We start from the raw sequence: 1,113,672 nt of genomic DNA, 5'->3' as shown, positions 1-1,113,672 counted from the left end.
TTTAAGAGTACTAATAAGGAACGCCAACGAGCTCTGTGATCTAGGAAAGTGATATTTAAATATATATGGGGTGTGCGGGGCAATACCCTGTGGTGCCCAGCGGCTGCTCCTGGCTCAGTGCTCATTTCCAGTGCACACATGGGACTCTGCAGTGCCAGGGATCAAACCCGGGCCTCCGGCACGCAAGACTTGAGCTGGGCCCACTGAGCCCTTTCTCAGGTCTTCAGGTAATTTTTTTAAAAAGTCAAAATTAACACAGACAACTCAGGATAAGTAAAACAGCCGGATTTCAAATGAGGACCAGGTGACTCATGTCCTGCCAGGTCGCAGTGAAACCTGAAACCAAAGGGCACAGGAATTCTGCTGTTCCAGGCCCTGGGCTCTGTCAGCTCATTGCTGGCCCTGCTGTGTGGAGGGCCTGGTTAGGGGTGCTCCCAGGAAGAGAGAATCCCGGATATGTCAAAGGGAAGAGAGGCAGGAGATGGGGAGAAGGGGGCCCTAGTTCACTTTCTGAACCAGCCCGGAGCCACTCCCAGACCGCAAACACACTCGTGCCTGGGAGTAACCCTTGCCCACCTCTGCACTGGGGATATTTGCTCTGATCTCCTTGAGCCCATTCCCTCCAGTTCCCAGTGAACCTAGAACGAGAGACCAGCGCTGTCTGAGGCCAGGTCTGCAGTGGGCGCTCACTTTTTCCGAACACACGGCAACCCCATGAAGCAAACTCAACTTTTGAGGGAGGAGAGGGCTGGAGGGCTTGGGGGTGGGGTGTGGGGTGGAGGGGAATGAGATGAGGTCCCATATTTTTCTAGCCGTGAGAACAGAAACTTCCAGTTTTCGAGCCATGGAAACTGAAATTCCCAGTTGAACAAGTAAAATTACTTGTCCAAGGGTGCACACATTAATAGGTGAGCTCTGGGACAGTGTGCTGCGCTCTGGAGGAGACAGTCATCTGAGTCCTGTAAGCTTGCTGAGCTCGCACCCAGGCACAAGAGGAAGGAAGGAGGGATGCTTGCCCTCTTTCATCTTCTGCCAGATGTTAGGGCACCAGGCAACCAACACTGAGGCTAGGGTGGGCTTACCCAGATCAGCCTTGTGAATCTTTGGAAAGTGGCATTTTCTACGATGAGAGAGAGGGCTTCCTGAGGGGATTCGCAGGCCTGGGGAAGGGAGAAAGTTCCGCTCAGAGCAATCATGTCGGAATACTTAGCACCTGTTTCCTATCCTTGGGAAGCCCCCAATCCAGCCTAAGAAGCCAAGTCTGATTCACTGGACCTGGGTCGTGAGTCATATCCCGCCACGCCAGCTGTGGTGGCTGACCCTGAAGCCAGCAGGGAACCACACTGACATAATCACTACTCAAGCCCAGAGATGGAAGGAAGTAGAGAGCGGAGGCTGGGGGGAGTGGGGAACAGCTGAGACTGGGGGGAGGGAGCAAGGAAGCTCAGCGCCCAGGAGCTACGCTTGCAGGTGGTGCCTCTGCATTCCCTCTCAAGGAAAGGACCCAACAGGGAAACAACAGGTACAGTGTAGGACATATGAGCTGTAGAGGGCTTTAAAGCCAGTGTGTGGATATATGTGTGGATATATATGAGGGACAGCATCATGTGTGACTCCACCATTAAAGAGTCATTCTGTTAGTTATACATAAGAATCCCCTCTTAAGAATTCCCTCTCTGGGGCTGGAGCGATAGTACAGCGGGTAGGGCATTTGCCTTGCACGCGGCCGACCCAGGTTCAATTCCCAGCATCCCATATGGTCCCCTGAGCACCACCAGGAGTAATTCCTGAGTGCAGAGCCAGGAGTAACCCCTGTGCATTTCTGGGTGTAACCCAGAAAGCAAAAAAAAAAAAATTTCCTTTTTAAGATACTTACAGTTGAAAAGCGTAAATCATGGAGCCTTAGTCACAATGAGTGCCCTGACTCAGTGCGTTTATCACTGATCTAATCTAACCATCAAAGCTTTCGACCCAGACACTTCATTTTATAAACAAGGACTTCCAAATCTGGATAAATAAAATAACATGCCCAAGGTCTCACCTCCAGTTAGTGGCAGAGCCTGGACAATGCAGAAACCTCCACACCTGCTCCCGGACAAATGCAGGAACACTTTCTGAATCAGGGCCACCACAAGGAGGAACTCTGCAAGCTTGAAGGCTGTGAAGGCTGTGAATGCAAAATAAAAAACAAAAGGTTTTCCTTTCTTCTCTTTTCCTTTCTTCTTTTTTTCTTTTTTGGTGCCAGGTCTCCTATATATGTATTTTACCACCACGGAGCCTCATCCCTGGCCCTTCGGAGAAGTTTTAACAATGTCTATGATTTTTTTTTTTTTTTAAAGGAAGAAGGACATTGCTTTATTTTTTATTTTTTATTTATTTTTTTTTTTTGCTTTTTGGGTCACACCTGGCAATGCACAGGGGTTACTCCTGGCTCTGCACTCAGGAATTACCCCTGGCTGTGCTCAGGGGACCATATGGGATGCTGGGATTTGAACCCGGGTCGGCCGCGTGCAAGGCAAACGCCCTACCCGCTGTGCTATCTCTCCAGCCCCTGTCTATGATTTTTTAATTCTGACCATAAAAATAATTTGTGCTCTTTAGAAATGTGAATAGCAATGTAGCACTGTCATCCTGTTGTTCATCAATTTGCTCGAGCGGGCACCAGTAATGTCTCCATTGTGAGATTTGTTATTGTTTTTGGCATATCAAATACACCACGGGTAGCTTGCCAGGCTCTGCTATTCGGGCAGGATACTCTCGGTAACTTGTCCAGCTCTCCGAGAGGGAGAAATGTGAATAAATTTAGAAAATTTAGTAAATACCCAACAAAAGGATATAATCACGCAAATTCCATCATTTAAGCAGGTAATGAGTATTTTCATAAGATCATATATCTTTATTAAATTTTGTTTTGTTTTGTCTTGTTTAGGCTACACCCAGAAGTGCTCAAGAATTAGTCCTGGCGCTGCATTCAGGGATTACTACTACCTGGACTTGGGGGATCAGATGTGGTGCTGAGAATCAAACCTGGGTTAGCTGCATGCAAGACCCCACTATGTCTTTGGTCCTATTTTTCTTAAATTTTTGATGCATGCAGTTTTACCTTTGTGATTTATAATAGTTATGGATTCATAAACAACCATGGTGCTATTTATAATAGCAAACCTTGGTTTTTGTTTTTGGGCACACCTGGTGGTGCTCAGGCTTACTCCTGGTAGCCTTGGGGATCATATGGGGTGCTCGGAATCAAACCCAGCCTGACTTGTGTAAGTCAACAACCTAACATCTGTATTTTCTGTATCTCTCCAGCCCCTGGGAATCTTGTAAGATCATTAAAAACAAGTTTTACAAAATCGTAGCTTTTTTAAATTGAATCACTGTGAGATAGTTACAAGGCTTTCATGATTTGAGTTTCAGTCATACAATGATCGAACACCCATCCTTCCACCAGTGTACATTTTCCACCACTAATGTCCCCAGTATTCCTTCCGCCATCCCCACCCCATCCCACCTTACCCCCTGCCTCTGTGGCAGGCATTTTCCTTCTTACTCTCTCTCTACTTTAGGGAATTATGAAAAACATAGCTTTTATGTCTTCATAATGTCTCATCATGCCTATACATTTAATCATGTCCATTTAGTTTGAATTTTCTGTTTCATTCTGCAATACTTTGATAATTATTTCTGCAAATAAATGCTTTATCATATCCCTGAGTGTTCAGGATAAATGTCTGGAGCATAATTTTAGGTTAAAATTTTAGGTTAAAAAATATGTTTTAGGGGCAAAGGGGGCTAGAAAGAATACTCAGGGGGATAGAGTACATTCTTTGCATGTGAGAGGCTCCATGTTCAATCATTAACTCTGTGGAGAAACTCCCATGAGCACAGAGCCTAGAATAACACCTGAGCACTCTTGAGTGTAGCCCCCAAACCAAAATCAAGCAAGCAAACACATTAAAAAAGAGAGAGAGGGGGGCTGGAGGGATAGCATAGCGGGTAGAGCGTTTGCCTTGCATGCGGCCAACCCGGGTTCGAATCCCAGCATCCCATATGGTCCCCTGAGCACTGCCAGGAGTAATTCCTGAGTGCAAAGCCAGGAGTAAGCCCTGTGCATCGCTGGGTGTGACCCAAAAAGCAAAAAAAAAAAAAGAGAGAGAGAGAGAGAGAGAGAGAGAAACAAAAGGAGAAAGAGAGGGGAAGTTAGAAGTACATGTAGCAAAAAGCTGGAAGAAAATTTTTGTTCAAGGCCATATAACAAATGGCCTGTTTTTTTTTCTGCTTTTTGGGTCACACCCAGCAATGCTCAGGGGTTACTCCTGGCTCTGCACTCAGGAATCACTCCTGGCGGTTCTCGGGGGACCATATGGGATGCTGGGACTTGAACCCGGGTCGGCCACATGCAAGGCAAACGCCCCCACCTACTGTGCTATCACTCCAGCCCCACAAATGGCCTGTTATATAGCCAGAAATATTTCACTCATATTACTCATTTGCCAAGGTAGGAGGCTTATATTGATTATATCCTGTGTACAAAGCATAAACCAGCTCTATGGGCAATACATGTGGCCAAATTCCTAGTTCTCACACATCAGTGAAACAAGTACCATTCAGTTAGTCACCAATATTCCCTCAGGTCTCCTGCCACTTACAGGGCAGGTTCACCAACTTAGAGTTCATTATTCCAGAGCAGAGTTTTGCATACAGCGGTGAAGACAGTGGTTTTCATCTGCCCTGTATCTTGCACCTTCCTTTGGTCCCACTATTCAGAATGCAGTCTGCACCATCTACACCTTACTGGAGATATCATATCACCCAGACAAGTCTCTGCTCTGTTCACCAAGACAGAGCCACAGGCCAGGCACTGGAATACTGTGGTGATACCAAGACGTTATGCATTTCCAAAAGTTCACTCTCAGCTTGTTTCACAAAGCAGTACCAGGTAAAACCATTCTTGAGAATCACTGCTCTAAAGCATGATTTCTGGAGACCAGAGAGCTAGTACAAGAGGTAAGGCACTTGGGTTCCATCTCTAGCACCAGAAATGATCTCCGAAGCAGTCAGGTTGTGATCCCTGAACACAAATCCAGGACTAGTGGGACTAGGCCTTGAGCACTGCTGGGGGTGGTTCAACTCCACAACCCTAGCACCACTGATGGGAAAAAAAAGAAGAAAAAAGAAAAGATACAAAAGAAAGAGTATGTGGTTGAAGAAACTCTGGTACATCTATACAATGGAATACTATGCAGCTGTTAGAAAAAATGAGGTCATGACGTTTGCATATAAGTGGATCAGCATGGAAAGTATTATGCTAAGTGAAATGAGTCAGAAAGAGAGAGACAGACATAGGAAGATTGCACTCATCTGTGGACTATAGAATAATAGACTATAAGACTAACACCCAAGAATAGTATAAATAAGTACCAGGAGGTTGTCTCCATGGCTTGGAGGCTGGTCTCTCATTCTGGGCAACTCAGAGAAGGGAACACCAAGTAAAATGTGATTGGAGGTCATGTGAGGGAAAGATGATGCGGGCCCAATATAGACTAGAGACTGAACACAATGGCCACTCAACACCTTTATTGCAAACCACAACACCTAATCAGAAAGAGAGAACAAAAGGGAATACCCTGCCATAGTGGCAGTGTGGGGTGGGGGGAAACAGGACTGGGGAGGCGGGGGAGGGATGTTGGGTTTACTGGTGGTGGAGAATGGGCACTGGTGAAGGGATGGGTTATCAAAGTTTGTAAGGGAGAAACATGAGCACAAAAAATGTATAAATCTGTAACTGTACCCTCACGTTGACTCACTAATTAAACTATTAAATTTAAAAAAATAAAAATAAAAATAATAAAAAAGAAAGAGTATGGATTTCTGAATCTAAAGCATGAATTCAAGATCTATCTCAGCCACTGCAAACCCTTTGGCAAGTTACTTATCCCTTCTGGTCCTTATTTTGTTCTTCTGTAAAATGGGGTATTATTTCATAGGAGTGCTGGCCAAAAGAATTGAAATAATTAAATAGTATATTGCTGTTCCTGGCAGACAGCAGAGATACAATAAACTCTCTCAATCCTTCTTAATTCCAACCTCAGGAGCATAGTAGACAGAGAACTAGTAACAAGCTCCTCTAGGGTAGAGTTATGAATGAAGTAAGAACACTGGGTCACGTGGTGCTTATACTGAGTGTGTCGCTCCTATGAATCAGGGACTATATATATACAATCTCATTTAATTCTCACATTTTCCCTGTGGATTCAGTGTTCATTCTGCAGATGAAAATGAAGATCAGAGAAGTTTAAAAAGATTAGCCAACATCATGTGGCTCATGTGGCTGAGTCCAGCTTAAAATCTTGAGCCAGGTCTAGTTCTTTCCACTACTTTGCTGTGTCTCCTTTGGCCGAATTATAATCTCTCTTGCTGAGAAAGAATGTGTTTGGCCACATCAGGGGGCCTCCTGTGGAGAGTATGTTGATTCCCAAAGTCCCTCCCTTCACCTGTGATAGGTTCACCCTCCCTGCACTCTCTTGTGTGATAGGTTCACCTTCTGCACTCTCTTCTATGATAGGTGCATCTTCCCTGCACTACCTCCTGTGACAGGTTGACCTTCCCGGCACTCTCTCCTGTGATAGGTTCACCTTCCCTGAGCCTTTTCCTCTGGACGGGTGACTTGTGGTGACCAGTGAAACTCAAAGCACTCTCACCTGGTTCCCTCATGACTCTGCCTGTGCCATAAGCCCGGCATGATCCAGACAGGGACTACTCCCACAGCTGGGGTATGGAATGAAGAGCTGCAGCCAATAAGAGCAAGAAGTAAGCGTTTGTTATTGCTAATACCAAGATCAGTGAGGCGGGGTGTGTTTGTTACCACAAGGTGGCTGAGTGGAAAGCTGATGGATACAACTTCCTCTCCATCTCGCTCTCCCCATTGCACTGCCATTAGGCCAGGTCCACAATTTCCCTTGGACATTCAAGGAGGAACTCCCTTATTTATTTATTTATTTATTTATTTATTTATTTATTTAGGCTTTTGGGGTCATACTCGGTGATGCACAGAAATTACTCCTAACGGTGCTCGGGGGACCATATGGGATGCGGGGGATCAAACCCCAGTTGGACACATGCAAAGCAAACGCCCTAAACCTTATACAATGGCTCCAGCCCTGCACCCCCTTTCATTAGCACCCTGATACCCCCCTCCAGTGCCCAAAACTGGAGCACCTCTTGAACATTCTTTCTCCAGGGGCTCTATCACCACTTGCTGGGACAGAGCCCAAATATCCTGCTTCCCTATACTGCCTCGAACCCTGCTCACCCTCCAGATCCCAGATAGAAGAAATGTGCACTGACGGGCTGACTCTGGCCCAGAGGGGGTGGGTTGAGGTGAGGCAGGACACAGAGCATGACTCAGCGGTGAGGCTAGGCAGAGCCATGCCTGTTTAATGTCGATAAGGCCCTTCCCTCCTTTTCCCCCCTTCCCTACGTGTTTTTTTCTGGAGGTTACTTTCCTTTTGCATGTTTGCCTGAGTAAAATAGAGAGAAAGGGAACAGCGGGGACAGAGAGCTCAAATGGCTGAGCACATACAGTGCATGTGGGAAGCCCAGGTTCAGTCCTGGGTACGGCATGGACCCTTGAGAAACCCTCGGAACAGAGCCAGGAGTAGCTCAGACATCACTGGGTGTGGCCCCCAAACCAAATACACACAAAGGGGGTATCAAGCTCCATCCGGGAATGTTTGAGGAAAGCCAGCAGAAAGAGGGTGGCCATGTGTCATATGCTGGCCACCCCCTCTCACAAGTAGTCACATGGTTCTGCAGCTTCAGAGGCTCCTTCTTCCTTCAGAGACTTTCCAGGGTACCACCCCCATCAATGCAACGTGGCTTGTGCGCTGCACACAGGGGCCCAAGTGCCCGGCCAGTTTAGATTCTACAAAGCACAGGAGTGGGGGTGTATTTTAGAGGCTCTGCTCATGTGTCAAGCCACATCCCAGCAAGACTGCATGCACTCAGCCCAGCAGCACCTTCCCCCTACCTTACCAAACTAGCAGGGACCACTGAAAAATCCTCATTTTTAAGAAGTGAACCCAAAGAAAGAAAGAGAAAAAGAGAAGGGGCAGGGGGAGAGAGAAGGAAAGAGAAGGAAGGAAGGAAGGAAGGAAGGAAGGAAGGAAGGAAGGAAGGAAGGAAGGAAGGAAGGAAGGAAGGAAGGAAGGAAGGAAGGAAGGAGGGAGGGAGGGAGGGAGGGAGGGAGGGAGGGGAGGGAGGGAGGGAGGGAGGGAGGGAGGGAGGAAGGAAGGAAGGAAGGAAGGAAGGAAGGAAGGAAGGAAGGAAGGAAGGAAGGAAGGAAGGAAGGAAGGGAGGGAGGGAGGGAGGGAGAAGTAAAAGGAAAAAAGAAAGGAAGAAAAAGCAAGAAAGAAAAGGAAAAGAAAGAGGAAGGAAAGAAAAAGAAAAGAAAGAAAGAAAGAGAGAGGGAGAGAGAGAGAGAGAGAGAGAGAGAGAGAGAGAGAGAGAGAGAGAGAGAGAGAGAGAGAGAGAGAGAGAGAGAGAATATCCCTAAAGGAGAGGGGACTTTGGGACCTGCTGGTGCAGTTTCTGCCAGGACCGAGTCCCCAACCTCCCACTCTCCCCCTCCTCCCACCCCGACAGAGCCGGGCCCCGGGGGAGGAGCTATCTGTTGCCAGGTGGCCTGGTTGCCAGGAAGATTAAAAACGGATGAAACCAATCCCAAACAGGTCTCAAATTTGGCCGTGCACTAAGAGGCAGGTGAAGGGGGGTGGGGTGGGGAGGGATTGCGTGTTTCCAGGGGTTAAGAAAGGTAGAAAAGTAAGAGCCGTTTGGAAGCTGCCACGCCCCCTTTTGGCGTTCTCCCGTACTGGAGCTGAGTTAGCCAGACTACAGACTGGCGGTCGCGGGCGCCCGTAGATTACAGCCCGGCGGCTTGGACCCGGCGTTCCCAGCGCACGCAGCTCGGGACTGTCCACCCGCGGCGCCCGCTCTGGGCGGGGCCAGGAGGAGCCGCGGGAGCAGATTTTAAGGAGGTCTCGGCCTCCTACAGGTGCGGCGTCCTGCGGGTACCGAGGCTAACACCGCGAGGCCCCCTTTAATTTTGCTCCCTGGGCTCCCTGGGCTCTGGCTCCGCCCCCCTCCCCCCCCCCCCCCACACCCTGCCTAGCCAATACCAATCTGCGCCCAGGAAAGGTGGAACTACAAGAAAGAAGTCTGGACCGCTCGCCCACACTGTGTTAGGATTAGAGAGCTCTTGGAAACCCATCACCTCTCACTTAAAGATCAGAGATCGTGGTCTTGTGCAACAAAGAATTCCAACATTGCAGGCTGTGAATCTGATCTTGCTAGTGTGCGGGTCTGACTGTGCAGAACTCTTCTTTGTGGGGTCTGTTGGCTTTTCAGTCTATTCCTTCCCTTACTGGGAGGTGCCAGTTCTCATTGGTGTCAGGGCACCCATCTCTAGCAGCTGATCCGCTGTTCCTTACAACCTGATTAAGCTCAGGCAGGACCCCTGTGTTAGTGCATAACACAAGGATAAACGGTGTCTGAGAGCATTAGGGTTTTCATTACCTAGTATGTGTCCCTCATTGTGTTCAGGCTCTCATTGTCAATGGATTTCTGGTTCTGTTGCTTTGTTTCTTGTATACGTGAGATTGCTGCCTACTGAATTTTAGATGAAAGAGTTAACCTTCTGGCAATGAGGAAACTGATAACAGAAAAATTGGAGATTTTAAAACGGTTTGCCATTATGTCCATTTCAATTGTCATGGCAAGGATAAGAAGTTTGGTGATGAGTTTCCAGAGTCACTCAGAGAACTGGACGATCTCTCCCCATGGCAAGTTGGGGTGATCCTTGCCACTGTGGTGGTTGTGCTTTCTTTTGCCAGAAGCCACAGTCAGGCACCATGTACTGAGAACAAAGCTTTATCCTCAGGAGCTTTCCAGGAATGGAAATGGGTTTGCCCTCTCTCCAGACAGGTGAAGATGTGTGGGAAGCTATTCAGCCCTTCACTGTGTTTCCACCCCAGATCCAGGTGACAGACCATAGTCCCCATCACCTGCTTCTTGCCTTTCAAGGTATCTTCTAGTTAATGGGTTTAGAAAGGGAGATATAGGTGAGGTGGTGCAGTTCAGAGAACCCCAGGGACTGAGCAGAGCAACTGACTTCCCCCTGGAGTAACCCTCCCTACCTCTGTCTCCAGCTGGATCCCCTTTGTCCCTCAGACCCACCTCATTGGGTCCCCTTTTGAAATCCCCTCCAGCCAGCCCTCCTGCGTGTCACCATGGCCTAATAACACCACACTTGCCACACTGGGGATACTTGTGTTTTATTCTGATTCTGGGACAATCAAGAACATTCCATGTTGCTCAGGGGACCATGCAGTGTTGGAAATGAAATCTGGATCCTCCAGCCTTTCAGTAAATCTCTGGCCTCTGGGCACCATCCTGCCTCATGTGTCTTACAAAGAGCAAACTCCTCAGGAAGGACATTCTCCTTACCCAGAGCCTTTGTCTCAGTACCCCCAGCACTACCCCCACTTACAGAAGAATCTGGGCTGCACTCCTGTAGCTTGGAGCTTAAACTTTCCTTGTTTGCCTCCAAAGCCATGTCACACATTTCTTCCGGGAGTCCTGAGTCAAGGGTGGATTTCAGAGTTGGGAACCTGCTCCGTGCCCTCGCTGTCCCCCTCAGAGAAATAGCTCAGGCTAAGGACTTCTGTGCTGGCCTCTTGTTCTGTGCTTTATCACCCAGTCCAGCTGTGAGAGTGGCATCCCTGAGCTGACCTAGAAGGCCCAAGGCTAGACACTGGTGGAGGGAAGTAGGTGTGGTGTTGGGATAAAGTATGAAAATGTTGCATTAAAAAGTATAATCAGCAGTATTGTAAATCCCGGTGCTTCAATAAAAATGGTAAAAATTAAAATAGAAGTCTTGGACCCATGGTCTGTTTATTTTTATACATACGAATGCACACATGTGCTTGCAACCACACATAAAGATATATAACTGCCAGCTCATGCGCTGTCATACACAACATGCTTGCACACACACTCACACACACGTGTCAACCTTTTGGTGCTTCTCTCATTGCCAAGGAAGCCATGGCCCAAGAGAATGGAATGACAAATGAAATAAACAGTCCTCAGGCCCAGATAGATAGCACAACAGGTAAGGCATTTGCCTTGCATATGGCTGGCCCAAGCTCCATCACCAAAACCCATATGGTTCCCTGACACCTACCAAGAGAGATCTCTGAGTGTAGAGCCAGGAGTAAGCTCTCCTGGTTAGCAAATGGAAAAGCACAAAACTCAGGTGTAGGAATCTCCTTACTTTGCAAATTAATGTCCTGGACCCAGGGCTCTGGGGTTGGGAGCAGGCTGGAAGTGAGCGATTGGAAACTGGGACTGGGCCACTCATTCTTGGCAACTCACTATGTGCCGGAGACCTCACTCAAGTTTGAAAGAACACCACGGAGGTTGGAGAGATAGTGCAGAGTTTATGCATTTGCCTTGATGTGGCTGATGCAGTATATGTCATGGTCCCCTGAGCACCACCAGGAATGATCCCTGAGCACAAAGCAGGAGTAAACTGCGAGCATTGCTGGATGTGACCCCACAACCAACAACTATAATTAAAAGTAAATAAATAAAAACTCCTCCTTGGGGCCAGGGATTTTTTTTTTTTTTGCTTTTTGGGTCACACCTGGCGATGCACAGGGGTTACTCCTGGCTCTGCACTCAGGAATTACCCCTGGCCGTGCTCAGGGGACCATATGGGATGCTGGGATTTGAACCCGGGTCGGCCGCGTGCAAGGCAAACGCCCTACCCGCTGCGCTATCTCTCCAGCCCCCAGGGATATTTTTCAATGGTAGAATACATTGAACTGCATTTGTGAGACCCTGAGTTCAAGTTCAATCCCCAGTATTACACACACACACACACACACACACACACACACACACACACACACCATTTTAATAAATTAAACCACATATTTGTTCCTTTCTTTTTTAAAAATTTTTTTATTAAAAAATCACTGTGAGGTACAGTTACAAACTTATGAACTTTTGTGTTTGCATTTCACTCATACAGTGATGGTTTACCCATTCCTCCACCAGTGCCCATTCTCCTCCACCAATGACCCCAGTATCCCTCTCACCACCCCCACCCCATCCCCCACCACCCCACCCTGCCTCTTCCTTTCTTACACCTCTTTATACTTCTAACTCTCACGGGAACTCTGTAAAATGTCAGAGCCAGAGAGACAGAACAGCCCAGAGAGACGTACAGTCAATCTGGATCCAATTCCGGCACTACACACGGTCCCCCAAGCCCGTCCAAGAGCGACCCCTGATCACAGAGCGAGGAGTAGTACCCGAACACCATCAAGTGTGGCTCCCAAACTAAAAACAAATAAAATAAATGAAGAAAAGAAGATGTTCTTACTCCCTTTTTTGCAGATGAGGGCCCTGAGGCACATCACGTGATGGCCCCAGGTCAGGCAGCTGTGGTGAGACCTGGCCCCCCACTCCCACCCCCAGAGTTGTCTGGTTCCAAACCCAGTTCTGCCTGTTGGACCACACTGCCTCTCTTTGGGCCTTCTGAAGTCAGTTCCTGGAGGCCGGCCCAGCCCTCCCACACAGCCCGGGTGGGCCGGGAGACCTCTGCTCAGCAGCTGCACAGTTATCAGCTGAGGGTGTCTCTGGAGGAGGAAGGGCGTGGCCGCCCACCCACAGAGCTGGCGCTCCCCCAGGTGCTCAAGAGCCGCTGGGGGGTAGGGGGGGTGGCGGGCCCACCTCCTGCCCCAAAGCCTTTGCTGGCTCTTTGAATTCCTCCAAATAATAAGCTGGTTTTTAACTGTCTCTGAGAAAAATATATAGGAAACATTATCTAACCTCTCTGCATCTGGGAAGGGGAAGGAGGTTCTGATTGGGGTGATGGAGGAGACAGTCCTTTGAAGAGGAGGCTTGGGGTCACCATGAGAACAGTGAACCCTAAGACAGTCAAAGCCTTAAGACAGGTTTTGAGGGCGTGGGAGCCATGATGGATGAGAGAAGAGGCAGGGGAGAGGCGGGGATACCCCTTAGACAGATTTGGCAAAGCCTTGACAGTAAACTTGCCAACCTGTGTAAATACCAGGCTGCTCGCCCAGCCAGCCTGGTGCCCCCTGTGAGGTCCTGCTCCCTGTACCCCTGCTCTTCCCTGGCTTCTGCCTGCTTCACCCCTCCTTGTCTGTCCTCTTTCCCAGCTTAAAGTTCACGTGCTGAGGGGGGCCTTTCTGGACCCGAGGCTTTCTAGCAACTCTTCCATTCCTGCCAGAGCTTTACTCAACTTTGATTCATTTACTCATTGCATTTGATTTGTGTCTTAGTTCCTCATTGGCTTCTAAGCTTCATGAGAACTTGAGACCTCTTGTGATTTTGTTCTTAATTATTTGTATTTAGTTTTTGGTTTTTGAGCCACCTTCAGTGGTATGTAGGTCTTATTTCTGACTCTGTGCTTAGGGATCACTCCTGGCAGGGCTTAGAGGACAATATGGGGTGCTGGGGGTTGAACATGCAGCAGTCGTATACAAACCAAATGCCCTGTCTGCTGTGTTCTTTCTCTTGGGCCCGTTGCTTTTGGATTTAGCCATGGTACTCCACTCTCCACAAATAGCATATGAATTAGTGAAATACATAAAACTGAAGTGGAGTTCTCCAGGACTTTCTACCTCTTTCTACAAAGACTTTGGATGCTCCTAAACTGAGCACCAGGAATTCTTTCCAAGTCATCCTTTAAGTACTTCTCATAGGCATAGAGAAAACATTGCAATACCTTGAGCAGCAAGTAGTTGATAAGTCAATGCTAGCAGTTTAAATGCTCCTGAAAAAAGTTAATGTGTTTTTTGGTTTGGGAGAGTATATTTGAACCACATGCAGCAATGCTCAGGGCCTATTCCTGGCTCTGTGCTCAGAAGTGATCCCTGGCTGTGCATGCCAGGCACCTGTACTATCTTGCCTTCTCTCCATTACTATCTTTGTGGCCCCAGGAAAAGTTTTATGCACTTGGCAAGAATTCTGGAGGGGGCAGGGGTGGTCACTGGCTCTGAAGCAATGGCTGAAAGTTGAATCAATGGCTCCAGGCTGTCATTGAAAATCAGGTTTTCGGGCCAGAGTGATAGCACAGCCGGTAGGCCATTTATCTTGCACACGACCAACCCGGGTTCCATCCCAGACATGTGATATGGTTCCCTGAGCACTGTCAGCAGCGATTCCAGAGTATAGGGCCGGGATTAACCCCTGAGCATCACCGATGTGACCCAAAAAATAAAAAACAAACTAAAAAAGAAAAGAAAAAAAAAGAAAATCGGGCTTTCTTCCTCCTTCTGCCTTGTCCTCACTGATGACTGTGTTGCTACAGTGGCCAACTGACCTCAAATTTCCTCAGAACAGTGGCCCAAGCAGGAAGAAAAGAAACAAGACAAGTTTGAAGAGGATATTTGTTTGCACAGTAAAATTAAAAAGCTAAGTAGCCATCTGTAGGAACCTCTAGAATTGGGCTTATGTTGCAGAGTTATTTCTGTTTCCACCTTCTTCTACTCCCCCTTCAGTATCTGCAGGATGAAGCCCCATTTTAGAAATTTCCATCACCAGCTCCTAGTGCAACCAGAGTCCAGGCAAACAGGAATCTTGCAGAAGTGGGATTCTGAAGGGGGTCAAGAACAGGAGTTGGGAGAGTGGGTGGAATGATAGTACAGTGCGTAGGGCATTTGCCTTGCACACAGCTGACCGGGGTTCTATCCCTGGTATCCCATATGGTTCCCCGGGCACCACCAGAAGTAATTCCTGAATGCAGAATCAGGAGTAATTCCTGAACATCTCTGGGTGTGGCCCAAAAAAGCAAAGCAAAAAAAAAGAACAGGAGTTGGGGAGGCACCATAAAGTTTGGGGGGAAGCTGTATTTACACCAGTCCTGGAGCACTTGAGTGAATGATGGCATCAGGGTACCTGTGGCACAAGAAGAAGGTAATGAGAAAAGAAGGTGGAAGAGGGTAGATGGAAAAGGGTTGTGGTAAATACTGGCATAGCCAATAGGGTGTTCCAAAGAGGGAAGGTATGCACTCCAAATTCAGGCCCCTGAGCTTCCCTAAGCCCTAAATGCTTCTTCCGTCTCAGGCAGCATTTCCTCCTGAGAGGTCCTGAGTGAGGCAAGCACACAGCAGCCCTTCCAGGGGCTTGGAGGAATGAGAATATTTTGTCTGTACCTCCTTCTCATCTATGTGGTCCAAGGGATTGAATCCTGGACACTAGATACTTTGGGAACAAACTCTAGGGGAAGGGAAGCAGCTAAAACCCAGAGTAGCTGAAAAAGAGAGAGCAGAACCATTGCACCCCCTCTCCCTCTCCTGTCCCTGTTCAGCAACTGGCATTCTCCGTAGTCTTGGTAGGGACCTTCCCAAGCAAGGTCCCTACTGAGGTACCCCTGAGGGGTCCAACAGTCAGAGTTGGCTGAGTGTCAGGGTGCTGTGAGATCTAAATCCCTCAGCAGCTGCCACCCTCCACTTGTATTTAGAGGTTGGTTCCCCCAGCCTCCTAGTTCAGTTCCCCTCAACCCGATCCTCTTTTCTCATTGCTTTAATTCTCTCCAGGTGCCGTGCGGAAAGGAAGAACAACATCCCAACTGGCTCAGTGGCTCTGTCTTATCTGGGGAAAGGCAAAGTCGAATTCTGGGATGTCACCATTTAATGGCTGGCTTATGTGACCCTCAAACAAAACATCCCGAAGTGGGTTCTCAGAGTAACCCATCAAAAGTCAAAACACACTCGAAATCAAACATTTAAAATCTTCAGTGTCACAGCAAAATGACCTTTTGCGGTGGAAAGGTAGTCGGAGCAACAGTCTCAGTCTCTAGGACTTCCTCTGCATGGGGAGAAAGGGGAACACTGTCAGGTTTTCAGTGATCTCGGCAGAGTTAGGAACTGAAGACCAGGACCGAAAGGCACCTTTGAACACCTTTGAACATGAGAGCTTCTGTAATTTGCTGGAAGCTTCCTCTCTGTTGCCCTTCTCCTGGCCAATGGTGATTACCTGGGTGGGGAGTTGAGGAGGCAACTTGTGTGTGGTTTCAGAGTGGGAGAGTTGGGGAGACTGGATGGAAGGAGGCGTTTGAAGTGGAACTGAGTCTGAGACTCCTGTGGTGCTGGCTCAGAATTGGAAGTCTCTCACAGTTCGGTGCTGAGGCTTGTCTGGGCAGCCAGGGCCACGGTGTGAAGAGTGAGAAATGCCAGGGGCTGTCCTTCCTGCCAGCATGCTGCTCCTCTGAACAGTGGGGCCCCAAGCTCCCCAGAGTTGGAGTTTCTTTAGGGACCTCTACTTACTAGGAGGAATTAGATAAAGTGCAGGGAATTTGGAGTGTGGAGTGTCCTGGGATGACTGGGGAAGCGCTGGGCATACTGTGCTGCAGATGTGATATGTTGTGTGTGTGTACACGCATGTGGACTGCTGCGTGCCAAGGTGGCTGAGACGGTAAGGAAACAGAAGAATATTCCAGCAAAAAAGCTGCATTGTAGTACTTGAGTTCTTTATATGCTCAGTGTTACCCAACTGCCATTATAAAATTGTGTTGTTGTGCTCATGGCCACTAGGGGGGGCAACCAAATGATACACGCAGATGCGCTCTCTCGCTCTCTCTCTCTCTCTCTCTCTCTCTCTCTCTCTCTCTCTCTCTCTCTCTCTCTCTCTCTCTCTCTCTCTCTCTCTCTCTCTCTCTCTCTCTCTCTCTCTCTCTCTCTCTCTCTCTCTCTCTTCTCTCTCTCTCTCTCTCTCTCTCTCTCTCTCTCTCTCTCTCTCTCTCTCTCTCTCTCTCTCTCTCTCTCTCTCTCCCAGTATGGTGGTCTATCAGCAAGAGAAGTACAAGGAGCATGGGGGCTCCCACCCCTGGCAACATTGCAGTAAGTGGACCCAGAGGCTCCGAGGCTCAGTCGAAAACGTCATCTTTATCAAGTGCATCCCTCCTTGCTCTCTGGAGAACCCCACTCATCGCCCCACATGCTGGCCCACACAGAGCTCTGGAGACCCATCCATGCTATAAATTTCTGTCACCGTCCCTCAGGTTTTCTCGAATATTGGCTCCTCTAAAATTCGTTTACACTGAATTTACACTGAATTTCTCATTGGCCTATTCAGGGGTTTGCTGACCTGAGGGGATTTGATCCCAAATAGTGGTGATATAAAAGTCATTTTCCTCAGGCTCCTGTACTGGGAAGTTAATGAACTGTAAGATACCACATTTTTCCTGGCATTTTCTGCCACTGTTGTGGGACTATCCAGATGTCTTTCGCCCACATTTCTGAGACTCCCCAGAGGAGTCTGACAGGAGCTCTCCTGTGCCCTCCACAGCCAGCGAGGCAAGGCTTTTCACTATTTTCTTAGCAACCACCTCCCACCACACACACACACACACACACACACACACACACACACATACACACACACACACACACACACATACAGAGTTGTCCTTCCTACACTGTCTAGAGCAATAATCTGCTCCCCCATATCATCATATGATCAACGCTCTTGCTACATAGCACTTTTATATGCCTGACATGCTTTTGAGCATAACCCACATCCAGTCTTTGCCTCAGCTTCGTAGAGGGAACTATTATTACTACCTCTGCTATACAAACAAGAAACTTTTGAGAAAGGGGAGAAATGCTCCAAGTTCACACAGTTGACAAAGCTGAGATTCAAGCCCGTTCAGTCGGCTTTTGCAGTTGGGTTTTTATTTTCACTTTTTCTTTCTTCTCATGGGGGCTTGTACCAGGCAAGGCTCAGGAGGCCATGTGGTACTGGAGGTCAAGCCCAGGGACCTGAACATCCAAGACATATAGAGTCTGTCACTTGAGCTATATCAGCAGCCTTACAATCAGGTGTTGTTTTTTTGTTGTTGTTGTTTTCCAGGGGCGGAGGTGGGGGAAGCTTTGGGGGTCACTTCAGCTATGCTCAGGGCTGACTCTGGGCTCCGTGTTAGGGATCATTCCTGGCTGTGCTTAGGGGACCATACATGGTGATGGGTATTAAACCGGGCTGGCCACATGAAAGGAAACTGCCTTCCCCGCTGTATTACCTCCAGCTCCTGCAGTCAGGTTTTCAAGCAGCAAATCCACCACCTTTTCAGAGAACTAAGGGGGAACTTCCAGCCTCTCCTTGGGACTTCCTTTGTCACTGGGACTCCGTGGAGGACTGAATCTCAGCCCACTCGGTTACCCCTTCCATCAGATGTGGGAAGCTGACGCTCAAGGAGGACCTGACATTCTTTTCTTTAGAATTATATCTCTACCAGGCTGCTCCATTACTGCCTTGGGAGCACGGTCTCAGTGTGAGCCGAATGGGAGAAGTAGGGTGTCGGGTTGGCACTCCATTGTCTCTCAGTAGTTGCCTTGGCGGATCATCCCAATGTCAAATGGAATTGGTCCATTAGGGATAAAAAAGTCACTGGACTACAGAGTGGGAAGTGATATTAAGGTTCAAGAGCCAGCCTTCCATGCTCTATTAAACAGAGCCCAGTACCCAGAGTTCCATGATGAGAAGCCAGGACTAGAAACTGGATCATTCTGCTTTACCACCACCATCCTTCATTTCCTGAGTGCTTCCTGCACACCAAGGATCAACACTAAACCTGTAGATGTGTTATACCATTTCATTCCCGTAGCAGCCTTGTAATCTGCCTCTGTGCTCTCTGTATCTTAGAAGTAAAGAAGCTAATGGGGCCAGAGATATAGTATGGAGTTTGCTGCCCATGGTCAACCCGAGTTGAGTCCCCAGCACGACATAAAGAGTGACTGAGAGCACAAAACCAGGAGTAAACCCTGAGCATCATGGTTTTGGCATGCCTTGCCCTACAAACACCACACCAACAACAACAAAAATAAATTAATATGAAGAAGTTAAAATTCCAAGAGATTAAATAACTTGCCCCAACTTGCATGACTTGTTTTAAATTGTGGATCAGGGATTGATTTGAGTTTTTTTTTTTTTTGCTTTATGGGTCTCACCTGGCGATACACAGGGGTCACTCCTGGCTCTGCACCCAGGAATTACCTCTGGCAGTGATCAGGGGACCATATGGGATGCTGGGAATTGAACCTGGGTCGGCCGCGTGCAAGGAAAACGCCCTACCCGCTGTGTTATCATTCCAGCCCCTGATCTGAACTTTGTCTTTGGCTCCCAAGTTGCTTCTCTGAACAATTACAGCCTATACAGGAACCATGAGCATCTTTACAAAACTCTTAAGAGAGGCAAGCAAGCCAGACATTTTCATGATCAGAGCTGAGGCTCAGATATAAGTACTTAAAGCAAACTCTGTACTATCTCTCTGGCCCCAAGTGAAGACTGGCTTTAAACTTGCTGGAAGTTTTGGGTGTTAACTTTTTCATTGTTTGTTCAGAAAGTGAATGTTAAGTGTACGGAGATCAATAAATTGGAATATTTACTACTTTGGGGCGTCACTAGATATCAGACCTACTAGGAGATAGGTAGGGTTAGAATCTGGGTTTGGGTTAGGGTTAGAGATGTGGAGAGTTTAGGTGGAATGTAATATGGTTTTCTAACATAAAATAGGGAGGGAAGCATTTTGCAATTGTTACATTGCAATTGTTACATAGTTGGCAGGATTGTGCTATTCATAGTCCAGTTGATGTTAAATATGAGACTAGCCGTGGGCAAGATTTGGTGTTAGGTTCCTGGCGGTTTAGGACATTAACTTTTTCATTGTAATTTCAGAAAAAAATCTAAGTGGATAGAGATCATTAAACTTTGGAGATTTGCTGCTTTTTGGTCTCACTACATAGCATACCTATTAGGAGCTATGGTTAGGGTTAGAATCGGGGCGTGGGTTAGGGGTAAGGATGTGGAGGGTTTAGGTGGAAAGTAACATGGTTCTACAACATAAGATGGGGGGTGAAGAATTTTGTGATTGTTATGTTGGGTAGTTAGTAGGATCGTGCCTGTTCTAGAGTCCACTTGAATTTAAAATATGGGAAGATGGCTGGGCAAGATTTGCCTTTAGTGACGACCTTTAAGCACGCATTCTAGGCGCATCCTAGGAGGGATTCAGTCATGGATGTTTCCCCCCTTGGAACACAACCTGAGTCCTGTGTACATTCTGTGCTCATTTCCATATAACTGGGACCAGAAAAGCTAAACTACCAGGAACCAGGAGTAGCATGAGGGGACAGGGAGATGGAGAAGTGGTTATAGATGAGCAAGACCCTAAGCTGGTGGTTCTGCCTCAGGGACAAAGCCAAAGTGGCACTGGTGATGGAAGAGGGATGTGTGGCAGAGCGGAAAGAACTTTCCCATGACTTGTTGTCAGTCCACTACCTCCAAGAAGGAAGAGGGAGGGGCCTTCTCTTTGGACAGAGACAAACCCAGGAGAAGTTAATGCTGTCCAGCAAGGACTGAGGGTGTCAAGGGGTAGAGTGCTGCAGGAGGCTGATGCTGACAACCGGGAGTGAGTCTCAGTAGTGAGTGGGCTGGGGCAAGCGGCACAGAGTGTGCTGGGACCTAGGTTCACAGGAAGGACCCAGAGGAGACTTCAGGATGTTACCCATCTCCTGGGGGTGAGGTTGAATGCTGCAAAGGGCAAGACTCAGCCTACCATTCTCACCCCTGGGGGACTCAAATCAAAGCAGTCACTTCTAGCTGTGCCTTTGGGACAAGCCTGCATCATTTAAATGCTCTGGACAAAAGTTGTGCTAAATATGGTTCTGTCTGTACACAATCCCACAGGTTACCCCAACTGCTTAGCAAGAGGGTTCTTATTCTCTCGCAAAAACGTAAGCCGCATAAACATGGAATCCATGGCCAGGCAGGGCATCAAATTATAGTTTCCAAACCCTGGGTTGGGAAAGGCCAAGGAAAAATTTCTCTAGCAGGGCTGAACTGAACTGGGTCCCAGGAACTCTGACACCAGGAGCTGGAGAGAGCCGGAGGGAGGAAGACAGAGCATCCCACTGGAGAAACATCAGTGCCTACATTCAAGATGGCATCTCAGGGAGATATTGGAATTCAGCACACAGATTTATTTGTACCACCTGACCCCTTCATTGTACATTTAACTCTTTGGATGAGGGTAAAGGGAACCCAAGATGAAACCCAGGACCTCACACATGGAAGGCATGTGCTTTATCACAGAGCTATATTCCCAACCTCACGCATAATGATTTTTAGCACATTGTTTTCAGTAGCACTGTAGCACTATCGTCCTGTTGCTCATAGATTTGCTTGAGTGGGCACCAGTAATGTCTCCATTGTGAGACTTGTTGTTACTGGTTTTGGCATATCGAATATGCCACGGGTAGCTTGCCAGGCTCTGCCGTGTGGGCGAGATACTCTCGGTAGCTTGCTGGGCTCTCCAAGAGAGATGGAAGAATCGAACCTGGGTCGGCTCCATGCAAGGTAAACGCTCTACCCGCTGTGGAATATGCAGTGAATTAAGTGTCCCTCTGATACTTTCCCTGGTTCCTCTTGTCCCAATGGCAAGCACTGTTGACCAGTAACATCAGCCCAGTGCTTCACAGTTAGAACAGTTTCCCATAAATTATCTCATCAGATCCTGCCACAACTTCCTAAAATAAGTTAGTCATAATTTATGGTCTTCTGGGCCAGAGAGATAGTATAGGGGTTAAGGTCCTTCTCTTATATGTGACCAATCCCAGTTTGAATGCCCTGCACCATTTATGGTCCCCCCAATTATCACCAAGGGGGTCTCTCCTGGGCACAGAATCATCCCCTAGTACCACCAGGTATGCTCCCACCCACCCCAGCCCCCAAATTTATGGTCTCCACTTATAAATTGAGAGTCCAGCTCAAAGAGGTGAAGTGACCTGCTCAGAATTATGAGCAGAGCCAAGATTAAATCCCGGTGGTCTGAACTCAACCCCAGAACCCTTTGAATTACGCCACATGCCTCCCTTGGCGAAAGAGTCCCGGGTTCTTAGGGCTCGGAAGCTGCCATAAATAATTCACTATCTACAAAGAGAGCTGTGGTTGGTCAGGAAACAGGAAAAATCTCATCATTTTTGGAGTATTTACATTCCAGAGTGGACTGTTCATTCTCTGCTCTGGGGTAGGTTTACAAGGACAGTCTCCTCTGTGTTTTAGATTATTCCCCAAGGAAACACCAGCTCTGGGCACACTCTCAGGCACCAGCAAGCCTTCTGTGTGGGCCTAGTTTTCAAGGGCTGTTGTCACAAAAGGGCCAACAATGAGGTGGTGTAAGTCATCAGAAACATATCATCTCCCCGTTTGCATAGGGGGGTAGGGCGCTTGACTTGCTTGGGGCTGAGCGGGTTGTGATCCTCAGCACCACATATGGTCCCCTGAGCTGTGTCAGGAGTGATCCCTGAGCACAGAGCCAGAAATAAATCCTTAGTAACACCAGGTGTGGTCCCCAAACCAAAAGCCAACCAACTAAATAATATATTATCTCCTCATTCAGAAGGAGGCCAACTATTGGGCAGGGTGAGACTTGAGGTAGAAGCTAATCCGGGATTTCTCTCCTAGTTTCTGGTGGTCATGTGTCCTGTTTCTTTTATAAAGACATAATTCATAAGAACTAGGAAACACCCCCCTCCATGTTATTCATGTACAACAGCATCTGAGTTAAATACATCTGTTGAGACCCTAGTTGCCAAAAGGTAACATTTTTGGAATCTGGGGTGGACTAAAATTTTGAACCAATACTTTTTCAACCTAAAGCAGTGTTGGGCTGTAGTGATACTCTACAGCAGGTAGAGCACTTGCCTTGCATGTTACAGACCCAGGTTCTATCCCTGGCACCCCATATTGTCCACAAGCACTGAGCACCACCAGAAGGACTTAAAATCAAACAAACAAAATCAACCTAATACAGGGTTGGATAATCTTTCTTTTTCTCCATCTTTCTTTTTCTGCTCCATCAAATAAGTATAGCATTTCTAGAATATCAAGTTTCTTCCATAACTAGCTGTGTTCTGACTCTGGCAGAGTATTGGGGTAAGACAATTGTGCCATCTTACAGGGAAGTAAAAGAAAAGGAAATCAAAGCAATTGAGGTCTCCTCAGAGCTGCTTGCAGGCTACTGTTGGCTGAAACCCAGGGTCAGGGAAGGGGAAGGGAGAGTCTGTCATTTTACAGGTACGGCTTTTGGGTAAAATATATGCATGCTAGTGAACAAACATGTCAATGAGAGTAAGAATGGTATGAGAGAAGGGAAAGGGATGGGGTAGGAGGTGGGAACTGCTTAGTCAGAAGAATCTACTACCCAAAAAAAAGTTGGCAATTAATTTAACTTGGAGTAAATTATATTTTTTCAAAGAAAATTTAAATTTAGGAAAAGGAAGATATGTATATCTGAATAAAGAACTATATCCTCATTCTGGTCATAAAATTTAGAGTGAAATTACAAGAAAATATAGGTTTGGGTCTATGTATGTGTAGAGACACCACATAAATTAAAGACACAATGAGATGCAAGACAGGGTTTGACAAGTAGTAAAACGCATCTAATATTAATGGGCAAAATCCCCAAAGATATTGGGAAAAAACTTAAAAATAAACAGCCACACTCTATTTATCAGAGTAAAGACAAAAATAATTGACCAGAGCAGTAGAATAGACTTTATAGAGACGTAATTGAGATTATTTAAGAACTTGATATTAAACAAACAATAAAGGAACACAACACTATAAGAAGGCAGTACTAGAAAACAAATATCTAAATGGTGGGACAATCAGCCTGGGTCAGAATTCATTTATATTCCTATTTTTCATACCAGACACTAGAGTACATTTTAAATGGGTCATAAAAATCTAGAGAAGGAAATAGATAAAGTAAATGTGTTTTATCTGTGATGAAGAGAAAACATTTTGACTCTTGATAAAATAGATATTAGGAACAGGATGGTTGGATCCAAATGTGTTTTTAAAAGCCTTTGTCCCACAGAATGTAATAAAATAAACACAAAAATGAAAGCCACAGAAGCTGTGGTGGGAATATATATATAGCAAATAAAGCTTTTTATCCAAAATAGTGAAGGAATTGATATAAGTATAAAAAGTCAGTATCCTGCTCTTTTTTTATAGTCTAAGGAAATAGATGCTTCACTTATACAGAAAGCTTTACATACAAAAATGAGCAACCATACATCTTGAATTTGAAACGAGCAACTTTTATGTTGTTACAAAAATCTATTTAAACACTAAAACTTCATGTTCAATTATTCAAATTCCCTGGAGATGAATTTGGCAAAAACTACAAAACAGTTCCTATCCTTGGATTCCACAGCCCTGCTTTTAAGAGCATGTCTGAAGGAAATAATGTGAAAGGGGAGGAAATCATTTCTACTTCATTTTTGTTGTAGTTCTATTTGCATAAAAGACAACCACATGGATAATAATTTCTAGGTCCATGTTTCTCAAAGTTCTCCAAACTCTGGGGTGCTCGAAGAAATGAGGTTCTTAGGCCATACTCCAGCGCTAAGAACGGGAATCTATAAACGAGCCAAGATGGTCACTCATCCAAGCAGGCAAATTTGAGGACCACTAAACTCAAAGGAAAACTGAGGGCATTTGGAGTGTTTGCAAAAACAGCCCTGAGCATGCACAGACTCGAGAGGAAGGAGCAATGGTGACTTCTGAGAGCACCGCAAAGCCCACATGCAATAAATATGCATGTGTGAGAGGCCCACAGGCCAGTGACCACAACATGCCTGAGGGATTGGACTCCTCAGTGTTCCTTGTGTTCTAGTTTGTCTTCCAAACTGTTTTCAAGGGCTGGAGAGATTATACAGGAGTAAGGCTCTTGCCTTGCATGCAATGACCCAGGTTTGCTTCCTGGCACAGATATGGTCCAGAAAGTGCCCGCAGGAATCATCCCTGAGCACAGAGTCAGGAAGAAGACTGAGCATGGGTGAGTATGGCCCAACCACATCCCCAAGTTGTTATTTTTTAAAATCCATTATAGGGGCTGGAGAGATAGTACAGCAGGTAGGACACTTGTCTTGTACATGACCAATCCAGGTACTATCCTCAGCACTCCATATGGCCCTCAAGCACCTCCGACAGTGATCCCTACATGAAGAGCCAGGAGTAAATAAAGCCTGAGAACTAGCAAGTGTGGCCCAAAAATTTAAAAAGAGAGAAAAAAAAAGTTCATCACAAGCCAAAAAAAACATTGGGGTGACCTGATAATCCCTGGCCCCTCAAGGTCTGAATATCTCCTCTTCCTCAGACCCCAGCACAGAGCCCTGAGTATCTTCCAAGCCCCTTGAGCACTGCTTAGGAGGACCCCATAATCTATCGTAATCGTTTCAGATTTTATTCATTTGTCAAATATCTAGGAAGATCATTTGAAGACTTAGCAAAATACCTCCAGTGAAGGTTTCAGGGGTAGGTGAGGTGGAGGGGTTTGGGTCACACTCACCTGCCTTTTGTCCTCAGGCATCACTCCTGGCTGTGCTTTAGTGGAGCTGGGGGTAGCCAGGTGGTACCAGAAATAAAACAGGGACTGGTTGCATGCAAGGCATCACTTCCAATCCCTACACTATTCACTGGGACCCCCATCATTACATCTTTAGGATTCCTGCCTCAATTCCACATCAACTTGAATGTCACCACCTGCCCCTTTCCCTCCTTGGACTCTAAACCCTAGGTGACAGTGGGTCTTTCTGCCTCGGGGTTGGTCTAAGGTCTGGCATCCCCAACATCAGCACCTCGCTGTGGCCTTGGCCCCGGCTCTGTGGGATGCTGAGTTCCTGTCAGCAGAACATCACACTGAGCACACATTTCTGTGCCAAGAACCAAGGCAGGGATGAGGAGAAGAGTGCGCAGGCAGCGAGCTGGGCATAGTCAAGCAATTTCTTTTCAGAACGAGAAGGACAAACAGAGCCGGTGGGGTGAGCTGCTAATGCAGCTCTGTGGTGTCTGGTCCCCAGAGGGCCGACTTCCCTGCAGGCTGATCCCTGAGGCCCAGAAACACCACTGTGGTGCAGTTCCCCACAGAACCCTCTTTCCTGGAACTTTCAGTTCCTTTCTTGCCCGGAGCTTTGCGGACACTTGCCAGCTTCTGTAGATGTCACAAGGAACAACTGCCAGCCAAGGTTAGCCAACCTACTGGTCAAATGCCCAGGATGCCAGCCAGTGAGCTGGGGAGGCTGCTCTTTAGAGAGTAGTGGGGGACAGTGGGGTGGGGAGCCTGAACTTGCTTGGCAACATACCCAAGAAATTGTTCTTTTGTTCACTGTATCACTGTTATCCTGTTGTTCGTTGATTTGCTCGAGAATGGTCCAGTAACATCTCCATTTGTCCAAGCCCTGAGATTTTAGCAGCCTCTCCTTACTCGTCTTTCCCAATGATTGGAGGCTGTAGTGCCGGAACAACAGGATCAGGGGTATGAGACCTGTTACTGTTACTGTTTTTGGCATATTGAATATGCCACAGGTAGCTTGCCAGGCTCTGCCGTGTGGGTGGGATACTGTCGGTAGTTTTCCGGGCTCTCCGAGAGGCATATATATTTATTTCCCTTGATGATGATGCGGTCCAGGAATATGTTCACTCATGTGTGAGGTTTGACCGAGCGTGTGGAAAATGGCCTGGAGCATGGCAGCGGTTGTGTAGTAGAGGTCGGCTGCCAGGGCTGGGTCCCTTGAGGCGGGAAGGGCTCTCACCTTCCCTCCTTTGGGGTGCCTCGGGTGAAAACAGCCTGGCACTGAGTCCAGTGGCATGGTTACGGGGACCTCATTTTATGCTCCCTTCCGGGAGAAGCAGCCGTGAGTTCTGGAGGGTGGCCAATGAAATTATCTGGCACTGGCAGGAGGTGGTTTATGGGTGTGATCACCGGGTCACCGGAGACTGGGAGAAGCAGGCAGAGAATCTCTGCTTCTGGGTCCCGTTGAGCCCAGAGTCCAAGATCACAAAGTTCCACATTACCTGGTTTCCGTGAAACTTCGCTCATGTGTGAGATTCTTTTGTTAAATGAGTTTGTTTTGTTTTCTTGTTATTTGACTGTATTTCTCTCTTTCCTGTCCCTCTGGTGTATTTGCTATTGCCATGATGGGCACTTGGTGGTGGCACCTGCCAGGGATCTCTGAATGGGTTCTGGCACTGGCACCTTTGTTCCCTGGGGATCACACTTATAGTTGAGGAGCTTGTGCATACTCTGGTTGTAGAGCTCTCGGGAGCAGGGAGAGGGGTAAGGGGGAAGCTGTGATGCTCACACAATGTTTATTGGGGACTGCATTCTTGGCTGTAGTGCTGGAACAACTTTAGTCATGGTGCTTGCTGGGGCGCGGGAGGGGGGGGTCTCCCAATTTATTTGTGGTGCTCATACATCCCTAACTTCACATTAGAGACACATACTCTATGGTGGTACTTGCATAGGATCTTGCTTTGCAGATGCTGGCAGCACATGCAATCCTCATGGCCTCTTGCGTGCTGGGGCAGGTTCCTTGGGTCACTGAGCTTCCCACTGGGGGCCGAGATTTCATTGTAATTGTTCTGCAGTCCCGAGGGAATAGGTATGCACTTCTCCTTGCAAACCATCACATCTGTTCTCTGTTTCTTAACTCCCGGGCATCTGTCTCAGAGCTGCTCCCTGAGGTGGTGCCAGTCTCCGGCAGCCTCTCGTGGTCTATCACAGAGGGACCCCCGTCCCTTAAAGGAGACTGAGCTCTGCACATCAGCCCTCAGTCTCACTGTCACCGTCAACCCTTTCATAAACCAGGTCAGAGAGAAGACCCCTGTTTTCCAGATTCCTGTGCACCAGCCGATTTGCCGGATGGAGCAGAGGGTGGAGAAATAGAGCAGGAGTGTAGTAGGAACCCTGGGCTTGGATTCTATCATGACTCCGGCAATGGACTTTTACCTTACACCCAAAAGTGTTTCATTTTAATTGGGGTGGTGGTCACATCCAGTATTTCTCAGCACTTGGCTCTTTACTCAGGGGTCACTCCTGGTGGGCTCGGGAGACCATATGGAGTATTAGGGATTGACCCTGGTTTGGCCAAATCACTCTATTTGCCATATTACCGTTCTGCCGCCCAACCCCCTCCCCGCCACCAAAGTGTTTCTTGAGTGCTGGCTTTGCCTGATGCCCTTCCAGGAAGCTCTGACCTGGCACAGACAGCCTGACCCCAGCTTCACGGGAGGGGCAGCAAATAAATAAGGCAGTAAAGTACCCAGTGACATAAAGAAGTTGAGAGGCATGTGCTGAGGCGGTAGATAACAGGTACCATGATAGAAATCAGTGTGACGAGGGGCTCGGGAGAGAGTACAGGGATAGTATTGGGTGAGAGGATAAACCTGACCCGGGTTCGAGTCCCACTACCACATGGCCTCCTCCATGCACATCCCCCACTCCAGCACATCCAGGAGTCACACGGGAACCTCCAGGCCCCATCCCCAAGCAGTGCCAGTGGGGCACAGGTCCAGCACCGTGCTGCCGGCTTGCCAGGCCCTACATGGCTGGGAATGACTCCTGGCCTTCCTGATCACTGCTTTGGAAGCCCCCAAAAAGAAGGAAGGAAAGAAATGAGTGGAATGCTGCTTCAAAGAAGAGAATCAGGGCAGCCTCTGGGGGTGAGTCTGGGTGACAGGAGGCCAGTGACAGGGAACGGCAGGTGCCAAAGGACCTGCAGGAGAAAGTAGCTTCGTGTTTTGGGGTCTGTCACTTCTTTGGGAAGTCATGGGTGAGGATAAGACCTGTGCCAGAGAAGCTTGGTGAGGTGAGCAGGGGCCAGGGCAGCCGAGTCAAGTTTGGGTTTTGATTTTTGTTTTTCTTTTTGGGTCACACCTGGCGATGCACAGGGTTACTCCTGGCTCTGCACTCAGGAATTACTCCTGGCGGTGCTCAGGGGACCATATGGGATGCTGGGAATCGAACCCGGGTTGGCCACGTGCAAGGCAAACGCCCTCCCCGCTATGCTATCACTCCAGCCCTGATTTTTGTTTTTTTTTTCTGAGTATAATGGGAAACCATTCTGGCATGGTTTTGTTTATTTAGTTTTTGGTTTCTGGGCCTTCCCTGGCAGAGTTCAGGGCTTCCTCCTGGCTTTGTGCTCAGGGGGGTCACTCCTTGTGGTGCAGGGGACTATATTGAGTACCTAAACCTAACCAGGTCAGCTGCATGTAAGGCTAGTGTCTTTATATACTATCTCTCTTCTACCTAAGGCATGTATTTTGAATATTCTCCTCTCTCACACTTTGTTGTAACTGCAGGGAACATACTTTACCATAGGGCATCCCGGGAACCTCACACATATCCTGGGGTGTGCCTGTAAATCACACACTACGTTGCCCCCCACTCATGGAAGCAGGTGGCATGGTGCTGGGGGGGTCAAACTCATGCTCACTCTTGCAAGGCAGAAGCTCCAGGCCTAAGCTTCCCTCAAGCTGTTTCGTAAGAGGAGTTTAAGCAAGGGACATAAGCGGGTTTAAATCTGACAAGTCACTGTGGCTGTATGTTTGAGATTAGGAAAATGAAAGGAATAGGAACTTCCAGAGACAAGAATGGGAGCTGGTGAGCAAACATTCAGGTGTCCTGCAGAGTCCAGCTGAGTGAGGGGGAGAAGGGGTGGGGATTTGAGTCCTCTCTCGGAGAGAACCTCAACAGAGGGGGCTGAGGGCTGGAGGGAGACTCCGGGGCTGAGCCTCAGACTTCCAGCTCCCGTTGTGCCTTTTTCCAAGTTTCTGAGCTGGAGAATGGTGGGATGGAGGGTCACTGGGGGTGACCCACAGGAGAAGGGGCTGTGGCAACAGACCAGGCTTGACCTGACTCCAAAGACAAAGAAAGAGTCGTTGCCTCCTTGTTCCTTCCAGTCTCTCGAGCAAGTCCTGGTAACCCCGTTTTACAGGCTCAAAAAACTAGGTTGAGCTCGGTGAGTCAAGTGCCAGGGCTGAGAAAAACACCAAGGAGCCACTTTGCCATTTGAGCCTTCCTCTCTTGGGGGAGAAGGCCCCCCCAATCCCAGCCTAGTGCCCTCTTTCCCAGCCCAGATGTCAACACCTCCCAAACCTTGCTGTCACCCTGGCAACGACATCAGGGCCTGGAACCTCAGGCTTTGAGACATCTTATCCTGCTCCCAGTTGCCCTTTGTGCCTTCTTCTGTTTTTCAGATTGTCTTTATTTGGAAATGGTGGGGGGGAGGGGGGAGGGTACTCTTGGGTCAGGATTTACTCCTATCCCTGTGCTCAGGATCATTCCTGGTAGTGCTTAGGGGACGATACGTGGTGCCAAACATCAAAACTGAGCCAGCCATGTGCAAGGCAAGTGCCTTCCCCACTGTACCATCTCTCTGGCCCCTCAAATTGTCTTTTATAGTCCCTCTTTTAGGTCTTTTTCTACAAGGTTCATGGGCTGGGCCAGGAACTGGGGAAGCCAGGAGATTTGAGACAGTGCTGGTTTCTTACATGGCCTGGGCCCTTTCCTTCTCTTCTCTGATCCTCTTTTCTTTAAAAACCTCTTTTCCTTAAAAGTTAAAACCCTCTTTTCTTTAAAAGTTAAAAGCAGAGGCTTCAGGGATAGGGAGATGGCAAAGAGGACTGGAGCTACACTTTGCATACAGGTGGTCTAGGCTTGGTCCTGGGGAACTGCATGGTTCCCTGAGCACTTCCAAGAGTGGTCCCCCACCACTGAGGTAGCCCAAACACTGCTGGGTGTAGTTCCAAACCAACCAACAAACCAACAAACCAACCAACAAATCAACCAGAAAATGGGGGCTTTTGTGTCAAGAATTCATTATAAATCCGACCAGATTTGAAAATGTTGTTAAGTTGTAGTTAAGTCACTGTGAACTTTATAACTTGTAGTTAAGTCACTATGAAAAAGAATAAGAAACACCTTTCCTAGGCCTTTCCTAACCTTTTCAAGGATAAGGTGAGATTAGAGAGGTGAAGGCTGACAGGCAGGCCATAGTATTGTTGCTGGGTATTTAACAAGCTCATCAGCACTGTGACCATTGGGGGAAATGTCTGTTTAACACACACATACTTCCGTTCTCTCCACACAGAAGAGTAGAGTGGCTGAGAAAGGGGCTACTGACAATTCAGACCAACAGTTTCAAAAAATAATGCAGGGATGAATGATCATTTCTTCCTCCCATACTAGAGCTTGAAGATAGACTTGGGAGTTTAGTCACCAAATTCCAAGCATCCTAAGAGAACCAGTCACAGTGAGATTTTCTCCGGCTAGGACAATCTGGGGGAAGTACAAACAACAGAGTGAACTCTTCCAGAGTCTACATTCATTCCATTTTCAATTTTGAGATCTTGTTCTTTTTACATATGGGGATAAAAATAGTCTCCCCTTTATAAAATGTTAATGATAGTGACTGGTGATAGGGTTTTATCCAGTATCTGAGAAACAGTGCTCTGTTTACAAATGGGGAAACTGAGTTCAGCAGAAATGAGTGACGTGCCCCAGGTCACAGGCCTGGTTGTCACAGAGCCAGTGCTGGAACCTAGGTCACCCAGAGTTTCAGCCTAAAGCTCTCTTCTCTGGAAGGGACCTCCTTTCCATGGTTTGCTTAGGCCTCTTTCACTTGCTAGTGACTGAAACCCATCTCAAAATGGTTTAATGAAAAGGGAAATTTAAGAGGAAATTAAAGCAGAAAAAATAGATCCTTTGCACGGGAAAAAACTGGCTTCCATTAAATCTCTACAAACAGAACCTGCTATGACTAGAATCATCCAAGTTTCTGAGCTGGAGAATGGTGGGATGGAGGGTCACTGGGGGTGACCCACAGGAGAAGGGGCTGTGGCAACAGGCCAGGTCTTCAGGCTTGACCTAACTCCAAAGACAAAGAATCATCCCTCAAGGGTTTAAAATCCACGTTTTTCTAGAGTCAGAGCAATAGCACAGTGGGTAGGGCACTTACTTTACATGTGCAGACCTCGGTTTGGTCCCTGGCATCTCGTATAGTTCCCTGAGCACCACCAGGAGTAATTCCTGAGTGCAGAGCCACTATGTGGACCCCCAAAACAAAAAACATATATATAAAAATAAAATAAAATCCATGTTATTTTTCTCCAGTCTCTTTAGCTCCTACCTTCACCCCCACCAACACACACACACACACACACACACACACACACTCACTCATACACAACACTTACATTGCACAAGACATGTTCTTGACTCCTCTCCCATTACACACACATCATACCACCATCACACTCACATGCATGTATACACACAGACACACACACAGACACACACCACACATATGTGCATGCGCCATTCTCTTACTCGGTCTGCCCTGACTCAAGCCTCCCACCAGCCCAGATGTGTCTCACCTAGTCCTTCTAAATCACCTCACCTGCTCCTTGGGTCAGCGCTAACACCTCAGCAGAGGTCATCACAATACATTGTTCCCAGGAACCTTTCAGACCTGATTTATTAGCTGGGTAATTAGGGGAAGTTAGAGCCTGGTATGGATGTAAAGTTACAGGGAATGAGCCTGAGGTTTCTGAACCGTGCTCGGTGGTTTGACATGCAGGAGGGTAGAGAATAGATGCATAGGAGGATAGAACTTGCACTGATTCTTGGCTGTAAAGCCACCTCCTGTCTGCCCTACTGAGGTGGGGGACCCACTTCTGCATCATAGGAGCACATGAATGACACACTCAACAGATTTTCCAGTTTTTCCTCACGCTGCCCTGTAGCCATTTCACCTGCTGAAAATCACACTGCACAAACAGGCCCCTCTCTAGGCCCTGTTTTTCTTATTTGGCAAGTGAGGAGACAGAAGAATATTGATCTTGACTGCTGTGTTGTCATTGGTCCTCAATAAAGGGTGGGCCCCACTCTCTACCCCACTTTTCTCTAAGGGGTAGCCATTTCAGCAATAAAAAGCCAGGGGTAAGTGGTACATTGGGGCCAAGGAGTAAGCTCAGGTGTGGCATGTGAGAGGCCCTCAGTTCTGTCTTGGGCTCTGCATGCCGCCCTTCCCAGTTCTGTATGGTGTGGCCCTACAAAACTAATCCTGGAGCATTGCAGGAGATGTGGTTTAGCTATAGAGTATCTGCTTCCAAGTGTGAGATCCAGGTTCAATCTATGGCACAGCCAAAAAGAAAAATAGTGGTGTTTCTTCTAGTTTAATATTTTTCTGCTTCTTTCTGTCTCTTGTGGTTTCTTGAGGGCTTTGATGATGAGTCAGAGATCGAAAGTATCATCTCAATCTGCACTGTCTGTACTGAATGATCAGGTTCAATCTTATCCTCAGGCCATTCCAACACTGACTGCTTTGACAATGTCATTATCAGTCTGTTTTGGAAACAGATCAGCGGGGCTAAACCTGGGGCTGGAGCAGATATGGTGGAACTACTGACGTGTAACTCAGGGCTGCAACTTATCACATTGTGGTTGAACTTTGGTAGCAGGGCAGAGATGACCTATTCTGAGCCCTACATGAATTTTTTTAAAAATTGGGGATCACATAGTGGCGCTCAGAGGTTACTACTGTCTCCGATGTTGGGGGTCATTTCTGACAATGATCCAAGGATTATAGATGAAGCACTCACTTTTCAACATAGATGAAAGATGAGTGATGTCAATGATTGAATCCAGGCCTCTTACCCTATGAGCTATCTCTCCAACTCCTAACTAATATTATTACTATTTTAATAATATAATAATGTAGCATGATAATATATTAAAGAGAATCATCATTATTATTATTTTGATTTGGGGACCATACCAGACAGTGCTCAGGGGCTGTTTGTGGCTGTGTTCATGAGTGACTTCTGGTGGTGCATGGGGGACCATGTGGTTCTGGGAGTCGGATCAGGATTGGCTGCATGCAAGACAAGTCCCTAACTTCTTGTACTAACTCTCTTGCCCCCTAGATGAAACATTTTAAAGAAAAAAATTAGACTGAAATGAAACTTCTCAGTTGTGACTACTGCTCTAGGTCAAGCAAACAACTGAGAATCAAGTTCAAACGCCTCTGGCCTAGAGTCGACCCTGCTCCCCTGCTCCTCCCACACTTGCTGAGCCAACTTCATCTCCTGGGGACTCAGCACTGACCAGAGACATTTGGAAGGGATTAGAGATGAGGGCTGGGAAGACTGTACAAAGGGTAAGGTAGTTGCCTAGCCTGCAGCTACAGGTGTGACCCAGGGTCTATTCCCAGCACCTTATATGGTCCCCCAGTACTGCCAGAAGTGGCCCTTGAGCACAAAGTCAGGAGTAGTTCATAGCAGAGAGCCAGATATAGCCTCTGAGCACGGTAGGCAAAAAAATGAAAGGGTGGGGAATGAGTGACAGCATAGAGGAAAGTGGGCTTCCTTCCATTCTTCCCAGCTAGAGATGAGGACATGTGGGCACCAAATTTAACCTCCAAACTCCTGACATGGCATTCAGGCAACCACTGTGTGTGCAGAGCAGGTTCCCGGGGGTGCCATTTACAGAGAAGTAACTCCAGAAGAAGAACTGATGTGATTTATTCTCTCACACTAAAGGGACGACAACTTCTGTGGGAGGCTCAGGAGACAAAGTGCCTCAGTTCGTACGAATGTTCATTTTATGTGTCAGTGCGGTGATGCCACGAGGCCTGGCTAGTAGATTAAACGTTGCTCTTGGGTGCATCTGTGAGGTGTTTCTGAATGAGGTTCATGCTTGTGTTGCAGCATGAGTGAAAGAGATTGCCCTCCCCAGTCTGCTGAACCCCATCCCACCTTTTGGGAGAACTCACCAGGAGCAAAGGGAGGACGAAGGAAGAATTCATGCTCTTGACTTCTTTGTCTTTGACTGTCTTTCACTTTCTCCTATCTGCAGTCTGAGACTTGGTCTGTATTTACACCACCAGCCCTCCTGGGTCCTTAGCTCAACAGGACTTGGTGTCCACCCAGGGCTTCAGTGGGCCGATCAGATTGCATCTGTGGTCTTGCATTGACCTTGAGATGGTTTTGGTGGGTCAGGGAAGGTGGATTTGAATTTCTTGGGCTATACCCAGTGGTATTCAGGACTTACTCCTGGCTCTGTGCTCAGAGGTCACTCCTGGTGGTGCCGGGGGGGCATAATTGGTGTAGGTGATCGAAACAGGATCACCTGTGTGCAAGGCAAGTGCCTCACCCTCTGAACTATCTCTTCAAACCCAGAAGAGGAGATTTTGGAGCTGAGTTATATTTTTCCACAGAATGCTGTGTGTGGTGGCAGATGTATATGGAGTACAGTAAACCAGAACCAAACATCTCCTAATAACCACTGCCCCAGGAAAAAGGATGAATACCTAGGGGATGATATTCCCAAAAAAGGATGAATACCCCAAGATCACTTTTACCTGGTGTCTTGTTCTGGTTCTTTTTCCATTTTGGTTTTTAGGTCACCCCCAGTGGTGTCCAGGAGCTTCTGCCACCTCTGAGCTCAGGGGTTACTCCTGGAGGAGCTCAGGAACCATGAATGCTGGATACCCAATCCATAGCCAATTGCTTTATGTTTCTGGTGCCCTGGTCCCGGTTCTTATCTAGGTTGACCTCTCGCTTACAGACCAGGACCAAATATTTAGTGAGTTCACATGGCCTGTCAGATCCTGCTTGGGGCAAAGGTAAAACAGGAGGATGCTTGCGTTTTTGAAGGCAGCCTTGTAAACAAGCCCTTAGAGCAGAGAAGCAAAAAGTGTGGGAAGATCCAATGTAACCCTGCCCGGAAGGACAGGGACGAGCTGGGCTTCCCAAAGGAGGGGCTGTTGGAGCCAGGCTGGACTCAGAAAGATGACTGAGTTTCACCACAGATGTAGCCACAGGGAAAAGGGGAGGTCGGGCTTGTGTCTTTGCCACCTCCCACAGGGAAAACTTTGTTTGCCTTCATTAGAAATGTGATAGGACCAATAAAAGTTACATGATGTGAGCCAAAAAAATAAAGAAAACAACACTACAACTCTGTTCTGTTGACAGACAGAAGATGAAACAGTATAAAAAGATCTCTCCACCCATAAATGACTTTTAAAATGCATATGAAGAGGCTGGAGTGATTGTACAATGAGTTAAGTACTTGCCTTGCATGTGGTCAACACAGGTTCCATCCCCCTCACCCCATATGATCTTGCCCCTGCCGGGAAAGAAACTGGAGTAATCTTAGGGCACTTCCAAGTGTGACCCTAAAATGCATATAGAAATGGCAATGCATAGAAAGGTATCATTGCCCTGACTTAATGGTGTACAAAATAACTCTTGCATTTTGTTGTGATCATTGCTGTGTCCTTTAGGTTCTGGAGCCCATCTCCAACAGTTTGTGGAAATAGGACTTGGGATTGGAGGTGTGCCCTAGGCCTGTGAGAAGGTTTGATTTCCAGCACTACCTGCACACATATATACACCATCCCTGCACCATGGCTGTGGTCCTAGTACTGCCACAAATGGTGTGCTCCATGACCTCTGTACTCTCTCTCTCTGGCCCAGGAAATGGCTCCTGTTGTTTAAAAAACAACAGAGGAGCGGGAACAATAGCACAGCGGGTAGGGCATTTTCCTTGCATGTGGTTGACCCAGGTTCGATTCCCAACATCCCATATGGTCCTCTGAGCACTGCCAGCAGTAATTCCTGAGTGCAGAGTCGGGTGTGACCCAAAAGCAAAAAACAAAACCAAAAAACCAACAGGGCTTCCCAAAAAACCTAGTACTTCTGCTCCTTTTAGTGGCGAGCTTGGAGAGCTAGAGAGAGGCAGTGGGTGCACAGCCTCCATCCTGTTCCATTCCTCTTTTGCCCTGGGCTGGGATAAGAGGCGCCTCTGGGGTCTCATGGCCTGGAGGGTCGTGCAGGCAGATCCTTCTGGAAGGACATGGAACAAAATAAATGGACCTTAGGTTCCAGTATGGGTTTTCCACAGATGCCTTCTGTGTCTTGGACAAGATTTTTTTTTTTCCGCATCACACCCGGTGATGCACAGTGGTCACTCCTGGCTCTGCACTCAGGAATTACCCCTGGCGGTGCTCAGGGGACAATATGGGATGTTGGGAACTGAACCCAGGTGGGCCATGTGCAAGGCAAACACCCTACCCACTGTGCTATCGCTCCAGCCCCATTGGACAAGATTTTCTTATCCTGGGCTTCAGTGATCTCACCTGTAAACTGAGGGCTATGGGGCTTGCTTCCTCCAAACCTTAAGGGTAGGATTCCATGACTCCAACTCTGGGGGGTGCTTCAGAGATTGCTAGGGTAAAAGAGTGGGCCTGAGTGTGGTGGGTGGGGTGGCGGTTATTCCATTAAATAACAAGTGTTAAGTAAAGACATGGGGGGGGAAGCAAACTGCTCCCAATGACTCCCCATCTATCCTGGAACAGATGCCCTCCAGGAAACCAGCATGGAGACGCAAAAAGACAGGACACTGGCTCTCAGGGGAGCAGAGGCTGGGCTCTGGGTGATTAAGAGAGTATTCTCTCAAGCCACCCTCCCTCCTCTTTTTCAATGTCAGCTTCTCCCTGGCTTCTTTCCTAGAGGGGTGGTGCATGGATCTACCACATTTTCAGGACCTGCTCCTCTGCTAAGCCGTTAAAACCCCAGATGCTCATTTGAGAATCCACAGGAGGCAGAGCAGAGAGCAAGAGCTGTTGCGCTGGACACACAACCATAACTCAAGAACTCTGCCTGCTGGCTGGAAATACAGATGGAAGCTAATGAGATTATGTCGAATAGGGAGAAATGAGAATCTCAAGCTCATATCCAAAAAGACCAACTAGGTCAGGGGTTGGCAGGCTACATCCTGTGTGCCAGTCCCAGCCTGCTGGCTGTTCTGTAAAATCAGGATTCAGTGGAATTCAGCCATGTTCATCTGTTTCTAAACCATCCTTGGCGCCTTTCATGCTACAACTGCAGAGGCGAATAGGGCCGCCAGGATCCCATAGCCCCCAGAGCTGAAATGTGCACTCTCTACCTGACCTCTGAACCAGAACGGGGGATCTCAAGGGACAGCTGAATTTATGGCAGGCCAAGGGAAAAGGTTTTCTAAGAAGAGAGTGATTATTTAGTCTGCATTCACAGTATTCTGATAAGACAAAGAATGCATTAATGAGGTCGAGAGGCCCCCTTCAGATGCCAGTGACCAGAAGCAATCCAGCATTAGTCGACACGGGAGGGTGTACTGGGGGGATGCTGTGGGAGCTCTCTGACAGCCAAGCCCCAGAGTAGGTGAGTGAACCTCAGGCACTGGCTGATCAGGAGGGCTCATCTCTCACATCTCCTCGTAGTGGGTGTCAGCTTCTCTTAGTGCCGACCATCAAGTTTGATATCTCCCATCTAGGATAGTTGCCCCAACATTTCTTTTTTTCTCCTCCTCCCCCTCAGCATCTAGGGAGATACCTCCCCATCTCCTCTGTAGTTAGTTCAGAAAGATTTGAGGTGGACTCTCCAATCAGTGCTCAGAGATACTCCTGGCAATACTTGGGGAGGACATGAGATATCAGGGATTAAATCCAAGCCTCAAATATGCAAATATCTGGGCCATCTCCTTATCTACTTCTCCTCCTCTTCCTCCCCCTCCTCCTCCTCTTCCTTCTCCTCCTTACTCCTCCTTCCTCCTCCTCCTCCTCCTCCCTCCTTCTCCCTTCTCCTCCTCACTCCTCTCCCTCATTCTTCCTTTTCCTTCTCTTTTTCCTCCTCCTTCTCCTCATCTCCTTCCTCCTCCTCCTTCCTCCTCTTTCTCCTCATCTCCTTCCTCCTCCTCCTTCCTCCTCCTTTCTCTTCCTCCTCCTTTTTCCTCTTTTCTTTTCCTCCTCCTTCCCCCTCCTCCCCCTCCTCCTCTTCCTCTTCCTTTTCTTCCTCCTCTTCCTCCTCCCCCTCCTTCTTCTTCCTCTACTGCCTCCTCCTCACTCCTCCTCTTTCTCCTCCCTCCTTCTCCCTTCTCCTCCTCACTCCTCTTCCTCATTCTGCCTTTTCCTTCTCTTTTTCCTCCTCCTTCTCTTCACCTCATCCTCTTCCTTCTCCTCATCTTCTCTTCCTCCTTCCTCCTCTTCTTCTCCTCTTCCTTTCCCCTCCTCCTCCTCCTCCTCCTCCTCCTCCTTCTTCTTCTTCTTCTTCTTCTTCTTCTTCTTCTTCTTCTTCTTCTTCTTCTTCTTCTTCTTCTTCTTCTTCTTCTTCTTCTTCTTCTTCTTCTTCTTCCTCCTCCTCCTCCACTGCCTCCTCCTCCCTATTCCTCCCTCTTCCTCCTTCTCCTCCTCCCTCCTTCTCCCTTCTCCTCGCTCCTCTCCTCATTCCTCCTTTCCTTCCCTTTTTCCTTCTCCTCCTCCTTCTTCCTTCTCTTTCTCCTCCTCCTTCTCCTTCCCTCTTCCTCCTCCTTCTCCTCTTTCTTCATGTTCTCCTTATTGTTCCTCTTTCCTCTTCCTCCTCCTCCTCATCCTTGTCCTCATCCTCATCCTCATCCTCCTTCTCCTCATTCTCCTCTTCCTCCTCCTTTCTTCTTCTTCTTCTTCTTCTTCTTCTTCTTCTTCTTCTTCTTCTTCTTCTTCTTCTTCTTCTTCTTCTTCTTCTTCTTCTTCTTCTTCTTCTTCTTCTTCTTCTTCTTCTTCTTCTTCTTCTTCTTCTTCTTCTTCCTCTTCCTCCTCCTCCTTCTTCCTCTTCTTCTGTTTTTGAGCCACACCCAGTGGTGCTCAGCAAGGATCATTCCTGATGATTTTGGGACCATATGGGGTGCTAAGAATCAAACTTGGGTCAGCCTCATGCAAAGTAAGTGCCTTTCCTGCTATGCTATCTTTATGGTGCTAAGAGAAAGATTATTAAGCTGAAAGAATCCTCTTGGGTCTTGGACCCTTGAATCAGCATGTAGAGGACAGCTGCTCAGAAGTACCCAAACTTGATGTGCAAAGAAAATACATTTTTATGGATTAAATTGCAAAGATCTCAGGATTGATTTGTTCCCACATCACAGCCTTCTTTATCTGGATCAATTGAACTACCAGTGGCCACTGAGTTACAGTTTCAGTCTCCAGGGAGGCACTCAAATCCAAAAATCCCAGTAGATGGGTTTGGATCAGTTTAAATGTAATTCTTACCTCTTGGTCAATAACTATCCTGAGGGGAGAGACAGAGTTATAGGTGGATATGGCAGCTCCTACAGGCTCTGCACGGGTGGAGTTTGGGGATAGGTAGTGGGTCCAATGGAGATTTGGAGTGGATGGAGGGGGAGAGATTGTAAATGGAAACAATAGGTAGAAGTATTGGCCTTCTGAGTGCTGGGATGTTGGCTCTGAGCTTAGAATTTTGAAAGGAACCCTGACTCAGGGTTCCTGACAATCCATTAGGACATACCGGGAAGACAAGGAGAAGGACAGGAAGAAGAATCCTTACAGAACACTGATCTGAGAGGTAAAAGGGAAGAAAATGGGGGATATTTAATTGAGAAAATAGAAGATTTAGCAGGGACACTGCGGCTCTTCAGATTGGTGAGCACTTATCCCAAAGAGGGACCCTGACATCCTCAGAAGGGCCAAAGGGTAACTCAAGTCAGATTGGATGTCAGCCCCCACCTCCCTTCAGGAAGAGTTTGCTGCCCACTGGAAAGACTTCGGCTCTGATGTGGGGTGGAGATGGACCCCAGGGGACACCTGGGTTAGTTTTTCTTCCATCAAGGACCCACTTCACTCCACCTCTCTCTCCTATACGAAGATTCTCAGAATCACCATAAATAGGTCACCTCAGACCACCAAGAGGCCAAATGCACGCTGTTGTGAAGAAAGCTACGACCTGCTGACAGGGACACACCATCCGGCAGCAACTTTGCCCTGAGAGCTGGGAAACGGTTGATGTGGGCACTCAGGGGACCTGGCAAAGACCCTGTGTGGTCCCGAAAGGAGGACTAGGTATGCAGCGATGTGTAGGGATGAAATGGAAGTTTCCACAACACCCGTTTAGTGCCTTGTAGGCCAGTGACAACACGTTCTCAGGCACATGATGGAGGCTTAGACAGTGCTCAGGGAGACTCAGGCATCTTCTCCCCTTGTTTTCTCCACAAAGCCCAAGTAGTAGCATGTCTGACAGGGCCACCATTTGATCATCAGGGTCTTCAAGGAAGTGGCAGGGCAGGGGATCAGGAGCACAGACTGCTCCTCACCGGCTGTGGGGCCTAAAGGAGTTAATTTCCCTCTCTGTCCCCCAGTTCCTTGGTCAGAAGGCACCACTAGACAGCATTTATCTAGGCCAGCTGGGTTGGTTTGTTTGGGGGCCTCCTCAGCTGTGCTTGGGGCCACAGGGGGCCACTCTTAGCAGCATGTGGCTGGTGGTATGGTATGAAGCCAATGGTTGGGTCTGGGGGCTGGCTAGGAGGTACTGGTTGGGCCTTGCAGTGCTGGGACCTCCAAGGTCATTGTGGCAATGCTCAGGGGTCACCAGGACCACACTTCGTGATGCATGGTGGAAGGGGAAGCTGTGGGTTGCTTTGCTTGTGCCAGATATGCAGTCCATCTCTTTGAGCTATATCCCTGGCCTAAGTAGACTGTTTTAAAGACTGGATTAAGAATAGAGATTGGAATCAGAGAAGCAATATAGGGAATAGGGCGTTTGCTTTGCAATGCTGTCTAGTGGTGCCTTCTGATCAAAGAACTAGGGGATAGAGAGGAAAATTAACTCCTTCAGGCCCCACAGCCGGTAAACAGTCTGTTCTCCTGATTCTGTCTGCTTTGCACTGGGGCAATCTGGGTATCTGGCAATCTTTGCACCCTGGCACTCCAAAAGATTCCCTGAGCACTTCCAAGAGTGACCCCTGAGCACACAGGCAGGAGTAAGCCCTGAGCACTGAGGCTATGAATAAATAACATCAACAGCCCAAAATAAAACAAAAAGAGAGAGAAAACAGAGATACCCAAGCCAGGGAGATAACTTAGAGGGCTGAAGTGCATGCATTGCATGCAAGAGGTCTGGGTTTGAGCCCCAGCACACCACAGTCCCCCAAGTACATCTAGGAGAGATGCCCACCTCCCACAGAGGTGCTAGTTGTGGCCTCCCAAACAAAAGATAAATAAATAAATAAATAAATAACAAAAACCCCAGAAATCCAATAGGAAGAGACAGATCCAGGATCTGAACCAACCCACTCTTGCATGCTTCCTTCCTCAGCCTGTATCATTATCTTTGAGGAGGTAGCTCCTGGGCATGCAGAGATGTGCAGGAAGCTTGCATACGCATGCAGGGAAGTTGAGGCACAGGCTGTCCCAAGGACACTGCACCTCCAGGAAGAGCAGCTGACCTTGAAACCAAGGCCAGGTACTGTTGACTAAGCTCTGCAATGTAAGGAACCAAAGTTGCTCTGACTCTGCTGGGTGCCAGGGCTCTGTGTCAAAGAAGCGACTAGGTCGTGAGATGCTACCCTAGGTTATGAGAAGGGTATGCAAGGCATGCACCTGACTAGGGTTCCATCCTGGGCACCAGGTGAACCTCCACATGCATCCCTGGGAGCATCCCTGGAGGCCCCCGGCACCAGCTGCAGCTTTCCAACATAGCAGGGTCCGAGCTGCATCATATCCTGGGGCTCTTGCATTGAACCCTTGGCCCAGTTGGTTGAGAATTGCTAAGAACCATCACTGAGTCCCCAGACCACCACTTGGTAGTGCTCCTCCCCCAGCCCTCCCACAAAGAGGCTGGACGGGGCCCTTTTGTCTCTCTCCCTGGTTTCCTGAGTCTGTGCTGTACAAATAAAGACCCCACCCACTGCTGGCCTCTGTACAGTGAGGAGGATCTGCTGAGGCTCCCACCCTGCCTGGCTACCTCTGTCATCTACACAGTCCCCCAGGCTGACTTCTAAGTAAGTCCTTTATTTTCTTCCCTTCAGTGGGCTGCCGCCTTCTACATTGGGGATGTAGAAACAGATTCAATAGCACTAATTTCTTTCCCCCCAAAGGTTCCGTTAGACTGAGCTGGCTCATCCCCAGCCAGGTCCGTGTCTGGGTCATGGTGGGTTTGGGATGGGAAACTGAGACCAAAGAAGGAGCTGCCAAGTCAGAAATGTGCCCAGGCCAGCCAGTTGCAGGCCAGCTGTGGAGCAAGTGGCACGGAAGATGTCCCAGGTTGAGATTTCAGCTCTGACTTAAGGGAGAAACAGAATACAGGGAAGATGCCTGGCATCGCCCACCTGGACACTACCAATCACCAGCCATCTGCTCCCCAGCAAGTTTACCTGTTTGAACCTCAATTTTCTTATCTGCAAATCATGGAACAATCATCCTGAGAAGAATCCCCATTTCCTGGTGTGGATAGGTAAGTGACAGAGCTCATGCTTTGGGTCTATGAAGGCCTGGATTTAATCCTGGCACCAGAATTTTTTTTTTTAATTTAGATACCATGATTGAAAAACTGGTAATGTTAATGTCTTAGGATTCCAGTATTGCTGTACCACATCCATCACCTCCACCACTGTCTTTAGGTTCCAGCCTCCCCCACTCACCATTTAGATAACTCAGCTCCATAAGTAGATTCTCAGGATCTGTGACTGTGAAAAGAAAATTTTAAGACATCAATTCCTCAATTATATCAGCGGCAGAGCGAGGTCTGACTTGAGGGTACTGTGGGGAAAAGGTGACTGCCTGTTATTGCAGCCACAGTACTTGGGGTTTAGAGGGGTCCTCCACTTCTTGGTAACTCTGCCCTGGGGAACGCAATTTGCCTCAATCTCCTGACCTGAAAATAGGTGAGTCATAGTTCAGTGCTTTGCGCAACTATTGTGAGCATTTCAATGACGTACTTGCAAAGTGCTGATATCAGTGTTTGGCCTCTAAGATGCAAATGTCTGCTAAATGCTCAGCTGACATTCTAGTTTATCCTTGTCCAGACTGCAACTTTACCCACTAAAATCCCTTTTCAGCAACTGGTAAACAAATCCTCCTTGAAACTCATCCTTCCTCTCCACATGGCACCACAATATAGTATCACATGATCAGTCGTTTTCCCAGCCTTTTGATTCCTTTTTCCTGTCTAAAACTTCCTCTTTGCAGTAGGGACATGCCAAGTATGGAGAAATCCCAAGATCTGTCCAGTGTACTCTATTATCTGTGGGCACTCCACCCATCCTCCATCCATCTGTCCATCCACCCACCCATTCATCTACCCATCCATCCACCCACCCATCTATCTATCCATCTGTCCATCCACCTACCCATTCATCCACCCATCCATCCACTCACCCATCCATCCATCCATCCATCCATCCATCCATCCATCCATCTCCATCCATCCATTCATCCAACCCCAACAGGGCATTCTTGGCACTATGTTAGATATTGGTGGCATGGGATAAATAGAGAAACTCACAAATTGTGAAACCAAAAGGTAACAAAACATTATTAAAATTGACTTTTATCAATAGAATAATAAGGAAGTCTTGAGTTCCATGGATACAGATGTTAAAGAGATCAGGAAGAATCTTTGGAGGGAATGATGTTCTTAACCAGCACCCTGCCATGGCCTAAGGTGCTTCACTGAACACATCTGGATGCTGCTGGCCTCCGCAGGGCTGCTGGCTGCATCTCATCTTGCCCTCTGCTCTCCTCCATGCATGCTTCCTCCTCCTTCCACCAGTGCCCACTTTCTGCAGTATAGTTAAATCTAAATCTAGGGGCAATTAGGACCTCCAAGTAGTGATCCACTGACCTCCCTGACTATGGCCTCAGAGCTGATCATAGAACTTTCTACTCCTGTTTTGTAGCCCTGACATATAATATGTTACATTTAATTCTTTTTTTTTCTTTTTTGGGTCACTCCTGGCTCTGCACTCAGGAATCACACCTGGCAATGCTTGGGGGACCATATGGGATGCTGGGAATTGAACTAGGTCAGCCTCATGCAAGGCAAATGCCCTACCTGCTGTACTATTGCTCCATGCCCAACTTAATTCTTATGTGTCCTACAGACTAAAAACAAGAGGAGTGAATAGCTGAATGGAGAAATGAATGAATATTCAATAAATAAAGCAGGTCGATGTGAATATTAATCTTGAGAAACTATGAAAACCACTGCTGCCTTTTAAAGTCATTTGTAATAATCATTTATCAATAATGATTACTGTTCAATGATAGAACTACAGGTAATAAATATCACAACGGAGTATATTTGTTCATTCACTCACTCACAAATATGAAGAGCCTGCTTTAGGTCAGGTGCAATTCTCAGTAATGAGAAAATAAGTCAATAAGACTCAGAAACATGCCCTGTTCTCTGGATCTGATGTTTGGTGGGAGAAAACAGACTAAGGAGATCAACACATGAGGAAACAAATCACAGACACTGCAGAATGACCAGCTGTCACAGCTCCAGACTCAGGAGAAAGGATCTGGAGAGCTTGTCCAGCCACTAGAACCTCCAGTCAAAAGAATGACATTGACTCAGATACTGATGACACCCCCAGCCCCCATAGTTGAAAAGTCCCCATCACCGGGCCAAGCTGAGCTCCCTAGCAGCTTGGGCTGGCATCTTGGTACTTGGTACCAAAAGCTGGTTGGTCTCCAGGAGCCACAGGCTGGCTGGCCTAGTGGATGATGGAACACAGCTGCTCTCTGGTGCCACATATCCATCTCAGCTGGCCAGGGAGCTGCTGTCAGCTGCTGCCCTTTCAGGACTAACATTGCCCAGCCTCAATAGCCAGGAAGAGCAGGAAGTAAGGACAAAGCTGCCTTATCTGTGGTGACAGTCTTAGAGCTCCTGAGACCTGAGGAGAGGAGCTGAAGTCAGTGCTTGCTTTTACTCCATCACCTGTGGTGAACTGTAGGTTTCTTGTTTTGCTGCACTCAATGAAGGAGGGACTGCTTCGAATTTGAGAAGACGGGAGTCAAGATACTCTAGGAAGGAGTGCTGTAGAGGATGAAGCAGGGCAGTATGGGAGGGTGGGCCTCTGAACTGCATGGTTTCATAAGCATGCCTGCCAGGTCCTTCATTTGTTCACAACTGATTGTTGAGTTTCTACTGTGTGTCCTACACAGGGTGGATGTTGTGTTTGCAGCAGTGAATGACATGTGGTCCTCATTCTCTCTCAGATCACTTGAACGATATTTTGTTCTTTCTATAGCTTGTCAGAATCTCCGGGAGTTTCTCTGAGATCCTGGAACTCCCACAAGAGCATTCCTACCTTCAAAGGTAGAGAGACAAAGTGCTTGTACAAGAAAAAGCTTGCTAGAACCATCAATGACAACCTTTTTTGTTGTTATTTTGCGGGCACCCCTAGTGTTGCTCAGGGTTATTTCTGGCACTGTGCTCAGGGATCTCTCCTGACAGGGCTCAGGGGATATATGGAGTGCTGAGGATCGAACCTGAGTCAGCAGCATGCAAGGCAAGCGCTGTACCTGCTGTCCTACCTCTCTGACCCCAGCAACCACACCTTGGTTATTCCTCTCACATAGTCTCCGTGAAGGGAAGTCAGGGATGCTGTATTTTAGGTTGCTTTTAAATGCTTCATCCTGACCACTGGAATCTGAAAGTAGACTTGATAACTTACAATAGGCCTCATGGAACCTCTGTCCTTGTTTTCCTTCTTCCCCATTTCATATTTAACACCTTCTTCCTGAATCAAACCAACACACTTGACAGGCAAGATCGAGACCTATTTAAAGTTCTTGCTTTCACCACTCACATCATAGCCGGGCGCCTAGCTTGACAGCCTGCCTTAGGATGCCTTACCTTACTGCAAGATGCCAACCCTGCTTGGTTGGAAGTGGAAAGCTTCTGGGGGCTGACACATATATTTCCAGAGGGTTAGAGACCCAATTTATATTTCTGTGTCTGCTCCAAGCATCAAAGAGCACCTGGTTTCTCACCTGTGTACTCAATCAACTCTAATTGATTAGTTCATTAATTGATTAGGAACAACCAAGAGGGAGTCAAAAACTCTCTCCCTAAGGCTGCCAGCCAGCTGGTGGTTCCAGGAAAGGTGTTTTAAGCTCCACATTCTTCTTCCCAAGGCAAAATTCAAAGTGGGTGACTGAGCATTATTTTAATGTTTACAATTTCCCCCCTTTTCTTCCCTTTGAATGTGGTGTTGGTTATGATGATAGAAGGGGGTTGCACACTCACTTGTGGGGCTGAGCAATATTTTAGGAGAGTGTGGAATTGGAAAGATGTGGACAGCAGTGGCAGAATCGCTAGCTGACTGGGCTATACTAAGATTCCTGAAAACTCAATAATTTTGGTTTTTTTATGACAGTATGATTCAATATAGTACAGAGAAATATATACCAGAAGGATGATAATAAAACTTGAACTTGACTAGTTTCTCTTAGCTTTTTTCTACCACAGGTGGCAGTGCTCAGGGGCTACTGCCTGCTCAGCACTTGGTGGTGGGGCGGGGCGGGGGGTGGGGGTCAGTCTTGGTATTACTTGGGGACCAATGTGGTTCCAGGGATCAAATCCAGGCCTCCTGTGTGCTTCAGCCCTTTGGGCTATCTTCCCACACCCCACTTTCATTTTGGTAGGGGCAGAGTTTTTTAAGCAATGGTAGGTTGTAACAGGATCAGCTCTGTCACACTGTGTGATGTGATGGGAACAGTCCCTGGGTTAGATAATCAGATGACCGTCTGACCCTGGCTGCCAGTTATTATGGACCATGTGACCCTGAAGACTCCACCCTTCTGATTGTTAGTTTGTCTCCCAAGAACATGAATTCTTGCCTTGCCCCGTCTCACACGGTGAGGATGTGAGGCCATTGAAGTTCTTATTTGAGTCCCACTTAGCACGTTTAGAGGTTTCCGTGTAGAAATAATGTGTTTGACTATGAGAAGCTGACTCACACCTGGCTCAGGAGTTACAAAATAAACAGCAAATAAGTGTTATTATGTTTCTGAAATTCAGCAAGTCTTGCAAAACACCAGAGGATTAAGGTAAGAAGTCATGTAGCTGTATACTAAGCATTGTTTGTTTGTGGACCATATGGGATGACCCAGGGGGGTCAGGCACTCAGTGCTCCGGGACCAGGGAATACTGGAGTCAAATTTAGGTTTCCTGCATGCAAAACATGTGCTCCAGCCCTTTAAGCCATCAACCCTACCCCCTGTACTGAGCATCTAAGACATATTATTTATCTTTACCTTCACAACAATCCTAAAGAATAGATGTTATTATTCCCATTTTACAGATGAGAAAACTTTAGTGTACAGGGGTTAACTTACCTGCCCTTCCTGTTAATAAGTGATCCAGGTCAGATGGGGAGCATATAAAGCCCATGATTTGGGCCATAATGTTTACCCTAGAAAGCATCTAGAAATGCTTGCTGGAGTGACATCTACTTGCACTTGACTTGTGAAACAGAGGAGAATATTTCCCCTGGTGTCTGACATTGATCATGTGCTAGGCATTTGACACACATTATCTCATATCTGATCTCTACCACTTTGGCAAGTGTAGCCTGTTATGAGTCCGTTTGCAGTTGAAATAGGTTCTAGAACATACCCGGTGTGTCAACACCTGGGATGCAAACTCAGGTCAAATGACCGCAAAGCCTAGACTGCTGTCTCCTTGGTCAGGTGGAAACAAAGTTCCTGGAGGAGCATGAAGTGTAAGAAACACATTCTGGAAAGACCAAGAAGGAGGGGCTGGTTGTAAGCAGAGTTAGTTAGGAATGTGGAGCAATCTGGTTCCATGTTTCTAGTCAAGCCCCTTCCTGCCTCCTGGAAAATAAGGTCAGCTGTCATCTAAAGGACACAAAGTATCAGCTAGGATTGGGTGTCAAATGCCTTTGGCAGAGTCACAGGGGAAAAAATACAAAAATAACTAGAAAGGATGCACAGATCCCTCAATCTCAAGGAGAAGACAAGTTGTTTTTAGGATGTTCAGGGCCTACACAAAAGCAGAAATAAGATATTCCTGTAAAAGGTGCCATCTGGTCCTGCTGGTCAGCAGTCCTAAGCTCCTGGGGGGATGAGATAGAGTGAAAGTCAGCAAAATAACACCTCATGTCCTGTCATTTGGTTTTCATTTCCAAAGTGGTTCAAGGAAGCGGTCCTTTGGAGTTGAAGAGGCACGGGCAGGGTTCTGCATCTGGCCTTAGGTTCAGCAAGAGAGATTGCAACCTCTTTGGAATATCTTGGGTGCTCACAAGAAGACTTCTGGCCCCCAATTTAGAAATACTTAAGATGTTTGCAGGGCTAGAGATGTGACTCTATGACACAGTATATAGGCTTTGTATATATGAAGTCCTAGGATTAATCCCTGGAATTTTTTCTCAAAAAAATAAAATAAAATAAAACACCAGATTAGGTAAAAATCTAAATTCTGAGGAATTTATTTTTACCTTGAAAGGCCCTGATTTGCACTCTGGTGCTTTACAGTTTATTAAAGGAGGGCTACATTTGAGTGGCCCAATAAACAGAGGTCTTGGAACTGGGGAAAGAGTCCAGGGATTAGGGCACATACTGTGTCTGTGTAGGACCTGGGTGTGTTTGGGGTTTTGGTTTTGTTTGGGGGCCACACCCAGCTCAGGGCTTACTCCTGGCTCTGTGCTTAGGGATCACTGCTAGAGGTGTTCAGGGGGCCATTTGTGGTGCTGAGGGTTAAAACTGGGTGAACCACATGCAAAGCGAGTGCCTTACTCATTGTACTACCTCTCTGGACCTTTCTAGGTCCCAGTTTGATTCCAGCACTGCATGACTCCCTGGGTGCCACCAGGGGAGCCCTGCTGGTATCTGGCACCAGAGGTCCCAAGCAGCATCAATCTTCAGGCCCTAGTATTCAATGGGTTGACTGAGAGTTGCTGAGAATGGCTTTGTGCCCTCTGAGCACTTCTTAGGAGCTTCCTCCCAAAATTTTACTGCACCATATACAGGTATAAATCTATACTCTCCCAATTTATGTAGTATTTAAAACCCATGAATCAATAAGATTTTACTTAAGGGTCAGACATTGGTAGTACAGGGCTTAAGGCACCTGACTTGCACACAACCTACCTCATACTGATCCCAGCACCACATGTGGCTCCCTGAGCCTGGCCAGGAGTGAACCCTGAGACCAAAATCAGGTGTAAGTCTTAAGCACAGCTAGGTATGAGCCCCCCCCCCCAAAAAAAACCAAAAACAGAAACAACAAACAACAAAATCCTGAAATTTTCAATCCAAATAAACCAGAGAAAGTGACGCATTCTTGCTTTTTTTGATTTTTTTTTTAATCTTATTGTACATTTCCTTAACTGAAACCTAGAGAAAGCGAAACTATAGAAGAAACCTCAACTAAGGGGAACTAGTAGTTTGAAACCTTGTGCGAGAACCATAGCCAGAGTTCAGGCTTAATCTCAGGAGAAGAAAATGGGATCAAAGGGAAGAGGCCCAACAGTGTGTGGGAGGCTCACAGGAGTCCACCCAAGCTCACGACCTTGACAGAGGTCAAAGTTTCACAGCCCTCCCACCAGGGCAAAGATTCCTGATGCTTATTGTTCTGAGACTGAGCAACAGTGGTACTCAGACCTCCCTTCTTAGAACCCCCACTCTCTCATTCAAAGTTCCTACTCCTACACATCGATGTCTCACTGCAAGGAGCATTTGGATGGCAAGAACTCTAATGCCATCCAGAAGCTACCAAAAGGAGCCAGGTTCATCACAACTCCTCCCCCAAGGCCTCCTGCTCACACTGAAACAAAAGTGATCTACAGAGAAAGGCAGTTAAACCAATGTTGCAGACTGCTTGTAACCAGATCTCCTCAGTAAAACAGGAAAGTAATGGTGACCATGTCCAATGTACTGGGAGTGGGGGGAGTGGGGGGGCAATAGTGACAGTAGGAATCAGAGCTCTTGATGAAATGAAGGAGACCAACTCCTCTACCCTCTGCTGTGAAGCCACAGTCACTCCCTTTTCTTGTACCTGCTTCCCTGCCCTCCAGACACAGACAGGCTCCCGTCCCTCCGTGCAACCAGGGCTGTGTGAACAACGCCTTCTCTGAGATAGAACCCTGGGGAGACCAGGGAAGCTTATGGTCACTCAGTCCCTGTGATTAATTAAGAAGCTGGCACTTTGCAGAGACTGGAAATATTTCAGAAGATGCAGCCAAGCTCTTATTTGGCGTGGCACTTGGCATCATGCTCCTCTCAATGCATGAGACAGACTCTTGGGCCTGGATGGGAGTGAAGCAATGTTGGGGAGGAAAAAAGAGTAACAAGGAAGGAAGGCACAGAAGAGCTGATAAGGGACTTGGGGGCCCCTCGGTTTTCTTGTTTGGGGCCCTGCCTCTTGCTGCATCCCTGCCTTGAGCTGACATGCTTGTAGAGGCTCCACAGAGAAGCCTGCTTTACTAAGTTTGCCCTTTTCTTCCTACAAGACCAACTACTGGAGAATGGGTAACGCAAGTAAGGTATTTGCCTTGCACACAGCTGACCCTGGTTTATTCCCTGGCACCCTGGTACCGTATATGGTCCCCTGAGCCCTACCAGGAGTGATCCCTGAGCTCAGAGCCAGGAAAGTCCTGAGCACAGCCTGGTGTGTGTGTTTGAGGGGATGGGGGTAGGGGAACTTGATGCAAGAGATTTACTTATACTAACATGTGTGTATACATGTATATAAACATGTAGCATGACATGTAGCATGAAGACTGTTAAACTTTATGCTAGTCCATTTTTATAAGGGGGAAGGCTTTCAATGACACTAATGCTTTCAAGGGAGTTAGGGAAGCAGTAGAGAACCTTCCTGATGATTTCAGAAAATTTATTTGCCTTTTCCATCCCCTGGTGGCTGGGGGTCCAGGCTACTTGGACTCGGCTGAACTGACTGACCAACTTCTGAACATCCCAGTTTCTTTCTGGAAACAGGCAAAAGGGCAGAGAATAGTGGGAGAACTGGAAACACTCAACAGAGCCAAAGTAAACGAAGTGGGAAGGGATTCCTCCTGCCCAATGCATGCCTCTGAGAAAGTGGAAGAGAGGGAGAGGGAGAGGGAAAGGGAGAGGGAGAGGGAGGGAGGGAGAGAGAGAGAGAGAGAGAGAGAGAGAGAGAGAGAGAGAGAGAGAGAGAGCGCACATGTGAGCTTTTGATATAGTCCCAAGTAATGGGTTCTGTAGTTTCAGCTCTCTGAGGTTTGTTCTGCCTCCTCCTTCAGGCCTTCCCAATCCACGAAGAGCCTCATAGTCCGAGCTGACATGCGTGTAGAAGCTCACCTCCCAGGGAGAGTCAGCTCAGCTGCAAACAGCCCAGGTGCAGCCAGAAGCAGCACCAGCCTGGCAGCGTGAACCAAGGGGTGCTCCTGATGGGGGCTGGGGGTTGGGATTTAGATTACCAGAGAGGGTCAGAGCAGGGACTGGCAAGAAATGGCAAAGAATGCCATGTGCCCTCCCCGCACAGTGCCCCGACCCCACACCCGAGCAGCCGCCCACTTGGCTTAAGGGAGCCTTGGTCGGGGTGTGACTGAGAAAGTCCAAGCAAAGGCCCTCCTCCCCCCAATAAAAGCTGAGACGGGTCAGAGCCAGTCCTGGAACACAAACACAGTATATTTTATGTGCACAAATGTGAAAAGGAAGAGACAGAGATCAACGGAGACAGAGCAGGCAATGGCGCACACCCCCGCTGTGGTGTTGCACCCCCACCCCCCCACAAGCTGCCACAGTCTCAAGACAGCCACCCACTTCAAAGACGGGACCCCGGTCCACAGTGCCTCTGGGTCTGGGGGCAGCCTCTGCCCGGAGGAGCCTCTCCTGCCTTGGCCCAGAGCCAAGCTTCTCTCCTCTCTGCTTCCCCTACAGCGGCCACGGTGCAGCCCAGAGCTGCAGGAAAACAGGTTCTCTTCATGGCTTCCACTCGGCACTGCCACCCCGCCCCCTCCCAGGAAGCCCAGAGTGAAGAACCAGGACAAAAGGACTTGAGGGTACTCCCTAAGTATTATTGCTGTGAAGAAGCATAGGCCACTGTGGCTCTCTGCCATCAGAGGGACAGGCCACGTGGGAGGGGTGACTAGCAGACATCGGAAGCTAATGGACCATGCAGGGCAGCACTCGGCCTTCCGGATCGCAGAGCTGCTGCCGTGTGCGGTGGAGAGGCTGTTGGTTCATCAACGGGGAGCAACTCTCCCCACCAGCACTGCCCCCTGCTCGGCAGGGGACATGGAGGGATGGTGACCCTGAAGCTAGCCCCCAAAAGTCTGAAGTCTGGGCTACCCCAGGGAGCTCTGAGGCTGAGGATCCCGTGTTCCAACCCTGGGTCATCATCTCCCCTTCCTCGGGGGCTCTACACCCTGGAGCTACCAGGCTCCTGGACGAAGCAGAAACACGTTCTGCATGTTCTCCGTGGGGCAGGTTTGCTCCAGCACTGCCCGCACTTGGGAATCAAGAGGGCCCAGGGAGACGAGGGTGCCAGCGTGTGCAGCCAGACCCGAAGGGCACCGAAGGGCAGGCTCTGCTGAGAATCAGCTTGGAGGCCTCATATGCTGGGCACAGTGGCAAGCGGACCCACAGAACCAGTCATGAAAAGGGAGAGCAAAGGGTGTTCGAGAGGTCTCCTGGGAAACGACCCATGACCTGGAGTTAGCATTGACTCGGGGGAGAGAACAAGGAACAATTCCCCCAAGAGGGAATCAGGAAGCTGGAAAATATTCTCCCTCTGGACTGCCCACCACTAAGAGAGAGGACGCAATCTGATCCCCCTGGGATTAGGAAGCCCTAATCTCGGGAATCCCCAAGGTCCTGGAATTGGAGTCACAATAATAGTCAAGAAAGGAAAGACTGGCTCCTGCGGTGTCCTTATTCATCCGAATCAGGACAGGGACAGCCATGGAGACCCCCTGCCAAAGACAGACTCCCCCAGCCCTTCTCCCGTTTGGCACGCAGCCCGCCTGGGTCTTGACTGATTTCCCCTGCGTGGGTCTAGGTGGAGCAGCACAGCAGAAAGAGGAGACTGTCTCCTCAGGTGGCATCTTCACATTTGAAAGACTGACACAAAGGGGAAGACTAAATGCTACCTAGAAGTCCTAGTGTGGTCCAAAGAGACGAGGAGCCAGGGCTGGCTCCCTTCTGAGGAACCTTGCCCTAAGGAGGGCACGGAAGGAGAAGATGGGGGGCCGGAGTGAGGGTCCCCGCTGTCCACTGCCAGCAATAAGCCTGTCATGGGGAAAGGGTAGCCAACATGACAATGTCCATGAACATGGCAGGGTTAATACTGTTGAAGATGCGCCCAGAGGATCAGCCTTGCCAGGGGGCTGGGGATACTGGGGAGGGATTAACCCTGAGGAGGTTTTGCTGCAGGGCTGGGGCTAGAGCAAAACCAAGAACCTTGCCACTCGGGATGTTCCAGAGACCCTCCCAAAACTGAGGCTTCCTCAGTCATTCTCTATGGGGCTCCATCCTTTCGAAGGTTGCACTGCCCCTTATTTGGCCAGAAAACCAACTAAGCGGGTGCCTCCCCACCCTCCTCCTCCCCAGAAGGGATCTGATGCTAGGTCCCCATTGTGGATCCAGAGGGCCCCAGGGGGCTTGAACATAGCCTTGTCAGGGGCCACCAGCTGGGCCACTGTGGGGAGGGAACATGGAGAAGAGCACCTGGGACACCTCCATTGCCCAGCAGTGGAGTGGGAGGGATGGCGGGGAGCTTCCTGTCCCCAGAACCCCAGAAACAGTGGAGGGAAAGCTGCAAGAAGGCCGCAGATTTTTTTTGGGGGGGGGGGCGCTGCGTGCCTCAGGCTTCTACCTCTGGCAGCTGCTGTGCTGGCTGGGAGCTGGGCATGAGGACCAGAGTGGGAAGGTGTGTGACATGGATGAAGGGGCCGCTAGTTGTAAAGGCCTTGAAAAATAAGAGAGAAAAGAGCAGGGGTGAGGGGTGGGGGGTGGGGTACACCACAGTATACACAGGGGTGAAAACCTCCAAAAGCCTAAGATTGGTGGGAAACCAGCACCAGGGGGCAGGGATGGGGGGCCCAGCAGGCCAAGGGAGCAGCTAGCTCGGGGCCCCGGGGAATGGGGAGAGAGGCCAGGGGAAGGAGTCCAGCCCTTCCAGCCCACGCCAGAGCCAAGCCGCTTCCTGGCTGCCCCCTCTCTCCTTAGGCTGCAGCTCAGCAGGCCCCTGGGGAGGTATTGGTTGCAAGCAAGCACCTGAATATTGCCTAATGGAGCCAGCCAAAGCCCAGCTGAACCAGATAAGAGGGGAGAGGGTGGGCTGGGCAGCAGCAGCAGCTCTGCAGCCCCGTCCTTCTGCCCCGCCTGGGAGTCCTTTCATCACCACAGGACCTGGGCCCCCGGGCGCACCCATCCACCCCCTTCCCCACAATCCCTCCGCACTGCCCCCCCTCCCCACACGGCAGCTGACCCATGCCCCCCCCAATCCCGCGCTCGCTGGCTCGGTGAGGCCGCGGGGAGCCGCGTGGATTCTACTGGGCAGAGAGGCTAGGCAGGGCTTGTGCTGTACAGAAGAGGCAGCGCCACCAGCTTGGTACCTTGGCCCACGGGGTCCGGGGTGGGGGAAAACTCCGGCCCCACCGCCCTCCCCCACCCGCTCAGTCAGTCTTGACGTGGCCGTTGGCCAGGGCCAGCGCGCCGCCCGGCTCCCCGGGCTCAGCGTCCTTGTCGAAGCGGAGACGGAGGGTGTTGCGGATGATGAACTGCTCCATGATGAGCGCCCCGCAGAACCAGGGCACGGCGTACTCCAGGGTGATGAGCCCCATGAAGTCGAAGTCGAACTGGGAGTAGTCCCAGGGGCAGGCGTTGAACTGGCGCAGGATGAAGCCGGTGGTGAACTCCCACAGGTAGGTCCAGAGCGTGTAGATGAGGCAGCGCAGCAGCAGCGGGCAGCGGCCGCGCAGGCGCAGGTACATGCGCTCCACGATGAGGATGGACGTGCCGTAGATGAAGAGCGCCCACACGCTCGTCACCCCGGGGAACTTCCAGTTCAAGTTCACCACGAACTCCCAGGCGGCCGTGAACATCACCTCGCAGAAGTAGCCGTGGATGGCGTACAGGTACCAGCGGGACAGGGCGGTCAGGGGCTCGGCCGAGGCCATGGCGCGGGCTGGCTGCTGCGGGCACAGAGGAGGTGAGTGAGACGGGGAAGGGGGGAAGGGGTCGGGGCTGCAGGTGGAGGGGGTGCTGGAGGAGTGGAGGACACTCGCCAACCGGCCCAGCCCAAGCCGCTAATGGCAACGGGCAGGAGGGGAACCGGGAAAGCACCTCTCGACCCAATACTGTCTCCCAAGCGGTCTCTTGATCTAGCGGCCGTCAGGTGGGCCTCGTTCCAGCTTCCTGACTTCTCGGCACGCTTTGCCTGAGAAATCAAAGCGAGGAAAAGAGCTCAGTGCCCTCCTCGAATGCTAGCTGGAAGGAGGCGTTGACTAGCTCCCTGGAAGAACTTGTCTGAGCCATGAAAGAGCTGTCTGTTCTGCCTGGTCACCAGTGGCCCCTTATATCCAGGTCTCTAGCTGCTCATCCATGGGGATCCCCATCTCTTCCCTACCCCCACCCCCCATATCTTAATACTTCCACATGGCATACTTCTGAGATCTTTCTAAACAACTTACCACATCCCGGCTTTTATGTATGTGCTAACATATACAGATACCATAACGTTTACTATTTTGAACCATATTGGTCAGCATTTGTAGGTGGCATTTGATACAGTCACATTGTCGTGTAACCATCACCACCATCCACCTCAAAACTCTTCCATCTTCCCAAAGGGAACCTGTGCTCTCACTCTCCATCTGCTCCTCAAGACCATGGCAACTTGCCCGCCAGCATTGTGTCTCTATGTATTTGACTAGGTATCCCATTTAAATGAGGTACATCCTCTTGTGACTTCCTTACTTCACTTAGTATAATGACCTCAAGACCCATCCATATTCTAGCATATGCCAGAATTTCCTTCCCTTTTTAGTACTGAACAATAACCCACTGTGGTCTGTCTAGTGATATCACATTGGGCTCATCCATTTATCCATTCATGGGTTGCTTCTGTCCTCTGACTAGTGTGAATTAATATAGCTAAAAGATGAGTATACACATATCTGAGACCCTCTTTTATTTCACATCTTGAAATTCATTCTTTTTTTTTCTTTCTGAATTTTGGGCCATACTCAACAGTACCCAGGGCATACACCAGGCTCTGAGCCCAGGGATCACTCCTGGAAGGGCTCAGAGGACCATCTAGGGTGTTGGGGATTGAAGTGGGTCAGCTATATGCAAGGCAAGTGCTCTTCCCTCTACTATCTCTCCAGCCCCGAAATTCTTTCTTTCATTTGAAAAATGAGTTTTGTTTTGTTTTGTTTTTAATTTCTGGAACTGTGGGGCTGGAGTGATAGTACAGCAGGTAGAGTGTTTGCCTTGCATGAGGCCGACCTGGGTTCGATTCCCAGCATCCCATACGGTTCCTTGAGCACTGCCAAGAGCAATTCCTGAGTGCAGAGCCAGGAGTAATCCCTGAGCAACTCTGAGTGTGACTCAAAAAGAAAAAAAAAACCAAAAAGTTTCTGGAACTCTGATTTACAATATTGATAATAGCAGGGTTTTGTGCATAAAACGTTTCAAAACCACAGCTTCCACCAGTGTCCCACTGTCATCCCTACCCACCTCTACCCTGTCCTATCCCCTCTGTGACCCCTATAGTGATATGCTTCCTACGGAAAAACCAGTTCTCAGTTTCTGTTGTATTTGGGTATTTGTTGCTTCCTTACTATGTTTCTTTCTATAGCACATAGGAGGGAGATTGTCATGTACTATTCCCCCTCCTGATGAACTTCTCTCAGCATGATTATCTCCATATGAGACCCTCTTTTAAATCCTTGGGGTATATGCCCAGAAATGAAAATTGCTTAATCAAATGGCAATTCAATTTTGTTTTTTTAAGGAACAGCCTTGCAGTTTACAATGGCAGGATCAGTTTTACTTTCTCACCAGCAATGTGCCAAAGGTTCTAATTTCTCCACATCCTTGCCAACACTTGTTATTTTCCACTTTTTTGATGATGGTTATCCTAATGGGTGACAAGTAGTAACAGCTTGTGGTCACATTTGTCTTTAACTGCTCCATTAAGCGGGGTTTTGGTGTTCAATTTCAATGTTGAGAGGAAGCCAGTGGGCCGAAGTAGGAGAGTCCTCGCCGGACTTCCTACTCCCTTTTCTTTCCTCTCAGATAACACTCACCAGTCTTTAAGGACCTGTCTTGGTTCTCCAAAGACGGGCTGGGCCTCCAGGTCTCTCTGTTTCCCCTTGCCCTCCTCATTGGGCTTTCTAGTCAATATCACCTTTTTATCCTGACATTTGGTTTTATTTTTTCTTGTTTTGTGGTGTATTTTTAAGGGGGTCTCTGGGGCTTCACTTGGTAGAGCTCAGGGGCTACTCCTGGCTTTGTTCACAGGGGTCTCTCCTGACTCTGCCCTCAGGGGTCCCTCCTGGAAGTTCTCAGGGGGCTACACAGTACCCAGGATCAAACTGGGGTCAGCTCATGCATGGCAAATACCTTAACCCCTGAACTATCTCTCTGGCCCCATAATTACCGTTGTTTTACTTTGGGAGCCACTCCCATTAATACTTGGTCAACCAGTTGGGTGGTTCAATGAGAGGCCCAAAGATGCAATGCTGCTGGGATCCTGTGGTGCTGGACACCACCACGGTCACATCAGCAGTGCTTAGGGATCCCCAGGGCCAAGCAGTGCCAGAGTTTGAACTGGGGTCTCAGCACATGCAAATCACATGTTCCTGCCTGATAAGCTATCTTCCAGACCCTCCAATTATTTGTTTGTTTGGGGCCACAACCAGTAGTACTCAGGGAACACTCCTGGCTCTGCACTCAGGAATTACTACTGGTGGTGCTTGGGGGACCATATGGGATGCTGGAGATTGAACCTGGATTGGTTGTGTGAAAGCCAAGTACCCTATCCACTGTACTATTGCTCCAGTCCCCCTCCACCCAATTACTATTTTGTGGCACATTAGCATTTGCAGACAGCAATGCTTTCCATCCTGATCAATGGCACCAAGCAACTGCCAGAGGCCTCAGCATCATTCTGTCTTCCTCTGCTACAATCTCACTCTACCATGAGATCCCCAAGAGTAAGGTCCTTGTCTGTGTGGCTCAGTACTGCTGCATCTTTAGCACCCACACTTGTAAAACATTCATTACAAGGTTGAAAACATTTTCTCAGTCAGTTAGCTGCATAACAAATCATCCCAAACTCCATGGCTTAAATCAACTCCCATTCATTATCATAAGGTCCTGAGTTATTATTATTATAGCATCTGTGAGTTGATAACTCTTGGCTGCCCTTGATCATAAGACTGTGAGTCATCTGGTGGCTCTCCTCTGTCTATGCTTGGCTCTGCTCCACTGGCCTCTCACCCTCTCCTGGGCCCTGGGGTGTAGCCCAAGCATGTTCTTTTCATAGCCCAGGCATGAGAGCAAGCAAGCCCAACTGCACAGTGCTTTCCCAGACACCCACTAACATCTCATTGGTCAAAGCAAGTCACATGACAAAGCCAAGATGGCCATTAACACCCTTTCTACTCTTGGTTGCTACCCGGAGTCATCAGGGTCACGACAAGCACTTCTAAGGGGACGATATTATGCTAGAGATCAAATCCAGGGCTGCACACATGAAAGGCATACGTGCTGCCCTTTGAGCCACATTTCCAGCTCCATCCTTTTTATTCTAAGCATCCCCTCCTCTTTATTCCGCTTTCTCATTGCTCTGCTTCAAGTCATCATTTCTCTCCTGCACAACTCTGGTAGCCTCCTTGCCTTGGTCCCTTCCAATGGAGGAGTGAATTCTCTACACTCATTACACTACAGAAGAGTGTGCAGAAACAGCTATCTTTATAAAAGGCAAATCCAATGTTTCTCCCCACTTAGAGCCCATTAGTGGATCTTTAATATCTACAGAGTAAGCCTCAGTCCCCTAGGGATGGCTGGCAAAGCCCTTCCTGAGCTACCTCTGCCTCAGATCCTGTCCTCCAGACTTTACGTTGCTATTTTTTACTACCTGGAGTGCCCTTCCCAACTGCTACACCCATCCTCCTCCCCAAGCCATAGTCTATGAATCTATCCCTTGCCTTCAGGGTCCAGCTCCTCCTCTCTGAAGACCTTTCTGAAACGTTCACGGCCAGAGTATCTACACAGTCCTTCCACCTCTGTCCCTAGCACACTTCTAAGCCATTGCCACTTATTACTTGGCCAGGGCCCATCCAAAGGTGAGCAAGCACTAGTGGTCACTTGATGAATGTCTATTTAGTACAATGTTAAAAGTGTAGGACTTAAAGCTGAATATTTACTATGATCTGGATTTTGCAAAGGCATACATTTATGTCAGCATACCCCAAATCCAGGTACGATCATCTCCAAAAATCCAGTGACATCATAAGTAGTTTCTATCTCCCATTTGTGTCATACTTTTTTTCCTGCGATCTAAATGTTTTTCTTTTTTTTTTCTTTTTTGGGTCACACCTGGTGATGCACAGGGGTTCCTCCTGGCTTATGCACTCAGGAATTACTCCTGGCAGTGCTCAGAGGACCATGTGGGATGCTGGGAATCAAACCCGGGTCGGCCGCGTGCAAGGCAAATGCCCTACCCACTGTGCTAACGCTCCAGCCCCCTGCTTTTCTAATAAGTACATAGAGCTTTTGCCTTAAAAATGAGGGGTTGGAGTGATAGCACAGCAGGTAGGGCATTTGCCTTGAACTCGGTCAACCTGGGTTTGATTCCCAGCAGCCCATATGGTCCCCTGAGCACCGCCAGGGGTAATTCCTGAGTGTGTGAGCCAGGAGGAACCCCTGTGCATCGCTGGGTGTGGCCCAAAAAGCAAAAAAAAAAGATAAACATCTTTTTGCTTTTGGGCAATGCCCAGTGTTGTTTGTTCTCAGCAGTGCTCAGAGGACTATATAGTGCTGGGGATTGAGCCCGGGTCTCCTCTATGTAAAGCATGTGCTCCCCCAGTTAAGCTATCCCTCTAGTCCAAAAACCTTTATTTTTTCATGAATCCCTGTGAGTTAGACGCTTACAAAGCTGTTCAAGATTAGGTTTCAGTCGTACAGCGTTCAGACGCCTCTCCCTCCACCAGTGTACATTTCCCAGCACTAGTGTCCCCAGTCCAAAAATTATTTTTGGGGCTGGAGCAATAGCACAGCGGGTAGGGCGTTTGCCTTGCATGCGGCTGACCCAGGTTCAATTCCCAGCATCCCATATGGTCCCCTGAGCACCGCCAGGGGTGATTCCTGAGTGCAGAGCCAGGAGTAACCTCTGCATTGCCGGGTGTGACCCAAAAAGCAAAAAAAAAAAAAAAAATTCATTCTTGGGGCTGGAGTGATAGCACAGCGGGTAGGGCGTTTGCCTTGCACGCGGCCGACCGGGGTTCGAATCCCAGCATCCCATATGGTCCCCTGAGCACCGCCAGGAGTAATTCCTGAGTGTAGGGCCAGGAGTAACCCCTGAGCATCGCCGGGTGTGACCCAAAAAGCAAAAAAAAAAAAATAATAATTTTCAAAAAAATTATTGTAAAAATGATTTAATTTGCTGGGGAAATGTCTCAAACTATAACACATATTCTGCATGTAGAAGGTTCAGGGTTTGGTTTTTTGGTTTTGGTTTTTTTTTTTTTTTGCTTTTTGGGGTCACACCCAGCAATGCACAGGGGTTACTCCCAGCTCTGCACTCAGGAATTAACCATGGCGGTGCTCAGGGGACCATATGGGATGCTGGGAATCAAACCCAGGTCGGCTGCATGCAAGGCAAACACCCTACCCTCTGTGCTGTTGCTCCAGCACCCAGATCCAGGTTTGATCCGTAAAACCACCTGGTCCCCCCGAGCAGTGCTGGGAGTGACCCCCAAGCACTGGTCGGGGAATATCCCCTAGACACCTACATTATGTCTCCGTCCCCACCAAAAAAAATTAATCATCTTTGCATCTTGTCTCTAGAAGATGCTCAAGAAACTTTCCAAGCACACGAACCTGGGACCCTCAGATCCTATCAAATAGGTGCAGTACTTCCCTCTGGAGCTGTAACTTCAGGTTTGACCCGGGAAACTCCGTCCTAGCTGACAACCCGCCTCCCCCCACTATGAATGTTACCTGACCTCTTGGTGCCTCCGTTTCTGCTGCCCCACTCAGGCAGTGACTATGAGCCCATTCACAGTCTCTGCAGACTCTAGGGAAGACAGAGGAGCTCGGGGAACCCCACTCCTCAGAATACAGCCAAGGCATGCCGGGCTGGCTTTCACCTGGGACACAAGACCAAGATCCTGGGGGCTTCTCCCACTTTGACGACCCCCCCTCTTACCTGAGGCTGGGTCATCTGCCCCTGCCAGTGCTCCTGGCTGGGCAGCCTTACTGGCCAAGCAGGTCAGGTCTTCATCTCCACCCCGAGTGCCGGCCCAGTAGCCAAGAGCAAGAATCCCTATGCAGACCGTCTCCCACACTGACAGCCGGTGGGTGCACCGCGGCGGGGAGTCTGAGCCTGCAGCTTCCCGCTGAGGTCTGAGAGACAGGCAGATCCCAGGCCAGCCGGGAAAGAGCCCCTGCTCCAGGCTCACACCCATTTCATCAGCAGGCCCCTAGGGCTGTGTGGGAGGAGCTTGCCGTCCCCGGTGCTAGGGAAAAGCTTAGAGAATGAGAAAGGGTCACAGTGGAGGTGTTGAGCACAGAGAGCTCAACTGGTTGACACATACTGTACATAGGGAACACCCAGGCTCACCTCCAGCACTGTGGATGGGCCCCAGCACTGCCAAGAGTGACTCCTGAGCACAGAGTCAGAAGTAAACTGTGAGCACTGCCAGGTGTGGCCCAAAGCACAAACAACCCGGGGCACCTGGAGGTCCTAGCTGAGGCCAGGAGATAGATGAGGGCATGGGAGTGAAGCCAGGGCAGGGGAGAGTGTCACGCCCTGGGCTGGCATCTCAGACACAAGGGTGCATGTTAGAGGCAGGAGTTAACTTGGGGGTGTATTTGGGGATACTCCACTCCGCAGACCTATTTCTAACCATCCTTAGAGGGCAAGCTGAAACTCTTGACTTTTTTGTTTGTTTTTGTTTCTGTGTCACACCCAGTGATTCCTGGCTCTACACTTAGGAATCACTCCTGGCAGTGCTTGGGGGACCATATGGGGTGCTGGGGATCAAACCCGGCTTGGCCGCGTGCAAGGCAAACACCTTACACGCTGTACTATCACTCTGACCCCACACTGCAGCCCCATCCGCCCCACCACCACCACCACCAATCCCCACTCCCCTTCTCCAGGTCTGACAGTCCCAGTCCCTGCCCTGGCCTCCTCCCACACCAGCCCTTTTGCCCCAGACCCTTTTAGTACCTCCTTGCTGTGCCCTGGGATCGGGAAGAACCAGCAGCGCCCTGCACGCGGCCTCTTTGTCCTGGTGACCAGCACAACCCTCCTGAGTTTCACGACACAAAGACAGCAGGCCCAGGAAGGCAGATTCGGGTTGGAAGGCCGCGCAGGAGCACGCGGCACAGCTGAAAGCAGGAGGAAAGAGCGTGGAGTGCGGTGGGTGGTTTCACAAGTGGGTTGTCGGGAAACAACACTCAAGTTCAAGAGCCCTTGGCCATGGTGATGAAAGCCCTGGGCACACAGCGTTCCTGCAGAGGTGCACGGCAGGGCAGAGCACTGCCCCTCCAGGGCTCAGGGGGCTGGGGGAGGTGGGGGCTGGCTTTCAGGCCCTGTTTCCTGGGAGAATTTGCCTGCGCAAATAACCCTGAGTGAGGCAGAGCAGAAGCAGACAGTTGCCAGGAGTAAAGGGAATACTTAAAAGCCTAAGACAGGCTGGAGGCAAAAACAGAAGGGAGGATTGCCCTCGATTTTGCCAAGAACTCCCATCTTGTTCCAGGAAGCTCAGATGCGACAAGACTGTGAGTCTGGGCCCTTGGGGCCAATGGAACACCTTTCTAGAAAAATCGAGATTCCCCTTCTAGCCCGGGCAGACCTTCCTCTTCCTCTCCACTTACTCCCCAAATTTCACTCCTTTGGTGCTGTGATCTGGGGAGACTCAGCGATCTCTTGGAGGATCCTAAGAATAAGGAGAGTGGGGAGAGGTGGGAGACAGCTCGAGTGACCCTGAGCCCCATTGCTGGCAGGCTCTGTGCTGGGGCCGGGGGGTGGAAACTCAGAGAGTCAGGTAGTTGACCTGATATCCAGGTACATAAAGCAAACTCCGAAACAACTTTCGCTGCGGTGATCATGGTGAGAAACACCTGGGCTTTCCTCAGAGCCTGGTGAGAAGCGAGCGGGGGGAAAGCCCTGTGGTTACTGGGTTGGGTAGATGCCACCTCTCTGGAGAAGGACTGCCCAGGAATGCCCCCTGGGATCAGTGACATTATCGGTCTGTTTTGTTGCCATACCTGGCTATGCTCACAGCTTACTCCTGGCTCTGGGCTCACGACTAACTTGTGGAGGTGCTCAGGGGACCCTATGGGGTGCCTAAATCAGACCCAGGCATTAGCCATGTGCAAGGCAAGTGCCCCACTTGCTATACTATGTCTTCGGCCTTGACACTACGGGTCCTTCCTCCATCTACCAAGTCACAGTCACACCACTACCACCATCACCATCAGCCACCTTCTCCAGCACTTTTAGATACCCTCAAGGCCACTTAATAAATGAGGAAACTGAGGCAAAAAGAAATTAATTCGCCTATGTTCATATAGCTGAAAAAGGCGCAGTGCCAGGTGAGATTCAAGCCCAGCCCAGTTCCTCCCCCCCATCAGCACACTGCCCTGCCCTGCAGGCTCTCCGAGGGGACAGCCATCCTGTGTGTTCTGCTTCTGGAAGCTCTGGTGGAGATCAGAAAGACTCCAGGGAACAAGAAGGTTGCGAGCTTCTATGTGGCCAACCCGTAAAGCGCCAAACTGGGTGTCAGAGGCACAGGAGGTGACCAGTCTCTGCTGTAAGACCACGTTCTGCTCTGAGGTCAAGCTCTGGCAGGGTCCACGTGACATACAAGGTCAAAGCTGACCCACTGAGGGCCGTTGCAGCAGCCACCTCTCTGGGTCTCCTCAGGACACACCCCGTCCAGAGCCACCCTGGCTGCCAGCCTGCCACCAGTGCTACTGGAATTTCAGATGGCCTGTCTCTGCCACAGAAATGCCAGCCAGGAGCTGTGGCCAGCATGTAGGCTGCCTGGGGAAGCCCTGTGCCTCCCTCAGCCACAGCCTCAGCCAGAAGGTCAAGAGCAACCAGCCACACAAGCGGCCGGTGGGGAGAGTGACCTGAGCTTCAGATACTAAGCAAATCCCAGCTCTTGGAGTCTGGGGACAAGCAGACTTGGTAATGGAGACCACCTGGCACAGAGGTTTCACAGGAAAGGGCACCCTGTGACTGGGCATCTTGTGTGTGCTGCCTGCGAGGCTCCTCCCTGACCTCACCTGCTGCCTCATTGCTGCCAGTCAGGCCTCAGTTCAGCTACCCCTAAGCCCTACGCTGACCTTCGCTCCAAAACAGCCTCCTCCACTCGCACCATCCTGTTTCACGGTCGCCATAGCACTTCCGTTCTCTGATAATCTCTCCTTGCTCATTGTCTGGGCCACCTATGAGCGTCCGGAAGGCAGGGCCTCTGCCAGGGGACCCAGTGCCTAGAAGGGTGCCTGCTACTAGGACCACTAACTTCTGTGCAATGAGGCCTGGACGTTCGCACACCAGCAGGGGCTCCCTGACCATGCAGATGAGGGCAGCTATGAACAGCAGCTGGGCCCAGCCTTTTGTCCTCATTCTAGAGAAACAGGAAGTTTTCGTGAAACTTTTATTCTGGTAGCCAGGGCAATGGCTCAGAGGACTGGAGCACATGCTTTTGCCCGTGGGAGGCCCAGTTTGGTCCCCAGCACTGCTTGGTTCCCTCCACAGCCTGAGCAACTCTGAGCTCCAGAGCACTGCCAGGTAGACTCCCCAAAAAAATAGTTTCATGATAGCAATTTTATGTATCTATTATTTTCCAATTACACACGCATAAATGACTCATTAGCTAAATTTTAAACATTTTAGAATGATTTACAAAAGTGCCCCATCATCGAAACATTGTAGAGAAAATTGCTCTAATGATATGCAGCATATTCAGAAAAATTAAATTTACACCTCAAAAAGTGAGTCCAGGGGCTTTTTATCAGGTGCCCTGGTAAAAAGATAATACCAGGGTACCGCAGTTGCACATTGCTGATCTTGGTCTGATCCCTGGCACCAGGTGTAGTTCCCTGAGCACCACCAGGAGTAATCCCTGAAGACAGAGCCAGGAATAAGCCCTGAGCACTGTTGGGAGTGGCCCCAATGCCCTCCAAAAGCAAATCCATTCATCATAGGAAGAAGAAGCATTCCCAGTCCTGTTAAACTCGCAACTAAGATCCTTTCCACTGTGCTGCCTCCCCCCCCCCCCGTGTTTATTTTACAAGTTATTAAATGCCCTTATTCTCTATGTGGACATTTTCACTTATGGTATCACCATAATTTTCAAATTGTTATATCATCCATGTTCTGTCACAGTGGCTGTGTCATATTCCATCAAGAGGAAACTGTAATTTGCTCAACCTAGATGCTTCACACGGCGAGAATAGCTGTTTCCCATCCCCACTCATAGAATGACTGCATGAGACACAGTCTGAACCTGTCACAAAAGAATCCAGCCCTTTTTTTGTTTGGTACTATTCCCTAATCACATTTTTGGGAAAAAAAATAAAAGCCAGTTCTAGAGTGGGATCTCTGGGCAGAAGGCACACTCATTTCAGGGATGATGATAGCGACTGCTCTGGGCATTCTGTTATGTGAGGATTTTCTCTGTCAGAACCACGGCCTTCCCATTGAGGTCTCCAGAGTGCTCTCCACCTCCATCTCATTTCTGCTGATCAGCCTGTCTCACCAGCTACAAATCCACTTAAAAACACTCTTCCTTAACACCCTTCCAACCACAGCCTGGATTTTAGGGAGAAGCATAATGGTGCATGGATTGGGGGGGTGGGGGAGCAGAGTGGGAACATTCAGTGCCAGGGAGTGAACCCAGGTCTTCACATATGCAAAGTATTTGTTCTACTTCTTGAGCCACACCACCAAACCCACTCCTTGACTTTTTGCCACACCCAGCGCTACTCAGGGCTTCTTTTAGGCTCTGTGTTCAGGGATCATGTCTGGCAGGCCTCGGGGAGCTCTACTGAGTCCATGATTGAACCTGGGTTGACCTTGATGCAAGGCAAGCACCTCACCTACTGTACTACTGCTCCAGCCTTACCCAGCCACTGACTTTTCAAGCCCAGTCTGAAAATAAACATAGATTCTAGTTTTATATTTTCAACTGTCAGTAAAATCAAGATCTTCCTGAAGAAGAAATACTTGGACTCTCCGGCTCTAGGTTCCTGGCTCCAGGGCCCATCCAGGCAGCTCCTTACAGCCTCTTTGGCCAGCCCTGCAGAAGCACCAGCTCTGTTCTGCCTTCCAGAGATGCTCTCTGCCTGCTGGTGCCTGATCCCACAGCTGGACTGTCTGCCTGCACAGACAGACTAGCAGGCAGGCCAGACAGGCCTCTGGGGTTTGGGGAAGCTTCCAACTGTCATTTTTTAAAAGCATCATCAAGAAGCCAGAGACCTAGGCTAGAAAGAAAGACCACGTGAGGACAGGCGAGACGACAGTGGGGGGCATCTCTCAGCCCCCATGAGGCGTTGTCTAGACTGAGGAGGAGCCATGGAAACATGGGGAGAGCAGCAGACCACCCACTCCTCTTGACCCCCTGGAGGTCATTTTTATGACAGCCGTGCATTGCAAATCCCTTCCCTCCCAGTGCCCTGAGTACTCTTCCCCCAGGCCACAAGAACCACACATGGTGTCTGGACAGAGCCAAGTCCCCTGAAAGGCACAGCTGCCCTGTAGAGGCCCAGGCCCACAGCAGCCTCGGAGCTGCCATCCAGAGACTTAGGGAAACACTATCACCCAGGTGCGGGACTGTCTAACCCAAGTTGGCGAGCCAGCCAGTCAGTCTGGCCAGTGATTAGAGGCCATGGTGCTCTCAGATGGCTCCGGCATGTGACATGTCCCCTCCCATGGAGAACTGTCACCCTGTGACAGACTCTCAGGAAACAGGATCACAACTGGCCCCTCCAAACCAGCTCCTGGGCCACCAGGGCGGGCAGGGCTGGCGAGACCCAGGGAGCCCACAACACAACTCACTTGTCACACCCTGGAGTGCGCAGCTCTGAATAGACATCAGGGTCACAGTCCCGGCGTGTCCCTGGTTAACCTCCGTCTGGGTGCCTGGCTGTGCCTCGGAGCCATTCTCAGTGCTGTGGGCAAGGATCAGCTCCAGGGCTCAACTGATCCCAGGTTAGCAGGCGGGCTGCTTCTGCGTGTCCCTAGGAATGAAAGAGGAGGCATCAATGAGCTTGAACCACCACCCTCGCTCCCGACCCCAATCCCTGCCTGCTCGGAGCCTCCCAGCAAGACAGAGCTGCAGACTGGAGGCAGCACCGCAGGCTCCAGGCTCCAGCCGCTGTTGCCCCGTTGCCGTGTCTGTTTGCTCAGCTCTCGCTGACCCAATGATGAGAGGCCGGGATCGATCCCAGGCACCGCACACGTGAGGCTCCGACTCAGGGCTTCCTGCACCACGAGTGACTGTGTGCACACTCGGAAATCCGAGAGGGGAGATAATTTTAGCATCCAGCTCCATTCTCATTAGGTTCAAATGACGCGCTCACCTTCACCCTGCCCTGGGTACATCTGTTCTCAAGGACAGTCAAGAACCTCTCGGAAGGCAGATAATGCAGGATGCGCTGGTTTGAGCATTTGGGGAGTTGAGCACAAGTCCAGAGAAAAACCAGCAAAAATCAACGAAAAGCGTATGCTCAAACCCTCTTCCCCAGGTCAGGCCCTTCCTAGGATCCAAGATAACTAAAGACAAGTTAGCAGAAATCTGACTTTGTAATGCCCTTGTGGACACGGTAGATATACCCCTAAGCCCTGACCATTTGGTGGGGATTCTTGACAGTTTTTGTCCTAATATGAAGGTTCCACACTCCCCTGAAAGTCCCTGAGAAGAGCGCTACCTTCTCAAGCCCGAGGAACAGAGTCCAGAAGAGTGTGATTGGGGGTGGGAGCTGACCCCTCTCCCCGGCGAGAGCCAAGCAGAGAGACCACCAAGCACCATGCTCAGCTCGTGCCTGAGGCCTCCTTCCTTGCTGCCCCCGTACCAGGGGGCCAAGCTCCCTCAGGGGGCCAGGCCAGGCAGCATCAGGGCCAGGGAGACTGAAAGGGCAGGGGGTCAGGAGCCCAAAATCTGCTGTGGGCACCTATGAGCTCTAGGCCGGAAGGGCAGATTCCTCAGTCTCTCTGCAGCCTGTGCCCTGAGAACAGTGAGGGGCAGACGGTGCATATGCAGCGAGGGGCGGCTGCGTTGGTCCCTGTGCCCGTCTCCCTCCCGGGCTCCCCCCGCCCCAGACAGGACCTGGCAGCGCTGCTCCCTTCTCCCACTCCTCTGGGCAGGGGTCAGCCTGGTACATACCTCTCACCTGGGCAGGACTCACCCTGGCATTAGCCTCTCCCCCTGAGGGTAGGACGTTCACCGGGCATGTTCAACACCCTCAACACCCCAAACCACCACCAAGACCCTGTGTCTGCGTTGTTCTGGGGAGCCGAGCAGGCACATCATCGGCAGCAAAAGACAGAACCAAAACAGAAACCAAAACCAAAGTCCACATCCTGCCCGGAAGGTCTGTGGTAGGTCTACTTGCTCTCAAGCCGAGCCCCGAGCGGGCTGGCGGAGGGGGCCGCCCCCGGCAGATGGAAGTGCAGTGGTGGAGAACCTGCTCCTTCTCAGGGCACCGCCCCCCTCCGCACCCATCCCAACCCTGCTCCCTGATGGAAGGGCGCTGCGGAGCTAGACCAGCAGATGACCAGATGACCCCACTTGGTTTCAGGGCCTAAGCTACCCCAGCCCTGACACCACCTGGCCCCTGGGAACAGGTCCAGGTGCACAGGAACCAGTGGCACCTTTGCACACATTTTTGGAGCACATGAATGTGTGAAGAACTCTCTAGCAACTGATGTGATAAGTGCTCACGCTTATTCTGGCTCTTTCAGTCCCCCCCAACTTCCACAAAAGAGCCCAGAGATCACTCCCAACAATTCTCCTCCCAGCGAGCCTGATAGGAGCTAGACCTGGTTGTGCTGGGTTCACCAGGGGCGGCCCCAGCAGTTCTCAGGGGCTATGCACTGCGGGGCACTGAATTCAGAGCCTTACCCTTGCATAGCACAGCGGGTAGGGTGTTTGCCTTGCACGCGGCCGACCTGGGTTCGATTCTTTCATCCCTCTCGGAGAGCCCAGCAAGCTACCGAGAGTATCCCGCCCACATAGCAGAACCTGGCAAGCTACCCGTGGTGTATTCTTCTCACAATGAAGATGTTACTGGTGCTCACTCAAGCAAATCAACAAACAACGGGATGACAATGCTACAGTGCTACATTGCTACCCTTGCAAGACATGCCCTCCAGCCCTTCGAACTATCTACTCAGTCCCCTGAACCTCATTGTTTGAGGGAGTGGTGCCTGGAGACTTCCTTTTGGCTCTGTGCTCAGGGGACCATATGCGGTCCCCAGGGATCGAAAGGGGCGGAGGTAACTGCTTTACCCTCTGTACTTCCTCTTGTTTGGGTAGATTCTATTTAGTCCATTTGTTAACCTGCTCGTCTGTAAGCACAGCTGACTGTTCATTCACAGGATGGTGCTCCTGAAAGCACAAATGAGCGGGTTATTGGAGGGACCTGGTTAACTGAGGGACCACCACTCAGTTCTAAACCCTGTCCTCCCCCCCTGGCCTCCTCTGCAGCCCACCATGCCACCCTCTCATCTGAGACCCTTTAGCCTCCCTCCCTTTCGACACCCCTCCACCCAGTTTCCGCTTACATCCAAGGGGACTCTGCACAGCCCTTGTCTTGAAGCATGGTGTCCCACTTACAGTGAAGGATGTGCCTGCTCCTTTGCCTCATGACGAAGCCCTTGAGACGGGGGAATTTTTGTTGGATGAACAGCTAAATACTTGGCCGGCTGCACCAGCAGGGCCATTAATCAAACACGGGGATGGTTGGAGGGTCTCTTAAGTTTGAGGTCACAGTCACGGAAGGGCTCGCTCCTGCCAAGCACAGAAACCCTGGCTGACAAGAGCCAGGGCCGGCTCTGCCTGGGGAGAAGGAAGGAGGGGTGCTCACTCCCCTTTCTGCCCCCTCCTCCCTCTAGGAATCATCCCCTGGCCTGTGAGGTGAGGTGCCTGAGGGGTGTGCAACACAGGAGGCCTATGGTTCCTCTCTCGTATGTGGGGGGCTGGGCAGAGACAGAGCAGCCCAGGAGTCCTGGGAAACCCCCCAGGCTCCCGCGTGGGCCAGGCTGAAGCGCAGGTTCAGGCCAGAGCTTAACAACGCCCATTCTGCTATTTTCACAGTGCTGAAGCTCTTGAAAGGCACATCCAGTTTTCGTGCACGTAGGGCTGTGTTCCCAAAGAGGTTGAAGCAGCAGCTGCTGGCAGGAAATTCCCTCTGCCTCATCCTCTCTCGTCTCTGATAACTATTTAGGGTAAGCTGGGCTTGCAGGCTGGAATCTCTGCTTCTCTGACCGGAACCTAAAAACCAAATCCACCCCCCTCCACCCTGTGCCTGTCTCCAGGGCCCAGAACTTGAGATGAGCCAGGAAGTGACAGACAAACGCCCTTCCTTTTTCTCTCCCACCCTCCTCTTCCCCAAAACTCCCCAGATCTCCTCGTTACCTCGAGAGCCTGCTGAGTCTGGGGGAGATGCCTAAATGGACCCAGAGCAAATGTTTCAAGTCCAGTAAGTAGTAAGACCTGCCCGGAGTACAGTGGGTTTGGCTACTTCCCAAACCTCAGTGTCAAAGGGGGGCTCTCCCCAGCCCTCAGCAATCCCCAACCCCTCCCCCAGGGCAATAGGGAGACCCAGGGATGGGGCCTGACTGGCACAGGGAAGGTGGGTGAAGCTGGGGGTGGGTCCCCCTCTCCACTTGGCTCTCCACTCTGTTCGTCTTGCTCAGGACGTGGATTTGGGTCCCCCTGCCTGCCAGCCCTCCTGCCACCCTGTCTTGTCTGCAGGCTGCCCTGCCACCTCCACCCTGTCCTGTCACCCTCCTCCCTCCCACCGACTCCCCCTCCCCCTCCCCCATCCTGCCTGGCACACCCCTCAACACATCCTGCTCCCTACAAACTCTCACCACATCCCCTCTACTCTGGTGTGTGGGCTCTGGCCCCAGGCCTCGTTCCCTCCCTCCCACCCCCACCCCTCAGCTCTGGGGAGCTGCAGATCACTGCCTGCAAGGCTGGACAGCTGCTGGGCTCTCTAATTAGCTGCCTGGCCGCTGTCCCAGAGCAAGGCATGTGTTACTGTAAGAGCTGCCTCACCTCCCCTCATCAGTAATCCCCTCTGCAGATCCCATCAGACGGCAGCTGAAGGGCCCTCAAATCCTGTCACATGAGACCAGCCTGGCTCCTTCTTTCTGCTGGAAAGGGAACCCACCGCCCCACGCACCGAGGGGGAAGGCATCTACCGGATCTCCTTGTAACTACCATGTCCTTGGGGTGTCCTGCAGTGACCTCACCACTTCTGCAGAACAAAGACCCCCTCCCACGTGCGCGCTCATGCGTACACACACACACACACACACACACACACACACACACACACACACACACACACACACACACACACACACACACACACACACACACCACGCCATAGTGCCTCACCAGGAGAGGCAGAGAAAGGCCTGAAGGCTAGGTGTGGTCCACCCGGTAGGGTGACACTCAGCACCCTCTTTTACAGCCTCACACAGCCCAGCCATCCTGAAGATTCCAAAACAACCAGAGGGGGAGTCCCTTATTGGGGAAGGCCCCAGGGAAGGGCCACAGAGAAAGTATAGAACATTCTATGTGTGCTGTTGACCCCATAAACACCGCTGGGATGGCCCAGGAAAGCCCTGACAACTAAGGGCCTGAGTAGCACTGCTGCCTCTAGCCCTCGCAGCAAACCGCCAGCCTGGACGGTCCCCTGGGCCTCCGGAGCACCACTTGGGAAGCCCCTGCACGCACACACACACACACACACACACACACACACACACACACGTGTTCTATGGAGCCAGCTGATTTATTCAGGATGGTGCAGCTCATCATTCAGCACTGTTTGTTGAGTACCCCATGCGAGCCAGGCCCACAGTAGCTGGTGGGGGTGAGACAGTTCCAGCATGTGGGCGCTCACTGGCTGGCAGGGAGATGGGAGGACCCAGACTGGCAGGGCCTGCCATTTCTGGTCAGAGGCCATGAAGAAAGGCTTCAGCCGGTAGGCGTCTCCTTGGAGGTAGCATTTGGACACTGATCAGGAAAAGGGTAAGAAGCTGTGCAAGGAGCTTTGAGACAACATTCCAGATAGAGGGCACAGCACGTGAGAAGAATCCCAGGTAAGAGCAAACCAACGCATCAGATGAATGGCAGGGCCAGCGTAGCTGCCATTACTGTAATGAAGAAGTGGAATATTCCCTCTCCGTACTGCACCCTTACTTGGTGGTCTCAGTGCCAGCTGGACCAGGGCAGAGCCCTCAAGGGCAGGTAAATCTCCTCCCCCCACCACAAGCTGGGCGGCTGCTACAGGCAGGGGCTCTGAAAGGCAGGCCCTTGTCAGCTGGTATTCCCCAATGTGCTTATTGAGGATGAAGAGACAGGGAAATCCTTTGACTGATTGCCTGCAGTTTCCATTTGCTTGTGCTTAAAGGAATTTAAATAAGTTTGTCAGTCTCTGTCTAGTCTGAGTGCTTATAATAAGAAACTAAGGGGCTGGGGAGACAGCTCCAAGGGCTGGAGCACATGCCTTGAATGCACAGGCCCCAAGTTCTATCCCTGGCACCATATGGCCTCCTGCCTTCCAGCACTGCCAGGAGTGGTACTGGTGACCCCAACACCACTAGGCCTGAGCAGAACCGTAGTGCCTGGCCTTCTTGTCCAAGCATCACAGGGAGTAGCCCTTAGATCCTCTAAGCATTGCTTGGGACTCCCCTGCGCCAAAAGAAAGTGAGTATCTCCTTCTACTCCAGCTTGCTTATTGGAGTTTCTATCACTTGTAACCAAGAGTCTTGAAAACACAGGTGGTTTGCCCACCCACCCCCCCACCTCCATCTGGAACCTTCTTAGGTGGCACAAGGATCTCATCTCTGAGCACCATCTCTGCTGTTGTGAAAGCCAGCGGCTCTGTCTTGTAGACAGTAAGAGAGAACAGAGGTCAGAGGTTGGACAAGGAGGGTCAGTCTCGACAGGGTGGCTACGGCTTTGGCCTCCCCTAGTCTTTCTGGTCTCTCCCTAGACAGTCATTTCCCCTTGCTTGGCAGAGAGGCTCCCACCTGATCCTGAGCAGCTACCTGGCACACCTGGACACATCTGCAAACAGTATGCACAAACACAGTAAGAGATGAGGCATAAACCAAGAACAGTCACACACAAATGATTAATTTTCTACAAACTTCAGAATTGCACAGTCCAATTTGATAGCCACTAGCCACTAGCCTGGGGCCATTTGGATTTTAACAGGCTAAAACTTAACAAAACCCCAAATTACTCCGTTGTGCTAGCTACTGCAGGAGACAGTGGAGACACACGCATTTTTTTTTTTTTGGGTCACACCCAGACAATGCACAGGGGTTACTCCTGCTCATGCAATCAGGAATTATTCCTGGAGATGCTCAGGGGACCATATGGGATGCTGGGAATTGAACCCGGGTTGGTCGCGTGCAAGGCAAATGCCATACCCAGCCCCCCACACACACACATTTCTTTCATCCCAGAAAATATTGGCTTGCAATGCTCTAAATGTTGTGAAACAGGGATAAATTTTCTTAAACTTTTCCCTTTCCTGCCTGCATTTCACCCGAGGAATCTCTACATGGAAGAGGATTACAAATTAAACATTTACTTATAATAAATCATACAGATTTACTTCAAAACAAATATTTAATATTTTTCACTGCACACACGCCCCCCCCCTCCCCGTCCACCCCACATTCAGTTAAGAAGCTAGACTCCAGAACTTGCTAAGGGTGACCAGAAGGCCAACCAACAACACATGATGCTGCGCCCCATTTCCTTGCTCTCGGAAATCCTTTCCTCCAGAGTAGTCGGCCCTGCCCTCCCTCTCTTCCACAGGCCAGTTAACCCCCACTGCCTTCCTGAGATGCAGGAGCGAGAATCTATGTTCTGTGAGTGTCACTGTCCACAGTGTAAAGAGAGACTGACGTCCAGAAGGCCAGGAGAGGGCCCTGGCTATCGGTATCTAGGGCCAGCTCCTGAGTCTGGATATAATTCAGTCTGGTGGAACTGCTTGCAGTGTTTACAAACTCCAAACCCGCGCCGGAGAGAGCGTACAAAGGTCAAGGCACTTGCCGACCATGTGGCTGCAGCCTCAACCTTGGTTTGAGCCCCAGCACCACTGGTGGTCTCCTGAGCATTGCCAGGCATGGCCCCTGAGCACCACAGGGTGTTCCCCTCCCCCCTCTACCCCCTCCTGCCTCCCCACAACCTCCAAACCAGGAATATAGTACAGCAGTAGAGTGTTTGACTTTCCTGTGTGAGACCCTGTGTTCACTCTCTAACACTATAACAGAACAAAACGATTCCAAACCATTCACTGGGGCTTTTCTAGGCATCTCTCACACCAAGCTTCATCAAACCCCTCTCCACAGGTCTTCGAGGCAGTTAACTCCAACTTACTCAGGCAGCAAGAGAAGCTCAGAAAGGTTAAGCAACAGCTTAAGGGGACAGTCCCCAGTATAATTCTACCCTCCACCCCTATTGGAGAAGGAAATGTGTAGACCAGGAGAACGTGGAACCAGGAGTACTTAACTTACTGACTGCAGGGGACCACCAATAGTTGACAATAGATTCTAATAGCCAATAACAGCATGCCAATTGCCCCTGACTACCTACTCAAATCTACCCATGAAGTACCGCCCATGAGTCTGTCCAAAAAAGATATCACATGAGGGGCTGGAGAGATAGTACAGTGGGTAAATACTTGACTTGCATGTGGCCAACCTGAGTTCAGTCCCCAGCATCCTATATGGTTCCCCGAGCACTGCCAGGAGTGAAGGATCTGGGGGCACTGAAATGGTCTCCATTTGACCTGGTCAGAACTGTGCCTTGCCTCTCAGGCAAGCCCCAGAGGTATGGCTGGCCACAACCTACAGCACAAGGAGCCTTAAAGTGAGCATCTAGACCCCTCACTCAGCCTCTCTGACAGCAACATCTTCCATGAAAAAAAAAATGAACCTTGCAACATGTTCAAAATACGGCTCCAAACAGTACTTAGGCAAGAGTAATTAAAGGGAATGTTATCTCAGTCAGTCTCTCATTAGCCACGTAATTAGACTACTGAAAATAATTAACATTCCTTTTGACAAAAGAAACAGAGCACCTATTACACCCAATAGGGCACCGGACAGGGAGGGGACAGGACAGTCAGCGCACCTGGCCCAGACCAGGTCCCACCTTGGGCCCTACTCCCCCATGAGCCCAGGTGCCTGGCAGTGGACACTCTGGTGTCTATATGACAGACACAGACAACAATCACAGACACATACAGACACATACAGACTCAGAAGAAGAACCTGGAGGAAATGCACGGGTGTATCAAGATGGCAGGTTAGAGCATATGGTTACCTTCTCCAAAGCCTGAGAAAAGGACAAAAAAAATTTTTTCTAGCAAGAATAAACCCCATACTGGGCCCCTGAACAAGAAGAAATTATAGGGGGGTCCCTGAAGGTGGAAGGCGGGTGTAAATAAACTGATGTAGGTAACATAACTTCCAAAATAACAGCCGTGAATCAATACTGAGAGTTCTAGTAATTGTAATAGCTGACACTCACAGCAGCACGACTGTGTGCCAGAAACTATCCTAAGGGCTTTGGTTTAGATGATCTCATTTAGCCCTCACAAAAATCCTTGGGGATAGAGGCTATTATTATCCTCACTTTATAAATAAGACCCTGAGGTTACATAGCTTTCCCAAGGTCACAGCGCTAGGATGTGCTGGGGCTAGGATATGAACGTTAGCAGTGTGGCCATGGAGTCATGCTCAGAGAAGCTGGCCAGCAGATGGACGGTGGCAGGAGAGGTCCCAAGTACCTGATAACTGGATCTGAGACAGTCATGCAAGTGGTCCAGCCGACCTCTGCACCCCGGCTTGCACCTAGGACACTGCAGAGAGGCAAAAGAACATCCAACCCTGCTCAAGCCTAAGACACATCCCATCCGCCTATCTATGACCAGTGGTAGTTGGCTCTGGAGAACAGAATCATTTTCTGCGGCCAGAAACCCTCCAAACGACAGAGGAACACTTAACCAAGACTCCCCACACCTTAACACAAACTAAAACCATGAAAATAGCATCAACTTTAAGAAAAGAAGCTGTAGGGCTGGAGACATAGCACGGCAGATAGGGCAGTTGCCGTGCTGCTGACCACTGTGTATAGTCCCCTAAGCACCACCAGGAGAAATCCCTGAGCACAGAGCCAAGGGTGAGCCCTGAACACCACTGGGTGTGTGTGCCCCCAACCCCCCAAAAGAAAGAAACTCTAGCTAAAGAGTAAAATTAATAAAGTCCACAAAATAAAATGTTTCTTAAAAAAATGATTAATATCCGAGTGGTAAGAATAGCTCTTGAGTCCATGAGACCAAACAAGGTTGTTAGACAAAAAACACTGGCAATCTTAGAAAGGAAGGAATCACAGCATGCAGGCTTTGCCTGTATCTCTGGGAACACGGAGATAGCCTAATGAGCTGGAATGTATATTCTGTGTACAGAAGACCCAGGTTCAACCCCTAGTACCATGTGATCCCCGAGTTCCATCAGGAACCCTGAGCACTAAGCCAGGAGCAGTGCCTGAGCACTTCTGGGCCTCACTTCTCAAAATCAGCCAAATTCGCAATTCTTTTTTAAATGGGGGAGCTGACTGGGTTTGATCCCTAGCACCCCAAATGGTGCGCCATCTCCTACCAGGACTGATCACAGAGCCAGGCGTAAGTCCTGAGCACAGCTGAGATGGTCCAAAAACAAAAACAAAACTGGCTAACTAGCTCAGATAAGAGGTTGATGTATTAAAAATGCTCTTCAGATGTTTGCCTTCTTCTAAATATTTCAAAAGAAATATGGAAGTCATTTTTAAAATGTCTGCCAGGAGCTAGGCTTACACGTCATTTTGTTTTGTTTTTTTAAATTCTGTTGTTCTTTTTATTTAAGCTCAGATCTCTTACTTGCTCTTTTGTTTTGCAGTTACTTTGCAATACAAAAGAGGGTAGACCCTGCCAGCTCCCTGCACCAGAACTTGGCCCCTTCCAGATTGGTCCACAATTGACTGTCCCCAGTTACACAGTCCAACACTACCTACACCATCCATACTCTCCACACAGTCCACACTGACCACACTGTCCATACTGTCTACACCATCCACACCTATCTACACTGCATCAGCTATAGCATCCATACCATGTACAAAATCATCCACACAGTCTATATATCCACTTCGTTCACAGCCTTCACTGTCCATAACACCCAAACCACTCACACAATTCACATGTCCACTTCGTCCAAACCACCAAGAATGTCCATACTGGGGGCTGGAGCAATAGCACAATGCGTAGGGCATTTGCCTTGCACGTGGTTAACCCGGGTTTGATTCCCAGCATCCCATATGGTCCCCCGAGCACTGCCAGAAGTAATTCCTGAATGCATGAGCCAGGAGTAACCCCTGTGCATCACTGGGTGTGACCCCCCAAAAAAACAAACAATGTCCATACTATCACACAACCTACATGTCCACTTTGTCTGTACACTCTACACCACCTACCCTATCCACACAGTTTACACATCCCCACACTCTATACCATCCACATCATCCACACCATCTACACCATCCACTCTGTCCTCACCACCTCACTATCTATTTGGTCTACACTGTTTCCACACGCACAGCTCCTCACCTGAAATGATCATATCTCTCCTTTCTGTCGACGTGTGTCTATTAACATTGTCTGTTCTTCAATGCCCACTTAAAGATTACCCTCATGAATGGAAGTCCCTACATTCTACTTAACCCACCCCGTCCTTCCCTCCTGCCCTACAAACTCCTTGGGACACCTGATTCTCTGAGGACAGCTCTGGCTGGCTCTCCAATGGACTCATAATTGTCAATGTTGGCGTCCATTTACCTTTCAGGGAGTCCAAACCCTTGTCTCCCTGGTGTCTGGTAGGCTCCTTAAAGACACAGAGTGGACACTTACCTTGCTTTTCTCCCTCACTGGGCCCAAGTAAAGCAGAAGCATGTTCAGTGTGTCAGTTGAGGAAATGACAAAGAAGCTTCTGTTCCTGGTGGGAGTGGGAAGAGGAACGCTAGTGTGGAAATGCGTTACTCAGAAGGACTGGACCCTCCCACACATGCTAAGTTTCCCCAAATGGGCCTCCCGGTGAACTCCTACCTCTTTCTGGGGATTCAGAAATACTTGTAAACCCATAAGATATGACTGGTAACACTAAGAAGAAAATATTGACACTAGACAAGGACATTTAAGGGGTCTCAAGGGTCTCCTCACAGATTGCTTAAGGGGAATTAGTAAATGCGGGCTGAGTAAAATAGACCCCTTGTCTGAGTGAGCAGCCTGAGCAGCACAGAGAAGAGGACTGGCTCCGGATGTAACACACGGAAAAGGATGCAGTGCTGGGTCCTGCTGGGAGTAGACAGCCCAGTCTGGACATGAGGCCACAGGAGACAACTCCAAAGGAAAGAATGTTCTGTTTTTCTTTAAAGGGGGGCTATAGTCTTTAAAATTATCAAAGACATGAAAGACCAAGAAGGGTCGAGGAACAATGCCAGGAAGAGGAGACTGGAGTCATGAGAAGTAAGTGCGGCGTGAGGACCGAGACGGTGGCTCACTGAAGAGGGAAGGATGCTAGGAAGGACATTATTGGGTCAAGTGACAAAACTGGAACACAACCAGCAGATTAAATAGAGTATCTTAGCAATGTTCAATTTGCTGAAGGTTATCTAAACATTACCCGTGTTCTTAGGAAATCCACACTGAAATAGAGATATAAGCTGTGATTGGGCAATTTACTTTATTGAGAGAGAACAAAAATACACAGCAAATAAGGCAAAGTGTTAAAAAAAAAAAAAGTGACTCTGGATTAAGGAAACAGGGTTCTTCCACACTTCTTCTAGCAACTTTTCTCTAAGTTTGTGATTACTTCCAAATGAAAACTTGTTAAAAAGAAAGAAAGAAAGAAAGAAAAACAGGGAAAGACATGAGGGTGAGGCAGGCATGAGGGTGAACTCAAGAAAACAACACTGGTTATCTGATGTCCTAGTTGGGCACACAAATTCCATATCTTCCAGAATGTTCCTTGGGAACACCTTTCTCTCTGATTTGGCTCCCCCCCTTTTCTTTCTTTCCTCAATTTACTCTCCTTCTCCCCAAGATCGTTAGTCTTTTAGGAAGCCCTCATATTAATATAAAAAAAACAGGACTAATTAGACTTTGAAGTTCTATTGTATTTAGTTAATATTTTCTGGAGTTGTTTTACACCTATTTTGTCCTCAAGTCCCTAATATCAGTCACCCAGGGGTTATGTAACATATCATTTCCAAACAAAGACTCTCCCTGCTATCCTGATGACAGGCCTCTAGGTCATGTTCCCTCCTTCTACGATCCTGCACAGGCTTCCGAAGGTGGGTGCTCCTTTTCTCACCCACCACCAACTAACTCCAAAGGAACCGGCTTCCCCACGCCCCCCCAGCATAGCATTCCTACCTGGACTAACTGGATATCACAATTTATGACATCCCCCCACCCCACCCCCATCTTTGGGTCACACTCGGTGGTACTCAGGACCTACTCCTGGTTCTGCACTAAGGGAGCACTTCTGGCGGGGCTTGAGGGACCACACTGGGCACTAGGGATCAAACCCAGGTAGGTCCCATGCAAGGCAAGCGCCTTACCCACTGTCCTATCCCTCTGGCCCCAGGTGTGGTCACTTTAAAGGGCGCAGTCAGACAGATGCTTCTTGAAGCAGTCCCACTAAAGGGCTAAAGGGAATTGCACAAACCATCGCAGTGTACAAATTCATTCTGGTGTTAATCTGGAAACCCTTATATGCATCTTTAATGTGCAGAGTACTCAGATGCTGAGTAGATTGTGGTATGAACGTAGAAGCACAACAGCAGCATGTTTGTTTCTAAAACACTGAGGTTGGCCCAAGGGACGGGGCTCCGCAGTACAGCGCTTGTCTTGTATGTGTGAGGCTCTGGGTTCAAATCCCAGCACTACCTAATAAAACAACAAACTGAAAACCTTAGGACTATAACATCTTAGAAATGCTACTTATAACATTAAACACCAGAAAATAAACAGAAATAACAACTTACAGTCTTACAGTTCTTTTACCTTAAAGGAATCCTTTCACATTCCACCCTTTATTCATGAGTTCATTTACATGTTCACTAACATGTGAGCCACTACTTAGTGCCTATAAGGACCACAGAGGCAAAGATTCAAGCTGAGGCACAGGAAGTTGACATCCTAACTGGTTCTGGATAACCAGACATACAGTCACTATGGGAAACAGTACAGGGAAGTCTGAAAACATTCAAAATAAAACTATCATGATGCAGCAATTCCTTTCTGGGAAGATAGCCAAATAAGAGGAAAATACTAATTTGAAAAGATACGTGTGCTCCCATATTCATGGCAGCATTATTTGCAAAGGTCAAAACATGTAAACGATCTGCATGTCCATCAACAGATGAACAGATCAAGAAATGGCAGTAGAGATACACAATGGAATAGTATTCAGTCATTAAAAATGAGGAATTCTACCATTTAGGATGACAATGGATTGAACCCGTCGCATCAAGCTGCGTGAAATGTCAGGGAAAGACAAATTCTGTACAATCTCACTTTCATGTGAAATCTGAAACAAAAGCTAACTCAACAGGAAAAAGACATCCCTTTGTGGTTGGCAGAGGTGGGGGTGGGGGTGGGGAGTGGGAGGAAGGTGTTGGAGGCACAGAGAGGCAGCAATAAGAGAATTCAGTACTAGAAATAGTGCTCCTTGGTAACTACAGCCAACACGGCTCGACTCTACGGGGAAAGTTAAGAGAGCGAACCCGAAGAATAATCACCTCAAAGAGAAAAAGGAGGGGCTGGAGCGATAGCACAGCGGGGAGGGCATTTGCCTTGCATGCGGCCGACCCGGGTTTGATTCCAAGCATCCCATATGGTCCCCCGAGCACCACCAGGAGTAATTCCTGAGTGCATGATCCATGAGTGACCCCTTTGCATCGCCGGGTGTGAACCAAAAAAAGTAAAAAAAAAGAGAGAGAAATGATTTTTCTCCACTTCTTTCTTTTCATTGCTCCTACATGAGGGTGAAGGTTAGCTAAATCTACTGTAGCCATCATTGTACCATATGAGTAATCACACCATCTTGCTCTACAGCTTAAGCTCATGCATGATGAGCGTACATATATATGTATATATATATATATATCAATAAAACTGGGTAGAACTGGAGATTTAGTCGATAGAACCGAGTTTACATGGGGAGGGGTTAAAAAGAAATGGGTCTTGGGGACACTGGTGGAGGGAAGCAGTCACTCTTGTGATGAATGTGGTGCTGGAATGATGGATGCAAGGAAAGTATAATTATTAGTGTTGTAAGCCCTGATACAATAGGCAGCTTTTACAAAAACACCCCCCAAAGAACCAGAAAAGGCAGAATCGAAGAGATGGTTCATTGGGCTGAGCAGATGCTTTGGGTGCAGGAGAGCCAGGTTCTACCCTCAGCACTGCGTGGTCCCCTGAGCGCAAGGACTCAGTCTGAGCACCACTAGAAGTAGCTTAAAAATCAAAACCAAAACCCACCTTCCCCACCCCCGCCCCCCAAACCCTGGAAAACACCATACATACTTAGGGTATCCACTGCTATGGGCATGAAAGAAAACTATTTCAAATAAGAGAATTTCTTTTAAAAACTAAGCTATTGTGATTTCAGAAGACAAATCTCATTGTTCCCCAAAAACATGATTTTAGATTATAATCTTGAATGATGGTTCTTTAGTTGGTATTAGTTATGGAATCCTAAAGTGGTCAGTGGGGAGACAGGGAGGCACTATGGGGAAGTCTCTGAAAATCTAAACCAGCCCAAAGAAGTAAAGGTTGCAGTCCTAAATGCCAATAAGGGTCAAGGAAGCAAGTCTCACTGTGAAGACAGGAGAGAGCTTGCCTCCAGAAAGCAGGAAAGGGGTTGGAGCCATAGCACAGCGGGTAGGTAGGACGTTTGCCTTACACTCGGCCAACCCGGGTTCGATTCCCACCGTCCCACATGGTCCCCTGAGCACCGCCAGGAGTGATTCCTGAGTGCAGAGCCAGGAGTAACCTTTGTGCATTGCCGGGTGTTACCCAAAGAGAGAAAAAAAAAAGGCAGACAAGAAAGCAGGACAGACAGGATCTCGGGAAGAATCTACTCAAAAGCAGGGAGGACGAGGGAAGTGTCACAGATGATGCTCAGAGTTCTAATTTGGGCAATGCCAGTGTCATCTCCAAAGGGAAGGGGACATAGCAGGAGACCTTCCTGAGGGCCCACCCACCAGCAGCTGTTCCAGGTGCTCTCCATGCAGGGTGCTCACAGGAGACAGGCCTGGGAGCCCCACAGAGCGGGAGCAGACAGGCAACAAGAGGGTCCCAGAGGTGACATGGGTGGGGCAGTGGGCAGAAGGCAGGCACCGTGAAGGGACTGAGGAAGGAGCAGGGAGGTGGGAGGACCCCCAGGAAAGGGCTCCTCCACGGAAGTGGGGGCAGGAGTGTTGGGGCCATGGTCTAATGCAGAGGCAAGTTGGACAGAGCAACAGGAAGTTTAGCAGCAGGGAGGTCAGAGGGGAGCAGTTAAGGAGTGACTGCAAAGGGAAATGATGGAGACAGTGGGGGCTGGGGAGGGGGCCCAGGGGGTTGCTTGTGAGAAAGAGAAGAAGCTGGAGAAGTAGAGATAGGGGTGTCCTCTCTCCTTTCTCCTTTTCTATTCTTTCTTCCCTCCCTCCTTTCTTTACTTCCAAGATGACTAGACCCAAGTGGTCAGTGGGGAGACAGGGAGGCGCTTAGCCTTCAGATGCTAAGAAAAGAAGACAGCAAGCAAGAACTTGGGATGGGATGCTGTGCGGTGCATAGGGATGGCCCCGGCATCCTGAGATCTTGAGGAGACTCCGCTGAGTCACAACCCCAAACACCAGCATTAAAATCCCCAGAGAGGAGACACAGGTGTCTGGGGGTCAGAAGGTACTACAGATACAGAGGACCGTGGGACATAGATCCTGGTGCTCCTGCTGGGGCCACCCCTGGGGTGGGTCGGGGAGACCCTCTGCTGGAATCTTGGTGGTACTCAGAGGAGCAACCCTGGGGTGTCGGCTGCCCTGCAGTTCACACAGGGCCCACAAAGAACTCTCCCAGTGAAAAGCCCATTGATATTCACCTGTGTCTGAAGTCCCACTCTTTTTCTGAAATATCCGCGGAGGATTTCTATAGGGTTTTCTCATATCCTGCGTTGTCCAGAAATGCTGTGAGTGTGCAGATCATTCTACTGTACTGGGTGTTCTTTGGATCATACCAAGAGTGGCTTGCCATTTGGGAAAATCACATCCACCTCAGCAGCACCTGTCCTGATATTTAAGTCACCCACACAGCACACCTGCACAGGTATTTGTGGCTCTTACATTCTCAGGGAATCCATGTGAAGTTCAAGCATCTGACTCCTTCCTTCTGTCTTTCTTAGAGTCAGGTCCAAGCAATTATGTATTAGAATATAGCATACTGTATCCTAACTTACTTTCCGTTTATCTCTCTTCTCCTTATAGTAACAGTTTCAGAGTCAAATCAATTTTTACAACTTATGGATGACAGTGACAGTGATACGGTGATGGATAGGAGGACAAGGAGATGGTACAGCAGTCAGGGTGCATGCTGAGTTCAATCCAGTACCACTCGGCCTCCTGAGCAGCTTGGCCCTGAGATGCATGGAATTCTCAGGCCCTAGCATTGAACCTTGGCCTGTTGGCAGAACTTCATCACCTGGAGTTTATTCTGGGCCCTTCTGAGCAACACTTAGGAAGCCCAAACAACAACAAAACAAAAGCCCCAAAACCTACAGATATGGATAGGTCATATATATTCTATGGAGTTTATTCATAGCAATTAGAAGGCATCAGAAATATTTGAAAATATTGTGTTATAAATAAAAGGGAGCATCATTCCAGATGATGTGCCCTTAGAAGCCAGGGAAAAGTGCAAGGCCGAGGGAAGGATGGAACAAACAGGATTTGGCATGAGGGGCTTCAAATATCAGTCCCACGCAATAAATTGAATGGTCTTCCACAGAAAGGAACCTGAAACTCCCCCAACGATAAGTATACAGACAATGCGGTCAGTCTATGGAGTTTAAGAACTCTATTCCATTGGATACCTTTGGGAAATTTCCTTCCTATGATTAATTTCAAGTATACTATATCTCAGCACTTTCCAGCATAATGACAATAGGTAAAAGACCACAAGTCATCTGTAGGGGCCAGGGAAATGATAAATGGTGCACTGTCTGGAGGCCAAGATGTGTTTAAAAGAAGTCAAATAGGTGCCAGGCTTGGTCTGGGGAACGTCCTCCTTAATGGATAAAAAGATGAGTAAACAATATGTAAAAGGATGCTTAAGGATATTTATGGAAAATGCTCTACCAGAAGGCGGAATCATGGATAAGAATAGGGACAGAACAATGATCTCAGGGGGCCGCCCCGTAGTTAGGGGTGGGGAAATGCAGTCCAAAGTACTTCAGGGGATCAGAGAGATAGTACAGCAGGTAGAGTGCTTGCACGTGGCCGACCAGGATTCCATCCCTGGCATGCCATATGGTCTCTGAGTCCACCAGGAGTGATCTCTGAGTCCAGAGTCAGGAGTAAGCCCTGAGCACCACCACCCGCTCCAGCCCCGCCCCCGGCCAATGAAACAACAAAAGTAGTTTGGGCTCAGCTTCTAAGCAGGGCTGTTGCTTTCATGTGGGTGGAAGGCAGTCTCAACTTCCCCGAGGTGAGGTATGGACATCGTTGCCAAGCAGGGACAAGGGGTTAAAAGCTACGCAGAACGAAAGAAAAAGAAGCGCCCTTCACTCAAAAGGGAACAACTAAATGACTTCTGTGTCCTCTCCAGCCTGAGGACACCTGGGGCCTGGAAAAAGGCAGGACAGGGCCAGCGGATTTTGAGTGCTAAAGGGAGATCCAGAAATAGGGCTTGGAAGCCTCATGACCCCACGCCTCCCTCCCCATCTCCTCCGCCAAATATGAAGAAAACACAGTAGAACACTTCTGATTCCATCAGCGTACATGTTTCTGTTGTTTTTCTGGGAGCATTTCTTTGGTGGTATTGGTTTTGTTTTGTGGGGACAGGAGGTCAAACTCAGTAGTGCTCAGAGCTTATCCATGTGGGATGCCGGGGATCGAACCCAGGTTGGCCACACGCAAGACAAGTACCCTACCCACTGTACAATTTCTCCGACCCCGTGTTTTTTTGTTTTGCTTTGTTTTTTAAGATTTTTTTTTATTTAAAAAAAAAAGATTTTTTTTTATTGAATCACCGTGAGATAGACCCCTACAAAGCTGTTCATGATTAAGTATCAGTCACACAGTGTTCCAACACCCATCATTTCTCAGGGCCTCCCAGCATACCTCTGTGGCAGACACTTTGGCACTTTTCTTTCTTTTTCTTTCTTTTCTCTCTCTCTCTCTCTCTCTCTCTCTCTCTCTCTCTCTCTCTCTCTCTCTCCCTCTCCCTCTCTCTCTCTCTCTCCCTCTCACTCCCTCCTTCCCTCCTTCCCTTCTTCCCTTCCAGCCCCACATTCGGGGTGCATTTGGACTTTTCTTTTTAATGGCAGGTTAAAGAAGCTGTGGGGATTAATGTCCCCACACTAAGTAGCTGCTTCACTTCCCCAAAGGAAGTAGAGGAGGGGCTGGAGAGAGAGAACGGTGGTTAAGGCACTTGTCTTGCATGCAGCCAACATGGGTTTGATCCCAAATGGTCCCCCAGCACTATCAGGAGTAATTGCTGAGTGCAGAGCCAGAGAGCCAGGAGTAACCACTGAGCACCACAGAGTGTGACCCTAAACAAAACAAAACAAAACAAAATAAAGGAAGCAGAGGAACCAGGCTCACCTGTGCCTCAGAGAAACATCCGGATGTAGAAATGCCACCAGGAACCAGTCTCCACGTCTCCCTGCAGAGGTGGCTAACACTGGCCTACCAGGCCCTACAACTGATCAACTACAAAGCAAACAGAAGCAGGCATCCCCCACAGAGAACAACCACGCCTCCACCCTCCTCACTCCACACAGACAGTGGGAAAAGGAACCGTTTCAGGGGTTAGGAATGATGCAGGAAGGGGTGAGTGAGTCAAGAGGCATTTGCCTCAGGTACAAAATTTAAAGGGATAGGGGTGGTCAAAAAATAAGTAATTCACATAAACAATGAACACACAGCAATGCAGTGTTTTTGTTTTTCTGTTTGTTTTGTTTAGTTTTTAAAGCAATCTGGCAAATTAAGTGGCAGGTTATGGCTGCCCTGGAAGTTGGGTGAGGTGGGGGCAGACATCATGGTGGGCCCAAGAGGTAAGATCTTGCAGGGGTTCCCTAGAGTGGGGGTATTCCACATAACAAAGACTGTCCCAGAAGAGGACTCTGTGGCTTACAGTGTTTACCCACTAGTGTGAGACTGCAAGTTTACACCCCAGGTGTTGCCCCACACGTGTGCCCCCAGATCGTGACAGCTCTGCCTGGAATTCTGGCTATGAAGGGCCCTGGAAATAAGCTCAGAGGCTTACAAAGCACCGAGGGCAAGCAAGAAGTCTTGAGCTGAACCCCCAGTGTCACTGCATGTGCTAAATATGATCCTGACCACCCCACTGTCTAGAGTGCCCAGCAAGGAAAAGAGTTACTAAAGTCTTGACAGACACCCCTCCACCATCACACATACCAGTGCCTATACCCCTCTCAAAGGAAACACCATACAGTACCATTAACCCTTACCCCAAACCCCAAGAACACAGATTTTTTTTTAAGGTTTGTTAGTTTTTTTTAAAGGTAATATAGAACAGGGTTTCTTAAACTTTTCCCATTTATGACTCCTTTTCACCAAAGAAACTTTTACATGACCTTGATGTATAAGCATATAAAGCACTGTCACACTGTCGCACTGTCATCCCATTGTTCATCGATTTGCTTGAGCGGGCACCAGTAACGTCTCCATTGTGAGACTTGTTGTTACTGTTTTTGGCTTATCGAATACGCCACAGGGAGCTTGCCAGGCTCTGCCATGTGGGCAGGATACTCTTGGTAGCTTGCCGAGCTCTCCAAGAGGGATGGAAGAATCGAATCCGGGTCGGCTGCATGCAAGGCAAACGCCCTCCCCACTGTGCTATTGCTCCAGTCCAGGCATATAAAACAGGTAAACAAATCAAACACCAATAATAGATCATGTATGAACCAGAGAGATAGTACAGCATATAAGGTGTTTGCTTTGCATCCTGCCAACCCCAGTTCAAGTCCCCAGCACTACATATGGTCCTGGAGCATCGCCAGGGAACATTTCTGAGTACAGAGCCAGGGATTATATTCTAAACACTGATGAGTGTGGCCCCCAACTCTGCCCCAAAAGTAATGTAACCGCACAGGGAGTTATAACTCACAGTTTAAGAGGCTAGAATGTGGAACCAGAGAGATAGTACAAGGAGTAGGGCACTTGTCTTGCACCCAGCAGACTGGGTTTGACCTCCAGAACCATATATGGTCCCCCAGGTCCTGCCAGGAGTGATCCTGAATGCTCTAAGGACAGCCAGGTGTGGCCCCATAACAAAACAAAACCAAAAGAAGCTATTATGTAGGGTACATCCAGCAGATTGCAAAATCCCCATTGCAGGGGCTGGGCACACGCCCAGGTTCCCACAGCTTTAAGGACGAGGGATACCTTGCAGAGAAAACCCATCAATGGCCTCCTGGGAATCCAGGGCTGGTTTTGCTATCATCCGAGTTCAAGAAAGACTCAGTTTGTGGAGGTTTCAGATTTCAAAACTGCAGATAAAGGTGTGGAGGCCAGGCCTTTAGGTCTCATAAAGAAAGAATGCAGTGTAGTGGGCCCAAAACTTTTGTTATACACTGTAGAAAAGAGAGACTGGCAAAATCCTCATGAGGCTTTGAAGAAGCCCCTCAGAAGAAGGCAATGCCTCATCATTGCTCAAGCCCAGAGCGGACTTTGCCACCAGCCAATCAACTGTCTTACTAAGCCCTTCTGTGTGTGAATTCTTGTGCAGAATACTAGGAGTTACCAACAGAGACAAAACACAGCCCCCAAGAACTTCGAATTCAGTGTGGACGTGTGGACAAATATAAAAGCATGCCTGAATGAATATTGAAATGGAAGATCATTCATCAAAATGCACCATTTAAAAATAGTGAAGCTGAGGGGCCAGAGAGATAGTACAGTGGGTAGGGCACTTGTCTTATATGTGTGCCCACCTGTGTTTGATCTCTGACATGCCATATGGAACCACTGAGTCTTGTCAGGGAAAAAAAAAATCCCTGAGCACAGAGCTAGGAGTAAGCCTTGAGCACTGCTGAGTGTGGCCCAAAAATCAACCACAAAACCCAAAAAAATGAAGCTAAGGTTCAGAGAGGTTAAAGACCTTGCTTTGGTAAAGTTAGCAACAGTTAGGCCTGTGGTACAGAGATAAGAATCTGGATTTTTTTAACTACCTTTCACCACTCTGCATAAAAGCACACAACTGCCGGTGGAGCGGTGAAATTAGAAGAGGAGTTAAAAGATCCCAGCTAAGGGCTGGAGAAATAGTACAATGGGTAGGATATGCGGCCAGGCCGGGTTTGATCCTGGGCACCACCTATGGTCCCTCGAGCCTCACTAGGAGTGATTCCTGAGCACAGAGCCAAAAGTAAGCCCTGGGTATAGTTGGGTGGGATCCCAGAACCAAACTACAACAACAAAAAAGAAAGATCCCAATGTGGTATTGAGCAACTATAAAATATACCTTTGTAGCAAACATGGGCTGTGACTTTCTGAAAGGACTGCAGTTTTGAAAGAAAGCAAAGCCAGGGGAAGGCAGGGGAATCCAGTCAGGGAAACAATATGAGGTCTGGGGAGGGCGTGTGCCTGGCAGGGGAGCTGCACTGTGGATTGAGATCTGGTAAAAGGCATTCAAGAGCCATGTGCAGAGAGCATGCAGGCCAGAGTGAGGAAACTGGGATCACATTTCTAGTATATGACTTGTCACGGCTGCCCAGCCCCCCCTGTGACAAGATATTCTGTGGGATCTGAAAGCACAGACACACTTTGAATCTGAGCTCTGGTGCCTCCACTGACTCATTTGTGATATAGATAATACAAGTGCTTTCCTCATGAGGTGTAAATGAAAGCACATTTGCAGTACTGTAAATAGGAACTGGCAATGTAAGGACTCAATAAATGTTAGTCATCGTTAATCTTTTTTAATTAGGAGGCTAAGAATGTGGCTCAGGGTCAGAGACTTGCCTTGCACCTGTAAGCCCCTGGGCTCAATCCCCAAAAGTGCAAAAGAAAAAAAAAATCTAAAATTGTAGTTAAATATATATGCACTACAACCTCAACAAAGATATTTATAAAGCCATGAACTTCTTGTGTCAGTTTGAGCTTGGTGATACCCAAAGTGCAAAGGTTCAGTCAGGAGAAGTCTTCACAAAGGCACTTGACATAACAGGTGTGATGCTTCCATGCTGGTCAGAGGTATGTCAGCAGATCCACTCAGCAGACCTGAAGTCTGGCCCTGCAACTGGCAGATCATAGCGGATCAGGACCTCTCCAAGACACCCAAGACATGCGACAGTACAGTGGGTAGGACATGCAGCCAAGCCGGGTTTGATCTCGGGCACCACCGGTGGTCACACGAGTCTCACTAGGAGTAATTTTTGAGCACAGAGTCAAAAGTAAGCCCTGAGTATAGTATATATAGAAACATGCCAACTGGAACCAAGGAAGACAGAAGAGTTGGGGTAAGCCTGCATTCCCAGGTTCACAGGCGTTGTTGTGACTGTTCCCTTGAGCTGATGAAGGCCATAAGCAAAAGGGGCTGGTCCAAGGTCAGAGTAGGTCTTGTCCAAGATGACCAGTTGGATAGACAGAAGGACTGGAGCCAAAACAGACTATAACAATGATCGAAAGGATAACTTACTCTTTTCAACATATCTGAGGGGTCAGAGAAATAGTACAGTGGGTAAGGTGTTTGCCTTGCATGCAGCCAACCCAGGTTCAATCCCCTCCTATATGGTCTCTCAAGTCCCATCAGAAATGATTCCTGAGTAAGCCCTTAGCATCACTAGTTGTGGCCCCCTCAAAAGAGCAAAACAAAAAATATCTGAAAATGATTCCAGCAATTGGATGGGGCTGTGGAGTGAGAGGATGTAAGAGGGGAACCAAGTCTCTGAATATGGACACAAGAGAGCGAATCAGGATGTGATACCTGCCATATCCAGGAAGTGATGCTGGCTAGGGGAGACTTTTCTTACCCTGGCCAGCCCAGTGACAAAGGGCTAGATACATTAAGATCTACATGGAGACTATGTTTGTGATTTAAAGTGACAAGAAGATCTTCTATTATCTAAGAATGGTCCAAAACATTATGGGCAAGAGATTTCATCCAAGGGCAGGGAATGGACTAATCCCACTAAAGAAATATAAAGGTCAGTAGGAAGGAAACAAAAGTAGGTTACTTTATGAGTACATCCCAATTAGTCATGTTTCTTTACACTCATTAGAAACATAGCTATTATAGTAAAATGTTTATCTCTGTACCAGCTAAAATCATATTTCATATTCCCAGGGGTATGACAACCACTATTAGAAATAATTGGTATCGGGCAATAAGGAGCTAAGCGAAAGAAATAAGGCAGGCAAGGGCCAGAAGAGATTGGTTTGGTGAGTTCAGTGGGAACTCACTCATTTATTCTTTAACCTTTTCACTATGATGAAATGAAAACAGATGGAGAGCAGAATCAAAGGGTCCTTGGACTCACGGCTTTGTTCCCAGGGAAATCCAGATGGCTCAATCCCATGAATGGAAAGCTGTGATTTCCTGACTCTGAGGTGGGGCTTGTGGTATGGTCTTGTTCTTTCAGGTAGACAGAGAGAGGGCCCATGAAAATCATGATGCCACTTGCACTGAGTCACCTGAAAAACAGCAAAGACCTCTGTCCTGAAGTCCAGGGGGAAAAGTCTAGGGAAAGTCCAAGGAAAATCCTGTACCAGACCCTGGATCCTGCCAAATCCAAGTGAAACATGCAAGTGAAGTCCTTGCTGCCTTCACTTGGGGACACTTGGAAGATGAGTGGGGTATAAAGGTTAAGTTCACACATAATATAATGGGTGTTCGCTAATGATTAGGCAATGGCAAGTATTAGGGTGAATAGACCCCATCCTCAATCATCCTACTTAAGCAAGTGCAAATAATATGACCTAATTCCCCTTGGCAAAAAGGAACTTTAGTCCAGCTCTGACTTTGTTCCTTAACTTTTAACGTGATTCCTCTCTCCTTTAACCCAACCTCTACTCTACCAGTTCTGACTTTCTATAATGCCTATTGGTTAAATTACTTTCTGAGAAAGGACCGCATTGCCAGAATCATCTGGCATTATTGTTGAAAAAGACACTATCCCTCCTAAAAATTTTATTTCATGAATAAGGGAACCAAAGGCCAAAGTAGTCATGTCACATGCCTAGAGTCACTTAGCTGAAGCAAGGACCCTAGTCTCCTGACCCCTAGCACAATGCTCCCTTATGTATCATCAATTTCATTCAAAGGGGTGGGGGGCAGACTTCCCCCAGGCCACCACTCAACAGTTTTCCACAAGCTTCTCAAAGATGTAAGAGAGTTGAAACAAACAAAAATGAAAGAGATGAGAATCGTGTAAACAGACCAGTTGATCATCTTTGAATGAAGTAATCAGTGCCCACAAAAACTTTCTGAGAAGAACGTGATCACTTGAGATTTGCTATACTTTTCAGAGCAAATCTGGGACCCAGAGTCTTGATGAGGGTATCCATAGCTAGGCAAGAAACACTAAAATAAGGACTAAAGTTAATGATCTCCAAAAATTAACTACTACGGGGCTAATAGTAATGTGTATGTTGATTTTCAATGATGCACACCTGAAACTTACATAATAATGCAATGTTATTTCAATTAATCGATAAAGCTATGATTAATACAGTGGGGTGGTAGAAAGGAAAACACTACCCATGGAGCCTGTTAAGCAGAGAAAAGTGTTGGCATCAAAATTAAATGGGGTTGATGAGACACAGTGCTATGCCAAATAGAAAGTCTGTTCCCTCACAGCAGCTCCCGGGCCATCTGGTCTACTCTCCCCAGTGCAGGGAACTGACCTCTCTTTTCCGAGCATTCAGTGGGATGTTGTTTTTCAAAATCTGGGTTTACAACTCCTTTTAACTAGCGGTGGAATATCCAGCTTAAATCTTAACTAGTACTACCTCCATGTTCACCTTCTCCAATCATTTGATCCATCATTGTTCTATGAGTCAAGGTCATAGAACATAAGAGAACCTGACAGATCTCTGAGAAAATCCAAGCTTGGACACTTACTATTGGTATAACATGTGCAATCACTTTATCTTTTTTCAGAGCCTCAGTTTTTCTAGCTATGAAATGCAGTGCAAATACTATCTCTGATCAGAGAGATGATGCAGGGGCTAAGGCACCTGTGTTGCATGCAGCGAGCCCTGGTTCAGTCCCTGACATCACATGGTCCCAAGAGCATGGATGCAGCCCCCTGAACACTGCTAGATATGGCCCTGGGGAGGGGGGGTTCTGAACACTACCAGGGTGACCTAGGTAATCTCCTGCATCATGGAATCCAAGAGCACCCACCCTCAGGTTCTTATATTGGCTGAGATTCCTGAGCACTGGTTAGGAGGCAAAAATATTAATTAATTAATTAATTAATTAACAAATAGTGTAGGTATCTCATTGCTATGAGAGGAGAACGTATGCCAAATACCTGGCAATAAAAATTATGGCTACCATTGTTATTACTGCTATGATCACTGAATCCAGCTGAAGCTCCAATTGTGGCAAACTCAGATGCACTACTCAAGGTCATACAAGAGATCCCAGATTTTCTAATTCTGGAAAGTCTTTGCCAATCACTAGCTTCTACACAAATTCCATGGTCCAATGACATAGGAATCTGAGTATCTGATTACATCCAAGTACCAAAGATGATTAATAGGCACTTACCTATATTAGAAACCATGCTGATTATATGAAAACTTTAAGGCACTTACAACTAAGAAGGCCATCTTCTTGTTTAAGGCAGGCAAATAAAAAAAATCACAAAACAAAAATCTGGAGCTACTGCTTGCGTTGCCCAGACACAATATTGCTTGCCGTATTTGTCTTTAAAACGTAGATAAAATAATCTGGCTGCTTATTCCCTGGATTTAAAAAAAATATTGTTGGCAATGAGAAGAAGGGGGTTTCTAGGAAGTAGGGACCAAATGGGGACTTGCCAAGGTCAGCAGTACAAAAGGTAACCAGGTATTTGGGTGATCTAAAAGCAGGTCCCCTCCATTGCTACAAGGAACAGTAGCGATTGTCTACAAGGTGGGTTTCTTGCTTGCACCAGATATTTTTTGCTCTAATGACTACAAACAAGAACACCATGGAGCCCAAGGAAGCACTTTTTATCTTGAGGCATAAATCACCCCTCATAGCCCAGGAAAGAATCTTCTCTTTACAAAGAGAATCAATCTGTTTCTTGGCTGTCATTCCTCACTCCTCAGGGCTGGTGTCAAGGCTTTATGAAAACTCAGGGTGAATGACCTTTCTGGTAGAAACAGACCATAGCAGAAATTCATTTGACAGGGATACCTCTTAAACACGGAGAGAAAACAAGGAATGAATGAACCAGCTAGAAGGCATTCGTCATTCACATCCAACTTTGGAAGATGTCAGGAGGGGCTGCTCCAGTACATTGTACGTGAGGGACTTCTGAAGTAGTGAGGAACAGCAAAAAAAAGTGCTCTCTCTGACTAGCCCCACTCCCCTATTGGTGAAAGCCTCCTGTGTTAAGATTTGACAACGCAAGTTCTAGAAGTTTCCCAAATTAATTTTGGTCTATAGCCCCCTTAAAAAACTGAATAAGCAATCCCCTCTGGAAATTGCCTTTTAAGGGAACAAACAGAAAGTGTTCCCAGTTGCACCCAAAGTTACTACCACAGTCTCCCCCTAGCCCCTTGAGACATTTCCAGCATCTCACGGGGGGCTATACTGCCCACTTTGGGAAAGACTGCTCCAGAAAATGCTAGAGCGAGAAGGAGCAATGGAAGAACCTAAGGCTTGCCCATGTACAGTATCTGCCCTAGTTTCAAGATGCCATTCCTTCAACAATGCCAGCCACATCAGACTCCAAGTGCCCTGAAAGCATATCACACTACTTGTTGGGGAGCCAGCAGAGGAAAGAATAAAAGGGAGCTAGAATCTCAGAAGCAGGCATTGGCAGGAACTTGGTTACTCAAGCTGCCACACTGGGATTGTGACTGACCCAGAGAGGTGAAAGCACCAATAGGAATGTGGCAAGAAGCAGCCTCTGAAGGAGCAGGGGCCACATATCCCTCTGTCCCCCCAAGCCACTGCATTTATACTTTTAGGGGAATGGGCAAAGGTGAGTGGGATGGATGTGAGCAGAAGGAAGGGAGTAAAAGCCCTCCTTTTGATCTGGAGGATGTAACAATTACTATATATAGTAATAGTAAATAGTCTCACTATTCTTTTCTCCCTGAGTTACAGTGTAAAAAGCACTTCCTTTTTGGGGCTGGAGAGATACAACAATGGGCAGAGAGCTTACCTTGCCTGCAGCTGATAGGGGTTCAATCCTAGCACCCCATATGTCCTTCCAAGCCCTGCCAGGAGTGATCCCTGAGTGCAGAGCCAGGAGTAAGCCCTGAGTATAGCCAGGTGGGACACCAAGATAAAACAAACAAACAAAAAGTGCTTCCTTTTCTTTGGCTACAGAAGCATCCCACGGGTTAAAGTTGGAAGCAAATGCACATCAGAAACAAAACACGTGGGCTTTGCATTGCATCTTTATCTCATTGTGAAAAAAATAAGGACTATGGGCTTCCTCCAGTTTCATCGACACTCTCAGTCTTACTCCAGGAAAGGAAAACTTCACACACACACACCAAACGTGCCATTGCAATGTGACTCAGTTTCCCTTAGGAGGAAACCATCACAAGTGCAGCCTTCCTGCCCATTCTGGAAAAATCAGCTTGCATTTACTTTTCAAATACAAAATCTCCAATTTCCAGAACTAGCCAGAAAGGCTGAGTTTCTTCCTTCTCAGAACATCAGAATTCTTTCCTACATTCTCTCCTTAACCAGGTAGAGCTACAAAGTGAGCTGAGTCAAAATCAGCCCACTTGCCAAGTCAAAATTATCAATATATTGGGGCTGGAGCCATAGTACAACGAGTAGGGCATTCACCTTCTATGCGGCCGACCCAGGTTTGATTCCCAGCACCCCATGTGGCCCCCCACGCACTACCAGGAGTAATTCCTGAGTGCAAAGCCAGAAGTAATCCCTGTGCATCAGCAGGTTTGACCCAAAAAGAAAAAAAAAAATCTCCATATAATGGAGTCTGGGGACAGGGCTCTAAGAAGGCCATTCGATCCCTGACACCACATTGTCCCCTGAGCAATGCCAAGGGTGACCCCCAAACACTGCAGAGAGCAGCCCCAAGTTCCACAAGGTTAAATTATTCACACCTTAAGAGGCATGTTCTTGTAAATAAGTAATAAATGAACCAAGCAGTCTCGTCTATAAATTGGGGGAGAGGGAGAAGAGAGAAGGAAATGAAAAGGATACAAATGTGCAAGTAGCCAGGCTGTGGAAGAAGGGCTTGGGTTCCCTCGCTCAAAGACGGCCAGATCTGATATAGCTGCGGATAAGATGAAGCAGTTTCACTTTACTGCCCTTGCCCAGGTCTCAACTTTAACACCAGAGGCCCCAACATGAGAGAAGACCCTGCTCAGAGCTTGGAGGGTGACTGTTACTGAACTGCTGGCCGGACCTGGTCTACCAGAAGAAGTTATGCAGGGAATAAGTCGGAGACATCTGCACACAGACTGCTGCTAAGCACCTTTTATATGCGAACTATTTTTTTGTTGTTTTTAGGGAGTTTTATTGTCGATGGAGGGGGGTTACTGGGCTATGGGGGAAAGCTGTTTGTTGTTTGATTCGGCGGGTGCCACATCCAGCGGTGTTCAGGGAGCTACTCCCAGCTCAGTGCTCAGGAATCATTCCTAGGGGCACCTCTTGCTTGGTGCTCAGAGAACTCATCAAAGGTAGGAATGAAACCCAGCCCCCTGCATGCAAAGCACGTACTCTAGCTAATTGAGCCATCCATCTCCTCAGTCCTCAAAATTACTTTTCACACCACCCCCTGAGCTTACCCTGTCCCAAGAGCTGACATCTCCCCCTTCCTGGCAAAATGACACCTTTTCTTTTAAAAGCAACATGTAAACCCCTTACAAGTGAAGCAAACACCACTTAATGCTCCCTAATTCAATGAACATTTCCCATTCAAGGACCTGGTGCTCAAACATGTTGTAAACGTGAAAGGCATGTCTACTCAGCCTGAAGAGGAAGTCAAGGTGATCTGTTGTTCCCATCTTCCAGTATCTTGGAGGTACAGTCCATGGAATAGTCCTAGTCCACTCCCTCCATTTAGGGGCAGGGAGGTCAAACGTCCATATCCTCATTCTCTGCACTGCACTGTAGCACTGTCCTCCTGTTGTTCATTGATTTATTCAAGCAGGCACCAGTAACGTCTCCATTGTGAGACTTGTTACTATTTTTGGCATATCGAATACGCCATGGGGAGCTTGCCAGGCTCTGCCTTGCGGGCGGGATATTCTCGATAGCTTGCCAGGCTCTCCGAGAGGGATGGAGGAATCGAACCCGGGTCGGCCGTGTGCAAGGCAAACGCCCTACCCGCTGTACTCTCGCTCCAGTCCTCATTCTCAGCTCTGAGTAAGTAGCTGGGGATAGGAGCCCTGGGGCTGCGGGACGGAGCCATGACGAGCCCTGTTTAGTTAGAGGGAAAGGTCCTGTTGAAGAGGAGATGCTCTCTGGTCTAGCACCTTCGTGGGGCTTTGGCTTCAGAGAGCTTAAGAACGTTTACTTTCTCCTGCTGCCCCTGACTCAAACTGGAATCATCCTCGGTTCTGTTCCTTAAGCAAAGTCAACACTAAATCCATTGTCATTTCCCTCCAAGAACCAGACACGTAAGTTAGTCCAGCTCTCATGGTGGCCAGTTACCCCTCTCTGTGCCCCACCGAGAAAGACTCTGGGAGGAGGGCCCCGCGCATCTCAGCCCACCCTCTTAGGCCTCCAGGGCAAAGAGTCCCGCAAGCTCACCCACCTCAACCGCTGGTATCACAAGTAAATTCCCAGGGCAGGCAGGACCCTCATCTCCTCCAGCAAGGCTTTCCATCCACAGGCAAACCAATGTAGCTCTGCTTTGCAATCAAGTGTGGGGGGGGGGGGGCGGGGGGAGTGCCCAACTCGCAAAGAGCTGTCCTTCACAGTGGGGTGGAGGGTGCGTGGGGAAGCCACCTCAGCCCTGCCACAGAAGGAAAGCCAGGGGGCTATGTGTAAGCCAGCTTGGGGCTGAAGGCAAGGTCGTCGGGGGTCCGAGGACCAGGACTCCTAGAGAGATCCATCACTCCCAGGGCATCAACCGTCCCTCCTGTGGACGCCCTCCCCCGCCCCTCCCTGATTACAGCTCCCCATGACCCAAGTCTGAAGCCAGAAATCCCACCGCGTTACCACTAGGGTGCTGAGAACACAGGAGAATTCGTGAGCAGAACCCCCAAGGTTACCCTGGCTGGCGCTCCCGGAGCTCCTGTTCTCCTGGGAGGGTGAGAGGCGGCAGAGAACAACCTGCCCGCCGCAAGTCCTGTACCTGAGGCAACCAAATAAATACCCCCGGAAAGCGCGGAGCCAGGCGGAGACCAGGTCCCGGGAGGAAAGGAAGGGGGTCAGTTTGACTGGGCACAGAAAGAGGGGAAGGAAGTGGCCTGGGATAGAGGCGCCGGCTCCCTGCCCTTGCCTGGAGCGGGGTTTGTAACGGTCCCCGCCGGCCTTGCAGCAGCACCCCTCCAGGAGCGCGATCCGGGAGCCAGGAGACGGGGCTGGGGACGCGGGCACGGCCCCTGGCACAGCTCCGGGAGCGGAGGATAGCCTAAGGGTGCAGACACCCCCCCCCCTCACACACACACCCGCTTTTTGTTCCCAGGCCCTCGGAGGGGAAGCCGGCAGAGCCGTCTGGGCAGGGCTCCGTCCCCGAGAGGGAAGTCCCAAGTCTCCAACTCCAGGAGGGTCGTTCGTTGGTCCCCGCGCCCAAGACCTGGCTCCCCGCCACCCGCCCCCCCATCCCCGCCGCCTCCACCCAGCCTGGCGCCCCCTCTCCGCCCGCCAGAGGTGGCCTGGGGATGGAGGTGGGGGACGGAAGCAAGCAGGGTGCCAACCCTCCCGCTGCCCCAGACCCGCTCCGGACCCCTGCCCCTCACCTCTCCCCGAAGCCCCCTTTGTCTCGGGGCGGGGAAAGTTGCCAAGCTGCACCCCTTCCCCAACACGCCCCCCTGGGCGCCCACCCGGGAATCCGAGCCCGGACGCACGAGCTCCTCCACGGCTGGGCTGCGAAAGCGAAAGCAGAGAGGAAGCGGAGCGGGCAGCGCGCCCCCAGAGCCGCCCGATTCCTCCCCCCCATCCCCGCCGCGCGCCGCGCTGCCAGCCCCGCACAGGCCCCCGCGTCCCCGGGCGGCGGCGGCGAGGCCTGCGCAGCGCACGGCGGGACCTACCGCTGCGGAGCCGGGCCGGCGGGCGGCCGGGGGCCGGGCAGGTGCGGCCGGGAGCGCCGCGTCTCCCCCGCGCTCGCTCCCGCGCCGCCGCCGCTGCCGCCGCCGCCTCCTCCCGCGCCGGGACTCGGGGCGCTCGCCCGCGCCGCCCGCTCCCCGCCCCCACGCCGGGCGCTCGGGCCCCCCCCGCGCGCACTCGCCGGCCGGGCCTTCCCCCCCCCCCGCCCCACTCCACCCCCGCCGCCCCCCACTGACGCCGCCTGCCCTCCCGCGCCCAGCCTCGTCCCGCACGGTGCGCCGGGGGTGGCTGCGGCGACCGCTGTCCGCGCCCCACCGAGCCCCCGGCGGCGGCCGCCGCACTCACCCATAGTACGGATGCGGTGCAAACTGCACATGCTCGCGTCTGACAGGCGCTGCCTCGGCCCGGCTTAACTCCTTGCTCGCCCGCCCGCGCCGTCCCCCCGCCCCGCGGGTGCTGCCCACCACCCCGCTGCCGCCTCGTGCAGCTGGAAGCCCAGGTCGCGCTCTGGGCGCCTGCAAGCGCGCCCTGAGCCCGGGTGGAGGCGCAGGTGGCTGCAGTGCAGGGCTTCTGGGGCCCTCCTGGCACCCCGCCTGCATTGGAGGTGTCTGCAGAAGCACACCCCCACCCCGCGCCCCTGCCTTCCAACTTGGGGTGGTGGGGACTGTGTGCACAACGCCCACTGTGCAGGCCTGGGCAAACCTCAGAGCCAGCGGAGGGCTACAGGCTGTTGCAGACCCACTAAGTGCCCATGTTGGGTTCCGTACAGTTCATGCAGTGAAACAGTGTTCAGGAGCCTCTGTATTCTGCCCCCACTCCTTCCCAGGCAGAGAAACTGAGGCCTAAATAATTGGCCTAAGGTGAGGCCAGATCCTCCAAGACTCCCCATTTGCTGTATACTGCCAAGATTACAGAGAAGACGGTCTTTCTGAGGTCAGCCTAGCTTCTTCTGTCTTAACGGTGGTGTCATCTGGAAAATCTGAAATAGGAGGGAAGTAGATGGCCAAAAGCCATGAATTGGGCCTGGCTCATTAGATTAATCCCAGATCCCGCAGAAAGACTGAGGTCACTCTTGCGTCCTGGTACCTAAGTATCAGCCAAGAGAACAAGACCACTTTTTCCTTAGAATGACGTTTGGGGGTGCCCTTTTGGCTTTAGGGGCCACACCCAGCAGTGCTCAGTTTACTCCTGACTGCACTCAGGGATCACAACTGCAGGTGGGCTAAGGGGACGCTGCGTGGTGCTGGCAACCTAACCAGCTCCACTGGTCCATGGGGTGGGAGCTCCCTTTTGTAAATAACCCCCTTTCTAATTCTCACAGACTTCTGAGTGCCTAAGTCGACCTGATGTGAGAGGTCTGGGCTGCTTCTCAGCCTGGAGGGAGGAAGGTACAAGGGGGAGGATAATAGGGTGCTTGCATGTAACCCCTGTCAGACACAGGCGTAATCTCAGACTGCGGTTTTCAGAAGCCCTCAGAGGACCCACAGGGCTTCATCCAGCCTTCAATTGCCCAATGGGGCCATAGATCCTCCAGGCATTCCTGTCCCCGTGTCTAAAATCCCCAAAGGCATACCTGCACTAGGGACAGGTAATGTGTACACAGTGTCTGAAGCCTCTCCCAGACACACCAAGTTCTTGGGCGGACTGTCCCTCTTTCTGGAAGGAAACCCCTGGGATTCAAAGAGGCAGAGAGAGGAGTTCTGTTGGGTTCATGGAACCCAACATACACAGCCACATGATGCGAGTGGCAGGAACTGAGGAATTGTTTCCCTCTCTGCACACTCAGGAGGGAGCCAGGGTATTACCTGCTTCAGACGTGTACCTTCCTCCCCCCACCCCAGCCCCCGGACCAACTCTTTGGTCCACAGTAGGTTTTCCAGTGAGTTAAATGCTTTCTTCTCGGGTAAGGCTGGGAGAGAAGAGTGGGGGCAGATGTAGAAACAGATGAGAAAACTGTCAGAGAGGCAGGGGATGGTCTGTAGACAAGCCTCCACTGCAAAGGAGGGCTGTACCCCTTGCCACAGAGTGAGTCTGGTGCCTGGCTGGCAGCTGACAGGGCTTCCTTTCCGGCTCTGGGAGGCAGCATTGCGCAGAAGAAAAGACCCTGGGCTGGAAAGACAGATCTGAAGGTCCAGACACTTATCCACTAGGCACAGGAGGTACAGAGATGAGCTCGCACTACCATTCTAAGATCCAACAAAAAAATTATATTTCTTTTAAAATCAGAGTCAAAATAAGCTTGAATGTCAAAGTAATGTTTCCCTGTAGAATATCAATACTTTTATGCTGAGTATAGAAGTCATAGCCTAGAATTAAGTCTCCAGTTCTGGAATCAGAAGTCTGGGAGATTCAGAAAACTATAAGACATGGCCTGGACTGGAGCGGTAGCACAACAGTAGGGCATTTGCCTTGCATGCAGCCGACCCGGGTTCAATTCATCCACCCCTCTAAAAGAGCCCAGCATACTACCGAGAGTGTCCCATCCGCACGGCAGAGCCTGGCAAGCTCCCCGTGGCATATTCTATATGCCAAAAACAGTAACAAAAAGTCTCACAATGGAGATGTTACTGGTGCCCGCTCAAGGAAATCGATGAGCAACGGGATGACAGTGACAGTGACATAAGACATGGCCAGTTGCTGCTTTAATCCAGCTTTCCTGTGCACTGAACTCCATGAGCCTGTAGTTCTAACTCCTATAGTAGGAATCATTTCTTCCTACAAATATTTAAATGATTTACTCTTGACTCTTTGGGAAAAACAACTGTTTTTTATTTGTTTGGGGGTCACACCTGGTCATGCTCAGGGCTTACTCCTGGTTCTGTGCTCAGGGATCACTCCTGGCAGTGCTTAGGGAACCACATGGAATGACAGGGATCAATCCTGGGCCAGTCACACGCAAGAAAAGTACCCCCTCTGCTGTACTATCGCTCTGACCCACAAGACAACTATTTTCATCCCCACTTAATAAATGTAGAAATCCAGAAGGGCAGAGAAATAGTACAGTGGGTAAGAAGCTTGCCATGCATTCAACCAATTTGGGTTCGATCCCTGATATTCCATATAGTTCCCCCAGCATCACCAGGAGTGATTCCCGAGTGCAGAACCAGGAGTAACCCCTGAGCATTGCCAGGTATGGCCCCAAAACATAAATAAATAAATAAATAAATAAATAAATGTAGAGATCCCATCTAAGGGTTGTCATATGGTTTGGTCAAGGTCATATCTGTCAGGAAAGGCAGAAAGCAGTTTCAATTCAGGTCTTCTGGCACCCACCAAAAGTCTTTTCCAACCATATCTAGATGATTTCAAATAATATTGGGTTGTGTCCAGGACAAAACAGTTGACCTGAAGAGAGCATGCACAGGGGCCGGAAGATGTGGTTTCAAACACTTGCCTGAGGCTAAGTTCAAACCTCAGCCTCAGCTGTTCAAACCCGCTGGCCACACAGGTAGTGATCTTGATCTCCTTTTTCAAGAAAGGACCCAGAAGAGAGTGGCTTAAAATGTGCCATGGTGAAAAGTCATAAAGGGATATACCTTTCAGTACCTGTAGTGCAAACCATAATGCCCAAAAGGAGGGAGGGAGAGAGAGAGAGAGAGAGAGAGAGAGAGAGAGAGAGAGAGAGAGAGAGAGAGAGAGAGAGAGAGGTGTCTGCCATAGAGACAGTCTGAGGTAAGGGGTGGCATGGTGGGAGGGAGACTGGGGACACTGAAGGTGAGAAATGTACACTGGTGAAGGAATGGGTGTTGAAATATTGTATGACTGAAACATGTCATGAAAACTTTATAACTGTGTTATCTCATGAAGATTCAATAAAAGTAAATTACAAAAAATAATAAATGAATAAATAAATAAATTAAAAGTGTTACGGGCAAGTATGAAACTTAATGTCACCATATGTGCCAAGATAATCTTCACAGCTCCATGGTCAGAGATCCCCAAAGAGAGAAAAGGCAATGTGTAGCAATGATTGGGTCCCTGGTTTTTCACTCGAAGAATGTAGGGTTGTGGACTGGGAGGTGGTCCTGGGTGAGGCTGGGCACAGTGAAAGCAGTTCTAGTGACTCAAGGACAGGATCAAGGGGGAACCGTAAAACACACCCAACCCACTGCACTGACACAGCCTTTGCTGCCTTGTCTTATAAAGGAAACCTGAATTTGGGCTCAGCCCCCATAGCCTAGCTGAATGGCATAGGTCATTTTATATATTTAATCTTTCCACGTCCACTTTTTCATTGGCAAAATGGAGATGGGAATAATCTGGAACTTCATGGCTACTTTTGTCTGTCTGTTTGTTTGGGGTAGGGGGTACCTCCCAAACAGTGCTCAGGGAGCCTGGGGGTCACTTTCCGTGTCCTCAGCTGACTGGAACAGGTTGTTCAATGCTAAGACGCGAGGATGTGCTGCTGCTTGGGCCCCGTGGTGTCAGGGACCACCAGAACCACTCCTAGAGACACGCAGTGGGTCTCTCGGGCTCCACCTGCTAATGTTTTTATGGGGGTTGGAGGAGAGAGGATGTGTGCAGAGGGAGAAGAGACTGAGATATCAGGAACTAAACCAGGATTGAGCACATACAAAGGAAGGGTCCTTCCTTAACCACCCCTGCCCTCCCACCCCCCGCCGGCCCTGTGGTTTCTCCTCTTCTCTGTCTGACAGTTTTTGCAGGAGGTTGTTTTTATTTAGTTTGGGGCCATACCCAGTGGTGCTCAGTATGCACTCCAGCCCTGCGAGCAATCCCACCCCCACCCCCCATTCCTGCATGGCTGTTTTAAGCATAGACAGGAAGAGGGGACATGTTAGGCACAGTACATAGTGAGGAATTATCATGCCAGAGTCCCTGCCTCAGTAGACAGTTAATGATGGTTCTCTGCAGCTCTCTTCGGCTGCTCAGATGGGGGAAGCAGCTTTGTAATCTCTAAAGTACCTTGAACATGTAAGGTTCTTACATGTCTGAGACACAAGAACTTTTCTGCCCTTCTGCAAAGCAAACCTTCCACGCAGGGGCTGCTCTTGTCCACCACAAGTAATTTTCAGGATTACTTTCAAAGGAACCAGAAGGATTTCTGTGTGCTTGTTAGAGTGGCTTGGCTCCCCGGAGGTTGCCCTCTGACCACAAGTCAGGAGAGATGTGACTCAAGTGGGTGATTTCAGGGGAGGCATTGGGCCCACGGCCAGATCAGGAAGGGGCTGAACATGGAAATTGGAGGCTGAGAGAGAACTATGTATAGTCTGCCCCAGGTGCTGCAGGTGCTGTGATAAGAAAGAAAGGAGTGAGGTAGAACAGAGGAAGCACTGAAGTCAAAGCAATCTTGAGTTTGGAATTCTTTGTGTTTTTTTTGGGGGGGAGGCGGGGAGGAGGTCACACCAGCGATGCTCAGGGTTACTCTTGGCTCTGCACTCAGGAATTACTCCTGGCAATGCTTGTGGGACCATATGGGACTCCGGGGATCGAACCCAGGTCAGCCACATGTAAGGCAAATGACCTACCTGCTGTACTATCGCTCCAGTCCTGAGTTTGGAAATCTTTGGACCAGCTTTTTTTTTTTTTTTCGGGTTATACCCAGTGATGCACAGGGGTTACTCCTGGCTCTACACTCAGGAATTAACTCCTGGCGGTGCTCAGGGGACCATATGGGATTCTGGGAATCGAACCCAGGTCAGCCGCGTGCAAGGCAAACACCCTACCCACTGTGCTATTGCTCCAGCACCTGGACCAGCTTTATAGGAGAACAAGCTGGATGAGAAAGACCTGAGGGCATATAGGCTTGGGCTGGCAGTGGGAGAGGAGGACAAGGCAATCTGTTGGAGTTTGAAAAGGGGGGACGTCTCTTTGTAATAACCCCTTCTTGAAATAGGAAGGAGGGAAGTATACAGAGGCAGGGGAGTGGGAAGCCTGTGCATGTAAGAGTCCTTTTTTTTTTTTTTCATGTAAGAGTCCTATGGCTGAAAACAACAGAAGCCAACTTCAGTGGCTGGATAGATAGTGCAGTGGGTAAGAAGTTTGTCTTGCATGTGGCTGACCCAGATTCTACCCTGTCATTCCATATGGTCTCCCGAGCCCTGCCAGAAGTGATCCCTGAGTGCAGATTTAGGAATAAGCCCTGCGTACTGCTGGGGGTGGCCCCAAAAACAAAATAAATAACAATAACAAAAAGAACTTCAACTCTCCTCAGTCCAAAAGATGTTGGTTGGGGACAAGAGCAATAGTACAGTGGGTAGAGTGCTCGCCCTGCACGCATCTAACCTGGTTCGCTCTCTGATCCACCAGGTGATCCCCAAGTCCTCTAGGAGTGATCACTGAGCACAGAACCAGGAGTAAGGCCTGAATACCTCCAGGTTATCAAAACAAAAACAAATTGGATGGAAGGGCCTGATCAAGCAGCTTCCAGATTTAAAGGGAATGCTGTCAAAATAAGCTGGGTCTCACATGCTGGGGGAAAAGGCAGCTGAGATAGAGGAAAGGACACCAAGTAGAGGATGTCGGGAGGACCCATTCGGGTTGGAAGATGCGAACTAAAAGTAGACTATAGACCGAACAAGAAGGCCACTCAATACCTCTATTGCAAACTACAACACCCAAAAGGAGAGAGAACAAAAGGGAATGCCCTGCCTCAGAGGCAGGGTGGGTGGTGGGGGGTGGGGTGGGGGTGGTGAGAGGGATACTGGGATCATTGGTGGAGGTCAATGGGCACTGGTGTAGGGATGGGTAAACCATCACTGTATGAGTGAAATGCAAACACAAAAGTTCATAAGTTTGTAACTGTACATCACAGTGATTCTCTAATAAAAACTTTTTTTTTAAAAAAGAGAAAGGTTAGGATGGACTTTGGGGACCTAAGTAGAGAACTTTGTTTTGTTTTGTTTTGGTTTTTTTTCAGATATTGTTGCTAGTAAGTCTGGGCTCCAATCTTTCAAAGCTCAAGTGTAAAAGAGCTAAAATGGCCTAAGTTGAGCCTTGCATCATCCTCTTCCTGACCAGGATATACACCCCCTTCACCCTCTCACACACCATATGACTAGTGAGATATAAACAGTGAAAGAGAAATCGAGGGGCCCAAAGGAAGGGAGAGGATGGTCTGCAGCCCCCAGTGTCCAACACATGAGCAAAGCACACAGGCCAGGGAACTCACACCTAACCCAAGGCTCCAGAAGGCTCGTGGCTGTGGGAGATGAAGGGGAAAAAACAGATAAGCCTCAAGAAAGCCAGCAGGGAGATAGCTCAAAGGAGCACATGCCTTGCATGCCTGGGGCCCCACATTCCATATCCTGCACCAAACGGACCCCTGAGCACATCTGGGCGTGGCACTGGTGTCCCTCTGCGGGAGACCTGATCATTGAACCATATTGTTGGGGAGCTCCCTGGGCTCCTCTGAGCATTGCTGGGACCTTCCCCACCCACTTCCCCCAAAGAAAACAGAAAGTCAGCAGGAAACTCTAAGAAAGTGCTGGGCAGCAAGGCACAGAGTCCTAAATAAAAATCACTGTCTACTGGGATGGGTATTGAACTAGAGAGACATTATAAGCTTCACACAGCTGGGAGCTTTGCTGAGAAAGAGGGATGGTCATGGGCCAAGCAAGTGCAAAGGTGGCTCAGGATGCTCTTGAACGGTTCTAGATGCCTGTGCCAGGTGGAAAGGAATGTCTGAAGGGGGAAGAAGCATGAGGACCCGGGAAAACAGTGATGTTGACTGCAGGTTGTTCAGGTTTGTAGTTCAAATGGCCATCAGGACGTGAATCTTTCTCCCAGGCTGCCAACTAGTATTCGTTTTTTTGGTGGGGTTTTTTTTGGTTTTTTTTTTTTTTTTTGCTTTGAAGGAACACTTTGAAGTCATGCCCCCTCCTTTTTAGTCATCAAGAAGAAAATGCAGTGGCTAAGAACTACGTAGAATACATAAACACCTTGAACCTGAAAATGAAGAACTCACGATTTTGTGGATTCATCCATAAAGCATTAAGACATGAGGGTGTGCGTGCACTAAAAGAGAACTGACAAGAAGCTCAAGTTCATGAGACCAGCAAAAAATTCAAGGGGAGAGAAAGGTCAACGCTGACAGAAATCAAACAGAAAATAGGAACAAGGGCTGAAACCACCCCAGTTTATCCTTCTAAATGAAGGTTTTGACTTTGAAGGTTTTTAATTTGAGGGGCAGGAGGAATAGAATTAATTATGAAACTTGGACATCGGTGGGGGGGGCCCAACCCCCCTACCCCCCAGCTGCTCTCATTTCTGACTCAGCTGCCAGCCCAGGTGCTGGGCAAATTTGAAAGAATTTCTTCCCTGGAGATTAGAAACCAAACTCCAAGCTGGTCACCTCCCCTCCGTGCCTCCCTTTGCCAGGATACAAGGAGCTTAGTCGTCTGATGAAGGACAAAGGGGTATTGTGGAGGCGAGCCTGGTTATGAGAAGGCTTTGCAACTCCAATCTTTTATGCTGCTATCTAAGCCATTCTGCCCAGGGGGACACTGTGTGCCTGTCCCAACTTCACTGTATCAGTTCAAAGAGAAATTTCAGCCAGACACACTGATTGCAGAAGGGTATCTCGGGACTTGGCAACATTACTAGGTTAAGAATTTCTATCACAACACCTCATCTAAGTCCCAGTTCCTGGCCCCACTAGGTCCAGAGATGAGAAAAATCTTTCTTTTTGTAAATCAGAGTCACAGGTTTCTCCTAGAGCTGCTGGCTGAAAGGCTACCCAGCATAGAAAGGGGTGGGAGAGTGAGGGTGGGAGATGGTGAGGTAGGTGACATGTATCATTGAGGGTCGAGGGTCAAAGGTTGGATAAAACCTGTTTCAACTCTTTTCCTTAACCCTTTTGATTCTTCTCAAATGTATCTCATTTCTGCTTCCAGAAAATTCTACCTGAATGGTGTAGATAGTATCCCAGACACTCTGTCTTGTCTGAGCAATGAGTTCAATTCAAGTGCCATGTTAGTCTCAAAAGGTAATAAACAGCTAAGTATGAATTTAGTGTCTTGTCTTCCCGAAGACTAGGCTCTATTGAGGACCGAACTCCTACTTCAAGGAATCTGTTCAACTTAACAGTCAGTCAAGTACCATGTGCTATGCAAAGGATCAGGATCCTGCAGACCAGAGACTGAGACTGCTTTTTATGAAGGTGGCACCAAAAGCAAAGAAGGAAAGCTCTGCCCCTCCCAAAGCTGAAGCCAAAGCAAATGCTGAAGGCAAAACAAACACACAAACAAAAAAACTGCTGAGAAGCATCCATAGTCACACAAAAAGGAGACTCATGGGCTGGAACTATAGCACAGCGTGTAGGGCATTTGCCTTGCATGTGGCCAACCCGGTTCAATCCCCAGCATCCCATATGGTTCCCTGAGCACCACCAGGAGTAACCCCTGTGCATCGCTGGGTGTGACCCAAAAAGCAAAAAAAAAAAAAAAGACTCACACCTCACCCCTTGTCCAACTGCTAGACCAAAATGCTGGGGCTGAGAAGGCGGCCCAGATATTCTCCGAAGAGCACCCCCAGGAGAAACAGGCTTGACTACATGCCATCCTGAAGCTCCCTCTGTCCACTGAGTCAGCCTAGAAAAAAGATAGAAGATAACAATGTATTAGTGTTCACCATGGCTGTCAAGGCCAATAAGCACCAGATCACACAGGCTGTGAAGAAGCTCTGTGACATTGATGTGGCAGCCAAGGTCAACATCCTAATCAGACCTGCTGGAGAGAAGGACGCATCTGTTCGGCTGGCTTCTGCCTTGGATGTTGCCAACAAAACTAGGACCATCAAAACGGAGTCCAGCTGGCTAATTCTAAAAACCATTTTTTAAAAAGATATTCAAACCTATGTGCAAGGAGTATGAGAACAATCCATGATGACCTCTCTCCTCCCCCCACCTTCCATACACACACCATGTGCCTAGTAACTGCTTACAGTTCTGCACCTTTCAGCGTGCAATTCTCCGTGTTCTTATGATAGACATTGTTTCCAGGGCCAGGCTTTGTCTCTACCACACTCTCTTTGTTGACTTAATGCTCAGGTGTTGGCTCAAAATTGACCAGTTATTTGCAAAGGTTTATACTCTTTCCATCAAAGGATTGCCCCTCTTTCTTACCTACAGTTTAAGTCAAGGTTTGCTTTCATTTACATCTTTCGTCAAGATACAGACTCGGGAAGCAGAAATGCCATCTTTGGTGATTTTTCTATCTCCATATTTCTATCTCTGACTGTGAAGTCAGAGCTACCACCTTCTTGGGAATACAATAAATCATCAAGAAACAGGGCAGATGACTTAATACCTGTATTGCAAACCATAACACCCAAAAGGAGAGAGTAAAAGGGAATGTGCTTGCTACAGAGGTGGTGGGGTGGGGTGGGGGTGTGGGAGTGGATGGGTGGGGGGGTAGGAGGGATACTGGGAACATTGGTGCTGGAGAATGGGCTCTGGTAGAGGGATGGTATCTTGATCATTGTATGACTGAAACGTAAGCATGAAAGTTTGTAGGTCTGTAACTGTACCTCACAATGACTCATTAAAAAGGAAAGAAAGAAAGAAAGAAAGAAAGAAAGAAAGAAAGAAAGAAAGAAAGAAAGAAAGAAAGAAAGAAAGAAAGAAAGAAAGAAAGAAAGAGAGAGAGAGAGAGGAGGGAGAGAGAGGGAGGGAGGGAGAGAGAGAAAGAAAGAAAGAAAGAAAGAAAGAAAGAAAGAAAGAAAGAAAGAAAGAAAGAAAGAAAGAAAGAAAGAAAGAAAGAAAGAAAGAGAGAGAGAGAGAGAGGAGGGAGGGAGGGAGAGAGAAAGAGAGAAAGAAAGAAAGAAAGAAAGAAAGAAAGAAAGAAAGAAAGAAAGAAAGAAAGAAAGAAAGAAAGAAAGAAAGAAAGAAAGAAAGAAAGAAAGAAAGAAAGAAAGAAAGAAAGAGGGGCTGGAGCGATAGCACAGCGGGTAGGGCGTTTGCCTTGCACTTGACCGACCCGGGTTCGATCCCCAGCATCCCATATGGTCCCCTGAGCACCGCCAGGAGTAACTCCTGAGTGCAAAGCCAGGAGTAACCCCTGTGCATCGCCAGGTGAGACCCAAAAAGCAAAAAATAAAAAAAAAATTGGCGCATATGCTGCCTGAGCCTTTGTGCTGCCTGTGCCCACGTGGCCGAGCACATGTGGTGTCTGAGCACATGTGTCGCCCGCATCTCCCCCCCTTGAGATGTGTACTTTCGTGCTTTCGTGTCCAGTGCTAGGATGTGTGTAGAGCTCTCTCCATCTTCGGAGGAGCCCACGTTCTTTCTTGAGCGTGTTACTCCTGCTGTTATTTTTCTTTTCCACTTATCCCTTCCTCCTTCCCTCAGAAACCTCTAAATAAAATCTGTTACTTCAAAAAAAAAAAATAATAAAAAAAATAAAAAAAAATAAAAAAAAAATTAAAAAATAAAAAAAAAGAAAGGAAGGAAGGAAGAAAGGGATGGAGAGAGAAAGAAAGAAAGAAAGAAAGAAAGAAAGAAAGAAAGAAAGAAAGAAAGAAAGAAAGAAAGAAAGAAAGAAAGGAGGAAAGGAAGAAAGGAGGAAAGGAAGAAAGAATAATATTTTATACCAAAAAAAAAAATAAAAGAAACAGGGAGACGGGCCACAGCAATAGTACAGCTGGTAAGGCACCGGCCTTACATGCAGTTCAATCCCCAGCATCCCATATGGTCCCCGAGTCTGCCAGGACTAATTTCTGAGCACAGAGCCAAGAATAATCCCTGAGCACTGGAAGGTTTGCTTGGGATCACCCTGTCTCCTCCCCCTGCACAGAGGACAAGACTATATTCCACCAGGAGGCATTCCATCCACCCCCTGTGGATAAAGGAATGCCCCCATACCTTCCTCTACCTCCCTTCTGCCAAAGAGCACACCTTCCTTTTGTCCCCTTCCTGCCAGAAAAAAACACATTGTCCTTTGTTCCCCTTTGCACCATTGAGATTTAAAAAACCCACTGAGTCTCTCCCAGGCGTGGCCTTGCCACCACCTCACCAGAGGTAAATAGGGCTCGCCTGGGAGCGCATCTCAACAAACCTTTCCTGTTCCTTCACTTAACTTGCCTCTGTCCCTCTGTCTGCATTAGGTAGGGTCCTCAAACCTGTCAGGCACCCCTAAATGTACTCCGCCCTCTCAAAAAAAAAAAAAAAAGGAACAGGGAGGGAAGAATAAAGGGCTTTCTAGTTCCAGGAAGGAAGAACACAGAGTGCATTGAGCAGCACGTCTGTGTTCCGAGAGGCTAAGGAGGGGCTGCTTGCTCCTGGTAAGCCCTTTATGAGCAGCTGGGTTCTGGTATTAGTGGTATCACATCCTTTCCTTTGACCATTTAAATCCAGAATCCTATTCAAAGCAAACTCCAGTGTTTTCCCAGCCCACCATTAGGTCTCACTCTCTGTTCTAACTGCTCTTCTCTCCCGCTCACTGAATGGAACCGGATTATGTTCTGGAACTCTAAGAACATCAAAGGGAGGTTGGCAGGATGGGGTCTCTGGGAACGGGGTCGAGAAGTATGGATGAGTATGGATGGGCATGGCAGAGTGATGAGGGGTGTTGGTAATAAAGAGGGGCTTCAGGATGTTTTACTTGAAATCATTCATGCCACTCCTCCGTCCCAGAATCACACAAAACCAAGCCTCTGGACGACCCCAGACAATCAGCTTCACCTTCCTTCTTTTCTCAAGTGAAGAACGTGGTTGAATAAGTCATTTCTCTTACAGGATAGAAAATGGGCTGTGAGTAGAGTGAGGCCAAACTTAACACAGTCCCCAGACTTACGTCTGCTGCTTCAAGACCTGGGTGACTGCCAGGCCATGAAAATATCGTATATAGTGAATGGACTCTGGTGACACTCATGTGGTCATTGACTGATTGCTCTGAAGAGGTAACAGGGGTCCAGACAATATCAAAAGTATGTGAGTTCCCTCTGACCTGAACGTGGACCCCCAACTCCCCCAGGTCCTGTCACTCACCAGGATCTTAACAGTTGGAAGCAGTGCCTCAAAGAAGTTGGCATTAAACTTTCAGGCTGGGAAATTATGAGGCAAATTCTGTTTTTATTTTTACTATCAGACTCTTTGACCGCTTATTGAGTTAACTGTCAACTTCCCTGAATCTCAGCTTCTTACTTTATTAATGATATCAATACTTTAAGAACATCTTAAAAGCTTTATTAGAAAAATGATTCATAGTTCTTATAAAGCAGTCAAATGACACAGAAAAGAACAAAGCAGACCTAAAAACATTACATCAGATTTTATACCAAAAAGATAATTACTGTTAATAATTGGAGAAATATTCTCTATATGTATGTATATAGATGTACATGTTGTTGTATATATATTCAGTTTTTTTAATAAAATAAATCACTTATACATTTTTTTCTAGAAACAGTTTCACTTTACACTAATCTTCCCACATCAAGAAATAAAACACTTCAACGGAAATTTTGGTTGCTACTTGTGATTTTATTTTTTAGATAGTCACATTAATTTACTGACTAGGTCCCAACTGGTGAATATTTAGGTTGTATTTTTTTCTTTAATTTTTGTTGTTAAAAACATGAGTGAAAATACCGCCCTCCAAGTATCCCTTTCCTAAATATAAATTACAAAAAATGTTGAATGTTATAGCTCAAGAAAAGACGTATGAACCATAAAATAATATAAGTGAAAGCAGGAGATGTGGAATAGAGGGGAAAGTTCTAGGATTCCTACAATCCTCACCTCTGTGAATGGCTTCCAGTTTTTTATGCACTGTTTCATTTCCACTGGTTTGAGCGGCAAGTGCATTTTGGGGTATTTCTCATTCTGAATATCCCAGTGGGTTTATTCCAGAGCTAGATGTAAGCGCAGTCATCTGTGCAGTGCCAGGAAATCCCTGCATTTAGGGTCAGACCGTCACAGAGCCATCTGAAAGAGTCCCTGACAGCCCACAGGAGTGCTGTGGTGTCTGGAAAGAGCATCCCTCACGTGCTGCCAGCAGAGCCACGCCAGTTGACTTCTTCTTCTAAGGACGTGTGTGCGCTTTGTCCCATCCTGGACCTTCCTTCTGCTCCATCCAGCCAACCTCTCTGAGTCAGTCTTTTGGAGGGACCCCGTGAAAGGGAAAGGGGCTAGTACTCCCCATTCTAAACCTGAACCAGGAAACCTCATGTGGAAATTCCCTTTGGGAAAGGTGCCCGCCCAAACCATCTCTCTGAAAACCCAGAGCTCGTGACCAGAGGAGCACAGTTCCCAATCTGATCCCAGCTCCATGCCCCACCCCTTTTTCGGTGGCAAAGTTGATCCCTCCTTAACCAAAAGATTGACCTTCCTGCAAATGAGGCTTCATGTCCCCATGCCCTGTGGCACGCATGAGAGCGAGGTGCCTGGAATGAGAACCAGGCTGGAGCCAGTGTCCAGAACTGGAAAAGGAGAGAATATTCTTTCCAATGTTCCCAGTTTCACTCTTGTCATTCTGTGCCATCATTTTCTAGTCCCCTTCTCTGAAACTATGCGAAATTGAGCAGGAACAAAGTACAAGGAGTTTAAAGTCTCCACCTGAGGCAAAGCTTAAAGGTCCATGAACTTACATAGAGGTGAGCCAAGGACCAAAAGGGAAGTGCAGAGGCTCCAAAGGGCAGCCAACGACTGTGTGAGGGATGCAGTCTACCACTAGGTGGCGCTGAGAGACAGATTCCGACCTCCTGGTGCGTCGTGCCCTGGACTTTGCCCTTAAAGATGAGTTCTGTCATCTGGGCTAACCACCCCCTTCACCGAAAGGAGCTGGCAAGGGAGTTTTCAATAGGGTATGAGCCTGGACACTTCCCGTAAAATCTCTGAGCCTAACACAAGGAGGTAAAGGCCTGACCGATCAAAGGAGATAATAGACCTACTGGTTTCATGCCAACCCACCAGGAGAAGGAGGGAGGAGGGGGCCCTGGTGGCTCTGTCCCCTCCTTCTCTTCAGTTCTGAGTGTCTTCTCCTCCATGACTCCTGGGACCCTGGGTTGCTCACTCTTTCTGCCGCCACTCAGCTAGTAAGGTGCCCTGTAAGGTGCCTTCCCAAGATGAAGGAACTCACTACTTGCAATTGGTCCCCATCTCTCTTCCTGCTAGGCGGAAAGCTGCTAGGCAGGAAGTTCAAGGGGCATAAAAGGGACTCCACAGCCCAATTTGCCCTGGACTTATTAGCCTCCTCTAATACCAAGCCCTGCCTCCCTGCATTCCTAGCCACAGAGATTCACCACACAGGTCCTGAGTGTGGAAGCAGTATCCTAGCTCAACAGACCTCTCACATTTTTAGTTCAAGTCTGAGACGAGGTGGAGAATGGGACTCAGGCAGAAGCAAACTTTGGGATGAGGACGGGGTGAGAGGAAGATTTTTCCTTCTTCGGATCTATCATCAGTTGGAGACGCAATAATGGCCATGTTATTGAGCACTTACTCATTGCCAGTCCACAGCTAAGCGTCAGGGCAACAATCTTACCCCAGGAAGTAGGACCCCTGCCCCCAGAGGCCACACACTGTCACTCTGAGAAGTCAAGTGTCTACAAGTACAGCAAGAAAGGGGCCAAGATGCCACACGGTCCCTGGCTTATGAGCCTGAGCTTTCATGGCTTCTTAGCAGACTTCTAGACTCTTCCCCCATGTGGACTCGCCAAGCTGCTGTAGAACCTGCCACCTACTTGGAACTGGTTCCTGCCCAGTCCCTCCCCCAACTGCACACGTGAGCAACCATTGTTTCCATCTGAGATAAACGCTGATAGAGAAATAAGACAGCTGGTTTAAAACTAGGATGTGGCAAGTTCGAGAGTGATCTAGAATCCTGGCTAGATGGCTGGATTAACGAAGTTCTCATTCCACCAGCTCCACCAGCAGTCAGCTCAGCTTCTCTCTCTCCTTCCTGGCCATTCCCTCTCTGCCTCCCTCCTGCCCAAGAGCCCCTCCTCCACCCTGCTTGAGAGCTTGCAGCTGCACTGGAAAGATCATTTTGCACTGATGGATGGTGCAATGATGTCAGTTCTACCCCGTGTTCCCCTCTAGGGCTGTGGCGTTCTCTGAGATCACTGGAGTGTTGGAATATGAAATGGGGCCAAGCAGTCCACAGCAGACACCCTACGGTCCTCTGGTGCATGAAAGTACAGCCCCCTCAACCTGCTGATCCAATGATTCGTGGCGAAACCCACATCTATATATTTTTAATCAATGACCCCAGGATTTTGTGATGTCTGACTAGATGAAGAATCACTGCCCCCCCCCACCCCATTTCGCTGCATTGCTCCTCCACCAGGCCCTTCCCCCGCATGCTTCTCTTTCTTAGCTCCAGGTCCCTACCCTTTAGGCATTCTTATGTTTTTATGCTTTCATGCTCCATCCTCCTTTTTTTCCTTCCCCTTATATCTATTTTTTCCTTGTTGAATTAATGCGCTTTGCTTTCGTAAAACACCATTTATGTGCCAGATCTTAGCTAGACAATAGGGAAGTACAAGTAAATCAGACATGGTCTGATTTAGGGAAGACCATGTTTATGTGGTAAGGCTTCTGCATCCAATATCATAGCCGCTAGCTGCATGTGGCTATTAAACACTTAACATGTAGGCACCTCCTCATTTAAAAACACTCACTAGGTGACTCTCACAGGCCAAGCACAGAGGTGCCCCATCTCTACCTTTACAAACACCCTCTCAGGAAAATTCTCCTACTCCCATCCTCTGCCTGGCTCTCTCTGGTGGCAGAGTCAACAGCTGCCCTGGACAGACCAGTGGCAGTTGGCATCAGTTTTCCCCATTCCCGCCAGGAAATGCCAAGATTCAAAAGCAGGCATGTCTGGATTGAAATCCTGTGTGTGACTTGAGTTCACTGGCCATGTTTTTTTTTTTTTTAATTACTGAATCACCATGAGCTACACAGTTATAAATTTGTTCATGATCAGGTTTCAGTCATACAATGTTCCAACACCCACCTCTCCACCAGTTTACATTTCCCAGCACCAATGTCCCCAGTTTCCCTCCTGCCATTTACCCCCCACAGGGAATACCCGCCCGCCTCCACCGCCCCGCACCGTCTCTGTGGCAGGCACTTTTCACTGGCCACACTTATCTGGCTTTGGCTTTGTTCCTTTGTGTCGTTCCTGGGAAAGTCAGAACTCTATAAACATTTGTTAGTGAGTAACTGAATCATTAAATGAAAGAAAAGTCCATTCTCAAGTTAGGACACTCCCACCCACCCACTCAACCATAAGACCACCTGACTGCAGAGCAGGAGCACGTGCGCGCGCGCACACACACACACACACACACACACACACACACATACACACACACAAACACACACACCCCGCTGGGCCATGTCATTTCTTTCTTACCTTGGACTTCTCTCTGACCAGTGTACTGCCCTCCTAGCCCTACTTGGTGCTGAATCTGAGGATCTCTTGGTTGTTCTTGATGCTCTCCCAGGCTTCGTGGTAGGAACAGCCTTCCAAACTGTGTCTGTAAATCCAGGGCTCCCAAGCCCTACCCTCAGCTCCTGAGACAAGGCTGGACCAGGACTGGCCACAGAGCTTCTGAGAGCCTGGGATCCTGCCCCCTCTCTTCTATCACTCCCTCCTCTCCTGGATTCTCCTGTCAGTGCAGGCTGAGAGCAGAGGGGAGGTTTTGATGCTTTGACTGGAGAATGTTGGAGGGAAGCAGAAAGGATCACCTCGGAGTCCAGAAGCTGCTCAGAGAAAGCACGTGAGGCTGGGAAGTGGGGTCTCTAAAAGCTTTCGGACACGGGAAGATGAATTGTCAAACATTTGCTCATTTCCGTTCAGTTATCTTGCTCATCTACTTCAATCCTGCAACAAAGAGAGCCCCTTGAGAGCAGCTACCACGTCTCAACTTACAGGAGTAGATACTTAGGGACCGAGTGGAGTATCTGGTAAACATTCGAGTTCCAGCAAATATTTGTTTAAAGCATGAATAACAAAAGCTACTGCTTATAGAGCACTTGCCATGAGCCAGTCAGCTACTATACTATTTCATTTAATCCTTTCAACAATCCCATAAGGCAAGAATTATTGTTATTACAAGTTACAAATGAGGAATCAGGAGGGAGGGGGAAAGAGATCCTGGGACAATGTGGGAGGGATCTTGCCACACTGGTGAAGGGATTAGTGGAGGGCTTTGCAAATATAAAATAGTAACTTCAATGCTATTGTCAACTATGATACCTCAATAAAAAATAAAGAAAACAATATAACTGCATTCATTAGAACCATGAAAATTAACGTTATTATAATCATCCTAATTAACAATATATATATATTTTAATTTACAAGAAAATAATGGAGGAATTATTTTCAGAAAGCTTATGCAACTGCCCCCAGTCGACACCGGTGCATGCATTGTAAAGCTGGGACTTGAACTGAGGTGTGGCTGGTTTCAAACAGCGCTGCTCAGGAAAACAGGCACAACCAGGGCTTCCTATTAACCTTTTCAGCCTGACCGTGTGGTGTGTGCACGTAAACAAACTCTCCTCTTACCCCCAAGTGCTTAGCTAGCCTGTGAAGTATCTAACAGAAGTCACACACCAGAGAGTGGTTACATAAACACCTTGCCACCATCAAAATCTACACAGGCAGCTGGAGCGATAGCACAGCGGGTAGGGCGTTTGCCTTGCATGCAGCCGACCCGGGTTCGATCCCCAGTATCCCATATGGTCCCCCGAGCACCGCCAGGAGTAACTCCTGAGTGCATGAGCCAGGAGTAACCCCTGTGCATCGCCAGGTGAGACCCAAAATGCAAAAAAGAAAAAAAAATCTACACAGGCAGGTTGAAACGGTTAAGGGAGGATAGAAATAATCTTATGTTGGTTGGGGTCAGAGAGACAGTCTGGGGGGTAAGGTGCTACCCTGGTTGGTTTGGTCCTTGGCACCACATATGATCCCCGGAGCACTGCCAGGAGTGGTCCCAGAGCACAGCGTCAGGAGTAAGCCCTGAGCACAGCTGGATGTGGCCCCAAACCAAAAAAACCAACACACACACACACACATACACACGCACCAAATTTGTTGTTGTTGTTGTTGTTGTTGTTGTTAAATAAGTGATTTGAAAAAATATGGAGTTAACCAAAAAGATGACCTGGGCCCAATTCCCCACCTGAGTGAGGTGTGAGAACCAGACCAGACCATCTGGCTTTCTTGGGGCAGGTTGTGAGGTGATGGGAGAGGGAACAAAATGCTTACCCGCACGTCTCACTGCCAGCAGATGTGGACACAAGAAACTGACAATCAGAAAAAGCACAAAACTAGGACAGATCAGCTCACCACGGATGCCCACCATCCTCCTCCTCTTCCTCCTCCTCCTCTCAGAATAGTGAAAGAAGGCCTCAGCCTCTGTGGCCCAACTTGCTCCTTCCACACTGTACACAAGGTGGCTTCTTCCTCTCTCTGTTCCTCTCGCCACACTCTACTGTCAGGCGCTTGACCAGCTAACACCAAATAAAAATGAACTTTCCATGTGGAGCAGACAAATTCTCTGGAGAAGTGGTTTCCAACACACCATGCCCTGCCCAGACCCTACCCTTGCCCTTCCTGTTCTCTTCCCTCTCCCGTATAGCAGTCAAGATGGTCCCAGGATGGTCTTTCTGGGAAGCTTTGAAAACTTCCCCTCTCCTGCCGCCGCCCTAATAGTGACTCTCTCCTGGTGCTGTCTAGTCCTCCAGCTCTCAAATACTCTGACTTGAAGGGTAACTGTGTTAAGGAAATCTCGTCCCCGTTTTATAGCTGGGCACACAGAGGCAGGAAGTGGGGCATTGGTTTATCCAAGCCTATAGCCGGGGCATCTAAAGAGCGTACCTGGAGCAATCTAAAGAGTACCTGGAGGAGTTGGAGTGATAGCACAGTGGGTAGGGCGTTCGCCTTGCACGCGGCCAACCCCGGGTTCGATTCCCAGCATTCCATATGGTCCCCCGAGCACTGCCAGGAGGAATTCCTGAGTGTATGAGCCAGGAGTAACCCCTGCACAATGCCGGGTGTGACCCAAAAAGAAGAAAAAAAAAAAGTAGCTGGAGTTAGCACCCATGAAGAATGAACGAAATGAAGCGAAGAGTGAAGAAGAGAGGGACATCAATACCTACTGTCGGTACTGTCTGGATTTGGCCACGCTTTGTCTCCCAAGAGTTACTCAGAACAGCCTTAAGAGAGAAAGACTGGGGAAAAAGGTAGACACTGAGACAACCCTCAGTTCCAGGGTTAAGTTATGGGCAGCCAGTCGGAAGGCCCTTCAGGATTCGTTTCTGTGGGGAAGGGGGCATGGGGGCATGGAGGGGTCCGTGGCTGAAGGCAACAGAAGAGCCAGAAGGGCTGCCTGGGCTGACTAGCAGCCAACGGGGGAGGGGCGGTAGAGGAGACCTGGGGAACCCATGCAGAGTTGGGGGAGGTGAGCAGGACCATCCTGGTCTGACAGAATGAGGTGGCCAGGGCCAGGCAGAGGAGGCAACAGCAGCAGGGAAGGTTGGTGGGCCAAGCCCTCAGGTCAGATGGGAGAATGTTCTGCCTGAGAGTCCCCGTTAGCCTGGTTATGGATTACCTGCAGCCCCTGTTCTTCAGGCCGGACTGGAGGAGAGAATGTGCCCGTTCGTCCCATAAGCACGAGGTGGGGATTCATCATAATGGCAGAGCTTAAAGACACAAGGTAACACTGAAGCTGAGGAAATCTGAATATGGCCCATGTAATAATAGATGATAGTATTGTGTAAATGTTCGATTTCTTCCGTGTGTGTGTGTGTGTGTGTGTGTGTTTTTCTTTTTGGGTCACACCCAGCGATGCTCAGGGGTTACTCCTGGCTTTGCACTCAGGAATTACTCCTGGCGATGCCTGGGGGACCATATAGGATGCCGGGGATCGAACGCAGGTTGGCCGTGTGCAAGGCGAATGCCCTACCAGCTGTGCTATCGCTCCAGCCCCTCTTCCATGTGTTCTTAAAATACATTTGTTCTGGTGCTGGAGAAATAGTACAGCAGACAGGTCATTTGCCCTGCACTCAGTTGACCTGGGTTCAATCTCCAGCATCCCATATGCTCCCCTGAGCACCACCAGGAGTGATTCCTGAGTGCAGAGCCAGTAGTAACCCCTGAGCACTGCTGGGTGTGGCCCAAACACTCCCCTTCAAACAACATTTGTTCTTTTTTTTTTTTCTTTTTGGGTCACACCTGGTGATGCACAGGGGTTACTCCTGGCTCTTCACTCAGGAATTACTACTGGCGGTGCTCAGGGGAACATATGGGATGCTGGGATTCAAACCCGGGTTGGCTGAGTGCAAGGCAAACGCCCTACCCGCTGTGCTATCACTCCAGCCCCACAACATTTGTTCTTAAGAGGTGCATGTTGAAGTGCTGAGGGGTGTGAGGTCATGATGTACACAACTATTAAGTGATTCACAAGAATTCTTGATTCACAAGAATTTTTTTTTTAAGGAAAAAATTTTTCATTAATTTTTAAGGAAAAATTTAAAGTAGATAAGATAAATGTAGCAGTGTGTGCCAACAGTTGGTAAATCTAGACACAAAGCCATAGGTATTTATACAATTTTTTTCAACTTTGATAAGTTTTAAATTTTGAAAATAAAAAAAATTGGGGGGAAAGTGTGTAAGATTAGTCATCACATATTGAACAATGACTGGATCCCAACATTTATGTAATCCTATGATTTCATTTTATCCCCAAACCAACTCCAGGGAGAGACATTCTGATTCTCAGATTAAAGATAAGAAGCCCGAAGAAGCCAAAGAACTTGCCCAAGTTTACAGAGTTGGAAATCAAACAGCCCAAGGTTGGGGGAGGTCACACAAGCCGGTGGGAGACTAGCTGCCAGCACTTTCTTGAGTCTTGCTGTGTTTGAAAATCGTCCATGCATATGAACTCATTTAATCCTCCCTTTCTAAAAAGCTTTGTACTCTGTGATAAATCACTTCATTGGGCAAGGCTGGGAGGGAACTAAGGCATATTCAAACACACTGACAGAAACTTTGGTTGGTTGGGTCTCCTTTAAGGGCTATTGGACAGAATCCCATTGAAATTTAAAATCAGTGTTTAAAGCCAGCAATTCCACTTTGAAGTATTAAACTGTAAAGGGAGTCACATTTGTTGACAAGGAGGTATGCATAAAGATATTCACTGTAGCAAGGTAGATGATAGCCAAAAATTAGAAACATCCTTCGCAATCCATTATTAGTAATAGGAGGAAACTATTTTAACAAGCGAGGGACCAGAGATTGTGACAAAAGGAGATGCTGGCACAAATACATGGCCCTGGGTTTGGTCCTCAGGATTGCATTCCCCAAGCACTGCCATACTGTGCATGTCTAGGAGTGGCCTCACAACCATCTGAAGACATATATATATATGTATATATATTTAATTAAAATGAGATCTTTAAGTGTGCTAATAAGTCATACTTAGTGCCAACAAATGGTAACGTTAAGTGGAAAAGTAAGTGGAGCATGTTTCCTTAGTGTTAAAGGAGGACAGGGATACATATGTTTGAACATGTATATGTACACATGTACTTCTGAATACATGAATACTTATGCCTGCAGAGAAAATCTTAAAAGGATACAAAAACTTACCACAGCAACTGTGTTTGAGGAAGTGTGGCTGGAAGTTGGAACTTTCACTTTAATTCTTACTGCTACGAATTTATTATTATTATTAGGGAGCTGGAGCAATAGTACAGCGGGTTTGCCTCGAACGCAGCTGACCCGGGTTGATTCCCAGCATCCTATATGGTCCCCTGAGCACCGCCAGGAGTAATTCCTGAGTGCAAAGCCAGAAGTAACCCCTGTGCATCTCTGGGTGTGACCCAAAAAGCCAAAAAAAATTATTATTATTTTAAATTTTTTCCCTACCTTTCCCCTTTTGGTTGTTTCTTGTGATGATGATGAGGGGTTGCATACTGCAGATGCAGGTCTCGAATACTTGGCAGTAGTGTTCATACACTTAGCTGTAGGAACCACACTCAGCAGGTGGGGTGGGGTGGCGGACTCATGCACTCTGCCATGGAGTTCTCTGCCAGCCCCCAGACTAACTTTACACCATTAGCTCGTTCTCCTTCTGTATGATTTTAAATCAGCACGAGTACCTATTCAAAGCAAATGAATGGATGAACCAGTTTCTATTACAAATTCCAGGACTTGCTTTTGGGTTTCCTTAGATATGAAGGGGGTAGCAGAAACCAGTCTGGGCTGATCCTCAGAGCCATGTGGCAAGTTCAATCCAAGAATCCCATAGGCCCAATTGAACTTTCACCTTTCGCCTCCTGAACCACTTGGGCCAGCTTTCCATAGCATCTGGGTTCTCAAAATTGTGCATGAGAATCACCCAGAGAGCTCATTAGCTGGGCAATTTCCAGGCCTCACCTCCAGAGGTTCAGATTCAAAGCTAAGGTGCAGCCAGGAGATGCCAAAGCCTGGGGTGAGTCTTCTAAGTCCTCTTTGTTTTTTTTTTGCTTTTTGGGTCACACCCGGCGGTGCACAGGGGTTACTCCTGGCTCTGCACTCAGGAATTAGCCCTGGCCATGCTCAGGGGACCATATGGGATGCTGGGACTCGAACCTGGGTCGGCCACGTGCAAGGCAAACGCCCTACCCGCTGTGCTATCGCTCCAGCCCCCTCTAAGTCCTCTTTGAAGAAGTGGAGCCCAGGAGTACTTGCTTCTGCTCACCTGAGATGCAGCAGGATCGGGGTTTTAGAAAAGTGTTTTCTAACTGTATCCTTCCGTGCAGTGAACTTCATTTATATCTTCTTTACCCATATCACCCTGACCAAAATCCCAACTCCTTTGGGTATAGTTCCGTTGGAGGGCAGAGGATGACAAGCCCTTGAGTACCTAAGTTATACCCAACTGCCTTACTAGCTTCTCCACAGGCAGTGAGTGACCTGTTTGCCTTGACCCACTCCTTTAAAATAAGTAATGCAAGCACACATACATACCCACATGCACGGGTGCACACACGCACATATGCATATGCACACACATGTGCCCACATACAAACGTGACTGCACACACACGCATGCATGTATGTGCATACATGCATACACATACATGCGTGTCCGCACACACACATGCATGCATAAGCAAGTTAACCTCCGGGCTCTTGTGACATTTTAAATAAAATTCCAAATCAGAACATCGGTGTGCCAAGTGGGACAGACTTGTTCGAAATGTGGTCTCCAAATATCCACGTGTTACAGGTTCGTCCAATATTGGAAAATTCCTTGCGGGGCGGGGAAAGGGGGTGGGGGGAAGAGTCTGGTCTCGCGCCCCATCCAGCGAGGGTCTCGGGCTGGCTGGCAGCTGAGCGAACCCCTGGCAGCTCGAGCTCGTGGTGGGCGCCCGGGAGAGCCCCCCGCCCCGGGACCTGGCCGCCCTCGGGACGAGCCCAGCGGTACGGAGAGGTGGGAGGCTGGAGCCTGCTGAGGTCATTTCCTGTGCCTCTCCGCGAGCCGCGCCGCCAGCCCAGCCCCGCGCTCTGCCTTTAAGGAGCGGGCGGGGAGCGCGGGCTGGGAGGAGGGAGCGCGGCGGAGCGTTGAATGGGGCGCAGCGAGGCGCGGCTCGGCTTTGTGCGGGCACCCCTCCGGCCCCAGCGTCTCTCCCCGCCCCGCCTACCCCGACCCCTGCTGCCGGGGAGCGGAGACCCGGCGGCCGCAGCCGAGTGGAGCGACGCAAGGTCAGCGGCGGACGCGCGGCGGGGACGGCCGCGAGCTGGCTGGAGGTGAGGCGCCCCGCGCGTCCCGGCGGGCAGGGATGGGCTCCGGGGGGCGGTGTGCGCGGGGTGGCCCGGACTCGGCTCCCTCGGCACCGGGGAGGGGTGCATATGCGGGAGCAGGTGCCTCCCTACCTGCAAACCTGCGCCTCGCAGCTGGGAGCGCTGGGCGCAGCCGATCCGGCTCGGGGGACCCGCCCCGCCAGGAGGAGGAGGAGGAGGAGAAGGAGGAGGAGGCTGCCTCCGTGAACCCGGAGTTTGCAGCCGGCTTGATCCAGTTGCTCCGGGGAAGGGCCCTCGGAACGTACCAGAAGGCATTTTTTTTAAACCATGGTGCCTGCGCTCTCGCTGGCTTGCCCCCCACCCCACTCCCACTCCTGGCGCTGCTTCCTCCGTGGTTCGCTCGGGGTCCTTAGGGGTCGACTCCTGGAGGGCAGCCAAGCAGCCAAGAAAACAAGTGGGCGCAGAATGACACTGGAGCGCGGTGTCCTCGACGCCTTAGGGAGGAAGGGGGCAGCGGCGACCCCGGGGGGGGGGGGGGGGCTTCACGCACTGGCAGAGGCGGTGGAGACCCGCACCTGGGCGCAGACGCGCGGTCCCGCGTCGGCTTCCCTCCACGGCCCCGCCGTCTGTCGCGTGTGCAGAAGCGGTTACTGGGAATCCGCCTCGTAAAAAACTTTTTTGCACAGAGCCGTAGTCCCCGCGAAGAGCTCTGCTCCAGAGATCCACTTAGAGCAAGTTTCCGCGGATAAAAGCCTGTGGGTCCTCTGCAGATTCTTGGCACTGTCTTGTGTCTGAGTACACGCGAGCGTTATTTCACACTCCGTCGAATGTCAAGTTCCAGTGTTTGTGCATATTGTTATCACCGCCGTACAAAGGAGGAAACGACTCCAGGAAAAAAAAATGCTTTGTCCAAGGTCATAGAGCTAAAGAAGTGGAAGAAACGTTCAAGCCTCTTAAACTCGAAGCTACGGTTTCATCCACTGTTAGCTAGCTACCCTCACCCCATAGACTGCGAAGCGGTCTCCTCAGAGCCGGGCCATTGTGGTGAGCACCAGGTGGACCCAACATCATTGAAAGTAAAAGTTGAGGGTCGGAGAGAGGAGAGATAGTACAGCGGGTAGGGTGCTCGCCTTGCATGCTACAGACTTCGTTTGATCCCAGGCACCCTATATGGGCACCCCCCATTTAACACCCCCCCTCCCAGCATGCCAGGATTGATTCCAAAGCTCAGAGCCAGGAATAAGCCCAGTTTCCCAGGGTGGGTAACCCTCCCCCCCCACCCTCAAATACATAAATACAAGGAAAAAGTGAGCCCCTCCCTGCAAAGTGTGGCTTCTTTGTCCCCCCTGACAAAGACTCACCACCAGCTCTGGGGTCAGAGAGATAGCTCAGAGGGCTAATTAATGTGTTGCTTTGGGTGCAAGAGATAACGGGATTGATCCTTGTACCGCATTCTCCCCTGAATACAGAGCCAGGAGTAGCCTCAAAGCACAGCTGGGTGTGGTCCCCAAACAATAAATAAAGTCACCAGCGGGGGCAAGAAATCTGTCCCTCCTACTTTGCTCCTCGCCCACTCCTCCCCCACTTCTCCCCCCCCCTTCTCTGGATATCTGTGCAGGGAGCTCAGTGCCCCTAATGGGATGAAGATGCCTTAAATATGCTGGTGTCAGGGGCCCAGGACTCCCTCCTGGTCAGGGCGACTTCACAGCAGTGGCTACTGAGCCATCCTCCTGCTTTTCTTGGCAGCCCAACTGAGTTGGCCTTTTAATGACAAAAACTAGTATAAAACTTACTCCCTGCCTGGGGAGGCAGCCTGGTGTTCGAATTAGAATGAGCCAGGTGGCTTTCTGTGTTGTTTGGCCATCGAAAAGGGGCAAACTTGGAGGCCTGAGGCTTGCCTTGCATATCACCTGAGTTTTATACCTGGCACCCCTTATGGTTTCCCCAGCCCTACCAGGAGTGATCCCTTAGCACAGAGCCAGGAGTAAGCCCTGAGCACTGCCAGCTGTGGCCCCCAGACAAACAAACAACCGAAAGGTGCAACTTTTTCACCCTCCAATCCAAGTTTGGTACTTTAGTCTTCATCAGATATATTCTGATGTCTAAGAATGATGTATTCAAGCAGCATTGTTTAATGAAAGGCTCAAACAGTCCAAAATTCTAGCAAATACAGTCATGTATCAGTCATACATAGTAGAGTAGAGAAAGCTGTTGAAAAGCATGAAGAGAAGTGGGGCAGATGTGAAGATACTGCTATAGGAAGATCTCTGAGTTACATGAAGTTCAGGGTGGTGGTTAGCATAACAGTGATTGTATATGCGTGTGTGTGCTTGCAACAGACATGAATGCATGTTTGGGCCCCCAGTGTCTCTGGAAAAGCACACCAATGATCATCTCCATCTCAGTGGTTACCTTTGGGCAGACTGTGGGGATGGGAAAAATGTAAACTCTGAACTGTATGCTCTTGTTCAATTTCAGAAATAGAGAAAAGTTTAAAAAAATTCCCTGGCCTCCTTGGGTGGTGTCTGGTGGTGAGACAGTTTCTCTTGTCTCCGTGCATGCCCCTGGCACTATTGGTTATCTTTTGTTTGTTGATGGTAGCTTTCATTTATTAAATACTTGCTGTGTGCAGGCTTTTGTAATATTTCCTCTACTTCTCAAAAATCATACGTAGTGTGGTCTCTAAAATCGCTATTTTGGGGGTGGGGTCAGAGCAATAGTACAGAGGGTAGGGTGTTTGCCTTGCATACGACTGACCCAAGTTCAATCCCTGGCATCCCATATGGTCTCCTGAGCACCATGAGGAGTGATTCCTGATTCCAGCTAGGAGTGAGCCCTGAGTGTGGCCCTAAAATGAATAATAATAATAATAATAATAATAAAGTCACCATTTTTGGAAGATCACAAGATGGTTAAAGGTTGACAGTTTCCTAGGACTCAACCTAGTATTGTTCTCCTTAACATTTTATTATTTGTTTTGGTAGAGGGCGGTGTTGGAGGTCACACCCAGTGGTCCCCAGGTCTTCCTCCTGGCTTTCCATTCGGCGATAACTCCTGGTGGTGTGCAGGCGACCAAATGCAGTTTGGGGATCAAACTGGAATCAGCCATATGTAAGACAAGTGCCTAACTTCTTATGCTGTCTTTCCTTTGGCCCTATTATTATTATTATTACTAGTTATTGTTGGGGGCCACAGACAGCTGTACTCAGGGATCACTCCTGGTGGTGCTCAAGAAATGATATATGGTGCCAGAGACCAAACCCGGCTGGGCCCTGTGCAAGGCAAGCACCTTCCCCGCTGTTCTGTCTCTTTAGCCCTCATTATTTCAAATGCTCCCCCTTTCCCTTTCTTTCATTGCTGCTGCTGTAGAGGCCCGAGATCACACATACTTGGTTGTGGCACTCACACACTTTGCTCCCTGGGCCTTTCTGGCCTCTCACTTTAGTACTGGGATTCTCAAAGAGCAGTGCTGGCAGGGGCACACACAGCTTATAAGGCTGTGCCAGGGATTGAACTTGAGGCCTTTTGCCTGTCCTCAGCTTTTCAAGATGCATCTGAGGCTCAGAGAAGTGAAGCCAATAAGTGATTTAGAGTCACAGGATGACAGTCAAGAGTTGCTTAATGGCATTTCAATCAGCACCAAATATTTGATGGTGGTCCCAATCGACTATTCTTTGAGCAGTCAGTTCGTGATAGGCTGTTCGGTGTGTTATATAGCTATTCTGTGTGTTATAGGCTACAAAGTGTAAGCTTACACTGACATTCCCACAATATGAAATCCCCTACTTAGGCATTTCTTGGACGTTATCCTGTCCTATCCGTATCCCTGTGTTAAGGGATATGACTGTAATTAGTACTCACGCCGGCATTCAAACCCAGGCCTTGGTGCCAGAGCTTGGGATTGTAAATACTGAGCTCTGCTGTTTGTCTTGCCCTGCTTTGTTCTCAAGGAATGCTGGCCCTGGTTGTCCAGGCCCCGCTGTTTGTATTTAGATCCCTTTTCCTTCATCTCTCCCAACATTGTGAAATGGAGACTTGGTACTTTACCCAAAAGAGGTCAGCTATGTATTGTTGCTGTGACCCTGATATCCCCTCACCCTTCCCCAGCTCCACGCCCAGGGATGGGGCTCAAAGTTCTTTTTTTCCCATAGTGGACTGGTGGGAAACCGAGTCTGGGTAGCACTTTTAGAAGATATTGTTCGCCCATCACTAGCAAGCGGAAAATGCAAAAGCTGTGGTGACCCCTGACATCTTTGAGGCTCTGGTAGCGATCAGCCCCCTGTGGGGAGTAGCAAAGTGATTCAGATGGTGGACCTGAGCCTGCCAAGGCACGACTTGTTTACTCACCCTTATGTCTCCAACCTTGCACACAGGAATCATTTAACAAAAGTTGATTGAATTAGATTTCATCTCATCTCCTTTTCGTTTGTTTGGTTTTTTGTTTTCTGTTTGGGGGCCACACCCAGCAATGCTCAGGAGTTACTCCTGGCTCTGCCCTCAGAAATTAGTCCTGGCGATGCTCGTATGAGATGCCAGGAATTGAACCCAGGTCGACCTTGTGCAAGGAAAACACCCTACCGCCATACTATCACTCCAGCCCCTTCATCTCATCTCTTTTTCTATTTCTGGTCCCCTCCCCAAACATTGCTGGAGCCATCTCAGGTCCAGTTTGTATTTTCTCTGATACAGGCCCAGTGAGGAGTCCCTAACCCATCTCCAGCTGTCTACTCTTCACCTTCTTACCCAGGTACTCCACCTCTGGGACTCAGCTCTGCTCAGCTCTGGCCTCTCAAGCTAGGGGGCTAGAATTTGGGGAATTCCAAAGCAGGTGTGAAGACCATGGCAGTTGTCTGTTTCTCACCTGCCAGGCAGCTTAGGCTGCTGGCTACCTCTGGAAACCAGAGAACTGTGTCCTGCTAGAAACCAAAGCACTCAGAAGTGGCAGGAGTGCACCATCATTGTCTCTGGGCATTGGGTACGTAGGATTTACTGTCCTGTTCTCCTCACTTCTTATGTGTGTTTGAAGCTTTCCGGAATGAAAAAAGAAACAGTCGAGATGGCTTTTGTCCCCAGCTTACTTCCCCTGTCTCATTTCCCTGTCTATTTTTGCCATGAGTGTGCTCGTTGCAGGCTGATCTGGCAGCCCACAGCGTGTCCACCTCCACCACCACGAAAGCCTCTTCTGTAGTTCTAGAGGCTGGGAGATGGGGATGCCTGGCCCCCAGCCCTCCTGCTCCGTAGCTCTTTGTCTTTAAGTGGGTCACAGAGGTGATGAGCCAGGTCATCTGTTCTTCGTGAATGATACCTTTTGTCCTGCGTCTCATGGGTATTGGGTATTGAGAGGCTAAGCAGAGAAATATACCTGTCATTTTGAGACTTTGAGGAGTGAAGAACCATTATTCAGATACTTTTCTGCTCCTTCTTGGGCATCTTAATAGGAGGTCCAAGTGCAAGGTGGCTGCACAGGTGAGGTTCAGCTGGCTCGAATTTTCCCTTAATAACCCATTTTATAGCCGCTGCTCTGACCACCTGCTTCTGTCGGAAGAGCCTCTAGACCTTGGCTTGGCAGCAGGCGCCTTGCTCCCAACCCATTTCAAAACCTCTTAGCTCTGCTTGCATGCCGAGACAAGCCCAGCACGAGGACTGGCCCCCTCGCCAGTGTCCCTAAGGCAGGAAGAGGATTAAGGAGAGCACTTGATGGGTTCAAAACCTTAATGTCACAAAAATGTCTCTGGGGAAGACCCCTAGATTGAGGTTTAATCTCAGACCCCAGGGCTAAGCAGAGACCACCAATGGCTATTTTATATTCAAAATAGCTGCAGATTTTAATAATTTAGGCTCCAGCACTTCCCGTGGAACCTGAGACCCAGCTTTGACAATCAATAAGAGGGAATTAAAATTCACCAAACTCTTTCAATCACACAAAAGGATTAAGTTTCCACCTTCAACCCTCCACCGCCACCCCCCCTTTGGTTTTCCTCTGGTGCTTTTACTGCTAATTCTCAGCCCTGGGCTAGGTTGCATGCCTCTCAGGACCCGCTTTCAGACCTGCCACTTTTTTCACTTCTAGGAGGAAAAGCTTTATCCCTCCCAAGGACAAAGCAAATCACACACTCAAGCCTCCCCGGCTGCTCTGGAGGCCCCACAAGGTCCTGTTTTGTCTTTTCAGTTGTGAGCTTCGCCCAGAGAAGGTCATGTTTTGTTTTTGTCTTTTGTCTTCCTGCTCGTCCAAGCCAGTCCCAGTCCTTTGAGGTGGCAAGTGCGGGGAGGTCACAATGTCGGGATTGTTTGGGATGACAGTTCCGGGAGAGTAGGGCTAAGGTCACATGTCCCGGGTTCTGAGCAGCCCAACACCCAAAGGCTCAGCCACCAGACCCATCGGCGGTGTGATTAGGACTTTTTTCCACGGGGTGGTTGACCCCCGTTTTCAGCCGAATGGCAGGCCACACGATGGTGGTGATGGTGGCAGAATGTCTGAGCAAATCTGGGATATAGGTTCATTTTAGCCCTCAGGCTCTTTGGAAGATCATATAAAAATGTTTTTGTCATTCTTCACAATCCACACTACTCTTTGTGAAATCAGAATTCTTTCCAGTTTGGGAGTAGGGAAAGCGCACCATGAGGAAGAACAAGGTTTTAGGGACTGGAGGGATAGTGAGGCAGGTAAGGCACTTGCCTTATTCATAATTGACATTGATTTGATCCCTAGCATCCCAGATGATCCCCCAAGCACTGCCAGAATTGACTCCTGAGCACTGTTGGATGTGACCCCAAAATCTAAAATTAAAAAAAAAAAAAGAACAAAGACTTTGGAGCAGCTCACTAGCTACAGGATTTTGTATGTCAGTGAACTTCTCAGTTTCTCATTGTCCTCAGATGAGTGTGTGTGAACTGGACTCACCCCTTACCCTGTGGGTTTGGTGAGGATTAAAGTCACAGGTGCCTGGTATGCAAAAGGACCCAATAACTGATGGATGCTTGTGTTGTAAAAAGGGAGAGAGATACTTGCAAAAGTCAAATGTGAAGGGGGCTGGAGCAATAGCACAATGGGTAGGGCGTTTGCCTTGCACGTGGCCAACCCGCATTCGATCCCCAGCATCCCATATGGTCCCCTGAGGACTGCCAGGGGTGATTCCTGAATACAGAGCCAGGAGTAACCCCTGTGCATTGCCACGTGTGACCCAAAAAGGAAAAAAAAAAAGTCAAATGCGAGGGAGGAGGTAACTTTGGTGGATGGCCCATCAGAGCAAGGTGCCCTGGCCACCTGGAATTTAGGAGTGGGGAAGACAGAACTGGGCTTTTGGAGGTCTGTGGTAGTGGTACCTACAAAAAGAAAAGGAGATCTCAGGACATAGCAGATTAGGGGCCAGGGGTAGAGTGAATGTACGATTCTTGGAGTCAATACCCATCACCCCAATCAAACCAAACAAAAAACAATGGGAACAAAACAGCACATTTTATAATGGAAACTGTCAGGAATATATACAAGTAGAGAGGCAAGGAAAAGAGCTAGATCCTCAGCACCCATCTTCAAAAATTATCAACATACCTGAAATCCTTTATCATACGTTCTTCCACCCAGTCGTCACCCTCTATAGTGGAGCAAATCATACGTTGTATTTTTTCACCTGGAAATCAGACATATATCTAATATGAAATTACAAGAAGATTTGTCAACCTAAAAGGTTAATCATCATGTTTTAAAATCCTCTACTCGTAGAGTGACCCTATATCGGGGTTTAGGACAGACCTTGTTTGTGCATATTGCCAAGCTCCTTTGGAGTAGCCACTTGAATGGGGGATCAAGGAAGCTGTGGGAGGGATGTGTCTTCTGGTCCTTCTTTCTTCGGGACTCCATGGCTGTCTACCTCTCTCGGGCACACAAATATATCCTTCAGTTTCTCATCCTCAGTCTCTAAAATACACCCAACAGATCTCGGAGCAAATTCCCCTCTCTGTGGCTTTGATAAATATCTCCTGGACTTGCTCTGAATCTGTGTATTATCTCCCTTCCCCGCCCCCTGGATTTGTGAACGTCTTCAGAGGTTACAGCAAAACAGCTACTGACCCTCTCCTCTGCGTTTTATAACTTAAAGAGAGTCTGCTCCAAAGCAAGAGAATTCAACTAAAAGACACTTAAAATTTAAATTTAAAACATAATTCAAATTATGTTTTCCTGGGGTGGGGGGTAGGGGATGGTTGGGGCCACACCTGACAGTGCTCAGGGCTACTTGGCTCTGTGCTCAGGGATCACTTCTGGCCATGCTCAGGAGACCGCATGCAGTGCTGGGGACCAAACTAGATTTGGCCACGAGCAAGAGAAGCACTTAAACCCCCGTATGATCTCTCCAGCCCTCACGGCATTGTATTTTCTTTCCATTTGTTCCCATCTGGCAGTCTGCAGACAGAGTTGTAACTGCCCCTGGGAACCAGGGTGCTGCCTCCTGTTTTCTCTGTGATCTCCTGTGGCTGTTAGCGGCCTTAAGCCTTCCCTAATCTCTTCTCCCTCGCACATGATCCACCCCCCCACCCCCCTACCCCCGCCCTGCTCTTGTGTATCTGCATATTGATTGGCAGTTGTGACTAGCATCTAATTTTTATATCAGATTGTCCTCAGATTTCCATGAAAACTTCAAAGACAAAGGACCCTTCTTCTCTTCCTTTGCATCTCTAGTGCCTAGAACAGTGTCTGGCTCAGAATGTTTGTTGAATAAACAAAAATGTGTTAAATCGGGGATAAAGATGTGACTCAAAGGGAAGCGCACATGCCTGGCATGTGCAGGGTGCTGGGTTCAATCCCTGGCATCACATGCTCCCCACCCCAGCGCTGCCAGGACTTTCCACCTTCTTCCGCCCCCCCCCCTTTTCCCCAATGAAAAATTTTTCTTAAATTAAAAGAAAAATGAATGAATCCTCACTTCTTTTGCCTTTTGTGAAACTGAGGCTCGGTTCTCCAAGTTCTGTGACAGTTTCTCCAAGTTGACAGTTTCTCCAAGTTCTGTGATCTCAGAGGTTGCTTAGGTCATTTCTGATGGAGCAGAGCCACCAAGATCAAAGAACGGTGAGAGTGGGCACAGGGACAACTGTGCCTATCTTACTCACCGTAACACTATTTTCTCTGCTCCTCCCTGCCCCCAGTGTCTCCTTCTTTCCTTCCCCTCATAGCTCCTCCTCACGAACATTTCTCCGTGTGCTGTTTCTCAGGGCTCCGTGGACGATTCCATCATGGGAGAACCCAAAGTAGAGACGCAGACAAGCATGGACTGGCAGAAGCGATGCTTGGCTTTAGAAACGCAGCTCTTCCGGTTCCGTGAACAGGCCAGCAAGATAAGGGAGCTGCTGGCTGACAAGGTAGGTCCCAGAGAGCGGGTCAGGGCCCCCCTCCCTGCAGCAATGGGGGAGAGTGAGCTTGCAGTGCTGTAAGTACACAGAGCACACATGCGCAGTGAAACCCGTGGTAATTTTTGTTCTGTTTTCTAAAGACCCAAATCAAAGCAGCTACTAAGCTGTCATCTTGTATCCTTCCCTGTGTGGCATCTTCCTGTGGCACAGGTAAGAAATGACCCAGGTTTCATTAGTCTTCCGTCACCTCCTGTGAGACTGCAGTGGAAGGTCTGTTCTTTATTTCTTTCTCAAGTATAGAAGGGAAGATGTTTTAGGAGAGAAGGACGGAAATCCTATCCCTTCTGCTTGTGTTCTAGTAAGCAGAGTTATAGAAGGCAGCCTGGTTCCCTAGTGACAAGGAAACTGGTTCTGCCACTTAGCTCGCTCTATGACCCAGGGCCTATCCCTTCAAATATGTGTCCCTAACGTCCACCTTTTGTAGTTATTTTAAGAATCGGCTGGTTTGGACACCTGAGCACCATTCAGAATGTTCCTGTGGCAGTCCCACTATCCAGATGGATTTCAGAGGCATTCTGGAATTCAACAGAACGGGGCTGCCCAAAGAGCTAAGCCTCCATTAATTATCCAGCTCTGTGTAGTTTGCTCATGGTTTCCATCACCTCCACATCCCATCAAGCACTGTATCACTATCATTCTATTTTTCAGCAATTTGCTCGAGCAGGTGCCAGTAACGTCTCCATTTGTCCTAGCCCTGAGATTTTAGCAGCCTCTCTTTACTCGTCCTTCCCAACGGTGCCCATTGGAGGCTTTTTCAGGGTCAGGGGAATGAGACCCATCAGGGTTACTGGTTTTGGCATATGAATACGCCATGGGGAGCTTGCCAGGTTCTGCCACGCGGGCAGGATACTCTCGGTAGCTTGCTGGGTTCTCCGAGAGGGAGAACTAGACAATAAGAGGTCTAGTTTTGTTGCCAGCCCTGCTGCCTGGAGTCCAGAAAGACAGACTATTGGCTTCACCTCTGTCTTCCCATGGTTACAGTTCCACAGGGAGTCCAACTAGCCTTGGGCTATGACAGAGCTCCCAGACTTTCTTTGGTCTATCACCCCCTTTTCAGAGAAAAATAAATAATCAGGGCCCCCTGGAAATCTGCCTTCTTTAAGGAGACAAACGGAAAGCACCCCCCACCCACCACCCCTGCGCACCCCCGTCATACCCAAGGCTACTACTTCCCTCCTGGATCATTCCAGCACCCTTTGTGGGATGGGGAGAGAGGGGTGCAGGACACAGGGGGCAGCCCACTTTGGGAGAGACTGGACCAGCCTCATGAACCTTTGTCATGAGGACTTTGCCATCCCCTTGCTGAGGCTTTGCAAACCAGAGACCAGCAGAGTTCCTGCTAATAGAAACCATAGAATTCAGCCACCCTGGGGAAGGGGCAGTAGCCAGCCTCACACAGTGGTTCTCAAAGGGTGGTCCCGGGACCACCTATGCTAGAAACCTGGAATCCTTATTAATCATGTGCATTCCTGGGCCCCACCCCAGTCCTCCTGATCCAAGCTTCCTGCTGCTCGTAATCTGCATGTTTAACAAGCTCCCAGAAATTGGTTTCATACACTGTAAAACTTGAGAAGCTTGCCTTAGGATATGCTGCTGGGAGAGGCGCCCGAGGAAGGGATAAGTCGGGTTTGACGCGGCCAGCTGATCTAGAGCCCGTGCTGGGGAGGAGACTTCTGTGTCTAGTAACAAGGACCCCAAAATCACCTGGAAAATGATCACTCTGAAACACCTGGGAGCTCTGCAGTCAATAATTAAAGTATCCTTCTAAGTATGAAACTGTACCCTGGAAAAAGAGGAAGAAGAATCCTCCAGCGTCAAAACAAAGAGGAAAACCCCGAGTGGTACTCAGATCTGGCAGCTCAGTGAGCGATGGAGCTGGTTGGCCCCCCCTTTACTGATGAATGAGGAAGGTTTCGGGGTTTGAGTTTCTTTTGCAGGTTTGGGAGTGTGGGGTTTAGGCCACCCTCAAGCAGGTCTCACTCCTTTCTCCTAAATCTGTGCTTGTGGATCACCACTGGCAGGGCTCAAGGAACGATGTGTGATGCTGGGAATTGAACCCAGGTCTGCTGCATGCCAGCCAAGCCACCCTACCTGCCATACTAGCTTTCTGGCCCTGAGGTTTGAGTTTTTTACCTTTGTGGAGATAGAGATGGGATCTCGCTGGTTGGAGTTGAAAACTGAAGCTTCCACATCACTGTCATCCCGTTGCTCATCGATTTGTTCGAGCGGGCACCAGTAACGTCTCTCATTGAGAGACTTATTGTTACTGTTTTTGGCATATCCAATATGCATGGGTAGCTTGCCAGGCTCTGCCGCTGGGCTCTCCGAGAGGGGCGGAGGAATCGAACACGGGTTGGCCGCGTGAAAGGTGAAAGCCCAACCACTGTGCTATCGCTCCAGCCCAAAGCTTCCACATATTCAGGATTTTTTTTTTTCTTTTTGGGTCATACTCAGTGATGCACAGGGGTTACTCCTGGCTCATGCACTCAGGAATTACTCCTGGCAGTGCTCAGGGGACCATATGGGATGCTGGGAATCAAACCCAGGTCAGCCGCATGCAAGGCAAATTCCCTACCCACTGTGCTATCGCTCCAGCCCCAGACACATAGTCAGGATTATCAAAGGGCTTTAACCTATGTAAAAAAGGAGACAAGTACTGAAGAGAGAGGACAGTGGGTAGGGCACTTTCCTTGCACAGGGCTGACCCTGGCCAATCCCTGGCACCCTATGTGGTTCTCTGATTCTCACCAGGAGTAAGCCCTGAGCATTGCCAGGTGTGGCCCAAAAAATAAAACAAAATAGGGGCTGGAGTGATAGCATAGCAGGTAGGGCGTTTGCCTTGCACAAGGCCGACCGGGGTTCAACTCCCAGCATCCTAGATGGTCCCCTGAGCACTGCCAGGGGTAATTCCTGAGTGCAGAGCCTGGAGTAACCCCTGTACATCGCCAGGTGTGACCCAAAAAAGCAAAATAAATAAAATAAAACAAAGCCGAAGAAAAAAGAAAGAGACAGAGACAAAAATGAGAAAGAAATCCACTCACATGGGGGAATGACAGAATAGTTACTCATATATTTCTTAAACCTGATGATACTATTAGTTTAACATTAGAATTTATTTGGGGCCCGAGAGACAGTGCAGCAGGTAAGGGCCTTGATCTGGGTTCAATCCCCAGCATCCCATATGGTCCCCTGAGCCCTGCCCAGGAGTAATTCCTGAGCACAGAGCCCGGAATAGTCCCTGAGCATCACTGGTGGTGACCCCAAAACAAAACAAAACAAACACATTAGAATTTATACTATCTCTACAGATTCTGTAGCACTGTCACTGTCGTCCCGTTGTTTATCAATTTGCTCGAGCGGGCACCAGTAACATCTCTATTGTGAGACTTGTTGTTACTGTTTTTAGCATATCGAATACGCCATGGGTAGCTTGCCAGGATCTGTCATGCAGGTGGGATACTCTCGGTAGCTTGCTGTGCTCCCCGAGAGGGACGGAGAATTGAACCTGGGTCAGCCGCATGCAAGGCAAACACCCTACCCACTGTGCAGTCTCTCCAGAACCTTAAATTCTGGATGATTATCCCTGAGAAACCTTGTATGCGCAAAACAGAATCCTCTGGGAGAATCAAGTCCTCAACCCAGATCACACAGAATCCCTGTAGAAAAACAGGGGAGCTATGTGAAGATGATTGTGTGATCCAAAATGACAGATTACTTGGGGAAATAATCTCCAATCAGTGGGAGTTAACACATGCAACAAACAACTGGATGAGACTCCTCCACCTCCCCAAAGTTATAGTAATAGAATTGTTGGCAAGATTGTATAAAATAAGGGAGTTCAAAAATTATTGAAGACATAATGAAGTCATTGAAAACATGAGACAAGAACATATGGTCTAAAAAAATCAGGCGGAGTAGGAACAGCTGGAAAGATCTGTAGAAGTGAAAAATATTTTCATCGAAATTCAATTGTCAGTGGATAAATTAAACATCAGGTTTGGCACCTTTGGGACTGAATGGGAAAATAAACTCAAAGAAATCATCCTAAACACAGCACTGAGAGAAAAAGTCACACAGGCCAAGATACTAGAATTATAAGATGCTAGATTCACTAAATTCAGTTCCAAAAGAGGAGAAGAGAATGAAGGAGAGACATGGCTGAGAGATAATGGCACACCGAAAGATGTCAAGTGTTGGGTTCAGGAAGCAGAAGTAATCTAAGCATTCTAATAAAAAAAAAGGTTGTGTTTTTTTTTTAACTCCATGCCTACCGTATTACGATCATAATTTGTCTGCTCTAAGAAAGACCCCAAAATAACAATGGCCTAAACCAGTCAGATGTTTATTTCCTTCTCATGTAACATTCTAGACATAAGCAGTCTAGCTTGGCATGTTTGGGGATGGTTCATCCTGATGTCCACATTCCAACGCCTTCTCTCTAAGTGTATGACTCTGAGATTGCATTCACATTCCTCCTGCGCATACCCCATTGGGAAAAACTTATTTATGTGGTTATATACAGCTGTAGGAGGTTTGCAAAGTGTAGGCTTTATTCTGGATAACCATGTGCTCTGCAGAAGCTGGAGATTCTATTTATACGAGAGAAGGAGAGGACAGATACGAGTAGCGGTCTTTAAGTCTAGAAAAATAATGATGAATAGAAGTAATGGAGGGAAGACCAGTAGAGGAGGGGAATAAAGGAAGCCTATTAAATATAAGCAGGGGAGAGAATAAGTATAGGGGAAAAAAATAAATAGCTCCAAATAGGGCCGTAGAAATAATTCTGTTGCAGGAGCTATGTATAAGCTATATTGCAGCTCTGATATATGAAAAGAGTAGAAATACTCCGTCAACAGGAATGGATAAACATACTGAATATATACACATATATTTACAAAAAAAATTTTTTTACCATTACATACTACATTACAGACTGGAGCAATAGCACAGGGGGTAGGGCATTTGCCTTGCACGCGGCTGACCTGGGTTCAATCCCTCTGTCCCTCTCAGAGAGCCCCGGCAAGCTACTCAGAGTATCTCGCCCACGTGGCAGCGCCTGGCAAGCTACCTGTGGCTATTCGATATGCCAAAAACAGTAACAACAAGTCTCACAATGGAGAGGTTACTGGTGCCTGCTCAAGCAAATTGATGAACAACAGGACGACAGTGCTATAGTGCTACTACATTAGAGGAAAAAACAAGTAGGACTGGAGAGATTGTATAGGAGGTACAGTGCTTGCCTTTCATGTGGCTGACCCAATTCAAATCCCTGGCATCACATATGCTCTAGGGGTTGCACTCCAAACACTGACAGGGTTACTCCTAAGCATCATTGGGTATAATCCTCTCTAAAAAAATTGCTCAAGTAGAGTTACAATCATGCATTACTTAACCCTGTTTGGTCAGTTAGGGCCACATATACAGTGGTGGTCCCCATTATGCCGTACAATAGAGCCCTGCTGTGTCCTGGGTTGCTTGGCCCGAGTGTATATAATTGTACTCATGGTACTGGTTTTCAGTGGCAGGTCCATGTGGACCAGTGCTGGTCCACAGAAATTTCCTACTGATCCATGGAAAACTTATTGCTGCTTAACATGGTGGTGGTTTTCAACCATCTTTCCATGACAGTTGTTAGTCTGAAGGTGTAAAAAGATAGAAAAACATTGTTTTATGACATTCAGAACAATGGAAGCACTTAACCTTTGTTTCTCAAAATATATCACTGTCATCCCGTTGCTCATCGATTTGTTTGAGTGGGCACCAGTAACGTCTCTCATTGTGAGCTGTAGCTTGCTAGGCTCTCCGAGAGGGGTGGAGGAATCGAACACAGGTCAGCCACGTGAAAGGCGAACGCCCTACCGCTGTGCTATCGCTCCAGCCCTCAAAATATGCAACCTTTTTTTTTGGTTTTGAGACCACACCTGGCCATGTGGCCCAAAGACCTGGCTCTGCACTCAGGAACTACTCCTGGTAGTGCTTAGGGAACCATATGGAATGTTGGGAATCGAACCCGGGTCAGCCGCGTGCAAGGCAAACACCCTACCCACTGTACTTTCACTAGCCCCCAATATAGAACATTTTTAAATGACATGTGACTCTATGTCTAAAGGATCAATACATCTTAAAAGTCAATACTGAATGAGAAAGCAGAAGGACGTATTTATAGTAATACAATGTCTATAAAGTTTTTAAATCTATAAGATTATTCAGGATACATACAAAGGAGGCAAAACTGAGCAAAAGAGGGGTAGAGAGATAGTACAGGGAGCAAGATTCTTGCCTTACACATGCTTGGTCCCCGTTCAATCCCTGGCTCCACATATGGTCCCACAAGCACCTCCAGGAGTGATTCCCTGAGCACAGAGCCAGGTGTAAGCTCTGAGTAAAGTCAGGTATGACCCAAAAACAAAGAACCCCCAAAATAAGCCAAATAAGTGTTCATAGACAAGCATAGGACAAGTACCAGAAAGAGGAGTGAAACACCAAAGGCCACAACAATTTGTTGTGGTTCATTTCTTAAACCCACCAGCAGCAGAGGGGCCTGAGAAATAGAACCAGGGTTAAGGCATCTGCCTTGCTTGTGGCAACCTTGGTTCGAACCCAGCACTGCCTGGTCTGATGAGCATCTCTGGGAGGCCCGAGTAATCCCCAGCACTGCAAGGCTTGAGCAGGACCGTATCATCCATACTCACCTGTACCAGGTGAGCCAGGTCAGTACGGTTCATCTGACACCTTCTCACGCTGCTGTCCCAACACCTCTCACAACAGCCACTTGCCCATGCAGACTGCACTGCCTGGAGGACTGCTGGCCGCTCACTCACTGGCCGGGCAAGCCAAACCTAGGTACTTCCCTGACAGTGGCCCCGTCCCGGTCAGATTCTGCGCCTGGCTGCTGAGGCTTGGAGCCAGCCCTTCCTCCTTCCTCCTTCCCCACCACACAGCCTCCAGCAACACACTCCCTCTGACAAAAGTGCCTTTCGGGATGGGCACTGATTTGTGCAAAATGGGGGGGATATTTTCCTTTTGTTTCGGTTTTGTTTGGGTGCCACACCTGACAGTGCTCAGGCTTTACTCCTCCTCTGTGCTCAGGGATCAGTCCTGGCTGGGCTCGGGGGATTGAACCTAGATTGGCTGTGTGCAGAGCAAGTGCCCTACCCCCATTACTATGGCTCCAGGCCCCCAAAGGGGAAGAATTTTTTTTTTTTTAAGTTTAGCCATTTCTTTTTTTTTTTTTTTTTGCTTTTTGGGTCACACCCAGCGATGCTCAGGGGTTACTCCTGGTTCTGCACTCAGGAATTACTCCTGGCAGTGCTTGGGGGACCATATGGGATGCCGGGGATCGAACCCAGGTCGGCCGCGTGCAAGGCAAACGCCCTACCCGCTGTGCTATCGCTCCGGCCCCAGGGGGGAGAATTTTAAAGAAAAAAATCTTCGGGCTCCTGAGAATCCTTCTCCTAAGGATGAGGGAGGAGTAGCAGGTGAGGAGAGGAGGCAGTACTGGACCTTGTTTGTACAGAGGTCAGCACCACCCCATTCTGGAGCCAGGTGAGCTCTGGGCGCACTTTCCAACCAGTACCGAGAGGAGGAGAAGGCTCATGGCTAGGAGTCCACAGCTTGCTCCGTTCACTGGAGCTGTTTCCTCTGCTCTTTCCTTGGTGAGCTGAGGAAGCCACAAAGGCCAGTGAAATCAATTTAAAAGTTGACATGGTGCCAGGGCCGGAGCAGGTACAGCAGGTGGGGTACTTGCACACGGCAAGTTTGTAAAACCTACCCCGGAAAGGCTCTTTTAGGAACCAGAGAGATAGGACAGGGGCTAAAGTACTTGCCTTGTATGTGTGCTGACCCTGGTTCTATCCCCAGCACCGCATTTGGTCCCCTGAGGAGCACTCGGAGTAATCCCTGAGTACCACAAGGTGTGACCTCCAAACGAAACAAACAGTAAAAGAGCTTTTTGTCAGCATTATGATGGGAGGGCTGGAGTGATAGCACAGTGGGTAGGGCATTTGCCTTGCATGCGGCTGACCCGAGTTCGATTCCCAGCATCCCATGTGGTCCCCTGAGCACCACCAGGGGTAATTCCTGAGTGCAGAGCCAGGAGTAACCCCATTTCTTAGCATAAACTTCTTTCGGTTTGTATTTTGCCTTTTGGGCCACACCAAATAGTGCTCGGGATTTACTCCTGGCTCTTCTCTCAGGAGAACTGGGATTAGCCGGGTGCAAGTCCTGTATTATCTCTCTAACCCTCCACACCCTATATATTATCTCTCCATCCCCGGAGTAAACATTTTTTAACTGAAGCAGTTTTCTCCGAGTCCCATCTCAGTTGGTCCTTGTGCACAGCCTCTTTTTTCTTTTTCCTTTTTAGCATCCTCTTTTCCAGAACCCTCTGCCAGGTTTGCCAACCAAGGTTTTGAAGTACAGAAGTTCATTTTATATTTATGCAGCAAAATTTTACAGTTCAGTTTTATGAACATATAAATGCTTCTGTCTCCTTAAAAAAAAGAACAGTGACTGTCTCCGTTCCCCCAACACACCGTGGAGCACACAGAGGCAACATGGAGTTCAGTTACATACCAGTTTTGCAACATTGGGCTAAAACACAAAGCCCAGAAAAACACTTTTAAATGCCTCATCATTTGTGAAAGGCTGGTATTGTAAGGGGAATAGTGTGATCAGGACCAGCTGGAGATAGCTGTCTGCATCAAGTCACCGAAGAATAGGTCTTAGCTGATCTCTGGCTGGCAGCTCTGATCTTTGTGAGCAGGTGTCTTCTAGGGCTTGTTTGTATTTAGTGTGAGAAACTCATGCTTGAGTGTGTGTGTGCGCGCACGCGTGCTCATGTGCATGCACAAAGAAGGAGATTTATTCCATTTTTCTTTTAGCGCCCTAATTTTTTAGGACTCTGCAGAATTTCCCAGAAACTTGATGCTAATAGAGCTTTGTTCTGGAGACCCTCAAGTAGAGCCCAATGCTGATAGGGCCTGGTGCCCAGATGGATTCTTTAAAGAGTCAGTTAGGGGCTGGAATGCCAGTACAGCAGGTAGGGCATTTGCCATGCATGTAGCTGGCATGGGTTCAATCCCTGGCATCCCATACGGTCCCCTGAGCAACATCAGGAGTGATTCCTGAGGGCAGAATCAGGAGTAATCTCTGAGCATTGTTGGGTGTGGCCCTCAAAAAACATATAATCAAAAACAAGTCAGGTAGCTTTGCTTTGATTCTGCAGCCAGTGTGGCATTTTTCAGAGTATGGTCTGTGATCTACTGGGACTTGACGAAAGATTTCCTTCCTTCCTTCCTTCCTTCCTTCCTTCCTTCCTTCCTTCCTTCCTTCCTTCCTTCCTTCCTTCCTTCCTTCCTTCCTTCCTTCATTCCTTCCTTCCTTCCCTCCCTCCCTCCCCTCCCTCCCCTCCCTCCCTCCCCTCCCTCCCCTCCCTCCCTCCCTCCCTCCCTCCCTCCCTCCCTCCCTCCCTCCCTCCCTCCCTCCCTCCCTTCCTTCCTTCCTTCCTTCCTTCCTTCCTTCCTTCCTTCCTTCCTTCCTTCCTTCCTTCCTTCCTTCCTTCCTTCCTTCTTGGTAGGGGTGTTGCTTCCACTGGTGCTCCAGGCATTTGAGTGATCTCCCCTGCCCAGTCATCACCTGGGCCTTTCTTCTCCACCACATTCCTAGCCCCATGACCCAGGCTTGATAAGTAAATCTCTGTCAGCGAGGTTGGGGGATGTGCCTGTACCAAGTTCTACCTGGGTCCTTGTGCCCCTGAAAGTCTGAGAGCCCATAAAGGAGACTTATTCTTTCTTCTTTATTCAGCAGTGAGAAACTAGGGAAGCCCCATGGTTCGGTCTTTTTTATATTTGGGAATTAGCTTATGTTCTTCATTGAACAAAAAGAAATGTCTTTAAAATGAAGTTGAGGGCTGAAAGGTAGCTCACTGGGCTGGACCACGTGCTTTGCATGCAGAAGGCCTAGGGTCAATCCTCAGCATCACTTGGTCCCCTGAGCACTTCTGGAAGTGATCTCTAAGCACAGAGCTGGAACTATCTCTGCTGGAGCACCACCAGGTGTGGCCCAAAGACCAAGTAAAAAAGAAAAGAAAACGAGAAGGAGAAGAAGAAATTGAAATTGAGAACCTTTATTTTAACTACAACAGTTAGAAACATTTTATAGATAAAACCAGGGTTGGGGGAAGGACACAAAAGCTTGTGGGTAACTTAGGTAAATGAAATGCAGAAAGCTTTTGGTTCTGAGGCAGGAGAGATAATATGGCAAGAAGGGCACTTGCCTTGCACACAGCAGACCCGTTTCAATTCTTGGCATCCCATATGGTCCTCTGGACGCACCAGGAGTGAACCTGGAGTGCAGAGCCAGCAGTAACTCCTGAGCACTGTCAGGTGTGGTCCAATAACAACAACAGCAATAACAATAATAATAATAATAATTTGGATCAGAAAGCTATGGGTTCTGGAGAGAGTTCCAGGGTGCATGCTGTATGTGGGGGAGGAGCCAATTATTGCCAGAAGAAAGTGTAACTCTAATATGTTCGGATCTGAGTTTTCTTAGGAAGTGGAATTTGGAGTTTGAATGTAGAACCTGGGTTTTTGTGTGACAAGAACTTTGGAGGGGAGAGGCACGGTGGCCAGTAGCACAGTACATTCTGAATCCGGTCCTTCAGAGTTGACATCCTGGTCCTGACTCTGAATGGTGTGACTTTAGGCAAGTTACTAAACTCCTCTGTGTCAGCTTCCTAATCTGTATAATAGAGATAATAGTACCTGCCTCCGAGGATTAGTACAAAGATTCAATAAGTTGGTAATATAAAGGAGTATAGCAAGTGACCTTTTTCAGTTCTGTTGTTGCTTCAGCTGGCTGAATGCCCATGACACTGCGGTCAGACAGGGGACTCTATGCTGGTCTTTGGCCTGTCTCTCTGTAGATAGACCCCAAGTAGGATGCCACAGAATGTTTTTTGTTGGTGGTGGGGGTGTGAGGGCTTGCCACATATGGCAGTGCTCAGGACTCACTCCTGGCTCTATGCTCAAGGACTCCTGGCAAGGCTCGGAGGACCATATGGGATGCCGGGGATCGAGCCTGGATTGCCTTTGTACAGGGCAAATGCTTATCTGCTGTACTATCTATCCAGCTCCAGGCTGCCATAGAATTTGTGTTCTAAATCAGGATACTTTGCCGAGAGAAAGGAGACCCTTTTATTTATGTTTCTGGGTTGACAAGCAAATACCAGACTGTCTGACAAACTGGTCCCCGGTGGTATCATTGTCTAGAAAAAGCTCACCAGAAGCTTATATATGTCAGCCACTCAGTAAGGACGGGAGCTTCTTGTGAGGCTTCTGATGTCTTTTCGCTGCAGACCTGGGTAGAAACTTGTGATCCTCTTTTGACTGGTGAGGAAATGAGACAGAGAGAGGCTTATCCACGGCAGCCTCGCGTTGGAGCCAGCCAGGTACCCAAACCTTGGCCCTTGCCCACACCAGTTTTCCCGGTGTGTACCAGGCAGTGGCAAGAATGTGAACCCCTTTTCAAAGGCAGTTGAGAGCCAGCCTGTCCCTGCTCTTGGCTCAGGCACTGCACACAGGCTGTGTGAGAGCACCAGAGGGTGCCCATGACCCCGCCCCCCACATCCACTGGAGCTGATACTTCACAGCAGCACCGAAGGGATCAAGGAGCTGTGGACATGAACATTAAATGCCAAGCTGGTGCCAAGTGCATTTCATCAGGTCGCTGCAGCCAGTTCTGGGGCCTCTCAGAGGCTCATGGTCAAGTGGCAGCTGGTGAAAGTGGATCCCCCGCCTGACAGCCGCCTGAACTTGACACCTCTGTGGCTGGTGTCACACCAGACCCACAGATGGAAAGGACAGCTGAGGGCAATGGTCTGAGGGAACCCTCTTGAAGGAGAAACAGAACCCAAATAAGGGGGTCACCTTCCATAGCTTCCGCTTTTGAGAGCTCTGGGAGTCGCCCTTTTGTTTTGTTTGGGTTTGTTGCTCAGGGCTTACTCCTGGCTCTGCACTCTGGAATTACTCCTGGCAGCGCTCAGGGGACTCTATAGGATGCTGGGGATTGAACTTGGGTCGACCACATGCAAAGTATGCCCTACCCTCCGTTCTATTCCTCTGATCCATGTGTGGCCCTTTCATCATGTAAGAAGACGAGCTTGACACGGGGAATAGTGGTGGTGGTAAATTTGAAAGTAGGGTTTGAAAACTCTAATAAAAAGGACAAGGCAGCCTCTGCACACCTGGAAGGACTCCGGCAGCCATGGGGAAAATGTGTTTCCATAAAACCAGAGGGAAACGTGAGGGTAAGAATGTTCGCTTCAAACCAGTCTGTCAGGGTGTTGATCATTATTAGGACACAGGTAGTGACGTGATCATTATCTTCTTCTCTGTGAAAAACATTCCAGATGTTCACATGTTTTCCATGTCCAGAAATTGGACAAGAAAGAATACTTCCTGTTGATGGTCGCCAAGTAATGCCTGTGTTCCTCCAAAGTTGTGTCTGCTTCTTTGAGGCACACTAAAATATTGTGCTTCAAAGTTAAAGGAGTTAAAAACAAACAAAGAATAGGCTAACATAAACAAACAAATGCTTTGAATCTGGAGTTGTCTTGCCAGGGTGTTAGGAGCTGCAGGAAGGGTTGGTAGCAATGAGGACCATGTAGGGGTCAGCCAAAGACTGGGCAGAGACTCCAGGATTCCTTCCATCTTTTTCAGAGACAGAACATCTAAAAGGAATGCATGCTATTAACATTTTGATAGAAAAAGTGCTCACCTTGGGCCCAGAGAGATAGTATACAGATAGGGTGTTTGCCTTGCACGCAGCTGACGTGGTTTTGATTCCCAGCACCTTGAATGGTCCCCTGAGCCCTGCCAAGAGTGATCCCTGAGTGCAGAACCAGGAGTAAGCTTCAAGAAAGCCCAGTGTGGCCAACTTCAATAAAGAAAAAAGTGCTTACCATGTTTTCAAACAGAGTGATTTATAGCACTAACTAGTATCACTGGTCACTCAACCTAAAATGATGGAAAAAAAAAAAAAAACCCTGGAACTCACATACATCCTATTCCTCATTCTGCCTTGGTTTCTCCATCTATACAAATTTTCCCACCAGATGATATTGGAAAACATTAGACAGTCATTGTAGAAGGTTGCAAAGATAAATAATCACGTATGGAAACACCATGTCTTTGGGGCCAGAGAGCTAGTACTTGCCTTGCACACAACTCACGCTGGTTGGATCCCTACATTTGGTCTCCTGAGCAGTGCCAGGAGTGATCCCTGCATGCAGAGCCAGGAGTATGCTTTGAGCCCTGCCCAAAAACCAAATAAATATAATAAATGTTAAAAAAAATAAATACCATGTCTTCTGCACTATAAAGCTGGCCCTCAGAGGCTCAGCTGAAGACTTAAGTTGGAAACTTTTCAGAAATCCAGTCTTCCCAGTCAATATTTTATTGTCTTTGTAAGAACTTAAGTGCACACTGTATTACATTATTCAGAGTTGTTACTGATGTGGACAAAAACTGGATAGCTGAAGGGAATTTATTAGAAAGCCCGTGGGACCACTCCCACAAATGAAGGAACTTCCTGGCAGTCTTTTTCCCCCCTTTTTTTTGGGGGGGGGGTTTGGCCACACCCAGTGATGCTCAGGGGTTACTCTTGGCAGTGCTTGGGGGACCATCTGGGATGCTGGGTCAGCGAGTCCGGGTCAGCGGCATGCAAGGCAAACACCCTACCCGCTGTACCATCGCTCCGACCCCTTCCTGGCAGTCTTGACCTGGAAGTGTGTGCACCTTCTCCAGGGTAGCCCCGTGGCGCCTGCTCAGCTCTAGAGCCCAGAATTTGGTCTCTTGGAGGAGAATCTGATTGGCCCAGCAAGGTCTGGGGCCAGAAGGGGAAGAGTCTGGACTAACCTGACTTCTGGGGACCAAAACTGTGTCGACCATCGCCCCCACTCCATGAATAGAGCTGTCTGCAGCCACCTCTGCAGCCAGACTACCAGTTTATGTAGATTCTTACCTCTCTGACTGCAAAACAACTGTTTGAAGGTCGGTCAAGGGACTCCTATGGGGACATACCCAAGGACTGATTTGGGAAAGCCCAGCTGACTGGAATAAGTAATGCCCCTGAATCTGGCTGGAACCAACACAGGCTCTCAGGTTTGAGAGCTGGGAGAAGCCATGATGGGTGTGAAGCCCAGGAGAGAAAGGACAGAACAAGAAATGAGCAGGTAAATACCTGTCAAAATACCTGTCAAGTACCTATCTGCTGGGAGCCCAGGGAGCATTTTTGTCCTATGGGTTTTTAGTCTTTGGGGTCGGTCCTGGTTGTGCCCAGGGTACCAGACAGTGCCGTGCACAGCCCGTGCTCAGCCCCGTGAGCTAACTCCTCAGCCCCAGGGCTGTACGTCTCGAGTTTGACTTAGGTTCCTTGGATCCTTTCACAGGCAATGTGCAGAAAGGGTTAGTGGCCGCCCTGAGGAAGGAGGTGCCCCGAGCCCTCAAACATGAACCCTTTTGAGGTGACCTCCTTTCCCTTCAGACACCATTCTGAGGGCATCTCCTCTTCCACCCTTTAGTAGGAAGGGAAAGTAGAGCTTCAACTAAAAGGTGAGAGATTGGGGATGAGAGGAGAAGTTTCTTGCTCCGTCCCCTGGTGAGTGTCCAGTCAGAGGCCAAAGGGGAAAGACCCACAGGGAGAGATTGAGTAACCAGAGGAAAGGCCCGACGTGCAAGGATGCGGTTGGTGAGGGCTGGGCTGCAGCCTGGAATGCAAGACCTGTCCAACCTCGAGGAGTGCTAGGCCAGGGACATGAGGCCTCTAGGATTAGGCTGTGTACCTGGGGCCAGGTGAGGCGGCAGGAAGTGATTGACGCCAGCTGGGCTGAGGCTCGTGCCCTTGGCAAGAGAGCTAGGTGTGTTCCGGCCCAGCTTCCGCCCGGCCTTCGTGTGATGGTGTGGGCTTGTGCAGCACTTGGCTTAACCCTGGCCAGGGCCACATGGAGAGCTGAGCTTGGGTACTCTGTCCTCTCGCCAAGCCAGGAGCTCTTGAAGCAACAGGGACACCGTGGAGAGTGATGGCCTCTAGACCTGGTGCCTAGCAAGCCTCAGGTGCAAGAAAGTTGGTTCCTTTGCTTGGGCCATTTGGCCTCAGAGTCCAGAATTGCTGACATCCCCTCTCCCCCCCCCACTCCACCCTCCCACTCAGACCTGAGAGACATGCCTCTCTCTACTGATGGCAAGCTAAGAGTTTGGAAATATGGAACTGAAATGATAGTACAGTGGGAAGGGCGTTTGCCTTGCACATGGCCAACCTGGGTTCAATCCCCAGCATCCCAGAGGATTTCATAAGCACTAGGAGTGAACCCTGAGCACCACTGGTTGTCCCCCTTCCCCCCCAAAAGAAAAAGTTTTAATAGTATGTCTTGAAGCCAGAACAATTATATAGCATGTAGGGCATTTGCCTTGCACGCGATTGACCCTGACTCAACCCCCAGCATCCCATATGGTCCCCCAGCACTACCAGGAATGATTCCTGCGCCATGAGTAGCCCCTGAGCACTGCCAGGTATGGCCCCAAAACTAAAACAAAACTCCAAAAAAGTATGTCTCCTTCAAAGTAAAGAAATTAAACATAGGGATACCTGTGAGACCATTACAGTAGAGATATCCTGGAGAGGGGCCAAGGAAGGATTGGTTGCTGGCCAGCCGTCTCTTCTAGGATGGGAAGGAACATTCTCTAGGAACAATCTCTCACTGAGGCTGTGATAGACGTGCACGTGGGAGTTTGTCCCATGACAGGCACGGGCAGCAGTGGCAGGGCACAGCCTATAGTCCAGTGCTGAGAAAAGAGTGGCCTCAGGGAGAGATGACTGAGGCAGGACCAAGGGAGAGGGTGTCCCAGAAAGAACAGCAGCCATCTTGCTGCCCCTCTCTGGAATCAAGATCTTCCTCTCTTAGCAGAGGGGACATTACTCTGGGCTCCTCCCCAGCCCATAATTCAGAATAAGGGGGCCAAGAGTTGTCATGCAAATCTTGATGACCTTCTGAGCCACTTGAGTTGGGCAGTGTAAGCCCAACCTTTGGGCAGTGTCTGCCCAATCCACCAAGTTATCCTTTCCCCCATCCCAGCCACCTTGGTTTTGGGGCCACAGGTGGCAGTGCTCAAGGCTTCCCCTTGGCTCTGTGCTCAGGAATCACCCAGGTGGTGCTTGGGGAACCATAATGTGGTGCTGGGCATTGAGCCCAGGTTGGCTGTGTGCAAGGCCAGTGCCCCTATCCACTGTACTATCTCTCCCGCCATGTTCACAGTATGGATACTACACCGATCTCTCCTCTTCCTCTCTGAGCAGATGCAGGAGCTGGAACAAAGGCTGCTAGAGGCAGAGCAGAGAGCTGAGAATGCGGAGACCCAGGTAACTGGGGCTTGGGGGAGAGGCCTGGCGGGAGTGTGCGGGAGAAGGGAAGTAGCCACTAGCTCTTCCTGCGGGCACACTCATCCCACTGATGAGCTCCTTACCGAGACGAGAAGACTCTGGAGTCATGCCATAGCCCTCTGAGCTTGCTGTGGGTATGGAGGAGTGTAGCTGAGGGTGGGGCCAGGAGTGGGTGAGTGGATTAGTTCTCGCAGGCTGTGTTGTGCTAAGAAACATGTAGACAGAAGCAACACCTGGCATCTCCGTGGGGTTGATCATGCTTTGTTTTCACTGAGGTAGTCTGATGCACACATGATTAGGGACCCTGGCAGCTGCCCCTCGCTAGTGGAACCATCTGGAACATTCAACCTCTGCACTGTGGCAGGGGAAGAGCTTGTGTGCCTCTTACGTGCCTTAGCCCAGAACTCTCATGTCTTCCACTCAGCTTCATTGGCTGAAGCGAATTCCAGGGCCTTCTAGCCACAAGAAGTCTGGGGACTAGGGGACCACTCATGGTCATTCAGAGAGCAACAGAGGTCACTGTCACAGGGAGGCTGGAACAGTTCCTCTCCAGGACTGTTCTTCCAGCTCATTGCTGCCGGGGCCCCCAGTGTGGGATAGCCCAACAGTTGGCTCTGCCTTCCTTGTCACTTCCTCCTCTGCCCCAAGTGAAGTCTTAAGAGGTGGTCTGGTCACTGAACTTAGGTCGTCACCAGGGTAGAACCAATAGGGCGCTTGCTTGGCTCGCAGCCAATCTGGGTTCGATCTCCAACATCCCAGATGGTCCCCCAAGGACCATGAGGAGCAATTCCTGAGTGCAGAGTCAGGAATAACCCCTGAGCACTGCCACATGTGGCCCCAAAATAAAAACACAAAAACTAACAAAAAGAAGTGGTCACTGAATTAACTGGCTGCCCGAGGTTAGGGCTCTGCTGGGTGTCACGAACCTGGGCACTGGGGAGTGTTTGTGTCCGAATCACACACATGTCTTGTGTCTCGGCCTCCTGAGCTGATGGATATTTTTCAGATGGGTGTGATGGAGGAAAAGGCGAAACTGTCCAACCTGAAGAATGTGGACTCAGCAGGCAGCCTGCACCGGAAATACCAGGACTTGCTTAAAGCCCTGCAAGGCAAAGACGAGCTCATCCGCCAGCTGCAGGCACAGCTGGAGAAGCAGGTAAGGACCCGACTCTTAACTGGAGTGCCAGTGCCCGCTCAGCTGCAATTCCAGTTGTCGCCAGCTTCGGAAGCGGTTCCGCTCTGCTAGAACCTTGCCCGCATGTGCGGACACTCCCTCCTCCTGAGCCTGTCCACATGTCTCCACATGACATTCTTGCTAGGTTTTCCCTCTCACTGTACCACTTGAGTCTCACACAGGTCCCATAGGAGCCAAGCCAGGTGGACAGTGGGGAAGGGGCCTTGAAGGCGGAGCAGTCCGGGTTTGAATCTCGTCTCTAGCAGCTGCTACCGTGCCTGTGGGCATAACTTCAGCCCAGATCCTATTTTTTTTTTAATTCTCCAGAAAGTTTATTTCTTTGATAGAAAACAAATTAGCACAAGATTTTAATTGATTTCATTACTGTTGTGTCTATTTCCTTATAGAATTGAAAATTATAGAATCTTGGATTTTTAATAAATATTAACTGAGTTTTTTTATACCTACTCATGTATAGACAATAAAAACTTAGTATTTGTAAAGCTGTCACTACCAAATACCACTTTTTTATCAATTTGCTTTAGACCATATATAGCTAGTAAAAAGACATGACTCTGAGGAAACAAGAGTTCTTTAATATATTGTTAGTAAATGCTGATGACCAAATAGAGAATGAATTGTCACTGTCATCCCGTTGCTCATCGATTTGCTCAAGCGGGCACCAGTAACATCTCCACTGTGAGACTTGTTATTACTGTTTTGGGCATATTGAATACACCACGGGGATCTTGCAAGGCTCTGCCGTGTGGGTGGGATACTCTTGGTAGCTTGCTGGGCTCTTCGAGAGCGGTGGAGGAATCGAACCCAGGTCAGCTGCGTGCAAGGCAAATGCTCTGGCCCAGAGAATGAATTACCTGTTACAAACAGAATAGATACCTGTTACAAATGGAATGGATTTATTATCGATATAGAAAGTGATCTACTTAGAGCTCAATCCAGATTCTTAGTTTATAAAAGCATCTGTAAGGGCCAGAGCAATTATACAACAGGTAGGGTACTTGCTTTACACATGGCCGACCCAAGTTCTATCCCTGGCATCCCATAGGGTCCTCTGAGCCCACCAGGAGTGATCTATGAGTGCAGAGCCCATAGTAACCCCTGAGCACACACACACAAAAAATATTCGTAAGATTCCATCTCAGAGGACTGTGGGGAAAGCAGTTCAGCTAATCTGTGCTTAGAGTCAGACTTGAGTCTGTGTGAGTGAAAGAGAACTTTTCCTTCTCCATTCTGACCTTCTTCCCTGCCCATCTGTGGAAACGCATGTTGGTATGTCCCACGCATCTATCACATCAGAGCAGCGTGACTTGGAACAGTCTGCTGGTTGGCTGAAGTTTCCACAGTGAACTAGCACAGACAGAGCCCAAAGTCGCCCCTTCCTCTGAACAGCTGGGCATCACTCCTGAACCCCCGAGAGCCCGGGCAAGGCCACGGCCTGTCCTTGAGCTGTGCTCAGTCCTTTGCTGTGGGGACACTTGGAACACTCATCCCCACCCTGCTCCTCAATTTCCTCTGCGTAGTCTCTTCCCTTCCGCCTCTCACTAACTTCATCCTGTTTCTGTCCCTTCCCTCTGCTACTGGCCTTACATACCCACTATTTCCCTGTTGCCAAAGCTCCCTTATTCCCAACACATGCCTCCCAGTGTGGTCGGAGGACCTGAGTTTCCCCATGGAACTTTCTCCATGGAGGCCCATGTTGCCCTCAACAGTGTCTTTTTTTTTTTTCTTTTTTGGGTCACACCTGGCAATGCACAGGGGTTACCCCTGGCTCTGCACTCAGGAATTACCCCTGGTAGTGCTCAGGGCACCATATGGGATGCTGGGAATCAAACCAGGGTCAGCTGCGTGCAAGGCAAATGCCCTACCCGCTGTGCTATTGCTCCAGCCCCTCGATAGTATCTTTAACATTCTCACGGCAAACTGGGCATCACTCCTGCATTCTCTGACCTTTCCCTGGGAGGGTGTGTCCTGGTTTGTTTGGGGCACTTCGTGCTACCTCAAAGTGGTGATAACCTAGAAGTTTTGACTGAGAGACTCTCTAATAAACTCCCCATTGATTTTAGAGATATCTTCTCTCTTTTGCATGCTTGGAAATGGCACTGTTCTGGGGGATTGATGTGCAAAATGTTTTTGCTAAACTTTGGTCAGAAAAACATTGCAGTACTAATTGGAATTAATTACATGACTGTCATTCTAAATGACAGTAATTGTCATTATATTATTAAAAGGACATTAGTAATCACATATACCAAAACATTGCGGATGTTGTCCGTACACCAAGATCCAAATGGGAAGAAAATGGTTCTCTAAGTCAGTGGAGCTGGGTTTAGTCCCAGCTGTGCCCTTTCTTAGAGGAGATGGTGCAGACCCAGAGGGTTATGTTTCAGTCCAGTGACTCCTAGCAGGTAAGTTTCAAAGACAGCTTCAAAGGTTTGCTGCCGCTCTTCTTTGAATACAGATCTTGCTTTGGGAGGATGACTGTTAAAAGCCACGTTTCACTGAAGGCATGAGAAAAACTTTATCTTTCTTCCTATTACAGGGTGAAGATTCAGAAATTAGGTCTATATTTCTAGTCTTTACAGATAAGATAGAAGAATAATGGTAGAATAAAATCTGTGTATTGTGAAAAGGGTATGCAAAAGCTCCTAATCTCATCATTTAACCAGGAAGATATTGTTTGATGTAACCTGTTAACATAAAATCATCTCCATATGTATTTTTAAAGCCAGTAGTGTTTTTTCCATTTTTAAAATAATCCCCTTCCTTCCCTCTCCTTCCCTTTACTGTTGTTGATATTCTTGTAGTGACTGGATCTTGCATTCGTTGCAGACTGTGTTACTCACACACTTTTGGTCTATTTGTTTAGAGGCCACACTGCATGTTTTCAGGTCCTAATCCTGCCATGGTGTTCACTGCCAGAAGTGCTTGGGGGACCAGGCAGGGCTAGGAATCAAACCTGGGCCTCCTGCATGCAAACTATGTTCTCTGGCCCTTGGAGCCATTTCTCTGCCAACATATAGAATTGGTTTTGTTTTTGTGCCACATCCAGTGATGCTCAGGGGTTACTCCTGACTTTGCACTCAGAAATTGCTTGGGGGACCATATGTGGTGTCTGGGATCAAACCCGGACCGGCCAAGCAAAGCAAGTGTCCTACCCACTGTGCTCTCACTCCAGTCCCCTGTACAGAGTTTTAGATGTGATACCGTGCAGGGCCATACTGTGTGTGACCCTTGTATGTCTGGCCACAGTATTCACTGAAGTTCACACTTCTTTACTTATGGTACTTGCCCAAAGTCACTGCCATGCTCACACTTGCCCACCAGGGATAGCGCTTTCTGAAGACCAGTCCCACTGGAAACTGACAGTGCTATAAGCATTTCTTTTTTGTTCTGGAATCACCCCTTATTCATGCACCTTGGAGGGCTTTTTCTCTGTGACTTATGAGAATGTCCTTATAGGAAGGTAAAATTCTATCCGATGTTTCAGTCTAGATCTTACTTCATAAAAAGGCCAAGATACGTCCTTCCAGAGAGCATTCCGCTAAATAGGCACTAGGTCTAACATAGCTGCCTTCATTCAAGTGTACAGAAATCTTACTGAGAATTCTTCGTACTTCTATTCAATACCAGTGCAGTCTTCAGAGCTCTGTTTCAGCAAAATCCTGGAGCTCCGTACATCCTTTAAATCTCTAGTGGTGATAACACAGACTCTCTCCCCAAATTACCAAGCATTTGAAAATTGTAAAATGCTAATCAAGGAGGTTTCTCTGCCTGTATACTTTTTGCATGTTTATAGAGCACATTTTTTTTTCCCACTGTGGAACATAAAAATAGAAGCTTAAGGGCATCAGTGCTTTGGCCTGAACTCAAGTGATAGAGCACTTGCTTTGTATGTATAAGGTCCTAAGTTCGAGCCCCATCTCTCTCTCTCTCTCTCTCTCTCTCTCTTTTTTTTAATTTTATTGAATCACCATGAGATAGTCACAAGCTTTCATGTTTGGGTTACAATCACACAATGATCAAACACCCATCCCTCCACCAGTGCACATTCCCCACCACCAATATCCCCGGTATACCCTCCCTTTCCCACCCTCCCCCTGCCTCCATGGCACACAATATTCCTCATACTCTCTCTTTACTTTTGAGCATCATGGCTTGCAACACAGACGCTGAGAGGTCATCATGTTTGGTCCATTACCTACTTTCCACACACATCTCCCATCCCGACTGATTCTTCCAGCCATCATTTTCTTAGTGATTCCTTCTCTAGTCCATCTGCCTTCTCCCCTCTACTCATGAAGCAGGCTTCCATCTAGAGCCCGAGCCCCATCTCTTTGTCCCTCCTCCCCTCAACACTTCCAAGTAGAGCTTCCTCAATAGTAAAAAGATAAACAAAAACTTAAATAGCGAATTGTGAAACAATCCAATCCCTTTATTTATATCCTGATTTTTAAAATGCGTGATATAAGAAAGTTTGAGTGGGGGCTGGAGCGATAGCACAGCAGGTAGGGCATTTGCCTTGCATGTGGCAGACCTGGGTTCAATTCCCAGCATCCCATATGGCCCCCCGAGCACTGCCAGAAGTAATTTCTGAGGGCAGAGCCAGGAATAACCCCTGTGCATCGCTGGGTGTGACCCAAAAAGCAAAAAAAAAAAAAAAAGTTTGAGTTAATTAAGCAATGCTTAAAGCAAAAAGACTAAATATAATTTTAAATATCAAATCGCAAAGTCTAGCTCCTGACAAGCAAAGAGCTGTACATGAAATTCAAACGTACAGTCTCACAAGTTTGAAAAGCTCATTTAAAGCATGGAAGTCTTTGAAAAAAATCTTCTACAGTATCAGCATGTGTGGTCTTCTTTAAAAAGGGCAGGTTAAGGGGCCGGAGCGATAGCACAGTGGGTAGGGCGTTTGCCTTGCACGCGGCCGACCCAGGTTTGATCCCCGGCATCCCATATGGTCCCCCAAGCACCGCCAGGAGTAATTCCTGAGTGCAGAGCCAGGAGTAACCCCTGAGCATTGCTGGGTGTGACCAAAAAAGCAAAAAAAAAAAAAAAAAGGGCAGGTTAAGTGTGCTGTGTTGTGGTAAACACATCCATCCATAGGTATTTCTCCATAGTCATACAGCTTTTCTAATGTTGTTGAACATCTTTGTGAAAATTCCTTTGGGATGAGACTGTGTCAAAATTTTCATTGCATTTCCATCTTTTTCTTTCAGTTCCTGTTCCATAGGTATAATGCTGCATCCCCCACACCTATGTGTCACACTCTTTATGGAAGTTGAGATGGAAGAAGTTGATTTTCAAGTAGATAGCTATTCACTGCACCGAAAGATGAATTTCAGAGTAGTCTCAGTAATGAGGTGTTTGGTCGAAAGGGTTTCAAAGAGCCTCCAGCCCATATCCCTCCCTTTTCCACCTCATTTGCTGCCCAACACCATGACCTTCTCTGGGTCCTAATCTGCAGTGAGTTACTCTTATCTAGAGGGGCGGGTGGGGGATGGGCACAGCACCTTGGGACCCCCAAACCTCTAGAAGCTAGTGGGGGGTACCTAATAAGGTCATAGCCTCCCTCTTGCCTACTGCATCTGTCCCCAGTGTGATGAAGGAAGCCTGTCCCCTTCCCTGTCAGGCTGGATGTGCCTTTATGTACAGAGCTTGCTCTCTGCATACCCCTATCCTCTTACTGTTGGTGAAGGACTCTCCTTGATGCACCTATATTTAACAGTCAGGGCTATCCCCTACTATCCCCTTCCCATCCTGTACCCCCAGTTTCTGGGACCTCATCACTGGGGAGTATATTAATAAATAAGTTAGGGAGTAGGTGGAAAGCAGAGCTGTACATGATAAAATGAAGTGACAGGGTCCCCTACAGGTGAGGGTCCAGCTTTGTCTGGTGGATGAGAGGGCATATATAGTTTTCACTATAGTTTTTTTTTTTTAATGAAAAAGATCCAAGTGATGGGCCAAATAAATAGTATAGCCAGTAAGTCAATTACCCAGCTCCACTATGAGTGATCTCTGAGCGTAAAGGCAGGAGTGAGCCCAAGCACTGCCAGAGGTGACTCAGAATCAGAACCAAAAATGGTCTTAATACAGCTCATGGTAGATCTCTGTCAACTCAGTGTTCTTTCAGCTCTTAGTGAGCCCGGGCTTAGTTGGGCACTAGGAGGAAATAAACAGTTGTATGGGAGGAATACACACCTCACTCTTCCATCTTCTCTGTCCCTTGGATTGCTTAAAAAGGAAATGCTGTAGTTAAGTGTTCATTTGGCTTTGCTTATTTATTTAATGTACTGGTAACATATGGTAAAAAAAAAAAAAAAGAGAGAGAGAGAGAGAAAAGTAAAAAGCTTAGAGGTTATAAAGTGACGAGTAACATTTTTTTTCCATCCCCAGTCTTTCACTTCCTACTCATTTTGAATGTTTCTTATGTATGGAAGCACAACTTTCCACTTTCATTTTGTTTATTTAGCCAACCTTTTATTGGTGGACCTTAGGTTACTTCTAGTTCTGAGTATTTTGCTTTCTTTTGCTTTATCAGATAATATTCCAACAAACCATTCTAAGCAACTAGGTCAAAGAGGTATACATTTAAAATAGTGACAGGGGTCAAGAATGTATCTAAACCACAGATTATATGGCCCTTCATTCAATATCTGGTACTGCAAGAAATAAACAAGATGCTGACAGGTATGCTGAAATTTCTGTCTAAAAAAAAAGAACTTTGCCATGACAGGGCCAAGATGGCAAACACAAGGAAAACTTACATTTCTCTCCTCCCGCAACCAACAACTTAATGCCAAAATTTAGATTGATATATCCAGACACAGACCGTGGAACCTTGAGGGACAAAGCTTCTCCAGTGGGGACAAAGAGACAGAAAGACTCTTGCCGAGAAAGCAACCCCACAGTGGAGCAAGCAGTTACGGTCTGAGAGAGATTCATGAGAATGGAACTTGCCCCTGGAGAGCAGGGTGGTGGCACTGAATATTGAGTCGCACAATTCTGCAGCCCTCTACCTAGAACACTGGAATGGTGCAGTTATAAGCAAGGGTGGGTGTCAATGGCAGGCTTATCTTGGTGACCTGTCTCCTGCACTGCTGAGAGCAGAGCTCATGGGGCCATTTTGGATCTTCTTCTCCGTAGCAACAGACCCGAAAGGCAAATTCCTGAGAGCTCCACCCAGGCCCAGTCAATAGCTCTGCTAGCTAGGGGCTGGGAGATAATATCAAGACCCTTCACTCCTAGCAAACAAACAGAGCCAGCCTCCTCTTTAACCTGTCATAGTTCCCTGGTCACCACCCAGATCAGCATGCTCCAGTGACAGCAGGAACTAATGATCTTGATGGTCTCATGCTTGAACTCAGGGACACAGCAAGTCTTTGGGACTGTGAATCCCCAAGTTGCCCCAGGCCTGGTGCTCTGGCCAGTGTTAGGTACTCCAGACCACAAACTCCCAGCCATTCCCCAGGCTCTTCTGAGCACCAGAACTAACAGAGACATGGATCACTGATGATTGAGATAGCAGCTGAAAAGAACACCTAACCTGACGCAGGCACATACGTTACCTGAAGATTTCAAAGCAACAGTTTAAATAATACTTAATGATGCTGGTGGTAATGGGAACTGTGTAAAAAAAAAAAAAAACTTTAACAAGGACTCAGAAAGTATGAGAGAAGCTTGAGCAAAGTCCAAACAAACATCACAGAGTTAAAGAACATAGTAGCTAAACTTAAGTAGCAGAAGTAGTCAAAAATGGAATATTTAAGATTTTTGTGTGTGTTGGGGGGGAGGGTTTACGAAGAGGCACACCTGGTGGTACTCAGAGATTACCCCTGGCAGAACTTGAGGGACAGTATGGGGTGCCAGGCATTGAATCTGGGTCAGCCACATGCAAGGCCATTGTCACTTTCAAAACTAGCATCTTTTTGCCTTTTTTTTTCCTGTTTGATGCCCCTAAGAGACGTCTCATTTTATGGTTGTTCTTTTTTTGTTTGTTTGTTTGTTTGTTTGTTTGTTTTTTGTTTTGGGGTCACACCCAGCGATACTCAGGGGTTACTTCTGGCTCATGCACTCAGGAATTACTCCTGGCGGTGCTCGGGGGACCATATGGGATGCTGGGATTCGAACCTGGGTCGGCCGCGTGCAAGGCAAATGCCCTACCCGCTGTGCTATTATTGCTCCAGCCCCTGGTTGTTCATTTTAATTATTATTTTATATGCTAATATATAATTTAATTATTATAATCATTATAAATTATTGTTAATAATAATTTAATAATTGTAAAAAATAACAAATGAAAAGCAAAAAGGGAAATTAACAACAACAAAAAACAAACAGATGGGCTGGAGCGTTAGTACAGTAGATAGTGCATTTACCTTACATGCAGGAATTACTCTTGGCAGTGGTATGGGGTGCTGGGGATGGATCCCCTGGTCTACTACATGCAAAGCAAGTGCCCTACCCACTGTACTATCTCTCCAACCCTGAGTAATTTTTCTTTTACCTCTCCAATCTAGTAGCTTGGTCTTCTCATCACTTTATGCCTCCTGGTCCTAGTAGCTTGGTCTTCTCATCACTTTTTGCCTCTTAACCCCATGACTGCTGAGATTTTTTAAAGTCTTTCCCCCTCTCCCCTTCTTGTAGAAACTGATAAGAGCTGAAGAAGCAAAAGTCATTCAGGAAAAAGCTGCGAAGATCAAAGAGTGGGTGACACTGAAGTTATCAGAGGTGAGTGGAAAGCCCCTCTTGGAAGCTGGGAAGGTGACTGGTTATGCTCCTCCCCTCTTGGCACCTATTGGTGGGACCTCAAGTGGCCTTTGTTTTGTTAATGCTGAGAAGCTTCAGTTCCCTTTTCTTCTTTTGTCGGGGGTGGGTTCCAGAGGTGCTGCAGAGCTCTGTACAAGGGGTGTTTGTGTGTGTGTGTGTGTGTGTGTGTGTGTGTGTGTGTGTGTGTGTGTGTGTGTGTGTTTCTTTCTGTGTGTCTGTGTGTGTCTGTGTCTGTGTGTCTGTGTGTGTCTGTGTGTGTGTCTGTGTCTGTGTCTGTGTGTGTGTCTGTGTGTGTGTCTGTGTGTCTGTTTGTCTGTGTCTGTCTGTGTGTGCTGGTAGGTCCCAGAGGTGCTGCAGAGCTCTGTGTAGGGGTGTGTGTGTATGTATCCCAGAGGTGCTACAGAGCTCTGTGCAGGGTGTGTGTGTGTGTGTGTGTGTGTGTGTGTGTGGTGGTGGTGGTGGTGGTAGGTCCCAGAGGTGCTGCAGAGCTCTGTGTAGGGATGTGTGTGTGTGTGTGTGTGTGTATCCCAAAGGTGCTACAGAGCTCTGTGCAGGGTGTGTGTGTGTGGTGGTGGTGGTAGGTCCCAGAGGTGCTACAGAGCTCTGTGCAGGGGTGTGTGTGTGTGTGTGTGTGTGTGTGTGTGTGTGTGTGTGTGGGTCCATGAAAACTAACTCTTCCCAGCCCTGATAACTCCTGTTCTATTTTCCATCCCTGTCCATCATTTTCATAGTTGATCATTGCTGTAGCTTTATTTAGGATGCTCCAGGCTAGAAGCTATGGTGTACCTGGTTGAAAAATAAAACAAACAAATAAAAAATTTAATAAGATAGTCCCATCCTAAACAGAAAAAAGGAAAATTGAAGCCTGGAAAAAAACTATTCTGGCATGAATAGTTCACCCCTGAGTGTCTCTCTGAGGGGGATAATTGGTTCACTTTGTCCCCAGTCCTTTCTGTGGACTCATATCTTAGTTAACCTCCTAGGGTACAAGTGTGGGGACAAAGCTGATGTCAGGCTTACTGATGCATGTTTCACAGCTCTGATCCTTGCTAAAAGGTGTTCAGGGAAATGCAGTGGTTTCATTTCTTTGTTTGTTTGAGACCACACCTGCCTGTGCTCAGGGTATACTCCTGGGTCTGTGCTTAGGGATCAGGGCTTGGAGCACAAAACGGAATGCCAGAGATTTAACCCAGGTCGGCCGCATGCAAGGCAAGCACCCTACCCACTTACTATCTCTCCAGCCCCATATTGGATTTCATTTAAAAGGAAATGCAGCAGCCAAGCTCATAGATCTCACAGACAGTAGTGAAGCAAAGAAGCCAGACACAGCTCTTTAATTCTCATTATACTTGCTCAATAATTCTCTCTCTATCTCTCTCTTTTTTTTTTTTTTTTTTTTGCTTTTTGGGTCACACCTGGTGATGCACAGGGGTTACTCCTGGTTCTGCACTCAGGAATTACTCCTGGCGGTGCTCGGGGGACCATGAGATGCTGGGAATTGAACCTGGGTCACCTGCATGCAAGGCACACGCCCTACCCGCTGTACTATCGCTCCAGTTCATTTTCTTTCTTTCTTTTTTTTGAATAATTCTCATTCCAATGTGGGTTAGAACTGTGCTGGTCCACTTTCACATGAATTTTCTTGTACCCAGTGTTGATGAATATAGTACTGTGGGTATTATTTTCCTTGTAAAATTTTTCTTTTTGCATTTTATTTTCTCCGGCTTTATGGTAAGGATGCAATATGTAGTTAGCATTTTTAAAATGTGTTAATCAACAATTTAGGTCATTGGAGGGGCTGGAGCGATAGCACAGCGGGTAGGGCGTTTGCCTTGCACGCGGCCAACCCGGGTTCAATCCCCAGCATCCCATATGGTCCCCTGAGCACTGCCAGGTGTAATTCCTGAGTGCAGAGCCAGGAGTAACCCCTGTGCATCGCCAGGTGTGACCCAAAAAGAAAAAAAAAAAAACCAACAATTTAGGTCATTGGATAGTCTTCCAGTCCACAGTAGGCTATTAGTAATTAAGGTTTTTGGAGTGCTAAAAGTTATATATGGGGCTGAGGACATAGCTCAGGGATCAGGGGTACATGTAAAGCCCTGGGTTCAATCTCTGGCCTCAGTGACACCAAGCACCCCTGAGTGTGGCCTTGGTGGGCTCAAGCAGCACCGTGGTGCCAGGCCCAAGAGCTAAACTGTTCATTTGTTTGACCAGTATCCCTGGGAGTGAGCCCTGGGTCCTCTGAGCGTTGCTTGGTGGGGCCCTCCAGAAGCATTTGACGTGGGGGGTAATCCCAGAAGTTGTTTAAGAGTAACTCTAGAACTCAGATGTGGACACAACTAAACCAGCAAGTGTGGGGATGCATGTCTCAGTGGTAAAACCTAGATACACCTAGGAAATGACCTCATCACTTGAAGGACCAGAGCTTTAATGGGGGAGGGGAGAAGGGCCCTAACTCTGGGAAAGGCTAGCCCCGGGCCATCTGCAGTGGGGGCACATTTCTGCTTCTTCTGTTTTTTTTGTTTGTTTGTTTGTTTGTTTGTTTTGCTTTTTGGGTCACACCAGCGATGCTCAAGGGTTACTCCTGGTTTTGCACTCAGGAATTACCCCTGGGGATGCTCAGGGGACCATATGGGATGCTGGGAATCGAACCCGGGTCGACCACGTGCAAGGCAAACGCCCTACCCATTGTGCTATCGATCCAGCCCACATTTCTGCTTCTTGAACTGGGTGGTGTTCATCTTAGGATGAATTTCAGAATCATCCATTCAGTTGCCATGTTATGCCACTTTCTATCTATGCACTGCATTTCATGATTTCTGAAAAGGTTAGCAATGACCAGAAAAGGAACTTCCAGAGCTGCCAAGTGGAATTCCATCCCAACTAAAACCAGACGCTCTGAGGCCAGGCTCCGGGGAGGGTCTGTAAAGATGGGATCTATAATGAGGATTTGGGTCTAATTCTGAGTTTTCTCAGGGTTAGACTTCTCTCATTTACGTTCTCTAATTTGCGTCTTCTCTGAACCCCCGGACTGTGTATTTGAAAGCTTCCCCTTTCTGCTTTGCGCAGCTTGAGACAGAGAATCAGCACCTGAAGAACTGTAATCAGCAGCTAGAGGAGCAGGTGGGGGCCCTTCAAGTTGCCCTGGAAGGTAAGTCAGCCGGGGGCATGCGGGCATGTGGGGGTGCGCTGGTGCATGAAGGTTGTCCTAGCATGCCTGCCTTTGCCTCAATTACAGCTCTTCAGATGGCACCTTCAGGAAAGTGGCTGGTGAAACCGCAGGGCCCCCCAAAGCAGCATGCTGCCCTGTCAGTTCCAGTGCCCCCGGCAATGGGGCAGGACAATGGTCCTCAGGGCCAGGTGACCCTGGAGATGGCTGCGGTGGCCCCTTCCCCAGGTGCTCTGCAGAACAAGGACTCGGAGCCCAAAGCAGAAAACTCCTTGCAGGCCCCTCGCTTCAATGTAGCCCACCAAGGGGAGCCCCCAAAGGCCCAGACGCTTCCACCTCGTCTGAGAAGAGAGGGCTCTCCGGGCCAGCCCTGCAGGACGCCGTGCACCCCCAGACACGGTTTGGCTTCCTGGGGTGCCGGCCTGGTGGCTCCCCAGGGACAGCCCTTCCCTGGGACAAAGACGTCTGCCGGCGAAGGCGGGCCCGGCAGCAGCGTGACCCTGCCCAAGGCTCGGACTCCCGCCAGCCCCCGAGACAGCCTCCCCCTGGCCAGGAGACACCACAGCCAGCCCCAGGCCTGCCCCGGCTACTTCAGCCACGTGGTGAGCCGTGAGATCGGGGCCCTCTCAGCCCTTCACACCCCTGGTCTTCCTGAGGTGGGGGCCTCGGCTGAGGCACGAGAGGAGCCAGAGCGGATGGAGATGGAGGAGCAGCCGCCAGCAGGGAGGAAGAGCCCCGTGAAGGCCCCCCACGTGGATCTGGAGGAAGTGGACTTGGGGAACAAGCCGCCCACACCCCCCTTGCACCGGTTTCCATCATGGGTAAGAGCAGGGCAGGGACTGAGTGGGGACCGGGCTGGCCATGTGCTGGGGAGATGGGGGAGGTGGAACCCCCTGTGCCTGCTTGGACCTCTGTCCCCAGGGCAGAGCCAGGAGGGGGAAATGGTCGGTGTCCCCCCCCCCCCACCAGCTTGGGTTTTTGTCATGACCCTGGGGCAGTGTGGTAGGGAAGAGCACAGAAGCGAACCACCAGGTGACCTGGGCGAAGGACTAAACCTCTGTGCCTCGGTTTCCCTATCTGTGCCAAGAGGCACACTAGTGCCCCCTTTCCAGGATCTCGGGGAGGGTCAGATGTGTTCTGTGGAGCAGATGCTGACTGTCATTTACAGGAAGTGCGTGGGTTTCATGATCGCTGAGTCTGAGCTCCCCTAGGAAATTGGGTAAAATGGTTTGGTCCCTTGGTAGAGCTGCTTCAGCATCTGTGTTCTGAGGTAGGGGTGGGAGGTACTGATGAAACAGGTCCGGCCGTGTCTTCTCTGTGGCGAACTCAGTGACGGGCCCATTCTTTAGACTCTTCTTTCTGCTCTGCTTTGGGGTCTTGGACTTGTTCCTTCACCTAGAGCTGAAACAGACCCGGGAGGTGGCCACAGGTCTCTGTGAGAAGACTTAGCTGGTCGCCTCATCACAGCGGCGGGAGCTGCTGTCCCCACAGACTGAGGTGAAGTTAGTGAGGGGGCTCCCCATAACCTAGCCCCCTCTCTCCAGCTGTTCTGCCTGAGGGGACACCCCAGCCCCAAGGTCCCTTAATCCTGTCACACTTTCTCAGCACATCACAGAGGCTGCGGGGGGCACTAAATGTTGGACTCCTGGCAGTGGAGGGAACTGGGAGGTTTCCATCAGTGACACTACCCCACAGCACGACCTGGGAGCCCCATTTTTCAGCAGCACCTTCCAGGGTCATCATCATCATCATCATCATCATCCCGTTGATCGTCGAATTTCTCGAGTGGTCTCCGTAACGTCTCCATTCATCCTAGTCCTGAGATTCTAGAAGCCTCTCTCTACTTGTCCTTCCCAACGATGCCACATTGGAGGCTCTTCCAGGGTCAGGGGAATGAGACCTAGCTTGTTAGTTTTTGGCATATGAATACACCATGGGGAGTTTGCGAGTCTCTCCCATGTGGGCAGGAAACTCTCGGTAGCTTGCCAGGTTCTCCCAGAGGGAGAAGTAGGCTATAAGATGTCACTTACGGGAGCTTGCTTTTAAGTCTCTGGATGTTGGCCATTGATGGGATTCCACGGTGCCGGGGGCAGTCCCTGAGTGTGACTGCCTAGCTACTGGGAAATGGGAAATCTGGGCAGAAGAGGCCCAGTCCTGATCCGAGCAGGCTTGGAGGTCTCAGCCCTGGGTCCCACACACCTGGGTTCCTCCACCGGTACCTTCATGCATGAGGCTCTTCCGAATGTGTGGAGAGGGGCCTTGAGCATGGCTGTGGCTAGGCTCCGGGGGTTTTCGGCTGCCAGGAGCTCTGCTTGGGGTGGGAAGGGAAGCTGGAGCCCACCCCCTCCGAGGTGCCCCGGGAAGACAGCCAGGCGCAAGGGCAAGAGACTCTCCAGGGTAATCCTACGAAATGCTAGTATTTGGGGAGCCCCCCATGGTCCTTAGCAGAGGTTGCTGCGCTCACTGCGAGGAACCCTGCTGGCACAGCTGGGCCTGGGAGCCTGGCCTGGTGGAGGCCTCAGGCGTGGCAGGGAGCTTCCGAGCAAGACTGCCGACTGGCCCCGATGCCCTAGAATCATTGTGTGCCACAAGGTACTACCTCCTGGATCGGAAGGGTCAGAAAGAGCAAAGGGGCAGAAGTGCGGATGGGGTCAGGCTGGAACTCTCCAGAATCTCCCCTCTTCTCGCTCTACCTTGTCATGTAGAGTTATGACAAGACGTGGGAAGCTTTCTTGGGTAGTGAGAGCATTTGGCCAGGGAGCACCATGCCAAAGGCCGAAGGACTGGACAGGTGTTGCCAGTACGGAGTGCTGCTCATGTTCGCCATGTTGCCAAAATACAAGCGCCTTGATGGCCAGAGGAGTTCTATGAAAGCCTGAGAGACACAGATAGACCAAGAAAAAAGTAAATAAATATGTAAAATGCTTCAGAGACTTCCCACCCCACATGGAAGCATTAGTTGGTTGAATTCCACAGGTGAACACCCCTCCCCCCCAGTCTGATCTCTCCTCTGCCCTCTCCCACCCCCCAGGATCTGCCAGCCATTTAGGAGACCCCGCCTTAGCTCGCTCCTGCTGCAAATAGAATACAGGGCTGGCCTGCATCAGCTCCCAGAGACAGCTCCTCTCCTGCTTGGCTCCGCCCTCCCTCCCTGGGTTACCTGGGTAGTGACCAGGGATGGGTGGGGAACGGAGAAATTGTGAGGACTTGCCTCAGTCCCAGGGATTCTGATACACCTCCTTGCCAGTTTAGAGTTTGCAGGGCCCTTTTTCAGTTGTTCCTTAAAATCACCTCTGAGGTATGCACGGGGCAGCCCTTTGTAAAACACTCCAACCTCTGTTTCATCCGAATTGCTCCTCCTTCACTTTGATTCCCTCTGTAAAATTTAGAGGCCTTGTCTTGGTTGACGTCTGTGCTTACATTTTATTTACTGGCACCCAGTGGAATCCCTTGATCCATCCTCCTGCCCTTCCTGGGACCCCCATCCCTCCTTGGTCTCAGAATCGAATTACAGGATGATCAGCTGCCCCCCACTCCCCACCCTTGCCCAGTGTTGCTCTTCTTGTCTGAGGTGACACCCCAATAGCATTCCCCTGGTTTTCTGCCCAACCCCCCAACACAGCTGCCTCCCCGAGCTTGGCCACTTCCTTTGGTCCTGTGACTTAATCTGTCACCTGAGGGGGGCCTTTGTTTTCTCTTTATCTCAGGGAAGAGAAAGATATGGAAGAGCTTGAGGGGGGGAGGTGGAGAGTTTGTTGTCCTGGTTTGTTTGGGTGTGATCAAAACAAGCTCCCCAGGCCTGTGTGGGCGGGAAGCGTAAGACCCAGGAACCAGGATGGGCTGAGGGAGAAGTTGAGGGTAGTAGACCTCTGGAGGAGGTCTGGGGTCTGAGGAAGCTCAGTTGACTTTGTAGATTGGCCCCGAAACTTAACTCTGATTACACATTAGCATTGTAGCACTGTCCTCCCATTGTTCATCGATTTGCTCGGGTGGGCACCAGTAACGTCTCCATTGTGAGACTTATTGTTACTGTTTTTGGCATATCGAATACACCATGGGGAGCTTGCCAGGCTCTGCCGTGCGGGCGAGATACTCTCAGTTGCTTGCCGGGTTCTCTGAGAGGGAGGGAGGAATCGAACCCGGGTTGGCCACGTGCAAGGCAAATGCCCTACTTGCTGTGCTATCGCTCTAGCCAATAATTATGACACATCACTATAGGGAAAAGAGTGTGTCCTGAGTTCTATACAATCTACTTAGCAAGACTTGGTGAGCCCTGACTGGCTAAGGGGCTCTGAGGTCCTCATTGTCGTCACCTTCCACCTTGGGATTCAAGGGCTTGGAAATAAGGTTCCAGGGAAACAGGTCACCGACCTTCCTCTTGAACTCCCTGGCACCAAGGGCAGGGTGGAAGCAAGAGGGAATGAAGAACCGTGGGGCACCACTTATGAGCCGGGAGTTAGATATTCACCTTCATAATTTTATTTCGTGGCTGTATGAAATGGAATTATTACTTCCATGTTAGAGCTGAGGAAAATGAGGCCCAGAAACCACATAACTTGACCCTAGATCCTCCCCTCTCGTAACTGGCCCAGGTCTGCTCACCAGCAAAGCCGTACTTTCTCCCTCACACCTCAGGGGGCTGCCGGGCAACTGGGTGCAAGCACCCTGACCCTCCCGGCCACTCTCTTTCCAGGAGAGCCGGATCTATGCCGTGGCCACATCAGGACTGCAACTCTCGGACGTGTCTTCCAGGAGTAATGTCACCTGCTGCGGTGAGTTCCCTGAGGTGCCGGATGGGCAGGGCGGGCCTGTGGGAGAAGAACAAGCAGTACCCTGGACAAGGGTCCCAGGCTTAGTCCTCAATCAGGGGGACTAAGCACCTGTGAAGTGAGGTGAACTCACAGCGGGGCCCCTGCGACAGAACACAAAATGGTACATCTTAGCTCATCACCTGCCTGGTGGCCAGGCAAGGGACTGGGGTCGCAGTCAGTTACAGAACTGTCACCGTAGAAGTGGGGTCCTCTAACACAGCCCCCTGCCTGCACTGGCTTCCCTTCTGAGGTGCCAAGACTGTAGGTCAAGGAGCTGTATCCTTCTGTGCTGGCACCCTGAGTCCCAGGACAGCCAAGAACCCCCAGAGTGAATGAAAACCCACTGGCCACATTGTTGGTCAATGCCTTGGCAAGAAGGGGACTGTCACCGTCAGAGCCTACTGGGGAAGGCTGCTCCCAGGGTCCCCTTGCTCTCCAGCCCTCGGCCTCCGCATGTCTCTCCCCAGCTGTGCCTCCTGAGTTAACCTTGTTCCACTTTGCTTCCGCACCAGCTTCCCGCCCTCCCGCTCTTGCCTCCCCTGGACCTTTTTCTGGCCTTGTCTACAAGAGTGTCACCGTGCCAGTCTACACTGCCTTGAAGGGGGTAAGAGGCGGCTGTCTGAGGAGGGGGGTGTGCAGTGGCCAGAGCAGGGCACCGCTCCAGACTTCCACACATGCCTGGCTCTGCTCGGGTACCAATGCCCTTTCTGGACTTTCATTGCATACTAGATGTTCATTCTAAAAATGCTACAGTTACAAGCATTTGAATCTGAACGGTCATGGACCAAGTAAGAAGTGAAACCTCTGGGGCTGGAGCAATAGCACAGTGGGTAGGGCGTTTGCCTTGCACGCAGCCGACCCAGGTTCGATTCCCAGCATCGCATATGGTCCCCTGAACACCACCAGGAGTAATTCCTGAGTGCAGATCCAGGAGTAACCTGTGCATTGCCAGGTGTGACCCAAAAAGTTAATTAATTAATTAGTTAATTAATTAATTAATAACTTGCTAAAAGAAACCTCGGTGGGGCCAGGGAGATGCTTAGTGAACGGATCGCATGTTTTGCATGAAACCCGGCCCTGCCTGGTTCCCCGGACACCACCAGGAGCGGCCCCCACAGGGCTGGTCCTACAGCGTTGCTTCAGAAACAAACACCTTGCCAAGATTTCATATCACTCTTCAGTTCAACACCGTCCCACAAAGCCAAACAGTATTAATGAAGCTGCCTGATGGCGAGAAATATAAAATGAAGCCTCAGCCTCATTGTGTTTACCTGCCCTGCACTCTTGCACTCTTTGACAAGTCTTGTCTCCACTTATTTCATATGACGATCACTCTGTAGATGTATATAGTCCAATTACTTACACATATTTCTGTGGAGCAGATTTTTTGAGGTCCAATTGATGGGTTAAAAAGGGTTTTGTTGGGGCGGGAGCAATAGTATAGCCGGTAGGGGCTGGAACGATAGCACAGCGGGTAGGGCGTTTGCCTTGCACGTGGCCAACCCTGGTTCGAATCCCAGCATCCCATATGGTCCCCTGAGCACCGCCAGGGGAGATTCCTGAGTGCAGAGCCAGGAGTGACCCCTGTGCATCGCCGGGTGTGACCCAAAAGCAAAAAAAAAAAAAAATAGTATAGCCGGTAGGCTGTTTGCCTTGCACACGGCTGACCTGGCTTCGATCCCTGGCATCCCATATGGTCCCCCAGGCACTGCTAGGAGTAATTCCTGAGTGCAAAGCTAGGAGTAACCACTGAGTATTACTGGATGTGACCCAAAAAGAAAAAAAAAAAAAGGGGGTTGTTGTTTTCTTGGTTTGTGGACCACATCTGGCTATGCTCAGGGTTTACTTTTGGCTCTGCACTCAGGGATCACTCCTGGCAGGGTTTGAGGGAACCACATATGGTACCAGGAATTACCCAGGTAAGCCTTGTGCAAGCACCTAGTGTTAGGTGCTTATCTATCCAGCCTCTGGGTAAAATAGTTTGATAGAATGGGCAGGAAATGGTAATTCTTCCTAAACAGATTTTTTCTCACTGCAAAATCTTCTTTTCTCCATATTTTCTTCTTCTTTTTTTTTTTTCTTTTTGCTTTTTGGGTCACACCTGGAGATGCACAGGGGTTACTCCTGACTCATGCACTCAAGAATTACTCCTGGCGGTGCTCAGGGGACCATATAGGATGCTGGGAATCGAACCCGGGTCGGCCACGTGCAAGGCAAATGCCCTACCTGTTGTGCTATTGCTCCAACCTCCAGCCCCCTTCTCCATATTTTCATCAACATCAGGATTGCCTTTTAAAAAAAATCTTTTTAATGTTTGTTATTTCCTCCCATTTTTGATGCCCCTATCTCACACGTGCCCATGGTGTGGCATTGTGGCCCCTATGGCAGGGAACAAGGGTCCCCAAGGCCAGCCAGTGAGTCTGGATGGAGCAGCAGCTCTTTTTTTTTTTTTTTTTTTTTTTTTTTTTTGCTCTTTGGGGCACACCCAGCAATTTGCTCAGGGGTTACTCCTGGCTCTATGCTCAGGAATTACTTCTGCCCGTGCTCAGGGAACCATATGGGATGCTGGGAATCAAACCTGGTCAGCCGTGTGCAAGGCAAACGCCCTACCCACTGTGCTATCACTCCAGCCCCTGGAGCAGCTCCTTGAGGGGCCCTGGTGGATGATGTTGTGGGGAGAGGCCCGAGAGAGGCGGGGAGGGGAGGATGTAGCAGTGAGGTCAGGAGGGGACAGTTGCCTGCTAAGTGCCTCTATGGGGTGATGGTGTCTGTGGACCCCACAAGCTGTGTGGACCCCGGCCTCCCAGAGCCCTGGGCCCAGCACGCGGGGCGGGTGGAGAGGGCTGTTCTGCAGCCTTGGCCACACGACGGGAGGGGCCTGTGTTGCAGAAAGCCACACAGATCAGCAGCGTCCCCCTTGTGGACGAGTCCTCGGGCTCCGATGACGACTGCAGCTCCCAGGCCAGCTTCCGCATCTCTGTCCCCTGCCCCGAGACCAGGAAGACCGGTGGACTGGGCAGCCCCCGGGCCATCAAGAGAGGTATGGAGAAGGGGAGCCGAGAGCTGGGGGGCTGTGAGGGGCCCCTGTGCTCACCCATGCCAGGTGTACCCAGGGGTCCCTGCTTGAACCCTGAGCCCTTTGCACCAGACTTGGGGGCCCAGGTGAGTGAGGAAGATGGTGCATGTCACTGTGCCCCTTGCACGCCCACCCCGCCCCATGTCAAGTCCTTCCCATCCCATGGGGGATGACCCTGTGGGGGTGAGCAGTGCCCTTGGGTGTCATGTCTGGTTTCCTGGTGGTATCCGGTGTCTGTGTGGGGTAGGCTGGGAGATTGTGGACCTGAACCCCAACACCATCTCCCTTGACCAGGTGTCTCCATGTCCTCACTGAGCTCCGAGGGGGACTACGCGATCCCCCCAGATGCCTGCTCGCTGGACAGTGACTACTCGGAGCCGGAGCACAAGCTGCAGCGCACCTCGTCCTACTCCACGGAAGGGCTGGGTCTGAGCGGGGTGAGCGCCCGGCGCTAGTGACGAGGGAGCTGAGGGGCGGCTGCAGGAGTGAGGCCCCAGGGAGAGGACTGGGTGTGTCGATATGGGCTCCGTGCACACGGACCGCATGGAGAGGGAGCCAGCACCTTTTCCAAGCAGAAATGGCCGGCTAGCAGAGGGTCCCGGCCTCGGTGGCCTCCCACCCCATTCCAAGCACGAGTGATTATCGAGTCCATCTGCAAATCTGCCTGCAGTCAGCAGACAGAAAGCTGGTCCTGACTGCACCCACGGCTGCTCACTCCGGTGACTCCTCTGGGGATCTTGAGATAGAGGTTCTCGGAGGTGTCTGACTGTGTTCCCTCACTTTAGCACCTCGCTGACCTGGACGCTGGAGCCTAATGCTCTCGGACCCCGCTTAGCGGGGCCTGGCCCTGTGCTCGGTTATTTCTTCATTTAGGGTTGGGAACCCTGAGGCACAGATACATGGCCGAGCCTCATATCCAGGCCTTCCTCCATGTGGCTGGGTCATCTCCCCACCTCTGGACGCTCCTTCCCAGCCCCCCCTCCCCTTCCTGGCTGCCTCAGTAGTCCTTCTCTTGCTCTTCATCCTCCCCTCCTCCTCTTCCTCTCCCCTCCTCCTCCTTCTCTCCCCTCTTCTTCCTTCTCCTCCTTCTTCTGCTCCTCCACTCCTCCTCCACTCCTCCTCCTCCTCTTCTTCTTCTTCTCCTCTTCCTCCTCCTCCTGCTCCTCTTCCTCTCCCCTCTTCCTCCTTCTCTCCCCTCTTCCTCCCCCTCCTTCTCCCCCTCCTCCTCCTTCTCCACTCTTCATTCTCCTCCTCCTCTTCCTCCTCCTCCTCCTCCTCTTCCTCCGCTTCCTCCTCCTTCTCTTCCTCCAAGGCTTGCTCCCAAGGCCAGCACAGCTCTGTTCCCCAGCCGGCCTCGGCCCCCCCCCCCCCCCCGCAGCCCCACTCGCCTTCTCGGCATGGCCAGGCACTGTCCGGCAGGGTCCTTTCCCCTTGGGATGCCATGCCTTAACTAGGCCTTTCTGAGCCCGTACAGGGCATGGTGTTCTGAACACACACATCATAGGTGCTCCATCATTTTGAGCCCTGGTCACCAAGAGTGAGTCAACTGGATCCTGTCAGCCTCTGTGGCCTCCAGGAATCCCAAATAATGTCCTCTTTCTGTCTACCCCTCTTCTCCCCTTCCCTACCCCTGAAGGAGTCACTGGAGAAGTCAGGCTACCTGCTGAAAATGGGGAGCCGGGTGAAGACGTGGAAGAGACGCTGGTTTGTGCTGAGACAGGGGCAGATTATGTACTACAAGTCCCCGGTGAGACTCTCTCCTCCTTGCTTGGGAGTGTGTGTGGGAGGTTGGAAGAGTGGCTGCTTGGTCGGGAGCAGGGCGAAAGGCTGCCCAGGGGAAGGGTTGGGGCCACCCAGGAGAAGGAGGAGGCTGCTTGTTGCTTCTCACCACGAGAGTTTGGTGATTTCTTCCTATGCCTGGTCCTGTAAAAGAACTGGCCAGGCTACCCTGGGGTCATCTGCATTGTTCTAGCAGTAGACTCGTTGCCTCCTCCACCTCCTTCCTATAGAAGCCTCACTTGACAGACCCTTTTAACCAAGGCTAATGTGTCAAAGAGAAGGAAAAAGAGACCATGAGGATAGTTTAGGGCTCAGGACCACATGTCTTGATGCGGAAGGACTGAGTTTGATTCCTGCCCCTGCCACTCCTTACTGCTTCTGGGCATTGCCCTGGAGGCTCCTCAAGCTCTTCCGGGAGTGGCCCTGATGACCCCAGTGGAGCATCCCTGAGTCGCTGCGCCACCAGACCCAAGCATTGAACCATCTAGCCTCGTTGGGAGTAGCTCCGGTACTCTCTGAGCAATGCTCAGGAGCACCCGTCTGCACCCCCCACCCACCCAAAACCAGAAGAGCAATAATAATGTCCATTGTGTCCCCAGCTGATCTATAGTGGCTTCTCCACCTTGAATTCTGTGTTCAGGGTTCTGGCCGGGGCTTGTATTTCTTGGTGAATAGGCACTTTGATTAGTGATGTCTGCAGTGTCGTTGGGAAGGGTAGTAGTGATATCTAGGCCATTGAATGGGATAAAGGATGTAATAGGAAGAATTTGAGGGCCTTATTGCTCAGTCATTGTTGATGGCTTCTCACCCAATTTTTAATACTTATTCTGTTCTTTCTGAGACCTGGTCAGAAGGACCTGGGTCTCTAATCATTGCCCCCACAGGATTCAGAGTCAGCTTACCCATTATCCAGTCCAGGGAGACTGGGGAGTACCTGTCCCCTTTCCTGCCTGCGACCTGGAGTAAGAGGAGAAGACGTGATGTGCTCTGGGAAGGCCACACACACCAAACTCTCTCCTCCTTGTTCCTTTCGCTTCAGAATGACGTCATCCGGAAACCTCAAGGCCAAGTGGAACTGAACTCCCGCTGCCAAATTGTTCGAGGGGAGGATGCCCAAACTTTCCAGGTGAGCATAGTCCTCGCAGCTAGTGTGCTGGGTTTGAATTTGGATCTGAGTGCGATGGAGACAAAGTTGGGGTGAAATCAGCACATCAGAGAGACATCACTGCCGCGATGTGGACGTCACCTGAACTTGTGAGCTCTCAAAAGGAAGAGGCCGATGTCAGACAGGGAGTGTGGATGGAAGAGACTGGGAGAGAAGGATAAGGAGGCGAAGAGAAGGAAGCCAGGGTGGAAAGAAGGGCTTGGGTGGCTTAGGGATGGGTCCACTTGAGAGTCAGATCCCTGTTATTCCTTCCTCTTGTCTCCCCACTCTGGTGCCCGACGCCTGAAGCTTTTTGCCTCCACAGCTCATCTCCGAGAAGAAGACCTACTACCTGACAGCTGACTCGCCCAGCCTGCTGGAGGAGTGGATCCGGATCCTGCAGAACCTGCTGAAGGTGCAGGCTGTTGGGCCCCCCGGCCCGCTGCAGGGCGCCACCAAGCCCACTGTGAAGGGCTGGCTGACCAAGGTATGGGTGGGGCTGGGAGAGGGCGATGGAGGGGGGCCGGGACCCAGAGTGCCAAGGGGTACTGGGCTCAGGCACGTCCTCCCTGGGGTTAGCTGGGTGAACTCCATCTAACCATGACTCTGGAAACAAGCATCCGGGTTGCCGAACTGCAGCCACTATTGGCTATTCTCAAGACAGAGGAAGGAAAGGAATGTCTTGTCCCCACCCCCACCCCACCTGTACCCACTGAACCTCGCTACTGAATGTGGGAGGCAGTGTTCCAGGTGGAGGTGGTATGACCACAGAGACTGATACTATCTCAGGTACTTTTCAGGATCTTCTGGTAGTCAGGAGCAGAGATGCACGGACCCCGGGAACAGGGGAGCTGAAACAAGGGAGGGGGCCCCCTTCTGCAAGGAAAGCCTATGTCGGAGCTCAGCTGGCTTCGGCTCCCCCACTCAGCCTGTGCTTGCCTCCCTCTGCTCTGCCTGGGGGCCGCTGCTGTCCCCTCACGGCTCACACTTGACCATGACTTCCCTCTCAGCATTCTTTTTGCTTTGGTGAGGATGGCCTGGAGGAACTGAGCAGTGCTTCAGGGCTACCCCTGGTTCCAGGCTTGGGATCCCTCCCAGTGATGGCTCAGGGAAATATGTGCAGTTCTGGGGATCAAACTGGGGTCCGCTGCATATGAGGCAAGCACCTTAACCCCTATACTATCTCTCTGGACCTCCTCTTACCATTCTTATAACTCAGGCTATTTCTTCCCGGGACCATATCCCAGAACAGTGTCTTCCTGGGATCATACCAGTTAACTGTTTTTCCTTTTGATTGAATCACTGTGAGCTGCACAGTTACAGGGCTGTAATGGTGGATCTTTTAATGGCACTTTGTCCAAGGATGGAGTGTTAAGGGGACACGCCATGGCTCCTTGCTGTGAAGGGACATGTCTGGGTGGCGTCTCCACTAAGGACCTGGCTTTAAGCAGGCTGCATTTAAGATCTGCCTCCCAGGGGCTTCTCTCTGCCGGTCCTGGATTTGTATCTGAGTTCACCTGGCTCATTTCTGTCCTGCAGGTAAAGCATGGCCACTCCAAGCTGGTCTGGTGTGCTCTCGTTGGGAGAACGTTCTACTACTACCGGAGTCATGAGGACAAGGTACTTCCTGCTCTCCCAACACTGTCCATCCCTGCTTTGCCTGTGAAGGTCCTGGTTTTCCCTGCCATCCCACCTCACCCCAAGAGTACAGAGCCAGCTGGCTGGATCCTTCCAGAGTGCATGGCCGTTACTTGTGACCCGGGCCTTCTACCTGGGCTGATGATCTGTTTCTCCGAGAAAACTCCAGCCTAGGGATCACCGTCACCCTCTCCTGTCACCTGTCCCCATACATGGGTGCCTGAGGAGTTAGAGAGAGGAGACTTTCCCAACCCCTGCTGGCTGCTTCTTTCATGGAAGGCCCCTGTCCCCAGCGCCCCCTGGGCCGCCTGCCTATACGGGACGCGCACATAGAGGAAGTCGATCGATCATGTGACTCGGATGAGGACTACGAGGCTGGAGGAACTGGGCGGTTACTGTCCTCCCACTGTACCCTGGTGATCCACCCCCCGGAGCACAGCCCCACCTATCTGCTCATTGGCACCAAGCATGAAAAGGTAAGAGAGGGGCCTGGTGCCCACAGGGCAGACTTGGCCCTAGGAGTCTCATCTTCCCTTCCCTCTTTGCCTGGAGCTTCCTAAAATCCAGGCTGTGTCTCTCTGGCATCTTGGCAATGTACTAGACTTACCTGGTCAGAAATATTCCTGTCAGGGAATTCACTTCCAGTAACCCCCTGACCCCTCTAATCTCTGCACGGGGGCCAGGAGAGAACCACAGACAGAGGTGCCTGCGTTTGTGTCCCCTGGTCCCGAGACTTTCCTCTGGGGCCTTGACTTGCTCCAGACAAGTCAGGGCCCCACCTGGACTCTGACCCCTTCAGGGAAGCATCTGTGGAGTGTCTGCCTCCACCCTGCCCTCCCCAACCCTGCTGACAGTTTTCCATACTCTTCCAGGATACGTGGCTTTACCACCTCACCGTGGCTGCAGGGGGCAGCTGTGCCAAGGTGGGCACTACCTACGAGCAGCTTATTGGGAAACTCATGGATGTCGAAGGGGATCCAGGTAAGGCAAGGGTACCCATTTCTGCTTGGGTCCGAGTGGTAGGTTGGTCTAAAACCCCCGCAATAACACTACTAAACACAGCTGTACCCTAATGTTGTTAGGAAGAAGGGTCTTCATATTTCATATGTCAGGGCCTCTCTCTCTCTCTCTGGTGATGGTACAAGGGTGATCACTCTATCTCTGGGGGTGCATGTCTGGGAAACAGGCCTTCTAGTGACCTGGGTCAGTGTTTTGTCTTACTCGACCTATAAATTTGCTAGCCGGGCAGAGGTTTGAGGAAAGAAGGTAGTTGATTCATCTTTAGAGTTTGCTTGTCAATTAGTGAAGCGCAAATTGAATTCAGACTGCATCAGTGTCTCTCAAAGTCAATGATACACCACCACCACCACCCCGGAAAGATCCAGGGGGACAGTAGTGGCCTCAGGCGCAGTCAGTGGGTAATTGCTATTTGTTCACTTAAAGAAAATAGATTCCATGGAGCACTGGTTGATTTTTTTTTTTCCTGAAAAAGGGGATGGTAGACCTAATTAATACGGAAACCTCTAGGCAAAACTAAGCCTGGGGTGTTTTAGGATCTTGATTCTGCCCAGATTTTCAGGACCCAGGGAGGGACTGCCGTTGCACACCATGCATGCCTCATGCAGTGCTCAATCTGCGCACACATATGTGCATTCAGGCCCACAAAAGAACGCTGTCACAGCCTCTCAAGCCGTAAGGCAGCCACCTGTGTAAGCCTTGCTTGTGAGGATGCCCACTGCAAGGGCAGCCTCCCAGTTGCCCATCCCACGTGCTTGGGTGGTAAACCCGGTCTACCCCGCATCCCATGCCTCTAGAGGTCCCACATGTCCAAGTGGGGTGGGGCGAGAGGTGTATCCCAGCATGAGAGTAAGGGCTGCTGTGCTCCTGGCAGATTCTCCACTCTGGAGGCACCCCATGCTGTGCTACAGCAAAGACGGGCTGCTGGCCCCGCTCACCACCCTGCCCTCCGAGGCCCTGCAGACTGAGGCACTCAAGCTCTTCAAGGTAAAGTGGAAGCAGAACCCACACCCCTAGGGTGCCCTCGCATGTGCCCAGGCCTGGCCCTCCACCTGGTGTTCCTTGAGTGCGGGTGACCCGTGCAGTTTGCGGCTAGCCCACAGAGGGAGCTGGAAAGAGCAAGGGTCCCCCATGCCTCACCACCTGCTTTAGGGAGCAAGGCCAGAAGCCCTGGGGCTTCCTCCCCAGCCCCCGCTGCCGCAGTGACCCTTGAGCCTGTTGCTTCTGCTCCTGAGAGGGGTGGACCTAGGGAGAGGGTTCTGTGTGTCTGAGCAGCCCGCAGAACGGAGGCTTCTGTGACAGGAAGACTCGCTCCCAAAGTCGCTCTTCTCGGCCAGCATGTCCGTGCCCAAACGGTGCCAGCGCTCCCTCTTAGAAAGGGCTGGAGCATATGCCTCGCATGCTTGAGGCCTTTAGGCCAATCCCCAGTGCCACATGGTTCCTGAGCACCACCAGAGGGTCCTGGTTGCCCCTAACACTGCTAGCCAAATATTGTGAGGCATGTCCTCCGGGACCACATCACACACACACACACACACATTCACAAACATATGCTCACTCACACTCACACATACACACACTCATGCACACACACATTCATACACATACACATTCACAGACTCACATACATATATACACTCACATATACATACACACACCCACACACACTCACGTACACATACTCACACACACTGACATACACACACGTTCACACACACACTGACACCCACACATACTCACATACTCACACTCACACACATACATAAATTCACACACACATACCCACTCACACACACACACAGAGGAAAATGAAGGGGCATTGTGCCAGGCTGCCCACTGTCCTTTCCCTGCAGTCCTGCCAGCTCTTCATCAACGTGCCCGTGGAGGCTGCCTCAGTGGACTACCACGTGTCTCTCGCCCAGACGGCGCTGCAGGTCTGCCTGGCACACCCCGAGCTGCAGAGTGAGATCTACTGCCAGCTCATGAAGCAGGCCAGCTGCCGGCCCCCTCAGAAGTACTCCCTCATGCAGGTGGGCGTCCCAGGGGCACCACAGCGGCTGGGAGCTGGCAGGTGCAGCCCAGGCAGAGGGAGAGGCCGGGCTCCCAGCTGCTGCAGGACAGCTGCCCAGGCTGAGCCCTGGCTGGATGTCTGCGTGCAGACGCTGTGATTGCTATTCCGGACACGGCCTCGCCCAGCTCACTGTCCCCACAGCAGGCTGGGGGCTCTGTTTGGAAAGACTGAGAGCTCAGTAGCCCAGAGCCAGCCCTCACCCCACACTCTCTGTCCCCCCCATCAGTGCTGGCAGCTCCTGGCTCTGTGTGCCCCGCTCTTCCTTCCCCAGCACCACTTCCTCTGGTATGTCAGGCAGCAGCTACAGCGTCACGCCGACCCCAGGTGAGTAAACATCTCCTCTGCCCACCTCGTCCGGCTGACGGCAGCATGATTGGGAGGGATGTGAGGGAGAGGGGGCTAGCCCGGACACACATGGTCACATGGAAACCTGGGCGTGCCTGGTCTTCCCTGCTTACCCATAGATGCATGGCTGCTATGCCAGAGTCCTCACTTTTTCCCCATGATGGTCCCGGGTTGTTACTCTATTGTGAGGTTTTCTGGCTTCTGGAGATAATATCCACAAGCTGCAGCTCTCTGCAGCACATTGGTTCTGATAAAACACAGTCGGAGCGAAGTCTGGGCTTGTAGCTCTGGTCTCCACCGAGCTGGGTAGAGAGCCTGAGTTTCCCGGCAGCAGGAGTGAGCGGGTTCCCTAGAAGTCCCTTCTTCTTTGTCTTTTGAAGAAATGAAACTGGCCAGTATGCCACCTACTGCCAGCGTGCAGTGGAGCGGACCCTGCAGACCGGGGAGCGGGAAGCCAGGCCGTCGCGCATGGAGGTGGTGTCCATCTTGCTGCGGAACCCCTTCCACCACTCCCTGCCCTTCAGCATCCCCGTGCACTTCGCCAATGGGACTTACCAGGTGAATGGTCCAGGCTGCACCCTAGCCTGTCTGCTGCTATCACTGGCATAGAGAATTGCTTTGGCCCAGGGGGATACTAGGCTCATCTGAGGTTGGCCATCTGAGCTTCCTACCAGACAAGCCAGTGAAATGGTCAGCTTGGGCTTCGGGCGTGGGAGGGTGCGGGCAGCGGTGGCGAAGGGAGAAGGGAGCTGCCGTTCCCATTTCCTTGATGCTCTGGACGCAGATCTGTCGAACCCATTGCAGGAACAGAGAGGCTGAGATGCTGACTGAGACCTCAGGAAGGGGCCTGACGAAGGGGTTGAGCAGAGTGCCGGGCAGAATTGTCGTATTCTGGCCTCTAGTGGGCACCTGTCCCTCTAGCACTTGCCCTCTGTGTGAGGGTGGAGCGCCCACTTCCTTTGGCCCATACCCTCACCACTGCTCCTCTCAGCCAGGCCTCCCCCCCCCTCATTGCTCCTCATGGTCCCCGATTAGCCCTGCTGAGCCCGCTCTGGGAGCTGCCGGCCACAGGAAGCCTCCCCCCGCAGGTGGTGGGTTTTGACGGCTCCTCGACCGTCGATGAGTTTCTCCAGCGGCTGAACCAGGAGACAGGCATGAGGAAATCTTCCCGCTCCGGCTTTGCCCTCTTCATGGACGACCCTTCAGGCAGGGACGTGGAACACTGCCTGCAGGGGACTGTCAAGGTAAAGACGTCCCCTCTGAAGTAACGGACCCTTGGCTAGGCTTAGGGTGCGGGGGAGAGTGTCCACCCAGTGGGTGCTCTTGCGTTCTCTTTGGTGCTGAGATCAAGGTGCTCCCTGGATCAGCACTTCTGCCACCCTCAAATGTACATAGACAGCAGGAAAAATCATTTGTGCCTTTGTCCTGGAGAGAGTGCAGGACCCTCTTCCCAAAGTCCCCCTAAAATGACTGGAACTTTGTGGAGGGGGAGCTGCTTCTGAGCTTGAACTAGGAAGGACTTGCAGACCCTTAGCAGCAGCCCCAAATTTTCTGCAATTTTGTGAACAGCAGCCCCAAATTTTCTGCAATTTTGTGAACAGGATGGTAATGGCCTTGACCCATCAGACACTGTGTGATTCCCTGGCACCTGGGTTTTGTTTTTTGTTTTGTTTTTCTTTTTTTGTTTTGTTTTGTATTTTTAATGAAGAAAATTATTTTTTTTAGGATGGGAGAGAAAGAGAAGAGAAAGAAGGAACGAGGAAGGAGAAAGGAGGGAAGGAAAAACGGGGCAGGGGGGGAACCTCATAAAGTGAGAAAGTCCCCAAGTTGGGGTGCTGGTTCTTAAGGAAGAATGCTTGGCACCCTGTCTGAGGGCTCACAGGTTCCATCACATTTTGAAAAGATAAGTACAGGGCTGGAGAGATTGTACAGCGGGTAAAGTGCCTGCCTTCCCCACGGAGGCTGGTCTCCGTCCCGGCATCCCAAATGGTTTTCCGAGCCTGCCAGGAATGATTCCTGAGTGCAGAGCATGGAGTAACCCCAGAGCATAGCTGGGTGTGACCTAGAAACTAAACAATAAAAATATAGGTCCTTTTGGGGCTGGAGTGATAGCACAGCGGGTAGGGCGTTTGCCTTGCACGCGGCCAACCCGGGTTCGAATCCCAGCATCCCATATGGTCCCCTGAGCACCGCCAGGGGTAATTCCTGAGTGCAGAGCCAGTAGTAACCCCTGTGCATCGCCAGGTGTGACCCAAAAAGAAAAAAAATATATATATATATAGGTCCTTTTGGTACCCCCATAAGGCTCTGGCAGGGGTATTGAGACCTGTGTTACACTGTGGTTAGGCTTCATGCCCTGGGAGATATTACGTGTTTGTGGGGTCTACTGTAGTCCCTGAGGCAGGGTTTGGCACAAATGTCTGCTTTCTTTATGGTGACAGGACACTGGCTTCTATCTAGCCTTGTCTGTGAAGCTTGTTGCACAGCGGGCCTCTGGGTCTACTTGTTGAACAGAATGGGGGTCAGGAATAGAAATGGGGCAAGAGACAGGCGGCCAGGGGGCTTCTGTGCCCCTTGGGGAAGCCCCCTTGGAAGTTAGGGGGGTAATGTTTCTTGCTTAGCTGCTCCTGCTGACCCAAGGTGGGGAGCATGATGCCCACAGCCTAAGACCCCACCATGGAGCCTCCCCATTGAGGACACTCACTCGCCCATGCCCTCCTGGACTCTGCGCCTGTGCTCAGAGGCTTTTATGACTTTCTCCTTTGCCTCCTCAAGATCTGTGATGCCATCTCCAAGTGGGAACAGGCCCTGAAGGAGCTGCACTCCGGGAAGTCTGAGGGTGGCACACGCACTGTGAAGCTGATGTACAAGAACAGGTCCTGAGAACTTCCCGAGGCGGGGCGAGCGGGCGGGCTGCCACGTGGGCCGCTGTCCCGCCGAAGAGTCAGGGACCACAGAAGGAACACTGGGTGGGGACCCTGGCTGGTGATATCTGTCAGCTTCGGTTCTGTCCCTACACGACATGTGCACACACATACATGCACTCTCACCTACAAGGCAGAAGACCAGCGCCATGGGCCTGATCCATGGCTTATGTTAAAAGACAGAAATTTTATAGGAGCTAAGATATTTTAGATACTTAACCTTATGGTATTAATGAATAAAGAGTTCCTCCCCGGGAGGCAGTCTTTTTTTTTAAAAAAAAAAAAGTTAATGAGAAAATTTTGTTCCAGATACATCTCCAAATAATTCCCACTGGTCTCCTGTAATCTTAAGCCACCCTGTTTCCCAAATGACTTGGGTAAGGGAAGCTCGTTCTGTGCACCCAGATGCTGGCCAGACGTGAGTCTGGAGCTTTGATAACAGGTACTAGGTTCCCCTCACCAAATCCAGCGAGCCTAATGGTGTGTTTAGAATGAGCCCCGTGCCACTGTTGCTATAGAGCAGATGGCCTGTGTCTTCCCCTGTGTCCGGTTTTATTAATTTTTCCTGGGGCAATGGAAAACAGGCTGAGGACTGGTATCAAAAGAGTCATTTCTGGCTTGGGATATCAGAATAAACAGGTAAGGCCTGTTTATTAAGCCTGTTTTGGACACGAGAATAATGAAGCTTCCTCTGTCTGGGATTGAGTCCCAGCCTCTGGCCTCTCTTCCCTGTAGGTTGTACTTTCGGAGTCAAGTCAAAGGGGAGACAGAGCGAGAACGACTGCTGCTTGCTTCCCAGACGAGCGGAGAGATAGTGTCAGGGAGGTTCCCCGTCAACAAGGAACTGGCTCTGGAGATGGCTGCCCTAATGGCCCAGGTAACAAGAGGGATACTGGGATCATTGGTGGAGGTGAATGGGCACTGGTGGAGGGATGGGCAAATGATCACTATATGAATGAAATGCAAACACAAAAGTTCGTAAGTTTAGGGGCCAGAGCGATAGCACGCGGCCGACCCGGGTTCAATCCCCGGCATCCCATATGGTCTCCCAAGCACTACCAGGAGCAATTCCTGAGTGCAAAGCCAGGAGTGGCCCCTGAGTATCACTGGATGTGACCCAAAAAGCAAAAAAAAAAAAAGTTTGTAAGTTTATAACTGTACATCACAGTGATTCTCTAATAAAAAATTTTTTTAAAAATTAACTAATGGCCCAGGTAAGGTCTTGCGCAGCCCTGAGAAGCAGGACACTCTCTGGGCACAAAGGTGAAATGGAAACAGATCTTATGGTGCCCAAAGTGCCCTTGCTGTCCCTGGCTGTGGAGAGAGGCCGACTCTTCTCCCAGCAGATCCTTGCCACAAGTAGAGGCACATGTCAGATGCTGGAATTGGAATCCAGAGGCCTGGGTTTAAGTGCTTGTCACCTTCCTGCTGGAATATATTGGCCAAGTCCCTTCACTTGTGTATGCTTCAGGTCCTTTTCTGTCTACTGAAAGCAAGAGTACCTCCCTGCCTGTCCTCCTAGGACTGTAACAATAGTTGGTGTGTGCCAGTGGTTTTCAAGCTTCTTCTTCCATGAATAGGCACTGGTGAGCAGACCGGTGGTTGAAAACTGCTGCTGGGTACTTCATAGTATATTGGGTGAAACGGGCCCTTTTGACCTTCACAGGAGAATATGGAAGAGGAACACACACTCAAACTGCAACTCTTCTCCCCATTACTTTTAGGAAGCCACTTTGTCCAAGGGAGAACGTCAGGCTCCAGAGGAGTCTGGGTCCACGTGCTGGAGAAAAAGGGGAAAGGACAGTTGATCTCTAGCATAATAAATATTTATTGACAATTCTATAGAAAGTCCAATCAAAACATATTGTATTATCCCGGACAGTTCTCACCCCCACTGAATAAATGAAGAAATCGAAACTCTTGAGAGTTTAAGTAACTTGATGGTGGTCACAAAACTGCTGGTGGCAGAGAGCTGGGCCTGACTCCAGAGGTCACGTTTGGAGCATTCTGCCGTACTCTGGAATCTGCAGCACCTTCAGTCCTGTATCCCGTATTTTTTTAATTGGAAGCAAGAATACATTGATTTCTTTTGTCTGGTGGTAACTAACTCTGTCTTTATATAAGCCACTTAACCTCAGCTGCAAATGCAAGTTGATTTAGACAATCTCTAATATTCTAGAATCCCAAGGCTGCTGCTCTAGTGTCATTAAAGCTTGATATAGAGGGTCTGGGAGAAGTGTTTTTCACATACATTCACACCCCGCCAATAAAGCAATCGTGTAATGGTTTATTTCACCTCTCCTGAGAGTCCCCGGCACCCCCTCTTGCTCCCACTCCAGAGTCCTGACTGGTTCTTCCATGTGCTTCCACCACAGGTGGAATACGGAGACCTGGAGAGGTCCACCCTGCTGGGTCCCGGCTGCACCCCTCCTGCCAAGGTTCAGCATCACCTCCAGCAGGTCCTAGATAGGTTCTACCCAAGACGCTATAGACACGGCGCACCCCCTGAACAACTGAGGTACAGTGCCGGGGCTCGAAGTCATGGTGGGCAGGCTTGGGCTGCAGAGCGGGGATGCAAGCGTGCTGGCATGGCACTGGCACCATCCTTTCCACCCACCCAAACCAGGCACCTGGCGGATCTGCTGAGCACCAAGTGGGCTGCGCTGCAAGGCTGTTCCCCCCCTGAGTGCATCCGCATCTACCTGACAGTGGCCCGGAAATGGCCTTTCTTTGGTGCTAAGCTCTTCGCAGCTCAGGTAAGTGCCTGAGGAGTTGGCATAGCCTCAGCTTCAGCCTCAGCCTGAGTTTCTGTAGGAGCTGCCTTCCTCTTTAAACCAGCGCAGGCCGCATTGCCTGCCTGCACACCCACAACCACCAGGGGTCGCAGTCTCTCCACTCATTTCTGGTCTATAGCTCTTGTGATTCTTTTTTTGGGGGGTGGGGGGGTGAGGATTATTCCAGAGTGATCCATATCATCTTCTTTCTTGACTTCTTTCTCAATGCTACCCCTGAAAAGAAAGACAGGATCAGCTAATTCACACATACTTGATATGATACCCCTGTAAAGAATGATTTCCTTTAGGGGCTGGAGTGATAGCACAGCGGGTAGGGCGTTTGCTTTGCACGCAGCCGACCAATTCCCAGCATCCCATAAGGTCCCCTGAGCACTTCCAGGAGTAATTCCTGAGTGCATGAGCCAGGAGTAACCCCTGTGCATCGCCGGATGTGACCCAAAAACAAAACAAAACAAAACAAAAAAAGAATGATTTCCTTTCAAAATAAAAAAGGCTGAAAAATAGAACAATGTATATAACAGTAATGACATTTCTGAAGATTTCAAATGGCATAAGAGAATCTAACTCTTCAGGGAATAATTTCACCTGCATTAATGGTAATGCAGTAATAATTTCAGCTGGAACTTCTTGCTGGATGCTTATATAGAAATCACTGCAGGGCTGGAGTAATAGCTTAGCGGGTAGGGCATTTGCCTTGCATGCAGCCAACCCAGGTTCGATTCCCAGCATCCCATATGGTCCCCTGAGCACTGCCAGGGATGATTCCTGAGTGCAGAGCCAGGAGTGACCCCTGTGCATCGCCGGGTGTGACCCAAAAAGAAAAAAAAAATCACTGCAATAATCCTGTCCACTTGAAGGTATAGGTTAGATTAGATAGTGCTCAGTTGTTCGTTCAGCAGAGAAGTTTGCGACTCCTATCAAGTCTGGTGCACTCTGCCAGTTGGAAATTATAGGAGGTGACTGTATTAGATGGTCCTTGCCATCACAGAGCTTTCCATCCAGTGAGGAAGATACATATTGGCCAGGCACGCACACTCTAAGGATTCATAGAAGTTTGTACAAGCTGTCACAAGTGCAAGGGTGTTATAGAGTCATATGATGCAGAATCTGCTTGGTCTGGAAGGATAGGAACAGTTTCTGAAAAGGCTTGATCCATGTTTTTCACTGCCATCTGGGTAAGAGAGGAAATAAATCTGGATTATCTTTCTGTAGTCCTGCCAAGTGACCATTACTCACTCCAGAAATTGTCCAGCAAATAGTCTTTTCTCCCTGCTGGAGCCTGACATCCTTAATGGGCAGTTATAAGGAAAGATGAAATCATACAGTTTGCTGCAGCCCGGATGAAACTGGAGGGTGTCCAGCTGAGCAAAATTAGAGGGAGAAAGACTAGCACGCAATCTCACTCATCTGTGGTGTGTAAGGAAACAAAAGATGGGGATAATCAATCGATAAAAAACTCCAGGTACTGGAATACAAACTGAGGGGGGGGTGGCTCGGGTAGTAGGTGTACCTTCTTCACAGAGTTCTCACGGTTCAGAATCTCGAGCTGATGTGGACATACCTGATGAGCTTTTCTCCTTTCTCCAGCCTGCCCTGCTGTCTTCCAAGGAGAAGACTCTGGTGTGGATTGCTGCAAATGAGGATGGTGTCAGTATCCTGGACCACAACACGATGGTATGGATGGATGAGGGCCGACTCCCTGGCCTGCCTGAACTCTTAGCTTTCTCTTTTTATTTATTTATTTATTTTGGTTTATCACTATTACTGTTGTTATTGTTGTTGGTATTGTTATTATTTTGTAATACCAGGGATTGAAACCTGAGCCTCACACATTTCTTCTCTTTGGACCAAAAGGCCTGAGCTAAGCAACTGTCCCCCTTGCTCCCCACTCCTGGCCAAACACTGCTTTCCTCTTAATCAGACACCCCCTTAGTCAAGATGTTGATATCCAATGACCACATCCAAGTTCCGTCTCCATGGTCTAAAAGATGGGGGGTGCTGGTTCTTACTCAGGAGATGGGTGGAAAAGCTCCCAGCACTGACTGGCTTCTTCCCACAGCAAGTGCACGTCACTTACCCCTACTCTTCCGTGATGACCTTTGGTGGCTGCCGGGATGACTTCATGCTTGTGATTAGATCCACTCCGGACCAGAACTCTGGAAAAAGTCACATTGAGAAGTTGATCTTCCGGATGGCTGCTCCCAAGGTAAGTCTGAAGGCTCTTAAAACATTTGACTGATCTGGTTAACAAGTGGACTTAATGCTTAGGGGGATAAAAAAACCAAACTGGGGCTATGATAATACTCTTGGAAGTACTCTGTCCCAAATACAGTTTTTGGCTTCATTTATAAACAGTTTCGCAAATAGTTCTGATGGAGTTGCATCAGTAGCCATGTTGGGCTGGTAAGCAATGAGGCCATCTATGACTTCATTCTTTATGTGATTTTTGTTGTTTGTTGGGGGGCCACACCCAGCAGTGCTCAGGGCTTATTTCTGGCTCTGTGCTCAGGGTTTACTTCAGGCAGGCTTGGTTACCATATGGGATGCTAGAGACCAAACCTGGGTCAGGTGCAAGCAAGGCAAGTGCCCTGCTCGCTGTACTGTCTCTCCAGCCCTGTGCAATCTTGATCCTTCTCTTGAGTCTCAGCACCATGCAGGCCAGAGGCAGGTGCCCACTTGCTCTCCTCCTCGCTCCAGACTCAGACTATGGCAGCTTTCTCTTCAAGCTGCCCCACCTTCTCCTGGGTTCTCCTAGCCCAAGCACCAGATACAGAATGAGAAAATCTGCACATGCTTCCTCCTTCTTTGTGGGCTTGAAGAAGGTCCAGAGACAACTTTTGTTTTAAGGGCTTCATTCCTACTTAGTACAGGGAATATTGACAGGGAATATTGAACAAAATCTGCGAAGACTGAGCTCTCTACCGAGAGGCTCCTTCTTTGGTTTAGCAATGACCAGAGTGGAATGTTGGTCATCTTTTCTTCAGGAGGGATGGTGCCTCTTGATCACTTCCAGGCCAAATGGGGATGACCCATTTGGACATGTTCTCCCGGGTGGGTGCTGTAAGAGATAAGAGAAGCCCGTGGCGGTTACGTAACACCTTGCCTGTGCGATTCAGTCCATTTCCTTTTTTGTTTGGAGGCCACACCCAGTGGTGTTCAGTCATCTTAATCGGCTCTGCACTCAAGAAATTACTCCTGGGGCTGGAGCAATGGCACAGTGGGGAGGGCGTTTGCCTTGTATGCAGCCACCCTGGGTTCAATCCCCAGCATCCCATATGGTCCCCCAAGCACCACCAAGAGTGATTCCTGAGTACAGAGCCAGGAATGACCTCTGAGCATTGCTGCGTGTGGCCCAAAAACTGGAGAAAAAAAAAAATCACTCCTGACAGCCTGAGTTATAATATAGTAGGCAGGTGCTTGCCTTGAATGTGACCAACCTAGGTTCAATCCCTCGCACCCTGTATAGTCTCCCAAGCACCACCAGGAGTGATTCCTGAGCCCAGAGCCAAAAGTAAGCCCTGGGCACCACTGAGTGGGCCTAAAACTATATATCTATATGCACACACACATATATATATAGTGTATGTATATATACACACACATCTATATATAATAAAATATCACTGTCACTGTCATCCCGTTGCTCATCGATTTGTTCGAGCGGGCACCAGTAATGTCTCTTATTGAGAGACTTATTGTTACTGTTTTTGGCATATCCAATATGCACGGGTAGCTTATAATAAAAATATATACAAATAAAATGTTTATATATAATTTTTTAAAGAGATCACTCCTGGCAGTGCTTGGGTGACTACACGGAGTGCCAGGGGTTGGACCTGGTCAAGCCACACACAAGGCAAATGCCCTACCCACTGTACAATTGTTCTAGCCCCTAATTCAACTCCTTTGTCTATGTGCAGATTGCAGAAGCGACCTTCATCTTGGCCAGCTACATGAACCATTGCTCTGTAGCTGGGAGCCCACCCACCAACCCGCCCACTGGCCGCCCACCGAGGGAACTCGATGGACGACAGCTCTTTGCTTCTGTTCCGTGTGTTGCCAAGGGGCCAGCACTGCTGTGAAGATCCTCCCAGCCAGGTCCCTGCCAGTTCTCTAGGACTGCAGCTACATACCCGGGATGTGATACTACTGTGATGGGCCTAAGAGCCCTGCGCCTAGCACGCTGCCCCCCATGCCCCCCTCCCTTTGTTCTGTGAAATGTTTCAGTGTCCGCAGAGCCTTTACTCTCCAGGTGCCTTATCATGTTTCAGGGCCCAACCTTGAAATTCCAGACCCAGTATCAAACCACTCTTTTCAGTAATACTGAGCTCTGGCTGCTGCCTGCTTCTGGGCAGACAGGGCTGGCCCACTGGTGCTGACGACGTCAGTGGTATGAGTCAGGGTCGTCTGCACCGATACTCTCAGGAAGGCCGATTTTTAAATACTGTATATGGTCCTTATATGGGGATTAATACTTGAAGTTTTCCCAAAATCCCTGACTAGGACAGGACTAGAATTTCTAATTCACTTGATCTCTGACAAAGGCCTAGAACTCACTGAAACTGGACTGACTTTCGCAGAGGGCAGGGCTGGAGAGGAGCTTTGACTCAGCCTTCCCTTAACCTCCTGCCTCCGAGAACAAAGCTCTTCTCCCTGCTGCTGGCTACAAGCCCAGCGGAGGACTGTCCACTGCGCAAGCCCTTTCCCACCTTAACCACTGGACCGGGCACAGGGTCAGCTGTGCTCACTCTTGCTGCCCCATTTGCCCACCCTTTGAAAGACCAAGCAAATGTGCTCAGCTTTTGCTGCTCTGTGAGGCCACGAAAGAGAAAGTCAGGAACAGGAGACCCTCCAGGCTGGTGAGCCTGGATTTGACCCTCACGACTTCTGGCATATTCTGCTAGGAATTAGTTGGCAGGCAGAGGCCACACAGGTGATATCTGCCTTTTGCCTAAGAACTTTCACCTCTCATTTCCTGACGATACCCAGGTCCCCTCATCCCTGAGACAGTCTGTGGAATACAGAGGACAGGATCTTTGTCTCCATCCTCTGGAGAGAAAAGACAAAGGAGTTGATTTATACTCTGACTTTCCATCACTAAAGAAACTTCAGTTTAGGGGCTGAAGTGATAGCACATCAGGTAGGGCTTTTGCCTTGCATGCGGCTGACCTGGGTTCGATTCCCAGCATCCCAGCATCCCATGCTCAGATTCCCTGAGCACGGCCAGGAGTAATTCCTGAGTGTATGAGCCAGGAGTAACCCCTGTGAATCGCCTGGTATGACCCAAAAACCAAAAAAAAAAAAAAAGAAAGAAAGAAAGAAAGAAAAAGAAACTTCAGTTTTATTTCAAAGCTCTGGAGCAGTTCTCACCTTTGTCATTAAAGTACCGAAAACTTAGGGGTTTAGCAGCAGCATCCCAGACCCAAGTCTTCCACCCCAACAATGTGTGTGTGTGGTGCATGCTAAGAAGACTGGACCTAGTTTATCTGAATGCCTCATTTGCTCATGCACCCTTGAAGCTGACACGCATGACGAAAACAGCAGCTCTGTCTGCCTCTTTAAAATGAACGCGGCTTTGCAAAGGCTGCCAGTTCCACAGCCCTCTCCCATTTGTTTCTGCTTTTCCTCCCGAAATTTGGGATCTAATTGAGACATTTCTACCTCAAATAAGTCACAGGTACCAGAGCCTCCTGGATAGACCCTCCAGGGCTTATGTCAAGGGCAGAGATGATAGCTTATTTAAAATATCCTGAGTGTCTCTAAGGCTAACAAGGATAATATCCATCCCAGAGTTCAAAAGAAAATTGAGATTCTGAAGAAAAAGCAAGAATGGAGCCATGTTTCATGCTAAAACTGGGAATCCAGTTATCTTTCCACCCTCTTTCCTTCCCAAACTCCTTACAGGAATCCTCCCTTGGTTTATTAATTGTATACCGAAGAAACTGTCTTATAAACAAAGGCTTCTAATAGTTGGCTTGTTTATCCTTCCTTAAACATGTCTAAAACCAAAATCAAATTTTTCTCGCCCCCCCCCCAACAAGAGAGTTTTTTTGAAACTGTTGACAATACTGATTGTTAATGTGCTTGACAGCAATGCCTGTAACACGACGATCATGTTTGTCAATAAAAAAGCAGCTGTCCGTGAACCAGGCCATTGGTGTGTATGCTTTGAAGTCATCTGTTTATTAAGTCATCATAAATTAACTCTGTGCAGGAAGTAGGGAAACAGAGATGAGTCTTATGTAGACATTTTTCCTCCAGCTAACCAGTCAGTACCTGAAGAACTCGGTTCTCTTTTTTTCTTCACTTTTATGCATGGGTACTATGCGGTTGGAAACTGTTCTCCGGTAGTGGTTTCCCAACATCTTGCTCCACAAATTTCAACAGTAAACTGGACTGTGTTTGGGAATTTCACAAAGTGCTCTGTGTTGACATTATGTTGACATAGTTTCTTAAGGCCTCCCCTCAGTGGATGAAGTAAGCAAAGCCGCATGAGGGCAGCACTAGCATAAACATACTTTGCTCAGCATCTCCCAGTGAGCAAGGCTTCCGGTCACCTGCTCTATGGCTCTGAGATCTACTGCATCCATACTGCTTCTTGGTACTGTGTCCACCTGATGGCTTCGTGTACTGGAAATAAACCAGCCCCTGTGGCTTAGGAGTCATCTCCCATGGAAGACAATACTGGCCTTTGTTTGCTGGGAGTCAGGAACTCACGGCTGCGTCTTTGTGGTGTGCCAGGATCTCCTGACAGCTCCTGTACACTTCAATCAAGCAGTCCAGCCGGGGCTTGGCACTCTGGATTCCAAAAGGGATAAAGGCAGGCAAGAGGCAAGTAAGAGGTTGATTCATCCATGCACAACCCCAATCTCTCACCCAAGCGAGGGGGCTGAGTGGCACAGGTGAAAGCTCAGAAAAGAAGAAAGTTCAGGCCTGAGAGCACTTCTTAGGAGGAGTCCCAAACCAGGCCCCCAGTCCAGCCTGTGAACTCCGAGAAGCAGAAACTCAGAAAACAGGTGTTTGGGGTTTTTTTGTGTGTTTTTAATCTGACTGTATTCTGACTGTATCCATCTATGAGTAAGCAAAATAAATGACAAGTACAGACTCTCGGAAAGTGTCACAAGCTGTGAAACGTTCCTCAGAGATGAGCATGACAGTTTAACATGTAAATACTGAAAAACAGTTCAGACAGTGAAATGTAGTATAGATTCAAATGCAAAGAAAGGCCACAGAAAAGAAAAACGTGTGGTATGCATATTTAATAAACATTTGCTACCACAACTGCTACAAAAGCCTGTCAATATCTAGATACTACCTGACCAACAGAGAAGATGGATAGTTTAAAACAAAAGGAAATTCAAACAGGTAGTGCTGACAAGAAAATGCAAGAGGCTATCCATTAAACTAGCATTCTTGGGCTGGACTGCCATGCATGCAGTTTGCTGCAACCCTGGTTCAAGCCCCTGGCACCATATATGGCCCTCTGAGCACCGCCAGGGGTCACTCCTGAGCACTATTGGTCCCACCTGCAGTTCCCCAAATAACATAAACCAGCTTCTATCAGCTCCTTATCCATGGGACAGTGCTGGTCTGCAGGTATAAAAAGGTAAATATGCTGATTTAAATAGATACAGACTTTTTTTTAAATTAATTTTTATACTTCACTTAAAACAGCAGATAGTTTTTTTCCTTTGTTGCTCCTTCAGACAAAAAACAAAAAATGTCATACACATTTTAAATTCCATTTAATAATACATTTTAGTTGGAAAACGTCACAAATAAATAGAAAGCTCTATGCCTGCCAGCCCTGCCCCCAACCAATACAGACTTAATATCTTTAAAATACCTTTACCTACATATAAAACAAAATCAGCTAAACCTCCTGCTAGCCATGACGGTTAAAAAAAAAAAGTAAGTATAAGGGTTAGGGCTGTTGCTCAATGACAGAACACACGTGTGTCTCAGCACCACAAAAAAAGGGACAAATTCCCAAAAGTATAGTAAAACTGCCCAATCTCTAAGGCCAAATTTCAAACACTGCTATAATCTATAAGCTACTCAAAGTTTTAGTAAAATAATTTTGAAACATGAAAAAGAAAATTTTAAATCCCTTGTGAAAAAGGTCTGAGGTAGGGTTAAATTGGTACCTAAATATTTTATATATCAAACACAGTAATTCATTACAATCGTATCTATATTAAAGTGCTGTTTTGGGGTTCTTGGTAACAAAAGTAACCTGAATATGATTTCTAGCAATCAAGTTGCTAAATATACTGATACCCAACTTTATGTAATTATTTTTAATTACTTGTATAACTTGCCTTTGTAGATGTATGAAAATATATATATAGCAGACTTACAAAGCAAGACACAAAATAGTATGTAATTATATGTAGCTTAGTAACTTCTAGGTAAAATCATATATTTGCAGGCAGAGTAAAGTAAATGAACAGCGACCAATAAGGTAAATCTGGGTCTGAGAGACAAGTAGATAAGACATTTGCCTTGCAAACAGCCAGTAAGGGCTGGACCCCTGACATTGCAAATAGTCCCCTGAGCACAGAGCCAAGAGTAACACCTGACCATAACTGGGTGTGGTCCGAAAACCAAAATAATATAATATCAAGAGTTATTGTATGCTTGACATTTTTCTCTAAAAGTTATATACTCATAATATTTCTGAAAGTTGATCTTTGCCTCAGAAAGAAACTTAGGAAATAACTAAAATACTCTTGACAAAATCAGTTTACATTCCTACTGAGTATAGGTAGTAGTGGATATGCAGCGAGATGGGGAAAGGCAAAGGATATCTTTGAGGAAACTACAGTGTTCTGTGCTTACCTGAAAGACAGGTACTACTTGGGATATTCCATAAGGTTCTATTGGATCCTTCAATAAAATGCAGAGGTAGTAAATCACCTTTTGCTATACGAAAAGAAACCAAACATCAGAGATCTAATGAAACTCATCTTTATCTTTCAAGGGAAGGCAAAACATTTTTATAGAGTTCTCTTTTTTATAATTCTTTCTAAAATAAATTTTAGAGCATTACAAAGCCATTCAGTATGATTGAATTTCAGTCATACAGAATTCCAACCCCCATACCTGCACTAGTGTACATTTCCCAGCGCCAGAATTATACAGTTATTTCTAAGTAGAAATTACCTGATAGCTTTTGAAAGAGAAATATATTCTCATTCTTTAATTGAAAAAATAAAAAAGCAACAGTCAGTAGTAACAACAACCAAACATAATTTTTAATTGAAATGCTAATTCTGGCACCTGGCCAAACCGGGTTCAATCCCTGGCATCCCATAAAGTCCTCAAAGCACCACCAGGAGTAATTCCTGAGCTAGGAGCCAGGAGTAATCCCTGAGCATCGCTGGGTGTGACCCAAAAAGAGAAAATTAAAAAATGTTAATTCCCTATCCATGAAAATCTGCCCTGTTTGTTTAAAACTCAACAGATGCATATGTTTCAATTAAAGTTTCTCTTGGAGCTGATGAGATGACTCAAATGGCTGGACTGCTTTGCACATGGGAACCTGGGGTCCAGTTCCTGGTACCCACATGCACCCCGCCCCACCAAACACACAATACACACACACACACACACACACACACACACACAGTTGGGAAGAGCCCCTGAACGACACTGGTTATAGTCCCAAAACAAACAATAACAACAAAATGTTCTCAGGAAAAAGAAAAAGGGAACCAATACAAGTTGTAGAACAGAGAGGCTTCAGATTTAATTCTGTGGCATCCAAGACTTCAGGTATTAGGACACTTTAGATCTATGCACACCCTAGAGGGCTACCTGCTCCAGACAAGTCTGTAAAACCACTCAAGTACTTACCATATAAATAGCCTCATTAATAACAATATCCTTCACCTTGCCCATCTCAATAAAGGTGGTACTTTCTTTGCCTGAGGCATAGGATGAAGTCATCTGGATGCCAAGGGAATCGATGATTAACAGAGTCTCCTGATCAATCTTCACAAAATGAAGATAACCAAGCAGGCCTATGAGGGTGATGAAGATGGCAGCAGAGAGAATCATGCTGTTCTGGAAGGAGAGCAGACATGGGCAGTAAGAGTACCACATAAGGCTCTGCATAGATTTTTCGTTGCTTACTAAGAAAACCTTAGGCATTGCAGCGGGAGGGGTGGGGAAGCCTTTAGCTGAACAGAAGAGAGGAACATGCAAAAAGGAAAAGGAGATCCCATTTGTTTGGGCTCCTGTGTTATCAAAGTATATGGTGAGTTACTTCCTGTCATAATAGGTCTGAAGACAAACAATGACCAATAGCCAAATTTGTACTATCACATCAATTTTAGAGATTCCTCCCCAAACAGCAATTAAAGAACTCAGATCTTTATCTCTTGCAGTCCACCAGAACATAGAGCAGAATCACAGACTTAACAATTATAAAGTGCTTATCTGCACAGTACAGTAGACTATACTCAACAATCATTTCTTTCTAAGAGATCTTGGAATAAATGATGCCTGGTTCCTACTTCTGCCAATGGGCACATAACACAGCCCAAGCCAATGAGGGGGCTCATTGGACTAGCTTCTGGAAAACTAAGCATGTGTGTGTGTGTGTGTGTGTGTGTGTGTGTGTGTGTGTGTGTGTGTACACACGTACATATGGGATGCTGGGGATTGAACCTGGGTCAGTTGCGTGCAAGGCAAATGCCCTACCCGTTATACTGTCGCTCCAGCCCCAAACTAAGCCCATTTTTAAAGATTCTAAGGAAAAGAAGGTCCCTTTATCCTGAGACCTGGATGTCTGGAACGTCTGTTGCCTCTGCCAGGCCTTGTGAAAAGCTAGGCTGAGGGAAACAGGAGGGAGGGTACCAAGGGTAAAAAGTCAGTAAGATGAAAAGAACTAAAGCTATAGAACTCTCTCGATTAATTATTCTGTTAAATAAAAAGATCTTGTTATGTAGGGCCCTTTCATTTTGGATGGTGACTTACTACTTGACCTAAGTGACCTGCCTTTGGCAACAATCCTATCAAGTAATTTAGCCAGAATCCCTTTTAACTCCTACTGTTTCCCTTTAGTAGTATTCTATCCACTGACTAGCTCCCCCCGCCACACACACACCCTACTTTTTATTAAGGGCAATAAATTCCCTCATGCCCATGCTATCCCCCACACCCTACTTTTTATTAAGGACTATAAATTCCCTCATGCCCATGCTATCTTCAGAACTGAGCCCAGTTCTGTACTAAGATCTCTTTCCCCCACTGCAAAAGTTTCTGAATAAAATCTGTTTCTGAAATCACACTGACTACTAACTGGCTGTGGTTTTAGCAATATCTTTCTACCTCTACTGGATAGAAAGTGTTAGATCAAGGTTTTCTTTGGGCTGTGGTCCTTTTCGTAGGGCTCATCTCATATTAAGAGTAATTTGGGGAGGTTTGGAGATTTAGTTAAGTAGTAGAAAATTTGCCCTGTATGTGTGAGATTCTGGGTTCAATCCATGGGACCATCAACAAAATAAATAAAAAGGGCCAGAGAAGTAGTACAGAGGTAGGACACTTGCCTTGCACATGACAGACCCAAGTTCAATTCCCGGCATCCCATAATGGTCCCCCAAGCCCTCCAGGAATGATTCCAAAGTGCAAGTCAGGAGTAAGCCCTAAGCATCAGTGGGTGTGGCCCAAAAATAATAAAATAATAATAAACAATTAAAAAGGAAGAAAAGAATGGACAGCAATAAATGCTTAAGGAATGATTCATCTTTCCAATAAGTGAATCCTTGCACAAAATGTTATTATCAATTGCATATTTTTTGCCTTTTTAAAAAAAATTTTGCCTCCGGGGGCTGGAGCGATAGCACAGCAGGTAGGGCGTCTGCCTTGTACGTGGCAGACCTGGGTTCAATTCCCAGCATCCCATATGGTCCCCTGAGCACCATCAGGAGTAATTCTTGAGTGCAGAGCCAGGAGTAACCCCTGTGCATTGCCAGGTATAACCCAAAAAGAAAAAAAGAAAAGAAAAGAAAAGAATTTTGTCTCCAATTGCATTTTTAGTACGTTTTTTCTAACTGAAAGACATTCTAAGAGTTTATTATCTATTGGGACTAAATAAAGCCAAATGTTGAATGAACCTCTTCATCATCATCACTTTTTTTAATGTAGGAGTACTGCTATTTATTCAGCCACTGACTAAACGGACTGAGGCAGACATCATCATCACTTTTAACTGAAATTACTGTCATATAGTCTTAATATTAAGAACGGTAAGAGGGCTGGAGCAATAGCACAGCAGGCAGGGCGTTTGCCTTGCACGCGGCTGACCCGGGTTCGATTCCCAGCATCCCATATCCCTGAGCACCGCCAGGGGTGATTCCTGAGTGCAGAGCCAGGAGGGAGGGAGGGAGGAAGGGAGGGAGGAAGGAATGATTCCTGGGTGCAGAGCCAGGAGTAACCCCTAAGCATCACAAAAATAGGGCCAGAGTGACAGTACAGCAAGTAGGGCATTTGCCTTGCATGTGGCAGACCTGGGTTCGATTCCCAGCATCCCATATGGTCCCTTGAGCACCGCCAGGAGTAATTCCTGAGTGCATGAACCAGGAGTAACCCTTGTGCATCGCTGGGTGTGATCACCCCCCCCAAAAAAAAGGTGGGTGTATAAATAACACCTAGGCTAGGCTGTAGAGCTGCGTGCCTGGAAGCCCCGTGAAAGGTGCACAATGAAAGAGTAATACCGCGGGGGAGGGCTACGTGACGGGGCAGCCCCTGAGTGCTCTGAACTCCCGGGATTAAGTTCATCTGAAGATGCCAGACTCAGAGCACACAGAAGCTGAGATTTCGGGCTGGGAAGCAAATCTGCTGGGGGTACCTGTGAGAGAGAGGGAGGCGCCGCCGCACGCACGCACGCCACTCAAACGCACAGAGCTGTCCAGCACCCGCGGTGGCCGTCCCCGGGCCGGCGAGTGCCCGCCCTCCGGCCGCGGCCCCGCGAGAGGTCCGGGCCGACCCCCTCGGGCCCGAAGTTCCCTTCCGAACCCGAGGCTACCCCGGCCATTCACCTCGCAGAGAGTGAACAGTCCGTAGGCCGCCAGCCACACGACGCAAGTGACGGCGGTGAGCGAGCGCAACGAGAGCCGGGGGCAGACGACGCAGAACTCCCGGCACGACTGGGAATGGTAGCGGCGCTGCAGGGCCAGGCGGCCGCCGTAGATATCCGAGAAGCACCTGGCGTCCTCCATGGCCGCCTCGCCCCCACCTGGCCGCGCCGCGCCGCTCTAGCCTGCCCGCCCGCCGTCCTCTCGCCGGCTCCGAACCCACTTCCGGGACAGGGGTCGGGCCCCGCCCCGCCCCTCCCCGCGCTCCGCGCAGCCGCAGTTCTCCCCGCTCAAAGGGGGTTCGCTCCCGCCGCGGTTTGACTGCCATTAACCTATACAGACTGGGGGCACTATTTGAAACTACTGTCCGCGAGCTTTCGCTGAACACACTGATTTCAACCCACCGCAAGCAGTTCCCTGACACCAGCTGAGTGTCCTGCAGTTTAATTCAGCTCTTATACGAATTTTTTTTCTTTTTTTTTTTTTTGGCTTTTTGGGTTAGACCCAACGATGCTCAGCGGTCACTCCTGGCTCTGCAGTCAGGAATTACTCCTCGCGAGACTCGGGTGGAATGCTGGGGAATTGAACCGGGTTCGGCTGCGTGCAAGGCAAACAGCGCCCTACTGTACTATCATTCCGGCCCGCTCTCATACTCTTTACCTGGAATAACATTAGATTTGATAGGCTCTGGGCTTAGTCCCGCAACTCAGAGGCCAATTACCTCTAAGTTCTTCTACCAGGAACAACTATTTGTAGTTGGTGATAGCTCTAACAGCAGTTAGAGCGCATGCCTAGCATGCACTCAACCAGGATTGATGGTAAGCACTTCATGGTCACCTGAGCATCAACTGGGTGCAGCTCCGGAGGTCATCTGGCCCCAGAGCGCCTGAGCAGTATTGCATCGTAGGGCCCCTCAAAAAAAAAAAAAAACAAACTGCTGGCCTGGTCAGCGAAGAATCACTGGTGGGGTCCCCAGGCCTCCTGAGCACCACTTGGAAGTGCCCCTCTCCCCTATTATTTTCCAGGTTACCTACAACTAATTAGACTATAAAGCAGAGGTTCCTGGTCGGAGAGATAGTACAGTAGGTACTTGCTTCTCATGCGACAGACCCTGGTTCAATCCCTGACACCATGTATGGGCCCCGAGCATCACCATGAGCATAGAGTAAACCCTGAGCACAGGTGCAGTTGTGTATTACCAAAAAATTGTGTATTGCAAAAATAAATCAGAGGTTCCCATGATCTTGAATGGGAGGTATGGAAGAATGCTGAGTAAAGCGGATTCTGGCCTTATGGAATTGGGTGTATTTCTCTACTGGTTCACAGATGTGTTCACCGAACCCAGTGATTTTAATTTTCTTTCCCTCTGTGGTCTTTTGATCCGCAGCTATCTGTGCTTAGACTTACTAATGACTCTGTGGTCAGGGGTCTCTCCTGGCGATGCTTTGGTGGACTGCATTATGGTATGGGAGATCCATGTGCAAGGGAAGCACTTAACCCCTATACAAACTTTCTGACCAACTTGTGAAAATGTTTTATGGGATTCATCAAATAGGCATGATAGACCATTAAGTCTCTTTCCAGATGACTATCTCCCTAGAGAATGGAAGGAATGGGATCTGAAGCAGGGGATTCCAAACTTCTAGTTATGGCTATGCTTTTCTGGTGACAGGATTAAAATGGTAGAGCAGGAAGCTGTGTCCATTTAACAGGAATAAAAGCCAGCTCTTTCCCCAGGTTTCTCATACTACCCCAGCAGTGATATCAGAGTTGGGGTAAACTGCCTCTTTACAGCCTGGCAAGGTAGAAGTCTAGATTCCCTATTTGAAAGTTGTTGGCAAGGGTAAGAGGACACAGTTCTTTCTATGATAGCTGGAATATTTAGCATCTAAATGTTTCCTTCTTAGGAGGCTGTTCCCTTCCTCACGGCCTCACCCACCCTAAGACACGCCCTCTGACCCTCCCTCTGACCCGCCCTTAGACACGCCCTTCAACCAGCCCTGTGCTACGCCCTTAAACACGCCCTCTGACCCACCATATTGCCCGCCCTGTGCCACGCCCTCAGACACGCCCTCTGACCCACCCTCTGACCGCCTTTAGACAACCTTCTGCCCCACCCTTAGATACGCCCTCAGACCCACCCTGTTGCCCGCCCTGTGCCACACCCTTGCCCACCCTAAGACACGCCCTTTGACCCATTCTCTGATCCACCCTTAGACACACCTTCTTACGCACCCTTTGACAGCTGACCCGCCTTTAGACACGCCCTCTGACCCACCCTCTGACACGCCCCATGACCCACCCTTTGACCCTCCCTGTGAACCACTCTCAGACCCCCCCCAGTTTATTGGTTGCCCTGTCCATGGTTGCTTTCAGTTCATTGACCATCTTCACAATTTCTTCTCTGAATTCTTTATCTGAGAGTAGTAATTCCTGAGCACAGAGCCAGGAATAATTCCTAGGCATCGCTGGATATGGCCCCCAAACACACACACATGTATACAGACAGACAGACAGACAGACAAGATTGTGTTGACTTATTTAGGTTCTTTGTATTTTGATAGGGGTTGGTGGGTCTGGGTCAGTCCTCATTGTGCTGAGGCAAAGCAGGGGCTGGCCCAGGGTCAGGCTCACTTCCTTCCGTACTCAGGCCTAGTGATACCCAGGGGTCATTAGGGCCACATTCTGGGCCTCACATGTGCAAAGCATATGCTTTACTACTTGAGCCACATCCGTGGCTCTTGGTTCTTTATAATTTCCTAAAAAAAAAAAAAAAAAAAAAAAAACCTGCTAGGCGCCTGGAAGATAGCACAAACGGCTAGCATGCTCTGTATGGGGGAAAGCTTGGGGGTCCCAACACTGCATTGTCCCCAGAGAGTTGTCAGAGCTGACTTCAACACATCAGGGTATGGGCCCCAAAAAACAAAATTCCTGCTTGCTGGGATTACATTAACACCATGATTGCACATGACTCCTCATGGGCCATCGGTGGCTCACACAAATTGGATGTGGCTTAACACAAATTGCAGTTGTAAACATTAAATCAATCAGTTTTTAGACAATTAATTGTAGCACTGTAGCACTGTCATCCCATTGTTTATTGATTTGCTGGAGCAGGCACCAGTAACATCTCCATTGTGAGACTTCTTGTAACTGTTTACTGTTTTTGGCATATCGAATACACCACAGGTAGCTTGGCAGGCTCTGCTGTGCGGGTGAGATACTCTCGGTAGCTTGCCAGGCTCTCCAAGAGGGACAGAGGAATCAAACCCAGGTTGGCCACGTACAAGGCAGACGCCCTACCCACTGTGCTATCGGGCTGGAGACCTTTTTGTTTTCCATCCTCTTCTCTTAGTTTTTGCACGTTGTCTATTTGGGCAACACCCAGTGGGACTCAGAGAATACTTCCAAATTGGTGCTTGGGTGTTGCTCTTGGTGGTGGTCTGGCAATCATGTGGTGCTAGGGACTGAACCAGGCCTCCCATATGTATTCCTACTGGTTGAGCTATGTCTCTGGCTCAGTTTTTGTTCTTAATTTTTTTTTTTAATTAGGGGCAGGAGAGATGGTACAGTGGGTATGGTGCTTGCCTTGCATGCAGCCAACCCAAGTTTATCCCCTGATATCCCATATGGGCCTGTGCCCACCAGGAGTGAATCCTGAGTGCAGAGCCTGCAGCAACCCCTGAGCACTGCCGGGTGTGGTACCAAAACAAAACAAAATAAAACTTACCTCAGTAATAGTATGAACACTATTTTGTAATGTTAAATAATAAAATGCAATATTAAGTGTAATGTTGTGCTTTGGGAGGAAGGGAGGGAAGTTTACTCCTGGCTCTGCTCTTAGGGTTGATTGAACCTGAGTTGGATACATGCAAGACAAATGCCTTAGCCACTGCATTATCACCCCAGCCCCTTACATGTAATGTTAATATGAAACATTTTAGGAATTCACTTGAGCAAATAACAGTTTGACTAGGGAAATACTAAACCATCAGTGGTTAGGAGTAGTCTACCCATAAGAACCAGGGAAAAGACTTTTATAGTGAAAAGGTGAAAAAAACGCCAGGAAATTATTTAAATTTTTTGTCATTTGTTTTCTTTTTTTGACTTTTGGGTGACATCAGATGTGTTCAGGGCTTATTCCTGGCTCTGTGCTCAGGGATCACTACTGGTGGTGCTTAGGGGACCACATGGGATGCCAGGATCAAACATAGGTCAGCAAAGTGAAAGCCAAAAGATTTACCCACTGTATCATCTTTCTGACCCTTGTCATTTAAGGCATTGTTGTTTTGTGGGGAGAGGGAAAACTTGGTAACTGTGATTATGCTTAGGTAACGATTTCTCATCCTTGAGGCAATGTATGCTTAGTTTTGGTTTGTTTATGTAGATTGCTAAGATACTATTGGAACTTCCTCAGTGTAATGACCTCCTTATTTAATTATTTAACAGTAATTAGGACTGGAATGATAGCACATTGGGTAGGGCGTTTGCCTTGCACGAGGCTGACCCTGGTTCTATTCTTTCGTCCCTCTCGGAGGGCCCGGTAAGCTACCAAGAGTATCTGGCCCACACAGGAGAGCCTGGCAAGGTACCAGTGGCATATTCGATATGCCAAAAACAGTAACAACAAGTCCACAATGGAGATGTTACTGATGCCCATTCGCGCAAATTGATGAACAATGGGATGACAGTGCTACAGTGCTACAATTAAAAATGAATGTTTTGGCAAACATTTTCCTGCAGCTTTTATAAATACAATTTAAAATAGCTATTTGCCAGATCCTGCTCCAGGCTGTCTTACCAGGGCAACTCAGAGGGGGGCAGGTGAGTTCCCAAAAACTTCCAGAATTCAATCACTACTATGCTCACTGCCGCTCTCCACAGGCTTGGATGAGCCTCACCCATGAGAGAATCTGCAGAAAAACCCTGCTATGTGGGACCTGTGACTGAAATCTCCAAGCTCTCACGGGGCAGGAATGGGCCTCCTCTTCCCATCTCCCTAGTTTAGCAGTAGCTTGGCAGTTACACGCACAAACTACTCTTGGCACCACATAATCTCATCAACAGCCAAGATCCAGAGACCCTGAAATAAAGCTCCCAGAAAAGAACGACATAGAACAACACGCTGCAGAGATGCCTCCAGACCTCATGCCAGGCTGTCTTACTGGGACAACTCAGAGTAGGGCAGGTGAGTTCCCCTCCCTGCCTCAACAGAGCCCCAACAGCTGAAAACCTCCAAAATTCAATCACCACCAAGCTCACAGCTGCTCCCTACAAGCTTGGATGAGCCTCACCCATGAGTGAATCTGCTGTATAACCATATTCTAAATCTTAGAATTCCTGGAGTGCACGGTCATATGACCTCTCATACTCTACACCACTGATATACCAAGAGCAACATTTGGTGGGGTTTAAAGTAGAAGGTAACCAATCTCATGGGGGGAAGGAATATATATGTATGTATGTATATGTATACATATATATATATGCACAAAAGGTTCATCCTTTAACAAATACATTAGTAATCTTAAAAGGGCTTAATGACTCCAGGATGAAATACAACAATCTCATGCACTTTCCTCCAAGATAACTTTATTTTTACTTATTTATTTATTTTTTGCTTTTTGGGTCACACCTAGTGTTCAACAGGGGTTACTCCTGACTCATGCACTCAGGATTTACTCCTGGTGGTGCTTAGGGGACCTTATGGGATGCTGGGAATCGAACCTGGATCGGCCGTGTGCAAGGCAAATGCCCTACCCTCGGTGCTATCGCTCCAGCCCCTCTAAGATAACTTTATTGGACCATTTTTAGTGGATTATTCACAACGAGCAATACAAATTTGTTTAGGTTCTGCTTTGGGGTGCATGGTTTGGGATTTGGGGTGGAAACATTTGAAATATGGTTATGAAAAGGTGCAATGTTTGGGGGATTGGTGTTTGAATATTAAATGTAACAAATTATTGTGAACAACTTTATAAAATTAAAAAAGTTTAAATTGTTTTAAATAGCTATATGATTTTCCCATGCTTTATACTTTGTGGAAATGAAAGTAAAAGTGAGTAACATTGGGAAAAAATATATTTGAAAGAAAAAATATTTATAGAAATAGGAGGAAATCTACAGAAACAGATATAGCACCAAAAGCAGATTTGTTTTTCTTTTTGCCACATGGAGCCATATCCCCATCTTGTGGACTTCTAGGATAGTAAAACGTAAAGTTTCCCATTTAGCTCACAGAACATACCTAGATTTTTATTTGGAAGGTTTCTTTCGCATATAGAGAATATACAACCCATATACTTTATATCCTTGTACACTAAAAGTTGTTAAATAAAACAATCTTAGAAGCTTGTTAGAAATCTAGATTCTTGAATCTTAAGGACCTCAGACTCAAAAATCCAAATTTTGACAAGATCTCTAGCTGACTTACTTGCACATAAAAATCTGAGCAACACTGAAGGATACTAATTTTATTACTGAAATCTCCTTTGTGACCACTTATTAGAACCACCTGAGGAGCTTTTTTTAAAAAAAATATTTATTTGCTTTTTGGGTCACACCCAGCGATGCTCAGGGGTTACTCCTGACTCTGCACTCAGGAATCACTCCTGATGGTGCTCGGGGGACCATATGGGTTGCCGGTGATTGAATTGGGTTGGCCAGGTACAAGGCAAATGCCCTACTCGCTGAACTATGGCTCCGATCTCCTGAGTAGCTTTTTATAAAAAAAATTAAAAAAAATAGCACTGCCAGGAGTAATTCCTGAGTGCAAAGCCAGGAGTAACCCCTGAGCATTGCTGGGTGTGACCCAAAAAGCAAAAAAAAAAAAAAAAACAAACAAAAAAAAAATTAAAAAAAAAAAAGCTGATGCCAGACAGAGAATTGATACAGCAGGTAAAACACTTGTCTTACACGCATCTGACTTGGATGTGATTGTTGGCACCACACATGGTCCCCTGAACCATATCAGGAGTGATCCCTGAACTCAGAGGCACAGGCAGGTATAGCCCAAAAATGTGAAAAATGCAATAAAATGATGCCATGGGGCCAGAGAGAAACTTCAGGGGTTAAGATGCTTGCTTCCCATGCCACCCACCTTGTTTAAATCCCACAGAGCACCACCAGAGTCACTCCTGAGCACAGAGGCAGGAATAGCCCCTGAGCACCTAAGGATGCAGACCAACAACTCCTCCACACCGCCACCTCCCCCCCAGAAAAAAGAGAAAGGAGCTCTTTCTATGGGTCAGAGTACAGGAGTACAGCAGTTTAAGGTGTTTAACTTGCATGTATCCAACCGAATGATCTGCAACACTACATATGGCACACTGAGCACTGCCAGGAATGATTCCTGAGCACAGAGTATAGAAGAAGACATGAGTACCAAGGGTGTTAGCAAGGATAACAACAACAAAAAAATACCTAGTTGTTCATATACTCCCCACCTCCCAAGAATGGGCATGGTATGTGGGGAGTATTTGAACAACAGCCTTTTGGAAGGCTGGGGTATTGAATTGAGGTTAGCCATAATGAGGTGAGTGCCTTACCTTTGGTTACTCTTTCCAGCCAGGCTTTTGTTTTCATTTTAAAGCACCCAGGTTATTTTTAACCATTGCTAGGGTTGAGAAATGTTGAAAGGAAATCTCTACAATTTTAGGTAAAAATGATAAGGGATCCATGAATTAACTGACTTAGACTAGTAGGAGATAGGTCATTGTTCTGTAAAGAATGGGCTGGAGCAATAGCACAGCAGGTAGGGTGGGTAGGGTGTTTGTCTTGCACGAAGCAGACCCAGGTTCATTCAAACTACCGAGAGTATCTCTCCCTCAGAGCCTGGCAAACTACCCGTGGCATATTCAATATGCTAAAAACAGGGACAGCAAATCTTACAATGGAGACATTACTGGTGCCTGCTCGAACAAATCGATGAGCAACGGGATGACAGTGACGACAGTGACAGTGACAGTGATTTTATATATATATATGTATATAATTATATACATATATATATACGTTGACGCAACAAAAGAGGAGGAACATTAGAATTTATATCTTAAACTATAGAAAAGTCTCTTGGGCTTCTTGAGGCTCACAGCTGAATTCACATTTTTTGGTTTTAAGCGGTAGTCTTTTCTCAGTTTGTGGCAACAACTGTATTTTCAGAAGTTTCTGCTTTTGTTATGATACCAGGCCTAAGTAATTCAGAAATTAAAGAGTCCTTTAATTTCTGTCTTCTGTCCTCATCTTGTCTTTCCCCCGAGCCGGCATTTAGGTTTGCAGTCAATGAAGGTCAGCCAGGAGGGAATTTACTGGACATTCTTGGAGCTCACTGATCTGCAACCCACCCTGTCTAAAAATGTGCTTCCCTGCAATCTTTTCAGAAAAAAACAAAAAACAAAACCCACCTTCTTGTGACTTTGCAGGCAAATTGTTACTATGAGGACTGTATTGCCATCTTCCCACCGCCAGCTTGCTGAAAATAAAACTTTTTCTCTACCTGTTACCTTGTCTCTCAATTTGCCCTCAAATGGCAGTGGAACTGGATCTTATCAGTTTCAGTTTCTTTTCCTTTCCTTCCTTCTTCTCCTTTTATTTCTCTTTTATCCTTCCTTTCTCTCTCTCCCTCCCTTCATCCTTCCCTCCTCCCTTCCTTCCTTCCTCTTCCTTTCCCTTTCCTTTCTCTCCTTTTCCTCCCCTCCTTTCTCCTCCTTCCCTCCTGTCCTTCCCTTCTTCCCCTTTTCTTCCTTTCTCTCCCTTTCCTTTTTTCCCCTCCCCTTCCCCTTCCTTGCCTCCCCCTCCCCCTCCCAGCTCCCTCCCTTTCCCTACTCTCCCCCAACCCCCTCCCTTCCCACCCCCTCCCTTCCTTTACCCCTCCCTTCCCTTTCCTTTCCCCTCTCATTCCCTCCCCTTCCCCTCCCCTTCCTTTCCTTTCCCCCTCTCTTCCCCTCCTCTTCTCCCTTTCCTCACCACACCCTTACTCAGGGGATCATGTGCTGCTAGGTTTTGGTTTTTTGTCTGTTTGTTTCTTTTTTTGGGGGGGTCACACCCAGCGATGCTCAGGGATGACTCCTGGCTCTGCACTCAGAAATTACTCCTGGCGGTGCTCAGGGGACCATATGGGATGCTGGGGATCGAACCCAGGTCGGCCACATGCAAGACAAATGCCCTACCCACTGTCCTATCACTCTGGCCCCCTTTTTTTGGTTTCTTTTTTTAAATAAAAAAAATTTAAGTTAAATATCCATGAGATGGAGCCATAGCACAGCGGGTAGGGTGTTTGCCTTGCACACAGCAGACCCGGGTTCGATTCCTCCGTCCCTCTAGGAAAGTCCAGCAAGCTACCGAGAGTATTCGGCCCGCATGGCAGAGCCTGGCAAGCTCCCTGTGGAGTATTCAATATGCCCAAAACAGTAACAAGTCTCACAATGGAGACGTTACTGGTGCCCGCTCCAGCAAATCGATGAGGAACGGATGACAGTGATACAGTGACAATGATCCATGAGATAGACCATTACAAAGCTGTTCATGATTTGGTTTCAGTTACACAGTGATCCAACACCCATCCCTCCACCAGTGCACATCTTCCACCATCAATGTCTCCCTCCCACCATCTCCCAACATCCCTCCCCCGAGCCTGCCTCTATGGCAGGAACTCCTCCTTCATCCCTCCCTCCTTCCCTCTCCCCCCTTCTCTGTCTCTCTCCCTTGCTTGCTCTCTCCCTTTCTGTCTGTCTCTGTCTCTGTCTCTGTCTCTCTCTCTCTCTCTCTCTCTCTCTTTCAGGTTGTGCATTGTGGTTTGCAATACAGGTACTGAGAGGTGATCATGCTTGTTCAGGATGTTCAGTATTTTTATCAGGAAGGTAAGGCTGGAATAGCTTTTTTAACTGAGCTTTGTTGTGTGGACATTACTGGCGAGGCTTCCAGAGGTCCAGGGAGGTGGAGGAAGGTAGCCTATCCCTAACTCTGAGAAAGCCTTGAGATTTCAGCCACAAAACCTGCATACCCAAATTTTTAGATTATATCTTGGAGAGGTCCATCTTAAGACTATGGAGTCCAGCCGGGGGCATGGTGGCCAATTTTGGATTGTGGAAGCAAGAGGCTGCTGGGGCCCATCCCCCTCTGATTTACCTTGGTCTGTTCAGACTTGCATGGGTCTGAGATTAACTGTAAGGTTTTGTTTTGTTTTGTTTTAAATCTCTTTCGAGATTTATTTAAAGGTCTCTGAAGCAGGTAGAAGAGATTACATGGTGGCACTGGAGTTGGTTCGTGGGGGTGACTGCTGGTGCTTCCAAGTATAGGGAAGTGGGGGAAGGTAGCCCATCCAGACCCTAAGAAAGCCGGGAGATTTCAGTCACAAAACTTGCATATACAAATTTTCAGCAGATTATATCTCGGTGAGGTTCATCCTGAGACATGGAGTACAGCCCAGGGTATGGCAGTGATTTTGGATTGTGGAAGCAAGAGGCCAAAGTGGGTTCAGTTGGGTTGGCACCAGGCTGTCCTGCCTCACTCAGATTTACCCTGGTCTGTTCAGCCTTGCACAGTCCAAGATAAACTGTGGCTTTTGATCTCTCTCGAGATTTATTTATGGGTCTCTGAAGCAAGGCTGATAAATGAGCTTGTATAGCTGAGGCAGATGTGGTTTGTGGATGTGGCTCCCACATTCCTAAATTTTGGCCCTTTACTTTCTCGGGACACTTGATACTGAGTTGTTGGGGTCTGGCCAAAGGTACAGCAGAAACTTTGGGGTATCAGGAAGCCAGAAGACACCATCAGGCTGTTACTTCACTTACCCCACAGGTACAGGTTGACCTGCTGGCAGCACCACACCCTCTGCACAGCATTTTTAACATCTGACCCCCATCTATCTAACTTCACTAATTAGAAGTTAGAATTCATGCAGTTCATGCAATTTGTCCTTACATGTACTGTATATTCTCTGATTTTCTATTTTTCTTTAGTATTTTCCTATTATTCTATTTTTTATAAATATTTTTTATTGAATCACTGTGAAATATAGTTACAAAGCTTTCATGATTGAGTTTCAGTCATACAATGATTGAATACCCATCCCTCTACTAGTGTACATTTTCCACCACCAATGATGCTCTGATTTTTTAAAATCACACATTTTTGTATGTATGCTTCAGAAATAACTCCTTTCCTTTCAGTGTTTCATTATAAAAAAATGGGAAATACTAGCCTGCTTTGTACAAAAAAAGACAATTTTCAAGGACCTGCTTTCATTATATGTTGTTTTTTGTTTGTATTCATGGGGGCGGGGAGTGGACCGTACCTGGCTATGCTCAGGGATTACTCCTGGATTTGTGCTCAGGGATTGTTCATGGCAGTGCTCAGTGCACCAGTTTTGGTGCTGGGGATTGCACCTAGGTCAACTACAAGTACGACAAGTGCCTTCTTGCTGTGCTATTTCTCCACTCTCTCATTATAGTCATTTCTCTTAAAGTTGAAATATCTAAAAATGTACTGACTGTCAGTACCTACAATTCTCATTTTCTAGGAGAGTTTGGACTCAATAACAGTATCTTCAAGTTCTAGAATGCTGACAAATAGTGAGTATTCACTCATTCAGGTTCCTGCCTCTTAACTGATTTTTACCAGTTTCCAGTCCTCAAATACACTTTACATGTCCCTCATGAAAAATCCCTGAAGATTTTTAACTTGAATGCCAATTTTAGGAAATATTTCCTATTCACATAACATAGAAAGTAACTCTATTTTCAAGTTTCACTACAAAGAGATCACCTCGGGGCCGGAGCGATAGCACAGCGGGTAGGGCGTTTGCCTTGCATGCAGCCGACCCGGGTTCGATCCCCGGCATCCCATATGGTTCCCCAAGCACCGCCAGGAGTAATTCCTGAGTGCAGAGCCAGGAGTAACCCCTGAGCATCGCTGGGTGTGACCCAAAAAGCAAAAAAAAAAAAAAAAAAAAAAAAAAAAAAAAAAAAAACAAAGAGATCACCTCTCTTAACTTACCTCCACACTTTATATCCCTTAATAACTTATTTTATTTTTGCTTTTTGGGTCACACCTGGCGAGGCACAGGGATTACTCCTGGCTCTGCACTCAGGAATTACTCCTGGTGGTGCATGTGGGACCATATGGGATGTTGGGAATCGAACCTGGGCCAGCCACATGCAAGGCAAACACCCTCCCCACTGTGTTATCACTCCAGCCTCTTAATAACTTATTTTAAACAAATTTATTGAACACCTCTTTTAACACCAGGTACTGTTAAATGATAGACTCTATCTACTCTCAAGGAGAAAGATCACTTTTTTTTTTTTTGGCTTTTTGGGTCACACTCGATGGTACTCAGGGGTTACTCCCACAAGGCAAACACTCTACCCTTTGTACTATCAGCCTCGAAAAATCACTTTTATCATTTGAAAAATCATGCAGCCAGAGAAGGGGTCCGAGTAATAAGACAGCAGGTAGGGCACTTGTCTTACATGTAGCCAATCTGTGTTCACTCTCTGACATCATATATGTTCCCCTGAGCCTCACTAGGAGTGATCCCTGAATGCAGAGCCAGAGGTAAGCCCTGAGCACCACCTAGTGTGGCCCCCCAAAATCCCCCATATTATTTGGGGAGCATACCCTGTTGGATTACTCCCAGTTCTGTGCTTGGAGATTGCTCCTGCAAGGGCTTAAGGAACCATGGCATGCTGGTACTTGCATGTGCCCAGCTCCTTGAGCTATCCTGTGAGAAAGATCACTTTTAAACAGGTTATTATAGTTCCAAGGATGTCATGAACCTTGAGATGGATAATTATCACCCTTGATCTGGCTTCGTTTTGGATTCTGCTTTTGAATATCCATTGTGAACTTGAACAAATTACTCAAACTTTCCAAAACGTAGTTACTGTATCTTTTCTTTTCCAACTGAAGTAAAATTGGCATGTAATATATTGATTTCAGGCATAGAAAGTGGAGATATTAATGCCTACTTCCTTGCTTTATGATGAGAGATAACACTTAGGAGTTTAGCAGGTATCTAGCATATGGGAATTAGTTGATAGTGTTAGCAAGCACTGTTAATATCTAACTCAACTTTTAAGGGTCTGGAAAGGGTTACCAGTGTCAAAGAATTCAAAACTGAAGTCTAAGGATGAGAAGAAATTAAATGAAAAAAAGGAAGAGGGGAAGAAAGGCCCCAAATAGGAAGGTCAGTGTTTGTTTTCAGTTTGGGATCTGAAAAAAGAACAAAGTATTCTGGTGTCCCTTTGCAGCCTCCATGAGCACCAAGACAAAATTCATACTGGTTTTATTTGGGTCTCAATGGCAGCCATATTTTAAATTTTTTAATTGAATCACTGTGAAATACAGTTACAAAGCTTTCATATTTGAGTTTCGGTCATACAATGATCAATCACCCATCCCTTCACCACTGCTCATTTTCCACCACCAAAATTCCCAGTATCTCTCCTCTCCCAACCCTTCCCCTGCTTGTGTGGCAGACAATTTCCACAATACTCTCTCTCTACTTTGATTACATTCAATATTTCGACACCAGTGCCACCAATATTATTTGGAATTCCCACCCCCACCACTCAAATCTGCCGAAAAGGCAATGCTAGACAATTTGTTTTGTATTGCTTGTTATGAATAGCATGTGATGCTGCATGGCTGCAAAAGCGGCCACGTGCTCCCGAAATTCTAAAATTTTAATAATTAGGGTCTGGATTGGAGCGATAGCACAGTGGGTAGGGCGTTTGCCTTGCACATGGCTGATCTGGGCTCAATTTCTCCGTCCCTCTCAGAGAGCCCGGCAAGCTACAGAGAGTATCCCACCCACACAGCAGAGCCTGGCATGCTCCCTGTGGTGTATTCGATATGCCAAAAACAGTAACAACGTCTCACAATGGAGACGTTACTGATACTTGTTCAAGCAAATCGATGAACAATGGGATGACAGTGCTACAGTGCTACAGGGTCTGGTGAGATCTTTGCAGTTAGCTGCTCGGTTCAGAGATTCTTTTGTGTTTCTCTGGATCATGCCCCTTAAGGAACTTATATAGTAGCTGGAAGCAGTTGGGCATCATCTTAGAGTTCCATGGTGGGGAGGGGGCGAGAGGGATCGCTCCTCCCCCATCCCGTGAGGCCTGGCATTTGCCTACTGCTCCCACATACCTGGGCTAATGGCAGCCATTTCAGGCACCTACTGTGAATTGCTCATCCACAGAAAGCTTGTTGTGGTTGGGGGGGTGGGAGGAGGTGAACATTGCTCAGGTAACTGCTAGTTGGGTAGGAATTGACTGTTCATTTACTCCTTTGCTGCCTCCCATATTTTCCTAGCTCCAGCCTTTCTACTGAACATAGTGATCCCCACTGCATGGGAAACAAACTGCATTTTGTAATTTATTAAACTCGTCCTCTGCTTCCTCACCTAAAGTATTAAGTGGTTCTGTTATGTCTTCAAGCCAGGATCGAAGAGCAAGAAAGAAGGGACTAAATTTTTCGACTCCCTAAAGCAGACTCAGAACCTTTACATGCCTTTGTATAAAAAGTTCCTTTGAAGCTCATGCTTTCTTTCTGCCTCTGATCCCACCCACCTCCCTCTGCCTTGTACTTCCTGGCCACCCAGACATTCTTGCTTTCAACCTTGGGGCTCCTCTTGGAGCTGTTCCTGGAAGCCTAGACAGCTCTCTCCCCAGAACTTGTTCCAGCCAGCTGCTCCTTTCATCCTGCAGGGTGGCTGACTCGAATACCAGTTTGGAGAGAACACCGTTCTCCAAAGTAGTGCCTCTTGCCTCATTACTCCGCTTATTTTCATCATAGCATTTATTACTATCTGAAAGTATTTAAGTATTCAATTTCTCCTTGCCCTCAAAGGTACTTGTCGCAATGAGAGGTTTATCTTCATCCCTGTCAACAAGAGTATTTTAGGTTTGAAGTAAATATTGGCAATGAATTAATGAATAGAATTTCTACATGAAATTGAGGTCTCAACCTTAGTTTAAGGGTGTATGTAAAAGTATAAGTTCAGAAAAAGAAGTTCCTGATTGGTGTTACATTTGGAGGAATTTTGTCAGCCGGTTGTTAAACATTACCATCATTAGAGGATGGAGCTATAGTACAGCAGATAGGGTGCTTGCCTCACATGCAACCAACCTGGGTTTGATTCCCTGGAACCATACATGGTCTCCTAAAGGCTGCCAGGAGTGAGCCCTGGCAAAAATAAGCCTTGAGAACTGTGTGTGTTCACAAAAGAGGAGAGGGCCACACTGGGCACAGGGCAGTGGCACTCTATCTCTCCCGCCACCCACGTTCAGTAGTCTCCAGCCACTTCCCCCACCCCGGGGAGGTTGATGGCCATGACAAGGCAGGCGAAGGAAGGAACGAGTGCCAGACTGGTCAGTATCAGTTGCAGTTTATTCCAATCTCCATTCCCATTCCTGTTCTGCTTCTCTCTCTCTCTCTTGCGCTCTCTCTCTCTTCTCCGTGTCCCCCCCCCCCCCCGCTTCTGTCTTTTCCCTCTACTTCTATGTCTTCCCCGTTCTTCTCTCATGTCCTCTCGTGTGTCTCCTTCTCTGTCTCTTCTGTCTTTTTTTTTTTTTTTTTTTGCTTTTTGGGTCACACCTGGCGATGCACAGGGGTTACTCCTGGCTCTGCAATCAGGAATTACCCCTGGCGGTGCTCAGGGGACCATATGGGATGCTGGGATTTGAACCCGGGTCGGCCGCGTGCAAGGCAAACGCCCTACCCGCTGTGCTATCTCTCCAGCCCCTGTCTCTTCTGTCTTCTTCCTCTGTCTCCTCTGTCTTCTTCCTCTGTCTCTTCTGTCTTCTTCCTCTGTCTCCTGTCTCCCCTCAGTCCCCACGGTCTTAGTTTATATAGCAAATTACATAGGGTGGTGACACAAAGATGGGTGAACATTAACAAATCAACAAAGAAGGGTAAGACCATTTCTCAAGGAGATTAACAAAATCTCATCTAAGGAAATCTCATCTAAGGAGATCCGCTCAAGGGTGGGGGTCCAAACAAGGGTGTGTCAGGGTGTGAGCTAGTAATCTACTTAAATAGCTACAGTAAATCTACTTCTAATATTTCTAGCAATGTCATTCTGTATGAGCACAGTAAGAGATATAAAGTTTGGTTCTTCCTGAGGACATCTCACTATACATTCCAGACCACAGTCCTCAGGCCAGGTTAATCTTCCTAATCCCAGCAGGGTCCTAATCTCGTCATTACCTTTGGATCATGACAGCATTGTTCATGATCATGCCCTCAACTTATAGTTGAGTATTGTGGCACTTTGGCCTGGCCCATTTCGATGCCAGGGTAGCTCACAGCTTGCCCTTGGTCCATTCTGTCCCTCGTCGGGACCCTGCTCTTGGGGTGCTAGTAACTAACGGCAACTGAGTTGAGAAAGCAGATGCCCAGGAGTAAATATTATTGGAGTCAATCAACTCCCAAGTTACAAAGCATATTATTAACTCTTCCTGTGCCCATACAGAAAGGACATTGCTTTAAGGTAAACTAAGTTCCCTGCGGCAAGACTAAAAGGACAAATGCCATGTTATCTTACAGAGGACTGCTGGGTGTGGTCACAAAAGCCAAACCAAATCAAACAAACAAACAAAAAAAACCCCCCAAAAAAAACACCCTTTAAAATGACCATTATTGAAAGCCAAATTATAACATACAAATAATATTAAAAATACTAAAAAATTTCCATTGCCTAATTGTTTATAAAAACCACTCATTTACATATATGCATCAAACTTACACATCCATACAAGATAAAAAGCTCTCCACCCCTGAGCCTGAGCTACAACCTTTATTTTTCAATTATTTTATTTTGTTTCAGGGGCACATCTGGTAGTGCTCAGGGCTTATTCCTGCTCCGCACTTATGCATTATGCCTGGCATTACTTGAAGGACCATGTTGGGTGTTGAGTATAAAACCCCAGTTGGCCATGTGCAGGCAAGTGCCTTACTCAATGCACTATTTCTCTAGCCCCTAATTACTTATTTTGGAAATAAAAACACTAGTTCTTTGAATTCGGGACTTGAGAAAATTATACATTATTTCAGGCATTTAGCAGTAGTAATTTGAAATTGAAAGGATAATAGTGCTTTCACACTCCTCCTAATCTCCTGTTCACACTCAGGTGGTCTTACTAAATGCTGGGCATTCAGGCAGGATTGATGCAATACCGCCTTATAGAGCATGTCAGACATCGTTTTCAGGTGTTGATATGAACATTTATTCTGAAAGGAATACTGTTCGTATCCCTGTATGTCATAATGTCAAAGTTAAGAACTTGGAATCACACAGCTATGCCATTCACAAACCGTGACTTGGAGAAAGTAACTTACTCCCTTTCTCATCTTTAAAAGACCTTCATTGATTAAGAACTATTTCAAAACTTTAATTAGTATTAAATATTAGTTATCATTAAAAATAATAGAAAATAACCCTTAAATAAGTCTCCCCTAAATTTCTTTTGTTTTCTTGTCGTTTGGGGGGCCACACTCAGCGGTGCTCTGGGGATCACTCCAGGCGGTGCTCTGGGGACCATATGGGATGCCGGAGATCGAACAGGGTTGGCTGTGAGCAAGGCAAACACCCTAACCGCTGGACCATCTCTTTGGGCCCCCTGCCCCTCTAAACTCTCAAAGGGTGCAGATGTTTAGTTTTAATAACTAGTGCACCTGTTATCCAGGGAAAGAATCGAAATCCCACAGTCCTCTCTACACCAGGCTAAATTGCTTGGCGAGACTGGCGCAGAGATTACGGATCCTTATTGGATCTCTCAGCCTTCGATGCCCGAGGGCGGAGGAGCCAAGGTTTTCTGGACCTTGAGCTCCACGACGGAACGGGACGGGGCCCAGGGGGATGCCGGCCCGGTCCTGCAGTGCGACACTCCCGCGGGCTCGGGTCGGCTCTTCTTCGCCGGGGGTCGCCGGGGTGCGCCGCAGTGTGGAGAATACCGTCGGATTGGCGAACCTGGCGGAGGGCAAACGCTTTCCAGCGCCGAGACACACCTCCTGGCCATGGCGGGCTCATTGGCCAGAGCCTGATAATGGCCCTTGCGGGGACAGCTGGGACCAGGACGCGGCGGGCCCGAGGGGCGGGAGGGGCGGGGCCTGCACGGAGGGGCGGGGCCTGATTCTGACGTCACGGGGCGGGCCCGCCCTAGGTGAGTGGGGCGGCGGGCGGCGGCGGCGGCGCCCAGTGCAGGCTGCGCGCCGCACCGAGCGCTCCCCCAGCCCGTCTGCATCTCGCGCCGCCCAGCATGTCTCTCCGGAGCAGCCTCCTCTCCCGGCTCCTCCAGGCGCAGACGCGCACCGTCCCGAGGAAGTCCGTCCACTCGGTGGCCGTCATCGGAGCCCCGTTCTCCAGGGGACAGGTGAGGACCTCCGGGACCCGGCATTGGTTGGGTGGGGGGCACGATCCCCGCGCCCCGCACTGTGCAGAGAAAGGGGATGGGGTTGCCCCCAGATTGGCCGCCGGGAGAGCACGTGGGTTTTTTCCCCCCCTCCATCCCCAGCACTGGGAGATGGGGGAAAGAAGGAGATGGTCCCAGGCTGACTAGGGCCAAGCGTGCGAGCAGCGGGCTGGCGGGGTTCAGGGGCCTCCCCCAGGAGACTGGAGAAAGTGGTGCGACCCCCTTAGGGTGCTGGAGTAAGAGAAGCTGGCTGCAACCACTGAGGGGGAAATCGAGGCGAGGGAGATGGAGGGGGGATGGGGAGGCTGCAGCCCGACCTAAAATTTCAGGCGCTTCTTAAGCGGGCAAGGGCATTGATGCTGGCTTCTCCCGCCGCGGGAGGCCGAGAGGGGCCGTTTTGTTCTCTTTGCAAAGCGCGGATCCTGCAGAGCTCTCTCTCTCTCTCTCTCTCTCTCTCTCTCTCTCTCTCTCTCTCACACACACACACACACACACACACACACACACACACACAGAGGAGCCGCCACCACCAGATCCAGACACACACACACACACACACACACACACACACACACACACACGAGAGCCCCCACCACCACCACCACCAGATCCAGATCTGGCTCAGCCCCCTTCCCTCTCTGCCTTGACCTCCGCTTGCCCTTCCCACTTGGAAGGGGCTTGGAAGGTTAATTTAATCCCAATGACTGTTGTGTTTTTCCCTTTCTTCCTCAAAGTCTTTTGAGATGAGTATCCTCAGGCAGATATAATAAGGGAAAGTCGGATGCTGCAGGTTTTTAGAGGGAGCTTGCTGGGAACTTAGATTTCTCTATTCTTTTTTGTGTGTTTTGTTTTGGAGGGTCACACCCAGCGGTGCTCAGGACTTCTGGCTCTTCATTTAGGGATCACTTCTGGTGAATTTGGGGGTGGTGTGGGATGCTGGGGATTGAACCCAGGCTGACGGAGTGCAAGGCAAGCATCCTACCCGCTACACTATAGCTCTGTCCTCCTTACCCCCCATTTCTCTATTCTTTGTGAGCTGGAGTGGTTTTATTCAATTATCTCTCCTTGTACTTATGTGACAGAAAAGAAAAGGAGTGGAGTATGGTCCAGCTGCTGTGCGGGAAGCTGGCTTGATGAAGAGACTGTCCGATTTGGGTAAGTGGATTGATTTTCAGAGTCTCTGAGGGCAAACTTACCTCATATCCAGGGACAGACTGGACAGTGTCAGCTGTGTTCTTGTGAAATGTCTCCCACTCTCCTTTAGGGTCCCATCAGTAATTTAAGATGGAGAGGGATTCTTCTAGCTGTCTTGTTACAACAGAGTGTGTGCAAGGTGGTGAGGTCAAAGCACGGCCTGGACAAGCTGCTAGCGTGTGCAGGTGCTGCTAAGAATGCAAAGCTCTAGCTGGATCTGCATACCCTGCCTCCTAAAACTGGAGCTTTCCTACCTCACTCTCGATGTGTTTATGAATCACAGACCTAACCAATTTCTTCTCTACAAATCATTTGCTTCCTCCCTAGGGTGCAGAGCTTAGATCAGTATCTTTTAAAATGTCTCTGATTATGAAAATCACTCGGGTTACCTGTAAAAACAGGTTCCTAGACACCTCCACGAAAGAGTTTGATTTATTGGCTCTGAGGTGAGATCCAGATATTCACATTATCACAAGCATTGCAGATAATCAGAAGTAAACTTGTAGGCTTTTTAATTAGGACAGTACTCTAAATTTACAGAACCAGAAGTAAATCTGAAGCAAAGAGAAATGCTATTTGTGTAGTAATGGAGAACCTTTGTAACAGAACACCACATTTTAATGCTTTTATGATAGGAAGATTCTTCCTTATACGTAACCCAAATGTTTCTAGCTGAACTATAAATTTCCTTTTAACTTTTCTATTTAGGCCTGAAGTGACAGCACAGTGGGTAGGGCGTTTGCCTTGCATGTGGCCAACCTGGGTTCAATTTCTCTGTCCCTCTTGGAGAGCCCTGCAAGCTACCGAGAGTATCCCACTGACATGGCAGAGCCTGGCAAGCTACCTGTGGCATATTCAATATGCCAAAAGCAGTAACAAGTCTCACAATGGAGATGTTACTGGTGCCTGCTGGAGCAAATCGTTGAACAATGGGATGACAGTGCTACAGTGCAACTCTTCTATTTGAAACATCCTCTGCTAATCACTACAGTCTTTTTTATTTTTTGCTTTTTTGGGTCACTCTGTCGATGCACAGGGTTTACTCCTGGCTCTGCACTCAGGAATTACTCCTGGCAGTGCTCAGCAGACTATATGGGATGCTGGGAATCGAACCCAGGTCAGCTGTGTGCAAGGCAAACACCCTACCTGCTGTGCTATCACTCTGGCCCCCGGTGTCATCTTTTTAAGATACAGGAATAATGAAATCACCAAAGTCACCCTGAATTGAGGTAACCTTGAGTTGAGGATATGTTTTCTTAGGTCATAACTCAACTCTATTTTTTATTTTTTATTTTTGGTCACACCCCGCAATGTTCAAGAGTTACTCCTGGCTCTGCACTCAGGAATTACTCCTGGTGTTACACGGGGGACTGTAAAAAACTAAAGCACGCCAAGGTGCGTGTGCACTCGAGGGCTCTCCGAGCAGCTCTGTCTCACCGCCCATGTTTGGTGCCCTGGAACCGCTGTGTGTGCTGTTGGTCAAGGGCAGGCGATGGAAGGAAGAAGGCCAAACTCGTTGCTCGATCAATTTATTTTATTCTCTCTCTGCTTCTCTCCCGGTTCTGGATCTCTCTCTGGATCTCTGGATCTGGCCCCCCAACCCACTCTTACAGCCTAGTTAAATCCCCCCAGCATGAGAGGTTTGGGATGTACACATAGGTGTGGTCACCATCAACAGGGTTGAGGTTCCTTTCCCTCAGGGGATGCTTCTCCTAGGACTGACTCCCTTTCAGCAGGAGGATCCACCCAAGGGTGGAGTCCCATGAGTGTGTTTCTCCTCTCCTTTTGTATGGACACAGTAAGAAATGCATTAAAGCTTATAGAATTGCTCTCCAGGGGCCATCTCGATCTCAGACTACAGTGCTCAAGCCAGATCAGTCTTTCCTATCCCTAGCAGGGTCCTAGTCTCATCATTACTTTTGGATCATGACAGCATTTGTCTATGATCAAGCTCTTAACTTATAGTTAAGAATTAGGCACTTTGGCCAGGCCCATCTTGATGCCAGGGTAGGACATAACTCACCGCTTGCCCTGGATCCATCCCGTCCCTTGTCGGGACCCTGCTTTTGGGGTTTTAGGAACTGAGGGCAACTGAGGCTTAAGTGGAGAAAGCAGATGCCCAGGAGGGAATAATATTCGAAGCCAATTAAGCCCCATGTTACAAAAACATAATATTGTCTTCTTGTGTCTATACAAAAAAGACATTGCTTTAATAAAGTAAATTATTCAAAAGGCATAAAGAGGGGAGAAAGGCAATGTTATAATATAAGGTCTGACCTTACAAATTAGCAGAGTCAGATTAAGGGAAATCGGATTAACTTTTTGGGGAAGAGAGCATAGAGGAGTGATTACAACTAAACAAAGGGATGGGAGAGATTCAGGAACACCTTGATGGGTGAGACGGGTAAGCCTAAACTCCGCGAAAAACCGGGACAAACTCCTCGTGGCAAGCGGGGAGAGGACAAAGTAATGTCATCCTACAGGGGACCATACCCAGATTAGCCGCATGCAAGGCAAATGCCCTACTCACTATGTTATTGCCCCATAACTCAACTCTTAGTTGCATTATCTTATTTTAATGAATTTCTTATTTTAATTATTCACTACATTGAGTCATTAGAGTTAGTCTTAATGTCTCACAAGTTACCTAGAGGGAAGAGTTTTTTTTTATTCCTGTTCACAAGTGAAGATACTGTACCTTTAAAGCAACCATACATTTAATCTTTAATAGGGGCCGTACCCAGTGCTCTGCTGCGATCGGGGGGTGAGGGTGGGGAGTGGAGGATGGGGACTGGACAGGGGATTCGAGGCCTGCGCTCTACCACTTGAGCTATTCTCAGCTCATATATTTAGCCAGTTTTAAAAACACCATTTTATATGTAAGGCAACGATTTCTGGTAATGACATTTTTAAATATTGAATAAACCTTCATAGCCCATCTGATGAACTGAGCCATCACTTGAATTGTTGCTGATTGCTTGATTCAGACTTGAAATAAGAATTGATTTTAGCCTCACATAACGCTCCGCAGAGGCTGCTGAGGGAGGGGCAGAATTGTAGTATCTTCTCTTACTCATGTTTTGTAGACCTCCTTTCCTGTCACAGCTTACAGTATTTTTCCACTCCAAGCTGGGAAAGCCATTCTCCTTAAACACTAGCTCTGTGAAACTCTCAGCCTAAAGTGACAGTGAGGCTTCAGTTTATTTTTTTAAATTTTCTTCAAATATTTGGGTTCTATAATTTTATCCCTACCCTGTAGCTCATTTGGGACACTAATATGGCCAACTGTCTGAAATAGAATCTCATTGCATATTAATAAGACTGTGGCATGATGCAGATGTCTAGCATGTGGTTTTTGGCTGATCTTCAGGAAGACACTGGAAAGAACCAGCAAAAGTTTCAATTGCTCTATTCCGAAACAGTAAGAACAGTCTAGAACTTTTCAGTAAGGGTCAAATTTTAAGGAAGAGAAAGCCCAGGGAAAGGTAACTTCCACAGATCCCTTTGTTCCTTGCCTTCTGTTCTGATGTCACAGGGTGCTGCTGTTTCCATGGCATTAGTTAAACTCCCTGTTTTCTTGAATAAAATGTACTCGATTTAGTGGTGAGACTTGTTTTTGCTTTGCCCTGGACTTAATGAGGACCCTAAATGGTTTCTTTCCCAGATAGCCTCTTACCTTAGTATTTCAAGTGAGCCCAAGAGGGCATCACTCTGACTAGGGGCAAATGTGCCTCTGCTCCTGATTCTGGTTAGCTCTGGTCAGCCACAGTAGTCTACCCTTTAGTTTTCAGAAATAGAATGAATTTCTGTGGATAAAGAGGGCTGTAAACTGAGATGAACAGTTTGTTCTCCCTCATTGTAATTATGGTAACCTGACCCATTTGTGGCCTTGGTGACGGCCACTGGAACAACTGTAAGTGAAAGAGCCACTGTCACCACACCGTGTTCTGGAGTTCAAGGAAGCCATTCTGGAATGATCAGCCAGGCTAAAGGGCATTTACTCTTCCTGTTCATCTGGTTATCAGAATAGGAATCTCAATTGAGAATTACGAAGCTAGCTGAATGGCTTCATCCAGAACTGCTGACAGAAGGTCTGAGGTGGGAGGTATCTGAGGAGGTGTTGGGGGGTGTTTAGGCCACAGCCAGTGGGCCTCAGGGGTTAATCCTGGCTCTGTACTCAGAAGTCACGCCTGGTGGTGCTGGGGGAATCATAAGCTGTGTTGGGGATCAGACCAGATCAGCTGTATGCAAGGGGAAGTGCTTTAACCGCTGTTATTACCTGGTTCCAGAGGTGACAGTTTAAACATGAAAAATCTGCGGTATGAAAACTGTTCCTTTGGAATGGATCGTATATGTGAGTTCAGGGATCTGCATTGGTTTTTCCTGGTTGCTAGAGAATATTAACAAGCATGAATTTAATTATATGACAGTGAGCTTCATTTAGCTTCCATGCCTGCCATCCCACTGAACTACTCTAAGTAATTACGCCCATTCAGTTGTCAGCCTCTACTCTCCTGGATCTCTATTGCATAAATGACCTCTTTACTCCTGAAATATGCCCCTCTGTTAAGCCAAGACTCCACTCCCGAGTCTTCTGTCTCTCCCAGCAGGTGCTCTGTAACTCCTTTGTAGGATTCTCCTTTTCCCAAGCCTCAGTTATTCATGTCCCTATTGTTCTTCCCTGACATTTTCTCATTGTGAATGAAGGTCTTGAGTAATCAATCCAATCTGCTCCCTACCTCACACTTTTACAACTCTGACCTTTCTCTAGAATGGGGTGGGAAACTTTTTTTTTTTTAATCCCTGCCATTTGAAAATGCCAAGGACATCTGGATGTTAATAACATTATTCCCAGCCATACAGTGCAGACAGATGGGCCACAGGCAGCTGATGAGAAGTTTACATGTCTTCTAGTCATGTACCAGTACCAACCCATAATTTCATGTGCCTGTTTTGTTTGTATGCAGTGCTCAGGGCATACTCCCAGTGGTGCTCAGGGAACAATATGTAGTGCTGGGGATCAAACCCAGGTCAGCTGTGTGCAAGGAAAGTGCTTTCCCACTGTACTATTTCTCCAGCCTCTTGTGGGTCTTACAGAGTCCACAAGCCAGACAATCCCTACCCCTACTATAAAATGAGGTTTCTTAAACTTTTTCTACCATTTTCCCCTTTTTGCATAAAAAAAAACTATATGACCCCATGTACATAGGTATATAAAATAAGAACCAAACATTTGCTGGTAATGAAAAAGAAATTTATTTTAAAGCAAAGATTTTTTTCCACAACTGCCACATTTAGTTACACAACACACAGAGGGTCACAACTCACAGCTTAAGAAGTCAGAAAGCTCGACTCTAGGATGCTGAATTTGTCCTTTCTCTTGATTCTCAGTGGCCTTATCTCACATGCCTGATACTCAACGTGTTTAAAGTAAAATCATTCTCCCTCCGACCAGCTCCTCATGCTATCTTCCCACTGTCCTGTTTTCACTGTCACTCATTTAGTCAAGTTAAACTTAAAGTCCGTCACAATTCTTTTATCCTTTTTTGTCCTATTGGTCTTACTGCATTTCCCTCCTTACTGACTAGAGTCCTGGTCCTACTGGTGTTGGGCTGTTTCCCACCACCGCTCACTCGGTTACGTTTCCAGTGGTATATCTGGTCCCATATTTTTTTTCTTTCCTTTGTTTACATTTATCACTGACACTAAAGTAATCTAAAACTCTGTTCCTCCTTTGCTTAGTCTTTTTTTCTTTTTCTTTCTTTTTTTCTTTTTTTTTTTGCTTTTTGGGTCATACCCGGCAATGCTCAGGGGTTACTCCTGGCTTATGCACTTAGGAATCACTCCTGGCAGTGCTTGGGAGACCATATGGGATGCTGGGACTCGAACCCGGGTTCGCCGTGTGCAAGGCAAATGCCCTACCCGCTGTGCTATTGCTCTAGCCCCTTGCTTAGTCTTTCTATGACTTTTCCTTTTAAATGTACCATGTACCAAGCTATGTTGTCTTATGTGACTTATAAATCTTTTTTTTTTGCTGATTTGTCATATTTGCTGTCACTAATATTACTAATTACTATTAGTTTTTTTTTAAATAACTTGCTTACAGTAAACAGTAACATCTCTGGTTTGTGCTATATACTTTTCACTTTTATGGTTTGAAAAAAAAATTCTTTGGAGGGGACCGTGAGAGGGCGCACCACCCAGTGGAGACTGCACTGGGGTTGGCAACATACAAAACTTGTTCCCTTAAGCCCTGTGCTGCCTCTGCGGCCTGTCAGTCTTTCAGCCAGCAGTGTTATGTGTTTCATACATAACAACCAACAGGATAGGTCCTCAGTGATGTGAACCTCCTGGACCTCTTAGCTCCATCCACACATTCCTTGCAGTTAAGACTGTGGACACTTGGCTCACAGAAGCACCTACCCTAAGCTTTAATTTAAAATTTTCAAAGGGGCAGCAAAAATTTCTCTCACTATAATGGGCAGAGGTAGCAGCAGTTCTAGCAGACTGTCCTGCCCCAGGCCAGTGGGGTCAGCCATGCAGGCTGCAGAGCCTCACTCTGGCAGCGGGGGTGACAGTAACGATTTCTCCACTGGATCATCCTGCAATGTGACTTCTGGGGCTATTATTCATGGCAGTGTGGTCTTTAAAATCCAGTGTGGTCTTTAAAAATCTTTATGGCTCTCATAAAGATTCTGGGGGGGCGTCTGGGGTTTAGTGACAGAGCGCCAGCCTTGCAAGCATGAGATCTTAGATCTGTCCTGGTCGACACCTACATGGGCCGAGAATGATCCTGGCTGTGCTGCCATGTGGGCCCCTGACTTCATACAAGTGAGCTCCACAACAACAGAGCAAAAAGGGAAGGGAATTTTTAAAAAATCTTGATTACTACCCAAATTGAATAAATTTCTTTTCTGGTGAAACTAGCAAGAACAGATGTTTGCAGCGTTAGGGTTATGACTGACAAAAACCATTTTACAGTTTCAGTAATAAGCCCGCATATGGACTGGGATACTCCAAGCTTGCTTTCCCCTAGCCCTTAATAATAGGTTCTTCTTATTTTGTTTGTTTGGCACAGTCTTTTACAAGTTAATATAACCCGTTGGGTGATTTTCTTTGATCCCTAGTTAGCTGGAGAGGACATCTTCGTCTGTTTGGACTTCAGCAACTCTAAGCTTTCTTGGTGCTTTGATTTCTGAACCATTATGTTCCTTGATGTAATCTCTGCAAATAAGTCTCAAGTTTTAATCCCTAAAAACAGGGGTTGGAATAATAGCTCAACGGCCTCCAGTGCATACTCAGCAGGCAAGAAGTTTGATCCCAGGCACTGCCTGGTTCCCCTGAGCACTGAGCCAGAAGTATCCTCTGAGCACTGCCAGGTGTGACCCCCCCCCCAAAAAAAAAAACCCACAAATCTTCATATTCTAGGTTCAGCTGACTGGTAAGCAACCCTACCTTAAAGGTTACTCTAACTAATCAGGTTCAAGATTCTGTCTCTTGAACATGGTAGCACTTCAAGACTAAAGATTTGCCAAAATTCATGGAGCTTAAAAATGTGAATTAAAGGGGCTGGAGCAATAGCACAGCAGATAGGGCGCTTGCCTTGCATGCAGCTGACCCAGGTTCGATTCCCAGCATCCCATATGGTCCCCTGAGCACCGCCAGGAGTAATTCCTGAGTGCAGAGCCAGGAGTCACCCCTGAGCATCTCCGGGTGTGACCCAAAAAGCCAAAAAAAATTTTTTTTTTTAGTTAAAGGCCAAAGAAACAGTACAGTGGGCAGAAGGTGCCTGCCTTGCACATAGCTGACCTGGGTTTAATCCTGGGCACCAACCGCATTTGGTCCCTGAACACTGCTAGGAGTGATTTCTGAGCACAAAGTCAGGAGTAAGCCCTGAGCACAACGGTGGATGGCCTAAAAACAAAGAAAAGTGAATTAACACAAAGTATGCACTAAAGCTAATTAAACCTTATTTTCAGGTTTATTTTTCTTAGGAGCAGCTTTTAGTTGCTAAAAGCCTAGGCAAAGTTTATTTCTGAATTTATATACTAAAAAATTTGAGAACGAAGTTCTAGCTACTAGGAATACAACAAAATAGCTGATCATTATCTCTATCGCAAAATTCTCACTGGGGCTGGTTGGAAATGGATATATGTGTAACACCAGTATATGAGATGGCAATCAATACTGCAGAATAAATGAAAGCAAGGAATAAGGAATGGCACGTACTGGGAATAGAAGCACTGCTGAAGTAGATAAGAAGGTCTGGCTGAGAAAATGACATCTGAACAGACCTTTAGAAAGTGAGGGAAAGATTCCGGAATATATCTGGGAGAACATTTCAAGCAGAAGAAAAAGGAAGTGCAAAGAGTGAGAACAGTGTATGGAATGTTCGGGGACAAAAGACAATTACTGAGTTCTAGCTGATGGTCGCCAGAGGGAAGGGAAGGGCCCTTGGCCTTTTCTTTTTTTTGGGGGGTCACACCTGGTGATGCACAGAGGTTACTCCTGGCTCATGCACTCAGGAATTACTCCTGGCGGTGCTCAGGGGACCATATGGGATGCTGGGAATCGAACCCATGTAGGCTTCCTGCAAGGCAAAGTAGCCTGATTTTTTTTTTTTTAATTTAAAGGATTAAGTTGCTAATTCCTGCTGCAACATGAACGAACCTTGAAAGCATTCTATTTAGTGAAAGAAGTGGACAGAAAAAGGCTACCAATTCATATGATCTGTCTAGAATTTGCAAGTCTGTGAGGACAATGCAGAAATGTGGTCCCCAGGGGCTGTGGGAAGTAAGTGCTTATGGTCCCTAGCAAAAATGTTTGTAAAGGCAGCAAAGAATTTAAGTGAGATATCTTATTTCAAGAGCGCTTATGATCTAACAGTAACAGTGTTCCATTCTGCTAGCTTAAAAGCAAATTCTTAAAAAATAAACAAAAAACCAATAAAAACAAAAGTCTGCTCAGCAGGCAGAGCCGATACCCTTTATGCTAATCCCTGGGTTCAATTCCTGAGACTGAAAAAGAGGCAAATGATGACACCAATGATAGCATCAAAGCACCAAGAAAATCATGTGCTGGCAAAGACGTGGAAAAACGAACACCACCACCACCACCTCCCCTGCAGTTTTGGTAGGAACCGTAAAATAATACAGGAACTGGGGGTAAAACCACTATAGAGGCATCTCACCTCAAACAAAAGGAACATTCGCATATGATCCAGTATTCCATGTACGGCATAGACTGTATGGCCTCTGGTTTCTGCGGCCTCTTTTCCTCCTCTATTCCTCCTTCCATTTCCCATGACAGCTACTGTGAATCGAGCCGCAGTCCTCTAGTCAGTCTGAAGTCTCTTAACTAGGCTTTCTCCTTGTCGTTCCCCAACTATATCGACACAGATTCATTTACTTCCTCAGAGAATGGAGAGATGTAAGACCTCCCTACCACCATGGACTAAGAGCTTAAAGGAGCAGTGAAATCAGTGCTCAGATGGGATGCAGGGATTGAACCTCGGTCAGCCCTGTGCAAGGCAAAGGCCCTACCCACTGGTCTCTAAGTTACCTATTCTGGCATTTGGGACTGTACCTGGTAGAGACCAGGAACTACTCCCCAATTGGTGCTGGGGGACCCTGCAGTGCTGGGATGAAACCTGGATTTCCTGAATGTGAAACATGTGCTCAGCCAATTCAGCTCTCTTTGTTCCCTAAACAATTCCTGCAGCTGACGTCTGCTTATCCTTTTGGCACCAATGGGTCACCTACCCGGCCACTGTTTCCACTCACTAGACTTGGTTAGACTTACATGCATCTTCCCTACTGGGTCTACATGCTGGTGGTGAATCGTCTCTCCTTAGGGATTACGCTGGGAATTGTTCTTTTCTCTCCCTGCCTTTCTTCACCCAACAGGAAGTTAACTTTGTCGGCAGTGTGAGATTTGCTAAGTCAAGTGACTATTGGGGCACATAAGCGGGGCACATCAGTCAGAGGACACGCATGGAGGCTGCCGGGACCTGGCCAGCTTGACTGGGCCCTGAGCACCAGGTGTGGCCCCCAAACAAAACAAAAAAATTAAACTAAGAGAGTGGGAATCCACGGAGGCTCCGGGAGGGAGCCTTTTAGATCCCGTTTCCTCCTGCCTTTCGAGGGCCCGGAGACAAAAGCCAAGAAGAGGCCCCTTCTCCATCCTGGAGACTGGCCCACATCTCAACCTGACATGTGTCCCTTTGACATTTTTTTCCCTTTTGGAGAAACTGGTGTTGTCTCTGAATGCGTCTCTTTCTCTTCCCTCACACTTCTCTAAGCAAATTTCTTTAAATAAAACTATTTTACTTCACACACACACAAATAATCAGATGGGAATACTGGGGACATGCAGATGTGCCTTAAAAATGAGATATGGTAAATTATTTAGGGTGTGCTATTGGGGCAGGCTTGGGTGGTGGCTGGAAAAATTAGAAATAATGGTGGTGGGAAGGTGCAATGGTAGTGGGATTGGTGTTGGAATAGTGAACGTAATATAACATCATGAACAAAAAGAAGAAAGAGAAAGAAAGAAAGAAAGAAAGAAAGAAAGAAAGAAAGAAAGAAAGAAAGAAAGAAAGAAAGAAAGAAAGAAAGAAAGAAAGAAAAAGGAAAGGAGGGAGGGAGGGAGGGAAGGAAGGGAGGGAAGGAAGCAGGAAGAGAGAGAGAAATTTAGGTGTGGCTGGGGCAACAGTACAGCAGGTAGAGTTCTTGCCTTGCACATGGCTGACCTGGGATCCATCCCAAGCATCTGATATGGTCCCCATAGCAGCACTAGGGGCAATCTCTGAGTGCAGAACCAGGAGTAACCCTTGAGCATCAACATGTGTGGCCACCCCTCCCCCCCAAATATAACCCCAAAATCGAGATTCAGTGAATTAGAGAGAGAGAACAGCAAGTAATATGCTTACTCTGCATGTGGCTGACCTGGGTCTAATCTCTAGCACCAGATGTGGTCCCCACACCTCTCAGGAGAGCTGGGAGTAAGCCCTGAGCAAAGCTGGGCATGGCCCACCCCTCACCCCAAATAGATTTAGCTCAGAGGGGCTGGAGTGCATCCTGCATGTGCAAGGCCTTGAATTGGATCCTGCACTACATGGTCTCCCAAGCTGGCAGGGCTCTGGTGTCCTCCAGCACCAGTGGGCTTGCAGCGCAGTGCTTCACTGTTCCCGACCACTGAACTAACTGTCCAGCCCGCTCTAGCTTAATGTCACAGGATTGGCGCTAGGTCCCCTGTTCTAAAAGACCCATGAATATAGAGAGAGGGATCACTGCAATATTATAGGCCTTACATCTAGCCAAGCCTGGTTTAATCCCTGGAACCATGTATGGTCCTCTGAGCACTGCCAAAAATCACCCCTGAGCACAGAGCTAGGTGTAAGTGCTGAGAACTGCTGGGTATGGCCCAAAGAGAGGGGTGACAGTGAAATGGGGGTGGGGGGCAGTGGGGGAGGAAAGAAGAGAGAGAGAGAGAGAGAGATTTTGCTAAAAAAGAGAAACATTTCCAACTTGTACCTGCCCAGATGCCATTGTTCATGTCATCTAACTAATTTATACTATTTAGAGAAACAAATAAGGTCTACATTGATTGATGGCTCAGCACTTAGGGATACTAGGGATCAAGTTCAGTCTTCCCAAGTAGAAAGCTTACTCTCCAGTCCTTTGAAGTTCTGTTTCCTAATTGGTGCCTCTTAAGTACTTTCTTGGTCCTTCCTTGTGTGTGTCTATGTTGTCCATTTCCTTATTGCTTGCAGTTTATTTGTAGACAAAACTAGGTCATTTGTCTACAGCTCGAATGTTGCAGATCACAAACTTATGGTGATCATACATTTGTTCTCATTATTTGCTATAAACTGGTAACTGGATCTGGATCGTTGGTCAGATTCAGCTTTTACTGGCCCCCACCTCTGTAGCTCTGCTTCTCAGGTGGCAGGTTACACTTCTGAAGTGACTTGTATCTGAAATCAGATCATTGCCCAGAACTGACCACTTTCTTTCCACGGATTTCCACACTAACACTCCAGTGGATTTCTAATATGTAATCCAAAACTGAACTTAACTGCCTCCACTCTCCCTCTGTGTCTCAGCTCTGGGAGTATCTCTGTCTCTCTCAGCCCTACTGTACTTCTTTTTTTTTTGCTTTTTGGGTCACACCTGGCGATGCACAGAGGTTACTCCTGGCTCTGCACTCAGGAATTACCCCCGGCGGTGCTCAGGGGACCATATGGGATGCCAGGGATTAAACCTGGGTTGACAATGTGCAAGGCAAACGCTGGAAGCTCCTTAAGGCTGTACCCACTGTACTATGGCTCCGCCCCGCCAGGACCTCTGTGTGTGCAGAGTTGCACCTTCTCCCATGTCTGTGTGCCTTTTCTCTGGGTATTTCCAGTTTCCTCTCCCATCTTTAGGTTAGCCTGGACAGCTGACATGTCAGCCCAAATCAATGTGGGGCATATGAGTGTGTCCTGGGAGAGGTCTGGCCACCCATGGCCCTGAAATGTACTAAGCACTTTGGAAAGTGAGCACAAATTCCCATTTGAACATTTCGGAATTGCGCACAAATTTGCACTTGAACATTTTGCATCTTTTTTTAGACATTTTGAGGTTTTTGTGCCCACAAATAGGCTGGAGGAATTTCTATCAAATAGTCTCCAGTAAAACTGGTCTTGTGTCCTTCCTCTCCCTTGAAACTGATTTCCAGGAATCTGTTAGTGACATCGGGTGAGGACTGGGATGGCCTCTTCTAGTAAGCCCTTTGCTTCCGGCATAAAACTAACATCTTCATGATTCAGATGCTGCCTTTTCTAAGAAACCTGGCTCTTCACGTGGGTCTAATTCAATCACTTCCTGGTCCCCTATACCCGTGACTTCTGCACCCCAGCCTGTCACACTGGCCTGTGCCTCCCCTTCCTGTTCTCTTCTCGGGCTGGAAGCTCCTTAAGGCTGCAGCCACATCTTCTCCATATCCTCACAGCCAGGGATGTAAGCACATTGTCAACTCTGGTGAAAGGCAGTAAAAGGAAGGAAGTGGAGCCCTTTATTACTTAATATTTACATCATGACTGGGGTTTTCTCAGATCATGGTTTCCTTCCTCAAAATGACCTACTTGGGGTGGGAAGGAATGGGGGTGGCAGGAGGGAACATTGGTGGTGGAGAATGGACACTGGTGGAGGGAGGAGTACGAGAACATTGTTTGATTGAAACGTAATCACGAAAGCTTGTAGCTCTGTAACTGTATCTCACAGTGATTCATTAAAATTAAAAAAAAAATTACCTACTCGGTAGCACCTGGCTTCCTCCCCCTCCCCCGTCTTTAAAAATAGGGGTCTCACACCCAGCACTCAGAGGGCCATGTGGTACCAGGATTGAACTCAGGGCCTTGCCGAAACATATGCCTCTACCCCTTGAGCTACCTTGGATTCCCAGGTTTTCAGAATGTATGATTCCGGGCCTGGAGGAAAAGCACAGGACGCCTGCCTTTAAAGCACATGGTCCTGAGTTCAGATTCCTGCTGTGGCCACGTGTCAAGCACCATCCGCTCTGCTGCCCATGACCCTCAGTGTCAGAGGCAGTTTGCAGCTACACCACAAAGGCAGGAACCCTGGCAGGCATCGCAACTACAAAGGCGTGCCGTAACCATGGCCAGGAAGTGTGAGCACCACAATGACCGATGCTCGTCAGTGGACTTGCCTGTCTCAGTGAAGAGTGAGGATCCCTAGCAGGAATGTGTGCAAACACCGCAACTAAAGGAGTGTCCAAGCAAATACAACCTGATGTGCAACCTGTGGGGAGCACCACAGCTAAATGTGTGAGCACCACCATCAGGCCTTATGTGTAACCTCTGGTCACTGCAGCCACACTGTCACACATCAGCTCTGTGGGAGAGGGAAGGGAATGGAAAAGCAAAAGGAAGTATAATTTAAGTCCAAGGGTGTAGGTCAGGGGTAAAGTCCCTCCCCAACACACACACACACACACACACACACACACACACACACACACTCTTACAAATTTGGCTATCCATTGGGAGGTTATTCAAGCTAAATGTTCCTAGGTGTTAATGATGATTTTGCGCCCCTCACCCCCCCACTTTTATTTGCTTTTTGGGTCACACACAGCAATGCCTAGGAGCTACTCCTGGCTTTGCACTCAGGAATTACTCCTGGCAGTGATTGGGGGGGAGGGGCATATGGGATGCTGGGAATAGAACCCAGGTTGGCCATGTGCAAGGCAAATGCCCTACCCGCTGTATTATCGCTCCAGCCCCTTCCCCCTTGGTATTCAGGAATTACTTCTGTAGGTGCTCATATGGGATGAGCATTGGGGGACCATAAGAGATGCTGGGGGTCGAACCTGGTATACAAGGCAAGTGCCCAACCCACTGTACTATCTCTCCAGCCCCCATATTTTTTGTTTTGAACCAAGAGCTATGTAGTTAAGACTGTTTTAAGTAGGGATGACCTTGAGTTACCTTAGATGTTGCATTACTCTTTCACTGTCCAAAAGAGTATTATTCAGAGGTTTAGAGTTTAAGAGATTACTATGGTTGGTTTAAAATCATTTAATTCTTGAATATAGTTGTCCCTCCAGTAATGATCAAACTCTCTTGATACTGAAGGTATATAAATGTAGTACATATGGGTGATGTACTCTTCTCAGGGGTTAAGAGAATCTTCTTCCTGGCTTATTCTACTACCTCAAGAACCAGAAATGCTTAGCAGGAAAAGATCAGAAAACAACCTCCTATTTGGACCAAGATTAAGTCACAGTTGGGTATGACACTGAGGTTAGGGCTGTCAATCAGTGTCCGAAGATTTGCTTGGCTTTGCCCTTAATCCTTTACAGGGAATGTAGAAAATTCAGACAGTGGAACAACTGGGCTCTCAGAGTCATTTTGGTGAGAAATTGGGCTTGTGTTTATTTGCTATTTCTCCACAAAACAGTTTTTATTAAAATGGTACAGTGCTATTACAAACAGGTTTTAGGAAACCTTAGGTTGTACCTCATCAGTTTCACGATTGCACCATCAGTGTTACGGAAGAGAGAAAGGGTAGGGTGGGAAGAAAACTCAGAGACTCTCCATCCCGTTGACCTGACAGTAATCTCTTGCGTGAGTAGCTTTCCCTAGTCATCTCACTTAATCCTGACTAGCCTTGAAGGAGGACAAGGTTAGAAACGAACTTGTTGGACATCTGGGATCTTCTAGGAAATCGGGAGGCTAGAGGGTAGGAATTCTTTCCTTCCCTTGACCTCCCCCGTGGCCATTTATCTGCACACCGCTTGAGAGCCAGGCATAGTGAGTGGAATGCAGGCGATCTGGTTTGAGGTTCCCTGAGCCAGCTCAACAAGATCTCAGCCAGGGTCTGGGGCCAGCTTAGCAGTCACTGGTTCTAGTTACCTACCTGCACACTGTATATATCTCCCTCCAAATTGGTTTTGGATCAAGCAGAATGTGTACAGCTTTTTAATTGCATCTCTTAAGCACTGTAGCACTGTCCTCCCGTTGCTCATTGATTTGCTCTAGCGGGCACCAGTAACGTCTCCATTGTGAGACTTGTTGTTACTGTTTTTGGAGTATGGAATACGCCATGGGTAGCTTGCCAGGCTCTGCCGTGCGGGCGGGATACTCTCGGTAGCTTGCTGGGCTTCTGAGGGGGACGGATGAATGGAGCCCTGGTCAGTCGCCTGCAAGGCAAACGCCCTACTCGCTGTGGTAGCTAGGTCAACCTAAAATCAACCTGCAGCATCTCTAAGAGCAGCACTTTATTCCTAGGGACTGTAGTTTATCCTGACAACTAGCCCCTTCTGGTTAGATACTGCAGAGCTTGGACTTTTGTCAGGATGTTAATGACAAAATTTTTTCCTAGAGATTATCAGTGTTTTTGTTTTTGTTTTTGGGTCACACCCAGCAATGCACAGGGGTGACTCCTGGCTCTTCACTCAGGAATTACCCCTGGCGGTGCTCAGGGGACCATATGGGATGCTGGGATGGGGACCATATGGGATGCTGGGATTCGAACCCGGGTTGGCCGCGTGCAAGGCAAACGCCCTACCCGCTGTGCTATCGCTCCAGCCCCTAGAGATTATCAGTGTACAGATTTTTTTTCCTAGAGATTCTAAGTGTTCTTGTTCTGATTGAGGGAAAACAGTTACACTGAGATAACTTAGGAAGTTAGAGTAATCTTTGTTACTTTTACCCCCATCTTGCTGGGAGCAGGCAACTAGCTTAGGGTGTTGTCAGCTGTCAAAAATTCCTGGACTTTTTTTGGAAAACAATATGGACATTCCTCAGAAAAACTAGGAATTGGGCTTCCATACAACCCAGCAATACCGTTCAAGGTATTGACGGGGCCAAGAACACAATAGAGAAAAGCCATCTGCACTCCTACATCCATTGCAACACTACTCACATACCAGGAGTACCCAGGGTGCTAGGGAGGGCAGAGAAGACTTTGGGGATAGAACTCTGGAGGATGTACTCTACTGCTGGAGCTCTCTGTCCCACCCAACTCAGACATTCATTCCCTAGGTTAGACACCGGATTTCTAGGTTCAACTTTGAGGTCTCTAATAGGTGCACTGCTTCAACTTACTAGGAATTAATTCCCTTTGCAGTGGGCTTACCCTGTCTGGCGAAACAGTTGAGTCTACAACTTTTAAACTCTCTAGTATTCTCTCAGCACCAAATGAGGTCTACGTTCATCTGGTCTACTTTCATTCTTTAGTGTTCACTCATGTTCCTGAGTTCCTGAGAGCTCATAAACTTTCTCAATCCTATTGCCACTGTCTCCAAATCTGTTATTCTGCCGGTGGCTCACTGGTCTTTCCCAAGTGTCAGCCCATTTTGAAACCCTTGTCTCTTGATTTGCTGGACACCTAGGGAACAACTGGAGCCTTACTCTGAATGAGAAGTTAGAGCAGTGGAGAGAACGTTGTAACTTTCTGCCACTGAAAATGCCTGTTCAGGGCCAGAGAGACCGACCGCACAGGAGGCTGAGCTTACGTTTTGCATGTGCGAGGCCTGAGACTGGACCTCAGCACCACACTAGGACCCCTGAGCACCACCAGGAGCAATTCCTGTGCATTGTGCGCGCCCCCCCCCCAACCCCAAACACTGAAGGAAAAAAAATGGAGAAGAAAATGTCTGCTCAATCATCACCCTGTCTCATCCAAGGGTGGTTTAGGCTGGCTCTCTGATGTTGTGGGCACCTAATGTTGTGGGCACCGAATTGGTCTGTGGAAACCAATACTGGGAGGTTGCAGCCTGAAAAGCTGCTGGCACAGTGTGGTGGCAAACCATTTTGTACTTTCTCCTTTTTCCCTGACACTGACTTCTTGCAGGATTGACCAGTGATCACCAATGATGCCCTGAAATAGAAAGGCTGACCAGAGAGAATGCCATGGTCAGATGGGGCTGTTTTGATTTCTCCTCACCACTTGGTTGCATCATTCTGTTGATGCACTTGTGTTCTGGTTCCACTCCACTGGAGCCTGGAGAGGTTTTATCAAGGCCAAAGGTAGCAGCTGGGCCTAGAGGACTGGAGGTAATGTTCAGTGATATTTTATCACTGGCACCAGAGAGAAGCAGAGCCAGGCCATTATTACAGAGCTCTACCTTATTCCCACTGCAGGTGAAAAACGAGAGCCCTTGGCTCCAGATTTGACACGAGCACTTCCTTGAAGTTTCAAATTCATTTTTGTCCTACAGGCCTTTTTAAAAAGAGGCATGAGCGGAAATGATAAACTTTGTCTTATCTCATCAGATAAGCTGACAGAGGAGTTGACACAAAGAACAAAAAGTTTTTTTAAAAAAAGGGGGGGAGTTTCCTCAAGCATAATTATCCCCACTCTTATGGGGAGAGTGAGTTCAAGCAGGGCCAGGAGTGATCCCTGAGCACCACTGGGTGTGGCTCCCTGCTCCTCCCCAAGAGGCACAAAATGGCAGTTCTGTTGGTTATTGTCCTATTGTCCGCAGTGCTGCAATGCCCAGCCACACCACTGCCAGGCGTCAAGCACCACAAAGAGTGCTTCCCTCAAATACTACAGCAAAACAACTGTCTGAGGGGCCAGAGAGAGCACAGAGTGGCCAAGCCCTTGAGTCTGCCAGGAGTGATCCCTGAGCACAGAGCTAAGAGTAAGGACATTGATGGGTGTGACCCTCCCCACAAAAAAACAAAACCAAACAACACAAACCGAAGAGCTGGAGTAGCATATAAAATTGTCACACACCGTTTTTTTTGTTTGCAGGCTGCCGTTTGAAAGACTTTGGGGATCTAAAGTTTACTCCAGTGCCCAAAGATGACGTGTACAACAACCTGATCGTGAATCCTCGCTCAGTGGGCCTTGCCAACCAGGAACTGGCTGAGGCCGTCAGCAGAGCCGTCTCCGGCGGCTACAGCTGTGTAACCCTGGGGGGTGATCACAGGTAAGCTGGGAGCCGGGGTGGTGGTGGGAGGGCTGGAGTGAATGCACAGTACTCAGGGCAGAGCTACTGGCTCCTCTCTCCATTTCCGCACGAAAGAGATTAAAGGTCCTGTGGCATTTTTATGTTGTTTTTAGATCTTACCCAGTGGTACTCAGGGACAACTCTTGGCTCAGTGCTTGGAGGGTGCTCCCAAGCGGTACTGGGGAGACCAAGCAGTGTCAGGGATCAAACCTGGACCTCCTGCATGCAAAACCTGTGTACTAGCCCTTTGAGCTTTCTCCCCTGGCCCGGGAACCAACACGGTGTATGTGGGCGGACACTGCTAGTGGACTGAACCCAGGCGTGAAAGGCAGGTGCACCTCTGCTGAGCCCCATCTTCAGCCCCTTAAAGAATTTTTAAGGTACTGGGGCATAAGAGAGAGTGCGACAGGTAAGGTGCCTGCATGTGGCTGGCCCCAGTCATCCCCAGAACCACACAGGGACCCTTGAGCAGAGTTAAGCGTAAACCCTGAGCACAGCTAGGCGAGGTGAATCATAGGCTGACATGTTATTGTTGGAAATAACCCACAGAAATGACTGAAGTACCTCATGTATCAATCCATTGCTTTTTAGCACTAGACTGTTCTCTCAAAAAGATGTACTGTTGGACGTAATGCTTATCTCTCTCATAAATGTATATGAGAAATAAGAGTGTGTGTGTGTGTGTGTGTGTGTGTGTGTGTGTGTGTGTGTGTATAAAATATGCATGAGAGCTATCCACTCTCAGCAGTGCTCAGAGAACCATGGAGTACCAGAGATCGCAGAGATAACCGGAGATAACTCTAACCCTTTGAGCTATCTCCCCAGCCCTAGTCTCATATTATACTGGCCACAAAGGAAGTTGGAATTATGCCTAAGATGCTTAAATTGCATTTCCTATGTCAAATTCTTTGGTTACTAGAAAGCTGAAAAGTGTTTTTGGGGTCTCTGAGACAGTGCCCATGGGGCCTGTGTAAGGGATCACTCCTAGTGGGGCTTGGGGATCACATGGGGTGCTAGGGACAGAACATGCGTGCAAGGTAAGTGCCCAATCTGCTGTACTGTCTCTCCACACCCCACCTCCTTGAAACTTTTTAATCACAAAATTTCACCAGCTGTTTTTCTATTGTCAAGACAAGATTATTGGCTAATGTAAGACAAGACCAAGGAAGGTAAAAAAATACTTAATCATATATTAAGTAAAACATGCAGAAAAAAAATTATTCATTGATCTAAATTTTTTATTTAGGTACCTTAATGCCTTTAACAACATTTAAGAAGTACCACCCGATCTTTCTTTTTTGGGGGGAGAGGCGAGGGGGGCACAGCTGGCAATCCTCAGGAGTTACTCCTGGCTCTGCATTCAGCAGGTACTCCTCACAATACTCAGGGGACTATATGGGATGCCGGGGATCAAACCCAAGTTGGCCCGTCACATGCAAGGCAAACAACCTACCTGCTGTACTATGGCTCCAGCCTCACCACCTGACCTTTCTAAAAAGCTGTAATGCTTTCTAATTTTTATTCTTAAAAAATTAAAATTGTGGTGTGGGAGAGGAGATACACAGGGTTGAGGTGAAGCCCCAGCGCTACATGATTCCCCCAAGCATACCCAGGAGTTGCCATGGTGACTCCTGAGCCCTGCTGGGATGGATTCAGCACTGCTGGGCTCAAGCAACAGGGCACCCTGGCTCCCCAGCACGGAACTGCTGGCTCAGTTGGCCGAGCACTGCTCAGACAGGCCCCTGGCCTCGAAGGCACTGCTTGGAAGTCCCACTCACCCACCCAATATAAGACTTAACGTAGGATGAGAAAATGACTCAGAGGGCCAGAACACATGCTTCACATGTGGGAACCCAGGTTTGATCTCCAGCACAGCTGCGTGTGGGCCCCTCTGTAAAAGTTAAGATGACTGACCATATAAAAACGATTAGATCTCCCCAGCTACCCAGGCACAGTATTTGTAACTTGTCACATGTCGACCGCTGGATTTAAATGGATTTCAGAGCAACAATGGTGTATGTCACACTTTGGGGATAATCAGTTGATAATCAGCTTTGAATCCAGGGCCTCACACATGCAAGGCAAGTGTTCTACCTTTGAGCTACATCTTTGACTCTCAGCTTTGAATCTTTAGAGTTATGATTCTCCCTGGCTAATCCACTTAAGGTTAATCTTTGGGAACTACAACCCTAGGGACTTTGTCTCACCGAAATCCAGCCTGAGTCTAGGGTCCTGACTTTGCCCTAAGGACAAAGTGTGAGCTGTGTTGGCTGAGGGTATTTCTGATTGGTGATGTTTGCCAACCAGGGGACCATGAAGATTACTGTATTTGTTCTTTGCAGCCTGGCAATAGGAACCATTAGTGGCCACGCCCAGCACTGCCCAGACCTTTGTGTGATCTGGGTTGATGCCCATGCTGACATCAACACACCCCTCACCACTTCATCTGGAAATCTTCATGGACAGCCAGTTTCATTTCTCCTCAAAGAACTGAAGGACAAGGTGAGCAGGTTAACATGAAAGCCAAATGATTTTTAGGGGCCATCCTAGGGGTTTAAGATTGTAAGATTTTTGTAATGGACAGATTCAAGATGGTGTAGACGTGCTTGCAATTCCTTCACTTGTTAATCAAACATGAATTATGGTCTAGCCAGTGTGCTGGGTTCTAAGTATAAAGACGAAATGCTAGGATATGCTCTTGAGGATACGGGGCTACTATCAAAGAAAAAGTGATGACAGGCTGAGGACAGCTCAGAGAGCTAGAGTGCATGCTTTTTATCTCGTAGTCTTGGGTTTGATCCCTGTGCTACCCTGAGCACTGCCTGGTGTGGGGCACCCCAAAAAAAGACAGAAGTGGTGGTAAGTGGTAATTCATGCAATTGATACACCAACAGCCTGGAAATATCTTGGTTAGAGACTCACAGGCCTTACTCTGACAAGTAAACAGTGTTCAGAAAATAAAAGAATTCATATTAGACACAGAATCTTTTTATCCCTCCCCTCAACGAGGAGAACAAGTTAAACTAGCAGTACAAAGGTTACTCATTGGGCTGAATTTGTCTCGGCAGTTGGCAACTTGAGATGGCAACTGGGTTATGTTTCAAGCACCAATCTGTAAACAATTTAATATAAAGTGCAAAGGGGTGGAAAAGAGGTATTCAGCAGTATTCCTGCAATTTAGATAAGTTAATGAGAAACTAACATCATCTTAAGAGAGCCTTAACAGTTTTTTTTCCCCTTAGGAAACAAACACTGTGTTCTTCAGCTGTCCTTCTGAAACATTTCCATTTGCATCAGTTTTTTTTCCCCCAGATCAGATATATCTTGTGTTACTTTAAGCATATCCTGTGGGTAGGAGAACGGAAACAGCATACACTGGGAAGCTTATTTGGGTGGGGCCAAGAATTCTTGAAGAGCCCTGTTCATTCTTCTCTTTGTAGGTACCGCAACTGCCAGGATTTTCCTGGATCAAACCCTGTTTATCTTCCTCAAGTATCGTTTATATTGGTTTAAGAGATGTGGACCCTCCTGAGCGGTAAGTTGATACATGAGGGTTAAGCTTTGGGTCTGTCCTAGCCACTTGAATAGGGATTGCTTGGCTTAACTGGTTGTAGATCATGAAAAAGACAAACTCCTCCCCTAAACATACAGTTGTTTAAAAATGCTCTTTAAACTAAGGACTCCCTCCTTTATATCTCACCAGTTTTATTCTAAAGAAATATGATATCCAGTATTTTTCCATGAGAGATATAGACCGACTTGGTATCCAAAAGGTCATGGAACAGACATTTAACCAGCTGATTGGCAAGTAAGTAACTACAACCGATGTGTAATTCTAGGTTCCAAGGGGAAGAGGACACACTCCAAATGAACTGCACACTATAGCCTGTCTCTTGAGGATAAGTTTTTTCTTTTAAAATAAAAGCAAAACATAATAGGCACAGGGCCGGAAAGATAGTATAGCAGGTAAGGGACTTGTTCTGCACATAGTCGAACCGATTCAATCCCAGGTTGAGTGGAACTGAACTGCACATGGCCCCTCAAGCACTGCCAGAAGTCATCCCTAAGCACAGGGCTAGGCATGATCCCTGAGCACTGCCAAGTATGACCTCGCTATAATAGGCATAAAATGCGTAACAGGTATTAAAAAAAAAATTAGGAGAGGAGAGTAAGTTCATATTCACTCAGCTTGGAAGGGCATTTTCTTTAAGTCTTTGCTCTCTCTTTAGCTCCATTTGGAGGTTGGGAATTTGCATTGCTTGGAGGGTCCTGAGGCCACTTTCTGGCAATAGTCCGGCCAGGTGGTTTAGTGCTCAAATCCACCATGGTTTGACTCAGCAGTGTAGCCTCTGAGCTACCTCTGCCTCCTTAGCTCCAATTTTTTTTTTTGGGGGGGGGGGTTTGGACACATGTGGTAGTGCTCAGGGGTTACTCCTGGTTTGGCACTCAGGAATCACTCCTGGCAATGCTCGGGGGACCTATGGGGTGCCAGGAATAGAATCTGGGTCGCTTGCTTGCAAGGCAAACGTCCTACCTGCTGTACTCTCCCCAGCCCCCCTTCGCTCCAATTCTGATACCTATCTCTTGAGATGAATGTTCTCGCTATTGCCTCACTTTTTAATTTTATATCAAGCAAATCTTGGTACTTCTGAAAGATGGCTGTGAATGCTAATCAAATGCTAGTTTTAAGCATTTTTCCAGTGCTGCCTTTTATTTGGGTTAATTATGTGATTAGCTAACTGATAATACCGACTTTCCTAAGCTGTCATGAAATGTAAAATACGCAAGTTCTTGAACCAGGAAATCACTCAGAGGACTAGAGCAGCCAGGTTCAGTCGCTGGCACCCCGGGCACCACCAGCTAAAAACCGAAAAGTCACTTCTTAAGAGCAAAGACATGTTTTTAGCTTGTGGGTATTTTTGTTGTATGTTAGTTTTAGCCCTTAAAAGCCGAGTGTAACTGTAAATTACTTCCGGAAAATGAGATTGCAGACAAGCCAATTATATTCTGCTGCAGTAATTGAGAGGTAACAGCAACTGGAACCTAGGTCCAGCTGAAATTAGAGTGAGCGGAGCCCACTGCCGCAGCCAGGTGAGAAGTTTCCTCCTTTGGCCGGTTTAATATAGGAGGCTCTAACTCCAGGTTTTAAGTTGGAGATGGTCTGAAATACACCAAACAAATGGCAATACCCTGAAGTGCGGTGGAGGTAGTTGATCTGCTAAAAATACTCCGCGACTTCCACCAACAGGAGGTCTGCCACATGAACAAAGTACTGGGATCACAGCAACAAAACCAAGGAGCTGGAACTGTCGGGTGGGTGTCCAAACACAACCGAATGACAACTCTCTTATCTTCCTTCTTTTCAAGAAGAGAAAGGCCAATCCACCTGAGTTTTGATATTGATGCATTTGACCCTACACTGGCCCCGGCCACGGGAACCCCTGTCGTGGGGGGCCTGACCTACCGAGAAGGCATGTATATTACCGAGGAAGTACACAACACAGGTGAGTAGGCCAGCCTGTGCAACTACATAAATATGCTCAACTTCCTTTGTACTTGTTTGTTTGGGGGCTACACCAGGCAATGCTCAGGGGTCATTCTTGGCTTTACACTCAGGAATTACTCCTGGCGGCACTCGGGGGACCATACTGTATGCCAGGGATTGAACCCAAGTTGGCTGTGTGCAAGGCCAAGCGCCCCACCAGCTGTCCTATCTCTCAGGTCCCTGCTCAAACCGCGTGCTGGTTGGGAATCTTTTTGCTACTTCACATCATTGCGGGCATTATCTTTGTTTAAACTGCCATAGCTTAAAGAGGCCAGAGTGATAGTACAACAGGTAGGGTGCTTGCCTTTGCATGTGGCTGACCTGGAATCGATCCCCGGCACCTATTTGGTCCACCAGAAGTGATCCCTGAGCACTGTCAGGTGTAGCCCAAAGCCAAGGGGAGATGGGGGGCACACTTACACCAGTGGTTTTCAACCACCCATTTACAGACAGTGCTAAAAAGTTGAAAACGACTAATTCAAAAATATATCTAGAGGTTGAAGCGGTAGGACAGCAGGTAGGGAGTTTGCCTTGAACACAGCCAACCCAGGTTCAGTTCCCAGCACCCCATATGGTCCCCTGAGCACTGCCAAAAGTAATTCCTGAGCGCAGAGCCAGGAGTGACCCCTGTGCATAGGCTGGGTGTGACCCAAAAAGCAATAAAATAAAATAAAACAAATTAAAATGAAAAAAGATATATCTAGACTTGACCTAAAGTAATATTGAAAAAAATATGTAGATTTTAATTGAAATCAAGACCAAACTGCCAAACTGATGTAATGCTTCACCCTAACTTTTAAGACTGGAAACATGGTGATTTACAGTGGGACAACTGAAGTGTTGTTCAATTCAAAACCATCTCATGAAAATTGGAGTCTACATGGCGGAGAGACCCTAGACGGAAAGATTCAGAGCCAGAAGAAACCCATGATTATTGGGGATAATTAAGGACTGTGAGAAAATGCTTTGGCTCTAGAGCCTGCCTGAACATTAGGTACTAGAGAAAGAAAAAGAAAGCTTGTCATCAGATCAGTCACTGGCAAGATACTCTCATTCACTGGCCCACGAATCTTAAGATGTTGTCAGTTCTCCTTGGGCAGTAGCCAGAAGAGTTTACCCCTCTTCATTTCAGTTCCCTGTGAGGCCACCTACAGCAAAGGCTAGGAGCTCTGATACTTAGTGGTTATAACTTCTTGCTGTGTAATACTTTATCCCCCAAATCTGTCATGACACTATCAACTAGATACATAAGGTAATTTGCTTAAAACAGCACACAGAGTGACAATCCTCTGGGAAAATGGGTAATACAAAATTTACAGAAAAAGCCTGATGGTTATTATGCCTGATAGATTAGTGGAACCTAAGGACTTAAAGGTTTCTTTCAGTTTTATTCTGGCATACCAGTGTTTGAACTAAAACTTCTCTCTTGGGGATAAGGTGTGAAAGACTTCCTGCTGGTGTGCTCGGAAAGCTCAGGGGAAGGATTTTACCTGCTGTCCCTAGTGGCTGGCACGTGCCTGAGCTCTTATCTTACTGTCGTTGCAGGGCTGCTGTCGGCCCTGGATCTTGTGGAAGTCAATCCTCAGCTGGCTGCTTCTGAGGAAGAGGCGAAAGCTACCGCTGGCCTGGCAGTGGATGTGATTGCTTCAAGTTTTGGTCAGACGAGGGAGGGAGGGCATGTTGTCTACGACCAGCTGCCTACGCCCCGTTCACCAGATGAATCAGAAAATAAGGAACGTGTGAGGATTTAGGAAAATCCTGTATGGAGACACATTTGTTGTGGGGGAGGTCACTGCAGAGGTGTGAGAGGTATTTGAGGGGACAGATACTGACTGGTCATCTGGGTCAATCTTGCCTTAAGAACATTTGTGCATTCTCAAAATCAAAGTTTCCTTCACCTCCCCTTTTCTGGTGACTTAAACGTATTTGGGCTTTTGCAGTTCCTGGGTATATTACTATGTTGGGGTCTGATGTAAATTTAAAGAAGTCATAAACAGCATTTATTACCTTGGTATAGCATACTGGTCTTGTTGCTGTTCTTCACATTTAAGTGGTTTTTCGTCTTTCCTCCCTCCTCCCACAGTCCGGCCACATAGTGCATCCTTGAACTGTCCACTCATATAGCAGCAATGTGCTTATTCCACATCTCTTTACACCACTCATTCACAGGGTCAAAGTTCAGGTCCACAAACTTCTCTGAAGGGTTTCAATGCTTGCGCAAGAATTTGTAATAAACCAAGCCTGCCAGGATGACCAACTCCAGGAAGATGACAATGGAAAGTAGCAGCTTGTTGGTCGCCACTCTAGAAAGAGAAAGTGAGGAGGAGTAAGAAACACATATCATTTCTTTACATTCTTTACACTGCTAGGCAGACTGAGTCTTCCTTTGATTACATACCCACGAAGCAACAAGTATAAGGCTCTAACTGATAACAGTGCAAAAGCTTCCTTAGTTGTAAATGATATAATAACCTCATACAAATGTTGAATTCTGAGACTATTACTACCAAGAAATAAAAATTATTTCTTGATTCTGAAATGTAAAATAACCCTTTGGGGGTCAGAGAGCACAGAAGTTGCTTTCCTTGCATGCAGCCAACCTCAGTTCAAACCCTCTGCATCACATACAATCCCCAAACACTTCAAGAAATGACTTCTGAGCAATAATGGATGTGGCCCAAACACACCTACCTCTAGCCCAAAAACACACACACAAAAGTAACTTTTCAGGGCCATAGAATTTGAATCTTAGCCTTCCTACATGCAAAATGAGTATTTAGCTTCTCAAAAAATATGAAAGAATATACTGGAATGTAAAATGAGCACCACTGGGTTTGGCCCCAAAACCAAAATAAATAAAATCCTTTCAGTAGACAAACTATCCACTATTCCAAGTCTTAGAGTAGCATATACTTTACACAAACGATTTTGTTGTTGGATACTTAGCTATATTACTCCTTCCTTCTTCCCTCCCTCCCTCCCTCCCTCCCTCCCTCCCTTCCTTCCTTCCTTCCTTCCATTCTTTTTGGGTCATACCTGGCGATGCTCAGGGGTTAAGTCCTGACTCTGCACTCAGGAATTACTCCTGACAGTGTTCAGGGGACCACATGTATTGCTGGGGATTGAACCCAGGTTGGTTGCAATGCAAGGCAAATGCCCTACCGCTGTGCTATCACTCTGGCCCTACACATTATTTCTTTGTTGGGACTTTTTCAAGTGATTTATAAAAATTTAAAGGCACTGAAGTTAAGAGAAATACTTACTTTCTGGACATTGAACGGAGTATCTTTCGACTTTTGCTCAAATTTTCACTTGTGTTTACCAGCTGAGAAGAGAAAATAACATTATTTTCAAATGTATATGTGTTTAAAATTTCAATATTCTTGGCAGTGGGCATTAAGAGATACATATTGAAAAGTTCTAGAAAGTAAATCAATTTAAGTGATAATCTAAGAAAACTGGAATGTACAATATAGTTTTATTTGTCAAGCAGACTAAGGAAGTATCTCCACAATGTTGTGGAAAATTGAGCTAATCCTTCACCTGGGCTACTCCAAACAAGTGTCAAGTGAATCTTACCATTAAGTGTGAAGCAACTTGGAAAACATTTTTTTCTTTATTAACTTATTGATTTTTTTTGGGGGGGGGGGCGGAGCGATAGCACAGCGGGTAGGGGGTTTGCCTTGCACGCGGCCGACCCGGGTTCGATCCTCGGCATCCCATATGGTCCCCCAAGCACCGCCAGGAGTAATTCCTGAGTGCAAAGCCAGGAGTAACCCCTGAGCATCGCTGGGTGTGACCCAAAAAGCAAAAACAAAAAACAAAAAAAAACCCAAAAAACTTATTGATTTTTTTAATTAGTGAGTCACAGTGAGGGTACAGTTACAGATTCACACATTTTCGTGCTTGTTTTACCCTCATGCAATGTTTGAGAGCCCATCCCTCCACCAGTGTCCATTCTCCACCACCTATGAACCCAGTATCCCTCCCACCCCCCTATCTCATCCCCCCCACCCCACTCCGCCTCTGTGTGGCAGAGCATTCCAATTTGTTCTCTCTCTCTCCTTTTGGGTATCGTGGTTTGCAATAGGGGTATTGAGTGGCCATCATGTTTAGTCTCTAGTCTACTTTCAGCGTCCATCTCCCTCCCCGCTCGGGGTTTCCAATCACATATTACTTGGTGTTCCCTTCTCTATCTGGGATGATTTTCCCCCAGCATGTGAGGCTAGCTTCCAAGCCATGGAGACAACCTCCTGGTATTATAAACTACCATTCTTGGGTATTAGTCTCCTACTCTGCCATTTTATATTCCACAGGTGAGTGCAATCTTTCTATGTCTGTCCCTCTCATTCTGGCTCATTTCACTTAGTATGATACTTGTTGGAAAACATTTTTAATGTAGATTTCATCAGCCAGGAGAGACTAAGTTTGTGTATATAAGTTGGTGAGTTATCTATCGCTTTGGGATTCTGATTTTAACCTTCCCAGAGCCTTCTTAAAGAAACCTATCCCTTGGGCTGGAGCGATAGTACAGTGGGTATGGCACTTGCCTTGCAGTTAGGTAACCTGGGTTTGATCCCTGGCATCTTATATGGGCCCCAAGCACCACTAGGAACGACTCCTGAGGACACAGGCAGGAATAAGCCCTGAGCATCGCCACGTGTTGCCCAAGACCAAAAGACTTTTACAATTACTCCACTTGGTATGAACAAAAATGGGGGGGGGGAACCCCAAACATAATGTATAAGAAAGAGTAACAGTCTTACTCAAAAATTATATAATCACTATTAAGGTATGAGAAAATCACCTTCAAGTAACTACAATGAATGTACATTTTTCAATGTGAATTTGCTTTGTGATATTAATTCTATTTTCTGGGGAGCCAGGGCATAGTACAGTGGGTACAGCATTTGCCTTCACGCAGCTGAACCGGGTTCAATTTTTAGAACTCTATATGGTCCCCGAAGCCCCACCAGGAGTGATGTCTGAGTGCAAAGCTAGGAGTAAGCCCTGGGCACAGCTGGATGTGGTCCCAAAAAAAACCAAAAAAAAAAAAAAATCCTATTCCCTGAGGCAGGAGAAATGGTAAGGTACAGAGATGGTAACCTACCTTACAGGTAAGGTGTTTACCTTACAGGGGGACAACCCCAGTTCAAATCATATGGTTCCTGAGCAAAGCCAGGTATAGCTTCTGAGCACCTCCAGGTGTGGTGTCGCACCCCTTGAAAAAGAAAAATATTCTTGGGCCCGAGAGGGCTCAACATTTAGAAAGCATGCTAAGCATGTAACTGTCTCTCCCAAAAGAAAATTCGATTCCTCAGGGCCAGAGTGATAGTACAGTTGGTCGGGCATGTGCCTTGCACAGGGCTGACTGGAGTCGGGTCCCCTAGCCCCCCTCCCCCCCCCCCCGTATGATCCCCTGATCCCACCAGAAGTGATCCCTGAGCACAGAGCCAGGGGTAAGCCCTGAGTATCACCAAGTGAGTCCCAAAACAAACAAACCACACAATTCAATTCCTATGCAGATGAATGAAAAACGTGTTTTCCAGAGCCTCTCCAAATGGTAAGGGGCCCCAATATAATCATTTTGCCTAAGTTTCCATTTTCTTCCTACAATGAAGCAGTTAACTAAGGGGTACAGCCCAAGAGGTACTCCTCTGACAGATGGAATTAGCTTTGGCTATTTTCTGGATTGTCAAATGACATAATAGCCAAATGACAGAATAGTTAGGATCTTCTAACTAGATGACACTTTTGTATGCTCAGAACATTTGAGGCGTGTGAGGAACAAAAATGTGAGATTGATGCTCCTGAATCTTGTTTTTTAACACAAGTAATAACAGGAATCAATAAAAAGGTGGAGGGGCCAAGATAGTAAACTTATTTGTCAATCTTCAAAAAAATGCAAAATTTTGCCTTTTCCCAAAAAAACTTTCCTTGAATTCTGAGAAAAGCCTAAGAACCTTAAAGCCATATCCTGAATTTGAACTCCTAGAGCAAGGTATCATGATGCAATGGGTGCATCTACTTTCCCACCTGCCCAGACTTACTCTATTCTTGGTGCGTTCCAATTGGTCACGTTGCTCCCCCAGCTCTTCTATGATTTCTGAACCAATCTGGTCAGTCTCTGTGGCAATCCGATGAGAACGCTCAATACTCTGGGTGGCCCGATTTAGGCTTTCCGTTCCTTGAAGAAGCAATGTTCTCTGAGACTGCAGCTGATTCTGAGAGGATATGGAAGGGAAATGTTATGGTTCCATTATAAATTCATTGCCAGTACACTGTATGACTCTTATGTAAGCACCCTACTTTTTAAAATCCACACCAAAGTTTTACTTCACACATAATCCTGAACACAGCCAACATGAGGACAAAAGTAGCCTTTGTCAGGAAAGAAATAACAACCACTGGGTCAGAGAGAGTACAGGAAGTAAGATCCTGCATGGAGCCAAGCCTGGTTCAAATCAGCAAAGGTTCCCTGACCACCACTAGGGGTCACTTTTGACCACAAAACCTGGAATAAGAAAGGCCCTGAACAGTACTAGTGTGGCCCAAACACCAACGCCCCAGCTACCCCCAAGAAAGTAATTTCTTTCTTTGTGCATCCAGTAAAAAAAGAAAAAAAAAAAAGGGAAAAAGAATCGACTACTTGGGCTGGAGTGATAGCACAGCAGATAGGGCGTTTGCCTTGCACCCGGCGGACCCTGGTTCAAATCCCAGCATCCCATATGGTCCCTTGAGCACTGCCAGGAGTAATTCCTGAGTGCAGAGCCAGGAGTAACCCCTGTGCATGGCTGGGTGTGATCCAAAAAGCAAAAAAAAAAAAAAAAAAAAAAAAAAAATTGACTACTGATTAAATAGCTAAGAAGCTAAAGGTACACCCATTCCTAAGGACATGCATGCACACACATTCATTCATAAAACTTACCAGCAGGTTAATTCTGACTAGATAGATAACCACCAATAAAAAATTTTTTTAATTTTAAATATGGCATAGTTTTTGCATGCAGGAGGCCCAGATTTGATCCCGACACCATAAAAACAAAATGTATATGCCAGTGGATGAGAAAATGACTGAATGAGGGTAAAATAACATTAGCTTAAAGGATACAGGAAACCTTTTAAAAGGTGGAAACCTTCGATTGTGCTTCAGAGTGAGCAGGAAGACAGATTACATAAATCAATCTCAGGCGAATATGACTCCATGACTGACCCTAAGCAGGCTGCAGGGAGTCAGAGACATAGAGCAGGTAAGGTGCTTGCTTACCTTGCTCATGCAGCCAACCCAGGTTTGATCCCTAGCACCACAATACAATCCCCCAAGCTCCTGAGGACAGCTCTGTATGGCGCCTCCCCCGCCCCCGAAAAGAAAATGGTGTATCACATAACTTGTTTTTATAGTTTCTGAAAGTAACTTCAAAGCAAAATTACCATTTGGACTTCACTCCTTTGGAACCAAACAAACTCATTTTCACAAGGTCCACCTATTTGCTTTTTTCTTTTCTCACTTCAGAAGCTATACATCCTTTAAACCATTTTTGTTTTGTTTTGTCTGGTGGGGGGGGCGCATACCCAGCAATGCTCAGGGTTTCCTCCAGGCTCTGCACTCGGGAATCACTCCTGGCGTTGCTCAGGAGGCCACATGGGATGCCAGGGATCAAACCCAGGTCGGCCCTATGCAAGGCAAGTGCCCTGCCAGCAGTACCATCGCTCTAGCCTTTAGACCATTTTCAAATATTCTAGTTTTGACTTCAGCTCTATTAGGCCAATATCACTGAGGCTCCTGGCAATGACGATGTTTGAGCCTGTAGCTCAGCTGTATGTGATCCCCAGATCGGCAAGCAATTTCCAGCAATACCACAAAAAAAGTGTGACTAGGGCCAGAGCAATAGTATAGTCGGAGGGAGTTTGCCTTGTATGCAGCCAACCCGGGATTCATTCCCTGGCATCCCATATGGTCCCCCAAGCACCGACAGGAGAAATTCCTGAGTGTAAAACCAAGAGTGACCCTTGATCATTGCTGGTATGACCCAAAAAGTCAAAAAAGAAAGAAAGAAAAAAAGTGTGACCACCCAGTAAGCACTAGAGCTAAAAGAAGATGTGAGTGTCAAGCCAGAAAGTGCGACTAACCCAGCAAGTGCCACAGCCATAACTTTTTTTGCCTTAACTAAGAGTGTGACCTCCCATGACAACACAAAAAGCACATGTGCAAACATCACAATGAAAGGAGTGCAAACCTCAGTAAGTACCAAGGCTGGATATTAAGCACCAAATCCTTTGTTAAGCACCAAGTGTGCAATCCCTGTCTCCACAATAATAGCACCAGCCAAGGGAAGAGGGGAGGACAGGAAAATTTAAAAACAGTCCAGTATACCAACTGTCTACCAAAACCTTTCATGAGGTATGCAAAGAAATGTTCAGAAAAATCTATACAAGATAGAGCAGTGGAGAGTACAAAAAGGGCAAAAGGGAACTTGTCATAGGAAAAAGGGAGGTAGGAAAAAAAGAAACATTTAGCCTAATATGAACTGGATGTAAACTACTACATAATATGGTTAATTTTTTTTTTCTTTTTGGGTCACACCTGGCGATGCACAGGGGTTACTCCTGGCTTATGCACTCAGGGATTACTCCTGGCGGTGCTTGGGGGACCATATGGGATGTTGGGAATCGAACCCGGGTCGGCCACGTGCAAGGCAAATGCCCTACCCAGCCCCTATTTTTTTTTTTTTGAGGGGGGAGGGTACAGGGTTTATCCTGACTGTTCAGGGATCACTCCTGGCTGAGCTTGGGGGACCATATGTGGTACTAGGGACTGAACCAGGTGGGCCACGTGAAAGGCAAGTGCCCTATCTATGTCATCACTTTGGCCCCCAATCTGGTTAATTCTTGTACCAATTTCTCATTATTATTTTTTTTAAGTGAAAGAGAGAAATGCATTCAGGAGAGAACGTGGGCTTCTCCGTACACATATCAAGAGGGGAGATGCTGGTGACACGTGTGCTCAAGTACCACATGTGCTTGGCCATGTGGGCACAAGCAGCACATTTGTATCAGTCTCTTAAGGGAAACACTATCCACTATACAAATCACACAGCACACACAGAGCCCAGCTGATGCTTACCATGTGCTCATTCTCTATTGTGTATGTGCCATACTTCATGTCTCCTCGGCCCCCGGGTGTAGCCGTCAACGGTGTGCTTCTCACTTCCCGATGGAGTTTCGCAAGGTCTTTCCGATAGTTTCGAAGTTTAGACATCATAGGATTGCGGAAAGACAGGGGTGCGTAGCGTAGTTCCTCCTCCATCTCTGCCAGCTAGGAAGGCAGAAAGTAGAAAGAATATAGCCAAGTTCTCTTATCTGGGCAAATGCCCAGTTTGGACCAGACAAAACAAAGACAATCCCAAGAGGGCAGGGTTCCAGACCATGTTCATTTCTCGAAATAGTAGCTGGCATATTGCCTACCGAGCACTTATAAGTGTTAAAAGTGAGACATAGAGCTGGGGAGATAGTATAGCGGAACGGCGCTTGCCAGAACCAGGAGCAGCACATGAAGATGGGCCCAAAACTAAAGTATGAGTTGATGAAATCTATGGCTATGGCAGAGATTTCAAATAAAAAAAAGTTTAAATATTTTATAAATACTTATTAACGGTATCAGTAATGGCTGTAGAAAATATGCAGTCACAGTAAGACCTATAGGTAGAGTGATCTGAGACAGGGTGTGCAATATTTTATACTATGTTGGGATAAACCTGTGGGAAGATGATTGGAAGCTGGCATGATCATCATAACCACGTCTAGGAAAAGTAAAATACTTAAATGGAAGGCCCAGGCAAAATGACTAAAAAGTGAAACATTGTTTTATGAGGCTATTTACAGACTGGATACAAGAAAATCACTGATAGGCTTTACTGAGGGCTCTATCTTAAGAGTCATCTATCCAATCAACAGAATCAGAACCAACGAACTGTCATTTCTATAGACAGGTAATGAAGACCTAGTTGTCATATAAATATGTCTATGTTTATGTAATACGTGGGAAGTATCATGCATTAATACTACCCATGCATTATTTCTTGGGCAGCCTTAATTGAAAAAAGAAAAACTTGAGAAAAATTCTCTTTGAAAGAAGATGAAATTTCTTTTTTTTTTTTTTTTTTGGCTTTTTGGGTCACACCTGGCAATGCACAGGGGTTACTCCTGGCTCATGCACTCAGGAATTAACTCCTGGCGGTGCTCAGGGGACCATATGGGATGCTGGGAATCAAACCCAGGTCAGCTGCGTGCAAGGCAAACGCCCTACTCGCTGTGCTATCGCTCCAGCCCTCCTGTGACATTACTTTAAAAAGTGGACTAATGTTGCTACTCTGATTTACTGAACAAAAAATTATAGGGTCTAGCAAGATTCTCTCTTCCTCTTTTTTTCTGAAACTCAACTGTTTATCTCCCCATCAGGAGGAGCACTTGGAAAATGCTAATAAGATACTAATCAAAGAGAAGAGACTATTTGACATATTATGAATATATCCCAAACATCACACAGGAATTAAAGTTCCTAGTGGTCCTTTATGAAGGAGTTTCCATAGTATGGTCCAAGAAGAAGAAGAGGAACAGGAAGAGGAAGAAGAGGAAGAGGAGGAGGAAAAAGAGGAAGAGGAAGAGGAGGAGGAAGAGCAGGAGGAAGAGAAGGAAGAGGAGAAGCAGCAGAAGAAAAAGGAGGAGGAAGAGGAAAAGGAGGAAAAAGAGGAAGAGGAGGGGCCGGAGCGATAGCACAGCAGGTAGGGTGTTTGCCTTGCACGCGGCCGACCCAGGTTCGATCCCCGGCATCCCATATGGTCCTCCAAGCACCGCCAGGAGTAATTCCTGAGTGCAAAGCCAGGAGTAACCCCTGAGCATCGCTGGGTGTGACCCAAAAAGAAAAAAAAAAAGAGGAAGAGGAGGAGGAAGAGAAGGAAGAGGAGAAGAAAGAGAAGCAGAAGAAAAGGAGGAAGAGGAAGAAGAGGAAGAAGAGGAGGAGGAGGAGAAGTAAGAGAAAATAAAACAATCTTAACTTCTGAGATTTATATGGGATATCCTCCCAAAATAATTTTTCTGGCTAAATAAACAGCCTTTCTGGGGTCACAGCGACAGTACATGTAGGGCATTTGCCTTAAAAGCACCTGACTTGGTTCAATCCCCAGCATCCCAGGAGTACCACTAGGAGTAATTCCTGAGTGCAAAGCCAGGAGTTACCCCTGAGCATTGCCAGGTGTGGCCCCAAAGCAAAACAAAACCAAAAACCAGCCTTTTCTTTCAGTCTGCCTAGGATAGACAAAAACTAGGGCAACTATTTCTGCATCAAGATCAACAGACAGGAGCGGAAGCCATAACTCACTGGGCTGGGGCACATACTTTCCATGCAGGAGATCTGGGTTGGTCCCCAGCACTACATGACCCCCGCAAACACAGAGTCAGCACTAAACACTGAGCACCTTGGTTAGGGCTCAAAAAAAAAAAAAAACCACAACAGTAATAACAAGGTTTAGCAGAAGAGAGCAGTTAATCTATGATCAAGTTATAATGATTACTTCTGGGGGGTTTCGTTTGTTTTGTTTTGGGACCACACGCAGTGGTGTGAGGGCTTACTCCTGGCAGAGCTTAGCAGTGCCAGGGGTCAAACCCTGTTCAGCAGCATGCAAGGCAAGAACCCTACCCACTGTACTACTTCTCCAGTCCCAAAGGTTACTCCTAAAAAAAAAAACCAACCAGTAGCTCCAAGAAACTTCCCACCCCTGCCACCCTTCCACCCCAATACTTACCGTTTCATTTGCTTCCTGTTGCTTTTCATCAAAATCTCTTATCAACTTTTTCTTCTCTTCTGGAAAAGGCAAAATTCAAACGCTTGATCCTCCTTCCATACATTTATAGAAATCATTCCCTCTGCTTAAAATAAACTTCCCATTCCTCCTTGAGTAAGGAAACAGCCCTAAAAGACATTTAGAAATGATTAAGAACTAGCTATCACAATGGCTGAGGGGGTGAGGGAGAATGAAGGTACTATTATGATGGGCACTTCATGTTAAGAATACCTGTCTGAAATAGTCCTGCGTAACAATGAAGTGACCTGAAAGGCCAACAGTGTCTCTACCAAGAAAGACTGCAGGGCCAGAGCCATATTACAGTGGAAAGGGCACTAGCCTTGTATGTGGCCAACCCAGGTTGATCACCAGCACCTCATGTGGTTTCCTGAGCCGTGCCAGACGTGTTCCCAGCCAAGAGTAAGCCCTGAGCACAGCTGTGTGTGCCCACAAATCAAAACAAAATTAAAAAAAAAAAACTAGCAGGCTAGAGAGATAGAAAAACAGGTAGGGTTCTTGCCTTACACGCAGCTGACTCATGTTCAATCCCTGACATCCCATTTGGTCCCCTGAGCACTTCCAGGAGTGATTCCTGTGTGCAGAGCCAGGTGTAACCCTTAAGCATCACATCACTGGGTGTGCTCACTGTGCCACCCCCCCTAAAAAAAAAAAACACTAAAAGAAACACTAAAGAAATACAGAAATAAATTAATCTCTGGCTCCCACTATCTCCACTCATCAACTGTCATGTTTACCAATTCTGATTTCAATTCTGAACTCTCTGTATGCCCCTTTACCCCCACCTCCTGCTCCCCATGAATCCATTCTCTATACTTGTTTGGGGGCCACACCCGGCAATGATCAGGGGTTATTTCTGGCTCTGCACTCAGAGATCATTCCTGTTGGTGCTCGGAGAACCATAGGGATGCTGAGGATCAAACCTGGGTCGGCTGTGTGCAAGACAAGCATCTTACCTGCTGTGTTCTCTCTCTGGCCCTCAATTCCCTATATTAATCCTTACCCACTGCTTTCCCGAAAATTCAACCCCCCTAACTCTGCTTGCTGAGAGTCTGCATGACTTGGTACATGTTTCTTAAATAATGTCTTTTGCCATGGTTGTTTTTTTTTATTATTTTGGCAGTACTCGGGGGAATATACAGGGTGCTGGGGATCAAATTTGGGTCGTCCACCTGAAAGCAAGGAGTGACTCCTGTGTGCAGAGCCAGGTGTAACCCCTAAGCATCACATCACTAGGTGTGCCCACCACCACCAAAAAAAAAAAAAAACCTAAAAGAAACACTTAACCCCTGTACATCCTAAGTTCTCAACTCAAGAGCAAGATCCCCCATAATTGGGAGATTCTTTTTTTCATGTGCCATGGCTGTAAACCCTCAGTGTACTCCTCAGATGTTGCAAGCACCTGAAAGAGCAAATGGCAATGTAGCCTTTATTATGCCCCATTGTCAGGTGACACCCCTTAATCAACACAGGGCACTACAGATAAACTATTTCTTTTTCTTCACTGCTCACAACCCAGGATTTCAGGATTTTTTTTTTTAAAGAAAGAAAAAAAAATTCATCATGGTCAATGACATGTGTCTATCCACAACGGTGAGAAGTAACAGAAACAAAAACCAAAGCAGCTGTTACTGTCTCTGAGGCAGGATTAGTTCTCCATCACCAGCAGTCAAGTGATACTTGAAATTAAGAATGATCACTGCCATCTCTGGCACCTTGGGGAAAAAAAAAGAGGAGAAAAAGAATAACCACTTCCATGTAGCAACCACCATGATGTCTTGTGATAAGCTGCCACCAAAGTGCTGCACGCTGTCACCCTTCAGAAGAGGCACGGCTCCACACCCAGCACACTCCCTTCTGAGCCAAGTGAGACACAAGACGTATCCTGCACAGAAGCGTGTTCCCTGCCTCGATCAGATTCCTCTACAACTGCTCGTCATCAAGTGCCCTTGATCCTTCCTTTGTCGGAAGGTATGAAAATCTCTTAGAGGCCGATTCGAGAATGATGGAAAGAAAATGGCTCCCTAAGGAAGACAGAGGAGAGGGCGCCCACAGAGTGTAGCTCCTTTCCCAAACTTCCCAGCCCAATGCTGCTGTTCTGTCCACTTTGGGCGTTAGAATACTACTCTGTCTACCTGATTCGTAAGACATACTTTCTCCTAGGAGTTCTCCATTGCAGGGGCTACTTAGACTTTCTCCACTCAAACACTGGAGAGGGAGTATAAGGGCTAAGTCCTCACATGTGGCAGTCTCTGGTTCCATCCCCAGAACCGCATATGGTACTCCAAAAACTGTCAGGAGTGGCCTGGGGTACAGAGCCCGGAGTTAAGTCCTAAGCACTGCCAGGTGTGACACCCTCAAAACAAAATAAAACAAAAACAAAAACAAGAAAAACACATTTTCAGGGCCAGAGAGATAGCATGATGCATAGGATGTTTGCCTTGCCTTTTGTCAGCCTGCTTTCAATCCCTGGCACTACACATGATCCCTTGAACGCTGCCAGGAGTGATCTCTGAGTGCAGACCCAGGAGTTAGACAGCACTGCCAGGTATGGCCGCCCCCCCAAAAAAAACCAAAAAGCTCAAACCCAAAAATCCAACTTTCTATGCATGACCCCTTTTAACCTGAAGTTTTTATGTGACACCAGGAGTATGAGTACATAACATAGGTATACAAATCAAACATTTACTGATAACTATAAATTTATTTTATGTCAACTATTTTTTCCCCTTTTTGAGTCACACCTAGCAAGACACAGGGGTTACTCCTGGCTCATGCACCCATGAATTACTCCTGGTGGAGCTCGAGGGAATCGAACTCGGGGGAATTGAAGTGAAGTCGGCTGCATGCAATGCAAATGCCCTACCTGCTGTGCTATTGCTCCAGCCCCATTTTATGACAATTTTTTAAAGCTACCTCATATGAGGTTGTGACCCACTGTTTAAGAAACTAGACTCGACAGCTAAAATATCTTTTTTTTTTTTTTTTTTTTTTACTGTTATGAGTTTGTTTTTTGAGCTACACCCAATGATGGATGTTTGGGAACTACTCCTAATTCTGTACTTGGGGGTCACTCCTGGCATGCTTGGGGGACCGTGCAGGGCCAGAGATTGTACATGGAAACCCTGCACACAAAGCATGTGCTCAGCCCATGGCGCCATCTCTCCAGCCCGTAATGAAATATGCTCCTCCTGAAACAGGTTTAAGGGTCAGAGAGACAGTTCAGGAGGGAAGGCACTTGCCCTGCAGGGGGCTGACCCCAATTTGAATCCTTAATTCCACAGAGGGTCTCCCAAGCACTGACAGGGCCACTCCTGAGAGGAGCCAAGAACAGTACCTGAGCATCTTTGGGTCTGCCCACCCGCCTCCACCCCCACAAAAGTTAAGTTTTAAGAACTTCAACATATGTGATTCTTTAAGGCAGTGTTTTTGACCAGAGACCATTATGGTCCCCTAGGGGTACCAGGATAATCCAAGGGGGCCACAGGTGAAAACTGCATAAACGGGGGCCACTGCATGAGACTAGAGGGCCAACCAGTAGGACGGGAGTAAGACTGAAACAATGTCAGAAGGGAGAATCGCAGAAGTTGAGGAATACTGCTTTGGAGGCCTAAGATTAATCATTCTAAATTTTTTTTTTTTTAATTTATAGTTTTTGGCTTTTAGACCTCACATGGCAGTGCTCAGTCAGGGCTCACTCCTGTGTGGTGCTGGGGAACAAAACAAGGGTCAGCCATGTGAAATCACATACCTGAACCTTCCAGTCGAAGGGGGTAGGAGATAGTTGTTTTTCTAAAAAAATTCAAATCGGGATTGGAGTGATAGCACAGCGGGTAGGGCGTTTGCTTCACACGCGGCCGACCCGGGTTCAAATCCCAGCATCCCATATGGTCCCCTGAGCATCGCCAGGGGTAATTCCTGAGTGCATGAGCCAGGAATGACCCCTGTGCATTGCCGGGTGTGACCCAAAAAGCAAAAACAAACAAACAAACAAAAAATAAATAAAAAAATTCAAATCATTCCTAACGATGAAGCAAAGGATATAGGTATTTAAAGGTTCAAAAATGAACCCTATCCAACAGAAAAGTATCAACTGCTGTTGCGTTAGGCTTTGGTCATAGAATTGTGAAGCCACTGGTCCTTAGAGTTGGAGGTCAGAGAGATAGCACAGAAAGTGCTTGCCTTGCATGTTGCCAATCTGGGTTAGACTCATGGCATCCAATATGGTCCCCTGAGCATTGCCAGGAGTAATTTTTGAGTGCAAAGCCAGAGTAAACCCTGAGTATCTTCATATGTGGCCCTAAAACCAAGAAAGAGAAGGAAGGAAGGAAGGAAGGAGGAAGGAAGGAAGGAAGGAAGGAAGGAAGGAAGGAAGGAAGGAAGGAAGGGAGGGAGGGAGGGAGGAAGGGAGGGAGGGAGGGAGGGAGGGAGGGAGGGAGGGAGGGAGGGAGGGACCTCAGAGATCATCCAATCCAACTTCCTCATTTTACAGTGAGCAAACTAGAGCCTAAAAAGAAACCAGGTGCCTGGGGACAAGGTCAAAAGAGGAGAAACTTGCGTCTCAACTAGTAGAATGCAAATCTGCCTGCTCCCAACCCAGTGCTTCTGTACATTATCGCATTGAGGGGTATTTCTGTGTTCCTAGGAAATAGCAGCGGGTAAAATTTGTCTAAGCAAATAAATCTCAGGGCAGATGGTTCAAAGGGAATTCATTGAGAATGCATGCAAGGAACACTGGGTTTGATCCCCAGCAGCGCAAGCTCCCCCAAGCACCAAACGGTTCCCTTCCCCAAGCAGTGGCAGATGTGACCCCAAAACAAAATCAGATCTCTTAAATTTGTGTGGCTGTGGATATCCCCATCTGGTTGTGGTGCAGGGGAAAGTGTCCTGAGATTCTGGAAACAGAACCTGGAGTCAGAGAACCCACCTGGAGTCAGAGACCCCACCTGGAGTCAGAGAACCCACCTGGAGTCACAGAACCCACCTGGAGTCACAGAACCCACCTGGAGTCATGTCCACACCCCTATACCACTTACTGTTTTTAGGAAGTTTGAATTAACACTCCAATCAGCTACAAAATAGCAGGACGTCTGCAAACCAGGTAGAATGGATAACAGAAACAAGAATCACACTATTCCCATCCCCACACACCTTCCGTAACCAGTCACATCTGTCTGTGTGTCCCACTTGACAATGACTGCGGGTAAGCTGGTGGCACTAAGTTCTGAACGTGGAATAAAGTAGAAGCAGCCAGCTCTGAGAGCGAGCTAGAAAAAGCCTACCTTAAAGTTCAACAAAGGCACTTTGAATTACCAGCTCAAGAATGTGTATTCTTGGTACTTTAGTGTTGTAGAAATAACTGTTTAACCAGGATCTTTAAAATATGTGATTAACTTGCTCTTGGGTGCCCCCACTGTGGTATTTCTAGAATGTAAACACTATTTGTAGATCATAGCAATGGTGAAAGTACCTGATTTTTATTTCCTTTTCTGTAAATTAGAAATATACAAGGTTATTTAAAAACGCTAAAAAAAAACCCCCACATAACTAGCACTTAGCAAGTGCCATGCATAGAGAGAAATCAATAGTAGCTACCAGTGTTTGTAAAATAAATTTTTAGAGACTGGAGCGATAGCACAGTGGGTAGGGCGTTTGCCTTGCATGCGGCCAACCCAGGTTCGATTCCCAGCATCCCTTATGGTCCCCTGAGCACCACCAGGAGTGATTCCAGAATGCAGAGCCAGGAGTCAGCCCTGAGCATCGCCAGGTGTGACCCAAAAAGCAAACAAACAAAAAAAAACCTAAAATAAATTTTTAGTAAAAAAATTTTTTTTAAATGCATCAAAAATATGAACCATTGGGAAAATTGAAATGCTGTAGTGAGCAAGTAGTTGGCATTTACCAGGATTGGCTCATTCTCCACAGAGATTATTTTTTCTAGGTTCCCTAAATAACAGGATGATGTGCAGATAGGTATAGAAATTTAAGTGAATTGGGGCCGGAGCGATAGCACAGCGGGTAGGGCGTTTGCCTTGCACGTGGCCGACCCGGGTTCGATCCCCGGCATCCCATATGGTCCCCCAAGCACTGCCAGGAGTAATTCCTGAGTGCAAAGCCAGGAGTAACCCCTGAGCATCGCTGGGTGTGACCCAAAAAGCAAAAAAAAAAAAAAAAGAAATTTAAGTGAATTAAGAAATTAAATTAAAAAGCATTAATTTAAGTGAATAAAATGAAAAGTTGTGTTCAATGCCCAGCACCTCATATAGTTCTCTGAGCACAGAGCCAAGAGTCAGTCCTGATCATGGCTGGGTGTGGCTCAAAAATCGAAATAATAAAAGACATGTGGACAGATGTCTTTAGGTACAACAGAATCAAAACCAGAATGATTATAGACACTTATGGATTAAATGGGTAAGAATTTACTGCATTTTTTTGGTATTTGGAAAGACTCCAGATGCAGGAAAACTAAGATTAGAAATTGTGGCTACAGCTGCTCAGTGCACTAATAGGCTGATAATGACTATCTATGCTAGTACTGCCATCAACACAGAAAGTTACAAATATAGTACACTTTGTCTGTGATCCTGCTAAGAAGGTAATCTTGTTTTGATTGTTTTAATAGGTATATTATATTATTATCCATTTTAAAAATGTTCATGCTGGACAAGATCTGAGGATTAAGTAGGTAAGGGATATTTTTTTTTCCCTGCTTTTTGGGTCACCCTCGGCGATGCACAGGGGTTACTCCTGGCTCTGCACTCAGGAACTACTCCTGGTGGTGCTCAGGGGACCATATGGGATGCTGGGAATCAAACCCGGGTTGGCCGCGTGCAAGGCAAAAAGCCTACCTGCTGTGCTATTGCTCCAGCTCTGGTAAGGGATACTCTTGATAAATTGCAAACCACAATGCCCAAAAGGATAGAGAGAGAGAGGGAGGGAGGGAGGGAGAGGGGGGGGGAAGAGAGAAAGGGAGAGAGGGGGGAAGAGAGAGAGAGGGAAAGAGTGAGTGAGAGAGAGAGAGAAGAAAAGTGCCCACCAAAGAGGCAGGCAGGGGGTGGGGTGTGGGGGTGACGGGAGGGATCCTGGGGATAGTGGCTGGGAAATGTACATGGTGGAGGATGGGTGTTGGAATACTGCATAACTGAAATTCAATTATGAATTGTTTTGTAATGTTCTAAAAAAGATCTAAAAAAATTTTTTATAAAGTTATGGAAATGTGGGGAAAACACATAAAATAACACTAAATTTCAACATCAACCATTTATTATTTTCTTTCCAACAATTCACAGTATTTCTACACCGAATCATTCATTATCTGTGGAGTACCTTGGGTGTGCCGAGTGAACAACCTCAAACTCATTTTACAAGATCAGCAATTCCCTAGTTCCCAGCATCAAAACTGGGCAAGAATACCACACACACACAAAAAAAGAAAATTACAGACCAATAACACTAATGAACATAGATGTAAAATTCAAGAAAATATCAGCAAACTGAATTCAACAATATTTTTAAAAGTTTACATACCATGGACAACTAGAATTTATTCTAGGGATGCCTATATGTTTCAATATCCACAGATCAATGTGATATAACAATTAACAAAATGAAGGATAAAAATCATATGATCAGGGCCAGAGAGCTAGGACATGCAGCCAACCTCAATCCCTGGCATCCTGTATGGTCCCCTAAAGCACTGCCAGTAGTGATTCCTGAGCGCAGAGCCAGGAGTAAACCCTGAATATCACCAAAACAAAAACCAGACAAACAAAAATTATTATATGATCATCCAGTGGTTCAGAAAACGCATTTTACAAAAAATCCAACACCCATTTAAGATAAAAATTTTCAAAGAAGTGGGTACAGAGAAATGTACTTCAACATACATTCAGACGTGACAAGCCCACAGCTAACATCACACTCAATAGTGAAAAGCTGAAAGCTTTCCTCTAAGATCAGGACCAAGACAAGGATGACTACTCCTGCCACTTTAACTTAACTACTCCTAGTTACAGTAATTTAAAAATGAAAAGGCATCCAAATCAAAGCGGGGGGTGGGGGCAGTGGGAGCAAAACTGACACTATTTTCAAATGACATGATATATAGAAAACCCGAAAGATTTCATTAAAAAAAACAAAAAACTGTCAGAATTGTAGCACTGTCCTCCCGTTGTTCATCAATTTGCTCAAGCAGGCACCAGTAACATCTCCATTGTGAGACTTGTTACTGTTTCTGGTATATTGAATATGCCACGGGTAGCTTGCCAGGCTCTGCCGTGTGGGCAGGATACTCTTGGTAGCTTGCCGGGCTCTCCGTGAGGGACAGAGGAATTGAACCCAGGTCGGCTACGTGCAAGGCAAACGCCCTACCCTCGGTGCTATTGCTCCAGTCCTGTCAGAACTAATGAAGTTAAACAATACAAAATCAGTATTTAAAAAGCTGTTGAGTTTTGTATCATGACGGCTACCATTAATTAAGAAAACAATCCCAATATGATTGCATCAAAAATAAAATTCCTAAGAACAGAATCAAGAAAATAACCTACATACCAAAAACTGACGTTGAGGGGGAAAAATGTTGAACAAGACACAAATGGAAAAGTATTCCATGTGGGCTGGTTGAATCAATGCTGTCAAAACGCCCGCTGTATGGGGGAGAAGGGCGGTTCGGGGATGAAGGCACAGGTTTTGCCTGTGGTGAACTCCATTCATCCCCAGTCCCAGTTGGAGTCCCCAGCACCACACGCTCTCCTGAGCATCAGCAAGTGCAACCCTGGAGGCCTCCCGCACCACTGACCCAGGTAATCCCCAGTCCCACAGGGTTAGAAAATCATCACATCCTCACGACAAGCTCTGAGCTGCCACTAAAGGCCAGGTGGGTCAAAAATCTTCAGGAAGGGATCCCAAGTCCTTTGAGAACTGCTTGGGAGGTTCCCCCAAAATTTCTATGGTAATCTCACAGATACTGCACCTGGGGCCGCTGCAGACAAAGCCTGCGATCAGCCCTTGAAGCTACCTCTCCAGCCCCATGGATCAGATATCTTAAGTCCCCTCATGACTGGTACCTCACCCTCCTTGTCTACCATTACAACTTCCATACATAAAACTTGCCCTCTTGTCATAGTTGCAAGTATTTTTTTTTTTAATTCCTTCATTGCTTCTTTCCATTTCCCCCTGACTAGCAAACTTCTCTTCAAGTCCCTACACTCAGTTCCAAGTACTCTTTCGGGAGAGTCTCTCTTGTACATACCTCTGCTTCCCAGAGCCTTTTTTTTGGTATGGACTCAAGTTTTTCAATCTAGGATTTATCACACTTTTTGTTGTTGTTGTGAGTCTGCTCCCTTTGAGGCAAGAACCGCTGGAACTCCTCAGGGTACAAGACAGTGTCTGTCAGACAAATAAGTTAAGTATAGAGGGTAGTTGGGGGGTTTGTCTTGCAGGTGGGTTTGTCTTGCATGTGTCTGATCTGGCATCCCATAGGGTTCCCTGAGCACCACCAGGAGTAATTCCTGAGTGCAGAGCCAGGAGTAACCCCTGAGAAATGCCAGGTGTGACACCCCATGCCACAGCAAAAAAGAAAAGAAGTCTCAAGGTTTGATCTTCAAGTCCCTGTTCTCCCTTGAACATAAATCTCCCTTGCTTGTCTGTCTGTATCTTCACTTATTTCCACTCTGGAGAAGCCCATGATTTCTCTAGAACACATTTCACCTCTTTTTCTCCTCTCACATCTTTCTAAGTAAGTCTCATTCAATAAAAACTATCTTTGAAGAAAGAAGGAAGGAAAGAAAGAAAGAAAGAAAGAAAGAAAGAAAGAAAGAAAGAAAGAAAGAAAGAAAGAAAGAAAGAAAGAAAGAAAGGAAGGAAGGAAGGAAGGAAGGAAGGAAGGAAGGAAGGAAGGAAGGAAGAAAGGAAGAAAGAAAGAAAAAGAAAGCCTCAAGAAATGTTTTGTTGTTTTGTTTTTAGGCCATCCCAGCAATGCTCAGGCCTTACTCCTTGCTCTGTGCTCAGGAATCAGTCCTAAAGGTGCTCAAGAGACTGTATATAGTTCCAGGGATCAAAATGGGTTTGCTGCACACAAGGCAAGTACCTCAACCCCTGTACTCTTTCTCCAGCCCCAAGAAATGCTTTTCTATTTTTAAATTTGGGAGCATACCTAGCAAAAATTAGGGCTCACTCTGTCAATACTCAGAGGACCATAAAGCATCAGGATCAAACGCAAGTCTCTCATATGGTAAAGCATTTATTTTAGCCTTGGAAGCCATTTTCCCAGGCCCTAAGTAATTTTATTTAATTAATTTGGAGGGGTGGGGATTTGGGGCCCCATCTGCTCATGTTTGGGGGCTACTGCCAAGTCTATGCTCAGGGTTATTCCAGGCAGCGCCAGGAATTAAAGCAGACCTTCTGCACACAGAGCACACACACACTGAGCCATCTCTTCAGCCCCTATTTTCAACAACGGATTCAGTTACAACATGTAAGCTAAACCCAAGAGCTACGGTAAGTACATTATTCAATACCTACAAAATAATGGGAATTAAAGATCTGGGAATTTTACGAAGTGGTCTCAGAACAGAACCAGAAAAAAGGATTTATGGGGCCGGAGTGATAGCACAGGGGGTAGGGTGTCTGCCTTGTAAGCAACTGACCGGGTTCAACCCCCAGCATCCCATATGGTCCCCCAAGCACCACTAGGAGTAATTCCTGAGTGCAAAGCCAGGGTCATACATCTCTGGGTATGACCCAAAAAGGAAAAAAAAAAAAAGGATTCAGAGATGAAGCCAGTGGGTTGACTTAATGAAATTTTGTTCATGAGGCTGGACAGACAGTGCAAGGGTTAAGGGACAGGGATTGCATACAGCCAAGCTGGGCTCAATCCCCAGTACCACATGGTTCCCTGAACAGCTCTGGATGAGCCAAGGAGGCCCCTGAGCACTGCTTGGGAGACCCCCCACACACACACACCACTATCATCACCAAATCTAACTTATTCAACAAGTATTTACTGAGCAATATGAATTAGGAGTAAGAAATATATTGGCATTCTTATTATAATCTGTAGACATCTATATATTTATCTGCCCATTAAACAATTAAGTGTGTTATCAGCAATTTATGTTGAGTGTTTTGTACATGGGTAGAAATTCACACCTTTTGGAGTGTCCTCTGCAGAAATGAAAGAGAAGAAGATGAAAATGACTAATAAAACTTGCTTTTCTATTTTACAAAACAGTAAAGTCCTTCTGTACTGTTCTGCCTTATAGAAACAGGGCAAACTTTATTCAGCAACAGGTTGGAAAATGGCCTGTTCTTCCAACCATGTAAATTAGATCCCATCACTCTGTTACTCAACCACCTTTAACTGTAGCCCAGTGCATTTTTCTTTTTTTTCTTTTTGGGTCACACCTAGCGATGCAGAGGGGTTACCCCTGGCTCTGCATTCAGGAATTACCCCTGGCAGTGCTCAGGGGACCATATGGGATGCTGGGAATCAAACCTGGTCGGCCGCATGCAAGGCAAACGCCCTACCCGCTGTGCTATTGCTCCAACCTCCAGTGCATTTTTAAAATATGGAAATCTTTCACCAGGGCTAGAGGCATGGCCTCTCAGTATCTGGCCCTGCCTATGGTGTTCCAGCAGCATCTGCCACCATCACCTCCAATCCTTCCCACACACACCAGCCTTCTTGCTATTCCTTGAACATACGAAGCTTATTTCTGCTTAAGGAAGTTTGCTCTTTCATCCTCCTGACACTCATTTGTCACAGCTTTTTCAAGGTTTACTCCCTTACCTTATTCAAGCCTCAGCAAAAATGTCACCTCAAACTGAACTTGCACAGCCACTGGAAACTGCATTGCCCACCAGCCTTCCCCCACCATCCTTTTGCCCTACATTGCTCTTAGCCTCTTACTACTTGCATACTTCCATGCATCCACTAGAGAGGGAACCTGTAAACCTTTCCACTGGAATTTCCAATAGCACCAGCACCTCTTGCAATGACACAGTCTCAGAGCCGGAGAAACAGTCCAGCAGGTAAGGCGCTTCCCTTACAAGCGGCCGACAAAGGTTAGATTCCAACTTCACGTGCTTGCCATCCTCTCCCTCAGCACTCCCAGGAATGATACCTGAGTGCAGAGCGGGGGCTAAGCCCTAAGCACTGTCATTCTCACCAGAGCCACGTGACATTGGGGAACTAACTCACTTAAGGTCCTTTTCCTTAAGTAAGCACAATGAAAAAAGTTTTATCCGCCTTATCAAGAGCTACTTGTTCTGCGGCAAAGACCCATCCATGTCTGGTCTTCCACTCAATTTACCCTGAATACTCGAAGCGTTCGTGTGCAAAACTGCAGCCACCGTTAAAATTAGGGGGTGCAAAGCTGGCGCAAGCAATCAGAAAGTGCTTAAGAAGACCACCGCTGAATGCCACGATCCTGACTCCTGGCATTCACCAACCTTAAACATGATGCGCTGGGGCGGGACCACTTATTATCATTGATTAAAAAATGCCCAAGACCACACACCAACAGCTACAAAAGCAAGCCCTTCCGAGGTCCATCCCGGAGACACCCCAAGTGACAGCGGCGGGAGCGGGGGTCCCGGGACCCCGCCTAGCCCCGGGGGCGTGTGTGTGGCAAAGGAGCTGAGCCCGAGGGGGTCGGGGCAGGGTGAGGGCTCACGTGCCCCCTACTTCCCCCAGCCCCAACCCCTCCCGCTCGGCCAGCCCCCCCTCACCTGTCCCTGCGCTCCCCAGGAGCCGCTCCGGCACCCCTCGTAGGTCTTCATGGAGGCCGCGAAAGATCTCGTGCAATTTCTCAAAGTGCTCCGACGAGGCGGCGGAAGTGGCCATGGCTCCGGCCGCGCTCGAGCAGCGAACGCCACACCCGGGGCTCGGGGCCCGCTCCCGGCCCGGCGCTCAGCCCCGCCAGCCCGCGGGCATCACGGCCGCCGCCGCCGCCCTCCCGACAAGGCGCTTCCGGGCCCCGAGGGGGGCCTGGCGACCCGGAACGCCCACCCGCGCCCTGCCGTCACGAGGAGGGGCGCCTGGCGCAAAAGCCTGACGAAACGTCGGTGGACTTGTCCAGCGCGGACGAGGAACCCTACACCGCGGCGAGCGGCAGCTCAAGATCTGGCATAAATACTCAGCCCGAGGCTGGGGAGAAAAACGCCACAACGAAAGGGGCTGTGGAGGGGGACCGCGCGAGACAGGCAGCGCGGCAGCCCCCTCTCCGGGGGACCAGGGCCGGGGTCTGGCGGGGCGGGGCGCTGCGGTGCACGCCGGGAGTTGTAGTTCGGGACGGAAGCTGTCGTTCGGGTTGCTGGGGGTCTGTGGCTCTCCGGGTATTGCCGCTACCCCAAGGATACTAATACGCTGTAGCTCTGTACGCTTTGCCGTCGTCTTCACTGCCCTGCACGGTTTGGCCACCATAACTTCCGTGTTTTACTCCTCCCAGAGCAAACATTATGAATTGAATTCAGCCTCCGAAAGAAAATCGGGCCGGTTCCTACCAGCTCCTGCGGTGGTCAAGTGACCAGAGTCACGTGCTTTCATAAGTGGTACCCAGGTTGTGTGACCAGAGTCACGTGCTTTCATAAGCGGTACCCAGGTTGTATGACCTTTATAAGCTCTCAGGTAAGCTGCCTTAGCCTTTCTAGTGCGTCTACAGGTGTTTTCTCGGCTGGCAAGCGTATCACAGTGCAAAGAGCTGGGCGTGTGTTACTGAATGAGACAGATTCTCCTGCCTGCGCTGGGAATTTGCATCGTGGAGACCTGCCTTCGTTTGCTGCACTCCTTGCGTTTTCACAGTCGCGGACTATTCTAGAAATGTTTGCTTGGCAGCCCAATACCTAAACTGCCCGCACATTAAGAGTAAATAAATGTTCAAGGGGAAAGTATTTGGTGATTTGGTTCCAGGACATTTATTCTTACCAGACTGAGTTCAGTTATCATCAATTCTCATCAATTCAGTACTTTTGTTGAACCCCTAATATTCTTTGAGCATAGAGATCATCACAAATCTCTTTACATTGTGATTTGGAGGGGCAGGTATAAAAAACCAGGATGATTAAGGAAAAGATGATCTTTGAATAGTGTCATTAAAAAAATGAGTGTGTGAATAATTAAGTTAACACACAACCAGAATTAATGACATTTGAATTCATTGTACTGTGGCTGGACTCTGGGCGGTTTATTCTTAGAATTAGAAATAATTGCATAGCAGTAATAATGAAAAGTGTCTTCTTATTTTGACTATAATTATGATTCCCTTTAATTCTTCTCCTGACTAAGAGGCTTTAGTTCTTACAGTTTTTATTCTGGTAAACAAAAACAAGATAATCAGAAAGAATTTTTTGTCATTGACAATTTAATATAAATTAGGGAAAATTTATGTTGTTATTCTTCTGCACTATTATCAAAAGTTTCCCTGTTTCCCACAAAGCAACATTTTCTGAATACAACGTTTAATGGTCAAACCAAGTTCAACAAAAAATTGTTAGTACCAGAGGGACAGCACAGAAAGTAAGGTGCTTGCCTTGCCTTTACTCCCCACCACTACTTGTGGCCCCTAGTACAATACCCAGCACCACTTATGACCCCTAGTACTACCAGAAGTGACCGTCAAGCACCAAGCCAGGAGTAAGCCCCTGAGCACTTCCAGATATGCCCCCAAACTCCCATCAAAAACAAAAACAAAAAAAAATTAATTCACAATAAGATTGTGGTCCTCTAACTTTGTTGTTCTTGTTTTTGGGCCATATCCAGTTGTGTTCTGGGCTTACTCTTGGCTCTGTGCTCAGGGATTAATCCTGGAGGGATCTGGGACCATACGTGATGCTGAGGCTCAAACCCAGGTCAGCTGCATGCAAGGCAAGTGCCCTATATGCTGTACTATTACACCAGCCCCATGGTCCCACAATTTCTCACATAAAAGTAAACAATGGTCACTTGTATCACTTGTCATCCCACTGCTCATCAATTTGCTAAAACGGGCGCCAGAAACATCTCCATTCGTCCCTGTCACGTGCTAGTGTAGCCCAATGGCGTCTGCTCATTCCAGGAACACGAAGAGCACCAAACCGTTCATTCAGGGTTCAAAAAAATGCCTGGCCACCCACCTACGAGATGGTCAGACTTCTTCATCAAGACCCTGAACGAACGTTTGAAACAATGGTCAGTCCAAAAAAATCACAAATTCTACTAAAACATACAAATGTTACTTTTGATAGAAGCTCTTCAAATAAAATGTAGTTCTTGGTAAATACACATTTTGTTCTTGTCTAGATAATGTAAGGTATGCTCTAAAAGATGATCTAGTTAACTTGTAACCACCAATATCAATCCTTAACAAATTAATTTTTTTTAATTAAGAATTGCAGTTATTTCATTTCCATTTGCTTGGGACGTTTTCCCCCTGCCACATTGTTTGGTATTTGTTAGGCTAGTGCCTTACCATTCTTGCTAACTCAGATGCTCATCCTTCTTTTTATCTATGGCTGGATATTTTTATCTTTTTCTTATTTATTTTTATTTATTTATTTTTTGCTTTTTGGGTCACACCCAGAGTTGCACAGGGGTTACTCCTGGCTCATGCACTCAGGAATTACTCCTGGCATTGCTCAGGGGACCATATGGGATAATGGGAATCAAACCCGGGTCGGCCGCGTGTAAGGCAAACACTGCTATTGCTCCAGCCCCAATTTTTCTTAACTTAGTCTCTTTATTCCCCACAGTCTTTTAGGATGCTTCTCTTTGTTGGACCGCTTGCCTGCTCCCTGAGTGCTGCTCGGTGGGTAGTGTCTATATATATATATATATATATATATATATATATACACACACATACATATATGTGTACATATATATATATATATATATATATAGAGAGAGAGAGAGAGAGAGAGTTGGCTTTCTTTCATGCTCTACCCATTATCTCAGATTAGAAGACACTGGTTTTCTCCATCTTTTTGGAGGGCAGGAGGGGCTATTCCTAACTCTTTGCTCAGGAAACCAAGCTGTGCAAGGATCAAATTTGGGGTTTCAACATGCGAAACATGCACTCTCACCCTTTGAGCCATCTCCCCAGTCCATCACGTTTGATAATTTACCTGCTTCATCCCCTTCCTTTGGGCCCGTTATGAATTTTGTGAAAATATCCCCAGCTCCAGACATACACAAGAACATTTGTGTATAGTCATCAAATAATCTTTTCCTTCTTCTGGCTAAGAGAAACTAAGGCACAAAAAGGACTTGTCCCTGGGGATTAGGGCAATAACTTCTCTTTTCACTACCTTCTCAGAAATAGCAGGAAAATTACAGTTTAAACTACAATTTCCCCCCTTCGCTCTACCCCATAAACTTCCTATTAAAAGAAGCTCTTCTGGGATTGGACAGGTAACTCAAAAGAATCAGAGTTGAAGGTTTTGCAGCTGGAATCTCAGGTATAATCCCCAGCACCTGCATGGTCCCCTAAGCACTGCAGGAGTAGCCCCCAGCACCTCTGGGTGTTGCTCCCACCACCAACTCTCCGCCCCCCAAATAAAGGGAGCAGAAGCTCTTCTGCATCCTATAAGAAGGCATTTTTTTTTTTTTTTTTGCTTTTTAGGTCATACCTGGCGATCCACAGGGGTCACTCCTGGCTCTGCACTCAGGAATTACCCAGGCAGTGCTCAGGGGACAATATAGGATGCTGGAAATCGAACCTGGGTTGGCTGAGTGCAAGGCAAATGCTCTACCCGCTGTGCTATCGCTCCAGCCCCATAAGAAGGCATCTTAATATAGTAGCTTCAGTTGTCAGCGATCCAGATTCAGTTCAGAGTTTCCCCAATGAACCTAAATGTTATCATAGTGATGGTCTTTATAGGAGGTGAGGGACAAGCCACTCTGACTCCTGGTGTTCATTGAAGGCTCTAGTGTAGCCCTCTTTAAGGCTGTTTGGCTGGCTGAGAGGAACTGCAAATAACAGTGTAAAAACTGGTCCTAGCGGCTATAAATCAAACTTGTCTTGGCTTAAGATTCTTAAACTTGGCTTAGATTCTTAGTAGGTTCAAAAAACGAGTTTGCATATGATATGAGGGTCCTGTTATTTTTTTGTTTGTTTCGTTTGGGGGCCACACCTGGTAGTGCTCTTAGACCACTCCTTGCATTCTGTTCAGGCATTGTTCCTGGCCGTGCTCGGATGACTGTGTGTTCGTTTGACAAGCAGACTTCTTGCATGCAGAGCCCATTAAGCCACCTTCCTAGCCCAGGGGTCTTCTTAGCTTATTATAGCTCTAATAACTCTGGCAGTAACAAGAGCAAAGTAAATCTGTACAAATGCAAGGCCGTTAGATGAATCTGGCAGTATGCCAGGCTTTTATCGCACGTTGAACAGGCACAGATATAAGTTCTGCTCTCAGTCCATGCTCAAGATTTTAGCAACCCTGAAAGAGAAGTACATTGGCAAGGAGTAATCTGCTGCTGCAGGCTTCTATTGGGTTCAAATGCCACCACCCGTCAATGTGTAGGGATGTCCAGCAGGTTACAGCTAGTGTCCCACAGTCGCCGTGCTACTGTCTCATTGCGCCCCTGGGCAGAGATCCATGCCACTTGGCAGTCACTGGAAGGAAAAAGAGAGAAGATTTAGGTACAGGATTAAAAATGGAGACTATTTCTTCAAACCCATGTTCTCCCTCAAACAGGTATTCCACTTGCTTATCTCTATGTTTCTTGACTTGCGTGGAAGCCTGTGTTCCTTCTTGCACATGTGCTCCCTCTATCTCCTCTTGCATGTTTCTATGCAAGTTTCTTTCCATAAAAACTATCTTTCTTCACCAAAAGAAAAAAAGAACACATTGTTGGAATTTCCATTTGTCATGGATGCATTTGGAGTGTTAAAAGAGTACTTATTATTTCTAGTTTTCCTGTAGTTTTCAGCACTTTTAAATTCAAGTAACAAGTAAGCTAGCTTCATAAAGAAAGAAGGAAAACAGTAGCCACGGAGAAATGGTACAATTGGTACCAAGGCTTTCATACTATTCTCTCCATTGTAATCTGAAGTTTTTGGGTTTTGAAATAGCATGAAAGGGGCTGAAACGATAGTGCAGTGGGTAGACTTCTTCCCTTACAAGGGGCCAATCTGAGTTTCACTCTCAGCACTACATGTGGTTCCCTAAGCCCCACAGAAGTGATCGCTGAGCACTGAGCCAGGAGTACAGGTGAAAGTCCCGTGCTCTGCCAGATGTATTCCAAAAAGCAAAATTAAGAAAAAAGTGAAAAAAACTGAATTTCTTCTCATAAGGAGTAAAAGAAACATTTGCAAATTGTATATCTTTATCTATCTATCTATCTATCTATCTATCTATCTATATATATATATATATATATTAGAGGGAACTAACAAGAAGACTAGAGGTAACAGTACAGTAGGTAAGGCACTTACTTGCACTGGACATGACGGACCCGGGTTCAAGGTCTGGCACTGAATATGGTATCTCAAGCCCCACTAATGTTATCCCTGAATACAGAGCAAGGAGTAAGCTCTAAGCACAGCCAGATGTGGCCCAGAAACACAAATAAAAAGTAATAAATATGAGGTCGAGAGGTAGTACAACAGGTAAGGCACCTGCCTTGCACACAGCCACCTGGGTTTGATCCCTGGCAAAATATATGATACCCTAAGTCCACCAGGCATGACTCCTGAACACAGAACCAGAAGTAAGCCCTGAGCACAGGTTAGTGTGACCCAAAAAAACAAAATCAAACAAACACAAATATAGGGGATTTATATCTAGGTTATGAATGGATAAATAAACTATGGCACATCTACACAATGGAATATTACGCAGCTATTAGGAAAAAATGAAGTCATGAAATTTACTATAAATGGATGGACATAGAGAGTATCATGCTGATGAAATGAGTAAGAAGGAGAGGGACAGATATAGAACAACTGCATTCATTTGTGATATATAAAAAATATATATGTAGTAGAAGACTAATATGGTCAGGAAAAACAGGTGCTAAGAGGACTGGTCAATGGCTGGAACTAAACACAAGTGTGTGTGGGGGGGGCAAAGGGTAGGTAAGATAGAAAAGAGACCAGTGTGACTATAATAGCTGGGAATGATCACACTGGACAAGATCTGAGTGTTAAAAGTAGATAAAGGGATATTCTTGACAACCTTTCAATATTAATATTGCAAACCACAATGCCCAAAGAGTCGGGGAAGAGAGGGAGAGGAAAAATACATATGGAATAATTTAAATAATATGGGAGGAGAAAAATTATAGAAAGACTAGTGGATGCAGTAGGGCAGGATTGGTCATGTGGCTTAACAGTTTTTGAGGCTGGATTATAGATACATATGAATTTAACAAGTTATTTTGTCTACTGCTGTATATATTCAAAATTCCCTGAAAGTAGTACTTTAAAAGTCTTAATTTGGGACTGGAGTGATAGCACAGCGGGTAGGGCGTTTGACTTCCATGCGGCCGACCCGGGTTCAAATCCCAGCATCCCATATGGTTCCCTGAGCACCGCCAGGAGTAATTCCTGAGTGCAGAGCCAGGAGTAACCCCTGTGCATCGCCAGGTGTGACCCCAAAAAAAGGAAAAAAAAAAGAAAAAAAGTCTTAATTTATTCAAAAAGGGAGTCTAATAATATCATTTCAGCCCCAAAGGAATAGGAAAATACGGATTAAATTTTTATTCTATTTAATTATTTCCTAGGGAGTATTACCCAAAGACCCTCGGGGTTACTCCTAGCTCTGCACTCAGGAATTACTCCTGGTGGTGCTCAGGGGAGCAGATGGGATGCCAGAGATTAAACCCGGGCTGGTCGCGTGCAAGGCGAACACCCTACCCTCTGTATTACTGGCCTCCTATGTTCTTTTTAATATTATATGTGTACATATATACATATATAATATATGTATGTATATATCAAAGTAGAGGGGCCAGAGAGAAAGTACAGAGGATAAGGCAAATGCCTTGCACACTGCTGACCTTGGTTCAGTGGTTCAATTCCCAGCACTGCATATGGTCCCCCAAGCACAGCCAGGCATCACTCCCGAGCACACAACTAAGAATAGCCCCTGAGCATGTCTGGATGTGACCCAAATCCCTGCATCCCTCAAAATATAAAAGGTAAAATCCTTAGAATCAAAAGACAAAAGCTAAGTTGGATCATGTAATTAAAAAAAATGGACATGCATACCAGACAAATCCAAATTGTTTCCTCTACGCAACAGACTCTCATCTTGGAAGCCAAGTGCTTTCATACCTGAAGTGACTCCCACTGAGACTCTCCAGACCTTCTGTCAAGGCACAGTGCAGGGTGGTCTGGGCTCCTTGCTGAGGGTTCTTGACAAAGAAGGAGAAAAGCCGCCACATCAACTTCAAGAAAGTCGAGTGTCGAACCAATTCAGTGTTAACCGTGCCAGGGTGTACAGAGTATGTGGTAACGCCAGAGCCTGTCAAAGAGAGAGGGAAAGGCAGGATTTGATGTTGCTGAAAGGCCAAAGAGCAGAGGATGTGGCACCCTTCCCATGAGGAGCCACCAGCACCTCAGCAGTCACTCTGAGGGGTCAGCAGAGCCCAGACTCGGACTCCTAGCAGCCCTCCCCTCTGTCGGCCACCCCACCCCTTTATTTTTATTTAGTTATTTTTTTGTTTTTTGGGTCATACTCGGTGATGCACAGGGGTTACTCCAGGCTTATGCACTCAGGAATTACTCCTGGCTTGGGAGATCATAAACGATGCCAAGATTCAAACTGGAGTGGGAGGCATGCAAGGCAAGCAACTTAACCCCTGTGCTGTCTCTCTGGCCTAACACTGCAACGGTGTCTCCTGGCGGTGCTCAGGGGACCATACGGGATGCTGGGAATCAATCAAACCCGGGTCGGCCATGTGCAAGGCAAACCCCCTCCCCGCTTTCCTGTCACTCCAGCCAGCCGGCCCCTTTTGAAAGCTGCCTTTCACTAGCTCACAGGACGATCCCCCTCGCCCCCACCCCAACTGCCTCTGGTTTTTCCAACCTTTACGGCTGTTTTCTCAGTTTCTGGAATTAGTTCACCCTATTCTAACCAAAGATTGTTGTTCATTTTCTTAGGCCACAGCCAATGGAGTTCAGGATGTGTTCCTGGCCCTGTGCTCGAGGAAACCACATGCAGTGTTGAGGCTTCGTACCAGGGCCAGCCAAATACAAGGCAGGACTATAACCCTCTCTCTCTGGCTCCCATCCTAGCCTACCCAAATTTTACTGTTTTTGTCTTTTTGCTTTGTTTTTGGGCCACACCTGGCAATGCTCAGGGCTTATTCCTAGCTTTGTACTCAGGGTGCACTCCTGGTGATGCTTGGGAGATCATAAGCGATGCCAAGATTCAAACTGGAGTGGGAGGCATGCAAGGCAAGCAACTTAACCCCTGTGCTGTCTCTCTGGCCTAACAATGCAACTCTTACTGTGCTCTCATAAGATGTGGCCCCTACCTCCCACCCCAGTTTCAGCTCAGACCGCTAGTCCTCTTGCTTTATACAGTCTAACCATGTGGCCATCTCAGTTTCAGGCTATATCCAGCTTCAGTTCCTTCCTTCTGTCTGGAATTTTTTCAAATCCCTCTGAGCGGGCTCATTCCCACCACACCTGAACCCATTTAATTCTAATCATCCTGCTACCAAGGCTCAGCTTGCAACTCACTTCCTCCAAAGTCTTCCCTGATCTCTCATACTAAAGAATACGCCCTTCCCCGCCCAACAAGGGTTCTTACACTGTCCCTTGATAGCATTTATCACAACTAAAATTAAGGTTAAAAAAGGGAAACAATCTAGATGCTGTCAAAGAAATGGATGAGTAACTCAAGCACAGTATCCAGTAAGATTTAATGCATCCCACAACAGACGGTAAGTCTCTGTGTACTGGAAGATCTCCCCAAAAGAGTGTGCTGTGATTTCAGTCCCTTGCTTGTGACACACATGCACATGCCTAAGAAAGTGAAAAGAAATTTGTCGGATCAACTTACTGACAATGGTTTCTTCCCTTTTTGTTTTTTGTTTTGTTTTTAGGAGGAGGACCCAGTAAGACTCAGTCCAGCCCCGCAGGCCTAATGATCGGGTACTTGGGCCTAGTGATTTGATGCTATCAGGGCCCAGCAGTGCTCAGGGGACACCAAGGACATCCCAGGCACATTAGAAGGAAGATGGGTGGGGGGAGGCATGTGGGAATGTAGCACCAGGGATCAAACCTAAAGCCTCACACATGCAAGGCATATGCTCAAACCCTTTGAGCTATCACACTAGCCCCAAGTGGCTTTTTAAGGGGAGAAGTTTGGAGGGGGAGCAAAGGACTTAGAGAAGAGGTGTTTTACATTTAACTCTACTTTTATATTATGTGAACTTTTCTAATGAGCATTATTCGTGTAGTACTAAGTTTACATATGATAGTTGTATAAATACTTGCTAAGCTGTGTCTCTCCTCCATTGGATATAAACCAAAAGGAGGAGAAAGTGGTATCAATCTCTTCTAGTGCTCTGCGCCAAGGCCCTAGGCCGGAGTACAGAATACACACTGATGGAATGCATGGTTCTCCTGTCATGTTCACAGTGCTTTCTTTATACCACTGATGTTTTTCACCTAACCCTCTCAGGCTTTCCCTTCAGTTTTCTCTGCATGTATGTATTTCTCAAACATAGACCCAGCTCTTTACCTCCAAGCCATTCTCATTCCCTGCCCAAACCCTTGGGCACTTTTCACCGTCCTCTGACTGTCATCCATCTGAGCCATCCTGTGAGCCCAGACTGGACATCTGATCTGAGCTGACCACCAGCTTTCTTTTGCCTCCATTTCCTAGCTGTCCACATGGCTTAATGATCCTGTTCTCACAATGGGGTTCCTGAATTCAGCCTGCCTTAACTCCTAATCAACTCCAGCTGTCCACCCTAGCTTTCCTTTGATTTTATTGGAAATCCAGAACAGACAATGCTACAGACCTCTATGAGTGAACTCCCCACTCACCAGGCATACATTTCATCTTCTTAGATTCAACATTTTTTTTTTTTTTTTTTGCTTTTTGGGTCACACCTGGCGATGCACAGGGGTTACTCCTGGCTCTGCACTCAGGAATTACTCCTGGCGGTGCTCAGGGGACCATATGGGATGCTGGGAATTGAACTTGGGTCAACAGCATGCAAGGCAAACGCCCTACCCGCTGTGCTATCGCTCCAGCCCCTCATCTTCTTAGATTCAAATTTTAAGGAGACTTTCCTCCAATTTCTCTACAATTTTGTGTTTGTGTGTGTGTGTGTGTGTTTTTTTTTTTTTTTTTTTTTTTTTTTTTTTTTTTGCCTCACACCCAGCAATGCTCAGGGATTACTCCTAATTCTGCCCTCAGAAATTACTCCTGGCAGTGTTTGGGGGACCATATGGGATGCTGAGGATTGAGCCCAGGTCGGCTGTGTGCAAGGCAAACACGTCCTACCAGCTGTACTATCGCTCTGGCCCCACCCCCCATAACTGTTTTATCCTAATTGTAGTGCACGCCAGTTTAGGCCCCCTTCCCATTCAGAAAAAAAAAAATCCTGATTTGTTTACAAAGTCTGAATTAGTAACAAGCTGTGTAGTCATTGCATTTTGCAGAAGTAACATGAAATGTAACTTGCAACAGAGTCCCACAACAAGGAGTGGTAAAGCCAAGTCTTCAGAGTCAGGGTTTTCCCTGTCCCCGGCCAGCCACCCCAAGCTACAGTTGAGGACCTATTCCCAAGACGATACCAAGCTATCATTGTGGAAGCAGCTCCTATCCAAGGGATGGGGTTGGGAAAATGGTTTCCATCACTATGGATTTTAGCTATTCACCAGGATGTGAATTTTAGCTATTCACAAGTGTCTCCACACTTGTTTCTTCGAAGCCTACCTTTTATCCTCCTGGCCAGCTCCCGAGTGAAGAGAATGTTGGCCAACTTGCTGTGACAGTAAGCCAGGCCTGCATTGTAGAACTTCTCACTCTGCAGATTGTGGAACTGAATCCTCCCCAAGTGATGTGCTAAGGACGATACATTCACTACCCTCGAAGGGGCAGATTCCTTCAGCTTGTCTAGCAGCAGATTGGTCAGAAGGAAGTGACCTAGGAGATAAACTAGAATTAACCAGAGTCTAGGGCCTGTACGGGCTTGAGGGGAGTTGTGAGCAGTGCTCGGGAATGGGAGGCCAAAAAAATTGAGAATAATTGTTTCCTGCATCAATTCATTATTAGCAACTATGGCACAAGTTTGTGAGGTTTGAGGCAACTGAGACAGTCAAAGAAACAAGATATCACTCTGTGAAGATTATCAAGAAGTAGGTGAACATGAATATGAAGTTGTGTCTCATTCCAACTTCAACATCACTATTTTAAAAGCAGGTGGCCTCGGCCTGATGTTGGCCACAAGATCACTACAAAGAATGCACCATAGCCCCCCAATCAATAGGTCCACTCAGGTGAACTGAATATGAGTCACAGATCGTCGGGTGGGTGAAACCTCTAACAACCCTCAAGTTTGTCACTTTGCTTTCCAGGATGGACCATATTATTATTTATTCCCTAAGGCCCTACATTGCCCAGAAATGTACTCACACCACAGAGAAGGTTCAATCTGACCATTGCATTTCCCAAGGAGAACAGTAGGTTCCTTTCGCGTTGTGACGAGCGGGTTTCTTACCCAAGTGGTTGACTCCCATGTGCATTTCAAAGCCATCTGCTGTCTTGGAATAGGGACACATCATCACGCCTGCATTGTTGATCAAAATGTGGAGCTGCTTCTCCTCTGCGGGGAAGAGGAGATGGGAAGTGGAAGTACCAAGTCAGCATTCACACGTTTTGGACATCTGCTTTACACTCTGACTTTCCAAATGGGGCAGCAGGATATGTGAATCGAGTGTCCATTTTCTCTTCATTCATCTTTTGTTGTTGTTGTTGTTTTTTTTTTTTTTGCTTTTTGGGTCACACCTGGTGATGCACAGGGGTTACTCCTGGCTCTGCACTCAGGAATTACCCCTGGCTGTGTTCAGGGGACCATATGGGATGCTGGGATTTGAACCCGGGTCGGCCGCGTGCAAGGCAAACGCCCTACCCGCTGTGCTATCTCTCCAGCCCCTGTTGTTTGTTTTTTTTTAGTTGAAAGACTCTTGCTGATTTCTTTTACTACAGGTCAGAATTCCATCTTACACCACCAGATGGCCTTTATAATCTTTCCAATTCAGGAATTGGATCCACTACTGATCCACTATTTCTTGAAATGTTCTGTCTGCTTCTCCCAATAGTTTCCAAATAGGAAATAGGAAGAATTCAAAGCAAGTTAAAAAATAATTTCTTTTTGCTTGTTTTTTTGGGTCACACCCGGTGATGCACAGAGGTTACTCCTGGATCATACACTCAGGAATTACTCCTGTTCTGTTGGTGCTTGGGGGACCATATGGGATGCTGGGAAGTGAACCCAGGTCGGCCACATGCAAGGCAAACACTCTACCCGCTGTGCTATCACTCCAGCCCCCCAAAAATAATAAATTCTAAATGTACCCCTATCATTCCCAAAAGATATGGATTCCACTCCTTCATTGAATCTGCCAATGTTTCTCTTGTTCATTTTCTCATGTTGCATGTTTCTGACTATTAGGCTCAGATCAGTAGAAACTCATTTGCTTGGGATGCCTAGATCCAAACTTATAAGAAGAAATGGCTACACAGTTGTTGATTTGCATTTAATGTGATATCACAGGACTTTACGCTCATTTCTCAGTTCAAGATTCTTGGTACCATCTATACAATGGAATACTATGCAGCTGTTAGAAAAAAGGAGGTCAAGAATTTTGTAGTTAAGTGGATGGGCATGAAAAGTTTCATGCTGAGTGAAATGAGTCAGAAAGAGAGAGACAGACATAGAAAGATTGCACTCATCTATGGTATATAGAATAACAGAGTGGGAGACTAACACCCAAGAACTGTAGAAATAAGTACCAGGAGGTTGACTCCATGGCTTCGAGGCTGGCCTCACGTTCCAGGGAAAGGTCAACTCAGAGAAGCGATCACCAACTACATTGTAGTCGAAGGCCATGTGGGGGAAGGGAGTTGCGGGCTGAATGAGGGCTAGAGACTGAGCACAGCGGCCACTCAACACCTTTATTGCAAACCACAACAGCTAATTAGAGAGAGAAAACAGAAGGGAATGCCTTGCCACAGTGGCAGGGTGGGGGGGGGGGGAGATGGGATTGGGGAGGGTGGGAGGGACACTGGGTTTACGGGTGGTGGAGAATGGGCACTGGTGAAGGGATGGGTTCCCAAACTTTGTATGAGGGAAGTATAAGCACAAAAGTGTATAAATCTGTAACTGTACCCTCACGGTGATTCTCTAATTAAAAATAAATAAATTTAAAAAAAAAAAAAAAGATTCTTGGTACCATTTAGTGGTATGAATTCAGACCCTACAAATGAGGTTTTAATTTCTTAGTTAAGTAATCTAAATAATATCCATCTATGTCCCAGAGATGGTAAGCTTCTTTGTCATGTCCTAGAGCTAGTAGCTGTATTTTTCTAAGTCTCTGAATTATGGAGCAAAGAGTCCTTTGTGAATTCCTATCTTTCGTAAACTCAGATCATGGTGTGCAAGCCCTCAGAGACTCGAGATCCTACCCCAAGTAACTGGACTCTATGCCTAAACCATATTTAGTTCTAATATTCCTGTAAGATTTCTAGCGCCACCAGTAGGCTGATCACAAGATCCTCAAAACGGTCCAATTCTACACTTACCTGCTAAGAAGTTCTTAGCAAAGGCTCGAATGGATTTAGTATCAGCCAAGTCCAGCTTCCGCACCAAGACCTGTTGGTTCCCTGTCACAGTCTGGATTTCTTTGGCCACCAATTCCCCCTTTTTCACATCCCGACAAGCTAAATATATACGAGCTCCTGTCAATCAACATATAAGAGACAACTGTCAGCATTGTTTTGGTGAGAGCATGAGAGACCCAATACTGATAATGAATGTTATTTTCAGTCAGTTTAATTTTTTGAGCCACACCCCGAGGTGCTCTGGGATCACTCCTGGCAGTGCTCAGAGAACCATATGTGTTGCCCAGGATTGAACCCAGGTTGGCTATGTATAAGCCTGTTCTATCTCTCTGGGTTCTCTGAGTCTTTAAAAGAATTTTTATTCTTAACTCACAATAGGAGATATCTGCTAAGATTGCTAACTAAATTATAAGGAAAAAAATCAATAGTACTCATGAGGTGTTCATTATCTGTGGCCAGTACACTCTATTCAGGCCAGGAAATCAGTGAGACACTTGGAACGTTCTTAGTATGTTGGTGCTTGCACGGATCACCAGTAACTCACACATGAATGTGCCTTCATTAACACAAATGGCAGCATGGACATCAAGGTGTTAAATTCCCAAGATGGGAAAGAAATAATAAAAATGGTCATAATTGTAAGGGGCAAAATGGTAGGAGCAGGAGGGAATAGAGGAAGGTAAATTTACCTCTCTGAGCCAGCTCCTTGGCTGTCTCCTTCCCAATACCTGTGTTGGCTCCAGTGATCACAATCACCTTCCCAGGAAGCTGGACAGTGGATGTACATACTCCGTGGGACAGCATCTTCCTGCGGATAGAGAAGCAAAGCTTATCAGTTCTTCAGCCTTAGGTTTGCTCTGGTTCCTTCTGCAACTTCTGTCCTCTTACAGGTTTAAGGAAGGTTGGAGGAAAGAGAATGTAAGTATTCCACTTTTGCTCAAGGACAAAAGGTGATTCTGTTACAAAGATAAAAGATTAAAACTGCTCCCTGTAGCACGAGAAAATGATGAATAAGCTCTTGTACAGATGACTGGTTCTGGCTTGAGCTTGCTCCTCCATAGGCTTAGGAAATCACAAGTCTCAGAAAAGGCTCTACTTATGTTAATCTGTCTGCAAATTAAGACCTTAATAACTAACCCAACACAAAAAAATTAAGATTATGAAAATTGGTTAATCTGGGAAAAAATTAACAGAAGCACATGAAAATAAGAAAGGAAAGATGCAGGCAGAATGTCCTGACCCTGCACCAGGCTGTCTTCACCGGGGTACCTCGGAAAGGGATGGGTTGAGTTTCCCTCCCTGACCCAAGCAGAACCCCAGCAGCTGAAAACCTCCAGAACCCAACTGCCCAACTGCTGCCATGCCCAAGGCCACTCTCCACATGCTCGGATGAGTGTCACCCAAGAGGGGATAAGCCTTACCCAAGACAGGATGAGCCTCACCAGAAAGCAGACTGGCAGGAAAACCCAGATATGTGGAAACCCGTGACTGAGATCTCCAAGCCCGCTTGGATGGGGACTGGGCCTCCCCCCCCCCCCAGCTCCCCAGTTTGCCAGTAGCTTGGCAGTCACACCCACCAACTGCCCCCAGCGCCATGTAATCTCAACAATGGCCAAGACCCAGAGACTATAAACTAAAGCTCCTAGAGCATGCAGCCGTGACCTCTTACATTCTATCTCACTTACTTATCAAAAGTAGCACACATTTGTTTGGTTTTAATATACTTGCTTGTACTCTCTTATATTCGGGCTTAAATGGCTCCAGAACGAAATACAACAACCTTCACACACTTCCCTCTTATTGTGGTGGGAAGGTGCTCAGTGGTGGGATTGGTGTTTGAATATTATCTGTAATGAACTATTGTGAACAACTTCTGTGAAAATAAATAAATATATATATAAAAAGAAAGACACAAATAAGTATAAAGACAATCTGGGACTTAAATCTTACCATAATTACCATTTTTATTCCTGTTTTGGGGTCATAACCAGCTCAGGAGTCGACACTCAGAAATTACTTCTAGTGGAGCTTGGGGGAACATATGGGATGCTGGGAATCAAACTTGGGTAGGCTGCATATAAGGCAAACGCCCTACCTGCTGTACTATCACTCTGGTCCACTTTTTTTTTTTGGGGGGGTCACACCCAGCAATGCAGGGGTTACTCCTGGCTCATGCACTCAGGAATTACTCCTGGCAGTGCTCAGGGGACCATATGGAATGCTGGGAATCGAACTCAGGTTGGCCGCATGCAAGCAAATGCCCTACCTTCTATGCTATTGCTCCAACCCCTGGTCCATTCTTTTATTCCTGAACACTTAATAATCCTCCTTTTCCTAGGAATGAATGCAAACAGGGGTTAGTAAATCTCAGGGACTCTTTCTCCTATCTGTAAATATTGGAACTCAAGCTAAAAGCCTGCTGAACCCGAGCCAGAGAGTTAGTAAAAGGAGTAAAGCACATGCCTTGCATGCCGCTGGTCCCCAGAACCACATATGGTCCCCAGGTACTACCAGGAGTGGCACCTGAACACATAACCAGTAGTATTCCCTGAGCACAGAACCATGAGTAGCCCCTGAACCCAAAAAACCAGTAGTCTGTGAGCACTGCCAGGTACAAAACAGAATGTGTTGATCAAGTGACACACTTTATTTTTTTGTTTTTGTTTTGGAAGTCACACCTAGTTGCTCTCAGAACTTACTTCTGACTCTAAAGTGTCAGGGATCAAACTGGAGGTCAATCACATGGAATGCAAATGCTGTGTCTCCAGTACTCTCTCTCTCTCTCTGACACCCTCTACTCAGTACTTTCTTCTTAACCAGAGCGGGAAGGAAGGAGAGAATTGGCGCCTAGACCTCATGACCACGCTGTGAAGTTGGGGAAATCTCTCTGAGGTATGAACACTAGTTCCATTTCCTTTTTTATTTATTTATTTCATTTATTTTTTGGTCTCCCCAACAGGGCACAGGGGTGGGTAAGGGTGTGACAAGAGAGGAATGGAATCCAGGACTTCACTTATAAGAAAGATGAGCTTTATCACTGAACCACATCCATCCCCACACCCCTTCAGTTTCAACTTTCACTGAGATTCTACGAGGCTAGGAAGACTTTGTGGTTAAGAGATCAGAGTTTTCAGTCTGAATATGGGCACACACTCTGTGTCCCTGGAGGTGGCAGCTCTGGGTGTTCAGAGGAAAGGAAAAATCACAGCCCAAAGCTGGCTAAGAGAGAGAGGGGAGAAAGGTGGGAGATAGAGGTGAACAGTGGAAAAAACTAGTAGAGGTGCTCAAGCACTGATTCAAATTCAACGCCTCCAAGGGACTGCCCCCTTATGGGGGGAGTGTCTCTCCTGTCATTGGCTAACCGTCACCACTGGTGACTGACTTGGAACCAATCGCCAGGCTGTCTGTTGTGCTGTCAGCCGGCTGTTTCCTGGAGTGCCCAGCTGGCCATTGGCTGGTGTGCCCGATGGACAACGCTCAACCTCGCCACCGCCCAATCCCAGCGCGCACGCATCTGGGCTCCAAAGTCTACTCTCCCTCGGAAGCCTGGATAGGGTTCGCGATGAGCCACACTGCTTAACCTCCACGTATTCCCCGGGAAAGTGCAGCTCTAACCGCAAGAGAGTGAGCAGCTCCGGAAAACGAGAAGCTGAATGGCTCCATTGTACTTCCAGGGCTGGAAGCCAGAAGCTAGATGGTTCAAGATGCGGGAGCACGGGGTGGGTGGGGGGAATCAGGAGGAACGTGCCCCATTTTAGGTTCTGAAGGCGCCCCCAAAGTTATGAACTTAAACGACTGGAGCGATAGCACAGCGGGTAGGGCGTTTGCCTTGCACGCGGCTCACCTGGGTTCAATTCCTCCGTCCCTTTCGGAGAGCCCGGCAAGCTTACCCAAAGTATCCCGCCCGCACGGCCGTGGGGGATTCTATATGCCAAAAACAGTAACAACAAGCAAGTCTCCCAATGGAGACGTTACTGGTGCCCGCTCGAGCAAATCGATGAACAACGGGACGACAGTGCTACCGTGCGACAAAGGGGAGTGGGGGGCACGGAAAGAGAGGATAGAGCGCCCCCTCCCACCGCCTTGGCTCTCCTGGGCTCTCCCTCCCCGCACCTCGGGCACCTGCGTCCAACCCATCTCCCGGTCTGCATCTACTTGGAACCACTTTCCGGGAGATACTCCTCTTCTTCCCACTGAAAGGGGCTGCGGCGGTGAGGGTTCATAAGTCCCTGAACATTTTGCAAGAGGAAAGCAAAAGGTTTTTGCACAGACCTGATTTGGGGTGCAGCGATGTACAGGAGAAAGGGGAAAAGAATGAGTAGGAGCAGGATCCCAGTCATCTTGCAGGGCCGCGAGGGCAGCGAGACAGCGGCGCCGGGGAGTTAGGGAGCACAGCGGCGCTAGCCCGCTACTGGTTCACTTCCCCGGACACGCCCTAGCTCGAGATACAATAGCCCCGGGAGCACGGCCCTCTGGGAAATGTAGTCCAGCGCGATCCGGCTGCGGGATCGCCGCCAGAAGCCGGGAGAAGTTGAACTGAGCGTTAGGTGGTACACTACAGACCCCTATCTACCTGGGAGCTCGGATACTTGGGATCATCCATCATCTCTTACACAGTCCCTCTGCATATCAGATGCTTGTAAAAATCTCCCCCTGTCTTTGTAATCTCCTGGTTGCCAAGATCCCAGACCCGGTTTCGGTGTCCTTGGTGATGGTTAGGCAGTTACCGCGACATTTCTCCCGGAAATTTAAGTACTGCTCTTTGGGTGATGTTCAAAGCATGGATACACAGGAGAGAAGCTGTTGGGGTCCGACAGTTGGTAAGGCAGGGGGAGGCGGGGAATCTTTCCTTCTCAGGAATTCCTACACTTAATGAATGGAGCGGAAGCAATAAGTCCCTGAAGCTATCCCCAGATTTCCCGTACTGTGTTTATTTTTAATTGCTCTATCATAATTTTCCTAGTATTTGAGTGTTCATAGACAGTACAATAGTTTGTCCATTGATTTGGGTTAGTAATACAACCTCCCGAACGAGCAATGAACTTCTCAGATTAGTGCAGTCGGTTTTGCTAATTCACACATATTTAATTCTATCTGAATTAGGGTGATAAAAATTCTTTGGGAAAAAGCAGGTTCTTTGTTGAACTCACCCTATTCAGTTCAGCCTTTGGAGACTTAAGTCTGCTGTCTGAGGGATGAAGTTGGGATTATTTTAGTAAGACAATTATTTTTCTGTGATCCTTTCTACATGCAGCAATTGTATTCTGGTTCTTCTGGATAATTTGTATACATTTGACTTGCATATATATGTTTCAAGGTCACCCTCAATATAATTTTATAGTAATTAGAGAAGAATGAGTTTCTTTGTTACAGTGGAAGTGAAAGGGACAGGTGCCTCTGTATAGAAACAGTTTAGGAGACGATCTGATTGATCTTTCTCTGATGGTTGGTTGGTTTTTGTAGCACATCATATTAGCTTTCACACCCTCGTTACTATTAGGCACAACCAAACAACAGGGGGAGGGGTTACAATAGTATAAAAGTACAGATCGTGCGTTCTAGCATTTGTGGTCCAGAAAGAGAAAGAAGCTGGAGGAGATCTTGCTGCTATATAAATATGTGATAAACTGTAAGAGAAAGAACTGCTGGAGATTAGTTGCTAAAAGGGAGTTTCTGGGATCTCTGTCCTGAGCAGAGGTTGCTTTTGACCTCTTAAAAATCATAAATTAAAGAAGCTGTAATACAATCTGTGGTTGACGAGCTACTTTTCCCCACCTTCCCCAAAAAGCCCAAAGCAGTTATTTCTGCTGTTTGTGCTGTCAGACCTTCACTTGCTATAAATTTATATTGATTTAAAGTTGAAGAATCTAATAATCAGATTTTGTCATTATTATGTTACTTAATATTTGTACAGAGTTCTGCACCTTTATTAAAGACTGTTCATGCTTTGTTTTTATTCATTCACTCACTTATTTATAATATTTATAGTATTATTTATAGTATTCATTATTTATAGTATAGACCATTATTTATAGTATTCCTGTCCCTGAACATCCTCAGATATGGCCCAATGGGCACCCTACCCCCACCCCCCAATAAGTAGTAGATACTGATCAAGTGTGCTGGGCTAGGAAGTCAAAATAAGAACAATACATGGCCATTACATTAAGCATCATGTAAGTCATTAGTAACATGGTGGAGAAAAGCTTCAAAGATGAGGGGGAGGGCACAGCGGGTAGGGTGTTTGCCTTGCACTTGATGGACCCGGGTTTGATTCCCAGCATCCCATATGGTCCCCTGAACACCGACAGGAGTAATTCCTGAGTGCAGAGCCAGGAGTGACCCCTGTGCATCACCGAGTATGACCCAAAAAGAAAAAAAAAAGATGAGGGGGAAACTGGAAAACTAAAAAGTACACTTCTAAGTCAAGTATAAGGAGAGAAGAGAGTAGTATCAGGGAAAGTAGGATGGTAGGAGCATTTTAAAAGAGCACAAAAAAGGACCCGGGCAATAGTACAGCAAGTAGGGCCCTGGCCATATTGCGGCCAACCCAGGTTCAATTCCCATATGGTTCCCCCAAGCTGTCCAGGAGTGATTCCTGAGCAGAGAGCCAGGGGAAAGCCCTGAACACCACTGGGTGTGGCAAAAATAAATAAATAAATAAATAAATAAATAAACAAATAAATAAATAAGCAAAGCAAAGGAAAAGACTGGAAGATAAAGGAGATCAGAGACAGTAATAGAGTATGGTCTCCGAGAAAGCAGAAAAAGATGACTTAGAGAAAATTCAATTGGGAAGAAAAAAATATGATAATGAACCAGAGAGATAGTACAATGGATATGGCACTTTCCTTATATCCAGTCAACTCTCATATGTTTCCTGGCACCACATATGGCCCCCTGAACAGAAAGACAGAATCAAACTCTAAAAACTGCTCTCCCAACTCTCATCCCTCAAAAACAGAAAGCTATGACCAGGGCTGGAGTGATAGAACAGTGGTTCAGGCATTTGTTTTGCATGCCTCCAACCTGGGGTTGGTCCCCAGCAATCCATATGGTCTCCTAAGCACTGCTGGGAGTGACCCCTGAGCACAGAGCCAGGAGTAAGCCCTGTGCATTTCCAGATGTGGTCCAAAAACAAAAAGAGAAAAAGATATGATAAGCATTCATTCAAATAGATTTCTAAACTTGGTAATAGAATATTGAAGAATTTTCCTTCTGATAATCTGTGTGTGCATGTGTGTGTGATGAGATAAAGATGCATATTAAAGTTGGAAGGGACAGGCAATGAGTTTAAGAAGAACAAGAAATGTTTGAAGTAGTCATTGAGATTAGGTTAATGATAACTAGGGAAAATAAGACTGAGTTTAATTGGAGGCCTGAGTAATGTTGATGGCTATATATTTATGATGGCATCAACATGCAAGGCTGTATGATTTTACCTCAGCAGCTCTCACCAGCCAGATGCATGAAGAAAACAAATATGTGAGTTCATATGGAGTTGGACTTTACCAGTTTCTTGATGAAGAAAAACATGAGGGTAAGTAGGATATAATATTGCTCAGCTCAGACAATGACTTCACAATAAGTGTGAAATTGCAATTGGATAGGACCTGAAAGATAATGTATGACTATGTGACTGAACCTAGTTCAATCCCGTCACTCTATATCCTATATCCAAGCATTGCGGGAAGTTCACCATCCCTCCCCAGCCCTCCTAAATATCAATTGAATAAAAAATGAAGGCTAGGAATGTGACTCAGTGGTAAAAATATTCTTCTCATATGTGAGGCCCTAGGTTTGATCACTGGTACCAAAAATATGTGTGGAAGGCATAAATAACAATAGACGCTTACTATGGGCTGGCAGTCTTTCTGGGATTCAATAACTTCTCATGTTGAGGTGTGTGCTGCAATATGAGTACAAAAGAAGGAAAAGACCTCTGAATGGACAACCTTGGGGGTGCTTACAGACTGAAGGGTGAGGATGTGGTAGAAGAGAATTTCTGGAGATGATGGGATCAAGAGTCTTAGCATTAAGAGAATTTTGACAAATGTATAGATCCATGTAACCCAAGATCCTATCAAGATATAGAACATTTCCACTGCCCCGTCCCCACAAAAGTTCTCTTGTGAGGCATTTTAAACCTATGTGTGTGCACAGATCTCTGTCATAGTAGACTAATGGAGTGATCAGAAGTAGAATGAATGAAGCTGGGAAAAGGTAAAACATTGAAGGGCTAAAGGATCAGGAACAAGATTCTAATTTGCTTCTAAGTTGAAAGATACTAACCACTGATCATGGCAGCTAGTGTCAAATAAATATGTTAGCTTGGTTCAATTTCTACTGAGTCAAAGGCAAAATATGACCGTTTTAGGGAATGCCCCACCACAGAGGCAGGGTGGGGTGGAGGGATGGGGTGGAGGTGGTAGTCGGGATACTGGGATCATTGGTGGTGGAGAATGAGAATTGGTTGAGAGACGGCTACTTGATCATTGTGTGACTGGAACGTAAGCAGTTTATAACTCTGTAATTGTACCTCAAGGTGATTCACTAATTAAAAATGTTTTTTAATTTAATTAAAATATTATTTTAATTTAAAAAATATATGACCATTTTGGGCTGGAGCGATAGCAAAGTGGTTGGGCTTTCGCCTTTCACGTGGCCAACCCAAGTTTGATTCCTCTGCCCCTCTCGGAGAGCCTGGCAAGCTACTGAGAGTATGGAGCCCGCACGGCAGAGCCTGGCAAGCTACCCGTGCATATTGGATATGCCAAAAACAGTAACAATAAGACTCTCAATGAGAGACGTTACTGGTGCCCGCTTGAACAAATTGATGAGCAACAGGATGACAGTGAATACAGTGAATGACCATTTTAAAATCCTTTCCAGATATACACACACCAAACTGCTATTGTAAGGGTGAACCTGATGCCATGAAAAGCTGCAGAAATCAGCAAAATCAGCTAGGCCTCAGGTTCAGTTAAGGGAACTAAAACAGTTTCAGTTTCCCAGCAATAAAACAACGAGTAACTAGCCAACCTGAACCCACCTGGGAAAGTTCCTGGGCCCAGCAAGTGGGCTCAATCAATCACTATGTTCCCAGTCAAAATGCCCCAGAAATTGTCTTTTGTTAACCCTAAAAGAATGAGTAACTTATGAAACCATGGACTGTTGCTGGAAACTATTGTTAACTATTGCCTGACCACTGTTACTCTAGACACTTGCCAAAACACCTTTGTTTGGTAACTAGGTAAGGTTCTTTTCTGAAACAATAAAGCATATACTGCTTATGTAATCAAACCCTATATAAACTGCTTGCTGCCTGAAGTCGGTCGCTATAGACCACTCTGTGGGTGAGATAGTTGACCCCAATATACTGGAATAAAATTCCTTCTACTTTTGCATTATCGAGTCAGTGTTTCTGTCCATCTTGCCACTTGGGAACCCAGAATCCTGGGTTTAACACTATCATCCTACTATCCAGAAAATTCTACAACTGGGGGTAATGGTCTTACGGTGGACAGTTGGCTATGTCTGGTGATATTTTGGCTTGTCACAAGGGGCCGGTGGGGCTTGTCCAAAGGGGGCAGTGGGGCTATCATCATCTAGTTGGGAGAGACAGGGATACTAATAAAAATTCTTCATTGGACAGGATGGTCCCTCCCAAGATTTACCCAGTCCTTAATGTCGGTAGTATCTGCTACAGGTAAAGGCAAATGACTCTTGGGAAAAATCAGTGGAAACTTCATGGAGAGCCAAGTGTTTGGCCTTGAGTTACAAAACTAATTTGCAAACAATGATGGGAGGGATGAGGAAAATGAAGATTGAATCAGAGGTGATACAGGGGCAGTGATCAGCCTCAGGGGCACCTTGATGGTGGTGGTGGTGAGGGTATAGTAACATTGTACCTCAATACCATATAATTTAAGACTATTGTACCCGTACTACCTAAGCTAGAATAAAACATTTAAAATTTCAATTAAAAGAAACTTCCTGGGGAAAGATGTGTTTAGGTTTAGTTTTTAATACTTGACTTGCAAATATCTGACCCAGGTTTGATCCTCAGCGCACTACCTAGTCCACAGGAATAGTTCTTGAGGATAGAGCCAGGAGAAAGCCTGAATATTCCTGGGTGTGACCCCCAAACAAACAAACAAACAAAAAACCTCTTACAAATTACTAAGAAAAAAAATTCAAGGGAAATAACAGTTTATAGAAAAAGAAAAGCAACTCTTCAACTTCATGGGTAAGAAAAGGTGCTAATTAAAATTATACTGGGAGCCTTTTTTCACTTATCAGATTGGGAAAGATTATCTTCTGATATTAGCAAGAGGGTTAAGAAATAATGATGCACTTCGAGTGGGAGAGCTGATTGCTGCAGCCTCCAGAGAAAAAGATGTGGTAATCCTAAAGCTACACATGTACTGGTTGACCTAGACATTCCACTTCCACGTTTTCATAGGCTGTCCTGGCAGCACTATGTTTATGAATGTTGGTGAACTGTAAAAAAGAATAAATATTTTAGGGGGATGCCTTGGTCACTCTTGACTGCAGAATATATAGGGAGGTGAAGGACAAAGAAAAAGAAATCAAGGAGGAAGTAACAAGAGGAAGACAGGAAGTAACAAGGGGGCAGAGGTCAAGGGCCTCAGGTACATCAGTGGAGTGGAGGAGTGATATAGCCATGTATCCAAACCACGGAGTCAACACTGAGAGCATGAGATCCAAACCACAACAATTAAATTTTTTTAATGCCTGTCAAAGAGGCAGTCTGAGGCCTGGGGATAGGTGGAAGGAACCCTGGGGACACTGGTGAAAGTTTGACATTGGTGGTGGGATTGGTGCTGGAACGTATCATATCTAAAACTCAACTATGAATAACTTATAAATTACAGTATCTTAGTAAAAAATTTTAAAAAGGAATAAATTTATTCTTAGAAGATAGAGAACACCCTTTGATACATATTGAGTATGTTGTTTTCATTTGCATAACTTAAAGGATGTAATAGGAAATAGATAGCAGGGTTGGAGAGATAGCTTAATGAGTACATGCTTTACATGCAGAGGCCCAGGCTGGATTCCTGACACTCCATGGTCTCCCAAGCTAGGAGTAGTCCTTGAGCTCTACCAGGAATAAAGGAAGGAGACTGATCCATGGATAACAATGCTTAGGAGACTTTTTAACTGAATACTTTATCTTAGAGATTTACAAACTATGGGTTTTTAAAAATTAAAGTTTTCCAACAAACCCAGATCACTTGGAAACAACTTGATTTTGTGAAACCAATTATTGCAATATATCACAAAATAAAACTGGTATTAAAACATTCTTAGGGCTGGAAAGATAGTACAGTTGGTTGGATGCTTGCCTTACACATAGCTGATCCAGGTTCAATCTTTGACATCCCATATGGTCCTGCTAGCCTTGGCAGTAGTTGATCCCTGAGCACAGAGCTAGGAGTAAGCCCTGAGCACCAACATGTGTGGCCCCCAAGCCAAAATCCAGCATTATATCTTATTCCTGGTGACATCACATCAGGAAGGCTGATCTGTGCCCCGATGACTCCATCAAACCATCAGCACTAGCAGAACACCACATGATGGGATCCCTTCTCCCCTACCAACCCACTCCCCGCTTTCTATTTTCACCTGCTTCTTCTACCAACCCATTGTTATAACCACAGTTCCCTGCCTGAGAATAAGATGACTTGGGAATAAGTTCACCATCTTCTCTGGTTGCTAGCACCTGAATGAACCTGTTTTCTTATATCAACCCTTTTCTCTAGTGTGTTGACCTTCAATCAGCAGCAGACTTGGATTCAGCATGAGAACCATAATTGCAACTTTTCTACAGTGTTATGATGTGCTAGTTTCTGTCAAATTTCTACCTGTATATTATTTTAAGATAAAATTATTTCAATATTTTAATATTATTAAATTAATATTAATATTGTTAAAATTATTTTAAATTTATTTTAAATAAGTTTTGCACCACCCTTAGTGCTTCTGAGGCGCTACTAGTAGTACTGTCAGGAGCTCTTCCTAGTAGTGCTTGGGTGATCATTCAATGCTGGAGATCAAAACAATTTTGGCTGCACGCAAGGCAAGAGCCTTAACTCCTGTGTTATCTCTCTGACCCCTATAGACTTTAATTTTTTGTTTGTCTTTAGGTCATACCCAACAGTGCTGAGGGGATACTCTTGGCTCTGTGCTCAGACATTGAGCTCCTGGTGGTACTCAGGGACCAAGTGTGGGTCTTGTGCATGAAAAGCATGCATTCAGCCCACTGAAATATCCTTCCAGCTCTACACTTTAATACTCACGTGCTTAGCGGGGGTGGAGAAATACAGGAGGGAAACTGGGAACATTGGTGGTGGGAAATGTACACTTGTGAAGGGATGGGTGTTGGAACATTGTGTGACTGAAACCCAATCATGAACAACTTTGTAATGATGATTCAATTGAAAATAAATATATTAAGTTTTTTTTTTGGGGTCACACCCGGCGATGCACAGGGGTCACTCCTGGCTCATGCACTCAGGAATCACCCCTGGAGGTGCTCAGGGGACCATATGGGATGCTGGGATTCGAACCCGGGTCGGCCGCGTGCAAGGCAAACGCCCTACCCGCTGTGCTATCGCTCCAGCCCTATATTAAGATTTTTTAAATTAAATTAAATTTAAAAATACTTAAGTTCTTAAATAACTATAAGGGTTTTTTTTTTTTTGTCATACTAAGCAGTGATGAGGGTCTACTCTTGGATCTGTGCTCAGAGGTCACTCGTGATGGTGTACAGTATTGGGGATCAGACAGGGGTCAACCATGTGCAAGGCAAGTGCAAGTTTACCCTGCTTCACTGTCTCTCCAGTCCAAGTATAATTTAATACCTTACTTTTTGGTTTGTTTTGGGATCACAGTGTGCCTTTCTATTAATCACACCAGTATTAAATCACACTTGTATCAGGAGGTGTTGCTTAAGTTAAAAACATTCTGTTTGGGGATCAGAGATAGTACAGAGAGTAAGGCACTTACTTGCATGAAGCTGCCCCTGTTTTTCCCTCGGGCACCCAACAGCCTTGCAGGACGGACCCCTGAGTACAGAGCCAGGAGTGAGTCCTGAGCATATCAGCTGTGGCCCATAAAAACAAAATCTGTCTTGTAGGAGTAGAGGTGGAGTGGCTAGGAGAACACGTTGCCTACACAGGACAAGTAATTCAGGACTCTGTGTCCCTTCTCCCCGTATGCTATCTGTCAATTTGTAAAGTTCTACTCTTTATTCTGATTCCCTCCCCCAGGACTACATCTCCCAGCAGTCTGTGCTCTGACAGCTCTTGGATTTAAATAGGATTCTGGGCTGCCTTTAGTGTCAGGTTGTTGCTGAGCTCTAGAGAGTAAGAGGAGCGAGAGGCACCAGCAGCAGCCAAAAGGTGGAGCCAGACGAGGAGCCGGAGCCAGAGTGAGAGTCGAAGTTGCTCTTGCTAAAGCAGCAGCAACTAAAGAATTTGTAAAGATGCTGCTCGCCTTGGGACTGCTCACCTGCTTCCTTCCCTTTTTGTACGTGATAGCTCCATCTGTCAGGTTTGTCTCAATGCAGCTACTCTTACGACCTTTTTTCATAGGCCTAAACTGGGAGCTACAGAGCTTATAGTAAGTACATGAGTTCTGAGCCTCTGAAAGAAGAGAAAGGAATGGAGGCTCAGGGAGAGAAAGTCAGGGCAAAACCAGCAGGAAGGACGCAGGCAGTTACAGATTATACTGTGGGGGAATGACCTGGGCTGGGAGAGGAGGGGCTGGTGTAAATCCTCACACTCGGGAAAGGTTTAGTGGATGACAGTTAAGTAGCTTGAAAGAATTTAGGGAGAAGTCCTTGCTCTCACCCAGGGGTTCCCAGAGCTTCTCTCTTTCTTCCCTATCCCTAGAAGGAATCCTGCCTGGTTGTCATGGGGTGGGGGTGGTTATTGCTGAGGGGCTCACTGGTAATTGTACCAGGCATTTGGGGAAGGGAAACTCTCTTCCCTTTGAAAGTACTCTCTGGGGTGGCACTTTTGCTGTGGAATTTCTGGACTTGTCAAGAAATGTGCATTCAGAGTGGAAAATTGAAAAATTGTTGTTGATAAAGAAGGTCAAATAAGCATATGAGGGACAGAGGGTCTCTCTATACCCTGGTATAAAACCCAGGTTAAATTGAGTTTCATCACCATTATTATCAAGTGACTTAAGCTCCTTGAGTTTCAGTTTTCTCCAGTGTAACATGGGGATAATAATCGTGGTTGGGCAAATTAAAATTAATTGATATAGAAATGTCTAGAGTTCTAGTGCCTAGCAGTGGGATGATGCCCAGGAAATGTGAGTTCTGTCCTCTCCTCCCTCGGAGCTCATTAACTTCATGAGTAGAAAGATGCCCTCGGCATAGAGGTCAGCACTTTGCACTGATGGCCAGAAAGAAGAAGGCAGCTCTCTAAACCTAGAGGGGAGGAGCCAGAGAAAGGAATCAAAGAGCTAAGCACATGCTCTCCCCCTGGGAGCCCAGGTTCAATCCCCCATGGTCTCCTGAGTTGTGAGTAACAGAGCTGTGAATAACCCCTGAGCTACTGCACCCCCCCCCAAATAAAAAACCTAAAAGAAATTTCTCTTTGAAGCTGGATGGATTTTATGTCTCTCAGTCTGGGCTTGGGAAGCTTGGTGCATGAATGCTTTTGTTACCTTTGCTTTTAGGAAGTTCTTTGCTGGTGGTGTTTGTAGAACAAGCGTACAGCTTCCTGGGAAAGTAGTGGTGATCACCGGCGCCAACACCGGCATTGGCAAGGAGACGGCCCGAGAGCTTGCTCGCAGAGGCAAGTCCTTCTGCTCAGTGCCCCCTGGGTAGCTCCTCCTGTCCTTCCCCACGGACCACTTTCCCATGTCCTTCCTCCTGCATTTGAAGGCATTAGCCAGGACGTTAAGGGTCATAAGATTCAAATCCAGCTGTGACAACAGCCGACTCTACGGTTTTAAGACTAACTTTCCAATCTGGGGTCAGAGAGATAGTCTAGGGGTTAAGGTGCTTGCCTTGCCATGTAGTCTACCCCTATTTGATCTCCTTACTTCCAGGTGTAACCCCAAGATCAAAAGAAAGAAAACTTCTTCCTTTCTCCTTTCCCACTGTATAAAGGAAACCATTGGTGACCATGTAGATTCATTATGAAGTCTGTTACTGTTCTCTTTAAATACTGGAATGTTAAAAACCAGGGTTTCCAGTCAGGGTTAAGCTGATAGCAATAAGAACTTCCTGTGAGATTCTTGATGTAGCAATGTAGCCATTCACTGCTTCCGAGATGCCTGGGAGAATGCTCTGTCTCAAGCCACTAATGTCCCAAGCTCACATATGATATATTGTCTGACCATGTTATCCTGTCTTTGCCATGGCCCCAGGAGCTCGAATATATATTGCCTGCAGAGATGTACTGAAGGGGGAATCTGCTGCCAGTGAAATTCGAGCTGATACAAAGAACTCCCAGGTGCTGGTGCGGAAACTGGACCTCTCTGATACCAAGTCCATCCGAGCCTTTGTGGAGGGCTTTCTGGCAGGTGAGGCCCCAGGGGTCAAGCTAGCAAAGCAGAGAACTTCATGTGGGAGTGGCTGCTCCACCCTGGACCATCTCTGACCCTTTCATCAGAATGAACATTGATCCCATCAGACAGGTTCTGCCACGTAAACCAGCAGGGTAGGGAATTGGCAAGAGCCTGGCAGGTGGACAAGCTGGGCAGGATCCTTATCGTCCTTTTTGCATCAGCAATGGGAATGGGGGAAGTGCAAGTTCTCTGTCTGGGCTTGCTCCTGGGCATAAAGGTGTGACTCTGATGCTTCTCTTCTTTCATCCCAAGAGTCTCTGGCAGTTGACGAGTTTGTGCTGCTGGAAAATTCTCCTGGATCTTGGGAAATGACCAGTTTCTTCCAAACCCAATGAAATCCAGAAAGAGTAGAGTATGCCCAGTGCTTAGCAGGATGGAACCGACTCAGCATCAGTATGTTTGCTGAACTGATGAATGAATGGTGACCAGGAAGAGACCAGTGTACATATACTCATGTATGTTTGCTGAACAGATGAATGAGTAGTGACCAAGAAGAGACCAATACCTAAACTTAGAAAGTCACTGAGAGTGGTCATTGAATGTCATTGACAGCTCAATAGGCAAGGAGCTCATCACTCTGACAGGCAGTTAGTGAACTCCTGACTAACCACAGGGTCTTGCTGGTTGTGATCCGCAGAGGAAAAGAAGCTCCATATCTTGATCAACAATGCAGGAGTGATGATGTGTCCATATTCCAAGACAACAGATGGTTTTGAAACCCACATAGGAGTCAACCACCTGGGTAAGTATCTTTGGGTAACTAAGAAGTGAGACAAATCCCACCTTTTTTTTTCTGTGCTGAGAATCTCCAGTGGTCCTCAAAGAGCCTAGTATTCCTACAAACTGGACCCATGAGGTGTTTGTTCACTATCTTATTTCTTTCTAGTCCATAATTGTGAGTTCTTCTACCCATACTATTAAGAATCCACTATACTTGGAAGATTCCAGGAGTCATGTCATTCTTGGGTGGGGCAGTGGCTGTACAAAGCTGAGCAAGCAGGGCCAGGCTTGATGAATACAAGAGTCTATTGGGAAGGAAAGGGAAGATAATACAACTGGGGGGGGGTCAAGAAAACCAAGGTTGGTCCATAGAGGCAATAAATCTTAAGGACTTCAAGTATGGGGGAGTAATGACGATTCTGGTGCCGGGATCTTGGAACATGTTCTCAGAGTCTAGGCAGATGTGATTTTCCCAGACAATTCTATCCTTTCTTCTTTATATGATCATACCGGGGCTCACCATGCTGTGACCATGATCAGAGCAAGTGGGAAGGCAGCAGGTGGTTGTGTTTTCTGGGTTGGAGCAAGGGCAGAGTGTAAGCAAATACAAATGAAGTCCACATGGCCTTATCTCTAGTATAGCTCTGGCTGGCCCTGGCCTTGAGGAACCCACTAATTCAGACCGAAGAACCATTGACACTGAGTAGGTCATGACACAAAATTTTGTTCACACCCAGACATTAGTGAGCTAATTATGAAGTCCTGTCATCAACTGTCATGCCACTCTTCAATCTGTGCTGGCTCTCCTTGCAGGCCACTTCCTGCTCACCTACTTGCTCCTGGAGCGGCTGAAGGAGTCTTCTCCTGCACGGGTGGTAAACCTGTCTTCAGTGGTGCACCATGTTGGCAAGATTCATTTCCATGACCTCCAAAGTGAAAAGAGCTATAGCCCAGGTTTTGCCTATTGCCACAGCAAGCTGGCCAATGTGCTGTTCACTCGGGAGCTGGCCAAGAGGCTCCAAGGTAAGACTGAACAAAGAGCCATGGTTCAGATAGCAAAAAACAGGGTCAATAGTAGTTAAGGTGCTTGTTTTGCATGTTCAGTCAACTCCAGTTCAGTCCCCAGCACCACCTGGTCCCCTGACTGCAGAGCCGGGAGTAATCCCTGAACACCACCGGATATGGTCTCCAAGCCCCCAGTAACGTGCACATTGTAGTGGTGTGTGCTAAGGAGAATGTTGTTATAAATGGAATAAAACAGAGTTCTTGACCTCAGGAAGCTTACATTTGTACAGGAGTTAGGGACCTTGTAAAGATACCTTGCATTTGTAGTATATCCCATCCTGTTAGAATTTCACATCCACCGCTAGCAACAGGCAGAGCAGGTGTTCTTTTTATTGTATTTTAAAAATTTTTATTATTTTATTGACTCACCATGTGGAAAGTTACAAAGCTTTCAGGTTTGTCTCAGTTATACAATGCTCAAACACCCATCCCTTCACCAGTGCACATATTCCACCACCAAGAATCACAGTATACCTCCCCCCACCCCCCCTACCCCCCCCCACTTTTTATTGTATTGTAGGTCTAAACAGAGGACCAAAGTAGTGACTGGCATAAAGTTACATGGAAAAAAAACTAGGAGTCAGGACAGGAATGTGGGCATAGGGTGCTTCCTTCTGGGTCCCCCTTGCTGAGGCTCTTGGGATGAGCTGAGCTGCTATGCTGCCACAGACTGGAAGGCTGGATTCCAGAGCCTGGCAGCTAAGTTCTTGCTCCACCACACACTAGTGTGTCGATTCATGGACCTTTTCCTTTAAACCCCCCTGAGGCAAGTGAAAGGCATAGGGCACACGTAACAATTTCCAAAAATCGTTGCGGCAAAGAGGAAATTTGAAGGCATATATTAACCCCCATTATCTTTTTTCTTCAACACCCCTCATTCCACACCTTACAATAATGTGCTTGTTGGGCAAATGCAGCTCAAAACAAGGTCCTAGCTACCTACTAATTAGATTAGTAATAATCTAATTAGAAATAACGCCTCTAGAAATAACGCAAGATAACACAGTCATCAATCGATGCTATTATGACCCATACCACATACAGTTGTTCCTTTGAGAAATCCTTAAGTCGGAGAAGAATGAGGACATTTAAGTAGAAGGACTCTCAGTGAAGCACTGATGCTGCAGAGAAGGTTGGCAGGCTGTAGCTCTTACTGGGAGATCCAGGCAATTATTGCTCAGATTTATTTGGCTGGTGAAGGTACCCTCTGGTCTTTTGGGCTGTACTTCCTGATTGACCTTCTCCATTAGACATTTTGCTGGGGAGCTGAGTTGTCCCTCTGGGCTCAGAGTGTGTTTCTGGCTTAACTGGGAACTCTTTGTTCTAGGCACAGGTGTCACCACCTATGCAGTGCACCCAGGCATCGTCCGCTCTGAGCTGGTCCGGCATTCCTTCCTCATGTGCTTACTCTGGCGGCTCTTCTCCCCGTTCCTCAAGTCAGCACGGGAAGGGGCCCAGACCAGCCTGCACTGTGCCCTGGCTGAGGGCCTGGAGCCCCTGAGTGGCAAGTACTTCAGGTAGGAGGTTGGGAGAGGGTCTCTCTACTCCACTAGGTGCTTGGGGAGGCACAAGCCTTTCTGGGCTGTGTGCTGAGTGGCCAAATGTGGAATCCAGATTTGGTGTGGGCCTGTAAGTCAAATGCTCTGGCTTTTCTAAGCAAACCCCCATTGGGAACTTGGCCAGAGTTGCTCTCATGACCTGCCTCTCTCTCTCTCTCTCTCTCTCTCTCTCTCTCTGTCTCACTCTCACTCTCTCCTTCTCTCTCTCTCTTTCTCTCGTGTGTGTGTGTATGTGTGTGATGTTTCTGAGTAAAATTTGTAGCTTTCTCAGAGCATTCAGAGGAGTGTGTCCTTGTGTAAGGCTATACCCCTTTGCTAAAATGATATCAGTTGGAATATAGAAGTAGATTGGGGGAGGGAGAGAAGGCTATTAATTAATGCTCAGAGGGCAGGGGACCATGCCCAGTGATATTTGACTAGGCCAAACAATTCTGTGCTAGAGTCTGGAGGTGCGGTACTACTCGGGCCCAGTGCTAGGGAGAAAGCTTGGGGTCTTGAGCATAAAATGCATGCAACCCTAACCCCTGAGCTATCTTCCTGGTCCCCCTTTTTTATATGGCCCATATTCTGAGATGGTGAGGGCCATCAGGAATAGATCCAAGAGTGCTTAAGGCATTCAGTGCAGGGACAGAACTCAGTGCCTGGACACACGTTGCCAGTGCTCTACCAGGCTTGTATGTAGCTGTTCTTGGTTTGAGCCCCTGTACCAAATATGGTCTCCTGGGCACCTTCAGGGGTGACCTTTGAATACAGAGCCAGAAAGAGCTTCTGAGTAGTGCTTGGTGTGTTTGAAATCTGCCCTCATCCTGACATTTATTATTTATTGTGTTTTTAATTTTTCCTTTTTTGGGTCACACTTGGACATACTTAGGGGTTACTCCTTGCTCTGCACTCAGGAATTACTCCTCCCAGTGCTTAGGCACCCAATAGGATGCCAGGAATTGAACCCAGGTCAGCTGCATGCAAGGCAAACACCTTACCTGCTATACTATTGTTCTGGCCTCACACCCTGAAATTTAAAAATAATGATGGACAATCAAAATATGGGACTAAAGGGAAGTCAAGGTCTAAATCTCCTTCCAAGTCCATGACTTCATCCTGCCCATGGCTCTTCTGTACCATTTTGTTCCAAAATGTTCATTGGTTCACCATTTCTTAAATGAAGCATTGAGAATAGAATAGCCTCATTGTCTAGCAACAGGGAAGTGATAGATAATAATAACGAATGTTGCTTAAGCTGACATATTTGGTGCACATTCTAGTGTTGCACATACAATGCTCCCTACCATTATTATGATTCTAGAAAATAGAAAATACTGCTAATTCCCATTCTACAGATGGGAAAACTAAGGCAGGAATAGTGAAGTAGCTGGGTCAAGGTCGGATGGCTTGAGAGGGGCAGTTCTGCAACTGAATGTGGGCCATCTTGCTTGAGAGTTGTGCTGGGTAGGAAGGCTGCCACTGGCGAGATGTGCTGTGAGCACTGATTCAAAGGCTGGTCCAAAATGATATGTGCTCTACGTGTAAGTGTACACCAGCTTTTGAATACAAAGTAAGAAAAATGTAAACTATTTTATATTATATCTATGTTTCTTTAGGGGAACTTCCAAGCTGTGCTCAGCAGATCTGGGAGGCACTTCCTGAAATACTTGGCCAGTTGGGCTAGCAGTTCAATGCTATCATTGTAATTTTGGGGGGGGTCATACCCGGCAATACACACGGGTCACTCCTGGCTCTGCACTCAGGAATTACCCCTGGTGGTGCTCAGGAGACCATATGGGATGCTGGGAATCGAACCCGGGTCGGCTGCGTGCAAGGCAAATGCCCTACCCGCTGTGCTATCACTCCAGCCCCTATCATTATAATTTTTTTGTTTGTTTTTGGGCCACACACAGTGGTGCTCAGGAGTTAATCCTGGCTCCACAATCAGGTGTCACTCCTGGCAGACTCAGGGGACCATAAGGGATGCTGAGGATTGAACCAGAGTTGGCTGCATGCCAGGCAAGCACCCTACCCGTGTACTAGCTCTCAGACCATTTATCATTTAATCATGTTGGGTAGAATATTACTGAAACTATTTTTACCCATTTTCCTCTCTCTTTTTGGAAATGTTTCTTAGAAATTTCCCTAGAAAATCGAAATTTTCATCTGTGGCTCACAGGTGCAGTTCATGTCTATCTTAGTGGGTACCGCCACCCCAGTGTCCACATGTTGATTGCTACTGCCACAAATACAGGGTGTGAGGTTATCCAGTCCCTAGGTGCAGTACTTTCAAATAGTAATTAAGTTACAGGAAAATGATATATCATGTTGTGATATATCATGTTTGTTGTGAGGAAAGACTGCTACAACAGAAAACTATACTGACAGTCATTGTAAATACATAAAGAACAATCTGGAAGGTAGACAACAAATGCTAAAATGTGGTGACTTCCAGAGAGCTTGAGGGAGAATTAAGGGGAATTCAAAAGAGAAGTTTAGCCTTTTGCTTGAGGTTTTTTTAATTAGTTGAAAATATTTACTTGTTTATCACTTAAACTATGCATCTCCTCCCCAAGCTACAGTTTGATCTTAGTTTTTTTTTTTTTTTTTTGCTTTTTGGGTCACACCCAGCAGTGCACAGGGGTTGCTCCTGGCTCTACACTCAGGAATTACTCCAGGCAGTGCTGGGAGACCATATGGGATGCTGGGAATCGAACCCGGGTCGCCCAGGTGCAAGGCAAATGCCCTACCCGCTGGTCTATCGCTCCAGTCCCTGATCTTAGTTTTGTATATAAGAAAGACTATTTATTCATGCACAAGACTGTATTTTTTTTATATGCAAAGCAAGTAGGAGTGTAACGAAAAGGAATTCATGCACTTATTTTTTTCCTAATTGATACTGTTATCTTCCAAGTTGTGTTGTGCAGGATTTTTTTTTTAAATTTTATTGAATCACCATGTGGAGGGTTACATAGTTCTCAGGATTATGTCGGTTATACAATTCTCAAACACCCTTCCCTTCACCAGTGCCCATCTTCCATCACCTACCCCCCCAGTATACCTGCCGCCCCTCCCACCTCCCCAGTCCCCACCCTTGTACATGATAAGTTTCACTTCGTTTATGCCTTATCTCGATTACATTCCATGTTTCAACACACAACTCACTACCTTTGTTGGGGTTTCCCCCAAAAAAGGAAAGCAGTCCTATTGCCAAGGAGGCATTTGATAGTTCTCCACTGCTAAGAATATAGAGATATTAAGTCCCGCTGTTTGTTACATAACTTTTCTTTTTCCCCCTTGCCCCGCGCCACCGAGTTCACGCCTGTTTAGTAATCGCCACGCTGCCTGACAAGGGAGAAAAAAAAAAACCGAAAAGGATGGTTATTTCCCGTCATCGGCAGGTGTGGGGCTCTGGCTTAGTTGATAGACTAGTAGAGTGTCTGCAAGCAGTTTCTGGAACCGAAGGTCTTGCGCTGGTATCGGCTCCGGCTCGAGATTCCACCAGCGTCCCACTGTTCCATGTACATAATTTTTTCCCCTTATATCCCATTCCCATGCCACCAGGTCTGTTTGCTTAATGGACATCACACTGTAGTTGACGACACGCCGCGTTTCTTCCCGAGAAAGAAGAAAATTTCTTCTCAGCCGGCGTGGGGATATAGCTTAGTTCAGTCTAGAGAGATGGCTACCACTTTGATTGCCTTCAATATTTCAGCAACTGACTTACTATTCTTGTTAGGATCTCCCACAAAAGTCCGACCCATTAAAAGCGAACCATTACATATTGCTGATGCTAAGATGACATTTGGGTTTGGGTTTGGGTTTCTGTATAAAGTCCAGGGAAAGTACAACCAGAAATAACATCACTACAAACTTTTACCCTTTTATGGTGCTCATAAGATGGAGAAGTCCTACGCTGTGCTCAGGAGGGAGGAGTTGAGAGAGAGAGAGAGAGGTTAAAAGAATTGGGGGATGCCCGGTTCCCACTGTTTCAGCGCACCGTGGGGTCTCTGGTCCCATGCCGGAATTAGTTCAGTGGGCTGCCTGGAGTCCAAGGGCGCTCCCTTGGGCTCTTCCATCATGCTCGCTCCGCAGCCGGATCCAAAGGGAAGCACACGTGGGGGAGGTGGGTCTAAATATCTATCTGCGGTGGGCGGGGGTCGCCGCCCCCACCCCCTGGGGCCTCCCGCAAGCGCGCGAAAGCGTCCTGTTTCAGCTGGATCGCCGGCTCCATTTTGCGCTCAGGAAAACCTCGGATCCTGTGCAGGATTTTTATTGTTAGGAAGAAAATGCTACTTAAAGGCAAACAGCATGACCACGTCCTCTGCTCCCAGCCCCTCATCCATAGTCCCCGTTCCCATGCTCTATCCCCCCCACCAAAGAAAACAGAGTTGCTTAGTCTGGGGTTCATGGGGCATAAGTGACGTTGTAGCCGGAATTCTAGGGTATCTGAAAACTTGGATGTAAAGATCTATATCTATTCGCATCTATAATTATGCGAATTTCATCTGAATTTTGACATTGTCTTAAATCACATATGGAGGCCATGGACTACAGGAGAAACCCGTGAGCCTGTCACCAGTAATACTGGATGTGTTTTGACCGAGTGTTGTTGCAGTGATCTGAGAATGATATGCTCAGTGCTGCCTTTCAGTTCAGTGGAGATTAGAACCAGTCAGTGCGAGATCATATTGTGGAGCTCATCAATGAAGAAACTACTTCAGATGATTAAAATTGCATTTCAGGGGACTGGAGCGATAGCACAGCAGGTAGGGCGTTTGCTTTGCACGCGGCCAACCCGGGTTCGATCCCCAGCATCCCATATGGTCCCCTGAGCACTGCCAGGAGTAATTCCTGAGTGCAGAGTCAGGAGTAACCCCTGTGCATTGCCAGGTGTGACCCAAAAAGCAAAAAAAAAAAAAAATCCTTTAAAATTGCATTTCAATAGTCAGGTTTTTAAATTAATTAATTATTCTTATTTTTACTGGGGCCGGCAGCTCCAGCTCGAGCTTCTTCTGGTTTCCAACACTGCCCCAGGCCCCCCTCCATCTGCGTGCATTCCTTCATCCTATCTGGGCATCTTTAAAAATTTTTTTTTGCTTTTGGGATCACACCAAGCAATGCACAGGGGTTACTCCTGCTCTGCGTTCAGGAATCACTCCTAGCGGTGTGGCGGTGGTTTGGGGGACCATATGGGATGCTGGGAATCGAACCTGGGTCAGCAGCGTGCAAGGCAAAAGTCTTACCCACTGTGCTATTGTTCCAGCCCCCAATAGTCAGTTTTTTTTACCCAATATTTTTTACTTATTTGTTTTTGGGGGTGCTGGAGACAGAACTCATGCATGGGAGACATGCCCTCTTCCGTTGAACTATATGCCCTTCAGCTCCAGAATATCTTAAATGCTAGGACACAGATTCTAAGAAAGAGGCCATAAACTTTCCTAGGCTGCTATTTTCACTCCTGGATGTTCACACTCTTTCTCTGCCCTCCAGTGACTGCAAGAGGACCTGGGTGTCTCCAAGAGCCCGGAATAACAAAACAGCTGAGCGCCTGTGGAGAGTCAGCTGTGAGCTTCTCGGAATCCAGTGGGAGTAGAACTGGTGAACAAACCACAGCTTTCTGGGGCCCAGTCCATGCCACTGAGAAAGGGGACCAAGGAGAAGGCCAACCCCAAAGGATTGACTCCCTGGCTGGCTGCTATTGCAAATCCTACCTTGCTCTGATTCTCCCAATACTTCTGGAGGAAATTTTTGCACATCCAATGCTCCCTCGAGGTTGGCTCATGGCACAAGATGCTCGCACATTCACAATATTCTTCTCTAAGACTTGCAGTGCTGGTCACCTCTAGGGTTTACAAAGACAGGACTGATCCCAAATTGGGTGTAGAGGGAACAGAAGGGCCTGGGAAAATGGGTCGATTTCCTCCCCAACACAGAAATGGCAGTTTGTTCCGATGAGGTGACCAGAGCATCAGTGCTAGGTGTTTCTAGGGATTCTGGACTCCAGCTGGGAGTCTGATCTCTTTCCTCATTGGAATACTCCTCACTGTCTCAGGGTAATGTTGACTAACCTGTTCCTTCCACGAGGCATCCTGTAGCCACTGTGTAAAGCTGCATCTCCCGTATTCTTTTTCTAGTTCTTAAAAAAATTTCCCCCCGACAGCTTTATTTAGATGTAATTAACAAGTAATTTTGTAAAATTTTTGGATGATATAGTATTGTCTTTTACTCGAGTTCCCTTCACTTTAATTCTGAAAGAAAATAAAGATTGTATTCACCATACTGCCTTACTTAACTTTGTTACAGTAGTAAGGGTTGAAAATGAAATTAAGAGAAGATGAGGCCAGAGAGATAATACGGCAGGTAGGGTGCCTGCCTTACATGCAGCAAACCTGGATTTGACCCCTGTCACCCCTCATGGTCCCCTGAGCCTGCTGGGAGTGATTTCTGAACAGAACTCAGAGCCCTTAGTACCTCTGTGTGTGGCCCAAAAAACAAAAAACAGAACAAAAACAAAAGAACGAAAGAAGGGAAGAAGGCTTTTTAGTTCTCACCCTGCCCCTCACAACATCCATCATCTCATCTGAACGATAAGTCGGTCCAGTGGAAATATTTTCTTTTTTTTTTTTAATTTATTTTATTGAGTCACCATGTGGAAAGTTACAAAGTTCTCAGGCTTATGTCTCAGTTATACAATGCTCAAACACCCGTCCTTTCACCAGTGCCCATATTCCACCACCAAAAAAAAAAAAAAAACAAACCCCAGTATACATCCTACCCCTCACCCCCCAAACCCCCCTGCGTAACTGACAAATTTCACTTCCTTTTCTCTTTACCTTGATTACATGGAAATATTTTCTTAACTTCCTTCCAGCTCTAACATTTTATTGAGAAGTGATAAGCATGACTTATGTAACAAAGAGGCTAAGTTCCACCATCCTTTAAGGACAGAGGGAGTCCAGGACTTCATTCAATCTGATGCAAATTTGCAGAGTACTAAACCCCAATAATCCCTCTACCTGAAAACCTGGTTCTTCCTGCTTCCAGACCTCTCCCTGCCTTCCTGCACTCTGACCCGCTTCTTTGCCTCTTGGAAAACTTTGCAAAGTTCTATAAGAAGAGACAGGAGATGGCCTAATCTTTTAGCCAGTTGACCCAAGAAGTCATATTATTGAAAGTCATATAACTGGCATATTTTTATGATGGAAAGAGTAAAATAGACCAAAGCAGGGCAAATAATACCTTAGACTGCCATGAATGTCCACTGTCATCCAACTTCAGCATATTTCATTTGCTTTTGGTTTGAGGGGTGGAAATCCTCTGCAAAGGGAGCAGAGCCTGGGTCTGGGCCCTGCTGGGTCTGAGCAGGTCAGAGGATTCCCTGGGAGAGGGAGACAGTTTAGAGGAGAGCAAAGAAAGTTTATTTATTTTATTTTATTTGTTTTGTTTTGGGGTCACACCTGGCTGTGCTCAAAGCTTACTCATGACTCTGCACTCAGGGATTATTCCTGGTGGGGCTGGGGGACTATATGAGGTGCCAGGGATTGAACCCAGGTTAGTCACATACAAGGCAAGAACATTACCTTCTACCATTCTAGCCTCCAAACCTGCATTTTTTGCCACAGAATTGTATGATTTAAAAAAATTTTTAATTAAAAAAATTTTTTTAATGTATCACCGTGAAGTACAGTTACAGACTTACAAATTTTCATGCTTACATTTCAGTCATACAATGATCAAGTACCCATCCCTCCACCAGTGCCCATTCTCCACCATCAATGTTCCCAGTATCCCTCCCTCCCATCCCCTCAACCACCACTGTGGCAAGCACATTCCCTTTTGCTCTCTCTCTCTCCTTCTGGGTGTTGTGGTTTGCAATACAGGTATTAAGTGGCCATCATGTTTGGTCTATAGTCTACTTTCAGCACATATCTCCCATCCTGAGTGGGCCCCCCTAGCACCCTTTACTTGGTGATCCCTTCTCTACCTGAGCTGCCTTTCCCCCCAGCATGTGAGGCCGGCTTCCAAGCCATGGAGCAACCCTCCTGGCCCTTATCTCTACTATCCTTGGGAGTTAGTCTCCCATTCTGTTACTTTACATTCCAAAAATTAGTGCAATCTTTCTATGTCTGTCCCTCTCTTTCTGACTCATTTCACTTAATATGATACTCTCCATGTTGATCCACTTATATGCAAATTCTATGACTTCATCTTTTCTAACAACTACATAGTATTTCATTGTGTAGATGTATCAAAACTTCTTTAACCAGTAATCTGTTCATGGGCACTGGGCAAACCTGCATTTTTAACAGTCACACTTGTCTTCTTTTTTTTTTTTTTTTTTGCTTTTTGGGTCACACCCAGCGATGCTCAGGGGTTACTCCTGGCTTTGCACTCAGGAATTACTCCTTGCGGTGCTTGGAGGACCATATGGGATGCCGAGGATCGAACCCGGGTCAGCCGCGTGCAAGGCAAACGCCCTGCCCGCCGTGCTATTGCTCCGGCCCCTTGTCTTCTTTTTTATACTGAATAAGTGGCAAATTCAAGGAAAAGCCTGTGAATATGAATAGGGAAATGAGGCAGGAGTGGAAGTTACAGGGAGGAGTGGAGGATTCTAAACACACATACTTAGGAAAAAATGTGTGTTTGGAAGCTTCTGGGATTTTATAAATTTTAAATAAGCTTCATGTTTGCCAGACTACTTGTGAATGTGACTGGCTTAATGAAGATTATTCTATTTTTGATTTGTCAAATATTGGAAATTTGAAAAGACCTTTTGTTTGTTCTCCAATGAGATGCAGCATTACAAGAAGTGTCAAAAGAGCTCCTTTATTTTTTTTAGTTTTTTGCTTTTTGGGTCACATCGATGATACACAGGGGTGACTCCTGGCTCTGCACTCAGGAATTACTCCTGGCAGTGCTCCGGGGACCATATGGGATGCTGGGAATCGAACCCGGGTTGGCCGCATTCAAGGCAAATGCCCTACCCGCTGTGCTATTGCTCCAGCTCCAAAAGACCCCCCTTAAGGGACAGGAGAATCTTCCCATCATGTAGTATTGAATATGGTACTTACTAATGTTGCATACGGTTGTTTTCTAAGTTAAGAAAGGTTAAAAGCTGTGATTAATCACAAGTTGACTTTTATTGATTTATTTTCTAATAATTGTATTTGCCATTCCTTTAATTTTTTTTACTAAGTAATATGAAATAAATTTGTTATATACTTGACAAGGGAACAAAAAAACAAGCTTGTTTAAGGCAGGACAGATATGATGATGACCACAATAAAGTTCAAGTATCAAGTATCAAAAGTTTAATGCAATATGTTTTAGATGCCAGAGTTGAAAACTTAGTAATGTAAATGAGAATAGGCAATATAGCACTGTTGTCCCATTGTTCATCAATTTGCTGGAGAGGACACCAGTAATGTATCCATTGTGAGGCTTGTTTTTACTGTTTTTGGCATATTGAATATGGCACGGGTAGCTTGCCAGGCTCTGCCGTGCTCGCAGGATACTCTTGGTAGCTAAAGCTTCTGAGAGAGACAGAGGAATCGAACCTGGGTCGGATGCGTGTAAGGAAAACGCCCTACCCACTGTGCTATTGCTCCAGCCCAGGTAGTATATTATACTGTAGTAAATGATTTTAATTTCCTTATTTACATAGGTTAAAATAATAATTATTATAATTAATCATTACAAATTGACTTTTGGTGATTTGTCTTCTTATAATTCCACTTGCTATTTCTTTAAGTTTTGTTGGAGCAAATAATATGAAATAAATTTGTTATATACCTGCCAAGGGGGCAAGTTGGGCAATAGCAGGGACCCTGGGGACACTGGTGGTGGGATTGGTATTGCAACATTATATGCCTGAAATAATTCTGTTGTGAAAAACAGCTTTGTAAATCATGGTGTCTTAATAACAAAATGAAAATAAATAATAGCCGCTCCCCCCAAAAAATATTCAAAAATCTTGGGGCCAGGTCTTGAGGGAAAGGGATTAGGGACAGAGGCTGGAGATTATCAAGGGACCAAAGCCAGAACTCAGGGCCAAGATAGCAACATGACTATGGGATCCCCAGGTCTTTAAATGCTTCGACCAGGGCTGGAGCATAGCACAGCAGGTAGCACAGCATGCCTTGCATGCCACCGACCCAGGTTTGGTTTCCAGCATCCTATAGGGTCCTCCAGAGTGATCCCTGAGCCCTGAGTAAGCCCATAAGTACTGCCAGGTATGGCCTAAAACAAAACTAACCAAAAATGCTGGGAGGAACTCTTCTGAACTAGGAAGACAGCTAAGCAAGTTGTTTGGGAGTTTAGCAACCTGGGGGACGGACTTTGTTCCCCAAAGCCTTTATTTATTTATTTATTTATAAACTTTTTTGTTGAATCACCATGAGATAGAGTATTACAAAGCAGTTCATGATTAGGTTTCAGTCATGTACTGTTCCAACATCCATCCCTCCACCAGTGTACGTTTCCCAGCACCAGTGTCCCCAGATTCCCTCCCATCACTCCCCTACCCTCCATCCTGCCTCTATGGCAAGCACTTTAATTCTTCCTTCCTTCCTTCCTTCCTTCCTTCCTTCCTTCCTTCCTTCCTTCCTTCCTTCCTTCCTTCCTTCCTTCCTTCCTTCCTTCCTTCCTTCCTTCCTTCCTTCCTTCGTCTCTCTCTCTCTCTCTTTCTTCTTTCTTTCTTTCTTTCTTTCTTTCTTTCTTTCTTTCTTTCTTTCTTTCTTTCTTTCTTTCTTTCTTTCTTTCTTTCTTTCTTTCTTTCTTTCTTTCTTTCTTTCTCTTTCTTTCTTTCTTTCTTTCTTTCTTTCTTTCTTTCTTTCTTTCTTTCTTTCTTTCTTTCTTTCTTTCTTTCTTTTCTTTCCTTCTTTCTTTCCTTCTTCCTTCCTTCCCTCCCTCCCTTCCTTCCTTTCTTTCTTTCTTTCTTTCTTTCTTTCTTTCTTTCTTTCTTTCTTTCTTTCTTTCTTTCTTTCTTTCTTTCTTTCTTTCTTTCTTTCTTTCTTTCTTTCTTTCTTTCTTTCTTTCTTTCTCTCTCTCTCTCTCTCTCTCTCTCTTTCTTTCTTTCTTTCTTTCTTTCTTTCTCTCTCTCTCTCCTTCCTTCCTTCTTTCTCTCTCTCTCCTTCCTTCCTTCTTTCTTTCTTTCTTCTTCCTTCCTTCTTCCTTCCTTCCTTCCTTCCTTCTTCTTCTTCTTCTTTCTTTCTTTCTTTCTTTCTTTCTTTCTTTCTTTCTTTCTTTCTTTCTTTCTTTCTTTCTTTCTTTCTTTCTTTCTTTCTTTCTTTCTTTCTTTCTTTCTTTCTTTCTTTCTTTCTTTCTTTCTTCCTTCCTTGGAAGGAAGTTTTAGGGAGGGGGATGTTCCCTGTATTATTACCAAACTCTCCTCTTTAGAAAACATGACCTTGGCCCTAGTTTACTTTCCTAATCTGAATTTTCACCCTATAGCACCCTTCCTTCCTGAAGAACAGTTCTGTTTGAAGAACGAACTATTTCTTGCACTGCCGCCCCCTCTGCCCCGTTCTAGCAGTCTGATGCTCCAGCCAGCTGAGAACAGTACAGGACTAGGCTGGGGCACCCTTCCCACACTGCTCTCCTGCTTCTCACTGCTCTCCTGCTTCTCACTTACGGAAATTGTGAAATAGTATTTTGCCAGGAAAAGAAATTTAAAGATGAAGGCTTGAGGGAGGATTGTGTGCTCGGTAGTACTCAGGGGCTATTCCTAGCTCTGTGCTCAGCAGGGACTGATTGCTGGCAATACTTGGGGGGCCATATGTAGGATGCTCGGTAAGTGCCTTACTATCTCTTTGGCCCTAGATAGGTTTCTATCCTCTCCCAAATGATTGGAGGCATATATACCCATCAGTGGTGACACCAACTATGGCACGACAGAGAAAAAAAGGGGGAGGAGGAGGATGAGGAAAAGGAAGAAGTAAAGAAGTAGGGGAGGAAAGAAGTACGTGTGGGGTTGAATAGAGAGCTCGGTGAACTGAGTGCATACTTTGCAAGGTTTCACTCCAGCACCACATGTTCCCATGAACACCACTGGGAGCACCCACCGAGTTCAGAGCGAGGTGTAGCCCTTTCATACTGCTGAGTATGAAACAATACATGAAGGTATTGCTTTGACATGGCACCGGTGTTTTCAGAATATTAAATCCTACTTGGTCCCCTTGTTCAGATTCCAGGCTCTATCATTTCTCAAGTCCCTCCAAGCCCCTGCATGCCAGACCATCCTTTCCTTGGCACTACTCTTTGGGAATCCTCTTGTGCTCAAGCTTACCTTGCCTCTTTTATAGCTTCCAGCCCAACACCCAAAGTTGTCTAGTCTGCTGAGCCTGAGCAAGGGAATACGCACCAGACTTGGTCTCTTGTCTTGATTCCAGAAGAAACTTACCCAAGTTACCAACTAAAAAAGGGAAAGAACTAGGCCCAGCACAAACAAGACTGGAGATTTAATGGTTAAGTTAATAGATACGTGAATTCAACCTTCCTGTGTCTATTATCTCTGGCTCTCCCAGGACCACAGAGGTAGTTTTTCATTTCAGTTCACATGCACTCTGACTCTGACTTCCTGCCTGGCAGAGTGCCCCTGGGGACCCCAGAGACAGGACCTGGTGGGACAGGCTCTGGGCACTCTCACCTCAGACATTTTCCCTCCCATGCTCCTTGAACTGCCCCAGGCCCACTGCCTGCATGATTGCTGACTTCTTCTTTTTTCTTTTTTTTATATAAATTTATTTATTTTTAATTAGTGAATCACAGTGAGGGTACAGTTACAGATTTATACACTTTTGTGCTCATGCTTCCCTCATACAAAGTTTGGGAACCCATCCCTTCACCAGTGCCCATTCTCCACCACCAGTAAACCCAGCATCCCTCCCACCCTCCCCAATCCCATCTCCCCCCACCCCACCCTGCCACTGTGAATGCCCTGGCAGGGCATTCCCTTCTGTTCTCTCTGATTAGCTGTTGTGGTTTGCAATAAAGGTGCTGACTTCCTTTAGGTGTGCTGAAACCCATAAATAGTTTAGCCCAGGTAAGGAAAGAATCCCTCTGGCTCAACTGAGCCTGAACCAAATTCCTTAAAGATAAAATTCCTCAGCATTGGCTTAGAATTCAGTGGAACAACACTTGCCTTGCGTGAGTCAGGATTTGGATTTGATATTCTGCACCAAACATAAATAAAAACAAAAGAAGATTAAAAAAGAAAAACAACTTCCCTGGGAAACCAAAGGGAAAAAGAGACTAAAGGGCTATATGAGAGTCAAGAAACTCGTTTGGAAACGAGTTTCCAAGCACAGATTAGCACACCGGTGACTAACTACACATTACCTTGGCTTGTACCTGTTCAGAATTGTCTAAGATTCAGCTCAGGTTGAATCATTATTGTGCCACCCAGTCCTGAAGCATCAAGCCTCGGGTTTTTGTTTTTTTTTTTCTTTTTGGGTCACGCCCAAATGCTCAGGGTTACTCCCGGCTCTGCACTTAGGAATGATTCCTGGTGGTGCTCAGGGGACCATAAGGGATGTCGGGGATCAAACCCAGGTTGGCTGCGTGCAAGGCAAACACCCTCTCCACTGTGCTATTGCTCTGGCCCCAGCATCAAGCCTTTTTTTTTTTTTTTTTTTTTTTGCTTTTTGGGTCACACCCGGCGATGCACAGGGGTTACTCCTGGCTCTGCACTCAGGAATCACTCCTGGCGGTGCTCAGGGGACCATATGGGTTGCTGGGATTCGAACCCTGGTCGGCTGCGTGCAAGGCAAACGCCCTACCCGCTGTGCTATCATTCCAGCCCCCGCATCAAGCCTTTTAATCACAAGAGAGTTACCTTTTTGAGCAACTTTAGCTCCCCAACATAAACTAGTTTTATCACGAATGAAACTGAGGACTAATCTTGGAGAGATACTGCTACAGAGTCCTACCAGGTGGGCCTGATCTCTGGGTTGAGATCTCTGGAGACTTCTCAGGATGGGGGGCAGGTCGAGTTCCCACCCTGCCAGAAGGCCCAGCATCCCACCACACGCAGCTTCCTCCAGCATACAAATGTCCCAGCCTTACAGCTCCATGACTAATCTCAGAGATACCAACTGTTTAATCCTCCCAGTCCCACAGCTCCTGGAGTGCATGACCACACAACACCACCAAGTTTCATAGTGCTGAGAGTCCAGTAGGAGCACAGCAAATTAGATAGGAAAGTTGCATAGAAGCCCACAAAGCTCAATGAATAAAAATAATCACACAGAAGGCTCAGCTGGTGTCTAACAGCCCAGGAAATCCTCAGACAATGACTTTAGTAACACTATGGTGAGATATATGTTGTATATCTCAGCAACTGAAGAACACTACAGCTATTTTATATTTTTAGTATTGAAATAATCACAGGTTTGGCACTCACCATAGGACATTCAGTTGTGGTAAGGGGGACAGTCATGAAAGAATGTCACATCAGTAGAGCTGACATTTCAAAACAGTGATGAGGGCCTGGAATGATAGCACAGCAGGTAGGGCATTTTCCTTGCACGCGGCCAACCCGGGTTCGACTCCCAGCATCCCATATGGTCCCCCAAGCAACGCCAGGAGTAATTCCTGAGTGCATGAGCCAGGGGTAACCCTTGTGCATCACCGGGTGTGACCCAAAAAGAACCCCCCCCAAAAAAAAACCAGTGATGAAAGAAATGCACCATTCAATCAGTGGTGTTAAACAAGTCACTATCCCCACAAAAACCCACAGCACCCACAAGTGTAGGATAACATTGGTTTGTCCTTTCTGCCTTGCTGCAGGGAGCTTAGGTTTGTTGGGTTACTCCCATCGCAGTGCTCCCATTCCTCTGTGTTTATTTATAACTTATTTCTTTGTGCTCTGTTAACTTGTAAATATTGTTTTTCTCTTCTCCTTAAGTCCTTTGCATAGTTAATAATTCAAAGCAATGTCCTTTTTGTATGGACACAAGAAGACAGTTAATGTTATGCTTTGCAGCTTGGGAGTTAATGGACTCTCAATGGTAATTACCTTCTGGGCATCTACTTAAGCCTCAGCTGCCCTAACTTCCTACCATCACAAAAGCAGGGTCCCAATGAGGGACTGAATGGACCCAGGGAAAGCGGTGAGTTATGTGCTACCCTGGCATTGAAATGGTCCTGTCCAAAGTGCCATAATGCTTAACTAGAAGTTAAGAGTTTGGTCATGGACAAATTCTATCACGATCCAAAAAGTAATAACTAGATTTGGACCCTGCTAGGGTTAGAAAAGATTAATCTAGCCTGAGTGCTATAGTCTGCGTCTGTGGCAAGATGTTCCCTGGATAATCATCTGACAAGCCTCAATGTATCTCTGTGTCCATACAAAAATAACTAATATTAAGAAGTAGAATTAAGATGTTAATTAAGATGTTAATTAAGTTATTGGACTAAGAGGAGGAATACCCCTAGGTGGTGTTTCTGCCCTTGAGCCTGATGGGCAGTCAGGAAGAGCTTTCTTTTTTTTTTTTATTTTATTGAATCACTGTGAGATAGTTACAAGCTTTCATGTTTGGGTTACAATCAAACACCCATCCTTCCACCAGTGCACATTCCCCACCACAAATATCCCTGGTATACCCCCCCTTTCCCACTCTCCCCCTGCCTCCATGGCAGACAACATTCCCCATACTCTCTCTCTACTTTTGGGCATTATGGCTTGCAACACAGACACTGAGAGGTCATCATGTTTGGTGCATTATCTACTTTCAGCACTCATCTCCCATCCCGACTGATTCCTCCAGCCATCATTTGCTTAGTGATCCCTTCTCTATTCCATCTGCCTTCTCCCCTCCGCTCATGAAGCAGTCTTCCAGCTATGGGGCAATCCTCCTGGCCCTTGTATCTACTGTCCTTGGGTGCCAGCCTCCGGTGATGTTATTCTATACCCCACAAATGAGTGCAGTCCTTCTATGTCTGTCCCTCTCTTAATGTGGAGCTTTTCAAAGTGCATGTCTGTCTGGGGTGACCCCTGAGCACCGCTGGGTAAGATCACTTTGCTTCTCTCTTCAAAAGTTCATGGCCAAGGGTCAAAGCCCTCCTTGCCTGGGTCTATGGTCTATGAGCGACACTTCTCATGTCGTTCTGATGTGGCCATTGGAAGCCTAGTCCTGGAAATTCCTAGAAAAGTTACCTGGGTGTCCTGGGGCCCATGTCTACCTGGACCTAACTGCTGTGCTATTGCTCCAGCCCCACACATATTTAAAAGTGCCATATATCCACGTAGATGCATTTCTCCGATCTCTTTCTCATCGTGAACCTTTTCTTCCAGATCTCCTCAGTTCCTCATCTCCTTTCACAAGGACCACACCTGAACTCAGGTACTTCTGCTTTAAGGTACTTTAACTTCCAACAACCTATGCCAACGCCAACACCCTACTCGTCCAGCTTTCTCCCTTGTCCATTCCCTTTCCTCATTCTTACCCTTGTTGAGAAAGGGCCAAACATGAAGCCACCCACCTTTTCTCTGTGTCAAATGTTTCTGCTGAAGAAAATCACACAGCCTTGCAGGTTGGAGTCACTAAGTCATCAACGTTACTTGAGATTTCAGAGTCAACTGACCACTTGCTCTCCCATAGCCAAGGGAGGACCAGGTGAAACCATACGATTTGTATCATCACCTTTAAGAAAGCAACAGGGGTAGGAGGCAGGGCTCACCAAATGGGAGCTTCACATGCAGGAGGCTGGGGTCTGAGGCCAGCAGAGCATGGTGTGGACATTCCCACGCCCACGCTGTGTCAGCAGTGCCATGCTGCTCAAAGGCACAAAATCCCTGAGCCTGAGATCCTTCCTGGTCTCGGCCCCGCTTTCCCCCAGCTGTCCTCCCTCAACTCTGCCAACTGGAAGCATCAGCACAGTACCCGGGTGCCAGACCCTAATCCATGTGAGCCCTGTCTCCTATCCCTGTTGCTGATATCTATTAATCATGACAAGCTACTCTCAGCAAGCTACCGAAAGTATCCTACCCGCACGGCAGAACCTGGCAAGCTCCCCGTGGCGTATTCGATATGCCAAAAAATAGTAACAATAACAGGTCTTATTCCCCTGACCCTGAAAGAAGCCACCAATCGGGAAAGACGAGTAAGGAGAGGCTGCTAAAATCTCAGGGCTGGGACAAATGGAGATGTTACTGGCGCCCGCTCACGTAAACCAATGAACAACGGGATGACAGTGATACAGTGATCTTTAAGAAAAATACAAGGGCTGGGGAGTCAGGTCAGGGTGGACTAGGGATGTGCGAGGCCCCAAGTTTAGTCCCCAGCACTACATGGCTTTCCAAAACTGCCAGTGGTAGCCCAGGTGGCCCACAAATCCTGCCAGGTGTGGCATTTTTTTTTTTTAATGGGGGACTGGAGAGATAGCACAGTGAGTAGGGCTCTTAACTTGGATGCGGCCAACTGGGGTTCAACCACCAGCACCCAAAACCGTCCTCCAAGGACTGCCAGGAATGATCACTGAGCACAGAGCCAAGACTAAGCCCTAAAGCACCATCAGGTGTGGCTCCAAAACAAAAACAAACCAGAAAACCCCCAAAAAAGCAAAAAACATTTTTTTCTTTTATGGTCAGTTTTTCAGGGATGGAATCAGTCAACTGTATTGCCATAGCTGAGAGGATGATGACAAGTTCATTTGCCCCAGAGTCACTAGTAGTATTGGCTTGGGTCTGGAGAGTTTGACACTCTTTGGTCTTCTTTGTTTCAGTTCTGGCCAGATAGCTGCTAACGTACCAACTTAAGCTGCTATGTTAAAGACCATATTTCAGTTTCCTCAAGTTTTTTTTTTCTTTTAGGGTCACACCCAGCGATGCTCAGGAATTACTCCTGGCAGTGCTTGGGGGACCATATGGGATACCGGGGATTGAACCCAGGTTGGCCGCATGCAAGGCAAAGGCCCTCCCCGATGCTGTACTATTGCGCTGGCCCCACTGTTTCAATTTTCCATGTTGTGGCATACTTTTGTATGTTGTCCATAGCAGTTACCTTTTTTTTTTCTTTTGGTACCACACCTGGCTGTACTCAGGGGCCATTCCTGGCAGTGCTTGGGAGACCATATCAGGTGTCAGTATTTGAACTGGGGTTGGGTGCACGCCAGGCAAGCACTTTATTCCCGCACTATCTTTCTGGCCCACACAGCAGGTAGTTTTTAGTCTACTTTTGTTATGTGTGTTGTATCTGACGTTTGTAACGAAAGCAGATGAGCTCATGTTTCTGGGGAAATGAGATCATGGCAGTGAGTCTGCAGCCCATGGCTCAAGTATCAGGCTGCAAACTGGCTCCAAGGAAGTGGCAAGCAAGCACCTCAAGCAAGCTTTCCTTTCCCCAGAGTCTACATCCAGTTCCAAAGCTTCACAATTGGGTTGTTACTAAAAGACAGTTTTTAAAAATGACTAATGGCTAAAAATAAAAAAGTACAGGAAGGAAGGCACTTACTTGCCTTGCATGCGGTCAACCGGGGTTTCTATCCCCAGCACCACACATGGTCCCCCAGTACTACCTTTAGTGACCCCACAAGTTAGCCCTAAGCACTGCCAGGTGTGGCCCACCCCTCAAATACGAAAATAACCGCTTTAAAAAAAACGTTCAAGTTATCATTTTCCATCCAATCTGACTGGCAAATAGTGATGAAAATTGGTAAGTGCTGGGGTCAGGATGGGGGAAATCCCACAGTGTAAGTGGGAGAGTCAATTGCTACGATCTCTTCGGAAACAACTGCCAGTAGCTCCCAAACACACTATCCACTGCCCAGGCTACTCTGGATTAGGTCTTTAATCACAGAGTGCCTTGTGGTGGCAAAAGATGGTGTAACCTAAAAGGACCCACTGGTAAGAAATAGGCTAAATCATTTCAGTGTGGAATTCTCTAGCTACAAATTCTGTAAAAATAGGCTAATAATTTGTGTGGAATTTGTGTAGCTATTATTACATAAAACAGCTTTGGGTTGTTGGGGAAATAGCCAGGGATCAGGGTGCTTGCCTTGTTGCTTAGGTTCAATTCTCAGCACTGAAATGGGCCCCTGAGCACTGTCAGGTATGGTCCTGGTGGCCCTTGCACCTCTGGACCTGAGCTGAAATTCCCCAGTCCAACTGCCTAAGTACTGCTCGGAGGGGCGTGGCCAGCATGGGGGGAGGGTCTCCCTGCAAAAAAGCTCCCCAGTTAAACACTGGAAACTGTAAGGCTGGTGACTCTGGAGCACAGCGTTGAGGGGACAGGGTGAGATTCGCCTTTTGAACCTGATAAATGTCTAAATGTCTTCATTCTGAAGTAAAAAAGAGAAAATAAAAAAAGGAACAAAACCCAAAGGTTTTCCAGTGGTAGAAAGTACACACACAGGAAAACCTTAAGATAAGTCCCAATCCAAAAGTCATCAATTAGATGAAATCATTCTGAGAAAATTCAGAGCTGAAGCCCAGTTTTCCTCCCCAGCTTTCTCTGGACAGGCACAGGGTGCAGGGACTGAGGGAAGAGCTGGGCAGGACTGAGTCATGGAGCCAGGACACTTGGAAGACAGACACTTTATTGGTAGTACGACATTCAGCCCTCGACAGTACTTTTTTGGTGCCACACCCAGCTGTGCTCAGGGCATACTTCTGCCTCTATACTCAGGAATCACTCCTGGCGGGCTCAGACCATATGGGGTACAGGGGATTGAACCTGGGTTGGCTGCATGCAAGGCCAGCACCCTACCTGCTGTGCTATCACCCCAGCCCCAACTTTTTGTGTTTTGGTAGGAGATCACAGTAGGAGGTGCAAAAGGCCTCTGGCTTCCATCAGTCTGGTCAGTGGCTGCTCATTTGACTGTTTAACTACTTAAGTCAGGAGAATCTGGTTTGGCTCCCCAGGGAAGGGCGGCAAGACTTGCTCCTCATTTGCATAAAGTGCTTAGCCACTGTGCAGACAGGGCAGACTGAGGGCAGTCAGGTGTCCTGGTTGCCTCCCGTGATGCAAAGAAGGAAAAGCCAAGTGTGAAACAGCCCATCTTCTCTTGCAGTCCTTCCCCTCTCTAACAACCAAGGACTGCAGGCTGACAGCTGTCCTGGCCAGCTGCACATTTTATTATTTCAAAACCCATTCACCAGGGAAGCCACGGGGGTGCCAAGCACCGAGTGGCGAGGGTCTTCTCAGGTTTGCCAACAACTGGCCATCACTGGCTGGGTGCCTCCCCCGTCCCTTCTGTTCCCAGGCCCAACCTTGAGTCCCTCTGATAAGACAAAGATGCCCACGGCCCTTCACTGGCCCTGGGTCTCTGCACATCTGTCGCAGGTCCTGAAGAGAAGCAGAAGAATAGAGGAAGTGGTTGTCTAGCCAACCAAAGGGGCCCAGTGATTTCGACACGCAGAGCGGAGCTGTTCAGTCCCAGGCTCCGAGCCTCAGTTTCTCCCCGGGGCTGAGAGGGAGCCACATTCTCTCATTGAGGCACGGGTGCTGGCAGTGCTGGCCAACTCTTGCTTGGAGGCTCTCCCGCCTTACTCCCATGGCCTGGGGGTCCCTCCCCCTGTGTTTATGTGTGGGGCCCCTCCTGGCCGCGGTGGGAGGGGGGCCTCCATGTGCCCCAGTTGTGCATCCATCGCTTCCCCCGTCTGTTCACGCTGCCTCCCAAAGACTCACGGTCACTCCTTGTGCTTGTGAGAGAAGATGCTTGGACTAGTTTATTCCAGTTAATATGTGCTCCAAAGCCATTGCTGGATGGTTTCTCCTTTGAGGGGAAGGTTGTGTTGCAGGGGAAGGGAAGCAGCAAAGCCATCCTTGTGGCACTCCAGTCATTTCCAGGAAACCATAAAGTTGTGAGGTGTTATGGGAGCATTTCCACAGAGGGGCTTCGTGCACAAACAGGGCGAGGTGGGTAAGAACCAAACGGTGGGGAGTCTAAAGTAAAGTGCCATTTTGCAGGGTTTTGTTTGTTCAGAGATGCTTGGGCGTAAACACAAGTGTGCAGAGGTGCACGTGTGCACGCACACGAGCACACACAAACACACGCGCACACACACGCACACACACATACGCACGCACACACTCATTCTGAGGTAGAAAGAACCGGCCATCTCCAGACAGACGCACAGAATCCAAAATCACAGACTCGTGGCACTTGTGTGAAAGCTTCCGGCCTGGCCTAAGTTGGTGCGGTGGGTCTGGATCTGCTCGTGGCCGCCTGGGGCAGTATCCAGGCAAGAGGGAGGGAGTCTCTCCATCGTCCCTGTTCCACAGCACTGGGGCCAGGGGGTCCCATGGTCACTTCCTGGAACTGGAGCCATGAGCACCCCGAGGACGACTTGTCAGCAGCCACTGGGTGCAGATGTCCTGCACCACGGCGTCCCCGCTGCTCGTGGCTGCCTGCTGTACCTGCTGCACGAGGGCTGTGGCCCGGGAGTGCTCCTGCTTCACGGCCACCAAGTAAGCGGAGCGCAGTTTACAGCACGTCAAGTAGGCCTTGACCTGGGACCCACGGAGACAAAGGAGACCATTACCACCGCACACGCCAACCACCGCGCCCTGCTACGCCAGAGCACTCAGGGGGCCCAGACCTCAGGGCCCAGAGACTAATCTTGCAACTCCTTAAATGTTTAGGTCACTAAGTTAGTACAGTGGGCGACTGTCCAGGTAAGAAGAGTAAAGGCTTTCAACACAGGAGTTTGGGGTTGGAGCAACAGTACAGCGGGTAAGGTGCCTGCCTTGTGCGTGATGGACCGGGTTGGATCCCAAGCACTCCGTATGATCCCCTGAGCTCACCAGGAGTGATCCCTGACCACAGCCAAGTATGGCCCAAAAGAAGGGGAAAAAAAAAAAAGAGAAGGGGGCAAGAGTTGAATCCCTGTCTGCTTCCTCGGAGCCCTGCTATGCCATCCTGGCCTCTCCTCCTGGCCTCAGTGCCCAACAGCTATGGTTTTAGATTTAGATCTGGATGATGATCTGAGGTTTATCTCCTAAAAAAAATCAAATAAAACTAGAGATTTTATTTTTGGGTGCCCCTGAAGTGGAGCGCAGGGAGGCTGGACCAGTCCCAGGGATGCTTGGGTCCCGCAGGGCAGTGCCTGGATGTGAGAACCATGGGGGTGGAGGGCAACAGGGCGATTCTCAGTGATGCTTGGGGTTGACTCACTTTAAACCACAGGAGGACACAAAGAGTCGCTGCTCTTTCTACTTCTCTATGAGGCACAAAGCCAGGCATGTGGAAGAGTCCAAAATGATGAAGTGAGGGTCTAAACCAGCACACCTGCCCCTACAGCAGACGGGGACACCTTCTTCTTCTTGACAGTTTTCAACCTGATGAATTTATAACCTTGGTTTTTTTTTTAACTTTTTAATTGAATCACTGTGAGACAGACCCTCAGAAAGCTGTTCACAATTGGATTTCAGTCATACGTGTTCCAACACCCCTCCACCAATGTCCATTTCCCAGCACCAGTGTTCCTAGGAATTTATAATCTGTTAACAGGACAGGAGAGGTGGTCTGCAGAACTGGGTTTACCATGGTGAGAGGTGTGTGTGTGTGTGTGTGTGTGTGTGTGTGTGTGTGTGTGTGTATGGGGGTAGGGTGAAGATGGGGAGACGGCAGAGGAGGGAAACAGACCCTGGTGGAGGGTGTGGTGTTGGAACGCTGTGTGCCTGAAACCCTATCATTAACAGCATTATAAACCATGGTGCATCAAATTACAAAAAAATCTTTTAACAGGAAATTTGGAGGAGAAAAACACACACGCATTATTAGAAGAGGCTGGATTAAGCTCTCACTCTGTGCTGTGTGACTTTTGCTGCGTGGAGCAGAGGAAATCAGCTTCAAGGATAAGAGTGGGGCAGAGGAGGCTCTCCGGCCACTCTGTGTCTCATCCCCCCATTCCTGCCCTTCCTTCCCGGCCTCATCCTAGGGGGCACCAGTGACTGGCAGCAAGGTCTCAGCTTCCCAATGGCTGCCCGCTGTTACAATCCCTGGTGGCTAGGGCAGGGGATTTCTCTTTCATTGCAGTTTCCTTTCTCATCTCCCTCGCTAATGCCTTCCTTTTCTGAGCTCAATTACCGAAAACTTTCGATAGCCAAAGCAGACATACGCAAACTTATTTGACTTACCATGCCCCTTTTGCAGGAAAATTAATCGTTCTGCGCCCCCCTGATTAGCTACCTTGTTTAAGTGAACAGAGAGGAGCCCTTAATTACACCAAAGCTACTACTGCCCCTGCTGCTCCCCACCCCTCTATTGTCCCAGCACCCTCCATATAAGAACAGCTGCTGAGAGAAACAGCCCGAGAAAGCAGGAACAGACTAGAATTTGGGGGATGTCTTTTCCAAGGACAAAAGTTCTGCCTGTTTATGGGGCTCATAGAAGACTGGGAACTGGAGGGTGATCTGAGGTTTATCTTTTCAAAAATCAGTATCATTCTAGAAAAGTGGCTCTCCACATACCAGAATTCTATGTTTTCCAAAGGACCTCATCAAAATAATACAGAGACAGGAGGGGAGGGGCGGGGGGGGGGGAGAGAGAGAGAGAAAGAGAGACAGAGACAGACAGACAGACAGAGACAGAGACAGAGAAGAGAAGAGTACAGGGGTTAAAGCACTTGCCTTGCATGCAGCCAACCCTGGTTCAATCCCTGGTACCGAGTATGGATATGTTCTCCCTGTGCACTCCCAGGTGTGGTTCAACCCCTGCCACATTCCCCCCTCTTTTTTTTCTTTTTGGGTCATACCCAGCAATGGACAGGGGTCACTCCTGGCTCATGCACTCAGGAATCACCCCTGGTGGTGCTCAGGGGGCCATATGGGATGCTGGGATTTGAACCCGGGTCGGCCACGTGCAAGGCAAACGCCCTACCCGCTGTGCTATCACTCCAGCCGCCGCATTCCCCCCTCTTTGATAGATGTTTCAAAACCAGATGTCTTGAACAAACGGAGAAACAAACAAACGGAGTGTTTAGAATATGTTTCCCCTACTTTCACGTGCCGAAAGTGCCCTGCAAATTCCACTCGGGGACCAGAAGTAGGGCCACAGGGAGTGGCTCTGTGGGTGTGTGAGCAGCTTTAGTTTCCCTGGGGAGGAAATGAGGTGCCACACTGTTTCACTGGCAGCGGTCAGGGCAGTCTGACTTAGCTCGCCCCTGCCCCTCCTCACCCGCTCCTCCCAGTGGCAGCTGGACTGAGTTCTGGGTGAGCTGCCAATAGGAGCAGCTGGGAACTCCTATTCTAGTTAGCACTCCTTGCCGACAGTAGCTCGCAGAGTCTCACCCATTCCCTAGTGAACAGAGGAGTGCTTGCTGGCCTCAGGGGAGACACCTGCTTGAAGACAGAAGTAGCAAAGGACAAGTGAGCACAGGGCGAGGAAGGCTTTTCTGTGGCAGAGGGTCCTCTTTTCCCCAGGATAAAAAAATGCCATTCCACCCTGCCCCTCACTGGGTCAGTGGCCCTGGAGACAGAGGGGAGGCCTTGCTTCCCTAGAAAAACGGAGGATCAGGTCAGCCCAAGACACGTCTGCCTGGGAAGCAGGAGACAGGAAGGCAGAGGCTCATGTGGCCACTGAGGGGGCACACCAGGTCTACACCAGGTCTTCCCTCCCTTCTTCCTCCCACGCGGATGCACACTCCACCTTGGCCTCAGAAGCTGCAACACCGGCTGGCTGTAGAGAGCTGCCGTGCAGAGCAAGCCGTAGAGTACCGGCAAGCCTAAGAGTTGTTCCAGAGTGCTGCCAGGGTCTGGATTCTTTTTTTTTTTTTGCTTTTGGGTCACACCCGGCAATACACAGGGGTTACTCCTGGCAGTGCTTGGGGACCATATGGGATGCTGGGAATCGAAGCCGGGTCTGCTGCGTGCAAGGCAAACACCCTACTCACTGTGCTATTACTCCCGAGTCTGAACTCTTTTTTTTTTTTTTTTTGCTTTTTGGGTCACACCAGGCGATGCACAGGGGTTACTCCTGGCTCTGCACTCAGGAATTACCCCTGGTGATGCTCAGGGGACCATATGGGATGCTGGGAATCGAACCCAGGTCGGCCACGTGCAAGGCAAACACCCTACCTGCTGTACTATTGCTCCAGCCCCCTGGGTCTGAACTCTTAATCGTACTCACCTTGTTGTCATCGCTGTGTATTGCCTGGATCAGGCCCTCCAGCTCCTGGGCAGAACAGAAACACAGCAGTCATGAGAGCAAGAAGAGTCCCCAGTGTGGGAGAAGGGCCTGGTCGGGCTTTTTTTTTTGTTTTCTTTTTGGGTCACACCCGGCCATGCACAGGGGTTACTTCTGGCTCTTCACTCAGGAATTACTCCTGGTGGTGCTCAGGGGACCATAAGGAATGCTGGGATTTGAACCCGGGTCGGCCGCATGCAAGGCAAATGCCCTACCCGCTGTACTATTGCTCCAGCCCCCACAGGCCTGGTCGGGCTTTGGTGGACAGCTCTGGCCCTGGTGGGGGGATGCCTGCAGGATCTGTTTTTAAAAATGTAACTCCTGGGACTGAGTGAGAGTACAGCAGGCAGGGTGCTTGCCTAGCATGCGGCTGGCCTGGGGTTGATCCCTGGCATCACCATAGGGTCCCCTGGGCCCATCAGAAATGATTCCTGAGCATGGAGCCAGGAGTAAGCCCTGAGCATTAACTAAACAAACAAAAAAATTCACTCCTGGGCCTGGGCCTGAGGCTCAGGGGTCAAACCCCTGGTGTGTGAGGGAGGCTGTGGACTCGATCCCCAGGCACCACCCCACTTGGCTGCCCAGTGGGGTCCCCTGAGCTTGGGGGTCTGACTGGGAAGGCCAAGCAGCCGGGCCTTGTTCTTCACAAAGGCCTGGGGCTCTGTTCACCCTGCAGAGAGGCCCCGAGTAGGAAGTTCACGGCTCTGTGCTCCAAAGGCCATTCACATGCCCAGCCCCCCATTCAGCACCCTTCCCCCCTCCTCACTAGCAACGAGACCCACGTGGGTACGAAAGAGACACCGGTGGAGCTTCGGGTCATGGGAAAGAGGAGAGTAAAGAGGGAGACGGAAGGAGAGGCCGGGTGCGGGAGAGGCAGGGAGCACACCTGGGGCGGGATTCTCCTGAACGCCGCCAGGCAGTCGAGCAGGATGGTGTCCCCGTCGCTCTGGGCTGCCACGCCCGACTCGCCCACACACTTGAGCAGCTGCCGGATCTCGCCGTACTTCTCCCTCTCCACCAGCTGCCGTGCTGCTCTGCAGTAGGTGTTGGCCGCATCCAGCTGGAAGTCCTGGAACAGACGGGACGTGAGGAACGGGCAGGCAGGCAGGGCTGCGGAAGCGCCGCCAAGCCTGGTCCAGAGAAGCCACAGCGGTGGCGGGCGCCACAGAAGGCGCACGTGAGCGAGAACAGGCCTCATTGGATGAAGCGTTCAAGAAGGCAAAGGCAAGAAACAAACCGTGACCTCCACAGGTCACAGGGGACATGCATCTTGCTGGCTGCCAGGTCACTTTCTGAAGACACTCAATCAAGTCCCCAGGGCTCCCTTTCCCCTTGGGGAAATGGATGTTCGGTGCCATGAACAGGTGTGTCAGAAACAGAGCCGCGTCTGATTTGCTGCAAGCTGATTTGCAGACAAGCACTTGGTCCTGTTTGGTTTTGTTTCGGGGCCACAGCCAGGGCTTCCTCCTGCCTCTGCGCTCAGCCACCCCTCCTGGCGGGGCTTAGAGGACTGTTTTGTACATGGTGCTGGGGATCAAGCAAGTACCCTCCCTGCCGCACAGTTTCTCTGGCTCCTGATAAAACACTTGCACCTTAAGACAATCTCTCAGCAGGGCCTGGGAGAGGACAGGCCTCCTGACGCCTGCGGGCGGGCTCTGCTAACACTGGAAAATGGGTAGAATCTGACTGGTCTTAAAGCCACTGATCCCTGGGACACACTCAGTGTGTTCGATTACCCTGGCCACCTGGGGTCAGAGGGTCAGCGTGTAGCGGTGGTAGGATGGACACAGAGGCTGCGCAGACACCACAGTCGCAGCTGAATTCTCTGGTTGCGAGCCCGGAAAAGGGATTCCTGGAGCCAGCTCTGCTGCTACCAGCCCTTCCAGTCGCCCAGGAAACCCCTCCCACCTCCCATGCTCTCCCGCCTGCAGGATGGATTGCAGAGCTCTGCAGGGGAGAACTGTCACCTGGTTCCAGCTGTCTTAACAGCCCACGAGGCAACTCTCACTGGACAAAGCTGCCCGGACTCTAGAATCTGCCCATCTGCCTCCTCGATTTCATCATAGACGCCTATTCAATCTGGTTTCCTTGGGAAAGAGATTTCCTGCTGATTCACCTCTCCCCGCAGTCAGCGGCCGGGCACCCTGAGCATCATCTTGAGTAATCTTTGAGTCCTACCTGCAGCACCCGGAATGCGATTCCAAACCCGTCTTCAACATTCTTCCCTCCTAGCATGACCTAAAAAGAAAGGGACAATGAACTCAAAGGGGCAATGATGATGGAAGGGGACACTCAGTTAAGAATGAGGGACCCCCTCCCCCCCAATCAGTCAATAATATTTGCTGAGTGGCTGGATCGATATAAGACAGCAAGTAGGGTGTTTGCTTTGGACACGGCCAACCCCAGTGTGATCCATGCCACCCTGAGCCCACCAGGAACAGATCCCTGAGTGCAGAGCCAGGAGTAAGCCCTGAGCGCCACTGGGTGTTGCCCCTAACAAACAAAACAATAAATATTTGTTGAGACTCTACTAAGTGCCAGGCACTGGGGATAGGAGAGTCCTCCAAATGGTCTTGCTTCTGGCCTGCAGAGTCATCAAGCAGGGAGGCCACTGTCAACCAGCTGTGACAATACCTAGAAAGTTGCAGGCTCGAGAAACTGTCCACAGGCAGAACAGGTTGTCAGAGGCTGACGCCGCCTGCATACCTTGCAAGCCACGTCCATTTTCATGTAGTTGTTCCCGAACAGTGTTGGCAGAGGCAAGGTGGTGACCTGGGAGGTGCCGGCGCTCTCGCACCGATGCAAGAACCTGGTCACTTCCATCTGCAGCTGCAGCGTGTTCATGTGCCTGTGGAGACAGGGGCGCACAGTCCAGCCTCGAGAGGAGGGACGGGCCAGGAGACTGAGAGACCCGAGTCAGGAAAAGGGGAACAGTGTGAAGGGAGAACAAGAACAACCCAAAACAGTCCCTGGGGGCATGGGCACAAGATGAAAATGGGTGTCTGCCTGGTGCCCCGTGGAGATGATTAAGGGGCTCAGGGGGACCTGGGTACAGGCTGAGTCTTTGAATTAGGCACTCGAGGAGCACCTGTATGCCAGGCTCCAGGAAACAATACTGAGCACAGAGGTCAAGAGCAGCATGAATCTTCCCTCACAGTTCCCAGGCTGGAGGAGAGAGGAATAATGAACACAAGAAGTGGGGGATTGGGCCCATTAAGGCAATAAACAATAAATGGCAGTGAACGTGTTCACTTAGATACTGTGTCCTAAGGAAAGGGATTGGCTTTGGAGGGAAGGCCATGGCGTGTGGAGGGAAGGGGAGAAGGAAGGAAGGAGGGAGGGAGGGAGGGAAAAAGGATAGGAATAAAAGAAGGATGTAGGGAGGAAAGGAGGGAAGGAAAGTAGGAAGGAAGGAAGGAAAGAGAAAGTGAGGGAAGGAAGGAAAGAGGGAGGGAGGGAAGGAGGGAGAGAGAGAGGGAAGGTAGGAGGGAGAGAAGGAAGGAAGGAGAAAGGGAAGGAAGGAGAGAGGGAAGGAAGGAAGGAAGGAAAGAGGAAGTGAGGGAAGGAAGGAAAGAGGGAGGGAGGGAAGGAAGGAAAGAGGGAGGGAGGGAAGGAGGGAGGGAAGGAAGGAAGGAAGGAAGGAGGGAGGGAAGGAAGGAGAAAATGAAGAGAAGGAGGGAAGGAAGGAAAGAAGAAGAGAGGGAAGGAGGGAAGGGGAAGGAAGGAGAGAAGGTGGGAAGGAGGAAAGAAGGGAAGGAAGGAAGGAAAGAGGGATTGAGGGAGGGAGGGAAGGAGAGAGGGAGGGAAGGAGGGAGGGAAGGAAGGAAGAAGAGAAGAAGAGAAGAAGGGAAGGAGGGAGGGAAGGAAGGAAGGAAGGAGGGAAGGAAGGAAGGAAGGATGGATTCTAGATGCACACTGCACACTGTCATTGTGGAAGGCTTCTTTTCAGAGGTATTTTCTTTCTTTCTTTTGGTTTTTGGCCCACACCTGGAGACTTTCAGGGGTTACTCCTGACTCTGCACTCAGGAATTACCCCTGGCGGTGCTCAGGGAACCTTATGGGATACTGGGAATTGAAGCCGGGTCAGCCACATGAAAGGCAAATGCTCTGCCTGCTGTACGCAGTCTCTCTGGCCCTTTCACAGGTATTTTCTGCCTCATGCTCAGGGATGCTCAAGGGTAACTTCTGCACCCACAGACACTTAGCTCTGGCCAGCTGGCCTCACCCTTCTCCTTTCCTGGACCCAGAACTACCTTGAGACATCAGCCGCGGTCATCTTCTTCCGGAAGAAGGTCGCTTTCTTCCTTCGGGTGCCGCGGGAGGTTTCTTGGAGGTAGATCTTCAGATGGTCCTTAGCCTTCAGCAGCCACGAGAGCTTCTCGCCCAGTTCTGTGTATGTCTTTGCCTGGTGGCTGAAGAACCGGATGCAGGTCATGGCGGCCCGTACTTGGTCCTAGAAGAGGACAATGGAGGTCCAGATGAGAGTTCGGGGAGGGCAGCTGGGCTGTGCTGAGGGTTCTGACCTGACCCCCACTTGTGAAGCCTGGCCAGCAGTGAAGCTGCTTCTGGGTCAGTAATTCCTAGGGGATCCCAAGGCAAATAGTTCTTGACTTTTTAAAATTCATTTATTTTTGGTTTGGGGCCACAAACAGTGGTGCTCAGGGATTACTCTTGGCGCCGTGCTCTCTAAGGGATTGCTGCTGGCAGGGCTCGGGGGACCATATGTGGTGCTGGGGATCCTGATTAGGCTGTATACAAGGCAAGCGCCTTATCCTTGGCATCACCTCTCTGGCCCCAGGCTATATTCCTGGAAAAGACACCATCCCATTCCAGAGATCTCAAGAGAAGCACTTCTGGTTCTACATTCAGCTTATTTCTAATCTTGGCACCAGCTTCCTCTGCGATCTGACCGGCAGTCCACAGAATGGGAGAAACCTGTTTCCCTACTCGCTTGCATCTTCTCCATCACTCTCTGTGGATCCCGCATCCACAATTCCTGTTTCTCTGCAAACGACCACAGATGTCTCTCCTCGTACCATGAATCCCATGAACTCTAAAGAATGAGGTAACAGCACTGAAGGTAATTAACCCCAAACATCACTCATCCTCTCTGGGATGAGAAGGAAATCCCAGCATTATTAATCAACGCTGGAGAGTAACCTGAGTTTGCTCCAGGAAGCCTGGGACCAAATCAGACTCATTCCCTCATCTGGAGCAGCCTCCTCCTTCGGCGGGGAGTGAGAGGTACAGGAGGGCCGTCTCGGGGGCTGCGGTTACCTTCATAAACTGCTGCAGCTCGTACAGAATGTGGTAGTAGTTCTTCTTCTGCAAATGCTGGCAAGCGGCAATCAGGTACTTTCCCCAGCTTTCCAAGCTCGGATCAATGGATTCTAGCAAGTTTTCCAAAATATGGAGCTTCCCACTCTTATAACACGGTTGGAAAATGCCTTCGATGAAGACGTCTGGCGGACTCTCCTGAGAGCAGAGCAAAGAGAGGAGTCAGGAGACTGGAGCCTGTCCCGGCACTCTGGGGGACCATCCCGAGTTTCCTCACACTCAGCAGGCCTCCTGCTCGCCCTGAGCATGCTCCGTCCTCTCCTCCAGACTCACAGGGTTGTCTGCACTCAGTCTCCCAGTCTCCTCTGACTTTTCTTTCTATAATTTTTCTAATTTTTTTTCTTGTTTTTGTTTTTGGTGTCTGAGCCACAGCCAGTGGTGCTCAGGGTTTACTCCTGGTTCTGAGCTCAGGGATCACTCCTGGCGGGCTTGGGGACCATATGCAGTGGATCAAACCTGGGTGAGCTGCGTGCAAGGCATTTGCTCTACCCACTATACTACTGCTCTGGCCCCTCTGAATTTTTTTCTAGAACCTGCTCTTTTGTTTTTGTGTTTTTTTTTTGGGGGGGTGGTGGTGCCACACTTGGTGATGCTCAGGGGTAACTCTTGGCTCTGCACTCAGGAATCACTCCTGGCAGTGCTTGGGGGCCCATATAGGATGTTGAGGATCAAACCTGGGTTGACTGCATGCAAGGCCAGTGCCTTACTCCCTGTACGATCTCTCTGGCCCCACAGAACCTGCTCTTTTTAATTGTTTTGGGGCCATTTGCTTTTTGCCCTGGGGGTGCTTGGAGGCTACTCCTGGCTTTGTGCTTGCAGGAGTGGGGGCATGTTGTGGCAGAGGCTTCTCTTTAGCCCCTAGATCTTATTCTTTAAGTCTTGGAACCCACAACCTAGCTCAAACTACCTCTAAAGGTCACTAATGGCCTCCAACTCATTAAGTCTAAGTTACTTCTTGGGGGCTGGAGAGACAGCATGGTGGTTAAATGGCTTGCCTTGCACGTGGCTGACGCTGATTTGATCCCTGCCACTGCATGGTCTCCTAAGCACTGCCATGTGTGGCCAAGCGTCTCCTAAGTGCTGCTATGTGTAGTCAAATTTCCTTTTCTGAACAAAATAAAAAGTTTTTTCTTAGGTCCTTATTTTCTACCTGATATATCAACAACTTCTGGGTGGGGAGGGCTTCCTAGGGGTGCAAAGGGGTTACAAAAGCCATACCTGGCAGCCCTTGGCAGGCCATGTGACACATAAGAGAAACCCAGGGGCCAGAGTGATACAACAATGGGGAGGGCATTTGTCTGGTATGCAACTGACTCAGGTTCAATCCCTGGCACCCCATATGGTCCCAAGTCCACCCAGGAGTGATCCCTGAGCACAGAGCCAGGAGTAAGCCCTTAACATCACTGGGTATGGCCCAGAAACAAACAAACAAACAAACAAAAAGACTGAGAGGAGAGTGAGGGCAACCCAGACCTCAAAGTGTATTTGAATTATTTCTTAAAGTATATCCTCAGATATGTAGGATACAATTTAAGAAACAGGAACACGAGTTTCCTCGGAAGAGCAACATTTTAAGACATTCCATTTCACCGATTCATCTCTGGATGTCGTGATGGGCTCAGGCACACACGGTAAAGAACCTGGACATTATCCCAGGGATCTGCCAATGAAGGCCAGGTAAGAGAGGGGACTAAGATGCACCATGAATCATGTAAATCACATGACTTAGGGTTCTTTTTTTGGGGGGCGATGCCAGGGGAGAAAGAAGGGCCTCACATAAGCAAAGCAAGTGCGCTACCACTGAGTTACATCCCTGGCCCTGTATTAATGTTTTGTTTTTTTGTTTTGGGGTCACACTTAGTGGTTTTCAGGGCTCATCCCTGACCCTGCGCTCAGGGATCACTCCCAGTAGGGGGCATGTAAGGCAGGCGCCTTACCCACTGTCTTCTCTCTTCAGCTTGTATTTGGTTTATAAGGCTTGCTGGAGGGCAGTGATATAGATAAAAGGCCAAAGAACACATAGGAACAGAACTTCCATGCTCAAGGCAAGGAGTCTGGTTCTCACTGGGTTCTTTCTCTTGCTCCCTACCTGCTGGAGAAGAAAGGTGAGAAATTGCAACTCAAGGGTTACTGAGATTACAGATGAAAAAAAAAAGAGTGGGGGTGGACCTGCATCCTCAGCTCTGAACATGCCAAGCGACGGCAATGCTGTCCTCAGCTTGCACCAGGATAAAGCAAGTAAGCAGCTTAACTCTGGGCCGGGTATCAGAGAATGGGAGCGATTGGCTCTCAGTCTGTGCTTAGGGAAAGCCGCCTGATCTCAAAGTTCACTTGGGAACGGAGGACCAGGACAGAGAGAGCAATATAACTTGTACATTATTCCTGAGACCCAGCTGTTGGCTCAGACACAGTGAGTGGCCGTGGCAGAAGTGACAGTGTTTCCCTTGTGGCCTGCTGGCCACGCCCCTGGAGGAGCTGACGGGGCTCCGAGCAGCTCTGAAATGTGTGTCTAGTCGGCCACTTTAGTTGGCTGCCACGTTGACTTAGGGTGACGGCAGGTTGCTCTATTTATGAGTGACCTTAACTTTTCGTTTGTTGGTGGGTGACACCCAGTGATGCTCAGGGCTTACTCCTGGCTCTGCTCTCAGGGATCACTCCTGGCAGGACTAGGGGGACCGTATGGGAAGCTGGGGATTGAACCTCTGTTGCCTGAGCGCAAGGCAAGTTGCCCTAGCCGCTGTACTATTGGCCTGTGACCTTAATTTTGTATGAAGTCTGATATAAATCATCCAATTCCTCAGAAAGGGTTTAAAGATTCTTCAAAAAAACTGAAGAGCAGGCTGGCGGGTACAAGGAAAATCTGCATAGCAACTGCACTGCAGCAACGGGGCACTTCAGGGATCGCTCTGCTTCTGGAGGGGGTGGAGGCTGCAAGAGGAGACAAGGAGCTCACATTCTCCTGCCTCAGGGGTCGGGTCCTATGACGAGACCCGTGCAGAGGGGCTTCCTGGCCCCTGCGGTAACAACTCTGAGCGAAGCAGCAGCTGGGGGATGTGGAGCCAGGAGTGGGGGGGTGGGGGGGAGCGAGGCAGGAGGTGTGCAGAAGAGAGATGAGGCAACCAGAGGCCACACAGGGCCATACAGGGCCCCCACAGAACACCTGGCCCCGGGCCCATGCTCTCCAACTCTGATCTGATTCTGCATCTGTCATGAGGAGGAGAAGGTAAATTCACCACTGCCAGGTCCACAGGGGAATGTGAAAACAGGTTAAGAGTGCTGTGCACTCATTGGCTAATGGCTGGCGGAGGCAGAAACTTCCATTTTGACCCGACTGCAGAGAGGACACCACAGCACAATGCTGGGTGATGCCGAAGGGGCTTATTAATTCCACCCCCACCTCCTCCCTCACTTCCCCATCCTTTTTTCTTTTTTTCTTTTTGGGTCACACCCGGCGATGCACAGGGGTTACTCCTGGCTCTGCACTCAGGAATCGCTCCTGGTGCTCAGGGGACCATATGGGATGCTGAGAATCAAACCCACCCAGGTCTGCTGCATGCAAGGCAAACGCCCTACCCACTGTGCTATCGCTCCAGCCCCTCACCTCCCCATCCTGAATGCCGGGCACTGGCCCTGGAGAGTGGGCTGAGGGCCCCACCTTGTTGAGGAGATGCAGGAGCGCCTCCCGCAGGCAGCTGTGCCTCACGTAGAAGCTGATGATGGCCAGGTGGGTGCTGTAGGTGTGCAGGTAGAAGAGGCATTCTTGGTAGTAGGTGTTGTTCATGATCTTCCCCTCGGGTACCACCTCCAGGGACAGGCTCTGGGTCCGCAGCGTGGCTTCCAGTTCCTTCAGCGTGGCCAGGTAGTCATCGTCTTGCTGATATGGAGAGAGGGGGGAACAAACAGGGCCGCTCAGTGTGGCCTCTGAAAAAGCTGCACTCAAAACACTGACGACATGGAAACAAACGTGGACTCTAACAATGGGGGAAATAGGTGAGATGCAAAATTATATACAGTTGTCATAGCAGGGAACAACGTTATCCAAAGACTGGACACGGGAAATTCACCAAAATCTAAGTACTGCGTAAGACTAGGGATAACACTGCTTATGTGATTTTTATAGTCTTTGAGATGGTTTTTTGGTAGTTTCCTCTTAAACATCTGTCTCTTGAGGGGCTAGGGAGGTGGAAGGACTGCAATGCATGCTTTATGTGGGTGAATCCTGGTTTTGATTCCCAGCATCTCAAGGAACCCCACTGAGCACCCAACCAGAAGCAGCTCCCAGCCACCACTGGGTACGGCTCCCAAACCCAAACCAAAACATCTGACTTGCCTAACTCTATATCACAGAAAGAATAATCTTCCAACCTGGAAGCTCTGAGTCAGGGTTGCCTTTCTTTCTATTTCGTTTTTGGGCTATAGCTGGCAAAGCTCAGGCTTACTCCTGGCTCTGCACTCAGGGATCGCTGCTAGCATGCTCTGGGGACTATATGGGATGCCTGGGATTGAACCCGGGTTGGCTGCATGCGAAGCAAATGCCCTACCTGATGTGCTATTCCTCCGGCCCCAGAGTTGCCATTCTTGGCTGAACCCCGGGGACATGCAAGGCAGGTGATCTACTGCTGAGTGGGCCCCTCCTGCTAGGTGCTCTTACCACGGACAGGAGTGGCCTCGCTGTGGACTCCAGGTACTCAACCACATCCTGTACCAGTCTGGAGCCATGACTCAGCTGATTGAGGTCGAAGGGAGGCTTCAGACAGCGACTGAACTTCTCCCGGGCGGCAGTGAGGTTCCCAGCTTTGAGGCAGGCCATGCCCCACGCGTGCCAAGCCCCAGTGGTGTCCAGGCCAGTCTTTGTGGAGACCTGAGGAAAAACCCCTTCTTTTCAGTGAGAGGTCTCTGCATCCAGGCATGAAAGCCACAAAGGCCTTTCTCATTCCTTTGTGGCTCATCTTCTTCCTTCCCCCTGCCCCGGCACATTTCCTCCCATGACATCATGGCAAGATACTTCCCCCCGGGCCCAGGGGTATTGAGAGATGGCAACACTCATTTGCAGGGGTGGGCATCGCAGAGCTGAAGTCATGTTGTGCCTTTGCCTCACCTCAACCCCCAGCTGGTAGTACTCAGCCTCCAACAGCTGGTTCCTTAGCCTGGTGACTGCGGCCGGCTGCAAGATCTGATCCAGAGATGGCACGTGGCGGTAGGCAGCAGCCACTAAAATATTCAGCACGTCGACCTTGCTGATGTAGCTACAGGGAGGAAACAAGCAAGGCAGTGAGGCTCGGCGGAGTCTCACCGAGAACAGCTGCTGCTTCAAGGTGTCTCATTTCATTCCCAGCCTGAAATGTCATCCTGGGGAGTGAGACGAGCCGAGGTACGAGGACCAGGGTGAAGGTTCTGGGGTCAGCTTCTGAGCACCCTTAATTCTCTCACTTAGCATCTCTGTGAGTGAGTCCTTCTGTCCCTGACTCTATCGAATTGCTTGGGAGTCAGATACAATCACAGGGAGTTTGCAGGATCAAATGGAGAAACCCTAGTGGGGATTCGAGGCGAGAGAGCAACAGCGGAAGCACAGACATGCAGGCGTTCTCGCTGAGGCAAGGTCTTTACAGTGGCTGCGGGGAACCCCAAGTTACACTTTGGCTTTTCCGGCCCCTCTGAACCCTGTCTGCTTGGGAGAGACCAGAGATGGCCACAGCATCACTGTTCCCGCAGGTATATCTGGGCAGGAGCACCTGGAGTTTCCTGGACTACACAGTCTCTCTTGGGCTAGGGACGGGCTCTTGGTACAGCACACCAGGACAGCTCCCTGTCAGCTCACCCCTGACCCAGTATGACTCTGAAAACCTGACAATGACAGAGAGCCAGATCCTGCTGTCTGGGGATGCCTGAAATGAGCCTTCATTAAAGGCTCCTGAGGATGGGTCTTCATGCCAGCAAACCCCTGCCTCTTCCCCCTCCCCACTGGTTCTGACTTGTTCACTGCAAAGATGATGCCAGAGCACAACACTGGGTGATGCTGAAGAAGTAATTAATTCCACTCATTGGCTTCTCTGGAAAGGGTTTCAAAACATCAGTGAGTTCTAATTTAGTGAAGAGGAGATAGAGGAGGATATAGTCCTTGAGAGTGTGAGTGCAGTATCATAGTTGCATAGCTGCACGCTTGGAAAAATGAGAATATCTGCAATAGATGATAAGAGTTTTGTATCCATTCATGTGCTTGTATGTCTCTCAGAAGAGACAAAAAATAGTAGAACAAACTCTGCAAACCAGGCATCAAAATGCACCTGAGGGGTTCATTTATTTCCATCACTAAAGTGCACAAAGGGCTCTGTTCCCTAGACTGGGCACATCTGAACCCAGGGCCGGGGAGAAAGAGTGTTTAATCTGAAATCACGTGGCTGCCAACCAGTAGTACTGAAGTGAGGAATCTCTTCACTTCTCCTGCCTTCAGCCTCAAGGGAATGGATATGTGCTCCTTCTATAACAAAGTTTTTTTTTGTTGTTTGTTTTGGTCATTCTGAGGGTCAAACTCTCACATGCAAGGCAAGTGCAGAAACGTACTGGGTCCTAGAATGGATCATAAAGGAAGGACAGGTCTGATGTTAAATTTGTTTTCCCAGCCTAAGTGTCTTTTTTAATTTAAATAAGGTTTTATCTTGCTGGGGATGTAAGTCAATGTTAGGGCTTATGCTTTGCAAATATGAGGCTCTGAATTTGAGCCCTGGCACCAAAACAAACAAAAAGTTCCAACTGAGAGTTGAGGTATTTTAATTTTTGCCTTAATTTTTTTTTTTTTTTTTTTGCTGTAGTAGAATGGTTTTCCCCCCATCCCTCTTTTCTCTCCTCCATTTCTGATAACTTTACCAAATTCCCCAAGGATTTATGATCCCTTCATAATTAAACATTTCTGTTGGTGTTGTTTGTGTTTATACTCAGGGCTTACTCCTGGCTTACTCATGACTTCTGGCATGACTTGGGGGACCATGTGCATTTGGGGAAATCTAACCTGGGTCGACCAGATGCAGAGCAAGTGACCTCCCTCCTGTACTCCAGCCCACTTCATGGCTATTTTGAAACTTTTACCTAAGCAGGAGCCAGAGTGATAGTACAGTGGGTAAGGCTCTTGCCTTTTTTTGATTTCAGGTCCACATCCAAAGTGCTCAGGGGGCTTGGAGGACAATGCAGTGCTCCAGGACTGGAAAGACAGTACGGGGGTTAAGACGCTTGCCCTTGGGCATGGCTGACAAGGGTTCAATTACTGGCACCATGTATGGTCCCCTGAGTACCACCAGTAGTGATCATGAAGCCAGGAGTATTGCTAGGTATGGCCCAAAACTGAGAGAAAGAGAAAGAGGAGAGAGAGAGAGAGAGAGACAGACAGACAGAGACAGACAGAGACAGAGACAGAGAGACAGAAGAGAGAGGAGAGGAGAGAGAGAGAAAGAAAGAGAAGCTATGTTCCTCTTTCCACATCTTAATTCTTTACCAACTTGAAAAATTCCTTCCCTTCTTCTGTCCCACCTCCTTCAGACTTCACTAAGCTCTTGCTCTTGTTAACAGAAACAGACATTTTAGGAATACATCGAATGGACCACTTCAGTTCCAACCCATCTATGGCTACTCTCACTTCATCCTCCTACCAGACTTACTTATCACTATTGTCTGTTTTACAGTGGGGGAAACTGAGGCCCAGAGTGGCTAGCAGACTTGAGCAAGGCTGCACAGGTGAGAGCAGGGGCCTGAGGCTCATGGCCTGACAGCTGGGGAGCTTGGCAGCGCGTGCTCCGCCCCGCCCAGGGTCTGAGGCTCCGCACGCCTCTGCCCCTGTTCTGTGCAGAGTGAGTCCTGGGAACACTCTGCAGGACTCTCCACCTGGCGGAGGGGCTGGAGCCGGGAGCTTCGCCAAGTTAATGAGCAGAACCAAGCAGGCTGTGCGGGGACCCGAGCTAGCCACTGCCGCTCCGTAGAGTCTCTGCCTCGTGACTCAGATTCCCAGCAGGGACACAGGGAGAGTCCCGTTCCCGGTGAGCCCCTATGGGTCTCTGGCCAGAGCTCCCTGAGGCCACAGTCTGACTGTGGTGTAAGGTGGGGCCTGATTCAGGTTGGGGCTGATCACTGGGCATTCAGGGAGGTCATCTTTGCTTTCAGAGCCAGCCGGTGCCGTGGAGGCTAAGGTGGTTTGTAAGCACACACAAAAGGAAGTTTTGTGTTCTCTGGGGACAGCAACAGAACGCTCTGCTCGGAGAAGCCACCCTGGGAGGGAGAAGAACTCGGCGAAGTCGGGACAAAGTGAAGACGGGGCGAGGAAGGCCACCTGTGATCAGGGAGCCGTGGTTCCTCAAGTGCAAGCTGAGACACACTGTCAGCTGTCTCTAGAGGGGCCGGTAAGGCGGGGGTCTCAGGGGAGCCAGGTCCACCCCGCCCACACTCACAGACCTGTCACACAGAGCCAGGTCCTGGCTGCGGCCGGCCTTGACAAACATCATCTTGGCGCTGAACAGCAGCTGCTTCATGATGTCGGTGAGCAGCCCTGCGTCCACCTCTGGGTTGGTGAGGCGCTGGGACAGCCTGCAGCAGTGTTCAATCAACTGGTGGCCACAGGCGACACTGTCCTGGTGCAGGTTCAGGATGGCGATGCACAAGGAGGCGCTGGGGGCCTGGAGAGGGGGTGCGGAGAGAAGGGCATCACACGGTATAGAGCAGGGAGCAGAGCGCTTTCCCAGGTAACCGCAGGGCAGGCACTATCTCTCCCAGCTAACAAGGCTGGGCCGGCTGGCAGCGGGGAATGGAGCCCAAGAGTCCTTGGCACAGTGGAAGGACTGAAAACAAGCACTGCCCAAGCTCTGGCTCTGGGTTCTGTCGCCTTCCTGGCTACTCGGGAATCTACTCAGGAATAACCAGAGGAGCCCTCCAGAGGGGTGTCCGCGGTAGTCACCTTGAGTGACCACTTGTAGGAGGTTCTGCTTCATGGACACGCTGCTGCTAAGTCAGCATTGCTGAGACACCTTCTAAAACCCTCCGCCATCCTCGCTGCTACCACACACAAGTTCCTGCCTGCAGAGGTCAAGGCCCTGCATGCCGGCAGTCCTTTTCAATCAGACATCTTCCCACCTTCGCAACAAAGCCTATGTGTGCTCCAAATTAAACGCTCTCCAATTAAACCCACCCTACCGGGTCCTGCATTCTGGACACTGGGCCTCTGCTGAGATGTTTCTGTTTTGCATTCTTGGCCCTTCCCCTAACTTCACTGGCCCTGCAGTCCTCGGGCTTGTACTTATCAATCTCCTACTTCTCTCGTAAGGCTACTTTTATTTGCCTTTTTTTGTTTGTTGGTCTGGTTTCGGGGTCAAACCCAGCAGTGCTGGGGTACTAGGTGCCGCTGCTGGACCTCCTACTTGCAGAACACGCGCTCTCTCCCTGAGCTATTTCTCTGCCCGCCCTGCAAGGGCTCATCATCAATGCTACCCATCATGAAGCTTTGCCCAATGTCCTCTTGTGTATTTTTCAAGATGTTCCTCATTTTCTGCCCTTCACTGGTTTCCTTCACATCATTATCCTGTAAGTTGTGGCCAGCCTGTCCGCCCTCCTTTGAGTTCCCTACCATTATCCAACACATCATCAACAACATATGTAGGTGGCCATTAGCCTGTATTACCTGCTCATAGTAAAATTCACTCCGCACCAGCTCATTTTCCTCCTCGTTCAGATCCAAAATCCATTCCACCTCTGCTGCTTTGGGGACCCTCACCACAGCCGAGTACGGGGGGATCTCACTCTCAGAGCTGTCCGGTGCTGCAAAAGGAAACTGTCAGTCTCCGGCCACATCTTGCTTGAATCCCATCTGACCTCAGTCCCCTTTCCTCTCCCGGGTCCCGTCTACATCCTCCGAGTGATGCCATGAGGTACTCAGGCATACACCTGGCTGAGAGTCGCACCGTTTGTCATATAACCCCATTATTTCATCTGAGAAACTGAAAGTTACATGCTTCTGCCATGGACAGTGGAGTGACTGGCCACTCTGCAAACTGACCTGCTGGGAAGGACACAGCCAGACTGTGAGCAGGGACTACCACAGGGGAAGGAAGAGGCCTTGGCAGGTAGGATGGCGCAGTGGAGGGAGACCTGATGCGGGGGTGGGGAGTGGGAGGTGGGTGCAGAGTGGGAGGTGGGTGCAGAGTGGGAGAAAATTAAAAAATCTACAGACTGTCCGGGATCAGTCTTTGGTTGCTGGTCACGCTGGACTCAAATGGGCCGGCATGACAGGTGAGGAGGATGACAAGTCTCTTGAAAGATAGGCCCAAAGTTTCCTTCGGCCAACCAGCTCAATTGAGCTGACATTTAGGTCCAGCCTGAGTGTACAAGCCAAGAGTCACAGGAAGGGTGATTTAACTTTACCTTGGGGCTGTCCTGGACTCTCCTCTGGCACACTGGAAAACAGAGAGAGAGAGAAATGAGATGTCAGAGGCTGGGGGAGAGAGTGTGGCGTGCTGAGCCTTGCTGCGTGTTCCCCCAAACGCGCCTAGCACCAACCTCTGAGGACCACTGGGTGCGGCCCCAAAATGGTGAAAAAAGAAAAGAAAAATGAAATGCTTACACCCTTCTCCTTTCTTTGTTCTGACTTTGATGTATACGATCTCCATTTACTCTGTTACCTGAGTGAGGTTTCAAAGAACCATTCGCATCCTCTCTCACTGACCACAATCACTGTGCCTAGCTGATACCTCTCTAAGCACCATCTCTCTCTCTCTCTCTCTCTCTCTCTCTCTCTCTCTCTCTCTCTCTCTCTCTCTCTCTCTCCCCCCCTCCCCCTCACCCCATCCCTGTCTATCACTTGTCTCTAAGCTGGCTCTCCCCATTTATCATAGAGTCTTTGCAGTGGCTTCCTAATTGGAGCCCTTGATGGTGGTGTCGGACTGTTCCAAAGGCCCTCAGTTCCCTTGATTCTGCCTGGCTGTTTCTTTGCTTTATTTTGGGGGCCATATGCAGTATCATTAGGGGCTGCTCTCAGCTCAAAGTGGCTCAGTATTCGGGGGTCAATCCAGCAGTGCTGAGGACTGAACTCGGAGTTCCTTCAGGCAAGGTATGTGACCCGTTGTACTGAGTGCTCTCTCTCTCCCTCTCTCTCTCTCTCTCTCTCTCTCTCTCTCTCTCTCTCTTCTCTCTCTCCCACCCCTTTCTCTCTCTCTCCAAAGCCCATTTCTTAAGACCATTTCTATCGACCTGTGCCCAATCCATGAAGTTCTCCCACTCTGCCACTAGATCCGCTCAACTTCAGTTGGTGCCCCCAAGAACTAAGTTACACACCAGAGCACATGCCTATCCTTTGGTTGAGGAGCAGAGGGGTGGACTAAGTGCATGCTGCTAACAAGCAAGCTTGCCTTTTTCCCTTTGGTTTGGGGGCCACCTCTAGCAGTGATCGGGGACCAGTTCTGATTCAGTGCTCAGGAGTCGCTCCTGGTGGTGCTTGGGGCACCAGGCGGTGCTGAGGTGCTGGTTCTTTGAACTCATGCCTCATGTGAGCAAAGCATGTGCTCTGGCCCTGTCAGCCACCTCCCTAGTCTGCAAGCTCACCTTCATGTCACTGCCTAAGTCCTCCATGCTCAGCTGACTGAGGAATGCTGGTGAGAACTATAGCCATCACCAACTGTTACGTTCCTCAACTGTTACGTTCCTTGTCTTTTCTCCCGTGCCCGTGTCTGCCGTGCAAATCCCGCTCCTGTGCATGCTCTGTTTGGCCCTCTTTTTCTACTAACTTCTCATCTTCGAGGGTGCCACACCTTCAGGAGACTCCCCGGGTTCAGCTGTCACTCCACCCCTGCACTCATCTGATGGCATTTCTGTCTGCTGTGTGGGTGTCTCTCACTAAAGTGGGGTTTCTCAGAGGGCAATGTGACTGCTGCCGAGTGTGGACTAAAGGGACCTGCAGCTATGCTAAGAACTCATTTCAAATCTCAGCGGCATTGCACTTCAGGAATTCCGCTGTCCCACACCCCCGAGGAGGCAGTGGAATGCCAGGGTCACAGAAGCTGCAATAAAAATGGAAAGGGCTGGGAAGATGGTTCCAAGGGCTGAGAGCAGCCCTTGTGTCTCTTGAATACTGCTCCTGCTCCTACGAAAACAAGGAAAGGAATCAGGAACACTCTCCATCCCGAGCCCTGAGGAGGGTCTCAGCTGGTGCAGGACACTCACTCTTGGTTGTAGTAACGGTGGCACTGGTCGCACACACGAGCAGGGTTTTCTCGGCAGCCTTCCACCACCATTTTCTGAGTGGAACAGGAACTGCACACCAGCCGGCCACAGCGGCGACAGTGATGACGTCTGTTAAACTGGGGTGTGCCAAGGGCAAGAGAAGGGAGAGGGGAAAGAGAAGGTGAGATCGTAGGAATTACGATTATAGCTATGAGGGGACACGTTCCCTTTGTACGTGGCGTTATGAATCACACCAGGGGCCTCGGTCTGTACTGAAACAGAAATTGCTGGGGCCATGAGGAATGGTGCAGTGTTTTAGAGTGCCTCTCTTATAAGCTTATGGTCATGAGTTCGAATCCCTAGTGCCTCCACATATGCTGAGCATGATACTGACAGTTCTGCTGTTTGATCCTGGCCCTTCTACTGTTACTAATCTTCAGGATCACAGCTAGCTGCAACACAGGTAGGTGCATAAGTCCTATGAAAGTAGGTGACCCCTGATGATACACTAAAAAGATGTGTAAGTTCCATGGGCAGGGAATGTAAGCCCTGGTGGGCATGTGTAAGACTACTGCAGTGACCACTGTCTAGCACATGTGCAAACAGTTCTGCTAGAGGAGGTGGTGAGCACCACAGTCCGATGTGTGATCCCCGTGAGTACCACAGCCAGGTGTGTGTGCTATACCTGGTCACTGCAGCAACCACAACAGCAGTAAAGGAAAAAGAGTAGAAGGTGGGGGGGCTGGAGTGATAGCACAGCGGGTAGGGCGCTTGCCTTGCATGTGGCCGACCCGGGTTCGATTCCCAGCATCCCATATGGTCCCCTGAGCACCGCCAGGAGTAATTCCTGATTGCATGAGCCAGGAGTAACCCCTGTGCATTGCCGGGTGTGACCCAAAAAGAAAAAAAAAAGGAGTAGAAGGTGGGGGTGCAGTGGAGCAGGGGAGAAAGAGAAGGGATGGGAAAGGACAGGAAGAAAAGAAAACACTGGGCTTTGACTTTGGGATGCTGGTGTGAAAGATTTCTCCCAGCTGAAAGGTAAAGGTGCCCCAGTTCTGTAAGAACTCCTACTGAGTTAGGACAGAGAAGGGGGCCACTATGACAGTGATGACAGTGACAGCTGGACAAGAACTGAATGCTGAAAGGAGGTAAAGGGGTATACGTGATCACCTTTCAGTACCTGTATTGTAAACCATAATGCCCAAAAGAAGGGAGGGAGGGAGTGAGAGGGAGGGAGGGAGGGAGAGAGAGAGAGAGAGAGAGAGAGAGAGAGAGAGAGAGAGAGAGAGAGAGAGAGAGAGGAAGGGGAGGAAAGCGTCTGCCATAGAGGCAGGATGGGGGTGTTGGGGAGGGAGAAGGAGAGGGAGAGGGAGAGGGAGAAGGAGAGAGAGAGAGAGAGAGAGAGAGAGAGAGAGAGAGAGAGAGAGAGAGAGAGAAAGAGAGAGAGCGGGAGAGAGGAAGGGGGGAAAGTGTCTGCCATAGAGGCAGGATGGGGGTTGGGGAGGGAGAGGGAGAGGGAGAAGGAGAGAGAGAGGGAGAGAAAGAGAGAGAGAGAGAGAGAGAGAGTGAGAGAGAGCGGGAAAGAGGAAGGGGGGAAGTGTCTGCCATAGAGGCAGGATGGGGGTGTTGGGGAAATTAGGGACGTTGATGGTAAGAAATGTACACTGAAGGGTGAAGGAAGGGTGTTGGAACATTGTATGGACTGAAACTCAATAAGGAACAACCTTGTAACTGTGTCTCTCACAGCAATTTTATAAATAAATAAATAATTTTTTTAACAAAAGATCTTCTGTAGGGACACAGTGATGAGACGGGAAGCTGTGACAGGGAGCAGGGACTCTCAGGGAGATGGCCTACATTCCTGCATGGCCCTCCTGAGGATGACACAAAGGGTCCGTTTTTAAAGTGCTTCCACAGGGGCTGGAGTGATAGCACATCGAGTAGGGTATTTGCCTTGCATGCTGCCAACCCGGGTTCGAATCGAATCCCAGCATCCCATATGGTCCCCTGAGCACCGCTAGGGGTGGTTCCTGAGTGCACAGCCAGGAGTAATCCCTGTGCATTGCCGGGTGTGACCCAAAAAGCAAAAAGCAAACAAACAAAACACAAAGTGCTTCCACAACTGTGCTTCACTCTCACTGAGGCATCAGAGGGCGAGGAAAGTCACATGGACGAGAGGACCCAGATGTGGGCACTGCACTGCTGCTTTCATCTGCACGGGGCTGACTCCAGTCTGGAACTGGTCAAGTGTTACTGTGGTTCACTCTAACAGCTCTGCCAGCCAAACAGCCTATTGCCCCGAATCTACACGTGAGCATTTGCGAAGAAAACAAAGTCACACTCTAGTCAAAGGCAGAGCCAGGAGTAGAGCTTGGGCTGGCTGTCTCTAACATCCATATGACCACGAGACGGTCCCCTGCCCTGTGTGAAAATTAGCTGCAACCATCCCATGCTGCATGGTTAGGAGAATGCCACGGGGTGCAGGGACAAACCATCTGAATCCACAAGTATGTTGGATTTCGTAGGTCAAAGATAAGCCACAGTCATAGACATCTGAGAATCAAAATGTCCACTTGGGGGATGGACTGAACACTCTAAACTCATGCTCCTGAACCCGGGGTTCCCAAGTTTCGTTCCTCCCTCAGGCAAAGCCAGAGCCTGGCGCAGCTCACCATGGTGAAGTGCTCCATGCGGCAGACCATGCAGATGCTCTCGGTCTCATCGGGGACCCACTGGTGCCTGGACGGGGGTGTGGCCGGGGGCACGAAGTCCACCGGGGGCTGGCTCTGTGGGAAGATCTTCTCCCTCACGCAGGGCGAATATGCCAGCACGACGCCTGGGAAGCAGAGTGCGAGGTGGGACAGTGATGAAGGAAGAGGGAGTGAGAGAATGAGGATGTGCCCTTCTCCACACCCCTGCAGCAGTAATGGATGTGGTGGGTACTGTCAAGGGCCACACATGTCAGGGAGAGAGCCTGTGTGTGTGTCTCCTGATGGGAGACCACCACAAAACTACCTGCACACATATTCACCAAAGCGAGGGGAGACTGAGTCAAATCCCGCTTTGAGAACTCTCTGCCAGTGCATTGGAAATAAAGACGAAGCTGGCCAGAGGGAGGTAGTAGGCTAAGTGCACGTGTGGGAGGCGCCACAGGATACGTAACCAAGGTATGTCTACCATCAGGAGGGAGGAAAAACAAAAGTCAGGTAATCTGTTGATACTTTGGCCCAACGTCAGGGATAGGCATTAGATTTTAATTCTAGAAAAACTAGTCACAAAATAACTTTATGAGAGAATTGGGAAAACTGGAATATAGATTGGAGGGCTGAAAAGAAGAAACAGGAATCCCTTCAGGTATGCCAACATTGTCAGGGCTTTGTTTCATGCTCTTACCTTTGAGACGTTTATAACCTACAGATCTATTCAGAAAATGACAGTTAAGATTTCCTTCAAACCTGCCTACAATGGGACTGGAGAGATAATACAGCGGGCAGGGCCCTTGCCTTGCACACGCCTGACCCGGGTTTGATCCCTGACATCCTATAGAGTGCCCCGAGCATCACCAGGAGTGATCCCTTAGTGCAGAGACAGGAGTAACCCCTGAGCATCACTGGGTGTGACCCCAGCCCCAAACCAACAAACAAAACCAACAAACCAACAAGCAAACAAAAGATACCCATGAGAAGATGCTAGGGGCACCAAGAATGGTCAACATGAGGCAGCCATTGTACCAGTGTGTCATGAGTATATGAGGCTTCACTGCACTATGCTTTCCACTTGGCCAGTGTGGAAATTATCTATAATAAAAAGCTTAAGCAGGGGCTGGAGCAACAGCACAGTGGGTAGGGTGTTTGCCTTGCATGCAGCCGACCTGGGTTCGATTCCAGCATCCCATATGGTCCCCTGAGCACCGCCAGGGGTAACCCCTGTGCATCGCCAGATGTGACCCAAAAAGCGAAAAAAAAAAAAAGCTTAAGCAAATCAAACAAACCACTACTGCTCAGGCTGCCCCGCACAGTTGCAGGAAACTACCCCGAGCTCTAACTCTGAGCTCCTGGCTCAGCCTGTGGGCTATGGAGAAATGGGGTGTGCTCTCAAAGGACCAGACCTGAAGTGGCAGTCTGAGCTCTGTAGTTTTTAAACTTTTGTCACCTAGCAGAAAATGTTGGCAGGGTGCAGGAAAGAAAAATTAAAAAACAAACACACCAACAAACTGATTTTTTTTTTTACACCTTCAGTACCGGGCAGAGGGAAGGTTACAGATCTGGCTCCAGAATTCTGTTTTCTGACTGTTTGCAAAGCTAATGCTTGTGTAACTCCGAGAGTCACAAATGGGCAAGACTGAGTTAGACACTCTCTATACCATATGTCATTGTCATACACTCGCAGAAACATCCTTACCAGGTGCAGCAATGGGAGGAAACTCCATGGAAGGTGACCTAGACAAGGTCTCAAGGTCTGAAGCCTGACTCACAAGGTCCTGGAGATGACCCACAGAATCTGCAGAGAGGGAAAACAGGGGCCCGCATGAGAATCTCTCTTCACTGGGCTGGCGTGACTGCCTGTCACCTTATGATCCCAGCAGGTCTGAAACAGGATGGTAGAAGTACAGCCAAGGCCACAGCATGTATGCCAAAATGCCTCAAACAACAAATGATGTCCAAGCATGTGACAAGCGTGGGACTGATGGAGGACTTGCAAACAAAAAGCATCCACTGGGAAGGAGAAGGCATTCCCATGGTGGCCTTGGCGTGTAGGGAGGACGGTGGCTGGACACCATCAGCCCCAGTCTAACTCCTGCTCTACCTGCGCTGCAGAACCTCATCGAGGCTGTTGGCAGTTACCTGATCGCTTCTCCCTCAGAGAGTACGGGAAGTCCAGCGCCTTCCCTGCATATCTGGAGAGCAAAGAGTCAACTTGGTCCATGGTGAAGCCGATGTCCAGGCCGTCCAGCAGCTGGTGCAGCGTCTGCACGGCCACAGTGGCCCAGTCCACTTGCATGTTCATGAGCAGCTGTTCCAGCATGAGCAGGGGGCTGGTGGACAAGTGGGCATAGCTGGCCCGGTGCTGCTCAGGCAGAGTCAGCAGAACCTGTTGGGGACAGGGGAGAGTTAAATAATGCTGAGAACCCCACACACATTTCTTCTTTTCATTTCTTTTTTTTATAACACATTTTTATAAAATAAATAAATAATAAAATAAAAAATAAAATTTTATTTTTATAAATCCTGCCCCCACACCTGGCTGTCTTCACTGGGGCCCCTAAGAGGGGGGTGGATTGAGTTTCCCTCCCCGCACTGAGCAGAGCACCAGCAGCCCCAGACCTCCAGAACCCAGCCACAAGCCACAACCATGCTCAAGGCCCCTCTCCACATGCTCGGACGAGCCTTACACATGAAGGAATCAGCAGAGGAATCGGTGTGTGGGACCCAGGGCTGAGATCTCCAAGCTTGCTCGGATCAGGACTGGTCCTCCTCCACCCAGATGCCCCATTTTCCAGTAGCTGGGCAGCCACACCCACAAACTGCCCCCAGCTGCCGTGTAATCCCATCAATGGCCAAGATCCAGAAACTATAAAACAAAGCTCCTGGAAGCGTGTGGCCACATTTTCGAGACTCTTATAGCCTAGTTCTCCCTCTCGGAGAAACTGGCAAGCTACTGAGAGTATCCTGCCTGCACGGAAGAGCCTGGCAAGCTCCCTGTGGTATATTAGATATGCCAAAAACAGTAATGATGATGGGTCGAATTCCCCTGACCCTGAAAGAGCCTCCAGTGTGGCATCGTTGGGAAGGACGAGTAAAGAGAGGCTTCTAAAATATCAGGGTTAGGAAGAATGGAGATGTTACTGGTCCCTGCTCGAGCAAATCGATGAATAATGGGATGACAGTGATACAGTGATTTTTATAAATTTGTTCAAATATTTGATCACATTTAATATTCAAACACCAATCCCACCACCATGACACCTTCCCACCATGATATTTTGAATGTTTCCATCCCAGACCCCAAGCCCTGTCCCCAAAGCAGAACTGAAATAATGTATTTTGTATTGCTTGTTATGAATACTCTGCTAAAAATAATCCAAAAAAGGTTTCTTAGAGGAAAGTGTGTGAAGATTGTTGTATTTCCCCCAGGAGCCATTAAGCCCTTCTATAAGAGGTTAGTAACATGTTGTTACAGGCTGAGCCTTGTGTGCTTTTATCTATAGCTGTATAAATATATTTCCCCCTAAGATTGGCTGCCTTCTATTTTTTTTTTTTTTTTTTTTTTTTTTTTTTTTTTTTTTGCTTTTTGGGTCACACCTGGCGATGCACAGGGGTTACTCCTGGCTCTGCACTCAGGAATTACCCCTGGCCATGCTCAGGGGACCATATGGGATGCTGGGATTTGAACCTGGGTCGGCCGCGTGCAAGGCAAACGCCCTACCCGCTGTGCTATCTCTCCAGCCCCAGGCTGCCTTCTATTTTAAACCTCATCAAATGTGGTATGCTACTCTTGGTATATTAGCCACATACATTTCTGAAGAAACTTAAGATTCTTATGGGGAATGGTGCCAGGGAGCAAAAGACAAAGGCCAGCATAGCACTCGCTCTTTCAGGAAGCAAGTTTGGACCCCCATGTCAGGCCTCCAGGTCGCAAGTGAGAAATACTCCAAGTACTCCAAATACCCAGTTGGAAGGTTTGTAGAAAAGGGTTGGCAAGCCTTTTCTATAAAGGGTCAGAGAGTGAATCCTGAAGGCTTGCGGGGTTATAAGGCTTCTGCCACAAATAATGAACTCTACTGAAGTAGTGCAAAAAGCAGTCACAGACATAATAGAAATGAATCCACATTTTTGCGTGCTAATGAAACTTGGCACTCAAAAATAAGGCAGAGGGGGACAAAGAAATAGTCGCGAGTTAAGGCATTTGCCTTGCATGCTATTGATCCTGGTTCAATCCCTAGTACTACGTGGTCCCCTGAGCACCAGCAGGAGTGACTCTTTTTTTGTTTGTTTGTTTGCTTTTTGGGTCACACCTGGCGATGCACAGGGGTTACTCCTGGCTTTGCACTCAGGAATTACTCCTGGCGGTGCTCAGGGGACCATATGGGATGCTGGGGATCGAACCCGGGTCGGCTGCGTGCAAGGCAAACGCCCTACCCGCTGTGCTATCGCTCCGGCCCCCCAGGAGTGACTCTTGAGTGGACCCCAAAACAACAACCTCCATCACCACCACCTGGCAGTAGGCAGGGACTCTGCTGAACCCTGGCCTAGACCCTCCACACATGGTTGAGTTCCCCCTGGCCCATAAGGCCATAATCCTTTCCCATGAAGCGTTATTACATTGCCTCGATAGTATGAGGCAATGTTGATGGATTACCTAAATCTAGCACCTCCACTGGGTGTAGGTTGACGAGTTCTTTGTTTTTTTTTTCTTTTTGGGTCACACCCGGGGATGTACAGGGGTTATTCCTGGCTCTGCACTCAGGAATTACCCCTAGTGGTGCTCAGGGGACCATATAGGATGCTGGGAATCGAACTCGGGTCGGCTGTGTGCAAGGCAATTGCCCTACCTGCTGTGCTATTGCTCCAGACCCTGAGTAGTTTAGATATTTTTCTCAATGTTTTTTTTTTTAGGGGGGTGGGGGGCACACCCAATGGTGCTCAGCTTTACTCTTGGCTCTGTGCTCAAGGGAGCATAAGAGGTAATGGGACAGAACCATGGTCAGCTGTGTGCAAGGCAAGTACCTTAACCTTTGTACTATCTGTCCAGCTCATAGATTCCTTTTAGTCATTGCTGTTACTAGGTTAGAAATATGTTCTCTGCCCTGCTCCTTGCCTGTTTACAAGGATTTCCCCATCTAGGTTTGGTAATCAAAAAGTGAAAAAAGCATCTATTGCAGGAAGTTGAGCTCTGAACCAGTGGGCCGATGTTTGGGATCCTGGATCTTCTGTCCCTGTTCTGTTTGTGGGACAAGAGGTTAAACCGCCAGTGAGGTCCACCAGAAGCATGTCCGACGCCCCACATCTCCCTGCCTGGATCACTTTTTCTAGTCTGTATTTTTCCCCCCCTATTACAGTCTCCAAGTTTCACAAGACAAGGGTTTCTTGTCATTGTTATCACCTAAGTGATTTTCTGTTTCCCATGAGCACAGACCAATTAGGCAGCAGTTCCAAATCACATCAGAACCTCTCTGATGTGAGAGCCTGTCTCCATCCCAAGAGGTTGTTCTGAAGGCTTTGGAGTGAAAGTCAACTAATGACTGGTACTTTCGAAAAGTCCAGTTGGGTCTTAGACATGGACACAACTCAGGAGCACCAAGGCAGCAGGTGCCATGCAAGTATGAAGGGGTAGAATCCACTTTGGAGTCAGGACAGTAAGAAATGGGTTTGAGCCCTTTGCTGGGGAGAAGGCTCAAAGGGCTGGGGCACATGTTTTGCATGGGGAAACCCTGTTTCTGTCGAGTTTGGGCATTCTCCTCATCCCTCTCCCACCTCCATCCCTACCCCCCACACACACAAAAAAAGCAGCCCTAGGACTCCTCTAAAAGAGCCACTGAAAGAGCAAGTTCAGAGCTGGGAGCCGAGTTTGCTGCAGTCCCTGCTTTCCCAACACCCTTTTCACCTTGGATCCCATGTACAGCGCCTGGATTTCACGGTGCCGGACAGCAGTCAGTTCTCCATAGAAGTGGGTGGTGAGGTAGTTGGCCAAGAAGTGACAAGTGGCCAAGCTAGGGTGCTGGTCCAGGGCTTGCTCTGTGACCTCAAGGCACATAGTGGAGTCAGGGATTCTTCGCAGGAGCTATTGAAGGAGGGTGGAGAGGAAGGTGAGTCTACAGAACTCAGTTCAGCCTTGTCTGTTTGAGATGGAGACCTTTAAGCGCTACTCACTGTGGATGAACCCTTTCTCTGCCCTTACTTTTTTTTTTTTTACTTTTTTTTTTTAACCCAGTGTTTCTCCAGTGATGGCTTGTGACACCTTATGCTCAAGTGACTACAAGTGGCTCCTGAGGACATGAGTAGGCACTTCTGAGAAAGGGCACACACACGTAGCCTGGGAGCCAGCATGAACATGGCCACGGGATCTAACTCGCCTTGCCCCTCCTCGAAGGAAAAATGGGAAGAGGTGGGAGCTTACCTGCAGAGCTTTCTCATGGTCTCCTCTTTCCAGGAGGTGGAGAAGATGCTTCTGGTGGAGGCTGATCAAATGCTCCCTCGGAATCGGGTAGAGGCAGCCCCACTCCTCACACAGCCCGTATTCCTGGAAGAAGAGGAAGACACATCCTCCCTGCACACGGTCCGCCTGGCCACTCATCCCACTCTCGCCTCATTCTGCTCCGGGTTCCGGAGAGTCTGCCAAGCTGCTCCTGGGTTCTTCACAACCGAATTGAAGTGGGAGCAGAAACCCCAAGGGTCTCAGGGGCATGAGAAATGATCAAAGCCATTGTTGCAGGCCCGACTGCTAACGTGGTCACTTTCCTCCAAATTCAACTATAAAGTAAACTGCCACCATGTCCCGAAGGCACGTTGTAACAGCCCTGTGGAGACATCCAGGGAGTGGAGGAGGAGGAGGAGATGCTCCTGGGTGGCTGCTGACACCACACGAATGTGCAGGCTCGGAGGCCACAGACTGTCCTGCACGGGCCCTCAAAACTCTCCACCCAGGCTCCCTCTTGCTCTCTCCCCACCCGAACCTGTGAGCACTGAATTACATACTCTGAAAAATGGCATTCCTAAGCTTTATCCAAATACTCTAGCCAGCAGCACCAGGCTACCCTCCCTGCAAACTCTGCAGGGTGGGGGTGTCTTCTTGTTTCTCAGCCACGCTGAGGGCCTGCCTGTGATCCCACCACACGATTACCTAATACAAAACAGTTACTGTGGGGTATCACTGCTCATTGCCCGCTTTGTAACCCTGAGCATGCAAGGCTGGGACTCCACGAAGTGATCTTTGCTCTACTACCATTTAGCACAGAGCCTGGCAAGTAATTCGGTAAAAGCTTCATGAGCGAATGAGCCAATAGCACATCTATATTCTGAATTGCTCTATCAACTCTTTGAAAGGCAGATGAAATTCTATTTTGGCATTCAATTATTCAATAAACACATGAGAAGGGATTCTAGGCCATCCGTGATGATGGAAACAAAGTGAAAAGGTGGATGACACCAAAAGTGGCATAATATGGAGGGACTGAAGGTGCTCATGATTGTACAACTGGGAAAGGTGACCTGAGGAGAGCCTGAGTCACCTCTAGGCAACATGTCAACTCTGGGGCAGTGACGAAGCAACTCCTTAAGGCATATAGTTGCACCTGTATATATAGTATGAAGAGAGCAACTGTACTGTTCTTTCCACTTCACTAAACATCAGTTTCTGCCTTCTTCCCTCCCTCCCTCGCTCCCCCTTTCCTCCCTCCCTTACTCCGTTCTTTCCTTCCTGTTTGTCCAGACTGTCCTGCACGGGCCACACCTGGCAATACTCAGGGGTAACTCCTGGCTTTGCACTCTGGAATAATTTCCTGGCAGTGCTCAGAGACCATAAGGGATGCTGGAGATTGAACCTGGGTGGGCTGTGAGCAAGGCGAACACCCTACATGCTATACTATCACTCTAGTCCCAACATAGGTAAATTTCTCTCCCTCTCTCTCCCAATTCTCTCTCCTCCCCCACTCTCTCTCTCACCCCCCCCCATAAAAATGAATGTGTGTGGGCATGTTGCCCACGTGGTAGAGCACATGTGTGACCTGTGCAAGACCCTGCGTTCCACCCCAGCACTGCGTGCCCACGCCGAGCCCATCCACCCCCATAGACTAGGGTGCTGATGGCCCATGGAACACTGCTGAGCTCCCACCACCTTTCCCCATTGCCCCCTCCCCAAAAATAAATCCCACAAAAGAACGAAGAAGAAAACTTAAAATAACAAATGTGAGGGAATTATAGAAAAACGTGGGCACTGCTCTGTGGAAAGGCGTCTAGCTAAGCAGCAAAGCAGCTGCAGATCTGAGGAAAGACAAGTGGGCAGCACCCCAGGAGACAGTACCTTTGCTTCCAGAATCATATGCATGGCCACAGAAGGGTCCTCCACGCAGCAGGTCCTCAGGGCCTGCCAGTCCCCCCACGCCGGGGGCGCCTGCAAACCGAGAATCTAGGGAAAGACACAGGAAGCTGTCAAAGCGGTCAGGGGGTCAGAGGGGATAGAGGAGTCAGCACAAATGGGGGACAATGAACAACAGCTGCTGGGGAGGCTGAGTGAGCCTCATTAGGAAGAAAGGTGGTGCAGGGGATGGGCGGGTGGGGTGACAGCCAGAGCTGGGGCCTCTCACTGAGGACAATGATTCTCTGAAGCTCTGTGCTTCACTGGCCTTCTGGGGACACTGTCCCAGACTCCCCCACCTCAAAACTCTATCTAAGAGTTTCCTTGGGTGTGAATGATCTTCATGTACCATTATTATTATTATTTTTCCCTTTTGGGCCACACCCAGCATGCTCAGGGCTTACTCCTGGCTCTGCACTCAGGAATCAGTACTTGTGGGGCTCAGAGGTCCATATAGCATAGCAGGGATTGAACCCGGCTCAGTCACATGCAAGGCAAACACCGTCCCTGCTGTATTATCCCTTCTGGCCCTTTATGTATCATTTCAGTTAGCATGATACATAGCTAAAATAGCTATGAGTGAAACCTGTTGAGGAACAGAAGAAAATCTTTTCTCATTTGCCATTTTCACTTTGCCTGAAAATGAAAAATTTGAATTTTTGAATGAAAAATGAAAAATTGAAAAAAAAATGAAAAATGAAAAATTTCCCTGGGGGAAAAAATGAAATGAAAAAAAGAAATGAAAAAAGCTCTAGACTCTGCTTGGTTCCAAGTACATAAGAAAATTTTACCATATAATTTATAACTTATACAGCTGTACCACCTATATTTGTCTCCCCGAGCCTCTTGATTTTGAGTATAACATATATTCTAGAAGAATCTTATTTTTGATATTGTTTCTTCCATCCATCCACACAAAATGCCCTTGAAATTTGAGACAATCTTTAAAGAAAGACATACTAGACAAGGCCTGGGAGATGGCTCAAAGGGCTGGAGCACATCTTAGTGGGCAGGAATCTCAAGTTTGATGCCAGAGTTGCATGGTCCCCTCGAACCCTGAACCCCGAGGTGTGGCCCCCAAAACCAAACCTAAAAGACAAAGTAGATACAAAATACCCACAGAGCTTAAATATACAAATGAAAGAATCTTTGTGGATTGTAAAGCATCATTCCAAAAGCTGATGGAGGGGGGTGAGGCTGGGTGAGGCCCACAGCTGCTCCGAGGCTACTCCTGGCTCTGTGCTCAGAGGTGACCCCACGTGTTACCAGGAATCAAGCGGAGGATGGCGGGCTGCAAAGTTCCTACCTCCTTAACAACAGTCTCTTTCCAGACCCATGACCCCATGCAATGCTAATTTTTGCTTTCATCGTACCCTTGCACACTGCATATCTATTTAAAATTATAGAAGTCCATAAAACAGGAACTAGGCTGAGAGCCTCCTTGCTATCCCATGAAGAACAGAAACTAGACAGGCAGCAAAAGTGAGGCCCAGATTTTCTTAAAACTGACCAATACATGAAGCCAGGCTGCAGCCTGCTCATGGACGGAGGACGAGCGGTCCCCTCCTGTCCCCTGTCCCGGGGCCCCATACCTTCTGATAGACCCGCAGCTCCGCCAGCTTTCTCTGGAGCTCACACCTGAGTCCGTCCTGCACAGCTGGGTCTGAGAGGCAGTAGGCCAGGATCTCCAGGCATGACTCCAGGGGCCACCGGTCCACCAGCTGTAGGGTGAGCTGACTTCTCAGAGAGGCATCCTTCACAGCAAAGAGGTACTGCCAACCTTCCGTGTCTACGAGACAAAAGATGCCTGGAGACCTCGAGCCTCGGACCAGACGAGTGTTAAAGAATCCAGGTTGCTCCCTGAGAGGAGGGCTTTGTTCAGCTTCACGGAAACACAACCTGGAGGAGGATCCTTAAGATCCACTCGAAGTCGATCAGTTTTGACAAAGGGCATCATTACGTGACAGGGACACATGCTGTCCTGACATCAGGCAGACTTGATACGAGGAGGTGAGGCTTTGAGAAGGGAGAGGGAGGAAGGAGAAAGGAGAGGAAGGGTGAAGGATAGGCAGGAGGGAGAAAAGACAAGAACCGATGAAGGCCCGTCCTCGGGCAGTGATGGGGACGTTTAGTTTTCCCTAGAGTTCCCATTCCATACCAAACCTAACTGCCTGCAGGCAGGACAGACAAACTAATTTTATTCCCCCTAGACTGAGCAAATATGCTTCCACACTTCACAGAGCTGATACACGTCCTCAGTAATCAACACTGATTAGCAAGCTGGAGATTCCTCAGCTTTCTCCGGCAGGGAAGTTGTCCTTGCCAGGGGGCTGCCAAGTCTCCGTCCAGAAGCCAGGCTCCCCGTTAACCCCAACACCCCATGGCCACCTCTTCCCGTCTTTGCGGAGATGCAGCTTGAGTGACATGTGAAGTCCAGGAAGCTTTTAAAGGAGCTGGTCTATAAGCACCATGGTCTGCCGTTGCGTTTCTCAAACCAGGAGCCACGCAGCAAGCTTGCTGCACACCTTGCTGGTTCTCAGGGGCCACCAGGGACACATCTGGCGATGCCGGGGCCCTGGGCTTAGGGGAGGACAAGACAGGGCGTTGTTCATGCTAGCCCTGTGCTCTACCACCTGAGCTACCTCCTCGGCGGCGCCCCCACGATCTGCTCTGGAAATAAAATTTCATGAGAACACTGTGACATCCCTCTAGGGAACACCCACAGCTGCTGGCTCACCACCTGGCAGATCTGAGTCACAATGAGTGAGGCTGCCTGGCCTCCAAAGCCTTCGACAGGAAAAGCTCGTAGGCCCCTGTTTACGTTTGGGGGCCACGCCTGTCAGTGCTCAGGGATCCCTCCTGGCAGGATCAGGGGGACCATATGGGATGTCAGGAGCGAAACCAGGTTGGCCTACTACAACGCAAACCGCCTTCTACCCTGAACTCTGGCCCCAGCACCTGCTTTAAAGCACACAGAGGCCTGAATCTCCTCCTGGGCCTCTGGCGGAACCCAGATACCTGTGTCTGGCAGCGTTTAATCACGAGCAGGCCTGCGAACACCAACACCAAGAGCCTATTTCAGTGCTAGGTGGAGGACTCGGGGCTCTCCGCTGCCCTCCCCGGCCAGTTTCCCACCCTCTGAACTTGGTCTCCTCTTAGGATCCCGAGACTCTGGGGGCACCCGTCCCTCACGCTGCGGGGGGAGTGAAAGCGGGCGCTCTGCTCAGGAAGGCTGGATCGTGAGGCCCCTGAAGAGGAGGCGGTTTTCTGCTCACCACAGGCCGAGGCACAGCTCAGCACGGCGTCCTGTATGCTGCTCAGGTCGTCTGCGTCTCGTCCGTACACCTCGCTGAGCTGCAGGGCCCGCTGCCAGTCTCTGGCCCCCAGGGCTTCCTCGAAGGCCCCGGTGAGCACCTCCAGGGCATCTGGGGCGTGCAAGCCCAGGAGGACAGTAGAGACACTGGTGTGGCCACACAGACTTGCCGCCAGATTCGGGCCCTGCTGGGTGGGTGCGTGGAGGGGCTCCCAGGCGGCCCGGAGGGAGGCCTCCAGCAGGGGAAACTGCTCCAGCAGGCGCTCACACTCCCGGACGACCTGTTCTGTGCTCAGAGGCACCTCCCGGAAGCCTCGAAGTTCCTTCCAGGACAAGATGGGCTTGGTGACCTTCAAGCCCCGGGAAGCCCTCAGGCAGGCCACAGTGGCCAGCAGCTTGGAGCCAGACTTGAGGAAGGCCAAGGCTGAGGGCGTGAGGGCCGCGGGCGAGGAGTCCCTTTGGGAGGAGCCGCTCTTCCTCTCCACGGGGAGGGTCTCGGGGGGCTCCGGGGAGCTGAGTGTAGAGAGGGCAAGGCCCTCCAGGCAGCGGGACATGTGCAGCCTGGCCAGCGCGCCCAGGCCGGTGAGAAGGGCGCCCGTCTGCTGGCTCTGCTGGGCAGGGCACAGGGCCAGGGGCTCGCAGCAGCAGCTGACGATGACCTGTGGCACGCTCAGGCCGAGACCCTCTTGGCCCAGAAGGGCCGCTAACCTGCGGGGAGAGAAGCAGAGGGCAGGAGAGGCCTGAGAGCGCATCATCCCTTTGCAGAACCCCTTTAAAGCTCATGGAAACAAACGGCAACGTGGTCTCTCCCCTCCGCCCTCTCTCCTGTCCTCCTCTCCTCTCTCCCCCCCCTCTATTCCTACCTCCTCATCTCTCTCTCCCCTCCTCCCCCCAGGCCCCTCTCCTCTCCTCCTTCTCCCCTCTCTTCTTTCTCTTCCTCTATCTGTCCTCTCGCCCAATTCCTCCCTCATTTTTTTAAATAGTAAAGGTAGCATATCAGCCATACTGTGGTGCCCATTGCCTTTTCGCTTGCCTGCACATTTGGGAGGTCTGTCCCCACCCTCTATGAAGAGGCCCCTCCCTCTCTTGCAGTCACATAACAGGCCCTTCTGTGCATGAACCACAATCCAACTAGTCTCTTCTGAATGGGCGATCAATTTTTCTCATCTGTTGCTATGATATGGAAGTTTACAATAAAATTCCTCTGTCTATGCATGTGTAAAGAAGTTGCAGGACAGGGGCTGCAGCGATAGCACAGAGGGTAGGGCGTTTGCCTTGCACTTGGCCAACAAGGGTTCGAATCCCAGCATCCCATATGGTCCCCTGAGCACCGCCAGGGGTAATCCCTGAGTGCAGAGCCAGGAGTAACCCCTGTGCATCACCAGGTGTGACCCAAAAAGCAAAAAAAAAAAAAAAAGAAGTTGCAGGACAGATTCCTCAATGTGGATTGCTAGGCCAAAGGGTCTATGTATTTCTTTATTTGTTTGTTTGTTTTTTGTGGGGGCATACCTGGCTGAGCTCAGGGCTTACTCCTGGTTCTGTGTCCAGGGATCAGGGGACCATATGAGGTGCCAGGGATTGAACACGGGTAGCACATGCAAAGCAAATGCCTTATCCTCTGTATCCTTATCCTCTTAGCCTCTGGCTCCAACCCAGGTGCATGCATTTATAGTGTGAGCAGCTATCGGCAAGTCACTTTCTACGCTGGGCTACCCCAACTGATATCCGACATACAATTACAAGAATGCTTGTTTTCCCACAGGCTAGGCAACTAACATGTAGGCAAATTTTAAGATCTTTGCCTATAGATAAGCAAGGATTCATCCCTTAGTTTTGTTGATGCTGTTGTTTTTGGTCCACATCTATCGGTGCTCAGGGCTTATTCCTAGCTCTATGCTCAGGGATCATCTGTTGTGGGGCCCTGGGATTGTATGGGGTGCTAGAGATTGAACCCGGGTCAGCCGTGTGCCAGGCAAGCACCCTACCCACTATACTATGTCTCTGGCCCCTTACCCCTTAATTCTAAAGTTGCAACATAGACATAAGAGCAGCAAGAGAAAGAGAGAACTGAGATGCTCTGAGTTCCAATGTAGCTATTGAAAAGCAAACACAGGGGCAATCTGGAACGTTTCCCTGTTCCCTGCACTGACCCAGGCACTACCCTCCCGAGCCCTTGCTGCCCTGGATGAAGCATGAGGGATCCACGTTGTCTTCCCGGGGTGAGGGGTGGGGGGTGGGGGAATGGCTCCTACCTGTCTGGGGGAACCTGTTTCTCAAGCAGGAGGTGTGACACCAGCTGGGATGAACTCTGTTGCAGGAGCACAAAGGGATTGCCTACCTTGACCTCCGAAGGATCTGCCAAGGGAAAGAGAGTGACCCTGTTAGTGTCACTGAGGACAACAGTTCAGCGCCATTTCACCGACTTGCTCTGAAAGCCTAGTGTCACCCAGCACGTGGCTCAGTAGCTGAGCCCCTGAGCTAGTTCCCTGACACCAAACTCTCCCCCTAACCCAACCCAACCCAACCCAACCCAACCCAACCCAATCCAATCCAACCCAACCCAACCCAGGAAGCTCAGTGTCAAAGGGCAGACAGTCCTGAGCCCTTCTGTAGATGGCTGAAGGAAAGGCTATTCTCAACATGAGCTGCAAGGCCCTCTGTGCCTTACACTGCTCTGAGCGACCCACCACAGACAGACTCAAGAGCAGCTCTAGCGACACATTGCTTGGCGCATCCCAGTCTCTCCAACCCAGCCCAACCACATGCAATGCTCCTCAGTGGACTCAGGCCTACAGACACGCCTACAGAGGCTTATTCTAACCCTCTACCAGGTCTTCACATCCGAAAGGGACTAAAGTTTGTAAGAGGATTTTGGGGTGTGTGTGTGTGTGTGTGTGTGTGTGTGTGTGTGTGTGTGTGTGTGTGTGTGTGTGTGTGTGTGTATGTGTATGTGTGTGTAGGATAATATTGGTTTGTCCTTTCTGCCTTGCCACAGGGAGCTTAGGTTTATTGGGTTACTCCCACCACAGTGCTACCATTCCTCTGTGTTTATTTGTAGATTCTTTCTTTTTTCTTTTTTGGGTCACACCTGGCGATGCACAGGGGTTACTCCTGGCTCTGCACTCAGGAATTACCCCTGGTGGTGCTCAGGGGACCATATGGGATGCTAGGATTTGAACCCGGGTCGGCCGCGTGCAAGGCAAACGCCCTACCCGCTGTGCTATCTCTCCAGCCCCTGTAGATTCTTTCTTTGTGCTTTGTTGACATGTAAATATTGATTTTCTCTTCTCCTTAAGTCCTTTGCATAGTTAACTTAGAGCAATATTCTTTTTGTATGGACACAAGAAGACAGTTAATGTTATGCTTTTGTAACTTGGGAGTTAATGAACTCTCAATGATATTTACCTACTGGGCATCTGTTCTCTGGACCTAAGCCTCAGTTTCCCTTACTCCCTAGCACCCCAAAAGCAGGGTCCCGACAAGGGACTGGATGGACCCAGGGCAAGAGGTGAGCTATGTGCTACCCTGGCATCGAGATGGGCCTGGCCAAAGTGCCATAATGCTTAACTATAAGTTAAGAGCATGGTAATTGACAAATTCTGTCATGATCCAAAATGTAATAACTAGATTTGGACTCTGCTAGGGTTTAGGAATGATTAATCTGGCCTGAGCACTGTAGTCTGAGTCTGTGGCAAGATGTTCCCAGGAGAGCTGCCTTACAAGCCTCAATGTATCTCTTACTGTGTCCATACAAAAATAACTAATATTGAACTGTTATTAAGATGTTAATTAAGTTATTGGACTAAGAAGAGGAACACCCCTAGGTGGTGTTTCAGCCCTTGAGCCTGATGGGCAGTCAGGAAGGGTTTTCTTATGTTGATTTTGCTACAGGACTAGGTGTGCATCGGTCCAGAGTAAGAGGGTTGGAGAGCCCTCACTCTGTGTGTGTGTGTATGTGTATGTGTGTGTGTGTGTGTATGTGTGTGTGTTATATGTATGTGTGTGTGTATGTGTGGTTTGATCATACCTGGTAGTGCTCAGAGCTTACTCTTGGCTCTGCACTCAGTGATCTGGTGGTACTCAGGTGACCCTATGTGGTACTAGGGATTTGAAACCTAGTCAGCCGCATTCAAGGCAAATACTTCACCTGCTGTCATGTTCTTTTAGGGCCTGAGGGAGGGTTTCTTTTATTAAGTGGCCACTAATTACATCAAAATTCATTGAGATTTTCAATGTCCTGCAGCATAAGGAACCATACTAGAGATGGAGACGAAGAACACCCAGATAAACTGGAGAGGATGACCATATCCATCTGTTGTCCTTGGCTACTGCTGCAACCTCTTCCTCAAGCACCTTCCCACTTCCTTGTTCTCTGACCCTGTAGGCCACCCAGGACCCCTTTCCTCTTTCTCGATACTTACTGGGTTCAGAGCTCAAACTCCGAAGGAGAACCGCGGCCAGGGTGCTGCAGTAGCTGAAGAAGGTGCCCAGGTAGTTGGTCTGCTTGGCCCCCGTGGGGCTCTGTCTGCTCAGGTGCTTCTGGAGGAGCTGAGTCTGAATGTGCACGGGGTGGGCCTCTGCTTCTGGAGCTTTCTGGGCCACCTGCTCCATCAGGGAGGCTAACGGAGTACTCTTGGATGCTGACGAGGTGTGGCAGAAGGAAGGATGCTGGCTTTAGAGTGGGCATTCAGTAGGCGACACAGTAGGTGACACTGGGCCTCGGGTGCTGTATGAGGCGCCTGACAGCTAGGGACTCTACACTCACAGGCAACTATAAAATCCTGTCCTGATTCCCTACGCAAGTGCTGCTTAGTCAAGAAGACTGGAGACTCTGGAGAAATGAAGGCGGGCCATTCTGTTTTCATGCCAGTCTCGGGCAGAAAACTTTATAAAGAGCATAGAAGTCTTTGGGGGAAGGGTTTACCGAGTACCTTCTGGGTATTTCTCTTCTTAACCCATGACATTAAACTCAGTGATTCCCAGAGTGGGTGGTAGTAGCCTCCCATGCAATTGGGTGTGTGTGGTGGGGAGGGGGGGGGGTGCTTTCTGTTTGCTTAAAGAGGTAGCTTTTGGAGAGGACAAGTGATCTCTTTTCTCAAAAAAGGTAGGCCACATATGTCTGGGAGCTTCTGGATTAGGCGACCAGCTAACAACAGGTTGTTAAACATCCTTTCACGTGAGAGGGGGAAATGGGAGGGACTCTGGAACCTGCCTGTCTGAGCCGAGGGGGGCACAGCCTCCACAGTGCCGCGCTGCCCTCAGCTCTCTCTGGCTGCCCCATCAGTCCCCGTCTGCTCTGAGCAGCTGGCCATACCTGGCGGCTCTAGTGCCTCTCTCAGTGCTTGCAGGACCTGGTCCAGCTGCTGGGCGAGGGAGACGTGGTTGGCGACGCAGTCCTCGGTTAGGCTGGGCCAGCTCATCTGGAGGAGCTCGGCAATGCTGCACCGAGGAGGAGCACCGCCCTTCTCCTCGGCACTCTCTAGGGCAGGCAGGTCAGAAGGAAACAGTCAAGGCTCATCGAACACTCCGAATCCGGGAAGGGAAAAATGGGCTTGGGGGTCGGGGGGCAAGAACAGCAGTTTACCTGACTTATTCTGTCCACCTGATGTAAGTGGGTAGTTGAGAATCTTACTGATTTGTTGCAGAACGGCAGGAAAACCACGAAGGCCATCAGCATTGAGGAGAGCGTGGTCTAGCCGTCGACCTGGAAATGAAGGAGGAAGAGGAATGCAGGGGAAATAAGATGCTTTCAGAGACTGAGACGCAGCCCTATGTTTACTTGGACTCGTATTTACTTCTGCTTTCTTCCAATAAGCATTAGAGAAGACACAGTCCTGCACTGATACCCTACACAAACGATACCCGTCACTATACAAGTGATACTCTACTGGATGATTAGTCCCTGGCCTATGCTTGACATTTAGGGTGACAATCAGTATACTTAGCTTATTCCACGCTTGAGCTTAGATGGCCTAGCCCATGCCTAGGTACAAGCTGGCTTAGACCATATTCCTGCACCCTTTGCAGAGAAGAGACCCAGAAGCTCTGGCACGTGTATGAAGCCCAAGCCCATCTGGCACTTTTTGGGAATTTGCCTAAGTGCTGTGCTCAGCCAAAGACTTGAGCTGGGAACACAGCTGTCTTCTTTACTGCTTTAAGTAGCATCTTGACATTCTGATTAGATCATAAATGTTATAGACAGAGATTATTCCTTCTAGCTTTCCTGGATCCCCATACACGTGGGACAATCTCAAAAGACAGTAGGTACTAAATACTTCCTAATTGAGTGACATGGTACCACTGCTGCTGATGAACTGCTTGACTGAAAATGAGGGAGATGGTGATTTGCTTGGACCAAAGCAACAGGGCATGTTGTAGATATGGATGTTGCTTATGCCACAGTATATTAGGCTTTGGATTACATAAACATTCAATAAGATTTTAACCAACAGCACAGAAATAATTTAGTGGGTTGTACAGAAAACAGTAGAAAAGAAACTCTGCCTGCAAGATTGGCCCTTGGCTGGTGTCTGTGTACTTGACTAGTGGATGGGTTCCCATGGTGATACAAAATATAAAATTCTCCCTAAAGAATGAAGGTGGCTCCAGAAAGCTTCTTCCGAACCCCCACTTTCCTTCTGTGAGTCCAGAATTATGGCACAGGCTTGGCAGAGTCTTGGTTAGCAGAGCCTGATCAACACCTCGGTCACTGGGGCTGGAGCGATACTACAGTGAGTAGGACATTTGCCTTGCATGTGGCTGACCTGAGTTTGATCCCTGGCATCGCACATGGTTCCCCAAACCGCTGGGAGTAATTCCTGAGTGCAGAGTAGAAGTCACCCCTGAGAATAGCTGGGTGTGACCCCAAACCAAAAAACGAACAAAAAAGCCTCTTAAAACTCTCAGTCATTGGGGTTGAATGAGGTTCCCTTCAGATAATACTAAACACACTGTCACAGCTCACTGCTGGTGCAACCAAGCAGGTCCTGTCTGTGCCCACAGGAAAAGGAGTCCTGGAAGTGTGGGTTTTCTTTTCCTTTTTCTTTCTTTCCTGCTTTTTTTTTTTTTTTTTTTTTTTTTTTTTACTTTTTGGGTCACATCTGGCGATGCTTAGGGGTAACTACTGACTCTGCACTCAAGAATCACTCCATGGGGCTGGCGTGATAGCGCAGCAGGTAGGGCATTTGCCTTGCACGCAGCCGACCCAGGTTTGATTCCCAGCATACCATATGGTCCCCTGAGCACTGCCAGGAGTAATTCCTGAGTGCAGAGCCAGGAGTAACCCCTGAGCATGGCCAGGTGTGACCCAAAAAGCAAAAAAAAAAAAAAAAAGAAGAAGAAGAATCACTCCTGGTGGTGCTCAGGGGACCATATGGATATGGAAGATTGAACCTGGCTCAGCTGCATACAAGGCAAACGCCCTACCCGGAAGTGTGAGTTTTCCCCAAACCTCAGCCCACAAATCTTTTTTCCCCTGTGCTAACTCTGAATGGCAGGTACACTTGTAGACTAAGTCCTGTGGGTCCCCCCAGTGAATCCCTGAGCCAGAAAGAGGCCCTGGGCATCATGGCTCAGTCATATTCGTTCCTTCCATTATGGGGCTTGTTGGCGGATGTACTAGTTTAGTGTGTGGGCTAAGGAAGGGTGGGGAGTGGACTGTCACCTAGCTGTACCTTCCAATTCCTTGACCTTCACATACTCGATTCCTGCAAGAATTCCATAACCCCACCTTGGGGCAGTGTTCAACCGTGAGTCCCAATCCCCCATACCGTGATTAGCATAGGTTTCTAGTTTACATGCACAGATCTCTCCTGGGTTTTCAGACAGAAGGAGACATGTTGTCTAAAGGCACACACATTCCTACTTTCAGCATTTCTCTTTTCCCCAGAAGATTTTATTTACAAGAACAGAAAGAAGAGGAGAGGGGCAAGAAGTCCCCCATGGTGGTGGTGGTAGTGGAGGTAAGTTGGGGGGGGGTCCTAAGCAGGATCCTCAACTTAGAGCACTTCTGAATAAAAATTTCTTCCTTGAATACATGTGCAAACCAGAAAAGAATTTCTCTGGATGATTGCTGTATTTAATTCAGAAGGCGAGACCTTCCATAGATTGGACATCAGAAAATTAATCACTAATCCTTTTTTTCTCTCTCTCGATCACCAAGAATCACTTTGTCTGGTGACTGAGATCCATGTCCTAATTTGGAGATAAAGAGATAAAGCCCCGAAGGCCCACTCACTCCGGCTCTCGAGGCTGCTGAGTAGACGTCGCTCGGCCGTCTCCAGGAGCTGCTTACAGGTCTTCCAGAGCTGGCACTGGGAGCAGGCCAAGTCGAAGGCGGCCATGGCGGCGGGGCTGAGGTCCTCCAGCACCTCCCTCAGGGGAGCCGTGGGCTCCACCAGGGTGCTGCTCACCCAGAACTCCTCCTGCAGCGTAGGGATGGGGTCTCCGGAGGTGCCGAGCAGCTTGTCGGTCACGTCAGAGATGGAGTAGAATACCATCCCTGGGTACCGGGGGGTGAAGTGAAAAGCAAGAGGTGAATATAATGCTCAACTCCCATTTTTATTACCAAAATTTACTTAAAAAATGTCTGTGATGAATAAACTAAAGAAAACAAAACCAGTTTGTTTGGTTTTTTTTATACTATCAGATCACATCAGTGTTAATTGGAGGGTGAAAGGGGTCGAGTGAACTGGATAAAAGCAACCCGCTGGGGGCTGGAGCGATAGAACAGTGGGTAGGGTGTTTGCCTTGCATGCGGCCGACCCGGGTTCGATTCCCAGCATCCCATATGGTCCCCTGAGCACAGCCAGGAGTAACCCCTGTGTATCGCCAGGTGTGACCCAAAAAGCAAAAAAAAAAGCAACCCGATGGGTGGTGATGGGTAGAATCACAGTTCTAGTGGTGAATGCAGTGTGTATATGTGTGTGTGTGTGTGTGTGTGTGTGTGTATAGATATAGATATAGATGCTGAATTATATGATGTGTACCTGAAATTTTAATGCTCTATGTCAATATTTCTTCAATAAGCTTCAGGTTCTTCTAAAGAGTCTATGCATTTTAGCACCAGTGACCATTTTTTATTTGTGTTACTTTGATTGTTTGGGCCACACCTGATGGTTCTTAGGTCTTACTCCTGGCTGTGAGCTCAGGGATCACTCCTGGCGGGTTCGGGAGACCACGTGTAATGTCCTCAAGCACTGAACTAGGAATAACCCCAGAGTACCACTGGGTGTGGCCCCCAAGCCTCCAAAAATCAAAAACCAAAAAAAAAAATAAATAAATAAAACAAAAGACTTACACTTTTATGCCATGAAATAATGAAAAGGATGAGCTGCTTTGCAGTGCAATCAAGATTGAGATTCGAGGCCTGAGTTATAGGTTTTCTGACACCGTGTCTTCACTTGAGGGGAAAGTGAAAGAATGTGCCTGTCCACTAAACTCCCAATCATTTCCCGAAGGCTGAGGTAACGGCCAGAGGAACAGTGGCAGCGAGGGCGTGGCTGCTCAGGGTTGGCCAGGCCAGGCCAGGGCTGTGCAGTGCAGGGAGCTGAGTACCCGGTGGGCAAATAGCTCCGAGCGGGTCCGCACTGCTGCGCCTCAAGGCAAGCATCCTGCCTGGATTCCTGCTCACTGTCTTGACGGAGCCCGGACCTAGCTGGACTGTGGCCTGTCCCCTCCTCCCCCCGCTCCCTCACCCCCCACGAGGAGACAGGGAAGTCGACCTGCAGCCGCTGCGCTGCCGATGGCCTGGAGAGTGGAGCGGCCGCTGCCGGTTCTGCGGATGGCGCTGCTGCCCGAGTCCGAGTGCTGGTTTTCAATCTTGTGCTCGACGCGGGCCAGCTCCTGGATCACCTCCTGGTAGCGCTCCATGAACATCAGCTCCCCGGAGCTGGGCGAGGACTGGAGGTCGAACATGAACACCACCTGCCGTGGGAGAGGGGTGGGGGTTGCTGTGGGCCCGCCGAGCTAGAACAAGACCTCTCAGCAATGATCAGACTGTGGCTCAGATCTGCTTTCTGTAGGGCTGGGAGAGAGCACTGAACATTCAAAGCCAAGATCAGACATAGAGATCGTTCATCCCAGTCAGCCAGAAAGCCAACAGAGCCTCACAGCAAATGGGAAAAGGTGCAGACACTTTAAAAAAGATCCATGGCACCGACAACATAGACAAAAGGGTTTCCCTTCCTTACCAGGAAGCTAGGGAACGGAAGGCACCATATAATTTCATATCCATCACATCCACAAAATGGGAAAATAAGGGGTAGTGGCAGAATAAACTGTCACAACCCCTTCCTTCCTTCCTTCCTTCCTTCCTTCCTTCCTTCCTTCCTTCCTTCCTTCCTTCCTTCCTTCCTTCCTTCCTTCCTTCCTTCCTTCCTTCCTTCCTCCCTCCCTCCCTCCCTCCCTCCCTCCCTCCCTCCCTCCTTCCTTCCTTCCTTCCTCCCTCCCTCCCCCTCCCTCCCTCCCTCCCTCTCCCTCTCTCTCTCCCCGTCTCTCTCTCTCTCTCTCTCTCTCTCTCTTTCTTTTCCTTTCTTTCCTTTCTTCCTGCTTTTTTGGTTACATCTGTTGATGCTCAGGGTTGACTCCTGGCTCTGCACTCAGGAATCATTCCTGGCAGTGCTTGGGGGATGCTGGGAACGAACCCAGGACAGCTCATAGCTGGCTTTCTATAGGTTTGAAAGTAAGAAAGGCTGGTGGGGCCCTGTCTTTCTCAGAGGATCAGAACAATCAAGATCATAAAAGATGCATTCTAGGACTGGGATGTGGAACAGCGGTGGAGCATTTGCCTTCCATGTGTGAGGCCCTGGGTTCAGTTCTCAGCACTGGGGAAAAAAAATGGTACACAATCTAAAAGGACCAGAGAAAGTTGAAAGTGAGCAAATATTATCCATCGGGGGTCAGGGGATCCAAAGGATCTCATTTTCAACCATGGCACCCAGAGCACTGGTGGTGGGTGACCCCAGTGCCTCAGCACTGCAACTCATGAGCAGCGAGAGACTAGTCTTCAAGGCCTAGTGTTGAGCTGTCCGGGATGTCTGAGCACTGTTTGGGAGGGCACCCTTTTCAAAAACATGTTACTTGTCACCTAGCCCAGCATTGTTCAACATTTCACACCTGCAGACCAGCATGTTAAAGGGTTAGCACAAGGTTTAAAATAAACCAAGTTTTTAAAATTTCAATTAAATTTTTTTTTTTTAATTGAGAGAGATGTGAGGAGAGTGACAGAGAGGAATACTTTGCTTAGGAGAGAACATGGGCTTCTCCAGGGTGGGGAAAGGACAGTAAACCAAGTTTTAAAAATTAGAACAGTAAGTAGGCATTTACGTTAATCAGTTTAGGCCTGAATAGAAAATTCTTACATTTCTCACAGCTTGTCTAATCCTCTTAACATTTTCCTGAGATAGGAGAAGCAGATCTTATATTTAACTCCAATCTTCTATCGAGGTTATCAAAGAGACGGTCTTGCTGTGATTGCTACTGTGCTTCCCTCTACACAATGGGAGCATTAGAGCAGCGACCCTGTACGCTTCTTATATACTGAACTGGGAACTTTATTCACTACTTAAAGCTATCTACGCCATGATTTTAACTAAACAAAAACATGCCGTGTGATCAGAGAAGGCATATAAGGAAAATTACAACCATTTCAATGTTCAAAGTAGTGGCTAGAATATTTTCTTTTGTTAGAACACTGAGCATCTAAGAAAAAAAACACCAAAACCTGATTGATTCTGGGATTCAGCCCTCCTCCAAGCTGAGTGTAGAAGTGCACAATGCTGAGGGTCAGACCTTCATCCCTGCAAACTCCCTCCTACTTCTATGGCTGGAAGGGCCCCGAGAGGGCTCACCAGGAAAGGCGAATGGGTGCAGAAGCACCTGGCTTTACCTGAGGCTCCGAACTTCTTTTTTAAAACAGTGTTTTATTTAATTAAAGAACTGTGATATATAAAGTTATTGATAGTTGAGTTTTACTGATTATAAAATGTTATATAAATATTTTATATAATATTTCAACACTGATTCCACCACCTGTGTCAACTTCCCCCCACCCTCCCCCACCTTGATGGCACATTGCAAAGTTTGGTGGCTGCAGCCCAGATCTCCCGTTTTCAGTGTTGCTGCGTTTGTGCTCTGGATATACGGCTATACCACTCTCCCATATCACCCGGATAAATAACTGAAGCCCTGATCCCTGTTCCTTCTTCATTACTTCCCTTTCTCATCTCCTTCCTTCCCCTCTCTGGGCTTCTTTCCTTCTCTGTCCTCCTCCTTAATCTCTGGGATCAAGGGTGATCTAGGCCACCCCCCTTTACTACATTTCATTTCCTCATCCAGTTATTCTGTATATTACAGATATGTGAGATCAGACCAGGCCCCAGACTTCTGTACTTGTCAACTTCTGCCTCAACTGTCCCCTCCCCCACCCCCTCACCTGCTGCACAAGAGTTCCCCTCACCTGATGGGCTTCTGCAAAGTTCCCCCGGAGGATGCAGGACGCCAGCAGAGACTCAGGTGGGGAGAACATCATGGGCAGGAGGGAACTCTGGGGTTGGAGGCGGCTGGCCGGCTCATTCCTCCCAGACGCAGCGCTCAGACTTCCCTCTGTCAGACACACGGAGGTGAGGGCACAGGAAGCAGCAGAAGCAGAGGGAAAGCTACACCTCCCAGCAGACACTCATCTCCCCTAAGCCTTTCTTTGAAAGGTCTTGTTTTTTTCCTCCACTGAAGGGAAAAGGTATGCCAGCATCTTTGAATAGCAGACTCAAAGGTGGCGCTCTCCCTGAGACAAAACATCCAAGGGGCGTCCACTCACACTCACTCAGATAGAAATGTTTTGACCCCGTCGGCTGTTCAGAGCGCTGAGAGCTCCACCAGCTCTGCACCTGCCGCCGCGCCCCACCGTCTTGACTGGAATTCCTCATATTCCCACCTATATTCAGGGGTGTTCATTGCTGGTTCTCTCTGCTGTTGGGTGACTCAGCTGAGAGCGAAAGAACCTTTCTCTTTCCCCCGAGTCTGTCTGGTCCTCAACGGAACCAATTTCCACCCTGAATGGCTTGGACGGGGTTTTACACCACGGGACACTGCCATTCCATAGCGGGGTAGGGTGGCTTGAAGTCGGCAACTGGATGGGACGCCCGTACCTGAAGTGCTTGTGCTCAGCTCACTACTTGTGCTTTCCAAGGATGGGTTCGAACCTCTGTCGCGGCCTTCTAGAGAGAAATTCAACCATCAGCACCTTATGATGGAGAAAGTGAGGTGTTGGCTTGAAAACCAAGACTGGGGAGAAAGGATAATTGGATACTACTGCTTCTTCTATAGCAAACCCCAAATCCTAGACATCACAGGTGAAGGGGCGTAGTATGTCCCAGTGTCCAGTGGGGCAGTGGATTCTCCCAGTTTTTTCCAACTTGTGAGGCCACAGGAGTCTCTGAGAGTTCAAGACATGCTGCCCCCCCACCCACTGTCTGCTGAACACTATCAATATTTAGAAAAGTTAAAAAAAACCCCAATTATTGGGACTGGAGCGATAGCACGGAGGGGAGGGCGTTTGCCTTGCATGAGGCTGACCTGGGTTTGATTCCCAGCATCCCATATGGTCCCCTGAGCACCGCCAGGAGTGATGCCTAAGTGCATGAGCCAGGAGTAATCCCTGAACATTGCCAGGTGTGACCCAAAAAGAAAAACAAAACAAAATAAAAACAATTATGTCCAGTGAAAAGAGGGGGCAGAGGTTTAGTAATTCTTCAGGTATGAAGACAAGATGGTACCCGCATACCTAAGAGATGAGGCCTAAGGTCCTGAAGGAAGAGCTGCTTCTGCATCCCCCTCCTTCCTGGGTGAAGCCGGTAGATCCTGAGTGTGTGTGTGTGTGTGTGGGGGGGGGTCCCCAACTGCCTGCTCAGGGAAGGAATAGCAGCTGAAGGACAGGGAGGATGGATAGGTCAAGTGGATCCCAATTCTGCTTTTGACACAAACCAACAGAATCTGAGCAGTGTCAGGGCCTCAACACCTCAAGTGTTGCTTTGGTGTGATGCTTCCCTACACTGCGCTCTCAGTGGCTGCCTCCCTGCTCTGCCAGCCCACTTTGCTAATTTTGCTAAGGTCTGCTCATCCTCCCAAGTTTGTCCAGGAGCCAGTGCTCCCATCCACTCTCTTTTCCCCACTCTACAGGCTGCCCCGAGCTCCCCTCCTAAGGGGAGTCACGTAACAGAGGCAGAACTGCCCGAACATCACATGTCTACTCTTTGCAGGAAAGTGAAGTGGTGGCGAGGCTAAGTCTTCACTCATGCCTCATTCTTCTCCTTTAACATTCCTACTACTGTTTTGCACCTGGAAAAACTCATACCAATTCCTGGTTAATTCTTTAGAAGACCACAGTTGTCAACCTTGGGGACAAAATGGATGGGTCTTGCGGTCATTATGTTAAATGAAGTGAGAAAGGAAGTAAAAGAGAATTTACCAGATGGTTTTATTCATACATGGAACGGGAATAACTAAAACCAATATACTGGCCAAAAAGACAACCTAACTCCTAGATTTTGAAAATGATGCTGGCTGCCGAGGCGAAAAGGGAGGGCTGGCAGGACCGGGCAGCGGGAGTTTTGGGGGTGCAGTGGCTGGCTCTGGGACTCTGGTGGTAGGAGTGGTGAGAATTATGTCCATATAGAGGTGCTAAGCTAAGCCTCTGAAATTACAAAATATTGTACACCGATAAATCAATTAGAAAACTGTTTATTTGGATAAAAATAAAGCTCCACACCAGAAGTCAGACTATAAATCTGATTATCTATAAACTTACTACTGACAAACCACTCCCAGTGCCATGTAAGCTCATCTACTCAAAAGAGATCAACTAGCTAGAAAAAAATGTGGACACCAACTCATGGCTGAGACAAGGAGAGCACTCCAGAGGGGGGTGGGCCAGGGCCTGCCCAAACAAAGCCTAGGCAGCCGCCTGCTCGATTCCCGCACTCCAAACTCACTGCCTCTGGCCGGGCTTCACTCCCTGGGATGGACCCTCCCCGAGAAATTAACCTGCCCATGATTCAGGTGTAAGGGCCTCTGTGACTGAAATCTCTAGGCTTTCTCAGAGCCACGAATGCCACACAACAACCTCAAACTCCAAACACTGATAATGCACTAACAGTAAACTCGATTGAATGAGATGTAGCATAGAAGCCAACCAATCTCACTAACAAAAACATTAACGCAGAAGACTTGTAACAACATCTCAGTAATCCCTCATGCAAAGACTTATCTCCATGCGAGATACAATAACACACTAATTTTCTTCTAAGGAAATATTTTTTGATCATTCTGTTAGCAATTTATTGGTAATAAGTTATTGTGGAACTGCTATGAGGTTAGGCATGATGGGTGGCTGGGAAAACTGGAGACAACGGTGGAGGGAAGTTGACAGCGATGGTGGGATTGGTGTTGGCATATTGAATGTTTGTAACAAATTATGTTTGTAAAAAATTATGAACAATTTTGTAAACCACAGTGTTTAAATAAAGAATGAAGGAGAAAATTTTATATATGTAGGTCTTACCTATTTCATGCAAACTCCAAAATATATTAGCACAGAATTTAAAAAATTTCTTATTAATGACAGGTCAGGCATGGTTATTATCATAATGAGATCCAAGTATAAGATAAAATTTAATACAATATACTTTAGAGTAGAAACTTACCTATGTAAATGAGAATATAGTATTTCAGGAATTCTATTATATTGTATTAAATAGTTTAAATTTCTTTATTTACATAGGTTAAAATCATATAACAATCACAACTTGGCTTTTACTGATTTATTTTCTGATCAATCTGTTTGCCATTTCTTTAAATTTTGTTGGAGCAAGCAATATAAAACAAATTTGTTATGTGCCTAAGGGGGCAGGTTGGGGTTGGGAGGAAAATTGGGAACATTGGTGGAGGGAAAAGGTCACACTGGTGGAGTTAGAGTCATAGTACAGCAGGTAGGACATTCGCCTCATACACAGCAAACCCGGGTTTGATTCCCAGCATCCCATATGGTCCCATGAGCACCGCCAGGAATAATTCCTGAATGCAGAACCAGGAGTAATCCCTGTGCAACCACGGGTGTGACCAAAAAAAAGGCAAAAAAAAAAAAAAAAAGTCACACTGGTGGTGTTGGAACACCAAATGCCTGAAGCACTATATTATGAACAACTTTGTAAACCATGGAGTTTTAATAAAAATAAATAATTAAAAAAATTTACTCCTACTGCATATTGTTGCTCCTTATGAAAACTCTTAAAGGGCTGGAGATGCGGTTCAGTGGTAGAGCACATGCCTAACATGTGCGAAGGGGGTGAGTATGACTCCCAGCACTGCCCCACAGACAAAGCATGTCTGGCACCAGAACAAAGTCAGCAGTCTTCAGCACATCACTATCAAGTATATTTAATAAATACCCCAACTAAAGTGTTACTCCTAGTCATCATGCAATGAAAGGGAAGAGAAGAGAGGAAACTAAAGGGTAGGAGTGCGGCCAGAGAGATAGTACAGAGGGTAAGGCATTTGCCTGGCATGTGGTCGGCCCAGGTTCGATCTCTGGCATCCCATTTGGTCCCCTGAGCACTGCAAGGAGGACTTCCTGAATGCAGAGCCAGGAGTAGTCCTTGTGCGTCGCTGGGTCTGACCCTTCCTCGCACACTCTCCCCCCAAAAGGAGAGAGTGAACAAAAATGAAAAACTTACTAACATTAAAAGAGAAAGTGGAGCATATGACAGAATATTTTTCTTCACGTATAAAAAGCTACTCCATTTTAATAAGAAATGGAAATGATAAACCCAATGGAAAATATGGACCCCAGACATGAACAGGAAATTCACAGAAAATGTATAAATGGCCAAAAAATATATGAAAAGACATTCAATTGAAAAATTAATATTGGGGCTGGAGTGATAGCACAGCGGGTAGGGCGTTTGCCTTGCTTGCACGCGGCCGACCCGGGTTCAAATCCCAGCATCCCATATGGTTCCCTGAGCACCGCCAGGGGTGATTCCTGAGTGCATGAGCCAGGAGTGACCCCTGTGCATTGCTGGGTGTGACCCAAAAAGCAAAAAAAAAAAAAAAAATTAATATTAAAAAATATACTATTGGTATTTTAAATCAGCAAATATTTAAAAATTTTGATTCTACCATTGTCAACAAATATTTGTGCACATAGGCACTTCCATATAGTCTGTGGAAATGTAAACTGGGACACTTTTTATGGCAATCTGGTAATATTGAACTTTTTTTTTTATTTTTGGGTCACACCTGGCGATGCACAGGGAACACTCCTGGCTCATGCACTCAGGAATTACTCCTGGCGGTGCATGGGGGACCATATGGGATGCTGGGAATCGAACCTGGGTTGGCTGCATGCAAGGCAAATGCCCTACCCGCTGTGCTATCACTCTAGCCCCTATTGATCCATATTTTATATTCACACACCGTGACTTTGCTATGGTACTGTACTGCTTAGGGTATTATCCTACACATATGGGCTATTTCACAGAAATAGGCTCAGACTTATGTACAAGCTGCTTATTATAGCACTGCTTATAATAGTAAAAGTTAGAAATAGCTGTCCATGAATAGATTACATCTGGCACTGGAATACTAAGGAGGTTTTACAGTAAATGCTAAAAGTAAGCTCTCTATGTTTAGCCTGGTATGCTCTTTCCTACAGGACTTACGTTAAAAAAGGGGGCAAATTGCAATTCCAGATATACATGATAGGATGCATTCACATAGGTAAAAGAACATGTGTGTTTGTGCTGCAGGCATGCTTACTGAAAGGATCTGTAAGAAACTCAGGGCTCCCTTGGGAAGCGGGACGGGGGGCTCTCAGATAATTCTGTTTGTTGCCTTTTATCTTAATAAAAATTATAAAGTGGCAATGGACCACTGGCCCTGGGCATGGGGACAAGGCTGGGGCAAGTGCTTCAGCTTACCTGCACGGCTCCTTCTCGATCGACGCCCGCGTCGAAGACCCGGGTGCTGAGGAACAATAGGCCGGTGTCTTCGAGACGGCTGCTCCTCTGGAGGGACAAACCCAGGGAATCATTCCGGCACAGGACCAACTTTAGTCGACCCACCTTCTGAGATGACGGGTAAGGGAGGGCGTGGTCTGGGTCCGGGGACAGAGCAACGGCCAGGCTGCGCCCTGGCTGTACACGGATGGGACTCGGCACTGTATGTGACTCCCAGGCTCTCCCATACTATCCTCCTTCTCCCTTTCTGGACCACCAGTGCCATGAATAGATTACATCTGGCACTGGAATACTAAGGAGGTTTTACAGTAAATGCTAAAAGTAAGCTCTCTATGTTTAGCCTGGTATTGCTCCAGCCCCAGATACCAGCATTTCTCAGTCTCTCCTTCTGATCTTCATCCCTGCTGGTCTTTTGCTCAACTTTTAATTCTCTTAATCTGAAACCGCCTCTCACCTGAGCTCTGGTTGCTGGTCACCACCTTGTATCTCCACTGGGCCTCGGAGAGAATCTTGGAGAAGCGGTGCAGGCGGCTCTGCAGTCCGGCTCTGCTCCCGGAGCAGCTGGGGCCTCCTGGCGGCTCTGGCTTCTGCGGGGGGACGCTGCCGCTGAGCGTATCCAGCTGCTCCTGGAGAAGCCCGAGGAAAGCCCCCATTGCACGTTCATTGGCTAGGAACCCAGTGACGCTGCGAGTCAAGTGCTTGAGGTCCAAAAAACTGTCCCCGCGGGGCCTGGGGTCTTTTGGTTCTGCTTTCGCACAGTCTGGGACGGGGTAAGCAAGGCTCCTGGAAACGCCCGGGGCCGCCCGCTCTGACTTCTTCTCGGGCTGTGGCGTGTGCTGAGGGCTCTCTGCGGGGGACCTCCAGCCGCTGGGGCCCCTCCCCTCCACGTCATCCTCCTCCGCGTAGTCTTCGGGCAGGGGAGGCTCCGGGTGAAGATCGGCAGATGTGATCAGCAGCAACGAGAAGATGTTTTCTAGAAGTTCCAGGCGCAAAGAGTCGGGAACCTTGCACAGGTACTGTTGACACCTGGCCAAGTATGTGGAGAAGAGATCGGAAGCACCTACAGAGGCAGCGTAGGAGAGAAAGGGCCAGAGGAAACCAAGCATGAGGAACATGACTTGTTAGACTCCATTCCCATGGCCTTCACTTGCTCACTTAATGATGAGGGGAAACTGCAGGGACAGTCCAAAGAAAAATACTATCCAGCCAAGCACAACTTTAACTAAAATAAAGCTTACCAAGCATTCACTGTTTTGTTCCTGCTTTTGCTTTTGCTTTGTCTGGGGGACCACACCTGGTGGGCTCATTCCTGGAGGTGCTCCAGGGAGTGTGCCGTACCAGGAACCAAACCATGTATCCTGCAGGCAAACCTCGTATCCTATGCTTAGTGCCTTAAGCAGCTCCTTGATCCCTGTTCCTGCTTTGTGTATGTGTGTTTATGTGTACATGGGGGTTAGAATCACAGCCATGTATTGAGGGTTTACTCCTGGTGGTGCGTGGGGGACCATGTGCAGTACTGGGGATCGAACTGGGTCAGCAGTATGTAAGGCAAGTACCTTACTTCCTGTACTCTCTCTCCAATCCCCAACCTACTCCCCTTTTCAGTATCCAATTACTCCTCATCTCTGACAAGCACGGCATACGTCTGTCCCTGGGATGAAGGCAGCACAGACATTCCTTATACCTGAAGTACTGATTTTTTTTCCCACTATTACACTATAGGTGATCACAGGCTGGGGCTGAAAGATAGTAGAGAGGTTAAAGCACTTGCCTTGCATGCAGCTGACCCTGGTTCAATTTCCAGTCAATGCAGATGGTCCCCCAGCACCCACCAAAAATAGCTCCACCGGATATAGCCCGCTCTCCCCCACTGCCTCACCCTGTACAAAAGGATGCTTGGAAATAAAATCTACCCAAGGCTCTTAGATAATACTCACTGGTGGAGCTGGTGAGCTAGGCCATGGGGTTAGATGGATCATCACACATCTGGCACGTAAGAGGCCCTAAGCTTTATTTCTGGAAATATGTGGCACATTCTGTTATCCCTAACCCCTCTACTTCCCAGTACTGTGGGGTATAGCCCTGGTAACCTAGCACCCAAACCAAAAACCAAAGAAACAAGCAAAAGCCAATATATGGATATATAAACCTGAATGATGAAGGACTATTCCAAAGCTAGAAGGGGAAGATAACTAAGCACCATTTCACAGAAGCTGGTGGAAGATATCTTAAAAATATTACTAATAAAAACGGGGAAAATCTTTCACAAGACAATACGCGATGCTTGAAATCAACTTAAGAGGACCGCATTAAAAAACAAAACAAAACAGGGGTTGGGTTGAGATAGTAGCAAGGTTAAGGTTCATGCCTTGCATCAGACCAATGCTGGTTCGACCTACAATACAACATTATGTCACCTGAACACTGCAAAGGATCACTCTTGAGCACACAGACAGAAAAATTCCCTGGTCACTGCTAGGTTTAGCCCCCATCCCCCCCACCCAACCCAAAGCCCTTTCCAGTAAAAACACACACAAAAAAGAAATAGGAGCCGAAGAGATGATGACACCAAGGGCTGGGGCCACACTTTTGCATGTGGGAAAGTGGAACGCGATCCTGAGCATCAGCAGGAGTAGGCTCCCCTTCCTGCCTGCCCAGAGCCGACAGCTGCCCCCAAACTACCAGATGTATCCCCACATCTCCCTTACATTAAAAAAAAATATTGAAATGAGATAGAAAAATAATTGAGTATACGACACAAGGAAGGGTAAATACTGTTTTCTAAAATGTAGTTTCAATTTATATCTCATTGAGACATATTTGCCTCTAAGAACACAACATTACATGCCTCAGTGCAAAGTGGAGGAGGCTGTGAAATACGTATCATTTTTATTGTGGACTGTAGTTTGCAAAAGCATATGGAAAATACATCTCTAGAAGATCAGGGTCAATGACAACTTAGGCTATTCACTAACTTTCCCCCAAGTCCCTTTGATTCATAAAGAAATTGATGAGATTACTCCTGGGTACAAGGCTGCCATCCCTGATCCCAGTGGAAAGGTGTACTCACCCAAAGTACTCACTGGATAGACAGGCAAGCTACTTACTTACTCAAGGATGAGAGGGTGCTGTACCTGGGGAGGAAAGAGTGTCATCTGCTGGCTCCACCGTTAAATTCAGGTCCTCAGAGGGGTCTTTGCATTCCTGGCACTGGGAGTACTGGTGTGAGTTGACACAGAGGGCATAGATGGCGTACTTCATGGCACAGAAGCTCTGGTAGAGGGTCAGGTTTTGACTCTGGCTTAGATGCTCAGGAACCAGGGTGCTGGCTGCATCTGCATTGGAACAAAGTGGGCAGAATATCTGAGCTGGTGATGCCAGGCGCGCCTGGGCAGAGGCTGCACTCAGCAGGGCTTCCTGAGAACTGCTGCCACTTGTGATCCATCTTCACCCCCCAAGAAATGCCACACTTTTGGGGTGGGAGTGGTGGGAGGGATACTGGGGTCATTAGTGGTAGAGAATGGGCACTGGTGAACCATTCTCAATCATTGTACGACTGAAACGTAAGCACGAAAGTTTGTTAAGTCTGTAACTGTACCCCATGGTGACTCATCAAAAAAAAATTAATTAAAAAAAATTAAATTAAAAAAAAAAGAAATGTCATGCTTGGTGAGTGCTGTACAAGACACCTAGCATTTTCCTCTTATGTCCGATTCCGAATTAATACTCCATCGAGAAGCTCTTAACTGTTGTCAGGCTTTCTGGGACCCATGAGTAGCAGTGGGAGGAAGTGAGACACCAGTATATCTTGTTTTTTTGGTTTTTGGTTACACCCGGGGATGCACAGGGGTTACTCCTGGCTCATGCACTCAGGAATTACTCCTGGTGGTGCTCAGGGGACCATATGGGATGCTGGGAGACGAACCTGGCTTGGCCACATGCATGGCAAATGCCCTACACTCTGTGCTATTGCTCCAGTCCCAGATACCAGCATTTCTCAGTCTTTCCTTCTGAACTTCATCCCTGCTGGTCTTTTGCTCAACTTTTAATTCCCTTCATCTGAAACTCCCCTGACTCCACTGCCACCTTACACACCTATCTCATGGCTGCTCAACAAGTTTCCCCTTTTTTTAATTTCTAAAAATAATTTTTTTAATTGAATCACGGTGGAGATACACAGTTAAAAAGTGGCGATGAGGGGCTGGAGCAATAGCACAGCGGGTAGGGCGTTTGCCTTGCATGCGGCCGACCCGGGTTCGATTCCCAGCATCCTATATGGTCCCCTGAGCACCGCCAGGGGTAATTCCTGAGTGCAGAGCCAGGAGTAACCCCTGTGCATCGCCAGGTGTGACCCAAAAAGGAAAAAAAAAGTGGCGATGATTGGGCTTTAGTCATACAATGTTCCAACACCTGTGTCTCCACCCAGTGTATATTTCCCACCACCAATGCCCCCAGTTTCCCTCTTGCAAACCCCCCTAATCTCTCCTCCCCCCCACACCCCTCTCTCCTTTATTTTTATGGTGTCTCTGTTTGCTTTTGGTATTAGGGTGATATGTGCCTCATAGAAACTGTTTGGGAGTGTTTCTGTTTCCTCGATTTCCTGGAAAAGCTTGAAAAGAACTGGCAATAGGTCCTCTTTTAATGTTTGGAAGAATTCACTAGTGAATCCATCTGGACCTGGACTTTTGTTTCTGGGGAGACTTTTGATTACAGTTTCGATTTCCTTGTCTCCTTTATTTTTAAATACTTTTTTTTTTCTTTCTGGTGCTGGGGACTGAAAGTAGGTTCTCACACAGGGCCGGTGTGTGTGTACTACCACTGTGCCATATTATTTTCAAGACAGATTTAGAGTGTGTTCAGACCAAACAAGAGTGCAAAGGTAATAGAAAATCAAAACATTGAAAAACTCTACTTAGAGAAAGCACTGAGAAAAATATATTGAGGGAAAATACTAACTTCGCTGAAAAAATACTTGGACATGTTTAATAATTTGATTACACATTAAAATTTTTTTTCTTAACTTTAAGAGGAAAGAAGAGCACCACTATTTTGATGGGTTTTGTTAATCTGGTTCAGATTCTTTCCAGAAAAAATGAAAATTTAATCAAATGAAAAAACATTAGGTGTAAAGCAAAATGAAGAAAGACAATCCTACAAGCTAAATACAAGCACTAGAATTTTTGCTTAATCCCTCCACTAGTTTTTCTCTTACAGCCAATTCCATAACTCAGGCTGAGAGCTATCCAGAAACTATTCTGTTGAAAAACTCAGGTATACAGGTTTGTGACTGAAATCTCCAGGCTTTCACAAAAATCAGACATGGGCTACCTCCCCCCATTTCCCTGTCCTTCCGGAAGCACTGGCAATCAGGCTTATGCCCCAAAGCCACCACCTAGTTAAACTCCAGCTGTATTACCCTGTTAAAAATTTTGAAATTCCTGAAGCACACAGTCACATTTACACCCGTGCAACATCTCAAATTTTACAATACTGATAAAACAGGATAGCACACCACATTGGATGGAATGTAAAGTAGAAGGCAACTAATTTCGATTAATAAAAATAAACACAAGGCTTAACCTGTAAAAACAGGCTAGCAATCCCTTATGTAAGGGCTTAATGGCTCCACGACAACAATATTCACTAACTTTCTTTTAAGGAAACATATTTATAACAAGCAATGTAAAATAAATTATTGAGGGCCTTCTATAGAGGCAAGCTTGAGGGATGGTTAGGAAAATTGGAAAAAATGGTGGACTATTCTCCTAGGATTCCCTACTCCACTCTGATGGGAGGAGCTGAACTTCCATGATCTGACTGGGCCAAACGGTCCTGGTTGAAGGGCATCTAAAAGACCAACCCTCCGACAAATCCCAACAGCTAACACTCTGGTTGAAAGAAACGTGTGCAAGACTGTGCTAAGAAGAAACCTTGCTCATGTCACTCCATCACCAACTCACCATGTTCTTGTTGAGGGTCCTGGGCTGGCACCTTCTGTAAGAGCCTGAGGACATCTTCCTCCCTGAGTGCTGGAAGGTTGGTAAGATGATGGAGAGAGTAGAGCACGGAGTGGTTGTCTCCACCATGTAAGTGACACAAGAGATCTCTCTTTGGTATGGGATTGCTGAAAGGGAAAGTTGGGAGGATGGAAGGGAGGCAATTTATACAACTGTTTTGAGAAAGACTGATCTTGATTCTCTCATTCTGACCCGTCCAAACTCCACAGGCTTCCCTTTCCCAGCTAAGAGTGGTAGGAGACTGAACAGGAGTTTATTTTCTGGGAATAGAGTAGCCATCAAGTCGGTTCTAGAAAGGACCAAGAAAGGCCCTTTTCAGGTCATTAGGGCCTAGAAAAAAAGCCTACGGTTATGCTTTCCAATGTCTGGACTCTTCCTTGCTTAGAACTGATGTACACTTCCACGCCCCTTTGAGGAAGGGCCCTACACTCAGTTCTCCTCTGCCCACGCTAACTCTAGGAAGTGTTAGCATGTGAAATATGAAGAGCCAAACAGAAACACAGAACAGGAAGGGCTGAAGGACCTGAAGCTATGCTACCAGGGAAAGGCAGCTTCACACGACTTAATTTACTGAACAAAAGAAATGCCCAGAATAATGCGTGCCTGGCACCGTGGACCACACTTTGTCTCCCTGTACACGTTATTTAACACATCCGGCCTTCTGCCTTAAAGTAAGGATGGAACTGGTATCTACTGAGAGGCTGCAATGAAAGCATGCACACAATGGGCTTGGAGTGGAGCTGGGCATGCGGTGCCCGCTGGGGAAACAGGGACATCATTCTTTTTGTCATTGCCGTGCGTCCTTACCATGACCTGGTAACTGTGTTGAGGATAATCAAAACTTAAGTTTCTTCCCTGCTTTCATAGCTGGGACACTGACTAGCTACTGGCCAGCACTTGTCTACACACAACACTTCTGTGGTGGATGTCTGGAAATGGGCCCACCCTCAGGGCTCAAGGCCAAGTGTGTTTAGTGGTGGGGAAGGGCCATGGCCATACCTGCTATGCTGCACACACCACTCCAAGACCTCCAGGTGAGCCCACAACCCCTCACAGGCGTCCCCAAGGAGTTTATCACAGCCCGGGTCCTGCAATGGCATGAGGGAGAAGAGAGAGACTCAGGCTCTGAGGAGACAGAGAGTGCTGTTACCTTCAGGACCCTGAGTGCTAGTTCAGCCCAGAACCTCAGAGCATTCACTTCCGAGGCATCGAGGGCAGCAGGCAGAGAGTTTACCTGGGAAGTGTGAACTGTGTGGAGCAGCCTCCTGGCTGAATCTAGGCTCTGGCAGTGTGTCCAGCCCAGGAGGACAAGCAGTCGGCTGAGAGGCTTGAATTCTCTATCGAGCAGGCGGCCGAGACTTGGGAAGTCTTCCTCTCGCAACAGCATGAGTGCTGTCACCTGAAAGCCAAGGGAGGTGCTCCAGGCAGCTGTGTGAACTAGGAAGAATGCCCATGGCCGGGGCGGGAGCAGTGGCACAGTGGGTAGGGCATTCGCCTTGCACGAGGCTGACCCGGGTTCGATTCCCAGCATCCCATATGGTTCCCCCGAGCACTGCCAGGAGTAATTCCTGAGTGCATGAGTCAGGCGTAACCCCTGTGCAACTCTGGGTGTGACCCAATAAGCAAAAAAAAAAAACAAAAACAAAAAGAATACTCATGGCCTGCTGCTCCTGACAGTGGCCAGCTGAGTTAAAAAACTGGTTACAGTGGGCTGGAGGGATCGAACAGTGGGTGAGGCCCCTGTCTTATATGTAGTTGATCTGGGTTCCATTCCTGGGATCTCCAGGAGTTTTCACTCCCGGGTGGAGCCAGGAGTAAGATATAAGCACAGCTGGGTGTGGGCCCCCACCCCAAATGGTCATGAAAACCCTAGGCAGTATGTTATTTGAAGACTGGGACTTCTGCTGTAGACCCAGCTCCTAGTGTAGGACATGATGAGAAAAAATCAAAAAAACAACAACAAAAATAACCCAAACCATCTGTTGAATGAAACTGATGCTAAGCTCTATTGTGGAAGGAAAAGGTTAGAGTACTTCGATTTTCCTGTCAATTAGGAATGTGCTGTTGCCACTATCTTTCCTTCCTTACGCTCTCTGTAAAGTTTTCATGGATCTAACCTTTTTGTTTGTGACTAAGGACCGATTTAAAAAAAAATGTAATTTCATTATGAATTATACTGGTCTTTCTCTTGGGACCCGGGCGGTTGGGAGGGATGGGACCCAAAGACTTCCCGTTAATTGGACAGCCTTGCATTGGATAGAAGAGAGGGACTACAGAGTTGCAGGAACTACAGGCCCAGGGGAAGTTCCTGGGTATTTGCAGGAAGATGGATGATGAAGTCAGACTTACCAGGATCTGCTCCAGGAAGTGCTTGTTGTTGGCCAGGCAGTAGAAATAGGCTGATTTCCAAGCCTGGACTGGGTCAGGATTGGAGAACAGGGCTAGAACTGTCCGCTCAGGATCGAGGTGATCTGGTGAGGCTGAAAATCAAACTTAAGGGGTTACTGGGGAAACAGGAGTCCTTCTTTCCTAAACTAAAACCCACTGGAAATATCATCTGATGTGAGAGCCGACTCTTTTTAAACCTTAAACCAGGTTTTCTACACTAATCTCTTAAAGACTTTTCTTCCTCTCCATAGTTTAAGTTTCATGGAGAGCTCTTAAAATGCTACTACTGTATTGTTTATTTCTATCACTCCCCCTTAGAATACGAAATCCATACATAGGTTTATATAATGGACCTTGAGCACACTACAGTGACAGAAAGCAAGGAATTTATTCAAGATCATGGATTCAGAAGGCTAGAGAAATAGCAGAGTGGTTAGGGTACTTGCCAAACTGGTTTAATTACTGGCACCCCATATGCCCCCCCACCCACACACACCAAGTCCTGATAGGAGATGAGCACAGAACCAGGAGTAAGCTCTGAGTATGGTGGTGCAGCCTCTACTCAAAAAAAACAGAAACAAACCTTAAAAGGATTATGAATTCAGGACAAAAGAACTCAGGAATCCACTTGAAGGGACTTAGTAAAAGTGGATAATTTAGGGGTATAAGAGGTAAGGCACTTGCCTTGAATGCAGCTGAACCTGATTCGAATCCCAGGTACCACATATGGTCCCTAGAGGATACCCACACCCCAGAGGGCATGATTTTATTTTAATTTCATGATTTTCATTTAACATTTTAACACACATTTTACATTTCTAGTTTTCCATTTTTAATGCTTTCATATCTATCTTAATAACTAAACAAAATTTGTGCTCTCACAAGGGGATTTTTTTTTTTCTTTTTGGGTCACACCCGGTGATGCACAGGAGTTACTCCTGGTTCTACACTCAGGAATTACTCCTGGTGGTGCTCAGGGGACCATATGGGATGCTGGGATTCGAACCTGGGTTGGCCGTGTGCAAGGCAAACGCCCTACCCGCTGTGCTATCGCTCCAGCCCCTAGGTTGCCCATTTATGCTTAGCTTCTCCCAACAGATTTCCCCAGCAACAAGACAGACATTAAGCCAAAGGAACTTCTGAGAGGTTCTGCCCCTTGGAATTACCAGTGCACAGGGAGGAGCAGCGGGAGAAACATACCTTTTCCTGACGGGATGGCCTTCGGGGGCTTTTCTGTGTCCTTCTCGGCAAAGGTGTGACCGTACAGGGTGACCAGCCCCAGGCCGGCCGGGTGCAGCAGGCAGCCCAGCAGCTGCTCCTCCCGCAGGGGCGACCCCTCTGTCCTGCAGGCGGCCACGAGCTCCTCACACAGGACACGGAGCTCAGGTCCCTGTGGCTCCGAAGGGCACCGCAGAGTCCGCAGGGCTCCATAGATGGCATCTGTGGTGTGGGGGGGTGTGGCCGCAGACTCCTGCAAAGCCCGCAGAGCGTTGCGAATCCGGCCCACCAGGGCCTTCTGCAGAGAGCCGCAGAGGCCAGCGCCTTGGTCCTCTCCAAGGAGGAGCTCCAGCAGGGCCTGTGCTGGCCGGGGGGCCTGCCCCAGGAGATCCCAGAGCACAGAGATGGCTTGTGAGCTGAGCTCCGGGATGCGGTTCTGCTGCCTTGGGTCGCCATCAAGCACAGGGCCTGCTGTGACTTGCGTGAGGGCGTCATAGAGCTCCTAAATGGGGAACAGAGAGAGGAACTGGGGGTGAGGGGACCTAGAATGTTATCATCTCTATGCTGTGGTGCATTCCTCGTTTCAGTGTTTACAGGTGTACAAATAAAACAGCAGCAGTGACCAACACTTCGATACTTGTTAAGTGTGGGCCTGAGTCACAGCAGAATGCAATCTATACAATTTTAAGAGGAAGACATTAGTGTTAACCTCACGTACAGACCGAGGAGACTGGGGCCAGGCAAGATGAATTCAGTGGCTCAGAACTTCCCTGCTAAGCTTGCTCCAGTTCCACTACCAAACATGTCAGGGAAGGCAAACTCACAGACCAAACAGGTAACAGAGAGGAAAAGGGGAGCAGCCACTAGGCTGGCACAGGACTTAGGCACTTGCCTTCCATGCGGCTGGCCTCAGTTCAATCCCTAGCACCACACGGACCCCTAAGCAAGCTAGGAGCAACCCCTGAGCATCAGAGGGTGTTATCCCCCAAATCCCCAAATCAGTCTCTCTCTCTTCCCTCCGAGGTAATTATAAGGATCAGCTATAATATATTCGAACACACACATATATAATCTGCTCCCAGGGGTGACACATTCCCACTCATTTCTCACTCATACAAACACATACACACACACACAGACATACACACACACACTTCCCTCTAAGTTAATTATAAGAATTATTTGGGGCCGGAGCGATAGCACAGCGGGTAGGGCGTTTGCCTTGCACGCGGCTGACACAGGTTTGATCCCCGGCATCTCATATGGTCCCCCAAGCACTGCCAGGAGTAATTCCTGAGTGGAAAGCCAGGAGTGACCCCTGAGCATCGCTGGGTGTGACCCAAAAAGAAAAAAAAAAAGAAAATTATAAGAATTATTTATAACACATTCAAACACACACACACACACATACTATCTGCCCCCAGAGGTAACATATATTCTCTCTCTCTCTCTCTCTCTCTCTCTCTCTCTCTCTCTCTCTCTCTCTCTCTCTCTCCCACCCACCCACTTTCCTTCTCACCCACCTTCCCTCCCTCTAGGCATACCTGTTCCAGGACTTTTCAGCACATACTAGTTACTTTCTTCCTTTACTTTCCCCACTGACACTAGGGCACAATTTAAATACTTAGCTTATAGAAACATTCCTTTTACATGAAACGACAAAAAACTTTAATCATTAGTTAAACTTTGTGCTTCTGGTAAATCCACCTGTCAGAATTCTAAAATCAGATAGTTTTACCCTCCCTATGCACTCCCCTCACAGGGGGGCCTCAGCCTAGCCTGGTCGTGCCCTTCCGCCTAGAAAGCTAACATTTGGGACCTGTCTCTGTCTCGGTAGGAGCCCTCAGATCCAAATGTGTTGCACCACTGTCGCGCTGGGAGCTCCAGGGCCCTCTCTGACCTTGAGGATGTCCTCTGGAATATCCCCAGGGAGGTCTTCTGACAACAAGAGAAACTCGAGCTTTCTCCGGAAAACAGTTGGCAGTAATTTCTAGAAAAATAAAAAAGAAGATTAGAGATTTGGCAGATCCTTCCACAAAACTGAAACCACATGTTTCTCTCCAGTTAGTTCTATTCCTATCGTTCTCTCAGATAAAGCACTTTTACTTCTACACTGTCATGTTGTTTCCAGATGTATTTATTTACCTGCTCCCTCTTCCTTGTGGTGGGGGGCTGTTATGATGGCTGCCGGGACACAGCGGCCTGGGCCATGGAGATCACTTCTCAGGCACTTTTCTTTATGTTGTGAGCCTGGCAGTCTGGTACTTGAGCCAGTAGTGGGGTACTCAGGAAGTTTAGGGGCAACATCAGGACCACACCCAATGGTTCCAGTGGGGGGCATGTGATAGTAGGAACTGAATTCAGGGTCAGGCACATGCTAGGTAGATGCCAGACCACTGGAACCATCTCTCAGGCGCTCGGATATTTTTCTTTATTAGCAAAAAGAGCAAAGAGGCCAGAGTAGTAGTAGTACAGTAGGTAAGGCACTTAGTATGCACGCAGCTGATCTAGATTCAATTCCTGGTGCCCCCATAAAGTGCCCTGAGCTTCGGAAGGAGTGATCCCTAAACACAGAGCCAAGAGTTAAGCCCCGAGCACTGCCAGGTGTGACCCCCAAACAAAAACAAAACTCAAAAAGATTTAATGTTTTAATAGATATCAGCCCTTTATTGAAAAGGGTGGATACCCAGGTTATATAAAGTACTCACAAAGATCAACAATAACAACAACAACATAAAAATCAAAAAAACCTATCAGAAAATGGTGAGAGGAAATGCTTTTTTTTTGCTTTTTTTGGGGGTCACACCTGGCAATGCACAGGGGTTACTCCTGGCTCTGCACTCAGGAATTACCCCTGGTGGTGCTCAGGGGACCATATGGAATGCTGGGAATCGAACCCAGGTTGGCCGCGTGCAAGGCAAACGCCGTACTTGCTGTGCTATCGCTCCAGCCCGGGGAAGAGGAAATGAACAGACACTTCTCAGAGGAAGACAGGTGGATGGCCCAGTAGACACTTGGGAAGGAGCTCAGCATCATTTATCATTAGGGAAATCCAAATCAAGAGGACAACAGAATACAATCTCATACCAGTAAGAATGGCACGTATCAAAAATAGTGGGAACAATCTGTGTTGGTGGGGATTTGGGGAAAAAGGAACTCTCACTCCTGGTGGGCATTTTGTCTCGTTCAACCCCATGAAAAACAGTATTGAGAATTCTTAGTAAACTGCGAACTGAACTGCCATATGACCCATCAATTCCACTTTTGGGTATCTATCCCCAAGATAAAAATCATTCCAAAGAACATATGCATATCAGTATTCACTGCAGAATTTAGCACAATAGCTAAAATATGGAATCAACCCAGATGTCCAATGACAGATGAATAGATTGTGAATATGTGATATATACACTCAATGGAATACTATGCAGTTGCAAGGTACAATGAAATCATGCAATTTGTTGCAATCTAGTTAGAACTGGGAGGCAGAATGCTGAGTGAAGTAAGCCAGAAGGATAAACACAGGATGATCTCCACTTATCAATAGTCACTGTCACTGTCATCCCCTTGCTCATCGATTTGTTCGAGCGGGCACCAGTAATGTCTCTCATCGTGAGACTTATAGTTACTGTTTTTGGCATATCGAATACGCCACAATTAGCTGGCCAGGCTCTGCCGTAGGGTACAAAGAGTAACTGAACAAGAAAAAAAAGTGTAGTAAAGGAGGGAATACCTAGGTCACCTGTGATTCCAGAGTATAGGGGGGAAGGACAGAAAAGGTAAGAAATGAATGGGGGAAAGGAGCAGTTGAGAAAGGGAAATAATGGGGGAACAGGGGTCAGGCACCTCAGGTATACTGGTAATGTGGAGAGTGGTTTAGCTACATAACCAAAGCACAGACTCAACAAGACTGAAAACATGAGATCCAAACTACAACCACCAACTTTAAAATGAGCCTGTCAGGATGGCAAGTCGGGGGTGGGGGTGGGCAGGCAGTAGGGGACAGGGAACACTGATGGAGGGAAATTTACACCGGTAGTGGGATTGGTACTAGAATATTCATCATCATCATCATCCCGTTGACTGCCGATTTTCTTGAGCAGTCTCAGTAATGTCTCCATTCGTCCTAACCCTGAGATTCTAGAAGCCTCTCTGTACTTGTCCTTCCCAACGGTGCTGCACTGGAGGCTCTTTCAGAGTCAGGGGAATGAGACCCATCATTGTTACTCGTTTTGGCATATGAATACACCACAGGGAGCTTGCCAGGCTCTCCCATACCAAAATATACACATACATAAACATTAGACCACAAAACATCTGATATGTTGATACTGTCTCACAAATCAACAAGCAAAATCTTTAGCTTCCATTTTTGTTTTGTTTTGTTTGCTTTTGGGTCCATACCTGGTAGTGCTTACAGGCAACTGCTGGCTCTCTGCTCAGAAGTGACCCCTGGTGCTATATGACCCCATATGCTATATGACTATATGCAGGTGCTAGGAATTGAACTAGTGTCAGCTGCATTGCAAGACAAGCACCTTAACTTCTATACTATCTACTCCCAGCTGTTTTTTTTATTACGACTATTTCCATATAAATAAAAAATATCCTGCAAAGTATTAGTTTAGTCATTATATTAAATATATAGGCGATTTCAATATACAAACTTTCAAGACTTGAAACTAGAATATTATATTCCTAAAACTCAATTATCAGTAACTTTGTAAATCACGATTCTTTAATTAAATACATCTTAAAAAAAACAAAAACAACTCTTGACTGAAGATGAAATTGTCGGGGCCAGGTGGCTTACATGTGAGACCCTAGGTTTGGTCCTCAGCACCCACCACCTGACCTCCCGCAACACCACCAGGTATAACCACAACAATAAAAATGAAAAGGTAAGCGGGCTGGAGCAATAGCACAGTGGGTAGGGTGTTTGCCTTGCACTAAGCCAGCCTGGGTTCGAGCCCTGTCATCCCATATGGTCCCCTGAGCACCACTAGGGACAATTCCTGAGTGCTGAGCCAGGAGTAACCCCTGAAGAGCCAGGATGTGCCTGTGCCCAAAAAATAAAAAATAAAAGGTAAAATAGGTAGCGAGTGTTTCTCAGAAATTTCAAGCATGAAAAGGAGGGTGAGGTGGGAAAGAGAGTACAGTGGGTAAGGCACTTGCCTTACCTCAGCTTAACCCCTCATACTCCATATGCTCCTCCACTCTGCCAGGAGTGATCAGAAAACCAGGAATAAGCCTTGAGCACCACTGCTGGGTGCAAACCACCCACCCCAACCACCGTGCCCTCACAAATAGAGAGAGAGAGAGAGAGAGAGAGAGAGAGAGAGAGAGAGAGAGAGAGAGAGAGAGAGAGAGAGAGAGAGAGAGAGAATATGATCTAGCTCAAGGAGGCTAGGAGCACCTGCAGGATTGCACACATATGGCATCTTTGCACGAGGCTTAAAACACTAGATCAAACATCATTCATGTGTCAAAGGCTATTACATCATATCATTATATTAAAGGCTAACACAATTTGGCATGCCCCAAATCTTGCTGCCTTCTTCTCTATCCACCTACAATGTATAAATACTTTTTTACAGGTGGTTGGGAGTTGGTGGGGAGAACATGCTAGAAAGCTGCAAGTTGGTGCTTCTACTCAGGATTACAAGGAAGGACACTTAAGAGGCCCAGACAGCAGACCCTCAATAAAAGAACAAAGTCTGCCTAAGATTTCAGGCCTCTCAAATTCCAACAAGTGATTGGCTTATATTTATCTCATTGGTGAAATTACTTTACAGAAATGCAGGATCATAAATAACTAAAACTCCTAAGATAGGTATGAAATTGCTAAATGTTTCTAAGAATAAATTTCCTTATTATAAGAGCAAATAATAACAACAAGAGCAAAGCATATTTGAAGTATTAGAATGAGAATATAAGTATACAAAGTAAAAAAGACCCTGCCCTCCCACTCTCAATCTTTTCACTATAAGAGAAATACTTGAATAGTGATTTAAGGGCATTAGGACCACCTCGTACGTATGTAGATGCACATAAATCAAACAGTTTTCTCATTTAAAAAAAATGTTTGGCCTACCCACTGGTGCTCAGAAAGAGACCAGTAGTGCTGGGGACTGAACTTGAGCCTCAAGACCAAGGCATGCCCTCCAGCCCTTTGAGCCACTTCCCCAAGAGACCTGGAGGCTCCACCCAGCAATTTTTGGCCCATCTGGTCAGTGACTCAATATGAGAGTGCCAAGATTTGGTGCTGCTTGGGTCCTGCCATATTTAGATTTATCACTCAGGAGGTGCTCAGGGGCCATAGGGCCACACTTAGTGATGTTCCAAGGACCTTGTAGTGCTGGGGATTAAACTGGGGTTGGTCGCATGAGTTAATCCCTGTATTATCTCTCCATGCCCCCTCTTTGGTAGACATAGTAGAGTCTGAACATCCTTTCCAGTCACTGAATAGTGCAGTTAGTTTACATACAGTTATACTTTCATTTATTGTGGAATAATAAATGAAATAAAAACTACCATATTGTGTATATGCACGGCAGAGCCTGGCAAGCTCCCCATGATATATTCAACATGCCAAAAACAGTAACAACAAGTCTCACAATGGAGACGTTACTGGTGCCTGCTTGAGCAAATTGATGAACAATGGGATGACAGTGGTACAGTGCATTGTAGATATGGGAGGAATTTGCAATTTTCTTCTAGTAAACAATAGTTTCTTAAACTGTGGGTCATAAAACTGAATGTGGGTCACAAAAAGTTTTAGCAACAATGTGCAATGACCAAAAATGAATTCAAAATCAAATGCATGGGGCCGGAGTGATAGTACAGCAGGTAGGGTGTTTGCTTGCAAGCCGTATCATGAGTGATCCTTGAAAAAGTGCCAGGAATAAGCCCTGAGTACTGTTGAGTGTGACCCAAAAACAAACAAACAAAAAAATCAAACATGTAATGAATCTGAGATGTTTCCAGCAGCACTTTCATTGTGGAATCTCCTATGTGAAAGTGGTTTTGAGTGGGAAAAGTTTATGAAGCCCTATATTAAAAGAAGTGGCAGAGAAGCAGGGGCTAGAGTGACAATACAATAGATAGGATTTTTGCCTTGCACGCAGCCAACCTGGTTCAATTCCCGCCATCCCATATGGTTCCTCATGTATCGCCAAGAGTAATTCCTGAGTAGAGCTAGGAGTAACCCCTGAGCATCACTGGGTGTGGCCCAAAAATAAATAAAAGTAAAAAGAAGTTGCAGAAAGGTGAACATCTCTGCATTTCAGTCTTTGCACACCTCCTTATACATATTGATATAAATCTAGTCATTAAAAAGGAAGCAGAAGGTAGGAGTTTGGGAAAAGACAGGTAGTCAGCAAGTCTCTAGAAGAGGAAGGCCACTGCAGGGTAATAGGGCTTGCAATACTATTCCCACAGCATACTGAAAATGTTGGCACTTGTAGAGTTTTAAAATTCTTCCAGATCTGGGCTGGAGCGATAGCACAGTGGGTAGGGCGTTTGCCTTGCACTCGGCCGACCCGGGTTCGATCCCTAGCATTCCATATGGTTCCCTGAGCACCGCCAGGAGTAATTCCTGAGTGCAGAGCCAGGAGTAACCCCTGTGCATTGCCAGGTGACCCAAAAAGCAAAAAAAAAAAAAAAAATTCTTCCAGGTCTAATACATTTCCCATAGTGTTTAAATAATCGAGACACTGGAGCTTTAAGGACCTATTGATGCTGGGGAAAAACAAGAACAACTCTTAGTCTGTAACGATGGGGGCAGGAAACTAAAATTCATCATGTGATTTGGTTGAGCAACTGTCAAAAAAATAAGCAACCAATCAGCTATAATGGAAAAAATAAGCTCTGCAGAGGATAAAGTTCATCAGGTTTGACAAATTCCATGTTCGTACTGAAAAGATCATTAGTAACAACAGGACTTCCTTCTGCCCCCTCCCCCCCTTTTGGTTATAATAGTTTAACGCGGTGTTTTCGTCTTAGATCTGAAACTATAGCAAATTCTTTGTTTTGCAGCCTCCCTAGTGGTGCTCAGGGGTTGCCAGGGCCATATCTGTGTCTCTTGGGAAGGGGCACAGCAGTGCCAGGGACTGAACTCCAGTCTTGCACTTAAGGCATTCGCTCTCTTCCTTTGAGCTACCTCTCCAGTCCTAAAGTCAACTCTTAACCAACCTGGGGCTGATTCTTTTTGAAATGTACTTCTCTTGCTTCCCTCTCCTCTTAGTCTCTCTCTCTCTTTGTGTGTGTGTGTGTGTGTGTGTGTGTGTGTGTGTGTTTCTTTTTTAGCCATACCTGGCAATGCTCAGGGCTTACTCCTGACTCTGCACTGAGGGGTCATTCCTGGCAGGCTCAAAACCATATGAGTGTTGGGCATTGAACCTAGGTCGGCCACATCCAAGGCAAATGCCCAACCTGCTCTTCTACTGCTCTGGTCCTCTCCATTGTCTTTTTTCTTTTTTTTTAAGGCAACTGTCTGAATAAACTATGTTTCCGTAGTAATGTGTTATTCTTTGGCAGCTACATTAAACCCAGGTTGGCCATGTGCAAGGCAAATGCCCTACCTGCTGTTCTATTGCTCCCACCCTTTCATTTGTCTTTGTACTAGGCAGCTGTATAAAGAAGGGCAAATGTCGCAGGATACAGAGCCAGCCCTAGTCGGGCCCGTGCTCGGCTCCGGCCGGCCGGGTTTTCGGCCCGGGCGCCCATGCCCCTGCAGAGCCGGTGGATGTGGAACAAGCGGGAACCAGAGACAGCTTTAGGAATTGGGGTTCCAGCAGGTGCCTGCACCCATGTATGGAGACTGTGAATTAAGCCTTTGCCCCACGCCGGCTAACGGAGGAAATATGTAATTTCTGGCAGAATTTTCCCAGGACTTTATACAGAAATCCAAAACCGCGCGGACGCGGCAGCGTCCGCGCGACTTAACATTTATAATTGTCATCAATGTGAAAGGGTTCCATTTGAACAGGTCAGACTTGGGGGGGAAACTCCAAATAATAACAGTAAGTTTTTGTTGAAATATTGAAGGTTCTTAATGTAACAGCCACCTCTGGACTATGAGCTAAGCAAAAGCCCCACGCTGGCCAACGTGGCGTGGAGTACACCATACTATGAGGCGCAGGAAGGGGGATGAGGGGGAAAAATTAAAAAAAAAAAAAATGGAAAAGGAAAAAGAGAAAAAAAAGAGAGAGAGAGAGTTATGTCAACTATAGTGAGTTTTGTGTTGAATTATGGAATGTAATCAAGGTAAAGAAAAAATGAAGTGAAATTCATTAGTTATACAGTAGGGGGTAGGGGGTGGGGGCGGGGGGTAAACTGGGGTTTCTGGTGGTGGAATTTGGGCACTGGTGAAGGGATGGGTGTTTGAAGTTTGAATATTGTATAACTGACATATAAACCTGAGAACTTTGTAACTTTCCACATGGTGATTTAATAAAAATTTAAAAAAAAAAAAAAAAAAAAGAAGGGCAAATGTACATGAGCCAGGGAGATAACTAAAGGAACTTGAGGCATGCCTAGGCTGAGCAGTCCCCAAGTTTGATCCCTGGCACTGCATGATCTCCTCCCTCCAGCACTGCCAGTTGTACCCATGATGGGTCCGGGCACCCCTAAGCCTGAGCAACACCGCATCAGTCAGGGGTGATGCCATTAGGCCTGCATGGCAAGGCCAGGTACTTCTGGGACTTCGAGCTTCTGAGCATACACTGAAAGGTCCCTGTTCCCAAAAAGGGTAGGGATCATGAAAACTAAACTAAAGACAAAATTACTAAAAGTAATGAAGTAAAGAAGAAAATGAGATGAATTAGAGATAGTTGCAAAATAGGATTTTTCAACTTTTTCTGTTTCTGGGAACGTGCCTGTGGTGGTCAGGGGGTACTACTGACTAAGGGCTGTATCCAGGGCACGTGTTCCAGCCCACTGAGCTCTCTCCCTAGCCAGAATTTTTGATTTCTTTCTTTCCATTCTACATGCACTAAATAAATGTTGAGGGGCTGGAGCGATAGCACAGCAGGTAAGGCGTTTGCTTTGCAGGTGGCCAACCCAGGTTCGATTCCTAGCATCCCATACGGTTCTCCAAGCACCACCAGGGGTAATTCCTGAGTGCAGAGACAGAAGTAACCCCTGTGCATCGCCGAGTGTGACCCAAAATAAGTAAGTAAGTAAATAAATAAATAAATGTTGAAGGGAACCTCCAGGAACAGCCAGTGGTGCAGGGGCTTCCAGGGCTCTGGCAGTGCTTGGTGAGCCATGTGGTGCTGGGTTCAATCACATCCTGGTGCCTATATAGTATGTGCCCTTGATCACTCGCCATCTCCTCTAGGCCCTCACTTTGCTTTTTTTTGCTTGTTTGTTTTTGGGCCACACTCAACTTTGTTCAGGACTCATTGTTTGTTCTTTGGGCAGGAATCACTCCAGGTAGGGCTCCAGGGGATCCGATGGAGTGTAGGGGATAGAACCTTGGTCAGTTGTGTGCAAAGCAAATGGCCTACCTGTAGTGCTATTGCTCTGGCCCATCACTTTGCTTTATGTTTGGCAATCTTTAGTTTAATTCAGATGACTCATTTAATTTTTAATTAATGAGGTTTAAAATCTGTAAGACTTCATGGCATGTGACTAGTTAAAATATTGTTTGAAAAGTAACCAAGTATGATCTTAGTCCATTCTTTACTTCATTGTTTCATTGTTATTGTTATCACATTCCTCACCGATTTGCTTGAGTGGGCACCAGTAATGTCTCTATTGTGAGACTTCTTGTTACTGTTTTTGGCATATCGAATATGCCACGGGTAGCTAGCCAGGCTCTGCTGTGCAGGCGGGATACTGTCGGTAGCTTGCTAGGATCTCCGAGAGGGGCAGAGGAATCGAACCCAGATCTGCCACTTGCCTTACCCGCTGTGTTATCGCTCCATCCTATTCTTTATTACTTAATATTATAAGGTTCATCATGTACTTGCTATTTCATCACTTTTACTGAGCTCTGTAAACTTCTGTTCAGGCATAAGACATATGGTGGTATTAAGGAAAATGGTGTCGCCTCAAGTAGTATTACAGATTATTATATTGTAACTACTTTTAAGTTCCTTTTAGTTCCATCCTCTATAGAAAATTTGAACTATAAACCTACTTACCTTTTCTCGAGCCAACCATTTTTCCAGTACAAGAAGCCAGACCCAAGCTAGTCTTTGAGGGTTGAAGTCTTGTCCACATCTGAAAAAAGTAAAAACAAATTATTCACTAAAAAAAAAAAAAAGCTGGGGCTGGAGCTATAGCATAGCGGGTAGGGTGTTTGCCTTGCAGGAGGTCAACCTGGGTTTGATTCCCAGCATCCCATATGGTCCCGTGAGCACCGCCAGGAGTGATTCCTGAGTGCAAAGCCAGGAGTAATCCCTGAGCATTGCCAGGTGTGAGCCAAAAAGAAAAAAATAAAAAAGCTTTATATTTATTGATCTTTTTTTTTTTTTCTTTGTGATCCAAGACTTAGACTTCAGGGGCTGAAAAGATAGCAAGGAAGGTTCTTGCTTTGCAAGCGGTCTACCTGGGTTCAGTGTCCAGCATTACACTTGGTCCACTGAGCAGCACCAGGAGGGATTCCTGAGCCCAGGAGTAAACCCCGAACACCACAAAGTATAAGCCAAAAGCCAGCATGCATGCATGAGTGCGTGCACACACACACACAAACACAAAGAAAGTGGTTTAGATTTCACTATTTAAACCTGAATAGGATAAGACACTATACTAATGAGACTTTTTTTTTTAAAATAAATTTTATTGAATCACTGTGAGATAGTCACAAGCTTTCATGTTTGGGTTACAATCACACAATGATGAGACACCCAGTATAGAATAACATCACATGAGGCTGACACCCAAGGACAGTAGATACAAGGGCCAGGAGGATTGCCCCATAGCTGGAAGACTGGTTCATGAGCGGAGGGGAGAAGGCAGATAGAATAGAGAATGGATCACTAAGAAAGTAATGAGACATTTTTGATTGATTACACATGACAGATCAGTAGCTGGAATTAGCAGCTGGAGTTAGCAGTTTTTTTTTTTTTTTTTTGTTTTTGGGTCACACCCAGCGATGCACAGGGGTTACTCCTGGCTCTTCACTCAGGAATTACCCCTGGTGGTGCTCAGGGGACCATATGGGATGCTGGGATTAGAACCCGGGTCGGCCGCTGCAAGGCAAACGCCATACCCGCTGTGCTATCGCTCCAGCCCCTCGAGTTAGCAGTTTTCATAAAATAAAATCCTACTCTATTCTCCCAATCAGGACTTCATGATGTGTGTGTGTGTGTGTGTGAGGTAGGGATTGGGCTACACCCAGCAGTGCTCAGAGTTTACTCCTGACTGTGGTCAGGGATCAGTCCTGGTGGTACTCAAGGTATAAGCCCTGAAGCTAATTATTCAAATTTAGCAACTACTGGCTAGAACCAAATTTAAGGAAAAATGAGTTTAAAAATTTACTTTTTTTTTTCGCCTGTTTTCATTCCGAGCCCTCACAGGAGTGGTCCCTGAACACAGAGCAAGGAGTAAGCCTTGAGCACCACCAGGTGTGTCCCAAAAAACAAATAAACAAACAAAAAAGTACAGAAATAGGGGCTAGAGAGGTAGTACTCGACTAAGGCACTTTTATGTGACTGACTCCCAATTTTATTCCCAATTTGATCCTACTACAGTATTTAAATAATAACTGCTAGAGTAAGAAAAAGTAAGGGATCAATATATTTAATTTCTATATCATGAGTTGTTAATAGCATTGACAGGAAGAACTTGATTAAAAATTTTTTTTTTTAGATTTCATGATCAACACTTTTTATTTTTATATACTAGAGACAAATCAAAAACACTTTAATTTTAAACTAAATTTAAAATAAGAATAAGTAATTAACACACAGCAGTGATTAAAAATTTTGATAGAGAACAGTGGTTGTCAGAGGACAAGGAGGAATTAAGCAAAAGAAATGGCTTTAGGGAGTGAGGGGATATTGTTTTGTGATAATGTAATAATTCTGTATCATGATCTTATTGTAGTTATATGAATCTGCAAATGCATCAAACTGCAAAGATCTGTATGTACAAAAATGAATGTAAACCTTAAAAGTAATACCTATAAAGTGAAACCTGTTATTTAGTTTGTGTTTGATTTTTGGTTTTAGGCCACACTGGTGATGCTTATGGATAATTTCTGGCTCTGCTCTCAGACAGTGCTTGGAGGACCATATGAGATGCAGAGGATTGAACCAAGGTCTGGCATGTACAAAGCAATTGCCCTCCCAGCTGCAGTATCGATTTGGTCCCTGTTACTTAAACAGTAAAGTATCACAGGCTCAGTATTGTACTATATTAGGTTTTACAACTGGGGAAGCTGAGAAAAATATATTATTACTTTTGCTCTTGTTTTGGGGAGTTTGGGTCATGCCCAGTGGTATTTAGGGGCTACTACCACTTATTCCCAGTGGTGCTGGGGGATCATGAGGCACTAGGAATCAAATTGGGAGCCAGCCACATAAAAGTGCCTTAACCCTAATACTATTTCTCTACCTTACCTTTTTGTTTGTTTGTTTGTTTTTTTGGGACACACCTGGTAGTGCTCAAGACTTACTCCTTGCTCTGTGCTCAGGGACGACTCCTGTGAGAGCTCGGAATGCAACCTGGGTCAGACATGTGCAAAGTAAGCACCTTACCTGCTGTACTATTGCTTTGGTCCCTATTTCAGCACTTCTTATGGGCCTACAATTATTCAAAAATGAAGTTTTCAGTAATTTCACTTCCTCTAGTCTTTGTTAAAGACACAACCATATCTTCAGTTTCATAAGCAAGAGATAGTGCCTTTAGGTTTTTGGTCTTTTTTTAGAGGCAAGAAAAAGGTTTTCAATACAATTCCATGATCTACTTTAATTAAAGAAGCAGTTTCAGGCTTACATTGAAGGTCAGACTTAAATGCAGTTCTGGATGATTAAGGTCAGTATTGATTAAGTAATATACTTAGATTACAAAATTTTTTTGGAGGGGTTACACCCAGCAGTGCTCAAGGTTTACTTTTGACTCTACATTCAGTGATCACTCTTGGTAAAGATCGATGGATCATATGGGATGCCAAGTGCCCCCACCTGCTTCTATCACTCCAGCCCCTTCTACAAATTCTTCAGAGTAGACAGATGAAAGCCCAGATGTTGCACGTGGTATCTCGTATCCTGTGACTGCCTGGTAGGAAGAGAGATCCCTTACCTCAGCTCATTTGGACACACCACCAGAGCCTGAAGTAGGTCCTCCACCTTCTTTGGGATATTGCCGTGTGCCTCCTGGAGCTGCGGTACACATGCCTGTGCCAGATCCCAATCTCCTCTCCGGAGGCACTCACAGAAAAATTCAAATAGCTCCTCTTGAGAAGCAGTTTCTTCCTTCCCAAATGGATGATTCATTTTCCCCAGAAGAGATGATTTAAGCACAACACTTTCCCAATGGTCTCATTCGTGGAGCACCTCCTAGAAATACAAACCAGACTTGAGAAAAAAACAGAAGCAACTATATTTGGACAAACCAGTCAACTTAAAAGCCAGACTGGGAAAAACGGAACTTATTTTCCACAGTTATCGTATTAGGTTTGATTTGACAATGTAAGTCATCTCTTTTTTTTTTTTTTTTTTTTGAGAACTTCCACATTTCCCCCAAGGGAAATCTCTCTCCGAGCACCCAGTATGTAATTCAGACTAATTATCTTATTAGCGCGGGGCACACACCCCAAACCCCACTTCCGCATTCCCGCTTGAACTTTACACCCATTGCGGCTCCAAATCACCAGGTGGTCGCCGCCTCCCAGGGATCGGAAATTCAGCAGGTACCTCCCTAGCTAGAGCATTCTCTTGAAGGCAGAGACTAGAGGATCGACAGACGAATCGGTGTCACGACTGGAAGGCGGTGGGAGTTGGCGCGCAGGGAGACCAGGCACTCAGATCCTGGGGCACACACCCGCCTGCTCTATGGGGCCACACACTCACCTGCTTTAGGCACCCAAAGGAACAGGGTTTCCAGCGCAGCCATGTTTGAGTCCGGTCAGCTGACAGATCTCATTCTTGAGGAGCGGGCGAGGGGGGAAGAGGGCGTGGCTATTTAGAATGGCTACTCCTATTGGCTAGATAGAGACAGGATGCAAATAAGGCGCCATATTTGTTTGGATCACGTGCCGCCTACTGCTTAGACTGGAGCAACCTGGTGGGGACAGTAAAGCTGAGAGCTGGGTAAGGAACATTACGCACTTGGAGCAGTTCCACTCAACACCATCAGTTCAGTATTGTGTAGAATGCGTGGCTGGAATAACTGTTTTCCATGAATATTTTCTGTCTTTTTTTTTTTAAACCCTGTTACAGCTTTGCCAGATCCAGGGATACACAAAGCTAGGCGACTAGGATCCATTACTATTTTGTCCACATGTATTGGTGGACAGTATTGGAATTCTATATTCTGAGTTCCTATTTTCTTCTGTTAAACTTTTTCTAGTTTACTTGTTGGGAATATATTTCCCAACAGCCAACAATTACACGGTAAGCTAAAGTCTACTTAGAAGTTGAGTGTCTCAAATGTCCTGAATGTGTTGATCCCAAAGGACTCATTCTAGTAAGGAGTGCTGTCCTGTAAATTAGATACACTGGGCTCAGTCTTATAAGTAGGGGAGATAAAATCATATTCTGAGCAAGGACCTTGAAAATATAATCTGAAAGCAAATCTTTTGTTTGCTTGCTTCCTGTGTTGGTGGTCAGGGTGTTGCTCTTGGCTGCGCTATGGTGCCATGTGGTGCCCTGAGGCCCCTAAAACAGGTCTTAACTCTTACTTGGGGGAGAGAATAGATTGTGGCCATCGTCCTCAGGGGCTATGGCCAGACCTATGTTTAGGAATGACTTTTTTCCGAGTTTAGGAAACCATATATAGCAGTAGGGTTCAAACTAGTCTTGGCTTCAGCAGCTGCACAGCTGTAAGTGCCTTACCTGTTGTTTTACTTAAATTTCGGGCATCTTAAAGTAACAGTTTAAAGATTAGTTTCTCAGCACAACAATTTTTTTTTTTTTTTTTTTTTTTTTTTTTTTTGCTTTTTGGGTCACACCTGGCGATGCACAGGGGTTACTCCTGGCTCTGCACTCAGGAATTACCCCTGGCCGTGCTCAGGGGACCATATGGGATGCTGGGATTTGAACCCGGGTCGGCCGCGTGCAAGGCAAACGCCCTACCCGCTGTGCTATCTCTCCAGCCCCTAGCACAACAATTTTTCACCAACCTTCTACTTGGTTTCTTTTTTATTCTACCTTGCTGCCGACTCTTAAGTTTTCCCATGTTTTTTTCAGTTTGAGCAACTGCACTTAGGTCAAACTATCATCAACAAATGGTGGTGAAAAAAGCAAATGAAAACAAATATTGCTCACCATAAAGCTGTTCTGGGACTGGAACAATAATACAGATAGTACAGGGAAGAGCATTTGCCTTCATGTGACTAACCAGGGTTTGATCTTCAGAATTCCTGAACACTGCCAGGAATGATTCCTTGAGTGTAGAGCCAGGAGTAAGCCCTGAGTACACAGCTGGATGTGGCACTAAAATCAAACACACACACGCATGCACTCCTCCCCTCCAAAAATAAAAAATCAATAAAAACCCAACTGTCTTCTCTAAGTGGATTCTCATGACACTCTGGTACAATAAAGATTCTGGATGTGTGGGTGTCTAGCGCATGATTTGCATGCTGGAGGAAGCAAGAAAAGAGCTGGGAGTGGCTCCCAAACAGAAAACAACAGAAGCTGAGGGATTGCTTAATGGACCGAGTACCTGTTTTGCTTGCAGGAGGCCAGGTTTGATCCCTGGTACTGGTGGTCCCTGAGCACCCCTGGGTGTGGCCCAAACACCAAAACCCAAAGAAAACACACGCACACAAACACACAGATACACACACACACACACACACACACACACACACACAGCAAAGCCCCAATTTTTTTAAAGCTGTGTTCAGACTGAGAGACGTTACTGGTGCCCACTCAAACAAATGGATGAGCAACGGGATGACAGTGACAGTGACAGTGACAGTTCAGACTAGGAGACAGAAGTAGCCACATAGTGCCAAAAATAAAATAAAACTCAGGGCATTACAAATGCAAAGGCAAGTGCTGAACTGTGTTTCTGATCCTCTAATAAGAGGATTAAGTTTACTGATAAAAAGAGTGACAAGGGGGAATTCCAGGCAAGTTTTTCTTGTTTTTAAAAATTAAAAACTATATTCTATGCATTGATTGACAATACTGCTTATTGATAAGCTTTCACGCAGTGTTCCATATGCCATACCCTACACCAGAGTGACTGTTTCCGTCTGTAATCTACCACCAGCTCAGTTCTGTATCACCAGTTCTCAGGTACTGTGCAGGCAAGATTCTCTTGCTTCACAGACTTTCATGATATTTTGTTTGTTTGTTTGTTTGCTTTTTGGGTCACACCCGGCGATGCACAGGGGTTACTCCTGGCTCTGCACTCTGGAATTACTCCTGGCGGTGCTCAGGGGACCATATAGGATGCTGGGAATCGAACCTGGATCGGCCGCGTGCAAGGCAAACACCCTACCCGTTGTGCTGTTGCTCCAGCCCCTTTCATGATATTCTTCCAGACTATCAGACGTGTGTGTGTGTGTGTGTGTGTGTATGGGAGGTATTTGGGGCCAACTTCCTGGGTCGGTGCTCGGGGCACCATGTGGTAGCCAAGAAGGAATCTGGATCCCCTTTGAACATCTGGGTCCCCTTTGAACTGTCTTTCCAAGGGCTCTCCACTGATTGGGGCGGGGTGGGCGGGGGCCACAATCCTGCCGTTCTCCAGTTAGCTCTTGGCGGTGCTCAGGAGAGCATGTAGTACGTAGTTCCTGGGATGAGCCAGTCTGCACAGCATGTGCCCCTGACTTTCGCGCTGTCTGTCTGGCGGCTCATCAGCCACCGTTCTCATATCGAAAGCACCCTGCGGTGCAGAACGCCGAACCCGGTTACGGACCTCGAACTACAATTCCCAGCAGGCAGCGGAGCCGACATAGGTCTCGACCAATCTCTGATTGGACAGTGTCTCCGGGGACGGCCCCAACCCGCGCTGCTCTTGCTGCTTCGCGGCGCTTTCCGCGGGGAACGGAGGCGGGGGTGGGGGAAACTTTGAAAGTTGGAAGCTGCAGTTTGAAAGTTGGATCCGGTACTGAAAAGTCTCGTGTAGCGGGGGGCAGTTGTGGGAAGAGAGGGTGCGATCTCTATCTTAGGATCGCTCCCTGGGGCCGTGGGCATTGGTGTCTGGGGAGTGGTGAGTCTTGGTTGCAGGGCACGCCCCTTACCGAATGGGGAAATCTTTGCTAGGAACCCCCCGAAGATCTGGGGGTCCCGGGCCGCCTTCGCGGGGGGCGCGGCGAGTTGGGGAGGCGGATGCTTGGAGGTTGCTCCTTGCGGAAGAAGGCCCATTCCAGGGCTTTCTGGGATGATGCTTTCGCCTCTTGGTGCCCACTTGCGGGCAGTTGGGTAGCAGGAACCTTGGCCGGGGAACCTGTCCTGTTGGGGGGGTGTTAGCGTTCTGCTCCAGTTCAGGTGGTGCTAGAGGAAAGATCGTCAGTAGCGTGGAATCTGGGCTCGTCCCTGGATTCCATTCTAGTTCTTGCACTTTGCATACTTTTTTTTTTTTTTCTATTCGATACCTTTGTAGCCTTAATGTGTAAAATGCAGCAAAATATCAGAAGCGCTTAGAACACGGCCTGGCACTTCATAAAGGCTCATGAAAATATGAGTTATTATTGTTACCTCACAGCCTTTGCCAACCCTCTGCAGTGGATGTTTCGGAGGAGAGGATTCCATCTCTAAGCTGGATTTTCTGCCCTTCGCCCTTGTGCATCTCTCGCACACACTTAGCACAGGGGAGTTAACGGCAAGACGTTTGTAAGAAGTTTTTGTAAGACAGAAGCTCGAATGCCAAGCTAATAGGATTTATAAAGCAATGTGCACATGTTGGAGAAGAACAGTGGATAGGAAGAGAGTGCCGTGAGGGAAAGCTTTGTAGATGGAAGTTAGGGAGGGAGGATAGCACTAGGGTGGCCCCTACCCTCCCCTAAAGCAGGTCCCAGGAGGAAGCAGCAAATGATGTTTTGCTGACTGAATTGATAATCAACTAGCCACCATCCAGATCTCTTAATGTGTTCTATGAAGTAAAAGTTTGAGTCACCCCTGTTCTGCAGGGTGGCTTGCAGAAAAGGAAGGCACTGAGAGGTGAAGTCTCCTCCCACCAGGAAGGAGGGATTAGGGTTTTGATCCCACACATGAGTGAGAGGGACCAATTTATGGAGTGTGGATCCATCTGAAGCATGAATTTTGTTTTGTTTTGGGCCCCACCCAACAGTGCTTAGGGGTTACTCCCAGTGGTCTGCAGGGGCATATGGGATGCTGGGGGTTGAACCCAGGTTGGCCTTGTGCAAGGCAAGCGGCCTACCCATTCTACTGTTGCTCCAGGCCCAGAAGTGTGAAGTCTGCTCTCTGGTCTAATGGTTCCTAGGGGAGGTTTGAGACCGACAGGACTAGAACAACTTTTAAAAAAGCTACTTCTGGCAGGCAAGATGCTGCCACTGATCTCTCTTTTGCAGGCCACTTGGGAGCCTTTTTTAATTTACTTCCCATGGCACAGTGGTAATCTTTATTGCACAACTGCCATTCTTTTTTTTTTTTGTTTGTTTCTTGGGTCACACCTGGCGATGCACAGGGGTTACTCCTGGCTCATGCACTCAGGAATTACTCCTGGCAATGCTTGGGGGACCATATGGATGCTGGGAATCAAACCCAGGTTGGCCGCATGCAAGGCAAACGGCCTACCCGCTGTGCTATTGCTCCAGCCCCCACAACTGTGATTCTTTGTGCATAAGTCTATCTTCTTTTTTACTGGGTTTCCTAAAAAGGAGTAAATATACTTTAGTAATTGTTGGCCTCTAGACATCAGTGTGTGGGGTGGGGCAGCTGAGAGTCACTAGAGACAATGGAAATCTGGGCAAGTGATAGGAGTGGCCCCCAAAGGAAGAGAGCAGAGTTGGTTGTCTTTAAAGGCCCAGCATTTACTATTCTTTTTGATTAGCTTTATCAGTTTAGATGTTATCATTGTCTAGAACTATTTGGTCTGTAAAGAACCCAAACAATAATTATTAGATGTCACTTGCGGAACAGTCTCTGTCCAAACAAGTCTGTACTGACAAATCCCCACTGAGAGGGGAAAGATAAAAATATTTTTCTTTCTTTCTTTTTTCTCTTTTTCTTTTTTTGGATCACACCTGGCAATGCTCAGGAATTACTCCTGGCTCTGCACTCAGGAATTACTCCTGGTGGTGCTCTGGGGAACATATGTAATGCTGGGGATCTAACCGGAGTTGGCCACATGCAAGACAAAGCCCTACCTGCTGTATTATCGCTCTATCTCCCAAAAGCTTAATTAATTAATTAACTAATTAATTAATTTGCTGGGAGTTCGGGGGCACACCTGGGGCTCGGCACTTACACTTGGTCCTGCACTTAAGAATCCCTCATAGCAGAGCTTGGGGGGCCAGACCAGGTGCCAGGGATTAAATCTGGGTTTGCCGTGTGCAAGGCAAGTGACTTCCCTGCTGTTCTGTCTCTCTAGCCTAAAGTCAAATATCTTCAGCCTGACAGAATTTCTATGTTACATAGAAATTTGACGAGAACATGAGCATACTCGGACTGTTGGTATTATATACATATTAAATATGTCTGGCTTTTACCCAGCTGTACTGGCAGGATGGGGTGTTGCTCCCGGCACTGCTTAAAAACCCGAATGGTGCCCCCCTATAAGCCTGCCCTCCAGTCCCTTGAGCATTCTCCCATGCCCATGATAATTCCTTTTTCTGTTCTGCTTTTTATTTTTTTTTTCCTGTTCTCTTCTGAGTTGATTTTGTCCTCTGTAAGACCCACAGCCTCTCTTTTGCATGTTTCTTTAAGGGAATCACTGTGACTGCTCTAGAATTCTGAATAATATGGCAGGATAGGAGGCTGACCTAGATGCAACCAATGTGGATTTGATACAAAGCACCGCAGATGATCCTCCGAGTTCCACCAGGAGTGATCCTTGCCTGTGTGTAGTGTTTCTGTATTCCTAGAACACGTATCGAATAGTTGTCGGAGGTGCACATTCATGTGGCACCTTATATTTCTGTGCCTATTTGACAGTTACTTCTCCAACTAAAGTTTAGAAAGATTCTATGCCTGCCTTTATTTTATCAGTAAAATTATATATATTTTTTGCATATGGAGAAACTTGGATATTTTTTATAGTGCTTTTTGAATAATCCATCTGCTTTCTATTGCTTATGCTATTTTCTGATTTTTTTTTCCAAGGTTTTATTTTGTAGCTGCATCTGGAGACATGGGAAGCAAGAAACTCAGAAGAGTGGGTTTATCACAAGAGCTGTGTGATCGGCTAAGCAGGCATCAGATTGTTACCTGCCAGGTAAAATGTATTTAATTTTGCTCCTGGAGAAGCTTTGCTGAGTTTAAATTAAGATACAGTTTAATGAAAAAAAATTAATCTTAAAATGAATAATTTTCTACCTACCTTAGTAATTAAATAAATAGCTAATCACTGAAGTACACAAATTTTGGTTTGTTAAGAAAAAAGTGCCAGGGCTGGGGAGAGAACTCAGAGGGCTGGAGCATGTTCTCCGTGTGGCTGAGACTCAGGTTCCAGCCCAGGGATTCTGTGGTCCATCAGGAACTACAGGGAGTAGCTTCCAGGTACCACATGGGGCCACTCCCTCCCTTGCACTGTGGGGTGTGGCCCTCAAGCCAGAACAATGCGAAGTGATGGTCTCTCCATAGATTGATTTTATTTTTCCTCCAGTGTTGGTGTGGTATTTCCTGGCAGTATTCAGAGAACCATATGGTGCCAGGGATTGGAACCTTGGCTTCTTACATGCAAAGCATGTGTTCCAGTCTCTTGAGTTGTCCTTTTTAGATGGATTTCTTTTTTCGGGAAGCAGGGGGAGCCCAAACAAGCTAGTTCTTAGGGCTTACTCCTGGCTCTGCTCAGGGATTACTCCTGGTGAGCTTGAGAGATCATGTGGGGTGCTGGGGATGGAACTCAGCAAGGCAGTGTTTTCTCTCTGGTCCCCATAGACTAATTTTAAAAATCAGAGTACTTAGGTTGTAACTCCAAATGTGATTTCACTGAATCGGTTTCAGTATTTTTGCGTTTTTGGGGAAGAGCATGCTCGTAGCATAAGATAAAGTGTACTTGTGAAGTTTTTTGGGCTTCAAGGGAGGTTGCACCACAAAATCTGTTTTTGTAGTTATAGCACAGCGGGTATGAGGTAAACCCGGGTTCGATTTCTCCGTCCCCTTCGGAGAGCCCAGCAAGCTACCGAGAGTATCCCGCTCGCATGGCAGGGCCTGGCAAGCTACTCGTGGTGTATTTGATATGCCAAAAACAGTAACAACAAGTCTCACAATGGAGATGTTACTGGTGCCCGCTCGAGCAAATTGATGAACAATGGGACGGCAGTGCTACAGTGCTACATGAGAAATATGACTTGCAGAACTGGAGTGGTAGCACAGCAGATAGGGAGTTTGCCTTCTACGCGGCCGACCCAGGTTCTATTCCCAGCATCCCATATGTCCACTGAGTACCGCCAGGAGTAATTCCTGTGTGCAAAGCCAGGAGTAACCCCTGAGCACTGCTGGGTGTGACCCAAAAAGCCAAAAAAAAAAAAATGACTTGCATGAAGAGATGGTGTTCAAAATAGGTGATGGGGGTGATGGGAGCGAAACTGGGGACACTGGTGGTGGGAAATGTACACTGGTGGAGGAATGGGTGTTGGAACATTATATGACTGAAACCTAATCATTAATCATCAACAGCTTTGTAAAGCTGTTGAATCACTGTCTGTCTCACAGTGATTCAATAAAAAAAAAAAAATTAACAAAAATCCCAAACCAAAAAACAAAATGGGTGGTAGTTTTCATTTTCAAGAGAAATTGTTTTTTGGGGGAGGGGCAAACCTATAGTTCTTTTTTTTTTTTTTTTTTTGCTTTTTGGATCACACCCAGTGATGCTCAGGGGTTACTCCTGGCTTTTGCACTCAGGAATTACTCCTGGCGGTGCTTGGGGGACCATATGGGATGCCGGGGATTGAACCCGGGTCGGCCGTGTGCAAGGCGAACGCCCTACCCACTGTGCTATCGCTCCGGCCCCTATAGTCCTTTTTTAAAAAAATTTATTTTATAAAGTAGTTCACAATAATTGATGACATTTAATATTCAAACACCAATCCCACCACCATATTTAGAGTGCTTCCATCCCGAACCCCAATCCCTGCCCCAAAGCAGAACTGAAAGAATATAATATTTCCCTCTAAGGTTGATTGCCTCCTACTTTGAATCCCATCAAATGTGGTGCGGTACTCTTGGAATATGGGTAGGGTGTGTTCTATGAAATGTAGGTGGGCCAGGAGAAGGTTCACTGGTGGGTGAGGCTCGGCCGAAGCATGTGGAGAGTGGCTGTGAGCAGGGTGGCGGTTGAAGTTTGGAGGCTTTCTGCTGCTGGGGCTGAGTACCTTGGGGCGGGGAGGGGGTCTCTCTGGAGCATCTGGAGTAAAACAGCCTGGCACGGGGTCCGGCAGCATGGTTATGACAAGCATCATGTTGCTAAAGGACGTGTGATCTGGATGGTGGCCGATGGTGAGATTATCTGGCACCAGCCAGGGGTGGCTTGCAAGTCTATGGTTCTTAAGGCTTGCTACTGACTCTGCATCCAGGAATCACACTCTGCGGGGCTTGGGAAACTATGCTGTGCTGGGGATTGAACCCAAGTCAGCCATATGCAAGGCAAGTGCTTTACTGGCTGTTTTACTTCCCTAGCTTCCCCCTGACTCTCATTTTTTTTTTTTTTTTTGTTTTTTGGGCTACACCCTGCAGTATTCAAGGCTTATCCCTAGTTCTCAGCTCAGAAGCTTGGTGGTCACCGTATATGGTGCCAGGTATCAAACCTGGGTCAGCCCAAGTGCCTTATCCACTCTACTATCTCTCTGGTCCCAGCTCCTTACTTCAGAGAGAAATTAATAGAATTGTCTCCCTGCTGATGGAGTGAGAGAAATGTGTAGAGCAGAAACTGAATTTTTAAGCACATTAATGAAGCACACCCCCCCTTAGGCACTGATGTAAGATTTATAGTTTTGAGTGGGGAGATAGTACAGTAGTTAAGGTGCTTGCTGTGCTTGCAGCCAACTTGGGTTTGATTCCTGGCATTACAGATGGTTCCCAGAGCTCCTCCAGGAATAATCCCTGAGCACAAAGCTGGGATATGGCCTGAGCAAAGTTGGGTGCAGCCCCAAACAGAAACTACACAGAAAGTATGGTTTCATATTAGGACTTGATCCTCTCTAGCCAGACAGGCTCTCTGACTATGCCACACATTTTAAAAAGAATTGCTTTTTTTTTTTTTTTTTTGCTTTTTTTGGGGTCACACCTGGCGATGCACAGGGATTACTCCTGGCTCTGCACTCAGGAATTACCCCTGGCCGTGCTCAGGGGACCATATGGGATGCTGGGATTCGAACCTGAGTGGGCCGTATGCAAGGCAAACGCCCTACCCCCTGTGCTATTGCTCCAGCCCCAAGAATTGCTTTTGAACGTGAAGAAAAGTACTTGCCATAGAAGCAGGCTGGGGGTGAGGTGTGTGTCAGGAGGGATACAGGGGATAGTGGTGGTGGGAAATGGACACTGGTGGAGGGATGGATGTTGGAACATTGTATGACTGAAACCCCATCACGAAAGCTTTGTAACTATATATCTCAGGGTGACTCAATTAAAAAAATTTGTTTTGAATATGAACACTATCTTTGATTTTTTTGTATTGGATCTAATAGTCTTCATGTTTATCCTGTGGAAGTTTCCAAAAGTATGAAAGTTAACATTTGATTCCATAGTCAGCTTTAACCGCTCTCAATGAGCAAATTGTTCCTCCGAATGCCCCCATCACTCGGGAAGAAACTAATTGTGACCTGAATCTCCCTGGGCTCCTGTTTTGTGCCCTGATTCTTCCAGGTACCAATGTAGTGATCAGACACACCGGGGGCAGCTCCTGCTCTGGGACTCCATATATGTAGGACAATTTCACACTGTCTTTCAGATGAGACATTTTTAGGTGAAAATACTATAAGGAATGCATAAGGCATTGATCGGCAGTATGTTTACTTTCTTCTATACTCACACGGTATTGGTGTTCCTCCCAATTTCAATATCTTTGTTGCACATAGATACTTACAGTGTTCTCCTTATTTCTCTTTTAGGACTTTCTTTGTCTGTCCCCCCTGGAACTTATGAAGATGGTTGGCCTGAGTTATCAAGGTGTTCATGAACTTCTGTGTGTGGTTAGCAGGGCCTGTGCTCCACGGATGAAAACGGTACGTACATGTTTTTCACTATGATTTGTTTATGATTGTTCTGCATTTTGAAGTGATTATCTCATTTAAGATCTTTTCTCTTTTTTTTTGGGGGGGGGAAGTATAGAGATGTGTACATACCTCAAAAATATTAATTCCCATATCAGATTTATTCCTCTAATAATGATGGAAAAATTTAGCCATTTTTTGGCTAATTTGAGACAGCTTCTAATTATAGAAATGAAGGGCAGAGGGAAATTCTTTCCTCTGTAACTTGACTGAGATGTTTCAAAGGTTATCTTTTTGTTTGTTTACTTGCTAGGGTAGGATTTGTGAACTTCCTGCGTAAACTATAATATATTCTTAATTTTAGAGTATCCCCATCCCCATAATTTAGCACAGTCCCATGACGCACAAGTAAACAATTGCTGACAAACAATAAGCTGCAAAGAATGGCTGGATTCCACAACTGCTGAACATGGAGGTTTGATGTTGGTTTATGTTTTTGAATAGACATAGAGGTTGAAAAGAATGATTTTTCTCTTGTGTAGGCTTACGAACTAAAGACCCAAAGATCTCATGCCCTCTCACCTGCATTCTTACCAACCACCCTTTCTGCTTTGGATGAAGCCCTGCATGGTGGTGTGGCTTGTGGATCCCTCACAGAGGTAAAGAGAAAAAATTTTCAAATCTCCTTCACTGTCTTCTTGCCTTGAGAGCGAGAGGGAAAAGTTTAGTTAAAAACTATTCCCTTGAGGGTTGGAGAGATAGGACAGGGGATAAAGTACTTGTCTGGCATGCGGTGAACCCAGGTTCAATCCCTGGCATCAAGTATGGTTCCTTGAGCACTATCAGGAGTGATTCCTGAGATAGAGCCTGGAGTAACCCCTGAGCATTGCTGGTGTGACCCCAAAATTAAAGCAGATAAACAAACAAAAAACCCATTGCTTTGGGTCCAGAGAGATCGTACAGAAGTTAAGGCACTTGCCTTGCATGTTGCTGACCCAATGTTAATCATTGGTACTACCTAGGTCCTCTGACCGTCATCAGGAGTGACCCCCTGAGCACTGTTCTAGGAGCAAGCCCTGAGCACTGCCAGATGTATCCTGGAAACTAAAACTAAGACAACAATAAACAAAAACTACTCCCCAAATGGTTATTACTTATATGTTAGAAAGCCAAAATTGGAGTTTTATTAAATATAGGCAAATTAAAACATTAAACTAAAGTGAGATATTTTTGCTTTCTGTTGTAGATAAAATCTGGTGCTAGAAAGTCATAGGTTTTCGGGGGCTGGAGTGATAGCACAGCGGGTAGGGCATTTGCCTTGAACGTGGCCAACCCGTGTTCGATTCCCAGCATCCCATATGTTTCCCTGAGCACCACCAGGAGTGATTCCTGAGTGCAGAGCCAGGAGTCAGCCCTGAGCATCGCCGGGTGTGACCCAAAAAGCCAAAAAATAAATAAATAAATAAAGACAATCATAGGTTTTATTTTAGTCAGATGTTGTTGCATAGCAAATTACCCAAAACAAATTGTCTCATAATATTAAACATTTATTTTTTTCTGGTGCTTTGGGCATGTCTTAGCTTGGTGGTCTTGGCCAGGGATGTTGTATCTGAAGCCGGTCTCCGGGGGGGACTCACTCATGTGACTGCAGTGAGGCACGGTTGGTGGCAGGAGGTCCCCGTGCTCCCCAGGCCGGCACTGCACAGACTTGTGGAGTCTCTTCACGACACGCAAGCTGAGGGATAGGAAAGAAGAGTGTAGCCGTGCCTTAGATGACTCAGTTTTAGAAGTTGGGCACCATTACTTCTGCCAGTTTTCCTTCAAAGTGAATCATCTGGGGGTGTAGCTTCTCAATAGAGCACTAGCCTTGCGTGGATGGGGAGACCCTGGGTTTGGGCTCTGGCACTGCGAAAGGTATCACTGTCATCACTGTCATCCCATTGTTCATTGATTTGCTCGAGTGGGTGCCAGTAACGTCTCTATTCATCCCTGTTTCGTGCTAGTGTAGCCCAATGGCGTATTGGAAGCTCTTTCCGGGTTAGGGGAATGAGGACCGTCTTTGTCACTGTTTTTGGCATATTGAGTACGCCACAGGTAGCTTGCCAGGCTCTGCCGTACTGCCAAAGGTTAAAAAAAAAGAAGTGAGCCATTAAGTTCTGCTCATGTTTAAGGAAAGGAAAGGAGACTTTGAAAGAAATATTAGGAATGTATGAACATTTAAAAATTATTGCAATACATTTTTTTTTTTACACTGCATTTTATGCTTGCTGGTCCTGGTGTGCTGAGTCAATAGACTCACCAATTTTCTTCTCTGCCTTTTCCCCCCTAAGTTTATCAATATTCTTTCTTTCTTTCGTTTTGTTTTGTGCTTTGGTTTGCTTTTTGGGCCATACCTGGCGCTGTTCAGGGCTTACTCCGCACTCTGCATTCTGGGATCACCTGTAGCAGGGTTCGAGGGACCATATGTGTTGCTGGAGATTGAACCTCGGTCCATCACCTGCAAGGCAAGAGCCGGACCCGCTGTACAGTCTCTCTGGCTCTAAGTTTACCAAGATTCTTCTGAGGGGCTTTTGCCTGAGAAGTTCTTAAAAAATATTTATTTATTTTTTTCCCCTTTGAGTTATTGGGCTATACTGTGCAGAGCTCAGGGGCTACTCCTGGCTCAGTGCTGAAGAGTGATCCCTGGCAGTGCTCAGGGGACCTTATGTGGATTTAAACCAGGGCTGGTCATGAGTAAACTTCTTTACTATCTCTCCTGCCCCCAAGAAAACTTAAACAAGATATCATGTTGAGTGAAGTAAGACAGAAGAAAGACAAACAGGATGATCTCACTTACTTTTGGAATATAGGATACTGGATGAGAAAATGTATTGCAGTGAAAGGAGAACACTTAGGGGTCAACCTTGACCCCAGTGCTTAGAGAGGAGACAGACAGAGAAGGAAAGAAATCAAGCGGGGGAGAAGAGAACAAGAAGTAACAGGTGAACAGGCATCAGGGCTTCAGTTATCCCAGTGATATGAGTGAGGGCTATAGCCATATATCCAAAACACAGATTCAACTGAACTGAAAACATGAGCTCTAAGCGGCAACTACTGAAACTTTGTAATGTGCCTGTCAAGGTGACAAGTGTGGGTGGAATGAATGTTGGGATGGGGAGGGAATCTGGGAACACTGGTTGTCGACTGGAAGTTGACAGTGGTGGAGGGATTGGTGTTGAACTATTGTATGCCTAAAATGCAACTATCAGTCATTTTGTAAATCATGATCCTTCCTTCCTTCCTTCCTTCCTTCCTTCCTTCCTTCCTTCCTTCCTTCCTTCCTTCCTTCCTTCCTTCCTTCCTTCCTTCCTTCCTTCCTTCCTTCCTTCCTTCCTTCCTTCCTTTTTCTCCTTCTTTCTTTCCTTTCTCCTTTGAGTGTTGCTGCTTTATTGCAAACCTTGCTGCCAGCTCTTTGGCTCTTAAGAGTTGGGCGTTACAGAATGCCAGCATCCCTCCCTTCTTGTGACATTGTAGACCAGTTCTTCCCTTTAGGAGCCTGATTCTCCATCTATAAAGCGAAGATGATCTCCCAGGATTTGTTTTGACCAATTCTGATGTCTCTACCAGTCACAGTTCCCCCTGAAGGTCTTGTTCATTCCTGGGACTCTAGCAGGTGCAGGGCACATGGTGGGCACCCTCAATCATACCTCTTTAATAAAAAAAAAAACCAGATTTAAAAAAAGAAAGAAAACTTAAGTAAGAGCAGACTCCTAACTCTGGATAGTCTTAAATTTAATGGTAAATTTCTTCTTTGAAGTTAAGGAATCTATTTTAGATAATATAGTTTTATTTCATGTTATCTAAGAATTTTTTTTTAAATGTGTATGTGCTCTTCCAACTCAATGCTTATTATATAGTTGGAAACTTTATGGGTGGACTGTTAACAATTTTTTTCTTTTTTTAAAAAAAATATTTAAAAAAATCATTTATTTTTACAAAGCTGTTAATGATTGTATTTCAGTCATACAGTATTCCAACACCCATGCCTCCACCAGTGTGCATTTCCCAGCACCAATGTCTCTAGGCTCCCTACCATCACCTCCCCTCTCCTGCCCCCTACCTGCTTTTCTTCTCTCTCCCAATCTCTCTCTCTCTCTCTCTCTCTCTCTCTCTCTCTCTCTCTCTCTCTCTTGCTCTCTTCTTTTGGGCACTATGGTTTGCAATATCCAGAATATCCCTTACCTGCTATTACAGACTACTGCCACTAGATGGTGGCAGAATCATGCATTTCATCCTTTGCAGCATTTTTGGACCTTTGCTTACATAGGTTTATAGCAAGGTTATCCACGATTATTAATGTGTTTAACACCGTCCAGAACTCACGGCTGTTTCTCCCGGAAGGGAGCATAAAGTGAGGACCCCATAACCATATCACCGAGCTCTGTGCCAGGCTGTTTTCATTCGGGGTGCCCCAGAGGGGAGCGGGTGAGAGCCCTCCCCACCCCAGGGGACCCAGCCCTGGCAGATGACCTCCACAAGCCAACAGCTGCCACGCTCCAGGCCATTTTCCACATCCTCGGGCCGAGCCTCAGATGTGAATGAACATATTCCTAAACATATTCCGACACATCATAAGACACTCCCTACTCATTTTTTCATAATTACCACACCACATTTGATTGGAGGCAAGATGACGCCGATGCCACCCAAACCCCTCACACTCTCCTGAACCCAGCTCACCATCTCGCCTTAGACAATGCACGGCTCAGCACGCCAGGCATGGAACTCTATGGATGATCCCTGCTGGAACTCTATGTGTGGTTCCTGATGGACATCGCCGGCTGTTTTGCAAGATTTGGACAGAATGGTGTCGCTGGGGCACGGAGAAACCGTGGTGGCAGCCACAGCGACAGCGTCATCTGCCCCAGCTGGGCCGAGTCGCAGCACCCTCAGACATAGAGTCGTGATGGCAGTGCACGCAGTGGTTCATCCACTGTTGGGGTGCTGTCAGCCAACCACCGGATGACCTGGGACTTGGTGAAGGTGTTTGACCTGGCACAGACCCTCCGTGATACAGTCATGCTCTGTCAGCTGCTCAACAACCTTCGGGTGCACTCCATAAACCTCAAGGAGATCAACCTGAGGCTGCAGATGTCCCAGGTGCTGCCCAGAGATTCAGGCAGGTGTGTGTTTGTCAGTGTGCAGATCGTTATAACATGCTGGTCGACCAAAAGCTTACATTCAGTAGACTGGGAACACTTGTAAAGATGATTAGAGGCCACCTCCAAAGCCTCTGCCCTTCTCAGAGAGCCCTGCAAGTTACCGAGAATATTCCGCCTGCACGGCAGAGCCTGGCAAGCTACCCGTGGCTTACTTGATATGCCAAAAACAGTAATAAAGATGGTCTTCATTCCCCTGATCCTGAAAGAGCCCCCAATACGCCATCAGGCTATGCTAGCACGTGACAGGGACGAATGGAGACGTTACTGGCGACTGCTCGAGCAAATCAATGAACAATGGGATGAAAGTGATACAGTGATTTAAATGTAAAAGTAATTAACTAAATAAGGCATACAGATGGCAGATAAACTTTGAGAAATGTTCTTTGTCTTTTATCATTGGGGAAATTCCAATCAAAACCACAGTGAGGGCCAGGGAGATAGTTGAAAGGGTGGAGCACATGTCTTGCATGTACAAGGTCCCAAGTTCAATCCTTGACATGGGCTAATCTTTGGGAACTATACCAGGTGGAGCCCTGATGGTGCTGCTGGTCTGAGCACCACCAAATCACCAAATCCTGTGGCTGGGAGTGACCCTTGGGGCCTGTAGCTGGGAGGCCCTGACTGAAAAACAAAGCAGAAGCCCTACTATGAATACTACATTACTCCTGTTACAGTGATGTTCATTCTAAAAGCCAAGAACCAGGGCCACAGGGATTATGTAGGGGTTAAGGGATTTGCCTTGCAAGTGGCTGATTCCAGTTCTGCCATATGGTCCTCCAAAGCACTGCCTGACCACAGAGCCAGAAGTAGTCCCTGACTACCACCAGGCGTGGTCCTAAAACCTAAATAAAGAAATGAAAGTCAATAAGCAATAAGTGTGGGTGAGGATGTGGAAGAAAGGGACCCTCTTACACTGTCGGTGGGAATATGAAACGATGAAACCACTGTAAAAACAGTCTCAGGGTTTCTCAATGAATTAATAATAGGACTACCACATGGCTCAGCAATTCCACCTCTGGGTATTTATTTAAAGAATTTAACAACACTAATTTAAAAAGGTAGCTGCACTGCAGTGTTGTTCCAAAATAGCTAAGATGAGGAAACAACAAAAGTGCTTGTTGACAGATAGTGGATGAAGAATATGTGGTGATACATGCACATCATGTAATACTACTAAACTGTAAAAAAAGGTGGAATTTGCCATTCCGGGCATCATGGCTGGAACCTAAGGGGATTATATTAAGTAAAGTAAGTCAGAGAGACGGACAGATACTGTCTGATTTCACTCAGGGGGAAGATAAAAGAATCAAGGAAAAACATCAAAACAAAAACAGTCTTAGATGCTGACGGCAAAATAGTAATTATATGTACACGGAAGAGAATGGAGGCAGGTCGGTGGACAGGTTGTAGGGGTCTGTTGGGTGATGGTGATGGGAGCTCAGCCTTCGTGTGCATGGTACGGCTCAGCACATGGTGAGGTGTGAAGTTGTGCAGCGAAAACTTAGACAATCATTACCTCAGCAGACAAGCTAGGAATGATGATACAAGTTCATGGGCACATAATTGGACTGAAGGAAGGTTAATCCACAGATACTTTTTATTTTTTAAGTTTTAGAACAATTTAAGTTTTAGAGTAAGAATAATTTAGAATTAGGGTTTAGCAGAATTTTTAATATTTACCACTGACCTTTCTCTAATTCTGAATCTCTGCAGAAGTCATAGGCCATTTAGGGCTTGTGAGCCACTTGGTGACTTGAGACTGTCAGCACCTTCACTGTTCATGAGTGGCACATTTCCTCCTTTCTCTTCAGTGGTGGGGCTTTCCAGGCTGCATACAGAGAGTATTTCTATTTATGCTTTTTATTAAAAGCAAAAATATCAACATATATTGTATTTATACAAGATTCATTACAGCCGGCATGGCATGGTTGCATTATGAACCCTTGAGAGCCTGTGAATCAGTATAAGAACCAGATTAATGCAAAACCTCTTGAAATGGATGGTGGGCTCCTCGCTGGTCCTGTCTTCGGCTTCTTGTTGGGAGGTGACCTCTACCTGGAATCTGTCCCATTGCTCTGCTTTCCCCATGGAGTGTTCTAGGCCTGTAGTTTTCCTTTACAGTCTACACACTGACTCAGGAAATAGAGCAGCATTTTAGTTAGGTTAGACCTACAGAAGTGTGAGATGATGAGTAGGTACTGTATGCGCTTTGCTAAGTTCGTGGTCATTTGTCACACCAGATCATAGTACGGTTATGAATGAAAATGTCTGATAATTCGCATTGTCCAATACTTGTTTATGGTTAAAAGACCAAAGCTGGAATCCCAGATCTAAGATACAAATTAGACTGGAGGAGATAAGGAGTTAGACAACCAGTAGAATAAAATTAGACCGAGTTTGGAGAGGACAGAAAGAATAAAGCGGGTAAGAATGAATCTGGAAACATTCTGCTCTTTTTTTTTTTTTTTTTTTGGCTTTTTAGGTCACACCCGGTGATGCACAGGGTTTACTCCTGGCTCATGCACTCAGGAATTACTCCTGGCGGTGCTTGGGGGACCATATGGGATGCTGGGAATTGATCCCGGGTCGCCCATGTGCAAGGCAAATGCCCTACCCGCTGTACTGTTGCTCCAGCCCCTCTGCTCTCATTTTTGAAGCTTCTCTTTCCTGACTCAATTCCCCAACTTACTTATCACAGGGGTTTCTGTTTGTTTGTTTGTTTGGGGGCCATACTGGGAGGTCTAAAGCTACTTCTGGTGGTGTTTGGGAGGACCATATACCATGGCTGGGAAAGAACCAGGGTCAGCCACAAGCAAAGCAAGTGCCTTAACCCTGTGTAGTATCTCCAACCCTATCATCAGTTTTGAGTTTTGTGAACTTCATTGAATCTGCGTATATTCGGTTAAAACCGCAAAATTAAAGTGGATCCAGAAATAGAAGTGGCTGAGGAGAAAACAAAAGAGAAATTAATTTCTGCAGAATTACTAGTGAGAATGGCTGTATATGTAAATTCCAATATTGTGTGGATTGTAACGTGCAACCTGCGATTATAGTAATCTGCTATAAAAAGTCAATTGTGACATTGCCAGTAACTATGTTTGAAATTCCATCTTTACAAATTATGTTAACGCAGAGATTAAGTCATACACAGCAGCCTTCGCATATGAAATCTACAGACCAGATCATTATTTCTTGGGCCTTTCATTATCTCTCTCTCAGGAGCCCTCATATATATATGTGTGTGTGTGTGTGTGTGTGTGTGTATTTTTTTTCTCTAACCACCACCCACCCCCATGATCTTTTCTTATCATAGATATATTGTCAGTCTATGGGTAGGACTATCTGTACCTTATGTATAAAAATTGAAACTCCCCTTACTTCAGTCGTAGGGACATTATCACCCCTGCTGAGAATGCACGATCAAGATAATTAATGTGCGTAGGTAAAATTAAGGTTGTACTTAAGGGGATCATTAAAAAAAAGGTATTTTTCATTTTGTAATGAAGAGATTATAGGACTCAGGAAGTGGTTTAGGGCACCGGAGAGATAGCTCCCCAGGCTGAGTGCCTGCTTTGCATGTGGGAGGCACCGGTTTGATCCCTGGCACTGCATAGTCCCCCAGGCACCTCCGGGAGCAAACCCCAAGCACAAGCACAGAGCCGGGAGTAGCCTCTGAGCATCGCCAGGTGTGGCCCCAAATCCACCCACCCACCCACACATACACAAGAAGTGGTTCAAATGCTTGTCAACAAAGAGAGTTGTGCCATCCGCCTATCTTACTTAGTTCGAGACTTCCTCTGCAAGAGTAAGCCTGTGATGTACTGCCAAATCTGTAACATTTAAGATTATACTAGATTCTTGCTCCAAATCACTACAAGCAAAGGAGAGCATTTCTCCCCGCTCCCCCGCTCCCCACCACACACACACACACACACACACACACACACACACACACACACACTCACACACACAACATTTCTGTGCTTTGTTCATGAGCACAGGAGAACTGGTGCCTGTCCTCCTCGAGGGAGCCACTTGGCTTTGGGAGACACTGTCCCACCTCTCCCTAAAGGGAGAGAGGGTCCTGTGTTGGTTGCTCTCCTGATTTTTTCTTTTCATTTTTCCGTATTTCCTTCGAATAGTTAAATAGCACAGGTGCCTCCGCCCTCGATCATCAGCTGGGTTAGCTGTGACAAGATCCCAGGAGATAGTAAAGCAGGATGGTAAACTCAGACACCTACCCAGGGCTAGACTATAAATAACAGAAATATATAAACAATGTGGTAGAAGGCAGCAGTGCCTCACTGGCCCGTGGTCGTGGCTTCCTCGGCTGAGGACCTCAGCAGACTCCCGTCTTCCTTGCTTGTGGGTCTGGAGATGGGCCAGCGTGGGTCTCATCTCCTTCAGCCACGGTCATGTTCACATCTGCTCCATGGCCAACAGCATAGGTAGGAAAACTGGGGAGAGATATCTTAATTTTTTATTTTGGGGGGTGAGGGAGAGAGGGTTGGGCCATATCCATCTGTGCTCAGGGCTTATTCTTGGGGGGATTCAGGGGACCATATGTTGCACGGAGGTCAAACCTGGGTCAGCTTGCATGCAAGGCAAATGCCTTATCCACTGTGTTATTGCTCCGGCCCTCCAAAATGTTACTGTTTTTAAACAATGTGGGATGGCATGGTCCCAGCAATCTCTTTTAGGGGGCTGGCACACACCTGGCAATGTTCCAGGGCGACTCCCAGTTCAGTAGTGTCTGAGGTTGCCCCCTTCAGTGTCTGGAGGACCATGTGGTGCTCGGGATGAACCCGGGCCTCCTGCACGTATAGCATGTGCATTGCCCTTCGGGCTATTTCCCAGGCCTTCCGGAGGGATTTCTAACTGCTGTTATTTGACTAGGTCTGCTGATATGATAGGTTTTTAATTTTTTTTTTTGTGCCCAATATTTTGAAAGGCACGATAACTAGGCCTCTATCCTAAGACAAACACTTAACATATGGGGTTTGATTGGATCGTTGCTCCCTGTTCTTTATTGCTTCTGAATTTAGAACACACATCTGATTTTCCATAAAGGTTTCATAAAGTGTTTTATACCACACATGTTCTAGGACTATTAACTGAGTGGGTGTGTCATGTGATGCTGTTCAATTATTTACTTAGCTGTGCAGTTTGAGCTCTGTGCCATTTCTGTGTCTTCTTTTCTCTGCTCAGTTCTCCTTCTTCCTCTTCCTCCTTCCTTTCCTTGTTTCCATTGAAAAAAAGCAGTTTTGAAATATGAAATGAGAGGGAAGGGAGGAGAGATTTCAAGATATAAACTCTCCCTCATGTTGATGTAACTGAAGGGCATAGTTGCTTTTACAAGGTAGAGTTCTCCCTGACCGTTTCTGATAGTCGTCAGCTTTATTTAGAATTTATGGAGTTGATTATTGTTTTCTTTTATGCCCCCCCCTCCTCCCTTCCCGTTGTTGCTGGATGTAGTTGCCACGGAAGGGATGGGAAGGGGAGGGTTGTTGTACACCTGGTTTCAGTTCTGCCCACCCAGGTGCATTGCTCAGATCCCATACTTTAGTTGTAGTGATTATTGGGGCCACGGTGGTGCTCACGCATGTGCCTGCTGGGAGTTGCACCTTCCACTTGTGGCACTTGGATTTCATTGTGTGGGTCGCGCACTCCATTGTGTGGGTGTCTGCAACAGCAGAGACGCAGGGACCACACTTGGCACATGTGGGCATCTCTGGGGACCTAACTCATGACCTCACACTTGCAAGGCAGGTGATTTTACCATAGTGTCAGATCCTGCACTTGACTTGGTGGAATTTTAAAAGAATTCTGTAGGTCTGAAGACCTAATCATATTTCTATGTAGTTGTGAGTAAATGAAGGTAAATAGATTTATAATGTTAGTTCAGTTTCCACATGATCTCTTCACGGATAACCTGACTGTCCTTCAGCAAATTATTTTTTGGTTTGTTGGTTTTTGTTGTTTGGGCCTCACTGACTGTGTTTGGGTGCTACTCCTGGCAGTACACAGGATCAAGCTCAGGCCCCCCCACCTAGGAAGCATGTGCTCAGTCCTTTGAGTGATCTTTCTAGCCTCTCGGCAAATTTTTTTTTTTTTTTTGGTCACACCCAGCAATGTTGGGGGTTTACTCCTGGCTCTGCACTCAGAAATCACTCCTGGTGGTGCTTAACCATAGAGGATGCCAAGGATCCACCCCAGATGGCCACGTATAAGGCAAATGCCCTACTGTTGGACGATGGCTCTGGCTTCCCTCAGCAAAGTATTGACTTGGCACGTTGCCCTTTCTTGTTGCTCTCATCGCTAATGTGGGGTAGTTGATTTGGTAATGTGGTGGGTCATTGTTATTTGGTTTTATTTTTGGGCCATTCCTTAGGGATTACTTCTGGCAGTGCTCAGTCATACATGGTGCTACGGATCAAACCTGGTTTGGCTGCATGCAAGGCAAATGACTTCCCCCCTGTACTGTCTCTCTGGTTTTGGGTCTTAATAGGTATAGACTTCACATTCATCTCTACCGTGTAAGATTAAAAGTCTAGGGTTCATTTTTCACTTTAGTAAAATCATTAGACTTTCTTTCCTTGGGAATAATTCTCTTTCCTCTTTAAAACAATTATTAATCTTTTATTTCTTGTTAGTATTCCAGTGATCATCATTTCTGGTTATTTTCTTTCACTTCTTTTTCTGTTTCTCAGGCAGAGATGTTGAAACTCCAGCTCTGACTATATGAAGTAGATTGTATCTTACTGGGGTTGTCTCTGTGCAAAATGTGGTATCACTCTGAGTTTCCAAGAAGCAAATAACTCAGACTATTCTGGTTTGGCATGTTCTCTCTTTCTTACCACCATTGGAGTTGAACCTGGGAACTGAACACAACTTGAAATTTTGTGGTTTGGCTGCTAGAGTTCAGAGCTAAACTTTCTGAAGTTAAAAATTATTAATGTTGAAATGTTTCAAGCCGCTAAATAAACCTAAAAAAAATAATGAAATGTAACTGTAGCCAGCCCATAAAAATTGCATGTAACACTACTTTTAATTTATTTTTTTGGCCACATCCAGTGTTGCTCAGAGGGGCGACTCTTGATCTGTGCTGGGGTGTCACTCCAGGTGGTGCCATGGATCAAGTGGGGTTGACTGCATGCAAGGCACGTGCCTTAACCTTAGAACTATCTCTCTGGCCTACTACCATTATTTATTATTTTTTTAGAAGATAGAAAGTAAGGGTAAAATTTTTGAAGAGAAATTGATATTGCTAAAGATTTCCAAAATTAAAGTTCCTATAGTTTAATTATCATCCATCTTTTGATGCAAAGCTAAAAAAATACCTGGCACAGACCGGAAATTTTTGTTTGTTTAATTTTGGTCCATACCCAGCAGTGCTCAGGGGTTACTCCCAGCTCAGTGCTCAGGGGTCACTCCTAAAAATTGCTCAGGGGACCACGTGGTCCAGGGAATCCAACCTGGGTTTCCTGCATACGTTCATGCATACCATATGCGTGTTCCTTGAGCTATCTCTTTACCCCCAGAAATCTTATCCTGTGTATGTGGTTTTTGGGCCACTCATAGTGATGCTCAGGAACACTACCAGTGGTACTTGGACCAAGAGCTGCTAAGAGTCAAATTTGGGCCTCCTGCGTACAAAGCATGCATTCAACTGTTGAGCTGTCTCTCTGGCCTCAATCCCCCAAAATCTTTTTATTTATTTATTTTTATTTTCTTATTTACTTATTTTTATTATGTTATATGAAATGCCCAGAACCCTTATGTTATATGAAATGCCCAGGACCCTTCATGAATGTCCTTTTGTTCCATCCTGTCCACCACAGCATTCCTCCTCACCTACTTCTCCTCATTGTTGGTATTCTCAGTTCTGTAGTACAGAGCCAGGGGTTAGTTATAATTGTTGCTCTTGTCTTATTTCTCTATGTACTGGGTGAGTGAAAACATCTTATATTTGTCCAGCTCCTTCTGGCTTATTTTGCTTAGTATGGTATTTTACAATTCCATCTGAGTTGCTGCAAAGTGGGCTAGAGAGATAGCATAGGGTTAAGGTGCTTGCCTTGCCTGTGGTAGATTTATCCAGTTCTATCCCTGGCATTACAGATGGTCCCCTGAGCCTTGGGAGGAGGGATCCCTGGGCACAGAATCAGCAGTAAGTCCTGAACACTGCCACGTGTGGCTCAAAAAAAACAACCAACCAACCAAGTTGCTGCAAACTGCATGATTTCATCATTTCTCATGACCACTTAGTATTTCATCGTGTATTTAGTACAAGTGAAGAGAATTAAGAAAATTGTAAGGGGAAAAATCTGATTAGTCCTATGAAAGTTTAAAAATCAGTTTTATCCTTAGAAGAAATTCATTAAAAAATATGACATTATAGATACTGCATACGTATCTGATTAATAAGGGTTGTAATAAAAATCTGTATAGATATTAAATGACAACACCTGATCAGATATAGACAAATCAGTATAAGTGAAACATTAATTTGTTATTGAAAATGTATAAAATCTCTTGCAAGCTAGGAGTAAACAAACCTTTATTAATCTAGTAGAGGGCAACCATAAATTCCGTGGGTGAGGACCATACTCACTGCCAAGTGCTGAGACGTTTGTCTTGTCTTTATTTTCGTTTTTTTAATTTTATAAATTTTATAAAATGAATAAAATTTTATTTTATTCATTTTTTTGTTTTCTTGAGCCACACAGAACAGTGCTTAGGGCTTATTCCTGATTGGGTTCAGGGGATTGTATGGGGTACCAGTGATTGAACCTGGGTTGGCCTCATGTAAGGCAAGTAAGTGCCTTATCCACTATACACTCTCTGACTCCTTGTCTTTATCTTTAAAGAAGTTCCCTTAACACTTGCAAAATGGTTTCAAGACATGAATTCCCTTAGCTGTTGCCTGTCCCTGACACTCTGTTTTATTCCTTTGAATCTATGTGATAATCTAGCTGGAGAGAGTATTCTTAGTGAGGTGTTCATTTCATTGAGTTTTTGTGCTATATTCTTCCATTCTCTTCTGGCTCATAGGATCTCATTTGATAAGTCTGCTGCAAATCTTATGCCATTTTCTTGTATGTAAGTTCTTTTTTTGATTTTGCTGCTTTCAAAATTTTGTCTTTGCTTTTTTAAATTCTGAGTACAATTTGTCTTAGAGATTTTCTATTTGAGTCTATTTTCTCTGGGACCCTTAGAACCTCTTGGATCTAGGTGCCTGTGTTCCTCAACTCCGGGAAATTCTTACCTGTGATTTCTTTAACTATTGGTTCTTCATTGAATTCTCCTCTCTCTTCTTCAGGGGTTCTGATCATTCTTACATTGTTTCTTTTGAGTCATCCCACAGTTCTTAATGTGCTTTTTATTTCTGTTCAGTCTTCTTGTTTTTTAGGGGTTTCTCACATCTCATCTTGGAGCTTCTTGATCTTTTTTCTCAGCAACTGTTATTCTGCTGCTCAGACCTTCTGCTGAATTTTTTTTTTTTAATCACCTACCATGCTTTTGTTTCTATTATTTCAGCGTGTTGTTTTCTCCTTTCTGTTCTTATACTTTCTTGAGCTTTGTTTTCTGTGCTATTGTTTCTTTGAGCACACTGAAAAGCCTTACCACGATGTCCCAAAAGCCATTCTCTGAGAATTTACAGAGCTGGTGGGTGTTGGTGGAGCTTCGGAGCTACATCTTTTTGCTCACTGAACCTGATGGGCTTTTATGCTGTCTTTCCTGTCGGGTCTGCAGAGCTCCTGCTCTGGTAAAGGGGTGAATCTTTGTGGTTAGTCCCCCTGGGAGTCTCTGAGGGATTAGACTGGGAGTTGCTCTTTTCCTGCCCTGCCTCTTTTCACCCAGCACCAGGAAGTCTAATTGTGAGCAGTGTGAGCGTTGATGAGTGGAGAGGTCAGGAGCCATGTATGTGGCTGCATGCTTTAGGAGTTGTGGAGCTGGGCCCATTCACTTAGAGGATGTCAGGTGTGGCAGCTGTTGGGACCTAGTCAAAAGGGCGAGGAATCCTCCAGGTCCAAAAGGGTCCTGAAAATGTCACCTGAGAGGGTGGGTTGGGCAAGCAGAGGTTCAGATGTGGGGCTTGATATCTTGGCTTTTGATTTTAATGTTGCCAGTTGTTACTCGTTTTCTCTTTGGGTTACAAAGAGCTATGCTCAGAGTTTCCTTCTGGCTTACGCAGGCAGGGATCACTCTTGGTGGGGTTTTGGGAACCATATCCCGGGTGCCAGGGATCAAACCTAGGTCAGCCCTACGCAAAGCAAGCACCCTACCTGCTACACTGTCTCTTTGGCCTGATGTTTGATTTTAAATCTCTAGTTTGTTTATATAGACTTGGTCAATAAAAATTTTTAAAGATGCCAAAGTTTATTTAATTTATGAATGGGCAGAGGGAGGCTAGAGGCTACATCGTGATAGTATAGCGTAGTGTTGTGTAGTATCGTAATAGTAAGCCTGGTTATACAACATCTAAACTAGCCCCTGTAACGTTCTTCCAACTTGGGTTGGAAAGATATTGTGGGGTTTAGGGGCTTGCGCTGTGCACTTCTGGTTTCCATCGGATCCCTGACACCCATACAGTGTTCCAAGCTCTGCCAGGAGCATTCTGTGAGCACAGAGTCAGGAGCACTGCTTGATGTGCTACCCACCCAATTTCTTACAACTTTTCTGTTGCCTCATCCCTAGACAGCCTGTTGGTAGTAAAAAGAAGTTGATGTTATATTTGTGTGAGGAATGCTTCAGTAGATTGTTAAATTTAATTAAAAATCTGATTGGTAGGACTGAGCACATGACTTGAGTGTATGAAACCCTGGGTTCAATCCTTATCTCTCCCCACCCCACCCCACCCCCCCAAAAAAGGAAAATCTGATTTTGGTGAAGTATATAGTTTTAATAATATGATATTGAGAGGGGAGTGGCCACAAAAGCCTCATTGAGAGCGTCTATGGTCACCTAAGAGTTGGTTTTAAAACTCTTTTTATGGTTCTAAAAGATTTGTTGAACTAAATCACAGGTACTTTTTTAAAAAAAATGAAATGACAAGATAATGTTGAATTTAAAATGACATGTGGCTATATGACAGTGGCTGTGTACAGTTATATAACAGGTTGGAAATCAAGCAGCCCATCAAGCATGTGCAAATTCTCTTCCAAGTAAAGTGCTAGCGTGTGTAAGAAAGCATGGAAATACTGTAGAGAACTGTCCTTTGTTGTTGATTCCGCTTGTTGCACGCTTGGTGCTGTGTGTGCGGACATGGTCGTAGAGCACTGGAGACCCTATACTTTTAGTTTTGGGGATTGCAGTACCATCAGAGGATACACTCGGCGATGTGGGGGCAGTGATGCAGAGAAACCTGTATCTTCAGCTCTGCAAGGGCACATCTCTGGGCTCTTAACTGTCTTCTTAAAAATAGAGATTAATACACAGGGAATGTTTCATAAAAATCTCTGCAGCTATGTCTCTTTTACCGTATCGTTTTCTTGGTTTTGGTTTTTGAGTCACACCTGACTTGGTGCTTGGGAGTTAGGTCACCCTTAGTTGTATTTGGGAGACAACATGGTGCTGAGGATTGAACTCGGGTCTCCAGGGAGCAAAGCATGAGCACTTGCTCCTTGAGCCCTCTCTGGCCCCTATCATATGGCTTTTATTCTTAGTGATGTGTGTCTTATGGAAAGTTTGTAAGTGCACTTTAAAAAAAAATTTTTACATTATTATTGTGACAATATTTTGCATTATTGCAATTTTTTTTATTGTTGAAAGATCTTTCAAGTAGTTTGTTGATTTCTAAAATAATCATCTTGTCTTTTTAGAAAGGTATTCTTTGTAAGAACAGTTGACTGACACAAGGGAAATAAAAGATTTTTAACCAGAGTTCAACAAAAACTTAGAAATTATGAAAGGTAATGAAAAAAAATAGTAGATTTGTAAGTATAGCATATTATACATTTGCTTAATTTTAGTCCTTGTGTTTTGCACTAATCCCTTTCTTAGTGTAAAGCCATTATATTTAAGTGTGAAATAAATGGAATTAAGAACCTAGCATTTTAGTTACTGAATTACAAAGTATTTAAATCAGTGTTTCAAAATGATTTAATTTTACTTGTTATTTTCATTATTGTCATTGTTCCATTGAACATGTCAAAACATTTTTATGAGTAAAAGTATTTGTAAAGTATGTAACTTTTTTTTTTTTTTGCTTTTGGGCCACATTCATCTATGCTTGGGGGTCATTCCTGGATTGGTTTTTGGTACCTAGTGGTGCTTGGGAAACCACAAGTTTCTGTGGCTCGAAACTGGGGCTTTTGCTCCAGGCATTTGGGCTTTCTCCCTGGCACAAAGTATTTTAAAAAGACAGATGTATTTTTAAATTTTTAATCCCTACCTTATGTGACCGAGAGTATACTGCCCACATGGCAGAGTCTGGCAAGCTACCCGTGGTGTATTTGATATGCCAAAAACAGTAACAACAAGTCTCACAATGGAGACATTACTGGTGCCCGCTCGAGCAAATTGATGAACAAGGGCATGATAGTGCTGCTTTATATGACATACTCTATGAGTATGTCAACAAAAGAGTATGTATGTAACAAATTACATATATTCGAGGGTAACAAATTACATATATTTGAGGATAACATTAAAGTGTTTTGGTTTTTTTTTTTGTCAGAGTATATAACCAAAGTAGTTAGGAGACCTCTTTTCTTTTTTCACTGATAATTCATGATCCAACAAACTGTTATTGGTCATTGTCACTGTCACTGTCATCCTGTTGCTCATGGATTCTCTTGAGCAGGCACCAATAACATCTCTATTGTGAGACTTGTTGTTACTGTTTTTGGCATATTGAATACGCCATGGAGAGCTTGCCAGGCTCTGCCGTGCGGGCGGGAAACTCTTGGTAGCTTGCCGAACTCTCGAGAGGGACAGAGGAATCAAACCCTGGTCGTCTGTGTGCAAGGCAAATGCCCAACCCTCTGTGCTATCGCTCCAGCCCACTGTTATTGGTAGAGGCAATTATTTATCCTTAAGATTGAAATTACTGTTTTAGAGATTATAATCAGAACTAGTTTCTTTTTTTTTTCTTTTTGGGTCACACCCGTCAACACACAGGGGTTATTCCTGGTTCTGCACTCAGGAATTACCCCTGGCGGTGCTCAGGAGACCATATGGGATGCTGGGAATCGAACCCGGGTTGGCCGCGTGCAAGGCAAACGCCCTACCCGCTGTGCTATTGCTCCAGCCCTGAACATAGTTTCTTTTTCTAAAAGTTGAAGTAACATTGCACTATAAAATCTAAGTTTCAGGTATAACATATTGTGTCTAACGTGTGAGCCATAGGTTTTTAAATAGTGAGCTTTGATAAATGAAGTTTGCCGTAGTTTGAATTCTGAAACTGGTTTTCAAAATGTAGAGCAGCATTGAACTTGCAGAAGTTGTTAGAAATATGGAGCCAGAGAGATGTTTGCCTTGCACGAGGGTGTTTGCAAGAGGGTGTTTGCCTTGCATGAGACCCACCTGGGTTCAATCCTTGGCACCCCATGTGGTCTCCTGTGTTTGCTAAGAGTGATCCCTGAGTGCAGTCAGGAGTAAGCTCTGAGCACCCTCAGGTGTGGTTCAATAACAGCTGCAGCAGCAACAACAGTAACAACAACAGCAATAAAAGCCCCCCAAACAAGAGAAACCATAAAAAACAAAGAAGTTGTTAGAAGAATAAAATCTCAGGCGTATCTTGAATCATTAAATTAAATACTCTGAGAACTACAAACCTAAATAATTTAGAGTCAAATTCTCTCTTACATTTTTCCTACTCTGTGGTATATCTGAGATTCTATCTTCATATCTATAGTATGGCTTAGCCTTAGCTGATTTTCCCCCCATCTCTACCTGAGATCTTTGTCTCTCCTTCCTTCTATTAGTTTCTCTTCTTCCTACTATAAAAATTATCATTGATGTTATTCTAACAAGAGGGATAGTGTTAAAATTTTGGGTACTATAGTGAATGTGACAAATTGTCTATGTCATAGTGGCTGTTTTACATATTTTAAGATCAATTTTTAAAAACTTTTTATTTTCAGGTGGATCTAAATACACATGGGATTTAGCTTTGACCAGCTTGTGTTTATACAAGTAACTTTGTCTTTTTATTTAGATTATAGGTCCTTCCATATGTATCCTCTTGATTTCAAATTTCATAATCTCAGGATAACTTTCAACCAAATAAAAATTCAAAGCATACACTAAAGTATATATCACCTAAGTTCAAAATCAGTTAAATTTTGTTATATTTACTTTATTTCTTTCTGCACAAGCTTACACTTTTTTCTGTTGAACTACTTAAAAATAAATGGTAAACATTAGTTCCTTTACCCTGAAATACTGTACTTTAAAGATAAAGATTAGTGTAGCCTACAATAGGACCAATTCTGAATTGTTCTAAAAATCTATTTATAGTAAATAAACCAATTATTAAAAACTGAAATATTTCAAGAGTCTGCTATAATATTTTTGCTACATTCCACTGTGCTCAGGGCTTACTCCTGCCGGGGTTTGAGGGACTGTATAAGGTACCGAGGATTGAACCAGAGATCAAGAGTCTTACCCACCGGACTCCTGCTATAAACGTTTTAATAAGAAGAAGGTATAGAACTCCAAATTGTGACTGTATAAGTGAATCCTTTATCCCTCTTCAACCTAATTATTTCATCTGAACTACAGATTTGAGCTTTTCTCCTTTCTCCTGAGGATGGTATAGAAAGAAGTACCAGTCCACATACATAGGAATCACTTAATGTAGGTTGAAGCACCGAATACAAGTGGATTAATTTTTCTGGAAACGCAGGTTCCTTGGATGGTCTGGCAAGTTTTTAAAGGGATTTTGCTTTGACCAGCTTGTGTTTATATAAGTGACTTTCTCTTTTTATTTAGATTACAGGTCCTCCAGGTTGTGGAAAGACCCAGTTTTGTATGATGATGAGTGTTTTGGCTACATTACCCACCAGCCTGGGAGGATTAGACGGAGCTGTTGTGTACATTGACACGGAGTCAGCCTTCAGTGCTGAGCGGTAAGCGGTGTCATTGTTTTCCATTACAGCATTTTGTTTTTGTAATCTACGTGCAGCATGTAGCATATTCAAACAGCCTACTTGTACTTTTTTCTTCTGTAAAGACAGAATACTAATACGTTTTAAATGAGTTCTCCTAAAATAGAAACAAAATGCATTTTCTTTTCGTCTTTTCTGTCCCCCTCTTCATTAGTTCAGATGCAGTTCCTTGATAAGTTGTGATTCATAGAAACTAGAAGAAAAGCTCAAAAAAAAGGGGGAAATATTGTAAGTAGAAAAAGGAGATGGGGAAGATTGATATAAAAAGACAAAAGGTAAACAGCTTTGTAACGAATTTCTAGTTGGGCATAGAGTGTTAGTGAATGGAAAACAATCAAAAATTTTGACACTTGTTCATTTTTGGATCACGCCTGGTGGCCCTCCTGAGATGTCGCTTCTGGCATTGCGTAGGTCCTATATTGCATTGGGGACTGAATGTAGGCTTCCTACATGCAAAGCGTGTGCTCCAGACCATAGAACTGTCTCTGGCCCTCAAGACATTTTTTGATTGACCTAGAAATGCTTCCACTTTAAACGTTATAGTTTCAAACTTTAAATTTTAAAATAATATGATATTAAATGTAAGCAATACTATGAGAATAAGTGCTGGAAAAGGGCAAAGACTTAACATTCTATGAGGAGTGAAGCATCTATCACCTGTGTAGTTAGGTACCAAGAGGTTTTCAAACTTATACAGCCTACCAGCCTTTTCTTTCAAAAGGTAAAATCACTTAGAAGGAAATCTACTTTCTTCAAGAGATTAGATATAAAGTGCTGCTCAACTGCCTTTGAGGCATTTACCATCCCCTTTGGATGGTTACAGCATCCCCTGGGGAGAGAATTACCCACTTGGGGAAACACTGATCTATACATTTGACCAATAAGCCTGGTTCCTTCCTCCCTGGTTTTGATTGACATTCATAAGTAAGAGTACTGATAGAGATGAAAACTGATTCCATTTGTTTTGTTAGTTAAAATATAGATGTAGTACTTTGAATCTTTAACTATATCACTGTGATTCAGATCTCTCCAGTATTTCTTTCTAAAGAGTACTATTTAGTTCAGAGTACATCACCTATTAAGTAAGTTTTAAATAGATTATTTGACCTATAACTTACTTGTTGCATTTCTTGGTTTTCTGTTAAGGATATGACCCTCATTTTCGAGCTCTTTGAGTTTGTTATATCTTTTTTCTTTTTTTATTTTGGGCTACACCCAGCAGTGCTTAGGGCTTACTGTTGGCTCTGAGCTCAGGGATCACTCCTGGAGGACTTGGGGCACCATGTGGGGTGCCAGGGACTAAACACAGGTCAGACATGTGTGCAAGGCTATCCTACCCACTGTACTATCTCTCTGATCCTCTTTATATCTTTGTATTTTCAAATATGAATACAGTGATTGACAGCATATTTTTCAGAAAATTTTTCATAAGTGATAAATCAAAAGGGGTTACTTTCAGATCATGAAATGTAGTTACCATTTATTGCTAAAAGAAATGAGATCTCCTTGAGGATGTGGCTGTTCTATTCTGGAACAAGAAGTTTTCTGTTTGATTCTAAACATGGTTCAGATAGCAGAGTAACAACTATCAAAGACCAGTGAGGTGGCAAGTGAGGTGGCCCAAAGGGCTAGAGCACAGGCTTTGCATGCGGGAGCCCCATTCCATCCCTGGCACCATGTGTGGTCCCCAGAACTTACAGGAGTGAACCCCAAGCACTAAACTAGGAGTTGCCCTTAAGCAGCAACTGGTATAGCCTAAAAACAAACAACAAGCAAGCAATCAAAACAAAAAAACCCACAAAGATCATGGAGGGGAACATTAGAAAGATTCAGGAGTTATCCTGAAGAGGCTCTCACTGACCAAAGAGGAGAAACAATGCTCACTAATGAGAATAACAACGGAAGTGGATTACAAAATGTGAAATGTGCCTGAACCTGTGAAAATAATATTAAAAATGAAAGCTACGAATTGATCACCATCAGAGAATTATGAAGAGGTACCTCTTTTAAATTATTATGTTTTAATTTCAGTTATTGTGATTTGCAGTTTTACAATGCTATCAGTGATAGAGGTTCAAAGTACAGCATTCTTGCTGGTGAAGGCATCACTGTTGAAATAGTGTTTGCCTAAAACTCAATCATGAATAACTTTGTAATTTCGCAGTAACTAAATTAAGAAATAAACAAATCCAATCAAATATTGGAGTGACCAAGTTAAAAAAAAAAAAACAACCCAAAACCCCACCAAAGTGCAAACCAACATTCCAACACTGCATCCTCCCACCAGAGGTGCCTGTTTCTCTCTACCATTGTCTTAGGGGTGTGCCCCCTCCCCCAATCTCAACACCTCCCCCTCCACGTATCTCACTTCGATGGGAAGCTCATTTATTATTCCCCCACTATCTGTTTATTTTGGGACCACTCAGGAATCACTCTTGGCAGTGCTAGGAGGACCAATATGGTGCTGAGGGTTGAACCTGGGTCCAAGGCAAGAGTCTTACCCACTGTAAGATTTCTCCAGCCACCACTATGCTTCGTTATATCCCACATGCGAGAGAGATCATTCTGTATCTCTTTGACTGTCTCCTTCTGGCTGACTTCCCCCAGCATGATCCTCTCTAGTTCCATCCACGTAGCAGTGAATTGTGTGATTTCATCTTCTTTTCCCTAAATTAGAGTTTGTGGGTTGGGACAGATACCGAGAAATGGAATTGCTGGATCATATGGAAGCTCAATTCTTAGGTTTTTGAGACATGTTCAATTTGTTTTCCATAAAGATCAAAGCTTTCAACATTTCCACTGGCAAAGGAATCAGTAGTGGATGGAAATTCCTTTTCCTTTACATTCACACCAATACTTGTTCTTGTTCTTTTTGATAGGTACCAATATCACTGGCAGAACTGATATCCCATTGATGTTTCAATGCATTTCCCTAATGATAAGCGATGTTTTCCTTGTATTTACTGTTTATCTTTTTTGAGAAAGTTTCTGTTTATTTCTTCTCCCCACTTTTTGATAAGATTGGGTCTTTTTGGCTAGTATCTACAAGTACTTTCATATTTACAAGTACTTTCATTTCTTAGATATTAACCTAGTGGGGCTCTGCACATAACACCTCACTTTTCCTTGTGTATCTCTTCCATTATATGAATGGCTTCTGCATTTCATACTTCATAATAACCTGGTCATAATAAAGAACTCAGCCTTGCTTTCTCCTATGAGCAGCTCTAGAAATAATTGAACTTAAGGTGGGGTTTATTGGAACTCCTGTTTTATAATTTGATCATGAGCACTTGGGACTTTTGTTTGATGTCAAAAGTGGAGGTAGTCTTATAGGACTGAGCCCGTGGCCTGTGGGGTCTGAGCAATCAACTGGTAGTGCTGTCAGAATTAAAATTGATTTGTAGGATACCTAGTTTATGTCCACAGAGAACTGGAGAATTGTTTAGTGTGGGAGACCCACACATTTGGAGCTTTAAGTGTTGTAAGATAGTTCATGAACACAAAGAACTGCCAGCATCACAGAAAGGCAGCCCACCATTGTGGTTCCTTGCTGATGGAAGAGTAAACTTGACCATGATCTAGCCTTTAGATCCTCCCACCAGTTTATACATGTACAGAGAAGAGAGGAATACATGCAGCTGCCTCAGAAGGATGAGATCAGCAAAATATTTACTGATCATTTTGTGGTAAGTTGCAGAACAAACATCCTGGTTTCTTTAACAAACAAATGTTGGAGGTTGAACCTTGGATTAAAAGAGACTTAAAAGATGTATTTCTTCTTCTGGGGCCAGGGATATAGCTTAAAGTGTTGTATTGTACGACAGAGACCTGGGTTCAATTCCCATATCACCTGGTCCCCCACACACCTCCAGGAGTCGCATCTGTGCTCCACTGGGTGTGGCCCCCAAACCAACCAACCAAACAGCCAATCAACAAAAATATGTATTGTTCTCATCGCATTGTACATGTTAAACATACCCAATGTTTTACTTTAGTTATATCTCAACAAAGGCAGAGAAAAGAGACATTGAGACATTTCAATAGGATCAACTTACTTGAATTTTAAATGGTTAAAAAAAGAATAAAATTGTGGACATATGACATCCCAGGAAATCTGAACACTGAAATATAATTGATACTAGAGCTGCTAAAGACTGGTTTACTGAATTGTCCAAATTTGAAGATGCCAATGGCTAGCTTTCAATTAACAAGTCAAGGAGGTGTTAAATTGCTAGTGTATAAATAGCTCTTACATCATCATGGGGAATTTTTCTAAAGAATTGAAGGATTAGGGGCCAGGGAGTTAGTATAATGGGTAGGGTGCTTGCCTTGCATGCAGCTGACCTGGGTTTGATCCCTGGCATCTTATATGGTCCCCTGAGCACTACCAGGAGTAATTCTAAGTACAGATCCAGGAGCAACCACTGAGTATCACCAGGTGTGGCCCCAATAAGCCCTTCCCCCCACAAATTGGAGGATTATGGTTATTCTAACTGATAGTATAATGTATTTCTTCTTTCTTGTACCACATATAAAACAGTTTTGCAAGGTCATTTGTGGAAGTTTATGATGTTCTGACCTTTTTGTTTTGGGGCCACACTATTCTCAAGGGCTTACTTCTGGGTCTGTGCTCAGGGATCACTTCTGGTGGACCCAGAAGACCATATGTGGTGCTAGAGATCAAACCCAGGTCTGCCATGAGCAAGGCAAGCACCTGCCCTGCTGTACTATCTCTTTGACTCTATAACTTTGACTTTTCTAGTCTATTCTTTCCAAAACTTGAAAAATGTGATCATCTGGCCACTAACTTGGAATGCATTTTGAGGTTCACTGACAGGCCCAGATGAAATTGGAGGGGTCAGTGCTCTTTTATACAGATACTCAACTTGATAGGCTTATGCTGCCTTTTGGAGTTTGCCATGGCAGCTGAGAGATTGGAGCTGGTCAGTATACTGCCAGGTGACACTTCATTTGTGTCCTAATAGACTGCTTGACCCCTCTTTGGAATGGTTGGAGCAGGTCCATTGATCAGTTAGGAAAACTATCTTTTACAAGGAACTGAATACCAAAAAACAGTAGCGTAAATGAAGGACTTAATTATTTTTTTACTTGGTAAGATTGAAGTAGGTGATTTCTGGCACAGTTTTGCTGTTTAGGGAATGACAGGATGACTTACAGTCGGTACATTTTTAGATAAAACTATCTATTATGTGCTCAAGGTGAGTAGAAAATAGAGCTCCAATGATATCTTTTTTTTTAAAGGTTTATTAAATTTATTGATTTTTTTTTGAGGGTACAGTTACAGATTTATACATTTTTGTGCTCATGTTTCTCCCTTACAAAGTTTGATAACCCATCCCTTCACCAGTATCCATTCTCTACCAAAAGTAAACCCAACATCCCTCCCCCCCTCCCCAGTCCTGACAGCTCGGAGCACCCCAGCCCCGCCGGGCAGGTCCAATGATATCTTTTACCAGGAATATCCCCACCCCCATTTATTGATTACCAGGAGCTGCATATCTTTGATTGTGATGCTTTCTTGGTGATGGTATCCACTAGGGAGTCACACACTGTAGTTGTGTCCACACCCTCCTGGCCACAAATTAGTGACTGCATGCTGTTGTATCATCTGGGGGAATCCCGAACAGTAGAGCTGCTGGCGTCATGTGCTGGTACATGTGGGAGGGACTGGGAATTGAACTCATGCCTCATGCTTATAAAACAGGCACTTGTAGCCTTTGAGTCACCCCCAATCCCAGTACCCACTTGTTTTGGGACCACAACTGGTAGACCTCAGGCTTTATTACTGGCTCTATGCTCAGGTGACCATATGGAGTGCCAACATTGGCCATGTGCGAGGCCAACACCCTGGCTGCTATACTATCTCTTTGGCTCGCTCCTCTCTTTTAGTTAAAAAATTATTAAAAAAAAAATAGCTTGCTCCAGGCTGGGAGGTAGCTGAAGGGGCTGGAGTACGTGCTTTACCTGCAGGAGTGCCAGGCTGATCCCTGGTATCTCCTAGTCTCCTAAGCATTGCTGGGAGCAATTCCTTTAACACCAAACTGGGAGTGGCCCCTGAACCCTGCCAGGTATAGCCCATAAAATAAACAGAATAAAACTCAACAAAACAGATCACTTGTCAGCTTACCTCTGTTGGTTTCCTTTTCTTTTTTTAAAAAAACATTTTTATTGAATCACTGTGAGATAGCCCCTATATCAGATGAATAGACAGCTGTTGTCAGAGGAATAGACAGCTACCAGAGAAGATGAAATCTTGAAGCTCACTGCAACTGGACAGAATTGGGAGGAATCTGGCTGACCAAAGGAAGTGAAAGGGAGGATAAATACCACATAATTCTTCTGTATGCAACAGATGAGTGAGATCATTCTGTATTTGTTCTTTTCCCTCTGATTTATTTTGCTTATTGTGATACCCTCCACTTCCATCAAAATTGCAGCAAAATGCAAGATTTTATCTTTCTTATAGCAGCAATGTATTCCATTGTGTTCATATTCCATAACTCATTTATTCATTCAACTATTGTTGTATCTATATCCTGGCTATTATAGTTAGTGCTTCAGTGAACATAGGTGTGCATATATTTCTTTCTAAATCAATGTTTTTTTTGTTCCTAGGATTGATGCCAAGAATTGGGATGATGGGTCATATGATTTTACTTTCTGGGGAATCCCCACATAGTTTTCCATAGAGGCTGTATCCGATAATATTCCCACTAACACTGAAATTGTTGTTTTATTTTTTGTACCCCATCATCCCTAACACTAGTTGTTTCCAGTCTTTATTTACCCCCAATCTAGATTTTATTGAGGTACTATGAACAACAGTGCTTTTTTTTCTTTTTGGGTCACACCCAGCGATGCATAGGGGTTACTCCTGGCTCTACACTCAGGAATTACTCCTGGCGCTGCTCAGGGGACCATATGGGATGCTGGGAATTGAACCCGGGTCGGCCACGTGCAAGGCAAACGCCCTACCCGCTGTGCTGTTGCTCCAGCCCTGAACAGCAGTGCTTTTAACAATACTTTGATATTGTCCTAATACCATACCCACTACCAAAGTGCCTGTTTCCCTCTACCAATGTCTTTAGGTCCCCTCCCACTAGGTAAGCATAGTTCTATAGACCATCTGTCCAGTTCTGTTGCCCTTGGTTCTTTGTTGTCCTTCCCCTACCCCTCCCCAAAATTAAAAAAGTTCTTTTAAATTTATTTTAGTTTAATTGTTATTAATTTAAATTTAATTTCCAAGTATTTGTGGCTTTTTTCTCTGTTTCTGTTTGTGATTAATTTCCATTTTCAAGGCATCATAATCTGAGAACTTTGTTGATATGATTTCTATCTTTTTAATTTTATGTCGATATGTCTTGTTACCTGGCAAATGGTCTTTCTTGGAGAACGGCCCATGTACTTGGGGCATCTTTTGTGGTACAGAAATCCAATAAGTCCACATTCTTACAAATCTGAGAATGTGCACTCAAGTTTGTGGGGATGGAGGGCCCTATCTATGTCTTCTAGGACCATTTCTTACATTTTTTCTTTCAAGACCAGTGCTTCCCTGTTGAGTTTTTTTGCCTAGTTATTTTTTCCCTTGCCCCCATGAAGATCCCCAATGCTGCATGTAGAAGAAAAATGAAACATTCAGCATAAACCACCAGTCCTCCAGCCTCTCATCAACCCACATGAGAAAAGAAGAGGGGAAAAAAATCCACAATAGGGGAATAATGTTTGCGCTATTTTTCTGGAATGCTAGTGAAGATATTCACATTCAAGAGAAAAAGAAAGCATTTGCTCAAATATTTATAATAAATATTTCTGGACAAATATTTACCAAAGACTTGTGTGCCCTGAAGCAAGGCACATGTCAGTGGCCACTGGAACAGAACAGCTTTGCCCTGACTGGAATCATAAACCACATTATAGTTTTCTTTGTATGAGTCTTTGATCTCCTTTGTGGCGTTGACTCCCAGTTTCTTGATTTTTTTGTTTTTTTGGATGCAATTGTAAATGGGTCTTAAGAAAAAATTCTTTCCATTTTACTTTATTGTTTGCATATTGAAATGCAATGGATTTATGAGTATCGATTTTATAACCTCCCACTTTACTGTATAGTTTTATTGTTTCTAGAAAATTTCTGTGGTGTATTTAGGGTTTTCTATGTATATTATATTGTTAACTGAAAATAGTGATCATTTTTTCCCCCAATTTCAATCCCTTTACTCTCTTTTCCTTGCCTAATTGCTGTAGTTAGAACTTTCAATGCTATGTTGAATAATAGTGATGAGAACTGACTCTTTCTGGAGGGGCCACACCCATTGGTGCTCAAGGTTTACACCTGATTCTATGCTCAAGGATCACCCCTGCTGGGACATAGGGGACCACCTAGGGTGCTAGGTATCAAACCTGGGTCGGCCTTGTGCAAGGCAAATGCCCTGTCTGCTGTACTGTTGCACTGGTCCCATGGATATCCTATTCTTAGAGGTAAGACTTTCAGTTTTCCACTATTGATTGTGTATGATGTTATCTGTTGGTTTGTGTGAAATATGGCCTTTACTATATTGAGGAACTTTCTCTCTCTCTCTCTTTCTCTTTTTTTCTTTTTAATGATGTAGGAGTACTGCTATTTATTCAGCCATTGATTAAGCTGATTGAATTGGTCATGAACTCCACATTACTTTATTTTATTATTATTTCCACCCCCCCTTTTTTTTTATTCACCGTGAGATACAGCTATAAAGCTTTCATGTTTGAGCTTTGGTCATATAATCATCAAACACCCATCTCTTCACCAGTGCACACTTTCCACCCCCAAAATCCCCAGTATCCCCCACCCCCAACACTTCCCCTGCTTGTGTGGCAGACAATTTCCCCCATTCTTTCTCTCTACTTTGGTTACATTTGATATTTTGACACCAGTCTCACCACCATTCAAACCTGCCGAAAAGGCAATGTTAGACAATTTGTTTTGTATTGCTTGTTATGGATAGAATATGATGTCCAGGAAATTCTGTGTCATTCTCTTCTGAGAGCTTTAGTTTATAGTCTCTGGGCCTTGGCTATTGATGAGATTACATGGTGCCAGGGGCAGTTTGTGGGTGTGACTGCCAAGCTACTGGAAAACTGGGGACCTGGAGGGAGGAGGCCCAGTTCTGATCCCAGCAGGCTTGGAGATCTCAGTCACGGGTTCCCACATATCTGGGTTTTCCTGCCGGTCTGTTCTCTGGTGAGGTTCATCCCGTTTTTGGGTGAGGCTTGTTTAAGCATTTGAAGAGTGTCCTTGGGCATGATGGTGGTTGGGTTCTGGAGGTTTTCAGCTGCTGGAGTTCTGCTTGGGGCAGGGAGGGAAACTCAACCCGCCCCCCTCCGAGGTGCCCCGGTGAAGACAGTCTGGCGTGGGGTCAGGGCATTCTGCGGCACTTTCTTCTGGGAACTTTAGTTTATAGTCCCTGGGTCTTGGCCATTGATGAGATTACATGGCTCCAGGGGCAGTTTGTGGGTGTGACTGCCAAGCTACTGGAAAACTGGGGACCTGGGGGGAGGAGACCAAGTCCTGATCCAAGTGAGCTTGGGGCTCTCAGTCATGGGTTCCTACCTACCTCTGCGCTACAGGCCCTATCTGCATCTTTTGATCTCTTTTGAGATTTATGGGTTGTAGGATAACATAGCCTCAGGTAGTTTAGATTTATTGGGTTACTCCTGTTACAGTGCTCCCATTCCTCTTTGTTTATTTGTAGCTTCTTTCTTAGTGTTCTGTTGACTTGTAAATATTGTTTTTCTCTTCTCCTTGAGTCCTTTGCATAGTTTATTCAGAGCCATGTCTTTTTTGTATGGACACAGGAAGACTTAGCAAATGCTATGCTTTTGTAACCTAGGAGTCATTTGACTCTACATGATATTTTCCTCCTGGGCATCTGTTCTCTCAACCTAAGCCTCAGCTGCCCTTACTTCCTAGCACCCCCAAAAGCAGGGTCCCAACGAGGGACGGGATGGACCCAGGGCAAGCGGTGAGTTGTGTGCTACCCTGGCATCGAGATGGGCCTGGCCAAAGTGCCTAATGCTTAACTATAAGTTAAGAGCTTGGTCCTGGACAAATGTTGTCATGATCCAAACAGTGATAACTAGATTTGGGCCCTGCTAGGGTGAGGAATGATTAATCTGGCCTGAGTGCTGTAGTTGAGTCTGGCAAGATGTTCCCAGGAGAGCTGCCTTGCAAGCCTCAATGTATCTCTTGCTTTGTCCATACAAAAATAACTAGTATTAAGATGTTAATGAGTGCTTGGACTAAGGAAAGGAGAAAAACACCTTAAGAGTCAGGAAGGGCTTTGGGGCTGGAGCAATAGCACAGCGGGTAGGGCGTTTGCCTTGCACGCGGCCGACCCGGAATCGATTCCCAGCATCCCATATGGTCCCCCGAGCACTGCCAGGAGTAATTCCTGAGTGCATGAGCCAGGAGTAACCCCTGTGCATCGCCAGGTGTGACCCAAAAACCCAACCCCCCCAAAAAAAAAAGAGTCAGGAAGGGCTTTTGAATACCCAGCCCTCAGGAAGGGCTTTCTTGTGATTTTACTACCTGGCTGTGTGTAGCCTAGGGGCAAGGGGGAGAGAGAAAGAGGGAGGAGAGAGATGAGAAAATCTCTCTCAGTAGATCCAAGAGAGGACAGAGCTGGGAGTGCGGGAGATGAGAAAGATGGAAGATTGAATAAATGGTAACTAATCAGCAACCAGCTTGGTCCTCGTTCTTCCTTCGCCTGTCCTTGGCCAACAGCTGTCCCGATCCAGTCCACACACAGCGGTTCCAGAGCACCGAATGCGGGCAATGAGACAGAGCCTCCCGCAGAGCCCGCGAGTGCACATACCCGTCGGGGTGCTTTAGTTTTTTACAATGGGTCTCTGAAATAAGGCAAATAAATGAGCTTATGTAGCTGAGCTGGAGGTGGTTTGTGGGTGTGTCTCCCACATACCTAACTTTTAGCTGTCTAATTCTTGGCAAACTTGGCCCTGAGTTGTTGGGGTCTAGCCAAAGGCACAACAGCAATTTTGGGGTATCAGGAAGCCTGAAAACATCATCAAGCTGCTGATGCACTCACCCCATAGTACAGGTTTACCTGCTGGTGGCACCATACCTCCTAGGAACTTTCTCTTTATCCTCATTTTGCTTTTTTTTTTATCATGAATGGATGTTATATTTTGTTAACTGCTTTCTCTGTATCTATTCATAGGATCATAAGATTTTTGGTTTTGTATTGTTTTTCAGTCACACCTGGCAGTACTCAGGGCTTACTCCTGGGTCTGTGCTCAGGGGTCACACCTGGTGGTTTGGGATTGAACCTTGTTCCAGTATATGTGAATTGAATGAATACTGTGTCGTCCCTAGTGGAGATAATTAGAAAAAGATGTGTCTGGAATTAAAAATAAAAGTAGGGGTTGGGTGATAGTGTATGACACTTGTCTTGCAGGTGTGAGGTCATCAGTTCAATCCCTGGGACTGCCCAGATGCCAAGTTGATTCCAGTGGCACTGACATTTAGGATGCCCAGAGTCACAAAAGAGTGTGAGGTTTTGAATCACTTAAGCCAAGTGCATGCCTGCACCACAGCTTAAGTTTGTCACCCTTTGTGAGTACTGCAGCTAAGTGTGCAAACATTGCAACTAAGTGTATAACTGTCAGCAGGCACCACAAGTAAAAATGTGTAATACTTGGTGAGCACTGGTTTTGGGGGCCTATAACTGGTGGTGCTGTGGGCTGTTTCCTGGGTTGTGCTCAAGGATCACTCCTGGAAAGGCTCTGGGGACCATATGTATTGCTGGAGATTGAACACAGGTTGACTGCATGCAAGGCAAGCTCCCTTCCTTCCTACTATTGCTCTGGCCATCACCTCTAAGTTTATGAGCTCCACCCCCAAGTACGAGTGTGACTGATCAATCATTGCAATAGCAACAAGAAGAAAGGGAAGGGATCAGGAAGATGGGAAGAGACAATGAATAGTAAATAGTGGAGATTTATGGAATAAGTAATTTTGGATGATTTAAAATGGATGATTCAAAATGAATCAAAGGAAATAAAGGTAGAAATAGGTATGTGTGTGAAGAAATCTTGAGGATCTTGGAAAGGAAGAGATGGAACTTGGGATCTTGAAAGAATATAGGACTAACTTTAAGGAGGTCAAAGTAGACATTTCTGAGTTGTTATGAAGTCAGAAAAGTTTAAGAAACTAAAACTAGACATTGTTGTTTAGGAGGGGAGGATGATATTAATCAAATAATCACCCCAAAGTATAATTGTAATCATTATAACTAAGTGACTGAAAGAGAGGGGATTGCATATATTGTACCGGTACTGTGAGTAGCAATGGCCAAGGTGAGATTGACAGAGCTGCTACATTTGGTTTGCACAGTACCTCTCAAGTACCTCTCTTACAGCCTCTCTCTAATTCCTGCTAAAGTATGAGAGTGTCACCCTGAGTTGGTGTATCAAGAGCAAGGTGGGGGTATGGTGCCACCCAGCAAGTCAACCTGTACCTGCAGGGTGAGTGCATCAGCAACCTGATGGTGCCTTTAGGCTTCCTGATATCAACCCCAAAATTGCCATTGTGCCTCTGGCCAGACCCCAACAACTTGGGATCTAGTTTCCCAAGAAATTAAATGGCCAAAAGTTAGGAAAGTGGGAGTCATGCCCACAAACCACTTCTGGTTCAGCTATACAAGCTCTTTTATCAGCCTTGCTTCAGAGACCCATAAATAAATCTCAAAAGAGATCAAAATCAGGCCATTTAAGTGTATTAACAGCCATGATTCAGAGACTCACAAGTGAATCTTGGAAGAGAGCAGCTCACCACAGAGATGTCTCTCCATTCTGTGCCAGGCTGATTTCATGAGAGCACCTCAGAAGGGAGTAGGTGTGTCCCAATGCCTGCCCAAAATGAACCCTGGCAGCCACAAACCTCCAGAACCCAACCGCTGCCACGCTCACAGCCAATCTTCACAGGCTCTTCCCAAGCACCCCACGCATGAGAATGAATCTGCTGAAAAAGCCAGGTATGCAGGTCTTGTAACTAAAAGCTGTGGGCTTCACAGAGTCAGGGATGGGAGTCTTTCCCCCATCTCCCCACCCTTCCGGTTTCCTGGCAGTCACGCCCAAGAACTGCCTCTAGGTTCCATTTAAGTGCATTAATGGCTGTGATTCTGAGACTCACAAATGAATCTCAGAAAAGAGAAACATGCCATAGAGATGCCTCCGGACCCCAAATATTTAAAAAATGTTAGAATTCCGCAGCCATACACCATCTCATACTATTTATATCAAGCAATACAAAATATATAGCATCTACCTATGGGGCAGGCTTGGATGGTGGTGGGAAAATTCGAAATAATGGTAGTGGGAAGGTGTAAAGGTGGTGGGATTGGTGCTGAAACAATTACTGTGATCCAGAACTCAATCGCTGCCATGCTTATGGCTGTTTTCCATATGCTCAGATGAGCCTCACCTGTGAGTGAATTTGCAGAAAAACCCATGTATGGGGGATCTGTGACAGAAATCTCCAGGCTCACTCAGACCAGGAATGGGCCTTCTTTCCCCATCTACCAAGTTTGCCAGTAACTTGGCAGTCGCACCCACAAACTGCTCCTGGTGCCACATAATCTCACTAATGTCCATGATCTAGAGATTCAGAAATAAAGCTCCCAGAAGAGAGCAACATAGGCCTCACCCATGAGTGAATTTGCTGTATAATTGTATTCTAAATTTTAGAGTTTCTGGAGCACACATCTGTGAATGACCTCTCATACTCTACATCACTGATGTAGCAAGAATAAACACAACATTTGATTGGGTTTAACAAACATGCTAATCATCTCTTATACAAAGTCCTAATGGCTCCAGGATGAAATGCAGCAATCTTCACACACTTTCCTCTAAAGGAAACTTTATTGGACCATTGTTAGTGGATTATTCATAGCAAGCAATATAAAAATAATTGTTTCCATTCTGCATTGGGGCCATGGTTTGGGATTTGGGGTGAAAACATTCGAAAATGGTGGTGGGAAGGTGGAATGATGGTGGGATTGGTGTTTAAATATTAAATGTTATGAATTATTGTGAACAAGTTTTATGAAAATAAAATTTAAAAATTAATTAAGAAAGTAAAGTGGAGGGGCTGGAGTGATAGTACAGTGGGTAGGGCATTTGCCTTGCACACAGCCAACCTGGGTTCGATTCCCAGCATCCCACATGGTCCCCTGAGCACTGCCAGGAGTGGTTCCTGAGTGCATAGCCAGGAGTAACCCCTGTGCATCGCCAGGTGTGACCCAAAAAGCAAAAACAAAAAACCAAAAAACAAAACAAAATAGTTAAAGTGGAGCTTGTGCCTGCTTCAGTCAGCTTAATCAGTGGCTGAATAAATAGCAATTCTCTACATTAAAAGAAAAAAAAAGAGCAAGGCTTGTAAGTGATGGTGGACTGTCATGACTGGCTAATTCTGAAGGCAGTACTGGTGTAGACCGTTGATCTACAATGTGAAATAGCTTGTCTCTTACCAGTTTTTGAGATGATTGAATAGGTTTGAGATGGTTTAATAAGGCTTTCCATTTTCAGTCCTCTGTAAATCAGGGTGAACTAGTGGAGAGGTAGATCCTGAAGAATTTCTAGGAAAGAAGATGGACGTTAGTTAGAATGCTTATTATTTGTAAAATAAAGTTTTGGAATTTTCTGGAATCTATAACTTACCATTAGGTTTGTTATATTTAGTAATACCACAGAACTGAGCAAATGCATATTGAATTAATGAACAGGAAACTATTACATATGTACTAGAAGCTTTGAAAAAAACATAAGCTTACTTTTCAGCACATTTATGATGTTATATTTCAACTAGAATATTGGAAAACTTTTAATTTTACGCTAAGCATGTGTTTTGTTTCAAGTTGGCATGTGGTCACCAATGTAAAGCTTTTAACTTTCCTTTTATACAAGAACTGAGAAGTAACAGGGAATTAGTAGCAAAAAACTTGCCCCAAATCTAATCTTTCTCACTTCAGTAATGGTAATTCTACTCACACAGATGTTCATTCAGTTAGCCAAGAAATTCCTTACGCTCTTCTCATGAATTATTAAATCTTGAGTTTGTTATTTGAATCACCTGAGATAGTCTCCATATCAAATCCCCATTACTTCTGTTTTCATGTAAATGTAACGTATGTGTTGGGATTTCCAATAGCTCTCTAACAGTAAGGGCTTAATGTGCCATAAAATTGGTTCTCCACGTGTCCTCTCCCTTCCCTCCCCCTTTCTCCCACTGTCCCCTTCTTCACCATACCCAGCGGTGCTCAGGGCTTGCTCCTGGCTCTAAACTCAGAGATGACTCCTGGTGGTGCTGGGGGCGGGGGGGTGGGGAAATCATATGTGGTGCTGGGAATTGAACTGAGTGCGAGGCAAGTGCCTTAACCTCTCTGGTCCACTATACCTCCTTTTAGCTGGACCTTTGCAATAATTGATCTTACTTTTTCTTTTGTTCTCACTCCCAACCCATGACCTCTTCTTAATTTGGCAGCTAACATGATTAAAAACAAAAAATCATGAATGAAATGCAAACACAAAAGATCATAAGTTTATAACTGTACATCACAGTGATTCTCTAATAAAAAATCATTTGATATTTATCCATCCTATTTGGTTTCCTTGACAAAAATTAAACAAAATCTCTCATCCCAGGGACTCTTAGTTGATCCCAGCCCCTACGAGTCCTCTGTGTACTTCCTTTCATCGTCTCTCTGTTCACATCCCTCCTTTTTCCTCAGCCACACCAGGAAATCTGCCTGCATCAGGGTTTTGCAGTGTTGTACTTTTCTTTTTCCTACTCTGCCGTTTTTCACTTGATAGCCATATGGTCCACTTTTCTCATCTCAGTTATACCTTTGCATAATCGTCATCTTATTAGAGAGGCTTTTCTGGACCACCCCATATAAAAAGGAGTCCTGGCTTCCATCTGTCACAGTCTGCTCCTTCATCCTGGTTTACTTAAAATTTTTTTTTGGCAGAGGAATGGAGGGAGGCTCCTGAGTGGTGCTTAGCACTTCCGGAGGACTTGCTAGGGGCCTGAGAGGGTAATATTGCCTGGGTCAGTGGTGTTGGGTGTACTTGGGCCATGCTGAGTGATGCTCGTGGACTTCCATGGCTGTACCCAGTGAAGCAGGCGGAACATGTAGAATTGAACCTGGGTCAGGAATATGCTTGGCATGTGTCTCAAGGGCTGTACTATCTATCTACTAGCCTTTTGCTTTCTTTTTCTTCCATTTTTAAAGAACATTTGTTACCTGACATATAATATGTATTTGTCTCTCTTAGCACTGTAGCACTGTTGTCCTGTTGTTCATCGATTTGCTCGAGTGGACACCAGTAACATCTCCATTGTGAGACTTGTTGTTACTGTTTTTGGCATATCAAATACACCATGGGTAGCTTGCCAGGCTCTGCCATGTGGGCGGGATACACTCGGTAGCTTGCTGGGCTCTCCGAGAGGGATAAAGGAATCGAACTTGGGTCGGCCACATGCAAGGCAAACGCCCTACCCAGATAGCTGTGCTATCTCTTTCTCAGAAGAATATATGTTTTAGGAGAGAAGGATTTTTGAGTGTGTGTGTACAAGTTCTCAGTAACTATTTTTTGAAAGAATTAATTTTAAGTACATCCTTTGGAAGGAACACTTTTTAAAAATTAAAATGTTATTTAAAAGGCATTAGCTTAAAAATGTACATATAATATCAGGGAACAAAAGGTGGATTTTTTTTTCCTGTTGCTTGTACTAATTGAAATGCAGTGAACATTGATTGTCCCAAGAAACTGGTGTAGTTAATAGACACATATAGAATACCACATATTAATTTTACTCTTGATTTATATATTTTTCCAGGTATCTGTTTTTTAAAGTAAAAAGATGTGTAGGGAAATAGAAAATTCCAGCATGTTGATTTGTAAGTGATCATTCTAATCCATCCTTGAGCTTGCTAGCCCTGAATAAAGTTAGTTCGTGTCCATGCAGCTCCCTCCTGAGGAGCCTCAGTGGACATGAGTGGTAATAAGTTCCAGAGCCTTTCACCACTCAAGTCACTAGTTAAAATCCAGGCAGAACATTATAAGTGTCTGTCAGCTGGTCGCTTGTTATTGCCCATGAGTTAGATTCTCATAGCTTTGTTCCTAATCAACTGGGCATCATAGTTTTGAAAAACTTCCTTGTTTCTGGTAGATGTTGCCATACCTACCCTATTAAAAAATTAATGGGTTTCAAGTGCCAGAGCTTGTGAGCTGACTTGTCTGACGGTCACTAAAGTCAGCAAATAGTTGCGTAAATCAAAAATTTTACACTTTCCCCTCCAAACCCTCAAGATTTCCCTGTTTTGCCTTTGCCAGTGTTATCTCATTTCATTTTGCTTTCATCATTTACTCACTTCATTTCCTCCTTCTTTCTTTTTTCCCTCCTCTTTCAATTCCTGTGCCTCTCCCAAGTATATATCCTGTTTGTCTATTTCATCCATTTTTTCTTTCTTTAAATGTCTTTTGAAACTATTCCTTACTCCTGAAGTAATTTTTCCTTTTCCCACTTATATTTTGTTTCTCTCCTTCCTTCCTTCCTTCCTTCCTTCCTTCCTTCCTTCCTTCCTTCCTTCCTTCCTTCCTTCCTTCCTTCCTTCCTTCCTTCCTTCCTTCCTTCCTTCCTTCCTTCCTTCCTTCCTTCCTTCCTTCCTTCCTGTTTTTGGGCCACACCTGATGGTGCTCAGGTGGTTGAGGGTTTCTCCTGTCTCTGCACTCAGGAATTATTTCTGGCAGAGCTTCGGGGACCATATGGGATACTGGGTATCGAATTTGGGTCGGTTGCATACAAGGCTAGTGCCCCATCCCCTGTACTGTCTTTCTGGTCCATATTTGGATTGTTTTCTTTTCAAACTGCGCAACATACTGTTGAAAATGCTATTGACTCCTTTTCTTGTATTTCTCTTCTTTTTTCCTGTTTCAGATTATTTTCTTCATTTCTGATGATAGTCTATGTGAGAAACTTATTTTTTCTCTTGATTTCTAATTTCTAATGGGTGGTGCTCAGGGGTCACTCCAGACAGTGCTCTGGGGACCAGATGGTATGCTGGAGAGTGAACCTGGGTCAGTCGTGTGCAAGAGAAGCACCCTGCCCACTGTACTGTCGCTCCAGCCTCTTTTTTTCTCTTTAAGGTTCTCTATGTCTTCTTGGAACTCTTAAACTATTTGGAAATGAAAACACTTCCTTTGTACTTTTGTGTCTAAATGGAACATAGAATGCAGGATGCTTTCAGTTAACAGCCCTTCCAATCTGTCTTTTTTGTATGTTTATGTATTGGACAGATAAGGTAGCACTGCACTGTAGCACTGTCGTTCTCGTTGTTCATCGAGCAGGCACCAGTAACGTCTCCATTGTGAGACTTGTTACTGTTTTTGGCATATTAAAAACACCACGGGTAGCTTGCCAAGCTCTGCCATGCGGGTGGGATATTCTTGGTAACTTGCCGGGCTCTCTGAGAAGGATGGAGATTCAAAGATTTTCCTTTTTAGGAATGGAAATATTTAAAATTTCTAGTATTACTCTCCATGTTTTGCATCCTTCATGATAATAGTTGTCTCTGTTTTAACTTGCTGCTCTCCAACCTTTGACCATCCCCATGCATTAGATTTAACTTAGAAGTCAGAATTCAATGTTCACAAAACCCTTTTTAGTTTACTAGGAAATACTGTATGACAGCCATTTGTTTAGGAATTATTTTTCTACTTATTAGGGAATTTGAATTTATTTTGGATTTATTTTGATGTACTTTTAATTGAGAAAAAATATTTTTCTAGTTTGAGACATGGAGACTTACTGATTTCTGATTAGTCTAATGATAACAGATGGTATTTCAAATATATTTTTATTATTGAAAATAGCATTTAAAAATGTGGAACGTATCATAACTATGAGTCAAATTGTCATTTACATAACTTACTTCTTGCCAGAAAAATAAACCCAGATATATTGTTACTTGCTTAGTATTAGAGGAGATTTAAAAGTTTTTGTTGGATCCAATTCCACTCACTTTAATGACTTTTAAAAAATAGGACCTTACAGTCTAATATTATTTATTTTGTTTCTGTTTATCAGTGAGACTTTTTTTTTTTGGATGGTGGCTTGGGGATCACTACTGGCGACTTGGCCAACTGTACTGGTGGTTCAGTGCCAAGTCCAGGGACTACAAGGCTCCAGGGGTCCTCCAGGGCAACATCCGGTGCTGCTCTGGAGACCATGTGGTACCCAAGATTGAACTCTAGCCTCTATACTATCTCCCTGGCCCACAACTTTTGTTTGCCTGTGACTTTATTGGGCTGGAGCGATAGCACAGTGGGTAGGGCGTTTGCCTTGCACGAGGCCGACCCAGGTTCGATTTCTCTGTCTTTCTTGGAGAGCCCAGCAAGCTACCAAGAGTATCCCACCCACATGGCAGAGCCTGGCAAGCTACCCGTGGCATATTTGATATGTGAAAAACAGTAACAACAAGTCTCACAATGGAGATATCACTGGTGCCCACTTGAGCAAATTGATGAACAGCGGGATGACAGTGCTACAGTGCAGTGCTACAGTGACTTTATTACTCTCAAATATTCATTAGTATTTCTACAGTGTGACTTTAAATGTCATTGACTGTTTTAACTTTTATTATTTCTTCCCCCCTCAGACTCATTGAGATAGCAGAATCTCGTTTTCCCAGTTATTTTGACAGTGAAGAAAAGTTACTTTTGGCAAGTAGTAAAGTACACCTTTATCGGGAGCTCAGCTGTGATGAAGTTTTGCAAAGGTACGCTGTTTTAAAATTTGGTATTTGAGACTTGCTTATAAGATTTAATTTTGGCCCCCAGAGAGAAATAAAACAAAAAAGGAAGATCAAAAAAGTCATTAAAGGGGCTGGAGTGATAGCACAGCAGGTAGGGTATTTGCCTTGCATGTGACTGACCTGGGTTCGATTCCCAGCATTCCTTATGATCCCCCAAGCACCACCAGGAGTAATTCCTGAGTGCATGAGCCAGGAGTAACCCCTGTGCATCGCTGGGTGTGACCCAAAAAGAAAAAAAAAGTCATTACATATACCCTCTATTTTACAAATTCTGCTTTTATAGGATCGAATCTTTGGAAGAAGAAATTATTTCAAAGGGCGTTAAGCTTGTGATTATTGACTCTATTGCTTCTGTGGTGAGAAAGGAGTTTGATACACAACTTCAGGGCAACATAAGAGAGAGAAACAAGTTCTTGGCAAGAGAAGCAGCCTCCTTGAAGTATTTGGCTGAGGAATTTTCAATTCCAGTAAGTTTGTCTTTTTCCCTTTTTGGCTTTTATTTTCTTTCTTATTTGAACCTACAGACTTATGATATCGATGAGTAGAATTCAAAGGGAAGGTAAAACAGTAAAATTGCTATAATAAATATTAATAGTGTTCTTGCACTTGTTTCTATGTTGACATTATTTTATCCTTTGGAAGTCTTGAATATTATTTTTAAAAGTTTCTATAGTCATACATTTTCTTGTCTTTGTGCATGTTTTATATTTTGTCACATTGAACTATATAAGTATTGAAACGCCGTGAAATTGCCTGGCTCTATTTCTATATAGTTTCTTTTGTGGCAGTAGTTTTCTGTTCTCTTAGTAATTTAGATTTTGCTGTTTTGTTGTAGTCTGTGCTGTTTTGTATTCTGAAGGATTTGGTTGCTTTTAATGACCAGAAGTTGGTTACTGTAGTGCATTTGGAATGTTATGAAAATGAAAATGAAACATGAAAAGATTACTCTTGGCATGGCCTTCAGTAGTAGTAATTGTGATCAGAAAATCTGAAGATCAGGGTGCTTTGCAAGGGATTCTGTAAGATGCTGGTCCTCGGTATGTACCAAGTTCGACTTCCATTCACAACGTGTGGGAGAGTTCATCTTTTGCGGCCTCACCAGCAATTAGCAGCATTAGACTCTTTATGTTTAGCCATTCCTCATCTAAATAGAAGATAAGAAAATTCCTTAAACTGAGAAAAAATTATTTATGATTTTATAATTTTTAGATTTGTTTGTGAAAATTTAAAACCTAGGATCTTTGTAACAAGTGCATGTACTTATAATGTGAACTGCCACACAAAGCACAGCCTTTGAGGCTGGTAAATCTAGCAAAAAGTCAGGGAAGAGGCAAAAGAGATGGTACAGGGGGTAAGGTACTTACCTTGCACTTGGCTGGCCTGGGTTCAATCCCCGACGTCAGTATGGTCCTTTAGACACCATCAGAAGTAACCCTTGGGTGGCAGAGCCAGGAGTGAGCCCTGAGCATGACCGGGTATAGCCTCAAACCAGAACTAACCGACCAAACAAGTCAGGGAAAAAAATAGGCATGCAAGAAATTCTACATATTTTCATGACTTTCAAATTTATATTTTGGTTTATATGATATAATTCTTTTTGTTTGTTTGTTTGGTGGCCACACCCAACAGTGCTTAGGGTTCACTCCTGGCTCTGTGCTTAGGGATCCTTTCTGGTGAGTTTCAGGGACCAGTTGAGGTGCCAGGGATTGAACCTGGGTTGGCTGCATGTAAAGCAAATGTTCTACCCGCTTTACCACTGCTCCAGTAGCTGTATATATTTACTCTAAAGCAGTAGTTACAACGTTCTTTTCAGTTTTTTTCCTGAAATTTATTTTCCTTAGAGAGAAAGGAGTTCTACTTCCTTTGGTTTTAACACATCCCTCTGAAAGATTATAACTTAATATCTGCATTTCTCTTTGCTTTCATTTTTCAGTTTAGAGGTAGCTGTGTAGTGTGAAATACTTATATAAAATAATGTCATATTATATTGGTTTTGAGATAGGTCAATATGGATTCTTGAAAAACACGTCATTTAGGAGATGTCATTATTTTCTTGGCTTTATGATTTAATTTAAATGGAAAATAATACAGTGTTTTTTTTTGTTTGGGGGTGGGGGCTGCATCAGGTATGGTGCAGTGCTCGGGATCACTCACAGCAGTGCTGGGAGACTGGTGCCCAGGGTGATCATATGCAAAGCCATCTCTCTGGCCTAAATCATAATGTTTTAAGCCTTTATGTATTGATTCATTTATTTTTATTTTGGGGAGCTCCCAAATGGTGCTCAGGGAGCCCAGCGATTCCTAGTGGTACTTGGCAAGATTGTTGGCAGTTCAGTGCCAGTAGGCTGCTCAAGTCCTGTAGGGTCAAACACAACCAGAGCTGCCCTGGTGGTGCTTAGAAACCATCAGGAATTCTCTGGTGGTGTTTGGAAGCCTCCAGAACACCTGGTGATGTGCCCATTCCTCGGGACTAATCTTAACTCTACACCCAGTGATGCTTGGGAGATCATGTAGTGCCAGGAATTGAACTTCTGTGCTATCTCCCAGATCTCAAGTTTGTGTGTGTGTGCGCGCGCGTGTGCGCGTGTGCGCGCGCGCGCGCGCGTGTGCGTGTGTGTCTGTGTGTGTGTGTGTGTGTTTCAAATTTTTGATCCTTACTCAGCAGTGCTGAGGAATCATCTCTGGTGAGTCTGGGATTATATGTGATGCCAGGGATTGAAACCACATTGGCCATGTGCAAGGCAAATGCCCTACTCACTGTGCTATCTCTCTGGCCCCTCTAGGACCCATGTTTTGCACTTTTTTCTTCCTTTTCGTTTTGGGGTCTTATCTAGCAGTACTTAGGGCTTACTCCTGGCTCTGCACAAGGATCATTCTTGGTGATGTTCAGGGGACCATATATGGTGCCAGGGATCAAACCATTATTGGCTGTATTCAAAGCAAGCAACTTACCTCTATACTATCTCTGTACCCTCCCAAGTTTTAACCTCTTTTGCTATATATTGAATAGGTGGTTTTATATGGAACAAAATATTTCAAGACTTTATGTTGTCACTTGGTTAATTAAATTTTTCTAATTACTAAGCTTCCTTGTAGTTCCTTAAATATGTCAGCTAACATCCCTGCCTTAGAAAATGTTTACTGTTCCTCAACTTTGAATATTCCTTTTCGAAATAGATATCCTTGTGCGTCAGTCTCTCCTGTTAGCTTGTGAGTGGGACTCTGCTCATCACATAAGGATTTAGCCCTCTCCCAGACTCTCCATACATTTATGCATCTATGCTTTATGTCTCTCCATCAGCTTTGCCCTCTAGAGAGTAAAACTAGAGAGAGCAGCTGCAGGAACTCAGTACTCTTTGCTCTGCCGAATTGCTGGCGCCAGAAAGAGTTGTTGAGCAAAGCAGACTCTTAGTAAATGTTTTCTAATTTATGAGTTGCAGTACTACTTCTACCTCTCCCCTCCCTTTGCCAACCCATCCTCTCTCCCCCATGGGTGCTGGAGATCCAACCCAGGACCTCACACGTATAAGACAGAAACTCTCCTCTGGGTTGCATCTCAGCCCCCCTCCCCTCTGCTTTTTGGTTTTTTATATGCTTTTTCAAAAAATCGTATTTTAACCTCTCTTGATCTTATATTGGCAACAGACATAAGTTTTGCTTTTGACACTCGATTCTTACTTTTAATATTGTTTATTTATTTATAATGGTAATATAATTTTAGCTGGCAGAATGTATACAGAAGATGTACTTTGATTATGCTGGCATATTATAGAAAGAAAAAGGAATAAAAATGAATTAATACGTAACTATTTGAGTGTTACAAGTTTTATTAAAGCATTATGGATATCTGACATTGTTAAATAAGTTATACAATTTTTTGCTATTATATACTTTATTAGGAAATTATTACTACCACATAATTAGCTAACACGTTTTTAATGCTGGAGAGATAGTGCAGCAGGCACAGATGATCTGAGTTTTATTTTCGGAACCACATGTGGCCCCCCAGCCTGACCTGGAGTGATTACTGAACACAGAGTCAGGAATAAGCCTTGAACACTGCCAAATATGACTAGCTCCCCCCCTCAGTCCCCCAAAAGAAAAACAAACCCAAAATTCCTTTGTGTGTCGAGAGCATTTAACATTCATGATTTTATCAATATTCAATTATTGTTTAAATAGTTACTATAACTTCCTGGATGTTATTTGTTTTCTATCTCTCTGGCCCCAGTCTGTCAATTTAGAAACAGTATTTCCTCAAACATGTTTAAGGAAATGCAGGTAATACTCCCAGTAGCTCCCATGGCTAACTCTGGTTTCATTATATCATAAAAATATGTAGAATTTCATGGGCCAGAACAATGGGGTAGTGGGCAGGGCGCTTCCCTTGTGCGCAGTGAACCTGGGTTCACTCCCCAGTACTGCACATAGTCCCCTGAGCCCACCAGGAGTGAGCCCTTTGCGCAGATCCAGGAGTAAGCCCCGAGCCTCTCTGGGAGTGGCCCCAAACCAAACCAAAAGTAGAGAATTTTAAGACTAGCTAATACCATTTTATATTGACCTGTAATTATGAAATCATAAAAGTGGTTTGCATTTATAAAGCATAGTACTATTCAAATTACTCTGATTTAATACCAGTGATTTGCTAAGTTAGATTCTTAATATATTGATGTAAATATACTAGTTTAGGGCCTGTTGCTTTTTAAGTTTACATATGCACATAGACATCATGAGATGACTCAACCTTCCCATCTGTTTTCTCTATTTGAGCTGCTGCAGAACCTCCTTCTGTTTGGACAGGGTCTTCACCTGGGCATAAGCACATTTATGTTTGAAGTCTGCCTTGCTTTTCCCATTAGTCTCTGGTGATTAAAGTGACTTTTCTTGGCATTACTTGATTGAAAACACATAAGAACATGTTGTGGCAGTTTTCAATTATAAAATGTCTGTACTAATGATTTGAAGTCATCTTTGAAATAGAAACATAAAATTTGAAAATTCTCAGAAGGAATTTCTAGACCTTTGAATATGTTCACAGACTATTAATTGTAATCTGTGAAGACTCTTTGAATCTTTTTTCCTGAAAAAGCGGGGAGTTGTAAGGGACACTTGCTCTTGGGCTTCTGATGCAGAACCTTTGTTTTCTTAATGAGTATCCATGCTAGTATTGGAAAAAATGGTAGGCTCTGAAACTGTTTACAGAAACTTGATGAAAATAACATAAGAGAAAAATTTAAATATTATCTACAGAAATCCGTTTATTATGGTTATCTTTGTTGTTTATCTTTGACTTCTAACTACCATACACAGAACAGTTATTATATATATTGTAAATTATGTATCAGATTAAAATGATAGGATTTTCTTGCCAAAAGGACCGTAAAGAACATCTAAATTAGTCCCTTCATTTTACAGAAACACTGAGGTCAAGAGGTGATTTGACTCCTTTAAGGGTTTACGGCATAGGAGAGGGCAGATAGTAGAATCAAGGTCTTTGGATGACAATTCTGGGATTTTTTTTTTCTACAAAAGAATTAACTTTCTTTTTGACACCTACAAAATTAGACAGAACTTTAAAAATTTTTCTTCATTTTTTTTTTTTCAGTTATTTGAGTCACACCTGATGGTACTTAGGGTTTTTTCCAGGCTCTGTGCTCAGGGATCACTCCTGAAAGTGCTTGGGGAACTATATGGCATACCAGCGATTGAATCTAGGCAAGCACCTTACCTGTTATACTATCTCTCCAGCTCCATGGCCTCTAAACTTCTTAAAGAAAGGATTATATTTTCTGTTATTTTGATTTCTAGTGCCTAGTGCTATGACTGAGTAATGGTTAGGAAATAGCAGCTAATAAAATTGCAATTTTTGAATCATTGTTTTGTACATCTGAAATGTATATAATGCCACTTGTCACATATTTCAATTGTAAAAATGGAGCATACATGAGATCCTGAAATAATAAGAGTTATGTAATAAATTCAAGAAAAGTATTATTGAACCTTTATGTTGTATACCTGAAACTAATGTCACTTATATATCAATTGAAAAAAAAGCACGTATGATTCTGAAATGACAACGAGTTATATGCTAACTTAACATCTGCAAAAAAATAGAATGGAAAGTAAAACTTTCGTTTCAGCTCAAGAAGGAAAGTACTTTGTTAAATAATGATAAATAATAGGATGGCATTCTGGGACATATACTTAGCATTGATGCAAGAGACCTATTTTTACAATAGCACTGATTTATTTTTATATATATACTTTCTATGCTGTGTGCTCAACACCAGTGTGCTAAGATCCTCCTCACCATAAACCCAAGGTCCTAGAGGACCTTATTTTAGTTATTTATTTTAATATCTGCTTTTCTCTCCTGGGTTACACCCAGAGCTATGTTCAGGGATCAAATACTCTTAGTGGTGCTCAGGGGACCATGTGGTACCAGAGATCAAACTGGGGTTGGTCACATGCAAGGCAAGTGCCCTAAGCCTTGTACTATCTCTCTGACCTCTAAAGAACCCAATTTTCAGAGTGTCATGGGGCTATGAATGTGGCTTAGTAGTAAAGTGCATGCTTAGCATATATGAGGTCCATGTTCAATTCTGTCGCCACATATATAAGCACATAAAAAATGTTATGATGGGATCTGAAAAATGGAAAAAATACAATCAAGCCTTCTGAAAGCATACTATATATATATTTAATACATTTAGTTTATTAATGTATTTTTTGGTCTGGGGGGCAAACCCCAGTGGTGCTCAGGGGCTACTCCTGGCTGTACACTCAGGGATCATTCCTGCCAGCTCTCAGAGGACCATATGGGATGCTAGGGATTGAACCTGGGTTATCTGTGTGCAAGGAAATCACCTAATCCACCGTACTATATGCCTTGCCATATATATGTATTTTATACTAAATTTTTTTTTTTTTTTTTAGTTTTTGGACCATACCTGGCGATGCTCAGGGGTTAGTCCTGAGCATACTAACTTTTCTGCACTCAGGAATCACTTCCAGCAGTGCTCGGGTACCCATGTGGAATACTAGGGATTGAACCCAGATTAGCCACGTACAAGGCCAGATCAAAGCACCTTATGCATTGTACTCTCTCTGACCCTCAATTATTATTATTATTTTTTTATTTTGTAAATGTAATTTGAAAATTTCATTCTTACTGCTGAAATTCAGCCTTTTTAAAAAAAATTTCTGCCTTTTAAAAAATTATTAACAAGTGTAGTCTGTAATACCATTGTGCTCTTCCCCCCCATTTTAGTGTTTTTAAGTTTTCTGAATAAGAGAACAAAAATATATCGCCCAGATTAAAGGGCTCTAACTTTCAAATTGCCTCAGAAAATTCTTCAGTATGGTGCAAAAATGAACAAAATGCCAAGATCTAAAGTTTCAGTTTTAGAGATTCCGCAAGTTAGTTTCAATTCTTGGTATATGAATGACATTGAAGTTTTTCATATCTTTCCTCTCCGTCTTTTTCTACCTTTATTTCTTTTCTCTTTTTGATGAGAGTTGGGCTGTTTTCACTCAGAGGTGCTCAGGCTTCTTCTGTCTGTGCTCAGAAGTGAACATACTCGGGGAATCATATGTAGTGTTGGGGATTTGAACAAGGGACGGCCACATGCAAAGCAAGGGCCTGTACTCTGTGTCTTAATTTCTTGATATTCTGTAAATGTTTTATAGTTTAAGTTTTTCTATATGTTGTTAATAGTTAACAACATATAGAAAATTGGCATATTAATAAAAATTTGGAAACATTATTTAAGTAGCCTAGGATGGAAAAGTCTTATTTTCACTGAAAGTTATTAAAATCCAAGTTATTTTATCAAGATGTAATATAACCAGTTTTTGTATTTCTGCTTCTGTGCTCTTGAGTATGTGCCCATCCTTCTACCAGTATACATTTCCCACCACCAATGTTCCCAGTTTCCCTTCCCACCACTCTTTCCCCAGCCTGTCACTATGGCAGACTCTTTCCTTCTCCCTCCCTCCCCCCCCCCTCTCTCTCTCCTCTTGGGCAATGCGATTTGCAATACAGATTCTGAGAGGTTATCGTGTTTGTTCCTTTGCCTATTTTCAGCACACATTTCTTATCCAGAGTGATCATTTCCAACTGTCTTTGTCATAGTGGTTCCTTCTCTATCCCAATTACCTTCTCCCCCAGCACTTGAGGCAGGCTTCCAACCATGGACCGATCCTCCTGGCCCTTGTTTCTACTGTCCTTGGATATTAATATCACATTATGTTTTTGTATATCCCACGAAGATTATGTACCTTTTGAGAATATGCATTTTTCTGTTGCAAACAGGGTTTCTTTAGACATACTAATATTCATGACATAAATTCTGAGATGTATAATATTCTAAGGAGTGTTTTTTATGTGTCTGAAACCTTGGACCTTGGATCAATTAGATCAGAGGCTTAATACAGACTTTTTTGCTGAGCCTCTTATCTTGCTTTGGATGCTGGAAACAGAACAATGGAAGTCAGATCCTGCATGTTTTGTGATCTGTAAGAAACATGGGACAGCATGGGTTGGAGAAGTTTTCCTGGTTGGCATCTTTGTGTTTGTGTCAGCATCATGTCAGGAGATGTCGGCAACTTACGCATGTCTGTGCCAGGGCCCAGGGGTTGACACAAGGAAACTGGTAGCTGATCTCACCTGATTCTTTGTGGCTGTCCCTTTTCTTAGCCCTTAGTTCAGTCTGTATGACCCACAATTGCATATCACAGCTTTCCTGAGCTGTTAGATTCTTCTAACATCACCATAGACTCAGGGTCCCCTGACACACAGGGATACTGATAGATAATATGCAGGGAAGTTTATTGTAACTTTATTTGTAACAGCTAAAAGTGGAAAAATGTGGGCTGGAGAGATCATACGGGATTATTTCTTCCTTGTTCCCTTTATGTGCTTGCCTTCCATGTGCCTCTGTTGGAGCCCTGGTATTGCATATGGTCCCTGAGTCCTGCCAGGGTCACTCCCGAGCACAGAGCCATGAATAGCCCCTCAGCACCACTGGGTATGGGTTAACCTGCACTCCCACCCACCCCAAAAAGGAAAAGTATTCATACTTACTTTGACACAAATATCAAGTATATAATTGAGGCCTCCTTTAGGTCTGCCACTATGAAAAAGGTTCATATTATACAATGTTGGTGGCCATTTGAAGACATTCTCAGGTTGGCCCTTGCAAGAAATCTCCCTTACAATTATACAAAGTGGCTGTTTGTCACAGGTATTTATATCCAAATGGGCTTATTTTGCTCTCCCATATAAGGACTGGTATCTTTGTCAAAAGAATATTTCTAGCAAAAAAGTTAACTACAGAGTACTAATGGTTTAAGTTGGCAAAATGTTTATCCTTGCACAGTATAAATATAGATTATTAAAGTTTTCTACTCAAATATGATATCTGTGCAACACATTCATAGATGAAATGTTCAGAGGTAAAGGAAAAAGTTTTCCTTTGCAAAAAGGTGCAGTTGCAGGAGATTTGAATTTGAATAATCTTCTAGGGAGTTCTGCAGAAAACTTTGTAGTCTTAGCTCAGAAAGTAGAGTTCTTTATGAAGAATACCAGTTCTTCCTTGAAGACTAGCAGAATTCTGGGCAGCTTCCTGAAAAGAAATCATCAATGTGTGGTGACACAAATAGAACAGACACAAATAGAACTTATAATAATGAAGGTTGGGGGATTGCTGTGGTGTTTGGTTCTGTTACATACAATAGTGACAGTACTTTATCCAATGCTGTATGATAGAGTCTGGAACAATATTAGCGCCAGAGTCAGAATGTTCTCTTATATGTTTTCAGTGCTTTTCCAAGTCAGGCATCAAAACTTCCCAACAGACCACTTAAAGATAGAACATTTTCTGTGTTCAGTATTTTACATGGTCAATGAAAGTATGGTGAGACAACATTCCATTAGTCACCAGTGACAAATCCTGTCATGCTTAAATTTTCAGTGTTTGTTTGCCTGTAGAGAGGTGAAAAGGAAGCTCTCTGTGGCTGGTGGAAGCCATCTCTGCTGTAGTGCCTCACTTGTTTTGAGCACTAGCTTTCCTCCGTTGCCCAGAGCTTCTGCAAATGGTGCCAGGATGGTGAGGATTTCTCTTATTTTTGGTCAATATCCTCACTTTGGTCAATTGGATATTTATCAAATACCAAATGAGAAACAAGGATTTCTTTCATTTTGGTAAATTATTTTGGCTGTTTCCTCTGGATCTTCTGCAAACTGAATACTTAGACTAGTTGTTGTGTGCAGTCTGCCTGTTTCCATGGCCTCTCTTTCAAGTGGGGCAACGTCAGTCTCACTGCCAGATTCACAAACACATCATGGAGGTTTGATTGATTGCTCCACCTGTAGGACTTCCAGCTCCTTGGTGTCAAGGTACATGCATGATAAAGGATGGCCCAGTTCTCTTGGTGCCACACCAGGGCAGACAGCGTCCTGGCAAATTCCCAGTGGCTTCTCTTAGGACCTGGTTGGCCCAAGGGGTCCGAGTTGGGTTCTTCTTGAAGCTGCAGACAAGAGGCCAGGGCCATGGGCGACCAGGACCCTGCAGTGAGGAGGCCTCTGTCTCTTTTGCTTATTAATTACACCCATAGTATTTGCGTGCAAAACTCTGCTGGGCACTATGAAAACATAAAGATGAATAAAGCATAGTATTTACTCTTCAGGCTTCTGTTAAGAATTGTTAAAAAAAAAAAAGAAAAAAAGAAAGAATTGTAAGAGACAGTTTTCTGTGGAATGATGGAGAAGGGGATATAATGTCCGCTCTTTTTCTCTTTCCTACGGATATGTAAGTTGAATCATTTCTCTGATGTTTACTTGGGATTATATATTACAGTGAGAGCACTAAGGGGAGGTGACATATAGCTTTGTAGTCTCTAAAACTTTTTATCAAGCCTAACTACGACCTTTTCTGTTGATTCTGTTCTGGAAAGTGTGTGCTCTTGGGCAACAGATAAATCACAAATCCTAATTCCAAAATTGTATTGCTAAGAAAAAGTTTGCAGAAATTCCTTTAATATTTCCTGCCAGATTGTTATAGTGATAAGTTTCTTTAAATTATTTTTTGTTGTTGGGAGTGGCTGTTGGGCCAAACCCAGTGGATGCTGTGGAGATACTGTCTGCCTATCTTCAGTGCTACTTCATAGGAAATTGTTCCATCTTAGTTGCAAGTTTGTAGTTGGTAGGACATGAGTCCAGTGTACCTTGCTGCACCATCATCTTGAACCACCCCTTCTGCAATTTACCAGGAAAAAAAAATAAAAAAGAAAGCATAGTTAAGTGCCTGTGGTATTATCCTGTTAGTATTATCCTGTTTCAAGAAAAACACTCTAACATTCATATTGAAACATAAAAAGATTACTTGAAGCACAATTTTTGTGTATTCCCTTTCTTTCCTCCCTCTCCTTTAAAATTGATTGTAGAGAATTTGCTGGTAATTTGAAAGCTCTGTACCTTTAATTTATTATGAGATGTAAATTTCTGAAGAAATCGTCAATCAAGATTTGATAGAGGTCACTGTAATCATCAAGCTAAAATTTAACATTATTGCATTCTAAGTAGTATTTAATGCCTTATTTGGGGGTTTAATAAAGACAGGACCTTTATGGCTGTTTTTCGAAGGATTGCATTATTGAGAAATTACATTTTGTGTTAAATGGAATCTACCAACACTTCACTGTTGAATTCAATGCAAATAAACAATTGAAAATATAATATTGACTCTGTGAGAATTTAGATAAAGGATACTTTTTGTTTTGCTTTGGTCTCTGTTGGGTGAAAGGAGACTTCTTAAGTATTTCAATCTGGACTTTAAATTTATTTTAAATTTCAATTTAAAATAAAAGTGGAGGATCTGGAGAGATGGCACCATGGGTAAGGCGGGTTGCCTTACATGCAGCTCACCGGGGTTCCGTCCCTGATATCCCATATGGTCCCCTGAGCCTGCCAGAACCAGTGGCAGAGTCAGGAGTCAGGAGTGCTGCCAGATGTGGCCTCCAAAGAAAATAAATAAATAACTGCCCCCTCCCCCAAAAAGAAGTTGATCATATTGAACTGAAAATTGGAAGTTGTTCAGTTGTTCTACTTAGTTCATTTAAATGATCCACAAGTTTGAAAGAGTGCTAATAACCACACCTCACTTTTGTTCCCGGTATTATCATGATTATGTATTTCAAACATTTTTCATTCAATACTTAAAGCAATTTTGGTGAATTAGGTTATATTCTTCTTTTTTTGTGTTGTAACTGAAAAAATAATGTCATTTAAGAATGAAATAACTTTTCAGGAATAATTTTCTGAAAACTTTATAATCTTGAAAGTTTAAGGAATCAGTATGATGCCCAACCTGATTCTAATGCCACTATTCTTTTCATAGTGGAACAATGCTTCTAATCGTATTTGTAGTCAAAATTTTTATTCCTAAAAGCTGCTCAGTACTAAGATTTCTTTCTTTCAAGCTTTTTCAGTGGAAAGTCTCAGGCTCTGCTTTATGCTTTTATGTTTTGATTGTTGTTTGGAAGTGTACCTCAAGGAAGGACTGCTTCTCCGTTAGTGGTATCAAGATTTCAAGTAAGAAATATTTGCATACTTGTAATTTTGATTGCTTTTTGAACTGCTTGTTAATCACACATGTATTTTGCATATAATGAATGCCTTTTGTCTGCCACTGAATATGCTAAAGACTTCTGTGTTTCTGTATTCTCAAGCTGGACTTGGCAAACTTGTAGTTTAAGTACTATAGCAAGTATCCTGTCTTAGGAAAATAATTCCCAAAATCTTGGACTTTGGACCTCTCTTTCTTGCTGAAGGGCTACAATCCAGACTAGGGTTTAAGATTCCTTGAGATTTAATGAAGACTCAGTAAGTGTTGTGAATAGGGGAGATATCTTAGTTTTAGGCCTTGCCAAATGTATCCAGTAAAATGGGCTATTCATGAAGTAATTAAAACGTACACCTTAAGGTATGTTTTCTAAGCATCAGTGGTCAAAGGATATGTAGTATATTTTTTCTATTTAATGGTGGGGGCGATTCTAACTTGAATCAGAATAAAATGGTGCTTGTCGTTTTTGAGGACCAAAGTATAGTAATTTCAGAGAAATACTGAAAGTGATATAATGTGAGAAGGCTTCTTTTTTGCTACTAGCTTACAGTTATTAAAGTGATTTTCATTTCTTAGACTGTATCATATACTGAGTCTCTTTTGTGGTCTTGCTTACTGAGTTGTCCGGTAACATGGGATTGGCCGGCTGACAGCTGTAGAAATGGCAGCACAGTATCCACCAATAGACCTCTCCTTTCAGTTTTCTCTTCTCATGTTGAGAATCACGCTTTGAAAAGTAAACATTTTATAAAAGTGGGGGATGGAAAGATAGTACAGGGGTTAGAGTGTAGGCAGCCAGTCCTGGTTCCATCTCCTGGGTGTGGCTCCTCAGCATCTCTGGGATGGCCTGATGGACACCGAACTGCCTGCTGCTCCCAAGCCCCCTGAACACTGCTTGGTAGTTTTTCCCCACCAATTTTCTTTCTCTTTCTTTCTTCTCTTTTTCTTTTTTGTTATGGGAGCAGGATAATGCAGTAGAATAGTACCTAGTTTTAAGGCATAAGGTATACATTATTTTTTTGCCTTTAGTATTTGTTTCTATTTAAATGGTTGAACAAGATTTGCATATTTTTAATTTAATTTTTTTATCTAGACACCATAATTTACAAAGTTGTTCACGATGAGTTTCAGGCATACAGTACTCTTTTTTTTTTTTTTTTTTGCTTTTTGGGTCACACCCAGCGATGCTCAGGGGTTACTCCTGGCTTTGCACTCAGGAATTACTCCTGGCAGTGCTTGGGGGACCATATGGGATGCCGGGGATCGAACCCGGGTCGGCCGCGTGCAAGGCAAACGCCCTACCCGCTGTGCTATCGCTCCGGCCCAGGCATACAGTACTCTAACACTAGTTCCATCTCCAGTACGAATTTCCCACTCTCCCTTGCCAGTCAGTGGTTCGGAAGAGGAGGACCTGACCTTACTCCTGTAGAAGGGAGGCAAAGGAAATCTTTTAGCATCTGGAAATGTTTCTTCCTGTTCTTAAGAACTTCTTGGGAAACTAGTCTTTCCTCCTGCAGGACATGAGCAGGAAGCTTGTAGCTCCAGGTACTGTTATCAGCCATATGGTATCCCAGGAGATGGAGCCAGTCTTGGTCTCAAACTAACCTATTGGATAGCAGAGAGAAAAGTGCTATGGGTTCTTGATAATCACACTTAACAGTCTACCTCTGCGTTTCTAGATATGTTTAGTTACCTATTTCCTTTTGACTTAGACTTGATATTAAAATTGTGGTCAAGGGGTTGGGGCGATGCTTAGAGGGTTGGTGTACATGCTTTGTGTTTAAGGATGCCTGAGTTTGACCCCTGGCACTGCATGGTTCCCCAGCACTGTCAGGAGTGAGTGCTGGTTGTGCTCTCCACCCCTAGCAAAAACAAAAACAAAACAAGTGGTGGTCCAGGGACGGGCAGCATTATCGCTCGTCGATGAACTTGTTGAAAATGAACAATTTCAGGACACACTTCAGTGTTACAGAATGTCCATTTATGTGGTACAGGGAGGGGTGTTGAGTCACACCCACCTGAATTTGCAGGCCACTCCTGGCTCAGTGCTCTGCGGTCACTCCCGTGGTACTTGGGAGTGATGTTCCCGTTTCAAGCTCCAGTATTCACCAGCCTTTAAGCTCTCTTCCCATCCCGAAGCCTCCATTTGCAGTGGGATCCCCTGCTGTTTTATTTGTGTACAAAATCCGGAGGAGTTTTATTTTTTTTTTTATTTTTTTTTTTATTTTTTTTTCTTTTTGGGTCACACCCGGCGATGCACAGGGATTACTCCTGGTTCTACACTCAGGAATTATTTCTGGCGGTGCTCAGGGGACCATATGGGATGCTGGGATTAGAACCCGGGTCGGCCGCGTGCAAGGCAAACGCCCTACCCGCTGTGCTATCGCTCCAGCCCCATGGAGGAGTTTTATTTTAAGCCACTTTGAAACACCCACAATTGAAAGCATCCTAATAGGGCATTCTAGAGTATTTTTTTTTTCTCTTAGGAGTTAGAACCAAAACTATATAGAAATAAGGAGGACAGTAACCTCTCTGACAGTAATAGAAATAGCGTTTACTGGATCATGACATGAATGCAAAGATTTGCATCTTTTAGTCTCAATCAGAATTAAAATGTAATTAAAATGTAATCTTTTGTAATCTTTCAATCCTGATTACATTTACATTTTTAATTTTGATTGCATTTTGACATATATATTTTAAATGGACATTTTTAGAAGATGTTGTATGAAAGGAGAGAAGGTTAGCACTCCCCTTGACAAGTATGGAAGAGGCTTCGGCCTGCAACATGCATATGGTTAAGGCACTGCCACCTACTTCATGGCATCTAACCAACGTTTTGGACTGGAGCGATAGCACAGCAGGTAGGGTGTTTGCCTTGTATGTGGCCGGCCTGGGTTGATTCCTTTGTTCCTCTCGGAGAGCCAGGCAAGCTACCCAGAGTATCCCACGTGCATGACAGAGCTTGGCAAGCTACCCGTGGTGTATTCGAGATGCCAAAAACAGTAACAACAAGTTTCATAATGGAGACATTACTGGTGCCTGCTCGAGCAAATTGATGAACAATGGGACGACAGTGCTACAGTGTATTTTTAGAGGAAACTTATGTGATCAGAATGACTCTCTTACTGTTTTCAGCCAGTCAGAAGATAGCAGCTTAAAAATGCTGGCTAATAAAAAAGAAAAATCAAAAAAGTTCTGAAGGTGATGTCTAACCTTTTTGATTGTCCATTTCCTAGTCTTTCCTGAGCTCCATTCTTTTTTTTTTTATTTTTTTTATTTTTTATTTTTTTTTTCAGTTTTTTTTTATACTTTATTTATTTTTAATTAGAGAATCACCGTGAGGGTACAATTACAGATTTATACACTTTTGTGCTTATACTTCCCTCATACAAAGTTCGGGAACCCATCCCTTCACCAGTGCCCATTCTCCACCACCCGTAAACCCGGCGTCCCTCCCACCCTCCCCAATCCCATCTCCCCCCCACCCCACCCTGCCACTGTGGCAGGGCATTCCCTTCTGTTCTCTCTCTCTAATTAGCTCTTGTGGTTTGCAATAAAGGTGTTGAGTGGCCGCTGTGCTCAGTCTCTAGCCCTCATTCAGCCCGCAACTCCCTTCCCCCACATGGCCTTCAACTACAATGTAGTTGGTGATCGCTTCTCTGAGTTGCCCTTTCCCCGGAACGTGAGGCCAGCCGCGAAGCCATGGGGTCAACCTCCTGGTACTTATTTCTACGGTTCTTGGGTATTAGTCTCCCACTCTGATATTCTATATACCATAGATGAGTGCAGTCTTTCTATGTCTGTCTCTCTCTTTCTGACTCATTTCACTCAGCATGAAACTTTTCATGCCCATCCACTTAACTACAAAATTCTTTTTTTTTTTAAATTTATTTGTTTTTAATTAGAGAATCACCGTGAGGGTACAGTTACAGATTTATACACTTTTGTGCTTATACTTCCCTCATACAAAGTTTGGAACCCATCCCTTCACCAGTGCCCATTCTCCACCACCCGTAAACCCAGTGTCCCTCCCACCCTCCCCAATCCCATCTCCCCCCACCCCACCCTGCCACTGTGGCAAGGCATTCCCTTCTGTTTTCTCTCTCTAATTAGCTGTTGTGGTTTGCAATAAAGGTGTTGAGTGGCCGCTGTGCTCAGTCTCTAGCCCTCATTCAGCCCGCAACTCCCTTCCCCCACATGGCCTTCGACTACAATGTAGTTGGTGATCGCTTCTCTGAGTTGACCTTTCCCCGGAACGTGAGGCCAGCCTCGAAGCCATGGAGTCAACCTCCTGGTACTTATTTCTACAGTTCTTGGGTGTTAGTCTCCCACTCTGTTATTCTATATACCATAGATGAGTGCAATCTTTCTATGTCTGTCTCTCTCTTTCTGACTCATTTCACTCAGCATGAAACTTTTCATGCCCATCCACTTGACTACAAAATTCTTGACCTCCTTTTTTCTAACAGCTGCATAAACTACAAAATTCTTGACTTCCTTTTTTCTAACAGCTGCATAGTATTCCATTGTATAGATGTACCAAAGTTTCCTCAACCAGTCATCCGTTTTGGGGCATTCGGGTTTTTTCCAGATTCTGGCTATTGTAAACAGTGCTGCGATGAACATACATGTGCAGATGTTGCTTTGATTGTACTTTTTTGATTCTCTGGGATATATTCCCAGCAGTGGTATTGCTGGGTCAAATGGGAGCTCAACCTCTAGTTTTCTGAGAATTGTCCATACTGTTTTCCAAAAGGGCTGAACTAGCCGGCATTCCCACCACTGAGCTCCATTCTTATTTCAGCTGGAAAAATGGAGTTTTGTGCTGTACTTCTGTTCCAGAGTCATTGACCTCTGTGGAGAGACTCTTGCAGACTGCTGCCTCTTAGACCAGATGCGTGTCTGGGTGAACAGAGAAAAGAATTGCACGCCCCCCGCCCCCCACCGCTGTGTATGTAAATGATCTGTGTCTGAGGGTTAAAGATATGAGTAAAAATCCATTAGTCATCGAGGAATTTTGAGTGAAAATATTCTTCTCCTCTCAGAGGCTGCGCCGTTTGCAGCTGATGCCCGGGGGGCCACGCAGCCCTGGCATGGCACTGGGCCTCCCAGGCCGTCTGTGCTTCCACTTGAGCCACCCATCTGGCCCCATTTACTTTTTCTGAGTTGAGTATAACATTGCAAAAACAAAACAAAAGAAAAAAAGCCACATAAAATTGTACTTGTTTACCCGTTGGTTTTTTTTTCCCTAGAAGCCTTAACAAGCCTGTGACGAGATTAATTAGATGATTTAATTCACAAATTAGGTTACCATTTCTGTAATTAATTGAGAATGGACTGAATTTGTGGGATGCTTTATTGCGAGACTTACCAAAGGTCTATATTCATTCACTCAGTAAGATCTTAGCTCTTGTAGGAAAATACTTTCAAGGGAAATGCAACTCTACTGAATATTTGCAGTTTTAGTATGTGGTAGGCCTTGTTCTTATTACTACGAAAATATACTTTTTTGGGGGCCGGGGAGGGCTCATACCTGGCAGTTCTTGGGGGACCATGAGGTGCCAGAGATATTGAACCTGAGGTCCCACAAGGGAAATACATGTTTTAGCCCTTTGTGCTATCTCTCCAGCTCCTGGAAATTTATCTTATAATTACCCTAAGAAATATATGTTTTGGGGACTATACCTGGCATTACTAAGAGCTTATTCTTGGCTCTGCTCTCAAGGGGTCAGCCCTGACTGGGCTCAAGGGATCATATGTCATGCCTGGGATCAAACTGGGTTGGCCACGTGCAAAGCAAATGCCCTATCTGCTGTACTATTTCTCCAGTCCCAGAAACAGATCATTTTATCTCCATTTAGGCATCATAAAATGGAGAGCAAAGGGATTGCATGCTCTGGATCATATAGCGAGAGCCTTGGAATATGCTTCCAAGTTCATTCAAGCCTGCAAGGTGTTTAGCTACCCAGGGAAAGGCTGTTACAGAAATAGTTTGCTTGTGATTCAGTGTGTGTGTTGAAGCAAAATTTAAAGTTGATGTTTTATTTATTTATTTTTTTAGTGCGGTGTTATAGTTGGCAGTAGTATTGAAATCATTGTTTTATACTTGCAGTGGTGCCACTCAGTTCTCCACCTCTGTACTCCGCTCCCACCTTCCCTTCCCCATCTCCCCCTTCTTCTCTCCAGTTTCCAGTTCTCTTGATCATGACTCATGGTTTGTTTCCACTGGGGATTATCAAATCCCTTTCTTTGTATTCAGCATAAGAACGAGATTATCTGTTTATCTTATACTCGCTGACTCATACAGTAAAATTTTAAAATAGGGATGGTGTGCATGCCTCCCCCTCCCCCAATTAAAATAGAAATATAGGGGCCATAGAGGTTAGGGGCCATAGAGGTAGTACAAGAGCTAAGGCCCTTACCTTGCATGTAGCTGACCTCTGATCTCTGGCAACATATATGGTTCCTTGAGCACCACTGGGAATGACCCCTGATCACAGAGCCAGGAGCATAATTAGATATGGAACCCCTAATGTTCCACAAATTATCAGATCTCCTTGAGTTATCTTCAGCATGTAATGCAGCTCTAATAAAAATATTATTAGCCATTTTGAGGGAACTAGACAACCTGATAATAAAATTTAGTGGAAATGTCTCTAATGTTTCTAAAGTAAGATGCTGGCTTAGGGCTCAGCAATACAGTGTTCTATCAAGTCAAAGAAAATTTAATTGTGATAATAAATCTGCTAGAGTAATTTATTTCTTAATATTGAGAAGAACTTGATGTCTGAGCAGAGGAAGGAACTGAAATTGGAAGGGAGAGGTAGGAAGCAGGTAAGAAAGGGGATAACCTTGAGTGTCAGAAGACTGCTAAATGGGAGAGGGAGCCCATTTCTAACGGCATCAGAGTTCATGATTCACATGTGTGATCTCAAACTGAATGTCTGTTGAATTAGTGAGTAGAAATATTTCTTCAAATATTCTTTCCTTTAAAAGAAAGAGCAGAACCTCGACAGTTGAAGACCTTTGGAACCCAGCCACAAGGCTACTCTCCACATGTTCGGATGAGCCTCATGCATGAAGGAACTGGCAGAAGAACCCAGATGTGTGGGACCCGGGACTGAGATCTCCAAGGCTGCTCGGATCGGGACTGGACCTCTTCCACCCAGATCCCCCATTTTCCAGTATCTAGGCCGTCACACCCAGAAATCCCATCAACGGCCAACATCCAGAGATTATAAAACCAAGCTCCTGGAAGCTAATAGCCTAGTTCTCCCTCTTAGAAAACCTGACATCTACCGAGGGTCTATTGCCCACTCAGGAGAGCCTGGCAAGTGCCACGTGGCGTATTCATATTCCAAATACAATAACAGATATATGCATACCTCATGGAGAGCCTGGCAAGCTGCTGAGAGTATCCCGCCTGCATGGCAGAGCCTGGCAAGCTACCCCTGGCGTATTCGATATTCCAACAGCAGTAACAATAGCTCTCATTTCCCTGACCTGAAAGAGCCTCCATCGTTGGGAAAGATGAGTAAGAAGAGGATGCTAAAATCTCCAGCCCGTGGTCAGGTTCGCCTCGGCACATGCACAGCACTGGGGATTTGACTCAGGAGCACACATTTGTCCTGGGTGTGTCCTTTCCCTGAATAATCTTCCTGGCCCTTTCCTGCTGGGGATCCCTCACAACAAAGCTGTCAGGTAGCTGCAGAGCATTTGCCCTGGAAGTGATTCTAACTCACAGCCTTGTGCGGGGCGAGAGCCTTCAGCCATTGAGCCAGCTTTTGGCCTCCTGTTCACTCTTGTTCCTACCACCCACTTCCACTTTCCCAGCAGCTTGGTCAAATAATACAGATGTCTATCATTTAATTGATTGTTTAATTGATCTAAAAATTGACCTTTTTCATTTCAAAACCTACAGTTTTTCTAGAAATGAAATATGATTTTCAGTGCTTCCTCTTGCAGTAATTCAATTTTCTGGAGTGCCTTATGTTATGAAGTATGATATCTGGATACCCACACATTCATACATACACACAACACATTCATACACATACACACACACACACACACTTTTCTTTTACTGGTCTACTAGGTTTAGCTCCAATGTGATTTCATCCAGAGGACTCAGATGGTTTCATCAGGACTCAGTCTACTTTCTCTGGGTCTTACTGCCCTGCTTTCTTCAGGGCTAACATCATGCTCAGTGTCTCTCCTTGGTATAAGGACTTAAATGAATATTAAGTCCTTTCTTCAGGGCTAATATCATGCTCAGTGTCTCTCCTTGGCACAAGGACTTAAATGAATATTGTTTCATCTGGGTGGGGCCTGTAACCGTCCTTGGTGTCCGTCATGATTTGGTGAGCTTGGTCATAAGCTTGCTTTGGTTTCAGGGAGTTGCTAATCCTCCTAGACCTAGACCTGGACGGCACATTCCACCCCTCTTGTTGTTGGGCATATAGCGCCTCACAATATACAGAGTCTGGGAGTCTGGGAGGATTGTTATCCCAAAGAATTGGAGCGATTTACCAGAAGACAGGGTTAGAGACATGCTGGCAAAGCCAGCACCAGCAGCTGATAAGGCTTACTGGAGAGGAAAAGTTAATAGTGAATGAATTGATTGTGGCACTTTGGAGAAAGGAAAGAACCTGAATGAACTCTTCGGACATAGACTCCTTGCTGCTGACTTGCTCCTCTGCTTTGCGAATAGCTTGCTGGAAATGTGTCATTCTTCCATAATACATGGAACATTCAGCAAATTACATACTTCTACCACAGGAGTTTAGTTCTCTTTGTTAGTATTGTCTAAAGTTACAACACGTAAAAAGTTTCTATCTTTACTTTCTAAGCCTGCCAAATTAAAAAAACAAAATAAAACAGAAAAGAAAAGTAATATTTCCTTTTGGAGCCTGAAGCTTTTTTCCTCCCTAGCTCTTATTTAAGGGGAATATGTAATTTAGACATTTGAATAGGAATAGAGGAAGTAGCCAAGAACTTTTCAATAGTCTAGTTAAAACACATAATAACATGTGCTTAAAACAAATCTTTGGAAGAAAGATCGGAAAATGCTGGATGAAGCCATACACGGTGTACCTCAAAGGCATGGTTTGCTCAAAGTGGGAGGAAACTGCATATCCTACCGGGGTCAGGGAGTCTGACTTAGGAGTTGCGGGCAACCTTGTTCTCATCTAGGTAGTCGAAGAACTCAGAGAAATTTCCAGTTGTGTTTCATCTTCTAATTTTTGTGTTGTGTTTAAAGCCATCAAATTCTGTCACCTCGTATTTGTATAATCATATTCCTTCACAGCTTATGCAAAGGAATGACATTCCCCCCCTTCCTTTTTGTTAAAGGTTCTTAGACAAGAAATACCACGATATTGGAGGTCTGTGAAGGATCTATTCCATTGAATTTTATTTTTTTTTGGTTTATTTCTTTATTTTTGGTGTGTTTTATTCATATGTTCGTAGGGCGCAAGACAAGCTCACTGCTTCTTTGGCCCCAGGATATGTACCCCGGGATATAATATAACACATCAGTACTTAAAAACTCCAATAGATTGGAAGACTGAGGACACCTCCTATAAAGTAAAAATCAAAGAGATATAGAAATGCTCAAGAAATATTAAAAAAATTATTGCAGGTCTAATTTCTTCAGTAGCACTACTTCAGAGAGATAAAGAAAAATGCAAGGGAAGAAATTGCCAGTGAATAATCTTTATAAATAGGAATTTATAAAAGATTTTAAGAAAAATTCCTGGAATAAAAGTACATGAGTATCTGAACTGAACATACTTGCATTCTGTATGACAAAGAAAATAACATATTACCAGGGTATTTCAGCATACCACAGCGCAAGATGAGGGGAGCTTAAGAGATAATGCAGTGGGTAAGGCTCTTGCCTTGTAGCAACTGACCTGGACTCAATCTCTGGCACCACATGTGGTCTCCTGAGCTTCTCCAGAAACGATCTCTGAACTCAGAGCCAGGTATATGTGACCCCTGTCTTCACCCCCCATGCACACACAAAATAGGTCCTGGAGAAAGAAACAGAAATTAGCAGAATGTCAAAGTTTTCCAAAGGAATTTTGCAAGCTCTTAGACATTCTGTAAGAAAATGATCACAAACTTGGGTATCTATGTCTAGCCAAATAATTATGAGGCTAGAATAAAAATCATTTGCAGCAGACAAGGTTTCAAAAAAACATTTCTTTTGTACATCTTTTCTCAGTAAGCTATTAAAGCTTCGAAAGAGAGATAAGAGATGAAAGGAAAAAGAAGACAAGTTCAGGAGGAAAGGAGTTAGATCAATATATATATATGTATATATATATATATATATATATAGAGAGAGAGAGAGAGAGAGAGAGAGAGAGAGAGAGAGAAAAGAATTCCTAGGCATTCAGAATGACAGCTGGAGCTAAGCCTACCTGGAAAAGTATAGGTGGAGCAGAAGGTTGTAAAGTTAAAGGAGAATGTCTCTAGCAAATGATGATGCACAAAAAGTTCCAAGTTTTTCTTGTTCTCTCAGAGAATAAACTTAAAGGAGCTTGCTCCATAATCGGAGGCACATGTAAGTACATCGGTAATGACAGTATTCTGGGAAAGGTTTGTAAAGTTTTCTGCTCTGCTCCTACACCACTATTCCTAGTTGGAATGGCATCTTAGAAATATCGTTTTCAAAACTCCAAGACATATTGTACTCAAAATCTTAAAAGCCAAAGATTTTGCAAGAAGCACTAAAAGAGCTTCTTTAAAAGACAAGACAGGATGTGCCATAGCCATTCTGCCAGACCCCCATGCCAGGCTGTTTCATTCAGGGCAACCTGGAGGGGGGCGGGTGAGGCCCCTCTCTGCCCCAACTGAGCCAGCCCTGGAAGCTGAAAACCTCCAGAACTCAGCTGCTGCCAGGCTCACAGCCGCTCTCTACACGCTCGGGCAAGCCTCACCCATAAGGGAATCTATTCCTGAACATCTCAGACTTTACACCATCGATATACCAAAGTAGTACACCACATTTGATTGGGCTTAAAGTAGAAGGCAACTAATCTTAGGGGGGAATATATTTATACAGATACAGATGTAAGCACACAAGGGTCAACCTTTAACAACATGGTGCTAATCTCTTATAGAAGGACTTAATGGCTCTTGGGTGAAATTCAGCAAACTTCACACTTTCCTCTAAGAAATATTTTTTTATCTCATTTTTAGTGGATTATTCATAACAATACAGAATAAATTATTTTGATTCTGCTTTGGGATCAGGACTTGGGGTTTGGGATGGAATTATGGTGGTGGGAAGGTGTAATAGTGGCGAGATTGGTGTTTCAATATTAAGTGTAATATTATGAAATTTATTTATAAAATATTACTTATAAAAATAAAACTTAAAAAAAAGCACAAGACAAACTTCTCAATATGTGGCATTGAGTATGACATCCATTAGTGGTGTATATGGCTGCCCTCTACTAGATTAAGATGTTTACTCCTAGTTTGCTTAGGTTTTTTTTTTTTTCCTTTGTTTTTGGGTCACACCCGGTGATGCACAGGGGTTATTCCTGGCTCATGCACTCAGGAATTACTCCTGGCGGTGCTCGGGGGACCATATGGGATGCTGGGATTCGAACCCGGGTAGGCCACGTGCAAGGCAAATGCCCTACCCGCTGTGCTATTGCTCCAGCCCCTTGCTAAGGTTTTTTAAAAAAATTATTTTCAATAATGAATTGACATCTCATTTATAATCATTGTTCTGTCTGATCATATTTTTTTACATTCAGAGATTTTTATTGCAGTCTTTTACTTGTTAATGCAGATACATAAGCAGTATCTACAATATTTTCTGATATAAAATCAATATTTTCTTTCTTAGGATAAAACACTTTGTGCTTTTATAGGCCTATTCACATTTTCCCATTTAAATTTTCTTAATTCTCTTTACTCTTAGCACAGCAGGTAGGGCGTTTGCCTTGCATGCGACCAACCCAGGTTCGATTCCTCCGCCCCTCTCGGGGCGCCTGGCAAGCTACCGAGAGTATCTCGCCCGCATGGCAGAGCCTGGCAAGCTACCCGTGACATATTTGATATGCCAAAAACAGTAACAGCAGCCTCACAATGGACATGTTAATGGTGCCTGCTCGAGCAAATCGATGAACAATGGGATGACAGTGACAGTGACAGTGCCTTTACTCTTACTAAAATTTACATTTGTAGGTTTTACCTATTCATGAAAACTCTAAAATATTCAGCACAGAATTTAAAAATAAATTTTATTTGTGACAGGGAAGCATGATAATTGCCACAATAAGATCCAAGTACAAAATAAAATTTGATGCAATATGTTTTAGATGTCAGATATAAACATGATAGTACAATATGCACAAGATTAAAAAAGTTTAGGGCAAGAGAGATAGTACAGGCACTTAATTGCAGACCCTGTGATGGACCCTGGTTTGATCCCCAACATTATAGCATAACTTAGTTATGTAAGTAAAAATAAGCAGTATACTGTGTTGTATTAAATGATTTGAATTTGTTTGTTTCATAAGTTAAAAATCATACAGCACTCGATCATCACAGATCAGCATATACTGATGCATTTTCTGATATTTCATTTTCTGTTCCTTTCAGTTTTGTTGGAGCAAGCAATGTAAAATAAGTTTGTTGTATTTCTGCCAAGGGGTCAGGCTTGGCGGGGTAGGAGGGAACCTGGGGACGTTGATTGTGAGATTGGTGTCGGAGTACTGTATGCCTGAAACAACTATTATGAACAACTTTGTGAATTATGGCATCTTACTACAAATTAAAATAATATAAGAAATGTTATTTATTTATTTATTTCCTTCCTTTTGGGTCACACCTGGCGATGCACAGTGGTTACTCCTGGCTCTGCACTCAGGAATCACCCCTGGCGGTGCTCAGGGGACCATATGGGATGCTGGGAATCGAACCCAGGTCGGCCTTGTGCAAGGCAAATGCCCTACCCACTGTGCTATTGCTCCAGCCCCAAGAAATGTTTTTTATTTAACTCCTTTAATGTCTAGAACTGAGCTCACAATCTAGTTTAGGGTTGAGTAACCAAAAAAATTATCCTTGAACCCTTTAGAAAAGAACTCTTTTACTTTTGGAGAGAAGGGAAAGGAAGAAGTCATTGTTTATTACTGATTGAGTTTGAAATTCATATGTGTATTTCTAGACTATTTTTGTTTTTTGGGGGAGGGGATCACTCCTGGAAGTGCTTTGGGAACCTTGTAGATTTGGGAATTGTACCTGGGTTGGCCACATGTAACGCAAGTATACTATCTCTCTGTACTATCTCTCTTGCCCTAAACAGTTTTTTAAAAATTGTGTGTATTATGTTTATATATTACATATATACTACTATGTTTATAAGAATGTATTGTTCTAAAATGATCATTGAAATTATGCAAGGGAAAAACTTGAAGTTGTTAATGGAAAGTAAATGAATTTCCTGTATAATTTATTTTACTCTTCCAGATGATTTATACCCCACTCACTTTTTCCAATAGAATATTATTCTCCTGATATAATGATGGATTTTTTTCCTCTGGATTTCTTCAGTATAAAGTAGTTTTTATCTGAAGATTAGTTGTAAGCATATTCTATATTTTACATTTTAAATAATATTCTAATTGATGAAAACTTCTTTTGTCTAAACTTGCATTTTCCCCCTATTGCATGCTTTGGTTATAATGTAAAATATAATGGTTTTGTGTCATATTAGTATTCTTCATATAAATATGGGACTGTGTTTATGTTTCACTTGATTTTTAATTTGGCCACTTACTAGTTACACAAATAAATGGGGCTAGTACACAAATAACTTAAGCAGCAAGGGGGAAAAAGATAATCTAAATGAAGATTAGAGCTTAAAAATGTCAGTACTGTGCAAGAGTTTTTGGTAGACGAGTCTCTATGATTTTCTAGGATCTGGAGCATGAGTTAACGACCTAGCAAACATTGTTAGAATTTCTGCTAGAAGAGAGGCTCTCTGCTAGGTTTGGGAATATAGGTGAGGACATCATTCCTGCCCTCTAATAAGTTTTAGTCCCAGAGAAAGAAATTTTGGCCAAGATTTCTCAGTAGGCAGAAGCACATGCTTTGCATGCAGGATCCCTGAATTTGATCCTTGACACCCCATGGACCCTTGAACACAGAGCCAGTAGTATCCCTGAGCACTGATGGGTGTGGTCACAATCCACTCCCCCCCCCAAAAAAAGAGAAAATCGTAAGAAATTTGACACATAACCAAGTAAATGTAATTTAATAGAGTCTTTTAAGTACTACAAATAATATTTATCGAATGAATAAAGATGTTCAACTCAAGAAAAGTATGTAGTGAGAAGACAGATGGGAAAATTAATACTATTTACAGAAAAAGGCAAGCATTTCTATGTAGCTGTAACACAGAGTAAGCGGAAGGACTAGGGAAACACGAGCCATCTCAGCGAGCAAGCCGTGCCGCACTTGGGATTTTAATCAGTTCTTTCTAGAACAGTATTTCTCAAATGTATGTGATCATAAGAATCATTTGGAAATTTAAAACAAAACAAAACAAACAAAAACCAGATTCTTAAACTTCACTCCAGACTTGGAAAATGAGAACCCTCAGAGGAGTACTGGGAGTCTGTATTTTAGACAAGTTTCCTGGCAGTTCTTACTGTAACTAATTGATTGGACAACTCCAATTTATTAGCATATAAGCAGGTATTGTTCTTCCAATTTTCTAGTCTATGTGTCACTTCTCTTTGGCATCTTTTAATGAGTGCAAGAGCACATTCCACAATGTGCGTGCGTCTGTGTGAGTGTGCGCGCGCGCGCGCGCGTGTGTGTGTGTGTGTGGTTATTGAAGCAGTCTAGGCCAATGTATGAGTGGGAAATATCTTCCCAGTGAAGGCTAGTTGTACCTTCAGTTGTTTTGTGACTTAGCACAGGGATCCAGTAATCCCTCTCCTTTTCCCCCTCCTCCAGCCCCCACCCTAGGATTCAAGTCATTGTGGTAGCAGAATAGTGATTGGTGTATGCAATGTCCAGATCTAGTTCTGCTGATAGTAGTAGCCGCCACCAGTGTGACGATCTTATTATTTTAATTTCCAACTTACTTGGGACCCTTCATGTCAGTGAGGGCCCCCACTGAGCAGAGTAGCCTTGACTTTCACAACTGTTTCTTTCTAATCGCTCCTTTCTACTTGGTGGGTGTGACACGGACCACCTCCCTTTCCTATCCACCTTATGCTTCGTGTTTCTTCACTTGGGGATGTTGGCAGGAATAAGGTCCTCTTATGTGCTTTCTTTAAGGGCCCCAATTCTTTTCTTTTTTTTTTTTTGAGCATAAAAGTTATATTTATTACTCCAAATCAACAATCCTACATGGCTACTGTTGCAGGCAAACAGGAAGGCAGGGGCACCTTACTTGGAAGCGTCGCACAAAGCTCTTTAGCTCTCTCTTTTTTTAATTTTTTTTAATTTATTTTTTATTGAATCACCATGTGGAAAGTTACAAAGTTCTCAGGTTTATGTCTCAGTTATACAATGCTCAAACACCCATCCCTTCACCTGTGCCCATATTCCACCACCAAAGACCCCAGTATACCTCCCATCCCCCGCCCCCCACCCCCATCCCTGCCTTCTTAGTTGATAAATTTCACTTCATTTTCACTTTACCTTGATTACATTCCATATTTCAACACAACATTCACTATTGTTGGAGTTTTCCCCCAAGAAAGATAGCCCTACTGCCCATGCAGCATTTGATAATTAGTTTTCCATTGCTGAAACTGGAGAGATATGAAGTCCCGTTGTTTCAAGTACATAGAGTTTTTCCCCCCTCCTTCCCGCACCACCAAGTTCGTGCCTGCTTAATGAATAGTCCTCATCTTATGGCTGACACCACCCTACAAGAAAAAAGGATATTTCCAGTCCTCTGCTGGCATGGGGCTATAGCTTAGTTCAGTCTAGAGACATGGTTACAAGTAGTTTCTGGGACCGGAAGTATTCTAGTTAGGCTCCAGATTCTGGTTGATCAGCAACATCACGACCACTCAAAGTGTGGCCACCCGGGTCGAGTTTCAGCGGAGCATGCGCTGGTATTGGCCTGAGACTTCCCAAGCGTCTCACTGTTCAAAGTATATAGTTTTGTTTTGTTTTCCCCTCCCATTCCTGCGCCTCTACGTTTGTGCCTGCTTAATAGACTTCATAATATGGTGGACACCACACCGCGTTTCTCCCAGAAAAGGGAAAAGAACCAAGAAAGAAGGATATTTCCTCACCTCGACCGGTGTGGGGCTTTGGCTTACTTCACAGTCTAAAGAAATAGCTGCTACTTTGATTACCTTCAATATTTCAACAAAAAACACGGTACTATTATTTGGAGTTTCCCCCCACAGTAAGATCTGCTAAAAAAGAACCTTTTTCACGTTGCTGACAATCAGGAGATATTAGGTCGCGCGGCCGAAGCTGCGCGGTTTGGGATTTCCATATGAAGTCCAGGGAAAATTCTTTTGGTAATTGCATCACTGCAATCTTTTACTTCCCTTTCGTGGTGCTCATATGATGGAGAAGCCTGGAGAGAAGAACCATGCCCCGCTGGAGGCCCATGGGCCAGTAGCTCTGATCACACAGTTTGGAGGCATTTTTGGGGCGATGCTCGTGTCCAAAGGAGTTCAGTTGCCTCCAGGGTCGAGCTCCCGCGGCAGCAGAAAAGAACGTACCCACATGGCGCTGTGCTTAAATATCAGTGCAGGGCGGATCTGGAAATCCCGCCCCCTCGGCTTTCCCGGACTTCCTCGGGTATCTGCATACTCTAAAAACCGGCAATCACCTTGCTGCATTCAATAAGAGAGAGTTGAGAGAGAAAAGACCGTGCCCCGCTGGAGGCCCAGGGGCCAGTAGCTCTGATCCCACAGTTTGGAGGCATTTTTGGGGCGCTGCTCGTGTCCAAAGGAGTTCAGTTGCCTCCGGGGTTGAGCTCGCGCGGCGGCAGAAAAGCCTAATTCTTTTCTTACCAGGTAAATTGTATGTTTTTTACTCCTCCTTTGAGCCCTTGGTTTTATACGGGGTGTATTCTGACCAGTTCTCTTCATTCTGAAATGTTTAGCAACAAGTTCTATATCTCTGTTTAGGTGCTTATAGGTACATCAGAAAACAGCTAGTTTGGTATCTAGTTATTAGTCTATCTTTAGTGTAGGCGTCTTTCCTTCCCAATGTTTAACAGCAACTTTCTGGTTTATTTAGTGGGGGTGAGTTGGTATTGATGCCTGATGGTGCTAGGGGTTACTTCTGACACTGTACTGGGGAACATTGTGGCACCGGGTATTGAATGGAGGTCATCTCATGTGAGGCAAGTGCTGTGACCTGTAACTGTATCTCTGGCTTCTGCCGATTCTCCTAGGCGTGCTTACCCACTTAATGGTGTTCCTCCTCTACCACCCCACCACCATGGCCAGATTCCCAGACTCTCCCTTGATTTGCCTTAATTCTCTTGTTGGGGAGTAGGGGGGGAGGTTTGTTGACTACACCATCAATTTTTGTTACTTCTCAGTAAATCTTGGGAGACACATGATTTTTTGGTACTTGCCCCCTGATTTGTCACTTACCATCTTTTGCTCTCCACTGTGGGCCCAACTCACTCAACTGTGGGCCCAATTCTCTGATGCTGGGACAGTAGGAAAAATGCCACTTACTGTCATCTTGTTAGGGGACATTGTTCCTGGTAGAGGAAAACAATAAATATTTGTATCCAAAATGCAACTTTAGTAAAATACTTCAATAAAATTGCACTTTTTAATTCATATGTGATGGGACCACAACCCAGTTATGCTCTGGAGCTATTTCTAACTTTTGGTGCTTAGAGGTTGCTTCTGGTAGAGGGCAGGGGGACCATGTTGTGCCTGGGATTGAGACCAGGTCTCTGCTTTTGTTTGTCTGTTTGTTTGTTCTGGGCCACACCCAGCACTCTTGAGGGTTTACTCCTTATTCTGTGGGAGTAAGCACATATAAGAGACCATATGGGGTGCTGAGGGATTGAACCCAACATACAAGGAGAGTGCACTGCCCACTGTATTATTTCTCTAGTCCCCAAACTGGGCCCTCAGCATGTAAAGAATGGACTGCAGTCTATTGAGCTGTTGCTTTGACTGTTTCTACTAGAATTTCCTTTTTTGTTTTTGTTTGGGGGCCACACCCAGTAATACTCAGGGACTATTCCTGGCTCTTTCTGCTCAGGAACCCATATCTGGTACTGGGGATTGAACCTGAGTCCTCCATGTGCAAGGCAAAGGCTTACTTCCTGTATAGTCTCATCACCTCCTTACCAGAATTAAACCAGTATTATTTTGTCTGCTTAGGATAAGTACAAAACAAACATCCACAGAGGACTATGGATATTTGTAGAGTAACATTGGAGTAACTTCTGATAACTTGGTTGTAGAGATGAGAACCCTCAGTGTATGAGATGATGCTGAGAGATGAGTCTAGCATGCCAAAGAGCTGAAATTTGTTAATGCTTGTTAGTTAACCTTTTGGTCATTGTCTGGTACCTTCTGGATAAGGGGAGCTTAGACCACAAGAGGGCGCTTTGTAATTAGAAAATTGCAACCCTTGTTGCTATTCAGAGGATTACAAATAATGCAGCTCCAAACATCCATGTACTGTTTTTTTTGTGTATATTATCTTTTAATTTCTTCATTGCATCAGGGAGTGGGGTTTTTGGGTGATATAACTTGTACAGTGTACATTTTCCACCACCAGTGTCCAAAGTATCCCTCCCACCACCCCCACCCCACCCCCTGCCTATATGACAGATAGTTTCCCTCTTACACTCTATTTATGAGAATTATGGTTTGCAATACAGATAATGAATAAACTGCTGAAAATGCACCAAAAAGCTTTCTTTAGAGGAGGGTGTGTGATATTGTTGTATTTCACCCAGGGGCCATTAAGCCCTTCTATAAGAGATTACTAATATGTTGTTAAGGGTTGAACCTTGTGTGCATATATATATCTATAGACATAGATATAGATTTATGTGGAGAGATCGCCAAGATAGATATATGTGAGGTATATGTGAGATCTATGTGATATATATGTGACATATATGTGATATATATATATATATAAGATAATTATGAGATCATAGATATATGTGAGATCTCCAAGCCTGCTCAGATCGGGATGGGGCCTCTTCTGCTTAGACCCTCCATTTTCCAGTAGCTAGGCTGTCACACCCACAAACTGGAAAATGGGGGATCTGGGCGCCCGTGTAATCCAATCAATGGCCAACATCCAGAGACTATAAAACTAAGCTCCCAGAAGAGAGCGATGCAGAGTCTCTTGCCCCTGCGGCTGGCTGTCTTCACCAGGGCCCCTCAGAGGGGGTGGGTTGAATCTTCCTCCCCGCCCAGAGCAGAGCCCCCGCCAGCTGAAGACCTCCAGAACCCAGCCACAGCCATGCTCAAGGCCCCTCTCCACATGCTTGGATGAGCCTCACACAGGAAGGAACCGGCAGAGGAACCCAGGTGTGCGGGACCTGAGGCTGAGATCTCCAAGCCTGCTTTGATGGGAACTGGGCCTCCCCCACCCAGATCTCCCATTTTCCAGTAGCTAGGCAGTCACACTCACAAACTGCCCCTGGCGTCATGTAATCCTATCAATGGCCAACATCCAGAGACTATAAAACTAAGCTCCATGAAGTGGCAGCGCGACATCTTATAGCCTATTTCTCCCTCATGGAGAACCTGGCAAGCCTGCATGGGAGAGCCTGGCAAGCTCCCCGTGGCATATTCATATGCCAAATACAGTAACAGTGATGGGTCTCATTCTCCTGACCCTGAGAGAGCCTCTAACGTGGCACCGTTGGGAACGACAAGTAAAGAGAGGCTGCTAAAATCTCAGGGCTAGGACGAATGGAGACGTTACTGGGCCTGCTCCAGCAAATCGACGATCAACGGGATGATAGTGATAGTGATAGTGACGATAACTTAGTTTAACATATTTAGAACCACCAAACTTTTCTTTTTTTTTTATTAGTTTATTTTTAATTAGAGAGTCATCATGAGGGTACAGTTACAGATCCATACATCTTTGTGCTCATGTTTCCCCCATACAAAGTTCGATAACCCATCCCTTCACCAGTGCCCATTCTCCACCACCAGTAAACCCAACATCCCTCCCCCTCTCCCCAGTCCCGTCTCCCCCAACCCCACCCTGCCACTATGGCAGGGAATTCACCACCAAACTTTTCTAACAGGACTCTACCTTTGAAAAATTCCATCAGCAGTCAATGAGAATTCCAATCACTCATTGTTCTTGCATAATTTTGGCTCAAAGTGTAGGATATTTGTGAAGCTGAGGTCAAATCAGAAATATGATGATAATATGACAAGTAATAGGCACACGTAAGTAGTAATAGTAATTGTTGTTCTTCTTCCTCCTCCTCCTCCTCCTTTCTCCTCTTCCTCCTCTTTGTCCTCCTCCTCCTCCTCCTCCTCCTCTTCTTCTTCTTCTTCTTCTTCTTCTTCTTCTTCTTCTTCTTCTTCTTCTTCTTCTTCTTCTTCTTCTTCTTCTTCTTCTCCTCCTCCTCCTCCTCCTCCTCCTCCTCCTCCGCCTCCTCCTCCTCCTCTTCCTCTTCTTCTTCTTCTTCTTCTTCTTCTTCTTCTTCTTCTTCTTCTTCTTCTTCTTCTTCTTCTTCTTCTTCTTCTTTTTCTTCTTCTTCTTCTTCTTCTCCTCCTCCTCCTCCTCCTCTTTCTCCTCCTCCTTCTCCTCCTTCACCTCCCTCTCCTCCTCCTCCCCATCTTCCTCCTCCTCCTTATTCCTCCTCTTTCTCCTCCTTCTCCTTCTCCTCTTCCTCCTCTTCTTTTCCTCTTCCTCTCCTCTTCCTCCTCCTCCACCTTCTCTTCCTTCTTTTCCTTCTCCTCCCACTTCCCCTCTTCCTCTTCCTTTCCTGCTCCTCCTCTTCCTTTTTTGTCCCCCCCCACAAAGGCTTCTACAAGAAATATTTTCTTTATTAAGGTTTTCCCCTTGCTTAGCCTATCAAAATCAATATAGTGCCTCCCCCACACCTCATTTGCAGTGAGGATTTTTAGTGTCTACTGTTAGTAACTTTCAAATATGCTATACATTATTTTTAACTATGCTTCACATTAAATTCTCATGAATTATTTATTTTACAGTTGGGAGTTTCTACCTTTGACCTCAACCTGTTTTACCTGTTACACGAAAAAAGGTGTGCTTTGTAAAGTAGCTTGGCATGTGCTGCTGTGCTTTTAATTTTAAACAGTTTTCGCCATTTTCATCTGTTACAATGTAAGAACTAATTCCACAGTACAGATAACACTTGTTTATGTGATAGCTTTCTTGAATTTTGCTTCCTAAAGTGTAACTATTGAAAATTTTGAAGTAAAAAGTATTTGGATTTTTCCCCCCTCATTTTTGGCTCATACCCTGCAGATGCTCAAGGGTTACTCTGGGCTCTGCACTCAGGAGTTACTCCTGGTGGTGCTTGAGGGACCATATTGGACACTGGAGATCAAACTGTGGTCTGCCATGTGCAAGGCAAGCGCTCTAACCACTGAACTATTGCTTCTGCCCCATAAAGTACTTGGTTTTGAAGATGCCTTAGATTGATGTCTCTTGACTGGCTTAAATTCTTCAGGCACTTTCCCTCCTGTCTGCCTCCCACACCCAGAAAGATTTTCTGTATCATCTTAATCTTCTGCTTTTAGCACCAAGAGATGAGTCAGAGGGGTTTTCTAACGCTAGTACTTGGGGCTAGGGGGAGTCTCACATGATTTTGAATTTGAAGGGGCATGAACTGTCAGTTTTGTTCTGCTAAGTTGGACAAAATTGTAATCACGACCATATTGCCTAACGGTGACATAATTAAGGGTGTAGGCTGATTCTTTAGAACATAGCCCCCAAGAGACCTGTGTTTAGTACACAATGTAAAGATCTTTTAAGATGGTTGTGAAACATTTTCTTGTCAAATAGCGGGAGGGAATCTTAGTCAGTTTGTGTGGTTTGTGCTGTCCTTAAGTGAGTAGAAAACAGTTGACAGCCCCACATCATATTGGCATTTGTAGTTGTTTGCTCAGAAATTGTTCAATTCAGCTTTCATGTGTGAGAATGTACTCTCCCACATCACAGTCAGCAGCACTCCGTGACTCTGAGGAGTCTCATTTGACAATTTCAGTACCTCCTAAGATTTTATCTAGAGTGTGATGCGGTGATGTAGTGACAGTTAAATTGATTTGCAGTCTAGGGAGATCATTGATAAACTTGAACCGGATGACCTGTCATTGAAGAAAGGTTATAATCAAAAGAGCAATATTTGTTATTACTGACCAGCTCTGACTTGGAATGCTTAAGACATTTGGACATAGGTTTTTTTTTTTATTATTTTATTGAATCACCGTGAGATAGTTACAAGCTTTCATGTTTGGGTTACAATCACACAATGATCAAACACCCATCCCTCCACCAGTGCACATTCCCCACCACCAATGTCCCTGGTATACCCCGATTTCCCACCCTCCCCTTGTCTCTATGGCAGACAGTATTCCCCATACTCTCTCTCTACTTTTGGGCATTATAGCTTGCAACACAGACACTGAGAGGTCATCATGTTTGGTCCATTATCTACTTTCGGCACGCATCTCCCATCCCAACTGATTCCTCCAGCCATCATTTTCTTAGTGATCCCTTCTCTATTCCATCTGCCTTCTCCCCTCTGCTCATGAAGCAGTCTTCCAGCTATGGGGCAATCCCCCTGGCCCTCGTATCTACTGTCATTTGGGCGTAGTTGTAAAGATTACTGGAGGGCAGCAGTTGTGGCTCATTGGTAGAGTGTCTAGGTTCCACTATACTACCAAAATAGAAAAAAAAATTGGAGCTAGAGCAATAGTACAGTGGGTAGGTGTTTGCCTTTCACATGGCCGACCTGGGTTGGATTTCTGTCATTCCATATAGTCCCACACTGCCAGGAGTAATTCCTGCGTGCAGAGCCAGGAGTAACCCCTGAGCCTTGCTGGGTGTGACCCAAAAATCAAACAAAAACAAAAACAAAAAAAATTAATGGTGAAGCAATAGTTGACAAAACAATGATTGGACAATTACTCTGTGTTCCTCACTCCTTTAGATAATGGGAAGGAAGAGGCAAATAAGAGATTCCTGGTCTTGAGTTTCTTTATAGCTACTTTTATTTTTCACCCTTTGACATATGATTTTTTGTTTGCTTGTTTTTGGGCTGCCATCAGTATTGCTCAGGGGTTACTCCTGACTCTGCATTCTGGAATCACTCCTGGTAGCACCCTGGGAAACACAGGCGGTGCCGGGGATCAAGCCCAGGTTGGCCACATGTGAGGCATGTTCCCTACATTTTATACTATCTCTCCAGCCCCCCACCATAAAGATTTCATGTTCTGTTTTTCCCCCAGTATGGAAGCACACAGAGAAGAATACCAAATGCATCTGAATACAACATCAGCTGCAGTAAGGACTTTTAAAAATTTTTAATTAATTAGTTTATTCCCCCCCCCCCAACACACCTGGCATGACTTACTCCTGGCTCTACACTCAGGATCATTCCTGGCAGGACTTTGGGGACCATATGGGGTGCCAGGGATTGAAAAAGCACTGGACTATTTCTCCAACCCTAAAGACAGTGTTGTTTTATTTTGTTTTGCTTTAAAAAAATACTAAGGCAAGAATGAAGGAAATGCACACATCGATCAGTGATGGGTGTCAGGATGGAGGCAGGAAGACAGGGTTCAGGAAGGCCCCACATGTGACTTCATTGGGAAGGGACCATTCTAATTGATAAAGTGGGTGGTGGATTTATTGGTATGTGTTTCACTATTATGCATCACAACCTTGTAAGTGGTATAGTTATTCTTTTGCATCCATGACATGTTACATACTTATAGTTTTTAGAAAGTTATTTCAGTAAACCTTTTCCCATTTTGAATTTCTGAAAAGTTTTCTTGTAGAATAAATTTGTGGGAGAAAATCCTATCTATTCACCTATCTATTCATCCATCCCGCTGTTTTTCACTTTAAGTTTTGAAGCACTGTAAAAATAATGTAGAAATCCTTTTCACACGACCTGAATGTCCTGTTTCCCTGCCCCCTAAAGTTCCATGTACTCTGTCTGGAACCCAGCTCATAGGTCAAAAGGATTCTGTCTGGGTTGGCCAGCCAGACATTTAAGTATTTATTACTTCTGTGCGTGTGTGTGAGTGTGTGTGTGCGTGTGTGTATGTGTGTGTGTGTGTGTGTGTGTGTGTGAGAGAGAGAGAGAGAGAGAGAGAGAGAGAGAGAGAGAGAGAGTGCATGCACACATGTGTTTTTGGGTCAGGATTTATTGATGTTTGTGCATTGCTTAGCCAGGGGTTTTGAAATCTTTGTAGGATTTCCCTATTTGCTGGGTGGTTTTAGACTTGAGGGCCATCAAGTAGGAAAAAACAACAACATCCAATACTATTTTTTCTTTCATCTATGTCCCATATTATACAAGCTCACTGAAAATAGCCCTATTTTTCTGGGAAAGGTCACAATGGAGACTTTTCTCACCCTTTACTCTCCAATTCATGTTTCCTTCTTCCAGTGCGGTCATGTGCTTGCCTAAGTCTGGCTTATGAACCGTGTAGAATATTTGTGCAGTTTTGTTTTTGAAGCCCAGCCCTGTGCACGTGATGCAGTATTTAATTTGGAATGAGCTCTGAGTTTAGTCACACGTGCTTCTTGTGGTGTTTATCTTGGAATCCACAAGTAGGAGGGAAGTATTTTTGCATTTTATACATCTGGACATTGTTCATGGCCCTCCGGTGACTGGGGAATTGTGTGTGGAGCACAATCCAAAGAACAGTATTAAAAATAACATCGGAGTTATAATGACATCTGAGTCAAAACCTTTGAGAATACCATTTGGATCACAGCAGTGTTTGATTTTGACGGTGAACTTTTTCAGTTGTGTGGTTTGCTGTTGGCCTAGTAGATTGTTGGAATAATAAAGTTATCCGACACCCTCCCATGGAGGCTAATGGGCTTCCAGACTTTCTGAAAGCCAACAACAGGTTTGGGCTTGTATCGGCAGAGGATTTTGCAGGAGGTAAGATAGGTAAAGTCAGCTCACTGCCGCTCACACACCCTAGCCCCTCTCTCCACAAGCATCTTCAGAGACCTGAGGCGCTTCCCATTTACTCCCTTGATCCTGCTCTGGCCATCCTGCTTAGAGTTGAAGACTGACCCTGAGGATACCTCAGACCCTTTCAGGACTGACTGAGGGGAGGGGTATCTAGTCACTTAATCTTTCCCCTAATTACGTATGAGGTGAGGAAATTGATTTGTTTGGAAGAGGATGGGGCATGGTACAGTATAGTACCTCCTCCCTTTGACAAGGGGTCTGCTAGAATGCAAAATAAATAAATAAATAAAATTTTTTAAAAAGCAAAGAGATGCACAGAAGCCTTGGTCTTGCGTCTTGTTGAGTGAGTTTGCATATGGACAATATCTCTTTTTGGCCCCATCTAGTTTTCTTTCATTCCCACACCTCATCTTTTATGCAGCTGCAGAGGGCAGACTGGGAAAGTAGAATGAAAAGCTTCAAACAGATTTGCACTTGAATTAAAGCAAGAGTGATTTCTCTTGTTCAGATACAGACCATTTGAGAAGAAGACTGTTTGCTTTTTCAGTTTCTGGGTAAGGGCTGTTTGCTTTTTTTCCCTTCAAATGTAATAAAGAGGGGGGGAAATGAATGAAGTTGTTGAACCTGCTGGTTATAATTCAGGGAGAATTTTCAAATATGTTTAATCAGATTTCTCATACAATTATTAAAGCAGTCAATAATTGGAGGGCAGAAGTCAAAATTCTGTTGAGGTTTCAGGATTAGTTGAATGTGAAGTCGTTTGCTCTGGTAAGACTATTGAAATAGGAGCTGTTTCTCCTTTCTTGTTTCTTTCACTTTTCCTTTGGGAGTTTTCCCCCTTTACTTTCGTAATGCATTTTGCAACTTTCAGTTAAAAAATACCCATCAAAGTCTAAACTATTAGCAAATAAACATATCTGGTCCTGTGACGGGAATCACAGAATAGAGGGAATGGCCTGACTTCAGCTGGAGAGAGGTTAATAGGAGCAACTCCAAGGATTGATACCAAGATCATTTTGTTTAATGTTTTAATGAATCCAAAAGGAAATGGTGAAATATGCTGATGACACCAAATTGTTTTTCCTGGTCCACACAGAGGTTTCTGGGAAGCTTCTTCAGAGTATTTAAATATTGGAAGAATTGGGCAATTTGGCGGCAGACGCACTGAGGTTGAAGAGAAGGTTTCTGTGGAATAGCGGAAATAATGTCAATACATTGAAGGCACAAAGCCTGCCAACTGCTCTAAGCTGTGAAGTCCTGAGAAAGGTCTTGGCTTTGATTCCTCCCATGAAAGGAAGACTTAGGACAAAAACTGTTTTGATATAGAGAAAACAAACCCCATGATGGGACTAGTTGGGAAGTATGCGTCTTTAAAAATATGGTGCTTGGTGGCCAGACTGATAGTACAATGGGTAGGGCATTCGCCCTGCATACAGCCAACCCTGGCTCCATCCCTGGTATCCCGAGCAGGGCCAGGTGTGATCCCTGAGTGCAGAGCAGGAGTATGTACTGAGTACTCCTTGGTATGACCCCAAATCAAAACAAAATGTCAAAAGAATATGGAATTTGTTAACAAAAAAATTAGCATTTATTTTTTAGCTTTTTTGGCTACAACTGGTGGTACTAAGGTTTACTCTGGCTGTGTGCTCAGGGACCACTCTTGGTGGTGTTGAGGGGCTTAAGTGGTGCCAGGGAGAAAATTTGGGTTGGCTTTATGCTAGACAAGTACCTTACCCTGTGCTGTCTCTCCAGTCTGAGTTTCTTTCTTTCCTTTTTTTCTATGGCAGTAGTAATACATCCAAAGAGTTGTGTTTCCCCTTGAAATGACCATAGGAGATTATATATTTATTATATGCATTTGTGGGGGTGGGGGCTGGATATCTCATTGAACATTATTTTTTCTATTTATTACAGTGGCAAAAGATTAATTTTTCTTGTTATCTTGATTCGTGATGCAACCAACAATCATTTAGAACTGTTTTCCCAAGGTGGGCAGTAATATGTATCAGTAGCCTTAGGTACAATTGGGGGCGAACATTTTTGTTTGTTAGTTTAAAGATGGTAGATTTCTAGGGGTTACTGGGTAATTTCTTTTTCTTTTTTTCTGGAAGTGGGATGGGTGGTAGACCAAATAAGTTTGGAAATCTCTGATTGATTGATTGATTTTAATTGAATCACAGTGAGACACACGGTTACAAAATTGTTTATGATATTAGGTTTCAGTCATAGATTGTTTCAACACCCTTCCTTTCACCAGTGTACATTTCCCACCACCAATGTCTTCAGTTTCTCACAAACCTCTCTTCTGTCTATGACAGCACTTGTCTCCTCTCTCTCTCTCTCTCTCTCTCTCTCTCTCTCTCTTTCTCTCCTCCCTTTTTCCCCCCCTCTCTCTGATTTTAGGCTTTATGGCTTGCAGTACAGATACTGAAAGGTTATCATGCATATCCCTTTACCTACTGGGAACCTCTGATTTAGAATTAAGTATGATGAATAATATGTGATCAAAGTAAATGATGAATTTAAAATGTAAGTCAAGTATAAAATAGTAAAAATATTTTTTATTGCTTCAAATATCTTAAGGAAACTAATGAGAAATTACAAAATGTATTTTTGTAATGGTGGCATTATGTAATTCCCTTTCTTTCTTTCTTATATAGATGACAAGCTTTGCTTTTTATCTTGACTTTATTGAGGTATAATTGACAAATGGAACTATTTAAGGTGTAGATTGTAGTGATTTGATACACATATATATATAAATGGTGAAATGTTGATCATATTAGGTTATGAGATTAGCACCCTCATCTCATACAACTGAGGGTTGAGTATATTTAAGATCAATGATCGTAGCAAATATAGTCATCATTCTGCATAATAGATCCTTAGAATTTACTCACTGTTTATGGAAAAGCTCATACACTCTGACTAGCATCCTCACATTTTTTCCATCCTGTTAGCCACTCCAACTAACCTCTATTCTCCTCTTTTTCACTATAAATTTGGCCTTCTTGGCTTCCATAAAAAAGTGAAATCATACAGTATTTGTCTTTCTCTGTCTGGCTTATTTAACAGCATAATTAGTTGTACAGGTTCATTCATCTTGTCACAGCTGGCATAATTTCCTTAGAATAAGTGCTTGGTTGATTTATTTCACAAATGTTATTCACATAAATATGTAGACTAGGAGCCTTGTTAAACAAAACACCTATTATGTTACATTAGATGCATCGTATTTATAAGTGATCACCTTTTTAAAGTTGCTAGAACTCTTTGTTCCTTATGTGCACTCTTAACAAGAAAGTAGATTATTTTAGGCATGATTTTTCCTTCTGAAGCCTGCATGCATGTATTCAATGAGCCCTCATGCAGACAAATATGATATTCATTGTTGAAGGACTTGTGGGTTAGTCAGATATATCTATTTATCCTTCCATATTTTCATCCATCTCTCCATCCATTTGTGTATCCCCATTCACTTTAAAAGAACAATGAGTGTGGCCTTTTACTTCAAGATGCTTGTTTTTATTTGGATGGTGATGAATGTTAAATGAACAACTGGCAATTATACCACTATTAGTGGATTAAATCAGTGACTTTCAAATTTTATTTATGGAGGTTTTATTTTGATTAATGAGGATGGGATGGACCTAAATTTTTCTCCTCTTCTTTTCCCTTCAGTGAGAATTCTAGAATAACTTAAAAAACACCTGTTCAGTTAATAATTTTTCTGAAGGGTCAAAGAGCACTTTGTACAGGAATTGCCAAGAAAGCTTACTTTATTTTACTTAACTCTTTTGAGATTGTTAAACTTAAAATGTCGCACTTAGCAATACTGTGTTTTCCTAGTTTGAAGGTAAGCTTAAATACAAAATTTCCCATACAAGTAAATTTGTGTCACACTTTGCCATCACAGTTCTCTTAAAATAAGGAATAAAACTCAGGAGAACGTTAAATTTAAGAGCAGATGGATGGTATAAGAATATAGTTTCTTTAGTAGTTTCCTGGAACTGAAAATAGGACCTCAGACTGATTTTATGTTGGTGGGTGGGTAGAGGGGGAACCTTGTTCAAAACAAAGATTTCACATTTCAACTCAAACATATGAAATCAGAATCTCCAGAGTAAGCCCCATGTATCTTAATATAATATAGATGATATAAATTCTATATAATTTAATATATATAGTATAACATAATAGTTCTTAAAATAATATTTTCCCCAAAACATAAAGATTGAATGGTGTTAGAGTGTGCCAGTGTAGAGCATACTGTGGTTTTTGTCATGCAGTTCCACGGACAAAGTGTGATTGATGAAGTATCTTAAGCTCAGTTAGTAAGAAAAAACCTGGTGCATTTTGGCTAAGGATGGATTTTGAAGTCAAAACGTTGGTTCAAAGTGTATTTTGATCACTTACTAGCTATGTTACCTTGGAACAATAATTTGTTAGTCTTAGTATTTCAGTGTCCTTATGTGCAAAAGGAGATAACGCTAATGATATCTGACTCGATGGGTTGTTATGAAGTTTAAGTGCGATCTTGAATGAAAAGCACTGAAAACACTATTCAGTACACAATAAGCTCTTAATAAAATTGCTATTATTATTACTTGTCCCTCTATTGTATGGAGGTAAGTACTTTAGTCAATATTATGATGCTTATCTTATAATAAAATTTCTTTCTTTTCATTTTTTGGATTACACTGGGCTGTTCTCAGGTCTTACTTGTGACTCTGCACTACAAATTATTTATATTTGTATAGACGATAATGCATTGATGGGATTATACACATATCAATATTTAAATGCTAGGTGTCCCCTCGAGCAAATCAATGAGCAACGGGATGACAGTGATACAGTGATAGTTTCTTTAAAATATTATTTTGTATACATTTCTAATAGCCACCTGAGATAAAACCTACTGAGGTAAATAATTATGATCCTTCTAGACCCAGTAGATGGCGCCTTAGACTTAGTTTTTAAAGAAATCTGGACTAGTGAAGGGCGGGGAAATGGAACTGAAGCATATTTTAATGGACTATTTCCCCTTCATGACCAAGACAATTTCATCTTAGAGTATTTGCTTCTAAGAAGCAAGGTTTTTTTTTTTTAAAGAACTGGAGAATAATTTTAGCAAAAATAAATCTCCCAGTTGCTATGTTTATGCCAGGTTTGTCACTTGGAAAATATTAGTTGTTTTTAAGTCACAAATATATAAGGACATTATTTTCTTTCAAAATATTCTATTACTTGTGAGTTTTTTCCCTCCCTCTTTGCCTCTGTATTTAATATTTCTGTGCCTAGGGTCTTAATCTTTTTCTGAATCTATTATCATTTAAAAATAAAAACATGGTCATAAAATTAATTTCAACCACATTAGTTTACAATGTGGCCATATTTTAAATTTCTGCTATGTTTATTCTAATAGGCCTCAAGATACAGGTCTACATTAAAGGATAATTATAGTTCTTACTACCATGCCAAACTTTATGTACTTGATCATATTTAATCTGAGTAATAACTCTAACTGGATGTATTATTTACCTTTAGAAGATAAATGAACTGTTTCAGAGGTGTTTAGTGACTTGCCAAGCTCACGGAATTTTAGTAGTTCAACTAGCAGTTCTCTCAAAAGGTTCATCAGTACACTGAGTTGCAGTTTTTTCAGTACCTATTGTAAGTACTAGGTGTAATAACAGAGTTACCCAAATTGACCAGAAACTTCCCTTATGGATCTTGTAGCTTAATAAATAAATATAAAATCTTTTATTTTTTAATAGTGTACAGCAGTCATGGACTCTCATCCAAGTACTAACCCGGCTCGACTCTGCTTAGCTTCCAAGATCAGGGGAGATTGGGCGCATTCAGCGTGATATGGCCAGAGAAGGGAGCAGTAATGGAAATGCAAAGATGTGTTTCAGAAGCACTGCAGTTCAGGGAACCCTTTCACTGAAGAGGGAATCATACCTGACTGGGATTTATTACTATTCTAAATATTTATTTAGGTACAGTCTTCATATCAAGGGAAAAGCACAACCTTCTTTCTTTTTTGACTCTCGGCAGGTAAATAAGAAAACGAACGAAGGGCCGGCATTTGTAGCTCAGTGGTATAAACATGCCTTACTTGTGTGAGACCCCGGCTTTGACAAAGATAAAATAAGAAGGGGTGGGAGGAGAGTCCAGGGAATAAGGGCACGTTCCTTGCATTTGACTTTATCTACCCTACCCCACCACTGCAGGGCGTGGCCTGAGTATCCCTGTTATCACAGGTCCTGGGCCAGCACTATGTCCTTGGGCCCTTGTCCTTGTGTTTCTTAAGAAATAACTGGCTTGGCTAATTGAGAATTGGTGGGAGTATCCCTCCACCCCTGTCTCCTGAGCACTATTTGGGAGGCGCCACAACAACAACAATCCCTCCCTGACTAAAAAGGAACAATAGAAAATACAAACCAAACTATCTTTAATCCCTCCCTGACTAAAAAGGAACAATAGAAAATAAAAACCAAACTATCTTTCACATTGACAGGTGGAGTAAGGAGAATGTGAGTATCCTACAATGACGGTTAAACATATTTGGAACTGTACTGGAGTCTGTGAGAATGACCTCCAGATCTCTCTGATCTATATCACTGTATCACTGCATCACTGTCATCCCGTTGTTTATCGATTTACTCAAGCGGGCGCCAGTAAACGTCTCCATTTGTCCCAGCCCTGAGATATTAGCAGCCTCTCCTTACTTGTCTTTCCCAACGATTGGAGGCTCTTTCAGGTCAGGGGAATGAGACTGTTATTGTTATTGTATTTTGCATATCGAATACGCCATGGGGAGCTTGCAAGGCACTTCTGATCTGATCTGTATAGCTTGTGAAATTGATGAGAAACATAGACCAAGAGTTTCAAATTGAGTTCCAAGACTGGACTTGATAAAAGTAAAGTAAGTCATGGAGCATCATCAGTAATTTGTTGGTAGAACTCCCAAACTTGTGTAAAACTTTTGGGGCACGAACTCAGAATGTTGCACTGGAAGGAAAGTTTGTAGTCTTTATAAGATTGTCAAAGGGTTTGTAAGTAAAAAGGTTAAGAATTGAGGGGTCCAGAGCAATGGTACACAGGTTCCATCCTTGGCATCCCATATGGTCCCCGGAGCCCACCAGGAGTGATCCCTGAGCACTGCAAGGTATACACCCCCCACTTCCACAAAAAGAATCACTGGAATTGGTAATTAACTCAAAAGGGTCTTTGATGTTCACTTTGGTCCAAATTAGTATCATGAAGAGTAATCTTTTCAAATAGGCGTTTTGGAGAAGGGGCTATTTTGGTCCCTTTTTTGAATCTCTGTTTTGAGATTCTGAGTGAATTTGGAATTTGAAGATAATGTACTTAACAATGGAGTTTGGGAACTTCCCATCCAGAGAGTCTTGAATTGTACAATAACTTGAAAGTTACTTTTCAAGAACTTGAAAGTACTTTTCTTTCCCCCTTGATTTTGTGCTCAGGGATCACTCCTGGTGGGGATGGGGAACCATATGAGGTACTGGGGATCAAACCTGGGTCGGCTGACTGCAAGGCAAGCCCCCTACCTGCTGTACTCTGGCCCTGATAGCCTGGCTCTGCACTCAGGAATTACTCCTGGTGGTACCTGGGGGACCATATGGGGTGCTGGGGATTGAACCTGGGTCGGCAGCATGCAAGGCAAATACCCTACCCTCTGTGCTATCGGTCCAGCCCCCCTGATAGTGCTTTTTCTGATTTGTTTTTTGTTTTGGGGCCACACCTAATGGTGCTCATACTCCTGTGCTCAGAGTTTGGGGACTATTTATATTGCTTGGGATTGAACCCCTGTTAACCACATGCAAGAAAAATGCCCTACCCTCTGTATAATCACTCTGGCCTTGAAAGTATTTCTCTCTCTCTTTTTTAAAAAAAATTTATTGAATCACCGTGAGATAGTTACAAGCTTTCATGTTAGGGTTACAATCATACAAATACCCATCTCTCCATCAGTGCACATTTCCCACCAGCAATATCCCTGGTATACCCCCCTTCCCCATCCTCCCCCTGCCTCCATGGCAGACAACATTCCCCATACCCTCTCTCTACTTTTGGGCATTAAAGCTTGCAACACAGACACTGAGAGGTCATCATGTTTGGTCCATTATCTACTTTTGGCACGGATCTCCCATCCTGACTGATTCCTCCAGCCATCATTTTCTTAGTGATCTCTTCTCTATTCCATCTGCCTTCCTTGAGAGTATTTCTTAAAATATAACCTTTTAGTCCAATAAATGGTTAGTTATTAGAAAGGGAAAAGTTATTCGAAAGAGGAATTGGGAAAAAGGGGAATTAGTTGGTAGAAAGGGAAAAGAGTAGAATGATGAAAATGTTACATCTCAGTGGAAAAACAACAGGGAAATTAATAACTAAGTTCCTTTCCCATATTTTTGTTACCTTTATTGTTTTCTTTTATTGCAATTTAGTTCACATATAGCACTGTGTAAGTTTAAGGTTTATCACATAACAATTTGACTTACACGTTATGAAACATAATTAGTTATATATCAATTAGTTAATATCCATTATCTCCCACAGATACAAAAAAAAAGAGAAGAGGCTGGAGCGATAGCACAGTGGGTAGGGCCTTGCACGTGACTGACCTGAGTTCGATTCCCAGCATTCCATATGGTCCCCTATAGTCCCTGAGCACTGCCAGGAGTAATTCCTGAGTACATGAGCCAGGAGTAACTTTTTAAAAAAATTTTTTTTTAATTAGTGAATCACCGTGAGGGTACAGTTACAGATTTATACATTTTTGTGCTCATGTTTCCCCCCTACAAAGTTCGAGAACCCATCCCTTCACCAGTGCTCATTCTCCACCACCAGTAAACCCAGCGTCCCCAGCGTCCCTCCCACCCTCCCTAGTCCCGTCTCCTCCCACCCAAACTGCTACTATGGCAGGGCATTCCCTTTCATTCTCTCTCTCTGATTAGGTGTTGTGGTTTGCAATAAAGGTGTTGAGCGGCCATTGTGTTCAGTCTCTAGTCTACATTCGGCATGCGTCACCCCTCCCCTGCATGACCTCCGACCACATTTTACTTGGTGTTCCCTTCTCTGAGTTGCCCAGAATGAGAGACCAGCCTCCAAGTCATGGAGTCAACCTCCTGGTACTTATTTCTACTATTCTTGGGTGTTAGACTCCTAGTCTGTTATTCTATATTCCACAGATGAGTGCAATCTTTCTATGTCTGTCTCTCTCTTTCTGACTCATTTTACTTAGCATGATACTTTCCATGCTGATCCACTTATATGCAAACTTCATGACCTCATTTTTTCTAACAGCTGCATAGTATTCCATTGTATAGATGTACCAAAGTTTCTTCAACCAGTCATCTGTTCTAGGGCACTCGGGTTTTTTCCAGATTCTGAGCCAGGAGTAACTTGTGTAATGCCAGGTGTGACCCAAAAAGCAAAAAAAAAAAAAAAAAAAAAAGAAAGAGAGAGAGAGAGAGAGAGAGAGAAAAGATGTTCTTTTTCTTTGTAATGAATTTCTCCTCCTCCTCCTCCTCCCTCTTCTTCTTCCTTTTCCTCTTCTTCCTCCTCTTTTTCCTCCTCCTCCTCCTCCTTCTTTTTTTTGAATCACTGTGAGCTACAGTTACAAGACTTTCATGTTTGAGTTTCAGTCATACAATGATCGAACACCCATCCCTCCACCAGTGTACATTTTCCGCCACCAATGTCCCTAGTACACCCTCCCCCTGCCTCTGGCAATTTCCCTCTTACTCTCTCTCTACTTGTGGGTATTATGGTTTGCAATACAGATAATGAGAGGCCATGATGAGAATTCTTTTTTTGGGGGGGTCACACCCAGCAATGCTCAGGGATTACTCCTGTCTCTGCACTTAGGAATCACTCTTGGAGGTGCTTGGAAGGCCATATGGGATGCCGGGGATTGAGTGTGGGTTGGTCGCATGCAAGGCAAATGCCCAAATGTGATGAGAAATCTTCAGTTTCACTTTTTTTTTGGAATTAATAATTTTTTTAAATTTAATTTTTATTTTTTTAAATTTTATTTTATCACCATGTGGAAAGTTACAAAGTTCTCAGGTTTATGTCTCAGTAATACCGTATTCAAACACCATCCCTTCACCAGTGCCCATATTCCACCACCCAAATCCCTGGTATACCCCCCGCCCCCCACCCCAACTGTATAACTGATGAATTTCATTCACTTCATTTTCTCTTCACCTTAATTACATTCCATATTTCAACACAAAACTCACTATTGTTATGGGAGTTATACCCCCAAACAAGATAACCCTATTAAGGAAGCATTTGATAATTAGTTTTCCAATAAAAGATTGTATGTTTTCAGGTTTTAGAAAAGGTTGCGTGGCTGCGTTAGCGGCCGCGCAGCTCAGATATGTCCCAGTCCCGAATCCCGGAGCCGTGTTAGTTGCTGCTCAGTGTCGCCAGGGCTCCATCTGGAGAAGGTGGTTTTTTTTTTCCTGCTTTTTTTGGGTCTCACCCAGCGATGCACAGGGGTTACTCCTGGCTTTGCACTCAGAAGTTACTCCTGGCGGTGCTCAGGGGACCATATGGGATGCTGGGGTCGGCCATGTGCAAGGCAAACGCCCTACCCGCTGTGCTATCGCTCCAGCCCAAGTTCCACTTTCTTATCTGCTTTCAATATAATATACATATTAATATAACATTAAGTGTAGAAATTACAAATCTTAAAATTTTATCATAGGTCAAAAGAGTTCATTTAGAACTGAAACTAGGCATAGAATCTCAATCAATAAAAATTTTAAAAAAATAGATCAGGAAAAAATTGTTGATATGCCTTATTTGATAATTCACATTTATATTGTGCTTTTGGGGCAGGGGCTGACTTAGGCTTAGTTGGGTCTATATTGCTTGCCTTACCTTAGGTTTTGCATATACTCTGCTTAACAGGAAAATTCTAACTTAAGCTTATTTATATAGTTCAATTAAGCTATCATCTGTGGTTCATTATAGAAGAACCAAGAAGTAAAATTAGATTGCTTAATTTGATATATTTAAGTCCCTTACTTTAGTTTGTTATGTCTTATTCAGCAATGCTTTTTTTCTTTGGGGGGGTCATACCTGGTGATGCACAGGGGTCACTCCTGGCTCTGTGCTCAAGAATTACCCCTGGCGGTTCTCAGGGGACCATATAGGATGCTGGGAATTGAACCCGGGTCGGCCGCATGCAAGGCAAATGCCCTACCCGCTGTGTTATCACTCCAGCCCCTGCAATGCCTTTTTATTTTCCTTTTTGTTTTTGGGCCATACCCAGTGGTGCTCAAGGCTTGCTCCTGGTTCTATGCTTGGGGCTCACTCCATATATAGGACTGGGGATCAAACCCAGGTCAGCTTCATGCAGGGCCAGCACCTTCACCTGTAATACCTCTTCAGCCCTAACCAGCAATCTTTTAATAATAGTCCTATCACACATAGTAATAGTACCTATCAAATGGGGGCACGGTGAGTATTAGACTAGATAATATGTATTGTGTTAAATGCAGTATCTCAAACCTAAGGAAAAAGATATGTATTTAATTATTGCTATATACATATGCTACTGGTGACGATGATAGCAATAATATCATATATATATATGTATATATATATATATATATATATATATATATATATATATATATATATACTACCACAGCTAGAACAGTAGCACTGTAGCACTGTTGTAGCACTGTCATCCCATTGTTCATCAATTTGCTCGAGCGGGCATCAGTAACGTCTCCATTGTGAGACTTGTTGTTACTGTTTTTGCCATATCGAATACGCCACGGGGAGTTTGCCAGGTTCTGCCATTCGGGGGGATACTCTCGGTAGCTTGCCGGGCTCTCTGAGAGGGACAGAGGAATCGAACTCGGGTCAGCCAAGTGCAAGGCAAATGCCCTACCCGCTGTGCTATCGTTCCAGCCCACGGCTAGAACATAAACAGAAAAAATCACCCATGGGTAGGAGGGCAAGTTGATTAGCCTCTCTCCAGTTATGTTTAGCTTTTTGCTTTCTTCTTCTTCTTTTTGGGTCACACCCGGCGGCACACAGGGGATACTCCTGGCTCTGCACTCAGGAATTACTCCTGGCGGTGCTCAGGGGACCATGTTAATGTGGGGAATCGAACCCGGGTTGGCTGCGTGCAAGGCAAAAGCCCTACCCGCTGAGCTATCGCTCCAGCCCCTATGTTTAGCTTTTAATTCTGGATGGAAGACCATACGGATAGGTATTTTGATGTGAGGAAAATAAAAAATATTGTCAAATTGATTGTTAGCTTTATGAGGTCAAGAACTGGACCTTGTATCCTTAGCTCCCATTTTAGTGTCTAGCCTGTGGCTGGTGTTCCATTAAATATTTGTCTTTATCTGTCAGTGTTTGTTTTTTTCTTTTAGATTCCAGAAATAATTGTTTCCATATTCAGAAATTTTTATGAGTGAAAATTTTTTTCACATTAACAATTTCACGTTGTTAATGTGAAATTTTTTTTGGGGGGGATTCATACTTGTTCATGCGCAGGGCTACTTCTGGTGCAGTTCTGGGGCCACTGGGAGGTGCTTAAGAAAGCAGCTGCTCCAGTTGTTTGAGCCGTCTTTCTAGCCCTGTAATGCGACATTTAAAATAGAATTATTAATAAAAACTTTTTTGAGACGAGGCTGTTTGTTGTAAATTACTTGAGAGAAAAATCTAATTCAGTTTAAAAGCATTTAGTCTTTTTTATGGTGGAAAAATATTTGGTCTTAAATGACAAAAACTAAAACTCTCACTTATCTTAATGAGTGTGTGTATGAGGCAATTCCTAATATTTGATAGTTCAGTTACTTTCTATACTGATATGTATGGTAATGGAAATAGATGATGTCTGCAGAAGCAGTATCTTCAGTAATATATTTAAGAAGCATCCTTCACTTCTCTGTTTAGATAATGTTTCATAGCCTGCAGAACATTTACAGTGGGAAAAATGATAATTTTTAGCAATGGATTGTGATCGTAAAGAAGTATAGTCATTGTGATAAAATTCAGCAAATAATTATTCTATTTGTTAAGGAAAAACTTTCTGTCTTTTAAAATTGTATTTTGGTTAAATAATAAATTGGATGTATAGATTAGTATTCCTGTTGAATACTATTGTCCAGATGTGAATAGGCTCAGAGTAATTTGTTTTCATTTTCAGAAATATTATAAACATGGCTATTGAAAAAATGGCACTCATATAGATACGTTGGATGATTCTAGGGTCACTCAAGGTTGAGTTTAGAATATGCAACGTCTTGAGTTTTTCTTTTTTTTTTTTAAATTGTGAGCTTTGTTTCGGGCACAGAGTAGAAATAGCACAGATCTCTGATAGCAGGACTTAGGGTCTGAATATAAATGATCCTCAATATGCAGTCCTACATGATTTTATTTGGGGAGCAAATTTGCCTATAGTATGTGCAGTTGATAGTAAATTTGCTTATATTACATGTAGTTGTAATATGTGGTTGGTACCTCTGGCCAGATATTTATTGAAATATACTACCATTTATTTGATCTGGAGTTAAGTGAAGTTTGAAATAGTAATATTATCCAGTTTTTAAAGACTGTGGTCTCTTTCTGTCTTCTGTGGTAGTTTACTATTATCAAATAGAGTTTTTATGAATACTTTCAAAGGGATAGGAAAAACTATTAAATGATTAATTAGCCAAAACAAGGAAGCTGTTTTTAGCCCAATGTAGTGTTCATTTTCTTTTCTTTTTAAAAAATTTTCCTGAAAAGTCGTTTCATAGTTTGGAAGGGTTGGACAGAGAATAGTAAAAATGCTTAAATCTTTTAGTTGGGGTGTGTGTCAGTGATAGGAAACATGTTTTGTATGTCTGAGGTTCTGGGTTAACATATCTGGCACTTCAGAACAACAACAACAAAAGCAATAAACCTTAAACTTTTGAATTTCGACCTTTATGTGTCCTCTTGTTAAAATTATTGTAAGTTACAAAAGAGTGAATCTATCAATATCTGAATATAGAATATTAAATAAAATTTAATCATTCTAAGCAAGTTAGATAAATAGCATTGACTTTAGACTATTTTGTTGCTTAGTGAGGTGGCCTTATGTGGCTACAAGTAGTTTATAATTATTTATTGTTAATCCTGAAGGTACTTCATTCTCATATGGGGCCTTCTATAGCTTAGTTTTTATTTGCCACATAAGCCACATTCCCACAGTCTTATTAAAATGATGGAACTATTTTCTAGCATATGGAAACATTTCTGTACTTCGTGTTCTTTTGAGAAAATAACCCCATGTGATTCACAAATGTTGGTAAAGCAATAGATTTTTTTTTTTGCTTTTTGGGTCATACCCAGCAATGCACAGGGGTTACTCCTGGCTCTACACTCAGGAATTACTTCTGGCGGTGCTCAAGGGACCAAATGGGATGCTGGGAATTGAACCCGGGTCGGCCGTGTGCAAGGCAAACGCCCTACCCGCTGTGATATTGCTCCAGCCCCAAGTAATAGGTATTTTTAGTACTGTTAGAATGGTCAGACCAATATAAGGCATTAAAATATAAACTCATCATTAAGGTAAATGAAAACCAGGATGAATAAACTACTTATCATTCTCTTTTTTTTTACTACTTATCATTCTTTCAAGTGTTTTAAATCCAGATTTTATTTATTCAGTCATCTCTTCAGACAGCTAAATGTTACCCAAACCAAAGTTAGAAAATTATCCTTTGCTTTACTTATTGAGAAAATGATAATTGGAAATTAAATAAGAGTTGTCCAGATCTGTGAACGTATCCTTTTAAAGCATGATGTGAGTAGGGAAGTATATTTGAAGGTAAAGTTTTGTGCAGATAAAATGTGTTTATCGAGGATTGAATGAAGTACTTTCTGCAATATTAATGAGTGGAAAGATATATGTGGCGAAGTATTAAATTTTGTCATATTTTCCAACAGTACTTGAACAGAACCTGAATGCTGATAAAAATATAACATATTATTATAATAAGAAATCTATATATCTAGGGTTGGAGAGGTAGAACAGTGGGGAAAGCACTTGCCTTTATTGCTGGGCACTGCTGGTTTGACCCCCAGTGCAAATATGGCTCCCTAAGCACAGAGGCAGGGGTAAGCCCTGAGCATAGACAGTAATGTGGTCCAGAACCCCTTCCCTCCACCTCCCAAAAACTTTATGTATTTATGTATGTTTGTTCCTTAATGACTTTTTTTTTTTTTGCTTTTTGGGTCACACCCAGTGATGCACAGGGGTTACTACTGGCTCTGCACTCAGGAATTAGTCCTGGCGGTGCTCGGGGGACCATGTGGGATGCTGGGAATCGAACCCAAGTTGGCTGCATGCAGCAAACACCCTACCCGCTGTGCTATTGCTCCAGCACCCCTTAATGACATCTTGAAGTTTGTCCCTGTCCAAAAAAGTCTTTTGAAGAAGGTTTGAAGCTGTTGTCTTCAAGGAAGCGAATAATATCAGAATTTTATATTAATGAGGTGTAGTAGAAATGTATTTGAAAAATGGCAAGAACACAGAGAAGGAGGGCACGAGAAGGGAGGAACTCCTCAGAAATAAAAATAGTTGATGATTAAGGTATCTAATACTGCCAGATATACTGAATGTAATGAGATTACAATTTCAGAGCTCTCTGAGGTAATTTTTTTTTTAGCATAGAATTAATTTTGAGTGAATCCTATTTTTTTCTTCTTAAACTGAATGTAAATGCATCAATTGTTTTCAGGACTTTGTTCACTCACCACATTTCCTATTCCTAAATACTGTAGGGTTCTTTGCTAAGTATTACAGCAAGAGCAAGATAGTTAGGATGTTGCCTTTGTTCTCAGAGAAGCTATTTAGTAAGGGAAAAGAATAAATACAAAAACATCCTATAGAGGGTCGGAGAGATAGTTCATTGGGTAGGGTGGGTATTTGCCTTGTACCTGGCCGACCCGGGTTTGATCTATCATGGGTTTGGACTATCCCGTATAGTCCCCTGAGCACCGCTAGTAGTAATTCCTGAGTGCAGAGCCAGAAATAACCCTGAGCATCTCTGGGTATGACCCCAAAAGCCAATAGCTAAATAAATAAAAATTTAAAAAAAATCTATAGAACATGGTAGAACAAACTGCCCTCGCAGAACCTGTAGATCCCATTCTTTTATCAAGATGATGTTTTATGCAGGCGGGTCTTGTGACCTGGACAATACAGTTAGTATATGTAGAATTTGACTTGATTAGGGTTTGATTGTGGTAAGAGGCATTTGACAATGAAAAAAACACGAGCAAGATAGAGCAGGGATGGAGAGATGAGCATATTTATGAGAATAGTAGCTGAGGCAGGCAAAGTCTAGATTTTGTAGAAGTGATAAAAGTGATGGGAGATAAAATGGGAACTAATGCTCCAAGTCAGATCATGGAGAGTTTTAAAAGCAAATGGAAGATTTTGGACTCTGTTCTCTACGCAGTGGGTAGTCCATGAAGGACTTTTAGTAATGGCAGTATGGAAGCTAATGGTTGTGCTAAGGATGATTTACTGGAGAAAGCAGTGGAAGAGGCTAGAAGCGATTAAATTTAGAATCCATTGCAGAGGCCTAAGGCCTGACATATGTTGTGATAGCAGAAGTATAAAAGAAAGGAGAAGCAATTGGTAGGCAGCTAAGAGAAATACTGATTAAATGTACCACTGTACCACTGTCATCCCGTTGCTCATCAATTTCCTCGAGCGGGCACCAGTAACATCTCCATTGTGAGACTTGTTGTTACTGTTTTTGGCATATCGAACACACCACGGGGAGCTTACCAGGCTCTCCGTGCGATCTCATTAAATAGCCACTATCACTGTATCACTGTTATCCCGTTGTTCATCGATTTACTCGAGTAGGCGCCAGAAACATCTTTATTCCTCCCAGCCCTGTGATTTTAGCAGCCTCTCCTTACTGATCTTTCCCGAGGATTGGAGCCTCTTTCAGGGTCCGGGGAATGAGACCTATCGTTACTGTTTTTGGCATATCGAATATGCCACGGGTACCTTGCCAGGCTTTGCCTGTATGGGTAGGATTTAATGTAGAAAGAAAAAAATTCAAGAAAGATTTGCATCAGTGAAATGGTGTGCCATTAACAGAAAGGAATATTAGTTTGGGGAATTAGAATAATTACTTGAGGCAAATGTGTAAGAGCTCATAAATATGGTAAAGCCAGGGAGCTAGCTCAGTAGTTTGGAATACATGCTTCACTGAGCCCTCCCTGAACACTGCCAGGGCTGCCCTCATGGTCCCCGCACTGCTGCTTCCCAGCAAGTCCTCATTCTAAGGTCCTAACATTTCACCACTTGGCCAGGTCTGAAGTATTGCTTGGGAATGGCCCAAGTGCCCCAAGCACTGCTGAGAGGCCCCCAGCCACTCCAAAACAGAGAATGGGAGCGAGGAGGAAAAGAAAAAAAAAGTGGTAGGTGAGTCTTTAGAAATACACATCATTTGAAGTAGAAATAGGATAAAGAGAAGTTAGTAAGACTGGTCTAAGAGGAGAGATGGTATGCTATGAAGAGATCTTTCTTACTCTGTACGGTCCTGCCTTATTGCAACTGCTGCAGTTTCCATTGTGTCTGCAGTTTTTTCTGTACATCACCCAAAGACTTGACCATGTAACATACAAACTATATGTCCAAGAAAGATCCCCAGGCTCTAGGAAGTCAGTTTTATAGTAGCCTTCTAAATTGTGTTTCTTCTGTTGTTCTTATTTTAACATCATAGCATTCTTATGCCTGATAATCAAGAGTGGTGGGAGGGATCAGAGGATTTGGGTCTCAGTGTCAAGATTCTAGACCATTCCTGTCTTACCTGATAGATGAGATTCTCTGAGCTTAATTCCCACTTGGGGCCCACCCAGTCAGTCTGTCGCTGCTTTTCCTGTCTCTCGTGAGTGAGGGAGGTAATTGCAGGCATCTGTAAGTGTTCATTTCAGCACGTGATGTGGAAATCAAGAGACAAAATAATTTTAGTGAGAGTTTCGTAGGTAGCTTCCTCAGCTCCACAGAAGAAATAGATAAAGATTAATGAAAGACTACTAGGTTTAGGGTCACAGGTGACCTGTGAGAAGATGGTTTTAGTACAATTATGTAGATGGAGCAACCCAGAAATTTAGAGTTAGTGCATTGTGGATAATGTAAACTATTATAAACTATTCTTTCAGGGTTTTAGGAGATGAATAGTACAAAGGAAAACTTTCTTGCTACCTTTTAAATTGGGAAGCATGTTTGTCAGCGGAGAGATAGGAGCCTTTGGAGAAGGTGGAGAAGGAAAGGTTCAGTGAAATAGTGGTTTCATTATTAACTGACAGTTCTGGAAAGAGGAGAAAATATAAGGGCTGAGGTATTCATACTGGAGCACTGGAGCACCGAGCATGCACCAAGTACATCTCCATTGTAAGATTTGTTGTTACTGTTTTTGGCATATTCAATACGCCATGGGTAGCTTACCAGGCTCTGCCGTGCAGGTGAGATACTCTCCGTAGCTTGCCGGGCTTTCCGAGAGAGACGGAGGAATCAAACCTGGGTGGGCCGCATGCAAGGCAAACAGCCTACCTGCTGTGCTATTGCTCTAGTCCTATTCATACTGGAAAGGTATTTGAGATGAAGGGAGAAGGGGGGGAGGAAGTACAGGTGAGCTTCCTGGTGGAGGAGCTTCCTGGGAGAGTGTAACACAGGTGCCTTTGAACATCTTGTGATAGAAGTTCATTTTCTAGGAAGGAGAAAAGGGGAGGAAGGAGAAAAGATGTAGTGTGGTTGAAGTAAGCACTGGTTAAAATTAGAAATGTTGAGTTTCAATAAAATCACAATGGAGAAAAATTTTATTTCTTGCCTTTCTCTAGTAAAATTCATGTTTATTTTATTTGATTCTTAAAAGGCACATATGGTCCCCTTAGCCCCGCCAGGAATGATCCTGAGCACACATCCAGGAATAAGTCCTGAACACTGCTGGGTTTAGCCCAAAGAAACCAAAAAGAAAAAAAAGTTCCCCTTCTCCGGATGGAGCCCTGGCGACACTGAGCAGCAACTAACACGGCTCCGGGTTGTGGGACTGGAACACATCCGAACCGCGTGGCCTGTGTTAGCGGCCTCGCGACCTTTTCTAAAAACTGAAAACATACAATCTTTTAATGAAAAACCAATTATCAAATGCTTCCTTAGTAGGGCTTTCTTCCTTGGGGGGAAACTCCAATAACAATAGTGAGTTTTGTTTTGCAATATGGAATGTAATCAAGGTAGAGAGAAAATGAAGTGAAATTCATCAGTTATACAGTTGGTGGGGGGCTGTGGCGGGGGGGGATACTGGGGATTTTGGTGGTGGAATATGGGCACTGGTGAAGGGATGGTGTTTGAATATTGTATAACTGAGACATAAACCTGAAAACTTTGTAACTTTCCACATGGTGATATAATAAAAATTAAAAAAGAAAAAAGAAAAAAAAAGTTAAAAAAGAGGACAGAAGGAAATTGTTGTTCTTGGGTGTTTTGGGTTATTGTTGTTATGTTTTGGGCCTAGCCCCAAAACATATTAGATGCCCAGGTAAACCACAGGTAAAACCCACTATTATTATCTCTCCAGCCCTTAGTAAATTGTCTTCTTTTTTAAGATGGGGTGGGGGCCTCCCACACAGTGCTCAGGGACACTGGAGCTACTCCTGCTGGTACTTAGCCCCCTGGGTTGGACTGTTCAATTCCTGGCCTTGGTGATGTGATGCTGTTGGACCCAAACGTGCTGAGGGCCACTAGAGCAACACCCAGCAGTGCTGGGGAGGAGGCTATGGTGCTGGGGAATCAAATTTAAGGCTTCAAATATGCAGGCCATGCATACCAGCCAGTCTCAGAAGAAAGTCTGCATTCAGAAACAGATGTTGCTGTCAACAAATTCCTAATGACATGTATACCTTGGATCCAGAAATTAAGTAGTGATTGGTACTGTTTACTGCCTAGTGCTGGATCACAAGGAAGCATATGCACTTAAGACTGAAAGGTAATTTAAGAACAAAGTCTTGTCAGGGAGTTATTCCAGGATTTTTGCTTAGGATTTTACTGAGCATATTTTCCTTCACTGAGCAGCATGGTTTGTCTCAATGCCTCTTGTGTCTTCTATTTTTCTGGGCTTGGAAATACACTACATCAAGAAATAAACTAATGTGTGAAAGATACTGGCCTCTGTCCAAGAAGACTTAATTTTCAGAATTTGTGATGATAGAATGAAATATTTTGTGTAGGAATTGCTGATAGTTCAGAAAAGTGAAATTAAGTTCTACGTGACTCCCGTGACTCTTAATGAACTTGACGGAAATCTGTAAAATAACCCAGAAGTGAATTGTCCCAGAAGGATTCCGCAGATAAGACAGAGATGCCATCCTTTGGTCAAGATGAATGCTTCATAGGGGAGGAGCATGTGGATTTGACATTGTAGTATGTGCAGGATTTAGATAGATCAAGGCAGGATTGGGATAAGAATTAGATTTTTGGCAAAGAAAGTTTGGCATGAGTAGAGAAGGAGCAGAACTAGAGATGTGGCAACCATCTCTCCTTAGTTTTTTTTCTGAAACTTAAGATTTTAAAGTGTCTGCTTGATACTGTGGAAGGCACTCTGTCTTGATACCATAACATCTTGTTTTCTTTTACTTTAATGACAATTGTCTGCTTTTTTGGCTTTACCTTCTGCTCTTAAATTGCAAAGAAATGAGACATTGGAGTCTTTAAAACTGGGCTCTTGTTATATTTTATCTTAAAAGCTTTAAACATCTACTATATAGAAAATGTTGAATAAGACTAAATTATTGCTTTTCAAATGTAAGGGGCTAGCTAGGCATAATCCCTGAGCTTTGCTAGGTGTAACCCCCAAAATCCAAAAGAATAAAAAAAAACCGAAAGGGGGGTGCTGGATAGGTAGTATAGGAGGCAAGGCACTTGTCTCACTCATGGCTGACCCCAGTTTGATCTTGGGTTCAATCCCTGGGGCTGCATTTGGTCCCTTCAGCACTGCCAGGAGTAGTTACCACTGAGCATAAAGCCAGGAGTCAGCCTGGAACATAGCCAGATGTGGTTCCCTCACACCCCCCCCCCAAAAAAAAACAAAGAAACAATCAAACCTAAAACACTAAAGGTAGATACTCAATTGAGAGATATTTCACTCAAGCTTTTTAAATATATTTTATTTTCATAAAGTAGTTCACAGTAGTTCATTGTAGATAATATTCAAACACCAATCCCACCACCGAGCACCTTCCCACCACAATAAGAGGGAAGTGCGTGAAGGTTGTTGTATTTCATTCTGGAGCCATTTAAACCCCTATATGAGAGAGTACAAGCAAGTATGTTAAAACCAAACACATGTGTGCTACTTTAGGTACATCGGTGGGCTAGAGTATAAGAGGTCACACAGCTGTGAATGTAGTTGCATGCTCCAGGAAATTCTTCGTCACTCTCTTCCGGCAGCTTTATTTTATAGTCTCTGGATCTTGGCCATTGATGAGATTACATGGTGCTGGGGGCAGTTTGTGGGTATGGCTGCCAAGCTGCTAGAAAACTGGGGGGCTGGGTGGAGGAGGTCCAGTCCCGATCTGAGCGGGCTTGGAGATTGCGGTCACGGCTCCGGCATAGTTGGGTTTTTCTGCCGGTTCCCACTTGGATTAGGCTCGTCTGAGTGTGTGGAGAGTGGCCTTGGGTATGGTAACAGTTGGGTTCTGGAGGTTTTCAGCTGCCGGGGTTCTGCTTGGGAAGGGGAGAGAAACTCAGCCCCTCTCCCCCCTCAGCCAGGTGCCCTGGTGTAGATAGCCTGGCGCAGGGTCAGGACATTCTGTGTCACTTCTTTCTGGGAGCTTTAGTTTATAGTCTCTGGATCTTGGCCATTGATGAGATTACATGGCGCCGGGGGCAGTTTGCATTTCACTCAAAATTTAATGTTCAAAATAATAGGACCTCACTTACTGTCACTGATAGACCATTAGAAACTGTGACTCTAAGCAGAATGGCATGGCTAATTGATAGAAGCGAGAGATAAGTTCTTACAACCATCTTTCTGATCACGGAAATACTGCCAGACTTAAAAAGACCCCCAGGTACATACAAGAGTAAATGATAATTTGTATTCTTCTATTTCTTTTTCAAACTATTTATTCTAGCTCAGGAGTGCTGGTGGTCAGAACCTACCCTGGCACTTTAAGATACACGATGGGCAGCAACCTTGGAAGGCTGTTGCTCTGGTTGCAGGGAGTTCCTCCCCACAGAGCGCACACTCTGACCAGGACGTGCCAATCAGGAGCCCGCCTGCATATCTTTGAGACGTGTGAGGAAGCTGGTAGCTCTAGGAAACCATGTTCACCTGGGAGAGTGTGTACGCTCCACTTTGACAGCGGTCAGTTCCTGGAAAGGATAATTTTATTTTTCTTTTTTCTCTTGTCAACACCTAATGAAATGATGTTATTTGAAGACCTCTGTATAGTGAACAATATAAGCAGATCACGTGTGCATAATATGCCCTTGTGGTTTTAGAACTGTGCTGTCTAATAAATAAACTAGTATGAATATTCAAATGAATAAAAATGAAATTAAAAAAATTCAGGCTTCCATCCCAACCGACCCCCTTTGCCACCTTCTCAGCAGGCCCTGTCCACATCTCCTGAATTGCTGTTTGCTCTTCTAACCACCCTAGGTGAGGTTAATCACTCAGCTGCCATTCTGGGCTTTTTCTGATCCAGTAGCAGATCCCAAACCCCACCTCCCTTATTCTACTGTTTCCTAGCATCCTCCATTATCTTGGCCTCTGTCATTATTCTCTCAGCAGACCACTTCCTCATCTACTGAACCGTGCGACCGTGTATGGCAGCTACACTCACCATACCTCACACGGCTCGCGCTTATATTTCTTGTCACTGGCGGAAGACAGGTTGGGAAGGAAAAGAACAACACTAGCTTGTCCCTCAGAAACTCTCACGGGAACTGACTTAAAATGATTCACTCTCAGCACAATAGGAACACGGCAAACACATTGGGAAAGATGCTTAGAAGCCCGCCAAACAAAGCCAGTGAAAATAATAACACAGAAGGCTCTACCAGTACTTGCCAGTCCTGTCAACAGTCAGGGAGTGACTTTGGTGACTCTCAAAAGTTGAGAATGTTTAATGAGTTCAGAGAAATAGGTAGTTCGCAAAACAAGAGAAAGGAAGAGAGCCAAAATGAGAATTCTACGTTCAGAAGTAACAAAAATGAAGAATATGGTTGGTGACACACAAAAAGAGAAGGAATGAGCGGCAGAATAATAGCAGATGAGGAAAAGATCAGGGAGCTCTAAGGTAAGATGCAGGACACCTCTAGTAAACAACAGAAGATGGAAAGAAATTTGAAAAGAAATGAACAGCACATCAGAGAACTATGGTATGAATTCAAGAGGAACAGTATAAGAATGATCAGTAGTATAAGAATGATCTTCCCTGAGAAAGAGGATGGAGAATTTGATGAAGAACCAATAGTTAGAGAAATCATAGCTAAGACTTTCCCAGAGTTGAGAAATTCAGGCACTGAGATCCAAGAAGAATCCCAGAGAAAATACTCTAATAGAAAAACCCCAAGACACATTATAATCAGATTGACAAAAGCAAAAGATAGAGGTAGAATATTGAAAGCAAGATAAATAAGTTAAAATAAGAAAACAAGATTAAAAAAAGTAACTTACATAAAAAGAAAAGGCCATAAGATTCACAGTAGATCTATCAAATAAGTCTCTATGAGCCAGAAGAGTATAGTGGGGTAGCACTGTAGCACTGTCATCTCATTGTTCATCTATTTGCTCAAGCGGGTACCAGTAACGTCTCCATTGTGAGAATTGTTGTTACTGTTTTTGGCATATGAATACGCCATGGGTAGCTTGCCAGTCTCTGCTGTGCGGGTGGGATACTCTTGGTAGCTTGCTGGGCTCTCTGGGAGGGACGGAGGAATTGAACCTGGGTTGGCTGCATGCAAGGCAAACATACTACCCACTATGCTATCACTCCAGTCCAAAACTCAATGAAATGAACACCTCACCAAGAACACTCTTTAGCAGATCATCATTCTATGGAATGATATAGAGCTCTTGGATAGGCAACAGCTTAGGGAAGTAACAGTCTTGAAATCAGTTTTGCAAAAAGCATTAAGAGAGCTTCTTTAAAAGATAAGACAAATACTCATGACTTTGCCATTGACTATGGCATTCACTCAATGTGATATGTTTGCCCTCTACTAGATTAATAAAGGCCTGTTTATTTCTAGCTTACTAGGGAATTTTATACCTTTTCAATAATAACATTTTATTTGTAGTGAATGCTCTATGTGTATTCAGATAGCTTTTCTTCTTTTTTTCTTTTTTTGGGGGGGAGAGCACACCTGGCAGTGCTCAGGGATTATTTCTGACTCTGCGCTTTGGCATCACACTTGGTGCTCAGGGGACCATATGGGGGTGCCTGGGATTGAACCCTGGTTGGCTGTTTGAGGCAAGCACTCTACCCGCTGTACTCTCTGGCCCCACTTTTTCCACTTATAGAGATTTTTAAATTTACTATCTTGTACCAGCAAGCTACCCGTGGCTTATTTGATATGCCAAAAACAGTAACAATAAGTCTCACAATGGAGACGTTACTGGTGCCCGCTCGAGCAAATCAATGAACAATAGGACAATAGTGCTACAGTGCAGTACCTATTAATACAGATACTTAAGCATTATCTATAACATATTTTCCAATGTAAGTCCCATATTCTCTTTTTAGGATAAAACACACTTTTGTACTTTTATAGATTAAGATGTTCTATTAAAATTTTCTTTTCTCTCTTACTAATTTGCATATTTATAGGAGTTATATATTCTATGTTAATTTAAAAAGGCATTTCGCACTATTAAGTTTTAAAATTTATATATTTATTAGAAGAGAAAGTTTTTGAAAAAGTTTTTTCAGCTTATCACTGATTTACAATTTTGTGACATTTCAGGAGTCTAAGCATATCCGTGTACAGGTGTCATACCTCTATAATTGAAAAAAGGTCTCATATATGATACTTAAAGAAACATAGTAAAGGAACAATGGATGGTCAAAGTCATCAGATCTGGAGATTCTGTCAAACAGAGCTTACATGACAGTGGGGTGGCTGGGAGGCGCCCTTGGGCCACTGGAAGGAAGTGGGCCCTTTGGTGATGGGTGTGGTGTTAGAATGACAGATGTATAACAAATATGATTAATGGTATTGTAAATCCCAACACCCCAATTATAACAGTAAAAATAAATGAATAAGCAAATAGATAAGCTAAAAAAATTAAAATCCAGTCTCATAGCTACATTTTAAGCTCTCATAATGACCAATAACTGCTATACTAGATAGCACAAATATTAAACAATTGTGGCAATAATGAAAGCTCTTTTGGGAAGTACTGCTGTTAGTGGTGTAGAGCATATGTTAATTGTCTGGGTCAGGTAAGTAATGGGCTTAGAAAGCCCATTTCATCAACACACCTTTATTCAATGTCTTTCGTGTTCCAGAGTCATTGAATCTTGAAAGTACAGAGATAAATTAACTAGTAACTAAAATAGCATGTTATAAAGGTATTATAAGAAGAGCAATCTGGAAGGACAGAAACATGTATCAAGGAATGTATGGAAGCAAAACTCAAAGTTTACCTCTGAAGAAAATGTGTCTGTATGAGCTTAGTTAAGCTGGAGAGAGTGTGAAAGGTTGCTTTAGCAGTGTAAGACATCATGATATGAGAAAAAAAGGACACATTTGAGGAGCTGAAAGATGTTCTCTGGGAACTCAGATGACTTTGAATGATTTTTTAAATTCAGCTTTTCTTTTTAAAAATGCATTTAAACTATTTAACAAATAGGCTCTTGGGGCCGGAACAATAGTACAGTGGGTACGGTGCTTGCCTTGAACACAGATGATCTGAGTTTGATCCCTGATACACCTTATGGTCCACTGAGCCACCAGGACTGATCCCAGAGCACAAAGCCAGGAGTAAGCACAGCATAGCACTTTCAAGTCTGGAATACTGCCACCCATCCAGTCCCTTAAAATGGGCTTCCTTCTTTTTTGAAATTGGAGGAGAGAGGTTTCTGCTCCTCCAAGTATTTGGGAACTTTTGCATATACATATTTAATATACTTTCTTATTTATTTTATATTTGGGGCCACACCCGGTAGTGGCTCAAGACATGCTCCTGATTCTGTGGTCAGAGATCACTCCTGACAATTCTTGGGTGACTAGTTGCAGTTCCGGGGACTGAAGTAGGATCAGCCACGTGTCAGGCAAGCACCGTTGTACTGTCCTCTAATTCGTATTTATATATACATGGATATATGCATTTATGTGTACACTTCCAGACATCTATTACATATGTTTGAAGATTATATAAAGTTAAAAACAAAAGAAAATGGAAAAAAGAAGAAATAAAGAGCTTTGCACGGCCAGTGGTAATTTCAGAAAAATAGAACAGGTAACATTTGATGGGGTGTGAATGACAGTAAGAGTCTGACACAGTGATTCTTTGTCTCCAACCCAGTTCACATCAACCATTTCAAAGTTTCGTGTCTACAAACGATTAACTTGATATAATGAAATATATCATTTAAGAATACTTTGGATAAGGATTTAAAATGTGTATTTCTGTCTTGATGCACACTGCATTGGAAATCATAAATATTTTGCACTATATTTTCAGAGTTTATGTACTTATTGTATATGCAACCTGGATGAAATTTAAATGTGGTTCTGTTGTTTTAATAGTGCAACAAAGATTCACTCTAAGGTTATATGAAGAGTCAGAGAAAAAGTATGATCAGCATACAAAATAATTGTATCTTTACATAACCCTCACCGATCCCTGTGATTATTCTATGTATTACACAAAATACATTGCACATAATAAATTGCTCACATTTTGTAAATATTTAGCTGTTGTTGATTTATTTCTGCCCTACTAGCAGCCGTCATGTCTCTGTTCTACATTGTGCAAGTCTGTTTATATGTCTGTGTCGACATCATTTGCTCTACCATGGAGGCTTCTGGAAGGCAGAGATCCTGTCTGTTTACTTTCTTTGCGTATTGCTTAGCATAGAACCTTATACACGAGATTTAAAAAAAAAATTTATAATAGTGGTGGTTTTCTTTATGCATTACACTTCTTTCCTCTTTTCAAGTTGACCAGATAGCTGTTAACTTTTAATCCAGTAGAAAATAGAGGTGGAATTAACTGTTGAATACCTAGTCAGGCTGTGAAACAGAATATCTCACACAGCTTGATGAGATCTTATGCCACCACAAAAAGGTACCCCTGGTAAAAAGATAAAAACTACAGAGAAGCCACCCACGGTGGTGAAGTTCTCTGGAGGAGAAGTTTGGCGTCTAGTTTTACCAAGAGCTTGTCAAATAAATTTGGTCTGAAATAAAGGCTGTACAGTAAATGGGAAATTCAAATAAAAGTTAGTTTTTTTAAAAAGTAATCATCTTTATATTTTTTTTTATTTTTTATTTTTTTTTGCTTTTTGGGTCACACCTGGCGATGCACAGAGGTTACTCCTGGCTCTGCACTCAAGATAACTCCTGGCGGTGCTCAGGGGACCATATGGGATGCTGGGAATCGAACCTGGGTTGGCCGCGTACAAGGCAAACGCCCTACCCGCTGTGCTATCGCTCCAGCCCCTCATCTTTATTTTTATCCAACATTATTTGTTGGATAATGTTGAAGGGTCAAATATAAATTTGATGCAGTGGAGCTAGAGCCAAGTGATAAAGTCTTGATACAAAATGTTCCAAATCTTTAATAAATTTTTTTTGCTAAAACAAGATTTCGAGTATTTTAAGAAGTATGTATTATATTCTTTAAAGTATCCATGATGATGATGATGATAATGATGGCCACATCCAGGTATGCTCAGGGCTCACTCCTGCCTTTGCACTTAGTGGTCACTCTTGGTGGGACCAGGGGAACTTATGGGGTTCCAGAGATCGGACCCGGGTTGGCCAGGTTTAAGGCAAGTGCCTTGCCCGGTCTACTACTCTCCTTCCTTCCTTCCTTCCTTCCTTCCTTCCTTCCTTCCTTCCTTCCTTCCTTCCTTCCTTCCTTCCTTCCTTCCTTCCTTCCTTCCTTCCTTCCTTATGTCATTAAAGGGGATGGAGAGATAGTATAGGAGTTAAGTTGCATGTCTTGCATGCAGTCAATCCCCATTTATTCCCTAGTACCACATGGTCTCCAGAGCATCATTGGGTATGGCTCTGGAGACCCCAATTTGCGGTACACCCTTGCAGACATGTGGGGTGGCCTTGGTAATCCCTGACATTACAGGGCTCGAGCAGTTCTCTGTCCTCAGTTCTGGTTGGCTGAGAGTCACCAAAGGGGGTCCCCTGACCTGAGCATCATTTGGGAGCCTCCCAACCTCAAAAAATAAAACAGAACACTGTGACATCCATAGTTATTATGGGACACATACTTTCATTTTCTTGGTTAGAATTCCCAGACACCAAAAAGAAACTTCTTAGACAGATAAGACAAGTTCTTAGTCATTTTTTAAAAAAACCTATCTGTTCTTTCACCCATTCTCTAGACTTAGCACAGAATTTTCCAATAGATTTCAGGGAACTTTGAGGGGTTACTTGTTCTTTTAGTGTAGTGAGTTCCTCATATCACTTTAAAAATATTGCTCAATATAAGTGACATTTCTTATATAATTTCATTTCTTGGTTTTTTGTCTTTAAAATATCTTATTCTGTAGCTTGTTAAAGTGTTGACTGTTATCCTGTTGCTCATCGATTTGTTGGAGCGGGCACCAGTAATGTCTCTCACTGAGAGACTTATTTTTACTGTTTTTGGCATATCCAATCCGCCATGGGTAGCTTGCCAGGCACTGCCATATGGGTACGATACTCTTGGTAGCTTGTTGGGCTCTTCGAGAGGGGCAGAGGAATCGAATACGGGTTGGCCTCATGAAAGGTGAAGGCCCTACCACTGTGCTATCGCTCCAACCCAGCTTGTTAAAGCTAAGGTTTATATGTATAAAATAGGAGCCAATTGCTGGTGTTACTGATTCTGAAATTTAGATTGGATTTTCAGACTCAGAATGTTTCTGTTAGGTTCTTCTAGGTTCTTTTGGTCAGTAATTTCTTTGAAGATATATGTTAGAATTGAAAAAGGAAGGTACCTCATGGCTAGATATGCTGCAGCATCTTAAATGTGATTAGATGATGCCTAATTAGGTTATAAAATCATCAAAAGATAACATTGCTATCTTCTTAAAAATTATACATATCTGGACTAATCCAATTTTTTTCATCAATGATCTGTTTATGTATTCCTGCCAATAATAATAGTTTTATAAAATAATTTTATAAACTTTACAGAAATTTGCAAATTTAATATTTGCATTCTATGGCTGGGAGATAGTAAAATGAGTAAGTCATGCCTTTCATATGGCTGACCTGGATTCGATCCCTGCATGCCAAATGAATCTCTAAGCCCTGCTAGGAGTGATCCCTAAACACAGAAATCAGAGTAAACCCTGAGTATTGCTGGTATGTCCCCATCCAAAACAAAACAAAACAAAACAAAAGAAATATTTCTGATCCAGGATCCCACTCCTAGATTTTAGCATTTTGATATAGTATCAGAATGAATAAAATGTATTGGTATATCCACATGATATCTAGGAGGAAATAAATTTTACAGAAATAACTTTTAAGAACACTGAATTGAGCCTAGGTTTACTAATCAACAACTTGCCAAACAGAAAAATCCTCTGGATAAGGTTTTGATGGAGAAATTATCTAAGATCTGTATTTATTTAACTTCTCAAACAGTAGAACAAAACAAGTCAGGAGAGATTTTTATTCACTTCTGCTATGTATCTCTGAGACATAGATTGTATGGTGGTGATCAGATTGACACAATAGTGAATTGTTTTATTTTTCTATTTCCAAAGACTTCAGTTCCACATAGCTTGAGACAGAATATTATTCTTCCATAGACTTACATTTTTTACTTAGTTTTCAATTTTTGTCATTAACCTTTATGTATAACATATTCAATATGGTATTATCTTCTGAAGTTATTTTGACAAATAATTTTAATGTTATTATAGAACAGAGGAGAAATTAACATTTATTGTTCTTTGTAAACTTTTATGTGTGTGAATCTTATTTTTCTAATACATTTTAGTCAACCAAAAGGAGGGAGTATGAAAATATATATTATTTATACTAACATGTTATTTATGATGGTTAACTTTTCTTGAAGAAGTGGAAAAAGAACACTTTAATTATAACTTAGTTGTAATTATAGCTGAATAACCTAAATGCCACCCGCTGCCATATTATCTTCCATATGTCACCAGTGTTTACATTTTGGTACAAATGTATATTTTTCATTTTCTCTCAAATTGATCTTTTCCCTCTAATTTTTATTGAGGTATCAGGAGTTAAATACTGTTAATAATAGTTTGTTGCATCCATCATCCCAACGCCACACCACATCCATCAATAGAGCGCCTGCTTCCCTGCACTGATGTCCGAAAGACCCCATATATTTACCCTTGCCTCCTAGGTAAGCTTGGTTCTATGCAACAACTCTTGGGTCATTGTTATAAAGGTGTTTAGTTCTCAGCTGGATAGGTACATCAGTCCTCTTAAAACTTGGGCTGTCTTGTCAGAAGCAAACATCTTGGAAACAGAGCAGGATAGTTGAAGGATACACTACTATTACAAGCACATAGGTAATAGATCTGGGGCCAGAGTGAGTACAGTGGGTAGGCCATTTGGCTTGTACATGGCCACCCGGGTTTGATCTCCTGCATCCCGTATGTTTTCCAGGAGAGCAGAGGCAGGAATAAGCACTGAACACTGCTGAGTACGATCCCAAAACAAACAAAGATAGATCTGATCATTGTGAAAAATTAAAAAAAAAATTGCTATGTGTAATAAAACAAGTAATCATTAATCACAACAGAAAGCTCTGTCCTTAGTTTTTAGATCACACCTGGTGATGCTTAGTGTCTACTGCTGGCCAGGTGTTTGGTGGTGCTCGGGGACCAATATGGCTCTTGGGCTTTTAATGGGGCCTCTTCAACCAATCTTGATAAAACAAAATATATTAGCACACAAGACTCAACCTGTAATAACATGTTAGTAATCTCATATATAAGGGCTTAATGGCTCCAGGGTGAGATACAACAATCTTCACACACTTTCCTGTAAGGAAACTTTCTGGGACCATTTTTAGTGGATTATTCATAACAAGCAATACAGAATAAATTATTTAGGACCTGGTTTGGGGACAGGATTGGGTGGTGGTGGGAACATTTGAAATAATGGTGGCGAGAAGCTGTAATACTGGAGGATGTGGCATTGAAATATTGAATGTAATAAATTATTGTGAACAACTTTATAAAAGTAAAATTTAAAAAAATTTAAAAAAATGGGGCCTCCTGCATGCAAACCGTGTGCTCCAGACTATTGAGTTCTTCCTTCAGCTCTGCCTTTAACATTTTAATATATAACCTTGGGACTTTCACTATACATGCTCACAAAAAAATATATATATATGTACATATATATGTGTATGTATGTGTGTGTATATAATGTATCATAACTATCAAAAAGTTATGATACATCCAGATATGTACAGATATGTTACAGGTAGTACAGATAGTACAGAGAGTTCAGCGTTTCCCTTGCATACAGCCAAGCTAATTTTGATCCCCACAACAGAATACAATAGAGGTGGTTGAAATTTTAATAATTTGAGCTAGGAGCCCGAAGCATTTGCCTCGCATGCAGCTGATCCCTTACACTTCATATGGTCTCCTAAATTCTGCCATGTGTTAGCCCCAAGCACAGAAACTGAGTACTGCTGGGTGTGACCCCCAAACCAAACCAAAAAAAAAAAGCTCTGATTAAATTATTTTTTAAAAAGTAATATTTTAAAAAAATCATCAGTAAATAAAGATGTAAAAGACTAACCCAGAGTCTGGAAAGAGAGTACAATGTGCTTCCCCTGCCTGCGGCTGACCCTGGCTTAACCCCTGGCACTGCATGTGGTCCTCTGAGCACCACCAGGAGTGATCCCCTGGCCTCAGAGCCAGGACGTGAACACAGCAGGGTGTGGCCCCTGCTCCAAAAGTTTAAAATTCCATATTAACTTTTACTAATTTCAAGTACAATCGGAATTGATGTGATTTGTGTTTAAAAGTAATCATGCTCTTATTTCAGAAATAAACATATTTTTGTCTATCCATATCTCTTTCTGTCTATGTGAATAGCTGCCTGAAATAATAATTCTTTTTCTGGGGGTGGGGAAGGAACACCTGGAGGTGCCTGGAGATTATTCCCAGCTCTGCTTAAGGGTTGGTCCTGCCAGTGCTCAGGGGACCAGGCAGTGCCAGGGCTCAAAGCCAGGTCTCCTGAATGCAAAGCATGTGTTCTCTCTCTCCGGCCCTGGAATAATAATTTTTAATTATTCTTAATATTTCTTAATAGAATTCTTAAGTTATAAAGTTAAGAATTTTAATGTGGATATGGGGCCCTTTGAAAAACCATCCTATTCTCTTAACTTTTATAAGGAAACAAAACTTGACTTACATGGCCAGTTGAAATGAGAGTCCCAGTCCAAATCTCCTGACTTCCTTGTCTGTTCTTTCCTTCACAGTATGCACACATACACACACACACACACACACACACACACACACACACACTCACTCACACACATATATGCATATATATCCATACATATATATGCATATATATTTGAAAATTATTGGGCAGCAAAGATGCATTTTTATCTTAACCTATTTCACATGTAGGCTACCTTGTAAATGGCAGGAAATATACTTAACTTATAGTGCATTTATTTTTTCCCCCTGAAAAGAGTTCGGCAGTGCCGGCATTATTGAATTCTTAAGTTCCAGGAGTTAGAAAGGAAAGTGAGTGGGATTCTGGCAAGGAAGAAAGCATTTACTGTCAAAGATTTGGAATTTACTGTGGTTACTGAGATTAAAATAAAACTAAAACTTGACTTGGCAGAGGATTAAAAACCAAGCAGCTCCAAAGTGTGTGTACATCATGGACAAGTTGCCATTTTTCCTTCGGGTGTCCAAGGGGGGAGGGAATATTGTTTCTTTGTGTTGCTGGAGCTGATTTATTTAGTTATGATTTCAACATGCCTCCAAGGCAAACCCCAGAAAACATTGCACAACAATATTAACCCGAACAAATGGTGCTTTTTTTTTAAAAAAAAAATACTATCTCTCTCCTTTTAATATATTTTCAAATAAAATACCTTTTTTTGGGGGGGTATATGTGTGTTTTCTAAATGGCTCTGATTATGTTTGACTATCAGGTGTGGTGGGCTTTAGAAAACAGAAGTGGTAGTACAGGTTTCTGAAGAAGAAAGAGAATCAAAGGTGATGTGACTTGGTTATTGGAATGCGTAGAATGTGAAGTCTTGAGCGGCATTATGGTCGCCCGCAGGCAGCTCTTAGCTAACTGACCTTCTTGTTGAAAGCCCTATTATTATTGGAAATTTATTTTGGAAACTACCAAAGAAGAAATTTGACAGAAAAGAAAAACAAACCACCTTGTCTCAGATTTCCTTTTCATATAGGCCCTTTGAAAAGATATGTTAAGTATTGTCAAGTCTCAATTATCACAGGGTTGGCTGGTTTCACCATTAGGCATGCAAGCAGAATTGAGTGTACACATGACAGTCTCTAGGTACGGCACAGAGAAAGTTGGCAGACAAGATCCTGTTTTTTTGGAAATTCTGAATGTTGATTTCCTAGCATGTAGTTCAATAAACTCCAAACTCACTTTCCAGAGACTCTCTAAACACCCCCTCCCTTCCTGCACTCTTTATCATCTTTAATGGCCTCCACATCCTCTCAGCAGGAAACCTCACATTCATCTTGAATCCTTATGTTCTCTTAGTCTCCACAACGAATCTTATAGCCAGTGCTGTCTCTCCTATCTCTAAAACTGCTTTGGAACATTTTTATTTCCTTTTTTCCATTACCCTTTTCAGACCCCTTTCAAACTTTCAAACACTGTTAGCAGTGTTGCTTATTTACTTTAAGGCTTTTCATGTTCCCATCCATCCTCCACACTGCTCTTAAACCTCTTTCTTTTCTTTCTGTTCTTTTTTTTTTTCTTTAAAGACATCTAATCATGTCATTATCTTGCTTTAAAAAAAAAAAAAACTCTTTTGATAGGTTCACATTGTGTTCAAGGGATGAAGTCCAAACTCCTTCCATGTCATGCAAGAGTTTCATAGTCTGGCCCCAATCTACTTATTCTCGCCTCATTTTCTCCTGCAATCCTCCCCCACCTCATTTTCCAGACAAACATGCACATTTACTCATGTCCCAACAGCTTCCTCATAGTTCCCTGAACTTGCTGTCTCCTTATGTTTTTGATTGTACCATTTCTTGCTTCACATACACAGGAAACCTTTCCCTGACTGATATATTATTTGTGTGGAGGAACAGAAGAAACCAAGATTTTACCAGAGTAAGGCAAAAGAAACAAGCCACATGTACGAAAGTGTTAGCACGAGAATTAGCCCTAAGAGCTGAGTTCAGATTAGCTGCTGCAGACCACTTCCTCTTGATGCCACCCAGGAGGAAGGACTTGATTCTAGAAGTTACTGGAACCAGAGCGATGATGAAACTGGTTTGTAATTAAATGCCTTCTTATTAGTACAAAGCCAGTTCCTTTTTTTTGATTTTTGAGCTGTACTTGGCAGTGCCCAGAGGTTATTCCTGGATCTTCACTTAGGAATCACTCCAGGGGGGCGTAGAGGAGATGGGGGCGGAAGTAGATTGGAGGACTATGTGGGATGCTGGGGATTGAACCTGGGTTGGCCAAGTGCAAGGCCAGTGCCCTACCTGCTGTACTGTCCAAAAGCCAGTTTTTATTTTTATAGCTTGAGGATAGAGGGATGAGCCATATTGGAGTCCCAGTATATAAATTAAACAAAAAATTTAAAAGTAAAATATCTTTTCAGATTAGAGGTATCCAGGGGAGGTATCCAGAATTTCAGGTATGGGCATCTACCACAAGGGCCCAAAAACTCGATTCTGGAAGAACATTAGTGCTACCATGTTAATTGCAGTGCTATTCACAATAACCAAAATTGTGACACAATTCAAGTGTCTAAAAACAGATGGCTTTGGATAAAGAAACTGTGGTGTATATATACGCAATGGAGTAACATACCTTGGCTGTAAGAAAAGATGGTATCATGCAATTTGCCTCTATGTGGGTAGATCCAGAGAGTATCATGCTGAGTGGATTTAGCCAGAAGAAATGGGCTAGATATAGAAAGTTTTCCATCATCTGTGGGATATAAAGAAGCATAGTAAGGGAATAATAAATGGCCAAAGGCAACAGAATCTGAGAACTGAGAACTGTTCTATAGAACTGAGCTTACAGGGGTGGGTACATGGAGAGGGCAGGTGTTTCAGGGAGGAGACGCTGAGAAAATGGTAGAGGCAGACATTTGGGTAGGGGCCATGGGATTGGAATTTGTTTTGATGAAATCCTATCATAAACAGTATTAGGGGCCAGAGGGATAGTCTAGCAGGTAAGGTACTTGCCTTGCACTCGGCCTACCTAGGGTTTATACCTGGCACCGTAAGTGATCCCCTGAGCACTGCCAGGAGTGATCCCTGAGCCCAGAGTCAGTAATAAGCCCTGGGCATCACTGTGGACCAAAACCCAAAACAGTACCTTCCCCCCTCCCATCCCCTCAAAATAAACCCTAACAGACCAAAATAGTATTATAAATTATGGTGTCTAAAATAAAGGTGTTTTTTTTTTTTAATTTAAAAGAAAATCCATTATCCACATTTCCGTACCACTCCTACCTATTTTACTCTCAAGGAGGTAAAGAATGGCCAGAGACTACCACATAAGAGTCATTACACTGTGCCAGAGGAGTTACTTATGGCAGGGTTGGGCCCCAGATCATAAGTTTCAGGAGCAAACTGGAGGAGAACAGTGACTCTTTACCCAGAGTTAATGAGGAAGTGGAGGCTTTTATTTTTTTCTGTGCTTGTCTCAGCGTGTTTCTGCTAACCTTTGCATATTACCTATTTCACTTTTGACCTTTTTATACACATCTGATTATTTTAAAATTGATGTTTATGACATTAACAATCTCAGTTATCTATAAAGTGTTTGGAATATCTGTGAAGACGGCTTTAATATTTCCTGCTCCACCATCAACCCCGCAGTTCCAGGTACCCTCCACCAACACCAGAAAATGATGATTATTTTCTTCTTTTTTTTTTTTTTTTTTTTGCTTTTTGGGTTGCACCTGGCGATGCACAGTAATTACTCCTGGCTGTGCACTCAGGAATCACCCCTGGCGGTGGGGATGCTGGGATTCAAACCCGGGTCGGCCGCGTGCAAGATAAACGCCCTACCCACTGTGCTATCACTACAGCCCGATGATTTTCAATTTGTTGTCTATCCTTCAGGCTTTTTCCCCCCTTGTACATTGATTTAGAATTAAATATAGATAAATAGACTTATGAAATATCTATAATTCTGCTTTTTTGGTGTGTGTTTGTTTGTGCTTAACCCTCAAAAACACTATTGCATCTTATTTGTATCTCATTCAAATCTGCACTTTCTATTCTATTTCATCTTGAAAATCTATTCATTTTAGAGGGCACAGATGATTTATATTTTTTGTTTATTAAAAACTTTAAAATTTAAAGAGCCATTATTTACAAAGGTATTGATAGATGAGTTTTAGGCATACAATATTTTGTTGCCAATCCCACCACCAGTGTCAGCTTCCTTCCACCAGAGTTCCCATGCTTCTTCCCGCCCCCTCATCCTCATCTTCCCATCTGCCACCTTGATAGACACATTTCAAAGCTTGGTGGTTGTAGTTTAGGTCTCATGATTTCAGTGTCGTTGAGTCTGTGTGTTGGATATATAGCTGAGGCCTCAGACCCCTTCCCCTGCATTATTTTCCTCTCTCCTTTTCTTGTTTCCCTCTTCAATTTCTTTCCTTCTCCTTACTACTATACGCTGGAGTTAGGGTGGTCTTGGCATTCCCCTTTTACTATATTTCCTTGTCCAATTATTCTGGACCAGAGCGATAGCACAGCAGGTAGGGTATTTGCCTTGCACGCAGCTGACCCAGGTTCAATTCCTTCATCCCTCTTGGAGAGCCTGGCAAGCTACCGAGAGTATCCCACCTACATGGCAGAGCCTGGCAAGCTCCCCGTGATGTATTCGATATGCCAAAAACAGTAACAACAGTCTCACAATGGAGACATTATTGGTGCCCGCTCAAGCAAATCAATGAGCAACGGGATGACAGTGATACAGTCCAATTATTCTATATACTACAGATAAGTTGGACTGGAGCAATAGCACAGCAGGTAGGACGTTTGCCTTGCATGTGGCTGACCCAGGTTCGATTCTTTCGTCCTTGTCAGAGAGCCTGGCAAGCTACCAAGAGTATCTCGCCCGCAAGGCAGAGCCTGGCAAACTACTCGTGGCTAATTTGATATGCCAAAAGCAGTAACAACAAGTCTCACAATGGAGATGTTACTGGTGCCCATTCAAGCAAATCAATGAACAACGGGACAACAGGCTACAATGCTACTACAGATAAGTGAGTTCATCTTGTGTTTGTTCTTTTTCTGGCTTACTTCACTTGACAAGTCTTCCAGTTCCAAACAGGTTTCAGCAAATTGTATGATTTCTTTTATTTCTCCCCTGGGAAATTAATTTAAATTTTTTTAAAATTTAAAATGTTTTTTAAATAAAACATTTTTTATTTAAAAAATATTTGATTGCATTTAATATTCAAACACCAATCCCACCACCATTACACCTTCCCACCACCATATTTCGGGTGTTTCTATCCTGAACCCCAATCCCTGCCCCACAGCAGAATCTAAATAATATAATAATTCCCTCTAAGGTTGGTTGCCTCCTACTTTGAATCCCATCAAATGTGATGCTGTACTCTTGGAGTATGGGTAGGGTGTGTCCTAAATGTGTCTGCACGGTCCAGGAAAAGGTTCACTCGTGGGTGAGGCTTGGCCCCAGCATGTGGAGAGTGGCTGTGAGCATGGTGGCGGTTGAGTTCTGGAGATTTTTGGCTGCCAGGACTGGGTCCCTTGGGGCGGGGAGAGGTCTCTCCCGCCCCCCTCTCTGGGGCACCCCGAGTGAAAAAGCCTGGTGCGTGGTCCGGCGGCATGGTTATGGCGAGCATCATGTTATGTTCCCTTCCGGGAGAGGACATGCGATCTGGATGGTGGCCAATGACGAGATTATCTGGCGCCAGGCAGGGATGGCTTATGGGCGTGACTGCTTAGTTGCTGGAGACAAAATTGCATGATTTCATGCATGATCTCTTTCTCTCTCTCTCTCTCTCTCTCTCTCTCCCTCTCTCTCTCTCTCTCTCTCTCCCTTTCTTTTTTGGGTCTTAAGGTTTGCAACACAGTTAATGAAAGGTTATCAGGTATATACCTCAGTGATTTTTAGGACCAATTTTCCATTGCTTTTGATTCATATGGATCCTTGAATTCATATTTCTCATATGGATAGTAAGAGAAAAGGACAAAGCAATATTGATTCTGATGCCAGTTGAATAAATAAACTTGGAATTGTTTGGGGTATTTTCTTTAAAACATTGGACTGTGGGGTTGGAGAGATAGTATTGGAGTGAGATGCTTGCATTGCATGTGGCTGTCCGAGGTTTGATCCCTGACACCATTTATGGTCTTCTGCACCCACCAGGATTGATCCCTGTACACACCCTACCCCTAAATATGGGCCTGTTCGTAGGGCAAGGCAAGAGCTCCATGGGCTGAGGAACATGCCTTCTGTGTGGGAGGCCTGGCTTCCATTTCCAGCAGAGCAGAGTTCTCCTGAGCCCCACTGGGAGCAAGCCCTGGGCACTACCAGGTATGGCCTAAATATACTCACCCTTTCCACTACCCTCCCCATTCCCCGCAAAAATACACTATCATGGAAACACTGTTGGACCCAGTTCAAAGGATGTCACTGACACTGTCTCCCAGCTCTCCCTCTACTCTCCCTCTCCAATTCCTGGCCTTACCGGAAATTAAATATAACCAAGAATTTTTGTGGTATGTGTACATCTGGTTTTCCCTTTTCCATATGCTAAGTTTGTCCCTCCTTAATTGTTTCTGTTTAGCACTTAATTTAAATACTAAAATTGATTCAAGAAACAAATTCGAAAATTTTTAAATGAGGGGTTCAGACAATCTTTCAGGGCTTTTGAAGCTCTAAGTTTTAGACTTACTCTTATTTCAGAGAATACATTCTGATAAACGAAACTTTTCTGTGCTGCCTTTATGTTGTAGTTAATTGTGAATACAAAAGAATTTTAATATTGAAACAGAGGAAACATTTGTCTTTTTTTCATTGAAAAATATAGGGGTTGGAGAGATCATACAGGAGTCAGGGTAGGGTGCTTGCTTTGCATGCGGCTGACTCTTGCTTAGTGCTCTGGAATCACAGAGGAGTGATCCCTAAGCCCAGAGCCAAGTGTAAAGCACTGAGCACTACTGGGTGTGTCTAAACCTTCCCTTTCCCTGCAAAAGACAAATACTTATAGTGATCAATAAATTAAAAAATTTAACCTCTTTGGGCCAGAGAGGTTGTACAGCTGGTAGGGTGTCTTGCATGTAGTAGACACAGGTTTTTGTTTTTTTTTTTTGCTTTTTGGGTCACACCCGGCGATACTCAGGGGTTACTCCTGGCTTTGTACTCAGGAATTACTCCTGGCAGTGCTTGGGGGACCATATGGGATGCCGGGGATCGAACCCGGGTCGGCCGCATGCAAGGCAAACGCCCTACCCACTGAGTAGACACAGGTTTGATCCCTGCCACCCAATAGGGGTCCCTGAGCTGCGCCAGGAGTGATCTCTAGTACAGAGTAAGGAGCAAGAACTGAGCACTCCAGGATGCACTTTAAAAATTTTAACATCTCAAAGTACTTCATAGCTGTCCAATATTATTATTATTACTGCCTACTATAGATTTAAATATAATACTAGACAACTAGAATCTGAATTAAAAAATTATATAAAGTTAAGAAAATAGAACTGAGTCTGAATGGGAGGTTCTGAAAAGCACTTGTGAGATACTCCTACGTCTTAAATACTTTTGAATATTTAAAAATTTCAGAGGTACCCTTAGATACTAGGAACAATGGGTTTGGAGTCAGAACTTTGTAAATTGTTCATCTCCTATCCACACTGGCTTACATTGTGATTACAGTTGCCCCTTACTCTTAAATTTTCCCATCTTTAGCATGCAGTAGATTACTTATGACCATCAATTTACAAGGATTTTTGTGAAATAATTCAGATTAACTGCTGCTAGTTATTTTGTAGTCCTTGATAAATATAAATTAATGACTGTAGTAGGACAGTTACTGCATTATTTACAAAAGTAAGAAAAGTTCTCAGGACACCTCTGTCTTTTGTTTATCATTTTTCTTAGCCCCAATAAAGTTTCTGTTAGGTAGATTAAATAATGCTAAACTCTAACATAGAAGTAAAAGTTGGTAACATAGGACCAAGGACCTGAGAGATCATTAACTGGGCCGAGTGCATATTTTGCATGCGGGATGCATTGCTTGATCCTTGGCACTGCATGGTTCCCTGAGCACTGAGCCAAAAGTGGTCTTTGAGCACTAGTGGGTGTGGCCCCCAAACAATAAAAACTTGTAGGAATTGGTGCCGATATATTTACTTTCCTCCAATTCTTAACATTTTGGGTTATTTATTACCTTTAACAAGAGTTACTGACTCACCTTTTATTTTGAGGGTATCTGTATCTCTACCTATGTCTGATGTGCAGTGCTGAGGGTTGGACCCAGGACTTCCCACATGTAGGGCATGTACTCTGCCACTGAGCAGGCATACTTGTATTTTCATGTTTGTTCAAATATTCTCCATGTGCTTTGCTTATTTTAAGACTTTGGAATAGAAAGTCATATGCTACTAAAATTCTACTAAAAGTAGAATTTTTCTACTTTTCTTGAACTCTAACCATATATATATATATATACATATATATATATTATTTTTTTTTTGGCGTGTGTGTCGGGGGAGGGGCATACTTGGCAATACTCAGATGCTACTTCTGACTCTGCACTCAGGAATCACACTTAGGAATCACTCCTGGCAGTGCTCAGGGGCCATATAGGATGCTGGGGATTGAACCCGATTGGCCATGTGCAAGGCAAACTCCCTACCTGCTGTGCTATTGATCCGGCCCCGAATTCGAACCCTTTCTTTGTATGGTGTTGTGGTGTCAGGTTCTTTTTCAAAATTCCAGTTCATACATTTTTGTGTTTGGTGTGATAGAACAATTTCACTCTTTCCTGTCTTTGTTAAAAATACATGCTAGAGGGGCCGGAGCGATAGCACAGCGGGTAGGGCGTTTGCCTTGCACGCGGCTGACCCTGGTTCGATCCCCGGCATCCCATATGGTCCCCCAAGCACCGCCAGGAGTAATTCCTGAGTGCAAAGCCAGGAGTAACCCCTGAGCATCGCTGGGTGTGACCCAAAAAGCAAAAAAAAAAAAAAAAAAAAAAAAAAAAAGTGCTAGAGACTCTACTTTAAAAAAAAAATACCTGTTGTTTTGAGTGACACAAAAACCCCAGCTAACTTTCTCTTTACCAGAAAAATAAGTGTAGATGAAAGGAGATATTTATTTGAAGGAAGATTTTAAAGAAATGCTCACTTTTCCATAGTACTTCTTTCCAATTGGTGTCACTCCTGGTGTCACTTTCTTTAAAAGTTCGAAGTTCATTTGGTGACTAAAGCTGGTACATGATTGCACTGAGTCCCAGAGTGTTTGCTGTGTATTTTCTGCATCTGGAGACTATTCTATTGTGATGTGAAAAATTAAGATTACAATTTTAAAAGTATATAGTTTACAATCAGAGTATTTCTAAACACATATGAAACTTGTTCTACATATAACCTATGCTTGAAATAAAATGTTCATGTTTATAACTCAATAGATAAACTACTCTGGAATGCTTTACACCAACTCTCAGTTTAGGTAAGACATTTTGAACTGATATTGTAAAGAAAGGTCTGTATCCTTAGCCTGCAGTTTCACCCGAATTAAAAAAAGGAAAAAAAGGCTGGTGTTTGGCTAGTTACAAATTTGAGTTTGTTACATTTCAAAAGCAAACAGAACTTGTCTTCTTTCTACCTGCATTTTCAGTAGAATTTGTCTTGGATTATGGTTTTACATGCTGATAAAAGTTACCATTTGGATTCAGTTTTAACTATATTTATTTTTGTTTTCTAATTTTTATTACTGATAACATGCTAATCCAGAATGTTTCCTCTTCTTTTTTTCTTTCTCTTGGACTTTAAGATTAAAATCAATCAAGTAACAAGAATGAGTAGATGATATTTTTGACTTGTGTGGCATTTCAACTGTTTTTTTTTTAAACCTTTCTTCACTTGTAACCTTAGAATTGCAGCTTTGTAAGAGAAAAAGAGAAATCACTATAAAATAATGTCAGTTAAGAGAAGTAAAGGCAGTTTAAAAGCAGTAAAGGCAGTTACAGAAAATTTAGAAAATAAAAGGAATGAAATGTAGCAGATAGGAGTTGAGCAGATTGTTCAGGAATACATATTTCTAGAACCACTCCACTGTTCCTTTTTTGTTGCTTTTTGGGGAGACTGTTGTATGTTATATGTTGAATGACTATTGGGATCATTCTGACTTGGTGTAAAGAGCTGGATATAATATGATATATACGTGCGGATTGCGGGCTGGACTGATAGCACAGCGGGTAGGGCATTGGTCTTGCATGCAGCTGACTCGGGTTTGATTCCTCCATCCTTCTCAGAGAGCCTGGCAAGCTACCAAGAGTATCCCGCCCACATGGCAGAGCCTGGCAAGCTCCCCGTGGCGTATCCAATATGCCATAAACAGTAACAACAAGTCTCACAATGGAGACATTACTGGTGCCCACTCAAAAATCGGTGAGCAATGGGATGACAGTGACAGTGACATGCGGATTGTATGAACATCATTTCCCCTTTAAGTTTTTCGTCTGTAAAAGGACAATTTTTACAGACGTGCCAAAAGTGCCAAAAGATAGTACTGGGGGGTGAGGCACTTGACTTGCACCTAGCTTGCCCCAATTTGATTCTTAATCTGGATCCCCACTCCCACCCCACCCTCGAAACAACAATGCAAGGAAGCAAGCAAAAATGATAATAGCTATGTAATTTAAGATTTTTAAAAACATGTATTGGGGGTATATTTTAGGATTGTAGGGATGTCTTTCACTCTGAATAAATTTAAGATAGAAAGATCTTTTGCCGTATTATTGCATTTTGCTGCCTTTAAGAATGAAACAGGGTGTTGAGGGGCATAAAAATAAGGCGCCCAAGATAGTTTGACTGCCGTCTGCATGTTCTAGCTGGCAGTAATCTTAACCACCTTGTATTCAGCATCTGGTTTATTCATGAGACCCCTATAATTAGCCAGTAGTGTTTCTAGGCCTTGTCTTTCAGGAAGATTAATAGTTTACCTCAGGTGGTATCACATAGCAGGCAGAAAACTGAATACCTAGCTCTCTTAATTTAGAAAAATTGTGTCTTCTTGATACCAATATTACTAATGTATGATCTAAAAAATTGTTTTCCATGCTTCTTTGACATGATTGATAAGTTTTGCTTTCTGAACAGCATAAAAAGCTTAAGCTTCTTGGGTGCGGTTTTAGTCTCAAGAAAGCTGGGAAGAATCTTGGCTTTAGCAGAGATGGGCTTTGTGTTCCGGGGTGTTATGCAAGGAAGAGTTATTAGGCCAGGTGTCTTTTATGTATCTGCCAGTGTAAAAAGCTGCAGAATCAAGAGTTTGTCTCAGTAAAAGTTTTCATATATTTTTTCCCCCTACGGCCAAATGACTGTTTTATGCATGATAGAGTCCAAATAGAGAATACATAACAAAGAAGGGACAAGTTTTATTTTCTGATTGATTATCAGGTTGGTACACACTTACAGTATACTGCTTAAACCATAATTATCAGAGAAATCTTGCTGAGCAGGATTTTTCTGAAACGAAGCCTATTCATTACATCAGATCCTTTGACTTTATGTGGAATGATCATGACTTGAACTGAGAGCTGCTTCTGCAACCCACTCATTTGGAAGTCTTCAATTCAAAATTTGCCTTACATCCATGATTTCTTCTGGGGAGGGTATGGTGAGAGGCAATATTAGATTTCTAAATCTCTTTTCCTTGCAGATTCCTCAGTGATCAAATTGCCTTATCTGAGCAGATCCCAATAAAGATTTGGGATTGATCTGTTTCATGACATCTGATCACTTTTTTTTTTTTTTTTGCTTTTCTGGGTCACACCCAGCAATGCTCAGGGCTTACTTCTGGCCTTTGCACTCAGGAATTACTCCTGGCAGTGCTGGGGGACCATATGGGATGCTGGGAATCGAACCCAGGTTGGCCGAGTGCAAGGCAAACACCCTACCCGCTGTGCTATCGCTCCGGCCCCCCAACATCTGATCACTATTTTTGGGGATAGTCTCTGCTGTCTACTCCCATAAAAATTTTTAAAAATTAGCAGGCCAGAGAGATAGTATAGCAGGTAAGACACTTGCTTTGCACATGGCCCATCCAGGTTCGATTCCTGGGCCAGCCTATGGTTGTCTTCCCGACCCCCAAGTTTCTTGTTACAGCACCTCCACTATAGTAATTCCTCAGCACAAAGCCAGGAGTAAGCCCTGAGCACCACCAGGTGCTCTAAAATCACCAGGTGGCCTAAAAATCAAAACCAAAACAAATAAAAAAAATTAAAAGTATGAAAGTTGTGATAACAGTGTAATTCGCCACACCTAATCACCTGTCACCACATCTAAGACTGTTGGAAGGTCTGCTGTTGTAAAAATTTGGTCTGTATCCGTGATTCTCACTAATGACCTTAGGATCTTGGACTAATCTCGGAAAGTAATCTTGAATCTAACCTGGAGTCTACTCAGTACTTCTAGGTGACGGTATGAAAAGTAAGGAAACTAGATAAAAATAAAACACTCTTTAGCTAGTATAAGTTATGATAGAAAAATTGGCTGTGTTGACTAGGTCCCTCAAAGGAAATTTTAATTGTGCTTATGGTGTTCAGACTTCTTTTTTTTTTCTTTAAAAAAACCCTCTAAACTGTTAAAGTAGATTTTATGTAAATTGTTCAAGCTAAATATTTGCATTGTATATTCCTATGTCTTTGTACTTTTCATTTGATGAAGTTTTTAAACTGTGGTTTGCTGGAGGGGAAAAATCCCAAACCCAAACCACATAGGACAAATTGAATTACAAACCTGGTGTGGTCCTTTAACTCAATTACATCTAATTTGTGTTATTTTAGTCATCCTGGGTGGCAGCTGTTCTGCGTGAATGACCACAAACATTTTCAATATAAGAATTTGTCCTGACTATAACTTCTTAAGATTGGTAGTAACCTATTTCTATTTTAAGGGACTAGCTATACATTAATTTGGTGTATCGGTACATTAAAAAAGAAATAAAAGTTTGTTGAATTGTTTTTTAAGTAGACTTAAAAATTGAGCATCTATGTTCATTTTAAATTAAGGGGGTTTTTGTTGTTGTTGTTTTGTTGTACTAATTTCACCTCTTTTTCTTATTACTCTTGCTTATACTTAAATTTCTCCATGAAAGTCTCTTAATGGACTCATTCAAGCAATTATCAATTTGAGGATAAGATAATCATGAATTTTAGATTTTGGTATAACTAAATGTATATTTCATAACCTTGTAACCTTATATTTGGAATGTTTTTCTGAAGAAAGAATATAAAGTCAGGATTATCCAGTTCAGTTTAATTGGGATGGAGATCTCAGTCATATTTAGATTGGATTTAGGCTCAAATGCAACTGAATTGATAGAAATGAAGACCTTGAACCCTGAGCAAAGAGTTGATTAGGAACCACTTATACGGATGGTATTTAACAATTGATGTACACTTGTCTTTCTGTCTTTAATTATGATTGCTTTAGTTTTGGGATTTCATGTTTTGAGTAAAATATTCAGTTTAATTCATCAGCTATTAGTAATTTGGATAGGAAAAGTACCCTTAATTACCTTTAAATGTTAGAGATGAAATCTGCACAATAAAATGCAGAAGTGATCATACATACATGCATACAGGAATGTCAACCAGTTTTCTAAAATGGACTAATGGGAAAATGCTAAGAAGTGAATTATAACAGAGATATTCACTGTATCATTGTATCACTGTCACCCGTTGTTCGTCGATTTACTCGAGTGGGCACCAGTAATGTCTCTATTACACTCAGCCCTGAGATTTTAGCAGCCTCTCCTTACTCGTCTTTCCCAACGATTGGAAACTCTTACGGGGCCAGGGGAATGAGACCTACTGTAACTGTTTTTGGCATATCGAATACGCAAGGGGTAGCTTGCCGGGCTATTATCCAACAAAAAGAAATGGAAGAAAATTCTTAATTTCTCGAAAATTGCCTTGTATATATTTACAAGTTTTATTTTAAATGACATTTAGTACCTTCAATTAGCAACTGAAAATTATATTGTTCTAGGTACTGAGATTTTAAAGATGAAAAACAAGTTAAAACTAACCAGAGGTGTCAAACATTCATGGACCTAATTGTTAGTGATTTGAATGAACTGTTTTTTATTTTGTTATGGAGAGTATATAAGATTAATGTTAAGATATTAGATCAAAGCAAGTGTATTAAAAATATTATTAGCTTCAGAGGGAGATAGTACAGGGGTCTAGGACATTTGCTTTGTATGCAGTCAACCCTAGTTGGATCCCCGATGTGGCATATGGATTTTCCAGGAGTTCAGGAATGATCCCTGAGCATTGGGAGCCAGAAGTAAACCTTGAGCACCGCCAAGTGTGATGCAACTCCAACCCAAAATACTACTGTATGTATTTTTTTTTTAAATTTTTTACTTACCACTTAATCAGTTACTGGTTTGCCATAGCCTTGGGAATATAAATTGTTTGTATTTGTGGTTTCTCTAGTTATCTAAATTACTTACTGTTCTTTTCTTAAGAAGAAAATAACTTGTTAACTATGTATTGGAAGTATTTCCTTATACATTATCTCATTTTAATTAGTTGTGAACAATTTTAAGTTAAGTAACATTTTTAAAAGCTTTCGTCATCCTATATGTCTCCTTTTTATCAAACCATATCTGCCTCTTTACTTCTTTAAACTTAAGGGCTTTTTTTTTTAATTAATAGCAGTGAATTTTTAAGTTCCACTCCTGCCTTCTAACTTTTTAGTGTCCTTTTGCAGATTTCACTTCAATAGTAGTTATCTATTACAATAACATTATTCTAAAATTTGGTGCTTAAAGAAACAGCTTATTATCTCACAGTTTCTGAGTCAGTAACACCATATCTGTCCTTTTCACATGCACCCGATAAACATTCTTTCAGTAAACATCGTTCAGTGCTTCATAAATGCAAGTTTTATTCTGTTAGGTTCTTATCACTTCCTTCCTAAATGGTTCAACTTCTTTGTTGCCTTCCAATCTTTTTTGTTTTGCTGCTGTTACACCACCCTTTCTAAAGAAATTCTTGTTGCTGCTTCCTTGATTAATAACCAATTGTGACTCTCATTAGTCTGCTTTTTAACTTTATCTTGGCTTTCTTGACATACAAAATTATATCTTACATGATCCATTTTCCCAACCTTAATACAATGTTCAGTTTACTTTTTTCTTGCTTTTAAAAAATGATTGTCTCCCTCACCTGTAGTGCTTATTCATGTTTTTCAGCTCTTACTGATTCTCTTTGCTCAAATCCTATTATCTTTCTTCCATGTTTTTCAGAAAGCCCCTTTGAGTTTTTCTAGCTCACTCTAGTTTTTATTTATTTATTTACTATTTTATTATTTTTAATTTTGGTCGACACACTGGCAGTGCTCATGGCTTACTCTTGGCTCTGTGCTCAGGATCGCTCCTGGTGGTGCTTCGGGGAGCATATGGGATGCAACAGATAGAACCCCGGTTGGCTGCATCCAAGACAAATGCCATACCTGGTATTCTATTCCTTTGGCCCCCTCTTTACTCTAGTTTTGAATCTTTAAATTCCTGTTTTACTAATGCTCAATATCCAATAGTGTCTTTTTTGAGCTTTATTTTATTTGTGTTAAGGTATTTTCCCAACTAGAATTAAAATCTTATGAGAGCAAAATCCTTTCACTTCTGTGTCTCTCCTGTACTATGTGCTCTGTAAGTACATGTCAGTTGATTAAGAAATTAGAAATCTTGATTCAGCTGTAAAAAAACATCCTATGTAAAATGAATTTTAATTTCCAGAGTTGTAAATGAGAATAAGCTGGGACTTCAGGACAGTTCGGAACTATATTTCATCATTTTCCTTAAGCATTGCTGTAAGAAGTGATTAGTTAAAAAAAAAAATAGTTCCCTCTGGCCAGCTATCAAAATTGGCTCTTAGCCTTGAACTATCAAAGCAAAAGTTTCACAGTTGCCTGGAGCAGAACAGGTATTAAGTAGCTTGCAATTCAAGGTCTCTGATCCCTAGCCTCCTAGCTGTGGGCCTGGCCAAGCCCTTTGGCATAGATAAGTAGAACAGGAATGTCCTTTTATCTTCACTCTTGAAAATTTCATGGATTTGATTTACAAAGAAAAGGAAAATAATTAAAATTTTGTGTCAGCATCTTCTCTTGCACTTAGAAAATTCTTAATCAGGTAATTATATTAATCAGAAAATAGGAATACATACAGCTTGAAAGTAACGTTGGGACTAATTGAGTTCCATGATATTCTTGGTGTATTTTATACCCGGAACACAAGATCTGATGGTCATTGAGAAGAAAAGCCCAGTTCTTTTGGCAAATTTAGTGCTTATACTAAGATAAAATTTTATTGCACTTTTAGTTTCTAGTAATATTGTTTTATAGCCTCTTTTTGTTGTGGATGTGCTTTTCTTTTCTCTGTCTTTTTGCTTTTCTTCCTTATTTCCTCCCTAAAGATATATAGGTAGAGGACTGGTCACAGTTATAGGAATGTTTGGATATTCATTGTAGACATCTTAAATTCCTTTTAGGTTTTGTGTTTTAGGATTATTTGTATTATTGTCTAATTTTGGTTATTTGCATATTTTTCATTTCTTCATGGTTAAGTTACTAGTGTTTATACAATAAAAGATTTTGTTTTTCTCCCTGTTATTTGTTCACGTAGGTATTTCAGCCAAGATTCCTGTTGCTAGCACAAAAGAAATAAGGAAGTTGAAAAGTTTAAAGCTCTTGTTTCTTGCCTTTTATCCTCATAGCTAATGGCTTTTGGATATGTTTCCTGGAAAATATAGAGGGTATCAGTTATGAACTTACCTGGGTAATCCCCAGGTCACCTCCATTTATGTATCTTGCCTCTGTATCCCTTGCTCTAGGTTCCTTGCACCTATTAGAATCTCCTTATAAATTTTGATCCAATGATACTGACCCTTTTTCACTTTTGGTTTTCTTTCTTTTTTTTTTTTTTTTTAAATTTTTATTGAATCACCATGTGGAAAGTTACAAAGTTCTCAGGTTTATGTCTCAGTTATACAATATTCAAACACCCATCCATTCACCAGTGCCCATATTCCACCACCAAAAACCCCAGTATACCCCCATCCCCGCCTCCCCACCCCCAACTGTATAACTGATGAATTTCACTTCATTTTCTCTTTACCTTGATTATGTTCCATATTTCAACACAAAACTCACTATTGTTGTTGGAGTTTCCCCCCAAGAAAGACAGCCCTACTACCAAGGAAGCATTTGATAATTAGTTTTCCATTAAAAGATTGTATGTTTTCAGTTTTCTTCTTTATTTACTTCTGTCCAAGTACCGTGCTTTCTGTCTGGGGAACAACCTGCAGTTATGTCCAAGGATGAAAAAGGTGAGGAAATGCCTGTATAGAGAGCAGGAGCAGAGAAAGGCAGGAAAGAGTCAGGAAGAACTATGATTGCAGTTCTCCAATCCCAAAGGGGAAGTATTTCATTTATTTTTGGGGGGAAGAGGAATGTGGACCATACCCACAGTGCTCAGGAGTATTCCTGGCTTTATGCCCAGGAATGACCCTGGTGGTGTTTCAGGGACCATGTATATTTCTGGCGATTTGAATCAAAGTCAGCTACATGTAGCTGTTTAACCTCCTGTACTATTTTTCCAGCCCTCTAATGCCTTTTTAACTAATTCATTTTTTTTGTTTTTATTGAATCACATGAGATACGCAATTGTTACAACGTTGTCCATGATATGGTTTAGTCATACAATGTCTAAAACCTTTTTAAACTGCTGCCCTATTCTGCCTTTTTTTTTTTTTTTGCTCTCCCATTATTTCTAAAAGAGTTTAAAAGAAACAGTTCATAAATTCCTTTGCATTTTAGTATTTGATACTCTTTTTTTTTTTTTTTTAGTAATTTCTGGGGCCTGGAGAAACAGTGTAACGGGTAGGGCATTTGCCTTTGCTGACTGGATTTGATCCCCAGCACCTGATACAGTCCACCAAACCCACCAGGAGTGATCCCTGAGTGCAGAACCAGGAATAACCCTGAACACCGCTGGGTGTGAACCCTCCCCCCCCCCAATAAATAACTTAATAAAACAAATACAGAGATAATAAAAAAAATTTAAAAGCACTTTTAAAAAAATTTCCAGTGATGTGCTAAATCAGATTTTACTCAGTTCCTTCACTTTACTCAGCTTTCTTCATTGCTCTGCTGTATTTTATACAAATCTGAACACTCCCAACTTGAAAAAAAAGGGGGAGAACTGTTTGAACGCAGCTTTTGCCACGCAAAACTTTGTGTAATCAGCCTCTTCTGAAAGTGCACACTTATTTGATGGCATTTACAAATTACCTGCCCCCACCCCTCTAGAAGTTACAATATGAAAATGCTTCCATATGCTAAAAGCTAGTCTACTTATTTTGCTGAAGGATTAAAAAAGAAGAAAGCAGGACTTTAGTGACTGTCTTGTAAACATGAAGCTGCAGTGTGGGCAGATTTGGCAGTGACCTTCCCTCGCAGTCCATTGTAAACAGCTCTGTAGCTCCGGGGCTCACTCCTATGCAACATGAGTGTGCAGAGCTGTTTTTGTCCCACAACGACAAATGGTTGCAAACACAATTGTGATTGTGTGTGGTTTAAGTTTTAAAAAAAAACACAACAACTTAAAAGTATGGTATTAAATTGCTTTCTAACAGATTTGAATGTTATTTTTAAATTAAGACACCGTGATTTACAAAGTTATCCTAGCGGAGTTTCAGGCAATAGAATGTTCCAGCACCAGTCCCACCACCTTGTCAACTTCCTTCCACCAGTGTCCCCAGGTTGCCTCCCACCCCTCCAGTCCCCCAGCCTGCCTCCTTGACAGACACATTTTTAAGTGTGGTTGTTGTGGTTCTGATCTCTGGTTTTCATTGTTATTGACTCTGTGGTTTGGATATTTGGCTGTACCACTCCTCCATACCACTGGTGTACCTGAGGTCCTTGATTCCTGCCCCCGATGCTCCAACCACCAACACAAACACACTTACTTCCTGTGCTCTTTTTCTTGCTACCCACTTCAATTTCTTTCTTTTCTCTCCTCATTTCTGCATTCTGGGGTCAAGGATGATCGAGTTACCCCACTTTAATGCCTTGAATTCCCTTGTCCAGTTACTCTACTTGCCACTGTTAAGTGAGATCATCTGTGCTTGTCATTCTTCTTCTTTCTTACTTCACTAAGCAAGTATTTTCCAGTTCCATCTGAATTACAACAAAATTACCTGATTTTGTTGTTCCTTGCATTGCATAGTATTCATTGTATATATGTATATATACATACATATACATAATATGTAATATATATCACACATTCATAATCCACTCATTGGATACCTAGGTTGATTTCATATATTAGTTAAGTGCTGCAATGAATAATGGTGCACATATGTTCTTTTGAATGAATATTTTTGTGTCCTTGGGGTAGATATCCCAAAGTGGAATTGCTGGGTCATGTGGCAGTTTAATTCTTACTTTACTTAGAAATCTCCATACTGTATTTGATAGGGGTTGCACAGACACCATTCCTACCAGCAGTGAATGAGAGCCCCTTTTTCACCACATTTCCATCAACACCTGTTTTTCCCAGTATTTTTGATATTGCCATTCTCACATGGGATGAGATATGAGATGATATCTTATTGTTGTTTTGATTTGGATTTCTCTAATAAAAGTGATATTGAGCATCACTTTCATGCTTTTATTGGCCATCCATTTGTCCTCTCTGTCTTCTTTGCCATTCATTGTCTTCTTCAGAGAAGTGCCTGTTCATTTCCTCTACCCATTTTTTGATAGGATTTTTGTATTTTTTGTTGTTGTTGATCTTTGTAAGCACTTTACATATCCTTGATGATACTCTTTCAGATTTGAATGTTTTAATAATTAAATATGTTTGCTTTCCGATTCTTTGTATATCTCACAGCATTTGTTTCAATAGCTATTACTCTGCTCTGGGATCCCAACATTTTATGTCTAGATTGTGGCAGTGATTTTTCTCTCTGATCTCCCTAACAGCCATTCTCCCTTTCAACCAATTCTATTTGGTATTACTTGATAATCTTAAGGAACATTCTATCCTTTTCTATCTGCTTATCTTATTTATCCTAATTTCACCAATAATTTTCTCAAAACCTGACTTATAACTTCTTCTAGGGAGCATTCTTAGTAATGTCTGGCTCTGTTTTCCATAGTACTTTTCAACCACACTCCTTTCTGTTATAGTTATGTTGATTTATTGAAGGTTTAAAAACACTATTGTGTGCACTAGTTTTTCTTCTCAAATGGTTATCAGTGTGTTAGAAATACTATCTTCTGTTTATTTTGATTGGGGTTTGTTACACTTCTGAGTAAATAATATTTTGCGTGTGTGTGTATCTATCTGCTATCTGTCTGTATATATGTGCTGCTAATACAGGCTATCAATTGTGGCTATTTACTAAAATCACATGGTCACCAGACAGAAGAGCTTAGTTATAGTACCTGTATAATCAGGTCCTCCTCCCTTTTCTCCTCCTCTTTCTCCTCCTCCTCCTTTACTTTTCCTCCTCCTCCTCCTCCTCCTCCTCTTCCTTCTCCTTCTCCTCCTCCTCTTCCTTCTTTCTCTCCTTCTCCTTTTCCTTCCCTGTCCCCTTTCTTCTTCCCTTCCCCCTTCCTCCCTTCCCTTCTCTTTGCCCCTTCCTGCCATTATCTGTTATCTCCCTTCTTCTTCCCTCCCTCCCTCCCTCCCTCCCTCCCTCCCTCCCTCCCTCCCTCCCTCCCTCCCTCCTTCCCTCTCTCTCTCTCTCTCTCTCTCTCTCTCTCTCTCTCTTCCTCTGTTTTTGGGCCACACCTGGCTCTGCTTTTTGCCTCCTTCTGGCTCTGTACTCAGGGATTACTCCACCAGGGTTGGGGGACCATATGGGATGCGGGTGATCAAACCCAGGTCAGCTGTATGCAAGTCAATTGTCCTACCTACCTTCTGTTCTATCTCTCTGGCTACATGGGTTTCTTTTAAAAACAGGTTTTATTTGGAGGTCAGAAAGATAGTACAGTGATGGCATGGGCATTTGCCTTGTACACAGCCGACTGGGTTCTATCTGCAGCCCTGCGGGAGTCCCTCAAGGTCACCATGAATGATCACAGAGTCAGATGTAAGGCCTGACTCCTGCCAGGTGTAGCCCACTCCCCCAAATAATACTTAATGCTTAGTTTTTAAGAATAAGGTTTTATCTTTTAAATAGAGAAATAGATCTGAGGTTTATAATTGTGTCTATAAATAGGTGTTCTTTTATTTAATTTTTTCCTTTAATTTTATCACAGTGTAATCTTACAGAAAAAAATATTTTAAGGAAGAAATTTAAAAAATAAAATGAAGTTAGAATACTAACATTACCTGTTTTGAAGACTTATAAACCTAGAAAAATCAAGATTGATAATGGCATAGAGTTAGAGACCAGTGTAATAATTTGGAGGGTCCAGGGCAGACCCATCTACATGAGCAACTGAGCTAAGATAAAGTTGTAAAGGCAATTCACTGGAGACAGGCCAGCCTGACTAAAGTTAAAGGTTGGTGTTTTTAAAACATGGCTACCCTTATGAAACAATTATATTTTCCATATAATTTAAATATGAGCTTGAAATGGATATAGATTTGTGTGTGAGACTTAAAACTATAAAACTCATGTAGAAAACATAGAGAGAAAATTGCTGTTACTTTTGGTTAGAAAAAGCTTTAATTCTTTTTTTTTTTTTTTTGCTTTTTGGGTCACACCCAGCGATGCTCAGGGGTTACTCCTGGCTTTGCACTCAGGAATTGCTCCTGGCAGTGCTTGGGTGACCATACGGGATGCCGGGGATCGAACCTGGGTCGGCCGCATGCAAGGCAAACGCCCTACGCGCTGTGCTATCGCTCCGGCCCCACCAGGAGTTTAATTCTTATAAGAACAAATTGATGAATTGGATTTCAAAAAATTTAACAAAAATTAAAAATTTCTGCTTTTCAATGCATAGTAAGGTAGCAACAAAGGGCCAAAGGCAACACAACTGAAGAACTAATCCACATCAAAAGGGATGAAAAGCCAAGCCTCAGGAAGACAGTCAATACTTGAAAGGTTATATATGATAAACAATTTAGATTCAGCATAAAGTCCTCTCAAAACTTATAAGGGAAATAAGGGAAATAAGGGAGTAGTCCACCCTCCAAAAATGGACACAACATCCAAACAAACGTTTCTTTCTTTTTGTGCCACATCCAGCAGTGCTAGGGCTTACTCCGGGCTGTGTGCCTAAGGATCACCATCCTTGGGAGGCTTAGGGGAAGCATCTAGGGTGCCGGGGATTGAACCAGATCATCCGCATGCAAGGCAAGTGCCTTACCTGAACAGACATTTCACGGTGGAAGGTAGAGGAAAGACAGATAAGCAGAGTTCTAAAAGGTTCATTGTTATTAATTATTGGGGAGTTAAAACTGCAGTGAGATACCACACCTTTGTTAGTTGACCAAGGTCAACTAACTAGTAGGAATTTGATGAAGATATGGAGGAATCCATATCTCTTGTGGACTGGGAACATAAAATGGCAGAACCACTTTAAACTATTTGGCAATTTCTCTTCCCCCTGGATTTATTGTCATTTAAAGGATAGATTAGATATATTTGATACATCCACAGTCAGATGCACAGGCTTGATAGATTTCTATATTGCAAAATGATCACTGCTTAGTGATAGTTAATACTTCTGTTCTATAACATAGCTTGTGGCTGTTTTGTGTATGTATGTATGTATGTATGTTTTTTCTGTGTATGGTGTACGTGTATGTGTTTTTTTTTTTCTTTTTGGGTCACACCCAGCAATGCTCAAGGGTTACTCCTGGCTTTGCATTCAGGAATTACTCCTGGCAGTGCTTGGGGGACCATATGGGATGCCGGGGATCGAACCCGGGTTGGCCGTGTGCAAGACAAACGTCCTACCCGCTGTGCTATCGCTCCGGCCCACGTGTATGTGTTTTGAGAAAACTTAAGATTTACTTGATTAGAAATATTCAATATACATACTGCAGAATTATTAGCTGTAATAACTATGCTATTCCCTAGATCCACGGAATTTCTTTATCTTCTAATTGGAAAAGTTTTACCATCTGGTCATTATTTTCCCGGTTTTCCTACATCCCCAGAGCCTGTAACCACCACTCTAAACATCTCTGGAAGTTGTATAACTGTTAAACATATATTTGTCATAGGATCCAGCCACTACACTTTGTTCTGTACTAGAGAATTGAAAACGTTTGTTCACAAGACTTGTGCTTGAATATCAGCGACCTTATTTGTAATAGCCTCAAACTGGAAACCACCCAAATGTCTGTCACAAAGTGAATGGGTAAACAAATTGTAGTACACCTATACAAGGACTACTAATGAGCCATACAGGAATTTAGCTGTTGCCCATGCAGCAACATGGATTGCTCTCAACATAATTATGGTGAATGAAGACTACAACTAAACAAGGACATATACTATAAAATTTTACTTGCTTAAAATTTTGACAAGTCTATACTGATAGTTTTGAGGGAGCTTAGATTTATTGAGCCACTCCCACAACAGTGCCCGTGAGGCACACCCAATTCCAACAAGCACTAATAATCCTATGTTGCTTTTCTCTTTCCCTTATATCACTTGCATGGTTTAGCAATATCCCACTTGTATAGACACAGGAAGACAGTTGATGCTATGCTTTTGTAACATGGGAGTTAGTTGACTCCAAATAATATTTACTCCTGGGCATCCATCATATTTACCTGACTTAAGCCTCAGTTGACTGACTTCCTAACACCTTCAAAAGGAGGGTCCCAACAAAGGGACTGGATGGACCTAGGGCAAGTTGTAACATGACCCAAAAAGAAGTAACTGAATAAGGACCATGCTGGGTTTAGAAAAGACTAACCTGGTCTGAGGACAGTAGTCTGGGATATATAGTGAGATGTCCCCAGGAAGGGCCAACCTTTAAGTTTAATACATCTCTGTGTTCATACAAAATGACTAAAAATATTGTAAGAAGTAAGTTTATTATGATTATTTAAGTGGATTACTAGCTGAGGGAAGGATAAAGCAATATACCCTGGGTGGAATCCTGCCCTTGAGAGGATCTCCTAGTAATCTGAGTGCTGAACCCTCCAATGAGATTTTGTCGTTGAGTTAATCCCCTAGAACTTCCCCTGAAGGAGTGACTTTACCTCTGTTGTTGTTATGACAATGTTCAACCCCACCTATGTGTACCCCACTCTCCATGATTTCTGTATAACTATGCTGTAAGGGGGAAGGAGGGTAGATCATGAAGTAGAGAACTTTGAGGTTTACAAGGAGAATAGGATGATGGAACTACGATGACTGGGACTACGACCAAAACTATGACTCTGATTGTGCGATTGTGCTGTAAGGGGAGAGATCAGACTACGTTTGGGAGGAGAGAGAAATAAACTACCGATCAGCCCGGGGCCCTGTTTCTCCACTCCCCTCATCTGTCACTGTGGGCCAGCCAAGGGAACGGTTCTCAGCCACCTATGTATTTACTAATGGGCCGCAGCACTTTATCTTTCTCTGCTGCCTGCATTTGGTAGTCTCACGCCGCTTCCCCCACCCTGGGGAGGCCGATAGTGATGGGCAGGCAAAGGAAGGAAAGAAGGCCAGGCTGGTTGGTCTGAAGTGCAGTTTATTCCAATCTCATCTCCATTCTCCTTTGATTCTCCCTCTGCTTCTGCCTCTCTCTGGGTCCCCTTCATCTTCCTCTTGGTCCTGCTCCTTCATACTTCTCCCTCCTGCTTCTGCCTCCCCTTTCTACTTCATTCTCCTTCTGGATACCTCTTCATTCTCCTTGCTCTGAATTCCTCAGCCCACTATTAGCCTAGTTAAATCCCAAAGCATGAGGGGTTGGGGCTTACACATAGGTGTGGTCATACAATCAGCACAGGTAAAGTCCTTCCCTCCGGGGAAGCTTATTCTAGGGCAGATTCTCATTCAGCAGGACGACCCACCCAAGAGCAAATCCCATGGGTGTGTTTCTCCTCTCCTTGTCCAACAAACATATAAACATTCATAATATTAATCATTTTGTATGGACACAGTAAGAGATATATTAAGCTTATAGGATTGCTCTCTGGGACTATCTTGCTATAGATCTCAGACTGCAGTGCTCAGGCCAGATTAGTCTTTTCTAATCCTAGCAGGGTCCTAATCTCGTCCTTACTTTTTGGATCATGACAGCATTTACCCATGATCATGCTCTTAACTTATAGTTAAGTATTTTGGCACTTTGGCCTGGCCCATTTCAATGCCAGGGTAACTCACAGCTTGCTCTGGGTCCATTCAGTCTCTTGTCGGGACCTTGCTTTTGGGGTGCTAGGAACTAAGGGCAACTGAGGTTTAAGTCAAGAAAGAAGATACCTGGGAGTGAATATTATTCAGAGTCAATTAACTCCCATGTTACAAAGCATAATATTAACTGTCTTCCTGTGCCCCTACAAAAAGCACATTGCTTTAAAGTAAACTACTCAAAAGACATAAGGAGAGGAGAAAGGCAATACATGAATATAAGTCAAATGTCCTTAGAAGGATCTAACCATATGAGTTAACAGAGTCTGATAAGGGGAAAAGGTGATAGACCAGTTGGAGAAGAGAGCACAGAGAAGAGTTTACAGATAAACAAAGGAATGGGAGTGATTTGGGAGCACTGTGATGGGTGTAATCCAATAGACCTAAGCTCCCTGTGGCAAGGGAGAAAGGACAAACCAATGTTATCCTACAGCCACTGGAAGGCTCTAGTTTCTTGCATCCCACCTCTCTTTTGAAACTCACAATCTGACCTAACATAATTCCTTGGTTTTGTGGTATTAATGTGTTCTCACACGAAGATAAGGCAGCAGGAAGATAGGTTAGGAGACTGAAGTGCATGCTCAGCATGCTGGAAACCCAGGTTTGATTCCGAGCCCTGCTAGGAATCACTCTCTAACTCAGAACCCTGAGCACTGCTGCATGTGATCCCCCCAAAAGAAACAAACAAAATGTCATTATTTTTCTTCTACTTTCTTGTGAATTCTTATATTTTGCTTTACCTTCTCATGTATCCTTTTGTTTCTGTAATTTATTTTAATGTGGAAAAAAAGCTACAACTCTTGATATAATTCTAGAATTAAAATTGATTAGATAACAAAGCTCCAGTATTAAAACCAGTAAGTATTTAAAAAATCAATTTATGTGAAAATTGTTATGGCTGGAGTGATAGCACAGCGGTTGGGCATTCGCCTTTCACTCGGCCAAACCGTGTTCAATTCCTCCGGCCCTTTTGGAGAGCCCGGCAAGCTACTGAGAGTATCAAGCCCGAGCGGCAGAGCCTGGCAAGCTACCCGTGTGTATTGGATACCAAAAACAGTAACAATAAGTCTCTCAATGAGAGATGTTACTGGTGCCCACTTGAACAAAGCGATGAGCAACGGGATGACAGTGACAGTGACAATATGAAAATTGTTATTTCTGATTGTGGGTGTTAAATCCTTGTCTAAGAAATTATTAAGCTGTTTGTTACTAGTTGAGCTTTCTGTGTTACTGCTTTTGTTTGTTTAATTGACTTCTGTGCTATTTCCCCATTTGATTGTTTTTTTTTTCTTTTTGGGTCACACCTGGCGATGCACAGGGGATACTCCTGGTGATGCACTCAGGAATTACTCGTGGTGGTGCTCATGAGACCATATGGGATGCTGGGAATGTGCAATGCCCTCCCCGCTGTACTATTGCTCCATCCCCTAATTTGATTGATTTGGTGTGCTGTTTTTTTTGTTTTTTTTTTTGTTTTTTTTGCTTTTTGGGTCACACCCAACGATGTGCAGGGGTTACTCCTGACTCGGCATTCAGGAATTATTCTTGGCATTGCTTGGGGGACCAGATCGGATGCTGGGGCTCAAACCCAGGTTGGTGGCGTGCAAGGCAAACACTCTCCCTGCTGTCCTGTCTCACTAACAGTGAATGATAGTTCATTTTTCACCACATCCCTACCAGCACTGGTTATTTTTATTTTAACTTTAAAAACCATTCTGCCCCACAGCTTGGAAATTGGCCTCACATGCTGGGGGAAAAGGCAGCAGAGATTGAGAAGGGAACACCTAGTAGAGAATTTTGGCAGGACCCACTCAAGTTGAAAGCTGCATACCAAAAGTAGACTATAGACCGAACATGATGGCCTCTCAATACCTCTGTTGCAAACTACAACACCCAACAGGAGAGAGAACAAAAGGGAATGCCCTGCTGCATAGGCAGGTTGGGGTGGTGGGGGTTGGGGTGGTGGGGGTTGGGGTGGTGGGGGTTGGGGTGGTGGTGGTGGGAGGGATACTGGAAACACTGGTGGGGGAGAATGGGCACTGGTGGAGGGATGTAAACCAAATGCAAACATGAAAGTTCATAAGTTTGTAACTGTACCCATGGTGATTCATTAATAAAAAAAATAAAAGAGAGAAAAAAGAAAACAAATTAAAAAAATAAAAAATAAAATAAAAAATACTGAAGATAAAAAAAATGTTTATAAAGTTGTTCATAATATGGTTGTTTTGAACATTCAGTGATCCAACACCAATCTGACCACCAGTGTGGTCTTCTCTTTATCACTATCTCCAGTTTCTCCCCCAACTGCAAGCCTGTCCCCTCAGCAGGGACAGAATAATTACTTTAATTTCTTGTCACAACAAAATATCTATTGGGATTATTGAAAAATCAGTAAAGGAAAATTTGTGAAAAGTGTTATATCTCACTGAGCTGTTTCTTGCTAGCTGAGCATCTGTCTTAATGTTTTTGTTTCATGAACTTAGGTGCCTTCTTGGCTACTTTCCCATCCAATTTGGAGTGCTACCACTGGGCTGTCAGTGTTGTGGAATTTGGAGGTGTCCTACAGCACTCCAGGATCTGTAGAACTGGGACAGTTCTTGCCCCTTCCTCCTTACCTAAGGGCAGGCCGGAGTTTTCAGTTGGAAGACTGGTGTACCTGTGAGCTTTGGAGGCTTGATTCCCATCTCTCTGGGTTTAGTGGTGAACCTGTGAAGTGAGCCTATTGTTTACACCTTCACAGCTGGGGTTGTGAGTGTGGCTGCTGGGGCCTACAGCTGTACTGGTGGTGGTGGGTGATGGAGGGTGGAGTGGAGACTGACTACTCCTACTCTGGGAAGACCCCCGAATTTTCAGCCTGAAAACCCGTGTACCTGTAAGTTTCCTTGGCTTGGCAGTACTGTTTATTTGGAGCCATTTCTTTTTCTTTTTTTTTTTTCTTTTGCTTTTTGGGTCACACCCAGCGATGCTCAGGGGTTACTCGTGGCTTTGCACTCAGGAACTACTCCTGGAGGTGCTTGGGGGACCATATGGGATGCTGGGGATCGAACCCGGGTCGGCCGAGTGCAAGGCAAACGCCTTACCCTCTGTGCTATCCCTCCGGTCCCCTGGAGCCATTTCTTAATATAAGCCATACTCCCTGGTGGGAGGTGATAGCTCTCATCTTGATTTTCGTTTTCCTGATAAAAGTGTTGATGCACACTTTTCCCCAATCCTATTTGCCATCTGTATAAGTTCTCTGAGGAAGGGTCTACTCACTTCTCATCCCCCGCACCCCCTTTTTTTTGGTGGGGTTACTGTTTTGCTGTTGTTAAGTTTTATGGGTATTTTATGTATCTTGAAAAATTACCCTTTGTTAAAATGTCTTCTCTGCGAATACAAGGCAAGATACTTTTATTCCCTCTTTTTAGTTTTCTGAAGCATTTTATTAACTTTCCTTTGCTATTCATGATATTGACTTTTTTATGAGTACAAGTGATAGAATGTCTCATTTGGGTTTGTATAAGTTTCCACTATTTAAAAATATTAATAATTAACCAATATTTTAGTAATTTTAATTTGACTTTTTGTAATTTAATTCTCTGTGACTACACACATATGTTGTGTATGTGTATGTCTTTTTTTCCAACCAGGTTGTAAGTTCTCTCTCTGTTCATTTTTAACCCTCATGTTTTCAAGCATACTATATACTACAAGGCCTATAATAAATATTAAATATATGTCTAAGTCAGAAATACTTAAGTATTCTATAGGCTATTTAAAACTTGCAGAGATGGGCATCTCAGGTTAATAAACTCTCAGTGTGTAAGGAATGTTAAAGAATGCCATACTAACAATTGAAGCATTATGTTTTACTGTAGAGGCAGAGGAAATTGACTACTACAAAGTGTAATATAATACAGGTATGCATATAACACTGAATTTTATACTAATTGACATATTTCTTTGCATATTTCCTATGAGAAAACCTTTTGAAATAATGTTTGACCTCTTTTCCGTACAAGGTTCCAAAATGACATTTGCATCTGGCCTAATATTTCAGTGGTCAGTGAAATTAGCCTGAAAAAAATCTCAGACTTAAAAAAATGCTTCCTCGAATTGGAAGTATCTGTGTTTGTCAAAGAAAGTTATTCTATTATTCTTAATTATCCTTTCATTATGAACTAAGCAAAATTATAAGAGAGTGATTCATCCAACCTTTAAGAGCAAGAATAAGTTTTGAAGTCATCATGTATTTTAGCCTTTAGAGTTTGATTTTTATGAAATCCATCACATATTTGTAAGTTCCATAGTAAGCTGGAAATTATTTGTTAGGATTATTTATAAATTTTAAATCAATATGTTCTCAGAAATACTTAGCAAAACATTGCTCTCTTTTTGGTGAAGAACGTTCAGTATGTAGGTTTATGTTAGATTGACTTTTCCAGCTATCATCTGGGACAGATGAGTATTTATCTCTTAAAGCCTAACTCTCCATTTATCTGAACTTACTGAATAACTCCTCATTACTCAGCACATACTTTAGTGAAAATATTCTTAGGAGTAACGGCTGACATTCTCCATATTGTGGTTTGTCTGTGTGTATGTGCCTGTGGATAACTTGGCAATCGTTTCCTAAGAGAAATAACAGTCAGTGTGGTTCAGCCAAAGTTTAGAGGAACGAAATAACTTAAGTGGGAGTTTCTTGTATAATGCCAAGTGATGGTACTTTTTTTTTTCTTATTTAGTTGTTCAGGTAGTAAGAAGTGCTTCATAGCTACCGTAGATAGGGATTCCAAACAAACAAAACAAAAGAGAAAACCCAACAGCAACCAGTACACAGGAAATGCCAGGTAATTCAGATGATCCACTTTCTGCCACAGTGTGAAGGCAACAACTCTTCCTGTAACACAAAAACGTGTGCTTAAATAGGAATCTGATTTAGAGAATGAAAAACATGTCAATTTTTTTTTTCCAGGATAGGCTTAATAGAAAACTGGTGTAGTACTGATCTTTTCATAGACATGACTTGGGAATATTTTATGTTTGTCAACTTTTTAAAAAAAGGTTTTTTTAAAAAAACTTGTTTCTACTGCAGCAGGAAGAGGCACTGTAATTCACTGTATCATGTGAATTAAAGGCATCATCAAGGAACAGGCCATTGAAAATGATGGCCCCTGCGGTGTAAAAAGAGCTTTGATCTTCTGTTTTGACACGTTGAGTTTATCTTTAATTATATGTGATGACATTTGATTACTATACACTTAGACTATTATAATGTGGTTTGTGAAATGTAGCTTGTAGTGTATAATAACTTCAGCACCTGTTTTTCTTAGTTATGAGCTTGCAAAGATATTGTAGTAAAAACTATTTGATTCTGAATTAGTAGATGCTATAAGTGTAAACTTGTTGGCTGGCGGACAAAGTATGATTTCTATATAATAAGAATTATTGGTGTGCTATGTTGGACTCAGTTTCTCATTTTACAAAGGTAGCAGAATTAAGTCTGGTTATTATTTCCAGATATACCACTAACTGGCTGCTTGACTTTTAGCAAATTACTTACACTCTCTGAACCTTCAAAAAATGAAAACCTTAGACTACATGATACTTTGGGTTTCAGCTCTCATATTTTCTGATTCATTTATCTATGTGTCTACTATAGAGGAAATGCTGCATACAATAGAAATTTCTGACATTTTCTAAAAGAAAGGATTTACAAATATTTCTCAGTTAATACTTTTCAAATCTGTGTTTTGTTATAGAAATACTTAACTTTACAATGATTTTTTTCTTCTTCCTTGGGAGGGGCAGGTGGTTAGTCGATAACCCCACTATGAGGCCAGAATTGTAGAAAGAGCTCTCATTTAGAATTTCCCGTATTATGCCATCACCTTAGCCTTGAGCATATGATGTTTTTCTTTGAAATTGTCTGCTTTGCTTGCAGTTACATGCTGAGTCCTGGATTTTTCCCAATTTAGGCAGTTGTATGCCCCGCCTATGAAATGTCCTCAAGAGTTTGAATGTGGTTCAAATTCTCCAGAGGAAATTGCAAAACGATTCTTTCTTTTCAAATGGTAGCCAGCTATAGTGATTTGATGATTTTATCAGTTTGCCAGTGTTCTTAAGTGGGACAGTAAAAAGAAAGCAAAAGCAAATGTGAGTAAAGGAATAAGATACTGCAGGTCCAGTGGCTATTTAGAGAATACCATTAGGGAGGATAATTTATGAATTTTATCCTGAATTTTTCTTATGTTGTAATATTACCAATTTTGTTGCTTACTATAAGACAGCCTGTAATTATATGAAACCTGTCCCTATCTCTGGTTAGAACCTTCTAGATACAAGCGTAATACTATGTCTGTATTAGAAACTCAATAGATATTTAAGTCGATCACAATTTCAGAAACATTTCCAAACATAAGTGTAAGTCATTTAAAAACTAATTTTTTATGGACCTCCCAAGCAGGACTTAGGAGTCCCGAAGGCCACTCCCAGTGATGTTTGGCCAACAAGGCTAACAGGTGAATGCTAGGACCTGAGGAAGAGGTGCTCTTTGCGGCCCTTGGTGCCTGGGGCTTTTAGGACTGCAACTGGCATTTCTTGGAGAGCCTAGTGATGCTGGGGAACAAACGGGGATCCTTCGTGTATGGCTACCTCCATCAGCATATGCCTCTGATAGCTCTCAGGCCCTAAGTCTACTAGGTTTATAGACTGAATTAATGTTTAACAGATATGTAGACTGAATTAAGTCTTGATGCTAAGAATTAATACCAGAGGTACATTTGTATATAGGAAAAAATAAATTGAATTTTTTGTCTTCTTAAAAAATTATTTTGGGATCAGCAATGGTGGCACACAGAGGCTATTCCAGCTCTGTCCTCAGGGGTCACTTCCTGTAGTACTTTGGGGCCCTACAGTGCCAAGGCTTATACTTGAGTCTTCTTCCTATAAAGTATGTGCTCAGCCCTTTGACCTCTTTTTCTGGACATTTTATTTTATTAATTCATATTCTGCTCTGCCACACATAATTATTTCATGTGATCATTTGCTGCCTAAGACTTATACATTAAAACTTTGAGTTTTTTTTTTTTTTACAGAAAAGATGATAGTATGTTTGATCTGTAGGTATTTTAGGCTAAAAATCTTATGTGCATGTATAATTTATAATAAATAGGTGACAGTATGAAAAGTAATATCAGAAAAGTATGATCATATACACTATCTTAAGGTACTCTCTCTGCTCACAGAGTATTGCGGTACATTGAGTGGACACTCAAAAGTTAAAAAAAAATAGCCTTTTTGAAGGAGTGGTTAGAAAGGTGAAGCCTTACTATAGAGTATTTCAAGATAGTTAACTCTATACTACAAACTAGTAAATTAGTGGAAAAGAAAAAGAGTGCAAGTATGACCAACCAGGAAATAATGCATGCACTTCTTTATTGGAATAAATCATGGTAAGGCAGTTGGGAACATGGACTCTGTGGGCAATTATATCTGGAAAGCCTGTGGGGGTGTAATCTTCCTTTTAGCTTGATCAGGATTCCTTAAAGATTGGGCTTGAACTGTATGATAAGGAGAAAAAAGAATAAATTACTGAGGCTAATGCTACGGAATCTATAAATTCTCTCATTTGTTCAGATTAATGTACACTTGTTGAATCTTAAGTGAATCTTGGTAAAATTTCAGGTTAGCTGTTTTAGTAGGTATTTCTTTAGGAGCCAGCCTTAGTTTGTGAAAGAAAAGGAACGGTAGATAAGCCTGATTTCTTTCTTCCTCTGGAAAGAAATTCAGTAACACAATGCAAGTGTCTGAATTTTATTTAAAAATGTCACTGTGAAATTACAAAGTTATTCATGGTTGGGCTTTAGGCAGACAGTATTTCAGCACCGATCCCTTCACCAGTCAGTGTCCACTTCCTTCTACCTATGCCCCTCTCCAGCCCCCCATTTGCTTCCCACCTACTTTTACTTTTTAAAATTATGTTTTTGCACTGTGATTTACAGTTCTGTTGCTGATAGGGTTTCCAGACCTAACACTTTACCACCTTCAGCACCACCTCTTCCTCCCAGATGAACCTTTCCTTTTACAATAGACACTGCCCTCTCTACCATCCCCCAGCCTCCTCCAGGGACCTGTTTCCTATTGAATGCCAGTTCTCATGTTTTTTGTTTCCATTGCCTTTGGGCACTCGTTATTCTACAATTATGTTTTTATGTTTTTTTTTAAAAATTTTTTATTAGTTTATCACTGTGAGGTATAGTTACAGACTTATAAACTTTTGTTCTTGCATTTCAGTCATACAATGGTCAAGTGCTCATCCCTCCACCAGTGCCCATTTTTCACCACCAATGGTCCCAGCATCCCTCCATACCCCCACCCCATCTTCCCCCCATCCCACCCCACCTCTGTGCACGGCATACCCTTTTGCTCTCTCTCTCTCCTTTTGGGTGTTGTGGTTTGCGGCAGAGGTATTAAATGGCTATGATGTTTGATCTTTAGTCTACTTTCAGTCCGAATCTCCCATCCGGAACGGGCCCTCCTAGCGCCCTTTACTTGATGGTCTGTTCTCTATCTGAGCTGCCTTTTCCCCCTTCCACCAATATGTGAGGCCATTTTTTTTTTTTAAATATCCTGCATGTGAGAGATCATCCTTTCTTGATGTGTCTCTTTCTGACTAACTTCACTTAGCCTGATACTCTTCAGGTTCCTCCATGTATCAGTGAATTCATGACTATCTTTTCTTATGGCCAACTAATATTCCATTGTGTGTATATACCATAGTTTCTTTATCCAGTCATCTGTTTGAAAGTGTCTGAATTTCATGCAGCTTTTGACATGGTCCATCATTATATCATTGTGGGTAAGAGGAATAATTTGATATTATGATTATCTTGATATGTAATTATTAGAACAGTGATTGAAAAGTATATTACTGAATGGAAAGAATGTTTACTTAGAAGAAAACTCTGGAATTTTTCTGGAATTCTTATAAGATCTGTTCTTAGTTTTATGTTTTATAAACAAAGAATCAGAAACATAACTGGTACATTAAAACTATAGGTAATACACAATTAAGGAATAATAATGAAAATTAATTTATTACAGAACAGGAGTCAAAAATGATCTGAACTTACAGGAATGATTAGGCTGACCAAGAAGATAAAAATTACCTGAGAACAAGTTTGAAATAAAATACATACATTAAAGGATGGGACTTGCAGCTGGTATGAGTGTGGTATATGGGTAGGAAAAAGTCTTAATGTCTTTTAGTTAACCTAAACTCAGTAGGAACAGTTTTGTTAAGTTTCTTTACAAAAACGTAGCTTGACCTTAGGTTTTATTAAAAAAATATCTACATAGAGTTGGTAATGATCATACATTAGGTATATCAGACTATTATCTACTAACTTGTTTTATGTCAAGAGTGACAAGCTAGAACAATAGTTCCAGAGAAGTAAAGGGATTTTCCATATAACCAATTTGAAGAAAAACAATAAACTATCAGGGGCTATAAAAACCATCACATATTACTTCATGGACAACCCTACAGAAAAGACGTTAGAATAAGATTGGGGTAACAGAAAGCAAAATGACAACCAATGATTAGTTGTTATCTGAAGATAGATTTTGGTTCCATATAAAGAAGAGTTTTGTGGTTCTTAAAGGATTTCTCCTGATTACTCCATGCAAACAGAAGGGATTTAATTGAGAATAAAGTGTTAATTTTCCTAGGGTGCTTTCAGTTACCATCCAGGCCTAAAATTAATTTATTTAATCAGCTATTAAATAAAGATGTTTAATTTCTAAGATGCAATCTGATGATTTTTGGTGTATTCCCTATTTGTTTACAATCAGTCATTTTTGTAAGTTAGCTAAGGTTGAGATTGTGTCTGATCACAAATTGAGAAGCAGGCAGCATATATATATGTCATGATCAAAGTTGTAGCTGTTGCTTTTCTGAGGATCTTTATTATTATATACTCACTCCTAAGATATCTTTAGAAATCAACACATAAAACTTGACATAGGATTTTAGCAGGGAAAAATAATGTTTCTAGAAAGCATTATTTTTATATTTGACACACGTTGACTTGCACCAAAGAAAAGATGTGGCAGTTATTTGAAGATAGTACTATTGAATGGATATATATAAACACATCAGAATAATCAAGTTCATTGGTTTGTTCATTTGCTTTTTGTTTTCATATTTTTTTATTCATATACAAATATTTTTGGCTACTTGGTAAACAGTGAACTCTCTACTAAGTACTAGGAAGTTGATATATGCTACAATTTTCTATCAAAAATCTGTTAGTATCCTGTTTACAAGACTTGCCAAGAAATACATTTATTTAAATTAAAAATACCTCTTTTAAAAATAACATACTCTACAAAGAAGGGTCATACAAATCTTGGAAGATTTTAGCTAATGACTGTGTTTGGAGAAAAAAATCATACCTTTGTGCACATTATCAATATCAACATTGCTTTCAAACTGGATTCTGCTGTACAGCTTGATGAGTTTTCTTCATTTCATTTCACTTTTGTATATATTTTTCTCTTTGGATTGCTAGTTTCTATGTTCTTTTGAAAGTAAAACAATATTGTATAAGGGACTTAAAAATACATACTTAACCACTATTTTCTAGAGAAAAAAATTCTTTCTTACTCTCAGCTAAATATGGTTTTTAGCCAGTTTTAATTTCCCTGTGTATTATTGCTATGTAGACAAGAACGATCTTGAAAAAAATAAATCTTTTGAAATGCTAAGCCAATAAAGACATTGCCTGCAGGATAAGTTAATAGTCAAGCATATTCACTGGTTATGCTGCCAAGTTTTATCTTTAATTTATTTTAATATAAGATGGTTACTCTGTCTTTCATCTTTAAAGTACACCTATTAATATTAACTTATAAACCATTATCACACCCAGGTAGAGTTGATTAGTAGTGTCTAGTTTCACAATTAGAAATGTAAAATGAAAAGTCAGTGTTGTTCTGTGAGATTGTAGCTGAGAAGGGTATACGTTAGGGAGGTGGCTGATCCTCAAGTCACATATATATGTCTAAGACTATTGTTACTGCAATGATGTCTTTCTCAGAGGTTTTACAGAATTATTTGGCAAAATGTTAGCCCCTGCCCATCACTCTTCAGTGAGCAACTTGAGGTCTTCTCTTAGATTCCCCATAATTATCTCAAAACAAAACAAGGAAATAGACAGTATCGAATGACGACAAGCTTTGGATGACAAACCTTGGAAATAATGACAAACTTTGGCCTTGGATTACAAAGTTGATAATGCCAGGTAGTGGAGGAGGGAGTGGCGAGGAATGAAGAGATGACCTAGAGGTGTTGTAAGGACATTGGTGAAGGGTAATGTTCACTTTATTGGTGCTAAGATGCAGTAAATATACATCAAAATTATAAATATTACTATTATCAAAAATATGGTACTGACATTACAACCAAAAAATAGATTGCAGGGAAATAGAAGAGATACTTATATATTTATGTTCATAGCAACATTGTTTATAAGAGTTCAAAGTAGAATCAACCCAAATGTCCATCAACACATAGGTGCTTAAACAAATTATGATACACACATACAGTGGAATATTATTCAGTTTTCTAAAGAAAGGAAATTCTGACACATGTTGCAACGTGGTTGGAGCTTGATGACATAATGCTTAATAAAACAAGCCAATCACTGAAAGACAAATAATGTATGATTCCACTTGTATGAGGTATCTAGAATAGTTTAATTCATAAATAAATAAGGTAGGTTGGTGAATGCTAGGGATAAGGGAAGGAGGAAATAGGAAGTTATCGTTTAACTAAAACTCATTTAGTTTTGTGAGGTAAAAAATAGGAGATTGGTCATACAAAGAATATATCTGATACAACTGAAGTGTGTATGTATAAAGATTAAGGTGGTAAGTTTATGCATCTATATTCTCTGCAGTTAAAAAAGAACTTTAAAAACTATTTTAAAAGGTTTGTTAGATAGAAGCATTCCTTTTGCATTAGAAAAAGAAAGACTACAAAACAATTAGAAAACTCAAACCCAAAAAGAGCCCTCTGCCCAAACAGACAGGTTCCTTATTATGGACTTCTGACTTTGACCTTCAGGATTTGGTATGTAAGACAAATTCACAAATGCCTTTGTCATTCGCTCCACATATTTAAAACTTTCCTTGCAAGTTTGTTATTACTTTCTCTTTCCCTTGTTAAACATGTTGAATGTCACTCTACACTTTCTTTTTCACCCTTTACCCTACAAATGACCCAGTCCTGCTCATGATATATTCTTTTTTAAAAAAGTGATTACATTTTTTAAGGTATCAGCTGATGATGTATTTTCACCTTTCTGTTATGTGCCTTCTCTATATCACTTGTACAGATTATTCATGCAAGAAATACTTCATTACTTGTAGTTACTATGTGCCATCAGGACTGTCTTCTAATTGATTAAGATCTAAATCTGTGAACAAAAATAGATCCCTGCCCCTATGACGCTTTTGAGGACATATTATGAAGAAATAGACCTAAGAGTTCACTCAATAATAGAGTGTTGTAGGAGGTGTTAATGACATAGAAAAAAGAAAATAAGAAGTAGGATAAGATGGAGATTTGGTTGTGCAGAAGAGAAAGTTATGGAAACAGAATTGCAGTTTTTAAAATAGATCTTATTGAGATGAAGTTTGAGCAAAGCTCTAAAGGAGGTAAGGGAATAAGCTAGGAGAATAACTAAAGACGTTTGCAGATAGAACAGCCTGTGAAAAGGTGTGAAAAGGCTTCAAGTTTTGAGAGCATGCCCATGAGTTACAAAGAATAACAAGAAAGCCTGTGGAGTGGAGACAGCAAAGACGAGAGCTGTGGGAAATAAGGTCAGAGAGATAACAATGGTCAACTCATAGAGGGTCTTTGTGGGGCACCGGATGTATTAAGCAAGGAGAGTTCTGATTTCTATCTTGTTTTAAATAGAGTTAGTTGTATGTGGAAAATGAACACTGTATTAATTTCTTCACGTTATTTCTGGCATCACGAAATTGCTATGTGGACTATGTTTTAGACACTGTTGGAACAAGCTTCAAACCTGAACGGATAGTGCCCGTGCCTTCAAAGGTCTTAGCCTGCAACAGATTAACATAAACAATTCATTTTAAGTCAGTCTATGATAAAAGCTACAATAGAGGGAACCTGAATTCAAATAAGCTGCATTTAATACTCAGCTCCAGAAACTTCTTACTGTGCTACATAATAGCTCATAACAGCCTTGGTTTCTCATTCTACCAACTGGAGATAATAGTACCTCCACTGTTGATAAAATGAAACTACATAAGCACTCGGCAGATAAGAAGAGCTCATTTAGTTTCTTTCTCCTTAAAAGAAATGTAAGAAGGGGGATGCTAATTATTCCTGTAGAGGTCTTCAGAAAAAGATGATGATGTTTATATGAGCCTTGGAGGTAGAGTAGGATTTTGACATAAATTAGATCAATTATAAGAACATTCTACTTTTAAGGAACGGAAGGAGCAAAGGCTCAAAATGTAAAAGGTGGGGAAGCCTGAAAATACACTTGTGAAAGTTAGCAGTCCAGAGCCTTAAGAAAATAGCTTGTATATTTTTTGGGGGGGTTGGGGAGGGGGATGAAAAAGCAAAACCCTCATAGTAAGAAAGTCAAATTAAAGAAGAAAGAACAAACAAAATCTAACCCATAGTAAAAGTATACTTCCTTAGTCCATTCCTATTTACTGCCATGACTAATAAATTTGGGAAGGTCTCTGGAAAATTCCTGTGGGCTGATATTTTCCTAACCACTATTCAAAACTACTTTAAGCTGATATTCTAAGCTGATCATTTCATTAATATTAAACTGAGAGCATGTTCCCAAGTTTCCAGGAATTTGCTGAATTGTTTTTCTTTGTTATCTGTTTCCTTGGGTTACTTCCATTTTTTTCTTTCTCATTTCTATAAAAATTGATTCCTTGGAAGTGATTGATACTTTGAAAGAAGGCATGTTTAGATTTGTCATGCCTTTCTCCGATGATGTCAAAGGCTTAGTAAAATATACAAATGATAAAGTTTGTAAATTTCTTTTGGTGGAGAATTCTGAAGTTAATAATTTAATTCATAGAGCGTGAGATTTTTTTAAACAATATTTTGTCTTTAAAATTTTTTTTAAATTTTATTCAATCACCATGAGATAGTTACAAGCTTTCATGTTTGGGTTACAATCTCACGATGATTAAACACCCATCCCTCCACCAGTGCACATTCCCTACCACCAATATCCCGGGTATACCCTCCCTTTCCCACCCTACCCCTGCCTCCATGGCAGACAAGAATATTTTGTCTTAAAATCTTTTTCACTACTAATAATCATATGACCTCTTAGATTGGCTTTGCTTCATTTCTTCAGTGGCTAACTTTTATTTGACCAATAAGTATTTATTCTAATATTGCTTTCTGAAGCTCTGGAATGCTTTAGTAAAAAACAACTCTTACAGAATGGCTGTTATCCTTAAAAATTAAAAGGTTAGAAATGGGAAAAACAAAAATCACATACTGTTTTTGAAATCTGGATTGTTTTGTTTTGTTTTGGGGGCACACCTTGCAGTGCTGAGGGCTTACTCCTGACTCTGTGCTCAGGGGTCCCTCCTGGTGGTATTCACGGGATCCTATGTGATGCTTAGCATCAAACCAGGCTCAGCCTCAAGCAAGGCAAGTGCCTCAATCTCTGTACTAGACTCTCTGGGCCTGCATTTCAGGTTTTAAAAACTAGTTTTTAAAAATCTCTGATACCACCAATTTGGAAGTTTTTCTCTTTCTCTGTGCCACGAACTCATAAAAATTCTCTAATGTTGGGGCCGGAATGATAGCACAGCGGGTAGGCGTTTGCCTTGCACATGGCCGACCCAGGTTTGATCCCCGGCATCCCATATGGTCCCCCAAGCACTGCCAGGAGCAATTCCTGAGTGCAAAGCCAGGAGTAAGCCCTGAGCATCGCTGGGTGTGACCCAAAAAGCAAAAAAAAAAAAAAATTCTCTAATGTTATTACATCAATTGCATAAATTGAAGAAAATGTACGTATTTGTAATATTTGGTCTTCTCCAAGCCTGCTTGGATCGGGACTGGGATTCTTCCACCCAGATCCCCCACTTTCCAGTAGCTAGGCAGTCATACCCAGAAACTTCTCCCTGCACCGTGTAATCCCATCAACGGCCAACATCCAGAGACTATAAAACCAAGCTCCCGGAAGCATGTGGCTGCGAGCAGCCGTGCAACATCTTATAGCCTAGTTCTCCCTCTCGGAGAAACTGGTAAGCTAATGAAAGTTTCCTGCCTGCATGGGAGAGCCTGACAAGCCCCCCGTGGCGTATTCATATGCCAAATACAGTAACAATGATGAGTCTTATTCCCCTGACCCTGATAGAGCCTCCAACGTGGCACTGTTGGGAAGGATGAATAAAAAGAGGCTTCTAAAATCTCAGGGCTAGGACGAACGGAGACATTACTGAGACTGCTTGAAAAAATCGATGATCAGAGGGATGATGAGGATGATGATGATGATGATGATGATGATGATGATGATGATGATGGTCTCTTTTGATAGAGAAGGGGCCATTATGACAAAAATAGTTGTAAATGATCATTCTGGATCGGAACTGCATGCTGAAAGTAGGTAAAGGAACAAACATGGTAACCTCTCAGTATCTGTGTTGCAGACTATACTGCAGAGAGAGAGAGAGAGAGAGAGAGAGAGAGAGAGAGAGAGAGAGAGAGAGAGAGAGAGAGAGTGTCTGCCTTAGAGCCATAAAGGGAAGCTGGGTTGGGGGAGGGTTGGCAGGATGGAAACTGGAGTCATTGGTGGGAAATATACTCTGATGGAGGGGTGGGTTTGGATCATTGTATGACTGAAACCTGATCATGAACAGCTTTGTAACTGTGTATCTCAGGGTGACTCAATAAAAAAATTAATTAATTAAAAATAAATAAAATGCCCAGAGAGAGTTAAAAAAAAGATAATAAAATAAAATGTTTTTTTTTTTAAATCTATTTAGGTCTTCTCCAATGATATAGCTTTCACTGTATCACTGTCATCTCGTTGTTCATTGATTTACTTGAGCGGGCACCAGTAATGTCTCCATTTGTCTCTGTCGTGTGCTAGTGTAGCCCGATGGCATATTGGGGGCTTTTTCAGGATCAGGGTAATGAGGACCGTCATTGTGACTGTTTTTGGCATATTGAGTACCCCACGGGTAGCTTGCCAGGCTATCCCATGAGGGCTAGATACTCTCAGTAGCTTGCCTGGCTCTCTGAGAGGAACGGAGGCTTTTTGGGCGGCCTCTAATCGCCTTTACAGGTGTTTCCAGTCTACTGAATGTAAGCTTTAGGTTGACTGGCATGTTGTAATGCTCTGCATGCTGACAAACACGCACCTGCCTGCGTCTCTGGGCAGCACCTAGGACATCTGTGGCCTCAGGTTGATCTCCCTGAGGTTGATAGAGTGTGCCCCAGAGGTTCTTGAGCATCTGGCAGAGCAGGACCCTATCGTGGAGGGTCTGTACCAGGTCAGACACTTGCGCCGAGTCCCAGGTCACCCGGTGGTTGGCTGACAGCACCCCACAGTGGAAGAGCCACTGTGCGCACTGCCGCCATGGCTCTGTGTTCCATGGCGCTGCAACTCGGCCCAGCCCGGGCAGGCGTGGATGCTGTGGCGGCCGCCTCAGTTTCTCCATGCCCCGCCGACACCATTCTGTCTGAATCTTGCAAAACAGCTGGCGATGTCCATCAGGAATCACATGTAGAGTTCCAGCAGGGATCATGCGTAGAGTTTCATGCCTTGCATGCTGAGCTGCGCATTGTTTAAAGCCGGGTTTGGGAGAGTGTGAAGGGTTCGGTTGGCATTGGCTCCATCTTGCGTCCAATCAAATATGGTGTGGTAATTAAGGACAATGAGTAGGGAGTGTTTATGATGTGTCGGAATATGTTTAGGAATATGTTCACTCATAAGTGACTCTCGACCCGAGCGTGTGGAAAGTAGCCTGGAGCATGGAGGTGGTTGGGTTGTGGAGGTCAGCTGCTGGGGCTGGGTCCCTTGGGGTGGGGAGGGCTCTCACCCTCTCCCCTCTGGGGCCCCCTGAGTGAAAACAGCCTGATGCAGAGTCCAGTGGCATGGTTATGGGGGCCTCATTTTATGCTCCCTTCTGAAAGAAACAGCCATGGGTTCTGGAGGGTGGCCGATGAGGAGATTATCTGGCGCTGGCTGAAGGTGGCTTATGGGCATGACCCCTGGGCCACTGAAGGGAGACTGGGGGAAGCAGGCAGAGCTTCATGCATGAGGCTCAGCCCGAGTATGTGAAAAGAGGCCTGGAGCATGGCGGCAATTGGGTTGTGGAGGTCAGCTGCCAGGGGATATAGCTTTATCCTCAGAAGTCTTATATATTTTAGTTAAATCTGTTAATGAGTTTTTTAGTTTTTTGAATGGGAGTTTCCAAAAATTTTAATTACACAGTCAAGTTTATTGTTTCAGAAAAATTGATTTTTTTATGTATAGATGGGCTGGAGTGATAGCACAGTGGTTGGGCATTCGCCTTTCATGCGGCCGACCCGAGTTTGATTCCTCCGCCCCTCTCAGAGAGCCCAGCAAGCTACCAAAAGTATCAAGCCCGAGCGGCAGACCCTGGCAAGCTACCTGTGCGTATTGGATATGCCAAAAACAGTAACAATAAGTCTCTCAATGAGAGACGTTACTGGTGCCCACTCGAACAAATCGATGAGCAACGGGATGACAGTGACAGTGACATACAGATATTGAGTCCAGAAAATTTGCCTTTCTTTCTTATTAAAATAGTTTGTAGATGTTCTTGGGTTTTCCTGAAAGAGAATTATGTCATATGTAGAGACAATTTTCCTTTCCAAATATTCCAAATAATATCCAAAAAGGATATTTCAAATAATATCCTTATTCTTGGATAGGACTGGTGATGAGATATTGCTTTGTTCCTGATTTAAAGAGATTCCACTCAATCTTTCAGTTCTTATATTAGAAAGTATCTTTTTGTTGCTGATCTGGGAAGTTAATATGAGTGGAACCATTTTTAAACAGAGAAACTGCTTTGTGGTCTTGTTATTAACTGGGCAAAAACCTTGGGATGGACTAACTTGCCAGTGTTTTAAGAAGTCACCAAGAATGGGAATATTCTGTTTCAAGGATTGATAGAATAGTTTACCTATGTTTTACCTTGTGACTCTACTACCTGACCATTTTGCTTTGTAACTTCACCTAATAACCAGCTTATTTGTTATTCTTCCTATTAAAATTCTGAGTTTTGTTTTTCTTTAATCCTAATTTTGTTCCCCCCCCATATGTGTTCCTAAAATTGCAGTTTTTTGGTCCCAAATAAGTGTACTTTGTCTTTTTCTTTTTAAAGAGTTGGGGTGTTTACTTATTTATTTTTTAAAAAATATTTTTAAATTTTATCGAATCACTGTGAGATATTTACAAGCTTTCATGTTTGGGTTACAATCTTACAATGATCAAACACTCATCCCTCCACTAGTGAACATTCCCCACCACCAATATCCTGGGTATACCCCCCCCCCCCTTTCCCACTCTCCCCCTGCCTCTATGGCAGACAATATTCCCCATACTCTCTCTACTTTTGGGCATTATAGCTTGCAACACAGGCACTGAGAGGTCATCATGTTTGGTCCATTAACTACTTCCGGCATGCATCTCCCATCGAGTTGGGGTGTTTAAAACTGGGGACTCTTTGGGACCTACTGCTGACTTGATATGTAGGGAACCATGTGGTGTCAGGGATCACACCGAGTGCTCTCACATGCAAAGCATGCACTTGAGCCCTTCCAGCCATATTGCAATACCTACTTGTTGCCTTTTTGTTTTTGATTTTGGGCCCTACCAATGGTGTTCAGGGATTAGCTCAGGGATCACTCCAGATAGTGCTCAAAATGCTGGAGGTCAAACCCAGGTCAGCTGCATGCAAGGCAAATGCTTTCACCCCTGTTCATTTCTCCTGTCCCCAGAATTTTGCCTTTTTAATGATTTCTGAGTTTCTAGGTTAGTACTAGATTTGGTGGGCCTTAAAAATAAAATAATGAATTAGTATATAATTTTATATATATGTTTCCATTTATAGACTAAGATAAATAATATATAGAAATATATTTAATGTGCTCATATTGATTTATGGCAAAGATCTCTACATGAAGCGCTTTTTATTTACTTATTTTGAGATCAAACTCGGAGCCTCATGTATGCTAGTTCTATTACTACTCTAGTACTACCGAGTTGGTAGTACTCCTAGAATTCCTAGCTCTGAAGTTTTCTTTTATCAGTGAGAGGGGGAAAAAGTGCTAGCTTCTAAGAGAAAAATGACCGAATAATATTTCTAAAGGCTTCAGGTAAGAAATGCTTGTTGGGGGTTAGGAATGTGGCTCAGGTGTTGAAACTCATATCTTCCAGGTGTGAGGTTGTGGGTCTCACCTCTGCCTCCACAAGCCCCCAGAACACCACTAGTAGTTTTGGCGGCTCCAACTCCCCTCCTGGAATGACCTTGGCCATTGAGCACTGCTTAGTGTGGACTCTGTAGCAACCAAGAGCAGCAATAAAAAAGAAATATAGGTGGATTAATAGTAAAAGAGAAAGATTATTTAGTTTTATTAAATACAAAAAAAAGCAAATTTGAATAAGGTGGTTATTTTCCATTTCATATTTTAAAAAAACATGTTTTTTTTTTAAGGGAGTATGGAGATAGCTTCAGATAATTTAATAGCAGACATGTAAATTGGATTGCCTTTCTGGAGAACAATAAAATTTGACATGTACGAGGGATGTAGATGTACATGTACTAAGGTAGAGCTTGTACCTTGGTATGTGTGAAATGCTAAGTTTGATCCCTGGGATGATAAAAAGTATGTCATAACTTTACTTAATTTGAAAAAGTTGTTTTATGTATATTGAGAAAAAATGTTTATTGGTTCACACATAATACATGGAAAAATAAACTGTGTTAAGGAAAGAGTCCCTGAAAATATAACCAGAAATCAACTCTATCTCATATAAATATCCTCAGTTTATTCCCAGAGGATGTTTGATCCATTGAAGCACCTGCATACTTGAAGATGGTTCCAAAGGCAGAATAGAGGAAGCTTGGAGCTCCAACCAATGGCCCAGGAGAGTAAAGAGCTTCACAGATTGCAGACCCAGTTGAGGCAGGAGAGCAGGACTTTTGGGGGAACGTAGTTTCTGGAAAACAGAAACTGGGTGCAGTGAGTAGGCTCTATACTCTGAATCTTCGTGGACATGTAACAACAGGCAGTGTGCTCTCTCCTTTGTACCATGAGCCTCAACATCTGTCAGCACCTTGGGCTATCCCAGCCTTCGCTGTAGTGCAGCCCAGCAGACGGAGATTTGGCAGTGTGTATGGCTGAGTGCCCTTGACCATCACTGGAAACTGAAGTCAGCTGCTAATGGCAGCAGATACCCATGACTGGACCTTGAGGAAGAATCTGAGACCTCAGTCTTTGAGTACAGAAAACCAAAAATCAAAAAAACAAAACAAAACAAAACCCAGGTCTGGTGACATACAGAGAGGACAGCAAGGGGTTTCATACTTTGGATGGTCTTACCTCAGCAACTCAGCAATGGAAGAACTAGACTGTTTCCTTTAAAGAAAATTGCAGCTTTTTAGTTCCTCTCACCAAGTTTCTGCCACCCTATGGAGTTTGATAACATGTTGCTCACACATATGTTACAATACTCATTGTGGTAAAATATCATTACTTTTGTCTGATTTGGTACACCTTGTTAATTGAATACTTTGTTAACATGTCAGAAAATTTGGATGCATGTAATAGATAGTTTTTGCTTAAATGTCATTACTTTAAATGTCACTGGATCCCTTCCAATTACTTTGGAAATGTTATATTTAATCTGTATCTGCTAATCTGCTTCTACTGTGTGAACTTCATAGTTTGGAGTTGTATTGGAATAATCTGAAGAAAAACAATTTGATATTATAGAATTTGAGTATCATAAAATTGAGATTTCATACAGGGGGAGAGTATTGTTATCTCAATTCATAATAGTTTGTCAATTATGTATATGGCTAATAGATTTTGTTGTTTTAAAATTGTTTTCTATTTTTAATTAAACAATTTTTGTCACTGTGATTTACAGTACTGTCCATGGTAGGGTGTTGTGCTTAGTGTGTTCCAACACCAGTGTCCATTTTCCTTCCCTCATTGTGTCGAGGATTCCTCAATTCCCCAATCTTCACATCTTCTCTCATGGTAAGCTCAGGCGTATAGATAAGTTCTCAGATTCTGTTGCTTTTGGTCATTTGGGACCAATTTTTTTTTTAAGTTAAAAATTTTCTTTTAATGTTAGCTGCTCTAATTTGTTTGTAGTTAGTACAGAGAAAATTTATATTTCTTTTCTTTGAATAAATATGTTTGTGTTTGAAAAACCTTTTAGATAAATGAAAGGTGGAAAATGATACACAATAGTAAAACATCAGCTGCCCTGACAAATAATTCAGTTTCAATAATTTCTGAACATGAAGGATGTAAATTGAATAACTGTGATTTTTTTTTTTTTTAGGATTGGATAGGTTACTTCTGTCAGTGGTTGTTTTAATGAATTCTACAAGATTTTTTTCTCCTTTGTCCTTCCTTCCCCCCTCAATATATAATATTCCCTTCCTCCCTCCCTCCCTCCCTCCCTCCCTCCCTCCCTTCCTCCCTCCCTTCCTTCCTTCCTCCCTTCCTTCCTCCCTCCCTCCCTCCCTCCCTCCCTCCCTCCCTCCCTCCCTCCCTTCCTTCCTTCCTTCCTTCCTTCCTTCCTTCCTTCCTTCCTTCCTTCCTTCCTTCCTTCCTTCCTTCCTTCCTTCCTTCCTTCCTTCCTTCCTTCCTCTTTTCTTCCCTTTCCTACATCCAACTGTGCTCAGGGCTCACTCATGGCTCTGTGCTCAGGGATCACTCCTGGTGAAGCTTGAGAGACCATATGCAGTGCTGAAGGTTGAATTGGGGTTGATCACATGGAAGGCAAGTACTTTAACCCCTGTACTATCTCTTTCACCCTTCAAGATTTCTATACGCATGATTTGATCAAAATCTTAGAAACTGGGCTGAGGAGAGTACAGTTAGCAGGGCCCTTGCCTCTCATGACTGCCCTAGTTTCAATCTGTGGCTCTCCATATGGTCCCTGAGCTCTGCTAGGAGTGATCCCTGAGCTCAGAGCCAGGAATAAGCCCTACGCACTGTCAGCTGTGTCCCCCAAATAAACAAAAAACATCTCAGCTGCTAGTAATCAACTCATACCTACTTTCAGTGTGCAAAGAGAGCTGTCTACAAACCAATGCTTACCATTTTTTTCCACTGAAATTTCTTACTTTTGCATTCCTAAGCAAAATGAATAAAATTTTTTTGTGCTGTGAGCTAATTTCCTTACTCTGAACTCATTTCATTTTTTCTTAGGGCCTTCTGATTTACAAGCTCTCAAAAATCTTTCCCCTTCAATTTGAAGTTAAGTAATTAGCGTCTTCTTAATTTGGAGTTCAATGTGAAAACTTGTGTGTTTGATTTGGCATTAGATTGGGAATCTTACTTGAAATGAGATCATGTATCCCCTGGTTTTGGATGATTACAGAAGTGTTTGCCGAGTAGCATCTTTGTAGCTTTGAGCAAACCGGAAAACAACTTTTCTATTAAGATTATGATTCTCCTAGACAGTCCCTTTAACTCCAGTTAGAGGGACTGTACCAATTCCAGATAAAACAACTGGACTCTGAACCTGGTTTTGTTCTGATGAAGAAGCTTATTTATAAGTTTGGGAATAAAGAGGCACGAATTACAGCTGTTAGCAGCTGTAAATTTGGTTGATTAAGTCCTGTGTAGACAAATTTATTAGTGGTAACTGTTCTCTAAAAATTCCAGTCCACTGACACATGGAAGGTACTTTGGCTATTTCTTACTAGTTTCCATCATTTCCTGCCAAGAATAATAAACATTTTCTTGCAAAGCCTGGACCCTAAAGGTTAGAAGTGTTCAGTGTTTTATCACTCACACTGGCTGTCATGTATCTCAGTAAACAAACATGGTGCTATCTGTGTAGAAGCCTGGAAAGGCATAGAGACTCTGGAGAGATATTTTATTTCAAACGGTATTCCAGACCTTCCAAAGTACGTGAAGTCAATTTTGAACAGACATTCATTGTAATGGAAAACATGGATATTTGGTCTGTATTCTCACTTAATGGTACAGGGAAGTCTGTGCTTTTGGTAGATATTAATTGATGAGCTAGAGATGATATTTTAATAATTTATAAATATTATACTTTAGTTTTTAAGTTTAAATTAAAATTTCTGGTGTAAAACATTTCTCTTGTGTGGTAAATTGGGCAAACTATAGCCCAAACTATAGGGACCAATCCACAGAATGTTCTTGCAGTACTCATAAGCTAAGACTGGTTTTATATTTTTGTTTATTTTAAATGTAGGTATTAAATTTTTAAGGGGTTGTAATAAACCAACAAAAAGAAATTAATTTCAAAAATGCTGCATGTAGCATTTAAAGAGTAAAATGATAACCATTTGATCCTTTAAAAAAGAACTTGCCAACCTCTTATTTATATTAGTAATGGTCAAGATGATTGATCCATTATAAGGATAAGAAACATCCTTACTTCTGGATATAAACTGCATCCTGAAAATAGATAAAGGAACAAACATAATAACCTCTCAGTACCTTTATTGTAAATCATAATGCCCAAAAAGAGGGAGAGAGAGAGGAGAGAGGAGAGAGAGAGAGAGAGAGAGAGAGAGAGAGAGAGAGAAGTACCTGCCATAGAGCCATAGAGGCAAGCTGGAGGTGGGGGAGGGGGAGGGAGGGTGAGAGGAAAACTGGGGTCATTGGTGGTGGGAAATGTACAGTGGTGGAGGGATGGGTGTTGGAGCATTGTATGACTGAAACCCAATCATAAACAGCTTTGTAATTGTGTATCTTACTCTGATTCAATTAAAAAAAAAAGAAACAGCCTTATTTATTTGAATTAAAAAGGAAGTTGGCATGAAAGTTGGGTATGTAAGTTAAAAAATTAGAGGTAAAATCAGTGTCCTTGCACATTTATTAGGAACTTTAAATCACGACTGTTTGCAGTACATTACTCATGGACAATAATAACTATTAGATGTTATAATCAAAGTTGGATATATGGCAGTCATATCTAGTTTGTTTTATCTGTGCCTTTTGGCATTACATTTAATTTGAAATTCTTTTGGTTTTGTTAGAATGCAGTCCTTTTTTTAATCTCCGTTTTGGGTCATAACTGGTAGTGCTCACGGGTTACTCCTGGCTCTGCACTCAGGAATTACTCCTGGTGGTGCTTGGGGGACCATATGGGATGCTGGGGATCAAACCTGGGTTAGCTGACTTCAAGGCAAGTACTCTACCCACTGTACTATTGCTCCAGTCCCTAGAATGCAGTCTTAAGTCTGGTGTTTTCATTCACCTTGGTCTAGTAACAGATTATACTCAAATTTAGTTGTTTAAGTTGGAATTAGAAGAACCATACTTCAGTAAAAGCTGAAACATACTTCAGTAAAAATGGGCATGTATTACAAGCCCACTGCTAATATACTCAATAATGAAAAACTGAAATCTTTTCCCCCTAATATCTGAAATGAAACAAGATGTCCACTCTCACCTATACTTTTCAACATAGTCTTAGAAGACCTAACTAGAGTCAGGCAAGAAAAAGATATAAGAGAAGTATAAACTCTGCTGAAAAAGAAGTAAAAGTTTTGCTATTCACAAATGACTAGATATATTGTATACGTAGAAAACTGTAACAACTTCACACACACACAAAATATACCAGGAATAAAAATTTCAATAAAGAGACAGATTGTAAAATCGATACACCTGAATCTGTTGCATTTATCTATGTAAGTAATGAATTGGAAACAGGAAAAATATTTAAATGCCATTTATAATAACAAAAAAATAGAAAATACCTGACAGTATGGGCAGGTTCAAAGATCTGGAGTGTGATTTGCATGATGAGGTCCTAAATTTAACCCCTGATACTGCAGAGTGTCCCTAGTCAACCTGGTGACTCCCAGCATCATTGGGAAGCCTCTCATATATCTGAGTAAGCCTAGCAAAGGATGTTAAAGACTTATATACTGAAAACACTTAAGACATAACTAAAATAAATAGAAGACACGAAAAATGGAAGCCCATCCCACATTCATTGATTAGAGAGAACATGATTTAAATGATCATGTTCTCTTACCTAAAACAATCAATAGATTGAACACAATTCCATCAAAATGCCATGCTTCAAAGAAATAGAACCAACAATTCTAAAATTTGCATAGAAACACAGAAGACTACCCCAAAGCCAAAATGTTTTGAGAGATAGAGGCATCATACAAATTTTTTTTTTTTTTGCTTTTTTTTGGGTCACACCTGGCAATACCCAAGGATCACTCCTGGCTTTGCACTCAGGAATTACTCCTGGCAGTGCCCAGGGGACCATATGGGATGCTAGGAATTAAACCCAGGCCTGCCGTGTGCAAGGCAATGCCCTACCCTCTGTGCTATCGCTTCAGCCCCCATGCAAACATTTTACAAAGTAGTATCTAGAACAGTACAGTATTAGAAAAAAAACAGAACCAGATACCAGTGGAGAGCCAAGAAACTAATCATACATATCTGGAAGTTAATCACACATATCTGTGTAATGAAGCAAGGCTGTTCATTGGAGAAAAGGAAGCTTCTTAACGAGATTGCTGGGTAAATTTGACTACCAGATGCAACTTGATCACAATTTAACACCATACATAAAAGTAACTCAAAATGAGTCTTAGCCTCAAAACATTGGAAATATATTCTAAGACCTCTACATTAGGGATGTATTTGATCCTTAACTCCAATGGCAAGGGAAAATAAAAGCAAGAATAAATACATGAAGTTATATCAAATTAAAAAGCTTTTACACAACCAGAGGTTAGAGCTATAGGTAAGGTGCTTGCTTTGCATGTAATCGACTCTGGTTCTATCCCTGACACACATGGTTCCCTGAGCATCACCAAGTAGATATGATCCTGGAGCGCAGAGCCAGAAGTAATCCCTGAGCACAGTGGAGTGGCTCCACAACAAAAACAAACAAACAAAAAGGCCTTTACACAACAAAAAGAAACTGCCACAAAAAAAGACAACTTAGTATTTTGAGAACATATTTCTTCACTGAGCAAGAAATTAATGTCTAAAATTTACATAGAACCCACATAAGTCAATGACAAAAATGCAAGCAACACAATTTTAAAAAATGGGCTAAAAACCTAAATAGAACTATCCAGAGAAAACATTTGGATGGCCACAGGTATGGAAAGAAATGTTTAGCACCACTTATTATTAGGGACATGTAAATTAAAACCACATTGTGATATCACGTCACATTAGTGAGAATGAACTTTTTCAAAAGGATTGGAAATAGCAAGACTTAACATGAGGAATATGGAGAAAAGGGAATTCTGGTACATTCTTGGTGGGAATGTAAATTGTGTAGCCACTCTGGAAATTTTTCTAGAAATTCCTTAAAAATAATAGAAGCATGGACCAGGAAGATACATCAAGTGGTAGAGCACCAGCTTAGCATTTGTGAGGTTCTGAGTTTGTAACCTTATGGCCCTTTGAGCACCCCTAGGTGTAGCCCTGGAGGCTCCCAGTACCACTAGCTGAGGCCTTGGTGGCCTCTGAGTGAACATCTGGGGTAGTTCTGGTGGTCCTGGCACTGTGGGACCCAAATATTCCCACCACATCCTTAGACCCTAGCATTGAGCCGTCCAGCTGAGTTAGCTTAGTATTAGGAACAGTGCTCCCCAAGGCCCCATCAGGATAGCTTGGGGGCCTCTCCCATTGCTTCCCCGAAGATGGATTTTTTCAATTTGGGACAAAATGGGTGGATCGCAAGGTGATTGCTTTAAATGCAGCAGCCAAGAAAGCAAAATACAATTAGATAATTTCACTCATACATGGAATATGAGTAAGTGAAGCAAACGAACTTGCAACACTAACTTCTAAGTTCTGTGAAAATTATGATGGTTTCCGGAGGCAAAGGGAGAGGATTGAGAGGAATGAGAAGGATCTTTGTGGTGGTGGGACGGCACTGGAGCTTTCGTGCTTGATGTGATGAGTATTTTAGACACAAAGAGATGTGATGGTAAACCCCTGAAATCCCATAATACTGTTTAAAAAAATCAATGAGAAAAACTAGCACTAAAAGAAAAAAAGAAAATGAAAAAGGAAACAATCAAACACCCCCTCACCCCCCTTAAATAAAGTTCTACGTAGGTTTGCTACTGTCTTGTTCTTGTTCTTGCTGTTAACACATTTCTTTGAGAGTTGGTAGTGTGGCGTGGTGAAGAGCAGGGACACTCAAGTTGAGGACTGGATTTCTGTTGCAGCATTCTCTCCATCTATGTCTTGGACTAGTCTCTGAATCATTCTGGGACTTAGTCTCCTTGTCTTAATGGTGACTTGGATAAAAAAGGCAAAAAAATGACACCCACTAAAATTTGTGTGAAGGCTCCCAGTACCACTAGCTGAGGGCAAAGACCCAAAGCAATCCCGAGAAGTAAGAAAATGGGAGATGTTGTGTTCTCTGGCTTCAAACTATTACAAAGTTAGAATAATCAAAGCAGCATAAGTAGTACTGTACCAATAAAAGCAGATTAGACCAAAGGAATAGAATTGAGACCCATAAATAATCCCCTAGATTTAAGGACAGTTAAATGGTGACAAGGAGTCAAAGCATAAAATGAAGAGAGGAAAACATTTTCAAGAAATGGTACGTACTGGGAAAACTAGTTAACTAAAGGGGAAGAAAACAAAATAAAGAGTTTTCCTTTTTGGGGAGCCCTCTCCATGCCCGACTTACTCCTGGTTCTGCGCTTTGGGGCTCACTCTTGGTTCTGTGCTTAGGGATTATTCCTGATGGTGCATAGGGTGTATGGGGTAGGGTGTATGGTGTATGGGGTGCTGGGGATTGAACCTGTACTGGATGCATGCAAGGCAGGCACCCTACTAGCTGGACCATCTCTTTGGCCTCAGAAAGATTTTTTCATTTCAAAAATAAAATGCTTTCCAATAATTAATAGAACATACAAATTGAATTTTCTTTTAAAGCATATCCCCTCTTTGGAGCCAGAGATATAATACATCGGCTAAAGCACTTGACTGGCATGTGGCTAACTCCAAGCACTGCATATGGACTCCTGAGCACTGCCGGGAGTGACCCCTGAGCACAGAGCCAGGAGTACGCCCTGAGCAGCATCACTGTGGCCAAAAAACCTAAAAAAAATTAAAGAACTGAAAAATAAAAAAGAAAGAAAAAACCCAAAAAACAAATCGAGAAGCTAGATTGAGTAGACCTGGCTTTGTTATACCCCATTATATAGAGTTTTGTGTGTGTGTGTGTGTGTGTGTGTGTGTTTGTGTTTTCTCAGTGAAAGGAAAACATATGCATATAAATTTACCCCATATGTTTATATGGAGCTCGTGTCTTTGGTACTGTATGATATGATACTCCAAAATCTTTATTCCTATGGGGCTTACTTACTTTATTTTTTTGGTGGAGCAAGGTAGTTTCTGTTGAAACTTATTTAGAAAGATCTGAGGGGAGAGAAAGAGAGAAATACATGTTTGAGAGAGAACACAGGCGTCTCCAGAGTAGAAATAATCAAAGAGACATAAAGACAAACAAGCGAGTGAGATACGTGCTCAAGGGAGAACAATGAACTTGAAGCACAAGCCTGGAGCTTTTTATAAAAGAAATGTGAGAAATGAAAAAAAAATAAAAGAAAAGAAAACTTGCTTTAAGGCACAAATGTCTTTCACTTTTGCTCTTTGTTTGCTTTCTCTCTCTCTCCTCTCTCTCTCCCTCCCTCCCTCTCTCTCTCTCTCTGTCTGCCCCTGAAGCACCCTACATTCTCCTTAGAATTAGTATTCTCTGTCAACAAAAACTATTTTACTTCAAAAATGAAAAATTGTTTGTTAGCTTAGTAGTTCATTGTCACTTTAGGAAAACTGAAGCTGTATTGTTCCGAAGCCGAGTCCCAGTCCTGTATGTCTGGCGTTCCTGTCTGGCAGATGTGGTGTTGAAATTGTATTTGCCCATTTGTAGGTCTTCTTATGTTGTAAAGGAATTTCTCAGACCTTTTCAAATTATCTTTCAGTATAAGCAGATAATCTAATTTCACACATTTTCAGAAAGTAGTTCTGTTTACCTTTTTCCCTTTTTAGTCTCTAACTGGCTTAGTTTAGAAAAGTTAAGCTTCTGTGTAATTTTCCCCCTAAAGATTAAGATGTGATGAAACAAATCACCTGTGGCGTACCTTGTAGAAGGAAAATACTTTTTTGGCGAATTTGTAAAGGTACTAATTTAAATGTCAATGTAAATTCTATGAAAGCATTACCTTTATTCCAAAGTTATAATGTTTCTTACCACTTTACTTTGTGTGGATGGATTTCAATAAGGATTGGATTTAAGTGTTTTCCTGTATTTTTATGTCGGAGAAATTCAAGGGTGCCCATGATCTTTTGATACTGAATACTAAATATAATCTGGCCTTCCTAGGAACTTCTAGTACCTCTTGTGGTATCTGTTCGTACACCAATTCGGACTTTTTCTGATTTTTATGTGTAAAAATAGTTCATTCTGTAGGGATGGTGCAGAGTTTCGATAGATAAGAGTTTGGGAGATGGATAGCATTAATGGTTGCTCTGCGATATGAAAATATTTAATGGTCCTGCTCTGCACACTTTAAAATGGCTGAGTTGGTATATCTAATGTTGAATATTTTTTACCATAATAAAAAATACTTATTGTTTAAAAACAAAATCATATACAACATGTTGTTTTACAGCTTGTTTTTAACACCTTTCTACATAAATAAATATGTTTCTGCACCATGATTTTTGTGGCTGAATATTTATTTTTATCCTTTGGATGGGCCATCTTTTATTGAGGGCAATATTTAAGCAAATAAAAAGGAGAGCGAGAGCCTTTTTAAGGCTTTCCTTTTTTAAGTGGATCACAGAGAGCTTTGTGATGCATGGCAGAGGACTCAGGGAAATAACCAGATGGTGGAAACTGAAACCCCCCCTGGGTCCGTAAACTGTGTCTGCCTTGTTCAAATGACTTTCTAAATAAACTGCTTTACTGTGCTGATGTCAACATGGCAACCTTCGCTTTTTTTTTTCCAACTTAAAAAAAATTTTTTCTATTTGTCTTAAGGGATGTTTATTCCAGACAGACTAGTGGTTCTCTTGCATTTCTTCCCAACTAAGTTAATGTCCTATTAGAGGAATCAGGGCCAATGAAAGAGGTAGATGGAGACCATCATGAGCTGAGAAATGGTTGGCTCCCCTAGCACCAGACGCAGCTTGTGCCATGTGCGTGAGATGTCAGCATGGGTCAGCAGCCCGTAGCAAGGGTTTCTCCTGACTTGGAACCTGCTGCTTCCCTCACACCCCTACACCTTGCTGAGAGGATGCTCAGCTTTTCCCCACCCCTGTCCCCTCCATTTTCCCCTTGAGTCATCATTTCTGCACATTGCTTCTTCAAGATTACTACTTTCCAACAGTCTTTATCTTTTGTTTCCTTAGATCTTTTGTTCTCCCTTCTCTCCCCTCTCTCATGGAGGTTTTTGTAATGGCCAGGAGTCCGGTCACTCACTTGCCTGACCGTAGCAATTGCACAGTTACTTGTGTTGCATGTCAGGTGTCCTTACCCCTTTACAGTTGTGGGGCTCATGAAGATTCTTTTAGAAGTGCTTACTGAGGTCTCCCTCCCACACGCATGCTTGTCAGGGGTCATCCTCCTGGCTCCAACCAGCTGTGGTGTGGTTGGAGATCTCTGTGGTACTGGGGATGGCGGCAGCAGCAGATCTGCCAGGTTCACACTGGACCCACATAACATCACCAGGGACTGGACTTATTGACTCATATTTGTAAGGTCAACACTGCAGTCACTGAAAAATTCTGCACCCCCCCAGCCCCCATGCTTTTGTTGCCTACTTCATGTGTGCTTTACAAAACGCTTTTACTATTCTCTTATAGTAAATAGCTCCAGAGTTAGGAGATGTAGAGAAGAGAGAGAAGGGGAGTCAAGGTCCAGCCCCTTTAAACCACATCTTGTATACCCTAATCTTTATGCCATTTTTTCTGTTCACTTTTCACCTGAGTCCTGGAATTCAGATGTTTCCTCTATCCGCAATCGCTTTTCCTTAGCCTTCCAGTCGTAGGGGACTGTTTCCTCACTAGCATTTCTCTTGTCTGCTTATTGAACTTCTGTGCCCCATTGTGAGTTGGGTCTGTCTGCAACTTCCTGTCAGGTGACTGACTGAGCATTTTCTGCAGCGGCTCCCAGGTTGCTTGCTGAGTTCAGCTGAAGGACATATGGAGTGTGGCAGATTATTCTCACGCTAAATATGTGAGTGTCTGATTCAACGGTCCTCTCAGTATTGCCCAGTAATCTTTTTTTTTTGTTCTCTCAATGTTCAATGACAACATGCTTCAAACAGAGCTTTTATATTGTGGTCACTGCCTCATGCAAGTCTTCTAAGCATCTCACATAAAATTATCCAAGTTTTCTCTCACATTACCTGTTGACTTTAGTCTTTTACAGTATTGGGATGTGAAATTATTTTGCTCTCTTATTTATTTTACGTACTCCTCTACCAAAATCCAAGGATCATTGTGAATGAGAAATGTTCCTTTAACTACTATCTAGATGCTGGGGTTCCTAGTACTTAGACTAGTACCTAGTATATTTTGGACTTAAGTAATAGTTTCAAATGAATGAACAAATGGCAATTTTTCCATTCTTCTGACAGAAAATTAATTAATTTTGTCTTGATACTCAGAAAATGAATACTTCCAAGTTAATTGGAAAGATAAATATCTTAAGGTGGAAAGCTCCTCATTTGCCAATAAAATTATAATTATATAGTTATTATCCTCTGTCCCATCCCCCTTCCTTTGGTTATGGAGAAAGGCTTTTCTTTCATTTTCTAAAGTCTAGGTTTCATTTTTTTTCACCTTAGAGGTGATCTTATTTCATTTGTCTCTGATCTTATGTCATTTTAAAGTCCTGTACATGGCCTGGTGATTATGAACTTGGAATTTGTAATCAGACATCCTTAGATTCAAATTTGAAGTTTGTTACTGTGAACTCTTGGGTAAATTATCTATCTCTCAGTCTGTTTTCTCAAGTGTTAGTATGTATAGGGATATAGTAAAAATATATTAAGAGATAATATTTTTAAAGTGCTGAGGACTATATCAAGTATAGAGAAAGGAGGCCTCAGAAGAAGGTCCTCATGTTATTATGATCTCCCTTTATACTTATACTAGCTCCTAAGCCTACTGAGTTCATCTTTCAGAATGGTTCTACTTTGGCTTATATTAAGTATTCTGTTTTTCTTTTCTCCATCATAATTAGTCTTCTTCTTCTTTTTTTTGCCTCCTACTTGTTTTGGAACTCACTTCAGTCTGGCTTTCCAAGTATTTCAAGTTCTACTCCTAATCCTAATCTTTTTTTTTTTTCTTTTTGGGTTACACCCAGCGATGCACAGAGGTTACTCCTGGCTCATGCACTCAGGAATTACTCCTGGCGTTGCTCAGGGGACCATATGGGATGCTGGGAATCGAATACGGGTTGACCACGTGCAAGGCAAATGCCCTACCCGCTGTGCTATTGCTCCAGCCCCCCTAATCCTAATCTTATTAATTTCCCTTACCCAACTCACTCTCCAAGCCTGGTCAGCCTCCAATGAATTCATCTCAAGTGGATCAAGTCAGAACCCTTGAAATACCCTTATCATCTTCTTTCCTTCGTACTCTTCCTCCCCAAGAGAATTCTCATGACTCTGCTTCCAAAACATTTCCCAGTGTTTGGCTCTGCACTCAGGAATTACTCCTGGTGTTTTACACCTCTTTTTTCCTTGGATGCTACCATTATGGTATTGTGAGAGTAGCCATCTACCTTTAAACCCTTCCCACACTAATTCATGTTATAAATTTGCTAAGCAACCTCACAGGGCTGTTGGCTATATAAGGCTTGCAAAGTCCTGTGGTCTTGTCCTGGTACATGAGGGGACAGGACACCTATATTCCTCCTAGCTGCCCACAATCTGTCAGCCTGTACTGTATGGCCCAGGAATGATGTTATAAATATTCAAGTGTCCTTGGCAGAGAAAAGGTTCCACGCTTCTGCTATAAATAGTGATCTTCTAAACGATGCAAGGCTGATAATGATACTCCTCATTCTAAACTTTTCTGGGGCCTCTTACTGCCCTTTGGGCTGAACCATTCTTGAACCGGTCCTATTTAGCTTTGATTCTACCCCACTGTTACCCTAGTAGTTGCTCCAGAAACTTTTTATGTGGGGAGGGGGTGGCAATTTTGTTTAACACATTCTTGCCTCTGAACTATTCTTTTTACTACCTCTCTGATTACCTAATTCCTCTTTAGCCTTCCATTCTCCTTTAAGTCTCACTTCGGGGCTGGAGCAGTATCACAGTGGGTAGGACGTTTGCCTTGCATGCGACCAACCCAAGTTCAAATCCCAGCATCCCATATGGTTCCCTGAGCACTGCCAGGACTAATTCCTGAGTAAAGAGTCAGGAGTAACCCCTGTGTATTGCTGGGTGTGATCCAAAAAGCAAAAATATTAAATTAAATTTAATTTAAAAATTAAAAATAAACTTCACTTCTTGGGGCTGGAAGCACAATGCGTAGGGCACTTGCCTTGTATTTGGTTGACCTGGGATAATCACCTGCACCTTATATAGTCCCCTGAGCACTGCCAGGAGTAATTCCTGAGTGCAGAGCCAAAAGTAGCCCCTGAGTATTGCTTTAAGTGTTGCCCCCAAACAAATACAAAAAAAAAAAAAGAAATAAATGACTTCTTTTAGTCAACCCTGGAGCTTTAGAATCCCAGGAGACTCTGAATAATTGCTCTATTCTTATAAGTCCTTGCTGTTTCCCAAGATTCTTGACAGCAGGAGCCATAATCCTGTTGGCTCACAGTATGTTTCCTAGTATAGCACCTGACCTGTAGGCGATACTCAGTAAATGTTTGTTATATATTGTTAGAGGATTAATTTAGTGAGGAGAAAAATGGCTTTATATCACACTTGTCAGGAGTTAGAGTTATATTTGGTGTTCCTGTATTTGTCTTTGAATAGCTCTTCAAGCCTAAGTAAATGTGGAAAATAATGAGACTTGTTTTTTAACACATGCTCTTATTTTTTTCTGTCTTTATACCACATATTCCCTTATTTTAAAATATTAAAAATTTTAAATTATGTACAGCAAACAGCTCTCCTCTGCCCCCCCCCCCCCACTCATATACATCCTCCCCTCTGCCCCAAATTGGGACGCTTTTTAGTATAATATGTACTTAGCATCAGTCCTTCTGTCAACTTTCATTTCGTCTCCTAACTATATTTGGATTACATCTTCATGGGTAATTCTGTGAAGTTTTTCAACTCAAAGTTGAGTTTAAATCATGCTTGCTTCTATTTAGCACATCCTAGCAGATAATAAAGCTTATTAAACTTTCTTTCTTCGACAAGCTTAAGAGAAAGCACAAGGAAGGTAAGCAGAGGGCTGTTGCTCATACTCTCTGGGTCCTGGACCACCGTCCCTGCCCTCCCCAGACTGCTGAGCATATGGAGCCCCGAGGGGACACTGCTGATAGATTCATCTGCTGACTAGCCTGTGGAACTGAGTCATCCCTGACAGAGCCAAATGAATGCTCTACAAAGACCTGGTGAATAGACTGTGATAGCTAAAAAATGTTTTCTTTGAATATATTTGTGAAAGTTTTATCATGAACAGTAGGCCCTAAGAAATAAGTTTGTATGTTTTTTTTTAAAAAAAGATCAGGTATTGGGGCTGGAGCGATAGTACAGCGGGTAGGGCATTTGCCTTACACGCGGCCAACTCGGGTTCGATTCCCAGCATCCCATATGGTCCTATGAGCACTGCCAGGAGTAATTCCTGAGTGTATGAGCCAGGAGTAACCTCTGAGCATCGCCGGGTTTGACCCCCCCCAATAAAATAAAATAAAATAAAATAAAATAAAAGATAAGGTATTCATACATCCCTGTAAATTAGTTTTTCTTGCCTTGCTCATGTGCCCACTGTTTGACTATTTGATAATATCGTTTGGGAAAGATGTTTTTTTTTTTTTTTATCAGTGAACCTTGGATCAAAAAATCTAAGCAAAAAAATTTACAGGGAATCATTCTTAATCATTCTCTTTCATCCCAGTGGAAGCTGGGATTAGTCTGAATTCCTCTCTGACCCAAAGCAGATTAGACTTTCATTTTTAAATCAGTATGGTTATTTGTCTTCTTATGTCTATAGCAAGAATGCTATGGAGATTATTTATGTAACCCACTTACTAAAACAGTATCATCAGATTGAGTTAATAAAATAATGGTGGTGTCTGTGAACATTTTGCAGGCAGATTTAGAAGTCACTATTGACAAAATGGCAAATCTGTTGTTTCAGAATCTCTCAAAGGAAAATTATACTAAAGAGTTAGAAAAATATCCTATTGGGAGAAAGAGCAAACCATTCTATTTTTTTTGGTGCAAATTTCTCTGATAATTGTCTGTACATAGAGAACATGGAAGGTTTATGTGTAAAGCTTGGTATTCATAGCATTGCACTGTAGCACTGAAGCATTGTCATCCCATTGTTCATTAATTTGCTCGAGCAGGCATCAGTAACATCTCCATTGTGAGATTGTTACTGTTTTTGGCATATTGAATACGCCACGGGTAGCTTGCCAGGCTCTGCCATGCAGGCGGGATACTCTTGGTAGTTTGCTGGGCTCTCTGAGAGGGACAGAGGAATTGAACCCCGGTCGGCCGCGTGCAAGGCAAACGCCCTACCCACTGAGCTATTGCTCCAGCCCCATAGTACTGCAAATTAGGCAAAGTTATTACCAAGAAACTTAGGTTTCAAGTAGAAGAAAGAAAAAAGACATAACCGAAGCAATAACTAAAGACCTCCAAAGTTAAATATGTCCCAAATTAATTTGTTCATATGCGAATGGATCTGGAGAGTATCATGCAGAGTGAAATGAGTCAGAGGGAAGAGGGACAGACATTGAATGATTGCACTCATCTACAGGATATAAATAAACTTAGTAGGGGAATAACTGAAGCTTAATGGCAATAGAAACAAAGAGTTGGAGAACTGGTCCTTAGTAGGAATCTTGTCACTAGGGGTGGGGGATGGGGGAGGTGTTATAGATCAGGAAGGGACCTCAATGATAATGACAGAGGAAAGTGATTACTCTGGACCAGGACTTGGTTCTGAAAGAAGGTAAAATAACATGCATGATAGCAGTATAGCTGTATTGTTAATCACCGTGCCTAAAAAAGGAGGGCTGGGGGTGGTGGCAGAGAAAAAGAAAAAGAAGTAAGTGCCTGTCATAGAGGCAAACAGGGGGCAGGAGAGAAACTGGGACATTGGTGAAGGGATGTGGACGCTATTGTGAAGGAACTGGCGTTGGAACATTATATGCCTGAAACTCAATCATGAATAGCTTTATGATTTCTGGTAACTCAGAAAAAATTTTAAGAAATATATCTCAGATCCTGGTTTCAGTATCATCTCTGATTTTTTTTTGGAGTCTAATAATTTAAATATCTAGTTGTTTACCTTTATATAAATTTAACCATAGCCTTTATATCCAAGGATGTCATATTGTAAACTCTTATTTATTTATTTATTTATTTATTTATTTATTTATTTATTTTGGCTTTTTGGGTCACACTGAGCAATGCACAGGGGTTACTCCTGGCTTTGCACTCAGGAATTACTCCTGGCGGTGCTCAGGGGATCATATGGGATGCTGGGAATCGAACCCGGGTCGTCCACGTGTAAGGAAAATGCCTTACCGGCTGTACTATTACTCCAGCCCCTGTAAACTCTTATTTTTTGAGTTTATTTTTTTCTTTTTCCTTTTTTAATTTTCTTTAAAAAATCTGTGTGGTGTGGAGCTGCTGGAAAGATTGGCAGGATACCAGGTTTGAAGTGTTTAAAAAGTGACTACATACATGCTCAGACACTCTGTGAAATCACCTATGATGATAAAGAAAACTAAAAGGTATTTTAGGAGCCAGAAAGGTAGTACAGTGGGGAAGGCATTTATGGAGTTCTATTCCCCGCCCCCATATGGTCCACCAAGCACTGAGCACAGAGCCAGGACAAAGCTCTGAGCACTCCCAGATATATCCCCATTACTAGTAGCACTGTTGTTCATCAATTTGCTCAGGTGGGCACCAGTAATGTCCCCATTGTGAGACTTGTTGTTACTGTTTTTGGCATATTGAATATGCCACGGGTGGCTTGCCAGGCTCTGCCGTGCGGGTGGGATATTCTTGGTAATTTGCTGGGCTCTCTGAGAGGGACGGAGAAATCGAACCCAGGTTGGCTGCGTGCAAGGCAAATGCCCTACCCGCTGTAAATTTTCAATCCAGATTAACACTATGGTCAGTAGAACAAGAACAAATTATGTCAAGATATAGGAGCTTTAATAAAAGGTAGGTGTGTGTGTGTGTGTGTGTGTGTGTGTGTGTGTGTGTGTTTGAGGAGGCGAGAGGTTCCCACATCCCCTCAATGCTCAGATAGTCGCTTCTGACCCAGGGATCACTTCTGACTTTGCATTCAGGAGTGACCTCTGGTGGTTCTGAAGGGACCATATGCAGCATTGGGGATTGAACCAGGTTAACCACAAACAAGATGAGCACCTTAACATTTTGTGCTATCTGGCCAAATAAAATTGTTCTTATGTTCAGCTTCCCTCTCCTTTATTACTCTTTTAATTCCATGTAACATTATAGATCTCTAAATATCGCTTTGTTGTTGTATCTGGTATTTCTTTATGTGTAGCTATTGCTGATTGAACTTCCCATTGGAGGGAGGGTAGAAGCTTTTGCTGTCATTTTATGTCTAGTAGTTAAAGATATCTATATACATATATGTATAAATCACATATATTAAGGACATAAGAGCCTTTAGAGTGAAGATTCAATTGAAATCATTGAGAAATCATTGAGCTCCAGTCCTTAATAGTGTAAATACAAATTCTGGCATTTATTCAGTAACTAACCTGCAATTGTTACAACTTATAAAAATCATTCTCCCACTGAGAAATCTTGGCAGCCATATTGATGACTTCTCCTGAGAGCAGCAGATGGAACTATAAAAAGGTCCTGAAATCTATTTTTAAAAAATAACTTTCTAATTCCTTTTCTTTTTTCTTTTTAAAATGTCAAACCAAGAAGTCCCTCACTCAATTTTTCCTTCTGGTTTCCCAATCATAAATCAAGCTACTCTGGCGCCGATTTTCTCAGCCTTTCTCTGACCATGGCTTTCTTTTGACCTTGTTTCCTGCAAGTCGCCCATCCCCGTCCTAATGGTTGACTCCCTTGTCTTATACCATAGCCCCCTTTCCCTGTTTACCTGATTGTCTGAGGCTCCTGGCCCACATGATGCCATCTGGCCCCTGATTGTGAAACGCTGCTCTGGCACTTTCTTGCTGCATGATGATATGATCTCCAGTGATGGCACAAGTGAATGTTGTGAAATTGTGAAGTGGAAGTTGGATCTGATCTAGATGGTAGTCTGTTGGACTCAGTTTCCAAGGCCATATTTTACCTGGAAAAATGAAAGGTTTATTAGGCATTTTCCACTAATCAGGTTTTTTTTTTTTAATCTGTTCCTTGTGTCCCACCTTGACTCAATATTGGTCTCTTAACAGTCTCTAAAACCTTTTTCTCCTGTTTCAGAATTAATTTTTCTCCCTAACACTATCAAGGATTCCATAGGCATTATTTATTGTAGCCTCACCTCATTCTAGGGAGTTTAGTAGAGTTTCTTTGGCTCTATCTCTATTTTTAAAGCCAAGTGAGGAAAGATAACTCTCTCTTCTGAGGTCAACAAAATAAGGTTGTGGCAGAGGCAGAAATAGACTCCTTCCTTAGAAATGTTCCTAATTTTGGCCCCTGAATGGAAGATGCAGGTTCACTTTTCTCTAAACAGGCTTTTGACACCTAGAGTGTGTGGAAAATATGTGCTACTGTCAGAGAGTTTTGCTGTTTAGTTTTTCTTTGCCCGTTAAAGTAATGACTCGAGCACCAAAGAAAATGGAAAGAACACCCAAGCCTTCTTTTAGCTCCTGCACTTACTACACGCAAGCTTTGGACAGAGAGTGTTCTTGTTTTCCTAGGATTACTTTTCTGACTTCATATGCAGCTTTTTCTTTAGGGCACTGAGATAATGAGAAAGTTGGGGAAAGTTATTAGTTTTCAATTAAAGGCTTAAAATTGATTTAACCCAGCACTTTATATTATGTTTTACTTGTTACAGACAAACATTAAAAATGTTTTTGGGGGGGCTGGAGCGATAGCACAGCGGGTAGGGCATTTGCCTTGCACACGGCTGACCTGGGTTCAAATCCCAGCATCCCATATGGTTCCCTGAGCACCTCCAGGGGTGATTCCTGAGTGCATGAGCCAGGAGTGACCCCTGTGCATTGCTGGGTGTGACCCAAAAAGCAAAAAAAAATGTTTTTTGGTATTTCATGCGATATTCAGCAGTGTTTGGGGGCTGCTCCCAGCTCTGCCCTAAGGCAGGGGTTTCTCCGGGCTGTGCTCAGGCAGTTCCAGAGATACAATCATGATCAGCTGCATGCAAGGCACTGCTCTGACTCTTCTGCTATCTTTTTGGCCCCAGTGCTAGTTTGTATGTGTATGTGTCGGGGTGTGTGGCAGTTTTGAAGTATATGTGTTATTGCGCCATAACCGGCAGTGATCAGGACTTACTCCTGGCTTTCTGCTCAGGGATCACTCCTGACAGTGCTCAGGGGCCCATAAGCAGTGCCAGGGATCAAATCAGGGCCACATGCAAGGCAAGTGACCTATATTATATCTCTGTCCCTCCCCATCAGCCACTGTTTTTATTATTTATTTATTTATTTACTTATTTATTTTCTTTTTGGGTCACACCTGGCGATGCGCAGGGGTTACTCCTGGCTCTGCACTTAGGAATTACTTCTGGTGGTGCTCAGGGAACCATATGGGAGATGTTGGGAATCGAACCCGGGTCGGCTGTTTGCAAGGCAAACGCCTTACCCGCTGTGCTGTTGCTCCAGCCCCCAGCCACTGTTTTTAAGACACTTTTTTTTTGCTTTTAAATTAAGATTTTGAAATAAGTTTTAAACTATATCTTCGTTTCAGCATTTGTCAAATTAAGTGGTTATTTAAGTTATGATTCTTTTACTTTTTCTTTTTGAGTAACCATCCTACTTACTTAGAATTTTGGCCCGTGACAGAAATTGCTTTTCTTCTTTCTTAGTATTTAATTTCTGCTTCTAAAACTAACCTGCATGCCTGTGAAATAACTCAGAAGGAACTGCAGAATCTGTGACTAACAGAGTCTTCTGTAAAGCCGGGTTAGTCTTGCTGGTCTCCTGATGGCTCATACATTTCAACTTTTGTAAACTCTTCCATGTGCCTCAAGCATCTCCAATTTGTGAACGAATCACACTATATTTATCCCTGTTGTGTATGTCCACATGTTTGTTTTGCAGTGTAATAACACTTGACAGTTATAAATTTTTCCATATGCTCCATCTTGTAGAGATAAACAATGTGTGTGTTGTACATTGCTCTCGGCTTTGAAGACTTACTTTTGAAATAAACAATTCCATAGGATATTATAGTTGGTTTTGGAGTCATTCACTTAAGTATGTTCTCTATGAAAGAGATGGCAATTAGTTGAATTTTTATCCTTTTAATATTAACTGGTTAGTTGAGCTTTTTCTAAAGAATTGTGAGCCGCTTAACTGCTTCAAGTTTTTCCAAGATTTGCCAGAGCAATGCAGATCTGTTTTTGCAAGTTCCTGTTAATATTAATTGACATCATCAATGACCATTTTGTGGAATAAGTTTTCTCATTTTCTGAACAGTTTACTTGGACTAAAAGAATTAGTAAAGCAACTTTGGATTTTCTTATAATTTTCCCTTTTATCTCTTATAAATTAAAATGTTAATATTGGCATGTAATTAGAGTATCTAAAGCATTCTATTATGGTGAGTATGTATTCATAGAAAATATATTTATGATTCTTTTAAAGGCTGGTTTTTGGATGGTTGTTGTTTTATGTTCCCTTAGGAATCAAGTCTTTCTGACTGGTTTTATCTATGGAAATTTAGGGAATTTTTTTTTTTTAACCCAAATATCTGTTAGCAACATTCCTTTCCTTTGTGATACAATGGTATTTTCATTAGTTGATTTTTCTACTGTTAACTATACACAGATTACATAAAAAATACAAACAGCAATAGTTAGGGGTTTATTTTTATTGCTTTTGTTCACTCTTACACACTAAATTTATCATATTAATTTAAGTCTTCATCATTTTGGGGCCGTACTCTGTGGTGCTCAGGGATCACTCCTGGTAGGGATTGAGGGGACCATACGATGTGCTGGGAATTGAACCTGGTTGGTCACATGCAAGGCAAATGCTCTACCCATTGTACTCTCTAACCCTTCTCCAAATGATTTTTTTAAGTTAAAAAACCTAAACCTGAAAATTGACATTCATACTGTGTGAGATGTGGCCTGTGTATATTGGTGTTTGTTAGAATCAGCCTCTGCCAGGTCTTGAGAACCAATTATTAAAATTTAGAATTGTTGTGACTTGATTATTATTAAAATGTTGACTTTATAAATGTATTATTAAATATGAATAAAAATACTCATAACTGTATGATTATTTTTACTGCATTTTACTAATCCCTAGCATAGTTATTTTTTGTCTCTGTATTGGAAGTGCTCTGTAATGGTGACCAGTTATGCACATTTCTTCCAGTGCTGTTTAGTGATATTACATTGGTAACTTGAAATCGGTCGTAGTAAAAGTACTAGTACTATGAACATTTTGTAAGCACAATAAGTCAGGACTTCATTTGCTTGGTAATTGTCTATACTTAGAAAAGTGATAAAGATGGATACATCATATTCAGTGGTGAAAAATGGACTTTCCTGTAAGTTCAGGTAAAAGGCAAGAATATGCTCTAGCCACCAGTATACTAATATTTTACATAGACTTGGATGTCCTCATCATGGCAGCTAAGCAAGAAAAAGAAATTAAGTGAATTTAAATTGGAAATTTAGTTATTACTATTTGCAGATGATATAATATACATAAAAGCCCTAGAAACTCTACCAAAAATGTGTAGGGGAAATAAACCAATGCAGAAAAGTAGTGGACTATGAAATTGGTACACCAAAATCTGTTGTTTGTTATGCAAATAACAAACTAAAAGAGAAAGAATTTTTCTTATTTTTTATTTTTATTTTTTATTTTTTGCTTTTTGGGTCACACCCAGCGATGCACAGGAGTTTCTCCTGGCTCATGCACTCAGGAATTACTCCTGGCAGTGCTCGGGGGACCATATGAGAAGCTGGGAATCGAACCCAGATTGGCCGCATGCAAGGCAAATACCCTTACTCGCTATGCTATCGCTCCAGACCCAAGAGAGAGAATTTTTTTAATGTTTGTTAAAACTGTGATTTTCAAAACTATTCATAGTACAGTTGCTTCAGGCATACAGCGTTCTAACACTAGTCCCACCACTAGTGTGACCTTACCTCTAGCAATGTTCCCAGTTCCTCCCACCCCCAGCCTGCCCCCTTAGCAGACACAATTTCCTGTTACTTGCTCCAAGGAAACTCAAAGGAATGACAAATGTAGTTATCAGAAAATAAATCAATAAAAGTCAACTTATGATGATTGATTGCTATAATTAACCTGTTTGCATAAAGAAATTAAAGTAATTTAATGCAGTATAATATAATGCCTACTCTTGTTTTTATAGATAGATTTTCAATTCCTGTATCTAAAATATATTGCTTTAACTTCTTTTTTTAACTTGTGTCTCATTATGGTAGTAATCCTGTCTTTCTCGTCATTAATACAACTATTTTTATTTTATTTTTTAAAATTTAAAAAGAATTTTTTCCCCTTTTTATTGATACAAAACTTTTATGTTTGAGTTTTGGTCATACAATCATCAAACACCCATCCCTTCATTAGTGCACATTTTCCACCACCAAAATCCCCAGTGTGCCCCCTCCCTGTCCCCCCATCCCACCCCTTTCCCTGCCTGTGTAGCAGACAGTTTGCACAATGCTCTCTCTACTTTGGTTAGCTTTGATATTTCGACACCAGTCCCACCACTACTCATATCTGCCGAAAAGGCAGTGTTAGACAGTTTGTGTTGTATTGCTTGTTATGGATAAAATATAATGTCACGAAGCCACAAGAGTGGTTGCGCGCTCTAGGAATTCTAAAATTTTAATAATTAGGGTATGAAGAGATCCCTGCAGCAAGTTGCTCGGGTCCAAGATTTGTGTGTGTGTCTCTGGATAGTGGCTACGTGGGAGCTTACGTAGACGGTGGCTGTATGTGGGTGCCATCTCAGAGTCCCATTGGGACGAGGAGAAGGAGAGAGGCCAACTCCTCCCCTGTCCCGTGAGGCTTGGCGTTTGCTGCCACTGCCATCCCATACCTGGAGCTCTCACTGAGTTCTAGAAGATAGCGACCACCGGGATTCCTAGGGGGCAGGCAGAGGGATGGCACCTGCTCCCACCTGGAGTGGCCTGGTGAACATGGCCTATTGCAAAGTCCAAAGCCATCTCTGCAGCAAGTTGCTTGGGTCCGAGATTCTTGTGTGTGTCTCTGGATCGTGGCTGTGTTGGGAGCTAAAGTTGATGGTGGGTGGATATGTGCGTCATCTCCATACAACTATTTTTAAACTCTTTGCTAAAATATTTTAAGGTTTACATGAAACAGGTAAAACCTACAATTGTAAAATTTAATAAGAATAAAGAGAATTAGGAAAGTTTAAGGGGAAAATCTGAATAGGCCTATAAAATTACATTTTATCTTAAGAAAGGGGTATTGAAAACACGTAGCAGATTCAATGTAAAATAGACATTAATTCGTTTTCAAAAAAGTATAAAATTCCTTAGCGAATTAAGGGTAAACATACCTTACTTTATCTAATAAAGGGCAACTGTAAGCATCATGAATGAATACCATGTTCACTACTACTCCTGAGAAGTTTATCCTATCCTTCATTATCAAAAAAATTTTTTTTGTGTGTGTGTGTTTTGGGTCACACCCGGTGGTGCTCAGGGCATACTTCTGGCTCCATCTTCAGGGATTACTTCTGGCAGTGCTTAGGGGACTGTATTGGGTGCCAGGGATTTAATCCAGGTCAGAAGCGTGCAAGACAAATGCCCTACCTGCTGTACTATCACTCTGACTCCTGTCCTTTCCCGTTAAAGAAGCTCCTTTAAAGAAGCTTCTTATAAAACTGGTTTCAAGGCTATGAATTACCTAAGTTGTTGTCTGTCCATGAAGCTTTATATCATTCCCTCAAATCTGAATGATAATCAAATTGAGTAGAGTATTCTTGGTGAGATTTTCATTTTGTTGAGTTTTTGCATTATATCCCTCCATTCCCTTCTAGTTTGTAGAGTCTCATTTGATAACGTCTGCTGTGAATCTTACGAAATTTCCTTTATATAAGCTGCTTTACTCATCTTCCTGCTTTGAATACTCTGTCTCTAACTTTGGAATTTTACATTTGCGTACAGTGTGTCTTGAAGTTTTCCTAGTGGAGTCTGTTTTCTGCTGCCCTTCAGGTCTCTTAGATTTCAGCAGTTGTAATCCTGAAAGTCTAGGAAACTCCTGTCTATGATTTCTTTAAGTATTGTTGCTTTATCTAATTTGCCTGTTCTTCAGGGACTTTGATGATTCTTATGTTGTTCTTCTTGAGCTCATTTCATACTTCTCTAGTATGCTGTTCATTTCTTTCCAGATTATTTTTGACCTATTGTTCTCTAGAGATTTCCTTCTTCTCATCCTGGGGCTCTTTAATCTTTTGCTCAGCTGCTGTGTATCTTCTTTTCAGAGCATCTATTGAGTGTCTTAAATTACCCACCATGCTCATCATTTCTGCTTGGAGTTTTCTCATTTCAGCGCACAGTCTTTGTTCTGCACTACCTTTGCTAACTATCTGTGCTGTTGCTTCTTTGAACTCATTAAACATCCTCTATGGTGTCACTGAGTAATTTTATGAATATTTCTTGAGCTTATTGCTGCTATTTAAACCCTCTATATTCTTGTTTTTGCTTTTGAGCTTGGTGGGATTCTATGTCTTTCCCATTCAGTGTGCTGTGCCCCTGCTGTGCTGTAGCAGTGTGAAATTAGGAGGAGCTATGACTGCATGCTTCAGGAATTGTGGAGCTGGACCCCTTGTAGTGGCAGAGTTTGGGTGTCAAGAAAGATTTTTTATTTTTAAATCTCACTTGAAATTTTGTTCTTAAACATCAAAGGCCTTGGAATCATCACAGGAAGTGAAGGACATGCTTCAAAAACTGAATCAGTATTAGAGAAGTACTAGGGTACCCAAGTACTTGGTACTTGGTACTTGGTACTTCTAATCCATAGGCATGGAAAAATATCCATGCCTATGGATTAGAAGAATTAACACTGAAATTGAACATCCTACCCAAACTACTGTACAGATTCAATGCAATACCTATTAATATTCCCATGGCATTCTTCAAGGACATAGAACAAATGCTACTAAAATTTGTGTCTAACCATAAAACCCCCCAGAATAGCGAAAGCAACTCTCAGAAAAAGAAATGGAGGTGTTGCAGTCCCTAATTTTAAACTGTACTATAAAGTATAGTAATCAACCCATTGTGGTACTTGAATTAAAACAGAACCTCATACCAATTGAATAGAATTGAGAGCCCAAAAAGTAAACCCACAGATCTGTGGGTAGTGAAATTGCGACAGACTAAGTGCATTGAGTGGAGGAAGGAAAACCTCTTAAACAAATCTGGTAGGAAAACTGGTTAGCCACATAGAAAAAGAAAAACAGTAAAAGAAATTGAACACTGATTTCACGTCACACACAAAAGTTAATTAAAAATAGATGAAATGCCTCCATATTTGACCCAAGTCCATAAACTATATCAAGGAAAACATAGGCAGAATTATATATAATATTGATTGATTCAGAGGGGTCATTGATTTGACTCCATTGGCAAGGATAATAAGAGCAAAAATTAACAAATGTAATAGTCATCAAACTAAAAAGAAATTACAACATTTCTGGACTAAAATGAAATGATCAGAAGACACCATAATGTATAGGAGAAAATACAGACATATCATACATCTGACAAAGGACTAATATCTAAGATATATGAAGTACTCAGAATTCAACAACAAAAAACTACAATCATGTTTTTTAAAAAATCGGATAGACTATGTTACATAAATACAGTAAGCTGAAAAGAAATGGGAAGAGCTGAACAGATGCTGCCTCAAAGAAGGCATATATGGCCACTATGCATATGGAGAAGTGGTGACATCACTGATTAGCAGGGAAATAGGATTCAAAATGATCATGAGATACAGACTCACACCAGTGAACATGATATACACACACACACACACACACACACACAAAGACTGGAAATAGTGCTGGTGGGAACGTGGTCTCCAAATTCCTCAATACTGAGATTCCAGTAGGAACACATCAAATTAGATGGGGAAAATAACATAGAACCCAACTAAACTCAACAAACAAAAATAAAAATAGAAGGCCCAGCAACAAACAGCTTAGTAAATCCTTAGACAGGACTTAAACAACTCCTTGGTGAGATATAACAATTTTCACATAAACATTGATTTTTAACCTTACCAATTTTAATATTGGTACTTTTTTTATCTGATCAATATCAACCTTAGAATTGTATCAACAGTTGTAGCTTTTAGTACCTATATTAAAAATAATACATAAGAATCCCTTTCTCATTAAAAGGGAAAAAAAAACCAACCCTCATTCACTTTGATGGAACTGTCATCTGATTCCGGTTCTGTGGAAAAATATTATGGAGGCTATTAAAAAAATTAGAAACAGAGTTACCATGTGATCCAGTGATTCCTCTCCTGGGCATCTACCCCAAGAATACAAAATCATTTTTTCAAAAAATATTATACACACCTGTGTTCATTGCAGTGTTATGATCTGGAAATGACGTAAATGCCTAATGACAGAGAGTAGAAAGAGAAATTATGGCATATATACACAATAGAATACTACATATCTATAAGAAATGGTGAAATCTTGCATTTTAACTACAACTTGGATGGAACCAGGGTGCAAAATAAGTCAGAGGGAGGACAGTTGCTGGATGATATAATTCATATGTGGTAAGTAAAGAAATGAAGAAATGAAAGGACAGTATCCAACAAAAACAAATCCTTGTACTCTGACAATAGAACTGAGGTTAACAAGGCGGATGGTGGAGGTAGTTTGTGAGATGTATAAGTGGGTGAAGAATGGGGAGGAGCAGGAATGGAAGACTTAGGAACAGAGATGGAAGATTTTTGACACTTTGGTGGTAGTGCAGTAACTTTCTATGCCAAAGGCACAAATATTAATACTATTGTAAACCGTGTTATCTCAATTTTTTTAAATGAACAAAATGTGATGGGGCAAATGTTAAACTATCAGATTGATCAAAATAGTCCATATCATGGACAAATGAATGAGTCAAGTTTCTCTGTCTCCCTTACTCTTTTTTCTTTCCTCTTGTCTCTCTTTACTCTCTCTGGGTCCTCTCTCCCAGAAGGTATCAAACTCAAGGTCTCCCACATGCAAGAGCATGTGCTCTTCTGCTTAGCTATATTCTCACCCAGAACATGAGTGACCCTCTGACATGTTTTTCTGTTCACTCACTAACTCAAACAAAACAGTTAACCAATTAACAGCAGAATTGTTATTACAATATATTGCATGTATCAGGCATCAGATGATAAATACACCAGGAAGTTCTTTATAGTTCTTTTTTGAAAACCATGCTGCTCATAGACATGCTACATCTTCTCCAACTCATATTTGACTCCAAACTTCCTCTCTTTGTTCTAAGGGTTGTTGTTAAAGGGTATGACAAATTCATTTGTGAAGTGTTCAATCATCCATAGCCATCTCTTTGACCACAAATTACCTTAGAATGGTGTAATACTGGATTTGTGAAATCATAGCTTTCCTTCCTGGAGGCATAATTCTATTATTTAGCCCTCTGTTGGGAGGTCGTTTGAATTGGTTTATGTATCAAAGGGGGATAGCTGTATTCAGTAGGATTTGTTTTCCTTAAGCTTATGGGTAGTTTGATCATACATGGTAGCATACTTATGCCACAAGTAAATGTGGGTATGAATATTGTTTAATTAGAGTGTTTTTTCTAAGTCTTAAGTGACCAGAAATTTTAAAATGCATTCAGAACTTTGTAGTGCACCTGCTCTTTATAAAGGAGTCTAGGTTGGTATTTATATTTCTCATAAAATTTAATGTTCTATCACCCTCATTTGTTCATATTTGTGTCTCTCTTTGCCTCATTCACTTAGTGATTTTTAAAAATCTTTATACTTGACTTTATTATAGGTGGTAATATTTATGAAATCTTGAATTCAAGGTAAAAGATAAAATATTTCTTTAATTCTTATTAAAACATTGTCTAACAATTTATATGTTTAAAAGTTTGTTGTTGTACCACCAGGGGCATGTTCACTACACTTTTGGAAATATCATGCCAATGGTGATTATCCTAACTAGTTATAGGTCTATACAATTCTATCTATTCCTTATGCAAATTTTGTGATAGGAATTTCTATAACTATTTAATAAATGAGGAAATCGATCAGTTACAGAAACCACGTATCCAAGTTTATGAGGCAAGACAGAATTACACAACAAGATCGTACTAACTCTTTCTACTCATATTACTGCTTGCGGATCAGCGGTTATGAGCATCACTTGGGCGAGTGTTGGACTTAGAAGACCTCTGACTCCACTCCAGATCTAATTAATCAGAATTTGCATTTGAACAAGATTCTCAGGTGATTCAATAACCATTAATTCATAATCCTGGGCATTTTGCCTCCCTTTAAGAGAAGATGAATGAATTGTGCGTGGGTTTGCTGGTCTCCATTCCTCTGCAGTTACTTTCTTGCCCTGCTGCTCTGAACTACAACATGGATTGATGGGAAGAAAGACCATATTCTCTGCCATTTTCCCAGTTTTTCTCTATTAAAAATCATACATTGTTTGCTTCCCTGATTTTTTTTTAATTGAGTTAAGCTGAGAAGTCAACATCTTCACAGTCTTCTCTCCTTGTTTCCTTCCCAGCATCCACAGTTCAGGTCTGGCCTTTTGGAGTCATGTGGTAAGCTGTTTCCAGCCTAGCTTAAATCTCCCTCAGGAAGTGTACAGGACTACGAGTAATTTTTAGTTGTTCTTGGCTAGCTCCACAATAGGTATATCATCCTAGTTTCTTCTCTTCTCTCTTCAGCCTTTTGTGGATGAACTAATGTAACTTTGTAAACATAGATTAACTAGGTTTTTAATTTTTTCTTTTTATTAGGGTGGCTTGCCCCTATGTCTGTGAAAGTTTTTGTTTTCATTGGACCAGACAAATTGCTTTTGCTGTGAGTCTCATAGTTGTAAGCTTCATAGAAACAGTCTTGGAACACTCCGTAATGACAATGTTGTAGAGGTGGACAGAGGATTGGGAAGCTGATGGTTGTACATGCAATATGGGGAGTAGCTGTGACTAGCAAGTACAACAGTTTGTAGAGTCTGAGGTATTTCTGTGCGTCACCAGTATTTCATAAGTGTATTGTCTTTGTGGTTTCTTTATATTGTTTCCCTGTGAATCCTATGCCTAGAGGAGTCTATAGTGTTTCTAGACACTGCGCCAGTTCATAGAGTTACAGGCCCTCTTTCCTTGGCATTTGTGTACTTGTTTATTCAGTCTCCAAGAAGACTAGTTACTTGAGATGAGTAGAAGTTAGATCAAGCCATGAGGCCAAAGCTTGCCTTTTTGCTCATTAGTGGTCAAGTACACGTCATACTTGTATTTCATTTTTTTCACTTTAAATAATTTGAAAAGTGAGCTGACTCATTTGAATCAGAAGAGGTACTTAAGGAAAACTGTTATTCGTTACATTTTGTGCAGCAATAAACAAAGATGAGTAGTTGCTATTTACCGTAGTTATTTCAGACTCTGAAAGATTTATCAGCCAAACTATAGACACACCTATCTTAACCCAAATATTTTTATGGTCTGCAGCATTGCTATCATTTAAAAGACAGAGTCTCCCCCCACCACCCCAACCCCCACCCCCTCCTTTCTGCCGCATTTTTTTGGGTACACACCTTTCTTCCCTCCCCTTTGCCATACTTTTGTTTCCTTGAGAAAAGGAGAGTTCCTCTCAGGGTGTAGAATAAACATTTCTTTGTGAAGTGTGACTTAGTTATGCTTCAGGGGTTGTCAGTGTATACACAATAGAGAAGGTGATGGAGGCTCCCAGGCATGCCAAGTCAGCAATTTGTGCATGTCCAGGCCAAAGAGCATGTTAAGCTGGCTGCAAAAATTTTAACAAGTCAGAACATTTTACAATTTCCATATTTATCAAACATGTCAGGGGATGGATCACAAAGCCTTCCAGGGATTAACTGCCTCTAGGACTCAACTGTTTTATTAAGATGGAGGAAGCCAAGTTCTCAACACCCCATGATTTGCACTAATAACCACAACAGTTAGAACGTAGGTGATCCTCGCTGAATGAAAGGTAATCCTGAGGCTAAGATACTCCTTGAATGGGAAAACAAAACAAAACACAACAACAACTAAAAAAAAAAAAATCTCACCACAGATGAGCTGACAGAGCTTTGGAGATTGAAGTAAATTGACCTAGTGCTTCAGTTCTGTGAATTCTTTGCTTGATGTGTCCTGACCTTTGACTCTTAAGGGCTTAAGGTATGAAACCAAAGTGGAAGGTGTTTAGAAACATGCAGATATTCTTAAAGGGTGGTGGCCATTGGCTTTTTTGGGGGTTTGGCAAAGTATCCTAGAGTTATTATTTGTTTTTAAATGTTTGTGGTTTGGCAAATCTGAAGATGCATTTTAACAAACATTTTCTTTGACTTTCAGTACACGAATATCTTGGTTGGAATTTAATTGCTTTGTTGTTGATTCATTTGCATTTTACTCATCAGAATATTGTTTTGGAAAAACTATTTGACGACTGAGGAGTATTAGTAACTTTATACATAGATTTTAGTACCAACATTTTATTTCAGATGAGGATAAAAATGGAATTCAAGCCTCAAATATTTTCAGTAAGACTCGAAACTTGTAATCTTCAAGTACTCGTTTCCAAATTTGTCTGTATCACTTTTTCCACAAAAGCAAACCAGACTCCACTTTTTTGACTTGATCGGAAAATCTTTAGAAAAGTTGCAGAAGTGATCAGCAACCTGGACTACAACTCGGAGCCAACACTTAATTTGAAAATTAATATTTTTAAATAAAGATTTTAAACAAGTAAATAGAGCAATCCCCATCTGTAGAAATAATTTGGACTTATAGCAACAACAACCCAAGGGAATGAAGCGTCGGGTTGATTTTTGGTTTCAAAAGCCAAATTACCAGGATGACAAAACCCCTGAGAGTGCTGAAGTTATATAAGGTGCCATGAGGTAGCTTTTCCATTACACGGTGTAGAAAAAGTTGTAAAAGAAGGAAGCATGCTGAGACGTACAAATGAGGACTAAGTTATAAACTTTTAAAGAACAAGGAAAGGACACGGTAAGCATGGCACTGAACTTCTTGTTGCCCATCAGGTTGCAACAAAGCATGATGATTAAAACAGATTTCTGATTGTCTCCTGTCAGCGTACTCTCTTGGAACTGGCCCAGAGAAAGCAGTGCCAGCAATTTGAATGATTCCACACTGTCTTCTCGAAGCAACAGGCGTGCAAATAAGCATCCAGCAGGAGGAGGAGGAGGCATTCTAAACAAGTTGACATGGATGCCTTCATGATCAAATTATTTTGAAACCAACTGGTAGGAAGTGTTAGGAAATAATTGTTTTGAATCCTGCAAACCAATGTTGAGGAGGATGACACAGTGATATACTCTTGTTTGCTTCAAATGGTGGGTGCAGGAGGTTAAAAGCCTTTTTTTTTTTTCCCCATTGGGACAGTATTGATGTTTTTCTTCTTCCTTAATCCATATGTTCTCTAAACCGTTTAAAATACCAACAAAAGAAAAGATCTCTTTTGAGTACTTGACCTTATCCTAATACTGTTTTAAGAGGATACTGTTTTAAGAGGGGACACTATGTGAGATGGTCTGTAGAGATCTACATTAAAAAATTAAAAAAAAATTGGAGCAACTTTTCATGTATTTTTTTAATTTCAAGAGTTCCTTTTGGTATAAATTTTTTTTTTCTCCTAGACGGTGATCCTGATGTCCTTCTAACAGACAATGAATGTTTTCTCTCTTTCTTTCTTTTTCTTTCTTTCTTTCTTTCTTTCTTTCTTTCTTTCTTTCTTTCTTTCTTTCTTTCTTTCTTTCTTTCTTTCTTTCTTTCTTTCTTTCTTTCTTTCTTTCTTTCTCTTTCTTTCTTTCTCCCTCTCTCTCCCTCCCTCCCTCCCTCCCTCCCTCCCTCCCTCCCTCCCTCCCTTCCTTCCTTCCTTCCTTCCTTCCTTCCTTCCTTCCTTCCTTCCTTCCTTCCTTCCTTCCTTCCTTCCTTCCTTCCTTCCTTCCTTTCTTCCTTTCTTCCTCCCGTCTTTCTTTCTGTCTTTCTTTCTCCTTTTTGGTGGACCATATGAGTCATCAGGTATCGAATCTGGGTGGAACATACGCCAGGAAAGGGCTCTACATTATCTCTCCAGCCTGTGCTTCTATCATCTTGAGAAGCTGCCCCACATTATGTATTTGTCCATTGAACATTATAGGAATTAGAGGAAACTCCCCTATGTTAGTCATCTATACAGAAAAGATGCCTGCCAGGAATTACATTTTCTTAGAGTCTGATTTTTAGTGTGTTTTTCATTTCCTCCTCACTTGCCCTCCCCATTGTTGATGTTGTGGTTAGATGATGGGGTGACACGCACTTGACCATGGTGCTCACTGACTTTTTCCACTGAGTCATGGGGCTTGACGTGTGCCTTCCAGGGTCACTCTCTTACATGAGCCATGCGTGTTAGGGTTGCTTGTCAGAGTCAGACTTCCTGTCTGTGACATCTATACTTCTTTTCAGTTGTGCTCACTTACGGTGCGTGTACACTTCCTTCTGCAGACAAAAAGCACTTGTGGCGCCAGGGATCACAGACAGCAGAGCTGCTGGGGTTTCACTTGGTTTAGGTGAGATGGCAGGGATTTATATGTGTGACCGTGTGCTGCATAGCAGGTTTTAATTTTTTAATTTATTTTTAAATTGTTATTATTACTTTTATTGAATCACTGTGAGGTAGTTACAAAGTTTTCATGATTGAGTTTCAGTCATACAATGAATGAACACCCATCCCTCCACCAGTGTACATTTTCCAACACCAATGTCCCCAGTATCCACCCCCTCCCCACAATCTTACCCCTCCCCCTGCCTCTATGGCAGACAATTTCCCTTTTAATCTCTCTGCTTTGGGGCATTATGGTTTGTAATACAGATACCGAGAGGCCAGCGTGTTTGATTCTTTATCTACTTTCAGTTCTCATCTTCCATTCCGAGTCATCCCTCCAACCATCATCATTGACTCAGTGATCCCTCTGTATCGCAGCTGCCTTCTCCCCCCGCTCATGAGGCAGGCTTCCAATCATGAAGCAATATTCCTGACCCTGTCTCTACTGTCCTTGGGTGTTCGTCTCCTACTGTGATATTTTACATTCCACAAATGAGATAGCGGGTTTTAGAGGCCCTATGCTAGAATTCCTGCAGGCCTAGAACTATTTTACCTTTTGTTTCCCCTCTACACTTGAATGCATGTGTATGTGTAGGTGATGCCAGAGATTGAACCCATTTATATGGGTTCCCCAGAGTCAGAGTCACATGCTGCACCCTTAAATTTGTGTTTTTGTTTTTGGACCATACACAGGGGTACTCAGGGCTTAATTCCTGGCTCTGTGTTCATGGCAATCCTGGTGGTTCTCAGGGGGATCATATCAGGTACAGGGGATCAAACCCAGACTGGCCGCGTGCAAGGCAAACAACCTACCCATTATACTATCTCTCCAGTCCCATAAATTTGTATTCTTTAAGAATAGAGAACAGTAATAGCAGGCAGCTTTTAAGGTAGAGGGATTAAGCAGATGTTTCTCAGAAGAGGTGTTGTCTTGTCATTATGAAAGCAAAAGCATTTCACATAGAAAGAAGACATAATTCTGTCGGTCTTCACTGTCCCCACAATAAATCTCTCTTCTGGTCCTTTGGTGCAAAATCCTGGTAACATTTAATTTTTTTTATTACTTTAGCAAGATTAGTGTGCGTGTTATCAGAAATTTGAAAAGATTGGGAAAAAACAAAAAATAGTCATCAACACCAGCCACCTAGAAATTATGACTTTTTTCATGGTTGCACAACTTTATTAATATGATTAAATTTGCAAATTTATTGAAATATAATTGTCATTGAGTAAATTTAAGATACATAATATAATGGGTTCATATATGTGTTAATACAGAATGATTACCATGACATTATTGGTTGACTTGTTTGTCACATTTCATGGTTACAACTTTTTTAAGATTTGAGAGCATTTAAGATTCGTTTTCTTAGCAATTTTTCAAATATACTTATGGTACTATTAGCTGTAGCCATCATGCTGTATGTTATACCCTCACAACATCTTGAATCTGGAAGTTGGTACCCTTTACCCACATTTACACCCTTCCTCAGCTTTTGGCAACCACCAGCTTGATCTTTTTCTATGAGTTTAGTGTTTTTTAGATTTTTCCCTGTGTTTCTTTGCTTTATTTCACTTAGCATAATACCTTCAAGGCCCAGCCAAACTGTGCCAAATGGGATTGTTTTTCTTTTTATGACTAAACAAATATTATATGTATGTGCATGTATTCACACAACACACACATATTTCACTTTTCTTCTATCCATTGATTTGCTAAAGGGCACTTGACTGTTTCTGTGTCTTGGCTATATAAGACTGCAATGAGCATGGGGGTACAGGTATCTTGCCAAAACAGTAATTTCATTGTCATTGGGTAGTCTCCATTGAGAATTGTGGAATTGCTCGGTTATATGATGATTCTTTTTGTGCTTAAAAAAAAAGGAATAACCATGAATTACAGCTTTATAAAGTTATTTATGATTACATTTCAGGTGTGAAGTGTTTTAACTTTTGAGGGCGCTCCTTACCGTTTTCCACAGCCCCTGCTCTTGTGCCCACAAGCTGCGTTTGTGAACTTCCCCCCCCCCCCCCCCCGCCCACGTTCTCCCCAGCATTTGTTAGTGCCTCTCTTTTTGATAATAGGCCTCACAGGTAGGAGGTTCTATTGCTCTTTGCAGTTTGGTGTCGCTGACCCGCAGTGTTGAACTCCTCCTCATGTCCTGGATGACTATTTGTACATCTTCTTTGCTAAAAGAAAAAAAAAAACCACTATTTGTGTCCTTTGTCTGTTTTTCAATTAAGTTGTTCTTGTTTCCCTCATGGAGTTGTACAAATTCCTTATGTGTTTTTGATATTAACCCCTTATCAGTATGTGGTTTAAAATATCTTCTATTCTACAGGTTGCCTTTTCACTTTATTTGCTAGTTCTTTTGCTATGGACTCTATTTCCACCTCCCCTCGCCCCTCCCCCCACCCTCCTGACCACAATTCATATAACTTTTATAACTTTTTTTTTATACCATCATTATTCAATCCTGTTTTTCTATTGCTGTAGTAATAGTTCACATTAATGTAAATATGATGTTACTATACTAACCAGACTGGAGCAATAGATAGCATAGTGGGTAGGGTGTTTGCCTTGCATGAGGCTGAGCTGGGTTCGATTCCTCCATCCCTCTCGAGAGAGCCCAGCAAGCTACTGAGAGTATCCCGCCCACACGGCCAAGCCTGGCAAGCTACCCGTGGCTTATTCATGCCAAAAACAGTAACAAGTCTCACAATGGAGACACTACTGGTGCCCGCTTGAGCAAATCGATGAACAACAGGACTACAGTGCTACTATTCTTACCACCAAAGTGCCAGTATCTTTCCCCACATCTGAGGCCAAAACGCCCTCGTCTGTGTGCTCACACCAACTCTTACTCCCCTGCAACTTGGTAAGCTCTATTCTGTTAGTGGATTGCCAACTTCTGAGAATATTTCTCTTGGATCTTTTCCCATTTACTTTAATGCACTTGAAAATAGTGATTAAACACTAGCTTTTTGTTGTTTTGTGAACCACTTGTGTTCTCATCCTGAGTAATTACTTGTAATGTGCCATGCACTGTGTTAGGCATTTTCCAAATAAATGTTCTAATAAACACAGTGTGAGATAGCTATTTTATGCTCTGAACCTGTGTTTCAGGGACTGTCTATGAATGAATCTTCTTTAAATGGACTTTACTGTATAAAAGTGATGCAAATATCAGGAAAGAAAGCTAAAATTTGGTTTTTGTGTGTATATATTATTTTGTTTGGACTTCTTCCCTTCCTCCCTTCTTCTTCCCCTTTCTGTCTCTCTGATTTTGAAGTTTTAAGTGAAGGAAAAGAAAACTGCCCTCTTTAAAGAACAGAATATTTGAAATGGAAACCTTATCTGCAGTGTTTAGTTTGTCAACAAGTCCCAAATTGTGGAGAAGTCTTATCAGAAGAAAGACTCTTTGGACTATTTGTTGGTGTTCACCCCTCCAAAGCCTAGATGAAATATACAAGGGAGTAACTGTGAATTTTACAATATTTAGATAGCTGCATGGTGAGTAATCAAAACATTCTTTACACATTTAATAGGAGTTACTATCAGCCTATGTTGGTTTACATGATAAGAGAGAATCAAGGAAGTAGTACTTTGCACACATTGTTAGCCATTAGAGCAGCTCCTCGGACCCTGGGCCAGGCCAGCCTTTCACCTGTCCCAGAAACTCCCGCCCAGCTCACCTCAGACTCCGCCCCCCCCCGCCCCCCCATCTTTCCCCCTTGCTTTTTTTCTTCACCTTTTGAGACAAAGCCACATTTCCCAGGTGAAGGTGACCTATGACTTCTTGATCCCAAGGTCTCTTTGGAATCGCTCTCACTACTTGGCATGATTTTCCAAACAGTCCTTCAGAGGGGCTCGCGTGTGCCTGCCTCTCCCTAAGGCTGGGGAGGGATGCAGCCTCCTCAGCAGCCCTTCACTTCTACCCTCACCGCACCCCTGCTTACATGCCATCCCTGAATTTATCTTTCTAAGCATTTCTCTCCTGTCACTCCTCTGCCCGAGAATGCCTGGAGGATCAAGCTTTTGTTTCTCAGCTTGTCCTTCCAGGCTCTCACTAATCTTGCCGCACCCTAGCTGGGTGTTTTTATTTCTTGCTCTCACATGAAGAAACATCCTTTGCCTGAGAGCATTTCACTCTGTATACCTTTGCTGGCCCCACCACCTCCCCCAACACCACCCTTTAGACCTAGGAAATTCTCTCCTTTCATTTATCCAGTCTTTCTTATCTTCGAGTCCTGTTTCTTCTTACTGGTTTGATGGGACAGTGCACTCTTGTCAAAAACTGGGCCCTGGGTTTGATTCCTAGTGCCAAGATTCTTTTTTAATTAAAGAACAACATAGCCGGCCTCCTGCCTTTTTTTCCTTCAAAGCTACATAAGAGTGTAGTTTTGAAATTAAGTCTGTTTATTCTGAATCGGATGAAGGAGTGGGCTCTTGAAATTAATTTTAGAGACGCAAAAAGTATAAACTGGAGCTGGAGAAAAGCACAGTAGGTAGGCACATGGCTGACCCGGGTTCGATTCCCAGCATCCCATATGGTCCCCTGAGCACCACTAGTTGTAATTCCCGAGTGCAGAGCCAGGAGTAACCCCTGTGCATTGCCGGGTGTGACCCAGAAAGCAAAAAAAAAAGAGTATAGAATAATATTTTTGGTTTGTTTTGCAGTGCTAGCGATCAAACTCAAAACTTTACAAATGCAAAGAAAATGTTCTGCCATTGGTTCACATCCCAGTTCAGCTAGATTAATTTTGGGGGGATGCCTAGGCAAATTTCTGGCATAAATATGTGGTTTGTATGTCTTTGCCTTATTCTTTGAGATGCAAGAATGTACAATTTAAGCAGAACCTGTTGTTGGAAGTTCTTTTTAGCTCCATCATTTCTATGTTACTGGGTTAATAGAATATTAGCATAGCCTGGCATTAGTAAGAGCTCAATAAATATAAATTGAGTTAATAATGGGATGAATGTATTTGTTAGAGATAGAACGGTTGTCTAGAAGTGACGGTTTGCTTCAGCTAAGTTTTAACTCTGGACTGAACCATTATTCATGCTTGTGTTTCAAAATAAAACCCTGGTCAAGAAGAAAATCCTTTTGGATTATTAAGATAGCATCTATTTCTAGATTTCCTTCAGGTACCTGAGTGTATGGGCTAGAGCGATAACACAGCCGTAGGGCATTTGCCTTGCACACGGCCAACCTGAGTTTGATTCCTCTGCCCCTCTCGGAGAGCCTGGCAAGCTACCAAGAGTATCTTGCCCACACGGCAGAACCTGGCAGAGCATGGAGTATTTGATATGTCACAAACAGTAACAACAAGTCTCAAAATGGAGACATTATTGGTGCCCACTCGAGCAAATTGATGAGCAACAGGATGATAGTGACAGTGACAGTGACCTGAGTGTATTATCTTGAATAACCCAAACTGGATGTCTTAGATACCTTAGGTTATATATTTTTTTGTTTTTTAGCCATATTTGCTGATGCTCAGGAGTTACTCCTGGCTCTCCACTCAGGAATTATTCCTTGTATTACTTGGGGGAACAAATGAGCTGCTGGGGATTGAATTCTAGTTGGCTGTGTGCAAGGCAAATGCCTTACCCACTATACAATCTCTCTAGCCCCAGATAGACTATTTTAAATCTGTAATTTCCTTCAAGAATCCTCTATTGGACAAATAAAGTTTATATAATTTTATAGATCTCATTTTATTTGCAGATTATGTGTGCAGTGAGTAATATCAGTATTTAGGATGATAGTTTGATTACTACATATATTTATCAAAGGCAAGAAAAAAATTGAGCCTGGCAAGCTACCCGTGGCATATTCGATATACCGAAAACAGTAACAAATCTCACAATGGAGACGTTACTGGTGCCCGCTCCAGCAAATCAATGAGCAACGGGATGACAGTGATACAGTGATACAGAGTAGAAATTCTATTTTGTACTCTTTGGTTCTCCAGCTTTCTGTATATCTTGATGAATTTGTAATGATGGGGAGGAAAGGTAGAAATTTGACCCCTAAATAAGGGTTCAGGTTCTTTTCTCTTTTCTTAACTTGAAGTTAAAGTTTCATTACATAAATGTGAGGTTTCTTCTGTTGAGCAAACATTCATTGAATATCAGCTCTGCATCAGACTTTAGACATTGTGTAAATAGGACCAGCATTTTCAGATTGTATTTTGACAACTTTACAGTAAATTTGGAAAAATATTGCAATGGATTCTATTATAGAATTGTTTATTTAAATTACTCAAACATTGACATTTATTACAGTTAACAATTATCAAAGCAGACACACACTTTTTGCTTCCTGAACTTTTTGGAATTGAGAGACGGTATACCTATGTTCTTAAATACTTCCCAAGAACAAGGACAATATTATATTACATAACCATTATTATATATTATGTAACCATTGTACAATGATTAAAACCAGAAAATTGGGATTGGAGATAGTCCAACAGGCTGAGTTCATAGTTTGCATGTAGGAGGCCAGGTTTGATCCCTGTCTTCACACAATCTCCTGAGCACTGTTGAGAGCAATCTCCTAGTCCCTTGTTCCTTTGTTGTAGCTATATAGAACTTCATCGTGTCCACATACATAAGTTTATTATACTTAATTTTATTAAGCTTGAATTTGTTTTCTGCTTACATTACAATCAATGTGGATGGCTTAGTTGGATCTTACTGATGATAATCCCTTCAAGCTCAGCAGTTTGGAAATCAGCTAGCATTCTTGACAAAGGAAAAGAATTTTCTGAAATATTTCATCATTTGGGGATTTTATGTCTTTTTTTTTGTCTGTTTTGAGAGAACTTGGGCAATACCTGGTAGTGCTCAGGGCTTAGTCTTAGATATGTGCTCAGGGATCTAAGCACAAGATCCTGGTGGTGCTTTGAGTACCATATTCGGTACTGGAGATTGAATCAGGGTCAGCCATGTACAAGGCAAGCATCTTGACCTCTGTGTTATCTCTCCAGCCCTGGTGTATATTTTGACTTTAATATGAAAAAGTTAACAAATGTGATTTATCAAATACAGCCAATTTGAAGACATTAGCATATTGATAAATCTCTTTACAGAATCCTTTTTATGTTTTTTTTCTTTTTGGGTCACACCCAGCGATGCACAGGGATCACTCCTGGCTCTACACTCAGGGATTACCCCTGGTGATGCTCAGGGGACCATATGGGATGCTGGGAATCGAACCCGGGTCGGCCGCATGCAAGGCAAACGCCCTACCCACTGTACTATGACTCCAGCCCCAACAGAATCATTTTTAAAGGGACAGCTTCAGGTAGTAAAGATTTTTTTCTCTTGATTTTAAAGGATATGAACTTTGTTGCTAATCTACGAATCAGCCAACATTACGAGGTCTTTTGCTACTCATCACATACAAATACATTAAGTTAATCAATAGTCATTCATCCACTAAAGGATGTATTGAGGAGAACAAAGATATAAAAAATAGCAGCCACAAAAGATCAATAAGCATTTAGAATGATATATGTAGAATCTGCTTGAATCCCTATCTAATCTGTCTTTCTATTCATCCATCTCTGTGTCTTGGGTTTTGAGTCATACCTGATGGGTTAGGCCTGGTTCTCTATTCTGATATGACCCGAGGTGGTGCTTGAGGGACCTTACATTGTGCTGAGGATCAAACTGGGGTGGGCCACATGCAAGACCTTGTCCCCCTGTAATATTTTTTGGCCCACTTAAATCTTTGAAATATAAGATATATAACAGATGCCATAGACAATTTCTGGTTATATCTGAGAAAGTCTTTTTTGTGCATGATACAAAACCCAGAAACCAGGAAATAAAAGCAACGAGACTGAAAATATATTTAAATGTATTTTATATAGTTAAAATGTAAGATTGAATGTTTTAATTTGGGGACTTTCATAGTCTATTGCAATGTAACAGATTACTTAAAACTGTTTTTTTTATTTTAATTTTGTTTATTTTTCTTTCTAGTTGGTACTAGAACTCAATGCTTTTTGTTGAAGCAGTAATTACTGGGTTTGTGTAGAGTAGGGTCAAAGTTGTGGATATTTCAAATTATACAAATCAGTTGGATCAAATCTCTTTAAATTTCTTATTTCATGACAAAGAAAATCACTTTAAAAGATTTTTAAAAGACTTTAAAGAGATAATGTGGTACTTATTTCTAATCATGTTTGGATTTTCTATTAATCACTAAAATTGCCCCTCACTTCCATTATGTATTATAATATAAATTGAAATAAATGATACTTTTAAATGCTACTAGGTGACCTAAAAATTTACTTATAAATGATAAGGTCAAAATTTGCAAAATCTTCTGAAAACTCATGGGTGTAGATAGAGTAGATAGACTTTAAATACATGTAAATATATGTATTTATAGTATCCGGCCCACATGGCAGAGCCTGGTAAGCCGCCTGTGGCATATTTGATATGCTAAAAACAGTAGCAACAAGTCTCACAATGGAGACATTACTAGTGCCTGCTTGAGCAAATCGATGAATAATGGGACAACGGTGCTACTTATAATATAATATACAATACATATTATATATAATATAATATTATATATATTATATAATATCATGATCACGATCATGAAATCCCGTTAATCATCGATTTCTCGAGCGGGCTCAGTAACCTCTCCATTCGTCCTTTCCCTGAGATGTTAGAAGTCTCTCTCGACTCAGCCCTCCCAATGATGTCGCACTGGAGACTCTTTCAGGGTCAGGGGAATGAGATCCAGCTTGTTACTGGATTTAGCATATGAATACACCGTGGGAAGCTTGCAAGGCTGTCCCATGTGGGCAGGAAACTCTCAGAAGCTTGCCAGTTTCTCCCAAAGGGAGAAGTAGGCTACAAGATATCGCTTCTGGGAGCTCGCTTTTAAGTCTCTGGATGTTGGCTGTTGATGGGATTACACACACCTGGGTTCCTCTGCCGGCACCTTCATGTGTGAGGCTTGTTGAACATGTGGAGAGGGGCCTCGAGCATGGCTGTAGCTAGGTTTCGGTGGTCTCCGGCTGCCGGGAGCTCTGCTCGAGGTGGGGAGGGAAGCTGAAGCCCATCCGCTCCGAGGGGCCCCGGGAAGACAGCTAGGTGTGCGGGCAAGAGACTCTGCATAGCCCTCTCTGGGAGCTCACTTTTAAGGCATACAAAGTACATAATATACATTTAGGCAGATCTTGGGGAAGGGAGATGAAATAAAGGCAAAAGTGCAGCTTTGACTGCTAGAGTTCCAGTTCAGTCCGTGGAACCACATCTTCCCTGAGCACTGCTGCAGGTGACCCCTGAGCTGCTGGTGTGACCCCAAACCAAAAACCAAATTGTAGGTCTTAAAACTTTTATTTAAAAAATTTTAGAGTTTTAGTCAGAGTACACTTACAAACTTTATTAGTAATGTAAAATGTGAAAAAGAAGCCATTTAAAATCAGGAAACATTTTAGCCTCATAAATTTGCATGCATTTTTTGTCATTTATTAAAAACATTTCTAAAATTTTCATTTATTATACAAACATGTTAAAAGTAAAGAAAAATGTAAATCATGGAATCTAATATGCTCCCACATGAACTTGTTCTGTTATCTTTCAGTTATTGTCAATGGCTTTTAGTTATTTTCTTATCCATTTTTTTGGTTCTATAATTGACATAGGAATGATATATGAAAATTTGGCACAGAACTGAACAAATGTTTGCCCATGTCACTTTATAGGTCACTCAATTTTATCAGTAGCATGTTTTAGAAAAGACTTCTTTGTTGACAACCACTTGGTGTGGGTAGAATGCCTTCTGAAGAGTATAGTCTATTAATTAATTCAATCTGCCAATTTTCTTTTTTGGTGCTCTTTGCATTCCTTGTCACGGGTTGACCCTTTTATTTCCACTAGAGGGCAACCATAGGTGGAGAAAACATCGATCCATCAGTTGCCTTCCAACTTCATTTGTAGAATAGGCTCTACAAACACATGGTTGAAAAATAAAGTCTTCCTGCTGGGGTATTTCCAATCTCTGAATTTCCTCTCCAAGTGGTCTCAGAGGTACACTTCCCAAGACACTGTGTGCACAAACAAGCATGTGTGAGCATATCAGGTTTAGTTGTACACAATTACATACCACACCTTCGCTTTTGTACTTCTTGATTTATTTTTTTTTAGACTGCATGGTACACCACCTAATCTTAAAGAATGTTTTTGTAACCGAGCATTATTGCTTCTCATTTTGGCAAAGAATAAGCTCTACTATGTTTGTATGTCTTTTTGAAAAATACTTAATGCACATCTTTAAGATTACCTGAGATTTTCCCTGAGGTGAATTTCTAGAAGTGGAATTTCTAGTCAAAGGTCAGAGAACGGTGTTTTAAGTTTTCATAAAGTTAATCGTTAAATCAATTTATACTTTCCCTAATGCCATATACCAATGTGCTTTTCTCTATACTTTCCAACTGAAGGGTTTTTTTTTTTTGATGCCAGCATTCTATGTTACATAATAAACTTAATTTTTTAAGAAAATTTTAGTCAACAAATTTTAACTAATTTACTGTCGTGATTATTTTCTTTGTCCATTCTATACTCTACTGCAGCTCAAGTCCCATCATTTCCAGAGGAACAAGTAGACACCAGTCATGATTTCCTCCAGCATAACCATGGGTAGGAGAATTGTGTAGTCCTGCAGGAAAAAGCAGTGCAACTGTCTGAATGGTCCACGATTGTCGTCAGTCTTCAGCCACAGCCTTAAGAACTCCTCGTTTCAGTCTTGAAAACCCTCTTTGAAATTGCCAGCCATATAACAAACTACATCCAGTAGCTAGAGGAAAAGTTTGTTCTCTTCTCCCATCATTCTTTTTTTTTTTTAAATTTATTTTATTGAATCACCATGTGGAAAATTACAATGCTTTCAGGCTTAAGTCTTAGTCATACAATGCTGAAACAACCATCCCTTCACCAGTGCCCATATCCCACCACTGAAAGAAAAAAAAAAAAGACACAGTACGACTCCCATCCCGCCCCCCCCGCAACCCCCCCTTATAACTGATAAATTTCACTTTACTTTCTATTTACTTTGGTTACATTCAATATTTCAACACAATCCTCACCATTATTGTTAGGAGCACCCCTCTAGAGTCAGATCTGTTGTGAAGGGAAATGAGGTTGCGCGGTTGCTACTGCGGCCGCGTGGTTTTGGATTTCTGTACTTTAAAAACTAAGTCCAGGGAGATTTCTTCCGGATATTGGATCATTGCAAGCTTGTAAATCCCGTCTGTGGTCGTCATAATATGGCGTCCCACGCCCTTCATCCCCGGGAAGGGACAGGCGAGAGAAAGAAATACCTTCCCCCTCCTGGGCGGGCATGGGGTCGCGGCTTGGTTCTCTGGCTGGAGACATTCTGCAAGTAGCTGCCCATGTTGAATTTGGTTCAGCTGGGTCTGGATTCACGCTCGTGCAGCTGAAGAGGGGCCGCACATGTGTGCAGCCCCCGGGGTCACATCTCAGCGGAGGGAGGGGCCGGTGCCTCCCCTCCCATCAATTCTTATCCCTTTAAGTTTTCATTCTCCCATCCCTTCAAGCATTTTTCTTTCTATTCTTCCTTGGGATCCTTGTGGCCGATATCCTCTTGTCAGTAACTCAGACTCCAGAAACAGTGGCTATCTTTCTTTCTTTTTCTTCTGTAGCAGATGACCCGTGGTCCCAGTTCGGTTTTACCATAGCACCTCCAGGCAGCTGCTCTGACTTAGGGCCTCATAACGTTTGTGGACCCCTACAAAACCGACTTATCATTTATTTCTTTGATGTAATTCCTTCTCCTTACTATTGTAGTTATCTTCAGAAGATCTGATTTTTCCACTGCCCTATTTTTAAAACATTTCTCACCAAATCGAGACTTTTCAGTTTGAGCTATAAGACGTTCTGGCATGGTCTCTCACTTTTTCTTTCCAACATTATTACCACTGTTCTTCCTCATGTGTACTTTCCTTAATAGAGAGTTCATTCATTCTTTTTCTTTCCTGAACAGTTATATATTTTCCTATTTAATCCCTTTTAAGAAATTTTTAAGAAATTGGTGATGGTTGGGGGTGAGCACGGGGGTCTTGCAAACGGTGCTCAGGACTCATGGTTCATTTTTAGAGACACTCAGCTAATTGGCTTCCAGATGGTTCAATGCTTGGGTTCAGTGATTCAGAGCTTCTTATAGACTTGGGGCTACCAGGGCCGCCCTAGTAGTTTTGGGGGGCCACACGGGCCACACGCAGCAGTGCTTAGGTAACCATGAAGTGCCAGAGATCAAGCTTGGATCCTTGTACATTCATGTACCCTTGACCCTGATATGTAAGTGGCTCTCAGTCTCTTGCTTTTGCTTCTATTGCACTTGCTAGAAGTTCTTTTCTGCATTTCTGCTGGTTGAAATCTTATCCATTTTCTACAGTGTAGGTCGTAAGCAAACTCATAACATTGTTTCACCAGCCCCCCACCCTGAATTCTGGCTAATAATTTTTTGCAATATTATTAGTATTAAACATATTCTGTAATATATCTTAATATCCTGCTTTAAAAGATAGTGGGGTGCTACAGGAAGGTCTTGGATCTAAGCCACACAGATTAGATGAGTCCCCAGCCACATTTCAGTTGGAGAGGTCTGAAAACTCTTCTGAGTCTGTTCTTTTGTTTTTAAAATGAGGTAATTGAACTAGGTCAGTTCTGAACCAGTTCCTGTCACAAAACCTATGACAGGTTTTATGTGTGAACATGTTCTCATCAGCTTGTTTAGATTTTGGTAGGTGATAAAATAGAGTGCTATACTTTTAACTGGGTTTTGTGGTGACCACTAGCATTCCTATATACCCGTATGTGGTGCTGGCCAAAGGCAGAAAGGATGGACTGTAGGTTGTTGAAGTGCTCTTATGTGATTGTTATCTGTAGAACATCATTTCTCTTCTGTGAAATATATCTACCTTCTCTTCCCTGTGAGAATTCTTCCTAGAATGAAAGTGGACTAGAGTGAGTTTATTGTAAAGGTAACTTTGAATGTAATATAAATGTTATGGGCCCTTGTCAAATTTACAATATTTTAATTATTTGTAGGAACGATTTAAATCTTCAGGCATTTAGTTTTGATACGTGGCCTATTGATTTTAGCATTGTGTTACATAGTACTGGGCAAGATCTAAGACTCAGTTCTGATGGTGAATTTTGATGGTCAGTTCTTGTTTCCAAACTATAAAAAATTAAATTAAATTAGAATGAGAAAACATTGAAAGTTTTCAGCAGTTCTTTGTTATCCAGGCTTAGGGGGACAATAAAAGTAGGGAAGAAATGCTTTCAATTACGGAAACTTAACATCCAAAGAGCATTTCCTGTTGGAGGCTTAAGTGTCCTGAGTGAAAAATAATTTGGTTTTACTTTAGGATCCTTTCTCACAGATTGCTTTTTGTAATCTGATGGCTTTAGTCACATCAGTATCCACAAAGTAGTGAGATTAAGGATATATTTGAGCAAGGGAATGGAAGGTGCATAGAATTTTATTCAGTTAAGAAGCTGAGAGGTTAAGGAATTTAGTGCAAAAGATTGATGGCTTTGAGGAGAGATAACCTTCCAATACACTTCTTATCTGACTGCTGGTCTCCCTGTGGGGCTAAGAGATGGGAAGGAAGATGCTCCAGGCAGTTTGGATTCTTTGTGATGAGTTGCTGTCTTTCCCACGCTTCTTAGAAAGCACTGAACTGTCAGGACCTGCCCTCATTTCTGGAACAAAACAGATGATGAACCATTCTAAATCTATGACTTTGGGGGAAATGATGAACTATTTTTTTTCACATAAAAATGTTTGAATTTCATGAAGTTATTATTTTTCTAAAGAGCTAAATGATTGTGTTCAAGGATTACAAGGAGGGAGGAAAGGAGGAAGAGAAACACTGTCCAGAGGAAAAAACAGACCTTCTCCAAAGAGGAGGAGTCGTCAAGGATACTTCAGAATATAAACGAAAGGAACTGCATATTCCACATTGAGATGCAGGAGACCCCAGGTTGGAGAGGTGCCCATCATGCCAATTCTCTTGGGATTATTTCACAACATAATTTTAACAAAGTTAAAAGGCAAGATGTGCATAGCTTCTGAGTGGTGCAAAGATTACTTGAAACATTTATTATTGTTTCATGGTTTACAATTAATTTTCTTCAGCTTTTCTCACTTCTTACATTCCTCATTGCTTTGTAGTTGGAGAATGAGATTATTCATTTAATCTCCAGTTTTATATTACTTCATTTAAGTATACATTTTACTTGAGATAAATTATATACAATAAATTAAGTGTCTCGGTTTACAGACCAGTGACTCGACAGCTCTACATACTTGACACCATTACATGGTCAGCATCATCATTCCTCCCCAAATTTTTGTAGGTTGGCAATCCCTACCTCATTCACAGCATATTAGTTTTGTTTGCTCTAGATTTTCATTCTAATGAATGATCTACACATACTCCTTTTTTTTTTTTCCTTTTTTGGGTCACACCCAGCGATGCACAGGAGTCACTCCTGGCTCATGCACTTCGGAATTACTCCTGGCGGTGCTTGGGGGACCATATGGGATGCTGGGAATCGAACCCGGGTCAGCCGCATGCAAGGCAAATAAATGCCCTACCTGCTGTGCTATCGCTCTAGCCCCACACATACTCCTTTTGTGTGTTACTTCTTATGCTCCACATAATGACTTTCTTTTAGGGGTGGGGTCATACCCAATGGTGCCTGGACTTACTCCTGGTTCTGTGTTCAGGGATCACTTTTGGCAGTGCTTGGGGGAATTCTGGGGACTGAACATGGGATGACCACATGCAAGGCAAGCACCCTACCACTGTTCTGTCTCTCCAGAATCTGCATAATAATTTTTGAAATGAATCCACATTGTTGCTTGTATTGTTCATTTTTTTCTGTTGCTGAGTAGTATGCTATTATATATCTATTTAAAGCAATAATTATATGGATTATTAATTAATAATATATAAAATGTATCTAAATATTTATGTGCCAAGATATTTAATGCAGAATTATAATTCAAAACATAAAATAGTTAAGCAATTCCAGTGATTAAATGTGTTCTGTATTGTTACAATATGCATTATTATAAAGTTATTGAACTGCTTATACAATTTTTTATTTTCAAAGTGATGTTTCAAGTGCTTAATGATTAAATAAGGGGAAATTAAGCTATGTTACAAGATATCTTATTTGAGAAAGAATAGACTTTTAAGATATGCACTAATAGTTGTGCATGATTTTCAAAAAATACTTTCTATGTAGAATTTTTCTTGGAGGTCATATGTAATTTATATAATAAGCAAAGCTAATGTTATTTTTAGGAAATAATTCTTACTTTTTAAAGATTAATCAATCTTACAATTTGAAATATTTCTTACACGTGTCAGATTAATCAATTGGTCTCTAGTTAATAAAAATAATCAGAAATTAAGAAATATTTATTAAAGCATTCATTGTTATAGTAGTGAAAATGTAAAAGCAACCTAATAATGTATAATTAAAGAGAATAATGTTTTACCTATAGAAAAAGATACAGTGTTTGCAAAGAATTTATAATGGCATTAATTGAAATTATGAAATGTATATATAACTTAGATATAAAACTCATAATTATACACTGAAAAAATTTGAAAGAGAATATGGAGGCCATTGTATTAAAAGCTTAATGGTTAATTTCCGAGCAGTATACTATTATGTGTTCCTAAAGAGAAAAAAGACAGGAAACATGGAAAATAGTGCACAAAGGTAATCTCATACATTTTATTCACTTATTGCAAGGCTTCCTGATTTACTAACCATTGTGATAATAACTTTTAGGTTCACAGCAAAAATATTGCTGAAAGGATATTTGCAAAAATATTTGCAGCAAGCTATATCTATACCTTTGCAAAAATTGAACTCTATTTTTAGGGGTCTTGCTATGAAATGAAATATATAACTGCCTTACATTCTGTATAGGTAAATGATGTTCACAAAGATCATCTAAAGTTAACTCACTTAAGATCATTTAAAAGTGTGGGGGCTGGAGCAATAGCACAGCAGGTATGGCGTTTGCCTTGCATACGGCCAACCCAGGTTTGATTCCCAGAATCCCATATGGTTCCCCTGAGCACCGCCAGGGGTAATTCTGAATGCAGACTCAGGAGTGACCTCTGTGTATCGCCGGGTGTGACCCAAAAAGGAAAACAAATAAATAAATAAATAAATAAATAAATAAATAAATAAAGTGATAGGTATATTTTTGAAAATCAGCAGAAAGCGAGATCACTTAGCCATCAGAAAAGACTATGGAAATGCAGCATTTGAATGGATTAGAGAATTAGGGAATGGGTAATATTTCAATAGTTAGAAATAAAAGGAAGTATGTTCCTGGCAGAAGAAAGATACGATCAAAGAAACAAACGTGAGAAATTGCAGGAGCAATTTTGAGATCATGGAAAGCTCTCTTTTAAAAATAACATTTCATAACTCTTTAAATGTATAATTTAGTGGATTTTGGTATATTTACAGAGTTGCACAACCATCACCAGTATATCATTTTAGAATACTTTCATCACCCCAGAGAAAAGCCCTGTACCCATTAGTAGTCACTCCCTCTTTCTCCCACTCTCCAAACCTGACAACAATTAATTCATTTTCTCTCATTATGGATGTGCTTATTTTATATATTTTGTAACATAAATCTGTTTAATGCGTGGTCTTTTCTGATTAGTCACTTTCTGTGAGCATAATGCTCATCCATGTTTTAATACGTTATTTCTTTTCATAGGCAAAAAATATTACACTGTATAGATACATACTACATTTTATTTATTCATTCTTCAGCTGGCATACATTTGGACTATTTCCACTTTGGGGCTATTTTAATTAATGCTACTAAAAGAATTTGTTTATATGTTTTTGTACAGACATAATTTGAATTCTCTTGGTTTATGTCCTGGAGTGAAATCCCTGTGCCATTATGTTAGCTCCTCAACTGTTGAAAATCTTTTTTAATTTCCAGTGTTTGGGAAGAGTTGATGTGACAGGTTTTGGCAATTTTATCAGTATTCTCGCTGCTTTTATGAATTAGCTAACTTCCTTCCTTCCCTTCCTTCCTTCCTTCCTTCCTTCCTTCCTTCCTTCCTTCCTTCCTTCCTTCCTTCCTTCCTTCCTTCCTTCCTTCCTTCCTTCCTTCCTTCCTTCCTTCCCTCCTTCCCTCCCTCCTTCCCTCCCTCCTTCCCTCCCTCTTTCCCTCCCTCCTTCCCTCTTTCCTTCCCTCCCTTCTTCTCTCCCTCCTTCCCTCTTTCCTTCCCTCCCTCCTTCCCTCTTTCCTTCCCTCCCTCCTTCCCTCTTTCCTTCCCTCCCTCCTTCCCTCTTTCCTTCCCTCCCTCCTTCCCTCCCTCCCTCCTTCCTTCCTTCCTTCTTTCCTTCCTTCCTTCCTTCCTTCCTTCCTTCCTTCCTTCCTTCCTTCCTTCCTTCCTTCCTTCCTTCCTTCCTTCCTTCCTTCCTTCCTTCCTTCCTCCCTTCCTCCCTTCCTCCCTTCCTCCCTCCCTCCCTCCCTCCCTCCCCTCCTTCCCTCTTTCCACCTCCTCTTCTGTTTTCCGGGATCACTCTTGATGTTGCTATGTTGCTTAGCAGACCATATATGGTGTCAAGGACTGAACCGAGGTCAGCTGCATGCAAGACAAGCACCTTAGGCCCTTTATTTGGCCTCTGAATTAGCAGATTTTTGAAGATCTTTATGCTGCCATTGGAATTATCCTGCATACTTCCGTTTGCTTTTTTTTTTTTATGCCACATGACGGATTGGTGCCAGATGTTTGTGAACTGTTTTTATTTTTGTATTGTTTCTTCTTGGTTTTAAAAAGACTGCTAAGCACATGGGGGCTGGAGAGATAGTGCAGTAGTTAAGGCACTTTTCCTTGCATGCCAGTGACCTTGGTTCAATCCCTGGCACCATATGGTCCCCAGAGCATTGTTGGATGCAGCCCTGGAGGCTCCCCAGGGAGCCCTTACAGTGAGCCCTCTGCCTAATTGTCAGAGAATCATTGTGAGGGGACTCTGAGCTTAGGAGATCCTCCCCCCTGCCCCCCAATGGTTTCTAACTAGGAGTATGAACTACCTTGCCTTGATGTGAACTATGCCTTAGAAACTGGGAAGGATTATTCATGTCTTTGTGAATTTAGGAAACTTTTTCTGTTATCAAATGGAAATCATTTTATGGGAAGAGTGTAGCACATGACATCCTGGGTAGGTGTAAGGGTGTTAATAGAAATATTAGGTGGCAAAATCACCTTGCTATTCTTTTTATTTTATTTTTTTTTATTTTTAATTAGTGACCTTGCTATCCTTATGTGACACTGGGCTTTTTTGTTTCAGTTTCATTAAGCTACTCAAAGTACTATGGCAGTAACTTTCTATATAAAAATGTTTTCTGGGCAAATAGGTGCACAGCTAGGCACCTCTTTGGTGCTGGAGAGATGGTATAGGGGTTAACTGCCAGCTATGAGCTCAAAACAAAATAGAAGTCCAAACAAAATCAAACATAAAATAGGCACTAAAAATAAAATAAAATAGGCACTTTTCACAAGTCTTTACTTAAAATTGGAGGAGCTAAGCATGCAGTTTCTCTAATGTCACATTTCACTTGCCACAGACAGAAACCAAGTAACTTGTCCTGAGAAGTATTTTTTTTTCCTCAGTGTCTTATCAAGTATAAGTAAGAATAAGTTGGGAAAGCATGACTAGAAAGGCTTCACAGTATGTGTCTCTTTAAAAAGCCAGAATATTGGCAGATGGAAAGCAGATTGAATTTGTTTAAATTTTTCTGGAAGACAGGAACTAGGATGAGTAGATTAAAGTCATAGGAAGGCAGATTTTTAACAAGTAGAGCTGGATTCTTCTGTTAAAAAATTCCTTAGTATGAGCCACCTCCAAGGGGATTGTCAAAGGAATTCCTGATTGGGAAAGAGTTTGAAGCAACACATCTGAAGACCTTTCTTACTTGAAGACTATGTCTAATATTTTTCATGTGTTGAAACAGCTGTGAAGAAAAGTGCCTTGCCCCAGATTCTTGCTTAACAAACTAGTTCATTTCTATTCCTTACTATCTCAAAGTGAATTTTTTCTGGGAAAATATGAGACTTCTTCGAATTAAAGAAAGAGTTTGATTGGTATCAGGAAAAGGAACTAAGAAGCTCTGAGATGCTCAGCTGGGTCTTTATTTCAGTTTTCTGCCATTGACATGTTTGACTTCCAACGCAGTCTCTGTGTCTTTAATGGCAAACTCAGGTGAGACTTCCTAATTGACTTAATTCTATTCCATCTTCTTTTGATCCATTCAACTTTTACCAAGGATCATAAATAGAATATTAAAATGGGGCAGGACATGGGATTTCTCCTCTGATAAGGACCAAAGAGGTTAGATGAGAGAAGTCATGGGCCAGACCCCCAAGAGATATTTATTACAGGGTTGGGATGTAGCTCACATAGATAAGACCCTTGATTTGATGCCTAGTTCTGAAAGAAAGGAAAAAAGATAGATTACATTTTATTGCATATTCTAAAATGTCAGTGGTAGAAATAGGATCACCTAGGATGTGGGCTCTCTGGGTTTGCTTCAATAAATACTTATCCTATAACTACTATATACCAGGCACATTGCTTGTTGTTGTAGAATGTAAAAGTACAGGATATGCTTTCTGCCCTCAGTGTATTTACAATCACTGTCCAGGAGACTTTTTAATTATTTAACAGGTATCTTGCTTTAGTTTGGGGAAGTTGGTGTTTTTTTTTTTTTTTTTTTTTTTGAGGATCCACCAGATTGTATAGAAAGTTCCTTATAAACCTGAGTAAGTTTCAAGTTGGATAATTATTACTTGACTTTTTCTAAAATACATATGTATAATATTTGTGTAGATTAGTTTTCTTTGGTCTTTATCCACTACGAATCAGCAGGTATATATAATATGTCCTACATACTGGCCCATGGCCCAGTGATTGTAACCAAGTCTATAGACCAGTGGTTTTCAATCTTTCTACACCTGTGAACTGGAATTTGTCTGAAGACTGGTGGTTGAAGACCACTGGTGGAGACTAATTATAAAGACTTTAAAAATTTCAAAATTTTTTAAAGTTAATAATAATATGATTGAACTTTATTTTATTATTATCATTTTTTTATTGGATCACTGTGAGATATACAGTTACAAGTTGTTTATGATTGGGCTTCAGGCATCTGACGTTCCAACACCCATCCCTTCACCAATATACATACATCTCCTATCACCGATGTCTTCAGTTTCCCTCCCACGAATATGACCCATCCCACCTGGCCTGCCTCTGTGGCAGGCCCTTTTCCTCATTCCATAAAAGACTTTTAAAAGCAAAGTTCTAAAACATAAAATTTCCAGTTCCTTCTCCTCAAATATGAGTTTAAATCTTGTATTGCTAGGGCTATATTTGATGAAATTGTGTGCTTATTCTTTGTATGTACAGTAGAAAATAGCGTTAATAACAGATTATAAAATAAAAATTGACAGTGTGTGTATGTGTGTGTGTGTCACTAGCAAAAAGCATCTTCCTTAAAAACATGAGGCTGAGTCTGATTCCCAGTGCCACTCACATATGTCAGACCCCAAAGACTCTGATGTCTGGGACCCCAGGCTCTGTATCAAGAGTGTGTGATCTCTGGTGCACAGTATATGTGTGCAAGCATGCTACCCATATGCGTGACCCTTGCAAGCTCCACAAGCAAGCATGTATAATCCCTAAACAACAACAGCGAAGGGAGAGAGGTAAAGAAAAACTAGCGTTTCATTGGGTTTTAAGTGCTCCCCCTTTCTTCTTAAGTAAGGATGAAAACAGGGCAGAATGCCTTATTCAAACTTTTATAAAGGTGTTGAATAGCTGATGTAGCAAGTTTTTTGGATTTTCCTAAAAGACCAACGTCAGCTGTGATACAGAAATACGAAATTCACTTGAATAGATCACTGTGGAGAGCCTCCACAGGACCGGGTGCTTCATAAACAACACCATCGCTGCAAGAAGAATCTCCAGGTTGCGTGTTATTTTACAGATCACGGTGTATATATAGCTATAACTTAGTCTGTTTAGATTTTCAAATTTGTTTTAAAGGACTATCCAAATGTTCAGGCAACAAAGAAGTTCAGGTACCTTCTTGTTTTTAGAATCGCTGAGATCTTAGGGGTTAAGGAACTTGCCTTATATGCTGCTGACCCAGGTTTTATCTGTGAGCACCACCAAAGAAACTCTGCTTAGATCCGGGATAGGGTCCCCAGAACCTCTGGGCAAAGTCTACAAATAAACAATAAGCAAGCAGCAAGCAAATAAACAAAACACCTAAAATCTCTATGACCTCAGACTGTAACCTTTGCCCTCTATTGTTTTCAGAGCCTGTTCTTTGAATTAAAAGATCATATTCTATCTTAGAGTCTAGTATGTTTTAATTAGGTTGTTTCTCATTGTTAACTTCTGCTTTGCTGTATGGTTATTAGAAAATTTGTTCAGAAAAAACTTCTATAGATAATTATTACCTTTATTTTTTTATTTTTAAAATTTTTTATTAGTGAATCACTGAGGTATGGTTATAGACTTACCGAACTTTCATGCTTGCGTTTCAGTCATACAATGGTGAGTACCCATCCCTCCACCAGTGCCCATTTCCATCACTAGTGGTCCCAGCATCCCTCCCACCAGCCCCACTCTGTCCCCTCCACCCCACCTCGCCTCTGTGGCAGGACATTCCCTTTTGCTCTCTCTCTCTCTCTCTCTCTCTCTCTCTCTCTCTCTCTCTCTCTCCTTTTTTTTTTTTTTTTGGTAACACCTGGCAATGCACAGGGGTTACTCCTGGCTTTGCACTCAGGAATTACCCCTGGTGGTGCTCAGGAGACCATATGGGATGCTGGGATTCGAACCCGGGTTGGCTTCATGCAAGGCAAATGCCCTACTTGCTGTGCTATCACTCTAGCCCACCCCCCTCTCTCTCCTTTTGGGTGTTGTGGTTTGCAATAGAATATTACCTCTATTTTTAATTTATTGTGGCCTTAACAAATTGTGCTTAAATTGTAGTCAAAATCCACTTAGAATTTTGTTTGGTTTTGGTTTTGGACCACACCCAGCAATGCTAAGGGGTTACTCCTGGCTCTGCATTCAGGAATTACTCCTGGCATTGCTCAAGGGGCAGTGTGGGGTGCTGGGAATTGAACCCGGGTTGGCCACATGCAAGGAAAGTGTCCTACTCATTGTACTATCACTCTAAGCCCTCTTGCTTAGAATTAAAAAATTATAAACAGGGGTTACTCCTGGCTTTGCACTCAGGAATTACTCCTGGCAGTGCTTGGAGGACCATATGGGATGCCGGGTATCGAACCCGGGTCGGCCGCGTGCAAGGCAAACGCCCTACCCGCTGTGCTATCGCTCCGGCCCCTGAGATTCATTTGTGTGTCTCTGGATCGTGACCACGTGGGAGCTTAAGCAAACGGTGGGCAGATGTTTACATCTTAGCGTCCCATTGAGGTGGGGGGAAGGAGGGCCCACCCCTCCCCTGTCCTGAGAGACTTGGAATTTATCATCACCGAGACTCATACCTGGTACTTCTTGCTGGCTTCTAGAGAATGGCGTTGGAGCTCTGAAAGGGCAGGTGGAGGGACAACACCTGCCGTCATTTGCAGCGGCCCAGTGGAGAAGGCCTATTGCAAAGTCCTGGGCCATCTCTTCCTCAAGCTGCTCGGGTCCAAGATTTGTTTATGTGTCTCAGGATTTGATGTTTTAAAAGGGGAAATATACTTGGTAGCGTTTCGGGATTATTCTGTGCTTTGAGCTCAGAGGTTGTTCCTGAAGGTACTTACAGAATTTATGGTGCCTGGGATTACAAGGCATACATTCAGCCCTCTGAACTATCTCTTTGGTTCCAAGGGGATTTGAAATTTTAATTAATATTTATTTTAGTGCTGCTGTTCCCAGAGTTAAGTATTTTATTAATGCTTTAAAATTTAAAAATAATGACAAGTTTTCAAGAGTCTATATATTTTTCCCACTACCTATATTATAGCATACCTGTGCCATCTATTAAAAAGCTTATTTATTCCTGTTTCCAAGATTTAGATATTTGCCACACAACCCCCTCCTTTCTTCTCCCTCCCTCTAGTAAATCTAGAATCCTGTTTCCTTTTCTTTCCACTCTTTTACACCTGGTTGAAATTAAATTTGCACAAGAGTGATATTATATACTACCTTGTAGTTATTAAGTAGTTCACAAATTCCCTGGAGAGATAGGAACAGGGGTCCTAGAGATAGGCACTTGCCTTGCACGTGACTGACATGAATTGATATCAGGCATTATGTATGGTTTCTAGGGCATTGCTAATAATTGCTATGTGCAGAAGTAGCTCCTGAGGATTGCAATTGTGACCCCCAAATAAACAAGTAAGCTAAGAATAGATAGGAGCAGCAAATGGGATTCTTCTGTGTGATAAGGAAAGTGTAGAGTATGGCATCAGGAGACATAAATATTACTTAAAAATTTTATTATATTGAGACATTGTGATTTACCAGGTTTTAAAAAAATTTTTATTAATTTTTGTACAGTTGTTCACCATAATTGATTACATCCAATATTCCAACACCAATCACACCACACCACCATTACACCTTCCCACTACCATCACTGTCACTGTCACTGTCATCCTGTTGCTCATCGATTTGTTCGAGCAGGCACCAGTAATGTCTCTCCTTGAGAGACTTATTGTTACTGCTTTTGGCATATCCAATATGCATGGGTAGCTTGCCAGGCTCTGCTGTGAGGGCTCGATACTCTAGGTAGCTTGCCGGGCTTTCTGAGAGGGGTGGAGGAATCGAACTCGGGTCTGCCACGTGAAAGGCAAATGTCCAACCGCTGTGCTATTGCCCACTACCATATTTCGAATTATTTCACCCTGATCCCCAAACACTTCCCCCAAAGCAGGACCTATATAATTTATTTTGTATTGCTTGTTATGGAAAATCCACTAAAGATGACCAAAAAAGTTTCCTTAGAGGAAAATGTAAAGACTGTTGTATCACTCTGGAGCCATTAAGTCATTGTTTAGAGTATGAGATATTGTGTGACTGCGAATGCGGCTGCACATGCTCCAGGAATTCTAAGATTTTAAATAGGGTGATACAGGTAGGATTAAACTTTTAACTGGAATGTGACTTTGAGGTCTGGCGGTGTCTCTGTGGTGTTTTGCTCTCTTCCTCTTTCAAGGTTTATTTTTGAGTTTCTGGTTCATGGCTGCTAATGAGCTCACATGGTGCCAGAGGCAGTTTGTGGTCGGAACTGCCAGGCTCCCAGAAGCACAAGGAGATGGGGGGAGGTCACCTATTCCTGACTCCACATGACCCTAGAGATTTCAGTCAAGTCTTTACAAAGTTTTTCATAATGGAGTTGTTTCCAGCATACAGTGTTCCAACACCAGTCTTAGCACCAGTGTTCCCATCCTTCTGCTATTGTCCCAGCTTCCCTCCCCACTCCAACCTGTCCTTGGCAAGCATATACAAACTTATTTCATATTGCCTGCTAACAAAAAACTTACAGGAATAGCAAATGGCATTATCAGAAAATAAATCCATAAAAGTCAAGTCGTGATGACACTGTACTCCAATTGTTACTTTTGGAAACCTATAATAATGTGCTTTCATATTCTTTTCTGCTTCGTGCCTTGATTTTCTTATTTGCAAACTGAGGATTAGACAGTTGCTTGGCATTTACTTGATAATGAACTTAAGGATGAATAGGCTAGTGTTTCTTTCCCCAGATGTATCAACTTAATCTTATTTGTGTATTTTTTCCATACTTCTGATTCCGTAATGTCCAACTGTATATATATTTTTCATTCTTTTATTTACATTCTTTCCCTTCTCTGGGATTTTTCAAAATCAAAGCATGTTAATCACATTCCATAATGCATTTGAGTACTCAAGATACTTTTCAGATATGGGCAAATGTTTGAATAGCCACATTTGTTCTTGGGGATCTATCAAAACTCAAGCCCCAGACCACTGAAGGGTATAACAAGAGGGGTGTCCCCAATCTGAAGTATCATTTAGTTTCAAGGTGAGTGTTTCAGCTTTTTTTCTGAAAGCCTTTCTCTGGCCTATTCAGAAACATTTTTCCCTTTTAACTTAGACAATTATGAAGCAATGCCTTGGCTGAGGCTTAAATTTGAATCTATTCCAGGGGTCTGTTCCAGACCATTGACTAAAAGGTCTAATTTCTTTCTTATCTGAAGGGCAAAAGATTTTTACCCCGATCCTCAACATGTATGTGCCTGGTCTGTATGATACTTATTAAAAAGAAGGAAAATAGTGTGGGAGTCAATATTTGGTGTCACCATCAATTATAGATAAACTATTAACAGTTAAATTTTAATTTGAGAAAAATGAAAGGGGGCATTACAGCCTAGAAACAATCTATTCATTGATTGACTCTCACTGAAGGTCAGAGGCAAAGGAATGTCTAACCATTTAAAAGACTGTGCAAAAATTCTGACCCCAGTCTGATTTATGAGATCCAATGAGAGCAGCTAAAGTTGAAAACTTAAAGTTCTGTAGTACTAGTATGATCAAAAGGGAAAAAATGATTTTGTCCCCGTAGATTTTGGGGTTAACAGCTAGTAGTTTCAGTCTCTATGACGTTAGTGACTCTGAAAGAATTTAAAAATATTTTTCCTATACTGAAATGCCTAAAGGATGAAATTCTTTAGAGCTATTTGAACACTGAAGAGTGCCTTTCAGAAATCAAATATATTGGGTTGTCATAACTGACACTGAGTTAAGTAATCAGTTTCAAATGCTTTTCCAGCCTGTTTCTAGAAAATGGGGGCAGGGTTGTGGTCCTAACTCAGTAGAACCATGCTCAACTTTTTAGTTACGTGTAGTCCAAGGACATGTCCAGGCCATACCATCACAACCTTAAATGATATTGGTGTTATTTAGAAAAAGAGGAGCTAGGGAAGAATTGTAGTATTTTGGAATTTGTTTGGTGCTATGTATGTTGAAACTTACTTCAGAATTTTTAAATTATTTTCTAATAGTAGATTACTTAAATTAGTAAAATATATAATTTTCCCTTTTTAATAATTAAGGAAAATAAAATTTATTAGTAATTACTAATTCTATCTTGTTTTCATTGTAAATACTATATTGATTGGGAAGAAAATTATCGAGGAAAATCTGCCATAGGGTTTTTTTTACTGTTTATAGCACAGCGGTAGGGCATTCGCCTTTTATGAGGCCGTCCTGTGTTCGATTCCTCTGCCCCTCTCGGAGAGCCCAGCAAGCTACAGAGAGTATTGCGCCCGCATGGCAGAGCCTGGCAAGCTACCCGTGGAGTATTGGATATGCCAAAAACAGTAACAATAAGACTCACAATGAAAGATGTTACTGGTGCCCGCTTGAACAAATCAGTGAGCAACGGGATGACAGTGACAGTGACAGTGACAGTGATCCATGCCATGTTAATGGAATATAAAGGCACATATGTTGGCCTTCATGTTGATAGAATTTACTGGTTTAGAATGAAATGTTTTTTCCCTTAATGAGAAATTATGCAATATTATAATGGATACAGTTTTTCAAAAATCAGTTGAATTTATTTAAAAATCGAAAATACATTCACTTGGTTCAAAATTCCAGAGGTAGAGAGTAGAAGATAGGAAGAAATATTTAATTTACTTTTCCCTTAAACTCCTGAAGTCATGTTATGAGAATGATAAGCTTTAAAACTTATGCTATTAGTTAGACTTGCTTGTTTTTCTTCATAACTATGTATATATATGAATATTATATGGGCTATATATATATGCACACATCCACATACATATACATATACATATATGTATATGGGCTGGAGTGATGGCACAGTGGGTAGGGCGTTTGCCTTGCACACGGCTGACCTGGGTTCAGTTTCTCTGCCTGCCCCTCTTGGAGAGCCACCGAGAGTATCTTGCCCACATGGCAGAGCTTGGCAAGCTACTCGTGGTGTATTCGATATGCCAAACACAGTAACAACAAGTCTCATGATGGAGACGTTACTGGTGCCCGCTCGAGCAAATTGATGACCAATGGGATGTCAGTGATATACAGTGATATATGTATATGAATGTATATGTTTACTAATATATGAATGTGTATGTATACTTATATATGTGCATACTATGTGTATGCATATGGGCTGTATATATATATATTCGTACACTAAGTACACTTCCTTTGATAGAAGTGCTTTTTTATACACCTACTCTTCCATATCTTGCTTGATTTCAGTGAATGACATATTTTCATTTAACACTAATATATCTGGAAAATTATTCCATTGGTAGATAAAAAGTTTTCTTTTTCCTTCGTGTGGTCTCATGGTAACTGTTTCAGGTTTAGATGGAAGTTTTTAAACTGGTCCTCTACTGATGGACGTTTACATTGTGGACAATACCACACAGAAAAAGATAATAATAAAATGAAATAAACCTGGAAGCATAAGATACACAGCAACAACTGCAATATACAGCAAAACTGGCCTCCTAACTCTATTATGATAGATTAAACAAAGACAGTGAAGATGGTAGACAGCATAGAGAGGAGCAATCTTTTTCCCTAAAGCTGTGAAAAACAGTGATAAAACATTGTGTGAATGTTTGTGCATGTGTGTGCAGCTGAGCTAGAGTCAGATGTTGGCCATGCTTTCATGTTTTACAGATTGAAGATAGTATATGAAGGTGGAATGGATTTGGGGAAGGCATGTGAAGCTTGAAAACTTTTAATTTAATAGGAAGGAGACAATGGAGACATAGGATTTGCTATTGGAGAGGAGAAAGTGAGGATGGAATAAGTCCAAAAGACAACTGGAATTAACCTTAGGGATACCCTTCAAATGATTGTGTGTTGTAATTATAAAGAAGATCCATATTTTTCTGGAATTAATGCCCACTATTAGAAATTATTTTCAACAAATTATACTTCTGGGATGTCCTGAAGATTCAAAGTAAAAGAGGCATTAGAGACACCTGAAAAAGTCCAAACTATTTTTGAATACCTTAGGATCGATTGATATCTATGTGTTCCATTCATTTAATGGCTATTTATTTTGTGTAGCAGGTATACATTATAATTATACTCTAAAACTATGGGTTAGATTAAAGTTTGAATTTCTAGTCTAGTATATTATATCTAATAATTCTACTCTAGTAATTCATGTGATTGTAAAAATCTCTGAATTGTCATAGTATTAAACTTATTCTATATTGTTTAAAATGTTAAAGATTGAGGGGCTGGAGAAATAGTATAGAAAGGCACATGTCTTGCCTGTGGCAAGATCTTGTTTTGATCCTAAAAGTACTCAGAGGCACTTTGATTCCCAAGTACCACTGAGTGTGTGCCCCTCCCCCCAAAAAAAGACAAAACACAAACCAAAAAAAGGTACAGGTTGAATGCATTGAACTTTTGTTATGTGGTCAAATAACAAGAGGGAAGACTTTGGAGTGACCAAAAAAACTGCATTAAATTTTTACTCTGTCATTTACTAAGCTTATGCAACTTTGAACAAATCATTGACTCTGGAATATTATCATGATACTAATAGGTAATGTTTTACTTGCTTTCTGGCTACGAAGGTTGGAGGTATTGCATATATACCATCAGAATGCTGATTATTGAATAAAGAGGAGCTGATATTAGATTTAGTCTTTTAAAATAATTTGTTCTTTATTGCTGCAGAATTCAATTAGTAACAATTTATTGTTAGATTTTGACACAGTGAGGACCTTCTCTGTGATTCATCAAGAGTTAATCTTAATAACCTTGGTATAAGTTTTGGTAGGGACAGAGGGTTGTTATTGTTGGTTTTATTTATTTATTTATTTATTTATTTATTTATTTATTGGTTCTTGTGATCCTGAGGATCAAAATCAGGACCTCAGACATGTAAGGAAAGTGCCCTACTGCTGAGCTGGTCCAGGAACAGGAGTTTTGTGATGATTCTCAGCCAGCTGAAAAACACTTTTTTTTTTTTTTAATTTGCCTACAGGTCCCCATAGTCAGTAAGAATGAAAAAAGTAGTAACACTAAGTTATATGAAAGTGAATCAGATTGTACGGGCTCCCCATTATGCTGCCTAATGTATCTCAGTCAGAAAATTCTGTGTTTTATGCCTTCATACCTCTTGCTCTTTCCCCCTTCTTCCTCCTCTTCTTCCTTTTCTTAAGATCTCTGGGAACTTTCTCATGTTGTCTCATTTGCTACTGTCAGTCATGCCAGTCAGGTTTTCCTTGCACCAGCAATGCCAATGTGTGAGTAATGGGGGGGGGGGCGCGGTGGCAACACCGGGTATTAGAGGGTGAGGAGAGGATGGAGAGATAAAGCGGGGGAGTGATGTGTGTCGGGCGATTATGTTGCCAGTTTTCTCCTTGAGAGAGAAGCATCATATATGCTTCCTTGCTTTTTGGGGCGTAACTGAAGAAGGAATTGAAGAGTGGGGGAGGCAATTAAAACCTTGAACACTGTAAAGGCCCTTCTTAATTAAGTGGTGAGGAGAGAAAAATAAAATACCTGTTTAGGCTTTATTTAAAAAAAGTTAGTGCCTTCAAAATGTGTGTGTGTGTGTGTGTGTGTGTGAGAGAGAGAGAGAGAGAGAGAGACAGAGAGACAGAGAGACAGAGAGAGAGACAGAGAGACAGAGAGAGAGATGGGGTGGGGGAGGGGATGTTTTTATAAACTGTTCAGATAAAGCAGTGTTTAGTTCCCCTGTCCCTTTGTCTGTCCCCTTTCTCTCTAGTCACCATCACTCCACCACCACTGAAGCACCCAATTCTCTGGGGAATTCATGTAGACAGTTCAAGTGTCTCGAGGCTACGCTCTCTTTGTTCAAGTTCCTTTGGGTCCTTGCTGGGAAATGCTCTGAAAACTGAACCGGCTACTGAAAACAAAGGCCCAACCGTGTTGTCCCCACTGGTAACGCACTGTGTGATTTGTTCCCACCTCTTGTTCATGACTCATTAGTCCCTAAGTACAGAAAAGGTTGCTCCCCTGGAATAAAAGGAATAGACCCAGCTCAGAGTCCTTTTTCTCTTTTTTCCTGTGTTTTATTTGGGTTCACTCACAGTTCTCCACCTTCATTAATGACCCTGCAGGGGGGCTGGCCCAGTACTGAGACCAGCTTTTGCTGGTTCCCTGGGGTGTATCGGAGATCTCTGAACTTAATACCCTCCTATAAAAATAAAATACTGTGCTTCAAACAACCTTTTGATGGAACAAAGCCATACATCCCAGTCTGCCTGGGCCTCTCAAATTGCCATCCTTGCCAAGAGTTTCTCTTGCATTTTGTACAATCCCTCCCACCCTCCCAGCTTAGCCCCTCCTCGGAATGTGGGTCTTTGGTAACCTCTGCATCAGGTCCATGTTTATGTACATGTGAAAGTGAAGGTTCTGGGCAAAGATGTTTTGTATCAAAGACTCACTTGAGGATGGTGCTTTCTAGTGGGAGATGCAGGTAGCATACATTTGTGGCTTTTTGTGTTATAGGCAATAACATTTTGGATTTAAAGTTAAGGTTTGGGAAAGAAGGCAAAAGCTACAGATGCTTTGAAAAATGGTGATTGATGACTTTCTTTCCTGACTTTAGAGTGGCTAAATTATTTTCTTATAAACTCAAACACTTTTCCCTTGACTTCAGAGTCACATGCCAGTCCGAACTTTATAATATGTCAGGAAACGGTCATGAATGGTGTCCCTCAAACTTTGCTTGAAAGCACATGTTCAGAGCATCAAGCCTTGTTAAACCTCCAGCATTAATATACACTGACAAGCTTTTTCTTTCTTTCTTTTTTTTTTACACTTAAGTTTTTATTCATTTGAATGTCACCTCTGGATAATTGCAGCAATATTTGAGATAGCGGACTCTTACTTTGGACATAGTGCAGTGGCTTGATGTAAACTAATGTGCCATGCCACACTATGGACATAGTTTTATAAAAGTAGTTTTAGTATTTTAGTAAATTCAGGTTAGATTTCCTGAAGAGTCAAGGAAGGCTATGCTGAGTACATTACCACTTTTGGGAGAAAAAAAGGAACATTTTTTTGTTTGTTTTGGTTGGGGTACACAACTAGCATTACTCAGAGGCTACTCTTGGCTTTGTGCTCAGGAACTTGGAAGCTCGGAAGACTATAGAAGTACTGGGAATAAACTGGGGTCAGCCACGTGCAAGAAAAGCAATTTAGACTCTGTGTCATCTCCCCAGTCCTTTAATCTTTTTTTTTCCTGCACCATATATAATATATGCATATATATGTACACATATATACACACAATGAAATATTTTATATTTTTCAAATAAATCACCTCAATACACATGCCAGATAATGAAGTGCTTAATTATGTAGGATAGGACAAAATGGGGATTGAAGATACTGTGGGTAAACCAGCACTGTAAACCTATGGAGGGTCTTACCTAATAATAGTGTGCTCTACACGGAAACTTTCTCTGGGAATAATGTGATTGTCATTTGGAGAGGTGACCCGAGCATAGGTTAGTTGATGACTCTAAAAAATGGTAACTGAAGCAAAATAGAAAGAAAATTTTGCATAGTGATTAAAAAGTGGGATGTCTATAAGGAAGAAAAAGACTCTGCACTAACACTATCTCATTGACTTTTAAATCATTTTGTGGGAGAAGCAGGAATTTCTATCTTTTTTCCCTGAGGTGAAGATATCTGGAAGGAGGCAAGCAGATGTTTCTTTTCAAGTACATGTGTACACCCGCCAAAATAAGTAGTTACTATTGGGAACATGCTCTGGTTAGTTTTTTATGTTGCTTGTTAAATTAAAATTCTTTTCCTGGCAAGTATAGGTTTGTAATTAAGTCATTTATTGTAAGTGTTCTCTTGGCTGCATCTTAAACCTGATGATATACAAAAGTGATATGTGGGTGGTTACTTGGAAATTAGATGAATGGGTTATTTTATTAGTGTTTATCATTTGATGTGTAAGTTCTTCAATATTAATAACAAACACTGAATACTAATTATGTACAACTGAAAGAAGGCAAAAAAGTTCTAGATCTACAACTGTGCTCTCAATTTATTTTCACCCACCAACGCTGCTTAGGAATATGATATGCTCCCATTAATAGAAGAACACTCTAGGCATCTTATACTAAAATATAAATAATTTTTATTCTGCCAGATATGAATTCCATATTTCTCTCCTCTCACTACTAGGAATTCTATATTTTGCTCTATTGCTCTCTTGGTGCTCAGTTCCAGACCCCATCATTTATGTTATGTCCACTTATTCAGCACTACACCAGCACTTTATATCATCTCATTTATTTCTCATTACTTCCTACAAATTGTAGATAAAGGAAACAGACTCAGAAAAGTGAAGCTATTGTATCTGGGATGATAAAGCAGTAAGTAACATAATCAAGATTTACAGCAAAGCATAACTTTAGAGCTCATCTATTTTTCTCCCTGACTACATTGTACTTTGTATGGACCCTTTTCTACAAGATCAATATTCATGGAGAATGTGATTGCATCATTATGTTCCTTAATTTTATTTTCTTGTTATTTTACACCTTGTGGTACTCAGACCTACTTTTGGCTTCTTGCTCAGAGGTCATTTTTTAAAAAGTTGAAGGGCACAAATGTTCTTATTTCAAAACTTACTAAAATGCTATAGTAATAGAATAATCATCAAAAGATTTTGAATCTAAAGGATCAGATGAGGATTTTGTTTTGTTTTTTGTTTGTGCCACACCCTTGACTGCTGAGGCCTGGGGTGCGGTCAACTGAGTTTTGACAGCAATGCCAAGATAGTTCAATGGGGAATAGAATAATATAAATAATCAGGATTAACTAAGGAAGGGAAATGTTATTTAATAAGGCATAACATTGTTATTCCCTTATTGTTACTGAACATTATGTTATTGAACATTGTTATTCCCTTGAAGAAGAATAAATAAAGTGGTCTTTTTTTTTTTTTTTTGAGGGGGGACGATTCTGGGGCCACATCTGTCTGTGGTCAGGGCTGACTCCTGGCTTTGTACTCTGTGATTCCTCTTGGCAGGCTCAGGGGACCATATGAGGTGCTGGGGATCGAACCTGGGTTGATCGGTGCAGGGCAAGTGCCCTACCTGCTGTACTATTGCTCTAGCCCCCACACAATATGCAATATGTACTATTTTTACTTCTACCATTATTTTCCTGTTTTTTTAAAAAGAGTTTAGTAATTTTAAATTTGTTTTTATTAAATGTATTTCTCATAACCTAAGACATACTATTTTGCTGTTAATGAATTTAAGTATAGCACTGTAGCACTGCTGTTCCGTTGTTCATCAATTTGCTCGAGTGGGCATCAGTAACGTCTCCATTGTGAGACTTGTTATTACTGTTTTTGGCATATCAAGTACGCCACAGGTAATTTGAAAGGAACATATGTATACAAATGTTTATATTTGTACAATTAGGTCAGAGTTTTTCTGACATGATAGTTTAATCACATCACTGCTTTCCTACTTTGTTTTACCACCTGCTTATTTTTCTTTGTTTCTTGTGGATTTACCTTTGTCTAACATATTAGAATTTCATTCCAGGCTCCTACTGTTAATATTAACCATAAAGAGTTAAATTTATGTTACTTTGGTCTTATAAAAGACTGAAAATTTGCTCTTTAAATTTGTATTTCTCTAAGTTCACATTTTAAAATAAAGGTAAACATTTTTATGAGCACATAAGTATGTTCATCTAAACATACAAATAGGAAAATTTGGGCCCAGAAAATAGTTTAAAGGACCAGAGTGCATGCTTAGCATGTTGGAGGCCTGGGTTCAGTCCCCAGCACCACCTGGTCCCCTGAGCACCAAGCTGGAAGTAGCCCTCAAGCACCTCCTGGTGTGGTCCCCAGTTTGTTCTCAGGAAGGCTGTAGATTCTCTGTTGCCTTAAACATATCTCTAATTGGATGCTCAACTGATACTTGAGATCATCTGGACCCTCATATATAATTGTCCTCCCCACTATAAAGTTATACCCACCATTCCCCCCTTTCCCTTCCCAACTCTGTTTCCTACCTTGGTGACGGCACTACTCCATACCTAGTCACCCAAGCATCTCAATGGCAGTTAGACACCTCACATCAGTCACCCAGTTCTTTCTATCTTACCTGCATCACAGCTTGCTTTTTATGGCTTAGAGACTCTTAACAGAGAAGGGTGAGTCAGAGGACAGGCCTCCTCCTGTCATTATTTAATCATGGTGTTCAGGGATGTGTCAAAGGGTCTGGAGTTTTTAATGTCTCTGAGTTGACCTGAGTTGTGGATGGATGCAAGATTCTCTTTCTGTAATTAGAGACAGGTAATACCTCTTCTTTTCCCCAGGCTTCCAGCCCAACCTGGGGAAAAAATTCTTTCTTATACCCTTTTGCATGGTAAGACAAACAACAACAACAACAACGTTTTGTCTGCCGTTCCTTGCTATGTCACTGCTTACTGACTGAGCAAAGTCAGCTCTATGGCAGTTTCCCATTTGTGAACAGGACACCTTTTCTGCTCAGTTATAAAAATCAGTTTAAATAAACCCCCCTGCCCTTGAAGAATAGAAATTACAGATAGGTAGAATCCAAAGGGAAAAAAAGAAAGAACATTCCGAAGAAAACTGTAAATTTTTGAGTTTGTTGTCGTCAGGTGGCAGCTGACAGGTGGAGTGACAACCTAGCCAAATAACACAGGGCCATTGTGAGAGGAGGGAACTTAATATTGTTATTGTTCCGCTTAGATGAAATTTGTGTGAGGCTGTGCCTGCTCTTGCATTGAGAAAGCCCAATCGAGCGGAAGAGTTTTTGGTTTCTGCATTTAGAGCTGCCCAACAACTGAGGAAAACCGATTAAATCTGGAGGGCGGTAGCTCCCTCGACAGTTTTCTTCAGGCACCTTTGAGGAGAATCAAAGATAAATAAATACCACATTTTATGAGAGGAGTATGGGGTGAGAGGGAGTGCCTGGATAGGAGTTAAAATTTCAAAGGGTGGGAGCAGTTCAGACTTTCTTCCTGTTTCGTCTTATCTCGTGACCTAGTTCATTCTCAGATTAGAGTTGGTCCTTGTCAACATTTATGAGTTAGACAAGGAAGGAGATAGAAGTGCATTTCTGATGACTTTAACTCTAGAAGGGGAAATAATCAAATGCAAATTTTCTGTTTTAAAAAATAACTTTCAAAACTGTTCTTTTTTTTTTTCTGTCCTGTTTCTTCTTGTTTTGCCCTAGAGATGGATAAATGGGAAAACATTTTTAATGGGAAAGCATAATACTGTCTGGAATTGTGTTGCTCTGCTCTTCTCTATACTGGGCATGAACCCAATCTTGTGCCCATCCACTGAGCCTTACTTTGAAAAAAAAAAGACAAAAAGTTTATGAATGAATTTTACTTAAATATGAGCAATGTCAAGGAGTCTCTGTGCAATTAAAATAATTCATGATTCATATTAATTTATGGAGCGGTGGAGGTCATTTGGCTCACTCCAGAGGTTGAGTGACTTCCTTAGAGGCATTTAACTAGCAACTAGATATGCAGATTCTCTACCCAGAGCCTGATCTCTCTATTTATTTATGTGTTTGTTTTTGTTTGGGGGCTACACTTATCTGTGCTCAAGGGTCACGCCTGTCAGTCCTCAGGGTTCCATGTAGTGCAAGTATCAAACCCAAATTGGCTGCATGCAAGGCAAGTGCCTTATTCTCTGTAATATCTTTTTTGACTTCCTTGACCTTATTTTTTTATACTAATGCATATCTCATTAACTGATGAGAGATCAATATTATGTATAGTAGAAAGAACTACAGCAGCAAATTTTACTGTCTTATAAAGAATAATTAGTAAAATAACTGAATGATTTCTGGTATCATTCAAAATCTCATTTGAATTGGTGGTTATAGTTTCTTCTTTACAGAAAAAACTTTTGTGGGAACAGCTAGGAAATAAATGACCAGGTTAAGCTTTGATCTGTTAAGTTTTTCTTCCAGCTGTGGAAAATGTGATTTAAAAGAAGAAAAAATACAGAGTAGTTCAGAATTAGGCAACCTATAGGTGAAGAATGAAAATTGTTAGATGAGCTCATGTGCTAGTAACTTTTAGTGCTGAAAATGCAGTGTGGGTGCTATGACTACTGTCACAGAGGTTTAGCTCTGCCTCCAGGCCTATGGTAAATTCTTATTCTCATTTCCCCATGTGAAAAAAAATTATTTCAAATGTGAGTATACATTAGGAAGGGGCACTTTGCTACATTTTATTTGAGAATAGGCTGAATATGAAAGTATGAAGGAAAAGCAGATACACACATGTGTATATGTGCTGCTGCTTTTTTCATACTTTCATTGACTCCTTCAAATTTAAGACAGGGAGGGCTCTGGACTAATAGTACAATGGAGAGGGCATTTGCCTTGCATGTGGCCGACCTGGGTTTGATTCCCAGTACCCCATATGGTCCCCAGAGCAATGCCAGCAATGATTCCTGAGCACAGAGCCAGGCGTAACCCCTGAGCATCTCCCATTGTGACAAAAAAGAAAAAAATTAAGACAGGGAGAAAAAATCTTTTAAAACTTATTTTAAAAAATTAGTGCCAAATTTTCTTAAACTCCTTAAGACAAAAGTGTGGATAGATGAAGGCTATAGCTAATTATTTCTGTCAGCATGTAGGGAATTTTTCAGGTTAGGGTATTTGTTCGCCATATACATGATTGTGGACATTTGTTAGTCCATGACATTTGTCAGTAGTTGTGGCTTGCCTGGCCCTTCTTCCTTTTGCTTTTTGTTGTATGGACCAGAATTAACTTATTCAAAATTTTCAGAAGGGCTGAAGTAACCTCTTCAGTGTGTCAATAGGTTTGTTTATGTTGGAGACAAGTCCCAGAAACTCAAGGTGACTACATACACAAAGTGAGAGCATGTATCCGGGAGATTTTTATTTGGCATTTTTAGTGCTAACAATCTACAGAAGTTTTAATGCCAGGTCAGACTTAAGAGGCAGTTTCTATTTCTGTCTGATTTTGCAGAGTTTAAAAAATCGTCAAAAGATCATATGTTAATAAACAAAGGGAAAAAATAAACAAAGGAGATTCAGGATTTTATAGAAACTTGCAAGATAGGAGAGAGGCAAATAACTGCTTTGTTTTTGTTGTTTGGTTTCTTAATAAAAAGGACGGACAATGCACCATGTATTCTTTGGTTATTTGAGCAAGCCTGGGACCGTCAACAGTCTAGAATCTCTTCTACCCCCAACCCAATAAATAAAACGTTTTTGCGATTAATTAAAAAAGCAGATAAACCGAGAAACTAAGTGCTTCAATTTAGGCCTAAGGTCACCTGGTGTGAATCAAACTTAATTCTGTGTCTTAAATCTGTTATCTAATCTACCCACTTCATTGCATATTCCACTAGCGGTCATTCAGTAAAGTACTTTTCATCACTATAGTCTTTCTATAAACATGATGGCTTTGGTTCAGTTATCTCTAGACTCCGTTGACATCATGTGTCTGCTCACATACCAGTTGGGTGTTTATGGGCCTACCTGATTCATGTAAGTGGATCACAAGGAATCCATGATAGACTTCATTCACTTCTCATGAAACCAAGAACTTTTCTTCATGAGCTTCTTAATGATATCTCATTCTTCCTTTATTACACAGGGTGCAGGTTAGGGCTTGGTAACTCTCTGAATTCTTAGGCACTCAACCGAGAAGATCAAGGCCATCATTTGACTGTGCTTGCACAGGAGTTAGCTAAATTCATAAGGTTTACATTTTATTTTAACTTGTTTACTTAAGACAACAGATGTGAGAAGGCCATTGAGTCTGTCCAGAAGGCAGGACTGTTGTTTGGGATGAAATGAAATGAAGTGTACCCCTAACAAGTGAGAGGATTGGGACAATAGGAGAGACTTTAACAGTTTATACCTTCTTCAATTTAAAGTAGATTTCAGGATTTTGGCTCACCATCCATTTGAGAAAGATCTGTGGGGGGGGCGTGTTTATCTTTAAAATTATGCAAGGAGCAAAAAACCAGAACTTTCTAAGTGGTAAGAGTTAGGAATAACTCTGGTAGTAACTAACTTTGGGCAAATTTCTGAATTAACTTAGTTTCCGTTTCTTGCACTGGAAAATTGGTAAATGCTTACTTCAAGCTTCTGGGTTCTCTGGTACCCATACTGTAGTCTTATACTAAGGATTTACATATGTGCATAGTTTCATTTTGTATAAAAGGCGATCACTTATATTTGTCAATAGTAATATTTACAGTTCTGTGTATGATTGACTATACTGTGTAGAAAATTTCAGGTTGTTAAACAGTGGTGGTCATTGTGGAAGTAGTATACATTTGTACATTTATAAATTATACATTTACAATTATATATTTATAAATCATACAACTATAAATTGTGAGAGTAGATATGTATTTATAATTCTACATTTATATTTTTGTTAACATATATTTTTAGTAATTCCACACATTTAAAATTTTTAAAAAATTCTTATATTTAAAAGGACAAAAGAGGGACTGGAGCAATAGCACAGTGGGTAGGGTGTTTGCCTTGTATGTGGCCAACCCGGGTTCGATTATCAGCATCCCATAGGGTCCCCTGAGCACCACCAAGGGTAATTCCTGAGTGCAGAGCCAGAAGTAACCCCTGTAATCCCTGTGCATTGCCAGATGTGACCCAAAAAGCAAATAAAAAAATCTTGAAATCATTGCAGAATGTGTACTTAAACAATATTACAATATTTGGATTTCATTTTAGACCTCAAATACATTATTTGAAATCATCTTCCTTTGATTTAACTTTAAGGTATTGCTTTTTGGTAAGGGGCACACATAGGTCTGCACTCAGTGATCAGTCCTGGTGGGCTCTGGAAATCATATGGAGTGCTGGGGATCGAACCCAGGTGTGGCACATGCAAGGCAAGAGCCTTCCATTGAACTGTTACTCTGTGCCCCTTCCTTTTGAAAAAAATCCTTAAAGTATTATTTTAAAGGACTGGAGAGATAGTAGAGCGGGTTGAGTTCTTGCTCTTCTCCTACAGGTTTGATCCCTGGAACCCCATATGATCCTCTGAGCACCACTAGGAGTGATCCCTGAGAGGAGAGAGAGAGAGAGAGAGAGAGAGAGAGAGAGAGAGAGAGAGAGACAGAGAGAGACAGAGAGAGAGACAGAGAGACAGAGAGAGACAGAGAGACAGAGAGAGAGAGACAGAGAGAGAGACAGAGAGAGAGACAGAGAGAGACAGAGAGAGACACACAGAGAGAGACACACAGAGAGAGACACAGAGACACAGAGAGAGACAGAGACACAGAGAGAAAGAGACAGAGGCAGAGACAGAGACACAGAGAGAGAAAGAGACAGATAGGGAGAGACAGAGACAGAGAGAGGAGAGAAAACCCTGAGTACCAGTGGGTATTGCCCCAAAGAACAGAATAGAAAGGTAGAAAAAGGAAAACTATTATTTAAAATTATAAATAGATTTCTGCCTTTATTGTGGTAAGAAAGGTCTTTTAAATCCTGTTTATGAGAGTAGTTACTTTTGCTTGGTGAAACAAGTGGCCTTGTGAAACAAAAAGCACAGGAGCCAGGCTTAGCACTGTTAGTGACAGGATTATGTAGTCTCTACTTGTTTGGTCTCTAAAAGACTTTATTATTTCTTTATCTATGTAGAACAGTTTTAGAATCATCCTCCTTTGATTTGTGGCTATGGTAATAAAATAAAGGTGGAAAAAATTGGTTTTCAAATCAATTAGTAATGACTAATGTCAAGTTTTGAGTATTCAAAGTCTTTTCTCCCAGGTCTTCAATGCAAAACAGTAGCTTCTTCTAATCTTTATTGAAGATAAAACTACAGGAAATGAAAATGCAGTCTGTTGAAACATCAGAAGGATTTTTTTTTATATAGTTTGCATATGGCAACGAGTTGAATTTTGGTTGAATATTATATTTTTTCATTTTTTTTTTAAAATAGATCTATCTGTGGAGTTCTGTGAAACTAAGAACCCCCAAACTAAACATTTCATTTTGGCACATTTGTTGAGTTCTTTAAAAAATTTTTTTTCGTATTTCTCTTCCTTTTGAAAAAAAATTAATGTTACTGAAAGTGGAATGTGGATGTGGCTGCCAGGGCTTTGGGAGATACTGAAGGTATTTCAGTATTGGGGGGAAGGTTCCAACCCGCCACTCTGAGAAGACCCCAGAATTCTCAGCTCGAAAACTCATATCTGGAATTTTTGTCCGTTTGGTGTCTCTGCAGAGATTAGTTGAGAAGCAGTGGAATTGGGCTGTTAGCATAGCTGTGAAAACAAAATCATTTTTGCTTTAAGTATACCATTAAGAAAATATATTGGGCTGGAGTGATAGCACAACGGGTAGGGTGTTTGCCTTGCACTCGGCAGACCCGGGTTTGAATCCCAGCATCCCATATGGTCCCCTGAGCACTGCCAGGGGTGGTTCCTGAGTGCACAGCCAGGAGTAATCCCTGTGCATTGCCAGGTGCGACCCAAAAAAAAAAAAAAAAAAAAAGATAGCTCACAGAATGGGAGAAAATAATTGTAAATGTTATTATATTTATGATGTTCTAGTATTCAGAAAATAGAAAGCAACAAGTAAAAATACAGTAGTCTGGAGACATAGTACAGCAGATAGGGCATGTGAGGCATTTGTCTTGCATGCAGATGACCTGGGTTCTATTCCCAGCACCACCAGGAACGAACCCTGAGCTCAGAACCAGGAGTAAAGCTTAAAAACCTCTGGATGTAGCTCAAAATCTAACAAACAAAATAAGACACACATACAAAGAAAAAGACAAATTACGTGGGCTGGAGAGATAGCAGACTGGACCATATGCCTTCCTAAATCCAAAACCAAAAGCTCTGTAACTATCTCACGGTGATTCAGTTTAAAAAAAAAAAATCCAGTGGAGGGATGGGTGTTTAATCATTGTATGACTGAAACCCAAACATGAAAGCTTTGTAACTGTAGCTCATGGTAATTCAATAAAAAATAAGTAAATGAATTCAAAACCACCCAAAGAAACATTAATTCAATTAAATTTTCATTATCTTATGACTCACAGTTCAATACTTAGTTGTATACTCAGGAGAGTTGAAAAATATGTTCACACAAAAACTTGTGCATGAATATTCACAACAACATTATTCATGATAGCCCCACTGTTACCAAGAACCCAACTATTTATCAGCAGAAAATTCACATAAAGAGATGAGGTATGTCATCCAATTGGGATAGTTTTTAACTATGTAAAGCTCTAAGTACTGATACATACAATAATATGGTTAAGTATTATGTTTAGTGGAGGAGGCTACTCACAAAAAGATACATAGTATATTAATCTGTGTGTAAGAGCCAAAAGATGCAAATCTATACAGTGGAAAGGTGGTTGCTCGGATTTAGAAAGAGAGAGATGGGGAATAATTATTCATGAGTCCTAAGTTTCTTTTGGGAGGAATGAAAATGGTCTGGACTTAGACATAACTATGTGAATATACTTAAACTAAGTAGTATACTTTTTTTTTTTTTGTCAATGGTGTGTTTTTGGGTCATACCTGGCTTTACTCAGAACATACTTCTGGCTTTGCACTCAGGGATCACTACTGACAGACTGGGGAGGTGTGGTGAATCAGATCTGGGTTGGCCACATGCAAGGCCAGGGCCCTACCCAGTAAACTGGCCCTTAATGTTTTCTTATATGTGAGTTATAGTTTCATATTTGCTACATGTAATAAAAAAAAACCTCTTCAATTTTTGGGTTTAGATTAATGTGGATTATTTGTGTATGTTTAGGTCATTTCACTTCGAGTATAGTATAATCTAGACTTTTATCATCCTTGTAGACTTTTACCCTTTTTAAAAATTATCTGTTGATATGCTTTATACCAGCTAGCCCTATTATATACAGGCAAGAACCAATATAAAACAGTATGATGTCATTTTTATTTGCACTTCCTTTTTGGTTTCTCTTTAAAAAAATCTTTCATGTCATATTAATTTTCAAACCAAGAGTGGCATATTGTTGTAATTACATCACTGGGAAATGTGTTTATTTTCAAGAGCACGGAGTTGATTTAGAAACTGCTCTTCCTGCATACTCTGTTCTTCATGGCACTTGGGTGCACACTTGAAATACTCCCTGGCCAGAGCACAAGAGACCTGGGGGGTCAGCGCAGCGGTGATTTATGGTTTGATATAATGCAGACAGGTTGAATACGACTCTTAGAATGTGGCCTTGAGCCCAGTTTATGGTATGAATTCGCATACATCTACTTCTTTTGTAAACATGGAGTTGAAGTAGGTTTTGTTTCTTGAACTTTCTGGCATGGTGCAAGAGAGAAGTGTGAGTCCTACTCAAATTGTTATATAACAGGAAACAAAGTTTTCTGAGAAAAATAAAGAGGCTGGTAGAAAAGATAATTTTTTGTTTTTTAACCAGGGGCCATTCCGCCCCCATAGACTCTCCCATACTGTTTGCCCAAGGTGTGCCTGTGGATCCTCTGCTTACTGGATGATAAACAATCTTCCTTATTATTCAAGGGGATTGGATAAAGTAACCAGTTACATTGGACTTGGAGTTAAGCCATTGAGGAGCCATGGTTCTAAATGTGGTTTCTAGCCCAAGCACACGTACTAGTGATGGTAATATGGGGCTGAACAAGGAGCGGGAATCAGTGCTTGATAATCCAAAGCACTGGCATCACCAGTTTCATTTTGGGTCTTACCCTTTTGAAACAGAATGTGCTTTAGCCTCTTGTCAAATTGTCTGTTCAGTATCCCTGTAGTTAGTGCCTGCCAGGGTCTCAGCATACACAGAGAGAGTTCTGTAACACAGCTTTAATTTCTAGACACGTTGGAATTGCTTGCCTCAGTCAACTCTTTCACTCATTGGTCCTACTCACCAGCAATTTCCCTTGTTGCCTGTAAGTCCTTCTGCTCATTCAAAGTGAAAAATAAACCTTAGAATGCAACTCCCTTAATCCCTAATTAACCTCATAGCTGTTGCTTTCAATAGCCTTACTGGGACATGGCATATTTATTTTAAATTTTATTTTTTCTTCTTCAGAGCAGAAGAGATTTGAATGTTAGGTTAAAAACATGATTTATTTGAAAACTTTTAAAGGTAACAGGCATGGGTAATTTAAATAATGACCTTTTGTTACCTGAATTTCTAAAAGTACATATGGTTTCATGCTAGAGAGACATTAAAATTATCATACCATATTAGAATTAAATGGACTCTTATATTTTGGCTTTTTGGGTCATACCCAGAGATGCTCAAGGGTTACTCCAGCCTCTGCACTCAGAAATTACTCCTGGAGGTGCTCAGGGGGCCATATGGAATGTTAGGGATCGAACCCAGGTCAGCTGTGTTTAGTTCATGTGCTTCAAATGAACATAGAAGAGTGGTTTTATTACTGAGATAGATGTGGAGAATTGAGTAGGTTAGAATCTCTAATATACTATTAGAGTACCCAATTATTACTCCAGCTCCCTAAGTGGACTCTTGAGTTACCATTCATTTTGCTTTTTGTGACCAAGTGATTTTTATCAAGGGACAGCAAAAAGATACTTTAAGAAATTAGCCAGTTTTGAGTGTGTATTTTGGGAACCATGTGATGCTGCGCATCGAACTGGGGTTGGCTGCATGCAAGACAGGTACCTTTCCTTCCTGTGCCAGCTGTCTGGCCAGAAATGAGCAAATTAAGTAATTTTTAAAATACTTTTTGAAGTTTTAAACTATTTTTTAAAAACATCTTAAGACTTCATAAAGTTGAACAGTTTTCCCAAGTTTAGTGGTTATTATTATTAGGAAAATAGGGCTTCAAATTCTTTTCTGTTGATTGGCAAGATTCAGGTTTCTCATATATTTTCTCTATTATCATATTAGGGAGCTGTTGAATCTATTCACTCAATCTGAAGCAAATCATTTTTCTTTATAATAAGTACTTCTATCTCACTAGGAAAAAAATCTCTTGAACAAATGGCTTTATAGTCACCCTTGAATTATAGTCAAATTATACTTGAGTTCAAATGCTTCAACTAAACATAGAATTCTGGTTTTATTAGATAAATGTGGAGAATTGAGTAGATTAGAATCTCTAAGACAGAAATTGTACCAAGGCATATCACTCAGTACCCACCATTTCCAAGGACCTTCCCATATAGGAGCTGCCAAGAAATTGGAAGGGTACATTTAGCTTATCTTTGGTGAAACGTGGATTTGTAGAAAATGGCAAAGATGTGTACAAAGGACTGCAGGTGATTTGAAGTACCTCAGGACACATGATTTGGGTGGGTTAGAAACTCAGAGAATGATGTAGTAAGCTTTCAAAAGACAAAAAAGAAGTGGAGGACCAGTGCTGCAAGAAGTAGGAATTGGTTCATATTATTCGACAACCCTCTTCTCACCGTTTGACTTAGATAAAGAGCAAAGCTGAATTCCCTTCCTTTCTCAGGTCTGTGTTGAGGCTGATTCCTGCGCTAGATGAAAGGGAGGAAAGTGATACGACTCACTTTGATTTCTGTTTGTTAGGTCTTTGGATGCTGAAGTCTTATATTGATGGCTAGTTTAAGTTTTCATGAACAATCATAGGAAAAATAGCTATAACCATTTATCGAACATATGAAGAATGGCTCTGAGTTCTTAAAGGATATTGAATTATTTAATCTATAAAACTTTATAGTATAAGCATTTCTTTATAAGTTAATATATATAAAGCATTTGAATAATACATGAAATATGGCAAGAACTTAATGTTATTAAGGACCATTTTGGAGCTGAGGACTGTATCTTAGAAGGGCGTTTGTAGAATTTGAATCCATGACTATTAAACTCTAGTATATACTGTAGTCTAAACTATTTTGCAGTATTGTTTCTCTTTTAATAATTTCGTTCCTGGGCTGGAGAAGAGGCACAGCAGGCAAGGCACCCGGGTTTGATCACTGGCACCCCATATTGGTTCCCCAAGCTCTCTGGGAGTGACCCCTGAGCACAAGGCCAGGTGGTAAGCCCTGAGCACCACTGTGTATGGCCCCCAAACAAACAAACAAAAAGGAATTTTGCTTCCTTTTCCTGATAAAACTCCTTTATGCATTCTTGTATGTTCTAGGATTACATTTGTTTTTAAAATTCTATATTCTGTCCTGTTCCGGTTTGGAGGTCCTAAGTTCTCTGTCTTTCCACTCAAAACTCCCATTGCACTTACCTCAAGGGAAGCTCATTCTTTAAATTAGGAAGGTCTGGGCCAAATTTATTTGGTGAGAATGTAGAATGTTCTTACAAGATTTTGAAAAGACAAGATAATTACATGAAAGAGCCCTGTTTAGGCTCTTTTTGCATGGTGCGGAGGGGGCGCGGGGGGGGGGGGATTGTGGAGGGTGTGTGTGCACCAAATAACCTTTGGATCATTTCCACTTGTATAATTCACCATTTCAGCAGGACAGCAACATTTCAGGCCAAAGTTCAGCTTTTTTTTTTAATTATTAAATTCTTTTATCGTCGCCAGGAAACTAAAGAAAATGAATTCTTCACAGTATGCTTGTGCATGCAACTTGAAACTGTTTGCACACTAAATGAAATTAAATGAAAGACAGCTGTTTGGGAAAGAGCTGTCAGAAACTGATTGGGTTCTACTAGAGGAGAATAGAGACCAGGAATAAGTTTTCAGAAACAGGATATCAGTGGTTTTAAAAGCAGCAAATTTACATACACAAAAGCTCTCATGTGGCTGTGCTGGAGCATGTCTTTTCAGTTCATCCATCTTCAGTTATTATTTGCTCTTGGTGAGGTGTCTGCTTTCAAGGCTTCTTTTCACATATCAAATGTGGGGCAGTTCTTTCTTTCCTGAGAAGTAAATACAGCACAACCCCACTACAATGCCATTGGCATGGTTAAACTACAAATCCAGTAATGGTCATCAAACCACTTCCTTGACCCGGAATCTTTCTGTTCATGTCAGAACACGGAAGGGGAAGGACCACCATGGTCAGGCTGCCCAGAGGGTCACCAGAGTCTTCCAACATGGCTGCCAACCAGAAGGAAGCTATGATGTCCCTAACAGACTCCAAGCAGATGTTTACCTGTGGTGATGTGTACTAAGCCATGGTTAAGCCCTTGGTTTGTGATTGTACTTACTCTGCATTCACGTTGTGCTCCTTCTGTGATACTGTTCCTTGATACTACCTCTTGTTTGGACTTGTGTTTTTATAGCTTAACCTTAGCACTACTTTTGATCAAAAGCTTCACAGCTGTTTTCCAGCCCTCCTATTCTGTGGTAGCTCATAGTAAGATTTCTACTGGATCATTGAGTGGTGGATTTAGTGCTACATATGGAAAGGAATGCCTGTAAGGGGTTAACACACACACACACACACACACACACACACACACACACACACCCTTTTTGGGTTTTATTCTTATAGTGTAATCTACCAACAGCATGACCTCATACAGGAAATTCAGTTAGGATTCAAAGTTAGGAATCCTAATGTAATGTTCCACTCATGCACTCTTCATCTTTAGAGTCTTTGCTTACATTGATTTTTTTGGTTTTGTTTTTGGATGGGATGGGTAGGGCATACCTGGATCTTCTCAGGGTTTATTCCTGACTCTGCATTCAGGGTTTACTCTTGGAGGGGTGCCAGGGATGGAATCTGGGTTAACCGTATGCAACCATATCCCTATTTGTTGTGCTACCTCTGTCGCCATTATATTAGTGTTATAAAACAATTCAGTTTGTATGTGTATGTGTAGATAGATAATACACATATACATGCATGATACATATACATAAAGAGATATATACACACATAATAAATATAGATGTAGACACATGCACACATTGTGTGTGTGCCTGTGCACAGACATGCTCAGGATCAAGCCCATATGTCATACATGTAAGATATATTCTTTACCAGCAACTCACATCAGTGGTCCTACATTCATTTAAATTTAGCAATAGCCTTCACAATTTGAACTGCCTGTTTTTGAGATATTTCTTGTAATTCACTTAGTTTCATATTTTCTATAGAATCCACACCTGGCAGTGCAGGGGGTGGACTGTCATGAAGTGCCAGGGACATCCCACCCAGGTCAGTGCACCTGCTAAGCTTGAGTTCTGTCACTTTAACCATATCTGAGCTCCCTTTTTTATATTTTATGGTTCAGAATACAGGGTCACAGCCTCACCATTAGCTGAGATTGACAGTGGCACATCCTACTGGTAGCTCATACTTGAATGTATTTTAATTAACACAATGACAGCATCAACGTGTCCAAGAATCACATGATTCACAGTGTGCACTGCCATCTCCATTACTTCCCTACCATAGTGCAGGTCCTGTACAGGTACACAGTGTCAGTCCTGGAGTATCTGAGCCCCAGCCTCAGGACAGAAGTAGATGGCACCTTCCTTAGTCTCACCAGCCAAGCACCTGGACACAGTTTCAAACTGAGTCAAAGAAACATCTTGGGTATCTCCTAGGCATCTAGTTATAAGCCACATTTGGGAATAATGACAAAAGATTGAAATGCTAGGAGTTCCTAATTGTGAGTTTCTCTTGAGTTTCTCTTGCCAAGAGAAAAGTGCTAGCAAAATCAGGATGTCTTGATGAATTTCTCTACTTCTCTGGTATAATTTAAATCTCATCTATGAATGAACAGATGGCCCCCAGGGATCATATTTCAACTCCTATAATTCTATGTAACTTCCACAAAATAAGTGGAGAAGGGCCAGTGGGGCTTACTTACTTTGAAATGACATTTACTTCAGCAGATGTCATTGACTAGAATTAAGCTTTTAACTTGTAAGTGATTTTGGAGACTACTTGTTTTTTTTTATTTCTGAATTATTTCTGGTAAGCCTTTTACCAGATGCTTTCTCATCTTTCAATTTAAACTCCAGAATAGATACATAATAAAATGGAAGTTCCTGAGCACTCATTCTGAGTTATTGACTAGAAAGAATCATGCTTGGAAATCAGGAATATTCTAATAGGAATATTTTCCCTGCATCACATGAAGAACTAAATCATCAGGTCTCACCCATGTACTTAATTAGAAGAGATTTAACTATTCGTATAATTCAGCATATGTATTCTTCTCCAGCTTTCTTTCTCATTTATTCAGATAGCATTTATTAAGCACTTCCTATGGGCTAGACACTGTGCTTCTATTTTGGTCAAAATAGAAGCTCCCAAGAGCTGGATAAGTTTTGTGCCCAGCTTTTGGGAACTTGTTGTACATAGCCAGTTGAAAGTATTTTCTGTGTATTAATTATATTACTTACATTTCATGGCATTGATGCTAATAATAATAATAATAATAATAATAATAAACTTCTTAATAATTACTTAAGAGAAATATCTTAATGCACTTCTTTCACTGACCAAATATTTATTCCCTCCAAAAGCTAGAATTATTGCAAACCATAGCAAAGGCATATCTAATATCCATAATATAAAAATCACACAGAACAGAATCAGATAAACAAGGTAAGAGTTTTGAGCAAATAATTCATAGATGAAGAATTATGATTTTTCAATGGCCTTTATGAAACTTAAAACGGTGCAATACACAGTGTAGTACTTTATACAGGAGGAATTTCCCCAAGCATTGAACTGTCAACAGGAAGGTATGATACTTAGACTGTTGGAAATAAGGAAAGATTCCCTTAATCAGTCATGGTTAGAATTTCTTTTCTATAGTACGAGTAACTTCTTGTTGAAGGTTTTCTCACATGTAGCACATTCATGAGAATCTTGGCAGCACAAACTCTTCATGATTGAATCTGGTTCCTGTGAGATTCTTAGAAAACAAATGGTTCTTCTCCCCCGTATGAGTGCTTAGATGCACACTGAGGTGTTTTCTGGCTCGCAGGATAGCAGGATAGGGCCCTGTCACTACACTGAAAGATGCTAAGTATGAATACTGTGGAGTTTCTTTATGTTTGACCTGTTAGTGAAGGCCCCCTCCCCACAGTTAGGTTTTTTATTTATTTATCTCTTTCTTTAAAATTTTTTTTATTTTATGAGTTAGTTCACAATATTTGATTACATTTAATATTCAAGCACCAATCCCACCACCATTACACCTTTCTACCATCAAATTCGGGATGTTTCCATTCCAAACCCCAATCCCTGTCCTAAAACACAACTGAAATATATTTTGTATTGTCTGTTATGAAAAACTGCTGAACATGCTTACAGAAGAGAGTGTAAATTGTTCTATTTTGGCAGGAGCCATTAAGACGTTCTATAGGATATCACTAACATGTTTTTAAAGTTTGGGTGATGTGAGCTTTGGTATATATATCTGAAAATATGTATATATGCATATATACATATTTCCATCTATTATTTGTTGCCTTCTGTGTGAACCCCATCAAATAAGGTGTGGCAATTATGGAGAATGGGTACGGGGTGTCTTATGATGTGTCCAGGAATATGTTCACTCATATGTGAGACTCGACCTGAGTGAGTGGGGAGTGGCCTGAGCATGGAGGCAGTTGGTTTGTGAAGGCCAGCTGCCAGGCTGGGTCCCTTGGGGCAGGGAGGGCTCTCACCTGCCCCCCTGCTCCCCGGGTGCCCTGAGTGAAAACAGCCTGGCTTGGAGTCTGGTGGCATGATTATGGGGGCCTCATTTTATGCTTCCTTCCGGGAGAAGCAATTGGGAGTTCTGAATGATGGCCAATGAGATTGTCTGGAGCCAGCAGGAGGTGGCTTATGGGTGTGACCCCTGGGTCACCGGAGACTGGGGGCAATGGGCAGAGGATCTCCACATTTGGATCTTCACTTTGAGCCCAGAGTCCAAGGTCACAAAGTTCCGCACTACCTGGGTTCCAGAGGACTTCACTCATGCATGAGGCTCGGCCTGAATGAGTTGGGGGTGGCCTGGAGTGTGGTGGCGGTTGGGTTGTGGAGGTCGGCTGCTAGGGCTGGGTCCCTTGGAGCAGGGAGGGCTCTCACCCACTGCCCTCTAGGGCATCCTGAGTGAAAATAGCCTGGCGCGGAGTCTGGTGGCATGGTTATGGGGCCCTCATTTTATGCTCCCTTCCAGGAGAAGCAGACGTGGTATCCCCGTTTTTTTTTTTGGGGGGGGAGGCATAGGGGCTATACCCATCGGTGTTCAAGGGTGACTCCTGGCTCTGTGTTCAGGGCTCACTCTTGACTGTGGTTGGAGGGCCAGATATGGAGCCAGAGATTAGACCCAGGTCAGCTGTGTGCAAGGCAAGTGCCTAACCCCTCGTTCTTACATACTTTTTCCCTTCTTTATTAACTAAAGAATGAAAATGTGATCTCTAAGCAAAAGGTTTCCCATAGTTATTAAGTCCATGATATTTTTCTGCATGCTGTTGTTCTGATTAGTAGTCAACTCTGACTTCTGTCTGAAGGCCTGCCAACATTCTTCTCAATATAAATTTTTCGGTATGAAAGAACTCTTTTGGTGAGGTATTTTTTCCGCATTCAATCTATACATCATTTTTCTTTACAGCATTGTGGCTGTATGGTTTCATTATTTTATTTTCAGTTCTTGTGTTATTGTTTGTGACAGGCTTCCAATTCTGAGTTGTGGTAGCCCTCTCAGCTATTTTGAACACTTTACATTGCACTAAATCAGTTTATATATAACATTTAAATATTTTATTTATTTATTTATGTTAGTGAATCACCATGAGGTACAGTCACAGACTTACAAATTCCATGCTTGCATTTCAGTCATACAATGGTCAAGTATCCATCCCTCCACCAGTGCCCATTTTCCACCACCAATGGTCCCAGTATCCCTCCCACCATCCTCACCCCGTTTTTTCCCACTCCATCCCACCTTTGTAGCGAGGCATTCCCTTTTGCTCTCTCCTTTTGGGTGTTGTGGTTTGCAATAGAGGTATTAAGTGGCCATCAAGTTTGGTCTATAGTCTACTCTCAGTGTGCATTTTCCATCCCAAGCAAATCCTCCTAGCACCCTTTACTTGGTAGTCCCTTTTCTGTCTGGACTGCCTTCTCCCCCAGTATGGGAGGCCAGCTTCTAAGCTGTGGAGTAATCCTCCTGGTACTTATCTCTTCTATTCTTGGGTGTGAGTTTCCCATTCTGTTACTTTATATTCTACAAATGAGTGCAATCTTTCTATGTCTCTCTCTTTCTGACTCATTTCACTTAACATGATACTTTCCTTGTTGATCCACCTATATGCAAATTTCATGATTTCATCTTTTCTAACAGCTGCATAGTATTCCATTGTGTAGATGTCCCAAAGTTTCTTTAACCAGTCATCTGTTCTTGGGCACTCAGGTTTTGTCCAGATTCTGGCTATTTTGAACAGTGCTGCAATGAACATATAGGTGCAGATATCACTTTTACTATGCTTTTTTGCATCTCTGGGATATATTCCCAGAAGTGATATTGCTGGGTCAAATGGAAGTTCAATTTCTAATTTTTTGAGAATCGTCCATATTCTTTTCCTTGATATCAACCCGTTATTCGTTGGGTATTGGGTGAATATCCTTTCCCATTTTGTAGATTGTCTTTGAATTCTGTTCACTGTGTCTTTTGAGGTGTAGAAGAGGTACCTCAGATGAGGTAGTCCCATTTGTTTATCTGTTTCCACTTGTTTGGCTTGTGGAGTGTCCTCTTTAAAGATACCTTTAGCTTCAATATCCTCTAGGGTTTTGCCAACCATGTCTTCAATGTACCTGATAGACTCTGGTCTGATGTTGAGGTCTTTAATCCAGTTTGATCTGACTTTTGTGCATGGTGTTAGGTAGAGGTCTGAGCCCACTTTTTTGCATGTAGCTGTCCAGTTTTGCCAGCACCATTTATTAAAGAGGCTTTCCTTGCTCCGCTTCACATTTGTTGCTCCCTTATAAAAGATTAGATGATTGTTTTATTTTATTTTATTTCTTTTTAGCAAGAGTATTTAAAATTTTTTTAATTGAATCTCTGTGAGATAGACCCTTTCAAAGCTGTTCATGATTAGGTTTCAGTCATACAGTGTTCCAACACCCATCCCTCTACCAGTGTACATTTCCCAGCACCAGTGTCCCCAGTTTTCCTCCAATAACCACCCCCACCTTTCTCCCCCTAGACTGCTTTTCTTTTTTCTCTCTCAACATTTAAATAGTTTATATCTAAATAGACTTAAATATATTGTATTTTTTACAGTAAATGCATTATATTTTGTATCCAAAAATATTAAGATAGAGTCAGACTATTTTGTTACATTACTAAAATTATTTCAGATTAAAAATTTGAAAAATATTTTTATAGTTATACATCCTATAGATTTCATATTGACTTGTCATAACCACAGTTCTTTAGTTAAGCAAGCAATCTGAATGTAATAAAATTAACAGTTGAATTTTCCTAAGTATTATCTTAGAATGATTTTCACTCTTCCAATTAAAACTTTTGAAGGATATATATGTATATATATATATATATATAGCATTTCATCATTGTTTGTAAAGTTGTGTATATTTTATTTTTAATTTTTTTTTTGCTTTTTGGGTCACACTTGGCGGTACACAAGGATTACTCCTGGCTCTGCACTCAGGAATCACCCCTGGCGGTGCTCAGGGGACCATATGGGATGTTTTTTCCCCGATACATATGGGATGCTGGGAATCGAACTCAGTTCGGCCTCATGCAAGGCAAACGCCCTACCCACTGTGCTATCACTCCAGCCCCAAGTTGTGTATATTTTAAAACAGATTAACACTTATCACATGCAAAGCATTTTTTAAAATTTTATTATTTTTTGATATTTTTATACATATTATTTTCATAAAGTAGTTCATAATAGTTCATTACAGATAATATTCAAACACCCACCCAACCAGTGAACATATTCCCACCATAATAAGAGGGAAGTGTGTGAAGGTTGTTGTATTTCATTCTGGGGCCATTTAAGCCTGTATAGAAGAGAATACAAGCAAGTATGTTAATACCAAACACGTGTGCTGCTTTCGGTACATCAGTGGGCTAGAGTTTAAGTATGCACTCCAGGAAATACTGCATCACTCTCTTCCATGAACTTTATTTTCTGGATCTTGGCCTTTGATGAAATTACACAGTGCCAGGGGGCAGTTAGTAGGTGTGGTTGCCAAGCTACTGGAAAAAGGGGGATCTGGGTGGAGGAGGCCCAGTCCCGATCCAAGCAGGCTTGGAGATCTCAGCCCCAGGGCCCACATACCTGGGTTCCTGTGCCAGTTCATTCAAGCATGAGGCTCTTCCTAGAGTGTGGAGTGTGACCTTGAGCATGGATGTGGTTGGGTTCTGGAGGTTTTCGGCTGCCGGGTTTCTGTTTGGGGTGGGGCTCCTCTGAGGGGCCCTGGTGAAGACAGCCTGGTGCAGGGGCAGGAGATTCTGCCAGCATTTGTTTTCTTAATCATATTAATCTTCTTATAATGAGTTTTTTCCCTAATACATGGGCTACTTATCAGCTGTGTTTCATTATCATAGTCTTAACGTATAGACATATCATTTCCCTAAATTTTCTATAATACTGACATTGCACATCAACTGATTTGTCAGAGGTGATTATTATTATATGTAGTTAATTTTTATATGCTCTATTTAGTGAGTACTTAATGTACAATAGGTACTATGTGGAATATTTGTGTACTATCATTAACCATCTTTTGAATTTTTAGTGTGACACTGTATTTGTCAGTGATAATTCAAATTAGCTAAACAAAGCATTAGTAACTGATTTTAAATGATTCATTGAGAAAATATATTTAAAAATAGAGTAGTATAGGCTAAATTGCTCAAATTTTGTTAAGGTTTTCTTGTAGTCTTTCAGGATTTTGCCTTTGGTATAGTGAAAAAATAGTTTTTGTTGCTTAAGTAGAGAATTTGAAACTCATGTGAACTTTGAATTTTTACTAAATGTAAGTGATGACATTTCTGTTTTAATCCCCAATTGGAGATCTGAATGAGTGTGCTGTACTAAATTGCCTTTTGCACATGCAGAGGCTAAGAACATCTGCGAAGACTGTTTGGCTTTTCGTTAGATGTATTTGTTCTTGGTTTTGTGTCTTTTGAATTGGACTTTGCTTATATAAAGAAATGCCTATAAGCCACAAGCAAGTAAAGTTGGAATTTCTTCCTTGGGGAAATCTGAAGTGTAGAGTTATAAGAAAATATTAAGGTTCAAAGTAGGCAATATAATGAACACATTCAAGGAATTAGCAAGTATTTATGTAACACTTCATGTTTGCAAATGTTTTACAGCCATATTCATTGATTTACATAGGTCCCCTGGAAGGTAACAATGTTATTGCATCTGTTTTATAAGTAAGTCAGGCAGAATATAGACATACAAAGTGGCTTAAAGGAAGTGAAATTAAGACATGGGCCTACATTCCCCACCTTGTTGCTTCATTAGGGAAATCAAGAAATAGAATGCTTCTGTTTTGTTGCAGATATGGTTATGGTGCCTCTGTGGGTTCTTATTTATATATTTTGTCACTTTATCTATTTTATTTATATTTGGTTATATGACTCAAAGACCTTCCAGCACAAATCCTGTGAGTGAGTAGCTGAGCTTCTGGATAGATAGATACCGTTCAAGTTTTTTAATTCTCCATAAAACATTGCAGATGTGAAGACCAAGACTGGTGTATCCATCTGGTGTATGCTCAGTTGGTCCTAAGTAGCTCTGCTGTGAGCCCAGCAGAGGTATGTCCAAGGATGCCCCCTTCCCCCTTCCCCCGCCGCCCTGGGGTCTCCACACTGCCTGCAGGCTGAACTTTCTCCCTCACTGTTTTTCTTTGTTCTTTCCAACTCTCCATCACCTTATAGAATAGTAAATTTCTGATCAAGAGTAATAGTTTTGCTTAACACTGCCAAAAAGGAAAATGACTCCATAACAGAAGAGATTAAGAAAATCACTCCCTCTTGAATTAGAAAGCAAAGGGAGACATGATAAATTATTGCATTCAATTAACTTCTTTCACTGAGTGCACAGAAACTGTTTTAACACCCCGAGGTATGACTGTAAGGTAATGAAGAGTGATTTTAAAAAATAAACACACCATAAGAAGCACTGTTTAAGTGAGTTCTACTCTGCAGCATAGCCACTCTTTACCTAATCTAACCATGTAGTCATTGCAAAAAATATGTTTAGAGCTCATCCCCTTGAATTGCATACCATGTTTTTCTTATCAACCCATCTCTCCCATAAAGAAATGTATTATTCTAATAAATTACTGACCTTATCAGCCTTTGTTCACACATCTTCCTTGAAAAATCAGATCTATACTTTAAAATGATTTGGCAACAATGAGGGTACTTGCATCTTTTTGAAATTTTATTTTGAAATAAGAGATATAACAACGTGTTACAAAGATAGAACCCATATATTTTTTATATATATTTTATATATATTTTACTTTTTAATATATATTTATGTATATATAAATATATATATATATTTATATATATATTTATGTATATATATTTTTATATATATTTTACTCAGATTCCCCTAAGGTCTAACTTAAGCATACTAGCGATATCAAAAGCAGGAAATTAATACAGAAAAATACTATTTATGGACTGGGAATGTGACTAAGTGGCAGAATTCTTGCCTTGCTTGTGTAAGAGCATAGGTTCTATCCCGAGCATTGCAAAAAGCAAATAAAATTTAAAAACTGCTAATCTACAGCCATTACTTCAATTTCTCTAGTTTTCTATTCTAACACTCTTTTCCTGCTTCAGGATGCAATCTAGGATCTTATTTTGCATTTAGCTGCCATCTCTCCTTCCTCTTTTCTGACAATTCCAATGTACCTGTACAAGTAAAATATATATGGGTTCTATCTTTGTGTCTTTGTTGGAGAGAGAGAGAAAGAGAGCCTTAGACTTGAATTATAATTTTAAAGTACCTGTCACGGTTGTGTCAGTTTTTATTGATGTGCTTGATTTGTTGTGAGACTATCTTACACCAAAATTTTGCTGCTTACTATAGTAAAAAGAAAGCATAAAGTATATTTGAGTACAGGACAGTCACAGTGCATGAAACCAGTAGACCTCTCCATAATTTTGGTTCAGGTGTGTATCAAGCTCTGCACTTTTTCAATTTCTCTCTGTCTTTTTTGTTTGTCTATTTGTTTGTTTGTGGGGCCACATCAGACTGGTGCTCAGGGATTACTCCTGGCTCTGTGCACAGTGCTCGGGGGACCATATGGTATGGTATTGGATGTTGAACCTGGGTTGGCTGCATGCAAGGAAAGCATTCTGCTGACTATATCTCTCCTGCTTATGAGTTACCTATAAAAATAGTTTCCTAACTGATCTTTCTAGCTATAACCTACCCCCAATCCAATTCATCGAAAATATGTCTTTAGGGTTAACAACTCTTTATTCATTATTGTTTTTTTTAAGGAACTATCCTTTACTTTTATTTTATTATTATTCAATTTTTTTATTTTATAAAGTAGATCATAATATTCAATTACATTTAATATTCAAACACCAATCCTACCACCATACCCCTTCCCTCACCATATTTTGGGTGTTTCCATCCCATACCCTAATCCCGCCCCAAAGCAGAACCAAAATAGTATAATATTTCCCTCTAGGATTGGTTGTCTCCTACTTTGGATCCCATCAAATGTGGTGCAGTACTCTTGGAGGATGGGTCGGGTGTGTCCTATGAAGTGTCCAGGAATAGGTTCACTCGTGGGTGAGGCTCGGCTGGAGCCTGGCCCGAGCGTGTGGAGAGCAGCCGTGAACAGGGTGGTGCTTGAGTTCTGGAGGTTTTCAGCTGCCAGGCTGGGTCCCTTGGGGTGGGGAGGGGTCTCATCCACCCCACTCTGGGGCGTCCTGAATGAAACAGCCTGACATAGGGCCCGGCGTCATGGTTATGGCGAGCCTCATGTTATGCTCCCTTCCGGGAGAGAAGGACAGGCTATCTCTATTCAGTATCTCTTTATACCTCCTGCTAAGTGAAATTTCTTTCTTTATTTTTTTTTTTGCTTTTTGGGTCACACCCGGCGATGCACAAGGGTTACTCCTGCCTCATGCACTCAGGAATTACTCCTGGTGGTGCTCAGGGGACCATATGGGATGCTGGGAATTGAACCCGGGTCTGCTTCGTGCAAGGCAATGCCCTACCCACTGTGCTATCGCTCCAGCCCCTAAGTGAAATTTCTTGACACTTTCTCAACTTCTTATTTGGAGTGTTCCCACTTATCACGGGGACAGCTCTGTCCTGTTGGTTGTTTCTTGGCTGCTCTTCTACTCTGCTGTTGCAGGCAGAATCACTGTCCAAGATGCAAATCTGATCACATGGTGCTTCTCCACTCAGTGATTCCTCATTGTCCTTAAGATACTATTCAAAATCTTTAGCCAAAGATCTTTTAGACAATGTGTGTCCTGACCGTAGTATTATTGCCTTCTAGGGTTTAGACCCCACCCCTCAGTGCTCAGGACTTATTCCTGGCTCTGTGCTCAGGGGACCATATGCAGTGTGGGGGAATCAAACCCGGGTTGGCTGCTTGCAAGGTAAGCACCTTACCTGCTGTCCTATGTCTGTGGCCCAAGACTCTAGCTGTTTTCTTCTACATCTATTTTTTACTTGTATCACTTTGGTATAAATAGTTGTAGGGATCACACTAGTAATGTGATAGATGAGTACATTATATAACTACAATCCTCCACTCTACCAGCTGAGCTATCAAAGGGAGTGTGAGCTATCGAAGGGAGTGTTAGATGAGTACATTATGACTGAAGTTCTGGTAAAAATTTGCCATCTATCTTTTTAAATTATAATCCAGCTGGAGTTGAAGTAAGAGAAGTAATTTTTGGCCACTGAACTGAAAAAACATTTCTCAGGAGGAAATATCCTGGGAAGAGCTTCCCTTCAGAGGAACTGTCACTTGTTAATGAAATAGACCCTGAGTTCTAGTGGTCACATAATGCACCTAGAATTGGGGTGATAGAAGAAAAGAACTGGGTAAGGCAGGATAGTGGACTAAATGGGTACCCTTCCTCGTATTTGAGACTCCCAAAAGGTAATATTATCAATGAGGAAGTTAGATAAAACTCACCCGGATGAATAAAAATGTACTTCTCAGTCATGGCTCTGAATGGATCAGAAAAAAAAGGGATAGGGTTAGATCTTTCATTCATACACTGTTCATTCAAAACATATTTATTGAGTGCTTATTTAGTATTAGGCACTGTTCTAGACATTGGATAGCAAAGATTTCTGCTCTTATGAAGCCTGACTACTGTGGGTTTTAAGCTACAAAACTTAACTGCACAGAGGTTAAGTGTCTTATTCAATTCAAATAGATTTTATATCAAATGATTTAGTTTCAGTGTCAGTTCTTTTAAACACTATGTTATATTGTCTTTTATTTAAAGATAATTTTTATATTCATAAATTAATATAAAATTATGTTATAATTATATACACCATAAGCCAAAGATCTTGCTTAATAGAAAAATATCAGAAACATCCCAATAGTTATTTGTTTATTTATTTTTGAAATGACACAGTTTTTATTTGGGAGTTTTGAAGGGAAGAGGGGAGTGAAAGTGGGAGAGAGTGGTAAGTAACCTGCCGTATAGATATTTGGAACTTAAGTTTTTTTAAAAGTATGGTGGTAACAATCACGGATGCATTATAAAATGATGCATTATTTCTCCGGGCTCTATAACTATTGGTCCTGTTCGAATCATTTGCTAAACAGATATTTGGGAAAGATGGTGTAACCCTTTCAATTAATAATAAATTTAATTTTTTTGGGCACATTATGATAAGCTCATATGAAGACTGCAGCCATTATTTGAAAATGTCTTTCCTTACTGGGAGGGAAGGAATGAAAACCCATATTCCTACTATAAAACTTTACTTTTCCAGTCCTACCTTGGAACTGCTGAGTGCTTCTGAATAAGTCGTTTTGTTCGGTGTAACTTCAAACTTTTGCATTTCATGTGTGAAGGAGTAATCGTGACGATACCTTCATTTTTTAGGAGTTTCCAATTAATGGGACTTTGGATGGCTCTATGTTAGTAGCAAGTGAAAAGGACTTTTATATACAAAATGCTGTACTTTTGCATTTATTCAAGTTAAAACATTATTATAATTTAGGGTACATGTTACAATAGTGTGAATGTTTATGGCTTTGATTTACAAAGTTACTGCTTGCCCACCACCAAAGTGTTCAGTACCCGTCCACCACTGTCCCTATATTATTTCTAACCCACTTCTTTCTTTCACCCATCATCTTTCCACTGTTTGGTAGTCTCGGTTTTATAGTGATTTTGCCCTTAGACATTTCAAGTAATATTTCGGTTCTTCAAGGCCATATAAGAGTTTTTCCTAAGGTTGCACAGAAAATAGCACCTGATGTCACAGTTTTCAAACTGTTTTTGTCCATTTAATAAATAGATCTCACTCATTCATATTAATAAAAAAGGAAGATAGGTTTTCTTATTTGTCATTTTAATGATGGAGATAAAGGTACAATTGAAACAGATCATGGGACTTTTTTCAAGCTCTCATTACAACCCAGGTGACAAAGCTAAATTTTCCAACTTAATGTTCTTGCTGGATGAGAAATGTATCCTTACTTAAAATATTACATCCATGAGTCATATGTTTTATGGGGCACTGGCACCAGTAACAACGTTACTGAGCTCCATATTAGGCACAAGGCGAAGCGATCTGGAAGTTGGATAAGGCTTTAGCACTCATTTACACAGCCAGAATTCAAAACAAAATTAAGTTTGAACTAAGCAAGTGGAACTGCAGAATTTAAGTGGGTGAGAAGAGAATTGTCTTTGTCCACTTTTTAAAAATAAATCTTCATTTTCTTTAGTTAATCTTCATTTCAGACGCCAGAGACCAGTCATGGTTGCCAGAGGACCGGCCTCTCCTGGCTCATCCGGGGGCTGTGACTGTGCTTCTTTCCATGAGAACTGGAAGAAAAGATGCGATGGAAAAAGCACACACAGTCATTTGTTAGTAGCTGGCTGTGTTACTCTCGTGTCCCGTGTTTCTCTAAATGGGAGTACGATATCTCTTAGAACTCAGGTATCATGAATGCAAATTAAAACTCATGTGAACCGAGCTTAAATGTTCATGTGCAAAGGCAGACCACTTTTGTTAAGGTATCCAGATACGAATTTGTAGGATAATTCTCATGGTTTGGCTTCGGTCAGTTTGGTTGTCGGACTAGCAATTTGGGGGAAAATACGAAAGAATTGATCATTACTAAGTAAAATCCCAAAATGCCTCATCTCTGGAGATATTATAACCATTTAAAGAGATTTACTGCTTTTCAGTTTTTATTTAAGCACCCGGCAAGCTATCGAGAGTATCGCACCCGCACGGCAGAGCCTGGCAAGCTACCCATGGTGTATTCGATATGCCAAAAACAGTAACAATAAGTTTCACAATGAGAGACGTTACTGGTGCCCGCTCGAACAAATCATTGAGCAACGGGATGACAGTGACAGTGATTTAAGCACCGTGATGTACAATAATGTTAATAATAATAAGAGTTTCAGGAATACAATGTTCCAGCACCACAGCCATGACGAGAGCATCAGGGTCCCTCCAACAATACAGAAGGTCCCCTCTCTTACCCCTATCCTAGCCCCTTGGTAAACTCAGTTTTGTAAGACTGACTTCCATGGTCTGTTACCATTGGCCATTTACCATTCCCTTGCTTCATTTCTTTATATTCTGCATATGGAATAGATCATTCTGTATTAGTACCTCTTTGTCTGATTGACTTCAAAAAGACTACTGAACTTAGTAATATTACTGATACTCTGTAGTTCCACCCACATAGCAGCAAATGGCATGATTGCATCTTTTCTTATAGCAGAGTAAAATTCCACTGTTTCTTTATCTGTTTATCTCTTCTTGGGCACTTGGGCAGTTTCCAGATCGTGGCTCCTGTGAATAGTGCTGCAGTGAACATAGCACTGCAAATATCTTTTCAAAATATTGCTTCTTGGGTTCCTGGGAGTAGGTGATTAGAACTGGAATTGCACGATCATATGGAAGCTAAATTCTTAATTTTCTCTTTTTTTGGGATCACACTCCACGATGCTCAGGGGTTGTTCCTGGCTCTTCATTCAGGAATTACTCCTGGTAGTATTCAGGGGACTTTGATGGGATCCTGGAAGTGGAACCTGAGTGGGCCACATGCAAGGCAAGTGCCCTACCTGCTGTACTATCTCTACCACCCTAGAAATTCCTAATTTTTTGAGAAGTCTCCATACTACTTTCCTTTGGAGGGTGAAGTATCCGACAGTCAATGAGAGTTACTTTTTCTCTGATCTCTGCCAGCACTGGTTGTTTCTATTCTTTATGATGTGTGAAAAATATCACTGAGGTGAGGTAATATCTTATTATTATTTTGATTTGCATAGCTATGATAATTGATGAACATTTTTTCTTTTGTTAATTGGCCATCTATATTTCTTGGAGGAAGTATCCAACTGTTCTCATTTTTTATGTTTTTTTTGTATGTTGTTAAATTTTTACAAGTGCTTTATGTATCTTGGATATTAACAACCCTCCTTTTAAAAAATTGAATACACAGTTACAAAACTTTCATGATCAGGTTTCAGTTACACAATGTTCCAACACCCATTCCTCTACCAGTGTATATTTCCCGCCACCATTGTCCTCAGTATCCCTCCCGCCACCCCTTCTTCCCCCTGCCTGCCTGTATGGCAGGCACTTTCCTCCTCCTCCTCCTCCTCCTCCTCCTCCTCCTCCTCCTCCTCCTCCTCCTCCTCCTCCTCCTCCTCCTCCTCCTCCTCCTCCTCCTCCTCCTCCTCCTCCTCCTCCTCCTCCTCCTCCTCCTCCTTCTTCTCCTTCTCCTTCTCCTTCTCCTTCTTCTCCTTCTTCTCCTTCTCCTTCTCCTTCTCCTCCTTCTCCTTCTCCTTTTCCTTCTCCTTCTCCTTCTCCTTCTTCTTTCTTCTCCTTCTCCTTCTTCTTCTTCTTCTCCTCCTCCTCCTTCTTCTTCTTCTCCTCCTTCTCCTTCTCCTTCTCCTCCTCCTTCTCCTTCTCCTCCTCCTCCTCCTCCTCCTCCTTCTTCTTTCTTCTTCTCCTTCTCCTTCTTCTCCTTCTCCTTCTCCTCCTTCTCCTCCTTCTACTTCTCCTTCTCCTCCTCCTCCTCCTCCTCCTCCTCCGCCTCCTTCTCCTCCTCCTCCTCCTCCTCCTCCTCCTCCTCCTCCTCCTCCTCCTCCTTCTCCTCCTCCTCCTCCTCCTCCTCCTCCTTCTTCTTCTTTCTTTTCTCTCTCTGCCTCTCTCTCTCTCTCTCTCTCTCTCTCTCTCTCTTTGGGCATTATGGTTTGTAATACAGGTACTGGGAGGCCATCATGTTTGGCCCTTTACCCACTTTCAGCACACATCTCCCCTCCAGAGTGATCCTTTCAGCCATCATTGTCATCGTGGTCCCTTCTCTGTCCCAACTGCCCTCTCCCACAATACTTGAGGTAGGCTTCCAACTGTGGAACAGTTCTCCTGGCCCTTGTTTCTACTATCCTTGTGTGTTTGTCTCATGCAGAATATATTAACCATCCCATTTTAAAATGCGTGGTGATGAATGGTTTCTCCCAGTCAATAAAGTGTCCTTTTATTCTATCCATCGTTTCTTTTGAAGTGTAGAAGGTTCTTCATCTGATATTGTATCACTTGTTTATTTTGCTTCTGTTTGCTTCAGTGGCATTAAGTCATTGAAGATGCCTCGGAGCAAGAGTGTTTTCATGTTTTGTTTGGGGACACATCTAGAAGTGCTCAATTGCTACTCCCAACTCTGTGCTCAAGAATTGCTCACAGGGATGCTTTGGGCACCATGCAGTACAATCATTCATGCATTCATGAATGCAAAACATGCATTCAGCCTGTTTAGCTATCTATTCAACAAACACATCTATATGTTTTTTAAAGGCAAATCTGTTGCGTGATCAGATAGATGATCATAGATGTTATGTAATCTTCTATGAAATTTAATGGGAGGCCCTGTTCTTAGATCTGTATTTCCTCTGAAGCCCATTCTCATGGTGCTATTTAAAATGTAATAAATATAATAGGCACTAGGTTGCTATGGGATCACATAAAAGCAGAGTCTATAAAGAAGTTACCAAAATGATACTTGTGAAGTAAAAGCAAAAGGTCTCTCTACTATATGTTCATCACTGTATCACTGTATAACTCTCATCCCGTTGCTCATTGGCCCTGTCACTGTCACTGTCACTGTCATTCCAGTGCTCATCGATTTGCTCAAGCGGGCACCAGTAACATCTCCATTGTGAGACTTGTTACTGTTTTTGGCATATGGAATATACCATGGGGAGCTTGCCAGGCTCTGTTGTGCGGGCGGGATGCTCTTGGTAGCTTGCTGGGCTCTCCAAGAGGGATGGAAGAATCAAACCTAGATTGGCCACATGCAAGGCAAAAACCCTACTATTAATGTTTCTGCCTATAGGAGTTCTTATGTCACTTGGCAACTTTGGTTCTAGATCTGATAGGAGTAACTGATTCAATGATTGCAATGAAGACTGAATTTTTGTTTTGTTTTATTTTGTTTTGGAGGCCACACCCACCAGTGCTTAGGGGTTACTACTCCTGACTCTGTATTCAGGGAACACTCCTGACAGTGCTTACAGGACCATAACGCATGCTGGTGATTGGACGTGGGTCAGCCACAAACAAGGCAAACGCTCTACCTGCTGTACTTTCTCTCCAGCCCCTGAAGACTATAATTTATAGCAACTATGTCTATGTATTTCCTTTGGGCTGTTCATTGCTACTGTAGAGAAAATAAAAATTATTCTCTTGAATAAAAGTTAAAAGTTTTTTTTTTTTTTTATAGAGAATTCTTAGTTTGTGTCACTTCGTTGCTGGCTCACTTTTCATTGCCTTGATTCTGTTGTGCATATGGCTTTTCTGGGGGAGTTCTTTAACCTTGGAGTATGCCCAAAAACATCAATTGCAAAATTTCTTCTCTATAGTTGATTCTGTGTTCAAGTTTTCTGGTCCCTAATCACTGTTAGGAAAGACTTGGCACGCAGTGAGAAAAAACGTTTTGCTGTTTCAGACAACCACCTACAATTCGTCTTCCTGATTCCTCCTGACAATGGGCTTCACACTGCGCAGCCTCTGAGGAGTGTGGCTAACCACTGCGCTGGTGGAGAGGCTGTGCGAAGTCTCTTTGGACAGCAGAAGTGCCTTTCACTTCCTCCACGTGAAACAGCACATCTGTTCTGCATGCAGACGTGAACAGCTTGTTTTCCAATCAAAATGAGCCCTTTTTGCAATTTGACCTTTTTTGGAAATCAGGAATACTTTCCAGCATATATGTTTTGTTGCCCTTGGGTATTTGAACCATTTCCTAGTCTGCTTTCCCAGACGTAAAGACACCATGTGTGAAATATGTGGAATGAGACTCCTAAGGTGTTTGGGTGGATTCGGGCTTCAGAAAATATATTTGCTTTTTGCAGTTTTGCTGTAAAGACTTTAAAGTAAGTAGGGAAAGCCAAAAGGCACCTCTTCAGACCCAAAGTAATTTATGTCTGCTGGTAGAAAGAGAAACTTCCAGTTGTCAGGCTCCTTTAGGAAGCCTTGGTTAGTGCCCCTGTGAAGACAGAGCAGTGTTTCCTGCTCTGCTTTTCCAAAACATCATTTCCAATGAAGTCTGTGTCTTATATTTCAGTTTTATTTTCTATATTTTTACATTTTTTCCATTTTGTGTGTGTAGGGGTGGGCAATACCAAAACAACTAGTAAACTGAATGTAACAGTTGTATTTACAGAGTTACTCCTGGTTCTGTGCTCAGGGATCTCTCCTGAAGGTGCTCAGGGGCCAAACGTGGTGCCAGGAATCAAACTCAGGTGGGTCATAGCCAAGGCAAGCTTTGCTTTCTCTCTCACTCCTACTTTCATTTTTATTTAGTCACCTCTTAGGTAGGGATTGAATCTTTTCCCCTATTTTTTTTTTTAATTTCTTTCTGTTGAATGTTACCAGTCACATCCCTGGCTTTATGTATTTATTTTAAATCAGGGCTATTCAGAGAGAGGGAGAGAGAGAGACAGAGGCACAGTGACAGGCAGAGACAGAGATAGAGAGGAGAGAGAGAGGAGAGAGAGATATAGAGAAGAAATGAGAAAAGTGCCAGTCTGCCATAGAGGCAGGCTGTGGGGGGGATAGAGTGGCAGGAGGGCTATGGGGGGTATTGGTGATGGGAAATGTACATTGGTGGAGGGATCATGTTGGAACATTGTATGACTGAAGCCTGATCATGAAAGCTTTGTAACTATATCTCATGGTGATTTAATAAAATATTAATATTAATAATAATAATAATAAATCAGGGCTATGCCCATCAGTAGTGAAGTGGAGCCACTCCTGCCAATTCTCAGACTGATGATGCTTTGGGATCACCAAGGCTACTATGGAGATATTCTGGAGGTCATCACATAAGTACTATACCTGGTAGTGCTGCAGGATGGGAAAATGTGACATCAGGGCCTCAGATGTGTGAGGCAGTGCTGTATCACTTGAGCCATATGTATCTCAGACATGCTGGTTCAGTTTTGTATGTCCTCATTTGTATACCCAGGTCCTTCCATGTGACTCTGGACGAAGCACACACCCTGCCTGCTGGGAGTGTTTCAACAAGGTTTGTCTACCAGCTGGGCTCTGAGGATTAGGTGCTGTTACCCTCTTTCAGTGACTAGTTCCTAGAGTACTTTTCAGATAGATCTGACAATACAACAAGAATTCATTATAAGGGGCTTAAGTCTTCTGCTCTGTGTCTTTATTATGTTATATAAGTTGAACTTAAACTCTCAAGCAAGTTTTGGTAGCACTGCACTGTAGCATTGTTCATCGATTTGCTCGAGCGGGCACCAGTAACGCCTCCATTGTGAGACTTGTTACTGTTTTTGGCATATCGAATATGCCACGGGTAGCTTGCCAGGCTCTGCCGTGTGGGTGGGATACTCTTGGTAGCTTGCGGGGCTCTCCAAGAGGGATGAAGGAATTGAACCCGGGTTGGCCACATGCAAGGCAAATGCCCTACCCTCTGTGCTCCAGTCCCAAGTTTTGGTAACTTATTTAAAAGTTAACTTGTTATATCGTCTTTGTAATTATTTTTGTTTACTGCCAGAGATGATTCCTTATCTCCCAAAGATGGAAAGTTCTCATATCTTTTCAACTTTTTCTTTGGAGGGGTGTGCTGTTGTATAAATTAAACCATATGTGGTATAATTTCTATCTTTTTAAAATTGTTTTCTTTCTAAGCACTGTTCTTGCTTCTGGAGAAATATGATGTGAATGAGAATGCCACATGGTGATTTAGCTGTGGGACATCTTGCACATCACCTCTGTCGAGCATGTTATTTTTCAGAGGAGGAAACAGAAGTTCTCAGAAGATGTGAACTGACTTGCATTAGATTACACAACTAGGCCATCGTATTGCATAAACTGAAACCCACATCTCCTGATGGCTTGTTCTATATTTTCTTTATTATCCCTTTTGGGTTTTTATCTAGTGAGGCAAGCTGCTCACTTCTAAGCAAACACTTTTTTTGCTGAAACTGACTATCATAATTATTGGATGAGGTGAGAAATATGGGTGATATGACAGATCTAAAATGTAGATTTAAATACATTATGCTGTGCTTTGTGAGAAGGACACTAGATAAGTATTTTGTAGACACAAAGGGGGAACAATGGTGAGATACCACTCATTTAATAAAGGAAATAAGGATATTTCTTAAACTAGAGACAATTAAGTTTTGGATCATGGTGGATATTTATTTGCACAGTTGTCTTCAAGAGTGTGATCTCACAGCAAATTGCCACTCTCCTGCAAAGCTACAAGGAACTAGTAATCTCCAAGTGTATCTTTCAACGATTGAAGTATAAGTTTAAGCCACAAGGTAAAGGTTGCTATCCTAATCTTCTTGTACTTTAGTCATTCCCAAAATTTAGGTGAGCTTCAAAATTGGCTGGAAGTCTTGTTTTAATTCCACACTGGATGGTTATGTCTTCTAAATTCTCAGGACCCAAGAACTTATGTTACTAAAAAGTCCCTAGATGATGTTGATGTTGATTAGACAACTACATTGTGAGATTTACTGATATATAGTTGCAGTTTTCTATTGCTTTGTAATAAGTCACTAAGTTATAGTGAGTGTAGCAGTTCAGATAATCCAAACAGAGCTATTTATTAGCTCAGTTCCGTAGGTCAGAAATTTGGCCCAGCATGGCTGAATTTCCTACTTGGGCTGAAATGAAGGTGTTGGCTGGGGACATTCTCATCTGGAGCTCGGGGTCTTCATTCAGGCACATTCCTGTTGGTTCATTCATTCAGAATTCATTCCCTTGCAATAAGACTGAAGTCCTGCTTCCTTAGGGACTCGTATCACCTAATGGAGTTGCTATTAGATCATAGTGGTTGCCTTCAAGGGGAAGGCAGAATTGTCTGGTGACTGTCTAGTCGAATTTCGCTCAGGAGGTGAATCTGTATTTGGATGCTTATATCAGCCACTGGGAACTTGGGTAAAGTAGAGCTCCTCTTATTCTGAGACCCCATTTTTGCTGTGTTCAGGTTGGGTTTTGAAACTGGATAGATGAGATTCAGCGGAAGATAAACTCAGCAAAAGTGTTGGGATGCAGACCGGGCAGCCACCCTAGGTACCACCCCTGGCTGTTGCTTTACAGAGCCCCTGTTCTTCTTTCTTCTAATTCTAGAGTCTATCCTAGATAAACACCATGATTGAAAGGAAAATTTGAAAGTTCTGAGATTCCAACAAAAAGTTTAAAGATATTTCTCTAGCCATTCTCTTCACACTTGTGAGAATTGATTATTTCCCTGAATCTGTAAGTTGTTGGTCAATAAAAAAATTTTGAATTCTATCAGGTACAGAAAATAAAAATGCGACAGGCAAAACAGTAGCAGTGTTATTTCCTTCCTGTGGGAATGCCCTGAAAACATCCAGGAGTAATGTGTGAAAGATACAAATGGTAAAGAGTTAGTAAGATTTTATCAGCTGCTGACTTTGAACTCCTGATCCATGTATCTGATTGTGTATGTTTCTCATTTACCTAATTTAAAAATAATATTTTTAACTTGGGGGAGGGGTGATTCTTGAGCCATACCCACCTCTCAGGGCTACTTCTGGCTCTGTGTTCAAGGTCACTCTAGGTAGTGCTCAGAAGATGGCAGTGTTGGGGTTTGAACTGGGGCCAGTGATGTACAAGGCAAGTGTCTTAACCACCATACCATTTTTCTGGTCCTCTAGTTATCTAATTACCATAATTACCCTACAGTTATCCCAGTGATATGAGTGAGGGCTATAGCATATACCCCAAACACAGATTCAACAGAACTGAAACATGAGCTCTAAGCGGGAACCAGTGAAACTTTGTAATGTGCCTGTCAAGTTGATAGGCAAGGGTGGAGTGGGGCTTGGGATGGGGAGGGAATCTGGGAATATGGTGGAGGGAAGTTGACATTGTTGGAGAGACGGGTGTTGAACAATTGTATGCCTAAAATGCAACTAGCAGCAACTTTGTAAATTATGGCTCTTTAATAAAAATTTAAATATTACAAAATAAATTAAAAAGTCAACTCAAGTATTTTGGGCAAGAAATATTTAATTTTATGAAGGTTAAACTGAATGTGTTAAAGTATTTTGGTTGTCTGGGTAGATACTTCAGTGGTTGTAACACATGCCTTGCACTCAGCAAGGCTGAGATGCAGTGGTAATACTGCTGAGAAGACAGACCCCCCTCCCTATTACTTTCTTTTCTACTTGTTTAAAAACTCAAGTCTGCCATAAGTCATATATGTTTGTGACACAGACTTCACAGCAGTTTTAAACTAAGCGTGTGTCCAGGTTAAATTTGGACATATTCCTATACATTGCCTGGTCAGACAACTTTTTGTTTGACAGTTCAGAAATATTTTTACAAATGAGTTTATTTTAGAGATATCTAATAGAGAATGAAATCAGATTATGCAGATTATACCAGTTCAACACACTGGACTTATTTAGCTTTAAAAAAAAAAGAGGAAAAACGGAGTCTGTTTAAGTTAGGATTCTTTGGTGTATAAACCAGTTGAAATGTTGTTTAATGGGAAGATACCACCGAGCTCAGAGACTCAGAGAGCAAGTGGAAGAATCGCAGGCTTGGAACGATTAGGAGCCAGTGCAGCCTGAGGTCCCCGTCAGCAGGCTGGCCCATTTCTCCAGGGCTTACCTCACAGGGATCATTGCTTCATGACTGTAAACACTTTTGTCAAGATTCAAAACAAGGGCGTCTAGCTTGAGCAGTCCATTCTCACTTGACTAAAGCAACACAGAGCCAAGTCTCAACAGGCTGTTATTGGTAAGATAGAGGAAGTTTTACAATAATTTGAGTACTAGTATTAAAACAATAAGCAAATACATGCCTCACCTCACGTACATTTGCATAAAATAACATGTCCACAAACAGGTTATGGATCATGACCTCTGGATGTTTGGGAAAGGGGTGAGACTTGGTTAGGATATTGGGCAACAGTTGGAACATTGAGGAGGCTAACTGTGCTGCAGCAAGAGGAAGAAGAACATTCTAGCAGTGAAAGCACATATTAACAGACCGCATTGTGAGGGTGTGGACTCCCAGTGTAGATCAGGATTCTTTGAGCGAATGTGACATACATTTGAATCATACTAGCTTGATGAAAGAAAATTATTAGAAAAGATGCTCAGAATATGACATGAGCAAAAGAAGGTTTGACCAACCAAACTCTGAGAAGGACAGACATCCTACTGGACATTGGAAATGATAGAGTAAAGGGCTCAAATGTATCTGGCCCTAATCTTCTTTAGGGTCTCATCTCTGCTTTCACTTGAGTATTTGCCTTTAAACTGTCTCTCAGAGTGTTGCAACCTCACATCATACCACGCATTAGAACTCTATCACACTATTGACAAAAAAAACATTGCAAATGGACTCCATTTCATCTGGGGTCAGGTGTTCAGTTCTTACCAGATTGGCCAAGGACAAGGGGCAGGATTCTTGGTTGGGTTCAGAGGCATTCTCTGGACTGAAGCAGAGTATGGGGAAAACTTGCCTGTTGGTAGAAGCAGAGTTGAGAAAAGCAGTTCACAGAAGAAACAAGGATGCTTTTCCTTTTTCTTTTGTTATTTTTCGTTTTGGGTCACACCTAGTGATGCTCAGGGGTTACTCCCAGCTCTGCATTCAGGAATTACAGCTGGCAGTGCTCAAGGGACCATATGGGACGCCAGGGATCAAACCTAGGTCAACCGCATGCAAGGCATGCTTCCTATCTGTTGTACTATTGCCCTGGTCCCAAGGATGCTTTTATCAGAATGGAATGTTGTGGTCAGGCAGAACAACCAGTGCCCGATCCTCTGCTGTCACGGCCAAGGATGAATGAGGGAGAGCTATAACAGAAAGGACGCTTGTATTGGTGAGATATGTAGTGTTCTCTCTAATTTAAAGATTTAAATTGCTTTCCAGGTAAGGTAGGCACATAGTGGTTTAGGATTATATTTGGAAAAAAAAAATTTTTTTTAAACCAGGTTTATTCTGGTTGAAAAATGGGAATGCTTATCAGGATATATTTTTTCTTTTTTTCTGAAATTTTAGTTTTTAAATGGAGAAAACTATTATTATTGTTATTATGGAGCTTCCGGAAGCCATACTGAGGGCTCACTCTTTACTCTGTATGCATGGGTCACATTCTTGGCAGTGCTTGGGGGACCATATGTAGTGCTGGGATTGAATTTGGGTTGGCCACCTGCAGGGCAAGCACCTTAAATCCTGTGCTATCTCTCAGCCCTGAGAAAATTTCTTTCATGTAGGGTGGGAGTGGGGGGTGGGGTGGGCTACACCCAACTATGCTCAGGACTTACTCCAGGCTCTGTGTTTATGGATGACTCCTAGAAGTACCTGAGGGACCATTGTAGTGCTGGTGATTAAATCAGATCAGGAAGTATCCTACCCACTGTACTATCTCTCTAGCCCTTTCTTTCTTCTTCCTTTCCCTTCTCCTCCCCATTTCCCCTTTCTTCCCTTCCCTCTGCTCCCATCACATTCTCTTCCCTCCCTTACCCTCCCATTCCTTCCTTTCCTCTCCCCTCTCTCCCTTCCCTCTCTTCCTCTTCTCTTCCCTTTGTCTTCCCTCCCCTGCCCTCCCCTCTCTTCCCCTCTTCTTTTTTTTAAAATTAATTTATTTTTTAATTAGTGAGTCACAGTGAGGGTACAGTTACAGATTCACACATTTTCATGCTTGTTTTTCCCTCATGCAATGTTTAAGAGCCCATCCCTCCACCAGTGTCCATTCTCCACTCCCCCCCCATGAACTCAGTATCCCTCCCACTCCCCCAGTCCATCCCCCCCACCCTACCCTGCCTCTGTAGCGGGGCATTCCAATTTGATATCTCTCTTTCCTTTTGGGTGTTGTGGTTCCAAATAGGGGTATTGAGTGGTCATCCTGTTCCGCCTCTAGTCTACTTTCAGCACGCATCTCCCTTCCCGCGCAGGATCTCCAATCACATATTACTTGGTGTTCCCCTCTCTATCTGGGATGACTCAGGTTTTTTCCAGATTCTGGCTATTGTAAACAGTGCTGTGATGAACATATAAGTGTAGATGTCATTTCAACTATACTTTTTTATTTCTCCAGGATATATTCCCAGAAGTGGTATTGCTGGATCAAATGGAAGCTCAATTTCTAATTTTTTGAGAATTGTCCATATTGTTTTCCAAAGGGGCTGGACCAATCGTCATTCCCACCAGCAGTGGAGAAGGGTCCCCTTCTCTCCACATCCTCTCCAACAGCGATTGCTTTTGTTCTTTTGGATGTGTGCCATTCTCTGTGGTGTGAGGTGGTATCTCATGGTTGTTTTGATTTGCATCTCCCTGATGATTAGTGATGCAGAGCATTTTTTCATGTGCCTTTTGGTCATTCGTATTTCTTCCTTGAGAAAGTTTCTGTTCATTTCTTCGCCCCATTTTCTGATGGGGCTGGATGTTTTCTTCTTGTAGAGTTCAACCAGTGCTTAATATACAACCCTTTATCAGATGGGTATTGGGTGAATATCCTTTCCCATTCTGTAGATTGCCTTTGAATTCTGGTCACTGTGTCTTTTGCTGTGCAGAAGCTTTTTAGTTTAATATAGTCCCATTTGTTTATCTCTGTTTCTACTTGATTGCTTAGTTCCGTGTCATCTTTGAAGATACCTTTAGCTTCAGTATTGTGAAGGGTTTTGCCAACTATGTCTTCGATGTACCTTATGGATTGTGGTCTGATGTTGAGGTCTTTAATCCATTTTGATCTGATTTTTGTGCATGGTGTCAGGTCAAGGTCTAAGTCCATTCTTTTGCATGTGGTTGTCCAGTTATGCCAGCACCATTTGTTGAAGAGACTTTCCTTGCTCCACTTCACATTTCTTGCCCCCTTATCAAAGATTAGATGATCATACATTTAGGGTTGTGTGTAGGGATATTCCGCTCTGTTCCATTGTTCTGTGGCTCTGCCTTTGTTCCAGTACCATGCTGTTTTAATTGTTACCGCTTTGTAGTAAAGTTTAAGGTTGGGGAGGGTGATGCCTCCCATCATCTTTTTCCCAAGAATTGTTTTAGCTATCCGTGGGTGTTTATTGTTCCATATGAATTTCAGGATTGCTTGATCCATTTCTTTGAAGAATGTCATGGGTATCCTTATAGGGATCGTGTTAAATCTGTATAATGCTTTGGGGAGTATTGCCATTTTGACAATGTTGATTCTCCCTATCCATGAGCAGGGGATATATTTCCATTTCCTCATGTCCTCTTTTATTTCATGGAGTAGCGTTTTATAGTTTTCTTTGTAGAGTTCCTTTACTTCTTTAGTTAAGCTGATTCCAAGGTATTTGATTTTCTGGGACACGATTGTGAACGACTTCCCCCTCTTCTGATGGTGTTCAGGGGACCATATGTAGTTGCAGAGATTGAAGATGAGTCAATTAAATGCACCTTACCTGCTGTACATTCTTTCCAGCCCTGCAACATTATTCTATTATTTAATAATACATGACCTATGCAGTTGTATGATTGCAGAATAAGGCACAGGGTGGGTAGCCAGAGAAATAGTCACCTCTTGTTCTATTTTTATCTGTACATCTATTTTTAATTATTGTCGTTAAATGATGTGATGATATACCATTCTATGAATATATACTCAAGTTTAATGTCCACTATTGAATATTTTTCCTATTATGAATAGTATTGCATTTAACATTCTTATGTACAAAACTTTAAAAAAGGCAAAACAAAAAACAAAAAAGGAAAGAAAAAAGGAAAGATACCACTATCTGGGTCAGGATGGTCAAATAAAAAAACAGTGATGCTACCAAATACTAGAGAGGGTGCAGGAAAACCAGGTCATTGATATGCTTCTGGCAGGAATAAAGGGAATTGTTCAAAAGTTACTCTAAAAGCTAAAAGTAGTTTTAAAGTAACTTAAAAATAGTTACTATGTAATGCAGGGCTTTACTCTCAGGCACATAGGGGGGGAAGGGATACCTTGTTTTATTTAAAATGTATACATGGATGTTCATAGCAGTTTTATTCATAATAGCTCCAAAGTGGAAACTATCAACCTATCCTTAAAAGAGTAAAATGATTAAATATGCTATACCCATTCGCAGAATAATACTCAGCAATAAAAAGAAATACAACAACTTGTGAACCTTAAGGAAATTACACCGAATAAAACATATTGGGGGAGAACAGTTTAGCGATTGCCAGATATCAGGGAGTGGGTGGGCAGTGGTGAGATCTGGTGGCAATGGTACCATTAAGCATTTTGATTGTGGTGGTGACTAAGCAAAGCAGCACTTGTGGCTTAAGAGCGCAGTTAATCACACAGATGTACATAGGAGTACGTGTGTAAGTGATGGAAGTGGTGTGGTTTCCACAGACAGCACCAAAGTCAGTTTCCTGGATTTGTGTGATAAAATCTGAAAAATATTACCAGTAAGGGAAGCTGGGGGTGGTATAAGAGACCTTCCTGGACTCTTCTGCCTTCCTGTGAATCTGTCACTGTCACTGTCACTGTCATCCCGTTGCTCATTGATTTGTTTGAGCGGGCACCAGTAACATCTCTCATTGTGAGACCTGTTTTTACTATTTTTGGCATATCGAGTATGCCATGGGTAGCTTGCCAGGCTCTGCCATGTGGGCGCAATACTCCTGGTAGCTTGCTGGGCTCTCCAAGAGGGGCTGAGGAATCGAACACGGGTCGGCTGTGTGAAAGGCGAATGCCCTACCGCTGTGCTATCGCTCCAGCTCGAATCTGTAATTATTTAAAAAGTAAAAGTTAAAATAAAACCCAATTTAACACTGCCATTCAGTTTCCTTTGAAGGTAATCTATGCTGTTAAGGTACCCAGGTTCCTTTACGCTCCAGCATGAATCTGTAATTATTTAAAAAGTAAAAGTTTAAAGAAAAAAAAATCCAACTTAACACTGCCATTTAGTTCCCTTTGAAGGTAATCTATGCCGTTAAGGTACCCAGGTTCCTTTAAAATAAAAATCTGTTTTGGTTTTGGGGCCATAGCCAGTGATACTCAGGGCTTTAATTCTTGTATGTGGCTACTTTGACTGTGACCCTTGTTTGAATCCCTGGCACCCCTGGATACTTCAGCATTTCACTCTTGAGTATTGAGCCAGAAATACCCTCTGAGCACTACTGAGTGAGCCTCCTCCAATAAATAAATAAGTTGATGTGTTTTACTGTGCTCAGGAGGAAAGAAAAATAAAAGACAGTCAAAATAATTCTTGTTTTCCTGGAGTCTCGAGAGATAGTATGGTAGGTAGTGCTCCTGCCTTGCACATAACCAACCCAGGTTCAATCCCCAGCATCCCATATGTTTCCCTGAGCACTGTCAGGAGTAATTCCTGAGTGCAGAGTCAGGAGTAACCCCTTAGTCTCACTAGGTGTGGACCCCAAACAACAAAACAAAACAAAAGTCTTGCTTTCTTGACTCAAGCCTGTGTCTCCCCAATTTTATCAATTTCAACAGCTTCCTATCATTTAGAGTCAAATGACTCCCACATAACAAAAGAGTATTTGTTTTATTCTCTTTTTATTTGCATTTTGTCTGAAGCTTTATTCTATAACTTAATGATAAAATATATTAGCCCCTTTCTTTCTATACTGTTATTTCCTATTCTTGAAGCTTTTTACTCTTTTTCAAAGGGATACTGTAATACCACAGGGATTTTCAGTTTTTCCTTTTTTTTCCATCATTTGTTGTGATGCAACACTATGGAAGTAGTGTTGCATCACAACAAATTTCAGGTATGAATCATTACGAACCAACATAAGTGCTTACATTTTTATGTGGCTATTGATCATGAAAATCAATTTATGCATTTCTTGTCACTTGTGTGCCTTGTTTGATAAAATGTTAGTGCAAAGTTCTTTGCTCTTTATTGAATTAGATTGTTTGTTTTGTAAATTCTGAAATTTGGGAGTTGTTCCCATAGTCTGAATAGAAGTCCTTCATTGGATATGTGGTTTATAGATACTTTCTCTCAGGCTGTAAATTTTCTTTTTATCCTCTTTTTAACAAGGTTTTTTTTTTTTTGCAGAGAATAAGTTTTACATTTTAAAAACGTAATTCTGTTTTAAGTCATTAATTATTGATTTGGCACATTTAGAAACTAAATAATTTTATTACTTTGTGTGTTTGTGGTGCTTGGATCTAACCCTGGGCCTTTTACACATGAAGCATGCCCTATATCACTAAGCTGCACACCATTCTCAAATGTAAATAACTTTTTAATGTGGCAATCAGAAGGAAAATAAATATATTTGTATATATATCTTATTAATTTATCAAGGGATTAAATTAAATGCTATCAACAAAATCAGAATTTTTAAAGGCAAATGGAAAGATACATTTTGTATATTTAACATTTATACAACTTTTCAACTTAGATAAGCTGTAAGTTTCATACAGAAAGGAGAAATTATATTGAAGTTGGTTTTTAAAATACCCTTAAATAGCAACAAGTAGTAATGATATTACTTCCTTTTATTTAACAGAACTCAAAATTTAGGAAACATAATGACCTGAGGAACTTGTTAAATTACAAAGAACTGAACCAAGTTAGCAGTAAACCATCCAGCTACTTGACTGAGTGTCACCACAGGTGGCCCCTGGTCCCTGAACACTGGTTGGGAGATTCCCATCCCCATGAAACAGAGAACGCCCTGCCCGCTAGTGTGTCAAGATTGTGCTAGGTTTAGAATTTTAAATCGGGGAACAGGACAGATAGGTGTTGCCCTCATAGCGTTTATGTTTTCATTCTTATATCTTCCTAAAAGTGAATTCCTAAGTGTATTGCCTGTGAGTGTTTCCGGGATTCAATTACATATTCTATTTTCCATCTCTTGTTTCATAATCTTTCTCCCTCATCCAAAATGCAGTGTGTCCAAATCTCCATGAATGGTTTTAATGCTTTGGGAGTGGCTGCATTCCATTAAGATGTAATCCAAGCCAAGCAAGTAATACTTACAAGCAGACACATGAGAATATGTTATGAGAAGGAAAATCCTCATATTTAGTGACTTTCTTGCCAGTTGGGGATTTTTTTGGCAAAGCCTTAAGAGCAATAAACTTACCTTAAGAGTTATTGAAGATTCTAAATATGAGATCTCAAAGGATGCCATTCACCTTCTTCTGTAAAATGAAATCCAGTTACTTGAATGGGTCAGCTGAATCAAATACCTTCTATATAGTCCATGTTTGTAAAATGCTTAGTTTTGTGTCATTGCTACAACTGTGGTTCCATGTTATTTTAATAGTATAAATGAGAAGCTTTTCCTGTTTGTAAATTGGCTGATCTAGTTGTATTCTGGCTTAACTGTAACTGCCTACACAGAGAAAATTCTAAAATGGGATCAGAATTGTGAGTTAAAAATCAAAATTATTTTCAAAACATCACAAATCAAACCTTTGATTTTGAATTAAAACTTTTGTTATTCAGCAAACTTTAATACTTTATTTATTGTGGGCTCACCTGTGACAGATTGCAAGTAGTTCAGCCATATTCCAAGAGTTTATTGTAAGAAATATGTAATGATTACTCTGTCCTGAGCTTTTTATTTTCTATACAAGTTTTGACTAAACCCTCATGTTAAGCCTACAAATTAGATAAAATTATTATCCTTGCTTTACAGATGGTGCAACTGAGGCATAGATTAGAAAGTCCAAAGTTATAAATTACAAATCAGTTAGAGCTGTATTTCAAAACCAATCCATATGTCTCTAAAGGTTTTGCTCTTTTTTCTTTTTCAAATAGAAAATGACTTAATTTTAGGATTATTGAGATAGAATGATTTATAATCATGTTAATAATAGTTTTGCTTTGGCCATACAGTGTACCATACTGCTACCCAAATGCTATACATCTTTTACTATAAAAATCTTAGGCCTTCTGGCCTTTCTCCCATGCTTCCCCCCTCCTCCCAACTCAATTACCTCGGTTCTGGATTTGAGTGGCATTGTTCAGTATTGACAGTATTTATATTTCTCCCAGGGCCTGTGCTCTTAGTCTTTTCACAGGGACCCTGTATTTGGGTTAATTGGGTATCTTTTTCCATACACTCTAATGGAAGAGTTAGACTGAGAGGTTCCTATGTTTGAGAAAGCAGTATGGAAAAGAAAGTTATATAGGGGCCGGGATATAGCTCAGTGACAGAGTGCATATTTCACATGTGTGAGGCCTTACGTCTATCTCCAGTACCATGTGTGCATGCACATAAACATGCACACACACCCTACACATACACACACATACACACAAACCCCACATACACATATATACCCCACATACATACACAAACACCACACACACACACACACACACACACACACACACAAGCTACCCATGGAGTATTCGATGTGCCAAAAACAGTAACAAGTCTCACAATGGAGACGTTACTGGTGCCCGCTAGAGCAAATGAATGAACAACGGGACGACAATGCAGACAGACGATGCTACTATAACAAAGTACCATACATTAATTGCCAGAGGTTTAACGCAGTGTGTTGGCAGTGCTGCATTCTTTCTGGGCACTTCCTAGAGAATTTCCATTCTTTGCTTTCCTCAGTGTCTAGAAGCTTCCTGTGTTTCTCAGTCCTGCCTTCCATATTCCAAGTGCACCAATCCAGTTTCTGGTTCTGTAAAGAACTACTCCCGCACGTGAGGAATGTGTGTTTGCAGGCTCTCTGGGCGGCTCTCTCTCACTGCCCACGTTTGGTGGGCCGCTGTGTATGGACAGGATCGGATGGCTGTAGGCGATGGGCAGGTGAAGGAAGAATGAGGACCAGGCTGGTTGCTGATTAGTTACCATTTATTCAGTCTCTTATCTTTCTCTCTCTCTCTCTCTCTCTCTCTCTCTCTCTCTCTCTCTCTGTTTCTGTCTCTCTGTCTCTGTCTCTGTCTCTCTGTCTCATCTCACGCACTTTTCTTTCCTAGCCCTCCCCCCGCCCCCCACACACACTTCTCTCTCCACCCCTATTTATATCTCTTCACCTTGCCCTCTGGGCCCAAGCTCCACAGGTCTGAAAGCAAAAGCAACATAAAAAAGTCTTTCCTTATGGCCATTGGGCAAAATACCACTTAAGGTATTTTTGTCCTCTTCAGTCTTGCATGGTTAATGAGGATTTTGATCTCTTTTGACATTTTTTTATGAGTTTCTGAAACAAGGTTGATAAATAAGCTTATATAGCTGAGCTGGAGGTAGTTTGTGGGTGTGGTTCCCATATACCTAACTTTTGGCCATTTAAATTCTTGGAAAACTTGGTCCCGAGTTGTTGAGGTCTGGCCAGAGGTACAGTGGCTGTTTGGGGGTATCAGGAAGCCTGGAGGCACCATCAGGCTGCTGATGTGCTTGCCCTGTGAATACTGGTTGACCTACTGGCAACATCAGACCCCCACATGAACTTTGTAAGTCAGTTATATAGTATTCTGCGATTTCATTTATTTATTTATTTGAAGTCACGGGAGAGCCTGGCAAGCTCCCTGTGACATATTCCATATGCCAAATACAGTAACAATAACAGGTCTCATTCCCCTGACCCAGAAAAAGCCTCTAAAGGCTTACTTGGGAAAGACAAGTAAGGAGAGGCTGCTAAAATCTCAGGGCTGGGATGAATGGAGACGTTACTGGTGCCTGCTCGAGCAAATCAATGAACAAGGGGATGACAGTGATACAGCGATACAGTTATTTTTGTATGGACACAGAAGGAGATACATTGAAGCTTATAGGGCAGCTCTCCTGGGAACATCTTGCCACAGACTCAGACTACAGAGCTCAGGCCAGATTAATCATTCCTAACCCTAGCAGGGTCCAAATCTAATTACTACTTTTTGGATTATGACAGCATCTGTCAATGACCAAGCTCTTAACTTATAGTTAAGCATTAGGCACTCTGGCCAGGCCCATCTTGATGCCAGGGTAGCACATAGCTCCCTGATTGCCCTGGGTCCATCCAGTTCCTCTTCAGGACCCTGAATTTGGGGGTGTAGGAAGTAAAGGCAGCTGAGGCTTAGGTCGAGAGAACAGATGCCCAGGAGGAAAGTATCATTTAGAGTCAAATAATTCCCACATAACAGAAGCATAGCATTTACTACTGTCTCCCTGTGCCCATACAAAAAGGACAGTGCTCTGAACTTAAAAACTTAATGAGAAGAGAAAAACAATATTTACAAGTCAACCGAGCACAAAGAAAGAAGTTATAAATAAGCACAGAGGAAAGGGAGCACTGTGATGGGAATAACCCAATAAACCTAAACTGAGGCTATGTTATCGTACATGGTTCCATCTTTCCATCTCCTTTATCTTTTATCCTCTTGTCCTCCTCATCTAAGGCTCCTTCCAACTACCTAGGGCCCATCTGATGAAGATAGTCTTCCCATCTCGAAGTCCATAATCTAAACCTCCAAAATTCTCTTTGCTGTGTAAGGTAACATAGTCACACATTCTAGGGATTAGGACTTGGCCATGTCTGGACGATCCTGGTCTGACCTAGCACAGCGACTTTATTGTGTGGACCACAGTTTCTTGAATTGTAAAGCAAAGGGATCAAACTAGATATTTGAGGAGTTTTCCAAATCAGAAAAGTCTGAAGTTTCCAATCCATCTTTCAAATTCTTACTGCAAAGTATCCCTGACTCCTGCCAGAAGTGACCCCTGAGTGCAGAACCAGGAGTGAGCCCTACACACTTCCTGGTATAGCTCCAAAACAAAACAAAACAAAACAAAACAAAAACGAAAAGTAAGGCTTTTGATATTGAAACAAGTTTTTGTTAATAAAAATATCTTTTATATTTTATTTTAATCTTAAACTTCTCAAGTGAAAAACTAATATAGTAAATAAAATTAATAGAGGCAAAAAGAAACTAAGATGGCTCTGATTTGTAAAAGACAGTACTCATTACCATTTATTATAGCCCAGCTCTGGGATTGTTGACTCCCTGTAGCTTTTTTTGTAGCACATTGATTGATTTAGAACCTTTGTGTTAGAGAGCATTTATTTGTATTTAAAAATATAAATAATGCTCTATTGTTAGATTGCATTTGGCTATAAATTATAAACCTTCAACTCTCAATTATTTAAACAATAAGGAAATTTATCTTCTTGTTATCTCACACAATGAGGCTAGAGTTGGTAACAGTTCTGCAACTGAATGATTTTAGTAATAATTCATATTTCTGGGGGATCAGAGAGCTAGTATAGGATTTAAGGTACCTGCAAAGCATCCTAATCAAACCCAGCTCCTCAGTCATCCTGGAGTATAAATTTGGAGGCCCATCAGCACTGCCTGGGTGGCACTGGTATCTCCAGCACCACATCCTTGGTCCTTGTATTGAAACACTGCTCTGTTTGGCTGAGTCTTGCTAAGAGTGACCTCTTGGCCCCGTAATACCACCAGGGAACACCCCCCCCCCCCCAATTAAACAAGAACAGAAAAAGAATTTCTGCTTCAGACTGAGATATGATTAAAGACATAGGATATATTTGTGGGATGGACTAAATTCCTGATACCACAAAATAAAAAACCTAACCAACCAAACAACCCCTTCCAGTTTCGTCCTTGTTCTATACTACCATTAATATTCTTGCCCTGGGTGGAGAGCCTCTCATGGTCACAAGATGGCTGTGACATTTTCATTACCTCTTAGACCAAAGTGATCCAAACACAGAAGAAAGGTCATCTCTCCTGTGACTTCTCTGGAAGAAGAAACTCTTCCCCCAAAGTATTTAACAGACATACCCAAATGGTTAATTGAGCAGAATTCTGATACATGCCCATTTAAAAATAATTTTCAGGAAAGGAGAATGAGATGACTGTTTGAGTAACCTCATGCTGTACTATTGAACTTTCTGCAGTGTTGGAAATGTATAATTTCTATGCTATCTAATATAGTAACTGCTATCCACATGTGGCAATTATTGAGTCCTTGAAAAGTGGCTAGCATAACCGAGGAAATGAGTTTTTAAAACCAGTACAAATTTGAAGAGCCATGTATGGCTAATAGGTGCCATGTTAGAACCACATAGACCTAGAACAATAATTTGGAACAGATTGATGTTGGTTAGTAAGCCAATTATTGTGTTTACTACATCTTTAAAGATACAGCACTGAAGAAGTGGTAAATTTATGTTTAAAACTTTATTTACTTTTTTTATTTAGTTTATCTTTTGGAGGCAAATCAAATACAGAAATAAGTAAGACAAAATCAGTGCATATGCTTTACAGAGTCTTATAGTGACAGCATCTTTTCTGGTGAAAGGGGTAAGTAAGATGGGAGATCATGGCATATCTACATGACTCACCTAATAATGGAGGTTTGGTTGTGATCAAATTGGCAATGAACTTTGCAGGTGAGATTAACTCCTCTCCTCTATTAGGAAGTGGGTTTGTTTAGCATGAGACTAATGGGGGATGACATTCTAATTATATGGTACATGCCAATGTCAGTCTGCTTAGAAACTTTAGCAGCTAGAGGAGTAAAGAAATGGCATCTAGGACAATCTATCCATCTAATTAATACTTAAAAATCACTTGCTCTGCTCCAGGTACTGTTCTAGGTACAGAAAAGAGAAAAGTCCCTAAAACATGGAATTCAGCTATTCCAGATAAGTAACTCATTACAAACGGTAATAAATGATAGGTAAAATATACCTTAACAATTGCCTGTATTTGGGACTTAGTAAAAAACTCATAGGGGTTAAGTTTTTCCTACTTATAAGATCCTTTAGTTTTGCAGTGAAAAACAAACAAACAAAAAAACCAACCCAAAAGATAAAATGGGGCCAGAGTGATAGTACCGTGGGTAGGGTGCTTGCCTTGCATGCAGCCAACCTAGGTTCCATCTCCTCCAGCATTCCATATGATCTCATGAGCCCTACCAGGCGTGATACCTAAGCATTGCTGGGTGTGGCACCAAAAAAAATACTCAGAATAAGCTAGAGTCAAAAGAGATAAAAACCTAATTCTTAAAAATATAAAATATTTGATATTTGAAAATGAAAATTTGCCTGAGATGTTATGGTAAGCCTTGCATGACCCAATAAATAAGAAAGATTATATAGTTCGATTATGCTGCTCTTTATCCTTTCCTTTTTTTTTAATTGAATCACCATGAGATAGAGCATTACAAAGCTATTTTCATGATTGGGTTCTGTCATACAGTGTTCTAACACCCATCCCTCCATCAGTATACATTTCCCAGAACCAATGTTCCCCAGTCTCTCTCCCACCACCTCCCAACTCCCCCATACACCAGCACCCTGTCTCTATGGCAGGTGCCTCTCTTCTGTCTGTCTGTCTGTCTGTCTCTGTCTCACTCTCACTTGTTCTCCCTCATTTTGGGTATTATGGTTTGAAATACAGATCATCATCATCATCATCATCATCATCATCATCATCATCATCATCATCCCATTGATCGTTGAATTTCTCGAGCGGTCTCAATAACATCTACATTCGTCCTAGCCCCGAGATTTTAGAAGCCTCTCTTGACTCGTCCTTTCCAATGGTGCTGCAATGGAGGCTCTTTCAGGGTCAGGGGAATGAGACCCAGCATTGTTACTGGTTTTGGCATATGAATATGCCATGGGGAGTTTGCGAGACTCTCCCATGTGGGCAGGAAACTCTGTAGCTTGCCAGGTTCTCCCAGAGGGAGAACTAGGCAATTAGATGTCACTTCTGGGAGCTTAGTTTTATAGTCTATGGATGTTGGCTGTTGGTGGGATTACACGGCAGTGCTGGGGGCATCCCTGAATCCCTGGGTGTGACCGCCTAAATACTGGAAAATGGGGAATCTGGGTGGAAGAGGCCCAGTCCCGATCCCAGCAGCCTTGGAGGTCTCAGTCCCCGGTTCCACACACCTGGGTTCCTCTGCCGGTTTTTTCATGCATGAGGCTCGTCCGAACATGTGGAGAGGGGCCTTGAGCATGGCTGTGGCTAGGCTCCGGAGGTCTTCAGCCTTGGGTCGGGGAGGGAAGCTGAAGCCAACCCCCTCCAAGGAAAACTGCCAGGCGTGGGGGCGAGACTCTCTGAAATACAGATACTGAAAGGTTATCATATATATCCCTTCACCTAATTTCAATACTCAGTTCTTATTCAGAGTTCTATCCTTTGCCTTATCAATAGAACTTTGAGTGTTTTAAGTCAACTATTTCCTTTTTTTCCAATCATAAAGTGAGATTATTGATAATAATCACCCATCACATAGGGTTCTGAAAAGATTGTCCATTATCAAAATATAAGACATTTTATAAAGTGAACAAGGAAATATTGAAGGTATTTTTAAAAAATCAAAGCTTTAATTTTACTCAAATAAGCAGATCATTTAACCTCTCTGAGTCTTAGTTTTTCCCAAGTTAAAACAAAGCAGTAGTGGGTAGTAAAGTAGTAGTGGGTAGTAGGATTGTAAGCATGATTTCATAAGCATATTATGAAACAGACCCACCATGTCCTTAGCACTGTGCTGAAATTTGTTTATATTATCACTTGTATCACTTGTCAACCCATTGCTCATCGATTTGCTTGAGTGGGCGCCAGTAACATCTCCAATTTGTCCCTGTTGTGTGCTAGTGTAGCCCAGTGGCATCTGTTTGGTCCAGGAACATGAAGAACCTCAAACTGTTCATTCAGGGTCTTGATGAAGAAGTCTGACCATCTCGTAGGTGGGCGGACAGTGTTCTTTTGACGTCCTGTGGAATCCAGTCGGTAACAGCTCTAATCCAGCAGTGGTCTCCAAATAGCTTTATGTGTCTGGCACATCTGATTTTCGATGCCTCAGCAAATGAGAGAGCATCCCTGATTTTTGATTGCCAACAGAGGTCGGAACTCCACATTCCAGTCATAGCTCTTTTGATTCCTCTTTGGGAGACCCTATTCAGGTCTATTGTTTATATTATACCTTTAGAAATTTCATATTGACCTAACTGAGTAGTAACAATTTAGAACCTCATTTTAAAGATGAAGAAATGAGATTCAGAGGAATATCCAGACCTTAAATTCAGACATGGCAGAGTCAGAATTTGTTCCCAGTCCTTTAACTCCAGAGCCTCTCTGGAAACTATTTTCTGGAAACTGCCATAGGTATAGGTTGTGTGTGTGTGTGTGTGTGTGTGTGTGTGTGTGTGTGTGTGAGAGAGAGAGAGAGAGAGAGAGAGAGAGAGAGAGAGAGAGAGAGCTCTGACATCCTATCCTATAACTATGCTCTTATTTGGGAATAATGTGTGGCAAAGGAAGGGGTGGTTCACATTTTAATATAGAAGTCAGTGAATTCCAGTCCTTGGTCCACAATCAACTCTGCTTTCCATCCTATAAATGAGTATTCCAGCATTTCTCTGCTTACTCATTCAGTTATTGTCTGCTTTTCACTACCATTGTAGAAAAGAGCAGCATCCATAAGACTATAGGCCCCCCAAAGCCAAACATTTGTCTTCTCTTTTCCTTATTTTCAGTGTAGAAACATTTTTCTGACCCTTTCTATAGTACATTAGAAATCTAGAGGGTTGTGTGACTTCCTACAATGACCACTCTTCTTTCCTTAAAAAAGTACAATTTTTAAAAACCAAAGTGTGAAGGTTACTGTCCCCCACTTGTGTAGGCTATAGGCATAGGCAGTGGCCGACGCTGAAGAGTTTTGTGAGTCGGTGAACAAGAGTGGTCTATTTCAGGACTACTGAGGGCCCTCTGTGCATGGCTGGCTGGCAGTCTCTAACTCTGCCTCCCTGGCCTTGAAATTCTGCTTGTTGCTGCTCCTTTGAGAAGGAATGTGTATTCACAAGTGAGGCTCTCCATTAGTCATGGTGCATTTCCTGGGCCCTGGAGACAGGGGCATGACATCACCAAGGGCCAATGAGAAAGGAGTCTCTGTAGGGCAGGCCTCAAACCTCTTCAGAGGACTGTAGGCTGTGTGTTCTGTTCCTAGCCCTCAGGGTGTGATTTGAGCCTGCCTTCCTCGTCCAGCCATATTCTGGGCACAAAAGTCTAACTTCCAGACCCAAGAGGCCAGGACTAGCTTGAAAATCTGCAGAGCTGGAGGCAGATTCCCATTTAGTATTTTTTTCCAAGGGCTCAGGTTTTAATTCCCACAGAGTTTTCCATTCCTAATGACGTTGTTACTTCATGTGGTGAAGGGTGGGTGGTGAAAGATGAAGTCTGCATTAGATAAAAGACACTTGGCACAGTTAGAATGTCTGGATAAGTATAGGTTGGTCGCATAACAAAATCAGAAGCATACTTCGCCATTTTGTTACATTGCTTTTGTGTGTAGTTTAATATAATAAAACAACATCTTTTAACAGCAAAGGCTCCTAGCAAAATTAGTGTGGCTTAGAATAGGGCAATTACGAAAGGAACTTTAGTGAGGGGATTAGTAGCTCATTAAATCTTTTATCTTCAAGAAGAAAAGAAACTCTCCTCCCTCCCCAGTTCTTTTTCTTAGGACATAAGCCTTTTTGGATAATCCTCTACCTTGTTCTTTTAATTTATATGTTTACATATTTATGGAAATCAGGCTCATGGATAACTTTGTTAATCTATATACCAAAAAGTATATTGAAAGATATTTTTTCATTTGGAGGAGGTACACCAATGATGCTCAGGGCTTACTCCTGGCTCTGTGCTCAGGAGTCACTGCTGAAGGTGCTCAGGGCACCAAATGCAGTGCCAGGAATTGAACTGGAGTCTGCTGTGTGCAAAGCAAGCACCTTCCTTATCCCTGGTACTATCTCTCCATTCCTAACAGTCTTATTTTCTAATGGGTAGTAATAGCTCAGTCTTTTGCTTAACAAGTCATAATTGTAAAATTTCCTTCCCCTTTAAGCATTATTCAGGGAAACAGACTCTCGACTCAATTTGAGGTTGCTCTGAACAGACTTGTGTAGTTTAATTCAAGAACTGAATCCATCCAAGAGTTGTGTTTTCTAATCTTAAAGGCAATCAATGGTTGAATGATTCTTCTCGTGTTCTTCCTGTTGAGCACATTATTTTTTTTTTTATATGAAGCCTGGGAAAATTGGGGAAGTACCAGTTTTTGTGACTATAGTTATCTGTGACTGCCCTGACCAAAGAGGAAAAAAAAATCTGTGGCTTTTCCCGCTCTGAAGAAGCCCATGTTCTCTCCTGAACACTTAATTCTCCTCTTTCTCTGCTCTTACATCTTTCAAAGTAAATTTCTCCCAACAAAATCTATTTTGCTTCACATAACAAAAAATCTGCTAGATGATTTTTTTGGTAGTTTTAGAGGCTAAAATTATTTGAAAGCACAAGAATTCATATCAATTTCCTAAGGAAAGATATATCGTAATTAAAGGAATTTCTTCTGGAACTCTGTAATAGATTGTAAATGTGGGATCTTTCTAGTGCTTCAGACCCTCCCCTCAGAGATCTCTGTGCAATTCAAATTATTAGTGATTAGCATTTCAAAATATCTCTTGGAGGTATTCTGAATGTGTTTGGGGACACTTTTGTAGCTGAGGAACTGAGGTACAGAGAGGTGACCTCTTTCCCCATTGTGCCATTCCTAGAAGCACATACTGAATGCACGAATACCTCTTATTGAAACCCTTGAAAAAAGGACATTCCTTCGCCTCTTTGCATAAAAGTGTTCTTGTTTTCCCTTGACAATTTCAAGCTTTGCCTCATTACCGACACTGCTTACTTTCTGCAACCTTTTGATTCGGATGAAAAGGCCGGTTAGTCTGGCCTAGCAGAACTGGAGCGAAACTGGAAAGGTGTGGGGTTAGACGGGGGTCTGGAGGTTCTGTGAGCTTTCTTGGCGGAGGACTTCATTCTCCTCATTCCCATCCCCCTGCTTCTCCCACCTGAACTAATATTTACCATTTCTCGGAGGGTTGTACTGAATACTGATGATAACATGCTCGTACCTCTTGGGAGGTCAGCCTTTTTGGGGGGCTGGGGGTTTGGGCTACACCCACTGGTGTTCAGGAGTTGCTCCTGGCTGTGTTGCTCAAGGGATCGGTTCTGGCATGAAAAGCAAGTGCCTTAACCTCTGGACTGTCTCTCTGGGCTCTGGGAGGTCAGTCTTGTATAGGCGCACCATTATTATTTGGTTCCAATGCTAGTGGAGAGCCCCTGGAGTGGGAAGTTGGCAACTTCTGATCAGCTTCCCAGATCCTGCGTTGGGAAGGACAGCGATGAGAATGGCTCAGTGGGGCCAGCTGATGCCTGGTGAGACCACATCTTGTTTGAATGCTGAAAGCCAGGTGATCCTTAAAGCAGGCTGTGCTTATTGGGGGAATAGCAGATGCCTCCCTGGGGAGCCCTCCCAGAGCGTTGGCATAGCCCCGAGACCCTCTCCCTAAGACTCTCAACACTTCTTGCAGAAGAAAAAGACTCAAAAAAACAAACAAACAAACAAACTCAAAAGTCTGCTCAGAGCATGGCAGCAAGAGGTCACAACACATAGATAGGTTTATGAAAAGTTAAGGATGAGTCATGTCACTCTTAAAAGCGATTGGCATCAATTTATTACACAAATCTAAACACTAAAGGAAGAAAAGCCTTTCGCCTCATTAAGCAACCCAGACAAAAATCCCACTTAATCCATCTTGCTTTTCCTTTTCCTCTAACTCAGCTGGTGTGCAGGTGTAGGGCCGCTTGGCAGAAGCTTTGAGCATTTGGAAAAGGGAGTCATTAGTGAAAGACACTGACACACACTTCCCTTGGAATGCTGCTGATGTCATGGAAAACTGGGACCTTAGCAGTAACCCCTGACAACCAGTGCTACAGTAAACAGTAAATGTTACCTCCACCAAGGCATTGGTTTTTAAAGAGTTTTAACAGGCTAGGGCTTGCCAGCCACAACTCATAAAAATGTTCTTATAATTTTACCCTACTCTCTAAAAGCACTGGATAGCTGTTAGGGGTTTCTTTGCCACTTGGGGATTCAAAGCCAAATCCATGTCAGTTTCAGGGTTCACTACTCAGTATTTACAGCCCTTTTTGTCCAGTTCTCCTCATACCCCCTGCCATGCTCACGGGGTTAGGCTTGTAGGTCTAATACTTTCTCAAAAAAGTCTCTTGTCTAACAGAGTTGCTTCAGGTGCTGCTGATGGGGGTGAATCTGTGTGCTTTGCCTAATGTTGTAATAGCTTAGCACAGTTGGGTTAGTTTGTAGCCTTCAACCTGTAGATTCTATTTCATAACCCATTGGAAACAGTGGGGCCAAGCAATGTCTTCTAGTTCTAATCTGAACTGTGTTGTAAGAAAATGAACAGCATGTGCTATTATACAGAACTGTTGTGGATGATTGTTGTCAACCGTTGAAAAAAACTAAAGACACAGAAATCAAGACATAGGATCAAGAGGAAGTTTCTACCATGACTGGATTTTTAGGATAAGAGGTTCCTAGACTGTCTGTAGGTAAACCAAATCCAGTGTTACTTTTTTGAAATCTGTCCGCAAGGTGAGAAGATGCAGAATTGCGGCACTGCTTTTGCAGGGTAACCTTGTGATTTATCATCCACACAAGGATATATTTTTAGAGTAAATGGGCTCAGCCTTTCTGAACCTTTTTGTTTGTTTTATTTTCTCTAACCTTTCTCCCCTTCCACATGCTTTCAAAGTGCTTCCCTGTCACTGGTCTACTGCTCTGGGCCCATCTATTCCCATTTCCAGTTCTCTCTGTTAACTTCCAGTGCCAAAAGTACTGTCTCTAGTCTCTTTATTAACAGAATAGAATTGTGCTTGATAAAAGGCACACACTAACAGATTACCTAATAAATGGAAGAACAAGAAAGAACAAGAACATTGTGTAAATAGCTCTTAGGAATAACCTAGCATCCTGTCTTCATAGCTGAATAACTTTTAGGTTTTTTTTTCCTTTTTGAGTCACACCCAGAGATGCTCAGGAGTTACTCCTGGCTCTGCACTCAGAATTACTCCTGGTGATACTGGAGTGATAGCACAGAGGGTAGGGTGTTTGCCTTGCACACGGTCGACCCGGGTTCGATTCTTCCATCCCTCTCGGAGAGCCCGGCAAGCTACTGAGAGCATCCCACACGGCAGAGCCTGGCAAGCTACCTGTGGCGTATTCGATATGCAAAAAACAGCAACAAGTCTCACAATGGAGATGTTACTGGTGCCCGCTCGAGAAAACCGATGAACAACGGGGACGACAGTGCTACAGTGCTGCAGATACTTGGGGGACCCTATGGGATGCCGGGGATTGAACCCAGGTCAGCCGCATGCAAGGCAAACTCCTTACCCACTGTACCATTGCTCCAGCCCCAACTTTTAGATTTTTACTAGTAAATAAATGTGCTCTGAGCGCATCCCTCTGAGCATTCCTTGGAGGGTGCCCGAGGGAGTTGAGCAAAAGAGCAAATTCTCTGTTCTTGAGTGGCCCTCTCTGGTCCTCACCAAGGCACCCCTTCACCAGACTCCATGGCCAATAGTACTACAGAAGTTAAACTACCAGGTACTCCTGGTTCAGGAGGGAGACTAAATCCTGAAAACAATCAGGTATTGACCAAGAAGTAATTACAAGACTTAGTAAGAGAAGTGGATCCTAACGAGCTATTAGACGAAGGTGTGGGAGAGGTGCTGCTGCAGATTGCTGATGACTTCATCGAAGAGTGTGGTGACAGCCGCCTGCCAACTTGCTCAGCATCGCAAGTCCAGCACTCTGGAGGTAAAAGATGTCCAGCTTCATCTAGAGCGCCAGTGAAACAGGTGGATCCTAGGATTTGGCCCTGAAGAAATCCGACTCTACAAAAAAACCTGTACCACAGAAGCTCACGAACAGAGAATGGCATTGATCCAGAAAACATCCAAGAAATAACACATGGACAGGTCAGGGAATGGACGACAATGTCTTTGGAGACACTTGAGCTGAAACTTCAGCCATCTCATCCTTTCATTTACTTGTCCAGAATAAAAAGTTATTAATCGAAAATACCTTAGAGGTATTTTCTATCTCTTAGAGGGCTGGAGTGTGTGCCTGGACTTGTTTTTTTGTGTGTGTATGTGGAGGGGGGCGGGGGCGGGGAGGGTCATACCTGGCAGTGCTCGGGGCTTACTCCTGACACTGCACTCAGGGATCACTCCTGGTGGTGCTCAGGGGACTATAGGGGCTGCCAGGAATGGCCAGGAATGAACCCAGGTTGGCCACTTGCAAGGCAAGTACACCACCTCTGTACTATCGTTCCTGCCACATAGACCTTATTTTTGGTCCTCTGTACTGTAGCTTCCCCCCCCCCCCCAGCCCTGTACCACTGGGTGTGGCTCTGTTGGTGTAGGTCCAGCCACTGAACCACACAATTAGGCTGTGTATTTTGGGCAGGGACCTCTGGGTTCCCTGGGCATTGCTTAGGAGGCCCCTACCCCTGTGCCAACAAGAAAAATTTCTCCTGAAAAGGTTTTCTGTGATTTGCTGTTTTCTGTGATTTGCTTTACTGGGAAGTTGTTTCTTTTAATTAAAGTCATATGGTCTATAACATAGGTTTCCGGTGTGGAGCCTTATGAGTCACATCTGTATGTACTATATATTGGGCTTGTCATTTCCATCCTTCCCCATTTTTTGACTTTTTCATCTGATTTACCCCTTTCCCATCTGTTAACTACTATTTGTTTTATAGTCTTGCTCTCATATAGAGTCTTACTCCTATATAGAGCCTCTTGCCCCCCGAGCCTGGATGTCTTCACCAGGGCCTCTCAGAGGGTGGCATGTTGAGTTTCCCTCCCGACCCCGAGCAGAGCCCTGGCAGCCAAAGACCTCTAGAACCCAGCCACAGCCATGCTCAAGGTCACTCTCCACACGTTTGGACGAGCCTCATGCATGAAGGAACCAGCAGAGGAAACCAGGTGTGCAGGACCTGGGGCTGAGATATCCAAGCCTGCTTGGATCAGGACCAGGACTCCTCCACCCAGATCCCCCATTTTCCAGTAGCTTGGAAGCCACACCCACAAACTGCTCAGCCTCCCCTCTCACCCCATGTAATCCCATCAATGGCTAAGATCCAGAGACTATAAAATAAAGCTCTCGGAATTGACCTCTTATAGCCTGGTTCTCCCTCTTGGAGAGCCTGGCAAGGTACCGAGAGCATCCTGCCCGCACAGCAGAGCCTGGCAAGCTCTCCATGGCATATTCAATATGCCAAATCAGTAACAATGATGGGTCTCATTCCCCTTACCCTGAAAGAGCCTCCAATGTGGCATCACTGGGAAGAACGAGTAAAGAGACGCTGTTAAAATCTCAGGACTAGGACAAATGGAGACGTTACTGGAACCCGCTCGAGCAATTTGATGATGAATGGGATGACAGTGATACAGTGATACTAGTAAATATTTTTGATATTATTATTTTTAACTGGGGCTGGAGCGATAGCACAGCAGTAGGGTGTTTGCCTTGCATGCACCCGGGTTTGATTTCTCTGCCCCTCTCCGAGAGCCTGACAAGTTACTAAGAGTATCTCGCCCACACAGCAGAGCCTGGCAAGCTACCCTTGGCATATTTGATATACCAAACACAGTAACAACAAATCTCACAGTGGAGACGTTACTGGTGCCTGCTCGAGCAAATCGATGAGCAATGGGATGACAGTGACAGTGACAGTGATTATTTTTAACTATTGTGACTTGGTCAATCAAAGGAGCAGAATTTGCCATAGTTTAGTGTATTTTCTTCAAGAATTAGCTCATCTCTCTGGACTTGAAATACCCTGCAATGCTTTATTCACCTGGGAAATTTTGCATTTTAACAGGAACCTGTTCTCCTCAAGAATGACTTTGACATGGAAGTGAGCACATTGCTTTTAAAACATAGCTCAGTGTAACACAATCAATTTTGTTTCACAGATAACATTATCACAGATAGCACCCACCATAACCCTTTCTATTTCCCTACTGTTCATCAGCCCAGTGTCCTTTCTTTTGCTTTCCAAGGAAAATGATCTCTAAATTGGTATGGATAAAGTCCTTCTTCGTGGTTCCTCTGGAGCTCTTCAGAATAACTGGGTAGGGGCTGGAGCAATAGCACAGCGGGTAGTACATTTGCCTTGCATGCAGCTGACCCAGGTTTGAATCCCAGCATCCCATATGGTCCCCTGAGTACCGCCAGGAGTAATTCCTGAGTGCAGAGCCAGGAGTAACCCCTGAGCATTGCCCGGTGTGACCCAAAAAGCGAAAAAAAAAAAAAAAACAGAATAACTGTGTAGTGAATGTTATCAGAATCATGAGGTATGTTAATTTCAGATTGGTTCTTTCTCTCAATAATGTACTAAATTAAGCATTTGATGTTGTTTCCACCCAGTTTATTTGAGAAATAGTTTATTGAGACATATCATCATCCGTTGATCATTGATTTTCTCGAGCGGTCTCAGTAACATCTCCATTCGTCCTAGCCCTGAGATTTTAGAAGCCTCTCTTTCCTCGTCCTTCCCAACAGTGCCACATTGGAGGCTCTTTTAGGGTCAAGGGAATGAGACCCATCATTGTTACTGGTTTTGGCATATGAATACGCCATGGGGAGCCTGCCAGGCTCTGCCATGCAGGCAGGATACTCTCAGTAGCTTGCCAGGTTTGCCATTATTTTGAGCACATAGGTTTTAATGGCATTATTATTATTATTATTATTATTATTATTATTTTTGCTTTTTGGGTCACACCGGGCAATGCTCAGGGGTTACTCCTGGCTCTGCACTCAGGAATTACCCCTGGCAGTGCTCAAGGGACCACATGGGATGCTGGGAATCAAACCTAGGTCAGCCGAGTGCAAAGCAAATGCCCTACCTGCTGTACTATCACTCCAGCCTCAATGGCATCATTTTTATTGTTTTTCCCTGCATTATTTCTTTTAGTGTTACTAGTTACATGTCTGCAGATTTTCCTTTTTCTAGACTATCTTCATCAGTAAGCACTGAATGCATCCTAATTTTTCAAGTTCTCATTAAAGTAGGGACTGGTGGGGGGAGATAATTTCTTTTGGGTTGGAGTCCTAAGGAACATTGATTTTTATGAATGGAACACTGTGTAGATTGGAATGGGAGAAATAGGTACTTCTTTCAATTTTGTTCCTCTTTAAATATTAATGTAATTTCAGCTCATAACCTTCTTTCTCTTACAGTGGGCATAGCATATTTTGTTTTGCTTCATTTTATTGTACTTCACAAATTTTCAGAAATATATATGTATGTATATATATATATACACACATAAAATTAAGTTGTTTTATAGGGGACAGTTACTAGTTCTAAGGACAGTAGAGAATTAGAGAGAGAGAGAGAGAATCCAAAAAGTAAGAGAGATTACATAGCAGATTGGAATGCAAGTTTATTTTATTTTTTAAATTTGAGGGTGTTGTAGTTGTGTGGTGGTAGGGAATGGACTAGGGCCTCACATATGCATGACATGTGTTCTACCACTGAGTGAACAGCTCTGGACTTGCTTGTATTTGTGTTTTTTACAAGTTTCTCTACCAGCAAAAAGATTACAGCATGCTGAAGGTGTATGGCCAATATTTTTAAACTTTAATTTTCTTTTAAATTCAAGAGTGTGTTTATATATATATACATACATGTATACACATATACACATATCAACATTATATATATATATATCTCACATACTTAACCATAACATAGTATGAACATAACTTTTATATGTCCAGGAAAACAAAAAATTTTGTGTGACTTGCTTTATTATGATATTTAAACATGTTTAACTTCTGCAATTTCACTGAGGTGTGCTTTGTATTTGTTCCTCCATAAAATAAAGTTAGGCTAAATGGTCTCTAAAGTCCTTGCAGATCATTTAATTCTGTACTTTGTTAGCTCTGTGGTTTGTTTTGTACATGTTCTCAAAGTACCTAGTTGACAGATACAGTGTGGGTGGAAATGACACAGTTTTGAATAACCAAAATGGATTTTGTCCATGCTTATGTGCTGATTCCCAAAGAAGAAAATACAGATGAGCTGGACTGAACAAGAAAATGGTGACAGTGAGGAAAACATTGGAACAGACAGCTGAAAGCGCTATTTCCTGGCCTGCTTGTCCTGAGAAAGGCCAAGCTGCCAAATCCTCCAGGCAATCAAGGCCAGAGCTTTGACTAGCTCTTATTTTGCACCCCCCCCCCCATACCACACACACAAACCACACAGGAAAGTTTTCTCTCTCTCTCTCTCTCCCTCCCTCCCTTCCTCCCTGCCTCTCTCTTTCTCTCTCCCCTCTCTCCCTCTCTCTGTCCCCCTCCCTTCTCTCTCTCCTTCTCTCTCTCTCTCTCTCTCTCTCTCTCTCTCTCTTCATATTTGTGCCTTTTGGCTACACTTTTATTTATACCAAACCCTTGCCTAATCCCCTTCCTCCCAGCTGTCACTGTGTTCTGCCTGCTGCTCCTTGGGACTTTGAGAGGCAGCTGCAATCTTTAGTGGAGGCCCAGCAGTGGCGGCCTTGGTGGTAGGTATTGTTATTTGTGTGTAGACTCTGTCAGAATTCAAGCACTTTTTGCCTTGTAGGCCATTGCAGTGGTGTTCTCAGTCTCCTCTGGCAAATGTCAGAATTGATCGCTTTCATTTTTTATCCCTCCTTTGCTCTTTTGGGGAGGTGGGTTTTTTTTTTTTTCTTGTTGTTGTTTTACCACCCTGTATATTCCTCAGCCATTTTGTCTGCAAACATCCTGTGGAAGATTTGGTTTGTCTTAAATTCTCCTGCCAGGCCGCTCATCTTCTTAGTCTTCATTTTTTCCACATAAAACATATTTATCTGTTGAGAGAGCTTAAGATGAATAACCAGTGCCCCTGTACACTCTCACAGACATAGAAACTTGATCTCTCGTCACTGATGGGATTTCCTCAACTGTTAGTTCTCCTAAATCTCAGAGGGGTCTTGGTTATTTGCTTGTATGTCCAGCCCCAGATGGTTAAGGGGTAGTGTGGATGTCCTCTCGCTCTGACCTGTGAAGTTTTCCCTCAGAACTTATCCACATACATCTCATGTTGGTTCTTAGTGATGGCAGCTGAGCAAAGAGGTTCTCATAATTTTAGAAAACCAAGGAAAAATCTGGAAATCTGATTTTAGAATCTTGACTAAATACAAGGAGAAGCCATGTGTTATAAAGACTTTAAATAGCTTCACTACACTCAGAATGGTCTTGGTAGCTTGAGAAAGCAAGGCAAAGCGAAAACAGACAAACATCTCTGCCCAAATCATTGTCTTTTTTTGGGGGGGTTGCATCTAGTGGTGTTCAGGGTACTATATGGTACCAGGGGTCCATCCTGGAACTTTAGTATATAAAACATGTGTTTGCCCTTTGAACTGTCTTTCTAAGCCCCACACGTCTTTAGAATGAGATCACTCACTATCTTTTATTAATGAGGAGAACTTTAATGGATAGAATGAGTTGTTCTCTATTATTCGCCCTGGAAATACCATCAACGCTTGCAATATACATGCCAGCATTTCAGAGACTTAGGCAAAAATAAAAACTTCAAGCATGTCTATATTGGGTTTATCTAATGTTTTCCCATGTCTATAAGTACTTTATTTCAAATAGATTAAATGTTAAATACTATTAAATGCATACAGATGATCTCATCAAAATACTTTGATGAGAGGATCTTATTTACTCTACATTCTATATAAAGATTTTTTTCTTGTGTTGGAACATAACACTACCAGACCATTTATCTTTATTTCCCCCAACCCCTGACTATTAAGGCTAGCAAGACGATAGAAAAAAGCCATTTTTGTCACTTTTACTTTGCCTCAGTTCACTTTTTTTTCTTTCTTTTTTCAATCGTAGACTCACAGTATGAGCAAACATTAGACTGGGAGAACTTTAGATGTTGTGTCCAAACTCTTCATTTTATAGAGGAGAAAAAGCCTTTAAAAGGAACATGATTAGATCAAGGCCACATACCTGCCAGAGCCTAAGCTCACAGTGTTTTTCTATTCTCTACTCCAAGCTTCGTATGTAAGGAATCCTTAGAGTCTTAGATCAGTACAAATGACTCCAACAGAAATCCGTGCATACACTGGAAAGGGCAGTGGTTTTGAAGCCACACAGATTTGAGTTTGTTTTGCCACCTACTGGCAGGGTGAATTGGGTAAGTAACTGAGGCTTTTGGAGACTGTTTTCTTCTGTAATATAGGAATAGTACCAATAATATTTTAGGGTTATTGTGAGTACTGAATTAATTTAATAATCTTTATAAAGTATGACACATATTCAGTTATTATAAGTATATGATAGCATAGGGAAATGTATGTTATGAAGATACTCTAGATATAAATCTGGAGTATAATTGGCTAGTCTGAGCCAGTACTAATCAATATTATTATCTTAAATTTAGTATTAATATATGAATAGAATAAATTGTCCGGCAATGAATTACTGGTTCTTTATATGACAATAATTCATGCATTTCTCTTTTCTCTATGACTTTGATCATAACTGCTCTTTATCTTGTCCAACAATTTGTGTATAAATTCAGAAACATTTTGTTTCACCCAACAAAAGTATCTGGAGTGTCCTTGAGTTTGATCCCATGGTTTTCCTCTAGCTAATGAACTGTAGGATATAAATCTAGAGTATAATAAGTATAATCTATATAGAATCATTTGGGAGCCCAGGTTGTTTAAAGCTACACTATTAAATCCAATAATATGGGGAGATAGAATGAGTACAGAAACAAAAGCTAAGATTGTACTAGCAAAGGTCAGAAGCAACAAAAGAAAGTTGAAAAGTCTCAGAACAGGTTATGCAGGAGAATTTCAGTCGAGGACCTCTCAGATTGTGTAGATGTCGTTGGCTGACTGGAATGCACTTAGGCTTGAAGTGAATGGGAGGACTTTAAAAAACTAGACTGTATTTGCTTCTCTAATAAAGAGAGGGCTCAGGGGAAAGATTTTAAATAGAAGGTAAGTGTAGTCAGAAAGATGTGTGCATCTGAATTGCCAAAGGACTTTCAAGCTCATATGATTTGGTTCCTAGCCATAGCCAGATACCATAAAGACCAAGAACATTCTCAGAGTTTTCTGGATCACTTTCTCAGTGATGTGAAAGCGAAAAAGTGTTAGAATGATGGAGAGTTCCTTGAGCCTGTTTCAACCTAGTGTCATATTTTAGAAGAGTCTTAAGCCAGTGGTTTTATAAAGATGAAAGAAGGCATGATTGTGGGCGAGATATTGGAAAACCAAATATAACCAGGAAGTAAAGGTGCTAGTTTTCTAAATTTTGGGTTCACCCATGAGGATCAAACCAGAGGAATCTGGCAAGCATTGGGTCTTTGAGACGCCCTGAAATAGTTGTGGCGGCAAAGGAATTTCTCCAGATTCTTACCCTACTTAAGGCATAACCACCAGAGATTCTGGGCTCTTGAGAAGAGAGTGCCAAAGCTGATAAATTTTAGGACAATCACCTAAAGTTTATAAACTCATAATAAATACTTTCATTAGGTGATACTAGGTAAATGTGACCCAGAATCCACTCTTTAAAAATGAGCTCTTCCCTCATGTTCTCCCCCTGGATTCTAAAAGATTGAAGATTATAAAAGAATCTAACTGAAAGAACTTGCATTTGGATACTTCTGTATTGTGCTTGAAATTACAACTTGTTATCTTTTCATTTAAAAAAGATTTTTGGTAAGAGCTCTCTGTGAACCCCAAATTTACTTTCCTCTTTAATGATTCTGATTCCTTTATATACTCAAGCAAAGTAAACTGCAGCTACCATCATACTCTGACCCCCAAAACAAGCAAAAGTACTCTAACATCTTTGTTTGTGGGCCATACCCAGTGATGCTCAGGGTTACTTTTGGCTCTGTGCTCAGTAATTACTCCTGGCAGGTTTGGCGGGACCACATGGAGTGCCAGGAATCAAATCCAGGTCAGATGCAAATACCCCATCTACTGTACTAGCTCTTCAGCCCCTGTAAATATTTTTAACAAGTGATAATTGACATTTGATTAATAGCATATTTTAGGGAAAATTAGATTCTTTAACATATGTTAACACTGGGGCTGAAGCGATAGCACAGGGGGTAGAGCATTTGCCATGCACACGGGCAACCCGGGTTCGACTCCCAGCATCCCATATGGTCCCCTGAGCACCACCCGGAGTTAATTCCTGAGTGCATGAGCCAGGAATAACCCCTATGCATTGCCGGGTATGACCCAAAAAGCAAAACAAAAACAAAAACATATGTTGACACTCCTGAAATCACTGCCACATTATCTCATTAAGATAATGAAGGTATTTCTTTCTAAAGGTTTCTGTATGTCACTGTTGTAATATATATCTCCTATTTTCCTACCTTACCTTCTTCAGATACCACTGAATTGTTTTTGTAAGTTTAGTTTGATTCCTGAAATCTTACATACATAGAATCATATAGTATAAATATTTTTACTCTTTTTCCCCACCAAAGTTTAATTATGTTGAGATTCATTCATGTTGTTGCCTCTGTCAGCATCTTATTCCTTTTTTAAGTAGCATTTTATTCTGTGCATGTACAACAGGTGTATCAATTCACCTGTTGATGAATTTTTAGGCTCTTTGTAGGTTATAGATGTCACAATATAGTCACAGTGAGCATACAAATCATTGAATATAGGTATGCTACTTTTATACATAAACGCATGGCACTAGCATGGCTAGATTATAGATAATTCTTTGCATAGATTGAGATTTCTGAGTGTTACTATTTTCCCAGTGGTAAATCCGTTCAGTTTTTATGTCTCAAGAGAGCTATAGTTCACCTTTGGGGGGTTTGGACCACCTTTTGGTCCACACCCCATGGTGCTCAGAGCTTACTCCTGGCTCTGCGCTCGGGATCAGTCCTCACAGGTCGTGGGGATCAAACCCAGGTTACCTGTGTGCAAGGTAACCTGCTGTATTTTCTCTCTGGTCCCAGCTTTGGTTTTTGAAAGATAGTTTTGCTGGGAATAGAATTATAGACTAATAATTTTTTACTTTCAAATTATTGCTTCACTATTTTCTATTGTATTTACTTCAACTAGAAACTGTACTCTTTCTTACACTTGTTTCTATATGCAGTGGGCAGGTTGTTTCTCTTTTCTTCTTTGCATTTCTTTGAAGCAATTTAATTATGAAGTACCCATTGTGTAATCTTTTTTAATTGAATCATCATGAGATACAGTTGCAAAGCTTTCTTGATTGGGTTTCAGTCATACCCATGTTCCAACACCCATACTAATGTTCCAACACTCATCCCTCCACCAGTGTACATTTCTCACAACCAATATCCCCTGTATCCCTCCTGCCACCCCCCATCTGCCCCCAGCCTCTCCCTCTGTGGCAGACACTTTCTCTCTCTCTCTCTCTCTCTCTCTCTCTCTCTTTCCCTCTGGGCATTATGGTTTGCAATTCTTTGTGTAATTTTCTTCATGATTTTTATGCTTTGGTTTTGTTGAGCATTTTTGTCATGTAGATTTCATATAATTGAGAAAAATCTTGGCCATTGTTTTAAAAATGTTTTTCTTCTGTATTTACCTTATCTTTTTTGGGGATTCATAAAACATACATACCAAGTTACCTGATATTGTTCCATAGCTTATTGATGTTCTTTAAATTTTTGTTGTTTTTTTTCGTCTGTTTTTGGATAGTTTCTGTTGTATAATTAGGTTCACAAATTATTATTTTTCTATTGTTTCCAGTCTCTATTATTATGTCTTTAAGTTCTGTACTGTATAATTTAGCATGGATTCCAACCAGTATGTTTGTTATTTCATATATTGTAAATTTTAATTTCTAGAAATTTGATTTTGGCCCTTTCTAAGTTTTCAAACACTTGGAATATAGACATAGTTATCTTAATGTCTTGCCTGCCTTTATAGGATTATTTCAGTTCTGAGTTCATTTAAGTTCATCATTTTCCTTTTTTATGGCTCTTTTCTGTTTCTTTTCAAGTTTTGTTATCTGTTTTTTTAAAACAGGATGCCAAACCTAGTGGTGCTTGGGGAACTTAGAGCCACTCACAGCCATTCTTGGCCTAGCAATCTGGTCTTACTGTTTGGTGCTCCTGCCTGATGGTGCTTAGGGACCATTACGTCACATCTGGAAGTGCTTTGGAGGCCACCAAAGCTACAGCCAGGGTTCTCAGGGGGCCATGCAGTGCCAGGCATTGAACTCATGTGCTCTGTCACTCAAGCTATTTACTCAGCCCAAATTTGGTTGTTTTTTATTAGATGCCAGATGTTGTGACTTTTACCAGAGAGGCTACTCTTTAGCTTATATTGCTATAAATCTTAAAGCTTATTTTGGATGCAGTTAAATTACCTGTAAACAGTTTGGGGTCTTTTTGAATCTTGCTTTTTTGGGAGAAGGACAGGGGAGGTGTCTAACCTCTCAAACAAAACTCAGAGGGCCTAAATACCACTCCTGGCAATAATTGGGCCACTGGGCTGATGATTCAATGTTTTGAGCTCCGTGATGCAGTGCTGCTCTGGCCCAGTGGTTCTCCTGGACTTCCTCTGAACTACTCAGAGGTCTCCAGGGCGTCAGCTGGCAGTGCTTGGGTGAGGTCACATATTACCAGGATTCAGACATGGAGCCTCAACATGCAAGGCTGGTCTCCAGCACTTTGAGCTATCTCCCTGGCCCCTGCTTCTTGCTTCTAAGGTTTTTCAGGATCCGCAGTATTTAACTTAGTTAATTATTCTCTACTACTAAGTAGAATTAGTCTCTATTGCTAATTCCTGCTGGTTTTGTTGTTGTTCATTATTACATTAATTATAACATTTTCCAGTTAGTGAGAATAGTTGCTATTTAATGAATGCCTGAATCTCTTTACTCCTCTTTCTTTCTCTAGCTTCAAGAGATTTCTTCACATGTGTAGTGTTCTATCGAATATTTTAGAAGGACTCTCTTGTAAGATCTCCCTTTTGGGGAGATTGGGACTATACCCTGAACGATTATCAAGACTTACTCCTGGCTTTGCTCAGGGATGACTCCTGGTGTGGCTCTGGGGACTGGATGGCCGTGTACAAGGCAAGCACCTGACTGGTTGTACTATCTCTTTGCTCCTGAAATCTCCCTTATGAAGATTGTCTCCTCTTTTTTCAGATCTTCAGCTCGAATGATCTCAATGAAGGGAGTCCGCTAGGCTCAACCTTGATTTCCTCTTTATACACATCAGCCTGAAAATTGTTCCAAGGGACAAACTTATGCAGTCATAGAGCTTTCTTCATTTGCTCCCCAGATCTAAGGGATTATTCATTTTCTATATTTTAATCTTAAAATGAAAAAGAAAAGTTTCAGGTGGTAGGGTAAATCTAGGTTCTGTTACTCCATCTTCTTAGTCAGACCAGAACATCTTATTTTAACTTTTCTTTTTTTTAGCTTACAGCAAGAAGCCCTGGTCCTGGCTCTGTATTCAGAGATCATTCCTGGCAGTGTTTGCAGTATAGGGTGCCAGGGATTGAAAGTGGGTTGATTGTAGGCAAGGCAAGCGCCTTAATTCCTATACTCTATCTCTAACCCTATTTCTTTGAACTTTTCAGTGGTGATTATAGAAATGACTAAGTAAATAGGTTATCTCTAAAGGGCATTTCCATGATATTTTATCATAAACTGAGAGTTTAGAATGAAAATCACTTTGAGAATTGCCTTTTTTTTTTACTCTTCCCATTAGTATCCTTCACAAACAGTTGCATAACAAAATTCTTTGTCTATGTTGTCATTCACATCATCACAGGGTAGATTATTGAATTTTTAGAGGAAAGATATACAACCCACTAGAGGAATAAGTTTTGTAGAACATATTATGTCAATAAGAAATGATGTAAAGGAAACAGTTGTTATTATAATATAGTTTTCATTTTTTTAATTCAGTAAGTCACTAAGATTTTTTGTTTTTATCTGTATTGCTTTATTTGTGTCTTACTGGAAAGCCAAATGATTTTTAAAAAAATTTTTGGCAGGAAAAGGAGCAGGAAAAATGATCAAAATGCTGAAAAACTTACATCTTTTTTTGGCCTGTTCTTTTCTATTTTCTTTTGTTTTAGGGGCCACACTCATTAGTGCTCAGGGCTTACTCTTGCCTCTCTCTGAGAATCACTCTTGGCAGTACTCAGGAGATCAGAGAAAGTGCAGGAATTGAACACCTGGATTGGTTGCCTGCAAGGCAGTTGCTCTGTCCACTGTACTTTCGCTTCAGCACCCCTCCCCCACCGCCCGCCCCTTCCCCATCCTATTCTTATAGCCCCTGTTTAGGCAGCCAAGTCAGTCAATCATTCACAAAAACTAGATAAAGTAATAAGTAGTTACTGCAAGTGTTTGTACTTATTGATTGGAGAATAGAAAAATGTATGGGTGGACAGCAGTGATTAGAGTGTACTTATAAACCTGTGATGTAATTTTTAAGTTTGAGTTTTAGAGTAAGGAGCTATTAGAGAAAGGGACCCCAAGTTCGCCTAACAACACACAAACAATTGGAATTTATCCGCCCAGTTTATATAGCTAATTAGCACTTATGTTTCATCAATACAGGCTCATAAAATGAGGACCAGATACTATCTCTTAAGGTCTTCTTGCACCCCTTCCCACCTTTTGTACTTCTTAGAAGAGAAGCTTAGACCTTTGAATTTAAAGAGAACAACAAGACTAACTTAAAAATGAAGCCCTGCCGTGCGTGCTGCTTGCCTGTTCTGCTGGGGCAGCTCTGCTCCCAGGGGAGGAAAATGCTTTTTTGTTTGTTTCCACACAATATCCTGCATTATATGGGAACAAACAAAATGTCATCACAGTTGTGTGTGTGTGTATGTGCTAAGTGTTTGAGGGTGGTGATGGTTGACAGAGCCCTTGGAGACTAGAAGGAGTTCATCACCACAGAAAATGAATTTTGCATTACAAATTTAATTCCAGAATTTCAAAAATTATATTGTTTTCTCTGATGTGCATGTGTGTGTGTGTGTGTGAGTGTGTGTGTATGTGTGTGTGTGTGTACACTTATTATGGGGGAAGACTGATCTGTTTTTATTTATCTTTTGGGTTGATTCATCTTTTAAGTCAAGTGATTTAGGGGTCAGAGCTATAGTACAATTGGTAGGGTGCTTACTTTGCACATTGCTGACTTGTGTTCAATCCCTAGTAACACATATGGTCCCACAAGCACTGCCAGGAGTGATCCCTTAGTAAAGAACCAGGAGTAAACCCTGAGCACCAAAGGGTGTTGGGAAGAAAAGGAAGAGAGGGAGGGAGGAAGGAAGGGAGGAAGAAAAGATTTAGAAAAAGTTTCCTTTGGCTTTTATGAGGTATAATGGTGTATCTTGTTCTTGGTCCCATTTTGGCATTCTGTGTACCCTAGTCATGCTGTGTACTCAAAAGATTTAGGCTGGTTTTATTTAAATAAATACTGTTTGTGGGCTGGAGTGATAGTACAGTGGGTAAGGTATTTGCTTTACACATGGTTTGATTCCCAGGCACTTATGGTCCCACAAGCCTACTAGGATCCTTGAGTACCACCAGGTGTGGCCCCAAATTAAAAAAAATACTGTTTATTAATATTTAGTTTCACAATAATTATGTCACTGCATGACAAGTTATATTTATTCATGAAGTATTTGGAAACATACAAAATATATTTGACCTATAATAAATTATGATTTCCATGTGCTTACAAATTTCCTTTTGTTAATAATGTTCATTCAATAATTTAATGATACCAAATTATTAAACATTATTTGTTACTTAATAATATAATATTACATTATGCATCAAATAATATATTAATTTATTGAATAATAATTCAGTACTTATTTTCATAGATAAAATTTTGTTTTGTTTTGGGCACAAATGCCTGGCAGTATTCAGGAACTTCTCGGCTCTATGTTCATTGGACCATTTGGTGATTTGGGGCCAGGAATGGAATCCAGGCATTCTGTGTTTGAAGCATACACTCTGCTAATTTAGATATCTCTGTGGTCCTATTTTTGATAATTCTAAAATAGAAACTTTGATTTTTTAAAGTGGCAAGATTTGAACCCCTTTGCAAGAAGGAATAAAGCTCTCAATCTGGTTCTATAGAATATCTGATTAAACTTTATAAACCATCACAGAGGTAGTAATGTTGAAAAGGTGGGGATTGAGAGAGAATAGTTACGTGTGCAATTATTTATCTGGTATCTGTTGTGTGCTAGACTTCTTTGGTGTCCTATCATGAGTTGCCATTTGTGAATCTAGAAATGCCTTGATGATTAGGTGGTAATCAGAGAAATACTATAAAATCTTATTTTTTAAGCACATACCAAAACAGGACTTGGGCTTGGGCCCATGGGCACGGCTGGGAAGAACGAGTAAAGAGAGGCTGCTAAAAATCTCAGGGCTAGGACGAATGGAGACATTACTGGCCCCGCTCGAGCAAATAGATGATCAATGGGATGACAGTGATACAGTGATACCAAAAAAGAGTGCCATTAAAAGTTCATTTAATAGGGGCCAGAGCAATAGTACAATGAGGAGGGCGATTGCCTTGCACGCAGCTGACCCTGCTTCAATACCTGGCACTGAATATATTGCCCCCCAAGTTCACCAGGAGTCATCCTTCAGCACAGAGCCAGGAGAAAGCCCTGAGCACCGCCTGCTGTGGCCCCACAACAAAACAAAAAAGCTCATTTAATACAAGTGTATCTTTTTCAGCTTCAGATTAAGCCTTTTCTTCTATATACTAATCAATAAAAGGTGATTAATGTTTTTACGCCAGTTATGTGAAAAATGAGGATGTTACATATGTGAATTAGAAGCCATAGAATCATATAGTCTAAAATTTTTAGGAAAAAATAATCTTAGAAATCATGTGGACCATATATTTCATTTGACAGCTGTTCCGAAACATATCAGCTCTACCCAGCAGAGCTTGTCGGTGCAGAGATGAGAATCTCAATTACTTAACTGCCAGTTTACTATCCTTTCTACTCTATCTCAATTCTGGTTTTTGCCTTATTTTTGAAACAGCATCCATATGGATTCTACATCATGAAATAGCAAGCTGTTATTTTATTTTTTTAAAGTTATTTATTTGTTGCCTGGTGGTTGGTTTTAGTTATATAAATTTCCTTCTTATATAAACTTTTAAACTAGTCATTAGAATATTTAGGTAGTTATTATGTTTTCTAGGAGTCATCATGGAGGCCAGAGCTGGCTATTCTAAAGACCATAGTAAGAGGAAGAACTTTTGTCTTGATGTATTTCATACAGTGAATTATGGACAATACTTATAGAAACCTGCTTTATGTTAGATTATTCTCATCTCATTCTCATTCTTATTATTTTCATCTCATTCTCATTATTCCCTTCTTCTACTCCATTCTAACTTACCTTAACCAATCTTATTGGACAGGAATCATTATCTGAATCAGAGGGAAATGTCTTAAATAAATGAAGTTATAATGATTTGGTCTTAAACTACTCAGTGAGTTGGCAGTTGCATCATCTCTGCCTGTGGCACTGTGGACTTGGCTAAAGTGGTGTAATTCTCTGGTGTAATACTGAAGTTATGTTTGCATTTGCCAAAAAATTTTTAAAATTTAAAACCTATGAAAGGGCAAGCTGTAATTAATTGTTGAATGCCAGTGAACCACAGGTGTACTTAATTTACTTCCTGTACATCTTGTTGTCTTCTTTAAGTAGGTTGAATCAACTAAAGATTGTATTCTTTGAATCTAAAACTCAAAACTTATTCTTTGAGTTTTAACGTCAGTCAGTATATTTGAATGCTTGAATTTTATCATAGCTTTTTTAAATGTCCAAACTCCTCATAGAGTATAAGTCCATTTCATTTAGGGAAATAATTTTTGTCCACATCTATTGTGATAACAGTACAAGAGGCATATTGTAATGACAGTGTGGTGAGTCAAAAACACAGATATATTTGCCCTTACTGTTGATTCATAATTTATCTGACTTGAGTCATATCCTTTTCTTTAAGGATATGACTTTTCTGTATCTGTGAAAGGTGAATAATAATACTTTCATTCACCACACAGAGGTGCCAGAAGAATGAAAGATGAATTTCCTAAAAGTACTTTTTAACTGCTTAAAAGAAAAACTCAAACAAAAGTTGATTCCATTTCTATATTGTTATTACATGCATATACCAAAATGTTAGAAGCTTAAAAGTTCTGGTCATTTTTTAGAACTTCATTTATAGGAAAGCAGGTGAGTATAATTGCCTGCATATTACAAACAAGGAAGCCAAAGTTTCCCCAAAGATTTGTGGGCTTTTTTGTTTTTTGGCTTAAAATGAAAAGCCCTTTATGTGAATTGAAGGAAATTTAATGAGAGTCTCAATGCAGTAACATGGGCCATGAACACTAATTGTTGAAGTTTTAATGGGTAGTTGGGGCATCATTATTTTATCCTGTCTGCCTTGTCTATATTTGAAATCTTGCATGTAAAAAGTTTTTTTAAAGACTAAAAAGTTACTCTTCTGTTTTGACATATGACTCTTAAAAAGGTACTGAGTCTCCTTATTTCTCAAGGCATGGGAGATTCTTTATTTCTAAGTGTTTGCAAAAAAATTTTTTTGAAAGAAATTTTATATATAAATACCTGAGCACAAACATTTTAGTTTTTACCTTGGATTCGTAAACATATAAATGAACATAGTTTCCACTCTAAACATTTTAGTTTTTTATTTTCAGATTTGTATTCTATTTCCAATGCTTTCTAAATTAAATGCTACTTTTAGACTTTTAACTTAATATGCTATTTTAAAGTTGATAGGTTAACTTTTTTGATTTCCTATTCTAGATTCCATATGCCTTTTCTTTATTGTTGACTTTACATTTTAATTTTCCTATTCCTGGAAATTGTTAGAAATTATAAGCAGTCACTTATTAGCCTGATGGCTTTATGCTTCAATAGGCTTGTCAGTGGGTGGCCATGTGAATTATTTCAGTTTTTAGAGACAAATATCAACTATGCTGCTTTATCCCCACAACAGAGAGCTGCTGGCCTCCCCATTGTAGGGTCTTATAATTGAATGGCATTTGAAACATGTGAGAACACCCATATTAAACAAAACAAAGCAAAACAGAATCACCCTTAGCCTGGGTTATTTTTCACTGATTGTCTTGAATAGGTAAAGCTTGTCATTTCACAAGCTCTTAGATAACAAATATTGAACTGGAAATACAACATATTTGGTACTTACTTGTTTCTAGCCATCAAAGGTAATCAAATTTAGTATGTAACCATAGAACTTAAAAAAGATTTTAAGAATTACCTGAAATAGCCCTTTTGGTTTAGGAATTAAAAAAAACTAAAGTTAAAAAGGCCAAGTATGTGCTCACTTATAGGGTGCAGGCAGAGCTGGAATTAGTATTCAGTTCAGAGTTCTTAATTAGGTTTACCTCCCCAATGCATTTAAATCCTTCATGTTGCTTGTGAGTACTATATATAACTTTGCCTGTTCAGCTTAGAAATTTTACTCTTATAATGCCATGCCAAATTATATTGGAACCTGAGGCAAAATGAAAAATTAGTGATGTTGATCCCATCTTAATTTAAATTATAATATTTTTCAGCATAAATTTTCCACATTTTGATTATTTATTGGAGGAAATGCTAATTTTTTATTAAGGTAACATAATTTGCAAAGTTTCTCATTAAAATATTTTAGATCTTATAATATTCCAACACCAATCCCACCAATTCCTTTCACCAGTGCATTTTAATTTTTTTTAAGTGTTACATTAAAATAGTATTTCTATTGATTACTGAGTTTTTGGAAGCTTCTAAAATTTGTCATCTGAAGTAGGTGTTTCATTTGATTCACACTAGCTCCAGTCCCACTGTTCTGATATAATGAATTAATTCTGTAAACCCCCTCTTTCTGCCTTTTTCTGACATCAAGCGATGGAACCTATATATTCAAAACATTTACTGTTGGCCAACCCAAAAATTATGGCTAGCAAAGGAAATAAATCAGTTTTTACATAAATAAGTCAAGTTTTTATTGACTTAATTGTTGGTAATTTCAAGTATGGTAATTTTTAGCTCCATGAATTTGAGCTTTCTGTGAATGTCAGCTAGTTTATTGAAAAGACTGCAGAGCTAAGTTATGGGTTTTGTTGTCTGATCCTTCACTGTATTGTGTGGAAATCCAAAATAATTTTGTTTCATTTCTATGAATTGGGAATCGGGGAAGAAATTTCTATATAGACTTATTTTCATTATCTTACTTGGTACTCTCAATAACCATTTTAAGTAGGTAATTTCTAGGTAGGAATTTTGGTTCCAAGTGATAAAACCTAATTCACACTAACTTCCATTAAAATAAAAGGACAGTAGATCTTGTAACAGAATCTAAAAAGTACATATGGCTTAATATATTGTATCATTTCATCATCATTTGTTTTCATTCTGTTGCTTGTTCTCACAAAGAAGCTCCAGGCTTATCTTTTACTAGTTGGCAACTTTTAAGGGAATACAACTTTTCTGATGGTTCCAATGGAAATTTCCAAATTTAATATAATTGACCCAGCTCGGGTCATATGCTTATTCTGATCATTAAGACCTGAAGGATACCCCTGGCACCACATACAATTTCTTGAGCACTGCCAGGAGTGATCCCTGAATACAGAGCCAGGAGTAAGCCCTGAGCACCGCTGGGTGTGTGCCTTCCACCAAAAATAAATAAATAAAGCATTGTTCACACAGTCAGTCCTGTAACAGGCACTTGGCTGAGAATGTATGAGAGCAGGTTCTTCTGATGGAAGAGAGCACTGCTTTACCTCTTCCTCCCAGAAAAGATTCTGGAACACAAAGGTATGGCTACTGGGAATAATGACCCATTTTAGTAATGAGAATGTCCTAACAAGTCAATTTTTACAAGGCTACACAGCCAGTGATTGATGGATTCCTGTATATTTTTTAAAAATACATGTGTGCCTCAACTCTTTCCTTCTCCATACATTGTGTCTGTGGAATACCATGGACCTTCTAAAAAATGATGGTTTATCCTCCTTTCTAGCAGTGGTTTTCACAGGGAATGATTTTGTCTTTAGAAGAAATTTGGCAATATGGAGATGTTTTTGATGGTCAGAACTGTGTAGGGGATGTTGGAGGGGTGTTCCAGGGTAGAATCTTGGGGTACTGATAAACATCCTACAGCGTACAGGACTGCACCTCACGACAAAGAATTGCCTCGCCTAAAATGGCTGTAGTGCTAAGGTTACAAAATCCCTTAATAGGTTTCATTTCCAGGCCATTACGATTTATGTAAATCTTGAAAGAAGGATATAATACAGAGCAAGATTGAAATAATTCAACCATCAATGTACTACTAAGGGACCTCTCAATTCAGGGAAACATTTTAACTTTTATAGCAGTGCATTTTAGAATACTGAATTGTCCTGTTTAATAGGAAAGTAAAATTCCTTGTTTTAAAACAATTTTCTTATGTAAATTTTACCTATCTTCCTACGTATAACTTTTTTATTCCAATGTCATGAAGTAAGCTCAGAGCTAACTCAGTGATCAGAGCCTTGCATGCCTTGAAATCCAGCACTACATGGTCCCCCAGGAATTGTCTAGGTGTAGCCCCGGTGGTCCCCAGCTGACACCAAGTTAGTTGTACAACAATACAGTTGACCACGTATTGCTGGGAGTGGCCTCCGGACTCATAAGCACTGCTTGAGACACCCCCCACCCCACCAAAATATGTAGATTTAGGAATATTTTAAATTAGTATATGCTTTAAATGCATGAAAGTTTTCTAGAAGCCTTTTGTTTATTGTTTTAAAAAGTTTTATGTAGGAGATTGAACTCAGGGACTTACGCATTAAAGTATATGCCTTAACTCTCACGCTATCTTCCTGCCCTCACTCCTCCTATTTTTTATTTATAATTAAAGTTTACTTTAGCCACCTGATCCATAATTTTGCAATCCTGTCAGTGGTAGCGTTTCATGCACACAGCATTCTGACATCAGACTGTCACCATAGTGCCCTTTTCCTTCCAATATTGCCTCAGTTCCCTGCCCTGTATCACTATGCCTTCCACACTCCCCACATCTAACTGCTCTGGTAAGCTCTGTTCTATTATTGGGTCTTAGGCTCCTTTTAAACATTTAATATAGAAGACTCTATACCTTAGAAATAATTACTTTTAAAACTTCCAGGCAAAGTATTTTTTTTAATTCTGATGATATCTTTATTTATTTATTTATTTTTTTGGGGTCACACCTGGCGATGCACAGGGGTTATTCCTGGCTCTGCACTCAGGAATTACCCCCCTGGCAATGCTCAGGGGACCATATGGGATGCTGGAAATCGAACCCGGGTCGGCCACGTGCAAGGCAAACGCCCTCCCCGCTGTGCTATTGCCCCAGCCCTGATGATATCTTTAATGTACAGAAATTTTCCTTCTATAAAAACTGCTTTACAAAAGAACAGTAAACACAGGACTGACTTTATAAACCATGATAGCTGTTAGTTATGGAGGTTGATCCTTCAGAGCAATCGCCCTTCTTTTTTAATAACACAAAAATAGTTGGAACTGTCTACCTCCTTGAGTTGCACATGGTTTCTGAACTATCTGGATAACAATAATCCTAGGGAAGCAGAATCTGTAGTCAGACCATAGATAGTATCCTGGTTGAATGATTAAAGTGATATTACAGATAGCATTCACATGAGAAATCTTTTGCAATACAGCAAATCAAATTTATTATTGGAGTTGCAAGACTAAGGACTTAACGTTTTCTAATTTTGCCAAGTTTATACAAATAAATTTTAAGATGCCTCATAACTCTGCTTGGAATTATAAATCTGTTCCTTTCTCTGGTTCTTTTCAACTTCACTGGACCCAATTCAGATCAAAAACATATTTTTCTGATCCCAACCAAATAATTCCTCCTTGCCTTGATATCTCACAGAAGATTTCCTCCCACCATTCTTAATCACTTGCAATTCCTCAGCTCATGCCTGTCATTGCAAAGTGACTTAACCTCACTTTTCTATTTGTCTTTACTACCTAATCCAGGAACTGCTCTTTCCTTTTTCTGTTATTTTCCTTTGGCCTTTTTTCCTTCCCCTGTAATATATTTCCACAATGTCTGTTACTACTTCTATCTTCTGTTTTTTTCTTTTCAAGCTTTATTTACTGGTTCCATTTTTTAGATCTTGTCCTCATCTACCAGGGTGCCTGATATCTACCCAACCAGCACACTTTAGTTAACATGTGTGTATAGGCAGACCATCTATTCATGGTTAATAGAATCCAATTTGTAGTTTTCTTGGAAAAATAGACAGCTGATCTTCAAACTACCCAAGTCTTAATCACTAGAATGCAAATTGCTTTATCACACTGGGAGGGGTAGTAATATTTAGCGACAAAATGTTGGAACAATACCTTAACAGATAGTGTTGAGTAAAATATTACAATTAATTATTAATATTGTCCTATGGGTAGAGATCTCTTAGAGGTCTAGAATTTCTAATCTCTTTAATTATAAGAATTTTCCGAGTGCTGTCAGAAGCTTACTCCTGCCTCCCCATGACATTGCAATATGTACGAGGATACGATCCTGCTCTGCGGAGCACAGGGATGAGCAGTTACTTGACTAAGCAAGACATTTGCTTAGAACTTCACAGAAAGCTCATTGAAGACTCCTTGAGTTTCCTGTCTCTGAGCTTCCATGACAAAAACGTAAAATGATTTATTTCGTTTTGCTTATTTATATGATTGCCTGAAAGCACTTCCTTTCTATGTAAAACTGTAAAAACTATTACCTGGTAAGGCTTTTGTGGGGATGGGAAAGAAATGAACCCAGCATGATTAATCTGAATTTGATTACTGTATTTTTAACTCCCTAGTAATGGTGGAGTTTGGCAGGATTTCTTTTTGAGTTTTCAAGACTCTCATTGTTAATGTCCCATGATGTCCTTTGTGGGAAAAATGTGAAGTATGTATTTAAAAAAAAAAAAACCTTACAGTATAGAATGTTAGCATTGATCAACTTAAAATGAGCCTTGCTTCTTGCTGAGGTAGAGGATGACAATGGTGCGCATTGTGGAGTGTGGTGGAAGTCAAGCACGTCTCGGAGATTTCTTTCAGATTTTTAGAGTTGTATTTCTGTTGTGTTGAAGTGGGGAAACAGCTTGTGAAACTGCTTTTGATGCTGCTATGAGTGTGTTTGGGAAGAAAGAGTGCATTCCGATGGTATGTTAGGGGGATGTTAGCTGTTCAGGAAAAATAACCCTTACCAAAGTTAATGGCTTCCACTAGCATTTTCAGTAACATGTACCAGATGTGGGTAGTTAATTATTCTCAGATCTGATAAGTACCTGCCAGCCAAGGCTAATTTTATTTTCAGTAAACAGTGGCCAAAGGTCCTAGCTGTTCATTTGATAGGATAGGGCCTGTTTGCACTTATCTATTAATAAAAGCACAACACTCCTTTAGTTTTCCTTTCCCAGGGCCAGATAAAACATTTTAGACACTCAACGTATTTGTCTTAGTAAATCAGACAAAGTAAACAAATCTGCTAGATAACTTGGTAAACAGAGTGGATAAGTGTTACCTTTGGAGTTTAGCTCAGTGCCATATAAATAGCATTAATCGCATGGTATTTTCAATAATCTTTATGGAACAAGACAGAGGTGTTTTTTTCCTCTTTCTTTCAACCACTGGAGTTATAATTTGATTCTTAAGTGCTTTCAGATGTCCTTCTGTAGCAAGATTTGAAAATCACTTTAAAATAAAATTTGTTCTTTTGTCCCATTAGTAACACATTGGGAACTTTGCACCAGTTAACATTGGGTTGAGAACTGGAAACCTCTATAGTTCATTTCAGAAGAAAAATAAGTCTGCACAGCAACATAAAATTTTGTCAGAGAGAGACCAAGAAGTATATATAGATTATCAAATTGGATAGAGTAGTGAGAAAAGGGTCAGCTTTCATGGTCGAGAGAGGTAAGTAGATGTAAATTCAGACTTTGTTCATCCAGATTTTTTTTTCTCTTAAGCAGAATCCTATTAGGTTTAGAAATGCTATTTATTTTGTGAATGTAGAAGGCTGTCTTGTGAGAACTGGCCTAAAACGTACCAGTTTTTTTTTCCACAGTAGCCAACAAAGCAGTATTATATCAAATTGATTTCCGGTCATACCAAGCCTGGATAAGATTTGTCCTGGTGACCTGGTCGCATAGGATTCCAACTCCCATGCCAACTCTCTGTATCCGTTTTGTCTCCATCATTAAATTTTCATTTTTAGGGATGATCAAAAATAACTCTCTTATTAAGATGTATTATCTTTTGCCTGGACTTTATTCTTGAGGCTGTAAGTACTTTAGAAATTCTTTTTCGTTTTGTATGCTTTGAAATAATAATCCACTTAATTTGGTAAACATGGTACATAAAAGAAATAGCTAAAAGGCCTTAGAGAAAATTCCCTACTCAGAACCCTACACCCACTCATCCAGTAATCTCTGCATTAACATTTTATTCCATCAGAGAGTGGCCTGGCATAGTGCCATGAGTATACTGCCAGGTACCGAGAAGTAACATCCTAAAGTTGATTGATTATGGTGATAGGTGTCAAGGAGAGAGTGTAAACCAGGAGTTAGAATATCTGTGTTCTGTTTTCAGCTTCACTAAAATAAACTCCTGGGATACCACATGCACATAATTTTTATTCTGTTTTGTTTTTCCAACTATGCCACGAAGATAAAAATTTTAGACTACCATTTGCCAAACTGATGGGCATGTTTTTATAATTAATGAGACAAAGTATACAGTTCTTATGGTCAGTAGGATAATGGATATAAAAGAAAAGAGAAGAAAATATTATTTATTGAGTTCAGAAGAGTAAGTTTCTGGAGTACTTTTTTTCATATTAAGTTTACTAGCCTTGGTTATGATAATAATTTGTCATATTTAATGGATTTCCTCCTTTAGTTAGACCCAGCGTATTACAAAATACATGACATGACTTTCAAGAGTTGCTATGTACTAAATATTTGATTAAATAATATGGCTTTTAGATATAAATCAAGTTTCATCAAAGGGTCCTCAATTTCAAGTGACATGAGAATGCTTACCTACTGGCATATGCTAAGTAACAGAGCAGCAAAGAGTTAGAGAAGTGTTTCTCAATATTCATTTTTTCAATTAGCCTTAATCTTTAGTGGTTCTCTAATCTCTGTTTTCACCCTAGATCTTTCCCCTAAATTATAAATTTATAAATCCAAATAAGGAGATGGCTATTTTTTGAATATCCTATTATCATTTGTACTTCAACAGGTATATAACTTAATGCACTATAATCTTCTCTGTGAATAGAAATATCCATCTTTTTAAAATTATACATAGTATATATGTGTATATATAATATGTGTATTTGTGTATGTGTACATACACATCTGTATATATTGGCTGGAGCAATAGTATAGTGGGTAGGGTGATTGCCTTGCATGAAGTCAACCTGGGTTCGATCACTGGCACCTATATAGTCCCCTGAGCCTCACCAGGAGTAATTCCTGAATTCAGAGTGAGGAGTAGCACCTGAGAATCACCAGGTGTGGCAACCAAACAAACAGTTATGTGTGTGTGTGTGTATGTGTGTGTGTGTGTGCACATGTGTGCATGCATGTGCTCAGAGCTTATTCCTGGATCTGCACTCAGAGATAACTCTTGGACTCTTGGAGAGCTGGGAATCATAACTGGGAGTAGGTATGTGCAAGATTGAGTCAGTACCTTACCTGATATACTATTGATTCAGCCCCTCAAAATTATATTTGTAATATTTACAAATATTAAATGTTAAATCTTCCCCGGGGCCCCTCGGAGGGGATGGGCTCGAGCTTCCCTCCCCATCCCAAACAGAGCTCCCATGGCCAAAGACTTCCGGAGCCTTAGCCACAGCCATGCTCATGGCCCCTCTCCACACGTTCAGATGAGCCACATGCATAAAGGAACCGGCAGAGGAATCCCGGTGTGTGGGACCCGGAGCTGAGACCTCTAAGCCTGCTTGGATCGGGACTGGGCCTCTTCCGCCCAGATTTTCCATTTTCCAGTAGCTAGGCAGTCACACCTAGAGACTGCCCCCCAGCGCCATGTAATCCCATCAACGGCCAACATCCAGAGATTTAAAGCAAGCTCCCGAAACCCCGGAATGAGATCTTATAGCCTACTTCTCCTCTGGGAGAACCAGCAGGCTACCAAGAGTTTCCTGCCCACATGGGAGAACCATACAAACTCCCCGTGGTGTATTTATATGCCAAAACCAGTAACAATGCTGGGTCTCATTCCCCTGATCTTGAAAGAGCCTCCAATGCGGCATCGTTGGGAAGGACAAGTAAGGAGAGACTTCTAAAATCTCAGGGCTAGGACGAATAGAGACGTTACTGAGACTGCTTGAGAAATTTGACAACCAACGGGATGATGATGATGATGTTGAATATTTTATTATTGAGGTAACATAGTTTACAATGGTGTTAGTATTTATATTTTAGGCATACACTGTTACTGCACCACACTCACCACCAATGTGCCAATATCTCTCCACTACTATCCTTAAGTCAACCCATCTATCAAGCCTCAAAACTCTAATACCCTTTCCTTCAAACTGCAGATACACATTTTTACCTCTTTTTTCCATTCTCCTGTTTTTAGTTTAATTAGACTTTTGCTCTTCAGTCATTGGACAGCTGTAATTGTCTCTCTGTCACCAGACTTATTTGATTACAGTCGACTGTTATACCATTCCCAGAGTTACCTTCCCATAGTGCTATATAAAGTATCACTTTCTCTCTTTAAAACTATTTGTGGTGTCCTGTGTACTAAGATTTAAATTCCTTAGACTGAATATTAAGGTCTTAATAACCTTGTTTCTGATTTTGAATCTTCTTGAGACCTATGATTCAGTCATATTGAAAGATGGTAGATTCCTAAATGTACCACATTATCAAACACTTTACAATCTCTCTACCTACTTCTTTGATTGAAAGAACTTATTTGTGGGGGTGCACATTTGTTAGTGCTCAGAGGCTATTCCTGTTTCAGTGCTCAGACTGGGCCTCTTGCATGCAAATCATGTTCTCCAGACTTCTGAGCTGTCTCTCTGGCCTCAGAGCTATTTTTCAAAACCCAATTCTGGCATTAAGTGTCATAACATGAATGGAATTAGTTACTTTTTCATTCCCCCCATCCCATCCAATATATTCTTCCAATATAGTTCTTTTGAAACCTATCACACTGATTTTGTACATGTCCTTCTCTTCCTGCTTGATTAATTGAAGGATATTAGCCTGACAAATTTTATATTTTCATGTCCTAGATGAGGCAGGGGTTGGTTAAATGATTGAATAGGTAGATGAAACAAAGTTCTATGAGTATATACCCTTCCCCAATTTCCACTCCCTTCAGTGTTGCATGGACACAGCTTTATAGAGTATCCCAATTAAGATTTCATAAGTATATCCTCTCTTCTTAATTGGTTCATAGAAGATGAAGTTCTAGAGAGTTCATAGAAGGGTAAAATTTCACTTATGAAGAACCACTTGGTAGTAGGGTTCTGATCTTCCTTCTACACTTCCCTTTTCTCTTTAGAGCTTTATGCTTATAACATCCTCTATTTAATTAATTAATTTATTTTTGCTTTTTGGGGTCACACCCAGCAATGCTCAGAGATTACTCCTGGCTCTGCACTCAGGAATTACTCCTGGCAGTGCTTGGGGGACCCTATGGGTCGCCAGGAATTGAATCTGGGTCCGCTGCATGCAAGGCAAATGCCCTCTCCGCTGTACTACCACTCCGGCCCCAACATCCTCTACTTTAACTCTGAGAACAACCTTATGAGCTACATTTTTATCTCGTATATTTAAGAAATAATGAAATATAACCTTCAGTTTACCGATTGCTTGAGGACACTCTCATTGTGCAACAAGGGTTCGAGTCTAGCTCTACTGACTACAGCATCATCTTCTCTTTAGCCCCTGGCCTTACAAGGAAACATTTACTAGCTAGGAATTCATAGGAATAAGAGTTTTGATTTCTATAATGGACAGAGAAGTGATAGAGAGAAATAAATGGAGACTGGGAGACAGAAATTTTGCAAACAGATAAGGGCTGGAAATTTAGATTTTGCTTTGACATGACAGTGGCCTAGGATGGACTCTACCTTATGTAAATACCACCTTTGCACATCTCAGCTCATCACTTCTTGGCCAAACTGCATTTCAACTAGACTTAATAAAAAGTACTTAAATGTTCCTATTGTTATTATTTTAATATATATAAATAATAACCCATATTTTACCAAAATATATGATGCTATGTATTGAAAATCATTTCCTCAGTATCCTCAAAAATGTTCTTTAAAAATAGGGGGATTTTAATTTTCTCTTTGTCTTTTGTGTTTGGAGGTGGGCCTGCAAAGATCTGCACTTATAAATCTTCTCAATAGCTTGTGTCTTTCTCTAGAAAGGAATCTTCTAGTTTTCTTTTTGAGGATTAAACAGTTGGTTGCCAGAATTGAAAAAGCTGAGTAAAGGAAAGGCCCTGGCGGTGGGGGTGTCGTCTGTTCCAGAGTGCAGGCTGCAGTTTCCATTTCTGTTCAGTTCAGTTCTCTGCCTCTTCCAGACACATTCTCGTTTTGGGTCCGGAGCTCTTTTATTTCTTCAGGGAATAAAAATCTAAGATTTATGTAGGATGTCATATAATAAAGTGTGTTGGGTGGGGGTGAGGGATCGAACATTAGGAGGTAGAGAAAACTTACTGCTCAGGGAATCATGCAAGCTAAGGGAATGATTTGAAGCTGGAAGAAGAAAAAACAGAATAAATATGCACTTCTGTATATTGCCTACATGTCACTCGGTTCTGCAAAGCCTTTGGAAGAGAATAGTGAGAATTTAGAAGCAGTTTTCATCCACATATTCATACAATGGACAGTTTTCTCTCATAGCAATCTAAGAAGAACATTATTTTTTGGATGTGAGATTGAAATTCTCCCATTCAGATGTTTGTATGAGCCTTAAAAATATGCCACGATTACACAAGCACTCTGGAATTTAGATTAAACAGCATTCAATTTAAAAATCTAATCACATCATCTAAATATCATTAAGTTATAATGGACTGATTGATAGGGACCAAAGCTGTTTTTGCCTGGTGCTGCATGCCTTTCACTCAGCCAGCCTTTTCAAACTAAGATGTTGATAAAGGCGTCTATAAATCTTAATAGTTGGAGACAGTTTAAAAGCATAGTTCACTGGGTAAGGTCACACCCACTTAAGTGACCTATTTTGTATACTTTTCAAAAATAGGTTAATTAACTTAATAGAAATAATAGGACTCTCATATTGATGTGCAATTACTACTAAAACAAGTTTTTTTCTTTCCAAGTGAACATGATGTTCATGAAATTAAGGAACATAATAGCCATGACAAGAACCAGGCTTAGCAAGGCAGGTCCTGTTCCATGAGTATATTTCAGACTTGCTGTTTTAAACTCACTTTTATTCCAAGTTCCTGGACATGGGCATACCTCCATCAAAGCATTTCACTCCTGGCATTCTCCTATTTCAGTTTCCAGGCAGGATTATTGTGGCTATTGTTGTTTTCCTAATCACTATAACAGCAGTTTATAGAGCCTTTTTTTCCCTGAAGACTCCAGCTGCATAGGAAGCTCAATGAATTTTTGCTCTGTTTCTTTTGATCTGAAGCTTTTTTTCTTCTTACTTATAGCAGATGACTCATCTGGTACCCTGGGAGAAGCAGGTTTCAGAGGATACACTGGCGGAGAGCAGGAATTGCCCAAGCCAGAGGAATATTTGGGAAACATTATTATCCTAAACCTGATTTCATTTTTGTTTAGTTTCTGACTTCCAATTTTCAAAACATTTTATCTTACTCTTAGACCTCTTGTTGATGGTTAGAACCATCTTACTCTATTTTTGGTCTTCCAACTTTGCATACTTTGATTTCTTAATGGAGCTCTCTTTTTAAAATAGACCTCATTGATACTTTATATCACGAGTTGAGTACATGAGTGTTTGTTATACTTTCAACTACATTTGACTAGAATATAAGATAGCACTGTAGTACTGTCCTCCTGTTGTTAACCAATTTGCTCGAGCGGGCACCAGTGATGTCTCCATTGTGATACTTGTTACTGTTTTTGGCATATCCAGTACACCATGTGTAGCTTGCAAGGCTCTGCTGTGCGGGCGGGATACTCTCGGTAGCTTGCTGGGCTCTCTGAGAGGGATGGAGGAATCGAACCCGGGTCGGCTGTGTGCAAGGCAGACACCATACCCACTGTGCTATCATTCCAGCCCGCATGTATAGAAAATTATTTTACAAACTTATAAACCCTATGTATAGAAATTTATTTTACAAACTACAAACTTACACTCCATCCCACATGTATAGGAAATTATTTTACAAACTTACAAACCCTAACATAAGATAATTTTTTAAAATGTGTGACTGCCAGGGATTGAACCCAGGGCCTCACAGATGCAAGACAAGCATTCTACCACTGAGTTCCCCTCTTCTTAAAAACCGTTTCCCCATACCTCCATGTATTACTCACAAACAACTCTCTCTGTGGTTAATGTTTAGTTGTCATGACTTGAATTGTACTGTGGCATGGATGGTCTGGGACAGGCAGTGATACACATTCATCTGAGGGCAAATTGTTCTTACAAGTTAGTGTGGACAGGTGTTTGAACTGAAGGGAGCTTTTCAAACTGGGGTGCTTAAATGGTCTCAGAGTACACCTTACAGCAGTGCCATTTCTTTACTTGTCAACAAAACTGAATATTTCATAAAATACTATTGTCCTCTTGTTTCTTGTATGTGTATAAAAGTAGCAGACAATAGTATTTTATGAAATATTCAGTTTTCTTAAAAGAACCTGTTACCTATCTGCTTGCCTTCGTTTCTTTAAGTCTTTCTTACAAAGGGTTAGAATGATTGTTAAGTTCAGTATTTTTTGTTTGTTTTTTGGCTTTTTCACGTTGTGGTTAGAGCATAGACACTTAAGAGACCTCTTTGGTTTTATGTTCAGTGATGGAATGGTTCGTTCTTCAGTGTAGAATGGAAGCACCCTACTTTATCTGCTCTGTGCCTCCATTTCCCAAGGTTACTGTTGGTGGTTTTTCCCTCCCATGCATTCTCTCTATAGTTTGCAGCACCCCTTTCTTGAAAGTAAATACATCATTTCCTATTTATTTTATGTCCTCTAATTTGCCTACTACAGGGTCCAATTCAGAGCAAGCATTCATTAAAAGCATTTTAGTTAATTAACTACAAAACGTCTGGCTCGGGTTTAAGAGAGAATGAGATTGGGAAAAGGAAGTACTAAAACACAGGCAAATCAAAGTCAAAAAGATATCTTCTTTTTTTTTTTTTGGTTACTTTTGTTAAAATACAAAAGTACTACATATACCTTAAGAAAAATGAGAAGGTAAAAATGATGTTAAAATCACCCATCTGGGGCCAGAGAGATAGTACAGTGAGTAAAGTGCTTGCCTTACTTGCTGCAGATCTAGATTGGATCCCTGGCATTCCACATGCTCCCTTGAGCCAGTGATTCCTGAGTGCAGAGCCTGGAGTAACCCTTGAGCATCACTGGTTGTGGCCCAACACCCCTTCAATCCAAGATAAACTATATGTTCCTAAGTCTGATATGCCTTAGATTGCTGAAAAAAAGTTATACATAAATGTTCACTGTATCATTATTCATAGTATCCTAAAATGATACCACCAAAATGTTCTTCAGTGAATGAATAAACAAAATATAGCTTATCCTTACAATGAAATATTTTTTACAATAAAAATTGAATAATGATCTATGTTGAATGCATGAGTCTAGAAAACATTATGTTAAGCAAAAGAAGCCATATCCAAAAAATCACGTATTTTATGATTCCATTTGTATGGAATGTCCAGAACAGGAAAATCTGTAGAGAGAGAAATTAGATTTGTTGCTATTTTAGGAATGGAGGTTTAGGGCTTGTGGGTTAATGCTGAAGAATCCAGTGACCAAAAAGATAGTAAGGCATTTGCCTTGCAGACCTAGAGTCCCTCCTGTAAGCCCTTCCAGAACTGGTCCCTGAGAACAGAACCAGGAATAAACCTTGAGCATAGCTGAATGTGGTTCAACACCCCCACCACAACTGTTTTGTTGGGTTAAAAAAAAAAAGCATTTATTCTTTTGGAGCTGAAGAGATAGTACAGGAGGTAAGTCACTTTCTTGCCTGAGTTTGATCTTTGGTCTCTTATGTGGTTTCCTAAGCATCATGAGAATGAGTGCTTTCTGAGCACAGAGCCAGGAGTAAGTCCTGAGCACCCCTGGATGTGCCCCCAAACAAAAATAAAACAAAAATATAATGAACCCAGTACTTTTGAAGGGATACAAGATGTTCTGATATTAATTTGATAACGACTGTGCATTTTGCTCAATATATTAAACATTAAAAATTTTAGTTGGTGAATTGTATGATATGTGAACTATATCTCAATAAAGCTGATATTGGGGCCGGAGCGATAGCACAGCGGGTAAGGCGTTTGCCTTGCACGCAGCCGACCCTGGTTTGATCCGGCATCCCATATGGTCCCCCGAGCACCGCCTGGAGTGATTCCTGAGTGCAAAGCCAGGAGTAACCCCTGAGCATCGCTGGGTGTGACCCAAAAAGCAAAATAAATAAATAAAAAATAATAAAGCTGATATTAAAATATTAGTAACCTAAAACCCCACTTTGAAATGCCCACTGTTCATAGCATTTTGTTATATTTCCTTCTAGTATTATTTTATATAAAGTTTTTACAGTTTAGGGGCTGGAGCAATAGCACAGCGAGTAGGGTGTTTGCCTTGCTCTCGACCGACCTGGGTTGGATTCCCAGCATCCCATATGGTCCCCTGAGGACCACCAGGAGTAATTCCTGAGTGCAGAGCCAGGAGTAACACCTGTACATTGCCAGGTGTGACCCAAAAAGGAAAAAAAAAGTTTTTACAGTTTAGCTCAAATTTTATATAGTTTTTGTAGTTTATTTCACTTAACATTTTAATCATACTTTTTTATTCTATTAAAAACTTTTTATAATCAGACTTCTATTAGCTGGGTAATAATTGATCTCATGATTGTAGCATATCCCCATCATTATTCTTTTGGACACCTAGATATATGTTTCTCACAACTATAAATAGCAAGTTAAATTTTGGAAATACTATGAAACCCTTCATTCTTATTTTTGAACATAAGACTTTTTGTGCTAAGAAAGCAATGGACAAAGAGTAATGCCTTCATTGGCTGTTAGGCCAAAGTTCCCAAAAGTAAATTTTTTGTCGGGGTTTTAGCCTCTCAGTGGAACAAAGTGAATTTTTTGTCAGGAATCACTCAAAAGGCAAGCCCTACTTGCCTAGGGAGAGTTTCAGGTCGACAGACAGACTATTTCCTCCTTCAGACCCCAATGAGGAGCAGAAAGTCTCTTGCTATGAGCACAGATGGACAAATTCTCAGCCTGATTGAGCTCATGTATTGGCAGTTCCTTTCTTCTTGAAGAGATTTCCCCTATTTGTCTCTTCAGCATTTCTTCTTATTTATAAGCAGTGCCTAACAGAATGAAAGGGAAGCAAGACATTTCTGCAGTTGAATTGTCTTTGAAGAAGTGGATAAAAATAATAATCTGGGAGTTGGAGCGATAATACAGTGGGTAGATCCATTTCCTTGAACAGGCCAACCCAAGTTTGATCCCCAGCACCCCATATGGTTCCCTGAGCCAGCCAGGAGTGATCCCTGTGTGCAGAGCCAGGAGAAAACCCTAAGCACCATGGAGTTTGACCCCCAAACCAGAAATAAAAAATTGAAAAAAAAGATAGTCTTCACTAGCAACTTTTACTTAATCATACTATGAGAAGAAAATTAAGCTTAGTTGTTTTTTTTTATTGTTGACTTGTGCTTTATTTCCAACTTTTGATTGAATTATGGAAAAGGAAGAAAGGAGCAATTTGATGATAGAAGCAACATGCTACTCATTCATATACATCAATTAAATCCTCTGTATACAAAAACATATATATATATAAATCCTGTATATACAAAACAAATATTTTAAATATAAGCTAATTTTGAGGGGATTTCAGGTAGATTAAAACCACAGCAAGAATTAATGAATACCTCAGAAGATTTGTGTTTAAGGATCTCCCTAATATTTTTTTTGATTAATTAATTTTTTTTAATTGAATCACCAGGCTGGAGTGATAGCACAGTGGTAGGGCATTCGCCTTTCATGCGGCCGACCTGTGTTTTTTGCCCCTCTCGGAGAGCCTGGCAAGCTACCGAGAGTATCTCGCCCGCATGGCAGAGCCTGGCAAGCTACCTATGGCGTATTGGATATGCCAAAAACAGTAAAAATAAGTTTCTCAATGAAAGACGTTACTGGTGCCCGCTCGAACAAATCGATGAGCAACAGGATGACAGTGACAGTGACAGTGATTGAATCACCATGTGGAAAGTAACAAAGCTTCCAGGCTTAAGTCTCAGTTACACAATGCTCGAATACTCAGCCCTTCACCAGTGCACATATTCCACCACCAAGAACCACAGTAAACCTCCCCCCCCAGCCCCCCACCCCGCCTGTGTAACTGATAAATTTCACTTTTACTTTCTCTTTACTTTGATTACATTCAAACAAAAAACTGACTATTTTTGTTTGGAGGTTCCCCCCTCCCCAGAGTTGGACCTGCTCGAAAGGAAGCATTTGATAATTTTTTTCCATTGCTGAGAATGAAGAGATATGAGCTCGAGTGGCCACAATAGCGGCTGCGACGTTTTGAATTTCTGTATTTTAGTATTTTAGTAACTAAGTCCAGAGGAATTTCTACCAGAAGTTGCATCATTGCTAGCTTGTACCTGCTCTTTATATTCCACATATGAATGCAATCTTTCTATGTCTGTCTCTTTCTTTCTGACTCATTTTACTCAACATGGTACTTTCCATGTTGATCCACTTATATACAAATTTCATGACTTCATCTTTTCTAACAGCTGCATAGTATTCCACTGTGTAGATGTACCAAAGTTTCTTTAACCAGTCATTTGTGTGTAAAAATAAAAAGAAAAAGCGCGGGCGAGGGAAGGGACACCTCACCGCACCGAGCCAGGCACAGGGCCTAGAGCAGCAGCGCTGTCTCTCCTGCCACCCGAGTTCGGTAGTCTCCGGCCGCTTCCCCACCCCGGGGAGGTTGATGGCGATGATGTGGCAGGTGAAGGAAGAAACGGAGCCAAGATGGTTGGTCTCACTTGCAGTTTATTCCAATCTTCCCTCTATACACTCTCCTCTGGAACTCTCGGTCTCTCTCTCTATCTTTGGATCTGGCCCCCAACCCACTCTTACAGCCTAGTTAAATCTCCACAGCATGAGGGGGTTGGGGCATACACATAGGTGTGGTCAGCAATAGGGTAAGGTTCCTTTCCCTCAGGGGATGCTTCTCCTAGGACTTAATTCTCTTTCAGAAGGAGAATCCACCCAAGGGCAGAGTCCCATGAATGTGTTTCTCTTCTCCTCAGCCAGCAAACATATAAGAATTCATAATATTAATCATTTTGTATGGACACGATAAGAGATGCATTAAAGCTTATAGAATTGCTCTCCTGGGGCCATCCCAATCTCAGACTACAGTGCTCAGGCCAGAACAGTCTTTCCTAGCCCTAGCAGGGTCCTAGTCTCATCATTACTTTCGGATCATGACAGCATTTGTCTATGATCAAGCTCTTAACTTATAGTTAAGAATTAGGCACTTTGACCAGGCCCATCTCGATGCCAGGGTTAGCACATAACTCACCGCTTGCCCTGGATCCTTCCTGTCCATCGTCGGGACCCTGCTTTTGGGGTGCTAGGAACTGAGGGCAACTGAGGCTTAAGTGGAGAAAGCAGATGTCCAGGAGGGAATAATATTCGAGGCCAATTAAGTCCCAAGTTATAAAAACATAATATTGTCTTCTTGTGTCTATACAAAAAAGACATAGCTTTAAAGTAAATTATTCAAAAGGCATAAAGAGGAGAGAAAGGCAATGTTATAATATTCAGTGTCCTAGGAAGTTCTGACCTTACCAATGAACAGAGTTTGATTAGAGGAAGAGCAGATAAACTGGTAGAAGTGGTTACAGATAAACAAAGAATGGGAGTGACTCGGGAGCACTTTGATGGGTGTGACTGATAAACCTAAGCTCCTAGTGGCAAGGGGGAAAGGACAAACCAATGATATCCAACAATTTGTTTTTGGGCACTCCAGTTTTTTCCAGATTGTGGCTATTGTAAACAGTGCTGCAATGAACATAGAAATGCAAATGTCATTTCTACTATATCTTTTTGCCTTTCCGGGGTATATTCCCAGGAGTGGTATTGCTGGGTCAAATGGGAGCTCAATTTCTAATTTTTTGAGAATCATCCATATTGTTTTCCAAAAGGGCTGAACAAGTCGGCATTCCCACCAGCAGTGAAGGAGAGTCCCTTTCTCCCCACATCTGCGCCAATACTGGTCGCTTTTGTTTTTTTGGATGTGGGCCAGTCTCTGTGGTGTGAGATGGTATCTCATTGTTGTTTTGATCTGCATCTCCCTGATGATTAGTGATGTTGAGCATTTTCTCATGTGCCTCTCAGCCATTCGGAAGCTTCTGCACCTCAAAAGATAGAGTGACCAAAGTACAAAGACAGCCTATAGAATGGGAAAGGATATTTATCCAATACTCATCTGACAAGGGGTTGATATCAAGGATATAAGGCACTGGTTGAACTCCACAAGAAGAAAACTGCCGACCCGATCAAAAAATGGGGTGATGAAATGAATAGAAACTTCCCCAAATAAGCTTAGTATTTGAAGCAGCGATTTCATTTCATCTTAGTTATATCATCTTCTGATTCCAGGCTTATAAAAATATCTAACAAATATTTTTTGTACCTCCTTAACTAAATCCTCTTTAAACTCATGTTACTTTCAAGGCAAGTCCATTTTAGTATCTGTTATATATATTCTATTTGGTTTTTAAATTGAACTATACTTCCCAATTTCACTTTGTACCTCCCCTTCCCCTGAAATTGCCTGCTCTTATTTAGAAAGGGTAAAGAAAGGACATTCTTTGCTAGTTGTTGCGAAGAGGATGTAGATCCTATGGTTTTTTTTTTCCTGTCTGTCATTGCATTCTTAACCTCTTAAATGTTTATTTATTCTATCCTGACTAACTTGACTTCTGATCATGTTGCTGAGCACAAATGAGAGAGGAGAGCCAAGTGCCATTGGGATCATCACTTTTTCAGCTAAGCTAACACACATAATTTCTGTTTTCTAACTCGGGTGCTGAATGGTGAGTTTAGATAGATGAAGAGTCGTGTGTAAGTCATGTAGACATTAGTAGGAAGTTAATAACAGAATATGAGATATCAAACCAGCCTTTTACATGGGGGTTCATAAACCTGAAGGGCTTATTCATAGAGTAAGTGGTCCTGTCTGTGGGAAAAATAATTGAATACATAGACAGGTTGAACTTTTATCTCTAAAATTGCAAGAGAAAGAAGACATTGAAACAAATAAATTAGAAGAATGAAAATGATGTGACCAGAACCATGATTCTTTTCCCATTCAATTATTTTCTTTTAACTACTGATGGCTTTTTGTGCTTGGCTGGGTATGTTTCCAACTAGTCAAGCCTATGTTATGAAAGAGAAATAAGACACTTAATCCTATGAATGATTAACCTGCATTGGCCTTCCTTCTTAGTAGCTTGCCCTTCCTGTATTGTAGTCTGTTTACTCATTTCTGAGCCAAATTTCCAAGGTCTCTTATTATTGAGTGTAGAGACACCTGGATCACAGGGAGTTGGGCTTTTGTTTTAGTCTAAAGATGATGTGACTGATTATAACAGCTCCAGGCACTTGCGCTTTTCAAAGGCATTTTAAAATTTATTGCTTGTGAAAACCCAGTTAGTAAAATATCATTTAAAAACTTTTTATTGATGAGGAAGTTGAACCTTGGGGAAGTTCTGACTTGCCAAAACTTCTACAGCTATTCAGTGGCAGAATTCAAATGGGTGTACAATCTTAAATAAAAACAGCGTCTAAATCACTGAGGCATGTTTTTGTTTCTTATTTAGAAAGCCAAGTAGGACTGGCTGGGTCACTTGTAGTTAATCAATTTTGTGTTTGATCTGTTGCCTTTGGAACGTAGGTCAAACTTATAGAATTTTATGTCTTTGTATTTTCCACAAAGGCTGGTAGCTATCTTGCCATACTGTCTGTGGGAGAAATCTGACCTCAGATCCAGAACTTTATTTTCCAAGAGAACAACCACCAAGTACAGTAAGACCTAACTGGTGAATAACTGGTGGGCTGTATATTTTCCTTGTGTGAACAGGAAAACCTTATTAAGGTCAGAGGTAGCAGGGACAGAGTTTAGATTCCAGGATCTGTGCACCTTCTATAGAACAATAGTCATCTGGAATGTGACTAATTCTGTGTAAAGATCTCTGGCACTTGGAATAGGTCATAGATTATCCTGGTTTTCTCAGTAGAGGGAAGTTAAAGTAGATATGATTTAACCAGTCATATTGAGTAGTAGCAGCAGAATATGGGGCAGTATCTATCTATGTATCTGAATTTTTACCTTGGCTACTGGATTATAGCCACTTATTGCATAACACTGAAAGAGTGAAGTCTCAAGATGGGCAGAATATACCAAATACTCCTACATAGGTCATTATGTTGACATATTTGGTCATATATATTCCATGAAGGGCAACGTTTAACCACCAAAACCTCAACCACCTAAAAACTGCTTTTCTGGGCATCTTATAATTATGGGATGGCTAGGCCATGATTAGATTATTTCATCATACTGTTTCAGTGTAGCATTGATTTCATGTTATTGACAGCTGTGTATGAATTTCTAATCCTTTCCCTTATCTTCCTAAAGATCCTACCTCATTTTGCTATTTCTTTTTACTCTCTATGTACTAGTTTTTACTCTGCACATTTAGACTATTTTAGAGGTCCTGATAAATTCAACCTCTAGTAGATTTTAGAGATTAGTATAGTCAAGGAGTAAAAGAAGAAGAATGTAATATTGAAGGAACTCAGAGGCCTGAAAAGCTACAGTAAGAACAATTTTGGTGGGGCTGGAGCAATAGCACAGTGGGTAGGGTGTTTGCCTTGCACGTGACCAACCCGGGTTCAATTCCCAGTATCCCATATGGTCCCCTGAGCACCACCAGGAGTAATTCCTGAGTGCATGAGCCAGGAATAACCCCTGTGCAGCGCTGGGTGTGACCTATAAAGCAAATTTAAAAAAAAAAAAAGAACGATTTAGGCTTAGTGCCTTAGAATATTAACAAAAGCTATTTAAAAATCCAGAATATGGGCAAGGGTTGGATACTGTGGAAATATGACATATTTGAGTATAGCGAAGGGCATGTGGGTGAAATTATACAGTGATACCAAGACTAGGAGCGTTGAGTTGGATCAAGGTTAATGACTAAAATACACCTTTCTCTGATAGAAACATATCTCCTTCACCATTTTCAAGTCTTTGCTTAAAGGTCACTTTCTATAACACCTGTAGATCTTTGTTACCCACCTGCTTAAATATGCAATGAGTTGAAGGAATTAATTGAAACTTCATGCTGATTAAACCTCATTGCACGTGCGCGCGCGCGCACACACACACACAGACACACACACACACAAATTTAATGCTGTAGAAGTGGTGAGGCCAGTGGTATAAAAAATTACTGAGTTGTCAGTTTAATGAACCTTACAAATAATGGTATTCAATCTGTATAAATGTTAATAATTTTTGCCCGACTCTATTGTGAATCTTGTTGCTCAACATTTTCCTGCAATGTTAAAAACAAAATTAAAAAGGTTGACTTAGTTGGAATATGTGATCTTTGTTATACTGATATACAATGTTGTCATTTAGTTTATTTCTTCCCCTTTTTCTTCCCGGCTGAAATTTGGTCTTTTGTAAGATAAAAATTTAAGTACTGTTGTTTTGATAATTTGTTGTATAGCATAGGAAAACCAATAAATTACTTCAGTATGATACAGTAAATAACAAGACACAAAAACTGTTTTAAAATTTTGCCTGTTCCGCAACTTCAAACTCCTTTTCCTACCATTTTGCTGTCAGTGATGAACAAAGGAATTCAAGGTGCATTTGCTGAGCTCAAAGTTAGTTGCTGTATTTATAATAGAAGTGAAGCATACCAAAGAGGCATAAAATTTGAGTTTCAGCTTTGATGCAGAGTAATTTAAGTATTATGTGTGTCAGGCTGGTTATTTCCCTCGGATATTCATGGTAGGCATGGCTTACAAAGACTTAATAGGTACACTCGTCCATCACCCTTGTGCCTGTGCTTTTAATGAGCTCATCATACCGTTCAAACAGAGTCAACAAGAGACAGTTTTTATATGGAAAATAAAGAGGAAGCATCTAATTTGGGTTGTATAGCAGCAGCTATTTCTGGCTCATTCTGGAATGCTTTTCTAAGTCAGTGCTGGGTTGTGATACTAAGTGTGCTATTAAGTGCTGACTATCCTTTTTTTTTTTCTTTTTGGGTCACACCCAGCGTTGCACGGGTGTTACTCCTGGCTTTGCACTCAGGACTTACTCCTGGTGGTGCTCAGGGAACCATATGGGATGCTGGGAATTGAACCCAGGTTGACCGTGTGCAAGGCAAACGCCCTCCCCCCTGTCCTATCGCTCCAGCCCCAGTACTGACTATCTTTTATAGTTTCCAAACAAAATTCAGCTTCTTGAATTATAGTGTCTATTTAAATTCCATAGGACTGTGATGAGTTCTCAGTTAACATTTACATGTTGGATCATCAATTCTTAACATATTTAGAGTTTCAGTAGATAATGTGTGAATCGTCTGCTCTGGATTCAAATGTGTCTGCTACTTCTGATTTGAGTGAATCTCTCTAGGCCTCTACTTCGCACCTGTTCAATCTGACAGCACAAGTCAGTGATGGCAGTTGTTCAGTATCACTGAGAATAGTTGCAAAGAATAACCAATATCTACCATTCAAGCATTGCTGTGTTTCTTAACTTTTGTTCGTCTGTTTGCTGAGCTGGGACTCCATGTGGAATCTGTGGTCCCTGGGCTGGCCTCTCACACGTGTGCTGACTTTTCAATCTACGTAATCATTCAGTCAGCTCTAGGAGATGAGGAGGACACAGATTTTTATCTTGAGTGTGCATTTTGAGAAGCACACTCACTCACATATCTGTCTATGTTTTCCACAGCTTTGCATGGATGGATGGAAAAAGAGTTTAGGTCACTTATCCAACATCTACAACAAAAAATAGAGCAACAAGAATTCAAAACCAAGTCCAATTAATTCTCAAACCAACATTCTTAATATGCTCTTCCCAACAGGCCAGCTCTCTACTATTTCATCATTTCTAAAAATAAGAGAGTAAGATCTAGTGCTGAAAATAGTGATTCTGAAGATTCAGGTTTCACCTCTCAGCTTCAACTGACTTCACCTCAGCCATTTAGTCATCTTTGAATGATTTCTTCATAAGGAAAATGAGGGTCATGATATCTGCCATTCAGGAGTGAAAAAAAAAGTATTAAAAACTATAATACAATAGCACCAATAAAATGGTCTAATCTTCAGAGAAGCTGAACATTATGTTAACTTATAGTATTACTATTTCATCTTGAAAAATTCTGAATACATACATTTAAAAAATTGTTTTTTTAAAAAAGATGAAGTTTGGACTATCAATAGTCTGATTCTGGGAATTAAATGGTCACTAGACTTGAGATAATTATGGAAGTGCCAAAAGAGGGCAGGATAATGGAATAATATCACCCAGGTAACTCACAGGGAAGGCTTCTGGATTGTTTCAATTAGCAGCAAGAGTATATATTTCATAGACTTGGGCATATTCATCTACTGCACCATGCCAAGACTGAGTTCTGCTTTTCGTGTGAGAGAGAGATCTGTTCTAAATCACTTTGTTCATAATATTTTCATCAGGTTTGTCATTGAAAATTGAGGCATGTCACAGTGAGCACAGGGGCTGTTTTCCCAGAGAATAACTACCACAATGAACCAGGACAGATAATACTGAGGACTGAGACATGCTTCTACGTTTTTCTTCTAGACTCTGAAACGACCCCAGGTATATAATGCCACATCTATTTCTCAGGGCAAATAGCACAAAATTCCATGCATGCAAACAGCCAGTGATGTTTCCTCTGAAAACTTTAAAGCACCACCTTCTAAGCTGGGTGCCAGAAAATCTCTCTTCCTGCCGTCACTATCACTGCATTCCCCTTTTCTGTACTCCCTCACTCTCCTTACTCTCCTTCTCTCTGTCTCTGTCTCTGTCTTTGTTTCTCTCTCTCTCCCTCCCTCCCTCTCTCTCTCTCTCTCTCTCTCTCTCTCACACACACACACACATACATACACATACATACACACACAGAAGCATAGACAACAGCATATTCTTGGCTTCTCACAGAGATATCTAATTACATATATGCTTTACTCATTCTCATCTCCAAATCCAGTTTTTAAATTTAACTTGGCCTCTTCAATGGACTTTTTTTTCTTTGAAGTCATGCTGTTGATCATAAGTTATTTTCTTTTCTCTCATTAGGATAGAGCTCAAGCCCATTCATAAAAAAATGTAGAAAATTATTAAAATATTGAAATTTTGTTGAAAACTTCTCCCAGCAATTCCAAATTGATTAAGGGTGTGTATTGGGGAGGCAGGGGGATTTGTTAAAGGGGGAAGACAGAAGGAGGAAGAGGAAAAGAATGAAGGTCAGGAGGGGAAGGGAAAAAATGAAAACAAAAAGCAACTAAGCTTGAAAACTCTTAGATAAAACTCTTGGAAACAAATTCAAATAAATTTTCCTAAAGAAAGCATGAAAAGGGTTAAGAGAATTTAACTCTCCAGCCATGAAATCCAAACTTTTTGATCTTAGAGTGATCTTTCACCTGTGTATTGGTCATTGAGCCACTGCTAGATGACCAAGAGCTGATCACACTTTAAAGAAAATTACCTTGCTAGAGAACATTTTTTTTGCTAGGATATCTGTAGCAGTTCAGTGTACATGACCTTGGCATTGCCTGAAAGAAACAGCTCACTCAAGAAGGTAGAATATCAGGTCATCTCTGCTCTGCTTTCTTTCATAATATCCTTTTTTTTTTTTAACATTGAGCTGGCAACCAGGTTTGCCTTCTTCACTTTGCAGTAATCAAAGCTTTTCTCCTTTTCCTTCACTGCCTTAGGCTGTTTAGACAACTGCAAGTATAAACTGAAACCTGTATTTCTTTGCAGAGCAAAGACCCAGAATGAGTTCATTGTCAAATAACCCTTTTCAGTATTTAACCTTTGGATGCCTTCATCAAAATTCTATATAACATTTTTTCCTGGTGACTCAATTCATTGAAATATTATTTTAGAAGATGCAGGAGAAAGACTGTTTTTCTTGTTCTGTGCACTTTGTCATTATGTGCCACTTTCCATTTTGCAAACTTTTTTTTTTCTTTTCTGTCATTGTCTGCAAATGTCCCTCCACCCTTTCACTCCCCAGTCTCATGAATTAAGAAATAGGGTTAGCTACGTGACCTTAGCTGCATAGGAGCTGACACTGGAGTTGGATTAAGTCTTGATCATCCAAGTAATTGGGCTATGCACAGCCTGTTCAATCACATTCCTTTGCAGATGGTTCTTTGTTCAAAGTTTGAAGGTCAGGTCTTTTGATTTTTGTCTTGTACTTTAAGTCAACAATGGAAAGTTTAGGCTTGTAGCTCCCTCCCAATTGTGGTTTATAACAAGCATCTTAAAACCCAGCAGAATGAAGACTTAAGAGAAAGGGAGTTCCTCAGTAAAACGCCATAAAAATTTTTCACATTGGGCCAGAGTGATAGTACGGGGGCTGGGGCACTTGTCTTGCACCCTAGCACTTTGTAGGGTGCTGGCACCCAAAATGGGCTTTAAGCCCTCCTCCAGTAGTTAACTCTGAGTGCAGAGCGAGGAGTAAGCTCTGCGTCCTGCCAGGTGTGGAAATACAAAATACAAAGAAACAAAATTCTTCACAGTAGTATGTCCAGTCGTTGACTCCATTTTGTATGACTGACAACTAATGTTGTTTGGGTTACTAAAAGAATCATGTTGCTCATTTTTCTTGGGAGACTCAAGATAGGATTATTAGCGGTCAGAAGTGGAGCAAAACAACTAATTATGTTGCAGAACCTGAAGTAGGAAACACTTTGACAGGATGCATAGATAAAATTTTCTTCTGGTTTGAATCACAGAGACTGTCAAATGTCTGGCTGTGGAGAAATTTAGGGAGTGTGTTTCTATATTGGCATTTTGATATCGAAGCAGGTGAGATCAATGCGAAGTACTCTAAACCCCCTTCTTCCTTCATTAATATTTTTCCTTTGAAGATGAAGGAGCGGCTCACAGTATCTGTTAGCATTCCTTTTACAGTTAAATTACTGTTTAGTGGGATGTGATTTCCTTGCTACACTAGAATGTGTGGTAGATATTCTTCATATATAATCCCTGGATTTCAGACTCTGTTTTCAGAATGAGATTTCATAACCTTTTCTTTTTTTTTTTATATTTTGGCACGATTCTATTTTGGGATAAGACACATTTCATGCAGCAAATTAAAAGTAAATATTTAAGTTCATTTACCTTTTACAAATCTAAAACTGTTCAAAGTGCTTATAACCATTATTACCTGCAGGTCAGTTCTCTGATATAAACATCTTTATTTTTATCTCCGATTTACAGAAAGAAAATCAAATACAAAATATTAAAGATATAGCATCACATAACTTCTGCTTATTAGGTTTCCAGTAAATGTCTTCAACTTATCTGAATGGTTAAGTTTCTTTCTGTTTGGGGGTGGTACTTGACAGTGCTTGAGGAACGGTGTGATGCTAGGGATCAAGCCTAGGCTTCCTGCATGCAAAGCTTGTGCTCTCTGCCTTCCCCCCACACACACACACCGCCTTGCAGCTATTAGTCTATAACAGTGCTTCACCCACTTTATTTGGTCGTTGTACACATGAAAATTGATAGTTTTTATAGGACAAGAACTTTTCTTTTCAATTTTCTTTTTCTTTTAGGATCTTTTCTGGTGATGATGTAAAGAGATGTACCACTTGAAAAATGTGACACTACATTATTATTGTATCTCTGTTGAAAGTAGTATTCAGATGGAGTTCATGTGCTGGTGTGTGACATGGAGAAACAGACAAAACACATCCTTCACACCATAGGAATGTTATGCTAAAGTCACGTAGAAGATGTAAGTGACTTACACAGTAGGATGTAAGCCAGTTAAGATTTTCCTTCCAGACAATTGGTCTCTCTTCTCTCTCTCTCTTTGTGTGTGTGTGTGTGTGTGTGTGTGTGAGAGAGAGAGAGAGAGAGAGAGAGAGAGAGAGAGAGAGAGAGAGAGGGAGGTAGGGAGGAAGGGAGGGAGGAAGGGAGAGAGAGGTTAAGTGTGTCCCATACTTCACCCTTTATTCCTGCATGCATTCTGTAACTAGAATTTGGTCTGTAGCACCCACAATCTGTGTCCTAAAGAACACAAGTAGGCAGGGAGGGGCTGGAGCAAAAGCACAGCGGGTAGGGCGTTTGTCTTGCACGTGGCCGACCTGGGTTCGATTCCCAGCATCCCATATGGTCCCCTGAGCACCGCCAGGAGTAATTCCTGAATGCATGAGCCAGGAATAACCCCTGTGCATCGCCAGGTGTGACCCAAAAAGCAAAAACAAACAAACAAACAAAAAACAAACAACAAGAACACAAGTAGGCAGAGCATTGCCTATTTCAGGTAGTTATCCTAATAGTACAGAAAAGAAACTTCATCATTTATCACCTTAAAATACTTCAATTTGGGGTAGATTGTGAATCATAACCTACATTTTAGAAGGTTTAGTTTGATGGAGTACAGAGTGTTTTGAGAATTCTACCTTATCCATCTTTATTTTGCCCTTGTGAGATATTTCATGCAAACTAATTTATCTGACAGCAGTGCTTGCAAATGCTTTCATTCCCCCTAACTAGTGGTTTGAGAAGAGGAGAGCATCTGTGTCTGTGTCTTTGTTTGTTTGTTTTTAACTTTTATTGAATCACCATGAGATAGTTAATAACTTTCTTGTTTGGGTTATAATCACACAGTGATCAAACACCCATCCCTCCAACAGGGCACATTCCCCAGCACTGATATCCCCAGTATACCTTACCACTGCCTCCATGGCAGACAATATTCCCCATAATCTCTCTCTTTTGGGCATTATGACTTGAAACACAGACATGGAGAGGTCATCATGTTTGGTCCATTATCTACTTTCGGCACACATCTCCCATCCCGACTGATTCCTCCAGCCATCATTTTCTTAGTGATCCCTTCTCTATTGCATCTGCTTCTCCCCTATGCTTATGAAGCAGGCTTCCAGCTATGGGGCAATCCCCCTGGCCCTTGTATCTACTGTCCTTGGGTGTCAGCCTCATGTGCTGTTATTCTGTACTCCACAAATGAGTGCAGTCCTTCTATGTCTGTCCCTCTCTAACTCATTTCACTTAGCATGATACTCTCCATGTGTTTCCACTTATAAGCAAATTTCATGGCTTCAACTCTCCTAATAGCTGCATAGTATTCCATTATGTAGATGTACCAAAGTTTCTTTAACCAGTCATCTGTTCAATGGCACTTGGGTTGTTTCTAGATTTTGGCTATTGTGAACAGTGCTGCAATGAACATACAGGTACAGATGTCATTTTTACTGTGGTTTTTTGCATCTTCGGGATATATTCCCAGAAGTGGTATTGCAGGGTCATATGGAAGCTTAATTTCTAGTTTTTGAAGGACTGTCCATATTGCTTTCCAGAAAGGCTTGACCAGTTGGCATTCCCACCAACAGTGAAAGAGCGTCCCCTTTTCCCCACATCCACGCCAGCACTGGTTGCTTTTGTTCTTTTGAATATGTGCCAGTCTCTGTGGTGTAAGATAATATCTCACGTGTTTTTGATAGATGAGGGTCAGAGTACAGGAGTACTCTTTTGACAGAAAGTACTTGGCCTCAGTAATGTGGGAATCACTGTGATTGCTGACATGCTGTTGAGTGCTTCATAATATTCCAGGCACTGTCATGGATTTCTTACTTTTAATAATTCTGTGTTTCTATCATGATCCCCCTTGTACAAATAAGTAAATAGGCAAAGTGAATTAAAAATAAAGACAAAGTGGAGGTAAATAATATTTCCAAGGTTATACAGATAGAAAATTGCAGAACCAGATTGTAAAACCAGATTTTTGGACTCCAGAGCCTGTGACTTTTTCCCCTGCTTCTTTTTTAAGTAAATGGGGGCTGGGTGGTAGTGGCGGTGGGGGACACACCTAGCAGAACAGATTTTGAGAAAACAATAGTCATGATGGCTGGGTGAGCCTTGTGCTGAGTTTTTTTTTTTTTTTTAAGGTACAGAGGAGATAGGAAATGTGGGGAGATGAAAGGATTTTACTTGGCAGGAGCAGCCATATAGATTGTAGCCTGCCTGGTGATTGGCTATAGGGAGACATCTATCTATATGGATTAGGGGCGCTCTAATCCATCACTGATGAACAAACTAGCATCCCCTCAAGGAGAATGGTGAAGAAAGGGGAAATAGTAGAGGCCCTGATGTTCTGTATTTAGATGAGCATGTAGGCCAATGTGAAAACTCATTATTGATGAGTTACCTCAACATTCAGACGAACGCTCTGTGAGAGGCTTTTCTGAAGAGGCCTGAGAATGATTTGAGGGTGGGTTTTAGTCTTGACCCTGTGCCACAGTCAACAGAACGAAACTTTCCTTGAGCTAAAGGTAATCAAGATGAAAGTGTGTTTATATAGATGAGCAGTGGGATTTATCCCGCAACTCTGGAAGGTAATCCCAGGGTTCAGCGCTCCATGAATACCATGCCGTGTTCCTAAGCCAGTAAATTACTGTGCGCTTTTATGAGAATGGATTGTGGGAAGCATCGCGATGAAATTCAGCCGGTTTCACCTCAAGTCCGGAGCCCACTAATGCACTCCAGGTGTGCAGGCGGCCTAGGCTTTCTGCCTTGGAAGCCTCAAAGAAGAACTTTCATCCCAGGAGGGAAGCTTAGAAGAATACCAAGGGCCTTTCTATCTCTCCTTGTGTGTTTTATTCTTTCGGCCCACATTTGGTAATTGGAGATATTTGTGGTGTTAAAGCCGGACTTGTTCCTTCTCAGCCTGCCCCCTAACAGTGAAATCTTAAGCCTGTGGCTTCAGTTGTGCACAGCAGTGATTTCTCTGCCATGTCCCTCCGCTGTAAGAGGAGAATGGCTGAAACACTAGACAGAGGGATGGAGGAAATCACCAAACAACAATTTTCCACGTCTATAGATCCTTTCATCTGAGGGCAAAAGAAGCTGGAGAGGGTGCCTCTGAGAGGATTGGAGGGAGCACAATTTAAAACTCTTTGGTTATGGGCTGAGGGACTGAAGATCAAAGGGCTCTGTCCTCAGAATTACATAGCGTGTTGCTCGAAAAACTTGGAGTAAAAGTCAGGCACCCTGTTCTCCACTCTCAGAGGATTAGTAAGTACCGTGGACCGTTAAACAGCACATTTATGTACTCCCCCCTCTCCGTTTTAATCCAGTGCCATCCTAAAAATATAATTGTGTGTGCATTATAGGTTAAGATTTTCAAGCCCTCAAGCATGATGAGGTATCTGGCCATGGAGATATAGTGGGTGAATGAAAGGGACTTGAGAGTCCTTGTGTCTATTGTGTGGTCCCTGTGCTCTCATGGGATCTGGGCCTTGTTGGTTTTTTTTTTTTTTAACCACCATCATTATTCAGGCCATCTTGTGGTTTTCTTAGTCCTCCTTTAAGAGAGATTTTTTCCAAAGCTAAATTAACAGCTATGTAGTGTACTGGGATAACTCTGTGATTTACTCTTTCTCATTTTTACTGTTCTAAGCATTTCAGTCTGTTTCCCACTCATTCAGATTAGCATATTGGTTTAACTTTATCTCCAAATATAATGACTTACATATTAGTGGGAAATGTATTTGCAGAGTTGGGGGCAGTAGGATTTACTTGATCAGGGAATATATGTCAGTCCTAAGAATGTCTTCCTGCTCCATTCATCTTGAATTTCTTTTCCCATGTTCTCCTGATGCCTGCCAATTTCTGATTATGAGAGACAAGACTTAAGACATAGATGGTTAAATTGTGTGCACATATGTGCAAACAAAAGCATTCGTACATGTGGTTCTTTATATGATAGAGGAGAGATATTATTGTTTTATCACCTGACAGAAAGTGGAAGAAACAGTCACGGCAAAGGGGAGCTACCTTCCCCATTCATATTCTAAGAGATCACCTTCCAGGGAAAACTTTGAGAAATTTTTACCTTTGTTAGACAATCATGTGACATTGACTGTCTGTGACTGCTTTTTAGGTAGGTAAGACATAGGGCAGTCATTTTTGCAGCCATCTAAGAGCAAGGGTCAGGGGAACTTTGCAAATCTCTTCGGGATATAGGCACATATCAAGATAGTGATGATATGAAGGAGAGAGAATGAGCTTTAAAGTCAGACAGACTGGGGCTTAGTGCTGGCTCCTCCACTTCCGAGGTGGGTAACTTTAGGTTGATTACTTAATTGCTATGATCCTCAGTTTCCTCCTGTAAAAATGAGGATCGGAATAACTACCACACAGATTTGTTGTGAGGATTACTAAGAATATACATATGTGAAAGCCTCTAGGATATAGTAGACTTTCAATAAATATTAGGTTTTCTTTCCCTCTGTCTTAGACAGGTGCCTTGTTACTATATTCTCACAAGACCAAGAGCAGAGAGAGAAGAAAGAGCTTTTATGCCTGTCCTTTCAAGGCCACTAATCCTCTGTGAGGGTTCTGTCCTCATGGTCTAATTGCTTCCCAAAGGCCCTATCTCCAGTTACTACCATACTGAGAATTAAGGTTTCTAACTATGAATTTGAGGGGAGGACATCAACATGCCATCCATGTCCTCTCCCCCCCCCTTTTGCATATCTGATTTGGAAAATCTGAGATTGTCATTTGTTTTAATCACATGTCTTCCCACCCCCACCACTCCCCTCCCACCTATTGGGTCTTTTTATGGTTTTCTTACAGCGCATATATATTCCATATGTCATTTGATGTGCTAACATGTAAAATTCAGATGGAATAAGAATTCCCTGACAAAAATCGTTTAGCTTGCTGCTGACATCTGCCTCTCGAAGACTGGCCAGCCAAGATGGCATTCAGCTGAGGAATACTATGCCCAAGTCTGGCCTTCCTCCTAGGTTCCAGTTGATCTGTTGCTTGTCAGGGAGCCAGTAACCCTGGCTGTTGTCATACATAACCCCTCTAAATCTCAGTGATTTAATCAGCATGGATTTATTTCTTGCTCATTTAAAATTTATTAGATGTTCTTAACTGGTGAAAGGCTCTTCTCCACTCAGGAATTCACTTTATCATATGGCTCTATTATGGGGTTACCCTGTTTTCTTTTTTCTCAGTTGAGCTAATGCTTGTTTCCAAACCTGTATGTTTTAGGTATATAGCTTAGGCCCATACTTCTTCAAATGTATGATACTATACCTTGCCAGCACCTAATACCAATGGCTTTTCCCACTGCAGTCCAATGGTTTCTCTTCCACTGTTTCCACCGGTGACTTATGAGGTCAGCCTGGAAGAAGAGAGAACATGAGGAACTGCAAATGTAGTTTTAAGGAACCAAACTTAAAAGTGTCTCCGATCTTTTCCACCCATATACTATCTAATTGAACATATTCCATGGCCATACTGAACTTCAAGGACAACTGGAAAACATGATTATAGTTATGTATCCAGGAAAAAGAGTAAGCAAGTTTTATAATCAGCCAGAAATCTGTGACAAACAATTTTGTTTGTTTGTACTAATCCTCTAGACTTGTATTTTTTTAAATGAATAATTTTTCCCACTTTTAACATTGTTTTAACTCCTTTTCTATTGTATTTTTTACTCAACCTGCCCTTTTTTGATGTTGTATTATTCAGATTCTTATTTTTGTATATCATTATTTTGTCTAACTTGATATGTGTATATAGATATATATATTTCCAGTATGTATATATATGTATATATATATATATTTCCAGTTAAGGTTCTTGACTCTTGTCCTTGTCCATTTTCCATTCAGAGAATAGAATCATTTCAGAGTTAAAGAGAATTTGAGAGATTGTTGACTTTGACAATTGTCAAAGTGTTTCTACTAGAGACACTCTAAAGATCACTGGTGAATTTACATAGTAAATAAAACCAAAACATGAAAGCACAGTGATTGGGTGTTAGCTTTTCACACAGCCAACCCGGGTTCGATTCCTCTGCCCCTTTCAGAGAGTCCGGCAAGCTACTGAGAGTATGGAGCCCGTATGGCAGAGCCTGACAAGCTACCCGTGGCGTATTGGATATGCCAAAAACAGTAACAATAAGGCTCTCAATGAGAGACGTTACTGGTGCCTGCTCGAACAAATCGATGAGCAACAGGATGACAGTGACAGTGACAGTGATGGAATTTTTTTATTGCTTGAGCATTTGGAAACAGGGATGGACTTGTGATAAGGTAGGAACTCATGGTATAATGGATGGTGATTATGGGTTTTAGTCCTACCACTGACTCTTATTAGCAATGAGAAATTAGCTCACCTTCAAGAAGGCATAATGGAATACAAAGAAGAAATAGTGGAAACCTATACAACCAAGTGGTGATAATCCTATGCCTAGTGGTGAAACTATAGATGGTTCTTTGTTTTGCTTTATTGTCCTTTTCCCATTAATTTTGTGTACTGTGAATATTCGTTACTTTTATATTTACTGCCCATCCTAAGCCCCATATCTTTTCTGTTTGTTTTGGGCCATACCCGACAGTGCTCAGAGCTTATTCCTGGCTCTGTGCTCAGGAATCACTCCTGGTGGGCTTGGGGGAATATATGGGACCTGGGGAATCAAACCCAGGTTGGCCATGTGCCAGGCAAATGCTCTATGCTCTATACTGTTGCTCTAGCTCCAAGCCAATATCTTTTAAAATGTAAAATTTATGGAGAATAAAAAGGGTAGGGAATTTTGAGACCAACTTACCTCACAAAATTATGAGACTAACGTGAGATAATGGATGAGTGAACTTTGAGAAATGATGTGTAACTGTATAATAAGGAATGGCTGGTTAGGTTATGCTAGTCTGGAAGACTGTATTTAACATGAGTTTCTATAGAGGAGGCGAATACATTACAATTCTTAAATCTCTTGACTTTACCATTTGGGTTTGTTGTTCCCTCAAGAGGAAGTTCTACAAACCCCAAATTCTACAAACCCAAAATGCATATTTCTTTTCACAAAGGCAAAAAATGAAGATTATATCCAGACTACCAATAATTTCATTAACATCAAAAGTATCATTTAAATGTCAAAAAGAAAAATAAAATACTATCTTTGCATGGGAGTATACCATGTTCTTGAGTAGATTAGGGAGAGAGAAGGCAGATACTGAGAATTACCTGCTAACCTAAAAATTGACCACATTGAGATGTGGCCAACATGTGGTTAATGGTGAATTTCGTGTGGAAACATTTAGTTTACTTATCTGACTTCACAAAATATTTGTAATTATAAGTCAACTTGGAGGGATTTTATTTATTTTTTATTGATTGATATTCTATGGTTTATAATGCTTTAATTGTGGTTTCCCATGCCCTTCATTCAGCACTAGTGTACCCACCTCTTCTCCAAGACCCCTAATTCTCAACCTCCAAGTCGGTTGTGTGGATCAGTTCTCCTTTTGTGTTGTTGGTCCTGTGTTGCTCCCTTGTTGTGTATCTTTAAGTCCCACATATGAGAGAGATCATTCTGTATCTATCCTTTTCCTTCTGACTGACTTCACTGAACACGATATCCTCAGATTTGTTGCAGAAACTCGCATGATCTCGTTCTGAAAGATTTTATTTCAATTAACTTCAGCGTTCAGGGCCGAAGAGATAATACAGTAGTAGGGCACTTGCATTTGCACCTGAGTCCTCCCAGGCATTGTCCCTGAGGGCAGAGCTGAGAGCAAACCCTCAGCACAGCTGAGTGTGACTCCCCTCTCAATAAAATAAAATAAATGCAGTAATTGATCCAATATGTGTTTTTCTATTTAAAAGTAATGTACTCCAGAGGGCCGTGAAGATAGCCGAGGGGTTGCTTGCTTGGCAAGTGCTAGTCAGGAGTTCAAGTCCAGTTAATACCTTTGCATGCTCAGACAATCCTGACAGCTTTGCTGTTTGGGATCCCGGTGAGAAAGGGGCTGGGGAATGGCATGAGGCCATGAGTTTAGTCCCCCATGTCGCCTCAGGTACTGAGATGATCTTGGCAATCCCACAGATGAGGAAAGGAGGGGATCATGTAGCATGTAGACCTTTTACATGAAGTTACTGAGAGTATCTCTCCTGCACGGCAGAGCCTGGCAAGCTACCCATGGCGTATTTGATATGCCAAAAACAGTGGCTACAAGTCTCACAATGGAGATGTTACTGGTGCCTGCTCAAGCAAATCGATGAATAATGGGACGACAGTGCTACAGTGCTATATAAATCCCCATATAAAAATATAAACATATATAATATGTAAATAAAATACATATTATATAAGATGTATATAAAATATAGTTCCAAGAACTATATTATCTAGGTAGTGAGCATATATATAATCTTTCAAATTTGGGGGGGGCGGAGATGAGCTGAAAGAACTGAAGTACATGCTATACATGCAGAAGCCCCAAGTTTTATTTCCAGCACCTTCTCATACTTTGCCTGATCCCCCAAGAACCACTGGGAGTGAGCACCAGACTCAGAGTAGCTCCAGAGCTCCGTTGAGTGTGACACAAACAAAACAAATAGAGCTGATCAGAAAATTTTCCCATGTGAATGTGAATATACATTTTCTTAACAAAAACTACATTTCTGTTTATATATTTATATATATATTTTCTTATTATATCCTGGACATTTCTTAAGGAGGAATTTTGATACATTTTCTTACTCTTCTCATATTTCTTCAGAGTTCCGTAGACTCTGACTTGGACAGTAAATTTGTTACGCAGTTAAGAAGAAATAACTGGGAAGGGTATGTATGATTTATTTATTGGAAAGATTTTTAGAATGATTGTTCAGAAGCAGATGTTAGAGGCAATGATATTAGGTTTGATCATTAGTTGTTACTGCTATATTAGTAATGTTTCTGCATTAATGGTATGAATCATTAATGACTGCAAAAGCTACAATATTTTCCTAACCCGACATTCTTTCCAGCTGTGGGTTTGTGAAAGTGAACTGAACTTGGACTGATGTTGATGTGCTCTGGGAAGAAGGACTAGACTATGTTTTCTACCTAGAAACAATCTAATATGGTGCCTTTCTTTTAAAAAAAATTAAGTAAATGCCAGGTAATACAAGAGATAAGACATTTGCCTTGCATGTAGCCAACTTTGGTTCAACCCCTGGCATTGTATTAGGCTCCCATGAGCACTGCCAGGAGTAAACCCTGATTACTACCAGGTGTGACCCAAAACCTAAAAACAACAAATTGTTTAATTAATTACAATTTTTTCATTTTTATTTAGGCAACACAAGTCAAAATATTATTAATGATAGAGTTACAGACAAACAATATTTTACCCTCCACCAATGTCAGCGACCCAGTGACTCTCCATAGCCCCTTTTCTTTAAAAAAACAAAAACAAAACTCTTTTATTGTCCCTACTGAATAGAATCTTGTCTAATGAATAAATTCTTGAGCTTGGTGTGTCAGATTTTCTTGGGCCACCTCTTCTTCTTCAACTCCCAACATTCCATTTCACAAACACATGCTTCAGATTCAGTTTTTCTTTTCCTTGTGTTTTATTTTAGACACCATGATTTACAATACTGCTAATGGTAGGGTTTCTTGCTGTTCCTCATCTCTGTCTTTGCATTGATTTACTTCTGCTAGCATGACTTTTTGATAGCCTCATTGCTTCATATAGCTTGGCTGGTGAGGCTTCGCTAGATCTCTAGACAGATTTTAGAAACTCCTTTTCCTTATACTCCACTCCACTATGGTTTTGATGCTATCATACAACTTAATTATAGCGATATTTTAATTTTAGTATTGAATCATTCAATACAATAAGCATAATTTTTTATTGTTACTTATAGGACCAGTCATTCTCTATGAAAATTCTATAATTTTAAACTTAATAAACAAATTTTAAGTGAACAGAGGGTAAATATGTCATTTCTGGATTTGTGCCTGGACTATGAGTCTCAGTTTAAAAAGCATATTCTTTTCTTTTGTCACATACTATTCTTAATAAATGTTTGTGTGAATGAGTGATAATTCTAATTTCCTCAATCCTTCCAGTGTATTTTTTTATGGGAAAGGAACACTAAAGGATTTTTTTGTCTTTTGTTGTTGTTGCTGTTGCACTATGAAACTAAGTAGTATTTGTTTACTTCCTTGCAGTTGGCCTCAATGATTATTAAGAGGCATAACCCAAAATATTTTTGGTCTTCTTACTGTTCATTATAGGGGTCCATGACAAAGCCCAAATTTTAACCATTTTATCCTCATTTGATGAAATTTAATATGAAACTATGAATCTTAAGACTCATGTTAAACAGTGAAGAAACGTGGTTAGGATCAAACTACCATACTCTTATTTATTTTTAATGTTAAAAAGCAACTAATCTTTTTTTAAAAATTCCTAAACCTGGGTTTAGATTGCTAAGAACTGGAATAATGTTTTATTTCAAACTTACTTCTCTTACTAAGAATTGCTAACTTATTAAAGGAAATGGTATGTATGTATATTCTTTTAAAAGCTAGATATCTGAAAACTTGCTCAGAGTAATTTGATTTAACAAAAGGGTTTAGTAGTCTTCCTTGAAAGGTGATCTTGAAATCAATCCCTTCAATTTACTTTAGGCTCTCAAAGGTAATAAACACGTTTTCCTACTTAAAATCAGACTAGTCCAGTTACCCTTTCTGTGTTAGAAAATCTGGCTGAAATATCGTGACTTTGTACTGACTCAGATTTTAAATTCTCCTTTCTAAAGTCTATATGGAAAATGGTAACTCAGAGTATCAAAAGACATAGTTTTCCTGCAATTTTTACTGATCTAGATGACCTTATTGCTTTTCAGCTTGTCTTAGTTTTATTATATAATTGAGTCTCGCATTAATAAATCAATCAGTTAATCATTCACATAAATTGTCATTGTTGGTACTATTATGTACCAAGTTATACTCAGGGAATGACAAGTTCAAATTGAAGTTTTATGTCAACTCTCTACATTTTAAAAATTAGCTTTTATTCTCTGTGGTCAGTTGAACAAGTGTACATTTATGATTTATTCTGTCTCAGTATTATTGATGCCCAAAATCCACAGTCTTTCTAGAAGCTAGAAATTTGTCCCTTTGGTTTAAATTTTAAATTCTTCAGAAGGTTAATGTTATTTATTTAATTAGTAATAATGAAATGGAAGATTCAAACAAACTTTTCTTTCCTTGGGAAATACATAGCTCCTTAGTTCCCCATATTAATTGTCTAAATAATTTTAGTTAAAACTATATCACTGAAGGCCTTTTCCAAAGGATATTGTAGATATGAAAAGAATGTATTTGTGCTAGATAGATGTTACTATTCAATTTTAAAGAAATTGAGTGGTTTGTTGGCAGAATTGTATATTATATGTGACTGCTTAAATCTTAAATTGTATTATGATGTGAACTGGTGATAAGCATTCAAGAGTTAGTCATATATTCCTTGATTATGGTTTTATAGAGCCCATAGCTCTGTTTTATGGAACTTGAGTTTCTGTGTCACGAAGTAGGAAATCATTACATGATCAGGCCACATAATACCTACTATAATTGAATAAAAGGTAATTTGAGGTCCTATGATAGAAGAATAAGTGCTTAGTGATACGATTACTTACTGATTGAAACAAGAAATATCAGGCTCTTTCTTGTATCATTGGTTACGTATCATTAGGCATGGGGAAATAGTTCCTAGAATCCTGTTCCTGAACTATCTGAAACTGGAAGAAGACTGGCAGCCTCTTAAAGTGTCCAATTTAGGGAAAGAAATTATGAAAGACTCTTTCTTCTCTTTTATACTCTCTCTCTCTCTCTCTCTCCCTCCCTCCCTCCCTCCCTCCCTCCCTCCCCTTCTTTTTAAGAACCCAGGTTTTGCTAAGGGAATAGATTCTCATACTCAGAAAATATTCAGATTGCTTTGGACTTAGACTGTAATCACAGGTAAGGCCTCTTTCTGCTCTCTTTAAAAGAGTTCTCTGCCCTCCAGAGAGGGCAGAGAGCGTATGTCATTAATCACTTGAGGATTGTTTACCATGTTAATCTAGAGGGCACTTGCCCATGGCAGGCAGTAAAGTTACCTTGGTTGTTTAAGAATAACCTGAGTGGTTTACTCAGACTGTTCGCAAATGTTTGGACATTAATCAAGGATTGTCCAAGACTGACCAATTAGCTTTATTTTTCACTGCTCTTCTCAGATTCACCTTTACACCATCCAATCACATTGAGAGGATCAGGGTTCCTGAAATTGCAACACTACTGACTTTCCAGCCATGTGACATAGCTTTTCAGACACTGAGTTAAATTTCAACCCAGACATCTCTCTTCAATTCAAGTCACCTGCAGGCCAGTCAAAACCAAGGTCATGTGTTGAACCAATATAAGAAGTTTTGTTGGTTGCAATAACTATAACATTATTCACTGTTTGAAATACTATACCATGGTTAATCATAAGCTGCAGCTGTTGTGTCCTTTTATTTATGGACCCTTAATCAAGAGGACACAACAAGGACCACTGTTTGAAAGGAGCCTTTCATGAGTTTCCCCTTTTGGATGCTCCTTCTCTTTTCATTGTGAAAAGGAGAGGGCTTCATGCTGACTCGCAGAAGTTATTACATATAGATTGGCCTCTCAGACAGGAAAATTTTCTATTTGGAGTTTAAATCATAAAATTGTGATTTTTATGTTTCAGCCAATGGCAGTGAGAATCACCAAGCTAAAGCTCTCCAAAAAGTTGCTTTCAAAGGACCCCAGTCTTGGGGCTGGAGCAATAGCACAGCAGGCAGGGCGTTTGCCTTGCACGCGGCCGACTCGGGTTCTAATCCCAGCATCCCATATGGTCCCCTGAGTACCGCCAGGGGTAATTCCTAAGTGAAGAGCCAGGAGTAACCCCTGTGCATCGCCGGGTGTGACCCAAAAACCAAAAAAAAAAAGGACCCCAGACTTGGTTAGTTCTTCAATATGGGCCACGAGTAGTTATGTATTGCTTCTCTGTAGACAGACCTGACTCTTCGGAATGCAGGTGCTCAGTGTGGACCCAAGTTCCCTCAGATGTGCAGTGTAAACAGCCAGGCCAGAGATACCCACCCAGTCTTTTTTACTTCTGGCCCTGCTGCTTCCCCACTCCAATGGATGTGACCTAAAACTCCAGTCTTGCCCTGACATTTTTTTAAAATTTTGCTTTTTGGGTCACACCCCTCAATGCTCAGGGGTTCCTTTTGGCTCTGCACTCAGGAATTACTCCTGGTGGCGCTCAGGGAACATATGGGCTGCCGGAAATTGAACCCAGGTCAGCTGCATGCAAGATAAACACCCTACCCCCTGTACTATCGCTCTGGCCCCTGGTTCTGAATCTTTCTACTCTTATAGCTTACCGTATTTTGTGAGAACTTATCTTGTGAGTTACCCTTGTTAAATGAAAGTCATAACCAGAATTAGAATGAGATCATTTTATGAATGGATTTTTGAATAGATCTCTAATAGGAATTTTTTTTTAATCTGAGAATTTATGATAGGTTATTTTCAGAAGGTTGACATGTCAGCTTCCTCCAAAATTGGAATTATAATGGATGTGAGGGGGATCTGGCTGTGATATCTGTCACCCCATTGGTTTCCAGGGTTCATTCAGCAGATCTGGCTGTCTAGATGGTGTCCCCTTTTCCTTCACAGCAGCCTGTATGTCCCTCCCAAAGCTGCCCACTCAGGCAAAGACAAGAGCCTTCCCTGAATAGAGACAAACTATTTTTCAGTCAAGGAGCATATGAATAGCTGCTCTTCCCTGCTGGAACCTCCAAACGGGCTCTCAAAAATGGAATTTATAACACTAAATCTGGTGCTGGAGCCTGACCTATGGGACCAAAGCCTTTTTTGTGGTGCAGTTCCAGGCTTTAGAATCACATTCATTTTTACTGAAAGATTTTTTTTTTTTGGTGCTATCTTTCATTGACACTTTTACTCTTCACTCGATGCCTTGTGAGCCTACTGTTTTAGCCTCACAGATTGTTACCGTGCTTCTCTGAATACAGTATAGAGTACACACTTATATGACTGGAACTCTATTGTTCTTTTACAATACTCTCATCCTCCCAGATAAGGCTCAAATGTAGTTCCCTTCTTAAGTTCTTTCTACTATTCAGCAGTAGAACATAAATGCTGTTCTTTGTGTCACTTTGACCTGATCATGAAGGACTTTGCACATTTTACTTTATGTTTTAATCGATCTTGTACACATTTTCCTTCTCTTTCAGTAAAGAACTCGCTGAACATCAGATACGTATCTTCAGTCCAAATGAGTGACATGGCTCTAAATTGCATACATCTCATGTTTTGTCACCATTATATGGAGACAATAATATTTAGATTTCACAGAACTGTTACAAGGATGGGTTAAGAAACTGGTAGTAAAAAACAGTTGTCAAATTAAAAATTCTCTTTAAAATATTTGTATTGTTTGCCAAAGGAATACGTCTAATTTTCAGTGACAGATGTAGGGCATAATGGCTTGCATTTTTATAAGATACCTTGAAATTAAGATGGATAGTTGGCCAGAATAAAAGGTGATTTCTGCCTGTAGTCTCTTTTGGACCAAGTCAGGTTGAGACAAGTGTGCTGAAGAATGAACCTTTGTGATTGTCCCTGTTTGTTTAGGCCTCCTTCAAGCTCTTTGCCCCCATACTTCCTGTCTGCGGGTATCTCCCTTTTTACTGTTCCTTTTGTGTTAGAGGTATGTTAACTCTTAGAGATCACAGGGATCATGCTCATCACTCCAGCAATAGTCTGTCTTAGTGTGTTCACACACACTGGACTATTTACTACCAGGAACACATGGGGTGGGGGTGAGGGGATGGCGTGAGACCTTTAAACAAACAAGCTAAGCAGGCTGTCTGAGGCCAAGGGAATTGTTTAAAGAATTCGGCTTATGAGTTACACTTTCCCCCTTTGCAGCACAGATAAAAATCTTCACTGGAGGAGCATTTCAACATCATGGTTGCAAGTATAACTTACAGTGGAAAATGTTTCTCATCTTGGAAAGAGGCGATTTCTGTTTTGTAATGGAACACTAGGATAGCTGGAGATAAAACTCACTGCAAGGTCCACACAGCTTGGTGAAGGAGGCAGCGTCTAGTTTAACAAGCTCTAAATCAGGAAGCCTCATTGTAATGTTTCTAGTAGCCAAGTTAAGCAATAGTAAGTGTAGAATTGGGGATGTGGCCCCTGTAGGAGAATACATGCCTTGCATGTATGAGGCTCTGGGTCTGATTTGTGGCCCCACATGGCCTCAAGCACCACTGGGCCTGCTAAGCATCATGGACAGTACAGTAAGAGTAGAAAACTTAGGGCCCACCCGTGAGGAAGTGGAACTTTAATAGACAGCTCATGTTTACTAGTAAAGATGGTGTTAGGTGGGGTGGCAACACGGTGTCACGTGTTTGACTGCAAACCAGATGCTAAGGAACGGATTACTGTGGACTCTGCTGCTAAATGGTTTTAGGTTTCTTGGGATATTCTCCCAGATTCATTTAATTTTCATTTAAACAGTTCTACCAGCCCTCTAGCAAATACCCACGAATAATTTGGATAAAGGAATTGTTTAAAGAATTCTGCTTATGAGTTACACTTTTCCCCCTTTGCAGCACAGATAAAAATCTTCACTGGAGGAGCTTTTCAACGTCATGATTGCAAGTCTAACTTACAATGACCATGAAATAGAATATGAAATAGAGTTTTGAAGTTTCTTGCTAATCTATGAAATGACAGTGAAATGTGACTGTGGTAGAGGGGTCTCCTGAAGATTTATTAGTCCTTTTGACTAAAAGGAGTAAGGTGTTTTTATAGCATGGTTATAATTAAGTCTGTATGTATGTTTTTTCTTTTTTAATTTGGGCCACACCCAGCAGCAAGTATTCATGGGAGCATTGCTCCCAACTTAGTGCTTGGTAGTCACTCCAGCCATGTTCAGATGACCATAGAAGTGCCAGGGATTGAAACAGGGGTTCTTGCACATACAGCCTGCACTCTAACCCTTTGAGCTATCTCCTCAGCCCTACTTTTACATTTTTCATTTTTAAATGACTCCATTTATTAATCCATTCATCATACAATCACCAAACAGGTATGATGTGTGGGTCAGGTGCTGGGGCCCAGAATATACAGTTTATTTACGGGGTAGGCCCTATGTAAAAACCTCATGAGGAGACTGTTAAAACAGAGAAAAAATACCCTTTTTCTGTCCTGAAAAGGTAATTTTCCCCCTCTATACTTAAATTTGAGTAAAACGATCATTCTAGCTAGATTTCCTGTCATCTTCATTTACTTGTGTACTCACCCATTCATTCGCTCTAATACTAGAGTTCAACATCACCCCTGAATCTCTCTTTTCGTTTACCCTCAGAATGTAACCACCAGGTTCTCTCTCGTATCTGCATACAGGACGTGCACTGAGTGTTCTCACTTCTCAACCTATTTACTACCTTGACTACTACCATTTATCTCCAAAAATAGTCTCCCACTTTTCAAAATTGAGTTCATCTGATTTGCGGTTTTCAAACTACTTCAGCTGTGACCCTCCCCCGCCCCCGCCACACACACACACACAAAATGGTTTCATGATACCCCAGACCTCATCCATATGTGTGCATACTGTGTATCTATAAGTAAATCAGAAAAGAACGTTTTACTTGATGCAGTTTGGCATTAAGAATTCTATTCTTTCTTTCTTTTTCTTTTTCCCTTTCATTCTGGGCATGATCCACTAGATCCATCTCATGACCCAAACGTGGGTTGAAATACGCTGTTCCAATCATTAGCAATCCAGCAACTAGTGACCTGATTTTATATCATCTCTCTGTATACAATCTTCTGGTAGCCCATAGGGTAAAATGTACAATAGTGTGGCCTGCAGAACCTCTGCTACCATTCCTTTGCTTTCACTTAACTCTTTCCCACCTCGCAGCACCATTGCACATGTTCTTCCTTCTCGTAGAGTCATTTTCCTTCCCTTTATTTGGCCAACTCCTGTTCTCTTTCAGGACTCGGGGGCGCAACCACTTTTGTCCAGCTCTGAACTTGGCCCTAGGTGCACACATGGGAATAAAACATAGGCCTTGCTCTCCAAGGGCTATGATTTTATGGCATTTAGTGTGTCTGAAGACAAATGATATAAAAGAAAAATAGGTTAATAATAATTTAAGAGGCATATCAGAAGGGTGACATTACTGTAGACAATGCTTTCTTTAGTTTAATACCCTAACTGGAGTAAGACTTATTTTTTTTAATTTGATTTTATTTTTATAAAGGAGTTCACAATATTTGATTACATTTAATATTCAAACACCAATCCTACCATCACTCCACCTTCCCACCAACATATTTTAGATGTTTCCATCCTGAACCCCACTCCTGCCCCAAAGCAGAACCAAAATAATTTATTTTGTGTTTTCTTTACTCATAATGAAAACTTGTGGGACTGTAGTGGTATATTTTTAAATGACTATGAATAAATTTCCTACTGATGTAAAGAAGGATTTAAGCATTTGATAGATATCTTTACTTATTATTAGTTATTGGTGCTGGGATCAAAGCCAGGGTCTCACATATATGACACATGTACTCTACTGCAGAGTCACATTCTCTGACCCAGTGCTTTTTATTTTTAGTATTATTTAAGTCTCATTATGAAGTTCTTAGAATTAAAATCTATATCTGAAAAAAAATTCTGACAAGGCTTTGAGATCACTTGGAATGTCCCTAGTAGGTGTTACACTAAAGGACCTATTACTTTGGGAGACAACTTGAATTGTTAGAACTTTTTTGGTGTTATTGATGTTTTCCTGTTCATCTGTCTGCCCATTTGGATCTATGAAAATAGTCTTACTCTGACAATCAATTGCGGATAGCTGACCCATCTATGAAATTCTTTATTCCAGGTTGAAAAAAATCCTAGTTTCTTCATTTATTTCTCAGGTGATATGATTTTCAGTCCACAAGACAGGTAGATAGGCAGGCATGTGTGCGTGCGTGTGCACACGCGCACATGCACGCACACGTGTAGGTCCTGTGACTTTTGCTGTGCACACGCACGCGCGCACACACACGAACACATGCACACACACATGCACACGTGTAGGTCCTGTGACTTTTGCTGTGCTCAAATTTCAATCTGCCCTTAAATTGTATTGGATATTTCAGCATCCAAGTCTCACTCTTGGCTCATATAATGTTTGCAGACAACTGAAAAAACTCTAGATCTTTTCCACATTAATCCTTGTTCAGCCTGGTCATTCTCCCATTCGGCACTTAGGCATGAAATAGTTTTCTTTCTTGTAGCCATGTAATAGAATTTTGCATTTATTCCCATTCAGTCTCATCTTATTAACTTCATACCAGCCTTCAAGTCAATCTTTTGTGGAGTCTACAGGCTTGGCAGAAGAAACAAAACAAAGCAAAAAAAAAAAACAAAAACTCCAGTGAATACCACAAACAGTTATTTGCTTTAAGTTCAGGAAATGAAAAGTTATGCTGGTTTTAAGTTTCTCAAGTTGCCTCCCTCCTCCAGTCCGTCCCCCACACCCCTTCAGTGTTTTGGTCTGGGGCCCAGTAGAGAACGTCTGCAACTAGACTCTCTTTGGGGAGAGCCCAGCTCTCATCTTCCACACACCGCCATTCAGTAATAGCTGGAGTCTGTTTTGGCTAAGCCGAGGGAACATCATCTAGCTTTGCTGAGAAAATCCTTGGTGCCTGGTGACATGAAACATGCTACCACCTTGTACTATAGCATTGTCTGGCAAGTTGGTCCCATTGTCTCCCAGAGGAAACAGAGAGCAACCTCCTCCCCTCCCTTTGTGACATCCTCCCTTTCCCCATCCCCCCTCATCTCTTTTGTCCCCACAATCCCCAGCTCTGGAAAATATCTGAAGTCCACAGAGTGGGAGTACCCTTTGATGTTTATATTGGCTGGCTCCTTTTCCTTTTTACTTCTTCTTCTTCTTTTTAATAATCAGAGTAGTAGAAAATGTGGAGAATTAACCGCATGATAGCAGCGGAGGAATTCATTAGAGAAACTGAGATGAATTCTGCTCAGATTTCAGCTCTCCGGCAGGAGTCACAAAGGAGTAATCGTCTTCGAGTTGTTTTTAATCATTTCTTTTGTGGCACCTTCCTTGTCCATGAAACCAATCTCAGGGTCCTGCATGAGGGAGCCTGAGAACACAGGCAGTGCAAATGAAGGCTTTGATTTGGGGATTATTACAAAGATATTAACTACTTCCTCTCACCTCTCTTTGACAAGAATGGAGCTAGTCCATCTTAGAGAAGGCAACAAGTCAGTGTTTTTATTTAAGAAATTACTTAAAGTTTTAATTTTAATTGAAGAACACTATTTTTTTTGCACTAAAATTTACTATAGAAAGTTCTCAACTAGAGCAAAAAAATGTGGAGAAACAAAATTTTCTGTGTTTTTTTCCATCTTAATTCCCAGTAGGTCTTTCTTTCATGACTGTTCAAGGCAGTTTCAGTGATGCTTAGCTTTGCCCATGACTTAGTTAATTTGTTCTTAAATTTTTATTTGAAGGAAAGTAAAAGAAAACAATGATTTTTTTCTATAAATGCTTAAAGACAGCTGGATCCCCCAGAAGCAACAATAATAGGAAGATTTCACTCCCAGAAAGTAGTTCTGACTGCGTTGTTTAAATATCATTGCTATTCTAACTTTTCATGAGACCATTTTTAAAATGTATTAGAAAGTTTCATATTGAAACAATTTAAGAAAAATATTTTTTCTCAAGTACTTTCATACAGTTTAAATGTTCCTCATATATAGCTTACTGATCTTACAAATAGAAATCATTTGCATCTATTTTTAAAGCTGGTTTATAAAACCCCTTCTCAATCTGATTTTTTTTTCCAAGAACAAGTCCTAGTAGATAGAATATTTCTGAGAAGAATGAGATGAACAGTTATTGAATACCTTAGTGATATTTTTAGGACAAGAATGTATTAACCTGAGATACTTAGACATGTGGTTAATTGAAACCCCATTTGGTTTTAACTTTAAAGTTCCTGAGTCAGTGTGGGCTCTCATCAGGGATTCTAGGCCACCTGAAGGAGCCTCTTCAGCCCAGCTCATTTACCAGGGAACACTCATCTCATGCTTATCTGTCTGCATGGACTCCAGCATTCACTTGTACACTCAGAACCAGACCACTGGCCAAAGAGCTCCCCCATTTCCTGTTGCATTTCTCCAGTCTTCCAAGTGGAGGTATCCATGCTCGGCTCCTGCTTGTCAGCAAGAGAAATAGATTTTTTTTGTTTGTTTTTTTGGGTCACACCCAGCGATGCACAGGGGTTACTCCTGGCTCTGCACTCAGGAATTACTCCTGGTGATGCTCAGAGGACCATATGGGATGCTGGGAATGGAACCCAGGTCAGCCACTTGCAAGGCCAACGCCCTACCCGCTGTGCTATCACTCCAGCCCCAGATGGCTTTTTTCTGTATCAGAAAGTGATCCTGTCAGCTTTAGGCTATAGGGAAGGCCTTATGGGAGAGGGGGCACCCACAGGAGCACCTAGGGTGGAGTAATTCCAAGACCAATGTTTGAGGACTTCCGGTACAAAGATATTGAAGATAACGTCACCTGTTTCCGCGTTCAAATTGTGTTGTGTTACCTGCTTCTGAGTTTAAATTTCGGCCAGGAGACTTCTTGGCATCTATTCCTGCCCCTGCTCCCAAACGCAAAAACATGAATTCAGTAGAATATATGCATGTCTTTGTTCATTGCACTGAATTATGTACATGGGAAACCATAATTAGTAGTACTCTAAATCACAGAACCCCAATAAAAGAATTTTTTATTTTTTTTATTTTTTTTATTTTATTTTTTTTTTGCTCTTTGGGTCACACCTGGCTCTGCACAGGGGTTACTCCTGGCTCTGCACTCAGGAATTACCCCTGGCCATGCTCAGGGGACCATATGGGATGCTGGGATTTGAACCCGGGTCGGCCGCGTGCAAGGCAAACGCCCTACCCGCTGTGCTATCTCTCCAGCCCCAAAAGAATTTTTAAAAATAGTTTGAGAGGTAAGGAAGAACATGAGGCGGGAATAAAGACACCAGAGTGAAACAACATACAGCATATTTCATAATACAGTAAGGAGAGGAAACTATAGTTCAAGGTTTTTATTAATCAGTTTTTCCAAGAATGTAGTTAAGAGATGGTTCCAAATATGCATCTAGAAATATTTTTTATGCTCCTTGAGAATGAGAAATTAGAGGCCTGGAAGATATTGTAGCGGGTAATGTGCTTGCATTGCATATGGCCTACCCATGTTCAATCCATGGCAGCACATAAGTTTCTCCAAATCCCACCTCTGAGTGTGGAATGAGGAGTTACCTCTGAGCGCATCTAGATATACCTCCTCACCACCAAAAAAATTTTTTTAAATTAAAAAGAAAAAGAAAAATTAAGAGGAAAAAAGAAACAGAGAAAGAATTAAATGAGTTAGACTACACATTATGCCGGTGCTGTGGGTTAACTGGTTAAAGTACCTGTCTAGTAAACAGGAGATCCTGGTTTGAATCCCATCAGTGCCTGCAGTTTTCCATAAGCAGTATATTATGGGCTGGAGCAATAGCACAGCGGGTAGTGTGTTTGCCTTGCATGCGGTTGACCCGGGCTTGATTCCTCCATCTCTCTTGGAGAGCCCGGCAAGCTACCGAGAGTATCCCGCCCACACATCAGAGCCTGGCAAGCTACCCATGGCGTATTTGATATGCCAAAAACAGTAACAAGTCTCACAATAGAGATGTTACTGGTGCCTGCTTGAGCAGATCGATGAACAACGGGATGACAATGCTACAGTGCTACAGACTACACATATACAATGACATGCTCTATAGCTACTAAAGGTAATATTGCATTTTAAATTGTCTTCTAGGATCAGAGAGATAGTATAATAGGTAGGGTGCTTGCCCTGTGTGCAGATGATCCTGTTTCATCCCCTGGCACATATGTACCCCTGAGCCAACTGGAAGTGATCACTGAGCACAGAGCCAGGAGGAAGACCTAAGGACAGCTGAGTATTCCCCCCCGAAAAAAAAAAAAAGGAAGGAAGGAAAAAAGCAAACAAAACATGTGTTCAGGGTATGGCACAAATGGTTGAACATATACCTGGCAGTCGAGGGGCCCTGGATTCAATCACCAGCACTATGTTATTCAAGAACTGCTGGGTGTTGAGTGCCCAAGAACAGACAACTGGTTGAAGAAACTGTGGGTACATCTACACAGTGGAATACTATGCAGCTGTTAAGAAAGATGAAATTATGAAATTTGCTTGTAAGTGGATGGATATAGAGAGTATCGTACTAAGTTGTGAGTCAGAAATAGAGGGAAAAACATAAGAGGTCTGCTCTCATTTCTGGAATATAAAATGACATAATAAGAGACTAATACCCAAGGAAAATAGAGACAAGGGCCAGTAGCCTGCTTCATGAGCTGGGGGAGAAGGCTCATTGAGATAGAGAAGGGATCACTAAATCATTGATGGTTGGAAGGATTGCTCTGGATGGGAGATGTGTGCTGAAAGTGGATAAAGGACCAAAAGTGATAGCCTTGCATATGGCCTACCCATGTTCAATCCCTACCCATGTTCAATTCAGATACTGGCTCTAAGTATCTGTATGGAAAAACATAATACCCAAAAGTAGAGAGAGAGTAAGAGGGAAACTGTCTGCCATAGGGTCAGGGGGAGGGGGCAAGATGACAGGGGGGTAGGGGGGGTACTAGGGACATTGGTGGTAGAAAATGTACATTGGTGGAGAGATGGCTGTTCAATCATTGTATGACTGAAACTCAATCATGAAAGCTTTGTAACTATATTTCAAGTGATTCAATTTAAAAAATGAAACAAAACAAAACAAATGAAAGAACTGCTGGGTGTGGCCTTGCTGTATACCTCTGGGTCTAAGTACAGGGATTTTGGATTGGTAGTGTGGGACCAAACAACCTGGAATGACACCATGATTCCAAGAGCACCCTATAATTAAAATATATATATAGTTAAGTAGGGAAATATTTCTGGCATAGAGAGGAATAAACTACTGTGTTAGTGGTATTTGTAAGAAGTAACAGGTTGTAAAACAGAATGTACAGCATAATTCCAATTTAGTAAAATAGACATATTTATTATATGGATGAAGTCCAGGGATGTGCAGTCAGGAAATAGTATAGCCATTAGGGCACATGCCTAGCATGGGTCCAACCTAGCTTGATCCCTGGCACCATGTGGTCTTCTGAGAATTATTGGATATACTCCTAGAGGCCTGGAGCATCACTGGGTCTGGTCCTGGAGGTCCCAGCATTAAACCAGTGGCATGGTTGGCTGAGTATAATGGGAAAGGCCTCTGGATCCCCTGAGCACTGCTTGGGAAGAGCCCCCACTCCCACCCCTCAAATCAAGGAGATATACAGCAGGTAGGGCATTTGCTTTGCATGTGGCTGACCCAGGTTCCATTCCTCTGTCCCTCTTGGAGAGCCCGGCAAGCTACTGAGAGTATCCCGCCCACACATCAGAGCCTGGCAAGCTACCTGTGGCATATTTGATATGCCAAAAACAGTAATAACAAGTCTCACAATGGAGATGTTACTGGTGCCCACTCGAGCAAATTGATGAAAGACGGGAAGACAGTGCTACAGTTTGCAGTGTAAGTTATGTATATCTTACGAGACTTTAAGTTATTTAGAGTTTCTTCTTGGGCTTTTTGATGTTTTCAGCATTTCTTTTTTATGTCTTGGCAATACACTGCAGTACCTTTTTTAAAGACTAAATATTAGACGGACTGGAACCATAGCACAGCAGGTAGGGCGCTTGCCTTGCACGAGGCCAACTGAGGTTCGATTCCTCTGCCCCTCTCAGAGAGCCCAGCAAGCTACCAAGAGTATCTCGCCTGCACGGCAGAGCCTGGCAAGCTACCTGTGGTGTATCCTATATGCCAAAAACAGTAACAACAAGTCTCAGACAATGGAGACGTTACTGGTGCCCACTCGAGCAAATTGATGAGTAACAGGATGACAGTGACAGTGAAATATTAGACACTTTCTTGTTGATTAATTTATTATTCATTTCTTTTAGAAGATAATAAGTTTTATTATGTGAAAATGTAGTAGACAGGTGACAGAATGAAAATGATATTGTTAGAAGACATATGTGATAAATATGTATAAAATTCTTTAGGAAAGCTTTTCTCAACGGGGGGGGGGGCATCTTACTCCCAGTGGATCCCCCAGGATAGTCCAAGGAAGGCCACAGGTGAAAATTGTTGAAATGGTAGGCCATGACAGGAGATTAGGGGGTCAATCGGTAGGTGGGGGTGGGGGTCACAGGAAGGAAACATGGTTGGAAGGGGACGTCAGATAAAAATTGGGAAAAAAACTTATTTAGAGTGTAGAGCCCAGTATTGCAATGGTGAATCTTCAAATTGTGGCCCCATTTTATTATAAAATGGCAAATGGCTAAAATAGGATGCAAATTGTAGGAATTCAAAGAGGGCACAGTTGTGGAACATTATTACAGATGAATAGACAGGTATGATGAAATGACTCAGAGTTGAGAGAGAAGAATTTTGAGGACAGGCACAATAATTCTATCTTTCCAGGGAAAATAAAGTCAATAGGAGATAGAGATCACTTGCTTGATGCTCAGAGTAAGGGGTATATCCAGATTCATTTGTTTGTTTTGTTTTCTGTTTTTTTTTTTGAAACATGAAAAGTTACAAGAACAAAACCAGTATACTTGAATATATTTTCCTAGATTCAGCTTGTTAGTATCTTGCTACTTTGCCTTATAATTTATTCTGTAATGGTGGTCTTTGCATCCATCTATCTACCTTCCATCCATTTATCCATCCATATACCCATCTCTCTCTTTCCATGCCTTACCAATTTGGACCCATGAATTCCTATTATTTTTAGTTGTTAAAGCTGTACTGAATTATTTTGGTATTAAAATTGTCCCACATTTAGCCTGCGTGTTCTTGCATAATAGCTATCCATTTTTTTAAAATCACTTTTTAACTTTTTGACATGTTAACTTAAAGCTTATTTGAACATATCTGTCTTCAAATTTCCCATTTCTACAAAAAATGCCCAGTTTTCTTAAAAAGTGAGATGGTGTTAGAGACCAAGATCTTGGGGTTCGTATGCTCACTGTTTACTATTGAGGTTCTTTGCTTTTGATCCTTTTACTGGACAGGCCTGGCAATTAAACACACACAACTATGCACATATATTTATTTGGACTTTGTCAGTTCACTAGGATACCACCAAGGTAAGGTTATTTTCATAGTTTGGTTTTTAGAATTCAATTTAATTGCTTTCAATCTGAAATAACGATAAGGCATCAGATGAGAGGATTAAGCTTAGTGTTTATGTCTTAGTATTCTTCCACGCAGAATTGTGGGTAGACATAGCTGGTGTTGGTCAGATGTAAATACACAAGTAAGTGAACTATAGGAAGAGGATCCAAGGATAGCACTGAATTTCAAGATAGATGAAAGTTATGGCAGAAGAAGAAAAATAAGAATGATTCAGGGGAGAGACATGGAGAATAAAGTAGGAAAAATTAGAAGAATTTACTCTGTACAGGGGCATAATGGTGAAGACTAGAAAGGTTTTTTGCAGTCTACTCCTATAAGAGAGGTCAGGAAAAAAATGAAGAAGAAGACTAGACTTTGGAATTTGATATTTAGCTACTCAAGATTTCTAAAATTGGAGTTAGGAGCCCATTTGAGATTTTTTTTGAGTACAACTTTAAAAGAGTAATGTAGGTCATTCAAACTAATTACTGATTAAAATATTTGTGACCATTTACTTTTTTTAACCTTTTTGGTATGTTCACCAAATATTTTATTTTCAGTTGCATTATAGACAAGTTATGCTCTCCGTATAAAGTGTTCAACCCTTAGAGCCATTGTAGACAGACTATTTTTAGGGAACTTGTGTTTTTCTTTAAAAGCTCAGTTAGCATTTGGAATTGATATACAGTATAATATTTAAAAGAAACAACATATTTCCTCATCCCCCAAGAGGTTTCTTAAAATATCATGTAATCTTACCTACAGTGGGAAAATTCTCAATTTTATAAATTGAGTTGAATCTAACTCAGATTACCTGGCCAGTGGAGCCCCCAAGAAAAACAAGGTGTGGTAAAGGTTATAGTAATGGCAATTAAGAAATTTGTGTTGTGCATGCTGAGCCACCCTCACTGAAAGTATTGACCCAGCCTGTGGCTACTGGCATCAGTTCTTACTGCTGAGACATGCTGTCTTTTTAGAGAGGGGTCCAAACCAAATCTTTGCCCACATCGAAAGCCAAGATATTCTTTTCATTCCTTTCAGCCACAGAAACGGTTGAGCTTTTGCTAATAGGATCCATGCCTTTGTGACCCATCGCTGCATCAACCTGTTTCCTCTGTGGCATATGAGCAATATGGGGTTTCATTATAGGTGGCTTTTCTTTCTCTTTCAGTCACAGAGGGGCAGAAGTGCTAGAAGGCAGAAAGGACCTTCAAGGTCAATTGCTATTTTTTTTTGGGGGGGGGGTCACACCTGGCGATGCACAGGGCTCACTCCTGGCTTGGCTCATGCACTCAGGAATTACTCCTGGCGGTGCTCAGGGGACCATATGGGATGCTGGGATTTGAACCCAGGTCGGCCTTGTACAAGGCAAACGCCCTACCCGCTGTGCTATTGCTCCAGCCCCAGTCAACTGCTTTTTAAACCTTCACTTTGCAGATGAAAACACCAAGATGCCAAGAGGTGAAATACTGTGAAAGGCCCCGTCAGTGGAAACTAGTCAAGCTTGAACTTAAGCCAGTCAACCCTTCACCCAAATCTGTTGGCCGTGCTGTATATTGTAGCATCTGTATTTAAAGCAAACCTTCCTTGGAGTTTTACATTATGCTCTAGGTGTTCTTTATCAAATCTGCAGGTGATAAGCTATATCATAATAGAGCTGGATTATAATAGTGGCACTTTGGTAGCCAACATCCACAAGCAAATGTTAATGGATCATCTGAAAATACAGTTTTTTCTGAGTTGAATGACATCAAAAGAGTTCTCTGATAGACTTATCTTAAGGTGAAATTATATTCTGTTGCATGCTTGAAGATATTCTCTACATCAAGAATTTTTGGTGGAAAAGCTAGTCCACCATTATGACTGCTCTGGTTCCAATATACAGCAAACACTCTTTCCTCTTTCATGAATGACCAGGAGGATTTCCTCATTTTTCTCACTGCGAAACTTGAAAACATTAGCTTGAGAATAATACTCCCTTCTTAGGAGGAAGACATTGAGAGAAATGGAGTAATTCCACTCTTGTGTTCCAGTGTTTAACACTTGGGAACATATGGAGCCTGTTTCCATTTCATCTGATTTTAGTCAGCAAATATTTATAGCTCGTCATGCCTGGGGAAGCCAGGCGCCATGTTAGGGATTTTGCATGCTAGGAGGGCACTTAAAAGCAGCTCCTCCTCCTCCTTCCTAGCTCCAGGGAAGAAACAGCATAGCAATTGTTGCTGGCCTTTCCAGCTGTGTCCTTTGCTGGGTGACATCTCTGACTCCCAGGACCTTGAACTTTCCAGCTTCATCTTTAGTCAGTCTGGGGAAGTTGTCCCTCCCACAAAGATTCCCTTCAAGAAGATAAAGTTTTCTGAGATAATTTTTTTTTAAGTTGTTGTCTGTTTCACTTCATTTTTCTTCAACATTTGAAAGAGCTAGAATGAGGACAAGGAGAAAGAAAAATATTGGGTCTGAAAATTGTTAAAAGCTCCCTTTAAATCTATTTTGGAGAAGGTGGTTTTTAACTTATCCTATATACCCTTAGTGATCCCCTGCTCTTGGGATGCTCATGTCTTAACTACCCTCATGTTAGAAGATGCTGTGTTTAGGCTTCAAAGAAAGGAATTATTTTGAGAACTTTAGCGATAATTCTTTTATTGTAACCTTGGTTTTCTTCTTGCTAATCTTTTTAAATGGGTATTGCAGGAAGCTGCTTGACAGGCTATAATATACCTCCAGGGAATGTAGCATATGATCTTTTCCCTTATTTGGCACTGAAATTCCATCAGGCTATATTAATCTGAGTGCAGCATACTCTAAGGATATCTTTAGAATAGTTCTATAGTTAGAAAACTTGAGACCAGGTAACAATGAAACCATAGTTTTGAGTGCCATGCCTGAAGTAAATAAAGGTGATCAGTACTTAGGTTGCTGTGTTCAGATACTCCAGGGCCAGCCAGATCTGAGTAGTTTAGACGTTTTCTTATCCCACGTATGTTTTATTTTAAAGATGCAGGGATGATGGTACAACATTGCATATGTATTCATTGCAAAAGGGGGCTTGCTTGTTTGAGTGGCTAGGCCTCATGCTGGCATAGCTAAGGGAGTGATCATCATGTTGGTTGTCCTTCAGTAAGCCGTGATCCCAGCAGCAGCTCCTGTGGGATCACGGGGAAAGCAACAACAACTGAACTTAAAAGTAGTTTCTTTACCTGCAACCAGTCCTCTTCACCTCAGAAATTTTGTATAAAGGTTAAATGAGCAAATACTTGGCAAAGTGCTGTGTAATCTCTAGGGACTTTTCAAAAGCAAGGAAATGTGTTTGTGATCATTACTTGGATAAACTGGCATGAGTGATTCCCCAGATATTCATATGATCATCAAGAAATAATAGGTAGGTTACTGGACAAAGCAGAGGTCTGTATGCATTACAGAAACTCCCAGCCGGAATTACTGAGTTAAATATAGAGGAGTATGAGGTGTGTTTCCACTTAGAGGTTCATTTTATTTTCATATTCCATTCTTTACAGTAAAGCCATTTCACTTCATTTCTGGTAGCTTTCACTTTCAAGTTCTCAAGCTTCAGCTTAGCATCAGTGGTGTTCCCACACTTAAAAAGATTTGCATTGTCTTCCTCGATCTTCAATCTGAAAGGTTTGTTTGTCTGACTAATGCATTGTGGTCAAAATGAGAGCATTGCTCATGGTGCACTTCCTAGGTAGGAATGTCTAAAGTCAACACATGGCTTAGCCTAGAACATTTTCTGTGACCCTTCCTTTCCCCCTCCCACCCATTGTCTAGTGATTCTGACTTGTTTTTCTGTCAGGTTTTTTCACGTTTAGTTGAACGACCCAACCCTCTGTGCATAGAGCCCTTTCCAAATACTGTGGTTTGGAGTCCTTAATGGTGTTTGGATACCTGCTTTTTTCTATAGCCAAGAGTTTTATAGAAAGGCAGTGAATCCTTCTGTGACAGAATCTTGTGGACCCAAGAAGCGCTGTTTCCTAGCTTAGAAAAGATGTACAGCTAATGTCTTCCTGTCCATTTTTTCAAGAACCTCTCTTAGAACTTAGAAAATATCTAACTAAGAAAAAAGGCCAAGCAAATGGTATTATGCTTGGTTTCCTACCCAAACTGGTGTGAAGCCTCTAGCTGTCTAAGGAGAAGCAGGATGAGATGTGACTCTGCACCAGAGCTCTAAGACCATGGGTAGAAACAGTCCAGAGACAGAGACAAATTCTTCTCTGTTTGGGGGCCACAGCGGCAGTTTTCAGGGTTTACTCCTGGCTCTGTGCTCAGGATCCCTCCTCTAAGGGCCCGGAGAATCACCTGGAGTGCCAGGGATCAAACCTGGGTTGGCTGCGTGCAAGGCAAGCACTCTACCTGCTATACTATCATTCCCGCCTCCAGAGACAAGTTGTGACTTAATCATGTGAGGGTTGTTTTAGCAGCTGTCGGAACATGAAGTCATGAAGTTTTCATTATTGGAGGTATTAAGAATAAACTGGAGAACCAGTGAAGGTATAGTATAAGGAAGATTTTTTTTCTCATATCGGACTAGGTAACATATTTTACACTGTATTAGAATTTTATTTTTTAGCATTAGAGGTTGAACCAAGAGCCTCACACATCCAAGGCAAGCAGTCTACCACTGAGCTGCATCTCAGATCCTTATTGAAATTCTAACCTTTTAGACAACACATGCATTCTATAATAAAATGGTATAGAATAAAGAATAAGTTAATAATCTTTACCCCCCCTTTTTTTGATCATACTGCTTTCTCTTTATGCCTTTCCTTCACCTAAACAACTGTGTGGAGAAATTAAAATTAACATAAAACAGATAAGATAATCTCAAATTCTATTTTTGTACTACTTTTATGAAATTTAATACAGTTGCTATATCTTTAAGAGGCCAAGAATTGTAATAATAGGGAGTGGATGTGCAACTTAGTGATAGAGTAGTTGTGTGTGTGAGGTGCTGGACTAATTCTGGTATCTCCAAACAATAAACTAAAGGATAATCACAGAGTACACAACTGATTCAAGTGATTCAAAGGCCTTATACAAGAACTAATTAGACTAAGATGTGCAGTTATTCAAGAAATTGACTGGGAAATTATATGTATTTATGTATGTGTATATATATGTATGTTAGTTATTTACTTGTCTATCACATCATAAATTTAAAATTAGAGTCAGAGATATAGTACAGGGGTTTATCTTTGTCTTGCATTGATCTCCAGTATCATATAGTTCCCTTGTATCACCAGATCTCACCCTGGGAGTCTCTGAGCACCACCATTAATCCCTGTCACCACAGGGTTCTAGCAGAACTGCATCCTCTGCTCTTGCATTGAACAGCTGCCCTTGTTGACTAAGAATATTTGCCACCCCCCAACCTGCCTCCTGAGCACTGCTTGGGAAACCAATACCGTCCCACACCACAACCACCAAAAAGACCCAGAATAAGCCAGAACATAAATGTGCAAAGTCATATATTTAGAGTGATTATTTGGGCCAGGGAGCTATCTTTGCATATCAGAAACCTGAGTTTAAAGCCTGGCACTGCATGGTTCCCAAGCACCACCAAAGTGACACATGAGCACCAAGCCAAAAGTAACCCCTGAGTAGGACTAGACATGGCCCCCAAATTTAAAAAAAAAAAAGAGAGAGAAAGGAGTGATGATCTTTAACCAAAGACTGACATAACTGTAAGAGAAGAACAAATGTTTCAGAAAGGGAGCTAGTGAACATCTGGAGTTCCCATATGTAATCTCTGAAGTGTTCTGTGCCTGCAGGAATGGGATGATATTATACTTGCCAGAAATTTGGGCTCTTAAAATCTGAGTGAACTCTGAATTTATCATCCATTTACAAATAATGTGAACCTAAACATACTTTCTTCTCTGTGAAGGAAAGATCTCATCATAATATCAATCTTAAAGGGTTGTTTTGGGGTTTAGTCTATGTGAAGTACATGGCTCAGAACCTGACATATTAATGCTTTAAGACATTCCTATTTTCAGTATCCTTTCATTCTTTCAGATGATCTGATTAATTATAGCAGTGTCATATAGTGGGGAGGGTTGAAAAAAGAGATTTTGTTTTTAATTGTAGTTGAGGTAACATGGCTACAATAGTGTTAAAGGTTTGTTTGTTTCAGTGTTGGTATACAATGTCACTGTGCTTCTGCCATTAGCAAGGTGTCAAAGACCCTGCACCACTCTCTTAAGCTACTAGTCTTCCTCTTCCTCCTTCAACCTTCAAGACCCTACCCTGAACTCTTTGGTGACCACAGTTACGCAGGCAGAGTCTAAAGGGTCTTTTCCCCACTGGATGCTCTCTATTCCCATACTTTGTTTCTTTCTATACCACATGTGAATGAGATCATCCAATATTTCTCCTCACGAAGACACTTTTTTTGTTTAACTACTCTGTTGTAGAAATTTTTAGATTTTTATCATTTCCTATAAGTTACATAGTATTCCATTGTGTACATATACCACAATTTTTCAAATCCACTCATCTTGTCAGACATTTGAGTTGCTTCCATATCCTGGCTATTGTACATAGCACTGCAAGGAACATAAGAATGCAGATATCTTTTTGAGTTAATGTTTTCAAATTATTTCGCTCTGCAAAGTTGTGGAATTGCTGGATCATATGGCTGTTCTATTTTAATTCTTTAAGAATTTCCTGTATTGCTTTCCACTGAGGCTGAAACAGATGACATTCCCTCCAACTGAGAATGAAGGTTCTTTTTTCACTACATCCTTGCCTCCACTGGTCAGTTTCTCATCTTTTTTTTTTCTTTTTGGGTCACACCCGGCGATGCACAGGGGTTACTCCTGGCTCTGTACTCAGGAATCACCCCTGACGGTGCTCAGGGGGCCATATGGGATGCTGGGATTCGAACCCGTGTCGGCCGCGTGCAAGGCAAACACCCTACCCGCTGTGCTATCATAGGCCACATCTGGTGTGAGTAGTGTCTTGTCTTGATTTGCGTTCCCAGATAAGGGATGATGATTACTTTCTCATATGTCAGTGGCCATGTACATGTCTTCTTTAAAGAAGTGTCCATTCATCCCCTCTTCCCATCTTTTGACGTGGTTCATGTTTCGTTGTTGTTGTTGAGCTTTGTTAGTACTTTATATATCTGTATATTAGTCCTTTGCCTGATGTATGGTGTGCAAATATTTTCTCCTATTCTGTAGGACATCTTTTAATTTTATCCTGAGTTTCTTCTAAATATTATCTAAATATTCTAGACCATCCAAAATACTTTTACTTTAATGTGGTCTCATTTATTTTTATTTTTTGGCAGGGATTTTTATAATATCCCAGCTATCCCGTTGGGTCTAAGTAGATGTTTGAATAAATGTAATCAAGTGATTTTGAGTTCTTTGGTGGACTGATGTCCGTCCGGAAAGAAGTCATTATGGTAAGCCTCAAGAATCTGTTTGCTGATGCTCTTCGATTCTGTTTTCTTATGTATATTTATTTCATCTTTTTTTTAAATGAAAGGCAGGAGAAGATGTACTAACTTATCATGTAATTGATTCGCAGTTGATAAAAATGGTTAATGTATCCAGTTTTGACCCAGAATGAGTTTTGAAAGATCTGTGTGAGTTTGCTGGTATTGAGCATGGATGATGCTTATTGAGTTCTTCCCATTTGCCAGAGAGAATGCTAAACATGCTACATGGATTCCCTTATTTATTCCTCAGCATCACTCTCTGAAATCTATACTATTTATTATCTAGTAGATAGCAGTAGAGACACAGAGATATTAAGTTATTTTCCCACTTCCGTTAAGAGGCACAGCTGTGACAGGAGCCAGATGTTTCACACCGAAGCCCACATTCTTTTTTTTTTTTTTAATTTATTTATTTTTAATTAGAGAATCACCGTGAGGGTACAGTTACAGATTTATACACTTTTGTGCTTATACTTCCCTCATACAAAGTTTGGAACCCATCCCTTCACCAGTGCCCATTCTCCACCACCCGTAAACCCAGTGTCCCTCCCACCCTCCCCAATCCCATCTCCCCCCCACCCCACCCTGCCACTGTGGAGAAGCCCACATTCTTAACCACTGTAATATACTCCTGGTGCCAAAGAATCAGAATTTTACAGGTGTCAACGTAAAGTCTATACTTAGATCAACAAAATACAATGTTAAATCCTAAAAGAGAGGCAGAAAGCTTGGTTTGATGGTCTGTAACCAGAATTTCGGGAATGTTGAGGATGGGAAACTTGGTGTGAGTTAATACTATCATTTATGTGCTTAAAACAACATGAGGGTTTTTAAAAAATAGCTCAAGTAATATAGTTACAATAGGCTTGCCGTTTATGGTATTGATCTACAAAGTCACTGACCCCCACCTCTGCCTAAGAACAAATGGCTTCTATACTCTGAATGAGAAAGAAAGGAGCTTAGTTCAAGGAGGCAGAGAAATGCTGCTCTGATCTGCAGAGCAATCAATCCTTGCAGGGGACTCTAGAAGGAAGCCTGGGCGTGGGAGTTTATGTGCTTGTCATTTGTATTTGTTAAATATAACTCGTGAAGAGGGGCAACCAAGTCAGTGAGGAGGGTTATGTCTATCCCCAAAATGTCCAGCCCATGTGGGGAATTTTGTGAATGACTCTTCAGGCATTGTGGAGGGGGGTTGGGGATTGAGGCGGCGGGGGGGTGGGGGGTGGGGGGTTGTCATCCATGGCGGTCTGGAGGACATCTAAAGCCTCTAATATCATCTGTGATCACTTAAGATAATGCATCGGTGAACAGCAGCAACTCGGGATAAAGCATGTCAGTGGTTGGAGGACTGAATTTGTTTGGACAAAGAGAGATGGTTCGTGTTCTGGGTGCTGTAGCTGGTCATGTTCTGGAGATGGCTTTGCTCCAGTTGTTTATTCACCAGTGTTTCTAGTTAAAGGAAATGACAGTCTACACATTCACGCACATGGCCCTTCACAGAATAGAAGGCAATTTCTGAGCCTCTGATATCCACATGTAACAAATATAGCTTGTGTGCTTCCCCCAGGACTCAATTTGTAAGCTCTTTATGCTCAAGGAACAATTTCCCAGTCTTGTGGGCAATCTGTGTGACCATCTTTCCCTTTTTTCAACTTTGTTATTATTTTGTTTATACTAAGAATTTAATGAACCTTTGGGGTTCTATTATGGGGGGTAAAAGAACTTGGAGTTCTGAGAATGTGGAGAACATTCTATTTTCCTCTATTATTTAGAGCCTTGAAGGATTTGGTTATCATTTTCCAAGAATTTCAAAAATCGTCTCACCACCTCACATTGCAGGGATATTACGTTCAGATCTTTCCTGGGTTATCTTCATTAATAATCCCATATTGACATGGACTGCTTGACACTTTACAAAATGCTATTTTACACAACGTAATAATCACCAATAATCCTGTTTGGAAGGTAGAACAAAGGAGATAAGATGGGTGTTATCCCCATTTCAGAAACAGAGACTCTGAAACTCAGAGTAGTGGGAGAGTTAAAATACGCTTCCTAAACATCAGCTCTGTGTTAACTCCCTGCAATAGTTCATTAAATCCTTGTAACAATAGTTCTGTGTCTTGGGTATATTATTATCCCCATTTTGAGAATGGAAAGCGGTACCTTAAAGAATAGCTTGTAAATGTCACACACTAGGAAGCAGAACTGGAATCAAATCTGGGACTTCTGAGTCTGAAATGCAGAGGTGACGACCAGAGAGGTTCTGATCTGCTCAGGACCATCTGGCTGCCAGAGCCTATGTTTTCAGACTGTTTAGCATGTTTCCTACCATATTTTGCTGCTGACCCACTGGTTTTCATTTACACTGGTTCTTTTCAATGTAAAGAAAAGAAAAATAAAAGCTGAGTCACATTTTGCTCTTATAGCATAGAGGAACCCACTTAGAAAACCAGAGAGACTATCTAAAGTTTAAGTGTCTCAAACTTCAGAAAATATTCTGTTTTTCTTCACTATCACCATCAATTAAAGCGGATGGCTCTTGTCTGATAGTGATCCACACCTGTGTCCAGTGTACACATCTGGCTTATATAGACATTTATAGAGGCAGTATGTTTCTCAGCCAATTTGGGGAAATAAATCCTGATATTGACTAGCAGACACACTACCTGGAGAGACAGTAAGGTTGAGTGGAGAGAGTGCAGGTCAATCTTTGGTATCCTCCAGAGTGGAAAAAATATTCCTGCTTAGTCTCTTCTTGAAGGAGGTGCCTTAAACAAATTACTGAATCTTACTAAAACCTTTTTTTTCTGCATTTTAAGGTGGAGATAATACTTGATAATACTTGACTCATGAGTTTTCTAATAAGGAACAAATGAAAATTTAATTAAATATTGATTGGGCACGAACTGTGTAGGACCTGGAAGGTTCTGTGCTTGCATTTACTTTATGCAATCCTCTGCCAGTTTTAGGAGATAGCTATCAGATATTATCCCACCTGACAGATAAGGAAACTAAATCTCAAGGACATTCTAAAACTTTCCCAAGGTAAATTCTACTTTTTGTGTCTGAAAAAAATATCAAGCCATACATACCTATTTCAGTTTCTCCAAAGCTATGGAATACTCTGTCATATTCCTGATTTTTCCCTCGTTAGACTGTCAAAGTTTTAAAGAATAGCATCTAACTCTTCCTGTATTTTTTATTTGTTGCCCTAAAAGTAAATCCAGTGTTACATAGGAATATATTATGCATTTTAATATAGTCCTGATTTTTTTAAGGACTCTTCCCGATGTCTGGCAAGCTACCCAATATGCCAGATTGAATACCCAATATTCAATATGCCAGAAACAGTAACAAGTCTCACAGTGGAGAAGACGTTACTGGTGCCCACTCGAGAAAATTGATGAACAATGGGACGACAGTGCTACAGTGCAGTTCCTGATGTTGCTTTGTTGTATGGATCTGTTACTCTCCTCATCTTCAGGAGACAGGAGAGGAATGTATACTTGTTAAGATTCCATTTCCCTGAACTCTCCTTCTTTACTACCATCAAAAGGAGCAAGGAGAACCTGGACGAGTGGGCAGCCCTTACAGACCTTCCTCTTAACCTCACCCTCGTCTCTGCCCCAGTACCATAAAGCTAAGCACATGATGCTTTGATGACTATTTAGATGCTAGTACAAAATGCCTATCATGAAGCGAACCCTGTACCTTCTAGACTTTTTATTCTGTTTTCCACCTCATCTCCCATGCCTCTCCAAGTCTTGCGCTTCCTAGAATTCAGAATCTAGCCTTAGCCAAATTCCCTCTAGTCTCTTGCACTTGCCATGCATGTAACTCACTCTGGTTTGATTCCTGGTGTGCCCCCATTGGGGTCAGCTTTTTCTCAAAATGTCCCTTTCACTTTCTAGTTTTGCACATGCTTCCCTCTTAAATGGTAGTAACTTTAGATTCCACAGGATCTACCACTAGGCCTAGACAACACCTCCTTTTCCTACTTTCCTATGGTTCTTTCTCCCTCCGCCCTAAAGCCTTCAGTCTGGACTCTCACGTCTCAGTAATACAGAGAAATTTTGCTCAGCTGGGATTGAATGATTCCCTGTGGGTCTTCAGGATATTCCAGGGTGGCCAAAGGTGAAAAGTCTCATCAAAGGGAGGCCATGACATGAGATTAGGGGGCCAAGCAGTTGGGTAGGGGGACTACTGGAAGGAAACACGTTTGGAAGAGAGCCAAAATCAGGTCAGGAAAAGGTGGTGACACTTGGTTTGACTGGGCAGTTGTACTCAGGACAGAAGATAGCATCTTCATTTTCATCAGGCTGACTAGGAGGTGGGACCTTTCAGCCACTCAGCATCTGGCTGCAGCAGTGCATGCTGGGGCTGGGGGGTGGATTTGGTGGGGAGGTACACTGTCTGCAGTAAACCAGTAGCATTTGTTCTGAGCATTGAAGATCCTCGGTCATTTCTAGAGTCATGCTCATACAATTTTTCTTCACTCGGAGGCTATATGTGTCTATAGGCCAAATCAAGTTTGAGATAAGACTGATTTCATAGTCTTTGCATAAGGAATGGGACCAGGACATGGGGTCCAGAGAATCTGCCACTCATGTAAAAGAATATTTTTAGAACACAGAAGAAGTCTCAGGGATAGGAGTATCATACAGGGCTAAAGTACTTGCCTTGCATTGCAGCTAACTCTGGTTTGATTCCTGGTGTGCCTCCTTCAGGGTTGATGGTGGAGGGATAGAGCACAAAAGGTTCTAGTCGACTCAAGGGGTCTGCAGTATAAAGTGTTTACTTAAATTTTGAAAGGACAACCTTTTTTGGGGGGCGGTATAAATTAGCAAGGGCTCAAATGCATAAGAGGGTCTAGTTCTCAGTGGTTCCCAGAGGTCAGGTCTACTCCTTATCTGTAAGTAGCAGGTCCTTAGATTATAGGCCTAATGGGGATATAATTTTAATGTTGTACAATTAAATCAACTTCACACTATTTACAAGACATGTCATATAACACTGAAAACAAGAAATTGGAGTATGTGAAAACTATGCTACTAAAATTAAGTAGCATAAGGAAAATGAGTATAAGCCTGTAAAACCACAACCTGACTTGTGTTTCAGGTGCTGACCGGGGCAATGGAGCCACAAACAATGCTAAGACCTGTTCTGTCTGACTTGTAAAGATTATTTGATGTTGTTCCCCACCCCCGTCTCACTTCCAAGTTAGTACTCGGACTAGAAAAAACACTGCAATGTCATTCAATTTGTTTCAGCTCCTATTCTGATTTTGGCTTCAGGAACACAAGACATCTGCTTTTTTGGTTAAGTGTAATTAGCAGTTGGTACATTTCATATCAGCTTACTGGATGTGAATAATGTTTGTGATACGTGCGCTTAAAGGGAAGTATGATGAACTTTGTAATGACTTCATACTGATTTTCCTTGAACTTTTATGTTGTTGAGGTGATATTCATGTTGACTTTACAGCTATTTACTCAAGAGATAGAAATTCCAGATGTATAATGCAAACAGTATATTAATTTTTTTTCGCAACCAGAAAACACATAATTAAAAATTATGAAAAAATGACTAATTGGATGAGAAAATTCACACTGCAGTATTGCAAAAGTAAGCAACTAATATCATTTATGACATAATCCCAACATGTGGAATTTCCGGTCTGAAGACAGATTGGTGGGGTGTGGCTATATTCATTATCAAGGTGCCGACTACTGACGTCACATAGTGGACATGGTAGATGATGTGATCAGAAAGGAAAGCAGGAGCAGGGGTGTACAGGCCCAGGGAGGAAAGTTCTTGCAGTCTCATAGGAGCCACAGGTGGAAGAAAGGCTGCCACAGAGATGCTTTCAAAATTAGGGACAAACTATGAAATCCAAAAAAAAAGACTAACAAAGAAAAAGGAGCATCTGAAGAGCTGGGACTGCCACAATGGCAGTGATTCAGACGAGAGCACCTGAATCTCGTAAACCAAAGCTTCTGAGTTCATCTGGGGCAGAACTATGTTTTCTCCTATAAGGAAGCTTTATGAGGAAAGCAATAGGGAAACAGACTTGTTCTAAGAAAATCTAGTTGAATATAAACCTTTGTTTAGTTAGACTTTATTTGGTTCATGCTATGTCTTTCCCTTTATCTCGCTAAGTTACCATAAAACAAAAAGGGTATCCCCGGATTAGCCTGATAAGAGATTCGCAAATATGGCTTTGAAAATATGTTTGAAAATTCCTGGAACTTCTGCCCTTATTTTAGAGATCTTGCAAAGTGGGGGAGAGCCTATAGCCTGTTATTCAACTCTCATTGTAAAGATACTCTTTTATGTGTCTGCCCTAAATCTTTTATTATCTTTCGAAGGCTCTTCTCTCTGTTCTCTCTTCAGACAGAGAAGATGGAAAGCAGCTGGTCACTAGTCTCCGCTTAAGCGTTCTTATATATTTCAAGAAACTGTTATTAAATCACTCCTGTTGACTTTGGACTTAGAAGCTAGAATCATTCCCATTTCTTCAGTATTCCACAAGACAAGTCTTATTTTCTAAATCAAATCAGCTCTGTGGCTATCCTGTAAACCACCCAGATCTCAGAACTTTATGCTATAATCCACAGAGCCTAACTAGTTCTTTAATAAAAATATTTGTGTGTGTGTGTGTGTGTGTGATTCCCCGTACTTCTAATGGGTCTTATCATCTTGCTTAATGTTTCAATTCATGATTTGGAATTAAGTTATAATTGAATAGCAAAAAATCACTCATTTAAAAAATACAATCCTGTGATGTTGTACTATGTTATGTACAGTATTATGTACTTCATTTGTTTTGTATGTACATCATTACTTTCTAACTCAAGAACATTTTTATCACCCTCTCTCAAAAAGAAAGCCAATGCCAATTATCTGTTACTACCCATTTCCCTGCCCCCAGTTGCTGGCAGACATTAATCCATTATCCCTGTCTATGGATTTTCAAATTCTGATCTTTGAAATATAAAATGGAACCACCAATTTTTATAACTGAATTTTATTGCTTTTAATATACAAACCCCAGTGCTTTTATGGTTGAATAGTAGACGACAGGATGGGAACATTGTAATTTATTTATTCCTCCTTGGTTTTTAAATTCTGTTACATTTATACGAAATAATCTACTCTGTTCTTCTCCCAGGGATGCTATATCAAATTTGAGTTTTTGAATCTTATTTGGATTTTTGATCATTTATTCTTCAGTCTTTGGATTCCTGATTTTACTACCCAACATGATCTTATTTACAAACTGAAGATGAGCTCCAAGGCTAACCTGAAAATGTACACAGAATATTACCTGTTCCTCTCTTCGAATGCATCAGAGTTTATTATATAATGGATATAACAGCTGCCCTCCTTTTATTTATCAGTTTTTATTTTCAAAAGTTGGACATTGCTCACTATTGTAGGAGTACTTCTCAAAGCATGCTGATAGGTTTCTAAAATAGATACAGAAATAGGCTGGGATAAATGAGGTTGTTCGATGGCAGACCCTCAGTTATAACTATCCCTTCTTCCTCTCACTGTTGGCGCCCATATTTTTTTCTTCATGAGGAATGGCCAATTCAAGAATTGATGTTCTTGAATCAATAATTGATGTTCTTGAATCAGTTTTAAATTGATTCAAGAACATCATTTATTCCCACGAACTTGAGACTAATTTGGGTTTGTGTCTTAGCTCTGCCATTCACCACCAGTTCTATCCTGTTATAGATAGACTTTTTAACTCAAAAAAGTCTTGAGTTCATAAAGTTATACTGGAGTAACAGTACAAATATTAGATATTGCAGCTGTTAGAGTGAAATAGCCTACATAAGGTACTCATAGTATAATATCTGGCAAATATTAGATGTCAGTAAATGATAGCTATTCTTTTTATGTAGCGTCTAAAAATGTAAAAGAGAAATGGTGGAGAGGCTTCTGAGCTGGAATTTAATATTTTAATGAAGGAGACAAAATGGACAATTGATCATCCTAAGTTTAAGACAAAAATTTAAAAAAAAATCCCCTTCAGAATATTTGAGGACTGGGGCTGGAGAGATAGTACAGGAGGGAGGGCACTTACCTTGCATGCAGCTGACCCAGGTTCATTACCTGGGAAACCCAATTGGTTCCCTGAGCACCACTAGGAGTAAGTTGTGAGTGCAGAGCCAGAGTAACCACTGAGCATTGCTGGATATGGCCTAAAAACAAAAACAAAGAAGAATATTTAAGGACTTAAGGACTAGAAATATTTTTTCTTTATATTTCTATGCCTGGATATACCTCATAAAATCAGGACACAGAATGGTTATCCAAGAAGTATTTGTTGAATTGCTATTGATTATATTCAGTGGTTCTCTTCTTACTGTATGTTTTTCTTGGGCAATTTCTCCATATGCCTATAGAATTTACTCACACTCTGGTCAGACTCAGTCCTCTGCCTCCAGCTTAGACTTCTCGTGCCTCAGCTCTAGGCCCCCGTGTTCAAGAATGTGCTGGAAAGCTTGTAGATGTTGTGGAGTGACCGCTAACATGTAGTGCCCTACTTTGAGCAACCAGGTTTTCTGACCTAGCCATCTCTCACATTTTTGCTATCTCAGAGAGTGAGAAAAATCATTGTCTGTAGAGTTGACTAATCACAATTTGGGGGGCTAAGAACTCTCCTCCTTTACCACCCACATCCAATCAAGTATGTTTACATTCCTCCTTCTCCTTCTGGTTTGGGATCCCCTCCAAGGCTGGGTTCCTTTCTCATTACTTATTATCCCTGCCTAGCCCACGGCCTGATCCAGGATATGCATGTTTTTAATAAATGTCTAATGAATAAGCCCTTTTCCCCTTATAGCTTTTCTTTTTTTTTTTATGGAAAGGACACAGACAGACATGTGTGCCTGAGAGCACATATATGTAATATTTGCACACGTCCTCCAAGTTCACCAATTCTTGTCCAGCTTTTAATTTCCCTCAATTTATTGGTGTGATTCTTACATAGAGGAAACCTATAGGCATATACAATTGCAAAGGAGAAGGGGATGGAGCGTTCTGCCATGATAACCCATCATTCCTTCTGACTAGTTAAGCCATACACTCCATCCGGCCAAACCATTCTCAGATGTTTCTCAACCATTTTCCTTCTCCTTTGTTAACAAATTTTCAAAAATTTTTTTAAAAGGGAGGGGGGATAACAAGGGCAGAAAGAAAAAAGAATCCTACCCTAAGAAATTATTTTGGCCTTGGTGAGAATATAGTTTGGATTCCCAGTTGACCATTTTCCATTCTGTCACTAAGATGTATTTGGACAACAACAATAAATAACCCCCAAGTCCTGCCATTGTTTCTTTATGGTTTATGTTTCATGCTCTGCTGCTTAGCCGGCAGGGAGGGAGGCTTAACTGACAAACCCAATTTCTGTAGCTGTGCTGATATCATCCATGATTCAAAGCCACAGTGAAAAATTACAATCCAACCTCAGCCACATTTTTTTGTTGTTGTTTCTCTTGCTGAGAAACACATATGCACAGACAAAGAAATCCCATGTTTGCCAAGTGGGACCAAACAATCCTGGTGTGGAATGAAGAGAAATTGTGAAATCCTAGCTGGTGAACTTATTTAAACCATTAAAAGCAAATGACTTTGTTTCCCCTGGATGGCCTGGCTTTTTAAATTGCTTCCTTTTATGCTGTCTCCAGCCAGCATGAAGTCTGTTGCATTAATTAATTGTTTTCCCATCCCAAGATTGTCCTGAAATGGCGTGACTTTGTTTGTTAACAGTACTTGGATGACTTCTCAAGAACAACTTTTAGTTTAAAAAATTATTGTAAAAATAGCATCTCTCCAGAATCCAGTTTCTCATTTCCCAATCACTTCCTAAGCCAATGTCTCACTAACTAGATAAGTGATGTTCTGCCATTGCTTACTTGTGGTTACTTCTACTTGGCATATGTTCCTTGGGTTGAGCACTAGTCATAAGTTTATTTGTTCTTTAATCTAAATGTCACCCTCTAACAAGTTTTTCAGGCTCATATTTGTTAGGATAATATTCTGACCCACTTTCTAAGTACTTAGAGTATGTAGTAGGTGTCTGATAAATATTTATTAAGTTGATGCTAATACATAGCTCAGGGGTATGCTAATTTTATGGTATCTCACAATTTCTGGTAAACAGCAAAAGAAATCTTGTAATGGTATTTTCTTTCTCAACTTCAGTAGTATATTTAGAAAATAGGAGAAAAGTATGTTTGTAAAGGAAAACTAACATTGTTGTCAAATTTAGAAAAAATGTTTTCTCGAATATTGTAAATGTTTTTCCTAAAATTCTATAAATTATTCTTAAAAATTGTGCAAAGAAATACTGCAGGGGTGATGCATATATGTAAATGATATTTCTACAACTCATTGCTTCTTGAACATGACTGAATTAAGTGGCATATAAACAGTGATATATATAGAGAGAGAGAAGCAGTGATATATAAACCCAGACCTACTTATATTTATATTTGATATACATTTTAGTTTACTATTTTTGTTTGTTTGGAGGCCACACCCGGTTCTGCTCAAGGTTTATCTGTGGCTCTGTGCTCAGGTTTCAATTTTGGTGGGACTCCGGGGACCATAGGAGGGGTGCCAGGGATTGAACCTGAGTCGGCTACATGCAAGGCAAGTGCCCAACCAACTGTACTACCACTCCATCCCCAGTTATACATTTTAGCATTCCTATTCAGTTAACTTACTTTCTTATGTTTTAACTGGATTCCTTTTCAAGATGGTTCTTTTGAACTACTTGAAGAAGTAGTTTAAGATGCATGCTGAGAATTGGAAGTAGACTATTTAAGTTTAAATTTGCTATGGAGAAGATGCAAATAATCTACTTTCAACCTAAATTAGGGTGGTCTATAGTTATACAAAACAAGGCATGATCATGGAGTCCTAATTTAGGGAACTATAGCTAACAACCGCAATATAATCAATCAGCTTGCTAATCAACATTCAGAACTGTAGTAGGAAATTGCACCCAGTTCTGTGATTTGTAATTGATGGGTAGGGGGCAAGTCCAGAGGTGATGGAGAGTTCAGCCTCAAAGGTTATTGAAGGGAAAGAGGAGCTATGAGGGAATTCAAAGAAACTAGGATTTCTCAACTTGGAAGGAAAGGGGAAGAAAGCCATCTTTGCATACATGAATATACTTAGCTAAACATAGTGGCCGGTGGGTATTTTTTATCTCACCTGAGCATAAAGTAAGAGTCTTCAATGATAGTATTTAGGTGTTGAGACAGACTAACAAGCAAAATTAGAGTAAACTACTGGATAACATAGTAGGGTCCCCATTTCTCTGGAATTGAAAAATATGTTCTCTTCTCTGTGAGAGTTTTAAGATGACTCATTTTCAATGACAATTACTTGGATTTAAAGACTTCCTGGAATCCCATGAGTCATGTGGAGTTGTTGATTTTTTAAAGTTTCTTTGTGGATAGCTGGAGTGAGGCTAGTGTGCCAGTCAAAAAGTAGTTTCATGGATTGGAAAGATGTTCTGGCTAAAAGTGGAGGGAGCTTAACTGTCATTGAGGTTATATAATTAGCAGAGTGATCTTGTACCTGTCACATAAGTTCTCTGCTTTAGTTTTAATATTTTTAAAATGAGGGAGCCAGAGACCAAGGAGATGAAGAACTGAGCCTTATGCTTTGCATCTAAGAGATCCAGGTTTGATCACTTTTGACCATGTCCCCAGAGACCTGTGTCACTGAACACTTTTGGGTGTGGCATCAAAGCAAATAAACAAAAAAAATCACCATAATAAAATAAGATCAGGGATAGTGAGTTAAGTGACTTAGGGTGAATGAGGCATATCATATTTAAAAGCACCATTTAAAATTCTCCATTGGGTCAGTCATTGAGCACATCTCCTTTACACTTGATCTCACTTATAGACCACCTAAAATGGATCTGCTTTACTAAGGAGCCCACTGAGAGTCAGAGCAACTAAATGTCTATTTTGTACAGCTAGTTTCAGGACTAAGTAACACCCAACCTCCTCTTAAACTGAGCCCAGCGTTTGATGGTCAAATACAGTATTTGAGAATTTTTTCTAGTTTTTGTTCATTTCTTACCTACCTTTTTTCTTTCTAGAAATGTTCTGGTTAAAGCAGAATGAAATTTTGATAATCATTAAGGATTTTTAATTCACAGATTAGAATGTTTGAGATAGAGAAAGAGGCTTTAGTACTTCTAAGCATGTAGCTGCCTTTAGTAATATAATAATCTTTCCTGGTTTCAAGTTCATGGTCAAAGGCAAGGCTGCACACCCTACTTCCTAAGCTGAGCTGCATTTCTGCATAGCAGAAGCATAGGTAAAACTTTCCCAACTCCCAGAACCAGTTTTGGAATCCAGGAATGCCCTCTCCCTGCCCTCCTCTTCTCTTGGAACCCAGGTTGTAGCTGGTCATTTTCTATGAAAATTTCTTGGGTTTTAAGGGGACCGGCAGAAAAACCCAGCTATGTGGGAACCAGTGACTGAGATTTCCAAGCCTGCTCAGATAGGGACTGGGCCTCCTCCCCCCAGCTCCCCAGTTTTCCAGTAGCTTGGCAGTCACACCCACAAACCACCCCCAGCACCATGTAATCTTATCAACAGCCAAGAACCAGAGACTATAAACTAAAGAATTTCCTGAAGCGCAGCTGCATTTGTGGCTGAGCGACCTCTTACCCTCTATCCCACTTACTTACCAAAAGTAGCACACATTTGTTTGATTTTAACATACTTGCTTGTATTCTCTCATCTATGGGCTTAAATAGAATGAAATACAACCTTCACACACTTCCCTGTTATTGTAGTGGGAAGGTGCTCAGTGGTGGGCTTGGTGTTTGAATATTATCTGTAATGAACTATTGTGAACTACTTTTATGAAAATAAAATACATGAAATTTTTTTTAAAAAAGAAAGAAAATTTCTTGGGTTTAAATCTTTGCCATGGTCTGGAGAGATAGTACCAGGATAAGGCACTTTCCTTGCATGTTGCCAGCCCTCGATCTGCCAGCATTTACTTCTGGGTACAGAGCTAGGAATGGCTGCTGAGTACTGCCAGGTGTGACCCCCAAACACACCACACACACACACACACACACACACACACACACACACACCACAGTACAGCTGTGATTATTACTAAAGAACAAACATTTGGAACCCAGTAAGTTTTAGTCCTCATATGCAATTTTACCTTTGCAAAATAATGAAGTTAAATCAAAATAATTTCTAAGTTTCTTTCCAGGTCTCAGCTTTTTTCAAAATTTGGATTTGGGGCACCTGGAGATGCTCAGGGGTTACTCCTGGGTCTGCACTTAGGAACTACTCCTGGTAGTATTCAGGGAACCATGTGGGCTGCATGCAAGGTCAGCCTCCGGCCCACTGTAGTCTCCCTCACACCCCCAGGTCTTAGCTTCTAAAACTTTCTTTAGACTCTGAATATTTGTAATTTATTGAATTTGGGGGGCGCTATCAGGAATTTGAACTGGGGTTGCCTATATATATATGGTACATAAGTACTTTAACTCTTGTATTGTCTCTTAAAAAAATTACTATTCTTGCAAAAGCTAATGTCATCTTTTTCTCATGGATTAAGTTGATTGAGATCATTTGTATTTTTAAATATTCATAAGTAGAAAGTGCATTTGTAAATAAACTTTTGTAGACGGCCGAGAAGTAAGTTTCTTACCTTACATTAAGTTGCATACATTTAAATCTTTTATATTGGCCTATATTGCCATGCTTGTCAAGTTAACATATTATATTGATCAGGATCTGGAAAGCCTTATTATCGTGGGTCTAATTCCTCACTCACCTAAGTAATTCTTGGCAATAACGATTTCCCACAGACGTCTTTACTGGAGAGATTCCTTTGTCAATAAGATATCAACACAGTGCATTTTTCAAGTAGTATGTAAGAAACAAGATGATAAAATAATATTTGATGGATCTAGATAATCCTCAGTGCTGGAAATATTGTGATATATAAAATGCCTCTGACTTAATTATTTTCACTCTGACAAGCTATGTGCTCAGCTAATTATTCCAATTTCTGTGGCAGAATCTAATTCCCAGCCTTGGCTTGGGTGGAAGTCAACTTTCACACTTTAAATAGACAGTCCCCCAGTTCTGCTAAGTGGAAGTCAGGGTAAGTTCCGGAAAGCAAGATTAGAGTGTTCCTGCCAAAAGAAAGACAGATTCAAAGAGAATAGAATTCAACAGACTAGGAACAGAATCCACATTATAGTAAAAATAAATGGGCAACATTTCTGCTCCGTCTGAGTTACCATAAGGAGGCTGACCTAGGAGTGCTTGGTTGTAGTTTTCATACTCTTTTGTATCCAGTATTCTTTTAGAATTCAAATCAGTAATTAGCAAAAACATCTTTGGTCTGATCTTTGTAGCTCTCTGGAGGAAAGTTAATTCAAAAAATTTTGAATATGTAAGAATCACCATCATCGTTACATGTGGAAAGCCAAAGTTAGGGTCAGCCAGGAAGTAAACACTCAGCATGATTTCCCAGTCCGTTACTTTTTCATTTTCCAGTCATGAAGATTGACAGGATTTGAGAAGCCTTCCACTGAATGTCTTCACATCAGGCAGCAAGATAGACATTTCTGTTTTGTAGGCCTTGGGATTTATAATAAGAAAGAGGTTTTAATAACAATGTGATGTTTCAATAAGGGCAATAGGGGCTAGGGAGATTGTACAGGAGTTAGAGTTCTTACCATGCATGTGACCAACCCCAGTTCTATCTCCAGCACCCCTATATGGTCCCTTGATTACACTCAGATGGGATCCCTGAGCCTAGAGGGAGAAGTATGGCCTGAGCACTATTAAGTGTGGCCCCCAAAACCAACCCCCTAAAAATTTATAAATAAGATAACACATGGATATGGAATTTTTCTCATCTGTATTTACTTATTCCTAAATATTTTCCTTTATGTTTTTGTTTTTGAAGTAGTGACTTGCCACCATTTTCTTCTCTTGATCTTCTCTCTTCCCTACCTCCATTCTGTTTTCTTTCTAAATCTTATTTGCTCTAGCCTATTTCAACCCTTTTATTTTGCTTCCTCCATTATTTAGCCTTCCAGTTGATAACTTTTTTTTAGTTCCTTTCCATTTTCCTCCTCCAAATCAGCATTCTAATCTATTCCCAAGCCTTTTATCTCTTCATTGCTAAGCCCCAGTGTGTTTTCTGGTCTGGGCCAATAGGCAAGGTCCTCAGGGTTCTCCTTCAATTGCAATGAGTATAAAGCTGCAGGTATCAGTGCTGAACAAATGCCTTATGGTCCTTGAATCAAAGAATAAGAACCAAGGTCTATCACAAAAGTATACATGCATATGTTTGTATATATGCATGGAATGTTAGTATTCAAGCAAGTAGTTCCTGAATGGAGAGTGCCTTGATTTTTTCTTTTCAGGCAGGGAAGATAATTAAATAGAAATCCTTCCCCAAATTAATTTCTTTTTGGAGTTAATGAACGAGGGCCTAAGAAGTCACGTATGGAAAACAGATGATATTATGGCGAAAAATAGGATCAAGAGACCAATAAACAGATATTAGTGGATCCTGTTGGCATATTTATAAAGAAGGTAGGGATGCAGTGATGGAACAGAAAAACAGGAAAGAGATGACAGTAAATGTAATAAATTCAAGTGATTTGCATATTTACATGGAAGAAAGAAGAAAATGGCAATATAAATATAACTAATAAGGATGAGAAAAAAAGTAGACATACTGGTGAAGATGCTATATAAATTAAAGTAGCTCTTGTTGCAACAATAAAATATTATGTGTAAATTTACAAGTGAGGAACATGCAGTTATACTATCCAGATGCAGTATTTTAGTGTCTGAGACCCAGTGAAGGAAATTAGAAAAATTGAAATAGAAAAAAAAAAAGAGGAACAGTGGCAAAAGATACCAGTTTTAAGTGGGAGATATGAAATGATTTGAGATGATTTTGAGATTTTCGAAATGATTTGAAATGAACTGAAATTTTTCTAAGACCCAGTGATGAGAATTAGAAAAATTGAAAAAGATAAAATGAGGAACAGTGTCAAAAGATACCGGTTTTAAGACGGAGAGCTGATCTGAAATGATACTGCCAGGTTCACAGTTGTCAAAAAAAGAAGAGCAAGATGGTGGGGCAGGGAGAGAGCTCAAAGGGTGAGTGTGCATGCTTTGCATATGGGAGGCCCAGGTTTGATCCTGCATGTCCCCTGAGCACCAGGCCAGGAATAGACCCTGAGCAGGTGTGTCACCTCTAAACACACAGACACACACACACACACACAAACACATGCACACACCATGTACATGCACATTATAAGCAAGATGGTGGTGTTTACCCCAAGTTGTAGGAGTAGCCAGCTTTTAACCTGGCCTGACAAGGAGCTGACTCACCTACTATTTGCTAAGTATTATGCTAGATGCTTTACATACACTTTAGTTTGAAGCTTCACTATACACATAATTGAAGCCACAGACTGAGAATGATATCCATCCATTGGGAAGAAAAAGCAGAGGGAATTTTCTGAGCCAGTTCCCAAGTCATAAGGCTCAGAAGGAATAACTGGTTTTGTCAAGTCAGAGTGAACAGCCAAAGGCAGCAGACATAGGACATTGTCAGAGGTAAATCACCCAGCTCCGTCTGTGCTGTCTTTTTTGCAAGGTCAGAGGACCCTAGCAAGCCAGCCAAATGTTCTCAACCATGGAAATCCCCTAACTTTCCAATGGCTGCTGGCCCACAGCTCCAAGGTTTTACTCACAGTGTGGCTGTCTTCCAACTTTCAATTCTCTCTCCATGTTGATTAATCATTTTCTTCTGACTCATTCAGACCTCTAAATAATAGCTGTAGGTACTGGATAGCTGTATAGATCAAGAAGTCCAGATAAATTGACTTGGTGTTAGTCTACAGAAAAACCTAGACAATATTGCCAAATAAGTACCCTCTCCTCGGGTGTTAGTATATCGTGAGGGCCAGAGGCCAGTGGCTCCTTCATGTGCTAAAAGCAGGATATTTTCATGTGTACTAGGACACGCCTAGGTTTGTGTGGGTATTTTTCTTTCGTAATGTAAGATTAGATATTGTTGGAAACTTATTTTGACAGAAGTCTATTATGACAACTTATTTTTATATCTCTTTGGGTGGACTATGGGTCAGATCACAACCCCCGAATCATAATAATGACAGCAAGCCCGCAGATGGTGCTTATTATTTTTCAGGTACTATGCTGTGTGTTTTCCCTAAGGGACCTACCTCATTCACAGGATTGAAAGGTCAGTTTTGGTTGTCTAAGCCAAAGCCATATATATTGATTACATTATTTTGTCTGGTTTAATGTTGCTCATTTCGAAGTTAGTCTTAGAAAAAAAGATTGGTTTTAAATTTATAATTATGCCTTTAGGTTATACTGGAAAATTCTCTTTGCTAGCTTTAAACTTCTGGTTTATTCATTCAATCACAGACTTTTTTAATGCCTGAGTATATTAGTCATTGGTGACACTGTTGTAAATGAGAAATCACCCCAAACTTTAAATTAGATCTATATCAGTGCTGTGTGATTGGTAGTAAAAAAAATTGGGGAGCACTGAAGCAGCAAAAAAATATTTCTGCAAAGGATATGTTTGAATTGGAAATTCAGGGATGTACAGAAATGTTGTAGAGATAGTAAACTTGGGAGGAATATCACCAATAGAGGGAAAGCATAGAGAGGTAAATGCGAAGAGGTGTGAAAGATCATAGTGGTTTTATGGTAGTATAGGACAGTTTATGGAGGTCTGGTGAAAAATGAGCCTAAACAGGTTAAGTTGGGTTATGATTGGGATTGGTCAAATAGCACATTCAAGTATTAGCCTGTAACTACCCAGAGGGCCTTGCAGAGGTTTTACAGAAGGATATAACTTCATTTAGCTATTTTCAGGAAGATGATTCTGGTGGTCATATCAAGTCAGGTGGGAGTAATGGCTATGGGGGAAGTGGGGGAATGTTCAGTTAGAAAGCATAGTCTTGAAATGGTAGTTACTACTTACTAGGGGAGTGGTGAGGGGAGCAATGTGAGATGTTTCTCAGATGTTTGAGCAGATTCTAATAGACAACTGTCAGTGGTTGATGTTTGGATGATGTCTCAACGTAGAAACTTGAATCTAGGGGAGAATCATGATGATTTTTTTTCTTTTTTTTCTTTTTTATTGTTTTTTGGGTCACACCAGCATTGCACAGGGGTTGCTCCTGGGTCTGCACTCAGGAATTACTCCTGGTGGTGCTTGGGGGACCATATAGGATGCTGGGAATCGAACTCGGTTTGGCCGAGTGCACCCGCTGTGCTATCGCTCCAGCCCCAAATCATGATGATTTTAATGAGAAATTCAGAGGAAAAGTAGCCTTGTGGAACGATGAGGTCATTTTGTAACTCGAGATAAGCATCCAGGTGCTGAAGTCCAGTGAGCAATCATAGTATAGGTCAAAAAAGAGGTCAGTTGAGAGATACTTGAAGTCCTTGAAACTGATTAGATCAATGAATCAGAAGAGAGGGGGACCAAGGACAGTAGAGAATGTAATCTGCCCAGGTTGGGGATCAAAGAAGCTATTCATGCAGTATGGAGAGAGTTTTAGGAATCACTAACCAGGCATTGCATAACCTTGTTTGTTGTTTCTATGGCAGAACTCAATTTGGAGTCTGTTATTTTCCTACACATGACTGATAAATGTTTTAATGAGGTTGGAAGCCTCAAAACTAGCAGGACTCTGACCCCTTGGAGGCTGTTATCTTTGTGTGCCGTTCTGGGGAGGAGTTGGGGAGTTGTTCTCTGAGACTCAAAAACACATGCTCCCACTCAGCTTCCCCAGTTGACCTGGATTCCAGACTGCTGGCCCTGTAGAGGTTTTCAGACATCCACACAAAGGAGTGTCATTTGTATGCAGCCCCTAAACTAATTGTAACAGTCTGTCTCTAAGGCTCTGGGAAAGCACAGAAATGGATTCTCGGGTGTTTGCTCTTTTTTTAAGGACACCTGTATGACCCTTCCTCAAAACAGCTGAGCTCCCCCTTTTTTCATTCACCTGCTATTTCAATTATGTGAACAGTGATGTATCTTCCTCTGAGCTCCCTGTTCTGGGAAATTTCTCCTGAAGAGAACGATTGGAAAAGATTATTTCTGCATTTGAGCCAACAGAAGGATTTAAATCTTTCCCAGTCTGCGGAGAGCACCTGGCCTCGCCCATCTATTCCCTGCTGACTCGAGAGGAGTGAGCTGCATCTTGAAACTCTGAAGTGTATTTGAGTCTGTTTCCTCCTGCTTTCCACTGAAGCAAAGAAACATAAACAAGTCGATATGGTCCCCAGCCAGTTTCAAGTATCACAAGATGGGGCCTCGCGGTGCAATGGAACTCGGGAGCCCAGTTTCATCAGCGACCACAGGGCTGTGCAGGTGCTGGGGCCGCCTCCCTCCCCAAGGCTGCGCTGGCTATTTGTGAGGCTGTTTGTGAGGTGGAGGACTTCACATGACCGACCCGGCTTGTTTCTCACTGCCCTAACTGCTGGGTCTCTCTCAGAGGTGGTGATAAATATTTATCAGCCGGCTGGATTTTCCAGCGGCTAGAGGTCACTAAGTATATAAAGGGCCAGAGGGCTCCTGCAGTACAATTGATTCACTTTGATTCGATTTAATTTTTTTGGAGGGGTCTCCCAACCAGTGCTCAGGTGACCCAGGGGCCCTTCCTGGTGGTTTTCTGCCCATGGCGATTTTCTGCCAACTAGTCAGTTCAGGCCAGTGGTTCAACAGAAGGACCTGAGAATGCGGTGCTGCTCAGACCTGGTGATCCTGGGGATCGCCCTGGTAGTGCTGGGGCCTCTGCAGCTGCTTCCTACGATGTCGGGGGGGGGGGGACCTTGTGGTGTTGGGGATCAGACTGGGGTTGTCTGCATGCAAGGCAAGTGCCGTGACATTTGTCAATCTTTCTGGCGTGTGATCGATTTTGTTAACAGCGAAAAGAAGGTGCATGCATCTGTCTAAGTAATCCTGGCTCCGCCTAGCCACAGCCGTACCTAACTTTGCTCTCAAAGATGTCATTAAGGAGGCAGAAAGTTAGTGTTAGCTTTAAAAAATGGAGAGCTAGCCTATTTTAAAAAGCAAAACCCAAGTTTCTGACTTTTCAATTGCAAGATCTGGCAACACCATGACGCATTCTTGTCCTGCAGTGATGGAGGGGACCTGAGCAGCTGCTGTCCCCTGGACATCCCCACTGCCACAGCACCCACTGCTCCTGCCATGAACTTGGTTCACTTCACCCCGGTTCATTAGTGCCTCCCCTTGGATGCCCCTCTGACAAAATTATTTAGAGCACTCACAGATGAGCCTGACGTTTCACAGTTCACATACCAAAAACTCCATTTAAAGTGTGCTTTTTTTTTTTTTTTGCTTATTCACCAAGTTGTATTATTGGTGTGTCATTGTTGACTCTTAGAACATGCTCACCCACACAGAAGCCTTTGCTGTACCTTTGCTGTCCTTCTGTTCACCCCCTTTGGCCCAGGCAACCACCAGCCTACTTGATATCTCTATGGGCTTGGGTTATTTCAATTGTTGATTGCTTTAAAAGGATCTGCTATGAAAAGATGTATACAGAGTTTTGTTAGGAACGTGCTTTCTTTTCTCTGGGGAGCCAGAGAAATGAATTCACCAGATTCTGGGTGTGGAATCTGGGTTTTCACATCTTAACATTTAGAATGGTTTCCCAGGGGTGCTTTCCGAGCACCGATTTACATTCCCACCGTCATCACTGAATGAGGCCCCCAGTTTCTCCAGGTTCTCATCAGCATTTTTTTCCCTTTTTTTAAAAATATGGGCCTTACCCAGTAGGGCTGGAGGGCAGCAAGGGGGTGGAGGAAAAAAATGACTAGTAACATTCAGCCTGGAGTGCAGTTTATAACTCAGTGCTGAGGGTCATCCCAACTCTGTGGTACTTAGGCCCTGGCAGTGATGGGACCACCAGGACCACACTCAGGGGCAGGTGGTTCTGGGGATTGAATTTGGGGCCTCATATGTGCCAGCCCTGTGTTCCATCCCTTTGAGCCATATTTCTGGACCACCCTCACCAGTAGTTAGTATCAGATATTCATTTGCTGTGCAATGCCATTTCACTGTAAAAGAAAATTTACTTATTTATTTTTACAAAAATAGATTATTTTTTTACAAGGAGCTAACTAAGCCTTACTCATCACTGCAGCACCTGGCGTGGTCTCGGCCTGTGTATCATGTGATACAGCCTCCCAGGCGTGGTGGTCTGTAGAAGCTCCTGCCGTGGAATCCAGCATACCTGAAGGTCGGGTGGAGGAGGTGGGCCTTCGGGAGGCCAGTCGGTCCCTAGGGTGGGGCTTCTGGGCATGCAAGTTGTATCCTTAGAAAGAAGGATACAACAGTGACAGCGCTGTCACTACTTTTGCCTTTTGTGGTGCACACATGTAGAGGGCGACAACTTGAAGCCTCGGAAAGGTTCGTCTAGAAATCGGCCATACTAGCACCCTGGTCTTGGGTGCCCAGCTGCCAGAACCATGAGAACGAACTCATACTGGACATACCCCAGTCCTTGTCAAGACATGGTGGCCTTCCACGGAAGCGGGCAGTGAATGTTCTGCTCCACCACGCCCCCAGGAAGCTGATCTTCTCTTTTTTTTTTCCTTATCACTGAGCCCCAGGATGTCCCTGGGTGCATGACTTTGTCACGTTTTATTTCCTTTCCTACTCTCCCCTCTTGACTGCCGTGCACCCCCACCCCCTAACCCCCACCCTTATTTTCTATCACTCTTTCTCACTACCATCCTCCCATCCCTTCAGCCCAGCGGTACGGATTTCAACTCTGAGCCTCCTTTGAAGTCCCCACCGGTCAGAAGAGCCACACGAGGCCTCTTTGTTCAGCAGAATGTGATGGAATCATCAGATGTTCCAACAATCTTGTTTCCAGTATTCTGTTCTGTTGTCTCCTTAAGTAACATGGCTGACAAGGTTTTCAGCTGAGAAAAATTGACCACCCTACAGGTAATTCAATAGCTGAATGCAAAAAAAAAAAAAAAAGGAAAGGCCATAGGTGGCATGTGAGAAGACAACATAAGCCACATTGTTCTGGTCCTCAGTTGCTCCTTATTTCGCATCATCCGTCCCCAGCACCACAGTCCGGCCATGGGAGCATCCGTGAGGCCTCTGGAGCAGAGGGACCTTCTCACTTGGCTTGACAATGAAATTATCCAGGACCCACCCCCACCCCCGTTTTTTTTTTTTTTTATCAGCAGCCTTCCAGTTTTATAGGGCACCCTTATTACCCAGGGTGTTATATCTACACTAATAAAACCTGCCTCGGATCTTTCCTTTCTTTCATCTCGGAACAGACTGCGTGTGTGTGTGTTTAGAGCCGCAACCCATGCCTGTTACATCTGTAATGAAAGGGATGACTTAGACCTGCACCTTTCACCTCAGGATCTGGAAGCCTTTAACCAGCACAACTCCACACTTCCATACACAAGCATTCAGGGGCAGACACTGAACAGGGACTTTCTCCGGACAATTGCCTGGCTGGGGGCAGAGCTGGGGGTTGGGAGGGGAAGGAAGATGGTCTCCCCTGGCAATACAAACCCATTGCTTTGCCCCTCTGCCCTGTCACTTCCTGCTCATATGAGTGGCCAGTGTATTTTTTTTCTCCAACGTCTCTAACATTTAGTGCTTTTGATTTACATGATCATTGATTAGAAATGCTCTGTTCGTCCATTGCTAGGAGGTAAAATGGTGTTCAGGCATGATCCTGTGTTAAAATGTGAAGTGTTTTCAGCTAGCACAGGAAGTTTGCTTTTTATGGTGAGTCACAAGTTATAGGAGGTAAAGTGCCTAAGGACAAAGGCCTAGTGTTTTCATGGGGTCCGTCTGACGGTCTGAGGTTTGTTCACATCCATACCTTTCTCTCTTTCTCAAGGAAGCAGATTCTATTCCCAGCCCAGTCCACCTCTCACTCATAGGTAATAACATAACTCAGAGACTTCAGCCCATGGAAACTCGTTTTATCTAGAACTACTTTTGATTACTCCGACTGAAGCTATCAGACAAACTTATCATTTTGCCAGATAGGACAGGGAAAGTTTGAGAAGGAAAGGAAAAGCACTAGCATTTACTCTGCCTCAGGTTCTCTGCTGGTTACTCTCTACATATCTATTGCTCACTAAAGTAAAATGAGATCAATTCATGATAGGCTCCAATACACTCACCTGCTTTGGAAGTTGATCATTTTGTTCCTTTAGGGTGTGTCTATGCTACCCTAGATCGTGGCTTTACCCCTAGACATCTGGTCACACTCCCTCGTCTTTCCCCTTAAAAATCTGATTCTAGTTTATTGACAAACCCAAATTGCATGTCCTCCCCTCTCATATGCTCCTTCTCAGGCTTGGAACTTAGCATTAAATGACCTTCTAGCTCACTTCTTTTCTTTTTCTCTTTTCTTTCTTCCTGTGCCTGCCCTTTCTATGTTTTTATTTATTTATTTTAATTGAATCACTGTGAGCTGCAGTTACAAAACTTTCATGTTTGAATTCCAGTCATACAATGATCGAACACCCATTCCTCCATCAGTGCACATTTTCCACCACCAAGGTCCCCAGTGTCCCTCCTCCTCTCAGGAGTGTCCCCAGACTCCCCTCCACCCCGCATGCCCTTTTTGAATTGATAATCATGATGTCATGATAAAATATTTGGCTTCATCATTTTGACTAAGTCTTATAAATGTAGGCTTCATTAAAATTTTAATTATTTTGGTTTTCAGGTTTTACTTTTTAAAAAAGTCTCTTTAAGGTTGCCCTCATTCCTGACAGACATAGAAAGATTGCATTCATTTGTGGAATATAAAGTAACAGAATGCGAGAGTTACACCCAAGAATAGTAGAGATGTGTACCAGGAGGATTGGAAGCTGGCTTCACATGCTGGGGGAAAAGGCAACTCAGATAGAGAAGGGACCACCAAGTAAAGGGTGCTTGGAGGGTCAGCTCGGGATGGGAGATGTGAGCTGAAAGTAGACTATAGACCAAACATGATGGCCACTCAATACCTATATTGCAAACCACAGCACCAAAAAGGAGAGAGAGATCAAAAGGGAATGCCCGGCCACAGAGATGGGGTGGGGTGGGGTGGAAGGGATGAGGTGGGGGTGGTGGGAGGGATACTGGGATCACTGGTGGTGGAGAATGGGCACTGGTGGAAGGATGGGTACTTGATCATTGTAAGACTGAAATGTAAGCACAAAAGTTTGTAAGTCTGTAATTGTACCTCATGGTAATTCATTTTAAAAAAATTTTTTTAATTAAAAAGTAAGAAGAAAAAAAAAAGATTTCCCTCATTCTTCCTAGTAATCTCTCATATAAGGGCTTAAATGGCTCCAGGATGAAATACAACAATCTTCACATACTTTCCTCTTCTAGTTGTGGGAAGGTACACGGTGGTGGGATTGGTGTTTGAATATTAACTATAATGAACTATTGTGAACAACTTTATAAAAACAAAATTTTTAAAAAAGTAATGAAAAAAATGTTCCTCATTCCTACCACACTATCCCAAGTTTTCCAGACTTTGATTTTTCTTCTATCCACAGGGCATCACATAATTTTCCTACTCAGTTCACATCTCTTTCCTTATGAATCCTGGAGGAATCTAAGTTTCCTATCCCATTACTCCTGAGTTATTTGATCTTGGGCACCCACTGCCTCAGTTTCCCTCCCTGTTGTCACTGTTCCCTGATTGTCAGGATGAAATGACTTGGATGTGCCCATCTTCTTCTTAGATTGACTGTACATAGTTGCTCGATCCGTGTGTCATATCTCGGCTCTGGAGTTCTGGTTCCCCATCCCCATGCCTAGCCCTTTCGAGCTAGTCCCACCCCACCTCCCAACCCCCCACCCCCAACCCGTCTCTTCTGGACCTTAGTCTCAATACTGATTTCTTACACAGTCGCCCCCAACCAGCAGGGACTAGTCATGCATTGGCTTTCTTCATGTTACTCTTGGCTCTGATCATCGTGTTTGTCCAGTATGAACTCTCTTCATGCCTTCAGTAGGAGACAAGCACTGTAGCACTGTAGCACTTCCGTCCTGTTGTTCATCGATTTGCTGAAGTGGGCACCAGGAATGTCTCCATTATGAGACTTGTTGTTACTGTTTTTGGCATATTGAATATGCCACGGGGAGCTTGCCAGGCTCTGCTGTGTGGGCGGGATACTCTCGGTAGCTTGCCGGGCTCTCCGAGAGGGATGGAGGAATCGAACCCAGGTTGGCTGTGTCCAAGGCAAATGCCCTACCCGCTGTGCTATGGCTCCAGTCCTTCATGTCTTCATCTCTTCATTTGTCAAAAAAACCATCACCCTAGTAGGTACCATCCCTAGCTGCCATATGGGCAATGGAAGGTGACTTCCAACCTCTGAACTCCTGAGGCATCTTATCTTCAGAGGGTGTTTGTCACATAGGGCCTAAACGATGAAGTCATTAGCTGTCTGGTTTCCTTTTCTGGGTTGTAAGCCCCGTGAAGAGAGGCCATTCCCCTTTCTTACAGACCAGAACAGGGACTTCATAAATACTGGCTGAAAAATCACAAAGCCACCTGTTTGTCTGCTCAGCTTGAATTTGGTTTCCTTTATGTTCAGATTGAAGAAGGTCGAGCATAATGCAGTAAGATTTTTACTTCATCATTATGACTTTGAGTGTTAGAAGTTCAATCAATTACTGGGATTAAAAATAATAATTAGTGGGCTGGAGCGATAGTACAGTGGGTAGGGCGTTTGCCTTGCACGCGGCCGACCCGGGTTCGATTCCCAGCAGCATCCCATTTGGTCCCCCGAGCACCGCCAGGAGTGATTCCTGAGTGTAGAGCCAGGAGTCAGCCCTGAGCATCACTGGGTGTGACCCAAAAAAGACAAAATAATAATAATAATAATAATTAGGTGCCAGAAAGATAATACAGGGGTTTAAGTCTTACATGTAGCCAATCCTATTTCAATCCCTGATACCACATATGGTTCCCTGAGCACAGAGCCCTGAATACAGCTGATTATAACCCTCAAGCCAAAAAATCATTATCATTATTATTGCTATAATTTACTGAGCCCTTCCTAAGTGTGAGACCCTCTGCTGAGTAGGTGCATTTCATGTTATCTTAATGCTCAGGACAGGCATATAAAGAAGATAATATTATCAGTGTATTGTCATTGCAAGCTGTAAAACAAACAGACTGTTAGTATCTTCAGTCATAACTTGCTCAAGGTCACCCAGCTAGTCAGTGTAGAAGCAGGATTTCAACACAAGTTGAATGTACTCCAACGCTGTATTTTTAACCAGCAGAAAGGCTTAGTTTAGTGCCTATTGATGAGTTAGCTGACCCTACTGTCTTCTCTGACCTCATTTCATAACTCGGCCCTTCAACCACTTCGGCCTTCCTGATCTCCTTTCATAGTGCCAGGCACTCTGCCTTGTCTTCTGTCCCTATGTCAGTCCCAACACCTGCCAGGAATGCTCTCATGATCTCCACATACCCACCACATCTCATCATTCAAGCCTCAGCTAGAAATTCATCTGCAGAGTCAGATAGGGATAAATACACCAAAGAAAATGAAACTGGGTAATTGGTTTAGGGAGTAAAATCTTGGCTGGATGTCCAGGAATGGTCTTCAGAATTAATTTAAATTCATTAAAACTGGTACTACTTATACTAGAAAATTTTAAACAAATAAGTACTTAATACCTTCAAATTATTCATTGCTTTGATTCACATACAATAACCAAATTTTTTTTTTGAGCCACAATTTTTTTCAGACTGAAAATTTTTTGTAAGGACATAAAAACTTGCCCAGAAGTATCCTGGCTATTTTTATTGTCTATTATTTTTTCCTGCTGGAATCATAATTCAAATCTAACCTGGTATGAATAGAGGTTTAATCACCACTGTATCTCCCATATCTAAAACAGGCCTTGTCATATAGTAGGTGCTTGGTTTGTTGTATGTTGACTCAATGGATGAGTGATTCAGTAGCAAAGCATTTCAGGTTGGGTTCAGCAAAAGCAAATACTGAGGGAGGACTTTGGGACGCAAGACGTTTACTAGGGATCTGCCCCTAGGAAAGGAATAGATAGCTGCTACAAATTGATCAGAGAAAGAAATTAATCTGTGATTCAGACCTAACTAGACAACCCTGCAACTCATTCAAGAGCAAATTAAAAAAGAGAAAATCTCCCATTAAGTTAATAAAGAACTGGCATTATAGTTTAAAATCAGATTTACACTCGAATTTGCTGCACATTCATCCCCATTCCACACCTACACTCTGTCTCTTACTTAAGGGATATGCTCTATTTCTGGAAAGACAAGGCCTTGGGTAGCAAAGTTCTCCAGAGCTTAAGCTGAGGAGCTAGAAAGATGGCTTAAAGGGCCAGAGCACATGCTTTGCATGCAGGAGGCCCAGGTATGGTTCCTGGGACTGTCTGGTCTCCTGAGTAACATTAAATAGTGACCCTCTAACAATGGTAGAGGGTCCTTCACTGCCAGCACCGCCAAGTGTGGGCCCAAAACAAGCAGAGAAAAAGAAATCTAAGACTGACCTTGAAATTAGTATAATCCCCCTTGCAGGAAAACCAGTCATTCCTCAAATGAGTCTTTAGACAATGGGTTTTAGCACTTACCTCACTAACTCTAATACCCAAAGAGGCATGGGCTTCATGCATTATAATAACTGCTACAAATTTAAAATGGGGTCTTTAGAACTAATTTAAATTCATTAAAATTGGTACTATTTACACTAGAAAATTTTAAACAAATCAGTGCTTAATGCCTCCAAATTATTCATTGCTTTGATTCACATATAATAACCAAATGTTTTTTTTTTTTTGGAGCCACAGTTTTTTCAAATTGAAATTTTTGTAAAGACATAAAAACTTGCCCAGAAATATCCCAGCTATTTTCTAGCTGGTGATATATCTTCACAGGATGATTGTATTTTTAACCTCTGTAGCACTGTAACACTGTCGTCCCATTGTTCATCAATTTGCTCGAGCAGGCACCAGTAATGTCTCCATTGTGAGACTTGTTGTTACTGTTTTGGGCATATCTAATACATCACGGGTAGCTTGCCAGGCTCTGCCGTGCGGGCAGGATACTCCTGGTAGCTTACCAGGCTCTCCAAGAGGGACAGAGGAATCAAACCTGGGTTGGCCACGTGCAAGGCAAACGCCCTCCTCACTTGTGCTATCGATCCAGCCATCTTAACCTCTAACCATTGCAAATTCCAGTAAACTGACATTGATGTTTTCCTTTCTGTAAAGCAATACTCAAATCATGTTTCATATTATAATTTTCCTTATAGTATTAAAAATGTTAGGCAAAAACAACTGTGTGCATATTATTTCATATTCTAATAGTTTATCCGTTTGGGTTAGTCATCTAGTGTATAAGAATTATTGAGTAACATTGCCACTAAATTGTCATGGTTGCGTTTTGTATTTTCTGAGGCCTAGAACTTGCTGATTTTCTTTTGATCCAGTCTTTTCCTTTGTTCCCTTATTTATAGCTCTGCTGTGGGTATGTTTTGGAGCCTTGGTTTTTATTGCTTCAATTGCTCTATAGTAATTGACACGATATACATTCCAGGTCCCCTGTTGCATTTACATATGGACACACAGTACTTGATGACTGAAATAGACTATAATGATTCTCCTTTCTTCTGGGATATTTTTGAGTTGTGGCTTACTCTGTTGGTCTGTTCTTCTTAAACATGGGATTGACAGCAGTGATTCTTGGAAACAACTGACCTTTTCTTTCTGCTGCCATTTCCTCACCATGGGCACATCCCAATCTTATTATATGTTGATTTGCAATCAACAGAGGCTTCTTCTCACTTCGTTTTTTTCTGCTGACTTTAATTTCCCCCTGCTTGGAAACCTCCAGGTTTATTCTGTCAGTCTCTTAAATATGTCTCCTTTCGTGATGGCCCGCTTCCAATTCATTATTTTTCTCTTCATTGACTCTGTCAGCCCCTATTACCAATTTAGAACAAGTGCTGCTATGTTGTTAGACTCTTATGCTGCCTACTAATGGGAAGAACTATTAATATTGTTATTGTTGCTACGAGTTAGACCAGTGACCTACCTCTCTCAGCTATAGACGATGTTCTCAACCTTAGAAGGAGATGATGGGGGCTGGAGGCGGGGGCGGGCATCTTAACCAGAATCCTTCCTGAAGTCAGATTTGGCTACAATAAGAATTCATCAAAAACATAGAAGCTACATTTCCAAGGAAATTGAGGCTTTTTCCTGTACTTGGGAGTGGTAAAGGATACACCCAAGAACTTGGAACAGGGACAGCATTGGCAGACAAACAAAAGATCCGTAGGGCAGGACTTCCTTTTTATTCCCTGTGCTCTCTTTCCCATTGTCCTGAAAAGATGGGGCAAATCCCCAGACAGAGGCTGCTTCACCATTGTCTTTTATTGATAGGCTGCCTGTGTTCTGTGATTCCTCTGGCCCATAGTGTCTGCTGGACAGTTGGAGGCTTTTTGATGCCATTGTAATGTTAGAGAATCATTAGGGTGAATGAAGCAGGGGGTAGGGGTTAACAACAATTCTTTGTTGCAAGCAATTGCTAGTCTTGGCATCAGTGTTGGTAACAAGACCAATCTACTGGAAGGAATCTAAACAAAAGATGGAAAGGTTGCGGTCGGTTTGTCTAATCCATCCAGCAAATCCACCCATGCATGGCCATTGTTGCCCTGAGAGCTTGCTGGAAATGCCTTTGGTCACACTGCATTCCAAGCCACTGGGTGGGTGATCTCTGAGCAGTCTTGTACATGGATTTCCTAGAATGCCTTCCGTGGTCAAAAAAAAAAAAATAATAAGAGGGGGCGGGGCGAAGGGTGATGCACAGGTGTTGCCTCGGCAATTAATCTGCATACCTCGTAAAAAATAATCTCCTAACATTTGGAGAGGTTGGGAGAGGATGGTATGAAATGCTTATGATTCCTTCCTTTGGAGGGAGGAGATGACAACGGTCTGACACTAAATAGCTAAGATGTGTTCATTGACACCAAGGCGAAAACAGCAAGGCCAAACCTTGGCCTGTGCCCTCATTGTCTCCTTATCATGTTTCGTCCTGGTCCTGGCTTTCCTAGGAAGATCACTTGTGATCTAGAGAGCCCCAGGCAGGGTGGAGCCCAGCAAACTGGGAGGCTTTAAAAGTAACACTTCTAAGTAGCGATTCTTCCTAGAAGGTTTTACAAACTAGAAGCCTCCCTCTGCGCCAGTGTGAAGAGCTGGAGCTGCCTCTCGTTTCTGTGTCCAGTACACTGCTGGCTAAGGCTGATCGCATTCTTGATATAGTTACAACCCGTGGCAGGGGTGCCTTCCACAGGGACCCCAGGTTTCTACTGAGCCCCTCCTGCAGAGTTTTGGCTGTTGCTCTGATTCACTGGTGTTTTTGTGTGTGATGCTTCTTGTTGTCTTCTTAAAAAAAACCTTCCATCAGAGGTCCCCAAGACCTGCCCCAAGTATTTGGTTCCAATTGCATAGTAAAAGTCCTTCCGTCTATCTTTTCCTGATCCATACCAAAAAGGACAGGGCCACAGAATCTGTTTGGAAGTATCGGTAAGAATATGTCTTCAAGGAGACTTGTTAGTTTTATACTTTGGTTCGGGGGCCACACCCACCTGTGCTGCTCAGGGCTTACTCCTGGCTCTGTGTTCAGGGATCACTCTTGGTGTGGTATTTGGTGTTCAGTGGATCCTATGCAGTGCCGGAGATCGAAACATTGTTGGCTGCATGCAAGGCCCATGTCTAATTACCTGTACTATCTCTCCAGGAGATTTTTGACCCCCAATACATATCTTCCTTGCTCACACGCATTCAGGGCTCAAATCCCACAGTCCAACTTAGACCAATGAGGACATTTGAAATCTCAATCCCGGAATACCCAAGGTTGGTATGAAACTGAGCAGTGCAGCAAGAGGCAGTGCTCACCTACTTGTTATTTTCAGGGTGTAACCTACTCTCCTGGGTCTGGGTGTGTGAGGAGTGGGAGGAGGTGGTACCGGGAGGGGAGCGTGGGGGGGCAGCAGTGTGCTTATTTTCAGTTTGTCAGCTGCTCTGGAAAACTGCCAAAATGAATGAGATACAACAAGCCTTCAGTGTTGCTGTAAGCCAAGGAGAGGCAAGGCCCCTCCTCTTAAAAGGCTCTGTGGAATTCAGACTTTAAAGTTTCTGGTGGTTTGGGGCAAATGTGAAATCCTTGAACTTTCCCCCAGGAAAACATCAGCTCCCAGGAACACACCCTGGACCCTCTCGGGGGATAGAAGCACGTCTTGAGCGAGAAAAAAGAATCCAGCACCTTTCTACTTTAGCCCCCTGGCTCTGTTTGGCCAGCAGAGAAAGATTGATGAGAACCCTGATTAGGTCTGTCTCCATGGCCTCCAGCAGATTATTGGAAAGGCCTGAAAAAATCCTTTTGATACAGGCGGTGGAAGTTCCAGAAGATGGGGGAAGGGAAAGAACTAAATCTTCCCCCGGCCAAATGTGCCAGGATGTATACAAACACAGCAGTGGGGCAGAGAGCTAAGCGGGGTGTTTTTACAAGAACCGGCACCAGCATCGTCTGAAGGGAGAGGGAATCTGGGGTTTTTCAAAGAAGGTGGCTTCCATATGGTTTGAAGAAGAGCTTGTCAACCCGACATGGCTGTGATTTCTGAAAGAGAAGTCAGCTCCATGTCTGCAAAGCCTGAGCTGACAGTCGGGTCCCAAGTTTGAATCCTCTGAAGTAGAATTTTGTCCTGAAAACTCCAGGCCGTTTTTATTGCACTCTCAATCCATGTTGCCATTTGTAGAGAGTGGAAATCTGGATGAATAGAATTCTTTCCTTGGCACTGTTTTTTTTTTTAAAAAAAAATTACTAAAATGAGCATAGGGTGTTTTCAGAGTTAAATGGAAATAGTCTTTTCTTTGCAATTTTGAAAGTCCAGGTAGGTGGCTGGATAAGCACTTTCTTGCAGGCTGTTTCTTTTAGCTCACGGTGGTTTCAGGGCCACTTTAAGTCATTCTGATGATCACCAGCTCATCCAGGTTACAGTGTCCTCTCTATCCTGTGACTGAAAACTGATGTGACATATAGGACTTCACTGAAGAATTACATGAGAGTCGGTTTACCACGGGCTTTGCATTTTCTTTGAATTTCACCCTCAAAAGCAGAACACATTTCCATCAGATATCTGGAGGGAGCTGTTATTTTAATTTGCTCCTTACTTTTGGCACATTTAGAAACTGAAATTGAGAGTGCCCAAGTAACCAGCCTAAAGTTACACAGCTTAGTGTGGGAGCAGAATGAAAAACTCAGAGTTTCCCAATGCCCGGTTTAACATCACAGCACATGCTCTGCCCACAAGAAGAAAAATTTGATTTCATTTGCCTGGAACTTTTCAGAACTTAGAAGGATGTATCAGTTTTCGATTAAGAGTTAATCAAGCTAGAACTGCATCAAGATAGCCTTATCATTCTCGAGGAAGCATAACTTGAAGGAGAGCGATTTGAAATAGCCTGATATGGAGCTATAAGGCTAATTGCTTATTAATTTGGTGCGAGGATGTTTTCACATGTCGCATGAGATTTTTGAGCTTTTTGCGTAATACCTCTTGGAACCACAGAAGCACGTATTTGAGAATAAACACTAGCACTCTAGAATAAGCAGCCATTTTCTCAGAGGGCCCCATTCATTTGAGCCCCAGACTAAGCCAGAGAGGGAAAGAATAGAGGGCAAAGGAATGGGCTTCCCTAGGAGATGCTGAGAGCTTTAGCTGGGAAAGTGGGCATAACGTATAGGATGCCTTCACAGACATCACTTAATTGACCCTCCAGGCCCGTGCTGTGAAAAAAGGAAGATTAGAGAGAAGCACCACTATTTTTCAGAAAACAAAATGGAAACCCAAAGATACAGAGCAGTGAGTGCACCCAGCCCAGAGAAGAAGCCCACCCGGGCTCCCCCTCATTTCCTCCCTCCAAGAGTGCCCAGTATAGGAGTATTGAGGCCCTAGCCACAAGCCCTTTGGCTTCTATTTTCCTATTTTTCTCTCCTTTTGCTTCTCCCTCTCTTTTCCAGACCAGAGATGACAATGACAACAGAGTCCCTGCCCCGTTCCCAGTGGTTTCATTCATTCCCTTGTTCATATTCTCCCATTCCATGGAGGGAACAGGTCTTTGAACAAGCATTAAAGTGGGTTTTTGAGGTGGTACGCATTCATTTCTCCTTCTCATCTCAAACTCCAGATTCAGAGCTCTTTGGCTTTCTGTTCAAAAGAGGAGGACTATTGTAATTATTGACGATGCCTCCCAAGGCTGATGTCGTGCCAAGGAAGGCTGTTCTTTAGAAAGAACAAAAAAGACAGTTTAGTGACGTTCTCAACTCTTTTTTTTCTTTTTTACTCTTCTTAGGCAGTATGTCTTTTAAAAGATGCTATTTGTTTGTTTTCCTGAGTAACACTAGGTGGCAGAATAGCTACACCACAGCTTCTGGGATCCCAGGCATCTTGGTGCTAGCAGGGGCCTGCGAGCAAGTCATAAACCATCTGTGGCTACATGAGATTCGACCAGCCGACCTGGCCAATATTTTCTTGACAGGGAACTGGCTGGGGTGATTCTAAAACATATGCTTCCAAGACACTGCCTTTTAGGTTTCCCTCTTTCTGTTTTTCTTTTCCAGTTCCCCTGCATTTGAATTTCTGCCCCATTGCATCCACATAGCAGCAGGCAGACAGGGCCTGCAGGCAGCTCTTTGAATGGCAGGTTGGGGTAGATGCGTCCACGGCGCCAGCATTCTTGCCCCTGTGTATTAGTGGGTCCAGTGGGCCTGGGGTAAGGCGCCTGACCCTTGCCCTGAGAGGTGTCAGCTGCATGGCAGAGGGAGAGCAGAGGCCCCGCTGGGTTAGCTCGACATGCTGTGTGTGTCACGGACTCAGGTACATTGAGCAGGTTTGTCATTTTCAAGAGCAGCTGGGCCCGGGGCAGCACTGTTGGCTGGCTTGGAAATAGTGCTGTCCCGAGTGGGGGACACTGCTTCCACTTCTCTTACCCACAGGGTTGTTGGGGTCTCGGGATGGCCGTTGCATCCTTTACCCTGAATCTCTCCCCATGTCACAGGAGGCTTGGAGCTAAGCAAAGTTTCAGCCCCACTTTGGCTCTCTGATGACTATAAGAGAACTTAGGGCACAGGAACCTTTTCTTGATTTTTTTTTTTTTTTTTTTGCTGAAATAGAAAAGAATTGTATTCTGACCACTCAGATGGATGTCTGTAGGCCTTTTACCTATAGTCTCCATCGAAGACTACCAGCAAAACCAAGCCAAAGTGGATAAAACGGACAAACCAAAAAGATTTTATTATCATCACGAAAGCATTCTTCTTTTTAAATGGAACCACAATCAGATTTCATTAAATAGCAAGTTCCTGGTGTGAATGGTAGATGATTCACTTAAAAAATGAAAGGAAAAACGGTTTGTGTGTGTGTGTGTGTTGTGGGGGGGGCGGGGATTCAAACCTTGACTTTTCAGGAGCCCAGTTGTTGCCTGAAACGAAGAACTAGACTGTAGTTTACACTCCTGATACCACACCCCACTCAACTTTCCCATGAGAAACCAGGATTCTTTTTTGTTTGTAGCCGGGGTCCTGGCCAGGCCACCTTTTACAGGCAAGGTGACGGAGGATGTGTTGAAGTGAGCCAGGTGGGTCCCGGAGGTTAGTGGACCCTGTGGGCCAGGCACATGGGACTTCTGTGGACTCGATTGTCTGCCAGACCTGCTATTCTTCCAGAAGGAGTAATTGCTGTGGCTTTTAAAAATACTTGAAACGGTGTGTTCTCAACCGCACCTAGGATATCACTCCCAACTCTTCGAGCAGTGCAGTGGGTGAGGTGTTTGCCTTGCATGTGGCTGACCCTGGTTCGATCCTGGCACCCCAAGCCCTGCCAGGAGTGGCTCCAGAGCACCATAGGGTGTGACCCCCCTCAAACAAAACTAACAAAAAGAATATCAATCCCAGCACCCCTCCCCCCAGAGTGATGCTTTGAAACTGAAAGAATGCTGGGAGACGTTGTTTGTTAAGAATGAAATGTCATAAAAATTCCAAAGCAGGCCTCAGCTTTCCAGGGGGAGGGCACCTCTTTATTGTTTCCTCTAATAGCTGCTTTGGTACTTCATGAATAAATGTGTTGCACAAAATAACCTTAGACTCCGTCTTGCAAGTGTAGCCTGGCTCCATTCCTGGCTTCATTCCCACTCTTGTCTTTAACGTCCATTCTGAGTGATTTATTTATGATGTTGTGATTGGTGTTTCTCCCTGCCTTTCCTTACTTGTCCTGTCTTTATTTTCATACCCTCCAATTAATCCATAGGCTCTGCTCATAGAACTATGGCAAAGGTGTCTATGTGTGTATGTGTGTGTTTCACTATGCAGGCCATGTTTTTAAGCTTCTGGATAGAATAATGATAAAAATAAGAAAAATACCATGTTTCTACAATTTTAAATAAGTCAGGCAGTTTATTTTTTTATAATCCTCAAGGTATAGAGCTATATAGTTTATGTTGAAGGGAAACAATCCAAATGCAGTCAATTCTTGTAGATGGTTTCAAATATTAATGAAATCCTTGGACTTGTATTTCCAAAATGAACAACACAATAGTAGCATTTCTCTGCCCCCCCCAAAGAACCACTCCAAATAAGCAATATTTTCCCTCAAGTTCTCTGAGAACAGGACTTTTGGGCAAATATGCTCATTGCCCTAGGATAAAATCAGCGCTAACGCACTCAAAACCTTCTATCTACACCTGAAAATGCTAGAGTCTCTCATTCACAGAATAAGAAAGAAAAGCTGAAGAATAAGGGGCATTCCCAGGCAGGAAAACAGGCTGGCAGAGGTGAGCTGGGGACTGAGGCCCAGTAGAGAAGCAGAGTTTCCCCGAAGGGGTGACAAGAAGTTCCAGCTCCTCTTGCTCAGTGTCACCCTCTCTCACGCTCATTTTCCCATGGTTTTCTGCATTAAGAAGTCACCTAATGCTTCGAGTGTCAGTTTCTGGAGGTCTCCGGTGCAGACTCATAACTTACATTAATTGGGAGGAAAATGTTTCCAGAGCAAAGAGAGAGGGGGGACTGAACAGTCCCGTCTTTGACTCATTGTCAAGGCCCTGCTGTTGGGAGTCATTGACAAGTCCTTGGTTTTTGTAAGACAGACCCAGAGAAAAAGAAGTGATTCATCTTCTTCCTTTGCACCTTTCAAGGAGGATTTTTTTTTTTAAAGACAGATTTTGTTTATGGACTTAACATCCCGGCCGTGGCCAGTGGGCCCAGACTCTTTGTAAAGTATCATTTACGGTGGCGCTCCTCCCTCCGAAGTCTGTGCACCTAGAGGAGCCCGACCCCATTAAAATTCCTTCTTAAAAGCCTGAAGGTGAAAGAGCCAGGCATGGGTTGTTTTTTCAGAGGGGAGTGGAGCTGCTGAGGGTACATGGGTCGCAGGCCTTCTTCCCCCCCCCCTTCTTCTCTTTTAAATTCTAGTAAATAGCTTAAAACCTGTTGAAGCTGTTGAAGGAATGTGGAGGAGTAGTCTTTTGTCTCTCCTGCTGAAGGAAACAAAGTGAAAAAAATAATTTTCAAGAGGAGAGACTTTCCCAGGATGGGCTGGCCCTGCTTCTGAAGCATCCCTTCAAAGCATCGGCCCCGTGGCCTGGTGCACCCAGCAAACTCAGCATTGGTTCCATGGTGGCTCCCTCCGGCCTCTCTACTCACCGACTCCAATAACGTTTTTTGGATGTTGCTGCTGTACTTTGCTAGCTCAGCCCAATGGAATCGTGAGGGCTGTTTTGGACGGTGACAATAGTGGCATTTAAAGATGATGTGCTACCACATGTTGCTCAGAATTCTCCATTTTCTAATGTTACAGGGAAAATGCCAGTATGTGTTTCTCTCTCTCTCCTCTCCTCTCTCTCTCTCTCTCTCTCTCTTTCTCTCTCTCTCTCTCTCTCATTTTAGCGTAGTAATGCACACAAAGGCGAAACCATGGATGTAGTTGGAGTAAGTCTTGGTAACCTGTGAGACACAAGAAGGAATTGATTGTTATTGAACACTGAAAGGAAATGTCTTTCACAACTAATAACCTTTCTTTTTCTTTTTGAATCCCTTCTTTCTAAAGGGTCTTTTGCTGCTTTAATAAAAGAAAAGAGCTCAAATTCCTCTTTTTGATCCTGTAGCCTGTAGGAACTGAGTATACCTATAACCAAAAAGCTAATAACTAAAATAGCAAAATATAACATTTAAAAATGACATTTATAATTGTATTTCAGACCTGAAAATGTTTATAGGCTTGGAAAATTATTAGGTTCAGTTTTCCTGGAAATTGCCTTGACAGGGAAACAAATGTAGGTCTTTTTTGTGTCATGTCACCCTCTTTCTAACACACTCTTTGGGGGTTACCCCCAGAGGTACTTGGGGACTATGTGGTGCTAGGGATCAACCTTGTTCCTCTGCATGCAGACCATGTGCTCAGTCCTTTGAAATATCTGCCTGGCCCTCAAATGTCAGGCTTGAAAAATTATATAAAGAGCAATAGAGAAGTTAAGAGCCATATAAAAATAATATTTGATATGTTCCCCAGGCCTTAATCTCTTTCTCGACTTTCCTTCACCATACTTTCTTCCATCACTCTCTCTCTCTCTCACTCTCTCTTTTTCTCTCTTTTGCCAGATAATGGAGAAATATACACAGTATTTAAAATGCCATTGAAATTAATATAAACAGTTTTAAAACTTGTTAATGTAAAAACATTGCAGAAAAACTTAATTTTAAAACAACTGCCTTTGAAGGCATATAGAATATTTGCATATATATTACATATTTTAACCTATTTCTTATTCATGGACTAAAAAATTGTTCGCTGTTTCAAGCCATGCTACTGTGTTTTATACTGTTTTCCTCAAGAATAAATGTTACTTGTTATAATTCAAATTATCCATCCAAAAATGCAAAAAGGAAAAAAAGAAAAAGAAGAAAGAAGAAAATAAAAATCACTAATCATAATCCAGAGTGTCTTTAACATTCTGATATATTTCCTTTCGTGTTTTTTTTTTTTTTTAGTTTTCATTTGTCACTTCTTTAAGACTTAAATGACCTCAAAAACCCTGCAAATACTACTAGACTCTTTTGGGGGCCACACCCAGTTGTGTTCAGGGCTCATTCCTGGCTCTGCACTTAGGCAGGGATCATTCCTGAAGGGGTTCAGGGGAACCGTATGGAGCGATAGAGATCAACCCAGGATAATTGTGTGCAAGACAAGTACCCTACCCACTCTATTATCTATTTGACCTCTGAAAATAGACACTTTTTTTTCTTTTTGGGTCACACGTGGCGATGCACAGGGGTTACTCCTGGCTCTGCACTCAGGAACTACTCCTGGCGGTGCTCAGGGGACCATATGGGATGCTGGGATTCGAACCCAGGCTGGCCGAGTGCAAGGCAAACACTCGACCCGCTGTGCTATCGCTCCAGCCCAAATAGACACTTTTTTAAAGAGCTTTTAAATACCATGTAAATTATTTCATATGGACACTTTTTAAGGCAATTACTTACTCTTTACAACAAATCTATGAGTAAGTAATGCTATCAATGCTCCGATGGTAAGAATTAAAGCACAGAGAGTCATGCGAATAAAAGTGACCTAAGCTCCAGCAGTCTGTCCTATGACCCACACCCTTCCCCACTTCCTTGTCTTTGCCGTATGTTCCGTTTTATGTGTCTGGCCCTCACACTCAGAGCCTCCTAGATTCAAGGAATGTACTCTAGCACCGAGCTACATCTCTAATCTGCTAGAATATTTTTATTTAGCCTGAGTGCTGTGCTAAATCATCCATAATGCACAATTCTACATTGTGTAAGCAATTATAAATGTGAAGAAAAAAAATACCCCTATTTTCTCTTGGTGTTTTGGATAGTTTTAATTACATGTAATTCCAAGTTGCTGCATCTTACTCTTTCAACAAATCTAGGAGTAAGTAATGCTATCTTGATGTGTGGTATGAGGTGGGTTTGTATTTAACTTTTCCAATGAACCAGTGACCCTCTTTAGCACTTCTTTAGGAATTTGAAAGGTCTTGCCTTCTCCAGTAAGCCTTTATAATTAGTACCACTTCCTGTCAGCTGTTCCTTCTATTATACTTCAGAATTCTTAATTCCTCAGAAACTTAGAGCTTCTTGTGTTAGAGTTTTTGTGGGATTTCATAGTATTCCTATGTTTATAAAATAGACGGAACTGTCTCTTCAGGTTGTTTCTATTCTTCTTAGAAAATAGAATAAAATACAATAACAGGGCAGAGAGCTAGTGTAGAGGTTAAGATATTTACCTTGCAACAGCTGAGCCTGGTTCAGTTGGAGCACTGATTGAATATTTGGTCCCTGAGCATCACCAGGAGTGACCCTTAAGCATAGAGCCATGAGTTGCCTGTGTACCACCCTTTATGGCCCAACACCAACACCTCCCCCCGAAAGTAGAATAGAATAAGAAATTCTTAGCCTAGGGTCAGTGGTTTTTGTCTCCACCAGAATCATGATATTTATGAACTAAAATACATTTTGGGGGCTGGATAGATAGTAAAAAAACGGTTAAGGCACTTGCCTAGCATGCAACTGTGGCCTCAACACCGGTTTAAAGTCTGGCTACAAATAATGGTTCCCCAAGCACTGTCCGGTTTTGCCCCTGAGCACAGAGCCAGGTGTGGCCCAAAATCCCCAATAAGAAAATAATTTTCACTAACCTGTCACTGAAACCGAGCATTTTTCTCACTTCCAATATAGGCAGTAAACCACAATTGTATTGGCAATAGTTGATATTTTAAACCATGATGCTTAAACTTTGTTCCTTGAATTATTATTGGTTAATCACTACTTTCGTATTATCGTAGCTTTATTAGATCCACCACTGAATTTTACATGCAGTGCAGTTAGAAGCACTTTTATTAATATTTTATATACTTAAACTTCATTTTGAAAATGGCATTTTTTTAATAAAAATCAGCTTCCTTATAATTCTATGTATTTTATCCTATACACTCGGGAGTATTTTCCTGAAAAGGAATCTGCAGGCATCATATAAGCAACGAAAGGACCGTTGGACCTAGCATTATCAAGAGAAACTGGAGAGAGAGCTTTGAGGGCTGAGTTCATGCTTTTCAGGCCGGAGGCCCAGGTTTGGTCCCCCCCAAGCACCACTGGTAGTGACCCCTGAGCACTGAGCCAGGAGTAGCCTCTGGGCACTTCTGGGTTTGACCACAAAACAAAACAAAGTCATGTGAAGGGTCACTCAGTCTGCATGGCAGATGTGTGCTGGGCTTTGGAAGTACCCCCTTGGGTGTTAAGAGATTGGGGGAGGCAAACCACAGCATATTGCATATTGCAATGCCCTAGTGTCTTGAGTCTTTCACTTCTGGAAAAACTCTCTTTACCATCCTAAGTAAAGCTGCTTATTCTTGGAGGGAATCTGCAGTCTTCCTCCTTTTCACTTGTTCTGTTCACTTGTTCTTCCTCCTTTTCAATTTTTCACTGCGGCTCTACTTCCCCTTTTTCTTTCTTCCTCATTTGCTTTGCTCTTCCTCTCTTTTTCTTCGCTTTTCCTTTTGCCCTACTCCCTCGAACATTAATATCCTTTCCTTGCCCTTTTTGTTGTTATTTTTGTGATATCCAGGGATTGCACACTCGGTGCTGTTCCCTGGGGTTATGCTTGTTATAGTTCCAGGATCACAAGAGTAATGATGTGGGGTGGTGTCGAGGATTAAACCTCCACTCCGCCTCATGAATGCAAGGCAAGTCTCTACCACTGAGTTACAGCCTTGGGCCTAGATAATATCTCAAGGAGTTTGTATTTCAGCTATCTTCAAAAAATGTTTTCTATTTTGGGTCTAAGAATGAATTCAAGGACAGGAATACACTAAAGGGTTGACAGAGTTAATAATATCAACAAGAAGTTTAAAGCAAGATTTGGCCAAGATAAATGTAGGGAGGTAATTACCTGAAGATAATTAAGAATTGACCTTTTAGGGCAATTATTTTGCTTAGCCCCAGGAAAAAAGCCTGTGAAACTTGGTTCTGACCCTATAATTCCAACTCTGGCTTATTGAACTTCTTTTATAAATTGTTTGCCTCAAAAACAATCATTCACTCCTAATTTTTAAGATACCTACAGGGAGACACCAGGCTGAAAAAATAGGACAATCAGACAGTAGTATTGAACTGCAATCATTTCTTTGGGCAAAAGTTGCCACACAACTTTCTCAGCTAAAATGGATCTTTTAATGCCCAGGGTAAATTTATATTTTGCTTCTGAGCTGCTTCTGCCGTGGTCCCACCTATCTGTGGCAATATGAGTGATTCCTCTTAGTCATTGGTTATGAATACCTATTGATACAATCTATATAGTTACAGAAATTTTCCTCCCCTTTTCCTTAAAGTAAGTTCTATGTCTGGGATAATGCCATTTTCGACATTAAAAACATTAGCTCGTCTTACAGCTAACATAAGCTGAAAATTAGAGGTGCCTGGGGGAGGGAAATGAGGCAGATGGATTGTTTACATGAGTGCTATAGTTTCACTTTTTATGCACCAGTCACCTTGGAAGAATTAATGCCCTGTAAGTTTGCCAATCAGATTGCTCCAGTCATCTCTAAACATTCCATTTGGTTTATTAGAATAATAAATACTGTGCAAAGAAAGTTCATCTGGATCCAGGACATTATACTGTGGTCAACCAGAGAAATATGTACTGCACCTTACCTCTAACTGGATTGGGTGAGGTGACACGCTGAGCCTGACAAGTGGCTAAGATTTCCCCTATTCAGACTTTGGATTTGGGAGCCTATCTCTAGAGCTGCAGGCCTAGACATCCTTGTCACCTGTCCTGGCAAGTATTTGTTGCCATGTCACTGATGTCTGCTGAGTCTTCTTTGTGGAAAGGAACAAAAGGTCTCTACGTTCTGCCTGGTGAATTAGGGTGTTTGACGAGACATAGGAACATTCATTAAATAATAGCATTTTAGGGCTGTCTGAATGGAATTTCGTGTGAGGAAGTCTTTCTTTTTATGTCCAGCTTTCAGGTAGAAGTTCCTGGCGGTAAGAAATCACACTGCCTTGGTATTTTTGTACCTACCGTGTCCCTTTGCTCTGAGGTTAGTTCACTAAGTATTATTATCTAAGCACTAACTACTATGCCTCCAAGTCCTGGGGAAAAGTCCAACTCCTTGATGAGCCTGTCTTATTGTCTTGATTCTTTTCTAGGGGGACTATATTTTGGGCCACAGCTGGAGATGCTCCAGGCTTTCTTTTTGTCTCTGTGGTCAAGGTTCTTCCCTGGCAGTGTTACAGGACCATATGCCGTAGTAGGGATCTAACGGCGTTGGCGCCATAGTAAGGCAAGTGCCTTAACATCTGTACTATCTCTCCAGCCTTCTATGTCTATGTCTCTGATAGTTGGTACAAAAAGACAAATTTTTGGCACAGCAAGACACTGAATATTCAGATGAATACTAAGGTTGTCAATATAGGACACCCTGAGATAGCCCAGTAACAAAGCATCTGTTTTACAAACATGAGGCCATGAGTTTGATCTCTGGTTTCACCTCCATGTATTAAGCATGTTCTGGAACTAAAAGGAGCACAGCCCCCAGCCAGCACATGTGCAAGCATCTTAAATAAAGTGTGCCACCTCAGTGAGCACTGAGGTCAAATATGTGAGCACTGCAGCCTGATGTTTGATGCTTGTGAGTCCTGGAACCAAATGTGTGGGTGCCACAGCAAAGCTTGTATGAGACACCCTGTGACTACAACACAACAGCAAGCAGGAACCAAGAAAAAAAGTCATCAACATAAAATCTGGTTTTATTCATATGTTTATTAAAGAGATAAAATATTCATGAGTTTTATTAAGGAGATTATAAACAGTTGATATTTCTAAGAACAAAGCTCATATGTTAACATAGCATCTCTGGGGATATAGGTTCCAGGAAAGAGGATTAATGTCTGAAAGAAAATTTTAAATTACAAAATAGCAACATACTAATCAAATCAATTGCAATTTACTTTGTAAGGGAAATTAATGTATAAAAGAAAATATAGCTTCACTATCCAATAATAGAATAATAATTGTAATATACACTTAATAGTTTATGTTTTAATTGACAATTTAAAATTAAATGATGATATTTAAGACTTGAGAATAATTTTCATATGGTATTAAGAAATAAAAGCAAAATATAACAAATTTTAAATGTGTGGATGTGAATCGATGAGAAGAGGATATGGTTTTAAAAAATCGCTCTTTTGTTAAGGTGTTAGAACTGTAAATTTTTTAAAATTGGAAGATACATGATTTTATAAAGTCCTAAATTTTATTATATGAATATGTTAGGGTTTTAAAGCACTTCAGTGATGTTTTTTGGTGTTCTAATTCAACTGTAATTTCTTTGTAAGTGGAATTTTTCTTTTGTTTCTCCTTTTGTCGGGCCTTTTAAAATGGTAGAGAATCAGGCAGTAGTTAATTAACATCAACATGGTTAATACTTTTGATTAATGGATAGATATATTAATTACGAGCAAAGTAAAAACATTCTAATTAAAAGATGAAAACTGATATTTCTCCATAGTTATTGTGTGACAAGCACAATGCTTAATTGTTTAGTATAGTTTCACTGAATATTTACAAAACCCTGAGAAAGGGTTTTTATTGCTTAACTTTTAATGAAGATATATTTGAGATTCAGAAACATGAGTTTTGAGATTCAGAAACATGAGTTTTGTGAGTTGACATGGTTAGAAAGATTTGAGACCAATAGCAACTGGTTTTGATTTTTTTTTTTTTTAGTCCCAGAAAGGTATGTATCTCTTTAGTCAGTACTAAATTATTGTGACCCTGAAAAGTTCTCCTGGGCTTGTTGTCTCAATGAGATGTAAAGATTCTAGGTTTATCAATTAATAAAACAATAGTGTGTCTCTATCTAATAATAAATTCTATAGTTTCTTGAAAATAGAGCTTATTTTATAAAGCATACATCTCAGGGATAGTTCCGCGATGGAGATCATATTGTTATATTGTGTGTTTGTGTGTGTGAGGGTTTACACAAAGGATGCACCTTTCTACAAGATTTCCACTCAGCACTTTCCCACAGGTTGCTGTTGTTTAAGGGCAGCTCATGACCGTCCCCGGGAGACAGTTGACTGGAGAGCATTATTCTTTCTCCTTCACACACTGGCACTGTTTCAATTAGACTTTTGTGGTCATGAGAAATAAAGACCCACTCAAGCTAGCTCAGATGAAAAGAAGGCTTACTGCAAAGGAGGAAGAATCTCTTGGAAATTTAAGAACAGGATCCATGAGAATGTAGCGTTTGTGGAGGCTGGTGTTGCGGATTTCGGTAGAAATATGTGGAGCCTCCTTCACTGATGTGTCTCGAACTGCAGTCTGGGTGGCTTCTCGTCTCACCTCCCACCAGCAAATCCTCACTTCCCTTCTTGCCTTTGACTCAGTTGCTAAACTCTGGTGTCTAGTCAACTTTGAACTAGAGTTAATATACATGTCTAGAAAATGACTAGCAAGGCCACTGGCAATGGAAGTTCTCAAATATAGTCTAGGAGGATCAAGGAGTCGTCCTCGCTGGGGACAGGCAAGGAAGGATGTTATTTATGCTACATTTTCAGAAAACTTTGTCTCTATCAAAAATACAAGGAGAAAAGGAAGGATTTTGTGCCTTGTACCAAAATTGCAAGAAGGACTTCATCGAGGAAACTCAGTGTGGGCAGGCTGAGACCAACTTGCTCAGTATAGGAACTTGAAACGTGTTATTGTTACTCAAGGCACTTTGATTTGAGTAAATTACTCATACCTAGACCCATCTTTAATTAGAACCTACCCCAGGTAAGAGGTAGGTTCTAATTAAAGATAGAAAATGCATGAAAAATCTATGAACTATCAAATCAGACCTGTGAAATATCAGTTTTCAAATTCAATCACTGATCAGCTTCCTGGTTTCTGCTAGATTCCTGACTCCCTTTATTGCATTCTTAATCCACTTCATTATCCAGATAGAAGATCTGTCCAACATCCTGGATTCTCAGAGTGGGCCCCTCACTTCCAGGATCTTTCCACCATCCTACTTCAAGAACCCATTCCAGTGGCTCTACCTTAAACCTGTTGTCCATTCCACTAACTCCTTCTCCACACTCAGGACTTTGGACTTCCTGGTTTCCTCTGCTCTGATGTTACCTTCTATATTTGTAACCTGTTTCTTCTATTACACCAGCTTCTACACCATTCTGATCAAATCAGGATCCTCAGACCAATGATACAGCCACTTTTTTAACTATTACCAAGTGTTTTGTTCCCTTTCGTAGAACTAGAAGTGAGATTATGGTCTATTCTAATAGCCTCTACATTATATACACCCTCAGTTTTTTTTCCTTTATCTTCTATCATGCTCACTGTCAAATACTCTGTGCTTATTAAGCCTTAATCACTGTCCATTCTGTGACTTCAGTGAAGAAAGCTTGTATTATCTAAATTTATATTCATAATGAATAGTCCTGTCATAGCAGTTTCTAGCAGTTCTAATATGTCTTTGCCAAAATAGTTATTTCATATCATTTCTTTTCTCTCTTGAATCACCTTTTCTCTAATTTCATTGTGAAAAAGGAAACAGTTTTAAAAGAGAATATTTCTCAATCCTCCACTAACAAACCTAACACTCTACCTCTAGCCATGGTGCCTCTCATTATAGCTGAAGTCAACTCTAAATTCAGCTCTAAATTCAGCCTCGCCCCCACCTCCTTTGCACCTACATCTGTCTTCCCCAAACTTCTCCTCTCCATTTCAATCTGCATTAAAAGATCCTGAAAAAGCATTCTTTAAAATACGACCCAGATTTCATATTGTCTTTCTAGTTATTTTTGTTTCAACTCACCTCAGAGGCTAGCTCCATACTGTCTTTAGTTCTCCAACATCTATTCTCTTCTCAGCCCACTCTGATCAAAGTTTTATTTGGACCATCCACTGAGACCACTCAAGGTTACCAGTGACCTTGGCCTTGTTGATTCCAATCTTAAACTTCCAGTTTTCTTCTTATGTATATTCTCAATACTATTTGACTGTTTATCTTTGATACATTTTTTTCTTCTTTCCTTAATGGAACCCAAATTTTATTTTATTTATTTTGCTTTTTTTGGGGGAGGAGGTACGCCCAGTGATGCTTAGGCATTATTCCTGGCTCTGTACTCAGGAACCACTCTTGGTAGCACTTGAGGGACCATATGGGGTGCCAGGGATTGAACCCGGGTCGGCCACATAAAAGGCAAATTGCCTACCCGCTGTACTATCAGTCCAGCCCCTTGATACACTTTCTTTACTTAGTCTTGCTTCTAGGACATCATCCCTCCCCAATTTTATTTTTATTTACTTTTTTTTCTTTTGGTTTTTGGACCACACCCTGCAGTGCTCAGGATATACTCTTGGCTCTTTGCTCAGGAATCTGAGCAGGATCTGAGTGACCATTCCTGGTGCCAGAAAATCAAACCCTGGTCACCCAGACTCAAGGCAACCTCCTTACCTGCTGTACTATCTCCCCTGCCCTCATTTGTTTGATTTATATTTTTTGTTTGGTTGGTTGGTTGGGTTTTTTTTTTTTTTTTTTTATTAATAGCTTATTTTTAATTAGTGAGTCAACGTGAGGGTACAGTTACAGATTTATACATTTTTGTGCTCATGTTTCTCCCTTACAAAGTTTGATAACCCATCCCTTCACCAGTGCCCATTCTCCACCACCAGTAAACCCAACATCCCACCCCCCCTTCCCAGTCCCGTCTCCCCCCACCCCACCCTGCCACTATGGCAGGGAATTCCCTTTTGTTCTCTCTCTCTGGTTAGGTGTTGTGGTTTGCAATAAAGGTGTTGAGTGGCCATTGCGTTCAGTCTCTAGTCTATATTTGGCCCGCATCATCTTTCCCCCACATGACCAACAACCGGTTGGTTGGGTTTTTGACCACACAGGGGAGTACTCAAGGACTCCTCTCAGCTCTGTCAGGTTGTTCCCAGCAGAGCTGGGGATTGATGGAGCCTCCTGCATGCAAAGCAGACACTCCGAGTGTTAGGCTCCCTCCCTCTCTTAAAAACAGCTTCTTTTGCATCCTTTGCTGTCCCCTGTTCCAGACTAGAGAGCCCTAGAACTTGAGCCTTGTTCTCTTAATTTCTTTTATCTTTACTTATATCTTATCCTCAGACTAACTATCAGCTGTAGCAGCTTGGTTGTGGCAGCTGCTCAAGTGGCAAAACACATGCCTAGCATGTACCAAGTCCCAAGTTGGATCCTCGGCTCCACATGGTCTCCACTGGGTACCATAGAGCCTAGCACTGGTGGTCCCTGATGTTGGAAGGGGGTGGTTATTAAAGCATGCACATTTGCGGGTTATTAGGATACTGGCTTCTTTTTTTTTTTTTTTTTTTTTTGGTTTTTGGGTCACACCCGGCGATGCACAGGGGTTACTCCTGGCTCATGCACCCAGGAATTACTCCTGGCAGTGCTCAGGGGACCATATGGGATGCCGGGAATTGAACCCGGGTCAGCTGCGTGCAAGGCAAATGCCCTACCCGCTGTGCTCTGACTCCAGCCCCGGATTCTGGCTTTTTTGAGTTTTTAACCTAAATATTAGAATGCCTCTTGACACAACTAGTTAGATATCTAACAAGCATTGATATGTTCAAAATGCAGCTGTTGGCTTCATTGCTCTTCTGTAATATTTGTGATTTCAATTGATGACACCACATCCAGTTGCCCTAAGCAAGAATCTCAGATTTAACCTTGATTTCATATTTTGCCCCTTCCTTCCGTATTAAATCCACTGGCCAGTTTGTCAGCACTTTCAAAACAAGCCCTGAGCCCATCTTTCCAAATTCTTCTACCTCTCCTATGTAAATACAAGACACCATCATTAACATTAGCACCTGAGTAACCTGGTATTTGTACTTCTACTTTTGCCCTCTTTGAATCCTTTCTTGTTACAGCAACTATAATGATCTTTCTAAAACACAAACTATGACTGACTCTTCTGCTCCAGACCTTCCTATGCCTTCTCAACTCTCTCAGAATGTTATACAAAATATTCATCATGACCTCCATGATTTTACATGATTTCCCATCTTTCTGACTGTGTTTTCCTCTGAACAATAGATGTACTTGCCTTCTTGTCTTTCTTCCAGCCAACACACCAACAGAGACTGTCCTACGACAATGTAGTTCCATGAAACAGGGACTTTGTATTGGCCATTGATGTAATCTCAGCACCTAGAACAGAACCTGTCACATGGAAGGCCCTCTATAAATATTTTTTTAAATGAGGTGAAGTTAATTACACACTTCTCTTTTCCAAAAAAGGAGAGGGAAATGCCTAAGGAATAAACATCATCTTGAGCTGTCACCAATTGACTGCAAGTTGTTCTCTCAAAGTATGTAATTTCTCCCTTTTTTTCCCTTATTACTCCTCCCCCTAGAAATTATGTAATTATAATGCCACACTGAAATTCATGGTTTTCTGAAGGAAATCTAAGTGCTCTGTAGATCCTCCTGTGTTATGTTTAAATGGTAGAAATCACATTTAAAGGAAGCACAGAACTTCAGGAAGTTGTAGAGGTACATAATGCTGTCGGCATGCAGGTCTGTTCCTACTCAACCTTTACCCCATTGGGCCTATCTGTTCTTTTGCTGTTTTGAAAACACTAAACAACAGGAAAGGAAAGGGAGAATGATTTTCAAACTCTCAGAGCATAAATAACATACTTACAAGTTAGCGTCCTCACATGCAAAGGTATTTTTCTTCTTGGGGGGAGACTAAAGCATTGGTCAAGGTTAAGTATGCAGTGCTGTCCAGTTCAGTCTGCCAACGAGGTTATAAATAGCCCTAGTTTCATATGATTGCAAAGCGAGCTGGCTCCCAAACCACGGAGAAGCACAGGTCTCTGACACACACCTGCACAGAGCTCCGCCAACATATTTTCTGGATTAGCTCAGGTCTGTTAAAAAAAAAAAAAAAAAAGGCTGACAGCACATTCTATAAAGTAAACCCTCTTACTCATTCTAGAACATTCTGGAACATGGCCAGTGATTACATGTATTTTGGTCTTTTTTAAAATTTCTTGTTAAATATTTTCAGTAAATATTTGTACCAATACTTTCTGAAAAATAAATTACATAGCTCTAAATTGGGATCGTTATTTCTGTGCCATCTGGAGAAGAAATTGCTTTTAAGCCACCATAATCTTTCTCAATTATGCTATTTGTTTGTTGTTTGGTTTTAACTTGAAAATTTATATAGATTTCACCCCCTAGCCCTCCCTCACCCCACCAAAAAAAAGGCTAGATGTGGAAAAAGTGCTTGATCCATTATTTTCTGTCTCATGTTGATGGGTTTTATCATATCTTCAGCAAAGAAATGAAATATGGGAAATGCAGAGAAGTAAACAGTCTGATTATAGTCTCAACACTTGGGTTCTCATCCTGACAACTTACCTTTGATTCTTTAGTTATTTCAGTATCTTTCATAGCTTAGATTATAGGGAATATAAATTGTTATTATTTCCCACAGCCTTCTATATATTCTAGTAGATTATTTACTTGTATTTTTTTAAATTATCTTTTAGGTGAGTGGATTGATCTTAAAGTGAAACTCTGGTTTTCTCCTGGTACTTTTGGTCAGCCTTGTCACTGTCACTATCACTGTCATCCCGTTCCTCATCGAGTTGTTCGAGCGGGTACCAGTAATGTCTCTTATTGTGAGACTTATTGTTTCTGTTTTTGGCATATCGAATATGCCACGGGTAGCTTGCCAGGCTCTGCCGTGGGAGCGCGATACTCTCGGTAGCTTGCCAGGCTCTCCGAGAGGGGTGGAGGAATTGAACACGGGTCAGCCGCATGAAAGGCGAACGCCCTACAGATGTGCTATCATTTCTGCCCAGTCAACCTTGCTTTGTATATTTTGTTTGTTTGTTTTGCAGGTAGGTTGTTCGCCTTGCACGCTGCCGACCTGGGTTCGATTTCTCTGCCCCTCTCAGAGAGCCTGGCAAGTTACCGAGAGTATTTCACCCGCAGAGCAGAGCCTGGGAAGCTACCCATGGCATATGCCAAAAACAATAACAAGTCTCACAATGGAGACGTTACTGGTGCCCACTCCAGCAAATCGATGAGCAACTGGATGACAGTGATACAGTGATAGTTTTGGGCCATATCTCTGGGGTTAATCCTGGCTCTGTGCTCAGGAATTACTCCTGGTGGTTCTCAAGAGACCATATGGGATGCCCAGATTGAACCCGGGTTGGCCACATGCAAGGCAGATGCCCTATCTACTGTACTATCACTCAGGTCCCTGTATATTTTTCTTATGCCTTACAATCTTTAGCTGTTGTCGCTGAGGCCACTTGCTCTTATCTCAGTGGCCTCTCATGTGCTTGGTGCAGTGTCTGGCCTACAAATGTGCTCAGTAAAGATATGTTAAACTGCATTTCGACTAGTATCTCAAACGGAAGTTGGTGTGCTTTTTGTGATCTAGGAAGAATGTATCACATGTCTAATTGTTATACCATAACTATGATTGCTTCCCTCATATTTTACACTATTACAGATTAGATTAGAACTCTAAAGTCTTATTGCATCTATAGGGCTGAGTACAAAAGAACCTGGGTTTTAGTTAATAGTGTGGGGTTTTGACCCTGTTTGAGATTTCAAACAGACAGGGATATATATCCTTGATATTGCAAGCAGGTGATTGTTTTACATCTTTCATCTCTTTTTATTCTTTTCTCAGCAGGCAAAGAAAGAAAATAATATGCAGAGAAATCTTAAACCAGTCAATTCTGTAATGTTTAGATATCTATAACTTCAGGTTTACCAACTGACCTGCTAATGCTCTGTTGTCCTTCATGGTCCCCTCCTCCTGGTTCAGACAATAGGTACCAGTTAGTACCTTGACAGCAATGTTGTGGTTCAAGCAGGAGGACTGTGACCTGATGCTATGCTCTTCCTTTTGAGGCTGTTTTGCCTGAGAAGAATTTATTCTCCAATCAGATACTTATTGTACTTCTATTCTGGGTCAGACATCGGGAGATAGTAATAAACAAGTAGAGATCCTGTTCTCTAGGAGCTTCTATTCCAATGGAAGGAGTCATACAATATGCTAAATAACAAATAGAGAAGGCGTTTTCAGATAGTGGTAAGTGCAACAGAGGAAATCAAGCCAGGGTGGGTGTAATGGGAGATGGGAGGTTAGAGTAGGCCTTTGTGTGGAGATGACTTGAGCTGAGGCCTCGGTACTGGAAGGGTCTAATCTTTTTTCATTTTGGTTTGGTTTTTATTTTTGGGTCACACCCAGTGATGCACAGGGGTTACTCCTGGCTCATATGCACTCAGTAATTAGTCCTGGCGGTGCTCGGGGGACCATATGGGATGCTGGAAATTGAACCTGGGTTGGCCGCATGCAAGGCAAATGCTTTACCCACTGTGCTATCACTCCAGTCCCTGGAAGGGTCTAATCTTGAAGAGAACCGAGGAAAACATATTCCAGACAGAGTGAAAAGCCCTGGAATTGAAGCCATTTTGGTGTGATCCAGAACAAAAAGCAAACCAGTGTGACAGGGGCATTGCTTGTGCCCCTGCTTGTGGGAAAGAGGAAGAAATGGGGAGCAGAGAACAGTAGGGACAGTGGTAGAGCTAATCTCAATTGCTCACATCTGCTTGAATATTCAGCAATTACTGACAGTGTATTAAAGACATACTGGGAAAACTATAAACTCCTTATACAAAAAACACTTTCTCAAAAACTATCTGCCAGTGACCTAGAGGTACTTAATCTAACCTGTATTTCACTCCAGGCTCCAGCTAGAATGTTCCTTTCTAATTCATTCTACTTGGTTTCTTAGAACTGCTTTTCTCTCGAGGCTGGTGCATTCTTCAGAGACCTCAGGCCAACTGGTCAGGAAGGTCTGGCCCTCACATCTCTGAGTGGCTCCTGGGGCTTCCTGCAGAGGATGCGGGGGTTCAGAAGGCATTCGGAGACCTCCACCTTTCACAGCCTGGAGAAATTATTGCCTGTACTTTTTACTGGGTTTCTCTTTCAAAAATCTTTTGTTCCTGCCACAAGGCAAAAAAACAGGAAAAGAGAACTGTGTGAAAGAATGCTCTCCCTTTTCCTTTTGTGGTGATTGTGAATCTTTAGAGAAGGCCTCAAAGGTTCCCGGAGCTGTCTGTCTTTTCATGTAAATGGAGCCCTTAAGCCTATTTAGAAGTGTGTGAGAACCCTGGAGGGGTGTGGGGGGGAGTGAGAGATACAGAGGAGTAGCATCAGAGTCCTGGTTAATTTATTCAAGTTCAACTCTGCACTCTTCCCTGTGTGTAATGCCACCAAGTTGTGTTCTGCTATCTTAATTTTAATTTTAGGCATCGAATATGAATACTACTGACTACACATATGACTGTGTAGTGGTATAACTGCAAAATCACATATTTTGTACTGGGAGGTTTAAGGGATTTTCCAGGGTAGTTTTGACTATGTAAATGTTGTCTTATAGGCCAACTTTAGAATTCAGTCTCCCTATAAAATGCGACCCTCTATATTAGATGTTTTAAATCCCTGCTCATCCCAAAGTGAAGGAGTTGGGTTAACCCAGACTCTTGTTCACTCCTCACCTCCAAACCAATAACAAATATGAGGTTGGTATTGAAATTTGTGAGAAAGGGGTGAGGGAGAGTTTAAAACCAAAAAAAAAAAATTAAGGGGGGGGGGTGTGCAGGGAGGTGCAAGGTAACTGAGATTCTAAGATTGGGCAGGGAGGGCCCGCCAATGGATAGTTCCAGAATAAACTGGCTTCTGATGCAGGGATCCTAAGAACTGGGAGTGACTCCTACTGGTAATATACTACCCTTGTGCCCTGGAACCCTCTCACCGTGAGGTAATAACTTATGTATTGTTCCAGGTGCACCTTGCTGTACATGTACTGGAGTCGCTATAGTCAAGGAGGAGAGAGCAGACAGGGAGGCATGTGGATAAGTCTTACCTAAACCACAATAAAAATATTGTTGTGTATTTGGGGCAGTCATTTGATGGGGGACCCAAGATAGTGGCATGGGGGTTGGAGATTGAATGAGAAACATCTGGTCCTAAGTAAACCTCAAAACTGCCCTCCCAAGCTGCCCTGAGTCCCACCCCCTACTTCCCCCTTCCTACCCTATTGCAGCCCCCCAGAGTTTTTCAATGGTGATGCAGAAAATATGCCAGTGGCCAGTGTAATAGTAAAGAATGGTAAGCAATCTTGCTACTTTAAGTTTCTTACTGGTGTATGTGTGTGTGGGGGGTGTGTGAGTGGGGTCATATTTCACCTGCCATCTCACCCAACCTCCTTCAGAGGTCCATAAAATTCTGAGTTGCAGCCACTCAGATTGAGGCTTCCACCCTTAATAGCCTTTAGTCTTTGAGCAAGTTTCTGAGCCTTGGTTTCCTCATGTGCATCCAGGAAAAAACACCTTATCTCTTTGGGGCATTGTGAAGGTTGGAGGGAAGGGGATATTGTCGGCACTTCCCAGCAACTTTGCAAATTGCCCATACAACAATTTGTCCTAGCAGGAAAAACTGAACACAGAAAAATTCTAATGCATAACAGTATTTATGTTCAAGGCTCTTTATTGCAAGTCATTGGAAATTACTCAATCTAGGTAGTTTACAGTAAACGCAAGTACTTCTTTTTTCCTGAGAGATAGGAAAAGCCAAAGGAAGGAAAAGGGAGCATGGATGCAGACAGTCACGTGGAAAGTAAGGGATTCAGGGAGGTCTCACAGGCAAATAGTCCCCGTAAATGTGGAGGACAATTTCAGCCAGAATTTAAATTAGGTTTTTGAAGTCCAGTCTCATTTGTAATAATGTTAATAATGAATACTTAATGCTGGGGTTATATTTCAGGTTTATTTAACTAATATTGGTTACATATACAGCAAAGATGGGAGCATTTCCTGTGATGTCTTTCCCCCTCATCTCCCACCTGACACTAGTCCTTGTTTCAACACATAAACTGCACTTTACTGTAAGCAGAACAGAATATGTCAGGCTTTCAGTTCCGAAACCTGAGTCAAAACTGCAGTGTCCTGGAGGAGGAAAGCTGTAAGGCCTACCTTCTTTCATAAACGGGCTAGCCCTTCCCCCTTACTGACATTTTCTCCTGGAAAACATCTGGTTTGAATGAGCACCGATGGCAGCCTTGATCCTCAGAAACAGAATGCAGGATCATAAACAACTTATAGAAGGTAAATGGGATGCCAAAAAGCAATGTGCAAAGAGAAGTCAGCAGCAAATTTATTTTATTTGTAATTTCACCTTTTGGATGCTTATCTTTTAACTGCCTAATACTTCTCTCTTCTGAGAACAGGCAAGCCCCCCAAACATATGAATGAGCTATTGTGTCACTTCACAAACCCTTGAGATGTTTCTGCAGACATATACTCTATTCCATGCCTGCCCCTGCCACTTCTCCTGAATTACTAAAAACAAGAGATTTCTGAGAATCGGGATATGGTCACAATGACAGTGAGGACTGTGTCTATCCAGAAGTGTAGATCTAAATTAGTAGGCCTATTTTGACTTTTATCTGTTAGTCAGGGTAGTAGCCATATTGATTCATATGCTTAGTGGATTAAGGACCACATGCTAAAGAGAATCAGAATGCCTCAATTTACTAGGGGGCTAAATAAGATGCAGCAACTTTCAGGATCCTAGGAAAGTGAATGGCAGAAAATGAGAGAGGGCTTCTCATTGTGTTTCAACCTGTTTCTCAACTACTTTTATGTGCTGTTTGGATACTAACTGTTTGAAATTAAAGGTATGTGTATAGAATTTGCATGGTATAGTGGAAAGACCTTGGTATATGGTGCCCAAGGACCTTCATTTCTCTGAAATATCCCTGTACAATAGTATGTAATACTTACAACAGGGTTTGTTATAAAATAAATAGTATAGGAGCAACGCAGCCGGAGAAGTGCTCCGGACCGGAATCCGGGCCAACAACACCAGGGATCCAGACGGAGGGGGTACAGCTGGGACGCCTTCTCCAAATGGAGCCCTGGCGACACTGAGCAGCAACTAACATGGCTCCGGGTTTCGGGACTGGAACACATCTGAACCGCGCGGCCGCAATAGCTTTTCTAAAAACTGAAAACATACAATCTTTTAATGGAAAACCAATTATCAAATGCTTCCTTAGTAAGGCTGTCTTTCTTGGGGGGAAACTCCAACAACAATAGTGAGTTTTGTTTTGCAATATGGAACGTAATCAAGGTAAAGAGAAAATGAAGTGAAATTCATCAGTTATACAGTGGAGGGTGGGGGCGGGGCGTATACTGGGGATTCTGGTGGTGGAATATGGGCACTGGTGAAGGGATGGTGTTTGAATATTGTATAACTGAGACATAAACCTGAAAACTGTGTATCTTTCCACATGGTGATATAATAAAAATTAAAAAAAATAAAATAAATAGTATAATCTGTGTTATACTAGATTACCGTTAAGAGACACAGGCATCATGGAATAAGAGACACAGTCATGGATTTCAGCTTCCTGGCCTGTATCCAGTTCACCAACTGGGCTTCCTACTATTCTGATTCTTGGAGTAAATACACTTTTATTCACTAGAGATAGATTGCAACTACTTTTTAAAATTAGTGGTTGGGGCAAGAGTGGGTAGGGTTTTTGCCTTGCACATGGCCAACCTGAGTTCGATTCCCAGCATCCCATTATGGTCCCCTGAGCACCATCAGGAGTAATTCCTGAGCGCAGAGCCAGGAGTAACTCCTGTGCATCTCCGGATGTGACCCAAAAAGCAATAAAAAGATAATAAAATAAGTGGTTAAAATAGAATTTTTTGAACTAGTAGGTGTATAATGGCCAAGTTATGTCTTTGGGACAGTGATTTGGCCACAGTAAAATCTGGTCTCTTAAGATTTAGGGGCCAGAGCAAAGAGTATAATGGGGAGGGCATGTACCATGCACATAGCCAACCTGGTTTCAATCCCCACACCACATATGGTACCCTGAGCATGGCCACGAGTGATGCCTGAGTGTAGAGCCAAGAGTTAGCCCTAAGCATCCTGGGTGAGACCCAAAATCCAAAGAAAAGAAAAACATGTATTAATTTTGGATAAGAATATAATTTGGTCTCATAGTAGATGTTTAACAGCCCTTATGGGATCTGTTTTATATCAGGTTCTTTGACACCTTATTTGACAGGGACACAAAGGTGAATGAGTCATGGTCCTTGTTTTCAAAGTGCTGTCAACCCAGAGGGACAAGCTTGTATTATAACAATTACCTGTGCAATATAAGATTGTAAATTCCATTCTGTTGGTATAAACCCAATAGCAGAGAGGAAGGAAATAAGTCACAGGAAAATAAGGAAAGAGCTACTAAGAGAAAGTAGATGAGTAGGGTTTGAGGGGTGAATATGATTTTCTTCAACTGGTGATACTGGGAATGCACAGTATTGAGATATAGTGCCTTCAAATGAAGTCAAATGTATGTCCTAAGTTTAAATTAGATTTAACCCTATCACTTTTGTTCTTTCTTTCCCCCCAGGGGGAAGTCTAGCAAAGGGATCAGTGTTTACACCATTGGAAAGAGGTTATAAGGGTTTCACTGGAACATGAATAGATTTCTGCTTTAAATGCAGTTATCAGTGGCAACGTGTAAAACTGAATAGAAGACAGGCTATGAGATCAGATTCCGACTCTTACCACTTAAGGGCTGAGTGTCTTTTGACAAATTACATATAATCCTGGTGACTGATGCAATTGAAATAAAATTAATAATAGACTAACTTTGCAATGTTGTTGCCTCACGAGTATTAATAATAAATGTAAAAGTCCTTTGTCAAGTGCTGTGAAAATATAGAAATGCCATTATTTTGTCAAAACATGACAAACCATCTATTTATGGAGTTTCATATATTGTGTAGGATGATACAGCAGGGAACCAAGTTTAAGCAAAACAGAATCAGAATTCTCAAGCAGCTTCATATTAGGAGTCCAAAACCTAAACTCTCATTAGGTGTCCCTACCTTGAAAACCAGCCGTTTTGAGGCTACCACAGGATATTCCCTCATGGTATGTTCTTCAGCTGGGTAAACAGTAACTTGAAAAAGGAAGAATATTGTATTGTCAAAAGGCACATTACTGGCTTTTTTTCTTTCCTCTTTGGAAATTTTTGAGCTTACAAGGCAAATAGTCCAGCTCACTTAGCTTTTTCAGACTGAGTCTAATAATTTGAACAACATGACAACCACAGATATTAAAACCTCAACGTAGGCAGCCAAGATTGAGGCCTTCAGTGGTGGTGTGATTTTATGGAAAAAGACAACAGCGACAAAGACTAAGCAAGCCTAGAAACATAATTTAGTATCATTACATTTAAAAACAAAGAAATGACAACAAATATGCTCACTGCTAGGAGATTCAAATGGTGAAGGCATTTGAATCACCTGGGGAGGCAGTCCAGAGAATAATAAAGATCATTAATTTCTTTTACTTGTGGAAAGCAAAATTATGAAGTTATAGCAGCATCATATTTTTAATTTAAATTACAGAAAATTAAGTATGTAGTTGACAAATCTCTGCAAATTTCTGTATGTACCAGCCTTGTTTGCATTGCCCAGACTCTCTGGTCCCCTAGCCCTGCAACCTCTCCACCAGCCACCCTCCCCCCCCAAGTTCCAGCAGGTTTCTTTGAAAATCAATCCCTCCTTCTCCCTAGACCCTAGGCAAATACTGCTTTGGCTTTCTGATGTTATACTTTTGCTAAAGTTTAATTTTTATTTTGCTGGTTAACAAAAATAATGAGAGTTGAACATCATCAAAATCTGGGATTGGACTCCTGTGTCATTTTAGAAAGAACAATTCTGGTAACTACTCTTAACTTCACTTGGTTCTGTCCTTTTCATGTTTTTAATTTGGTTTTTGTTTTGGAGCCACATTCCATAATGCTTTCAGGCTACCCCTGATGTGGTACTTGGGGGTTGCTCCCAGTGTTCAGGGGACCATGTGGTGCTGTGGATCAAACCCAAGAGTTTTGCAAGCAAAGCGTGTACTCTAGTCCTTTGAGCCATCTCCCTGGCCGCAGCTTTATAATTTTGTTAATGAGAATAATATCTTTCTTAATTTCCTCAGAAGGTTCTATAAAAATCTTAAAAGAGGGGAACCAAGAGATAGTATGGGAGTAAGACACTTGCTTTGTACATGGCCAAATCCAGTTGGATCCCAGATACCACTTACACCAGTCCCCCAAGATCCACAGCAGTGATTCCTGAGCCCAGAGCCAGGAGTAAGCCCTGAATCTCACCAGGTAAGGCCCCAAACCAAAAACAAAACAAAAATCCAAAAAGATACTAGATGAGAAAGTAGATATTTAGGATCTGATGGATTTTTTTTGCAAAATATTAATGTTAATCAAAGGGACATCATTATGTTATTATTAACATAATGTTAATCAAAGTGAGCATCATTATTGATTTGGTTGAAATTTAATGTTAAATTAAGAAATAGTGAGTAAAATGTTAAGTATAGCACTTCTGTCAGTATAAAACAGTAGCACAGCGGGTAGGACGTTTGCCTTGCACGTGGCCAATCTGGGTTTGATTCCTCCGCCCCTCTTGGAGAGCCTGGCAAGCTACCGAGAGTATCTTGCCTGCACGGCAGAGCCTTGCAAGCTACCCCTGGCATATTTGATATGCCAAAAACAGTAACGAAGTCTCACAATGGAGACGTTACTGGTGCCCACTCGAGCAAATTGATGAGCAATGGGATGACAGTGATACAGTGAATCAAAGGAACAGTTTTTCTGTATACAATCTTTTAATAGAGGAATTTCTGTGCCAGAATTCCAGTAGTACCTATATCCAGACCCCGTAGGGTGAGTCCCTCAATGAAGGTACAAGTAATTATGTATGAATTCAATGGCTCATAGGCCGTTATGTCTCTAGAGCTGACCACAGAGGATTATATCTAGGCTGATACAGCTATGTTCATATCAGGTATTCACATATACCACTTTAGGTCTGACTGTAATACCAAAGTGTTACAGCAGCTGCTGTTGGCACAATGCTTTGTCGTAATTGAACTGTTTTCTGCTCAGGTTTCCTCTACCCTGATTCTGAAAGGTATCAGTTTTATAGATCCCATTTTACACAGATAAACTACAATTTTCAGTTGTCAGGGAACATTCAGAGGCTTCCATGTAGTATATAAACTGCAGTTATAAATTGATGTTGCTTTAATTAGTGACCTAGATACTGTTTTTATTGGAAATTGAGTGGACAGTAGACAACAACATGTGAAATAAATCCTCTGATTGAATTGATTTTTATTTGTCTGGCTTTGTTTTGTTTTGGGGTCATAACCTGTCTGTACTCAGGGCTTACTCCTGGCTCTCTGCTCAGGGATCACTCTTGGTGATGCTCCAGGGACCGGATGGGATGCCCGGGATAGAACCTGGGTTGATGGTGTGCACGTCAATTGCTTTATCACTGTACTATCTAACTTCCTCTTCATTAATTTATAACATTTCTCCTTAGGCAATAGTAAGAAGAGAATTGTATTTCTTACTAGCCAGAAAACCAGACTAAATTTGTTTTCCCTCTCTGGGACATATCACTTTAGACACTCTGTAGACACACCTTACATATTCAGGTCTTGCTTATTTTTCTTGGACAAGCCATTGGAATGCATATTTATGCATGTGCACATATATGGTCACACACACACACATACACCATGCTGCCATTTGCTTCTGTGTGTGTATATATTTTGTGTAGATTGTGCATTTTAAAAAAAGACAAATTATCACCAGCTGGTCACTCTCACTTCCTCACATGTACATTTTTGTAGCTTCCCCATAGGGAAGTGAAACTGACAGCGGGTTGGAAGAGATTGAATTTGCTGAAGTAGATTCTGCCAAGTGACTGTTTAAGGATGACCTTTGTCTTCTTGAGGGTTGTAACAGGAGGAGTTACAGATTCCTCACGAAATGTCTGATCATATCTCATTGCAAATAGATCTTAAACTATGGGGCTAAGGGAATTTGTTTACCATTGAGAGTGATGAACCAGAAATCCAAATTCCTACATGTGAGATGATCTCTAAATTCTACATATATTTGAAGATGGGTTTGTATACCCCAGCAGATATTATTCTCCCTCCATTCTTTTCTATGAGACTTGCAAATTCTCCATGGCACATAGTCTCTGGAATTTACACATTTTCTCTTTTTCATCTTGTTGCTCTTGTTCATTTTTCCATCTTGTTGTTCAAACTGCATTTGATAGAGATGTGATAAGTACATGCTAACTCATAGAGTGGGACTGCATCCTGCCTTAGATGACCTGGAATTGTTTGAGTGTGTTTCTAGCTAGAAATACCTCTCTCTGATGTTGCTACTAATGTTAGGTAGATTAGTATGATGAGATATCTTCTTTCAGGGGGTCACTGCCTGGTCATCTGACATGATGGTTCTATGAGAGTAATTCCCTGAATTCATTCTAGACCCTTCATGGGGTCTTCTACTATGCTGTCTATTTTTTAGACTTTGTGTTCTGGTCTTTCTACCTCTTTCAACTTTTGAAAACCTGAAGAACTTTAGTAGATCTAATCTGATCTCCTCTTTCCTTTCCTCCTTCCATCATCCCACCTTCTCTCCCTTCTTTGCTATTTTCCTTCCTTCCTGCTTCCTCCTTTTCTTCTCCTCCTCCTCTCTGCATAATCTCCCTTCCTCCCTTCATTCTTTCCACGTACTTTCTGTTTTATCTCACTCTTACTACCCTTTTTCTTTCATTCCCTTCCTCCCTCTTCCCATCTCAGCCTTATGCTGTTCTTTCCATTTCTTCATCTTTCTCTTCTTTTAAAGATTGCCTATAATACAAGATTTGTACCTTTACTGGGGTGATTAAATGTTTTTTTTAAAAAAAACTTTTATTTTATTTATTCCTCAACATTAGCAATTTGAAAACATCAATCAGACCATGTTTGTTTCCTCCTTTTAACCCTTGCTTCAGTGACTTCCACCCCCAGGACACCCAATCCAAGGCCTTTGCTCTGGCTGCTCACACTTTCCTGACACAGACTTGTCAGTCATCAACTTCTAGCCATGCTGGTCTTCTTTGGGTTCCGAGAGCCCCCAAGATTCTTTCTGTTTTTGGACCCTAATATTTGACTCTTGTGAATGGGACTCTGCTCTGAACTCCATGTCACCCCAGCATTCAATGTTACTCAAATTTCAGCTCCAATGGCCTCTCCCTGACAGGCTTCCCTCAATGTCCTGATTATCAGGTACCTTGTGCAGGTGTGTTAGTTCCTCATATCACTCACCGTGTCTGAAATTGTGTGGCGCATCTCTGGGTGGCCTCATAGATTGCTGGGCCGCACAGCATGTACGTGCCCCAGGGAAGACAAGGCTTTGTTGGTCCTGCTCTCTGTGATCACTCAGCTTCGAACAATGCCCATTCCCCAGTGGGATCTTAATAAAATGAAAGACGTGTGTGTCTCTGTGAAGAGTTGAATCTGAGTTTCTCTACCCCCCCTCTTGACTTTTCCTTCCCTCTTTTCTTTCTTTCTCTCTCCACATGTGCACGTGTATGTGTTGCACAAGGAAAGCTGTGTGTCATCTGGGCTGGTGGACAGGCCTGGGATCAAGGCCCTGAGTTTACCTGCTCCCTTGATAGAAAGTCTCAATTCCCTCACAGCTGCCAACTAGAAACAGTTATCATAGATTCACATTTGGGGGGGGGGAGGAGGAGGATGTGTTCAACGATATATAAAAACTGGAATAAATTTCAGATAACCATCATACATTCCTATCATGAACACTGGCGATAACTTATCCCCATTCACTTTCATTGCCAATGTGTACAAGTCTGCCCTTCAGCTTCCGTCCTTTGGAGATGCCTGGGTGTCGAATACAGGAGACACCCCACAGCAGATAGATGGCTGCTCCCTCAGACATGGCCAAAGAAACGTACTAGTGAACTGGAAGGAGATGATGGAGCAACCAGGGATCATTCAGAGAAGAGACCAAGTAGCAAAATGCCATGCCTAGCTTTAGCTCTTCCTTATTAGAAGCCTGGAATAGGTTTACCTCTTTGTAATAGAGTGCTTGTTTTTCTGTGTGAAATAAGAGAGTTTTTTTTTTCTGTAACTTCCCACAGTCATCAGCTGAACTCTGCAACGACCCTTGCCAGAGGAAAGAGCAGGATGGCCTAAGCCTTTTTGTGCTCATAGAAAAGGGCTATGTGACTGGCCTCATTGGCTTCCTGGAGATAGCGCATTTGGGTCACCAGGGATCAGTCCATCTTTGGCTGTCGTGCAGAGCAGTTTTATGAGAATAGTTGTATATTACTAACATCTGTAACTGAGTGCTTGTTGAAGACGTCACCCAGATTGCCTGGGGAGGGTCACTTACTTTGGAAGCTAATTCTTGATAAGTAAAGCAGTTCTCGCTTTCCCAACCTTGCTATTTTGATCCGTGATGGAGGATGAGTGGTGCACTTTTTTTTTAGTTGAATCACTGTGAGATACATTTACAAACTTTCATGATTAAGTTTCAGTCATACAATGATCGAGCACCCATCTCTCCATCAGTGCACATTTTCCACCATCAATGTTCCCAGTATCCCTCCCACCAACCCCACCTCACCCCACCTCACCCCACCCCTGCCTCTGTGGCAGGTAAATTGCTTCTTACTCTCTCTCTACTTCTGGGCATCATGGTTTGCAGCACAGATCATGAGAGGCCATTATGTTTGGTTCTCTGTCTACTATCAGCATACATCTCTGATCCTGAGCGATCCTTCCAACCATCACTGACTCATGATCTCGTCTCTATCCCAGCAGCCTTCTCTGCCAGCTCATAAGGCAGACTTCCAACTGTAGAACAATCTTCCTGCTCCTTGTCTCTACTGTCCTTGGGTGTTAGTCTCATATTATGATATTTTATATTCCACAAATGAGTGCAGTCATTCTATACCTTTCTGACTCATTTCATCTTTCCTAACAGCTGCATAATATTCCATTGTGTAGATATACCAAAGTTTCTTTAACTAGTCGTCTGTTCTCAGGCATTTGGGTTGTTTCCAGATTCTGGCTATTGTGAACAGAGTTGCAATGAACGTACAGGTGCAGATGTCATTTCTACTGTGCTTTTTTGGTGCACTTATTTCTTGGTACCTTTTGGGCAAGTTAGTTCTTGGCTACAGTTCAGAGATAGAGTCCTTGTTTTTTCTGCTTTCGTGATATTATCATGTGAAATCATCTATGAAGGGGCTAGAGGAATTCTCTGAAGGATTTGTGGTGAGGTTATTAGAAAACTGAATGGAGAACCACATACCTGCTGCCCTTAGCTCCTCCAGTTCTTTATTTCCATTTCTCCTTTCTGAAAACTATTTTGCCCAATCTATTTAAAATTGCAAGCTATTCCCACATTGCATTCTAAATTCCCCTTACTCTACTTTGTTTACCACAGAAATGATCACTTTCTGACATACCATGTCATTTTCTATTCATTGTATTCATTGTCTGCCCCCTGATGCTAGAGTCCAGTCTGAGAAGGCAAGGATTTCTAGCTCTCTTGTTCATGATGTATCCTCAGTGCTTGGAACAGTACCCAGGGCGTACTAAGCTCTTGAGAAATATTCCTTGGATGAAAAGAACTTGCATTCCAGGAGGACAGATAATGCAGTGCACTGATGGAGTCGAGTGATCCTGGAGTCAAGTGGTCCTGGATTTGAATCTTCAGGTTTTTCCACTGTCTTTTCAGAACGAGATGTAACTGGCCCAAGCCTCAGTTTTCCCCCTCTATTATTCCAGAGGAGATATGCTATGGATTATAGCTACAGATGATAGCACTAACCTTCAGCGTGTGTTGGTTAGATCAAAAGAGATCAATGAAGAGGCAGTAAAGTGGGCCAGAGGAGAGGCTTTGCGTTCCACCGCATCTGAGTTCTGGCTTTTGACGTCCATTCTGGCTTTCCCCTTCCCTACTATAATTTTTATAAATTCTTGAAGCTCACTGTCTTCATCTGTAAAATGGATATAACATAATGACCTGAGTGCTAGGACACAGTGGTTGGATGCAAGTACGTAATTCCTGAAGGGAGCTTAGCCGACCGACCGAGCAGCAGTCCATTAACGAGCTATTTTCAGGACTTGATGATAATGTTGGTAAAGTTAGCCTCATTACTTGCACATAGTAACTGCTCAGTAAGTGGTAGTTTTGAGAAAAGTAAAGAACCCTTTTGTTAGAATTCGGGGAACTTTCTAAATTGATGTCATTGTTTTATTTTTTTTCGTTGCTTGTTTTGTTTTATTTTCAGTTTTTGTTTTTGTTTCATTTCTTTCCGGCCCTCTCAAGGAGTGGGTAGTAAAGCAAATGACTATTCTCTTTCTGTGATTTATATATCAAGTTGAAAGTAGTATAGTGAGTAATTTTTATGTACAATTGTTCCTTTCTTTGTCCTCTAATATGACATTTCTATTATGATGTCAAGGGTTACTTTAGGACTTCTCAGTCTTTGGATTCAGTTGCCTTTGGGTTGGGGCTTCACTTTACCACATGTTCATGGGGGAACTTTCTGTAACGTGGCTCTTTAGTCGCCTCACTCAGGATGAATAGAATTGGCTCTAGTAGTGTGGCTTTGGGAAACTGTGATGTCTTAAGAGTTCAGGGAGTTTCTGTTTCCCTCTGTCTGTGAGAGCTGACTTGGTTCCTCAAATGCTGTAGACACCTCAGCAAGATGCCTCACCTCCCCCCTGCCCTATGAAGAAATGGCTGAAGTGTGAATGTGTGCGCCCCTCTTACCACATGACCACATGACCAGGGCTGAAATGGTCAACCTTACTCTACGTTAGTCTTCATCCTTGAAAGTTCATAAATAAATAGAAATAAAAATAGAATGATCCTATGCCACGGGACTAAATGAGCTATTATATGTAAAGAATACCTTGAAAGTACTTAATAATATTCATTATTATGTTCTCTTAATTAAAATATCAAAATGTTATATGGTAATAGTTTGAGTTTGTGAATACTTACAGTAGCACTGTAGCACTATCATCCCATTGTTCATTGATTTACTCAAGCAGGCACCAGTAATGTCTCCATTGTGAGACTTGTTGTTACTGTTTTTTGGCATATCGAATATACCACGGGTAGCTTGCCAGGTTCTGCTGTGCGGGTGGGATATTCTCAGTAGCTTGCTGGGCTCTCCAAGAGAGACAGAGGAATCGAACCTGGGTCGGCCACGTGCAAGGCAAACGCCCTACCCACTGTGCTATTGCCCAGCCCTGTTCATTCAGGGCTGAATACTTTCTATGTTTTGAAAATTGTGGAACCTTCGCTTCTCTCTATAGTATCCTGTGGGGTCCAAAATCCACCTAGTAAAGTATATAATTGCTTGAAAAGAGTCATAGGTCTGGACTTTGTCTTTCTAGACATGATCTGTTCAATTATTTTATGTAATACATGGAATTAGTAACTTGTGGTAGTGGAGTAATAATTGGGCTATTGTGAAAATATTTAAGGTAGTGCAGGAAGGTCTCTGAGGTCAGCATAGCTCCTTTGGGAGGAGGCCACTACCCAGCGTCAGGAAGTCTCACACTGTGGTGCTCTGGGCTGGGCCTTGATTATAACCGGAGCTCATCGTACTCAGGTAGCACTAGCTTGTCTTAGTCCTGAAACTGAGGGACCAGACTGAGCAATAAAAGCAGAACATCAGTTTACTGATTTGACGGTAGAATGGAAAGCAGTTTTTCATGCATTGAACAGGCCTGTCTGCCCAGCACATTTACCCATTTGAGACAAGATAAATGAGAAATCGGATCACACGCAGGTTACTTATAAGTCTGGGGAGACAAGAGATTCAGCGGTGATGGTAACAGACCCCATTTGCCTCTTGTCTCTCCCTGCACAGTCCAGACCTACCTGCTGGCTGATTTGTGTGCTCTTGGGTGTCACACAGGACTCCTGGTAGCACTGGCAGGATTGGAGGCATCACTACCATTATTTTCCTCTCTGATTAGCCTTCATATTAATTTTTCAGCTGCCAATCTTCCTTGCTCTATCCTTTTGATATGTATATATGTGCATCGTGAGGAGTCATCCCTGACCATAGTCAGGAGAAATCCTCACCACAGGTGGGTGTGGACCGGGCTCCTTTCCACCACCAATTTTGTATAGTTGGTTGTGTGTGTTGGCTGGCACGATAGCACAGCGGCAAGGCATTTGCCTTGCACGCGGCCAACCCTGGTTTTATTCCTCCGCCCCTCTCGAAGAACCCGGCAAGCTACCGAGAGTATCCCGCCCGCACAGCAGAGCCTGGCAAGCTACCCATGTTGTATTCGATATGCCAAAAACATTAACAACATGTCTCACAATGGAGACGTTACTGGTGCCTGCTCGAGCAAATCGATGAGCAACGGGATGACAGTGACAGTGGTTGTGTGTGTAAGTGTGTGTCTGTGTGTCTGTGCTACACCTAGCAGTGTTCAGGGTTTACTCCTGGTTCTGTGCTCAGGGATCACTGCTGGTAGTGCTCAGGGGACATCATGTGTGGTTCTGGAGATCAACCAGGATCAAGACCCAAGAGGCCACAGGCAAAACAAGTGCCGTCTCTCCCGCACTGTCTCCAACACAAAATAAATATATGTAAAGTGATCAAACACTGGCACAATAAATGTTTTCAATGGGGGGGAGGAGTTGGGATTTGGTTCTCACTAGCAGTTCTCAGAACTCACCTGTGGCCCTGTGCTTAGGCATCACTCCTGTCAGTGCTCAGATGACCATATATGGTTCTGGGAATCAAACCATGGTCAGCTGCTTATACTAATTATACAAATCAAGGCCTTACTCCTTGTACTATTTCTCTGGCCCTATGTACTCTTAACTTTATCGTATCAAATTGGTTATACCTCCCTTAATACTCATTAAGTTGATCAGTGGGTTCAGATGATGGTAGCCTGATAACTCCATTGCCAGCTTCCTTACCAGCTTTTCTCCTTAATTGAGCAAATGAGCATCCTTAATTACCATTACCTAGACTCATCTTTTATGAGGCATGTATTATGTTCTTCTATTGTGTAATTCTGTTCCCACCCGCTTAGTGCATATTACATAATTTAACTCCAGAGGGATGTTGTGTTTTCCTTATTTTCAAGCCTGGGTGAGGGTCAACGGAGTTCTATAACCTTCCCCCAATCCCACCCCCTCACATCTGCCAAATAACTGAATTTAGAGAAAAGCATTGAACTGATTAAAGTTTGATTGAACTTTGCTGTTGACTTTAAACACCTAAACAGAAAAGTTGAAAGTCACATTGAAATGTAACTAGTGTAGAAAAAAAGACACCTTTTTGGTTTTAAATTGTGAGACTTATTAACTCCTTTCCACTGGGGTCTCTTCTGCCTTGAGAGCTGTGGAGAAAAGTTACCAAGGTAGATGCTGGTGACCTGCAGTCATTTCAGGACTTTTCACTTGTTTTGTTTTTATGCTCCCCTGGTTTGCTAAATCTTTAATAAATATTTTAAGCCTATTTGCATATGAATTAGGACTTTTCCTTTCCTCTACAATGAGGACTGAACTCTTTTAAGTATTTTAGCAGAATTTAGCATCTAAATACACTTCAAAACTTCACTCTGAGAACAGATAACTGGTTAAAGAAACTTTGGTACATCTACACAATGGAATACTATGCAGCTGTCAGAAAAGATGAGGTCATGAACTTTGCATATTAGTGGATTAACATGGAAAGTATCATTCTAAGTGAAATAAGTCAGAAAAAGAGAGACAGACATAGAAGAATTGCACCCATCTGCAGAATATAAAACAACAGAATGGGAGACTAACACCCAAAAATGGTAGAAATAAGTACCAGGAGGCAAACCTTCCATGGCTTCGAAGCCAGCCTCACATGCTGGGGGAAAAGGCAGCTCAGATAGAGAAGGGAACACCAACTAAAGTGTGGTTGGAAGACTTGCTCAGGATGGGAGAAGCGTGCTGAAAGCAGACTATAGATTGAACACGATGGCCACCCAATTCCTCCATTGCAAACCACAACACCCAAAAGGAGAGAGTGAAGAAAAGGGAATGCCCTGCCACAGAGGCGGGGTCGGGGGGATGGGATGGGGGGTGTGAAGGATGCTGGGGTTATCAGTGGAGGAGAAGAGGCACTGGTGGAGGGATGGGTACTCGAGCATTGTATGACTGAAACACAAGCACAAAAATATGTAAATCTGTAACTGTACCTGCATGGTGATTCATTAGTGAAAAAAAATTCACTCTGAAATTTCACACACACACACACACACACACACACACATTTTGCATCCTTGGTTTTCTCAACTGACTTTTTTTTTAAAACTTCTTGGTAGGTTGGGATTCACAGACATAAATAAATGATGAAGTAAATCCTGTCCTGTGTCTCCTAGATGGGAGGACTGTTTCATGCTTTTCAAAGAGATCCTTTTTGTTTTGTTTTGGGATCACACCTAGCTGTGCTAAGAGTTTATTCCCAGCTCTGTGCTCAGGGATCACTTCTGGAGTGCTCGGGGGGGCTCTTATGGAATGCTGGGGATTGAATCTGGTTTGACCATGTGCAAGGCAAATGACTTCACCATAATACTGTTCCTCCTTTCAGAGACAGATGAATTGAACTGCTGAACATGCTTACAAAAAAGTGTTCATATAGGAAACAGTGTGAAAAATGTTCTATTTTGGCAGGAGCCATTAAGACATTCTATAGGATATTACTAACATGTTATTATTTAAAGTTTGGATGATGTGAACTTTGGCATATATATCTGAAAACATGTATATATGCATATATATACATACATATATATTTACCTCTGATTTGTTGCCTACTTTCTGAACCCCATGAAATATGGTGTGGTAATTATGGAGAATGGGTAGGCAGTGTCTTATGATGTGTCTTGTGGCCTCAAAAGTGGCCACGCGGTCCAGGAATATGTTCACTCATATGTGAGGCTCGGCCTGAGCATGTGGAGAGCAGCCTTGAGCTTGGTGGCAGTTGGGTTGTGGAGGTTGGCTGCTGGGGCTAGGTAGGTCCCTTGGGGTGGGGAGGGCTCTCACCCACCCTCCTTTGGGAAGCCCTGAGTAAAACAGCCTAGCACGAAGTCTGTGGAATGGTTATGGGGGCCTCATGTTATGCTCCCTTTTGAGAGAAGTAGCCATGTGATCTGGATGGTGGCCAATGACGAGATTATCTGGCGCCAGCAGAGGTGGCTTATGGGTATGAACCCTGGGTCGCTGGAGACTGGGACAAATGGGAAGAGGATCTCTGCTCTCAGGTGCCATTGAACCCAGCATCCAAGGTCACAAAGTTCCGCATTACCTGCGTTCTGTGGGACTTCACTCATGTGTGAGGCTCAGCCCGAGTGTGTGGGGAGCAGCCTTGAGCATGGCGGCAGTTGGGTTGTGGAGGTCGACAGCTAGGGCTGGGTCCCTTGGGGCGGGGAGGACTCTCACTCGCCCCTCTTTGAGGCGCCAAGAGTGAAGCAGCCTGGCGCAGAGTCTGGTGGCATGGCTATGGGGGCCTCATGTTATGCCTGGTTACCTTTTTAGTGTCTTCCGATATCCCAAAGTTTGAGATTCTCCTCCATAATATTCTGTAGCTCTGAATTATTTAAAAAAAATTTTTATTATAACACTTTGATTCATCAAATTGTTCATAATACAGTTGTTTCAGGTCTTCAGTGTCCCAACACCAGTCCCAACACCAGTGTGACCTTCCCTACACCAGTGTCTTCCCTACACCAGTGTCTCCAGTTCCCATCATTCCAGCCTGCCTTCTTGTAGGCACCAAGAAAGTTACTTCACATTGTTTGTTACAACACAAAGGCAAATGTAATCATCACACCTTGTATCCATAATAGTCAATTTGTGATAATTGTTTTATCTTGCAATGATGTTACTAAAGTCATTGTCTGAGGATCTACTCTTCTGGTTAGTGTTACTTGAGCCTTCTGTGTTATTGCTTAGACTCATTGTGTAGCTCTGAGTTCTCACAATGTTGGGATCCCTTCTGCCATTTGGCATGACTTTCCATCTGACTGTCCGTGACCAACTGTACCCTTCTTTCCAGATCGCATGGCACTTTCCCCACATCCCCCAAGGAGCAGTCATCTCTTCCCATCATGCACATTTCCATAACTCTCTTCATCCATCCGTGAGAAGGCTCCTCTTTTCCTTTCATTGTAATTTGTTTATATATTTGTGTTACTTCACTTTTACACCAGTTTTATCTGTGCTTTGTTTTTTAAATCATAGTGTTTTTAGAACTCTTATTGCTTTAAGTTTTAACAATAAATCACTTGAGGTTTCATTTTTTAGATGTCTGACTTTGATTTCAACTATATTTGAAATATCTATGGGATAAACCATCATCAGATGAAGAACCGTGTTTTCTATTTCAAGTAGAGTGAGGAAGAGAATGTGCAGAGTAAGTGCATAGAAGTTGGAGTCCTAAGACTAGGAAGGGGATCTATTTCCCCACTCAGAGTGGTCATGTGAAGACCTGCAACAAAAGCCAGCTGGGACTGATGTAAGATTCAGTTCATTAAGAAGAGGAAGGGGTGAAAGATCTATGAGACGTTCAGGGATGGAATCAGGTCCTCAAAGCTCTTCGAGGGTATGCTGGACTGGGAGGGGAGACCCAGGAAAGGTTTCTTTTTTTTTTTTAATATACCTTTTTTTAAATTAATAGTTTATTTTTAATTAGTGAGTCAACGTGAGGGTACAGTTACAGATTTATACATTTTTGTGCTCATGTTTCCCCCATACAAAGTTCGATAACCCATCCCTTCACCAGTGCCCATTCTCCACCACCCGTAAACCCAACATCCCTCCCACCCTCCCCAGTCCCGTCTCCCCCCACCCCACATTACCACTATGGCAGGGTATTCCCTTTTGTTCTCTCTCTCTGATTAGGTGTTGTGGTTTGCAATTAAGGTGTTGAGTGGCCATTGTGTTCAGTCTCTAGTCTATATTCGGCCCGCATCATCCTTCCCCTATATGACCTCCAACCACATTTTACTTGGTGTTCCCTTCTTTGAGTTGCCCAGAATGAGAGACCAGCCTCCAAGCCATGGAGACAACCTCTTTTAGCTGCGTTGGAAAGGATGAATGTGTAAAGGTCGCTGGTACTCATGCAGAGAGACGATGATGGAGATTAGGGAGGGAAATTCCAAATCCAGAGATTTCCAAGGTTATTTAGCCTACACCTCTCTTTTCAAAGAAATAAAAATTAGCACCCTCCCCCCGCACAAATCTACCTTCTTTAAGCAAACAGAAAGCACCCCCAAATGCAATCCAAGGCTACTACTACTTCCTTGATCATTTTAGTGCTCCCAAGGAGGGAGTATTGCTCATGTTGGGGAACACTGCCCTAAATACACTTCTCACTCTAGAATGTTTTTGCTGTCTTGCTCTGAACCTGCCTAGGTATGGATATGACTTTCTCTCATTTCTTGCTTCCTCTATCCTTTCTTTGGAACTCTGTGACTGAAATGGAAAAAAAAAATTTTTTTTGGCTACACCTACCAGTGCTCAGGGCTTACTTCTGACTCTGTGCCTGGGGTTCTTTAATGATAGGGCTTGGGGGACCATATATGGTGCCAGGGATCAAGCCCAGGTTGGCTATGTTCAAGACAAGAACCCAATCCACTATACTGCAGCCTCAAGATTTTTTAATCAATTCATTATTAATAAATTTAGAGCTGATTGCTTACATTTACAATAACATTAGTAAATGGAGAGGCACCCTAATAGACAGCATAGAGGTTTCAACATTATATAAGGTTACCTCTGTAAGAGGAAAGTGTTGAAGCTAAGATCCTCCTGTATTAGATGAAGGAGTGGAGATTCAGAGTTAGTCGATTGGGCTTAGATCCATGCACATGCTATAGGCTTTAGGTTAGTCACTTTGCTGTCTGATGTGGAAAGAGATGTAATACCAGAAGAAAGTTCACATTCAAGTACCTTGGAGTGAATGTGTGTGTGTGTGTGTGTGTGTGTGTGTGTGTATATGTGTGTGTGTGTGTGTGTGTGTTATATAACACACATCCCATTTCTTCCCCAGGACCAAGGGTTTCAAAGGCCACTATGACTTGCCACTAGTGAGAATCCAAGTCACTCATGTGATCTAAAGGGTCTTCTGCTACTAGTGTGAACAGTTCCCTCCCGCTCTGGGCACCTTGCTGTCCTATCCAGTGAGATGGGCAAGAATATTAGTTCTCTAGCGAGGGACCTTACCTGGAGTAGATGTGAAAGGTTAGCAGCGGACTGGTGGTCACTATGCTTTCCTGTTACTACCCATTCTCTTTCTTTTAGCAGCACTTAGAATTGTATTGTGCACAAACATGGTGTATCTGGTTGATGTGATGCTTTTGGCGTCACATCAGTTTTTCTGCTTACTGCAATCTTAGCAAGTTTTAGGAATGCATTTTCCCTAGAGTGGAGGAATGATATCTCCTGCCTCTGAGGATTGCAGTGAGGATTATGAGCATTGAGCAGTGTTTCCTAGTACCCGGCTAGGGCAGAGGGAGGGTCAGCAAATGTTAGTTTTCTTTCCCCAGATTATACACTGTTCTTCAGCTTTCACCTTCACCAAATAACATTTATTAAAAATTCCAAATAAGTTGTGCTCCACCCCACCCCCAAATAAGATGCTTTTACTTTAAATAAAAGGGTGCTAAGGGAAGGTCAACTTAAAGTGAAGGCCTGAGGGAACCAGTTATGTTTGTTTGTTTTACAATAAACAATGGTGGTTTCCCATCTCCTTCCCCTGGTCAGAGCCTGCTGAGTCATGGTTCCAGTCCCTTGGCCCCATGATCTCTGGCTGTGTCTCTGTAATACAGCAAATCCCACAAGAAACCAACTAATAAATGGCAGATCCTTTTGAGGGATTTTTGTTTGCGTTCCTGTGCTTGCTCCCCTGGTGAGATAGGAAACCTTTAATAAGATTTTTCCTAAATGATGCTGCATGTGAAATGCAGAATATATTTTTTTTCTCTGTTCTCCTCACAAATGACCATTTCATGAGGTTTCTTTTCATTTTTTCCCCCCTTCTGCTTTCCTGCTTCTCAGTACATTCCACAAAGAACTTATTCCTCTACTGGTTACTGATTGATGGTTCTACTCTGTGTGCCCTTTAATTTTGCAATAAACCAACAAGGAGTTGAGACCACAAAGTTAAAGAGAATTGACTTATTTATTTGAGTGGATTCACTGGAGCGACAGGCAGATTTAGTCATTTCACTGTGGCCCTGGGGAGGGCAGGAGGGGCCCATGAGAAGAAACACTGTCGAAAATAGCCGACAGAGAAGAACGTGCCTGTCTTCCATCCAAGGTAGCTGGGCATCTGTTCTTAGCAGCCACGCTTTCTGGAGTAGGAAACCTCTCACAGGACTTGGGCCATAGATCCAAGATCCTGGATTCAGAGGCACTTCAGCTATCCAGACTCAGTTTCACCCCCTATTGGATAACTTTCCTGTTTGCAAAGGGATCATGATTTACCTTCAGGGATTGCTGGAAGAGTCACGTCCCTGCCTCGGTCACTGGTCCTTTCAGGTCTAGCCTGTTAGCTGATTGACTTCAAAATCCATGAAGAAACTTCTGCCCCTACTCCCTCTAGTCAGCTGTGTCTTCACTAGATGTCTCTTTCAGGATGCAGTGGCACTATTATTTTTCACAAATCAATGACTAGCTATACCCCAACCCATTTTTTTTTTCTTATTTAGCACCTCCATTGCATGAAGTAACCAATTTGAAAACAAATGTAAACATCATTGGAAGTAGAAAAATAAGAACATACCTCTCGAATGGCTCTACTGAAACTAAAGATAGTCCTAATTTAGAGTTGTTTTTTTAAGATATACTTTAGTTGTTTGCGTTTATGAATTGTTCTATATCGAGGATTACTCCCCATGAATTTAGGTGCGACTGGAGAGTGCCCCAGTGGAATCTGCCCCAGATGTGGCACCTCTGGCTTCCTCCTCTCAGATGCCAGTGCTGCTTCTCTATCTTCCACTCTTAACTAGTTAGTAACTGACTAGTTACTAACCTTTTCATATGCTGCACTTATGTGGCACTCTTTCTCCTGAAACTCTTGTCATCACATGTTAGCAGAAGTGAAAATATTAGCAAAGTGGTTAGCGGCCAAGACAGAAATAGAATGCAGGAGTCTGTCCTTTCTCTTGCCATACCTACTAGAGCATGATTCCTCCCAGTCTAAAGACGAAGTATTTCCAATCTGCTGAACAGCATGCTAGCAGCCAACTAGTTTCTTCTTGCTACTAAAAAAATTCTCTTATTCCTTTTATAATTTTTAAAATTGTATTTATTTTGGGGGTCACACCCGGCAATGATCAGAGGTTACTCCTGGCTCTGCACTCAAGAATTAGTCCTGGCAGTGCTCAAGGAACCGTATGGGATGCCAGGGATTGAGCCTGGGTCAGTTGTGTGCAAGGCAAACATCCTACCCACTGTATTATTGCTCCAGCCCTAAATTCTCTTATCCTTATACATGTTGTACAGTTTTTATTTACATGTGGTTTCGTATCCAGCAACAGAACACTTGATCAATTGGATACTAGCAAATGCCTTGCTCTGAAATAACTAATCAACAAATATTGTGAATTTTCATGTTGAAAATCTTTCATGTTGTCAAACCACTGTAGTCTAGAGAGTCAGGCAGACCTGGTTTGAATTAGACTCTCCGAAGGGCTAGCTACTCTTGGTCTCAGAAAAATACCCAACTTTGGGGCTGGAGTGATAGTACAGCAGGTAGGGTGTCTGCCTTGCACACAGCCTACCTAAGTTTGATACCTGGCATCCTATATGGTCCCCTGAGCAATGCCAGGAGTAATTCCTGAGTGCAGAGGCAGGAGTAATCCCTGATCATCACCAGGTGTGACCCCTAAAGCAAAAATAATAATAATAATAATAATACCCAACTTCTTTGAACCTCAGTTTCTTCATCTTTAGACTTGGATAAAAGTGTTTCCAACATAAGCACATGAGTGAAGTCAACTAATGTATGTAAAGTACTTGGTAAGGTACTCATTATTTGGGAAGGAGGAAGAATGATAAGGTAGTCTCCACAGGCAGTTGAATAGCATCATGGCCATGCCATTGCCTCTAGCCATGTGTGGTCCTGCACAGCCTCACTTTTCCTCTTGTGTAGGGTCCAGGGGTCATACCTAAGCCATCTGGCATTAGGCATTGTGCCACAGGTGAGCTTTGCTCTTGGCCAGGATCTCCCTTTCTGGGCAGGGAGCATGTGACTGGGAGTTGACTTGCTAATGATCGAGATGGAAGAGCTCTCCAATTGCACTGCCATGGAAGGGAGCCCACTGCTACATGTAAATATTTAGTCCCTTTAATGTATTTGTTCTAGGCCTATTCTTCTCGTGTCTCTCCCATGTTGACTCTGCTTATTTTAGGTTATCATTGTTTGTCTATATTGATGTCATTTATGTAAGTATGGATACAACATTACTTCATTTCCCCCTGCTCCCTACTTAAAAAAAACTGATACAATATGCCTCCTTAAGGACATTGAATCATTCATTTTTGTTTAAGAACATAGCTTATGAGGCTGATGTCTTGGAAATTTGTCCTCAGGAGTGTTTGGCTTTCTTTTAAAAAGACAGTGAGTAAGTGACCTCTGTTCCTAATTTATGCCACAGATCTTCTCTGGAAGTAGAATTGGTCCCACATAGCCAACGACTGGGTTGGAGGGCCCCTGATGGTGAGGATGCTGTTTGCCTGGCAGAGAGGTGGAAACTGTCAAGTCAGTGCCGTCTCACCTTCCTTTGGCCCCCCCAAGACCCTCAGAGCTTCAGCTCCTCCCCGTTGTGAGCCACCATGAGCGCGACTGGGGATGGAGAATGGTACAGTTGGTGATTGTCTGGCTAAACTCCCCTCAGATCTGTATTTTTCAGACCCCTGGGGAGCAAGTGACTCTACAGAACTGTTTTCTTGATCTCACATGAGGCTCTGAAGGGAAATCAGTTGATAGCAGCTGTCTGTGACGGCCCAATCACCAAGCTCTGTCTTTGTGATCGTCCCTGCAAATCAAAGAGAAGGGGGATCCCCAGGGCCCTAGAGTCCACGTGAATAGAAAGCACCCTCGAGTCGCAAAAAATACAGGAAGAGGTCAGCAGAAACTCAGGGTGGAGGCTGCTGGAAATTCACCTTCTCAGTTTCTCTGTGGGGCTCAGCGAGCATAAAGAGAGTGGGCACCGACCGTGACCCCGTTAAATCCACAGTGCCTTGGCCACAGGCAACACCTGGTGAAGTTCCTCTGCAGCCATGAAGCTCTGAGCCATCTGACGATGGCCTCCTCCTCCTCCTCCTCCTCCTCCTCCTCCTCCTTCTTTTCTGAACCCTGACTGACTTTTGACCTTTTCGGCCCCATGCTCACTGCAAAGTCGCCACCAGTGAAGGCGCTGTGACAGTTTACCAGGGCTGCGCATTATTTCTTGCCTTGGGCCCAAGATCACCGGATGCCGTAGGGGTTGGGCTGAAGGTGGAAGCCGCACCCCCAACCTGCTGTTTGTGGCCTCCTCACAACTGTTGGCCCAGGCCAGACCCAGATCTGACACATATTAACCTCAGCCCACCAGGTTCATGCAGACAGCGAAACCTGAGCTCTTCACGCCCACATCCAGGCCACAGCAGCTGCCAGGCCTGTCGCCCCCTCGCCTGGGTGCCCCTGGAGTAGCAGACGCTGGTGAGAGCCACCCTGTGTGCTGCAGTTTCCTTGGGTTAATTTTGGCCAAATGGCTGATGGTTTTCCCTTCAGCACCTTTCCTTTGAACCAGGGATGAAGATAATGGCTACAAATGGCGGAAGCGGAGTTATGCTCCAACCCCTTGTGCCCACGTGAGAGTGTGTCTGTACAAAGCACAGGGGGTTCTTCCCTGGTTTTCTCTGTTACTTCACTCAAGACCAGTATCCCCCTTAAAGACTCTTCCTACGAGGCGGTGTTTCTCTAGTTTTATCTGTGAATTTCCTAGTGAAATCTGTGCAAGAGTTTTCTCCTCCATCAGGGTCCTATGATAAGTGGTATGAATTTTGCTGCAATTCAAAGTATTCTCGCCACCAGCACAAAATTATGTAAGTTTGTCTCCCTCATCTCCTCTATTTTCTTCCTAGCTTTTATCAGCCATTGTCAGTTGGTTCCAGGTCAGGTAGATTTCTTCAGGTTGAAACTGATGAGAAGGGATGATCAGGATAGAATTCCACATATGACAATAACACTAATGTGTTAGTTATATAACACACACAAAAATTTTCATAGCAGCCTGCCCACTCCCATACTTTTAGGTACAGAGAAGTTAGGAGCATTTCCTGTAATTGCACAGCAGGTTAATGACTGAGCAGCCTGAAACCAAGGGCTGACTGGCTGCTTGATACCCACAACTGTGTTCTCTCCAAGCCAAACTGAAGGGTTTTTTTTTTTTTCTAACCACAAATATTTCTAAACAAAATCTCCTACAGCCTTTCAGATTTTCCCAGAAAACAATTATCCTGCAGAACTTCAAGATGGAAATAGCAGCCTGGAATACCAAAACCTTATCAGTTCTTTACTTAGAACTGACAGTTGATATTCTCTGTGCTGACACTAAATAATAATGGTGTCATGTCTTGTTTTTCCCCCTAATGGACTGACTTATAATTTTCCCCCGACCTTGACAAAACTAAGTCAGTGAATACAGAAACCACATTTGTGACACTTCAACACCCCAATATTTGGTCTGACATTTCCTCCCAACAAATATGGAGAGCTTTGCAAAGTGGAAGCAAGGGGAAGGGAGGTGAGTGGGGAATTATGAGCAGTCATGAGGCTGGAAGTAGAGCTTTCTAGATTAGAAGTAGAGATTTCTGGTTGTAATCTAGAACCTGGAAGTAGAGTTTTCTAGTTGTTTTGGAGAACTTACCCTGTTCTCACAGAACACCCGGAGTCATCACTCGTTCTTCTTGTCCTCTTTTCTCATCCCTATTTTTCAGCCCCCTCTTGCCTCTCCCAGCAACTGTACAGCAGCTGGGTCGGGGCGTACGTCGTCATGGCTGGGCAGCAAAAGGAGAGTAGGGTAAAGCCATTCCAAGGCCTTTCTCTCAGTCCTTGGTGATGAAAGGGCTCAGTGAACCTCAACGATTTCTCACAGGAAAATTCCGGCCTCTGCCTCCTTAAAAGCTGGGCACTCAGCAACCCTTAATATAGTGAGGAGGAAAATGCCAGGTTTTCTACTTCTCCAGATTCTCTGTATATAAATGATAGAAATTATATCAAAACAGTTGGAGGGCTAAGGCGCAGTCCTATGTGACCATTGGGATCATCCTTGAGACCAAGAGTAACATTTTTTTTAAAAGCATGATCCTATACAGACAGTCTATGTGTATTACAGATAGACTATTTGTAATACAAAAATGAACAACAAATGAGCTGTGCCTCCAGGGCTGACCATGAGCAGCACCCTGAGGTGGGGGGTAGGGGGGGTTGCTGCAGGCAGGCAGTTTATGAGCAGGTCCAGGCCCCATGGTGTCTGTCACTGATGTCCTGTCTCTAGCTGGCTAGGTGAATCCCATGACTGCCTGTTTATCGAGAAGCTCTGCATAGCGACAGTCCCAGCATCTAGCCCTGCAGGCCTAGCTCAAGCGATTTGGAAACTTCTCTAATTCTGTATTCAGTTCTGGCAAATATCTAGCAGGGAGTGGGCGGGAAGAGAAAGTGGGTATTTCTTTCTTTCGTCTTTTTTTTTTTTTTTTTTTGCTTTTTGGGTCACACCCGGCCATGCACAGTTGTTACTCCTGGCTCATGCACTAAGCAATTACTCCTAACGGTACTCGGGGGACCATATGGGATGCTGTGAATTGAACCCAGGTCTGCTGCGTGCAAGGCAAACACCCTGCCCACTGTGCTATAGCTCCAGCCCCAGAAAGCAGGTGTTTCTATGGGCGCATAAATGCCCCCAAGATGCCTGAGGTTGCCTTCTGATTCCTCTAGCCCAGCCCAGCCCTTACCTCTGTTGTAGAAACAGAAATTCCACGAGGAGTTTTTATTTCCAAGCTTGCTGGGGCCTCAAATGACAGGTCATATCTCAGACCACAGAAAACCACCCAGAAAGATGGACCAATTTCAGCCAAGTTTACCCCTAATGTTTGCCACTCTTGTAGAAGCTGAAACTCTCCATCTACTTAAGATTATTCATTACATCAGACTTTGAAGAACTTGTCACAAAATTGGGTACCATGTAGCCCTTCTTTAGTATTTAAGTATATTTATGGACATGAGAGCCCCTTTTTCTTCTCTCAGTTGATTGGGAAGTCAGAGTCGGGGGATGTCTGTGGGCCTGAGCTGGCGGTGTGATTCTCCTTGCCTTTCCTCGAGCTGCCTTAGAAAAGACAATATGGGAGCTTCTGGAGAGATAATACGAAGGTAAGGTGCTTTCTTTGCATCAAGCCTATCTGGGTTTTATCCCCAGCAGTGGGATATGGTCCCCTGAGTCTACCAGGACTCATCCCTGAGCATACTGGCTATGACCCCAAACAAAAAAAAGCAAAAAAAGAAAGGATGGTGTGTAGGAAGGTGTGCTCATTCCTCTTCTTACACACATTATTAAGCTCAGATGGGAAAGCGGTTTGTTTATTCTGTGGAAGGTGGCGAGTATAAAATTTGCCTCATACCAATCTCTGTAGAAAGCTGGATGAGGACATTGGCCATATTCTTAGGCTCTTAAAAAAAAAAGATGTGACACAATGATTTGGTTATTTGCTCAGCATGATTCTCTCTTTTGACCAAACATTGTCATTCTGACCTATTCCAACCCATCCGATGCCTAAAACCTCCTCTTCTCGATCATCTTCCAAGAGGCAAATTTAAATAAGTTTCTTCCATTCAAATCTTGGCCTTTAGGAAGTCCCCCACTCAGACTTCTTCAGAACTCTTCCCGTTTTCACTTTTGTATACCATTTTTTCCAGTACTCATAATACACATGAATATACTGACCACTTATGGAGGTCCCCCTGAAATGCTTTGAAAATATTTCAGTATAGGGTTGATCTGACTAGACACAATACAATGGGGCCTTAAGAAACATTATGTTCCCACCAAGAACAGGAGACAGAATCGAGTGCGGGCATAGCCTTAAAGTAGTCCAACCATGGCAGAGCTGAGGGAAGACAGGGCAGTAACTGCTATCAGATGGCCTGTTCTGGACACAGCCTAAGGGAGAGTTGGGCTCAGTTGGTAAGTAGACTCCACCTCACCAGCTTCCTGGTGATGGCAACTAAAGAGTCTTAGAGCTAGCTTCTTGTGCATTCCCTCTTGTCATCAGGCATTTATCCACGGAATCCACCTTTTTTGATACTTAATGGAAACATGTCCTATGTTTTTATTTGTGTGTGCCAGCGTTTTTATTTCCCCAAACAACAATTAATTCCCAGTCATCTGCCTTGCTAGTTCATCTGGTCTTTAACTGACTTTGTCTCCCAATCTCTTTTGTCTAGAAGCCCTACTGGATTGTTTAGGAGTCTATACCCCATAGTTTCTTCCTCCTTAAAGTACTTTCTTCTTCCCTTACGCTAAGCATAAGTGCTGAACCTTAGTACACAGAGGAATGAATAAGATCTATTTAGAGTAGCTGCATAAAACAAGGGGAAACTTAGAACCCAGAAGCATGATCTTTGAACAGAGAAAGCCTCTATCCGCACCCTTTTGCCTTGGAAAAGTAACCTCTAAAAATTAGGCTTGGGGGTGGGGGTTGTGCCACATCTGATGGTGTTCAGGGGTCACTCCTGATAGTCCTTGGGGGATCATATGCAGTGTCAGGCGTTAACCTGGGTCAGCCACGCTCAAGGCAAGGGCTTTCTCCCTGTCTCTCCAGCCTTTAAATGTGACACTTAAGGTATATGACATAATATTGGGACCACTTCCTTTCAAGTGTAGTGAATTATTCTCCAATCAAGAGAACAATGGGAATACACTTTTTGGATAAGTAAACTCTCCATGTATAAAGTGGAGTGAACCTTTGGATTTGTAATTAATGGTGGTGGGGGCATGTTCTTGATTTTAAAGAAACTCTACTGGAGAGAAATGGCAAAATAGATGCAGTTTCAATTACATTTTTGTTGATTTTAAAAACATTTCAACAGCAAATATTTGTTCTTTGTCAACAGTGGACTACATGCTGTCAAAACAGAATTAAACCTGTGTTTTCTATCTAAACAAGGAAGGTTCAGATCAACAAGGAACAAGTAAAGACAATGATGGGAACTAACATTCATTTATTAAGCATTTAATGCTAAAATAAGGACTGCATATGCTTTTTTCAGTTTGGTCCTCAAAACCTGTAAGTTAAATACTATCATCTCTAAAGATGTTCGGAAACTTACCAATATTACACAACTAGTAAATGGTGGCACCCCAATCTGTCTGTCTGTAAATTCCTCACCCTCGCCCTGGTATAAGCTCCCATCTTCCCAGGGGATCAAAGCCACAAAAGAACCCCCTATAGTGTCAGTCAGAATTCATTTTTTTGGAAACCAGAGACTGTTAAGATGCTGTTTCCAATGTGCAATAGTACATTTTCAGCAGTTATTTTAAGGGAATAGTTTTCAAGACTCCAGATTGTCTCAAAGGACAACACATTCACAGGCTTCTGCCCAAAACATGATTATTTGTGATCAATGCAATTTGTCAATGTTTCCATACTATCATTTTGCTGAACATGGATTTAGAAAACCACAACAATATAGTCCTATGGCATGATTAAGAAATCCCTGAGCTTGGTTGCTATGTGTCTTTTCAGTGATTTGGCTTTTGGACTCATAATAAAAAGGAGAGTATTATTAGCAAATTGCTTAAGAGCTTGTTCTCTTGTAATTGGAGGGGAGAAATATTTTCTCCATCTGCTCTTCTACTGGAAGTGGAAACAGTGGTGGGTACCTTTTGAGACACATCCAGATTATGATTTTAGCCTCTTCAGGTTATCATTTCATTAGATCTCTACAACGAAACTATCAGCTCAGTATCATTTCTGTTTTAGGACCAGTGAAGAATAAAAACATTGATAAAACATGATCTGAATAGTTTTTGACAAATGCTTTATCTTATAACTTACATGTTTCTAAGAAAGCATCTGCATCTTTACCTCTTATTTTTTATTGTGTATAGTGACATGCTTCTCTTGGTAAGTTGGGTTATTTTTTTTTCTTATTACTGTTAACAAATCAGTAGTACTGTAGCACTGTCATCCTGTTGTTCATCGATTTGCTCAAGCGGGCACCAGTAATGTCTCCATTGTGAGACTTGTTGTTACTGTTTTTGGCATATTGAATACACCACAGGTAGCTTGCCAGGCTCTGCCGTGTGGGCGGGATACTCTTGGTAGCTTGCTGGGTTCTCCAAGAGGGGCAGAAGAATCGAACCCAGGTCAGCCGCATACAAGGCAAACACCCTACCCGCTGTGCTCTCACTCCAGTCCAATAAATAAATAGAGTTCTGTTTATTTTCACCAAGTTAGTTCTTTTAAATTAAAAAATTGTTGATATTCTGTAGCTTACAATACTGTTAGTAATGGTTTTTTGTGCACATAATTATAAAATCACACCCATTTCCAATGTATCTACCTCTGTCCCTAGGACTTCAACGCCCCTCCCTTTCAACTTCAAGTGATCTTTTAGAAGAATTTCTTAAAAATATGGAGTTTACATATTTCGAGCTCTCAGGAGCTTTATACTTTTTAAATTTTCTGGCAAGGAAAGATGCATACATTATTTTGCCATTAGTAGATAAAGCATTAATATTTCAGAGCAAGGACAGTATCTTATTGACTTTTCTTTAACTAATTGATTCCTCTTTAGGGACCAAGAAAGTACAGGGAGGGGTCAAGACACTTATGTTGCTTGGGGTGGACTGAGGTTTAATCACTCAGACTGCATGGTTTCCTGAGCAACCCCAGCACCCCGCATGGAGCCACAGGAGTCATCCTTGAGCACTCCCTTCCCCCCCCGCCCCCACAAATAAATACATTTTGAAAGTACACTTAAAAACAAATAAATCTACTTTTGTCTTAATGAGATATTTAAACAAATTCTATGCAACTGAAAGGAAAAACTAAGGTTGGTAGAAATGACTAGATATTATCTCAACAGAAAATTGTAACTTATTGTTAATGACTCAGTTATCTGGAATAGTGAGCACTTTGCTGTGTTCACCATTCTGTTGCCAATGTCTGGTGATAGACAGTAGATCCCATTGTCTGGTGCCAATGGCCTATACTAACTTACATATCATCATTCTGAAGGAAATAATAACAATGATGACTTCCACTTACTGAAACTTTACTGCGTGCTAGATATGTAAAGTGTCTCGCATTGATTATCTCATTCGAGTGTCAGGAGTTCTGCAAGATAAATGTGACTTTACCTATAAGTAAACAAAGCTCACAGGTTTAGTCAATTTTACAGGGGTCTCAGTATCAGAGTCAGAGTTTGAACTCATTTTGATTGAACTTCAAATCCTATATTAGAAAGAGCAGTGGACATACTCCTTATTCATATTCCTAAATGTTAATGTTTTTGTTTCTTTTTGTTGGGAAAGGGAGGTTTGGGCCACACCCAGGGGTGCCCAGGTGCTCTTCCATGCGTATCTGTTTGGTTGTTTTTTATTTAAAGAACAGGCTATTATTTGATATCCAGCCATTTTTAATTGGAGACATATCCTATCATCTTACCAGTGCAGATGAAAAGTAGCAATACAAAAGAATATGAGATATGAGATTAGCAAATACTCTGTGGAATGCTGCAGTATCACATTATCGCTGCTGAGGTATCTCTAGGGACTCACACACGAGTAGATACTCAAAGCCCTGGAAATGTTGTCTTTGCTAGGAGAGCCCTTCAGGGCTTTACCCGACTATGCCATCATGCTCCGCTCAGCCTTTAATGAAGCAGCTGTTGGTACAGGATTTATAATGTGCCACTGCTATATTCAGGAGGCTATGACAGAGGTGTGATGGAATACTGGACAGTGAAGAATGCAAATGATTTCCATTTCTGTTGAAGCCAGGCCAGCACGGAAACTCTCACTGACTCAGGATAGACCAAAACAGTCCCCCTGGAGGTGTGTCCCCACGAGTGGCTGCCTTGGCCACTTTACACAATGGGTATCTCTTCTGAGTACCCAAATGCTCACATTTTTTTTACCCATGCCAGGAACACTAAAGCCTTCAGAAATGATTGGCATCAGCCCCGTTGTTATTTTCCAGTATATTGTTCTTTTTTTTTTTAATTTTAAGCAACAAAGTAGTTTTTAAAATGAGGATTTTTTTAAGGAAAAGAATGATTTCCCAATGGAACTAAATGTGAAAATAGTGTGTGACAGCGGGCCCCATGATTTTTGTCACTTAGAGTCCTCTAGAAACTTTCAGTCTTACAAATTTCAGTTATTTAGGAAGAACTATATTAATTTGTGTTTTATATTAATTTGTGATATATATCTAAATTTATATATTAACTTGTGAAACCCTGGATGTTTTTGTTAGAATTCAACTAATTGAAGAGTGTTAAGATTAATGTGATTCTCATTTCACAAATTTGGAGGCTAAACTAAGTTAACATTCACACTTTAAATCATAACTTTCATTCACCACTGGCAAAATTTAGGCTGCCCAGATAATTTTAAATGTCTAAGTGAGGAAATGTATAGGTATGTAATCATCTTCATTCTCTGCTGAGACTTCTATCATGTAGTTAATATAACAAAATCTCTTGGTCCCAATTTACTGAGCATTTAGAAAGAATTCATTCATGGTTTCAGTTCTGAAAAGAGACTTCCTATCTCCTATTTTTCTGTGTTTTGAATGACCTATAGACTTTGCCAGATCTTAGAGTCGAAAGATAAAATTGATGAAAGTCAGAGCTGGGTTTTCCTACCTGTGTACTTATCAGTCTTGCCCTAAACCACAGTCTGCCTTTTGAGAGCCATAATAATTAATTTGGTCTTTTCTCTTCTCCCTCCCACCCCACCTTCTCCTTGTCTGTTCACAGGTTATCTTGACGAATCAAATTACAACCCATCTGAGCGGAGCCCTAGCTTCTCAGGCAGACCTGGTGTCTCCAGCTGATGATTTGTCCCTGTGTGAAGGTAAGGGATCTGTCCTAGAGGGGCTGAAACTCGAAGCTGACAGACAGCCCCACCATCTCTCTGCCTCCTGTTGAGAGCTGGGAGACAAGGCTAACAGGCCCCAGCCACTGAACCTACTCAGATCCTGAAGACATGCAGGTTCGGCCACTGTTCCAGGCATCTGATCCCTTCTATTTGGAATCCCTTGCCCTGTTTCTATGTGGCTATTCCAGACCTCTGTCACCGCATCTCGAGGCTTGTTGCATTTTTGTGGGGTTGTTGCTTTCAGGTGGGCAAACTGCTAAGTGACTTTGTTGTGGATGATGCAAGTTTGGCTTTCCCATAGTGAGGCAGCCGTCTGTTTTTGCTTGGGTACATTTGGACGTGCTAAAACTGTGTAACTCACATCATGTGCCAGAGACATGGTACCCCTGATCGGCTTTACGAAAAGATTAAGAAAAGCTCTTCACGCTGGTAAATCTGTGAAGTTTTCTCCACCCTCCCCTGCTACGCAAAGGTCAGGGTGGCTCAGATTTACACAGCTTGGGGAATTACACTGCTGAACCAGTGGGTGGTTTCTAGGTTTATTGAAAGTTCTTACTTGACATTTCTGAGTTCGACTAGCTGTAGCTGAATTCCTTTGGGGGCAGAAAGCTGTGGGTCTGGGAGGAAGTGCCTGGCTGTTCCAGGATGCTTTGCCTTTTCCATTTTCTGAGAATTATTCATGATGGAGTACATGGAGCCTCTAGGCCTAGCACATTCCCTAAATAGCCAGCTTGTTTGTCATCTTCCAAGAATTGGCCTCAGTGTTTGGTCTCAAAAGTTGCAAGAAGGGGCCAGGGATATAGTATGGTGGGGAAGGCACTTGCCATGTATATAGTCGACCTGGATTTGATTCTCAGCTCCTCGGTGGGTTTTTGGAGTGAAAACAAATTAATTACTCATTAACAAACATGTCAAAAGGTCTATGTGCTTGTCTACATTCAGTGATGCATTATTACTCCCTCATCACTGAAAACTGAAAATCATCTGTTGTTCTTCTCTCCTTACGTTCATTTCATCAAATCTGCTTGATTTTTTAAAAAATGTGTCTTTAGTCAATCTCCTTTTAAAATTCTGGGTGATTCTTTTGCAGTCAGCTTCCTTCTTAAGTTCACAATTCGATCGTTTTAATAAATTCAAAACTAGTCTTCTGAACTTCGGGCTCCATATGTCCATTCTGCTTCCCCCAAGTGAAACTCTTGTCTGATTTCCTTTGACTGTGTCACTGTTTTGCTCAGAAATATGGGAGCTTTTGTAGTCCCTTTTCTGAGAATGGGCTACAATCAATAAGCTGTTTTTAAAATATTCAGGAATGTGTGGTTTGTTCTCTTAAAATCAGTCAGCATGGAAGTATTTACACCATGGAAATCTGTTCAATGTTAAAAATTAGGCTTTTCTCCTTTCTTTTCTTTTGCATGAGTCAGATTCCAAAATGCCTCTAGAGAAAGTGAATGCATCTTAACTCTTCTTACTCTGTCCTTTTCTTTTACTCAGCCTCAGTGTCCACTGTTCCCTTAGGTAAAAACAAAAAGACCTACTTTCTGCTTGTCTCTGCTCACTCCTACCTCCATGTCCCTGCAGAGACAGCTCATCTGGAGTCAACAGTATGTCCTCTTTTCACTTATACCATATTATTTCCTGTACCCTCCTGACACCCTTGAGGTTTGTTTCAAGACCATCACTTTTTCCACTGAACCTCCTTGCCTATTCCAGTCTGCCTTGGTCTCACTGTCTTCCTCCTCTATGGCCTACTTACCTGCTTAGAAATATAAAGAAAAGGTATAGAAAATTAAATTAAACCTATCTTGCAGACTGTGTGATATTCTTATATCCATGTTGTACTTGTCTCACTAGCAAAATTCTAAGCACACAGTAGTCAGTAAATAAATGCCCAACCAATATCACAGTAAATTCTTTTTTGGGTCACATCCAGCGATGCTCAAGGGTTACTCCTGGCTCTGCACTCAGGAATTACCCCTGGCGGTGCTCAGGGGACCATATGAGATATTGGGAATTGAATCCTGGTTGGCCGTGTACAAGGCAAATGCCCTACCTGCTGTGCTATTGCTCCAGCCCCTATCACAGTAAATTTTTTATAAGAACATTACTCAGAAAACTCACACAAAGCACCAAGGAATTTGATTAGAAATTGTTATAATCATTATTTAGATATATTTTTATTCATTTCTGAAAAAGAGACTGGAAGAAAATATCTTGTCTTATTGGAGGAGTAATAAAATTTTTTTTAATAAACCATTTTCCTGGTTTATCTTAAACAAAACAGAGACAAAGGAAATTGCATTGGGTTCCAATATGACTGTTTCTAGAAAAAAATGTTCTCTGCATGGAAAAATAAGTAAGTAGTTTATACTTGGACTATTTTTTCTTTCTATGAAATCCAAGGGTGAATGGAAATGTTATCTTTAGATCTTTGCCTTGCTTAAATAGGCCAGTAAAGAGGCTTAGAGTGATTTTTTTTTGTCTCCCTGTAGCCTCTAATGAAATTACTTACCAATGAACTCAAATAGGCAGATTTCTTAGAACATTTATACCCATTCAAATATATTACAACGGGGTTGATATTACGATGAGTTGTACGTATAAATATGGAAAGCATTGAGTTCTCCCAGTTTTGCCAGTGAGTTCTTAGCTCCGCGATCTTGGGCAGGTCTTTAAATCACTTTGTGCTCTGGTTTTTCTTCTGTGAAATGTCACGTTGGTTGAACATAAGAGAGCTCAAGTCTTTTCTCACTCTAAAACTCTTAAGATCACAAATGTGCATCTGGAGATCAGGAGCATTCACTCACTGGTGGGTTTTTGAAATTCTGATTTACAGCGTGGGAAAAATGGCCCCGCTCCCCTAGACGAAGCCTATTAGGCTCTTGTGGAATCTCGGCACCGTTGCTCCATACACACACCCTTGTTTCACTCTGCAGACACTCTGGTCATCTCTGCCTGTGTCTTGCTCACTCTGCCTCTCTCCCACACTAGCATGCACACAAGATATGTGTACCAACCAGAGAGAGTGAGAAACACACCAGGCAGCGGGAAAGCTCTCAAGGACCACCCTATCCTCTAATAGTTTTCAGCTGCAGAGCAGAGGCCACGGCTTTCAACAGGGCTCCCTTGAAAACAGTTGTGGGTGAGCACAAGCTGGTGATGAAATGATCTGAATTGACCTGAGAGAAGTCCCCAGCAGGGGCTAATTCAGGGAAATGAAGTCCCTTCTGCTCTGACGCAGAGCAGGGAACATAAGTGACCTGGCCCAACTGAGAGATCTCTTCCACCCCAGCAGATCCTGTACTATTAATATCTGCCAGCTGCAAGCCCAGAGCAACCCCCTTGCTGAGATCAAAAGAGCCCCTATCTTAGCTGGAACAAGGTCATCTACCCAGGGCCGTAAAAGCGAGCCCTGGCTGGCTTTGGGGACCGCTATGGGGGAGGAGAAGGCAGGAGATGGGGAGGTGCTCTCTCACGCTCCTTTAATCTCGGCTGACCAGCTGTTGGCCTCCCAGTGTTTGTGAAGTTGAGCATTCTTTGTTTTGGTGTTGCTGTTTTGTTTTTTCTTATTAAATGTGTGGCTGTGTTGTTGCTTAGATTATGCAGACTCATGGTCACAGCTTGGGTCCATGGAATGATTCCCTTCACTGGGGCTTCATTCCGCTGTGGAATTATCTAGTTCCAAGTAGAGAGGAAAGAAGGGAGAAATGGAACTCCAAAGGCCAAAGAGACTCCCACCCAACACTGCTTTTGCCCTAGAGCTTTGTGCTTTGAAAAGGAATCTGAGGACAAATTGAAGTTTCCCTATTAAAATAACTCCTGCGTGTGGAACGCTTGTCAGTTTTCAGCCTGCTTCCACCAACTGGATTCATTCACTTTGGATCAAGGAACATTTGGATTGATGCAAATTGACCAGGGTTACACTATGGGTCCAAGAGCAGAAGTCAGGATTTAGGATTTTATAATCCTACATGGTTCTAGACCAGGCACTGTGAATCAACATATTCTTTTCCAGTTTTTCATTTTGTTGACAGAAACACAATATCAGAGTTATTACAGAAATCAATGACTGGTTGTTGACAAGGTCATTGTAATTGTTCTGAGGCTCACAATGCATTTCTTACATGCCCTTTTGGATCCTCCTTTGCTCATGGCAGATACTCAGGATAATTGAGTCTCAGTCATAGGGAACATTCCTATTCTCCAAATAGATCATTAGAGAACAGACCTAATACTGCATCTGGCCTCCTATTCTGAAGTCACCTGGAATTTGAGCAGAAGTACTAGCTGAGTCCCATCCCCTGCGGGTACAGCTGTGAGTTAAAATTGAGGTATGGCCGGTCCTGTGCATGACTGAAGCTCTGCTCACCCTAGACCATTGGCTTTCTTTCTTTCTTCTCATGATTTAATGGGATCATACTGACTGCAGTGTAGTGACACCACGGAGCACTTCAGAGCCCCCACAGGGCTTCAGAGAAAGGATAATAGCTACTGGATTGCCATCGTAGCATTCCAGCTTGTGGCATGCGCATAAGCTTTCATATGCATTAATAGTCTTTGACAGATTATAACACTTAAAAACTAAAAATCAAAGGGGCATGAATGGGTCAAGAAAAGAACACAAGAGAAAAAGCAGGAGAAACAAAAGTGGTTTCTAGTTTTAGTGTTGGAAGCCTTTCTATTCCAGTTGAATTGATGGCTGATTTCATGTGCAGAGGAAAGTATTTTGGGATTCATATTCCCTAACAAACCATCCCTGCAAAAAGCTGGAGTCCATTTGAAAGATTATATGCAAGTGCGTGGCTTGTATCTCTTTTAAAATAAATTCAACAAGCAAGCACAGCTCAAAATAGTTGGGGCAAATCAGGGACTCATGGTTGTGAAAGAAGCAGACTTCAAAGCGTGGTATGAATTTTCAAGTTTTATTTCCACTCTTGCTTTCCAGCTGGATCTGCTCTGGATTTACTGCAGGATGTTTGAAAATGTGGCTCCCTGCTAATCTCAGACAGTTGCTATGATCAATGGTTTCTTTCATTTCCGATAAAAAACACTGGTGTTTCTCCTTAAATTGTGTGTACTTTCAGCTTTATTATTATAGTTGTAATTTATTGTCCACATTACCCAAATTTGTAATCCATTAACCACAGACTTTGGGTGGGTTGGTCAAGTTAGCAGAATTCTCTCCACACTTTAGTTCCAAGGTCCTCCACAGCCCAATACAAGACTAAATGTCCATTGGTTTGGGCAGGACCATGTGCAAATAAGTCTGGGTGGAGCGGCTACAGAAGGCCACCTCTCAGGAGTAGGGTGCGGGTTGGCTATAATTAGGACTTTGAAAACATAAAATGTCACCTTGTGACTACAAGGTTAATATTAACAACTGTGATCCACGTTGTGAACATTTGCATTTCCATAGTATTTTAATGTGCCTTAAAATGATGAATCACTTAATACACCTCAAGCAACTGAAGCATGAAGGAGAGAAGGGAATGGCTGAGAGGCCACACAGTGAGTGAAAAGCAGTAGTGCCGGGAACAGGAGTCGCAGCCCTCCCTGAAACCCTAGATTTGGACACTGCTGCCTCTTAGGAGTGAGTTTTGGATAAAAATATTTGTGTCCTGGTGACCTTTCCATTTTTGATTCCAAAGCCACAGACATTCATCATCACACACTTCACATGCTTCTATTCATAAGGGGACACGCTTCACTCTGCCTCGTACTCAAGAATCCGTGGCACTTAGCTGGCATCTGTTTCTTCCAGCAACCATCCAGATGCCCTTAAGGGTCCAGTTTATAGAAAAAGATTAAAAGTACCCAAAAACCACAACATTTAGCTGAACATGTAGCCTCAATATTAATTACGAGAGGCAGGGGCAGCTAGAGTTGAGAGGAGATGGGCTTGGCGTACAAATGTCTGAAAAGCTGTAAACTTCCGAAGGGAGGGGAATTGAGGAGGTTTTGCAGCAGGGAGGCCAGGGGGCAATAGAACCACGGCTGAGGGATCAAAAGGAGAAAGGGAACATTGAAGTCAACCACCAGGAAGTACCTCTTGGTCAGGAACTCTGTTTTGCTAGTGATGGTCTGCCAAAGGAGAGACCCACTGGAAGCATAAGGTGCATTAAGATCCAATTAGATGAGAGCCAGAAGAGTTTTTTGGGGGGAAGAAGTCTTTGAGGTGGTTCGTGGGAGGGCTGAGCTGTATGTTTGGAAGTATTTTCTCCTTACCCTCAGACTACTTTACTATTTGGGATTTACTGGCCAATTTCCCAGATGTGCACATGTTCCTGTTAACACGCCAATGTCATAAAGGCAGAAGGGACAGGAACACCAAGGCCAGCCTACTCCATTGCTACAACTATAGAGGTGATGGACCTACAGCTTGGAAAATAGAATGCTGCAAAGTTGGGCGTCCCAGTTTCCAGGCGACAGGATACTCAGAGAGGAAATTTTGTTGACCATCCTCAGTGAATTGTGTATCAAATACAAGAGGCCTCCAAGTCGGTGATCATAGGCAGGGAAGAATGGCAGGATTTTAGGAATGGTTTCCATACCTAAGCAGAGTTTGTTTTGTGTGTCTGGAAGACTTTCAGAGAGCATTTATAATGTTCAGTGGGATTTGGGGAAATCTTAACACAGTTGGCAAGGTGATCTGATCCAAGGGTAGCCCAACTGAGATATAGGTAGCTAGATCTCAGGAGGGTTTTGTTTTTCTTTATTTTTTACTGATAAACCACTCAATAAATACTGATTGGATTAAACTGCATTTCATTTCATCATGCTGACATTTCCTATACATTAGTTGCATTCCTGCATAATATTAGCATAGTTTTAGGGCTGTGGTCCCTCCAAAAATAACTTTGGTTAGATAAAGAGGCCTTCAAGTGCCTTCCATTTATTTGAGAATAATACAGAAGGAGAACAATTTTAGGTAGAATGTGTTCATTGCCTTTAGACAAGTACAGTGTGAACAAAAGGCATCAGGATTTAGGAAGAGGGGAACACCTTTCTAGCAGAGGTTCTAATGGTTTCAGGGAAGATGATGTTAAGAAACAGCCATTGGAAGTGGATTGGATCTCTCAGGCAGAGAAGAGTTAAAGATTAGGAAATGTTATGAATAAGTATCATAATCAAAGGATCTTTGTCTGCCATTATCTCTGATCATTCTTACCCTCTCAAAATTTGAGCTATCCATAGCTCACTCTCTTTTTCTTCTAACTCAAAATTTGAGCTATCCATAGCTCACTCTCTTTTTCTTCTAACTCACCAGTTTTTATGGGCTTTATTCTTGCTATTCAAGCTAACTGGGCTTTGTACTTGTTTTCTGGTGGTCCCTCCCCTTTTTGTTTTTACTTTGAACATGTTACTCCCATTAACAAGTGCTTGCTCGTATGGCCCTATCTTCATTAGATTCAGTCTTGCTCAAGTGTCTTCTCACATCAGGGTCTTCCTACATCTTTTGTCCTATGTCATCCTTCTGTATTCCCATGCCTGCCTATTTTTCTTAATAGCCCATGTGACTGCCTGATCTTCTGTTATTCATTTATTTGTTTAGGTTTTTTGTTTCCCTCTTCTATGCTTTCTTTCTCTTTTTTCCTCATGGATAAGGACTTTGTTGTGAACATTTCTGTTTCTTCTAGATCCTGGAGAATACTCAATAAATATGGAATCTGTGTTGTAGGGAAATGTAAGGTGTGTTGGGATGAAGAAGAGGGATTCCCTTACTGCCTGGGAATTGGAGTGAATATAGGGACATTGTGTGCAATTCATATAGAAGTATGAATTGGGGGCAGAATTTAAATGCCAGTCTGAATTTTATGCTGAAATGATCAGAACAATGCAGTCTCAAGACTATCTTAATGAGCTATGTAGGCTGGGTTAGGGATTGGGATGTTGGAGATGAGGAGACAACTAAACTCCTCAAATATTTAGGGTGAGGGGCACCAGGAACTACATTAAGTGCTGGTGAAACAGAGACAGAAAAACCTGTTGGTTTTTGTTACCGAAGATACAGTGGCAAGAGCACTGCCATTTGAAGAACTGCCCATCATTCCTTATGCCTGGAATACTGGGAGGATATAGGATAATGACAAGGGATGCGACTTGTGAAGGAGGTGGTAGGGGGACCACGGACATCTGGCAGGCCAGTTAGAGAGTTTATGATTTTCCCTGAAGGCCCTGTGAGGATAATCCATTGGCAACACGTCATTTCCTTGAACAGCTTGATTGATGAGGGTTATTTGACTGGCCAGGAATGTTTCTCCTTCCTCCCTCATAGTTCAGTGTGCATTCTTTCTAAAGTCACACGTTCAAGCAAAGAAGATGGATGATCTCCCCAGCTAGCGCAGTGCCATTCTTCAGTAATGGATATGGACGAATGGTGTTTCCCAACAGAACCTTCATTCCAGTATTTCTTGGACTTCAGCATGCATCAGAATCATTTGGAAAGTATTAATGTCCCCACTGCTGGGGTCCCACTCCAGAGTTCAGTCAGTTGGGAAGGGCAAGGAAATGTGTATTTTTAACCAATTCTCAAAAGTTGTTGGTGATGTGATCTAGGGCCCATATTTTGAGAACCATTTCCTTATTTGTTGTGTCTCATCTATTTTAGGCACCAGGTAAATGTGATCTTCCAAGGGAACAATATCCAGAGATGGGCATTAGGCATGGGGAGGAATGCGTTAAGGATTCATCATGGCTGTATTGCTCTAATAGTTACCAGTGGTGCCTCAGGCTTGGAGGGGAGAGGACAGGGAAGCACGAAGCAGGAAAGCAGAATCATTATTATTAGATGGTTTCAGGACTCCTTTGGCAATAAAAAACAGAAAGCCACTCAAGTTCATTTAAAAGGATCTACCCTATTCACAGCAGTGGCTAACATTTATGGACCATGTATTGAATGACAGGCATTGAATATCATTATTGCATTAAATTCTCACATCAGTTCTCTGTGGTAATTATTATGCTGTTTTATGGATAAAGGAATTTAGGCATAGAAAACAACACAAGGGCAGGAGTTATGGTACAGTGGGGATGGCTCTTGCCTTGCACATAGCCAGCCCGGTTTAAATCCCTGGCATCCTATATGGTCCCCTGAGCCTAACAGGAGTGATTCCTGAGCACAGAGCTAGGAGCTAGGAGTAATTTCTGTGCACTACTGGATGTAACAACCCTTCTCCCCACGCCTACCACTACCACCAGAAAAAAACAAAAGCAACACAATTACTGGATGTCAGTATTCTAGCTCAGGGAATTTAACTTCAGAAATCATATTTTTATATTTTAATTGACTATGTTCTTTAGTGAGGGTACTATTGGGATTCTCACTGTGTAAGCAGGTGAGAACTAAAATTCAGGCAGATCACATGGGGTCTGAAATGTTTGAAATTGAGGCCATTCTCTTCATTTTCTCATAACTTCCTTTTGATGTAGTATAATTGGCCCAATTAACTTTTTCATGCCTATAGGCTGCCTCTGTTCCAATCAGTCATTGCCAAGATAATATATGGTAAAGAATCTGGCTGCAATACCCAACTTTCCAAGAAAACTCCTTAAATAAGGTTATGTATAAAGAGCAAATTTATTTAGAAGGGAGTTGGTGTTAGCTTGTATTCAACATTATCCAATTGAAGCATTATTGTCCAACAGAGCAAATATCATTATAAACCTTCTGAATAGGTCTGTGGACCTCTGTTGATTCTTTCAGGCATGTCTAATCTTGGCATTCTCTCTTTTCAACATTTTGTTGTTTTTTTTCCTTTGGTTTGGGGGCCACATCCAGGTTAGGAGTACAACCATATGGGATATCAGGAATCAAACCCAGGTCAAACATGTGCAAGGCAAGTGCCCTACTCATTATACTATTGCTCCAGTCTCCACTACCAACATTTTGGCATTAGCTATCTATTATTATTCTAAGCTTTCAAGCCATTATGTTTGGTTTTATATATTTGAAAATATTTTTTTCTAGTTCCAAATTGCAATCTGACTTTCTCTTGATCAACCTTTTTTGTTTGTGTTGTTAGGGGGGTACACCCAGCAGTGCTCAGGGATCACTGAAGACTCTGCTCTCAGAGATCACTCCTAGAAAGGCTCTGGGGACCATATGGGGTACCAGGGGTCAAACCTGGGTCTGTTGTGTACAAGGCAAGTGCCCCACCTACTGTACTATCACTCCAGCTCCATGATAAGCTTCTCTTGATATCCACAATCAGTTCTAAAATATCTCTGGGGAGATATTCAGAGGAGGAAGGAGTTTCTTCTCTGTTTAGCAAGTATCTTCTATCTATTCTAAAAAATTATTATCTGATGAACTCTGAGGCGTAAACTTGCCTCTTATAAAGTCACCTCCTGCACAGGGGTAAGTGGCAGGCATATTAGCACTGGAATATATATATATACATATATATAATATATATATATTAGCAGAGAGGGTATACCAGGCATCACATGGTTGGTCATCTTGTCCTACGGCTCACGATGAGCCAGAGAAGCCAAGATGGCAGTGAGATAACTGAAATAGGAGCAGTGGAGAACTTGTGTCTGTAAATTCTTTTTTTATCTACTATATCTGGAGTAAAATGATTCCCTACCCTCAGGACAGGGTCTGGATTTCATGATACAAGGAAAGGTGTGTCTATGTGATGGGGGAAGACAAGATCTTTTTAGATTCTGATATTGATTTTCTTATGTCTAATAGACCCATAAAAGCTGAGAGAATCATCCATGTTCCCTGGGAATATCACTCTTAGTATCACTATCCATAGAAGCCAGATCATATCCCAGATGGGCAAGGTTTAGGAGATAAACTTAATTTCATTTTTAAGTCTGGGGAGAAAAGAGGCTATAAAATTGCCTAAATAAGTTGCTTCTGAGTTGAGTGACAAGGAGAATATACCACCAAGAAAGCTCTAGGCCATAGAGAGAATAAATATTCACTATTAAAAGGGAGAGTCCTGGAAACAAAAATAATGAATTAAATGACTACCAGGGCCCAAGGAATAATTTCAAGGTCCAGCCAGGAAGAAATCTCCTTGCTCCTGACCCCAGAGAAATAGCTTGTACTTTGATCCAGTGTACAAAGTTAATGTAAATCTGCAAGAAACTTTTCTTAGGATTATTGGTATGTAAACTCTTGAGGATAGGACTCTTTGTTAGCAGTAGGCTTTTAGAGTCTAAAATCATGCCTGAATGGGGGCCGGAGCGATAGCACAGCGGGTAGGGCGTTTGCCTTGCACGCGGCCGACCCGGGTTCGATCCCCGGCATCCCATATGGTCCCCCAAGAACCGCCAGGAGTAATTCCTGAGTGCAAAGCCAGGAGTAACCCCTGAGCATCGCTGGGTGTGACCCAAAAAGCAAAAAAAAAAAAAAAATCATGCCTGAAGACTTGTTACTTCATAAATATTTGATGAATGATTGAGGCACCTGCAACTACAAGGAAGTGGGGGGAGAGATAGAATTGTTAATATCATCATACTGTTATTGTTATTTTTCTATTACTTTTGGGCCACAACCAACAGTGCTTGGAGGCTACTCCAGCCTCTCTATACTCGGGGGTTACTCCAGACAGTGCTCGGGAACCCATGCAGTCCCAGAGATAGTGCTCGGGATTCCATGTGCACTGCATGTGCTCCAGCCCTTTGAGCCAGCTCTTCAGCTGTGGGACTTGTATTCACTTTAAAGAAAGGTGAGGTCACATCCAAAAGAACAAAAGCAACCGCTGTTGGAGAGGATGTGGGGAGAAAGGGACCCTTCTACACTGCTGGTGGGAATGCCGGCTAGTTCAGCCCTTTTGGAAAACAATATGGACGATTCTCAAAAAACTAGAGGTTGAGCTCCCATTTGACCCAGCAATACCACTGCTGGGAATATATCCCAGAGGAGCAAAACAGTATAGTCGAAATGACATCTGCACTTAATATGTTCATTGCAGCACTGTTTACAATAGCCAGAATCTGGAAAAAACCCGAGTGCCCTAGAACAGATGACTGGTTGAAGAAACTTTGGTACATCTATACAATGGAATACTATGCAGCTGTTAGAAAAAATGAGGTCATGAACTTTGCATATAAGTGGATCAGCATGGAAAGTATCATGCTAAGAGAAATGAGTCAGAAAGAGAGAGACAGACATAGAAAGATTGCACTTATCGTGGAATATAGAATAATAGACTAGGAGTCTAACACCCAAGAATAGTAGAAATAAGTACCAGGAGGTTGACTCCATGGCTTGGAGGCTGGTCTCTCATTCTGGGCAACTCAGAGAAGGGAACACCAAGTAAAATGTGGTCGGAAGGGTGATGCGTGCCAAATGTAGACTAGAGACTGAACGCAATGGCCACTCAACACCTTTATTGCAAACCACAACACCTAATCAGAGAGAGAGAACGAAAGGGAATACCCTGCCATAGTGGCAGTGTGGGGTGGGGGGAGACGGGACTGGGGAGGGTGGGAGGGATGCTGGGTTTACTGGTGGTAGAGAATGGGCACTGGTGAAGGGATGGGTTATCGAACTTTGTATGGAGGAAACATGAGCACAAAAATGTATAAATCTGTAACTGTACCCTCACGGTGATTCACTAATTAAAAATAAAAATAAAAAAAAATAAAGAAAGGTGAGGTTGCCATTGTGATTTTTCTTGGCTATATCACGCATGCCCCCAGATTTCTTCCAAGTGCCCTTAGCTTTATTTTTAATTTATTTGTATTGATTGAAGTTCTGTAATTCACATATTGTTGGTGGTGGTTTTTTTGAATTATGCACATAATTTCAACCCCACACCCATCACCGGCATACCTACATCTCTTCTCCAAGAATGCCAGTGTTCTACCCTTTCAACTCCACTGACAACTGAATTGTGTAGACAATGGCACAGGCAACAAAAAACAAAATAAACAAATGGGACTACATCAAATTGAGAAGCTTCTGCACAGCAAATGAAACAAGTTAAATAAAAAGGTACCCTACTGAATGGGGAAAAAATGTTTGCACCCAATACAGAAGATAAATGGCTGATAGCCAAGATTCAGAAAGCACTCACAAAAATCAACAATAGCAAAAGTGCCTCCAGCTTTGGCTGTGTATTTTCTCTGAGTGTGTATGGTAAGAAACAATAGGTAGGGCTGGATGAGTGTCCTTAGGAAAGACTGGAAACAAAGCACTAGGATTAGTAGAGCTGCTTTCGAGGGAAAAGTCTCAGCCAAATGCACACAATAACAGTGACTGGGGTCCTTTAGCATGATTTACAGTAAAGGCATTTGCTTCTGCTCTATTAGAACCCTTGCTGCACAAGGAAACAAAGTAAGGGCTGATGTTTCTAGGTTCAGGATATGGCAGGGGAAGCACCTGGTTTAGGGATGGGAGCTCTCCAGAAAGGCTGGAGCAGTTCCTTCCTGAAGAATCAGTGACAGGTTGTGAGAGGAGAGAGAGGGTATGAAGGTGCTGCTAGCCCAGGAAGGGGCCCAAGTAATGGACTCAAAGCAGGTGCTCTGGGAGACCTGTGGGCAGTACCTGGTGACTGGTGAACGGGATAGGAGAGAGGTTGCTCTGCAGAGACAGGCGTGGTCAGGATGGGCAAGTTCTCATCCATCGCACTAGTCCTTTCACATTCTTTCCCGTGGCTTAGACACAACAATGCAACAAGAACATTGGGTGGTTTTAAGAGGTTTCTCAGGCAGCAATTTATAGTTTGAGGGGAATAGAGATTTTAAAAAACAACTAGGAAACATGGATTTGGTTCTTTTTTAAGGGCAATCACTTTGGATGGAAATAATCCTAAATTTTGTAAGACAGTAGGGATTTTATTATAAACTAACCATTCAGAGTTCGGTGACCGGGTCTGATTTTGACTTCCTAACTCAGAGTTGTAGGATTTCTTTAGTGTGCCAGGCTCCCGAGGAGCCACAGGCCAGCAGTCCGTGTATCAGAAAGCTTGTGCCTAGAAATGGCTCTCATTCTTTGCTCGTCGGAGAGGAACAATGGGTTATTTAAAGTACCAAATGAGGGGCTGGAGCAATAGCACAGTGGGTAGGGCGTTTGCCTTGCACGCGGCCGACCCGGGTTTGATTCCCAGCATCCCATATGGTCCCCTGAGCACTGCCAGGGGTAGTTCCTGAGTGCAGAGCCAGGAGTGACCCCTGTGCATCGCCGGGTGTGACCCAAAAAGCAAAAATAAAATAAAATAAAATAAAATAAAGTACCAAATGAAAGTTGACATAAATAACATGTGTGATGTTCCTTTTGCCTGTTATTATAAGAATATTGAGTGCCTATTAGGCAATGGGAAAGGATGCAAAGTCTCAACAGTTTTGTGGAGTTCAGTTATTACCCCCCATATTGGGAACAAAGACATGGAAGCACAAAGGGTTGATAAAAGTTGCCCATGAGTTCTCTTTTTTTTTCCTTTTTTTTTGCTTTTTGGGTCACACCTGGCAATGCTCAGGGGTTACTCCTGGCTTATGCACTCAGGAATTACTCCAGGCGGTGCTCAGGGGGGACCATATGGGATGCTGGGAATCGAACCCAGGTTGGCCGCGTGCAAGGCAAACACCCTACCCGCTGTGCTATCATTCCAGCACCTCCTGTGATCTCTTGACTCACTCGTGCTTTGTGGGGATTGAGACCTAGAGAGGCTGGCTCTATGGACTTGAATGGGCCAGCTGGTCACACACAGCTGTCCCATATGCAGTTCAGGAATGTGCCAAGCTCCTACTGAGGTATTGGTGTTGCTGGCAGAGTAAGAGCAGGTCTCATGCTTCCATTCGATGATGTGGCTCTTTCTCTGTGGCACTCTGGTCTCTCCTTACAGGTGGCCGTCGGGGAAGCAGGTTGTTTCCCAGTGAAGCTTTGCGTTTGGAATTCAGTAACCCGTGTTCAATGGCCAGCTCTGCCACAAGCCATCAGCATTACTTTAAGCCAGTCCCTTTTCTTCTCTGGACCTCAGTCCCCTGAGTCACTGACATTAGGGGGCTTGGGGGGAACATACATTAGTGATGCCTATGAGGTTGGCTTCATCAAAGGTCCAACTGAAAAGTTCTCTCCCAGTTTTCATACAGACTTTTCTGTTTATCCCTAAGATGAAAAGCAACCCCGAGAGTGTACTCTGGCAGCATTTTTGGAAATCCCCTTTTCTGTTATTGTATGGGTTATCTAGAGCAGCAGTTGTCACAGGTTTTTGAACTGAAACTTTGCGCATATTACCCTAAATACATGAAATTGCTCACTGTAAAATATAGAGCTGCTGTACTATTAAGCTACATAAAACACACCAGAAATGGAAATTTTTTAAAAATGAGATAGATTCTAATATTTTCTTCGCCCAGTGAGTCATCCTATGTATGTCTACTTCTGATGTCATGGGGAGGATTCTCATTTCTCATTTTCTTAGTTTCATTCCTAACCTCTTCACTGTCCCCCAAAGAGGGAGACTGTACCCAAATTTTGAGCATGAACTCTTTTGTCACTCATTCTTTCATGTATGAAATATCTGTAATTTGAAATGATGAGTGTCCAGGGATAAGAAGAACAATATCAGGCATTGCCTCTGCATTTGGAGCGTAAAGGCTAACTCTAATTTTTCTCCACTTGATCTGGTTGGAAGTCTAGTATGCAGGAGCATATTGTAATTGAAGCCAAATCTTACATTTCAACTGTTGGTGTGTGTTACTCTATAGTGCACAGGGCAAGGTCAGATAAATTAAGGAAAGGTGAGAATAAGGAAAGGTACACATACATGAAGCATAAAGTCACACCGTACTATGTAGTGAATGGCCAGGATGCGGGAGACGGATCATTAATGTGAAGCACTTATAGAAAGGAGCAATCATGGTGGTCCTGTGGTGTCTTGGGCCACAATCTTGGGATACAAAGTAGATACAAGTCTGTCTCCGTATCAGTCCTGGATCACAGTGGATGCTGAACTTCTGGACCTCAGCCCACAGACACTTTCCGTCAGTGGGTTAGACCCATCTAGGAAACAGCAAGCTGAAAATCAGCCCCATGTTTCACTGAGAACTTGCCAAGCTGGCCAAGGTAGCATGGTGTGGCTTAGCACCTGTGGTGGGTGACTGTTTTTCTTGGCCAGCTGTTTAATGAGCACCAAATCAGATAAACTTTGCTTGGTTCCTATGCTCTCTCCAGAGACAAACAATTGAGCAGATCCTGTTGGAATGGCAGGCAGTGTTAGGGAACCTGGCTTTCCTGTGCTGAGCATCTAGTTTTCCTGCCCCTTGGGGTGAGAGTTAGGAGACACTATGGAAGCAGTGTGGGGAAAATGATTAATCGTAAAACATTTACCTGTCCATCACCAAATATATTCAGAAGTGATTTGTTGCCAAAGCTCTGCCTTCTAGGATGGTGTTGACTTAACTTATTCCCCCGACCCCTTTATTCAGAATCAAATATTGAAAATATAGGAGAAGATTGCAGCTCAGGGAACTGTTTTGGTTTTGTAACCAACTTTCACTCTCTCAAGTTGAGATAATCACCCAACCCTTCTCAGGTTCTCTGGGACCTGTAGCAGAGTTGTCCTGTGCCTCAGGTGAAATTCAGAAATAAAACCAAAGCCTATAGGTTTTAGATTTTTATGAGAATTCACCTTCCTTCATGAGTGCACACAGATCAGAACTTGCCCAGATTGTGAGCTATTCTCCCAGAAGTCATCAGAATCTGTGTATGTGACCCAGCGTAACCTCCAAACAACTGACGTTAGGGACGTTACTGGGCATGGAGAAACTCTACATCATCTCTGTCTTTGGCCTGCTGATAAATAATTCTTGCAATTCTAAGTGTGCCTGGACTGTGTGATAAGTGTATATGTGGGTAATCTCGGGTAACGTGTAAGCTAGTAACACTGACTTGCTGTGAAGGCTGGATTGGCCAGTCCTTCTGACCGAGATGAGATGCCAGTGGAGAGGAAGAGAGTGGTGGAGAGAGAGCAGGAAAGTGCAGGTGGATCCCTGGAGGACCAACTGGGGGCCCAGGCAATGGATTGCACCATCAGGAAAGTTATCTGTAAGGCCAAAGAGATGCATGAGAAAGCAGGTGACTTCTGTTTACAGGTCACCATTCAGACCCAGTGGGGATGAGAAAGGAAGTCCAGAAACCGACATGACAGCACCTCTTGGGTTGCATGAAAATATTGATTTTTTTTCCCCCTAGCTGGAATTTGACAGGGTCAGTTCATGTCTGGGTTTTCAGCACTTAATACAGGGCCCTTTTGTCTTGGGAGGCGGCTGGACTGGTTTTTCCTCCAGGCAGGTGCACAGAGGGCGTTTATTGTAGCCTGAAACACAAACATCAAGCCCCTAGGCCCTGATCCATCCACTCTCCGTCGTGGCTCAAGGAAATAAAGTGAACAATGTCTCTTGTAACAGGCGAGCACTGCAAATGCCACTCCTGAATGAAATATTTCTTAAAACTTTGTATCCGTAACTTGATCGTCTCTTAAAACTTAATTATATGTCAGGGAAAGGGAAGCCATTGGCTCCTCCAGCTGTCCAGGTTGAACAAGAGCGCACAATGGAGCATATCCGATTCGCGGCCTTACTTAGGTAATCAGATTAATATCTCTCGAATTGAATTTACCCTTTTGATACGGAGTCTTTCAGCTGCCTTGTTTCACATCTCAAATTCTGACAAAGCTGTGCGGCCTTTGAGTAATTTCCCTGAAATCTATATGTGGGAAGCCTGTGCTCTTTCGAGCACTTTTTGGGACTTGTACCAATTAAATCTGTTTCTGGCACACTTTTAATGACATACTTTCCCCTGAGTCAACAACTGCTCCAAAATCTGAGGTCATTTGTTTAATTTAAAAGCAAAGGTTATGAAACAACCATTTCAGGCTTCACCAGCCAAACCCCTGTGGCTTTGAAAAGGGTGATGAGATGGGGGAAAGGCTAATAAACTGGATTTCTTAAACACAAAATAAATTAATTACTGCATTTCTGTGAAATCGGCATCCAACCAGGTTTGCCCACACCCTGCCTGCTAACCTTGCCATCCCTTTCTCTTCAAACACATCCTCTTCTGGGGGCTTTAGACTCGTGATTGAAGTTCACTCTCTTGCTGTTGTTCTTGCAAAACAAACATCTGGACTGGATTTTTGTCAGCTGGAGTTGAGAGGGAACTGTAAATGATGCAGTGATTTTTTTTCATCCTTATTAAATTTATTTATAGCTAGTCTGAAGCCAGGAAACATGTTTTTAAATGGCTAGAGCCCTTGATTGGAGGTTCTCGAGGAACATACAGTGGATGGTATTTTTCCCCTCTGCTGTTTTCTAAATAATATCAAGGGTAGAATTACAGAATTCTCCATTTGGGTATTTCTTTTCCCTTAGAGGACACTTTATTAGGACATTTTCTGCATTAGCATTCATCCATTGTTTAAACTTATCCCATCAATATACCTTTCTCCTCTGTCAGTGAGACAAGAGGGAATGTAGCTGGAAGTATTTCTGAATAATCCACGGAGATGCAGAGTGAATTTCTAGTTGTCTTAGATATGAGCCATTGGCACAGGTGTTTTGTCTTGCCTAAAGAACACAACTTGGGTTCCGTTCCTACATGTGCTGCCTTGTAATTTCAAAAACCTTAAATTTGCCAAGTCTTAAAGAAGCACCTTTCATTTTCTCATTATCTAAGATAATAAAAGACCCCAAAAGAGGCTTGCAAAAATAATTCATAAAGCAATATGCTGTATCCCTGGTCCTGACTGATCCTGATTAAATAACAATGCCTTGTGGCTTGTGTAATTATTTAAGAAACAAAATCTTCTTCTAGGGGAGACTGGATCAGATGGTGGGTTTTTTTTCTCTCTTCAGTCCTTCATCATTCTATGATTTGAGATGAATTTTTGATTTTCTTCCACTGTTATTTAAAAAAAAAAAAGAAAGAAAAGAAAAGAAAAATGGGGGCAGGGTGGGGATGAGGCTGCTTTGGAATGAGGTTTGCTTACCCACAGGCATTTTCTTCTCCAGAGAAGAGAGTGCTCTGCTTCCTGCCACCCAAATCAGTCATCCTCAGCTCGAACAATGGAGCTTAATGTTCTCCATCTTGCCGAGGGTTAGTGTCTGTTGTTATGAAAGTGAATTGAAACCAAATGCACTTTCTATTGGAAACGCTGCCATTGATCTCAGCCATCGACAATAGGAGAGGGAAGGCTTTTAGGAAACAGGCAAAAGATTCTTGCTGTCCCATTTCGGTCCTGGGTCTATGGACATGACTTTGATGCCACATCTCCCTTCTGAGATGTTCCTGGGCCACTTGAAGATTGCTCTTCCCTATTTGGTCATGACAAATGTTCACAGATTATTCCATGAATTATCTTCCTAATGGGCTGGGAAAGCTATTCTTATAGCAGGACCCTTCATTAACTAAGAGGGCATAAAGATAGCTCATTTTCTCCCCCAAGAAAGGCAGCTCTGTTTCGTCTGTCTGATAGGAAGTGTTTGAGACAGAGCCGCTTCATCAAATGTGGGTGTTTTCTGCCCACTTTCCACTTACTAAAAGTCAAACCCAAGCCAATGGCAGGGCATCCACTGGCAGCCAAATGAGGCACAGAGACATCATCACTCATCGCCGCCATTAGCAATTCCGGGCTCTAGATCAGAAACGTTGAGACCTATGAGTTAAGGAACATTCATTTTCTAGTAGGTAAGTGAGGAGCCTGACTAAGAGCAGGGCAGGAGGGTAATAGATGAAGCCAGTGGGACATTAAACCCCACTGTGTGGTCCAAGATCACAAAGCCAAATAGTTCCTGCTAGATTTAGCATTGGAGGTTGGGGGTGGAGAAAGGAGAGGTGATGCTTCCTAAACAGTGCTCAACACTCTTGACAGCTCAATACTAAGGCCCAAAGAGCTGTTGCTACCTGGATCCTGTAATTCTGGGAACTACTCGGGCCACTGTGGCTGTGTGTAGAGATCATGTAGTGTGGGGAATTGAACTGGATCCCCCACACGCAAAGTATGCACCCCTCACCTCTGTGCTAATATCCACAGCCCTTGATTTCATTTTTATTATATTTGCAGATGAAATAGAGGTAGGATGAAGGGAGAAAGCCATAGCTATGGAGTTCTCAATGTACATTTAGAATGTCCACAATAGTTTCTTCTTTGTAACCATTATCACCGTCATCATCATCTTCATCATAAAAGGCCCTTTTATTCAATCCACTAAAAGAAAACATCTTTAAATGCAATGTGGCTTACTATAAAACATTCCAACAAAGGGACAAGTCCAGATCTTTGCCTGGGATGTGGCAAGGGGACTGACCCAGAGATCCCAAAACCACGAGAAATGAGTAATCATGGGAAATTATTGCCAAAGTGATGATTCTTGGAGGGTTTCTAGAGACTTTGTTGCTACCTATCTAAGGAACAGCCTTAGTTTTTAATCAATCAGTGGTTTCATAGCTGACTCCTGAGGAAGCTTAGGGGAATACCTGCATCTCTCGTCTTAAATTTTCCTTTGGCATTTTAAATTGGTAAAAGAATCCTTTCACTCTAGCATGGAAAGAATCACATCAAATATTGTGGGCCAATTCCCCTCTCACCCCCAGGATTCCACACCTGATTTCCTCTTATCAGCGAATAAAAGGGCATTTGCCTTGCATGCAGCCAACCCGGGTTCGATTCCTCTGTCCCTCTTGGAGAGCCCGGCAAGCTACCAAGAGTATCCCACCTGCACAGCAGAGCATGGCAAGCTACCCATGGCGTATTCGATATGCCAAAAATGATAACAACAAGCCTCACAATGGAGACGTTATTGGTGCCCGCTCGAGCAAATCAATGAGCAACAGGATGACAGTGATACAGTGATACAGTTCTACTTTTTTTTAAAAAAAAATCTTTAATCTTCCCCCACATGGCCTTTGACTACAATGTAGTTGGTGATCGCTTCTCTGAGTTGCCCTTTCCCCGGAACGTGAGGCCAGCCTCGAAGCCATGGAGTCAACCTCCTGGTACTTATTTCTACAGTTCTTGGGTGTTAGTCTCCCACTCTGTTATTCTATATACCATAGATGAGTGCAATCTTTCTATGTCTGTCTCTCTCTTTCTGACTCATTTCACTCAGCATGAAACTTTTCATGCCCATCCACTTAACTACAAAATTCTTGACCTCCTTTTTTCTAACAGCTGCATAGTATTCCATTGTATAGATGTACCAAAGTTTCCTCAACCAGTCATCCGTTCTGGGGCATTCGGGTTTTTTCCAGATTCTGGCTATTGTAAACAGTGCTGCGATGAACATACATGTGCAGATGTTGTTTCGATTGTACTTTTTTGCCTCTCTGGGATATATTCCCAGCAGTGGTATTGCTGGGTCAAATGGGAATTCAATATCTAATTTTTTGAGAATCGTCCAAATTGTTTTCCAGAAGGGCTGAACCAGTCGGCATTCCCACCAGCAGTGAAGAAGGGTCTGAATGAGGGCTAGAGACTGAGCACAGCGGCCACTCAACACCTTTATTGCAAACCACAACAGCTAATTAGAGAGAGAGAACAGAAGGGAATGCCCTGCCACAGTGGCAGGGTGGGGTGGGGGGAGATGGGATTGGGGAGGATGGGAGGGAGGCTGGGTTTACTGGTGGTGGAGAATGGGCACTGGTGAAGGCATGGGTTCCCGAACTTTGTATGAGGGAAGTATAAGCACAAAAGTGTATAAATCTGTAACTGTACCCTCACGGTGATTCTCTAATTAAATATAAATAAATTTTTTAAAAAAAGTAAAATATTGGAAAATACATACCATAAAACTATTAATCAAGCAGAAAACCATAACTAATAAAATAAATTTGAGATATTTACTCACAAAAAAAAAACTTTAATCTTTTTATGAAGACCTGGAGCCTGAAAACCACACAGTAGATATTACGGCACACTGGGGAAGAACCCCTTGTTCTTCCCTACCAGCTTTCTGTAGGTCTGACTGCTTGAGGTATGACAAAATGGGCTAATGTGAGGGGGAATAGAACCAGCTTTCTGTAAGTCTGACTGCTTGAGGTAAGACCAAATGGGCTAATGTGAGGGGGAATAGGGCTGACTTTTAAAATCACAATTTGTCTTTATCTCTAAGTAAAGTTAGTTTTTCTAAGACAAAATTAAATTCTATAAAGTAGGGCACAAGCTTTCTTTCTTTCTTTTTTTTTTTTGGCTTTTTGGGTCACACCCGGCGATGCACTGGGGTTACTCCTGGCTCATGCACTCAGGAATTACTCCTGGTGGTGCTCAGGGGACCATATGGGATGCTGGGAATCGAACCCAGGTCAGCCTCGTGCAAGGCTAATGCCCTACCCTCTGTGCTATTGCTCCAGCCCCAGGCACAAGCTTTCTTAATAGAATTTATTTCCAGCCTTTCTTTTGCACACTAAATCCTTTGAGAGCCATTGTACTTCCTTTATCATAGTCTTCCCCAAGACATTTCGGCCCTGGTGAGCTTCCTCTGTGGAGAAGGGAAGTTTTATCTTCATGTTATCTTCATGTTCCATGTTATCTTCCCACTGTTGGCTTCTGTCCATCATCAATGTATTGGAGATGAACCTATTTAAAAAAGAGTGACCTTTCTTCTACTACCTCTTACCTCCCAGGTCACCTCATCTTTGTTCAGGTAAATCACATGTAAATCTCATCAGAAAGTTTCTGTGCACGAAGAATGTAGACGTTTTTGCCAGGCCTGCTTTTGTTAACTGCAGGTTCAACATATAATCTAGTAAAAACAAAAAAGGTTTGGGTGGGGGTGGGGGTGCTGGAACAAAGCATGAAAAGCCAACAAAAGTCATTTTAACAGAATGCCCCTAGGCAGTTTTTGTCTGAAGAAAAAGTAATTATGAAAAACGTGAGACTTAGTAAGAAGACCATTGGGGATGCAGGCAATGGCTGTTTCAAAGGCTTTATTTGAACATAAGCGTGTGCTTTTCTCCCTCATCTCTTGCAAATAGAGAATGGTTTACGTCAAGAGAAAATTCAGGGGGGGGAAAAAAACTTTTATTTCCAGGAAATCTGGCCACTGTGTTTCTCCAGTCAGTGATAAATGACAATGCCACTTGCAGTGACCTAGGACATCCTGAATCCTTGCTCTCATGAAGAGCTTGCATTCTCTTTTCAAAGGGTATCCTGTTCTTACTGCAATCCTCATGCTATCTCAGTTCATGATCATCTTCCCCCCTCCCCTCTGTGCCATGCTTAAAATAGCACTGTGCTGTTTAAAATACATTCATGTTGATGTCATCTGGGGGCCAGGCAGGAGGGAAAAAGAAGGTAACTGGATATTAACCCTAAACATATGGTAATTCAACAAATTGACCCACTGACACTCTGCTCTGTTATTTCAACTCATGCTGTATAAATCAAATCAATATTATTTTGTTCATTCATGGGGTTCAGGAGTGCCTTTCATCCACTAGGACCCAAGTCCATATTGCATAGTAGGGCCATGCAGGAGAAATGCAGTGTTTTTTTTTTTTTAAATGCCAGTGAAAGGCGTTGTACACGAGGGTAAATTATAAATAGAGCAGCTGCTTCTGATTATAAAGATTGATTCACTCACTCCACATGGATACTACCTAAAGAGCTGCAAAGAGCAAAATGCAGTTCCCCGGAGCCTCACCATTTCTTTGTGTCTTGGCAAGTTTAAAACAGGACAGAGAACCAGCCCGCAAAGTTCTGCTTTGCTGCCATCTTCCAGTTTAAAGCAGGTTGTAAACTGAAGTTCCGCAGGCCAAAATTATCGCTTTACTTCTGGACGGTAAAAAGGTTCATCTTCACATTCAGGCATCTCCCTCCATCATAAATCTGTCGTAAATCTATTGTCATCTGAGGGTGCTGGATCAACACATACAACCCATTCCCTCTGAATCAAGGCAGCTGGACTTTCAGGGGGAAAAGCAAGCCCAACCCTCAACATCACTTAAAGAGTTTTCAAAGCCCAATTAAACTAGAATGTCTTAACAGTTTCTCTCCATAGTTAATAGGTTTTGCCAACACCATTATCAAGCTTTTACTGTTTCTCATTTCCACTATCCTATTAAGTTTGATTTACCTGGTGATGTCAGAGCCTTTCTCACTGAAGAATTAGTAGAAGATAAAATGTTGCTAAGAGCAATTTAGATAATACCTAATAAATATTAGGAAAGCAGTGGAGGGAGCTGCCTGTCATTAACACAATAGCCTGGTTATAAGTATTAAACCTGGGCAGGAAATGTTAAGACCAGTTGGGCTAGCTCTATTCAGAAGACCTTTGTTTTACCAAACTCAGAAAAAGCTCTTGCTAAGAGTGTCTTGAGGAATGAGAACCTGGAGTATACAAGATTGGTGTCTGCTGATTTCTAGCACTGTGCGTCAACCACTAAATGGTTAGAACTTTTGAAGTTTAGAGGGAAGGGGAATGAGAAGAGTTTTGAGGTCTCTGCTAGTTTCGTATTCAAAACAGGATTTCAGTTCCAAGCCCAGCTGATTGCAATTGTAATTGCTGATACCTGGTGAATTCTAATAGTCTGTATGGGAACCACAGTGCCGGGGTGGGGGGTGCTTCCCATCTGCCTCCTTTGTGAATGTCTTCTTCTTTCAGTCCCTCCAAACGCAGGCCCCAAAGAGGGGTACAGCAGCTGAGTATCATGCTCTTGGGCCTTGGCCCAGACATGCATCTTTCTGGAAGGATGACTGAATCCTGTTCTTAAGTCTAAAGTTCCTCTTGATTAGCGGCTCCTTTTGTTTGTTGTTTTTAACGGCATCTCTGTCTTTCACGGGTAGCTTACAGGGATGTGTTTGAGAGCCCCTTCCAGCTGGGCTGCTGCCCAACTCCCACCAGCTGAGTTGGGGGATGGCTTCCCTTTAGTTCCGCTGCTGCCTCTGGACGAGGAGTCCACTTCCAGGCCTGGCTACAGTGGCCCTTGTCTGCTGTGCGAATTTGGCTCTGTTCTCCGGGTTTTCATTCTCCAGCCATCTGGGCATTTTGAGCACTCCTCTTATCTCAGTACCTTGGCACTCAGGACCACATGCCATCCTATCATAGAGATGGAAACAAAGGAATCCTTCACGTTTGGCCTGCAGTTCCCCTGGAACCGCCATAGGTTGAGTGACAGGGAGATTGGAGGGGTCGGGGATAGGTCTGGAGTGATGTAAATGGTTTTGCTGATAGAAGGCATACGGAGTGGGGTGACAATAGCGAGGATTGTTGAGTCCCAGGATTCCTACTGACTAGTTTCTTCCTTTTTCTCTTGGCTGTTTTGCAATCACAGAGCAAGGAGCATAAAGACTTCTGTGGCCTCTGGTTGCTCTCCTCCGCAGGCCTGCGCCTATGTTTAGGAGCCAGCAACTGCTGTGTGGCATAGCAGTGAGCCTAGCTTCCGACCAAGAGTTCTATGTACATCAGCAGCTTTGAAAGCTCTTCCTTCCACCTCCTCAACTGCTGATTTGGGGGATTTGATCAGAGTCATTCACTCTTCAGAGAAGTGTCTGGAAAGATTAGTCCCAGAGTGCTGACAGCAAGTTTTCTATAATCATCCTGCTTAAAGAAAAATAAGCATTTGATCAAAGGACAGTGCCACCGTCCAGTTTACTCCCAATCCACTGTGTCTTCTCCTGTCCCCAAGCCCGCAGCCTCTGACCCCTGTATGCAAATTCTGGTCCCTCGCCATGAATTACCGTCTCTTGGAGGTGGTCAGGGAGGCACTGGCCTGTCACGGAAAAGGCAGCCGAAAAGTATTTAGTCACTTCCTTTCAAACCTTCGTATTTAGGTGGGGTGGCAGCTCCCTGAATGGCAGATTTAAAACACTTCCCTCTCTTCAGAGAATCTGATCTCACATTTGGCTGTGGATCATCTGGTTACTGGCATTCATTCATGTACTGGAAGCCCCAAGCTTCCACACACTTGGTTCTACGGAACAGTGTAATATTAACATGACACGTCTTGATTATAGAGCCAAAAAAGGTGATGCAATCTAATTTCACACCAAAGTGGGCAGGTGCATTTATTTATGCTTTAATGGTTGAGACAGCAGAGATAGGAAGAATCAAAAACTCATGCAGGGTTGTCTACTGAATCTAAATTTTGAAGCTCTACTCTCTATGACAGTCCATGGTGACCATTGTCATGGACACCAGTGTCACCAGTACTATAGGTTCTTCTTCCCTTCTACCTCCACCCCTCATTTGCCAGAATACAGTTAGTTTTCTGTAGAACACTAGCTAAGGACGCTGTGTGCGGTCCCCGCTAAGACCTCTCAGTCTTTGTCTCATTTTAGGTACATACTTCAACCAAGAAGATAACTCTTCATATGTAATATGAACTCCCTCTAGTTTCCAGTTTCTTTCCAAGAATCACCCACTGCCAAGTCTTCGTCCTCTGGCAAACTTCAAAGAAGCAACAAAGTTCAGATTGATCATTGCTCTCCACACACATGAATGATGCACTCACCATTTATGTACCTATAACTGAATGGGGAAGGAATACATATTCTCTTTCTCAAACTGGCTCTACCACATTGTTTAGAATAAATGGCCGTTTTATTTCACATTCAGAAGAGAGACTTGGAGCAGCTTGGCAGCAGATCTGTGACTGGGTAATTAATCTAAGAACTACAATTTTCCTCCACATCGGGGATTAAATATTCATCTAGGGTCAGATCAAAGAGGGCCTTTTGGACTATATGATCTTTGCAGAAGCTCCCAGGTTGGGCCTGCCCAAAATTCTTTGCAAATATTGCTCTTTATGTTTTAAAAATTTTTTTAAATTTTTTGTGTATTTCAATAATTTGGTCTACCGGCAGTTATATTTCATTAGATCCAAAGTAAAACTTTGGTTGGTTTTATATCCATTTTTCTTCTGTTTAACCAAATCACTATCTCTCAGAGTTTAAAGAAAAGCTTGTGTTTTGTGGGTTTTTCTGGATGAAAACAGCAGCATTGTTTTTTGGGTATTGTTGCAATGAATTACTTCTGAGACTAAGATGGCATTTTCTTTAGGGCTTTAATGAGTAGAGTTTATGTAGTCTTTCATTCCTATTCTTGATATCTCATTGTGACAGTTGGGATTTTAGAGCTACATCTTCCATCTGTAAATTAGAAAGAATCAAAGTAAAATAAGCAGAAAACATAATTGTGAGCCTTGTTGCTAAGATGCTGCTTAAAGTATTTAAATTTTACTAAACTCCGCATTTTACCAGTTTGTGGGAAGGGGGTGATCTGAACTACCTATACTTGTTGTAGCTCATTATGTCCCGATAAGTCAGTATACAAAATTAACAGTCTGTGCAGCGAGGGAAAACCTCTTTATTTTTTATTTAGATCTCCACGACCTTCTGTGGCACGGAGCATTACTATTCCTTGCTATTCAGGAGATGCTTCCACCCCAGAGCACAGCACACAGCCACACTGAACTGGACAAATGTTTATCCGGTTGGAGACACTGGTTAGAGTTTACCAACCTGGCACCAATTATGTGTTGCTCAAGGAAGTGCTTTTCAAAACATGGGAAGGCTATAGTAAAAATCCATTGGTATTTTGATGGAGGCCTTTGGAGATACTTTTAAAATTTGAAACCATTCCTATGGCAGGTCCAGGGAAAGCTTTTATTCAGCCAGCATGCAATATTAGGCAGAAGAAACAGGGTCTTTCTGCCTGATTTGACCCGTGGGTGGGCCCTCTTCCATATGTTTCTAATTAGGGATGCAAGAAAGAGTAGATATTCCATGGCGACTCTCCTTTCCTTCTCGGCTATAAGATAGAACAACAGGGCCTTTGTGGTGACCTCTGCAGAGCTGTTTACATTTAGTGACCTGCCTGAGCCCTCCTGCCAGCGTGGATGCATCTCCTGGATAACAAGGAACAGTCACACTGAGTACTAGCGCAGGCCTCGGAGGTCAAAATGAAAAACAGGAGGTTTTCCCTGTTGCTGCATAGGCTGTTAACTTTGTGTATAGACTTATTGAGATATAATTAGATGCAGCAAGTTTGTGTAACACAGTGATTATTGATTGGATTCAGAAAGTGATACCACCCTCATTACAATCCAATTTTAGAACTTTAGTCGAACTTACTTTAAAAATACCAATAATGATCCTAGTTGTAATGAAGGTCATGCTGAAATGCATAATAAATTTATTTATTTGTGGTGGGGGGAGGGCATTGCTGGAGATCAGACCCAAGGCCTTCTGTATGCAGACATTTGAGCCACATCCCCAGTCCCCAAATAAGATGTTGTTAGACTAGGGAAGGAGACCAGTCGGGAGACCAACATTATTTTTAGGAGGAATTTCTGTCTTTTTGCTCATTATTTTTTATAAAGAAACAAGAAGTTATCATTTAAATAACTGAGAAACTAACAATGTCTGCCTTACATACCAACATCAATAGGTCTTAATTATAGAAAGAAGATGCAAAAGATGAGAACGTGTGGGTCCTCCCCTTAAAGACATATTAAACATCCATTGGTATTTTGATGGTGGCCTTCAGAGATACTTTGAGGTGCCTTCATAGTGCCTTTGAGGGGTCTATGAAGTATTTATTTACATGCCCTCTCATTTTCAGGTCTTATGTTAGGCACTGCAGACATATGGATGAGTAAGACAAGTACTGACTTTAAGAGCACAAAATTTAGTGACTTGTGTGGAAACAGATCATTTCAAAATGCTGCCTGTGGTAGCCAAAATCACTGTGTATATTAGGAAGGTTGACATCAGCAATTTACTAGTGGAAATGTCACGAAGAAATCAAAAGCATGGTTCATTGTTGCATCTATTCTGCCTATTTAGATTGAGATTGCTCCATTTGGATGAGATTCTATGAGATCTACTCCCAGCCTTCAATGGGGGTTCTAATTGGTGGGAGAAACTAGTCCCTCACTACTTCTTATTAGGTATAATAAATCTTCATAAGTAGAGGGTTAGGGGAGAAAAATACACTAGAAATTTGGAAACTAAGGAGACCATTTCAGGGAAGCTTTCCTAAAAGATTAGCCCAAAGTTTTCAAAAGCTCCAAATGCTTTAAATGAGTGTTGATAAATAGTTCCAATCTCAGTAGGTATGGATGAAAGTTGGGAAGCAGCCTAAGAAGAGATATGGCAGCAAGGTGCAAGAACAGAATTTGGGGAACCCAAGATGGATTGATCCATATACCATCTGGTATGAGTTGATTCTATATCACAAACAGGGAAATCAAGTGAACCAGGGATTCTGATTTGCCTTGACTGTATCAGCAGAGTTCCTAGAAAAGCATGTTAGTTCATACAGCTGATACAATGATTTGTTTTCTTCTTCAGTTGATTCTTTAATGATTCATCCTGTGGTCAGCACCTCCAGGGTCACTATCAAAGCACCAATGGATTTTCACTCGTAGTTCCCATGATTTATAAAGCACTTCTTTGATGAGAATCTTCTTGTGCCAGGCTGGTGAGCTAGAACCATTTTCATTTGTTTGTCCAGTTCAAGCTGGCCAAAAGCTTGTTCTACACTGGCCCAGAAGGGTAATGTAATACTTTCAGGAAGATTTTTTTAAAAAACAAAAAAACCTTGAAATGTACATTGGTTTCTAATCCTTTGAAGCTATAATTGCTGTACAAGACAGACTAGACTTAGGAAGTCGACTTGGAGGTCTGAATAGATAATTTTGAAAAAAGAAGAGAAAAGAATAGATGGTACTATTTGCTTAGAATTCCCAGAGTCCCACAGGGTAAACCTGTTTCTAAATTTAAGTTGCTAAGGACCTTGAACCTGGAGTTGTTTGGGGATATTTTGGAAATGAAGGAATATAGTTGGCTCTCTGTCAGGAAGGAAAGAATTCAGTGGTTTTGTTATAACCAAGGAAGAGGGGGTTTGTGCTTGTTTGCTTGCAGGAACAGTCCACCTACTGTGTGGCTTGGTTCACGGCATGGTCACCCTCCTTCTCTGGGGTCTGTGGAAATAGCCAGGCTGTGGCTTTAGGTAAAGACAATAGCCGGCACTGCTGGACACTGCCTTTTGACTATGAGAGTTAATTTTGTAGTATTTTGTGTCATTGAACCTGCCAAAAAGAAAAAAAATGCTGCCCAGTTTGGAGACATATAATTTCTGTGTGCATATTTTATTTTTTTGTGAAGAATAAAGAAAAGATTTTGGGGAAAACGTAGCTTATCCTATTGGTCTTCCTAGGCCAGCTACAAAAGCATGAGTCCAGTTCTCCTATGAGCGGCATGCCTTAAGTGTCAATCTCCAGTAATGATTTACATGCCATCAGCAGGGAATTTCCCTGTACTTTTCTTCTTCCCCCGCTAGGCTTAGATGCTTAAAAAAAAAAAAAATCCCCGAGTATATATATATATATATATATATATTTTTTAAGTCTGTAATTTTTGTACTGTTATTTACTGAGAAAAAAATAGCTCTAGAAACTATTTATTTATTTGTTGGTATTTTCCAAAGCAGTACTAATTATGGATGTGGGAGGTGATTTCACCACTCTGAAAATTAGGTACGGCATAGATAAGGTCACTGTTTAGGGGTGCCAGGTAAAATACAGGATGTACAATTAAATTCATGCTTCAGAGAAATAGCAAATGACTTCTTTATTTTTTTTTTGGGGGGGGGGTTACATCTGGCGATGCTCAGGCTCAGCACTCAGGAATCACTACTGGCGGTGCCCAGGCAACCATATTGGATGCTGGGGATCAAACTCAGATCAGACTTACCTGTCATACTATCTCTTTGACCCTAGTAAAGAGCTTTGTAGTATAAGTATTGTGCTGGATGTATGTACACAATTTTTTAAAAAATTTAAGTTAACTTTTAAATCATTGTTTAAAAAACTATTATTTAACCAGTATTTAAATATAACTGGGAATTCTGTTTTAGGTGTGTGTGTGTGTGTGTGTGTGTGTGTGTGTGTGTGTGTGTGTGTATTGCCACAGACCGAACTCAGGGCTCACACATGTAGGACAAGTGCTTCACTGCTGAGTTACATCCTCACCTCTACATCTTATATTTTTATTTACTGAATATGGTAACCCAGTGTTACCTTCTTTGGGAGAGGCAATGCACCTGGCATTGCTCAGGGCTTACTTATGGCTCAGTACTCAGGAATCACTCCTTGCAGTGATTGGGTTACCATATGGGGTGCTGGGTATAGAACCCAGGTCAACTCCTGGCAAGGTAAACACCTTACACACTCTACTATCCTCTGGCTCCAAACCTATATTACTTTCACAACAAAAATGCCACACAGTGAAACTGGGAGCTTATACTATAAATGAAAGTTACTGTCAGCCACTAAAATAAATCCAATAGAAAATAAAACCAGGCCAGTCAGGCAGAGCTAGAGCGAGTCCTGTCTTATTTCCCTACCTTTGTGTGACTGACTCAGGGAAACGATTTTTATGGGAGAGGATGAGAGGAACGGGGCGTGTTTGTGTAGCCCTTTTAGGCCATCCTAGCCCAGACTCATAGTTTGTAGATGCTCGGAGGCATCTTTGTTCAAACTTTAACTCAGATGATAAGGTCAGAACTGAGTCTCCCTTGGAAAACCGAAGTACTTGGAGCCCGAGGATGTGGCCCAGTGGTAGAGTCTCCCTTGCAAGCTTAAGTCTGAAAGTTCAATCCCTGGCACTGCTCTGCATGCCAAGTGCAACTTCAGTGGCTCTGCTGTTTGTGACCTCTGCCTCCATGAGGGTTTGATCTCTGGCCAGCTCCCTCACCAAGTATGTGAATACCACAACCAAGTGTGTGCAAGCCCCAGTGATTACAATAGCAAAGGGAAGAGAAGGAAGGAAAAAAACAATCCAAAGTCCTCCTTAGAGTAGCTCTGCACCCTTTTAAATTCTTGCTCCTATAAAAACGCCAGCCTGGCCTGGTGAAATGAGGATAAAGTAGACGTGTCCCTGAGAATGATAATAGCAAGTGCCTTGTATGTGCCAGTGTTTCACCTGCATGAGTTTATCTTGCCTCCTCCCACCCTCTGAGACAAGCCCTGTTTTCTCCATTTCATAAACAAGGAAGTAAAATCGCAAAGAGATTAGGTAACTTCCTGCAGGTCACAGAGCTGCGATTGTCATTTCCATCAGTCTGACTTCAAAACCCATTGCTTGACCACCAGACTAGCTTGCCGTGCACACCTCAGATCCCCACTCTGACGCCCCTTCCAAAACTGGCAGTTTGGTCTCAGAATCATCCTTCCTTTTCTGGTTCCTTGCAGACTAGAACTGCTAGGAAATTCTCTGTCTGAAATTGACCCAAAATAATCTTTATCCATTTGTGTCATACAGTGATGAAATAGACATAAAAATTTAGGTGATGGGAAATGTCAGCCTCAGATGTTTCTTATTTTATATAAAAATAATTTAATCAATCATTTTTTAAAAAAACATCCCCCCAAAAATCCCAGGCATTCTCTTGCAACATTTTAAAATGTGTCATTATTTTAATATTTTTCAAGAGCGTGGAGAGACTGTGAAGCATTAGACCGTAAATAGCTAACAGCTCTAAGATGAACTAACATAGGCATCACATGATTGTTCCAAAATGGCCATTTGTTTCGATTCTGCTGAGCTACAATTGTGCTCAGCCAAGCCTTCTGCCAAGGCCTGAGCACTTTTTCCCCACCCACTCCATCCTCCCAGTTTTCCTCTGAGTAGAGAAAAAGCAAAAATACACCAGCACCATTTTCTTTTTTGAACGAACACATGGTCCTTCAGCTTCACGTCTTATATAAAATGATTTGTCAGCATTTTGAGCCATGTTACTTGTTCCAGCTGGGAAAGTTGATGAAGTTGGTCGTTCCCTTCCCATCATCTGCTGTGGCAGATGTTAAGTGTCAAGGATCTCTATGGGTGTGGTCTACCCAGTGTCCCTATGGCATTTCCCAAGCTGTGGGTTGTAGTCCCAAGAGTCTGGAAGAATTTCTTTCATGGGGGTCACACTAGAATACTGAATTTTTCTGGTGAAAAACTATTCCAGCCTCTCTTCTTCTGACTCTGAATACATCTCTCATTCCTGCTGTACTGTTTGCTCCCACCAGTCTCTTTGCTTTCCCTTTTTATTTTCTTTGTGTCTCTCCTAGTTCCCAGTGTGCTACATTTCTCCTGCATCCCATTTCCCTCCCCACTAGCTTTTTACAGCTTTAAAATTCAATGAAATTTAAACCCAAAATGGGAAACTAGGATAAAACCGCAGAGAAGGGGGATCTAGGGAGGTGGCTAATGTCACCATCTCCTTTTTTAACCTACATACTTGACAAACATCACTGTGTTTTCTACTCGAAGCAGCCACGGCCACACCCTGCTCCTTCGTTCCTTCTCCCCACATTCCTCTGTTCTTTCATAGCTCCCTTTCCCATTTCTGATGACCTTAGTCAGTTTATACACCTTTAAACTCAGACTTTTTGTTTCCCTCCTTTGCGGGTGATGGCATGCTGATGCCACAGGTGCTTTCGGGAACAGTTCAGTAAATGAGAAGATTTAGGTGATGGAATCTTCTTGGAAGATTTCAAAAGAAGCTCTAAGAAGACATCATTGATTATCTCTGCCTTTGGCATTTTATTTCTCTGAGGAGTTCAGCAAACAGAAGCATTTAGCCCATAATATGTTCTTCCATGGTAACTGGAAAAGCAACTCAAGTGTAGACCTTGAGCCAGTCACTCAAATTCTACTTTTATTTTCCCTTCTGTGGAAAGGGCAAAAAAATCATTCTGCTCTCAGAGCATTGCTGTGAGGATTTGTGAGTTATATTTAAGAATCACTTAGAGCAGAACTTAGCAAATAGTAAGGGAGATGTTTGTAAATATAATAAAGCAAACAGTAACAACAGTACTTTTCTTTTGATCTGGGTTGAATAATTACAACTGCTACATCAGACTTTCAAAGTTGAAAGTAAATTCTGTGGTAGTTTGCAAGGGCTGCAACTAACAAGTTCCCTCCTTTTGCTCAAGAACTTTGATCATCAGATCTTAGTGTATCTCTTTCCCTGTCTTTTGGTCAGCTGACTTGACAAATTACTTCTCTCACAACCCTCTGTTCAGATTTTCCATCCATCCCCCCTCTACACATCTCTAGTTGCCCCAGCTGCCTTTGCCACATACTGGCACATGTACTGATATTATTGGGTATCTGTTTATGTGCAAATCCTTTCTTCTCTTTTGAGTTGTGAGGTCCACATTTCTCACAACCTTGTGTCTTTTCTCATGTCTTGTACATAAGCAGACGTGAGTCAAATTCTCCTTCCAGCTCTTATTTTTGTTCTGTAAAAGACCAGTGTTTCCTTTCTTTGGGTTAGAGTTGAAATCTCCAATCTAGGCGAGAGCAGATGAAGCCACTTGAAGCAGGGGTGCAAGAAGAAAGTGCTAGGACTTTAATATGGGGTAAGTGAAAGAATGCCTACAGCAGGAAGATGAAGGCCTTAACTTTGTGTTATCACCAGGAAGACTGGGAAAAGGACTGGACACAGATTTGGATAACTCACAGCCGTCCTGCTGAGAGGTGTACAGGTGGAAGCAAAATAGAGACAGTGACATCTCCATTACTGGCATTCTCTAAAAAACAAACCTGTAATACCAGTATTTTTATCTTGTGCAATTTGGGGTAGATAGCTAAAAAAAATTATATGTGATGGACAAGAGAGATAATATGGGTAATAAATAACTTGCCTTGAGTGTGGCTGAACCCAGTTTGATTCCCAGCACCACACTTGGTCCATACACTGCCAGGAGTAAACCCTGAGCACCACTGGATATGGCCCCAACGAACAAAAAATTCTGCATGAAAACTGTCTTTTAAGAGTGTATTCTGTCAAAACAACATCACCACCTCATATTTGTGAAGATAGCTATTATCCAAAAGACTAGAAACCATAAGAAGTGAAGAGACTATGGAGAGAAAACAACCCTTGCATACTGTTTCTGGGGGTATAAATTAGTGCATTCATAATGGGAAATTAGTATGGAGATGCCTCAAATAATTAGAGATCAAGGGTCTGGGAAGATAGGTCAGTGGGCTGGAGTACAGTACAGGCTTCGCATGCAGGAACTGTGGGTTCAATCCTCAGTAGTATTTAGTCTCCCGAACAACAACTCTGCTGAGTGTTCCCCCATGTTGAAAATAGAAATTCTTTATGATATAGTTATACTACTTCTGTATATGTATCTGAAAATACAAGGACATTAATTCAGGAGATATCTGCACCACCACAGTTAGTAGAACATTGTTTACAAGTCAAGAATTGGAAACAAACTAAGTGCCCAAAGCTAATGATTGGATAAAGTTGATGTGGTGGAATACTACTTGGCTTTTTTAAAAGAAGATTAAATTCTGCCATTTGCAACATCACAAGAACCTCAAAGCTATTATGCTTGGTCCAATAAACCAGATAGAAAAAGACAAACATATCTGATTCCACTCATATGTGGTATATGTAGGGGGAAAAAGCCAGATGATCTGCATAAAACAAAAATAAACTTTTGAACTATAAGACCAATTAGTGGTTACCAGAAAGGAGGGGGGTAGGATGGGGAGGGTAAGCATGACAAAGGGGACAGTTGTCTGGTGAGGGATAGAATTGGACCTTTAGTAATGAGGTTAACATAGTGTATGCATTTGGTGATTTTCAGTGCCACAACAGGAAACATGTAATGTGATAATGCCATGTTACTTCAATTGAAAATGATAAAAAAAAATTAAATGTTAGCTCATAGTCACATGATAGAAATAAAGAGGTTTAAATGGTAAAAATAAATTAACAGAAGTCTCCCCTTCAGCTTAGTCGTACTATCCATACTTTTATAAATCTGCTAACAAAACTCACACAAAGCCCACTTATTAGGTCAGTTGAAAGAACAAAAAAGTACTCTATGTTGTTCCCCCATTTGTGGGTAGCATGTGACACTGATAAGTGGGTATTGCAAACAAACTTAACTAGTGTAGAGGGTATCTCGCCCGCATGGCAGAACCTGGCAAGCTACCCATGGCGTATTCGATTTGCCAAAAACAGTAACAATAAGTCTCACAATGGAGACATTACTGGTGCCTGCTCGAGCAAATCGATGAGCAACAGGATGACAGTGACAGTGACAGTCTAGAGGGTGACTGTGAAGACTTCAGAGAGAACACAGCAGAAGGAGAGCATCCGTGGTTTCCAGGGTGCGGGCTTCCAGCAGCACGGGCTTCCAGCAGAGCTGTCAGTCCTCCAAGGAGAGCTCAGGGACAGGGTCGGTAGACCTTCCTGACCTAGGAGAGGAGTGACACAAGAGACCTCTGAGAGTGGGGGCCGTATACCTGGTGATACTGGTCCTAGCTCAACAACTGGGCAGTCTGCCTTTGGCAACTGGTGCTGCTGTCCACCAACCGAGGAGGCCCAGAGGTATGGACATTGTCTTCAGTTTTTTTCATTTTCCAACAGACCTTCATTAAATGCTTATTATGTGCCAGATACTGGCCTGAGCCCACATTTGTGACCTCACTAGGCATTGAGTCTGAAGTCTTGGCAGCTAAGAGTGGTGTTCTTCAGAGAACTAGGAGGCCTGCCAAAGGGTGGCATGGAAAAAACAAGAAAGAATGGAGAGGCCGAGCCCTGCACCAGAGGAAGGGAGGTACAGATGGATCCAGAGAGCAGAAGCAGGGACACTTTTCTGAAGCTCAAGATTGACCTTTAGTCATGATGCTCTGATATTAAGAGGACAGGCAGAAGACATGCAGAGTACCTATCAGGTATGCTATTGTGGGTCCTTACAAGCTAAGAAAGAAAGGTAAGATATGTGCCTCCAGTTACCAAGGGTTTGAAGAACTTACCAACCTCTTAAAGGATTACAAATAAAGCCACACCCATGGCGGTAGATACTGTAATTTACTTTCCAAGTACCTGGCATATCAGTAAATTGTATGTAGCTAGAGTGTTGTTTTGGTGGTTCTCAGATAATCTCTTGTTTTGCATTCTAAAGTCCACCGAGATAGTATTAGAATGAACCATCTGAACCCAGGTTGGGTGAACAAACCATCTGCTTCCGGATAGCATGTCTGTGTAAGGATGATTCTAGTGTTGAACCTTCTAGGCTTCAGCTTAGAGACTCATTGTCGACTCCCCTGTTATCAGAGACACCTTGACATCTTAGAGAAGCTTGCATAGTCGTTGCCTTTCCCCATAAGTGGTAGGTTTTTTTGCAGGTAGGTCTCTGTCTTGAGCACCTGGCACAGAATCTGGTGCACAGTGAGACCCAGGAGCGGGACTAGCCCACTTTGGCTCCCTTTGGATGGTGTTGGGGATGGAAACCGGGGTTTTACTAAGAGGAAGCATGTACTCTACCACTGGACTTCTTCCCCAGCCCTGGGCTGGCCCCTTTGGTCTTGCATTTCTCTCACATTCCTAAACTTGACATGATTTGTGCCCTGAACTTTCCTGCTTTCAAGTGGTCTCTTCCAAAGATATAAAAGACCTCTTTGTAAATGGTTCCTTCTCTATCATGTAAATATATACTTCAGACATAAACTTTGGTGTTTTGTATTATCTGGTTGAACATACGCTTTTTAGAATGTGATTCTTTTGGCATTTGTTTCATGTTGTTATTCCTCCAATTGCTTCTCTTTTTCATTCGAGAAGCAATCTATTTTTCTCGGACTCTCTGAGTTCCTGTTTATGCTTCCTTTCCACATAAAGTTCAGATCACCTCACCTCTCGGAATGCCTTTAACCTATCCACTTGGTGCTTTATCCCACTGGAACATAAGCCATGCCCAACTCATCCATGCCATCTGGTCTTATAAATGCACATGGGTGTTAAACTTTTCCCCTCTCCTAGCATTTATGCCTTCTTAAAGGAAAACTCTTTTATACATCTCTGCCTTTCCCATGGCAGCTGACAAAGTACCTTCCCCACTGGTAACTTACTCTACCACTAAGTCCTAATAAAGTCCCATTGGCAAGGTTAGGTTGTTCGGAATGGGTGTCAGCTCATTACTGAGCCAAGTGAGGGAGTAATAGCAGACTCGTGCAGAGCTCAAGCATTCAAGTGGGGCTGCCTAGGTTCTAATCTTGGTCTCTTCACTAGTTTCTTTTGCAATTTTGATCAATCTATTAAACCTTCCATATCACAACTTCATTAGCAATTTGCTAAGTAATAAAGATGTCCTGAGGGCTACATAAGTACGACAGTACAGTGCCCACCTTTTCTCATCATCAACAGGAACAATTATAGATATTCTTTATCAGAAGTTGAATTTGGTAAAGTTCCTCTTGATTAGCATCGTCCAACCAGAGACTATATGATCAGCCCTCTAAGAGCACCCAGGTTATCCAAAGGGGACTTTAGGTGAAAAAAAAATCTCATAAATGAGAGATCATCATATGAGTTAGGGTAGGATGGGGACGGGGGAGACAGGAAAAAATCAAGAAGTGGACCGTGGTTGAAAAAAGGTTGAGAAATATTGCTCTTGATGGCCTTGTTAGGTCTGGGCTAGAATTTCCCTTCTGCCAGTCCTCCTAGGGGCCCTGAGCCTGGCTTTCCTACACAGGGAGCAAGTCTTCTGCAGAATTGTTCACAGCATTTTGACTTAGAGGTTCCCCCCCCCAACTTGAGTTTTCTTTCTTTCTTTTTTAAACCTGCAGTCTTTGACCTATATTTATCTATTGGCCTGGAACATCATATTCTCAAGGGGGGAAGTCCTGACCCAAAATAGGCTGAAAAAAAACCCACTGAGAGAGACTTTGATGATGTTTCCATTAAGAAGAGGAAGCAGGAACCTGGATATGGTGGAAATGGGCACACAGGACGCACAATGGCAGCCCTTGTCACACTGACCAGCCTGCTGTTCCATGGACTTTAACATGTGAATACATCTCAGCTAGGGCTTTACTGAGTCCCTACTAAGTGACAGACGCTGGGCCAGCTTGTTGACGGGAAACGTGACTGAGGCATGGTTCCGATTCTTAAGAGGTATAGGGTTCTAGCAATTTCTTATCTTCCTTTATGAAATATTGATTGAGTCATTTGGTTACTTGTTAATAGGAAAGACTTGTCTCCTCACTGGAACATTCTGTGTGCTGCAGACTGTCCTGGGCATGATTACAGGCAGCACTGTTTGACCTAGCACTATTCCATGGAAAGAAAGGGACAGGCTGTAAGGATGATGGAGGGATTTTGAGGACATGGGGGAGAAGGTGGCTGGGTTGGGTCAGCGTGAAGAAATCCAGGCAGTCCTCCTCATTCCAGCTCATTCTGTATCTGTGACTTGATCACGAGGAGAGGGCTAAAGACTCCTTTGGTCATAAAGCTCCCATGGCTAGGTTGGCGTGCATTTATCTCAAATAAAAGGAAGCTTAAATGCTATGACTAGGGCTAGGAGGAGGCACAAGTTGCTGTTAGAACTTCTGCTACAATCTAATTTTTCAGCAGACTTCATTGGATCAGCCAGGATCCCAGAAGAGCTCATTCAGGACACTTGGGTAATGACAGAAGTGATTTTCTTTCTTTCTTTCTTTCTTTCTTTCTTTCTTTCTTTCTTTCTTTCTTTCTTTCTTTCTTTCTTTCTTTCTTTCTTTCTTTCTTTCTTTCTTTCTTTCTTTCTTTCTTTCTCTTTCTTTCTTTTTCTTTCTTTCTTTCTTTCTTTCTTTCTTTCTTTCTTTCTTTCTTTCTTTCTTTCTTTCTTTCTTTCTTTCTTTCTTTCTTTCTTCCCTTTTTAAATTTTATTGAATCACCGTGATAGTTACAAGTTTTCATGTTTGGGTTACAATCTCACAATGATCAAATACCCATCCCTCCACCAGTGCACATTCCCCACCACCAATATCCCAGATATACCCCCCACTTTCCCACCCTCCCCCTGCCTCCATGGCAGACAATATTCCCCATACTCTCTCTCTACTTTTGGGCATTATGGCTTGAAATGCAGACACTGAGAGGTCATCATGTGTGGTCCATTATCTACTTTCGACATGCATCTCCCATCCCAACTGGTTCCTCCAGCCATCATTTTCTTAGTGACCTCTTCTCTTTTCCATCTGCCTGATAGAAGTGATTTTAGCAGAGTGAGTTGGGCACAAGGAAACCACAGGGCTTGTTTGGAATTTAATAACAGGGACTCCATTTGTACCCTTGATGGTTGAGATCAGCTGGATCCTAGAAAGATGTGACAGAGAGGGCTGACTCACTGGATCAGAGACCTTCCATTGAGAGGTACAGGTACCCCCTAGCCCAGAACCATTCCATCCCTTGACTCTCCTGCTTACCCCCAGAAGCCTAAACTGGGAAAGGATCCTGTGGATTGTGCCTACACTATTCACCCACACACAGAGCAGGGCAGAGATGGGTGGCAGAGTATTCTGAAGAGGGACATAGAAAGCTATCAAGCAAACATATTTCCATGTCTGATTTCATTTTTTTGGTCTTTCTCAGGGCTTAATCCTGGCTCTTTGCTCAGGGATCACTTAGGGTGAGACTTGGGGGACCATCTGGAGTGCTGGGGATTAAACCCAGGTTAGTTACATGCAAGGCAAGCAAACTTACCCACTAATTATCTCTCCAGCCTCTCTATTTTAGATTTTAGAGGTAAGGGAAGAAAGTCTAACTTGATCAGTTTTTGCAAGCTTACTTTTTGGTAGGTCATAAAGTATTTCTGCCATAGTTGTTACACCATCAGTTGATTAACAGGTTTTCCTTTCTTTCTTTCTTTCTTTCTTTCTTTCTTTCTTTCTTTCTTTCTTTCTTTCTTTCTTTCTTTCTTTCTTTCTTTCTTTCTTTTCTTTCTTTCCTTTCTCTATTTCTCAATTTCTCTTTCTTTCTTTCTTTCTTTCTTTCTTTCTTTCCTTTCTTTCTTTCCTTCTTTCTCTCTTTCTCAATTTCTCTTTCTTTCTTTCCTTCTTTCCTTCTTTCCTCCTTTCTTTCCTTCTTTCTTTCTTTCTTTCTTTCTTTCTTTCTTTCTTTCTTTCTTTCTTTCCTTCTTTCTTTCTTTCTTTCTTTCCATTTTTGAGGTACAACCAGCAGTAATCAGGGCTTAATACTGGCTCTGCACTCAGGGATCACTCCTGGTAGCTTGAGATGTTGGAGATTGAATCTGGGTCAGCTGCATGTGAGACAAATGCCCTACCCGCTATACTGTCACTCCACCCTTTGATCACAGTTGTTTTTCTTGGTGTCTTATTAGTTTAGCCTCTTCTTTAAAATATGAAGATGTGTATAAATTAGCTTGTTTTCCTTTAGAGCACACACAAAATAAAAATGATATTCTTCAGAGGTTTTACTTTTCACAAAAAGAGTTGTTCCATTTCCTCTCTCTTTTTTTCTCACCTCTGCTTTCTTCTGCTCTGTGTAGGCCAAGATTATATTACATTTGGAGACAGCTAGCATGGTGCTTCCCAAACCTTTCTTGGCCAAAGACTCCTTTGGGAATCTAACTAAATTTCCTGGTTCTCTTTTGCTTTTAATGCCAATGCCCATATTACCCACCGAGGTTATTTTTATTACTTACAAATATTTTTATAATTAACTTAAGACTCAACAAGGAACCAAAGATAAACAGACTGTAATTATTTCAAGTTCTAGCCACTGTGAGTGGATATTAATCTTTGAGAAATGTATTATTAAAAGAGTATAAAATTGTCATAAGTTAAATATCAAGTCATAATTACAAAGGAATATCTGTGACTATAAAAGGCTAAATAAACTGGGATGTGGAAGTTAATCACTGTGCCGTAGTAAACAGAATCATGGCGCATTTCAGCATAGTCTCTGTTAGACTGAAGATAGGATCATATAATTATTCACTGATATGTGTTCATTTTACTAGGATAATTAGTAATAACCCCTGAAATCCTTTTTGAAAGGTAGACAGTTTCCTAAGACAGCAGTTATTCCTTTCTACTCAAAGCCCCAGGGGCATTCAGTTCCTTAAGAACCCTTCGTCTGTCTGTCTGTCTCTCTCTTTCCTTTTTCATATTCCTCATCAACTATATCTGTCGAGTTCTTCCCCACCCAACTTCCTCCTCCCCTTTGTGAGAAATAGCACTACCTCACTTTTCTCTGAGGTGCTACCCATCCTGGTCTCCATCTTTCTGCCTTACCTGAGACTGATGTCTTCTTCTAGCTCTAGAGTTTGGCTCTGAACCTGCTCAGGCCATGCAGAGTTTCAGTGATTGGTTTAGTGCTGAACGTATGAGCATAGACACAGCGTGCGATTGGAAAGACCAGAAAAGAGGAGTGCCCTCTATCTGCTGGAGCCTCCAACAGGTACAGTGGAGCCTGGTAACACCCTTTAGAGGAGATGTGCCTAAGGGTACCAATACAGGTGAAAGGAGGGCTGAAACTGGAACAAAGTCAGATTTCCATTATCCTTTGGATGCTGGGTATAGCTACCTTGTCAGTGAGACCCACTAAGAGACCCTACCTAGCGTTTTGCCCCTTACAATGGTTTGAGTTGTCATTTTATGACTTACTTCCATCTTCCTGAGTGAAACATCCATACATCTCTGGATTCCACGTGTCTGGGACTTACAGCTCCAAGGGGACACAAGTTAGGAAAAAGATCTGAAAATCAACTAACAAGAGCCACAAATCCCATAGAGCCATATTAGAGCATCTGTCCTTTCCTGTGGTTCCAGTGAACATGATGATACACATATGGCACTTGGGGTTCCCAGAGGAGACTGGAGACTGAAGAAGTCATATTACTAGCTCTGCACGGGATCTGTGATTAAATGTGTTGGAACTCAGTGAAGTCTGGGTGTTCCCTTAGGGAAAAAATCACTTGAAATTACTGGAGGGTTTTTTTTTCAGTCCTCTGGGTTTTAGACGAGCGAATATAAAAGTATTTTTTAAACCATACACAATGAGTTCAAAGCAAATGTTCAATTTTCTACACGTATGTGTGTGTATGTATAAAACTTTAAAGCTTAATTTAAAATCTAACACGTGCTAGGTGATATTAACAGGAGTCTGGCATAAAAAACTGAATCACCATATTCAGCATTAATGAGACACTTGGTAGCAAAGCTCTCATTCACCTACTGTGCCCAGCTCAGGCTACTGCATTTTGAGAGGATGTGGAAAGCAATTGAAATGATTAAAAGCATGGAAAATCAGAATCTCTGAAGAAAGATGAAAGTGGGCCATTTAACCTAAAGAAAAGAAGATTGAAGGGAGAAAATAAATGGTATTTAAGGATAGAAAGCATTCTTATAACCAAAAAGATGGCAGATGTTTTCCTCTTCTACTGAGTATGTTAAGGGAAAATTGCCTTGAAGGTTTCTTTTGTGGAAAAAAAAAAAAGAATTTGTTATGTACAGGGTGAAAGTTTGAACTATGTGACCTTGAAGATTCGTCTTTGCTAAGATTCTATGATAGAGGACTTACTTATCAAAAGAATTCTGGGACCACTTGCTGTATATCGTAGAAGGAAGACGAACAAAATCTGGCTGGTTTGATTTTACCAAGGAGTTGCTTTCTAGATTAATAACATGTCTGGAAGAAATAACTATTGTGTTTGGGCAAACAACACATCAGAAAAAAAAAAAGAACAAAATCCTAGTGGTCAAGTAATAATAAAATCTTAGGATTTTTAGTTTTTATTCATTCATATTTACTGTTAGGCAGCAAATCATCATTAGTGTCTGAGTTAACAATGTGAATGAGACAAGTCATGAGAGAACTTACTGTTGGTGCCTGAACTTGCGGAGATTCAGAATTAAGGGTTTGGGTTTTGTATTGAGTCCATTTCTAATGTTATCTCTGGCAGGTAGGTGTCTGACTTGTTTCTTATTGTAACTTGACTAATCTAATTTGGGATCCAGAAAGAACCAGTGAAACTCAGGAAAATAGATTTTATTTAGAGAAACAATTCTGGTTTTATATATGGAAGCACTTTCTAAAGAACAATAGCTTTGGCATTATGACTGCACCTATGCATCTAGACTTATTTAAAGATTAAGGCTAAAATAAATTAAAGATTGTATGCTGCTTTACTTTCCTCTACACTGCTTAGACCATTACATGAAGTTCTACTCTGTGGAGCTCCTCTAAGTATAATTCTCATGCATCTACATATCTATTTATTAGCTCAAAAATCAGATTCTGCAATTTCCCCCGTCACATTGCTCAGACACTGCAGTTTCTGCATATTACACACCACTAGGCATTTTCCTTTGTGGATTCCACACGGTCCCTTAAAAGTAAATCATCCAAAAGGCCTTCTCCATTCCTTCAGTGAATCTGCCCTTAAGCAGAGGTTGGCTGATTTCACATTTCTAAATAAATTCAAGTGACATTTTCTAGATCTCTAGTTTTTTAATTTTAGGAAGTAACCAGGAAGAGAGAATAATAGCAAGTCTGCAAACCTGTTGTTGAAAGAATTGGGTGAAGAGTTTGTTAATAATCACGATTTTGAATAGAAGGGACTTTGCAATACTTCACCCCTATGCATTTCCCAATTGAGTTATTCAGTCAACTGAGAAATAAAAGCAAGTGAGCAAATACATAAACTCTCAAACAACAATAGCAACAAAACCTTATTTCCAAAGAGGTCATTATGTTTCCTTTAAAAAAAAAAACCCTGATTTAGAAACAAGAAGCTCATTTCTAAGTTTATTTCCATACTTGCCCTCTGAACTCTGTCTTGTTGAAAGATTCAGGGTATCGGATTCTCTCCCATAATTTCCTTTCAACAGAACTTACTGGGTTACCTCCCATCCCCCAAATATGAATGGCTAAAACAGCTGGCTCTTTCATTCTTGGTATATACACACAAACACAAATGAGACACACACATATGTATAATATACATCTCTGCATATATAAACACACACTTTGGGCATTTATTTTTTTAACAGAATAAAGGTCATTAATCAAAATACAATTCATTTTAACAGTCAAGACTTGACATAAGATCATTATTTGAAGAAAACCTAAAGAGACTAAGCTCCCTTTCACAGTATTGTTTTCTTTCTAAATCTCTGTAGGGTGCATGGCTCTTCTCTCCTGAGAAAATGAGGGGCCGCCCTGTGGAGCAGCCTCTTGGTCCTCTATGACCAAAAACCCAAGTTCTCCCAAGGAAGCAGCTTCTGCCACATACTTATTCCCTCACCTCCCAGAAGGGACCATTTTCTAGCTGCTTTCTTGCTAATGATAAACTATCTCTGGTTAATCCCAGAATGAAGAAATTAAAGCAGTTCCTCTTGTTTCTCAGAAGGGAAAACTGGGATACAGAGAAATGAACCTCAGTATACTTTAAAAACTTTATATTGAATCACAGTGAGATACACAGTTATAAAGTTGTTCATGATTGAGTCTCAGTCATACACTGCCCTTCACCAGTGTACATTTCCCACCATCAATGTCCCCAGTTTCCTATCCCTTCCTGACCCCCCCCACCTCTCTCTCTCTCTCTCTCTCTCTCTCTCTCTCTCTCTCTCTCTCTCTCTCTCTCTCTCTCTCTCTCCCCTCTTTCTCTCCTTTTGGGCATTATGGTTTGCAGTATAGATACTGAAAGCTTATCAGGTATATCCCTTTACCTACGTTCAACACTCAGTTCTGTCCAAAATGATCATTTCCAACTATAATTGTCATACTAGTCCCATCTCTACCATCTCTATCCTAACTGCCCTTCGCTCCCCAGATACTGAGGTGAGTGAAAAAGAACCCAGAGGCTTCACCACCACCCACTCACAGAGCTGAGCCATCAGTGAGCTGGTTCCTGAGCAAAATGACCTCACTCTGGTGAAGATAAGATTTTGGAAGTGTACCAACTGCTTGGATAAGGAAATAATAATAATAATGATATAAAAATAAGATATACTTACCTATCAGTTTGGTCCAAAATAGCAACAAACAACTAAAACCTCCACCAAAACCAAAACACCTAAGCAAAAAAACAAAAACGATAACCCCCCCTAAAGATTAGATAAGCATGGAAGAAAGCAAGAATTCACAATGCTAATGGGTCAGTACAGTGAAGACCAAACTGGCAACGATTAGTTGGATAGGAAGAAACACAAACAGAAACCTGATCAATAAATACACTTCTAGATGTCTGACTTAGATGTACTCTGTGCTTCAGAGATAGTATTGGGACTAAAAGGCTATTTATTTTTTAAAGATTAGAAAGGAGATGAATTCCAAATTTCTGATACTTGTTGCTTAGGGAAAATAACAAAACTGTGGTCCTTCTACCTGATATCTACTTTTAATATACAAGCAGAGAGAGAGAAAGAGAGAGAGAGGTTTAGAAATACTGTTATAATTTTCCTGCACTTTTCTGTATTTAACCTTCCTTTAAAGTCAAAATAGAAGAGAACCACCCATGCATTGGACTAGTAAAATCACCATACTTTAGGCCCTCAGGATTTTTTAATTTGCGTCTTTCCAGTCCTGAAGCACAACAGCTTTCCTTTATGATATAAATGGGTTTCACCACGCTAACTCACCTACCTAGAGCTAACTAGAAGCTTGATGAAAGTGTTCCGAGGAGGGCATTTTCCCTTTTGTTCTCTCTCTCCTTTTGGGTGTTGTGGTTTGCAATAGAGGTATGGAATGGCCATCGTGTTTGGTCTGTAGTCTACTTTCAGCATGCATCTCCCATGCCCTGCCACAGAGGTGGGGTGGGGTGGGGTCGTGGGAGGGAGACTGGGATCATTGGTAGTGGAGAATGGGCACTGGTGGAGGGATGGGTACTCGAGCATTGTATGACAAGCACGAAAGTTTGTAAGTCTGTAACTATACCTCACAGTGATTCACTGATAAAAAATAATAAAAATTTTAAAAATAAATCAATTTTAAAAAAAGAAAGAAAGTATTCCGAGGAGACCTGAGAATGTCCGTGTTGTAGAAGAGGCCCGGATCCTTGGCCTTTCCCCCTAAGCATTTCAAAAAGTTGGAAAAGAGTTCTAGGGATCACAATTTTTTAAAAATTTAAGTAACGAAATTGAGATCTTCAGAGGTTTGTTCAAACTTACCTGACTGCTTAAAGGTAGAGTAGTAAATAGAATCTATGAGTGAGGGTTTTCCGGTAATGAAAGCTTTGAAATAGGGGGCTAGAAGAATAGCACAGCGAGTAGGGCATTTGCCTTGCATGCAGAGGACCCGGGTTTGATTCCCGGCATCCCATATGGTCCCCTGAGCAGCGCCAGGGGTAATTCCTGAGCGCAGAGCCAGGAGTGACTCCTGTGCATTGCCAGGTGTGACCCAAAAAGAAAAATAAAAATGAAAGCTTTGACATAAAGGAATTAGTCAAATTTTACAGGTTCATTTTACAGAGCCTTCCTTGTGGATAAGCAGATCCTGATCAGGGCTTTAGTATTATGGACATGGCCAATAGGCTGCCATGACTTTAATGGACTAGAAGGGAAGCTATGAAAAGTCTGTGTGGTCATTACATTCTATAAAGTGGTACAGCATGGAGTCTATGCAGTATTGCCTGGGCACATGGCCTGCTTTTCCACTGAGAGCTATTTTATCTTAGCTCTTCACCTCTCTCTGCTAGTGTAAAAGTAAGAATAATAGTAGTACCTTTTGTGGGCCTATTATGAAGGTTAAAAGAAATTTGAATATGGGGAGGCTGGAGTGATAGCACAGCAGGTAGGGCATTTGCCTTGCACGCAGCTGACTCGGGTTCAAATCCCAGAATCCCATATGGTCCCCTGAGCACCGCCAGGGGTGGTTCCTGAGTGCATGAGCCAGGAGTGACCCCTGTGCATCGCCGGGTGTGACCCAAAAAGAAAAAAAAAAGAAATTTGAATATGGCGTGTGAGAATTCTATGTACACTTTCAACAAGTGTTACCTATTATTATTACTAGATCATTGGTAGGACAGACTCTTGAGTTTTTAATTATGGTTCTGCCATCTTTTCCCCTAAACCTGTTTCTCAAAGCTGTCATTTGTATCTTCCTTTGTATTTGACTTGAGTGAGTTTCAGTCTTACAGATAAGAAAGTAGAATCCAGAAAGGTAAGATAACTTATTTGCCCAAAACAGTGTCATAATTGTGATAGTGATGAGGCTTCTTTTGCATTGTCTTTCACTCAACACTTATTTTGCTTTTTGGTACACATAGAGCTGTGTGCAGGAGCGACTAAACATTGATGCTGACCTGGGGAGCAGATGAGACCCCAGGGGCTCTTATCTCACTACACAATACTCACCATGCTCTCCAATCAGTTGACATTAAGTTCTTGAATTATTTTTGGCTTTTTGGTCTTTTGGACCTCACCCAGTGATGCTAAGAACTTATTCCTGGCGCTGTGCTCAGGGATTACTCTGGACAGGTCTCAGGAGACCACATGCCATGTCAGCAGTCGAATCTGAGTTGGCTTCTGCAAGGTAAACAACATACAGGTTATACTATCTCTGGCTCCTAGATCTTGAAGGTTTTTGGGGTTTTTGGGGGGGGTTTTGTTTTTTTGGTGGTTTGGGGGCCACACCCAGCTTTACTCAGGTGAGTACTCCTGGCTCTGTTCTCAGGAATTACTCCTGGGAGTGCTTGGGGTACCATTTGAGGTACTGGGGTTGAACCCAGTCTGCTGTGTGCAAGGCAAGCACCCTACCCACTGTACTATCTTTCCAGCCCTAGTTCTTTAAGTTTTTAAGAAGCATTCCCACCCCCACAATTCCTACTCTCATTTTGACAGAAGTTCCTTGAATCTTAACAGAAGATGATGGTAAGAGTACTACTCACTGCCAAATTTGTATATTATACAGAGGAGATTTCTAAGTCCCAAATCAGATTATCTTTCTCTATATCAATTTCTTGAAACTCCAGCTGTTGTACATTAATCCTGATGTGCTTTTCAGACACTAACCCATTCAATGTTGGAGAATTCATTCCCAGGGTTTACAAGAGAGCTAACTATATCTTTATTTATTCACTCTGTCTCTTAACAAAACAGGGTAGATCTTAAAAGGATACATTTCTAGAGTTGAATATTATAGGTTTTCTTTTTATGGTTTCAAAAAAAATTTTACAAATATTATAGTAATCATTCTCATATACCTTGGAAAAACAACTCTTTAGACTCTGAGAATAATTCCTTAAGTAATGAGGATGATTTCATTTACAGTTTTACTTACTCATTTATTCCATAATTTGGGTGTTAATCTTACTGTCGGATGAATACAATCAACTTTTGGACACAATTTCTTCCTGTGCAGGGGAGAATTTCTATACCAAATTCCCACTTAATTGCCTCTTTTGCATGCCCCCACATCTTATTTTCATTTATATCTAGCCTAGCTCATCACAACCTATAATTGTCAAGCTAAATAATGTTGTTTAAGATGTGACCTTCCAGATACCAAAACGATCTAGATTTAAAGCTGCAGGAGACATTTTATTGATATGTGAATCAAACTTGATATGCCTTGGGAACTTAATTCTCATTCATGGTAGATCACTGTGGTTGAGCACAGTTGTTCAGAGTGGAAGTAGATGCTAAGATTAGTCATTCACAAGATGCAGCTTTGTGGAAGGGGTATGTACTCTTGCATCCTATGGTTATTTCTGCCCTCTTTGCCATTGTTATCGTTAACCAGGATGTCCTTTTTCCCTTTGATGCCTTGCTTTCTGGTGTGTGCTTGTTGCCATTCAATGAGTGATAGTTTTGGTTCACTGTATCACTGTCATCCCATTATTCATCGAGTTACTTGAGCGGGTACCAGTAACATCTCCATTTGTCCCAGCCCTGAGATTTTTAGCAGCCTATCCTTACTCGTTTTTTTCCCAATTATTGGAGGCTCTTTTCAGGGTCAGGGGAATGAGACCTGTTATTGTTACTGTATTTGGCATATCGAATACACCATGGGGAGCTTGCCAGGCTCTTCCGTGTGTTTTGGTTAAGTTTTTAAGAATTTTAACTTTAAGGTTTTATCCCAGACTAGCTGTATCTGAATCTTTGGGGACAGAATATAGCATTTGTGTTTTGCTTTTTCCTAGTAGTCTGATATTCGACAAGAATTACAAATCATTCCTTTTTTCATGTTAAAAATATTTCTTCAGTAACTGAAACCCACTGAAGCAATCTATGAAAAAGAGAAAAGTTCCATTAGTAAGTCAGAGAATCTCATGGAATCTAAGAGCAAAAGATTCACCTAGTTTGGGGACTATGCACTGATAAAGGACCCAGTAAGCAAGTGCTTGCACCCAGTTGTGTCTTTTCAAAGCCTTGTAGACTCAGAGCTCTGCTTTGTACATCTTCTTCCTTCTCTCATTCTTGGTTGCCAGCTCAGTGCCAAATAAGGAACTGCTTTCATGTAAGTTTCTATGTTCGCAGATGTACTTCCCAGTCCAGGCTAACACTGTAGTACTGCACTGTCGCACATCGTTCATCGATTTGCTTGAGTGGGCCACCAGTAACGTCTCCATTGTGAGACTTGTTGTTACTGTTTTTGGCATATCAAATACACCACGGGTACCTTGCCAGGCTCTGCTGTGCGGGCGGGATACTCTCGGTAGTTTGCCGGGCTCTCCGAGAGGGACGGAGGAATCGAACCCGGGTTGGCTACATGCAAGGCAAACTCCTACCTGCTCTGCTACCGCTCCAGTCCCCAAGCAGCCTGGAGCCCTCCCCCCTCTCCAGGCTGACACTATCAATAATAATTTCTGAGAAGATCTGATTGAGCTGGCATAATTGGTGAGAGTTCCCTTTAGCCAATCACATAACAGGATTCAATTCTTCGAGCCAGTGTCTACCCACAAGAGAAGTAAGATTGAGGTTCTTTCTATGTCAAAGTCCCTAAGGTTCCCTTATTCTTTTTTTTTTTTTTGGTGTGTGTGTCGGGGGATACATGTTCAAGTTCATTGACTTTTATTTTTATTAATTTTTATTAAAAGCATTGTGATTTACAAAGTTGTTCACTATAGAGTTGTTCCAAGTATTTAGTGTTCCAACACCATCAGTGTGCCTTTCCCTCCACTGATATCCTCAGCTTCTCTCCCAATCAAAACTTTAAGAACTCGCAAGTAGAATAATCAGAAAATAAATCAGTAAGAGCCTATTAGTGACTGCTATTTTATTTGATCTATGTAAATAAGAAAGTTAGTACACTGTCTTCACTGGGGCCACTCGGAGGGGAGGGGTTGCATTTCCTTTCCCGCCCTGAGCAGAGTTGAAGACCTCTGGAATCCAGCCACAACCATGCTCAAGGCCACTCTCCACATGTTTGGATGAGCCTCACACATGAAGGAACCAGCAGAGGAAACCAGGTGTGTGGGACCTGGGACCGAGACCTCCAAGGCTGCTCAGATCAGGACTGGGCCTCTTCCACCCAGATCCCCCATTTTCCAGTAGCTAGGCAGTCACACCCAGAAACTACCCCCAGCGCTGTGTAATCACATCAATGGCCAACATCCATAGACTATAAAACCAAGCTCCCGGAAGCACGCAGCCGTGATGCGGCCGTGCGACATCTAATAACCTAGTTCTCTCTCGGAAAACCTGATGAGCTACCAAGAGACTATTGCCCACACAGGAGAGCCTGGCAAGCTCGCTCTGGCGTATTCATATCCCAAATACAGTAAAAGATATATACAGGGGCTGGAGTGATAGCACAGCGGGTAGGGCGTTTGCCTTGCACACAGCTGACCCGGGTTCAAATCCCAGCATCTCATATGGTCCCCTGAGCACCGCCAGGGGTGATTCCTGAGTGCATAAGCCAGGAGTGACCCCTGTGCATTGCTGGGTGTGACCCAAAAAGAAAAATATATATATATACATACCTCTCTGAGAGCCCAGCAAGCTACCAAGAGTATCCCGCCTGCACGGCAGAGCCTGGCAAGCTACCCACGGTGTATTCGATATGCCAGAAACAGTAACAATAGTTCTCATTCCCCTGACCCTGAAAGAGCCTCCAATCATTGGGAAAGACGAGTAAGGAGAGACTGCTAAAATCTCAGGGCTGACTTTTGGAAAATAATATGGACAATTCTCAAAAAATTAGAAATTGAGCTCCCATTTGACCCAGCAATACCACTCCTGGGAATATATCCTGGAGAGGCAAAAAGGTATAGTAGAAATGACATCTGCATTTCTATGTTCATTGCAGCACTATTTACAATAGCCACAATCTGGAAAAAATCGGAGTGCCCAAAAACAGATGACTGGTTAAAGAACTTTGGTACATCTATACAATGGAATACTATGCAGCTGTTAGAAAAGATGAAGTCATGAAATTTGCATATAAGTGGATCAACATGGGAAGTATCATGTTGAGTGAAATGAGTAAGAAAGAAAGAGACAGACATAGAAAGATTGCACTCATATGTGGAATATAAGGTAGCAGAGAGGTACGAGCTTGCAATGATGCAACTTCTGTCAGAAATTTCTCTGGACTTAGTCACTAAAATACTAATATATAGAAATCCAAAACCTTGCGGCCGCTATTGTGGCCACACGACCTCTTATCTCTTCATGCTCAGCAATGGAAAACAATTATCAAATGGTTCCTTTCCAGCAGGTCCGACTTTGGGGGGGAGGGGAAACTCCAAACAATAATACTGAGTTTTTTGTTGAAATATTGAATGTAATCAAAGTAAAGAGAAAGTAAAGTGAAATTTATCATCTACACAGGCGGGGTGGGGGGCTGGAGATGGGAGAGATGGCGGGGAGGTTTACTGTGGTTCTTGGTGGTGGAATATGTGTACTGGTGAAGGGATGGGTCTTTGAGCATTGTGTAGCTGAGACTTAAGCCTGAAAGCTTCGTAACTTTCCACATGGTGATTCAATAATAAATAAATAAATAATAAAAAATAAATTACATTCATAAAAAAAATCTCAGGGTTGAGTGTAATGGAGATGTTACTGGTGCCCACTCAAGTAAATCGACAAACAACGAGATGACAGTGATAACAGTGATACAGTACACTGAAATAAAATGCCTATTCTCATTTACACATGTATGTTTTCTACTCTGGAATCTAAATTATATTATATTAAATTTTATTCTATACTTGGATTTCATTATGGTAATAATCATGTCATTAATAAAACTTTTAAAGCAATTCTGTGTTAATATATTTTGGAGTTTACATGAAATAGGTAAAGCCTGCATATGTAAATTTTCCCCTTATACTTTATATAAATACTGTGGTTTATAAAGTGGTTCATGATGATTTGTTATAGGCATTCAAGATTCCAACACCAGTCCCACCACCATTACATCTTTTTCTCCATTTTCTCCAATTTTTCCACCATCCCTGAAGACTGCCCCATAGTAGGCTCTCTAATTATTTTATATCGCTTAATATCAATAATTTGCTAGCAGAATGATGAAAAATCTTTCCTTAGAAAAAAATTAGTGAAGATTGTTGTATCATGGAGTGGGGGGCTGGGGGAAGGGGAGAGGTATACTGTGATTCCTGGTGGTGGAATATGTGCACTGGTGAAGGGATGGGTGTTCCAGCATTGTATGACTGAGACTTAAACCTGAAAGCTTTGTAACTTTCCACATGGTGATTCAATAAAAGAATAAATTAATAAAAAAGATTGTTGTATCACATCATAAAGCTATTATGTCCTTGTATAAGAGACTACGTAAGATGTTATCACAGGTTAAGCACTGTGTTTATGTTTTGTTACTCGAGATTGGTTGCCTTCTACATTACAGACCATTCAATCTGGTGTGCTACTCCTGGCTTATCTGGTGTTATAGAGTTTGAGATATCACTCCAGGAAGTTGGGGATTTTTAATGAAATTATACAGCTGGAGTTAAATTTTTGACTGGGTGGCAACTTTGGAGAGTGTGTGTGACTGCCAGGGCTTCCACAAGTACAGGGAGATTGGGGGAGGTAGCCCAACCTCACTCTGTGAAAAACTAGAGATTTCGGTCACAAAACCGGCATACCTGAATTTTTCTGTGTGAGACTCTGTCCCAAGGTGGTGGAGTCTGGCCAGGGGCATGGTGGTGATTTTGGAGTGTGGGAGCCATAGGCTGCTGGGGCTCTGTTCGGGCAGATCATCACAGGGCCCATCCCCCCAACTCTGAAGTTCCCTGAACAACTTAGCCATGTGTGGGTATCTGGAAAAAGTCTTTTGTGATTTGTCAATCTCTTATTGTATTCTTTATGAGCCTCTGGATCATGGCTGGTAGATGAGTTTACATGGCTCCAGAGGTGATTCCTGTGTTTGACTTGACTCCACTTGCCATATTCTTATTCTCTATGTAAATCCTAGTATCTATACCAGGAAACTATATCTTATTTCAGCTTTACTGCCAGGATTTTCACTTTAAGAAGTGAGAAGCAACAGTATCCTCATATCAAGAGTGATTTTGGGGCTGGAGCAATAGCACAGTGGGTAGGGCATTTGCCTTGCACACGGCTGACCCAGGTTTGATTCCCAGCATCCCATATGGTCCCCTGAACACTGCCAGGAGTAATTCCTGTGTGCAGAGCCAGGAGTAACCCCTGAGCATCGCCGGGTGTGACCCAAACCCCCCCCCCCGCAAAAAAAGAGTGATTTCACCTTGCAGAGACTGAATACAATGCCCAGTCTCTTTGCTAAATTTTTCCTGTGATAAATAGCCATTAGTTTAAATGTTGAGAAAATTGGAATTTTGGTAGGTCTGCCTTTCCTAAATATTATAAGTTAGAAATTATTAGAGTAAAATAGCAATGGAATTGTACAGTCATTTTCTATTATGTATATAATTTTAATATAATCAAAATTAAAGGAGCTGGAGCAATAGCACAGCAGGTAGGGCATTTGTCTTGCACGCAGCCGACCCAGGTTCGATTCCCAGCATCCCATATGGTCCTTGAGCACCACCAGGAGTGATTCCTGAGTGCATGAGCCAGGAGTAACCCCTGTGCATCGCCGAAAAGCAAAAAATAAATAAATAAATCATCATCATCATTATCATCATCATCAAAATTAAATGTTTAAAGAAATTGAGGTTGTTTATTAAAGATAGAGCTAAGATGTGAACTTTATCTTGGACAAAAAGGATTCTTCCTTTCCTTTGTCTACCTACGTTTCTAAAAAGAAGAAATACTCTTAGGAGGAATATAAAATAGTGCATGACACACAGTTAATGTTCAATAATAATTTTTGAACATAGCAACATTATTTTAATTTTATTAAAAATAACTACCTTGCATTCCAGAAAGGCTGGACAAGTCAGCATTCCCACCAACAGTGAAAGAGTGCCCCTTTTCCCCACATCCACGCCAGCACTGGTTGCTTTTGTTCTTTTGAATGTGTGCCAGCATCTGTGGTGTAAGATGGTATCTCATTGTTGTTTTGATTTGCATCTCCCTGATGACTAGCAATGTGGAGCATTTTTTTTATGTGCCGTCCTTCAAAAACTAGAAATTGGGCTTCCATAAGACCCTGCAATACCACTCCTGGGAATATGCCCCAAGAGTACAAAAAAGCACAGTAGAAATGACATCTGTACCTATATATTCATTGCAAAACTGTTCACAATAGCCAAAATCTGGAAACAACCCAAGTGCCCTAGAACAGATGACTGGTTAAAGAAACTTTGGTACATCTACACAATGGAATACTATGAAGCTGTTGGGAGAGATGAAGTCATGAAATTTGCTTATAAATGTATAGACATGAGAGTATCATGCTAGGTGAAATGAGTCAGAAAGAGAGGGACAGACATAGAGGGACTGCACTCATTTGTAGAGCATAGAATAACATCACATGAGGCTGACACTCAAGGACAGTAGATACAAGGGCCAGGAGGATTGTCCCATAGCTAGAAGCCTGCTTCATGAGCAGAGGGGAGAAGACAGATGGAATAGAGAAGGGTTCACTAAGAAAATGATGGCTGGAGGAATCTGTCGGGATGGGAGATGTGTGCCAAAAGTAGATAATGGACCAAATATGATGACCTCTCAGAGTCTGTGTTGCAAGCTATAATGCCCAAAAGTAGAGAGAGAGTATGGAGAATATTGTCTGCCATGGAGACAGGGAGAGGTGGGAAAAGGGGGTATACCAAGGATATTGGTGGTGGGGAATGTGCACTGGTGGAGGATGGGTGTTTGATCATTGTGTGATTGTAACCCAAACAAGAAAGCTTGTAACTTTCTCATGGTGATTCAATAAAATTTTAAAAATTTTTAAAAAATAACTACTTTGCAGATGCCACTGAGATGAACTGGGGAGAGAGAATGTTACAGCACAATATTAATGAATAATTTTAAGTTAGAATAAATTTAGTCTCTTAAAAGGCAACAGGAATTACAATGATATTTTAGGAAGTTTTTATGCAAAAAATACACATGCAATGAATCAAATAAATCAGATATGAATTAGTGGAGGTTGAGCAATTAGTATGATATAATAGTAAAAATAAGAGCTAAAAATGATTGTTGGTAAATGATACTGTGTCAGAGTAGCTTCATCGTTGAACAACACTGTACTACTTACAGAAGTGGCCTCCAATCACTGGACAGGTATAAAAAATCTGATTTATAGACTAGTTGGAATTCCTAGAACATGCCTTATAGCAGTAAACCAATAAGGTTTTGTGGAAGTCTGATGTTTTATATATTTTATGTTGAAAATAACTAAAAGCTATGAGTAATCTGTATTAAATTGTAAGCTAATGATAATTACTATAAGATCCCATAGAAATTATAGACATATTAGTAATATAATTGAGAAATCTAAGAAGTCTAATTGGGATTTCCAAGAATCTAACCATTGTTTCTATTACTATTTCCTCTCTTTGGTCTACTTTTCTCCTGTTGGTTTATTCTCAGCAGTTTGTTGCCACTTGGTAACAGAGTGGCTTCCATGATCCTTTTCATTTAGGATCACAAAATGCAGGAGGTCCTTCTTCCTGCTTTACATGAGTTTCCCCTGCCTGTCAAAGAGTCTGTTCATTTACTTCATCCACTGAATGGCGCATCTACGCCTTTCAGGAGAACTAGGTCCCTAAAATGGGCATGGGGCACTTTTCCAAAGAAAAGGAAGGCTTCTGATGCCAGAAATGGGGGAAGGAGCACAGGGCTGGCAGAAAGAACAGATGTCCACCAATATATTACGCAATTGCCCGGCAGGCACTTTCACATCCTGTGGCAAATGCAAAACCTTCACTGATGGAAAAGAAAGGGAAACTTGAAATATTGCATGTAATAAAAGAAAACAATTCAAGATGCCTTTTAATGTTCTCTCTAATCCCCAAGGTTACAAGCAATTATTACTCTCTCTTTGCTTTCAAATACTTTGCCTACTCCTGTACTCTATCACATTATTATCTTCCTTCTAGAACTATTTTCGTGAAACAGGAAGTAAACACTTGAAGATAGAATTTTGTCGTTTAACCCATTGCATCCAGTGCCTAGTTCAGTGCTTGGAAGACTTAAATCACTTGATATTTAAAGAGTGGAACTAAATTCACTTACATGAACTCTCAAGTTTATAGATCAGTACTTATAAAATATTATGTAGACTAAGGCATTAGGGGGAAAATCTTTTCTACCAGAAAAGGTTTTCTAGGAAACTCTCTTTCTCTCTTGCTGCCTCTTCATCCCTTCTCAGGGAACATGAATGCCTCTTCTGATGAGCAAACCAGAGATAATTAAGGGACTTCTCAAATTCAGGTGCTAGTTCATAACACCTTCCTCCCCAGCCAATGGAAGCATGAGGACCATAGGCTGATCCAATTTGTGCGGAGCCAACTGTTATTATGCCCACACCATTTCTTCCACCTTCTCTGTTTCTTTTGGTAGACTCAGAATTCAAGTGGAGAAAAGGTGGACAATTAAATAGTCCCCTTCAACCTTACAAAAGAGTTTAGAAACATCCTATATTTATCTTTGGATATGTTTAGAGGATGGATTGAAAAACTAAGTATCTTAACCTTTTCTATATTATTTATATCCCATCTTTTTCCAAAACAAATTTAAGGTGACTTCATCTTTGACATGGTAATTTAATCCATAACATTCAAAAGCCACAAGGACGGGAAAGGAATTTTCCAAGACACCCTAAAGCACAACTTCATTTGATATGGTTTCCTAAACGAGGATATAATCGGAAAGTCACTGATTCCTTTCACTGTTTTGAAAAGCAAAATAAGATCTTATTCCTCCTCTTCTGTTTCTTCTCATCTTAAATAATTCTAATTACTCAGTTGCTAAACCAAAAAACCTGAGAATCAACTTAGACTTCCCTTTTGCTCTTATATCCCATACCCTAGAGACACACTTTTTCATCAGGATTTCCTCCTCAGCAGTATATCGCAGCCCTGCATCCAGTGCTGTTGGTGTTTGAAAGTTCTTTCTCACAGGCTTATCCAGCAGCCTTACTCTGTAGCACTTCATTCCCTCTCTCTTTCGTGGCCAAAGTGTTTCTCTTAGCCTGCCAATGTGATTGTGTTATTCTTGTGCTTGAAATCCCTGGGTGTCTTTTTACGGCCTCTAGGGTTTAGTCCAAACTCCTTAGCATCCACGCAGGGTCTTGGAGTGTTCTCCCACCATATTTCTCTAATTGGTTTCTCCCTCAGCCTCATTTCTTCGCTGTGCCTCTTCCCAACACATCGAGCCACTGTGAAATGCCCAGTGTACCTCAATGGCTAGTCTGTTTCACACTTTTGAATTGCTTGAACTCTTCCTTTATCGATGCAAGGGCCTGAGGATGTGACACTGCTTGAGCCTGATGCTAGGGATCACCAGGGCCACACCAGCTATTCTCAGGGACCCCAGAACCTTACTCAACTATACTTAGGGGTTTCCAGGGCTCCATCTAGTAATGCTTAGGGGCCCCTGGAGGTAATACTCAGTGGTGCTTAGGGGTCTTATGCAGTGTCAAGGTTTCATCTTGGGTCCTGGAGCATGTAATGCATGAACCACTGAGCAGTCTCCTTAGCCCCAACACACTTTTATTTTCAGGAATTGTTTTCAACACTGTTTGCCTTCACTAGTTGGAAAGGTGTGGGGACTAAATTGCAGTTGTGTTTCTTATGTTGGCTTTGTCACACAGCTTTGCAGATGCTGCCTTAGCAAAGTTCTGTAAAGGTTTGCTGACTAAATGCATGTTTGCACGCATGAAATAGCAGCAATTTAGAAATTTTGATAGCCAAATTCCTTTGCTTCCAATAACTTTAAGGAAAGAGAATTAGCTGCTCTAATAAAATGGTTGGTGGGGGGAAGGGGCTGTACTGATACAATTTGGCTTTCAGAACAAGGATTTAAGGCAGTACCAGAATCTGTTTAGAGTAGCTTCTCTGACTGATGTTAGCAGTCTTTGTTCCTTGTAGGATTCAGAGGGCAGTTGGTCTCTTTTGGTCTTTATCTTCTGAACACCCACACACAGGAAGATTGCATGGGAATCCAAGGCTGTGTGAACTGAGAGAGGACTTTTAAACTTCAGGGAATCTCATCTTTCTGGAGTCATTTAAATATGCATCTCCCCAGGGCAGAGATGAAATAAATGAATTTGTTCAGTATTCCATCTAGACTTTGAAAGCCAACAGGGCAAGCCAAAAGTTAAGAGCAAAGAATGCTGGGACAGACAGCAAAACTTCCTCAGCAACCAGTGCAGGGCTCACAGGCAAAGTTCATGTGAGAAAGACATTCCTCAAAGAGTTCGCAACCCTAGGTTATCAACATCACTAAAACGATCATCCCTTCTGTAATAAGTTTGAATGCTAAGTGTCAACAACTTTTTTTTCCTAAATTCTCTGAAAATATAAAATAGTCTGCAAAGCACAGACCTGCCATAGAAGCAAAAACAGACCATAGGGGTTAGAGAATGAAGAGGCCTGGGTGTAGGTTCGTGTCTAAATCACGTTATCAATTAGTGCTCACTGGATGGTTGTACAGCATTTTCAAATTCATAAAATTTCTGACAGAAATGAAAATTTGTTACTTGAAGTTTTTGCTTGCCTCTTAAACCCATCTGACTATGTCATCTCGGGTCTAAATGCCTCACTTATAACTCAGTGGTCTTGGAAAAAACTATAGAAGGCTATCAACTTGAGCTATAGTCACATCAATGCACATTAGTTCACTTATAAGTCCCCAGACATAATGTTTTTAAAAAATCATAGCGGTTTAAAAATTGGCATCCCACCCCACCTCCCCACCCAGACTGAAGATTAATATTGCCTTTGCTTCATGGTTTAGATCTGGGATCAACAAACTTTTTCTGCAACAGGCTATAATAAATATTTTAGGCTCTGTGTTGCAAATTTTAGGCTCTGTGTTGCAAATTGTACACTTGCATTGCAACTACTCAATTCTACCACCATAAGTATGAAAACAGCCAGAGAAATGCATGAATAAATAACCACAACTGCATCCTAATACAGCATTATTTGCTACCACTAAAATATGAATTTCACAATGTAATTTCACAAATGCAATATTTGGGGGAACTTTTCTTTACCTTTTTCCTCCAACCATTTTTTTAAATGTAAAAACTATTCTTAGTTCTAGAATCTTATAAAAACAGGAAACAAAACTTGTTCAGCTCTAGGCTAAATGGCCATTGGATAAAAAAAAAATTATTATTGCAAAATCTTCATCAAGAGCTTTTTTTTGAGACCTGATTAGCCCAGGAGGAACTAGTTCGGATGTTCTGTCCTCAGTGTATTATAAGGGAATTCTCCTTCCCTTGTGTAGGTGTATATTCTGCTTGAACTCAGAAGAGCCAAGTTGCTCACCTTATGTTTCCCAAAGGCTGGGAGGCCAGTCCACATTTCAGACAGCCCAGGTGATGAGTGAGCCTGTGCTTTCCATGAGGAATTTTAGCCCTGAGGCATCTGTATCCTAGTCATACTTGTGTATGGAAAAGGCTAAGTAAAATCTAATAATATCCCAACTAGAAAGAAAACTATAAAATTACCCATATATGCAAGCTTGTGTGTATTCTCCAGTTCAAAGTGTAGTCAGCAAAAAAAGCATGCATGCTATTGCACAGGGAGGAAATCGGTGTCTTTGAAATCAAATACCCTGCCATTGGCATATTCAGGCTTGAAACCCGGCTGTAGCTTTTAGCTTCCACCACATGTTTACATTGGAAATCTCTCTGTGCACATATAGAGTTTGTTCTCTTATGAAATCATGTCTCTAGGGAAGGATAATTTAAAGCCATTTCCGTTTGTTATGTCTGAGCTGAACTAGACTATTAGGGCTTGTTAACGCTGGATAAACTTGAGCCCTATAACTGCCTTCATCTGCAGATTATAGAATCTGTCCAACAAATTGCATTCTGATGTTTTCAGAGGGAGACTAAGCAAGCTCGGCCTTTTAATTTATCTTCTATCACCATGGTTGTCTTAGGAATCACAGTTTTGACTTTCATGCCTGCTTGGTATAGCAGAAATGATATGGCTTTTGAATGGGCCAAATCCAGAAATAATTGAGACACTAAACTACATCTGCATGCCACTATAATGGAGCAAGAAAAGGCTGACAGTCGGAAAACTGCTGGCTAAGCATCTTTCTTCAGCATATAGGCCCCTTCCCCCAGTCAGCATAAATCAATGTTAGGTCCACTGAAATATCGTGTGTGGTCTACATTTAGACATTTCATTGAAAATTATATTGTGGCAACCATGAGACAGATGGATAAACTAAAACAAGTTTTCTTTAGACTTGTGTTAAGTAAATAGAATTAAGTGAAGATAGACAGTTTCCCTGATTTAGTGAAGGGGAGGTGATGGTTGCCCCAAGTGTCTAACTCCCTCCACCTCCATTCATCAAATGCACAGAACACGCTTACTGAAATGCTTACGTTTCAGTATTTGGTTTATTACTCATCTCCATTTTAGATAGTGGGTTGTTAGAGCATAGGAATTGTATCCTTCCCCCTTTCCACCCCCACACTTTTTTTTAAGGTCTAGCAGAAGTGTCCAGCAGAAGTGCCAGTAAAATTCTGTGGCCCCCTTCAGTAAATTCTTAAATAGGATCATATCTGGGCAGTAACTAGAGAACAAGGGGTCACCTAACCCAAGAAAAGTAATTTTCTTCATGGCCCCAACTATGTTCATAGAATGGATCATGAATTCAATTCTTTTCAGAAAACCTGTTGAAGACCCTGTCGTACATCCAAGATTAGTGACAGGGGTGGTGGCAGGATACAAACAAGTGAAATACAGGCTCTCTTAGAAGGTAGTAAAAGTGAACCAATTCCCCCAATCAAGAGCAGATTCAGAGAATGCCAAGATGAAGAGTAAGCATAGGACCATAATAGTTTGTTGAACTTTAAGGGGGATGCAGGGTTTTTGTTTTATTTTAAAATTTTTATTTATTTTTATAAAGTTCACAATAATTTGTTACATTTACCAACACCAATTTACAATATTCCAACACCAATCATACCACCATTACACCTACCTACAACCATATTTCAAGTGTTTCCATCCTGACCTCCAAACCCTGCCTCCAAACGGGACCTAAATAATTTTTTTATATTGATTATTATGAATAATCTGCTTAAAATGATCCAGAAAAGTTTTCTTAGAGGAAAGAGTAGGAAGATTGCTGTATCTCACCATGGAGCCAGTAAGCCCTTGTATAAGAGATTGCCAACATATAAAATGTTGGAATTCTAAAATTTTAATTTACAGCTGAGGTAAATTTAAATCATTTTAACTGGATGGTGACTTTGGGGTCCTGAGGCATCTCTGTGGTATATCATTCTGTGTTGCTCTATTTTGAGATCTTTATTTGTAGATCTCTGGTTCATGGCCATGAGCTTAGATGGTGCGAGAGGCAGTTCCTGGGTGTGACTGCCAGGTGACCGGAAGCAAAGAGAGATTGGGGACACTAGGCTTTTAGCTACCAGGACGGACAAGAGTCAGCTAGACTAAGGGAACATCATGGACAAAAATTCCAAAAGCTGAGAAGTATACAGAATGCACTTTCAAAGAGTTAGGAATAAGGCCTCCCCTGCTTCCTTTCCTCTTGCCTTTATTCCAGTATTTCCTAGACAGCTGCCTCTGGTCATCCAAACAAACACAGCATGTCCACGCAAAGCTTGAAGTCTAGAGGAGACATCAAAGAACTAGCAGAGATCGAAGTAGATGACCCATGAGAGCTGAGACATGTACTGGAACAGAGAGGGACACATTAACTGAGAGCATTATAGAAGCCCCCAAGTTTGAAGGTCTGTGCTGAAGGGGTGGATGTTCTTCAGCTTGAAGGGAAACTGGGCATTAGACTAGTGGAGAGCCTTCCATGAATATTGGTCTGGGTCTTTGGTATACATATAGTAATGAGGGCCTGTTCTCGTTAGAACTGGCCAGAATGGAGTGCAGACTAGGGAGAAGGGGAGTCTTTTATCTTCATGCTAATAGCAGAGGGCAGCTATTGCCATATTCCAAGCACAGACCTGGGGGCGGGGAGGAGCAGTGCATAAGATGATGAGATTTGCTTTTTGGAAAGATCATTCTGGCTGCCATGTAGAGGATGAGTTAGAGGGACAGGGCAGGGCAGGCAAGTGCCTTGCAGGGTGGCCAAGAAGATATACTCGTAGTTTGCAAGGGGCTGTGGTGATGGGAAGAAAAGAAGGGGATAGATTCAAAAGATTTATCTGATCTTGGCATCGGAGAGGGTGAGTCTGAGGTGCCTTTGAGACACTGAGAAGATCCCAGGAAGATATCTTGGAGTCTAGAGCTCAGTGTCAAATTCTGGGGAGGAGATAAACATTTGCGAATTCTCTCCCAATAGATAATTATTGAACTCTGACTGGGTAAGTAAATGATAGTTGAATGAGTGACTCAGACAGTGACTAAATTGATGAAATTGGGCAGGCAAAAATAACTGAGCTTACTATGACAGGGTGGAGGGTGTTGAGGTGGGAGATGCTGAGACAGTGGAGGGAAGCCGACACTCCAGTGGAGAGTGTGGTGTTGGAACGTTGGATATAAGTGACACCCTATCATTAGGAGTGTTGTAAGTTATGGTGCCTGAACATTTTTTTAAAGGGACGAAACTGGCTAGGAGAGAGCATTGGGTGAGAAGAGGGTATAAACAGCCGGGTAGAGCTATGTTGCTATAACTGGCAACTCATTATGATGATATGCCAGAATACATTTTTTTCCCTCTATGGAGAGTTTTTATGCCTCCTACAGATGTATTCTAAAGTGTAATAGGAACTCGGGGAGTAAGCAGGCCACCCCTTGCCCACACAGAAACACTCCTAACTCTTCCAGCTTACAAGGAGCTGGGCTCTAAAAGTTCACATTGAACAGTATTGCTTGGATTATAAAACACCTTCCCTAAAGATGCACCTCGTTGTCATGAGGGACCAGGATATTTTATTCACAGTAGGACCATGGGGTGCCAGGCAGATTTCCCCCACTGCTGTCATAGTCCTGGGCAGATGACTTCACCACTCCCTTCCTGTCCCTCCCAGGCACTGGGAGATCAGATTCTTCATCCTGTCATTGTGAGGCAATTCATGACTCTGGACAGGGAGCTTGGAGTTTCTGGGATACTTAAAAGTGAAATCCCTACCCCCCACCCTCATGTCCATCCCCAGGTTCTTTGAGGTCTCATGTAAACTATACTTTCAAATATCCTCACAGAATAAAGTACACAGGTTATGGTACCAAAAGCCAAAAATAACAACAACAACAAAAAAAACCAGAAACAATATTGTGTTGTTGTCCTTAAATCTACTATGAACTTATATCCTCATTTCTAGTGTTGGTCATGGTTTATTTATACCTAATACCTTGACGTAAGTGCCATTAGCATGCTCTTTCCCTTTATAGTTTAGAAGATTACTTATAGCCACCTGATTTAACCACAGAGAGAAAGTTAACAGATGCTCTGATGAATGCTTTGTGTTGGTGGACTTATAAGGAAGAAATTGAAACCTGGTTTCTCTACATTTTAGTGCAACGGTAGAAAGCCACAGAGGAGCTTCCTCAGTGTTTTGTCTGGAATCTGGACTGGCCTGTGTATGGAGGGAGCCTTGGTCTAGCAGGAACAGGACAGGCATGAAGGGCCAGAATGGGGTAGGGTGCAGATTGTGTTTGCCCGCCGTTGCTCTGCTCCCTTCTTTCCTCCACAACCAGGTCTACCTCGGGCGCCCTCAGACTGACCCCCAGCAAGATGAGGCCCAAGAATAGATCTGAGGAAGAGGGGATTTCAGTCAGGTGTGGGGGCAGTAGCCTAGAGGATGAGGCCCAGGAGGCCAGGTTCAATCCCAGTACCTCATGGTCCCCCAAACATGGCAGGGCACAAGCCCTGAGCACTCCTGTGTGTGATCCAGGAACCAGAAAAAGAAGTTTGAAGGCCGAAGTAGAGCGTGGTCATAGCAGGACAGAAATGAGAGTGTTGGGGGGTGGGGAGCACTGGAGCCATTGTTATCTGGTTATTGCAGCAGGGCCCGGAGAGCCCAGAGTTCACAAAATTTTTCGCACGACTGTTTTAGAAAGAGGCCACTTAAGGAGAATGGTTCTCGAAGACCTTCCCTGTACCCACACACCTCTGCTTTCCTCAAGAGGTTTCTGAGTGCCTCAGGCCACCCAACTTATAACCATATGGGGTAACCCCAACCAAGAGATCCTTGAAGTCACTTGCACATGACACAGAAACACCATTCGCTCCCCCCCCAACTCCTCCCCATGTTAACAGTTGTGTGAGCTTTTCCCATCACCACTCTGCATGAAATAAAAAGCTAATAAAGACCATCAGCCCGGGAGCCGCGGCCCCTCCTATCTGTGGTGCTGTGTGGGTGGTGGGCCTGTTTGGGAAACTTGTACACCATCTAAGGATGTTTTAAACTAAAAACCAAAGCTGGTGGGTCCTTTGCCATCTGAAAGCTTCATGATCCTTGGTGAGAGTGAGTGTGGGCAAGCCCTTGACCCACAGAGATAAGGCTGGGCTCACCCATGATTTGAGTAAGTCAAGGGAAGACCAAGTTGTGAATTGGGAGCTCCCATTTTCAAACTCTGAAAATAAGAAATGTCTCTGGGTTGGAGGTTGTGTCTCAGTGTGACTGTTTCCCTCTCTGTAAAATGAGAAGATAATCCAAGTTGAGGAGCAATATTCAAATGCATTTAAGAAATTTAGGGGTTCTTGGAAGCCGACTTCACATGCTGGGGGAAAGAGCAGCTGGGATAGAGAAAGGACCATCAAGGAAATGATGCTCGGAGGGCTCGCTCGGAATGGGAGATGCATGCTGAAAGATGCATGCTATGGACCGAACATGATGGCCACTTAGTAACTGTATTACAAACCATAACACCCAAAAGGAGAGAGAGAGAGAGCAAAAGGGAATTTACCTGCCACAGAGGCTAGGCATGGGGGTGGGGGAGATACTGGGAACATTGGTGATGGAGAATGGGCACTGGGCACTGGTGGAGGGATGGGCACTCAATCATTGTATGAGTGAAACATAATCACAAAAGTTTGTAAGTCAGAAAAAAAAATTAAAAGGTTAAATAAAAAGAAAAGAAATGTAGGGGTTGTTTAGGAAGAACCTCTGTAAGGTGACCTCTCTGGTTGGAGGGGCAGTGATCCCTGGTGAGGGTTGGAGGGGCAGTGATCCCTGGTGAGGGGGCCCCTGCTTAATTACCGAGGGCAGCCTCAGTACTCACTGCAAAGAAAGAGTAGAGATGGCATTTTTGTTTCTGTGGGATTAGGGTAAATGTCTGATCTATATTTTGTTTTATTTTCCGTTGCTTGGGTTTTGGTTTTGGTTTTGGGGCCACACCGTGCTGTATTCAGGTGTATCCTGCACTCTCAGGAATAAATCCTGACAGGGCCCAGGGGACCAACTATACACAGTGCCAACAGTAGAACAGGGGTAAGCCATGTGCAGGGTAACTCAAGTGCCTTACCCACTGTATTATCTCACCAGCCCAAGAGTAAATGTATTCTTAAGCCTCCTTTCTTATAGTGCCTGTGTTTGGAAATAGGATGTGTTTATTTAATTCTTTGTACTGCATAAAGAAACGGTTAATATAAGTCTCGAGTGGTAAGTTAGCTCCACTGTCCGCAGAGCCAGCCTTAAATACACCATATATGTGCTTTAAAATACACCGTAACGTTTTCAAAAACTCAGAGGATATGTTTGAAAAGTGTAGCTCACTGTTTTGTTACTGGGTATATTAACCACTAGATTCTGAAAACAATAGAAGATAAAGTAGAACTTGGGCTGGTGGGGCTACTGGATTCTCCAGTTCAATCCACCATTTCTCCACCCTCTCCCATTCTGTATGATAATGAACTAATCTCATCAGGGTCGTGGGTACCTTTCTGAAAAATAGATCATCCAAACTAGATTAAATACATTAAGTATAGTTGATGGGAGTTAATGGTCATGGTTTGAGAGCCCAGGAACTTGAGATCTACCTGCACATGCATGCATGCACTCCACACCCACACACACACACACCCACACACCCACCCACACACACATACACACACACACACACACACACACACACACACATACACACACACTGATGAAAATAGACTCCTGAGCAGTGAGTAAAGAGTAAGCCCTAAGCACTTCCTAGTGTGGTCCCCAAACCAAATATATATGCATATATACATAGAAAGTATAAAGGGGAAAGTGTACTAAGTCACACTATGGAAAGAGCATTTTAGGGCCCCATTCCCGAAATCTCTCTCAGAATGTGCATTTTTAGAAAACAACACTATTCTGGACTTGCTGTTGCAGACCGTGTGCTTTCACGCCAGTCTGTTGTGAATAACTCTGGTGCATAAAGAACGACACCGTTCATTGGAATGGTTCCATTCCAGTGTTCCATAAAATAGCGCTGCAGGCCCTTTGTGCATTTCCCAATTATTGGTCATTAGGGGGGTTTTTGTGTGTTTTTTTCCTATCATAAAAAAAATATTGTTCTGAACATCCTTTGACATACGAATTCCCACACTTGTCTGATTATCTCTAGGGTTCATGGCTAAACTGATACTGATGGGCCATCTGCGTGTTTGTCTTGTTCTGGGCCCAACTCCCTGCAGGAAGCTCTCAGTTTGCATGCCCATCAGTCATGTTTGTGGATTCTTGATTCCCCTGTAGAATTGCCTATACTGGGGCTTGCATGCTTTTTCCTCTGTGAGCCTCTTAAATGAAAATGAGATCTCACTGTTGTTTATATTTGCTTCACTTTGATTGCTAGAGTGATCAAGATCCTTCCAGCGTGTATGTTGCCCATTTGTATTTTTTTTTTCCTGTCGTGACATGCTTGTTTAGTCCAGTCTAAAAACGCTGGGAGGATTATGGTCTGGTTGGCCCCTGGAATGCAGGATCTGAGCTATAATTTATTCTTCAGTTAGAGTGCAGGATATGGACTATAGGAAAGAAATGTTTAAAACCATTAGAGGGATAATTAACCGATTTTACCCTGGAGTTTGAGTAGCTATAAACAAGACAAAATTCCCAATGCTGATGGAAAAATGTCAATCGGGGAGAGGGTGAAATTGGCCTGTCCCCTTTTGCTTGTGGTCCTAGCAAGTAGTGACAGAATTCTTGGAAACCTTTCCTCATTCCCACCATCCCATAATGGAACCCCAACAGTGCCCCCCCGCCCCCCACCCCACCTGCTTGAAGCTACCACTGGTCAGAGTTCCAGAGTTTAGAAAGCATCAGAAATGAATTTTTACTGCATCCTCCTTCCAAGTCACAAAAAGCATGGGGGGAGGAAGGAAAATCTATAACTGACCAAGAGGACCAAGCAGATCTGTGCAAAGGTGGGAAATGGTTTACTGGTTACTCTTGAGCCCCTGAAAGAGAGAACCACAAAGGACATAAAGCACACCTCTCTTTTACCCCTTCCATTACCCAGAGCCCCTTAAAGCTCATAAAATCCCCCTTTCTGGTTGACTGGATTCCTTTAGCTGAGGGGCAGTTTTGTTATTTGTGTCTATTGTGTGTTTGGGGGGTGGGTTAAGTTTTTAATAGGGTAGATGCTGGGGAAAAAGAGAATAGACAACACAGGATTGGGGTGTGGGTAGGAAAACCAAGTCCCCTCGCACTGCTTCAAGTTGGTGAGTGGAAAACAAACAGCTGCTGTGTGCACACCTTTGGGCAGGGCAGCCAGGGCAGCCAGCTGACCTCCAGTGGGCAGCAGTTCTGGTGCCTGACCTCCTTCCCAAACCATGCATTTCTGCACGAGTGGTTTGCTGCTCTGCTATTGTTGTTGTCATTGTTGTTGTTCACCTCTCGAGGCCTCTTCTTAGCCAACTCAAAGGAATAATTTTGAATGCTTCTGGGGAAAAAAACTGCTGCTAAAAGTTGGTGTGGTGGGTGGTTTGTTTTTGCTCTCTTGAAAAAGAGTGCTTGTTCTTCTTTGCCAGTATTTAGAAGTTGGAACTGTCTGTTCTTTTTGTTTGAACTAGAGACTTTAGAGACCAGTCCTTTCAGATCCTGGAAGGAGAAAAGCGTTTCGAACTCCCTCTGCTCTGCCTTTCAGCATACATTCTTCTGGCTTGCTTACGTTTGCCCTCTACCATGCTTGCAGGCAGTAGGGAACTCTGGTCAGCTTGGGCCCAGCTCACGGGTCTTGAACAACAAATAAGCAATTCACTGTCAAATGCTTGACAGTGAAGTGAAAAGAAGACTCTCCTAATATCTGTCTTGTCTTATTCTTTTTTGAACTCCTGGTGAAGGCATAGGAGAGAATACACATATACACATGAGGTGGGCCACACTTTTAGGTCTTCATATTTCTCCTCATCTCCCCTCCCCAAAACATTCCTTACTGGAGCTGCTTCCCAGATCTTTGACCTGCCTCTTTGAGCTTCTTCAACTTTTGCAGGTGTGACCCCTCGCCTGGAACGCTTTCTGCACTTTTCACACCTGCTGAACTAGGTGGTCTGAGGGCCCAGACTTAGGTAATGCCAGTGATGCCACATGATGCCAATGATCCTAGTGGCAGCAGTCATACTATATTAGCAGTACTAGTGGTAATGGTACTAAGTGTCCTTGCTCATTACTGGCATTGCCGTATGCTAGGCACCATGTCCAGTGTTTCTTGCATGTATTGTCTCTACTCCTCCCAATTACCCTACGTCATTGATGATATTACCTCCATTTTCTAGAAAATTTCTAGGAAACTGTAGTTTAAAATCTATAAAACTCAACCAGGATCACATAACTAGCAAATGACTGAACCAAAGTTGTAATTCAGGTCTTATTTATCTCTTTTCAATAAATATCTATTTGTTTTGGTTTCGTTTTTGCTTTTTGGGGTCACACCTGGCGATGCTGGGATTACTCCTGGCTCTGCACTCAGGAATTGTTCCTGGCGGTGCTTGGGGGACCATGTGGGATGCCAGGGATCGAACCCAGGTCGCCATGTGCAAGGCAAACACCCTACCCGCTTACTATCACTCCGACCCCAATAAATACCTATTGATTAAATGGATGCCCCTGAAAATTGTTTTCCAAACCTAGGAGATCTTTCCCAAAACTTCAAAATATCCAACTTTGACTGGGTTCACTCAAACTCTAGTTTGAGGAAACTTTAGTTTCCTCTGATATCTGATCTTTCCTGATGTCATTTGTCACCTGTTTCTCCCTAAGCATCATACTATATCTTCACATTTTAGCTTGGACTAGAGTGGAGTGGAAGCAAAAGGGTAGCCTTCTTGGCTAATACATCTTTCCTTGAGCTGGTCCTGGTTTCCATAAAGTCTTTATAGTTATCTCCAAAGAATTTAGACCAATTTCAATTAAATAATTGTCTTTTTATTTCTGAATTTTTATTTTAAAGAGTGCTATGAACAATGTGTTCTACATATATATCTGTACACTAGGATAAATCTACTTGTAGTTTTTATGCAGCTTTTATTTTTATTTTTAAATTAATAATTTATTTTCATTGTATCACCATGCATGAAAAAACTTACAAAGATATTTAGGATTGAGTTTCAGTCATGTATTGTTTTAATATCCCTTCATAAACACCACTACCCTCCACTAACATCCCCAGTTTCTGTCCCATTCCCAAGTCTGCCTCTGTGGCAGGTAGTTTCCCCTCCATTGTTGCCTTAGTGTTTCTTTCCCTAACATACCTCCCCCACCCCACCCCTGTGGCAAGCTTCCTACTAAAAACCATTTGTCCTGCTCTTCATTTCTATTGCTTTAGGCATTTGATATTTTCCTACACAGTTTTTTTTTATATCCTGCTTATGAGAGAGATCATTCTGAATCTCTTCCTCTCCCTCTGACTGATTTCACTCAACATACTTTCCAGATCTATCCATGTTGCAGCAAGTTGCATGATTTGAGTAGTATTCCATTGTGTATGTGTACCATTATCCAGTCATCTGATCTTTAACATTTGGGTCATTTCTGTTTGGGGTTTTCTCTAACTTCAAACTGTATTTTAGAGTGCTAGTAATTAAAACAGCATGGTACTGGAATAAGGACAGACCCTCAGATCAATGGAACAAAATAGAAAATTGAGACAGACCCTCAGGCATATGGTAAGGGGAAAGGAAATCCTCTTCAACAAGTGGTGCTGGGAAAACTGGCCAACCACATGCAAAAAAGTTAAACTCGGACTCCTTTGCACAAAAGTCAGGTCCAAATGGATTAAGGACCTAGATATTAGATCTGAATTCATAAGTTACCTAGAGAGAAATATAGGTAGAACTCTCCATGATATTGAAGCTAGAGGTATCTTTAAGGATGAAATGCCACTGACCAAACAAATAGAAGCAAAGATAAATGGAAGTACATTAATCTGAAGTTTCTGAACCTTAAAGGAAATAAACAGAATATGAAGATAACCCACACACTGGGAGAAATTATTTGCCCACCACTCATCTAACAAAGGGTTAATGTCCAAAATATATAAAGCACTGGTAGAACTCTATAAGTAAGAAAAAAATCATCGAACCTTATTTTAAAAAATGGAGAAAAGAGATGAGCAGGAACTTCTTCAAAGAAGAAATACAAATGGCCAGAAGCATATGAAGAAAAATGCTCCATACACTAATCATCAGGAAATTGCAAATCTAAACAATGATGAGATATCACCTCACACCAAAAGAGACTGGCACTCATCAAAAAGAGCAACAACCAGTGTTGGCAAGAATATGGCCTAGGAAAATACCCCAGGGCCCCAAAGCAAAATGCAAAAACACCTGTACTCCTGTATGTTCATATCTAAGAGCCAAATTTTGGAAACAATCCAAATGCCCACTAATGAAAAACAGTTTTATTTATTTATTTATTTATTTATTGCTTTTTGGGGTCACACCTGGCGATGCAGAGGGGTTACTCCTGGCTTTGCACTCAGGAATTATTCCTGGCAATGCTCAGGGGACCATATGGGATGCTGGGAATTGAACCCCAGTTGGCCACATGCAAGGCAAATGCCCTACCTGCTGTACTATTGTTCTGAAACCACTATTTTTAAAGCTTAAAAGCAGTTGAGGACAAATCATTTTATACAGTTTAGACTACAAATCATTGCCTCTGTCAGAGACCTTCAGAAGGTGCCCCAGATATCCTCATGGAACTATAAGACTCAAATACATAGGATGCTCATAAATGATCACTAATGTATAAATCCTCAAAAAATGCCAATGTTAGCTTGGGTAAATTTTTTTGACAGACAGTGTATAATAGATTGAACCAATCTATTGCAATTCATAAATGTAAGGCATGCCCATTACCGTTGATCTACAACCTCAGGCCCTTTCTGTTCTTAATAACACTTGACCCGGGTTCTAAATTTCTTTCAAAGGGGAGGAGACCAGGGAAGTATATTCATTAATATGAAGAATTATATAGCAACTAATATTTTTCATTGTGTGCCAAGCACCAGTTTAAGAATTTTTCTTGTATTCATTTGATGTTCATAACAATCTAATGATGAAGATATTATTGCTTGTCCTGGTTGTACAGGCCACAGAGAGATTAAACTGAGGACCCCAGGGGTAAATTGCCAGTTGTAGAGCCCACACCCTTTCTTAATCATTAAGCATTTAAAAAGCATGTTAGCAGTAGATCTAAGAAAACATAATTAGAAAGAGAATGTATTAGAAAGAGAATGTATTTGTTTCTTCCCATTCTACTTCTGATGTGCATCTGTACGAGAGTGAGAGTGTCTGAGAGAGGCAGTGCCTCTCTGCAACTTGCAGTATCCCAAGCACCCCAGGGGAAGGGCAGGCATCCCTGAGACATCTGGTCCTGGCAAACAACACAAACTGGACAGAACATTCATGCACCAAACACTGTGTCTTCAAACCAGCATTTCCCTCATGCAGCTTGAAACAAGAATCTGCCTCACCACAGCTGAGGCAGTTTTGTGAAGAAGGATAATGGACGCAAAATTGGTTTTTGTATTAGTTTTCCACTTAACACTTACCATGCATTTTACCTCTGAGACTGAAAACATTGACTCCCTGGTGATTGAGGAAACAACTTCTGCATACAACCATACATTGTTTTCAAGATCAGTACTGTGCCTCAAATATAGGTTTGATGATCAGGTACAGATAATTAGTAAAAAGAAAGGGTTCCCCCCCATATCTTATACATATGCACTGTCGCACTATCGTCCCCCGTTGTTCATTGATTTGCTCGAGCGGGCACCAGTAACGTCTCCATTGTGAGACTTGTTACTGTTTTTGGCATATCGAATACACCACGGGTAGCTTGCCAGACTCTGCCATGCGGGCGTGATACTCTCGGTAGCTTGCCAGGCTCGCTGAGAGGGACAGAGGAATCGAACCCGGGTTGGCCTCGTGCAAGGCAAACGCCCTACCCACTGTGCTATTGCTCCAGTCCACCAATCAACTAAATCAACCAAAAATATCAACTACTGACCAACTAAGAACTCCTTTTTCTAAGCATGCCCTGATAACATGACAATGACTTTTCCAAATATTCTCTACCCATTTATTTGAATTACTCATAACTTATGACTATCATGCTTATTTCCCTAAACACGCTTAACTATAGAACCTAATCCAATTAGCACACTCTGGCATTATTACAATCAACATATATTATTACTGGGGCTGGAGCGATAGCACAGTGGGTAGGGCGTTTGCCTTGCACGCAGCCGGCCCGGGTTCGATTCCCAGCATCCCACATGGTCCCCTGAGCACCGCCAGGAGTAACTCCTGAGTGCAAAGCCAGGAGGTAACCCCTGTGCATTGCCAGGTGTGACCCCAAAAGCAAAATATATATATATATATATATATATTATTACTATCTTACATATATACACATAGGAAATACATGTGTTAAAGGGGTTTTGCGCCTAAGGTATTTGCTGGGCAAACAGGACGATTCTTGGCTTTCTCGCCGTGCTCTGAGGTTGTTTAAACACAAGGCAATGTGTTTTATTTTCAAGCATGCAGGTCTCCTCACTCCAGGGGGACTGCCCTCTTCACCTGTGTCACCCTCCTTTGCCATCATGGCTTGTCCCGCTGTGGGCCAGGGTCCCAGCCTCAGGGCGGATGTCAGCTCGGCAGGTTAACCCATGAGGCTCCACCACCACGTTTCTCTCAGCCTTGTGAGACTGGCTGAGTCGGCGTGCCTGTGTGGGACTACAGGGAGAGCTGCCAGGTTGCTTCAGACTCAGAGCCCACCCTCACCTGTACAGCGCTTCAGTTGCCCCCTCCCCACCCCACCATGTGGACGGTGGAAATCAGGCCAAGTGCTTGAGTTTATAGGGCTCCACAAGCAGAGGACAGCAAGGGAGATGGGTTCAAGTCTGCGAGAGAGCGCGGGGCGGCGGAAAGAAGGCTCCCAGAGCGTGGCCTCCTCACAGCCGGTGGCGTCAGGCGGAATCAGTTCTGTTCCGCGTTTGTGTCAGTCAGCATTGCCTTCCACTATCGCGCTCCTCTTCTCTCCTTCCCCTGTGCCTCTCTCGCCTGCAGCCCGGGACTCCGAGTCACTCATCCTTGGTCACCCTCTTCTCCTGTCCCCTGCCCTCTGCTGCCGCCACCACACTGGCTTCTCTCTCAGGGCCTCAGAAGAGGGCCGCCCCCACCTCCTCCTTGCCTCAAGTGAGGTAACCATGGAACAGAGGGAGCCACCAGCCGTGCTGGGTGCTCCGTGCGGAGCGCCCCGGGCGTGAGAGACCCGGGAGGAACAGCCGGTCCTGTGGAAAAAGACGCTTTGCTGCTGCGGAATGGGAGCCTAATCCTTTTACTGGCCGGCTGGAGACTCCTGGGGCCCGGGAGCCCCCTTCCCGCTGCGCCGGGAGGGCTATCATTGGAGGATGGCCGCGCCACGGAGGGCTCTGCTCGCCAGCAGCCCCCCTCCTTCCCCCCGCGGCCCCCTCGCCGCTCTTTTCTTTTGCAGTGACACACACTGCAGTGCCTCTGAGGTCATTTGTTTCCCACAGCCTCACAGGGCGCTGTGGCAACCAGGGGGACAATGATCTCTCACAGGAATGATGGGAGGCCTTGTTTTGCCTTAAATAAGCCCCTTCAAGGGAGCACTAGGGTCTGTTGTGTGTGGGGGTTGGTTCCTCCTCCCCCCCCTTCCAGCCCTCCTCCATCCCCCCCCTCAGAAAATCCTCTTGCACGTAGATCCAGTGTGAAGTACTCAGGCAACTGCCATTGAAGACATAAAAGGACCTTGGGGAGGGGGTTTGATTTTATATTTATTGCTGTTTGGAGACCCGGATCAGGCTTTCCCTTCCATTTCCCACCCACTCTCCCAAGAGACCCCTGGTTCTTTGCATGGTTTCCAGCAGAAAGGGGCAGGTGTCTGTGTGGGAAGAGGCCCCGATCTCTGGGCTGTTCTAGGACTCGCCTCGATTCTTGGGGTGTCAGGGTGGGGGCGGGGGAGGGACCCCGGTCGCAGCACCTTATACTCCAGCACGTTCTTATCCTGCCCTGCTCCAGAAGAAAGTGCTTAGGACTGGATATATCAGAGCTTAGAATTCCAATAAAGCGAGGGACGAAAAGGTACTTTGTGGGCCACCACAGAGCAGACAGTCAGCTTTCATGCCAGAGCTTCAGGGGAATATGAGGAAAGAAAAAGGCCTGTGTATGAGCTTCGGAATAAAAAGGAGTCAGGTTCCATGCCTGATTTAGCTGTTGAATGAGGAAAGGGGTGAGATTATGCACACCCACACCTCAGAGCACCGAGAGAAAGCAAAGAACCGTCCTGTTTGTCCAATGGCTGAGAGTTCGTTGGAGTGTACATGTGCAAGTTTTATTATTTGTAAAGACTGTCTCTCTGGTGACTCATGCTACATCATATAATCTAGGTATTTCATCTGGAGAAACTAAGGCTAGGCAGAGCAAAGTCTTCCCAAACCACGTGAAGGATTATTTTCAAGGCTTGAGTTTAAAATCCAGGTCCTTTGCTTTCTAGATTATTAACTAATTAGGAAGATCTATGAATTCTTTTTTGTTGCTCCAAGAAGTAAAAGGAAGGAAAGAAAGAGAAACAGAGGCAATTGAGACACTTATATGATCAGCATTTTCAGCAACTACACGACTGTTTAAATTGTATTTTTAAACACTAATTTCTTTCTTTACTTTTTTACAAATCATATCTTTATTTGTTAAAAAGATTTCCAAAAATCTTTGGACATAGATTCAAAAACTGTTGGCTTTATGATTGGGCCCTAGAAGAATATAATATTTTCCCCTTACCTTTTCATTTCCTGACTTCTTTCCATGATAAGTTTAATACATTGTGAAATACTCAGGCAGGAAGGAGAGTTTTCCAGATGTATCTGTTGATTGCTCTGTTGCAAACACAGGACAATTCAAAGACTGGTATCCCTCCTGGGTAAATGGAAGAAACATATTTTTGATAACTAGCTGTTCTTGGGTTTAATAAACATTCCTAAGATTAACTCTTTTCTTAACAACCCAGTATTTTTTTTAATTGTTCATAAATTTTAAGGTAGAAGCCTGGAAGTTTTGATAAATGGGTTGACATATTGTCTTATTTTTCTGGACCATCTGCTAAATGCTTATTCTCAACTGTTCATTAGCTTCAAATAGCAACTACATTATAGTCAGTTCTAACAGATAGCCTGTGTCTGACAGTGATGGGACATTGGCCAGACCATCTTTTTTTTTTTTGGTCTATGAAGGAAGTGTTCCACTCTAAACTAAAACTAGACTGACTCATGCTTTGACATTCATTGTAAAGGAAACAAAATAATAAATAAAAATCGCTATCAGACAGTTGATGGCAGACAATGAATGGCCAAAGAAAATCCCTCATCTATAGTCATTAACAAGCTGCCTTCGAAAATGTTTGACTTTAAGGAAATGCAGATAGTGCCTCCTCTGGCTGGACTCAAGAGCCAAGGCTCTGTCTCATCTAAACATCCCCCAGAAGTACCTTGCCGACTGGCAAATCCCACTGTGTCTTCTAAGCGGCACAGAAGATGAGCTTGATTAAATCCAAAATGGTAACCAAAAATGCTGAATAGCACGAAATCAGCAGTGATGGCCTTGGGAGCTGGTAAATAAATAACAGGCTTGTTGTCCCACACCCTAGTTTAATGCTCTCAAGAGGTTCTTATGTTGCTCGCATGTAAATGAAACCCCTGTTGGCCTTGGTTGATATTGGCCTCTTCCTTGACCCTGTTTGACTGAAACAAAAAGTCATTGGTGGAACAAAATTTCAGAGCTATGAACTTGCTTGAAAGAAAAGGGCAATTCTCTGAATTGGGTAATTGGATCACCCTCCCAAGTGCCCGAGGGCTTATATCAAACATATAAGAAGGGGCTTAATAACTTCAGTGTATAAATGAGCTTCATGCGACTTCCAACTGTAACATTTCACTCTTAGGAGCTCTAAGACATAAAAACAGATCTTTCCAGAACATTTTGAAGTGCTCTTTATGAGACACAGGAAGGGACTGCCAGCTTCTGTGGAATCCTTGTAGTTGTGCAGGGTCCATTCTGATGGGCGGGCAATCCCAAAGCCTCTGCAAAATGGTCAATTGATAAAATTCTTCACAAAATTCATTGTTGGAACTAAAATATGGTGGTGATGCTAGGTTTTTCAGATCATATTTGGTGTTTATTTCCTTGGTCATGATTTTGTCATATAGACTAAACTAATCGAACCTGTTAAGCAGAAATTCCCAACTCTTCCTTCCCACTTCTCATGGTGAAGAGTTTAAGACATCCCACAGCCCTGTCTGCTTTTGTGTGAATTGATAAGGGGCCATTTGAACACCTAAGAACTTTGAAAATACTATTGCTCAATGTATATTTCATGGATACTATATATCAGACTCAAGAATTTTTTTTTCTTTTTGGGTCTCACCTGGCGATGCACAGGGGTTACTCCTGGCTTTGTACTCAGGAGTTATTCCTGGCGGTGCTCAGGGGACCATATGGGATGCTGGGGATCGAACCCGGGTCGGCCGCGTGCAAGGCAAACACCCTACCCGCTGTGCTATCACTCCAGCCCCCAGACTCAAGAATATTAAAAATTATAAAGTAGATCAAGACCAAAAAATAGATACTGAAAGAAGATTCATGACAAAAGGAAGATACAAGAATGGAGTCATCATTCCTCTAAAATGGGGGTGTCCAGAAAAAATAAAGGAGGTAAAGAGGTGACATGAGGCAGAAAAACATAGACTTTCTAGGCAGATTCAGCACAAGAAAAAAAAAGATTCTATACAAAAAGCGAGAGAGTGATTAATGTAGGCAAGGTACAAGATATGGGCTAAAATCATCATTCTTCAGTTGGAGGAGAAAGATCAGGAGGCTGTTCAGTTGGGTCCTAGGGAAGTCATTATTTGTGATGGAGGCAAACAGTTGGGGTCAAAACTTGGGTGAAAAAAGGGGAAGGAAGGGGACACTTCTGAAAAATACATGCTTTGAAATGTATCTCCAAAACATTTTGAGAACTCTGGCAACCACATAGAAATGCTCATGGAGGAACAATGATTCTTATCTTAATGGTTATAGATTTAGCTACATGTCAAGAAAAGAGTATACAGAATCCAGCTATTTATTTATTGCCCATTTGATTTAAAGGTGATATGTTTTTCACCGAAGAAATACTGCTAAAATTGGGTTGAAATGTTTCTAACAGTTAAAAACCTCAGAAAGCTAATCAGAGAAGGAACTAACTTCAATCATGACACAACTATTTATTTTCATTTCCCTCCTATAATTTTTATAGATGCCTGTGAGACAAGCATTTTAGCTGCATGTTCACAAATGAATAAACAGCCTTAGAGAAGTTACATAAATTTATCGGAGTCCTATAGTCAATATGTGGCAAAGCCTATGTCCTCTTTGTTATTCATATGTCTTACCAGCATTACTCAATCTTTAGTTGTACGTCTGCATTTAGAGTAAAGGCAGAATATTAGAATTTTCTCTTTTGGTATCATTTCATATAGAATATAAGTGTTTTGTTCTACTTCTTTTTCTTCTTCAAAAAATGAGCTTTACTAACTAGATGTGGCAAAGAAGTTTCATTTTCCATTCAAACCCAGATGATCAATAGTGGCTGCTGTCACTGTTGTATTGTGCTTACTTAGCAGTAACTCCTATGAGTTCTATAGTGGTGGTAGTGGTATGTGTCTGTATCAGGGCTTTAAGCACCTTTCTTCACTCCTAATGTGGTAAGTGAGAGAAACTATTCAAAGTTCTAGGACACGAAAGTCATGCCTACCTGCTATAGGAGGAAACCCTCAGTTACTCTATAAAGAAATGAAAAAGATGTGAGTGCATAGAGATTTCAAGTCTAAGAATTCAGGAAGGAAAAACATGTAGAAAAATTAATGAAATAGTTTGTAACTATCAGAAGTGCGATTGCAAATCATTTTAGGATTTGCAGTCATTTTGAGTGTAATTGCTGAAATTGTTTTGTTTTGTTTTTTATTTGTATGTTTGGGTTGGCTACCACACCCAGCAGTGCTTAGAGGCAACGCCTGACTCTGAGCTTGGAAGTTGCTCTTGGTGGTCCTTGGGGGATTATATGCATTGCCAGGAATTAAACTTGGGTCTCCTGCATGGAAGGCATGTGCTCTGCCCTTTCTGGTCCACTTTTCTTTTTCTTTTCTTTCAAGGTTATTGAGTTGTTTTCCTCTCTGTGCTATAAGATCGAAAATCGCCAAAACAGCAATGGTGGGTGGAGTCTGTTGGTCCTACAGTTTTGCTGTAGCCAGCTCTCTTCCCTCCAGCTGGCACTGGCTTGTCCTGAAGAGGCCAGTGATTCATCCCGCAGGGGAGATGAGATGTGGCTCCATATTGTTATTATCCATTGGGCCCACTGCTTGAATTCCCAAATTGTTCATGCATTTGTTGAAATTTTATGAAAAATAAGTCACTTAAGGGTTTGACTCTGTAGAAATTTACAAACCCTGGGGCTGAAGTGATAGCACAGCGGGTAGGGCGTTTGCCTTGCACACAGCTGACTCGGGTTCAATTCCCAGCATCCCAATGGTCCTCCATGCACCGCCAGGGGTAATTCCTGAGTGCAGAGTCAGGAGTAATCTTTGTTTATCACTGGGTGTGATCCTCCTCCCCCCCCAATAAAAAGAATTTACAAACCCATTTAAGAATCAACCATCAAGATTGTCTTGGCACATCAAAATTCTATCACATGCAGCATATTACACTTCAGTACAATAACACTTACACAGATTGGATTCACTAAAATTAGCTTATAGAAAACCTCCCTAAGAAAAGTAGAACACTCAGCAAGTAGTATTAGTGATGCACCAAGAATTGCTGTATCCTCTAAAGTTCTCTCCTCATCATTTAGAATTCCTTTTTGAGTAAAATGTGAAACTCAGGTTCTACCTTTCTCAAGGAGAAAAAAATAGTGGCTTGACTTTGAATTTTGGTGCAACTTGGTCAGGGGCCACATGGATATTCCTGTCTTGTGAGTGTGAGGCTATGAGTACAATCTCTAGCCCCACATCACTGGGTGCAATTTCTGGCCCTGGTCTTATGATTCCTGGCACCACAACAAGTGTGTGACCATAAAATAACAACAATAGCAATACCAACAAGAGAAGGAATTGGAGGGAAGTAAAAATTAAATTTAAGAATATTTCATAAAGGAGCTCAGCAGTATAATAACACTTGCTTTCAATATGTGAGTCCCATGTTTTGGTCTCCAGCACTGCAAAAACAAAACAAAAAATAAAATAACAACTGTAGCACTGTAGCACTGTCGTCCCGTTGTCCATCGATTTGCTGGAGCAGGCACAAGTAACGCCTCTATTGTGAGACTTGTTGTCACTGTTTTTGGCATATCGAATACGCCATGGGTAGCTTACCAGGCTCTGTTGTGCGGGTGAGATACTCTCGGTAGCTTGCCCGACTCTCCGAGAGGGACAGAGGAATCAAACCCAGGTAGGCCGCAAAAGGCAAATGCCCTACCCGCTGTGCTATCGCTCCAGTCCAGAGAAGTTTAAAAAAATTCTTCTTTCATAAATTATTTCTGTTCTTTAAAATGGATGCCACAGCATAGGACGACAGCTCAAAGGACAGGAATTTATGCTTTGCCTGCCCTACTTTTGATCCCCACTACCACACAGTCCCTTGAGTTCAAAACCAGGAGTAACCCCTGAGCACTGCTGGGTGTGCCCCCAAAACAAACAAGATTTTTAATAAAATGAAATGCTTCCACATCCTTTATTTTCTGTCCCAGATCATTAAATATTGTGCCTGGCAGCTCCATTCTATTCTGGAGCCTATTGCATTGAAGTAATGAATGGAATAATCGTGACTCGCACAGTGCAAGCTACAGAACTGGAAACCATGGCCTCGTCATCCCTCTGGGTCACACAGAAAATATTGTATACAATATGTATTTTTAAAAATGATATTTCTTCCACTTTGTGCTGCAAAAACAAACTTTGAGGGGATGGTTCTCCCACAGGATATGGAAATGGCCTTGGAGCAAGTCCAAGGGTTAGTGACACAGCTGCTGTTTCCTGTGAGGGACAGCCCACATCCAGAAAGGGGAAAAGACAAAGTTAAATATATAGCAGGAGGGTGATGACTGAATCTATTAGCAAGAATGAAAGGATTTACCTGTTACACAAAATGTTTGTAATGATATACAGCAATTGGCAGGAATTGCCGTTTATGTTTCGAAGACATAGTTAACATTTCAGAACTCTTTACCAGAGGGCAACTGGCCCAATTATAGTGATAGCCACAGCAACAACATCTACTTGTGGCACCTGATAATTTAAAAATTCCTTTCTAAGTTGACTTTCATGTTCACAACAGCCTGGTGAGGCTGGTAGATTGGATGGAGAAGTCAGCATTGATTTGGAATGTAAAGTCAGGTAAAAGAAATTAGATTTTATTCTAGGCACGATGTAAAGTTTTAAGCCAGGGGTGGACAGGGTGTGATTTGTATTTTTAAAAAAACATTCTAGTTAGCCTGTTGTATGAGATTTAGATAGAATGGTGCCAGAGTGGAAGCTGGAAGATCAGATAGGAGACACACTTGTTTGGGTGAAAGATGATGATGACTTGCACTGGGTGATGATGGTGGCAATGTTTAGGATTGACTAACTCATTTAAAGGTGTCTATGCTATATTTTTGTAGTAATAGATATGATAGTAGAAAGAGAAAACTGGATGATGCTGGAAAGAGAGGAATAAGAGAGAGACAGAGACAGAGAGACAGAGGGAATAAGCATTAATCCAAAGGCCTGGAAGTTAGAGAAAGGGATGAGAGAAGGGTTTGGTTGATAGAAGACTTCTTATCCATTGGAATAGAAAAGAAGGAAAACTGAGTATAAATGCAAATAAGTTAGTAAACTTTGGTGATATGAGGATTAGGGCTTCAATTTTCTCACTTGAGCAAGACACAGAATGGTTAATAAATGGGGAAGGGAATACTGGATATTAGACAAGATAAATACTTCCTCTTGACACTTTGCTGCCACTATCTTTGACTCCTTAGTGATTTCGTGAGAAGAAATATAGTCCGTGTTTAAATTGATCATTATCCATCAGAGACCACCGCATATTCTCCAACCCATCCACCCCCACAAGATAAGTCTAAGGAGCTACCAGCTCTGTGTGCTGGAGGATGTGGGACCTATAAAAGAAAGGGGAAAATGTGAACAACTGTGTCCAGTGAACCTCTTCTGAGAACTTCTTGCCCCTGTCTCTATACCTCTGTGGGATGTATGTAACTAGGAAACTCTCACTGCCTTTGCCCATTTCTAAGATGTTCCATTTGGTTAAATCATGGGACTCAAGAAACTCTTTACGGGAAAGGTAGATCTAACTTCTGTGTCCCTGGTTGTGTTAGAGACACTTAGTAAATGGTTTTGGAATTTTTTTTGGTTGTTTTTTTTGTTTTTGCTACTTTGGTCACACCCAGCGATGCTCAGGGGTTACTCCTGGCTCTGCACTCAGGAATTACTCCTGGCGGTGCTCAGGGGACCATATGGGATGCTGGGAATCGAACCTGGTTGGCCTTGTGCAAGGCAAACGCCCTACCTGCTGTGCTATTGCTCTAGCCCAAGACACTTAGTAAATGATCCAAATCACCATCCCCTCGCTGCCTTAGGGCCTTTTCATATTTATGTAAGAGTTCTGCATCTTTTACAGACCAACAGTGAGTTAAAGTTAAAGTGAGTTTGGGAAGGAGAATGTTGTCGAGGGCAGTGGTTTTTGACCTTTTCACATCTGAACTACTCTGCAAACAGGCAAGTGAAAACCCCTGAACTAGAAGATTTCCCATGTAATATTTATCTGTTATGTTCCTGGGAAGATATTCGAATTCTGCTCAAATGCTATTGTTTTGCTAGAATTAATGAGAATTTTGATATATGAAGATAGTTGTGTCATGTTCAAATAAATCACAAGGAAAGATGCTGGCCTTGTAAGTGATTAAAAATAAATAATGAAATTAAGAGAAATGCTTTGTTCCTGCTAGATTCCCTTAAAGAAAGGCAACTTAAAAGACAAAAAGAACTCCCTTTCCTTATGTTAGTGACATTACCCTTTACCTTTTCCTGACCTTTCCTCTGTCTCTTAAGGAATCCTGCTGTAGGGTAGTTGTATTTAAATTTGATAATATTTTATATATTTCTGAATGAAATAAAATTAAAAACATAAGTACTACTGTAGTAATTTAAACAACCTGATTAAGATATCTGTTGTATGTATGTGTGTAGAGTGCCTATGTATATATGGGTGACTTCATTACTTGTTAATTGCTCATTTATTTATTGCTATTCATTGGGTGAATTAGGTGTGTTTTATTTGTCATCTTATTTAATCTTGAAAACAGTTCTGTCATTGCCATTTTACAGTAAAAAGAACCTGCTCAAGATCACATATCCAGTGAGTAGAAGTGATTTGTTTCCAAAGCCAGAGATCTTTACATTATACGGCGCTGTCTAGTTTATAGTCAATTATAACATTGGCTTGGTCATTTGCATTTCCTGAAACATCATTTCTTGAAATTCTATAAACATTCTCTTTGTGATTTGGAGAAAGGAAGGAAAGAAACTTTATTAAATACTGCATATGTGTCCGATGTAATTTTAGTCAGGTTCACATACCAGACAGGTTTTACTATCTTCATTTTACAGATAGGGAAATGAAACAACAGAGAAATTAATTAAGTTGCCCAGTATCACAACAGCTCACAAACAAATGAGTTAAGGTTCAATCCTGCCTATTTCTCTCAGCAAATGCTATGCTCTGTTGGAGCAGCAAGGGAGTTTATTTCTAACCCTGGCACACATTTATTGAATGAAACATTTATCAAATGAATAATTGTGTTGTAAGCTGCAATTACACACCTATCCTTGTGTTGTGCTTCCTAGAGTCCACCAAAAGATGGTAATATGATATAACAAGAATGTTCTAAAAATGAAACCATGCATGCATGAGAGTTTTTCGTTGCAGAACTCATGTGCGTCTCACCACTGTGCAGTCAAAGTGATAGAATTATGATTCTGTGATTGGAGTAACTGAAGCCCAGGAGTTATTTTGACAAAAGCTTTGTAAGTCAGTGAACAGTTTGTGGCACAACTGAAATCTGGAGATCCTCACATCTGCAGTCATAACTATTTAACAACCCTGTGGCATGGAGAAGTTATGATTTTCCATAAATCTGGTACCTAATTATTCAGTGATAGGAATTTCTCTTAGTACACACATTATTATGGACATGACACACTTAGCCCAGATAGTCCCCGGCGTGTTTCCTGGCTTCCCCTTCCCTAGCAGTATCTAGTGTGTAAATGTCAATATTAGCTTTACTGTTTCAGGTAACTTTGGTATGTTTCTCATTAGCTGCAACCGTTGAGAGCTCAGTTTTACCTGCACTGTGGGATCACTAAATTCCTGTTGGCATCTGAGTGTGCAGTCCCCGGTCAAAAGTGAGGTCATATTCCTCCTGGATTGTGCCTATATTTGATGAGCCTGGACTGGCGTGAATCCGAGACAATGAAATAATCACACCCATTAGCTCACCAAGGTCCTATTAAGATGTGGCCTGGCTTTCCTTCCATTCCTTATGCTTGGAAAAACTGACAAAGTCATGGTGCTGAGAGGTTAGTGGCTGCTGCCTGATTAGAAAACAGCACTTGGATAGCCAGGATTCGGGGTCCTCTTGAATTTCTGGTGTATAGTGGTTTTAGTGTTCCTCGCACATTCTCCCTCCCCACCCCACCCCTGCCATTCTCAGCTTCTGTGACTGTAGGTCCCTTAGAAGCAGTGACTTCCAAACTCTCCGCTGTTTATTCTCTTTCTCTCAACAGAACCTATTTTTGGAAGATTAGGGTTGATTCTGTTGACTTGTTTGTTTGTTTTGTTTTGGGATCACACCCAATGATACTCAAGGTTTACTCATAGCTCTGCAGTCAGGAATCACTCCTGACGGTGCTCAGGGGACTGTATAGGATGCCAGGGATCAAACCAGGTCAGCTGCATGAAAGGCAAGCATCTTACCAGCTGTACTATCTCTCAGCCCCTGATTTCATTTTCTTTTTGGCATCTCTTGCCGTTATCCACAGATTTTTCCTCCATTGGAGCTTTCTGAGAGGTGCCTCATTAGCCTTGGAGACCACCTCTGGATTGTACTCTCCACTTAAGCCTCACAACATGTCTTCAATCTCACCTCCAGAACTCTGAGTACAGTTTTGACTTCTTAGCTGTTGCATGGTTGTGTGTGTGTGTGTGTGTGTGTGTGTGTGTTTGTCAGTTTGTCTGCCTAGGCTATAAGGCATGTGGACAGGGACCATCAAATCAAGTTCACAGCTATTTCTCCAGTGCCTGTCTTTGCTTGGCATGGACTGGGCACCTGGAAAAACATCTGTTGGATGAATTCATGCCCAGGCTGCTCGAAATCCAGTGAAAAATTAAAAGAAGTGTCCTTTCTCTAGGCGTAGGACAGCATAAATTACATTTTTTAAGTGTTGGCAATAGCTTGAATGAAAATCAGCAAGTTTAAGGATTATCTCTGAATGGGAGAAAAGATGGTGCCCACTGGGGAGGGGTTGCACAAGAGGTTTCCAGAAATACTGTTTCCTAAGCTAGACACCACAGTGGTTTTCAACCTCCAGTCCATGGAGTGATGCTGGCCCTACGGTATAAAAATGGTTGAAAACCACCAAGCTAGAGGCCCCACACTTACTCTGGATCTCGAGAGAGATATCAAAGAAGCCACCTGCTATTTATTTCATGCAGACTCAGGGCAAAAATGTCCTGGCCACCTAGAGAGTTGTGAGGTTGTTTTTAAAGCAGTCTTATTCCTTTATGGCACTCAGGATCATTCACAAAGCTGCCTTTAAAAAATATCTATTTTCCCCATCCCACATAGCTGGAGATAAATAGGGCTACAAACAGGTGATCTGATGTTTCCTTTTCTATCTAGTACATCTTGAACCTCTCTCACTCTCCTGAGCCATCCTTTCAAACTAACCCAAGTTTAAAAACAGAAAACAGCAAATTACCCAATGTTCAGTTGAGCATATTGTTTGCTTCGTCTTATAAATCGTAATTAGATTGCATTAATCTTGTCTTGAACTTCCTGGGGGCGGATAGGTGGGGGGGTTATCCTCATTTAAGAATGAGAACTGTGTTGGAGAATGGTCTGATGTCAGAACAAGTTCTTTGGGTTTGGGGATTTGGGTTTTTAGTAGTGATTGGATGTCGTCATCAGATCACAATCTGTGATGCAGGTCCCAATCTTTAAAAGTATCAGCCATGTCTTGGAAAATTATTAGTACCTGCAAGCACAGTTAGGCAGGAGCCCAGGAGGTATGGTTTGTGCTGTGTTGCCCCCTAGTCTCCAGAGACCACCTGACACTATAAACTTGCTGGCCCTGTTTCTGGGGAATGTCCAGGGAGCAAACCCAGTTGGTCCTCTCATCAGATTGTAATGAAAAGTGGCTTGATAAATCAGTGAGGCTGAAAATATTCTTGGCAGTTCAAACAGGCAGTGGGAAGAACACGCTTTCTGTAGTTACAATGAGTTCATTATCCAAGGGCCGGAAGTGACCAGAATCATGGATTGGCTAATTATACATAACTCAAGGGTCATAAGCTTCAAGTCATTATGTGGGAATATTCATAAAGCACTTGAGTCCGGCTCCCATAAGGAGAGGGAAGGCATCCAGGGAAATTGCAGGGTAAAAGTCTGGGAATGTAGATAGTATAGGATGTTACTGGTCTAAGATGGAAGGGTTTAATTTATTACTGAGTTTTGTAAACAGATTCTTGGAAAACAGATTCCCCAAGTCTTTCCCAGCTTTCAGATGGGATGTAAAACTAGAGGCTTTAACCTTTACTTGTGGTTGTCCAAATATCTACCCTATTTTTCTTAGTACGGGAAGCAGTTGCCTTAACACCTTGGCTAGATTCCCAACATGTACAGGGTGGCCCGTTTAAAACAGGCCTGTGGATGCTTCAGAGCAAGGAAAGGGGGTTGTTGTAAAGCACCATGTGTATGTGGGTGTTTAATGAATATGCGCTGATTAAATTGGCCACCCTGAATTATAACCTCATACCTTCTGCAGTTCCTCTCTGGTTTTTAGCTCCAGACAATATTCTTCCTACTTTCTGCCCAAACTTGTTAGGCAGAAATGCTACCACTATTAGCACCGCTTACGTTTTCACCCCAAGTTTCTTTGTTTCAGTGGCAAGCATAGAAAGACAGCCTTGGAAACCTTACTCTTACAAATGACTCGCCTAACTACAGTGATGTTCTGCATCCGACACACCCACATCATCTCCCCTTAGAACCTTCTCGCCTCCATCTGCTCCCCTGTCTCCAGGCTAGCACAATACCAGTATCTGTCTGCACAGATATTGAGCTCTGCCTCAAACAGAAGAGGCCTTGTCTGAAAAGGAAAAGGCTCTGCTCTAGGAATCAGGCGACCTGGCTGATGGCGTGCTTTTTGCTCAGAGCCATCTGTGTGGTTTAGGGGAGTTACTTTGTCTCCACAAACCTGAGTTAACTTCATCAGAGAAAGAAGAGGGGTGGGGGGGGGCAACAGAAATCAGTGTTTCCCAAATTGGAGGCTTTGAATATTTGGGATTTACAAATTCTATGAGATTGTTTTTAGACATATTTTTATACAAAAATAATACTTTGCAACTAAAATGGCATTTAAAAAAAAAATGTCTTAAGTTTCTTGATTCAGAACTTGGTCTAACGTTGCCAAGATTCAGGCTCAGGTCTCCCTGAGATTCTTAAATGTGTTTTGGATGTCCACATGACATTTTTCCCCCTTTAAAAGAAGCCCATAAAGAAGCCCATTTGTCTCTCCAGGTTTGAGAAACACTGGGCTATTTTCACGTACTCATAAACTAGATATAGAGGTGGGACAAAATGTTTGCTTGAAGTTTCTTGTCCTCATCCTACTTGACCTAGTAACTCCTAATCCACGCCCATTGTTTAGTTCTTTTTTAATTTTTTTAGCATATGGGATTCTTTTGTTTTCATAAGCAAAGTTTTCTGATTCCCAAACACTGTATATTCATTTATAAAAAGAATAGTTACCACTCTTTCCCTTTACAACTCACCTGCTTGACTTTATTGGTGACTCACTGAATTGAGACCACCTTTCTCCCTAAAAGCTTGAGTGTTGGGTGGTATAAAGAGATGTATTCCTCGTAGCCATAAATTCAAGAGTGAGCAATCCCACAGCAGATTATGTGTAATTTCTGCCTTTCCAGTATAACACAGTGCCTTCCTTCATAGCCAAGACCTCTTGTTTTGTTTTGTTTTGTTTTTTGCTGCCATCTCATCAGATAAAATGAACGATCCACACATATACACACCACCACCACCACTTTAATAGATGAGCACCCTCAGGTCCAGAGAAACCGCCTTATGTCTTTTGACTTAGCTTACATGTTCTTCCCAACAATGCCTCTTTATCCAATAGCAGCAACAAATATATATTGGGTAGCCATTGTTTGTCATATTGTGCCTTTCCACTGTTGCTTATTCCAGGAAATCTTAAAGAGAGCTTCTCTTTCAAGGATAGATTGACATTGCCAGGCTTGCTCAGGCTAACATTAAGTCACATGTCATTATTTACTAAAAGACCTAATTGGTCTCACCCAGCCCAGTTCCTGGTACATGAAAGTTACCCAATAAATATTTATTGGATGATGAGTGAATGAATGAATAAATCTTTCTTTAAAAATCATCCCTCTGATTAAAATTTATGCATTGGAAATACTCTTTGCCTGGAGAGTTTTGCCAATATTTTTTTTTTCAGCTTCGAAGTCAATAGGATTTACTCAAAGACTGTGAAATGCTTTAAAGGGGAAAGAACAGAGAACTAGGGAGAGAGAAACAGTGGTTGACCTGCAGAGGAAATCCCCTTTTTGCCTTATCTACCTTCCTGTTGGTGATCAGTTTCCTGCACCTCACTGTGGATCTGGGAAATGTGTCACTTAGCTTGGAGTTGACTGACAAGCTTACTCCCACAAGAGCGAGAGGCCGGGCATGATGGAGGAGCGCATAGAGTGAGTGGAAAGGCGGGTAAATGTAGCCAAATTAGAAAACTGGGAAAGACAGCAGAAAAGTTTGTGGGAAGACAATTTCTGCGGTCGGGAGATGTTTGAATGGAAAGCGGGGAGATGTTTTGTACGCTCCGCCCAGAGTGTGGTTTTGGCAGCTCTCCCCATGCTTCCCGAGAGAACTCCTAGTGAGCAGGGACATCACATTTCATCGGGGCAGCTCTTGCTGGGCTGGGAAGCAGGCTCCCACGGGTGTGGTGAAGTTATGGTAGGGTGAAGAGAGAGGCTGCTAGTCACAGAGGGATCCACTCACCCTCATCCGCTGTTGGTGGCTGCTGTGGTCTCTCTAAACATATCCTCTGTCCTCACATACTCATAAATGCTAGTTATTGTCACATGATTGCATTGTCTCTGAAAGTGGATTGCCTGGAAAAAGTGATCCCCCTATGTTTTTTATATACTCATTGTTTCTGAAACCACTTCTTAAAATTCCAGGCTTTCCTTTGACTCTCGTTCTCTCAAAACACTTCTTCCCCAAATGCCCAAGGACCTGGAGATGTTCTTGTGCTGGTCGAGTGCTTCTGAGAAGGATGCAGAATGGTTTAGCGCCGCTCAGCCACCGAGGACACGCCTTTCTCCCTCCGACTTATTCCTCTCTCCCTAGGGTTACTGGTCATCTTGCGAAGCTGAGGGTGTGAGGGGACCTGAGTGATTGCAGAGAGCACTCAGAGCCAAGCTGAGACACACTGATTAACTGACCACACACATGCTCTCGGGATGCCTTCTCACTTGTGGAGTGGAAGCCAAGAATTGTGGTTAGTGCCCCAGCAGGCCCCAGATGGTTAGAGTTAATATATACCTGTGCTTTCTGCCAGGTAGTTTTCATCAGTTTCCTCAGGATGTCAGTGTGTGTGTGTGTGTGTGTGTGTGTGTGTGTGTGTGTGTGTGTGTGTGTGTATAATTAAGAGTATTTAATCATATTATAATTCCCCAAAGAGAGATGGAGCAGAGGATGGAGACGAGATCACTGGCTTTTATAGTCTTAGTGAGAGTCATCAGTCGTAAAAGAAATGGAGGAAAGCCAAGTTTCTGGCCTTTGTCTGTGCTGTAACCACCTCAGAAGTGGGACTGGCCTCATCACTCAGTGGCACCCTTAATTTTTTGTGGCAATCTCAGGGTCCTCAGTGTTAGAACTCACAGAGAGCACTCACAGAGTGCTTGGGTTGCAGGGGAAAACTAGAAAAACTGACTTCAGATTCCTCCTTCACCAGTGTACATATGCAGCCTACCAGGGGAGAGAGTCTGGCCAAAATCACGAGTAGAACTTTAGGCCTTTCCAGTTAGAGGTGACCCATACGGGGAGTTTCATTAGTACCTAATACCAGGCTTCTAAATCAAACTCTTTTTCATATTTATTCTTAATCCTTCACTGTTTGTAAATTTCCATTCTGTCTTTTTTTTTCTAAAAACTCTTAGTAGATGCCAAAATTAGATGTTTCTATTTTCAGTGAGGAAGCCAAGACTATGGACAGTAAGTGACCTTCCAGAATTATCACTTGTATCACTTGTCGTCTCGTTGATCTTCGATTTGCTCAAGCGGGCGCCAGTAACATCGCCATTAGTCCCTGTCGCATGCTAGTGCAGCCCAATGATATCTGCTTGCTCCAGGAACAAGAAGAGCTTCAAATCGTTCATTCAAGGATTTGACGAAGAAATCTGACCGTCTAGTTGGTGGGCGGCCACACGGTCTTTTGACGTCCGTGGAATCAAATCGGACAGCTCTAGTCCTGCGGTCGTCTCTGAATCATATAGCTCATTATCCAGTTAGACTCTAACTCACTACAATTCCAATACTTCCATGCACCTTATCAGAGAATCATCCCTGGGGCATATTTCCTAAAAGAATCTTACTGGTGAGAACTTCACTTAAAACAATACTGAATGTCCAAAACCACAAGAGCCAACAACACTGACATCATGAGACCCAAACTTTAATAATCAAACATTTTTAAAAATATTTTATTTATTCCGTTTTTAGGCCACATATAGTGGTGTTCAGGACTTATTACCAGTCTTTGCGCCTTAGGAATCACTCCTGGTGGTGTTTGGAGCACCGTATGGAGTGTTCAGGATGGAACCTGGGTCGGCTCCATGCAAGGCAAGCACCTTACCCACTGTACTCTCTGGCCCCTAATAATCAAACTTTCAAAACATGCCTTTCAAGATGGTGGGGCTGGCACTAGGGTGGGGGTTTAGGAGAGGGAAACCTGGAACTCTGTGGAGGGAAGTTTACATGGATGTTAGGGATGGATAATAGAACATTTTATGTCAAAAACCCAAGTATGAATAACTTTGTAACTCGAGTGTTTTAATAAAATAAAAATTAGAGAAGCAACAACAATACTATTCTTTAATTCCCTAAACAATTAGGTCAATTTCTGTTTAAAAGCTACAGAGTAGGGGCTGGGAGGGGGCTCAGTGGTAGGCCACTTGCCTTGCATGTGAGAAGTCCTGAATTCAATTCCCAGTGCCTGAAATAGAACAAACCAACAAAACAATAGAGTAGAGCTACCCAATGATTTCTTAATTCAGTAAAAGGCTATCAACTGTAGTTACTCTGTTAAGTCTGAATGTCAAGGCAGAACCTCACAATCACTCAGAACTTAAGTCCTTAGGTTCTAGTTGGTTGATTTGAATTTAAAATTTTAAGATTTGGGGCTGGAGCAATAGTACAGTGGGTAGGGCATTTGCCTTGCACGCAGCCGACCCAGGTTTGATTCCCAGCATCCCATATGGTCCCCCAAGCACCACCAGGAGTGATTCCTGAGTGCAGAGCCAGGAGTCAGCCCTGAGCATTGCCGGGTGTGACCCAGAAAGCCAAAATAAAAAAAAATTATATTCCCTTATCCAGCTTAATATGGGTTGACCATCTCACTCACTAGACCAGTACTAATGTATTTTAGTTACTCTAAGAGTCACTAGTGGAGGGATGGGTGTTGGATCATTGTGAGATTGTAATCCAAACATGAAAATTTGTAACTATCTCATGGTGATTCAATAAAATTTTAAAAATTAAAAAAAATAAAAATAAATGCAGCAGAGTCTGTTGAGGTATATGAATAGCTTCCTGGGATAAGAAAGTGGTATGGAGGCCTGAAGTGATAGCACAGCGGGTAGTGCATTTGCCTTGCACTTGGCCAACTCGGGTTCAATTCCCAGCATCCCATATGGTCCCCCATGCACTGCCAGGAGTAATTCCTGCGTACAGAGCCAGGAATAACCCCTGAGCATTGCAGGGTATAACCCAAAAAAGAAAAAAGAAAGTGGCATGGTTAAGAAAAGACTTTGGGGAGAAATGGTGGGGGGAACCCTCTTGTTAGGCCACTAGCATATTGTCTCAGGCTTTTTCAGACCCATCTTTGCCTATCCTTTAGTCTTTAGTCTCAGACCACTATACTTTCTGGACAGCCCTGTTTATGTTAACTTTTTCCCTATGATTTACTCTGGTCTTTCTAAATAAAAATCCATCTTGAAAACAATTAGGTAATTATTTGCAGGGAGGTGGGTCATACCCAATGTTGCTGTGTGGGCACTGGGTGAAAACAACTATGTAGTGTCAGGGATTGAACCCCTGGTGCTCCCAGCAGCCCTTGGAGCTATCCTCCTGCCCCCCACAAATTCTTAACTTGCTCTTATGTTTCTTCCCTTTAGAAGCAGCCATTTATTACTCATCGGTGCTTATATTCTTCCAGTATTCTAATCTTTTTGGGTGCTTGTGAGTTAGAGCCTAACATTTGGAAGTAGCAACCATAAGCTTATAGTATCGCTCATTCAACCCTTTTGAGAATTTTGCCTCTATTATGAATCCTAAGGTACCAGCATGCATAGAGTATATTCAACTTGTTCCCAACCCAAAGTAATATTGCTCCCCAAAAGACATTTGGCCATGTCTGAAGTCATTCAGGTTACAAAGTACAGAAAAAGAGCTACTGGAAGGGCCACTGCTTTCTTGGGCCACTGCTAGCCATCCTAGCGTGACACTGCCTTTCCTACCACTACCTAGCATGACACAGCCTTCATTCCTACTGTCCAGCCCCAGAGGTCAGCTGAGCACCTGGACCTCGTGAGCTGCAAGGTAGATCTTGGAGGCTACCAAGATCTGAATAAGGAGGCACCAGAGCTGAACAAGATGCCGATGCGTGTCACCTTAGCTTCAGATTGTCCTTCCCAGGAAAGGCAGCTGCCCCTGAGGCATGGGAAATGTACTCTGTGATGAAGTCCCCCTTTCAAGAAGACCCAGTCTGTGTCCCTCCAAGCATTGCTGCCCACACCTGCTGCTCAGACTCTTCACCAGCGTATGTTTCTGCTTCTCGTTATCAAGCTCAAGCTTGGGGATAGAATATAAATATATCTCAGACATCGTTTGATCCTGGGCTGGAGCAATAGCACAGCGGTAGGGCGTTTGCCTTTCACACAGCCGACCCGTGTTCGATTCCTCCGCCCCTCTCGAAGAGCCCGGCAAGCTACCAAGAATATCGCGCCCCCATGGCTGAGCCTGGCAAGCTACCCGTGGTGTATTTGATATGCCAAAAACAGTAACAATAAGTCTCACAATGTGAGACATTACTGGTGCCCGCTCGAATAAATCGATGAGCAACGGGATGACAGTGACAGTGACATCCTTTGATCCTAAAGTTGACCCTGACGGCTGGCAAGTCACAGATTCTTACAGCTGATCTCTTGCAATCAGGGTTAGGCCCAAGAATACAAAGGTGAGCAGGTAGTTCCTAAAAGTGGGGAAGTTTGGAGGTTTGATGGTAGTGAGGAATCTTCGTTTGGCTTACAAGCTTTTCTCCCCATAATCCTATTTACATACACATTCTGTCGAGTAGTCCAGTGACCACTCAGAGTTCCTCTCATGAGTCAGCTGCTTATTTTGCAAACGCAAGACCCGTTTGCATAAATGAAGTTGAACTTCATATTTTTAAGTTTCCTGTCACTTTATTGAATGAAATAACTAGGTAGAATGGGAGGTAAAATAAACCAACTTAGTAAAGTGCCTAAGTGAGGAGCTCTTTTTCAAACCCTTTCTTCCTGAAAGTTTCCTATTGTTTACATAGTTGGAACTTTATTATTAAAGAGATTATTATTTTTAAAAATGAACCAATTCTCCCGAGAATGAGGCAGGATTTTCCAGTATGGTTATGTTCTGGCTGACTTAGTGCCTAGTGAAGTTCTGGCATTGCAGCTGGCCGAGTGATGCCACCTGGAGAAGAGTGCCCCTGGGAAAGCAGCAGAGAAGAGTGGAAAAGAGGTCCTGGTCAGGCCGGCGGCAGCTGACGAGCACACATTTGCACGCAGAGTGCTGAGCAGGCCATGTGGCCTCAGCGTGCGTGGCATCAGTGATCACACATGACAAACATCCAGGAAGGAAAGGGCCCCCACACTCCATAGTTCTGACTAGAGGAAACTGGTTTCAGAACCAAAATATAAGTTCCCTTTTCTTGTTTTCAATTTTAAGCTCAAGTCCTACCCTCATTAGAATTCCTCTTTATACAACTTGTGTGTCTTTTATTTGTTTATTTATTTATTTATTTATTTATTGGTTTGGTTTGGTTTGGTTTGGAGCCACACATGGCAGTACTCGGGGATTACCCCGCTGTTCAGCGGCCTATATGGAACCCAGGTTGGCAGTGTGTTATGCAAGACCCTTACCTACTGTATTATCCCTGTGTACCAACTGTGTACCTTTTAAGCAACTGTTAGGAGAAATTTTATCCTGAGCATAAAAATAACAAGTTCACTGAAAATCCGTTAGCTTCTCTAGGACCAGAGATAGCATCGCTCTAAAGCTGTCTGACAAGCTCTCCCCATGATGTGGGTTTCAAAAACACAGAGTTAGGACTTCTCTCCCTGTAAGATGATTTCTCTGCCACCATGATCTCCGAGCTGGACAGAGAGGGCTGGGCAGGGTTAGGCAGTGTGAGGACAGAGGAGAAGCCTGCATGAGTGCATTGCAAACAGAGATGGGCGCGTTAAGTTACTGCAGTTGCCATCTGTCTCTGTTTTGCTAACTCATTAGCTCGGACACCACATTGTGTTAATCCCCACTTCCCCTGGCTATGAGCTGGAGCCAGATCTCCAGGGAATAGTGGCACGGCCCAGCCTGTCTCCCCGTCAGCTGGGCCACAGCCTCTTCGTGGCCAGCAGCCTGCCAGGCCTGCTGCCCTTCTCTGTGCTCTACGTGGGGCTAAAGTCTCCAGCCAGTCCCCCTTGGAAGGAAATAGACACCTTTGAACTTAGCTCGTTCTTCTCACGGAATCTCCTCGCTCATGTGATAGATGCTGGATATTAATTCCCCTCCCTCCTTGCACCCCCTCAGGACATGTGGTATTTTGATGGTACTGTGCACCACCACCCCTTTCCCATGTACCCCTTAGCAGTTAAGAATGAGCACAACTTAATTTATCCCCATGGGTTGGCCCAGAAGGATGCAACTAAGTTCTGGTGCTAGTCCAGCAGTCGGAGCATCCAGGAATGACATCTGTGGCTCTATCTGAGATGAGTTGAGCAGATACGTCAGTGTCTCTGCTGACAAGCCAACTTGGATCTGCAGAGCATTTCTCTGGATTTATTTTTGACATCTATGGCCCTTGGTTTTCTCATTTGTGAAAGGGTGTGTCCTGAGGACTAGATAATTTTGTGAAATATAGGTCTGAAAATGGAAATATGCCATCCTTATTTAGGGTAACCTTTGCTGATCTTCATGTATGTGCTCCAGGCATTTTAACATATATGAATTTATGTAATACTGCCTGGAAGCTAGGTACTATTACTCTCACTGATTTAGAGACGAGACCCTCCATTTGAAGGCACTGAGAGGTTTTAAGTGATTTTTGGTGGTATTGGTGGTGGTATTAGGCCACACCTGATGGTCATAGGGCCTATTCCTGGCTCTATGACCCCATAAAAGTATTCAAGGACCATATGTGGTGTTGGGGATTCGAACTGGGATCAGCTGCGTGCAAAGTAAGCGTGTTAAGTGCTATATTAATTCTCTTTGGGCCTTAGTGGTATACTAAAGGCAAATAGTCGATCAGTGATAGAGACACAGTGGACAAAGATTGACTCCACAGTCGATTCCTCTACCATGGCCACATAAAGTGGCTCCTTAAACTTCTTGTGCTCTCTCTCCTCAGCACTCTTTCCAGAGTGTGCAGGTTCTTCAGATGTGAATCACCAGCAGGGAGGGTAACACCCACTGGAAGTTATGCTTTCCCAATTTTTTACTGATGGAAACTTTGAGGTAGGAGAACAAGGACTTACAGAAGGCCACACACAAACTATTGGCAGAACCCAGGAGTCCTGCTTTCCTGCTGATTGTTCATCTGCTAAGTATTTCCCCCCACTCGTAACTATGAGATGAGTATTCAAACAGTAGAGGTTAGGTGTTCTTTGACCTGCTTAACCCTTTCGGCTGGGGCAAATCAGGAGCAGCTCCATGACGATTGAATTAAGTTTCCAACGCAAATGCTGAATGATCTATGCAGGATATAAAGTATTTACAGTCCATGACTCATACAGATGTGGCAATAACATACCATTCCCCATTCCTTCTTGCTGTCAAGCACACTCTAAATACTTTTACACTTCTCTGGATGGAAGCAGTTACCACTAATTCTGCAATTTTCCTCCCACATTCAGTTTGTGCAGAGTTCATCTAGGAATTTTAACGGCAGGATATCAGAGAGCATGCTCCTTTTGGTCCTCTCTGGCTGTCTGTTTTCTGATAGTGCCTGGTACCCCACTGACCACTCCTGTCACCTCCAGTCTCACTAGATTAAGTTGTCTGTTAGCATTAGAGGATTTCAAAGTCCACCTAGAACTCCTCTTTCTAGAATTCAGTCTTTCTGCTCAGTCTCAGGAAGTTTCCCATCCAGCAGTGGAAAAGTGATTATATCTGTCCATTATTTCTTCCTTCCTAACTTTACTGGCATTCAGCTGTCTACAAAAATATCCCAAAAACAAGGGATAGTGTGTGTGTGTGTTAGGGTATCCAAATATTGGTTTAAATCATGGAAATTTAAAAAAAAATTTTTTTTGTTTGGGGGCCTCACCCAGCAGTGCTCAGAGCTTACTCCTGGCTCTGTCCTCAGGGATCACGCCTGGCAGGCTTGGAGGACCATATAGGTTGCTGGGGATCGAACCTGGGTCAGTCTTGTGCAAGACCAGCACCCTACCTGCTTCATGGGAAAATTAGAATTCAGATTAAACCCTACATTCATTAGTAACTTCTGCAGTCTCTGTCTGGCCCTGACAGAACAGAATGAAAAGCAATTCTAAAATACCGAAGTTATTGATGGCATTGAAGTTACAGAAGCAATGAGGATAATCGTGTCAGGGATGGCTGTGGCTTTTCCCTGTGGGAAATTAAACCACTGACCCATTCCCCTAAAATTCCAGTTCCATTTTTAACTGGAGGCACACAGAAATAAATGCGTGTTGGCAGGAAGACAAACCCTGAGGTGAAGCGGCAGGTCTGCTGGCCCACTGAAAGGCTGTTATTTTCATTTCTTTTACATTGCCACAGACTCAGATGGATAGTACCCAGGTAACTCAGAATGCCTGCACCTTATTAAACTCCCGTTTGACTCAGAACTTCCAGCCAAGCTACACCTGGAATACTTCAAGTTAGAACTAGAACTTCAGTTCGTTTGTTCCCTGAAAGGATGTACAAATTGTACAACCTATAGCAAGTGGTAGAAAAACCTTCAGCATAGAATTTTTGTTATTAACTTTATTTCTTGGTTTGTAAATTTAACAATATCGATTGAGGGTCAGCAAGAGGCATTGTGCCTCTGAAGTAGAATGCATCCTGGAATGTTATTTTCTTTGTAGTATTTATCTTTTAGCGAGGGCTCTTTTATTGAATGTGCCAGGTATCATGCTTTGGGTCACTTCAGTAGAAAATGAAAATTATCATAAGGATGCTGGCATATCTGTAGAAACTAAGGACTAAAACAAGGTGATTTCAGGAACAGATGGGATCAGTGTCATATGCCATCCAGTCATTCTCAAGCTCAAACACACTCTCTTTCTCTCTCTCTTTCTCTCTTTCTCTCTCTCTCCCTCTCTCTCTCTCTCTCTCTCTCTCTCTCTCTCTCTCTCTCTCTCTCTCTCTCTCTCTCTCTCACACACACACACACACAGAGTTCACTTCTTCTGAAACAAACTTCAGCCAAATGCATGTCTTCCTAGACCTGCACTGTTGACGTAATACTCATTTGACACGTGTGGCTATTAAGTCCTTGAAATGTGCCAGTGTAAGTTTAAAGTAGACATGGGGTCCACAGATTCAGTATAGGGGAAATAATGTAAAATGTCCAAATTTTCATATTTATTATATGTTGGAATGATGTTTTGGCTGTATTATGTTAAATATATCAATATCTATTTTTACCATATCTTTCGCCTGGCAAGCTACGCGTGGCATATTCAATATGGCAAAAACAGTAACAACAAGTCTCACAATGGAGATGTTACTGGTGCCCGCTCAAGCAAATCGATGAAAACAGAACAACAGTGCTAGTACATGCTACTACCATATATTTGTATTTTCAAATGACTTGGGATTGTTTTTTTTAACTATTTGCAATTTGTTCTATATTTCTGTTGGACCATATATATTTCAGTGGTTTTACTGAATATTGAAGCAGACAAATCTCTCCTCCATGTCTTAGTAAACCTGACTTAATGTACTTAAAGAGCACTGAAGGGACAGAGAAGCATATCACCAATAAAGCACATCATTCCCCATCCACCCCCATTCCCAACACTTTCTACTTGAGAAGGAACAATTTCTTCATTTAAGAGTAGATTTGTGTGCTCACTCACTACAAACATAGTTATGTAGCTGCTGCTATTCTCTGCCAGGTCTTATAACAGGTTCCAGGGCTATGAGATTCCACATTTCACAGTGCACCCCTTCTGGCTGATTAAGCCACTTGTCGCTTGTGGTCCGATATATAAACTCAGAGCCAGAAATGCACCACCCCTTGTGCTGCATGATTCATCAACCATTAGAGTAAACCCAAGTCAAATGAAAACGGGTTTCTAGCGTCATCCTTAATACATTATTGTCAGTGGTGTCAACATGAGGGACACTGAGAGTTACCAGTCAGGGTCCTTCCTGACTTTAAATTTGCATTTCCCTTCCTGCTTTTACAGAACTGGGTCCTAGAGTCTCTTTCTCAGTAATAAGAAGGCATGGATGTATATTTGTCTCCCCCTATGATCACCACCACTTGTTCAGTTGAAAGCAGTTTGAAGTCTTCTGACCAAAAAATAGTTATTTCTCTAGACTTCCTTACAGTGCATAGGAGGAAACGATTGGATTCAGGTTTTGCTTTAAGTAACTTTGTGATGGAGGTAAGAGGTAGGGGGCACACCCAGAGGTGCTCAGGGTTACTCCTTATTCTGTGCTCAAGGATTATTACTCTTGGTAGTACCTGAGGACTACGTGCAGTGCCAAGGATCAAATCCAGGTCATTCACATGCAAGGCAAGCACCTTAAATATCTCTCTGGCCCCCGTCTTAAGTAACTTTTACAAGGAAGTACATCACACCAAAAAAAAAAAAAATGTACATCTCATCAGCATCCCCCAAGCTAAGAAGCAGAATACTGATGTTATCTCAAAGCTCTCTGTTCCTGTCACAGCCCTATCTTTCCCATCCAAAGGAAACCACTACTGGGATTTTTCCAGATAGAGACTTCATTGGCCTTATTTTGAATTCTATAGAAGCAGAGTTATATGCTAGGCTTTATTTGATACAGATTTATTTTTCTCAGCATTATATTTATAAAATATCTCTGTTATTATATATATACTAATAGAAAATATAGATAGCCCAAAAGAAAATATAAGTATAATCCTACTACCATAAGGTAATATAAAATAATCAGTGTTTAGAATTCTAAGCACTTTAATATGCATGCAAATAGCACTGCTCTGTAGCACTGTCATCCCGTTGTTCATCGATTTGTTCGAATGGGCACCAGTAACGTCTCCATTGTGAGACTTATTACTGTTTTTGGCATATCAAATACACCACAGGTAGCTTGCCAGGCTCTGCCGTGCAGTCGGGATACTCTTGGTAGCTTGCCAGGCTCTCTGAGAAGGTCGGAGGAATCAAACCCAGGTCGTCTGCATGCAAGGTAAACACCCTACCCACTGTGCTATCGCTCCAGTCCATGCATGCAAATACTCTCATAAATTTATTTTCAATTCAACCATTAAATATGCATAATATATCCATAACACTTTATAATTTATTTCTTTGTTCACTTGTTTAATATAATATAGCTACCAAAGTATTCTGAATGTTGAGCTGACTTAAGGAGGTTACATTCTGAACTGAGCTAAAGGTAACATAGTAAATAAGAAACTTTGTTTTTTAAAATCAGTGACTCACGGTAGTTACCTGTATTGGTGAGTTTGATTGACTTAGGTTTGGTCCCTTCTAGTCAGGCTTCCAAAAGTCTTCTGGAAGAAGGTAATAATAAAAAATGGACCTTGAGTTGGCAGGGAAATCTCATTTCAAGACCAACTTGACTTTTTTTGTTTCTCGGTGAATCTTCTGAATTTTTCTCTGCTGTTTTGAAACCCAGTTAGTAATCATGAGAGGCCCTGATAATTCTGTGTGGCTTGTTGGCTCCTCCAAGTCTTCACTTATTCTAAAAATCTGTAAAATTTTCTTTTCAAGTAGAGAGATTCATTGCCACCTCTGTGATCACAAGAAATTATAATATACGTTGTTAGAATTTCTGACTATTCTTAAAATTTGCTCAGCAAATTTAACATATCCATCACCATGAACATAATTGCTGAGCAGGGTCATAACTAGACTGCAAATCTTCAGTAATGGAAACCTTTGACATTCTCGTCATTTATTTGTAAAGCTACCCACGTATTTCCTTAGTCTTCACAGTGAGAACTTAACCTATTGTAATTGTACTTTACAAGCTCTATCTTTCCATTTGAGGCTTCCTCTTCTCTTATTTTACATTGTGATGTGGGCTTTCCTCACTGAGATCACCTAAAGCACTAGTGCTCTAATGTCAATGCTTCTGTAGGAGTGAGAGAAGCCAGTACCCCTGTTGGCCAGGTAAGTGAGAGTTCATCATCTGAGATTCCTCAGGCTGTCAAGGAATCCAAAGGATCTGCATTAGCTGAAGCTTAAAAGCACTGTAGCACTGTCCTCCTGTTGTTCATCGATTTGCTCTAGCAGGCACCAGTAATGTCTTCATTGTGAGACTTGTTGTTACTGTTTTTGGCATATCCAACAAGCCACAGGTAGTTTGTCAGGCTCTGCCGTGTGGGTGGGATACTCTTGGTAGCTTGCTGGGCTCTCCGAGAGGAATCAAACCCAGACCATCTGCGTGCAAGGCAAACGCCCTACCCGCTGTGCTATGGCTCCAAGCTCAAAAGAAAGAAAATCTTAATGCAGACATCAGTGGTCCAACATCTTAGAAATGGAAGGAATGTTAGAGGTTCCTTAGTTTTACTCCCTCATTTTTTTACATGGAAAAATACACTTAAGGAGGCCACAGAATTAGTTAATCACATAATTGGGTTGAAAGCTTTCTTTGATGTTCTGCCGACTTCTCAGATGCCAGCCCCACATAAGAGATACAAGGAAATACAGTCTTTGAGGACTGAGTAGGAGACCTCTAAACGTTATTAAACTAGTGTATTCCCTGGAGGATGTAAAGCTTGCTCTTTTCCAGGCCACCATGAAAAACAACAGGGTACTGATTCATTCTCCTGTTTCCTCGCCTTGGCACTGAGATGGTGAGAGGAAGTTGGCATTGTACTTGATCATCATTGTAAACTTGGCTTTCTGCTGTAGAACTCAAAGTTCAGTTCAGAAGATGTTTGGAAGATGCCTTCCTTCTGAAGGCAGTGTCCAGGTCTGGACATCAATTCAAATCATGAATTTTTTTCCTTCCTTCCTTCCTTCCTTTCTTCCTTCCTTTCTTCCTTCCTTCCTTCCTTCCTTCCTTCCTTCCTTCCTTCCTTCCTTCCACCCATCCTAGTGTCTATTCATATCAAAACTTGTTTCTGAAGATTTATTAATCCTTATTTTCAAATCCAGTAACCTCCCTAGTGTCAAAGATAACATCAGTTGTTGAGTCTTCAGTAAGCAGACTTGTTGAGCTTGCCCTTCTGAAATTCTTTAACTTTTTTTTTTTAGTTTTAAGGCCACACCCATCAATGTTTAGGGATTTCTCCTAGTTCTGAACCCAGGAATTATTCTTGGCTGTGTCCTGTGAACCATATGGGATGCCAGGGACCAAACCTGGGTTGGCCTTGTGCAAGGCAAGTTCCCTACCCACTGTACTATTTCTCTGACCCCCATTTTTTAAATTCTTCTGGGGTCCGTTCACCCTATGGTCTAGGTTCTGCTCTTGATCCAGGAAATGAGAATATTTTCAGTTCATTGGGGACTCTCTTGGCCTTGAGCAAAAGTAGGATCTGAATCATTACCTAAGAGACCTTTGTAGATTGTCACAGTTGGCAGCCTCAGAACTTGAGCTAATCCTGGAAATTCTTTAACTTCCCAGAAAGAAGGTTCCACAAGGTCAGGCTGAGATCCGCAGAGAGAGCAGATGGAATAAAGCTTGCAGCTAGTCACTTTAACGGCTGGACGTAGAGATAAATAAAATATGCCTTCTCGGTTTAAAAAAAAAATCAGTAAGCCTTTGACTTCCAGAAGGTATCTATTCTTTAGTCTTTTTTTGCCTGAACTTGGGGTAGGGGGTGGAGGGGTGGGAAGAATGCACTGTAATCACTGAAAGAAAAGCAAGCTGACTTGTTGACTTGGTTCCCATGGTGAATGCAAGGCAGGCCAGGCCAATAGAAACAACTAAGATATTACAAAAATGTGTTTCTTTCTGGTGGCTGCACAGTCAGTCCTTTATACCCAGTCACTGTAATCACCCCAAACGCTTTCCATGGTCATTATTCTAGTTGCTGCTGCGGGGGCTGCCTCTCCTGCAAACAAATGTTGATTTTACTAAATATTCTCTCTCTCTCTCTCCCTCTCTCTCTCTCCCTCTCTCTCTCTCTCTCTCCCTCTCTCTCTCTCTCTCTCTCTCTCTCTCTCTCTTTCTCTCTCTCTCTCTCCTCTTCCCCCTCCTCCCCACCCCCCAATTCTCTTTGAGGCAAATAAAGACATTCAAAGCAGCACTTAGGAAAAGAAAGTATAAAAGATCAGAGAGATAAAATGCTGCAGGTTTCCTAAGGGCTCGGGTACTTGGCTCAGGTAGCACAAATTACAAACTATGAAGCCACCTGTAAAATCCAGTTTTAATTAACTTGAAAGCACATCCATGTTATTTCATTAAAATGAAATTTGATTTAGATGGGAAACCTCTGCTACCAGGTACATTGGGGCATTGTTCACATGGGCTGGTGCCTTGGCAAGGGAATCCTGTATTTAGAAAAACCTAAACAGACCTTGCTTCTCCGGGGCCTTCCTATGCTCAGGAGGACTTGTCCTGTGTTGTTTGGAATGTAGGGAGTGCCCCGGGTAGGACCCAGGCACTGTGCAAAATGTTCGCCAATTTGTTTTATGACTCTCCTGTCTTCTCACCCCTTTGCCTCTCTCCATGCCTCAGGCCCGCTTCTTCCATTTCCCACCTTGCACTGAGATTTGATGCCCGCTCTCTCGCTCTCTTGAATGGTCAATGGTCAATGAATGGGGCATAGACGTCTCTGACAAGACAGGGATGCTCTTTCAGGCTTGCTAGAGAAAGGAGCTGAGAACCTCAGAAACAGCGGGTGAAAATAGAACTCCTCTTTTTTGAAACACATGGGGCTAGAAGCCTAAAGGATCTCCGAGATCCGCTAGCAGCAGCCCACCTCTTCCCAAGGAGGATCCTGATGCTGAGGCCACCTGTGTGAACACAGAGAGGCCATTCAAGGGGGGGGGGGGGCGGGGAGGCTTCTCCATCTCGACTCCTGCCCTTTTCCCTCCGGTCAGGCCTCCAGTTCTGTGGATTACAACACTGGCCACAGCCAGCCAGCCTTGCCCTGTCAGCAGATCTGCGTTGCAGGCTGACGGGTGACATGTGCACATTTCCAGTCAGGGACATTGGTGGAGTTTTAGTTCCAGTTTTGCCTCAGCTTTGTGAGCTGAAACGAGTCACTTCTTCCTTTGTCCAGTCCCCCTGTTGGTAAGGAGAAGATAATGAACCTTTCCACCTATCAGGCTCACTTGAGTGTTAGAAAGAATAATGAGGTGATATTTGTAAAGTGCTTTGAGCGGCTGGGAAAGAAGAGGGAGTGAGCTCAGTAGAAAGCATTATTAGCTGGAAGCACTTATCAATTGAGCTGTTTAACAATAGTGGAGAGTAAGAATACTCAGAAATGAATTCCAGGGACTAGCCCTGCTTTGAATTTAGGAGGAGGATTAGTGGGGATCTAATAGGTATTCCACTTCTCCGATTTCTTTAGTGCACTGTCAAACGAGGAAAGGTAATTACATTCTTCTATGTCGGATTCTGCCTGGAGTTTCAATTGGGATGTCAAATAGATTGTCTTCCATTCTCCTGCTGAGGCTGTGTTGTGTTGTGATCGTCAAAGCCTTGGGCATCTTCTGTCCCCCGGGTAATTTCACTTAGGAGCCATACAAAGTAATTTCTGTGCGGTGGCCAGGCTGCTTGTGTGTAAGGTTGATTAGTGGAGCTTCTAAGTCTGAAGTGCCTGGGGAACAATTTGGATGAAACTGGGAAATTAAAAGACCAGCTCTTCATCTGAGTTGATTTTTTTTTTTAAGTTTCACTAAGCTTATCCATGGGAATTTTCTAGTAACCCAGATGTACATGCAATGTAAAATGGGGCTGGATAGCCTCTGTGGCTTTCCTCTTTGATGTGGAAAGAGAGCCCTGGCCCAGCCCAGGTTCAGGTGAACTTGTTGGGTCTCTGAGTACCGCCAGAACCGTCCTTGAACTCCCCTCGCTCCTCTAGGTTCGATGAGCTATGGAAGGGGCAGGGGACATCTGCCACAGATGCGGGCATGTTTCTGCAGCTCTGCAAACCTCCAAGTTTACAGACCCCCCCCGCCCCCAAGTGCGGGTAGCTCTTGTTTTCAGGGTGAGGGGAGAAGAGGGAAGCAAATCAAAACCAGAGAAACCTTTTCAGCCCTGTGGGCCAGCTGGACAATGAGCCAGGAAGACTGTGGCTCCCTTGTTAGCAGGCACGAGCAGGGCTGGATTTTATCATCCTCTTCTTGGGGAGGTAGGGAAAGGTCAGGAGGTCATTTAGGATAATAATTTTCCCGATCAAAGTTATATTAAGGAAATTACACTGATTGCATCTTTGTCCCCTGAAGTTTATGGGCCTGTTTATAATCGCAGCTTCCTCAGTCGTTTCCTCGCTCCCTTAACTGTTCGCCGTTCCTCAGTTCTCCATCTGCAGGGGCTGGCTTTGGGTGGAGGGAGGGTAGCAGGGCGTTCCCCTCTGAGGCCAGCCGTGCCTGTCCCGCCCCGCTCGGGTGTGATTTGTGAGTCTTCCACTTCTGTAGCTACGAGTTGTGGCCCAGTGCAACCCCATTCAGGTGCCCGCCTCCCCCTGTACCGCCACATACTCCTCTCCCTCTCTCTCTCTCTCCCTCTGTCTTTCCTCCTCTCTCTTTCTCCCCCCTCTCTCGTCTCTCTCTGTCTCTCTCTCTCTCCCCCTCTGCAACCCCCAACCGCCCTCATACGCTTTGAGTTCCGTACCTCCAAGGGGGCCTGCCCTGACCTCTAAGGCCAGTTCCCAGATTCCTTCCCGCGCCTCACCAACTCATTCCATGTTTCCTCAGCAAATCCCTCCTCTTACCCAGAGACTCCATGAAATAATATGGGGTTTACTTGGCGGGATCCTGTGACCTCTCTCAAAGACCCAACTTTCTTGTTTATCGCAGTTTGAATGTCTCAAGCCTCTAAAAGCATTTGGAATATTTTCTTCATTTTCCTCTCCCAGGATATCTATTTTGTCCCAGACGTGCCTCCCCCAGTGTGCTCGGGGAGGAGGAGGAGGCCAAAGTGCTGGCCCCCAGCTGCTGTCCTTTCCTTCACCTCTGCCAGGGCAAAGACCAGTGCTGGCTGCCCTTCCCAAGGCTGTGGAGGCCTGGACCTCCTCCCCCGCCTCCCCCCTCCCCCCACACAACTGGCCTCCCCTCTGTGGCCACAGCTGCTCAGCCTCCCCACCCCCCCCCACTGCCTGCTCTTTTTCTCAGTGAACCTCAGCGCCAGTGCCCGAGCACCGCTGGGAACAGAGGTCTCTCCCCTGCCCGGCCCGGGCTCCCCACACTAGAACATTCAGGCGTCAATGGGAAACAGCGAGATCTGTCAGCATCACCCCTTTCTTCGGGCCTTTGAGGGCCACATTCTCCACGGCCATCTGTTCCCTTTCACCTCTCTGGACAATGTTGCTTTTTTAAAGACCGCGATTCTTCCTCCTTTATCCCCTCCTCTGTGCCTCCCCTTCCTTGGGCGCCCACCCTTTCCCCGACCCCCCCCCCCACCGCTCTCTTTTCCCAACCCTATGAAACTCGCCCCTCTTAAGAGAAAACTTGCCCTTCCGCACAAAGCTGTTTTGCAACCACTCTGGGGTTTTGAGTTTTTATTTTTAATTTTCTTTGAAGTGATGGTTTGCTACTTTTAACATTTGTGATTGTCTTGTGTGTGTGTGGGGGGGGGTTGTTCTTTTGATAGAGATGGGAAGGGAGGAGGATGGGGGGGAAGAACTTTTCAGTCATGCAAAAAGAAAATACAGAATAATAATGAGTTTTAGGTTCCTGCTGGCAGGCACTTGCCTCTTTAAAGAAGGCGCCCTCCCTTTCCGTCCCTTGATGATGGGTTTAAGGAAATTTTTACACCCTAGAGGTCTTACCGCTATTTCTTTTATTATTATTTTGTTGCTGCCGCATTGTTGCGGAGTGCTGGTTCTCATTTAGAGCCAGGACTGCGGTCCCTCCGGGGTTCACTTTGGTCTTGTAAGAGCTCTGTGGAGTTAACAGAGGTGCTCGATGGGGTGGGACGACCCCGGTGTCTTCTAGGGGCAGCGGCATGTGCTGAGGCTCCGGGAGCGGAGGGAAGGGCCCCTGGTACCAGTGCTGACCCGTTACTAAGCGTGGGACCTTAGGCCTGTCATTATCCCTGAGAACTAGCATGACAGCATCTTTTTAAGAATTGCTTAACACATGACGCTTGCATTTGTACCATTTCTTTGTTTCATAAACAAGATGAGTCTAATGGCACTGTCATCAAAAGTTTATAGGCCATCGTTGGCGAAGGGAGGAACTAAGAATTCACTGCTGGGGCCAGCCTCGGGGGCTGACAGGGGACACCAGCTAGAACAAGGACTCCTAGCCCTAACTGCTTGTCAGACCCATGAGACAGTTCGGGAACACAGGCTCTGAGGTCAGATGACAGGGCTGGAATCCCTTCTTGCCGCACAACCTACACTCAGTCTGTCAGGCCCTTTGCGATCCTGCATTTGATAAAATGCAGAGGAGGGAATTTGGGTTGAGGGGGGTGGGGGTTGTTTGATTTGTTGTTGTTGGTATTGTTGTTGTTTTGTGTGTGTGGGAGGAGGGACACCCAGCAGTGCTCAGGGCTTACTCCTGGCTCTGTATCACTGTATCACTGTCATCCCATTGTTCATCGATTTACTCAGAGTGGGTGCCAATAATATCTCCATTCGTCCCAGCCCTGAGATTTTAGCAGCCTCTCCTTACTCGTCTTTCCCAAAGTATTGGAGGCTCTTTCAGGGTCAGGGGAATGAGGCCTGTTATTGTTACTGTATTTGGCATATCAAATACGCCACGGGGAGCTTGCCAGGCTCTGCCGTGCAGGCAGGATACTCTCGGTAGCTTGCTAGGCTCTCCGAGAGGCATGGCTCTTGTACTCAGGAATTATTCCTGGTAGCGCTTGGGGCGGGTGGGGGGGGACCATATGGCATGCCAGGGACCAAATCTGGGTTGGCTGCGTGCAAGGCAAGCGCCCACCTGCGATTCTTGTCATGGAAAAGCCCACCATTTCTGGTGAGGGAATCTCAATGTCGCTCCAATTGTTAAGCCCCTTTGCAGCCCACAAGCTGTTCACAGCCGAGAAAACCGACTCCTGGACTTCCTAAGGGCCTCTTCCGACTCTCACATCTACATTCTGCTCCTTCATTTTTCATTTTCCGGAGTTAACATTGAAAAACAAAAAGGAAATTAATGTAATTATCCAAGGGATTGTAATGGTGATTAACATAGCAATTCTACTTAGCGATGCCATAAATATAGAAACATCCTAAGATATAAAAAAGATGTATAATCATTACTTCTGGCAAACAAGGTGAGCCAGATGTGGAGATTAGTGTCATAGAAGCAGTGCAGCTATCAGGATTTGGGCAGCTGAAGTTATTTTACATTCAGGGGGCTGGAAATCTGCAGAAGCTAGAGATTTGTTTTCCTTTGACATCAATTTCTAGAAACCTATCATATGACTAAAGAGTTTCCTAACAAGAGGGAGAGAATATTATTAAATATGCTTTTCTAGACAGGGCCAGATGATTCTGAATAAGAAATTAGGCATTGCAACATAGCTTGGCAAGGAAAATGAGTGGGGTGTCTAGAAAAATGCCGAAGGGTCCTCCCTGAGAATTTGCTCCCAGAGGGGAAGATGAATGGGCCATTCTTGTAATACTTTCTAAGTGGCGGGAGGGGGGTGTAAGGTAGAATGAGTCAGGCTGCCTGGTTCGAATCCTTGCTCTTTCAGATGACCCTAATGTGGAGTCTTGCCCAGAAAATTGATAGGATAATGACACCTACCTCATAGAAAGAATCTGTGAAGAGTATCGAGCCTAGTGCCTGGGATCTAATAATTATTCCCCAGAATGTCCCCTTGTAACTCTGTATTGTAACTCTGTCTTTTGTAACATCTTATAACAAGTCATGTGAGACATTTGGGTCAAGACTCCCCAGTTGGTGGTCTTGATCCCTTTGCAGTATCTGGTCATTTTCAGTAAACTCATGGATGCTGTCCCATTTCTAGATAAATACCGGCCTCCCTTTAAGGAAGAGGGAAATTGCATTCAGGACTCATATTGCACAGCTGTGTACTGCCACCAAACCCAGTTCCCTCCCCCCCCCCCATTAAAATAGCCCTGTTGGCATCAGCACTTTGGGCGCAGCAGTTTCCTCTCCTCCCGTGAGAGCTGTGCTTGACCAGACCGGCCTGAAGCGCCAGGGATTGGGCACTCCTGTGAAGGAAGTTGAGGCGAGGTCAGCACCATTGCCCAAGAGCCCCCACGCCCTGTCATCTGCGCACTCTGCGGAACTGGCAGCTTGCAATGTGGAGGTCACTGTGAACCCCGGTACCAGATGGACTGTTCCCCGAGACCCTGATTTGCTGTGAGTCTGTTGTTGACACGGAGGCCATGAGGAGAGCTCTGGAGCGTGTGTGCAACTCACTAAAAGAAAGAAAGAAGTGGAGCAGCTTCTACTGTAGATGTCAGGGACACAAAAGCCCAACTGAAGGAACGAGGCAGCCATGGTGGATTCTCCAGTGTGGGGAAAATCAAGCCAGAGAACCTGTGGGTTCTTTTCTAAAACCCAGAGGATAAGACCGTGAGATTGCTTCCGGAACTCTCCGGCATTCTACTCCCCTCTCCCCTCCAACCTTTTCTCGGAGCCTGGAGCAGGGGGGAGGGGGGACAAACATATGTGATGGTGGCAGCATTCCATTCCCTCCCACACATGAAAATAGCCTGATTCCTATCATGATCGCTCTTACTTCCCAAAGGGGTGCTTGAGACGGGGCGGGAGGAAAGCAGAACAGTAAATCTTTCGCACTTTGGCAAGGTGGTAATTAGAAGCATTCTCCACAACAGTGCGCTCTGCAATGTCTGAAGCGAGGCCATCCGTCGGGCCAGCAGAGAGTCACAGAATGCAGGGCTCAGGCCCTACACGGATCCGCTCTGAACTCTGGCAGTTTTCAGTTCACCTCAGGGCTTCTCTCTCCTGTCCTGCTGGATTCTCTGGACTCTCTCACTCGCCCTCTGTTCTTGTTCTCACGGAAGAAACAAAGGGATGCTTTTGAGTTCTGGAAGCTGAGCTATGTTGACTGTCTAAAAGAAATGCAGGTCAAGGAGCCTGATGGAGGAGGGACCCGATGGGAGTCTCTGCCCATCACGAGCCCTGTCCTGTGTCATGCCCTAGGCGGTTGGCTGCCCCTCCTCCACTTTTCTGAAAGAGGGTTTGGATGACTTCACTGACAGCCCCTGCAACCAGATGAATTATGGCAATTCTAAAGAGCGTTTACATCTCTTCTCTCTGTCCCCCTTGGGAAGGAGGGAGAGAGAGAGAGAGAGAGAGAGAGAGAGAGAGAGAGAGAGAGAGAGAGAGAGAGAGAGAGAGAGAGAGAGAGAGAGAGAAAGCCAGCAGATAGGAATCTTAAGAACTGGGCCAAAGGCCTGTCCCTAGAGTGGTTCTTTTCACCACTGAAAAGGAGACTGAGAGCCATAACAAGATACTTGGGGCACGTTTGCTAACCCACAGCACCCACGCCAGGCCAGCCAGCGTGGACCGTCCCAGGGGCCGAGAAGTCTACAGACCTTCATGTACTATGACAATCTCATGCAAGATTGGCCTTTTTTCTAATTTGAATGTATACAAGAATCATGTGGGAGAGTTTTTTAGAAATGCAAACTCTTTACCCCACAGATATTGTTTCACTAAGTTTGAGTCAGGAGAAGGATTTTAATAAGAGGCATAATTCTGAGGCATAAAATATATGTGTGAAATAATGCCCATGTATCTCACCCAGAGATTCAGTGGCCCCTATTCTACTAGGCTGGGTCAGCTTGCATTTGCACACAATTTTGTTTTGAAAAAGTTCAAATCTACAGAAAAGTTCTGAGAAAAGCACAGAGAATTTTCACATCCTCCTCACCTAGATGGTTAATATTGTATGTGACATTGGTTTCATCTCTCCAATTATTGTTGTTTATTTTATTGGTATTTTTTTTTTAAAAATTGCAGGGTTCACACCCAGATATGCTCCGGATCTACTCCTGGCTTGATTCTTGGGGAGATCGTATGTAGCCAGGGATTGAATTCAAGCATTTGTGAAACTCATGTTCCTTAAAGCCATCTTCCGGCCCTATTGTTGTTTGGTTTTTAAGTATAAATTTATTATTGTTTCCTTTGCCAAACCATTTAAGAGTAAGTTGTAGCCATAATAACCCTTCATCTGCTTCAGCGTTTCTCTCTTAAGAGAAAGAACTTCCTTACCTAACCGCAGTACAATTTGCTCTCCCAGGAAATTTGCATTGATGTAATGCTGTTATTTAATATAACTGCCATATTTAGACTTTGTCAGGTGTCTATTAATGTTCTCTATGGCGAATTTTTTTCCCTTTTTCTGATCCAGGATCTAGTCTAGGATTAGTCTTCACATTCCATTGAAATGTCTTTTTTGCATTAACGACTATTAAAGCCACTAATGGTTTCACAGAAATATTTCTTTAGGAACAGATTTCCTGATAAACAGCGGCATTTCTTTTACCCTGCTGTCATTATTCACAAAGATCCAGCCTAACTATAAAGGCTGATTTCTCCAGGCCTATTCCTAATCTGGGCCTTGGTTTGGAGTAACCCTGTCCTGGGTCCTGGTTTGTCACATGATTCCCAAAGGCCAACCCCGTGCATAGTTTTTCTTCCACAGCATGATCACTGTGAACAAGTGAATTCCTCATTCACACCATGATTCGGCATGTGTCCCTTTAGCTGTCAGTCAGGTGGGCTTTCATCTGGCTCCTCATCGCCTAGATTCATTCCTTGGAGATGTGAAGCTACCAAATATCACTTCTCAAAAGTCTAAACTTCCTCAGGAAAAGCAACTGAAGAAAAGGATGTAGTGCCTTTATTCTCCTCAGCTTTCTTTGACTAAAAGCACATATCCAAGAGTGACGCCCCACAAGATCCCTCCAAAGTACCAGGATTTCAAACAAGCTAAAATCAGTGAGAGCAGCTTTATTTCTTGTTTAAGCCAGCATCACCTGGAAAAAAAATACTAAAGTGTCAGAAAATGACCATGTGTGACACACAAGACTCAGTAGGATCCAGCTGCCTCAGTTTCTACAACCTGAGTAGGAAACGAACTGAAACCATCATGGCTGAGTAAGATTTGAGGAATTTGCTGATTCACAGCAAAGTCATAACACATTGTGGAAGAAAACTCGTTTCACTGAAGGACCTTCTAGGACGATTTTGAATGAAATTTATATTCGTAAAGAAAATGACCCAGATTTCTTTCTTTCTAGGGTGGGTTCTTGTTTTTTTTGGCTAGACTTCGCTGAAGGACAGTATGTGTTTTCTCTAGCGAGTGAATCTATTTTTAATTAAAGAGTTCTTTCCAAAAGGTTTTTCAGCTACAGTTCATTACTCAGAACTCCCTCCTTCCCCTTCGCTAGAAGGTGGCAGAAGGAAAGTTGAATTACTGGAGAAAGGGTTCAGGAGCATGGCCTAGTGGGGAATCCTGGAGGCAGAGCTGAATTGGGAAAGATTGCTTCTTTCTGTTTGGGTGCCCTTGTTCTGTTCTGCTCAGGTCATTGTTTTCCTACTCATCTTAAACCTTAATGATAGTCACTACGAACAGCAGAGAACCCCTGGAAAGTATTCCCTAGAGAACTTGCAGTTGGCAAATGAAATGGTTTCCAGACCATTCTTATGTAGAGTGAATAATCTCATCCTTGTCCTGCATGTTTCCTATAGGACATCTCTGTAGGGTGATCAGGCGTCTTAGTTTGCTCAGAGCTGTTCTGTATATCAGTGTAGGCCATTAGAGTTCAGAAAATATCCTAGCTTCATTTTCTGAAGTTTCCTGAATAGAAAGTGTAATTTTCTTCCCCCTACAAAAGCCAATGGAGTTGTTGGAGTGGTTTTGCTGATGCATACCAGTCTTTATGCTAGAGATTAGCTAACTGTTTCTACCTTCTGCTATACAGGATTACTTCATCTCTAATATTTACATTCCACAGGTTCTGATTGAAACACCTTTTCTTGTATTCTTCATATTTCTTCCCTTCCTGAGTAACAAGTTTTATTGAAACTTGGATCAACCTAAATGTGTTGTACAAGTGAATACTCAGGACTGCCTTTACCTTCTTCTGGAACCTCAAGCTTTACCAAAATGATGAATGCCTGTTCATTACCAACCCAGATATCTTCCTCATGGTGGGCAGATGGCATTGGGGCAGTTATTGTGTGGTTTTATGCCTCAGATCCTTTATTGTAAATCTGAAATAAAGCCATTAGTTTTAAAGTATTTTGAGAATCTCAAAACTCGGTAGTTTACAAATGGCAATATGTGTGTGTGTGTGTGTGTGTGTGTGTGTATTTTTTTTCCCATCAAAAATACTGTGGTTACTTACTTAATATATAGCGTGTGGTCCCTGGGCCATTTGCAGCTGATGGGTTTTTTCCAGTGCTCTATTTTTAGAGCTAGGTCAGAAATATCACTTCCGCTGGAACTTGACCTACAGACCATTGTCAACTTTAGAGACCCGAGGAAATAGAGTGCACACTAAATACGGCAGGTTCAGTGTTCAGTTAGAACTACAAGCCCCAAGGAAATTAGTTTTGATGAAGGATAGACGTCTGAGCCTGTCCCCATCTCCGTTTTATGGTCTCTTTTTCCCTATGGCCTCATGGAGCACGTAGGTCATCATGAATTCTTGATCTAGACGTAGCTATTCTAGGTATTTTCCATTCTCTTGTTCCCCATTGGCTTTCAGGAACAACTCGAATTGCTGATGTTCCACTAGTAAGAGGGAACTTGCTCTTTTGGGAAATTTAGGGAAAATGCAAATCTAAGTATTTTCTATTCTTAACACTGGTGGTGGAGAATGGGCACTGGTGGAGGTACTCAATCACTCGGTCATTGTATGATGGAAATGTAATCATGAAAGTTTGTAAATCTGTGTGTGTGTGTATATATATATATATACATATATATATATATATATTTCCATTCTTATTCTTTCTCCTGGGGCTAATCAATGTTCTCTTGTCACCTTCCCAGTTGAAATGAAAGACCTAGTGAAAACACAATGACGCGCAACAATCTCCATGAGCCTGATTTTATGTAGGAGGAACAGATTTAATTTTGTTTTTGTCAATTTAAGTGTGTGTGTGGGGAGACAGGGAACACCTGACACTGGTCAGGGGCTATTCCGGACCTTCCAGGAACCATGCAGTACTATGGGTAGGACTCAGGCCTCCTGCACACAAATTATGTGCTTCTTTCTGTTGAGTTCTTCCTCTTGTCCCAGAAACAGAATTCTTAATGGATGATAATCCCTTTCTAATTCCTGCTCTCTCAACTCAGATTCCCATCATGACACCTCGGTGTTTTGCAGTTTTGTTTGCTGGAACTTGGCCACTGGCCAACACAGGGTTTACCCATCTTAAGTTTTTATCAAGGCTAGGTAGACTAAGAAAATCCCTAGTCTGGTGAGAAATCTGTTCTAAGGAAAAGGACTGCATGTCTGTACTTTTCAATCTTAAGCTGTGTAGGGTAGGACATATTCATTCAAAGACATTATATGGAATAGCACTTTTTCAAACATCCTGGGACAGGAGGGTGGGGAACAAGGTTCAGAATGGGGAACTAATTTCTTGTTATCAAAATACCATAGATAGAAAGTTCTTGACACAGGCAGGGAAGAACTTTTGAGAATATTTTGAACAAATTTTTGTCATGGGTGAGGAAACTGAGACTCGGAGAGGTGAAGTAACGGGCCAATATGAAGGCCTGTTCTACTGTTCTTTTTTTTTTTTTTTCATCGTTCTTCTTCCATCTGGTCTCACTAAAAGCCCACACAGCTAAGTCAGAAATAGAACTCCAGGACCCTGGCTCTCAGCCAGCAGCTGGCCATATGCTCTCAAGCATCGTATAGGACTTCCTTCAGGAAGTAAGGACGAGAGATAAGAAGGAAAGTATCAGTTCCAATAGTAACATTCCATCTACTTCCCTGAACTTATTTCAATTCTATAAACATTTATAGATGTTTTTATTCTTTCTTTCTTTTTCATTTCTTTTTTCTTTTTTTAAAATTTCCTTTTTCTAGTTCAGTTAGCTGCCTTTCATGTGTAGAGACAGGAGGGATCAACAGTTCAGATCATCCAGCCTTCTTAGACCATGAACTTTTCCTTCCCCTCTGTTCCTATTCTGGGAACCATTGCTTTGTTTATACTTTTATTTTTTTTTAACATGGAAAGTCTATTCTTTTAAAGTTGACCCTTTGCTACAGGGCAGGGTCTTTTATGTTATGTATTAGGGATTCAATTTGATCTCCCAGAAATGCTTAGCACAAGAGTCATAAATTGAAATGTTTTCAAAGAAGGAGCTCCCCCAATGAAGCTGTCCGACAGCCCCCTTCTGAATACTGACACGGGTTGGTACAGAGGCCTGTTACCTTTTTGGAAATCAAGGCTACATAGCAACCTGATTATCCTCCTCCAGTCTGATTGCTCAGGGACTACACCCTCTATGTACAAAGCAGGGAAAGAGCCCCTTGCCTTGAGAGAAATCTGTCTTTGTAACTGACGCCCACTTTAAAGGAGTGAGGAACTGGATCCAAAAGATAGTAGTCATGAAAGATAGTACAGCACCCAAATCCTGTTGCTTAAGCCATTTCATTACTGAGTTTTTCTAGTTTATCTCATTATTGGCAAGGTTAAAAAAAAAAGTAGAACATAGCAGTTAAACTTTTCTCCCTAGAATTTTACCATCAACATTTGTTTGATCACCTTTGTTCTTGTCATTTATTCATATTGAGTGTCTTCATCTCAGGGTTTTGCAGAATCTTCAGTTGCCTAGAGGCAAGGATATTATCATTTATATTTTACAGAAGGGTAAGCAGTCACAGAAAGAGAGCAGCTTTAGGCTAGAACTACAGTACAGCTCAGAAAGCACTTGCCTTCTACACGGCCTACCCAGGTTTGATCTCCAGCATGCCATATGGTCCCCTGAACCCTGCCAGGAGTGATCCCTGACCACAGATCCAGGAGTAAGTCCTGAACACAGCCAGGTATGGCTCAAAAACCAAAAAAAAAAAAGAAAAGGAAAAGGGAGAGAGAGAACAACTTTGACTCACCTAAAAGAATCTCCAAAAGAGCAGAGAATGCATGTTCCCACAGACTTTTTAAAGAGAAACATGACTTGGGTGTAAATAACAAATTTTTAAAATTTAACTTGATACAGTATTTTTACAGGCTTAATCCTATGAAAATGAAAAATCTCTAATAATGAAAATACTTTCAAGGCACAGTGAATTTATTAGATTTATTTTTAATTGTATTGGAATCAACAAAATTTCAATACAAAGAGATAATACCAACTTAACTAAATATCACATTCATCAAAATGGAAGGAGGGATAGGTTGCCCCAATTTTAGAACTTCTGCTTAAAATAAGCATAAAGGAGATTCACTTATCTTTTTCCTGATCAATTGGGTCATTGGTCAGGAAATCACCTTTTCTAAAAGCTGGTAAACAGATTCCTTTTACCTTAAACTTCCCACAAACAGCACTTGGGATTATTTTATTTCAACCCTCTGATAGGGATGCTTGAAAGTGAAAAGACAGGAGACCACTGAGTCTTCTGAATAAAAACTAAAGTCACAAATTTTAGGAATTCACAGTTTCTTTACCCCACAATCTCCCTGCCCTCTGCCAACTATAGCCATCCTTGAATTGATTCCTGTGCTGTGTGAAATGACTTTCCATTCACAACCAGGTTTGGTTTTGCTTCAGTTCTGGGCCATGCTCAGAAGTGCTCAGGACTTATTCCTGGCTCTGTATTCAGGGATCACTCTTAGTGGGTTCAGAGGACCATATGGGATGCCAAGGATCAAACCTGGGTCAGCCATGTGCAGATCAAGCACCTTATCTCTGTACTATTGCCCTGTCCCCCACCCACCACCACCAGATTTTTAAGCCTCCAACCAGTGTTCATTTCAGGCCATCTGATTTACCTATTGGGCCAGCTGAGTCAGGTTAAATAACTGGCCAAGCCAGGGCATGCAGTGCTTTTCCAGAAACCACTTGCTCTAGGTTATCACTTTAATCAGAACAGAGGAAACTGAGGATGGAGCCTGAAAGGCTCTGCAGTGTTCAGATGAGTGATAAGATGCTCACAATGCACCACTAATGGTGCCTTCCTGGAGGTGGGTCTGGGCTCCAGTGGTCAGCAGCGAGCAGGCTGTTCAACATAATGATCCTGAAGAAGGCTGACCGGAGTCATCAGCTTCCTTGCTCTCTATCCGTAACCAGGCATGTGACCGGGAAATCATTCCTTTTTTTTTTTTTCTGCTTTTTGGGTCACACCCAGCAATGCTCAGGGGTTACTCCTGGCTTTGCACTCAGGAATTACTCCTGGCAGTGCTTGGGGGACCATATGGGATGTCGGGGATCGAACCCGGGTCGGCCACATGCAAGGCAAACGCCCTACCCGCTGTGCTATCACTCCGGCCCCGGGAGATCATTCCTTAATATCTCATAACCTAAGTCTTTCAATAGAAATGATAATTGTACCAACCTCAAGGCTGGAGTGATAGCACAGTGGCTAGGTCATTTGCCTTGCACTCGGCCGACCCGGGTTCGATTCCCAGCATCCCATATGGTCCCCTGAGTAATTCCTGAGTGCATGAGCCAGGAGTAACCCCTGTGCAACGCTGGGTGTGACCCAAAAAGCAAAATTTAAAAAAATAGTACCATAGAATGGATAGTATGGATCTAAAAAGATATAGCTAAGATACAAAGCACAAACAAGATGTAAGCCTGCTCTATTTAAAAGACGTATCTAAGGCCTAGCACATGGTACTTGAAAAATATTGTCTCTTGGTATCACTAACTTTTAAGGCCTGGTTGGTTTTGCTCTTGTGGTGATAATGTGTGTAAACCCTCCTGAAATCTCTCTCCTTAGACTTGCTCAGTAACAGATTTCCATTAGAAATTTTGCCATCATGATTTTTTTCCTCCTGGACTTTCGTTGTGGTCTGAGCTTACCTGTCCAAAAAACAACTGAATGGACACCTTTTCATACTCTTTTTATTGATTTGGGGGATATGCATTTCTTTAAATAGTTACGAATGGTCAAAGATGGCTCCAGCTTCTGAAAAATTTCTCTAAACCTGGGACACTTCTACAGTTTTCATTCCAGAATGTTTTCATAATTTGAGCACCTAGCCAACTATCAACTTTGAAGAATATTCATGTCACTTTTCTCTGGCAGAGCTTAAAGTTGGGGTCACCTCGTCATACCACTTCACAGAAATCTAAACAGCAATCTTGTCAAGCAATTCTGCATTACTTGGAAAATGTAGGCTATTAGTGTTAACTTAAGTGAGATACAATTAAGAGTGTAATCAGATGAGCTGGGAAGATATCCCAAAGGACTACCACATGATTTGTATGCAGGATTCCTGGGTTCAATCTCCTCTACCACATGACCCCTCAATCAACACTAAAAGTCACCCCAAGCACTGCATAGGATTAGCTCTTGAGCTCTGCGGGGTATAATCCTCTAAAAACAAGCAGAAAGTATGTAATCTGCTGCCAAAATTAAAATGTAACATGGTTCAATATAAGAATAACTTATTGGATCCAAGACAGTACAGCAAGTAAGGCACTTGCCTTGCATATGGCCAATGCCTAGCAGTACATGGGTCCCCCAAACATTGTCAGGAGTGATTCCTGAGCACAGAGTCAGTAGTACCTCTGAGCACAGCTGAATGTGGCCCAAAAACAGAAACAAAATTTTTTTTTTCCTTTTTGGGTCACACCTGGCAATGCTCAAAAGTTACTCCTGGCTCTGCACTCAGGAACTAGTCCTGGCGTTGCTCAGGGGACCATATGGGATGTTGGGAATCAAACGTGCAAAGCAAACACCCTACCCGCTGTGCTATCGCTCCAGCCCTAAAGGGGAAAAAAAAGGAGTGACTTATTAACTCTTTAACCAAAATGTATTTAAAAGCTTCTATGTCTCAAATGTTGTGTTAAGTGACGCATGCATACTAATATCAATCATATATGAATTGTGCTCTCTTAAAGTATATATGAAAGGCTACAAGAAAAGTGTACCAGTGATGTGCCACAGGAGAGAAAAATAGAATTGCCGGAGGGAATAAAATGAAGTGGGTGTTTAGAGAGAAAGAAATTACTTCTGATCAGAGAAGCAGCATGGAGGAAGTGGTACTGCAGGCAGTATGTAAGAATAGAGGCATTCCGCGAGTGGAGTGGGTAAGAAGATAAATTAGAGAAAAATCCATATGACATGGAATGGAGGGAAGAGGTACAGACAGACAGATTGGACACAAACTCAACGAGCCTGAAGTGCCAACATTGGGAATTTAGAATTCTTTAAAGATACGTTGTTGTCACCCAAAAGGAGAGAGAGCAAAATGGAATACCCTGCCACAGAGGAGGGGTGGTGGGGTGGGGGGGGACGCGATTGGAGGGTGGGAGGGATACTGGGTTCATTGGTGATGGAGAATGGACACTGGTGGAGGGATGGGTTCTCGAACATTGTATGAGGGAAACACAAGCACAAAGATGGGTAAACTTGTAACTGTACTCTCACGGTGACTCACTTATTAAAAAATAAATTTAAAAATAAACATATGTTTTTGGGAGCTTTTGAAAGTTTTTGACCATGCTGATCTTGACCAATAAGGCAGCATGCCTACATGCATGCTTTGAGAGGCTAATCGGGTCATAGGTTAGAGTCTGTGTTTCCCTTAGAGAGAAACTGATGGCAGCTTCGAGATCAGTTGGAACGCCATGGCCATCATCCCCCCAGGAAAGCTGATGTTGGTCTGAGCTAAGGTCAAGGGGTAAGACAGATGGAGTGGGGAACGATTTTATAGCAAGTGAGATTTTATCGCTCTATCAGCCGGATTTCACAATGTTGGAAATAAGGCACATGGGAGAAGTTTAAAAATGGAAATGACATTTCAGATCAGATTAGCTGGTTGGCCCAAAGAGAAAGACAAAGTAGGAGTAAATTTATCTGGAAAGACATGAGCTTGATGTGAGGACACTGGATTTATGGTGTGAAATTTTATTATGTCAGACTGCAGTTCTCGGGGGTGAAGACGGAGGACAGGTGCGGAGGCATATGAGCGGCTGAGACTCGGGCTTGGAAGCGTCCCCATGGGAGCCTCGTCCTGCCAACAGTGAGGCCTGCCCTCCCGAGCAGACACTGCAAGCTGGGTGGGAATGAGTCAGCTGTGGCTCATAAGTGTGTTTATTTGTGTGTTTTAAGATTTTTTTTAAATTAAGCCAACATTGAAAAATTAGGAAATTGTACTTTAAATATTGATTTCTGGTTTCTCTTTCAAACATCAAAAGATGTGGCTAACCATGAACTCACATCGCCACATGACAACAACAGCTGGAGCTGGACAGGGGATGCTCCCTTGGGATCGTCCAAGAATTCTCCAATTTACCTCAGTGCTTGACTTCCCCACCATCTCCCACCATTCAGATTCAACATAAAGTAGGTTACTGGTTGCCTCCAGGCAGGAAAGACCAGCTGGAGGCTTATGGCCAAGGAGTATGGGATTTCTTTAGGGAATGATGAAGTGTCCTAAAACCAGTTGTGATGCTAGTTGAACGATTCTGTATTCAGCAGATCCTTTATCCTTTGGTGATAATGTCACTGAGAAGAGAACAAGCCAGTTCCCAGAGGAACCACTGTGTGTGGAGTTTGCATGGTGTCCTGTGTCGGTGAGGTTCCTGCCAACAATCAAAACCATGTACATGAATTTCATTGGCACGTTTGCCATGTCTGTCAGAGAGAGTGTGGATGGGTGTGCATCCAGCTCTTGCCTGGTGTGGACCCTGCCTTTCTTCCTGGAGTGGGGGAGCTTCCCTCCACCACCTCCCATCTTGCATCTCAGAACTGGAGTACGTGGGTTGCAAATGTGAACGAATGGGTGAATACAAATTATTGTTGAATTTTAGAAGTGTCTGGGAGCATTTATTTAGAAATTTGGTGATGTTTTCTGATCAGAAATATACCATAGGAATTTAACTCCTATTTATGACTGTGGTCTGTGTCCGTGGTTTATTAGGCAGTGAATTTTGGCTTTTGTTTATTTGGGTTTTTGTGGGGGGCGGTTCTTTGTTTGTTTTGCTTTTTGCTATGCCCAGTTGTACTCACGGCTTACTCTGGGCTGACTCTGTGCACGGGGATCACTTGTGGTGGTGCTCAGGGGACCCATATAGTGTGCCAGGGATTGAACCTGGTTTGGCCACATGTGAGATAAATGCCCTACCCACTGAGCTGTCTCTCTGGCCCTAGTCAGTTTCACTTAAAGTTGTAGTTTGCAAGGATTCATTGATGCTTTTAATCAAGGACTTCCTGACTAGTAAATGGTTTTGAGTGTGAGGTTTGTTGGTTTGTCTGCATGTTTTTTTGTGTTGTATCATGCAGCACTCAGAGATCACTCCCAGCAGTATTTAGGGAACCATAAATCTTGTGCTGGCCCCTGTCTCCAGCAACTCAGCAGTCACGCCCATAAGCCACCTCTGACTGGCGCCATATAACCTCATCATGGCCACCATCCAGGTCACATGTCCTTCTCTCCCAGAAGGGAGTATAACATGATGCTCGCCATAACCTTGCTGCTAGACCCCTCCCCAGGCTGTTTCACTCGGAGTGCCTCAGAGGGGGGTAGGTGAGACCCCTCCCTGCCCCAAGGGACATAGCCCTGGCAACTGAAACCCTGCAGAACTGCCACCACGCTCATGGCCCCTTTCCACAAGCTCGGGCGAGCCTCACCCAGGAGTGAATCTATTCCTGGACCGCTCGATATTTCATAAGACACACCCTGCCCGTACTCCAAGAGTACTGTACCACATTTGATGGGGTTCAAAGTAGGAGGACAGATATATATGTATAAAAGCACACAAGGCTCAAACTTTAACAACATGTTATTGATCTCCTATAGAAGGGCTTAATGGCCCCTGGGTGAAATACAGCAATCTTCACACTCTTTCCTCTATGGATACTTTTTTTGTAGCATTTTTAGTGGTTTTTCATAACAAACAACACAAAACATATCATTTAAGTTCTGCTTTGGGGCAGGGATTGGGATGGGAATTGGGCAGGGATGGAAACATCCAAAATATGGTGGTGGGAAGGTGTAATGGTGGTTGGATTGGTGTTTGAATATTAAATGTGATCAAATATTGTGAACTGCTTTATAAAATAAAAAAATTTTTTTTTTAAATCTTGTCTTGGAGATGGAATCTGGGCCTCCTGCATGAGGCATGCACTCTGTCCATCAATCCTGAACTGTCAACTTTAAATGGGTGGATTATATTTTATATCACTATCACTGTCATCCTGTTGCTAATCGATTTGCTCAAGCAAGCAATGTCTCCATTGTGAGTAATGTCTCCATTGTGAGTCTTGTTGTTACTGGTTTTGGCATATGGAATACACCACAGGTAGTTTGCCAGGCTCTGTCATGCAGGCTAGATACTCTCGGTAACTTGCCGGGCTCTCTGAGAAGGGCGAAGGAATTGAACCCAGGTCGGCTGCCTGCAAGGCAAGCACCCTACCCACTATACTATAGCTCCAGTAAATATTTTCTCAATAAAGATTTTTTTATACAAACAAAAAGAAAGAAAAGAAACCCTTGGCTGCTATTGCCCTTGTAGTGTTGGCTACTTAGAGCAGAAAATACTTGTTAGTGTGTCTCTATCCAAAAAAAGGGAGAACAAATGAAGGGCTAAAAGGATTATGTACCTCAAGAAAAATGGATGAGAGGAAGTCTCTGTGATAGTTAAAAAAAAAACTCTGTGTATTAAATACAAACATCTGGCCGTTTTATTAATATATATTACCTTCCTAGACACTGAAAGTATTTTGGTATTAGGAAAATATTTGGGCCTGGCCAGACCCCTGAGGTCCACCCGCTACTAAGAAGAAAAGGAGAAGAAAAGCAGAAAAGGCCAACATATCCAATGTCAAAGGTGGGGGGAGGGGGAAAGCTTTATCAACTGCTGACAAGAGTTCAAGAAGGATGAGGACAGAGGAGATAGGGGGCTAGGAGAGACCATCCAATGGGAGAGCTTAGAGAGATGGAACCAGAGAAGATAGCAGGTGCTGCTGGCAAAATACCCAGAATGCACAATTTGGTCATATTTTATCCTTTGGCACAGATGGGGGGACTCCTTAAGGTTTTTTAAGTAAGGGAAAGATGTGGTCAGATTAGCATTGCGTCAATTACTTGTGTTAGATTGTGTGTGTGTGTGTGTGTGTGTGTTTTAAACTGTATGCATGACAAACAAGGGTCACCTTGTGTTTTATTCTTTTCTACGCTAACTTCCCTTTATTTCTCATTGCCCCATTTTTTGTTTATTTGGGGGCCATATCCAATGGTGCTCAGGGCTTACTCCCAGCTCTACACTTAGGGGTCACTTCTGGCAATGTTTAGAGGACCATATGGGGTACCAGGGATCGAACTTAGGTGGACTGCACTCAAGACAAGGCCTTCAAACTCTGTGCTCACACTCCAGTCCCAATGATTCTCTGCCGTATTGAATTCTCAGTCTTGTTGAGGCATCACTTGCTGGTTTCCATCTGATTCATTCCTGCTTGAACCCAAGAGCTTCTTCACCCAGAGCTTCTCTGCCATAGCACTATTGTACTTGGGGTTGGATAATTCCTGAGTGTTTATGGGATGTCTTGTGCATTAGGGGTATTCAGCAGCCTCATCAGCCTCTAGCATCTAGTTACCAGCAGCAATCCTGCTTAAACATTGCCAGCAAAACCACCTCCAGCTCATAACCACTGAACCACATTTATCTGTATAGCATCAGACCTAAGAATGGAAAGCAAGGTCAAGCTGGTAGTCTACGAATGGTAAATCTGGTATCTGACCCAGAAAAAAAAAAAAACGACCAATTTCCACTCCACACAGAGCATGAATGTCAGGTAAAACAGTGGATGGGTGAGTTGAGAAACTCAGGAACTTTATTTTGTTTTGGGTAAGACTTGAACCTCTCTGTTTCCCCATCAAAAAGAGATGGCATCTTTAGGATTTAGGCAGACTAAATGCCCCCACTGTCCTCCTCTAAGGCTAGGATGCTAATGTGAGCACAGGAATTTGAAGGAGCTAGATAGGTGAGAGAGTGGGGACAGGCTTCTAAGTGAAAGGTCTGGCGAGCCTGCCTCTAGGGAGGAAGAAATAAGAAGAGCAGGAACAATTTTCTCTTAGAGTTGTTAAATGATTATCAAAGGATAGTTGCTAAAGTACAACTTGGAGTAACCAGAACTCAGATAAAGTTTACTTCAAATCCTCCTCCTTATAGGAAGGCCTGAGACAGTAAAAGAATGTTTCTCTTGGGATAAGGATGTCTAATACAGATTAGATATGAAATAGTGAGGTCTTCCAGATTCCTTTTCTGGGTGTGTGTACAGAAATTGGAAGGGGAAAGGAATTTTATATGCCACTTCTATATTGATAAAGAAAATTGAGTTAAGACTTTTGATAAGAGTCTTATAACTAAGAGTCTAACAACTAAAAATGTCTTACAACTCTATTAATCTCTGACTGTTAGAAATTTCATAACTGATTCTCTGCATTATAGTAATTATTATGCCTTTCTGCCTTAGATGCTGTGTGTCTTGATTTATTGTTAGCATGGCTCCAAACTGCCTTGCAATGCAACTTCTTAATCTATAACTTGTTTATCTTTGAGCCTGTGGTCATTTTGACTGAGGCGCATGGAAACTCATGCTGGTCTTTTAATTTTACCATTCATATTCCTTAACCCTTCTTCTCTAACTCAGTAACTTTTGTGGTAATGAACTGAGTTCCCCTGTGTCCTCCCTCCCCTGAGCAATGAGAATTGACCAGTCTTTGGTTTACATGTGAAACACCATCACAAGAAAAGACATCCATAAACAGGCTTTCACCTTGCTGTCTTTCAGGCCCTTCTGGATCCAGTTGTGTGACAGCAGCCCTGGGAAACACCTGGAGTCACAGTGTGAACACCCGACTAATTTTTCAACATCTTGGTTCAGAAAGAAGACAGGTAAGTGCTTGGAGTGCCCATCAAGGTCAGAGAACATGGAGTACTGCATAACCTTTGCGGACTCACTTCTGAAACCATCACTCACTTTTTCTGCACCAACAAACAAGGGTTGAGTTAGGAGATCAGCATCCTTTCCTGCCCCAATAGCAGTCATAATAAAGTAGGGTTAAAGTTACACACAAGAAAACACAGAAAGTGAGCATGACGTGTAATAACTTGTAAATTACCTAGGTTCACATTTCTAGTGACCTCAAGTACTCCATCTCTAAAAGGTTAATGACCAATTCAGTTTGTATTGGCTGAGAAACAGATATTTGTGAACTGATGATCACACATTTACTTGAAGTTAGTATTCCTTGAAAAAAATCTTAGGCGAGGCTGATCATACCAAATAAATGAAGTATCCCAGAATTACTAGGAGCTTTTGCTTTAAACCATAAGTCAGTAGGTAAAATACTGAGTGATGCTAGAGAAGCCTCATAAAAGGAGGAAGATGTTCTGAGTTCCCTATTTATGGTTTCTGTACTTGTTTCAAGTGAGAATTCATACCCCCTTCCCCAACCAAGAAATATTACTTTCTACCCCTTTCTTAATCTTGTCTCCTCATTCCAAAGAAAGGGTCAGGCTGACCCCTTTGGCAAAATGTTTCCTAATTAGGAAATTTATTTTTTTCTGATGTCTTACCTCACCTTGATCCTGCCCATGAATCAGAGTCCATCACACTCTTTCATATGAGCAGAAGAGAACAGATCTCTTGCTTTGTTGCATGAGGCAGACAGATTTGCCCATCTTGCTAGATATAAAACAAATAAAGTTTAATTATTAAAGAGGCAGGAACTATCATGCTGGTGGTCCTTTCCAGGGAGTTTGGAGGAAAGATGTTATTGCCCTTTACCTGTATTAGGTAAATTGGCTCTTTTTCAAGAAGTCAGGAATCATCAAAAAAAGACATGAGTCTTTGAGTGGTGCAGACATAACTTCCCAAGTACCCTTAGTTATGGACCAGAGGATTCATCTTAGTTTGCTCAGAACTGTGTAAATAACATTCCAGCTTAATGATTGAATCAGCCATATTCTGAGGAGACAAAGCTGCATGTTTTCTTCTAGAACATTCTTGAATTTGAATGTTCAGGCCCCGGCGTGCTCATTACCTTTGCCCTAATGATTCAAGTATCCCAGGTTCTGAATACATCAGTGGAACACATCCAAAAATATTGCAGTAGAACCTGAAGACCTTTGTGTTGTACCCTAGGTAATTAGTTACGTAACAGAACTTCATACCTAATGTTATTAGGGATATTTGTAGGACTGTCAATTATATGAATTCTTACCTGAGGAAGCAAAATTCTTTTTGAATCAGGGTTGATTCACTCATTGTCATTGATCCTTAACTCCACTTTTTGAAAACTTGTAGTTGGCACTCACTTTTAGATTTAAGATGACAGACATTGAAGTTACGACTCAATATATATTTCATATGGTATTTTGGATTCTACATTTCCAAATCCTAGTTCATTTGATTATTGTTAGCATTTATTAGCAAAGAAATTTGAGCCACATTTTTATTTTCTTTTGGTCTCTGATAATTTAGCCATTTCATCTTTATCAACAAGAAATGACCAGTAGGACAAATGCCCTTATTTAGTGTCTCTTTGGTGACTAGGGGATTTTGGTGACTGTTGGTTCTTGATTCCTAAGGTCAAATGTAGGCCACTAGTCAAAAGATGAACCAAGAGTATCATAGAAGCCTCTCAGCTTCTATCCTGTTAGATGGGTTAGTGGTATTATCTTAATCTACAAAGGACAACTTGTTATTATCATTGCTAATCAACCAATAGCAGACATTAATGCCTTTGAATAACGACTTCAAACAACAGGTAAAATAGGTCCAGAATTAAAATGTCCAACCAGGCCACATAACTTCCTTTCTCATTAACCTATAGAAATGTGCATGCTTTGGGGAACTTATTGTTAAATAACAAGAATAGAGTATGTCTCTATCCTTTTTCTCACCTCAGCAGAGGGTGTGCTTAGTGATTCCCTGAACCTTTCCAGTGATCTTACTTCATGACAAAGTAGAGAAGCCACATGAATATCAATCTTTTCTGTAATTTGTCACCCAAACAATACATTAAAGCCGACCTTTAAGGTAATTGCACTGAACAATTCATTCTATAACACTATTTGGCAAGAGAACATGTCTGATCATCTTAGGCTAGAGAGACCAATGGAAACTGCCATGTGGAGAAATTATCAGGTATTGCCCCTTCCCCACCCCTATGGAAAGGAGAGGCCACTGCATCAAGGGATCAAGGTATAGAATGAGGATTATGTTTTATTCCGTTTCTATGAGACAGAGCTTGACACCAGGCTCTTGAATGTGAGGCTTAGTCTGAGATCACAGGGCTGGGAGGGGGTCGGGTCAAACTGAGCAGATCTACTAGCTGATTAACCCAAGTCCTGAATGATAGAGTCCAAGGGAAGGCGTTCTTCTTGCCTGATTATTTTCTTTACACCCTGGAAACTTTGTAAATTATATAACCAAGAAAGAAATCTCCTTATCAGGGCACAAGCCAAGTTAATTCTCTTGTTTATTCTACTCAGTGTTTGCAAAAACCCTCTTGAGAAGCTGGGAAACATTGTCTTTTGGACTAATTTAGCGTTTTTCCATTTGATTTTTATTTATTCTTTTTTCCTACTCTGTTTCAATCTTGTCCCACCCTTTTTGTAACATTTTTATTATTACCAAAGACATCTCCTTTCAGAAGAATTTAAATTGATTCTGATAGGTATTTAAGGCCTTTCTTTCTTTCTTTCTTTCTTTCTTTCTTTCCTTCTTTCTTTCTTTCTTTCTTTCTTTCTTTCTTTCCTTCTTCCTTTCCTTCTTCCTTCCTTCCTTCCTTTCTTTCTTTCTCTTTCTTTCTTTCTTCTTCCTTCCTTCCTTCCTTCCTTTCTTTCTTTCTTCCTTCCTTCCTTCCTTTCTTTCTTTCTTTCTTTCTTTCTTTCTTTCTTTCTTTCTTTCTTTCTTTCTTTCTTTCTTTCTTTCTTTCTTTCTTTCTTTCTTTCTCTCTCTCTCTCTCCTTCTCCCTCTTCTCCCTCTTCCTCCTTCTCCTCCTCCTTCTCCTCTTCCTCCTCCTCCACCTTCTCCTTCTCCTCCTCCTCCTCCTTTTCCACTTCCCTCTTTTTGTTTTTCATTCTATTTGTTATTGGGCCACATCTGCTATACTCAGGGATACCCCTGGCTCAATGCTTAGGGCTCAGTGCCAGCAGTGCTTAGGGAAACATATGTGGTTCTGGGGATCAAACCAGAGTGAGCTACATGCAAGAAAGGTACCTTAACCCCTGTACTACCTCTCTGTATCCCTTTTAAAGCTTTTTTTCAAATAATCAAAAATAGGTTTATTTACATCATATCCCTGGCATGGCAATGCAAAGAAATAAAAGACATAGTTCCTGCCTTCAAATTTCCTCTGGTCTAGAAAAAAAGATTTTACATACTCACCCACATATGTAAACATGTCTATGTATCCATCCACTCACATACCCTCAGGAATAATTCAAAATGCAGCACAAGAGTCAAAGTACAAACTAATGTTAAAGTACTGTTGTAGGGCAGTGTTTGATTTCTTATGTAAAAAAAAAAAATGGTCAAGAGTAAATGCCTTGAATCCAGAGGAAGGTAAACTCATTAAAGCTCACATTAATCTTTTCATGGGAATGTGGGACTTGAGTATCATTTAATATCAGTGTTTCTCAAGTCTGGCTACATTTAGAGTCATCACAGGAACATTTACAAAATACCAGTACCAAGGCCCCACCCAACCTGTTAAAACACAGTCTCTTAAACATCAATGTTTATTTTATTTGTAAAACTCCCCCATAAGTCCACTGAGCAACCAAGCTGAAGACCTCTTCCTTTTTTTTTTTTTTTTTTTTTTGCTTTTTGGGTCACATCCGTCGATGCACAGGGGTTACTCCTGGCTCATGTACTCGGGAATTACTCCTGGCCTGACCACATGGAATGCTGGGTATTGAACCCGGGTCAGCCGTGTCCAAGGCTAACTCCCTACCCACTGTGCTATTGCTCCAGCCCCAAGAAGACCTCTTCCTTTAATAGCAAAATGAAATTATTATGAAAAAAAAGAAAAGACATTGAAGTGATCAACAAAGGAAGATTATCTGCAGGCTGAGTTTCATAAGAATGAAACATAAGTTGGTCTTTGCCTTACACCCAGAAGAGATGCTGTGTGCCTTCAACAAGCCTTGCTTTCACCACCTGTCCTCAGCTACTTCCTGTTTAAGGTGTTAGAGATTCCAAATATGAGAAGTGGATGTCCTCTGATTGTTCACCATCTATTGGGGAAATAGATGGATATGTAAACAGAATATGTTTCCTGAGCACCTTGAGATCAGGGGAGATGGAGGCCCCCACTGCAAAGGAAGAGTCCATGGCCATCAGTGAAGTGGTCGCATGCAGAATGGACTGGCTAAGGTCTTCCCTGGGGAAGCACTTACCTCAACTTGTTGCACTAGAATAGAAAGTGGAGAAGACAGAATCAGGGTGGTTAGATTTAAAAGAATTATTTTTAAAACCTTTCATGAGTGACTCATGAAACAAATACTCATGAAATTTGTTTCTATAAACGATATATGGGATTAGATTTTTTAAAATTTAAAGGAATTCTAAAAGGAAGAAAGAAGTAATTAAATGCAATTAAGCTCTACATCCCCTTGATGAAACAAATATTATGCCTCTCTATTTCAATGCATTGGAAAGAGATGACTTTTTTTTGTACGGAGGTTTATTTAGATGAACTTTGTAATAACAATTTGACCTTCTCTGTATAAGGCACTCTAGACGTTGCGAAACACCCAAGAGAAGAGTGTGCAAGGCTCAAACTTGGGTTTTGTTCACAAGACCAACATTATCATCTGAGCTCCTAATTCCTACTAGAACCCTTAGATTTTTCTCCACACTCCAAGTGGCTTTACATCTTGGAAATATTTAGTGTTTCCTTTTTGGTGATGGAATTCTCCTGGTATCCATCTTGTAGTTTATAAGACTCAAATACTGTCAAGATTTTCTAACTCTGACCTTCACCAACCCTCTTCCTTATGGCTCTCAGTGTTAGCACATGTAACACCTGAAAAAAAAATCCTGAGAGGCTCTGACTGAGTCCTCTCTGGCTACACTCAAAGACAAGATCAGTTCTTGACTCTTGTACATTTAACACATTGTTTTTGAAACAAAGAAAAAAATGCCTCTATTTCTGTGTGGAGCAAGGCTTGAGGAAGGAAGCAATTGCCTAAATTGCTTATTTAGAATCACCCTTCCTTATAAGAATTGAGTTTTGCAGTTTACTTCTTCCTTTAAAACATTAGAATTTACCCATTAAGAAAGGTTAAGCACCAAACATGACCACTACAGATACTACAAGAATACTGAATACAAGAATACCTTTCTGCAAAATCAGCCTGCCAGGGGTATGGGAAAATAGAAGTCAGGCTTCCTTTGAAATCGTAGTTGGAATTCTTTTGTGTTAACGAGCCAGAGCCCTAAATACAGATGCAAGCAGAGTGAGGTGGGGTGGGGGTGGGGGTGCGGGGGGAGTCTGCAACAGCTTGCAGGGAACAGCTAGCACGAACTAAGGCGGAGGGGCAGGGTGAGAAAACTTGGTTGCCATCTTTCCCATCTCTGAGGTTGGAAAGGCCTAAGAAGGACAAAATTCCATGGAAAAGATATTAAATCTTTTATCCTGGAGAAGCAGAAGGGTAGACTTGAGGCAGGAATGAATGTTCATATTCACCCAAACGGAGACTTTGGGGATGATTTGACCTGGAAGGCAGCTTCTCTCACCCCTCTACCACTAATACTACCAGGTGATTTGACTTGAGGTAAGTCTCCTTAACTCCACATTCCTCCTAAGAGGAAGTCAGGCTTACACTCTTGGAAATGAGCACCCAGCCATTTGTGAAATGATCCAGGTCATTGTGTTTCTTCCCTTGTTTTCTCCCCCAGCTCATCAGCTGTTTTTTAGGCAACAGGACATTTTTTGGTGAGTAGTTCCAGCCAGCGCAGAGGTTTGGCTGTGCTGCAGGGCTAGGAGGAATTTCATTTCAAGCATAAATATCTGCAGAAATAGCGGAGGGAACATTGAGTCTGAGCCAACTACACTGCCTTGTGTGTAAATGTTCCCTTCCTTCTCCTCGCTTTGCAAGTGTGAAATATAAGCCCCAACCCACACCAGAAGTACTCTAACAGGTATTTAGTAAAATGGGGACTTTTAAAAAGGACTTTTTTCAAATCCCCAGAGAAATGTATTAAAATATGAGGAAATCCTGTCTGAAGATATAGAGTAGCAGCAAATGAATAAAGGGAGCTAAGGCCACAGGTAAAAATATCAAAATCTTCCCCACTACCCTCAAAAGGGCAAACTCCATGGTGCTCTCTTTGAAAAAAAAAAAAAGACTCTGTATTCCCTCCTCACTACTTATAAATGAGCTTGTGTACAGAGAACTCCCTTGAAGAGAATCCATTGGAAATTGCCTAATAAAAATGCAGCAATACAGTTGCTTCTGTGCTTCTGATGGGAGACTTCCTTGCAGTTGTTCTGGCTGTGATAGACCATGCTTCTTTGCTAAAAGACAGGCTCACTTTCTCTTGGGAAATCTCGGGCCACCGATCAAATAGTCAACCTAAATATCCATATACAAGTGAGTGGAGGAAGAATTTGTAGTCTGTGTACTCAATGAAATATTCCTCTGCCCTTAAGGAAGATCTAAGTCACAATGAATAGATTTTGAAGATATGACACTCCTTTAGGGATGAGTATGTGGTGGTAGGATGGTACCAGATCTTTGATTGTGGATATAATGAGAATTACACATATTTAGCAGTATGTAATTAAACATCTCATTCGTTGTAAACCAATTGTAAATCAATTTTTAAAATAAGGTCAGAGAATCCCATAAGATTTAAACAGGTTTTTAACCATTTTAATCAAGGTAACCACTTTCTTGCATACATCATTCCAGTACTATTCCCATTACCAAAGAACCTGCTTCCCGGCTTCCCTCCACCTGTGTCCCAAGGGCCCCTCCCAAATCCCCCCACACCCTCTCCCATGAAAGTCCACTTCTACAGACAAAAATCTTCAATTTTGATGATTTTGACCATTTATTCTTCCCCTACTATATTTCTTTTTTATCTCATGTGTCAGAGTTTTTTATTTGTGTGTGTGGAGTTGGTGACACCTACACAACTAGAGAGAAACAGAGCTAACCTCCTGAAATACCACAAAATGGTACTTGAAATACGTTAGAAAGTAATTTATAATTTGAAATACATGATAAAGTAATATATCTGAAAAACCATAACTTTCTTTTTAAAAGATAGATAAAATTTAAAAATCAGTATTATGAACATCGCTTTTTCAATCAAATAGAATTATAAAATTAGTAGTGGCCACAACTTTTAAAAGAGGAAAAATCTACTTCAAACATCAAAAAGTAGAAGCAGTATCTGTGAATGAAGAATATCACTGCTATCAAATGTATCAAACGCTGTATCAAGTGCTTTTGTGGAAGACATGGTGGATAGGCCTCTAGAAATGTCAAAGATCTTTGAAAATCATAGTCTCTGGCCGTCATGGGCTGACTGACACACTCCAAGTGTTTAGGCGGTTTGCCCTTTAATGATTCCCACATTTCAACATTTTATCACCTCTGTCATTCTTCTGCTGCAACTAGTTTTATTTTTACACACACTTCTTATGTAGTGACCCTCCCAGCTCAAACTTGCAAAGTAAACCCGAACAAATACACAGATGAGATATTTCTAGAGAAATCTCAGCTGTTGCAGGAAGTAGACGAGACGCAGAACTTTTAAACCAAGTTGAAGGCCTTCTTGTCAGGGAAATTTTTTTTTTCTGTTGGGAAACAACTACAATATCTCTTGGACAAGGCAGTATCCTAGGAATCACAAAGGACACTGATATTTATTTGACTCCTTGGGGAATGAAGGTTGGGCGGTATGTTTTGTCTAAGGCTTGATTGGTTGGCTCTGAGAAGAAAATGGCATTGGTGAGGAAAGGGAAGGAAAGAGACAGAGCTCGGTATCTATAGACACTGTGGCCTGAAGTAGAGCAGCCCTTTCACTAGACCAGTGCATTTTGGATGGAACAAGGCCCCATCTGAGATATCTTCTAGAAATGACCCGACCTGCTGATTCTATACCACCGTGAACTTGAAAATCTCCAGCATTAATGTCAGCAATGACGCTTCCCTGTCCCCAGCACCCACACAGTGGCAGCCAGCAGTCCTGGTTCCTGTGGCCCAGTGTCCATTCAGCCACCTCCATTCCATGCATAGGGGGAAGCTATTGACATTTAGTGTCTTACTCAGGGTCCACTAGCAACTGGTAAGTAGCCAGAATGGAATAGCAATTAAATCCTCCCAGTTCCTAATCTCTTGCTATTTTCATTTTAGCATGCTGACTCAGAGTGAGAAAATCTCCATGCCCAGCCTCGTGACTGGGTTTGCAGGTGGCGTGATCTTTACATCCCTGTGACTTGTCAGTGGTTCACAAAAGGTTCTATGGAACTCTGGGGGAAAATGGTTTTAAGGCCCTTTTCCACCCCACCTGGCAATGAATTACCAGAAGAAAGTCAACATTTTTTCTCTCATAAGCCCAGACAGGTGGATTAGTGTCTTTTTCCTAGTTGAACTTCACAATGACCATGGACTTCCCAACCAAGCACCCTTTCCTTGTAAATAATATCCCACGAATGGGGCTGATTTCTCTGCCAGTCTCTTGAAAATGGCCCTCTTGTCCTTCGGCGGGGCCACTCTTCAATTTTGAGCTCCCAGGTGCCAATCTGCCAATCTTAAAGAGCAAAAGGCAGCAGATAGTTTCAGAGAACTGGCATGTTTGAGTCTTTCATTTTCCTGGTTCTTTGAACATGGGAGAAACTTTGTGGCAGTCACATTTTGAAATCACTGTGTCTTTATTTTGAAAAGTCACTGTGGAGCAGAGGAAAGGAGGTAGGGGACTTTGTCAGTGTGGGAAGCTGTGTCCAGCCAACTCAGAGGCCCCTGATGAAGAGCCACCTTGGTTGGCCCCAGGGTTTGGGGCCTCGCCCATTTCAGCCTCTTGATTTCCCAGGTGTGGAAGATGTCCAGATTTTATGGATGAACCCTAGTTGCAACTATTGCATTGACTAATTCACATGCACTATTTCCACTTACCCCCCACAAGATTGCGTAACTTCAGAGTCTACATTCTTTTTGTTATATCACATTCTCTGACATGTAGGCTTTCTCTCTCTTTTTTAAAGTTGAGGTATAGAGTGAAGGGACTGAGTCCTGGTTCTGTTGACCTGCCAAGAAGGGTCCTGGTTGTCTTTCTGATATTTTCCCTCCAAGAAACACTGGATCTGGAATGTCATTTAGTTTTAGGCCCCAGAGCTTGCTGAACAGCACCTCCAACTCCAGAACCAAACCCATTAGGACAAAATGAGCTGCCCCTGGCTGTTTGCTCTGGCATCTTACTTTTAGTTTAGGAAACACTTCTGGTGTGTGACTGTAGTCAAACTGTTTCTTCCCCGTCTCTGTAGCACTGTAGCACTGTTGTCCCGCTGTTCATTGATTTGCTCGAGTGGGCACCAGGAATGTCTCTATTGTGAGACTTGTTGTTACTGTTTTTGGCATATCCAATACACCATGGGTAGCTTGCCAGGCTCTGCCATGTGGGCGAGATACTCTCGGTAGCTTACTGGGCTCTCCGAGAGGGACAAAGGAATCGAACCCAGGCCAGTCACGTGCAAGGCAAACTCCCTATTCACTGTGCTATCGCTCCAGTACTCTCTGTCTCTGTATGTGATTTGGAAAGGAAAACTTGTCACGTTATGTCACCCAAGCAAGTCCAACTTGGAGAATTGATTGCCAGATCATTGCAGCTAGGGGGAGGTTGAGGGGTACAGGGTTGCCTGCTGTAAGTGGACTGTCAGGCTTTGGCCTCTGCTTTCCCCAGGTATCCACCATGCCTACAAGGAGTCAGCATGGCATCATGCTGGTGTGAATTTCAATCTAATTGAGGCAATATGTCAGATGTGGCCCATCCTGAATCTGAATCTTCTTCGATTATGAGATTAGGTGAAAGGGAATATGAAACAGACAAAAGATTTACATTATAGAGGTGTGAAGGAAAACAAACTGAATATGTCTTTGCATTCCAGTTGAGTTTATGTAAGTCTGATTAAGTTACGATAACATCTTATGATATCTTATAATATGCTAAACATTATTCAGTGCATGATTGTTGTCAAATACGATATTAGTCATTGGACATACCTAATTTTTGCTGTTCTAACTAATTAGTTTTCAGTTACCAGGCAGTTGATTTCAGTTACCATACTCATTCCTTCCTTCCCTCTACCTTCCTCATCTCCTGCTATCCCTCTCTTCACATACATACCACATAGAATGATTTAAAAAGCCCTAGATTTTTAAATCAGTCATTGGTACCTGGCAAGTGCCTTAGAGTTCAAATGCTTGAAGCAGAGATTTTTCCACAGAGGGTCACTTTCTGGAAGTTTCCCTTCTTGGCTTGGCAGAGTTTAAGAGTTCTGGCATCTGAGACAAAGAGTGTGTGTGCTTGTGTCTTGGACCCTTGTTTTATTGTTACCAAAGGGACTATGATTTTGAGAACACCTTTGGAAAGCCAAGCTATAGGACCTCACTGCTGACTTTCTGAATCCTCAATTCAAAACCGGCTATGAGCAATTGAGCTGGAATTATTATCTTCGTCTATGTAACAAAATTCTTTGAGTGGCTTGCTTCCAGAAAAAGGTACATTATTATAAACCTTTAAAAGTTAGAACTCTGGCACCTGGAAGGGACTAAGAACAAATCACTCAAGTCCTCACCAGCCTGACTTTCTGATTGCTTTGCTCCAACTGCCCAATTATTTGCTGAGAGTTTCCTTTGTGCCAAATACTCTGCTAAATGCATTGTGGGCATTTTCTCACTCAACCTTCATAACTATCCTGTAAAATAGGTGTTATTATGTAGTAGTAATTCTTCATTGATGAGTACATTGGGCTTTGCAAAGCTGTAAAAAAAAAAAAATGGTTCTGAATTACATGGTTTCTATGTACCTACATGCTTTCTTCCCCTCTATCCCTGGGTTCTTAATCATTATCCTATACTAATTCCCATGTTAATGTAAGATTGTTCATGCACACTGCTTGGAATTTATTAAAGACAATTTCTCCAGTGAGCTGCTGTGGTACAGTTGCCTTTAATAGTTGTACCGGGTGAAATTCTCTTTCAGAGAGCAGGATGACTCAATGTTCTGGCACTGATTGTCAAAGCAGAAAAACAAACTATGTGTGGAGTCTTATCCACACAGGGACTCTGTATCCTCCAGCCCCTGTTCTCTTCCAGTGAGAACCTGCAGGGCACAGTGTATATCCAGGTGAGACTTTTCTTCCCTCATGGATGATATAAAATGGCATATACATATCTGTTCCTTGTCTCTTTCCTTGAAAAGTCACTTTTTCCTATCCCAGGTAATCAATTTAATGGTTTATCTATAATACCTTTGAGTTGTCTCTTCTGAAAGTATTATCCCAGCATATTAATGCAGAATCAATCCATCTAGTAAAATGGGAAATCCCTGGAGTTCTCTGTTCTCTTAAAGGTACGCTCTTAAACCACAAAGGTTTGGTAAATCCAAAGTGCCTTATAGTCCTTCAACAGACCTTCTTGTACGAAATTATATTCTCTCATCTGTTGCTATTTATAAAAAGTTCTCTAGAGACTTACTTTCCTATACTGACTAGGAGTTGGAATGTTAAGCCCTTCTTTGTGACTTATCCCCATTTCTTACTTGTGACTCCATTATAACAGTAGATTTACCTTTTAGTAACCTTTGCCTTCTTTTCTCATTTAGACCTTGCTCCAAAATTCCTGTGACCAGCTCTTAGAGTCTGTCAGCTTTGAATCCCATTGACTAGAGAAGGCCAGTGCTTCCCAGGAACCAGCCTATAATATCAACTTAAATTAAACAGCTGGAGTTTCTGCTAAAGGCTTCATTTGTCACTAGGATCTCTCTTCGTAGGGAGTCACACTACATGTTGTGATTGTTCAAATATCAAGTATTTTCAAAGAAAAACCACTGAAACAAGTTGTTTGAGCATCTGTGTAGTCTTGGTCACTCTTTTTAATCTCCAAAAAATATAATTTTTTCCTCTATTAAGGAAAGCTATACATTACAGCCTAAAATCCATAGCAACAAGTCTTCTAGAAGCTAATTGTGATAATAGTTCTTCATGTGCGCTTTAATCATAGAAGATTCTCTCGGAAACCTCCTGTTTTTATCTAGATGGACTATTAACTGTTCTTTGTATCAAACATATCTTTTTTCACTTTTCCTCTCCTTTCATTGCCCTCTCTTCTATATATTTTTTATTTTTTAAATCACCATGAGATAGAGCATTACAAAATTGTTCATGATTGTGTTTCAGTCATACAGTGTTCCAATACCCATCCCTCCACCAGTGTAATTTTCCAGCACCAGTGTCCCCAATTTCTCTCCAACCCCCACCCTAGCCTGCCTCTATAGCAGGTACCTCTTCTCTCTTTCTCTCTCTCTTTCTCTCTCTTTCTCACTCTCTTTCTCTTTCTTTCTCTCATTTTAGGCATAATGGTTAATGGTTTGCAATACAGATGCCAAGAGGTTATCATGTATATCCCTTTACCTGTTTTACCTGTTTCAACACTAAGTTCTTGTCTAGAGTGATCATTTCCAACTAGTATTGTCATAATGGACCTTCCTCTATCTTAACTACCATTCATCTTCCACACCATTGACCAAGCATTGACCAGTCCTCCTGACCCATTTTCCCTGCTTTGGATATTAGTGTTGTACTGTTTTTTTAAATTTTATATCCCACAAATAAATGCAGTCATTCTATGTCTGTCCCTCTCCTTCTGACTCATTTAACTCGGCATGATACTCTCCAAGTTTATCCATTTATGGGCAAATTTCATGACCTCATTTTTCCTAACAGCTGTGTAGTATTCCATTGTGTAGATGTACCATAGTTTCTTTATCCATATGCTCTGCTTTGGGGTATTCAGGTTGTTTCCAGCTTCTGGCTATTGTGAATAGTGCTGCGATCAACCTAGAAGTGCAGATAGTGTTTCTTCTGTGTGATTTTGGACCCACAGGCATATTCCCAGAAGTAGTATTGCCTGGGTCAGATGGGAGCCAGTCATTTTGAAGAATGTCCATATTGTTTTCCAAAAATGCTGGACCAGTCAACATTCCCACCAGCAATGAATGAGGGTCCCTTTCTCTCCACATTCACGCCAGTACTGGTTATTCTTACTCATTTGTATGTGTGACATTCTCTGTGGCTTGAGATAATATCTCATTGTTGTTTTGATTTGCATCTCCCTGATGATTAGTGATGTACAGCATTTTAACTTTTGATTTTTAATTAATTTTTTATTTTATAAGTTAGTTCACAATATTTTATTACATTTAATATTAAAACACCAAATTCACCACCTTTATACCTTCCCACTACCAAATTCAGAATGTTTCTTTTTTTTTTTATTTTTGGGTCACACCCGGCGATGCACAGGGGTTACTCCTGGCTCTGCACTCAGGAATTACTCCTGGCGGTGCTCAGGGGACCATATGGGATGCTGGGATTTGAACCCGGGTCGACCTCGTGCAAGGCAAATGCCCTACCCACTGTGCTATCACTCCAGCCCAAATTCAGAATGTTTCTATCCCAAGCCCCAATCCCTGTCCCAAAACACAGCCAAAATAATATATTTCGTATTGTCTATTATGAACTGCAGAACATGCTTACAAAAGTGTTCATATAGGAAACAGTGTGAAGATTGTTCTATTTTGGCAGGAGCCATTAAGACATTCTATAGGATATCATTAACATGTTAAAGTTTGGGTGATGTGAGCTTTGGTATATATATCTGAAAATATGTATATATGCATATATATATATATATATGATTTGTTATGTACTATCTGAACCCCATCAAATATAGTGTGGTAATTATGGAGAATGGGTAGGGAGTGTCTTATGATGTGTTGCACAATCATGAATTCGACCACAGGGTCCAGAAATATGTTCACTTATATGTGAGGCTCAGCCTTAGTGTGTGGGGAGCGGTCTTGAGCATGGCAGCAGTTGGGTTGTGGAGGTTTCAGCTGCCAGAGCTGCATCCCTTGGGGCGGGGAGGGCTCTCACCCACCCCCCTCTGGGGCGCCCCGAGTGAAATAGCCTGGCACAGTGCCCAGTGTCATGGCTAACTGTACAGCATTTTATTATGTGCCTTTGACCGTTTGAATTTCTTCTTTGGACCCCCTTTTTTTTCTTCAAACCTTTTTTTTCCAGAACACTGAGATGATGAAATCTAGAAAAGCCAAATGCCCTGCCCTTGAAAAAGCATACTCTCAGAAGTAGGACCCCTAACCAAGGGAAGCAGCCTGATAAATAACTGGAAAGCAGTACTGAGAGTTACTGTGGGCTTCAGCATGGGTATGGCCAGAACTCAATGGGGAACTCAGGGTCAGGCAAGGAGTCAGAGAAAGGGAGAATGGTTGCTATTAGACTCAGTGTATCAAAGGTGTATCCACTTTTGCCAAGTAGATGGGGTAGGAAGCTACATGAACAAAAGCTTGGGAGCAGAGGAGAGAATCCCCCCACTTCTTTAGTGCTGCTGAAGAGGCTATTAGGTGTCCACACATTTGGTGCAGAAAGGTAGGACCCCTATACAAAGCAAGAAAATGTAGTATAAATCAGATCTGGAAGCCTTCTGAAGCTACGTTGATAGGTGGTCCCAACAGGCCACTAATATCATACTTGATCAAATTTGTACTTTATCAAGCTCCCTTGAGCAGGAGTTTGCCATATAGGTTTGTAGGTATTTGGCATCAGAGGTAAAGAAATGAAGGCCTGAAATGAAGCACTGGTCACTGACATGAGAAGTAGGAGATGGTCAGGAGCCACAGCACATATACATCGAGGGGACAGATCTGGAAGGAAAGGGGTGGGGGTCGTTATTTCTGGGGTAATTAAGTGGGTGTTGAGTTTATCATTCACTGAACTGGCTCATAAAGGAGAAGAATAAGCTCTGGGAGGGAGACCAGAGCTAGCACTTCTTAGGACACTCAGAGTTTCCTGCTCACGTGAGAGCAGAACTGCATCCACTCTCCCAGCTAGACCCCAGTGCCTACCCGTAAAAAATTACAAAGGCGATGCACGCAGGAGGGGGAGACGATATGTGTTGTTCTGTTGTCCGCGGGCTCTCGGGGCAGCTCTCTCTTGCACGTGCTGCTCGTGTTAGGTGTTCTCAAGATGCTGTGTATGGACCAGATCGGGATGGCTCCTCCTTGTGCTCTGCTTCTGTGTGTGCCGATGTGCTCTCTTCTGTCTGTCTCTCTGTCTCTGTCTCTATAGTCTCTCCTCTGGTCTCTTCCAACCTCTCTCTGTCTCTGCTTCTTTGTCTTCTCAGTTCTTCTCCCATGGCCTCTCATGTGTCTTCTCTGTTCTTCTGTCTTCTTCTTCTGTCTGTCTCCCCCACAGTCTTAGTTTATATAGCAATTACATAGGGCAGTAACACAAAGGTGGGTTGAACATTAACAAATCAACAAAGAAGGTAAAACCATTTCTCGAGGAGATTAACAAAATCTCATCTAAGGAGATTACTGGGAGATCCATTCAAGGGTGGGGTCCAAACAAGAGTGTGTCAGGGTGTGTCCCTTTCTTCCTTCCTCAGCTAGTAATCCACTTAAATAGTTATAGTAAATTTACTTCTAATATTTCTAGCAATGTCATTCTGTATGAGCACAGTAAGAGATATATTAGACTTAAAGTTTGGTTCTTCCTGAGGACATTCACTATATATTCCAGACCACAGTCCTTAGGCCAGGTTAGTCTTCCTAACCCTAGCAGGGTCCTAGTCTCATCATTATTTTTAGATCATGACAGCAGTTGTCTATGACCATGCTCTCAACTTATAGTTGAGTATTGTGGCACTTTGGCCTGGCCCATTTCGATGCCAGGGTAGCTCACAGCTTGCCCTGGGTCCATTCCGTCCCTCGTCGGAACCCTGCTTTTGGGGTTCTAGGAACTAAGGGCAACTGAGTGGAGAAATCAGATGCCCTGGAGTAAATATTATTGGAGTCAATCGGCTCCCACATTACAAAGCATAACATTAACTGTCTTCCTGTGTCCATACAGAAAGGACATTGCTTTAAGGTAAACTAAGTTCCTTGCGGCAAAAGGACAAACCCCCTGTTATCTTACACCTACCATTAGCAATTAGTTTGGAAGCTTGCTCTTCAAGCCTCTGTTTTTCCATGAACATGCGTCTCATTTGCTTGTCTCTGTCTTTCTTTTCTTGCCGATTTCTACTTCAGAGATGCCCATGTTCTCAAGACACATGTCTAGCTGTCCTTCCCCTCACATCTTTCTAAATAAGTTTCAATAAAAAGTATCTTGCTTCATTCCCTCCCCCCAGAGAAAGAGAAAGAGAGAGAGAGAGAGAATTAGTTTGGAGACCAGTGCAGAATCCGAATCAAAATATTCTTTTCTGTCCCTCACCCCTTCCAGTTTACTGTTCCCTTCTCCATCCTCAATGCTTCTTACTTCTCTTAGAAATCTGGCTTCTACAAAGAGACAGTGGCCAGTAGGTTGTATAAAAACTTAAGTTTGGAAACACCTGCTGGACATAGGAAAGGTGTTTGTAGTCCAGCCCCTGATCTCAGAGACGAGGGGGCCTTATGAATCACTGTGTCTTCTCTCAAGTGACTTCTGGTGAACTTCAAGTCCAGGGGTATGGACTGAGCAACTGATTTGCAGAGCCTGCTACCTGCATCTCCCTCCCTTGCTGTTGATTCTGCTTAGTCCTCATCCCTGAGGGAGGAGGTCAAGCAGAAACATAGGAGGAGTCATGTGTTCCTGCTTCCCTCTCCTTGTTTCTAATGGTAAGCCAAGTTTCTCCTCCATGATCTCTCTGTGGTCCCAGCTTCACAAAGAGATGAAGTTGGGCACTCCCTTCCTCTGAACTCCCGTGTTCATATTTATTTCTTTGTTCACCCAGGGTGGTGATGGATTCTTAGCAATTGTTCGTCTCTGAATTGCCTCACTGGCCCCCATTTTCCTTTCAGCCAGCACATTTGTAACTATTAAATTCTCTCTTGAGTTATCTTGGGGGAGTTCTGTATTTCAGATGCTGTGTCTTGACAGATAGGGTCTATATAAGCCTTGGGGTTGGTGTGCGGTTAATATAAGACCCCATACCTATTCTCTATTGCCCCATACCTAGTCTCTGTTGGCCCTGTTCTCTCCGAAAAGCTCCTCCATCCCCCAGGGTTCTCGAGTTCTGAGGGTTGGGTTCCTAGGCTGAGCTGTCTTGGAGGGCAAACATTTGTACAGTGCTTCCTGAATGGCATGAGAAAAGGAGCTCTCTTGGCCCAGTCTCCTTCCTGTGGGATTTTTCAAAACTTTCCAGATGTATCTAAGCTCAGGAAACATTTTAATGGCTGGAAATAATGCCTTGTGGGGGTTGGGGGTTTGAAACCAACAGAACCTCTTCTAAAAGAGTTGTATTGAAATGCCTCAGGGTCTGCACGCTCACTCCGACACTCTGTCCTCCCCTACGGAAAGCCGCAGGCTCCCATGGTTCAGTGTGCCCAGGTTAGAGAAGAAGAAGAAATGGCATTCCCACCTGGAAGCAGGGGAGTAACCTCAGGGCCAGAAGGGAGTAGTGCTCTTCAGGAGGGAGAGGGTGATGAAGTGGTTAGGATGGGTTTAGGTTCTTTACTCTCTCTTTTTTTCTTCTTCCCCCACCCCTCTGCCCCACCCCACCTCAGTTCTGTGTATTGCTCCCGGGGCCTCACACATGCATGGCAAGTGCTGAGCTGCATTCCCCGAACCGTCCATTTGATTTCTAACTCAGATTCCACCTGAGATTTTTTTATGGGAAGTTTGTTCTCAAACCCCCTTTTTTCCCCCACTAGTAATGATGGTTTATAAGATTGACTTCAATCATAATTAACCTTTCTCAGGCCACTGTGGCTGACTTAAGAAGGAGGAGGAGAAGCTCTTTTTTTTTTCCTTTTTCGGTCACACCTGGCGATGCACAGAGGTTACTCCTGGCTCTGCACTCGAGAATCACTCCTGCCAGTGCTTGGGGGACCATATGAGATGCCAGGAATCGAACTGGGTAGACCGCGTGCAAGGCAAGCGCCCTACCCGCTGTGCTATCGCTCCAGCCCCTTTTTTTGTTTTTTTTATTCCTGCCATGCTCAGAGGACTATATGGGATGCTGGGAATCCAACCCGGGTTGACCGCATGCAAGGTAAACGCCCTACCTGCTGTGCTGTCGCTCCAGCCCCGTTTTTTGTTTTTTAAGCAGACAGTGACTTCTATTTTATTTTACCTTTACCAGCAGCTTTCAGGAAGGACTATGATAACTATTGTCTGTCCAGTGCTTCCCAAATTTGGTGATACTGCCCTGTACGAAGTGGGGAATGCTGAAAGAATCTAGTGTAACCAACTCAGTGCCATTGGAGCAGGGGGCCATTGTTTATAGGTTCAGTTTTTAAAAGTAGATCTCCAGGAGTGGCACAGAGTGATTTCTTTTTTCTTTCTTTCCTTCCTTCCTTCCTTCCTTCCTTCCTTCCTTCCTTCCTTCCTTCCTTCCTTCCTTCCTTCTTTCTTTCTTTCTTTCTTTCTTTCTTTCTTTCTTTCTTTCTTTCTTTCTTTCTTTCTTTCTTTCTTTCTTTGGCTTTTTGGATCACACCCAGTGATGCTCAGAGGTTACTCCCGGCTCTGCACTCGGGAATCACTCCTGGCAGTGCTTGAGGGACCATATGAGATACCAGGGATAGAACCTGGGTCAGCTGTGTGCAAGGCAAATGATCTACCCGCTGTACTATTGCACCAGCGCCACAGGGTGATTTCTTATTTCTTCTTTTCTTCTCTCCTCTCCTCTCCCCTCCCCTCTTCACCCCTCCCTTTCCCTCTTCTCCCCTCCCATCTCCTCCCTTCTCCTCTCCTCACTTCTCCTCTCCTCTCCTCTCCTATTCTCTCCTCTTCTCTCCTCTCCTCTTCTTCTTTCCTCTCTTTTCTCTTCTCTCCTCTTCTCTTCTTTTTCTTTCTCTCTTTCCTTCTTTCTTTCTCCCTACTTTCCTCCTTCCTTTCTTTCCTTCTTTCTCTGTCCTTCCTTCCTTTCTTTTCTTTCATTCTTTTTTCTTTATTTATTTCTTTTCCCCTTTTTTTCTTTTTGAAAGAGGTCAGATAAGTTTGGAAGTCTCTGGACTAAAAGCTTTCATCTATTAAATGTATAGCAGTCGAGAAGCTCTGTTTGTGTACCTTCTCAGATCCTTCAGCATTGAACCAAGAAGTAGAAAGAAATATTTCTAGTTTAGTATTGTGGGATAGTGAAACCCCACATATTGCTCCATCACTGCAGAGAATGTACAAGGCTCTGTCGTTTGAAGAATGGTTCCTAATCCATTCCTATTATGATGTATTTGTGCTGTGTCTAGGAAGTTACTGAGTTCTTTGATGCAGTGACTGTTAACTAGAATACTTGTATGGTGACCTGTTGATGACACACAGAAACAGACTGTAGGGTCAAGGATTTGTTTTCTATTACAAGATTAGGGCTTTAGTGAAGAGAAAGCTGTGGTATGCACCAATGTGACTACAGTTTCTTACGTATCTTATATGTCCCGTGTTGTGTGGCATTGTTACTCTTTTCTTGTGAAAATTCTGACCAAACTTCTTTCATTAGGCTACAGAGGAGCTGATGAAAAGAATCATCGCCTTAGAAATATAATGTGAGAGTACTTTTCTTTTTGAATGCATCAAAAAGCTAAGATGAAGACTTAGTGACTTGAAAGATGGCTTAGCCGCTCAAGACACTTGCCTGGCAAGCACAAGGCTGCAAGTTCAAACCGCGGTTCCACCTGCAAGTTCTCAGGCAATCCTGAGAGCCAACTTTAGGGCCCGGAAGATGGCACTGTGACTTAGAAAGTACCCAGGGCGAGCTTGAGGTCCAGAGTTTAATTCTCCATGCCTCCCATGCTTTAGGGAGCCTTGTCTGCCTCATTGATTAGGGTCCCTGGCTAAGGTGATGTTTGTTATTGTTTCAGAAATTAAAATTAATGACTTGACCTTGGCATTTCACATAAATGCATAAGCCTGCCATCTTCACCACTGGGGAGCTAGTAAAAAGATGCTCCATTGTGACCAAGATAGTATTTTGGAATTAAATTCTAGCTTCGTGTCTAATTAAATATGTGATCAAGCAAATGTCTGAGTCATAGGTTCCTCATCTATAAAATACTTTAATGATCTAGAAACAATGCCATGTCTATACCACATGTACTATTTTGTACAATGGAAATATTCTCTATATTTATGGCACCACTTGCTCCATTGTCTGTGCTGAACCATAGGATGCAATCCCAACATGCTGTCTAGTTATTTATTTGACTGGGGACTTCTTCTCTTCTTCTTCCAAGAAATGGTTCTTGAGGAGTGATTTGAGACAGAGCTCTTATAATCTTTCAGAGCAAAGCTTGTTAAAAATTTTAATTCTTGTGCATTTCCTGATTAAGCCAGCAACTCTAGGAGTAGACCAGGGAATCTGAATTTCACACACCCCAGGTGCTTCTTCAAGACTGCAGTTTGAGATCCATTTCTGACTGACCTCACTGAATGTACTCAGAGATGTGAATCACTTTAACTTTCCTTACATTTTTGTGTGTGTGAAGGGGGAAGGGAGGGGATATGTTGGACCATATCTAGCAGTTCTCAGAGCTTACTCCTGGCTCTGTTTAGGGATCACTCCTGGTGGTGCTTGAGGAACTGTATATGGTAAAACACCGGATGTGCATGGCAAGGCAAGTGCCTTACCAGCTGTACCATTTCTCTGACCCCTCTCTTTACTCTTGACAGCTCATTACAATGCTCTTTTTTTTTTCTGGGTTCAGTCCTGCCCAATAACTTAACTCACACCTTTTCATTTCTCTAGACCATTTTCCATATTTATAAAGTATGAGACTGGGCTGTGAATTTCTAAGGAATGCTGCTTCCTAACAGTATGTCAAAAAATTGTTCTCTTAGTTACTTGTAAGAATGATTGGACAAATAACAGATGTGTTACTTAACACATCGTGTATCGCAAGAGCCTGGTGCTGAACAGTGTGAAACTTGCCTTTGTTTCATTTCTTCTTTAGAGTAACCTATGACGTCAGCGCCATTATTATTCCCACTTGACGCTGAAGGAACAGAGGCCTGGAAAAGTGAAGTAACTTGTTCAAGTTTACTCAGCTAATAAGTGGTCCTGCAGTGGAGAAGGATTCAACTTGGGTCAGAAACACGTCAAGAATCGCCAGGGTTACTGTGCCCCCAAAGCTTCTAAGGCCTGGGGCTGGCCCCATGCACTGCTCATTCACCCTGTTTCACTCTCCTGCCAATGAGCCTGGTTTTGGTTTCCTTAGATGTTTACTTGGCCTCTTGCTTAAGCATTTGCCTTTCCTACTCAATAACAGTGAAAGGAACTCTACCCCTCCTCCCTGCCCCCCCAAAAAAAATCCTCAGGGCTGGAAACATTTTGTTTCCTACAGAAAAGAATACTTTGCAGCCAGCTCTGTGGTTGAAAGTATTTTTCCTGTGGTCTAGGGATGGGTTGGATCTCATCTCTTCTTGGCCAGTGACTGAGAACTTAGCCCGTGGCTTCCCATCAAATCAGCACATAGTATGCTGTGTTTTAGAAAGGAGTAACTAGAGATGTCGAGTGTGTGCACAAGTGGATGAATAGGTCTGTTGGGGTGTATAAAGGGTGTACATAAACCCCTTACCTCTCTAGGGCCAAGGGATGCTGGGAGTGGTTTTCCACATGCTGTACATATCAACATAACTTTTAAGTTTTCATCACTCATGCAACAACCAAACAAATTCAGAGGCTGAAAAAATGAGAGGAGAGTGATATGCGTGTCTTATGTGAATTTGCAAGTAATCAGAGAACCAGGGGAATCTGAGATTTTTGACCTGTCACATTTCATTCCGTTTTCAAAAATTCAATCTGAGACACGGGATTGGTTTTCTCCAATGGCAGGGTGGTCTGTAGACATTGCAGAAAGTGGGGATCCAGAGATCTATCTCCAGCCTAGCCACCACAGTCAGGACATTGCCCTTTGCCCAGCCTTGCATAACTCCTCTTTTTAACCTCAAAGACTCTAAAAACACACATCAATTGTAAAAAGAAATCTGTGTATTCAAATAGTGAAAGCTTTCCTAGTAAGAGATAAATTTTGAACATTCAAACAGAATTGTTTGAAGCAAATTCAAACAGAACAAGTAAGACACATGCCTCTATTTGTGACTTAATGCTTACTTTTCATTTGGGTGTTTCCAGAAAATCTGACAGTGTATGACAGGACCTAGAACTTTTCAACCTTATGTATTTCATTCATGCTATATTATCTTCTTGAAATGCCTTTTACTTGGAGAAATTCTGCTTTGTCCGTTGTGGCCAGGCCTTCTTGAGACCATGTGTTTACATTTTTCTCAACCAGCACCAAAGCATGGTTCTCAGCGTTGCCACCGCACATGTTTGTTTGTTTGTTTTAAATTCAGTTACCTGCTGCCTTCTTCCCTGCCCCATGTGATGTTGGTCTAAATAAGCAGGCAAGACTGACTCACTCTTGCAACCCAGCACGGCACACAGAAAAAATGCCTAACATGTATTTGTTGACTTCAATGAAAGAAAGTTCTCCCAAGATGACAAGCTCACTTCCTGTAACTTCAGAATGTCCTGGTGGTATTCCTCTATGTAGTTCTCCAGTGGTGAGCATTTTTAGAAATTCAAAGCATCATGACAGCCAAGGGGAGACTTTTTAATTATTGGATATCGGATGGAGGTGCTATTGGAAGAAGCAAACACATCCCCAAATAGAGTCTCGACAAACACGGTTTGTCCATTTTCATGGGGAAAGTTGTTGGGGGAAGATTTGAAAAGCTACTGGAATCAAAACAGAACAAGAGTGCCTCATTTTAGAGGGACAGGGATTGAAATAGAGGTGGACGCCAGACCTTGATTCAGTCCTGGTCGCACTGGCCTCAGGGCTGTACCTACCCAGGGCTGCACACACTGACCCGTCCAAGTCAGCCTGTGGGAAAGAATGACCACAAAGAGATTAAGGTTTGCCAACGGGAAAAGCTGGCATTTGCTCCATTTCGTCACAAGGCAATGGAGCTATTCTCACGGTAAGGTTCGGGTGGGGTTGGGGCAGTGGTGGTGATTTTAGTAAACCAGTTTTCCGATGACAGGGATGTTTCTGTTTTTACCCCTTAACAATGAGACAACAACCCAAATAACAGATCCCTCAGTGCGTTGAAATGCCAAGGCTAAATGAACTGGTGGAACTTTGTGGCTTTGGCTTTTGGCTTACAGGCGTATCCATGCATTAGGGCCATGGCTTGGCAGGAGACAAAGCAGCTATGTGAGTCCTCAGGGAGCTCTCTGGCTCCGTGGCTTCCTTTGATATGCAACTGAACTTTGGCAAATTTTTCCTCTCAAGTCTCTGTTTATGAGGTCCAGAGGTAGGCAGAGACCCTCATTATGGAGCCCAAGGCCAATGGCAAACTCCAAGGACAGGATGTCTTTCCACATTCACACTCCACTTGCAAGCTAATGAGCTGGTCCACAAGGCTGACAACAAAGAGAAACTTAAGGGAAGCAAGGAATCACACAACTCCAAAGCTGTCAGCCCGACCCACTCTTCTCCACACCTCCCTTTTCAAAAATAAAATGTCTCGTTATCCAAGGTCTCTTATTGCCAGAAGAGTGCCAGTTTACTCTTTATCATGGTGCTTGTACTTATAATGGCAGTGGCTAACATTCTCACAGGTTTACCCATTTGCCAAGTGCCAACATGTTGTCCATGTACTCATACATTCATGTGTTAATCACATCTCTGTAAGGCAGGTTCTATTATCCCCATTTTAACAATGGGGAAATTAAGGCACAAAGAGGTTAAATAACTTGGTAGTGGAGGTGGTTGTTCTGTTCTTGTTCTAAATCATTATTCATTACATTAAGATACTTCTCTCTCTCTCTCTCTCTGTGTATATATATACATATATAAATAATTCAGTGAAATTTCCTTCTGTAACACTCATCCACAGATAATGAAATTGTTAATTATAACTAGGTATTGGCCATTTAAAAGCCATTTTGGATGAAAGGAGGTAGAAAGATAGTATGGGAATTAAGCCTTGCACATAGCTGACCCTAGTTTGATCTCTGACACCACATATGGTCCCTCAAACGCCTCCATAAATGACCTCTGAGCACAGAACTAGGAATAATCCCGAGTATTGGCCTGATACGACCTCAAAACAAAACAAAAGTTCTATCTTTTGGGGAAGGAGGTAGGCATACTGATGGTACCATTCTGGGGAGGTAGGAGATGGAACCCAGTGCCATATCCCCAGCCCTGAAATATCATTCCTAGAATTAAGGCTTTCCGAAAATTATAGGGAGGTAGAATTGTAGAAAATGCTTAATGTAGTGAACAAGTTGACACCTATCTTACTAAACTTGTACAATTGAGGAAAACAAACATGGAGCTAAAATGAGGATTTTAGGAATTATAGGCAAGGATCCTATTCGAGGGCCAAGATGAAGGCAGTGAAAGCCAGAGGGGCTGAAAAGGGAGGCTTTGTGCCATGATTTATATCTTAGTGATGGCGCTGCACTTTTAGTGCTCATGGATCTCTCCTGGAAGGACTTGGGGACCATATGTGGTGCCAGGATTGAATCTGGGCTGGTAGCATACAAGGCAAGCAACCTTACCTGCTGTACTATTGTTCCAGCCTCAATACTACACTTTTTTTCCCCTGCTCCTTTTTTGTAGGAAAAAGGCTTTGTGCTATGACCTTCGTGCTTTCTATAGCTGTCCCAGGGAATGCTGATAATAGCATTCACAGCTGCCATTTTTGTAACAGGAGCTAAGATAAGAGCTCTAGGTACATTATCTCTGCGGTACACTACGAGGCTTTTACAGTAACACTCTATGAAGTGGATATTAAATCCCTGACTTTACACAAAGGGAAGTAGACTCAAAGGAGTTAAAAATGAAGCTGAAACAACCACTAAGTGATAGACAAGGGAGTTATACCGGACTCTGACTCTTGTGTGACTTTGACCCACAGGATTACCCTACCTCATAAACAGTGCTGTAGATGTCTGGTAGTTTTGCTTGTCCTTGGCCTCTTACCCCATTGTTTAGTATCTGTAGCCTAACTTCCCTATAAGGAAATGCCTCTCTTCAATGTCCAGCTTGTGTTATTGAGGGGCAGCTGATTTGTACAATATAGAGGTCTGACCAACAGAAGGAGCATTTACCATTTCTAAAGCAATGGGTTTTGTAGTAACTGGCTAACCCAAGCTAAGTCAAATTACATCAACGCAGGACCTTGTTGCACAGTTAGACTTGCTAAATCGGTATAGTAAGCCTAGAGCTCCTCATGGTCATCTATGCTACCAGATATAGGAAATCCATGTGATAATGGTGATGAAAATCCAGAGGACAATAAATCCAAAAGATTGAATGAGAGTGTTCCATGGAGGAGAAGTGGGAAAAGTCTGAGGTGATCATTACGGTCAGAGTTGGTTGCTGTTGAACATTTCAATTATGTGAGCCAAAAAAATTCCCACTATATTTTTAGTCTCAATTGAATTTTCTGTGACAGAATAATATACACATTAGATGTTCTTAGTTATACACAAATGTAAGAATATAAAGTAATAATTAAATTGATGTATTATATATGCCCTTGAATAAAAGATATATTATGGACTCTTTATTCAGATAAACTTATATGGTTTCTCTATGATTCATTCCTCCTGCTTCTCTAATTTTGCTCTTCTTCTCCCTATTTTTTTCCCTGTTCACCTCTACTGTAGTCGAGAAGCAGGAAAGCATATAGTAGAGAAACCATGAAACCTACAGTTGCTTTTCTGTTTCAGACTTTGAAAGAGTTTAAATAAAGATTAAGTTAAAAAAATGGCTTCAAAGCAATTACAAATTATTTGATGATTTTATTATTACTACTTAAATTTTAATTTAAGTACTATGATTTGCAATAATTATAATAATAGGGTTCCAGATATACAACATTCTAACACCACATTCACCACCAGTGCCAGTGTTCCTCCACCAGTGTCTCAAGGTCCTCTTCCACTCCACTCACCCCTCGGATCACTTAGTCCCAAAGGCTTACTCTCAGAGTCTATTGCCACTGACCAATTATTATTGCTTTACTATGTTTTTTTGTATCCCACATATGAGAGGATTCATTCTGTACCTGCCCCTCTCCCCCTGACTGGCTTCACTTAGCATGATCCCCTCATTTGGGGATTTTAGTTAGTCATGGTTTCTTTGCCACATATTAAGGTTTATGAAGGTCCTTGATGTCATTTCTTCCATGACAAAAATACCACTTTTTCTGGTTTAGTGTCATTTAATCATTAATGATGGGCTGTCAAATAGCCTTTCCAGTTCAAAAGTGGCATCAAATGAGTGACTGAGATGAAATTAGCAATAATTTTGGAAATGTGGTCATTTAGCAAGCTGGCATTTACCGGACATCTACTGTGTACTGGATGAGGCTCTGGAAAAATCACACAAGAATAAAACATAATTTTCAAAATCTAGCTGGATAGGCAAGCCGAGGAACCACTGGCTGGAATGGAGAGATCAGAAAGAGAGAGAAAGTATGTCAAGGCCTGGGGAGGGTCCCGACATTACTGACCATGGTAGAGGGGCGTTCTGAAGCACCATTTTCATGGTGCCATGCAGTAACCCCTGTGATGCTCGATCATGTGGGTCAGATCCTAGGCTGATGAAGCCAAAGGACCTTTCGGGACCTGAAGAACAGCAGCTATCTGCCAAACATCATAGTCCTATTTCCATACTTTGACAGCTGGACTCAGCTGCAAGCGCTGGGACTGGTCTCTAACAGAGTTCTTGGGGCAGAGGGGAAGGGAACAACCAATTTTGCCTGAGAGAAGCCAGGGAAGTGGAGGCAGCTGTCCCAGGTCTTCCAGGAAGTCTGTTCAGCAGAGAGAGCAGTCCATGTAAAGGCACACCAGTTACGTTTATCAGCAGAGGCAGCTCTGAACATGATAGGTACAGAGAGAGATGGGAGGTGAGATGAAGCTCTGAGTTGGACCAAATTGAGAAGGACCCGCTAAGGAGTTTGAAAAGTTGATCCTAGAGAGCCAAGAGAAGTTTCAAAAAGTTTAACATGTACTGGTCCAGCAGTTAGGCCTTTGGATTTTCATGGAGGAGCCTTAGTGGTCTGACACAGAGGAAAAACTCACTCAGAGATTGAGTAGATACACGAAACATATTGTCTACAGGGATACCACTTTCATACATTGATCTGATTAACCCGGGAAAGCTAGAAGTGTAGGCAAGTAAGCCTTGAAAGCTTGGCACTGCAGTTAACTCTAGGGCGAGGAGTTGGAAACTATTTTTCAGTGTGTATCAGTGGATTTCCAAGGCCTTCTGGATTACTTCAAAGCTGACCAGTTAGCTTTTTTTTTTCTTTTTTTTTCTTTTTGGGTCACACTCAGCGATGCTCAGGGATTACTCCTGGCTTTGTACTCAGGAATTACTCCTGGCGGTTCTTGGGGGACCATATGGGATGCCGGGGATTGAACCTGGGTCGGCTGCGTGCAAGGCAAACGCCCTACCCGCTGTGCTATCGCTCCAGCCCCAGGCCAGTTAGCTTCTTATGGGCAGCGACACTATCATATTCATCTTGGCTTTCCCTTTTGTCCTGAGATAGAGGAGGCATTCAGTAAATATATGTTAGCTTAGCAAAATATTAAATAAGTCATTCCCTTGTAAGTAACCCTTGCTACTTTTTGTGTATATGGTTTTATAAAATTCAAAATTATATCAGCCCATTTTAGGTTCTGTATTTTCATTCTGGTATGAACCATGGTTTCAGTGACATTCAGCTGGACTCAGCCTGCTCATGAGGAAATTTCTGACAATAATGAATTGCATATCTTGGCTAAATTGCTTGCTGAGTATTATTCTCCCTACCTAGTTGAGGAGATAATGATTTTGTCTATTCTGAAATGGAAAACATAAAACTAATGCATGCTTGTGGGGAAAAAGCAAACAGTATAAAATAATACAGAGAAGGAGGGAAAATCCTCTAGAGCTATATAATCTTCTACTAGAATTTTCCATGTATATGTGAAAATATGTGTGTTCAGCATATATTGTGCTGCAACTTGCTCTTTTGTTGTTTGTTTTGGGGCTGTACCCAGTGATACTTAGGGGCTATCCCTGGCATTGTGCTTAAGAATTTTGCCTAACAATTCTCAGGTCCCATATGGTGCCATGAATAGAAAATGGGGCCCCCATATGCAATGCATGTGCTGTGGCCCTTTGAGCTATTTCCCTGACTGTGTGTGCTCTTGTTTTTATATCGTTTATACATCATGGATAATTCTTTCATTGTAAATATAGTCCTATTTTTTAAAAATAACACCATAGTATTTCATAGTATGGATAAACAAAAAGTAGTATGGATAAACAAAAAGTCAAAAAGATTTTGAAATTAAAAAGAATGAGCTGTTGTGTTCCTGAAAGTCATTGTATTTTACTTTTTTAGTTACTTAAAAATAAACAATGTTTATCCAAACTAGAGAAGTAGTAACCAGTTTCCCCTCAAAACAGCTAACTTTGTCTATTAATTTTGGTTTCTGTGTTTTACTTTATTATTCACCTTCTTTAACCTCTTCTACCTAGGAATCCCAAAGAGTATAGTTAATATACACATGCTCCATAAAGGTTGTTCTATGCTGCTCTAGACTGAGTGGAACTTTAAATATAGTTGTTACTTTTTTGTTTCATTTCGTTTTTTGGGTGACACCAGGAGATGCACAGGGGTTGCGCCTGACTCTGCACTCAGGAATTACCCCTGACGGTGCTCAGGGGACCATATGGGATGCTGGGAATCAAACCCAGTTTGGCCGCATGCAAGGCAAACACCCTACCCGCTGTGCTATCACTCCAGCCCCCAGTTGTTGCTTTTTAATGTGCTGTAATAGGGCCAATTTTACTTGGTCCTTTCTCCTGTGATCTTGATTTAAAGGGAAGGATGGGCCAGAAAATTGCTTCAGGTCACCAAATAAACCCAAACTCCAAACAGTGTGGTGCCGTAGACCCATCCCCCTCGTGGTCCCCAGATCATAGTCCTGCATTGTGTGGCCCTGGAGAGTCCCAGGTTCTACGACTGTGTCAGGGAGGTCTGGTGTCTTACATCTCTGCTGTAGCTTAGCCAGGTTTCTGTTTTAGTTTTGGGTTTGTATATCCATTCCCTTTGCTCTTGCCTTTTTCTAAACTCTCTGCTACCTCCTTCCTTGCAGAGCCCTGGCCGGCTCCCTCGAGGGCTGAATCTGCCTGCCTGTGTGTGCAGAGACCCACTGCAGCATTAGGGTCCTTCCCTCTCAGACATTCTTCCTGCTGGCGGTTAGAAGAACTCCGCTTGAGCATGGAAGAAAGCTCTTCAATGTGTGGGCTCTTGTCTTTGTGATAAAAGCTTTTGTCCCCTAGCAATTAGGCAGAGCTCTAGTTTACTTCGAAAACATGATTAACTCTTTGGGAAGGAGGGGAAGAAAGATGAAGGGTTGTTATTTAAGATGGGCGCCCTCGGAGAACAAAGGAGAGACTTTCCACATTATTGTGCCTGCTAATGAGGCCAAGCCTGAAGCTGCCAAGCCTGAGGTTGCTGAAGTTGCCATGTACCATTCCTGCCTGAGAAGAAGACAGGAGCAGGAGTAACCCAGCAACACTGACATGCACAGGAATGCACGTGGCCAGGAGTAGAGGACAGTTTAAGGCCAGACCATGTGAACTTGCCCTCTCTCCCATCTCCCAAGGGAGATGTGGAGGCAAAGGAGCAAAAACACCCTCATCACACTCTGCTCTATGGTTCTGACATAAAGATCACTGAAAAGCGGCTGCTTTGCTTCATCTCTCATTGCTCTCTAGATGACTTGGATTGTTTATAGTGAACATGTGTTATTTATAAAACCAGGAAAACGTCAAGTTATAGTATGGAGAGGGAAAAAGAGAGAGAAAGCCAATTGTTTAGTGGAACTGGCAAGGAGCCCCATAGTGGAGTTAAGTCAGCACTGAAAATTACAAGTGCTTGTCAGGACCCAGGATGTGGCTAAGTGGCAGAGCACCTGCCTTGTAAGATTTTGAGGCTGTGAGTTTGAGACCATCTTACTGACTCCATTCTTCAGAGAGTGCTTTGTCTGATGGTACATAATTATATCACTGTCATCCCGTTGCTTATCAACTTGCTTGAGTGGGTATCAGTAATATCTCATTCATCCCTGTCGCATTCAGGGTCAGGGGAATGAGGCCCATTATTGTTACTGTTTTGGGCATGTCAAATATGCCACGGGTAGCTTGCAGGCTCTGCCATGTGAGATTCTGCATTGCTCCCTTCAGGGAGCTTTATTTTACAGTCTCTGGATCTTGGTCGTTGATGAGATTGCATCACGCTGAGGGCAGTTTGTGGGTGTGGCTGCCAAACTACTAGAAAACAGGGGACCTGGGTGGAGGAGGCCCAGTCCTGATCCAAGCAGGCTTGGAGATCTCAGCCACGGGTCCTGCATACCTGGGTTCCTCTGTCGGTTCCTTCATGGGTGAGGCTCATCTGAGCATGTGGAGAGTGGCCTTGAGCATGGCTGTGGCTGGGTTCTGGAGGTTTTTGGCTGCCAGGTTTTGCTTCAGGTGGGGAGGAAAACTCAACCCACCCCCCTCCGAGGTGCCCTGGTGAAAACAGCCTGGCGTGGGGGCAGGAGATTCTGCCTGATGGTACATATCTGTGTTAATCACTTAGTATCTACACACACACACACACACACACACACACAACTTGAAGGAAACAGATTTAGTCCAAATATATTATTGTAATGAGAATCTCAGAGATCCTAACAAGTCAGTGGGTTGAGACAAGTCAGAGGGTTGAGAAGAATTTGACTATGAACCTTCGGAGCCTTCTCAAGTCAGAGACCATAAATGGCTGCCCAGTGGGTTCATGTGTCTCAGGTACTGGCATCCAGACATCCCTTTACAGAGGAGTAAACATGCTTGACCTCTACCTCAGTTTCCTCATTGCATAAATGGGGAGTAGTAGCAGTGTTCACCTTCTAATATTGATATGAGGGTTACATATCATCCCACGATGCCTGACTATGACAAGGACTTAATTAATAAAGGTTGTTTCTTATCACTTTTATGAATTAATGCCTTCAAGAGCGTTGAAGAAGTTTTTAAGAGGACAAAGACCGGGGCTGGAGCGATAGCCTTGCATGCGGCATTTGCCTTGCACGCGGCCGACCAGGGTTCTAATCCCAGCATCCCATATGGTCCCCTGAGCACCGCCAGGGGTAATTCCTGAGTGAAGAGCCAGGAGGAACCCCTGTGCATCGCCGGGTGTGACCCAAAAACCAAAAAAAAAAAAAAAGAGGACAAAGACCCTCTGGCTCCAGGCACATCTTTTCGACTCCACTATTCTTCCTGCACTAACATACGCCTCAGAGACCTGGGCCCTACGAAAAGAGGACAAGAACTTTTCGGGTATCCCAAAGAGGAATCGAAAGAGCTATGCTTGGAATATCATATTTCACTCAAGTGCGGGAAGGAATCAGGAGTTGACGATCAAGAATCAGGGATGCTGTCTCGTTTGCCAAGGCATCGAAAATCAGATGGGCTGGACACGTAATTCGATTTAGAGACGACTGCTAGACTAGAGCTGTTACTGACTGGATTCCATGGAATGTCAAAAGACCGCGTGACCACCCACCTACACAGATGGTCAGACTTCTTCGTCAAAACCCTGAACGAACAGTTTGAGGCTCTTCGTGTTCTTGGAGCAAGCAGATACCATTAGGCTACACTAGCACGTGACAGGGACGGATGGAGACGTTACTGGTGCCCACTCGAGCAAATCGAAGATCAATGGGGTGACAACTGATACAAGTGATACAAGTTTCTTATCATGATGATAATCCCAAGTCACCAAGATTCCTGATAGTTGAAGTAAGCTTTGCATGGAAATCTGCTGGATTCTCAAAGAGTTAGGATATTTTTAAAAATACCTCACAAATCCAATCTGGTTGCTATCAAGTTCATCATACCAAGTTCTTTCTAAAGTCTTCCTTCTGTGGATCCCCGATTCTTGAATAATTTCAGTCTACAATTTCAGCCTAGCTCTATGGGACAAAAATTAAATCATATGTGATAAGAGTTCTGTGTTTATATTTTGTGTAAAATTTAGACATGGTCACATTAAAAATATTAAAAATATAAAGGACCAAATGGGCAGGTCCCTGATAATGTCCTGGGAACACGGAAGAGAGTTATTGTCAAAAATTCCAGCTCCTCTTTATCTCTCTCGAACTTGTGGCAAAGACTAGTCCAAACTAGATTTCACTTAAGCCTACAAGCCTACGGGAAAGGATGGGAAGGGTAGCTATTGTCTCTCTGTTACACCCTAAAATCATCTGAATCCTGTCTTGTGTTTTCCTTCTTGTCCTTTGCCCTTTTTTTTTTTTCACTGGAGGAGGACTTCAGGGAGATAGTAAGAATGCTGTGGTAACAGAGGGAATTAATTTGACTGTGCTCTGAAGAAAGAACGTGTTGATTTCCCACTAGCAATAGTTTCTCCACCCATCAGAGCAGAGCCAGGGATGTGGTACATTACACAAACCAGTCCCATTTGACCAGCTGTTTTTGGCTATGTCAAGCCTAAGAGTTCAGCCTCTTTACATAGAAACATGTTGCCTTCCTTGAATCGATTCCTGTGAGACTAAAGAAAAATCCCGTGTGGCCCAAGCATGATGTAACAGGGCTGTGTGCTTCAGAACTCGGGACACACCCTCAGAGTTCCTGGCATCCTTTCCCAGAATAATCACACAGACACGGCCTTTTTTTTTTTTTTTCTATGACCCTTCCAGGCCAGGGCGCCTTGCCTTGGCTGTGTGTTGGGGCAGGCCTGCTGCCGCTCTGTTTCCATGAAGCGCCAGACCATGCTGGGAAGCCTGAACCACCTCACTAAATTCTGTGAGAGATGAGCGTTTCCATCTGGACAGAGTTTCTGTGCATCTTGTTTTCCTGGTCATGTCTGTACGATTTTTGCAGGGCAGCGACATGGAATCAGTCTCTGTCAGTTGAAATTGCCTGGATTAAAACTTACAAACTCTTAAGTGGATGGGCATGAAAAGTTTCATGCTGAGTGAAATGAGTCAGAAAGAGAGAGACAGACATAGAAAGATTGCACTCATCTATGGTATTTAGAATAACAGAGTGGGAGACTAACACCCAAGAACTGTAGAAATAAGTACCATGAGGTTGACTCCATGGCTTCGAGGCTGCCCTCACGTTCCGGGGAAAGGTCAACACAGAGAATCGATCACCAACTACATTGTAGTCGAAGGCCATGTGGGGGAAGGGAGTTGCGGGCTGAATGAGGGCTAGAGACTGAGCACAGCGGCCACTCAACACCTTTATTGCAAACCACAACAGCTAATTAGAGAGAGAAAACAGAAGGGAATGCCTTGCCACAGTGGCAGGGTGGGGTGGGGGGGAGATGGGATTGGGGAGGGTGGGAGGGACACTGGGTTTACAGGTGGTGGAGAATGGGCACTGGTGAAGGGAGGGGTTCCCAAACTTTGTATGAGGGAAGTATAAGCACAAAAGTGTATAAATCTGTAACTGTACCCTCACGGTGATTCTCTAATTAAAAATAAATAAAAAAAAAAAAAAAAAAAAAAAAATTTTATCAGGAAGTATCAAGTATTGCAAAACATGCCCCAGCAATCTTGATAAATCAGTGTTACTATTTTACACGCTCACTGCTTTTGCCTCAGTTGAACAGGTCAAAATTTATTCTTTAAATAAAATCTAGAATTTCTTGCAAAAAAAAAAAAAAAAAAAAAAAAAAAACTTACAAACTCAGATGACAGTGAAGTTCCCACATACTTGTTCATAATTGTTTTCAAGTTGAAGACAGTGATAAGTAACATTACCTTTCGATTTTTAAAAAATAAAGTTTAAGGGCCAGGGTACAATGGGTAGGGCATTTGTCTTGCACAAGGCCAACCTGGGTTCAATCCCCAGCAATCCATACATCCCCCATACCTCATAGAGTTATCCTTAAACTGAGAGCCAGGAATAAGCCCTGAACAACACAGGGTGTGGCCCCCAAAATTAATTAAATAAATAAAGTTTAAATATACTGCATAGTGGCCATGAAATTTCTAGTGAGATTGCCAGTCCTTGCTTCTTCCTGTCAGAGTATGCATTGATAGTATTAATACATGGTGTAAGAGGACGAATATATATTAATAAATTGGAACACTGCCAATTTCAGTAATGGTTAGACATTTCATCTGATATCTGTCTGATGTTCCAGATTCTCACATAGACAGCAAGAAGGGGCAATTAAATCACTAAACTAGCTCTCTAGGCTTAAGAAGAAGAAGTTACTAACTTCTTTATTACCCACTTACTCTCCTCCACTACAGTGAAAAGAATCGGTCATTTATTAGGTTCTTAAAATGTTCCATATTTTCCACACATTTCATTATTCCTTACAATAAGCCCAGGAAGTTGGTGTCATTACACATATTTCATAGATAAGGAAAGTGAGGCATCAGAAAGGTAAGCATTCCCAAAATTATAGTCAAGATTTGAAACCATGATTGGCTAAATTCATAGCTTCTTATACCTTATAATGAGGGCAATCATCCTTTGGTCCCAAGCTACATTCTTTAATCCCCTCATAAGATTGAAGATAGATCCTGAGAGCATATATCTGTTAACATGCAACACTATTTGTATGGCTTGTATGGGTGCATGTTTACGTGTGTGTGTGTGTGTGTGTGTGTGTGTGTGTATGCGTCTTTAACTGAACCTCAAAGCTGGTGTCATAATGGTGTCACAAAAGCACTACTTGATTGGAGATAGAAGAACTAAAACTCACAAAGAGGTTCTCCTTTTTATATTTTTCCTTTGTCTGTTTGTTTGGTTTTGGTGCCCTATTGGACAGTGCTCAGGGTTTACTTAGGGATCACTCCTGATGGGGTTCAAGGGACCATACACGGTGCTGGGGATCAAACTCAGCCAGATGCCAGGCAAGCATGTGCAAGGCAAGCACCCCAAGCACCCTACTCACTGTAATATTTCTCCCTACACCCCCTCCCCAAGTCTCCCTTCTAATGTGGAGGTTTGACTTCACTCTTTCTCATGGCTCAGCTTGCAGTGAATTTTAGTTAAATGATTGTCATCCGGTTGCTCATCAATTTGCTCGAGTGGGCACCAGTAACGTCTCCATTGTGAGACTTGTTGTTACTGGTTTTGGCATATCAAATATGCCACGGGTAGCTTGCCAGGCTCTGCTGTGTGGGCTAGATACTCTAGGTAGCTTGCCAGGCTCTGAGAGGGGTGGAGGGTTTGAACCCGGGTCAACTGTGTGCAAGGCAAGTGCCCTACTCGCTATGCTATCACTCCAGTTTAATGACAATAGTAAAAATGAGCCCCAAGGGAAAAAGAGGTTGGAAATCTCTTTAAGACCTAAGTAGATTTCAACAAAATATTGGACAAAAGTAATAAACAATTAACAAGATATAACAGAAAAATTGCTAATAAAAGGCCTTCAATATGATAAATGTAGAATATTTAAAAGATTTCAGATTACAAAAAAGGCAGAGAAAAAAATATCAGATTGATGAAATATATTAAATAAGTTAATCCCCCTTCTCATCCTGGACAAACAGGTGGCAAATCTTCAACCCAGATTGAATACAGAAATTTATCTTTGGAGAAAATAAATTTGAGAAATTTTAGATGTAGAACTTCAAGCAAAGCAGAGAGCAAGAGGAGATATTAGACTAAAACTAGAAATAACTTGCCTGCCATATGGTACTTATGAAATCCCTTTCTCTTCTCCTGTTACTAGGTTATAGAAAATTAACAAGATTTTTTGAGAATTCTTTTTTTGTTATCTTATTCATTTTTTGGAGCTATATCAGTCAATACTCAGAGGCTACTACCAGCTGGTACTATGGGACCATTCAATGTTTGACCATTCAGGGTCAAATCCAGACTCCTTAATGTTCACATTCCAGCCTTTGAAATATCTCCGCAAGTCCTAAAGAACCCTTCTGTAAATGCATCATCAATTCACCTCTGAGATGGTATATCCATGTATTAATATTGATTCCTCTTATGTGGGGAGAAAGGGACCCTTCTACACTGCTGGTGGGAATGCCGGCTAGTTCAGCCCTTTTGGAAAACAGTATGGACAATTCTCAAAAAACTTGAGGTTGAGCTCCCATTTGACCCAGCAATACCACTGCTGGGAATATATCCCAGAAAAGCCAAAAAGTATAGTCGAAGTGACATATACACTTATATGTTCACCGCAGCACTGTTTACAATAGGCAGAATCTGGAAAAAACCCGAGTGCCCTAGAACAGATGACTGGTTGAAGAAACTCTGGTACATATATACAATGGAATACTATGCAGCTGTTAGAAAAAATGAGGTCATGACGTTTGCATATAAGTGGATCTACATGGAAAGTATCATGCTAAGTGAAATGAGTCAGAAAGAGAGAGACAGACATAGAAAGATTGCACTCATCTGTGGAATATAGAATAATAGACTATAAGACGAACACCCAAGAATAGTAGAAATAAGTACCAGGAGGTTGTCACCATGGCTTGGAGGCTGTTCTCTCATTCTGGGCAACTCAGAGAAGGGAACAGCAAGTAAAATGTGGTTGTTGGTCATGTGGGGGAAAGATGATGCGGGCCAAATATAGACTAGAGACTGAACGCAATGGCCACTCAACACCTTTATTGCAAACCACAACACCTAATCAGAGAGAGAGAACAAAAGGGAATACCCTGCCATAGTGGCAGTGTGGGGTAGGGGGAGACGGGACTGGGAAGGGGGGGTGGGATGTTGGGTTTACTGGTGGTGGAGAATGGGCACTGGTGAAGGGATGGGTTATCAAACTTTGTAAGGGAGAAACATGAGCACAAAAATGTATAAATCTGTAACTGTAAAAAAAAAAAAAGAATGTCTTTTACACACTTATTCTTAAAAGTTTCATTAAAATAAAAGTATATTTGTTCTCAAAAAAATAAAAATAAAAAATAAAATATGCTTGAAAATTCAAAAAAAAAAAATATTGATTCCTCTTCAGTGGTTCCTCTTAGTTTACAAATATAGTTGATTCTGGGACTGGAGCAATAGTAAAAGTGGGCCTTGCACACGGCCAACCCAGGTTCAATCTGAACACCACAGATGGTTCCTGAGCCCTGCCAGGAACATAAGGCCAGGGGTGAGTCTGGAGACAGCCAAGTGTGAACCCCTAACTAAAATAATAATAACAATATTTTCAAAGAGTGCTTCTAATTATATTTCTAAAATTAAATATATTTTAAACTGTAAGCATGACTTAAAAACCAAGGGTAGCCAAACTTGTAAAATACTTTCTTTCCCAAAGAGAGAATGAGTACAAATATAAGATTCAGGGGGGAAAATCTTAAGATAAATTATATATATCCTCAGTGAGCTAAAGGTTATATAGAAAGAATAGGATGTACCAAATTAAAATTAGCCAGAAGACAAGAATTGTCTGGAAATGTGAAACATGATGACTCACATACTTATCATGTTAAATTTTGGTACAAATTTTATTAAGAGCCAATTAATCTTTTGATTGGTGAAATCAGTCAATCTTGTACATGACTGAAATCATGTAAAACAACAAAAACAATGGCATTTGAATAGGTAGGGGCAACAAAAATGAATATTGACTTGGGATGTTTTCAAATGTGGCTGAGGAGACTAAATTACGAAATAATGGAGGAAGTCACTCCAAAAATCCCTTTCTCCACAAAAGCATCAAGAATACTAACAACAAGCTATCCAAATTAACTTTTTTTGTTGTTTTTTTAGAATTCTGGAAATTAACTTAAGACTTGTTGTGGTCTGAGAAAGGGTTTGTTGGTTTTTTGGTTTTTTTTTTTTTTTTTTTTAACAAGAACAGTAGGTAAATCTCAGTAGTAACTAAGGCTTGTGCCATTCTGACTTGTCCTAATCTAAATCTCTCTCTCCCTGGCTCTGTAGTAATCTTGAAAGCAAACATCCCACAGCTGCTCTAGCTTTGTAGGACAGCAACCTGGCAGCCAGTAGAGAGGTAGAACAGGTTTGGAGCCCCCCAAGAGCTGCTTCCAAGAGAGTGAGCACCATCTACCTATCTAATTAATTGCTCACTGAAACTCCTTTACTTTTTGAGTACCTACGGGGGTCACCAGCAAGCACTTCAGTTGAAGTGCTCCTATACTACCATGACTACATGGCCATAGTACTCTGGAGATCACCCAGTTTGTCGTGGCTCCAGGAAGCCCCAGACAAGGTGCTACTGAGATCATATTTAGGACATGTGGGATGGGATGAGAGTTTGAACTTGTGATCTCATACCATACCTGCAAGGCAGCTGCTTGTCACCAAGCTATCCCCATGCCCCCTGAAGTTTCATCTTAAGTATTTGTCTCTATTTGTTCTGGCTCAGAGCTTGGACTAAGTGAATAGCCCTACCAACAGGGAGCTTATTAAAAATAATCAGTGGTAATTGCTCATAATCGTGTCTGCCTAAGACCCCACTGCCAGATAGCACTAATGAAAGTCTAACCTAAATTTAAGATGGAAAAATTAGACAATGTCCATAAATAGCTTTTAAAGATTCCACATATAACAGGTAATCTACAAGGCTAAACACGTGGCCCAGAGCTTTGCTCATACCCAGAAGAGATCTGGGAGGACCCTAAGCTGTTGCTTCTTATTAACTTTATGCTCTGTGCAGTAAGTTGAGGCCAAGATAAAGTTAATAAACTGCTTGCTGACTGATACTAAAGCTCTGTTAAACATGAATTAAAGGTTAAGACAGAACAAAGTGCTGCCAGGTGTGGCCTAGAGTGGTAAAGGTATGATCCAACATCTGCAGAGAGACCCTCGGCAAAGGCTTATTTATTCGAAGCATTTAGGGAAAAGCTGTTCAACCATTAGTCACCAAAAGACCTCCTGTATAAGGGATCCTTTAAAAAGTTAACGAGCTGACTTTTCAGTAGAAAGGAAGCAGACTGGAAAGCAGTGGAATGAAATGTCCAAATGACTAGGGGAAAGACTATCAATAAAGAATTTTATATCCAGAAAAACTGTCCTTCAAAAAAGTAAAGTGAAATTTAGACATTTCTCAGACTCTGGGGTTTTATCACCAGTACACCTGCCATCCAAGAAATACTTTCAGGGGGGTGTTTTGGGGGACCCTTACCTGGTGGTTTTCAAGGATAACTCCTGGATCTGTGCTTAGGGATCACTCCTCACAGGGTTTAGGGGACTGTAGATGGTGCCAGAGATTTAAACCTATGCCTACTGCATACAAGGCCCCAAAGAGTGTTTTTTTGAAACATCAGTTTCATCAAAATTTGTTGAGAACTCCCATGAGCCAGGAATAGTCTGGACACTGCCAAGTATGGCCTTAAAAAATAGAAATAATAAACAAAAGAAGGCTGGGTAAATTGTAAGTGGTTGAAATAATGCAGATGCTAGTCACAATGTAATAAAAGTTGCAATCAGAAAGACATGTGGAGAATTGTCAGTTATACGCAAGTTAAACACATATTCCATCTGATATAAGCAGTAGATCAGTGAATAGTTCATAAGATAAATTAGAAAATACTTTGAGGAAGTGAGAATGAAAACACAACATACTAAACTTTATGCAATATAGCTAAAGTAGTGCCTAGAGGAAAATTTATAGCATAAATGCTTATGTTGGAAAAGGATTTCATGCATGCAAATTATAACTCAACAAACCAGATATTTACTTAGAAGAAATTAAGGACCATGTTATTTGACTACACAAATTTTTATATTACAATATATGTGCTCTTTTATGATTTTAGTATAGGAGGAAATCATTATGCTTTTCAAACCACATGTAAAGTTTTCTGGAAAATGAAAGCATTGTAATTTTTTTTAATTTCTATTTTTTGTTTTTGGGGTCAAACCAAGCTGTGTTCATGGCTTATTTCTAGTTCAATGCTCAGAGACCACCCTTGGTGGTGTTAGGGAATGCCACAGATCAAACTAGAGTCAGCAGTGTGAAAGGCAAGAATCTTAATCTCTGAGCTATCTCTCTGATCCCAACATCACTTGTATCACTTGTCACCCCGTTGCTCATCGATTTGCTTGAGCAAGTGCCAGTAATGTCTCCATTCGTCCCTGTCACATGCTAGTGTAGCCCAATATTGTCTGCTCGCTCCAGGAACATAAAGATCCTCAAACCGTTCGCTCAGGGACTTGACAAAGAAGTCTGATCATCTGTAGGTGGACAGCCAAGCATTCTTTTGACATCCTATCGAATCCAGTCAGAAACAGCTCTAGTCCAGTGGTCGTCTCCAAATCGCATTACGTGTCCTGATCCCAACATAGTTTTTTAAATAAATGAACTAATATAAAGTATTTTTGTGGTAGATACTTGGCACAGTTATAATAAATTTTGTTTTGCTTAGCAATATGTTTTATTTGCCTCTGAACCTAGTTCTAGTGAGATAATGGTTGATTATATGCCTGCTCAAATTTTTAGGGTAAAGCACACCAGTGTTTGCAGATAATTTTGAAATGCAGCAACAAAAGAATAAGGAGATTGGTGGGCTGATAGAAAAATTAATAACAAAATGCTCATCTAATTTCCACTTGAAAAGTTCATATACACTATAAAATTATTTCAGCTTCACTGTATGTTTGAATTTTTTATAATGCTGGGAGGGGGGGGAAGAAACCTGAAATGACACTCTGACCCCCTGGAATAACAATTTTCCTTGATTTGCTAACTTAGTATCCTATCAATCTGAAGAAATTCATGTTTACTTTAAGGAGCCAGCTCTTTATATGTGTATATATATATGTATATATACATATATATGTTATAGGTAAACATTTAGGACCAATCACCATAAAGATGTTATGAAAGGACATGATGATACTCAAGAGTGAAATAAAATTTTCTACTTTAAGAGCCAAACTTTCTAGGAGAATTCACCCCAGGCTCAAATTATATTTCATTAGGAACACAGATCAGCGAAATTTGTCCCCAGTTTCTGCAGGAAAAGTTGTGAAGTAGACAGACCACATGTAGATACATTAGTATGTTCATTCCTGTTCCAAATACAGTTCATTTTCCACCCTGTCATTTTCCAGCACTTCTATTGCTTCTACAGATCTTCCCTATATATAGGAAGACATTAAACTCATTCTCTCTTCTCTTCTCCCATTCTTGCAACGCTGTTGGTGCTTAGGCTTCAGAATTCCATGGAGAGTGACTTTCCAAGTGATGAAGCAGATTCTAATCAGCATAAGATCCAGATATGGGCTGGGAACTGGACCTCGGCCACCTTTCTCTCCAATTCTCGAAATACAATGACTAGGGAATTCCTTTGAGGATCACTGGGTACACTTCACGACCCCCAATCCTGTGGCCTCCTTCCAACCACGGAGCTCTTCCTGTCTGGAGCACTTCCGGCCCTTCTGTCCCTTGGCTCTGTGAGTTCAGCTCAACCTGGGAAGGGATAGAAAACTTGGGGTTATCAAAAGCTCGTTTAATTATCTGATGCAAGACTGCCTGGCTTGTTTGCCTCCCTGGCTGTCTTCCTGGGCTTCAAAGCAGCTGAGAAAACAACCTTTTTCTAAGTCTTGGACAAGGAGGAAAATCTCTGGCATGAAGGATTTCTGTCACAGACACTTGGCACAGCTAGAGGAAAGGTTTGTTTAGCTTAGCAATGGGTTTTATTAGCGCAGGCATCTTGTTGACGTGAGAGAATAGGGTCCCTGTTGAAGGACATTTCAGAGTCAGTGGGTTTCCGCTCTTGCTTCTCAGCAGGACCCTTGCATGCAGATGAAAGTAGTAGACGCATTCAGTGAAGACATTAGCCGCTGAGTTCATCAACGACCACATTGTCTCTCTTGTTTTACGGGAGACTGAGACAAAAAAAAATTAGCTAGACACAAAATTGAGAATGGATGCAGTCGAATTTCTGAGAAGTCCACCTTAATTGCTTCTCACCTTAATTTTTCCTGGCTGATTCTGTTACGTTGTCTTTACTCCCTATGTTCAGTAGCAAAGAGCAAGGATAGAAAAAATATTCTTCTGCTTAGGAGGTTGGAGGGATAATACAGTGGGTAAGGTGCTTACCTTGCATGCACCTGACCCAAGTATGATCTCTGGCTTCTCATGTGATCCTCCGAGCACCACCAGGAGTAATTCCTGAGTGCAGAGACAGGAGTGCCCCCAAAGCATTACTGGATGTATAGAGAGCCTATACTCAAAGTTCCTGACATCTTTGTACTACCTCTTCTGCTGACTTTTCTGGCCATCCATAGACAAGGCTGGACTGGGTTGTTCCAAATGAGGGTCACATCTATACTTTAAAAGGAGGGCACAGGGGGCCAGAGAGATAGTACAATGGGTAGGGCATTTGCCTTGCACACAAGTCAACCCAGGTACTATCTCCAGCACCCCATATGGTCCCCAAAGCCCACCAGGAGTGATAGCTGAGCACAGAGCCAGAAGTAAGCTCTGAGCACTGCCATGTGTGGCCTCTCCACTCCCCCAAATTAAAAGAGTACACTGACACTATCTCTAGAAGGTGTCAGTGTCCCGGAGAAGGCCTGAGGTTCCCATGCCCAGCATTTTCAGTTCCATGGCTCCTTTCCACTTTCTGAGCTTCTTGAAAATAGGATCCGGCCAGGAAAAACATGTGATGCTATAGTAAGTTGAAACCAAAGACTTGACTTTGGCCCTGCCCAAGCTGAGAATCTTGGCAGTAATTGACTAGACAGCCTGCTCTTTCCTATGGTTTCTTCTAAGTCCCCTACTTTGGGGAAGGGGTGCCAGCTAAATCCGCAAAAGGAGTGTGAGTCAGAGCTCTGAGATTCACCAGTTTGTGTATTTTTTCACGGGTGTACTTTTCTTAGTTGAGCTTCATTTGTTGGATAAAGCACTGTATTGGTATTGGTATTGGGCTCTGTCTTCATAAACAGTGCAAACCCAGGTACCGTTCCCTGTGCGATTATGAAGAAAGCAGTCAGTACTTTAGAGAAGTACTGATGAAGCGTGAGGGGACAGAGAGACATTACCTCAGGCTGGAGCCATCAGCATCAGCTTTCTGGAAGAAGCAGCATTTGCAGGGGTTTCAGAGTAGGGAACATTTGGACCTTCAGAGATGAAGGGCGTAAGAAAGACTGCCAATTTGGAAGCTTGTGAACAGTTGAGGTAACCTATGTGGAAAACTTCCTCCAATCCCCTTTGTTTTGAATTGTGCAGTAACCACAGTGCAGGGGGGAGAGAGAGAGAGAGAGAGAGAGAGAGAGAGAGAGAGAGAGAAATTGTCCTTGTTTTATGTATTATCCTAGGGAAGTGAACTAACTAATCTGTGTGTGATATACTGGGGCCGACCATGTTAGTTAAAAACATGAGCTAAAAACCAGATAACCTGTGTCAGAATCTAGGCTTTAGCATTAATAAATGATTTAGCTCAGGTTTATAAGGAATATTATTGCTTGTCATTGTTTTAATCATCATCATCATCATCATTATCATCATTGTCTTCAGTATCATTGTGGGAAACCCCACCACCCTCAGTAAGCCTATAGGCCTTTGCACCTTTTCAAACCCATTATTGTCCCTTGAGAATCTTCCTGTAAATAATGCACTAGGAGCCTAGAGAGATATTACTGCAGATGTTTGCCTTGTACTTGGTAACCCAGCTCAATCCCTAGCATCACATATGGTCCCCCAAACCCTGCCAGGGCTTATTCCTGAGCACAGAACCAGGAGTAAGCCCTGAACACTACTACTGGGTGTGCCTCCTTCCCAAATAAAACAACATAAAATAATACACCACATTAGGGAAATGTTTTACACTGAGAGGTATAAATCATCTGTCACTATAGAGATAAAGAGAATTAGAAGACTAGTCAAAAAAATAGGTAACTGGAAAAAAGAACATAAAAGAAGGATGTCTGTAAGGAAGGCTAGTGCATTCCAAATGTCATTCCTTCCACATTTATTTAGAGTAGCCAGATCTCTGTATTTCCAGTTGTAAACTGGGAGAATCCCTCACAGAGGTAGCATAAGGATAAAGAGAACATTGATTATTTTGAAGCTCACAAAGATCAAGGTACTAGAGTGGGCCACAGAGTAGGGAAAAGTGTACGATTAAAGACGGTGCCCCTGATCTTTGCAATGGCATTGAGAAGTCAGCATTTTAATTCATAGACTAAAGTAAAACCAGATGGCCATCTTTTAAAAATTAAACATTTACACAGTGCACATGGGATCTTCAAGGCCTATATCTGATGCTCAGTAGTAGATACTAATAAATATTTTGGAAGTGGAGAGATAACTCAAAGTTTTAGAGCATGTCATTTGCATTCAGGAGCCCTGGATTCAATCCCTGGCACCACATGGTACATGGTACTCCAAGTATAACCGGATGCACCAAGCCAGGAATGGCCTTCCTACCTCAACCCCTACCCCATGCACCACCAGATGTGTCTCAGACGCATGCACACACACACACACACACACACACACACACACACACACACAGAGTTTGTTGATGAATGACTATGAATAGAATGAACGAAGAATGAAAATCCCATAGTAGAATGTCAGTTTAAGAGCATATCAGAACGTCAGTTTCATGAAGCAACGATCTTGTCTTGTTCCCTGCTGCTTCCCCCCTGCAGCTCCAACAGTGTCTCACACAAAGGAAAGTACCAAGTACCGGTAAATATCCGTGGATGAATAAATGTGTGGATAGGTAGGTAAATGGTACAAATAATGGAAATGACTTCCAGATGGCAATGGAATTTGGGACCCAGCAACTAGTGCAAAGTAGGTTTAAATGTTCCTCCAAAGAATTTAAAAATATCAGTGACCACTTTTCTTGTAAGAATAGATGCAGGAGACCTCCGTGCTTCTATTAGAGTATAAAGTGGAACTGGTCTTATTTGAAAGGAGCACTCAAGAGAAAAGCAAGGAGGCCTCTGGGAGAGCAAGCTCACATGACACACACCTACTTTATGGAACCATAGGCTTTCTGAGCTCTGTGTATCTGCACTCATCCTTGTCTAATCACTTATTTCCCTCAGAACATACCATCTTCACACAGCATACATAGGCTTGACTAAGATTTCTGTAATTGAAAAGCAAAAATTGCACTGAGACCCAATACTTTCTGAGTAGCCAGGCAGAGACTATTGACAACTGTTCAAGTCAGACAGAATTTTACTTGATTAGAACACAGCAGATTTAGGATATGATTACATATCTGAAACAGAACAGCCTAAATAATTTGCTAGAGAGGGTTGTTGATTTTAGAAGAGGAATTATTTAGTTTGAAAGGCAGAAGGACTCAGTGTATTGTTTCAGTTCTAAAAGGGGGAAGAATCTGTGTGTGTTCACAAATATATGTGGCAAGCAGCAGTTTTTCTGAAATTTATGGGCTAGAAAGTTCCTTTACATACCTCCTCTCTAGTTCATAGCATGACAGGATTTCCAGATAAGAAACTAGTATTACAAACAACAAGCACCTTCATCCATTACAGACCCCCAGTGTGACATTGTGTTGGCATTGAAGTGTTTGTGGTCAGGGGCTAGAGAGACGGTATAGTGGGTAAGACTCATGCCTTGCATGTGGCTGACCCGGTTTTGATCCCTGGCATTCCATATGGTTCTCTGAGCATTGCGAGAATAATTCCAGAGTGTAGGGCCAGGAATAAGCTCTGATCATCATAAGGTGTGGCCGCAAAACAAAACAAAAAAGTGAAGTGTTTGTGGTCTTTAGATATCTAACCAACTTCATGGTTCTCCTCCAATTGTTCTTTTTGGTCATTTTAGAATTTGTCATTCAATCCAAACACATTGCACACAATGAATGGTTTGCTGAGAGAAAAGAGCAGAATCGTTGTGCCCTTGTTCCAGATACTGAACATATCCAGAAACCACATTAGATTTTTGTCAATATGTCTCAACTGACTCATATTAATTTGTTGTTAGCAAACCTCCTAATCTATCTTCTGAACTTTATGATCTTCCTTGATTTGTAACCAATAATTGACCCTCTCTTGTTTTCAAAGGCAAAACCTTACGTATATTCCAATATTTTTGCATCCTAAAAATACCTCTAGTATTCTCCCAAGGTTATAAAGTTAATTCAGGTGTGTTTTGATTCTGCTCTTCTCTATTCTAATATATTCTTAGTTGAAAACTTTTGCCTCCTGTTACCATTTCCAGTGTCTCAAGAATGGGTTTAATTGCATCATACACAAGGTCCAAATGTCACTTTTTAAAATTTTTTCTTATTTTGTGGCCATGTACAGTGGTGCTCAAGGCTTACTTCTGGCTCTTTGCTCAGAGATCACTCCTGATGAGGCTTGGGAGATCATATGTGGTGCTGGATCAAACACCATTGGCCACTTGCAAGTCAAGTGTCATACCTGCTGTACTATCACTCCAGCCCCCAGATGTCACCTTTTCACTGAGACTATCTTTGCTTTCTATTTAAAATTGGCATCCTCCAACTCCTCCAACTCAATACACTTCAGTTATAATTATCTAACATACCATACATTTTACTTATTTATTTTGTTATTTTTGCCTTTGTTGAATATAAACTCCCTTAGTTCCTCAATTTTTTTCATTCTTTTCCTGATTAATCCAATATTTGTTATAGGAATGTGGTTGGATACATCAGAGTCCTTGTCCAGATCAGTAAAAAATATAAAATGTGACAAGACTAAGGCTATAATCTAATACCTTCAACTAGAAGCTGCTATACCTAACCAGATTTCTATTGATGTTTTGGTCACTTGAAAACCTACTCAGTGGTATTAGTAACCAATCTAATTTGTCTTCATTTTATCTAGAAGACATATTGAGTATTTTTCACATGATCTACTGAAAACAGATATTTTGTGTGCATGGTAACCCTCTGATCTATCTCTCTGGAAGTTCCCTCCAAGAAAAGGAAGTGGGATTTACCTGACATAACTGATCGCTTCCTTTTTCTAACCTCTCATGAATTTTCTTTTTGATGAGCCATTTTTAAGTCTGCTTGAGAAGGTCAGGACATTAATCAGTGACCTCTCCAAACCTCAAGATTTCCTTCCAGGTGTGAGGTCACTCAAGATCAGTTTCTTAATTTTTTCCACTCACAACCCCTTTTTGACTGAGAAATTTTTTATGCAACTCCAGATATAAATATATATACATATATATATGCATGTCAAACATATGGCATGATGTGATCACTGCCTTCTTGTTTCGGTAATCGATCACATCACGCCATTTTTGACACTGGAGAACAACTGTTCCTCGGAACATGCGACAACAGAGGCATCGGTGGCGTCGGTGTCCTTGTCAGCATGAACTTGGCCATGAGCATTGATTCATTCAAATGCCTAACAACCCGAATCAGATAATTACGCTTGAATAGATGTGGCTCACTGCCGGCAGTTTTTATCTTCGTCATCTACGCACCAGCATCCAATTATGATGAAGAAGAAATTGAGAAGTTCTACATGGAGCTGGAGAATTTCTATAAAGAAGACCACACATTCTACAAGATCATAGTTGGTGATTTTAATGCCAAGATAGGTCTGAGAAGGTCACCCAAAGAACTCCATACTGGGTCCCATGGCCTACAATGGAACAAGCAGTGTGAGAGATTGTCTGAGTTCATCATGTTGACCAAGACCATCCATGGTAACTCACAGTTCCAGAAGACCGAATCTAAACATTGGACATGGGAATCTCCCAGTGGACGGTTCCACAATGAAATTGACTACATCATATTCAATCGAAGGTTTGCCTAACCGATGTCGCTGTTGTCCCAAAATTCCAAACAGGATCAGACCACCATCTCCTTCATGCAAAATTGTACTTCACAGAGTGGGAAGAAAGGTCTGCAAAGTTTAAGTTTAAGAAGGGAACTCCCAGAATGATCATCACCTGGGAGCTCTTTGGCACTATTGTGGCAACGTGGGAAGATGCTGTCGTTGGAATACGATCGACTGGTTCAGCACCTTCATGACTGCCAAGGAATGTCGAGAGTGGGAAATCCACAAACAGACGCCTGTCTTCAGAAACTCTCGAGCTCATTCGCCAACGTGGTTTGGCACGAGCCTCAGGCAATCACAAGCTAATGTCCGAGCTCGCAAAGCTGTGCAGAGAAGCGATAAAGGAAGACCTCAAAGAGAGAAGAGCAACAGTGTTGGCTGATGCAGCAGAAGCCGGGAAAAGTATTCGCAACACTCACCTGTCCGTCAACAACTAAAAGACCAAGATGACTGCCCTCCGACGTCCTGATGGATCTATCACATCTTCCAGAAGGGCAATGGAGAGGATTATTCATGACTTCTACTTGGATCTCTTCGACAGCCATGTCCACCTGTCCACATACAAAATTCCGCAGGATGGATATGTCGTTCCCAACGTCCTCCCTTCCAAAATCCAACACGCCATTTCGTCAGTAAAGATGCATACAGCACCTGATCCAGAGAAGGTCAGACCCAAACACCTGAAAAATCTGCCACCAGTACTCATCAATACACTGGCTTGGCTCTTCATATGCTACCTGTCCATATGCAAGGTTCCGTCCCAATGGGAAACCAGCAGGACCATTACGTTGTACAAGAAGGGAGACATCCACGACATCAGCAACTATCGCCCAATCTGCCTGTTGTCCGTCGTCTACAAGTTGTTCACTCGAGTCATCCTGAATAGAATAGGCAGAACACTAGATGAAGGACAACCATACGAGCAAGCCGGGCTCCAAAAAGGATTCAGCATGATCCATCATATCCACACAGTGACCAAGCTCATTGAAGTTTCTCGAGAGTTCAAGATGCCGCTCTGTCTAACGTTCATCGATTTAAAGAAGGACTTTGATTCTATTGAGACTGAAGTGGTCATGGAAGCCCTGGGTTTGAACGCCTTAGCCAAACAGGGAGTTCAAACCCAGTACATCAAAATCCTCAGCGATCTTTATTATGGATTCACCACCAGAATCTCACCATTTTACAAGGAAGTGATCAGTGACGTAAAGATAGTGATTCGTCAGGGTGATAGCATTTCACCAAAACTCTTCAATGCCACCCTTGAAAATGTCATGAGATGATTGGAATGGGAAGGAATGGGAGTGAAGATAGACAGTCGGCAACTACACCACCTCCGCTTCACTAATGACATCATTCTAATAACACCAAACATTAGCCAAGTGGCACAAATGCTGGCCAACTTTGACCACAAGTGTGGAAAGGTCGGACTGCAGCTGAATCTCACCGAAACAATGTTCATGAAAAATGAACAAGTCCCTGTCATTCCATTGCTCTCAATGGAACAAACATCTCTGAATGCAGCAGCTATGTGTGCCTGGGTCGAGAACTCAACATGAGAAATGACTTGGCACCAGAACTGCGCAGGAGGAAGAGAGCAGCGTGGAACACCGTTGAAGAAGTGGTTAAGAGGATGAAGAACCTCCGGCTCCAGGCACATCCTTTTGACTCCACCATTCCTCCTGCACTAACGTACGCCTCCGAGACCTGGGCCCTACGAAAACAGGATGAGAATGCTATTCAGGTATCCCAAAGAGGAATCGAAAGAGCTATGCTTGAAGTATCACATTTCACTCAAGTGAGAGAAGGAATCCGGAGTTCCAACCTCCATCAACGATCAAGAATCAGGGACGCTGCAGACACAGAGTGGGGTGGTGGGGGATGGGGTGGGGGTGGTGAGAGGGATACTGGGATCATTGGTGGAGGTGAATGGGCACTGGTGGAGGGATGGGTAAAGGATCACTGTATGAGTGAAATGCAAACACAAAAGTTTGTAAGTTTGTAACTGTACATCACAGTGATTCTCTAATAAAAAATTTTTAAAAAAAAGAATCAGGGACGCTGTCTCGTTTGCCAAGGCATCAAAAATCAGATGGGCTGGACATATAATGAGATTTAGAGATGACTGCTGGACTAGAGCTGTTACCGACTGGATTCCACGGGATGTCAAAAGACCACATGGCCGCCCACCTACAAGATGGTCAGACATCTTCATCAAAACCCTGAACGAACAGTTTGAGGCTCTTCGTATTCCTGGAGTGAGCAGATACCATTGGGCTACATTAGCATGCGACAGGCACAAATGGAAACGTTACTGGAGCCTGCTTAAGCAAATCGAAGATCAACGGGATGACAAGTGATAAAAGCAATCAAATATATACTACCAAAATTTCAGAAAGAAATTCATTTAATTTATTATTTTTAAACCATTTTTGTTTTGGTACTGGAATTTACAATACTGTCTGTTAATTAGACTTTTTTGTGGATCCATTATTCCAATACCACACCCATCACCAGAGTGCCCGATTCGCTCTACCACTATCCCAGGACCCCAACTCCCACCACCACCTACGTCAGCTCATGTTTATAGACAAAATCTTTCATTCTGATGATGTTAACCATTGTTTTTCCCCTACTATGTTGAAAGAAATTCACCTTATAACAAAAAAATATTGAAAGATTTTTTTTATTGAATCACTGTGTTATAGACCCTTATAAAGCTATTCATGATTAGGTTTCAGTCATACAGTATCCCAGCACCTATCCCACCACCAGTGTACATTTCCCAGCACCAGTGCCCCCAGTTTCCCCCCTATCACCCCCCACACCACCCTCAGCCTTCATCTATGGCAGGCGCTTTTATTCTCTCTCAAAATGTTTATGCCCTCTACATTCACGTTCCACGGCAGAGCCTGGCAAGCTACCCGTGGCATATTTGATATGCCAAAAACAGTAACAATAAGTCTCACAATGTAAGATGTTACTGGTGCCCGCTCGAACAAATCGATGAGCAACGGGATGACAGTGACAGTGACAGTGACATTCACATTAGACAATCCCATGTAGGGATCACTGAGCCACAGTTTCAGAAGCTTTGCTCCTGGTGAGGTCCTTCTTGCCAGGGCTCAAGTCTTGATCAGAGAATAGGCAGGTGCTCCCTGGGAGGGGAACAGTCAGCTGATGGAGCTAGTGTTACTGCCTTTGAGCTCAGGTTTGTGGTCTGTCAGATAATTGGTAATAAAATTTTCAAAAATATAGTCTCTACCAGTTGCTACTTATGTATGTGCTTTTGGTGTCACATTCAGTTGCTTTATATGGACAATAAGGATCTGAAGATTGGAATATGTTTGTTTTTTTACTGCTATTTCAGCATAAGAGTTTCTATTTAGTTTGTGCATTTTCTTTTTTCCATTTTTTCCAGACACTGCTTTGTTTTAGGGATCATCTCTCTCCTGAATTATCACAGTAACCTCCTTACAGGCTCCAGAACTCTGCTGAGCTCTTGCATTTTCATTTCAGACTCTTCAATCAGGCTAATTTCCTAGAGGCCAGCATTCAAAATATGATCTGTGGGCTGTAGCATATCGTGGGGGCTTGTTAGAGCGCAAACTCTCAGTCCCACCCAAAATCTACCAGGTCCCAATCTGTAGTGCACAGGACCTACAGATGACTCATACTGACATTAAGGTTTGAGCAGCACTGCCCTCTCTGAGCTTGCCATTCCCCTACTGGGGGCACGGGGTGGGGGGAATCCTATCCATAAACTTCTCCTCGTTCTACCATCCCCAAGCATCTCAGCCAGAAAAAGAGAAAAGGAGCCACTTGAATTTTCAGGTGAGAGGTTCCTGATGAGAAGAAGGCAGCGTTCCATCTAAGCATCCCCTTGTTAGCTCTGAGAATGATGAGCAAATTTGTCTAGATAGCATTATAGCAGCTGTAAAAGCAAAACATACTGATCTCTGATGAGCCTGTGAAGGGGTCTTTGGGAAACATGCAGTGGAATGTGCTTGTTGATTTGACACAATGACAGGCATTTTTCTACCCTTAATTTAGTCCTCCCAACAATATCATTTGGTGGATGTAGTTATCCTCATTTTACATGTGAGGAAATTGAAGTTCATTAAGGTTAGCTTATCCGGAGCCAAGGGTATATTTAGAATTCAGGCTACCCCATTGTGTGGCCTAAGGTGTTCAAAATATGGTGCTTCAGACAAGTGTTCCTATCCTGAGGTAGTCAGATCACCCTACATGGGATTCATGGATACTTTTATGAGGTGATCTAGCTTCTGTCTCCCAACTTGATTTGTCCTCCCCACCTCACCCCCCACCCTCTCCACCCCATCCCTTCCCTCCACAATCCATGAGGCTGAGGCTGGCTCTTGCCCTTGGGTGTTGGAGAAAGGGAAGTGAGGAATACATGATTTTCTTAGGAAAACAACCTGGAAGTTCAGCCCATCACTTGAACTCATATTTTGTCATACAAATCTTTGTCACAGGGCCATAACTAGTTGCAAAAGATTGAGAGAAATGTTGAAATATGGTTCTAAAGAGAAAATGGCAGGCCTGGCCATCAGCAGCTGGCTGGGTAGTGGAAATGTCTTAACTCATGAATAAGACCTCTGATCTTTTGAAAACATGAAAGCACTATTTCTCATAGTTGAGAGTTTATAAATATTTGTAAATGTAAGCCTTTTAATTATGTGAAGTTATCTCTTTCTCCCATGCCTCCCAAAACACCTAGTGGTCAGACTGTCACCATTTCTGATGATGTTAACCTATAGAACATTAACTTAAAAAACAATATACCATTAAAATATTCATCCTCCTTCAGGAGAAATTCTATAAAACACAGTGCTTACTGGTGCTTTTGAGCCCTATGGAGAGTGACGTGAATTAATGATACTTTTTAAATGAAGCAATGACCAAACCTCTTAAAATAGGTATCTTCTCAGGGAAATAGCTTTGCTCAAAATACCTTGGATATTTTGTGGGGAAAGAAGGGTCACTTGTATTGGTCAACTTTTGCTGAAATAATGCTTTAGTGACAATAAGTCAGAATCCCTAAAGATTTTATAGTAAGTAATAAGCATTTAACAGTAATATATTCTATTTATCAGTAATAAGCACTTAATAATATTGTGTGTGGGGCTCACAAGAGGTCAGCTGCTTAGTCACCAGCTCTGCTTCTTGTCATTAATCCTTCCACAGATAAAAGATAGTCCTGGCTTTACTTTTTTCTCAGCGATAGGAGCACCAGAGAGCAAGTAGAGACATGGCAGGCTTTTGGAGGCCTGGGCTGAGAACTGACCCAATCTGTCAGCCAAGGGCCATGAAAAATAACGGCCCACCTTTGTGAGAGGAGATGGAGTCACATAGTCAAGATGCGCAGACTGACTGCACCCTCACGGTGATTCACTAATTAAAAATAAATAAATTATAAATAAATAAATAAATAAATAAATAAAAGATGCGCAGACTGGGGAAAATGTTGGTGCCAACAAAGCAACTTCCCTGTTGCTTTGCCTTTAGCAAATTACTCTTAGTGTTTAAAATTCTGGTAAATGTTAATTTTTTATGGATTTCTAGGCTTTTTTTAGTAAAACGTTTAAATTTCTGAATAGAATTAGAGAGTCAGGTGAGAGTTGTCCTAGGAAAGTAGCAGTTTAAGCCTGTGTCAGAATAATGAAGCATTTCTTAGAAGAACTGATTTAAGAATGTGACCTTCAGAGGCTGGAGCCACAGCACAGTAAGTAGGGTGTTTGCCCTGCATGCAGCCAACCTTGTTTCAGTCTGTGGCACCTCATATGGCTTCCTTGAGGAGACCATCTAAGAGTGATCCCTGAGTGCAGAGCCAGAATAAAATCTTGAGCATAGCTAGGTGTGCCCATCTTCCAAAACAAACACACAAACAAAAAAATGAATGTGACATTCAGTAACAGAAAATAAATGTAAGTATTCCAAAGCGATCATTTTGAAGAAATAACTGATTTGATTCTGAAAGAAGTAAAAATTCAATAAACGTAAGGTGTACTAGCTTTTACCTCCTTGTCTTAAAGTTAAGAAGGGGGTGAATAGAGGATCTGTTCTGCTGTTTCCTGTGAGTGACTCCTGGAATTATGTTCTCTGTGCAGATTCTCATTGCCAAATCTCCTCTGGCCCCCTTCACCTCATTTGGCTACACCATCAAGAGAGAAGGCCTGGTTCTTCAAGGTAAGATCTTTGGATTAAGCCGCTTCTTTAGACTAATACACTCAGAACTTTGCAATGTGGTAATAATGACAGTCATGCTTCTGATAGAAGCTACCCCAGGAAAGAATCAAAGGCTGGATAAAATGGCCACTGATATTTTCCATTGATGGAACCAAAGAGATTGGCCATGGTGGCAAGAATTTGACAGAAGGCAAATGGGACTAAAGGAAAATTACCAAATTGCCTAACAAAATGAGACACAAAGACTGAGGAAGCCACAAAGCCAAGCAAGCCAGGAATCACCATTGCCCCCGTCTTCCAGATGCCTGGAGTGAGGACACAAGTGATGGGTCTCTGGTCCCTTTAGGGAGAAGCTGCCATCCTCAGAGTTTCCCCACCAAGCAGGCTGGACAACCAACAGAACCATACCCTGGGGGGCACTTTGTATGGAGTCCACCTCCTTAACTTCTTTCTGGTTACTCCTTTACTAGTGCTCACACCCTGAATGGGAACCAGATCTTCCTGTCCCACACCTGTGACTGAGGCTTGAGACTTGAAGGTAGGGAGCCCTGGTTAGAGTGTCCGAAGGTTGCAGTCTAGGAAAACCCAGATGCTGGACTCTGGCTTTTAGGAAAGATGTCCAAAGGCAGGTTTATCCAGGAAAGAACTGACTCGGTGAGGGTAAATTCCAGCACCCTTGAAAGCAGCCGATAGGCTCAGATGTCCAAAACTGCTTATGCATTAAAAAGGGCTCTTCCCCCCCACCCAGTAGGGCTTGGATCAACACTCAGGCAGGAAGCCCCACCTCAGAGATGCCCAGGAAACATCTGAGCCACAGAGGAACTATGTGCTGTTGTTTCTGTGCGTGCAGTGGGCATCTGCCACTGAGGACTCTGTAAATGGAGTGTTTCCCTGGGTTGGTGAAACAGGCCACATCTCTCCAAAGTGCCCTCGAATACTCCCATTGGTTTGTACTGTGCAGACCTCACAGGAATTCTGGGGAACCAGCTGGAGAGCTCATCCACCTGACTAAGTGTGGGCTACAGCCTTCTCTTCACTAGCCCTTCTGAAATGTCTGTCTCTTCATGGACCCAGAAAACTGCCTGTTTGTTTGATGCGGCTGAGCTCCCCAGCAGGAACTTGGGTCCAGGGAAATTTGGGGTATGAACTACTGACCCTTGGCTCTTAGCCTTTGACTTATGCTATCCAAGTTCCTTGGTAAATATTTTTTTTACAATTGCAAATATTGTTTTCTGACAAAGAAGCAGAGATTTGAAGACCAGATTAAGCAAAGCAAACAGCAGGGCCCTTTGTTACAGACTCTCGAAGAGTGTATAAGTAGTAAGCAATCAGAAAGCTAGACTTTTATTTACCCAGTGCACCGTGTGGCTTTTGGCTCTTCATTTTTAGAGGCTTTCTTAAAAGATTAGAAGTCTAGTAAATAGCTAATGTAGATGAAGATTGTAAGAAATTCTGTGAAAGATTGTAAGACAATTGCAGGAGGCAAATAGTTGGTTCTGCCCTGCTGGCTTGCATTGAGAACCTTGATATAATGCCTATGTTTTGATCACTGGGAAATTTGGTAAAAGGAATTTTTAGACCTGATCTAATTTGATCAGCTTTTGAATAATATTTGTGGGAACAGGATTCGCAGAGTTGCCTCTCTGACGTTTATTCTTATTGCTAAGATCCTGATTTTGATAGGAAAAAGGAAGTTGTTTTGAGAAAAGCAGAAACAGGAAATATAATGAATGGAAAAAAGGTTTAAAAAAATGTTAAGAAAGACCATTAGAAAAAGTTGAAAAATAGTCCAAAAAAGTTGGTTGTGAAAGGAAGCTGACCTGAACTATGTGTCCAAAAGAGAAAAATTCAAAAAATTAACTCATTCAGTAACCCCAACTATCATACACCAATATCTGGGGGACTGTAGTGCTTCACCTACTGTTTTCAAAGCAGTTTTCTCCCTTCTCCCCTTTATGCCACCCTCTCTCCCCCCAAGCTGCTCCTCCCTCTCAGAAATTTTCTAGAGACAGCAGAACCCTCCAGTCCCTTTAATGCCATGGAAGACAGAGTCTAAGTACTCTTTGCTCTAGCTACATGCCTTCAGACTTTGGGGGAACAAAAGTAGATCTCTGCTCCTCAGAAAAATGAGGCTCCCTCCTTTATTGGGGGGACCCCTTAGATTTCATTTGTAGCTCAAGTGTGATCTTGGGGAACTCTCTGGTACCCTGGTTTCTTGTACTTGAACCTGAAAATGTTGACCTTGTCACAGGACATTGCACCAGCATGGCAGTCCATTGCTGGACCATGGCATTAAATCAAAGGATCTCAATTAACATTTGTAAAAATACATAATAATAATAATAATAATAATAATAATAATAATAATAATAATGTAGAGAACAGTAGAAAATCTCAGATTATTTCTCACATGTCATGTTGTTTCACAAAGGATTTATGTGTGGCTCTGTGTGGACACGTATGTGCATTATGAGTTTGTATGCGGAGACTGCATGCAGGCTGAAATGATATTCTGACTTAGAGTATTGGAGTATAGCCAGTGTCCTGGGTGTTCCCTTGAGACTTTCCCACATCAGCTTTATATCATTCTCCTAGGAGCCGGTGTTCTTATCCTTCATGTAGCTCATAGCGTTGGACCCGAGAACTCTACACACTAGAACAAAAAAGCTTCCTTCCCCCTCCACCCCCACTCTTACCAGATGACTGAGCTAAAAAACACCTGCACAATTCTCCAGGCATCTAGCAAAGAAACCTTTGATCCCTGGGGGGTAACCTTGGGAAGGTTCCAGCAATCAAAGCTAAGAAGCTTTCCTTGTACAAGGAGTTGCTCTGGCATGAGAGCCCCAAGGCGGTATGAAGGTGGCACGCTCCAGGAGGGAAATACAGTCTATGGCTCAGGGGGCACAGAGACTAGGGGGGTGGGCCTGGAAGACGGAGTGCAGTGCCTGTGTGTCAGCTATAAGAGAAGCTGCCAGAAACCACTTGGGGCTGGACACAGAGTTTTTGCCACAGAGCCTGGAGTATGGCATGGTGGGAAAGAACTGTCCAAACGGGCTGCCCGTGGGGGAGGGGTGTGCTCAGTGAATGTGGGAATGATCCCCCCAGGGCTTTTATCCTCTTAGCAAACCCCCAGATCCCAACAGGCCTGCTTGTCCCTAACCCGGAGGATTTGTAATACCTGAAGGGCTCCAGAGTGCATAAGCAGAGGGGCCGAATAAAAGGTGCAGGAGAAACCCTATTTACCAGCTCTGCAGGCCATTCCTCTGACAGGTTCGAAAGGATTAGGACACTGAGAACAGCCAGCGACTGGGGGCCTTCTAGCCTTCCCACCCCTTTGTTCCCTGGCCCAGGAGGGACAATGAAACGGCAGGCTGGAAAGACTCAGGGGCTTGGTTAGAGATTTCTCAGGCTGCTTTGTGAAACACTTGAAGGAGCTGGTCCATGCTATTGTTGTAGTAAAATAGAGAGCGGAACTATGCTCCTTTGGGGAGGGGGGGTGTCAAAGAAAGAACTGTCTGCCTCCCCCCACACCCAACCCCCCACCATCTTCAAGAGGCGAGGGCTTTGGCCATTACCATATGCCTTGTCTTTGTCACACACCAGTCACCTCTAAGGGAATTCTAGCTTCTTAGGATTGCCCCCAAGACCCTGAGAGATTTGGAGAGTGTTCTCTCTCAGTCACTCACCTGTAAGAGCTTGAGCTCAGGTGTATGTTGGGGGTGGGGTGGGGGGGAAGGGAGGGCAGAGGAGGGGGATGGTCTCGGGCAGAGGGAGAATTCAGCTCTTCTGGGCAGCTGAGAGGGAAAGGTGAAGGGGGGTGGGCAGGATTCCATTCCTCGATTATCCCCTTGGGTCCCTAAAGTGGACCATGAATGCCCAGCCCCAGTGACCCCTGGGCAGGAGAGTAGAGGTTCAACTCACTCTGATTCACCAGAAGGGCCAGGAGAGTTCCCTGTGAATTCCAAGTTGAACCTCATCTGCTATAGTCAATGTCTCAATCATCCCTAAATCTGAGCGCTTCGGGGGAGCCAGAGGCCTCTGGTCTAGGTCAGGATTAAAACTCTGTCCTTGAGCAAAGCTGGGAATTGCTGGTGTTGCTGCAAGAGAGAGGTCTGGCTCCCCACGGGGGCTGAGGAGAGAGGGAGCTCCTGACTCTGCAGGTCTGTGGGCTTGAGAAGGAAGCAGGTCCTAAAGCAGGGGCTGGCCCGAGGGAAGGAAGAGAATTGATCGGGGATGCTCCCTGCTCACTCTCCCTTTGCCCAACTCCTTTTTCCCCTTCTAGGAGCAGTTGAAAAATATGCCAAGGGGCTGGAGCGATAGCACAGCGGGTAGGGCATTTGCCTTGCACACGGCTGACCCGGGTTCGAATCCCAGCATCCCATATGGTCCCCTGAGCACCGCCAGGGGTAATTCCTGAGTGCAGAGCCAGGAGTGACCCCTGTGCATCGCCGGGTGTGACCCAAAAAGAAAAAAAAAAAACATGCCGGGCTGTTTTGAGTAGAAGATAAGTTGCTCAGTTGGACCCAATCTTTCTCATGATTTTGTGGAACTGCCCTTTACAGGATATAATAAGCAGGATAAATCTTGGGAAGGGGCTAGGTACCTCACGAGTGACCAGAACACCCTAAAGTAGACATTGGGAATGATTTTTCCTCTTTCTCCAACAAACTTGTATAGGGACATAGAAAACGACAGAAATGAAGAAATCATGATAGTTTGGGAGCTCCGGGCTAGGTAACTCACCTTTCTGATAAAATCAGGACTGGTCATTGGGTCACCCACTGAAGCCCTTTTGGAACGACACAGATCTGTTTCTCCTCACAGATTTGGCTCAGGCACTTTCATCCCATTTACTTAGTCACTGAACTGAATGGATGACTTATTGAAAATTCTTATGCCTCCAAGTTCCGCCATCTGGGTTCATCAGATTTCAGTCTGAATCAGTTACCCATCTAAATGTTTTCTGACTGTGGACTCACAGTGACCCAAAAGATTCTCAGTCTAAGATCTTCCATCCAGGTATGGAGATGTCTGCATGATAAATACCACACACACCTGACGCAGTGGGGCATTCTTGTGGGAACCTGGGCAGAGAGCGCTGGGATTCAGTGGAGCAGAGTACACTAAATCCTCCCTCAGGTTCACGGAGGGGAAGATCCCCAGGCCTGCTGCACTGTCCCCAGGCCCCCTGGTGCACAGTGGCCTCAGCAAGTGCCTCTAGACCAACATGCTGCCCTTTGCTGCTTCCTCCTGCCATTGGGTTGTCTTTGCAGTGGATGTGAGAGGAGGAATTCCCAGCTGCCCAGATCTCTCAGTTTTAACATCTACCTCATTCCCCTGCCTTCATAGCAACTTCCCACACTGGTCTTTGGCTTTGTTTATTTCCTTTACTCTGGGTGTTTGACTCAAAGAGAAATTTTATTTTCACTGTGGTGGGGGGAGTCTTGAATAAAAAACAGTACAGAAAATAATCAAAGAAATCCCACTGATCCAATATCCAAAATTAACAAATACTTAAATTGTGTCATATTTGCCTTAGATTTTTTTTTAATTACAGGAAGAAAATATAACAAAGTCCAAAACTCTTTTGTACCTTTCTCTAGGGCTGGAGCAATAGCACAGCGGGTAGGGTGTTTTTCTTGCACATGGCCTACCTGGGTTCGATTCTTCTGTCCCTCTCGAAGAGCCTGGCAAGCTAGCCGTGGCGTATTCAATATGTCAAAAACAGTAACAACAAATCTCACAATGGAGACGTTACTGGTGCCCACTCGAGCAAATCGATGAGCAATGGATGACAGTGATAGTGATAGTGACCTTTCTCTAGATCCTCCCACCTGTGTCACACTTACGCAGAGAAGCAAAAGAGCCCTGTGAGATTCCCCCTCTGTCCCGTCCCTACCCCATCTCCATTCTAAAAAACCACTTATAATATATAGAAATCCAAATGTAATGATTTGTTTTGCATGCATGTCATGTTTGTTAAATGGTTTATTGTTCACCTCATTACACAATTTGCTTCTGTCACTTAGTGTTTTGTTTTTGCAACCTATTTTTATTGATATACAAATATCATATCCTTTCACTCTAATTGAGGTTTCCATATCCATTGTATGAATATGCCACATATTAACCATTCCCCAATTAAAGTAAAGTTCAAATGATTTGTTAACTTAATGGATCCATAAGTGAATTGCACATGTCTTTTGGTATGAAGTGTGAGTACTTGAGTGTAGATCAAACAGTCAATGAGGGGTCAGAAGGTATGCACATTTTGTCTTTGCTATATATTACCAAATTACTCTCTAATGAGCTTCACCAAGGTCAAAGCGATAGTACAGCAGGTAGGGGACTGGCTTTGCACACAGCAAACCGAGGTTCAATCTCTGGCATCCATATGGTCCCCAGATTATAATCAGGAGTAATTCTTGAGTGCGGAGGCATGAACAATCCCTGAACATCACAGAGGTGCTGCCTCCCCCCAAAATAAAAACCAAATAAGTAAATAAAGAACTTCACCAATTCCCACTTTTTCTATAGGTAGTGGAACATTTCCAATGCAGCCATGTATAGTTACATATATTTTCATGCTTACTTGGATGATCCTTTTATTCATTCTTTGTGGATACTTCTTTTCATCTCTGGTTTCAGATATAAACTCTTTATAGTCTCTGTAGGGGTCATCAACACAGTGTCCAAGTTTATACTTAAGTGACTGACTAAAGCTACTTTACTCCTTTTAGAAGTAATTATACATACTTATGAGAAAAAGAGATTTTCATTTTGCCCATCAGCCATATTTTCAGGTGAGAACCCTAAGTTTCAGAATGCCAGTGTGCTGTTCACAGCCTCAAATTTGAGTGTGTTACCCTTTCAAGTACTCAGCGTGGGCTGAGTAAAATGAGTATTGGAAATCAAAAATTTCAATCAGAAATGGATTTGTGCCTCTCTTCTTCTATTGTCCTTGATAGCCATGTGACAATTTGTATCTGAGTCTCCATGAGCTTTCATGGCAATGCCCCACCCTGAGTCTTGACATTCTATACTAAGATGTACCAGTCACTGTAATAGAGCAGTTCCTGAGAAACTTTGTAATTGTAATTGTGTTATAACTCTGATTGTGTAGAATCACACTTATGAACAGTGACATAAAAGATAAAGGCATACTGCGTTTACGCATCACATCGCAGAGGAATGCTACCAGAGCTAGTGTAGCAACTCTGTCCCCTGGGTTTATTCAGTGTCTTATCTTGATGCTAGGGACATTGTCCTAGTTGTCATGGTCCAAAGTAGCTTGCAGTAGGATCCGTGGGGGAATAGAAAATGGTGGTGAAAGAAAATATTCCTTAAGAATATTGACCAGAACTTGCATACTTATTTCTGCTTATGTTAGATTTGCCAACCAAGTATTGATACTTGGAAAGACAGCTTGAAAAATATCATTATAATCTGTGTAGCCATGTACCCACTGAAAGTTTTTGAGGTAGTTAGCATGAAAGTGGGTGAAACATCATTTGGGAAAACATCATCTTCAGTGGAGCCAGTTGAAGAGAGTAGAAAGCAGACCACAGCTGGAATTGTACAGGTCCTGGGACAGGCTCCTTGCAAAAAGAGTTACTTGAAATATAAGAAAAGTCGTGTGTTTAAAATACTGTTAATACTATAGGGCCCTCGATGATAAAGAGGTTAGAGCAAAGGAGAGCGATATCACATTTCTCCAAGAATAAACAACCTGAAATCTTGGTCTCCCACTGAAAACAAATTCTCTCTCAAGCAGAAGTTTCAGTATGTTTTCTGGTATTATGACTAGACAAGCAAGATACTTAACCATAAGTTTCAAGTGCTGCAGCATGGGACAGAAAATAAATTTTATCCAAACTCATAGACTGAATACTTTTTTTTTCCAAGATGTTTTTTTCTGCCTCCACATTTAAAAAAATATGAGCAGATGTCCATTAAAGAACGTGATAGAGAAGATTTTATTCTGAATTTGGGAGTAGATCCAAACTCTTTTAGGAATCCATTTGGCTAATTTTGCCAGGGAAACAATTTGCGTTTGTGAAAATGTTAAATCGGTTGTTGATTTTCTTGGAAAACCTCTTCTAAAACGATATTGTGTTCTCTCTGGAATATGACCAACTTTGTTCCAGTGAGTTTGGTTTATAAGGTGTCTGTTGCACGTCCATTGTGTGCAATCTACAATGCTCAGGGGGTGTGAGTTGGTGGGGGGATAGTGGTTCCTTTCTGTTGGTAGCTTAAAATCTAGTTACCTCGGCTCTCTCCACCCTTAGAAAAGCCCGTGTTCTCTCTTGAGCGCGTTACTCTTATTCTTCTCTCTCCCATTTATCCCTTCCTCCTTCCCTTAAAAAAAAACCTCTAAATAAAATATGCTTACTTCAAAAAAAAAAATCTAGTTACCTCAAAATAAGTTTAACCAAAGGTAAAATGCAAAATCTAGTATCAAGGTTCAAGTGGTGGAGTAGGGAAGAACAAAGAAGAGGGAGAGATTCATTCCAGAGAGAAAGATGCAGAATGATTCCTCAGAATCCAGTGGACCTGCAGGACTTGAGCTGGGCATCTGTTGCTGAACCAGGAGGAAATGGCATTTCACTATCTCTTGAGAGAGGCCAGTTTCTTTTGTTGTTTGAGGACAGATTTGGGTCCATAGGGAAATGCTGAGTAGTGCCATGTGACTCATGCTGACTAATGGATTCTGAATGGATTGATACAACAATAAAGAGTATGTTGAGAGTCAAGAGTTCAGATTCTGGGTTTCAACGTGGAATTGAGTATAAATCACTACTCGGCGTTGGTACATCAGTTCTTTTGTCAATGAATAGGTGCTCTTGGTGAAAATCTAACAAGTCACCTGGACCAGAAAGTGCTGGACAAACCTCGAAAGTTCCAGAATCATTCACTAACCATCAAGTCCCGGGACAGGCTTCTGCAACCTGAGGTTATTCATGGACATGCACAGTTGGAACGTCCCTCACATGCGGCTCCCTAATCTTGCACAATTTCTGTTTCCTCATACAGGCCCTGAGAACTGACAGTGTGCTACACTCACAAAGGCAGACAAATGGGGAAGCTTTTGAAAAATCTTCCTATCTACCTACTGGGGCGTCTGTGTTTTTCTACAACAAATGTCACCACAGAACTTAGAGCTTGCCTTGCATGCACAGCTCTTTCTCTCTTTTGACATCTTCCCAGCTAGACTGCTTGAGAACCTGGCCTTCCGTGTCCAGATGTTTACTGAATTCTGAAGGCCCCCCCAAAGAGCCCAAGTTCTTTTGTTGCTCTCCAAATCACTTCCCACAGAGACTGACCGATGTCCCGAAGGAGCCCTTCAATAGGGAGGATAAATGGACGCAGATGAAGACATGACCCCCTGAGGTTCGCCCACGGCCACACTAACAAAGGGTCTGAGGCAAAACCTTGTAAGGAGCATTTTGGTCAGCAGCGTCCCTTCGAGAGGCCACATCTCCCCTACAGGGCTGCTTTCAATGGCGGCCAGCCTAGTGGAAGTGCTGGCATTTGTTATGGGCCAGGCTGTGCTAGGTGTAGCACAAAACATCTAAATCATGCTTCCCTGCCTTTGTGAAGGCTTCCTGGCTACAGATGACAGCTGGCTTTCTCAGGAGAAACCTAGGGGTAGAAGAGGAAGCTGAAGAAGGAACCCCCCCATTCTCTCTCTGGGTGACCTCTTACTACCCAGCCCAGAAACACTCCCCTTTTGTCTATCGTTGTGGGCTGTCCATCCAGGGTTGCTAGACTGTACTGTTTCGAAGTGTCTCTGGCTTACCAGTCTTTGAATACTTGGTGTGTATGTAAGAGAACTGCCATGGGAAGGGGGAGCTTTGTGAGAAGTTAATGCATGTCATGACAATAAGATTTTATGTTTTCGAGTTTTTTCTCATTTTTTTTCCTCTTCCTCTCATTTTTTTTTCCTTTAGGCCAACAGAGGCCATAGGGACACTATGACCTTTGTCTAAAGCTGACGGAGACGTGATTTGTGAAATGAAACAGGACCTTGCTGCTTGGAAGAAGGAAACGGAAGCCAGCATAATGGGGATTAATTAGTTGATTGCTGTTGAGATGGTAACAGATTTGCCCCTGTACCACTGAGCCACTGGGCAGGGACAGTGAAGACGAAGAGGCCTTTGTTCAGGTCTCAAGATGCATGGGGCTGAAGGCTTTGCAGCCGTGGATGTCAACAGCCATAATAATAATAATTTGCACTTATATAGCACCTTTCAACTAGGCACCTCAAAGCGGTTTAACCACATTAATTAATTAAAGCCCACAATCCCCCTGGGGAGAGGAGGAGGATGACTAACAGGATTTGTAATTATAGGAAGGAATATTGTCGAATAAAGTATTGTCCACCAAATAAAAAGAATAGGTGTAAAGGAATTGGGGGTCTCCAAAGAGTGATTCAGAAATGAATTCGGGGAGAGATGGGGGCACCTAGGGGCAGGCGTGGGCACGGGGTGGGAGGAAGGGGCTGCTCCAGTGTCAGAGGGAGGCCGGTGGTCTCGGAATGCACTGACAGCTTGGATCCAACTGAGAAGCAGAACATGGAGGGTATTAGTGGCATTTGGAAGGTCATTAGTGGCACAACCATTGTTGTGTAAATTCAAGTTTCACTGGTTTATTGTGTCTAACTCCATAGAACAAAGAGGGAGATTCATGCGGTATTTCAATAAAGGATGGAATGATTTCTTTAGCTTTAAAATCCAAAGCTAGACCAGTCAATTAGCAAATAAATCAATTGGTGACCCATAGGATAATTCAGTCATTTCCAGCAGAAACACAAGTCTCACCCCCCTCCTCCTGCCATCCAGCTCCCCGCCAAAGTTTCAGGGCTGGATTTAGTGCAAGACCTGGCTGAGGGTTCTGCTGTTCACAGCCTAGCTGTCAGCCCACCCCCCCACCCCGCCTTGGGCATTGGCAAACCCCAGACTGTCCTTTAGAGACTCATTTTGTACCTGCTCCCGGGATGCTAGAATCATCTTAGCCAACCTCTTGCCTTCTATCCATAGCCACCAGAGGGCTGTGCACAGAATCGTGAGAGATTGGTGAGGATTTGGCTGAACGGCCAAGTTCTTCAGCAGCTGAGTATCTGCCGAGCACCTACCAAGCTAAGATGACGCTCGGAAACCACAGCGACGTGTCTGCTCCTCGAGAACAGCATTATAAGAAAGAAAAAGTCTCCTATGCCACTAGCTATAATATGAAACAGAATATAGTAAAGTGATCTGATAGATGCATGTCCAAGCCACATGCTGTGAGGGCAAAAGAAGGAACATTTTATTCAGCTGGAGTGAATCAGGGTCGACATTCCTGGAGAGCAAACAGCGCTCTGGGCAGTGGAAGGCGAGAGGCAGTCGGCTCACCCTGGACAAGGCAGCTGGCTTATCAGACTGTGGTCATCAGTCCCCCTCTGCGTGAGGAGTATTTTGAGAACTTGTGGTCTTCCATAGAACATTTGTGAAAAACAAGGTGAGTTTTTGCAGCTGATTAAATGTACATTTCCTCAGAATTCCTATTACATGAATTGGCTAATTTCAAACATCAAGAGACTGTGAGAAATTGGGAAAGATGTTTTCTTCTCTGTCACTTTTCAGTTTCTCTCCACTTTCACTGTTCGGTATGAAAGAAAAGCAAAACAACTTACATGTTAAAATGGGGTAGTCAAGAATGCCCAGGAAAGGTACCAGAGAATACCTCCTGATCCAGAGTCAAAGATTAGATGGCTTTCTACTTTAGACTACTTTTTTGGCCCCAGAAAATACTGAAATGACAGGATCCAAAACCTGTGGGTGTTGCCAGTGTTCACTGTGATTGTGTGACTGATGCACACTTTGCATGCATAATATTATCTGAAACTCTGAACTGTCTTACCAGATAGGACTCAGCATTTCTTCTTTACATATGAGGAATGAGCAGGAAGAATGAGCAAGAAAAATTCCATCTCTTCAGGTTAGAGAAATAGTTCACTTTCTCTGAACACAGATGACCCCATTTCAATCCCTGGCACTACACATGGCCCCCTAAGCACCTCCAGGAGTGATCCATGAGCACAGAGCCAGGAGTCTAGATCACAGCCAGGTGTTGCAAAGAAAGTAGAAGGAAGGTAGGAGCCCATATCACAGCCAGGTGTTGCAAAGAAAATAGAAGGAAGGGCAGAGAAGGAAAGAGAAAGATGAAAGAAAAATTTAGCCTCTTGGACTAGAGCGATAGCACAGCGGGTAGGGCATTTGCCTTGCACGTGGCCCACCCGGGTTCGATTCCTCTGTCCCTCTCGGAGAGGCTGGCAAGCTACCAAGAGTATCCCGCCCACACGGCAGAGCATGGCAAGCTACCAGGAGTACCCCACCTGCATGGCAGAGCCTGGCAAGCTACCCGTGGCATATTCGATATACCAAAAGCAGTAACAACAAGTCTCACAATGAGATGTTACTGGTGCCTGCTTGAGCAAATTGATGAACAATGGGACGACAGTGCTGCAGTGCAGTGCTATAAAATGATGGGGAGTTGAGACATCTTGTTCCTTCATCTCCTTGCCCATCTTGTATTTTTGTTCACATCCATTGCACCTGTCTCAGTCATTCTCAGTTCACCAAAGTGCTCAGCATGATGCTATACATAAAATAGGAGCTTGGTGAATATTCTACAAATATTCCAAGAACCATCAGGAACAATACTAGTGGTTTGACTATGAAGAGACAAGGGCTGCAGAAGGCCTGGGCAGTGATGCTGAGTCTATCAGAGGCCTCATCATTGCCTTCTTCCCATTCCATCATAATTAGTGATTCAGAGACAGGCACGGGAAGGTTGCCCAAGGGAAGCTGGTAAACAAGAAGACACAAATGGTCATATTCTTCCTTGTGAGCTTAAAATCTGCCAAACGGGTACCACCTATGAGATGCTAACTGAGGCATTGTATACTATTAATGTTTTTTATTGGACTTAGGTGCCACTCACTGATTTTTGTTCAGGTGTGTTTGTCTATATTCCTGTCTACGCTAAACCCAACCTTGTCTCCCTAACTGTACTAGCCCCGCCCCTCCAACTCCATCTCTGCTGCTGCCATGCTGTAGTCCTGGTGTGGATTCAGAGTGTGTGGCACCAGTCAGCCTACACAGTGAGCACACACAGGTGAAGCCAGCAGTGCTGAGTTCTGTGCATGGTGACTCTTTTGTCACAGGTCATGAGCAAAGTTACTACTCAGAGATCATTGTTAAAATTAGTTGGCAAGGGGCCGGAGCGATAGCACAGCGGGTAGGGCGTTTGCCTTGCACACGGCTGACCCAGGTTCAATCCCCGGCATCCCATATGGTCCCCCAAGCACTACCAGGGGTAATTCCTGAGTGCAAAGCCAGGAGTAACCCCTGTGCATTGCTGGGTGTGACTCAAAAAGAAAAAAAAATTAGTTGGCAAAACTTGAATTAGTGAATGAGAATTCTGGAGATGGAGAACAAGGACTATTTCGTGAAGAAAAGAGAATGAAGACATGAGGAAGTACAAAATGTATGCATCTGGGGCTGGAGTGATTACACAATGGGTAGGGCGTTTGCCTTGCATGGGGCCAACCCGGGTTCAATTCCCGCGTCCCATGTGGTCTCCTGAGCACTGCCAGGAGTAATTCCTGAGTGCATAAGCCAGGAGTAACCCCTGAGCATCGCCGGGTGTGACCCAAACCCCCCCAAAAAAAGTATGCATCTGACCCAAAAGCTGTAGTTGTAGAGCCATATGGGATTGTCCATCCCCCGCCAAAAAAAAACTTTTAATAGTGTCACCATCTCTTTTGTCCTCTGAGCAAATGAAGGAAGGAACTTATCACATTTGTCAGGTGACCATAATAAAGGTCAGCAAAAAACTCACATTGAGTTTTTTTGAGTTTTTCCGACATTTAATGAGGACCGAAATTTTCCAACACTCCAAATAGGTCTGGAAGAAGAGAAGATCGGTACATATTGAATATAAATCAGGAGACAGCAAATGTTTCCTACACAAACCAACACTCAAAGTCTCTTGTGACTTACAACAAAGCATTTGTGTTTCTGAGATGCTGGGGAGCCTCTCCATCTACTGACTAGTAGGTCTTTTCAGTATCAATAAGTGCTTCCACAATTGCCACCACAGGGAACGAGTTGACGGAGGTATAGTACTTCCCCCAAGAAATGAAATGTGTCACTTCCATCACGAACAAGCACTCATGTGTCCACTCCCAACTTCAAGGAGGCAAGAAGCACAAATAGCCCCTGTCACCGGAAGGGCTGAGAAACCAACACTTAAATGTCTGCCACATGCTGCCCGCTGTCCCCTGTGAGCTGGCCAATGGCTCTTTTTCCTTTTTCACATTCACTAACTTTTCCCTTGAGCATGAACCAAAGACTTATGGGGTAGTATTAAGGAAGGAAGACAAATCCATTTTGCAGCCAATTTCAGTCTCAGGCAACCTTTTTTGCAAAGTAGCCAGGAAGAAGCAGTTAGCTCTGGGTACTTTTTCCTTGGAGCACTCGGATACTCTGAGAAGGCAAAACGGGTTAAAGGGAGCCATGGCCTGATTTTAGTAAAACATCCGAAATGGAACGACTCATTGTGAGTGGCCCAGGACCATCATGCTTTGTGTGAAAAGGTTTCTGGAACCGTGCCCTTCTGTCTCCATTCCTCCCCTTGTTACCAGACATGATTCAAATTCCCTCTCAGCTCTGTGACTTTTCCAGAAAGCAGCTCTCCCAGCAGCAGCAGGGGTGGGGGAGGTAGGGGGAGGGCAGGCGGGGAAGGGGGGTGGGGTGGGGAACTTTCCCTTATTATTCTTCCAATAATGAATTCCTGCTCTGAGAGCTCTGCCTCCATGTGTTTTCAGTCAAGTGCTGATGGCAGCCTTGCCGGGGGGACATTTCCAAGAGGCTGTGGACTTAATGGATGAGGTCTCATATTGACAAGAGCTGCTCTCCGTTTTCCTTCCAGTTTAGCCCTCCTGAGCCCTGAAATTGGAGATGAGAAATGATTCCGGAGATCTGGTTGGTGAACCAATATGGCAGCCACACCTCTTTAATGCTTTTAACGAGACACAAAGTTATGGTTTTAAAGTCTCCCTCTGAGAGATTTGTAGGGACTGGATCTTGGTAAATTTAAAAGGAACTTTATGTCCTTCCTCTCTCCTCCCCCTCACCCCACCCTCTCCTTCCCTCCACCAGCCTGGGTTCAATGCAAGGCCTAGGGGCTTCGACTCCATCAAAGACTGGTATCAAATCTTCCCAGATCAGACCACTGCTTTATTGTTCCTCGGGAATCACACATAGTCTTGGCCTCCCCTGACATCTTAAGAACAGAAGAAGAGAAATCAGACCCCATATTTCTGGCCTAACGAGTAATCTCAAGAATACAAGCTCCTTCCAAGTAAACCGTGCTAGAGACTATACGTGCTCTGGGGACCAGCCTCCCTAAAACAAGCTCCCTAAAGCAAATGTTTTAGGATAATTCATTTTGATGGGGGGTTTTGTTTCAGCTTACCTGCACTGAACTGAGACAAACAAGAAGGGTCTCTGTCACAGAGGGAAAAGGTGTTGTGAAGCACACAGCGTGGGTTGGAAATAGAAAGCCGTCAGGAGCAGAAGGAACCCTGGGCGTTTGTTACCTCCTAGGCTCTGCTTCTCCCAGCAGGTCTGTCCAAAGCTCCCCTCTGTCTTCCAGTAGACATGTGCTGCAGACCAGTCCCGCTTACTCAACACTCTGGCTTGCGTGTGGTTCTCCAGGTGTGCCTAGCTTCTCTGTACCGCAGCCTCGAAACTTCATTCCCCACTGTCTCTTATCCTTGGTATTTCCTAGCTAAGATCCCTACAAGAGACTCTAACCTGAGGATCTGCTCGTTTTGTCCCAGTGGAGATCATGGGGCACTTACCCATACATGGTGGCTGAGGAAGGGTCTGAAAGCATGACTGCAAATGCAAGCAGCCCCAAGTGGGTAAGATTTTTGACGGCTTCAGGATTCCCTTTGTGCCGTTAGCTCGATTGCCACAAGGAGAGCTGTTCTCTGTCTTGCTTCTGCCTTCCTTGCATGATAGATCTGCTCTCATAGCTCCCTCGTCCAACCATCACCCCCACACCTGACTCCGGTATCCTGCTTCTGGCCCTGGTAAGTCCCTAGTCACAGAGGTACAGGATGAGTGGATGAGAAGGAAGAATTCTGAATATTTATTTGAGAATATAAGGAAGATTGGGGAAGGTGTAGCATAGGAGGCAAAATGGAAATACAGTCCTTTCTCAGCATTTAAAACAAACTTAATAAAACCTTACTGCTATTCCCATCATAGGCCTGAAGTACCTCTTCTCCTCCCAATATTTGGGCAATGTCCCTCTCCCATAAACCAGACATCAACTACAGGGATAGAAATTGTCATTGAGAAACCCTGATAGTGAAGTGCAGGGAAAAAGTCTTGTTCAACTAACCACCCAAGAAGCTTTTTTAATTCCTTCCAGGATCCCTACCTGTCAACCCAGATCCTTGAAAAACAAGCTCCAAGACATTTGCTTTCTAAGTAAGACTTAGATCCAGAGTACAGGGCTGCATTGGGCCTGGCTTTCACCCTCTGTGTTTTCCCAGGATGTCTAAGGCTCTTCCTGGGCAGTTTCCACAGATCTGCATGATGTTTCTAGAGGACTCTTCATATGTGGTGGTGTCCTGCTTCAACTAAGAAAGACTACCTTTGTAGTAGTCTACCTTCAGCTACCTTCAACCAAAGTATTAGGAAGAAAATTGAATTTTGATAGTGGGTTTTTTCATAAGATATCATCACCTTTATAGCTCATGAGATGATTCAGAGCCTCACCTAGATAGATCAAATGTGTAGTGTGTCCATATTCTTCTCAGTGAATGTAAGTCTAGTAGTAGTCTGAGGAAAATCTTAGCATCCATGCATTTCTCTACCCTTTCCTGAACTCTGAGTATGTGGTTGTGGATTAAATCATCGATCAGACCTTGTCCTATAACCAGTTTATGTAACTGAGTAAAGATGCAGAATTCCCCTTCGAGCCCATGATGTGGGCCCAGTGTTGCTAAACCTACTGCTGTGGAATTATAGATTACATCAGGATTACATCCAGGGTTCTGTTCGTTCCATTTAGAATCAGAGGCTTAAATTCAATTGCCGTTGGCTGTCCCCTGGGATCCAAGAACCCATCTGGGGTTTGTCCAGTTTCTCTGTCCAAAATCATGGTCCAGACTTCTTAGTCATTATCGTTCGAACAACTTGAAAGTTGATGCAAAGGTGAAGCAGAGAGATCAGCTTGGCTTTCCCCCAGTTCTCTAGGCCCCTCGGGGTTAATCAGCAACCACCTATCTTTGTGTTAATGACATAAGCTTCTCTGACTAGAACACCTGGAGAAAACCCCTTGGAAGGCTTACAGTGAAGACTGTTTTGTGGTGATTATTCTGACTATCGTTCTGTTTTTAGCTGGACTGAAACTTCAGACAAAAGGAGCATGCTAAGTACAACCAAATATCTGGATGGACCTGTAGCTCTCAATTGTTACTTTAGCCATTTTGAAGTGGTTTGGGTTTTGTTTTGCTTGGGGGCCACACCCAGCAATGCTCAGGGGTTACTTCTGACTCTGTTCTCGGGAATTAGTCCTGGCTGTGCTCAGGAAACCATATGAGATGCCGGGAATCAAACCTAGGTCAGCTATGTGCAAGGCAAATGCCCTACCGGCTGTACTATCATTCTGGCCCCCGCCATTTTGTGTTTTGCTAGTGCTTTGCAGGTACATCCATATATGATCACTGCAATCTCTTATACTCTGCATTTCAGGCAGTCTCTCCCCATTTCAGGTGCCTAGGATTTAGTGAAATGTCTGAGGTCCATCTCCCAGGTAGAATTCTGTCTTGACATCTTTCCGGCCCTTTCCCCATCCTCCCATCCTTGGCTAAAGGTGGTGTTCAGACCACTAAGGGAGTGACAGGCCTTTTTAACTGAGAGTGCTGACAACTGTCCATAGTATCAACTCACGTGGCCTTAGGTTTTAGGTGATGCCCTGGGTAAGGGGTTGAACACAGGGGAATGATGAAATGGAAATGTTTGGCAAGGGACCCAGGAGAGCAGTTTCTTATTGTATTCATTTTCTCAAGCCACCCTAACAAAAACCACAGAATATCTTAAATGGCAGAAATTAATTTTTTTGCAGTTATGGAAACCAGAAATCCAAGATCAAGGTGTCAGTGGGTTTGGTTTTCTCTTTTTTCAAGTGTCTTTCAACCAGTGCCTTTCTGCAATGTCTTTCCTTGGCCGACAAAGATGCTCCTTCTCACCATGTCCACCTGTGGCTTTTCTACTCTCTTTTTCCTCTTATTAGGATATACATCAGTCATATTAGATTAGGGACTGGCTCTTATGACCTTACTTAACTGTCATTACCTGCTTTTAAAGACTTTGTCTTCCAGTGCAGATATAGTGGGGCTAGGACTTTAACATATGATTACAGGATCCATACTATTCAGTCCATTAACAAACACCTGCCACCTGTTTTTCTAAAAACATTGTCTTCTATCCACTGATGCTGCCTTTCTAGCACTCAGTGAGAGAAAAGTGGGTGTATTGATTCCGAGCAGTCACTTGAGAGTAACTGAGCTCAAAGGGCAGGAGAAATATTCCAGCAGGTAGGAGACTTGCCTTTCATGCAAATAACCCAACTTTAATCCCCAGCACCCTATATGGTACCCTGAGTCTGCCAGGAAAGATCCCTGAGCCCACAGCCAAGAGCAAGCCCTGAGCCCTGCCAGGTGTGGCCCCAAAACCAGGAAATTAAAAAAAAAGAAGAAGAAGAACTGTAACTGAGTTCAATAGAGGAGGTACCTATAGCAGGCAGAGCACAAGGATGGGTGGTTAGTAGATGTATGGATGGGTGGAAGGATGGATGGATGGATGAACTAGAGGATAGGCAGATGGACATGGATGACCAGATGGATAAATACACAAGATCCAGAACAGATAACTGATTAAATAACTTAATATGCTAACACACCAAGGCAGATGTTATACCCTTCTGCTTTGGATTTGTCGTTTTGGTTTTGGGGAACAGAGGGTTATTTTTGTTTGTTTGATTCATTGGTTTTGACTTTGGGCAAAAAACCTGTGTGCTCAGAGGTGCCTTCTGGCTCTGTGCTCAGGGATGACTCCTAATTTGATTTGGGAAATCAAACTGGAGTTGGCTATATGTAAGACAAGTTCCTCACCCATTGTACTCTCTGTCCTGGAACTGCAGTTTTTTACTTTCTTGGTTTTTTGGTTTGTGGACCATACCAAATGGTGCCCAGGGCTTATTACTCCAAGCTCTGCACTTAATGATCACTCCTAGTGGGCTTCCTAGTGGGCTTAGAGGACCATGTGAGGTGCTGGGAATTGAACCTGAATTGCCCACTGTACTATCTCTCTGGCCACTGGAGTTGTAGGGTTTTTTTTTAATTTGTTTGTTTGCTTGCTTACTTTTTGCTATTTCAGCCACACCCGGCGATGCTCTGCACTCAGGAATTACTCCTGGCAGTGTTCAGGGGACCATATGGGATGCTGGGAATCGAACCCAGGTCGGCCATGTGCAAGGCAAACGCCCTACCCGCTGTGCTATCACTCCAGCCTCTGGAGTTGTACAGTTTTTTGAGCAAACTCAAATGCTCAAGCAGATAGGTAAAAGGAGGAAAGAGAAGCCAGGTAGAGAGTAATGGAGACTATGTCCAATTGGGAAGATCACTCTAAAAAGGCAGCACACAAAGCTTCAGCTAATTATTAATTTGTAGGACACTGGCCAGATGTTGCCAAAACTTTAGATCTTTTAAGGGAGACCAGAAATCTAGAATTTCAGATGAAATTTGTCTTTAGATAACTCTTAAAACTAATCAAAATTAGTTTGAAAAAGAAACTCAAAATATAGTAAAAGTACTGTGTGAGCCAAGTAAATGTGTTCGTAGCCTGAGTGAATCAGAAGCAACCTGCTTTCCAGTATTAGAATACTAGAAAGACATCTGTGGTGTGTGCATGGTCCGGCAGTGGCTTAGAGTTTGAGTCATGGATACACATCCTGGGTTCCTCTTCCAGGCCACTGTTTATGAGTTCTGTTGTCTTGGGCAAGCTATATTCATAGCAGATAGTCTTTGTCGAATAAACAGTTCATAAGCCTAAGTGCTAGGTTCGAGAGCAGTATTTCCCAAAGTGGACAATACCCCACCCCCCACCCCCACCCCCGCTTTGAGGCTATAGAACTGTCCAGCAGGACAGTGGTAGATTTGGTTGCAACTGGGGGATACTTTCTATTTGTTCGCAGGTAGAATTACAGAGCAATTTTGTTGCTGGAAAGGGTGCAGGAGACCAAAGGGGTCTAAAGCCTCTGCTCTAGAGCAATACTGCTACCTAGTAAGCAAACAGTACTCAAGGGCCAGTGCTCGGAGGTGATATCACCGCCCCTCTCAGTATCCTCATCTGTAAATGGGGGTAATCCTTGCCCCACCTAGCCCTTGGGGGGGGGAACATATTTGCAAGAGGGCCTACAAAAATGCACTCATTGGGCCTAAGCGATAGTACAGCGGGGAAGGCATTTGCCTTGCTTGCACCAAACCAAGGTTCAATCCCCGGCATCACGTTTGGTCCCCGGAGCACTACCAGGAGTAATTCCTGAATCCGGAGACAGGAGTAACCCCTGAGCATCGCTGGGTGTGCCCAAAAAAGAAAAAAAAATGCACACATTGCTTAGCAATAAAAGAAAAAGAAAACAAAAAATAATCCAGACGTATTACTTTTATTCTGATCTATAAACAAGACTCAGCTTTTGCCAGTGTCAGGCTGGGAATCCCCAGGAGACAGATGATCATGAATCTCTCCTGTTTTTCTAAGATTCATTTGGCCCTTTGTGCTGTTTTTAGAAATGGGCCTGTTTATCTTTATTATGAAGTGTATTAAACATTCGGAAAAATAGAGAAAATGGCATAAACACCCAAGCAGACCAGAGTTGCTGTCTGCCTGTCTTCGTCTTGGCACGTGTCCTCAGCAGAGATGTCGTAGGTGACACAACTGGGCAGAAGCAAGACCGTACTGCATGGGAGAGCTGAGCTCCATGCAATGTCCAGCAATGTCTGCCTCTCACAAGAAAGCAGCACCCAGCCACATGGGAACAGTTCCCTCCTGGATAGGTTCCCGAAAAAGGAATTTTCAAACAGGTAGTTTGTTGCAGAAAAGTACATTGGTAGCACCTTAAAGAAAGTGGTATCATCTGGGACCCAGAAATTCCCTTCCTTAGGGTTTACCCTTACTGTTATTATGAAGGCTTTACTTTGTTGCAAAAGGGATATGTTCCTGTTTTGCTTCAGTGATCACTGTATCACTACTCATAGATTTGCTAGAGCAGGCACCAATAACGTCTCCATTGTGAGACTTGTTACTGTTTTTTGGCATATCGAATACGCCACGGGTAGCTTGCCAGGCTCTGCCATGTGAGTGAGATACTGTCAGTAGCTTGCCGGGCTCTCCGAGAGGGACGGAGGAATCGAACCCAGGTCGGCTGCGTGCAAGGCAAATGCCCTACCCACTGTGCTATCACTCCAGCCCACTTCAGTTATTGAAAACTAAAAAAAAAAAAAAAATTATTCTTAAATTTTGGAGCCAGAGAGATAGAATAAAAAGTGGTTAGAGCACTAGTGCTCGCTTCAACAGCACATATACTTAAAAAAGTGGTTAGAGCACTTGACCTTGCATGCAGCTGACCTGGTTCTATCCCCATCACCACATATGATTTCCCATGCCCCTCTGAGAGTGCTGAGCAGAGTCAGGAGTAAGCCATGACTGCTTCCAGGTATAGCCCCCATAACAACACTGCCTCCCCCCACACACACACACAAATCTTAAATTTAAATGGCTCAGTCCTGAAGATTTCAGGAGTTAAACCCATGTTGCATGGTTGAGGAGCCCAGTAAAATCGTAGGCATGTAAATGTGGTGGCTAAAATGAGAAGGTTTGGGAGCAGGAACACTCCAACTGCAAAGACTAGGTGTCAATTCTAAAGAACTTCTTTGCTTTAACACATTTCAGAGTTCTGAGACATTTTCCCCCTCTTTTTTTCCCAACACTAGCTGTTACTGAATTTCACTGTGAAGAGTTCTGAGTGGAAAGAAACTAGAGTTTGCTTTAAAAATCCATCCCTCTGGTGGCTGGAGTGATAGCACAGCACATTTGCCTTGCATGCAGCCGACCTGGGTTCGATTCCCAGCATCCCATATGGTCCCCCGAGCACCGCCAGGAGTAATTTCTGAGTGCAAAGCCAGGAGTAACCCCTAAGCATCGCCGGGTGTGACCCAAAAAGAAAAAATAATTCATTCTTCTGGCCCTTCAGTAATTTAAACTGATATTCCTCCTTGATTAGGGCAAATCATCAAGACTGTATTATTATATTGATTATTATATTGAGAACCCTGAATTCAGAACAAAGATTGAGGGGTAAGGAGTGAAAAACAAGGATGCAAAGATCTCCCCAAATCCAAAGCAGGTCAAGGAGGGAAGAGAGCAGGACAGACTGACCACCGGGAGGGCTGGGGTATTGAGAGGCAGGAGAGAGGGGAGCAGTTAGCAAAAAAAAAAAAAAAAAAAACAACTGGAGAGGGACCGAGGTAAGCTCAGAAGGGCCTTTAAACTGTGAAGCGGTGCCTTTGAGCCCATGCTAATTCACAAAGAAGCAAAACCAGCAGCCACTTTGCTCTCTCCAATTTTATCCTGAGGGAGACAAGGACAACAGGAAGCAAACCAGGTCCTCCACTTCTGCATTCCCTTGCATCTAGAATCTGGGGCCTGCTCTACAGCCCCAGGCCTGGCAGGATGTCCGCCTGCAGGCTTGGGGCCTGGAACCCCACCCGGGTCATCACTCATGTCTGGCCCAGTTGCACCTCCAGCCCAGGAGGCCAGCAGGGCCCTCTCTTCCTGTCTGGAGTGATTTACTGTGGGCTGTGGGCCGGGGGACGTCCTCGGGAAAATGGATTGGGTTCATCGCTGAGGCAGAAGGCAAGGAGGGATCTTTTGAAATGTGTGGACATCATCTGCAAACTTCTTGTGAGCCCCTATGATTTACAACTAGAATAAAATTGTCTTTGTAAGGTCAGCTTCTAAAGCCTCAGGGAAAGCTGGTTTCTACAATGTGTAGCTTTTTATTTTCTCTTTTGGTTTGGGGGTCAAACCTGATAGTGCTCTGGGGCTACTCCCACATTTGTGCCTGGGGGTCCCTCCTGGAGCATGTTCGGGAATCATGCAGTGGCAGGGACTAAAGTCAGGCCTCCAGCACACAAAACATGCACTCTAGCCAGATGAGCTCTCTCAGGCCTTCAATGTGTAATTCAATAAACAGAATAGTGGACCCAAGATCATACAGAGGGTAAATCAGTTACCTTATTCGTGGCTGACTCTGGTTTGATCCCCAGCGCTGCTTATGTTCCTCATCCCACCAGCACTACCAGAAGTGACTCCTGAGTATTACCAAGTATGGCCCCCAAATCTCCCCAAATAAAATTTTATATATTTATATATATATATATTTAACTGATTTCAAATATACATGATTATATAACATATATAAAACATAGGCAACTGATTTCAAATATATTATTATATAACATATAAAAATATATAACTTATTTCAAATATGGGCTGGAGCGATAGCACAGAGGGTAGGGCATTTGCCTTGCACGCAGCCGACCTGGGTTCGATTCCTCCACCCCTTTCGGAGAGCCCAGCCAGCTACCGAGAATATCTCACCCGCATGGCAGGGCCTGGCAAGCTACCCATGGAGTATTCGATACGCCAAAACAAGTAACAAGTCTCACAATGGAGACATTACTGATGCCGGCTCAAGCAAATTGATGAGCAACGGGACAACAGTGCTACAGTGCTACTGATTTCAAATATGTGATTATATAACATATCTAAAATATATATAACTGATTTTGAAAAATAAAGTCGTCCTAAAAAGGTCTTTCCTCAGATACGCTCAGAGATGTAATAGAACAGATGGTTCCAAATGCTACAGATGTGAAGAGACTTCAGACTCCAGCCTACCACCTTTCTGCTCTGTTGCCACCACCAGTCCCAATGTCCCCATCACCACATGTACCCAGGTGGTAAATGGCATAAGACTAACCTGCCTCTCTTCATCCCCAGGGCCCCTGAGGGTGGCTGTTGGCAGTGTATGATTTCTCAGCCTTCTCCTGCATTTGGACTAGGGTGACCCTAACAACTAGCTGCAAAATCTAAATTCTCTGCTTCCAGGCCCTGAGTGAGATGGTGCTCCCCTTCTGCAGGAAACTCTGTAGGGACTCCCATCTCCCCCACAATGTAAGCAGAATCCCTCTACAGCTCCACAAAGCCCGGTGCCCCCTGGTACCCCATCATCCTGTGTCAGCATGTGCCCTCTTGCCCATTGGCACACCCACCTCAGCCCTCCAAGGTTTCTCTAGAGCATCACTTTCCCTCTGACCCTGCCCTGTTTAAACTGTCTCCAGAGAGAGCTAAACAGCGGGGCCTGAGCCTTGCAGACAGAAGGCCCAAGTCCCATTGCAGTCACCATATGGTCCCTGAGCACCACTGGGTGTAGCCCAAAAACAAAACCAAGAAAACCCAAAAAAATAATCAATTGCAGCCCACTCCTTCCCCTTTCCTGCTTCCCTTTTCTTTTCCCGAGCATTCATCACCATGCAACAGAATAAATAATTCTGTCTCATTAATTGTGTCTTCTCTGCTGCAATATAAGCTCTGAAGGGCAGAATCTCTGACTTGTTTGCTGGTGTGATCAAAGCTTGGAGAGCAGGGCCAGGTGAGTCGGGGCCATGCTGTAAATAGCCAGATCTTTCTCAGCGCTTTAGGATAGAGAACCCGTCAAGAAGGGTGGCACTAGATGAAGGCTCAGCCCAGACCCTCTCCTGCCATCCCTTCAGGCTTTCTGGGCACTAACAAACATCCTCTGTGGAGCCATTTTGAAAACCACTGGCATTTGCTCTCATACATAAAAGAAGTTTGCAACCTCTGAAGTGCTGTGTGACGGCCCGCCAAAGGACCTGGCACTGGTTAGTATGAGTAGCTGCCCCACAGGTAGAGATTTTGAGCGGGGAGCTGGGATAGGAGAGGGAGGGGGCAGGCTCCCAAGATTGAACTCTTTGGTATCTTGTCATTCTGGTCTCTCATCTGAGCCATTACCCCTCACTCAGCTAAACTTACCTCTCTTTGTTCCCTCCAACATGTCTACAGTGATTTTTTTTGGCTGGAAAAACCTTTGGGGGTGGGGTGGGGGATGGGCAGAGCAATAGTACCTCGAGTAAGACACTTGTACATAGCAGACCTGGGTTCGATCCCTGTCACCCTTGATGGTCCCCTGAGTTTACAGGAGTGATTCCTGAACATAGCTGGGTATGGTCCAAGGCAAAACAAACAGGAAAAAAAACAAAAACCCTTCATACAAATATGTTTTTGAGCCATGCTGTATGCTGGGAAGTACCTGTATACAGTCTTTTCTCACAAGCTTGTCAGCCTTTTCCTCACCCGTCTCTCGTCTCAGACCTGACATATGTAAGGCCCTTGGTGAAGCTCACTTATTTTCTCACAGCCTCCAAGGCTGGGATTCTACCCCTGATTTTACAAGTGAGGGTCACAGACCCAGATTAAGGTAGCATGCCTGATTGTCATCCGACTAGCGAGGGTCAGAGCAAGAGTTTGAATTCTCCTTGGGCCAGCCTGGTGTCTCTGGTTCTGAGAGCATACATACAAGCCCTCTGTGTGACCCCCAAGCCCATCTGTCTCCTGGCTAGACCAGGATGAGGGGAGAGGTATTGCTTTTCTTCCTGGGCTTCTTTTTCTGCCTGGACTCACTTTTTCCTCTTGCTATTTTGCTCACCTGGAGGGATCTCTTGCCACATTTTGATTAATGGATCTGCCTCTCCCACCCTCCCTGGCTGGGTTACCCTGGAGTTAGCCTGGGTTCATCATGAATCATAAATCAAGTTCAGAAAGACATTGCAACTTTGTGCTCCAAATCTCCCTAGAATTCAAATTCTTGGTGAGGGTCGTTGGCTTATGGAATAGAATGATGGATTCATTAAGTCTCTCCCTTTCAGAGAAATCTGGATGGTATCTGCTGTTTTTCCCCTGCCCCCTCTAAAAACAGAACCCTAAGAGGTCCATTTAATGTAGCTAGACTTTCCCCCAAAGACCCCGAACTCAGTTTCCACTCTGGCCACGCAAAGGCAGATCGCCAATCATAGTGTCTCCTTACATAAACAAATCATTTATAACTAGCTTGTGCGCGGTGCTTTCCATCTGCCTACCCTGCTTAGCTGGGATTTTCTTTCCCAGCCACCGCTGAAGTGTAGCACGCCAGCTACTTACACAGGATGTGGACGAAGCAGCTCCATCTACGCCCTGAACCTATGCTATGGCTAGCTGAGAGACTGCCTGCGATTTCCAGTTCCCAGAACACTAGCCCTGGGAGAAACGATCTTCATAAATCTCCCGGTGTTTATGCCAGATTACATTTTCTTTTGGAAACTTTCAAGTACATTGCAGAGTTGCTGTTAGAGACAGCAGTGAAGTAGAGAGAGATGTCAGGCAGGCTTCCATTTTTCTGGGTGCTTTTTCTTGCAGCTAGAGCAGTGTGGCCTTTCAGGGCTGCCTTTTCCTCTCAGAGATTCTTCATGGAGGTTTTATGCCTGATAACTTTAGCTTGGAGCAGCTCCAGTGAAGTTCAGTGTTGGAAAGGCCCGATATCACCCCCATTGTTTCCCGGGTGCTTCAGCTGGATGGGACTGCCCTGTGTCCCGGAGGACGTTTGTCCTTCCTTCCTGCTGGACACCGAAGGGTAGGAAGACTGCTTCGAGTTCTCCACTACGGAAGGGTCCCAAGTCCTATGACCCGTCTATGTTGCTTTCTGATTCTATTGCCTTCTGTGGCCTTTGTTTGCCTTCATTTTGATTCTTGATGAACATTTATTTGAATCTCACATTTTCACATCTAGGAATTGGGCAATGGTAAGAAGAAAAGGAAATACTGACATTTGCCCCCTGAGCCCACACCCTCCAACAAACGGGTCTGGTCTCTGGATTCTTTTTCAAGTTCATGATAGAGAAAACTTACTAGAGACAGGCTCCTGAGCCCAGCATGCAGGGTCTGGGATGAGAGAGATAGGAGCAGAGCTCGAAAGAATGGCTTCACCAGGACCCAAACACTGGCCCTGAAAGACAGCCGTCCCAGAGATAACAGACAACCCCTGCCCGGCAGCTGCCCCCCTCCCTAACTCCCCCTCCAAAAATCCAGAACAGGCTTTCCCCAGATATGTCACTTTGGCATTTGGGTTATTTCAAGCTAAGGTCAGCCTAAGTCCTGAGGGCTCACAAGAAACTTTTACTATTCCTTTAACAACTACAAGAATAAAAACTTAGATGTGTTCATTGCTCAGATTTAGGATTATCTCCAGAAATAATTTGAATCATTTATCAATCAACCTCTGAAGTGCTATCAGGGGTTGATTACAACAAGTGCTTGTTACAACCTCTGAAGTCCCTATCAGAGAAGCCTCTCTGTAGCAAGGAGGCAAAGCTATACTTTGAGAAAATGGGCCCCTCTGCTCTTGTGAATCATCCCCCTTCTTTTCCCTTTAATTCCCCACCTTCCCTCTCCCCCCCTCCTTTACCCCAACATTCCTTAGTATTCCTTAGTTCATGGCCTGCACCCTTGTTTTGCCCCATTCACTCTAGAATTGACCTCCAGGACAGTTCTGTGTGCACATGTAATTAAATTTGTTCTTAGATGAGTGCATTATCTCGTGCTAATTTGATTGTTTGACCAACCCAAGAAGCAGCCAGAGGGGTGAGGCGGGGGAAATTTCCTCTCTGCCCCAGAGCTGCCACCAGCGATCTCTCTACTTGCACCCCCATAACGGACCTTACTTCCCCCTCCCACCCCACAAACAGGGTGAGTGCTCTCGTTTCTAGAAATAGTGGCTTTCCCTGCAAAGGGAACCTGGGTGAGTGGGCAGGGACTCTGCAACCTCCCGGCCTTGCAAGAGAATGCCTATCAGGAATCATCCAGCGACTGTGCGATGAATCATAGTGTCTCTTCACCCCTTCCCACTTGCTTGTTTCTCTCGGGCATGATTTACCGGACCTGCCAACGCCTCAGCCCACGGGCCCTGTGCTGCAGCCCGCCCTGCTTGCCGGCACAGCACTCGCCGCTCTCAGCACATCCTGTTTGCTTAGTGCTCTTTGTCTCTCACAGGAGCAGCAGGGAGAGAGGATTCCTCTGAGTCCTGTGGCTCTGGGCTTTGAAATCAGCTCAAGGCACACCTGATTGCTCTCAATAGCTGGAAATGGTAAGGAAGTCCGATGGGCAGAGGGCTCTTGTTTTAAGGCCTGCAGACCAGGAAGGCAGGGGCTGGGTCTCCCCAGTGCTGCTCTGGAGGGGAGCAGGATGCTCTGACAGGAAAAGCCAACAGTGTAACGGAAGGGAAATGCGCTCGAAAAAGAGGCCCCAGCACCATCCATCAATGGGCGGAGAAGTCATCCCTGCAGACCCAGCACAGGGCAAGACCCAGTCCCATCGCCTCCTTCATCCCCGGTTGGGAAACATTCCGTTCCAGTAGCCGTCTGTCCGAAGGGGCCTGGAGAGTCCAGCCTCCTCACCCGCCTTCTTGTGCGGCAGTGTTGCTGACCTTGATAAGGGGAAGGAAGCGAGCAGGACGGCACGCCCCCACTGAGGGAGGCCCAGTCGACACGGGGACCTCAGGGGCGGCTGCTGCGCTTCCGAGGTCGCTCAGCCTCGAGTCCTGCGAGCTTCCTGGCAGAGCTGCAGCACTCATGCCTGCTCCGGAGGCCGGACGGACCGAAAGGAAAAGTTCACCCATATGCAAAGGGATCAGAGTGTCTTTTAGCCGTCACTTCGCTTCTATCAGGGGAAAAAATGTACCCCCCAGAAGCTGCCTTCTTCCCCGCCTCCCCAGTGCTACTCTCTCAGCTGTTTCCTCTTTGTTTCAGTGGGATGTGCCACTCTCTTTGGGGCAATCACTTACTTCATGAACTCTGTCTTCATGTGTATAGAAAGGCTAGTGAGAGGATGATTTGTAATCAATACTGGGCTATTGTCCTCATGGAAAGGAAAGTCAGCAAGAAGGATTGTGTCAAGAGCTGTGCCAAGGGCTCCAGGCAACACCCTTGGGTGCTCAGGAAGCCACGTGGTGCTGGGAATGGAATCAGCCTCATGCATGCCAGGCATGTGCTCCAGCCCCTTTAGCTATCTCCCCAACCCCACTGTATTAATAATGAAAAGAAAAGAATCATGTAAAATGCAAGGTCATTCTGGTCCTGACCTGCCCAGGCATCCTTACCTTCTCACTGCGACCCTCTGGAGCTTTCCTGAGGCCTTGGTCCTTGCATGACGGCCTGTTAGCCACTGTCGATGTTGTACTTCTTTGCCTGTAAGTCTCCTCCCGGGTCGCAATCTTCCTTCCGCTCTGGGCAGCTTTCCCACCACCCAAGCAGTGGCTCTGAGACTCCCAGGCCCTGTGCCTCTGAGTCCTTGCAATCTGGCCCACTGTCTCATAGACTGACGAAGATAGCAAGGACAGGGACCGGGTCTTCTGGGGCCACTCTGGCCAGGGGCCTAGTCCATTGCCTGGTGGCAGAGGGCCAGCCCACAACGAGTGAGTGGATGAATAAGTATGTGAATGAAGGACAATGCAGCGGTCAGAGCTACAGTCCCAGTCAACACAGGGAAGTCCCCGTGTTCCCAGTTCTCTTAATTACACAGAGCAATTTCCTCCTCTCGATCCCAGATTTTCTGTGTTCTAGAAGCACAAAACAAAAAAGTCTCTCGAAGTCCTCAAAAGCACTTGGAGTAAATGTAACAAGAGAAGAAGTTCTTCCCCTATAACCTCAACATTCAACAGTTTCAGAGAGTCTGGAACGGTACCCTTGTGTTCTTTTTCTCCTTGTGGCCTTAAAGACAAAGAAATGTACAAACCTGTTCATCTTGCCTAGAAAATACAATTCTGCATCACAGGAACAAAATATTGGGAAATGACAGTCTGGCTCTGAAGGTGTTCCCACCCACATCCATTGTTCTCCACTCGCGCCTCTGGTTGCCGCAGTGTAGACTCAGCTTTAGTCATGAGATTTAGACGACGTGTCTCACAAGTGGGATCAAGCGCCAAGGCAACAGTCATCTGCAGTGTGGGCTGATTCAGTGCTGGGGCACTGAAATGGGTACGGGGTCACGTCAGGAAGGAGATGTGGGTTCAGAGTAAGACCAGGATTTGGGTGTATGAAACACGCAGTGTGTTTTTTAAATGTTATCAAATTTTTTTATAGAAACATAATGGGGATGGTGTTTATTCTAAGATATTAATGACTCAAGAATGAGACATTAAGTATTGGCTACTTATCTTTGAATACAAACTGAGCCACTGCAGACTGACAATAATGAGAGTTGGACTTATATTTGACTTCAATATGGTAGAGAGAAGTTGGTCACATTTATTGCTATCAGTTTGTATTTTTGACATGGAGTTCTTTTTTTAACAATGAAAAGTTCTTTGCCACAGTGGCTGTACAAATTAGTACATCTATATTTATATCAAATTCTTACCAACACTTACAATTTCCAAACTAATGTTATCAAATTTTTTAATGTTCTTTTGATAACATTAAAATTTGATAACATTACTTTTTTTCAAAGCTGTGTTGTGTGGACAACACAGCTAGTTTTCGTTTTGTTTCTGAGGGATCCTCCCAATGTACTCCTCAGGGATCCAAGAGACCATTCCCCAAAATACTTGACCCACCAGGCTGGGCAGTTCACTGTGAAGGCCAGAGATGTCTTATGTCGCATAATCCCTGCAAAGCTGGAGATGACAGGTGACACCCTAGCGGTCCTCAGAGGCCTCCTGAGTTCTCCCCGGCAGTGCCAGGGGATGGCTTTGCATGGACCTCAAACCTAGCCTCAGGGTTGTTTCTCTCTCTGGACTATTTTGAATAGCGGCCCTCTGAACTTGTGAATACACAAGTAATTATTTGAGTGTCTGCTTTCAGTTCTATAAGGTAGACAGCTAAGAGTAGAAATGCTGAGTCCTTTAGAAATTCTGTGTTTTCCTTGTGAAGGAATTGCCAGATTGTTTTCCATGTGGCTCAGCCATTTTTTCATTACCATCACCAGATTTTGTACTTCTGAGTATTACATCTTACCTTTGAGTTCCAAAGGGCAGAATTCACAGTGTGTGTGTGTGTGTGTGTGTGTGTGTGTGTGTGTGTGAAGATGCAAATTCAACCTCAAAAGAAGAGAGTGAAGCCTTCAGGATACAAGCTAAAGGGTTCAGAGAACCACGGCCACACCATGTAGCCAAGCAAAGAACAGACCTCAGTGTTTTATGGTCCACAGTGAATTTTCACATCTTCCCACCCTAAGGGCATCGTGATTTTCCACTCAGAGCTACATTCCAGTCAACATGGGTCGCTGCTAGTCTGCAATCCAGTACCTACCACTCCCACAACTGGGAAAATGAACTCTGCACATACCACTCATCAACGTCCGACAGCCAGCATAGAAGGCACACCTTGCAGAGGGAGCTCCCATAGCACATGAGTAAGAGTAGCCATGGAGGAGAAAGACAAGGTCCCGGCGAACCCACTGACGTAGACTTGTCAGAGGCAAAGGGAATAGAGGGCAGACAGATGGCTGGAAAGCAGCGTGCTGGGGAATCTGTCATCGGAACTGATCCTGACCCAGATCCTCTCAGCCCCAGAGCCTCGAGGCCTTTCTCTCGTCTCCCAGCTTGAGGAGGAAGGAATGAAAACCCCAGCCAGGTGGCCTCTACCAGACAAGGAGCTGAACCTCCTGGCACCCATGCCTCCCTCGGGCAACTCCGGAAGAGAGGAGAGTCTTGGGGTCCCGCCTTGGAAAGGAAGGTCCTACCCAGGGCAGACTGCCACCATGGGGTCCCCCACTTTGTCGGGCTGCACTGAGAGGTGCCCCAATTATTAGTAGCCCCTGTGTCCTCCCCAGAGCATGGGCAGAGCTGGGGGGGACCCGAGGCTTGTGGCCTGGGTGTGGCTCTTACGGCAACTTCTGCAGCGTCTTTGCCATCCTGATCAGGGGGAGCACAGGAGCAGAAGGCCACATTTCCTCCCTTGCAGACCTCTGTGCGAGATAAAGCCAGCCACGGCAGAACCCCAGGACAACAGCATAATAAAGTCCCCCTCCAGCCTCCTCCGGGCTCATTGTTCTAGGGCCTGAGTTGTTTTGAGTAGGATCAAAAGGAAGGAAGAGCGCTGTGCTATCAGGCTGGGGAAGAAGGATGCTCTCCTGACCGCTCCTGTTGCCTTTGGCCATCTCGTTTTAAATATGAGGAAGCCAAAGGGCAGCATGCAGCTTCACCCCATCAGCAGGGTGAGGAGCCAGGGGCCCCCGGAGGGGCAGCCGCCTTGGCTGTCCGGTGCTGGTCCTTTCACCCAGGCCTGGGGACGGGGAACCCCAGCACACAGGTCAGCAGCAGTGCAGTGTTGGGGGGGGTGGCGGTGCGGGTTGGCAGGAGGCCCCGGAGTGGCTGTGTTCACTGTTGTTTACCCTCTGGGCCGAGAACGGAGGCCATGAGGCCACAACCGTTGGAAATAATAGGCCAGAAAAGGCACTTCCCGCGTTTGGTTGGCCGAGTGCCTACTGCTCAAGATAGCGAACAGTTCAAGTTGTCAGGAAACGCAGTCAGCTTCGGGACTTGTGGCCTTCCCTCCCCCGGGCTCAGCCCAGGCGTGGGTGTGGGGCAACACGGCCCTCACCCCCCACCTCTCACCCCGGATTCCTGCAGGGAACTAGAGCAGAAAGCATCATCCCCTGCCTCCGGGCCTGCGCTTCAGAGGAAGGCGGGATGAGCCGAGGGTTGCTCCCGACAGGCTCACAGGCCCGCGGTGTCCTCTGCCTCCCACGGAAGTGGGCCCTGCTCAGTGCCCGGGGTCTGACTCACCAGGTGCCCGCTAGAGCGCCAGGTTACCTTTGTCTGGGCTGGAGGCCATATCTGCGCCATCAAAGGAGCCTCACTGGGAGAGGATGTCAATGTGCTTCCTCAACCAGAAAGGTGGTTTGAGTTTAGCCCAAGTGGCCCAGGCAGACAAGCGGGAGCCTGTCAATGGAGAGACGGGGGCTGCTGGGAGATCACACGGCCGCAAAATGAGAACCATTATCACTCTTGTCCCCACCCGAGAGTGGGAGGGGGAGTCTTTGAAGCCACAGACAGACAGAACTTTCCACCTGAGAGACGATGGAGAGGGGAGGTCAGACTGCCTGCAGCCCCCACTGAAGCTGATCAAAGCCTGCCGCCGAGAGGGGGCTCACAGCTGCAGCCCCGCGCCCCAGTGGGGCCGCCTGAGGCTTTCTGAAGGCAACAGGGCCGCATTTGCAGGGGCCTGTGGGTAAACACTCCATAGAGGCGCTGTGCTGCCACCCAGACCCCCAGCAGGGCAGGGGGAGGAAAAACGTAAACCCCCTCATTGGTCCTGCAAAAGGAGAGGGAGGAAGGAAGGGAATCACAGCACACAGAAAGGCAAAGACCACCCACCTAAAGAGCATCTACCTCTGGGAAACAAGAACCCCCTGGCTTCCGGGCAAGCTGCTGAAAGAACAAACATAACTAAACACTCGGCCTGAACGCCACTGGTCCCGGAGTTGAGGGGACCCTGGCCCCTTCCGTGCCGCGGATGCTTTAACTATGTTGCCTCTCCTCTGTCTGTTCTGGGTCTCTTTGCCTCTGCTGCCGGCAAGGCACCCTAAGGGTCCGCTCGAAGCCTCATGCCGGGAAGGCCAGGGCCCCGTGAGGATAATTTGAGGGTGATACTTTCTCACGGTGGACAGCAGGACCTGCAAAGGAACTTTCTAGCAAGTGCATCTTCTTGCTGGCTCTAGGGGGTGAGGGTGCTGAGCTCAGGCCTTGCGGGCAATGTCTGGCCGCCTGGACAGATGGTTTTCTCTGAGACAACATCAGTTTGCCAGTCCTGACTCCTCTCCCAAGCCCCCTGTCAGCACCAGCACTTTGATCTTTTCTGCAGAGGGTACAGCAAAGCCGGTTCCTTGCTAGGGGCATCCTATCTATATAGGATAGGCATCCTATCCTCCCATCCCAGGAGGATGGGAGGGTGCTTATATTCTTGGTGCGAAGGGGGTTGTTTGCAGGGAGAGTGGAGGAGGAAGGGATAATAATGTAGGGTCCTTGAAGGTATTTGGATAGAGACTAGAGAAGGGTATGGAGAAAGTGGGAGACCAACCAGGGGAAATGGAGGTGAGAACGAAGGTTCTAGAACTACTGCTGGCATTCTTTCCAAAATAAATGGGCAAGGATTCTCAACAGAGAATCTCAGAGAAGCAGAGATTCTCGGTCTCTACACCCCAACCCCGCTCCACTCCAGAGGCCAAATCCTGAAGTGGGGAGGCGGCCGGGGATTATTTGTCTCCCAGCATCAATTATTTGTCTCCCAGCATCAAACTTGTATCCTGAATAGTGACACGCGGGGGCATAAAGGGAGCTGGCACCCTGGAACTCAAGATGCAACCCATAGTCTCTCGTTCCTCCTTCCCTTTCCAACAGCCTGTGGTCCTCCCAAGCACCCACCCCTTTGCCCTCGGTTGGTGAACGGGACCAAGCTGGCAATGCACGCAGGCCCCTTTCTCCCTGGCTAGAGGAATCCTTTGAGGGGCCAGATTATGGAAAGAAATTCTCTGAGGCCCCCAATAAAACCCTGCTCTGAGGTGCAAGGAGGCCCTTTTTGAAATTAATACCTAACAAAGTTTACGTGGCCCCCCAAAAGGAAAAACAGAAGGGAACTGGGACAATAAAAAGGCCGAGGAGGTGGATCATAAAACTCCACACCGCCGTCGGTTCCCAGGCAGTACACAGCTTTCCCGGCTCTAATTACATCCTCCAGCCTGCGGCCCTTTCTGAAGCTGGCCAGACACATTGGGACAAAGGGGACAGGCTCCTTCCCTCAGCCAGGACAGATTTGAGCACCCACAGCTTTAGCAGTCCCCACCTGGGCGCCCAGCCTCAACCCCAAATCACTGTTTCTTAACTCAGCGGATCAAGTCCAGGACTTCTTGGAGAGGTTCTAGGGGCAGAAGGTGGAGAAATAAGGGTGGGTACAGCTGTGGAGGAGGCCTCCCCAGAGCCTTAACACAGTGCAAACCCCTCCGCCCTGTGCCTCTTCTTGCATTCAAACATGTGGATGCGGATGCTTTGCTCTAGGCCGCGAGGACACAGAGACTGGGACTGGGGCTCCCACCTTAGGCAATGCCACCCCAGATGTCCGGCACCTCTGACAAGGAAGGCTGGAAACTGGTCCAGCGACACCCATTCACGAAAGTCCTTCCAGATTGGAGTGAGGGGTACCTGCTGCAGGTGGGCACAGGGAATGCAACAGCCCAACCAGTCAGGGAAGGAACTGTGTGTAAGCACTGGCGCAGGAGTAACGTCTTTTCTTTCATTGCTGGTTGATGCCTCATCATGCCGGTTCCTAGCCTGTATATAATAAGGGGCAGGAAATGGTACAGTGCCTCGTGTGTGCCTGACCCAGGCTGGATCCCTCGCATCAGGACCTTCTTAGCCCTTCAGGGTGTGGCCCCGGAGGCCCTGAGTGGGTGCCCCTGATAAGCTCAGCACCTCAGGGCCCTAGGAGCACTGGCTCATCATAAGACCCTCACATGGAACTGACAGATTGACTGAGGACCACCAGGACTGGCCCTGGGGTCTCCTGAGCGCTGCTTGTGGGTCCCTCCAAAATACAAAAATGAAACAACAAAACTGATATAATGACAGTCACTGTGCATGGCTTTTAAATGGCTATTTCCAAATAGCCTTGCACACAAAGTGTTTCCCTGGCTTCTGGAGCAGGGACTCCTGTCGTACCCCTCACTCCTCATCTGTAGTGATTCTGGGAGGGAATAAGAGGCATGCGCAGGCCTGCGGGACATTCTGAGGCTGTCCTGCCTCTGTGTGCTCTACCAACCTGGGCTGCAGTGGAATCAATAGTATATAAAATGAAGGCTGACTTGGCTGACTTCGTACGGGTTGGCAAATTTCTGGCAGCTCTATATCACGTGGGCTTTTGTGAGTACCGCAACTGGTATGAAGGGGCCTATATTGTGAGAGTGGTTTTCAAACTGGGGTCCAAGGAACCCCCAGAGAGTCCCTGAAGTATAGCTGGAGGAAGGATCAAAGAAAGGTGATGCCAAGTAAAAGGTGTTCGGAGGACCTGCTAGGGTTGAGAGATGTGTGCCGAAATGTAGACTATAGATTGGACACAATGGCTGCTCAATGCCTCTATTGCAAATCACAACACCCAAAAGGAGAGAGAGAACAAAAGGGAATGCCCTGACACAGAGGCAGGGTGAGGTGTAGGGGGCATAAGGTGGAGGGGTGGGAGGGATACTAGGATAATTGGTGGTGGAGAATGGGCACCAGTGGAGGGATGGGTACTCAATCATTGTAGGACTGAAACGCAAACATGAAAGTTTGTAAGTGTGTAACTGTACCCCACGGTGATTCACTAATTAAAAAAAAAAATAACATCACCTCATGTGAATTGCTTCGAAGCAATTTTAATCCACATATCTCATATTTTCTTTCCATATCAACCAAATTATGTTTATTTCATTTCAAATACTATTTAAATTCTAACTTCTACTGAACTAATAATTAAATTATGAATATGTTTTATATTTTAATTATCTAATCCTATTTTAAAGATGGGACTCCTCGCCAGGCTGTTTTCACTGGGGCGTTCCAGATGGGGGTGGGTGAGAACCCTCCCCTCCACAAGGGACCTAGCCCTGGCAGCCGATCTCCACTACTCAACCATTGCCACGCTCCAGGCCACTTTCCAGACTGGACACATTATAAGACACTTCTTACCCATTTGCCATAATTACCACACCATATTTGATGAAGTTCAGACAGTAGGCAACAAATTATAGAGAGTAATATATACACATATGTATGTGTATATATATACACATATATATACATACAGAGGTATGTATGTGTATATATATATACCTCTTGGAGAGCCTGGCAAGCTACCGAGAGTATCCCACCCACATGGGCAGAGCCTGGCAGGCTCCCAGTGGCGTATTCAATATGCCAAAAACAGTAATGATAGGTCTCATTCCCCTAATCCTGAAAGAGCCTCCAATTGTTGGGAAAGGTGAGTAAGGAGAGGCTGCTAAAATCTCAGGGCTGGAAGGAATAGAGACATTACTGGTGCGCGCTCGAGTAAATTGACGAACAATGGGATGACAGTGATACAGTGATCTTAAAGACATTTAATCTTTATTTTCATTCAAATAATACTCAATAAAATTCATGTGCATTTCTTTGTGTACTATTAAAAAAAAAGAAAGGTGATGCAATAGATGGGGCCCATCTACAACCACCCCCCCCAAACACACACATACACATATTTAATTCATCCCCTCTCTTTGCAACCAGAGCAAGACTGTTCTGAGCACTTTTGTATCCAGAGCATTCTAGTAAAGATCCATGTGAAGAAAAAGTCTCCACGTGCAGGAGGGAAGCGGGCGGAGTTTACAAGCAACAGCTGGGGACAAAGTCCACGTGCTCTTAGCTAGACCCTTGCCAGGGTTCATTGTCGCACGGTGGACACCTGTCCTAGCCGTCCTAGCCCCAGTGGTCCATAGTAACACGGGCTGTCGAGTGTGCCTGATGTGGCAGAGACTTACTAGTCCTGCTGGTCACTCCCACACAGTGTTCAGAGGTTGAGACTTTCTGTGCAGTTTGCGCCTCCAGCTCTGAGAAATGACACACATACTCAGGTTTTAGTGTTGTTGTCAGTGCAGACAGACAGGGGCCTCTTGGCCTACGCATTGCCAAGTTCCGTGCTGCCTGGGTAGTGCCAGGGAACCGTCCACAGACCAGCTCTTCTCAAGGGCGGTGTCAGTCCCCACTGGTTTCTGCAAGTTTGCCTGGTGCTTCCACCCAGGCCTGCTGCAGACGGTGCCCTCCGGCTGCCTGAGTCTGGAACAGTGGGAGGTACCAGAGGTGGTAAGGCAAGGCTGAAACGGGATTTCCAGACGTTCTTTTTCTAAGCCTCTGTCCTCCCACTGGTGTCAGGGCAGCGCACAAAGACATCCCTACCTCAGCTTCACCCCCACCACCTCAGAACTCCTGCGCCTGTGGCAGTCAGGCAAGAGCTGGAAGAGAGATGCCTCTTTTGCTTCTCACTCTGCCAGTCACACATACTTTTCAAAAGGCACCTACTCCACACCCAGACCTTGGGGGAATGCTACAAAAGGAGCGCCAGACTCCCGTGACTGCCTCTCTGTTAAAAAAAAAAAAAAAAAAAGCTGGTAAAGACAAATGAGAAACAATGACAAGCAGACTTGGGCCTGTCATAGCTGTGACTGAGGCTGTTGGAATGTGGTGTGTCTGTGTGTCTGTGTCTGTGTGTGTGTGTGTGTCTGTGTGTGCCTGTGTGTATGTGCATGCTCATGCTTGCACATGGAAATATAAACACGCTTGACTCTTTAAGTTTCTGTGTATGAAGAGTATCCTGAGGGGACAAAACATTCTTAGGGTGGGGGGAGGGGGGATGGGGCGTGCCCACACACTTAGATGGAGGTGGGAAGACTAAAGGAACGTTTTAGAACTAGTGTGTGTGAGTAGATCTATGCACACACGTGTGCACGTGTTTGTGATGTGTGTGTGTGCGTGTGCGTGTATGTTTGTGTGTGTGTTGGGGTAGGTGAGAAGAGATTTTGACACCTGAGTGTATGAGATGCATGTAGTGGGTATACTTAAGTGTGTTGAGGTGAAACCACAGTCTAATACACATTCAAAGCCTGGGAAGTTCACTTCCTGGACTATTACTGTCCCTTGTTTATACAGGACACTAAAGCTTAGAGCAAAAAGCTTTAGGTATAAGAATTGAGTTGAGGGAGAGGGTAATTGGGGGTTGGGGGTGGGAGTTTGCGGCCTTATCTCATCGGAAGGACGAATAAAATCCATTTTAGCATTGATCTACAATTCTCAGCAAGATGTGCTGGGGAGGAGAAAGCGTGAGCTCTTGACTTCCCGAACCTTCATCGCTCTGAAGTCATAGGAGCGCCCAGTCACTCAGCCTAGGGCCACTGGACATTCTTGTGTTTCTGTCTTTTTCAGCTAGTTGGGCAGGTTCACTCGGAGCTTCCCAGGTGAATCAGCCCCAGAAAGAGCTAAGCCTTCTCCCTTCGCTGGATTCTGCGTGCCGTTTTGTTTGGTGGCACAGAAAGGCAGCGCTTGACGTAGGTGCTCTGTTCTTTGAGGGGCCCAGCAATACAGGGGCCTCAGTCTGGTGTCAAACGACTGCAGCAAAGCTGGGTGGGAGTGGAGGGGGCTGAGGAGCAGGGTTGGCACGACATTTCCATTATATGTACATCGGAGACATTTCTGAATGCCCCCAGTTGTGGAGAGACTGCATTCTGCGGGCAAACCCCTTGGCAGGTGACCTCCCTGTGGGACCAGCCCATCACAGTGACTGTGAAGTAACTGGTGCCTTCCATTCCAGGCTCACAAAGCCATTATCAGAGTGAGCCTCAATCTGCCACACAGTTGGAAGGTTGGGGAAGTGGGGGGGTCTCGTCACAGAAGGTGTCCTGACCACCCACAGTGGTTCTGAGTGCCCCACGTGAGAGTCACGAGCTGCTGTTCTTTTCCACCCAAGGAAGTAGCAGCAAATCTCTCTTGGCTGGTGGAGTCTCAGGCATAGAGAGCCAGAACCTCCCAGGAAAGGGAGACAGAGCTGAGCTGTGAGGCTCCTGGTGCCAGTGGGGAGGTAGCATGTTCATCAGGGATGAGCTGGAGGCTCACTGGGAGGTACAAGCCAGGGAAGCTGAGTCTCCTTCCCTGGCAGCGATGGTATAAGCCCTGCTTAAGCTATCTCATGAGTAGGTGTGTCTGAGGTGGAACCCAGAGGGGCTCATGGGATCTTTGCCCAGACTTTGCCAGTCTGGGGCTTTCATTGTTTATGGTGGCAGGAATCTAGATTTAAACTCAGTTCAGTTGGAATTGCTACAGAACCTCCAGGCGATGCACAATCTCTGGTTTCTAAGAGACCTTGGAACAACAATGGGACTTTAAAGATGGAGACCCATGAACCCCCATGAATGCTGAAACACCCTTGAGGCACTGCCAAGAGTTTAGGGCGAAGCTCACCAGGGGGAGGAACTTGGGGACCACGGGACGGGGTGTGGGGGGACAGAGACTGTGAGGTCAGACTATTATCCTTCATAGGAACACTGGGCAGCAGGCCGCTGGAGCCCCTGGCACAGGATTTACACACAACACGCTTCTTGCTTCTTCATGGCACACAGTGGGTGTGTGTCTCCTCAAGATCTACACACCACCACCCTGGGAGGGGGGGAGAGGGAGTCCCGGCCCTTGTGACTATAGCCTGGGGGGGGCATCTTTGGCTCAAAGCTCCTCCCCTGGAGCTGGGGCCTGGCCCTGAGGAAACAGCTTCCTGTGAATAAAGGTCTGCACTTGCCCTTCCTGCGCCCAGGAGGCCGCTGCCAGGGTGTTACCCTTTGGCCTGCCCGGACTAGTCCCTGCAAGAAGGACGCTCTCTCAGGCATTCCCGGCTGTCCCCCAAATGATCCTCGCAACTTCTTCGCGCCCTTAAAAGGAGTGGGGCTGCTGGTGGTGTTCGCGGCCTATAGCCTTTGCATGGCAGGCTCTGACTGAAGCCGACTTTCAGAGAAGGGGGCATTCCCCTTCGGTCCCACACCCTGGAGGCACCCCCAGTCCCCTCCCTCACACGTCTGCTATAGAATCAGAATTTGAACTCTTTCTCCAGTTCTTCCCTACTAGCCCCGGAATAAAGACTAAGGGCTGGGGGCGGCCTGGAAGGTCTGATTAAGTGAGGGCCAACTAGCCCCAGGAGGCCTGGGCTCACTACCCCAGACACAACCCAGCCTTTGGGCCTCGATAAAGCTGATGCTCCAGGGGAGTGTGGTCTCGGCCCAGCCGTGGTCTCTTACCCTTGTGCTAATACTCGGAGCTACCTGGGACACATTATCCGGGTCCCTCACTGGAGTCTTTGTTCATCATTTGCAGGAAGAAACTTTGCCAAATGACTGGGGCAGCACCCATGAGGGCATAGTGTGCTGTAGTGTGCTGTCAAGTCCCCCACCTCCCCTCAGGCCAGTCAGCTGTGGACATATGATCTCTCCAGGACTAAAGCCTAGCTCTCCTGCTCTCCCTAACTGTGACCTGCATCTCTCTCTCTCTCTCTCTCTCTCTCTCTCTCTCTCTCTCTCTCTCTCTCTCTCTCTCTCTCTCTCTCTCTCCCTCTCTCTCTCTCTCTCTCTCCCTCTCTCCCTCTCTCTCTCCCTCTCTCTCTCTCTCTCTCCCTCTCTCTCTCCCTCTCTCTCTGGGACTCTGTTTCCTCATCTATGAAATGGGCTTATCCAGACACAAGTTCCTTAAACCCTAACCAAGAGGCACAATTGGCCTTACTCCCCGTGACTCCCTGTTAGACGAACACCCAGACCTTTCCTCAGAGTTATGTTAAAGGTGCCACATGCCAGAATGAGGTGGAAACTGAAGCACCCCTGAGCCTGTGCTGTGGGTCTGTGGAGAGCCTGCCAGCTTCCTCTCCACAAACCGGGCAGCACAGCCACTGACCGGGGGCACAGAATCCATCGTTTTGACTGTGTTGCTCTGTCTGGCCTGGGTCGTGGCTCCTGAAGCTGTCCCAGACAGTGTAGAAACAACAGCCTAACTGTGGCGCAATACAATTTCTGTTAAAAAATTCATGTTGGGGGCCTCATTTGGGCTCTGGGCCCCCATGTAAGTTTGAAAGATGTCTCCAGCAAAGGTGAGAAATCAGATCCTTGATTTATTGCTCTGGTCACCCAAGTTCGAGTTCTGTGTTAGGGGGTCAGTAGCCCACGGCCCTCATCTCTCCCGTCCCCCACTCCTGAGAGACCCCAGACTCCTTCAACCCAGCCAGCTAATGGAGAGCAGAGTCTCCCGGCCTGCTTGGACTGTCCCTCCCTCCCCCTGCCCACCAGGGCCTTTCCCTCCATTCCATTTGTGGGGACACACAATTTGTAATCTCCTTAAAACCAAAGAAGCGAGGTCTCTGATTCATGTAGATTAAAATCAGATGCAACCTATTAATGGCCCAGAGCCCGAGAAAGATTTTAGGAAGCAAAAACACTGGACCAAATTAGACTGAACTGGCCTCTGTCTCCAGGGGAGGGAGGTGGGCTAGGAGGCTGGGGGTGAAGGGAGTGGCATGTGGTTTTCATTAATTTGGATTCCCTTCCTGAAGCTAATTCACCCAACACAAAGCATGTGCCGCTCCCTGGAAGCGGCCAGCCTTAGAGCCGGGCTCTCCCTGGTAAAAGCCCCGGGTCCTGTTGGGGGGCTGGAGCGAGGGCTGGTTGTGTGTCTGTAATTAACAGGTTTCAAAGTGGTTATTTTGGAAAAGAGAATTTCAGTGGCGCGTTAAAGTCCTTTCATCAGCCATCAGCCGGCGTCCTGAGGCCTTCAGCGAGGCCCGGGCCACTTAGGGCTTCAGAGAGTTTTGAATTCCCAGGGTCTTGTTGGAGAATGTGGAGCCTATTGCCGTGGGTTTTATTAGGCTGATGGTTGCCATGATTTTCATTATGCTGTTTGGTTACTGGGATCATAAAAACGTTTCTGTCTTCCTCGAGTACCTGAGAACGTTAAAAAGAAAGGAGAAAGAAGAACCCCGCTTTTATAGGCATTGCACAGCATACAATCTGTGCTTCCCTCCTGAGAAAGAGCCAGTGGGGGCTCTGGGCTGGGGAGAGATCCACAAGGTAGGACGAGGCAGAGGGACCAGCCAGCACCCAGTCCTGGCCTCCTCTGAGAAGACGCAGAGGCCACGAGAGGTCTATTGTCCTGCCTAATCTCATGAGAATGCTAGAGGAAGTTTTTGAATTCTAGAAAACCAGCACTTTGGGACGCTTTGGAGAGTGGGAGAAATGGTTCAACTCACATGGATCTTGAAATAAAATGCTCCATGGCACAGAGAAGATGGGGGCTGGGGCCGTTAGTGCCGCCTCAGACTCAAGCATGGCTGCCCTTGGGCGCTGCGAGCTGAAGAGTTCTGGGAACCTCCTCTTGGCCCCCCACAGCCCTGAGTGTGGAAAAAAGAGGGAAATAGGTGCCCAATCTCACAAGCCACAGAGATGATTTCTTACCACTCTTCATGTGAAACCTCTGAAACCTGGTCAGGCTCCCAGAATCACCATCTGGGGTGACAGGAACTTTGGTTAAGCCTGTGTTATCTGATAAATGGAACACAAGCTCGGCTCGACTTCCTATTTTGATGATGGCCCCCTTCCAGGGCCGTTTTTCATGGAAGACGTGAAAAACATTCTGAGAGAATTGCTATGAAATAACCGCTGGTGGTTAAAAACAACGTATGGCTTCCAGGGCAGCCGGCCGGCCTTGTTTCAGTCAGACACCAAGAGCTAGTCTGCACGGATGCTAAGGAAGCTTGTTCAGAGAGTGAGCAACCGGGAGAGTTTGCCTGACTCGCATGTTTCTCACAGTGCCTCGGTTTCCTTTTGCCTTGACCTTGGCTTATTCACTCAGGCAACATTTATTGTTGCTCAGCGTCAGACCCTTCAAGGTGGTACGAATTTTGTCTCTTCCAAGTTTTCAGAGGTGGAATAAAAGAGACACATTTCTGTGGGCTACGTGAAAGAAGGAAAGGAAAGTTTCCAAACTCTGGGTTTCAGGAACACTGAGTGAGCCTGGGCATTGTTGGGGAAACCCTCTCATCCTGGGGGTGCTTTACAGACTGAAATCCTTGGTGGGGTTGTGGTGAGAGTACGGGGACTTAGCCTGGCTGCCTCCAATCAATCAGCACCTCCCTCCTTAAAGCCACTTCCAGCAGAGGATTCTGGGAATGAAAATTGCTAGGGGTCCTCTGCAACCAAGTCTGAGCAAGCACTAGTGGGAAACCAGGCCAGTGGAAGGGGTGCAGATTGTACGGGTCCCTCCGTCTGTTTCCCATCATTCTCCTCCTCCAGCTCACTTGTCAGTCCCTCGCTCTTATTTACCTCTGTGTGAATAATTCCTCAATTATAAATCAGAGAACTTGGCACTGAGGTTTGGACTATCTGTGATCTTTAGCTTTCCCAGGGCAGAAGAAATTAAACCAACAATTCTCTTTGTTTCTCGGGACTCAGTATCCGAATCATGAGTGCGCTGATGTGTGGCATGGGCCCAGCCTGCCCTCTGCACCCACCCCCGGCCGTCACACAGCCAGTGAGCTGCACGCTGTGCACTGATTCCTGGATTCATTCAGCAAGTCTTCAGTGAGAGCTTATGTGCCGGACCCCATTCTAGACACTGTAGATTCAGGCAAAAGAGCTAACACCGCTCCCTACCCTATTTACTTCTAGTAGGGTTAAGAGGCAGGAGCAGCAAACAAGCCAAAAAGAGAAGGCGCTCATACCAACCAGGGAAAAGTGCCTTCAAAAGGTAAAATGGGACCAAGAGATGGGGCGAGAAGCAAACTAGTTTTTGAACAGTGTTGTTGGGAGGACCTCTCTGAAGAGGGGACATCTGGGCAGAGACTCCGGGGAGAGCAAACCAGTTTCAAACCCTGGATATGGGCATTCAGAACATGGATTACAAAGGTCTAGAACAGGGGCAAGTTTGATATGTTGGACAACAGTAAAGTGGTCAGGGAAGTGATCGGGAGCATCTCTGGGAAATGGAAACTCTTGTTCTGAACCTCCTGGGCTGTCTTGGGAGACTTCAGAACCAGAGAGCAGTATAGTCGCAGTGTCCACTAGGAGGGACAGGGATGCTGACAATACAATGCTGGCTCAGCTTCAGTTAAATGTATATATTTTACACATGGCAAGTGCTAGGCATACCTCAGAGGCGGTGCCTGACATGGAAACCTTTGACAAGGACATGTTTCGACAGGGTGAGGCCATGCCTGGGTGCTCACTGCCTCTCAACCAATTAGTCTTAAGCCCAAAAAAAGGAAATACTGTTGTTTAAATAGTAGGGCTGGGACCTGTGAGTCATAGAACCTTGAATTAACCAGGCCAATACTAAGAGACACTGGGAAGTTGTTGGGACAGGGTCTCAGGTGCCCAGCAAGGAAATTTGGTTGCTATTTGCCATTCCCCCAGACACCCTAAGATCAAGCAGACTCAAAGACAGATCCATTCTGTCAGGGAGGGTGACTTTACTTGGGGGCCACCCACCCACTGAGCAGCAGAGGAGAAAGAACAAGGTATAGCTTGGGTTCAAGTAGCCCTAAATGCAACCCTTAATACTTTGAGAAAGGCTACTGAATCTCTTAAAATGGCACTGTCCAGTGCAACCTAGCTACTAGCCACAAAAGACTATTTAAAATTAAATCAACTGAAATAAAATTAAATTAAATTTTCAGTTCCTCAGTCCCACTTCCAGTGTTCTACTTAGTCCCCAAGGTCACATGAGGCTGGTGGGTCTTATGGCAGGAAGACCCACCCGTCACCACTAAGTCTCACTTCTTTCTGTAGACAGTTACACATTAGAAAGGAGTATGTTTAAAGGCACAAAATGTACAGGATTCCTTTTCTTGCTCATTCTAGGTGTACCTCATATGATAGCCACCGCAATTTGGCCATATGAATCTCTGTCCTGGCACTACTCTGGGCCAGCTGTATAGCCTCTCGCTCAACTTCCTCTTGTCTGTAAAATGGGAAGAAGTGATGCTGATTGAATTGCCCACAGAGTAATATAAACTTTATTGTTCTTAGTTCTCCCTGGACCTGTGAGAATTTCCCCCTATCAATCCCCAGTTGATTTATCTACACCCATGTTTGGAATCCCCTTTCCTGCCTATTTAGCACGAAACACAATTTACATTGTAGCTCTGTAGTGGATTTCGGAGATTTCAGTCTTTTGGAAGGGATGAAGGCCTGGTTAATGGTGCAAAGTTCTAATGAGACAAAAGGCAAGTCTGATCAAGAAAACTAACCATTTTGACTCAGGTCGGCTCTGATGCTCTGATAACCGCCTAGAGCTTGGGTCCCCCAGCCTCAGCCTCAGCTTCCTTGCCTAAATATTCTTTCTGTGGGTGTAACTCTCAGAGCAAGAGGCTCAGGCAGCCTGCCGGTATCTCAGCCACCAATCACTTTTTTTTACGTTGGGCCTTTGTTGTTGTTTAACGTTTATTAACTGCAGGCATTTGGTGGGTGGAAGTTGGGATTTGCCTAGGGCTAGAAGGAAGTTATTTTCCTGGCCAGGATAAGGTGTGGTTTAAGAGTTGAAGCTGGAATCCCCTTCACCTGCTTTAATGCATTTCAGAAGAGATTTGTTTTCAACTCCCAAATTACCTGCTAGGATTTCTAGACCTGAGATCCTATCTCCACTGGCTGTTTTCTTTCATTTCCGATATGAAAAAAAGAATGAAAGGCTCAAAGACAACAATTTTGGACTCTTTTATTTATTTGTTTATTTTGGTTTGGGGGCCATACCTGGGCAGTACTCAGGGCTAACTCCTGAGCCTGTGCTGAAGGATCACTTCTGGCAGGCTCGGGGGATCATATGGAAGGCAGGGGGTGGAACCCAGATAAGCCAGGTGCACGGCAAGCTCCTTAACCCCTGCACTGTCTCTCCAGCCCCACACTCTTCTATTCTTTTCAATACAATTGCAGACAGCAGCAGATTTTTTCTTACTGTCTTCTGCTGAGGAAGGCCTCTATAAGCCCTCTGAAACTGCTCTGGGGCAGTGTAGCTGGGACCTAGGAGAGTGCGAGCAACCAGGTTTTATAGAAAACTCAGTCTGACCTCATTGCCTCTAAAGGGACACTCTCAATCTCTCCCCACTTAGAAATGTTCCACCTGCAACTCCCTCTTAATGAAGACAACACCAGCCCTCTGACCCTTTAGGCTAAAAGCCCTAAAGAAGTTAGTCTTATTACCCATCCTTCTTTCACACCAGATTTCTAAGGTGTTGCGGGAGTTCTGTTGACTCTAGTTTCAAAGTCTATCTAAAATCTAGCCCATTCTCAAACCCACCAATGTCCTGGACGTAGCTGCCATCTTTTCTCAGGCATGATAATCTCCTAGCTGTCTTCTCTTTCCACATCCCATTAATTAATTAATCATCCTTCTCGACACACCATGCATTCTCAACATAGTAGCCAGGTCAGAGCAAATCCTCCTCTGCCTCAGTGTCCAGAGTGAGTGCAAAGTCATTCCCATCTCATTCAGAATCTGAAGCCAAAGTTGTAGAGCTGTTGTTAGGCCAAGATCATCTGACCCCTGTAGGTGCTGATCAGGCATCTCCTGCTTGTCTCTCACTCATTCCTCTCCTATTTTGTGACCTCTGCTTTCTTTGAACACGCCAGACACATACCCCTCTCAAGGCCTTTGCTGCAGAGACTGCTTTTCAAACTTCTCAAGTCTTCACTCCAAACCCTTCTCACTAAGGCTGACCTCGACCACCAGACTTCATCACAAAATCTCTTTATATCCACTTCTACTCCCCTGTTCTGCAGTTCAGCTCTACCCCCCCACACACACCTAATACATGACCCTTACATATTTATTATAATTTGCACAATTTTGTTGATGTTTTCTTCTTTTCGTCTCTTCTCACTTCTAGAATTGTAAGCTCAGGAGAGTAGAGACCTTGTTCTGTTTAGTTTTCTGCTCTTCACCCTGTGTCTACAGGTACTTGGCTCAGAGATGCTCTTCTTTGCCCACTAGTACCCCATGTTTGCCTGTCGGTGACCCCTCTTAGAGACAGGGACTGATTCAAGAATGAGTAGAGCTGAAGTCAGCACCAAGAATTTCTAGGCAAAAAGAATCCCTAATAAGCCAAGGTTATGGGAAGCATTAAGAAGCCCCCAATACAAGTTCAGAAGAAACAGAAGGAATCTCTCAAATTCACTGACTATAAGTGAGCAATGAGTTTCCTAAATAATGCTCTAACCACGAGCAATAAGAGAGAAAGAAGGAGAGGAGAAGAAAAGACCCTTTTAAGATATGGATAAATTCCTTTACACGAGCAGTTTCTCAAGGTGTTTTGAACTTAGAGACTCTTTCATGCACTGTCTATAGCACTATTTTGCCGTTGTTCATCAATTTGCTTGAGCGGGCACCAGTAACGTCTCCATTGTGAGACTTGTTGTTACTGTTTTTGGCATATCGAATACGTCACAGGGAGCTTGCCAGGCTCTGCCGTGGAAGACCCTTTCATACTCTTGAAATTTATTGAAGAGTACGAAAACTTTGTGTATGTGGGTTATTATCTATTGCAAGAAGAGCCAGTCGCCAGATAGCCCACAATCACCCTCTCTCCTAGCATTGATGCCCTCTGTGCTCTTCTCCCACATTGAATCAGAGTGTTCTTTGTGACCCACAAAAATGGCAGAAGTGATAGTGTGTGATTTTTGAAGCTAGCTGTAGTTTTCTTCTGGTTACATCTCTCATTCACTCTGGTGAAAACAATTGCCATGTTTTGAAAAGACTGAGAAAGACCTGAATGAAGAGGAAACGCTCAACTACCTACCAGCAATTGCTGGCTGGGTTGTGATTAAACCAGCTTGAAAGTAAGTTCTCCAGTTCCAGGAATTCCTTCAGCTCTATGCAATCTCACAAGAGAAACTGAGCCAAACTGTTTCACCAGCCATTCTTGAATTCTAAGTCCACAGCAATTGTAATAGGGTGATCAGTGTCTACTGTGATTTGAAACTACTAGGTTTTGGAGTTTTTTGCTATATAGTGACAGGCAATTCAATCATTTACCATATTAAACATTAGAACAAAAATGTAATATTTGTTACTTCTTTTTTTTCATTTATATGAATTACTTTATAAAGTAATTCAGCAAAATTTCTAAATCTGTTGCTTTCTTTAAAAGTTAAAAATAACAAAATTTTTTGGTAAAAATAATGTGTTCTGTTCTCCAAAACAAAACAGAACAAAACTTAAGAATGACAATTTTTTACATTTCTGCAAATCTCTTTAATGCCTGGCCTAATAAGAGACAGCTGGATTCTCATATCTACTTCTGCATTCAATCAGCAGTGATAATGTTGTTTTGGTTGAAATACGTATATGAAGGAAATCCAGCCTTGCATATAGCTGGAAAAGAAGAGAATATTTTAATAGCCTTTTCAGATAATTGTAGATAATTCTTCTTTGACACTATAGCAAAGCTCAACAAATAATAGCTTATACAAGATTAATTGCAATGTGGAATCTGAAACTATATCAGTGAACTTTTTGTGCTTAGTTACATTAAAATCCATTGGCCTATTGTGCACTGTGAATGAATCTTTTGCCCATGCAGGATTTGGTAATACTATACATGGATCCTTGGAAAATATTGCTTCACTAGATTAGGTAGATCTTCTGACTTTGATAGATTTCATGATGAAAATTAAAAACTCACATTTGTTCATCTTACCACCGATCCCATCAGAAGCCTGTACTAAGTATTGCGAAGGTGTATCACTATGGCAGATACAAGTTTTGAAACTTCATCTTTGTTTGAAAGTTTTTGTTTTGGCAACGAAGACGGTCAATTATTTCTTGATGTGGTAAGTTCAGTTTGTTCCTTTTGAAGAAAATATCTGTCAAATAACTAAGTCTGAATAACCCTGGTGACTTGCTCTTTCTGAGTAAACATGGTGCTCATGAAAGTGGCTGGTTCAAAACCCTAGCATCCTCCCGAGTGCCTCTCTGGCCTCCAACAACCATTGTATTTCAGGAGGCACCAGCTGTGCTCTCTGCTTACTTTCCAGTTTATCACACAGAATAGTAAAAAGACATGTACTTTGGGCAGGGTTTCATAAAATTAATCATTTATATTGCTTCATCTAGGACATTCTTGAGAGAAACTGGTTTCCTCAATTTTTTTTTCTTCCTTTGTTTTCTTTTCTTTTTGTTTGTGGCAATGAGGAATTTCATGGCGGACGAATAGTGCCCTGACACCAGCGATTTTACACAAATGTCAACATAGCAAAGAAGCCACATAATACCTTAGGATCATTATGAAAAGACATTTGACCTTGCGGAGAGACTTATGATTTCAGGGACTCCAGTTGTCGTAGATCTCCTTTTGAGAACCTTTGCTTGAGGGACATGGGTGCCATTCCGTTACACGTGGCCTTTACAAGTAAATGTGTGGCTTGTTAGTGCAGACCCAGACCAGGTCTTTGCTTAGAATGAAAAAGGCCACCATTTGTTACAAAAGCTGGAAAACATTTCGGAGACATCTGCTTCTTCCTGTGGGTGGACTAGGCCTGCAACAGGTTCTTTCTATAAGGGAGATTAAAGTATTTTAACACTTTTGTCTCAGTGCTTTTACGCTTTTGTTCTATTTTGTTAAAAGGTGTGTAAATGATTAAAGGAAGCTGGTCTCTGAGAAATTCCTCCAACTAATCAGTGCTGAACCACTTAAGGTACACGAGGAAGCAAACCCTAGCACCCCTCTTCTCTCCTGTCATCGAACGAGCATGCCTATGGAAGATACCTTTTGCCCAGCTGCTGGTCCTTCAAGCTCTCAGCTGCAGTGCTTCTGGGTCTCCCACCAGCATAACCCACATGGTGGGGACAAGGGTCACAGTAGGCACCCCATACTGCATGTGTCCTAACAGTCCTGGCAGTCACAAGGACTGTCTCATTGTGAAGGGGCTACCTCCTGGCTGCTCCTAAAGTCCCTCCAAGTTTCCAAAAAGTGGGCTTCAAAGGAGACGGGGCTATTGCTTGCCCCCCACCCCCTTCCGTTTAGCATCACATCCTGTTCAGTGCAGAAGTGCATGCAGAGTTGGTTTGAACCCCACACCTGACTGCGCTCAGCTATTTGGTGAGTGATTGTGGGGCTGCTCTGTCTGCAGGCTGCGAACAACAAGCACTTGTGTCCAGAGCCCTGGGAACCGGAGACCTTTCCACATCTGTTCGCCTAGTCGGGGGCGGGAGGAAATCACCAAAACCTTCCAACATGGGGCCAGAGCAGGGAGACAAAGGCGAAGCTTAAGCCGTTGGTGACCCTGGGTCATATGACCACCCCATGGTCCTCCCCCCATCCCTTTCATCCCCTCAGGTCCCCAACATTCAGGCTTTTCATCATTCTCCAGGTCAACAGGATCAGGTTTATGTGAGTCCACCAGAAAGCTTATCAAACGGAGCAGGGGCAGGTGTTCGTGGGCCTCCTCCATGCTCCCAGCCCGGTCGGGGTGAGGTTGACAGCATTGCTGAGGCCAACCTCCTACAGTCACTGTGCCTTCTCTCCTGGAGCTGTCTCTCCCCCTTTCTTCCTCTCTCCATGTGTTGAAACTTTTAGGTGTCTCTAAGAATTAGTCTCCAAATCAAACCACTGAAAAGGCTTAGGATTTTGTAGGGATGGCAGTAGGAACAGGTCAAGAAATTAACAAATGGGCATGATCATTGAAGAGTGGCCATTCTATCTATGCCAGAGCCCAGGAACCACCATCATGAGGTATCCTGAGACTTCCCTTCAGAGATTTGTGAAAATACTTCCTGTGCACTTGAACAAAGTGGCATACACCTATTCCAACCTCAGAAGCATGATGATAATGTCATGTTATATCATAAGACTATGTATCCTATTATAGCATAATTATATTGATAGCGTGATTTATTCACTGTCTGGACATCTATACCAAAGAAATTGGGAAGCTACATACTAGGCTTTCTCCTTTTCCAATACTAGCTGTTAGACATTTACTGGTAGAGTATGATCCTCATAGTTTGAGTCTCAGACCAACTCCATCCCAATTTCCTGGGGAAAAGAGAAGGAGTGGGTGAGGTGTGATTCTTTAAAATGCAGAGTTCCCGGCCAACTTGCACCAAGTGAGTCAGAGTCTCTGGAGGTGGGGCCTGGGGAAATGCATTTTTAGTAACTTGCTAGAGTTAATAATAAGTACGATAACATTGGAGACTTCGGCTTAGGAGTGGGAGAGAAGAGTGGGTGTACATCTGGCTCTTGGCATCTGGAAGGAACAGCTGGCTTCAGTCCCAGTTGGCCTGAAAATGGACAGCTGCTTTCCCTCGAGATATAAACTTCATGACAGGAAAAGGAGGTGGGAACGCTGGGGTCCCAGCCACCCACTGACAGCACGACTGGTTCTGCCTTGGATCTCAGGATGTCTCCACTCTCCAATCTTGAGACTTTGACCCAAGACAGCATTGGGCAAATGTCCAGACAGATGCATCAATGTCAGGAGAGTCACCATTATAATTTGTCCCCTCAATAGAGCCAGCGGAGGCCAGGGAGGGCCCTAGGAGGTTTTCCATATTAGATTGCTCAGAGCCACATTTTTTCTTTCACATTTGTATAGACATTATCAGGAGCTTTCACAACCAGATATGATTTGTAAAGCAAGGCCCTTGTTTACTTTAGCCCACTGAACGCGTCTTTTAAGGCTGAAAGAAAAGGAGAGGAGAAGAACAATCTTTCTTTCTCCAGATAGCAAATGGAAAGTTTGTAAAGGGCCTAACTCTGCTTTCTACCTGTGGGAGTGGTTCTGATTAATATTTCTAAGAACTCCACTGCATGTCATAACAGTCCAGGGAGAAAAGTATGGATGAGAAAACAAAAACCAGGCCAGGTAACCTGCAAACAGAGCTCATGAATGGAGGAGCAGGAGTTTGGACTTGGATTCTTAGATCCAAAAAGTCCTTGACTTTCCTCCCAAGCATAATGTAGCATTTTTTTTATGCATGTGGCTGGAGCCCAAAGGAATCCCTAATAAGTAACTGGATCATCTCCTTAACCATCAAAATTCTTTATATTGTGGTCAAAATTTAGGAATAAAATCCAAAGCTAACATGAAAGATCCTCAAGAATATAAATGATTAGATTATCGACTATTAGATGACCCACCAAAATAGATAATTGCCAACCATGTTTATGAGTATAACTTAGGCATTCTCCATGACATACATTTAGGCTTTCAGCAATTCATCCAGTTCATGATGAGGTCCTAGGATGCTTATTCTAATTCTTCAAGGCATTTCTTGAACATGAAAACCTCATCAGATAGGAGAGGGAAGCAGCCACTTGGCCACTTTGGAAAAACTAGGTGCTTTCTCAACTTTGGAATCACTCATTTATCCAGCATCTATCTAGTGAGGACTTACTGACATGGGTACTTGTTCAATCTGGGTGTGAGGAAGAGCAGGGGACAAACAGACCTCATCTCATCCCATGAAGCTTATCGCCTAGGAGGAGGAGGCAGATTTGAAGTCTGAAGATTAATATGTGGTCAGACATTTTCTGCAGTACTGCCAAAGAAAGGCACTTGGCACAAGGAGAAAAGACAAGGACATTTACATCACAACCTGACCCATAGGTTTGCTTTTATTGTTTTTGGTGAACTGGGGCTGGGACAAAGGCTGTTGAGAGTTCTTTTAGGGACACTTGAAAGAGAAATGTCAAGTAGGCCATTGAATATCCAAATCAAAAAGAACTTGGCTTGGGAGCCAGTCACACAGAGGCCTCCCAGGGCCCTCAGGAGGGGGCCTGGATGAACTCACTTAGGGGTGGAGTATGGAAAGAGGGGCACAGCGAGTGGCCAGCACCCAGAACCCAAAATTTCTGGCATCTAAATAGAAGCTCCAGCAGAAGGGGATTCCTGGGAGTCATTTGAAAAATGTGATTTAGGAGAGGACAATTGAAAAAGACAAAAATCTTGTTCCTCAGAACGCAGCTGACCCAGCTGCTTTCCCCGTGAGCCTAACAGGCTGCCTGGGACGAATGACACCATTAAGTTGGGGAGCTTTGAATTTGAACCGAGGAAGGGAATGCTTCCCAGTGATTTGAAATGATTCCTCTCTCTTCCTTCCTCAGACCCCAGCTCCGGGGCCTCCAGAGCTGCTGGGTGTGAAGCAGCTTTGAGGAAGAAAGCAAGAAAACTGGCTCACACTTGGGCATGTGAAAGCTGTTTAGCCAGTCACTGCTGGAGAGTAAAAGCAAAATGGTATCTCTAATCTGGAATCTCAGGCAAATGAGTGTGCTTGATATGGCATTTTGAGGATGAGGTCTGCCCCTAAGTCCCCGCTACTTTCTTTTTATTGTTCCTGTCGTACCTCTTTCTCCCCCTCTTCTGAATTCCCAGAGCCTTGAGAACCTGCAGCCTATTTAGAGCAGTTCCTTTGGTTCTTGTGGCTACTGCCTGGCAGTTATGTTAGCTAATAACAGCTCACTTGAACCCAGCAGGGCCTGTACCACATACTTTCCACCACTGACCTCACAGCAAAAGGCTAGTCACTTTTCTTGTTCTCTAGGGAGGCTGAGAATAAAACAAGGTCTTGCTCCCTAGGCCACACTCAGGGCAGTATGGGTGGGACCTCAGCCTGAGCCCATCCACTTTGCAGTTCTGAGTGCACAGAAGCTCACGCCTCCTCTTTAGCCCAGGTGGTGCTCAGTGGGCCTCGCCCCATGTGGTCGCTACCCACGTTAAAAGCAGGTAAGCACACCAGCCCTAGAGCTGCTGAGGACAAGCAGGATGGGGAGAGTGTGGGAGGGTCAGCCTCTGTCTCAAGTGAGAGAAGCGAAAAACACCTCCCAAAGTTCTGGGATGAGATGGAGCGCACAGTCTTTCCAAGCCAAACTCTTGGGCAGAGCTGAAAATTACTGCGGAGAAAATAGAGAAACCTCCCTCTGAGATGTCTGAATTCTTCTCTTTCTAGAGCAGAGCTAGAAGGAAGCTCCATTTTGGAAGGCTCCATTATCCTTTCTCTCCTGGCTCGGAGGCCCCCGCTACACTTTCTAAAGCCATCCAGAGCCATCTGATTTGAAGCATGTACCAGCTCGTGTGAGCAAGACAGTAATTACCTTCAATTCCAGTTAGGAAAGCTGAAACCTGCCTTTTTCATGCCTCAGACAATTATGGAAGCGCCTTTTGAAGCTCCGGGTAGAATAGAAAAGCAAAACAAACCAGAGCCAATTAGAGCCTGGGATTTGGGGGTGGCTTAGTTCTGTGCAGTGGGATTCAGGAGGAATTGTGGGAGAGGGTCAAAGGTTACCCCAAACCTCCAGCTGCCAACTGACTCTGCCAGTGCCAAAAGAACCATTATTTTGTATTTAAAACCAAGGCCCCTCTCCCTGGCCCAGGAACAATTTGCAGGAACAACCTCTGCATAAGCTGTGAAGAAGGCTCTCTGATTAGATAAGTTCTGGAATGCGTTTGATGTTGGTTGAGGGAGAAAAAAAAAAAAAACTACAGTTCTCTGTCAGCTTTCCCTACATGCCACTAGAATGTTTCTTCCTCAGCTGAAACTTGGTGAGATAAACCGAACGGTGGTGGGGAGAGGGCTCTTTTGTTTGGAGGTGCATAATTGAGGAATTCATGTGTGCCATTTGAAATTAAGACTCTCCAGTCCTAAAGCTCTTCCCGGGGTGGAATCTGGCTGTGTGGAGGCAAGTTGAGTAACTGCTGTTTTGAGAGAGGAAAAACAGAATACCAGGCATAGGGTCAGAGGTCAACAGGCAGCTCTGGGATGGGGTAGGGATGAAGGCTCCTTTGACAGTTCTTGGCATTTAGCACTGAACCACCGACTGCAGAGTGGTGACCGGGGCTGTGGCGGCTTGAGAGCAGGGTGGGAGGATCATGGCCAAGGTTTGCTCTTGAGAAGGAAGTCTGGGCAGCCCTTTGATTGAATGGCTGAGTTGATAGGACCACGGGACCTAGAAAGAGCCCTTTTGAGTCGGAATTAGGGTGAACCCTGCACTTCTGTACCCGTGCCCTGCCCCTACACTGAGAAGAGGTGCTTTCGCTTGACCCTGGAATTGTCGCTGTTGGCAGTAGTCCTTGATGTCTGCTCTGAATGCTGCCAAAAATGGCCTTTGGGGGCCAGAGGGATAATACAGCAGGGAAGGTGCTTGACTTGCATGTGGGGAACCGCAGCACTGGATCCTAAGCACTGTATATGGTTCCCCAAGCACTGCCAGGAGTGATCCCTGGTCACAGAGCCTGACGTAAGCAGAGGTATGACCCCCAAAGAAAAAATAAATAAGTAACACATAAATTTTTAAAATAATGACCTTCATAGGAACAATTTTCCCATAGAACCTAACAAAAATGGAATATTGCATAGGAATGTATCTGCAGCAATCATGATGTCATAAATATGAATATTCAAGAGACTTATAAAGTGGCTCAAACTGTACTATAAGAACAGAGAGGTCCATGTCTCATGAACTATTTTGGTAATGAGAGCAATCAAGGTGCATGACAGTTCTACCCTGTGCCATGCCCTGATCTAAGGGCTTTCCATGGATTGTTCATGTACTCCTCACTCAGCCAATGAAATAAATGTGATAATTGTCCTCCCAGTGCATCTGAGGAAGTCACTGTAGGTTGCTATTGAAGGCAAAAGGATGGGGGTGGAGGTGTATTGTACTGTGTATTGGGGAAAAAACAATTTTGGGGGGAATCTAAACCAGCCCAAAGACATCAAGGCCCTTGAAATACAGGGCCCATCTGAGGAGCCTGAAGCCTTTAAGATACAGAATTCCAAGCATGGCAGGACTCTCTCCCTGGGAAGAGAAGCCTGAACAAAGTCCATGCTAAGAACATCAAAGAAGTGGGGAGGGGGGGAGGGATGTTAGGTTTACGGGTGGTGGAGAATGGGCACTGGTGAAGGGATGGGTTATTGAACTTTGTATGGGGGAAGCATGAGCACAAAGATGTATGGATCTGTAACTGTACCCTCACGATGACTCTCTAATTAAAAATAAACTAATAAAAAAAAAAAAGAACATCAAAGAAGACCATCAACACCTCCAAACTCTCCCCTTTGGCAACACCCTAGCAACAGAATTTGGTGGCGGTAGGTAATTGGGCAAAAATATATCTAAACTAACTTGGCAGAGGAAAAGATGCACAGTTCCTCCTTCTGTGGAAGTGGCCTACATGTCTTAAGATGTGGGTCTTTTTACTCTACGACTGTATTCTTCATCTAGGGGATTCACTGCAGCTCTGCTTGAGATGTGTACTTGACTCTTTTTACCCTGGACAAGCCCACATTCTCTTTTGAACACAAAGCTCTTTCCCCTTATTTTCCATTTGTCTCCTTCCTGAAATTCTTTTCTGTGAGGGTATGTGACAGATCTGTAAAAAGCTTGGTAGAATTTAGGACTCGCTTTCTTTTCCTGCAAAGAGCAGTTCCTCCCTTCAACCTGAGTTCCAGAGATCCACCAAGAAACGGTGTGGCAGGAATAATTTCCCACACCATGTAGAACAAGTGCAATTCAGGTGCAGTTTGACAAATGCCTTGTGAAGCTGGTGAGATGGAAGGTTTGTACCTACCATGTAGGTACTGAAAGCAGACATTGATTGGTCCTAAACATCCTCAGGTACTTATTTACCCGTGATCATGATCAAGTTGGAAAGAGTGAAAAAACCGTAGACTCCCTTCTATCCTGGCTTTATATAAATCACCTGCAACACTCTTCAAGCTCACACACAGAATCAGCACCTCTCACAACGAGCCAACAGAGAGAACTGTTCAAGACCATAGATTGATTTAGAATCTGGACTCTCACTTAAGAATAATAACAATATGTTTATAATGTAAAAATCCAACCTTTTCCTTCTAGACAGACTGAAAATATACAGGTAGGGTAAAGCTTAGTGGGTAACCACATGGAGTGTTGAAATGAGAAGCTCTCTCCAGAGCACTCCTGAAGACATGGTTTCAAGGAGGAGCACGTGGTGAATATTACACTTATCGCTCTAGCAGGTAAACAGCTAATCATGCCCAGAGGCTAAGGCTGGTTTTAAATCAAGGGTGCCTAGCACGTCCAAGACACATGATTAAGGCGTGTTCTGGAAACATGCCTTTGTGATTTAAGGACTGATTTAGCTGTGGAGAAGGCTCACGTTCTCTGTACACTGTCTTTTGGTGGTCGTTGCTCTGGAGGGTTCTCAGCTGCTTGTGTCGTTGATTTGGACCCTTAGCATGGGTATTGTCTTCAGGTTTTTCTTGGGGAGAGGAAATGCTGTGGCTCCAGCAGATGTTGTCTGTGTCTTCCCGAGAAGACGGGTGTATCTGTGGCTCTTTAAAACCATGTATGTGATTTCCCATCCTTTTCTAGAAGTGAGTTCCTAGTGATTGCTCATCAGCAAATATTAAAAAAAAAAAAAAATGATGGCTGCTTACTAGCCTCTCTGCTAGGCCTCAGCTGGCCCTCATAGGAGTCTCAGTCTTTTCATTTGGGGCCTGTGGGAGGCAGAGTAATGACCTCTAAAAGATATCCTCGTCCCAAGCCTGGAACCTATAAACATGCTACATTCTATAAAGGAGAATTATGAAGAAAAATTAAGGTAGGCTTGGGAATTAAGTTTGCCAGCCAGTTGATTTTAAAGCTGGATTTTACCGGAGAGCCAGCGTACCAGGGTGCTGTGTGTAGAAGAGAAAGGCAGAGTGGTCCATGTCGAGTGCTGTGCGAAAGACTCATTGCTAGAGTTGGAGATGGGAAGGGACTCAGGCCTTCTGGACAGCCCTTCGAATGGAAAGGGCAAGAAAATTGCTTCTCCCTGCCACCCCCAGGCTCTAGAGAAGAGCACTGCCCTTCCAACACCCACTGAGACCTATGTCAGTCTTTTGACCTTCAGCACTATCAGATAATAAATATGTGCTCCTGTAAGCGCCGACGTGTGTGGTAATTCGTTACAGCAGCAACCGGAAATAGCTGAGGGCCTGGTAGACAGCTGCGGCACAGAGGACAACAGCCTCCTTGAGGTCCCAGGACCAAGGAGTTGAAAACCATGATGGCCACCTCAGCATTTTCCCGATCCCCATCTGGAAACTCTCTCAACCCCACCCCCCACCGCCCTGGTTGGACAACACCATACACTTGTGCAGTTCCAACAATTTAACAATTTCCCCTGGATCGGGCTTCTTGGGGGGGGGGGGGGGTGGTTCCAACTCAAGCCCAGTTCTGGGCAGGGCTGTCAGGCTTCTCCAGTGCCCTGTGGAATGCCAGTGAGCTGCTCTTCCACACCCGTCCCTAGGGTCCAACACTTCTGGCCAGCACATGGCATGGGGGATTTTTTGCTTCCCTTCCAAATAGCCAAGCACGATGTCTCTGGCCTCTGGAGTACAGAATGAGCATAAACCTAGATGGGTGCCATGTCAGGCGCAGCTGGAGCCAGCTTTGGGTCTGAGAAGCTATCTGTTAGAAAATTGGCCACTTTCCTCTCCTCTCACTATTCTTCTCACGTGAATCTCAAGTCAAACGTTTGAATTGGGCAAAGAAGGTGGAATTTCTGGGATTCTGGCTCTGCCTCTTATTAGCTCTGCAACATTGAGTCAGCTATTTAAACCCCCTCGGAGGAGGTGGGCTTCAGTTTCCCACCCCACCCCAAGCAGAGCTTCCATGGCTGAAGACCTCTGGAGCCTAGCCACATCCATGCTCAAGGCCCTTCTCCACACGTTCGGATGAGCCTCACACATGAAGAAACCAGCAGAGGAACCCAGGTATGTGGGACCTGGGGCTGAGACCTCCAAGCCTGCTCGGATCAGGACTGGGCCTCTTCCGCCCAGATTCCCCATCTTTCAGTAGCTAGGCCATCACACCCAGGGACTGCCCCTGGTGTGTGTAATCCCACCAATGGCCAACATCCAGAGACTTTAAAACCAAGTTCCCGGAAGCGACATCTTATGGCCTAGTTCTCCCTCTAGGAGAACCTGGCAAGTACCAAGAGTTTCCTGTCCATGTGGGAGAGCCTCACAAACTCCCCATGGTGTATTCATATGCCAAAGCTAGTAACAATGATGGGGCTCATTTCCCTGACCCTGAAAGAGCCTCCAATGCAGCACCATTGGGAAGGACAAGTAAAGAGAAGCTTCTAAAATCTCAGGGCTAGGACGAATGGAGACGTTACTAAGACTGCTCGAGAAATTTGGCGATCAAGGGGATGATGATGATGATAATGATTTAAGCTCATGGTGCCTCTGGTTTTTAGCTGTAAAATGGGGAAAATGCATGAGTTAATACCTGCAGACTGCTGAGAGCTGGGTGCATGTGCTGTGTGCTACTGAATGTGCTGTTATTAGTATCGTTGGTGTTCTGGCTATTGCCTCAATTAGACAGATGTCCAAACTTAGGGGCAAGATATTTGGCACCTCAGGAAAACCAGCATCTTCATGGTTTGTAGTTGAGAATGAATACTACCTTCCAGAGTATTTGAGGTGAGAGTATCATAACATCTTTTTTAAAAATCTGTAGGGCCAGAGAGATAAGACAGGAAGTAAAGCATTGTCTTTCACAATACCTACCGAGTTCCATCGCTCACACCACAGATGATCCGCTAAGCACTGCCAGGGGTCACTCCTGGGCACAGAGTAGGATCTGGCCTATGAGCACCACCAGGTGTGGCCCCAAGCCCTCCTTCCTCAAAATAAATACAAAACCACTGATGAAAACATCTTCCTTAGGCACAAGGTCAGATGAGCTTGGTCGGGGGTGGCGGTGTGTGTGTGGGGAAGACCATGCCCTGTGGTTAGTGATGCAAGTGTAACAGCAAGGGGGTCTCTCAGTTGCTTCTCACACCTACTGGCACCTCAGCCAGTCTCATCCAGACTGTTCCACTGGAACCTTCTCACCCACTGTGGGGCCCACCAGAGCCCCAGTGTTTAGGCCTCTTGATTCTTTGAGCTTGAACTCAGGGGTACCCTAAAAAATGGGAAAGGAAAGTAGAAAAGATTGCCCTTATTTGCAGGAGGTGCCCATTCCAAGGCACTTGTGTTGACCAGAGGCCACTCAGAGCAGACAAGCCCCTTCTGGGGGTGGGACTCTCCTACCCCCGTGTCCTGTGTCCTGGGCCTATGTAGAAAGGGCAGGCTTGGAGCAGCTGCTGGGGGAAATTGCAGGGTGTACATGAGGCTTTCACTCACGCAGATGTTTCTCAACAGACAAAGGAGAGCAGGCGAGAAGAAAACTACTCCCGTGCAGTTTCAGCTACAAACCACTGTGAAAACGTGATATATTTTTAAAAAGTCTCCTTGCTCTTTGGAATCATTGGGGCTGAAAAGAACAGAACCAGCTTCTGGATCTTCTCTTACCCCCTCCCCAGAAGAGAAGTTTGAATTACCATTTCTGATCAGAGCCAAAACCAGGTGATCAGCAGCCCGAGACAGCCCAGAAGCAAGCAGGGAAGTAAGAAAGTAGGGAAGTAGGGAAAGAGAGAGCGCCCCCTGCTTTCTAGGTCAGTCACTCGTAACCTGTGAGTGCTGCCCCCACCCCTCACCTCAGAAAATGCCAGAGCCAGAGCCCCCACCATTGCCATGTCACCCTGGAGCTGGAGGAGCCAGGGTGACGCCTGTGTCCGGAGAAGCAACCCCGGAGTGGGGAGAGAGAGAGAAAGAGAGACATACCCAACTGTGAGTCTGCTCCTTGCCAGCCCTGGTGATTTAGATGAATGCCACAACCTCTCGGCCTTGGGGGAAACTGCCTGGTACCTGCTGGTGCTGGAATGATTGGAACTCCCGGTACAATGTCTGCAGCGCACTCCGTGGGCAGCAGGAGAGCACTGGGGCCAATGGTCTCCTAATTTATAGACTTACTAATTAGAATAAAACCTCAAGACTACTATAATTATGCATAGGGGGGGAAGCCTGAAGTGGACCAGAGAGATAGTACAGAGGGCAGAGTGCTTGCCTTGCTCGCACACAGTTGACTTGGGTTCAATCCCTGGCACTCCCTAGGGTCAATCCCCCAAGGTCAGCAAGAGTGATCCCTGAGTGCAGATCCAGGAATAAGCCCTGAGCACCACCAGGTGTGACCCAAGAACCGAAGTAAATATATTTATTTAAATGACTGAAAAGATATTCATTAAATTTTGATATTGTTTTGTTGTAGTTGTTTTGGCAGTGACAAGGACAAACTCAGGGCCTCACATACGTAAGGCAAAACATTTATCTGAGCTACATCCCTCGTCCCATTAAAATTTGAATCATGGTATTCTGGCCAGTTAACTCAGCTGGTTAGATAAAGTTTTAATCTGATTGTTTCCAGGTAAAGCAATCATAAGATTTTTATTTTCTCTCCTACACTATATATTTAAATCTTTAAATATATGTTGTTAGCACAGCGGGATGGGTAAGGGGGGAGGGTGTTTGCCTTGCATGCGGCCAACCCAGGTTCAATTCCTCTGTCCCTCTTGGAGAGTCCAGTAAGCTACCGAGAGTATCCCGCCCACACTGCAGAGCCTGGCAAGCTACCTATGACGTATTCAATATGCCAAAAACAGTAACAAGTCTCACAATGAAGACATTACTGGTGCCCACTCGAGCAAATCAATGAGCAATGGGATGACAGTGACAGTGACAGTGATATTATCTGAACATTTTGAAACATTATCTTATTATTATTACTGCCACTGCCACTGCCATCCTGTTGTTCATAAATTTACTCAAGCAGGCACCAGTAACATCTCCATTCGTCCCATATTTCCCTTTATGATTATGTATCAGTGAACAGGAATATGTTCACTCATGTGTGAGGCTTGGCCTGAGCATGTGGAAAGCAGCTTGGAGCGTGGCGGCGGTGGGGTAGTGGAGGTCGGCTGCAGGGGCTGGGTCCCTTGGGGTGGGGAGGGCTCTCAGCCGCCCACCTCTGGGGCACCCTGAGTGAAAACAGCCTGGTGCGGAGTCCAGTGGCATGGTTATGGGAGCCTCATTTTATGCTCCCTTCTGGGAGAAGCAGCCATGAGTTCTGGACAGTGGCTGATAAGGAGATTATCAGGCACTGGCAGGAGGTGGCTGATGGGTATGACCCCTGGGTCGCCGGAGATTGGGGGAAGCAGGCAGAGGATCTCTGCTCCTGGGTTCCGTTGAGTCCAGAATCTAAGATCACAAAGTTCCTCATTACCTGGTTCTGTGGGACTTCACTCATGCGTGAGGCTCGGCATGAGCCAAGGTAGGAAAATCAAATTAGCCAGGTAGGATAATCATAAAGATATACAGACCTATATTCATGCCACTTAGGACATGGAAACAACCCAAAAGTCCACACTGGATGAATCTAAAGAGAACCAGCAGTGTCTATACACAATGGATTATCATGCAGATTTAAGGAAAGATGGAATCTTGCAGTTTGCTGCAGCTAGGAGGAAGTAGAATGATATCCTGGTGAGTGGAATAAGTTAGAGGGAGGGGAACAAATACAGAACAAGGGGATAGACAGTATCAAATGATGACAGACTCTTGGTTTTTGATGACAAAACTGAGATCACCAAGCAAGAAGGGGGAAATTGGTGGGGACAGAAGAGGGATCTAGAAGTGATACCAGGACAGCGGTGGTGGATCTTGGGTTCTTGGGTGGTGGTGAAGGTGCGGTCACTCTGCACATGAAAACTGCTAGTATTAATATTATTGCAACTATTAGGACTGGAGCGATAGCATAGCAGGTAGGACACTTGCCTTGCTGACCTGGGTTCGATTCCTCCATCCCTCTTGGAGAGCCTGGCAAGCTACCCGTGGCGTATTCAATATGCCAAAAACAGTAACAACAAGTCTCACAATGGAGACGTTACCGGTGCCTGCTCGAGCAAATTGATGTTAAACTAGAATAAAAATATATACAAATAATTTTAAAAATAAGTTTAAATAAGAGCTGTGGCTGGGGGCCTGGGATGGCTCAGTGGTAGAGCCTCTTCCTTGCAGGCACAGGAGGCTTCTGGTTTGATGCCCTGACCCGCTACAAACCCACATGTCTGGAGTTTGATTCTGAAGGCTCTGCCACTCTCAGCCACCACAAGCAAATCTGTGTCATCTCTGCAACCCTGCAGCCCAGTGTGTGAGCCCTGGGGAGCATCGTAGCTGTAGCACATGAGCCCCTCAACTGAAATGTGGGAGCAACCCAGACCCCCTGTCATCACAGCAGTAGCAGGGAGGGAAAAGGGTATTTTTATTCTTTTTTAAAAAAAATTATAAGTATCTTATTTCATTTTATTTCATTTTTGTTGTTGTTGTTGTTCTCTAAGCCACATCGGTTGTACTCAGGGCTTACACCTGGCTCTGCACTCAGGGATCACTTCCAGCGGGTCTCAGAGACCATACGAGATGCTGGGGATGGAACCTGGGTTGGCAGCATGCAAGACTAGCACCCTACCTGCTGTACCATTGCTCTGCCCTAATTACTTGACAGGAAATTTTAGGTTTTCTTCAGTGCAACAAAGGTAAAGGTGAAGTGAGATATGAAAGAAATCTTATGAAAATGTATTATTTTTATTTGACAAAGCTTATGGGCTGGAGAGATAGCACAGCGGTAGGGTGTTCGCCTTTCACGCGGCTGACCCGTGTTCAATTCCTCCGCCAGTCTCAGAGACCCTGGCAAGCTACCGAGAGTATCGAGCCCGAATGGCAGAGCCTGGCAAGCTACCCGTGCGTATTCAATATGCCAAAAACAGTAACAATAAATCTCACAATGAGAGATGTTTCTGGTACCCGCTCGAGCAAATCGATGAGTAATGGGGTGACAGTGACAGTGACAAAGCTTATAGGAATACAGAGGCCAAGGCAGGCAGGAGAATATAATGTATATGAATGTATATGAAGGAAGCATCATTTTGCCACCCTCTTGCCTGGCAACTCTCTTAACAAACAAGATAATGATGTCTTTAACCTAGGATCTTGTTTTTTTCTTTCTTTTCTTAAAAAATTGTTTTATTGAATCACAGTGAGATACAGTTACAAGGTTGTCCATGATTGAGTTTCAGTCATACAATGTTCCAACACCCATGTCTCCACCAGTGTATATTTCCCACCACTAATGTCCCCAGTTTCTCTCCCGTCCCCTTTTCTTTTTTCTGTCTCTCTGTCTCTGTCTCTCTCTCCCCCTCTCACTCGTTCTCTGTCTCTTTCTGTCTCTCTCTGTCTCTCTTTCTCTGTCCCTCCCTCTTTCCCTCCTCCCTCCTTCCTTTTGGGCATTATGGTTTGCAACCATAAGGGGTAGGGTGTTTGCCTTGCATGCGGCCGACCTGGGTTCGATTCCTTCGTCCCTCTCAGAGAGACTGGCAAGCTGCCAAGAGTATCCCGCCCACACAACAAAGCCTGGCAAGATACCTGTGGCATATTCAATATGCCAAAAACAGTAACAGCCAGTCTTACAATGGAGATGTTACTGGTGCCCGCTCGAGCAAATCGATGAACAACGGGACAACAGTGCTACAGTGCTACAATACTGAAAGAGTCTGAAAGATTATCATGCATATAGCTTAACCAAATGTCAACATTCAGTTCTTTTCCAGAGTGATCATTTCAATAATTGTCAAATGGTCCCTTCTCTATCCTAACTGCTCTTTGCCTTCCCACACACTTGTGATTAGCTTCTAACCACTGACCCACCCTTCTGGCCCCTGTTTTTCCTAGCCATGGGCCCTGTTTCTTGCTTATAATAAAGCCTGAACTCATTTTTCACCCCTCTTCTTTTTTAAGCTGCCTGACAGTTCTGTTCTAATCCTCATCTCATATTTTTCACTCTTACCTGTGTTTTAAGCCACACCTGTCCTGTGACTTGCAACTCCTGAAATCCAACCCTTGCACCAGACCTGCACCTGAGTAGGGAAAGTACTTCCTACTTAATAGTACCTCCCCTACTCAAAGTAGAGCAGAGAAGTACCTTCACTTCTAACTTCCTACCCTCACTTCTAACTTTCTACCAAAGCTTCCAGCTGGAAAGTTAGAATACTCAAAACTCAAAAACTCAAAATTATTATTGCTATTATTATTATTAATTGATGTTATTATTATTATTACTTAGCCACACCCCAACTAAGCCGTGTTTAGGGCTTACTCCTGGCTCTGTGGCCAAGGATTACTCCTGGTGTGTTTGGGGGAATCACATGTAGTGCTGAGGATTTGAACTGGAGTCCGTTGCAGGTAAAGCAAGTGCCTTATGCCCTGCAATATCTCACTGGTCCTAAAACATTGCTATTTTAAGTCATCAGACCCAGTTTCCTAGCCTCAGTTAAATTTGTACAAAGTCACTTCAGACCAGAGATGTCCAACTTATGGCTAAAGCCATGATGATGACCCCACCATCAGCCTGTACAGAATTTCGTTTTTGTATCATGCTGCCTGAAAAGAGATTAACCCAAGGATCTCTAGCCCATTATAACCTTGATAAACTATGTAAGAGGAAAACGTCAGCTCTTGAGAATTATGTCACTTGTGACATTTTTTATCTTTTGCTTTCATATGCTAGAAAGCTTGAACAAATTTAATGCTCAATTACAGAAACAATTAGCTCAGATTTTTGGCATAGTTATTTTCCCTTCTTCCTCTATGGTTTTATTTTCTCCTTTCTTTTTTGACCAACTTATTGTACATGTCTTTTATTTTGAATTATCTCAGATGTATTATGAAAGTGGAATGCAAATTATAAAGTCTTAACAAAAGAAATGAAAATATACTTGATCTTGGTAAGAACCCATGATCAGACTGCTAACACATATTACTAAACTTCTGATCTGGGCCAGACAGATAGTGCAGCGGATAAAGCATTTGCTTTGCATGTGACTGATTCAGTTTTGATTCAAAGCATCCCCTATAGTCCCCTAAGCCTACCAGGAGTGATCCCTGAACACAGAATCAATCTGGGGATCCAACACAGATTGGTTGTGTACAAGGCAAAACGCCTTACCCACTGTACTATTTCTCTAGCCCCCAAATTATTTATTCTAACACATGCTACAAGTTCCTACTGATGCCAGTTCCTGTTTGAGACTTCATTCCAACGCTCTATTGAGGCATATACTACTATTTCTAATTGATGAATGAGAAAGTCAAGTTTTTCTAATAGATAACTGGTCCCCAGTCTTCCAGCTAGTAAGTGACAAGTGCGGTCAAAACCTTGGTCTGTCTTACTGTAATACCCCCAAATCCTACTCGGCTTTACTAAATGCAGTTGATTTTCTTTAATTTCAGGTAGATGAATGTTAAGATAGTGAGCAAGCTAATGCCACAACTGGCTGAGTTATCCAATCCAGAAGCTGGACAAGAGGCTTTGGTGGAGCAGCAAAATTACGTGTCCTAAGCAGGGTGGACTGCTGATGTGGTGCTCACTCACTGGAAAGAAACACTGGAAGTTTCTCACTTGGAACAGAGTTTGGAAACATGCTAATGATCCTGGGACTTGCTTCTGTGAAGCCATAAACCCTTGTAGGAAGGAGAACATCCTCATGATTCAGTGACCAGAAACCAGGATGATTCCCCCTGCTCAGGATGAGGCCACTAATCCCAGGGCTTTGCAGGGCCACAGACCATCACTGAGTTAGAAGCCAGAGACTCTGTAAATTCTCTACCACAGAAAAGACGAGGAGACAAGAAAGAAGACCTTCCTCACAAACTGAGCATCCAGGTTGTTGACCGAGAAAAACAACCAACAAAACATTCATAAGATGAATTTTATCTGAAAGAATTAACAGAATGATCTGACAGCCTTTAAACTACTTTAAACTGAGTATTCAAATACTCAGAGAGGAATTATAGCTCTTTGCAAAAGGAAGCTGTAAAATAAAGCAGGCACAACTGAAATACAAAATCGGCAAATAAGGGCCAGAGAGACAGCAGAGAGGTTAAGGCGTTTGCTTGTACTCAGCCAATCCCAGTTCAATCCCTGGCACTTCATAGGGAGCCCAAACACCTCCAGGAACCATCCTTGGGCACAAAGCCGGGAGTAAACTGTGGGCAGATCTGGGTGCGCCCTCCCCTGCAAAGAATGGGTAAATATAAAACTGTACAAACTAGGAAGGTGAAATCAGCAGATAAAAGAAATCCTATCTAGGACATGGATGAAGAGGGGGATAGAAAGTGAATGCAAAGGTAGCACTGAAGCTCTCGCTCAAAGTCCAGTTCTGAGTCAGAGATAAAGGCATGGACAATAGATTGAAAAGCTCCATCGACTTTAGATATCATCAGAGTTTTGAAAGAACATCACTAAGTGGATTCTGAAGAAGCAACACTGGAAAAGTTATTCATGGAAAAAATATACTTTGAATACTAAGGATAAACAGAAATAAATCCATAGCTACAGATTTTATAGTGAAACTGTAGAACTTAAATTATTTTTTTAAAAAAAAGAAAGACAATACTGAAAGTTACCAGGAAACAAAAAGTTTAGCTAACTAATCGGAGAGAGAGATCAAAAGGGAATACCCTGCCATAGTGGCAGTGTGAGGTGGGGGGAGACGGGACTGGGGAGGGCGGGAGAGATGCTGGGTTTACTGGTGGTAGGGAATGGGCACTGGTGAAGGGATAGGTTCTTGACATTTGTATGGGGAAAAATGTATAAAACTGTAACTGTACCCTCACGTTGATTCGCTAATTAAAAATAAATAATTAAAAGAAAAGTTTAGTTAAAATGAAATGGCAGGAGACCAAAGAGATAATACAGAGATTAAGGTGCTTGCCTTGCATCTTGTGAGCACCCAATTCTATCCCAATACTATAATCATGTAATCTCCCCACACCTTTAGGAATGACCCTGAACATAGAACCAGGATTAGTGCTTGAACATCACCAAGTATAGTCCCCAAAGCAAAACAACAACAAAAAGAAATGGTAATTGCAATTGTAATAGACATCTTATTTAACAATAGTATATTTCAGAAGTTAATGGAGTGTGGTGTCCTCAAAGATTTGGGTGGGGAAACTGTTATATCTGCCTAAACTAGTATTTTTGTCATTTGTTAAAAATGAGAATTCATTTGATAAGTCTTAACCCTTCACGAAAGTGCCATTATAGGATGTATTATAACAAAAAGAAAACTGAGTGTTAGAGTAGGATGTAGGAAACTGAGCACAGAAATAAACATTAAAATTTACTTAAAATGGTTGTAAACATAGTTAAAATCTAAATTTTAGAATAAAGTTTGAATTAAAATAAAAATCGAGGCAATGAGGGGCTAGAGCAATAGCACAGCGGGTATGTGGTTGCATGCAGCCAACCCAGGTTTGATTCGCAGAATCCCATATGGTCACCTGAACACCGCCAGGAGTAATTTCTGAGTGTAGAGCCAGGAGTAACCTCTGTGCATCACCGGGTGTGATCCAAAAAGAAAAAAAATTCAAGATAGTGAGATGAGAAATAAAAAATGTTCATTACCTGATTAAAATGTGTGAAATGCAAGAGGAATATTGAAAATCTTTAGGATTGGAAATATTTATTTATTTATTTATTGGTTTTGTTTTTTTAATTTTTTTTTAATTAGTGAGTTACAGTGAGGGTACAGTTACAGATTCACACATTTTCGTGCTTGTTTTTCCCTCATGCAGTGTTCCGGAGCCCATCCCTTCACCAGTGTTCATTCTCCACCACCAATGAACCCAGTATCCCTCCCAACCCCCAATCCCATCCCCCCACCCCACCCTGCCTCTGTGGCAGGGCATTCCAATTTGTTCTCTCTCTCTCTCCTTTTGGGTATTGTGGTTTGCAAGAGGGGTATTGAGTGGCCATCATGTTCAGTCACTAGTCCACTTTCTTAGGATTGGAAATATTTAAAGTCAAATGTATCATTAAAATTTTAGGGTAATCACACACAATATAGAAAACTCTACCAACCTAATAGGAAGCAAGAAATAAGAAAAAATTATAAAATAATTAATAATAATAATTAGAAAACTCCAGGCTGGAGCGATAGCACAGTGGTAGGGCGTTTGCCTTGCACGCAGCCGACCCAGCTTCGATTCCTCCGCCCCTCTCAGAGAACCCAGCAAGCTACCGAGAGTATCTCGCCCACATGGCAGAGCCTGGCAAGCTACCCGTGGCATATTTGATACGTCAAAAACAGTAACAAGTCTCATGATGGAGACATTACTGGTGCCCGCTCAAGCAAATTGATGAGCAATGGGTTGACAGTGACAGTGAATTAGGAAACTCTAAAATGGAAAAATTAAGTTAAATGTAATTACAAATAATAAATATAAGTGGTTAAGTGTATCTCATAAAATTCAGATTTGAACTTTTGCGTATCTTGCTTGACAGTTATAAACAATTATCTCATTCAAGCCACACAGAACTTAGATAGGTGGCCCAAAAGGTACTATAAAATATCAAATAACCAAATATTAGAGTACTGAGAGCAGACAAATAGAATTTATATATATATATATATGGATAGAGAAACAAATAATGATAAAGGAACTCTCCACCAAGATGTGAACTCATATGTTTCTAAATACAGAATGATAAAATCCTGAAATACTCAGACTTACAATTGTCTGACTATGGTAGGTGATTTAAACTTGTTTTACAAAGATACTCATTAAGAACATGAAATATATATATGTACATATATATAAACTCTACTCAAAATCCAACAATAATGGACAAAACACATACAGTAACATAACAAGTCACAAAAGGGGTCTTAGTGAATTTTTTTAAAGGAAATATGAGAGAGGGGAGATAAAGAGCTAGAGTCTCACACAGTAAAGGAGAAAAAATAATACATCCCTAGCTGGGATGTGGGCAACTCCAGAATGGAATGCTGTTTCAGAGAACTCAAATTGATAATGTGACTTTTTTTTTAACCACAGTGAAATTTTAAAAAGAAAAATGCTAATAAATATTAGTTGAAACATGTTTCAGAGAGAGAGAGAGAAGGAAGGAAGGAAGGAAGGAAGGAAGGAAGGAAGGAAGGAAGGAAGGAAGGAAGGAAGGAAGGAAGGAAGGAAGGAAGGAAGGAAGGAAGGAAGGAAGGAAGGAAGGAAGGGAGGGAGGGAGGGAGAGAGAGAAAGGGAGGGAAAGAAAGGGAGGGAAAGAAAGAAAGAAAACACACATCATTATTATATACCAAGGTCTAAAAACATGGCTAAAGCAGGCCTTTGAAGGCAATTTCAATAATGTTAAATTAACTTTTTAAAACAAAATAGTTGGGGGATGGCTCAAGAGACTAGAATCCTCAAGCACCACCAGGAAGAGACCTCAACCCCTACTCCCACCCCCCAACAAACAGCAGTGGTGTGCCCCTCCCAAATTACAATGAAAATAAGGGAATAAAATGTCTAAATCTAAAAGCAAGGAAGACAACAGATTAAGTCAAATGAAAGTAAAAGAACAAAATAATGAAGGTCAGAAATTAATGGAAAAATACAAAGAATCATATTTAGACCTTAATTATTTGAAATGACTAGTTAAAAATAACTATAAGGCTTCTTGAGAAACAAAAAGCACAATAAAAATACTAAGGATTAATGTGCTCTATAATTCACATCTGCAGATATAGTTAGGATGAAAAAAGTCATTATAAAATAGGATAGGCAACTTCATGAATTGCCATGAGCAATTTAATAAAAGATAATTTAAAAAAAACTTTCAGAATTTAGTCAAGGATATTTAATTAGAAAATTCAAATGAATCAATGACCTATAAAAGAACTGAAGCACTCCTTAAAATATTTTTCCTAAATGACATTGAACCTAGAATAATTTTCCAGGAATACCCTACCAATCCACGAATGAACTGCTAACCTCAGGCAAAGGAGGATAAATTATCCAATTTGTGATGCTAGTGTAAAATTTATACAGAAACCTAAACAATATAATTATAGATAAATCTGTTACAAACATATAAAAATTCTAGATAAATTATTATCAGAAATTATGAAGATGGTTATGTGTCTGTGGGTGTGTTTGTAAACATCTTCTGGTGGAATTTGTATTAAAATGCTATTACCCATCATCAGAAGCTATTAATTTAACATACCACAGTTAACATATCAATGTAGAAAGGATATATGATCATCTTATTTTAGATGATTATTATACATCTTATTATACAGAAAGCAATGTCACTTATTAGAATCCATACTTCCTTCTTTATAAAAATTTCCAATAAACTAAGATAAGGAAAGAACTCCTATCCCTTAATGAAGAATATATATCTTTATAAAGATCACTCTCAATGGTAAAACCTTAACTGTAGTTTCATTAGAATTAGAAAAAGAGATCATGATACCTAGGATCAGCCCTGTTTTCAATATCATTCTGAAAATCCTACTAGTGCAATGAAGAAAGAGAATAAGAATCAAGAATAGGAAGGGAGGGGGAGTTTCCTTTCTACAAAGACAATAAGATTATTTGCACAGAAAATTCATTGCATAAAGATTATTATTAATAATGCATCCATCAATATTATTTACTTTCAGATAAGAGTTATGAGACCAGAGGGATAAACAGACAAGGCACAGAGGAATCTTAGAGCAGTGAAACTATTTCATATACTATAATGGTGGCAGTACATCCTTATTTATTTGTCCAAAACCGAAGAATGAGCCAAATCATGAGCAAACCCAAATGCAGACTACAGACTTTTATAATGATAATAATACTGATGTTAATGAGTGACCATGGGTTCACCAGTGTGGGCGATGATATTGTGAGACTGCATGTTTGGGAAAAGAACATTCAACAAGTCTTTACCTTCTGCAGAATTTGCTGTGAACCTTAAACTGCTCTAAAACATCAAGTTTGTTTGTTTTTTTAAAAGTTAATAGCATTCCCTATACACATAGGGAAACTAAGTAGAAAAAGACGGGACAAACAGGTAGCTGGTGGAGAGTGCTTTATCAAGGGATACTTTGTAAAGATGGGAACTCCATGAGTGCTTTGTTGCTAGTGCTGATAGAGCATCTGATAGAATGATCCAGTAGAGGAGAAGTAGCTGACTGCGTAGAAAAGAGAAAGTAGCAAAGTCCTCGTGACATCACAAGAAGATGGGATTCAAAGCACATGGAGAGGTTTCACTTGAACAGAAGAGAGAGCTTTTATAGACTTTCAAAAAGGTGTTTGCCACACCAGGCTGTGCTCAGAACTTTCTCCTGCCTCTGTTGCTTAGGGGACACTTCTTGTGGTCCTCTAGCAGTGTCGTAGATAGAACTAGGAGTGGCCTCATGCAGGCAAGTGTCTTTACCCCTCTACTATCTCTCTGTGCCACATAGACTTCATAGACAATCCTATGCCAGCACTTTGCAGACAGTAGGTTGGAGAGAGTGTGTGTTTTCCTGACTTATTTTTCTGTGAGATCTGATGGAAGATTTAGAGGGAGAAGAGATCCAAATTCACCTTGGAAAAATAGGGTGAATTTATTAGGAAAACAATGTAGAATCTGCAGACAATGTTGAGTATTCACTTGAGGACTACAGTCATAGATTGATGTGATCCATTAACTCACTGCATCATTTTTTTTTCTCCATTAAACTACCTCAGGGTCATGACAAGGTTAAGGTCATAAGCCTATAGCTGGTATTTTTTTTTTAATTTGAGTGGCATTTTCTAGGCAGGTTTGGCATGGAAAGAGAGAGACAAATTTGTATTTGTAAACAGTGTTGGGATTTTTTGTTGTTGTTGTTTTGGATCACACTTAATAGTATTCAGGAATCATTCCTGGTGGGGCTTGAGGGACCATATGCAATGCTGGGGATCAAATCAGAGTTGGCAGTATACAAAGCAAATGCCTTACCCCTATACTCTCTTACTCCTATACTATCTCTCCAGCTCTTCCAAACGGTGTTTTTAATGAGAATTTATGATGGAAGGAAAAAAGCAAGGATGAGAGAGAAGTTGGCAAATGGAACAAAACAAGCAAAATAAACCCAAAAAAGCAGGAGAGTTTATTTCATCAGAGGTCTTGCTGAAGTTTCTTAAAAAACCTTGAGAAGTGCTACTTGCAGAAAGTGAACTGAAATGATGTGAAATGATGAAACTAGTGATTAAATTATGTGACACTGCTAAAAAACAGTGCTGCCAGGGCTTAGGCTGTAACCATCTGACCAGCTGTCACTGGAGAAAGTGGAAGAATGGAAGTCTGGAAGTGAGGAAGTCAAGGAACTCAGAGACCAGGGTTATATTAATGTCAGCAAGAGTGATGACACAAATAGGGGTAAAAGAGGAAGTGAATTGAGTGCTCAAGTTTTCAATAAATGATTAATGGAGAGGCTGTTGATGATAGCAACCGAATGGGAAAAGGACCATGTAGCCTGAAAGAATGAGCATTCCCAGTAACGGTGTATTTTATAGGATGGGGAGGAGAAAGGAAGTCAGCTCTCTTCTTTTTTGAATCTGGGCTCTGTAAGTGATAAGAGGAAAAGCCCACTTCAGAGTTGAAGAGGTTGTACAGGAGATAAAGGTGCCCACCTTGTATATAGCTGACCATCCCCAACCCCAATTCAATCCTTATCACCACCAGGAGTGGCCTCTGTGCACCAGCAGGAGTGGCCCCCCTCAAAAGAAAAATTAGATCTCACTTTTGAGTACATTGGGGAAACCACTGCCCTCAAAGCCAATCAGATTTCAGTTAGGCACTGAGATGGAGGTTTTAAAAATAGAAGGATAAGAATTTAAAGGGCATCCAGAAAGTTTCATGGAGTAGGTGAATTGAGTGAAATAAAAACACCAACATTTTTCTTGCCTCTCACCTGACTCTCCCCTTCTCTCCATGGGGTAGAGAATTTTCTTTGCTCAGTGATGGCTCTTTAAAACTAGCACAGTTTTGGGGCTGGAGAAATAGCACAGCCAGTAAGGCATTTGCCTTGCATGCAGTCGACCCGGGTTCGATTCCCAGGATCCCATATGGTCCCCTGAGCACCACCAGGGGTGATTCCTGAGTGCAGAGCCAGGAATAACCCCTGTGCATTGCCAGGTGTGACCCAAAAAGCAATAATAATAATAATAATAGCACAGTTTTGGAACATCCTGAATGCTAATTAAATTTATGGTGAATGAATAATGATAGCTAATATTAATGACCACTATTTTGCTAAGGATACTATGTTTTGTACTTATTATTATTGTATAAAACATAATATCCTAAAACATTAAACAGGCACAAAACATTTAAATTATTTGACTAGATGACAGGGTTAGCAAGTGGTAAAATTCAAGTTCCAACACACTTTAAGCTGTAGTGTGGCTCTGGGGTCCCTGTGTTCTTGACCTCCAAGTCGTCCCTCCTCTTTATGGCTAGTAGAGACGCCGCAGTACCAAGATAAGAGACCAAGTAATAATAAATGACCGAAGAGCAAGGAAGTTAAAAATTAAACAATAAATATTACAACTGATTTAAAAAACTACTCCGAAAGTTAATATAGGACATTAGCTCTTTCTCGTGTCTTATGCTCTCGTTCAGCTCTCATTGCGACCCAGCACTTTCTGCTATCAGTACCCGTTCTTTTCATTTCCTTCCTCTATATCTTCACCTCCCAAATCTCTCCCTTCTTTGTTATTTTTAGTTCTACCTGGCAAGCCCTCAGCCTTTTTCCACTAACTTTTTTTTTTTCCAAAGGCCGTCAGGCGCGTTGGGACCTAGTTTCTAAGCATGTGATATTGACACATCGATCTCCCAGCAAGCTTTAGGCTCACCAGGCTGACTCACTGTCATACGGATTCCAACTACAAACTCATTCTGGGCGCGCCCTTTGAAGTGCTGGATTCTGCTGGCCATTTTATGAGCAGTTCCCACTCTGAAATGAAAAATTAAGTGAACATTCCAACATTTCAGGAAAACCGAGAAAGAAAATGAGTATGAGTAAGTAAAACTAGGTGGAGGAAGCCTGGGGTAGGGCCGCTGTTTCTGTGTTAAATCACTGCATCATATCCCTCAGTGCGATGTCACTCTCTGAGATCAGGCCACAGGGAAGGTCTCAATCAGCCCTTGGTAAATAGGGTTAAAGGTCTGTCCCCACAGAACGTTGGTACTGTCATATCCACTGAGGTTCTTTGGTTGTATGCAACGCAAACATCTCTGCCACACCTAAACAGAGGGAGTTGAAAAGCAAGAGCAAAGGGATCCTCAGGAAAAATGGTAGGTAGGAGAACCAGTCTTTGGAACAGGCAAGGAGCAGGCAAGTTTCAGAAGCTAGGGTAAGTGCCACAACAAGGGTCACCACTGTCTAGCCAAGATACTCCACTTGGAGGGGCTGACATTCCTAATATTTCTATTATTTGTTCTTGTGGACAAAATTTACCTTCCAGGAAAGGAGAGTTTAACTGGCCTAAATTGGGTAATAGATCTCCAGATTTTCATTTCTCAGGGCTGGAGTGATAGCACAGCGGGTAGAGCATTTGCCTTGCACATGGCCGACCCGGGTTTGATTTCCAGCATCCCATATGATCCCCCGAGCACCGCCAGGAGTAATTCCTGAGTGCATGAGCCAGGAGTAACCCCTGTGTATCTCCAGATGTGACCCAAAAACAAACAAACAAAAAAAGATGTTCATTTCTCTACATATACTATATCTCCCAGGGAAGAGATATGTTCCTCAAATAATCAGAGTGAGTGTTAGAAAAGGGAACGGAGTGAAAGAATTTCGACATAACAAAGTCCCACAATTCCCAAATCCTCCATGGATATTTAAGATTCCAGTGGGAGTGGTATGGAAAATGTTGCATTTATACATTATATAAAAACATATCAACCAATGTTATCTCAATAAAAGAGTAAATTATGTTATCTCAAAAAATATAAGCAAAGATGCAAAACCTTGTTTCCTCTGGCTGTACTTTCAGATTCAGTTCCAAGTTGTTCTAAATAGATAACTTAGTACTAGATCAGGCATGCTTTGACATGATTATTCATATCAAACAACTTAAAGTCACTATCTTATAAATGTTTTCTGGTAGCCCAAGTTCCCTTTGTACAATTTTTTTTCTACCTCCTTGATGGGAAGTTAATTTTCTTTAAGTCTTTAAAAATAAAATTCGTGACTAGTTACTGAATTATATTTGTTTGGACAGGGTTCTTTTTTTTGGTAATTTATTCCCCTTAAAAAAAATATTTTCCTTGTGCAACTTTTCCCATTTTTTGAATTAAAAAAGTTTCAACATTTCTACAACCGTCATGTTAACAGCTCATGTGTCTTTCAAGAGAGAGTCTTCTTAATGTTGATTTAAGGGAGCTGAAAGAACCCAGGATTCACTGGAATCTAAAGGGTTTTGTTTTTGTTTTGTTTACCTCTACAATATTCTTTGGAAATGCTGTTATGAGATCCATTCTGAAGGGTTTTTAAAAAACAGGGAAAATCCTCAGTAAAAAATACTGTCATAATAAATTCTTAGAAATTTAGTCCATATCATGTAGGATGGATGGATGGATGTGGATGTTAGAGCTACACCCTACGCAAACAGGATGAGAATGCTATTAGGGTGTCCCAAAGAGGAATCGAAAGAGCTATGCTGGGAATATCATGTCTCACTCAAGTGAGAGAAGGAATCCGGAGTTCCGACCTCCGTCAACGATCAAGAATCAGGGATGCTGTCTCTTTTGCCAAGGCATCGAAAATCAGATGGGCCGGTCATGTAATGCGATTCAGAGACGACCATTGGACAAGAGCTGTTACTGACTGAATTCCACGGGAGGTCAGAAGACCTCGTGGTCGCCCACCAAATACATGGTCAGATTTCTTCGTCAAATCTCTGAATGAACGATTTGAGGCTCTTCCTGTTCCTGGAGCGAGTAGATATCATTGGGCTGCACTGGCTCTTGACAGGGACAAATGGAGAGGTTACTGGCGCCCGCTCGAGCAAATCGAAGATCAACAGGGATACAAGTGATACAAGTGATCGTGGGATAAAGCAAATTTCTAATGAGATACATTGAGTAGAATCTTCATATGCATGTTCCCTTTAATAAAACAGTGGGTCTAAGTTGTTATTTTCTGAACTATATTTTAAAAATTTCCTGAGTTACCTCTTCAGAAAATAATTTTACATACATACCTTCATTCTATTTCTCAAATGAATTGATTGTAAGAGATGCTTTTCCCTCACTCAATTCACATAGGAACTGGTTTCTTAAGGATTGTGATACACTCAAGGTGATATAGCTAGTGTGTCATAAAACCAAGTTAAGCATCAAAATGCTTTCACTTTTGGCTATAGTATTATTTAAATCTAGGTTATGATTTAAATAATATAAATTCAAATTGTTACTAGTACTGCCTTTAGCTCTTGATCAGGGAATGTGAGGCCCTGCTTTATTTTATTATTTATTATAGGGCCACATCTGCCAGTGCTCATAGACCTTGACCCCAAGCAGGCTGGTGGTGTTTGGGCACTGCTAGAGCTACACCTGGTGGTGCTTGAGGTGTGCACCAGACACTGCCAGGGATTGAACTAAGGGCTGTGCACAGGCTGGGCGTCTGCTCTGACACTTGAGGTCTCTTTCTGGCCTCTAGATCCCACGCTACAAATGAGTCTAACTCTGGCAGTCGTCTAACTCACGCACCAGAGTAGAACCACCCGGAACTCATGTCCCTACTTCACCACTATCCTCTGGATCTAGGACCCCAGAGTTTCCTTTTAGTGACTCCAAGTCTAGTAGGTCACTAAGTTCCCTGAGAGCTGACGTCTGATACAGGTCCTCTGGAGCTAGAGGGCTGGCAGTTGGAGCTGTAGAGATACAAGACCTTGCCTTTGTGGGCTGAGGTGTTCACACAGGCATGCAAAGCCTCTGGAGTGGCAAGACAGAGCCAAGCCTTCGAAAAGAAGGGCTGGCACCAGGGGTCAGCTCTCTCCTGCCACCTGGCTTCCTTGAGGGACTCCAGTTGTCCGAGAACATCTTGACTTCTGAGTTTTGAGGGAAGCATATCTGGTTTTAACAGACAGAACCTATTTAGTTTAACAGCAAGTGAGTTTGATTGGTCCCTTGTCCATAGACATACATAGGATATGTGGGCTTCTATTTGTACTCTCGCTCCAGGCCCTGAAAATGTGAAGGATAGGCTTGCAGGGGACCAACAAATTTTGTTTGCCTGATTTTGTTTGGCTTTGATAAACCGGCATGCGTTTCCAACTTGTGCAAGTGGGAGATTTCACATAAAAATAAAGATGTCTAGGGCTGGAGAGAAGGTACACTGGGGTAGGGAGCTTGCCTGCATGCAGCCAATCCTGTTTCAATCTCTTCTTCACCCTCTTTAGTCCACTGAGTCAGACCTGAGCAGCTGGGTGTGGCCCGTCTATCAGAAAAACGTTTTCTATGTTTCTTTATAATGAAACACAGAACATCAGGTGGTGCGAGCCCAGCCTATCTGTAGGGCCCTTGCCCCCTCCCACCCCACTCCTAGCCACGTTAGGTCAGGATTTCGATTGCGAGGCAGCTGCCGGAAGAGGGGCAGAAGCACACTCATTGGCCACACTCCCACCTGTCTCGCATCGCTCATTTGGGTGACCTCTCCCACTCTTGGGGGCATTTGGATTTGTCACTCCTGATTTAAGTGCTACAGGACTGTTCTTTCTCTGTAAAGCCACAACTCAGGGATCACACATTCAACACAGGTTTTCCCTCTTCTCTCCAACATCCCTCTAAGAAAGCATTTTTTCCCCATTAGCTAAGTGGAAGCCCCTAACTTCAAGATGCATTAGTGCCTCTAATTTTGGCATCTTATTTCTTAACTTCTGAATCTTGGGGAATCATTAAAACAACAGCTTGGAGTTTCAAGAGAGCAGTCTCTCTGTGGGGGTCCCCCTCTTTCACCACACTAGGCAAACTGGAAACCAAACGGAATGGATTGTCTCACTTTGACCCCGGTGAGGGAGGGAGATTGCTGATAACCGACAAAGAGCTTTTGTTCAGGTTTGTGTCAGGATAAATCAGCGCCCCACTGCTCGGCCCCAGACTTCTTCCAGGCTCATCTTCCCTTTCTGCCCCAGAAGAGTCCCCTGGCCTGAGGCCCCTCCTACCTCGGGGCTTGGGGGCCACAACCCTTTACCCCCTTCCTCCACCCCGCCTCCGTCTGGAAAACAGCTTTGCAAGTTAACCTCCAGGGCCATTCACTGGGTTTCCAGCGGGGTCCCCAGCCCCCCAGGCTGCCAAAATAGGCTCTTTACACTCCATACATGGGAGAGAAAAATCTGCTTGTTCGGTTGCAACTGTCAAGCAAAGGACGTGCTGAGCTCAGATAGAAATAGCAGCAGGGTCAGGGCAGGGCAAGGCCCCAGCATTTCATTAGCTCAGCCCGCTAAGGGTGATTAAATGCACACAGTGGCCCGTGAATGGGGCCATGGAGGGCAGCCACACAGTGAAGCACAGAAAAATCATTCTTCGGCTGCTGTCAGCTGGCTGAATGGGACTTAATTATCAGGATAATGAGAACTGATTTTCATTGTTTTAATTTTGGGAAGGGGTGAGAAAGGAAGGACTGTTTTTTCCCTCCTCATCTGGGTGAAAGGATGCTAAACTGGAGGGCCCCACGACCCCCAGGCTGCTCTAGGCTAAGCCTCCTGCATTGGTTGGGTTTTAACCTACGCAATCAGCAAGGCTGTGAGCATTGTCTTCAGGGTTGTGCTTCCTGGAGGCTTGGTGATCCTGACTGGACTGGGCCTCATAAGAGCATGTGTGTGCTGGCGTCAGGGCCCCAGCAGTTAGACTGAGGCAACATGCGTAGGAAGAATTCTCTGATGGATTTGGCTGCAGTCAGCCCCCTTCCAAGGGCATCTGGTCATGAGGGAATCCCACCCAGTTCCTTTTTGTTTTGTTTTAAATACGAGTTGCAGAGAATTCAAATGCTTCATTAAGGCCAAACACAGGAGTAGAGTTCTGAGTTTCTTTACTCACTGGGGGTTCATGATCTGAGGGGTCTGCTGCCGGCCCTACCCCAGCAGTGTAGGGGTCATCCACATTCTATCTAAATCCTTGACAAGGAAGATAAGCTCTGACCCCACAAGCCATGAAAGTCCTTAATCCATCACCCCCTTATTCAACTGGGTTCACCTCTCCTCAAGCTGTACTACCCTAGCAAGATCTAAACTCTTCATACAGAAACGAGAGGGTGGTGCCTTTGTCAACAGGGTCATTCATTCATTTCTCTGCAGAACACTAAGCAGGTGGTCAACCGGTAGTTAACTATAAAGTTGGATTTTGCATGGTTCTAAGTGCTTTGCAAATGCATAGTGATATCTTTCCTCCACAGAAACTCAATTGGGGAACCAGACACACTTAAAGAAAGGACAAGTGACTCCAGCTGAATGTGAGACTTTAGCCAAGCAGGAAG

General features: G+C 43.6%; 9 protein-coding genes, 1 long non-coding RNA gene and 1 other non-coding gene across 19 annotated transcripts; 5 read left to right on the top strand and 6 right to left on the bottom strand.

The window, feature by feature from the left end:
* Positions 1–52,367: 52,367 nt before the first annotated feature.
* On the bottom strand, positions 52,368–100,377 carry TMEM229B (transmembrane protein 229B). Of its 7 annotated transcripts, none has more exons than XM_055131163.1 (4): positions 100,233–100,377; positions 68,011–68,192; positions 63,169–63,329; positions 52,368–55,897 (listed from the first exon to the last, which is right to left on the bottom strand). In XM_055131163.1, exons 2-4 carry the CDS (start codon positions 68,045–68,047, stop codon positions 55,379–55,381), a joined length of 717 nt encoding a protein of 238 aa, XP_054987138.1. In that variant the 5' UTR covers positions 68,048–68,192; positions 100,233–100,377; the 3' UTR covers positions 52,368–55,378. The 7 variants fall into 7 exon arrangements, with proteins under 7 accessions (XP_054987138.1, XP_054987137.1, XP_054987142.1 ...); XM_055131162.1 differs by lacking the exon at positions 100,233–100,377 and adding an exon at positions 99,872–100,007; XM_055131167.1 differs by lacking the exon at positions 100,233–100,377 and adding an exon at positions 99,872–100,007 and having other exon boundaries at positions 52,368–55,894.
* Positions 100,378–124,356: 23,979 nt separating this feature from the next.
* On the top strand, positions 124,357–191,308 carry PLEKHH1 (pleckstrin homology, MyTH4 and FERM domain containing H1). The gene is made up of 29 exons (XM_055131161.1): positions 124,357–124,593; positions 133,792–133,938; positions 150,346–150,408; positions 151,436–151,585; positions 160,271–160,354; positions 163,463–163,544; positions 163,632–164,383; positions 168,256–168,334; positions 168,886–168,977; positions 171,263–171,413; positions 171,744–171,886; positions 173,086–173,196; positions 174,268–174,354; positions 174,698–174,859; positions 175,912–175,992; positions 176,304–176,486; positions 176,883–176,991; positions 177,902–178,014; positions 178,881–179,057; positions 179,325–179,422; positions 179,824–180,001; positions 180,532–180,687; positions 182,219–182,319; positions 183,103–183,244; positions 184,743–184,885; positions 184,994–185,123; positions 186,750–186,836; positions 187,222–187,368; positions 189,083–191,308. The coding sequence occupies exons 2-29, from the start codon at positions 133,813–133,815 to the stop codon at positions 189,242–189,244; spliced, it is 4,089 nt and encodes a 1,362-aa protein (XP_054987136.1). The 5' UTR covers positions 124,357–124,593; positions 133,792–133,812; the 3' UTR covers positions 189,245–191,308.
* LOC129403403 (uncharacterized) lies at positions 185,149–187,378 on the bottom strand. The gene is made up of 3 exons (XR_008629194.1): positions 187,240–187,378; positions 186,724–186,792; positions 185,149–185,375 (listed from the first exon to the last, which is right to left on the bottom strand). It is a non-coding gene; the product is annotated as an uncharacterized LOC129403403 (long non-coding RNA).
* A 16-nt stretch (positions 191,309–191,324) lies between the features above and the next one.
* On the bottom strand, positions 191,325–198,484 carry PIGH (phosphatidylinositol glycan anchor biosynthesis class H). The gene is made up of 4 exons (XM_055131169.1): positions 198,209–198,484; positions 195,021–195,230; positions 194,004–194,087; positions 191,325–191,960 (listed from the first exon to the last, which is right to left on the bottom strand). The coding sequence occupies exons 1-4, from the start codon at positions 198,386–198,388 to the stop codon at positions 191,868–191,870; spliced, it is 567 nt and encodes a 188-aa protein (XP_054987144.1). The 5' UTR covers positions 198,389–198,484; the 3' UTR covers positions 191,325–191,867.
* A 17,915-nt stretch (positions 198,485–216,399) lies between these two features.
* On the top strand, positions 216,400–243,881 carry ARG2 (arginase 2). 2 transcript variants are annotated; one of them, XM_055131558.1, is made up of 8 exons: positions 216,400–216,624; positions 217,746–217,818; positions 236,124–236,301; positions 238,665–238,824; positions 239,763–239,857; positions 240,026–240,130; positions 241,690–241,826; positions 243,413–243,881. In XM_055131558.1, the coding sequence occupies exons 1-8, from the start codon at positions 216,511–216,513 to the stop codon at positions 243,616–243,618; spliced, it is 1,068 nt and encodes a 355-aa protein (XP_054987533.1). In that variant the 5' UTR covers positions 216,400–216,510; the 3' UTR covers positions 243,619–243,881. The 2 variants fall into 2 exon arrangements, with proteins under 2 accessions (XP_054987533.1, XP_054987534.1); XM_055131559.1 differs by lacking the exon at positions 240,026–240,130.
* VTI1B (vesicle transport through interaction with t-SNAREs 1B) lies at positions 243,841–266,719 on the bottom strand. Its single transcript, XM_004612337.2, has 6 exons — positions 266,455–266,719; positions 253,669–253,727; positions 250,992–251,183; positions 247,918–248,091; positions 245,131–245,192; positions 243,841–244,170 (listed from the first exon to the last, which is right to left on the bottom strand). Exons 1-6 carry the CDS (start codon positions 266,567–266,569, stop codon positions 244,074–244,076), a joined length of 699 nt encoding a protein of 232 aa, XP_004612394.1. The 5' UTR covers positions 266,570–266,719; the 3' UTR covers positions 243,841–244,073.
* Positions 266,720–271,040: 4,321 nt separating this feature from the next.
* Positions 271,041–284,913, bottom strand: RDH11 (retinol dehydrogenase 11). The gene is made up of 7 exons (XM_004612418.2): positions 284,785–284,913; positions 281,202–281,320; positions 280,474–280,629; positions 278,390–278,494; positions 277,606–277,815; positions 273,981–274,170; positions 271,041–271,316 (listed from the first exon to the last, which is right to left on the bottom strand). The coding sequence occupies exons 1-7, from the start codon at positions 284,850–284,852 to the stop codon at positions 271,214–271,216; spliced, it is 951 nt and encodes a 316-aa protein (XP_004612475.1). The 5' UTR covers positions 284,853–284,913; the 3' UTR covers positions 271,041–271,213.
* Positions 284,914–293,967: 9,054 nt separating this feature from the next.
* RDH12 (retinol dehydrogenase 12) lies at positions 293,968–305,602 on the top strand. The gene is made up of 7 exons (XM_004612336.2): positions 293,968–294,093; positions 295,231–295,349; positions 295,927–296,082; positions 296,765–296,869; positions 297,661–297,870; positions 299,240–299,429; positions 304,947–305,602. Exons 1-7 carry the CDS (start codon positions 294,026–294,028, stop codon positions 305,047–305,049), a joined length of 951 nt encoding a protein of 316 aa, XP_004612393.1. The 5' UTR covers positions 293,968–294,025; the 3' UTR covers positions 305,050–305,602.
* Positions 305,603–315,108: 9,506 nt separating this feature from the next.
* On the bottom strand, positions 315,109–399,208 carry ZFYVE26 (zinc finger FYVE-type containing 26). Its single transcript, XM_004612335.2, has 42 exons — positions 399,154–399,208; positions 398,384–398,640; positions 395,281–395,359; positions 386,031–386,120; positions 384,113–384,632; positions 382,874–383,004; positions 381,759–381,923; positions 381,524–381,612; positions 380,468–380,631; positions 377,642–377,842; positions 374,962–375,567; positions 374,469–374,555; positions 369,642–369,710; positions 368,954–369,099; positions 366,219–366,420; positions 364,733–364,996; positions 362,081–362,200; positions 361,811–361,975; positions 360,918–361,136; positions 358,749–358,851; positions 356,459–357,204; positions 354,776–354,972; positions 353,130–353,234; positions 351,228–351,350; positions 350,715–350,891; positions 346,955–347,201; positions 346,512–346,610; positions 344,783–344,946; positions 342,111–342,247; positions 340,317–340,348; positions 339,577–339,713; positions 338,358–338,578; positions 335,020–335,167; positions 334,573–334,782; positions 333,577–333,795; positions 329,862–330,059; positions 328,838–329,037; positions 327,291–327,432; positions 326,763–326,822; positions 325,471–325,653; positions 324,528–324,572; positions 315,109–320,908 (listed from the first exon to the last, which is right to left on the bottom strand). Exons 2-42 carry the CDS (start codon positions 398,575–398,577, stop codon positions 320,705–320,707), a joined length of 7,608 nt encoding a protein of 2,535 aa, XP_004612392.2. The 5' UTR covers positions 398,578–398,640; positions 399,154–399,208; the 3' UTR covers positions 315,109–320,704.
* Positions 399,209–399,370: 162 nt separating this feature from the next.
* Positions 399,371–1,042,990, top strand: RAD51B (RAD51 paralog B). 2 transcript variants are annotated; one of them, XM_055132312.1, is made up of 11 exons: positions 399,371–399,393; positions 405,541–405,652; positions 409,488–409,601; positions 410,132–410,248; positions 429,728–429,864; positions 449,646–449,765; positions 450,085–450,268; positions 852,249–852,345; positions 978,161–978,264; positions 1,032,535–1,032,613; positions 1,042,564–1,042,990. In XM_055132312.1, exons 2-11 carry the CDS (start codon positions 405,569–405,571, stop codon positions 1,042,578–1,042,580), a joined length of 1,053 nt encoding a protein of 350 aa, XP_054988287.1. In that variant the 5' UTR covers positions 399,371–399,393; positions 405,541–405,568; the 3' UTR covers positions 1,042,581–1,042,990. The 2 variants fall into 2 exon arrangements, with proteins under 2 accessions (XP_054988287.1, XP_004612391.1); XM_004612334.2 differs by lacking the exon at positions 399,371–399,393 and adding an exon at positions 402,317–402,361.
* On the top strand, positions 465,145–465,267 carry LOC129404079 (U6atac minor spliceosomal RNA). The gene has a single exon (XR_008629677.1). It is a non-coding gene; the product is annotated as a U6atac minor spliceosomal RNA (small nuclear RNA).
* Positions 1,042,991–1,113,672: the final 70,682 nt, after the last annotated feature.

The sequence above is a fragment of the Sorex araneus genome, chromosome 3 (genome assembly GCF_027595985.1).
Source record: "Sorex araneus isolate mSorAra2 chromosome 3, mSorAra2.pri, whole genome shotgun sequence".
Taxonomy (NCBI): Eukaryota; Metazoa; Chordata; class Mammalia; order Eulipotyphla; family Soricidae; genus Sorex; species Sorex araneus.
Note: the sequence above shows the minus strand (reverse complement) of the source record. Positions and strands in the feature narration are given on the sequence as shown.

Coding starts and splice junctions, on each gene's coding strand:
- TMEM229B (XM_055131163.1), bottom strand. CDS start 68,047: ATGTCTATTCAGAGCTGCGCACTCCAGGGTGTGACAA. Junction 63,330..68,010: donor CGCACTCCAGGGTGTGACAA/GTGAGTTGTGTT, acceptor TCCTGCTTTCAG/CTGTGCCGCGTGCTCCTGCG. Junction 55,898..63,168: donor TCCCAGGGCACAGCAAGGAG/GTACTAAAAGGG, acceptor CTGTGCCCGCAG/CAGCCAGCCCGCGCCATGGC.
- PLEKHH1 (XM_055131161.1), top strand. CDS start 133,813: ATGGGAGAACCCAAAGTAGAGACGCAGACAAGCATGGACTGGCAGAAG. Junction 176,487..176,882: donor TTGGCACCAAGCATGAAAAG/GTAAGAGAGGGG, acceptor ATACTCTTCCAG/GATACGTGGCTTTACCACCT. Junction 183,245..184,742: donor TGGCTGCCCTAATGGCCCAG/GTAACAAGAGGG, acceptor CTTCCACCACAG/GTGGAATACGGAGACCTGGA.
- PIGH (XM_055131169.1), bottom strand. CDS start 198,388: ATGGAGGACGCCAGGTGCTTCTCGGATATCTACGGCGGCCGCCTGGCC. Junction 194,088..195,020: donor TTAATGAGGCTATTTATATG/GTAAGTACTTGA, acceptor CTTTTCGTATAG/CAAAAGGTGATTTACTACCT. Junction 191,961..194,003: donor AAGTAGTACCTGTCTTTCAG/GTAAGCACAGAA, acceptor TTTGGAATCCAG/AGTGCCAAGCCCCGGCTGGA.
- ARG2 (XM_055131558.1), top strand. CDS start 216,511: ATGTCTCTCCGGAGCAGCCTCCTCTCCCGGCTCCTCCAGGCGCAGACG. Junction 238,825..239,762: donor TCAAAGAACTGAAGGACAAG/GTGAGCAGGTTA, acceptor TTCTCTTTGTAG/GTACCGCAACTGCCAGGATT. Junction 240,131..241,689: donor TTTAACCAGCTGATTGGCAA/GTAAGTAACTAC, acceptor CTTCTTTTCAAG/AAGAGAAAGGCCAATCCACC.
- VTI1B (XM_004612337.2), bottom strand. CDS start 266,569: ATGGCCACTTCCGCCGCCTCGTCGGAGCACTTTGAGAAATTGCACGAG. Junction 245,193..247,917: donor TGGAACGCACCAAGAATAGA/GTAAGTCTGGGC, acceptor TTCTCTTCTCAG/CTGGTAAACACAAGTGAAAA. Junction 244,171..245,130: donor CTCCGTTCAATGTCCAGAAA/GTAAGTATTTCT, acceptor TTCTCTTTCTAG/AGTGGCGACCAACAAGCTGC.
- RDH11 (XM_004612418.2), bottom strand. CDS start 284,852: ATGACTGGGATCCTGCTCCTACTCATTCTTTTCCCCTTTCTCCTGTAC. Junction 281,321..284,784: donor ATCGCTGCACCCCAAATCAG/GTCTGTGCAAAA, acceptor CTCTATCCGCAG/GAAGATGCTGTCCCACGGAG. Junction 277,816..278,389: donor CATGGGAGTCAACCACTTGG/GTAAGAAACCCG, acceptor TTTATCTCCTAG/GTCACTTCCTTCTGACCAAT.
- RDH12 (XM_004612336.2), top strand. CDS start 294,026: ATGCTGCTCGCCTTGGGACTGCTCACCTGCTTCCTTCCCTTTTTGTAC. Junction 295,350..295,926: donor CCGAGAGCTTGCTCGCAGAG/GCAAGTCCTTCT, acceptor CCATGGCCCCAG/GAGCTCGAATATATATTGCC. Junction 299,430..304,946: donor CTGAGTGGCAAGTACTTCAG/GTAGGAGGTTGG, acceptor TCTGCCCTCCAG/TGACTGCAAGAGGACCTGGG.
- ZFYVE26 (XM_004612335.2), bottom strand. CDS start 398,577: ATGAATCATCCATTTGGGAAGGAAGAAACTGCTTCTCAAGAGGAGCTA. Junction 339,714..340,316: donor GAGTCCAGGACAGCCCCAAG/GTAAAGTTAAAT, acceptor TTCCTTTTGCAG/CACCGGACAGCTCTGAGAGT. Junction 326,823..327,290: donor AAATGGACGTGGCTTGCAAG/GTATGCAGGCGG, acceptor CTTTCTTTTTAG/GTCATGCTAGGAGGGAAGAA.
- RAD51B (XM_055132312.1), top strand. CDS start 405,569: ATGGGAAGCAAGAAACTCAGAAGAGTGGGTTTATCACAAGAGCTGTGT. Junction 450,269..852,248: donor CTGAGGAATTTTCAATTCCA/GTAAGTTTGTCT, acceptor GTCTGTTCACAG/GTTATCTTGACGAATCAAAT. Junction 978,265..1,032,534: donor TTGGTTCAGAAAGAAGACAG/GTAAGTGCTTGG, acceptor TTCTCTGTGCAG/ATTCTCATTGCCAAATCTCC.